This window comes from Macaca thibetana, chromosome 3, assembly GCF_024542745.1.
Source record: "Macaca thibetana thibetana isolate TM-01 chromosome 3, ASM2454274v1, whole genome shotgun sequence".
Classification (NCBI taxonomy): Eukaryota; Metazoa; Chordata; class Mammalia; order Primates; family Cercopithecidae; genus Macaca; species Macaca thibetana.
Window position 1 is genome coordinate 54,165,639 of NC_065580.1, and position 1,012,177 is coordinate 55,177,815.

Below are 1,012,177 nucleotides of genomic sequence, written 5' to 3' on the forward strand. Positions count from 1 at the left end.
TCAGGGCAAGATGGCGCTGGGTCTCCTTGGGGCGCGGGGGGAGAGGCACGTCCACCGCCGCAGCGCATGTGACCGGGCTGCATTCCTGTGGGGTTTGGCTCCGACCCAGGCCGGGGCGGGGGAGGGGACAGGGCTTGGGCGGAGGAGACTGTGGTGCGGTCGGCGTTGGCGGCCCGAAGAGGAAGAGATGACTGTTGGAAAGCGTTCCCCTCCCCCATACGGCAGAACAGCTGCGGCTCCCAGGGGAAAGCCCCCGCAGGACACTCCTCGTGGGGTGTGACGGCTGTTGGTGGAGAAGGTTTGGCGCCCTGTTTTCTTATCTGCCTTTCTCCCCGCAAGGTATACTTATGTAAGGTGGTAGTTCTCTGACGTGGGACTCGGAATCAACTATGAGTCCTTGAGGGTCACTGCGAGGCCTAGTGAGGGGTAAATTAGCTTCTGGGGGTACAACGTCAAGGAGGATCGATTAATTTCTGAGGAAACAGTTTCTCAGATTGAAATAGAAAAGTATTTCCAAAGTTTAGAAACAAATGTAAAGGTGTAAATAACACCCAGGAACACTTCAATTGCTTTTAAACGGCACAAGCAGCCATCTGAATTCAAGGGTCCTTTTCAGACTGTTCCTTCTGTACTTCCTGTTCTTTATTCCAGTTTCCTATCTGTACATCCCTTAAGAATATAGTTTTGTCGGTGGAATTTGCTTTTTTTATTTATTTTTATTTTTTATTTTTGAGACGGAGTCTCGCTCTGTTGTGCCCAGGCTGGAGTGCAGTGGCGCGATCTAGGCTCACTGCAACCTCTGCCTCCCCGGGTTGAAGCGATTCTCCTGCCTCAGCCTCCCAAGTAGCTGGGATTACAGGCGCCCACAACCACACCCGGCTGATTTTTTTATTTTTAGTAGAGACGAGGTTTCACCATATTGGCCAGGCTGGTCTCGAACTGTCGAGATCCTCCCGCCTTAGCTTCCGAAAGTGCTGGGATTATAGGCCTGAGCCACTGCCCCAGGCCTGCTTTTTACTTTTTATTTTTTATTTTTGGCATTAGGCGTTAGTAATACAGAATAAAAGCCGTGTTTTAAACTGTATGAAGTTGTAAGACTTTTCAGTACTTTTAGTGTGTTTTCTTTCTGTTGCCCTTTTGTAGTTTTTAAAAATAAAAGATGCAATTATAAGCACTTCCGGTGAATATTATTCCTTAAGATTCCCGCATCATTATGACATTTGAAGCACTTTTGTAGTAGTAGAAACTATACTTTTAGCTTTTGAAACCTCGATAGGAGAAAATATCCAGCAGTTTGTAAGGGCTATTTTGGCATATTCAGTAAGGTAGAATATGTTTTTTGTTTTTCCCACTTGGCTAAACTATAGTAGTCAAAACTAGCAAAAATTTTTACAGGGCTTCTCCTTTTGGGTGGTGTAGAGGGTGGGGAGTTACTCAACAAACACATTTGCAGCTAAAATCTGGCCTACTTCTTGATGGAGCACTTATGCTTGGTGCTAGGAGAAAATGATTGCTGGACCTGAAAAGAACCTGAGGTCAAGGTTGTGCTATTTCAGATCCTTAAGGCTTAGTTGTAGGCTCTTGGTAGTTTGAAAACAAGATTGGGTTTTTAATTTGTTTGTGTATCTTTACATCCTCACTAGTTTTTGTGGATTTCCTTTTTCAGTTATTAAGCAACTGAATGTGGATGAACTATAAATAATTAGTACAAAGAATGTAATTAGGTCCACTCTGAATAGAAAGCATTAAGAACTCTTGAATGTCTTCAAGGGTTACTTTGTTACGTGTAAGATGTCTCCCCTTCCTTTATAGCAGTTTTTATTCCTGCTTAAAAAAGGAACTAAATATGAAGTCAGTAGATTTTAAGGTAATTTTCAGAATGTTTCTACTTTCACCGTGCCTTAATAAGGAAAAGAGGCCATTTTCCAAGCGAATGGAAACACCCTTTCCTTGTTTTGTGCCTTTAATCAGAGTGTACCTTCCTTGTTCCTGATTGCCAAATCCACGAACTTCTTGAGCTCTCAATTTTTCTTGACTTTCCCATGGCATTTTAAATACTGTTCATACTTGGAATTACTTTTCTTTGACTGCCTTCATACGTTCGTGTATTATGCCTGGGCAATTTCATTTGGGCCTATTATGTTCCAATACCTCTCCAATTTTCACCTCCATCTTAGCTCTGCCAGCTTCAGAGCTATAGGTAGGCAATGTAAAAGTTTACTGGGGACTGCAGGCTTTCTGAGCTAAATGAAAATACTAAGCTTGGTACTTGTTTCCTCAGAAATTTCTTCCCCTATCCCCTCACAAAGATTATTTGAGTAAATTACACCCCAACCTTCTTTTCCTTATTTTTGTTGAAATCATTGTCTCTTAACTTTGGAACATTGCAATTGCAATAAGCTTACTAGGTTCACATAGCATATCTTCTGATGTGCTACAATTAAAATGCACGCCATCTCAAAAGTACTTTGCCATCTCATACCTTTGTGCTTTTGTCCTACTACCTGGAGTGCATCTTTCTCACTTCTGGATAACACAATTGGAGCCTTTTCTTTGCCTCTTTAAACTCTACAGAATCCCTACTCCCAAGTAAATGTGTCATTCTTTACGTTGATAACCCAGCCTAGTGCTTGACACTTGATAGGCATTCATGTGTACAAGGTTTTTTAGAGATTGATAAGATTAACTGTAGAGTCTATAAACTGTAAATACTGGCTTTTAAACTCTTTTTAAAGAGCTCTTTTGATCAACAATTTGGATAAGATACGGAAGGTTAGGGAGGCTCCAGGCAAGAGAGAAGACTGCTGATGGCCCAGAGATAGTTCTGCCCCAAAAAGGTGGGAAGAAAAAAAAAACTGCACTGCATATTTTTAAGAAATATATTTTATAGCATTTTTCTTTAATGCCTACTTTTGCTGCAAGCACTGAAGTTTATCCTGCATTTGTATTTCTTACTTGAGAAAGAAATGGCCTTTGGGGTTTGTTTTGTTTTTTGTTCCTTTGTAAGCACACTGCAAAAGTGGCGTTGTCAGCATTGTCTTTTGAGGTATCAAATGTGCTTTCCATCAGCATAATATCTTTTATATAGTACCATTCCTAATAAACTAAATTGGTTATCAACCTAATACAAATGGTATTTCGTACAACTTAAGCCTAAACTAAGTTAGATTATATAGAAACTTACTCTTAGAGAATATATCGCCTTAATATTTCTTATCCTGAAAAGAGCATTTTTAAGTGCCCCTCTCAAAGTATATTGATTAATATTTGTCCCAAATGTAAAACTATATCCTGGTTTTTCCCTTGCAGTTGTTTAGCAAGGAAATGTTTACTTACTAATTTATTTTCTTCCAGACTCTATTCTACCAGTTTAAACTTAGCTGAGTTTTGTTTTTGTTTTTTTGTTTTTGAGACAGAGTCTTGCTTTGCCGCCCAGGCTGGAGTGCAGTGGTGCAATCTTGGCTCACTGCAGCCTCTAGCTCCTGGGTTCAAGCCATTCTCCTGCCTCAGCCCCTGAGTAGCTGGAACTACAGGTGCGCACCACCACGCCCAGCTAATTTTTGTATTTTTAGTGGAGATGGGGTTTCACCATGTTGGCCAGGCTGGTGTCTTGAACTCCTGACCTCAGGATCACCTGCCTCAGCCTTCCAGAGTGCTGGGATTACAGGTGTGAGCCACTGTGCCCAGCCTAAACTTAGCTCAGTTTTAGTGCTACTTTCATTTCTTTATGTATAGTTCAATGTAAGAATAACAGAGTTTGGGATTTTTTTTTTTTTTTTTTTTTTTTTTAGCAAGGTAATGCCACATCAGGTCCTTGGTGACATTAATGAGAAAACAGGGGAATTACTGGAAAGTCTTGATTTAAGGCCAGATGAGAAGTCCTTAACTGCTAGTGTGACTTCCCTCCCCACAAAAGAGTGCTCTCATAATACATCGAATTGTTGGATGTTGTTGTATATACTTTATACATAATCTTGCCCATGGTGGCAGAGCATTAACTTTAACATCTGTCTCCCTGACCTCACCAAAGTTCATAATCTTTGCCCTACTTACACTGTCTGAAGGGTGACTTGGCTTTTTTTTTTTTTTTTTTTTTTTTTTGAGACGGAGTCTCGCTCTGTCGCCCAGCCCAGGCTGGAGTGCAGTGGCGCGATCTCGGCTCACTGCAAGCTCCGCCTCCCGGGTTCACGCCATTCTCCTGCCTCAGCCTCCCGAGTAGCTGGGACTACAGGCGCCCACAACCGCGCCCGGCTAATTTTTTTTTTTTGTAATTTTTAGTAGAGACGGGGTTTCACCGTGGTCTCGATCTCCTGACCTTGTGATCCGCCCGCCTCGGCCTCCCAAAGTGCTGGGATTACAGGCGTGAGCCACCGCGCCCGGCCTTTTTTTTTTTTTTTTTTTTTTTTTTTAATTGAGACAGAGTCTTGCTCTGTTGCCCAGGCTGCAGTGCAGTGGTGCGATCTCGGCTCACTGCAACCTCCACCTCTTGGGTTCAAGCGATTCTCCTGCCTCAGCCTCCCCAGTAGCTGGAATTGCAGGCACTTGTCACCACGCCTGGCTAATTTTTGTGTTTTTAATAGAGACAGGGTTTCACCATGTTGGCCAGTCTGGTCTCGAACTTCTGAGCTCAGGTGATCTGCCTGCCTTGGCCTCTCAGAGTGCTGGGATTACAGGCATGAGCCACCGTGCCTGGCTGATGACTAAACTTTTGAGGTGTGGCACAGGACAGAGAAAGACTTATTTTAAAACATCCTGTCTTCAACCCAGGAGAAGAAGAGACTGGCTTTTAGAGCCCTCAATGTAGCAAGAAGAGCCTGAATCAGTAGGAGTGATAAAGAAGGTATATAAGATACTACAGAAACATCCGTACCGGTTGCCTGGGTGAGTATAAAGAAAAAGAAGGAATTGACTTTCAAGAAAAATAATTGACATTTGATAGTCTTAAGAGACAAAAGTCAAAACAGGGTAGATTCGGTCTTAATGGGAGACAAATTTAGCAAGCAAGCTGAGATCTTAGGTCTACATTTTAGGCCAAGGAAAAGGAACTGAGTGCATTTGTTTTTTAAGGTAGATTATATGCCAGTGCACAACGTACTTAACGTAAGTCTGATTAGCTTTATAATAATAATTTTGAAATTATTTTATTTGTAACTATCCTAAGCATTACCTTTTATTGTTAGATTATTATCTAATGCCCACAAATGATAGATAGCATTTGAAAGTAATTGCTGGCAGGGCATCGTGGCTCATGCCTATAATCCCAGCACTTTGGGAGGCCATGGTTGATGCATCACATGAGGCCAGGAGTTCAAGACCAGTCTGGCCAACGTGGCAAAACCCTGTCTCTACTAAAAATATGAACTAATTAGCTGGGCGTGGTGGTGCACATCTATAATCCAGCTACTCAGAAGGCTGAAGCATGAGAATCGCTTGAATTGAGGAGGTGGAGGTTGCAGTGAGCTGAGATCACACCATTGCATTCCAACCTGGGGGACAGAGTGAGACACTGTCTTAAAAAAAAAAAAAAAATTGCGAGGCCACCCTTGGTAGCCTGTAATCCCAGCACTTTTAGGAGGCCGAGGCAGGAGGATTGCTTGAGGCCAGAAGCTAGAGACTAGGCTGGGCAACATGATGAAACCCCCGTCTCTAAAAATAATTTTTTAAAAAAATTAACTAGGTGTCTGGCACACACCTGTAGTCCCAGTTACTCAGGAGGCTTAGGTGGGAGGATCACCACTTGAGGCCAAGAGATCAAGATCAGCCTGGGTAACATAGCAAGACCCCCACCTCTAGGAAAATAAAATCCCAAGTTTTCAGTTATTCACCCACTTTAGGTTTCCACCTTCCTTAGAAAGTAAAGTAGTATAAATTATTTCTGAAATTTGTGAAAACGATGTACCACATAACCCTCTCAAACCAGGTTGCTTCTACTCCAGTGACTTCATTCCTAAGGGGCAAAGTAACTCGAATGATAGGTGAGCTCATGACATGGTTTAGCTCCATATCAAACTCTGGATTTGGGAAAATTGCTACTGATTTATTAAACACTTGAATTATTATATGCCAGGTCAGAATTTAGCAACTAAACTCTCAGGTATTTGTAAACCTCCTTTTTAACATAGAGAAGTGAGTCCAGGCTGGGCATGGTGGCGCCTGTAATCCCAGCTTCTCAGGAGGCTGAGGCATGAGAATTGCTTGAACCTGGGAGGTGGAGGTTGCAGTAAGCTGAGATCACACCACTCTACTCCAGCCTGGGCAACAGAGGGAGGCTCTGTCTCAAAAAAAAAAAAAAAAAAAAAAGTGAATGTACTGTAAAGCCTATTTACACCTCTCCATCACACATAATTGCCTATACATTATGCCCAGTGCCTGGCCCCTGTTGGATTTCTGACAAGTTTTAATGTTGTTAGGTTAAGAGAGAACCTGTTCCTCAAGTTTAGTCTTATCTCTAGTATTTAAATTTTTCATGAAGGAAGGCTGTGCTAAGGTGATAACCTCATTCCTGAAGAACACTTACTTTAAATAGGAAATGTTCAATTGGTTTTCCTCATTCTATGAAAAACTCGAAAAGGCAACAAAAATACTCACTATTCTCTGGTTCATTTGATAACAATATTGTGGTAGTCTAGGCATTTCTCCCGTGTCCCAAGCACAACTTATCTGACCACATCTATACAACAGACATTCTGTGGCGAACTCTCTTTGTTTTGTTCCATGCTCCCCTGTATGGCCAGTGAAAGGGCAAATGGAAGTAAAAAGGATAAGAGGACACATTAGATAGCTTTGATTGCTGCATTCTTCTAAAAAAGTTAAATGAGGCCGGGCGCGGTGGCTCAAGCCTGTAATCCCCGCACTTTGGGAGGCCAAGACAGGCGGATCACGAGATCAGGAGATTGAGACCATCCTGGCTAACATGGTGAAATTCCGTCTCTACTAAAAAAAATACAGAAAACTACCCAGGAGAAGTGGCAGGCTTCTGTAGTCCGAGCTACTCGGAAGGCTGAGGCAGGAGAATGGCGTAAACCCGGGAGGTGGAGCTTGCAGTGAGCTGAGATCCGGCCACTGCACTCCAGCCTGGGCGACAAAGCGAGACTCTGTCTCAAAAAAAAAAAAAAAAAAAGTTAAATGAAAAAGATTTTACAAATGACATCAAAACTCAAGGGTTCGTCTAAAAGTATCTAAGGGTTAACTAGTTCCCTTTCTCCACAAACTCTGCCCATGTAGGTAAGTTTTATTTTTCAGAGGAATAAGAAACATGCAGTTATTTGCATTTATAATATTTTGTGAAAGTTCTGGGTTTTGTTTTTGTTTTTTTTGTTTTGAGACAGAGTCTCACTCTGTTTCCCACCTAGGCTGGAGTGCAGTGGCACAATCTCGGCTCACTGCAAGCTCCGCCTCCTGGGTTCACGCCATTCTTCTTTTTCAGCCTCCTGAGTAGCTGGGACTGCAGGCACCTGCCACCACACCTGGCTAATTTTTTGTATTTTTAGTAGAGACAGGGTTTCACCATGTTAGCCAGAATGGTCTCGATCTCTTGACCTGGTTATCTGCCCGCCTTGGCCTCCCAAAGTGCTGGGATTACAAGCTCGAGCCACCGTGCCCAGCCGAAAGTTCTGTATTTTTATGAGCTTCGGGTGGTCTTATATAACCCATAGCATTTGATTACTAAGAATATATCCTCTTGGCCAGGCATGGTAGCTCACGCCTGTAATCCCAGCACTTTGGGAGACCAAGGTGGGCGGATCACGAGGTCAGGAGTTCGAGACCAGCCTGACTAACATGGTGAAACCCTGTCTCTACTAAAAATAGAAAAATTAGCCGGTCGTCGTGACGCACGTCTGTGATTCCAGCTACTCAAGAGGCTGAGGCAGGAGAATCACTTGAACCCAGGAGACAGAGGTCGCAGTGAGCCGAGAAGCGCCACTGCACTCTGGTCTGGGCAACAGGGCGAAACTCCATCTCAAAAGAAAAGAATATATTCTCTTAAAACTCCTTTGCTTTTATGTTAATACCCTTTTCTAGTTGGTTTCTTCAGCTTCTTAAATGTTGAATTTCCCAGTGTTGTGTCCCCACCAATGTTAAGTTATCCATTTTACTAACTGCAATAATCAATTCCCATACCCTTACCTGTCAATGACTCTAGAATTTGTAATCTCTGAACTCAACTGAAATTACTAGATACATTACTTGTCCTATGAAGTGCCTCAAACTAAACAAATTTAAAAGTGTAATCCCAGCACTTTGGGAGGCTGAGGCGGGCAGATCACTTGAGATCAGGAGTTAGAGACCAGTGTGGCCAACATCGCAAAACCCCGTCTCTACTAAAAATACAAAAATGAGCCAGGCATGATGGCACATGCCTGTAATCCCAGCTGTTTGGGAGGCTGAGGTGAGAGAATTGCTTGAACCTGGGAGGCAGAAGTTGCAGTGAGTCCAGATCATGCCACTGCATTCCAGCCGGGGCAACAGAGCAAGATTCTATCTCAAAACAAAGAAAACTTTTTTTAGATAATGGTTAAAACCATTTTCCAGCGTAATTCATAAAATCAAACATTTTTCCAAAAATATGTTTCCAGAAAAATGTTTTTAAAACACTGTTCATTCACCAGAGATTTGAGGGTAAAGTCAAAACACATTGTGACGTGCCAGGTCCTTCATCTGACCCCTGCTTTAACCTCCCAAAGTGTTAGGAACATCATGAACACTGCTTGAAACCAGAATAATCCAAGTTTGAATACCTGGTTTTCCACTCCAAGAAAGACTTTTAGGTAGTTTGCTTTCTGGGACTCAGTTTTATGTTCCATACAATTGGTAAAATATTAACTATATAGTGGTGTTAAGAATTAGATATAAAACCTTTCAGGAACAATTATTGACTTGTAAGCCCAATTTTTTTTGGTCCAGAAAATAACACATTCCCTTTTATTTGTTACATGTGTTCCTATCATGCTGTCATGTTCCTGTTCCTCGTTTCCATTAGCATATGAGATCTTGATAAACACGATGTTTTTCATCTTTGTGGCTAAAGTGCACAGTTCCTGGCATGTAATAGGCACGCAGTTTTGTTGCACAAATAAATAGATAATCTGCTTTGATGCCAAATGCCTGAAAATGTTGCCATAGTATGTGTTTATTACAATAGAAAGGCCGTTGAATATAAAATTTGATGCAAATGGTCTGGTTGATTCTATACCATCATAAGACTTCAGAGGGTTTTCCCACACTTTTCAAAAACATGTGTCTATTATGTTGCAAGCTAGAAGGACTAGTCCCTACTGTATTCATTTATAATCTAGTTTGGGATCAAGCCACATCAGAATATAACCAAATACTGTAAGCATTCAGCCAGATATCCCAGTTCATGGGGTAGTGTGTTTCACAGAAGAAATAAAATTTTTGGATTAGGAGGCAGATAGTTGTGGGTTTCATTGGGAAAGGGTGGGGCAGTAGAGTACAACATATTTGCAGTCAGCATGGTTTTGTGTGTAAAAGCATAAAACAGGAACAGAGATAATGTTTTAAGTAAACTAATTTCACTGGGCTTGTGTGACCTAGTACGTTGAGAGATGAGACTGGAAAGGGGGTGGATTGGACCACATAATTTTATTTTTAATTTGGACTCTTTTTTTCTGTGAATCTTAAGCCACGACTTTCTCTATTTTGTTTCTTTTATATTTAAGGAAACAGTCTGAGAGAAATGACTGAGTCGCAGTGTAATAGGGGACAGAGCCAGGCCTGAACCTAAATATTGCTGTTCTACCTCTAAGTTGAAAATAGGACAGTCAGTAAAAGTCTGTTGTATACTGGGTTATAAGATCTCATTTCTAATCTAACTTAGATGGAATCAAGGTTAGAAAAAGTACTTGATTCTTACCACATTTTTTTCTTACTGGTTGTACATAGAAAGAGATTGGCCTGGCACAGTGGCTCACAACTGTAATCCCAGCACTTTGGGAGGCAGAGGTGGGTGGGTCCCTTGAGTCTAGATCAGCCTGGGCAACATCGTGAAACCCTGCCTCTACTAAAAATACAAAAATTAGCTTGATGTGGTGGCATGGTCCTGTAATCCCAGCACTTTAGGAGGCTGAGGCGAGCGGATCTCTTTAACCTGGGAGGCAGAGGTTGTAGTGAGTCGTGATCATGCCACTGCACTTCAACTTGGGCAAAAGGGCAAGACCCTGTCTCCAAAGAAAGGAAATTAAATTAGGAGCAAGCATGAGTTTTAAGTGTCAGACTTCCTTTCCCAGTACACTCACCTACTACAGGCTGCATGATCTTGATGGACTTACTTCACTGAACTATTTCCTTATCTGTAAATTGTTTAATTATCTACAAATGTGTAGCTTGCTACCTGACAGCATTAGATATTGGATAATTGATTGTTATTGCTATTAATAAACATGGACTTAGTTCTTGAAGTTTTAGTTTTATGCTGAGAATCCATGTAACACTGGCAATCTATGTCTATAGCAAAAGCCAGAACTTACCATAAATTTTGCTGTTGCATTAGGAAATACATCTTGATAACTGATACTTATATACTTAGTATTATTATTCTGTTATTTCTTATTCTGGGCCCCAAAAACTTTTATTAAAATACTTCAAATTTTAGGTTAGCATTTTTGTTCATGTTCGGACGTCTTAAATTCGTATACTCATGCAAATTTTTTTTTTTTTGAGACAAAGTCTCTGTCACCCAGGCTGGAAAAAAATATCTTTATAGTTTTGTGCACATTTGGCAATCAGAAATAATACATTGTTGTACTATGTTTATGCTTTGCTATTTTTATATGATCAAGACATTACTGTTAAAGTGAATACTCTCTGGCCATGTATATAACCATTGCTATTAAGAAAGTTGTGATTGTGACTTGGAAATAGTCATATGGAGACAGTTCTGATTTAATTCCCAGGTAACTTTCATATTGTCACCATTTTGCAGTGTGCATTTCAGAATAATTTTTCATACTAATTTATAGATGTGGGAACACATCCATTAGAAAGCTGAAGCTAATTTTATTCTCAGATAACAATCATTTAATTATAACATTGAATTTTAAGAGGAAAAATATAGTACGCTGTCTTGTCTTTTTCTGCTCTTTCTTTTCCATGTATGGGTAGTTCATGTTTTGCTTTAATAACATTTTTTGCCTGGGCAAATGTCCATATTATACATTCTGATCACTTTACCTCCATCACCCTTGAAATCAAAAAGCAAACATTTGATTTAGTGGCTTTTACGTTGCAAAATGTGTATCGACATCTCTCATCATTTTATCAGCTTTGTTCGTACTTAACATGGTAGTTCTACTTTACGAAAGAAGCCTGTCACTAAAATATAACACTCAAAATTAAAACATAAATTTTCATAAATTTCACAGTGCTTTTTTGCTTTTGTTCTAGAAACAGTATCTCACTCTGTGGCCCAGGCTAGAGTTTTCAGTGGCAGGGCAGTCATAGCTCATTGTAACATAGAACTCCTGGGTTCAAGCCATCCTCTACCCTCATCCTCTCCAGGAGCTAGGAAAGGTATGTGCCACCAAGCCTGGCTAATTTTTAAAAGAATTTTTGTAGAGATGGGGTCTTGCTGTGTTGCCCAGGCTGGCCTGAAGCAGTTCTCCTGCCTTGGCCTCCCAAAGTACTGAGATTACAGGCATGAGCCACCACACGAGGCTATCAGAGTGCATTTTTTAAAAAGATAAAAATGTCTAACTCCTGTTTGAGCATGTAAGGTGTCATCAGATATGTTGCTGGGTATGTTAGCTTATTCCTTTCGTCTGAAGGTTGTTTTTATGCTATCTTAAAGAACCATCAAGGTTCTGAAATCAAACATTTTGAAAATACTTGACTTATGGCCATTTTATATCAAGTGTATATACTTTTATTGTTTGTGTGCTTAAAACTGGTTATTTTCATGAATGTACTTTCTATGGATCACTAAATGTCAGAACCAGCTAAGAATGAAAATGAGTACCATTTATACTTACTGTCAGCTGAACACTTGCATTGTTTTTACCTTTACGGTGTCTCTTACAGAAATTAGTTTTTAGGTTGTGGTTTCATACATGGCAGAGCAGCTGCCTCCCTGTGATCTATTCAAAGTCAACCCTGGACCCAAGGGATTGTCTGCCCTTGGCGTCTCCATTGCCATCCGTCTCTCTTCCTTCCTCCCTCCCAACACCCCCGGGGGTGTCCTTCCCTGGTCCGCGAATGCCCACCCTCTCTGGGATTCCGGGGCAAGTGGCAGATGTCTTGTGCGCCCGCAGCATGTTCAAAAGAGCAAGTCTCCATCCGAGGCCTTTCCAAGCTGGCGATGCTCAGGGACACGATGCCATGCTGGGGATGGCTGAGGTTGCAGGGGCGCCTCCGCTCGGTGTCCCACCTTTCTAGTTCTAGTCTCCTCCCCCAACCCCACTAGTGGCTTGTTCCTGGTCTGGGACGGGGTTGTAAAGCGTGGCAAGTATGGCTGAGGCGTGGTTGTTTGAGGGCATGACCCTGCAGCCACTGTCCCAGGGGTCGGGGTGGCCGTGTGGACTGGGGGTGGCCAAAAGTGGTTCTGGGGTCCAGCCCTCTCCCACTCCGTGGCAGAGTGGGGCGGTCACCGCCGCCCCTGAGCCCTTTTAAAAAAGAAAGAAAAAAATTAGTTTTTAGTGATAGGAGAGACAATCTTTCTGTCAATGAGGAAGTTGAGATAAACTGAGATAACTCAGATATAGGTACTATATTTTCCTTGGTATCAAATTTTTTTGATCTTTTTTTCATCAGATTGGATTCATATGAATCAGTTCACTCAAGTGGTTACATTAAGTTATTTTTTGTTTTCAGTATTTTATCCTGTGTCTTGCTCTTACGGGTAATCCTTAACGTAGAGTAGTCACTTAAGTTTCAGTTCCCATTCTTCTCCATCCTCCTTTTTTCCATCCCTATACTCTCCAGACTTCCCTCTGGATCAACTATGCAATTTGTGTATGTTAATATAACAATATATACTCCTTCTGCAAATATTAATAGATGTATGTCAAAGTGTTCTGAATTTGTTATCTTTACCCCTGGGGGCAAGAATTAGTTTTATTTGTAACTGGCAAGTCAAACTTTGGTACTATAGGAAGCCCTCAAGCCTCTGTGACCAGAGGTTAGCATAGGGAAACTGAGACATTTTAAAACGTTTTTCATATTAAGCTATGAAGAAAACTGGCCTTCATTGCACTTTGGTAGTAGACCACTTCCTAATTCATACCTTCAGGTCCAAGTAGCCTTCTCTGAAATTAAAAACAAAACAAAACATATTGAAAAAGTTTGTAGGGTGAAGTTATATGCCATCAAAATGATCATGAGATACAGCTATTTTTGTGTATCTCTACCTTTTTTGACAACCAATCAAATTGAATTTTTTTTTTTTTGTGGGGGGTGGCCAGTAAAATAGAAACTGTTGGCCAGGTGTAATGGCTTATGTCTGTAAATCCCAGCACTTTGGCGGGGGCCAAGACGGGTGGATCGCTTAGCTTAAGAGTTCAAAACCAGCCTGTGCAACATGGTGAGACCCTGTCTTTACAAAAATACAGAAACTAGCCAGGTGCAGTGGCGTAAGCCTGTAGTCCCAGCCACTCCAGAGGCTGAAGTGGAAGGATTTCTTAAGCGCCAGAGGTCAAGGCTGCAGTGAGTCATGTTCCTGCTATTACACTCCAGCCTGGGTAACAAAGCAAGACCCTTTCTCAAAAAATATATAAATAGGCCGGGCGCGGTGGCTCAAGCCTGTAATCCCAGCACTTTGGGAGGCCGAGACGGGCGGATCACGAGGTCAGGAGATCGAGACCATCCTGGCTAACATGGTGAAACCCCGTCTCTACTAAAAAATACAAAAAAAACTAGCCGGGCGAGGTGGTGGGCGCCTGTAGTCCCAGCTACTCGGGAGGCTGAGGCAGGAGAATGGCGTAAACCCGGGAGGCGGAGCTTGCAGTGAGCTGAGATCCGGCCACTGCACTCCAGCCTGGGCGACAGAGCGAAACTCCGCCTCAAAAAAAAAAAAAAAAAATATATATATATAAAAATAAATAAATAACTAGAAACTATGAAATTATTTTCAAGGATAAGTAAGGACTAAATTCAGAGTAGTTTAATCAGAGGCCTACATCAAAACATAACATGTATTTTTAAATTAATCTCTTTAAATGCATGGTTAAGTTACCTGTATATGTGCTCAGTAAAATCGGTCATTTCTGGAAAAGAAATGGCTATTTGGTTTTCTATGCATAAAATTAAGGTAGAAGTCCTTTTTCTCCTAACAGCCTTGGTCATAGTGGATCAAAAAAAAAAAAAAAAATGTCACTTGGGCTATGTCTTACACTTGTTTCTAAAACAATGGAACAAGTCAGATGTTTGTCGAAAACATTTATATTTGCAAATAAAGTTTTTTCTTGCCTTACATTTTGATGAAATAAGTATAATTTGTGTGAAGATTAAAATACTCTAAAACATGAATTGATAAAGCAAAATGAAGGAGCCAGATTTCAAAATCAAGTTGTGGGGTGAGACATGAGGATGGGAAGAAGAGAATTAAGGATTCATATATGGAGTTTTAATTTAGTTCCTTAAAATTCATAGTGAAAAGAATAAGATTTTGGTGGGGGGGGGCGCGGGAGGGGAACAGAGTCTCACTCTGTCTCCTAGGCTGGAGTACAGTGGTGCAATCTCGGCTCACAGCAACCTCAGCCTCCCGAGTAGCTGTAACTACAGGTGCCTGCCACCACACCTGGATAATTTTTTATTTTTAGTAGAGACAGGGTTTCACCATGTTGGCCAGGCTGGTCTGGAACTCCTGACCTCAGGTGATCTGCCTGCCTCGGCCTCCCAAAGTGCTGGGATTACAGGCGTGAACCATAGCACCTGGCCAAAATTTGGTACTTTATAACTCAATAATTGCAACCAGACCAGCTAACTTTTTTAAAACTTGGGGCTCTATAATGTTCAGATGAAGGTAAATGTAGGGTATAGACCCTCTTTAGATTGAGGGAGTAGGAGTTTTGACATCACAGGTCATTTGGAGTTAAAGGTATGAAATTTGAAAGTAGTTTGGTTATACATGCCCTTTGGAAACCAGCGTCTTTCTTTTTTGTTTTGTTGGGGTTTTTTTTGAGACAGAGTCTTGCTCTGTCGCCCAGGCTAGAGTGCTGTGGCGCAATCTCGGCTCACTGCAAGCTCTGGTTCCCAGGTTCACACCATTCTCCTGCCTCAGCCTCCCAAGAAGCTGGGACTACAGGCGCCCGCCACCACGCCCGGCTAATTTTTTATATTTTTTAGTAGAGATGGGGTTTCACCATGTTAGCCAGGATGGTCTCGATCTCCTGACCTTGTGATCCACCCGCCTTGGCCTCCCAAAGTGCTGGGATTACAGGCGTGAGCCACCGTGCCCGGTCTGCAAACCAGCCTCTTTCATTAGGGGAATTAGTTTTGGTGGAGGGATTCATTCAGATTGTTAGTATGTATCAAGGGAGTCTTTGTATACCAGAAGGTTTGAACTGGTTGGGAGAAATATTCTTATAAGAACAGGGTAATTATTAATCATAATAATCTTTGTCAAGGTGCCTAAGTAACTCCCTTATATAATAGCAGCCAGTGATTAGATAGATTCATACCAAGCAGGTTAGATTTATTCCTTCTGAATCAAAAAACCCTTTGCTTCATAATCTAGGTCTTGTGTCTCACAGAATCCTTTATAATATAGAATAAATGGTTGAGAGGAAAGACTCACATTGTGTATACCTGAAATTCAAATAGGATAACTTTCTCAAAGTTTTAGGAGAGACCAAATAATGTATGTCCATGTAGCTCTAAGATATGAGTCAGCAGAGCAAAATAATTATGAAACTCTTGTGGGGTTTTTGGTAGAGTTTTTATAGAGATCCAGTATATATGAGAAGCAAACTAAAAAGGGTTGCCAAGGGCTTTAGAGCCAATCAAATTCCTGGACTTGGAGGATTTGTTGAATGAATTGAGTGGAAACCAGTATAGTTGCCAGTTTTAAGTTCGCTCAATAGCAGCATTCAATTAGATACTGAGTTTTAAAATAGATTTTTTTTTTTTTTTTTTTTTTGAGACAGAATCTCACTGTGTCACCCAGACTGGAGTGCAGTGGTGCGATCTCGGGTCACTGCAACCTCTGCCTCCGAGTGCAAGCAATTCTTGCCTCAGCCTCCCAAGTAGCTGGGATTATAGGCGCCCACCACCACGCCCGGCTAATTTTTTATTTTTAGCAACAGCAGGGTTTCACCGTATTGGCCAGGCTGTTCTTTAACTCCTGACCTCAGGTGATCCACCTGCCGCTGCCTCCCAAAGTGCTGGGATTACAGGTGTCAGCCCCCGTGCCCAGCCTAAAATGGATCTTTTAATACCAAATAAGGACATCATCTTATGATTTAAAAATTGTCTTTTTAAAACCTCGCCACATTGTTCTTATTCTCATTTTGCTATACAATAATGAAAAGTTATCCAACATTCATTTTGGAATATTATTTTGGAATTATTCATGTATCTCATCTGTCTGATTTTACCAACATGGAAAGCATAACTCAAAGACAGTCCTTTAATCAGTTTTTTAAATGAAACTACTTTTCTCAGCTGTAAAAAAAAAAAAATTTATAATAGTCATCAGCATTCTTTTAAATTGTGACAAGTTAGTCTTAGGAGGATACAAAAATGGGCCGGGCGCGGTGGCTCACACCTGTAATCCCAGCACTTTGGGAGGCCGAGGCAGGCGGATCATGAGGTCAGGAGTTCGAGACCATCCTGGCTAACACGGTGAAACCCCGTCTCTACTAAAAATACAAAAAATTAGCTGGGTGTGGTGGCGGGCGTCTGTAGTCCCAGCTACTTGGGAGGCTGAGGCAGGAGAATGGTGTGAACCTGGGAGGCGGAGCTTGCAGTGAGCCAAGATCGTGCCACTGCACTCCAGCCTGGGTGACAGAGCGAGACTCCATCTCAGAAACAAAAAAAAAGAAGGATACAAAAATGTATAAAAGGCTCGTGAATTTATGACGAATTTAAATTAGGATATGTCCACAAACAGCAATTAAATTTGTTTCCAAAGAGTTATTTCAAAGCATCACGTATTACAAAAAAATGGTGAAAATATAGATATAGGTCACAATTTATAGAACTTCTGTATATTGTGTATGTTTCCATAGAAATAGGTAAAGAAAATAAAATAGAATGGTTTCTCTTTGGGTTATAGGCTTACAGATGGATTTTCTACAGCAGGCATATGTTACCAAAAAAATGGGAATGGGCTAATGCTTAGATACTAACTTAAAAATGGGATAAAAACTGAAAACAGTATGGTCTCAGATTATCAGAAGCCTAGGAATCATCTTCATTTCTTTAACACCCATGTTCCTTATGTCCCTAATGTCTGTTCTAACTATAGTCCCCTCCTTGTCTTTACTCACACTGCCACTACTTTAATTCAGGCCTGGAAAAGTGTACTCAGTCACTCACTCTGAATATTTGCTAATACAAGAGTTTGTGTATAGAACTATGTAGTAACTCTTAGCTTACCCTCGCTTTTAATTTTTCTAATCCATCTGTTAACCCTTCAAAGTGATTTTGTGTATCTGATATTGCTTGAAAGCTTTTAATGGATCCCGTAATCTGCCTCTTGCCTTTTTTTCCAATCAGAAATACCCAGTTGCTGCTGCTTTTGCTTCCAGCCATATTATTACAGTTTGAGCATCCCTAATCTGAAAATCCAAAATCTGCAATGTTCCAAAATTCGAAACTGCCAACATGATGCCACAGGTGGAAAATTCCACACACAACCTTATGTGATAGGTCACAGTCAAAACTTAGTGTCATGCACAGATATTAAAAATATTGCATAAATTTACTTCAGGCTGCGTGCATAAGGTGAAGCATTTATGAAACATAAATGAATTTATGTTTAGACTTCCATCTCACTCCCAAAATACCTATCTCATATATGTGGAAATATTCCAAAATCCAGAGCACTTTTGGTCTCAAGCATTTCAGATAAGTGATATGCAACCTGTACTATTATCTCTTCATAAAATACCCCCGTCTATTTTGTGAATGCAAGTGTTTGTGTAGCCTTCTCTGATCTTTTTCCAGTAGGTCTATTATTTTTTGTAATTCCATGTACCCTAGCTCTATTATAGTGCTTAACTGCAGTTTATTACCATTATTTATAGACTCTTTACCCACTAGAACAGCAGTCTCCAACCTTTTTGGCACCAGGGACCAGTTTGTGGAAGACAGTTTTTTCCACGGATGGGGTGTGGGGGTGGTGTTGATTTTGGGATAAAACTGTTCCATCTCAGGTCATCGGGCATTAGTTAGATTCATAAGGGGATTCTAAACTCCCCACTTAATGTAACACTCTACTTCTTTCTTTTCATTGATATAGATAATATATGTGCATATTTAGGGGTACACGCTCCTTATTCTACTACTGTAAAATAGTAGAATTTATTCCTGCTAACTTTACTTTTGTACCACTTAACCAACTTCTATACCTCCCTCCTTCTCCCACCTCACTTAATATAAGCATCTTTTATTTTTTATTTTTGAGACAAAGTGCCCATCTCAGGTCATCGGGCATTAGTTAGATTCATAAGGAGTTAGCTTCATAGATCCCTCACATGTGAAGGTTCACATTCCTATGAGAGTCTAATGCCACAGCTGATCTGGCAGGAGACAGAGCTTTGGGGGTGGGTAATGCTTGTTCACAGCTCACCTCCTGTTGTGTGGTGGGGTGGTGGAGGGTGTTGGGGACCCCAGTACTAGAATATTAGCCCCTGAAGAGCAGAATATCTAACTTGCATTGTCTCCCTCAGATAAAAGGATTCAGTTTATTGTTAAACGGGTAGTGCCTGCATTAGTACCTAGGACATAGTAAGTGCTTAAGTAACTTTTGAATTAATTGGGTTTGTTCTCTTTGGTATAAGTATAAACCTGCAAAATAGCTCCTAAACCTAGATTGTAAAGAGAAGAAAGGTTAGAGATGCATTTCTATAGTTAATGATGGTTAATGTCCAAGAACGTAGCCATCCTTAGTAAAGAAAAAATAATACCAGGAAAACAGTTGGGCATCTATTCCTCTTAGGTTTCGTCAGGCACAATTATCTTGAAAGACTAGCAATCCCACATGAAACATACCCTGGTACTCATGTGTCCGTTGCAACTGTAAAGGTGCTTTAACTTCAAGGGAACTTTAGAGGAGAGAACTTTCCCACAGTTCACTTTCCTTAACAGTTCAGTGGCCCTGTTTACAGGATGAAAGTTCAGGTAGATTCTCTGGCATCTCATTTCAAAAGAATAGATACTGTCCTGCAAATATGGATGCAGAGACATCAACACTTACCGACCTGCAGCAGCATTCATAGGAACTAAACAGATTTGCAGCCCAAAATGGCACTGGTAAAAAATACATGTCAGTCTGCACAGAGATTCTGAATGATTTACAATAAACAATAGATGATGTTAATACCTGTTTTTAAAAAGTTGAGTCCATCAATCTGCTAACTAATCCCTTCCACAACGCAAGCAAGTTTGTATTCTTTGGAAAGATTTGGCACTAAGTTAAAAGTCACTTCTAAGTTTTGCAACAGTAAATAAGTTGATTTAATCTGTTACATAGATACCAACAGATTTCCAAAGTGGTAGTTGTAGGTACTACATAAAGTATGAGTTTCCCTACTAGGGGCATATTAAAATGCTGCAAGTTGGTAGTTCCCAAGCCAGTTTGATCACCATAATCATTTTTGAAACTTACTAAAATACTCTTAGACTTCTTACCCACAGGTCCCGGAAACAAGATGTTAGATATCATCATTCGTAATTTTCTTACAGTGTAGCAATTTTTGAAGAACCATATGCTGCACTATTATAAAAATCTGCATTTTTGACAAACCCCTCATTCCCAGGTATTTAATTTGCAAATGCTGCATTGATAACACTTTGGTATATGGAACGAATTGCTTCTCTAAAATGGAAACTATGGAAAGCAATAGTGCAAAGACATTATATTTTCATTTCTTTTTAGGGGAGTGTTACTGTAATATTAGACATCCAACCTGAGAAGTTTGGAGGTACTATTGCCATGAGCCATTTCTTCTGTAATTCAAAAGTTATCTTTGAAGTGACTCTGATTACCTGGGAATGAGAAGGCCTCCTTTCTGGGATGCAGGTGTGCATTTAACATAGACTTCAGGACAAATTAAGTTGATGTTTGCTGCAGGTTGCTATGAAAATTTAAATTCCACTGAACTCGCCCTCAATCTTTAGCACTCATAATGGGTGATATTTAGGATTGGCTCTGGGAACATGTGTTAATTTTTCTTAGTAAAACTTATTTAAAGCTTCAACACTAATACTTCTCTAATTTTGGTATCATGATTCATTCTCAGCTTTAAAAATAAAGTATCCTGGATCAGTTTCCTTTTGTGGTAACTGCAAGCATATACAGTTGACTCTTAACTACTCAGGGGTTGGTCTCTGACGCACCTCCCATGCAGTCAAATTCACATATAACTTTTCACTCCCCAAAAACCAGACCTAACTGCTAATAGCCTACTGTTGACTGTCAGCCTTACCAATAAACATAGTCAATTAACATATATTCTGTATGTTAAATGTATTATATACTGTCTTATTACAATAAAGTAACTAGATCAAATCAAATGGGCTGGGTATGGTGACTCGTGGCTAGTAATCCCTGTACTTTGGGAGGCCAAGGCGGGAGGATCATTTGAGCTCAGGAGTTCAAGACCACCCTGGGCAACAAAGTGAGACCCTGTCTCTACAAACCAGGCATGGTTGTGCATGCCTGTAGTCCTAGCTACTCAGGAGGCTGAGGCAGGAGGATTGCTTGAACCCAGGAGTTTAAGGCTGCAGTGAGCTATGATTGCACCACTGCACTCTAGCCTGGGTGACAGGTTGTGGTCCTGTTGAGTTTGAGACCAGCCTAGCTAACGTGGTGAAACCCCGTTTCTACTAAAAATACATAAAAATTAGCCAGGCATAATGGTTGGCGCCTGTAATCTCAGCTACTTGGGAGGCTGAGGCAGGAGAATTACTTGAACCTGGGAAGCAAAGGTTGCAATTATGAGGAAGAAAAAATATATTTACTGTTCATTAAGTAGGAGTGGATCATAAAGGTGTTCAATCTCGTTGAGTAGGCTGAGGAAGAGGAGAGGGGTCTTTCCTCAGGGGTGGCAGAGGCAGAAGAAAATTTGTGTGTAAGTGGACGTGCACATTTTAAACCCATATTGTTCAAGGGTCACCTCTATTTAAAATTTCACATTCAAAGAAATTTGACCCTTATTAATTATAATATATAATATCCATAATTCTTAGAATAGTAAATGAATGTTAGATTGTAAAATCATTGGCCTAGAGGAGTTGCCTAAAGATTGAAATAAACCAGCTCCTTGGCTTCTTTATTTTTGTAAATGAAGGGCAGACACAAAGTAAATTTCCAAGTCACCTTGAAGTCAGGCACTTTGAAGCCTAGCTATGAGTAAACTCAGTTATACTGTCTAATACCTATTTTAGCTTTTCTGTTTATGGCATAAACTTTAAGGCCAGTCTTCTTTTAAGAAGTCAAAAGTAGAACCTTTCTAGCAGAAGTGTTTTTCAAACATTAAATCCTAAACAAAAAAGACAAAAAAGTGACCAAATTACAGAACTCTAGGAGTTTGTCTTAGCTACCTACCACTGAAAGAGGATTTTTCTTTTAAAGAAAATTGGAATATTCTGATGAACTAAACTTTTTTTGTCAAACAGGTAAAGTCTTGTTAGCCCGGAAACTATCTCTTCTTAGGAGTGTTTAAGATTTGTTGAGAGGGGCCGGGCGCGGTGGCTCAAGCCTGTAATCCCAGCCCTTTGGGAGGCCGAGATGGGCGGATCACGAGGTCAGGAGATCGAGAGACGATCCCGGCTAACACGGTGAAACCCCGTCTCTACTAAAAAAATACAAAAAAATAGCCGGGCGAGGTGGCGGGCGCCTGTAGTCCCAGCTACTCGGGAGGCTGAGGCAGGAGAATGGCGTAAACCCGGGAGGCGGAGCTTGCAGTGGGCTGAGATCCGGCCACTGCACTCCAGCCTGGGTGACAGAGCAAGACTCCGTCTCAAAAAAAAAAAAAAAAAAAAAAAAAAAAAGATTTGTTGAGAGGGAGAAGGCTTTATTTCTCACTTTACTTCTTTCTTTTTATTGATATAGATAATATTTGTGCATATTTTAGGGGCACATGTGATATTTTCATAATTGTGTAACGTGTAATGGTCAAATCAGGGTAGTTGGAATAGCTGTCACCTCAAACATTTATCTTTGTGTTGGGAACATTACAAATCTTCTGGCTATTTTGAAATATACAATATGAATTATTAACTATAATTTTCCTACTGTACTGTAAAATAGTAGAACTTACTCCTTCTGACTTTACTTTTGTACCACTTAACCAACTTCTATACATCCCTCCTTCCCCCACCCCACCTAATATAAGCATCTTTTTTTTATTATTATTTTTGAGACAAAGTCTTGCTCTGTCACCCAGGCTGGAATGCACTGGCAAGATCTTGGCTCACTGCAGTCTTTGCCTCCCGATTTCAAGCATTTCTCCTGCCTCAGCTTCCCAAGTAGCTGGGATTACAGGCTTGTGTCACCACACCCGGCTAACTTTGAATTTTTAGTAGAGATAGGGTTTCAGTATGTTGGCTAAGCTGATCTTGAACTCCTGACCTCAGGTGATCTGCCCACCTCGGCTTCTCAAAGTGCTGGGATTACAGGCGTGAGCCACCACGCCCAGCCATAAGCATCTTTTCAAAAGGTGGAGGGGGCTATCAACTGTTATTTTAAGCATAGTAAGAGTTCCTCCTACTGCTTTTACAATGAATTACTGCAAGATGTTTAGACATTGTGATCTTTTTATTATGGTTACTGTTTTCCCTAAAGGTCAAACCAATAACTTTAGATCCTGAAGTACAACTCAAGAGTAGAAGCATCACTTAATTTAATACTACTAACTTAAAAGAATAGCAGATCTTGCTCAGTATGGTGGCTCAGGCCTGTAATCCCAGCACTTTGGAATGCTGAGACAGGTGGAGCACCTGAGGTCAGGAGACCAGTGTGGCCAACATGGTAAAACCCTGTCTCTACTAAAAGTATAAGAATTAGCCGGGTGTGGTGGCACACACCTGTAATCGCAGCTACTCAGGAGGCTGAGGCACGAAAATTGCTTTAATACGGTGGGCAGAGGTTGCAGTGGGCCGAGATTATGCCACTGCACTCCACCCTGGGTGACACAGTAAGACTCTGTCTCAAAAAAAGAAAAAAGAATAGTTGTGTATCTTCAGATACTTAGATGTCATGAGTTGGGACTTTAATGGGCTATTTTTTAAATTTGACATTAAAAATTCAGTCCTAATGCCAGTAAATAATTTTCGTTTAATTCCACATGTGTTTGGTGTATTCATCAAGCACCTTCTGAATGTTATTAGACTTTCTATATAGTTAACCTTGGATATTATATGCTGGTTCGGTAGATGTTTTTGTTTTGTTTTGATTTGGTTTGGTTTTTTTTTACACACGTCTTTTAGCTTGGTTGATGTGCCCTCAGCCTGAAAGATGACAACATGCTTATTTATTAGACAACCAGATTACTTGACACCCTATGTTTGAGGTCCCAGGTTTAGATTGGTTATTAAATAAGCATTCATTAGGTTTTCAATTATTTATAAAAGCTAAATATAAAGAGCCACAAACTATTTCAACAAGTTTATACAGCCAAAGCATATAGATAAATGTATGAAACAATATAGTAAATACATGAGACCAAAAGTTCTAGTCTTTCATCACTCTGGAAATAAACAGATGTTTTGTGTGTGATTGTTTCTGAGACTGCAGACAGGTATTTTTTTATTACTAACTCCTACCGTGTTCAGTACATTATTCAGAAGATTAGCCAGGAACAGAAAATGTGCAATTTAATTTCCCTTAGGTTCAAGGTATAAGCTAAACAGAGTCTTTCCCTGCACAAGTTGTCAAATTGGCTGTTTCACTGGATAGTAGATGGGGACAGTGGGAATCTTGTTTGTTCATTGATGGGCGGGCGTCATTATTTAGATAATGGGGCATTTGGCTACCTTGAAAGTCATGTTTACTCCCTGTGTTACCCTCACTTCATTGAATTTCTTTACTTGGACTTTTGGAGCTCTGGGCAGAAATCACATATTAGTTTGGAGGACTTTATTGTTTTATTCAAGTTAAAGTATAGGGTTTCCCCAGATTGAAAACCAGAATAGCCCATGACCATTCCCTGTGGGATTCTGTAACTATTAAGGCAAAAGAAAATGCAGTTGCACTTATGAGTATATGGATAAAATAACGTGAAGTGAAAAGGGGAGAGATTTTTTTTAAAGATGTCTATATTTTAACTCCTCCTGACTAGTAAATTCAAGGATACCAGGACAAATGAGGTATAGACTTTAAACCTTCCAACATTCCATTGTGTTAATCATTCTTCCTCATCAAAGAGGCAGTAAGGGATAATTTAGAGTGACTACAGTTACAAATAATGTGCTATGTAAGCACCCAAGAGCAGAGATAAGGGTGGAATTAAGGGTGTTAAAGAAAATACGGCCTCCCTTCTTTGTTTGCCATTCGATTGTTTTTGCTGTCCCTGGAGACTCGTATCTCTCTATTCCTAGGACCAAAGTTTACACAAGTGCCAAATACATGAACAAGAACACCCCATTAAAATTCCTGTGAAACATTATACATCTTAAGAAAGCAGATGTGTCTATGGGCTGTCACAAATACCAGTCTTGCTACGTTAAGCAAGTAATTAGTGGAGACATACTATTTAGGATTCGCCTAAAACCCTCCAAGATAGAGGTCCCCAATCCCGGCCCCTGACCAGCCACACCAGCAGGCGGTGAGCAGTAGGCCAGTGAACATCATACCTGAGCTCAGCCTCCTGTCAGATCAGTGGCCACATTAGATTATCATAGGTGTGAGAACCCAATTGTGAACTGCACATGTGTGGGATCTAGGTTGTGCTCTCCTTGTGAGAATCTAACGCCTGATAATCTGAGGTGGAAGAGTCTCATACCGAAACCATCCCCTGCCCTGTCCGTTGAAAAATTGTCTTCCACAAAATGGGTCCCTGGTGCCAAAAAGGTTGGGAACCACTGCTCTAAGGTGTCCAGTGTTGCCTAACCCCTCTCCCTACTATGCACCCATTAGTTTGCTGATTGATTTCTGTTTAAATAGCCACAGTATATTGGGGCCGTTTATTGCATCTTCGGTCAGCTCTTTTCCTCTGGGTCCCTAGAACTGAAGACAATATCCTGAGTTGATTCTGTCTCACAAAACATGAGTAAAATGAGGAATTGGTTAGGTAGGTGGCAAACAGCAAAGATTATTTGGACTTGTAGCTTGCTCCTTAAGTAGACTTTAACCAAGTAAGCTATTTGAGAAACAACCTTAATTTTTTTCAAGTGTTATTTTTAATTCTACAGGAATATTTTCATAAAGTCATAATGTCCATTGTGTTAGCAACTAGAATTACAATGGCAGGTTTTAGGAGATACTTGAAACGTGAGATGTTACATTTAAAACTATAAAATTACCGACGTAAGTATATGATTGTACCCATGTGGCAGTAAACTTAAAACTTCTAGTTTTTCAGGTTTTTTTGTTGTTTGACTTTAAAGAGTTTAAAAGGGGAAAAGGAGAGGAATATGTGAGGGAGACTGGCTTGCAAAGTCTAAAGTATTTCTTATGTGGCCCTATATAGAAAAAGGTTGTGTATTCTGGACAAGAGCAATTAAAGGAAATAGTTTGGACTTAAGACTTCTAAAAATAAATAGTGCTCAAATTGCACTTGGAAGCCAGAGACCTTGCTAGTCATCAAAGGTTCAGTTCAGTCAGTACTTAGAAAAGAGGGAAGCCAGCTTAGCTAAGAGTCAGAATACAAATATTCAGAAACGATTAATAGGCAAATAATTATATATACCATGTCCCAGCCAGTAGATGGAATAATATGCCACCATTAAATTTATATTAACATGTAAAAATGTTTGGAGTTTAGGGCTCTTACCCATATCTTAGTGACATAGAAAGAAAAGATAAATCACACGCAACCAGAAAATAGACATGTTGACTTTATTTTAGTACATAATCTGGTAGGATTTTTACATAATCTCACGTACTGGTGCTAGGTAGTTGGTTGTGCCAACTAGAAGTGTCACATAGTTAATATCCTTAAAGAGAAATGGAAGCTAATCAGGTAAGTAAACTGTGAGCTGAGGCCTACGTCAGGCTTGCTATTCAAAGAGAGTAAAGTAATTGGATAAATGTTAATGCCTCCTTGTTGGGAAAACAGTCTTCAAAAATGGCACCAAGTTACAGTTCTAATGCAATGGAGTCACTAATTACTATGAATACTTTTTTTACTTGGCGGATTACTAATAAAGGCAACTGGATACAATAAATGTAAAGATTTTCTTTTAAAAGGACAGACTCTTCAGTGAGGCATAAACATTTTATAGAACAATTATCAAAGCTATATTGGACTTAAATATTGGTCATGAATGTATGCACACCCCATAGGTAGCTGCCCTCCTTGGGCAGCTTTTGACTCCTATGCCAAAATTTAAAATAAAGCGTGTTTAATCACATTCCCCAAAAGGAGAACTTCATGAGGCACTAATGAGTAATGTTTATTTTATTAATGATTTTACAGAAGAAATTACAGAGGACGTTTAAATTGCAAAAGTACTCCTCCCTTTTTTTCCCCCCAACAAAATCCTTTGCAGTTATCACCTAAGCTTTTTGGTTGTGTGATTTAAGAGAAAAAAAAAAAGACCTACCTTAACAATTTAAGTAGGCAGTATTGTTTCTTCCTCAGCTTTTGTTTCTCACTGTCAGCTGCCTAGTCTTTGTAATTCTTCTTATGCAGAACAACTTAGCATTTGACGCCACTATCACAAAAAAAAAAAAAGAAGAAAAGAAAACAAATATAGCAGTTGAGGGCAGTATACAAGCTTAGCAAGTATATTCTGATACTTGCTTAGGAAGTAGGAAATGTGATCAGATTCTGTTCTTTACCATATGACACTGATTTGCAAGGTCCCACTGGGTACAGGACTACTGGTAAAAAGAACCCTGTAACTTCGTGTCACAGAGGGACATAGCCATATATATAAAACAGCATCTGCCTTAAATCTTTGGGGAACATCTTACTATATTTAACCGGCTAATTTTACTAGGTATTTAGGAAAGTGTGACTACAGTTCAGGGTCTTTGTTTTTTCTTTTAAGACAAGGTCTCGTTTTGTTGCTCAGGCTGGAGTACAGTGGCATGATAAAGGCTCATTGCAGCCTCAACATCCCTGGGCTCCAGCGATTCTTCCACCTTGGCTACCCAAAACTGGGATTATGGGTGTGAGCCACCACACCTGGCCTCTTATATCTTGATTAGGGTCCTGTCTGGGCCTGCAGAGGTTCAATTTGCTTAATCCCAGCACTTTTCCCTCAACATGGAGGTCCTTAGTCAACATTAACCAAGGTAATAAAGAGTTGAAAGTTTTAATCATAAGTAGGTGGAGGAGCATTTAAACTGGTTTAATAAACTTGAAATACGAATACGTTAAATATTCAAATAACAAAGCACTTGTGAAACAGGTTTTTCTATGGAAAGACAATTTTCCATCCAGCACATTTCATTTGGCTGGATTCCTTTTTTTTTTTTGTAATAAATAGAACTTTGAAAATTCCAAATCAAATTTGCACTTTTGCATAAAAGGTTCACTTGGTGACTCTCATGCCTCCATAAGTATCTTCCATCTGATTCTACACAACCTATTGCCTTCAGTGTATCCTGGGACCAGCCAAAGAGATGATTCCAACCAGTGGAATCATCATTAAACCAGTGGTTCTTAAAATATGGACATTGAGTCAATCTGCATCAGAATTACTGTAGATTCTGGACAATGTACCAAGTCAACATCGAATCAGTCCTACATTTTGAAAAGGTAACTGTAATGAAAAGATGTTTTGAGATGCTGAAATTGCAGTGAAGACAATGTTCCCACCTTTTTTAAATGGTGTAATGTTAGCCTCATTTATGTATGGAGCAGATTAGTATTTTAATTTTTAAAAGCCTTTTAGGAATGCAGATGTTAACATGAACAGTGATAAAGGGGGGCATATTTGAGCAATGATTTTTAAAGAGCTTTGAATTTACAGTGCAATCCTAGCAAGAGAGGGAGAAAAGAAACATCTATTTTGAGCTGCAGACATAATTGCACCACAGCCGAGATTTCATAGTCCCCGTCCTCTCTATTCCTGTTGAATTACATGATTAAAGGTAACTATATATATATATATGAAGATGTTTAATTGTTGGAGGTAGGAGAATTTGGGGGGGCGGGGGCTGAGAATTCACCTGGCCAATGAGTTAAAAATGAGAAAAGGATTAGCAATTATCAAAATTTCTAAGTAAAGTATCTGCATGGTGGGTTCAGTATAAACAAACATGGTACTCTCAAATGACTGTTGATGGGCTATTACATTAGCATCCTGTGAACCCTAGTCATAGCTGGAAAGGAGTCTTTAGAGACATGGAAAAACCAGGTTCTTTGTGCAGAAGGAATATATCTTTTAAACACCCCCAAAGTATAGATTAAGACGTGATTGATGAAAAGTCTCCATTTTCTGATGATGATTTTATGAAACCAAAGTATAACTAAGAACCAACCATCTGAGCGCCAGTAGAGAGTGGAAAATAGGGAAAGGCAACATCTCAGTATGATTTCTGGAGTGAGCAGTCGTTCTTACTGGCTAGGACCATAAGCTTCATTTGTTAAAAGTTCCCAGAAATTAAGCCTGAATGAGCTTAGAGCTTAATAAGAGTTACTTCCAGAGATGCTTCTTTCTTCCCTCAAATATACAGATTAACTATTTTTGTGCCGTGGGCCTTTTGACAGCCCCAAAAAGCCCGTGGATCCCATCTCAATGTTTTACATGTGTATTACATAATGCTCACACATTCTAAATTTTATCTACGGACTCCTAGTTAGAAATCCCTTGTAAGGGGTGTTAGAGTTCTGAGAGAAGGCTGGTAAGTAATGAGGCTGGTAACTTATTTCAGCACCCTGTTAAGGACGGGAATATGTTGTGTTTCAGTTATTCTAGTTTCCAGCTCAATTGGTGTTGGAGAAACTAGCTCACTTATAAGTGACTCGGATGAAAACCCACGGGGAGGCATGTTTCTTTAGTAAGAAACCCTGAGAGCCCCCTTTGAAGTCAATTTAATTAAGAGAAAGAGGTTATATGTATCTCAGTTTTACCTTCTGTGGATGTGATATATTATTGGCATCTCGTTCTGCACAGTCCAAATAAGGTAGACAAGATAATGATTGGTATATAACCATGGATACCGAAGATCCACTGCAAGGCCTGCCGATCACTTTACACAGAAGGAGCCCCTTCCCTGAGGTTTGCTTGCTCGGGGTGTGGTGGTACTTTGCCCTAGTAAACTACCAAGCAAGTCCGAACGTAAGCTCCTCCTCTGGAAGAGCGAGTTGTGGGCGGCTGCGCTGCGGGGGCAAACTCGCCGCATGCCCGCTGGCCAGAGCGAGTCGGGGCCTGGCGTTAGGGCATCCAGACTGGCGGGCATGGTACAGGGCGTATCCCTAGCCGCCTTCTGCGTCATATGGGGCGCCGCCCTCCAGCCTAGGAGAGACGGCCGCTAGGAGGGACAGAGGGGCCTTATCTGCCCGGGTCTTAATACCCCGGGCGGGGTCGGAAAGCGGGTTACAGAAGAGCGCCCAGTAAACTGCAGGGGTGCGACTCGTCTCCAGGGACCGGAAACCCCCAGGGCCGCGCTAACCGGCAACAAACCATAATCCGATCCTGTCTTCGGGATCAGAAGAGAGGACAGCTGGCCCGCGCGCAAGCTCAGTCCCTCCTCCGCAGCCTACAGGAGGAGCCTCAGAAACGCACTTCCGCCGCGCGGGCCTACCTCCACGCAGGGCGCTTTCTAGGCCAGCTCACTTCCGCCCAGCGCTTTCTGCGGCTAGGGGAGTCAGGGCTTTCCTTTTCTCCTATTCTTGCCCTTGCTCTTGACTGCCCGTTTCCGTTTAACCCTTTTCTCCTCTCTTGGCCTCCAAAAAAGCATTCGGCTGCCACTCGACTTTTTTGCCTGGGACACCGTCAGCTCACACTCCAAGCCCAGCGCAGCGGCCATCTTCGGTAAATCCTGACAGCCGCCCGCATGTCCATTGTCCTGTGTGCCCAGAGGGAAGAACCACTCATTTTTCGTGATCAAGCTAGGGGAGGCAATAATGGCCCTGCTGTAGGACTGGCTTTTATTTGAATTCCAACTTTTCTGCCACCTTACCCAGCTGTATCCAGATTTTAAAAGTTAATCTATCCGAGCTGCTTTATTAGGTTGATGAGATGATGCATGCAAAGCGCTTAGAACAGTACTAGGCATTAAGTATCCGACATAAAGGTTAAGTAAAAGTAAGGAAAAGCTATGGAGATGTATTGAGTATCTCTTTGCCCAATGACATATTAGTCGTGTTAAATATGGAAAGTGCCTTTGATTCTCTGTGCCCGTGGGAGAAGGCATGGGAATGACCTTTTCCCACCTGTAATCAGAGAGCAGCTGTTTGAGAACTCCTCAATATGTTTCCCATCTCTGAAGCAGCCTTTCGGGCTGCTAATTCCTAAGAAGTTTTCGGTTTTATTCAAATTGGCTCATTCCTTTTTGCAAGGTTTTGTACTGAATGAGTATTCTCTTAAGGATGGTGGACAAGCAAAGGTTTGGTAGCATCACAATTTTAATTTCACAGGGAAAATGGATATGAAACATCTTCCCAAGTACATCTTAGGCTGCCACTTGACAGCAAGCCATAATGCTCCCCAACTCTTGGGCCCTACACCCCTTCTCCCCCACCCCCGTTTTAATTCGTCATTGCTCATGGACAGCTGGTTTGGGGACCAGGTGCAGATGATGGGAGGTGTCTTTAAAAAACAGCAAGTGAGAAATGCTAGTTCTGTTGTTTTAAGTTGCACTGATGACCGTGGTAGTTATCTGTGCTGGTGATAATTTATAAGGCGATGATAACGAATTAAGCATACAAAAGATTATTATCTTCCACAGGGAAAAAACTGCAAACTTGTGACACCATTTATGATCCGCTTAGTCTTGAGATACTGAGTAATAGAACTTTCTCCTTCCAGGCTGAATTGTGAACTTGGGTTTGGTTTCTTTCTGCAATCCCTACAGGGCCATAAATTCTTGGCCCTTCAGACTGTTTCTCGTTGGCCCGTAACAGACTCAGTGATACCATCAGTAACCACAATTCACAGTGGAGTCAAATTATCTTATTCCCACACCAGTTGGAGAACTGGAGATTCCTTAGAACTTTAACTGTCATGTTTTCAAAGTTGACATGGAAAATTTTACATGAAGCTTAAAAATACAACTAATCTGTGGTGATAGAGATGAGAAGAGTTAAGCTCTAAAATTAGAAGAGCAGTTCGTTTTGAGGCAGCATTGATTGGGAGGGAGCATGGAGTATATAACTATACATTTCTATATAATGTAAAAATTTATAGGTTTAAGATTTATGCATTTTATGTAAATTATACTACAATAAAATGAAAATGAAAGAAGACAAAGATCATATATAGTTCAATCAAATATTGTGTACAAAGTAATTTCTGTTAAACATATTTTTATGTGTATATGTACCTTTTACATGTATATGTTAAGGATATGCATTAAAATGGTAATAACTTCCTCTGCCTATTGGGATAATGGAGAGTTTTGTTACTTTTTGTCTTTTTTTTAAAAAAAAAACATGTTCTGCAATGATAATGTATTGCTTTTGTAATTATGAAAAACAAAAGTTATTTTGTAAATCTTTGTTACTGATAAGAGATGGGTATTCTATTAACTACTCAATTCTCATGTAGGAAAACAAAATACATAATGTGTATTTGATAAATCGAGAAACAGAAGCATTACTTAGAAATCTGAGTTACCTCTAAAATAATGACTGGCATTTGAAGTTGAGGATGGGTCTTGAGTTCCTTTGATTTTAAGCTCTTGGATATGAGGGTTGGGTGAGTTCCTTTTTCTCTTTCAAAATATATGTATGTTTAACTTTGCTAAATAAAAGTTAAAAGATACAGTGTATCTCAGTGCAATTTTTTAAAATTTATTTTCATCCAGGCTACCCTTTCCCTTTGTCATTCAGCAGGCAGAACAAGGCAAAATTAAACTTCTAACTGAAAGGTACTTTGAATAGCAATCAATATGAAGTTACAGACAAAATATAAATATTGCTCAATATAAAATGAGGTGTTTTTTTAATTGAGGGGACAGAAATACAGCTCAGTTATCATAAATTTCATCATATTCTTTGGGAGGGCCTTTTTGGCTTGCATCTATTACCAATTATATATCTTTTACCACTGTGGGAACTGTATTATCAAAACAGTTAAAGCTTGTGTATTTAGCGCCCTCTAGTGCATTATCTTAAAATAACATAGCATAGCTGATAATACTCCAAGCAGCTAGAAGAAATGTAAATCTCAGTGCACCTCCCCTCTTTGCATCTACATGTTATTTCCTAGCCATGAGACATTAGGCTGTGACCTTACAGTAGTTCTTTAATCTATAGGCTTCAATTTTCTCATCTGTAAAATGAGAACGATAAAAAATACTAAATAGGGTTCTGAGAACTGAATGGTCTATGCTTGTGACATGAACGCCTGGCACATAGTAGAAGCTCGATTAGTGCTAGCTGCTCTTACATATAAATAGATCGAGTCAGTACTAATATGATTAAAGACAAGTAATCTTGACTCAGATGTCAGAATCTGCTAGTAGGAAAGTAGAAAATGTTAAAGAGGAACCAAAAAGTAAAGAATGAAGGCCTAGGTTTGCTACTCATCTTTAGTTCCCTTTTGCTGAGTCAATTGATGCCAATTATGAAGTCTAGGAACATGTTAAATTCCTTTGCATCCTTCACAGTGCATATAATTGCACACTGACAACAAATATTTATATTTATGTTCAAGCTAAATGGTTAGAAAACAAGATGAAGAATGATAGAAAATAATACTTCAGTATAAAAATTTGTATTTGGATTTGACTTTCTGTTGTTTGAGGCAGAAGCCTTGAAGGCCATTTTTTTGGATTGTAGCTTCGAAACAGACTGTGGACAAGATTTGTGTTACCCGTGTGCAAATGAGCAGCATAATTATACTATGTGTTTCATATATTCACTATATGACTTTTGTGACTCATTACTGACAATGAGAATAGTAGGTTATAGAATCCTGCTCTCATCCATTCTCACCCATTTTCAGCATTGCATAGGCTGTACAGCTAAAATTTACTTCCTCAGACACATTCCAAGAGATACCTTCTCTCCACATAGTCTACCTGACCATCTATAGTTCTTTTCCTGCACTGACATAGACTTTGGTACTTAATACCAGTACTTCTTGGGCTCTCCAAGAACCCAGTTGCTTGAGGAAAGCATTGGGTGCTTCTCACCCCAAGTCCCTGGAATCTTTGGTTGGGCCTGTATATAATAAATGTCACCATTGCTTATTTTTCTTGTGTGCTTTATATTAGACATGTCACAGTGTTGTCTCCCCTTCCATTGCCTCAGTGCTAAACCAGACCAATTTTCTCATGAGAGGTACATGATACAGGTAACCATGTATTGTGCCTCTATTAATGCTTATACCCTATGCTAAGCATTTTACATACATTAATTCTTTCACAACCACATCCAGTAACAGAGTATTCCCACTTTCCCGAGGGGAGAATTTTCCTAGTTCATACAGGTACGTGGCAGAGCCAGACTTCCAACCCAAGTCTGTCTCTAGAACCTGTGGCTTCAACACTGCATCAGAAACTCCAAAGGGAAAATTTTGAGTTGTGTGTCTCCAGAAATTCCTGCAAGGAATATCGTGAAGCTCCCTTTAGGCACTAAGCCATAAGTTCTGAGGCTTCCTCCTTTTCAAGAAAACCCACCTACCTAGCCCTGATAATTATTAGAACTGTGATGACTCACATTAACTTGGCACCTCACAGTTTTCAAAGGTTGGCCCATTGGGTATCTCATTTTGTTTTCCAGAAAACTTTTTGCATTCATCATCAACTGAGCCTCCAAGCTGGTGAAGCAAGTTCTTTTCTGGCAGAAGATTGCAGCTCCTATTATTTATCCCCCAGGGGATAAACTGCAAATCCCAGGCCTTACAGCTGGGAACACAGAGCTGGCTGTGCAAGCATATAAAAAACCTTGAGGCCGGGCGCAGTGGCTCAAGCCTGTAATCTCAGCACTTTGGGAGGCCGAGAAGGGCGGATCACGAGGTCAGGAGATGGAGACCATCCTGGCTAACACGGTGAAACCCCGTCTCTACTAAAAAAAATACAAAAAACTAGCCGGGGGAGGTGGCGGGCGCCTGTAGTCCCAGCTACTCAGGAGGCAGAGGCAGGAGAATGGCGTAAACCCGGGAGGCGGAACTTACAGTGAGCCGAGATCTGGCCACTGCACTCCAGCCTGGGCAACAGAGCGAGACTCCGTCTCAAAAAAAAAAAAAAAAAAAAAAAAAAAAAAAAAAAAAAAACCTTGACAAAGCAGGAGGGGGTTCCACACTGGCTATCCTGATTACAGTGCATTGGGCAAGGAGCTCTCCCACCGGAAGCTGTATCACAGAACCAAAGGCACTGCCTTGGCGGGCAAAACCACATTCAGCAGTCCTTCAATCAGCCAGGGCCTTGCCTGCCCGTGTGCTTATTCACTTACACTACGCATGTGGTCTCTTACAGTTTCTTTTCCTCTCCTTAACTCTCTCTTCTTACCCCAGCCCCTACCCCCAACTCCCTCTTGTCCTTAAAAGCTACTAAAAATAGAAAAAATTAGCCGGGCGCAGGGGCGGGCGCCTGTAGTCCCAGCTACTCGGGAGGCTGAGGCAGGAGAATGGCGTGAACCCGGGAGGCGGAGCTTGCAGTGAGCCGAGATTGCGCCACTGCACTCCAGCCTGGGCGACAGAGCGAGACTCCGTCTCAAAAAAAAAAAAAAAAAAAAAAAAAAAAAAAAAAAAGCTTCTTCCTGGTTTACACCTTAACCTCTTTATAGGATCCTAGTAAATGCCAAGGCTTGTGGAGGTGGAAGATTATAAATCAAAGCCACAGACACAGACATGGGGGAGGAGCCACCCAGGGGGTGGAAGGGCCACAACTTGAAAACAAACGAGCCTCTTTCATCCCAGTGGGATTTTTGTGTTTTAAGGTCTGCAGTTCCGGTGGGGCACTAAATCAGAAGCTATGGTTTCTGAGACTTACAGGAAGAACTATAACTAGAGAGTTGTCCATTTGTGTTTCCTGAGTTTCAGCAAAACTTGGGGGCCTAGAGAAGTCCTGTTATTTTAAAAAAGTGTCGTTTCTCCGTTAGCAAAATAGGTTTCACATTTTAAAAGTAGCTTAAAGCACAGCATCAACCATTCTTTCGTCCACAATTGAGACGTTCCATTAAATGATAGAAGGGGTCAGCTTTGAGAGATCTGACTAAATATCATTTAAGAAAAATTTGTCAGTTCGCAATTATCTGTGCTAGTGGAGGAGATCCAGGGACAGAATTCCACTGGGACTCTAAATCACTGTTCATTTGCATTTGGCATTATGAGGCATTTTAGTAATGAACACTTTAATATGGGTGTGCCTGCAGTTCTGGAAATTTACAACTGTTTATAGCAAATAACAAAGCTACTCAGTGAAGATGCTGACAGGGCTGGAATGCTGTCAAATGACTTTTCCAGCCTCTGGACCAACTGTTTACTGAGGCCTGGAAACAAAATAGGCTTTGGCTTCAGACAGGAAGGTTTAAATCCTTAGACTCACATATCAAGTAGTTTAGAAAAAAAAAAATCCTGATGCTGCTGTGTGATTTTTCAGATTCCTCATTTGAAAAATGAGAAAAAGAAGTAATATCAAGTACCTTGGCCATGGTATCAGAGAATGACCTCAGAAGTTGTGAGGGAATTCTCAGACAAAACTTTGAAATATAATGCAGGATTCAATCAGGTATTATTTTAATCTTTAAGTAGTCTAGATGGGTTGCAAACTTCCATGAATAGAGGAGAGCTGCTAAGTACTTGGGTTAAGAGGGCTGGAGGCCAACTCCTGTATAAATTGTGATATTCTGTCTATATAGTATAAAGGGAGCTCAGCATGACCCAAGAAGGTCACAGACCAGAATCACTGGCTGAAACCTCTGGCCAGTGACCAACCTCAACTCAAAAGGTAAGTACATTTTGTGTTCCTAAGAATCCAGAAAGTTCGAAATTCCTATTAAAAAGTTGCTGCTGGTCAGGCACAGTGCCTCACACCTATAATCCCATCTCTACAAAAAATACAAAGAAGCCAGGCATAGTGATGGGCACCTGTAGTCCCAGCTACTGGGGAGGCTGAGGCAGGAGGATTGCTTGATCCCAGGAGGCAGAGGTTACAGTGAGCCGAGATTGTGCCACTGCACTCCAGCGTGGGTGACAGAGCAAGACCCTGTCTTTTAAAAAAAAAAAAAAGAAAAGGAAAAAAAAAGTTACTGCTTGCTAGAAGACTTGAGACCTTCCCATAGCCACATGAATGGGTATGGAGGTGAATTCGCCCCCAGGAGAGCCTTCAGATGAAAAGGTGGAAACCCAGTACCTTGACTACAGCCTTGTGAGAGAACCTAAATTACAAGCACCTAGCTAAGCTGTACCCCAGATTCCTGACCCAAAGAAACTGTGAGATAATAAATGTTTGTTGTTTAAAGCTGCTTTTTAAAAAAGAAGTTTCTGCCCTATGGTTTATCCACAGTCAGCTTATTCTGTGTGTTAATACGTGAACCATTATAATTCTCAATAATACATTTGATTTTGCACTAAGTGGCAGATGTGGCCTTGAGTTCTCCACAGTGCCCAAGAAGCCAGATGGCAAGAAGGCTCATTTAGGCAGCCCTCCTACACAAAACTCTGCACCACATGCACAAATTCTGAATTGTGTCTGTAGGAGGAGGGGGTGGTTAGAATCGGGCAGAAAGAGTCAGAAACCAAGTGCCCAAGCATTCATGATCTGCTGAAAATACCAAGTGAATTTCTGCAGTTTCCTTACCATCCATATTATATAACATGCCCTGGATTAAGGACTCATTCTTGATCACTGAGGTAGAATTGGGTCCTTGTGCCCATAAACAAAAGAAAGCTTGGCTAATGCAGTTGTACATTCTTTCCAAAGAACACATTTGTTTTCCATTAGGAAGTCAGAGCACTGTTCTGCTAAATGTTTAGATCTGGTATTACTTAGGATAGGAGTTAAACAACTGTAACAAACTGATGCCAAAATTGAGTAGCAGTTCAGTAATGTCAGGGGCCTGGTTTCCTTCTCTTGGTGCTGCCACCCTCGATACATGGCTTCCATTTCACTGCTTAAGATAGCTGCTTCAGCTCCCACCCTCACATCTGTGTTCCAGCAGAAAGGGAGAAGATGAAGACACTCTCCTCCTTTTTAAGGTTAACAATCTGGGCCAGGCACGGTTGTTCATGCCTATAATCCCAGCACTTTGGGAGGCTGAGGTGGGCAGATCACTTGAGTTCAGTAGTTTGAGACCAGCCTGGGCAACAGGGTAAAACCTTGTCTCTACAAAAATAACCCAGGTATGGTGGTATGTGCCTGTAGTCCCAGCTACATGGGGGGCTAAGGCAGTAGAATTGCTTGAGCCCAGGAGACTGAGGCTGCAGTGAGCCATGTTCTTGTCACCGTACTCCAGCCTGGGTGACAAAGTGAGACCCTGTCTCCAAAAAAAATCTGGATGTTGTATACATCACTTATACTCCCATCTATGACCATATCTGGCTGCAAGGGAGGCTGGGAAACTGGGTGACTGTGTATCCAGCTAAAAATTCCATTATATAAGAAGAAAAGTACAGATTGGAAGATAAGCAATTTCTGCCAGGATTCCCTTCCTGTGGCTTACCCCTCCAAACATACCTGATTAATATTCAAATTGCTGGGCTAAAAGCAAGTTTAATTCCCTATGTAAAGAACATGTTGAAAACTAGAGGCTTGTCCAGGCACGGTGGCTTATGCCCGCCTTTACTAAAAATACAAAAATTAGCTGGACACGGTGGTGGGCACCTGTAATCCCAGCTACTCAGAAGAATTGCTTGAACCTGGGAGGTGGAGGTTGCAGTGAGCCGAGATTGTGCCCCTGCACTCCAGCCTGGGTGACAGAGCAAGACCCTGTCTCAAAAAAAGAAAAAAAGAAGGAAAAAAAAAAAAACTAGAGGTTGTTTTGCACCCTCTATTATTTTTGGATAGCACAGGTAGTACATGTTTATTCTTGGGGGAAAAACAGAAAATACAAATCGGTAAGAACTTAAGAATTAACATCATGAGACTCTATACCCAGTGATAATAATGGTAGGATTTCGATGTCTTTCCTGATAGACTTTCCTAAAACTAATGTAGACATGTGTAACACACAATCTCATGGTGCTGATTGACATTATATAATGTCAGTCACCACCATCATGATGGTGATGATGATAAATGGCCAGTACTATTGTGTATGTCAGGTGGGGAGAGGATTTTACACCTAACCTGTCATACAACTGAAAGAAAATAGAAATTGGGAGAATTGGATTTCACTTTTACCTCTTCACTGACCAACTGACCCTGTGTCACCCTGAATCAGTAACCTAAAATCTTTTTTTTTTTTCTTAAAGACAGTCTTGCTCTGACCTAGGCTGGAGTGCAGTGGCGCGATCTCAGTTCACTGCAACCTCTGCCTCCCGGGTTCAAGCAATTCTGCCTCAGCCTCCCAAGTTGCTGGGATTACAGGCACTTGCCACCACTCCCGGCTAATTTTTTAATATTTTTAGTAGAGACAAGGTTTCACCATGTTGGCCAGGCTGGTCTCGAACTCCTGACCTTAAGTGATCCACCCACCTCAGTCTCCCAAATTGTTGGGATTACAGGCGTGAGCCACTGCACCTGACCCCGCCCAAAATCTTTTTTTTTTTTTTTTTTTTTTTTTTTTTTGAGACGGAGTCTCGCTCTGTCACCAAGCTGGAGTACAGTGGCTGGATCTCGGCTCACTGCAACCACCACCTCCCGGGTTCAATCAATTCTGCCTCAGCCTCCTCAGTAGCTGGGACTACAGATGCGCTGCCACTGTATCTACAGATACAGAGCTGCCACTCCCAGCTAATTTTTTTCTATTTTTAGTAGAGACAGGGTTTCACCATGTTGGCCAGGATGGTCTTGATCTCCTGACTTTGTGATCTGCCCGCCTCGGCCTCCCAAACTTAAAATCTTAATGTTTCCATTTCTCCATCTGTAAAATGGAAATTAGTTACATTTGATTTTTCTGATCCCCAAGGTAGTTGTGAAAATCAATTATTCCCGCCTGTATTCCTTTAAGTACTCTTCGATGCCCACTATGTGTCAGGTATTGAGAACAAGACACACATGCTCCCTGTCCCCATGGAATGGAACTTAATGAGTGAGGCGTAGCAACACGTTTTGAAAAAAATCAGCTGGGATACATAGGTGAAGGGTTACTGTCAAGGAGTGGCCACTAAGTATCCATAGCGTTCCTCGGTCCTTCACACTCTCCTTGATACCTCTTTCCCAAGGTCAAAGTTGGGGAAAAGGTGAGAGATAAAGAGGTCACATGAGTGACTATGGCCCAGCCTGGTCAAGCTGCCATTTTACACTCCACCCACTCCCCAACTCAGTCAGCCCTAACTCTACTACACGAATCCAGATTTTCTCCTCTATGTGCCCCACCCTCTGACAGGGAAGTAGGAAAACAGAGATTTGTAGAAGTTGGTAACAGCTAATGTCAGAAGGCAAACTTCCATTTCTAGATCCAAGAAAAACTTCCTGTTTTGTTAAGACACTTCTTAGGAGCGGAAACTGGCTCACTCAAATGAAAACCACAATGAATAATTTTACTGATTTGTACCATATGTTTAGCAAGCCTGAAATCCCAAGAGGAGGTTGGTGAATAAAGAGAAATCATCAGAAAAGGACTGTCAGATACCAACCCCCAACCAGCCAGGGCTTTTCCCCACATCACCACTCCCTGAAAGAACAGCAACAACTGAGGGAGTGGAAACACATTTGGGACACATGATGCAAAGGTGACCTTGTGGCTCACGTAAGGGCTGTGTGACTAGGTCATCGTCCTTTCTCCAGATGGAGTTTCCCTTTCTACAAAAAGATCTAGAAAAGCAGCTGTACTAGCATAGACAGTGCTGCAGTAACAAATTAGCTCTGGAGTCTTGGCTTAACACAGTAAAAATTTATTTCATGTTTTCATTACATGACACATACAGGTTGGTGGTGGAGTGGGAAGTGGAGATGGGAATTCTGCTTAAGAACCCTGGTTGATAGAGGCTCTGGCATTTGCAGCTGTATCACTGGAGCCTTGGGCCATCACCATCTTGGCCGCAGAGGGAGAGAATGCATAGAGAATTCACATGTGTCCTATACTTCAGCCTGGAAGGTACACATATCACCTCTGTCTCAGTAGTTGGACAGAACAAACTACAGATGAACTGGGATAGATGGGGAAGCCTATGGATGTTTGATCAGCAATAAATGCCTCTGCCACACAGCCTTTTAATGCTATGTGCATGTTACTACGTGTTATGGCAGCCCAGAATTCCAGACAGATCTTTTGAATCCTCATCTGCTGGGATGTCGCATCTAAGATTCTTATTTATTTCCTGAGCACCTAATAGGCAGTTCTCAGGTCAAAAATAGCACACCAGTGGGTTCTGCATAATGAGTTTACCTCTAGAGTTTTCCCTCTCCCCTCCCCTCCCCTCCCTTCCCCTCCTCTCCTCTCCTTTTTCTTTCAATGGGGTCTTGTTCTGTTGTCCAGGCTGGAGTGCAGTGGCACAAACACAGCTCACTGCAGCCTCAATTCCTGGGCTCAGGCAATACTCCTGCCTCAGCCTCCCATGTAGCTCAGATCACAGGTGTGTGCCACCATGCTAATTTTTTTAAAATTTTTTGTGTTTTGTATAGACAGGGGCTCACTTTGTTGCTCAGGCTGGTCTCAAACTCCTGGGCCCAAGCGATCCCCCTGCCTAAGCCTCCCAAACTGCTAGGATTACAGTGCCCAGCCTTTTCCTTTTTAATTTAATTTTTTACCTAATTAGCTAGTCCACAGGAATTAGCAGCTCAGCATGGCCTCACAATATGTTGTTGGAGGACTGACATAGCTTGGTGTCCCTGGGAGCATGGATTAGTCAGTCATTGGAATTCAAAGCCGAGTTTTTAAAAAGTATGGAATTTTAAGCTGTTCACATTTAATTGCACAAAAATGACAACATAAAACTGAAAGGTTGTTCTCTGAAGGATTATTGACCATAATTGTTCAAAATGTATTATGATTCAAGCCTCCTCTTGCAGTTGACTCATGTTTGACTTTTGTCCAGTGTTTCTATGCCCAGGGATGGTGCTCTGTATTCATCACCATTATCAATTAAATATACATACAGTCCGTACACATAGGCTGCAGTTCCTTGAATGAAGTTGTATGCCCTTGCCGAGTAGAGTGGGAGGAGTCTCTTTTTTCTTTTTCTTGCCTTTTTTTTTTTTTTTTTTTTTGGAGACAGGGTCTCACTTTTTCACTCAGGCTGGAGTGCAGTGGTGTGAACATGGCTTACTGCAGGCTCAACCTCCTGGACTCAAACAATTCTCCTGTCTCAGCACCCCTCAAGTAGCTGGGACTACAGGCATGCGCCAGCATGCCCAGCTGATATTTGCATTTTTTGTAGTAATAGGGTTTCACCATGTTGCCTAGGCTGGTCTCTACCTCCTGAGCTCAAGTGATCTGCCTGCATTGGCCTCCCAAAGTGCTGGGATTACAGGCATGAGCCACTGTGCACTGGTGGGGGCAGTCACTTTCTAAGCAATAGCTTATTCAGGTCTGAGTTTCTCTGCCTTCCCCTCTTGCTCCTTGCTTTGGGGACATTTTGTCATTCACCAAAAAGGCAGGAGAGAGCAAAGCAAATACGGGTCAATTCAAAGCAGACTTACTTCACAGGGTGGTTCTCAGTTATTCTGTTTAACTTGGCCTGCTGTGGAGCTGTTTGGGGACACATAGAGTTCTGCAGCCAGGAGGCCCTTTCCAGAACCTGATTTCCCCTTGGAATGACACATTATCCTCCCTTCAAATGTAGCAATTGTAAATTCCTGCCCAGGGAGCAGCAATTGCTTTGAATTACACACTGTTTGAATAGACCAGTATGGGATTAACAAGGCCTTATTGTTCTGCAGTCCTTTATTGAAACTTGCTATAGTAATTTCTGGTGAAATTATATTCGCCTGCCTATCATTTGACTATGCAAAGGAACACTTTTTCCACACTCTAATTGGTCCTTTCTAGTTGTATGTAATAAAAATCTCTTTTTACTGTATTATCAACCCTGAGCAGGAAGAAATAATACTATCAGGTTTTTTCAGTTCACCCTTTTCTCTCCTTTCCCTCCCTTTGACATCTCTACTATGATTCCATGACTTGGAAGTTTTTTAGATTTGTGGTGCCCAGAATATTACTTTATGACTGTTATATACATATAGAAATGCACACACCGTACCCACACAATCTAGGATTATCTCCTTGATAATATGCTATTTTTAAAATAAACTTCAGGAGCACAGAATTAAATCAGTAATAATCCCTGTTTCAGGACACATTCTCATCATTGGTCTGGAAGTACTGTTTTAAACATGTTTTTAAACAGTCTAGGCAAACAATTTACATCTACTCTTCAATTAGAAAAAAAAAAAATTTCTAGCCCAGGCATGGTGGCTTGCGCCTGTAGTGCTAGTACTTTGGGAGGCCAGAGTGGGTGGATCGCTTCAAGCTCAGGAGTTCAAGACCAGCCTGGACAACATGGCAAAACCCCATTTCTACTAAAAATAGAAAAATTAGCCGGGCATGGTGGTACACACCCATAATCCCAGCTACTCAGCAGGCTGAAGCAGCAGAATGGCTTGAACCTGGGAGGCAGAGGTTGCAGTGAGACAAGATCGCACCACTGCACTCCAGCCTGGCGACAGAGTGAGATTTCATCTCAAAAAAAAAAATAAAAATTCTTACTTTTCAATCATCTGCAAATAGAATTTGGTAACCAAGAATGAATCTACCAATATTTACTTCCTAACTAAGCTGTTTCTGAAAAAAATCAAAAGGGAATCTCTTTATAATGACAAAGTCTAAAGGCAGACTAATAAAAATGCTGAGATCAAGATGTTTAGGTCAGGCACAGTGGCTCAGGCCTGTAATCCCAGCACTTTGGGAGGCCTAAGCAGGAGGATCACTTGAGCCCAGAAGTTCAAGACCAGCCTGAGCAACATAGTGAGACCTGGGTCTCTACAAAAAATACAAAAATTAGCCAGGCATGGTGGCATACCCGCAGTCCTAGCAACCTGGAACGTTGAGGTGGGAGGATCGCTTGAGTTCAGGAGGTCAAGGCTGCAGTGAACAGTGATGGCGGCACTTGTACTCCAGCCTGTGTGACAAAATGAAACTCTATCTCAAAAAAAAAAAGTTTACCAGACTTTAAGTAGTTTATTTTGGTGGACATTATTTGTCCATAAAATAGACCTTTATAAAACCTCGGATTTGAAACCAATAAATTAGAGCTGTAATGTAGTCTTTTCTAGGTGGTTTTAGGTCAGTTAAATATAATAGAAATCATGAAGGCAGAAAGCCAATTTGAAGCCAAAATAACTATTGAGAACATTCTGTATTTCATTAATAGGTAATGAAATTAAATCTATTAACTGCTAAAATACATATTCTACTTATTTACATAAAACTTTAGGTCTATATAACTATCATGCTTCCAAAAATAACAGCCTGGCCAGGCACAGTGTCTTACGCCTGTAATCCCAACACTTTGGGAGGCCAAGAAGGGCGGATCACCTGAGGTCAGGAGTTCGAGACTAGCCTGACCAACATAGTGAAACCCTGTCTCTACTAAAAATACAAAAATTAGCCAGATGTGGTGGTATGTGCCTGTCGTCTTAGCTACTTGGGAGGCTGAAGCAGGAGAATCGCTTGAACCTGGGAGTTGGAGGTTGCAGTGAACTGAGGTCATGCCACTGCACTCCAGCCTGGGCAACAGAATGACTCCACCTCAAAAACAAATAGCCCAACAGCACAATACTTTTAAAACATGTTTTGATGAAATCCACAAAGGAATAATCTTTATCCCCTTGTCCCTAAACCATCTTCTCAAATTTTGTGCCTGAATTGAAATTTTTGTGCCAGGAGAGAGTTAGAAGATAATACAGATGGCCAGGCGCGGTGGTTCATGCCTGTAATCCCAGCACTTTGAGAGGCCAAGGCGGGTGGATCACAAGGTCAGGAGTTCAAGACCAGCCTGACCAACATGGTAAAACCCTGTCTCTACTAAAAATACAAAAATTAGCCGGGGGTAGTAGCGCTTGCTTGTAATCCAGCTACTCAGGAGACTGAGGCAGGAGAATCATTTGAACCCATGAGGCAGAGGTTGCAGTGAGCCGAGATCGTGCCATTGCATTCCAGCCTGAGCGACAGAGCGAGACTCCGTCTCAAAAAAAAAAAAAGAAAAGAAAAAAAAAAAAAAAATAATACAGATATAATAAAGCAGATATAGTTTATACTGCAATATATAGTAAATATAGTTTATACTGTAAGAAGCATGACAGGTTTTTTTTTTTTTTAATTATTGGATGATGACCATGAACTAAAAAAAACCCAAAAACTCAAAAACCCAAAGCCTAGAACCTGCACTGAAAGGTTTTAATCTATAAAGATGAAAGTCAGGTTCCCCCATTTCCATTTTCCAAACCAGAAACTTTTTTTTTTTTTTTTTTTAGACAGGGTCTTGCTCTGTGACCAGGCTGGAGTACAGTGGTACAATCACTGCAACCTCAAACTCCTGAGCTCAAGTGATCCTCCCACCTCAGCCTCTTGAGTAGCTGGGACTACAGGCACGCAAAACCATTCCCGGCTCCAGAGATTTCTTTGAAACTTTCTGTTAGAAAAAAATGAAAAGAAATGGCCATTGCTTGCCGTGCATGGTGGCTCATGCCTGTAATCCCAGCACTTTGGGAGGCTGAGGTGGGCAGATTACTGGAAGTCTGGAGTTTGAGACCAGCCTGGCCAAAATGGTGAAACCGCATCTCTACTACAAATAAAAAATAGCCGGGCGCGGTGGCTCAAGCCTGTAATCCCAGCACTTTGGGAGGCTGAGGCGGGCGGATCACAAGGTCAGGAGATCGAGACCATCCTGGCTGACACAGTGAAACCCCGTCTCTACTAAAAAATACAAAAAACTAGCCAGGCGAGGTGGCGGGCGCCTGTAGTCCCAGCTACTCGGGAGGCTGAGGCAGGAGAATGGCGTAAACCCAGGAGGCGGAGCTTGCAGTGAGCTGAGATCCGGCCACTGCACTCCAGCCTGGGCGACAGAGCGAGACTCCGTCTAAAAAAAAAAAAAATAAATAAATAAAAATAAAAATAAAAAATAAAAAATAAAAAATAATTAGCCGGGAATGGTGGCGCGTGCCTGCAGTCCCAGCTACTCGGGAGGCTGAGACAGGAGAATCACTTGAACCCAGGAGGTGGAGGTTGCACTGAGCCGAGATCGCCACTGCACTCCAGCCTGGTGACATAGCGAGATTCCCATCTCAAAAACAAACAAACAAAAAAAGATCTTGTTAGTAAGGAGATAGAGTTAATTCCTCTGGGAACTTGTTTCAGACTTGGGTAGATGAAATCCTATAGCACAAAACTGAAGTGGAGGAGTGCTTTATGTAGGCAGTTGGCTCGCAGGCAACATAAACAGAAAAGCTCAATAAATTCAAACAAAGTTGAAGCCAAAATCATGTAGTGATTTATAAGGGAGCAGTAGATATTATGAACTATGCCCTAAAGAGATGTTAAAGTAAATCAAAATCTTATGAACAGGTAAAAAAATTCCTATGAAATTTAGAAAAACTGCTATCCATCTCAGATAGTGATTTTTTTTCCTTAAACGATTAGTGAATGACTACAAACAAATGCATAAAAAAAGAAAAAAATGACAGGAAATTTGAAATACAAACTTCCAGGCTTCTGGTAACACAATTTATACCAGGGGTCAAATATTCAGGGTTGCTTCTAAATTAAAAGAAAGAAACAAACAAAAAAATCCCATTTGAGCCCGAAACATTTCATATTTGGTAAACTATTTGGGGAAACTCCACGAAATGTGCAAGCCAAGTCATTTTGTTTACTCTTACACTCCAACCTTTCCATTTCATTTTGCTTCAGCAGTTGTTATAAAACTGAGTAGACAGTCAGGCCAGGCACGGTGGCTCACACCTGTAATCACAGCATTCTGGGAGGCCGAGGCGGGTGGATCATGAGGTCAGGAGATCGAGACCATCCTGGCCAACATGGTGAAACCCCATCTCTACTAAAAATACAAAAAATTAGCTGGGCACCTGCAATCTCAGCTACTCAGGAGGCTGAGGCAGAAGAATTGCTTGAACCCGGGAGGCAGAGCTTGCGATGAGCCAAGATCTCGCCATATTGCACTCTAGCCTGGGCAACCGGAGCGAAACTCCGTCTCCAAAAAAAACAAAAACCAAAAAACTGAGCAGACAACTGGGGCAAACCTGGGAGCTCTCTTCTAATAACAAATTACAGGTTTGTCCTAGGCAGATAAGAAAAGTCCTTTTCTTCCAAGTACAGGCTCTTGCCACTGTTAAGGAGTGGTCACCATACTGCTTACTCCTTACTCCTGCACTGACCATTCTCACTTCCCTGGGCACCAGAGTATCACATTGCTAGGAGCTTTGGTCTGGCACAGGGCAGTTTGCACTCTGATTGGATGGGTGGGTGCAAGAGAGGAATAACCCGGCTAGAGTCACTGGTGACCATGACTGCTCTAGAAAGAACTTTGGAAGGCTCAGCCCCACCGGCCCTGCCAGCCCTAGCAGGCTGGTAATTATCTCCCGGGCTACAACAGAGCTCTGAGAGTTCGAGGTCTACTTCATCACAGCCTTTTCTCCCCTTCCTTCGTCTATTTGACAGTCCACTTTGCAGTGACTTAGTTCATCAGGATGCCCTTGTGCCTCAGTTTCCCTTATTAGGACTGGACCCAGCCTATCAGCTGAGATTCAATCACCCTGTCTTCCTCTTTGCCAATATACTTTCCTCTCCAGCCTTCCTCAGTCCCTACTGGCTGGGGCTCTGCTTGGATTAAGTCAATTGCTCAAGAGCCATGACTCCTTCCTGACTTTGGTCTACTATCCTGACTCTCTCACAGTCATTCCAGCTGCTTACTCTGCCCCCTGAAGATACTGATAATCAACTGAACCAGATCCTAGCTTGCCTTATCTACTCAGCCCACCTGGTTACCTTTCCCAGAGCCAGTCTAGCCAGCCAGGTTAGTTCCCCGCTTGCTCTCACCCACCCACACAATCCTGGATCCTCCTCCTTCCCATTAGCTGGTGCTGCTCGAATATTCACGTTGATAGCAGTAATTAATGGCAGTTAAGAGCTCAGTCTGTCTCAGGAACTGTCTTAAGTATATCACTACTTAAATTCATTTAATTATGACCACAACACTTGTAGAAACTGAGGCTGCGAGAGGTTGACTTGCTCAAGATCACGCAAAGAGTAAATAGCACAGCTTTAAGCTGAACCTAGACTAGATCTTGCTGATGCCAGGTAAATACTCTTAACCACTGGCCAAGGGTTCTCAAGGTTCCTTTGCCCCTTCATCTGTCCCACACATGGTATGTTTGTCAAAGGGACTGTGCAGAATTCAGCTATGTTGCCTCCCTACAGGCCTTGGGTCTGGGCCCAGCCTTTGGACACCATTCATTAGAAAACTGGTCTTCTCTGGCAGGGGCATGGTGGTTCATGCCTGTAATCCCAGCACTTTCAGGGGCTGGCCGAGGTGGGCAGATCACCGGAGATCGGAAGTTCGAGACCAGCCTGGCCAAAGTGGTGAAACCCCATCTCTACTAAAAATAAAAAATAATTAGCTGGGCATGGTGGCAGAAGCCTGTACTCCCAGTTACTTGGGAGGGTGAGGCAGAAGAATTGCTTGAACCCAGAAGGCAGAGGTTGCAGTGAGCTGAGATTGCACCATTACACTCCAGCCTGGGCGACAAGAGTGAGACTCAGTCTCAAGAAAAAAGAAAAAAAAAGAAAACTGGTCGTCTCTGCCTCTCCTATTTATGCTTCTACTACTTCATCTGGCTTCACTGTCAGTAGAAATGGCTGACAATATCAAAGTTTATACCTCAGTGCAGACCTCTGTCAGCTCACTGAGATGTCTACAGGTTACCCCGAGATCTAGGGAGCCCCACGTCACAGGGTTCTGGCTCAAGCCTTTTATTTTACTATTGAGACCTAAAGCTCAGAGAAGTGAAGTGACTTGTCCTGTGTCACACAGCTAGTTAATGGCAGAGCCAAGATTGAGGTTTCATGGCTTCCAAGCCACCTTGAGTAGATTGGAACCATGGAAGCCCACATTTCACAGCAGGCCTTTTGAAGACAAGCTAGGTATTTTAACCTTTGACTTTTGCCTCTGTGTTTTAATCTGTGACATGGAGCAGCAAAGGAGGCCTAACTAAAAGGATGACACATGTTGCTGATAAGGGGCAAATTGTTGGAGGAATTGCTACTACCACCCATCTTTGGTAAGGACCAGGACTTTCTGAGTTCATTTACCAGTCTAGAAGCCAGGAAGATGTTCACAGATATATTCACATAATTGTGATCTAATTGACACCACAAGACAAAAGCAAATTCATGACAAGAATAGCAACTTTAGTTTAGTTTTTTTGCTGTTTTTTTTTTTTTTTTTTTTTTTTTTTGAAACGGAGTCTCGCTTTGACACCCAGGCTGGAGTGCAGCAGCGCGACCTCGGCTCACTGCAACCTCCACCTCCTGGATTCAAGCAATTGTCCTGTCTCAGCCCCCTAACTAGCTGGCATTACAGGCGCACAACACCATGCCTGGCTAATTTTTTTGTGTGTTTTTAGTAGAGATGTTGGCCAGGCTGGTCTTGAACTCCTGACTTAAGGTGATCTCAGGTCACTGCAACCTCCGCCTCCCAGGTTCAAGCAATTCTCCTGCCTCAGCCTCCTGAGTAGCTGGGACTACAGGTGTGCACCATTGTACCCAGCTAATTTTTGCTTTTTTTTGTTTTTTCAGAGATGGGGTTTCACCATGTTGGCCAGGGTGGTCTCGAACTCCTGACCTCATGATCCGCCCTCCTTGGCCTCCCAAAGTGCTGGGATTACAGGCATGAGCCACCATGCCCGGCCTGGAAGAATGTGCTTTATTTCCATTTTACAGGTAAGGAAATTGAGCCCTAGAGAGGTTAAGTAATTTGCCCAAGATCACACAGCTAGGAAGAGGCAGAACCAGGATCTGGAGGAAGCTGTTTACCTCTAGGGTCTACAGCTCCTAACTACTGCATGAGTCTGACTTAATGGCAAATGGGGAATGGAAGTTTTTGAAGATGCCCAGAAAGACACAGGGTCTGAAACTTTGTCTAGGAAGAAGAGTGAGGATCAGTTATCACTGGCATCCATGTTCCTAGGTTCACAGCTTATCTACCCACTGACAGGAGGTCATGTATGAACTCAGTGGCCTACAGTAAGCTTTTCAGGGCTTGTCACTTTGCTCTAGGAAACTGTTATCCAGCCCCACGTGGTTCCTGGATCATTCCGAAGTGCTTTAGAGTCACTTTAATCCTTGAGTTTAAAGTTTAAAGCAGATAAGGTATACAGAAACATAGAAAAGGAAACAAAGAAAACTAACAGAATAAAGTTTGGTAATTTTCAAATCTTGTTACACAATTCCTTGCTTGGGAAGAAATGCTCAAAAATCAACAAAAGGAGGACAAAAACAGGAAGTTAAAAAGCATTTTTATGTTTTAAGAAATTTACTGCCAGACTAAGAGTATTTCTGCCAAAAATAACATGCTTCTTTCCTACAACCTACACAATCTGGGGTTTGCTGAGAATTTGGTCAGATTTTGAGGGGTGAGACCGTAATTTCCCACCATGTTCATTTTCAAAAAGAATGTCCCAGACATGAAAACACACACACACACACACACACACACACACACACACACACTAATGCTCCAGTGGAAGCAGTGGTCCTACAGTTCCTACTGTGAATGAAGTATCCCACAAAGATTTGGCCCAGAGATTGGCATCTGAAATGGAGTCCCTTTCAGTGCACTCATTGCAAATCTCTATCTGAAGGTCTGTAAGGAACGTGGCTGTGCTGCAGCCGAGCAGGCATAAAGCAGCAGGCATAGGTCGAGGTAAACAGCCTAAATGACTCAGTGAGATTGGGGCGCAAGCGCACAGTCCCGTGTCTTATATAATCATAGCCATGTAGACATAACACAGAGAAGCTCACCACCTGGCTCTCAGCCACTATTGTCTATGTAGTGTATAAATGTAACACTGATCTTGTAAAGGGGCTGCTGAATAAAGCCATGTCTCACTTACATGCTGTCTCTCAGGTGTTCTTTCAGCTCCCTGCCCCACGTGCACCCACTCCCCTCAGCCCACAGCTGGGGCCAGAGCCTGACCCTGAGCATGACAAGGTTTTTGTCCTGTGGGCTGGCGATGCGAAAGAACACAAGATCATGAACATGTGGGAAGGACCTGGGACTGGGAGCTAAACAAACTGGACTCAAATTCTGGATTCACCAATTCCCAGCAGTGTGATCTCTCTGAGCATCTGTTTCCTCATCTGTGAAATGAGAAGCAAAATACCATCCTGCAGGATTGTCAGCGAGGCATTGTATATATATCACTCAGCACAGTCTGAAAGTAGTAGCTTAAGCCACTCTACTTGGGAGAACACTGGATAGCTCCAAGTGACTGACAGCTAGGAACACAGAGTGAGAAAAATCAAGACAGAGGGGTAAGCCAAGGGGTAAGAGAAGAGACCGAAGCATCATAAGGAAAGAGAAGAGGAGACAGAGGAAAAGCAGGGAGGAAGGACTTGCTCCTTTTTGTTCTCTAAGATAGATTTGGCAAAGACAAAAGACTCAAGGGGAAAATGAGACATTATTTTGCACCATCCAGGAGCAAGATTTTTCAAATACTCAAGCTTCTCTCTTCCAGATATTAAAGGCATAAGAAAGAGGTTATATTATCACTCCTGAATGCTAGAATACTATTTTTAAAACATTGATTTTGATTTTTTCTTCTAGATTTTTTTCCTGCTATTCCGTCTCCCCATCTGAAGAGACAAACCTTTCTTCGCTCCTATCTAAGAGATGGGTCTCACAAGCAGAAAGCACTGTTTCTCAGTTTCAAAAGCCTGGGCCAGTGGTTCTCAAAGTATGGTCTCCAGACCACGTCAGCATCACCTGGATACTTTTTAGAAAGGCAAATTCTTGGGCCCTACGCCAGACCTACTGAATCAGCACCTCTGGGGGTTGGGCTCCACGTTCTGTGTTTTAACAAGCCCTCCAGGTGACTCAGATGTAGGCTGCAGTTTGAAAACCACTGGTCTAGATCCTTAGTGAACTGGAGAGAAAAAATTGGTAAAAGATTTAGGAGAAAACATCAGGAATAACAGCAAAGCTGCTTACCTAGGTTAGAAAAATATTCTCTAGGCTGAGGGATGAGGGGAGATATAAGGGAAGTGATAAGACAGAGAGGTGGTGGGGACAGGAGGAGAGGGCTGGAACTGAGTGCCAGCCTACGTTTGAGTAAGCCCCTTTGCCTATGCCAGACCATTGTGTTAGTTGCCTTCTGGTAGGTGTCTAGTGAGGACTTATGCCTGACAGCAAGCAACAGCCAGGACATTGTCTATTGGCTAACAGTCAGAGCAAAATGTTGGGTTTGTGTCCTCCCTCTTCCATATGAACAGTCCTTCCTTACAACATCCTGGAATGCTCATTAACTCGAGAAGGTAGGTAAGGCCCTGCACCCCTAGTGACCTGATGGTTTAAGGAAGGGAGAATAAGCCCTGCCCTTGATCTTGGTGGGGATGAACAGAGCCAACACAAGATTACCCCTGAACCAATGCAAGATAACACTCACCCCATTATAATTACTACTTGTGTTGGAAATTGGCACTCAGCATTTATTCCAGTCTCCTCCTTTCTGTAACAGTTGAAAGCTTAGAGAGGCTAGAAAGCTTAACTGCATTTCCCAGACTCACTTGAAGTTGTGGATGTGCAGCTCACCAATTGCGTTGCAGAAGGCAGAAGGAAGGCAGAGGCTGTTGGCCATCTTTTCTTGGCTTGCTTGGTCAAGCTTCATGTTGGTGGCAGCAGTGGTAGCTCTTCATTCCAACTTCCACATTTCTGGAGTGCAGCAACTTCAGTGTGTTCATGAGCTCAATAGCTCCAGTGACAGCCTCCTGACCCTCCAGCCCACTAATCTGGGCCAAAGTTGTGGCTCCTGGAGGGAGGGAAATGAGGGTCTGTTCTGTGGCATTCAGGTAGACATTCCAGAAGGCTCCAGCCTATATGCTTGTTCCTTCAGTACTTCCAACTATTTCATGAGCACCAACTTCCCAGTATTAATTCCTTCTGTGCTTAAAAAACCCAGTCTGAGGCTGGGCACAGTGGCTCACACCTGTAATCCCAGTACTTTGGGAGGCCGAGGTGGGTAGATCACCTGAGGTCAGGAGTTCGAGACCAGACTGGCCAACATGACAAAACCCCGTCTCTACTAAAAATACAAAAAAAAATTAGCTGGGTGTGGTAGCGGGCACCTGTAATTCCAGCTACTCGGGAGGCTGAGGCAGGAGAATGGCTTGAACCCAGAAGGCAGAGGTTGCAGTGAGCCAAGATTGCGCCACTGCACTCCAGCCTGGGTGACAGAGCAAGACTCCGTCTCAAAAAAAAAAAAAAAAAAAAGGTTCCTATTTCTTACACTAAGGATATACTATTCCAAAAAAAAAAAAAAAAAAAATCTGCCTTGAAATTTAACTGGAGTGACAGGATGGTTGCACAGAAATGCTTATGATTTCAGAAAATCAGGCCATATGCCAAGGAGCAGTCCATGCAGTCCATGTGTCAGAGGCTCAGAGGTAAAAGTGCTCACCACCCTGGCCTGGGTTAGGCTTTGGGGCAAGGTAGAACTTGAAGGAAATGTTTTCAAAGAGCAAGCAATGTGCTTTCTGGCTAGTTTTCCTGTTTCAGTTGACTTTGGCCTGGCCTTGCTCCCTGCTTCCTCTTTTCTGCCTCCATACCATTTCTTGTGCTTACAGGGAACTCCCATCCCTGTCTCTTAAGAACCAAGCAGACCCCTTTTTCTTTTCCTCTTTTATCAGCCTGACTCTTGTTTCAGAATACATGTCTCTGTATATTTCAAAGTAGTTTACAGTTTTCAGTAAGCATGACCATGTTGGCGTTACTTATTTCAGAATGTGAGCCCCTGTTGACTGGCAAGCATTATCCCATGTCCATGAGGACTCTCAACAATTGCTAAGTTATTTGTTAGGGGAGCTTCAAGGGCCAGCTTCCACTGTCTGAAGGAGCTTCAAGAAGCTGAATGTGGCAATGTCTGCTGTCCCTATCCAAAATCTATTTGATTAGTTCTGTCCACACAGAGCAGAAATTTGAGATGATCCCTTCTGGGCCTGGAGAACCAGCCTGAGACTAAACCTCCCTGGAAGAAGGAGGTTTAGTCTTTGTGTGTGAGACAGAGTCTTGTTCTGTCACCCAGGCTGGAGTGTAGTGGTGTGATCTCAGCTCACAGCAACCTCTGTGTTCTGGGTTCAAGCGATTCTCCTGCCTCAGTCTCTTGAGTAGCTGGGATTATAGGCGCCCGCCACCATGCCCTGCTAATTTTTGTATTTTTAGTAGAGATGGGGTTTTGGCATGTTGGCCAGGTTGGTCTCGAACTCCTGACCTCAGGTGATCCGCCTGCCTCGGCCTCCCAAAGTGTTGGAATTACAGGCAAGAACCACCGTGCCTGGCTGGAAGAAGCATTTTTTAATTTTCATTATTTTATTTATTTATTTATTTTTATTTATTTTTTGAGATGGAGTCTCGCTCTGTTGCCCAGGCTGGAGTGCAGTGGCGTGATCTAGGCTCACTGCAAGCTCCACCTCCTGGGTTCATGCCATTCTCCTGCCTCAGCCTCCCCAGTAGCTGGGACTACAGGCGCCCGCCACCACTCCCAGATAATTTTTCATATTTTTAGTAGAGACCGGGTTTCACTATGTTGGTCAGGCTGGTCTCAAACTCTTGACCTCGTGATCCGCCTGCCTCAGCCTCCCAAAGTGCTGGGATTACAGGTGTGAGCCACAACGCCCAGCCGCATGTGTCTTTATAGTAGAATGATTTATAATCCTTTGGGTATATACCCAGTACTGGGATTGCTGGGTCAAATGGTATTTCTGGTTATCTAGATCCTTGAGGAATCGCCACATGGTCTTTCACAATGGTTGAACTAATTTACACTCCCACCAACAGTGTAAAAGCGTTCCTATTTCTCCACATCCTTTTCAGCACCTGTTGTTTCCTGACTTTTTAATGATCTCCATCCTAATTGGCGTGAGATGGTACCTCATTGTGGTTTTGATTTGCATTTCTCTGATGACCAGTGATGATGAGCTTTTTTTCATATGTGCTCTGGAATTGTAGCAAACCCATATTTCTCCAAAGCTACAACGGCCATGAGCATACTTTAGAAGTGTGAGTTCCCAGTACCCCTTATCTAGTTGAAGGCGTTGTGAGCGTTTCTCACAGGACTCTCTTTACTAAGTCACTGCATTAAAGCCTCAGCTCCTACCGGAAAGCGCCTGTCCCTGTATTACTGTCTCCTTTTGGTGAGGTCAGAGCTGCACTTATAATCTGTTCCAACGGCTAATCCTGGAGAAAGAGAAATACTGCTTATATTAGCAGGGCTCCCAGAGAAACAGAACCAAAAGGATGTGTGTATATATACATATACAAATATTTATCTTAAGGAATTGGCTGATGTGATTGTGAAGGCTTGGCAAGTTTGAAGGCTTACCAGGGAGGCCTCAGGAAAGCACTGCAGCTCGAGTCCAAAGGCAGCCTGCCAGTGAACCCTGAAGAACTGATGTTGCAGACAAAGTCCAAAGGCGGCCTGCTGCAGAAGCCCCTCTTCGGGTGTGGGTTGGGGAGTGGGTGCGTGTCAGCCTTTTGTTCTATTCAGGCCTTCAAGCAATTGGATGGGGCCAGAATAATGTTTAACCAAGTACCTGGGCATTGTGGCCCAGCCAAGTTAACAAATAAGATTTTATTTAAATTGTTTTTTTTGCCAAAGTCTCACTCTGTCACCCAGGCTGGAGTGCAGTGGCGTGATCTCGGCTCACTGCAACCCCCACCTCCTGGGTTCAAGCGATTCTCCTGCCTTAGCCTCCCGAGTAGCTGGGACTACAGGCATGTGCCACCCTGCCCGGCTAACTTTTGTATTTTTAGTAGAGACGGGGTTTCATCATGTTGGCTAGGCTGATCTCAAATTCCTGACCTCAAGTGATGACCCTACCTCGGCCTCCCAAAGTACTGGGATTACAGGCGTGAGCCACCATGCCCGGCCAATATTTTATTTTATTTTATTTTATTTTATTTTTATTTTTATTTTATTTTTTGAGATGGACTCTCACTTTGTTGCCCAGGCTGGAGTACGGTGGCACAATCTTGGCTCACTGCAACCTCCACCTCCCAGGCTCAAGCAATTCTTGTGCCTCAGCCTCCCTCAAGTTGACAGATAAAATTAACCATCACAGGGCCCTTGTTACTAAGTGACATGGGAGAAATGTCTTGTGTTCTGGTGCTCTTCAGCCTCACCCTGCCTCTGCCACAGTCACTTCATTACAGGTTCCCCCTGAGTCTCTCTTCTCCCAACTCTAGGGACCTGATATGGCTTCCCTTGGGGTCATGTATGAAATGGTAGGATGGAAGAGGGGCGCTAGGCTGGAAGTTAGTTAGAGGAATGCTGGCCTCAAAATCTGCTCTTCTTACTAATTTCCAGCCTGTATCTTTGGGCCAAGCCAGAGAACTCTCTTTTCCTTCAGGGTTACTTCCACCACGACTTTCCACCCACAGCTCGCGGAAGACATTTTCCCAGGCTTCACCAACATCTTCTTCCTGGAGTCTAAGTTCCGCTAACTGCTGTCCTTCCAGCTGGCCAGCCCCAGCAGCCCCTAGCACACGTCCAAAGCCTCCTGAATCCACATGTGTGGTTGAGTTGAGCCATGGTGACATTAGTCATATTTTTTGTTGACTGAAAACAAGGGTAAGCTGTAACCAAGGCCTCACTGTGGTTTTCGACTTAACTGTTGCTCACTAACTATAACAAGAAGGCTATAAAAAGGACCAAAATAGAAACTGTGTATATAGTAAGAGTAGAAGGCTGGGAGACCAGAGTCTTTCTCTTCAGTAATACAAAGTGGTTTGTCTCCTTCCGTGGAAAGAAGCCATGTACACATCCTCCTCAATGTCGCCTGAGTAATTCCTGACTTTTTTCTTTTAAATAACAGTTTTATTGAGATATAATTCATGTTCCATACAATTCATCCATTTAAAATGCACAATTCAATGGTTTTTACCATTTGGTTTCACAAAATTGTGCAACCATCAGCACAAACAACTTCAGAACATTTTAATCACCCCCAAAAGAAACCTCATCCCCAAAAGCTGTCGTTCCCATTTCCGCCCAAACTCCCCAGGCCCTAGCCAACCACTAATCTGCTTTCTGTCTCTGTGGATTTACCTATTTTGGATATTTTATATAAGTGGAATCATACAATACATGGCTCTGGGTGCACCTGTAATCTCAACACTTTGGGATGCCAAGGTGGGAGGATCACTTGAGGTCAGAAGTTCAAGACCAGCCTGAGCAACATAGCAAGACCTCCCCCAAAATACATAGTTCTGACTGATTTTTATAAAGGTGAAATAAGTTTAGATTTTGTCATGATAGCAAGATAACCAAACCAAGCACTCACTTCCCAAGGATGCTGGTCACATTGCTCATCTTAATGGAATAAGCAGAAAAGCAGCTAAGCAGTAACAAAGAAATACTGGTTGCATGTAAATTTGACTTACAATCAAAGGAGGTCCTAAGAGGAGTGTGGCGGCCAAGGCATTTGGAATCACATGGAGAGCCTGTTGAACAGTTCAGTCTAGCAACCCAGGGAGTGTTGTATCTTTTTTTTTTTTTTTTTGAAATTTCACTGCAAGCTGCCTCCCGGGTTCCCGCCATTCTCCTGCCTCAGCCTCCTGAGTTGCTGGGATCTTTTAATTTTTTGTTGTATTTTAGTAGAGACGGGGTTTCACTGTTTCTCTCCTGACTTTGGATCTGCCCGCCTCGGCCTCCCAAAGTGCTGGGATTACAGGCTTGAGCCACCGCGCCCGGCCTGTATCTTTTAAGGTATGTTTCTTAGGGAATTCTCTGCAATTTTCTTCCAAAGGGAGATATGATAAGTATGAAATAGACATTTTGTTTGTTTCCATATCTTGGTTGATTAAGAGAAGGGTGTAGAATGTGTAAAATCAAACATGCACTTTAGGGGGATCACAACATCAGAGCCTGAACCAAGGACCAAGAGTCTAAATCTTGCTATCCTACAATATGGTGTACTTGGTAAATTATAAGCAAGAAAGTGCCAAAAATTAAACGAAGTGCCTTGAAATGGCAAGACAAGCTAGCTATTTAAAACAAAAAACTAATTAGCCAGCTTTCAAATTGCTTTTATCTGGATGCTGGGTTATGGTTTTGCTTTCTCAAAGTTTGAGAATTATAAAATGTTGCTTTAAAAGAAATGTAACATGGCTAGGCACGGTGGCTCATGCCTATAATCCTGGCACTTTGGGAGGCTGAGGTGGGGAGATCACTTGAGTCCTGGAGTGACAGGGAAACGTGGTGAAAACCCATTTCTACCAAAAATACAAAAATGCCAAAAGAAAAAAAAAATTAGCTGGGCATGGTGGTGTGCACCTGTAATCCCAGCTACTCAGGAGAATGCGTTGGGAGAATCACCTGAGCCCAGGAAATCAAGGCTGCAGTGAACCATGATGGCACCACTGTACTCCAGCCAGGGCAACAGAGTAACACCCTGTCTCAAAAAAAAAAAAAAAAAAAAGGTAACATAAGAACTGAAGGATCCTTTGGTGAGTATATGAGGACCTGCATGTCTGACAAAGCTCACTACAGGCCAGCCCATTGGAAAAAGGTACTGCCGATAAGCAAACTTGAGCTTGAGGAGAAAGAATGACTGAGTTTATGTAATAGCAATGACTGAAGTGAGAGAGAAAAGGGAGGAAAAGGGTGGAGAATGTCCCTGAGAGTGGCTTGTTCCAAGCCACTGCTTGGAAGTTATATCCTCTCTCAATAAAGTACTCCAATTAGAGTCCCGTGAGAAAATGCCATATTACTTTCTGGAATAGCCGCATGCTTGGTCAAAGAGGAATGAAGAAAACAAATCCTTCGGTTTATCTAGTCAATTAAACTAGTAGGGCTGCTGGGTGCAGTGGTACATGCCTGTAATCCTAGTGCACTGGGAGGCTGAGGCAGGAGGATTACCTGAGCCCAGGAGTTCCAGGATACAGTAAGCTGAGATCGTCCACTGCACTGCCTGGGTGACAGGTGAGAATTTGTCTCTAGAAAAAATAAAAATAAAAATTGGCTGGATGTGGTGGCTTATGCCTGTAATCCCAGCATTTTGGGATGCCAAGGTGGGTGGATCACTTGAGGTCAGGAGTTCAAGACCAGCCTGGCCAACATGGTGAAACCCTATCTCTACTAAAAATACAAAAATTAGCCGGCTTTGGTGGTGTGTACCCGTAATCCCAGCTACTTGGGGGGCTGAGGCACGAGAATCGCTTGAACCCAGGAGTCAGAGGTTGCAATGAGCCGAGATCGTACCATTGCACTCTAGCCTGGATGAGACAGAGTGAGACTCCGTCTCAAAAGAAAAAATAAATAAATAAAATAACAATAAATAAGCAGATGAATATAGATTCTAATAGAGGAAAAAATTAGATCATGGTAATCACTGTACATACCACCTTACACTGTTTTATAATCTCTCACTTGTGATAGCCTTATCTCCTCATCTGCATTTCAATTTTTTTTTTTTTTTGAGACAGAGTCTCACTCTGTTGCCCAGGCTGGAGTACAGTGGAGGGATCTCAGCTCATTGCAACCTCCCCATCCTGGGTTCAAGTGATTCTCCTGCCTCAGCCTCCCAAGTGGCTAGGATTACAGGCACTTGCCACCATGCCTGGCTAATTTTTGTATTTTTTTGTAGAGACGGGGTTTCACCATATTGGCCAAGCTGGTCTTGAACTCCTGACCTCAAGTGATCCACCTGCCTCGGCCCCCCAAAATGCTGGGATTGCAGGTGTGATAGCCACTGTGCCCGGCCTGCATCTGCATTTTAATCTGGAAGATATGATTGTACATTTTTCTTTCCTGCTATTCCCAATGGCACCTAGAATACAGGGTCAGAGGGCACTCACCCACTGCTGGCTGGTGGGTTGAAGCAAGGAAGCTACACAGAGCAGCGAATAGGCAGGCAGAGAACAGACAAGGGGCAAAAAGAAAATTTCCAACAAATTTCAAAACCAACTTGCAGCTTATCAATACTTGATTGTAGCACCTTGATATCTATTCTTAGGCCCAGAAACTTTTTAGAAATTAATACCATGAAAGTGTTACACATTTTCATGAACTAAAGCAATGTCACAGTTTTATAGGGAGTTTATATTCTAAGAAACCATTTGTGTAATTCTTTGAACATCTAGAAATTTTCTTTTTATTGGGTGGATGCAAAGGTGTTAAATGAGGTTGAATATATTGACCAGAAAAGGAAATATTTCAGTCCTTTGTTGAAGAAGAATTTTCTCATACTGGAAAGAAAAAAAAAAAAAAAGAAACTTCAAAAACTTCATGATGCTTTCTGAAGTACTTCAGCCAAAGAAAATAATGCAGGTATCAAGTTGGATTAGCTCAGATGACTACAAAATGGTGAGTACATTCAGATATGGGAGATTATGATAAATAGAGGGATGAGTATCTGCCCAAAAGAGAAGCTGGATGCTGGGGCCCAGAGTGAGGAGGCTTTGAACCACGAAAGCAAAAGAAATACAAGATAAACCCAAAATCAAAATTGGAAAGTGGAAATTAGAGGATCTTGTGAAATGTTTGATTATTTGAAGTCCCTCCCCTCCCTGCTGCAATGTCCTGGCCAGCAATTCCTCAATGACTCTCATCTTGAGATGCTCAAGAGAATAACAAGGGACTGGGCACAGTGGCATGTGCCTGTAGTCCCAGCTACTTGGGAGTAGGTGGGAGGATGGCTCCAGCCCAGGAGTTAGAGGCTGTAGTGCACTGAATAGCCACTGCACTCCAGTCTGGACAACAGAGCAGGAGTGTTATGTTGAAACTGGAAAAAAAAAAAAAAAAGTGCCTGGGCTCGGTGGCTCACACCTGTAATCCCAGCACTTTGGGAGGCTGCCACAGGCAGAATTCAAGACCAACCAGGGCAACATAGTGAGACCTTGTCTCTACAAAAAATACAAAAATTAGCCAGGTGTGGTAGTCCCAGCTACTAGGGTGGCCGAGGTTGGAGGATCACCTGAGCCCGAAAGGTCAAGGCTGCAGTGAGCCATGATTGTTCCACTGCACTCCAACCTGGCTGATGGGGTGAGATCCTGCCAAAAAAAAAAAAAAGAGAGAGAGAGAGAATGACCAGGGAACTATTTAAAAAGTCAGCTGTCAGATGCCAGGGCTCAGCTCAAACCTACTGAATCTGGGACACATTTTCTAGTATTGACATTTTTTAAACAACACACCAGATGGGGTGGCATGGTGGCTCGTGCCTGTAATCCCACCACTTTGGGAGGCCAAGGTGGGTGGATCACCTGAGGTCAGGAGTTCAAGACCAGCCTGGCCAACATGGTGAAACCTCGTCTCTACTAAAAACACAAAAATTAGCCAGGTGTGATGGCAGGCACCTGTAATCCCAGCTACTTGGGAGGCTGAAGCAGAAGAATCGCTTGAACCCGGGAGGCAGAGGTTGCAGTGAGCCGAGATTATGCCATTGCGCTCCAGTCTGGGTGACAAGAGCAAGACTCTGTCTCAAAAAAAGAAAAAAATAAAAAAAGCACACCAAGTGATTCTGATGCAGTTGGGGGTCTCTGGATCATTGCTTTCAGTAATGCTAAAGTAGACAATTGTTATGGACTGAATCGTGTCCCCCTAAAATCCATATGTTGAATCCCTAACCCCAATGTGACTGTATTTGGAAATGGAGCCTTTGGGAGATAATTTGGTTTTAATGAGGTCATGGTGAGGGAGTCGTGGTATTGGAATTAGTCCCCTTATAAGAGGAAGAGAGATCAGTGCTCTTAGCGGAGAGAGCTCCACTAAGAGAGAATACAGCAAGAAGGTGGTGTCTGCAAGCCAGAAAGAGACTCCATACCCAGAACCAAATCACTGGGCTCTTTGATCTTGGACTTCCCAGCCTCCAGAACTGTAAGAAATAAATGTCTGTTGTTTAAGCCACCCAGTCTACGGTATTTTGTTATGAAAGTCCAAGTTGATGAATACAACCAGCCATTAGGTAGATATATAAAGTCGGCTGGGGGCGGTGGCTCACGACTGTAATCCCAGCACTTTGGGAGGCCAAGGTGGGCAGATCACCTGAGGTCAGGAGTTCGAGACCAGCCTCAACATGGAGAAACCCCGTCTCTACTAAAAATACAAAATTAGCCAGGCGTGGTGGTGCATGCCTATAATCCCAGCTACTCAGGAGGCTGAGGCAGGAGAATTGTTTGAACCTGGGAGGTGGAGGTTGCAGTGAGCCGAGATCGTGCCATTGTACCACTCCAGCCTGGGCAACAAAAGTGAAACTCCGTCTCAAAAAAAAAAAAAAAAGAGTCATCCCCACTCTATAATGCCTGGGAAAGCAGCAGCCATCACAACACAGAGTTTTTCAAGTAGCTTAAGGTCATATTCTGTACACAAGTTCAAACTATATCATGCTAGCCTCTGGGAGGCTCAGGTGTAGATACTGAGGAGAGTGTCTAAGTCATTGTTGGGTAGGAATGGATTTTGCAAAAATAAACTCTTCATTGAAACTTTGTCCTAGGCAGACTCCCTATTTCTTTTTGTGGCACTTAACATCTTTTTCTCCTTATGATTCATCTGTGTACATGCTTTCTTCACCACTGACCATGGGCTTCAAGAAGGCAGCACCATGACTGATCCATTTCTGTAGCCTGGGAATTTAACATTAAGCATTCTTTTTTTTGAGACGGAGTCTTGCTCTGTCACCCAAGCTGGAGTGCTGTGGTGCGATCTTGGCTCACTGCAACCTCCGACTTCCTGGTTCAAGTCATTCACCTGCCTCAGCCTCCCAAGTAGCTGGGATTACAGGCATGTGCCACCACACCCAGATAATTTTTGTATTTTTAGTAGAGACGGGGTTTCACTGTGTTGGCCAGGATGGTCTCGAACTCCTGATCTCGTCATCTGCCTGCCTCGGCCTCCCAAAGCGTTGGGATTACAGGCGTGAGCCACTGCGTCTGGCCTACACTAAGCACTCTTAAAGAGATAGGGACTCTTAAAAAACAAAACAAAACAAAAAAACGTAACCACAATAACATTCTCAAACCTAAAATAATAAACCATAAATATGAACAGACATCCAGTCAGTATTCAAATTTTCCCAACTGTCTCATGAAGAGTATTTTTGTTTTTGTTTTCTGAATCAGGATCCAAATAAAGCCCACACGCTGAATTTGCATTTGTATGATATGGCTCTCATCTCTTTAATCTAAAAATTCCCTTTCTTTTTCCATCTTGCAACCTTGTTGTTGTTATAAAAGCCAGATCATTTGTCCTGTAGAGATTTCCACATTTTAGATTTTTTTGATTTTCTTCTGACTTTTCTGTGGTATCAGATTCCCTTAACATGTTCCCAAATAAGGTCCTTTTTTGGGAGGGAGCAAAAGAGTTGCTGCACTGCTTACCATTGTTGCATAACGAATTATCCAAAAACTCAGTAGCTTAAGCAACTTTTAAATTTTGCTCATAATTTTATGGGTCAGGAATTTGGGAAGGGAATCCGGGACACTTCATGGTGTCTGGGACCTTAGTTGGGGCTAAAACTCAAACTGTACACACACTAATGTCAATATTACAACTACAACATAGAATGCAGTTTCAGATTTCTTTGACGTTTGTGACAGGCTGAACTGTGTCTCCTCCCTGCCCTTGCTGCCCCCTGCCAAATTAATACATTGAAGTATCTCAGAATGGGACTGTATTTGGAGATAGGATCTTCAAAGAGGTAATGAAGGTTAAATGAGTTCTCTATGGTAGGCTCTAATTCAATATGACTACTGTCTTTTTTTTTTTTTTTTTTTTTTTGAGATGGAGTCTTGCTCTGTTGCTCATTTCAACCTCCACCTCCTGGGTTCAAGCAATTCTCCTGCCTCAGCCTCCTGAGTATCTGGGACTACAGATACGCACCACCACGCCTGGCTAATGTTTGTATTTTTAGTAGAGACAGGGTTTCACCATGTTGGGCAGGATGATCTCAATCTCTTGAACTTGTGATCCACCCACCTCGCCCTCCCAAAGTGCTGGGATTCCAGGTGTGAGCTGACTAGTGTCTTTATAAGAGATGAGGACACAGACATGCACAGAGGGAAGACCATATGAAGACACAGGGAGAAGGTAGTCATCTACATACTGAGGAGATGGGTATCAGAAGAAATCAATACTGCCCACAGCTTGACCTTGGACACCTAACGTCTGGAACCGTGCAGAAGCCAATTTCTGTTGTTTAAGCCACCAAGTGTGTGGTGCTTCTTATGGCAGCCCCAGCAAACTAATATACTGTTTCTATTCATCTTTAGGCTATATTACAGTAGATATAGTCAGCTTACTGTATTTTAAAGTTACTTAAAATAATTCCTCTCTATAAAATTAAATCACTAATTCAATACACAGTTACATTTATTTGTTTCAATTGCATTCAGTTTTTAGGAATTTATTTTTTGCCCCTATCTTTATTACAATTTATTTTGATTTTTATTTTTATTTGAGACAGGGTCTCACTCTGTTGCCCAGGCTGGAGTGCAATGGAGCCACCTCTGCAACCTCTGCCTCCTGGCCTCACTTCAGCTTCCCAAGTAGCTGGGAGTACAGGCGCCTGCCACTATACCCAGTTAAATTTTTTATCTTTTGTAGAGACGGAGTTTCACCATCTTGCCCAGGCTGGTCTTGAGCTCCCGGGCTCAAGCAATCCACCCGCCTCGGCCTCCCAAAGTATTGAGATTATAGGCGTGAGCCACTGTGCCTGGTCCATCTTTATTAAATTTTGTTTTATAATTATGTAAAACATATCCAGCCAGGCACAGTGGCTCTTGCCTGTAATCCCAGCACTTTGGGAGGCCGAGGCGGGTGGATCATGAGGTCAGGAAATTGAGACCATCCTGCCTAACATGGTGAAACCCCGTCTCTACTAAAAATACAAAAAATTAGCCAGGCGTGGTGGCACGCACCTGTAGTCCCAGCTACTCGGGAGGCTGAGGCAGGAGAATTGGTTGAACCGGGGAGGCAGAGGTTGCAGTGAGCTGAGATTGTGCCAATGTACTACAGCCTGGGTGACAGAGCAAGACTCTCAAAAAACAAACAAACAAACATGTCCATGGTTCCAATGTTAAACCTACAAAATGAGGCACATTCAGGGAAGACAAGTCTAGCTTCCATTTTTCTCCCTTCTACTCTCTTCCCCCATCTCCTAGATAACTATTTTTACTGGGGTTTGACTTATAACCACTTTTTAAATATATATATATTTATTTTTTGAGACAGAGTCTCACTCTGTCACCCACCACGATCTCAGCTCACTGCAACCTCCACCTCCCAGGTTCGAGAGATTCTCGTGCCTCAGCCTCCCAGGTAGCTGGGATTACAGGTGCCCAACACCAAGCCTGGCTAATTTTTGTATTTTTAGTAGAGATGGGGTCTTGCCATGTTGGCCAGGCTGGTCTTGAACTCCTGACATCAGGTGATCCGCCCACCTCAGGCTCCCAAAGTGCTGGGATTACAGGCATGAGCTACCATGCCTGGCCTCCAGTTTTTTAAAAAAGGTATATACATATATGTAGTTGTATTTCTCCTTCTTAGATAGCATACTCTATACACCGTTCTGCACTTTGGTTTTTTCACTTAATATACACCATAGGTCATATTAATACACGGAACTACTCATTCCTTTTTAAGCTGTACAATATACCTTGTGTAGATGTCCTCTATGTCCTCTATAGGTGGACATTTGCATTTTTTCTAATCTTTTGCTATTACATAAAGTGTGCATGTAGTGTTCTTGCATGTCTGAGACTTTAGGATGAAATCGGATTAATCTGCCAGGGTCTACATCTATCCCTGTCTCAAAGTCGGCTATTTCTATAACTTATCCTGATTGTTAAGGTATTACATTTTTAATTTTTCCTTATCTCACTTTGCAGGAGAAATAGAGTATGAATAACTCGAGCTCCCATATTCAAAATAACAGGCATCGAGGGGCTTTTGAAAAAAAAAAAAAAAGCAACAATCGACATTTCTGTGGGTTACTATTCAGCAACCTGTGGTCCACCTCCAACCTCCACCAAGAAGGCCAGTCAACGATTATACAAATACCTCTAGTATCGTATTCCATAGATTTGCCCTACCTAGATCTACAAAAGAAGTGAGACTACAGCTCCTTAGGCAGCATCTTACCATTGCTGTGAGTTGAGGCACCTGCTCCATTCACTTACGTATTCAACAAATATTTTATAAATGTGTACTATGTACCACATGTTGTGCCAGGTGCTGAAGACGAAGCAGTGGGTGAGACAAAACCAGTATCCATCCTCCTGGAGCTTAGACAGTGGCTCTTAGCTTCTGTGATTGGCTGAAGCCGCCATTTTTGTTCAACACATGAAAGAGCACTTAGATATTCTTTCCCAAAGACCTCACAGCCTCAAAAATACCAAAATACCACCATCTTCCCAAGGTGAACACTAGACTGTGAGTTTCTCCTCATTTTATGGAAAGTGATGGGAAAAGGCCCAGATGATTTTGCAATACTCCTGGTGCTTCATTCTCAGGGGCAAAATTGGGCATAAAACCTAGTATCTAGATTGTGTCTCCAAAGGAAGCAATTGCTCTAATTCTGATAACCAGCCTTTCCTTTACATGCCTTTTTTTTTTTTTTTTTTTTTCCTGAGACAGGGTCTTGCTCTGTCACCCAGGCTGGAGTGCAGTGGCATGATCTCGGCTCACTGCAAGCTCCCCCTCCTGGGTTTAAGCGATTCTCATGCCTCACCCTCCAGAGTAGCTGGAATTACAGGTACACACCACCATACCCAGCTAATTTTTGTATTTTTGGTAGAGACAGGGTTTCATCATGTTTGCCAGCCTGGCTTCAAACTCCTGGCCTCAAGCAATCCACTCACCTTGGTCTCCCGAAGTGCTGGGATTACAAGTGTAAGCCTCCGTGCCCAGCCAACATGCCTCTTCCGAATAAATCATGTTTCATGATTGTAAATTTTGCATTTATTTTCTGCTGGACTCCCAAGTTCTTTTATAACAAACAATAGTCACCATTTATTAAATATTAACTAGGTTCCACTAAGGCATCCAGGCTAAGCCCTTTACACTAAATCATGTAGTCTTCCCAATTATAAGTACCATCATGATAGCCATTGTATAGAGGAGAACACTGAGGCTTAGAGAGGGTCAGTAAAATTCCCGAGGTCACACATCTAATAAGAGCAGACATGATTAGAGAAGTCACATCAATGGAGGTACAGAAGTCTCTGGCATGGTGAATAAGCTATAGCTCAAGTATTAATAGTAATCACTAACTTCTTTTTTCTTTTTTCTTTTTTTTTGAGACAGAGTCTCTGTTGCCCGGGTTGGAGTGCAGTGGCACAATCTCGGCTCACTGCAACCTCCACCCCCCAGGTTCAAGTGATTCTCCTGCCTCAGCCTCCAGAGAAACTGGGATTACAGTGCCCACCACCATGCCTAGCTAATTTTTGTATTTTTAGTAGAGATGGGATTTTGCTATGTTGGTCAGGCTGGTCTCAAACTTCTGACCTCAGGTGATCCTCCCACATTGGCCTCCCAAAGTGCTGGCATTACAGGCGTGAGCCATTGTGCCCAGCCCGTAATCACTAACTTCTATTGAGCATTTACTATTGCGCCAGGTACTAAGTGCTTTACATGTATTTATTAGAAGGGAAGAAGGTTCTTCCTCATCCCTTATGTTTCCTTCCATGTGGAAGAAGCTTCTCTGGCATGAGATTTCTGACCTGTCTCCCTGCTCTTTGACTCACTCCTGCCCAGGAGGACGGTGGTGGTGGCAAAGAGGGTGGTGCAGGAAGAGGAGCAACTTCTTAATGGTGAGCCTGGGGAGGAACTGGAGATGCATAGCTCAGCCCATCTCTGTCCTCTTGGCAGCCATCCTCCTCCAGAGCATGCTTTGGGCTCTGCTCTCCCAGGCTCCACTGTTTACAGGGACAGTTTCCAACTGGGAGGCATGCCTGAGCCTGCGTGGGTACCCTGCCTAATTCTGGTATTCACTCACCCACAAATGTAAACTACGGACTCCTATATAAAATGTATCAGTGATAAAGTTGATATTTTGATCCCATTTGCTTTTTTTTTTTTTTTTTTGTGATGGAGTCTTGCTCTGTTACCCAGGCTGGAGTGCAGTGGGGCGATCTCGGTTCACTGCAAGCTCTGCTTCCTGGGTTTAAGCGATTCTACTGCCTCAGCCTTCCAAGTAGCTGGGATTACAGGTGTGCACCACCACACCCAGCTAATTTTTGTATTTTCAGTAGAGACAGGGTTTCTCCATGTTGTCCAGGCTGGTCTTGAATTCCTGACCTCAAGTGATCTGCCTGCCTTGGCCTCCCAAAGTGCTGGGATTACAGGAGTGAGCCACTGCTCCCAGCCAATCCCATTTGTTTTTATTACTCCTTGCCCAGCTCTTAATTACTCAGAACTTGGGAAGGGAAGAGAGGTTTCCTCTATTATGTTCTCTTGGATCTCCAAACTATTAACTCATTTAATCCTAACAAAAATTCCGTTAGAGGACAGGGAGCAATGGCTCATGCCTGTATTCCTAGCACTTTGAGAGGTGTAGTTTGGAGGATCTCTTGAGGCCAGGAATTCGAGACCATCCTGGGGAACATAGTGAGACCCTGTCTCTACTAAAAATACAGAAAATTAGAAAAAAGAATTCCATTAGAAAAGTACTCTTATTATCCTCTCAGCTGAGGAAACTGAGCATTTGGCCTTTTGGTTGAAATACAAATATTTGCTGTCAGTCCAGGATCAGATGAAATTAAAGCATATAAGAGTGTTTGCAAACTGTTAAAGCTATGTATACAGAAGGCAATGAGGGTGGTGGTTCTGGCTTTGACAGCCACTGGCAGTAGGACTCTGAGCAAGTGCTTTCCGGACTTTAGTTCCTTTATCAGGAAAGCGAGGGGTCAGACAGGCTGATCTGTGCAGATCTTTCCTGTTCTAACGCCTGTGACCACGAATCAGTGATGACTAGCCATTGACTGTTTTCTCCTGGCTTCCTCTGCGTCATTGAGGACTTTTGGATACTGACTTTTCCCGACTGAGCTAGGCCCAGTCCCTGGGGAACACACGCCACCTGAAACTCCCCCTCGTTGAATGGGCTGGGCTCAGTCATCTGAGGTTTGCTGCTTGGTTGCCTTTGGTTGCTGCAGCAACATAACACACGCCCACACTTCCGTTTCTGAGAGTGCCATGAAGGCTGATCTCCTCCTGTCGGCCACAGGGGCTCCCCCAGGCCCTGCCGCCGGCTCGCAGTATTTCCTGGCTTCTTCACAAGGCCACACGAGGGGAGGGGAAAAGAAACCCACTAGTCATTCCCAGGGAGTTGTGGGAGTTGAATTGAATACTTTCACAGAAAAAAAAAAGCAGCACATCTCCATCAGGTCAGCATTAAGGGTCTAAAATCTCAAGAGATTCAGACTCAATATTAAGAGACTGATTTGGCCAGGTGCAGTGGCTCATACCTGTAATCCCAACACGTTGGGAGGCTGAGGTGGGCAGATCACCTGAGGTCAGGAGTTTGAGACCAGCCTGGGCAACATGGTGAAACACCGTCTCTGCTAAAATTAGTCGGGTGTGGTGGCAGGCACCTGTGATCCCAGCTACTTGGGAGGCTGAGGCAGGAGAATCACTAGAACCTGGGAGGTGGAGGTTACAGTGAGCCAAGATTGTGCCACTGTACTCCAGCCTGGGTGACAGAGTGAGACTCTGTCTCAAAAAAAAAGAGAGACCGATTTAGAACAGTGTTTGTGAACAGGATTTCTGCTTGCTGACACTGTTGGAAGAGCCTGTGTTTTTGAAATGATTGACATCATGAAATCTAGTTTGGTCACCAGGATATGGGGTTGACAAAGACCTTGTGGCAGGCCTTTACTATAAGTTTCATCTAATTCTGAAATTCAGTGGTTTTGCACCGGAAGCGAGCAAAATAACAAAGAACAGAAAGTGGAAAAAACATTCTGCCCTAGTGGAAACTATCTTTTGCCCACCTGCATTCCTGCAAAATAGCAGTCAAATTAGCCCAGATACCTACCTTCGAGGGGGTCCCCAGATGGTGTATCTCCCAAAGGGATTTTGTTGATGAGTCTGATGCCCCAGTTATTCAGAAGAGAGTTCTAAAGGCATTGTTAGGGGAACCTGAGGTTGTTTCTCTCTGCCTCCATAACAAAATAGCTCACTCTTTTGCACACCTGAATAAAGAAACTACACTGGGATCCGGAAATAAGGGCAGAGCCAGGGCAAATTCTGAACCAATGCAAGAAAACCTTTAAATGCAATTGCCAGGATAGCTCTCCCATTGAGAGGAACAGGATGTGTGCTGGCTTTAGCCAAGAGGAATGGGCGAGATAAGATGAGCACAGGTTTTGAACACGCAAAAGGGTGAGGCGACCAGAGGGAAAAGGCGAGCAGCCAGAATAAGAGGACTCCTCTGTCCTTCTGACCCTTGCCCTCACAGGACCTGCTCCCACCAGCAACCAGCTGACACTTCCTCACTTAGGTGGGGGACTGAGGCTGTGGCCCTTGATGGCATTGTTCCCAGAATGGAAAATGTGGGTGTTGGCAACCATATCAAAGGCCTCTGATTGTTTAGAAACCTTTACGGCTCTGATCACCAGACCGCAAAGCCCAAGGGCCGTTCAAGGCCTGTGGAAACTTTGGAACAATAGACTTGGCCCCCTGCCTATCTGTTTTCGTGGCTTTCTGAAAGAGGTAGACGGAATCTCCAGCTACTCTATGCTCCAGCCCAATCATCAAACTATCAATCTTCTTCAAGCCATTTCTCACAAGCCAGCACTGGTTAGAGATCGGAGCTGAGATGAGTGCACTCTGCTCTTTAGAAACTGAGACTAGATTGAGATGAAGGAGGTACCGGATCAGCATACAAAGTCCAATGGGTGCCAAAAACTCAGTAACCATGATAAACAAAAAAGGCAATCATTTAAAAAATAAAATACAAAATTATCCATGATGAACAAAATATCAAAAATTTTAAAAGAACTGCACTAAAGTATGTATCTTGTTTACTGAGTTTTTTAGCAGTCCCTTAAATTTTGCACCCATGGGCCCAGCATGGTGGCTCACACCTGTAATCCCAGCACTTTGGGAGGCCGAGGTGGGTGGATCACCTGAGGTCAGGAGTTCAGGACCAGCCTGGCCAACACGGTGAAACCTGTCTCTGCTAAAAATACAAATATCAGCCGGCTGTGGTGGCACGCACCTGTAATCCCAGCTACTCGGGAGGCTGAGGCAGGAGAATCGGCTTGAACCTGGGAGGCAGAGGTTGCAGTGAGCTGAGATGGCGCCACTGCACTCCAGCCTGGGCGACAGAGTGAGACTCCATCTCAAAAAATAAATAAATAAATAAAAATTTTGCACCCACGTTGAATGCCTCCTATGCCTCACTCTAGTCCCTGCTCTGCTGTGAAACGGTGTGCTGTTGACAGGCACTCGGAAATATGAAACATGGAATTGCCCATTTTGATTATCAGGAGGTAAGGGTCCTCCAGGATGTGTGGAATGTGTTGCCCAGATAACCCAGGCCATGTTGCTTTTTTGTCTTTCTTTTTTAGAGACAGTGTATCACTCTGTTGCCCAGGCTGTAGTGCAGTGGGACAGTCATAGCTTGCTGCATTACTTCAACTCAAACAATCCTGCTGCCTCAGCCTTCTAAATAGCTGGGACTACAGGTGCAAGCCACCAGGTAATTTTCTAATTTTTTTTTTTTTTTTAGATGGAATCTCACTCTGTCACTTAGGCTGGAGTGCAGTGGCATGGTCTCGGCTCACTGCAACCTCCACTCCTGGGTTCAAGCGATTCTCCTGCCTCAGCGTCCCGAGTAGCTGGGATGACAGGCATGCGCCACCATACCCGGCTACTTTTATATTTTTAGTAGAGATGGGGTTTCTCCATGTTGGTCAGGCTGGTCTCGAACTCTTGACCTCAGGTGATCTGCCCGCCTCGGCCTCCCAAAGTGCTGAGATTACAGGTGTAAGCCACCACTCCTGGCCTCTAATTTTTTATAGAGATGGGGTCTCACTATGTTCTCCAGGCTGGTCTCAAACTCTTGGCCTTAAGTGATCCTCCTATCTTGGCTTCCCAAAGGGTTGGGATTACAGGCATGAGGCACTGTGCCTGGCCACGTGTTTCTTAAGACCTAGGTGTTGAAGTTATAGGCTCCAGATACCTAACAATTATGCCAGGGAATACAACTGGAAAGCTGCCTAGAAGAGCTGCAGTCCAGGCTACCCGAACCTTCCACACGCAGCTGGCGCAAGCATCTGGGGGAGGCGGTTGCCTGCTTGGTATCATCTGAAAAGGACTGGAAAGGTTCCTTTCTCTAGGGTCTCTTCTAGGCATGCCATCGGTAGAGTTGTCAATCCTTTGGCTCTTGTAATCGTCTTGGTTTTAAAGAAACTTCCATTAAAATAACATAACTATCTCTGTGGTTATTATTGGCAGAGATCTTAGCAGAGTCTTACTTATTCATTCATTCAACAAATATTGAGCACCACATACCAGGAATGCCCAGTCTAATGAGAGTGGCAAGGTGGAGGTCAGGGCAGGATGGCAGAAGGACTCATTCGACTCTGATCTCCTTCCGCCTGGGACTGCAACTGAGGAAGAGCAAGATTCAGAGCAGGTGCCTACCTGGGATCACAAGAAAGAGGTGCAGGAAGAGACAGGGAGAGCCCTCAAAACACTTCTCACTCCTTTCAGATGTGCCTGGGCTATGCAGGGCTAGAGGAAGCAGCCAGCCATGGGCTTTGATTCATGGAGGTCTTGTTGTACAACTCTGGGGGCGGGGGCGCCATTCTCACAGAATACAATGTACCACTCAGGCATTGCACAGGATTGGGAAAGTTCTGTCTTGGGGAAGTGAAGACTATCAGTAAGGTGGCAGGGGAGGGGAGCTTTCCCCTGAGGATATGCAGCTGTGCATCTGGGGGTTCTGTGGGTGGGATCCTGCCCCTAGAGGGTTGGGGAGAGGGGCCCAGATGGACCCCAACTCTTTGCTCTCTGCCGACATGAAGGGAGTTTGTTAGCCTTTGTGGCCCTGGCCCAGATCCAGGCTTTCCGGTGGCAGAGGGGCTGTGACCCTAATGAGGCAGCCTCCTTGGGAGAGATAAGCCATTCTGTTCACTCTCCCTTTGATGCTTTCCAGGGGAGCTGGCCTGAGAGCTAATCATTGATTCAGCAGCTTGAGAAATGAGAGAGAGGTGAGGCCAGGAATGTTTCTGGATCCTCTGAAAGCACTCTGTCTTTTAAAACAATTAACAAACATGTATGTAGAATTTTTATGTACATTAGCCTATTTCTTTTTCATTACAACACTTGTTAGGAAAAGCTCTATTATTCCCGAGGTAATTAAGTACCAAGAGGTGACAGAACTTCCAGATAATGGAGTCAGTAAACAGAACATTTAGGTTGTGAACACTACATCTGTGCCTCCTTCACTGGGCAGCTCAGGTCTGAGCACAGAACCAAAGGCTCCCATGCTTTTATCGAGACACCTGGAATCATTCTTTCCCCCTCACCCTCCCTGCTCCTCACACATACCACCACAAGTACTTCCACCTAAAAAATATATGTCAAACCTCATCTTTTTCTTTTTATCTCACTGCTACACCCTATTCCAAGCCACCCTCATTGCTCACCACCTTACAGATTTCTCTGCTGCTACTTTTGCATTCCCTTGGTTTTCTCTTTTTATCAGCTGTGTGACCTTGGGCAAGTTTCTTAACCTCTAAGGACTGAGTGCTGTCTGTAAAATATAAATAAGAATAACATCACCCTGCAGGTTGCACTAAGAGTTCAGATGCTGTGCCTGGAATAGGGCCACCCAAAAGGGTCTAGGATAAACCACTGTGACTTAAGAATTGTTTTGAGCTGAAGGCATTTGAGTTTCTAAAATCCCTTATCTGCCTGAAAACAGAGCCTCCCCAAAGAACTCAACTGTTGTAAATCGCCTCCCCTAATCTTTGCTAGGCAAAGAAGAAGGTTGGCACCATACCCAAGCAGACATTTGTCACAAAAGTATCATATCTTCCATCGATGTTGCTAAGGGCCCATGTATCTTTCCAAAGAGTAATTTGTTTTCCCTAAGTGCTGTCCCTCACCCACTTTCTAAGAAGTCATTTGTTCTCTCAAAAGTGTCCATCTGCCTCTCCCCATCCCATTAGATGGTAATATATAAGCCCCAAAATTCTATTGGCCTCTTTGAGTCACAGTTCTTTGTGAACTCCTTTGCATAAGTAAGTAATTAAATATGTATTTTTTCCTCTTGGTAATCTGTCTTTTGTCAGTTTGCTTGTTTGTTTGTTTATTTATTTATTTATTTATTTATTTATTTTTGAGACAGGATCTTGCTCTGTCACCCAAGCTGGAGTGCAGTGGCATGATCACTGCTCACTGCAGCCTCAACTTCCTGGGCTCAAGCAATCCTCCCACCACCACCATGCCAATTGTTTTTTTTTTTTTTCTTCAGCTAATTGTGTGCGTGTGTGTGTATAGATGGGCTCTTACCATGTTGCACAGACTGGTCTTGAACTCCTGAGCTCAAGCAATCCTCCTGCCTCAGCCTCACAAAGTGCTGGGATTATAGGCATGAGCCGTCACACCCAGCTTCTCAGTTTACTTTGCAGGCTCCCAATGATTAAAGTTAAGTGGGTTGAGGGAAAGTTTTTGCTCCCTGACATTTCCAAGAGAAGTATAAATGTCAGACATGTAACTTAAAGTTTAAAACGTTCTAGTGGCTACTATATTATAAGAGGTAAAAAGAAAAGTAAAATTAATTTTAATAATATAACCTAACACAATATAAATAGTATCCATTTAACATGTAATCAATATTTCTAAAATATTAATGAGAATTTGCAGCACTATTCACAATAGCAATACATGGAATCAACCTAAATGCCCATCAATGATAGACCAGATAAAGAAAATGTGATACATAGATCCCATGGAATACTATGCAGCCACACAAAAAATAACAAGATCATGTCTCTTGCGGGAACATGGATGGAGCTGGAGGCCATAATCCTTAGGAAACTAATGCAGGAACAGAAAACCAAATACCGAATATTCTCACTTATAAGTGGGAGCTAAATGATGAGAACTCATGGACACAAAGAAGGGAACAACAGACAATGGTGCCTACTTGAGAGTGAAGGGTGGGAGAAGGGAAAGGAGCAGAAAAAAATAACTATTGGGTCCTGGGATTAATACCTGGGTGACAAAATAATCTGTACAACAAATCCCCATGACACGGGTTTACCTATATAACAAACCTGCACACGTACCTCCAAACCTAAAATAAAAGCTAAAAATCATTAATGATATTTTATATCCTTTTTTCATACTAAGTCTTCAAATTTCAGTGTGTATTTTTACATTTACTACATAACTCAATTTGGACTAGCCACATTCAAGTATCCAATAACCACATGTGGCCAGTGGTTACCGTACTAGGCAGCACAGCCTTAGAGCAAGGCCTGGCTCAGAGTGTTCCCTGTTACTGTGGCAGTTACTGTTACATGGACGCTAGGCCCCTTGGCCCTGCCTTAGTTTTCTGTCTGCTCATGGGGAACCCTGACACTGTTAGCTAATCCAATTCTATCAAACAAATCCCAATAGAATTAGCATGTCTCGTGGGGCTCCAGGGGGCAGGTGGACATAATTTGAGTAAGGAGCGTTCAGGAAATGCTCCTTTGAGTCAGGAGGAAGAGGATTTTCACATCAGTGGTCCCTCCTGCTGAGGAGGTAGCAGGCACCAGGAGTTTCAGTGGAAAGCAGTAACTAGAGAGGCGTTTCCAGGGCAGAGCTCGGCTATGCTGCCACGTTTGATGATGTCCTTCCATGTCTCTTTAAAAGAGTCTGGCTGGAAGCACCTGGGGCCTGGAAGAATGGTCTGCCCTTCAGCAGTTTCCTGCCCCTGTCTCCATGCCACCCTCCCCTGCCCAAATGCAGAAACAAAACACCGCCTTCAAAGGCCTGTGTCAGGCGGACCAACTACTGACCCACGCCCTGTGTGGCTGACCAGCCACTTCCGCTCAGCTGAGCATGAGCTCATTGGAGCCGTAAGTGCCTCTGTTCTTTTGCTCAGGACATCTCGGAGCCTTACCTCTGCCCTCCCAGGATGTGCGGCCTCAGCCCTGAGATGGGGTTCACTTTGGAGGCCCTCTGGCTTCTCAGGACTCCAGCTGTGTAGTGTGCTGTGGCTGCCTTACCAAAGCACCACAAACTAGGTGGCTTAGAATAACAGAAGTATATTGTCTTTATAGCTCTGGAGGCTAGAAGTCTGAAAGTCACATCTTTGGCAGGGCTGATTCCTTCTGAGATCTGTGAGGAAGCATCTGTTGGAGACCTCTCCCTAGGTTCTGGTAGCCTCCCGCACTCCTTAGCTTGTAGACAACCTTCCTTTTATGTCTTTACATTCATCTTTTCTCCATCCATGTCTGTCTCTGTCCAAATGTTCCCTTTTTATAAAAACATCAGTCAAATTGGATTACAGATGGGATTCAGAGAAAAACTTTGGTTGCTTCTCATTTTAACCTAATTACCTTGGTAAAGATCCCATCTCCAAATAAGGTATGTCAGGGCTCAGAAAACAACACCCCGAAATGAAGGCCTCAGAAGCAACCAATTCCAGGTGGAGGTTGTAGTGAGCCGCGATTGCACCACTGTACTCCAGCCTGGGCGAAAGAATGAGACCCTGTCTCAAAAAAAAAAAAAAAAAGAGAGAAAATGAAAGAAATTATCTGACCTACCTTGCTTGATTATAGTCATAAGACCCCCATTCCAGGGAGGGTCCTGCCCCACACCCAGAAGGAAGGAATGCTGGCTTGGAGAGGCCAAGAGGAATCTAGACAGACAGGCCTTGCTGAGTTTCCCCCCTCAGTCTATTAGCATTAGATCCCCTTTATGTCCAATCATATTTCTACACTGCTGACCATACTTCATTAATCTAAGCATAAAAATGGACAATTTCCCCTGCATCTTTGGGTCTTCATTCTGATGACTCCTGTGCATACATGTTAAATAAATGTGTATTTCTTTTCTGCAGTTAACCTGCCTTTCAATGAGTTGAGTTTTCAGCGAAACTTGAGAGGGCAAAAGGAAACTTTCTCCTTGGCCTCTAGAGGTCATATGCTGAGGTACTAGGGGTTAAGACTTTAACATAGAATTTTGCTGGGGACATAATTCAACCTATGACAACAGTCTAGCCTCCTTCTGCAAGGGAAAGTGTCTGCTCTCTCATGCCTGGGAATCCAGGAGGTGAGTGAATTTCTGAGGCTTCTGGGCCAGTATTTGATAGAAATAATTGCTTAGTGGAGCTCACATAAATTCAGAATTTCCTGGAGCTGCAGGTAGTACAGCGACCAACAAAAAACTCAAACTTTGTGTTCTAGGAATTGTAATCCAATAGGACTTTTCTTTTCTTTTGAGATGGAGTCTCGCTCTGTCGCCCAGGCTGGAGTGCAGTAGCGCAATCTTGGCTCACTGCAATCTCTGCCTCCTGGGTTCAGGCAATCCTCTGCCTCAGCCTCCCGAGTAGCTGGGATTACAGGCACCTGCCACCACACGTGGCTAATTTTTGTATTTTTAGTAGAGGTGGGGTTTCACCATCTTGGCCAGGGTGGTCTTAAACTCCTGACCTCATGATCCACCCGTCTTGGCCTCCCAAAGTTCTGGGATTACAGGTGTGAGCCACCACGCCTGGCTCCAGTAGAACTTTAACCAGATAATAAAATACAGGGCAGTGAAAGGTACAAAGAACAAAGCTATAGACAAGAAAGTGCTTTCTTGTGGTTGCAAGATAAGTAACAGATGTATGGAGATTTGCTTTGAATAGTCCTTCTGATTCCACAAGTAAAGATGAGAATGGCTGGGCATTCCAGGGCTAGAATTCCAGGGACAGGTGGGCATTCCAGGGAAGACTAAATCACTTGCATGTTTGGGAGGTGGACAGAAGCAGCTAGGGTGAGAAAAGGGTAGGAAAGCAGGACACAGCCAAGTGGTGTGATGGCTTTTTCCTGCCAGGCCAAAGAAGTGGCCTTTATTTGATAGGCAAAGAGGATCCCTTTGAGAGTTTTCTAGTAGGAGGGCAACAAGGCAAATCATTTGTTAAGGACATGAATCCCATTGGTCAGAATGGGCTAGGAGGAATTAAGGAGAAGGTGGGTGGGAAAGTGTAAACAGGAGGCTCAATTCAATTGTGAGAGGTAAAGTCAAGACAGTTCAATTGTGAGAGGTAAAGGCCTCAGTTAGGGTAGTTGCCATGGAAATAGAAAGGGAGGAACTGGATTGTGGGAAAGTGTTTGAAAAGAAAGAACCCAAGGCCAGGTGCGGTGGCTCACGCCTGTAATCCCAGCACTTTGGGAGGCCGAGGTGGGCGGATAACTTGAGGTCAGGAGTTCAAGACCAGACTGGCCAACATGGTGAAACCTCATCTCTACTAAAAATACAAAAATTAGCTGGGCGTGGTGGCGTGTGCCTGTAGTCCCAGCTACTCGGGAGGCTGAGCCATAAGAATCACTTGAACTGGGGAGGAGGAGGTTGCAGTGAGTCGAGATTGTACCACCACACTCCAGCCTGGGCAAAAGAGCAAGACCATCTGTCCAAAAAAAAAAAAAAAAAAAAAAGAAAGAAAAAGAAAAATCGCACAGAACTTGACAATGAAATAGATGTTTAGGAATGAGGGAAAAAGAAAGATGGTTTCGGGTTTCCCAGTCTGGGCAGTTTGGAGAGGGTGGGTACCATTAAGAGAATGAGGCAGGCAAGTCAGGGGCGTGGCTGCTGGAACACTCCCTGTGGAGGAGAGAGGCTGTCAGTCAGTCCCTTCAATTGCCGAAAGCAGGAGTGACCTCTCCCCTTGCCCCTTGTTTCTTTTTCCCTTGGAAGCTGTATAACTTAAATTAAATGCATTTAATCATTTAAAGGCACAGTGTAGTCTCAACGGTGTTCTTGGTGTCACAATGAGGAAATGAGAAAAGGGAAGGGTCTTAAAGTTATATCCCTTTCATGAAACTGAGGAGGAGGAGGTCATGGGAAGTGTGTAGTAATATACATCTGCAACTTCATTTCAGTCTAGTGCTGGGTCAACACCCCCAGGACACCTTTGACACTGGACCCAGTGTCAAATGGGGCAAAATACATACTTGTATTCAGTTCATAGGTCCTGGTATTTCTCCCTTTGAAATGCGGAAGATACAACTTTTGCCTCCTTATGAAAGCTTTTCCTATCCTATGTGGAGAGACTCTGGAGCACACCTGTGTGAATGTGTGTGTCTATGTATGTATATGCATGTATTTGTATGCATATGTGTTTATGCGTGTATGTGTATGCCTGTATGTATGTGTGTGTATGTGTATATTTGTATGTATGCATGTGTATGTGTATGTATGCATGTGTATGTGTGTATGTATGTATGTGTCTGTGTATATGTGTATGCATGTGTGTATGTGTATGCATGTGTATGTATGAATGTGAATGTATGTGTGTATGCATGTGTATGTGTATGTATATGTGTGCATGTATGTGTGTGCATGTGTATGTATATGTGTGAATGTGTATGTGTGTGTGCATGTGTATGTATATGTGTGAATGTGTATGTGTGTGTGCATGTGTGTATGTGTGCGTATGTGTATATGCATGCATGTGTGTGTGTATGTGCATGTATGTGTGTATATGTGTGTCTGTATATGCATGTATATATGTGTGCATGTATGCATGTGTGTATGTGTATGTGTGTGTGTTCATCTATTTGGATCTCTTCTCATCTCTTCCTTCCTAACCCTGCCTCAGCCCACTCTCACTGCAGGAGTGTTTTAACTTCCTGCAAGCCAGTTTGAGGGCCCCTTGTCTAATCCACCAGGACACTAATGGGTGTGTGTTTTGTGTGTGTGTCTGTGTGTGGTGCCAACACTGTTAACTGGGAAGTCACCTTCAACTAATAAAGTACATGATGCTGGAAACAAGATCTAGCTGAAGCCACTTGTTCTGCCTCAATTGTGGTCTGTTGTCTCTGAGGGCTAAGAGGGGGAAGCCCAAGTACGAGATGATGTTGTGGTCCCTATAACACGTTTACGGACAGGGCTGACACAGGAACACATCCGGAAACTTTCTGAGGTTGAGTCTAAGGGAACATAATAGATGGAAATGCAGAGTAGTCACGTTGGAGTGAGCTGGTGGGTGAGTGAGATGGTGGGTGAGTGGGTGGGGATAATGGGGAGAGGACTATTGAACAGGCTGGGATATCATCTCTTTTAGTCTCAGTCTGTTCCTTCATAAAATAATTTAAAATCCCTCACAAACAATCTAAACACATAACAGTAGGGGACTGACTGACTCCCACCTTTTAAATACACGATGTAATATACTGCAGCCATTAAGAAGGGTGCGGCGGAAGTGGATATATGACATGGAACAATGTCCATGATCTATTGTTGTTGTTTTGTTTTTAGAGACAGGGTCTCACTCTGTCACCCAGGCTGGAGTGCAGTGACACAATCGTGGCACTCCTGGGCTCAAGTGATCCTCCCATCTTAGCCTCTCGAGTAGCTGGAACGACAGGCCTAAGTCATTGTGCTTGGTTTCAAGATCTTTTGTTGTGCAGATGTACAGTATCATCTCGTTTTCTTCGTGTGTGAAAAGCATATGATTTCTAAATGTTGAAAGTGGCTCCTAGTTATAGGTGACTTTTCTGTCTTTTTATTTTCTATTTTTTTCTTCAGTGAAAATATATTACTTGTAAATTTTTTCAAAGGATAAAATTCTTTAATAATAACATATGCCCTTGGAACTATTTCTTTGATGTTTAATTGGAGAGAGGAATTAGACGAAGAATACTCTTGACTGCCAAAGTCAGAGCCTGGGTCCCACCCCCGCCCCACCCCTGCGCTCCCTCCACTGCTTTCCATCTCAAAGCTCCTGTCAGCGGGATTGCCCTTCTGATCCCTGCTGGGAAGGATGTGGGAGATATGATAAGCATCGCTGCCTTCATTAGGAGAGGGGCCTAGGGGGCCTTAGGCAGGCTGAGTGACTGGCTCTGAAATCCCTGGTTAATCAGTCCTGTAGGAGGTAGGAACTGGCCTTCCTTTCTCTCTCCTTCTGTTTTCCAGCTGCCGGCTGCTCCTCTAATGAATAGGTTTTCTTCTGGTTTCAGTCCCATGACTTTGCTTTCCAAGTGCTATTGTACCCAGGCCAGCTGGTTAGCAGGACTGGTTTTTAGGGTTATAGAGTCTTCAGGTCACACAGGGGTTAAGTGCCATGGGAAAGGCCCAAGCAAAGTTAGAAGGTCACCAGGAAATCAGGGGGCAGGGCAAGTGTGAAAAAGGAGGTGGGCCTCCCTGCACGCACAGTCTGGGCGAGTGTCCACTAAGTTGGCAGAGCATTGTTAGGGACTTGCCTGTAGGGTTCCTACAACAAAACTCTCAGGGCCTGGGTGGGAGCCACGAGAGTGTCCGGGTGTTCCAGCAGACAGCGATGCAGACTTTTGCCATGGTTTTCAAAGGTTAAAGTGGGTCATGCCCCACTTCTCAGTACTACTGTGCCCTCCGAGGGGTACAACGATGCCAGTAAGGGGTCCTCTTGAGTTCCCATAATTCCTGCAATGAGGAGCTCAGAACCATTGTGCAGCTTTAGAAAACTGTTTGCCTTGGGAGGCCGAGGTGGGCAGATCACAGGGTCAGGAGTTCAAGATCAGCCTGACCAACATAGTGAAACCCCATCTCTACTAAAAATACAAAAATTAGCTGGGCGTGGTGGTGTGTGCCTGTAATTCCAGCTACTCAGGAGGCTGAGGCATGAAAATTGCTTGAACCTGGGAAGCGGAGGTTGCAGTGTGAGCCAAGATCGTGCCACTGCACTCCAGCCTGGGTGCAGGGCGAGACTCTGTCTCCAAAAAAAAAAAAAAAAAAAAAAAAAGAAAAGAAAAGAAAACTGTTTGCCTTCAGGACTCTTTGTCGTTTGTTTTTATTGGGACCTGGGACCTGTCTCAGTATTGGGAGAGTTTTTTTTTTTGAGACAAAGCCTCACTCTGTTGCCCAGGTTGGAGTATAGTGGTGCAATCTCTGCTCACTACAACCTCTGTCTCCTAGGTTCAAGCGATCCTCCTGCCTCAGCCTCCCCAGTAGCTGGGATTACAGGCATGTCCCACCAAACCTGGCTAATTTTTGTATTTTTAGTAGAGACAGGGTTTCACCATGTTGGCCAGGCTTGTCTTGAACTCCTGGCCTCAAGTGATCCACCCGCCTTGGCCTCCCAACGTGCTGGGATTACAAGCGTGAGCTACTGCACCCGGCCGGTGTGGGGAGCTCTTACCTGGAGAAAAGGAGAGGCCTGAGAACACCCAGCCTTCCGGGCACTCTGGGGCTGTAGCCTCTCAACTCTTCTTGGCTGCTCTTCTGAGGCTAAAGGAATTCTCACATACCAATTTCAGGGGGAAAATAGGGAGCTGGAAAATAGGGAGCAGTGGTTAAGAACTCTACCTCTTTCTAGCTACTCTGAGCCACAGTTTCTTTATAGGTAAAAGGAAATACTCATAGTGTATTTTTCCAGGTTGCTGTGAGATAATGTAGCATAAGGAATTGAGAGGGCAGTGCTGGGAACATACCAAACAGGGATGAACTCGAAAAACATGTAACAACCAGTAAGGGCAGAGAAGCTCCTTCTTTGCAGATTGGAGGTCAAGATTATGCTGGAGCACGTTCTGGAGAACACTTCAGTGCCAGCATTAACCCATTAGCAGCTGGGCTGTGGGGAGTTTCCAGAGAGGCATTGGGTGAGGAAGAGGGGTGATGCTATTTATAATCAACTATGAAGTTATTTAAATATTTTAATAATCAGCTATGGCTGCATACTATGTAAATAGTAACTGTAGTTCTAAGTAGTAGTAAATATTAATTAATTAGTATAAAGATTAGCTATAGGGCTTTTATAGCTAGATTCCCTCTTCCCCAACACACACACATATACCTCCATTCTTACTTTATTTGTTTATTTTATTTATTTTTGAGACAGAGTCTCACTCTGTTGCCCAGGCTGGAGTGCAATGGTGCGATCTCTGTTTACTTCAACCTCTGCCACCCAGGTTCAAGCGATTCTTCTGCCTCAGCCTCCCCAGTAGTTTGGATTACAGGTACACATTACCACACCCAGCTAATTTTTTGTATTTTTAGTAGAGATGGGGTTTCACCATGTTGGCCAGGCTGGTCTTGAACTCCTGACCTCCTGTGATCCACCTGTCTTGGCGTTCCAAAGTGCTGGAATTACAGGTGTGAGCCACTGCGCCGGGCCTTCATTCTTAACTTTAAAGACAGAAAAACTAGCAAGCACTTAGGAAAGGTACAGGACCAACATGGGTCAGACTTGGATTCCAGCTGTTCAGATGTGCAGTATTCTGGAGCCCAGAAACATGTGTGCACCACCAGCCAGGGGGCAACTGCTTTCAGACAAGCAAAGCTCTGTTCTCAAGGCCCAGAGTTGGGTGGGCCTTCTTGTCATGCTCCACCCAATGTGGATTCTGCAAGTTACCAGACTGGAGTTTCAGGGAGGCATCACTGGTTGGGGGTATGGAAAAACACCCCTGCACTTGCATGGCAAATCAAAAGGAATTCTGTATAAGTTTACTGGGTGCTCTGATCTGAATGTTGGTGTCTCCCTAAAATTTCAATATGTTCCAATACGTTGGAAGCTAATACCCGATGTGATAGTATTACAGGTGGGCCTTCTGGGAAGTGATTAAGTCATGAGGGATCTGCCCACAGGAATGCGATTAATCCATTTATAAAAGAAGTTGGGGGGAGTGCCCTTCCACACCTTCCACCACGTGATGAAGTGACACAAGGGACCACTGGTGAAGCAGACAGCAGCCCTCACCAGACATCAACTTTGCTGGAGCCCTGATCTTGGACTTGCCAGCTCCAGAATTGTGAAAAATAACTTTCTGTTGTTTATACATTGCCCAATCTAAGGTATTTTGTTATAGCAGCCCGAACTGAATAAGACACTTGGGCTGCCTTAACAAAGAACCACCAACTGTGTGGCTTAAACAACAGAAATTTATTTTCTCACTATTGCAGAGGCTAGAAGTTTAAGATCAAGGTGTCAGCAGGGTTGGTTTCTTCTGAGATCCATGAGGAAGGATCCGTTCCAGGCCTCCCTCCTTGGCTGTTTTCTCCCTGTGTCTTCACATCACCTTCCCCCATATGTGTGTTTGTGTCCAAATTTTTTCTTCTCCTTCTCCTTCTCTTTTTTCCAGACAGTCTCGCTCTGTCGCCCAGCCTGGAAAGCAGTGGCACAATCTCAGCTCACTGCAACCTCTGCCTCTCGGGTTCAAGCGATTCTCCTGACTCAGTCTCCCAAGTAGCTAGGATTACAGGCATCTGCCACCATGCCCAGCTAATTTTTGTATTTTTAGTAGAGATGGGGTTTCACCATGTTAGCCAGGCTGGTCTCGAACTCCCAACCTCAGGTGATCCACCCACCTCAGCCTCCCAAAGCACTGGGATTACAGGCATGAGCCACTGAGCCCTGCCCAGCCCCAGTAACCTCATTTTAACTTAATTACCACTTTGCAGATCCCCATCCCCAAATATGGTTACATTCTGAGATAGTGAGGGTTAGGACTTCAATATATGAATTTATGGAGAGACACAGTTTAGCCCATAACAAGTTCATTCTGTCCACCCTGGTGTGGCCAGCGTAGCTTGCAGGCTTCCTTTCTGGCACATGTGGGTATATGTTCCTCTGAGCTTTCCCTCAATGTCCTCTTTTTCTAACTTATTGTTATGAAAATATTTAAACATTTAGTAGAATACATACCTATCCATGTATCCACCCTCACCTAAATTCAATACTGGCTAATATTTGTCAAGTATCATTTATTTATACCTGCACATGTAGGAGACCAGAATATGCTTCCTGTAAATATGAAGGATTGTTGAGCTGAAGACAATTAAGAAGGAGATGGAGAAAGCTCTCTGCCCTCCCTCTATTTGGCTAAAAGTAGGACATAGATTTCCAGAGACAAAAGATATCCTGGCCTCCTCTTCTACCAGGGAGAACAAAGGTTAACTACTAATGACAGCATTGGACCATTTGGGCCTGGAGGTGATACTGGAGGAAATCTACACCAAGCAGCTCTCCTAACCAACCTTTATCTGCCAATTATTTGCCTTCCCACAAGTTGCCACCCCTAGAGACCCAAAGACTATTTATTATGCTTTTGGCTTCCACCAACGCATGGGACAGAGCTGTTTCGGGATGGGACCTGGGTTAGGTTAATTCTAGCTTCTTCTGGGCTGCTGGTTGGAAGTGGCTTCTCAGCACCCCAGCGGCCAGTGGCACCTGGCAGTCTGTGGTGCAGCAGCAACACCAGCTGGTCGCGAAGGCTTTCTCCAGCGTGGCCCGCCTACAGCCCGCTCCTGCTCTACCTTGGCAGTAGGAAAGTGTTGGCATCCCCAGACGACAGGCTCAACAAGAACTCAAGTGCTCATTCAATAAAATATACACAGTTGAAGAGAAAGTCTGTAATTTGAGTATGTGTGTGGGCAGAACAGTTTCCTACCCCAGCATCCTTGATTATTTGTGCTAATGGGGCAGGGGCTGGGGAGGGGGAGTCTGGGACCCCAGTGTGACCCCCAGACTATTTACACATGGAGAGGCTCTATCTGGCTTCGGGGAAGTGTGAGGTCGAGAGATGATAACTTAGGGTTCCTCCCTGGGCATCAGGGAATCCCTGAAATTCTGTGCACATGTTTTTAGGTGTGTCGATATATCTCTTCCTAGGGAGAGAGGCCCTAATTACTGTCAGATTTTTGAAGGAGACCCTGACCCCTAAAGGTGAAAAATCATTACTCTGTGACTAATCCAGATAAAGTTCTGTTGCTTTAATATTAACTTTAGCTCATTTAAAATAAGTTTACCTTTCCTAAGAGATTTCTGTTCAATTGGCTTGGGATTTGGCTAGGTGGTGGGAAAATGTTAAGTAGAGTGAAAAATGTATCACTGATTAACCAGTGGAAATTTATTACAGCAGTTAAGAGCCCTGGGTCTGGAGCAAAACTGCTGAGGTTTGAGGCCCCGTTTTGCTGCTCACTACCTACATGATGTTGGGCAAGTTATTTAAGCTCTCAGAGTTTCAGTTTCTTCCTCTGCAGAATGGGGATGAAAGTAGAATACTAGCCGGGCGCGGTGGCTCACGACTGTAATCCCAGCACTTTGGGAGGCGGAGGCGGGTGGATCACGAGGTCAGGAGATCCAGACCGTCCTGGCTAACACGGTGAAACCCCGTCTCTACTAAAAATACAAAAAAAAAAAAAAAAAAAAAAAAAAAAAAAATTAGCCGGACGTGGTGGCGGGCGCCTGTAGTCCCAGCTACTCAGGAGACTGAGGCAGGAGAACGGCGTGAACCTGGGAGGCAGAGCTTGCAGTGAGCCTAGATTGCACCACTGCACTCCAGCCTGGGGGACAGAGTGAGACTCCGTTTCAAAAAAAAAAAAAAAAAAAAAAAAGAAAGAATACTATAATACTATCTCACGGCATTTTTTGAGGATGAAATGAGCTAACAAACAGTCTTCAGCCCTACATTAGGTGAGTCATTCTTATTTGTTCTATTATTTCTTTATCTATCTATCTATCTATCTATCTATCTATCTATCTATCTATCTATCTAGCTTGAGACAGAGTCTTGCTCTGTTGCCCAGGCTGGAATACAGTGGTGCAATCTCGGCTCACTACAACCTCTGCCTCCCGGGTTCAAGTGATTCTCCTGCCTCAGCCTCCCTAGTAGCTGGGATTACAGGCGTGGGTTACCACGCCCAGCTAATTTTTGTATTTTTTGTAGAGACAGGCACGCTTGATTATTTGTCCCAGCTGGTCTCGAACTCCTGCCCTCTCGAACTCCTGATCTGGCCACCTCTGCCTCCCAAAGTGCTGGGATTACAGGTGTGAGCCATCGCATCTGGCCTATTTCCTATTTAACAAGGTGGAATTATTTCTGGTGGCAGTGCCTTTGTGGCAGGAAGATATTAAGGCTGTGTCCCCTACATCAGAGTAGGCTGGGTTCTCCCATCTCTCTGAGATTCCTTTCTCCTCCCAGGCCATCTAAAGCCAGCTTGGTCTTAAGGCTGATTCAAGAACTACTTTTTCAATATCTCCCAGCACATTCCACATTCCAACCCAGTTTATCCCTCTCTTCTCAATAGCCTATAACCCCCACGTAAACAAATACCCACACGTATTATGTATATTAGAAATGGGCTGGGCGCGGTGGCTCATTCCTGTAATCCCAGCACTTTGGGAGGCTGAGGTGAGTGGATCATGAGGTCAGGAGTTCCAGATCAGCCCAGCCAACATGGTGAAACCCTGCCTCTACTAAAAATACATAAATTAGCTGGGCGTGGTGGCGGCGCCTGTAATCCCAGCTACTCGGGAGGCTGCGGCAGAAGAACTGCTTGAACCTGGGAGGCAGAGGTTGAAGTGAGCCGAGATCGGGCCATTGCACTCCAGCTTTAGATCACAGGGCAAGACTCCATCTCGGAAAAAAAAAAAAAGAAATGGAGTGCTCTTCCTATATCAGGTACTCTGTGTGTGTGTGCATACTTCTATATATAAAACCTCATTTGGTCCTTACAGCAACTCTGTGAGGCATACCTCATACTTTATTAGCCCAATTTTACAGATGGGGAAATTGAGGCACAGATAGGTAAGTGATTATACCTCAATCCATAAAGCTAGTAAATAGTAAATCTGAGATTAAGACCCGCATATTTGAAGCCAATTCACCTTGCTGTTATTTAGTCATTTACTTCCTTGCAACTTCACTTACAGCATAAGATATTCCCCTTCCTTCCTTCCTTCCTTCCTCCCTCCCTCCCTCCCTCCCTCCCTCCCTCCCTCCCTCCCTCCCTCCCTCCCTTCCTCCCTCCCTCCCTTCCTTCCTTTTTTAATTGAAACAAGGTCTCACTTGTTGCCCAGGCTGCAGTGCAGTGGCAAGATCATAGCTCACTGCAGCCTTGAACTTCTGAGTTCAAGCGATCCTCTTGCCTCAGCCTCCTGAGTATCTAGGACTACAGGCATGCACCACCATGCCAGCATAATTTTTTAATTTTTTGTACAGATGAGGTCTCACTGTGTTGCCCAGGATGGTCTCAAACTCATGACCTCAAGTGATCCTCCTGCGTTGGCCTCCCAAAGCATTGGGATTACAGGCATAAGCCATTGTGCTTGGCCAGTATTTTGGTTTTCATATTATGTTAAAAAGTCTATAAATTCCTTTAAGACAGAGATGATTTCTTAGACTTTTTTTTTTTTTTTTGAGACTGAGTTTCACTTTTGTTGTCCAGGCTGGAGTACAATGGCACAATCTTGGCTCACTGCACAACCTCTGGCTCCCGGGTTCAAGCGATTCTCCTTCCTCAGCCTCCCAAGTAGCTGGGATTACAGGTGTGTGCCACCATGCCGGGCTAAGTTTTGTATTTTTTTTTTTTTTTTTTTTTTTTGAGATGGAGTCTCGCTCTGCTGCCCAGGCTGGAGTGCGGTGGCCGGATCTCAGCTCACTGCAAGCTCCGCCTCCCGGGTTCACGCCATTCTCCTGCCTCAGCCTCCCGTGTGGCTGGGACTACAGGTGCCCCCCACCGTGCCCGGCTAATTTTTGTATTTTTAGTAGAGACGGGGTTTCACCGTGTTAGTCAGGATGGTCTCGATCTCCTGACCTCGTGATCCGCCCATCTCAGCCTCCCAAAGTGCTGGGATTACAGGTGTGAGCCACCGCGCCCGGCCTAATTTTTGTATTTTTAGTAGAGAGGGTTTCACCATGTTGGTCAGACTGGTCTCGAACTCCTGACCTCAGGTGATCCACCTGCCTCAGCCCCACAAAGTGCTGGGATTACAGGTGTGAGCCACTGTACCTGGCCCTTCTTAGACTATTTTTCATTCCTCATAGAACCTAGAACAATATCTGGGACATAATGGGAATCCAATAAATATTTGTCTATGAATTGTTGAGTGATTATATGTAGATGGGAAGCAACTAAAATATGTCCACTGTGTTTGTTTAATAATGTAACTATGTTCTTGAACTATAAGCAGATTTTTTGGTCTACCATTTCTGCATAACAAGATTTAAACGTACATAATATGTTACTATTAATACTACACTCTTTCTAATGTGTCTATAGAAAGAATAAAAGTATAGGTGAAGTTGGTTGTACAATTATTATCACCACAGCAAGTTGTGCTTGCTCTGAGGGAATTCCTCACTCTGGTTTTAAAATGTTGAGAAGGGTCTGGGCGTAGTGGCTCACGCCTGTAATCACAGCACTTTGGGAGGCCGAGGCAGTGGATCATCTGAGGTCAGGAGTTCGAGACCACTCTGGCCAACATAGTGAAACCCCGTCTCTACTAAAAATACAAAAATTAGCCAGGTGTGGTGTTGGGCACCTGTAATCCCAGATACTTGGGAGGTTGAGGCAGGAGAATCGCTTGAATCCAAGGTGGGGAGGTTGCAGTGAGCTGAGATTGTGCCACTTCACTCCAGCCTGGGCGAAAGAGTGAGACTCCATCTCTAAAATAAAATAAAATATAGATAAAATTAAAAATTAAAATGTTGAGATGGAAGAAGAGGAATATTCTCTGTTCTAACTTCTTTCCTTTGATCCTCACTCAGCCTTAAGAGTAAGTTTATCATTCCCATTCTTATGAGGAAACTGAGGCTCAGAGAAGCCATGCTATTCACCCAGGTATTGGTAGAATCAGGATTTAAAGGCAGTGTGCTTGTCTCCAAAGCCCCAACTCTTTCTACTAGCAGATAATCATAATTTTAAATTCAATACTCTATTAGTTATCCATTGCTATGTAACAAATGACCCCTAAAGGTATCGGTTTATTGATAACATTAAATGTAAACATTAAACAATAAACATTTATTCTGAAAGTCAGGGAATCTGGGACCAGCTTAGCTGGGTAGTTCTGATGCAATCTTTCATGAAGTTGTAGCCAGGCTGTTCACTGGGGTTGCAGTCATCTCAAGGCTTGACCGGGGCTGGAAAATCTGTGTATAAACTCACTCAAATGGTTGTTGGAAGGCCTCAGTTCGTTGCTGGCTGTTGGCTAGGGTGTCAGTTCCTTGCTTTGCAGGCCTATCCATGGGCTGCCTGCATGTCCTCACAACATGGTGACTGGCTTCCCCTGTGAGTGATGAGAGAGCCCATGACGGAAGTCATAGTATTTTAAAACCAAATATTGGAAGTAATACACCATTTTCTGCCTTATGCTGTTGGTCACGTAGACCGACTTTGACAGAGGGTGGGAGGAGATTACACTAGGGTGTGAATACCAAGAGGTAAAGATCGCTGGGGCCACCTTGTGGAGGTTGGCTACAAGTACTTGGGCCAATTTTAGGGTCAACTGGATAAGGTCCAAATAGTAGCAACTAACAGTGCCAAGTGCACTGGCCATTTTGCAGGTATTCTTGGGCTTATTCTTTGGGGGCATATGAAGCCCACTGATGTCTCCCCTGGGCTGTGAATGTAGTTGGTACTGTTGGGCCTAATAGAATATTTCCATAAAGTCTGCTCTGAAGCTGCAGCCCTGAGTATTGAAGGAGCAGAGAATCCAATGCTTCTATATTTACTTTTCTTTGAAGAACTTGTACATATTTATAAGGAGACCTGGAACTTGAACTTCCAGCTTCTGTAACTGTAGATAAGGCAATGCGACCTATGGCAGGAAGAGCAGGTTGGGGATCAAGGACTTCGATACTGGAGTCAGAATCTCTACTCTACCATTTACTAAGTGTGTGACTTTGGAAAGTTATTTCACTTCTCTGAGCTTTCATTTCCTTTACTGTAAAATAGTAATAGCATATGGTTTCTTTTGGGGGTGAGGATTAACTGAGATAAAGCACAATGTGGCAAATTGGGTTTTCCAAAGTTGGCTACACCAATATGTAGCTACATATCACATCCTACATGCTCTTCCTACGCCGTGTCATGAGAGGTGGGGTGTATGTCTCCTTCCTTTCTAAGGAATTTACACAGATCTTTGTAACTGCATCAAGTGACGGAACATGGCCAAAGTGATGCTGAATGATTTCCAGGGTGAGGTCATAAAAGGCAATACGTTTTTCACTGGTTCTGTCTTGGAATGCTTGTCCCACCCAACCCCCTTTTTTTCCCTCTGTTTTGAGACAGAGTTTTGCTCTGTTGCCGGGGCTGGAGTGCAATGGTGAAATCAGGGCTCATGGTAGCCTCAACCTCCTGGTCTCAAGCAATCTCTCCCACCTCAGCCTCCTGAGTATCTGGGACTACAGGTGTGTGCCACCACATCTGGATAATTTTTAAATTTTCTGTAGAGACAGGGTCTCACTACGTTGCCCAGGCTGGTCTCAAACTCCTGGGCTAAAGTGATTCTCCCGCCTTGACCTTCCAAAGCGCTGGGATTATAGACATGAGCTACTGCACCCTGCTGATGCTTGCGTTTTGATCCCAGCTGCCATGTCGTGAGGAAGCCCAGGCCACATAGTGAGGCCAGGTGTGGGTGATCCTGCTGGCCCTTAGTCAACAGCCAGTATGAACTGTTAGGCATGTACATGAAGAAGCCATTAGCCTATTCCAGCCTTCAGGTTTTTCAGTTGAAGTTCCAGACATTCTGGAGGAGATTAGCCATCCCTACTGTGCTCTGTTTGAATTCCTGGCCCACAGAAAATGTGACAGATAGTAAGATTGTTGTTGTTTTACAGCATAGTGTTTGGAAGTGACTTGTTATGTAGCAATAAATAAGTAATAAATTTTGGGTTATACATTTTTTAAAAATGCATGCCTCACTGTAAGATATATTCAAAACACTAGGCCAAAACTTTGTTTTTTCACAAGATGACTGTTTCCTGGGAGGGTTTTGGGGAAGGGACATTTTGATTTTGTTTTTCCCTGGCTGCTTTTACACATAAGATTACTTACACTGAGTATAATGTATGTAAGAACAGACTTTTCATTCTCTATCTGCGGAGCTGTCTCATGGATTTCCAGTCCATTGCTGGGGATTAAGCCACAGCTGTTTCTGGATTTGGCTTATCTTTTGGTTCACTGGTTCATTTGAGTTGTTTTTCAGCATTAATCAATAGGCATCAAAGTTGTTCACATTCATTCCTTGCTCTGCACACAAATATAATTAGGATCATGTCTACTTTTTTGACATTTTCCTTCTTTTAAAAGTATAACCTTGATTACCAGACCAAGGCAGCTATAGGGGAAAATTAGAGCCCAGGTTGGAGTCAAAGGGCAATTGTTGCACCAGTCCTGCAAGTTTTCCAGGATCCCAGAGCGTTGCCTCTTCCTCCTTCCTCTAAAGGTGCCTGCGTATGTATGTGTGTTGGTGTGTGTGTGCGTGTGTGTGTGTGTGTGCGCGTGTGTGTGTGTGTGGTGGGGTGGCGGAGGGAAGATGGGGCAGCTTGGAAGCCCTCCTTTGAGTTCCTGGTGCCTCCTGGCCACTATCCATGTCCTCTGGAGGTGGTCCTGGGCTGCCCAGCAAGCATTTGGATGTAATGAGGGTGAAGGCAGTGGGAAAGAGGAGCATGTGGTCAGGGCTCTGGCCTGCCTGTGCTTTTAAAAGAAAATTGTGGTAAAATACACAGAACATGAAATTTACCATTTTAATTATTTTCAAGTGTACAATTTATATTCACATTGTGGTTGTTGAGGTTTTTTTCTCTTTTGTACAATACATCATGACCCTCAACATATTGTTATCATTGCTATATTCATAGCTAGAGTTTTTCATTATTCCAAACTGAAAGTCTGTGTCTGTTCAACATGAACTCCCCTTTCCTCCATTCCTCCAGCCTCTGGTCACTTCTATTCTACTTTTTGTCTCTATGAATTGACTATTCTAGGTACTTCATATAAGTGGAATCATACAATATTTGTCCTTTTGTGTCTAATTTATTCACTTAGTATAATGTTTCCAAGGTTCATCCACATGTGGCATGTATCAGAATTTCATTCCTTTTTAAGACTGAATTTTGGCCGGCCTCAGCCTCCTGTTTATCGCGGTGGCTCAAGCCTGTAATCCCAGCACTTTGGGAGGCCGAGACGGGCGGATCACAAGGTCAGGAGATCGAGACCATCCTGGCTAACATGGCTGGTGAAACCCCGTCTCTACTAAAAATACAAAAAAAACTAGCCGGGCGAGGTGGCGGGCGCCTGTAGTCCCAGCTACTCGGGAGGCTGAGGCAGGAGAATGGCGTAAACCAGGGAGGCGGAGCTTTTGGGACTTGGTTTTCCCCGGCAGGCACTGAGGCAGGAGAATCCTCCGCCCAACAAAGTGAAAACCCAGGGCCAGGTGGAAAAAAAAAAAAAAAAAAAAATAAAAAGGCTTGAAGTGAGCCGAGATCGCACTTGAACTCCAGCCTGGCGACACAGCGCGAGACTCCATCTCAAAAAAAAAAAAAAAAAAAAAAAAAAAAAAAAAAAAAAAAAAAAATGATGTGGCTGTACAGGAGGCGGAGCTTGCAGTGAGCTGAGATCCGGCCACTGCACTCCAGCCTGGGCGACAGAGAGCGAGACTCCGCCTCAAAAAAAAAAAAAAAAAAAAAAAAAAAAAAAGACTGAATTTTGTTCATTAGGATGGCCTAAGGAAAAAAAGAAGACTGAATAATATTCCCTGGTATGTATATTTCTCATTTTGTTTATCCATTCCTCCATCAGTAGACATTTGGGTTGTTTCTACCTTTTGGCTATCATAATACTGTTATGAACATTGACATATATTTATCTGTTTGAGTTCAACTCCTTTATACCCAGAAATGCAATTGCTGGATCATATGGTGATTCTAGCATCCAGAGTCCTGATCTTGGTCTTCACTGTGTCTAAGGATCTATTTTCCAGTGGAATGAGACCAGGAGCTTCCCTGCTATCTCAGCATCCCAAGGGGCTATGCAAATTAGGCTCACTGTGCTCTGGTTGTGTTTTATTGAACATTTACTTCCCTGTTCTGCCGTTAACAAAATGAGACCTCTTCTATGGAGAACTACTTCAGCTAACGAGTCTACTTGGTCTTTTAAAATCTTGTATTTTTAGTATATTTGGGTTAGTGAGACTCCTAGGCCTGTGGCTCCTGTAGTAAAAGCAGTGGTTGATTCCTAGTCCAGCCAACAAGGGAATAAATTGTATGGCTCGTTTCGGTCTATAAATATAAAATGTTCAATAGCGGGGATGGGGATAGTGCTAGCCTCTATGCTAAGTATAGTGTCTCTTAAATTACTCTATGAGTAGGTCTGATTATTACCCATATTTTGCAGATTAGAAAACTGAGGCATGGAGATGTTACATAACTAGCCTAAGGGCACAAACATTGCAAGTGCTGAGCTAGGATTTGGACCCAGAGAGCATCATGCTAGTTCCCATGCATTTAACCTTTATACAATTCTGCCTTTCCAAACAGATTGGCCATTAAATTCATCATCCAGGATTGTATTTGTTTAGGAGAAATGAACTGCTTTAATTATGGTAAAAATCAAAGATGTAAATAAAAAAGCTAATATAAGAAGCCCACTAGTCTCTGTGGTTTAATAGGATACTAGTGGGCGCTCTCTTTTATGTATGTGTGTGTGTGTGTGTGTGTGTGTATTTATATATATATGTTGTTTTTGAGACAGGTTCTCACTGTGTCATCCAAGTTAGAGTGCAGTGGGGTAAAACACAGCTAAAATAGAAAAGCAGTGTACTGGATGTTTTGTTGGCCTACCAGTCCCCCTTTTAATTTGTTTAGGACAGATGAGCTTTTCTACTATACCTTGTCTTGATTATAGGGAATGCCTGTATAGGTGTTAATTTGAAAAATTGTAAGAAGGCTGGATATAACCGGGGGGCCATTATCTGTTTTTTGATTTGTTTGGGTTATTCCTAAAATAGAAAAGCAGTGTAATAAATGAGCTATGAACATGTTTGGTGGCCTCTCCTGTTTGGATAACCTGATCCATGTGCAATACATGGGATATTTCATTTGCCAAATTTCGTTGGGAACCCATGAGTCCTCGGGGGGTTAAACTCCTAGATGGGGAACAGGTAAAGTTATGCAGTTGGCGCATTGTTTAACTATTTGTCGAGCTTGTTCTCTGGTAAGTTTAAACATAAGTCTTAAGGTTTGGGCGTTTAAATGATGTAAGGCATGTGCTTTTTGCTGCAGTCTCGATCTCTTGGCTCAAGCTATCCTCCTGCCTCAGCCTCCTGTTTATCTGGGACCACAGGTGCGCACTATACCTGGTTAATTTTTTAATTTTTATTTTGTAGAGATGAGGTCTCACTATATTGCCCAGGCTGGTCTTGAACTCCTGGGCTCAAACAGTCCTCCCACTTTGGCCTTCCAAAGTGCTGGGATTACAAGTGTGAGCCACCATGCTCGGGCTGTCTTTCATATTTATGATAAAATTTTTTTCTTAGTCTGTAAGGTATATGAGGGAACTTTGTTGTGTATAGGAACTAGTTTTCTCTCTATATTTGCAAATATAAATGCTCTATTTAAGATGTGGCACTCGCTGGGCACGGTGGCTCACGCCTGTAATCCCAGCACTTTGGGAAGTCGAGGCAGTCAGAAGCGCCGTAATAAGACTCTCATTGGTTGTTTAAAATTTGTAGATGGAAGACTAAAGGCAAATCTTTTCTGGTCAGCAGGGTGAAGGGGAATTGTAAAAAAAGCAATCTTTAAGCAGAACCAATTTAGTTAACAGGAGTTTGAGATAAGCCTGGCCCACATGATTAGTCCAGTTTCTAACCATAAGAGAACCTCCCCTTTTATATTTCATGTCTTGACTGAGCTGACTAAAAAATATAAAAAATTAGCCTGGCATGGTGGCGGGTGCCGGTAATCCCAGCTACTCGGGAGGCTGAGGCAGGAGAATCACTTGAACCCAGGAGGTGGAGGTTGAAGTGAGCCGAGATCGCACTACTGAACTCCAGCCTGGCGACACAGCGAGACTCCATCTCAAAAAAAAAAAAAAAAAAAAAAAAAAAAAAATTGATGTGGCTGTACATTGCTCTTAAGGGTAACCTTGTGGATCCATATAAATTTAGCATGTTGAAACTGTCAGTGAAATGTATCACTAGATGGCAGTGCAAACCAAGTTTTAAAAACTCCAACTGCTTTTTAAAACTGTAAAGTAAGTTAAACCATAGGAAAGCAGCTGCATTTTTGACATGATCAGGGCAACTGTATTTAATTCAGAATTCATTTTAATCACCTAGAAGAGAATTCACAATCTTTGTTAAGGCAGGAGGCCTGACAAGTGTAAAGGCTTTTACAAGGAAAGCTGCTCCTAAAATGTAAAAAACTATTGCTTTGGAGGAAGCCAGAGTTTCAAGTAAATGTTTTGACTTGAGAAACTTTGCATCAGCAAGATAGCATCACATCTACACACTTGCTTTTTGAATTATTTCAGTTTTCCAGCCTGGTTTGGCTAAGAATCAGCCTTTACTCCATAATCACAAATGTACCAACCAATTTTGTCCTCAGGTGAAGTTCCATTCAGTTAATGCCAGAGAGAAATCCAGTGCTTAAATAATGTGGGAAGTTAGGATTGACCCACAGGTTGGTTTGACATCTGAGGCCCTGAACTTACTGACTTGTGGTTGGGCTAATGAAACAGATCTCACCCATTAGAAGAGGTCTCAATGACCCACAGGTTGAGTTTCAGGTTTAGTTCCATTCAGTTTGCCAGAGAGAAATCCAGTCCCAGCTTTTTCTTTGAGAAAGGAGGTAGCAGGTAGTACGGGGTGAGGTAAACGCATTTCCTTATCTTGGTTCACGAGGATTTGGCTCTCATCTGATGAATTTTAATATTCTAACTTGTATCCTGACTAGGTGAGAGAATTAATGTTTCATTTCAGAGGAAGCTGTACACTTGCGCCTGGATGCCAAATTCTCTCAAAAGGGAAAACTGACTTAGAAATGGATTTTTCTTTTTTTTCCTCCAGCTGACTTAGGTAAGTAATTAGTCTTCTGGAAGGATTACAGGGAAGCAGCATCGAAGAAATGGAATCCAGCTAATTCCTCCAATAAACTGAAGTTTTCAGAACATGACTTGTGAAGAGTAAACATAAGCTGACATCTTTTCACACTGAACAGCAAGAGCCGAAGTGTATCCAAAAGCCATTGTCAAAGCAAGGAGTGAGAACAGCTGGGGTTAAGACCTTATGAAGGGCATCACTGAGCCTCTTTGGGCCTCAGATTCCTCATTTGTAAAATGGGCATAATAATACCTCACAGGGTAGTTGTGAGAGCAAATGAGATAATGGACATGAAGGCACCTGTACACTCCACGGTTCATCAGAATATTGACTATTAGTGCTTTCATCATGGGACTCCATCCAAACCCCTGCTTTCCCTCCCCCCAGTAAGTGGTTGCCCTCCACCCACCCCCAATCTTCTAATAATGTAGACTGGAAACCCAAGCATCATCTTTGTCCTCCTTTTCATCCCCTACCCCAATTGGTCTTCATCCACAGTCTCTTTTTTTTTTCTTTCTTTTTTGAGACAGAGTCTCACTCTGTCACAGAGGCTGGAGTGCAGTGGCGTGATCTTGGCTTACTGCAACCTCCACCTCCTGGGTTCAAGCGATTCTCCTGCCTCAGCCTCCCAAGTAGCTGGGACTACAGGCGCCCGCCACCACGCCCAGCTACTTTTTCTATTTTTAGTAGAGATGAGGTTTCACCATGTTGGCCAGGCTTCTGACCTCAAATTCCTGACCCGGTTTTGCTCCTGACCAGGCTCCTGGTCTCGAACTCCTGACCTCATGATCCGCCTGCCTCGGCCTCCCAAAGTGCTGGGATTACAGGCGTGAGCCACCATGCCTGGCCCATCCCTCAGTCTCTATTTCCATAACTGGAAGAATCTCCTAAGTAGGCTCTAATCTAGCCTTGCATGACTCCATCCTGCTCACTATTAAAGAAATAATCCTCTTAAAAATCACACTTGGATTATTCTTTTCCCTTGTTCAGAAACTTTCAATGGTTTCCCATTGCCTGCAGAATAAAGTCCAAAGTTCAAAGTAGCTGGAATGAAAAACCATTAACAATCTGGCCTCCCTACCTAAATAACATCAATGAGAGGGCCACACAGAAATCAGACATGTGGAAATCAAAACATGTTTAACCGCTGATAAATGCTATACTAGAGGATAGGTTATGTGGCCAAAAGAGTTTGCCGACAATTTCTGCTTCCCATTTCCCCAGTCTAGACCTTCGGGCACAGTCCGCCTGAGGCTTGTCTTCCTCTCCGTGGTCATTTAAAGTTGACCCTACTCATCCTTTTTCCCCACTGCAGGCTTCCTGAGGGTTCCTGCAGTCCTTGGCATCTGTCTCACTCACCTGTCTCTTCGTATGTTCTGCCATAATGTTTAGCTTCCTTCTTGAGAGCATGCCCTCTTCATAGAAGTCAGAAACTCCTGGCCCACTGGCTAAACCTGATCTCTAGAGGTTTTCCTGACTCTCACAACATTGGTCTGCACTGTGTTTGACAGTGCATCAACTTACCTGACAATTCATATTCTATTTTTTTTTTTTTTTTTTAGAGGTAGAGTCTAACTCTGTCACCCAGTCTGGAGTGCAGTGGTGAGATCAAAGCTCACTGCAGCCTTGACCTCATGGGCTCAAAAAATCCACCTGTTGAGATTACAGATGCTCACCACCATGACTGGCTAATATAAATTTTTTTGTAGAGAGAGGGTCTCACTATATTGTCCAGGCTGGTCTCAAATTCCTGGCCTCAACCAATCCTCCCACCTCAGTCTCCCAAAGTGCTGGGATTATAGGCATGATCCACTGCGTCCGGCCTATATTCTAAAAAAATACTGCTGAGAAACTTGGAAAGCTAGCAGCCTTGGTTTCTTAGGTTTGACTTGCAACAATTGACTTCTAGTAAATGTTGCCTATATTGCTTTCTCCACCACCTCAACATAAACTTTTTCCCAATTCACTGCTTATATTCCTGCTATTTCATGAAGATTGCTCTTGTTAATGTCACCAATAGCCTCCACAATTGCCAACTCCAGTAGTTTGTCTCTGCTTTTTTCTTACTTGCCCTTTCGGCAGCATTTGCCACTTAATGATGCTTTTCTTTTTTAGACAGGATTTTACTCTGTGACCCAGGCTGGAGTGCAGAGGTGCAATCTTGGCTCACTGAAACCTCCGCCTCCTGGGTTCAAGCGATCCTCCCACCTCAGCCTCCCGAGTAGCTGGGACTACAGGCACGGGCCACCATGCCTGGCTAATTTTTGTATTTTTAGTAGAGACGAGGTTTTGTCATGTTGGCCAGGCTGGTCTTGAACTCCTGACCTCAGGTGATCTGCCCGCCTCGGCCTCCCAAAGTGCTGGGATTACAGGTGTGAGCCACTGCTCCCAGCTATGAATTGAATTTCTAACAAGCAACTTAAACTTCACAAAAAAGAAGTTTTGGAGTTTTATCTCCCAACCCCCTGCTTCTTCTCCTCTTCTTCCTTTCTCAGTAAATAGCACCACTATCTACTCTCAGAGCAAAAAATACCTAGTAGCTCTCTCTCCTCACCTTCCACATTCAATCCCTCAACAAGTCTTAGGTTCCAAAAACACACTTCTCTGTAGCAGATGCCATGATGTACTACCCAAGCCCTTTCCAGGACTGCAGGACTTATTCCCACAGCTGCTGGGCATGCGGCCACCTCACAGCCCTCTGCCTTCTCTGCAAATTGCCCTCAGCTGCAGAGAGCCTCCTTACCCAAGATCACATCCCTTCCTGCTTGCATATAAAGGTCCACTTCCTCAGTAACCCAAAACAACTCTGGAAGGCCACCCCAGCACATCCCAGTGCTGCCTGTGGGGTCAGCTAAGGCCCTCATGGACACTGCCTCAGAGCCCAGCATCTTCTCCTGCCCAGACTGTGTCCTTCCCTTCCCTTCTGGAAAACCAATCTGCAATATTACCCCAAGTGTACCTGCCTCTTTCCATCTGCCTGTTACGATTTTGGTTAAGCCACCACCTACGTCTCACCTTGATTGCCGCATTGCCTTTCCACCTACTCTCACCTTGATTGCCGCGTTGCCTTTCCCCGTCTCCTTGCTGTTGCTCTTCATTTGACCATTCTTTTCCCTCACAACTGTCAACTATTGATACTGTTTCGCTGTCTCCCCACCCAAATCTCATTTTGAATTGTAACTCCTGCAATTCCCACGTATCGTGGGAGGAACCCGGTGGGAGGTGACTGAATTATGGGGGCGGGTCTTTCCTGCGCTGTTCTCTTGATAGTAAATGAGTCTCACGAGATCTGATGGTTTTAAAAAAACAAGAGTTCCCCTGCATGAGTTCTGTCTTTGCCTGCTGCCATTCATGCAAAATGTGACTTGCTCCTTCTTGCCTTCTGCCATGATTGTGAGGCCTCCCTAGCCATGTGGAACTGTGAGTGCAATTAAACCTTTTTCTTTTGTAAACTGCCCCTCTCGGGTATGTCTTTATCAGCAGTGTGAAAACGGACTAATACAGCTATGTTTTATTTTTTATTTTTTTTAGACATAGAGTCTTGCTCAGTCCATCCTCAGCTGGAGTACAGTGGCACAATCATAGCTCACTGCAGCTTCAAACTCCTGGGCTGAAGCAATCTTCTCACCTCAGCCTCCCGAGTAGCTGGGACTACAGGCATGCGTTATCATGCCAGGTTGATTTTTATTTTTTATTTTTGTCAAGATGGGGGTCTGGGTCTTGATATGTTGCCCAGGCTGGTCTTGAACTCCTGGCTTCAAGCGATCCTTTTGCCTTGGCCTCCCGAAGTACTGGGTAACAGGTGTGAGCCACTGCACCCAACCCTAGTTATCTTTTTAAGATATTCTGTTTATCTTATTCATTAGATTATATTGATACAAAAAATGTAACATATATACAATTTAAGAAGTGTAAAACAAATGAGCCTATGAACGGTCCACTCCAGCTCTGGAACTGTTGACACAGCCTGTGTGCATTCCCCTGATTGTAACCCCTCCCTACTCTCCAGAAGTAACCACAATCCTGTATTTTTGTGTGTGTGTGTGTGCTATTCCTATACTTATATCTTTATAATTGTAGCATATATGTATTTGTTGCTAAACGATGTACTGTTTACATCGTTTGGAGATGTACACCTGGAGCCATAGTATATTTTCTGCAACTTGTTTTTTTTTCCCCATTCAACATTGTGTTTCTGATCTAATCATTTATATTGATATTTGTAACTGAGGTTCATTCATTTCCATTCTTACAGAGGTATTAAATTAATTAAAAATATTGAAAATTGTAAGTAATTTATCTATCCTTGTTGATGAGCATTTTCCTTTTTTTCCTTACATTTTTAGCAATCTGTTAGACGCAGGTTTTCCATTTTTGTACATGTTTTTTGGTGCTTATGTGCAAGAATTTCTCCAGCATATATACCTAGGAATAAAATTGATTAATTTAGTGCATGCAAATGTTCAATTGTAGAAGATAACGCCAAATTGTTTTTCCTTTTCTCTTTTTTTTGGACAGAGTCTCACTCTCACTCTGTTACCCAGGCTGGAGTGCAATGGCACAATCTCAGCTCGCTGCAACCTCTGCCTCCCGGGTTCAAGCAATACTTGTGCCTCAGCCTCTGGAGTAGCTGGGATTACAGGCTCACTGCAAGCTCCACCTCCCGGGCTCACGCCATTCTCTTGCCTCAGCCTCCTGAGTAGCTGGGACTACAGGCACCCGCCACCATGCCCGGCTAATTTTTTGTATTTTTAGTAGAGACGGAGTTTCACCGTGTTAGCCAGGAGGGTCTCGATCTCCTGACCTCGTGATCTGCCCGCCTCGGTCTCCCAAAGGGATTACAGGCGTGAGCCACCACGCCTGGCTGTGAACCCAAATCTTTTATAATGAGCAATGAGCCAGCCTGAAATTTGTCCCAAACAGAGACATTATCTTTATTACTGAACAGTAAATAGCGCTACTCTTTGCTCTGAAGGGAGATTTTTTCAGAATGTCTTCAATACAAATAACCTTGAAAAGATAGACTGGAATAAGCCTTCTGTTTGAAAGATGGGCAAAAACACAAGAGGTTCATGTGAAATTGTCTCCCAATAATGATCACATGTTCCAGCACAATTTATTAACTAGCACATCTTTTTCCAACTAATCTTCTTCCTTTTTTTTTTCAGACAGAGTCTCACTCTTTCACCCAGGCGGGAGTGCAGTGGTGCGGTCTTGGCTCACTGCAACCTCCGCTTCCGGAGCTCAAGCAATTCTTGTGCCTCAGCCTCTCAAGTAGCTGGGATTACAGTCATGCACCACAATGCCTGGCTAATTTTTTTGTATTGCTGTAGAGACAGAGTTTTGCCATGTTGGCCAGTCTGGTCTCAAACTCCTGGCTTCAAGTGATCTACCTGCCTCAGCCTCCCAAAGTGCTGGGATTACAGGTGTGAGCCATTGCACCTGGCCTCTTTTGACCGTTATCTCACCTCAGCACTTTAAATATATCATGCTTATGTATTTGCTATTTATTGTTTGTTCAGAAATTAATCCTTTGTAGGTGGTACAAAGGATCAGCACGAGGTTCCCGGCCCCAATTAATCTATCATGTCATTTCTTATATCAATTTTTCCAAAAGATGTATTGAAATACTTCTGGGCTTTCTGTTTCATTGATTTATTTGTCTATCTTAATTATTATAGTTTTATAATCAATATCTGGTTGAGCAAGTCTTTCTACCTTGTTCTTTTTTCAGGAGTATTATGGCTATTTTTAATAACTTGTGTCTCCATAAAAATTTTAGAATCAACTAAAGTTAAGTTCCTCAAAAAGCTCTGATGAAATTTTGGTGGGCATTCCACTGATCGTATAGGGAGAATCAATATCTTAATAATGTTGAGTTTACTTATTTGTGAATATGGTATATCTATATTTTCAAAGGTCTTTTAAAATAAAGTTGTATAATTATCTTCATAAAGATCCTATGCACATTATGTCAGACATTTCTGGGTATAACGATTTTTTCTGCTGTTGTTAATAATTTTTTTTGAAATTATGCTTTCTAACTTCTTATTGCTGTGATATAAAAATGCCACTTTTATATATTGATCTTAAATCTAGCCATCTTATTAATTCCTTATAGATTGTAATACTTTTTACCTGTGGTTTGGGTTTATTTTTTGTAAGGGCAATTATAATCTTCAAATAGTTTTGTCTTTTATTTTTCAAATTCTTATGTTTTTTACTTCTTTTTCTTGTTTTACTGTGCTGGCTAAGATAATACAATGTTGATAGAAGTACTGATGGAGTATTTGTCTTGCTCCTTATTTTTAACGCAGTGTTTTGTGTCATCATTACAAGTATAAGTATAGACATTTGGTAGAAGTTGTTTTCTTTTCTTTTTCTTTCTTTGTTTTTTTGTTTTTTTTGAGCTGGAGTTTCGCTCTTGTCACCCAGGCTGGAGTGCAATGGCACGATCTCGGGTCACTGCAACCTCCGCCTCCCAGGTTCAAGTTATTCTCCTACCTCAGCCTCCCGAGTAGCTGGGATTACAGGCACCTGCCACCACGCCCAGCTTATTTTTGTATTTTTAGTAGAGACAGGGCCTCGCCATATTGGCCAGGCTGGTCTTGAACTCCTGACCTCAGGTGATCCACCTGCCTCAGCCTCCCAAAGTGCCGGGATTACAGGCATGAGCCACTGCGCCTGGCCCTTTTTTTTTCTTTTCCTTTCTTTTTTTTTTTTTTTTTTGAGACAAGAGTCTCACTCTGTCACCCAGGCTGGACTGCAGTGGCACAATTTCGGCTCACTGCAACCTCCACTTCCTGGGTTCAAGCAGTTCAAATCTTGTGCCCGAGCGTCCTGAGTAGCTGTGACCACAGCTGTGTACCACCACACACTGCTCATTTTTGTATTTTTAGTAGGGATGGGGTTTTGCTATTTTGCTCATGCTGGTCTCAAACTCCTGGCCTCAAGTGATCTACCTGCCTTGGCCTCCCAAAGTGCTGGGATTACAAGCCTGAGCCACTGCACCTGGCAATGTTTGGTAGAAATTGTTTCTTCGGGTTGGGCATGGTAGCTCATGCCTGTAATCCCAGCACTTTGGGAGGCTGAGGCGGGCAGATCACCTGAGGTCAGGAGTTCGAGACCAGCCTGGCCAACATGGCAAAACCCCCGTCTCTACTAAAAATGCAAAAAAATTAGCCTGGTGTGGTGGCAGGTGCCTGTAATCCGAGTTACTTAGGAGGCTGAGGCAGGAGAATCATCGCTTGAACCGGGGAAGCAGAGGTTGCAGTGAGCCAAGATCACGCCACAGCACTCCATCCTGGGCGACAAGAGCGAGACTCCATCTGAAAAAAAAAAAAATTGTTTCTTAGGTAAAGTATAATTTTCCATATTTTAAATTTTGTAATAGTAAAAAATAAAATCATAGATGAGTTTTAAGTTTATGTTTATGAATGATTTTTCCGCATTTATCAGATAATCGTATGTTTTTTTTTCTCTTTCAGTTTATTAATGTGGTGACTTACATAAATATATTTTAAAATGCTCTTTTTATTAGGATACAGGGTTTTCTGTAGTTTTCCTTTTTCAAACCATCCTTGTCTGCTTATGTTACTATCCTAAAAAATGAGTTGTGGAAGCATTGTTTCTTTCTATGCTCTGGACAGTTTTGTATTAGATTTAAATAATCAATTCATTGAAATTTGACAGTTGTTTTCTTTGTGAGAGATTAGCCATTTAAAAAAAATTGAGATACCATATATATAAAGCACACAGATTTTCACAGAATAGAAGAAATATTAAAACAAGATTTGATATGTGGCATTTTTATTATTTATCATAAGGTATGGCAATTTTGTATGCTACTAAATTAAGCTTAATTGAATTGTTCAAACCTTTTCTCTGTTTGTTAAATATTTTTGCTTTCTTGACCTGTCAATAATTTGCAAGAGATACATTAAAATCTCCCATCATGACAGTGGATTTATCTTTCTCCTTGTGATTCTTTCATTTTTGCTTTGTATATTTTGAAGCTATCTTATTAAATACAAAACAGCTTAGAATTTTAATATTTTCTGGGTGAGTTGAAACTTTCATTTTTTTGGAGGGACTGTTTTGTTCCCTAAAAATGTTTAAAGAAGTTTTTGGATCTGCTATTAATATAGCTTTCATTTGATTAGTATTTCCAAGGTGTATCTTTTTCTGTTTTTTTATTTTCAATTTTTTTTGGTCCTTGTGTTTTAAGTATCTCTTGTAAACAGTTTATAGATGGAATTTAAAAAATCCAGTCTTACAATTTCTCTTTTAAACGACAACTTTAATCTACTTCTATTGATTGTGTTATCTAGTTTGGATTTCTTTTGCCTTACATTATGCTTTCTAGTTGTTTTACTTTTTCGATGCTTTTTTTCCCCTTTTTTTGTGGGGGCCTTCTTTTTTATTTTTGACTTAGTGTTTTTTCCTTTGTTTTCTTATTCCACCCCCAAAATAGTTTTGAAACTATGTCCTCTATTGTTTACTTTAAAATCTTATCATTTATATTAAACTTTTTTTTTTTTTAAAGACAGAGTTTTGCTCTTGTTGCCCAGGCTGGAGTGCAGTGGTGCGATCTCGGCTCACTGTAACCTCCGCCTCCCAGGTTCAAGCGATTCTTCTGCCTCAGCCTCCAGCCTCAGCATGTGCCACCACGCCCAGCTGATTTTGTATATTTAGTAGAGACGGGCTTTCTCCATGTTGGTCAGGCTGGTCTCAAACTCCTGACCTCAGGTGATCTGCCCACCTCAGCCTCCCAAAGTGCTGGGATTACAAGCACAAGCCACCATGACCGGCTATATTAAACTTTCTAAAGCAGCATAGACAGTAGTTAAGTGCATGGATTTTAGAGTCATATTACCTGGTGAACCCAGCTCTTTGCTTATTAGTTGTGTGACTTTGGGTAAGTTATTTAACCCCTCTGTGCCATAGTTTCTTCATCTGTAAGCTTGGGATAATGGTAGTTCTAACTCATGAAGATTAAGTGAGTTAATACATATACTTGGCACATTATAAGCAATCCATTGCTAGGTATTATTATTATTCTTTGTAGAGCTGGGTCTCCCTTTTTTGCCCAGGCTGGCCTTGAACTCCTGGGCTCAAGGGAGCCTCCCACCTCAGCCACACAAAGTGCTGGGATTACAGGCATGGGCCACCACACCCGGACCTATAATTATTATTAAAGTGAATCTTTATCTTAACTCTCCTTCCAATTAACACACATTCCTTAAACTCTAATAATCTCATCCCAATTTATATGCTACTATTATTCAGTATTTTAGTTTTCTTTTTTTTGAATTCTAAAAATTAGATGTTGTATTTTGTACAATGTTTGTTTACATTTGCTCACATACGTACCAAATTCTTCATTCTCTATTCCTTTTTGCATCTCCAGCCTTACTTCCTGGCTAATTTTTAGAAATTCCCTCTGTGTCGGTGTGTTGTTGGTAAACCCCCTTAGGTTTTGTTTATCTGAAAATGATTGTATTTTACCTCTGGTCTTAAAAAATAGCTTTGCTGAAACACAATTTTATTTTGATAGTTTTGTGGCTTTTTATTGAGATGGAGTCTTGCCTGTTGCCCAGGCTGGAGTGCAGTGGCACAATCTCAGCTCACTGTAACCTCCGCCTCCCGGGTTCAAGGGATCCTCCTGCCTCAACCTCCTGAGTAGTCTGGATTACAGACGCCACTACGCCCAGCTAATTTTTGTATTTTTAGTAGAGATGGGTTTCACCATATTGGCCAGGCTGGTCTCGAACTCCTGATCTGAAGTGATCCGCCCGTCTCGGCCTCCCAGAGTTCTGGGATTACAGGTATGAGCCGCTGTACTTGGTCTATTTTGAGTTATTTTACCTCAGCACTTTAAATAAATCATGCTAATGTATCTGGTATTTATTGTTAGTCCAGAAATTATTCCTTTGTAGGTGGTACAAAGGATCAGCACGGGAGTTTTGACCTGCTCCGTTTCCGACCTGGGGTGGTTCACCCCTCCTTAGGCAACCTGGCGGTCCCCTGCTCCAGGGAGGTCACCCTCTTGATTCTGAATTTAGCATGGACACCTCATGGGCACCGTGCGCTGCAGCCCAGAGCTCCCGGGCTCAAGCCATCTCCTGCCTCAGTCTCCAAGTAGCCAGGACCACAGGCATGCGCCCTGAGGTATGCTGTTTCTCTTTGGTTGTTGTTATGGTAGTTCCTCTGTCTTTTCCCTGTATTTTTACTGACATGTCTTACTTTATGTTTATCTTGCTTGATATCTATTGTGCTTCCTATATGTGTGGATTCATATCTTTTATCATTTTTGAAAAATTTTCAGACATTTTCTATTCAAATATTGCCTTTCCCTTATTCTCTCTATTTCTCCTGTTGGAACTCTGTTTAGATGTCTGTGTCTTCCCTGTTGTTTAACCTCTTTGTCATTTTCTAACCCCTTGGCTTTTTGTATTGTATTCTGTGTAATTTCTTTAGATCTTATCTACTAGTTCACAGCTCCTCTCTTCAGTTATACCCGTTTGTAATTTACACATTGTACTTTAAATTTCAATGATTATAATTTTAATTTCTAAGACTTTAAAATTTTCCTTCTAATCTATCTGGTTATATCTAATGTACTCTTTATTGTATTCATTGTTTTAGACGCTGTCTTTATTTCCTTAACATGTAAAACATGATTACTTTATATTGTGTATCTGGTAATTCCACTATCTAAAATCTGTGGGGTAATAAATCGGCTGTTAGTTGTATCTGCTGATTATCGCTTAGGGTTTATTTGTATATTTAGTAATTTTAAAATTGCAATTGCATACTTTGTTGAGCTTAATTGGTGAGAGTTATGTTAGAGAGGCTTTCCTCTAGACAACATATGCTTGTATCTGCCTGGTATCAGGGGCCCTGAAAAGCTCTTTAATTTCTTGGTTTGGGGTTTCTTTGACCATATGGAGAGTAAGGCTGAGTTCCATACTTGATGGGGGCAGGCATCTGATAAATTTCAAGGGCTCATTATTATTTTTCCATCTAGAGCCAGTGTGGAGATAGTGTTCTTGATAGATTTCTTTTGCTAGCATGAGAATTTTTCCTAGGCCGCTCTTGCCTAGGATGTAGCCATCTTCAAGCATCCTGCTTTAGGATGTGAATGTCAAATTTAACTCACCTACTTCCAGTGGCCCACGGCTTAATCTTCCATTCCCTACTTTGTTATACAGATTTACCTTCAGGCAAGCCCAGCTTTTGCCTTTGCTTACATTTCACACTTAGTTTTCAGCTCACTCTACTTCTTTTTTGAAATGCTTTTGGAATTTCTTTTACTTTCTTGTAATCTAAGCTGTGTGTTAAAAATAAACTTATTGTAATTTATCTAAGATTTAATAGTATGGCATAAGAAAGGCTTTTTAGAGGCTGGGCTCAATGGCTCACGCCTGTAATCCCAGCACTATGGGAGGCCGAGGTGGGTGGATAACAAAGTCAGGAGTTCAAGACCAGCCTGGCCAACATGGTGAACCCCTGTCTCTACTAAAAATACAAAAATTAGCTGGGCATGGTGGTGCGGAGGTTGCAGTTAGCCAAGATTGCCCCACTGCACTCCATCTAGCCTGGGTGACAGAGCAAGACTCCCTCTTAAAAAAAACAACAAAAAAACCAAAACAAAACAAAAAAAGAAAGGCTTTTTAGAGTATCTAGTTTATACTGCTAGATGCAGAAACCAAAAGTAATCTTTTAGAAATGTGAAATAGTTTACATCACTCTTCTGCTTAAGATCCTTCAGTGGCTTTTTCTCACACTTAAAATGTACAAACAATCCTGGCCTACAAAGCCCAGAGCTGGTCCCTAGCTTAGCCCACGTGGCTCCCCACTCTGCCACCTTGCCATTCCCAGTCTGGCATGCCTTCTGCTTTTTTCACATTTGGCTTTTAAACGTTTGTTCAGGTCTCACTCTAAATGCCACCTTTTCATGGAGGCCTTACCTGATTCCTCTCTCCATTTCTCTATCAATCACCCTGTTATAATTCTCTTTAGGGCACTTGTTATTAGCTGATATTTTCCTGTCTATTGTGTGTCTTCCCCTACTAGAACATAAGACCTATGAAAGGCAAGCAGGGTTTTGTGTGATTCACCACTATCTTCTCAGAGTTTAGAACAGTTCTTGGCACATAGTAGGAACTCAATATATATTTGTTAAATCATTAGAGCTGAGCGTTGACTACTTATTCCCTTGAGACAGGACCTAGGCTCTTCAGTGCTCCATAGTTCCCACTACTTCCTTTTAAAAATTTATTTAAAAAATTATTATTTTTTTTTTATTTTCGGAGAAAGGATCTCACTATATTGCCTAGGCTGGTCTCAAACTCCTGGACTCAAGTGATCCATCCACCTCGGCCTCCCAAAGTGCTGGGATTATAGGCCACTGTGCCAGGCCAGTTCCCACTATGCCTATTATCTCCCCAGCTGAGCTTGCTTTGTGAATTTATTGGCCCTTGTATGCATTTGAATTTTCAGTCCCTGTGCACAAATGTCACTCTAATTGTCTTCGGGATCTTCAGAGCAGACACTTTGTTTTATGTCTCTTTTCTTCCTTCAGTGTCTTGCATATACTAGGAGGGGAAGGAATGAACATTCATTGAATATCCCCTACCTACCTGTCAAGCACAACAACACTATAGTTTAATTGACATCCTTACAACAATGCTATGGAGCTGAGTGATATTATTTATATCTCTTTTACCAATGAGGACACTGAGGCTTAGTGTTGTTCAGAGTCATATAGTAAACCAAGGATCAGGGATTGGAACCCATCCAGACAACATATACCCAGTATGAAGTGTTGTTGCTTCATATACCCAGTATGAAGAGTTGCTCATGTGCGAGGAACCATTGGTTGTTTTCAATTTGCAAAGGGGAGATTGGGCAATTGGATATTGCAGGTCAAGTTTTACTTGAGTAGTCCAGCTGTTTATTTAGTTATCAATTTCATTCCACTGAGTGTATGGAGAATTAGCTGGAGATATTCCTAAATTTGGCTAGGAGAGGCTTTGGAGATGTTAACCATGCCTTCTACATGAGAGTCCTGCTGTTGACAGATATGGAATCCAGCAGCAGGGAGATTTTCTGAGATAGTTACTTCAATGGAACCATCAGCTGTCACCGGATCACTGGACAAAGACAGAAACTGAATACACCAAATATGTACCACACCACCAAAAATTCTTTTAAGTAACAAAATCTTATTTTTATTTTTATTTTTTTACAGAAATTCAGATATTCCAACAAATTTCTTTACATTTCCTGGACCTTAAAAAAATTACACACAACTTTTGGACACAATACAACAGAACAGAATGAGAAAGGGAGTCACTTTTTTTGTTTTTTTTTTTAAAAAGATAAAAACCTACTTCTTATATTTAATTAACATTTAGTGATTTACATGTGTATTACCTATATACAAATGGTACATCATCAATGACCCATCTTCAGAGCACTGTGGTATGCTAAATTACACTTAGGTTTTATGGCAAAAACTTTTTTAAAACATTCGCATGTGGATAGGAAGTACTTTCTTAGTTTTGTTTACACCACTGTTAGTGATGTAGGACTCCTGATGGAATTTGTAGTTTGCATGGATTAGAGAAAGCCAATACCTTTTGTTTTTATTGTAGATAAAGTAGACAGGTACCTCCCTTCAAATAAAATATGAATTATTGAAAAGTTGTGTGTAATTAAATGTAGTAAGTAGGGTGTTATGGTTGCAGTAGGGAGCTAATACTTAAAGCAACAAATAATCCTCAGAATGATTAATACTTTAGTTGTAGATACTAAGTATTCCCTTAATTTGGTTCTTTAGAAAAGCCACATCTCTGTGAATTGGGTTTTACTCCTTTGAGTATACCTGTTATATGCTTTTAGCCATTTGAAACATAATGCCATTTATGTTTCATGCCATTTATGGTGAAAAGATGGCCTGCACCAGAAACATTTGGCTAAAATAGGAATGTGGTCCTAACAGAGAGAGGGTAAGAGAAGTGAACCCTGATCTGTATCACTTCTTGTGTTATCCTCCATCTGATGTTTTAGCGATATATACTGATTTGTTCTTAATTTTGAATATATGAATAAAAGCATTCTACATGTCAATGTTTTCTGCTCAGGAATAGAACATGGTTTGGCTTCTACTAAGTACGCTTCCACAAGTACATTTTAGCTTGTGGTCATTCTCAGGTAATGGGCGATTTCAATATTAAATATTTCTTTGTTGTTGGATATTGGCGGGATATGTAGTGAGGGTGGTGACAGGGGAAGGCTGGGAGCAAATGGTTGCTGAAGTCAACTGGTTAGTTGTTAACTCCTTCCAGATGTCAGCCAACTAAAATGAATCTGAGTATTTTTGAAACCAACATTAGTAAACAAAAAGGTAACTTATTCCTACCGAGGTTTTTTCAGCCTGTATAAGTATATAGTCATTTATTTCTAAGGCTATTAAATTATTATTTATTTTGTTAGTACCACTTACTATTATTTAGAAATATCTTTAATGGAATGAGTTTTAAAAAATAAAAATGAGTGCCCATCAGTAAGGGAAATAGAAGATATGAATTTCTGATAACATGTATGGCAAAGAAATAGGAAAAAAATAGGAGATATTTTAGATACTTATTTATAAAGTATATTAAATTCCTATGCATGTTCTAGGGAGAATTAGAAAAAATGTATTTATTTGATAGTAGCCTATAATATTACATGTGAGCATCCAAGGTGAAAATGAACTTTTTCTATATTTTTCAGAGTTCCTTGATGCTGTTTCCTGAAAGATAGGGAAGTCTATGTTGCTTGGGAACCTATGATGTAAAGATGTACTTCCTGTAATATACAGCTTTATGGAGTAATAGTATATGGCATAAACGCTCTCTCAGTAATGACTTGTATGGACAGATTAAACAATACAGACTTGGTAAAAAGTTTGAAGCATTACGTCTCTTAATAACTGAGTGGTTGTAACTGATTACACAGTGAAGTAAATGAATAGTAGAGATGAAGAATCAAAGGTCACAGCTCCTATGAAAACATTCAGAGTCATTTTCTAAGATGCTTCCTCAGTAAATGACACTTGATCAGCCTCTTGGCTATTGAGATAGGAATAATTTAGAACTAACTGCCTTTTTAAAAATTCTGTTGAAAGGTTAAAGCTTTTTGTTTTCAGTTTGATTTAAAAAGGACAGTTTACAAACCTCAGTACGTATATATTTTACATGTTAACTCTAGAGCATTTATATTCCTCTTCCTGTAATATATTTCCTGAATATGATTTTTCATGAATGTTTTCTGATCTCATCCAATGACAGTTTCCAATGAGCTGGTGTTTAATCCGTGATCACATCTCTTTTCAGAAAATCACTCCCATCTCTGCTGATCTAGATTTAGAAAGTGCGTTGACAAGTGAATGTTCCACTCTTGTTCATATTCATCTCTATACTCTGATCTCTCTCAGGCGTATTCCTTCTTGATGTTGATGTACAAAAGCTGTTATTCGATTTGTTTAGCTGTTATTTGATTTGTTTTGTGCTCATTCTAGAGAATATTGGCTTAGCAGAACTGCGGAAATGGGAAGGAAGAGAAAGAAAAAGGGTAGGGGGAGAGAAAAAAATACATCATTTTCTGTCTGCAAGATTTTTGTGCATAATATTTGTCATGGAAAAACTATACCAATGAATGGTTCAAATGCATTTTGCATTTGTTACCAAACAATACTGAAAAGTTTAAGATTTCTGTTCCATTCAACCCACAGTACAGTCTTCCCAGCAAGAAGAACATGCGTATTCCCTCCATCTGGGTCAAGATGAACAGGCTGCTTTGAAGGAGCAAGGAAAAATGTGGACAGTTCCCGAGACACTGACTTTCCTTCTCAGCATGGAAAAATGTGTCACTTGAGTGTTTTCCTTTTCTTTCCAAGTTTTACTTATTTTGAACTCAATATTATAGCAGCTACAAAAGAAATTATTATAAAGATTAATCACCCACAATTCAATCACTTTGACACAACTTTTCCTCCTATATTTCTTTCCATTCCTTATCAAAATGTGCAATTATTTTATACAATTGTAATTACAGTATAGATGACACTTTAAATATTTTAACATTACATTAAAGACAATTTTCTACATTTCCACTGTCCATATCATCAGTATAAGTTTCTTTTATTATTTATTTACTTAATTTATAATATAGAGACAGGGTTTCGCCATGTTGCCCAGGCTGATCTCAAACTCCTGTGCTAAAGTGATCCACCTTCCCCAGCCTCCCAGAGTATTGGGATGACAGGTGTGAGCTACTGTGCCCCACCAGCAGCATGACTTTTCAATGGCCGTGTAATATTCTGCTTCATTCTCATTCCTTCCCATTCTATGCTCAATATTCCATTCGCAACTGTTTCACTATTGTCAGACATATAGGTAGGTTTCTGATTTATTATTATAAATATGAATATCTTTTATATAAAGATCTATTTATATTTTATTTTATTTTATTTATTTATTTATTTTGAGACGGAGTCTCTCTCTGTCGCCCAGGCTGGAGTGCAGTGGCCAGATCTCAGCTCTCTGCAAGCTCCGCCTCCCGAGTTCACGTCATTCTCTTGCCTCAGCCTCCCGAGTAGCTGGGACTACATTAGCTGGGACTACAGGCGCCCGCCACCTCGCCCGGCTAGTTTTTTGTATTTTTTAGTAGAGACGGGGTTTCACCGTGTTAGCCAGGATGGTCTCGATCTCCTGACCTCGTGATCTGCCCGTCTCGGCCTCCCAAAGTGCTGGGATTACAGGCGTGAGCCACCGCGCCCGGCCTATTTATATTTTAAAATGTTTCTTGACTGGGCGTTATGGCTCACACTTGTAATCCCAGCATTTTGGGAAGCTGAGATGGGAGGATCTTTTGAGCTCAGGAGTTTGAAATCAGCTTGTAGTCATCATAGAGAAACCCCATCTCTACAAAATATACAAAAATTAGCCGAGTGTGGTGGTGCGCCTGTAGTCCCAGCTACTCAAGGGGCTGACGTGGGAGGATCGCTTGAGCCTGGGAGGTCGAGGTCGTGGTGAGCCACAGTGCAGATTGCGCCACTGCACTCCAGCCTGGGTGACAGAGTGTAGATCGCGCCACTGGACTCCAGCCTGGGTGACAGAGTAAGACCCTCCCTGTCACACACAAAAAATTTTGTTTCTTTTGGATGAATTCTCAGGGGATAATTACTTTTCCTTTTCTCCAACAGATTAGGGACTTATCCTGTATCAACACAACTAGACCTCATACAGTATGATTAACCCTATTCTTTGAATGATTTTCATAGATTTTTGTCACTGTGAACTAGGGCTTAAGGGTATCTTACATATCAGGAAGTTGGGTAAATACACCTAGCTGGTCACGGTGTGGCATATTTGGGCCAAAAGGAAACAGCCTGTTAGGCTTTGCATCACAGAGCACTTTATTCTTTATTTATTTACTTTTAGTTTCATTTACTTTTGAGATGGAGTCTCACTGTGTCACCTAGGCCAGAGTGCAGTGGAATGATCTTGGTTCCCTGCAACCTCTGCCTCCCAGGTTCAAGCGATTCTCCTGCCTCAGCCTCCTGAGTAGCTGGGATTACAGGCATATGCCACCACACCTGGCTGATTTTTGTATTTTTGGTAGAGACAGGGTTTTACCATATTGGCCAGGCTGGTCTCGAACTCCTGACCTCAAGTGGTCCACTCGCCTCGACCTACCAAAGTGCTGGGATTACAGGCATGAGCCACTGTGCCCGGCCGAGGTTTTGCATCACAAAGCACTTCAAAACACACAATAAGATATGGTTTCTGAATGTGTGCTAGAGAATCCTCTGGATCATTCTGTTGTTGCTTTTGGTATGTTCCCCCTTGTTTTTCAACACACTTAAAAAAATCGTATCCACATTATGATCTTAATGAACTTCTCTCAGCAAGAGAACTCATGGTTACTTTGATGTACCCAGACTACACAGAGGATAATTGAAATATGATCATGTCATAATGATGATTAGTCTATAATGATTATCTGAGATTGAGTCATGCTGGCAGAAGCCCTACGGAAAGGAATACTTTCTTTAGATATTATTAAAAGCAAGACAACCACTGTGGAAAGCAGTTTGGAAATTTCTCCAAGAACTTAAAACAGAACTATCATTCATCCCAGCAATCCCATTAGTGGATATATGCCCAAAGGAAAATAAATCCTTCTACCAAAAAGACACATGCACTCATATGTTTGTTGTAGCACTATTAATAATAGCAAAGACATGGGATCAACCTAGGTGCCCATCAGTAGTGGACTGGATAAAGAAAATGTGGTACATATACACCATGGAATACTATGTGGCCATTAAAAAAATTGGCTGGGCACTGTGGCTCACACCTGTAATCCCAGCACTTTGGGAGGCCAAGGTGGGCGAATCATCTGAGGTCAGGAGTTTGAAACCAGCCTGGTCAACATGGCGAAAACCCATCTCTACTAAAAATACAAAAATTAGCTAGGCATGGTGGCAGGCACCTATAGTTCCAGCTACTAAGGAGGCTGAGGCAGGAGAATCACTTGAACCCGGGAGGCAGAGGTTGCAGTGAGCCGAGATCACACCACTGCACTCCAGCCTGGGTGACAGAGCAAGACTCTGTCTCCAAAAAAAAAGTATAAGTAGAGGGATGAACAGGGAGACCACAGAGGGCCATCTATGTGTGTGGGGCAGGGGAAAAGGGGGGCAGGAGGGTAGTCCTCATTTTCTTGATGTTCTCAAGTAAGTACGTGCCTAATTTCATAATAGAAAATCCTGCTTTGGTGTGAATCATTTGTTGGCATCCATGAACCAGAGACTCTCTGTTTCTCTCTCCTTGGTGCTAAGCTGCTTGGTTTGACTTCATGGCATCACAGGATGAAGGAAAAGTATGAGATTGCCAAAAAGGAAGTACATATATCTAAGGCTGCATCCCAGGCAGGGTGAGACCTGTTCTCAGTGGGCTGGGAAGGGAGCAGTGAGTTTTGAAAGGGCTTTAGATCAGACCCCAGGGCAGTGACACCCATACCTGCGGGAAGAAGCAGGGAAAAGGAAGCCTCCGGCAGGGTAAACGTCTCTCTGGGAAGATCCTGAGCTCTCTTACAGGAAGGGAACATCTGTGGCCAGTTTCACAAAACTTTCTCCTTCATCATCTTGGCCCACAGCCTGGGGCCTCACCAGAACAGGTCATTCATTAACAACCTTTCTTGAATCTGCTCTGGTCTTAGGTCACCTGTGGCCTTCATACGGCCAAATCCCTCATTAGATCCCTTGCTGTAATCTAACTTTTTTTTTTTTTTTTTTTTTTTTGAGACGGAGTCTCGCTCTGTCACCCAGGCTGGAGTACAGTGGCATAATCTTGGCTCACTGCAACTTCTGCCTCCCAGGTTCAAGCGATTCTCCTGCCTCAGCTTCCCAAGTAGCTGGGATTACAGGTGCATGCCATCAAGCCCAGCTAATTTTTTATTTTTAATAGAGATGGGGTTTCACCATGTTGGCCAGGCTGGTCCTGAACTCCTGAGCTCAGGTGATCTGCCCACCTCAGCCTCCCAAAGTGCTGGGATAACAGGAGTGAGCCACTGCGCCCAGCCTAATCTCACTATTGATTAGTCAGTCCTTCATTCCTAAAGCTCTCTTGTTCTTCTCCCTCCTCCTCCTCCTCCTCTTCCTTCTCTTCCTCTTCTTCTTTTTGAGACAGGGTCTTGCTCTGTGACTCAGGCTTCTTGACTATAGTGGCATGATCATAGCTCACTGCAGCCTCTACCACCTCCAGGCTCAAATGATCCTCCCGCCTCAGCTTCCCACATAACTGGGACCACAGGCACGTGTAACCATGCCCAGGTAATTTTAAATTTTTTTTGTAGAGATGGGGTCTCATTATGTTGCCCAGGCTGGTCTCAAACTCCTGGACTCAAGTGATCCTCCCACCTTGGCCTCCTGAAGTGTTGGGATTACAAGCATGAGCCACTGCACCTGGCCATTAAAGGTTTCTTCTTTGTTGAGTATTGTCAACCCTGGGACTGTGTACTTCTGACCCACAGTATCTGTGGTGGGCAGGGAGCTGAGAGTAAGTGGGAAAATGAAAGTGTGAAGCCAGTGAGCCAGGCCTGGAATAGGGAGAGGCAAGTGAGTGCCTAGGGTATAAAATTTAAGGAGCTCACTTGCAGGGTCATGCAAGTGTGAGGTGAGTGCTTCTTTAAAACTTGCAGGGCCAGTCGCGGTGGCTCATGCTTGTAATCCCAGCACTTTGGGAGCCTAAGGTGGCAGGATCGCTTGACCCAGGAGTTCAAGACAGCCTTGGCAACATAAGGAGATGCCATTTCTACAAAAAATGAAAAAGAAATTAGCCAGGTATGATGGTGCACACCGGTGGTCCCAGCTACTTGGGAGGTTTAGGTGGGAGGATCGTTTGAGACCAGGAGGTCGAGGCTGCACTACTGCATTCCAGACTGGTGACAGAGCGAGACCCTCTCTCAAAAACGAAACAAACAAACAAACAAAAACAAAAAAGCTTGCCCCCTAGGTACCTAGCTTGCCTCACCCTAATCCCAGCCTTGCCCATGAGTGCACGCTGCTCATCAGAAGGCCTGCTGGGCATGTTTGCTTCGATTTGAGTTACTTAGACACTGCCATCAGAGCATTTTCTTTCTTCCTACCGCATGACACCACCATGCAACAGAAACCCCAGGGCATGCATAAGTTCTGCAGACTCTTAGGCTGAATAATAATAACCAGTGGTGATCAGAATACAACCACTTCCCACAGAGTCTCAGGAAAACACTTTGTTGGGGGAGTAAAATTAGAATGTTATTACAACTACTTAGATAGTATGCACAAAGAAGAGTTCTCCACCTGAAGGCTTGGCAAGGGCTAGCTCTTCAAACAGATTTGTGAAAAGAGTAAGTGGAAGGAAATGAAAGTCAGAATTTTCCTCTCCAGATGTGGCCATCACTTCTTCAGTCTTAAGACCGTGAGATGCCAGGACAATTTGCAGAACTTGGTGGAAGCATCAGTGTGGTGTAATTGCCGCTTCGTGAAACATTCTGCTCTTTTAAAAACTTTGCTAACATTTCCCATGCACCGTGGATGTTGCCTATCAGGGGAGGTAATTTAAAAGATGTCACATTCTCTCGGGTTTGTACAGAGCAGGAATGAATAAATAAGTCATTCAATGCTGCTTTGGATCTTTGTTCAGTCAGGTTTGTCCTTGTAACATGTCATGGGCTCGGAGTTGCCCATGTTACATTTCCAAAGGGCTCTTTGCAAATCCTTTTCAAAGCTGTCATTTGAATCACTGCTTATGAGCGCAGCATTTATAATGGCCCCATTGTCCAGGCTATCTAAATGCTACTTGGCTGAATTTTCTATGTGTTTACAGATGTTGAAATGTCTCCTGTGGTTGCTTTCTGCTCGTTGTTCCTATCTGACCTTTTTAATTAGGGTCTGGAGCCCCCACAGTCAGGAGAGCTAGAAAATAGGCACTGAGTGAGAAAATTCTTTGGAGGGAGCAGTCAGGCTTTGGGCAGAATGGCTAGCTGAATCTTTGTTGTAAAAATGAGTAAAGGAGGAATTCCAGGCCAATTTTTTTTCTCATTGTTGGAACAAGCTTTGTCGTTTTCCCCAACTCTATTGTTTCAAACAGCACCTACTTCTTTTTTTTTTTTTTGAGACGGAGTCTTGCTCTGTCGCCCAGGCTGGAGTGCAGTGACGCGATCTCGGCTCACTGCAAGCTCCGCCTCCCGGGTTCACGCCATTCTCCTGCCTCAGCCTGCGAGTAGCTGGGACTACAGGCGCCCGCCACCTCGCCCGGCTAATTTTTTGCAATTTTAGTAGAGACGGGGTTTCACCGTGTTAGCCGGGATGGTCTCGATCTCCTGACCTCGTGATCGCCCGCCTCGGCCTCCCAAAGTGCTGGGATTACAGGCGTGAGCCACCGCGCGGCCTCGGCACCTACTTCTAACAGGGACTTCTGATACTCTTCATCTCTGAGAGGTGGAGTACAGTCTCCCAGAAAGAATATCTCATCATCAGTGTCCTCAGGTGCTCTCTGCATCATGCGCCCCACAGTGTGTGTGGCTGATTAAAGATGACTGCAGATTCTTTGACATTCCTCCATGGAGAGGTGGGGTCTATGCTCCCTTTCCCTTGAATCTGGGCTTTAAGAGTCCTGGCACTTTCTTTCCTTCTTTCTGGTAAAAAAAAAAAAAGCCAACATAACACTTACTATCTTAGCAGTTTTTAAGTGTACAGTTCAGTAGTGTTAAATATATTTACCTTGTTGTAAAACAGGTCTCCAGAACTTTTTCATTTTGCAAAACTAAAATGTTATACCTGTTGAACAGCTCCCCACTCCCCACTTCCCTCCTTTTTTTTTTTTTTTTTTTTGAGACAGAGTCTAGCTTTGTCACCCAGGCTGGAGTACAGTGTTGCAATCCAATCTCTGCTCACTACAACCTCTGCCTCCCAGGCTCAAGCAATCCTCACACCTTAGCCTCCCGAGTAGCTGGGAGTACAGACATGAGCCACCATGCCCAGCTAATTTTTGTATTTTTTGTAGAGATGGGGTTTCACATGTTGCCCAGGCTGGTCTTGAACTCCTGGGCTCAAGTGATCCACCCACTTCATCTTTCCACAGTCCTGGGATTACAGGCCACAGTGTGGCCACTTTTCCTTTTTCTAGCCCCCAGTAACTACTATTTTACTTTCTGATTCTATGAATTTGGCTATTTTAGGTACCTCATACTAGTGGAATAATATAGTATATAGCTTGTTGTGACTAGCTTATTTCACTTTGCCTAATGTCCTCAAGGTTCACTCATGTAGCATTTGACAGAATTTCCTTCTTTTTATGGCTAAATAATATTCCATTGTGTGTATGTCTGTATCACATTTTTTTTATCCATTCATCCATTGATGGATACTGGGTTGCTTCTACCTCTTGGCTATTGTGAATAATGGTGTAGTCAACATGGGTATGCAAATATCTTTGAGATTCTGTTTTCAGTTCTTTTGGATATACAGTATACCTGGAAGTGGGACTACTGCATTATACGGTAGTTCTATTTTTAATTATTTCAGGAACCCCCCCATACTATTTTCCATAGAGGTTGTACCATCTTACAATCCCACCAGCAGTGCACAAGGGTTTCAATTTCCTCATATTTCACCAGTACTTGTAATTTTCTGTTTAGGGTTTTTTTTTTTTTTTTTTTTTTTTGAGACAGAGTTTTGCTCTTATTGCCCAGGATGGAGTGCAACGGCATGATCTTGGCTCACCGCAACCTCCACCTCCCAGGTTCAAGTGATTCTCCTGCCTCAGCCTCCCGAGTAGCTGGGATTACAGGCATGCACCACCACACCCGGCTAATTTTGTATTTTTAGTAGAGATGGGGTTTCTCCATGTTGGTCAGGCTGGTCTCGAACTCCCGACCTCAGGTGATCCACCCACCTCGGCCTCCCAAAGTGCTGGGGTTACAGGTGTGAACCACTGCACTCAGTCTTCTGTTTTTTTTGTTTTTTTTTTTTTGTCTTGTTTTTAAATAGGACCCATTCTAAGGGGTGTGAGGTGATATCTCATTGTGGTTTTGACATGCATTTCTTTGATAATTAGTGATGTTGAGGATCTTTTGAATGCTAGCAGTTTCTGATTCCCCTAGTGGAGTGACCCCATGGAGAGGCCTTGGTAATATTATACATGGAGGGGGAGAGGAGCCCAGCTGAGCTCAGCTTTCCAGCCATCCCTGCTAAGGGGCCTGCATGTGAGTGAGCCATCTTGGACCCTCCAGATCACCCAGCCACCAGCTGAATGCCACCAAGTTACTCCAGTTGATGGTACATGGAGCAGAAGAATTGCCCAGCTGAAGTCTCCCCAGATTCCTGATCCACACAATTGTGAAATATAATAAAAATTGTTGTTTTAATCCATTAAGTTTCTGGATAATTTGTTTTGCAGTAATAGGTAACTGACCAGTGGACAAATGTCCTTTCTTTGACAGTGGTTTAGATTTGCTGTATTAAATATACTGTAATGACATGTATGGTTGGACAGTTGATATAATGCTCACAGGTCAGAAAGAGAGCCACCATCATTGACTCATTGTTTTCTTCCTGACATGCAACTTCTAGAGGAGCAATAACTGAACCTCTAACCTCTACTTTCTGGTCTACACATATTCTCTGGGCAATCATTGGTATGTCCCTCAAGTGGTCTAACTGCTGGGGGTTCGGATCTGTACTGAACATAAATGCATGTTCACACTCTACTTTTGGGCTGAATGAAGGTGTAAGACCAACTTTGGTTGTTAACTGATCAAAATTAGTTTTATAGATTCTTATAGCTTTGTAGATAAATTTGTTGTGGTTGTTTGTAATTGGCCAGTGGATTGGTGAAGACTTGGGTCTTTACTTGGATGCCACCCTCCCACTCATCAGTCCACCCTCTCTGACCCTGTACTGCATATGATGCTGGAAGACAGCTGGACAGGAGGCTACACCCCAGCTACCAGCCCTAAATATATTCTCTAATGCTTTCTTATGCTAACCAAAAGGACTACACTAGTATAATACTTCCTTCTCAGACTTTTAATTTAGTTTGCAGCTAAATTTTTAGTTGCTCACAGCCAAGCTTTCTAAACAGGCTATGCATGTGACTCTGTCTGCTTGGTGGCACCTATAGTGTCACCGACATGTGCTGAGGAAGGAGATAGGGATGGGGGAGAAAGAAAAGAAAGACAAAAGTGTTGTCATCTTTGACTCTTTCAGGACCAGTGACTGGGTTTTTGAACAGAAAGCAAGATGCAAAGTAGAAATAACTTACTCCCAAAGACTCTCACCACCCTCTTTGTCATAGCTCATTTTGGTTTCTTTCTATCATATTACCATTTATTTGCTTCATAGTGCTACTTATGATCCATAATTATCTCATGTATCTTTGTTTTCTGTTCTTCTCCCACGCCAGAATGTGAGTTCCATGCCATCAAAACCTCCTCTGTATTGCTCACTGCTGCACCCCCAGCTCCTAGCTAAGTGCTTGATTTATGTCAGGCGGTCATTAAACACTAGCTGAACAAATAGAAGAGATATGAAATAAAATAATATCTTTGGTCGGGCATAGTGGCTCACACCTGTAATCCCAGCACTTTGGGAGGCCATGGCGGTGGATCATTTGAGGCCAGGAGCTTGAGACCCGCCTGGCCAACACAGTGAAACCCTGTGTCTACTAAAAATACAAAAATTAGCTGGGTGTGATAGTGCATGCCTATAATCCCAGCTACTAGGGAGGCTGAGGCAGGAGAATTGCTTGAACCCGGAGGGCAGAAGTTGCAGTGAACTAAGATCTCACCACTGCATTCCAGCTTGGGAGACAGAGTGAGATGCCATCAAAAAAACCAAAAAGTATCTTCATCTTCTCACCAATAATAATCCACTAGGTCAGTGCTTCTCAAACTTCAATATGCATAAGATTCATCTGTGTATCTTGTTAAAAATGCAGATTTTGATTCAGTAGGTCTTCTGGGGTAGAGCCTGAGTACATGCATTTCTTTATTTTTTCTTTCTTTCTTTTTTTTGAAACAGTGTCTTGCTCTGTTTCCCAGGCTGGAGTGCAATGGCATGATCTCGCCTCACTACAGTCTCAACCTCCCGGCTCAAGCGATCCTCCTACCTCCGCCTCCAGAGTAGCTAGTACTACAAGCATGCATCATGAGGCCCGGCTAATTTTGCTTGCTTTTTGTAGAGATGAGATCTCATTACATTGCCCAGGCTGGTCTTGATTCTGACTCTTGGGCTCAAGCAATCCACCTGCCTCAGTCTACCAAAGTGCTAGGATCACAGGCGTGAGCCGCCATACCTGATAAGAACTTACATTTCTAACCATCTCCTGGGTGACACTGATGCTGCTGGCCAGGTACCATGCTTTCAGAAGCAAGACATTGGACCAAGCCCCCTGAGGCAGATTGTCCTATTCACCTTTGTATTCCCAGCCTAATAAGGTGCTTGGTGTATAACAGGTACTCAAAAATTGTTTGTTAAATGAATGGATAAAACTACAAGGTGGTAGCTCACACTGTAATCCCAGCACTTTGGGAGGCTGAGGCATGTGGATGACTTGAGGTTAGGAGTTCGAGACCAGTCTGGGCAACATGGTAAAACCTTGTGTCTATGAAAAATACAAAAATTATCCAGGTGTGGTGGTGTGCACCTGCAATCCCAGTTACTTGAGAGGCTGAGGCATGAGAATTGCTTGAACCCCGGAGGTGGAGGTTGCAGTGAGCCGAGATCGTGCCACTGCACTCCAGCCTGGGAAACAGAGTGAGATTCTGTCTCAAAAACAAACAAACAAATGAACATGAACAACCAAACAAACAAACACTAAATGAAGCACAGGAATATATGAAAAACCTAGCAAAGCAAATCTCAAGTGACTGGTAGAGACAGTAAGTGACCTGCAATCTCAATGTGGACTTTTGGGGGCTTTTGAGTTTTTTCACCTGCATTAAGGAGTGGGGCAGAGGGAGCAGAGGTGGGAAAGGGCTTTCTCATCCTAAGCCCACAGATGGAAGAGATTTCATCACTTGGTTGCAATAATAAATTTTTTCCAGTATGAATATGTAGAGAGGCATCTAGGAAATGGGTGAAGAAGGTACCATTTGCGACAGTCCTTGTATATTTTCTTTCCTTTCTTCTCCTAGATTTTTCTTCTTTTTTAAAAACTATTTTATCTTATTTTTATTTTTTTGAGACAGGGTCTCACTCTGTCACTCAGGCTGAACTGCAGCGGTACAATCACCGCTCACTGCAGAGTTGACCCGGGCTGAAGTGATCCTTCCATCTCAGCCTCCTGAGTAGCTGGGATTACAGGTGTGCACCACCACGCCTGGCTAATTTTTTTAAATTTTTCGTAGACGGGGTTTCACCATGTTGCCCAGGCTGATCTTGAACTCCTGGGCTCTAGCAATCTGCCCACCTTGGCCTCCCAAAGTGCTGGGATTAAAGGCATGAGCCACTGCACATAGCCAGGTTCTTCTTAATATCTTCTGCCTTAACCTTTATATTTCCTGCCTTTCTTGTTGGCTCTCTTGTTCTCTCTTTCTGTCTCCTCCTATCTCCCTTTGGATCTGACATACTGATTTCAACACTGGAGAGATGGAGGATAATTACTAAAATTGTTCTTCTAGCTACTTATGCAGATCTTTGCTGAGAAGGGGTAGAAAATGGCCTAAGATTCAGGCCTTGATAATTCTGTGCTATTTCTGTATGCAGTGGACAATTAGACTTCGACACAAGGCACAACACTTTCTCATGTGTTTTTTTCTTTGGAAAGTAAGTATTTCACAAGAAGGGATTTCAATTAATTCATGAACATCTCTTTCTCTTTTTCTTTCACTCCTCCTCCTTAAGGAACATTGTGAAATACATTAAAAGCAAGAAAACAGGCACAATTACTTGGTAGGCCTTACCCAGGCACATTGAAAATAGAATGTTCCTGCTGATTTATACATCCTAATAATATTCACTGTCCAGTTTTGGCATGAAGTCATTCTATATTTTACATAGGTTGAAGGGCTTTTACTATTGAAGCCCAAAAGACAGGTCCATGGCAGAGTGAGAGTGTAGCATCTTTGACTCTTAGTGCATTTGATGAGAACTAATAAATTGGCACCCACGCGCGGCGGTGGCTCGTGCCTGTAATCCCAGCACTTTGGAGGCCAAGGCAGGCGAATCACCTGAGGTCAGGAGTTTGAAACCAGCGTGGCCAACATGGTAAAACCCTGTCTTTACTAAAAATACAAAAATTAGCCAGACATGGTGGCAGGTGCCTGTAATCCCAGCTACTTGGGAGGCTGAGGCAGGAGAATCACTTGAACCTGGGAGGTGGAGGTTGCAGTTAGGTGAGATTGCACCACTGCACTCCAACCTGGGTGACAGAGTAAGACTCCATCTTAAAAAAAAAAAAAAAGGGAACCAATAAATTAATAAATTGGGTGGTGATCCCAATGTGCTGTCCCTACTTTAGTGACTGACATGCACTTTCCTGAAAGTGCTGTCTTTTGAAATACTTTGAAAGTGTTGGCTTTTCAAAATAATAAATTCATCTCTGTTCATTGTCATTGAATATTGAGCTTCATAAATGTTCCTTTAAGCTTCCTCTCCTTCCTGTGTGGGAAAGGCTACCATCTTTGTATCATTTCCCCATTTCTTGATTCTGTCCTTACTTCCCTTCCTGCCAGAGGTACTCTCTCTCAACGAGGTCTGTTCCACAGGCATTCTTTCTCCAAACATCATCTTGAAAGTCAATTGGCCTTCCTTGATAATCTGTTTCCTGATTTTCTCTGTGGCATGTAGTTCAATGGTTAAATGTGTGTGTTCAGGAGTCATTCTCCCTGGCTTTCAACCCTAATTCCACAACATACCGGCTGGGTAACTCTAGAGAAGATCTTTTACGTATCTGTGCTTCAATTTCCCCATTCAAAAGACTGGGGAACTTCCTTTCCTCTCTCTATATATATTTCATATATATATATATATAAAATACATATATATTAGAGATGGGGTCTCACTCTGTCACCAAGGCTGGAATGCAGTGGCAAAATCACAGCTTACTGCAGCCTTGACTTTCTGGGCTCAAGCCATCTTCCCACCTCAGCCCCTTAAGTAGCTGGGACTAGAGGCGCGTACCACCATGCCTGGCTAATTTTTGCATTTTTGTAGAGACAGGGTTTTGTTGTCAAGGCTCGTCTCGAACTCCTGGGCTCAAGAGATCCACCTGCCTCAGCCTCCTGAAGTGCTGAGATTATAGGTGTGAGCCATCGTGCCTGGCCAATAATTTTTTTTTTTTTTTTTTTTTTTTTTTAGAGACAGTATCTCATTCTGTCACCGAGGCTGGAGTGCAGTGTCAAGATGACAGCCCACTGCAGCCTCAAACTCCTGGGCTCAAGCAGTTTTCCCACCTCAGCCTCCCAGAGTGCTGGGATTATAGGCATGAACCACCATGCCTGGCCCTTTCCAGCTTCGTGGCCCATAAATGTCTTTCTGAAGGAACCGGAAGTCATATCTTTGAAATGTAAACATCAGAGATTGTGCCCCTATCTCCCAGTTTCTGAGTGAGGGCAGGAGCCTAACTTTGGTAGGTGCCTTGCTTCCAGTTGTAAAACTACCTGACATAAAGACAAGAGAAGTTTATTTTCCCTTTGTATAAAACCAATTAACTAACAGATAATCACCCTCAAATACCAGGTGAATTTAGGATGCACTGTGTGTAATAAATGGTGCTGCCAAGTCCTCTTACTTGAACTTGCAATCTCAATGTGGACTTTGTATGTCTTGAGAACTTGTATGTAATGGATGGTACTGGCTGTATAAAAGGGTGACATTTCAGCTGGGCGCAGTGGCTCACACTTGTAATCTCAGCACTTTGGGAGGCTGAGGCATGTGCATCACCTGAGGTCAGGAGTTCGAGACCAGCCTGGCCAACTGGTGAAACCCTGTTTCTAATAACAAATACAAAAATTAGCTGGGTGTGGTGGTGGGTGCCTGTAATCCCAGCTACTAGGGAGGCTGAGGCAGGAGAATCGCTTGAGCCTGGGAGGCGGAGGTTGCAGTGAGCTGAGACCGACTGTGCCATGGCACTCCAGCCTGGGTAACAGAGCGAGACTCTGTATCAAAAAAAGAAAAAAGGTGAGATTTCTTTCTGTCAGCAATCTCTTAGCAAATTGCCTGTGATGTGCAACCCATTCTGGTTTAATTCTTATTCAGTAATAAACCTTTTCTTTCTCTACTACCTTTACGGAAACGTTTTCTGGGTTGGGAGAGGATGTTGTTATTAATTATATTACCTGAACAATGTATATTGATATATCTGTGTTTGTGCATATAATTGCTTTATTTAATGCTTTATTTAATCCTCTTTTAGCACAGAATTTACAATAGAAAAGGATTGTCTTTTGCAAATTTCTCAGAAAGCACTAGAATCAGTGTTTTAAATAAGTAGATTACTAACAATTATCTATAAAAACCCAACTGATGTTCCCCTTTCTTCTAACTACTCTGTAAGTTTCAGTGATATTATGGTAAGGTACAGCTCTTTAAAAGCCTCCGGGAAGCTGTGAGGCTTTTGTTTCTCAGCATGTGAACCTATGGTCTTAGTGAATCTTTAGCAGGCAGAGAGTTCAGGATCATGAAGTTTTACATGCCTTTATTACCACAAATTTAATAGTCCTGGTCCTAATTATGCTTGTGGGTGTTTATTGTAATGAAATAAGACATTTGAGTATGATGTATGCTTCCTCTCTAGATCAAAGGGAAGCAGACTGCAGAGTCCAGAAGGCAATTTATAACCAAGATCTAATGGACACACACACATAAGCACACACACCCATGGCCCTGTGAGAGAAGTAACCAAGAATTAAGGCATTTAGTAGCTGTGCATACATCATCGGCTGGCTGTCACTGGTGAGCCACAAATGACGTAGCAGTCATGGAAAGCCAGAGACTGCTAAATAGAATTTTAGAATTTGGGGCTTTCTAAAATGCAGAAATGAACAGATTGTTCTTCAGCTTAAAACTTTTTTTTTTTTTTTTTTTTTTGAGATGGAGTCTTACTCTGTCGCCCAGGCTGGAGTGCAGTGGTGCAATCTTGGCTCATTGCAATCTCTGCCTACCGTGTTTAACTTATTCTCCTGCCTCAGCCTCTCAAATAGCTGGGATTACAGGTGTGTGCCACCACGCCCAGCAAATTTTTGTATTTTTAGTAGAGAAGGGGTTTCACCATATTGGCCAGGCTGGTCTAGAACTCCTGACCTCAAGTGATCCACCTGCCTTGGCCTCCCAAAGTACTAGGATTACAGGCATGAGCCACCAAGCCCAGCCCAGCTTAAAACTTTTTAGCAGTGATACCTTCTACTGAATATGCATGACTGCCTGGCACAGCTAATGAGGCCTCCAGTGGCCTCTCCCTGCTCCAGCCCCTCCTCTGGGGTTCCCCACCTCAGACTGCGCTCCAGCCCCCTGGATGTGTTCTACCTCTGGGCCTTTGCTGCTTCTGCTGGAAAAGCCCTTTCTCCAGTTTTCTAACTGGTGAACACCTGTTCATGTTTCACATTTCATCTTAGGTTGCTTCCCTGGGAGGCATTTCCTGAACTGTTCTTATCTTTTTTGGGGTCTCTGTTTTGCCCCAGTCATCCCTTAATGGAGCTCACCTTTCGGACAGTGAACTTCTCAAGTGCAAGGGCCACTTCACTCATCCAAGTGGTAACTGGACCTGACCCTGCTTAGCTTCTGAGATCAGACAAGATTGGGCATGTTCAGGTGGGTATAGATGCAGACCATGGGCATTTTCGAGAAGCCACTGCGTCCCTAGCACCCAGAGGACAGCCTGGCACATAGTTGCTGCTCAACAACCCCTGGAGTTTACTGAAAGGAGCCTTAGGCTGTGGAATGAATTCTGTCTCCCAAAGTGTAAATATGGAAGCCCTAACCCGCAATGTGACTGTATTTGGAGATAGCGCCTTTAAGAGGACAATTAAGATAAAATGAGATCTTCATGGTGGGGCCCTAATCCAATATGATGGATGTCTTTATAGGAGGAAGAAATACCAGGTGCGCATGCCCAGAGAAAAAGTCCTGTGAGAACACAGCAAGAAGATGGCCATCTACAAGCCAAGGAGAGGGGCCTCAGGAGAAATCGAACCTGTCACACCTTGATCTTGGATTTCCAGCCTTCAGAACTGTGAGAAAGTAAATTTCTGTGTTCGAGCTACCAGGTCTGTGGGATTTTGTTACGGCAGCCCTAGCAGACTAAGACAGGCATCAATGATTCCAATGTTTTCATTTTTTTTCAGGTAAGCAGCCCCAAGCCCAGAGAGATGCAGCAATTTGCCCAAAGTCACATAGCAAGTTAGCTGAAGAGTTGGGATTAGAATCCAGCTCTTGTGACTTCTCTCTTTTTACTGTTTTTCCAGTTTCCCTTCCCAACCTACCCACTGAAAAGCTTTTTGAGTGACGGTTTTAGAAATCCCAGTTCTGTATACAAAGCAGAATTGAGCACAGCTGCTCCAATGAAGGGCTCAGAACTCCCAGGCTTTTCTCTCTCCCCTGCCCCTTTTCCCTGTTGCACCTCTGCAGCGCCCTGAGGATTGACGGAATCTAGTTTGAAAGCTACTGCTCTACCCCACTGCCTCCTGAATGCAATGTCACAAATCTTCCCAACTTGCCATTTCTCTCACACTGACATAAAGCATTAGAAACCTGTTGTGAAGTAGGAAAGCTAACTGGGTCAGTAGCTGATAAGATAAGCTGACCTAGGGGATAAATGATTAGGATTTCGGAGAAGGAAAAGTTACCCAATTGATTAGACTCTGTCCTGGGGCGATGATACTGAAGATTTCTACAGATGCAGCAGAAACATCTGGAAACCAGGTGTGTCCCAGCTCTGGTCTGGGACCCATTTCATAAACTGGCAAATATCCAGAATATACACATGGCTTATTCTGAGGTGTACTGAAGTTTCAATGAAGCTACTTTGGTAATGACTAGGAGAAGAAAATCCTGTGGCTGGACTTTGTTAATGCTGTATGGCCAAGGACAGTGTTTCTCTAATTACGGCCTGTGTACCTCCTTGGATCTCGATCACCTGTATATTTGGGAATATGCAGGTTCCAGGGTCCCACCTGAAACTACAGAATCTGTATTGAGATCCCAGGTGATTCTCATGTACACTCAAATTTAAGATTATTAGCACCTGGACTTTGGAATCAGCCAGATAAACTTTTGGATACTGGGTTGGCTACTTTCTAGATGTGGCCAAGTCATTTTACTTGCCGTGCTTTTGCTTTTCTTGTCTGTAAAGTGGACATGATACCTATTTTACAAGGTGATTTTGAGTAACAAGGTCAGCATTAAACACTTATCCTCTTTAGGGAGAGACAGAGGAGATGAAACAGAGTAGAATTGAGAAAAAGCAGTTTCTTAGACCCCCCTGTGAAGTTTTTCTTATTTCAACAAATAATAAAATAAATTCATACACTTTCTTAGTGCTTGTTTGGACTTAAGCATTTAAAAATAACTTGAGAGTTTTATAGGCACCAAGGATGACATCTGAGTGCTGGAAATACTTGATCTTTGACCTGTTGTGAAGTGGGAAAGCTAACTGGGTCAGTAGCTGATAAGATAAGCTGGAGTGAAGGTGGAGTGAAGGTGCCAGCAGACTGAACCCTGGGAGACTGTCCTCTGTTTTATGAATGTGGTCATGCTCTGAGTCAAATGATGTCCCTGGTAAGGACATCTCCCAGAAAAGCTTAGAAATCAGCTGTGATCCTTTTTTCCCTGCAAGACCCTTGACTTGGATGTTCAGGGTTCTCTACAATGATACTGGCTACCTTTACTGAGTACTACTTCTCAGCCAGGCATTGTGCTAAGTGCTTTATGTGCATTATGCTGTGCAATCCTGCAAATACCCTGACGGGGCAGGTAATATTATTAATGCCATTTTGCCAATGACAAAAGTAACTTACTGATTAGGACTCTGAGTAATATCCATACCACTGTGAGGATGACAAAGAGCAAAGGCAGATTAGGTCTGGCTCTGATGTTTGTTGGGTGTTTTACTTAGATTTAACCCCCAGACAAGTCTGAGTCTTGATAGGGTCTTGCCTATTACTCTACTTCTTTCTCTGCTGTGCACAGATGGAGACTGGCATCTCAATTAATACCAGGTTGTGTGCTTAAAGTCCAATGAATAGCATTTGTTTTTGAGATGGGGTCTCATTCTATCACCTGGGCTGGAGTACAGTGGTGCAATCTCGGCTCACTGCAACCTCCGCCTCCCATGTTCAAGCAATTCTCCCACCTCAGCCTCCCGGATCAGCTGTGATCCTTGTTCTCTGCAAGACCCTTGACTTGGATGTTAAGGGTTCTCTATAATGATACTAGCTACCTTTACTGAGTATTACTTGTCAGCCAGGCATTGTGCTAAGTGCTTTATATGCATTATGCTGTGCAATCCTGCAAATACCCTGACAGGGCAGGTAATATTATTAATGCCATTTTACAGGGGTGTGCCACCATGCCTGGCTAATTTTTGCATTTTTAGTAGACATGGGGTGTCACCATGTTGGCTAGGCTGGTCTCGAACTCCTGACCTCAGGTGATCTACCTGCCTTGGCCTGCCAAAGTGCTGGGATTACAGGCATGAGCCACTGCACTGAGCCCAATGAATAGCATTTAATAAACGTTTGTAAATGCTCTGAATGTACTATGAGCACATCCATTTGTACTATGAGTACAAAGTTGTACACATAGATTATTTATCATAGCAAAAAATGGAAAGTAACCTTGGTTACTTCTACATAGTTATTTAATTTATTTTTTTTATTTTTTTTTTATTTGGAGCCTTGCTCTGTCACCCAGGCTGGAGTACAGTGGCGTGATCTTGGCTCACTGCAACCCCCGCCTCCTAGCCGCCTAGGTCCAAGCGATTCTCCTGCTTCAGCCTCCTAAGTAGCTGGGACTACAGGTACATACCATCATGCCCCACTAATTTTTGTATTTTTGATAGAGATGAAGTTTCACCATTTTGGCCAGGCTGGTTTTGAACTCCTGACCTCAAGTGATCTGCTCACGTCTGCCTCCCAAAGTGCTGGGATTACAGGTGTCAGCCACCGTGCCAGGCCAATTTTTTTTTTTTTTTTTTTTAAAGAGACAGAGTCTTGCCTTGTCATCCAAGTTGGAGTAGAGTGGTATGATCACAGCTTATTGCAGCCTCAAACTCTTGGGCTCAAGTGATCCTCCAGCCTCAGCCTCAGCCTCCCAAGTAGCTATGGCTACAGGTGCATACAATCATATGCCTGGCTAATTAAAAACATTCTTTTTTTCTGTAGAGATGGTTTCTCCCTATGTTGTCCAGGCTTGTCTCGAAATCCTGGCCTCAAGTAATGCCCCTACCTCAGCACGGGATTACAAGCATGAGCCACTGTGCCCAGCTTATATAGCCATTTAAAATGAGTGTATAGATCTATAATAAATGAATAACATATATACCACAATAAAAGAATAAAGCAGGGTATGAAGTAGCATGATTAATGGAATCTCATTTTTGAAAATCAAGTATGTTTGTGTTTATATGTGCATAGAAAAAATATGGAAGGATCTACCCCATAATGTTAGTTGGGCTCTGAATGGTAGATTTAGGATGTTTTTTTCTTTCTGAAATGGAGTCTCTGTCAACCAGGCTGGAGTGCAATGGCACTGTCTTGGCTCACTGCAACCTCTGCCTCCTGGGTTCAAGCGATTCTCTTGCCTCAGTCTCTGGAATAGCTGGGATTACAGGGGCCCACCACCACACCTGGCTAATTTTTATATTTTCAGTAGAGATGGGGTTTCACCATGTTGGCCAGGCTGGTCTCGAACTGCTGACCTCATGATCTGCCTGCCTCAGCCTCCCAAAGTGCTGGGATTACAGGTGTGAGTCACCGTGCCCTTCGATTTAGGATGTTTTTTGACTCTGAAAAAGAAAAATTGTCTGATTTTTCTTTTTCTGTTTTTATTTTTACAGTGAGCTGAACAAGCATCATTTTTATAACTGGGACAAATGTGCCACTATTAGTTTGAAAATTAAATGCCTTGGAAATAAAAAGCTAAACATTCTACCATCTTCCATGTTATTGTGCCTTTGTATTTGCTTCTCTAAGAGAGTGATTAGGAGATGCTCTGAAGACTCTCAGCAGACCAAAAGGAGAGCTATTCTAAACATTCCTTTTAGCACCTTCACATACACTCAGTGCACTCCTCAATATATCACCCAATGCATTCTTGTTGAATGAATGAATGAGCATTGAAAAGAAAATCTGTGATCAATATGCAAAGTATTGCAAAAGAAGAACACTTTCATAAGGATGAGAAGTCATAACAATAGAAAATAATAACTTCCAATGTCTTTTTATTAGATTCCTGGTAGCTGGATTCATTTGTTTTCAAAGTGATTCACTGAGTCTACTGAGATCCTAGAACAAGGCTGGGGCTGTTTAAGTCACTCTAAAGGCTCCCTCCAGACATTCCTGTCAGCCTGTCTACACCACATTTCTTTCGTTATTCTCGTTGCCTTTGGTGGCTGTCACAGATAGGAGGGCCAAATCATGCTCCCAGCAGCACATACCGTTTCTGCTTTGTCCATCTCTTGCTCACTACAATAGGACACTCTTCTTCCACAGATAGAACAGATTTCTGGTTCTTAGAAAGGCTTCCCAACCTCTGCCCAGGCCTTGATTTTATTTGTGATTCAGAGAATGGCTCTTGGCCAACACAAGAGAATGCCAGTTCAGGGACGACTGTGGTTTGAATGCCCCTCCAGAACTCATGTTGAAATCTGATTGCATTGTAATAGTATTAACAGTGGGGCCTTTAAGAGGTGCTTAGGTCATGGGGGCTCATGAATGGATTAACGCTGTTATCATTGGGAGTGGGGTCCCAATAAAGGGATACAATTTGGCCTGATTTCCTGTCTCGCCCATGATAAAGGGATGATACTCAGCCTGATTTCCTGTCTCGCATGCCTGCTTGCCCTTCCGCCATGTTACGATGCAGCAAGAAGGCCCTCACCAGAAGCAGCCCCTCAGCCTGGGACTTGCCAGCTTCCAGAACCGTAAGAAATACATTTACGGGAGTCTCTCTGAATCTGCTGTGATTGTGGGGGCTGTCTGAAAAAGAAAATTCAAACAAAACATTTTTTAAATGGTATTCTGTTATAGCAACACAAAACAGAGTAAGAAACCATTCAAAACAGACCCTTACTTTGGCAACTAGATGTCTCTGATATGAAAGTTGGGGGTAAGGCACCCAGATCTGCAGAAAGGCTCAATAGATTTGTTCTCATAGATGCAACAGTTGTGTCATAATGGTAGAAACAGAGATTCTCTACTATGGGAGATTTAAAAAAAATGAAACCTTCAGTGACCACCTACTCTGTGGCAGGCACAAGGTTGGGGAGCTGGGGCACTGCTGATGGGTTTCATGGTGCTGTGGTTCTGTCTATTCTCATCAGCCTGTGAGGCAGGAAAGTACTGGCAGCACCTCACAGGCCTTGTCCTCTTCATAGCCCCCTCCCGGGAGCCACATCAGTCTTGATTTCAGGTGAAAAAACAAATGAACAAAGCACAAAGATGGTCCTCACTGGCCACCTGAGCTTAGCATGTCATCTGCAGAAGAACCTGGCTTCCTCGCCATTTCTCCCGTGGTCTCTGGCCTGAAATATTTTCTTCTTATTAGCGGTTGATCTCAGCGCTGGGCAATGAGACCTTCACCAGGCCAGTGTTCAGAATCCACTGAGTAGACTGAGCGGGAGGGACTGACAATCAGTTCTAAAGGGACAAACACACAGCCAATTTAGCTGCTTAGTTCCAGCCCTGCATGTCAACAGTAAGCTAGGAGCTCTGAGGCAAGTCTACTGCTCAAGGCAGCAACTGGGTATTTTCCCCTGAGCTCCATGGGGCGTTGTAATGCAGGGGAGGAAGGAAGGAGATGGAGCAAAGACTAAGATGCACAGGACTAGTAGGGCCTCCCGTCTGCTCTGCAGGCATAGAGCAGGAGAATCTCCCAACCACTTGATTTTTTAGAGACAGATTTCACTTTGTTGCCCAGGTGAGTGAAGTGGCACAATCATAGCTCACTGCAGCCTTAAAATCCTGGGCTCAAGGGACTCTCCTGACTCAGCCTCCTGAGTAGCTAGACTGTAAGTGAGTGCCACCAAGCCTGGCTAATTTTTTATTTTTATTTTTTGTAGGGAAGAGGATCTCACTATGTAGCCCAGGCTAGTCTCAAACTCCTGGCCTCAAGTAATCCTCCTGCCTCGATCTCCCAAACTTCTGGGATTACTGGCACAAGCCACCAAGTCTGCCAGCTGTTTCCTCATCCTAAGAACAGAATGAGAAGAGGAGAGAAGGAAAGATCTCTAGGAACTATAATTAGGACTGTTCTTTAATTAAGAAAAACTGATCGAACATGTATAATTTTGAGATGGTATAGTATAGCAGGCAGAGTGTAGCAGCTCGAACTTGAAAATTTCTGCTTCATCAAGGTAAGAAGTATATTGATTTTAAATATTTCCATTAATCCACTGAAATTCCTCATATTTCCAAGATTTCAGTTCTCACTGAAATCTTTCCAGAGCTCTCCTGTTAAACTTTGTTCATATAAAGATGATTTTAAGAGAGAATATCCATTCTTAGCAAATGCTCTTCGGAAAAGCCAATACTTTCCTTGTTTTTGTTTTTGAGACAGAGTCTTGCTCTGTCACCCAGGCTGGAGTGCAGTGGTGTCATCTTGGCTCACTGCAACCTCTGCCTCCCAGGTTCAAGCGATTCTCCCACCTCAGCCTCCTGAGTAGCCGGGACTACAGGCTTGTGACACCATGGCTGGCTGATTTTTATATTTTTAGTAGAGATGGAGTTTCACCTTGTTGGCCAGGCTGGTTTTGAACTCCTGACCTCAAGTGATCCACCAGCCTTGGCCTTCCAAAGTGCTGGGAGTACAGGCGTGAGCCACCACGCTCGGCCTGGAAAAGCCAATGCTTGATTTTTAAGAAGTCAGACCCTACAAGTGATCTTGTAATGAAGAGTCACCCTGCTTCATCCCTTCTCATACCTGGTCTTACTCCCTGGAGACAAGCTCTTTTAATAGTTTCCAGTTTTATTGCAGTAGTTACTTCAGTAGTCTAAATCCTATGTTAACATTTGCTTAATTATGAATTTATCAATTTTAGACAATATATGTTGAGTCTTCTCTAGAAAAGTGAAGCTTCATCTCCGTTCCTTCTCACCTCCTTTCTCTCCCAATTTTGATTTTAAATAATGCCTTTATGAGTTTAAATAATAGGTATACCTTTACTTCTTTTTCTCCTTCTCTTTCTGTCTTTGGTCAGATTCAACTCATCTCCACTTGATGTGAAGCTATCATGTAACTGTTCTTTTCCTTCCACCTTTCTAACTGCTGACTTTCTGGTGTAAGTTTGACTTTTCAAAAGTCAGTATGGGGATTTTCAGTGGATTCATTAATGGAAACAATTTCGATAGAAATCTCCCCTCTTCCTTCTTCTGGAAAACTTAGTCTCTTCCCAAATATCCAAGTGGCTTAAGATTTCTGCCTTCTACAGCCTACACATGATTGTCCATGCATTGTTGACACTTGTGACAATGACTCCATTGTAGAGGTATAATGTATCTACTTACAAGGAAATCTTCCTCACTGACCTTGAGCATGCCTCAAGGACAAGAACCAGGCATTACATCTCTGAATCCCTATGACCTAGCAGAATGCCTGGCACATAGTAGGACTTCAAGATCTCTTTGCTGTGGAATGTATATCTGTATTATTTATCTCTTTTTAAAAGACAGGGTCTCTGTCACCCTGGCAGGAGTACAGTGGCATGATCATAGCTCACTGCAACCTCTAACTCCTGGGTTCAAGAAACCCTCCTGCCTCAGTCTCCTGGGTAGCTGGAGCTACAGGCATGTGCCATCATACCTGGCAATTTAATTTTTTTTTTCTTTTTGTAGAGATTGGTTCTTGCTATATTGTCCAGGCTGGTTTCAAACTCCTGGACTCAAGTGATCCTCCTGCCTCAGCCTCCCAAAGCACTGGGATTACAGGTGTGAACCACCATGGCTGGCCTCTATGACATATATTTACATAATTAGAATGTTTATTGTTTGAAGGGGTAAGATGTCTTAAAAATGTGTCCAAACATGAAAACAAATTAATGCTGTGTTTCTAATATTGTGGTCCCCTGAGTGAGCATGTATGTATGTGTACATGTATGTGAGGTTCTTGATTCTGGAAAAAGTAGACAGAGTGGCTCTGTGAAGAAGGATCAGCCCACAGCAGATGCAGTGCCAGCTTCCAGAATGAAAGGCAGAGCTGCTTTCTCCAGTCAGGCACACAAGATCTGCTTCTCTTTGTAACTTGTTCTGACTCTCAAGCTGTTGAGAGTTTTCACAAATAAAACCCCAAAACAACTCTGAAAGTCCTACCAGTAGATCTAGTCCACTCAATCTGAACCAAGATGACCTGCTTCTAAACATATTTCCAAGATTTCAGCTCTCATTGAAATCTTTTCAGCATTCTTCCATGAAGTTTTGTTCATATAAAGATGACTTCATAAGAGAACGTCCATTCTTAGAAAATGCTCTTTGCAAAAGCCAGTACTTGTAGAAGAGACTGTCGTTTCTCTGCCACTTTCCCCTTAGGCTTTACCATTTTAGTGCCTACTGGGCCAGTTGCCAGCCTCTGCGTGTTTTTGCTGGAGGACTTTCTCTGACCAGCAGAGTCCTCTCGGCTTACCCATGGGACAGACTGGAAATGCCAGGGAATCAACATCCCTTACCTCTAGCAGTCCTCAGTCAATGACTGATGAGAATTGATTTATAAATATCACTTCCCTTGCCCCTGGACTCTCAGAAATCCCCAGTGGGATTGCACTCCAGTTACCCAAGTAATGACTTGTTTGCTAATACTCCCTTTATTGACCACCTTCCTCTCTCCGTCTCAGTTTTTCATCACCTACCAGTGTTTTCTGGGATATCTACATACAAAAACGACCTGCACTTAAATCCCGTTTCAGCATCTATCTATGGGGGAACCCAAGCTAGGGTAATATTCTTATACAGTAAGTTAGACAGTCATTTTTCCTTCCCTTCAATTATTTCCTGCAAGGGAATCATTTAGCCTTCTGATATTCACCGTGGAGCTAATGCTGATGTGCCCCTGGTGGAAGTCAGTGCCCATCTTTGTGGGAAACATTTGTAGGGGAATGGCTGCCAGTATAACAAGCTTTGGCATGAAAGGAGAAAATACTCTGGATTTCTTTCGGTTCAGACATGGGAAGCAAGTCACAAAGCAGATCTCCCCAAATCCACAGTTAAATGTTCAGAGCAAGTGAGCCACTTTGTGAAGCCACATTAGTCTTCGTTTCCGTTGACCCAGGGAGGACTTAAAGAGTTTTAACGTGATTTCTGGAATGTGCTTAATTTTCAGAGAGAGCAGCTTAGCCCATGGGAGACTCCATTAATATAATTTTGCAATAGAAAAGTTTCCTATTGCCTAATCTCATTAGCTGTGTTTTATGTACAGTAAATGGGTAAAAGCTGAGTTTGTAATTTGGTAAATTGAATGTAAAATTTTTGAGGACTTAGAATGTGGAATAAAGAAGAATTTACTTAATATGTAAAAAGAGGCTGGGCACAGTGGCTCACGCCTGTAATCCCAGTACGTTGGGAGGCCAGGGTGGGCAGATCACCCGAGGTCAGGAGTTTGAGACCAGCCTGGCCAACGTGGCAAAACTCTGTCTCTACTAAACATACAAAAATTAGCCGGGTGTGGTGACTTGCGCCTGTAGTCCCAGCTACTCGGGAGGCTGAGGCAGGAGAATCGCTTGAACCCAGGAGGCAGAAGTTGCGGTGAGTCGAGATTGCACTACTGCACTCCAGCCTGGTGACAGAGCGAGACTTTGTCTCAAAACAAAAACAAAAACACCAAATTCCTAATAAGACCTTGGATGGGGCTTTGAGCCACTAGTTAGTGGCCATCCTTACCTACATTAGTACTTTTTCTTCATTTCCTTCCATTCATTCACTCATTCATTTGGTCATTCATTCAACAAATACAAATTGAGCACATATGATATGTCAGGCACTATTCTAGGTGTGGGGATACAGTGGCAGACAAAGGAGAGTAAGTCCCAGCTTTCATAAACCTTACAGTGAAATGTGAATATAGACAATAAACAAATATGTGTAATAAATACATCAGGTGGCTTTGAGTGCTATGAACAAAAATAAATTGGGGTAAGAAGCCAGCTGTTATTTTGGAGCAGGTGGTCAGGGAAACTTTCCCTGAAGGAATGAGGAAACAAAATATCCAGGGGGTATCCACCTTCTAGGTGGAGGCTTCAGCAAAAGCAGAGGCAGGAGGAACAGCAAGGAAGCCAGGGCAGCTGGCAATGGGAGATGGGCCATCAGGGTGAACTAGGCAATATAGGACTCTTGGGCAATGGTGAGGCTTTTTGAATTTATTTTCAATGCAATGGGACATGATTGAAGGGTGGGGAGGAGGGGAAGTGGGTGATAAGAATTACATTGTAAGACTCACTGTGGCTGTGAGTGACAAGAAGACTGTAAGGGGTAAGAGTTGAAACAGGACAGTTAGGAGGCGATGACATGGTCTGGATGAGAAGCAGTGGTGGCTTGGACCATGCTGGGAGTGGTTGAAGTGGTGAGGTGGGATCAGATTCAAGATGCATTTTTAAGGCAGAGTCAGTAGGATTTGGTGATAGGTTACATGAGGAATGTGTGTGTGTGTCTGTGAGAGAGAAAACTCAAGATGAATCCCAAGTTTTGAGTCCATTTGGGTGAGTGGGGTCCTATTTACTGCGATGGGGAACAAGGTAAACTTTTTTTGGAGGAAAATCAGAGAGCCGCAATAGGCCATTAGACAAAGACCTGGAATTCAAGGGAGAGGCTGGAACTGGAGAATCATATTTGGGAGCCATCTGCTGTACAGATGATATTGCAGGGACTGTAGAAAGAGAAGGAGGAAAGGCCGAGGACTGGCCCTGTACCATACCCACCCTTGGAGGGAGGAGAAATGGTTTGGGAGCCCCAAAGAGGGGCAAGGGGGCTGCTACCCCTCCTTCATCAACTGGGCAGCTTCATATTGAAAAATTACCTAAATAGCAAATAAAATCAAAGTCTCAGTTGTGACTCTGGGGTAGAGTGGGAATATCAGTGACTGGGTCTGTTTTCCAGCAGTCCACGCTGCACCTACATAAACCTTCAGCACTGAGTGCTACGAGGATGGGGATATTTGAGAGGGTTCTCCTTCCTCTCCTCTTCCCTCTCCCCTGCCTGCTGACCTTCCTTTCTTCTATCCTTTCCTGAGTTGCCCATTCCTCCTCTTTCACCTTCCACTCCACTTCTTCTCTCCACCAACTGGCGTAGTTGGGGCTGAATTTCACGTGGTTCTAGGCTAGGAGGACTGGGCTATTAAGTTACGGAAACCCTCATTTCCAGGTGCAGACAAAGGCTCCCCCTGAGCCTTGGGTCAGAGGTAAGGTTGTTTTCTTCAAATACTCATCCCACACATTTAACCAATTTGAAATTCATCAAGGCTTGCAAAATGTCAGAATGCAAATTCTCCTGAAAGGGGAGTTTATTTGTTCTTCGCAATTCAGTGTGCATTACTTTAATCAGATAATCAGCCAATTTCCCTCCTAACAGTTGGTTGAGTTCAGGCTGCACTATATTCTATTAAAAAAAAAAATCTTACTACGATTATATCAGAAATCTTCAAGCTTTATCACGTGTAAAACTCACTTAGGAAATTCACTGAAATGCAGATTCCTAGGTTCTAGTCCCAGATATTCCAACTTGGTAGGTCCGGATGATTCTGATGCAGGTGGCTGGCTGGTGAACCACGCTGGGAAATACCGAGACAGGGGATTGGACAGAACTTGGGGGCAGGGGAGCGGTCAGAGGGCATATCTGAGGAGGACATGCTTGGCAAGCTGCCAAAACGAAGGCCTTTGAACTAAACAGAGAACGAGGTGGAAGCGAGTCTCCGGGTGTCCCTGAGGAAGGAAAGAGGAAGGGGGAAGAGAGCCCAGAATAGAAGGGAATGGAAGCAGATGCCTTCTCCGTTATGTTGTTAGTACCTGAATTCACCCTACAACTCCAGGCTTCTGGCGTGTACCGAGGACTTCGGCACTTCCCACGCATCAGGCACGGTATAGGTATTAAGCACTTTCCAGCTCATTGAATTCTTACCACCTCTTATTATCTCTGTTTGGGGATTATAGAGGCTGTAAAGTTTTAGGAGGCAGGGCTAGACCCGGAAGCCTTGTCTGTGGGATTCCAAATCCACACGTTCCAAAACCACCGTGTTGCACTGCTGAATCTGCACCATCATCAGGGTATGGGGGCTCAAAGGAACTGTGCTCAGGAGTGAATTTCAATGGCTCAGAGGCCCACGCTGTTCTCGGGGATGGGCTGCTTTGGTGCCCCCTGGTGGCTGCTAACCTGGTGTGCGGCGTCAAGGCGAGAAGAAGCAATGAACTCAGTCCTAGCTCCCCAGCAGGGAAATAATGGAAGATTCTTAAAATATCACAATTCCCACCTGATCAGACAAGAAAACCCTTTTCTCCCATTATCTGAGCAATTTCAGGAAACTCCCTTTAGTGTTACGTCTCTCAGCTTCTGCCTCAGTGACACGTTACATACTAATTTCTAAATTACAAGCCACTGCCTTGTAACCTGATCGCAACTGCACACACCTCACCTTCCCTCCAACCATACAGGCTCAGAGAACCGGCTTCATTTTCATTAAATAGTAAGGAAAAGCTCCCCGGGGTTCTGTACTCTACTAGGCCTGCTTTTATTTTTAACAGCCTGTCTGCCAATGCACTAGTGGGCTAAAAATAGACTTACTTATAATACAATTCATCATGCACTCAGCTGCCAGGAGGAAGCTTAATTTAAGCTTCATCCAAGATGAAATACCTTTAAGAAACACATTATTTCATGTAACTATTCATATCAATTTTTAAGAGTCCTCCAATATGAACTCTTTGAAACATACTTTGGAAATGAGAGAACGTTAGAATGCTGTGAAAAGAGATCTCGGCAAAACTATCTTGCCATAGTCTTGGCCAAGGTTAGAAAATGCTTTGGGAGCTCTTTTCCTTAACTCCAAACTCCTTTAGTTTCTCTTTGCTTTTTCTCTTAATTCTAGCTCTTTGTTTCAACTTGATCTGAATAAATTGGATCATCATAGAATTGCCAGATTTAGCAAATAAAAATACAGAATGCCTAAATTTCAGATAAACATTGACAGTTTTTTAGCATGACTATGTCTCAAACATTGCGTGGTTTGCTCAGGACTTTTCTGGTTTTAGCACTGAAAAGTTCTACGTGCGGGAATGCCTTCAGTCCCCGGCAAATGAGGCAGCCAGTCACCTTAACTACAATACAAATCATACCTCGCCCCCATCTTTGGGATTTATTTCCCACTGAGAAGTCTTGTGGGAGAGAAACTTTTAAAAATAACAGCTTTATTGAGACATAATTCACATATCATAAAATACGTCTTAAAAGTATACAATTCGGTGATTTTAGTATATCTATAGAGTTGTACAACTATCACCACTATCTAATTTTAGAATATTTTCATCACCATGAAAACCCCATACCTACTCTCAGTCACTCACCATTCTCCACTCCCCTCAGGCCCTGGATACCACTAAGCTACTTTCTGTCTGTATGGATGTTTCTATTCTGGACATTTCATATAAATGAAATGTGGTACAGGCCAGGTGCGGTGGCTCACACCTGTAATCCCAACACTTTGGGAGGCTGAGGTGGGCAGATCACCTGAGGTCAGGAGTTTGAGACTAGCGTGGCCAACATGATGAAACCTTGTCTCTACTAAAAATACAAAAATTAGCTGGGTGTGGTGGCGTGTGCCTGTAATCTCAGCTACTTGGGAGGCTGAGGCAGGAGAATCACTGGAACCCAGGAGGTGGAGGCTGCAGTGAGCCAAGATTATGCCACTACACTCCAGTCTGGGTGACAGAGCAAGACTCCATCTCTAAATAAAAAAATAAATGAAATGTGGTGCTTAGTGGTTGGATTCTTTCAGTTAGCATAATGTTTTCAAGGTTCATCCATATTGTAGCATGTGTCAGTACTTCATCCCTTTTTATTGCCAAATAGTATTCCACTGTATGGATATATAGGCACACCTTGGAGATATTGAGGGTTTGGTTCCAGACCAGTGCAATAAAGTGAATATAACAATAAAGAGAGAAGTTTTGGTTTCCCAGTGCAAAAGCTATGTTTATAGCATCCTGTAGACTGGTAAGTGGGCCATAGCATTATGTCTAAAAATATACTTACTTAATTTAAAAATAAATTAACGAACAAATTTTTGCTGGTGAACATGGAGGTGTCCTGCCTCCATGTTCATGGCTGCTGACTGATGAGGGCGGTGGCTGCTGAAGACTGAGGTGCCTGTGGAATTTCTAAAATAAGACCACAAGGAAGTTTCCTTTCATGGAAGATTTTTCTGTAGCATGTAATACTGTTTGATAGCATTTTAGGCATAGTATGACTTCTTTCAAAATGGAAGTGCATCTTCTCAAACCCTGCTGCTGTTTTATCTACTAAGTTTATGTAAAATTTGAAATACTTTGTTGTCACTTCAACGATGTTCACAGCAACTTCAGCAGGAGTAGATTTCATCTCAAGAAATCACTTTCTCGGCCGGGCACGGTGGCTCAAGCCTGTAATCCCAGCACTTTGGGAGGCCGAGACAGGCGGATCACGAGGTCAGGAGATCGAGACCATCCTGGCTAACACGGTGAAACCCCGTCTCTACTAAAAAATACAAAAAACTAGCCGGGCGAGGTGCCGGGCGCCTGTAGTCCCAGCTACTCGGGAGGCTGAGGCAGGAGAATGGCGTGAACCCGGGGGTGGAGCTTGCAGTGAGCTGAGATCTGGCCACTGCACTCCAGCCTGGGCGGCAGAGCGAGACTCCGTCTCAAAAAAAAAAAAAAAAAAAAAAAAAAAAAAAAAAAATCACTTTCTTTGTTCATTCGTAAGAAGCAACTCTTCATGTATTCAAATTTTACCATGAGATGGCAGCAATTCAGTCCCATCTTCAGGCTGCACTTCTAATTCTAGTTCTCTTGCTATTTCCACCACATCTGCATTACTTCCTCCAAGGAAGTCTTGAAATCAAGTCAAGACTCAAAGTCATCCATGAAGGTTGGAGTCAATTTCTTCCAAACTCTTGTTAATGTTGATATTTTTATAACTTCTATTAACTTTTAATTTTTATTAACTTCTATGAATCACAAAATTTCTTAATGGCATCTAGATTGAAGAATACTTTCCAGAAGGTTTTCAATTCACATTCCTGAGATCCATTAGGGGAAACACTATGGCAGCAATAGCCTTACTAAAAGTATTTTTCTTTTTTTTGAGACAGAGTCTCACTCTGTTGCCCAGGCTGGAGTGCAGTGGCGCGATCTCGGCTCACTGCAAGCTCCGCCTCCTGGGTTCACGCCATTCTCCTGCCTCAGCTTCCTGAGTAGCTGGGACAACAGGCGCCTGCCACCATGCCCGGCTAATTTTTTGTATTTTTAGTAGAGACGGGGTTTCACTGTGTTAGCCAGGATGGTCTCGATCTCCTGACCTTGTGAATCACCTGCCGCGGACTCCCAAAGTGCTGGGATTACGGGCGTGAGCCACCACGCCCAGCCACGAAAAGTATTTCTTAAATAATAAGACTTGAAAGTAGAAATTACTCCTTGATCTATGGGCTGCAGAATGGACATTGGATTAGCAGTCATGAAAACAACATTATTATTATTTTTTTATATACCTCCATTACAGCTCTTGGGTGACCAGCTGCATTGTCAATTAACGGTAATATTTTGAAAGAAAACTTTTTTTGAAAGGAACCCCCCCTTTTTTTCTCAGCAGTAGGCCTCAACAGTGGGCTTAAAATATTAAGTAAACTATGCTGTAAACAGATGTGCTGTCACCCAGGCTTTGTTGTTCCATTTCTAGAGCTCAGGCAGAGTAGATTTAGAATAATTTGTAAGGACCCTAGGATTTTCAGAATGATAAATGAGCACTGGCTTCAACTTAGTCCCCAGCTGTATTAGCCCCGGTATTAGTCCGTTTGTGTTGCTATAAAGGAGTCACTGAGGCTGGGTAATTTATACAGAAAGAGGTTATTTGGCTCATGGTTCTGCAGGCTGTACAAGCATGGCAGCAGCATCTCCTCCTGATGAGGCCCCAGGAGGCTTCCAATCTTGGTGGAAGGCAAAGGGGGAACCAGTGTATCACATGGTGAGAGAGAGGGAGGGAGGAAGTGCCACACTCCTTTAAACAACCAGATCTCCTGTGAACTTAGAGCAAGAACTCACTCATTGTCATGAGGAGGGCACCAGGCCATTCATGAGGGACTCACCCCCATGACTCAAACACCTCCCACTAAGGCCTCACCTCTAACACTGGGAATCATATTTCAACATGAGATTTAGAGGGGACAGATATCCAAACCATATCAGCCCCTAAAAAGCCTGTCTTTTGATGCCTTTTTTTTTTTTTTTTTTTTTTTAAAAGAGCCAGAGGTCTCACTATGTTGCCCAGGCTGGCCTCCAATTCCTGGGCTAAAGCCATCCTCCTGACTCAGCTACCTGAGTAGCTTGGGTTACTGTCACCATTACACCTGGCTCTGTGAAGCTTCAAAGCCAGGGACTGACTTCTCTCTAGCTATGAAAGTCCTACATGGCATTTTCTTCCAATATCAGGCTGTTCTGTCTGCACTGAAAATCTGTTATTTAGTGTAGCCATCTAGCTTCATCAATATTAGCTAGATCTTCTGGATAACTTGCCATGGTTTCTTCATCAGCATTTGCTGCTTCATTTTGCAATTTTTTGTTTTCTTTTAGAGACAGAGTCTTGCTCTGTCACATACAGTTGACTGCGGCCTCGATCTCCTGGGCTTAAGTAATCCTCCTACCTCAGCCTGCTGAGTAGCTAGGACTACAAGTGTGTGCCACCATACCCAACTAATTTTTTAAAATTTTATTTTGTGGAGATGGGATCTTGCCATATTGCCTAGGCTGGTCTCGAACTCCTAGCCTCAAGTGATCCTCCTGCCTTAGACTCTCAAAGCACTGGGATTACAGGCATGAGATATTACCCCCAGCCCACCTTAATTTTTTTTTTTTTTTTGAGACAGAGTCTTGCTCTGTTGCCCAGGCTAGAGTGCAGTGGTGCAATCTCGACTCACTGCAACCCTTGCCTCCCAGGCTCAAGCAATCCTCCCACCTCAGCCTCCTGAGGAGCTGGTACTACAGGTGTGTGCCACCGTGCCCAGCTAACTTTTGCATATTTTGTAGATATGGGGGTCTCACTATGTTGCCCAGGCTGGTCTCGAATTCCTGGATTCCAGGGATCTGCCCACCTCAGCCTCCCAAAGTGCTGGGATTACAGGTGTGAGCCACCATGGCCAGCCCCCACCTTGCACTTTTATGTCACAGAGATGGCTTCCTTCCTTAAACTTCATGAACCGACTCTGCTTGCTTCAAACTTTTCTTCTACAACTTCCTCACCTCTCTCAGCCTTCGTAGAATGGAAGAGAGTTAGGGCTTTGCTCTGGACTAGGCTTTGGCTTAAGGAATTGCTATAGTTAGTTTGATCTATCTAGACAACTAGAAGCTTTTCTATATCAGAAAAAGTTTTAGTTGTCTAGGTAGATCACACCATAACCTATAACAATCCCTTAAAGGCTGTTTCACTTTCTTATCATTTGTTCATTCACCAGAGTTGCACTTTTAATTTCCTTTAAGAAATTTTCCTTTGCATTCAAAACTTGGCTGTTTGGTGCAAGGGGCCTAGCTTTCATCCTGTCTCAGCTTTCGGCATGCCTTCACTAAACTTAGTCATTTCCAGCTTTTTTTTTTTTTTTTTTTTAATTATACTGTAAGTTCTAGGGTACATGTGCACAATGTGCAGGTTTGTTACCTTTTGATTTCAAGTGAAAGAGGTGTGACTCTTCCTCTCACTTAAACACAGTTTAGTACTTAAGTAGGATTATTCATTGGCTTAATTTCAAAATTGTTGTATCTCATGGAATAGGGAGGCCTGAGGAGAGGGAGATGGGGGAATGGCTGGTTAGTGGAGCAGGCAGAACACACAGTTATTAACTTTGCCATCTTATATGGGTGCAGTTTGTAGTGCCCCAAAACAATGACATTGGTAACATCAAAGACCACTGATCACAGATCACCAGAAAAGATATAACAGTAATGAAAATATTTGACATATTATGAGAATAACAGAAATATGACACGGAGACACAAGTAGGCACCTGTTAGAAAAATGATGCTGATAGACTTGCACAATGCCGGGTTGCCACAAACCTTCAATTTGTTAAAAAAAAAAAAAAAAAAAAGCAATATCTGCAAAGCACGATAAAGTGAAGTGCAGTAAATATGAGGTGTGCCTGTACCACGTTTTGTTTATTCATCATCTGATAGATATTTTGTTGTTCCCATCTTTGGGCTTTTATGAAAAATGGTTCTATAGGCCGGCGCGGTGGCTCACACTTGTAATCCTAGCACTTTTGGAGGCCGAAGCGAGTGAATTGCCTGAGCTCAGGAGTTCAAGACCAGCCTGAGCAATGCAGTGAAACCCTGTCTCTACTAAAACACAAAAAATTAGCCAGGTGTGGTGGTGTGCGCCTGTAGTCCCAGCTACTTTGGAGGCTGGGGCAGGAGAATTGCTTGAACCCGGGAGGCAGAGGTTGCAGTGAGCCGAGATTGCACCACTGCACTCCAGCCCGGGTGACAGAGCAAGACTCTGTCTCAAAAAAAAAAAAAAAAAAAAAAAAAAAAAAAAAAATGCTGCTATAAACATTCCCATACAAGTTTTTGTGTGGACATATTTTCACTTCTCTTGGATATATACATACCCAGCATGGAATTGCTGGGTCATATGGTAACTTTAACTTTTTTTAAAGGAACTTCCAAACTGTTTTTAAAAGTATTTGCACCACTTTACATTCCCATCAGCAATATACGAGAATTTCAATTTCTCTGTATCCTCACGAACACTTTGATCACAGCCATCCTAGTGGATAGGAAGTAATATCTCATTGTGATTTTGATTTGTATTACCCTACTGACTGCTGATGCTGAGTATCTTTTCATGTACTTTTTGGACATCTGTATATCTTTTTTATATCATTTGGAGAGATGTCTATTTAAATTTTTTGTCCAGCTTTTAATTGGGTCATTTGTCCTTTTATTGTTGAGTTTTAAAAGCTCTTTACATACTTTGGATACAAGTCCCTTATCAAGTATATAATTTGCAAATATTGTCTCCCATTTGGTGGGTTGTCTAAGAAACCACTTTTAACCCTATAATCCTCGTGATTTGGCCCTGGAGTTCTTCATTCTGATAATCTCTATTCAGTATTGAATTTATGCTGTGTGCCAGGCACTGGGGCTCCAGGGAAAAAGAGGGTGTGCCAGGAGGAGCTGATAGTCTGGTGTGTGAGAGAGAGAAGTGTGCAAATGATTTTAATGGGAGTGAGGAGGGAAAAATTTGGCAAACGTACAGTGTGCCTTCATCTCTAGCACTTGGTGCAATGTGGGACACACAGTGGTGATCAATCAACATTTGAAAATAAGATGGAATCAGTACTTGACTAAACTGGGAATCCTCCTATCTCTTTATTGTGGGTGTGCAGTTTTTGTTTTTATTTGTTTATCATATAATTTAAAGACTTCTAAAGAGGCTTGTTAAGGTCTGAAAAATCTCCTCTATCTGCTAGTAGCAATTAAAACTTCTACTGCCATTAAACATTTCTAAGACTTCGAAGGTCCTGGTTGGATGGAGCTGGATCATCTGGGATTATCTGGGAGGAATATAACACACTATCATCAGTCAGGTAACATTTTACTATGAATAATTCACCCAGATGGGCCTAATAACCTGCCTGGAGTCAAGACTAATAAGTATTGAAGGACTCAGGCCCGGTATAGCCAGCTTAGCAGGGAGTACAGAGCTGGTTTGGATCTGGTGGGATGGAGAGAGGGTGGTTGGAGGGTCTGAGGATTTGGTGGTGGGTGCAGGGAGACATTGACAAGGTAGTCAAAGAAAGGAACATGGAAGAGCATCAAAGACAAATTTGGACCTCAGTGTCATGCATGGGGCTTACCTCATCTATAAATGGGGAATGAGCATTTCACCTTATGAAACAAAGAGGGGAATTATGTGAAGTTATTTTCTGCAAGAACCACCATATAGGGCTGCAGTGGCTCATACCTGAAATATCAACATTTCTGGGAGACTGAGGTAAGAGGATTGCTTGAGACCAGGAGTTCAAGACCAGCCTGGGCAACATAATGAGACCCCATCTCTCTCTTAAAAAACAACAACAACAACAACAAAAAAACATTCCGGGAGTGTACACCTGTAGTCCTAACTACTCAGGAGGCTGAGGCAGGAGGGTCACTTGAGCCTGAGAGATTTAGGGGGCAGTGACCTAGGATCTCACCACTGCCTCCAGCCTGGGTGACAGACTGAGCCCCTTAGAAAAAAGAACCAAACTATCAAACTGCTGAGTTTTAATGTGATTAGGAGCAATGAATGAGCCTGAATTAGTAGGTATAATTTTGACTCTGAAGGCCTCTTGAAACCCAACTGACTAAGCATAAGAAAGAATTACCTCTGTGTCAGCTGGGCGCGGTGGCTCACACCTGTAATCCCAGCACTTTGGGAGGCTGAGACGGGCAGATCACCTGAGGTCAGGGGTTCAAGACCAGCCTGGCCAACATGGTGAAACCCCATCTCTAAAAACACAAAATACAAAAAATACAAAAAAATACAAAAAATTAGCCGGGAGTGGTGATGCATGTCTGTAATCCCAGCTACTTAGGAGGCCGAGACAGGCGAATCTCTTGAACCCTGGAGACGGAGGTTGTAGTGAGCCAAGATTGCACCCTGCACTCCAGTCTGGGTGACAGAATGAGACTCTGTCTCAAAAAGAAACAAAAAATTTCCTCTGTGTTAAAAAGAAAAAAAAAAGCTTTCATTTTAGGCATTAAAACACTATCAGCAGACAGACACTTTTGAAAAAATTTTCCTATCTCTTTTTACACAAGTCAAATATCAATTAGAGCAAATAAATTAGATTGCAATTATGAGTGATTGTGAATTGTAGTATTAAGAGGAAATGCTCTTCAGTACAGTTAATTGGCATCAATTGTGATTTGTCCAAATTAATTGAATATCCAGAGTGAGGTTAATATTTTGAACATTCTCATAATAAGTAGAATTAGAGAAATGAGATTAGAGCAGCTGCCAGCTACCTATAGATGACATTTCTTGGGAGTCCTAGCACATTTCTGGGTATGCCTCCTATTCATCCCAACAGCAGTGTTTGGTTTGCGTCAGTGAGGGAAGACCCCATGGGCCAGTTTTCATCAGGGATCTCCAAATGCCTGCTTCACTACCAGCCTTCCCGTGTCGGGCCCCTGCCCCCACCATTTCTGCCATAAAAGCACAGGCAGACTTCACCATACTTTCTGAGGACAACCGAGACTAGCTTTGTAAAATGGGTGCAGATAACAGTCTTGTCAGGAGCCTTGCCTCGCACTCTGAGATTTCCCACTCTGTGAAGGCAAACATGAGAAGCCAGTTTGCAGTTAGACCCAAAATCTCACTGGAAATGTATAGAGATGGAAAGAAAAATGTATGTGTGGGAGTGTATGAGCACATTCATATATTGTTAAAAATCAGAGTTTAAACATTAACATACCAGTTTCAGTTTTTTTTTTCTTTCTGCTTTAGAGACAGAGTCTTTCTGTTACCCATGCTGGAGTGCAGCGATGTGATCATAGCTCACAGTAACCTCAAGCTCCTGGGTTCGGGCCATCTTCCCGCTTCAGCCTCCCAAGTAGCTAGGACAACTGGTGCAGTGCTGCTACACGCCTGGGTAATTTTATTTTTTATTTTTGTAGAGATGGAGTTTTGCTGTGTTGCCCAGGCTGATCTCAGACTCCTGGGCTCAAGTGATTCTTAGACCTATTTTGTGTGTTTGTCTTAATAGAATCTTCTGTTACTGTTTATCTTTTAAAATAATCTTACTACAACATGTTTACTTGACACATACTCCTTTTAGGAAGATGATCTGAAGACCAAATAAACCTGACAGAAATATTCATATATATACACACACCTACTTTGTCTTCTTTTGAAAAGTTTGAGCAACCCAATACTTCAGCCTGCATTGGCTATTGAAAACATTAGAATATCCTTGTCTAGTACAGTTAGGTGCCACATAATGACGTTTTGGTCAACAACAGGCTGCATATATGATGGTGGTCCCATAACATTAAAATTGAGCTGAACAATTCCTATTGTTTAATGACATTGTGGCTGTCGTAACATCTTAGCGCAACACATTACTCCCCTGACTGTGGAGATGCTGGCATAAAGAAATCTACTGCACTGCTAGTCATAGAAAAGTCCAGCACAATTATGTACAGTACCTAATACTTGATACTGATAATACACGACTGTGTTGCTGGTTTATGTATTTATTGTTTAGTTATTTTAGAGTGTACTACTACTTACTGAAAAAAAGTTAACTGTAAAAGAGCTTCAGGCAGGTCCTCAGGTGGTATCCAGAAGAAGGCATGGTTATCATAGGAGATGACAGCTCTGTGTGTTATTGTCACTGAAGTCCTTCCAGTGGGATCAGATGTGGAGGTAGAAGATAGTGATATTGATGTTCCTGTTCCTGTGTAGGTCTAGGCTAATGTGTGTGTTTGTGTCTTAGTTTTTTTTTTTCTTTTTTTCTTTTGAGATGGACTCTCACTCTGTTACCCAGGCTGGAGTGCAGTGGTGTGATCTCAGCGCACTGCCACCTGTGCCTCCTGGGTTCCAGCGATTCTCCCATCCCAGCCTCCTCAGTAGCTGGGATTACAGGACTGTACCACCACACCCAGCAATTTTTTTTTGTATTTTTAGTAGAGACAGGGTTTTACCATGTTGGCCAGGCTAGTCGTGAACTCTTGACTTCAAGTGATCTACCCGCCTCAGCCTCCCAAAGTGTGGAGATTACAGGCGTGAGCCACTGTGCACGGCCTGTGTCTTAGTTTTGTTTGTTTGTTTTTTGAGACATAGTCTCGCTCTGTTGCCTGGGCTGGAATAAAGTGGTGTGATCTCAGCTCACTGCAACCTCCGCCTTCCAGGTTCAAGCGATACTTCTGCCCCAGCCCCCCAAGTAACTGGGACTACAGGCGTGTGCCACCACGCCCAGATAATTTTTGTATTTTTAGTAAAGATGGGGTTTCACCATATTGGCCAGGCTGGTCTCAAACTCCTGACCTCGTGATCTGCCCAGCTTGGCCCCCAAAGTGCTGGGATTATAGGCATGAGCCACTGTGCCTAGCCAGTGTGTCTTAGTTTTTAACAAAAAAGTTTAAAAAGTGAAAAAAAAAAAAAAAACAAAAACTTTTTAAATAGAAAAAAACCGGTTGAATAGGGATATAAAGAAAAAATAATATTGGCCGGGTGTGGTGGCTCACGCCTGTAATCCCAGCACTTTGGGAGGCTGAGGCGGGTGGATCACCTGAAGTCAGGAGTTCGAGACCAGCGTGACCAACATGGAGAAACCCTGTCTCTACTAAAAACACAAAATTAGCTGGGCATGGTGGCACATGCCTGTAATCCTAGCTACTCGGGAGGCTGAGGCAGGAGAATCACTGGAACCTGGGAGATGGAGGTTGTGGTGAGCCGAGATCGAGCCATTGCACTCCAGCCTGGGCAACAAGAGCGAAACTCCACCTAAAAAAGAGAAAAAAGTTGGTGCAGCTGTACGATATGTGTGTGCTTTACACTAAGTGTTATTCCAAAAGAGTCAGGAAGTTAAAAAATATTAAAAACTTTACAAAGTATAAAAGTTAAGTAAGCTAAGGTTAATTTTATTATTGAAGAAAGAAAAATATTAAAAAAATAAATTTAGTGTAGCCTAAGTGTATGTATAGTGTTTATGAAGTCTATAGTAGTGTACAGTAATGTTCCAGGCCTTCACATTCACTCACCACTCACTCACTGACCCACCCAGAGCAACTTCCAGTCCTGCAAGCTCCATGCACGCTAAGTGCTCTATACAGATGTACCACACTTTATCCTTTATACCATATTTTTACTGTACCTTTTCTATGTTTAGATACACAAATGCTTATCATTGTGTTACAATTGCATACAGTATTCAGTACATTAGCATGCCATATGGGTTTGCGGCCTAGGCGCAATAGGCTATACCATAAAGCCTAGGTGTGAGGTAGACTAGAGTGTCTATGTCTGTGTAAGTACACTCTGTGATATTCACACAACGATGAAATCGCCTAACAATGCATTTCTCAGAACATATCCCTGTTGTTAAGTGACACATGACTGACTATATTTGAATGGCTTAGCGAAACTAGGTCAGTTAGGCTGACCCTCAGTCTAGTGCTATTATTTGTTCCAGTCCCACCTTGGCCTAGAGAACTGGAATCTCTCACGACTGGGTTCATTTACACTGTCTATACAGTGCCCCCCTGCCTTGCTTAGGTGAGGATGAGAGGTTATGGTTGAGATCCTTTCCTTTTCTTTAGGATGTTCTGGAGGATGGTATACATCCTTTACCCTGGCAGATTTTGAAGTCGCTGTGTCCTCCTCCAGAAACCCATGTCCTACATTCCAGCATGTTTGGATCTGCCTCAGGTGACCTCCCTGATGCCACACAGGACCTCAGAGTCCACAGGGAAAACTTCCCAGGGCTTCTTTCTTCTCTGCATCAGCTGGGCCTTCAGTCTATGGTGAAGTTCCTGTTGTCACAGACCACCCCGCCTTAACTTTTTGGGTGGGAAGGTTTTCCAATCTGTCGTCTCCGCCTGGCTGAAAGTTTCATGAAACTTTCTTGGACTTAAGACCCTGCTCATGATGAAATTAGCAGTGGCCATTTATTTTGCCCCTGACAAAGAGGAAGCAGGCTCCATGCTAAGAGCTTTCACGCATTTTCACCTGGAATCCTTGCCCTGGGAGACAGATGTTCCTATTCCCCTTTCCCAGAGGTGCAAGTAGGGCAAGTATTACAGCTTGCCTGTAGTCATGGGTTGGTAAGTGGTACAGCTAGAATTTGAACTCATCTGTGCTATTTCAGATCTCATGTGGTTAGCCATTGGTATGTGTTGCTTCTTGGTATTCAATGCAGTCTTTTGTACAGAACTTTTACACAGAAGGGGCTCTGTTTATTTGTTGAAGTTTACAATCAACAAACATTAACAAAATGTTGATGGAGTAAAGAATAATAGCTAACAGTTATACAGCATTAACTTTGTTAACTAAGTGTTCTAGGCATTTGATGGACATATATGTCACGCCAGTTCCAAGAGGGAGGTACTATTATTACCCCCACTTTACAGGTAAAGAAGGGGAGGTGTTTCCTCCAGGGCTGCTTGCCTTAGCCTACTGTGAACAACTGATCCCAGTTTATGCAGTTCAGTGCCTGATTCTCCCAGGTGTGAAAGTGGAGTGAGAAGCATGACAGAAGGGAGAGAAAATGGCTTGGTAATCAGAGAATTTGGTCCAAATACTGGCCCAGCCAGTGACTCACTGTGCAAGGCTGAGTCAGTTATCTGATGTCTCTGAGCCAGTGTTCTCACCTCTATCTACAATGGGGACAACAAATTCTATCCTCTTGGGTTATGTGAGAACTAAGTGATAATCAATGAGGAGTGCCTGTCATGTGTAGGTATTCAGTAAATGTAAAGGAAAATGTCAGTTACCTTTTCAGCTGCACCCTACATCCTGATCACAAGCTGTCCTGAGGCAGCTCAGGGTTTTTGCCATGCAAATCCCAAGTGAAGAGATAACACCCCTAGAAAACAGCACTTATATTTTGGTTAGTCTTTGACAAATGACCTGGGAAAAAACCCAGAGACTTAAACCGTGCTGCTATTTGTAAGTGGTTAGTGACTATACTTGTCAGCAGATGCTCTGTAAAAATGGATAAGGGAGAGTCCATTTTGTTTGGCCAGAATGAAATTCAACACACTCATAGGAATAGTGAGTCTCCAGTTGGAGGTCAACCCCCTACCCATCATTTTTGCATCATTCACTTTATAAGATTTTGAGATGAAAGAGGTAAGTCAAATGGAGATCAAGGAAAACAACAAAAAATAAGATCTGGAATCAATACCACAAAGCCACTGCTATTTTTAATATCTTTTTGGGGGTGGAGGTTAGGGCTTTATGACTAATTAGGAAAAGCTCATTAAGCTGAATATGAAGGGCAATTAACAGAGGATCCCTTCAGCTCTGTGTAACTGGGCTCTGCTGTCCACATCTTAGACAGCGTAAGGTGGTGTACAGACACTGTTTCTCAGTTATACAAATCTTTCTACACACACTGTCGTGTTACTGTCAGACCACCAGGCGGAGCAGTCCAAGCAGCTGAGCTCTTCTTCCAGCTCAGACTCGGCGGCTGCGGGATCACAGGTTTACCTCTTTGACTCTCCTGTGAAATGAATGTTAATTATCAGGCTCTGCTTACTTCCCAGGTTGTGGTGAGGGCCAAGGACAGGTGTGGGTAAAGCTCCCTGGAAAGCTGGCCCCAGGGATCAGCAGGTCCAGATCTGTGTCCAGCTTTGAGCATTGCAGGGGTGAGGGGTAGCTGGATCTGGTACCCAGTCAGGGGTTTGGGCACCAGCGGGACCAGTGGCTCATACACAGGCTGGCCCAGATCTACCCTTCTCCAAAGCAGAAGGAAGCATGAAGACTTCCTTTGCCTTGAGGATGTGCTGCTTGAGGTCAGAGAAAGCTGAATTCAAATGCAGCTCCATCAGAGTATCCCTGGGCTAGCCACGCATGTCTCAGAACCTCATTTTCTTATCTCAAAAATACAAAGGAGATAACACCACATACCCAGAAGGCAAGTAGAAAATTAGAGGCAATGTTTTAAAGTGCCTGGAGGTGGCAATATGTCTGTAGCTCCTAAGATTAGTTCTTTTCAAGTCCACACCTGCAGTTCATTTTCACCCATTTCATCTGCATTGCAATTCAGGGCACAGGGGATTCTAACTAGCCCTGATCTGTAACTTCCAGCAAAAGGTGGGGGGCTGATTTTTCTGCGTGGCAGACTATGGCATTTTGGGGAAGTTGTATTTGAGGTTTAAACTCAAAGGTAGCATTTGGAGAGTATTTTCTATCTCCAAGTCCGTTGATTTCCTTTTACCTCTTGATAGTTGCAAACAAATTGCTGGACGATGGTGGAAGAGACACTCAGCAGCATCGCTTGCCAGAGTGAGCTCTAACCTGCTGCCTCCAGGATGAGAAGCTGCAGTGCTTTTATAATAGACAGGCAGCCCAGCCCTACCATGAGCTAGCCTGTTCACCAAAGCCTGTGGATTCCTGCCATCAGCAGCGTGGACAGCAGCACTCATTCTAGGTCTTGTTGGAGAGAATAACCTCTGGATGTCTGTGCCAATCCAAAGCTTGCCTGACAGAAATGCTCTTTAGGGAAGATCCTCTAAAAGGGAAGGAGTCTCTCCCCTCTTCCCCAGGTTCTCCAAGTGTGCCTTTGACCATGTTAGACCACCAGGAAGCTTGGTGCTTGACTATTGGTTTCTCCCAGAATCACCTTTACAGAGATGTACTTACATGCTATGCCCCAATTTCATGCAATAGCCCTGAGAAAACATTTTTTTTTATCACTTAGAAAACAGTTGTCAAGGACACTGACCATCCTGTCACTCAGTGTCTTACATAAAAAATGTTTCCTCCATAAGAAACATATTTTAGAGTTTATTTCTAGGAACATCTACCTTTTTTTTCACGCTTTTTAAAACCTTATTTCAACATAACTATGCTTACAGAAATACACTCATATTGGTTAATAGAATGCAATTTAAGTTTAACTTATCCTGCATGATTTGGACCAAAAACTTTGTACATGGTTTAAGATTTTAAAAAAGGATTTGCAGTCCGGTTTATTTTTATCTATTACAAATGTGTAAAAGATCAAACGCTGTTAAAGAAGGCAGCAAGAACCTTGAGAAATTTACCTTTCATTTGCCTCAGGAAAATAACACGTATTGCACTGCAAAATTTATCAAATAGGTACAATAAAGCGTTGTTGTAATGTTTCAATGCCAGTTCAGAAAGTTCAATAACTAATGGATATGGAAGGGACTGGAAGGGAACCTGTGTACACATGTGAAACTGTAACAGATATCTGATTTAGTTAATATTGTATGTAGATTGTAAATCTACACAAACCAAGATTCAGATAACTTCTTTAATCTGAATTAACACTATCTGTTCACTTCATCTGCTTGTATCCTTTGAGCTATATATATATATATATATCTGCTATTATAAATAATATATAGGGAAATACATATGCATATATACTATACATACACATAAATGCTTTATTATAAGTGGAATGAAATCCTTTCTTGATGCCTGATGGAAGTACCTGGAGGATGATAATGTTTAAGATCCACTTATTCAAAGGGTTCATCTTCAAATAACCTTTTTCAGCATCTGTATCTCTGGGATATTGCACAAATTTAAGGAATCTAGGTTATAGCTTTGAACCCTCTGTAGTCTTTGAAAAGTCATTTAATCTCTCCAGCCTCCATATAATACCATGTGCCCCAATTACCTAATAAAGTGCTATGTGGATCAAATAAAATAATGAATGCCCTTTGAATTTAGGGGTTTTAGCAGCTCAAACCTTTCCAATTTCCAGATCAGCATTGCTTGATGAGGAAAATGCAACTGGGAGGAGTGAGGGAGAAGACTAAAATAGATTAAGCATTTTGCTTGATGTTTTCTGATTGCCCCTCCTGATCTTTTCTCCAGCCTTCTCCACGAGGAGCTGACCTCTTGAGACTGTGTCCACTGGGCTCCTTTGCCCTCTGGCTTCTGCCAACAGTAGACACAGGCATGGGAAGAGAGGGAGGTTGGGGTTCTTTCTCTCCCTAGGGCCCAGGTTGGGTGGCTGCATTATTTTAGGGAAGGCCACCGCTTCTGCCAGGAGGCCCCTCCTCTAGCCATGGGCACAGACAGCTTCAGCTACACTTCTCTCCAGCATGAGATAACAGCTCCTGCTCTTGCTAACCTGGGAGGCCCTGTTATCCCTCAAGGTTCTCCCAAGTCCTATCCATACCTGTGGAACTAGCTGCTTCTCCCAACTCTCCTAAATTACCCTGTTTGAAGGTGCCATTTGTCTCCTACTGGTATTTGACTGATACAGGCACAATCCTCACAAAAACTCTCTGAGGTAAACATTATTGCTTATTTTATACATGAAAAAAATAGCCAAATATACTTCCCAAGGTCATATACACTGTAAGTCAAAGAGCCAAGTATCAAACCCAGACCGGCCTTGTGCCCTTTCTGTCTTAAGTCCTCTTAGGGGGGCAAAATGTTTTTGAAACTATCTTCGATCACTCCCTTTCTTCTCCTTTTCCCCACACTAGCACACAATCTAATACAACTAATATAAATGAAAAATATCTGACTTAAATAATATTGAAAGAAACCTTTATCAACAACAAGATGGAGAATTCACCTGCTGCCTCTTATTATCTTATGTGTTATTTTCTTAAAAAAGCTATAAATAGCACCTAATTGCATGCGATAGTGGAAAGCACAAGATTGTCGGAGAAAAGTCTGAGATGGCATTGCCGCTGGTAGTTGTATTGATAAAAACATATCCTAGAAAAAATTTAAAATAAAAAAGATTAAATTCTCCTGTCTACTTGGGGCTGGATTCTTAGCATACTGTATGTGTCTCTGTCTACTCTGGAGACAGAAGGAGATATAAGTTTAAATATTTGATTAAATTTTTCTAGTTCTTGGCAATAGAAAGAGAGATGTCAGAAGAGAGAGGCATTCACTGGTAGAGTCTGAAATTTCTTCTATAAACACTTTACATTCTAGGGAATAAAATACACATAAATACTTTTAAACTGTTACATATAGTTGCCTTTTAAGATACTTAGAATAGGCTCTTATTGCTCCCACTTAAAGCGTCTGGTTGAAAAACTCTGATGTTTTTGTGAAGAGACTGCAAGAAGATGGGGGTGATGTGAAAGGAATTGGTGTAGATCCTTACGGGGCATCCCCAGGATGGCCCTTGAAGGACTATCCTGGGAAACCTAGAGGTTTTTAGCTCTTTGCACATACAGTGAACCCCTGGGATGTTATGAGCTTCCTTTATTAGTGGTAAAATGCTTGATCAGCCTTTGATAAACAGAGACTCAGCAAATCTTTAGTTGATGTTCAGATTTAGAACAAATATATTGCTGGAAGTAACTACACCATGCAGAGTTCATTATTCAGCAGTGGATTATTTCATATCAATCCTGCCTGCATTGGGCAGGGAGAGCCAAGTAAGTTTGCAGAACAGGCCTGAGAGAAGGCCATTAGAGGGGTGTGTGTGTGTGTGTGTGTGTGTGTGTGTGTGTGTATTTAGGGGGTGATGGTGGAAGGATCAGAAGTGAAACTAAGTCCGACTCTGAGTGGGGTTACTGGTCATACTTTATTTCTTAAGCCAAGTGGTGAGTAAGCAGGTGTTTATCACATCGTAGTTCATGCTTTTGAAAAAACGTTACTTTTAGAGTAGTTTTAGGTTTGCAGCAAAATTGAGCAGAAGGTACAGAGAGTTCCCTTACACAACTGGCCCCCAGGTATGCACTGTTTTCTGCACTATCAACATCTCCTACCAGTGGTCATTTGTTACAATCGATAAACCTACATCGACACATCATTATCACCTAGAGTTTATAGTTGACATTACAGCACACTTTTAGTATTACACATTCTATGGATTTGGACAAATTGACAGATGTGTATCCACTATTATAGTATCCTAAGTAATTTCACTGTTATAAAAATCCTCTGTGGTCTCCCTATTCATACCTCTACTTATACTTTATTTATTTATTTATTTTGAGACGGAGTCTTGCTCTGTCACCCAGGCTGGAGTGCAGTGGTGTGATCTCAGCTCACTGAAACCTCCGCCTCCCAGGTTCAAGTGATTCTCCTGCCTCAGCCTCCTGAGTAGTTGGGACTACAGGCATGTGCTACCACGCCCAGCTAATTTTTGTGTTTTTGGTGAGATGGGTTTCACTATGTTGGCCAGGCTGGTCTTGAACTCCTGACCTCAAGTGATCTGCCTGCCTCAGCCTCCCAAAGTGCTAGGACTACAGGCATGAGCCACCACACCCAGCCTACTTAATACTTTTTTGAATACAGAAAATACTCATAATAATTTTTTTTCAAAAAGAGTGACTAGGTAGGGTGGTAATAGAAATGGGAACAACAGATTTTTTTTTTTTTTTTTTTTTTTTTTTTAAAGACAGAGTCTTACTCTGTCTCCCAGGCTGGAGTGCAGTGGTGTGATCTTGGCTCACTACAACCTCCAGTTCGCAGGTTCAAGTGATTCTCCTGCCTCACCCTCCTGAGTAGCTGGGATTACAGGTGCCTGCCAACACGCCTGGCTAATTTTTGTATTTTTTTTTAGTAGAGACTGGGTTTTGCCATGTTGGCCAGGCTGCTCTCGAACTCCTGACCTCAGGTGATCCACCTGCCTTGGCCTCCCAAAGTGCTAGGATTACAAGTGTGAGCTACCGTGCCCTGCTAACAGATTTTTTTTTTTTTTTTTAAATAAAATTTTGGGAGTGAAAAGGTGAGAGAACAAGTAAAAGCTCTAGGTGTGGCACATGCAGGTAGTGGTCCTGCACTGTTATAGGATAAGCACATTTATAGGATGAAGGGAAGATGCAACTTGGGAGAAAGTACTCCAATGTGAAGAAAACGAAAGTAATTGACAGACTCCAACCTCTGGAGGGACCCAAGGGGAAGGGATTAAGAACTCAGGAGGAATAGTAGGCTCTGGGACAGAAAAATGACAGAGACAGAGATGAGAATATAAAAGGTCAAAAATAAAGAAAAGATTTGAGGTGAGAGAAGGAATTTGGAGAAGTTGTTATTGATGAGTTTTATCCCAGCAGGGGCTCTTGGGGTTCAGTGAGGGTGGAGGGGTGCTGAAGGCTTGGGCAAAGAGGAGGAGGTTTGGAGCCACTTCTGGAAGGGATGTGGGAGGAGTCTGTAAGAAATGAAAGAGGTACCAAGTGGCAGGGAGTGGGCAGCAGAGGCAAGAGGTATGTAGATACATCACCACATTTGGGGTCTTTCTATAGCTATGCTCAGCTGCCTAGGAATGGAGGTGGAGAAGGCAGATAGGGTATGGGTGTGGTCCTGGGTGGAGGGTTTTCAAGGTGGGAGAAAGCAACCTGGGGTGATGACAATGTATGAGCAGGACAGGGCAGGACTGTCTATCTATATTTACCTTCGAGAGGGGATCTCCCAGGGTAGATCTGCTCTTGAGCACCAAAGATTGAAAGGTGAGGAGACCAGCAAGTATAAGATCTGAGCCACAGCCTGTGGCTTCCACAGCCTGTAACTGAGACCCTAGGTTTATTTTTCCCCAGGAATCCTCCAACAGTCCTGAAACACCTGTAATGTTAAAGGGGCCGAGGAAAACTCTGTACACAGTTTTTATATTGACTTTGAGATACTCTGGTTTGCATTCAGCCTTCACAGCAGGAAGTAGCCTGGGACACAGCTAGAATTTACCTACTTGACTTTAACTTGATTTTAACTGCCACAGAAGCTGCTGTGTAGTAATGATTGCAAACCACACGCCCCGTTTCCTGTGGAATTTTCAGCTCGGAAACTCCCCGCTGCTCTTGTGCATAGTTTCAGTCTTTATTTATTAGGAATTACACTGAGGGTGCCAGTTTTGGGAGCTCAGTAAATTTTACCAGCATCCAGAAAGGAGGAAAAAGACTAACATTAACACATCAAAACATGTTAAAAAATAATTCTCCAGATTTCACTACAAAGAGGATTCCGTTTCAAATCTACTGCCCCAGGAGTGGTTTTGGTTGAGTAAGAACAATCAAATTGGCAGAGTTGTTCTGACATCACAATAATGCATCCAGGTTGGAAATTAATTTTCCTGGGAGGTTTTTAGAAAGGCATGCCAGGCAGCTCAATAGCCTCAAGAAAGTTGGGGGTTCTGAGTTCTAATTCTGAACTTTCTATATAACTGGATGTCTTAGCAACTGGGAGCTTCTTGAGGCACACATTTATTCATCTTCTATCCCCAGAGCCTGGTATAAGGTCTGGCATATATTGTATATTTCATGAATCCATAATATACAATGAGTAATATAATATAGAATGAATCACTATTGGAGTAGAAATTAGCTGCCTATATGATATGATATTATATTTGCATTTGGTAGCATCATTTCCTGGCCCTGCCTTATTATGGAAAGGAAAACTGCCTTGGTAGTGGTGAATAAAAAACCTTCATTCCAGAGGCAGACTGCTGGGAGAGTGTCCCTGCTGCATCGCCTGCTAGTCAAAGAGGCTCACTGAGCTACGGTGTCCTCATGTGTACAATGAACGCCTATAAAATGGGAACAATCTACCTGTACCTACTTCACAGGTTATCATGGGGGTGAAATGAGATAATAGAGGCAAAGTCCCTGGCATATAGCACAATCACAAAAATGCAAGGAAATTGGGAGTCTGTTAGCTGTTATTATTACCTTTTTTGCTAAACCTCTCAAAGATTCACTTTTCATCCCATTCTTGCAGCCTGAGATTTTCTGATGTGTACTGAACATGCAGGGTATCAATGCTCACAGAGAAGCTCTGAAGATCAGTTAATGTACAGAACCTAGCACAGTATTCAGGTCGTAATACATGCTTACTGAAAGGACGAATGTTGAAAGAAATTTGCTTTCAATTTCTGGCAATTAAAAAAGCATATAAATTAGTTCTATTAAGCGAGTGATTTAAAGATTTTCAGTGTATAATACAATTTTTGGATCCTTAGATTTAATAATACACTGAAATTAGTGAAAGTGTCCGGAGGTTGATGATTCTCGAATTGCACCACATAAGAACCTCCTGGTTAACTAAAAAATTCCTGGAGTTGGCTGGGCTTGGTGGCTCACGCCTGTAATCCCAGCACTTTGGGAGGCCGAGGCGGGTGAGTTACAAGGGCAGGAGTTTGAGACCAGCCTGATCAACATGGTGAAACCCCATTTCTACTAAAAATACAAAAATTACATGGGTGTGGTGGCGGGTACCTGTAATCCCAGCTACTCGGGAGGCTGAGGCAGGAGAATTGCTTGAACCCGGAGGTAGAGGTTGTGGTGGGCCAAGTTCACACCACTGCCCTCCAGCCTGAGTGACAGAGCAAGACTGTCTCAAAAAAAAAGAAAGAAAAAAAAAATTCCTGGGTCAGATTCAGAAGATCTGGGCAGAGTGCAGCCATTGGCATTCTAAACCAATCCCCCAGATGGTTCTGATATTACACTTTAAGGGAGCTGACAGGCCTCCTTTGAGAAACTCCAGGGGTTACCTAAAAATGTGATAGATCCTCATCTAAATGCAAGAATCTCTTTATTCTTTTACCATTAGTTTTCCTTCTTTTTCTCACATGGGTAAAAGAATAACAGGACTGAATTTACCTTCAATTATAGATGGGGTTGGGAGATTCTGGGTCCAGGCAAGTTTTGGTGTTGTGCAAGCATGGATATGCTTAAAGGATTTGCTGGAAAGATCTGAAGTTATTTTGGCTCATGCCTGTAATCCCAGCACACTGGGAGGCCAACGCAGGCAGATCACTTGAGGTCAGGAGCTGGAGACCAGCCTGGGCAATATGGTGAAACCCAGTCTCTACTTTAACTGGTGTGGTGGCGGGCACCTGTAATCCCAGCTACTCGGGAAGCTGAGGCAAGAGAATCACTTGAACCCAGGAGGTGGAGGTTGCAGTGAGCTGAGATTGCACCACTGCCCTCCAGACTGGGTGACAGAGCGAGACTCCGTCTAAAAAAAAAAAAAAAAAAATTCTGGAGTTATTTGGACATCCATATGTCTGAAAAACATCCAGAAGGGCATTATTTTGGATTGTTAAGCTAGGAGCCTGTCTGTTTCTCTAGTCTGACGTTTCAGGAGTATTGTATTTTCTCCTCAGGATGAAAGGAAGAAATATTCTGCAACACCATTATAAATAATTCAAAATCCAAGAGAGCTTAATGTGAAACATAGGAATGTGACTTGCAGTCACACTCCAAGTCCAAGAAAAATGCATCTTGATCAGCATTAGAAGTATATTAATGGAAAATAAATGGTAGGTAGGCCCATCAATCTGCAGGGGAGATGTCCTGTGTATTTTGATGATGGATTTCTCTAAGGATTTAAGCTCCCCGAATCTGGCCTCCACATTTAACCTCCAGTTGAGGTCATCGGTCTGTTCCATCACAACACGGTGTCGTACGGTATCGCTCTCCCCTCCTCACTAATCTGCTGTCGTAAATGTTGTCTTGAAAGGGTCTTAAGATTCAATTATTAATCAGAACCAATTTAACAGACTGCTGATGCCAGGAATGAAGTTTTTTTTCAATTTGCAAAGCTGGGATAAGCTGATCAAGGAGAATGGTACAATTTCACGGGAAATACATTAAGCTTCCCACGCCAGACTAAAGAGCTTACTGAGGTTCACAAGAGTGCAGAGAAAGGTGTGTTTGGGTGGATACATTAATAGTCAATGGAGAGATGGAGAGTAATTATGAGAAATTATACACCATTGCAGGCATCACTTTATATATATATGTATATTGATTTTGACCTGGGAGGAAGGGGCAAGGTACTCTACTCTCTCTTTAAAAAAATCTCATTTAAAATGTAGCCCTGCACATTTTACTTAGACAAATGGTGCTACAGAAGTGATGTTTTCTTAATTTTGCTTTATTCCCTTTTTTCATACTGAAGCTATGAGAAATTACAAGCTTATTAATTGTCATTTGAGGCGCCGGACTTCAGACTGGAAGGTGATAAATGACCTAAATCATTTGTAATATGCTGGAAGTATGGACAATCTGTGTTGAGTATAAGAAGATACATTGTTGAAGAGAGTCTCTCATAATTAATGAATAGATGTCACATTGCCCTGTGCATATAGGAAGTTACCAGCTAGAGTATGCCATCCCGAAATACGTATGTTCGGTATAAGGATAATTTTGAGCTGATTATTTTGAGAAACTGCAGACACAGGAGAAGCTCTGAAGACAGGGTAGGAGTTCCCTTTTGTAAGGGAAATTCATATCCAGAAAGGAAATCTCCATTCATGAGGGTGAAATTCTGTGCTGAGTAAAGGAGGATGACTCTAAGTCAGACTTCTCCATGAAGGCGGCACTCACATATGGATACCAAACCTTCCACTTGTTTACCATGCTTTTCCTGGTCACCTCCCCCTAACTGGCCCTTGCAATACCCTCCTTTCTTTGTTTCAGCTGAAGATGGTATTTAAGCCTGAACTTAAAGTCACCTCTTTGAAATTTGCTCATGTCTCTGGGTATCTCCTATGTATACATGAAGTTATGTTCTTAAACTTGTTTGTTTTTGTCTTGTTAACCTGTCTTTTATTATAGGGGTTCATCCCAGCTAAGAACTCAAAAGGGTAAAAGGATTGTTTTTCCTCCCCTGCGATGCTTGTCTAAATGCAAGCACCTCTTCGCTTTTTACCTTTAAGTTTCCTCCTTTTTTTCTCTGGTGGGTAAACGGATAAGATTGAAATTACCTACAGTCAGAGATTGGGAACTGTTTTCCCCCTACAGGACTAGAATTTCACCTCTAACATTGCATAGAGGCAAAGATGATCGTCTCCAAGTCAAGGTGGAACTAGGCTGCAGATAGGACCAGCTACATAATTTGCAGACCCAGGGTTAAATTAAAATTGTTCAAAAAGCAGGAAAAAGTGCCATTAAGAGCACTAAAATACAAACATTTTCCCTTTTTCCTGTGGTCCCTCTCATCTTGTTGTGGGATTTTGAAAATATACTTTTTAATGTCATTCTAAGTAAATAAAAACAAAAAAATCAAATTAGCACTAATTTACCATTCATTTTTATTTCATGCAATGCCAGTTTAAATGCAAATGTCAGAGCATTTAATTCATCTGTACAATCACTGAAGTCACGCAATCTGCATTTTGTCCCTGGAAGGTGCTGTGCTCTGGCCAGAAAAGGCAAACACAGACAGATTCCAGAAGGTTGGAAGGAGGGAGAGAAAGGTCCCCCAGGCACAGAGTAGGCTCAAGTGAACTGGCTGAAAGCACTCCCTCTGGCATGGGGGTGCTTAGGATCCTCACAGGCTGTCACTCAGGCCTGATGGCTTTTCAGAGTCTCCTTCCCACCAGCTGCTGGCCCAACTCATTGTCCCCTGTCTTGAGGAACCTCCCCTTCTCACTGGTGGTATTCCCAACCCACGGCAGACAAATGATCCTAAGGGTATTGTAACATCTCTACTAGGTAACTGGATCGAGGTGAGCAATAGGCTTCCTCCTCACTGAGCTGTGGACCCTGTCCACTGTCCACTAGACACATTGTAGCACTGCCAGTCCTGGGCAGGGACAGACACTGCTATGCCCTGCCCCGAGATGCTTCAGGATAGGTGCGTTCAACTATGATCCTCTCTTCTGTGCCCAGACCCCTGCCTGGGGCAGACGGTGGCAGTGGTTACTGGGCAGGCACAGGGAAAGCAGGCTGGGCAGGGCTCAGGGTTTCAGGGTTCAGGAGAGTAGGCTGAGAACCCATCTGCAGGAAGGTGGGGGGTGGGACTGGGAAGTGGGTGGAGGGAGGAGGAGGCAGCAGGAAGCTGGTCCCATGAACAGTCTCCATGCCCCCATCCCCCATGCTCCAGTGCCTCACTGTCCCATCAGAGTTCACTTGCAAAACACACATTCAAAGATACGACTATTAACAGTGTCAAGACTGGGACTGCAGAGCATTAAACCACAAGCATGGGAGCCCTTGTGAGCTAGGATCCCTGTGGGACTGCACTGGTCATGTGGCTCTGGTGTAGGAGCAAAGAATATGGAGCTGGCCCTGGGGGCAGGAGCAAAGGACAGGTAAGTGAGATGAAAGTCAGAGCTTCCTGCCAGCATGCCCAGCCTGGCCTATTCCCAATTCCCAAACAGGATTCTTCCTAACCAGGACAACTCTGTGAAGACTGGCTTTGCTCTCTGGACAAAAGGCTTTTCTTCTCTTTACTACTGCCCTGCTTTCAGCACGGCCCTCCTCCTCCACCTCCCTTCCCTGCCTACTGTCCTGATCCCCACTGCTGGGGGGCAGCAGGCTGCACATTTCTGGACCACCGAGTAAGTTTAAAAATCAAATCATTTGTGGCTTCTCTTTGGATTTTCCTTTGCAGCTCTGCCCTTTCTTGCTTCCCTTCTCTCTCTGTCTGAGAGAGGGGAGATCTGCCTTTTAATTATGTCTTACAGTTAACTAAGGTGGCATTCCCTGCCTGGCAGGATGCACGTGGCTTCAGCAGTTAATGCTGGTGAGGCTCTTTGAGCTCTTTGGGGTATGTGTGAGGGTTAGGGGGTACTGCTTTCCAGGATGTGGGCAGCCCAACAAGAAAATTGAGAGGGAGAGGGAAAAAAGCTGGTGTAATTAACAGAAGCGTGGAAAAGGTGGGAAAAGGAATGTGGGGAAATGGATAAGGAAAGGAGGCAGAAGGGAGGAGGAAGGAACGATGGAAAGACCCAGCTTTTCCCCTGCTCCACCCTGGTGGTTTGAAAATAGAGGCTTGAGCCTGAGAAAGCCACTGCCCAAGTAGATGGTATCTTTGCAGTGCTGGTGCCTAGGCAATGTGAACCCTAGGTGACAGGTGACAAGGAGCTTCAGCGCCAAGTCTCTTGCTTTGCTCCTGTCAAATTCTTGAAAATGTGACTGAGTATCCTTAGTTTTCTTGGGGTATATCCAAAAGAATTAGTACCCCATGAAGGTGTGGGTGCTCTGGAGAGAACTGGAGGGTTAGATGGGGGAGATAAGTGATACAGAAGAGAACAATCTCTTTTGGAGCTCCCAGTAGGCCTAGAGCTGTGTTGAGGAGCGTTGGGACTTTATGTTCACAACAATCTTCACGAATATGAACTTAATTTTTCCAGGGTGACCAATGCGTTGGCCGTATAAGCCAAGTATACTCATAACCTCAGATTTTGAAAGCCATTTTTTCCCCCAGCAGTTTGATAATCAGCTATCCTCTTGCGTCCTGTCGAGAAAGCAGCAGTAAATCTCCAGCTCTCTGAGAAGGAAGAAGGGGCCAATTGCTCTCTGATGGACTCACAGCCTAGAGGTAACTCACGGCTTCTTGGTTGAGCCCAGCAGACCAGCCCAGAGACTCAGACTCCCAAGGAGATGTGTCCCCATGCTCAGGAAACACCCAGCCACAGGCTTCCCGTTCTTTCTTTTCTCTCAGTAATTCACATTTCTTTCCAGAGAAATATTTCTTTTCTGAGTTATGATGCAGATACTACCGAGATGTTCCTTACAAGGGGAGCAACAACTAACGTGTCAAAGTAAACATTACGATCCCACCTGAAGACTTGGAATACTATGATATACTTGCTGAGATCTCTTTCATGACTGGCAAGACATGAGAACAATATTTATCTCTAAGAGAGAAGGTAAAATTGCTAGCAAAGATGGCGCTATTTCTTCTAGAGCAGAATCTGTCAAAGTGGTGGCCTGTGGGTTTCCCACATCAGAAGTACCTGGATGATGGTCAAAAAGCAGATTTATGCACACCACTGTAGAACTTCGGAATCTGTGTGGGTGACAGCTCAGAACCTACATGTTAAATACTGGGAGTTTTACTTTTCTATCTATCTGAGAATCAGTGTTTGGAGTGGTGGCTCTCAAACCTTGGGGTGGGGGGTCTCAGAATCACCTAGAGGGCTTATGGAATACAGATTCCTGGGGCTCACCTCCACAGTTTCTGATTTAGCAGGTTTGGGGTCTGAACATCTGCATTTCTAATAAGTTTCTGGGCAATGCTGCTGGTCTGGAGGCTACATTTTGAGAACCACTAGTTTGGAACAATTAAAACAATTTAGTTTCATGTCAGTCAGGTGTAACCTACTTCCTGTCCTGGGGAAGCCCTCTGCATCAGGGTGTTGGAGGTAGTGGTGGTGCTGGGCTTGTTTTCTGTCTGTCTAGCAGGTGGATGTCTGGGGAAGCAGTTACTGGGGCTCAGAAAACACTATCCAAAAATGAAGTCCTCAGAAGCAGGCTCAGAAGCAAAAGATCTTCTCTGACCTTCTTCTGCTCTCCTGTCTCCCAGTCCCATTCTCCCCCAAGGCTAGCCATAGAAACTATAATGGCAAAAACCGCAATTACTTTTTTTTTTTTTTTTGATGGAGTTTCACTCTTGTCGCCCAGGCTGGAGTGCAGTGGTGTGATCTCGGCTCACTGCAAACTCTGCCTCCCAGGTTCAAGTGATTCTGCTGTCTCAGCCTCCCGAGTAGCTGGGATTACAGGCGTGCACCACCATGCCCAGCTACTTTTGTATTTTTAGTAGAGATGGGGTTTCTCCATGTTGGTCAGGCCGGTCGCGAACTCCCGACCTCAGGTGATCCGCCCACCTTGGCCTCCCAAAGTGCTGGGATTACAGGCTAGAGCCACCGTGCCCGACCTAAAAAACGGCAATTACTTTTGCATGAACCTAATAGAATCCCTCTTCTCCAAGGCTGGTCACAGAAACCAGAACCCTCTTTTTCCAAAGCCAGGCATAGCATCTAAATATAGTACTCTAACTTTCCTTCTGCTCTATCTGTATAAAAACTGGCCATAAAGAAATTTTCAGATCCACCTTGTTTGACTATTGGCCATAAGGCCCCCATTCCAGAGAGTGTCCTGCCCCACATCCAGGAAGGAAGGAATGCTGGCTCAGAGAGGCCAAGAAGAATCTAGACAGAGAGGCCTTGCTGGGTTTCCCCACTCACTCTATTAGCATTAGATCCTAACCATTTTGTCCAATCATATTTCTATATGGCTGTCCCTACTTCGTTGAACCTCAGCAGAAAAATGGGCAATTTCCCCTGAATCTTTGGATCTTCATTCTGAAGGCTCCCAGGAATACATGTTAAATAAATTTATATGCCTTTTCTCTTATTAATCAATCTGCCGCATGTCACTGACTTTTCAGTGAACCTTAAGTGGGCCAAGGGCCTTGGCCCCCACACAGTGCGGGGCCACCCAGCCCCCAGGAGCCAGGCCGGTCTGTGCAGGGCCCTGAGGGAGCAAATTAATGTGTATCTCTGTCAGATGGCTAGGCTCTGTTGGCTGGTTCTTCAGACTCTCGAACGCTCAGTTAGTTCTGGGGTTTCCTCTACGGCAAGACATGAAGGCCTGGCCAAATCTAGAGCTTCTAGTAGTTCTCAGAACTAAGCTGGAGTAACTAGAAGCAGAAAAGAAGGCAGAGTTGACTGGACCCAGTGGCTCACATCTGTAATCCCAGAACTTTGGGAGGCCGAAGTGGGTGGATGGCTTGAGCCCAGGAGTTCAAGACCAGCCTGGGCAACACAGTGAAACCCCATCTCTACTAAAAATACAAAAATTCGCTAGGTGTGGTAGCACATGTCTGTAGTCCCAGCTACTTGGGTGGGGGGCTGAGGTGGGAGGATTGCTTGAATCCAGAGGTGGAGGTTGCAGTGAGTTGAGATTGCGCCATTGTACTCCAGCCATGTGACAGAATGAGATCTTGTCTAACCGAAAAAAAAAAAAAAAAAAAAAAAAAAAAAAAAAGGCAGAGTCCTCATCATCACCGTGGCTAACCAGGAAACCAACTTGGCATGTTTGCATGCTGACAGGCCATCAGGCCTCCAGGCTGATATTTTAGGGTCTCAGGCCATAGATGTGCCCCTTCTTCTGAAATATTTAGAAAGCATTTCAGGCTGAGGCTTGCACAGACAGTGGAGTGCTTTGCTGTGGCTCAGGAGCAGTCCACAGAACTCCTTTCCTCCATCTGTCCCCTTCCCCTTTTCCTTCTCCTTCCCTTCCTCTCCCTACCTCCCTTTCCTCAGACACCTGCAGTTTCCAATTTGGTCACTAGAGGGCTCAGCAGGACAACGATTATCCTAGGAAGGGGCAAAGAAGGACCTGAAAGAAGCCTGAAATCCACCCCCTACTCCAAGCTGGTTGACTGTTGTTTGGGGGCTCTCCAGCAAAGGGAGAACTAAGGCAAGGAGCTTGTGATGCTTGCCTGCCTGCCCAGCATCCTCAGCGGGAAGACCAACTAGTCTTGTGTGGCTGCCCAAGAATGCCATTTTCCTCTTCAAACAGTGCTGCAGTTGTCACAGGAGAAGGAATGGTAACACCAGGGCAGTGATAGTTGCCAAGAATTAGTCCCCTTCATTATCTCCAACAGCTGCTTCCCTCAAATGACATGGTGGATTATCATCTTTCAATCTTACATGAAGTGCCATGCAGAGGTGGCATCAAGAGTCTCTTTGCACAACCCTTCCAGCCAGATGTCCTGCCTCTCAGTCCCTTCTCTGCCAAAATTCTGGAGCTGAAATTCTATCCTGGTAATACTTTCTGAGGCCATAGCTCTTTGTGGTGCTATTTGTCCAGTGCACTAGAACCTAAGAAGTACACAAGAAATGATCCACCTCTGTGATTTTCCCTGTTCTGCCATATCCTGTCCTGCTCCTCCCATCAGATTTTGAATCAGTGTCAGATTCAGGGAAGGCTGCTGCAGACTAGATGCATTTGTTTGGAAAAAGTTGTGTAATCGGCTACACTTGATATATGAAAACCCAAATGGACCAAAATGTTAAATCAAGCGATGAGTTTTTGCTCTCTAAAAAAGATTCATCATAGCCAGTCACAGTGGCTCATGCCTGTAATCCCAGCACTTTGGGAGGCCAAGGCAGGTGGATCACTTGAGGTCAGGAGTTCGATATCAGCCTGGCCAACATGGCGAAATCTCGTCTCTATTAAAAATACAAAACATTAGCTGGGCGTGGTGGTGTGTACCTGTAGTCCCAGCTACTCGGGAGGCAGAGGCAGGAGAATCGCTCAAACCTGGGAATTGGAGGTTGCAGTGAGCTGAGATTGTGCCACTGCACTCCAGCCTGGGCAACAGAGCGAGACTCTATCTCCAAGAAAAAAAAATCATCATAAAAATGTCATTTACTTGCCATGGAAAGAGAAAGCTCTGTTAAAAAAGTGACATTGCATATTTGGTTAATAAGTGTAATTCCATAATTTTATGTAAATGAAGGGTGTATCTCAAAACTCTGCTGAAAGCTGGCATGTGTGGGTTTCTATTCTTGCCTTATTGGCTTTTGAATTATTCTCCGACTGCCTCAGAGACTTCCCTGGCCTTGTTAACTTGGTTAGCAATACACTGAAAAGGAGAGAATGTAACCTTGTTCACCTGCTGGATCTGCTCAAGTTCCAGAGCTCTGATCAGTGATATCTCAGGAAGAAGAGAAGTACATACCAGCTGGATAACCTCAAACTACTGAAATCGGCTGATTTGAGATTACCAAACCGGAGCTTGCCACATCTATCTGAGTCTGATAGGTCCGTGTAAAGGGCACAGGCTGTGTGCTCCTCATCTGCACCTTCTCCTTCCTGCCCTTGTTCTTCTTCAGTTAGTAACAGAAAATCACAAGGCCCTTGCTCCTGGAGGCTGTCCCCATTTGCAAAGCCTGACTATAACTTCTTTCATAATCCTACAGACGAAAATGAATATTGTGGGAGGAAACTGCATGAAAAGCCCGAGGTTGCTCAGCAAACTTAGCATCATGTACTTTTGAAATCAGCTGCTTTCAAACTCATTTTATAGATGAGGAGCCCAAGGTCCAGAGAGGCATAGCAACTTTCTCAAGCTCACCCAGATATTTCGTGGCAGAGCCAGGAGAGGGACTTGGGGTCCTTTCTTGGGATGTAGGCTCCTTCACTTTTCAAAGGCTCTCCTGGTAGTGTGCAAGAGATTCTCTTCCAGAGAGAAATGAACTGGGATATCACACCAAAAAGATGCTTTGATGGGAAGAGGAGGATTAAGTTTTAATCCAGGCTCTGCCCCCATCTTGGGCAAGTTATGTTCTCTCTTGAAACCTTGGCCATTTCCTGTGAATTAAGGGATTTGGAGTGAAGGCTCCGTCTCTAAGGACTCATCAGCTCTAGAATTCTGTTTGTAAACGATGGGTTGGGTCTCAACACTGCAGGGGCTTGGGCAGCACTCAGTCATATCTCATAAGAGCCCCTCTAATTTTACATTCTTGTCATCTCTGCCAACTATCTTGGGAAGTTTCCTGCAAATTTCCATTCAACACACACCAGAAACTTCAGTGAAATTGAGAACAAGAGGCAGTTCCAACCCTGCAATCACAGTCAGGATCATATTTTAAATGTTCCAGGTATGCTCTTAGGGACAAATACCTCCTTCTCAATTTATTCTGTAAATCGAGTTTATCACATATTGGAATCACTCAGTTTGGAGATATAGGTAATGGAAAATCAAGGAACACCAGAAGGAATTGTGTGTGTGCGCATGTGTGTGTATGTGTAAACAGTACAATGAAGGGCCACTAGAGTCCGTATCTGGCTTGAAACCCATTATTCTTTTTCCTTCGTGGTCACAGTTTTGTTCCATCACATACACAAGTGTACACAGGGAACATAATACATGAGAAGATGACCTCTTCTCTCCATGGCTATTTTAGCCCTGTTAGTTGGCACAATGGTGTTTACTTTCACTTAGCATTCACTCTACGGAGACTCCCACAGCAGTAATCCGCTTAAGGCTGGTGGCCCCAGAGAATGCCGCATAGCAAAGGACAAGGTTTGTACAGAGATGCCCACATGTGTGGTTCCACACTCTGTAGTAGTATGTTGCAGTGAGAGTGTGGACACATGCCTAGAATTCTAAAAGCTCATCATCCAAGTGCTCATTGTCAGAGAACAATAACCAAACACATCCCCCAGGACTCCCCAGCTCCTTCCCAGGGAGGTGCCAGGCTGACAGCTGCAAGTGCCAGAGATTGTGGGAGAGAGAAGCACAGATATAAAATCAGGAACAAAGACAGAAGATTTATGGCTTGAAGCGGCAGTTTCATGCGGCCCAAGTGCTAAGCGCTGAAAGCGGGAATCAGAGAACAGCGGAGAAAACATGCGGGAACAGAAGGCAGAAGCGCACAAAACACAGCTGAACCCACAAAGCCATGCTCACACTTACATGGTGTGGTCTCACACTACCTTAGTTTGCCTTAAGCATTTCCATCATCTGAGAGTGTGGGAGGAAAAAACAGAACATTAAAGGTAAAATAAGTTAAGAGCTCACACTTGGTTTTTTAAAGATTAAAACAACGTCATTCCTGGCTATTCCATTGACGGTGTGCAGAGACATGCTTGGTGATTCACAATGAGGAAAATCACAGTCCTGAGAGCCAGACTGCCTGGTTCAAACTTTAGTCCTGCTACTAGCTGGCTGTGCGACCTGGGCAAGTGTCTTAACTTCCCGTGCTTTGGTTTCCTAATCGTAAATGGGCCAATAGTAGCACTTACCTCATCACATTGTGGTGAGGATGGAATGGATTACCGCATGGGAAATACTTAGAGGCTGGGCGCAGTGGCTCACGCCTGTAATCCCAGCACTTTGGGAGGCCGAGGTGGGTGGATCACTTGAGGTCAGGAGTTCGAGATCAACCTGACCAACATGGCAAAATCCCATTTCTACTAAAAATGCAAAATTTAGCTGGGCATGGGGGTGGGTGCCTGTAATCCCTGCTACATGGGAGTCTGAGGCAGGGAAAATTGCTTGAACCTGGGAAGCAAAGGTTGCAATGAGCCAAGATCATGCCACTGCACTCCAGCCTGGGTGACGGCAAAATTGCATCTCAAAAAAAGAAAGAAAAGAAATACTTAGAATATCTCTGTTATTCTACAAGCCCAAGGAAAGAATATTCCTAGTCAATATCAAGCATTTTCTAAGAGTTAGACACCATCGTTGTTTTTATTACTTTTATCTTTGGTTTCCTCAGACAATACTACCCAAAGGACAGGAAAAAGAAGTGAAAGTCAAGGACTTGGAGAGAATTTTAGATCCTCAATAAGAAAAATAATCAAGGGAAAAAGACAAAATGGATTGAGCAAAAAAGACATGGATTGAGCAATCATTCCAAGTGTCATTAAAATTCTTTGAGGACATCATTTCACATTCTGGATTATCCTAAAGCAATTCGGAGTAGCTTTAAAAGAAAGATAAGTAAAAATCAATTGTACACACACAGATCAATTAGAACTCTAAAGCCTGGTTCATGCCGGATGCTTCAAGGCTATGCATACATCCTCAGGTATGCTGCCATGCTGTTGTCTTCCATTTTCTCAATTGCCTCCATCTAGTGCCTCACAGAGAGCTGCTGAAAGGTGCCAGTGCGTGGATCGGAGTTTGGGGTGGTGGTGGTATGAGGATCAACTGGTTGATCATGCAGGCGGGTGAACTTCTCTCCCCATTCTTTCCCAGAACCATTTCATTAGCTTTGCCCTCACTTGGCAGGACACTGTGGTCAAACAGGGAAGAATGGGACACTTAGTCTAAAAGGTACCTGCAAGGAAAATGCCCTGTGGATGACCTGGGCTTGAGTCTGCCTTTGCTGACCATGCTCTGAGTCCCTAGTTGGTCAGCACCAGTGCCCAGTTAGTTCCTCACTTTTCCTCAATTTGAATCCCACTCTCTCCACCTCCCAGTGGTGCATTTGCTCATGTAGATGGGCCTATTGAGAAAGGTCTTATTTAAAAACATGTAGCATTCCATGAAACTCAGATTAATGGGTTGTCATCTCCTTCTGGACACCCAATTCCTTCCCCTCCAACACCTCCTATCTGATTGATAGCTTCTCATTTCCTGCTTCCCATCTGGCCCTCTTCTTACTTCTCTCTTTTGGTCACTTGTATTCATCACTGGCCTGAGATAGTTTTCAGAATAGAAGGTGCAGGCCTCTCCTCTAAGTTTCTCTCTGCTCCTTGTCACTTTTTCAAAGGCATGAACGACTGTATTGACTCTTTTCAGGATATGAGTATTTGGATGAAGTGACTCGATTGATTATATGAAGTTGGGTGTCAGAAACACCATTTCAAATGAGAAATGAAAAGCGACCTTGGAAGTTTTTAGCTGATGGAACACAGAGAGGAAGAATGTTGAGGAACATATCAGAGTCCGTTGGGGAGTCTTGCCTAACTCACCTTTCCAGAAAGGGTGAGTTCCCTGCCTTCGCTCCCTGAAACACAGAGCGCAGCAATGTGCTCAGCTTCCATCGAGGTGCATTCTTCCACCGCGGAGGTGGAAGTGTGCGTGTTTATCTGTGGTCCCACACTGTTGCGCTCTGAGAAGACCTCTGCTTTGAGCAGGGTTTTAACCCAAATCATTAAAAAATATGTAAATGCACTCCAGAGTTGTAGAATTCCCCAGCTCAGTAGCTGCCAGTTGAGCTGCAGGCTCCCAGAGTCTGGGCTTGGGTTTTTATTTCTTGGGCAGCCTCTCACTATGTCAAGTACAGCATGCCCCGTGCTGCAGGTAGGGGTTAGGGCTGCCAGGAATGGTAGCTTCATTTGTCTGGCAGGGAGGTTGGCTTTTAAAAGACATGGTCTTAGATCTTTCCAATCAGAGGTACTGTTTCAAGGACACACATTATAGTGCTCATGCTCTGGAACACAGAGAGACACCTTGATCTGTTCAACACCTTTTTGAAGGGGTGCTATTTATGTCATCAGAATGTTGCTCAGGCAAAAGTGCACACAGGCAAAAGAGGTAGAAGATACTTAGAGAAGCAAAGACATTTTCAACCAGAAAAAGTAGGTATATTGAATTGGTGTTTGCAGAAATTGAGACAATTAAACAGAATTATTAATCAATTAACCAAATTATAACTAGGCTAGGAAATGATTTCAAAGGAAATCATTTCAAATAAGTCATTATCTTGCTTTGGAATCATCATCTGGCATTATCGTCTTGCATTTGGTTCCACAACAGACGAAGAAGGTCATTATTTTGACAGAAGAGATAGAGGCAGTTACGCTTAAGCAATGCCACATCTCCTGGAGTGTCAGTGAGCTCTTCAGCCTGCAGGACTCCATCTGGAGGGCTGGAGGTCTCAATGCAGCGAGGACAGCCATGGCATTATCATCCCATACACTGTGAGTTTTAGTCAAGAGTTCAATGGCAGTCACTTCTAAGGTCTGCTCTGGGCTCCAGGGCCCAATCCCCTTCCCAGGCAGGCTATGTGTATTCCTAGGTGTAAGCTGTCAGGCTAGGTTTTGGTGGGTAGCCCATGTAGGTAAAAGCACCCCCCACAAAAGCTTCTACCACTAGAGGAGGAGCTGATGTCTGAGTAACCTTAAGAGTATTTTGCTGTGCTATGCTTAACTCATCAAAATAACTGATTTTTTTTTTTTTTTAAAGGATTGTGTGTGTGTGTGAGGAGGTTGATCAGAACAGACATGCTGGTTAGGGTAGTTGGGAACAGTTTAGAAACTGATTTTAATCCTTTATAAAAGTGCTGTCTAGAACAGATGAAATATGCATGGTGGGGGAAGGTAGAGAGCATAGAGAGAGAGGAGGAGAGGAGGGGGAGGATGAGTTTGAGGGAGGGCAGGACAGGAAGTCGCTCCCACTGGATCTGCACCATGATGGATGAAGCCTCATCAGACCTCTTTTATCTCTCCTTTTGCTTTCTCTGGTGTCAGGAGTGGAGAAACTATTTGCCTTGAGATCTCCTGAAACAATAGAGGGGCAATGAGGACCACATCAACAAAGCATCTTCTTCTTCTTTTTTTTTTTTTTTTTCAGACAGAGTCTCGCTGTGTTGCCCAGGTTAGAGTGCAGTGGCACGATCTCGGCTCACTGCAAGCTTTGCCTCCCGGGTTCATGCCATTGTCCTGCCTCAGCCTCCCGAGTAGCTGGGACTACAGGTGCCCACCACCACACCTGGCTAATTTTTGTATTTTTAGTAGAGACAGGGTTTCAACGTGTTAGCCAGGATGGTCTCGATCTCCTAACCTCGTGATCCGACCGCCTTGGCCTCCCAAAGTGCTGGGATTAAGCATCATTCTTTTGAGGGAGTATAAAATGCCCTACTCTCTTTTTGAATTAGTAAGGGGAACATAAAACTCAAATAAATGGGTGCAAAAATTATTTTAAAGATCCACCCAGTTTTATGTTATTGCTAGTAAAAAGAGGCAGTTGAGAGGAGAGAAGAGAGGTAGAGAGATAGCCAACAGGCAGTGAGATTCACAGAAGGAGCAAAGAAGAGATAAAAATGAAAGCTCTGCACACAGAAAGTCATACATGGGAAAGCAGACATGTGGTGGCTTAGGGACAGCCACACACAGGTACCCCCAAAGACACACACACACATACACACACATCCCACATAATGCATCGTAATACATATTGACTTGAATCAGTATCTTTCTTTGATCATCATTCCATTTTCCATAGACACAACGAGGATGCAATGTCCTTATCCATGCCCCTAGGATGAAGAAAATAAGTCGAGGTGAAGCTGGGTTTTATGCAGAACGTGGACTGCAGGCCACTGAGGAAGGTTCTGTCTTAGCTACATAGTCACGCCTCATGAAAAAAACTCTTCGGGGTCTCCCTGACCCCTGAAAATGATCCCTGGGGTCATAGGGGTTGTATTCCAATGAAGGCAATGGGATGTACTTTTGTGCATTTTTCTATAAGATGGGAGAGGATTTCTTAGAGAAAAGGAAGATCAATGCCCCTGCCAAAAGGCAGCGGAGGCTTGCTGGTACCATGCATGTGTGGGTGAGGCATACTTTCCTCTGTGCTATGAGCCCACGGACACGCTTTTTACCATCATTGCTCCTAGTGAAGAACTCTGACTATTCACAGGACTCACTAAATATAAGAATCACTCATCATGGAGGCTCAACTAATGAGCTGATAAGCTTATTTATTATACTCGAAACATTAAAAAAGACAACCTTCATGTTTCTATTTGATTTATTCAAACTTGAATGAACTGTGGTCTCATTCATTTAGAATATTAGAAAAACCACCAAAATGTCCTTCTGACTATTTCTTTTTATTTGGGTGATTTTCACTAAGCCCTGGGAATTTAGGTTCTATGGTTTAATTTCCCACTTCCTAGGTAGTAGTAGATAATAGGTGGAATGCTGAGTATTGACTGTATGCATCCCTCCTGGATATTTGGTGTTTAGTGTGGGGAGGGTAGCAATAAAAAGTACAGAAATGAAGGAAACTGGGAGTGATAGCTCCTGCCTGTAATCCCGGTACTTCAGGAGGCCGAGGTAGGAGGATCACTTGAGTTCAGGAGTTCAAGACCAGCCTAGGCAACAAGGCCCTGGTCTCTACATTAAAGGAAAGAAAATTAGCATGGTGGCATGTGCCAGTAGTCCCAGCTACTCCGGAGGCTGAGGCTGAGCTTGAGCCTGCGAGATTGAGGGTGTAATAGTTGTGATTGTGCCACTGCACTCCAGACTGGGTGACAGACTGAGACCTTGTCTCAAAAAGATTAAAAAAAAAAAAAAAAAAAAAAGAAAACCCACAATAAAAAACAAACAAAAAAGAAATGAAAGTCCTCTAGAAAATGATTTTTAATTGAGAGGCCTTTCAGAGAAGGAATACAAGATAGTATTGTAATTTAGTGTTAGAATCAAAGAAGTTTAGGGCTGCGTGTGAACTTGGTAATTTTCCAGTCCAAATTTTATAGATGTTTCCTAATCTATAAAATGAAGCAAATTTACTGGATAATAATAATTAACATCATTAATAATTATATGTAATAATTATTCATTATAATTGTCAATTTTAATACGTATAACTATAATTAATTTTAATGATCAATTAATTAATAATATTATTAATTATCTGGTCAGCTTGCTTCATTTTGTAGATTAGGAAACAAAAACTCAGAGGACAAGTGAAAGCCTGTTATGGACAGTTAGTGGTAGACCTCCTGACTCATGATCCAGGACCACCCCACCATACTTCTTCCCATTTTCAACAGAAGAACAAAGTTTTCTAAGCAATACACCCATCAGGTAATATGAGTAATATAGCCAACCTACCCTCTGAGTACAGAGAGACTTAAAATCTTCCAAGCAAGTGTTACAGGTGTGAGCCTCTGTGGCTAGCCAGAAATGTTAATTTAAGTTTTTTTCTTTCTTTCTGTTTTTAAGACACAGTCTTGCTTTGTTGCCCAGGCTGGAGTGCAGTGGTGTGATCTCAGCTCACTGGAACCTCCACTTCCTGGGTTCAAATTATTCTTGTGCCTTAGCCTCCCGAGTAGCTGGGATTACAGGTGTTTGCCACCTTGCCTGGTTAATTTTTTGTATTTCTAGTAGAGATGGGGGTTTCACCATGTTGGCCAGGCTGGTCTTGAACTTCTGACCTCAAGTGATCTGCCCGCCTCGGCCTCCCAATATGCTGAGATTACAGGCATGAGCCACCACGCTTGGCCCCGAAATTGTTAATTTTATAATATAAAAGAAATTCAGGTTTCTAATCTGCCATATAGGTGAAAACCCTCAGGATTTCAGGACCAGGGTTCTGTTGACTGAAATGCACTTTAAACACCTCAGCTGGCCTTGAAGGTTAGTTAAGTTCCCTGTTTTCACAATCTCACCAATTTAACACTGCCATCCTGTCCTCCCTCTGGGGTGACAGGTGGCTAAAACCACATTTAGATTTTCCTCTGGGGGGAAATTTCTCTCTCCTTGATGGTCTCACTGTTCTGTGTCTCACAGCCTACTAGGAACCTGCAGGGAGCTCCCCTTGGGAGTGTCTCTTCTCTGCCTACCTGCTTTCATCTACTCTGGGGTCAGAATATTCTCTTTCTTTAAGAATTCATTCCCTGGTGGAAATGTAAGCATGCTAGAATTTAGTCTGGGCTCTTACAGCATTGTTTCTGTTTTTGCTTTAGCCATTATTGAAAGTGATTTTTGAAAAAATGAAATGGGTCCTGGTACTTACTACATTATTTTGGTTAAAAAGATGAAGCAATGTTTCTCTGTACTTGCACATTCCAACACAGCAGTCCCTAGACACATGTGGCTATTTAAATTAAAATAAGACACAATTAAAAATTCAGTTCCTCAATTTCACTAGACACATTTCAAGCACTCAAAAGGGTATGAAATTGGACAGAGCAGATATAGAACATTTCCATCACTGTTTTGCAAGACAGTGCTGCTCTATAACACTTACTACGCTTTAGTCAAATTTGAAAGCAAGCTGTGTACTTTGTTCTACAAGTCAGATTCTGGAAAAGATACAATGAAACATAAATATGTCAGCTACAGTCAAAACTCATTGGTAAAATAATAAACAATACAGTTGGAATTCTGGGTGTCTTTATGTTCAAGTCAGCCACACACAGCCTTATCACTTAATTTAGATTCTAATAAAGTCAGACTTCATTTAAATGAAGAACTGACTTTCACTACAATGGTAGTTCTTCTCAATGGAGGTGTATATGTAGGGTTAGAAGCAGAGGTGGAAGTACACAGCAAAATGTATCAGAAACACCTGAGAACTTGCACAGAACTAGCCGTTTCCACCCTCCCTAGATAGGATTGGATTTAGTTAGAGGGGCAGGTGCGAAACAAAGGGCCTCTGTCTTTTGATAAAGTTTCTCAGATGGTTTTCATGTGTTTTTCCCAGCTGCATCCCTCCAGTTGAGAACCAAAAGGATGGCTAATTACAGAATGGCAAGGGTCATTGGGGTAAGTTATATCCATAAGTCCTTATGTAGGTTAAGCTCTGATTACTGGGACTGATTTCATGAGCAATTCTGTACTAAGTCTGAGTGGGTAAGACCTCTGGTTCACAAGGTTATGTTGTTTCTTAATATAACATGGTTATACTGTTTCTCAAGGTTATATTGAAGGCATGCTAGCATCAAACATTTATTCGTTTAAGAATCACTTATTGACTGTCTAATAATGTCTATCAAACACTGTGATAAGTATTGTGGAATATGGTCAAATAAGTAAGCAATGGCACTGGAATGTGGCAGCTAAATTCCTGTGTGGGCTTTGAGTTAGACTGAGTTTAAAATTGGTACTTTCTATAGGGTTCAGTGTATACTGCTCAGGTGATGGGTGCACGAAAATCTCACAAATCACCACTAAAGAACTTACTCATGTAACCAAACACCACCTGTTCCCTAATAACCTATAGACATAAAAATAAAAAAAATAAATTTGGTGCTTTTTAGCTGTGTGTCCTCAGGCAAACTACTCAACCTCCTCAAGGCTCAGTTTCTTGCATTAAATTGGGAATACTGTTAGCACTTACTTTATGGGATTATTAATGAGGATTGAATAATATAAAATACACAGGGAAGATTTAGTACAATTTAGTGACTACAGCATTAAAGAGTATATAGTTTAGTGCGGAAGATAAACCTACTTAGGCTACACTCCTCCTCACTGCAGATGGCTGGTTCAATTGATAACGAAAAGGTGCTAAAGAAGTCAAAGGTGTAGGTTTGATCCCTGTGTGGTCCAGTCAGCTCTAGGGTAGATCAGATGTCTCTGCTCTTAGCCCGGCCATTCCACAAATGTGGCCAGTAGGGAATCAGGGTAATGGCACATGGACAATCAAACATGAGAGCTGAGATGATCCAGGATGAAGTCATCCAAGTTCCTTCCTTTAGAGACAAGTAGACTAAGTTACAGAATTGAAGTACCTTGCCAAACTTTAAACACGACTCACCAGTGGCATAGCTGAAGCCAGATCTCAGGCTTTCTGATTCCCTGCCCAATGTTCATTGTGCACACATTGAATATTTCCTAATGGAACAGAGATCTTCATCACCATGAAATATTATAAAAGATCCCCATCTTACTATTATCTGGCCGTGGGGTTATTTTCAAACACATTTTCATTAGCTTCAGAACCCAGACACAAGACTGGGTGCAATTTTCATTTGTTGTCAGAGATAAATTGACATCCTACAAGCCATAGCTCCTAGGAGCAACTCTATGTAGACTAACAAACTACAATAGTCAAATATTCTTGAGATCCAGTTTGTTGTACACCCCAAACCTGGCTCATCTCTGCTCAGCAGGGGTAAATCCTTCAGTTCTGGAATATCAGAATGGGTAGCAGAGCATAATGAACTTATAAAAAAACAGAGGGCCAGAATGTAGGACCCAACCTTCATGGCGCCATAGCCCTGAAATGATCTTTCTTGGACTTTAGTTCTCAGGGCAGATGGTCAACTTTTGCTTCCATCACTTCTTTCATCCTGTTACTTTCTAAGAGCACAAATGGTGAAAGAACGGTAGGCTTTTTAAATGAGAGTGTGATGGCATCTTGGTAGTTCTTCCTGCATGGCTGTGTGGGCTAGCTTCTTCCAAAGACAATAAGTGCCTCAGCATATGGGGCCAGCATCCCCAGTGACAATAGAAGAAAGCAACAAGACAGCCACGGAGTACCTTTAAAAATGTAAATCAGATGTCCCTCCCTGTTCACAAGCCTCCGGTGGCTCCTATCACAGTTAGAGTAAAATCCAAGCTCCTTTCCCTGACATATATGGCCTATAGGATTGGGCTTTTGTCTGCCTCTCCAGCTCTATTTCACACAACTCTCTACTGACCAGGCAATTTGGCCTCCTTCCTGATTCTCCCTCCCATCTTAGGATCATTGCACGTGCCCTTCGCTTCTCCTAGAAATCTTTCTTATCGTTGTGGTCAGTTTCTCTGCACGCCAGCTTAAATATCAGATCCTCGGAGGCCTTCCCTGAACATACAACCGAGGGTAACTACTTGGTCATTATTTAGCATACTACCCAGGATAAATTCTCTGCATAGCACTTTATGCTTTCTAATATTTTCTTGCCCTTTACGTTTATTTATTTTCTGTCTCCTCCCATTCGGGGCAAGGGGAGGGAGAGCATTAGGACAAATACCTAATGCATGCAGGGCTTAAAACCTAGGTGACAGGGTGATAGGTGCAGCAAACCATACATAGGTAACAAACCTGCATGTTCTGTACATGTATCCCAGAACTTAAAGTAAAATTAAAAAAAAAATAATTTAACATGTAGATCAACATGAAACAATGGTCAAATACATCATGTGAAGTGAGCCATTTTCAGTATGAAGAATTTGATACAATTTTTATAAAAACAGATTCTATGTGCATTTATATATATTTGCATTCATAGAGAATACATTATGAGTGGCTTCATCTCAAAAAAAAAAAAAGAAAACAAAGTTCTGGAGAACAAGAATTTTGTCTACTTAGTTTGCCATCTCCTAGCACATAGTAGGTGCTCAATAAATATTTACTGAGTGAAATGAATAGATGAAGGAGTGACTGCCACTCCAGGATCACAGCTCATCTAAGCTTACCTTCTTGCTGGTGCTGTTGTGCCTACAGAGAATCTCCTGCCTGCCTAGATGCAAAGTGTAGGGCTCCATGAAGAGCAAACCTAAAAATCACTTTGACTAGAAGAACACACAACAAATGTTGGTTGATGGAACGACATTTAAGGAGCACTTACTCTGTGCCTCATACTAAGCTCTTTATGAGAATTAACTCATTTGGTCTCAACAAACCAATCAGGTAGTCAGTATTCTCATTCTCATTAGTGAGGATTAGTAAACTGAGGTTTGAATGATAAAATGTATCACCCAAGGCTACACAGCTGGTAAATTGAAGTGTCAAGACTTGAACTCAGGACATCTGACTCCAGAGACCACACTGGAGGATGGAAAATTCACAGCAGAACCTATACTGGTGAAGAGAATGCAAGGAAGAAAGAATGACAAAAAGAAAATGTGAATTTACAATTGTTTAATGAATATAAATCAGGCTGATAATGATCTCCCACCTGCACCAAAATAAAAGGCACCTCTCTCTACCTATCCAAGGTTACAATGGACCTAAGTGATTAGAGAACAACTGAGATGAACAAACTTCTCAGTGCTATAGAGTACTATTAAAGGAATCCCTTGGGCATGTTCCACTGAAACCATCATGAAGCTGAAGCAGCCCTCTCTGCCTGCAGGACCTGCTCGGGCCATGCGGATTGGATTGTGCACATGTGTGTGTAAATGACAAGTCAATAGAAAGTTGGAAGTTGATGAGTTGGCTTTGGGCGTATGTCTTCCTTCCGTCCACCTCCCATCCCTCCTTTGTATGTGTTTGTCTCCACTTGACAAGGGCAACTGCCACACTTCAGCAGCTGAACTTGCCATCTTGGTCCCTTCTGCTCAACTAGACTGCACTGACATAAATGGATGATTTCAATAAGCAAATGATGCTTCAGAATATTTAAGGTCAGAAGGCAAAAGCACTGGTGGTGTATGAGGGCAGCTATGAGACACAGAAGGGAGTGAGGTGAGGATTCAGGAGGAGTGTGAGGCTGAAAGCCAAGGAAGTCCTCTTGAGGACTCAGTTATTTATTTATTTATTTTTTGAGACAGAGTCTGGAGTGCAGTGGCATGATCTCGGCTCACTCCAACTGTGGTGGTTAATACTGAGTGTCAACTTGATTGGATTGAAGGATGCAAAATATTGATCCTGGGTGTGTCTGTGAGGGTGTTGCCAAAGGAGATTAAGATTTGAGTCAGGGGGCTGGGGAAGGCAAACCCACCCTTAATCTGGTGGGCACAATCTAATCAGCTGCCAGCATATATAAAGCAGGCAGAAAAACGTGAAAAGAGAGACTGGCCTAGTCTCCCAGCCTACATTTTTCTCCCGTGGTAGATGCTTCCTGCCCTCAAACATCGGACTCCAAATTCTTCAGTTTTGAGACTCAGACTGGGTCTTCTTACTCCTCAAGCTTGCAGACAGCCTATTGTGGGAATTTGTGATCATGTAAGTTAATGCTTAATAAACTCCCATACATATATCCTATTAGTTCTGTCCCTCTAGAGAACCCTGACTAATACACCAACCCCTGCCTCGCAGGTTCAAGCGATTCTCCCTGCGTCAGCCTCCCGAGGAGCTGAGACTACAGGCACGTGCCACCACGCCTGGCTAATTTTTGTATTTTTAGTAGAGACAGGGTTTCACCATGTTGGCCAGGCTGGTCTCGAACTCCTGACCTCAGGTGATCCACCCGCCTCGGCCTCCCAAAGTGCTGGGATTACAGGAGTGAGCCACCGTACCCAGCTGAGGACTGAGTTATTCTAACCATCTGGTTTGACCTTTACATCAAGCAGAAAAAAAAAAAAAAAAAAAAAAAAAAAAAAAAAATTATCAAACAGAGAGAAGAGAGATCCTAAGACAAGGTGGTGAGCCATGGCAGGGAAAGAGCTATTTGAAGTGGATGAAGGAGTAGTCTCAACAAGAAACAACAGAATGAAAGAAATGCTTTAGGACTCAATTTGCTAGGTTAAATATGCTTTACAGGAGTATTATGCGATGACGCATTTGGACAGAATGAACACTTGTTATGAAAAAAATCTCGGCCGGGCGCGGTGGCTCAAGCCTGTAATCCCAGCACTTTGGGAGGCCGAGACGGGCGGATCACGAGGTCAGGAGATCGAGACCATCCTGGCTAACATGGTGAAACCCTGTCTCTACTAAAAAAAAAAAATACAAAAACTAGCCGGGCGAGGTGGCGGGCGCCTGTAGTCCCAGCTACTCGGGAGGCTGAGGCAGGAGAATGGCGTGAACCCGGGAGGTGGAGCTTGCAGTGAGCTGAGATCAGGCCACTGCACTCCAGTCTGGCTGACAGAGCGAGACTCCGTCTCAAAAAAAAAAAAAAAAAAAAAAAAAAAAAAAAAGAAAAAAATCTCTATCCTCTGTTGTATGCACTCAAAACCTATAAACAAGAGCCACTGAATGTGTCTCTGGGAGCAAAACCTGGTCCTTCATAGTTAGTTGTTTTCTTTATGTTTAATAGAGGTTGTAATGCTAGGGATATTAATATTGTCTGACAGAATGATAGACAACACAACCAACTTTAGATTTTTCCAGCATAAAGGGACAATGACAATCATCCGGTGCATCTAAAACCCCAAACATTCCATCTGTCTTCTGCATCAAGCCCTTTTAATGCAACTGAAAAATAACAAAGGCTAATGCTGACTTCTGTGAGTTTCATTCCATTTTAAAGTTTTTTCACTATTCCAGCTTGGGACAGGAAAATAGAAGAAGCAAGGAGGTTGCAAAATTTTAATAGTGCCCACATCATTAGTCACCAAATGATTGTAGGGCTAATCAGGGAAAGTGGCTACTGAATGCCAGGCATTTCGTTATGCCATCTTATTCCCTTGTTAAGACATTGGGGAAGGCAGGTATTATTAACCCTCCATTTACCAACAAAACAGTGAGTCCAAGAGGTTTCAGTCACTAACCAAAGTCACCCAAATAATAAGCAGTAGTGCAAGTTTGGTGGGGATTCAAATACAGGTCCGGCTCCAAAAACAACACTCTATCAACAATTCCACATTTGTTGTATGGTATTTTGAAGCATTTTTTAAAGCATCTTTTTTTTTTTTTTTTTTTGTGAAGCAGGAAAATCCCCACTGCATCTTTATTTTTCAAATGAGAAAATTATGCTGCAGGGAAGCTCTCAGAGAATCTGTAAATCTTACTGGGGTGTCGGTGGTTTGGTGTAATAAGGGTAGGTTTGGGTAAAAAAGTGGTGGGTGAGGGCATTCTGGAGGAGAGGGGGCTGCAGGCCCACTGTGGAAATGAGTAACTCTGTTTTCTCTCCTGAAACAGATGACATACATAGTTCCAGGCTGTAAATGTTGCTCGTTGCTTGGTCTTTTAAACTTTTCAACCTTTCCTTCAAAAGAAACAAACTCAGTTTTTCTTAAGGAAAACAAATACAGGAGAGTTTTGAGTTCATGACCAAATTGAATTTTCCAGCAATTAGGGGAACAAAGAACTGCAAGAATGCACTTTAAACAAAACTCTCTCCGGTTAATTTCAGTATCATATTATGCATAGATAACATTTTTTTATTAAGAATAAAAGTGCAGCTTGATGATATACTATTTTGATTAAGATAGTTTGGATACAAATATAATTTTTAATTTGTAAAGGTGAATGTGGCCACACAGTGAAATGGTCACTTTCTAGCTATACATGTATTATGAGTTATAGGAAAAACATTTCTAGTCCTTTTCCAAGGTAGAGTCACCATGTCATTGTTTTGGTCCGATCAGGTACCTTTTGCGAGTGAAAGTGGGTGTTATTAACAACTATGCAAGCCAGCAGGTGTAAACCGACCAGGACTGTCCCATCCTGGGGTTGAATACCCATCCTATCCAAAGGGAAGCCACCTTTTCTTCTTCTATATATTCCACGAGAAGCCCAGCAGTCCCTTTTAAAAAGCAGCTATGACCTCTATCACTCTCCACTGCAGGAGTGGGTCCTTTTACTTTTTTTCTACTCTCTTCCTTTATATGCCCCCATTTCTGCTTCCCTCTGATGGAGGCCAAGCCTAGCCTGAGGACCCTTGGTCAGGGAGAGTGGCACCTCATGGGAGGCTCTTAATGGGAGTATGCTGTCTTCCCTGGGAGTGAGGGCGGGTTGAAGTCCTGGGGCCAGGATCAGGCCAAACCACAGTCTGAGCCTCATAAGTATGGGCTTTGGGAGTCAGTATGTTTTGGGGACTCTATTTTTTTTTGAGATGGAGTGTCACTCTGTTGCCTAGGCAGTGCTGTGGCACGATCTTGGCTCACTGCAGCCTTTGCCTCCTGGGCCCAAGTGATCCTCCTGTCCCAGCCTTCCAAGAAGCTGGGATTACAGGTATGTGCCACCATGTCCAGCTAATTTTTGTATTTTTAGTGGAGACAGGGTTTCACCATGTTGGCCAGGCTGGTCTCGAACTCCTGACCTCAAGTAATCCACCCGCCTCAGCCTCCCAAAGTGCTGGGGTTGCAGGCGTGAGCCACTGCACCCAGCCATTATTTCGGGGACTCTTTATTTCCCTCTTACCTTTCCACTTATGCCATTTGTCTGGCTGACCTGTTCAGCTGCTCTGGCATGGGAAGAGTCCTCACCCCACTCCTGAGATTGGAGAATAAGAGGGCTGGCTGTGCTCACCTGAGGAGCCCTGGTTTCCTTCCTCCTCCACCCCAACGGAGAAGGGCTGTCAGGCCATTATCTCCTGGGTAAAAGTCCTGTATCCCCAGCACACTGCTTCTTGGCTAGAATGATATTTGGGCATCTGGGTCTCTTGGTTTCAGACAAGAGACCAGACAAAGGGGCTGGATTTGAGTTACTGAGTTCTCTACCTGCAGGGGCAGGAGCTCTCTCCTTTCCATCCTGTGGAGCTTTCCCCTGGACCTTTTTTCTTGTGAATTCAGTGGGCAGGTAGTACCCTCCTGCCGTCCTGGGGAATTTGAGGTTGGTGGGGACAGAGACTCAGGAGCCCTGCCTCTCTGTTCTAAGGGCACCAAGGCCCAGGAAGGTTGACTGTGTCTTTCAAGCCATCTCACATATAGAGGCTGAGGCTGGGTGAGCCTTTGCTGAAAGAGTCCTCCATGGGCAATTTGAGTCAGGCATGGCAGGAGTGAGCTGGAGAGGGTCCCAAACTAGGGAAGTGACAAGGTTCTCTGTTTCCTCTTGGGTTGCCCATATCTGGCTCATTGTGATAATTATGACAGCCATCGCTGAAGAGGGATCTAGTTCACAGAAGGATGTTCAGGACTTGTGACAATATTGTATGACCTGGAGGCAGTCAGTCTGGTGCTGAACCTGAGGAGCACAGCACAGCTGCTTTCAAATCTGCAAAGGGCTATGGTCTGGAAGAGGGTCCAGCCTCCTCTGTGAGGTCCCCAGAGACCAGTGGAGACCTCTGGACTTCAACACAGAGAAGGGACAGGTCTTTTGAAGGCGTTCACATGGTGAGATGAACCAAGCATCTCCAAAATAACTTTTTTGTTTTTTTGAGAATGTTGTAAGGATTTTTCTTACTAAAACAAGAGATCATCACAAAAGACAAATAAATTAATTGTTCTGATAATTTTAGACTCTAGGGCCTCTCTATGGAAAGGTCAGCTTCTTACGCAGACAAGATGCTATCAAAAACAGCCAAAACAGATATTTGAGACAGTGTTTAAGTACTGAACACGTGCACAGTGAAGAGAAATAAAAAGGCAGTTTCTCTATTTCCTTTTCTCTGCAAGGTATGTGTAAGTTTCAGGCCATGACCTGAACTAGGAAATCAAAATAAGGTGACACTAATTTCACATGAACCCCAAGACTATAATCTAATTGTACCTACCATCTTCTTTACTTTAAAAAACATCCATTTATCTATACCAAATCAGTAGACTGAATTTTCTCCCTTAGGAAGCTTTCAAACAAATTGGAGTTAAATTAATCTCACTTTAAAGTGCTAGGAAGGCTTTGCAAGACTAGGGTTTGTTTTGTGACATATAAAACAGGAACTTGCCTCCAAAAGCTCTGGCCGAAGAGGTACCACATGGAGAACTGGCTTCAGGACAGTGATGCATTCTATGCTGTGATTTGTCAGTGTGCACATCGATAGTGGGAAAAGAGTCAAGAAGCCTGGGCTTTGGAACAGCACAAACACTCTTTACCTAGTAAATGATAATCAAAGTTCTTGTCTAGGGTAAATGGTGCAAAAATAGGTGATGGGGTCCCCCATACATCACTGCGGAGATTATGTAGCCTAACTTTAAGGTAGTACAAAAGGGCTTCTTCTACATAAGGGCATCCTTTGCATGAATATTTCTGAAAAAACAATTATGTCTCTAGCTCTAGCCTCAGTTTAACAAGTTTTAAAAAATATCTCCTTTTTTTTAATGTCAGAGCCAAGGTAAAAAAGGAGTGGGGTGCAAGAAACCCTCTTTCCAGAGTCACCAAAGTAGAGAGAGCTGTAGAAGCCAGTGAGAGTGAGCACATTCAAACTACAGCATTTGAGATTATGGGCCCATGGCAGCTGTTTCCTCCCTTCCATAACTGGGCTGTCCATCTTGGGCAGCTTCAGGGTCATGATGGGTCTTCAGCCATTCGAGTGGCTTGGACACAGATCTATTCCATTGGAGAGGGCTTCTGGGCTCCTCAGTAGGCCTGGCTGGCAAAACTTCCCGAATCATACTTCTGGAGGGATCTTGATTCAAAGGGGCTCCATTTATCTGATGAATTTCTGTTCTTATCCCTACTTTCAGAATCCACAGTGCTAGGATTTGGGCCAGGTGAGGCTGTGGAAGAATCAGAGGTGAAACAGCCTCTGGGCCTCTGCTTGGGAGAAGAATGAGGGATGCTGCTTGGGATGGACTGGGCAGATGCAGGCTGCTTCTCTTCTTTGGTTATCTCGCCACTCTGTAGCTTTAGTTTCTGTTATCCTGCTGTCACAGAGCTGCCTGTGGCCAGAAGTCCAGCACTAAAGAGGCTCCAAAGACGCACATCTCCTGAGAGGCTGTGGCACAGTTTGTACCCAAGTCATGGTGAGAGCACGGTGATATGAAAGGTTTCCAGGACAGACCAGGGAACACTGGCTGCCAGGCTGGCCGGCAGCCTTGGTGATAAAGCCTCCCTCAAATAGCTTTAAGAATGAATTAAATAATAACAGTTATTATTCATGTAGTACCTTCTATTTGCTAGGTGCTTTACATACCATGGGAGAGACAGCTAATTAATTACCCAATATCCTTCCTCTCCTTTGCCTTTATCCCCCATATTGTTGGGGGTGGCAATGTGTCCAGCTAAAGTCCTAACTTTTCTAGCCCTCCTTGAAGATAGGTATGGGCAATGAATTAGAAACAAAAATTGTTGAGTGGGCATCTAAAAAAACTCTTTAAAGAAAGCTAACTCAACTGGGGGACAGGCTTCTTTTTATCGTTCCCTCTTCTTCCTTCTTTTTGTCTAAAATGCCAATGTGTTGGGGCTGCTGCAACCATTTTATGATTACAAGGTAATCTCGAGGATGGAAGCCACATGCAAAATAAAGCTGGAAAGTGGGACTTCCTTGATGCGATGAAGTCCCCTTTCTAGTCCTGAACTGCTACCATTAGATTTCATATTATTTGAAGGAAAATCAACCTCTACTTTAATTAAGACATTATTATTTGAATTTTTTTTTGTTATGCGCAGCTGACTTAATCCTGGAACATGCACATTCTTTCATTTAGTCCTCACAGCAGTTCTGAATGACAGGCTTTATTACACCGATTTTATAGATCAGGAAATGGAGGCTCCAATGGGTTAAATACCTTGCCCCAAATCACAGTCTTAGAAAGTAATAGAGCTAAGATTTGACCCTGGGTCAATCTGATCCCAAGTCCATGATCTTTCCATGTTGCTTCTCTTTTCACAGAGCAGCTAATGTGTGATGGCACATTCTGTACCAACCCATCGTATGGACTGCTCTTGCTGTCCAAATGTGCCTCAGTCCATCAGGCTCATTGTTGCTATGTTTGACTCATGCCATCTTGAGTGGAGAAGTGAATCGATCATTTGTTTGGATCCTTCTGACCTCAGTCCCAGTTCCTTCCATGGTCCTCCTATCTTTATTTATTATTATTATTTTTTAACATTATAGCTCTTAGATCTTATATGGTCCTCCTATCTTAACTCTCTCCCCCACTCCCCTGTCACTCACTCATTCATCTATGTCTGTTGGAAATGGATAATCTAGATTCCACCTGGATCATACAGGCATGAGTAATTCAAAGAAGGTAAGTCATAAGCTGGGGCCCCTGGGCTTCCCAAGCTCCTAAATCTTTTTTTTTTTTAAACAGAGAAGTCTCACTCACTCTGTCACACAGACTGGAGTGCAGTGGCATAATCTTGGCTCACTGCAACCTCTGCCTCCTGGGTTCAAGTGATTCTCCTGCCTCAGCCTCTCGAGTAGCTGGGATTACAGGTGTGCACCACCATGCCTGGCTACTTTTTGTGTTTTTAGTAGAGATGTGGTTTCACCATTTTGGCCAGGTTGGTCTTGAACTCCTTACCTCAAGTGATCCACTCACTTTGGCCTCTCAAAGTGCTAGGATTACAGGCGGTAGCCACCATGCCTGGCCCCAAGCTCCTAAATATTGTTTGGATAGTCTATTAGCCATATCTCTTTCTCTTTTTTTCCAGCTTAGTAGCCATATCAGCAAATGTGGAGGTTGATTTACAGTTTGTACTTTGTGCACTCTTTGAAGTGGAGTGAGAAATTGAAAGGCTTCCGTCGAGCTCATTCATTCACAGACCCATTGAAGATCAAATTAATCTCAAAGCTCTTATGGGCTCTTTAATGTTTCGAGTTTTGCTTTATAAGTCTGCAGTGATCTTTATGGCATAATATCTATTTCAAGCTAAAGCACTGAAAACTGTGAAATGTAATTTTTATATAAAAAATTCTGAGAGGAAATACGTCATAGAAAAGGAAATTAAGCTCTGAAGGGAGAAATCCCAAACTGCTTAATAAATACAATAAATGTAATCATCCAGAGACAATTAACCAAAAGGGCTCAGACCATAGAATGCTGTAGCTGGAAGGGTCTTAGAGATCACCTGGTCCAGCCCTCTCATTTTAGAGATGAAAAAACAGGCCTGGAATAGTTAAGTGGCTGTCATGGGTCACATAGCTGGTTAGAGCAGGACTAGGCCTAGAATCTGGGCCTTCCAAACCTTCATTCAGATGAAAGATAGTTGCAACATTAAGAATTTTGGCAATAGAAGATTTTTGGAATGAACCCATTTCTTCTTTATTTGAAATTATTTATTAATCTGGGAGCTATTGATAATATTCTCCACATGTTTTGTTGTCGGGCCTTCCCCATGTTCCACAGCATATACTATCATGGCTTACTCTTTTTATGCATCACATATGCTGTGGATTGTAATCATACTGTTGGGGATGTCTGTGCTCACCTCTTCATGCAGAGCATACAGCTCTGGAGGCCTGGGACAACAAGTTACTTTGGTTTTGTGTTCCTCACAGGGTGTAACTCAGAGCCGGTCACATAGTAGACGCTAAACTAGAACTTCTTGGTAGGGTGAACAGTGAAAACAAAGCAATCTTTGGGTACCAGCCCACTGCCCCCCCCCACCTTTTTTTTTTTAACACTGTCATTAAATTCTACCCTTACTTTTATCTTCCAACCTGTGTCCTTTCTCCCTGTGTTTGCCCTTTGCTGAAGATAACGGTTATTTTGAACCATGGCTCCATGTAAGATTCTTCCAAGATGATGTGGCTTACTTGGTCTTTGCTGACAGGTCACTGCCAGCCCACAGGGTGCCTTTGTGTGAATAAAAAAGACTATTCCTTCCTCTGGACCACAGAGCTTCTCAACCAGGAGAAATTTTTGCTCTCAGGGGATATGTGGCAATGACTGAAGATATTTTGGGTTGTTTGAACTGAGTGGTGCTACTGGCTTCTAGTAGTGGGAGGCCAGGAATGTTGGTAAACATCCTACAATGCACAGGACAGATTTCCATCCCCCAGAGAAGTAGCTGGTGCATAATGTCAATAGCAGTGAGGCTGAGACACCCTGCAGCTGAAGGAAAACTATCAGATTTAGACTAGGATGAAATTTCAGGGACTGCTTTTTTTTACCTGATAAATGTGTTATAAAAAGAAGTTAGTATTTCCTCATCAAATATCTACTTGGACCAAGACTGAACACTTCTAGATATTTGTATTATGAAATACCATGACTCACTAGAGTTGTCCACAACTCAGTGTTTTCCACCTTTGAGAAAGACCCTTCCAATGAAAGTCACTTCCGGAACACAGTATGAACCTTGGGCTATTGAAACTAGGTTCAAACACTTAGTCTTATGGGAAACTCCCTTAAACAGATAAAGCCCACCTTGCATCTTTTGGGTGTAAAACATTACAAGGCCCTCCCCTTTGCCCCTCCTTTCCCCTTCCAGCGAATACTGTTACCAAATCCCAAGCTCCTCATGCGTCACTAAATATTTAGCCCCTTCACTCTTGATGTTTTCTTACTATATGCAGCCTGTTATTATCTCCATGTTACAAACTGGGGAGTTCTCTAAAACTTGTGGCAAATTTATTGACCTTTGATTACACTACTTAATCTGTGTTTGCAAAGTGCATTTGTGCAGTTTATTGTAACTGAGGTTTCACTTGGAGGTGGAAGAACTGGTTATTTTATTCATTTCTCTGTGAACTCCTGTTTTTCCAAGTCTAGAAGCTTTGACTCTGCTACTTTAGGCCTTTAAAGATGGCAAAACAGGTTATAAAGCAGCGGAGTGAGATGGTCACACTGTAGGTTATGCTGAATTTCCCAGATTTGGTGTCCTAGCTCTTTCATGTTGCATGTAATGCCTTTAAAAGGGTCTGATCTTTGTCTTCTAGAACCTCTGAACCCACACAGTTCTGCCTCCTGGGAACTCAAAGATTTGGCTCTCTCTGAGGCGCAGTAAGGGTAGGTAAATGTACTTGAGGAATAATGCGGGATTTCATTTCAGAATCAAGAGAATACTTCCTACCTCAGCCCTCACTTGAGAGTGAATCTGCATGAAACCGGCTCTTGCCCACAGCTGCAAGTGCTTCTGAATCGGAACTCTTCACTTCCTTGCCTCTCCTCAGCAGAGGCAGACGCAGCCCCTGCCACCCACGAGGAGGATGCCGTCAGCAGGGGGCCCTTTGCTTGGAGTGACCCACACAGCCTGAGAGCCGGAGGACGCAGAGGCAGCCCACCCATGTCCTCGCCACTCATAGACACTTGTTAAAACCTACGGAAGGGATTTTCTCTGGGACTCACTTCCTGTCACATTTATTAAAAAATTGAACACTACATAATGACATTTTTTTAAAAGCAGAAAGCATGCAATAAAGATTAATCTAATTGCCGTGATGCTTTGAAGGTTTCATATCATAAATTAGCAGTACAGGGGTGACTTTGGGAGGCAGGCTCTTGGAAGGTAGTTAAAGTTCCCAGGGGAAGGGGAAACGCAGTCCAAGCTTAGGCAGCAGACACTGAGGATGTCTCTCTAAGCCCCTGTCTGGGACCAGATCCTGGAAAAACTTAAAACTGATGTCAGGACAAACTGGATGAGGCATTAACTGTGTTTGCATTTGTTGGTAGTGGGCTTATTCCAAAGGAATGGAAGGCGTTTCTCTCCTGCTCTGGAGAGGATATAGCCAGGACCTTCGTCTAGAGGCCTCTGCTTCTTTGGCCCGAGGGGTGGTTAAGGTGTCTTCCCAACCTCTGTGCTCTCTGAGGCAGTGAAGGTCAGACTGAGAGTGAGGGGAGCTGCTTGATTGGAGGGAGAAATGAGTTCTTTGTGGTATTGAGAGGATGCTGGTGTTGCAGGTTCTGTACATGGTGGGCCCCTGCCCTGCTCATAAACTGAAGAAAGTTGGGCATGAGGTGGGCTGCTTGGGAGCTTCAGCAAAGAGCCCCGGAAACACCAATTCATCTGCCTCCTGATTTTGCCAAGGGCTTCAGCCTGGCCTGCAACCCCTGCCAACATAACCTCTGCCTCTGGTTTGACAAGGCATGGTTGGCTTATGAAAATGTATCCCGGGCATGCAGCTCACATCTCTTTGAATATCTTCCTTTTCCTAATCAAAACCCAGAGAAGCATTTCAGCTGCTCAGAGGCTGAGCAGAAGCACTGACACTTTAATCTGGAGCCATGGTACATTATTAGCACTCTGCTCACCCTTTCATTCATTTGCTTTTCTTGCAGAAGAAGCTGCCTGTACAATTTTTTCACTGAGAATGATAAATGGGCTTGGCATTTCCCACTTTCTTTTTTTGCGTGGTCTGTGAATGCACTTGGATTTTCCAATTTTCAGATATAACATGTCCAGATGTGTATGAATGAGAAGGTGCAAATGTCCTGATGAGTCCAATTTTCCTGGAGAGATTTCTGCAATAATATAATCATGGAGCCCAAACTGTGAAACACACAAGGAAATAGAACAGAGACAGAGTTTTCTCTTCCTTAAAAAAGAGATCACAATCAGCTCGTTTTGTACATTGCTTTGATCCTATTTCCCCTTCCATTGGGGCCAGGTGACAGTGAAGATCACTGTGGCAGCTGAAGTTTCTTTATATAGCCATGTGTGTCTCTGTAAAATTTGAAGCCTTGACAAATTGTTTATGTGCCTTCAGAAACGCAAGCTGTGGTGGTGTATCTGTAAACGTGGTGCGGAATCCCTATTAAAGTAAGAACATATCAGCAAGCTCCAATATAAAGCGACTGGAATCCCGAAAGGTTGTGATTACTTTCAAGCAAAGGGCTTCCCTGTGAGCCGCATTTAAAGTGATTAATGTAGCTGCTGTGACTTGGGGTAGTAGTAGTGCTGAAGCACGTATACTTTATATTACAAGAGTGATGCAACTGCTGGTTTTTTTTTTTTTTTTTTTTTTTTTTTGTTTTTTTTTTTTTTTGTATGAGAGAAGAAGGTGAAAGGCACAGGCTCCCTTCTGCAAAAATTTTTCTGCTGGGATATTGAGAAATAATTCAGAAACAAGGGTCAGAATTTTTGTGTGTAATCACATAGGAGGCTCTTGTGCAAGGATGAATGTAAGTAATTGAGAGCAGGTTTTTTTTTTCAGATCTAAATGGGTAAGAGGAATGTATTCTTTTGGAAATGGGTGAAGAGAAGCAGGAGATGTTTGCATAGAACTGAACTGTGGTGAACCCCGGTGGATTCCTAGTGGTGATATGTTAATTGTAATGATTGTAAATAGGGACCATCTGTTTTAGAATTGTTATTAGAAATGCAAGCACATTCCTATCATTCATGTGATTTACTGTTTTTTTTTTTTTTTTTTTTTTTTTTTTTTTTTAAAGCAGGATCAAGATGGAAGATTTTCAGTTGCATTTACAGGGATTAAATTAAGCTTATATTAAATCAAGCTGAGACTGATTTGGGGTTTTTGCCTAACTCTTGAAGGCATGCAAAATAAACACTATGAATGCCACAATAGGGGGCCATGATATATATTCTCAGAAAGTTCTATATAGCTATTTGTTGTATAGACAGTTTCTTCTGTGTAACACACAGATGAGGAGAGAAGACAATCTCAAAGACTATGATGGCATTACCAGAGATTAAAAAAGAGGAGGAAGCCCCGAAACAAGCAAGCAGTTACAGATGAAATCTCAAAGATCTTGCGTTTATATTGGGGCTCTTTTTTTTTTTTTTTTTTTTTTTTTTTAGCATTTGAGTGAGTGAGAGAGAGAGAGAGAGGAGAAAGGGCCAATTAAAACAAACCAACAAAGTCTCAAACCCAACACATGTTAGTGAAACGTGAAACATCTCTGTTTTTCTGGCTTTGCCCCAGTTTCCCCTCTCTGAGTACTTCTGAACATCTGAAATTTAGGTTATTGGTTATTTTACTTATAAACTTGAGTCCATAATGATATGTTTACCCCAGGGTCAATTTCAAAAGAATCTTAATGGGGTGAAGCATAAAACTGAAACTGTAGTTATTGAAATTAAAACACCAAGAAGATAGATATTTGGCATGATTTCTGCTCACTGCAACCTCCGCCTCCTGGGTTCAAGTGATTCTTCTGTCTCAGCCTCCCGAGTAGCTGGGACTACAGGCACGCACCTGTTTTTTTTTGAATGAGAGTCAGTTGCCTTAGATGGGCAAAGAATTCCACAAACAAGTTTAGACTTTAGAGACAACTTCCTGCCCAGGTTGATTGTGACAATTTCAGTAGGTTACCTAGAGGGTAGTAAAAAGACACTTCTTGAAACTGATAGAAAATCAAATAGAACAGGAAGATGAACCACCATATTTCTCTGAAGCATTTAAGTACACTCATTCCTAAGAGCTTTGAAATAAACTAGATGATCTTGCTGGCTCAATAAATCCTTCCGACTCCTCTTTATTTCTCTCGCTTGCTCTAAGTCAGCACTGCCCAAGTGCCCTTTGTGTGACAGAAAATGTTCTGCATCTGTGCTGCCCAATACGGTAGACACTAGTCACATGTACCTATCGAGCACTTGAAACGTAGCTAGTGCAACTACATTGGAAATGAATGGTATTTAATTTTATTTAACCTACATTTAAATAGCCAACAGAGGTCCTGGTGCTAGGTATTGGAATAACGTTCGCCTAAAGACTTTACGATCAATCAGCAATGGGAAGATTTCAAAAGACAGTTGATGATGTGGTATGAGGGAAGGACTGTGTGGAGAAGGAGGGTATCATGGTGTAGCCAAGGGGGTTTGTATGGGATTAGAATCAGTGAAGTAGTAGTACTGTCTGAGGGAGGAGGCTTCTGTGGTCCTATACCTAGAATTGTCAATCATCAAATCAGGAATTTGATTTGAATTCCCAGGGATGTGAGGGCCTCAGGGCTCTATAATGAAGCATAGATGTTGGTTTTGTCCTCAGCAATCTCCCAATCTGAGAGAGATGAACAAAGTAAAGAGTATGCTATGGACCTAAACACAATCATAAGCATTTAGGAGACTGGGAAAAGGATGAATGCCACAGACTGTATTGAAGGAGAAAGTTGTTTAAAGATGTGGTGTTTACATGAGAAAACTTCCCAATGAACAAGAAAGCCCTGCTCTTTTCTGGGCTGGGTCAAGGCAGCAGTTTGAGAAGGTGAATCAGATGAGGAGAAAAAGGGAGGAGGCCCTTGTGGGCTCAATGAAATGGGGTGAGGTTGGAAAAAATCTGAGGTTGAGCCTTTGCTCAACACATAAATATTGACTGCCCAGCACTGCATAGGCACTGTTTGGGCACACAGGATACTGGATAGGGTTTGCTCTCAGAGAAATTATAACAAAGACTGGCAAAGTAGCCCTCACTGAGCAAAGATAAATAGCAATACCAAACAATACTCCAATAAAGTGTGTAGATGGGCAGAGGCAGGGAGAGATCCCTGTGGGCTAGGATGGCCAGGGTGTGTGGGATGGGCCTTGAAGAATTTTCCTGGGTGGAAAAGAGGGGGAGAAGAGAAGAAGGTTTGCAGGGGAGCTCCAGAACAACTGGAAGAGCTAGCAGTTCAGAAGTTAAGGTGGTCACAGTCAGAAGTGTGTGCTTAACCCAGAGGACTATGGAAACCCAGAAGACACAAAGTTCATGAGGCAGGCTTGGAAAATGCATTTTCTTGACAAATACAATGGAGTTAAAGCAGCCCTAGGCTGGGAGGCCAGCAGGGATGAGTTAACTGAGGCAAGGTGAGATGTTTCCACACCTGGGCAATGGCTGTTTAGACCGGAGCTCTTTGCCATATTGAGTGGCCTGAAAATGAAACTGCTCAGCTCTGACAGCCACTGTCGGCCTTTGAAACCAGGATCTGGAGTTCACTTTATAAGTGAGTTGCCACCCAAACCACTGCAGAAATTTCAGATGGGGCTTAAGAGATTAAATCCAACATCTCCTTTATGCAACTGCTCATAGTAATTGAAAGAAGGATTCTGAAACCATGGTTACTAGAGAGGACTAAAACTAAGACCAAAGGTGAGGATTTAGAATCCAAGAAAATAGAATGGGTTCAAGGTGGAGCTCACACTTACGCTTTGTATAAACTATCTGATTATCTTTGGTAAATGCATCCTTTTATGAAGCAATCTCAGGAGCCAGCATTGTGGTTCTTGCAACCCTGAAGCTTAGTGAAGAGCCTCAAATCCTGGGTAGCAGGATGGAATCCTGCTAAGCTAAAAGGAAACTAGGTTTCTGTAATAGGTATGAGATTTTTAGGTATGATTTTTACCTAGATTGATTCTTGTTGCCCAAAGTGGGCCTAATTATGGGAAAAGCTTGGAATCTACTGGCACATGTTGTTGCTGTAAAACAACAACAACAACAACAACAACAACAACAACAACAGCTTTTTTTTTTTTTTTTTTTTACAGGGCCCAGTTCTTCGATTTGTTCTTTTGGGATGGGATCTCCATCTTGTACTCATAATGAAGGTCAAGACTGTTGTAGAGTGTCCTAGAATAGGTGACAGAAAGCACGCAATGAGGCTAATTCTCATTGTGCCAAGGGTGCTGGTCTATATGGAATGTGGTGGTCAGCTACAGGAAGCAGGGGTTTGGTCTGTCATTCCAAATGAGCAAAGCAGTTCCACACATGAATCTCTCATTCATCAAAGGGGGAAGAGGGAGGGATCTTGAGAATTCCTACCTTTTAGCTTCTTTGCCCTAGTACTGACACGAGGGATTCACAACTTTCCTGTGTCTCCCAATAAGCCATGTGTGCAGCCTGCTGTGAGATGACCAGATCCAGGACAGAACCCAGGGCATGAGACTCTACTGCGTGGCGTGGGGTGGGGGTGGGCACAGGGGAGAGCTGGGCTGAATTAAAAGAAAGGGCTATCTGAGAGAGAGGTGGCATTTAGTTAGAACCTCTGAACAGAGGAGAAAAATGTGGCACTGGAAGAATTCTTTGTCCCCTTTGGGTAAATCATTGTAATGAAAAACTTAAAATATAGATTTAGGTTCCCCCATATCACTGCTCAAGTGGGCTTATCTTTTTAAGAATTTGATTTTTGAAACAGGGCACACATTCAGAAGACTGCACAAAATACAAATGCACAGTTTAACATGGAATTACAAAGTGAGCACTGTGTAACCACCAGCCAGCTCAAGAAATAGGACATTGCCAGTATCCTGGAAACCCCACATGTCCCTCCCCAGTCATATGCTCTTCTCCTCCTGCTGAGGGTAATCACTATTGACTGAATTTGATGGCAGCAGCAGGCCGTCTGGAGCCACCGCTGCCATCATGCAGGCTGCAGCAGGGAGGTGTGGTGGGGGCTGTTCACTCCATAAACCCAGCAAGAGCTGGGACAAGTGGGAACCCCACCCCTTCAGAGTTGGGGTGGGAGCTCCCTGGGTGCCTCTGTAGTTGTCGAAGCCAAGGCTATGGACCCATGCATACTTGTGCTCTTGGGATTGGGGAGCAGGCAGGAGTCCCACTTTCCTGGGCATAGCTGCAGCCACCCAAACCATGGCTACAGATCTGGGCCTCCTGCTCCACAGAGCAGGTGGGAGCCCAGGTGCAGCTGCAGCTGCCTCAAACTGCGGCTGTGGACCCTGGCATCCCTGCACTACTAGGGGCCTGGGAAGGCACCCCTGCCCTTGCAGGCTTGAAAGTGCCTGCTCCTGCTGCCTGGCTTCTCCCTGCTGTCAGCACCTGCTCTGATTTCAGAGTAAAGTCAGGGCCAAGTCTGGGCACTGCCACAGCCCAGTCAAGCATGTATACACTCGGGGCAGTGCTAACATGCCAGCACCCTGTTGCATCGGCCCCTCTGGAATTTGGGCACTGGCAAGCATAGGAGGAAAGCTGAGGGGGAGATGAGGGCAGCTTGGTGCTGACCTATAGGTGTCGCTTGGCACCTACAGCTTGGATGTCATGAAAGGCAGAGGGAGGCAGACAGGTTCCTGGGCGGAAGGGGGCAGGTCCCCAGTGAGGCCCCACCTTCAGGCCAGGGAGGGCCTGAAGGCTGGGAGCCAGGCTGCCAGTTCCATGGACCTGAGTAGAAACCTGCAGTGCCTTTTCTGGGCAGGACCAATCATCATGCACTTGCTCCCCTTTGAGGCCCATAAAAGCCCTGGGATCAGCCAGAGCTGAGCAGATGTCAGATGATCAGCTGCAAAGAGGAGCAACCCACTCCAGGGCCTCCTCTCTGCTCAGAGCTGCAGAGATGATGGAGAGATGACAGGGAGACGATGAGTCGACCAGGTGCAGAGAGGAGCCACCCACTCTAGGGCTTCCACTCTGCTGAGAGCTGTGCAGATGATGGGAGAACCAGTTGCAGAGAGGAGCTACCCTCTCTGCTGATGGCTGAACACTTGTTGGGATGACTTGCCTAGCAGAGAAGAACTACCCTCTCTGCTAGGAGCTGAACACTTATCAGGACACCCAGGCTGTGGAAAGGAGCTGCTCCCTGCAGGCGTCCTCTGAGCTGTTCTATTGCTCAGTAAAGCTCCTCTTCATCTTGCTCACCCTCCAATTGTCTGCATACCTCATTCTCCCTGGTTGCAGGATAAGAACTCAGACCCACTGAATGGTGAGGCTAAAAGAGCTTTAACACCAACAGGGCTGAGACATGCCCCTTGCTTGCCATGTTGTGGGTGAAGAGAAGGAAAGAAGAGCTGTGGTCCTTTGGGGAGCCCAAACCTGGGAGCTTCCCAAGGCAGGGCTATGACTTCTTTGAGGCCCTGCAATTCTTGGCATCTTCAAGCTTTCAGGCACCACCGTGTTCTCCGACGCCAGCTGTGGAAGCTGCTTGTGGGTTTCTCCTCTTTGCAGCTGATGATCTGACATCTGCTGGTATGGCCACAGCCTCATAGAGAGCTGGCGCCTATGCTGGTACCTGGAGTTGCCCTCCCTGCTGCAGCAGCCAGCATGTCTGACTGTGCACAATGGCTGGACCCTACACTCGCTCACACACCTCTCTCCATTCCATGCCTGACTCGCCCTTGGCAGGTATGGGACCCAGACTAGTAGCACGAATCCAGCACAACCTGCCAGGCCAAGTGGGTAAGACAAGCCCAGTGGGCAAGAGCAAAACTCAGGCAAAGGCACCACTAGCCACAGAGGTTTCTGGCCAGAAAAATGATACCCCAAAGATCCCATAACACTTTTATGACCATCACTTCCTTGGGTTTCTTTATGAGGTTACCAGCTATTTACACGACCCAACAATATGCTAAGTTCAATTTTTGATCTTAGAGTAATACTGTATGTATTCTTTATTTTTATTTTTTAGGACAGGATCTCCCTCTGTTTCCCAGGCTGGAGTGCAGTGGTGCCATCATGGCTCACTGCAGCCTCGACCTTCTGGGCTCAAGTGATTCTCCCACCTCAGCCTCCCCAGTAGTTGGTACCACAGTTGTGCACTCTCACACCCATCTAATTTTTTTTTCTCCCCGAGATGAAGTCTTGCTCTGTTGCCCAGGCTGGAGTGCAGTGGCATGATCTTGGCTCACTGCAACCTCCGCCTCCCGCGTTCAAGCAGTTCTCCTGCCTCAGCCCCCCGAGTTGCTGGGATTACAGGTGCGAGCCACCACACCTGGCTATAGTTTTGTATTTTTAGTAGAGAAGGGGTTTCACTATGTTGGCCAGGTTGGTCTCGAACTCCTTACCTTGTGACCCACCCACCTCGGCCTCCCAGAGTGCTGGGATTACAGGCATGAGCCACCGCGCCTGGCCAATTTTTTTTTTTTTTTTTTTTGAGATGGAGTCTTGCTCTGTCGCCAGGCTGGAGTGCAGTGGTGCGATCTTAGCTCACTGTGACCTCTGCTTCCTGGGTTCAAGTGATTCTCCTGCCTTAGTCTCCTGAGTAGCTGGGACTACAGGTGACTGCCACCTTGCCTGGCTAATTTTTGTAATGTTTTTTAGTACAGACAGGGTCTCTCTATGTTGGCCAGGCTGGTCTCGAACTCCTGACCTCAAATGATCTGCCCACTTAGGCCTTCCAAAGTGCTGGGATTATAGGCATGAGCCACCTGGCTCCGTCTAATTAAAAAAAAATTTTTTTTGTAGACATGGGGGTCTCATTATGTTGCCTAGTCTGGTGCACATATTCTTTTATGTTTTCCTTCTTTCACTCAGCATTGTACATTGTAAGGTTCATCCATGTTGATGCGGATAGTTGTGGTTCTTTCATTTCCCTTGCTGTATAATATTCCATTGCATGACTATTCCACAATTTATTCATCCAGTCTACTAGGAATGGCCGTATGGGCATTGCTATTTTCTCTTTGAGCTCATTGCTTTCTCAGCAGCTGCTGGCTCTCTTTCAGCAATGGTCATGCCAGCAAATTACTGACTTGAAGTTCAGATGGAGACTTTCTGGATTGTAATGAAGAGTGGGCATTGAGAAGGTGTTATTGATCACTTTCCAAGTAAGACAGCATTGACAACAAACAGAAAGGCTCATGGTGTCTCAGACACCAAGAAAAGTTCTGAGTTGCTACCTTGGTAACTCCTGAATTTTCACTTGTTTCAATTTCATCAGCATTTGAGAAAAAATTCTTTGTATTACTGCATTCTGGTTAACAAATTATCAAATAATAGTTTAAACCTTTTTTGTTGGTGGGACACATTAATTCGGCAGACTTACTTTGCACATCCTTCAGTGTTGTGTGCGTTCTTTAAAACAGCTTTCTCTCATAATGACATAATCAGCTAGAGGTGACAGCAATAAATGTCCTCATGTTATTTCAGGTTTAGCCTTCAAAATGAGAATGAACTAAAAGTGGAAAGAACTTTAATATATGCATTCATTTATGCTGGCATTGACAAAGACTGATGCTTAACATCAGCATGTCATCTGTCATAATAATAATGATAATTGCTAATGATTATCACAACCATGGCAACAACATGCTGTCATCTGGATATGAAATGATGCTGCTAATCCAGAGTCAGTAGACTATCTTTTTTGAAATTTTTTTTCCTTCTAGGATTGGGGATAATGTATGCTCATCCATCCTTGCTCTCTTGACTGACCTCCATTAGGAATCTCACTTAGAGCCGGTCATGGTGGCCCATACCTGTAATCCCAACACTTTGGGAGGCAGAGGCAGGATGATAAATTTGAGCCCAGGAGTTCAAGGTCAGCCTGGGAAACCTGGTGAGACCTCATCTCTACAAAAAAATAAAATTAAAAAATGAGCCAGGCACAGTGGTGAGGACCTGTAGTTCCAGCTACTAGGGAGGCTGAGGTGGGAGGCTGGGTTGAGCCTGGGAGGTTGAGGCTGCAGTAAGTCATGACTGTGCCACTGTACTCCTGCCTGGGAGACAGAGGGAGACCCTGTGTCAAAAAGAGAAAGAAAGAAAGAATGAACGAACGAAAGAAAGAAAGGAGAGATCTCATTTTAGGCAGGCTGCCTTTGACCAGATTTTATTCTGACTCTAACCTAAAGCCGAAGACAGTTCTAACACATCTAGAGGTATTCCTGGACCACCTGATATGAGAGAAGCTATAAGGGAAGGACAGAGCAGTAATCGTGAGCTGCTAGTTTATTTTGGCATCTACAGCGACAATAACCATAAAATGTGTCTTACTTAAACACCATAGAGTGATAAAAAAGGAAATGATTTCCTTAAACATTTTCCTGGTGGAAAACATTTTGGTCAAGGATTTCTCAAGCTCTGACCTACTTCTGCCTACTTGAGATCTTCACTTGAATACCTTGTTGGTTCCTCCAGCTTCAATATATTCCAAAACTAGAATTGCCATGTGTCTGGTCTGCCAAATACCAGCTATATTGTTGTCCCAATAGCACTAATAACACCTCCTTTTATTTCTGAATGTGTGCCAGTTTGGACAAAAAGTGATATGGGCATCGTACCCAAAAGGAGCATATACCCTTCCTCTCCCAACTTCCCTCCACATCCCCCAGCTCGCTACCCCACTGATGACGCCTTTCTCAGTTACTGCACCATCATTCTTCCTGTGGCTCAAAGTAGAGCAGGAGAATCACCCTCTCTCCTCAATTCTTGTGGGTTCTACCTCTGCAACCTCTCCAACCAAATTCTTCTCTCCAGTTGCCTGCCACACACACCATCACCTCTTGCTTGGGCTATTCCTTGCAGCCTTTCCCCTGGTTCCTCTGCCTCTAATCTTGCTTCTTCAATTTGATTTCCACCCTTCTGAGCCACAGTCTGATCATGCCATCCCTGCCTAAATCCCTGCAATGGCTTCTCATTGTCATTGGATGAAGTCCACGGCCCACAGAGCCCATCATGGCTAGCCTCTGGCTACTACCTTAGGCACTCCTCATGTTATCCTTTCCCTTCCAGGCACTCAGAACTTCAGGTGTTAGCAAGCACTGTGCCCATGCTCTCTCTGAGTCACTGCACATACAACTCCCCTGTTCTGATATATTTCTCTGTTCAACTGGCTTGCTTGCTCCTTCATATTTTAGCTTAGTTGTTGCTTCCTCCAAGAAGCTTTGCATAACCCGTTTAGGCTAAATTCAGTGTTCCTGCCTGGTACAGCTTGCATTTGCATCTTCCTTATTGCAGCACTTACCACAATTTATTCTATTACTTTCTCATAGACTATATACTCTGAATGGGTGGGAACTATGTCCATCTCACTCATTATTGTACCCCAGCACCTGGCTCTGTGCATAACACATTCTTGGTGCTCAAAAACGATTCATCAACTAAATGGCTAACACTCAATCCAGGGTATCTGAGCTACAGTACAATGAGCTTCCTCTGTGCTGGATGGGTAAGATTCTTCTCTTGCCTTCCATAATAAACTCTTTAAGCCATTCATTTTGTACTATATATACTATAAAAATCACATGTTATATGATACAATATTATTTATAGAAATATTATTTATCAATAATTGAAAATTAAAGGTGCTGTTATTGTGAGAGTGCTAGTAATAGAATTTAAGAAAAAACGTCAAAAATTAGTAAACACAATTGTCCTTGGATAGGGGCTTTGGGATTTTTCCTAACAGAAAATCTGTCCTGTATCCAGGTTGAGTCCCTCAAAGGCAGAACGTAGATGGTCACTTTAGTATGGACTGCAACATTAACTAATCTGTTCTCCTAAGTAGAAATTGGAAAGAGATTTTCACATGTTCACTCTCTTCAGCACATGTACTAAGAAAAGAATCTCAAGGCATATGTACCACCCCTGCCTGTCTCAGCAACCTGACATTTAGGAAAAGGGTGTTAAAGATCTATAAACTTCTGGATAGCTCCAGGCTAAAATATCTGTACCTTATGCTTGTTCTTTAAACTCTTGTCAAAAGGATCCAAGATCCGGCTGGGCACACGGGCTCACGCCTGTAATCCCAGCACTTTAGGAGACTGAGGTGGGCGATCACTTGAGGACAGGAGTTCAAACCAGCCTGATCAACATGGTGAAACCCCGTCTCTACTAAAAATACAAAAATTAGCTGGGCCTGGTGGCACCACCTGTAATCCCAGCTACCCAGGAAGCTGAGGCAGGAGAATTGCTTAAACCCAGGAGACGGAGGTTGTAGTGAGCCAAGATTGTGCCACTGCACTCCAGGCTGGTGACAGAGCTAGACTCCACCTCAAAAAATAAACAAACAAACAAACAAAAAAGAGTCTAACATCTATGGGGTTGGGGTGAAAGGGCAGCAAAGGACCAAATGGTGATTAATGAAATAAGTGCTTTGTTGGGTATTACCCTAAAATCAAGAGATGTCTTAATGGTAATAATCTTTGTTTTTGTGTTTGTTATTTACTTGTTAGACCCGCTGGCCTTAGAGTATCTAATAAACCTTGGCTTGCATTGTGTGTAATTACTACAAGTTGATGGAATCACACACCGAAAGAACAGAAAGACCAAAGACTTATCTCTCAATCCAAACTCCTGCCACCCAGAGCTTTTGCCTCGAGTTTCTGTCTTTTTCACCTCTTCTCCTCCAGTTTCAGAGAGTCTCCACCATGTAGTGGAAAGAGTACTGGTTTTGGAGTCATTAAGCCCGCAAAATACTTATTGAGTACCAGCTAGTCACTAGGTACAATTCCAGTGCTGGGCCCTAAGTAGGCCAGTCACAGAGACATAGGTTCAAGTCCCAGCCGAGGCACTTTCTAGCTGAGTAACCTCGGGCAATGTAGTCTCTCCAGCCACCGATGAAATGGGTAGTAATTTTTGAAAGGAAATTCATAATACTTCTGCCATACCAGAAGTGGGAGTTGGTGGGTTCAACTGGAAAAATGAATACAAAGTAAGAGTCTGACAGTGTTTTGACATAGCCAGCAGGTTTTTGATAAATGATGCCATTTAAAATAACCTGGGAATTTCAGTTTCTGAAGGAAGTGGGCACAGTTTGCTATTCTGTGCCTCCTCATCTTGATCAGAGGAAGAGTGTGGCTGATGGGGGAGAAGGGTAGGTTGAGACTCAAATACTGCTACTCAAATCCCAGGCACAGCCATAATGTGAACTTATCATGCCACTTTTCTCTCTTCAGCTGAGATGTAGTATAGTCCTGGCCAATGAGACGGTATTTCAGACTGCCTCACTGCAAATAAACACTCCGGTTGAATGCACAAAGGAGCCAGGAACTATGATTTCTTCTAAAGAATGTCCATCTGTGATTAATGACCAGTTGTTCACCAATGCATTCAATAAGGACATTCAGAAACTTCAATCATGAGTGTGCTTTAGACGTTCAGTGAGTGGTTGGATAAAGTACAAAGATAGAAAAGACACATCTTGCGGAGACTGTTCACATCTTTTGTATTTCACAGAGGGGAGCCAGATTCAGTTAATTCATTCTCTTCTCCCTGCTGCTGCTCCTTCTCTTCCCCTTCTTTTCTGCGACTTCATCATTATTATCATCAGTAGTAGCAGCAGCATTAACTCTTACTGAGAACTTGTTATGGTCCAGGTGTTGGGCTAAATAAGACCTTTATGTGAGTTTGAGAAGCCTGTGTATCTCTTGTCAATCCGACAATTCAGAAGAGGATTTTGAGCTGGAAATAATACTTCGAGAGTTGGAGTCTGTATTCGTTTTCTAGGGCTGCTGAAACAAAGTACCACAAATGGTGTGGCTTAAACAACTGAAATTTATCGTCTAGCAGTTCTGGAGACTGGAAGTCCAGGATCAAGGTGTTGGCAGGATTGATTCCTTCTGGTGGCTGTGAGGAAGAATCTGTTCCATGCCTGTCCCCTGGCTTCTGTGGTTTTCTGGCACTCTCTGGCATTCCTTGGTTTGTGGAAGCATCACCCCAACCTCTTTTCTGCCTTCATCTTCACATGGTGCTCTGTCTGTGCATGTCTGTCTCTGTATCCAAATTTCCCCCCAGACTGTTAGGACACCAGTCATATCAGACTGGGGCCCACCCTCATGACCTACTTTAATTTGGTTACCTCCATGAGGACTTTGTTTCCAAATAAAATTACATTCTGAGGTACAGGAGCTTAGGACTCTAACATATATATATATATATATATTTTTTTTTTTTTTTTTGGTGGGGCACATTTCAACCTCCAACAGGGTGATAGGAATAAATGAAATTATTATGAAGAACACGTAGATGGAAGAGAGGACTGAGAAAAAGAGGATTTCCAAGAGTATTGTTTAATGCCTGAAAGATATTATGAGTAAAATGAAGCCATGGCTCCAGTAGCAAGGAGAGTGGGGGCGAGTGCCTGATCTCAGGCATGGTCCACAGCAAGACTTTGTTGGGTTCCCTTTGATCATTTCTTGACCCAGCCTCACAGGCACTTGGAAATATTTTGTTCACAACTGAATGAAGCCAAAGGATTTCCTTGCACTAAAAAATAATTAATCTTCATTCTAGAATTGTCAACAGAATTTAATCAATTCAGTTTTTTTTCCATGTTGAAAACACTCAAAGAACATAATGGACATTCATCCTAAAAAGATCCTAAGAGCTTCTTCATTTTAGTCAACACTCAAGGGAAAATGTTTACAGTCACAAAGACAACATGTGTCATTACTGGAAAGAGAACTTCAACATTCTGTTTCCCAGAATCTAAAACTTGCATTTGTAACAAATACAACTTTGGGGTTCAATGCAATCCCTTTATTGGTTTAGAAATCTGCAGAGATCAAGATCAGTTTAAGGGTTCCTAGAATAAACTCTGGTAGAAAAATTTCCCCTAATAGATTGAGTTTTATCTTGAATTAATAATTCAAAAGATACAATGCATCTCTAAATAATCTATGAATAACTTAGTCCTGAACTAATTGAAATCTAAGTATGAGTGAAAGCATTATGCTTTGTGGCATATACTTTCCCAAATGACCTAAATGTCAATTAGAAAAAGATGAGTGAGCTTCCCTCCAACCTTGTTCTGTGTCTGAAAACTTGCATGAGCCACAGCCATGTGACAGACAGAGCTGTTTCTTTACCAAAGACTGCCGTATTTCCTGCATTGTCAGTCATACGCACTAAAACACGGCCTGCAGCAGGCTTTAATTACCATGAAGGCACCACCTGTCTTCTTTTTAGTCCTTAATCATGAAACATATCATGGTTTACAGTACAGTGTGTTTGAAATACTATGCTGAGCTGCGGAATCACAGAATCCACAGAGGAAGAGAGCCCAGGGTTCAGAGAAAGCAATGTGGCTAGGGTTAACCTAGTAAATCCTATTCCCCAAGGGCTGTTCTAGAGGGACCCAGACTAAAAACTGTAGATGGTATGAGAAGAGAGGGGTTTGGGATCAGCCTAAAAAGTCCCATAGGGAAGCATAAATCTGACTGTCATGTAGGATTATGGTACTCCTAAGAGCTGGGAGACTGTGGAGGCTGACTGAAGGAAAGGCTTTGTGCTTTGGTGGCTGGAAGCTTTTGTGCAGCTCTGTGAAGCCTCCTTTAGTGCAACTGCAGTCTGGGCTCTATGGGGCTGCAGCTGTGCAACCCTTGAGGGGGTGAACAAGGCAGGGGAATAGGAAGGAACTGAAGACAGAAAGAAGGCTGATGTGGGACCATGTAGTCAACTCTGGCCATTCACGGCAACTTCCAGATAGGAGAGGACCTCAAATTATAACAGGTGACAGCTGTCTACATTGCTACAGATAGTTGTCACTGGCCATTAACAATGACTACACATTCATTTGAGTCACATCTCTTTCAAGAAGCAACTATTTTGGGGTCCAAAATACTTGTATACCCTTTAGTTCTGCACCTTCATATTATGTAAACTAGTACTCCCCTAAGTAGTTGAACTTAAGGGATGCTAAGAAGGGCCCCAGATATCGTCTCAGTATCTCTCACAAGAATGCAATCAAGATATTGGTCAGGTCTGATTTCTCATCTGAAAGCCTGACTAGGAAATGATCTATTTTCAAGCTCACATAGTAGTTAGCTAAATTCAGTACTTTGAGAGCTATTGCATTGAGGACCTCAGTTTTTAGCTGGCAGCCACCCTCAGTTTCTTGCCATGTGGGCCTCTCCAACATGGTAGCTTGCTTCATCAAAGCGTGCAAGCCGAGAAGGCAATAGAGAGAGTTTGGTAGCAAGAAGGAAATCACAATCTTATGTAACTTAATCATGGAAGTGACATCTCATCCCTTTTGATATATTCTATCGGTTAAAAGCATGTTACAAAGTCTTGCCCACACTCAAGGGGGAAGAGCATTATAAAAGGGCAGAATACCAGGAAGTGGAGATCACTGGGGGGTCATCTAGAGGTTGCCCACCACAGGGAAGAAAGTGATGGCAGATATCCATTGTTTTTTTTCTGGTTGCTATCCATTCCTCCTTCTTCTGGTAATTATACCTAGATTTTCCTTTGACGAATAGCCCCCTCCACCATTTCCAAAGTGTTTCTGGCAGTCTCAGCCCCAGGTGTCGGAAAGTGACTCAAGCTGGAGAATCAGCATATCACATGTCTGGGTTCACAGTAATGAGTTTAGAAATGGACATGTGATCCAACAAGGACATGTGATCCAATTGGACATGTGATCCAATGAAGAGCAAGGAAACTTTCTTGGAAATCCTGGAAAGATATGCTCTATTTTTCAGATTGACTTAAAACTAGAGAGGATCTAGAAACTGGAGCTGCTGCCTCTGTCTGCTAAGATGTGAAGCCCAAGACTGAAAGTAACATAGCAGAAGAACCGAAAGAGATGTTGAGTCTTGGTGCTATTTGTTGAACCAGTCCTGAATCCAGCTGTGTCGTAAGTGAATTATTCCTAACGTGATTGATCCAGTTTGGGTCAAGTTTTCTGTGATCTACAACTGAAGGGCCCTAATTGACACAGGAGAAGAAACTCTTACTTGACACATTTTAGGGTCATGAAAATCCTATATCTCTTCTGAAGACAACTTTTGCATCCTCCACAATTTATTCAGAGTTGACAAATTATTTTACCTAGAGCGACAGATTTAAAATACTTAACCCATAAAAAGTTTTTCTAAAGTGCAGCAGTTTTTAAAATTTAATTTAATTTTTTTGAAACAGGGTCTCACTTTGTTGCCTAGACTGGAGTGCAGTGGCACTACCACAGCTTAATGCAGCCTCGACCTCCTAGGCTGTCACTCTTCCCAAAATACACAAGTTTTGAGATACTTTATCAAACCTTCCCTCAATGATGAAATAACTTGCATAATTATCACTTTCCTTCCATCTTTAACTTTGACTTTGTTGTATTTCTAGTAGCCTAGAGAGAAACAGGGCCCAGAGATATTAGAATTTTAGCCATCTACACATATTGTATAGAAATTTATAGCTTCTCTTAGAGCAGATTTCTGTCTAATACACTTAAAAATCAAGTCATACTGCAATAAAATGCCTTTATTGATGCACATGGCATCCTTTGTAGATTCTAAAACCCCCTTATTTACTCTTACTCTAGAAATAAAGGACCATATATTAACATTTGAATTTACTTCAGCTTGTGCTAGAGTCTGTTGTTGATTTTGCCTGGGTTCTATGTTAGCTTGAAGGTTGAATGTGTGAATACACTGTGTGGGAGCACACACCAACTGGTTGAGTGGTAGGGCCATTAGCAAGAAACAAACAGACATGTAGTTTAATAAGCCACCAATATTCCACCAATGTTCAGGCTGTTGTTATTTTTATGACACAGTAAGGTAGTACCTAAAATCTTATCTCTGAATACAGTTCACTTATTTTCAGAGACAAGATAGGGATAATGGTTGTACTGCAATCGTTAAAGGAATGGCAATATAATTTCAGATATTAATATTTGAAATTGTATTTACTTAATAAGCATATATTGAGTATTTGTGCTGAATGCTCTATAAAATGCTGGTACTTAATTTTTAACGATGCTACAAATATCATAGTATAGTAAGTTTCTATGGCTAAGCCTGACATTAATTTATCAAGGCATGCTGAAGAATATTTGATTATTGGATATAGTGCAATACCAAAACTATGTAAATAATAGGCACATCTGGTTCATGTAATTTAAGAGCGGTAAGGGTAGGGAATGTTCCCTAGACAAGTTCATTCATCAACAAAGATATATTTTGCCCTTACTACATGTTAGGTCCAAGGGCTGTTACATACAGTTGGGTAGTTTGTACACTGCACAAAGGTACCTACTCAGGAGGGTAAGTGGGCGCTGAAACTAAGTCTTCCTTATATTTGCCAGACATTTGCCCTGGTATGGGAGTGGTTTCATCCCAGGAGAGAGTGATGTTTCTAACTTGCTAATTGGCCAGATGTTCCTCTGCTAAGCTGAGTAGGATGGAAGGAGTGAGCATCATAGAAAGATGTGGCTACAAAGAGGAACACACACATGGTTCTTGCCCTTTAGGAGTTTAACTCAAGCATGGGGTTAGTTATGCAAACTGAAGATCATGATAAAATGTCATAAAGACTAATAATGATTTTGGAACACATGGTCATGGCCTTGGAACTATAAGTTGAGCAGCATGGTCCACAAACTTTTATCTTTCTAATTTGTGAATAGAATAGAGTATTAGAAACTGGTACTTGTGGCTTTCTGGTTGCCATAGGCATGTATATAGTGTAAAGGGAACAAAAGAGTTGTTGATAAATTTGACTTGGGGAATGAAAGGAATTAGAGAGGATGTCGAAGAAGTGGTATGTTGGATCTGGATCTTGAAGGGAAATAGCAAGTGCAAAGATTAGTGAAGTGAAAGCACTTGGTCCATTATAGGAATGGTAAATAACTGCTATGGCTTGAACTTGGAATGTGTGAGCGAGGGCAGAGGATATATAAGACTGAGGTTATAGCAGGAGTGATTAGGAAGAGGTTTCTGGGACAAGCTTTGGAGTATGATAATCACCCTTTATTCACAGGGAGTCAGCCCAGTTTTTAAAGCTGGAGAGCATCATATTTTAGAAAGATCAATGTGGGTGAGGACACATTAAAAAGAGAAGATCTGGAGGAGGGGACATCACTCAGGGTTATAACCTCCAGGTAAGAGATGACCAGTGTGAATCTTGGCATTGGCATTGGGGTTGGAAAGGATGGAACTTAGATGTGAGACAGCTCAGAGATACAGTCTACAGGCTAGTCTACTGTTAGATGGGCATTGTCTTATTCTACTTGGGTTCTACCAGAATACCTTAGCCTGGGTAACTGATAAACAACAGAAATTAATTTCTTACAATTTTAGAGCCTGGGAAGTCCAAGATCAAAGTGCTAGCAGATTCAGTGCCTGTTCCTATAGCTAGTATCTTCTCTGTGTCCTCACATGGTGGAAGGGGAGGGAAGCTGTCTTCTCTCTCTGTCTCTCTCTCTCTCTCTCTTTTTTTTTGAGATAGGGTTTGCTCTGTTGCCCAGGCTGGATCAGTGGCACTATCATGGCTCACTTCAGCCTTGAACTCCTAGGTTCAAGCAATCCTCCCACCTCAGCCCCCACAAGTAGCTGGGATTACAGGTGGGTGTCACCACGCTCAGCTAATTTTGTATTTTTTGTAGAGACAGGGTTTCACCTTGTTGCCCAGTCTGGTCTCAAACACCTGGGCTCAAGTGATTTGCCTGCCTCACCCTCCCAAAGTGCTGGGTATACAGGCGTGAGCCACTGTGCCTGGCCCAACATCTTTTATAAGGGCACTAATTCCATTCATGAGGACAGAGCGCTCATGGTTTAATCACCTCCTATATCCTATCACATTGGGATTAAGTTCCAACATATGAATTTTGGGGAAACACCAAAAATTTCGGGGAGACACCAACATAGCAGGGGTAGAGAAAGAGGTAGGGAAGAAAGGTTAATAGTGATGCTTTTTGTGCAATAGTGTCAAAAAGTCTCACTACAGCACAAATTGTGAAAACAATAGCATTTTTATCATTTATTACTTAGTTAATTGTCTTTGATGGCTCTCCATCCAATGGTAAGAGAGAAAGAAACATAAAGTAAAACAACAAAAAACTTGGCCAGGTGCGGTGGCTCATACTGTAATCCCAGCACTTTGGGAGGCTGAAGCGGGTGGATTACAAGGTCAGGAGATTAAGACCATCCCAGCTAGCACGGTGAAACACTGTCTCTACGAAAAATACAAAAAATTAACCGGGCGTGGTGGCACGTGCCTGTAATCCCAACTACTCGGGAGGCTGAGACAGGAGAATTGCTTGAACCCAAGAGGTGGAGGTTGCAGTGAGCACAGATCGTGCCATTGCACTCCAGCCTGGGCGACAGAGCGAGACTCCATCTCAAAAACAAAAACAAAACAAAACAAACATACACACAAAAACAAAACTAAAAACTTTGGTACTAACTAGAGAAATCTCAGTTTCTTCCAAGTTAAAATAGTTCCTTTCAGGTTAACATCACCTTTTCTGGTTACATTCAGGCCTTCAGGGTCTTTTCTTTTTACCCTGCCCACGAACCCCCCAGCCCCCTTATATGGGTGCAGAGCAAAGTTTATCTGTCATCACCATGATGGGAAGGGCCTTTCCAGGTCTTGGCTGGTCCTATTGTGAGTGCCCTGACTGAGCTGGGCTGGTCCCTGGGCCTGGGGACTTTGTGCTAGTCTCCCTGGTATGCTCGGTCATGCGTGATCCTTTGGGTCCCCTGTTGCTTCTGTGCACCATTTCAGCCATATCCTTCCAGTTCAAAGTCTTTGCATTCTTCAGTTTCTGTGTCCAGATCTCAAGGCTCTTCTACACTATGGCTGTTCTCAGAACCTCTCTGGTCCCCCTTGGGATAAGCAGGAACTCCTGGAATCCCTGCATACATGGGGCAGCCCTTGGGAAACTGGAAACATAGTTTTAGTCCCATATGCCTGATCTCCTCCCTCATTTTTTCTAATCTGTAGCTCAAGTGCCAGATGAATGTGGAATTCTCTGTGAGGCTGGTAGCCTCCTAAAGGGAAGCCAAGCCAAGGTCCTTTCTGTTTTGGGGGCCCCAGGAGCTTATCTGGATCTTTTATTGCACTTTGCCTCCTGTTTCCTCTTTGGTTTTTGGCTCCAGAGTTGAAGGTGTGTGTAGGTACTCTAATATCTCAACTCCTGCGCCACCTTCTCCAGCTCCTCCTTTCAACAATGTCTGCCTGGCTAGCAAGGAAAGGAGCTGGGTCACTAAGAAATACTCAAAGAGGTGTTTGGATGGGTGGGTAGGTGATGGGAGGAGGTGGCAAAGGTTTGGGTGGGGGTGTGAAGGAACAATCAATTCAGCCTAGACAGGTTGACTTTGAGGTGTCTAAGTATTCCAAGACATCCTGCATTTGACAGTTGGGGGAAAGAGGGTTTGGAGATCAATAGGGATTGTGGCCAGAGTTACTGGTTACGGGTGCTTGAGACAATGGGAATGGATAAGTTTAAGGAAGGCACATAGGAAGAGGAAAGTGGGCAAGAGCAGTTAGAGGAAGAGGAGCTGGAAGAAATGTAGGTTAGGAGTGGTTGGAGAGGTAGCAGGAGAAAACGGAGATAGCACTCACTCTCGGGAGTGAAGCCTGAGCCCCAGTCACATACAGAACCCACAGACCTTGCGGGCTTCTTGGAAGGCTCAGCTCACAAAACCTCACTTAAAAAAATTCTCTGAAGTTCATCTTGCCTTTCAAATAAGAGAGAAATATATTAGGCAAGCTGAGATGTAAACTGAATTATTGATGTGGTGGCTTTTCAAAGGGAAGGCAACATTAGCCTTAGGTATAAGGACATCTTTGGTTTAGGGAAAGCAAGTCCTACCATGACCTACCTTTGTAACATTTTAAATTTCAGTTCACATTTTAGCACCAAAAGACCAAAGCCTACACCTGAGATTTTGCACTTGCAAAAAGGAAGATCACCTGGAAGAACAAAATAGGAGACTCCTGCTCCCAGTAGGCTTGGGTCAGGAAGATGGCCGTTGGCATAATTGTGGAGTAGGAAGATGGAAAACAACTCCCAGAGATCCCAACAGCTGAACACGTGCTTGGGCAGTGGCTGCAGGTGAAGTCGTGGGAAGGCAACTCATAAAGGGCATTAATCAAGGTAAAAGCAAAACGAAAATGAGGTTCTTTGGGGCATGGTGTGCGGGAAGCAACGGCATGATGGGATCATTAGGAGAGATGCCCATGACTCCCCTGCCCAGCAGGGTCTCTTGTCTCTGCAGGGGTCCCTGCTTCCATCTCCTAAGGTGCAGGCAGAGAGGGCAGAAGCCAGGATCATCAATGCCCAAGCAGGTGAGTCGAAGAGTGCATGCTTCCTCTACTATGTCGTGATATAGATGGAGGCCAGGATTTGGGGGCTCTGAAACACATCTCTCCCAGGCCTGATTGTTAGGAGAGGACTTAGGCAAGGTGTGGGCAATGCTGGTGCTTCACCCTTCCTTGTTGGCCAGACAGACCCAGAAGGGCCATTTGTCAAAACAAAGAATATCTCTTCCATGGGTGAGGCAGGTGTGGCTGCCTGGATGTGAATGTGCTGCACACCTTTCCCATCAGCAGATGTCTGAGACCCTTCTCCTCCTGACTTTGCTGGCCTGAGCATCAGCCTGTGAGGTCCAGGACCCAGAGTCCAAGTCTTCTGGCTCCTAGGCTGGCACCCAACCTAACAACAATTTCTGTGCCTTCACATTTTCATCTCTGCAAGGAGGATAGCAAAAATAGCTCTCAAGTAGGGAATGACGACTGCATTTGAGAACAGGGCAAAAAAAAAAAAAAAAAAAAAAAAAAAAAATCTAAAAATTGAGCATCTCGTCACTAGGCAATTGTAACATGTTTTGAAGATTATGACCTAATCAAAATTACCCAGGTATTCTGCTCTGGAAACGCTCAACAACCAGACAGGATGTTTTTGAATGCAATAATAAAAATTATCTCTAGGAGCAAAACCCACTGAATCTTAAACATTCCTGCCAGAGAAGGAGCACTCTCCAAGTCCTTCTCAGCTTATACTAAAGAATTCCACATAATTCATTCCTGTTGTGGTAGTTAGTAAAACCTTACAACATACACAGGTCAGAGACAATCCAAAGAAACAGAAGCAAAAACAAGAGGTAGTTTTAAAAATATTCTTCAAAGAAGATGTAGATGAATATATGGAAGAAATATTATAGTTATTATTTACTAAACAATGTGAAGCTTTTCTATTTTATTTTCCTTTGAGAACTAGGCTTTCAAAGAAATATTCCGAGACTTTCTAGCACATATCTTTCTGTTATTAGGATGACTTACATTACACTGTAATTTTACACTTTAAAAAATATTGTCATTTAGAAAAATAGCAATTAATTATAAGATGAAATGTATAGAATTATAAATTTCAATTAATTGTAAGATAAATGTTTTGTAGACTATACAACAGAGCAATAAACATTGCATAGGTGTAGTACTATACACATTTCAATTAGTGATAACTTTCGCATTTCAAAAATATTTCAAAAACTAAAATATATTTTAGTAAATATGATGCTTAAACTTTTTGTTTTCTACTTTGTAGGTTATTTTTTCCACAGATGCATTTCTGATCCTAAATAATCATTTACATGAATTCAGATTTTTTTGATCTCGGTAACTTTTTCTCCACATTTCTTGAATAATTTATTTAACTTAAAATGCTTAACAGAATGTAGATTCTTTTTTATTTCTTATATGCCAGGCATGTGTCTAGATTATTTAAGAGACAAATTAGGAATATTTTCTTTTTTGTTTTTCTTGAGGAGAAGATGTGTAAGTGGCGGCCATGTTCAGTGGGAACTCTCAGGAAAACTGCTTGTTTCTAGTTCTAGGACATACTTGCTCACCTTGGCCTGCCATGCCTAACTGGGGTCATAAACCATGTGACACTGGTGTCCACCTCACATAGCACCCCCTGCCAACAGGACTAGATGCCAAATGCTGACATCACCTGCTGCCATGATGTTATCTATAGTTTCTTTCTTTCTTTCTTTCTTTCTTTCTTTCTTTCTTTCTTTCTTTCTTTCTTTCTTTCTTTCTTTCTTTCTTTCTTTCTTTCTTTCTTTCTTTCTTTCTTTCTTTCTTTCTTTCTTTCTTTCTTTCTTTCTTTCTTTTCTTTCTTTCTTTCTTTCTTTCTTTCTTTCTTTCTTTCTTTCTTTCTTTCCTTCCTTCCTTCCTTCCTTCCTTCCTTCCTTCCTTCCTTCCTTCCTTCTTTCTTTCTTTCTTTCTTTCTTTCTTTCTTTCTTTCTTTCTTTCTTTCTTTCTTTTTGTTTCTTTTTTTTGTTTGTTTTTGTTTGTTTGTTTTTGAGACAGGGTCTCACTCTGTCACCCAGGCTGGAGTGCAGTGGCACCATCTCAGCCTACTGCAACCTCTACCTCCTGGACTCAAGCGGTCCTTTCGCCTCAGCACCCCAGTTAGCTGGGACTACAGGCACATGTCACCACGCCCGGCTAACTTTTGTATTTTTTTTTGTAGAGATGGGGTTTCAGCATTGGTACCCAGGCTGGTCTTGAACTCCTGAGCTCAAGTGACCCGCCTGCCTCAGCCTCCTAAAGTGCCGGGATTACAGGTGTGAGCCACCGCACCTAGCCTATGTTGTCTGTAGTTTTATTAAGGACGGACTAAGGTATGTTGGAGTAAAAAAAAAGTGGATTTTGACATTGAAGGTTTATTTCTTGCTCATCTCCATCATGGGTTAGCTGGGGGCTCTGCTCCATGCTCCTCATTTGGGGATGTATACAGAAGGAGCAGCTACCACCTGAGCTGCTCTGCATTAATTAGTGTCTAATACAAAACTAAAGATAGCTCAGGTGGCCTCATTTGGCCATTAAAGTTTCTAGCCTGGTGGTGACACGTGCCACTTCTGCTCACTACTCATTGATTGCAACAAGTATCACAGCCCCACCCAGCCATTAGGAGCCAGGAGGTACAATCCTACCATGTGCCAGGAAGGTGGGAATTCAGAAATGCTGGGTGAACAGCATTAATGATGATCACAGTTGCCCATGCAGCGTGCATCTCCTCTTTCTCTTTCCTAGGAGATTGCTGACTTCGGTTAGTTTTCTATCTGTCCTCCATGCTTCCCATTAATTTAGGCAAAGCTAGCCCCATTTTCTGACCACAGGAGTGGACTTTGATGCACTTAAGCCAAACAAAATAATACAAACTAGTTGTGATTGGTTCAGGAAAGAACACGAGATACAATTCAGGCTAATGAGATGCTATGCGAGGTTTGCAGAGGCTTTTGGGAAACTTTCTTTTCATTCCTTTAGGATATGTTCTAGGAGTAACTCCCTTGCTTTTCTTGGATGTGTGCGAGAAAGTGTGGACATCCAACTGTGACTGGCAGCCACTTTCTGACCAATGGGAGATCCAGTCTCAGGATGGAGCAGACACCACGCATGGTAGAGCAGAGAGACAGATAAAACCTAGGTCCTTGATGAAATGATTGGCCACTGGATCAGCCACAGTTAAAGACTGCCTACCTTTGGACTTCTGGTTATCTTAGGCCAAAAATGTCCTTTTTATTTAAAGCACTTTGAGCTGGGTTTTCTAAGACCTAGCAGTCTCAACCATCCAAACTAATAAGCTGAATTAACTAGATTTCCTGTCATGTCCTTCCTGCCTGATTGGTAGCCCTTGACTCCAATTTGGCCTCATTTTCCGTACCTTACTGGCTGCCTTTTCCTCTAATCATAGGTCACTTGGATGTAAAATATATATTTACTTCAAACTCCCACTATCACATGCATTTCTTTTCTTACTGACTTCATGACCTTCAAATATGGCCTCATAATCATTTACTCTCTGTCAAGTTCCTCCAACTACTTGGATCACTCCTAGCCTGTCTTGATTAGCCACCTCCACACTAACGCCAAAAAAGGATGCCAGTTGTTCGATATCTCTGCTTCTTAAAAAACGTGTCCTTTGTCTTGCTAAATTGTGTCTTCCCTACACACTGGTTGAAAACAAAGCAGCCCACCTGGTCACACACTCTAAAATACAAAAGGTCAGTGAAGCAGTCCTCCACTGTGTCAGTGCACATGCTGTCACAAGGAGCGTTGTGACTTCAGGACATGCTTCCTCGAGCCCTAACTTGGGGCTGCACTATTGAGGCCTCAGCAAACTGATTTAAAGCTGCTACTGAAAAATCCCATCACATCCTATATGTGAGCTGAAGAGTGACAGTGGGGCCAATTTCTACCACACTTGTTACAGCAAAAGGTAGAAGCCCTGGCACTGGGGTGGGCAGGGGTGGGCTTTTTAGATCCATATTTCAATGGGCATATTTTAGGTGAATTCTAATAAGTACAAAGTTAACACACTTTGCATGTCTCCCATCCTGGCTCATTTGCTGCCTAAATGTAAGAAGCTATGCCAAAGTAACTTACTCAAGTAGTTTGGGGGAAGTCAGGGACAAGGCAAAGCTATGAGTAATCTAGGAAAAGGAAATATTCTAGGGGCTGTTTGGAGCTACAGGGAGTGGTGTATTGATGTGACTGGACATGTGGAGTTTAAATTGGCCTTTTCTGAATTATTAAGAGTTTCTGATTCATACCACGGAAGACCTGAACTTTTTAGATTTACTGTCCTTGTATCCAACAGGGATGATTCCAGAGAGATTTCTGGCAGGTTCTACAAAAATATTCTGAGACTGACAGTTGCTTTGGGGAATAAAAGACAGCGTGTGTCTGCTTCTTTCAGCCCCTCTTCCTTCTTTCTGGCTCATTTTATCAAGTCATGCAAAGCTTTCACTAATACAATTGAGGCTTATACACTGTTAGAAGAATCGCTGTCTTAATGAACATCATTTAAGGAAGAGAGGAAGAAAGAAAGAGGCGAGGGACAGGGAGAGAGAACAGAAGCCTGTTATCTTGCTGGTTTGGCTTGCTCTCATCCAGAAGGCTGACTTTCCGGCAATGGGAAGGAGGATGGTTCAAATTATGGTAATTAGGATCTTGTGTGGCAGCTCGTGATGTGCATTTCCTTCATTTCATTGTTTCTCTTCATGTTTGTTGGAAGACCAAATAATACACTTCTATGTTTGTGCCAAAGGATTATTCTTGGGATTCAGAAGACGAATGGCCATCAGAGAGCATGTCTGGCCCATGTTTCCGGAAAGGTTTTCAGTGGGATGAGGCAGGTGGCTTAGTAGAATCAGGTGACTTGTTTCTAGGGGACTTTAGAGGCTTTAGAAGAAAATAATAAGATTTTAAGAACATCTCTGTGGATCTGTTATCCAGGTGCTAACCACCTAGTTGGATTATTATTATTTTTCCTTCTTCCCGCTACACATATTTTGTCTTCCAAGAGGCTCAAGTTGTAGGAAAAGCACACAGGGAGATAGGTATAGCTCATTTTCTTATCCAATGGAGGCTGCAGTAATTTCTCCTATTAGAACAGCAAATTCCCTCCAACTCAGACCTTGGGCTTTTCCCATCCATTCTGTGATGTGATTGGCAACATCTCACTGATGACACAGAGGATGATTCTTTCCAACTGCCAATCAGTCACGGTGCAGGTTACCTTTAAATTCACTTTATATTAAACAAGAAAAGAAAGGAACTGCTTGAAACACTGAACTGCTGGATTAGATGGAAATTCTTGTAGCCTATTTTAACAGAACCATAATTTCCAGCAGCTATTTTTGAGAAGAAACTATTAGAGAAACATCGGCTCTTGAATTTAATGTGATCACAGACATCACTAGCTGTGTGATGAACATCTGCTTTTAAAGTGGGGCTTACACTGACAGTAACCCTACTTCTACTTCTTTGCTATCAACATCAGCCCTATGGCTCCAGTTATTCAACATCATTCCCCATGTGACAAATTTACATAGCTTTCAATTTATGCCTTTTCTGGGAAGGTCTGTGGCAACTTTGCCCATGTTTTGATTGTTCTTTGAGTCACAAATAGCAGGAATACCAACGCTATGCATTCATCATGTGCCAACGATGACAACATCAAGAAGCTTCAGGTCTGGGGTTCTCTGGTCCACCATCTCATTTTGTGAAAGAGACTAGGGTTCAAGAGACCTCCCCAAAATTTGTTGTCTATTTAGAGCACGTTTGTTAAGAGAATGCAGAGGCTTTTTACTGTGTTTTATTGAAGTGTAATGTGTATTATACTTCTGTAGTACACAAGAAAAAGTGTGCAGATCATATGTGTATGTTCAGTGAATTCACAAAGTGGGACATCTGTCTAGCCAGCACCCAGCTCAAGAAACAGTGCCAGTTCCTTCATGCTGCCTTCCCATCCACACCGAGCCTAAGAGTCATCCCATCTTGACTTCTAACACCTTAGACAAATGTTGCTTGTGTTTAAACTTTAGATTAATGGGTCTAAAAATCCTTAAACCTGTTCTCTTTCCACTACCACAGTTTCTTTGGGCACCACATTCTCCTATGGGAGATACCACAAAAGAGTTAGAGTTTCAAAAGTGAGACTGGGAAGGAAAACTACATTCGATTTTGACATCAGATTTTCATCCTAATCAAGTTGTCAGCTTTATAATCTTCCATAGTTAGAGACAAGGCTACTAGAGTTAAGTTGCTAAAAAATCAAACCAAAACAAACCCAGCTCTTGTCTGGTCAGCTGTGAGTGCAGGTCCAGCTGGTTGCTGCGTGGTCACTTTAATGACATAATATTCTGTGAGTGTGAGTTCAAACCATTCTTCAGAAAAACTTATTATGTTTTTGTGGCTGCTATTGATTTTTACCCTGACATATTATTATTCTTGACAGTATTGCTTTTTAATCACTGACATCTTAGTAAATCCAGAGTCAGAAATATCACTGGACTGCTTTTAAAATTTCTTCACAATGAAAAACCAGCTTTCTACATCTTATTTCCTCTAATGCAAAGCTAGCCTTTCTGTTCGCCTGCTTTCATGTTGATTTAAAAACTTGGTTTTCTATTACAAATGTTTCCCACCTCTCCTCTATTTTTCCCCTCTTTTGTCCAGGAGGCAATGTAAATCTACATGCTTTATTAACCACCCAGTTGTGCAAGGACGTTCTGACTGCATCTTAGAAATGCTAGCAGGCCAGGCGCAGTGGCTCACACCTATAATCCCAGCACTTTGGGAGGCCAAGGTGGGCAGATCACCTGAGGTCAGGAGTTGGAGAACAGCCTGGTCAACATGGTGGAACCCTGTCTCTACCAAAACTAGAAAAATTAGCTGGGTGTGGTGGCAGGTGCCTGTAATCCCAGCTACTCAAGAGGCTGAGGCAGGAGAATCGCTTGAACCCGGGAGGTGGAGGTTGCAGTGAGCCAAGATCATGCCATTGCACTCCAGCCTGGGCGACAAGAGCTAGACTCCATCTCAAAAAAAAAAAAAAAAAAAGCTAGCAAATAGCCAGATCCGATGCAGACTGATGGTCAGCTTGCAGGAAACATCAGATTTCCATCTTTTGGTCACACATCCCTCTTTGCACAGTCAGATACTTCCCAAAGCAGTTTTTTATGTACTAAGAGAAAGATAAGTGGATGCAGAATTGAGTTTACCAGCTATCCAAACTCTTTCAGCAAATTTGTGGATCATCTCATTTTTCTGCTCTGTGAGTTACTGAATATGAGAAAACCAGAATAGATCCTCCCTGTTTGGTAAGTGAAGGGGTAAAGTTACAGTAGCAAAAACAAGGTACAGGAACAAAGTGCTTGGGGGAGCTCTCCAGGAAACATTATATACAGCCTGGTACTTTCTTACCCAGAGGCAGCAGTCTCGAGGAACCGTAAGAGCCAATAGTGACAAAGCTGTTTAGTCATGGATAGTACCATGTCAAAGTGAACTAAAATAAGTAGCCGTGATGGAGATAATTAATTCATCTGTAATAGAGTCTGGACTCTCGGAGAATTCTAACAGTTTTTGGATTAAACTGGGTGAGAGACTTGTTATGGCTTCCAGGCCAGAAGCTGGCCAGAAAGTAGTTTGCTTAGAATTTTTGTTTCTATTTTTATTGGCTGTCAACATTCTAGCTAACGAGGAGGCTACCAGCACACACTTCTGTTCATTTTCCCTTCCGAGACACCTTCCTGAGTGTCTCTATCCATTGGATGCTTGTAGAGAGTAAGCCTTTGCCCTTGTGGGGTGAGGGAAAGGAGAGAAAGTGGGAAAGCAGGGATGACACTGATAAGAAATCTCTGTACCTTTGATTTCGAATGGGAATGTGATGCTTTTCTTTCATCACCAGTATTGAAACCTTGCTGTTTTGAACTTCTTAAAGATCCAATATCTCTCCACAACCTATGGAGAGACTGGGAGTAGGGAAGCTCCTTCAGGCAAACTCTCAGGTCCCCCCTGAGAGCATAATATCACAAGAAAGAAAAACCTGAAATCATCCTGCAGCCACAACTAAAGATCTCTTAAATGCTGTCAGCTGCAGCTGTTCTAGTTTGACAGGCCAGGTGAATCAGGACATAGTCATCTTGGAATCCAAGAATACAAAGACCTTGCATCCCTGGTGGAACAATATTTTCAATCAGGAAATGTATTCCTTAGTTCCCCTGAAAATCTGAACCTATCCTGTTCTTTGATCTGTGGAAATGGAAATAGCCAAAGAAGTTGAGATTTCCAAGTATGGCCAGGCAACCAGCGGTTCCAGCTGGTTCTGGGAGATCTTCCACAAATTTTAGTTGTGAACATTGTTTTTCTAGATCCAGAAAAGCACTATTTTTCTAGATCCATTGCTTCCAAAGATCCAGAAAAACAGATGGGTGGGAAGACCCCTGAACTACAGTGATCATGTGATGTGGTTGGAGGCTAAAAATATCAAGGAGTCTGTGATGCAAAAGGAGAATGGGCCTTTAAGTAGGGTACCAATAATCTCAGCCCAAGAAGTAAGGCTGCCAGGGACCCTTTCTCTATGCTTAACTCCATGATTAATTAAACTCTTTTAAATTATGCCAGAATTAACCCCGTCAATAGAAATGTTGCCCACAGGCTTGGTTCCCAGCCTTTTGAATTTTCCTTTGTCCTTTTGTGTTTGTTTTGTGAGCAATCAGAAAGTTCCCTTGAAGCCAAGGAAGTCTGAGCCAATGACAACCCCCTCTCCCCACAGACCAGAGCACACAATGGGGATAACTTGGTTACTGGAGAGGAATCAGCTCAGAAAAACATTTCCAATTACACCAACAAGAAGCTCAAAGGAAAAGAAGGCAGGTTATAGAAATAATACTAGAATATTAACCATAGGAAAACAATGCTAAAGACTAAAGTTTGTGTAAGATCTCCCAGAAAGTTCAAGATGGTCTGTCTGTGCTTTTCATTTAGGTCAACCATGTGGAGAAAGGCCAAATGACTTAATAATACAACCATACATTTGAGCAGTATTTCATAGACACAGATGACTTTTGCTTGTCCTGTCTTATTTGATGTCCTTACTTGAACCTGGGATGTAGGTATGTAACATATTCGTTTGTATACAAGGAAAATGGGGCTTGAAAATGTTATGTGACTTGTCCAAGGTCAAAAATGATGAGGATTCTGGTCTTCTAACAACTGGTTGGATATGAATTTCACTGTACTAGAATGTCCATCTTTCCTGCTTAACATATTTCAGGAGGGTGAATTCTAGACGATGGGCTTGGCATCCTGACATAAATCAGATAGTAATTAAGATGACTAATGGTCTGCTTTAGGAACCATGAGTTTCAAAAGGAAATCAGGATACGATGTTGTACATAGGTGGTTTATACTCTGGTTGGGGAAAGTGGTCCTAAAATAAAGAATAAACAAGACACTGCAAAACTGGATGGTACCAAAAAGAAGTGCAAACAAATTCCAGAAAGGAGACATATGTATGGCCAAGCAAATGTTTTCAGACAGGAGATAGGACCTAGGTGAACTGTGCATTATAGATGAGCAGGGTTTGACTATGGGAGAGCAGCAGGGTGCATGAATCCTCCCTGGGGAGTGACAAAGGCAACTCTGGAAACATCTTGATTTTAGCAGGTATAAGGACATTTTGGAATTTGTGGGGAAAATTGCCTTGGGTGGTAAACAGAAGGTCAGGCTATGAGGACCCCCACCCCTTAAAGCTTTAGTATCAATTTCAACACTTAGAAGTGCATTTGGAAGCAACCAGGTAGCTAGGCTAGAGTGCAGAGCCCTGGTGAATAAACAGTCCATCTGGTTTACACTATTCAGCAAGGTGACTTCACTGGCTTTTGTCTTATCATGCAAGGCAGTTTTGAATACAGAAACCTAGCAGGATAAATCAGGAAATCCAGAAACCCAGAGACAGATTTGCTTGGCTGGCATATTCTACGATATAATGTTAATTTAGTGCCTTCATTGTATAGTAGATAGAAAAAACTGCTAGAACAAATTAGGGCCCACAATCAGTCTGAATATTGGCAAGAGTCTTGTTAAAGGGATCACTCTTCATTCAGACGTGTATGGGGGGAATTCTCTTGAAGGGCATCTAAGTTAACCACAGCCTCCTGAACTCAGGGCTGATAATATTAATGAGCAGTGCTGGAGACTTAACAATGGAGGGTAAAACATAGTTTATGAATGGATGGCTACATTATGTAATTTTTCTCTGCTTTTCTACTCTTTAAGCTGTGCAAATCCGTATTAAGATACATGTAAATGTAGTGTAAAATTGGGGGGAAGGGGGCTTGGGAGTCACTGACACTTGAAAATAGGAGCCAAAATTTCTTACTCCTAGTAGGCTGGGTAATGGGACAGAAAGCTGGAGTCTATGTTGTTAATCTTAATCTTATTTTCTGCATGGTGGCTTTCCATGAAGATAGCTGAAGACTGATTGCAACATAGGAAAGCCCAGAAATCCAACCCAGTTAAAAAGGACCCCTTAACATTTCTCTGAACCCCAAGAGTCTGTTGGAGTTAAGAGTCATTCTAACTAGTTATTTCCTGAACTCTGTCCCCAAGACTGAGTTAGGTTCCCTTCTTATACTCACCAAGAACACCATGTACTCATCAAGCTATAGTTGGAGTGTATGTGTCTGTGTGCGAAAGAGGGAGAGAAAGAGATCATTTAAACAGTTCAGGCTGGTTATTGGTCTTCCCTCCCATTTATGGAAGATGAGCTATCGGTAAACATATAAGGGGCTGTGAATTCCACACTTCTCTCAATCCTCAGTTCCTCTGTGTTTTCCATAGCATGAGCATCTTGCTGTGTTGTGTGTTTTGAGGTTTAAAGAAACACATTTTTTAAAAAAGCATAGTCCATAAATATAAGAATGATGCTCTACCAAGAAGCAGCAATTGCTTCCATCATCAGTGGAAAGATAGGTTTGTTGTGTCGGACTTAGGGAAATGGTGGTGCCTTCTTAAAGAGATTTTCAAGGGCAACTTCAGCTACACATTCTGCCTTGCCTATTGACTTTAGACCACAACTCTTGTAAATGCAGTCTTGTTGAGGAGTGAGAGAGGGAACGAGTGAAGACTGAAGAAGTGACCAGTTTGATTTGGATAACTCTCCTTAATGCTCAGGAAAATATATCCTTGCCCACAAATGGTTACATGCTCCAATTGTTGATGTAGCATTTTTTAGACTCCAGCAATTCTCACAGCTTTCACACGAGGAAGGCAGAGAGAAGACAGCTTTGTTCTCATTAAAAAAACAAGAAAGTCATGGTACCAACTGGCTTTAGTCAGTGAGAAAGCATTAGACCTGGAATTTCAGGCTCAGTCTATCTTCTCACATGTATAATTTAAGCATGAAATAGGCCACTACATACTTTTCCAACAGTGTGAGGGCAAAAGTAACAGAAAAAGGTTCTTATAGTCATTTTGGAAGAAGCCCTACAATAGATTGAAAAGATAAAGTGTGAAATGGTGTGTGAGGACTGTGCTAAGTTAACAGACGAGTCAGTCTGAGAGGCTGTTGCTTGCAGGACTCAGGAGGGAGCATCTCTGATGCCTTCTGGAAAACACCGTCTTGAAGAACCATTTCAGATCCCTGGATACGTGTTTGCTGAGCTTCCTAATAGTTAGGCTGCAGGTGATTCTGTTCTGCTTATTAGACTATAAATTAGTTGACCTACATCATGTGTCAGAGATTATAAGAACAGAATGGGAAATCAGCTGAGAGTACTCCTCATAAAGAAATTATGTTTCCCCCATGTGTGAACAGAAAGAAATGGTTTCTATTCATCCTATGGCACCACACAGTTTATAAAAGAACCACTAGGGATAGGTTGCATGCACAGGGTTTAAAAATTCAACAAGAACTCAACAAAGATAACCGCTATACACTGAATGTTTGTGTCTCTTCAAGCCCCTTTAATTCATTAGTTGAAAACCTAATCCCCTAACCTAACATGATGGTATTAGGGGGTGGGCCTTGGGAGGTGATGAGGTTATAAGGGTGGAGCCCACATGAATGGCCTTAGTGTCCTTATAAAGGAGACACCAAGCACTGGCTCACACCTGTAATCCCAGCACTCTGGGAGGCTAAAGCAGGAGGATCCCAGGAGTTTGATACCAGCCTGGCAACACAGGAAGACCCTATGACATACACACACAAAAATAGCCAGGTATGGTGGTATGCACCTGTAGTCCCAGCTACTCAGGAGACTGAGGTGGAAGGATTGCTTGAGCCCAAGAGTTCAAGGCTGCAGTGAACTATGATTGTGCCACTGCACTCCAGCTTGGGTTACAAAGCAAGACCTTGTCACAAAAAAAGAGATTTTGGATATCTCATCCTTATGCTATGTGAGGATGCAAGGAGAAGAATGCCATCTACGGAAGCAGGCCTTCACTAGACACCAAATCTGTTGGTGTCTTAATCTTGGACTTCCCAGCCTGCAGAACTGTGAGAAATAAGTTTCTGTTGTTTATAAGCCACTCAGTCTATGGTGTTCCCTTATAGCAGCCTGAAGAAAGACAATAACCACCCCAAATCTATTGTTTTCATGCTTTCTATTGTTCGAGGCCACATGACTGTACTGGGAATGAGCTAACATTAATTTTTGGCCTCACAATTTCTGTATTTCCACAAATCATCCAAATGATACTGAAAGCGATTGCAAGACTTTCCTATACTTGAAGGACAGAGTGCATAAGCTGAATAACATGGGGCTTCAGTAATAATGCTGAGTTTTTTCTGAGAGGTTCTCAATGCAACTATGAGAACAGTCCCTTTTAGAAATGGAAGGATATTACCCCAATGCCCAGTACTGAAAATATTTAAAAACAAGAAAATAGAACAAAACATAAAAGTAAGTGGCTTGCATAGCAAAGATGTACTATAATAATTTCAGATTGCAACTAGGCCTACTTATACAGAGGGCACAATAGAAGGATTTTCTAGAACTGTCAGTTCTGAACAATGCTGGGCTTTTATTAAGTATATCACTATGTTATTTTAAAAGTTAATTTTCTAGTAATGGAATTGCATTCATATGATTTTGGTAATTAAACTTAATTGTGTAATTGGAACAAATGAGCAGATTTAGATTGCACTAGCCATATGTAACAACATTATTAGGTATATAAATCTTTCCTTCAAGTTTTTTTTTTTTTTTTTTGGAGACGGACTCTCGCTCTGTCGCCCAGGCTGGAGTGCTGTGGCCGGATCTCAGCTCACTGCAAGCTCCGCCTCCCGGGTTCCCGCCATTCTCCTGGCTCAGCCTCCCGAGTAGCTGGGACTACAGGCGCCCGCCACCTCGCCTGGCTAGTTTTTTGTATTTTTTAGTAGAGATGGGGTTTCACCGTGTTAGCCAGGATGGTCTCGATCTCCTGACCTCGTGATCCGCCCATCTCGGCCTCCCAAAGTGCTGGGATTACAGGCTTGAGCCACGGCGCCCGGCTCCTTCAAGTTTTATATAGCGCATACACACACACACACACACGCATGCACACACACACCCCCCCCCCCCACACAGTAGTAGTCTTATTTGACAGGACCAGGAACTTTCATCTTAGTGTGTTTAGAATGGCACCTATTATTTCAATCCATCTTACTCCTCTGCCTACAAGGAATTACATCGGTGGCACTACAGATGTAAATGAGATCTGTTAGTGAGCAGTGAGAATGCATGGGTAAACAGCAGATTGAGAAAGTTGATTCTATGGTAACAATACCTTTCATTTATTAAGCATTACATTATAATAGATAAAGGTTAATCACTTTATATATCACCTCATCCAAAGTTTGACAACGCTATGAGGTAGGTGTTATTCTTAGCCTCATTCGACTTATGAGGAAGCTGAGCAAGTAGCTCCTGATCATTATGCTAGTTTGATAAAATTGAAGATTATAATTCTAAATATTGCCAGAGACTCCGCTCTCTGCTCTTTCATCTTTCCTTTGGGTCACTGAATTTTATATACACATTTCAGTCTGTAACCAGTGGCTAAGCTGGTTGCACCACTGTGCTGAGGAGGGAATTTTTTAAAGATGAAACGGTCATAGCTGTGTGGTAAGTGTTTATTCATTGGTAAGTGTTTATTCATTATTCATGAGACACCAATTGCTTCTAGGAAGGGAAGGTTGGGAATAGTGGATGGTCTTTCCACACGGAGGGTCTGACATGGACACAGTGTACATGGAGGTACAGAAGGGCATTGTGCAGAGGACAAGTGTGTTTGCAATTTGGCAAATTTGGGGGTTCAGGGAGGAAGAACTGATGGAACCAATGGGGGCCAGAATACAGGAGATTTGTAGGCCCAAACAATGCTTATGGAATTAACTGTAGGAGATAGGGGCCTATGATCGTACCAGTGTGGTCAAGGTTTGAGCAGTAAAGCTGCATAATGAAATTTTCCCTTCAGAAGGAAAAATCTAACACTAGTGTGGACAATGAACTTCTTGGAGGAGCAAACAGAGGTAAGGAGAAAGCAGTTGAGAAATCATGAGGCCTTGGGAGGGAGAGAAGTGACCAGAGCCTCAAGACATTTCTAGGTTAAGATCCACAGGGTTTGGACAGCCAGTGAAAGCAGGTTGGGAGAATATTGAGGGCAATATTAACCAAGATCAAGAGGAGAAGGCTTTTTATTCCCATCGGAGAACTTAAGTAAATTAAATTTTGGACATGTTGAATTTGAGGGAACTTTGGGACAGTCAGCTGGAGGTGTTCAGAAAGTAGTCGGAAATAAGGCTCTTGAAGCTTCGAGTTGGGTTGGGGCTAGAGTTCTAGATATTCACTTACTTAGCAGAGGTTTATTGAGTGCCTGCTAAGCTCTAGGCTCTATTTTGGAGACTGGAAGTAGAGCAGTGAACAACAGTCATCTACATGTACGGAGATGGCTGGCAAAGCTGGAGAAGTGGCTGAAGTCCTTGGGAGTGTGAATACAGGATGGCCAAGGATGGAGCCCTGATGAATCTCAACAACCAAAGGGCAGGTGAGAGAAGAGGGGAAGGGAATGCAGGGTACTGAGACAGAGTGGCAAGGGAGATGGGAACACACATTATTAGAAGAAACAAAGGGAGGCAAGCAGGTTCACTTTTTTTTTAAAAAAATTAAGAACTATTTTTCAGTGATGATAAAAAATCACATAGCCTAAAATTTACCATTGTAATCATTTTTAAGTATATACTTCCACAACATTAATTATATTCACATTGCTGTGCAATGGATTTCCAGAACTTTTTCATCTTGTAAAACTGAAACTCTAGATCTGTTAAGCAATGGCTCCCCATTTCCCCTTCCCTGCCCTTGACAATCATCATTCTACTTTCTACTTCCACGAGTTTGACAACTTTAGATCCCTCATATAAGTGGGATCTTACAGGGCTTGTCTTTTTATGACTGACTTATTTCACATAGCACAATATTGTCAAGATTCTTTCATGTGGCAGCATATGACATTAAAGCCATATGACATTTTGTTTATTCATTCATCTGTCAATGGACATTTAGGTTGCTTCTATTTCCTGGCTGTTGTGAATATAAAGCTGCAGGGAACATGGGTGTACATATATCTCTTTGAGATCTTGCTTTGAATTCTTTTGGATATGTATCCACAAGTGGGATTGCTGGATTACATGGTAATTCTATTTTTAATATTTTGAGGAATCGCTGTGCTGTTTATCATAGTCTACTTGGTTTTTGACATCATTATCTAATTCTGTCTGGAAAGAATAGAAATAATAGCTATTTGGCATATTAGCTGTGTGCTGAGCAGAGTATGTGCATTATTTTGTTTAATCCTCAAAACAACATTCTGAAGAGATATTATTACCACATTTTGCAGGCGAGGTCCAGAAATGCTAAGTAGGCCACACTGCTGGTTGGGATCTGGGACTTGAATTCAGTTCTTTCCTGATTTTCAGATGTAGCTATTTTGATGTTTTATTTCTGTTGAGAAGAGCTCATTCCCCCAAATTCCCAAGTAATTTATGAAATGTTTTTCATAATTTGGAGAGTATTTTGTAAATCAACAAGGTTACATTTAAAGATTGAGAGTCAGTGATTATACTACCACTCTTTGGCAATTCCAGCCCCAAATTCTTAAATAGTCATAGCTCTCCGTGCAGAAAATAGAAGCAGTTGATTCTTACACATCACCAGCAGCACTCTGGGTTGGCACTACATTGAGCCTCTCATCCTCAGCTTGGTGTCTGCATTGTACCCGGTTGCTGTTATTGTGCAGAATTAATGAATAGTTTGCAAACTAGCATCACTTCTGTGAAAGTTGATGGACATGTTAATTACATCTTATTTAGATTTCACAGTTGCATGACCCAGATTCTTCTTTTCTACCAAATTTCCAAAGATTTAGTGGTATTTTAGAAACTCCAGTAAACATAGTGTGCTAAAATACAAGCAATGGAGGAACTGGTTGGGCAGAAATGGGAAGATGATGAGCTTGGTTTATCTGACTTCAGGGCTAGAGTCAGGTAGTTTATTTTCATGGCTTTAGGTAGATTTAACAGTGTATATCTTTGGGGTTTTATTACCATCTTTTGTAGTTAGGTATACCGTACCTGCTCAGAATCTCACTTCTATTATGCAAGGATCAAAGCATTTATTTGAAGCCCGATCCCAAATGTCTTCAGTGCATTACATTTCTTATTTTTGGTGTTTGCAGTCTACCGCTCTAGAAGATAGTGATGTACACTTGGATTTGAATCTTGGCTTCAACACTTCTTATTGAGCTACTAACATGACAGGCATTATGTAGATGTTGGGGATTCAGCAGTCAGTAAGATATAGTCTCTGCCTGTGGGAACTAAGAGAGAGCCCACTGGGGTTAAACAAGTATGTAGGCATTTGTACTACACTGTGAGAAGGGTTATGGTCAGGATAAGGATGGGGAACTGTGGAAACACACAGGAGAGGTCCCTATTCCTTGTTGGGTAAAGAGTTAAGTTAAAGAAAGTTTCCTGGAGGAAATGCTGTTTAAGCCAGTGATTCTGACTTCAGTGTACACCAGAAGCACCTTGTGGGGTTGTTAAAATAGTGATTTCTGGTTCCCAAATCTAGCATTTCTGATTGCCTTAGTCTGAAGCTGGGCCTGAGAATTTGCATTTCGAACAAGTTCCCAGTTGATGCTGATGCCTGTTGTGGAATTGCACAAGTGATTTGAGAACCATTTTTTTAAGCCAAGATCTGAAGGAGGGATAAAAGAAGACCGTGTGTGTGTGTGTGTGTGTGTGTGTGTGTGTGCGCACTTGTGTTCATCCACGGGAAGTGGGAGGGAAATGGGGGTTGTTGCATAGAAGATTACTACAAAGGGAACAGAATGTGCAAAGGCTTGGAGATAAGTGAAAGCATGGCATGCTTGTGGACATCAATATTGTAGAGTGTAGAGTATAAGAAAGATGTGGTGAGAAGTGAAGGTGGAGGTATCAGCAAGAGACAAATCACAAAGGACCTAGTTGGCTATGCTAAGGAGTTTTGGCTTCCCCCTAAAGGTGATGGGAAGCTGTTAAAGTGGTTCAGTCAGGAGAATGATATGCTATGATGTGATATGCATTACAGAAAGGTTGTTCTGGCTTCACTGTGGATAACAGAATGCACACACATGGGAGCAGGAGACCAGTTAGGAAGGCATTGCAGTAAGCCAGGAGAAAGATGGTGGTGACCATGAAGAAAGTGTCTTTTTGTTGAAGAGAAGAAGGTTGTTGCAGAGGACAAATTCTTGGTCCCTTCCTCTTACTCAGAGTTGGGGTCTATATTTACTCCCCTTGAATCCGAATGAGCTTATGACTAGTTGATCAATGGAATAAGGTGGAAGTAATTAATGTGTCAGATTGCAGGCTCAACCTCTAAGAGACTCCTAGCTTCTTTTCCTTTCTCTTGGAGCACTTGTTCTTCAATTGCTAAACTGCATTGTAAGAAGATTGACACCTTTGCTGAAGAGACCATGTGGAGAAGTCCTGAGGCTGCATGGAAAGGAATGGAATCCAATTTTCTGGTTACCACTACCAAGGTGCTAGGCATGTGAGTGAAGCCATCTTAGAACCTCCAGCCCAGCCCAGTCATTAGCTGAATACCATGTATGATGCCATGTGGAGCAGAAGAATTGCCCTGTAGAGTCCTGCCTGAATTCCTGGGCCATGATATTATAAGCACAATAGAACAGTTACTGTTTTAAGTAATTAAGTTTTGGGGTAGTTTGCTCTATGATAATAGATAACTGGAACAATTTTCATTAATAAGTCACAAAGAACATGAATATTTAAGTGGCAGACTGAGGAAGCAAGGCCTTCAAAGCAAAATAAGTGGTAAGGAGGAAAACAAGGAGAGTGTGGTGTCATGGAAGCCAAAAGAAAGGAGTACTTCAAGTAGGAAGGAGCAGACTTACGGGGATATGCCAATGTCAAATTCTGCTGAAAAGTAGAAAAGTATAAGGACTGAACTGTGTCCTTTGGTGTTAATGGCACAGATGTCATGGTGACACTGGAGAAAGTCTGATAAGTTCAGAAGACCGTTTGCAATGAGAAGGTAGAGGCGGAAGGGGAAAGTGACTCTGTCAAGGAGCTTCATGATGAAGAAAAAAGGTAGATGTGGGTTGAGAAAAGGTTTTTATTTTACAGTTAGTAGACGAGCATGTTTCAGTGATGATGGGAAAAATACACAATGCAGGCGAGGGTGAAGAGAGGCACTAGGCAAACACATACAGTAAGTATTCTGCAGAAAGCAGACGGGATGTGTCTTAGTGTGCAAGCAGAGGAATTTGGCTGATACAGAAGGAGGGACCCCTCTTCCACTGTGACAGGAGAGATGGGAAAAATGATGAGATAGAGGAAGATAAATATGTAATTGTGTAGCAGCTATAAGGTGATGGGCTACTTTATCTGATGGTGCTTATTTCTCCTGTGAAATAGGAAGCAAGGTTGTGCACTGACTGGTCGGGGAGTTGTTGAGATAGGACTTTTAGGAGAAGAAACAAGACCTGAAATAGCCACTGGGTGGGACAGTAGGGGACCAAGCAGAGAAACAAAGAAAAATTATATCCTTGGGAATGGTACCTATTTCTGTGGTTATGTGATTTTTTTTTTCCCTCTGATATTCCTTAACAGTCCAGGTGTAGACTCAAAGAGGATAGAGAGTTGGATTAACCTGGGGTTGGCATCCTGATGGACTCCAACAAGGCACATGGCAAAGGAATTGAGGATGTTGGAAAAGAAAGGGTTGAAGTGAGGGCACACTGGTCAGAAATGGAGTGATGACAAGGGAAGAAAGTCAAGTCTGAGGGATCAAGGTATTGATCAGGTTGAAGGACAGAGAATGGATATCCAGTTTTGGTTTTTCAGAGGTGGTAAGTAACGGCAGAGTCTGGGGTCCGTAGGACGTGGCTTGCGTGGAGAAGAAGGCATTGAAATTGAGGAAATAAAAAAACTGAGAGGTTTCATTCATGTGGATGGTCACTGATGTGGACAAAAGAGGTGTCTGAAAAGGTGGCAGGGCTTGAGAGTAGAGGAAGACTGGGGACCAGCTGTCAAAGTGTTTAGAAAGCGAGCAGGGGTGGACGGTTGTAAGTGACAGTGATGAGGAGAGGTTGTGAGAGAGGCAGCCTGGTGACATGAATCTCAAAGGAACCTTTTCCCCCATTGTTTTTAAGGTGGCAGGGTGCCAGGATATGCTCTGGAAGCAGCACTAGAGACCAAGAAGTATACTGTCACCGCCGCCTTACAAAGCTGTGGGAGAAGGAGCTGAGTCCTCTGGGCAGGGCTAGAGAAGTGAGGTCTTCAGGGCAGGTGTGGATTTTAGTTAAGGTAAGGAGGCAGAGGGAAAGTTTAGGGAGGAGGTAAGGACTCCTCCTTTGGTAAGCATATGCTTACCAAAGAATGGAGGTGTCAGGGACTTGCTGGGAGTGGGACTGGGAATCCTGTCGGGGTCTCTGCTCTGGCTCCCTTTCTTTCAAGGATTCTTGGTTCCCATGAAGCTTCTGCACTAGACCTCACTCACTAGTGGGAAGTGGCCACTAGTATGTGGGGTAGGGCCCTATCCTTGTGGATGAGGGAGCTCTGCCTGTAGACAAAACCACATCTGTGCAGATCTGCACAAGAGGAGGGGCCACTGGGGGCCAAGGGCTGGTGTTTAGCAAGCTTGTGGATGAAGGGAGTTCCTCTTGGTTGCCTTTTGTAAATGATCGTCTCTCTGGTCATATACTTGTAAAATTCAAACTTCCTTCCTTCACTTACAGGCATATTACAAGCCATCACATAGATTAAAGTTTACTTTTAAAAAACCTCATGAATTTATACTGTTTAGAAGAGTTCCGGCTAGGGCTTTAGCCATGAAACTGCTCCAGCAACGGAGTCTTACAGATCAGCCACAGCTCTGATAAGAAGACTATGGATTGTGGTCGAGTCAGACCTGCTGCATGTTCTATCGAGTTTGGCAGCGGCCAGCACATATTAGTGTTGAATCAGTGTTCATGGAGAAAGGAAGAAAGCAAGGAAACAAACACCAGAGATCGGAAGTCCAGGAGCCTGATCTCCCACAACCTTGTGCAGAGGTCACTCATACAGAATCAGTTGACTATCAGAATGGCTGAGTCACATGGAGTTCAGATCCTGTGCCTGGTGCAGGGAGAGGGGAAACACACCAGCCACAGACTTGACCACTCCAGGGAGTTACCCAAGAGGCATCCTGAGCGCCACAGACTCCCATGGAGGGAATAATTATCTTGATTCCCAAATGGAATTAAAACCCTTCACTCTGTGTTTCTTCAGTTTTCCAAACTATATTTTGGTTATGGAAGATACAAAAATAATAAGTCATTTCCCTGCCCTCAGGAGCTTGAAGTCTAGTGAGAGAGACAGACAAGTGAATACTCAATGATGAGAGTGATTATGTTATGGGATGCTTCCTGTGCATCACATACTGCTGACATGCTTTACACATATGAACTGCTTAATCCTCATTACCACCCTATGAGGTGAGTACTATTATTAATCCCATTCAATAGAAAAAGAAACTAAGGCATAGAGATCACACAGCTATTAAGTGGCAGGGTCAAGTCTTGCAGTTAGTCAGGCTGCAGGGGTGTGCTCTGCATCATGAAGCTACCTGTGGTTATAATACATGTGATAATGGCTATTGAAGGCTTATGTCCAGGGAGAAAGGAGGGAAGGAAGAGATCCTAAAGAGTACCTGTGGCATTTGAATTTGGTCTTGGAGAATAATAATGGCTCCCATTTATTTAGCCAGGCATTATGGCAACTACTCCACATAAAATAATTCTGTTTAATTGAACCCTTCTGACATCTCTCTGACATTAGCTCTGTTATCATTATCTCCATTTTAGAGAAGAGGATGCCAAAACACAGAATGGTTGCTGACTATGACAGTGTGTAAGTGTTGCAGCCTGGATTTTAACTGAGGCAGCCTGGTCCAGAGCCGGGGCACCCACCTGCTGCACTGCGAGGGCCTCTGCCCAACAGCTCCACAGATGGAGAAGGGGTGGATGATAGTGGGAGGGGAAAGTGAGCCCTAGAGCAGAAGGTGATAGGTTGGCCTAAGTAGGAGGAGGTGTGTGTGGGAGATGCAGTGGATGTTAGTGGGCTCAGGAAGTTCCTGCAGGTACACATGGTTACTGGAAAACTGGAGAAACACAAAGTGAAGGATTTTAATTCCACTTGGGAATAAAGATAATCATTCCTTCCATGGGAGTCTGTGGAGCTCAGGATGCCTCTTGGATAAGTCTCTGGAGTGGTCAAGTCTGTGGCTGGTGTGTTCCTGACTCCCCACTTTCGGCACTAGGCACAGGATCTGAACTCCATGTGACTCAGCCATTCTGATAGTCAACTGATTCTGGACAAGTGAGACCGAGGTGGGTAGGGTCACCACCTCTGCACAAGGTTGTGGGAGATCAAGCTTCTGCACAGCAGGAATAGGTATTAATGGACTCAAGGAGGTTGGGGACCATTGAGAGCCCACAGCAATGACAAATCTAAATCACACTCAATCTTCTGGTTTCTAAAAGCATATAAAAGATATGATGAGAAGGATTTGGGACTTAGGAGTTCCCTGGTCATAGCACCTATAGGTCCACACTTTTAGGACCTGGGTTTACTTCTTCTTCCAAAGCAGGGCTCTCATTCCAGGATGCTGAGCCCAGATTAGGTTAGCACTGTTTGGGGAAGGAGAACAGGTTCAATACATCCCAGATGTCTCTCCTAGACATAAAATCTTGCACAGACCAATAAGAAACTGGTGAAGTAAGGCTGCCTGAATGATTTACTTAAATTACAAGGGATCCCCACACTCCTTTTTCATGCCACTTGGAGGAATTTCTCAAAAGGACATGGTTCCTGCTGTGTTTCCATTCAAACTCTATCTTCAGGTGAGTCACTCAGAAAGGGAAGGAGGGGGAAAAAAAAAGAAGTTCATCAATGGCAACTGAACTGAGCACTGTACAGCCAGAGAGGATAGTGAAATGGTCTCCACGGTTTTCTTCAGAGTAATTAAGACAAATGATATTCTCTGAAGTGCTGGCAATCAGGCACTGGGGATTTCTGGGAAAGTTGCCTTTGGGGATTTGGATCAGGCCAAGGGAATTCTAACTGCAAAGGGAAATAAGAAACTGCAGACATAGCAACCAAAAGGCATCCCTAGGAGTAGCCCTGTGGCTCCTTAGTCCCATCAGACTCTGGGCTGACAGCATTGCCTGAGAGCTGGGTACCCTGGCAGCATCAGAGTCAGGGCTGGTGGGGCCACAGCGAGGCGTCTCCCAAATGATTTCAGGGCTTATTATTATTCCCTGGGAACCTCTTGAATCCTTTTTCTAGGAGCCCTGGGAAGTAAAACACCAAGCACTTAAGCACAAGGGCTCAAACCTATCATAGAAGGTGCAGGGGCCCATCAAAAACCATACTGGAAACACTGCCCTTTGAGAAGTTGTTGGAAGGATAAGATCATAATATTTCCAAATTTCAAGGCAGAAAATGAAGACAAGAGAGGTGACTTCTTTCTCCCAAGGCCACATAATCTCCAAGGCCACATAATAATCTATGGGCTATACTTTTGCTCCCTGCATCTCTTTCCTGTGTTCCAGGCATCCTGAGGCTCCCAGAGGTTACAACACTTACTTAGAGCCAGATAGGACTGTGCCCTCCAGATGACGCTGGACCATCTTGCTCCTTTTGAGTGAGCTGGTATCAGGAGAGAGTTTACTAAATCAAGCCCCATTTTAGTTCTCAAGTGAAACTTTCTGCAGTTGAATCAAGGGTGAAGGGTTTTCAGCCACAAGTAGGTACGTTTGCTCCCCTGTTGTAAAAGCGCATTACTGTTTTTTACAACGTGGAGTTTGTTACTCAACAAATACAGTAGCCCAGCCCTGAAATCTGAATCCTCACATCCTACGTGTTGTAAAATAGGAAACCAAATACAGGAGAACTGTTGCAGTGAAAACTGAACATCTACATACCAGTATGAATGCTTTGGGCATTAGAATGGCACCTTCTTGTTTGTTTAAAATCAGAGGTTCTCAAAGTATGGTCCTGGGACCAGCAGATGTGAATCTGCCAGGAATGTGTTAGAAAAGCACATCCTTGGGCCTCACCTCCAGACCTGCAGAAGCAGAAACTCTGGGAGCAGGGCCCAGTGGAGGTGGAGGTTTCCAAGCCTTCAGGTGATTCTGATGTGAGAACCACTGGTAAAAGAAGGAGAAGCTGGGTGTGGAGGGAGCGATTCTGGTGCCTCGACTACAATTTTGGGGTGTTTCAGATAGTGTGTCTTCCTTAGAGCTTGAGAGGAAAGCCTGAGGAATAGGGCTGTATGCAGGTGGGGATGGGGAGCTGCCCATGGGTGCCTTGGTAGCATCTGGATTGTGGGTGTGGTTTCTAGAAATTGCTGTATTTGGCAATAGGCCAAAGTGTTGTATTTCTAAATACATTTTTCTTATCAGTGGGGGCATATAATTTCAGTTGGAGCCTGGATGACTCTGGGCTCACAGAGTGACTTGCTTCCTAGTCCTTTGTATCTATGATGTTCACCACAATGAAGCTTCAGTGTTCTTAGGATACATTCAGATTAAAACCCACTGGAGTTATACCATTCTTTGGCTTTAGTCTGGTACCAACCAGTTTACATGTTAAACCCAAACTAGAAAATACAAAGATAGGATATGTTTGGAATTAGGTTCTTCTTTCCTTTTAAACAATGCATTCCAAGATTCTGATACAAATCAGATGTATTTTAGAGAGTACATGTGGAAAATCAAGACTTAAGAAGAATGTGAGCATGCATTTTTTATGTTCTGATAAGCTGGAAAAAAAAGACAAAAAGAATTCCCAGAGAACCTAGAAGAAGAAAGCTTAAAGAATAAGCCTTTCAGACAGGAAGAAAGATTGTTAGTTGTTGGCTATATTCAGAAGATTTGCATTTTTAAAGTTAGTGACTAATGTAATAAAAGGTTCCAGTTAAATTATTGCAGTGGCTGCTTGCTTTAGGGCAAGCAAAGAATCTTTGAGGTTTTAAATCATATTCTTCAGTCTGGCATGAGAGGGTATTTTTAAGCTCCTACAAATGATTTCCATATTCTCTATAATGTTTCTCCATCTGGCCCCTAATTTTCACACACCTGGCAGGTAAATGAAAAAAAATTTGTACAAAAATGTTGGTATTTGGGCTTAAATGATTAACATTAAGAGAAAGCTAAGGCTTCCTTGGAAATATAGTTTGATTAATAGACTATAAAAATTAGTAGCTGTATTGATTGATTGATTGAAACAGGGTCTCACTCTGTTGCCCAGGCTAGAGTGCAGTGGCGTGATCTTGGCTCACAGCAACCTTTGCCTCTTGGGTTTAAGTTATTTTCCTTCCTCAGCCTCCCGAGTAATTGGAATTACAGGCGCCTGCCACAATGCCTGGTGAATTTTTTTTGTATTTTTAGTAGAGACGGGGTTTCACCATGTTGACCAGGCTGGTCTTGAACTCCTGACCTCAAGTGACCCACCTGCCTTGGCCTCCCAAAGTGCTGGAATTACAGGCATGAGCCACCATGCCTTGCCAGCTATATTTAATTGTCAAACACATACTGTATTAGGGTTATCGTATTTTTGAAACTTGGTGTGATTCAAACTCTGGCATGTATTGACAATGGTGCAGGATCTTCGAATTCAAACCTGTTCCAGAAAAGCCAGCGATTTGCTGTAACTGTAAGACCAGTGTTGATGGCTCAGCTTGCCTTGCATCAAGGAGGCAGGAGAAGTGGAAAATTTACAGTGTACGGTTCTGCTCTAATGTATAAAGATGCTAAAACTCATATATTTTGCCTCCTTCATGAATGAGGCCTTTAATCCAGCATGCTCCTTATACTGCAAACAGAGATTCTCAGAGCAAAACTCCATAACAGGAACATGATCAGAAAGAACTGAATATATAAAAATACAGTACTTGAATAAAATGGACCATATCTTGACACCCAGCATATGTCATCAAAGCGCTCTTTTTCTAAAAAAGCCCAAGTTCTAGAAAAACAGTGGAACACAGTGATAAGCTTTTGTTTAGAAGCTTTACTGAGATTTAACCACTAGAAAAGCTAAAGGCTGTGTTTGACCTTATGTTGCAAAGATCCTTTCTCTCTGTATTACCGGAATGAACGTGTACAGCCAAGTGGTGATAATTGGGTTCTGGAGACTGGCTGCCTGGGGCCAAATTTGAACCCCGTTGTTTGTTAGCTGAGTGACAATGAAGGAGTTATCTAAAAATCTCTTGCCTTAGTTTCTTCATCTGTACTGCGAGTTGAGGACACTAGCAGTATCTAAGTCATTGCTAGGGTTATGTAATATATGTAGAAGGCTTAGAACCGTGCCTGGAACAGACCGAGTGTCAGACAAATTTAGCCATTATTATGAATATCATTTTAATTTCATTAATGAGGGCCCTGTAAGAAAAAGAAGAGAAAAGAGGAAGCAGCACTTTCTTCCTGTCCCTTCTCCTTTCCTTCTGCCACCTTTCTCTCTTCCCATCCCTATTTCTTTGCCAGATTCCAAACGGGATTTGAAGCTGAGGAATGAACATTGAGCATGATTAGAACTATTTAGTGGGCAGAGCACTGTTTCAAAAGGCTAGGAGGCCTGAATTCTCTTCCTAGCTTTACATTAGCTAGATGTGTGACTACAGGGAAGTTGTCCTACCCTTTGTATTGGTCTCTAGGGCTATTGTAACAAAGTACTACAACCCGGGTGGCGTAAACAATAGGAATGTATCGTCTCACAGTTCTGGACGTTAGAAGCCAAGGATCAAGGTGTTGGCAGGGTTGGTTCCTCTTTAGGGCTGCAAGGGAGCATTGGTCCCAGGCCTCTCCCCTACCTCTGGTGGTTTGCTGGCAATCTTTGGTGTTCCTTGGCTTGTGAATGAGTCTCCCGATCTCCACCTTCATCTTCACATGGCATTCTCCCTACGTGGGAGTCTCTGTCCAGGTTTCTTCTCTTTATAAGGACTGGGACAGGGGCCTACCCTACTGCAATGTGACTGCATCTTAACTAATTTCATATGCAACAACCCTATTTCCAGAGAAGGGACAGATTCTGAGATACTGGGGTTAAAACTTCAACATATGAATTTTAGGGGATGCAATTCAACCCATAACACAAGGGATAGTTCTCAAAATCTCTATGCTTCTCCACGAGGGGAGTAAAGGATGCATAGCATTTCTCAAATTTAGCCAACTAGAGAGCACATTTGCTCAACTGTGGAGGATCATCAGGGCCTCATGCTAATACCACTGCCTTTTTGGGAACACTGCTTCCCAAATGAGGTCATTACTTCCCCATTACGAATATGGATAATCAGACCTGACTGTAACCGGGCACGGGAAGTCCTTCCTCCATCTCTGAGCAGAACGCACCGGGCCCACCCCCAGAGGCACACTGCCTGTCCTTGGTTAGCTTGCCAGGATGGGGGGTGAAGTCCAGCCAGTGGCTTCTCACTGCCCTGTCAGGTTCTGGGTGGGTGAGAAGACCCCCACCAGGGGACTTCTCTGGCTCAGAGGCAGCTAATATGGATGACAGCGAGGCTGGGCCACTGCATTTACATTCAGGCAGCTGCGATCCCATAAATACTACAAGGGGAAGCCCACCAGGGAGAAAATGACTTACTCATAAAATTTTAATAAATAGGTTAAAAGAAAAACCTGCCTCAGCTTCTCTTTGTGTTGCTGTCAGCAAGCACATCTCTTGTAGCAAGCTGACATTCTTGTCGACAGCGCGGTTAACAGCACTCCGAATAAGGTAATTACCCAATAAAGTTAATGTTAGCCAAATTGCACAGAACTTGAATTAAAAATTTATCTGATTGAAGGATTGAAGCCTGAGTCATGTGTCTTCCCCATTGAGCGTGCAGTTTGCCTGCCTCGAGAGTAGGATACGTCACAGGATGGAGGCTGGCATTTATATTCTGGAGGTGAACCCACTCTCAGAGGCAGGAGCTGAGAATGCTTTCTTGTCTACCTCGAGGCAGCAGGGGAATGAGATTTCTGCGTTCTTCTTTATCTCTGTGTGATGTTTCCATTCACTTTGCAGGGCAGCAGTGCAGTCTAGCGCAGCCCGCCCTTTCCTGGTGAGGACTGAGCTGGGTGGCATCAGGATAAGAAAGGGCACTGCTGTGACTGCTGTGTAGGATCCAGTGTCCTTGTAGGGCTGGTGGAGGAGGTCGTGGGAGCCCATGGTCGGAGCACACCCTGGGGGCTGCATGGCTACAGGACAGCTTACACAAAGGCTATTAGGCTTGAGCAGAAAGAGAGCAGGACCTGAGATGAAAACAATTGGGTTCTAATAATCACTGAGCCATTAACTAATTAAATGGTTTTTGGCAAGTCACTTCCTCTCTTTGCACCTCATTTTTCTCATTTGTCAAATGGAGGTAACAACATTTGTTCTATCCCTCTGGGTTGGGAGAATAAGAATAATAATAGATGTGGAAATACCATGAATATAAGCAGTTATTTATAGGCTCAAATGAAGTTATGATTGGCCAGCACAGATATTAAAAATGAGGCAAAAGGGCCAGGCCTTATGGCTCATGCCTGTAATCCCAGCACTTCGGGAGGCCGAGGAGGGCGATCACGAGGTCAAGAGATAGAGACCATCCTTGCCAACATGGTGAAAGTCCTTCTCTACTAAAAATACAAAAATTAGCTGGGCGTGGTGGCTCACACTTATAGTCCAGCTGCTTGGGAGGCTGAGGCAGGAGAATCGCTTGAACCCGGGAGGCAGAGGTTGCAGTGAGCTGAGATCACACCACCACACTCAGCCTGGCGACAGAGCGAAACTGTCTCAAAAAAAAAAAAAAAAAAAAAAAAAAAAAAAAAAGAGGCAAAAGAAAAATTAGTAAGTATTGAAAATAAAACTAAGGGTAACTTCTAGGCTTAAGGAGAAAGAGCCTACAGTGTCTTATTTTCACTGGAGAGGGTAGTAAACAAATCACACAGGAATGAAGATTATGAGTGGTGTGAGCAGTATTTATTAGCAACTACAAAATAGAGCTAAAACATCAATATTCATTGGACTGTAAAATCAAAGTTTTCTTTAAAAATACCCTGTGAAATACTCAAAATATAATTTATAACCACAATAATATAATTAGTATATATTTCCAAAAACCTATAGAACTGGAGAATATGGCTATATTCTCAACTCAAGCAAATAATGTATGAAATGGCAGCATTTTCCAGTAAAAAGAGCCCTGAGCCCTGAGCAGACAGGTGCTGCTTCTGACACGAACAAATCATGAGAAAATCACCTCTGTTCCCTTGTTCTGTCACCTACAAAATGGAGATAATTCCTGTCCTGTTCGACTTATGGGGCTGAATGAAATGAAATGAAACACATATCTGAAAAAGTGAAAGTGCCATACACCTGGGAGGTAAGATTATTTTAATTATTTAGTCAGGTGTCTGTTCTTATGCTAATTTAATTGAACAAACACTGATTTGTTGGGGGTTCTACCGGCAGTGTGTGGTAAGTGTGGTAAGAAGCTGCCCATACTGTGTGGCTTTGTGAAGAGGAGAAAGAACTGGAAGGGCTGGGAAGGGCTCATTCCAGCGGTGTTGAGTGAGCTGCCCCTGAAAAGACTGAACAGAGTTTCCTTCATCCATAAATATTTGTTGAGCTCCAACCCTGTGCTGAGCACCGTTCTAGGGGTTTGGGGGGATTCATCAATGAGCAGAATGAATATCCCCATACTTAAAAAACTGACATGCTATAGGGGATGGTGGGGGTGCGGTGGGGTATGATATGCAAGTTGCAAGGGTGAGGAGAGATCATCAAGGATGAGATAACTGAGTTACCAAAAACACAGAAGGAGAACTTACAGGGGTTATGAGGCTATGGAAAATAGGCTTCATCTCTGGTTTTGCTTCAGATGACTTGGTAGTGGCTGCCTGGAATCTGTGTTGAGGAGGATTCTGAGATTTCCTTTTGGCTTTGGTGGAAGAGTGCCAGGATTGATTAATGATGTCCACAATGGGTGTGGGAGGGGATAATTGGATGAGTGTTAGATATTCACCATTCCCAGAGAGGTCCTGTGTGACATTCCAATCTCTGCTCTTCCAGTCTTCTGAGAATGGGACGAAGCTTAATAAGTGAGTATTTAAGTCTAGAATTTGGGTGTACATAAAAAATTATTTGGATATTCTCAGCGAAAGCTCTCCTATGTAAATGCCAGTGTTAATGGTATATTTCTGCAATCTTTTACCTTCTCTTTATTGAGACAATGAGCAGGCAAGTCACTCAGTTATGTTTTATAGAACCTGTTTCTGTTTGTTGTTCCACTTCTTTGGCTCCCTGCACTCCAAACTCAAAATGAGTGTCAGCCTCTTAGAGCCTTAGAATTTTTAGTTGCTCATATGCTACACTTGTCTTCTGTTTAGGGTCATATAATACACCCCTCCACGGCATTCAGAGGAAGTGATCTACCTTTTTCCTTTAAGTCTCCTGAGGTAACTGTGCAACCTTCCTTGATAACTCTGTAAGAGATACAGTGTATTGCAGTTCCAGAATATCTCATACCAGGTTGACTCTGGCTTTCTGGCTGAGCCTTAAAGGCAAATGGGGGTTTGGGAGAAACTCTTTTTCTTAGCCCTTGATATGTTAAATAAATAAATTCAGAAAATCCTGTATCGTTTATAAGTAATTGTCTTGGTGTAAAATTTTGTATGTCAAAAATAAAATGTTAATTTTTTTCCTGTTAGATTGAACCATATGAAATTGCTATTTTTTCAACTTCATCCATGTCCCTGCAAATGACACGAACTCATCCTACTTTATGGCTGCATGGTATTCCATGGTGTATATGTGCCACATTTTTTTTATCCAGTCTGTCACTGATGGACATTTGGGTTGGTTCCAAGTCTTTGCTATTGTAGAAACCATCATTCTCAGCAAACTATCACAAGAACAGAAAACCAAACACCGCATGTTCTCACTCATAAGTGGGAGCTGAACAATGAGAACACATGGACATAGGGAAGGGAACATCACATATCCAGGCCTGTCAGGGGATGGGGGGCTAAAGGATGGATGGCATTAGGAGAAATACCTAAGGTAGGTGACGGGTTGATGGGTGCAGCAAACCACCATGGCATGTGTATACCTATGTAACAAACCTGCATGTTCTGCACATGTACCCCCCAGAACTTAAAGTATAATAATAATAAAAAAAGAAATTGCTATTTTTATAGGTCAAAAAGTTTGAGTGTTGGCAATTTTCTCTGGTTCAACTTAATAGTTGTATACTTTCTTTAACAATCCTAAACTTGAGAATTTGGGCTTTAGGCTGTTTAAGGAGAATGCCTTGTACTTTGAAAGGCAAAAGAGAAATGGACATTAATGTTTTGCTGAAATATGTCTTTTTGTCTTTGAAATTTGCCCTTCCTGGTCCCTTCTTAATGACAGTAAGAACAGCTGCTCATAGGCCTCTCTGCTCAAACTTGCAGAGTGCGATTGAACACAGTTAAACTATGCTTCTATAGATAATGTGAAGCCAGAAGGTTGCTTGTTCCCTGTTGTATGCACTGATTAGATGGAAAAAGTAAGTATTTAATGAGAAACTCCTGAGATGTTTGAAATGATAGCTACATCTCTATTTCTTTCCCCAATGGCAGAGGGAAATCTGGTTTCTGGATTAACTACTGAATAGCATCTGCAGTCAACAGCTGATGGAACCTTGCAGGAAGACTAGGCTGGTATTCAGAGAAGTTTTGTTCAGGCACCCCATTTTATTTCGCTCATACTATCCAGTGGCTGTGTGTGCATGTGGATATGAAAGTATCTGAATGTTTTGATCAACACTTATATGAAGGATTTCTGTTTATTAAAGAGTGCAACAGAATAGACCATCTGGAGAGAGGGCTGTTTCATTCTGATGGAAGGTGGCAACAAAGTTGTCATCTAAAAGGAGGATGCTGGGAGTGGTATTCTGTTCTTGGAAATAAAAGTCAACCTGATCCTTTGTGCCAAGGGATTTTGCTCGCTGGATCAATTTCTCATTGTCTGAAAACTGCCAGTCATAGAAATAATACAACCAGCTGGATATCTAGCAGGGATTTGATTCTGCTGCTGGGAAGAGGAGCATCTACAAAAGACAAAGGGACACTAAGGGTCCTTAGAAATTTCCTGCATTGTCATCTCATACTACTTAGTCACACAGTACCCCTAGCTGTGTGGGTGACAGGGCAGGCTCAAGCCCAATTCTGCTGATTCCATTAATAAAAGTGGCTGTGCCAAGGGTGATTGCACTCCCTGGAGATGGGAGTGACGTCGGTTCACAAAAGGCCAATGACAGGTTGCCCTCTGGTGTCAACTTTTTCTCACTGAGGCAAGAAAAAGTGTTCCCAGCAACTTCTCAGACCCCCTCAACCCACTGACCAGGTCACCGTACTTACAAACAACATAGAATGTGAAAATAAAAACTATAAATCTGAGATATTTCCAGTAAGTGAAAGGAAGGCAGAGGCAAAGAGGCAAAGTTCTTGCTTTTTTTTCATGAGAATAATCACAAGAGTGTTTGGATATCTGCTTCAGTCTTTCATGAGTATTTTCCATGGAGGCTGATGGGGAAGAAGTCAGTAGCTTCTTTTTCTTTGCCGAAAGGGTCATTATCTCAGAGACTGACGGATTAGCAAATGCGATACCATGTGATGAGGATGAGAGGATAGAAAACAGAGTCTGGAAATATTTGCTTTTAGGCAAAGATGAAATCACAAGGCTCATTTATTTCCTTTGTTCTATCATTTCCTTAAAGTCCAAGTCACATGAAGATAAAGTAAATAAAAATTACCTTAGGAATGGGAAAAAGAAACAGAAACCAACTCTGATGGGTGACTGTTGAGAAAGGGAGTTGGAAGCTATTGAACTCTGGGCTTTTGTTCTCAAGCCAACCCGTGGATTTGGTAATATGCTTTGATTAATCTATCTAACTTCCACGTCTTTTTCAACAAAATTTCTCCCTACCTCTTGAGGAAGTTGCAAGGTTGAGTTTAATTATTGTTTGTACTTGGAGAGGCTCAAGGAAAGTACTTTGAGATACAAAGCAGTATAAGAAAGGAAGCTATGAATACTTTTATAAAAGAAGAAAAATGTACACAGGGTACCTACATCTCATTTTGGAGGAATGAAGTGCAAACTTTACCCAGAGACTATATAAATACCAGTCAGAGAGATGCAGATTGCCTTCTGTGGATCACATGATATCAGAGGTGGGGTGATTCCTCTGGTGGTTCCCTGAATTTTCAGATATTCTCTCTAGGTCCTCTCCAAGATGGAAGCAATCTGCGCCTCTGGTTTTGTAGATCCTCTAGCATTCACACTGTCTTTCAGAGCTCATTCCCTGATTGCAGGGCCAAATGGCCTCTCTCAGCTCCATCTTACCCGGAGCTGCTCTGATCCTGACAGTTTCCACCGAGGGCACTAACCCAGCAGATTACAGAGTCTGTAGATGATGGTTACTTTGAGAAATGTCACTCTTTAGAAAGTCCTACCTTATTGCATTTAATCAGAACTTTAACTTTTATTATGTTTACGATAACTTTACTCAAAATTTGAAGCTATTCAGTGATTCTTTCAACTTTTTAAAAAGAAAATCGAAGTTTCTTATGATAGAGACAAGCAAATTACAATGTTTCTCATGATTATAAGCTCTGCTAAATGCAAATAATAATAATAGAAACAAAATGCATGAATTTGGTGTGCAAACCAAGGCTAAGCTGTTTTGGGTTTGGTGTCCATCAAATTTGAACTTTGCCATAGTTTGGCAAAATAATAGAGCAGAAAAACTGAAGAGAATAGGAAATTACAAGAAAAATAATGGTGGTGGAGAGAATGCAAGCAGAAAGGAATGTTTGCTCTCTTTCTCGTCCTTTGATGTCAACCTTCTGCCACTCATCTGAGGGTCCTAGAATCAGAAGTTTCTTGCACAAGACTAGACGTATGGTTTTCAAACTGTGTGCCAAGGAACCCCAGAGGTTCTTTTTCAGGGGCTTCCTCATGGATGGGGAGGGAGATGAAAAGCTCTATCCCCTTTTCCCCAGATGTTTCATGGGCTTGGCAGTAAAATGGAATCCTAATGAGAGGGCCAATTATAGTTTTCCAGGTGAAATTTAACCCATTAAGTATTTTAGTTTTAAAGTTAAGATCATTAGAAAATATACAAGGTGGAGAAAATCGCATAAATTGAAACAATCCAAGTGAAAGATCCTCTTTGTTATTGGTTCATGCCCCTAGTGGCTGGAATTTCTTGGAGGATGTAAGAGCCTTGTCAAAGATAGTGCTCCTTATATTGGCCTCTACCAAAGCCTTGGTCCCATGGCATTCAGACTCTCAAGTCAATACGATTTAGTTTTTGATCATTCCACTCATTGTTCTCTAGATAATCTCCCATATCACCAAAGTTTCTTTTGTTCTCTAGAAAGCCAAGATACCAATAAAGCTCAACATTACCATTCATAGAAATTACTTTAGAATTAGGATCATTCCATATCATCATTATGGATTTCTGTGCCAACTCAGGAACAGATGATGATATAGCACAAAAGATATTGAAACAAGTCATACAGCAGGGTTTAGCAAATTATGAGAGCTGACTACAAAACAGGGAAGAACATGCTGAAGTTTTAAAACTATTCCATAGTAGTAGTCAGAAGTGCGGAGGTTGGATGGGTTTGATGTTGACCATGAAGGATTGCCAGAACTTGTCCTGAACACTTCTGCACAAGTGTGTGGAGCCTGGACTTCCATCACTGTGCTACAGTCATCAGACATATGCATTGCACATAAGCTGTGGGGAGTGGAAATGCCCACTGAAAGCCCTGCTGGGAGAGAATTACAATAATTGAGCCTCTATCATGGGGCTCTGCTCTGCTGCTACAAGGTCATCACGGGAGAAATAATGGAGTATCTTGCAGAAAGTTAGAATTTGGTCCTTTGCCCTTTCAGTATTGCACTTTGTACATGTATAAGCTCAATAACTATTAGTTAAAGATGGTGCAGAAAATGCCTTTGTAATTTCTCTTGGGAAATGGCTTTCTTTGCAAAAGTTAGGTTGAAAGGAAAGCACGACGACTTCTAAAAGTGATGACAAGAAGCAAGGATGAATCCGTTATGCTAATACTGTCCCTCCCCAATAGAAATAATTTCCAACGAATATTAAAATGGGAAGGTCATTTAGGTATCTCTTTATAGATTAGCAAGACACTATTGCAAGGTCTTTGGCTAAATACTGAGCCCAGAAGTATTCTGCAGTCCATGCTGATCTTTAAACTTGAAGAAAGTTATCTATTCTTACTTCAGATGTGTTTTATCAGCTCCTTAGGAACCTGCTAGAGTCATAACCTCTTCTTTTGTGCTGAGAAGGGAGTAGAGGAGCATTTTCCTTGTAGCTAGACAGGAGTCTTTCTTCCCTCAAATTGTCATTTCTATTTAGGTTTATCAGAATGTAAGAGTCCAACAAAATTTTCCCCAATCACTTCATCAACAACAAACTTGCTTTTGTTTGCTTCTTTTACAACCCAGGATAAGAAGTGACTTTGATGTATCAGATCTGATGTTCTGTGAAATTTAGCTCCATTTACATTTTGGCTTCCCCAACCCTCACTCCAACATAAAATCCTCTTAGAATGAGAAGATGGAGATTGAAACTTTGGCATGAGCTCTAATGAAATGTGAGACCTTGAACAAGTCATCTAACGTCTGTGAACATCAATTTTCTTGCCAATAAAGTGGGACAGAAATAATAGTAGGACTACTGGAAAGGTCAAATGAGATAGAAGATATAAAAATACATTGTAAATCATAAAGCACTTCAAATATATGGTTATAAATACTAAAAACACAGTCATGGCCTAGTGAAATGAGCGTTGAATTTGAGATCAGTAGACAGGCATGTAAATCTTGCATTGTCTGCTTAACAGTTGTCTGATTTGGGGTAAGTCATGTAAACTGTATAAGGCTCAGTTTCCGCAAGTGTAGATATGGATTATTAAGTTACTAAAAAACATCACAGGGTTTTTGTAACTGAAATAATAGCTGATTGAACCACAGTAGACACCTAGCTCAAGCTATGCCAATCAGACTCTCTCCTATGGGAATCTGGGATTGAGATTAAAGGACTGTCCATAGGCCAGGCATGGTGGATCACGCCTGTAATCCCAGCACTTTGGGAGGCCAAGGCAGGTGGATCACCTGAGGTCAAGAGTTCGAGACCAGCCTGACCAACATGGCAAAACCCTATCACTACTACAAATATAGAAAAATTAGCCAGGTGTGGTGGCGGGTGCCTGCAATCCCAGCTACTCAGGAGGCTGAGGTTGGAGAATTGCTAAAACCCAGGGGGCAGAGGTTGCAGTGAACTGAGATTGTGCCACTGCACTCCAGCCTGGGCGACAGAGTGAGACTCTGTCACAAAAAAAAAAAAAAAGGACTGTCCATCATTTCTGGACAAGTGTGTGCCAGAGAGAAGAAAATTCAAAATGCATTGTATAAAAGGCTGATTGGTAGAGAAAGTGGGTACTGCTTCTGAGAAGAAAGAATGAAGTATGTTGAAGAGAGAGACACACACATACACACTGATTAAGAGCCAAAGAGCATTCCTGGATTTCTTTACTCTTCCATTTCTAGGTGATATTTCCATGTATCCTTATTGGAAATTTCCTTCTGGATTAGTTAACGGAATTCACTTTAGCTAGTTTAAACAGAAAGGGATTAATGCAGGAATTGGGTACTCATAAAATTGCTGGAAGGGAGAGGAGCAGGCTCTAGGCCAAGCTTTCAGGGTAACCTCCCAAACAACCCTCCAGAAGTGGTCCAATGAGGAAGTTACTGCCCTTTCCAGGAAACTGGGGAAGCAAGAAGCTGCTCCCACAGAATCACACTGCTTTTGTCAAGATCCACACCAGGAAGATTCTTGATACCTGTGAAGCTGAGAACTAGCCACTGAGCAATTTGCTGCTATCCTCCTTCCACCCTCCCATACTCTCACCAACTGTGGGCATGGCCTCTGCCTCTTGTGGAGGCTAAGTGGTATGCAGAGGCTGCACTGCAGGGAGTCTGAGTAATGCGATCTCTACTTGCAGCAGATAGCATGCAGTAAGCCATGTTTAGGAAAACAATATAGTTCAGTGAATTAATCTGCATTTCTAACTTGCCTTCTTTCTTCTGAAATCAAGTCCTGTTCATTGTAACGGCACAGTACTTAATATATCAATGTGAATGACAGGCTCGTGAATAAGCTGCAAGGCAGCCATTAGTTTTCTTGGAACGAGATGTCTGGGGATTCCCACCTCAGAGACCAACACAAAGAAATAAAGACAAGGTCTGGCTAAGGTTGGGACACTGTGACCTCTTTCCATGATTTTTGTGCCAATTACTTGTTGACAAGCCCCAGAGCTTAAGACATGGGTACTTCCGCTGTGAAATGAGATGACTATAGAATAGTTATCAAAGAGGTTAGAATATTTTTGGCATCATCACAGTTCTGAATTATAGCCTCAGTAAACAACAAGTCCTTACTCAGTCACACAATGTCTGGCGCCCTGTCCTTTGTGTCTTTGCATCTTTAATTCAGACTTTTCCCACCATGAAGGCGCTCACATCCTTCCTTGATTCTGGGGCAGACTGCAGAGCCCTAGGTAAGCATGCAGACTCCTCTGTCCATGTGCTTGCTGCCAGGCCTGCGTGGAGTCTTGGAAAGAGCATAGAATGTGAGTTATTTGCTTTGTGAGTTATTAGCTAGGGCCTTTAGGCAAGATGTGAAATCTTCCTAAACCTTAGATACTTCGTCTTTAAAATGGAATCAAAATGCCTGCCATATAAATTTGTGGGGATTGAGTGAAATAATGACTACAAAGGCCTTTGTAACTAACAGTGCCTGGCACACAGATCAGGCATATTGAATATTAGCTTCTTTAGGGCCGAGTCTTCACAGCTCTGGGCTCCATCACATTCTGAAGTTTCACTTTTGGTGAATGAATCCTTGCCTTGTGGCCCTTGGTTTCAATTGCGTCTCAGTTCCCTACCATCTTGTCCTTGCCAGGATCCATGTTGCCTTACCCCTCCTGCCCTTGGTCTCATCTTCCGTATTTAGTTCTATGGCCAGATATTTGCTACTTAGTAGAGATTTCTCATCTGCCTGCCTGCACAGCTATCTAATTTTTGAGATTTTCCATTACATACACCACCCTTTCATTGGTCATGACATTCTAGATTGCTATTGCTTGCCTGAGCTATCACCTGTTATTTATCACATTATTGTCCAGATGCTGAGTTCAACTTTCCTTTCTCTTGTCACTTGTAATTGAGTCCTTCTTTTACTTCCTTGCTACCTACATCTGCCATCTTCCCCTCCCACTCCAGCAAATGTCTTTGCCTCAGGTCCTGGATGTTAACCCTCTCATGCCAGGTAGTGTTTTTAGACACGAAACAGAGTCCTCTATGTCCTTGCTGCTCAGGTGACACACTGGCATCACTGGGAGCTTATTAGATATGCAGAATCTACTGAATCAGAATCTGCATTTTAACAAGATCCTGAGGTGATTCATAGGCACATGAAATTTTGAGAATCACTGTGCTATAAGCAAGGAAATGTGACTAGGTTAGAAAATACTTTGGTGGTGTCTGGCAAAAATCTGTTCACCTTCCTCCTGGTGATATTCTAGAGACAAACGGCTGCCTCCCAATATGGCTTGCTGGCACTTCTATTAAAAGGAATGCAATTTGGTATTCTGTGTTTTTTCATCCCAAGCATGGGTTTTGTGTTGTAAGGATGAAGTTCAGGCTTGTGACAAGGTGCAGTGAAATGAAAATTCCGGCAGGCTATGTATTTGAAGAAATTCACTCTATGACTGTTCTACTTGCTTCTGAGTCAAATCACATAAAGGGATTCTGCATTTATGAACTGTATGGTAAAGAGAAAGAACTCTAGGAATCTACTTTTTATCTTTGGTTTTTCCCTTTTTCTACCCCAGCCTTCCCAAACCTTCTTCCATCAGGTCCTCTGAAACCAGCACCAGAGTACAGAGCAGAACATGGCGACTGAGGGCAAACGACAGGGGAAAGCTTTGAGAAATGGCAGGTATTTTTTGTGACTTACTGAACTGGTGGCTTTTCCTCCTAATGTTTTTGCCCAAAACATGTCTTTGTAATATTGGATTATTGTGATTTTTTTTCATTTATTCAAATACATCCACACCGAACACTTTCCCTTCTTAGAAACTCCATCCTTGTGCTGCTACAAGGATGAATTTGTAAAAATTTTAAAAAGCCCACCAAATCAATCAATCCATATTTGGATGGAGAAACAGGCTTCAAGTATCTATTATGAAAAGTATAGGCTGTGAGTGATGTCACGAGACCTAGACAGCTTCTGCAGCCTAACTTCACTTTCAATTATCTTGTCATTATATGGCTGTGGGAAAAATGCAGCCTGCCTCTCTTTGCAGTTTTGAACACACAAATGCTCCCATATTTCTGATGGAGCTTCTAATGAAGGTGACTTTTCCACTTTTCATGCTGATATCAGTTTGACCTGCTCCTGTCCTGTTAGCACACCTGGGTCTGCTGTCCTTTTGTGAATATTATGGGCTCCGTGACATGCACAAAGTAATCTGTTGCTTTTCTTCCGATGTGATAGGGTTTGGGAGTTGGGGTAGAAGAGAGGGTTGAAAACTTTCAAAATAAATAAGAGGCATGGAAAGGCCCCTACCTTGCAAGAATGGAAAGGGCTAGAGATCAATGGCTAGGAAGATTGAAAGTGCCCTCAGGCCATGTCATAAATCAAGATGTGATGGAACTTGCAGATAGGTAGAAAGGCAAATAATTGCTCACTTCTTGAGCATAGCATTGGTGGTTAAAATACAATCAGTTAAATTTTAGACTCAGGGTTTTTCTGAATTGTGGTGAATGCACAATAACTATCACTTGGCTTAAAAAAATGACACCATGAAAATATTTGATGATGTAGCCACTTCTTTAAAAAGATGCCATATGAATTTTTCAAAAGTAAATAGTGATGACTTCAAAGTGTGTATACTTTGGAAAAGACTACTCTATGTTTACATGATACAAGACTTCCACATGTATCATTTCTGCTTCCTTGCAAGAGCTGAGGGAAGAGGGGAATGCTTCCCTATTACAATAAAGTGCTATACTTATGTTTAATAATTAATTAAGAAGGAATAAAAAGGTTCATAACAAGTGAACCTATCCCAGTCCATACTACTTGGTAGCTATCTTTAGCTGACTAAGGAAATAACAATAGACAGGTTTATCAATCAAAGCTTGGTTTCTGGCAGCCGAGGGAAGCATCATCATTAGCTTAAGACAGACAGACTCCTACTAATTGCATCAAATTCAGTCTATACAGCAGGGGTTCTTCTTTTTTTTTGAGACGGAGTCTTGCTCAGTCGCCCAGGCTGGAGTGCAGTGGCTCGATCTCGGCTCACTGCAAGCTCTGCCTCCCGGGTTCACACCATTCTCCTGCCTCAGCCTCCCAAGTAGCTGGGACTACAGGCGCCCGCCACCACGCCCAGCTAATTTTTTGCATTTTTAGTAGAAACGGGGTTTCACCATGTTCGCCAGGATGGTCTCGATCTCCTGACCTCTTGATCCGCCCGCCTCAGCCTCCCAAAGTGCTGGGATTACAGGTGTGAGCCACCATGCCCGGCCAACAGCAGGGGTTCTTAAAGTGTGGTCCCTGGACCAGTAGCATCAGCATTTCCTGGGAACTTGGGGGAAGTGCAGATACTCAGGCCCCACTCTGAATTGCTGAATTGGAACCTCTGGGGGTCGGGCCCAGTGACAAGTGCTTTAATAATAAGCTCTCCCAGTGATTCAGACACTCACTGGTTTGGGAACCACTGCTACCCAGTGGTATCGGAGGAGCGACGATAATACAAGAGAAAGTGCCAGGGCTCTGAGGCCAAGCCTTTCTTTCTTTCTCAGCCTTGCCATCACTCACTGTGTGACCTTGGCAAGCCTTTGGCCTGCCTGAACCTTGATTTTCTCTTCTGCAAAATCAGAATCATCTCCTTTCCTCACAGGTCTGTTGTGGGGAAAGTGAGATGATGTGAGTTCTTGTTCATACAGTAGGTGCCCAGAAAACCTTGGTGCTTTTCCTCTTCCCTTCCCTGAAGCTGACCTGCTGAAAAAATCCAAGAGGTAAGAGCCATCAATATTTGTGGAAAATTAAGAGCATTTCCATAAATTCATGGACATTTACTCAGTGAAAGTTGATGTCTTGGGCTGAGTGAACTGTCTGCTGTCCAGGCCTTTGCTGTCCAACACAGGAGCCAAATGTGACCACTGAGCACTGGAAATGTGGCTTGTGTGAATGAGATGAGCTGCAAGTGTAAACGAGACATTGGATTTTAAAGACTTAACATTAAAAAAAATTTAACTTATAATTTTTTATATTGACTACATGCTGAAATAAAATTTTGGGTATATTGGGTTAAATATATTATTAAAATTAATTTTACCTTTTTTTAAAAAAAATTTAAACTGTGGCTACAAGGAAATGTATAAGCACATAGGTGGCTCACAGAGTTAACTCTGAGTAACTCGGGCTTGTTAATAATGTCCACTCCTAAGTAAAGTCCTATGAGGCATAAGTCCCCATTCTGTCTTCCAGCACTCCCATGCTATTTTCATACGGGCAGAATCAAGAGACTTGCTTAGCCCCTCAGACATTCAAAAAAGTCAGCGTTCAGGAAATGAGAGTTCTTTAAGCATCAGCCCACTCTATCTTCTCTTGCTTAACAAAAGACAACAAAAGACAGTTCTCTCAGATGTCTATTTGTCCTCGGTGTGACTTAAAAATCAGCTCAGGAAATCATCTGTCAGTCAAGTATATTACAGAGAGAAACATTTGTGAAATTATCTGAGTTGAGATGTCTCAAATGACAATTTCTTATTTGTGCAACTTAAATTATTCAAGACAACACAGACCTGCTCTAATCTTTAAAAAGACTTCAGGGTTACGAGAATTTGGTTCTCTGTGTTTTAAATATTTCGTCTTATTTTAAGAACCCAACTCTATGGGAGACTCAGAGAGCATTCCAATGACAGAAAGAAGCCCCTCCTTGTGTGTACCTAGGACGGATTACATGCATCTGTCTCGTAGCTTGTTTGGGTGATGCTTCCCTAAGAAAAGCAACTAGTTACATGAGGAATGGGCCAGATGGTAGACAGATGACTCTATGCCTGAAAAATTGCATGAGTAATATTTTACCACTCTTTCACTTCAGTTTTATTTATTTATTTATTTTTGGTGGGGTGCAGAAAGCTCCCAGTTAATTACAATATAGGACATCTGCTTGATGCCAGGCACTATGCTAGCCACAGTGGGCAGAACTGGATGAGACATGGTCCTATTCCAGCTTGAACGAAAATTGCAATAAAGGACAAGCCCCTCTACACAGCCATGATTATGATTTTATTGATTTTCATGTATAGGGCTCATTGCTAGCTTTATTTTTCTTTTATTTTAATAATTTCAACTTTTATTTTAGATTTGGGGGTACACATGCAGGTTTGTTACATGAGTATATTATGTGATGCTGAGGTTTGGGGAACAAATGATCCCTACTAGGGGATTATCCAGCTAATGAGTATAGTACCCAATAAGTAGTTTTTCAACCCTTTCCCTGCTGCCTCTCTTCCTCCTCCAGTAGTCCCCAGTGTCCATTGTTCCCATGTTTATGTCTATATGTACCTCCCATTTGCAAGTGAGAACATGTGGTATTTGGTTTTTCGTTCCTGTGTTAATTCGCTTAGGATGATGGCCTCCAGCCAGCTGGATCCAAGTTGCTGCAAAGAACATGATTTCATTCTTTTATTATGGCTGTGTAGTATTCCATGGTGTATATATACCACATTTACTTTATCCAATTCACTGCCGATAGGCACTTAGGTTGATTTCATGTCTTTGCTATTGTGAATAGTGCTGCAATGAACATACAAGTGCACATGTATTTTTTGTAGAACAATTTATTTTCCTCTGGGTATATAACCAGTAATGGAATTGTTGGGTCATATGGTAGTTCTATTTTTAGTTCTTTGAGAAATCTCCAAACTTCATTCCACAGTGGCGGAACTAATTTACATTCCCTCCAAAAGTGTATAAGTGTTCCTTTTCTCTGCAGCCTTGCCAGCATCTGTTATTTTTTGTCTTTTTATTAATGGCCATTTGGACTGGTGTTAGATGATATCTCATTATGGTTTATATTTGCATTTTTCTGATGATTAGTGATGGTAGGTATTTTTTTCCTACGTTTTTTGTCCAATTGTATGTCTTCTTTTGAAAAGTGTCTGTTCATGTCTTTTTTAAAATGAAGTATTTATTGTTGAGTTGTTTAAGTGCCTTATGGATTCTGGATATTAGACCTTTGTTGGATGCATAGTTTGCAAGTATTTTCTCCCATTCTGTAGGTTGTTTGTTCACTCTGTTGACAGTTTCTTTTGCTGTGCAAAAGTTCTTTAGTTTAATTAGGTTTCACTTTTCAGTTTTTGTTTTTTGTTGCAATTGCTTTTGAGGACTTAGTTATAAATTATGTCCCAAGGCTGATGTCCAGGCGATATTTCCTAGGTTTCCTTCTAAGATTTTTATAGTTTGAGGCCTTACAATTTAATCTTTAATCCATCTTGAGTTAATTTTTGTATATGGTGGAAGATATGGGTCCAGTTTCATTCTTCCACATATTGCTAGCCAGCTATCCCAGCACTATTTATTAAATAGGGAATCATTTCTTCATTGCTTATTTTTGTCGACTTTGTCGAAGATCAGATGGTTGTAGGAGTGCAGCTTTATTTTGGGGTACCCTATCACTTTAATTTTTCTCACTTGCAGGGCACCATTCTAGGTTCTAGGCCCATGGTACAACAATGTTATATTTAAAAAATATTAAAGGCATATTTAAATTTAATTTTAGCATCAGTAAAAGAGATATTTTACACACACAGTAGTGAAAAAAGTTGTTAGAATCTCTGCTTAATATTCAAACCAAATAATGCTTTTTTGAATGAATAAATGTTTCTTTAAAAGGTAAAATTGTGGGCTGGGCATAGTGATTGATGCCTGTAATCCCAGCACTTTGGGAGGCCGAAGTGGGTGGATCACTTGAGGTCAGGAGTTTGAGACCAGCTTAGTCAACATGGCGAAACCCCATGTCTACTAAAAATATAAAAATTAGCCAGGTGTGGTGGCGCATGCCTATAATCCCAGCTACTTGGGAGGCTGAGGCACGAGAATCACTTGAACCTGGGAGGTGGAGGTTGCAGTGAGCTGAGAGGGCACCACTGCACTTCAGCCTGAGTGACAGAGTGAGACTGTCTCAAAAAAAAATTGTTGTGCTTAAAATGTAATATAGATACACATTTCAGATTGTTTAAGTATATCCTCCTCCATCCTAGGAGAAAAGATTTATTTGTCTAAAAAGAGACTGTGGATATTAATTTCATTTCATTAGTAACTGACAATTTTGTATTTATATTTTACAGATGCCAGACTCTTGCTGTTGATATTAGTATGAACATCAACATTAGGCTATAATAATAAGCTATCAAAGGTTCTGCGCAAGGTGTGGCTAGTTAAAAATTAGGAATAAGCTTAATAAAAACTTGTAAACTAATCTCAGTCCTTACTTCTCAATTGCTCTGGATTGAAGAAAGTGTGTGCTGTGTGCACGCGCGCGTGTGTTTTTCAATGTCCCCAAACAGCACTATTTATCCAGCTGTCTACTTCCTTAAGGACAGATCTCCATCCCCACTCTCCATCCCAACCTCTGGCTCCATAGCAAGACTTATTTATCCTTAGTTACCAACTGGCTTATTAAAACTAATACTAGCCCGGGTGCGGTGGCTCACACCTGTAATCCCAGGACTTTGGGAGGCCAAGGCGGGTGGATCACCTCAAGTCAGGAATTCAAGACCAGCCTGACCAACATGGAGAAATTCTGTCTCTACTAAAAATACAAAATTAGCTGGGCGTGGGGGCTCATGCCTGTAATCCCAGCTACTCGGGAGGTTGAGGCAGGATAATTGCTTGAACCCGGGAGGCGGAGGTTGTGGTGAGCCAAGATTGTGCCATTGCACTCCAGCCTGGGCAATAAGAGTGAAACTCTATCTCCAAACAAACAAACAAACAAACACCAAAAAACTAATACTACACTAGTCATTGGGAATTCTTCCATTAATATATGTGGGCATTTCTCTGTGTGTATGTGTGTGTGTGTGTGTGTGTGTGTGTGTGTGTGTGTGGGTGGTGGTGGGGGATAGAGATGCAGAGAGAGAGAGAGAGAGAGAGAGAGAGACAGACAGACAGAGAGAGAGAGAGAGAGAGAGAGAGACAGAGACAGAGAGAACTTGCTTGGACCTGCTTTTTGCATCATCCAGCATTCAGTTTCCCTGCTTCCTCAGCTAGGCTATGTTCACTTTTTCCAGTCAATTATGAGAAGTATGTGACTCCTTGTATGAATTGCATGAGTGGCCCCAATTCTACACCCTCCCCAGTACCCATGTCCTTTCCCATGTCATTTTGTGGTGCTTTTCCCCTGTGCATGGGGTATATGGCCCATCAGCCATTACTTACTTTGGCTGATGGGATGTTAGCAAATGTGACATAGCAGAGACTCCAGAAGTCCTTGTGCTGTTGGGCTTGACTATTCTGTGACCTGTCATCACCTGGAAGACATTCTAGTCTGCTAGTTCCAGGAAGAAAATGAGAGACACGTGGGGCAGAGCCACCCCCAGACAAATCTAGCCTAAATGTTCCAACCCCCAGACTTGTGAGGAATAATAAATAATTCTCTGTAGGCCACTGAATGTTGGGGTGGTTTGTATACAGAAATAGCCAACTGACACAACTGACACACTTCCTTCTTCCTCATCACACAGACCCAGATCCTTCCCTTCTCTACTCCTTAGACGAACCGCACTCTGCCCCCTAGCACCTGGTGACAAAAAGTGAGAACTTCTGTAGCACTAGGAAAACAGAAGAGAAAATAAGGGGAAAAAATGAGGGTAAAGGAGAGAAGACTATGCTGATGCCATCTGAGAGATTCCTATGGGAAAGATGGAAAACTTAACCATCACCATGCTCCTCCTGTTCCTGAATCAGTTCTCCCATATCTTTTCTTTCTTCCAGGTCTTACTTCCTACTCTTAATGCTTTATGTTCCCACTATTGATCTGCATCATGAGGCCAGGGTTCTTTTACAATTATTGCTAACATTTATTGAATACTAATTATATATTAAGCACTGAGCTAAGTGCTGTACTTGGATTATGTGTTTTAAATCTCACTATGGCACTGTAAGATAGATAACATGGTCTGTATTTTACACACAAAGAAGCTTAAGAGTCATCAAGTGATTTGCTCAAGATCCACGGCTAGTAAGCAGTGAAGCTAAGGCTCTAATCCAGGCAGGCTGACATCAAAGCCTGTGCTTTTCCCTCTATGCCACGCTGCTCCTTCTTGTTGACTCCTCTCCATCCTACCTTCCACTGCCACTCTTCTCCCCTTCCATAGGCAACCATTAACATATGTATTTTTATTTGAATATTTTTTGCACAGTGAAGATGGTTATTTGGTACACGTTGTTTCTGATTTATCTAAGTGATAATTATTTCTTTTCTTATTCTGTTTTCTTTTTTTCATTAGGCATTCTGTTTTTAAGACCCATACACTTTGCTATGTGTTCATTTAATTTGTTGCCTCTTACCTGCTACATAGCACTCCATGGTTTCTACTCATCCCAAATTCCTTATCCATCCCTCCATAGTGAATAACCAGATTTCCTCCAACTCCCCACCGCCAAGTAATGCTCTAGTGAACATCCTCATACATGCTCCAGTATGGCCCTAGTAAGAAATTTCCTGGACATAAATCCAGGAGCAGAATTGGTATGTCATAGGGAATGTTTATCTGTTGGACTAGATTGCTCCTCACAATGGTCTGCTCTCCCACTGGCAGCACGTGAAGGCAAATCTCTGCCTATGATCCTAAATAAATTCTGCCAGCCTGAAAGGTGCAAACCGGTAACTCACCATTTTAACTTGCATTCATCTAATTACCAATTATTTGGGCATTTCTTTACATGCTGGCTCTGTTTTTGAGTTTCTTTTTCTAAAAATTACCTATTCATAATCTGCTCATTTTGTAACTGAGCTTTTTTTTTCTTATTGATTCGGAGGAATCCTTTGCTTATTCTAGATACATTGGCTAGAAACATTCCAAATAGCTTCTCCCAATCTATCATCTGGCCTTTGTGTTTGTTGTCTCTCACGAACAGAAGTCCTATTTTGATGTTTTCAATTAATATGTATTTTTGCCTTATGGTTTGTGCCTTTGAAGTTTTGTTTAAAAGAGGCCCCTGACCTCTATTCTCAAATATTGAATATTGAAAAAAATATTCTCAAATATTTTCAAAACATTTTTGTCCATTATCTTTGTGGGTTTACATTTCTATTGTTTCCACTTTAAATATGATTAAGATAACCTTATAATATCATGAGTGAAATAAGCTTTGAAGGGTAGGTCCAAGAACTCGATCATTGTGTACATCAATTGGTTCTGTGAAAAGCCTGTGATCTGAGTTCCAAGACAACAATTCAGAAGTGGACTTTTGGAATAGAGCCTGTTTATGCATTGAAGGTTGCCAAGATATTTATGAAAGGAACTCTAAAGTTCTATTATAGTGGTCTGGCCATTTTTGTTGGCCTCAGTATCATTACATTATAATCATAGTGTTAATCTGATTATAAATCACCTGGGGCAGTGTTGCTTAAAGTGTGGTCCTCAATTAATTGTATTGCATTTACTTAAATGCGTTTGTTAAAAATAAAGATTTCATTTGTCAAAACCCATAGAATGTACAACACAAAGAGTAAGCCCTAATATTTGGTTGATAATAATATGTCAATATTGGTTCATCAGTTGTAATAACTGGACCATGCTGATGTAAGCTATTGATGGTAGAGAGGCTGTGAGCTGGTGGAGAAGTATGTGGGAACTCTCTTTACTTTGCTCAGTTTTGCTGTACACCTAAACTGCTCTAAAAAAATACAATTTATTAATTGAAAAAAAAAAGATTACAGAGCGGTTCCTTACAACTACTGAAGTCAGAATTTGCATTTAAAATAAGTATCCCAAGTAAATATTATGCTCTTAGAAGCTCCATAGCTATGGAAAATTACTATTTGCATAATAATAATGATAAGGCTTGCTGTGGGTGTTACCTAGTGGGTGTGCATTAGCTGGTGAAGGAAGGGATTACTTCAGAATGCATCCCAAGAGACAGCCAAAGAGAAATGAGTTTCTCAGTAATGGGGGAATAGTCCCCTAAGATTTATTTTAACTTCTATAATGATAAAAATTGTATTACTTATATTTGTTTGACACTTGGCTTTTACTTGCTGTGTTTATGGTGAGGAAAATAAAGATATGTTCTGGACAAAACACAGGGACCTACAAGCCTACTAGCACTAAATTTTCATCACCCTGTGTATGAACTAAAGTGATTGTATTTTCTACATTGGGGATTCTTGTCTTTATTGTTTCTTCTGCCTGGGCAGAATCTCTTCCCTCTGTTACTTCTGAAGGACACATTGCAAATTCACACAGACATTTTTAAGGCTTGGCTTTGTTCCTCATCTGTCTAGCAATACAACGAGGGAATTCTCAGCCAGGGTGAAAACGGGTAACATTCTATGGAGTCACATTTCCATCAGGGGAATAAGGGCTCTCCTTGGGGACTGTCACTGAACTTGCAGAAACAGCTATAGAGTTTGAGTTCCATGGATGGCAAATGTGGTAAAAGAATAAATGTTGTAAAGGAATAAGCTTTTAGTGTGTTACCTCATAAATACAGGTGTATGTGGGGAGATTATGAGAAACAAAACAAAAACCGAAACCAACTGACCAACTGCGATCAGCGTTATATTTAAAAATATTTGTAAAGCAACCAGATGAAAAAATTATATTTAAGCATGTGGAGGAAGCAATCTCCAGATCTTTATGAGGCCTCCTTTATGATTCAGTGATATTAGGAACAAAGGGAGACAGCAGGACAAGGTAGTGAGGGGCATGGGTTATGCACCCCATTAATCAAACACTATATAAATGTTCATTAAATTAAATCAAAGTACTAAAAATGACAATAGTTAACATATGTTAGACATTGTGAAAGACAGTTTTACATGTATTATCTCCTTTTATTTTCATAAAATCTCTATCAGGCAGGTTCTATTAATGCCCTTATAGATGAAGACACTTAAGTTTGCCCTAATATTCACAGAGCTAGCAGGTAGCACAAGTCAGTTTCCCAAGGCTGGCAGAGAGCTCTGTTTGCAAGAAAAGGCAGCAATAAAACGTTATCAGAAATGGGATTTTTTAGCCTATTATTGAGTGAAACTTTCGATGTCATGGGTTACTTACTTATTTCTAACCATAATAAAACAAACCGGCGAGATTCTATTTCCCCTCTCTGTGCCTTGGCTTCTTCATCAGTAAAACAAGGCAGTTGAGTGACTTCATTGGTCCTCAACCCTGGCTGTGCATTGGAACCTCCTGGGGAGTTTTTCATACCTAGATCTACTTCATACCAACTGAATGAGAATCTCTGGAGTAGGACCCAATCCCTGGAATACCTTTTTTTTTTTTTTTTTTTTTTTTTTTAATGGAGTCTTGCTCAGTCGCCCAGGCTGAGTCCCAGGCTGGAGTGCAGTGGCATGATCTGGGTTCACTGCAACCTCTGCCTCCTATGTTTAAGCAATTCTCCTGCCTCAACCTCCCAAGTACCTGGGACTACATGTATCTGCCACCACACCTGGATAATTTTTTGTATTTTTAGTAGTGATGGGGTTTTGCCATATTGGCCAAGGTGGTCTTGAACTCCTGACCTCAAGTGATCCCAAGACCTCAAGTGATCCATCTGCCTCAGCTTCCTTAAATGCTGGGATTATAGGCATGAGCCACTGTGCCCAGCCTGGAATACTTTTAAATCTCCTCAGGTGATTGTAAAGAACCAGAGCCTTTCTGCCTCTGTCACTGCATTTCAATATTTCTTTACCTTGATCCCCAATATAGATGAGAGGAGACATTGGTTTTATCATCGCTAAGTTACTACACCCCCTTAGTAGCTGAAGCATATGAATTGTTGACCTAAGTTTTTCAAGAAGAGGAAATTTCTCTGTCTAGACCACTTCTTGAAAGCCTCCCCTTTTTTTCAGACAAGCTCATGGCATGCAGCACCCCAAATAAAATAATCTGAACTAATACAGGCCTACACATTTCCAATCCAGGGCAGCTCTGGATTGGGTACCCGAATTTGGCTTGGGCTAGTGATTTCTTACTGAGAAAAGTATTCATCCAGCCTCTGAGGAAATATAATGAATGAAGATGGGATTGTGAATTTGTGTTCTACAGGCATCTAGGAAGAGTCTTGAATAATTTGTCAGTTTTTCTTCCTGTTGTTGCATTGGTTCTTGGTACATTCTTACAGGGTTATACCACAACAAATATTCATTTTTGAAACATACTGTATTAATTAGGAATGCTTTCAGTTGCAAGTAGCAGCACATTCAACCATAGTGGCTTAAATAATAAGAGTTCTATTTTTCTCATGTAAAATTCCTGTAATTTGTTTTAACAACTTGACAGTGCACAAATCTTAATGATTTTCTTCTCCATTTCCTCACAGTCATTGGATGCCAGCTGCAGTTCCTGCCATCTCTTTTATGTTCCCTTAGGAAGAAGGAGAAAGAGGAAGGGGCAGCTTCTGTGTCAGGAAAGCAAAAGTTTCCCAGGAATGCTACAGCAGACTCCTGCTGACAATTTGTTGGCCAGAGAGGAAAGGGAGTTGGGAAGTGTCAGCCCACCACCAGGGTCTGCTTTGGCTTGGATGTTGTGTGGGGAGTATCAGAAGCTCAGTTTTGGAAATATTAAGTTTGAGAAGCTAATTAGATATTCAAAAAAGGGTATCAGGTAAGCTGTTGGGTATAGAGACCAAAGTTCATTGAAGGGGTAGGAGGAGGCTTAAACTTGGGAGACATCAGAATATAGATGTTATTTAAAGTCGTGACACCTGATGAGATTACCTAAGGAAGCATGTGTAGCTAGAAAGGATACACTAGTTAAAGAGTGGAGCCATGCGAGAGGAATCGGCAAAGGAGACTACACCAGAAGAGCCTAGAAAGACAATTAGGCAAGGTCAGCGACCGGAAGCCAGCTGAAGAGAGGGTTTCAAAATGGGGCCAGTAGTCAATTGTGAAAAGGCTACTGACAGGTCAATACAAAGACTGAAAGTTGAGCATGAGATTTAGCAATTAGGAGGCTGGAGTGACCTTGATAAGACAGTGCCTGTGAAATTCTGAAGGTGAAAACCTGAATGGGGTGAGTTCATGAAAAGAGTGGGAGGAGAGGAATCAGAAGCAGCATGAATATAAGACATTTCTACAAGGGCATCTAAGGTCAGCTCCAACTCTCAGATTAACTTGAGCCCTTCTGAAAAAGTGACAGGATATATGCAGTTTCTTTAGAGGCACACTCTGAGATGCTTTGATGACCACAAGGACCTTGTTAAACACAAATCCTATCGGGAAACAGGCAGTTCACTATGACCTTTTGAAAGTTTTAATTCAAAGCACTTGAAGATACTTTTTTTTCTGGGCTTCCTGATCTTACTTCAGTAGGTTTTTATAAAGTTACATAGCCAAATAAGAGTATAGGTTTCAAAGGCTGATTCTTAAATGCATTAAACTGTTGATTAATAACATTATCTAAAAGCTATCAAATAAAAATAAGACCAAACTCTTTACTTGTACAGAGTGGACTGATCAAGTTGAAAGCAACAGAAAAAGCATCTATAAGAATTGACTATGTGTCCCAGCACTTTGGGAGGCCTAGGCAAGTGGATCCCTTGGGCCTAGGACTTCGAGACCAGCTGGGCAACATGGTAAGGCCCTGTTTCTAAAAAAAAAAGTACCAAAAAAAATTTGCAGGGTGTGGTGGTGTGGGCCTGTGGTCCCAGCTACTTTAGGAGGCTGTGGGAGGAATACCTGACCTCAGGAGGTCGAGGCTGCAGGGAGTCGTGATTATGCCACTGTACTCCAGCCTGGGCGACTGAGCGAGACTCCGTCTCAAAAAAAAAAAAAAAAAAAAAAAAAAAAAAAGGTAAAGGAAGAAAGAATTAATCACATGATGCCATGTAAAACAAAGAACTTGAAATTTTGAGTAAAATGATTTGTGTTTGAGTCCTACATCCAATCCTTCCTAGCTGTGAAAATTTAGACAAAATATTAAGCTTTTCTGTAGCTTGGTTTTGGATGTGTAAAATGGGATAATGATAAATATCTCACAGGGTTATTGCCGAGATCAACGAAAAGGTTATATGGGAAAATGCTTAGTAATGAGAATAAATAAAGCCTATGTAGATATTATTGATTATAAATTGCTTTCATATACATGCTTTTGTTGGACTGTCTCAAAACTATGAAGGATTCAGGGATGGGTATTGTTAAATATTTTTAAATATTTTAAAGAAATATTTTAAAGAAGGTGAAGCTGAGGCTCTCAGATGTTAAGGGGCTAGGCCAAAGTCACATGACTAATACCTGCCAGATTTGAGACCAGAAATAGTTTTCTGTCTATGATCTGGGGCTCTGTCCACTATTATGGTGTTCATGTGGACACTACATGGTATCAGAATCCAGTGAGGCAAGGAGGCTCCTCTGCCATTGACAAGAGTTTCTAAATTGGACTCATTCTATTCTTGGTGGTATGAGTGTATGGGCCTCTGACAGCATGGGTCAGTGGGTGGGTACACATCTAAAGCAGGAAACATTTGGGGCATCCTAGAGCCCTTTCCCCTTTGACTTTTTTTTTTTTTTTTTTTTGAGATGGAGTCTCTCTCCGTTGCCCAGGCTGGAGTGCAGTGGCGTGATCTCTGCTCACTGCAACCTCTGCCTCCCAGGTTCAAGAGATTCTCCTGCCTTAGCCTCCTAAGTAGCTAGAGCTACAGGTGCCCACCACCAGGCCCAGCTAATTTTTTTTTTTTTGTATTTTTAATAGAGATGGAGTTTCACCATATTGGCCAGGCTGGTCTCAAACTCCTGACCTAGTGATCGGCCCGACTTGGCCTCCCATCCCCTTTGACTTTCACCTTTCCCCTCCCCTAGTCAACCGTGCATACTAACAAGTTCCTAAAAGAGTATTTAATGTGCTCACTGATATGAGGGCAGGAGCATTTACTGCCCTCAGGTCCTCTTTTTAAAGAACACCTCTGAAGATATCCTTAGAATTGAAATATGTTATAGCTAGAAAGACCCTCAGATGTCATTTGGTCATGCCCTGCATTTCACAGGCCAGGAATTTTAATTTTGGAACTATTAAGATATTGGTCCAAGGCTCCTCAGCTGGTGTCAGAGACAGGACTAGCACAGGGCAGTTTGAATCCATGTGGACGATCTTTCCACTACACCACATCGCTACTCCCAGTGTGGCCATAGCATGGTGTGATAACTAAACCAAAAAATTTGAAAGATTTCTCAATTAGTTGCTTAAATAAAGTGAATTTATTTTACCTCCCTCACTATAGCATTGAAAAGAGCTTAAACCCTTAATATATAAATGGTCACTGGAGTCACCTCTTGATGGATAATCATGTTTTCTCATTTGCAGTTTAAGTGCTAGAAGACAAAGTGACTTTAAAATTGTTCACGAGAGGACCCAATTATCTGATAAGAAATTCCAAAGACCATATACACAAATGCAGAAACAGACCTCTTTATGAATGGTGTCTGACAAGGAAAGAAGTATTTGTGGCATAGGAGCTCTGGAAAATGTAATTATTTATTCTTTCATAATTAATGAAAGAAATTGAAAATGAAGCTTTCATTTCAAATCCTTTTTATCTGGATGAAACTTTAATTTTACATAATTAAATTTACTTCACAGTTCAGTGTGTTAAAATATGCAATTAAGCAGCATATCAAGGTTAAAGGCCTACTGTTGTTGGCTCATTTAGAAATCATGCTGCTGAACTCCCAAACAATACCTGCCTGTCTGCGATCAGCCCCAGAGTCAGGGATGGCACACATCCTGTAGAGCTGCTCCCCAAATTCAGAGCAGGCAGTTGAGTCTTCTTGCATCTGCCAGCTCCTATATAAAGTTAGTTGGCACTGGGCACTGCAGCTCACACTTGTAATCCTGCTGCTTTGGGAGGCCGAGGCAGGAGGATCCCTTGAAGCCAGAAGTTTGAGGCCAGCCTGGGCACCCTGTCTCTACAAAAAACAACCCCCACCACCAATACACAAAAATGTAGCAGAGTGTGATGGCACACACTTGTAGTCCTAGCTACTCCATAGGCTAAGGCAGGAGGATTGCTTGAGCCCAGGAGTTCAAGGTTATAATGAGCTATGATCGTGTCACTGCTCTCTGGCCTGGGCAACAGAGTGAGACTCTAAGAAAACAAACAAACAAACAAACAAAAAAAAAAAAAACAAAAAAACCCCCCAAAATTAAGTTAGTTAGATATTTAAAGAGGTTTCACTTTTCTTTGTTTTTTTTTTTTTTTTTTTTTTTTTTTTTCAGTGGGCCTTTGTTTTTTGGCATAAAGAAATATCCTGGCACTTCACTGGAGATCCATAGATGATTAAGTTTATGTCTTATAAAGGTTTTCTTTAAGACAACAGTTATATCTTCAAAGTTGTTGCCTTCTGTTTCATGAAAGTATGTGTTTAACATACTTTGAAAGTATGTGTTTAACATACTTTGAAAGTATGTGTTTAACATACTTTGAAAGTATGTGTTTAACATACTTTGAAAGTATGTGTTTAACATACTTTGAAAGTATGTTAAAATTCCTTCATTTAAATTTTCCCACTTTACAATTTATGACAAATCTTAGCTGTGACTTCTTTCAAATAATCTTGTGGAAAGGAGAAGCTTAGGCATGTGGGAGGCATTGAAGGGGGACACTGCAATGAGGATTGGGGCTAGTTGACTGGAAGTGTGTCACAGGAAAAAGCAGTCTGTAGAAGTGGAGACTTTTAGCTGTGTACACTCCTCCCTTGTTTTCCTTTTGAATATCACCTTTGTGATGATTAATTTATGGCTCAGCAGCATCTTGTATTCCCTTTCATCTTAAGACTCTGTGAGTAGAACACAGTTCAACAATTAGAATTGAGCTTTTTTTCCTTCCCTTATATATTTTAGAATTCATCGAACAGTGATTTTTATGTATCCATTAGGGTGGAATGTTGGGAAGCACTCACGGATCTAAGCAATATCCTTGCTGTAATGACACTTAGAAAGCCTGAATCTATATGGTGGCTGATACGTTTTGGCTGTGTCCCCTCCCAAATCTCACCTTGAATTGTAATAATTCACACATGTCAAGGGCAGGGCCAGGTGGAGATAATTGAATCATGGGGGCGGGTTCCCCTATACCGTTCTCGTGATAATGAATAAGTCTCACAAGATCTGATGGTTTTATAAATGGGAGTTCCCCTGCAATAGCTCTTGCCTGCTGCCATGTAAGATGTGACTTTGCTCTTCCTTTGCCTTCCACCATGATTGTGAGACCTCCCCAGCCATGTGGAACTGTGAGTCAATTAAACCTCTTTCCTTTATAAATTACCCAGTCTCAGGTGTGTCTTTATTACCAGCATGAGAACAGACTAATACAGTGGACTTTCCAGATAAATGGGGAAGTGTGTTGCTGCATTAATTACAATAGCCACAAAAAGAAGACATGATCATGACATGAAAGTGACACTCAGGAAGAACTTCACATTGGGGGCATATTCTATAATTTCAGGCTTATTCTCACTATAATGCTCTTGTCACTCATTATGGGATGTAAGTGATATAACTGGTAGACCATTGCATTTGTTCATTTTCATGCTGCTATGAAGAACTTCTTGAGACTGTGTAATTTATAAAGGAAAGAGTTTTAATTGACTCACAGTTCCACATTGCTGGGGAGGCCTCAGGAAACTTACAATCATGGTAGAAGGGGAAGTAAATACATACTTCTTCACATGGCAGCAGGAGACAGAAGTGCCAGCAGGGGAAATGCCAGACACTTATAAAACCATCAGATCTCATGAAAATTACTCACTATCACGAGAACAGCATAGGGGAGCCACCTCCATGATCTAATCACTTCCCATGAGGTCCCTTTCCCAACACGTGGAAATTACAATTTGGATTACAATTTAAGATGAGATTTGGATGGGGACACAGAGCCAGACCATATCAACCATAAAACTGGAAGATTATAAAAGACATTACAGTGTGCATCCCTTTCAGATGTGTAATCTCTATCAGAATGTATGCATACTTTGCTCTGTTGAACCAAGTCTTGAGATATGACATTGCCTTCTTCCATGACACTGAAAGGCATCATGTGCTTAATAAATTCTTCTAAAATTCCGAGCTGGAACTAGATTTGCCTGTCTCATTGCATTGTCCTGAAACCGAAAGGAAGCCTTGGCTACCACAGTACATCTCTGTAGTTTTATCAGAAAAAACTTAATAGTGAAATCCAAAACAAGAGGAGCAGCAAAAAAAAAAAAAAAAAAAAAAAAAAAAAAAAAAAAAAAAAAAAAAAAAAAGTGAAAAAAGTCTTAAAAGGTGAAAAGTTATATCAATGCACTCATGCAAATTGTAAAAGCACCCATTTATATATAATTAATTATACAATTTCAAATTATTCTTATCTTTTTAATTAAAACCAACCTCTCTTCCTTTAGAATCCATAGAAGATAGCATTGATGACATTTAATTTTGATTATTACATGCACCTGAACACCATTAAACTACTGTTTAATGAAACTATGTTCACACATACAACATACAAAACTACTGATTGGTCTTTCCTCAAACAATCTGACTTTGGAAGCTTCAATGTTTAGCAAGTGTTTAAATAATACCAAACAATAAAGGCTACTTTGTATAGCAAGTGTAAATCTTGTACCATTTCCCAGGAACATGCAGGTTTGACTAGATTTTATACAAGGCTTAGAAATCCTGGTCTGATTTTATATAGATCCAATTGCATGAGGGTCTGATATGCCCTACAATAGAGCTGTTTACATCTTCTCAGAGTCTGAGATTAAGGAATTTTGATTGAAAAATGAAAATGTGGTGCAACTAAAATGTTTGATCAATGTGGCCTTATGTTCTAACTGCTTTATTGGATCTATCAGGTTTGATACAGATGAACTCCCACTAATTTTCATCCTTCAGAACAAGATGGAAGAAACTACGGTCATACGTGCAAATGGCGAAGATGATGAACACAGAAAAATTATGCAAAGACAATCCCTAAACCTTACATTGGCCTTTTAAAATCTTTCTCATCAAAAGTTATAGCAAGGTGGTTTAATATATCACTGACTGAACATGATGCTTTGTTTAAGACTCAGATGGAAAGGATCAGACATCAACGTTTAAACGCATCAACCAGAAGAAAAGACCAATTTTGAAAACTATTGAGCATTATTCTATACCTCTAGCTGTTCTTTTCTGAAATATGAATCAGGAGAATTATTGTCACTCATATACATGAGTATGAGATAGAATTCTCAATTCCCAAGTAAAAATCTTCCTGCTTTTGTTACATTTTTCTTCTTGTGAATTTTCTTCTCTGTGGTCAAAAGATGTCTGGAAAGTGAAAGATTCTCAATATGACTTTGAACTGTACAGGAAACAATAGCATTCTGGTCCATTTAGGTGGTGGCAAAAATCACGAATCTGCAGAACAAGCTAGGCTTTTATTTAATTCATTTTTTTTTCTTTTTTTGAGACGGAGTCTGGCTCTGTAGCCCAGGCTGGAGTGCAGTGGCCGGATCTCAGCTCACTGCAAGCTCCGCCTCCCGGGTTTACGCCATTCTCCTGCCTCAGCCTCCCGAGTAGCTGGGACTACAGGCGCCCGCCACCTCGCCCGGCTAGTTTTTTTTTTTTTTTTTTTTTTTTTTTTGTATTTTTAAGTAGAGACGGAGTTTCACCGTGTTAGCCAGGATGGTCTCGATCTCCTGACCTCGTGATCCGCCCGTCTCGGCCTCCCAAAGTGCTGGGATTACAGGCTTGAGCCACCGCGCCCGGCCCAATTCATTCTTTTGAAAAAGATAACTTATTCTAATATTGAACTATCCTTAGCATTACATTTGAAGTCAAGTTAACTGTACAGAGACCTGTGTCTATCCAACAAGCTACAAAAACAACAAAGGTACCACATTAATGAACGCATGTGAAAGTACAAAATCTATAATGTAAATAAAAGTGTAATTATCTTCATATCATCCTTTTTATCTAGAAAGGGCAACTCTGAGAAGGTGATAGTTTTGTTTTTAGGAGGTTTCAGCACCACTCCCCCGTGTAAGGGTTATTTTTGTGTTCAGAATACTTTTGATAGAACTAAGTAAACTAATATGTGTTCTGCCTATAAATCAGGGAGATAAAGGGTTTGTGGATGACTGCTGCTCTCCTAGGCTCCTCCATTTTACTTCTATGTCATAGTTTACCTGCATAAACAGCGATGGTCTAGATATAAAGCCTGCTATGCTATCATTACATGTGATATTTATGTAGAAACTAATATATACTTATATTTGAGTCCTGTTGAAGCACTGAAGGGTTTTTGAAATTAGCACCTACTTGAAATAATAAGCTAAATCTCATACTTCAAGGATGGATTTAGCTGCCAATTAGAAATAAGAGCTAGAAGAAGGAGCCACTCACCTAAAGGTGCTAATGTAGGTGCACAGTATTAAAGTTAAAGATAACATAAAGATAAAACTGTTAAATGAATCTAAGTCTACTAAAAAAACAGAGACATCAAAATTCTATCCCAAGAAATTGGTTTAGAAATCTGGAAAGAAACTTAAAAGATTAATCTTCAATAACAATTTGCTACCTCTTAGTCGCCCACTGTAATATATTTATGTATCATTCAGTAGTCAATGTCCTATTTTCTATCCTGGTTTTCTTTCTGTTTCAGAAGGCAATTTCTTTTTGAAAAGAAATCTGAGGACTTTTGATACCCAGATAACACATTTAAAATTCAGTTAATTAGGTAACTACAGAAATCTCTAACTAACTATTTGGGGCCAGTGTTACTACCTCTCTCTGAGAAGCTGGGTCTGAATTCAATTATCACAAATAGTTTAATAAAGATGTATACAGATGATGTTAGAGATTCTCCAGGCATTTATTTCAACCTGAAACATAGCTGAATACATGGAAAGAAAGTACTTTCCATTCAACCAAATAGACACCACCCACAGTTGCATCTTAGCCATTAAGTTCTGATGGTAAACCTGAAATCAGAGGAGGAGGGAAGAAGAAACTGGAAAAAAATGCATCAAAATAATAATAATGGACTAAGGGAGCTTCAGAAAGATAAGTAAGTATAATATTATATTTTTATTGTATAAACTTCTTGAGTTGAGTCTGGGGTAAAGTCTGCAAACTACACAGTATTAAAAGAGGCAGCAAATTAGAACCACAGGGGAAGCAGTAGTATTGGAGGGGAAAGAATGGAAAGCACCATTTTTTTTGTGCTTGAGGCATCCAGGTAAGAGTTCCCTAAAGCAATCTTACCTTTATTTTCTGCCTTCAGTTCCTCTGCCATCAAGCTGTCTTGTCGATTACCAAGCACAAATGCTAGAAACGAGAGGATCAGGGCATCCAAAATTCCAATAATAGCCAGGATGTATGCCCAGCGGACTGAGCAGGCCCCGAGAGTGTACTTGTCTGTCTTTTCTCCACACATCCGTTTTACTTCATCTGAGTCCCAGCCATCAGGGAAGATCATACAGCCAAGCACAAGGCAGGCAGCTGGGAGAGAAAGAGAGAAAAACACAAGAAAAAAAAAAAAAGATAAGTGAACAAATCTTTAACTTAGCAAATGTTTCCATTGCCTGTCAAATCATTGTTTCAAATTATTCTTGATTTAAAAAACAGCAAGTCTTACCCCTTTCACTCTGAATGTGTGTGTGTGTGCGTGTGTGTGTGTGCGCGTGCGCGCGTGCGTGCATGTGTGTTTTGCTGGTTAGGCTAAAAGCAGCCCAGCACTCTGCATTGAAAGAAACTCTGGGAATGCACTTTACTGTGAGTCCAAGCATCCTGAAGGAGGTTAAGGTAGGTTGATCTATAAGAAAATATTAAGAAATGGAAATTTTGGGTGCATTTGTGGGAAGGCTTCCATTACAAATAGGTTATAAGGAATCATAATACTGCAAAATAACAATTCAAGGCTGGCTTTGAGGAGCTATGACAGCAGCCACAAAAGGATAATATGGCAAACACTAGAGTGTGTACTGACTTTGAATCACGATAAAAAATATTGTTATACTGGGATCCTCCCTCTTCCCCTGCCACAGAAAAGTTTCATCTTTTCTCCCTCTTTTTCTTTGTTTTTCTGGTATGGATATAGAGAAAGGGGAACTATAATACACTATTGGTGGAATATAAACTGGTACAGCCATCTGGAAAACAATTTGGAGGTTCCTAAAAAAATTAAAAATAGAACTACAATATAATTCAGCAATCCCACTACTGGGTATATGTCCAAAGGAAATAAAATCAGTATGTCAAAGAGATATCTGAACTCCCATGTTATTACAACACTTTTTACAATAGCCAAGGTATAGAATCAACCTAATGTGTATCAGTGGATGAATGGATAAATAAAATGTTATATAAGCATATACTATTCAGCTATCAAAAGAATGAAATCCTTTCATTTGCAGCAACATGAATGAACCTGGAGGACATTGTGTTAAGTGAAATAAGCCAGGCACAGAAAGACAAATATCACATGATCTCCCTTATACATAGACTCTAAAGGAGTTGATCTCATAGAAGTGGAGTAAAATACTGGTTATCAGAGGCTTGGGAGGGACTGAGGAAGAAGGATAGGTAGAGACTGGTCAACAGGTACAAAGTTACAGTTAGGTAGGAGGAATTATTTCTGGTGTTCTATTGCACAGTAGGATGACTATTAGTTGACAACATTACATTATACCTTCCAAAATAGCTAGAAGAGAGGATTTTGAATGTTCTTGCCACAAAGAAATGATAAATGTATGAGGTGATGGATACACTATTCTGTTTTAATTTTTACACAATAAATATGTATTAAAACCTCACATTATATGTTTGCCATAAATATGTGCAATTATTATGTGTCAATAAAAAAAGTTTCTTGAAACTATGCTTACCACATGCAATGCATGCTGATATTTTCTATTCTATTCTCCATTTGATTTCATTTTTAATAAGGCTGAAAAACACTGCAATATATTATGGCACCACAGAGCTTTTATGGAAATTAAGAAATCCTGGAGAATACTTACATTCAATTTCCCAAATATTACTGTGGTAATTCTATAAATACACTTTATAGGAAGAGGTTACTTTGAAAATTAAAAAAGAAAAGTAGCTATTGTTGTCTCTTTGAATATTTCATTGAATTACTCAGGATCCTATTTTTTGGTTATACAGAGCTTTCTGAACAAGTGGGTTCATCCACTCATTCACTAATTCCTTCAACAATTGCTTATTGAGTATCTCCTATGAAGTACCAAGTGCTGTTCTTGGTGCTAGGGATACAGTGACCAGGAGAAGAGCCATGGTTTATGTTATTATGGAGCTAATGTTTTGTCAGGAGAAGAGGCAAAAAGAAAATGAGTAAGCATACAGATAAAATAGTTGTACGTTGTAGTAAGTACTAACTAGGAAAGAAACTAAAGACTCAGATAGAAAATAAAGAGTTGGCCCTTCCTTAGAAAAGGTGGTCAGGTAAGGCCTCTTGAGGGGGCAACATTTAAGCTAAGGCCAAAAACAGACTAAAAACTAGACAAGTGAAATTGGCATGAAAGATATTCCAGGGAACAGCATGTGCAAAGATTCTGGTGTTGGAAAGAGGCTTGCTGTGTTTGAGGAACTATAGGGAGATCAGTTACTGGGTTGGAGAAAGTGATCACGCTGAGGTTGCAAAGCAGGCAAGGGCTATGCCTCATGGTGGGTTACTGTTTCCAGGGCATGTAGCTTAGCCACACTGAGTTAGAGTTCTGTGACTATCAGGGTCAAATAATTCCTGAAGCTGGCAAGAGGGTTGCTATATAACTCTTGCTTTACCACAGCTTACTGAACAATACAGGAATGGGTACCTACTTTCTTCCTTTTTAGCAGGTACATGGCTCTACAGGGCAGGTCTGGAGGAGACAGAAACCAAGAGGGGTGACAAGTAGAAAGGCTGCCTGGGAGAACTCTCCTTTAGTTATTTGTTTTTTTTTTTTACAGAATAATGGTTCAAAACTGCGGGTCATATTTGATTCTTCTCTTTTCTTTGACCCACATCCCAAGTGTTGCCATGCTTCTCTAATCTACCTGTGCACTCTTTCTGCATAGGTAGGTATTATTGACACTCCCCTACTTTAGCCCTTTAATACTTCTCATAAAGAGTCGTAACTTTTCTCTGCCTTCAGTTTACCCTCACTCAAATCCAGGTTACACGTGATTGCCTAGATCATCAAGCCCAACATTTTTGCTGGCTCCCTACTGGACGTTAAAGAACAGGCAGGCATCTTAGTCGGGTATCAAAAACTCTGTAATCCAAACCCCACTTACTTTTACACCTGGGTTGAACCTCACATGACTCCAAGTTTTTGGATCTTTCTTTTTTCTCTTCTCTTTGGAGTATTTGCCATGATTTTCCCTAAATGTTCCATTGTTAAATATCTTTTAGCACTCAAGCCAAATGTAACACCCTCCACAGAGCAAGCCATCTCAAATTCTTCTTGATTTGTAACATTGCCTGTCTCTGCACTTTCATAGCTGTTGACAAGTCCTAGTTTAGGATCCTGGTTACTTTTTACATTGTTATAGTTATTAATTTACAAGTATTATCTCAATTAAGAGACTATACACTTTCTGAAGAAAGTCTTTGATCCAACTTAAATGTAAAACTCAAAGCTATAAAAACCCTAAAAGAAAATCTAGGCAATACCATTCAGGACATAGGCATGGCCAAAGATTTCATGAGGAAAAAAAAACAATTGCAGCAAAAGCAAAAATTGACAAATGGGATTTAATTAAACTGAACAGCTTCTATACAGAAGAAACTATCATCAAAGTGAACAGACAACCTACAGAATGGGAGAAAAGTTTTGCAATCTATGTATCTGACAAAGGTCTAATATTCAGAATCTACAAGAAACTTAAACAAATTTACAAGAAAAAACACAAACAAACCAATTAAAAAGTGGGCAAAGGATATGAACAGACACTTCTCAAAAGAAGACATTTATGCGGCTAACAAACATGAAAAAAGCTCAACGTCACTCATCATTAGAGAAATGCAAATCAAAGCCACAATGAGATGCCATCTCATGCCAGTCAGAATGGTGATTATTAAAAACCCGAGAAGCAACAGATACTGGTGAGGTTGTGGAGAAATGGGAACACTTTTACACTATTGGTGAGAATGTAAATTGGTTCAACCATTGTAGAAGACAGTGTGACAATTCCTCAAGGACCTAGAACCAGAAATAGCATTTGACCCAGCAATCCCATTACTGGGTATACCCAAAGGAACATAAATCATTGTATTATAAAGACACATGTATGCATATGTTTATTGCAGCACTATTCACAATAGCAAAGACATGGAATCAACTCAGATGCCCATCAATGATAGATTGGATAAAGAAAATGTGGTACATATATACCATGGAATACCATGCATCCATAAAAAGGAGTGAAATCATGTCTTTTGCAGGGACATGGATGGAGCTGGAAGTCATTATCTTTAGCAAACTAATGCAGGAACAGAAAATCAAACACCGCATGGTCTCACTTACAAGAAGGAGTTGAACAATGTGAACACACAGACACAGGGGTGAACAACATACACTGGGGCCTGTTGGGTCAGGCAGGGTGAAGGAGCACATCAGAAAAAATAGCTAATGCATGCTAGGCTTAATACCTAGGTGATAGGTGCAGCAAGTCACCATGGCACACATTCACCTATGTAAGAAACTGCACATGTACGCAGGAACATAAAAAAAGTCTTTGGTTCATTATCAAATATATAGCGACTAAAATAGTGCAACTACATAATAGGCACTAAAATATGTTTGAAAATGGAAAAATGAATGAACAGTTAAAGGAGCTGTAATACACTCTAAAATATGGTTCATGGAGGTCAATATCACAATCTCAAATCTAGTTGAAGATGGGTTCATATTTAGTTGACATTTAACAGAAGCAAATTTGTTATGATTAGACAACAGATTACAAGTACTTGGGAGAATATTATTATTATTATTATTATTATTATTTTTTGCCTGAGACAGAGTCTCACTCTGTCACCCAGACTGGAGTGCAGTAGGGTGATCTTGGCTCATTGCAACCTCTACCTCCTGGGTTAAAGCAATTCTCCTGCCTCAGACTCCCAAGTAGCTGGGATTACAGGCACATGCCACCATGCCCAGCGAATTTTTTGTGTTTTTAGTAGAGATGGGGTTTCACCATGTTGGCCAGGTTGGTCTTGAACTCCTGACCTCATGATCTGCCCTTTCAGCCTCCCAAAGTGTTGGGATTGCAGGTGTGAGCACCACACCCTGCCGAGAATAATTTTTAAAAGGTAAAGTTGGTGATTTGAAAATGTTTTCAAATTTCTGTTCTCTCTGTATCTCCCAGCAGTCACTAGTCAGTACCCAACTTGCTCTCTAAGGCGTTGTCTAGTGATAACATTGTTAAAACACTTGGGTTCCATGAAAAGAACTCCTTTTATTTAGGAGGATGCAGAAGATCTTTGAATTCAAACTATAGATGAAAAAAAAAAAAAAAACACCTCTAAGGATTACTTGGAATATTTAAAAATATTCTAAATGGTTTTTACATATTAAATAATTTTATTTGTGAGAAAATTAGTTTCTTATAAAGAAAAAAAGAAAATTGAATATTTTTATTTTACAAATGGGAATCACCTGAAGAATAACTTATATTACAGTTTCAACTGAAGTTTTTTTTTTTTTTTTTGAGACAGAGTCTCGCTGTGTCACCCAGGCTGGAGTGCAGTGGTGCGATCTCGGCTCACTGCAAGCTCCGCCTTCCGGGTTCACGCCATTCTCCTGCCTCAGCCTCTGAGTAACTGGGACTACAGGCCCCCGGCTTTTTTGTATTTTTAGTAGAGACGGGGTTTCACCCTGTTAGCCAGGATGGTCTCCATCTCCTGACCTGGTGATCCGCCCGCCTTGGCCTCCCAGAGTGCTGGGATTACAGGCGTGAGCCACCGCGCCCGGCCTCAGCTGAAGTTAATAGAAATCACCAACTGACATAAGCTCAGGCAGGTTACTGAACGTTATAGGACAACTTCACTGGAAAAGGATGTGTGTGGAATGGTTATGTCAACAAAGATGTCTTTTCTCAAAGTCCTTCTGTCTTGAAGGTAGGCTATCTTAGAACCGTCATTTCTGGAAACTCTAAATTTCAAATTGGGATAAAAAACAGAGCTAGAATTAACTCTGAATTAAAACCACAGGGGAATAAGAATGGCAAGCCGTTGTTCCCTGTTTTCAAAGTATATGGCTTTCTAAATGAAATTTTAAGCGAAGAATATGAGAAGATAGATGGAATAATATACAACAGTACTTTATGCAATGGCTATTTTGCTGAAAGTTACAGAAAAAGAATTTCTGAGATGCAACTCTTATTTTCAATAATGCGAGAGAGTTGGCTGGTTAGAGAACGCTTGAAACCAGGCTAACAAGGTCAGGGTTTTGGGTGCCTGGAAAAAAATGTTTAGCCCACCTACCAAGGGTATTTCAGTTCTTCAGGCTACAGGGCACTGCAGTGTGTACGAGTTCTCCATCCACTTCTTGTCAGCCTTTTCTTTTTTCTTTTTGGATATATTCTTTTTTTTGAGCTTTTAAGTTCAGGAGTATATGTGCAGGTTTGTTACATAGGTAAACTTGTGTCATGGGGTTTGTTGTACGATTATTTCATCATCCAGGTGTTAAGCTAATACCCATTAGTTATTTTTCCTGGTCCTCTCCCTCCTCCCACCCTCCCCCCTCTGAATGGTCCCAGTGTGTGTTGTTCCACTCTATGTGCCCATGTGTTCTCATCATTTAGCTTTCTTAAAGTGGAAGACTTCATCCCTTTCTAAATTCTCTGTTTTGAAAATCTAAATAGTTGTATGGTAGGGTTAAAAAGCGCACAATTGCACTTAAAAGCTTTTAAAACTTTAGATGGCCATAGCATAACAAAAGTTTTATTTTCTGACATGTATTATCAAAATGTACATTTTCTTCTCCTCCTATCCAAACTCCTCCTACTTGGCTATTTTGTTCAGTTTCTGAAAGGTTAACACCCCCAAAGTTTAGTATATTTAATTTAAGGCATTAAAATAGTTTAGGCTCTGTTGGTTTCTTCGGAAAGGCATGACTATTATATTCTGCATTAATGCTTGAGTGCTGTAATACATTTCTGTTTTCTGGCATTCTGTTAACCAGAACCTTATTAACCTGCACAATTTGTATAGCCGCTGGAAACTAACAGCTGTTCCTAATCCTAAGAAGTACCTGCAAGATCCTAGGCTAATGCCTCCGTCAATGAAAGTTTAAATAATATTCTTCTTGGCTTTATAATTAGTTATTTCTGATTCTTCACAAATTGATAATCCCTTAAGATGTAGCACGATCACTATAGTAAACATTAGAATATACAAGGCACCAGGACATTAGATTAATTTGGACATGTTATTTCCTGACCAGGAGGGATAGTAAAGAATTAGTTTCAATTGGACTATTATCCAAAAATGGGTTTCTTATTAAAATGTCACCTAGGAAATGACTAACCTCCTTGCAGATATGTGTTTCTTCATTTTGGCAGCAAGCAGGTTTTCTGGAAGTATATCAGAGATCATCTTTTTTTTTTTTATCCAATTCCTTTTTTTTTAAAAAAAATTATTATTATACTTTAAGTTCTAGGGTACATGTGAACAACGTGCAGGTGTTTTTTTTTTTTTTTTTTTTTTTTGTTTTGTTTTTTTTTTTTAGACAGAGTCTTGCTCTGTCGCCCAGGCTGGAGTGCAATGGCACGATCTTGGCTCACTGCAACCTCTGCCTCCCGGGTTCAAGTGATTCTCCTGTCTCAGCCTCCTAAGTAGCTGGGATTATATGTGCCTGCCGCCACACCCAACTAATTTTTGTATTTTTCGTAGAGACAGGTTTTCACCATGTTGGTCAGGCTGGTTTCAAACTCCTGACCTCAAGTGATCCACCCATCTCTGCCTCCCAAAGTGCTGGGATTACAGGCGTGAGCCACACCACTGGGCTGAGAGAACATTCTTGAACGCTAAAGAGAAATGAGAGCTCACAAGCTGGAGGTGAGCAGAGAAGAATGATGAAAAGAAACCATGCCATGACATCTTCTAATGCAGAGTATACAACAGAAGCGCCCTTGTGAGGATATCACTGTTGATTTCAATTTTAGGTATCTTCCAAATGGTTAAGAAACATTTGCATTCTGAAAGGAATCTCTGTGTAGAGGCTACTGATGCCCACAATGGGTTCTTCTGAAATAGTACACAAATGGCTAGTGGTTCCCCAGAGCCACTAATTGCTCTGGCATTTTTCTTGCTAAAGAGCTGAATGTAACCTCTATGGAGGGAACATTCATAGAAAAATCCACAAACCTTTGTAATTGGGTCTTTCTTCAAAGGAAAATGAAGCAAAATGAAAAAAGCAATAGGGGGTCTATGACTTGGGTTACTTGGGCCTGCTGATACTGCTGGTCTAACTATCCCAATTGGGGCTTTTAATGTTGTGAACCTGAGAACTAAAATTATTTTCTGAACAAGAAGAGAAAGTCTAAATGCATTCTTTAAAAAGTCTATGCACTGTTGCACAAAAAACATGATAAATTGCCTCATGTTGCTGAAGCACTCAAGGGGAACTTGGTGAAAAAAAGGAACCTGCATCCACTTAGCTCTGTCAATTATTCAGGCATACAGTAGTTGAAGAAATTGATGCCAGCAGACACTGCCAGGCTATGGAGGGGGAACTTTCACACGAGGACTGTCACTCTAAACACCTGGTAAAAGAGATAGAAGGCTCATTCCTATCACTTCTTTATTGGCATGTGGCTGACGAACTTGAGCTATAATATTTATACCTCTAGAAAAAGTATAATATTTACACCTTAGTCTCTTCTGAAAATGGAGTCACTAGACAATCCAGGACATGAAATACTGTGGTTTAGAGTGTGGTGAAGAAAACGTATTGTGTCCTGGTAAATTTTGGCTTTAAACACAATATAATTTTATGGGCATTTAGCTTGGGGTCATAACACAAAAGATATAACATCCCTTAGAGAGATAGAAGAGAAAAGAAAATATAAACACAGGGCTCTCAAAAGAGAAGAGTTAGAATGTTGTGTCTGATGATGAGAAAAGCCTCTGCTCTGCCAAAATACTCAGCTCCAGTTTGTCCAACTAAAAGGATCTATATATACATCCACACACTGTGCGGTATCAGCTTAGACCATGGCTATAAGCAGATGATCAAGAGTTCGTCCACACTTGCATGTATGAACTATCTAGTTAATGGAGAAATACCTTTTGTAGAATATGTTGCCAGACAAGAGGAAAAATAAATAACATCACTTGCTAATTTACCCAAATTTTAAGGGTTAATAGCCAAATAAAATGAAATCAGAATTTAGAACTTAAAACATTAAAAACAGTTCTGATCTCTAGAGCACCACTAGATGGCTTCTGAACATACCATGGGTCCAGTCACATTCATTAAAATCCTGATAATGATATAGTTAATAAGAATAATACACATCACAATAATAGCTAATATTTATTGAACAGTTACCATATATGGGGCACACTTTACAGGCATCATCTCATTTGATTCTCCAATAAAGCTAAGAGAAACATGAGAACACTTCTTCCTGACACCTTCAGTTTCCACAAAGAGGAATTTTTCCTTAAATACTCTTGGCCCCTTATTCCACTTCTCATTCCTTTCCATGGCAGTGGAATGAGTTACCTGATGAGTGTCTGGGGAAGAGGAACTGGGCATGCCTCTCCAGCCCTTTCCTTTCCCTGCCTTAGGAGTAGTTTGTCCACACGGAGCATGTGTTCTACTCCTCCATGCTGTACATCCTACATAAGGCAGGCCATATTATTTGTTTTATTATACTTTAAGTTCTAGGGTACATGTGCACAACATGCATGTTTGATACATAGGTATACATGTGCCATGTTGGTTTGCTGTACCCATGAACTCATCATTTACATTAGGTATTTCTCCTAATGCTATCCCTCCCCCAGCACCCCCACCCCCTGACAGGCCCCAGTGTGTGATGTTACCCGCCCTGTGTCCAAGTGATCTCATTGTTCAATTCCCACTATTAGTGAGAACATGCGGTGTTTGGCTTTCTGTCCTTGTGATAGTTTGCTCAGAATGATGGTTTCCAGCTTCATCCGTGTCCCTGCAAAGGACATGAATGCATCCTTTTTTATGGCTACATAGTATTCCATGGTGTATATGTGCCACATTTTCTTAATCCAGTCTATCACTGATGGACATTGGGTTGGCTCCAAGTCTTTGCTATTGCGAACAGTGCCGCAATAAACATACGTGTGCATGTGTCTTTATAGTAGCATGATTTATAATTCTTTGGGTATATACCCAGGAATGGGATTGCTGGGTCAAATGGTAATTCTAGTTCTAGGTCCTTGAGGAATCGCCACACTATCTTCCACAATGGTTGAATTAATTTACACTGCCACCAGCAGTGTAAAAGCGTTCCTATTTCTCCACATCCTCTCCAGCATCTGTTGTTTCCTGACTTTTTAATTATCACCATTCTAACTGGCGTGAGATGGTATCTCATTGTGGTTTTGATTTGCATTTCTCTGATGGCCAGTGATGATGAGCATTTTTTCACGTGTCTGTTGGCTGCATAGATGTCTTCTTTTGAGAAGTGTCTGCTCATATCCTTTGCCCACTTTTTGATGGGGTGGTTTTTTTCTTGTAAATTTATTTGAGTTCTTTGTAGATCCTGGATATTAGCCTTTTGTCAGATGAGTAGATTGCAAAAATTTTCTCCCATTCTGTAGGTTGCCTGTTCACTCTGATGGTAGTTTCTTTTGCCGTGCAGAAGCTCTTTAGTTTAATTAGATCCTGTGTGTCTATTTTGGTTTTTGTTGCCATTGCTTTTGGTGTTTTAGACATGAAGTCCTTGCCCATGCCTATGTCCTGAATAGTATTGCCTAGGTTTTCTTCTAGGGTTTTTATGGTTTTAGGTCTAACATTTAAGTCTTTAATCCATCTTGAGTTAATTTTTGTATAAGGTGTAAGGAACGGATTCAGCTTCAGCTTTCTACATATGGCTATCCAGTTTTCCCAGCACCAGTTATTAAATAGGGAATCCTTTCCTCTTTTCTTGTTTTTGTCAGGTTTGTTAAAGATCAGATGGTTGTAGATGTGTGGTGTTATTTCTGAAGCCTCTGTTCTGTTCCATTGGTCTATATATTTGTTTGGTACCAATACCATGCTGTTTTGGTTACTGTAGAAGGCAGGCCTGATTTTTGAGTGCTGCCTGAGACTACGAAGATTCAGTATGTCTCGTTCTGAGAGTGCAGATTAGGAAGTCCTTTTGGCTAATAGAGCCAGAGCCATGTTCTTCTGCCTAGCCTTTTTTGTAATAAAGGGGCTATTTTGGTCCCCATCTTCCTCCATCGCTCTCAGTTGGTTCGGAGGTCAGGTGGGGAAATATGAGGCTGCTAGGAGGCTGCCATTTGTTATTTCTCGACCAATCTTGACATTATTATTTTTTTACATGTGAGGGAACAAAGGCATAGAAATTTCAAATACTTGCTCGAGTTCATACACAGTCCACAAACGGCAGAATCAGGATTTGAACCTAGGCAGTCTATGCTTTTGGAATCTATGCTTTTATTAATAATACCATCTATGCTATTATCCTCTACATATGAACAATAACAACACATGTGAAATCACTTTCGAATATTGGTTTTATCAGTAAGAACACTTATAGAATCTTGGCATTGCTTAACATGTTACTTATAACTAGACATTTTTTGAGTACAAGAACTAATAAAATGACACTTAAAAACTGTTGGTTTTTTATGTATAAATATTTCTTGTATTTTCACTAGAATTTCACCTAATTTGAATTTCATTTTACATGTAGTGCCAAGAAATTTAGACTAATTATAAATGCTAAATGTGTGGAATGGGAATTAATGAGCTTTTGTGCATAAATTTATGTATAAACATTTGTGTAGTTGGTTTCATATACACATATAGTTTGTTCCATACACATTGTACAAAAATACTCATCCCCCCTTTTTTTTGGCTTGATTTTTTTTGCCTTGATATTTTAAGTTGGCTTTATGTTAGGTAAATATTTTTACATGTTCTTAAAAGGTGTATATTCCTTTTAAAGATTATATATATGTGTGTGTATGTGTACATGTGTACTTTATCAATTTATATATATATGGCTACTTGTATGTAGAATAATTTCTGCTTCTTATAAAGAAAGATACGAATCGATTAGGTTCTAATTTAAGTTTTTATAAAACTTTATTTTTTGAAAGTAATTTCTTTGGATTTCAGTGAACACATTTTAATAAAAATTTTAATAAATACCAACTGAACATGCTGGCAGGTCACAAACACATCTGAAATTTGCAGGAGAGGACTTGACTTAGGCAACATTTTCACAAGCTAAAATCTAAACAGCATTTTAGCCACAGGATCTTAAGAGAAGAAAAGAGCATCATTTTCCATATGAACAGGATCACCATTCTCCCAGCAAAACCTGCTTCAGCCAAGGTGGCACTCAAAGCAAGGTAACACAGACCAATGGTTACCCTGCTAACAGTTCTGTGTGCCTCTAGACTACCGCTTTGGGCCATAGTTACTTTATTTGTAAAACAGGGAGCCTGGGTCCAGATTACTGAATGGTTACCTACTATTTAGTTTATTCATTTTGATAATAAATTTGTATCCACTTGGTGTTCCATATACATATTATGAGAAATAACTCTGCTTGTGCCATTACTTTTAATGCCAAAAATCGCAATTACTTTTGAACCAACCTAATAATTCATGAGCTGACTAAATGTCTTCCTGCATAGCAGGTGGAGAGAGGGAGGTATACTCACTCTCCACTCTGGCTTACCAGGATGCTCAGGGAAAGTCATTATAGGCTGAAGTTAGATAAGGCCAGGAATTCTGTGCCAGTCTGGCTACCAGCATTACAATTTCTAAATACAAGGGCTGGCCTTAGGAGTAATTTAATTCCTTCTCAATGAGGATCAGCACTTCTAAGCCCAAAAGACCCCTTTGGAAACAGAGTATCCATTTCTAGCCATTCCTAAAACAGAATGTGGCATGAATGCAGCTTTTTTCCCCTTAATTTTATTTTATTGTGGTAAGGACATTATATTCACCCTCTTAATAAAATTTCAAGCATATAGTATAGTATTATTAACTATAAGCACAATGTTCCACAAATCTCTAGAACTTATTCATCTTGCATAACCAAACTTTATGCTGATTGATTGGCAACTCCCAATTTTTCCCTCCCTCCAGCCCCTGGCAGCCACCATTCCACTCTCTGATTCTATGAGTTTGACTATTTTAGATAGATACATGAAGTGTTTGTCCTTCTGTGACTGGCTTATTTCACTTAGCATAATGTCCTCAAGATTTATCTATGGTTTTGCATATTGCAAAATTTCCTTCTTTTTAAAGGCAGAATTATATTTCATTGTATGTATATACTACATTTTGTAATCCATCTATCTGTCCATGGACATTTAGAAAGGTAGGTTTTATACCTTGGTTATTGTGAATAGTGCTGACCTAAACATAGAAATACTAATATCTCCTTGAGACCCTGATTTCAATTCTTTTGGAATAATATTCAGAAGTAGGATTGCTGGATCATATGGTAGTTCTATTTTTAGTTTTTTGAGGAACTGCCATATGGTTTTTCATAGCAGCTGTACCATTTTGGATCCCACCAATGATATACAAGAGTTCCAATTTCTCCATATCCTTACCAACAATTGTTATTGCCTTTTTTTTTTTTATAGTAGTCATCCTAATGAGTATGAGGTGGTATCTTACTGTAGTTTTGATATGCACTTCCCTCATTATTAGTGACATTGAGCATATTTTTATATACACATTGGCCACTTGTATGTCTTCTTTTGAGAAACATATGTTCAAGTCTTTAACCCATTTTAAAATCAGGTTATTAGCTTTTCTCTATTGAGTAGTAGGGTATCCTTACATATTTTGTAAATTAACCGTGTATCAGATATAGAGTTTGCAAATATTTTCTCCCATGCCATAGGTTGCCTTATCACTTTGCTTATTATTTCCTTTGCTGTGCAGAAGCTTTTTAGTTTGATGCAGTCCCATTTTTCTATTTTTGCTTTTGTTGCCTGTGCTTTTGGTGTCATATTCATAAAATCATTGCCAAGACTAATGTCATAGGGCTTTCCCTCTATGTTTTCTTCTAGGAGTTTTACAGTTTAGGCCTTATTTTTAAGTCCTCAATCCATTTTGACTTGATTTTTGTGTGTGGTGTAAGATAAGGGTCCAATTTCATACTTCTGAATGTATATATCCAGTTTATGCAACACCATTTTTTTCATTGTATATTTTTGGTGCTCATGTAGAAGATTAGTTGACCATACATGTATGGAATTATTTCTGGGATCTCTATTCTATTCCACTGGACTACATGTCTGTCTTTATGTCGGTATGGTACTGTTTTAATTATTGTAGCTTTGTAATATATTTTGAAATCAGGAAGTATGATCTCTCTAGTTTTGTTCTTTCTTAATATTGATTTGGCTATTCAGGGTCCTTCATGGTTTCATGTAAATTATATAAGTGGTTTTTCTATTTTTGTAAAAAAATGCCACTGGGATTTTGATAGAGTTTGCATTGACTATGTAGTCTGCTTTAGGTAGTATGGACATTTTTATAGTAATAAATCTTCCAATCCATAAACATGAGATGCTCTTTCCATTTGTTTTTGTCTTCCTTAATTTCTTTCATCAATGTATTGTGGTTTTCAGCATATAAGTATTTCACCTCTTTAGTTAAGTTTATTTCTAAGTGTTTTCTTTTTTTGGTGCTATTATAAATAAGATTGTTTTCCTAGTTTCCTTTTTCAGATAGCTCATTGTTAGTGTATAGAAACCCAACAGAATTTTGTATGTTGATTTTGTACACTGCAGCTTTACTGATTTGTCTATTAATTTCAACAGTTTTTTGGTGGAGTCTTTAAGGTTTTCTCTATATAACATCATGTCAACTGCAAACAAGGAAAATTTTACTTCCTTTCTGATTTGGATGGCTTTTTTTTTTTTTTAAATGGAGTCTTGCTCTGTCACCTAGGCTGGAGTGGTGCAATCTTGGCTCGCTGCAACCTTCGATTCCCGGGTTCAAGCTATTCTCCTGCCTCAGTCTCCCAAGGAGCTGGGACTATAGGCTCATGCCACCACACCTGGCTAATTTTTGTATTTTTAGTAGAGACAGGGTTTTACCATGTTGGTCAGGGTGGTCTTGAGCTCCTGATCTTGTGATCTGCCTTCTTTGGCCTCCCAAAGTGCTGGGATTACAGGCATGAGACACCACACTTGGTCCGGATTTGGATGCCTTTTTATTTCTTCTCTTGCCTAATTGCTCCAGTGAGGACTTACAGTTCAGTGGTGAATTCTACCATACATTTAAATAATTAACACCTAATCCTTCTCAAACTTATCCAAAAAATCATAGAAGAGGAAACACTTCCAGGCTTACTTTATAAGGCCAATATTACTCTGATGCCAAAGCCAGGCAAAGCCACCACAAGAAAAGAAAACTACAGGCCGATATCCCTGATAAGTACAGATGTAAAAATCCTCAACAAAATACCAACAAACTGAATTCAATAGTACATTAAAATGATCATACACATTGCCAAGTGGGATTTATCCCTTGGATACAAAGAGGGCTCAACATACAAAAATCAGTCAGTGTGATATGCCACAATAACAGAATAATGGCTAAAAATCACATGATCATCTCCACATATATAGGGAAAGCACTTGAGAAAATTCAACACCCTTTCATGATAAAAACTCTCCACGAATTAAGAATAGAAGGAAGTTACCTCAAAATAATGAACACCATGTATAAAATGCCCACGGCAAACATCATACTCAATGCTGAAAAACTGAAATCTTCTAAGGAATAAGCAAGGATGACCACTCTTGTTATTTCTATTTAACATAGTATTTGAGAGTAATATTTTAATGCTTTTAAAACTTCAAATGGTAAAAAACAATTGTTCAAAGTAAACATGTGAAAAAATAAATACTGCATACTAAAAACATTGGAAGTAGAACAAAGTTTAAGAAAGACGAATGCTTCTCTGACCACCTTTCCCTTATTCAAGGGAGCATCAGACTCACACATTCACATATATACATACATACACATACACATATATATATATTTGAGACAGGGTCTTGCTCTGTCGTTCAGGTTAGAGTGCAGTGGCACCACAATGCCTAGCTTATTTTTTTATTTTTGTAGAGATGGGGTCTCCCTATGTTGCTCAGGCTGGTTTTGAACTTCTGGGCTCAAGCTATCCTCCCTCTTTGGCCTCCCAAAGTGCACATATTTTTAATAGGCACCCAAGTCACACTTTTTCACAGTTTAGCTAATCTCTCTCTCTCTGTATATATACATGTGTATATAAGTATGTACATATAAATATAAATAAGTATATACATGTATATGTGTATTATATAGAGAGAGCTCGAGCATGTACGCGTGTGCACATGTGCGCGCACACACACACACATATCCCTCTGCACCCAGTCCTGTTCTTTATACATTTTAAGAACAGTTGCATAAGCTAGAGGGTGGTTGGCAATCTTTTTGTAGAGAGGGCTTATAATATAATTCTGGACAGACATGATCTAGTGTAAACACTGAATTATATTCTTCACCATATTGAAAAGGGCAGACCAGCATGGTGGGGTTCCAGATAACAAAATCTTCAAGCTGATTGTTCCTTATGTCTATTTGACTCTTCTTAAGTATCATTTTCCTCCCCTCACCCTTTGGATGTTTAAGATTAAGGTTATACAAACTCCAAGACACTGACTTATTACATCTAAAATGAAGAACTGCTAAAAAAAAAAAAAAAAACCCAGACTTGTGGCAAATTGTTTGAGTTCGTTTTTTTTCTTTATTTCTTGCTCCCTTTCCTCCTCAGACTTTCCTTAAAGTTTTTTTTTTAGGCTTTCACATTTTTTTGCTACTCCTTTGAAGCAATTTATCCAGATGGTGAAAAATAGATAATTTAAAATATGTTTGGCTATGACCAATCTATGGTAAGATCTTCCAATAACTTTCATATTTATTGAGAATGCTGGGCTTTAGATCAATAAAATGTCTCTAGAGAAATTAATTGAAAAAGGCAGTAGGTATCAAAAAACCAAAAACCAAAAAACAACCACCACCAAAAAAAAAAAAAAAAAAAAAAAAAAAACCCAAAAAACAAAAAACAAAAACAAAAGGGCAGAACAGAAACCAGGTCAAGGGAGGGTGAAAGAAGTCAGTGTACTAAGTGTTCTGTCAAAACAGTTTTTACACATCTTTCAACTTCACATTCTAACAGCAGTAGCCAAAAGTTTATAAATAAAACCTTGATCAGTAAGACATCTGAAGAAGAACAATGCGTGATCAGAACAATAACTTCCCTCGACTAAAATGAAACTTAAACCAGTCTTAGCCTGACAGCAAAATGCCTATAAGATAATTTTGCTTTGAACATGGATGCTAGAGTGGCCCCTGGCAGAGCTGAGGAAGGTTTTGGAAACTGAGCAGGGAGCTTGAGATTTGCTTTCTGCCTTGGTATTGTTACTCCCCTTGGGGCTCTCTATTTTCACCCTTTACCTGAAGGCTCCAGTTTCCTTCCTGGCATTTAAAAATCTATTGTAATTCCTTTGGCTTTCTTATAATCGAGGCTGGGAATGTTGATAGAATGTAGAATTTTGAAAATATAAAGCATTTTAAATTCTGGGATGCTGCTTATGTAAATTACTGGTAAAGTCTGCTAGTTAGTGATATGCTTTGGCTGTGTCCTCCCCACACAAATCTCTTGTTGAATTGTAATCCTCAGTATTGTGGGAGGTGTCTGGTGGGAGTTGATTGGATTACGGTGGCTGATTTCTCCCTTGCTATTCTTGTGATAGTGAGTGAGTTCTCAGAGGATCTGGTTGTTTGGAAGTTTGTTGTACCTCCCCCTTCTCTGTTCCTTCTGCTCTGGCCATGTAAGAAGTGCCTCTTTCCTCTTTGCCTTCTGCCATGATTGTAAGTTTCCTAAGGCCTCGCCAGCCATGCTATCTGCACAGCCTGTGGAACTGTGAGTCAATTAAACCTCTTTTCTTTATAAATTACCCAGCCTCAGGTAGTTCTTTATAGCAATGTGAAAATGGACTAATACAGTTAGAAACATTTAATAAAGTGCTAGAGTGGTATACATTCCAATATGTTACACTAAAGAATTTCTTTGTCTTTCTTGCATTTCTTTACCACTCTCTGAATCCAGAATATTAGTACCTATTTGCCCAGAGTAGAGGATATTAATTCATGCTGTAGATCAACATATGGTCATTAGCAGAGCTTAAAGTTTCTAAATGGAAATTGAGAACAATCTAGAGTAGCCAAGATCTAGGCCTTGGTACTGATCCCTATTTTTCTTGACCCCAACTTGAGGGAATAAAAAGAAGAGGAACATACATTTCCCATGCCCAATACTGCCCATTCTCCCTCTTCAAGCTATTGTTTGTATTTTTTAAAGGGATTTGATGTTTATATACGAAAGAATTATTATTTGGGACAAATTGTGGTTTTGTGATTTCACTGATTTTAAAGAGTCAAACAATCCAGATTAAACATTTTCTCAATTGTAATGTGTATTAATTTTCTGTTGCTGCTCTAACAAATCACTAAAAACTTGGTGGCTTAAAACAACATATACTTACTATCTTATAGTTCTCTAGATCAGAATTCTCATATGGGTCTCACTGAGCTAAAATCAAGGTGTTGGTAAGACTGCATTCTTTTCTGAAGACACTAGGGCACAATTTATTTCCTTGCCTGTTCCAATTTCTAGAGGCTGCCTGCATTCTTTAACTCATGGTCTCCTTCTATCTTTAAAGCCAGTAATGGTGGGTGCTATGGATGGCATGTTAATGTCCTCCCCAAAATTAATATGTTGAAATAGAATTTGCAATGTGATGGTATTTGGAGGTGGTGCTTTTGTGAGGTAATTAGGTCATAAGGATACGGCCCTCACGAATGTGATTAGTGCCCTTGTAAGAAGCAGCCACAGAGCTAGTATCTGCTTTCTGCCATATGAGGATACAACAAAAAGACAACCATTGGCAAACCAAGAAATGGACCCTTACCAGATGCCAGAGCTGTTGGTACCTTGATCTTGGACTTCCCAGCCACTAGAACTGTTAGAAATAAATTTCCATTGTCTAAGCTACCCAGTCCATGGCAGTTTATTATAATAGCCCAAACTAACTTTTTTTTTTTTTTTGAGACGGAGTCTTGCTCTGTCACCCAGGCTGGAGTGCAGTGGCCAGATCTCAGCTCACTGCAAGCCCCGCCTCCCAGGTTCATGCCATTCTCCTGTCTCAGCCTCCCGAGTAGCTGGGACTACAGGCGCCTGCCACCACGCCTGGCTAGTTTTTTGTATTTTTTAGTAGAGACGGGGTTTCACCGTGTTAGCCAGGATGGTCTCCATCTCCTGACCTCGTGATCTGCCCATCTCGGCCTCCCAAAGTGCTGGGATTACAGGCTTGAGCCACCACGCCTGGCCCCAAACTGACTTAAGACATTTGGTTGAGTCCTTTTCACATATCCTCTCTCTGACTTTCTCTTTTGCCTCTTTTTCTACTTTTAAGGACTTCTATGATTAAATTGGGTCCATCCAAATAATCTAAAATAATCTCATCATAAAGTCAGTTGATTAGCCACTTGAATTGCAACAGCAACCTTAATTCCCCTTTTCCATGTATCTTAACATATTTACACGTTCCAGAGATTAGGGTGCGGATATCTCTGCAGGGAGGAGGATTATTCCGCATACCACATAATGTTACACATAGTAATACGTTGTTATGTTCTTGATACTTACAGGTTCTTCACTTCTAATTTGTAGTTACTGTGGCCCAAATTGACGGGCATGAGATCAATTGTAGTTTTATTATATGGAATAAACTCTGAGCGCCTGTGTCTTCCACGTCTGGCCTTTCATAAATCTCTTGTGGGTTTTCTCAGCTTGTGACATGGTTCTGTCTCGTTTCTTGATTAGTTTTATGGTTTCCTGTTGGGACCAAAATTTGATCTTATTTCTAACCTGCTTGTCGGCAGTCCTGATATTTTGCCTGGTTCTAGCTGTGTATATTGTTTTTCTTAAAGGCAAGCTTGATTTATGTTCCAAGAGAATGGGTCACCTTGACCAAAGCTAATGATGTTCATAAAGGCCATGACTTGGGGTCGTCTTACTGCAGGACTCAATCCACTGCTTGGCTTACCACTCTGCCTCGGATATCACTAATTACTTGACTAATTACTTGACTAATCCAAGTCTTGCTAGTCTCAGCTTTGTCTCTTTCAGCACTGGCTCCCTGTTGGGGTTACAGTGTGCTATTTGGCTGAACTCATCTGAATTGCAGCAAGCATCTAAATTGCAGCTGGCATCTCAATAGCTCCAGTCCTATAGAGGTTGTCACCACAGACTCTCTGTCTCTTTTCTATCTTAAAACATGGATGATCAACATGAATACCTCTGATAACTGCAGAGTGATAGTACTAAATAAAATTTCCCTGAAACTTTTGCCATTTGACACATTTGAAAATTTGAAAAAGAGTACATATGGATTCTGTTCCTTTATCTCTAGGTTTTGATGCACTCAACCTGTGTGAACATGCACTACCTGTGTGTTCAACCTTCATACCTCTAAACCTACCTTGATGAAGATAAGCAACATATTGGGAGGCCCAGATGTAAATGTGTGGAGTAAGTTATGAGTCTAGTGTGTAGGGTGAGCTCAGTACCTAAACTCTTGCCCATTATTCTCATGTTATCAGTGTTCATCCCTGGACACTAATAGTATTATCATTTTTATATAAAGCCAGTCATCATTTAGGTATTGGAGGTCCAGACTCCCCAATGAGATTAATAGTTTGGACAAATGTTGAAGAAAATAAAAAATATTGTCAGGGAAATTGGAACAAAAACGAGTAGTGTCTTCATTTTCCTAAGATATTTTGACAATGCAAAAATAATACCCAACATTTATTGAGCATTTACTATGTGCCAAGCACTCTTCTGATTGTCTTACATGAATCAACTCATGTAAACCTCATTACAGCCTGATGAAGTAGATACTATTATTACCCTCATTTTATAGAAAATGAAACAAGAATAGAGATCTTAAATAACTTGCCAAATGTCACAGGTAGTAACTGAGGTGTTGGGATTGATGCCTTGGGTAGTTTGGCTGCTGTTTTACCTCTTAACCATTATACAATTACAGAGTTCAATTTTTTACAGTTTCAGGGAAATACAGAGCTTTCTTCTGACAGTAAAATTAGAATATTAAATAGGGAGTGGATTCACCCAAGAATTGGTGAGACTGATATAGATGATCTGAAACAAAAGTTTGAAACAAAATTAATTAACTTAATTAATGAAAGTCAATACCTAAGGTCAAAGCAGTTCAGAAAAAATGCAAAAATAAGACTCACCAACAAATATTCATGTTGCAGTACATGGCGTGAAGCCTGTTACTGAGAAATGGTCTTGTGGTGCAACAATACTAAAGTTTCCATGAACTTTAAGAAGTAGACCAACTTATTTCAAAGTATTGGCATGCTGAGTTGCCAAAATGACATCCCTAAATATAACTGGCAGCAAAATCCCTAAACTAAAATGCAGGAACTTCATTGGTTTTCCTTGTTGTTGTTGTTGAACTTTAGAGCAATATATTCTCAGTTAAGGGAGTTCTTGTCAGTAGCTGATGAGAGTCTTAAGAGGTGCAATTTTTTTTTTTTTTTTTTTCATGGCCAGACCTAAAGCCATTTTACATATCCTTGGCAAATAGCCTCTTCAGTCAGGTAACTGTTATTTCTGTCCCAGGTCCTGAGATAGTGGTGATGAAGACAAATCTAATTTTTTCTCTCAAGGGACTTGAGAGAAAAGGTCTACAAAGGTATCCAGTGTAACTGCTGTAATGAGAAACAATGCGAGGAAAAAAGGGAGACACAGGCTATCAAGTGTAACTGAACATAAAATTTAACATTTTTAGTCCCAGACCATTATTCTTGCAACCATATCTAAGAGTCAGAAGGAGACTGGGGCTCAGAGGACTGACAGAGAAGTAAAGAATCTATGTGTATGAGTGTGTGTGTGTGTGTGTGTGTGTGTGTGTGTGTGTGTGGGCGGGGGGGGGACATGGTTATTTAATTATAGTATATAAATATTAAATGTAGATGTAAATATAACTTAAGAATAGGAAGGTAACCAGTATCAACATAGAAATATGCAATAGAATTTAAAATTGCCAGGGAGGACAAAAGGGATTTTTTTAAACTTAATAATTCTGGGAAAAACAATGTGAGCTTGGTTTATAGTCTCAAGCTGAGGCAGACTGGGAATGTCTCTGCTGTACTACAATAAGATTCAAACTCGAACTCCTGATAGCATCAATAGTGTTTATTCATCTCTTCTAATGGAAGTACAGTAAATGTCAGAACTGGATATTTCCAGTCAGAGTGAAAGATATGTTTCCTCTATAGAGTCCTCCAAATTAACAGAAAAAATGATTTACCATTTTAACATTTTGGTTGAGGATACTTCATACATTTTTTCAGTGTCATATCTTAGAATGCTGCCTAGAAACCCAATGTGATCTATGGACCGCAGAAGTTGGCAAAGACCTTGCTCTCTTGGGCCTTTCTACGTGGCGATGGGTATTTGGTTCTTTCCACCAGCCCTACAAGCTGACCCTTGAAAGCAAGGGGAAAATAGTTCAAGGAGAAAAGAGTTCTAGGTATTCAGCCTCCTGCTCTCCCCTCACCTGTTCTTGATTGCTGATGTATTCTAGGTCTTTGGCCTCTCTGATGTACCTCTGGGCTTCTTTCTCAGCATTTATGTAATTGAGCATCATTTAATGGTTTTAGACTACTTTCGTTTTCTCAGCCTTGGCCAGACTTGAATTGGCTTGTAGCATCGTGGCTGAACACTTACTCCAGTTTCCAAATGTGTATCTCTTCTCCTGTAATGCATCCTCCTTCCTGCACTGAATAGGGAATCATATTGGTTCTTTACATTCTGCAGGAAGTGTTTTCAGTCATTCAAACACAATCAGTGGGATATGATGAAAGCATGACCTCTATAACCCAGAATGGAGCTAGTATAAAGAAAAATACACAAACAAACTGCTAGAGAAAATGGCAGAAGCCCAGCTCTACTTAAAACTCCTCACGTGTCAGAGGGAGGGAAGAAACGTCCTCCTTGTGGTCCCAGCAGGGTCTGTCTCAGGGATGGCTGAAGTCCTTAAGGTAACAAGTTCCTTGAGGTTCCAGTTGAAGTGTGGCTATTGTATTGTCTTCCAGGATATCAACTGCTGCAGTATTACTGATTACTTTCATCTGGTTAGTGGCCAGTACACCTTGGTAATTCCTAGAAGGTCCCAATTTTGCAGGTCAAACTTGACAGTGGGTTTCCAAGCCTGGTTGGGGGTAATGATGGTGTTTGTTTTATTCATCTCAGGCTGACATAGTCCTAGACTGACAAAATATAGTTTTCAGTGAACTGGCTGGTTAGAAAACCTCAGCTTCTGGCTCGTACCTGACTGAACACTATGTACCGTGGGAATTGGTGAGCTCTGGAGTGAATTAAGCCTAATGGAGCATGAATCTAAGTCTCCATCCATCTGCTGTCAGACACATTCATATATTGGGTTTGACTTGAGGTGGTGCTTTAGATGTGGTTGAGTGATGATGCAGTTGCCCCTCTGGCACTCCCAGGATGTTGAATGTTTGGTGTCAAATTTAGAATAAAGATCTAAGGCTTCTTTTTGTTTTCTCATTGTCATACGCTGAGGGACCAGGATGTTGGCCAGACACATGCTAGGCTAGCTGGGCATCAGGTCTTGTAGTCATTATCCTACTCCCTCTCACCCTTGGAGTGTCACAATTGCAGATAAGATTGTGCAAAGAATGGAATTGTGGCTGAGCCACTTAATCTGGAATAATATTAACATCAATGCTGACCATTAAAATGCCATCATGGAGACAAATATCACCCATACAATTGACCAAAGAAAACCTTTCTCCCATATAAGGGTTAATAAAAGAGGAGGCTGTTATGAGGCATTTTGTGAAACATTCCCCACCAACCAGAAGACTGACTTCCAGTGAATAGTTAGTACCTGAAAATTTTACCAACCAACTGCTGTAAGTTCTGATAGTTAGGGGAGGGGATGTTGGGCATGTATCTTCCAACAGTATGATTTTGAGAAGCAATCTTTACTGAACTTAAATTTTGGCGCTGACTCAGCCTAGAGTAAAATCTATGTGATAGATGACAACTGTCTTGCATGTAAGACTTTGATGGCCAGGAAATTGAGAATATTGCTCATTTGGCTGGACTTGTCCAGCTTCAACAATATATAGAGATGCTGGTGGTCCTTTTCTCCAGTGATCTGAGGGATACTGAGTCACTGGCCAGAGCTAGACACCATATAGTCAGTGTCCTTGTCAGAGGCTTGTTTATGAGTAATATCCTTATCTGGTTCACCTGTCAGTGGTAACACTAGCTGGCAGCAGGTGATGCCCTGGAATTTTTGTGCTGATAGAAAGTATCATGCCTATAATTGGTTTGGCCAGATGATGCTGAGTGGCTATTATAACCATAAAATAGGGTCAGACTGTGGGCTCATAAAATAGTCAATTGATATGCCACCAAAAAATTGTATTAGAAGATGGAGGCCTGAGAATGTGTCCCTGGCTCATTTCTTCACTTTCCTCCTCTGGTAACACAATGAACAAACTGATGCTGCCGGCAGAGCCTGGAGGGCATATGCCAACCTCAGAGACAAGGTCTTTTCTCCCTATGGTGTTGGGGAAGAGGGACGAGAACTAGGGGGTAAAGACTCAATATATCTTATTCCTGAAGGGGGTCTGACAAGTAGAATCCCGTTCACACGAGCTGTCTGTGCTTCTGTGAGGAGATGCCAGGCCCCACTCATCTGAAGGAGAGATACTTTGCTAGGCTGAGCTGCTCCCAGCTCCAGTAGTGAGGAATGACTGCCACCTGTTCCCAGAGAGGCCTCTGTCTGCCTCAGTGTGGGGACTGGGACTGACAGACTCAATTTTCCTTATCAGTTGACACCGGATCTCAGCTCAGCAAAATTTTCTCCGGCCTCAGCCTCATGCTCCAGGATGGTCTCGATCCCTCATGGCCTGGGGAATCCTAAAGTCATGACTAAACAGGTGCTAAAGGTAACTAAACTATGAAGGTGCAAAAAAATTACAATTTCTTTAAGAGGAATCAGAGATCCAAGAGAAGGCAAACTGAACAGCTGAACTGGACCTGGGGACTCCTACTCATAGAACTGAAAAAAGAAGAGGGAGAGAACTCTAACAAATACTAAGGCTCCTCAAGGAGATGCAGTTAGAATACACCAGGCTTCCTAGAGCTAAACACAATCTTCAATTTACAAAACCTCAAACTGAAGATGATGGCTACTTTGAGAAATGAAATAGTGGTTTGGAAGACCTGGTAGAACAAATAAAGAACAAAATCCCAAGGATATGAGGAAAAAGACAAGATATTTGGAGGCTAGAGGCTTAAAATGTAAATATTAACAGCTCCGGGAAGAGAAAAAGGCATATTTTTTAAAAAAGAAAATTTCTCTGAAGATAGACTTAAGTTTTTTATATTAAACAATGGTTACCAAAATGCAGGTGATATTAAAGAAAAAAAATTACCTATCTGCTATATCTTGGTAAAATTTGTAAACTTCTTATATTTAAGAAAGAAATCTTTTAAGTTCCCACATAGAAAATGACAATGACAACAACAACAACAAAATAGATTAAAGGAAAAGAAATGTGATTAACAACAGCACATTTATTTGTGATACTGGAAAGGAGAAGAAGCAGAACATTATCTACAGTCTCTTGGGAGAAGATTTTTAAGAATTCTGGCTAATGGGCTTGGTGCGATGGCTCATGCCTGTAATCCCAGCGCTCTGGGAGGCCAAAGTGGGAGAATTGCTTGAGCCTAGGAATTTGAGATCAGCCTGGGCAACAAAGTGAGACCCTGTCGCTACAAAAAGTTAAAAAATTAGCTGAGCATGTTGGTGCATGCTTGTGGTCCCAGCTACATGGGAGACTGAGGCAGGAGGATTGCTTGAGCCCAGGAGGCCAAGGCTGCAGTGAGCCGTGATCATGCCATTGCACTCTAGCCTGGGTGACAGAGTGAGACCCTGTAAAAAAAAAAAAAAAAAAAAAAAAAAAAAAAAAAAAAAGAAATAAAGAATTCTGATTAAGATATCACCTGCCTGCCAGGGCAAGAAAGGTACTTCTGGATATGCAGGAATCACTCTTGTATCCTTTGTGAGGGAAGTACTAAAAAAAAAAAAAAAAAAAAAAGGTACTCTATCCTCATGGAAATGGAGAGAGGAGATATTTTAAAATATAGAAGACCAAAAGTATAATTAATCACTCATAAACAATAAATCCTGTAAAACGTATGGTTAAAACTGAATGAATACTCATATGACTAGGAATGGTTAATATGTTATCAAGTTTTGAGACAAAACACATTCTAAAAGGGAAAATAATATCCCTGAACTAAAATTTTGAAGCAGTCTAGAAAAACTCACAAATTTTAACGGAAGTAGAAAGGCAGTGCTGTGTTGTTAAATGATTAACAACTGGTGCATTGATAAAACAATAAACAAAGCCCTGCTTTGTAGTGTTTTTCAATTTCACAGTATAAACACTTCCACCATGGCCAGTTTCAAATTACAAGATGATATTAATATCACTGAACACAGTTTGGGAGAGATAAGGATTAGTCTAAATCAGCTTTAGCACACCACTGTAAGAGGGGATAATGTAGGATAGGAAAACTTATAACAGCCTAAAAATTTCATGAAAGTGAAATGGTAGATGAGTAGATAAATAAAATAGCTTGGTAGGAAGACACTGTAAAGTTTGATATATTAAAAGAGAAATACAAGTGTGATGACAACTGTCAGGGAACTAAGGTAAGCCCAGGAAGAATTGAAAGCAATTGATCAGCACTTCTGAATTAACAGGGCAAAAATGCAAAGAAGAGAGAGCTGACCACGCCAGAAGAGTAAGGAGAAGTAAGAAGAAAAAATGAAGTATGTTAAACAGTAAACCTAAAATAAAATAAATGAAAGAAATAATTCAAAAATATTAGTTATCACAACAAATATGAAAAGGTTGAATTTCCCTATCAAAATACATTGTCATATTCAGTTAGATAAAATCCAACTATACATTAGTGAGAATCATAACTAAAATACAGAGACAAAGCGAGACTGATAATAAGGGTAGAGATGAAGATAAACCTAGGGAATGCAAACGAAGGAAGCAAGAGTGGCAGAATCCAAAGTCAAAAGCATTTAAGCCACTTAGCTACTGATAAAAGATGATATCCGTGAGAATAACAAACCACAAACCTTTGTGCTCTTAGGTCATTCACAAACATAGCAGACTGAGGCAAAATCGGCTACAAATGTGAGGAGAAGATGCTAAAAACATAGTGGAAGATTTTAATAAACTTTCTTTTGAAATCTGTCAGATAAAATAGTCTAAAACATGCTAAAGGACTTGAATAATATAATCTTCAAGGTCAAGTTAATTGACATTTGTATAATTTGTATCCTACAAACAGAATGGATGATCTGAGTCCACAGAACAGTTAAAAACATCAGTTCGGTGATAAAAAGCCTAAATAAATTCATCAAAGTTGTGCTTTTAAAAGCTACATCTTGATTTGAAAAGACCAGAAATAAACAATAAAAAGATAACAACAACCACAAAAGACTTGGAAATTAAATGGATACTTGAAGTTAAAAAATCATCTAGAAGAAATGGAAATCTTTATTTCATTGCTCTTTGGATATTCAAATTAAGTTGACAATATCAGAAAACAGATATAATCCCACAACAAACAGGACAGTAGATGGGAGGGGAGGATTGTTATTGACAGCTGGGACCGTCCAGGATTTTCCTGAAGCATGGGAACAGTTAGACAAGCAGTAAATGATGAAACAATGTGGAAGACGCCACAGCTCAGAATATGAAATAAGGCACCAGGGAGAAAGGAGGATCCTACCTCAGAATACCAAAGAAGCCAGGTAAAATGGAAGATGTGATATGAGTAGAAAGTAGGGGTTAATTGAAGGTGTCTGTATGGAGCCATTGACCCCATTCTCTTCCAAGTGCCTAATGCCAATTAGTTAAGAGTTTATGTTGCAGGCAAAATTATTAAAGCTTTCTTTAAATAAATGGAACAAATTGTTTGGGAGGAATTAAGGCAATCAGTATAGGCACTGGCCTTTAATTTAAGAGAAAAGCTTCTCCTTTTTTTTGGCATTTTTGTTTCTCATTCTGAAGGTCAGCTTACTGTCTGTTCATTCACTTAATAAGTCCTATTCACACATGCAGGGTTCACCATGAGCTTATTTTTGCCTTATTCTGAATTGTGAGTGGAAAACTAAGGATTAGTAGATATTTGAGGAAAGCTGTGACAAGAGCAAGAACCAGAAAGATAAACAGAAAAAACAACACTGAAGGAATCCAAAATAATGCAGAGAAGAGAATTATAAAACAAAACACACTCGTATGTGTCTTTCCTGGCACAAAGAGGAACCTCTGATTAATATCCTCCAAAGAGTCAAGAACAGGATGCCATAAAAAGAATCAGAACAATGAGTTCATGTCCCCTTACAGGGACATGGATGAAGCTGGAAATCATCATTCTCAGCAAACTAACACAAGAACAGAAAACCAAACACTGCATATTCTCACTCATAAGTGGGAGCTGAATAATGAGAATACATGGACACAGGGAGGGGAACATCACATACTGGGGCCTGTCGGTGGGTGGGGTTCTCGGGGAGAGATAGCATTAGGAGAAATGCTAATAGCATTAGCATTAATGTAGATGACAGGTTGATGGGTGCAGCAAACCACCATGGCACATCTATACCTATGTAACCTGCACGCTCTGCACATGTACCCCAGAACTGAAAGTATAATAATTTTTTAAAAAAAGAATCAGAACAAAAAAGAGTTCCTAGAAATATGGAATTTCCCAAAGCTAAAAGATGTGAATTTTTCGACTGAAATAATTCATTAGATGCTGAGTAGGATGAGTAAAAATAGACAATACCTATGTATGTCATTGTAAAATTATAGAACCTCAAAGATAAGAAAGTACAGTTGACCCTTGAACAACACAAGTTTGAACTTTGCAGGTCTGCTTACACATGAACTTTCTTCTGCCTCTGCAACTCCCGAGACAGTAAGACCAAACCGCTCCTTTTCCTTCTACTCTTCAGCCTACTTGGTGTGAAGACAATGAACATAAAGACCTTTAGAATGATCCGCTCCCACTTAATGAAGAGTAAATACATTTTCTCTTCCTTATAATTTTCTTAATAACATTTTCTTTCTCTAGCTTACTTTATTATAACAATATAGTATATAATACATATAGCATACAAAATATCTGTTAAGGCTTCTGGCCAACAATAGGCTATTAGTAGTAAATTTTGGGAGAGTCAAAAGTTGTATGTGGAGTTTTGACTGCATGGGGAGAGCGGTTGGTGTTTTTAATCCCTGCATTGTTCAAGGGTCAACTATAATGTTAACAGCTTCTAGAAAGAAAAAAGTTCACCCACAAAAGACAAGAATCAGACTGATATCAGACTTATAAGCAACACTAGATGCTTGATGACAATATAGCAATTCCTTAAAAATTCTAAGGAAAAAATGATTTTGATTACCAAATTTTATACCTGGACAAATTATCCATCAAGTGAGAGAGCATAGTAAAGATACAGGCATACAGACTCAAAGTTTACCACCCATATGTCTATCCTTAGGACATACTCCAGCAAAATGAGAGTGTAAACAAAGAAAGATGAAGGTGTCAGATCCTGAAACAATAGATCCTAACCAGTAGAGCAGTAAAAGGAGGTCCTTGGTTACTGAATATGCAGCAGGCCTGGAGATAAATTGGTACAGTTAGGGATAGGAGGATGAAGGGACCTACGAAAAGAAAGCAATTGGACAGAATAGACACTGTGATGAATGCTTGAGGACATAATAAATAATAAAAAACAAAAAGGTAATTAAAACTAGAAAAATCAAAATTGCAACCTAAAATATGGCATGAATTTAAACAACTGACGGATGGCGATACAAAAAAAGTGAATCCATTAACCACAATGCTAAAAATACTCTTCTCTGAGTCACCCATAAAAAGGGAAATATAAGCAAATATACTATGCGGCCCAACACAAAAGCCTATTTGCAAGTCATATTAATGTAAAGGCAGTTCAGACATTTCCAGCTTTTAGACTCAACAAATAAACAGAATACAGATGACTTGATTGTGCTTGCAAGATATGTCATACAGGAAGTCGCATGCACTCCTTACCCACTAGGGAAGAAGAGAGCCCTTCATGCTGGTGGGATCAGGAGAGGGAGAGATCCATGGGCAATGAGTGAAGAAGAGTGACGACCTTAACTGGATTTCTCAAGAACACAGTGGCTCCACTAATCTGGCTCTTGACCTTGGGGCGTGGGTGGGTGGAGACATTAAGGAAACTTCAGGTAGGCTAAGAGAGAAGCCAAAAATAAAGGGGACCAGTACTCTGCTTGCTGGTCATCTTTGAACCAATATTGGGAAGAAACAAGAGAAAATAAAATGGTGGTATGGGCAAGAGAGGGCTCAAGGCAGCTCCTCCTGTTTCCATACAGCCTGTAGATTCTGCAAGGTTCTCACACATGGAGGATGTGAAAGATGCCTAGGGATGTTGGCTGCTGGGCTTCCCAGGGGTGGTCACTGAAGCAAAGGGTAAAGTGACCTTACAGTCAAGGAATTAAGGGTAGACTTCTAAATTGGTGAATGAATAGAGGTTGTAGCTGACCTCAGGGGACCTGTAAGGCCTGATGGCTGAGGTGGGGGCCTATTCATCAGAGGAAGAGGGCAAGCTCCCTGGGAGCAATCCCTGACAGAATGGATTACAGATATTACAACGTTGGAGGCGGTATGGACAGAGCTTCCTGAGGTCAAAATACCCCAGCTGATGTCAGTGTGTAAACCAAAGGCCTTGCACCAAAGTTATGAGGATAACTAAAATCTGTCCTGCAAGGAGAAGCTGGGGAAAACTACTTTGATTGGGTCACTTTTGCAGTAAAACATATATAACATAAAATATACCATTTTAATCATTAAGTATACAGTTCTGTGGCATTAAGTACTTTCACATTGTTGTGCAGCCATCACCACCATCCACCTCCAGAACTTTTTCATCTTCCGCAACTGAAGCTCTATGGCCATTAAACACTAATTCCCCATTCTCCTTTCTCCCCAGCCCTTGGCAACCATCATTTTCCTTTCTGTCTCTATGAATTTGACTACTCATGGAACCTCATGTAATAGGAATCATACAATATTTGTCCTTTTGTAACTGGCTTCCTTCACTTAGCATGTTTTCAAGGTTATGGTTCATCCATGTTGTAGCATGTGTAAAAGTGTCCTTCTTTTTAAAGGCTAATATTCTATTGTATTTGCATACCATATATTGCTTATACATTCATCTATTGATGGATGCTTCAGTTAATTCCACCTTTTAGCTATTGTGGATAATGTGGCTATAAACATGGATGCTCAAGTCCCTACTTTCACTTCTTTTGGGCGTATACCCAGAAGTGTATTGCTGGAGTATCTGGTAATTCAATGTTTAATTACCTTGAGGAATTTCTTGAGGAATCACCATAACATTTTCCATAGTCTTTGCCCCATTTTACAGTTATACCAGCAATGCACAAATGTTCCAATTTCTACACATCCTTGCCAACACTTGTAATTTTTCCATTTTAAAAAATAATATCAATTCTACTGTATGTGAAGTGGTACCTTATTATGGTTTTGATTTGCATCTTCCTATTGACTAGTGTTGTTGAAAATCTTTTCACAAGCTTATTGGCCAATTTTATGTCTTTGGAGAAATATCTATTAAAGCTATTTGCCCATTTAAAATATCAGTTTTTTTGATTAAGTTGTAGGAGTTCTTTATACATTCTGGATATTAATCTCTTATCAGATACAGTAATAAGCATTTACATTCCTTCCATGTCTTTTCATGGCCTGATAGCTCATTCCTTTTTAGTGCTGAATAATATCTCTTCATCCGGATGTACCATAATGTATTTTACCCATTCAACTACTAAAAGATAACTTGGTTCCTTTCAAGTTTTCCCAATTATGAATACAACTGCTGTAAACATCCATGTACAGGTTTTTGTGTGGACATACGTTTTCAACTCCTTTATCATATACATGACTTGGAAATATTTTTCCCATTCTGTGGGTAGACGTTTTACTTTGTTGACAGTGCCATTTGATGCACAAGAGTTTTTAATTTTGATGAAGTCCAACTTACCTATTTTGTCTTTTATTGTCTATGCTTTTGATCCTTATAGGATTTTAAACTTTGAATTGACTGAAACCCAGAAAAGTCTAAGTCTACTTCTCCAAAGCTTAATGAACAGAAAGAGAAATGGTTAACTTTAATTGGTAAGTTTATGACTTTTTCTTGCTACTATGTGGAAATGGGAGATCCAAGGTAAGATATTATCAGGTATAGAAAATAAAAACTATTGTTTTGTTGTTCTTATATGTCTGAATTTAAATGTATACATTTTTGACTTTCGTGCAATAGGATGGCAGAAAATTCAAATGCAAAATGTAACAAAAGCTCCAGGAAAATTTTCATGGGAAGCTGCTCCACACTAAGGCCCTGCCTGAAATGAGGCCGGACTGCTGAGCACGTTCCTCTAGCATTTCAGAGAGAGTTATACACAAAGGTTGTGATATTGGAATAAGGATTTGGGACTTATTTAGGTTTGTTTTTCCTTCTAGTGAACATGAAAACCATCACTTTGGGAATAAGAAACCTGTAATACAATCATGGTAAAGATAATAATTTAAATTGAAAGTCATAAAAGACAAAACAGAATTTCAGAAGGAATCAATGTGCAGTCACATAAGTTACCATCCCCCCAGATCCCTTGGATACTAATCCATTACCTGGGTGTTCTCTCTGTTGCTGTTGCTCCGTGAGCACAAACGAAAGCATGAACAAGCTGGTTTTTCCTCTTATACTTAAGATAATAAATACTACATCAGCACTAGGGTAAAACTCAATTATAAAGACAAGTTAGATGAAAAGCTCAAGTTAAAAACTTTGCTCTTCTTAAATCAAATATGGAACAATTGTTTGGATCTCCAAAGTATACCACTTCTTATTTTTTGAAAAGTCAAATGAATTATTATACTTATATTCTTTGACCTGATACACAGCAAATCTGACTTCCGTTCTATTGGCACTTCTAAAAAGACTATAAACTTCTTTTTGGCATGAAACATCACTCTATATTTATTTTAAAATCACTTGGTGTTAATACACTCATACAGCATATTGCTCAGTCCTTATTTATGGGTGCTGGTGACATATACATTATGTGATACTCCTTATATTCTTGCCAATTTAAAATAGATTGCAGGTTCTCATATAGATTCTTAATGCATTTGCATTGTTTAATAAATCTTTGCTCAGAAGTCATCTCTTATTAGTTGCTAATATTTCTTTTTGGAGAGGGTGTTTGCTATAGACTGAATCTTTGTGCTCTCCCCACAAATTCACATGTTGAAAGCTTAACCCCCAATGTTATGGTATTAAGAGATGTGGTCTTTGGTAGGTGTCTAGGTCATGAGGGCAGAGCCCTCATGAAAGGAACTAGCCCTTATTTATAATGAAATGGAGTGCCCAGAGTGCCTTTTAGGGATTCTGGAGAGCTCTCTCACTCCTTCCACCATGTAAGGACACAAGAAGGCAGTTGTCTATGAATTAAAAACCATGCCCTCACCAGACACTAAATCTGCCTGCACCTTGATCTTGAACTTCCCAAGCTCCAGAATTGTGAGAAATAAATTTCAGTTGTGTATAAGCAACCTAGTCTGTGGGACTTTGTGGCTTATAAACAGAAGCCCCAGATGGACTAAGCAGCCCAAATGGACTAAGACATACCACAACATTTTGCATTTTTTTTTTTTTTTTTTTTATAAAGCAACTCAAAATCCAACTCCGCAAACAAATTTCCAGTCTAGAACTCTGCAGAAGACACCCCTTTTGCCAGGTGCTAAGAAATCCTCAGAGCCATCAATTTCTTTTATCTCTTCTGGCAAGACCTTCTACAATTTTTATTATTATTTTTTAGTTATTGCTGGGATTGGTTCTCTTCTTTAGTAATGGTCAGGCAGGCATTTATGCTTGCTTACATCTTCCCTTATAGCTAAGACTTTTCCTTCTCACCCACTTAGCTAAGTTAACCCATATTCTCAACATCCTTTATAAGGTGGACTTTGAAATTTTTACAAAGTAAACACACATATATGCAAGCATACACACACACACATACACACACACACCTAGTAACACTTTATAGTTTTCTGTTTCATTCTTTTAAACTTTCACCCCTTTGCTTATTTAAACTCCAATTTGCCAAATGCATATATTAGACACTGGTACTTTGCAATGCATATATTCTTATTTAATCCTCAAAACAATCTTGTAAATAGGAATTAATCCTAGTTTACAAACAAGAGATTTAAAACTCAGAATTGAGGCTGGGCGCCATGGCTCACACCTGTAGTCCCAGCACTCTGGGAGGCTGACGTGGGCAGATCACGAGATCAGGAGTTTGAGACCAGCGTGGCCAATATGGTGAAACCCCATGTCTACTGAAAAATAAAAAAATTAGCTGGGTGTGGTGGCGTGTACCTGTAGTCCCAGCTACTGGGGAGGCTGAGGCAGGAGAATCGCTGGAACCCAGGAGGCAGAGGTTGCAATGAGCCAAGATCATGCCACTGCACTCCAGCCTGGGCAACACAGTGAGATGCCATCTCAAAAAACCAAACAACAATTGTGAAAATGGCCATACTGCTCAAGGTAATTTGTAGATTCAGTGCCATCCCCATCAAGCTACCAATGACTTTCTTCACAGAATTGGAAAAAACTACTTTAAAGTTCGTATGGAACCAAAAAAGAGCCTGCATTGCCAAGTCAATCCTAAGCCAAAAGAACAAAGCTGGAGGCATCATGCTACCTGACTTCAAACTATACCACAAGGCTACAGTAACCAAAACAGCATGGTTTAAGGTAACCAAAACAGCATGGTACTGGTACCAAAATAGAGATATAGACCAATGGAACAGAACAGAGGCCTCATAAATAATGCCACACATCTACAACCATCTGCTCTTTGACAAACCTGACAAAAACAAGAAATGGGGAAAGGATTCCCTATTTAATAAATGGTGCTGGGAAAACTGGATAGCCATATGTAGAAAGCTGAAACTGGATCCCTTCCTTACACCTTATACAAAAATTAACTCAAGATGGATTAGAGACTTAAATTTTAGACCTAAAACCATAAAAACCCTAGAAGAAAACCTAGGCAATACCATTCAGGACATAGGCATGGGCAAGGACTTCATGTCTAAAACACCAAAAGCAATGGCAACCAAAGCCAAAATTGACAAATGGGATCTAATTAAACTAAATGGGATCTAATTAAACTAAAAAGCTTCTGTACAGCAAAAGAAACTACCGTCAGAGTGAACAGGCAACCTACAGAATGGCAGACAAATTTTGGAATCTACTCATCTGACAAAGGGCTAATATCCAGAATCTACAAAGAACTCAAACATATTTACAAGAAAAAACAAACAACCCCATCAAAAAGTGGGCAAAAGATATGAACAGACATTTCTCAAAAGAAGACATCTATGCAGCCAACAGACATGTGAAAAAATGCTCACCATCACTGGCCATCAGAGAAATGCAAATCAAAACCACAATGAGAAACCACCTCACACCAGTTAGAATGGTGATCATTAAAAAGTCAGGAAAAGAACAGGTGCTAGAGAGGAAGTGGAGAAATAGGAACACTTTTACACTGTTGGTGGAACTGTAAACTAGTTCAACCATTGTGGAAGACAGTGTGGCAATTCCTCAAGGATCTAGAACTAGAAATACCATTTGACCCAGCCATCCCATTACTGGGTATATACCCAAAGGATTATAAGTCATGCTGCTATAAAGACACATGCACACGTATGTTTATTGTGGCACTATTCACAATAGCAAAGACTTGGAACCAACGCAAATGTCCATCAATGACAGACTGGATTAAGAAAATGTGGCACATATACACCATGGAATACTATGCAGCCATAAAAAAGGATGAGTTCACGTCCATTGTAGGGACATGGATGAAGCTGGAAACCATCATTCTCAGCAAACTATTGCAAGGACAAAAAAACCAAACACCGCATGTTCTCACCCATATGTGGGAATTGAACAATGAGAACACTTGGACACAGGAAGGGGAACATCACACACCAGGGCCTGTTGTGGGGTAGGGGGAGAGGGAGGGATAGCATTAGGAGATATACCTACTGTAAATGATGAGTTAATGGGTGCAGCACACCAACATGGCACATGTATACATGTGTAACAAACCTGCACGTTGTACACATGTACCCTAGAACTTAAAGAATAATTAAAAAAAAACAACAAACAACAACAACAACAACAACTCAGAATTCAAATAATCTGATAAAGGGTATGCACATTTAGAAAATGAGGTAGCAAGTATCTGAACCCAAGTCTGTTTTCTCTTTCTGCTACAGCTATTGCTTTGGTTCCTGACATTTGGTATAATTTCCAGGCCTTCTGCTTATTGCTTGTTGCCCTTGTTTATCTAAGCTAGGTACATGCTGTATTTAGCAAATGTATGCTTTTGCTTCTAGGTCCTGTGGGTAGGTGGTAATTTTCCTTTGGACACTTTCCCTTCCTCTTGTCACCCTATTTCATCTGCATGAACCTCACCCAGCAAAAATAATGTGTAAATCTTCCAGGTCTAAAACACACAGATGCAAAACCTTTGAGTTTTTTAGTCTCAACAGCTTCATGGGCCTTATTTACAAATTAAGATATTTGTTCCTGTTCATCAGCATTTCTCACCAGCTACTTGTTTTTACCAGAATACTGAGGATCAAAAAAACTGGGAGACCCAACAGATAAGGTTATATACCCTCTTGATAAGAGTCTCATCTGCCTTCTTGCTTCTTTATTCCTTTGCATTTCTTATTGTAATCACTCACAGTTCTAATGAATAGGAGTGGCTCATCTGTGGCAATTATATTGAATTAATGTAGTTAACTCGTTTACTCATTTGAGTAAAAACTGGACAAATTGGCTGGGTGCATGGCTCATGCCTGTAATTGCAGCCCTTTGGGAGGCTGAAGTGAGGCCAGGAGTTCGAGGCTGCAGTGAACTATGATTGCACCACTGTACCCCAAACTGGGCAAAAGAGCAAGACCTGTCTCTAAAAAAAAATAGTTAAAAGAAAACTTGTGGAGCCCTAATTAGGAAAAGGAGTCAGACTGGCAGGACCAAGGGAAAGCAAAAAGAGCAAGCAGATAAGCTGTAAGTCTGCTTTTCTTCATGGTCCAGGACAAATAGCCCTCCTGCACAGATAACACACATAAATTCACAATCTTTCTGCGCCTACCTATCACCAGACACCTTCACGTTAGCTCACTGCAACCTTGACATTATCAGTACTGCATGTAGCCCTCTTCAGCATAAGTACCATTCTATAAAATCCCCAGCAAGCCGTTGTTTCTTTGCAGACAGAGCCTTCTTGCTGTGCTGCCAATTGTAATCTTGCAGTGTATTTTCATACCTTCTCTAATAAATCGGCTTTTCTTTACCTGCAACTTTCTTGATAAATTCTTTTATTGCCTGTATGATACTGGCCTTAGACAGTTGCCACTCACCTATGACAAACTTGACAAACTATTTTCTTTTCTGGGAGTGGTGATAGTGGTAGGCATCCATAAAACTCTGTATTTTTCATACTGTTTTGACATTGTGTCCACAAACCTTTGTTTATATTTCTGTCACTACCATTTCCATTCCCAGAGAAAGAATAAAAAAAAGATTTTCTAGGTTTTTAATTGATGAAGTGAGTTAACTATGCTAATTCAATGTAATTGCCGTAGTGCTTTCAATAATTGGTCTTTTTTGGGTATATGCAGGCTAAGACTGTTAAATCTGATTTTAAAGCTTCCTCATCTCAATAGGCCAGTGTTTCTCAACCTTTGTTTTTTCATTATTCTCCTCTAAAAGCATTCCTAATTGCCCCCCTAGGAAATTTTAGTACCAAAATATACTGTATATCTGGTAATATACTGTGACCCTTTGGTGAGTGATCGGAAACCACTGTAGATTGATATGTTCTGTATTGTGAATGCATGCATAGATAACCAAGGTAAATTCTATGCCACTTTGGTTAGATGGTGATAAATTCTAGAACACTTTTTCTGGCCCTTGCTCTTTCTGAACAGGGAAGGAGAGGCACACACTTCTTTTTCTCCTTTCATTTAAAGACCCTGTCAGCAGACCTAGCTTAGCAAACCCAGTTTATGCAGAATATAAATGTATTACTCTGTTCTGATGCTGCTATGAAGAAATACCTGACCCTGAGTAATTTATAAAGAAAAGAGGTTTAATTGACTCACAGTTCCTCATGTTTCGGGAGGCCTTAGGAAACTTACAATCACGGTGGGAGGCACCTGTTCTCAGGGCAGCAGGGGAAAGAATGAGTGCCGAGTGAAGGTGGAAGCCCCTTATAAAACCATCAGATCTTGCAAGAACTCACTATCATGAGAACAGCATGGGGGAAACTGCCTCCATGATTCAATTACCTCTCACTGGGTCCCTCCCATGACATGTAGGGATTATGGGATTATAATTCAAGATGAGATTTGGGTGGGAACACAAACCAAAGCATATCATTCTGCCCTGGCCCCTCCCAATGATCCCAATGTGCCATCCTCACACAACCATGCCTTCCCAACAGTCCTCTAAAGTGTTAACTTATTCCAGCATTAACCCAAAAGTCCAAGTCCATAGTCTCATCTGGGACAAGGCAAGTCCCTTCTGCCTGTGAAATCAAAAGCAAGTTAGTTACTTCATAGATACAATGGGGGTACAGGCATTGGGTAAATATACCCATTGCAAAAGGGAGAAATTGGCCAAAACAAAGGGGCTACAGTCCCCATGCAAGTCAAAAATCCAGTGGGACAGCCAAATCTTAAAGCTCTGAATGATCTCCTTTTACTTCATGTCTCATATCCAGGTCACACTAATGCAACAGGTGGGCTCCCATGGCCTTGGGCAGCTCCAACCTTGTGGCTTTGCAGTGTATAGCCCCCATCCTGGCTACTTTCATGGGCTGGCATTGAGTATCTGTGGCTTTTCTAGTTGCACAGTGCTAGCTGTTAGTGGATCTACCATTCTGGGGTTTGCAGAATCGCAGCCCTCTTTCCACAGCTCCACTAGGCAGTGACCTAGTGGGGACTCTGTGTTGGGGCTCTAACCCCACATTTTCCTTCTGCACTTTCCTTCTCCATGAGAGCTCCACCCCTGCAGCAAACTTCTGCCTGGACATTCAGGCATTTTCATACATCCTCTGAAATCTAGGTACAGGTTCTCAAACCTCAGTTCTTGACTTCTGTGCACTGCAGGCCCAACACCATGTGTAAGCTGCCAAGGCTTGGGGCTTGCACCCTCCAAAACAATGGCCTGAGCTGTACGTTGGCCCTTTTTAGCCACAGCTGGGACACAGGGTACCACCCTTTGAAGCAATGGCCTGGAGTGTATGTTCACCCCTTTTAACCGTGGCTGGGATGCAAGGCACTGAGTCCTGAGACCGCACAAAGCAGCAAGGCCCTGGGCCCAGCCCATGAAACCATTATTTCCTCTTAGGCCTATTTCCTCTTGGGCCTGTGATGGGAGGGGCTACAGTGAAGATCTCTGACATGCCCTGGAGACATTTTCCCCATTATCTTGGTGATTAACATTTGGCTCTTTGTTACTTATGCAAATTTCTGCAGCAATCTTAAATTTCTTCTCAAAAAATGGGTTTTTTCTTTTCTATCACATCATCAGCCTGCAAATTTTCTGAACTTTTATGCTCTGCTTTCCTTTTAAACATAAGTTCCAACTCCAAACCATATCTTTGTGAATAAATAAAACTGAATTCTTTTAAGTGCACCCAAGTCACATCTTCAATGCTTTGCTGCTTAGAAATTTCTTCTGCCAGATACCCTAAATCATCTTTCTCAACTTTAAAGTTCCACAGATCTCTAAGGCAGGGGAAAAATGCCACCAGTCTCTTTGCTAAAGTATAGCAAGAGCCACCTTTGTTCCAGTTCCCAACAAGTTCCTCATCTCATTCTGAAACCACATCAGCCTGACTTCATTGTCCATATCACTATCAGCATTTTGCTCAAAGCCATTCAACAGGTCTCTAGGAAGTTCCAAACTTTCCCACACTTTTCTATTTTCTCAGCCCTCCAAGTCTTTAAGAAGTTCCAAACTTTGCCACATTTTCCTGTCTTCTAAGCCCTCCATACTGTTCCAACCTCTGCTGAGGTCACCCTTCAGTGAGGCATTCACGTGGGATAGAAATATCTTCAGTTTTTGACCACTCAGAGAGGTCCATCTACATTACCTCTTCTTGTCACCAATTTTCCAACTGTGCTTCTTCCGAGTCCCTGACCATCCAGACAAACCATTGGCTACAGCCCATGAATCAGTACATAATCATACATCTGGCCGTTTCTCCTTCCAAGCAAAATGCACAGCAGGTGCACTGCTTAAAGTTCTGCCCAATGGGAAAATTTCCCTTTGCCATTGTCCTTCAGGGATGTCCTAGACAGGGGTTGTAGTGCTTTATCTGTCCACTTTCTGGTTGTGCCTGTATATTGTGCAGAGCCATCTATAAACCAAACCCTAGTCTTCTCTCCCTCTGTCAACTGATCATAGGGAACTCCCTATGAGGCCATTGGTGCAGGCTGGGGGAGAGAAGGCAATGTAGCAAAAGTAGGGACCATAGGCATTTGAGCTACTTCCTCATGTAACTCACTTGTGCCTTCTGGACCTGCTCAAGTCCAATCATGTTTGTACCACTTCCATTAGATGATGGAATGCTGCTGTGCACAACCTGCTTTATGGCTAGATGGCTCAGAAAGCACCTGGTTCATGATAGGCAGTTCAGGATGCATGGTGATTTGATGACCTATAGTCAAACATTCAGTTTCTATCAAAGCCCAGTAACAGGGCAAATGCTGTCTCTCAAAAGGAGTGTAGTTATCTGGAGAAGATGGTAGAACCTTGCTCCAAAATCCTAGAGGCCTCCACTGTGATTTATCTACGGGGGCCTGCCAAAGGCTTTACACAACATCCCTATCTGCCACTGACACCTCAAGCACCCATTGGATCTGCTGGGTCATATGACCCAAGTGGCAGAGCAGCTTGTACAGCAGCCTGGACCTATCGCAGAGCCTTCTCCTATTCTGGACCCTACTCAAAACTGGCAGCCTTTTGGGTCACTCAATAAATGGATTGGAGTAACACACACAGATGAGGAATGTGTTGCCTCCAGAATCCAAATAGGCCCCTAGGCATTATGCCTCTTTCTTGGTTGTAGGAGGGACTAAATACAGCAACTTATCCTTCACCTTAGAAGGAATACCTCGACAGGCCCCATGCCATGGGACCCCTAGAAATTTCAATGAGGTAGAAGATCCCTGAATTTTAGTCAGATTTATTTCCCATCCCCTGGCATGCAAATGTCTCATCAGTAAGTCCAGTGTGTTTGCTACTTCTTGCTCACTGGATCCAGTCAGGATAATGTCATCAATGTAATGGACAAGTGTGATATCTTATGGAAGGGAAAAGTGATCAAGATCTCTGCAAATAAGATTATGAAACAAAGCCGGAGAGATGATATACCCTTGAGGTAGGATAGTGAAGGTATATTGCTGGCCTTGCCAGCTGAAGGCAAATTGCTTCTGGTGGGCCTTATAAACAGGAATGGAGAAAAAGGCATTTGCCCAATCAATGGCTGCATACCAGGAACCAGGAGATGTGTTAATTTGTTTAAGCAATAAAACCACATCTGGTACAGCAGCTGCAACTGGAGCCACCACTTGGGTAAGCTTACAATAACCCACTGTCATTCTCCAAGATCTATCTGTCTTTTGCACAGGCCAAATAGGAGAGTTGAATGGGGATGTGTTGGGAATCACCACCCCTGCATCTTTCAAGTCCTTGATGGTGGCACTAATCTCTGCAATCCCTCCAGAGATGCAATATTGTTTTTGATTTACTATTTTTCTAGGTAGAGGCAGCTCTAATGGTGTCCATTTGGCCTTTTCCATCACAATAGCCCTCACCCTACCAGTCAGGCAGCCAATGTGGGGATTCTGCCAGCTGCTAAGTATGCCTGTGCCAATTATGCAGTCTGGCCCTGGGGAAATCACCACAGAGTGAGTCCAGGGACCAACTGGACCCACTGTAAGTCGGACCTGAGCTAAAACTTCATTAATTACCTGACCTCCATAAACCTCTACTGTCACTGGAGGACCACAATGATGTTTTGGGTCCCCTGGAATCAATGTCAGCTCAGAGCCAGTGTCCAGTAGTCTCCAAAGTCTGATGATTTCCCTTTCCCCAATGCACAGTTACTCTGGTAAAAGGCTGGAGGTCTTGTTGGGGAAGGATGGGAGGAAGATTAACAGTATAAATTGTCGGTAGTGTAGTGTAGTGGGGTCCCTCCTTAAGGGGACCCAGTGTCCCTTTCATTCAAGGGGTTCTGGGTCTGTAAATTGGTTCAAGTCTGGAAATTGACTGAGGGGCTGTGGTTCTTTATTTTTATAATTTCAAATTAGTCTTTTGTCCACTTGACCTGGAATTTTTCTGCTTGTACAAATTAAGTAAGAATGCAGTAAGCCTCACTTCTAGGAACACCATGATTAATTAACCAATGCCTGAGCTCTACAGGAGTCAGACTATTCTTTGCCTCTGTTGTCCATTATGATAACTACATCCACCTTGCCTTTGACAGTTGAGTGCCACCACTTGGCCACTGCCACCTCAGGATCCAATTATTCCCATTGCATTTAAATTTTCTAATTGTGTGAGTGCAGTTCCCACTCTAGTTCTGGAATACAGAGAACAGCGATCACAGAACTCTTCAAGGATGCAGGTACTCCCCTCACAAATCTATTTCACAAAGTATTAATCAAGGGTGTATCTTCTGGAACCTCCCAGCTGGGATGAGTAGGTCTAAAGTGACTAATCCACTCTAGCATTCCCATTTCCCTAAGCCTTTGGATCCCATCCTCTACATTAAACCAAGGGAGATCAGGCATTTCTAGCTCGTTCACAGTGGGTTTTGATCCATATTTCAGCCAACCAAGCAAATAAACTACTAGAACTTATTTTTTTTTTAACTCCCTGAGTTGCAACATTAAATGCAGGATCCCTGCTTAATGGGGCCTTATCAATAAATTCAGTCTGATCCAATTTTATGCTCCTTCCACCATTATCCCACACCATTAATATCCATTTCCCTGCCTGTTCTCCAGATTTTTGCTTATATGAATTAGAAAACTCAAGCAATTCTTTTGGAATGTAGCACACCTTCTTGTGGGTCACACTCTGAACCACATCTCTAGGGGCCTGCAGGACTTGAGTCTAGGGGTGTTGGGGTGGGTCCTGAGGAGAATCAGCATTGTCTTGCGTGGCAACTGCCTCAGGGCAGGCCATCAGTGTTGTCTCAGGCAGTGCTTGGGTAATCTCCTCAGACAAAGGTGGAAAGGCTGATGGCAGCATGGGTGGGGAAAGGATGTTGCCACCACAGGGGAGTGGGTAGGCTGTTTCCTCTGGCAAAAACGTCTCTTTAGAGTTTACAAGCTCAGTGTCCCCAGCTTCATCAAGGTCCTCCCACACGTCCCCATTCCAAGTTGCAGGGTCCCATTCTTTTCCAATAATGCCCTCACTTTAACAGTAGACACCTGGCAAGACTGAGCATGTACCTTTCATTGCAGGTCAGCCACTCTCATGATAAAAGCTTGTGTCTGATTTTCCGCAATTTCAGTCCTTTGTCTACAGGAGTTAAGACTTTCACTCAGGGCAATCTTAGAAGACTGGAGGCTCAGTATGTGCTTCTGGAGCTGGGAGTTAGAATCTCTGAGCTCATTCTTTTCTTTCGTCACTTTGTCCCATGGACTTAAGAGCAACCAACCACCTTCATTATATTTCTTGGTTCTCCACATATGGTCAAAGGTATTATACACAGAGCCACTAAACTCCTTGCCTCTCATGAGTGGTGAATCAAATCAGGAATATCAAATGCATTTATTTTGCATAAATTTCTGAACAGCTCACGCTAAGGACTATCAGTGTTCTCCATACTAATAGAAGTAGAGTCCTTAGTATTTTCTAATTCTTAATTACATGCATGGTCATTAGGAACTTAGCTCACAATTCAGGAGTGCAAGAGACCCAATTTTCTGTATTTTTCTATGATGTGACTAAATTTCTATTTCTACCACCCATTCTGCTGGAGGGTAGAAATTTAATATCAGGCAATACAAGATTCTCATTCCCCTTTTCTCTGGAGGTTTGTGTAAACTCTAGATAGGCTTACAGAGCTTCAGGTCCTCTGAGTTTCCTGTCAATACTGGTGTCTGTTGAGATGCTCTGGCTACCAGCTGCTGGTCCAGATAGGGCACTGTTATATTTTCTTTGTGTCCAAACTGTGATATTGTGAAATACATATTTGGCTTCCATCCCTCTTTTTTGGCTTAGGCTCCTAAAACCCATGTAATCTCCTGAGTGATGTGTTTTTTCTATGCTAATGAGATGACTGGTGGCTAGGGCCCCCCAAATAACTTCAGGGTAGGGGAGGGTCACTGGAAAGACCAAAGCATGATTAGAGAGTTGGGACTTTTGGCTCCAGCCCCCAGCCTTCAGAGGGGAGAGAGGTTGAAAGTTGAGCTTTTTATCAATGGCTAATGATTTAATCAATTCATGCCTATGTAATGAGGCCTCTGTAAAAACCCAAAAAGACTGAGTTCTGAAAGCTTCCAGATAGCTGAACATGTGAAGGCTCCTGGAGGGTGGTGCTCCCAGAGAGGACATGGAAGCTTTGCATCCCTTCTCCCATACCTTGCCCTATGCATCTCTTCCATCTTGCTATTCATCTGCATCTTTTATAATATCCTTTATAATAAGTAGGTAAATGTAAGTTAAGTGTTTCCCTGAGTTCTGTGAGCTGCCCAGCCAAGTAGTCAAACCTGAGAAGGGGTTTTGGGAACCCCTGATTTATAGCTTTATATGGTCTGGCTCTGTGTCCCCACCTGAATCTCCTCTTGAATTGTAATCCAAATTGCAATCCCCATGTGTTGGGGGAAGGACCTTGTGGGAGGTGATTAGAATATGGGGGCAGTTGCCCCATGCTGTTCTCATGATACTGAGTGAGTTCTCATGAGATCTGATGGTTTTATAACAGGCTTTTCCCTGCTTCACTCTGTACTTCTCTCTCCTGGTGACATGTGAAAAAGGACCTGTTTGCTTCCCCTTCTGCCATGGTTGTAAGTTTCCTGAGGCCTCCCCAGCCATGCGGAACTGTGAGTCAATTAAATCTCTTTCCTTTATAAATTACCCAGTCTCAGGTGTTTCTTCATAGCAGCAAGAAAATAAACTAATACATACCTGGTCAGTCAGAAGTACTGGTCTCAACCTGGGACTTGTGATTGGCATCTGAAATGGGGGGCAGTCTCGTGAGACTGAGCCCTCAACCTATGGGATCTGATGCTACCTCTAGGTAGAGAGCATCAGAATTGGGTTAAATTAGAGGACACCCAGCAGGTTTCCACTGGAGAATTGCTTGGTGTGTGGGGACAACTCCACACACATCTGGTTTCAGAAGGGTTGTGCTGAGTGATGAGTGAGAGTACAAAAAAACACTGGTTTTGTCCTATATCATCAGACAACCACAAAGCCCTTCACATCTGCCAGCTGTCTGTCCTTGGCTGTGCCACCCATGGTATGTGGAAATCATGCAGCTGCTCCCACACCTGCATTGCAGTGAATTCCACTTCTCTACCTCAATTAAGTATGATTTCACCTGTACTCCCCATGGTGGTGTAGGTGCCTTGGAGGCAGGCTGGGGTCAGTCTTGCCAGATACTCGGCTGTTTCTTTAGCTGGTGATGGGGCTGGACTAGCTTGAAGGAACAACCACTCTTCAAGTGAGAGAACACCTACAACTTCACTAGGCAGGTCTGAGAACACTAGGTGTGTACCATGGTATCCGTGGTCTCAACACAACGTAAACATCCCTTGTTGAATGAACGGAATCTTAGAGGGAGAGGATCCTGCAGCTCTGATGCTCAGCTGACCTCTTGGGCTACTGGTGCTTGGTTGTACCTTCTGGAGGCTTCCTGTAATGAGCACCTGTAGGAAAACCTCCTACATGCTCTTATACTCTGACTCTCAAAAATCTGGTTCATTGAGTAAGACAAGAAAAATGCATTATGGAGGAGACCATGTGGAAGAGGGTGAAGAATTCCTGGGCTTGGGTCATGCTATTGCCTCCGAATGTGTGTGTGTGTGTGTGTGTGTGTGTGTGTGTGTGTGTATGTGTTTACACACACTTGGCTAGGCAAATGGGCAGGGCTGAACTGGTGCTATATAGATTTCTAAAATTCTGTATTTATTTATTTTTTCTCTTGAGACAGAGTCTCAGTCTGTTGCCAGGCTGGAGTGCAGTGGCGGGATCTTGGCTTACTGCAACCTCCACCTTCCGGGCTCAAACAGTTCTCCTGCTTCAGCCTCCTGAGTAGCTGTGACTATAGGCATGCACCACCACGCCCAACTAATTTTTGTATTTTTAGTAGAGATGGGGTTTCACCGTGTTGGCCAGGATGATCTCAATCTCTTGACCTCGTGATCTGCCCGCCTTGGCCTCCCAATATATTTAATTTTTTACTTAGTGTTAACAATAGTAAATACATGAATCTCTCTTTGAGAAGGAAAGACAACTTATTTCTCTTCTCAAAGTAACCACCAAGGCAGAATAATTTGAGATAATCAATTTGTATTTTGTTTTTACTGCCGTTAAAGAGATAGAATGAGAATGATTTTCTTTCTCCCTCAAAAGAGGGCAAGTGGTACCCTGGGTGGTGGAGATCAGGAGTATACTTACCCGCTGAGCAGAGTTTTCAAAATAGAATAAAGATTGTCTAAGTAGTGGGAAGCTAGCAAAGTCTCACCTGGGCATGCTTCTGCCCTGAGCTGGTCCTGGCAGGGAATGGCAGGGTAGAGTGTCTAGGGCTGCTTAGCTATGGGGGCCTGGGCTCCAGCCTCTGCAACTGACCTTTTTCAGGGTGCCAGGTGGGTTTTTGCCAGAGCACATCAGTGGCATCCAGAGGGACAGAAGATCAGAGCAGAAGTCAGCCAACCATATGGCCCACTGCCTGTTTGATACAGCCTGGGATTTTACAATTATAAATGATTGACAAGAAATTGGAAGAAGAATAATAGTAACACATGAAAATTATATGAAATTTAAATTTCAGTGTTCACAAATGAAGTTTTATTGGAACACAGCTATGCTCATTTTTTATGTATGCATTATCTATGGCTGGCTTCTACAATGTCAGAATTGAGCAGGTGCAACAGTCATCTACCAGTAGAGCCTGTAAAGCCTAAAATATTTACTAGCTGGCCCTTTACAGAGAAGGTTTACTGACTCCTTGGAGAAGGCTCAGATAACAAAACAGATAATACGACACTGAATTAAGATTGTTGATTAGGACATTGGAGGTAGTGGTTGGGCCAGGGTTTGGGGCACCCATAATCCTCCCTCCTCATCCTCACTTGACAAGTTTCCTTAGGATATGAGGTTTCAGGGACCTGACTTAGAAAATCCCTGAACTAATCTAACCTCATTATATATATGAGGATCAGGTGACTCAGCTTGACTCTCACCTCAGGAAATAATTCTTTAACATGAATTAACTTTAGTACTACAACAATAAGGGAAATGAAAAGAAATTGATAGAAAGCAAAACTTAAACCCAGAGTTGTAAATTAACAAGCTTGGCACTAATGTATGTTCCAGAAACTAATTTTTAAAAGTAATCCTGGCATTTTCTTATAATAACATGGAGAAAGGAGAATTCAGTTCTACCCTTAAATACAGAGATGCATTTTCACAAATATCAGTGAGAGAAGTGGTTCTCAATTGATAATGGCAACATATACCCAAACCAACTCCCCAGAATTGAGGAAGGGTTTAATTTGAATAAATGAAGAGAAATGTCAAATTCTTAGCAAATAAGATTAAATATTGTACAAATGTCAATTCTGACCACATCAAATTATAAGAATGTGGAATTTTGATTGTTGTTTTTGTTTTTGTAAATTGGTGATACTACTGATGTTCACTGAAAATGAAAGAATGCAAATTAAATAAGGAGCATTAAATTAAATAAGCAAATTAAATTAGTAGAAACTTAGAAAACACACACTCCTCCTGGAACCCACTTCCTGGAAGCTGACTTTATGTATTAGAGAAGAGTATTAAATATCCTTTGACCCAGTGATTTATTTTGGGGGAACCAATACTAAGAAATCATCAACCATGGCAAAAGACTTACAAGGAAGAATGTTCATCACTACATGATTTGAATAGTCAACAACATTAGAAACTGTATATCTTTTCAGTTAAGGATTGTTAAATTATGATAGAGTCACAAAATAGGAGTAATAGAGATTCATCACATTATCTTCACATTACACAATGTTGGCAAGTGTTCAGACAAGTAAAACAAACAAACAAACAAACAAAAACAACAGGTTACAAGATTCACCAGCGGCCGGGCACGGTGGCTCATGCCTGTAATCCCAGCAATTTGGGAGGCTGAGATGGGTGGATCATCTGAGGTCAGGAGTTTGAGACCAGCCTGGCCAACATGGTGAAGCCTCGTCTCTACTAAAAATACAAAAATCAGCTGAGTGTGGTGGCACATAACTGTAATCCCAGCTATTCGGGAGGCTGAGGCAGGAGAATTGCTTGAACCCAGGAGGTGGAAGTTGCAGTGAGCCGAGATCATGGCACTGCACTCCAGCCTGGGTAACAGAGCAAGACTCCATATCAAGAAAAAAAAAAAAAAGTAATTAAAAAAAATTCACCAGTGTAATTCTACTTTTGCTTGAAATACAGCTGAAAAGAAATACCTAAATGCTAGCAGTGGCAGTTCGTGTTTTCTAACTTGTCTACAGCAAGTATGTATTGCTTTTATAGTCATATATAAATAAACACCATAAAAAGAAAATAATTCCACCTGAATTAAATATGGGCTTGAATTCAAATGGTTGCATATTAAAATTAATGTGAAAATACATGACACAATCAAATCCTAACAGTGTCTCAGCAGTTGAGAGGATAAAAATAAACTTGCAAGTACACATTGGAGCAGGGGAAGGGGCCCCATTTATCCAAAAAAACCTTGTTTTTCCAGCTGGTACAGTCCCATTCCAGGACCCTCTAAAGCCAGACCCACACCTTGGCCCTGCAGCACCAGTGCCAGAGGTATCAAGGTTACCATTATTGCAGGAGTTGGGGGAAGGAGTAAGGAACAACATTTCATTGAGTGCTGTCAGGCACTATGTTGGGCACTTAGGTTCTCACATTTTCCCATTTGAGGTTAAGTGAGGCTTATAACTATGCTTTTCAAAATTTAACGTGTCTATGAGTCACCTGGGGATCTTAAAACGCAGATTGCGGTTCAGTGGGTCTGGGGTGGGGCCTGATACTCTGCATTTCTGACAAGCTCCCATGTGAAGCCTGGGATGACACCTTGAGGAACAAAGGCTTACAGAGCTACAGTCTTTTGTCCAAAGGCTCACAGCTTGTACAGAATGGGTGTGGGCATGGGAGTCACTTTATACTTTTTTTTGACTATTGAAAATGAAGCAAAATGAGTTTGAAAAAGGGAGATGTAAAACATTAGCTCTCCCAGGATGCTTACATGAAGTATTTTCCATAACTAGTTAAGCTGGTAATAACAATGCTTGGTAATTATGTAGTTCATTATATTTTCAAGGCTTTTTTGGTAAGTATTAATTTGTTAATCTACAAATCTCTCCTGAAGAGATGTAATTATTATCATCTATGCACTTTGGCTTGGTTATTTGTACACAGTATCTCTAAATCTTTTACGATATGCTGATAGCAGAATCTGGCTTGAGATATTTGAGTATTATGCAAAAGTCACATGGACATGTATGAGAATCTAAACCAGTACCGCCTGTCTAGGATCTGGCCTATGTGTACCCCGGTGTTGTCCCTTTAAGGTTCGGAGAACGATATTTGTTGAAAGAATACTTGTGGGAACAAAGTCCTTTGCTACCTATGTGATTTAGGCCAGTTACCTAAACTCCCTAAGTCCCAATACCCTTCTTTGTAAAACAGGGGTAATAAGGCCCTAGGAGGATTAAATTTGATAATGTATTCTTCCTCTCTTTCTCCCTTCTTTCCTTTTTTTTTTTTTATTTTGAGCCGGAGTCTTGCTCTGTCGCCAGGCTGGAGTGCAGTGGCGCGATCTGGGCTCACTGCAACCTCCGCCTCCTGGGTTCAAGTGATTCTCCTGCCTCAGCCTTCTGAGTAGCTGGACTACAGGCTCATGCCACCATGCCTGGCTTATTTTGTATTTTTAGTAGAGACGGGGTTTGATCATCTTGGCCAGAATGGTCTCGATCTCCTGACCTCATGATCTACCCACCTCAGCCTCCCAAAGTGCTAGGATTACAGGTGTGGGCCACCATGCCCGGCCCCTTCCCTTCAATAAATAATTTTTAAACACATGCCTAGTGCCAAGGATTATTCTAGAGGTTGCCTAAGGATGCAGCAGTAAATAAGTCAGATAAAATCCCTGTCCTCATGTGCCTTACGTTTTACAAGGGGAGATAGACAGTAAACAGGGCAGATCCCATCCTTCCCCAACAAGAACAAAAAAATAAAATAAAATAAAATAAAATAAGAAAAGAAGAAAAGAAAGACAAAAAACCAAAAGATATGTTAAGCATGTAGCACAATCCCTTATACTTAATAACTGCTTAATAAATAAAATAGTAACACACAAGGAAAAAGGTTATATCTCATTTAACACAATCTGTTCAAATATATATTTACTTCTCTATATGAAATAGGAATATTTTATAAACTTAGGCTGCTTTAGGTTTGATGGAGACTGTAGTTCTGTAATCAGTAGCTCAGTCATTTAATAAACATTTCACACCAGGCTAATTTTTCCTCCTTTAGATGTTTCCTTTCCAGTGTTTTCATCCTTAAGTAGGATTCCCCTATCTAGGCAACCCCATGCCTCCCTTCTTTTCTTCTTCTTTTACCTCCATCAAGTTTGTTTGTTTGTTTTGTCTTGATTCTTTCAAACAATGATCTCTTAGACATGGCAGCATCTCATATTAAATCGACCCTGCCAATGTGTAACTTTGTAATGTAAATACTCTTTCCTGTATAACCATGACACAAAACCTCCAAAAGGCTTTCAGGATCCGCTTTCCTGGGAGGAACTGAGAAGCGTAAGGTCCTACAAGGGGAGATGTTTCTATGGCCCTCGAGGGATAACGGGTATGATGAGAACTAGGAAATGGTAGAGCTTGGTAGGGAGATATTTTGGGCAGTAGAAGTTACCACCAGAGCATTTGCTCATGTCACTCATGCAATCCTGGGCATAAATAATGAATTCTCTGTGCTGGCACGTTTCCTGCAGCCTAGAGGGCTGACAAAGCCTGTTACAGGGAGCGCAGTGACATCCAAATAGAGAAAATGTGTTTTAGTTTGGAGGCCAATCAGGAAATTACTCTTGCTGGCAAAGGAGTGGGATACAATTTCTCCCATCTTCTCAGCATAGGGAGGTGCCCTGCCGAGGAGGGGAGGCAGGCTGATTGAGGGGCCATATCACCACACGGACAGAAACACAGCCATCTTTGGGCGAGCAGCTGGCGCTAACTGTCCTTCACATTCAGCTCATTGCATTCCTTCCTCTTTGCAACTCTGAAGAAGAGCCTGCTTTGAACATGTTAGGTTTGAGAAGCTGATTAATCAGCTCAGTGCAGATGTTGAGCAGGTTGCTGGATATGCAAGTCTGAAGATCAGGGAGAGGCCTCAGCGAGAGATAAAAATTTGAACCTTGTTGAATTGCATGAGATCACTCAGGGAGACAATGTAGTTAGGGAAAAGCAGAGGGGCAAGGAGTTATTTCAAATAGAATGGAGGAAGAGCATCCACTATTATGCATGTCGTTCCCTTCCCTTCAGAGTGGAGAGACCACCTGAGTTTTCTTTGATATCTTATTTTACAATGAACCTTGTAGAAATCTTGGAAAACAGAGGGCAGCGTGCATTTTTTGACTTTTGATCTCACAAAGGTGTATTCTCAGTGGGAAAGAAGTGTCAGGCACAAAATTACAATTATGGTCTAACAAAACTCCAAGAAAAGAGGGGAAAAAGTATGTCTAAAATCTGTCATTTGGCTTCAAATCTCAGAATGTAAGTTCTATTCGGGTTCTAACTGTGGCTTTGCCTCCTTCCATTTGACTACAGTGTAATGAAATAAACATAGACCAATCAAGCCAGTTAACAACTGAAAGCATTCCACACATGTTTTCATGTAAAGTATGTACACACATTCCTTGATACAGCCTTTGAGAGGCAGAGTCTAACTCCCTACCTCTTGAATATGGGCTGGACTTAGTGACTCTCTTCTAATAAACAGAACAAGGTCAAAGTATGGGTGTTTTATGACGAGATTGAGTCATAAAAGACCTTGAGGCTTCAGACTTTTCTTTTGGATTATGAATACTGGGGGAACCCAACTGCCATGTAGGGAGCCAAGCAGCCATGTGGAGAGAGCCACAAGTTGAGGTCTCTGTTTCTGTCAACAACCAGTAAGGAGCTGAGGCTTCTTGCCAACAGCCATATTGGAAGTGGATTCTCCACTTACAGGCTCAGATGACTGCAGCCCTGGCTGGCAGCTTGACTGCAATCTCATGGGAGACCTTGAGTTAGAACTACCAGCTTAGCTGCTCCAGCATTCCTCACCTTTAGAAATTATGTAACTAATGTTTTAAGTTGCGAAGTTTTGGATTAATTTGTCACATAGCAATAAATAACTAATAAAATGCACAATTAAGAGGTATAATAATTTGTAAGATATTCATTTTTACTTTTTGCTCATAAGTTTTAGAAAACTTATTTAGATTTTAATTTCATTTTCCAGGAAACTCCTCAGATGAATGTGAACAAAATGAAAAAGAATTTCATGTTGTTTTTAAAAAGCAAGAAACAAATAAAACCTATGGCCACACTAATGTTAGTGTTCAAATGCAGAGTTAATTGCAATGTAATGAAAGCTCAATTGCAATTTTTTATTATGGCTAATTTTTTATTATGGCTATATAATTATATTTAAATACTTTTGCCATTATTTCATTATTTTAAAAACATTATTCTGCCATCAGAGTATAACAGTTACATTACCTTAAGTGCTATAAAATTAATAATCCTGGTTAAAAAGAATTAAGAATTGTGTCTCTTCTTATAGTAAAGAAAAGGTAGTAGGTTCTTTCTGAAGCTTTTAAACACACCAAGTTTGGCCAGGAAAAAAAACAGCTTTTTAAAACATCAGCCACAAAACGAGGTAGCAGAAAAGAGGAGGATTTTTTCCCTCTTCCTTTTAAGTGGTCACCTCGGGGTAGTTTTTGAAATATGTAATGCTAATGTTCAGCAAATGCAGACAGAAATAAGATTACTTAAAAAGCAACATTTGGTAAGGGGGTGGTGTTTACTCTGGGCATCAGAATCTTGCCTGTAATATGTGACTAGCGTTAATCCTGCCCAGAATTCTCTCTTTACCAGGGCTCAGAAAAGTTCTTTAATTATACATTTTATGACAAGAACCAAATATATAAATTGAGAAAAAAAACCCTACACTACGAAATGAGAGCTCTACACAGTTTATCTTACAATTAATCTACACCTAAATTACATGCATGTATGAATTCTCACACTGAAGTTTGGAAATAAACTCCTAGGAAAATGCTGAGGATCCTAAATTCAGTGGGGCTGATTGTCTCAGATCTTGTGTAATCCAGAGTTCTTGCATCAAACAAGGTCTGGTGACTCTTCCTCTATGCTGCAGGCCTATCTGCCACAGACTGCACTGTCCAACACAGTAGCCATTTCTGTATGTGGTTCCGTAAATTTAACTCAATGAAAATTAAAAATCAGTTTCCCCATGTAGGAGGAACAGTGTTTATTAAATTTCTTTTATGAACAGTCATGGAAACACATGCTAATCTGCAAAGATAAAGGAAATTTTTGTGCTTACTCATAAAAAAAATTCAGTTCTTCAGTTGAACTAACTACGTTCCAAGTGTTTGACAGCCACGTGTGGGTAGTGACTACTGCACTGGACAGCACAGATATGGAACACTTCCCTCACTGCAGAAACTTCCAGTGGACAGGACTGCCCTAGAATGTTGCTTCTGTGTTATCTTTGTGGAAAATTCCTAGCTGCATCTTCTGTAATTGCTCCACATGCCAATGTAATTAAAAAACATGTGGCAGAAAATTTGAAACAGGTAAATCCAACAAAATTAAAATAATTCATCTGTGACTACCCAGAGATGAACATAATATATTTGTTGATTTCCTTCCCGTCTATTTTCTAGGCATATGTAAATAGAAATAGGCCATATAGTTTCACTATATTGGGATTATTTTCTTCCCCCCCTTTTTTTTAGAAGACTGAGTCCTGCTGGAGTACAGTGGTGTGATCATAGCTCGCTGTAGCCTTGAACTCCGAGGCTCAAATGATCCTCCTACCTCAGCTTCCAAATGTGTTGGGACTGTGGGCACCATGCCCAGTTAATTTTAAAATATTTTGTAGAGATGTGGATCTCACCATGTTGCCCAGGCTGGTCTTAAACTCCTGGCCTCAAGAGATCCTCCTGTCTTGGCCTCACAAAGTGCTGAGATTACAGGCATGAGCCAGTGTGTCTGGCTGAGGTTATCTTTCTGTTATTACCTCTATGACATTGTTTTTAATTGCTGCATGTTATTCTATCATATGGACATGCTATAGTTTGTTTAGCCAATTCTGTATTGTTTATGTTGTTCCCAGCTTTTTATCACCTCATACATGGATGTTTGTAAACATTCTTGTAGTTGAATCTGCCCTCACCAATGACTGTTTCCTTTGATTACACCTCTAGAATCAGAATTTCCAATCAAAGCAGAATTTGACTGCTGAGTCAGAGTGAGCCAGTTTTCAGACTTTTGATACAAATAGGACACACTGTCCTCCAGAAAATGTGTAGCACTTTACAAACTTACCAGCATTGTTTCAGAAAGACCATTTTTACTTCTCCTAGCCAACTCTGGAATTTAAAAAATTGCATTATTTGCCATTTTGATGTTAGTTATTTATGAGTGAGGCTAAACATTTCTAAGTATTTACCAATGCTATTTCTAAGATGGTTTGCATCATCCAATATGCTTGCCAGATGATTCTTAAAAAGACCAGGTATGCATGATAAAATGTTATCTACCAGAAAAGAACATGTGCATCATAAACACATCATATGGGAAGTTTATGGATGAGACTTTTCATTACATCTTTGCTTTTACATCTGATTGTATGCTTAAGAAATTATGTGTTTTACTCCTTTGGAAGTCAAAGATGATTTTTTTTTAAAATAAAAAGATGATAAACATAAAGCTTACCATTTCCTGACTTCACACTTGTTCATGTGTGTAGGCCTCTATTGATGTGTTAGTATTTCTCTTAAAGATTTTTAAGTGATTTCTATGCCAGGGATATTAGTCCTCTGTTCAAACCTGATCTTGGTTTTGCCTTTAGATTTAATATGCAGTGTCCTTAGAAATGGAGAACAGTTTTTAAGCATCAATAGCTAGGTGAGCATAAAAGCAATGGAGCAAATCATGAAGCAAAAACTGTGACATATCTGACTACATAAATTACTCTTCCATACTTCTCAGTCTTCATTGCTGTTCCTCCTCATTAATGGGACTCTAAAGGTTGGAGAGCCCCAGGCTCAGCCTCTGACAATTTTTCTCTACCAATTTAACACCTAGCCAAAGATCATCTCATCTGGTCCCAGGCTTTAAAAAACATCCCTACGCTGAGGGCTTCCTGATGTCTATCTGTAGATCTGCCCTTTGCCCTCATGTCTAGATGCTTGCGTCTAGCAGTTTTGGAGGGACACCTCAAATGTAACATATCTAAAAGGGAAATCCTGATTTTCTTCCCAAACCAGTTGTCCTCACAGTCTTCTATCCTGAAAATAATTGATCCGTCTTTCTAGCTGCTCAGGTCAAAAAACCCAGGTGTCATTTGAGACTCTTCTCTCTCATACCCCACATTTGATTCTTTAGCAATACCTGTTTACTCTGCCTTCAAAATCAACTCAAAATGTGATTATTTCTCTTTACATCCTCTGTTATCACCCTAATGGAAGTTGCTATGATATCCCACCTGGATTGTTGCAACTGACTCCTAATTGCTTTATCTGCTTTTAGCCTTTGTTCCCTGTACCCCTTTTCCACATAGCAACCAGAATGATGATCCTTTTACGTATTAAGTCACATTATTCCACTCTTCTCAAGACTTCCAGGGGCTTGACTTCTTACTTGGAGCAAGTCCAAAGGAGTGGCAGGGAAGGAGTAGAGCAAAGGCCAAAAGGAGCCTTGCATGAGCTGCTCCCACCTGCTGCTTTTCTGACCCCACTGCCACTACCTCCCCTCTGTCCACTCTATTCCAGCCTCTCTGGTGGCTCCTATGTTGAAAACACTCAGTACTCTCTGCGTAAGGGCATTTGTACCTGCTGTTTCTTCTTTTAGAAAACTCTTCTCTTAGATATCTCCTTGGTGAGCACCACCTCTTTCCTCTGCTCAGATGTCACCTTCTTAGAAGTATACTGCCTCCCACCATGGAGATTCCTTCCCACTCTGCTTTATTTTTCTCCAGAGTATTTATCACCACCCGACACATACATTTACTTACTTTTAGAATTTGCTTATTGTCTATTTTTTTTCACATCAAAATGTTTTCTCCATGAAGGCAAGAACTCAGTCTCTACCTCCATGTTTCACTACCTAGAATAGTACCCTGCAGCATAGTTGGATGAATAGTTCTGTATTTCTTTTCTTGTGAATTTCTCAGATTTTCCATATCTTTTGCTCTTGAGTTTTTAGTGTTTCTCTTATTGATTTATACGTGATTTATATTTTGGATATGTTAGCTCTTTGTTGGAAATATTTTCTTCTAATTTTGATTTGCATTAAAATTGTATTATAATGTTCCTGGAAGTATAGAAATACTACAGTTTTATATAAAGTATGTCAATCTTTTTTCTCCCATAGTTTATCCCATAACTTTTATGCCTTAGGAAGTTCCTTTCCTGGGTAGGTGCAGTGGCTCACGCCTGTAATCCCAGCACTTTGGGAGGCCGAGGCAGGTCGATCACTAGGTCAGGAGATCAAGACCATCCTGGCCAACATGGGGAAACCCCGTCTCTACTAAAAATACAAAAATAACCTGGGTGTGGTGGCAGACACAACTGTAATCCCAGCTACTTGGGAGGCTGAGGCAGGAGAATCGCTTGAACCCGGGAGGCAGAGGTTGCAGTGAGACAAGATCGTGCCACTGTACTCCAGCCTGGCAACAGAGTGAGAATCTGTCAAAAAACAAAAAACAAAAAACCAGGAAGTCCCTTTCCCATTTCAAATTCAATCAAATGGTCACATATATCGTAGATTTCTTTTTTTTTTTTAAGATTCTTTTACTCTTAAAACCACTTGGGATCTCTTTTGCTGTGTGGTGTGATTGACAGTAAGACTGTGTGGTATGTGAGAACTGACCAGAGCAGGATGAAGAAATCAGTGTTTAGAACACATGACTTGTGCTGAAATTATGAATAACATGTATTCTGAGCTTTTCCTAATCATGCACAAAGCAAAAAATATCATGCACCAAGTCTTTGCTACTGGCGCTTGCCTGCCTCTCAGCCTATCCTGGAAAAGTCTTGGAAGAAGAACTGAACATGTCCAGTTGGTCTCTTTTCACCAAGGGTCTGAATAGTCTTACAGACATTCTTTTCAGCACCCGGTTTCTTCCCTTCTTAAATGGGTCAAGTGGTATCATTTGATGAACTATGCAGATGAGCATCAAGAATCACATAGATACATTTCCAACAGAGCAGTTAAAGGTGCTTTCATCTCACTCTCAGGTTTAACTAAGGCTCTAACTTCAAAACAGAAATATCTGTCTTTATTGTTCTAATTCAGTTCTGAGCTCTTGTCACTAATTGAGGATGCTCTGACTTCAACCCATAAGATCCCATGGGCAATGTGTCTAAACTCATAGTCCCTAGCAGGCAAATTTGCCCTTCATCAAACTCTCTTCTGAACTGCTGTCTCATTGTTCCATACTTGCATGCGTATTTGCCCAAAGAGAAACAAAGCTTCCCCATCCCCAGTCTAATGCACACCGCTTTTGGATAATATCAGAAAGTGTCACACTTGGCCCCACTTGAGCTCAGATTTCATGTAGTCCATGGAAAAAGTGCAAAGACAGTAACTGCCAGCCAGAAGTTTCCTGTATGTTGCCTTTGAATACAAAGCTCTCTGATCATGCACTAGCCATTATAATCATAAGATTAGATAAAATCAGTGATCTTCCAAAAGGTGTTAGGTGAGAACACATAGTATAGATAAAAGCAAATTATTTTATATTTAATATTCTATTTTTGGAACTTCGTAAGGCAAACCAACAAAACAATGATTTAGTGTTTCCCAAGAATTTCATACTATGTGTGGCTCAGTTACTCTGTACCTGTGTATAAACTCTTTTCGTATTTTGCATGAGTGTTTTAAAAAATTAAATTCTCACTTAGTTTGGATTTCAAGTCATTCCAAGCCCTTAAAAAGTATAAAGCCTACAAGAAGGAGGAGGCTGTAAATCTGCAGGGGTCTGCTGGGTGTCATAATGGGATTTGTACATAAATGTAAATTAACCAGTAAGTGAGCTATAGCTGCAATAGACATCAAAGGATAAGTGAAAAGAGGGGGGCATTATTTCATTTATATTAGAAAGAAAAACCAGTATTGAGAGAGTCATCTGAGAAATGATCACATATTTTTCCTTTACCGATTGGGTGGAGGAAAAAAATGCAGAAACCCTGAGCATTCATTTGCTTTCAAGAGCATGGCAGCAACATGAAGCCATTCCTGGGATCAACCAAAATGGTGGCGGAGGAAGAAAGACGCAGGTGAAGGAAAACTGCAGGAACTCCACAAGGGTTCAGGATGAACTGGGAAAGTGAGCTTCTCTTGAATCCACAAATGCCAAGGCTAGATTAAGTTGTGATTCAAAAATAAAGGTTCAAGGCTGAGATACCTAACTATACTTGGGTAGAGGAGGAGAAGAAACAAACATGTCAGGCCCCGCTAAGTGTTGGGCATATTCATGATCTTATGATGCTAATTCCCTCATCAACTGAATAAGACGCAGGAAAGGAGTCAGGGCTGGCCTTGCCACTTTTTAGCAGCTGAGATTATTCATTTCTCTCACCCTTGGTTTCATATAATTCACTCCTTAGTCACTTATGCATTCATTCCAGCGTTTATTCAATACATTCACTGTGCCAGGAATTGAGAACACCAAGATGAACTAGGATATAGACTCTGACCTCAAGAAGTTCCCAATCCAGGAAGGGGAAACCTACCTATCAGAAAGTCTATAAAACAAGGTGGTGGTGTAATGAGGAGAAAGGGGGTGTGTGAACCCAGATAATTTATCCTGGGTTGATATTAAAAATATTTCACATCTCAGTCAGCATGGTACTGATGAGTCAAAAAGGATGCAGCCAGGAAAAACCAAGCCACTGACCCACTAGTTTGGCTCATCCTGTGTCTTACTGGTTGGCTGAATGTCAGCCCTGCATATACCCTACTACATAGAAAATGTACATAAACAACCATTGCAAACACACACACACACACACACACACACACACACAGAGAGAGAGAGAGAGAGAGAGAAAGAGAAATTAAAGTTTTGAAGAAGGAAAAAGGAAAAGATATTCAAAAGAATAAACCTTCTCCCACTTGCTTGCATCCACAGCTCTTTAGTACTCTCATCATAATCTATAGAAGTAATGGAAGGAAAGAATAATTCTTTCAAAAGAAATAGGGACATTGATATTAGCAGAGTAAGATAAATGCAAACTCCAATTTTCCAACTAAATTATAAAATGGGTAGAGTAATACCTTGCTGGGTTGTTAGGAATATATCAAATAATGAATGGAAAGTAGCTGTTTCAATACTCAGCACCTAGAAGGTCCTGAATAAATAGGGATTATTATTATTCATTTTTTCACAAATGAGAAAATTGAGGCTGAAAGGGGTTAAATAATTTGTCCAAGTTCACACGAATAGTATTGGAGCCAGAATTTGATATCACTATATGATCTTACAGTGGAAAAGTCTGTATCTTTTCCTTGTATTTCTTTAAGTACGCCTCTAAGTTGTAAATCGCATGCATAATGGCATGTTAACTTTAGTTACTATTTACCCTTGGCTGTTTCAAGTTCAATGTTGTACACTAAATGGATAACAAATATTAGTTACGCTAATAGTGGATCCAGCTACGGAGGCTTTATAGGAAGATTGGCTAATCTGACCACAAGTTCATCACCCAGACAACATTGATTCTGCTGGGGCAGCTAATCTAAATTAGAGGCATAAGCACCCAGGAGAGTAGAAGCAGCACTGGGATGTGAGCCTTGAAAAGTCAAATCTACGAAGTGACAGCAATGACCCATAGCATGTGATGCTTAATACAGGCAGGGAGCGTGAAAGTGATTTGTGAATACAAGAGTGGGCATAGCCACCATAAAACACTTTTATGTGCTCATATTTAACAGGTTGCATGTAAGCCAATTAAAGATTTTCCCCCCATGAAAGTAGATAATTGTAGGACGGGATATGTAATTGGGAACTTGCACCTTTAGAAAGGTTTAATCAAAAATCATTTAAAAGCTGGCTATTGTTAAAAAGAAAAAAAAAACCATGCTGGTGAGGATGCAGAGAAAAAAGAACTCTTATACACTGTTGGTATGAATGTAAATTAATTAGTACAGCTATTATGGAAAACCATATGGAGATTTCCCAAAAAGCTAAAAATAAAACTCTGTGACCCAGCAATTCCACTACGGGGTATTTATCCAAAGAAAAAATCAGTATATACCTGCACCTCCATGTTTATCATAGTACTGTTCACAACAGGAGATATGTGGAATCAACCTAACTGTCTCTCAACAGATGAATGAATAAAGAAAATGTGATATATATACAAAATGTAATACTACTCAGCTATAGAAAAAGAATGAAATCCTGTCATTTTCAGCAATGTTAATGGAACCGAAGGTCATTATGTTAAGTGAAATAAGCCAGGCACAAAAAGACAAATATTGCATGTTCTCACTCATATATGGGAGCTAAAAAAGTTGATCTCATGGAGACAGAGAGTGGAATAACAGTCACCAGAGGCTGGGAAAGGTGTATGTGTGAGGGTAGAGGGAGGGATGAATAGAAGTTGATTAATGGGTATAAACATACAGTTAGATAGAAGGAATAAGTTACAGTGTTTGATAGTGTAGTTAACAACAATGTATTGTATAACACATTTTAAGATAGCCAGAAGAAAGGAATTGAAATGTTCCCCAACACATAGAAATGGTAACTAGTCAAGGTACTGAATACCTTAAATACTGTGACTAGATTATTATACATTCTATGCAAGTAACAAAATGTCACATGTACCCAGTACAAATGTACAAATATTATGTATTAATAAATATTTTAAAAATCATTAAAAAGCTATAATGGTATATTGTAAATGGATTTGTAAAGGGAAAGCAGGGTATACCTGCAATGAGTTTGCAGTTTGTGGTTTTAAGCCCGGGGGAGAACACTGAGTAGTAAGAGACAGAAGAGATGAGCAGCAGGAGAAATCACCAGCTCACACTGTCAAAGTCAGAGAGTCTTCTTTGCTAATTAGGAGATTATAAAGACATCTGTCAATCTAGGCACTGGAAAAAGTCAGACACAAAACAGGTCAATATCCTCCTCATCTACAAGTCCATTAGAGACAGGTCATCTTTCCTCATGCATCTGAAATAACTCACCTTGGAGCAGAGATAAAACACATTTAAGCTTCACTGAAAAATCACACTTTCAGACAAGTTATGAACAAGGGATACATGTGAATTAGGATTATAATGTCTATAATCATAGCTCTTGCTGCCTTGGATACAACTCAGGTCTTGATGTAATTGATTTGTAGATACACAAAGCCGGCCTTATGCACACAGAGGAGTCAAAGTTATTGTGGAAACTACAGCTTAGACATTCCTGGAATTTTTTTGTAGCTAAGAAAAGTCTCAATATGGTTACATTTTTAAATGGAATGGACTATTATAATTAGAACCTGGCTTTTTAATCTCTAAACCGTATTATCCTCCTCTTCTGAAGAAAGTACCTCAATCATGGAAATAATTCAATATACTGTCTTCATGGATGGACCCAGTTGCTGAGTGTTCTGATGAAAACTATACAAGAAAGCCAAAAAGTAATTATAGATACACAAACTACCACTTTCCAGTAGATGCTACATTTGTAGATAACAAAAGTGTTTCCATAAAAACATGACCTATTGTTTCCAACACCGAGTGAGTGACCTATTTTGAAAACCAGTTTTGTATTAGCAGACTTATGTATCTGAGTGAAGAAACATGTACCTATAATCAAATGAGTAAGTGCTAAAATGTACTCCCATGAACATAGTATTGCTTTTAAGAAATCTGAAATTCAATGTGTATTCATTTTATATGGCCAGCAATATAGTTGTTAGGTGTGTGATACACCTACAGCAGAGATGGCTAGATGTCTTTCAAGGACACATGTTTCTTTTCCATGATGTAGAGTTGTGCGTGGTAAGTGGCCTTCCAGCCAGGGACTACATTTCCCAGGTACCACTGCATCTAGTCCCATCTAAGCCATGGGACTAATTCTCACCAATGGAGGTGATATATGGCACTTTCAGGGCAAGGTGATTCAGTAAAGAATGTGTGTTCTCTATCCTTTCTTCTCATGTCAGACAGAAGATTCTGAAATCCAAGGGCAGGGGTCAGCAAACTATAGCCTGTGGGTCAAATCTAGCTTGCCACTTGATTTGGTAAAAAAAGTTTTATTGGAATGCAACTACGCTCAGTCATTATCTATGCTGTGCTACAACTACACAGCTGAGAAGTTGCAAGGGACATGCAAAGCCTAAAATATTTACTATCTGGACCTTTAAAGGAAAAGTTTGCTGAACCTGCCATAGGTAATAGTGGAGACAGGAAAGGAGCCAGTGTCCTGGAGTTATCATGCTGAGGAAAGGGACCTGACCAGGACATTCATTTTGAACCTGAAAGAAGGAGAAAGAAAGGAACTTCTGCTGTATTTGAGACACCTTAAAGTTTTTAATTAAAATTTTTGTATTCTTTTAGCATGTATTGAAAAAGAATTGGAGGGTCAAATTTTTTTTTTAAAGAAGCTGAAAGAAAGAATATTTGAGTAAAATGGCTAATTTGGTACAAGACTGCCTAATGTATAGTACCAGGACAATAAAAATTTAACCTTTGGGTTATCTTTTTAATGGAGCAGAATGTGGGATGGAAATTATTTCTAGCTCTAGTGGACAAAATTCATTGTAACGTTATCAGGCAAGAATCATTTCTATCATGACCAGTTTTCTAAAAGTCGTCATCTATGTGCTTTGTAATAAACAGCAAGTCAAACAAAGGGACACACCCCTAGAGAATTAGATAATTTCCAGGTGGATCTGCTAGCTAGTACGTCGCCTACACCAAAACCACATACAGCAATATCTTTTGTCTATTTCAAAGTTTTGATGGTCTTATGGTTAAGGTAAACAAACATGGTGTAAGTGACAATGTGTGAGTGAGTGATAGTTGAGCACCCAACTCCAAAGACCTCTCATTTACATGGATTCAATCCTAGACTCATAGGATTCTGTGACAGTAAACATAATTTTGTCTCTGTAATATATGACAAAGCCCCAGATCCCTGAGTTTTCTGGTTGTTCTCTTTCGGCATAAGATGTAGTTTCCCAAACTTGCTCTCTTACATGGTAACCTGAAAAGTTTTGGCATATACCTTTGGCATAACTGTCTTTGGCTTCCCATGACAATAAGGCTGCTAGCAGGGCATATAAGTCTTTTTACAACTCTGCATGTTGTATATGAATTCTCCAGCCAGATGGTGTAGCCATGTTTGCTTTATAATCAGTAGCCTGGATCGATGCTCAATGAAGGATGAGTGAACCACGGCTCCGCCTGAAGCTGGGGAATTCCAGCCGGAACTGCTGCATGATCTTTAGCCGAATCCCTTCCAATAAAACTTCAGTTCTTCCTGGACTGGAATGCCCTGGCTGCACAAAGATGTTGAGGAAAAAGGAGAAATTCTCAAAGGTTTTCTTTAATATGTTGGTTATTTGTTACGTCTGGTGTGTTGTGTTTTCTTTCTCAGGGTATGAGTTGGTCTTATAGCATGTGGTTAAAATAATTACTTTAAAAAATCCATAAAGCATTTCAGATTCCAATTCAACATGTGCCCTAGACAACCTTGACTATAAACCCAGAAGGAGGAACTAGAAAACTTTCAAGTTCTTAAATTTGTAGTCAAGGTTATAATGTTTTATTTTATATACTGAAATTAACACTGACAGAATAGGCATACAAATAAACACTATTTTTTTTAAATGCCCAGCACAGCTTAACTTGAGAGGAGAGGCTACATGAGGAATTGGGTCTGAAGTAAACTACAGTAAAGAGGAAAGTATTTTTAAATACAGATGGTCATGACATTTGAAATAACTGAGTATCAGTTTAAAATGTCTAAGGAATGTTTCTGGAAAATCACATATTTTGACTTAAGACGTTAAAAATCAGTGAACTAATTGCAATCCTACAAAGTCTTTCACCTTTATTAAATTATTTTGAGTCGACATTTGGGAAAATCCTGTTTCCAAAATCAGAAGATGTGAACTGAAAGAACTCCAGGAGCAAAGATAGGTTTCATCAAAGGTACTTCCAAACCGGCATTTACCCTGTTTGCAAGCCAGTTGAATATTCATTCATTATTTGTTTGTTCACTCATTTGTTTGTATCATTCATCCAGTAAACATTCTGTTAAGTGCTTAGAAAGCCGGACCTACCATACCTCATGAGGCACACAGTTATAGAGAGATCTGACTGAAACCAAGCTGCCTGAATTTGACCCTAGGCACCTTCATTTTTTAGCTGTGTCACTTTGGGCAAATTATTAAGGGTCATTGTTCTCAGTGTCTTCAGCTGCAAAATGGAAATTAATAATAATAGCACCTGCACACTTGGGTCCTTGGGGGGATTAAATGAGATAATCTATGAAAAATGCCTGGCAGAGTAAAAGCATACTATGACTACTAGCATATTTCTGCTAGAATTATTATCTGAAGATGGTTTAATTCAACCATACCACCAGAACTGAACCATAAAATTCAACCTCGAGCTGTTTTTGTCTCAAAGTTATTAATGTCTTTATGTGGTAGTCTCCCCCTTATTTGTGGTTTCCCTTTCTATGGTTTTAGTTACCTGCTGTGAACCACAGTCTGAAAATATTAAATAAAACATTCAAGAAATAAACAATTCATAAGTTTTAAATTGTGTGCCACTCTGAGTAGAATGGTAATATCTTGGGCCATCCCGCCTGGATTGGGAATCATCCCTTTGTCCAGCTGATCCACGCCGTAGACGCTACCTGCTCTAAGCCATTTTGTAGGCATCTCGGTTATTAGATCGACTGTCATGATATCTCAGTGCTTGTGTTCAAGGAACCCTTATTTTACTTAATAATGGACCCAGAGTGTAAGAGTAGTCATGCTGACAATTTGGATATGCCAAAGAAGTCATAAAATGCTTCCTTTAAGTGAAAAGGTGAAAGTTCTTGACATAATAAGGAAAAAAATATTGCATGCTGATGTTGCAAAAATCTACGGTAAGAATGGATCTTCTATCCGTGAAATTGCAAAGAAGGAAAAACAAATTCCTGCATGGTCTATATAGTTCGGTACTACCCATGGCTTCAGGCAACCACTGGGGGTCTTGCAAAGTATTTCCCTGGAGTAAGGAGGGACTGCTGTATTATGAAGGCAACACATTAGATTTACCAATTACCTGTCCTTGTTCTCATCTCAGAATACATAAAAATATCTTTTCCTTTTCTTTCAACCAAGTAAACTAGGACAAAAAAGTCAGGACAGAGGTGATTTCATTCACTTCTTAATTTAATTGCCTGTAGTTGGGAGAACAAGCATAGGTGAGTAAGGGTAGTTCGGTGGTCTCCTCTTTCAAACAATGGTCTAAAATGAGTCAGTACAGCTATTTAGTACTACTGCCCTGGATATATTAACTATTTGTGGGAATGACTCAAAGAAAGAGGGTACATGGGTGGAATAGGCAGGGCAGCACCTTCACACTCCTTAGCCAATGAAGTGACACTTCTGAAGATCAACGAGGTTTCTGTGTGTAGTTTACATCCATATATTCAGTTGCCATTGCCACCTCTTGAGAACCTGAGTTTCTTTGACATCATCTTGATGTTCACTGTGCCCTGGGTTCAGAGATGTCATGGACCATCACTGCACTGCATCCCTAAGCCTTCCTGATATCAGTGCTCATAGGATCTCAATACTGAGGCATCCCTCCCATTAAGAAGGTTAGTTGTACTAATAATAGAAATTTGACATCTTCATGACCACATCACCAGCAAGCAGCAGCACCAGTTTTAAGACTTTAACCCATCCGAGTTTACAATCTTAGGTATACTAGGAGGATGTATGGCATCTACTTTTAGGGAAAGTGGTCTAGTGTCATGAAAAGAGGACCAGACACAATGGCGAATGATGGAGTACGTGACCTTGAGAAAACCACTTGACTTCTGTGTATTATGCAAGATGAATATTAATGCCTAATGGGCTGTTGTGAGGCCAAATGTGGAAGTTTACAAAACAAGGAAAAATCTATGCAGATGTGGCTATTAATATAACCTTCAAGGTAAAGACAGAAGTCAAGATAATCTAAATGACATTTCCCAGAGAGTGGCCTATTTCCTTATGCCTCTATATACAGTAGAAGGTAAATAGAAAGTTCACATCGAGTTGTTTATATAGCAACTTTCCAACTCTCTCTGACACCCAAATCATGTACCTTCTGCTAAAGGTACCTCCTGCATCCACTTGATAGAAATAGGCAATGTGACATAGTACAAACAGGCAGCACGGAATGACAAATGCTTTCCCCCATGATGACTGAGGAAAAAATCCATTATTTTTCCAAGCCAAGATTGATCAGGAAGAGTTATCAGCCTGGAATTGGAGATGGGCAAAACTAGGATGTTTGTGCTGACAAACCAGATGGTGAACTGATCACTTGCTGTATACCAGTTTCAATTAAACAAAAAGAGTTGGCCGGGCGTGGTGGCTCACGCCTGTAATCCCAGCACTTTGGGAGGCAGAGGCAGGTGGATCACGAGGTCAGGAGATGGAGACCATCCTGGCTAACACTGTGAAACCCTGTCTCTACTAAAAATGCAAAAAATTAGCCAGGTGTGGTGGCGTGCGCCTGTAGTCCCAGCTATTCGGGAGGCTGAGGCAGGAGAATAGCTTGAACCCGGGAGGCAGAGGTTGCAGTGAGCTGAGATCACGCCACTGCATTCCAGCCTGGGCAACAGAGTGAGACTGTCTCAAAAAAAAAAAAAAAAAAAAAAAAAAAAAGTTGCTGTGGGAAACCGGAGGGCTAGAAAGGCATCAGTTTGAAACATCTTAAAATGATCAGTAGGAAAGTGACATGAGGCATTTCTCCGGGGGCCACTGGGCCAGCAGACACACCAGGGGGGCTACTTCTAACCCTATCCCTTGACTATTAGGGCTAGCTGGTTCAGAAATAGGATTTGTGGTTGAGCCAGACTAAAGCAAGACAGCTTTCTACAGCAGCAGCTCAGCTTGCTTCCTGATTTCACTGTTTGGTCAGGAAGGTGAAATGCCTTCCTGATTTTGAGAAGCAGCAAATGTGAAGGCCTTCTCCCATTCAGTTCAGCTGCTTATTTAGAGCACTGCACTAGAATGGCTTTAATTTTTGTGTTGAAAAGTAGTTTCTTCAGTCTGTGTCAGGGACTCAAATCATTCCCTTAATCCTGCTAAGAATTCCCCCATCAGTGTGTATTTAGGGCACCAGAAGCATTCAGGAAAAGCATGTAGCTATACCATGTATTATGGAGTACTCCTGAAAGATGTTTAAAAGTTCATGCCCTGCTGGGGCAGCCTTAGATTCTCTGGTGTGAGGGAAAGAGCACTGAATGATCAAACAACAATGGAGGTCTGGATCCCATCCTGGCTCTACAACCTGGGTGCCATATTTAGGAGGCACCTCCTAAGTTCCAGGCACTGGCAGAGATGCTGGGTATATGAGATGAATCCTGCCAAAGAGGAGCCAACAGTCTGTGGGGGCACAGACAGGTGCAGAACTAGCCATCTTCCACATGGCGGATGCCAAACCATCACAGCAAGCCAAGGGCAACTTGAGCAAGGACAGCATGATGCAGTCTGCTTACCTGGGGCTGGCCCTGAAGCCTGGGCAGGGTCTCATTAAGCAGGGAGGAGAAGGGGGTTGCATGGCAAGGTCACGTGCAAAGGCACAGAACTGTGTGAGTGCATGACATGCTCAGGGAATCTGATGGTGTAAGTAGTGGGACCTCACAGAACCTCCACAGAAATTTCTATCTCACACGCCAGTCTTGAGGATCTAATAAGGTAGTGTTAGTTATGCTCACTCCTTCATCTCTTCCAGCTTTCCCAAAGTAGGGTCTAGAAATCATCTGTGTCATAATTATCTGGGGTATGCGTCAAAAATTCAGATTCCTGGGATACCCCATATTTGAATCTGGGAGGGTACAGCCCAAGGAGATGACTTTTGTTTTTTATTTTTTGAGATGAAGTCTCGCTCTGTCGGCGAGGCTGGCGTGCAGTAGCATGATCTCAGCTCACTGAAACCTCCCCCTCCTGGGTTCAAGTGATTCTCCAGTCTCAGCCTCCAGAGTAGCTGGGATTATAGGCGCGCGCCCAGGTAGTTGTTATATTTTTAGTTAGGCGGGTCTCAAACTCCTGTCCTCAAGTGATCCACCTGCCTCGGACTCCCAAAGTGCTGGATTATAGGCGTGAGCCACTGTGCCAGCCAGGGGATGACTTTTAAATAAGTACTCCAGGTACTAGAGATGGAGAACACTGATGCAATCTATAGGAATTCTGAGCAATTCCAAGGTGGACTAAACTGATTTCACAGATTTGCTGTGTAGCAAAAGGACTAAATCAGCATGTTTTCAAAGTTGGACTGGAGAAAAAAAAGACAGAGAAAGAAAAAGAAAAATACAGAAAGATACATGTGTGCAATGTTGGGAAAAGATATTTCTTCTGAGTCATTCTTTCTAATCTATCTAGAAATGCACTTGATATTTAAAAGAAGTCTGAACTGAGAACTTGCAATAATATACATACATTTATATTTAATGGTGCATAAAGTGCTATATGAATATTATTTGACCAAGTCAGCATTAAATACCAAGCAATTCTAACTGCAAGGCAGCAGAAAATTTGAAAGCTCTCCATAATTTTACTTGAAATTATGTATTATTTTTTTCTAATGAGCACTTTATGATTTAATGTAATGGCCCTATATTTTTTCTGTCAAAGACTTAGCATTGAAAATAATTGTGCTGGCCGGGCGCGGTGGCTCAAGCCTGTAATCCCAGCACTTTGGGAGGCCGAGGCGGGTGGATCACGAGGTCAGGAGATCGAGACTATCCTGGCTAACATGGTGAAACCCCGTCTCTACTAAAAATACAAAAAACTAGCCGGGCCTAGCTACTTGGGAGGCTGAGGCGGGAGAATGGCGTGAACCCGGGAGGCGGAGCTTTGAGCCGAGATCACGCCACTGCACTCCAGCCTCAACACAGCGAGACTTCTCAAAAAAAAAAAAAAAAAAAAAAAAAAAAAAAAAAAAAAAAAAAAATAATTGTGCTGGTATCTATGGAAAAATACTTGATTAAGGTGACCCACATATCACTGTAATTGCTTTCTACTGCCAAGTTAGTAGCCAAACAAAACGAGATATTATTCAGTTGTCAAAACAGAGGAGTTACTATTGTTAGAGCAGCTCAAGTCAAATTTGATTGTGGAAGTTTTCAATAGAGTGGAAAGAGAGAGTTTAAAGCTATGACTTCTGAGTTGGGCAGGGGAAGTCTGTTGAAGGAAGCTCCAGAGATGGAAGATGGAGGGATAGATGCGTGGGGAGAATGAACATCACAGAGGGAGGGCAGCAACTGGACTGGAAAGGGTGTGGGATTTGGAACCAGACCAGTATTCACATCCAGGCACCTTTGAATATTTGGCAAAGTAATTAGCTACATATTCTCCAATAAAGTGGTAACATTGTCTACCTTGCAGGGCTGCTGCAAGGATTCAATCTCTACATATATTAGGCATTAAAGAAATGGCAGCTATTAAAACAAGACATTGGTATATCCAACAGAAACTTAAAAAATCTAGACTTTTATTTTCAGAATGAATTTCAACCAATGACTTTCTGCCTGAAGGATCAAACTTGGACTTGGCCTTTCCAATGCGATTAGCTATATGTGGCTCAGAATAGTTGATACTATTGATAAGCAGGCTTCCTTTCAGCAGCATTTCATTTGGTCTGAATGCTTCAAAGACAGGTTGTACAAACTGCTACTTGTTTAAAACTATACAGAGTTGGATAACATATTGGTGATTGAATATTTTGATGCTTAAGAACCACTTGGAGAGGATTCGTAATATCAATTAGTATGCTTATAAGACCGCTCAGCATTTATTATCTTCTGTTAGGTTATACATGATTGAAAATAAGTAAAAAGGGATAGGTGGAGAAACTGAGCCATCACAGTCAGCCAGGTGTTTAGTAATACCTTTCAAAAGAAAGTAAATGAGAGGCCATGATTTTCTTTCCAGCTAGTCATGCTTTTCTTCAGGTGTAGGCTTGTGAACAACCAAAAGTTCAGAAAACAGATGTAACATGGATTCCAAAGGGAAGTGTTATACACCATGATCTTTCTTTAAAAGGACAGTAGAATGTGAAGATGCCCACATGGATAATTAGACTGTCCACATAATGTGTTAAAAGGAAAATAAAACATGTTTGCAAATGGTCTGATAATCAGGAGATATTTGGCCAGACATGTCTGTGCCTCCTCAGGTTCTGGAGAATTCTGGAGAGGTGGAAGGGGAATGCTGTGAGGACAGTGATCTGAGTAATCTTGTGGTCACAAGCTGTGGATTTCCTCTGGACAAGCTCTCCTCAGGTTGAGCAATTTTCAAAGGGCCACCCTTTTAGATCCTCTTCAGGAAGCATGAAGGGGAAGGATGTCCATGCGCAATCTATCCCTTACTCAGGGTCATATATCAGCCTCTGCTGGGAGATCTGGTCAGCAGGCTCCAGGTGCACCATGGGAAACTGGTAAGCAGGGACTGTGAGCAGGAAGTCAGCAGTGTCGCACCCCGGAAAGCAGCCCCCAGCCCCAAAGACATTTTTTTCCCCCTGAAAGAGCCACTCTAGCTTGTGTTTCCCTCCTGTCTGGCCTACACCAGGCCTCCTCAGGCCTCCCTAGGCTAATGGATCACTTAGGTTAAACTCACTTAAACTCACTTTTGCATAGGATGGTACTTAGCAATCATGCAAAAAAAAAAAAAAAAAAAAAAAAAAAAAAAAAAAAAAAAAAAGTCCTTTGTGGAACAGGCTTTTCATCTGCAATCCCTAATTCCCATCTCATCTACTTTCTCTGGAATCGTATAAAGCATATTTATCCCATTCAGGAATGTTGAAGGGAATACAAATTTAAAAAAAATTAGCAACAGTAATACTGTTTATTTTATTCAGGTGGAGAAGCTCCAATTATTTTTTGTACAACCAGATTGATGATAAAAGGTGTAAAACCAAATGTCAAAATTCTGAATTCTGTGATGAGAGAAATGAAACCTCTCTGGTAAAGAAAAGCCCTATGAGTCATTTTCTATTCTCTTATTACCTAGTACTTTCATTGAAAAAAAAACAAAATGTAATGCTTTTCTGGCAACAAAAACACAATCACGAGTTCTAATCTTTGTCAATGCAGCACAAAAACAGAGAGTTATTTTGTTTAACACCAGAAACTCACGAATTAAAAACTGAAAGTCATTGGTAACCAAGGAAACTAACAGTGAATGGTTGGGTAGAACTTGTTCAAAGGAAGATAAGAGGCAGGAGACATAATGCAGCATAAGTTAAAATCCCACTGCAAGAAAAGATACCTTGCCAAAGTAGCCTGTATCAGCTCTATTTACATTTTGCCAATTTCTTGTAACAAAATTCCCTGCTACAAACAATCCAATACAAGAAATACATGTATTTGACCCTTGTCCACATAAGAGTCATGTTTGATAATAAAACCAGTTTGATTTTTCATTTTGTCTGTGGCCCTTTAGTGATCCTCAGTTCTGCACTCAAGGACTGTTACTCCAACGTCCATACCAAACATTTCCTGCCAGAATATTTATTTGCTATTGGGTTGACCAAGTTATCTCCTGGAATATAACATTGTCAGTGCACCTATTCATAATGCGGACCCAGATACCTGCCTACACAGTCATCTTTCTCCCTGTTTAATCACCAGTCAAAAGCATTCACAGGATGCCAGCTATGCTTGCACTGCGTAGAGAGATAGAGGAGACAATATGTAGAACCCTTGGCCAAGGAACAGACAACCAAAGAGACAGAACAAGCATATGGAGTGAAAAATAAAAGACATTCAATGGGAAAAAACTGCAAGGGAAAACATAGGAACTGTATTTTGTCAAGTCTTGCTACATAGTACAGAACTAAGTGCAGATAGATGGAGGGCATGGGACAATTGTTGTCACTGCTCAGGACAGGCTTCTTGGACTAGCTGAAGGAGGAAGGGAAAGAGGCAGGGATGGCAGGAGCTGTAGGAAGCTCCTGAGGCAGGGAATGTGTCAGGTGTGAATGATCAGAAGTAGCAGAGAATAATTTGTACTTGGTATGAGGGAGTGGGTGTGTGAGTATGAACACATGTACCTCTGTAAGAAAGTTTGCTTGGTTTGTACATGGTGTACAACCTGCACTAGAGGAAGGGGCTGGTGGGGTGAAGAAGCATGTGATTAGGAATCTGGGGTTCATAGGATTATAATGGAAAAAGTGAGAAAAAAAGTCATACTGCTCAGCCCTTCATTTTCAGGCAAGTAAATATTCAAAGCACTGGGCACCTAGTTCTAAAATGAGACACCATGACCTTACAAGTATTATTATTACAGCCATTTCTGGAGTGCTTTCTGGGTGCCAGATCCCTCACTCAGAAGGTTGCAAGTAGTATGTCTAATTTTCATGATATTCCCACAAGGCAGGTACAATTATGCTCATCCTATAGATGAGAAGTCTGTGTTTTAGAGAAGGTCAGTAACTTGCCCAAGGTCATGCAGCTATTTGAGTCTGGGATGCAGATCCAACTCTGATTCCCAAATTGGAACTTCCCCACTATAACATGCTGCTTTTCTTAGAGGCACACTTCAAAGAGTACTAGATGTAGGAAATCATTAGCTTCTGGCAGCTCATCTACATCCCTCTGGTCACGGAAATATGTCTGAATATTTAAAATAAACAGATGAAATTTTCAGACATTATCATCATCTGAAAGTAACAAATTCTGCTGGTTGGCCCTTGAATTTTCTGCCAGCTGATACAGGGCAAAAGTACCAGCATGACACCATGGACAGATATCACATCTGCTTGGCTATTTCTGTTCTTAGATAATGCAACTGACTAAGAAACCTATTAATTTAATCACATGTGGAGTTGCAATCCAATGGGACTTGAACTGCCTACTTGTGGTTTCGCTTTGGAAGCAAGTCAGGAATTTCTTGGCATGGAGTGAATGGGTAGACCTTAGGTGCCATCCTAAGATATTTTTAATGTGAGCATTGTCATGCAGGAAGTTGCTCCCAATTAAGCTTAAGTAGTGGGCAAAAAAGTGCTGTCTCTAGGGAAGCAACATCACCTGGCTCTGCGTGGAGGCCACTGGCACGAAGCGTAACAGAATGAATTGGGCCTGTGGATTTGGGGGGATGCCAAGCAACAAATTAGTTCTGCATCTAGTAGATGAGGCTGTAATTTTTTTTCTTGTCTGGGAGGAGGGGATGAACTTTTGCAGGTGAACATCATGAGAAAGTCCCTGCAGGCAGGTGGAATGTCAAAGCGTTCTATGCAAATTTGAATGATGAAAAGGGTGACCTCTACACATGGATGGGGTCAAACCAGGATTGAGAGCAGGGGTGTTTGCAAGGGGTAGCTGCTCAGTCCACCTGCAGCCTGTTTTTGGATGACCCATGAACCAAGAATGATTTTTCCATTTTTATGGGGTTAAAAGAACAAAGAGAAAAATATGCCACAGACACCACATATGGCCTATAAAGCCTAAATTATTTACTATCTGGTCTCTTACAGAGAAAATTTGCTGGCCCCTGGTTTTGAGTGTTGCCTCTTTGGGGCCTTAGGGCCTCTCTCTGCCTCACTGTTCCACTCTGGGTGGCCTAATCACTTGCACTTTTTACTCCAACCTCAGTTGCTGGTTCAATCTGTCTTTTCTCCTGGATCTTTCCACTCAGTTTTAAAATATCTTTATATTTCCATGACCCTGCCTCCTCTGATAAAGATTCTCTCTTTGACCAAAGTAAGGCTCCTTTGACCCCTCTTCTCCACTGGGCCTCAACCTTGGCCTCTAAGGACTGCAGACTCTCAGCACAAGCGATTTCATCTACCCCCGCTGCACTAAGACCTAAGCCAAATGTAACATGGTTTTTAATAGCTCAAGGCTGTGTCCCTGGGACAACCCAGGCCCCCTTAAGCTCCTATCTGGGAAAGCTTAAGGCTGCCAGGAGAATTTACTGTTTGTTCCAGCCAACATCTGAAGGTAGGGGCCCTGTCTCCCAGCCTCTGTGGAAAAGTAGGAGCCTAACTACATAAGTGCCAGTTAACAAGCTCAGATGGGCAATCACATTGAATAGCCTCCCTCCCTGATTTTTGTAATTTTCCACTTCCCTGACTCTGCTGGAGCTACCACTACCTAGTTTTTCTTCTCTTTTTAAAATGCCCAGTCACCTCTGCACAGATTGAAATTGAGCTCCGTTTTCACTAGATGCTCTTCCCTACTATAGTGGTTACCGAATAAAATCTGTTTTTCCTGCCTTTAACTAGTGCCTGGCTTTGCTTCTCCTGCAGCTTTGGTCCCTTCTGAGAGCAGCCCTCGTTCACCACCTCCAAGCTCTTACCTCCCACCTCCTCCTCAATCTCCAGCAATCAGGGTGCTATCACTACAAAAATCCCTCCTGATTTCCTAGTGGCCTCTTTGCAGTGCTTATGTTCCCAGGCCTTTGTAGCACTGGATCCTATGCTAAGATCTGAAATTCCTCAAACAGATACATGTTTGGGGTGATGGATATCCCAATGACCTGAATTTGATCATTACACCTTCTGTACAGATACCAAAATATTTTGCATTCCCAAAATATGTACAACTATTATATGTAAATAAAACAAAATAAAAAAGAAATTGCCAAGTGTCTATGATACTGCCGTCAGCTAGTTCTGTTCCTACTTCCCCAACTAATTTGCTTCAGTTTTCTCCCCACTGACCCTTCAATGCTGGTGTCCCCTGGGGCTTTTCCTTGGCCCTTTCTCCACAGTCTACACACCCTCATTCATGGCTTCAATCAACACTGCCCACTGCCCCAGGTTGTCAAGTCAGCTTTTTAAGTGTCTGTGGACATCCCATCCTCTTAATCTCAGTCTGTGCCAAACTAAACACCATCTTGTCCCGAAGCTGCCTCCTCCTCTTGTATTTCCCTTCTCAGTTAAAAGTATCTCCATTCACCTAGTTGCCAAGCTTGCAAACTCAGACACCTCTCTCCTCCTTCTGGTCTCCATCTTATCACAAAAGCCTGTGGATCATATAGGGGACATAGATAAGGTTACTAACATTTATAGAGCATATATTATGGGTCAGGAAACCATGCTAGGCACCCTGCATATGGGATATCATTTAATCCTCACAATAGCCTGCGAGCCTGAAATTATCACCATTTTATGACTCAGGAAACCGAGGCTCAGACAGGTTACTAATTTTCTCAAGGTCTCACTGCTAATGACAGACAGAAGCTGATTCCAGGGCACACACTCCCATGTGCCTCATGGGCAAGATCAAAGCGTGGTATAAGCTGCAGGCATAGAAGTGCCACTAGAAATTTATCACTGTAATGCAAGCTTGGAGACAGAAGTGAGAATAGCTGGCTCAAGTCACTTCTACTTCTATTGTATACTTTTATAAACAATTATGATGCTGGATCTCTTGTATCCAACTTAGTCCTGCCTGCATGAAAAACAGAGACAGGCACCCTGCCTCCCTTTCCTTCACAAACTGAAATGCTGAGGGCAGGTGCCAGGGCAAGCATTTGATCCACTCCCAGGCGCAGAGGCACCATGTAGCAGGTGCCAAGGCCCCAGGGTCCAGGGCTGCACACAAACATATTTCCGCAGGGATCGTTAATCCTTCGAGCACCTTGAGTTCACACAGCTTACGATGCATTCTAGCCAGCTATCCTATGGTTTAAAATCTTTATTTTAGAATAGTAGCAATAAGCAGCCCAGACAATCAAGCCTTTGTTCAAATTTCTGCCAGTTTTAGAGCTTGAGGAGGTTTGGATGTTTTTAGGTCATGGAAGAGAAACTGCATCACCAGGGAAAGTGCTTCTCAGTGTGGTTCATTAAACTGCAGCCTGTTTTCTACTTATTCAAAGACCTGATAAACTTCCCTCAGTGGCTTGGCTCAAATCCACCCTTGTTCCGTACCCCATGCAGTGTTACGCAGTCTCACTTATTCTTACTGCGGCTGCTCCCTCACCCCACTGCTCTACTCCGAGGTGACCCTGCTGTCATACAAAGATGGTTAGTTAGATTCTTAAAAGTCCTTTGAGATGCAGACAGACTCTTACTGAAGCAAGTCACTGCTGAGTCTGATTTTTTTTAACCAAACTCTTTGACAACATGAATCATTCATCTTACAAGTTTCTTTGTGATGCCCCATGGAAATATTGAGTCACCATAAGCGGTTGTCCGTTTTGTTTTAATGGTCTGTTCCCTTCTCCCACCACTGAATTCTTTCGCATCTCCCCACAGTGCCTAGGACAGCATTCCTTATGCACTGTGGATTGTTTACCCATCCAATTGTGTTTTTTTTTTTTTCACAAAAGCAAAGGGTATCCAGAAGCTTACAGCATTAAAGTGCTTACTTCTTCAGGCCGAAAAAGTGTTCTAAATGTTACCAACTAGAAGTACTCAGGTGTAATAAAAAACAATGCTTTCAGCAAGGAATGGAGTAATCTGAATGGAATAATTTAATTTTGCTTATGTATTGTCAATGTTAGCTTAGCCTGAAATATTTCCCTAATATTCCTCATTCATTAAGTCTTAAAGCCATTTAACTATCTAACTCTTACCAGAAGGGACTGCTCGCTAAGTAGGAGGAAGCAGTGAGGAATAATGATTTCTACCACCACCCTTGTTGTCTGGGAGTTGTCTGCTAAGTGCCTCTTCCTCGCTCCATGGTATAGGTTCTCCAGCATCTTCTGAGGCTGCCAGGGATGTGTGCACTACAGATGATTGCTCAGGCAGTCCCTGGAGAAGCCATATCCTCATTGTGGTGGCCTAATAGCAGTCTCTTCCTACATACTGTTTCTTCCTGTTCATTGCACCAGAACATGTGGCATCCAGTCTTGGCATCTTCGGCTTCCTTTCTGCTTATTCAAGCAACTGCAGATATGTGCTGTCAGTTGCCGCTTTCCCTCAGTGTAAAAGCCTTCCATTGGGCCTCACTTCTTGAATGGGAATAAAACAGGGCCCTTGATAAAGTTTGCTCTCTTGCCCCTATACTGGGGCAGTGCTTCTCAAACTGCAATGGGCTGATGGAAGCTACTGAGGATCTGTCAAAAAGGCAGATTTCGAGTCAGTAGATCTTAGATGAAGTGAGATTCTGCATTTCTAACAAGCCCCAGGTGCTGTCAATGTAAACCACTGACCATGCTTCTTTTGAGTACAAGGTACTAGATCCAATGATGCTGTGACAGCATCTTTTTTTTTTTCAGTGTTAAAATAATTCTCCATTTATTTATTCTTTTTTATTATTATTATACTTTAAGTTCTAGGGTACATGTGCATAACGTGCAGGTTTGTTACATATGTATACTTGTGCCATGTTGGCGTGCTGCACCCATCAACTCGTCAGCACCCATCAACTCGTCATTTACATCAGGTATAACTCCCAATGCAATCCCTCCCCCCTCCCCCTTCCCCATGATAGGCCCCGGTGTATGATGTTCCCCTTCCCAAGTCCAAGTGATCTCATTGTTCAGTTCCCACCTATGAGTGAGAACATGCGGTGTTTGGTTTTCTGTTCTTGTGATAGTTTGCTGAGAATGATGGTTTCCAGCTGCATCCGTGTCCCTACAAAGGACACAAACTCATCCTTTTTTATGGCTGCATAGTATTCCATGGTATATATGTGCCACATTTTCTTAATCCAGTCTGTGACAGCATCTTAAGTGGACCTTTCCAGAACTGCCCATGTTCCAATTTGGGACGTAAAGATATTTCCCTGCTCCTGCTACTCTCACCAACCCTCTGGGTTCACACCTCTGCCATAGTCCCACACAATTCCTTCCCTCTCCCTGAATTTAGATGCCTTTAACAGTCTTGTGCCCTTCCAACAGGAGGCTTTGTTTAGTTTGTCAAAATCTGAAATCCATCAAATGTTATAGTTTGGGCCTGTCCACCTCTCTGGGCTGGTCTCCTGCCTCCCTCCTTTGTCCCAGTTATCCTCCTAGGAGCTAATATTAGCTGAGAGGTCACTATGGGTCGGGTGCTGTCCTTTGATATCTAAAAATTCCTTTTAAATTTTCAGGGCTCTTGTACATACTGTACCTTTACCAGAAGACCCTCTCCCCTCCTCCATTATTGTGTGGTAAGAGGCTCATGCCACCTCCTCTGGGAAGCCCTCCTGGATCCCCTGGCAGGACTGCATGATTCCTGCTCTGTGCTCCCACAGCTTTTTGGACAGGTCTGTTTTATTTTGTTCATTTGCCTGCCTCTATTTCCCAAATGCACCCTCCAGACTATGAGTTCCTTAGGTGTCTATGAAGTGTTTTGTCATTCCTAGCATCCATCTCAATGCCTTTCCCTGCTCTTCCAATGAATGCAATAAAGTGAATTCTGCTTGTTAACCTATTTGCTCTTCAGAGCAGTCAAACCCTCTTTCAACTCCTGGATCATGAGGTTAGGTGGGCAGCAGCTAAGTGATGCCAAGTGAAGCGGATTGATCTAGAAAACAAGGAGTGGAAGGAAAGAACATAAAGGACCTGGAGGCCAGGATGTGTCCACAGAGCTTCCTATGGTTTGTGTTGGGTGGCGGATAGAATGTGGCAAATACAGTAGACTAATTATAGAATTAAATATTCCTCTGTGTTACTCTGACAAACAGCACTGCATGGCAATGGAGAGAATTGCGCCATAGGCCAGATGACCTGGGCTTAATCTGAGTGAACAAGTTTACTTTTAGAGCCTTGTTTTCCAGATAGGACTAGTACTCCCCACACAGGCAGCCACTGTGAGGATTTATATGGGCTTAAACATGACCAGCACTTATCTCAGTGCTGGGCATAAAGTAAGCACTGTAAACATCGTAGTTACTATATTATATATCATCACATTAATCTGAAAGAGAGTGTAACAAAATGGTGCAGGGTTAGAATCAGACAAGCTTGTTTCCAGCTGGGTGACACTGTGTGAGTTACCAAAACTTATCTTATCTTTACAAGTTTTGTGTCCTCAAATGGAAATAATACCACAGTTTCTTGATTCTGTGATTCTGTGATGCCACCAATGGAAAGACATTTCATTGATTTAATGACAGCTTTTCTTTTTGTAGGGGTCTGGAGAAATAAAATATTAATGGTAAACATCATTTGAGAGCTTTGTCTTAGAATGGAGGAAATATGGCTGGTTGGAGAGCTCAGAGAGGCAATATCTAGAAAGCTTCTGAGCACAGGGCTTGGCAGTGTGTAAACAGTACCCATAGCTGTGATAATCACTATTATGAATAGAGCAGCCCATGAATTGGAACAGCACATACTTCAGGACTTGTGTCTGTGCCACTGGCTTCCTACATAAGAGAGGTCCTTCAGGAGCAAATATCTTCATGCTTTGATCTATAGATGGAAATAGTCTGGCCTAGTCAGTAAAGAAGCTGAGAACATACACTAAATATCTAATAGAAACTAATCTCCAGTTATCTCATTAGGAGCCTTCCTCATAAGTCAGATATTACTGCAAATATGAGTTAATACATTTTAGTTGCAGGCATGTCAGCTCATTTATCTGTTTATTTCAATACCATCCACTGTGTCAGTGAGAGGGGTGTCCAGCAGACCCTGGTGGTGGGCTGACACTTCCCAACTCCCTTTCCTGTCTGGCCAACAAATTGTCAGCAGGAGTCTGCTGTAGGGTTCCTGGGAAACTTTTGCTTTCCTGACACAGAAGCTGCCCCTTCCTCTTTCTCCTTCTTCCTAAAGGAACATAAAAGATGGCAGGAACTGCAGCTGGCATCCAATGACTGTGAGAAGAGAATCCAATGGAGAGGAGAATCACTGAGGTTTGTGCACTGTGAAGTTTCTAAAACAAATTCCAAGAATTTAACATGAGAAAAACAAAACTCTTATTATTTAAGCCACTATGGTTGAATGTGCTGCTACTTGCAACTGAAAGCATTCTTAATTAATACGGTATGTTTCAAAAATAAGTATTTGTTGTGGTATAACCCTGTAAATATGTACCGAGAACCAATGCAACAACAAGAAGAAAAACTGACAAATTATTCAAGACTCTTCCTAGATGCCTGTAGAACACAAATTCCCAGTCCCATCGTCATTCATTATATTTCCTCAGAGGCTGGATGAATACTTTCCTCAGTCAGAAATCACTAGCTCACGTCAAATTCGGGTACCCAATCCAGAGCTGCCCTGAGTTGGAGATGTGTAGGCCTGTATTAGTTCAGATTATTTTATTTGGGGTACTGCATGCCATGAGCTTGTCTGGAAAAAGGGGGAGGCTTTCAAGAATTGGTCCAGACAGAGAAATTTCCTCTTCTTGAAAAACTTAGGTCAACAACTCATATGCTTCAGCTACTATATTACAAATAGTGAAAACAGGAAGATTGGTGCTTTCATTAGGCTAAATGAAAAGAAGTAACTAATTCAGACTGCCCTTGAGACTTCCAGACTGTCCTGGGGTATCCAAGGTATTACTGACATCTTTCACTGGGTATAGGACGCGATACATAATGCTGGGATAAACAACGTCTGTTTATAAGGCTGTTCTAGTACTCCATAGACTGAACTGAGATACTCATGTTCATGGCTCATGAGTACTTGGGACATGGAAGGGGAGACAGGCACTGTGCTTATTCGTGTTTGTATTCCAGCACTTAAACACAGAATCTGGCATTCAAAAGAAGTTTGCTAAATACTGAATAAATCAAACAGTTTCTATTAGCAGTGAGTTGGTAACTCAAGTTTCATTTCTGTATTCTAAGTATATCATTCTTGTGGAAAATAAACTTAGTGACTAATGATTTAGGTTATATAAACATTCAATAGCTCAGTCCCCTATAATTATGTTTACATTTGATTAGGGGAACTATAATTCGTGTCTTCCCATTTAATTTATTTTAGTACAATATGCATTACAAGTAAACTTGGAGACTCTTCCCAGTTAAAACAATTTTCTTATTGAGTTTAGAATCTATTTTCCCAATAGAAACCAGATAATGCAGCCAAAAAGGTTTCAGATCTCTTTTCTCTCTGTTTGCCAATTCTTACATCCTATTTCACAGAAATAAAGCTCGGAATCATAATTCCTCATTGTACATACTTAGAGTGCTATTTTTCTTCACTCACAATGATGTTGATGATAGCTTAAAGAATATTAATAGCGCATAGGGCGTGCTATAGAAAATAAAACTTGGAGTCCTTGGTGAGCAACTAGCGACTCAAGTGGAAGTGAACAAATTCTTTAACATGCATGTTTGTCAACTGAATAGCTGATTTACTAGCCAACTTACAATACAGCTGACATTGGGTTGTTGGTGTATATAATGTACTTCGGCTTCACATCACTGTTATTACCTCTTTTTTATGTAATCTGGGAAATGAGGCTCACAGAGGTTAAGTGCCTTGTTCTTGGTTATTTGGTAAGTAAGAGGGTGTCTAGAGCAAAACCTAGTCCTGCCTGAGGGTAAAGCCTTATGTCTCACTGTACCACATTGTCTGGAGAGCTATGGGGGAGCCTATTCAGGAGAATTAAATCCTATTCCAAAGAGCATCAGCATAGGTGTATTGTACTTTAAAAAACCCAAGCCAATAGAGCAAATATGTCAGGAGAGTTCCCTCACTTCCCATGAAGTTTTAGACATGCACCTTTGGTACATTTTGCTGCATTTATACATGATTTCCTTCACAGAATTACTTTACATTCTCTTTTTGTCAAGAACACAATTATTGTGAGATCATCTTAGGGAACATAGTACTCATCGAGGAATTTTTTAAAAAATTATTTTCACTGGGCAAATATATTTCATGGATTATATGCACACCATCCATCCTTGTCCAAGTTTTGTTTCTAATGCATTTTTTCTCCCACTTTCCCTTTTTGAAAGCAACATTAAATAGGAGGAATAGTAAGCTAATCCAAGAGGGTCATTGCTGGGCAAAATTAATCTTTGCAAATCAAAATAAAGCAATTAAAAAAAAACAGGGTTGGAGAAATGCATCATTAAAGAGAGCTGTTTTTCTTGCAAGCCTCATTAGCAATAACCCCGGCGCACCCAGTGAAGAATGCCTGGGTTTACTATGTAGATGTGAACTAAGCAAAGCATAAACTGTGTCTACACAGGCAAAGCAATATGAAGAATTCAGATAATCATGCATAAAATTCAATGGAAAAACCTGAAGGGCTGCCTCTTGGTTATGTAGGGAACATTTTTATAGAAAGATCACAGTGGAGACATAGTCTGGGAACTGCAGAGGGGCTGTGGGGTGGGGTGGGGTAATAGAGAAGAGACCTGGGTTAATGGTCCTCAACACTGTTTTTCAAAACCACTTAGGAGCTTTAAAAACATGCCAATAGCTGAAGATTGATCTGGCATGAAGCTTGGGCCTCCTGTAGTTTAAAAGCTCCTCCGTGATACTTATGTTCAGCAGGACTGGGAAACCACTGGGATAGATGACAGACACATGGGCAGCACGAAAGAGGGAGGAATGTCCCAAGGGGGAGAGCAACAGGCACTAACAAGGGAGAAGGGTCTGCTCCAAGGCCTCCCTCACAGCTCTACAGCTAGGTATAAAGCCATGACTCCTGCTGTATGTCACATACTGCTGAATATCAATGAGTCCTTCTACCAAGAAAATTCAGTCTTAAACATCATAAAGTGCTCAACTTGGCACTTTATGAAGAAAATGCTCCTAACCGAGTCGTAGGACAGATTCCAGGTGTTGCTTTCCTGGGAGTGAGCATGGATGCTGCCAATGCATCCTTGCTTTTTCCTGTGTTGGCATTCATATAATCACCCAATATTTATGTGGCTGTGTTACAGGCAGTTTATGGAAAAGGAGTTTCTTTGAAACTGTTCGGTTAAGGAAAATTAGTAAAGCACTCTCACAGCATTGGCAGGCAACACTTGGGTTAGTGTTTGGACAAGGGCTCCGGGCAAGAGGATGTGGAGGGGGCATGAGGTTTTGCATCTAATGGGACTGATCACTCTACAGATACAGTTCTGAGTCTAGCTAGAAAGATCCAGGAAATGAAATGGTAATTAATGACTGCATCAGTGAAATATTTGTCTGGTGATAAAGGAGGTACTTGGTAATTAGCATTTTGACTAATCTGTGAAATCAATGACAAGCTATTTTGACAACTGTCAGTTCAGAAATGGGAAATGTATATATATATATTTTTTAAAATTATACTTTAAGTTCTAGGGTACATGTGCACAACGTGCAGGTTTGTTACATATGTATACATGTGCCATGTTGGTGTACTGCACCCATTAACTCGTCATTTACATTAGGTATATCTCCTAATGCTATCCCTCCCTCCTACCCCCTCCCCACAATAGGACCCGGTGTGTGATGTTCCCCTTCCTGTGTCCAGATGATCTCATTGTTCAATTCCCACCTATGAGTGACAACATGCGGTGTTTGGTTTTCTGTTCTTGCGATAGTTTGCTCAGAATGATGGTTTCCAGCTGCATCCATGTCCCTACAAAGGACACAAACTCATCCTTTTTTATGGCTGCATAGTATTCCATGGTGTATATGTGCCACATTTTCTTAATCCAGTCTGTCACTGATGGACATTTGGGCTGATTCCAAGTCCTTGCTATTGTGAATAGTGCCACGATAAACATACTTGTGCATGTGTCTTTATAGCAGCATGACTTATAATCCTTTGGGTATATACCCAGTAATGGGATGGCTGGGTCAAATGGTATTAAATATATATATATATATATATATATATATATATATATATATATATATATATTATCAGTGGCTATAGTCTCCTCATAGAGGTAACACTTAGCAAAGAACTAGTAGTTGACATCCATTAACGATGCTTGGATTTGAACTATAATAGCTTATCAAAGCTCACCAATAGATTTCTCAGGGTTTCTCATGGATAAGATCATGGTTCAATAGCCACCCAAGAAAATCCTGCAAGTTTCACCACATAGGATGGGAATTCCTTTGTAAATGAACTATGCATTGGCATTTTTGGAAGCTGCGCACTGAAGATGGAGCCCCCTGCTGGATCTTGCACAGGTGGCCTAAATCTAAATTTAAGCAAAACCAGTAGTTTTCAGCCTTGGTTGCCCACTAGAATCATCTGAGGAGGTTTTTTTTCTTTCTTTTTTGGGATGGAGTCTCGCTCTATCGCCCAGTCTAGAGTGCAGTGGTGCGATCTCGACTCACTGCAAGCTCTGCCTCCCGGGTTCATGCCATTCTCCTGCCTCAGCCTCCCCAGCAGCTGGGATTACAGGCGCCCGCCACCAGGCCCGGCTAATTTTTTTGTATTTTTAGTAGAGACGGGGTTTCACCGTGTTAGCCAGGATGGTCTCGATCTCCTGACCTCGTGATCCGCCCGTCTCGGCCTCCCAAAGTGCTGGGATTACAGGCATGAGCCACTGTGCCCGGCCCATCTGGGGAGCTTTTAAAAAGCCCAGGCTGCATCTCAGACTAAATAATTTATTTCCTTTGGGGTGGGGTCCAGGCATCAATAGTTTGTAAAGCTCTTTGAGTGATTCCAGTGCACAGCCAGGGTTAATCTCTATTGACCTCGAGCCCTCTGTGGGGCACTCAATTTCTTTACTGCTCTAGTTTTACCCTGGAGATTGCAAGATTTAAATTTCTAGAAACTTTTCAAGAAAATCCATAGAAAAATTTACAGTATAGGTATCTAATGTGTAACAGACCTTGTGCTAGTAGTAGTAGTTAAGAGTAACAACAAGAATAATACCAAAATTATGGATTATCTCATTTAATCAAAAGAAAAACTGTGTGAGGTAGGTACTATTATTACATCTATTTTAAAAATGAGAAAACTGAGGCTTATGACAGTTTCATGAATCTCTAGGAAGGCTCAGAGTTTTTATTTACCATATCCCTTTTTTATTTCCTGCAGGAAAGCTTGGTAAAGAAGGGGTAAGAAGGAAATGAAACCAGAAGGCCTGTCCTCCTATAGAGAGCGCCAGGTGAACAAATTAGGCTCTACCAAAAGGAGAGATTTGGTGGATCCAATTTTATCCAAAGTTTAGACTTCAGATTCATGCCCCCTCTGCAAAGTAGAAACAAAGCTGATTCTATTTGAAAAATATAGAAAACAAAAGATATAATAAATAAATAACCTAAAAAATCCTTGGCCAAATATCACTAAAGTTAGACTAAAAAGAAAGTAAGCTTTTAACTTTGTAAAACTGGAGAAAACAGAAAAATCACTGTGTATCATAAGATTAAAACAATAACAACAACACAACAATAGCTCAAGAAGCAGGTACTGGGTTATAGTTGGATAATCTTTTCACATGTGGAATGCCTACTGCTAAAGGGGGAACCTTCAGGGGCTTAGGCTTCCACCAATTGCCTTCTGATCGGATCTGGCAGCAGATCGAAGCCTGATGCTCTCCAGCCTTCTCCTGTCGCACCCTGCATGTGAGAGTGGGGCCCAGGCTACGGGAAGAAACCCGACAGGAGGGCAAGCAGTGGCTGTATTTCTGCATGGAGAGGTAAAAATGTCTACATTTATTAATAAGGAGGAGAAAGGAGAGAAAAAAAATTCCCAAGTGAGAAGCTTCATTTTGTAAAAACAAGATATACTGAGCCTAGAAATTGAAGGGGGAAGTAAAACAAAAATTTTCAGTTGGAAACATTCTTATTTATGTTTGTTCTCTACCATATTTATTCCAGAACAACCAGATTACCTAGGGGAGGAATAGAAAATAAAGCAATTTGTGAATCTTGGAAGTTATGTTGGTCAGTAGAAAATCTCTGTGTGAAAGAATTTAAATACTGCTCCTGAAGAATCTTTAATAGTCAGAACTTAGGGCCAGGTACGGTGGCTCACGCCTGTAATCCCAACACCTGGGAGGCTGAGGCGGGCAGATCACTTGAGGCAAGGAGTTTGAGACCAGTCTGGCCAGGATGGTGAAACCCCGTCTCTACTAAAAATACAAAAATTAGTCAGGCGTGGTGGTACACACCTGTAATTCCAGCTATTTGGGAGGCTGAGGTATGAGAATCGCTTGAACCTGGGAGATGGAGGTTTCAGTGAGCTGAGATCGTGCCACTGCACTCCAGCCTGAGTGACAGAGCGAGACTCAAAAAAAAAAAAAAAAAAAAAAAGAAAGAAAAGAAAGAAAGAAAAAAAAGTAATAACATAAAAATTTGTTATTTTTATTGTCTATTTTGTTATGTCTGGGCATAAAACTTGGGTTGCTTTTTATCATTTATGTATTACTTCAGAAACATCAGCTACTATTATGAAGTAGAGATAACAGATTCCTATCACATCCATGAAAGTCATTTTTTTTGGGCAATCACCTACATTTCATACAGGGGAAAGTATTTTTCTCTATGCCTATAAATAATAAAATGAAGTTCTGATAGAACCGAATCTTTCTGAGAATGTGAACGGGCACTCTTGTGAACATTTTAACTTGGGACTTTCTAATCTCTCCCATTTGTTTCTCCTTTCATATAAAGCTTTCCCCCTTCCCTCAATTTAAGAAGGAATTTGTCTGATTCTTCCTATCCATGAGCATGGTATGTTCTTCCATTTGTTTGTGTCCTCTTTTATTTCACTGAGCAGTAGTTTGTAGTTCTCCTTGAAGAGGTCCTTCACATCCCTTGTAAGTTGGATTCCCAGGTATTTTATTCTCTTTGAAGCAATTGTGAATGGAATTTCATTCATGATTTGGCTCTCTGTTTGTCCGTTACTGGTGTATCTAAGACTCGGACTCATGGGCCTATCATGGGGAGGGGGGAGTGATTTTTGCATATTAATTTTGTATTCTGAGACTTTGCTGAAGTTGCTTATGTACCCTAGCTTAAGGAGATTTTGGGCTGAGATGATGGGATTTTTGCTAAATATACAACTCATGTCATCTTAAGCAAACAGGGACAATTTGATCTGCAAACTTCTTTGACTTCTTCTTTTCCTAACTGAATACCCTTTATTTCTTTCTCTTGCCTGATTGCCCTAGCCAGAACTTCCAACACTATGTTGAATAGGAGTGCTGAGAGAGGGCATCCCTGTCTTGTGCCAGTTTTCAAAGGGAATTTTTCCAGTTTTTGCCCATTCAGTATGATATTGGCTGTGGGTTTGTCATAAATAGCTCTTATGATTTTGAGATACATTCCATCAATACTGAATTTATTGAGAGTTTTTAGCATGAAGGGCTGTTGAATTTTGTCAAAGACCTTTTCTGCATCTATTGAGATAATCATGTGGTTTTTGTCTTTGGTTCTGTTTATATGCTGGATTACATTTATTGATTTGTGTATGTTGAACCAGCCTTGCATCCCAGGGATGAAGCCCACTTGCTCATGGTAGATAAGCTTTTTGATGTGCTGCTGGATCCGGTTTGCCAGTATTTTATTGAGGATTTTTGCATCGATGTTCATCAGGGATATTGGTCTAAAATTCTCTTTTTTTGTTGTGTCTCTGTCAGGCTTTGGTATCAGGATGATGTTGGCCTCATAAAATGAGTTAGGGAGGATTCCCTCTTTTTCTATTGATTGGAATAGTTTCAGAAGGAATGGTACCAGCTCCTCCTTGTACCTCCGGTAGAATTCGGCTGTGAATCCATCTGGTCCTGGACTTTTTTTGGTTGGTAGGCTATTAATTATTGCCTCAATTTCAGAGCCTGCTGTTGGTCTATTCAGGGATTCAACTTCTTCCTGGTTTAGTCTTGGGAGAGTGTAAATGTCCAGGAAATTATCCATTTCTTCTAGATTTTTTGGTTTATTTGCGTAGAGGTGTTTATAGTATTCTCTGATGGTAGTTTGTATTTCTGTGGGGTTGGTGGTGATATCCCCTTTATCATTTTTTATTGCGTCTATTTGATTCTTCTCTCTTTTCTTCTTTATTAGTCTTGCTAGCGGTCTATCAATTTTGTTGATCTTTCCAAAAAACCAACTCCTGGATTCATTGATTTTTTGGAGGGTTTTTTGAGTCTTTATCTCCTTCAGTTCTGCTCTGATCTTAGTTATTTCTTGCCTTCTGCTAGCTTTTGAATGTGTTTGCTCTTGCTTCTCTAGTTCTTTTAATTGTCATGTTAGGGTGTCTATTTTAGATCTTTCCAGCTTTCTCTTGTGGGCATTTAGTGCTATAAATTTCCCTCTACACACTGCTTTAAATGTGTCCCAAAGATTCTGGTATGTTGTATCTTTGTTCTCACTGGTTTTCAAGAACATCTTTATTTCTGCCTTCATTTCGTTATGTACCCAGTAGTCATTCAGGAGCAGGTTGTTGAGTGTCCATGTAGTTGAGTGGTTTTGATTGAGTTTCTTAGTCCTGAGTTCTAGTTTGATTGAACTGTGGTCTGAGAGACAGTTTGTTATAATTTCTGTTCTTGTACATTTGCTGAGGAGTGCTTTACTTCCAATTATGTGGTCAATTTTGGAATAAGTGTGATGTGGTGCTGAGAAGAATGTATATTCTGTTGATTTGGGGTGGAGAGTTCTATAGATGTCTATTAGGTCCACTTGGTGCAGAGTTGAGTTCACTTCCTGGATATCCTTGTTAACTTTCTGTCTCGTTGATCTGTCTAATGTTGACAGTGGGGTGTTGAAGTCCCCCATTATTATTGTATGGGAGTCTAAGTCTCTTTGTAAGTCTTTAAGGACTTGCTTTATGAATCTGGGTGCTCCTGTATTGGGTGCATATATATTTAGGAGAGTTAGCTCTTCCTGTTGAATTGATCCCTTTACCATTATGTAATGGCCTTCTTTGTCTCTTTTGGTCTTTGATGGTTTAAAGTCTGTTTTATCAGAGACTAGGATTGCAACCCCTGCTTTATTTTTGTTCTCCATTTCCTTGGTAGATCTTCCTCCATCCCTTTATTTTGAGCGTATGTGTGTCTCTGCATGTGAGATGGGTCTCCTGAATACAGCAAACTGATAGGTCTTGACTTTTTATCCAATTTGCCAGTCTGTGTCTTTTAATTGGACCATTCAGTCCATAGATTCAACGCCATCCCCATCAAGCTACCAATGAGTTTCTTCACAGAATTGGAAAAAACTGCTTTAAAGTTCATATGGAACCAAAAAAGAGCCCGCATTGCCAAGACAATCCTAAGTCAAAAGAACAAAGCTGGAGGCATCACGCTACCTGACTTCAAACTATACTACAAGGCTACAGTAACCAAAACAGCATAGTACTGGTACCAAAACAGAGATATAGACCAATGGAACAGAACAGAGTCCTCAGAAATAATACCACACATCTACAGCCATATGATCTTTGACAAACCTGACAAAAACAAGAAATGGGGAAAGGATTCCTTATTTAATAAATGGTGCTGGGAAAATTGGCTAGCCATAAGTAGAAAGCTGAAACTGGATCCTTTCCTTACTCCTTCTACGAAAATTAATTCAAGATGGATTAGAGACTTAAATGTTAGACCTAATACCATAAAAACCCTAGAAGAAAACCTAGGTAATACCATTCAGGACAGGCATGGGCAAGGACTTCCTGTCTAAAACACCAAAAGCAATGGCAACAAAAGCCAAAATTGACAAATGGGATCCAATTAAACTAAAGAGCTTCTGCACAGCAAAAGAAACTACCATCAGAGTGAACAGGCAACCTACAGAATGGGAGAACATTTTTGCAATCTACTCATCTGACAAAGGGCTAATATCCAGAACCTACAAAGAACTCAAACAGATTTACAAGAAAAAAACAAACAGCCCCATCAAAAAGTGGGCAAAGGATATGAACAGACATTTCTCAAAAGAAGACATGCATACAGCCAACAGACACATGAAAAAATGCTCGTCATCACTGGCCATCAGAGAAATGCAAATCAAAACCACAATGAGATACCATCTTACACCAGTTAGAATGGCAATCATTAAAAAGTCAGGAAACAACAGGTGCTGGAGAAGATGTGGATAAATAGGAACACTTTTACACTGTTGGTGGGATTGTAAACTAGTTCAACCACTATGGAAAACAGTATGGCGATTCCTCAAGGATCTAGAACTAGAAGTACCGTATGACGCAGCCATCCCATTACTGGGTATATACCCAAAGGATTATAAGTCATGCTGCTATAAAGACACATGCACACGCATGTTCATTGCAGCACTATTTGCAATAGCAAAGACTTGGAATCAACCCAAATGTCCATCAGCAACAGACTGGATTAAGAAAATGTGGCACATATACACCATGGAATACTATGTAGCCATAAAAAAGGATGAGTTTGTGTCCTTTGTAGGGACATGGATGCAGCTGGAAACCATCATTCTGAGCAAACTATTGCAAGAACAGAAATCCAAACATTGCATGTTCTCACTCATAGGTGGGAACTGAACAATGAGATCACTTGGACTTGGGAAGGAGAACATCACATACTGGGGCCTATTATGGAGGGGGACGAGGGAGGGATTGCATTGGGAGTTACACCTGATATAAATGACGAGTTGATGGGTGCTGACAAGTTGATGGGTGCAGCACACCAACATGGCACAAGTCAACATATGTAAGAAACCTGCATGTTGTGCACATGTACCCTAGAACTTAAAGTATAATAAAAAAAAAAAAGAAGGAATTTGTCATGGAAACCACAGGCCAGAGCACATCAGCAGAGTGACTATCCACTAAAGAAATCCTCTCATTTTTCACATAATGGAAACTTCCAAGAAAGGGAAGTATATACTCAAATACTGCCCTTTCTTCAAAAGAAATCCGTTCTGATTCTCAGGTATATCTCTAATGAAAATGGAACAAATGATGGCTACTTATTGAGAGACAATTATTCCACAAGCAATCGATCAGATCCTTTCTCGTAACAAAATTAGCTCATTTGTGTATCCTTTCTACATAATTTACTGAGCATGTTATGTTCTCTACGGTGCATTAAGCATGGGAGCGAGCAGACTGGTCTCGTTCAAGTGAGAAGCTACTCGTGATTCTAATTTGACTCAGCATTGGTGATTTAAAGTCTGATATTGCCAGCTTTCAAGTGCATTGCTGGTGATGCAAAAGTAATGCCTGATGTATCTGAATTCTAAAACTTTTATTACTTTTGGTTGTTTTCAAGTTACATGGCATCCCACTCGGAAAGAAGATATACTGTCTTGGAAAAAATGCAGTACCAAAACACAGTCGACACACACTTATTCCCTGCCATATTTTCAACCTAGCCTGCCTGATTCTTGCTCCCTCACCACAGATATGTTCACTTGGAAACAAAAACCTGTCTTTAATATGAGTCAACCTAAGGGAGCAGCATGTGAGGGATAAATAGTCTTCTAAAATCATGTAATATGTTTCAAAATCAAACATAACTATTTTTCATTCAATATTTTATAATATCTGAGCAATTCCCTCCATTAGTAGATTCATTGAGAGTTAACTGCCAAGTGTTCAAGATCATTGCTCACATTTTCCTTATTTAGGGAATAAGGACAACTGCAACTCATGTAAACTCTTGTAAATGAGTTTTACTTACTGCAACTCATGTAAACTCTTAAAACACACATTTCTTGCAAATCAAAACCACAATGAGATACCATCCCACATGAGTTAGAATGGCGATCATTAAAAAGTCTGGAAACAACAGATGCTGGCGAGGATTGGGTATATACCCAGAGGACTATAAATCATTCTACTATAGAGACATATGCACACATGTGTTTACTGCAGCACCATTTACAATAGCAAATACTTGGAACCAACCCAAATGCCCATCTATGACAGACTGGATAGAGAAAATGTGACACACATACATCATGGAATACTATGTAGCCATATAACATAATGAGTTCATGTCCTTTGCAGGTACATGGATGAAGCTGGAAACTGTGATCCTCATCAGACTAGCACAGGAAGAGAAAACCAAATACCACATGTTCTCACTCATAAGTGGGAGCTGAACAATGAGAACAAATGGATATAGGCAGGGGAACATCACACACCAGGGCCTGTTGGAGGGTGGGGGAAAAGGGGAGGGAGAGCATTAGGACAAATACCTAATGCCTGCGGAGCTTAAAACCTAGATGATGGGTTCATAGGTGCAGCAAACCACCATGGCACATGTATACCTATGTAACAAACCTGCACGTTCAGTACATGTATCCCAGAACTTAAAATAAAATTTTAAAAAAGCACATTTCTCAAGAACTCGGGTTCTTTAGGAAACCCAATGTCACTTATGAATGGTAGTTTTCAGCTATGCTGGAGAGGAGAAAAGGGAGATGACATGACAGATGTTAGCACTGTATACTCTGAATGAGCCCCATTTTGCCATCATTCTGCTTATAATCTAAGACATTTTTTCCCAGCACCTTAAAACTGCAAAATGATCATAGAATAATTAAGGAGTTCTGACATATGGGAAATTCAAGTATGTTTCCAAATATATAGTTTAGAGGAATTATTTGATGTCAATGACTTTATATATGTTAACTCAGATTATCAACCCACATGAATCTGGCATATAGATAAGGAAATATTAATCATGAATATATGTGGTTGTTGGTTTCCTTTCAAGAGCCAAACCATAGTCTGCACTGCATTGCTTTTAAAACATCCCTTCCCATTCCCAAAATACTTTTCTTTATATGAAATAAGGATTTTATCTACTTCTTTTATGTTAAAAGAATATTAAATTGTACTTCAATCAAAATATTACACATAAAAATAGTTGAAAAAGTCAAATAGTGCTAACAGTCTTATAATAAAAAATGGCATTCTTTAAAGATAGATATACCACTAGCTAGACTAACAAAGAAGAAAAGAGAGAAGATCCAAATAAACACAATTAGAAATGACAAAGGGGACATTACCACTGACTCCACAGAAATACAAATAACAGTCAGAGACTACTGTGAACACTTCTAAGCACACAAATTAGAAAATCTGGAAGAAAAGGATAAATCCCTGGACACATACACCATCCCAAGACTGAACCAGGAAGAAACTGAATTCCTGAACAGACCAATAATGAAGTCTGAAATTGAATCAGTAATAAATAGCCTACCAATCCAAAAAAAGCCCAGGACCAGGTGGATTCACAGCCAAATTCTGAATTCTACCAGATGTACTTAGAAGAGTTGGTACCATTCATACTGAAACATTGATGCAAAAATCCTCAAAAAATACCTGCAAACCAAATCCAGCAGCATATCCAAAAGCTAATCTGGTTAGGCATGGTGGGCCTGTAACCCCAGCACTTTGCGAGGCCGAGCAGGGAGGATCACTTGAACTCAGGAGTTTGAGACCAGCCTGGGCAAGATATGAAACCCTGTTTCTACCAAAAAAAAAAAAAAAGAAAAAAAATGCTGGGCGTGGTGATGCATGTCAGTAGTAGTCCCAGCTACTTGTAAGGCTGAGAGGTGGGAGGATCGCTTGAGCGTGGAGGTCGAGGCTGCGGTCAGCTGAGATTGTGCCACTGCACTCCAGCCTGGGTGACAGAGACCCTGTCTCAAGAAAAAAAAAAAAAAAAAAAAGCTAACCCACCATGATCAAGTAAGCTTCATCCCAGGGATGCAAGGTTGGTTCAACATATGTAAATCAATAAATATTGATTCATCATATAAACCGAACTAAAGACAAAAAGCACGTAATTAATGATGCAAAAAAGACTTTTGATAAAATTCAACATTCCTTCATGTTAAAAATGCTCAATAAACTAGGTATTGAAGGAACATATATCAAAATAAGAAGATCCATCTATGACAGACCCACAGCCAATATCATACTGAATGGGGAAAAGCTGGAAGCATTTCTCTTGAAAATTGGCACAAGACAAGGATGCCCTCTCTCACCACTCCTATCCAACATAGTATTGGAAGTCCTGGCCTCGGCAATTAGGCAAGAGGAAGAAATAAAAGGCATTCAAATAGGAAGAGGGGAAGTCAAACTATCCCTGTTTGCATAAGGCATGATTCCATATATCGAAAACCCCATAGTCTCTGCCCAAAAGCTCCTTTAGCTGACAAACAACTTCAGCAAAGTTTCAGAATATAAAATCAATGTACAAAAATCAGTAGCATTCTTATACACCAACAACAGCCAAGCCAAGAGCCAAATCAAGGAACATAATTTCATTCACAATTGCCACAAAAAATATAAAATTCCTAGGAATACAGCTAACCAGGGGGTGAAACATCTCTAAAATGAGAATTAAAAAACACTACTCAAAGAAATCACATATGACACAAACAAATGGAAAAACATACCATGCTCATGCATAGGAAGAATCAATATCGTTAAAATGGCCATACTGCCCAGAGCAATGTACAATTCCTATCAAACTACTAATGACATTCTTCACAAGACTAGAAAAAAAACTATTTTAAAATTCATATGGAACCCAAAGGAGCCAGAATAGCCAAGACCAAGGAACAAAAAAGCTAAGAAAAAAAAAAAAAAGCTGGAGGCATCACATTACCTGACTTCAAACTATGCTAAAGGGCTACAATAACCAAAACAGCATGATACTGGTACAAAAACAGACACATAGACCAATGGAACAGAACAGAGGGCCCAGACACAAGGCTGGACATCTACAACCATCTGATCTTCAATAAAGCTGACAAAAACAAGCAATGGGGGAAGGGACTCCCTATTCAATAAATGGTGCTGGGAGAACTGGCTAGTCATATGCAGAGGATTGAAACCGAACTCCTTCCTTATTCCATAAGCAAAAATCAACTCAAGATGGATTAAAGACTTAAATGTAAAATCTAAAACTATAAAAATCCTAGAAGATAACCTAGGAAATACCATTCTGGACATAGGAACTGGCAAAGATTTCATGATGAAGACACCAAAAGCAATTGCAACAAAAGCAAGAATTAACAAATAGGATCTAATTAAACTAAAGAGCTTCTGCATGGCAAAAGAAACTATCAAAAGAGTAAAGAGACAACCATTAGAATGGTAGAAAATCTTTGCAAACTATGCATCAGACAAAGGTGTAATATCCAGAATCTATGAGGAACTTAAACAAATTTACAAGCAAAAACTAAACAACCCCATTACAAAGTAGGCAAAGGATATGAACAGACACTTTTCAAAAGAAGACATTCATGCAGCCAACAAGCATATGAAAAAGATGCTAAATATCACTAATCATTAGAGGAATGCCAACTAAAACCAAAATGATATACCATCTCACACCAGTCAGAACGGTTAATATTAAAAAGTCAAAACGCAGCAGATGCTAGTGACGTTGCAGAGAAAAGGGAACCCTTAAACACTGCTGGTGGGAATGTAAATTAGTTCAACTATTGTGGAAAGCAATTCTTCAAAGAGCTAAAAATAGAACTACCATTGAACCCAGCAATCCAATTACAGCGTATATACCCAAAGGAATATAAATTGTTCTACCATAAAGACACACACATGTGTATGTTCATTGCAGCACTATTCACAATAGCAAAGACATGGAATCAACCTAAACACCCATCAGTGGTAGACTAGATAAATAAAATGTTTTACATATACACGATGGAATACTATGCAGCCATAAAAAGAATGAGATCAGGAACATGTTTGCAGGAACATGGATGAAGAGGGAGCTGGAGGCTATTATCCTTAGCAAACTAATGCAGGAACAGAAAACCAAACACCACATGTTCTTACCTGTAAGTGGGAGCTAAATAATGAGAACCAATGGGCACAAAGAGGGGAACAGCAGACACTGGGGCCTACTTGAGGAAGAAGGGTGGGAGGAAAGAGAGTATCAGGAAAAATAACTACTAGGTACTATGCTTAGTACCTGGATGATGAAATGGTCTGTACACCAAACCCCTGTGACACAAGTTTGTCTATATTAACAAACCTGCACATGTACCCCTGAACCTAAAATAAAAGTTAAAAAAATTAGCACTTTTTGGTATCCTGTTTCATCGTTCTCCCATTCCTTGGATGTTAGTAGCCCCATTCAACTCTTTGAACTGTTCCTTCTGGCATTAACTGCCATATTTCTATAAAATATACATGTACTTCTACCTCTAAATGCATCTGCTTTAAACACCAACTATTGAAAAAAGTTCTTAATTTCCTTTATGGTAGGTGAATATTCTTCCTCTCCTCCCAATATAATATGCTTCAACTTTTGGTTAAGTCCATACATATTCAGTGTTTTCATTATAAAGACTATGCAAAAGTTGTTCACTAGAAAGTTGATATGATTCTGTTTCCTGTTTTGAATTACATTTTATTGTTTCTAGAATTAATTATCTTTTTTATTTACTCAGGGGTTTTCTTTAAAGGGAGGGCACTTGATTAAGTCTTTCCTACAACCTCTAACAGCTCTATAAACAACCTCTCAGTACAATTTCTACAGGGTCAAATCTGTCATTTAATTTATTGACCCATTTCCCTCCTCCTGGAGACATTCCTCTTAGAGTCTTCTAGCTTTTCTGCTGCATCTTTGATGGACTGAGCTCTGGCCTGGGCAGAGCTGTCCTGCTGGAACTTCCCTTCATTCTCATACTGGAAGATCTCTTAGCCTCTTTCCCATGTTTGGTCCTCACTTGCCTTCCTTTCTCTTGGTTTACTCCCTTTGGTTTTGTAGGACACATTCTTCAGTAACTTCTTGAGAAATGGCGCCGAGCAATAAATTTTTTGACTGCATGCCTGTCTGAAAATGTTTTTTTCTACTTTCATATTTGCATGATAGTCTGGCTGGATATAGAATTCAAGGTTAAAATTCATTTTCTCTCAGTACTGTGAAGATATTGTTCTATTGTCTTCCAGATTTTAATGTTTCTGTTGATAAGTTTAATACTTTTTAAAAATTCTTTTTTCTTTACATTTTGCCCATCTGTTCTCTCCAGAAGCTTTTCCAATCCTCTCATTTTCCCTGGTGTTCTGCAATTTCATTATGATGTTCTTTAGAGTAGACCTTTCTTCATTCATTGTGTTGAGTACTTGGAAGCCTTTTCAACCTGGAAATTAATGTCATCCAGTAATAGAAAATTATCTTTCATTTATTTAAACATTTCTTTCTGTCTTTTAAGTTCTTTTTTTCCTATAACTCCTATTAGTTGGATGTTGGGAATTCTGGATTGACACTCTATTTTCTTACCTTTTTCACCCATATTGTCCAAAATCTTTTTGTTCTATATTCTAGAAGATTCTTCTATTGAAAAAAAATTTGGCTATACAATTGTAAATGTCCAAGTTGTTTTTACATATTCTTTAATTGTTCTTTAAAAAATACATAACATTTTATTCTTGTTTCATGTTTCTTCTCTTAGTTTTTTGAGCATTTTAACTACAGTTTCTTTGACATTTGATTCTGTTCTGTGTCTAATTCTGTTTCCCCTGAGCTGTGTTTTCCTTTTGGTTTTAGTTTCTATATTTCATGTTGGAGACTTTATTCAAATGTCATATGATCCCTTTCTGTCCATTTATATTTAAGAGTAAGACACCAATGACTGAAGTTCTCTGGGTACAGGCAAGGCTGGTATACTAAAGGGCTTCACAGCCACAGCAACAGGATAGCCAGCTGGCCTTCTGGGGAGATATCTAAATTTCAGGACCTGTAGTTCTTTGGTGTGGTTCAATTTCTTCAAATAAGGATCCCACAGTCTTCTGCTTAGGAGATACGATTCTGGATGCTGGCATGCTAGGGCCAGGGGATGGAGGAAGACTGGGAGAGTTTCACTATTCACTCTGCAGATACTGACTTAATCCCTCCCATTTTAAGTCTAACACTCTTTCCTCTTTAGTGCCTGTGTCTTTGAGCCCAAAATGTATATGTTAAAGCCTTAACTCCTAATGTGACTGTATTTGGATATAGGGCCTGTGAGGAGGCGATAAAGTTTAAATGAGGTCATATGGGTGGGGTCCTAATACAAATAATAAAAGGAGAAGATACTTGTACTCTATTTCCACCATGTGAGGATACAATGAGAAGGGGATGTCTACAAGCTAGGAAGAGAACCCTCACCAGGAACAAAACCAGCCATGCTGGCATTCTGCTCTCAGACTTCCAGCCTCCAGAACTGAGAGAAAATAAATTTCTGATGTTTAAGCCACCTGGCATATGGTATTTGCTATGGCACCCTGAGCTAGTTAATAGACATAGGGACCTCATATTTTATGACAAAATGTTTGTTAGCTATTGGTATTTATATATCTACTATAGAAAATGAAGAAGACATCAGTGAGAAATAAAGATATTTGTTAGATATCATAAAAGTTTAGAATAATAGTGGATAATAATCATACTTAACCATTGCTTTATTAAAATCACCAAAATACGCAGGTGACTTGATAGAGGTGGTTGACACTACCAAAGAAGTCTTTGTATCCAACACCAGCTGCTGGCTGTCACAAGTGGGCTGGACCCACAAAATGGGTAGCAGGGAAATAGAGTGGAGGATGAGTAGGGGGAAAATGAATACCTCATATTGAAATATGATAACTTAGTGGTAGCAATGTTAGTAGTTACTTTAATAAAGATGAAAATGTACAGATGGCAAATTCTTCCCACGTGAGAACTTTTACATCTAGGACAGATTAAAAAGATAAATTAAATAGCCCCCATTTATGTAATTATGTGACATAACAACAAATGGTACATGTTGTTATGTATCGTGCAAAATGATCCTTCACTGCCATATTGTAATGAACAAGTAGATAGTACAAGTGAATAGTATATCATTTCAGGAAGGAAGCTGTACAAGAATGGCAAGCTGAGGTGATTTTTTTCCTCAAAGAAACAAATTATTCCTGGCTCATTATGGCATAACATTCAGCCAAACTGATGGGGATGAGACACTGCAGATTCCTTAGAGTCATCATCCTATGGGAAGGTCCCAGGTAGACTTGTTTAATCCTGCATTATGGTTTCATGCAGTTTACAGTGACTTTTTTCAGCCACTTGAGTAGAAATGCCTGTTGTGGATAGGAATTAATATTCTTTCCCTAGAAAGTTGCATTTGTTGAATATAATCTAAGAACACAGAATGGAAGACAAATCACTAAATTAAGCTTTCAAATATTCAACTGGCACTCAGGACTGACTGATGTTTTCCAAAGGCCATCTGACACTGAGAAACTGAGTAACTTGCAGATGACCAAAACAGAAGCCTTTGCCAGGGTTGGAAAGATTTCAGAAGCCTCTCATAGAACTAGAAGTTGTGTCTAGACCTCATCATCATCAGCTGTCATCATTCTCATCACCATCACCCTTTGTACTTAATTTTTTTAAAAAAACCATTTATTCTGAGATGCTTACATGATTATTGAGACTATCCAATTACTTGTGTAGTGTTCATAGTTTCCATATCTAACCCTCTATCATGGTTCATGCCTGTAATCCTAGCACTTTGGGAGGCCGAGGTGGGCAGACTGCTTGAGCCCAGGAGTTTGAGACCAGCCTGGTCAATATAGCAAAACCTCATCTCTACTGAAAATGCAAAAAATTACTATAGTTTTGGATGTGGTTGTGCACACCTGTAGTCCCAGCTACTCAGGAGGCTGAGGTGAGAGGATTACCTGAGCTTGGGAAGTTGAAGCTGCAAATCTTGCCACTGCACTCTAGCCTGAGTAACAGGAGCAAGAACCTGTCTCAAAGCAAAGAAACTCTTGTCATTTAACATCTAACATGGTGCCCTGAACTATATGTAATTCTGACTCAATTTAAAAGGGTTAGCTGTATGGAAAACTAGAAGAACTGAATCAAGTTTCTTAGGAAACATTTATAAAATAGTCATTGCTCACCTTTTAAAATGTAATCAGGTTATTTCATAATAGTTATCTTGTAGAAATTGCTTCACATTACAGTGTTAGCCTAAATAATTTAGTCTCTAGGCTAAGAATTCACATAATAGTTTAAAATGAACCAACAGATTCTTTCCTTTTATTAGAATAATAATGCCTACATCCCGAAGGTCATATTAAAATAGTGTTATTAGTAATGGTCCTATGCAACTTAATTACGTGTTGAAATTTAATTATTTGGGTCTCTGGGAGGCAGGGATGATTGCAACTCTTGTTGCTACCTAAATATACAAAGCTATTTTAGAGGTCTCTTAATTGTATTCTTCCTAAAAGAAGTATGACCTCATTCGACACAAATGATTTAAAGGATAGGCTAAATATGAAGGTTGAGCCTGGTCTCTTTGCAGTAATATTGGGATAAGCAAGGCTACCTTGGCCTGCTCACAGAATCTCATAAAGAACTGGAGAAAGAAGGAAATCCAAAGAAATCTGTCCATCCCTATCCAAAGAGAGGTCACTCACTGCCTCCTAAAGCAGTCCCTGATTTTTCCCAGCACTGCTAATGTAGAGAACCTCCTTATTTAATCCTCAGTTTTCCTTCCCATAACTTATTCCTGAAGGTTTCTTCCCTTCCCTCAAGGATGCTAATAAGTTAAAATCATCTTCTAATACAAAACACATACAAAGGTTGTAACTAGGTCTTGTCTATGCCTCCTTTTTCTTAGGCTAATATTGCCAGGTATTTTCACTATTCTTAGCCTCTTCATCATCCTGTTTTGGAAGTGCTGTAGTTCATTACTATCTTTTGTTAAAAGAAAGTGCCTAGAAGTGAATGCAATATTTAAGGAATAGCAAAAACTCTGCGTATAAAAACTAGGCCAACATATCCCTTGTTCTGAACACCACCAATAGAGACTATTTTATTTTTTAGGAGTCACATGAAATTGTGGGCTCATAGTTTACTTATAGCAAACTAACAATCACCCTCCTCCTCCAACCCAGTCTTTTTCACAAAAAGTGATAAACCCATTCTTCCTCTATCCTTTACTTGTAGGGATAATCACTAGTCTTATTGAATATAGTCACATTAGTTTTGACCACTGATTCTCAGCCATAGGTCATACTCCTTTCAAGGGCCAATCAGGATTTCTGGAGGGGGTAGAGTTGGATTGGGGGGACATAGCTGAGTAGTTTAAAAAGCATAGTGAATACAGTTTTATATTTGAAAATGAAAGAGGACATTGGTAAACTTTTATGAAATGAGAGGGCAAGATATTCCAGTTATCAATTTATTACCTCAGTTGCAAACATATACTTCATTGCCTGCTCTGCAGAAATTGAGCTGGGCATTTTAAATGCTTTTTTTTGTTGTTGTTAGCTAGGATGATGTTGAGCTTTGTCAGTAAAACGTGTTGCAGAAACATGACAGAAGATCAGACACCTTCTTGTGAACAGCTTTTCTTGTTACACAAGGGTGGATTTTTAGCAAGTTCTGAAAGGCAGATTTCTAGCAAGTTCTACCAGTATGGCACCACAATGACTTGTCTGCCATTCAGTGAGTCATAGCTCTTTCCTTTCCGATCAGGTATGGATCTTGGTCCTGGGGAATGGTGGGTGTGTGTGAACAGCTCTTTCTTGGACACTCTAACTGAGCCCTAAGGGTAGTGGTTGTTTCTTATTTCTGATATTCTTATATTCTTTAGAGCTCTTTTTTACCAGCTAATCTGTTGCTCCAGTGTCCTCTTATAAATAATAATTATTTATATCCAACTTTCCCTGGTCAAGCTAATGTATGTTTTTCTCCTATAATTGGACCTTGACTGATATACAAGGGGCATGAGAGAGAACTGGTTCCGGCTTGTAAAGATCAGGTAAGTAAATATCTCAACACCTAAAAAATGCAAAACAAAACAACGGAGCTGTCCCCTGCCTTGCATCACGTGGTGCTAAGTTATCAAATCCAACTCCTGTGCCTGGTATTTCAGGCCTCCTATCAATGGTCTCTATGCAGCTTCACCATTTCAGAAATCCCACTTTTCATATTTTTTCCTAATCAGTATCTTTTATTCCAGCCAAATCTGCATGCTACCCTGCACAAGGTGACCTATATTCTCACATCCACCCATTCCTTTTTTTTCTATGCAATTACCCCTTAATTGCATGTTTATTTCCTTCTGTAAACCAGTCCTAACTCCTTATAAACTCAGCTCATCATTCAAGTTCTTTGAAAAATCTCTCTAGACCTTATGACACACTATCTGTTCATTTGTCCTGTATGCGGCCCCAACACTTCTGTGATCTCAGTGTACACATGCAATATAAAAGATACATTTTAAATACCTGAAATTTCTTTGACAAGTCTGTTGAGACTCCTCCCTGCCATTAAGTCACGAACTCCTCAAAAACAAGGACTTTCTCTTTTATTCCTCCTGTATTTCTTTTTTGAGGGACCTGGTTCTATGCTTATCAGAGGCTTCTTGCTTATTGGAGCTAACTGAATGACTAGGGACAGCTGGAACCTTTAGTTCTTTGTCAGTGTTTTGACAAATGATGTGCTGACATCTGCTGCAGAAGAAAAGTGCACAAAGAAATTATCCATACCCTTGAGGCATATGTAACATTAAAAAATGCACATGGTTGATACATTTTATACTTAAGAATAGTATGGTGGTCAGAAATGAATCCCATCCAATGTGGCTGCAACACTGTATCAAGCTGAAGAGTCAGCTAAAAGTTACGCCCAGGGCCATGTTTAATGGCCAATATGACTGACACATACACTGGCCAGTTACTGTAAGTAGAATCTTAAATAGTGTTCTCAACACTTTGTATGCATTGGTTGGCAAGTCTGCATCATGAGCAGTGAGCTGGAACACAGCCACACTATCTGCACTGAAGCCAGGCTTGGTGTAGCATTAGCTCTGCAGGGTTGGAAACAAATGACAGATAACAGAAGGTCTGCTAACCAGCTTCCATTTTGGGGTGAGAAGGGCAGGCAAGAGAAATGTGGTGAAGACTTCTTGAGGAAGATAGAAGGTGCTGCTACTTACTCTATAAATACTGCAAGCTAATCAACACTGGCTTGTAGCCCTCAGAAACAAAGCAAATAATTTTTAACTGTAGGACCACAAATTCTGGAGAGCCAAGTAACAGAATCATGAACAGTGGCCATCTAGTAGCCAGCTTTCCAGAAGGTATGAATAGATGCAATGAGCTGCTGATCCCCCATCCGTCTTTATCCCCATGCTAAAGAATACAAACACCCGTGATGTCAGCAGCATCCTTCTGTGAATACAGGGACAGTGAGTGAGAGAGGTCTCATACACCAGAAGAAATGTGGGAGAACACTGACACTATAAAGAACAACAGGACTTATTTAGTCATTGGCTGGTAACACATATAAGATATTTTTGGTTTCTTAAATGGTCATATTGTGGTTACACAAAAGGAATACTATCCAAACAAAATTTATTTGAACAGAAAGCAACATGGTAATTTTTTTTAGCAATATTTTCAGACACTTAAGTAAATAATGTTTCCAGGGTATTTTAAGCTAATGTTTGATAGGACCAGTGCTGAGGCAAATCATTCATTTCTTGGGTTTGAGAAGCCTGCTTCATATCTAATTTCAGAAAACATTACCATTTACAATGTGGCCTCCAAAAATTATAGCCTAAATGTCCAAAGGCACTCAATGAGAGTAGAATTGGGGTCAGTTCTTAATTTATTTGAAAAAAGAACCAAACACTAGTTAAAATTACATAGAAAGTTCTATGAAAATGGTACACTTATTTTTAACAGAAAAAGCTTAGATTTAGCTCTAGGGAAGCCCAGTAATATGAATGCTACTGGTTGCAAATAATCCCACCACTCTGCACATGCAAAATCTACTTGAAAGTTTTACCTGATGGGACAACAAGGGAAGATTTGCTACTCAAATTTAGTATTCCAACAACATAGACTCAAACTAAATATTACCTATGTCATCACTGATATCTCCCCAAGAGATATTTTGTAAATATAGAAAGATTCTTAGTACATCATCAGATAAAAAAATCATTGAGCATTTGACTTCTGTTGTTTGGCCAATTCTACAACTTTATTTGCCAGTATCTGAGGATTAAATATGTCAGGGCAGTGCTGTGTTTTGATTTCTGTTGTGTTATCTTAGCTGAATATGGCAGTGAAGTAGGGAAAGCTTAGCCTAGGGTAGTAGCTGCAGCAATTAAATACCATTCTATTCAAGGCTTGCTTGGTAACGTTCCTAATACAAAATTACCTCTGATTAAATCCCATATGCATGCAGAATTATCAGCACTGACATAGAGCAGGAATGGGCCATGTGTACCTGATTTGCAGTGGACATGAGAACAGCTGTCATTGCCATATACCTCAGACTTGTGCTCCTCTCTGCCTGCTTCCCAAGTCCCTCCATCCAAGGCATCCAAGACCCTACAAGCCCTGATGCTCCAACATGACAAGGGCCATGCATTTGCCACATTTAATGATTATAGAAATCTGGTTTCGATAATTCATATTTACAGATATTTTCTGATTTGTTTTATTGCAAGAGCAACAGTCAACTGCAGGGTGAGAATGTTAGATTTTTCAATAGTTTTCTACCTACAATAACACATAATGAGGCAGATGTGTTTTATTTGGATTTTACGTTAGGGAAGGTCTAGCATGGCAGTTTGATCAGAGGTCAAGTTTTGGAAGTTCAGAGTTTTAATCTCAAATCCTCAGCACAGAGCAGCTACAGTGTGCAAGGAACTGTCCCCGGTGCTGAATCCCTACTAATTTGTTATACAGAGACTCATTCAGTACAAATAATGAAAGGGATGGTATCTTCACGAGGGCTGAGCAAAGCTAGAAGGGTCCTTGTTTTGTAAGAACAGCTGAGTAGGAAATCTAATTTTAACTCTGAGTAAGAATCCTTTGGGGCAGCTGGGATGACACAGAGATGCATTGAAACTAATAATCAATTAGAAATTGCATACCTTTCTTGGAGAAGACCCTCTCCTATAACTGTCAAAGCCCGTCAGAATTGAAGGGACAGAGAAAAAGGAAAGATCAGTTTGTTTCAAAGAACAACAGGTAATGTCAACATCCAAGGTATAGAATCAGCCTAAGCATCCATTAATGGATGAATGAAGAAAGAATATGTAGTGTATAAACACAATGAAATGCTATTCAGCCTTTAAAAAGAAGGAAATTCTGCCTTTTGCAACAACATGAATGAACCTGGAGGACATTGTATTAAGTGAAATAAGTCAGGCATAGAAAGTCAAATACCGCATGATCGTAATTATATGTGCAATCTAGAAAAGTCAAATTAATAGAAGCAGGGAATAGAATGGTGGTTACCAGGGCTCGGGGGTGGGGATTGAAGAGATGTTGCTCAAAGGAGACAAAATTTCAGTTAGATAGGAGGAATAAGGTCAAGAGATCTATTGTAAAACATGTGGGCTACAGTTAATAATAATGTATTGTATACTTGAAAATTGCTAAGAAAAATTTAAAGTGTTCTCACCATAAAAAATGGTAAGAGAAGTAATGGATGTGTTAATCAGCTTTATGTAGCCATTCCACAAGGTATAAATATATCAAAACATTGTGTTGTACACCATAAATATATACCTTTTGTATTCATCAATTGAGAAAAATAATAACAGGTGATGTTGACTTCAAGATGCACAGCAGCAGAACATGGAAATATAGTAGACCCTTGTCTAAATTGATTCAAAGAAGAAAACTTCCACAAATACGTTGTGGGTAAGCCTCCTCACCCTGAATCTCTCCAATATTACAACATCTTCTACTTCCTCCTGCAGAGGTTCTATCACCATAACAACCCACACCCTATAATTTGGTTACAAAAGCAGCAGAAAGGGTGCTCCATCATTAAGTAATTTGGTTTCTGGATGTTCCCAACTGAGTCATCCCAGTTCTTCATAATATCTAAAATCCCTTTGTGTCCTCACAATGTCCAGCATCCATATGTCAAATACCCCAAACTGCACAGATTTCTATACTGGATTGGAGACTCCAGGTTGCTACAAAGAGGGCCATAAAAATTAAGATGGAGGGGAGGTAATTATGGTAAAGTGCTTAAATGCAAACCAGAGCAATTTGGTTTATTTGTAGATTCCTATTTGAAAAACTAAAAATACAGAAAGTTTAAAACCTTCTGCCTTTGATATTTACATTTGTAACTGTGAACAGCTGGACTATAGATATAGAGGCAGGAAATTTGATGCTCACAGCCCTGCCACCGAGTGTCTTTGGGGCTGATAATAAGTCACAAACAGCACACTCTCTGCAAGGCAATCTTGTAAGGAAGCAGGCACTCGTGTCTAAAATGTTAGGCCCTGGAGCCAGTACATATTTTGATTAAAGTGAAAAAATTACATGGGCTCAGTGATGTTTTTCTCATAATATCACTGTCTTATTTATATGAAAGAAATGACTAGAGTACTTTGTGTTGTTTATTCTTACTGAATATATGCAAAGGATGACAGTGGAGCTTATTAGGGCCTGTCAGGCAAATTGGCTCTGGCAGGGCCATGGGAGGAAAGATGACAGCTGGCTAGCAGGGGTGTTGTATCGGAAACTTTGAAGAAGTTTCATGATGTGAGTACCACATGAACATTTTAAACACTACCATCTTTGTGTGGGTATCCTTGATCGTATTTGGTTGATAGGGTCATATTCAGTGCATAAAAGACCTCAAGGAAGAGTTAAAAAATCGGTAAAAATTTCTCCTTGAAGTTCCAAGTTTAAGTGGCCATTGACCTCTTAGTGACTACCAGTTGTTTGCAATTTGGAGGTGGAGGGCAGCCAATGAGAAAAAGAGGCTGCTGTTTGCTTCACAAATAGGCATCACAGATGATTGGTGATGTTAGTTTCAACAGAAAGACTAATGATAAAGAGAATAGGGTCTTATCTTTCCTTTATGATTAAAAAAATATAGAGGAACAAAATTGAAGGAGGCATGTGGGACACTTTGAAGACAGAAAATACCAAGTGTTACTTTTCTCCCTGCTGGTGTGCCATGCTTATTACTGCTGCTGGGCTTGTGCCCATGAGTGGGAGGATTTTGTCTCCAGTATTGTGGAACTGAGACATGCAGCATTTTGCTCCTAGATCAAAAATGCAAAATTGTTGTTTAAGCTGGCTGTTTTCTGTGATAGAACCAAAAATGCCAAATGTAATTACAGTCATTGTTTTTGAATGAATGTCGTAATTAATTCAGAATGAGAGGACAACTTCTTTTTTCATGTTTTGCTTGGTGAAGGAGGACAACGTATTCAATGTAATTAATGCTTTTGAAATAAATGCATGACTATCCAGGTGGGCACTGCATTCAAGGACAATGTTAGTGAAGAGTTGGTCCAACTGCATATGATTTGCAGAGATGTTTTAATAAACTAGAAGTGGGAAAGACCCTCTGCAGATAACCTACAGGCAGGTGTCACCTAAACTATTGTGCAAAGATGTATAAAGAATTTAATATTTCTTTATAGTCTTTAAGGAGGTGAAAAAACACAATGTTTATTATCCATAAACCATCTCAGTGATTAACAGCCACATGCCCCAAAAGTTCTTTTTAAACCTGAGCTCAGATTTATTCACCTTTTGCTCTTTAATAAATTCTCAGGAGATAAATATCTCTTATACATAATAAACCAAAGACACATCCCATGTTTTCCACTAGAGAAAGGAAAGGGTATCTTTCCTAGATCTCAACCTGCTGTTCTCTGTTTTTTTTTTTTTTGTGCATTGAAAGGATACCACTAAATAGTCCTGCACAGAAAATTCTTCTTCCTCCTTTTCTTCATCCATCCTCCTATCCATCTCTCTTTTCCTTCAAAATAATAGTTCAAAATAATTACCCTCCTTACCCATAAGCTCTACCTAACAAGCAGAGCTGCTTTGGCTGAAGGGATGGTGATGAGGAGGCCCCCTCACTGGCCTTGTCCTTCTGTCCCACCCCTTTCCCCACGGCAGGAACAGCTGAAGTACCTCCACATATTCTACGAGTCTCTGTAGAGCTCGGGAGAAAAATGAGTTCCAAGGAGATGTAATGGCTTGTGCCTGAGTGGCAAACTATTAGAAGAACTGAAGTTCTAGAGGAACTTCCTGATTCTCAACATGTCCTCTTTTATTTATAAAGCACAGGAATTAATTAGAGAAAGCCTCTGATTCTCCATATTGACTACTTTGCTGAGAACTGGGTTTCTGGGCATATCTACAGCTCTACAAACTATATTCTGAATGTTTTGGAGGTAGATGCTTGTGTTCTGTGTGTCTGTCAAAAACTCATGATATTTGGTTTAAATTAGAAGTGATCCAGCAGTTGAGAGGTCACTACTGCCCAAATGCCCGAAAAACTCTCTAACATCCAAAATATTCGCGGCTTACAATCTCAATACCACCACCAAGGAACATTGTCTTCTTCTTAAAAAGTTTCTTCAGTAAGTGTAACCTTTTATTTCTGATCTACACACAGTCATTTTCCCAGTGTTTCAGTTATTTACCTTTGTGAAACTACCTCAAAACTTAGTGACTTACAACAGAACCACTTTATTTTCTCAGGATTCCAAGTCAGAAATTTGGGCAGGGCTCATCTGTGTGGGGCTTGTGTGGCACATGGCATTGTCTGGGGTGCTGTATTACCTGGAAGGTCCAAAATGGCCTCACTCCTGTGGTTGCCACTTAATGCTGGCTTTGGCTGGAAGCTCAGCTGCAGTTGTGGGCCAGGAACCTTGCTTCTCCTTCATGTGGACCTCTGCATATGGTTGTTTGGACTTTCTCACAGGATGGTAGTTATGTTCGAAGAAGTTTCAAAATTTGAAGGTGGAATCTGCAGTTTGTGTTTTTTGAGATGGAGACTCTGTTGCTCAGGCTGGCGTGCAGAGGCTTGGTCTCCGCTCACTGCAAACTCCACCTCCGACGCTCAAGGGATGCTCCCGCCTCAGCCTCCCAAGTACCTAAGACTACAGGCATACACCACCATGCCTGGCTAATTTTTGTATTTTTAGTAGAGACAGGGTTTCGGCATGTTGGCCAGACTGGCCTGGAACTCCTGACCTCAAGTTGTGTTGGGAATTGGTGGGTTCTTGGTCTCACTGACTTCAACAATGAAGCCGCAGACCCTGGCGGTGAGTGTTACAGTTCTTAAAGATGGGGTGTCCTGAGTTTGTTCCTTCAGAGGTTCAGATATGTCTCGAGGTTCTTTCTTCTGGTGGGTTTGTGGTCTCGCTGTCAAGAGTGAACCTACAGACCTTCGTGGTAAGTGTTACAGCTCTTAAAGGCAGCATGTCTGGAGTTGCTCCTTCTTCCCGGTGGGTTTGTGGTCTTGCTGGCTTCAGGAGCGAAGTTGCAGACTTTCACGGTGAGTATTACAGCTCATAATGGCAGCGTGGACCCAATGAGTGAGCAGCAGCAGCAGCAGCAGATTTATTGCAAAGAGCGAAAGAACAAAGCTTCCTCAACGCGGAATGGGACCCAATCTGGCTGCTGTTGGTTGGGGCAGCCTGCTTTTATTCCCTTATCTGGCCCCACCCACATCCTGCTGATTGGTCCATTTTACAGAGAGTTGATTGGTCCACTTTACAGAGAGCTGATTGATCTGTTTTGACAGAGTGCTGATTGGTACCTTTACAATCCTTGAGATAGACACAGAGTCACAGAGTGCTAGTTAGCTAGATTCAGAGTACCAACTGGTACGTTTACAAACCTTGAGCTAGACACAGAGTACTGATTGGTGTATTTACAAACCTTGAGCTAGACACAGAGTGCTGATTGGTGCATTTACAATCCTTGAGCTAGACACAGAGTCACAGAGTGCTAGATGGAAAAGTTCTCCAAGTCCCCGCTAGGTTAGCTAGATACAGAGTGCTGATTGGTGCATTCACAAACTCTGAGCTAGACACAGAGTGCTGATTGGTGCACACACGATCCTCCAGCTAGATATTAAAGTTCTCCAAGTCCCCATCGGGTTCAGGAGCCCATCTAGCTTCACCCAGTGGATTCTGCACCAGGGCTGCAGGCGGAGCTGCCCGTCAGTCCCCAGCCGTGCCTGCACTCCTCAGCCCTTGGGCTGTCGATGGGACCGGGAGCCACGTAGCACGGGGCAGCGCCCATCAGGGAGGCTCAGGCCCTGCGGGAGCCCACCACAGGGGAAGGAGTTCAGACATGGCGGGTTGCAGGTTCTGACCCCTGCCCCGCTGGGAGGCAGCTAAACCCCGTGAGAATTTGAGTGCAGCACTGGCAGGCCGGCACTGCTGGGGGACCCGGCACAACCGCCGCAGCTGCTGGCCCAGGTGCTAAGCCCCTCACCGCCCTGGGCCGGCGGTGTCGGTGGGCCGCTCTGTGTGTGGGGCGTGCCAAGCCCACACCCGCCTGAACTCACACTGGCGGGCGAGCGCAGCCCGGGTTCCCGCCCTCGCCTCTCCCTCCACACCTCCCCGCAAGCAGAGGGAGGAGGCTCCGGTCCCAGCCATCCCAGAGAGGGGCTCCCACGCTGGGCTGCAGGGCCCCTCAAGCGCCGCCAGAATAGACGCTGAGGCCGAGGAGGCGCTGAGAGTGAGGGCTGCTAGCACTTTGTTACCTATCAAAGTGATCTACCTGCCTTGGCCTCCTAAGGTGCCAGGATTACAGACGTGAGCCGCTGCGCCCAGCCTTTGAAGATCTCTTATGATTCAGTATCAAAAGTTACTCAGAAAATATTGCTACCTTTTTTTTTTTTTTGGTCAAATGGTACATAATCAGTCCAGATTGAAAGAGGAATGTCAAGATCGCATTGCAAAAATATACCTGAGTGGAGAAGATACTTGCAAATCGCATATCAAATTTGTGTCTAGAACTCTTACAGGTCAATAATAAAAATCAAATAACACAATTTAAAAATAGGCAAATGACTTGAATAGGCATTTCTCTAAAGAAGATACAGAAATAATGAATACATGAAAAGATGCTCAACATCATTAGCCATCAGGGAAATGCAAATCAAAAATTACAATGAGAGCATCCTCCAGGATGGTTATGATAAAAACGACAGATAAGAATAAGGGTTAGTGAAGATGTAGAAAAACTGGAACCCTCCTTCACTGCTGCTGGGAATGTAAAATGGTGCAGCTGCTGTGGAAAACAGTCTGGTAATTCCTCCCAAGTATAAACACAGAGTTACCATTTAGCTCAGCGATTCCACTCCTAGGTATATACCCACGAGAAATGAAAACATTTGTCTGCACAAAAATGTGTATATGAACGTTTGCATTATTTCTAACATTTATGACCCTTGAAAACATTATGCTAAGTGAAAGAAGCCAGTCACTAAAAACCACTTATTGCATGATTCAATGTATATGAAATGTCTAGAATAGGCAAATCTATAGAGACAGACAGATTACTAGTTGCCTAGGGCTGTGTTGTGGAGGATATGAAGAAGAAAGGGGAAGTGATTGCTAATGGGTATGAGGTTTTTTGGGGTGGCGATTAAAATGTTCTAAAACCAATTGTAGTGGTGATCATACAATCTATGAATATATTAAAGAGCATTGAATTGTATGCTTCAAATATGTGAGTTTTATGGTATGTGAATTATATCTAGATAAAGTTGTTATTATTATTATTTTTTAAAGGCTGGGAGCAGTGGCTCACATCTGTAATCCCAACATTCTGAGATGCTGAGGTAAGTGGATTGCTTGAGCCCAGGGATTGGAGACAAGCCTGGGCCACATGGCAAAACCCCATCTCTAGAAGAAATACAAAAAAATTAGCTGACTGTGGTGGTCCATGCCTGTGGTCCCAGATACACAGGAGGCTGAGTGGTGAGAGGATTGGCTGAGCCTGGTAGGTCAACACTGCAGTGAGTCATGATTAGACCTCTGCACTCCAGCCCGGGTGACAAAGAGAGATGTCAAAAAAAAAAAAAAAAAAAAAAAAAAAAAAAAAAAAAAAAAAAGAAAAGGTGGGATGGGATGGGGGATACTGTTGCAGCCAACTTTGGAAACACAATTTACTATATTCAAAGGGATTCATTGTTTATGCATTTAAGTAGAAATCAGGGGTATTTAATTAATTATAAACACATGTGCTGTATCTTCTGGGGTGGGAAGAATGTTTTTTGGTAGGTGGAAGAGATAATTTTTGTGTCAGTATGAGTTACTAAAAGGCAGGAAGATGGGGCATGAGAGGCCTATTTTTATTTCTTTGGGGATCTAGATTTCAAAGTTGCTATAAAGTTAAGGTTTTGCAAGCTCTATTTATCAGTGGAGGAGTCATCTCTTCCTGCCCTTCTTCCTGTTCAACAATTATATAATAAAATGAAAGGACTGAAGTTGGAGCATGCCTGCTGCCAACTCCTCTACTGGCTACAGATACAACTAAAAAGCCAGTTACAACCCCCTTGTGAGACAGATAACAACTCTCTAGTGTGACATTATCTCCACAGATGGCAATACGATTAAGTGATCTGCCAACTCCCTGGAGGGAAAGGTGTCCATGTCAGCACCTCTGTTTGGAAGCTCTGGTGAGAGTTCTGAGCTCCTGGGCTTCCTCTGACCCAGCACACTCTTCAGTGATCTTTGTCATTCATTCCAGAACCAGCTGCACCTTTCAGTCTGGTGGAATGGGAAGTAATTCAGTGTACAAACATGTTAACTCTGGGAGCTCATATATTAGCATTGTGCTTTTAGGAAAGGGCATACTGAAAACAGCATGAGCGGCTTGTTTCTGGAGTGATGAACTCTTTCAGTGAAACCTCTCTCATAGAATGTTAGGGTTTTCTATTAATCCATAAAGGGAGAAAACCCCGATTCAAATAAGCCTCAAGGGTCACAAAATTAACTTTCAGGACTGGATCTCATTTGACTTTTGGACTGGCATCAGTGGGCTTATGGGATTATGAGTGGGGTTGGAGACTAAAAAAGTGGGAGATTTGGGGATGGGTTCAGAGACTTGGAAGGTAAAGAAACTCTTGAAAATCTGAGTTATCATTTTGCCCCAGGTATTACTTGAATATGAGAAGATGTGTTGGACAAATGCCTGAACAAAGCCAACTTCTGTGAGCAGAAGATGATGGTTTTCCTAAAGGGGTAGAGATTTATGCTGTCAGGGGTTGGAAAAAAGGCTGTCTTCAGGAGGAAGGAAACAAGACTGGTTCTCCAGCCTTTATGGCCTTGAAGGCCAGCTTCAGTCATGCATGGTCTCATGACACCTTTGTCTGCAGAGCACTCTGGCTATCAGTCCAGCCACCGGAAAGGTACCAGGGTACATCATTTAGCCTTCTCTTTGATCATAAATCCCCAAACTGCACTCCTACACACAGGAAAGACGGCCATTTCAGTTGGAGGCTAGACAAGCCCAGGAAAAAAGACTAAAACTAGTAAGAAGTATCTGGGAAAATGAAATAGATGTTGATATATGAAAGCATTCAAAGAATCACAGACTTGAAGGAGAAAGCAGGGACTATTATGTGGAAGCAAAAGTTGTACTATTTGTCAATGAAGCAAGAGGTAAGGTATAGAAGCTAAAAATATTTAACAATCTATATAGACAAAAGGGTTTAGTCACCATTGTTCCATCTAAACTCTTAACAATCACCTTTATAAATCTATTGTGGAGTGAAGATTATTCCTAATGAAAAATCCAAAGCACTATTAGACCTCTCAGTGCCCTCTGAATTGTCCAGGATCAAATTCCACCTAATACAATTTGCTTGATTCTCTGATGTATCAAGGCTGGGTCCCAGGCTTGTCTCAAGGTCCCTTGAGTGCTGTGTTCTTACCCTTATCACATGATCTTGATATATTACATCAAGGTACTGAATCCCCAGGTCACAGATCAGTATCAGAACCAGGCAGCACAGCAGGAGGTGAGTGGCAGGCAAGTGAGCATTATGGCCTAAGCTCCGCCTCCTGTCAGATCAGTGGCAGCATTAGATTCTCAGAGGAGCACGAGCCCTGTTGTGAATCGCACATGCAAGGGATCTATATTGCGAGCTCTTTATGAGAATCAAATGCCTAATGATCTGAGGTGGAACAGTTCATCCTGAAACCATTCCCCCCCCCCTTGCTGTCCCACATGCCCCCATCTGTGGAATAATTGTCTTAAATTGTCTTCTATTAAACCAGTCCCTGGTGCCAAAAAGATTGGGGACTGCTGTGTTACATGATCCTTGTCTAGTTCCCCAAGAAGACTATAAACTCCTTGAGGAATAAAAGTGTGACATTGTTATCCTCCCCCCATCTAGAACACTGCTTGAGCCAGCTAATAAACATGTACTGATTAAAGGAATAAATTATAAGCATTAAGTGGGAAGTATATTTAATTTATTTGAGAATTGATACTTCAGTATATTGATTTAATAAATAGGTAGGGTTCTACTAACTATACTAAATGTGGTATTATTCTATCAGGATGTCTCTCATTTCAATTGTTCTGGATAATAAGCACTTTAATTAAATTATATAGAAGAAATATGAGTACTGGCAAATAAATTCTGAAAAAAAGAAAAAGGGATTATAATTGCAAGCTGATATGTAACAAAGTACCACTGGCATTACATTAGAAGTTTTAAAATAGTCTCGGTAAGAGGAATATGTGAAAAATAACAGAAAGACAGAGAAGAATAAAGAAAAGCAATGCAATTAATGATAGGATATTTTGTATACTGTGGCCTCAAAATAGTATCAGAAGTCAACATTATTAGTGACAAATCAAGAAGACTGTAAGTTGCAACTGTAGAACAATAATATTTGAACATGAGAAACTGCATATTATTCTTACTAAAGTCATTTATGTCTAACAAAATCAACAGTTTTAAAAAGCATGTCCAGCATAGGAAGCACTGCTGACTCCTGTCTCACAGAGCCCCAAGATAAATGCTCCTAATACAATCACAATACATGGTTTGGTTTTCAAGAAGCTACTAAGGGGCCTTGTCTTCTGCTGCCCTGCATTCCAGGATCCATTCCATTAGTGCAGAGGGCATTACACATCATTGTGAACTTGATTAAAATATATGGCAGGGTACATGAATCCTAGTCCCAGCACTACCGTTAAGGGGTGGTGGGACCTTGGTCAAGTCACATGACCTTTCTGGATCTTATTGTTTTTTCCTTTGGACTAAATAATCTGAATCTTGTAAGTTTCATTTTACTCCTCCTTTTCAGAATCCTAGTGTAGGGCCTCTCTCCTCAAAAACAAGAACTTTTCTTTTTTTATAAAAAAGAATCAACATGTTTCTTTGGATTATTTAGGTCTATGACATAACCCAAATAAGATATTCCTTAAGAAATAGGAAGAAATGGAAAGCTAACATGATCAAACAATGTATAATGAATTGGAAGAGGTAGAATCTTAAACATGAGGCATTAGAGGCAGCAAAGCATGGTATTTAAGAATGTGGACTCCAGAGCCAGACTGTCTAGGTTTGAATCCTGGTTCTGGCACTTACCAGTCATGACGCTTTGGGCAAGATCTCCTTATGCCTCAATCTCCTCATCTGTAAAATAGTATTTTCCCCATAGGGTTGTCATGAAGATTATATGAGTCAATGTTGTAAAGCATATAGTAAGCGGTGTGTAAGGTGGCTGATTGTTAACCAAGCAACTGCTTATTAAATAATTGATGAAATTATTTTCTTAATTATAGAATGTCTTTATTCTTCATTTTTTTTCCATGATCATAAAACACACTCTCTTCCAAAGTATAGTAATGAGTATTGCACATTGCAGTAAGGAGCCAGGATGAAAAACATCTCTTGGCTTCTTTTGTATTGCATTGACACATGATTTCTGGAGCTGGGGCAGTTACCTTTTGGTCTGGAGGGCGACACAGACACCTGGAAGACTGAAGAACCAAGACCTTGGGCAGTGATGATATTGTGAAGTTGCACACCCAACTAGTCTGTAATTGACTCGCCAGTGAGTTCTCGTTCAGTGAGATGATTTGATTCTTTATTGTTTAAGCTTAAGGCCTAAGGTATTTTGAGTTGGTTTTCTATTAACTTGGTAGCCACAAGCATTGTATTTCATATAGTGTATATAGATTGCAAATTTTCTCCAGATACACAAACACTGGTTCAGCTTTTATCTTCAACAAGCTATGATATTACCATTGCCATGAATATATTAAAGAAAACCCCAAAAATCTAAAGTCTCATATTCAAGCTACAGAGTAGTGAGTTTTGGGGCTATATGAAGTTAGAACATTTAGATGGAAAGGGAAAGTACGTGTCTAATTTTTGGTGACAACTATGTGTCTTTGTGATCCAGGCATCTGGAAATATCTGAACATTAGAAAGCGTAGGAAAAACATCGAAGGTTATTGATTAGATTTTCCTCTTTGTATCCAGATGTTTTCTCATTATGTAAATATGAGTCTATCTAGTAAAAACAAAAAAATGTAAGATGTCACTATCAAAACACTTCCAACTCTGAAACTTTGGAAGGGATGAATTAAATACACAAAAAAGTACATCAGCTTTTGTTGTCTATACAGGATAACCACAGGCTGGTACAGGCAGATATGAAAGACTTTATCTTGTGTTACAATTTAAGATCATTATTTCAAGCCATGCATGAAAAATCTTTCTTGGTGGCTAGAAAGTTGGAAAATTTCTGGATTTATTATTAATAAGGTCTATTTCACTGGGCTTCATATTCGATTCACAATCATTTATATTTTATTTAAAAGGCAGCTGAATCTTTATACTAGAATGATTTATAATCCTTTGGGTATATACCACACTGTCTTCCACAATAGTTGAACTAATTTACACTCCCACCAACAGTGTAAAAGTGTGCTTATTTCGCCACATCCTCTCCAGCATCTGTTGTTTCTTGACTTGTTAATGATTGCCATTCTAACTGGCATGAGATGGTATCTCATTGTGGTTTTGATTTGCATTTCTCTAATGACCAGTGATGATAAGCTTTTTAAAAATATGTTTGTTGGCCACATAAGTGTCTTCTTTTGAGAAGTGTCTGTTCATATCCTTCACCTGCTTTTTGATGGGGTTGTTTTTTTCCTGTAAATTTGTTTAAGTTCCTTGTAGATTCTGGATATTAGACTTTTGTCAGATGGATAGATTGCAAAAATTTTCTCCCATTCTGTAGGTTGCCTGTTCACTCTGATGATAGTTTCTTTTGCTGTGCAGAAGCTCTTTAGTTTAGTTAGATCTCATTTGTCAATTTGGGCTTTTGTTGCCATTGCTTTTGGTGTTTTAATCATGAAATCTTTCCCATGCCTATGTCCTGAATGGTATTGTCTAGGTTTTCTTCTAGAGTTTTTATGGTTTTAGGTCTTACGTTTAAGTCTTTAATCCATCTTGAGTTAATTTTTGTATAAGGTGTAAGGAAGGGATCCAGTTTCAGTTTTCTGCATATGGCTAGCCAGTTTTCCCAACACCATTTATTAAATAGGGAATCCTTTCCCCATTTCTTGTTTTTGTCAGGATTGTCAAAGATCAGATGGTTGTAGATGTGTGGCGCTATTTCTGAGGCCTCTATTTTGTTCCATTGGTCTATAAGACTGTTTTGGTACCAGTACCATGCTGTTTTGATTACTGTGGCCTTGTAGTATAGTTTGAAGTCAGGTAGCGTGATGCCTCCAGCTTTGTTCTTTTTGTTTAAGATTGTCTTGGCTATATGGGCTCTTTTTTTGATTCCATATAAAATTTAAAGTAGTTTTTTCTAATTCTGTTAAGAAAGTCAGTGGTAACTTGATGGGGATAGCATTGAATCTATAAATTACTTTGGGCAGTATGGCTATTTTCATGATATTGGTTCTTCCTATCCATGAGCATGGAATGTTTTTCCATTGGTTTGTGTCCTCTCTTATTTCCTTGAGCAGTGGTTTGTAGTTCTCCTTGAAGAGGTCCTTCACATCCCTTGTAAGTTGTATTCCTAGGTATTTTATTCTCTTTGTAGCAATTGTGAATGGGAGTTCACTCATGATTTGGCTCTCTGTTCATGTCCTTTGCAGGGACATGGATGAAGCTGGAAACCATCATTCTCAGCAAACTAACACAGGAACAGAAAACTAAACACCATACGTTCTCACTCATAAGTGGGAGTTGAACAAAGAGAACACATGGACACAGGGAGGGGAACATTACACACTGGGGCCTGTCGGGGGTTGGGGGATAGGGGAGGGATAGCATTAGGAGAAATACCTAATGTAGATGATGGGTTGATGGGTGCAGCAAACCACCATGGCACATGTATACCTGTGTAAAAAACCTGCACATTCTGCACATGTATCCTAGAACTTAAAGTATAATAAAAAATGCAGCTGAATAACTGAATTTAGGAGAACTGTCCATATTGAGGTGCTTGTGTTTCAGCTGCTGCAAATACTTAAACTCTTCTGTTAGAACTATTTTTCTAGTCTAAGGCTAGACTTGAGAGATTATTTAAAATGTTTGTAGAACTACAATGACAATCTTAAAAAATGAATGATCAATGGAGTGATTGTGAATGCTTTATTTGCTAGGGGAAAATATTTTTGAGGGAAAACAATAGCATTAGTACAAATGTTTTAAATAACTTTTTAAAGAGACACATGCCACTCAGTTTCTCTAAATCATCTTTGTAAATCTGAAGAAGGTATGCCAAACTTTTTCACACTTATTAGAGGAAATCTATTATTTTGAGCCAGCTCATATATGTGAATAAATATTTTCTACATTTTGTATATAGACTTTTGGTATATATGTTTACTTGACTTATCAAGGGGAAAAATCAAGTAAAAGACAGGTTCTTTGGCCAGGCACAGTGGCTCACTCTTGTAATCTCAATGCTTTGGAAGACCAAAGCATATGGATTGCTTGAGCCCAGGAGTTTGAGACCATTCTGAGCAACATAGTGAGACCTCTATCATTATGAAAAATTTTTTAAAAATTAGCCAGGCATGGTAGCACGTGTCTGTGGTTCCAGCTACTTGGGAGGCTGAGGCGGGAGGATCACTTGAGTCTGGGAGGTTGGGGTTACAGTGAGCTGTGATTGTGCCACTGCATTCTAGCCTGGGTGACAAAGCAAGACCCTATCTCAAAAAGAAAGAAAAGAAAAGAGAGAAAGTGAAAGAAGAAAGAAAGAAAGAGAAAGAAGGGAGGGAGGGAGGGAGGGAAGGAATGAAGGAGGGAAGGAAGGAAAAAGAAAAGAAAAGAGAAAAGAAGAGACAAAAGAGAAAACAGGCTCTTTGGACAGGACAGTACGGTAGTCCTGGAGGAATTTTGAAGAAAGTGGGCCTATCCAGAACTTTCTCCTCATTCCACACATACTCAGTGTGTGTTTACCAGGCGCCAGTTCTCTGTATATGATCTATACTAAGAACAAGGTGGTAAACAAAATAGACACTTTGTACCTGCCCAAAGGGACACAGGTATTAAATTGTTTTTTATGCTCAATAACAGAGACCTTTGGGGCTGTCACCAAGAGCTCTTCTTATACTTATAAATTTACAGTCAAATTCTTAGAAACTCAAATAATTATAATTGGGACAACTCTTATGAAAGTACCATGATGACATATAGCAGACAGAAGGACCCTGACCAACACAGCCCTCATATTCTCCCTCAGCCCAACTAAACTTTAGATAAGTTTCTTCCTGATTATAAGATCCTAACCTCCCTTTTCTTAGAGGATTTACTTTGGAAAACTTTCTCTGCCTTTTTGCAATGTGAATCTCCCAGTGTCTTGCCAGTTTTATAACCCGGGAAAGTCTTTCTCAAGGACCTGGGAGCCAGTTCTCTGAAATATGATCATTAGAAAACACAGTGCCCCTATCTTCCAGTCTCTGTGGGAGGGTAGGAGCCTAACTTATGTGCTAATTAGCAAACATAAATGACCTAATCACACTGATCAACCTCCCCACTAATGTCCTCTAGTAGTTTTCTACTAACTCACCCAGTGCTTAAATACTGTCCTGCCTTTTGATTGAATGGAGTCAAATTCAATATCTTTGTTCTATTGTAATAGGCTTGAATTAACTCTTGTCTGTTTCACTTGTCCCATGCAATTTTTCTTTGACCACCTTAATTAGTTTAAGCAGGGCCATGGAAGGGCAGGTTGGTTGGAGATACTCAAGAGTAAGTAATGATTAAGCAAGGTCCAAAAATTAGTTATTTAGGCAAGTGCTGATTAGGGGTGAGTGGAGGGTAGATGGGTTGGTGTTGTGGAGTTAGGTTGAGTTTGAAAGGCAAGAAGGGATCATAAACTAGATAATTCTTTCACCATTCATTAGCCACCTTTAGCCTTCTTAGTGGCTCTGAGGAGATTATTTCAAAAGAATCATCATTTTCTAAGCCCTGGGTCTTTTCTTCATAGCAGCATTTAAACAGCATTGAGGACCATTTGCAATTACACAAGAAAGAAATTCTAGGATTTAAGGCAATAAAGTTTTTGTTCTCTTAAAATACTTATATAGGTCAAGTTGGTTTTAAATCAGATATGCCCTAAACTGATCTGTGGAGTTTCCACCTGAGCAATGAGCTTTAGAAGAGTTCTGAGGCTCTGGCATTATTTAGAACTGGCTCCTTTTAAATGGCCAGGATGCTATTTTGCAACATGCTACCAAAAATCAGGGCAGTGCTTTGCCAGTAGATGTCTTTGCTGATCATTTTTACTTTCTGAGAAAAGGTATGAACATCCTTTTGAAGATATTTAAAACATAACCAGTACACAAAAGTTAACTGATCACTTATTCAGCCCCTACTTGTATTCAGGAGGGACTTTCATTACAGGTGCGATGATTAGTAAATACAGTTCTTTGCATATTTGTTTTCAAATGAATTACTTCAAGTCCACCTCTCAATCATAAACATGAGAGCTGAGTGTAGTGTGGGAAAACACTGATATGAAAAATTCTGGAACAAGGAGGCTATAATTAGTGTCACAGGTTAATTCACAGCATTTGAATTCTCAAAGATAGTCTATGGAGGAGGAGGAAGAGAATAATTTGGCAAGGCAGGTAGGAAATGAAACGTCAGTCCCTCTAAGCAAAGTAGTGTCATCGTCCTTCACAGCATTCCACCTCCCTGTATTGGCCACAATTACATGATTAATCAGCTGAGAGGCACAAAGGTTTAGGTCTCAGCACCGGTGTCTTCAGAGATTTCCTTGAGAGTTCTTTTTATGCTTTTAAATTTATAGTCTAATTTTCGAAGCCAAAGAAATCATACGGACATTCAGATACTTCTACAACTATTAGCAGCCATTAGAAAAGTGATGGTACTTTCCAAAAATTTATGAGATGTCTTTATTCCAAACTTTTGGTATTCCTAAGTCCACTCATTTCTTTTTGAGATGTGCACTGTTTTGTTTTGTTTTGTTTTGCCTCTTGGATGTCCATCCATCCATCCATCCATCCATCCACCCATTCATCCATCCATCCACCCATTCATTATCTCCATTTACTGAGGAATCAGGATATTACTTGACTCATTTTATATTATTCAATCCTCAAAACAACCTAGGAGATGGCTATAATCAGCAATTTACAAATATGAAAACAGAGGGATTAAATAACACATTGAAAGTCCTTGAGCTAATTAATAGGCAGAGGAGCTGGGATTAAAAGCCGGGTTTGATGATGTCTATGTTCTTAATCTCTGGTCTTGAATTTCCAAACATATTTAAGTAATTACGTCCCTTAATGTTTCACACACCAGATAACTCTGAAAGAAGAAAAATTAGACTCTTGCCTAATAATGGAAAAGTATTTGTTGTGATAATCATCCAATTCAATCTTGAAGAATCGTGACATTTTTGAGCACTTACTCTAGAAAATTGGAAGCTGTATGAGTTACACAGAAGTGGATGACAGACACCCAAAGAGCCTCCATGCCAGTGTGAAGTGTATAAGGAAGCACAGAACTTCATCATCTATTATACAAAGCACAGCACGTCTGTGTTATCTTTTTGCTTTCAAATGAACTAAACTGAGATTTCGCTCATATAGTTGTAACTACTCTTAATTCTATTATCCCTACATAGAAACCTGTGTAAATTCCCCCCCCCTTTTTTTAAGTATTTTCTGCCTTTTAATCAATTGTCTTATTTTTTATTATGTTTCTTTTTTCTTCTAAAATAGTTAATTTCAACCTTGGAAATGAGAAGACCAAAGGAAAAAGATTTATATTTCTTTTGCCATTTCCCTTTTCTTCACTTGGTGCATCAACTATCCTTACTGCCAACTTTCTGAGTTGAGCTAAAGATCAGGGGCTAGTCTCCTTCTTTGCCCTTTGATTCTGACACTGTCAAGTATTGTAACACACATCCTTTCTTTAGCTACCTAAGGCAAAACTGTGTAATACACAAGGTGTGCCATACTGTATTTCCTGCCTGGATCTCTCCCCATGCAGCCTGTATTGCTTGGCATTTCTGTCCCCTTCTAGCAATAGGAAGGTTGGAATTCCAGCTCTGGAACTGACCAATATGACATGACTTTGGATCTAATCTGCAGAAGTCTCAATTTTCTTATTTGTAAAATGGAGGTAACAATAGTGTATCCTTCATATGCTTGCTATGAGGATGAAATAAAATTATTGTTATCATAATGCCCACCTAACTTATCATCATTTAATAAAATTTGTCTGCTATCATCACTGCCACTACCCAGCATTTGTCATCAACATCCTATAGGTTTAACTCAACTCCTTTATAGCCTAACACTGCCTTTCCTGGTTCAAACATCTGAGAGCTGCTTTGTTTTCTCACTGTTCCTGTCTCACTGCATTTAAAAATTGCCAGTATCTTATTGCTTCATAGGACTCAACTGATTCATGCTACTGTGCAAAAGAAAAAAATGGCTAGAAGGTTGCTCCAGACAACCAGAAACTGGGAATTCAAACTGAGTGTGTGTTTGATAGAGTAGCTTTACTTTTTGTCACTCATCTTATAACAGTTAACTGTATGCACTAACTTAAGTGGGCCACAGGATGCTCAGATATTTGATTAAACATTATTTCTGGGTATGCCTGTGAGGGTGTTTCTGGATAAGATGAGCATTTGAATTAGTAGACTGAGTAAAGCAGATTGCTCTCCCCAATGTAGGGTGGACCTCACCGAATCCATTGAAGTTCTGAATAGAATAGACAGCTGAATATGAAACAGTTCTCTCTCTCTGCTTGACTGTCATTGAGCTGAGACATCAGACTTCACCTGCCTTCAGACTCAGATTTGAACTGGAAGTTACACCATTGGCTCTCCTGGTTCTCAGGCCTTTGGACCCAGACAGGAACTATATCACCATCTCTCTTGGGCTCCAGCTTGCCAATCAGCTGGAGAAATCTTGGATTTCTCAACCTCCATGATTGTGTAAGCCAATTTGTTATAGTAAGTATCTCTCTCTCTCTCTCTCTCTCTCTCTCTCTCTCTCTCCCTGTTTCTCTGAAAAACTCAGGCTGACATAAACTTCACAGGAGTGAGTTGTGATTAGAATTCTAGTCAATGGGGAAGATATTACTGAGTAGGTAGAATCACATCACCTAAAGGAGGGGTGGCCTTCCTTTAGTCGATTAAAAAAATGAATTCAATCAAAGATGCCAGACATTTAGTGAGTCTCTTAAATTCAGTATACAGAAAGGATTTTTAATTACAATTCAGAATTCAGCATTTACTCCAAAGTTTTGATTTATTGTATTGGATTGCTAGTCACAGAAAAATAGCTACACAACCAACTGGAATCAATACTAGAATGAAGACCAGCTAACCTTATAATTGAATATAATTTTGGTTTTAGCAATAACTCTGTGAATAAGGCAACATATTGATGTCTATTTAATCTTAGTGGTGGAGAAAAGGTGTTTCTGAAACATAATTTCGGGTACTTTTGATAGTTTGAATAGTTTCATAATTGAAAATTAAAGAAGAAATAATGATACTTCCTTTGTAAGTCCCTAATGTCTCCACTGAAAATGTCTGAGAATGCAATACCATGTCTTCCCAGAATAGTCACTTCTTTTTATCCCCTCAGAATTGTATTTTTTAATTACTGTACTTTTTAACCAAAATATTTTAAAACTAATCAGACATTGTTTTGTTTTAACTATTTTTCCAGATGTCTTCCTTGCTTACCAGCCAAATTTAGGAAGCGATGGCAAACAAGCTTGGCAGAAACTGCATGTTTAACTGTTTTATGGGCACTGTGTAATAACAATATTGTTATTTTCAATGTACTTTACAATTCTCCTGGGTTTCTATATTCTCTGCGCCATTTTCATTGCTGGTGATTCTTTGCCTCTCTTGCTCGTTTGAGCTGAGACCTTATTGTGCCCAATCTCTTAAACCGAAGAGAATGTTTCTTTCGAACATTATTTACTTCAAAGTAAAAAATATCTACTTGTGTATTTCAAGACACATCTCAGGCACAGAAAAGTTTTCTACTTTCAGGAGATGGGTAGTTGCTTACATTAATATTATAAATGGGCAAATAAAAGTGCAGGAGTTTAAATTCCCATTAAGATAATAAAACTGTGGCTAACCATTTTTTTCTTCTTCTTTTTTTTTTTTTTGAGACAGCATCTCACTCTATCACCTGGGCTGGAGTGCAGTGGCACGATCTCAGCTCACTGCAACCTCCGCCTCCCAGGTTCAAGCGATTCTCCTACCTCAGCCTCCTGAGTAGCAGGGATTTACAGGTGCGCACCACCATGACTGGCTAATTTTTGTATTTTTAGTAGAGGCGGGGTTTTGCCATGTTGGTCAGGCTGGTCTTGAACTCCTGACCTTGTGATCCACCTGCCTTGGCCTCCCAAAGTGCTGGGATTACAAGCGTGAACCACTGTGCCTGGTCGTGGCTAACATGTATTAAGCACTTACTATATTGCATGCATTGGTCTCCATGCTTTATCATCTCATTTAATTCTTTTAACAACCTCATTATATGCACATCATTGCTATCCGCCTTGTACAGAAGATAAGACTGAGGCAGAGAGGGGTTCTGTAATTTGTCCACATAGGTGGATCAAGCAGAATCCAGTTTATAAACTTAGTACTGGACTGACTGATGCACCAATATTGTTCACTCCTCATTCTCACTTCAAAAAAACAAGGGCATGCTCCTAATTGCCAGGTGTGGTGCCTTTGGTCTTAGGTTTGGCACCCTGTTGGTACTGACCTTTTTCTATAACCCCTGGATCTTTGGTCTTGCTGGACTTACTCATGGTGATGACTTATAGAGGACATATTATACAAGGGGCTTTGCAAAGCCTTTGGCAGATGTATAAACAACTGTGATCTGAGCACATGGTTCTGTATGTAGTTAATGTTTCAGGATTGCTTGATGTGTTTTCAGGCGGACAACTCTTTTGAGACCATCAAAATGAAACTGCACACTTGTGCAGTGCTCTGTGATTGAAACTCCGTTTACAAAATTATGATAGTGAGAAAAATCTGACATTGTTGACTCCATCTTGCTTCTCACCTCCACACTGTCCTTGGTCATTCCTGGGTGTAGGCGGAAGCTAATTTTGGTAGGAATTTAGTTTATAATTTAACCTTAAAGCAAGGATGATAATAGCCCTTCCTAAAGCTAAACTGCCTTTGCAAAATGAATGAAAGGCCTCAAAGTTAGGATTATGAGACAGGCCTGAACTCTGCTAAGATGTAGGCATAGTATCTATTATCCCTTACTGCTCAGGAGTCACGTAGTCAGAGGTCATAAGGTTTGTGACCTTGCCAACTGCTCCCATAGATAACATCAGTATTATAGAACCTAAGATTGTTTTTCTTGTTGTTGTTGTTGTTTTGAGGTGTTCTTCTGACTTATCACTCCTGGACTCATGACTCACAATTCAACGGATCCCGTAGCCCCACCCAGAGACAGACTCAGTGCATGAGGACCATTTTCCACACCTTTATGGTTTCATCCCCAACCAATCAGTGGCACCTATACCCTAGACCCCTGCCCACCAAATTGCCCATAAAAACCCAAACCTCCAAGCCTTCAGGGATTCTGATTTGAGTTATATCCAGTTCTCCAACATGGACCAACCTTGCATTAGTTAAACTCTCCATTGCAATGCTGTGGTCTCAGTGGATTGATTTCATCTGTGCAGCAGGCAGGAAAAACCTGTTGGCCAATTACATGGTTTTCAAAGTCCCTTCTCATATAGGATCTCACTTGACCTTCCTTACAATCCTTTGAGGTAGGCTGGAGTGGTATTATCATTATCTTCGCTTTTTACCTTTTTGCCAAAACCTAAGGTTCAAAGAGATAAGTGATTTGCCAAGCTCACAAAAGACAGAGCGTTTCAAATAGAGAGTCAGCCCCAGACCTCTGTCAGCTTGTTGAAAACAACAGAGCTCGATGTTGTCTGTAGACATGGCCAAATGATGAATTTGCAGAAAAATGACAAAAGCAATAGTATTTTCTGATATCTCTGTTTTGCTATTTCCAAATCTTACTCGCTACTGTCTGTCAAAGAGTGGAGCACACTGAAGTGATCCAATCAATGAAGGTGGATGATGATGAGGTGTGGTGGATATTGCAAGTTTTCTTCAGCTCCCAAGTTCTGCCATGTAAACACGTCTTTTTGGCCAGGTGTGGTGACTCACACCTGTAATCCCAGCACTTTGGGAGGCCGAGACAGGAGAATTGCATGAGGCCAGGAGTTCAAGACTAGCCTGGGCAACATAATGAGACCCTGTTTCAAAAAATAAAAATAAAAAATGAACGTGTCTCCTTGGTTTGTGCCACTCAATACCTTTATATTAGAAAAGAGGAAATCTCAAACGTATGCAATAGAATTTATTTTAAAAATACGTGCCTGTTAAAATACGGGGTAGCTTTTCAATATTTCTTAAGTTGTTTCTTTTTTCAGAGCATCATTTTAATTCTGACCAAATTCAAAAAGGATTCAAATTTTCTGCCCTCTAAATGTAATAGTCTGGTGTTTTTTCCTGCAGTTGCTTCAACAGTGGTAAACTTTGCTTTATACAGCAGGAATGTTTTTGAAAGTTATCTGTAAACTGAATACCAAAATATGATTTGAGGGTTATAAAGTGAAAAATGCTTTTATGAGAAACGTTACTCACTGATGTCTGTGAGTTTATAACTTCCAGATGGCTTTATCAAATCAGAGTACCCCCTGGAATTTGTGTGTCTGAGTGTGTGTCAATGTGTGAGCATGTATGTGTAATGTTTAAGTACATGCTAATAAATGTTTTTCATTAACTATTCTGTGACCAACATTCCTAATGTATAAGTTTGCATGACTGTAGCAGTTATAATATGAATGCATATGATTTTGAAAGACTTACCCAAAACAGGTAAAATTAAGAAAATTAGTATACCTGTCTATCACTGTCACTGGAAATCACAGGAAATCGCCATTTTTTTCACTTGTTTTAATAGGAGAAAACTTTTCATTTTTTTCTATTCATTAGTAAGAAGTTAATTCTTTGTAAATCAGATTATTGGAAAGGGGAGAGAGGTTAAAGGATAGTCTTTAGGTAACAAAGTAAAATCCATTATTTGATTGAAAACTCTCAAAGGTTTAATTATTTGATAGTGTAGAATTTTTCCCATGGATTAAACAATACATTTGTTGTGTTTAGACTACCTAAACCTAGATTATTAGAGTATTTAGCTATAGATACTTGGGATAGGCAGCTGAAAATAACGGAATTAGGTTTATTGAGAATCATTTGATAACCTTGAAGGATGAATGATATGGCTAGCAAATCCCAGTAGGAAAATGACTCTTTTCCCCCAATAAAGTACATTTAATTCTGATGGTCCTTTGTGACCATTTTGAAACAATTCCCAGGCTCCCTGGAGACTGACAGTCCTGATAGCTTCATCTGGCAGTAGAGCAGTCTTGAAACCAGTTCTGCATGGCCTAGCAGCTTCGACAGCTGAATAATTGAGTAGAAAAATCCATTATTGGAGGAATTTGATCTTCCTGCTATTTGCTTTCACTAAAAGTTAAAAAAAAGTCATATCATAGTTATAGAAACAGTTTATTCTATTATCCTGGAGGAGTTTATTTCAGAGTTTCTGCCAACTTGGGTAGATTCGAACTCCAGCACTTTAAGTCATAGAAACTTCAAAATTAAATCACCGGGAGATGAAACTTATAATTAAAACAGAAGCAAAATGGAAAGATTTGAAAAATTTGCAGCCTGCCCATATAAAGATTGAAAAGGTGTTTTTAGTGAATGAACTAAGGACGTGGCCAGGTGGCCATTTGCTAAGGAGATGAGCAGAAGGGAGCCAGGTGCTACAGGACAATGGGAGAAAGACCTTGAAGGCATTTCAGCGCTCTCTCAGGCTGCCCCTCCCATCACAGGCCCAGAGCTCTCCTGGGGCAGAATAGTTTTGGGGGACAGGCCCAGGGTGTCCTCCCTGGTTTTGCTGCTCAGAGCTGCCTCAAGACTCTGCTCCCTGCATCTTGGTGCAGCACTCCTCGACCACCCTGGCCATAGCTCTGGGAGGCTCAGGCGAAGCTTGTGGTGTAGCTACAGAGGGTGCAAGTAGTGAGCCTTGTCAGCTACCATGTGGTGCTCAATCTGCAAGGTGTATGAGCTGTGGGGCCATGGCGGTCTCCACCTAGATTTCAAAGGATGTCTGGGAAAGCCTGGGGGCCAAGGCAGAAACCTGGGGGTCAGAGCTGCAGGGTCAGAGTTGCCACAGGGAGTCCCCATCAGAACAATGCCTAGTAGAGCTGTGGGAGTAGGACCACTCCTTAGACACCAGAACTGTACAACTACCAGCTTGTAGGGTCAGCCTAGAAAAAAGAGCTGCAGGCATGAGACTCCAACCCATGAGACCTACTGGGTAGAGTAAACTCAGCAAAGCCATAGAGGCAGGGCTGCCTGAGGCCTTGGGGTGGCTCAACCCCTACCCCAGTGTGCCCAGGATGTAGGGCATAGAGTCAAAGGACTTTAAGACTTAATGTTGTTCTTCAGCTTAAGACTTAATGTTGTTTTCCCTACTGGGTTTTGAACTTGCTGAGACAAGTTGCCTCTTTCTTCTTGCCTATTCCTTGCTTTTAGAATGGGAATGTCTATCCTATGGAAGTAAATAGCTTGTTTTGATTTCACAGATTCACAGATGGAGGGATTTTGCCTCAAGATGAATCATGCCTTGAATTTCACCCATAGCTGATTTAGATGAGACTTTGGACTTCGAGCTTTTAAGAACAAGTGAAGTATTCAAATTATAAGTGAGTTCTAGCGTACGAAGGGGAGGCTACAAGGCTGGTCAGGGACCAGAGTTGAAGGGCCAGGGAAGTCCTTAGTAATGTCTGGGGATAAGTAGTTTAGGGCTTTTACAATCAGCACAACTCAGTACTGCCTGTCTGTTAGGACGTTGATGACCACTGGCCTCATTAGCCATTGCTGATGTTTGGCTAGTAGAGGCACTTTGGTTGATTAGATGGGAAAACAAGAGAGACCACATACCTGAGTCCCTCTGCAGAACTGCTTCCCTGAAAACAAGTTGTATTGAGGTCCCTCTGTAATGCTTCCCTAATACCTGGCATATATCTGTATCACAGACCTTCCTCATTGTATTGAAGTGTAAAATTTCTGATGTGTCTGTGATCTATACGTGGTTCATTCTCATATTCTTGGTGTTATGTGTAGTCCCTGGCATATAAAAGGTGCAAAGAAAATGCTAATTGAATGGATGAGGAAGACAAGGAATAAACATGTGATGGGTTCTTCCATTCTCAAAGTGTAATACCGCTCTACCTATAAAGAGAGGATGGAGAATGTGTTGACCAATCGAGGACCATTTGCCATCATTGTTTTGTTTTATTACTTCTACCCCAAATATAGCCAATCCAACAACCTCAATTTTGCTTACAAGAAAAAGTTATTTCCAAAATGGAACTCGAAAGCCAAGTTAATCCCAATGAAAATGAAAAGGAAGTAAATAAAAGGCACTTCCATGATGGAAACAGATGAACAATGCTGATATTAGTGTTATTCTACATTTATGTGTTTATAAATCATATACACTAGTAGAAATGAATCTACAGGAATAACTCTCATTGATTAGGTCACTAATTTTAAACTTGTGATCATTCAGATATGAGCCAGAGTAATGTTTTCTCTATTATCTGTAAAAATCGTAAGTGAGTTCAGTTGGCAGAATATTTGCCTATTTAAGAAAAGCGCAGCTTTCATTTCATTTAGAAGCATTCATATGAGGAGAGTTTTAAAAAAATCATGGAAAAGTGGAATCAAGAAATACAAATTAAAAATGTAAAATTTATTTCTCTGTCATAAGCTCCATCAAGGTCAAGATGCTTTTGTAAGCAATGGTACCTGTTGCCTGGTCCATCTCTAAAAAACTGAGGGAATTCTGGGAATTTAACTTTGTCAATGCAATCCTTTTTACACTATTAACTGAAGAAAAATTGTTTTAAGATTTGAAAACCAAAAGAAGTCACATTCCCCTCCTTCCCACCATGTCAATAGAGGCAGGCTGTATTTGTCTATTTGTATAGTGGAGTAAAGTAGAGATGTATAATCTAACAAGACCAATAAGCATTTAATTCCTTCTGGTATGACTGTGTTATCAGCAGCCTGCAAAGTAGCTTTAATCAAAGGGATCAATTTAAAGATGCATCTGCTAGTCGTAGCTAAAGCACTTAATGACTCAGTTTTACTAAATCTTGAGATATAAAGAGTGAAAACGGAAGGTTTATTTTGTAGTTAACTCTAAAGACAGCTTTAAATGAATATTCACAAAAAGAATGACTGAAATGAGTTAAGTAGTATGCAAAAGAACATTTATTCCCAAAAGAATTTTAAATGGAAAGAAATGCCTTAACATGCTATATATACAAAGTAATAAAATAATGTTACTTCTATTAGGTGAAATATTATTGTTTTTACATCATTATGAATCCATTTGTCATGCTATTGCTCTATGATAGAAACAGATACAGCAAAATTTATTTGGAAGGCTGATGATTATAGCCGGTTTCAGTGGGAAAGAACAGAAGAGGTAGTGTTTATGAGCTCCTGTAGTTCAAAAAACATTTATTCAGCACACAGATATGGGTCAAATGTTGGAATTAATATTGGGGATGAAATGGATGAACAAAAATGAGTCACTGAATCCCTAAATGAGCTCATGGTCACTTGGGGAGAACGAACATGTAAACAGATAATGATTTAGAACTCATTAGTCACTGCAATGAAAAGTGCAAAGACCTAGCTGCATATTTTCTGGCAATGAATGTGAGATGAAAGCTGGCCAAGCTGAGGAATGTAAATCTTAAGTTGTATTATGCGGTATCTGAATGTAGCCTCCACCCTATGCCAGTAGATCCTGTGACTACCAAGGCAGGTATGACGTTTATTGAAGAGTTTTTTGTTTACTAGCTACGTTTTGTTACTCATGTGCTTTTAATGCATCTTGAAACACACAAATAGACCTGAACAGAGGGGTTTTAATTTCCTAATCATTTGATAAGATCCAGAAAGATGCGGGAATACTGTTGTCATCTCTACTTCATCTTGGATATACAGAGCTGAAAAAGTGACCATTTAGACTTGTAACCATCAATAAATCATACTAAGAGATTTATACAAATCTTCACAAATGGAGGAAAGTACTTGAAGAAGATATTGCTGCTTCTGAAGAAGGCTTGTATGATTTGTCTCAACAAATAAATTCTCTCTATTAAGATGTGTCTTGGACTCAACTTGGAGTTCACAGGGAAGCTCTTCACTGGTGCCTTTTGAATAAATGCACCTTTATGAGCCATGAGAAGGTCTGAGGCAGGGCCACTGCATCCCATGTGATAAAAATTAAAAGAGTGAAGATGGCCAAATAGGAACAGCTCCGGTCTGCAGCTCCCAGTGTGACTGATACAGAAAACGGGTGATTTCTGCATTTCCAACTGAGGTACCTGGTTCATCTCACTGGGACTGGTTGGTCAGTGGGTGCAGCCCGTGGAAGGCAAGTTGAAGTAGGGCGGTGTGTTGCCTTACCTGGGAAGCACAAGGGGTTGGGGGATTTCATTTTCCTAGCCAAGGGAAGCCGTAACAGACTACTTGGAAAAATGGGACACTCCTGCCCCAATATTGTGCTGTTCCTAGGTCTTAGCAACCAGCAGACAAGGTGATTCTCTCCCATGCCTGGCTCGGCAGCACCCACGCCCACGGAGCCTTGCTCACTGCTAGCACAGCAGTCTGAGATCCATCTGCAAAATGGCAGCCTGGCTGGGGGAGGGGCGTCTGCCATTTTGAGGCTCGACTAGGTAAACAAAGCAGCCAGGAAGCTCAAACTGGGTGGAGCCCACCACAGCTCAACAAGGCCTATTGCCTCTAGACTCTACCTCTGTGGGCAGGGCATAGCTGAACAAAAGGCAGCAGACAGCTTCTGCAGACTTAAATGTCCCAGTCTGACCACTCTGTATAGAGCAGTGGTTCTCCCAGCACGTTGTCTGAGCTCTGATAACGGACAGACTGCTTCCTTAAGTGGGTCCCTGACCCCTGTATAGCCTAAATGGGAGACACGTCCAAGTAGGGGCCAACAGACACCTCACATAGGCGGCTGCCCCTCTGGGATGAAGCTTCCAGAAGAAGGATCAGGCAGCAATATTTGCTACTCTGCAATATTTGCTGTTCTGCAGCCTCTGCTGGTGATACCCAGGCAAACAGGGTCTGGAGTGGAACTCCAGCAAACTCCAACAGACCTGCAGCTGAGAGACCTGACTGTTAGAAGGAAAACTAACAAACAGAAAGAAATAGCATCAACATCAACAAAAAGGACATCCACACCAAACCCCATCTGTAGGTCACCAACATAAAAGACCAAAGGTAGATACAACCACAAAGATGGGGAGAAACCAGAGCAGAAAAGCTGAAAATTCTAAAAATCAGAGTGCCTCTTCTCCTGCAAAGGTTCACAGCTCCTTGCCAGCAATGGAACAAAGCTGGATGGAGAATGACTTTGATGAGCTGACAGAAATAGGTTTCAGAAGGTCCGTAATAACAAAATTCTCTGAGCTAAAGGAGGATGTTCGAACCCATCGTAAGGAAGCTAAAAACGTTGAAAAAAGATTAGACAAATGGCTAACTAGAGTAAACAGTGTTGAGAAGACCTTAAATGACCTGACGGGGCTGAAAACCATGGCATAAGAACTTTGTGATGCATGCACAAGCTTCAATAGCTGATTCGATCAAGTGGAAGAAAGGGTATCAGTGATTGAAGATCAAATTAATGAAATAAAGTGAGAAAACAAGGTTAGAGATAAAAGAGGAAAAAGAAACTGACAAAGCCTCCAAGAAATATGGGACTATGTGAAAAGACCAAGTCTATGTTTGATTGGCATACCTGAAAGTGATGGGGAGAATGGAACCAGTTGGAAAACACTATTCAGAATATTATCTAGGAGAACTTCCCCAACTTAGCAAGGCAGGCCAACATTCAAATTCAGAAAATACAGAGAACACCACAAACATACTCCTCAAGAAGAGCAACCCCAAGACACATCATTGTCAGATTCACCAAGGTTGAAATGAAGAAAAAAGTGTTAAGGCAGCCAGAGGGAAAGGTTGAGTTACCCACAAAGGGAAGCCCATCAGACTAACAGCAGATCTCTCAGCAGAAACCCTACAAGCCAGAAGAGAGTGGGAGCCAATATTCAATATTCTTAAAGAAAAGAATTTTCAACACAGAATTTCGTATCCAGCCAAACTAAGCTTCGTAAGTGAAGGAGAAATAAAATCCTTTACAGACAAGCAAATGCTGAGAGATTTTCTCACCACCAGGCCTGCCTTACAAGAGCTCCCGAAGGAAGCACTAAACATGGAAAGGAACAACCAGTACCAGCCACTGCAAAACAGGCCAAATCGTAAAGACCGTCAATGCTATGCAGAAACTGCATCAATTAACGGGCAAAATAATCAGCGAACATCATAATGACAGAATCAAATTCACACATAACAATATTAACCTTAAATGTAAATGGGCTAAATGCCCCAATTAAAAGATACACACTAGCAAATTGGATAGAGTCAAGACCCATCAGTGTGCTATGTTCAGGAGACCCATTTCACGTGCAAAGACGCACATAGGCTCAAAATAAAGAGATGGAGGAAGATCTACCAAGCAAATGGAAAGAAAAAAAATAACAGGGGTCGCAATCCTAGTCTCTGATAAAGCAGACTTTAAACCAACAAAGATCAAAGAGACACAAGGCCATTACATAATGGTAAAGGGATCAATTCAACAAGAAGAGCTAACTCTCCTAAATATATATGCACCCAATACAGGAGCACCTAGATTCATAAAGCAAGTCCTTAGAGACTTACAAAGAGACTTAGACTCCCACACAATAATAATGGGAGACTTTAACACCCCACTGTCAACATTAGACATATTAACAAGACAGAAAGTTAACAAGCATATCCAGGAATTGAACTCGATTCTGCACCAAGTGGATCTAATAGACATCTACAGAACTCTCTACCCCAAATCAACAGAATATACGTTCTTCTCAGCACCACATCGCAGTTATTCTAAAATTGACCACAGAATTGGAAGTAAAGTACTCCTCAGCAAATGTAAAAGAACAAAATTCACAACAAACTGCCTCTCAGACCACAGTGCAATCAAATTAGAACTCAGGATTAAGAAACTCACTCAAAACCGCACAACTGCATGGAAACTGAACAACTTGCTCCTGAATGACTACTGGGAAAATAACGAAATGAAGCCAGAAATAAACATGTTCTTTGAAACCAATGAAAACAAAGACGCAACATACCAGAATCTCTGGGACACATTTAAAGCAGTGTGTAGACGGAAATTTATAGCACTAAATGCCCACAAGAGAAAGCAGGAAAGATCTAAAATCGACACCCTAACATGACAATTAAAAGAACTAGAGAAGCAAGAGCAAACACATTCAAAAGCTAGCAGAAGGCAAGAAAAAACTAAGATCAGAGCAGAACTGAAAGAGATAGAGACACAAAAAACCCTTCAAAAAATTAATGAATCCAAGAGTTGGTTTTTGAAAAGATCAACAAAATTGATAGATCACTAGCAAGACTAATAAAGAAGAAAAGAGAGAAGAATCAAATAGATGCAACAAAAAATGATAAAGGGAATGTCACCACTGATCCCACAGAAGTACAAACTACCATCAGAGAATACTATAAACACCTCTACACAAACTAGAAAATCTAGAAGAAATGGATAAATTCCTGGACACATACACTATCCCAAGGAAACTAGGAGGAAGTTGAATCTCTGAATAGACCAATAACAGGCTCTGAAATTGAGGCAATAATTACTAGCTTACCAACAAAAAAAGTCCCTGACCAGATGGATTCATAGCCGAATTCTACCAGAAGTACAAAGAGAAGCTGATACCATGCCTTCTGAAACTATTCCAATCAATAGAAAAAGAAAGAATCCTCCCTAACTCATTTTATGAGGCCAACATTATCATGATACCAAAGCCTGGCAGAGACACAACAAAAAAGAGAATTTTAGACCAATATCCCTGATGAACATCGATGCAAAAATCCTCAATAAAATACTGGCAAACCAAATCCAGCAGCACATCAAAAAGCTTATCCACCACGATCAAGTTGGCTTCATCCCTGGGATGCAAGGCTGGTTCAACATACACAAATTAATAAATGTAATCCGTCACATAAACAGAACCAACTACAGAAACCATGTGATTATCTCAGTAGATGCAGAAAAGGCCTTTGACAAAATTCAGCAGCCCTTCCTGCTAAAAACTCTCAATAAACTAGGTATTGATGGAACATATCTCAAAATAATAAGAGCTATTTATGACAAACCCACAGCCAATATCATACTGAATGGGCAAAAACTGGAAGCCTTCCCTTTGAAAACCGGCCCAAGACAGGGATGCCTTCTCTCACCACTCCTATTCAACATAGTATTGGACGTTCTGGCCAGGGCAATTAGGCAAGAGAAAGAAAGAAAGGGTATTCAATTAGGAAATGAGGAAGTCAAATTGTCCCTGTTTGCAGATGACATGATTGTATATTTAGAAAACCCTATCATCTCAGCCCCAAATCTCCATAAGCTGATAAACAACTTCAGCAAAGTCTCAGGATAAAAAAATCAATGTGCAAAAATCACAGGCATTCCTATACATCATTAATAGACAAACAGAGAGCCAAATCATGAGTGAACTCCCATTCACAATTGCTTCAAAGAGAATAAAATACCTGGGAATCCAACTTACAAGGGATGTGAAGGACCTCTTCAAGGAGAACTACAAACCACTGCTCAACAAAATAAAAGAGGACACAAACAAATGGAAAAACATTCCATGCTCATGGATAGGAAGAATCAATATAATGAAAATGGCCATACTGCCCAAAGTAATTTATAGATTCAATGTCATCCCCATCATGCTATCACTGACTTTCTTCACAGAATTGGAAAAAACTACTCTAAAGTTTATATGGAACCAAAAAATAGCCCGCATTGCCAAGACAATCCTTAGCAAAAAGAACAAAGCTGGAGGCATCCCGCTACCTGACTTCAAACTATACTACAAGGCTACAGCAACCAAAACAGCATGGTACTGGTACCAAAAGAGATATATAGACCAGTGGATCAGAACAGAGGCCTCAAAAATAACACCACACATGTAAAACCATCTGATGTTTGACAAACCTGACAAAAACAAGCAATGGGGAAAGGATTCCCTATTTAATAAATGGTGCTGGGAAAACTGGCTAGCCATATGTAGAAAGCTGAAACTGGATCCCTTCCTTACACCTTATACAAAAATTAATTCAAGATGGATTAAAGACTTAAATATTAGACTTAAAACCATAAATACCCTAGAAGAAAACCTATGCAATACCATCCAGGACATAGGCATGGGCAAGGACTTCATGACTAAAATGCCAAAAGAAATGGCAACAAAAGTTAAAATAAACAAATGGGATATAATTAAACTAAAGAGCTTCTGCACAGCAAAAGGAACTACCATCAGCGTGAAGAGGCAACCTATAGAATGGGAGAAAATCTTTGCAATCTACCCATCTGACAAAGGGCTAATATCCAGAACCTACAAAGAACTCAAACAAATTTACAAGAAAAAAACAAACAACCCCATCAAAAAGTGGGCAAAGGATATGAACAGACACTTCTCAAAAGAAGACATCTATGCAGCCAACAGACACATGAACAAATGCTCATCATCACTGGTCATCAGAGAAATACAAGTCAAAACCACAATGAGACACCATCTTACACCAGTTAGAATGGCAATCATTAAAAAGTAAGGAAACAACAGATGCTGGAGAGGATGTGGAGAAATAGGAACGCTTTTACACTGTTGGTGGGAGTGTAAATTAGTTCAACCATTGTGAAAGACAGTGTGGTGATTCCTCTAGGATCTAGAACTAGAAATACCATTTGACCCAGCAATCCCATTCCTGGGTATATACCCAAAGAATTATAAATCATGCTACTATAAAGACACATGCATACATATGTTTATTGTGGCACTGTTCACAATAGCAAAGACTTGGAACCAACCCAAATGTCCATCAATGATAGACTGCATTAAGAAAATGTGGCACAAAAAAATTGAAAGAGTGACAGGAAGTATGGACACTACCAGAGCATCTGGACAGAGAGCGGCTTGCCTGCAGTGACAGGGAAGCCTATGAAGTGCTTGCTCCAGACTATCTGCAGAACCATCAGATACACAACCCTTCCCATGGTTTGAAGTTATCTCCATGTGTGCTTGCAAAGGATGTGAAGTTACATCCATGTGTACTTGCAGAATCTTACAGATTCTGCAAAAGGTAGAGGCCCTTGGAAGTAGTATTCCATTCAGAAACTATTAGAAAATTTCAGCTTTTATCAAAGATGTTCACATTACCCAGCATTCAATAATTTTGATTGTTCACATGACTGAGAATCTAATGATATGCCTCAGGCCAGGCTGTCACTTGTTATAATGTTATATATACAATATATTAACTACAAAATAAAGTTTCTGTTTTCACTCTTTACATTTCATTATTTCTCCTTATGTTCTAATCAGTTTCTGTGCCAGTAACTGTAAAAAGAGAGAAATGATTCTGATCAACACAAAGCTTATAGTCCAGTAGGGAAGACAGACTTTTTCTCTCTCAAGTTACAAAAATAATTAGAAAAGTTTAATTGTGCTAAGTGTTTTTGAAGCAGAGATGCAGAGGATTATGAGAGCACCTATCTAGGATTTACTAGATTTACTAGTTTCAGGGAAGTCTTCCTTGATGTTTAGGCAGAGATCTGAAGAATCTAGGTGGGGTGGAGTCAGGGAGTGAGCCAGGCACAGAAAATAGCCCATGGAACAGGGCCTGCCACATAGTAGGCTCTCAGCAAACGTTTGTTTAATTAAGGACGTAACAGCACATGCTGCTTAGCCCTTTGCCAAAGTTGATGAGGTTGTCCTGCAACCTTCAAGGTTATAGTTACAGTTTTTGTTGCTGGAAGCTCTGCTGTGAGTTATACGGCATCTTCAAAGAGAAGTTTCCCTTTATTATGAGGGGAGAGCATGGAAGCTTTTTGGGAATTGCTTCACACTACTAAGAATCAATTTCTAAGGAATTAGGTCACCAGGACAACTCAACTTCAGGAATTAGGCAAGAGATTTTTAAAGTTCCCCAGAAACTGAAAGCTTACAAGGAGAAGTTACACCACTGGGTAAGAATTTAGGCATATGTAATGCAGATAACAGGTCCAACAGTAGTCTAAAACTGTGGTGAATGGTCCATATTAAATGTAGGCCAAAATACAAAAGCCCCTTCCCCTACATATAGTATATCTTTATTTCCAGTTTTATTTACCAAAGCTATTATGAAATAGTTGTTAGGAAGTCAAAGACTTTCTGTATTAGTTTGTTATACTATACATAATAAGGCTTGAAATAGAAAAACATAACAAAATGACATTTCTTTGGATTAAATGACTCCTCTTACCTTCACATCACATTTTATGAGTTTTAGTTTTCCTGAACAATAAGTGAGGCAGTGGCTTGTGCAATAATGTCTATGGTCTTAGATATGCTTGAGTGGTGGTTTTTCTAACTATCAAAACAAGAATTAACATGTACACCTAATAGTCCACCATTGCCATCTTAAGTTTTTGATTCCTTGAGTGACAGAGTAATACACAGAACATTTTGCAAATTCAGTAACAGCCATCTTGTGAAAAGCGAAGTCAGCTTTTAAAAGTTTCAAACTGGTTTTTGAAGCACCAACTTCCTGGTAGACCACTAGGAGTACTCTCACTCCCCTTCATAGCAATTGTCAAAATGGAACTGGTTATTGTTGCTGCATCCCTGCACCCTTAATACATGAAGATGATGAGTACAAATAACGAGTTTGGCTTTGGGAAGGGTGGGATGTGGCTGCACAAAGAGGAATGAGATTGTGATTCTTCAAGGATCATGTCTAGGCTCCAGAGACATTTGACATGATGGCTCCAATGAACATACTGGGGACAAGGAACCATGAGTTATTATTATTTAAGACAGGGTCTCATTCTGTTGCCCAGGCTGGAGTGCAGTGGCTCAATGCAGTGGCTCAAAAGCTTCCGTGCTGTCCCCTCATAATAAAGGGAAACTTCTCTTTGAAGATACTGTAGAACTCACAGTGGAGCTTTCAGCAACAAACACTGTAATCATGACCTTGAAGGTTGCAGGGCAACCTCATCAACTTTGGCAAAGGGCTAAGCAGCATGTGCTGTTACATCCTTAATTAAACAAATGTTTGCTGAGAGCCTACTGTGTGGCAGGCCCTGTTCCATGGGCTATTTTCTGTGCCTGGCTCACTGTTGCACCGGCCTCCCTGGCTCAAGTGATCCTCCCACTTCAGCCTCCTGAGTAGCTGGGACCACAGGTGCATACCACCATCCCCTGCTAGTATTCTTTATTTTTTGTAGAGACGAGAATCTCTCTATGTTGCCCAGGCTGGTCTCAAACTCCTGAGCTCAAGCAATCCTCCTGCCTTTACCTCCCAAATTGCTGAGATTATAGATGTGAGCCATTGTGTCTGGCCTACTATGAGTTCTTTTTATCTCATTATCTCTAGGGCCCATAATAGAGCTTGGCATGTAAGCATTTATTGAATCAATGAATAAATTTGTTGAGTAGGGCAGTGGAGAAGTAATAGGAGCTCTCAGGGGTAGGTGATTGAACTAGCAGGAGTAACAGACCATGGTGGTGGTATAATCTGCCATCATGTCACCTAGATAACTTTCTTGTTGATCATTGCTAAATGTTTAATTTCTAGTAAAAATAAAGTATTTTAAAACATTTTACTTTGCAGTTTGTAAGTTCTGCTTATAAAGTTTTGCTTCATACTACTATTCAATTAAATTGTATTACTCCTCTGCTTAAAACCTTCAGGACTCCCAAATGCGTACTGGATAAAGTCCACACACCTTGACAGTGTTTAAGAGTGCTTCCAAGATCCAAAACCTACCTACTTCTCCAACTTGTCATTCTCCCAGTGACTTGACTCTTTGGCTAAACTTAGCTACTTGTAGTTTCTACAATCGGGCCATTTCATGGTACCCTAGGCTGCCTTTGCACCAATCTCCTATGCCTTCTTCCCTTGCAGAGCAGGTGAACATCCACTTACTTCATAAGACAACTTTGGAAATGTCTCTAACCTCATCTTTATGCCCTTGTACATCCTTCCATCGTGGTACCCATAATACACCATTGCATTTGCTGGTTTACACAGATATCTCTGATTTCCAGACAAAGTCCTCTCTAATGGCAGGGACCACACTTTCACATTTATTTCTGTATCTCAAGCACATATCACAGTGCCATTAACATGATAAACACTCAATAAAAACAGGCTAAATGAATGAATTAATAACTCAATGAGCGTTTTTCTCAATATTTTTGGTATCACAATGGGAGCAATTTTTCTTTGTCTCTTTGTTTCACACTCATACACAATAAGTTTCTATTTTATGCCTCTGAAATGAAGAAAAATGATACATAATCTTTCAACAGGTACATTTGGAAGAAGGGTCTTTTCAACATTTCATATGCTCACAGAAAGCTCTATTGACTTTTCCTGTAGTCTTCCAGCAGCCTACAGATTGTGTTAATGTGCTTGGCCAGAAGGGGTTTTATAAAATATTTGCATGGCATAGCACATAGAAGACACACACCTGCTTATTGAGTCAATCATTTTTAAAAAGTCACTGCACCATCTGTTGTGGCTGCCTTCTATAAAAAATGCAGTGTGTAGACAATGCTAATTTTGAAATATGAAAGATGTTTTCACCCACTAGACATCTTTAAAAATATATAAAGTAAATCAATTTTTAAAAAAATCCAATACCTTGCCAACTTTTAAGAAAGGGGACCTGTGTAAGGTGAGAGGTAATAGAAAAAATATATTTTATTGTAAGTTATCTCAGCTTCCTATTTTGTAATGCTTTGAACAATCAATTTTTTTTAAACAGGGAACATACTTCATAGACTATATTACCTCTTCTTTTAAAAATATGGAGAAAAAATAAAAGGTGTGCACACAGATGACATTACGGAGAAGAAACTTGTGGGTAGAAGGAATAGGTGAATTATAATAGCTGTTTTTGGTACACTAAATTGGGAGAAGCTGATATATAAGAAGAAATAATGTCCTATCATTTCCAACTTGCTTTCCCAACCATACTTAACTCCTCCTTCTCTTACTCCACTAGAACTGCGCCATTCTTAAATTTTCCCTAGGCTCAAATTCCAACACACTTCCTTTTATTTCCTCCTTCTAAATGAACGTAAGTGAATTTTATTTTCATGGTTCACTTTCCCCACAATTTATGGACGTTCTGATATCCTCATTCAGATTTTCATTCTATTCATTTTTCACATAATTCTCAACTGACTGACCCTCTTCAACTGTAATTATTACCATGAAAGTTTTGAATATCATTAAACTTTTCTCACTGACTGCAGTACCTCTAAGGTAATTTGATTAATTCAGCAAGCCACTGGTAGCTGCAGATTTAACATCTTGAAAAATTTGCACATTATCAGTATTTTGCAGCAACTAGATTTAAAAGATAAATGAAATCCTTGGGGACCAGATTTTTTAAAAAGTTGTTGTTTCTCTGCATGATTTCAAGTACTTTTGTTAAGCTTTCAAAAGTTCATTCTAAAGCGTTTGCTCCAGAATTACAAACAGAGCATTCCTCTGCATTCCCCTGCAGTCTTGGTTTAATAACTTTTCATTTCTGTATATGTATTTCCAGGGCTCAGCCAAAGGTTCTTCACTTGGGAAAACACAATGACTTGGAGGCAGCAAAAGTTATCAACTGATAAACTATAGAACAATATAGTCTGCCCAAATCCTCACCATGCAAAGGCTTCTGTTCTCTTCGATATTTATCAGGGACAATGCTCTGTGTGTGTGTGTGTGTGTGTGTGTGCGCACGCGCGCGCACGCATGCACATACGCATGTGTGTTCAGTGCCTTATTCCACTTTCCACTTTCATCATTAGCTGCATTATAGTTAAAGAAAGTGGCTGTGGATAAAAGTGATGAGGGGGACGATGGTGAATGCTGAAGAGCTCTGTGCAGATCTTAACAAAAATAATACTTGCTATGATAAATGTCAGACTTTCTCTTTAAAGGATCAAATAATTGACTAAAAGGAGGTTTTCTTGGGTAGAGTCCTTTTAGCCCTTGGCATCCCTCTAGGCAAACTGGCCCTTGTGAGAGTTACCGGGTACCACAAAAGGCTGTGACAGGCCCATGCGCAGTGGGGCTAGAGGGCAGACAGTAAGAGGAGGAAAAGGGGGACAGGTAGAAGATTACTTAAGAGTGCTGGGAGTAGGGAGAAGGACAGAGGACAAGAGGGAGAAAAAGTGCCAATCATGTCAGAGGGCTGGAGTGTAATAGAATAGCCATCCTTCATGAATGTGCATGAGGCTTCAGTAGAAACATAAAACATATGTAAACATAAAGCAAAAAATTAATACCTACAGATGCTGCCTACCCTAGGTTTCAGTGGATTTCAACAGTTCTTAGTAAATTTAGGTTAGTTGAGTTTATCAAACTACCGTGCTGACTTCTGTTTACTCTGTAGACCACTATGACTAGTGAGTTCTTTCTCTTAAGGACTGCTGCTTGCAGATTCTTTTAGTTTGATGACTTCTGGGTTTTACTATTTCCTTGAAGTGGTAATATGAGCATTTTTTTTTTCTTAACAAAATGCATTCGTTCTAACTATTCAAGATTCTACACTAAGAATTCAGTGAGACTTTATTCATTTGGTTAGTCTTCCAATTTGACATATAACAACTGAAGTCTACTCTTGGAGAACAGCTTATTAGTTGCTTACATATAGATGATATTTTAGCTAATTTCTAGGAAATGGTATGAAATTATGGCAAAACTTCTGTAATAAAAATGAAGTAATTAATCTCTTTTCTGTTTGGCTGCATGACTGAAGGGGGAACATGGATATTCCCAACATTTCAGTTTGGACAAATCTATTTTGATAGTATTTTAAAATCTCATCTATTCAGATACTTTCTGAAATGTCTCCAGAAGTGCCAGACCAGGCACTCTGTGATTTTAAGTTTTATTTAAAAATAATATATACTAAATGCAAAAGTCCTTAGCCAAATATTAGCAAATTGATTCAAATGATACATTAAAAAGATAATATAATTTTATATATATACACACACACACACACACACACACACACACACACACACCCCATATTGGGCTTATTTCAGGAATGCAACATTGGCTTAACATTTAAAATTAGTGTAATTTACCATATTAACATACCAAAAAAGAAATATCATATGATAATCTCAATGGATGCAGAAAAAGCATTTGACGAAATTCAACACCCATTCAAAACAGATACTAGTAAAATAGAAATAGAAGGGAACTTACTTAACCTAATAAAGAGTATCTAACATTATATACAGTGGTGAAATATTGATACTTTCACCCTATAATCAGGAAAACAAAGAATATCTACTCTTATTACTCATATTCAACATTTTTCTGGAGATCCTGGTCTATGCAATAAGGCAAGAAAAATAAATAAAAGGCAAACAGATTGAAAAGAAGGGGAAAAACTGTTTCTATTTACAAATGGTGTAATTAAGTAGAAAATACTGAAGAATTCTAAATATAATTATTAGAATTCATAAGTGAATTTAGCAAGTTGGCAAGATACAAGATCCACAAACAAAAATCAATAGCACTTCTATATATTAGCAGCAAACAATTGGAAAATAAAATTAAACAACAATTTTATTAATAATAGTGTCAAAAAATAAATACTTTAAAAAGGAACTTGAAAAAAAGAATAAATTTTAAAAAGATGTACAAGTCTCTCCACTAAAAACTACAAGATATTGCTAACAGAAATTCAAGAACACTAAACAAATGGGGTGACATGCCAAGTTCTTGAATTGGAAGATTTAGCATAGTTATCAGTTATATATTCAATCCAATACTAATAATAATATCATAAAGGCTTTCTGATAAAAATGAACAAGGTTATTTTTAAAGGTATATGAAAATGAAAAGTATCTAGACTATCCGAAGTCATAAGAAGAAAGTTAAAGGACTTCAGTACTTGAATTTAATACCTATTATCAAGCTACATTAATCAAGACAATGTGGTACTGGTATAAGAATAGACAAATTGATAAATTAAACAAAATAGCTGAAATATAAACCAACATTTACATGGTTATTTACTGTTTTGACAGACATGCCAAAATAATTCAATGGGAAAAGAAAGTCTTTTCAACAAATAGTGCTACAATGACTGGATATCTATATGAAAAAAGGAAACTTCACCATATACAAAGGTTAATTTGAGATAGATTATAGATTCACATGTTAAAGGTAAAACAATAAAGCTACAAAAGAACATAGAAAAACATATTCACAATCTGAGGGCAGGAAAGGTTTCTTAGACAGGACGCAGTGCCTCATAGGCATAAAATAAAAAATTGATAAATTAGCCTGCCTTAAAATTAAAAACTTCAGTTTCTCAAACTGTACTATTAAGATAATAAAAAGGCCAGTCATATAATAGAATAAAATATTTTCAAAACATATATCTAGCAAAAACTTGTACCCAGAATATGTAAAAATATGCTTGGCAAAGAAATCAATAAAAATGGGCAAAATGTGTGAACAAACACTTCACAAAAGAAGATGTCTGAAAGGGCAATAAACACGTGAAAAAGTGATTAACATCATTAGTCTCCGAGGATTTTAAAACAACACAATGAGATATCACTACACATTCTCAGAATGGCTAAAATTAAAAGACTAGAAAATGCCAAATTTTGGCAAAGATATGGGGCAACTGGAATTCTCATACACTGCTGAGGGAAGTGTAAAATGGGTCAATCACTTTGGAAAACATTCTAGAAGTTTCTTATAAAACTAAATATACACCCACTCTGTGACCTAGTAATTCCATTCCTAGCTTCTTACCATAGGTAAATGGAACAAATCCACACAAAGACTTGTACAAGGATGTTCATAGCAGCTTTATTAATATTCATAAACTGAAAATAACCTAAATGTCCATCAACAGGAGAATGAATTTAAAAATGGTACATTCATAAATTAGAATAGTACTCAAGATAAAAATAATTATGATAAATGCAACAACATGCATGGATCTAAAAAAAATTATGCTGAGTAAAAGAAGCATTACATAAAAGAGTAATATTCAATGTATTCCAATAGTATACAGATTTCCTTTGAACACTACAATTAAAATAATAAAGCAAGATTAAAAAATGTTTTAAGAAAATGGGGCAACATAAGCAGTATGTTGTGAACCATAAACTAAGATCCATCAGGGCTCTCAAATGCTTCCAAAATGCATTACTTAACATCTTCAAACACTTGGCCAGATAACAGGATGTTCTGGAAAACTGGTGGGCAAGGCCCTAAAGTCAAATTAGGAGACTTAAAATATAATTTACCTTAATTTTAGAAGTAGTCAAGTATGGTCTTAGACTGACCACTCTTGATACAAGTGAGTTGTGTCTCAGTTGAATCTGACTTTATCTGCTGGCCTGTCATCTATCAATTCTAACTATTTTCAGGGCCACATCTAGAATTTAGAGAGAAGAGATTAAGGGGTAGAGTGGTCCTTACCGGTTGGGGGTAGGGGGGTACTATCAAGAACAATCTATCATGGTAGGATGGGTGCACAGGTGGGCAGGCTCCACCAAAGCTCAGGACTGGACACCAAGAAAGCTGAAGCAAGGTCAAGAGTACAACACAGGAGATCCTAATATAAAATGTTTTGATATGCCATGATATAATATAATGTAATACCATACACTATAATATCAAACTATTTAAGTCTTTAAAAATTTTTCAGGCGCCTTATTTGATCCTCAGAACACTCTTGCCTGGCTGCCTGGGGCCTAGAACCCAAAGGTGAAGGCAGGGGATACCCCTGGCTGGAGAGGGGAAGTAGGGATGTAACAGTAAAGGCAAAAATCTGTTTATCCTGATGGGAAATCCCAGTGTTCAAGTGCCTCCTGAAGATGGATGGAAAATGATAGGGATTATAACAGAAGCAGGCCCATCACAGGGCAGCTAAGCAGGGGGGTCTCTGGGAGTTACCCACGCCTGGAGAAAGCCTTTTCAGAACAAGTCTATGATACTGTGAATCCTAACACATAAATCAGTGACTCTTTCTGAAACCTCTTTCTTGGAAAAACTAACTGCCTATAATGTTTTCTTGACACATGGGACACAACCAACATAAGTGACTTAGAAAAACACCTTAAATAATTTTCCTTTACTGCATTTCTTTATCCTGGATACCACTCTCCCTGACATCCTATACATGCCGCAATAAAAGATGATAAACCAACAGAATTTCCTTCTAGAATTTCTTTTGTTCTTCCATGGAGAAACAGACCCAAACGTATTTTTCTCACTCTCCCATGGTTGAGGGGGTAAAGAGAGACTGTATTACTGTGGAGATGCTTTAAGCACTTATTAAAGATGTCAGAATGCATTAGGAGTCTTGGGCCAGAATGGGCACAGGGATGGTTTTCAGAAAATACAAGGTAATAATGACAGTGACCCCTCACAGAACCACAGTTCAATATGCCTCACATTATGGAGAATAAAATCCATCTCCTGCCTAGACATTAACATTTATAGAAGGCATAGTTTATGAAACCAGAGGAGAATGTGTAGCAAAACAGTCAATATCAGAGTAACACTAGGGGAAACCATCTTTAGGTTTAAAAACTTTTATATGAAATAAAAATTCACTCTGTCTAGGAGGAATACACACTCACACATGGACACACACATACATACATATGCATTTATCTATAAACAAATGCTGTACATGTACACATACACAAACACACACACATACACACACACACACACAGACTTATATGTATGGTACTGCTGGGATGGAATCTGCTTAGCCCTCCCTCCCAAGTGTGGGATACTATTTGTTTTGAAATAGAAAGTATAATTGACTAGATTTTTAAAAATTTCCCCACTTAAATAAAATCTTTAAAAAGTTTTAAAAGCTGTATCTAAAGGTAAGATAGCAAAAATAATATTTACATTGGATCCCAACCTATGTGACTACTGACCCAAGAGGAGGCATGCAGCTATTTTACCTGTATCCTACCTTCACCCTTGCACCGCCCCCCACCCGGTTCAGAATTTCCCCCTCTAGCTTCAGGAATGGCCATGGGATGGTCAGAAAGACCCTTTAAGTACTTAAGAAAATTCTTTCTAGCTAGGCCATATAATTTTCATTTCCCCTAGAAATACCTTCACAGAATGACAGTGTAATATGATGATTAGTATTCCTTTTGTAGGCACTTAGATTGTTGATATGTTGGCCCTGGCATGTCAGCTACCACTCTTATTTCCTCTCTTCTGAAACTACTTTGAAATCTCTCATCAGTTGAATTTGTCTCTTTAGTTTTCTTTGGCAGGGGTTGGTGTAGGCGGGAGTGTACTATTTGATTCCTTCATTGTCTTTTATTTGGGTTTCACAGGGACTGCCACGTTTAACTGACATCCTACCTTAGTTTTAAGAAAACCTAAAGTTAATCTTTATTTCCATTGCAGTAGCTAGCCTTAGCCTAGATTTCTTTAACTTTTAATTATTTTGCTCCTGTTTTTAAAAAATCCGTATAGTTTTCCTAATGTTATTTATTTCACGAAATTTAAGATTATAAGATTATAAAACAATTCTATGAAACACTAAGAAAAAACCCTGCCAATTAACCTATGAAACAATGCTATCATCTCTTGATTTTAAGATGTATCCTGTTTCAGAGAGATAAAAATGAGAAAAAAATGTGCATTCTTAGAATTGATAAAATATGGTATCTGTCTAGTATTATTTGCTCTTCAAATTCTGTATGGAAGCAAATGGGATGTTTATAATGAACGAGTGTTTGAGCCCTCACACTGCACTGTGCTTCCTGCTTTGGTGAGCTATTGACAAAAAGGGCTGGCTGACTGGTACAGCTGTTGGTGTCCTGGCTATACAGGGGTACACACTCATAGATGCATGATTGTCAGAGTTGTACATAGTTAAAAGCTTCCTCCTATGATATCTGCATCTTTAAATCCCACAGCAATGACAAACCCTGCAAATGATATGTACTCAATAATGTTTTTTTGGATTGATTTCCAAGTAGCTTAAATGATAAATTCATAGAAGAAAAGCTGGTTGCAAACTTTTATTAGCTATTATTTTTATCATATGCCAAGTTAAACAATTGATTAAATGTAAAGTAGATTTTGATATTGTTTAATGACAGTAAATAAGGTACCAAACACAATGCTTGACCCAGAGAAGGTTTTCAAGTAAGTATGTGCTGAGTAAACCAAATTAACTGATCTTTCTACAGGTACCATGAAACAGAATGTCCAAATGTCCAGGGGTACAGTTGAAATAGATAAAATAACTCAGTTCACTCAGCTGCTTATGGTTTTGATGTCCTCTTACAGAGTATTACAGGGTTCCACAGATCATGTTCTGTAAGACTGATCAACACAGTACAGAATTCAGGATCACATTGTGGTCCAGGCGGAAAGCTAATCAACTTTGTGACCTGGGGTGAGAGCTGCAGCTCGAGCTCCTCATCTATAAAAGGGAAGAATTGAACTAAGTGAGCTCCAAAGGCCTCTTCCAGCTCTTTATGTTGATTTTAAAAAATGAACATAAATGAAGTCATGAGTAGATCTATTACTGAGCTACCATTGCAATCCTGATCCCTTTAACCTTGAATGAAACTCCAAGGACAGATCTTCACATCTTCCAAGGATGCTTTTTCTCATTACCATTCATGGGAAAGACTTCTTAATTAATCTGCCTTTGATAATAATCAGATTTCCATGAAAATGGGTCTATCAAGTAGAAAAGGAACAGTAATAATTTCAGGTAATAGAAGGTGGAGGGGAAGAAAAATATCTTCTTTTCCTTCTATCCTCCTAACATTCTCGTTTGGGGCCCTTACAATAAAAGACAGATGAATAAAAGCACACAAATTTATTTAATGTAAGTATTATGTGACACTGGAGCCTTCACAAGGAAATGAAGGGCCAAAGAGATGTTAACCCTAAGCATTTTTATGCTAGGTTTGGGGAAGAGTGCAAAGTTGTGGAAAAATATGATGGGACAAAAGGGTATGATCTAAGGATAGTAAACCAGGGAAGTGTAGCAGGCCTGTTTAGATCCTCTCGGCGTCCCTCCGTCTTTGGAGATGAGGATGCTCCTTTTCTCTGGGAATAAGGAAAGGACCTCTCACATGGGAATCTTATGACCTGCTTCAGAGGAAAGTCAGAGACTCTCCTCCTGCACTTGCTGTTTCTCAAATTCCTTCAGCTTAAAATATTCAAAATGCCAAGATGTCATATTTTGGGGTGGCATGTACTGAACCTCATCAAATGCTGTTTAACTAATAACATGGATTGGGTTTAAATCAGAACAACATAATCTAATTGGGTATTACATATTCATACCTCTGACCACTGAATCTCTCCCTAATGGGGCTCTCCAGCATTTTGCAGGTATGGAAATTAGTTGTTTCTGATAGGACAGCCAATTTTCCTTTTTTTTAAGACATGTCATAAGGATACATTCAAGTGGAAAATACTCAATTGCCTATTACTAGTTGCAATGTATTAAAAGTGGAGAGTCCATTTTCACAAATAGAACACTATCGTTTAGGAATGCAAAAATAAATCTCTCTGACACAGCCAAAAGGCAATGAAAGCCCTTAATTTTAATTTTTGATAGTTTATCATCCATCCAACAGGGGCTTAATGACACACTGGGAAGTACTAGCTGATAAGGCAGGAGGGCTGAGATAATTCAATCTGCAGACATTGAACAGAAAGGAAGATCCTTGGGAAAGGTTAATATATTTGAGAGCAGCCTGGTGTGGTGGCTCATGCCTGTAATCCCAGCATTTCGGGGGGCCGACGCAGGTGGATCACTTGAGGTCAGGAATTTGAGAACAGCATGGTCCAACATGGTGAAATTCCATCTCTATTAAAAAATACAAAAATTAGCTGGGCATGGTGATGGGTTCCTGTAATCCCAGCTACTCAGGAGGCTGAGGCAGAAGAATCGCTTGAACATAGGAGGTGGATGTTGCAGTGAGCTGAGATCATGGCACTGCACTCCACTTGGGCGACAGAGCGAGATTCTGTCTCATTTAAAAAAAATAATGAAAGCATTGATAGGAAATAAATGATACGTGATCTTATGAAATGCAGTGGTTAACAGTTTAAGACTCTTTAAACACAAAGGCTAAAGTACATAGGAGAAGGAAATAATTATTTTCTTCATATATATCAGGATAACTCTAAATAGAATATGGAGTTTTCAGTGTCAAAAGGAGATAAAAACCTTGGCGTGAATTCAAAGAATGGCAGCAGCAAGTGAGTAGCACAAGGTGATTGAATTCTGAGACAAGATTAAGGGAGGGTAGGGTGTGCAGGCTGGCCTGTGCAGCTCACTGCCATCGAGGAGATTGGCTGGGAGAGTGTGTTGCCTGGGACATGAGAGCAGCAGTTTCACACTCACTTCATATTTGCCTAATAGGGAAACTGAGGCACTGGGGAAATTGTAGGACTGATTTGAGAGCTTCCATCAGTGGTGTTCCTGACAAAAACTAATCTCCAGATTCTGTAAATGCCCTGTCAGCTAAAATAATCAGAGAAAATTTAGTTTGTATAAGAAAATTTAGTTTGTAAACTGCTTATACAAGATCTCGTGAGGGAATCTTAGACTCTTGAATCTATTTTCATTGAGCTGTTTCCAGACTGGAGGTGACACTAAATGTTCCTGGATAATATTAGCCAAGTGTTAGGAGTCTTGGTCCTGGACATTTATATCCCCAAGCATGAATGAGCTTCCCAAAGCAGAAAACTGATGGTAGCATTGTCCCCTCACTCCCTTGCTGCCCCTGTCTGATGTGGGTGACCTACAGCTTCCTACCATCACAGCTGGCACCCCATGGAGCTGCAATGACAGGCACAACTCTGTTTTCTTGAGAACACCCTGGTGTCTCACTCACCTTCGTATTCTTTGCACCCACATTCAGCTTGGCACTTGATAGGTGTTCATTAATGTTTGTTGAATAATAAGACAGACAGCTTTTTCAAAGAGGATGTTTCAAGGAGGAGTGTAGCTAATTAGCTAAAGGAAATACAGTCTACATGTGTGGAGTTTCTAGATAATGTGCTCCAAAGGGGAAACTCGTTCCCATGAACTTTGATGGGTTCCCATTCTTTTCTCTTATTTCCAGAAGTTTTCAATAACGAACCCCTTATGAGCCAAGATGGCTAATAAAGCATTTTAACTAAGGCATGAAGAAATGTTTTCTACAGTGACAGCTATCTTTGATCCTGACTGAGGAATCAACTAGAGAATCAACAGAACTGGTGATTGTAGATTTTTCAAATATTCTCCAAAGGGAGAACTGTGTAAGTCAAACAGTCCCACTTGTTCCTTCTGTGATGCAATCTGATCTACTAAGCAAAAAGCATTTAGTTTTCTTCTGTCTTCTGTGGTGAAGGAGAGGCCAGATCACAAATCAGGCACAAATCCTGTTGCTGCGGCTCCAAGTCAACAGCCATCTGAAGACTGATGCCTGGATTTTAGCTGTTCAAGTTCAAATGCTTTCTCCGACATCAAATACTCTTCTCTGACATTAGTTAAACATAGTTGGCTTTAGAACAAAAAAGGTTTAAGCTCTTATTTTCCTATCATGGGGAATTAAGAAGTACAGAATAAATTTAGATCCAGGAGTGGGAGAGTCAGAAGAAGCTGGGAAAGAAGGAAAAAGGGTCAGAATAAAGAGAGGAGAACAAGAGGCTAAAACATTGAACTCAACTGTTAGATCTTCACACACACATGCACACACACACCACTGACCACTGAGAGAAGGTCTTTGAAAACATCACCATAGTGTCCTTTGTAGGGACATGGATGCAGCTGGAAACCATCATTCTTAGCAAACTATCACAAGAACAGAAAACCAAACACCGCATGTTCTCACTCATAGGTGGGAACTGAACAATGAGATCACTCGGACTCGGGAAGGGGAACATCGCACACCGGGGCCTATCATGGGGAGGGGGGAGGGGGGAGGGATTGCATTGGGAGTTATACCTGATGTAAATGACGAGTTGATGGGTGCAGCACACCAACAAGGCACAAGTATACATATGTAACAAACCTGCACGTTATGCACATGTACCCTACAACTTAAAGTATAATAATAAAAAAAAAAAAAAAAAAAAAAACAAAAAACCAAAACAATTATAAAAAAAAAAAAAAAAAAAAAAGAAATAGATCTAATTTGTCCACTGCCAGCTTGAACCTAATTATCTTTCTGGGACCAATATTCCTTTCAAAGAGGATGGCAGAGTAATTGTCTCTTTCTTTCTTCACCCCAGCACTCTACCTGGAACCCCACCACTACTGGTCTGCTACCATCACCTGATGGGATGGGTTTGAAACTAGGACATCCACTCTGGCCCTTTATTTGCTAATCTGGGCCTAGCATTAATAGCTCCGCCTCCAAACTGCCTAGGAATTCTCAGAGGAGTATCTCCATCAATCCCTTTGTTTGTCTTCAGGGAAGTCCCTCCCTCTTTCCCCTCAATTAGAATCTCAGATTCATCTCACAAGGGGCATGAGCTTATGCAATTTCCTGTTTTTGATTCCTCTACTATCCCCCAAACTTACTTACATTCAACTCATCTTCAGGGGATTAAATGGATTAAGTCCAGTCCTCCATCTGTGCTCTTGACCATATCTTCTCCAGTAAACTATACATCCATATTTTATCTGCCATCCCCAATTGCATTTCTATATTGTCAATCATTAGCATTCTTCTGACTCTTTTCTCTCCATTGGTTCTGTTTCCTTGTAGTTATGATCCCTCTTTCTTTTCCCTTTTCAACCAAATTCTCAAATACACCCTTACCTCTTCCACCCATTCATATAGATTCTGCCCATTGCAATCTGATTTTCACCTGTCCCCCTTCCCAATTTAATAAAAATCATCCTGCATTTGGCTTACAAAATCTAATGAACACCCTTTGGTCCTTAACCTCTTGGTTGAACTTCAAACTGGTGATGATGTTTTCCTTTCTCAAACTCTTTCCTTCCTGGACTCTCATGATCCTATGGTCTCCTGGTTTTCCTGAGTCCTCTTTAAACCATTTGTTTTCCAGTTTTTTTTTTTTTTTCCTGGATCTTCCTTCTGTGCTTACTCCTCAAATGTGAATTGTCCCCAGGGTTTTATTCTCATTGTACTCTTCTCACCATTCTATAAAATCTCCCTAGGTGATCTCATTCACTCAAATGTTTTACTAGTATTTAACTTTTGTATATTTCTAATTGTGTGCTGCACTTCTGTATTTGAATATTCCACAGTCAAAACTAAACTCACTTACCTTCCTCTAAACCAGCTTTCCTTTCTTTTTTTTTTTTTTAAATTATACTTTAAGTTCTAGGGTACATGTGGATAACGTGCAGGTTTGTTACATATGTATACCTGTGCCATGTTGGCGTGCTGCACCCATCAACTCGTCAGCACCCATCAACTCGTCATTTACATCAGGTATAACTCCCAACGCAATCCCTCCCCCCTCCCCCCTCCCCGTGATAGGCCCCGGTGTGTCATGTTCCCCTTCCCAAGTCCAAGTGATCTCATTGTTCAGTTCCCACCTATGAGTGAGAACATGCGGTGTTTGGTTTTCTGTTCTTGTGATAGTTTGCTGAGAATGATGGTTTCCAGCTGCATCCATGTCCCTACAAAGGACACAAACTCATCCTTTTTTATGGCTGCATAGTATTCCATGGTGTATATGTGCCACATTTTCTTAATCCAGTCAAACTATACTACAAGGCTACAGTAACCAAAACAGCATGGTACTGGTACCAGCTTTCCTTTCTTTAATGTCTGCTCCAGTTGGAGATATCACCATCCACCCAATCCTCACACTAGAAGCCTAATCCTAATTTGACTCTTGCCTCTTACTCATATACCCCAGGGACAAGTAATCACAAAGTCCTTGATTATTTTGATTCTTATGTAGCTCTGCAATTTATCTTCTCCCAGTTCTAGTTCAGGTGCTCGAAACCTTTTTATTTATTTATTTTTAGATTATAGCCACAACCCCCTTATTTATCTTCTTCCTTTCAGCTTTGTATAACTCAATCCATTCTCCATACTTTAGTCAGACTGATCTTTCTAGACCATAAGTCTGATGTTACTTCCATGCTTAAAACTCTTCAGTGACTGCCTAGCCACTCACTTTCTTAACACTTTATGTTCACAAATGCTGAACTATTTGAAATTCTTTTATATATACTGTGCTGATTCTTGCATCCAAGCCTTAACACTGTTCCTCCTGTTGGATATCTTTCTCTCTAGTCACTACTTCATGCTTACTTATTCTTTCAGAATTAGGTTAAGAGTAACTTTTTCTAGGAAGCTTTTTCTGACATTCTCCCATGCCCTCGCCTGCTTCTCTGCACACCCCTATTGCTAAGGTTTGTGCCTCTCCTTGAGTGCACTGTTTTTGATTACCCAGTTAATATGTCTAGCTCTCCCATCCGTTTAATATGTCCCTCTCTTGAGGGCAAGAACCAAGTCTTTATATCCTTAGAACTGCAGTGCCTGATTTATGTTTGATGTTCAGTAAATGTGTATTGAGTGAATCAGTCAGTGAAATGCTGGATCCTTTTCATGAAATACAAGAAAGATGAGGCTATCAGATTCTGCTGTTTTTGAAGTGCCTTATAAGAGTGAAAGTCATTGGAAGGTAACTGATTTAAAAGAAGAATGGAGCTAGAGCCCAAGGCCCAAGAAAGGTCAGAAGATAAACTCTGGCAACAGATTCATTGTGGACAAGGACCCAATGAGAGACTGTAAGGGAGATAACCACATACATAAAGACCCCCAGGAAGCAATGGCAGACAAGACTGATGGCTTTTGGAATCTGGGCAGTAACACTTTCCTTTTTATAACATAGCCCAGGATTTCTTTATGGCCATAACTTGTTTGTTTCTCGAGGGGCCTGTAGGTCAAGGTATAAGACTACTGACTGAAGGGCGCTGGGGGCTACAGGGTCCATGAAACAGTGTATGTCATGGCAAAAAACAAAACAACAACAACAAAAAACCCAACTCTCTCGAATAGGACAGAGGATCAGTAGGTCGGCCCTGGGAGGAAGATCTGTGTTCACTATGGTACTAAGGTAGATGAATCTACTCTTTGTTCAGATAGTCTGGAAGGTTAAGAACTAATAGCAATGCCAAGCAGTGGCTTGAAGGGGTTTTGAGGGTACTTGAGTCAACTTATAATCACCACCAGTTCCCTTCGCTCAAAATGAACCTACAATCTAACTATAAACAGTGTGTTTGCAGTCCTGATTTTCAACTGTTCCCTTCCCCAATTTAATAAAAGTCCTCCTGCATTTGGCTTACAAAATCTAATGAACACCCTTTGGTCCTTAACTTCTCTGCTGAACTTCAAACCAGTGATGATGTTTTCCTTTCTCAAACTCTTTACTTCCTTAGCTTTCATGACCCTATGGTCTCCTGGTTTACCTGAGTCCATAGATCTTTTAAACCATTCTTTTTTCTATTTTTTTTCTTGGATCTTCTTTCTGTGCTTGCTCCTCAAATGTGAATTTCACCCCAGGGTTTTATTCTCATTGTATTCTTCTTATCATTCTATAAAATCATTCATTGATTCAGGAATATCATATGTATATTAGGCACTGCAGTTCTGAGGATATAAAGATTTGGTTCTTTGACATATTAAACGGATGGAAGAGCTAGGAATACAAGACAAATTCCTTAGCTGCCCTTTCCAAAAAGATTACCTCCCTGAAGCCCCTTCTATATGAAAGTTCTGGTGACACTGCTTGCAGGAATGACATTTGCAGGTAGGAGGAAAGTAGGCTTCTTAATATTTAGAGGGCAACGTGGTCAGACACAGTGGTTCATGCCTGTAATCCCAGCACTTTGGGAGGCTAAGGTGGGAGGATCACCTGAGCCCAGGGAGGCGGAGGTTGCAGTGAGCGGTGATTGAGCCACTGCACTGTAGCCTGGGTAACAGAGTGAGACTCCGTCTCAATAAATAAATAAATAAACAAACAAACAAATAAATAAATAAATAGTAACACAAAGAAGCACACCACAGGGACTCTCTGGGCAGGTTGCTTGTTTCTGTTTTTTCTTTTTTTTTTTTAGATCTCTTCGGGCACTATCAGCTGTTCTCATTCATTTTGCACATATTAAAAATAGGTGTATTTGCCAATAATATATGAAAATTGCATATAACACTTTTTGTGAATTTTATGGTCAGAATTGTCTAGGTCCTTATACTCAATTTCTATTATATTCTATAAATAAGGTAAGCTCAAAATTTATTTTCAAGGTTGATTCTTCTCAAAGTAAGTAGAGGCATGTCAGATACTTAATGAAAACCCTTGAAGAGAATTCTGAGAAGCAAGGGAGATGAGAAAATGGTACAGTGGAAACAGAAATAGTTGGAAAACCAGGGGTCTTGATATCTAGCTCTGGTTCGGTGGTTAATTGGGTCAGGCAAAATGGAGAAACTGGGATTCCCGCTTAGACTCCTTCCAACATTCACATTGAAATAGTCAGTCATTTGCAAAATATTCTTAACCCCTTAGTCTTCTGTTATTTGTGTTCCATTTCCATTTACTCAGAAACAAAAGTATGCTTAAGTCATTTATTATAGCCATTAGACATTTATAATGATTAATGAATTACTTATTCATCAAAAGCAGTTACCATTGTCTAGTGAAACTCTCATGGATTATATTTTACTTAAAATGTACAGGGTACCCTTTTTTGTCCTTTCTCCAGGATCTGCATACACGGAGTGTCATATTTTCCATCTAGTGTTTTATTGTCACTCTTCTTTAACTCCAATTCTCCCTTTTCTTCTTTCATAACAGTAATATCTACAAAATATTGCCAGTATCAAAACCCTAAGGGTGCACGGGATTGGGGGAAAAAATCTCAAATAAGCAAATACATAAATTCTTAAATAAAATACAACTTATAATGTCAAAAAGATACCTTATATATAATTTTAGAGTAGGTAGTTAGGTTTCTGTTTATAAAAAATGTATAATATAGATGAATTTTGACAATATCCATGTTTGCCATTCTCACATTTTCATAACATTTTAAAAATTGTATTTTCTAGAGGACATCTCACTAATTCCTCTTTCCTTTCCCCTAAAGACTCCAATAGGATTAGGAAATCTGAAAGCTGCTATTTCCTTTGAGCAGTCTTTCATAGATTTAGCATTTGCCAAAACTCTTACTTCAAAAATGTAAAGTCCTTTAAAGGGCTTTCTGAATAAGCCCCTCTATTTTACTTCTCTAAAAATTAGTAATCCATTAATGATATTGTAGGACTTTTATGTTACTTATCCAGCAGAGCTTGTTCCTGTCCCTGTCCCTGCCCCCTTCATAGAACTTAAGTGAATGCAGGCACATGCTGGTGGACTGATGTGACATATTCCTTTTCAGTGAGAGTTGAAGCAGTGGTGTTCTGAGTAGACAATTAGACCATCTCTATTCGTTGGACTTTCTCTGGTTGACAATCATGAGTGGCAAATATAATTGAAAAATTCACTTGATATGACACCTAGGGAATTTCTATAATTTCTTAATTTTGTCAGGCTTTTTCATAATTACCTAATTCTTGAGTCCACTTGTATTGCTTGCACACAATCAAGAGATCTGACTTAGCAGTAAATATTTCCAAGCTGCAACGCAATAATCTCCTATTCCAAATGTCAATCATTCCACTCTGCCTCTTTCAATTTGTGCTCTTTTGTGTATGGATGTCATCCTCACTGACACCAAAATTAAGTGGAATACTATTCCTTTTTAACAAAGACAAAGGAGAAAGCTTAGATGGTGAATTCATAACGGGATAAGGAACATACAATATACAGTGTGCAAAGCAAAGCATTGTGACCAGAATAAATTATACTGTTGAGAGAAGAGGGGACTGTCTCTCACTAACCACCTGTTTATCATGACTGGCCACTGAGGTGAGCTGGTTGAAGGAAGACCAAAACAGTAACATGCATCTCCTAACCTTTACGCAGGCCCTGGTGTTAGGAGGAAAGAGCCATTGCAGTGACTGATGTAGGTGTGAAGGTAGCTGTGAACAGAGGTGACAAAATAATTCCAAAGGGAGCAAAATAACTCCAGTGGGAAAATGATCTCACACTAGTTGGTATTTCATTTATATCTCAAGTTTCCTAAGTTCATTCCTATACCATTTAATAGCCATTCACTACCTTTGCATTGTTTACTTAATATTTGTCTTTTCTTTTTTTCTTTTTTCTTTTTCTTTTTCTTTTTCTTTCTTTTTTTGAGATGGAGTCTCACTCTGTCACCCAGACTGGAGTGCAGTGGTGTGATCTCGGCTCACTGCAACCTCCGCCTCCCAGGTTCAAGTGATTCTCGTGCCTCAGCCTCCCCAGTAGCTAGGATTACAGATGCCTGCCACCACACTGGCTAATTTTTGTATTTTTAATAGAGACAGGGTTTCACCATGTTGGCCAGGCTGGTCTCAAAGTCCTGACCTCAGGTGATCCGCCCGCCTCAGCCTCCCAAAGTGCAGGGATTACAGGTGTGAGCCACTATGCCTGGCCAACATTTGTCTTTAAATCAACTCATTTTCCCTCCCCAAATGAATTGATTGAAAGGAAACTTCCTATATTACCTTTAATGAAAAATGGATATCAATTGCCAGAAGTAAAAAGAGATTGTTAATATAAATGAAAATGGAACAATCCTATTTAATTCTAGTTAAATTTAGTGGTCAATCAAAAGCTATCCTTTTAGACCTGCTCTTTCTATTTAAAAGGGAACTGGTTAATGTTAGAGAGGTGTTTAAGACATATTAGCATCAACTTGAGACTCTTTTTCTGTTTTAGCAGGATTGTAAAATAATTGAGGAGGAAATGCCTTTCTCATTTATGATTCAGTATTATTCAATGTGGACCCTAAAATGTCTACTCAGCAGTGAAATTACAGACTTAGGAAAACACTGATCTACTTTAGTCCCTATAGAAGATTAACCCTTGAAAGCAGAGCATTTTTGAGATAGCTAATAGAGTAATATAGAACCTTTTGCTCTTTTCCAAAATCATTAAGCAGATATACAACATAGTAGATTGCATTTTTCAAAAAGAAATAGATGTAGTTCTATAAAATTGGGTTATATAAAAATTGTTGACTATTATTACGAATGTTCCCACTGCTTGAATAAAAGAAAACCTCCCAAAAGGCTTAAAGTCCTTAAAGCCATAAAATTATGTCCATAAATCCATAAAATTCTTCCTCCTCCCTACTAGAATACTAATTCTTTTGAACTAAAACAGACTTGATCATTTACCTCACCTAAATTCACATTTCTCTCTTGCTCTAAAGCCACATCTCCAAAAGGCTAACCATAGATGAGCCTAAAATTATAGTTGCATGTTCTTTTAAGAGCTTTTGTCTTTTATAACATAATATATTAGGTTGGTGCAAAAGTAACTGCAGTTTTTGCCACTATACACAATGGCAAAAATCACAATAACTTTTGCACCAACACAAATAGATTCAAATCTGTGTGGAAAATACTTGCAAACACCACCACTTTTTGATCTGGCACATTTGTTTCTTCAAAGTCAGAGGATATATCTTTTGAAAAGAACAAAATAGTTCACTTAAAATCTGCCCTTTAAAACAGACTGACAACCAGAAGAATAGCCACCAAATGGCTCAGGGTGGTTAACTCTGGGAGGAAAGGGGGAAGATTTCAGAAGGTTTTTATATTCTAATTTACATACTTAAAAATAAGAAAAAGTGTGCGTGTGTTTACATAAATTTTAGAAAGATTTTGCCAAAATGGAATGCATCCAGAGAATCATCAAGATGCCAAATATTTTGAACCCTATCCTCTGTCCTCTGAGGGATTCTTGGGAGAATGAAAATAGTGAGAAGGTTTAGCCTTGCGAAGACTTGGTTGTCTCCAAATACCTACAGGGCTACAACGGCAGGAGAGAAAAAAGGAATGAAATATGTGTGACGCTTCTTCTGAGGCAGAATTCAGGTTAATCAGTGAACGTAACAGGGAAGCAGGTTTTTGTCTCCATCCAAAGAGCATTTTTCATATAATCCGACCCATCAGTGGATTTGGCATCATTCAAAGAAGTGAGCTGCTTTTCAGTATTTTGTCCAGAAAAGGCTTGGATGTCACTTGCCAGGAACTTCAAGGATGAGATGGCTGCATGGTGAGGAAGAAAAGCTGGAGAAAGGAGGGGTGTTAAGGCTCCTTCTGAACAGAAGATGCTGTGATTTGTGCTAAAACACAGAACTCTATCCTGCACCTCATCCTTTGCCACTGATTATTGAAGCTCTTTGAAAATTGAAAAAAAAAACCCTGAAGACTGAGGAAAGAGTTTGGTTTAATGAAGGAATAATTTATGGTCTCTTGACTGAAAGAAATGATAAGTTTTTAATTTTTTCATGGCCTTTTCATTTTACAGTCTAAAGTAGATACTTCAGGGCATCATGTAAAAATAAGAAGTATGAATTACTAACATCATAATCCATTTAGGGTAAAGTTGATGAAAGGGTTTATAAGAGGTTTTTAACACCGAGGCAAGGTGAATTTAAGCAGAGTGTGAAATATAATCAAATTAACATTTAATTCAGATGCTATTCTGACTCACATTTGCTGGGTTCTCCAAAAAAGCTCTTTTTACCAGGTGAACACTAAGGGCAGGATGTTTGAGTAATATGAAAATGTCTGAGTCTTTACAAGATAATAACAGCCAATATTCCAGAATGATTATTAGATGGGAAAGCAGGATTATTTAAGTAGGGTATAAATTTACATTTAGGAGCGCATAAGAAAGCAGCATAGAACTTATTAAGAACAATCTATTGGGGAGAAGAGCAGAAAAGATAACTGTTGGGTACTGGGCTTAATTCCTGAGTGATGAAATAATCTGTACAACAAACCCCCGTGACATGAGTTTACCTATGTAACAAACTTTCACATGTACCCCCAAACCTAAAATAAAAGTTAGAAAAAGAACAATCTCGTGGTGGATGGACACTGATGATAGCAGAGACAGCTGCTAGGCATTTATTCTAAGACAAACAGGGACAGGTACTGGAAAAAGGTTTGCTTCAGATAGAGAATCTGTCCATTTCTCAGGGAGACTGAAGTTCAAGAAAATTGCTCCATTATTTTTGCGTTATGACATAATAGACATGTGCAAATCATGCCATCAAGTCTAAGTTCTGATTGAATCCAGGTCTATCTATGGTTAGTAGACAATAATGTCACTGAGTACATAAAGAGTGGAGCTCCTGAAATTCCACTATTGAAAGTCGTTCTTTGGGGTGAAGAACCCTCATATCTGAAAGTCACCCAAGGAAAAGCTGACACATGAGCCACAGTTAGCCAAAGTGTGGTGCCACCAGGAGGGGTGGGAGCAATGCTAACTGCCGAGCATGTGCCAGGGCTAACAAGAGCAGGCAAAAGGTGGAAATGGGGAGGCTTCGATTAATCAATCAATATTGACTGGACATTTACTCTGTAATACCAAATTTCATTCACCCCACAATTTTCCAATGGCTCATACGAAGTATAGCTTTCATAACACAAAAACAGTCTAATTTAAGCCAGCACTTTAAAAAATGTAAGAGCAAATGTATTTAAGAGAAATTAGCATTTTTGCACAAGACTCTAATGCTTTAAAACACAATGAATCATGTCTCTGTTATAGCAAATATTTATGCTTCTCATGAGCTTAAGATTATTCTTGAAGATAATGAGGAAATTTTAGTCATTGTGGAGAGAGGATAGTATGGCATAGTGGTTGAGCATATAGCCTCTGGTGTCAAACAGAGTTGGGTTTGGATCTTATTTCCATTGTTCACAGGTTACCTGACCTGGGGCGAGTTACTCAGCCTTAGTAAATCCCCAGTTTTATGTTCTATACAACAGGGAATCAGTAGAATCCACCTTATAGGGCTTGCTGTCAGAATTAAATGACACAATAGCCACCACTGAACATTGTGCCCAGCATATAATAAATATTAGCCATCATTAAGAATATTTTACTTACAACTTTATTAAGAGATCATTGAAAAAAAGTAATTATGCGACATGATGACTATGCTAATCTATTTTACTATAGTAAACATTTTACTGTCTATAGGTATCCCATAACATAGTGTTGTAAATCTCAAATATGCACAATAAAAATTATTTTTACCCCTCCCCTCAAAAAAGAGAGATCACTGAATGACAAGGTATATACAACCGTGTGCAATTCTTTCTATGTTTGCCATGAGTGAGAATATTTATTTGTAGTTTGCAGGTCAAATGCCATTCATTCATTTAAATGTATTTATTGAGTATCAGCTAGATGCTGGTGATACAAAGATGACTAATACATTTCCCTGCCCTCATGTTACCTGGAGTCTTAATGGGACACAGTCATAAAAACAAATACTTATTGCATATTGTAATGGGTGCTAAACTAGAGATAAACATAAGAGACACCATGGCCAAAGGGAAGAAGATAAAGATACAGGAAGATTTCACTTTCCAATTCTCTGTTCTTCAATCACTATATTGCCTATAGTTGTCCATCTATCCATAGCCACAGCACCAAAGATGAGTTGAAAAAAATGTAATAAGCAGCGTTAGAGGTTTTTGAATCCCTAAGGAAGACCAATCACCACATTTATTAATTATTTGGGAGACCTTATTTTGCTTTTGTTCAAACATAATTATGTTAGCCTTTCTCTTTCATATAATTAAATACATGCTTTAATATTTCACCAAAACATTCTGCTATTCTACATCCCAAAGAAGCCCAGTGATGGGAAATCTAATGGCAACCTGAAGAACTGGGCATTGTTTTACAATGCTTTAGGAGATGAATTCTGGTTTCTCTGACCTCTGTAGGGGCACCACCAGTGAGTTTTTTGGGAGAATACACTCTGCACCATGTCATGGGTAGTAGGAGGACAGAGACAACTGGAAAACAGAGCTGACAGATGGGCAGTATGATTCTCAGCACAGCATATAGGGTGCAATCAGGAGTTAGGTTCCACCAGAGGGAGGCTGTACAGATACCAGTAGGTTAGAAGGTAAGGCTAGATTGGACTTTCTGGAATAATGGAAAGAACAGTAGACTGGAAGTAAGATGATCCAAGACCTAGTATTAGCTATGCAACAAATTCATTATGTGGCCTTGGCTAAGTTATTTAACATTTACCCGTCATGGTTTTCTCAGTGGAAGAATTTCCCATCTCTTCTACAAATACTGAGTATGTACCATAATATAAGTACTAAGATTCAGGAAGAACAGAACTTGGTCCCTGCCTTCAAGGGGCCGATAATTTGGTGAGGAAGATGAGCAAAACACAAGTACCTTTAGCACAAGACATAAAGTGCCACATAGCATTAGAAGCTTAACTAGGATTGCCCATCAGAATCACCTTGGGAGTCTCACCTCCGTATCTACCAAGTCAGTTACTCTTTATAGAGTCTGAATTTGAAAATTTTGAAAATTCTCCCCAGGTGATTCTCAGGTACAAACCTGTTAAGAATCCTATTAGAAACTCTTGGTCTCCAGGATTCCTTAGGAGTCCATAGGAGAGGTGTGGAACTGAAGAGGAGGGTAATATAAAGAAGGGAATTAGACTCATTCTCTTGAACTCCTTCCAGCTCTGACATCTTTGAACCTACAGCATGGAAAAGCACAGCACTTGGGTAGCCATAGTTGGTGTCCCGAAACTTGACTGAGAGAGCAGTAGACATACATTGGGGACTAGGGCTCAGAGAGATGGGAGAAAGAGTATCTCAGTTATAGCAGAGGTGGGAGGGTCCACAGGTCAATGCAGGCAGTATGACCATTAGTTCTTCAGTAGTACTGTGTCCATGCTGAGGGTTTTTCCTTTTACTGAAGGAGGCAAGGATCAACCAGAGCAGGTGCAAGCCTGAACTAAGTCCTTGGGTACATCATGAGCAAGCTGAAAGGAAAGAAGTCCCCTTTCCTCAATACCAGCCCTAGTCATCATTTTCTTCATTGTGGATGGTGTCTCTGACAAGACAGTTTTCTTAGACTGACTAAAGTGAGTCTAGAATGTTGCCAAAAAGGGAACGGATAAACATACCTTGTGACTAGAGGAACGCCTTCATCCTAGTCATCCATTGGATTTGACCTGAGAGCTCGTCCAGGTGCTCACCTGATGCTACAGTTGGGTCAGTGCACCAGCTTTGGGGATGTCAGTACATTCAAAGAAAAGAATATAAAAACATCCATATCTCCCTAAACACATAGGTATATCCAAAGTGAATGAAAGCTGCCTTGACACCTCCTGAAGAAGTCTCCGTCAAGCGAGTAGCATCTTCTGAGAATGACCAATGTATCTAGGAGGCCTAAAATGACTCTATGATTAGACACTGCCCCATGGCATGTGTGTTCTTTTGAATATAATTATTGAGACAAAATCATGTAATTCATTAGTAAAGGAAATGAAATTTTTAAAAATATGAGTGATTTCTCAATCACTAGGAATCACATTGGAAACTTTGTTTTTGCAAAAGTTAAGTGAAAGACAATGCCATCTAAACACTTAGTTTGATATAAAGCTGACTCTATTTTGTATTCAAGCTATGGAAAATATATAGCTGTTCTGGAAGAAGCTTTGCAAATGAAGCCAAGTTTGCCAAAAATTACAATAGTTATCAAGCGAGGCTGACACAAGAGTGAGAAATGAGCCACAAATACATTAAGAAGAGAAACTCTAACAAAGCCAAGGATAATTTTTAGTTTTTCTTGACAGATTATACCATTTTATTCTTATGAAATACCTCATGCAACCTAGATTTGAAATGGGGAATTACATTTGAGAAATAGTATTTTCCTTTGGTGCTTGAATAAACAGAGAAATGAATGGCACAAAAGGGGGCTAGCTCAATCTTGTGTAGTATTTCCTTAGAGTTTTCATAAAATACTTTAAAATATGAATTAATTCTCATTGAATAGGGTGCAAAACTGGCCCAGTTTCATCATTGAGAAAGAAAGGTATGACACCTAGGGGTGTCAACTGACTAGTGGGAAAGAGATCAGAACAAGGGTCAGGCTCATGGTACGGCCTTCTAACATCTCGTTTTAATACCATGAGCCATCTTTGGTTCTGTGGATGTGAAAACCCATCATTTTTTCTTTAATATTAAAAAAACCCTGGAGGCCCTTGTATAAATATTTTTCATTTTCAACTCATTTCGTAAACATGAATAAAATGACTTGTCATAAGAGGTCAGGGTATTTTTATTTCCAGATGTGGATGCTGAGGGTGAGATGTGTAGGAAGAAGGTGAGTTTTTGTTTTGGAGAGACAGGGTCTTGCTCTGTCACACAGGCTGGCGTGCAGCGATGTGATTACGACTCACTGCAGCCTCATCCTCCTGGGCTCAAGCAATCTTCTTACCTCAGCCTCCTGAGTAGCTAGGACTACAGGTGCAGGCCACCATGCCAGGCTAATTTTTTTGGTTTTATTTTTGTAGAGTCGAGTTCTGACTATGTTGCCCATACCGGTCTTGAACTCCTGGGCCCAAAAGCCTCCCACCCCGACCTCCTAAAGTGCTGGAATTACAGGTATGAGCCATGATGCCCAGCCATGAGAAGGTGAGTTCTGAGTCACAAAATTGATTAGGGCTTTCCTCCCAGTTCCTACCTCTAGTTGGCTCTTCTGGTTGAAAATGCCTTTTCCCTCTGGTGAATGGCTGGCCATGGGCCTTAACAGTACATCATACTTGTTGGCTCTGTCACATATAATCACAAACAGTCATCACTTAACAATGGTTGCTCCAGGATGGGAGCCAAGAGTTTCTGTTGACTAATTGAATATTTGGAGTGATAGGTCATATGGCAAAATTGTTGGGAATGATAGACAGACAGATAGGTAGGTAGGTAGGTAGGTAGATAGATAGATAGATAGATAGATAGATAGATAGATAGATAAATAGGAAGGTAAAGTGTGGGGCCACTTATGCAAGTGCAGGGAAACTTGAGAAATTAGAAAAAAAGGCTGTTATCCAGTAAGAGGAAATGCATACATTTGTTGAATGGTTTTCATTGAAGTACGAGGCCATAAGTAATCTGTATTTTAAGTTAGTATTTTCCTAGGATTTAAACATTCAAACAGCTTTCATTTCTCTTCCTCAATTTCCTGTCAATTCCTTCTCTTCTCTTTCTTTTTTTTCTCTTCTCTCTTAACACAGTTTCCCCTTGTGTCTGCTGAACAAAACTGTTTTGGAAATGTTGACCAATTTAACTAATAGACCAGATTAGTCCTGATTCTTAAATACAGCTTTTTGAAGAATGCTCAAATAAATAGCAACATTTTATCTCATACATTAGCATCTTAAATGTATTATTTAAAGCACAGAAGTTTCTTATTAGGAGGTGGACTCAAATTTATGATTTTTTCTGAGAGATTTTAATTTCTTTCAAAATATCTATGAGCCACAGAGCTGAATAAAGTTATCTCCACAGGACTTAATATTTTTCAGTAAATCTGTCATCTCATATGTTTGAATGCTTAGGTGATTTCAAAGACTTATTTGTACTTTTCTAAAATCTACTGGTTCACTATTTTAACTCATTATATTTTCTATTGATGATAAATTAAGCCATTGCAAAATGACTTTCCAGATCAATGCAGGCCACAAAAAGTTGTTTAACTTTCCAGGTTCATAAGATTCCATCACTGACTTCTTTTGGCTCACATTTCATGATCACTAGTGGAGAGTCATTGCTGATGGCAGCAGTCAGCATGAGTAATTCACATTCACATGGCCAACACCTGAGTCTCTATTCTAGCACTACGAGGAATTTGGTGTTCCTCTCCCCAGTCTCTCAACCCCATGTGAATCCCGGTACACTTTTCTCCCACAGAAAGCCCAGGTGGATGTTCTGGAGTGGCGCTGTCAGGTTTCAGAAGCAGAGATCCCGGCAGTGGTCTGTTATCAAAAGGTCAATGGGCCCATCCTGAGCTACTTCCCACTGCCTTCCAAAGCAAACTGGGTGCATACTCACATCCAACTGCCTCAGTCATGGGCCTGCCAGCCAAAAGAGTCTACAGAAAGACATTCAGGAAAACATAGTTCTCTACATCAAAATCTGCCTGTTTCCTTTCTTTCTCATATGAAAACTTAACTTTTATTTAGATGATCAGATTATATGAGGTATCTAGATGGATTCATAGTATTATTCAAATATGTGCTATCCTTTGCAATAACCAGCTTTAGATCTTACACATCACAGGCACTCAATAAATATTGGTTGAATGGAATGAAATAGAATTGAATGTCATCAGTTCCTCTGCTGGCTGTTTTATCTACCCTAGTGGCATATTTTATAATTCAGGGAAGGATTTTCTAAAAGTACATTACTATATCAAGAATTACTGCATCTGGGATATGATTAGCAAAGCTAAGACCCTAACTCAGTCCTCCAAACATCATTCAGTAGAAGCAGTGCTAATAGAACTCATAACATGGTATTATGGGCATAGGTTTTAAGTGAAACAAACATAAGTGAAAATCCTGATTCTGTCAGGTGTGTGACCTAGGATGGATTACTGGATCAGATCACTCTATTCTTGAGTTTTCTTTTTTATACAATAATAGTAGCCACATCATAGGATTGTTGAGAGGATCAAATGAGATATTGTATGTGTAGCATTTAACCTAATGCCTGGCACATAATGAGCATCCAAAAAATGGTAGCTGTTACTATTGTTATTAGGTATTTTCTATGGCAGAAAAATCAGTTTATGCAACTCCATTTGCTTAATATTCAGCTACTATTTAATGGCAAATTTAATATTTCTGTTTATCCAGCTGTCCTTGTCTGTTCAGGCTACTATAACAGAATATCACAGGCTGGGTGACTTATAAACACACAAATTTATTTCTCATAGTTCTGGAGTCTCAGAAGTCTAAGGTCAAAGTGCTGGCAGATTTGGTGTGTGGTGAGGGCCTGCTTCCTGGCTTAAAGTCTCCTTGCTGTGTTCTTCCATGGTGAAACAGGCAGGGATGCTGATATGGTTTGGCTGTATTCCCACCCAAATCTCATCTTGAATTGTAACTCCCACAATTCCCATGTGCTGTGGGAGGAACCCCATGGGAAATGATTGAATTATGGGGGTGGGTCTTTCCTGCACTGTTCTCATGATAGTGAATGAGTCCCACGAGATCTGATGGTTTTAAAAATGGGAGTTTCCTTGCATAATCTCTTTCTTTGCCTGCTGCCATCCATAGCAGGCAAAGAAACTTGCTCCTCCTTGCCTTCCGCCATGATTGTGAGGCCTTCCCAGCTATGTGGAACTGTAAGTCCATTAAACCTCTTTTTCTTCTCAGTTTTGGGTATGTCTTTATCAACAGTGTGAAAAAGGACTAACACAGTAAATTGGTACCAGTAGAGTGGGGTGTTGCTGAAAAGATACCTGAAAATGTGAAAGCAACTTTGGAACTGGGTAGAAGACAGAGACTGGAACAGTTTGGAGGGCTCAGAAGAAGACCGTAAAACTGTGGGAAAGTTTGGAACTTTCTAGAAACTTGTTGAATGGCTTTCAACATGTTGATAATAATATGGACAATGACATTCAGGCTGAAGTGGTCTCAGATGGAGATGAGGAACTCGTTGGGAACTGGAGGAAAGGTGGCTCTTGTTTTGTTTTAGCAAAGAGACTGGGGCATTCTGCCCCTGCCCTAGAGATTTGTGGAATTTTAACCTTGAGAAAGATGATTTAGGGTATCTGGTGGAAGAAATTTCTAAGCAACAAAGCATTGAAGATGTGACTTGGGTGCTGTTAAAGGCATCCAGTTTTAAAAGGGAAACAGAGCATAAAAGTTTGAAAAATTTGCTGTCTGACAATGTGATATTAAAGAAAATCCCATTTTCTGAGAAGAAATTCAAACTGGCTGCAGAAACTTGCATAAGTAACAAGGAACCAAATGTTAATCAACAAGACAATGGGGAAAATGTCACCAGGGCATATCAGAAACCTTTGCAGCAGCCCCTCCCATCACAGAAGTGGAGGTTTAGGAGGAAAAAATGGTTTTGTGGGCTGGGCCCAGGGTCCCTCTGCTGTATACAGTCTAGGGACTTGACTGTATCCCAGCCACTCCAGCTGTAAGTGACTAAAAGGGACCAAGGTACAGCTTGGGAAGTTGCTTCAGAGGGTGAAAGCTCCAAGCCTTGGTAGCTTCCACGTGGTGTTGAGCCTGCGGGTGCACAGAAGTCAAGAATTGAGGTTTGGGAACCTCTGCCTAGATTTCAGAGGATGTATGGAAATGTCTGGATGCCCAGGCAGAGTTTGGTGCAAGGGCGGGACCCTCATGGAGAACCTCTGCTAGGTCAGTGCCAAGGGAAATATGGGGTCAGATCCCCCCCACAGAGTCCTTACTGGGGCACTGCCTAGTGGAGCTGTGTGAAGAGGGCCAACGTCCTCCAGACCCCAGAATGGTAGATCCACTGACAGCCTGCACCATGAGCTTGGAAAAGCCTCAGACACTCAATGCCAGCCCATGAAAGCAGCCAGAAGCAGGCTACACGCTGAAAAGTCACAGAGGCAGATCTGCCTAAGGCCATGGGAGCCCACCTCTTGCATCAGCGTGATCTGAATGTGAGACATGGAGTCAAAGGCGATCATTTTGGAGCTTTAAGATTTGACTGCCCTGCTGGATTCTGGACTTGCACGGGGCCTGTAGCCCCTTTATTTTGGCCAATTTCTCCCATTGGGAATGGTTGTATTTACCCAATGCATGTACCCCCATTATATCTAGGAAGTAACTAACGTGGTTTTGATTTTACAGGCTCATAGGTGGAAGGGACTCGCCTTGTTTCAGACGAGATGTTGGACTGTAGATTTTTCAGTTAATGCTGAAATGAGTTAAGACTTTGGGAGACTGTTGAGAAGACATGATTGGTTTTGAAATGTGAGGACATGAGATTTGGGAAGGGCCTGGTGTGGAATAATATGGTTTGGCTGTGTCCTCACCCAAATCTCATCTTGAAATGTAACTCCCACAATTCTCACATGTTGCAGGAGGAACCCGATGAGAGGTGATTGAATTATGGGGGTGGGTCTTTCCTGCACTGTTCTTATCATAGTGAATTAGTCTCATGAGATCTGATGGTTTTAAAAATGGGGGTTTCTTGCACAATCTCTCTCTTTGCTTGCCGCCATCCATGTAAGATGTGACTTGCTCCTCCTTGCCTTCTGCCATGATTGTGAGGCCTCCCCAGCCATGTGGAACTGTATCTATTAAACCTCTTTTCCCTCCCAGTCTTGGATATGTCTTTATAAACAGTGTGAAAATGGACGAATACAGATGCTCTCTTGGGTCTCTTTTATAAGGGTACAAATCCCATTCATGAGGGCTCCACCCTCATGACCTAATAACCTTTTGTGATGGTTAGTTTTAAGTGTCAACTTGACTGGCTTAATGGATACCTAGATAGCTGGGAAAGCATCATTTCTGGGTATGTCTGTGAGGGTGTTTCTAGAGGAGATTGGCATGTGAGTTGGTGGACTGAGTAAGGAAGATAAGCCCTCAATGTGAGCAGGCACCATCCAGTCAGCTGGGGGCCTGGATAGAACTAAAAGGCAGAGGAAAGGTGAATTTGTTCTCTTTCTTTCTCCTGGAGCTGGGACACCATCTTCTCTTGCCCTTGAACATCAGAACTCCAGGTTCTCCAGCCTTCTGACTCTGGGACTTTCACTAGTGGCCCCCCTGTGTTCTCAGGCCTTCAGGGTTGGACTGAGAGTTATACCACTGGCTTCTCTGGTTCTGAGGCTTTTGGACTTGGATTATTGTCTTCTCTGGGCTTCCAGCTTACAGACAGCCTATTGTGGGACTTCTCAGCCTTCGTAATTGCATGAGCCAATTTCCCTAACAAATCCCCTCTCATCATCTGTCTGTCTGTCTGTCTGTCTGTCTATCTATCTATCTATCTATCTATCTATCTATCTAATCTATCCTATTAGTTCTGCCTCTCTGGGGAATTCTGACTAATATACCTTCCAAAGGCCCCATCTCCTAATACCATCACATTAGGGATTAGGATAGCAACATGAATTTTTGGGGGACTCACACATTCAGTCTATAGCATGAGCTAATTTATTAATTCACATTTATTCGTATTTGTTTATACAATACTCTATTTGAAGGGGACAAAGTATATCCCAAGAATCTTCCAATCAGATTGTTGGCTAGAAATCCAGTTAATTTCCTTGCAAGATGTGGAACTTGATGGCAAATAAACTTTGTAAATCATCTAGAATGCATAAGAAAAATAAATATTAATGAAAATAATTATAATATTATTATAATCCATTTCCTAAATGAAGACAAGAATGTTGAATTAACTGAGATTAGGAAGAAGATGCAAGGAAAAAACCCACAAAAAAGCAAAACAAGCAAACACAAGGAACCAGCCCTTCCACCAAAAATATTGAGCTATTTGTCAAAATAAAAGAGACAAGGATGATCCATTTTAATATTGATGGGCAATATAAAGCAGTATACAAAAGATCAGAAATTCTTTACTGATGAATTGTCATCAGCCAGGAAAAAGTCACATCATGAAGAATCTGTGGTATCATGTGCTTGGGAAGCACTTTGGGACAGAGACATCATGAGTGATCACTGAGAGAAGGGATAAATCAGAATGACTCTGACTTCACAATCCACAATAATTCACATTCACACAGTCAACACCTGAGCCTCTAGTCTAGCCAGACACTAGTTATTGCAAAAGAAGGATTCCTCTGGGTCTGGACTAATTAAGTTTCAGTGTTTACTTCTCAGCATGAAATGTCAATAACAGCTGGGATGTTAGTATGGCAACAGAGGGGACTTGCTTATTTGTAGGTTGTGAAGTGATCTCAATATTCTGTGGTTTTAATTTGTAAGTTGCCTTAAGGCTCCTGAGGAGTGCAATGTAAATCGGTAAGGCACAGCAAAATAAAAGTTCAACTGAAAAGAGAAATGGGAACTAGATGAGTTTAAACCGCTTTCAATTTCGGTTCATATTCCTAAACTTACTGGGCCTAGAGGCAGTTTCATATCCAATCAAGAGAGCTAGGGTTAAACTTTTTTTCTGGAAAGTGCTTAGAGATTACAAAGGTGACAAGTGGTTCAAGTCATTCCCTCCTCCCATGTTAGGCAACAAAAGAAGGCCCTAACTCTATTTAGGTTGAGGAAGTTAGACTCTTTAAAATTTTTATTAAAATGGAACGGTGGTAAAGCAGCAGAGAAGAGCATTTTTTTGTGCCTCACAGTACAGTTGCTGTGGGCTGCCTTCTGCCCTAGTTATTAATCTGAAGGCCAAACCCTGGCTTCAATTCAAAGAGTGTGAACTCTAAGAATGTGAAATGTTGTCTCTCTTGGGGAAGGATATTGCAAAACATCTATAAAACCAGATCTGCATTCTTATTTTAGATTCAAGATCAAAATAACATGGTAGAAAGCTGCAGTAACACCGAGTTGAAGGTGTGAAGAGTACCTTTCAACAAAGAAACATAATAAAAAATAATCATAATCATAATACATGTTATCAATGAGGCAGCACTCTAAGTGCTTTACGGATATTAGCACATGCAGTCTTTAAAGTAATACTATAAAATATGTACCACTCCTATCCTCACTTAAAGAGTAAAAACTGAAACATGAAGAAGTTAAGTAGGGTCACACAACTAGTAAAAGGCAGAAGTAGGGCCTGAACCCATGAGCTTAATTCCTACTTTCTATTTCCAGATTTAAGAAATCCTGATTTAAAAATAAGAAAATTAGGAGATAGCAATTTTCTTCACTGGATTCTGTAAATTACAATCAGCAAGCTTAAAAATCCTCTACACTTAAAAATATTTCCATTATAAAATTTACATATATACACATTTCACAACAGGGATTAATTACAGTTAATACACGCACTATCTTAGACATGGCCAAGAACTGAATGTATTCCTGTTAAAGCTCCAACCCTGATTCAGATCCCTATTGTTTAATTCAAAAGCAATGTTGATTCCCAAAGATGATTATTCTGAGGGGAGTAAGAGATGCCTTCCCATTTTTACCCCACCCCTAGGAAACCTAAATCCTTCTCACAGGACCCTTGCAATGCCTCTGCACATTAGAAGGTGTCAAATAGCCCAATCATGAACAGGGGTGACACTCTAGTCTCCTCGCAAATCCACTGAGCTCTAATTAATTAGGAGGATATAGCTATAGTAATAAGTTAGGAAGTGAACCCTTCCTTATTAGAAAGGCTACATTCCCGCTCGCGTTGAGCTGTCCATGGTGCTGACACGTCTAAACCCAGTCACTAGGCCTTGGTCTTGCTACCAGTGTTTATTTCTGCACATCTTGGTTATGTGGCTCATGCCTTGCTCACTTGATTGCTGCCTGGTGCGTCTTTGATGCTGCTGTGGACTCCTTTCCAGTGGCTTTTAGAACCTATGGCTCTTGTCTAGGCAGGGTTTTACAGATTAGGAAATCAAGGAACAGAGAGATTAAGTAACTTGCCCAAGGCATGTGGCTATAAGTATGAAATCAAACCCAGCCAGGCCACTTCTCTGAACAAGGGCCAACAAGGTTTGAGGTAGTCCTCCACAGAAGCAGGCTGGAGGCAGTAGGCCACAACACTGAGAGTTTTAGAGAGAGGAGGATGGCTGATAAGCAGAGCACACCATGAAACAAGTAAGTGACCAGCTGGCCAAGTTGCTGAAAAATAAGAATCTCCTCTTGTAGACTGTGCTTCAAAAGATGTCTTTCCCTCTGTTTTCCTGCTTTTCCTTGGGAGAACTATCTAGCATTTCCATAATTATTTAGTTTTCTTCTATTCTTATTTCTAAGAATCATCAATACCTTTAATTTAAGTAGGATGGCCAGATTTAGGCTAATCTTTTTGAGTCATTGTTGCCAAGGGCCAGGAGAGCATGCCTGGTTTTCCAATCTGTCATCGGCACTGTAACTATTATTACTATTAATACTATAATAAATAATATAGTGAAGGCATTTGTGAATAAACTATTCTGTGTTCAAAATACCTTGATAACATGATAGAGACCTCAAAGTCAATCCATAGAAGCAGAGGCAGCCAAGGAAGGGGTGGAAGGGCAGAAAAAAAGGGAAGAGTTCATGTTCCTAAGAAGAACATCGCACTCTACACCTCTGCAGGTCAGTCTTTGCATACAGATCCTGCCTGCAAACCAAGCCATACTAGAAAAAGAGAACCCAGGGAGAGCTATTCAAGGTAAGATTTACAGCAACTGGAAACATGCCAACATTATTCAAACAGAAACATTTCCTAAGAAAGGAAGAAATGCAAATCTATTCTTTTCCCTAAGCTCAAAGAAATAAAGCCTATTTAAAACCCATTTTGTTAGCAGAATTATAAAATATCTACCTTCCCCTGAATCAACTTAATAGTTGTTTTTTTATAAAATGCTCCCAAACGTGAAGTGTGTGTGTGTGTGTGTGTGTGTGTGTGTGTGTACAAGGATGAGTTTGGGACCATGAACCTCATTCAAGTCTATTAAGAAATGTTCCGATTAGCGCATTGTGTCACGCAGTCTATTGAAAAGGTCAAGGTCTATAGCTGAGCTAAATATAACCTGGTGAGAGAGAGAGAGAGAGCAAGGAGAGCTCTGGAAAATTTTGAGAGGCTTTCATACTGTTTGGAAGATAAGAAGATTGTTTGAAGGGATTTCATTCTTTATGAAGTGTGTGGCTGAAAAAAAAGAAGTATCAAGGACAACTATAACTTCTTACACAAATAACTTTAAAGGAAAATCTAGAATAATTTCTCACTGTTTAAAATCATAAAAATGATGTTACGTTCCCCTAGTCTATATTTTCTCTAAGAAGTGCAAATCATTTTCATAGGTTCCAATGGAGCTGGTAATCTTATGCTGTTGGGAAGAACAGAGGTCAGGGTGACCTTCCTCACATGCACAATTGACTGGGATACTCTGCTGCCGAAAACTCCAGTGACTCATCATGGCTTTTGGGAGAAAGTCCAAAACCCCTTTGTGGTGCAATCAAGGCTCTTCATTTTCTGGCCGATGATTACATTTCCAGCTTCTCTTCCACCTTTTTCCTCTCATGTATTCTGTGGTTTTTCTGATGACTCGTGATGTAACGGTTGCCTTTGGACAGAGTGTCCTTTCCCACCTTGCCTGCAGTCTCCTCCTCACCCTCGAACTGTCATTTCCTCTAATCATTGCACCACCTGACAGCCCCATCTCACTCTCTATTCCTCTCCCCAGGACAAAAATGACTGCTGTGTTGGTTAACTTTATGTGTCTACCTAGTTGGGCCATGGTGCCCAGGTATTTGGTTAGGCATTATTCTGGATGTTTCTGTGACGGTGTTCTTGGATGAGATTATTATTTAAATTGGTGGACTTTGAGTAAAGCAAATCCCTAATGTGGGTGAGCATCATCCAATATTTTGGAAGCCTTAGTAGAACAAAGACTGACCTTCTCTGAGCAAAAAGGGTTTCTGCAGCAGGCCACTTTTAGGTTCAATCTGCAACACGGGCTCTTTTCTAGGTCTCTTGTCTGCTGGCTCATCCTGCAGATTTGGATTTTTCAGCCTCTGTAATTGTGTGAGCCAATTCCTTAAAATAAATCAGTCTCCCTCTGTACACACATCCTATTGGCTCTGTTCCTCTAGAGAGTCTTGACTAATACAATTGCCCCTTCCCTTTGGCCTCTGCTGTACCTTTTACAGTTCTATGATATTACAGCTAGCATATCATATTTATTGGTTAGCTTCTCTGTCCTCCTTCTGTAAGCTTCAGGAGCACAGGGGCCCTGTCACTCATCAGTGTATCCCCAGTGCCCACCCAACATAATAAGTTGGATTATAAATAATCAAGGTCCCAAGACAGATATAGGAACACAGATGTTAAGCAAAAGCTTCCTCTTCATGTAATGGACATCTTCAGAAGGTTACTCAAAGTTGTTATAATTTTTGTTCTCTAATCTCATCTCTTCCTCCCTGTTATCTGCCAATTATAAAAGCAAAATCTTGATAGAAATATCCCTTGTGGGTCCCTACCAATCCAACACATATTTGGGTAGAAGAAGTGCACAGCAAATTATATTGTAGTGTATACATAAGTGTGTGTGTGTGTGTGTGTGTGTGTGCGCGCCGGGTTAAGGGCATGTGCCAAAAGGAGCATAGCTCAAAAAAATAATATGCTACTGACTCCTCTAGCCCTATTTCAATGAATTACAATTATTTGTCCCAATCAGTGTTTACCATGTGCCTAGCTCTGATGTATGATGTATATATATACACACATATATTAATATATATACACACACATATATATATTCTCAGATTGTCGTGAGAACACACATATATGGATGTATGTATATGGAGACAGAGAGAGAGAATTAAGGACTAGAAAGTATGTGCTATTAGTCTCTTAGTCTCTATCCCGATCTGGAGTCTTCAGCAGCCCTCCTGGTTACTGCACCAAGTTTGGACTTTCCCATTACTTTTAAAGTCATATTTGCTATTTACTCCTTTCTCTACCAGCGTACCGGATTCCTTCTTTATTTCCTGTTCAAGTTTTGTAAATTCCCATCTCAACCTGTAGAGGTCCCTTTTCTCCACAAGTCCAACTACTGGATTCTTCAAAGTTGAAGTAATGTCCATTTCTCCCAAATATTTCCTGACTGAAATTCTGCCCAAAGAAACCCTAAAGGGCTACACATTTCAACCAAAACACATTTAAAACACATGTGCCAAGCTGTGGTCCTATTGTTTTGTGCAGGAAGCCAGGCTGAAGGGTCCTTGAAGCAGGAACAATGATTTGAGTTGCCTCAAATCTTCCCTAGGCTGGTTCATAGTTGGCTGTTAGTACTTGTGCCCTGATTGATCAAGGATCATTGTTTTGTGTCTCTTTCATAGAAAGATACAGAAAGGGGAGGTAGGCACCTCATTCCTGACACTCACCTCGGCTGGCTAACAAATTCAAGGTTGGCCAAGCTATAGCCCTCCTTGACAGGGATTCTTAGTGGTGCATTTAAAGAATATGTTTTTCTCCAGAAAAATGTTACAGGTGAAATACTGTAACTTTATCCCATTTAATTTTTAAAATCCTAAATTTTAAAAAAACAGTTTAGGATATATATGGATTGCTGTTTACTTGAACTCTCCATTTGTTGCTTTTCTTCTCTTACTTTCATTTTATTGAACACAGAACTATTTATGTGCTTGTGTACACACATGCAACTGGAGAACACGTTTAAAATAAAACAAGAAATCAAGACAGAGAGGAAAACTGCATTCATTATCTGAAAGAAAATTTCATGGTTAAAGAATTTTGGTTTCAGACATTTTGCTTCATATTTTGTTTAAACATAAGACAAAAATACGGATCAGGATAAAATAACACTTTAAAAATGTATCCAGCTTTTAATCTTTAAGTATTAATTAACTGTGCATATTGTCATATTTGCCTAGATGCATGTTGGAAAAATGTTCTATTATACCACTTTTTCCCAGACTTACAATAGCTGGGATCTAACTTGTACTTGCTGATGTTTATTGTGAGAGCAAATGAAAAGATTTTTATTTTCTAAAAATTTGAAACTATAGCTGGTCATCATATTACTTTTCACTAGGCACATTTGACGTGAACAAAAACTGAGGTAGGAATGGCCAAAATATTCCTTCTGAAAGCTTCTCTGGTCCCTGAAACTTGGAAGAGTATACATCTCTATTTCATTCTCCTATTTTTCGTGCCTTTTGCTATGAGAAAGGGCCATGAAGTGGCGGGCTCGTGTGCTGTCTGGAAGTTTTCTAAACCTGAGAGTAGGGTGCAGAAACGTGGCCCTCTGGACAGTTGGAGAACCCAGTCTGCGTCTGCCATCATCAGCAACCATGACTTATATAGGATACACATGCACGAAAGCTGTTTTTATGTTGAAGTTTTATATTAAAACTGCTTTCATATTAATTAACTGCAACCTCAAGGATCACCCTGGACTACATCACTATTGATTACTCATATGCTATAATTCTCATGGTCCCAAGCCCAGATTTCAACCCCTGGAATACACTGCTCTACTGAAAAAGAACTACACTCTACCCCTCGAGTGTTTTGAAGTAACCAATGCAACTATCTACACTGACAGATAAATAAATTCCACTTAGAGGTAGGATGATTAATTAGTATAGATTATACATATTTTGAGCTACTATTTCTTAAGAGTTTGTTAACATTTGTGCCAGAAACCTTACATTTTCTCCTAAATCCCATTAACAAAAGTAAACCGTAGGCTCAGATGATTATTCTCATTTTACAGAAGAGAAAACTGACTCGGAGTAATGTTTAAGGTCATGTAATTTTCTCACAGCAGGCCATTTGAGCCCAAGTCTCCAGGATTTGGACCCAGGTCTCCAGTGACAAATGAAGAACTCTCCTAGCTCAGTTACGCAGCCTTGGGAGGATCCCCAAATTTACTGAAAGTGGTGAGCTCTCTATATGATTTTCTACAGCTACAGTGACTCTTTAATTCAATGTGCTATATTAAGAACATTAGCAATAGTAACAATTTGTACTACAATGAATGAAACATTGTCACTCACATTACAATGAGGGACTCCTTCCTTGAGAGAGCAGTTTTCATATCAAGTATTAGTTTCATTACCTGACTTTCTTTTGAGTGTCTTTTTGTCTTTTCCCTCCACAAAGTTACATTTGTTATCTAGTGCTTTATGAACCTTCACCACACAATGTGTGGTTAATAAATAGCTGGCAAGGAGTCTTGGCTACACATCAAGAGAATTTTAAAGATAAATTAGTTTAATGGATCTGAAGGTGCTAGATTAAATATATTGCTGTGGATTCATGTATTTCCACTAGAATATACGATTAAATACTAACTACAAGTGAGGTGTTAAATCAAATTCTCTGGTTGTTTCCCTGGGATATTTCTTTCAAAGTCAGAGTACAAAGAGCATGCATCCATTAAAGATCCTCTAAATACAGTCTTGTCAGAAAGTTAGTTAAAATATTTATGTCATTACATTAGCATGGCTCAATAGTTTGGAACGAGATTCTGAGACAAAAATTTAGTTTGCTGATACCAGGCCAAAATTTCCTCCATTTTTTTGGCAACTATTCTTTGCAAAATCTTTAGTTCACAGTGCGCTCATAGGCAGCCAACAATTCTTTAAATTTTAGTGTCTGGACATATTCACAAAAGCAGAGATAGAAAGGGAAAATGCATCTCTATCCTTTGCAGAAGAGAGAGGTGCTTGGCTGTTGTGCACGTTCCAGTTTGCAATGCTCCATCTGGAAAGCAGGCTTGGTGGAGGCAGGATGCTGGCCCACAAAGACTGATGGAACAGTTTTTTTGCTCTTCAACTTTTCAAATAGATTTGCTAAAGCAGCGAGCTCCAATTATGGGAGCCTTTGAAGGATGGTAGAAAGGAATTGGTGGTTCGAAGGATGCAAATGGCTATACTAGGTTCCTGCTTTCACATTCAGCACAGGAGCATCTCAAGGGGTTGCACATAGCAATTGAAGAGGAGGTGTTAGATCGCACAGTGCTCTAATGGAGTCAGTCAAAATGAACTCACCTTGAGGAAAGCCCATAGGGATCAAAGCCCTTCTTCACACTCTTCACACTGCCCTGTGGGATCAGAGCCCTTCTTCACACTGGCCTGTGGGATCAGAGTCCTTCTTCACACTGGCCTGTGGCATCAGAGCCCTTCTTTATACTGTAATTCAAGCAAATAGGGCAAAGATGCAGATAATCTGCCTGGTAACAAATTTGGATATTTCCTGAAGGCCAGTACTAGATGAGTGCAGGAAGCTGGGAATGATTTTGGGAGATGGAAATTGGCAGGGGGGGACATTAGCGAGGAGGTCCAGAATAGCCTATTCAGAGGTGAAACAACCAGGAAGCCATGCTGAGCTGATGCCATGTGGTGAGGTCTATTTTGATATTTGGCCTTTCTGTCTTTAGTGACATAAACAAAGCTAGAGAAATATGAGGATACTAAGGTAGTGATTGTAGAGAAGCATGTCTTTTATAGGAATAATGTAAGTGGGAATGATTTTCTTGTTAGTCAGTTGGCCCTAATCAAACCAAATAAGAAATTGGACAACATTCAAAGGCAAAAATGATCTGAGAGCATATTAGGAGGGAAAAAGACACAAAGCTTTGAATTCAAGATGAGATGTGTAAGTCCCCAGTTTGGCATAAATCCTTAGGAAAAAACTGTCAGGTTTTATCTAATGCGTCTAATCCAGAAATCCTAAATTTGAGACTCAAATGACATTGTTCTTAATTAAACCAGATACTTTTCCAAAAGGCTAAAAGATAACTTCTTTGTTTCTCTGGGGTCAGCTTCATAACAGCTCAGTTTCTAGTGAGGGGCAGGGAAAGGACTTGTGATTTTGAAGAATTCTACAATTGTACCTTCCCCTTTTTCCCAAATCATTTTCTACTTACCATATAAAAATGCACCCCTTTTCTTAAAAAAAGTCTTTGCAGATATATAGAGATGCACTATGAAGGGCTGAGTGGAGAGGAACTGACCTAAGGGATGGACTCTTTCTGTCTTAGTGAAGACATCTCTTCGCTGATGCTGAGCTACACTCACCATCATTGCTCAATGAAAAGTCCTGGTTGCCCCAGAAAGAACAGAAAGAGAAATGACTTCAAGGTTCAGGATTAATGGGAGAAGAAAATGTTACATTTCTAAGGGAGAGGACAACAGATGTCTCATGAAAATGCATCTAACCCCATACTGTTTTAAATTTTTATCTTTGTGAAGGCAAATTATAATCATGTGGGCGTTTGCCTAATCACGACTTGTTACACAGTGTCATGTGCTAGTGGTTAGCTTATATCCTGAGATGGGTATGGGGCCATACAAATTTTTCCCCAAAACCTAAGAATATGAGTGTACTATTGGAGTTATTTTCATTTACTAAAAACTGAATCTTAAAATTCACTGGAATAATTACTGAAATGGACTTAAAATCCAGTTATTAGTGAGGTTTTATGACCATAAGCATTTGGAATATATTATACTGATTTCCATTTACTCTGAATAGCACCTTGGTTAGTTAGAAGAATTAAAATCAGGCATTCACTTTTATGGGCTGAATGAATTGCAAACTCCTAATACCAGGTTTGTTTGTTTTTTTAAAGTTTTATTTTAAGTTCTGGGATACATGTGCAGAACGTGCAGGTTTGTTACATAGGTATACGTGTGCCATGGTGGTTTGCTGCACCCATCAACCTGTCATCTAGGTTTTAAGCCCCGCATGCATTAGGTATTTATCCTAATGCTCTCCCTCCCCTTGGACCCCTCACCCCCTGAAAGGCCCCAGTGTGTGATGTTCCCCTCCCTGTGTCTATGTGTTCTCATTGTTCAACTCCCACTTATGAGTGAGAACATGTGGTGTTTGGTTTTTCTGTTCCTGTGTTAGTTTGCTGAGGATGATGGTTTCCAGCTTCATCCCTGTCTCTGCAAAGGACATGAACTCATTCTTTTTATGGCTGCATAGTATTCCATGGTGTTATGTGCCACATTTTCTTTATCCAGTCTATCACTGATGGGCATTTGGGTTGGTTCCAAGTCTTTGCTATTCTAAATAGTGCTGCAATAAACATACGTGTGCATGTGTCTTTATAGTAGAATGATTTATAATCCTTTGGGTATATACTCAGTAATGGGATTGCTGGATCAAATGAATACCAGGTATTTTTAAAGGGCTCTTGCACTGGGCAAAGTAGATGAAAAAGGAAGCAACATTAATCGTCCTTTCTCTCCTCCAACGCACTGGGTGGTTTTAGCAACTTCTCACCTGCGATGGGTGTGTCTGAGAAGAGACACCCCATCTCAGTGACGCCTTATTGAGGACCATGACTTGTCTATTCATGGTCTCTTGGCCAAGATCCCACTTTGGGGAAGGTAGAGCAATAGAATTGGGTATCAGAGCATATTCTCTATAGGACTAATTTAGGAAGTCTCAAAAAGCAGCCCTGGTCTGTGACAAGGTCTCGGGTTTTTGGATAGCAGTCCCCACACCTATTTACATTCATCAGAAGATGAAAGAACTCCTTACTGGCCCATCCCTGAAGGATGATAAATAAACCATTCACTGGATCCTTAAGACCACTGAGACAAGTGAGACAAGTGCAGGGGTCTTCACCAGTTATATTGCTTTATCTTGCGTAGGGAAACAAAGTCAAAGTTAAACAAGGAATGGAAACACTTTTAGGGTCAGGCTTTCATGGGCCAGGAAACAATTTTAGGACTAGGTCCTGGAACTGAGGCCTCAAAAACCCAAGCCACACCTCGTTTTGGCGGTCAGTTCTGCTTCTCTCAGTGCCTGGTGACACTCCCAGCTCTTCTGCTTGCCAGGAAGGAGAGCCCTGTGAAACAAGCTCTTCTCTACCTTTATCTTACTTGGCCTCTCAGCAGCACTTCACTGAGATACCCACTTCTTGTTTCAAATACCCTCCTCTCCTGGCTCTCACAGCATGCTCTCACTTTAAGGGTTTTCCTCCTATGTTTCTACATCTGCTTTATCACCCCCTTCCCAGGGTCCTCCTCCTTTAATGACTTATCATTGTTAGGGCTTCCCTGGGCTTGGTCCTGGGCTCTTTTCTCTTCCTTGTTAGGCTTTGGCCCTAGGGGATCCCATTAATTCTTAGGGTTTCAGATATCATCTGGACTTTATTTAGATGACTCTCAAATTTAGAGAAAAAATCATTCAAGTTTATTCATTCAACATTTACTGAGAATTTGCAGTACAGAAGCATGTTTCTATATTATCATTTATAGCAACTTTTGCATCCTGCTGCTATACACTTAATCACTTAAGAATCCTTTCCAGGAATCTTGCTCCATCCTCCCACATTGCCAATCTGTCAACAAGTCCCATAGAGACTTGTTTCTGCAGCATATTTCACAGCTTTCCTTTCCTTCCTTCAAAACCTTACTTGAGAGCCTCATCACCTTGTACCTAGGGGGAAAAAATGGACTTTTATCTGGCTTTCCTGTTTCTGGGGAATACTGAATCCAACTCATTGTTCAGACACAATGATGGCTGGAGTCACTTACTCAACATGTGTCATTTGGTGCCTACTCTGTGCCTAGCACTGAAGATGTAGACTGGAATCACACTGTCCTTGACCCCAAGTTATTTACATTTTAGTGAAAGAGACAGACAAGTCAGTGAGCCACTAATGCAATTGGTGGTAAAGGCAATGATGGGATATTCCCGGGTGCCATCGGAGCCATGGGAAGGACACCTCAGAGAAGCTATCCCTTTGGAACTGAAGGAGTTAGCCACAGGGGTGTGTGTGTGTGTCTGTGTGTGTGTGTGTGTGTGTGTGTCATGGGGAGGATGTGTATATGGAAAATAAGCACAAGCCTAATGAAGTAGAGGAACTGTCATACTCCTTCTGGAATCTGGGTTTTAAGCAGAAAAATGATAAAAAGTCAGAAGTACTCTTTAGAAAGCTCTAACTACAACCGGGAGAAACCATGAGAAAAAAAGCTGGTAGAGTTTGTTGCATTCAGTAACCCAGGCAACAGATAATAATGGCTTTGAGCTAAGATAGTGGAAGTGGGGATGCACAGAAGTAGAATAATTGATAACTGACTGGCCTTGGTGAGTGATTAAATTGAACAGGGCTAGGTTCAAATCTGGTGTTGGCCATTGACTGACTGTAGGCCTATCACAAACTTCCCTAGCCTCAGTTTCCCCACCTGAAAGATGGATATAATAACTAACTCTCAGGGTCATTGTGATGGTTAAATATGACTTACTATATGTGAGAATGTCTGACATATAGAAAATTGTCAATAAATGCTCATTTCTTTCCTTCCTCAAACATTATATTGATATTACAATTTGCTACCCCAGAAAGCACAGCAGTTTTGTGTTATTTTATTATATTGAAATTAACTTTCTGCAGACCAGTGTTCTTCAACCTTGGCACTATTGACATTTGGGGCCAGATAATTCTTTGTTGTGGGGGACTGTCCTGTGCATTATAGAATGGCCTCTACCCACTAGATGCTGGGAGCACCCCATCCCTAGTTATGACAATCAAAAATATTTTCAGCCATTGCCAAATGTCCCTGTAACCTGGGGGGCAAAGTCAGCTTTGGTTGAGAACTGTTGCTCTAGACTTTTCTGTCCCCCTGCCAACCATACTTTCAATACCATATCTCATGCTCAACACTATAGTTTTTAAAATTACTTTCCTGCATGGATTTTAGCTGAATCCATGCAATCTCATTCTCATATCACGGCATATAATTTCACTGTATCTTGCACAATGCCTAAAGCACATCACTGAATGAATTTTCAAGTATATTCATTAACTTTCTACCGTTGAGAGATTAAGGCCCAAACTCCTAGTATGGCAGTAAACATTGCATTAAGTCTCTCCCCACTCACTTTCCAGCGGGATCTCATTATTTCCGTTGAGTTCCCCCATTCCTATAACACTCTGCCTTCCAGACTTCTGCATTTCATGCATCAGGAACTCTCTCCATCCCATCACACCCACACAAAGAAAACCAACATAGGGTTGGCAACTTTTTATTTTATGATGCAAGAATGTTTTCATAACAACAACAAGAGCAGCAGCAGTAAAAACGATCATGCCATCACTTTGTTAAATAAAGGTAACTTTTATACTAAAAAAGTGGAAAAGAGCGTAATCTCAGGATAAAAGAAAGTAATTTAAATGAAAAGAACCTAGCTTTGTTAAAAGACTCACTACATTGTTCTGTTTTTTTCTCATTTCTAGGAAAACATTGGTGAGGATTTCATTGTGGACCAGCATTTGGGAACCACTGAACTCATTTCCTGCCCAACCAGACCCAACAAGGCTATTTTCTTCCTTGACCTGAACCCAGGGTCTTTGAATATCTCCAGCCAGAATACCCTCCTTCCACCCATATCTGCCTGGAAATCTTCTATTCCTTCAAAGTCAGCATAAAATATTAAGTGGAAAAAAGCCATTAAGCATTAACTTTTATGACCTAAACAGAGGTAATCCTTCACCCAACTATATTTACTTCTTGAGGGGCCTGCTATATTTTACCCTTTGGAGTTGTTTTTATAGAGGCTCAAATCAGCAGCATCTTCTCACCTTTGTAGAAAAAGACCTCACACCAAGTAAATATTTGCTGAATTGAGTGGTTGAATTGTCTCCAACTTTGGGTTCTCCGTTCCCTCCACATGGAATACCCACTTCATTAGTTTTCTATTGCTGCCATAACAAATTACCACATACTTAGTTGCTTAAGATAACACAAATGTATTATCTTACAGTTCTGGAGGTCAGATGTCTGACGGGCCTCACAGGGCTAAAAACAAGGTGTTGACAGGTTGTATTACTTTTTGGAGGCCCTAGGGGAAAATCTGTTTTGTTTTTGTTTTTGTTTTTGTTTTTGTTTTTTTCACTCTTCTAGCTTGTAGAGGCCATGTTAATTCCTTGACTTGTGGCCAATTTCCTCCATCTTCAAAACCAGTAATGTTGCAACTCTCTGGCCATTCTTGCACAGTCACATCTCTCTCTGGCTGGGAACTCCAACAGGAAAGGTTCTCTGATTTTAAGAACTCATGATAATAGATTGAGCCCACTTGTATAACCTAGGGTAATACATTTCCTCATCTTAAGGTCCTCACTTTAATCTCACGTGCAAAATTGCTTTTGCCATGTAAGCTAACATATTCACAGGTTCTGAAGAATAGACTGTGGACATCTTCAGGGACTATGATTCTGCCCACCATACCCACTTTTGCTATTCTTTATCAATCTACATTCCTCACTTCCATTGACATCTGACTCTTTATTCATCATCTAAAACTTAAGATAATAAAAATAATAAATGAAAGAATCAAGATTTGAACCCATGTCTGGGCAAGTACCTCCTTCTAACGTCTTTGTGATACAGAAAACAATGGCAAACATCTGCCCTGTGTAGTGGATGGCCACCTTGTGGAAAATGTTTTATTCTGACATACCTTTCAGATGATATTTGAAAATGTATTGATTTTTCTCCAGCATCCAGTAAATGTGTGGTTGTGTGTTCAAAGACAAACATTCATGGCCCCATAAGACCTCTAAGAGGCAGACTCTTCTAAATTGGGCTCCAGCTTTCGTAACTCAGATCTGCAAAGTCAGGCAACCAACACTCATCCCTAAGTGTCAGTGTATTTTTAGCACCTTGGGACTTTCATGGTTAGACTTCCTGAGCTTTAATCTAAGTACACATTTCTCACAATTTCTCCTTTAGTTGTCATAGTGCTCAGATTTGCAAAGCCATTGTGGAATAGAAAGGGCTATTTTTGTTTAAAATTTTAGCATTGATTATGCAGTGGTGATTCATGGATTGAGTACTTCAAGGCTTAATTAATATAATAGTGCATGGTAAGTAAGGTCTTTTTGGCAGAATTCATCACTAATTACCACTGAACTGAAACCTGAAGTTCAGAGTTTTTTTTTCTAGCATGGCTCAGGAGAAACCATCCATCATAGGAGAAACCTTGCCTTGACTTCTATTCACTATGATCTGTATAGCCTGTTGAGGCGGTCAGACAATGCCTGAAACTCTCCCTGGCTTCAGAGTAGCCTTTACCTGCCCAAGGAGGACCTTGATGGAATCATTTCTTTATAGGCAGGACTGTATATAAGTTATTTTAGACAATCTTTTCAACTTCCCTCATCCATTTGCATTAGAGACCACAACAGAAAGAGTGCTCTCCTGATTTAGGTTAGCAAAAGCAGTGTCACTGATGATAATCCTTCATCTATTATAAGACTGAGGTCCAAAATGTTCATGACTGTGAAGTAGGGAACCCAATAACTTTATCCATGCTAGTCAAAATTGACAGATGCGTCATGAATTTCCATGTGTTACTCCTTATTGATTATTAGGACAGATAAGACAGCCAGAGAGGATGGGCAGTGGGTCAGATGCAGGCTTAGTGAGATCACTCTGCTTCACCACATGTGCTTCAGATATGAGTGACACACCTAGAAATATAATTGGGGCTGGAACCCACAATAATTGAGTAGAAGGGGTAAAAAAACTAAACAAACAGAAAACAAAACCAAGGTTGCCTAGCTGAGGGAGTTTAGCAAGACAATATCTTTCTTATGAATAGTCTACATATTCTACTGATAACCTCATTTTCCAAAAGTCCTCCAGGGGAAATGGAAGTGTCAGAAGGGGAAGGAAATGTGAAAAGAAACTGAGAGTTTTTAGAAAGAATTACTGTTAACTGGAAATGTCACTCTCCCCCACATCCCCGAGTCTCTTTTTAGATTAGCAAGCAGCAGTGACCAGATGGAGACTGGGTGTTGAAATGCCTTCTGTGATGACAGCCAACCATTTGCAGGAGGTGAGCCCCACTTCAACAGATGGACTACCAGTTTTTTGGGTTAAAGATCAGCCAGGCTCATTAAAGAAGCTGCAAGGGTTCAGCAGTTAAAATTTTTTTTATCTCTACATCCTGAGTGACAGAAGCATCTTCTGCAACCTAAAAGAAGGTTAACCCAAGGTAGAAGATTAAATAATCCATGACATTGATATATAAGGACCATAGGAAAAGAATATAGGAGGAGGAGGATGAAATCAATGGTCACTGAAGTCTAGTGATATTGCCTCTTATTGACATTTTGTGGCACTTTCTGGCATGTTCTATTATAAATGTATTGGCTTGAAAGGAATTCGTGGAAGAGCTTTTGTGTATAAAGGAAATGCAAACTTAATTTTTTACCATTCTGAAACAAACAGAAAAGGCTCTAGAGGGGAACTAAATGGTAGGAGCATCTTATCGGTGTAAAAGAATTAAACTAAAATGGAAAACTTGAGGCTGACACCTGAGGGGAAACACTCGGGAAGCCTCAGGTCAAAAACTACATTTCATGTTTCCTCAGCAAGATCAGATTACAGAAGATTAGATCAACAGGTTCTTCCAACAGAACTACAACTTTAATTGATATTGAGAAAGAGTCAATTATTTATTTTTATTTTAGGGGCAGATTTGATGTAATGATATGGAAAATCAGACGTGGGAAAAAATGATGTTCCAATCGGCCTGGGGATGAAATGCTAGGTATTAAAGTAGAGGCAAAATACTCGTGGGCTGGGTTAACCATTTGTAAATATATGAATTCATCTGTATTTGACATCACCATCCTCTCACATCCATTTGTTTTCCATGATCATTTCTTCATAGCTTGGAGTTACAGATGTCTCCCAGCTGCATCAGAGACTTTGTGTGTTTCTGTTCTGTTTTTCTTGTTGAGGGTCTATATTAAATGTTTTTAAACTTAGAAACCTTTAAGACATGCACCATATACTTCCATGCCTTCTTCAACAGAGAAAAACTATATGCCACTTCATCTTGATATGATTTGGTTCTCCCTTACAATTATGAAGTGTATACTCTGCCTTCTGTGCAGCTACAGCTACAAATGCAGGTGTGGAGGGCATGGGCCACAGGAAGACAATGCGGCTTCCTCCCATGATGCTGTAGGGCGGGGATGGGGCACTTCAGAGGGCAGAGCTGCACTGACTGTGCCAATGAGCACACACAGGTGGTCCCAAGGGTTGCTGAGGTATGTGCTGATGGCACTTGCTCCCACTCTCTGACAATGTAACTATTCTCTCTTCTGTTTTTCCCATAGCATCCATCCCAACATTGATCACAAGCTTAATTTTTCCACAGCTGCTATTTTAACTGTCCCCTACTCTTTTCTCTCTGCATCTCTTCTTTCTTGTCTCACTGGATGCCAATGATTCTCCCAGGTTCCTTAGCTCTTGAAGGCTAGCCTGGTCTGTATGCACATCCTCTATGGGGACAGGGCTTTTTTGTTTCTAATATGCCAAGCATCAAATCACAGTTTTCTGTGCCTGAAATTTAGGTGTTCTGTGCCTTTCAATATTGCTGGGATCAAGGATTACTCCCCATCAGAACAGAACTGGATGCTTGAGGGGGTTATTGGCGGGGAGGGTGTGTATGAGTTATCAAGGATTTATTGAAGTGGGTCCTGAGTTATTTCACTTGGTTATAGAAACTTAATGAATATTTTTTCAGCTCCTATGTGGGCATGCACAGAATCAAATGAAGGGTACAGTTCTGAATGCCTTGGAAATTGCATTTTGATACATTTCACTGGATTGTAGCCAAATACAACTTCTTGTAATAGAGATCCAGAATGGCAATTTACACTGCCTGATAGAAGCATCATTTGGAGTTTTGGCAAATTCTCATCAAGTTATATAATGTGAGCAATCCTGTTCCAGAGATGTGAAATGATACCAAGTGTTCCATTTTCTCCTAGGTTTTCTTTCTTACTGAGGGATAATGAATTAGCTTATTTGTAGTTCAATCAGAGAAATACGGATACCTAAAACATCTGGCGGTAGCAGTAATGAACAGCTGGAACATTACTTAGGAGGACCAAAAAATGACAGAAAGAGGGATCAGGACTTTCTGTTCCTACAGCTTCTTGGTAGATCCACTCTTTTCTCCTCTCCCCATATTTTATGCCCAGGTCTGTGTCAATCACAGTAGAGGCAACAGTGAAGGCAAAGTCATAATTGTAAGTCAGAATTGCTATATTCAACAGGCTCATTATCTAGTTATTCAAAGAAGAAATACTAAATTTAAGAATCATAAAGAAATAGAATAATTCAGGAAAAGTTATCACTTTATGGAGGGATGAATTTCTAAAGTAATAGTGTAAAAGTAAAATGCATACTGTTTGGTTAAGTGATGACTACATGAGGATATAAAAGCAATCTATAAATACTTTAAAGGTGTAAATACCAAGTAGGGTGAGAAATTATTTTGTCTAGTACTCTACAGAAATAGCACTGAATATGGAATTAAGAAAACAAATACGTTGAATTATAGTGTGAACAGTTACATAAGAATTCTTTAAACTGTAGCTCCAGGGCCCTTAACGACCTCAAAAACACCTCTGGTTCTTTGATAATATTTGCTGTCATCATGCAGTGGTCTAGTTAATGTCAATGACCATCAAGCACTGTAGTAGATCCTAAGATTCAGAAAGGTAAGAGACATCCTCCAGCTCTGCTGAAGCAGGAACAGAGATGGATGTGTGGGTAGAAGCATGCCACAGTGGAACTGGGGGGCCATGCTATGGAGGCTGCACATCAGAGTTACCCCAGGAGCTCTGACGTCATAGCCCTGTCTCAAACACACTGAGTTGCGATCTCTGGAGTTGAAGCCGAAATCTATGTCTTTTAAGCATTTCATGGATTTTTTCTGATGAGAGATCAGGGTTGCAGATATTTCCTGATGGGATTTAAGCAAAGGAAGGACCCACACTGTGTTTTAGAACAATCAATCTGGCTGCCAGGTAAGGAACAAAATAGGAGACTGGAGACCATTAGAAAGCTGTTTGAATAATGCAGGGAAGAGAAGATGAGGGCTTAATTTAAGGCAGCATCAGCAGGGTTGATAAGGAGAGTGCAGGACATGTTCATTGACAGCTTAGTGGTTAGGTATGAAGAGGTGAAGGAAAGTGAGGACTCAAGGAGTCTGGAACGTAGGGGTTTGTCTCATCCTTCACCAGTGGAGGGAAGCCTAAAAAGTTAGCATGGGTGGTTGAGGGAGTTTTCTTCCAAGACCTCATAGGACAATATCATCAGAGAGAGAGAAAGTATTGAAAGGGAAGTAGAAGTTCAAGAAGGGAGACCAAAGATGACTAAACTAGCAGAGACAGAAGCAAACAGTGCAGTCAAACCTTGAGTCCCTGAACCAGTTGGACAAGAGCAGTAACCAGGAGGCTGAGAGTAAAGCTGGAGCTGCTGTAACAACTACCTTGTGTAGGTACTGATTTTGTATACCTGGGTGGGTTGGTCCAGATTAAGAAGCAGGGATGGAAATTACACCTGTGTAGTTTATGAAAGGGAGAGAAAGAGGGATACAGGTTAGTGGAAGAGCAGTTGAAGCATTCTGCTTTGGACATACTGAGTTTGAGGTGCTATAGACCATTCAAATGAAGGTGTCCAGCAGGGATCTGGGCAGGGATGAGTGAGTCATTAGCAGATTGCTGGTGGCTAAAACTCTGAGAGTAGGTGAGATTATCCTGGGAGGGGAACAGAAGACAAAGAATAGAAGCCTTGAACTGTAAATGGACAGGTACTTCCATGTGGATGAAGGAAAAAACCTAATGAAGGATTTCAAAAAGGTAAGATAAGAAAGGCAGGGGGAGAACTATGACAGAGTGCTTCTATAGAATCTAGGGGAGAAGAGAGTTTCAGAAAGAGTGGTCACTCATATCCAGTGCTGCTAGAGGTCAAGGTAATGTCCATTAGTTCTGTTGTTTCTGTTTGTAAATATAGTTCTCTACAAAAAACATTTTAATGCAGATAATTTAGCTAATGCTAATCAATAAAAGATGACCATAAAAATCCTTGAATTATATATAACCATATGCGTAAATGTAGTATAATTTGCAAGTGGAAGTATGACGACTATAGTTTCCTTGGAAGAATTCTGGGAAAGTGATCTCCTCTTCACTCTCTCTTCCTTGATACATTAAACCAAACTGAGTATAGTCCATCTTCTACATTGGACACTCTGACAGATTCATAAATTACTCAACTCATAAGATTTGCAGGTCCTTTTGTCTAGTGTGTCTTTTCTTTGTTTTACCAGTGCAAAACTAAATTAACCAGGCATGCCTTTGAGAATGTATGTGTATGTCTATAATAAGATAATTTTTGTGACAGTAATGTATAATTTTCACTCTACATTTTCTATTTTTTCCCATTCAGAGAAAGAAATAGAGATGGCCTGCAAAAACTTCTCTTCTTGGCTTTTGTTTCCAGAAGCAAAATTCCACAGAGAGTAATGAGTTACAGGAAGATGGGATACTTGTGAGGAAAACATTGAGAGAGAGAAGGATTTCCCCAATGTAAAAGTAAATTCCCCAGGGTCAGAGGGAGAAGAAAGAGAAGTTTATGTGCAAGCTTTGGATAGAAATACAGATAAAACAGAATATTTTCCAAGATTAAAAACAGATTATTAGCAGGGCACAGTGGCTCATGCCTGCAACCCCAACACTTTGGGAGGCCAAGTTAGGAGGATCACTTGAGGCCAGGAGTTTGAGACCAGCCTGGGCACATAGCTAGATTTGTTCTTAAAAAAAAAAAAAACACAAAAAAAAAACCCCACCGCCCCCCCAAAAAAAACATTAGCCAAGCATGGTGGCACATGCCTTTAGTTCCAGTTAATCAGGAGGCTAAGGGGCTGAGGCAGGAGGATGGCTTGAGCCCAGGACTTTGAGGCTACAGTGAGCTATGATTGTACCACTGCATCCAGCCTGGGTGACAAAACAAGACCCAGCTTCAAAATAAAAATAAGAAATAAACAAAAAATGCAAAAAACAGATTATTTAGGCTAGGAGAGAAAAGAAGTGTGTGGTCCTTTGAGCACCAGGATCTATGTGTCAGTGGCTGGCAGCAACAATAAGTAGCAGAACCCAAAAGGAATCAAGGCCTAGAACACCCAGCCTTGACATGGCTTCTCATGTGCCCAGTGTTAAACCAAAACCTCCAATCTGCATCCTGATGACATGGCTGGGATTGTGTAGGGATAGGTGCCTGCTGGCCAGAGAAGAGATCCTGACCCCTAGAACCTTGACAAAACCACCATGGGGAGAGCCCCATGGATGAATGTGGTTATAACCCACCAAAACATGGTGTATCACAGAGAATTAAATTATAAACTGAAAAATAAATAAATATTATATTTACTGTATTCCTGAGCTTATGGCTCTCTGTTCATACTCACTGTAAAAGTGATTTCCCATACGGATCACTTTGTCATATACCTGGACATATGTCATACACCTGGGTGTAACTCTTGCAGAAGTCCTAGAACGACTGCAGACAGTAGGTGGGCCGGGCTTTCTTTGTAGGGGTCTTAGGTTCCAGGAACGAGTGAAAGAATTGCCTTTTGAAGCATCCCTAAAAGTCACTCTCATTTCAAGGCCAATGGCATAATCATGTAAACACCATGCCAGAAAGTTAGTTAGGATCCTGAGTGGTCAATCAGCAGAAGTTTACCCCTCCCACTAGAAAATAAATCAATTCAGACACACTGGTCCTTGCCAACTCTTATTTTATCCAGTGGCTAACAGATGTGGTTGTTAGCTTGCCACAGCTGCTTATATTTCACTGGAGTCCTCCTTCTCCCTGCAGCTCTTAGCTGACAAAGTGAGCTGATCTTTCTGGACACCTCTGGGAAGAGGAGAGGGTTGTGGAGGGAAAGAAAAGAACTCACTGTTGACAGAAATAAAATCAAATGAAAAGATGCAATAATTGTCATTAAAAAATGTCCATTTGTGGTATTTAGCTCAAGGAGTAAATGTTAAGTGAGCATCCTTTGATGCTGACTTAGTCTTTGCAACAGAACTATTTCAGGCCCTGTTCCAACTTTAAGAACTTTATTTATTTTTTTAAATACAGGTAATATTTTTATTTTAGAAATGAGATAATTGTAAAGCACTTTCCACTAGAGCAATCAAAGAGCATTTTGCCCCTGCCATGGAGAGAAAGTGTACATGTAAATCGATATTGTGTACGTAAATTACTGTTTATTACCAGACAAGTAAATGACTGCCTCAGAAAGTGGACTTGCTTGCATGGTGAAGGATTAAAAGAATGTTTATCATTGCAATCTAAATCTTTAAAATAAACCCCTTGGAGGTAGAAAGACAGATTTTAGTGCTTCTATTACAACTGCACAATACGCTGTTAAATCAGTTCTGTTTCTTAAAGCAGCTAGTAATTTATTACCCAAAATATGTTGCAGTTGTCATCTGTGAATTCCGAGTCACACAACTGTTAAATTTAACGAACTATGGTTAAGAAATGAATGAATAGTTATGAGCTTCACAAATCAAATTCTCAGATCTACACTTTGCTTTCCTTGAATTCTAAATGTGTTTACAACAGGCACAACTCCACTCCTCATTGGCTTGTCACGCTCAATTTTACAAGGACAAGCAAACAACCAGCCGTACTCTCAGTCTGCCAACTACAGCTGTGGCTTTGCTCGGCCCTGGGTGTACTGGAAATATAACTGCTGGGAAGAAAACTACTCTCTAGGACATATGTTATCATTTGTGGCCATAAAGAGCCACATGGCCTCCAGTGCAAAGTGATTTCAGCTATATTTGAGTCACTGAAAAGTAGAATCAATATCTTATCTTCTGGAAGTCTGTGGGAATTACCTTGTTTTCCTTTCTGTCAGACATAAAATGATTTCAATCTGGAATTAAGGATCCAAGTATAAATCTCTGAGTTGCAATCATACTGATGATTAGTCAGTCCTATCATCTTTTATTTCCAAATATCTCAACACCTCACTCAAACATCACACTATTTTTAACATTCCAACAGAAGCTGTACCAAGGATTATTTAGACTAGGAGGATAAAAATACAACATAGCGCCCATTGTTGGATGAAAAGCAGTTGAAGAAATCTTCTCTCATAGAGCAATTTTGTCTGAGCCTTGGTACCTGCATATTCTTGCCCCTCTTTCCATATCCACACTCCCTTCAGAACCTAACTCATTTTACCTGCATCTCAATCTCAGATTTGTCCTTGTTGGTTCATCCCAGCCTGGCCTCTTTGACTCTGGACTTCCACCCAGTGCCTCCATCCCCCGTGCTGATCCAAACTTTTCTGAAATGGCTCTACATAGGCACTGCCCTTCCCTGTTGTGACTCACTATGCTGTTCGCAGGCCCAGCCCTGCTCCTCACACCTCTTCAATTAGTTTGTATATCCAACTGTGTCATTAATCAACATGATTTTTCTGTCTTACGTAGAGAAAGAGGGATGGCTACTTTAGCATAGGAGATGGGAACCAGCTGACTGTTTCACTGAAGCAGGTGTTATGGCCAATATTTGACAGACATTCTTGTCACGCTTCTTGGAGGACCCTTCATCAGCTCAGATCAAGCAGGAGCTGTGTCTTAAATGATGAGATTGAGCTTTTCCGAAGAGAAGAAATGGCATCACAGGCAGTGGGAACTGCACAGTCATGCACTCATAATCCTCAAAAGAGCTTGGGTTTCTTAGGGAACTGGAAATAATTCCTTGTGATGGAAACACTGGGGGCAGAACAAGAAGTAGCAAGAGATGAAGCTGAGGATACAGGGCCTATCTGTGAGAAATCTGGTGTTTGAGGTGTCTGTTGTTTTGCTTTCCTGAGGACAGCAAGAGGATATCTAAGGAAAGCCATTTACTGAGGTCTGGCCAATCAGAGCATCACATCCTTCTACCATAGTCATTGGTTCAGAGATGGGCATTTGATCCCATCAGAATCAAAAGAGGTAATAAGCCACCTCCTGGGCCTCTTGGGAAGGAAGCACCTGCTCTTCTCCCACTGGTCCTATCAGCCTGGAGCTGTCAAGAGCTATCATGTAGAGCCTGAGGCTGGAGACAATGCAGGAAGAGGCTTCACTGAGATCTAGAAGAAACTGAGTTTCTAGAGCAAGCCACACATAAAAGTAACCCTGTCCTAGTCTGTTTGGTTATACGACCTAAAGAATTTCCTTTTCTGTTCAAGCCAGTTTGAGTTAAGTTTCCCATCCCTTATACCAAAAAAGTCTTTAGCCATATATCTTCGATGTCAAGCTAAGGTATTTAAACTTAATTCTCTAGAAAATAAAAAAGGTATGGTTTGGAGGCATAGAATCCACATAATTATGACTCTTTTAATTACTATGAAAGTCTTAATTGTCTTTCCATAGTCCTGAAAAAAGCTTGGTATTCTCAGGCAACACTAAATAATTCCATGTTATTGGAACATTTTTAAAACACATTCTGTTGAACATGATTTAGCCCTAATTATATATTATAATACCTTAGCTGGTTTAGTATTGATTCTTAGGTGGTTGCCTTGTTCATTCAACTAGTTCTTCCCCTGTTGATGTCAGGGACCATCATTCTGTATGCATCACACAGTCCTGAGCATACAGAAGGTGTTTTTTAATTGCTTATCTGCCTGGGGTAAAAGACAAGGATGAGAAAGGGAAGGAAAGCTTCTCTTACTGAAGTCTGTAAATACTTTTCACCAAATTTAAGTTCAATCTCCTTATTACAACATTGTTTATACTTCAAGGGGAAGTTAACTGATTCTATTAATATAACCCCAAAGTCCTCTTATTTTTGTATGTATTTCTTCCAATCATAGCAACTCATCCAACTGCTTTGAAATGTGTTGACAAAGCCCCTGGTGGCTGTTATATCCAAAAGGAAAACACCAACTCCTTTGAAATGATCAAATCAACAGAATTCCTGATATAAAAGCAACTTATTTCTGTTTCCTTTGTGGAAAATGTATCACAGAGTCTAAGGAGCTATTAATTTAATTATTCACCTTCCACATGAATCTCGCATCCTCTTGAGAGTTCAATTAATTTGGAACAGCCATTTCCAAGAGATGGAGAAAGATAGAGATCAATGTCCCGAAAGATAACTAGGCATAAACTTTGATTTGCAACTTACATTGAAATAAATATGGTCTCACTTTTTGAATATTAAAAGTACAGTTTCTGCCCTTGTTACAATTTTTTGATTTCCGTCCTCTATTGGGTGGAGAGACAGTAGTAAATGGGTATTCCTTAAAAAGCTTTTTAAAAGAAGTGAGTTTCCTTCTGTATTCATGCAGACGTATACCTGAAGGCAAAGTGGACTGCATGGCCATTGTAAGGCCAGGACTTTCAAAGGGTCCTTCTTGGGTCTGTAGCCTGGGCTTCCTCCCCTTCCTCACTCCTCTGCTGTCCGGCTTCCTCCCCAGCACTCACCTATTCCTTTCTCACAGATCATTACTGATATTCTTCTTTCCACTTAAACATAAGAACTGACCTATTGACCAATTTGAGGGCTTTTTCTCAGTCATCACTCTTCCTATTTCCAGGAATTCTTAACACTAGTTCCTCCTCTCTTCTCTCCAATTGAGTGCATTATCCTTCAAATTTTATCCCAAATCTGTCCACACCTCGCCACCTCCACTGCTACCACCTGAGAACACACTTTCAAGAACTCCTACCCAATTATTCAGCTTCTACTTTGGCCACATCGTCTCTGTTGCACAAAGAAACCTGGGAGATCTTACAGAACTTTAAAACTGGCTTTCACCATCTCCACTTGCCAAGTTCACCAGTTGATTACTCCTCACCACATCTAGAATAAAGCCCCAGGTCCATGACATAGCCTACAAGGTGCTACAATATCAGCCCCCTGTCCACCTCTCCAACCTCATCACTACCACCTACTGCTACAGCCACACTGGGTGAACACACCAAGCTTGGTTTCACCTCAAAGCCTTTGCCTTTGTGTTTGTCCTCCAGACCTCTGTGTGGCTCTCACTTCATTCTAGGCTTATCTCCTTGGAATGGTCTTCCCTGATCCTTTGTTTAAATAGCACCCCGTTATTCCTTTTACCAGCTTTATTTCCCTCACTGCACGTACCACTATTTGTTGTTTTATTACACAGGTTTGTGTTTATTTATTTTCTGTCTCCCCACTAGAGTGTATACTCCATAAAGGCAGGGACTTTGAACATCTTCTTCATTATTGGAATAGGGTCTTTCATTTAATAAGTACCCTATACAACTGTTGAATGAGTGGGTGTCTGTCCCTGTTGATAAGAATTTCATGTGATTAATGCTAGATCCACAGAGCCAAACTCATTTCTAGAATTTCAAGATTGTTTCCTAGCCTTTGCTGTTAGCGCACCAAAAGTCTTAATTACAACATCAACAAAAGTCTAGATAACATTTCTTAAGTCAATATGATTGTTCATCACTATTTTGAAGAAATGCCTATTGTCACTAAGGGGTGTGTCACAGCAATGGAGATTGCTGTGGGTTTTTAAAAATTCATTTTCAAGTTGGCACTGGCCATTATTTACTTACATAGACAAGGCATAAGGCATGTAAGTAGCTAATGAATTTGCCATTTGTAACTACAGAGCTTCGATTGCTGTGATATTTTCAGGCAAAATGCTCCATATTTTCTGCCAGCCTGTTTATTTTCACAGCATCACTGCTGTGCTACATAGATACTTGTGGGCATCTTCATGGAATCACAAATCCTAGATGAGGCTCTTGTGTGGGTATATTTTGTTTTTTGTTTGTTTATTTGGCTAGTGTCTCTTTCTTTTGGAAAACCAACTTCTCCCCAATCCATGTGGTTTTCCTACCTATTAACTTAGAATTTCTGGTGGTAGTTCCTGCAAATCTGAATTTTCAAAAACATTTGAGGGAATTTTCATGCACAATAGGGGGTGAGAAACTCAGATCAAAGGAATGAGAATGGGGCTCAGGCGACATCAATCAAAATCTTTTTTTGAATTTTGTGTGGCTGTAGCAGTAGGTGGTAGTGATGAGGTTGGAGAGGTGGACAGGGGGCTGATATTGTAGCACCTTGTAGGCTATGTCATGGACCTGGGGCTTTATTCTAGATGTGGTGAGGAGTAATCAACTGGTGAACTTGGCAAGTGGAGATGGTGAAAGCCAGTTTTAAAGTTCTGTAAGATCTCCCAGGTTTCTTTGTGCAACAGAGACGATGTGGCCAAAGTAGAAGCTGAATAGACTCTTTCTACTGGGGCTGCCAAGTAGAGAAGGCGGGAACATGGCTCTTCCAGCAGTGCCCTTCTCCATTCAGTTGGGAGAGTGTGCCTACCTACAGGATAAAGCCAAGGAGAGATAAACAGAGTCAAAAGAAGATAAAGGGCCAGGCGTGGTGGCTCACCCCTGTAATCCCAGCATTTTGGGAGGCCAAGACAGGTGAATCACGAGGTCAGCAGTTCGAGACCAGCCTGGCCAACATGGCAAAACCCTGTCTCTGCTAAAAATACAAAAATTAGCTGGGCATGGTGGTGTGCACTTCTAATCCCAGCTACTCTGGAGGCTGAGGCAGGAGAATCACTTGAACCCAGGAGACGGAGGTTGCAATGAGCGGAGATCATATCACTGCACTCCAGCCTGGGCAAGAGAGTGAGACTCCATCTCAAACAAACAAACAAACAAACAAAAACAAAACAAGAAAACCAAGAAGATAAAGACAGAAACCTGGAGGAAATTCCTCTGGACTAGTCCCTGAGGCCTAATTCCTTGAGCTCTTCTTTTAATCTTGTGAATTGCCTCAGCAGCCTTTTCTGCTACATGAACCAACACACTCTCCTTTTGCTTAAATTAATTGACTTGGGTTTCTGTCACTTGCAACCAAAAGCATCTACATTACCCTAGAATACATCAGTACCCATGAAAATAAGAAATTCAGGAGGCCCCTTGAATATTTTATCACATATATTTATGCTGAAGTCTTCAGATTTACAATGCCTGATGCCATTATGTCACATTACGAATTGAATAAGTACATGTAGACATGGTGACATGAGTAGTTTAAGAAGGGGAGGAATTGTTTCTTTTTGGATAATTTGAATTGGTGTTTTTTGGAGCTAAAACAGTGAGCAGCATATTGAGATTTAAGATGTGTGATACACATTGAGGAGCTCAACTCTTGAGTTGGAAACAAACACACCCACTATTACTTTAAGGAGAACTGTTACTCCAACACAAGCTAAAGGAGTTGTTAAATCAGCACCACCTTCTCATATTTCCACGACGATGCATATGGTCACAGCACATTTCCCGTCTCTAGGAAGCCAACATTACAACAGAAATACTAGGTGTATATAATTTGTCAGTGGTTTGAAGCACTGTAGAAGCCAAACCAGAAAAAAACGAATAAAAACTATTTTTTGGTTCTGTTTTTTAGCCAATTCTTGAGAATAGAAAAGAACAAATAGTATGAGATTAACAGAAGAGATGTAGAATCAGTAAATTTTGGAGGAAATCTGAGGGACTATGGGTCAAATACAATTCAGCCTTAAAGCATTTCCATTTTTCCTGGTCTTTATTCAAAATTTGAAGTAGCACTGTAATTAGTGCTTCAAAATTAAATCACACTTCTTTTACATGGGTAAGATTTTATAAGACTTGAACAATACGGTGAGTCAGTCTATCAGGAGTCCTTGGATCAATCTAGTTCAGTTCAACAAACACTTGAGAAGCACTGGGCTAGGCCTGAGGATAAAGGAAGAGAGAGACACAGCGTTTGTCCTTTAGATACTCCAAGCTGACTGGAAGGCATAGACTGATAAGCAGATGGTTTCACTGATGTTAGTACCAGCAGGGCCACTTTCTGGCCCCCATAAAACTAGGAAGCAAAGCGGCTTCCTATGAGTTACATGCTTTAAGCCCCAGCTTCTTGACGTCAAGATCTCTTTAACTTTGGAGTCCCTTGCCCAACCTTCCTTGACTGTCTTCCCGAGAGCTTGACTCTTTCTGGAGGTGTGGGCCATGCTTCAGCTCCAACGTTTTGTGTTGGGTATGTCTGTCTTTTCCTTCTTTGCCATCAATCCTGAGTCTTGGCCTACCATCCTTCTTACCTTGTCTAACTTCTCTCCCCATTCCTATCATCTACCTCTGTGCTAGATACTGTGACTAAATTCTGTAAATACATCTCAATAATTGTTATTTAACAGAAATATAATACTGCTGGAATGCAGGGGAAAAGAGAGAAGCAATCCTGTGAAGTTTGTCAAGATTCTGTTATATTAATTGATACAAATGGTTCCTAACCACCTGTTTACAGGTTGACTGCATCAGAATCATCTGAATACATTTTTTAAATAATTGATTCCTAGGATGAATCTGAGAGATGCTTCTTTAGTAAGTCTTGGATGAGCACAATGAATCTGAGTATTTTAAGCCTTCCTGAGGAGCATCACCAGGTTGGTGCATTACCATTTTAGAGGCACTGTTAGTCTATTACTAAATCAAAATGAAGATAACAAGAACCTGGATTTCCTCGGACTTCTATTGTTGTTGCTGTTACCGTTGCAGTTATTCACCGAAGAGTGATCACCTATTTCAATTTTGGAGGGTACCTCAATATGGCTAGTGAGGCATGTGCATGCATCATGTATTTCTATATCTAAGTGACCATATGTGTACTAAACATTCAAGAATTTTTATGGAGAAGATAAAAAAGATGCCTGGCCTGTAGACTAGAAGGACAGAAAGGTGAAGGAATGACAGACAACACCTAGGTGTCTCCTGATCCGCTTTGGTTAATGAGTCATGAGGCAAATTGTATTTTACTTCATGTATTTGGCAGAGTTAACACATATGATATAGATGTAAACGGAAAAATAACTTTTATTATAACTTTCTCTCCCTCATCCTAGGTAATGATTTATTACATTCTCAAAGGGGCTTGAAAGCACTCTTTTTAGATTCTCCAGTGTATGTGTGTTTTATATAGTCCAGAGACTAATTTGTCACACGAGATCATTAAAGAGTTAGAAATCATGTATTTATTTAAAGGCTCTATTACAGTGCCTTACACATGGCAAGGGTTCTAGGATGGTGGAATTGTTACTCAGAAAGTTGCTATTAACTGAGACCAATTTGAGGAGCATACTTTGTATGAAGTTTTGAGTAAACAACTAGAAAATACACATATGTGTGTATGTCTGTATGTATATGTATATATAATGTGTATATATGTGTGTATATGTATATACAATGTGCATGTGTGTATATGTATATATATGCACATATACACATATACTATATATGTGTATATATACATATGTGTGTATATATGTGTATATATACATATACATATATGTGTGTATACACACACACACATATATACACATTATATATACATATACATATATATAGAGAGAGACAGCAGATGACCCTGTTACTTCCACAAACTCACTGCTCTAAGCAGCCTGGTCTACCTCTTACACCCTGAACACTCTGTGCATGTCCCTGTTGCTTGGAAGGTCCCGCTGATCTCTCTTTCCTTCTTTTTTCAAAGTCTTACCCTGTTTCAAGGCCCCGATCAAATCCTGCACCACGCTGTGAGCCTTCCCCAGTGGGTTTAGCTTCAAAAAAATCCTCTTTACATGAACTGGAGCACAGGACAATGGCAATAAAGACTCTTCTGTATTGTCTTTCATTTCTTTAAGAACAAATCCTGTCTATTCAGCTGGATTTTAGGTTTCTTGAGACTAGAAACCATATCCTCTGCCACATAAAATTCCTTACACTTTGCACATTCTACCACTCACTAATTTTCTTTTCTCAGTGGGTTGATAACTTAATATTCACCAAGACTTTGACAATGCAGAAGTCTCAAGAAATAGGCAGGATAAATTCCACTCGCACCAATGACAACCACATTTCTACTTTATAATTCTTCATTTGTAAACATCATATTCCTGACCATCCCCCAAAATGGCATCTACAGTGGCTTCCCTAGAAGCACATGATGCATCTGTAAACAGTTGGCTTGTTTCCCTGCATCAATTATAATCTATGATTCCCAGGTGCCATAGTGTTAATAGTCAAAACAGTCATTAACACCATGACCTGGACCTGTTCAGCAGATTTTTTATAATGGAAAAAAAGAATAAAGATGTTTTCTTCACACAGAGATCAGCTGGAGGAGTAAATACAACATGAAATAAGCAAACAAACCACTAAATGCAAATGATCGGCTTCTTTTTAAAGGTGCTAGTTTCCCTCCTTCTCCCTTCCTAAACTGCTCTCTATCTTATTTTGGGTGTAGATGTACATCTATCAAAATGCCGGAGCTGGCACTGTCAGGAATGTCATCATTTAAATATAAAAAGCAACACATAAATAGAAAGTTTACTTTCCTTAAATATGAATTTGACCAAAATTCTATTTGATCCAAAAGTTCCCAGTGCTTTCCCTCTTTCTAGGCTCTCCTTACAGTCCTGTATCACCTTCAGCCAGAGCAGGCTTAACAAATCTCAATACACTCAGCATGAGTTCTGAAACTTTCCTGCTTCCCTCAAAGGCCCCAATCCTAGCTGAAAATTCCCACTCTAACACCATTTTTCAGGTGACGTTATTTCCAGGAAATCTTTGTACAGCACAGATGTCTTTTGGGAAGAGTAAGTGATTGACAGTCGCCCACACCCAAATGAGCTTTAGTATGTCAGATTGAGAGGGAACAGCGACAATCCTGAGAGAACAGGAGATGGAGAGTTTTGCTGGAAGAGAAGAGAAAGCTCTAAGACAAGCAAAAATGTGTATATTTTCCCCATGTATTTCCCCAAAAAGCTTTTTGAAAAAATATGTACCCCTTTCACATTTTTCAGATTAACAACCAAAATTTTTATTATACACTTAAACAGTTACAAAGGAAGTACGTAAATATTCTAAAATAAAGCTCTTGCATCAGTTTTTTATTTCTTCTCTCTCTCTCTCTCTCTCTCTCTGTCTGTCTATCAGCTATCTATCTATCTATTTTTGAGACGGAGTCTCACTCTGTTGCCCAGGCTGGAGTGCAGTGGTGTAATCTCAGCTCAGTGCAACCTCCGCCTCCCAGGTTCAAGTGATTCTCCTGCCTCAGCTTCCCGAATAGCTGAGATTGCAGGCGCCTGCCACTACATCTGGCTAACTTTTGTATTTTTAATGGAGACAGGGTTTCGCCATGTTGGCCAGGCTGGTCTCTAACTCCTGACCTCAGGTGACCTGCCCGCCTCGGCCTCCCAAAGTGGCATCGCACTTTTAAATGTGTCCAGCGGAATTTAAACACCATAGAGATTGGATATCCATTATCATTTATTTAAAAACAAGGTACAATCTCTTAGTCAAAGATTTTATACCATTTTCTTCTTCTACTTCTGCTATTATTATTCAAACATAATATATTTTTATCCTGGAAAACTGTTAATTGATTATCCTATCATACTTCTCTAAAGCAAACAAAAAATATAAATTGGAAATTTAAAAAATATTCTGTTGCAGTAAGGCTGCAAAAAGTTTACAATTTTTCTTCTGAATGAATTATAATTATTAGTGGTAATATAAACTTAGTAGTACACAAGTGATCAAAACAAATAGTGTAAATTACAAATTTTGATAAATTATCAATGTGGTTTACTGTTATTAGTGGTTTGTCATTATTTTTATTGTTGATCTAATTCATGTAAGCCTAGACTAATACTACTCATTCCTAGGATGACATTAGGATCAGCATCAATTTGATTTTTGTTTTTAATTTTTAAAAAATTATTATACTTCAAGTTCTGGGGTACATGTGCAGAATGTGCAGGTTTGTTACATAGGTATACACGTGCCATGGTGGTTTGCTGCACCCATCAACCCATCACCTACATTATATATTTCTCCTAATGTTATCCCTCCCCTAGGCCCCCACCCCAAATCCAGAGTGCTGCTCACAAAAATAAGTACATGAAATTGTGTTATAATAATGCCAATTGTCTGGGCGTGGTCACTCATGCCTGTAATCCTGGCACTTTGGGAGGCCAAGGTAGGTAGATCACCCGAGGTCAGGAGTTCAAGACAAGCCTGGCCAACATGGAGAAAAACCCACCTCTACTAAAAATACAAAAAATTAGCCTTGCACAGTGGTGGGCACCTGTAATCCCAGTTATTCAGGAGGCTGAGGCAGGAAGACTGCTTGAACCTGGGAGGCAGAAGGTGCAGTGAGCCAAGATCACACCATTGCACTCCAGCCTGGGCAACAAGAGTGAAACTGCATCTCAAAGAGAGAGAAAAAAAAAGCCAATCAATTATTTAAATAATTTGAGTCATATGTTAAAAATCACAGGATTGATTTAACATTTGTATTAAATAATATGTTGACATAATTAATACATCACCTAATTTAACAAAATAATGTCCATGTTTTGGAAAGTAAATTTAATTATTTTTAATGTTAACAATTTTTTAAAAATTTAACTTTGAAGTTTGGGGTACATGTGCGGGTTTGTTACATAGTTAAACTTGTGTCATAAGGGTTTGTTGTACAGATTATTTCATCACCCAGGTATTAAGCCTAGTATTCATTAGTTATTTTTCCTGATCTTCTATGTCCTCCCACCCTCCACCCTCTGATAGGCTCCAGTGTGGGTTGTTCCTCTATGTGTCAATGTGTTCTCAACGTTTAACTCCCACTTATAAGGGAGAACATGTGGCATTTAATTTTTTATTCCTGCATTAGTCTGCTAAGGATAATGACCTCCAGCTCAATCCATATTCCCACAAAGGACATGATCTCATTCTTTTTTATGACTGCATAGTATTCCACAGTGTATATGTATCATGTTTTATTTATCCAGTCTATCATTGATGGGCATTCGGATTGATTCCATGTATTTGCTATTGCAAATAGCACAGCAATAAACATACACGTGCATGTGTCTTCACGACAGAATGATTTATATTCCTTTGGGTGTATATTCAGTAATGGGATTATTGGGTCGAATGGTAGTTCTGTTTTTAGGTCTTTGTGGAATCATCACATTGTCTTCCATAATGGTCAAACTAATTTACACTCACACCAACAGTGTATAAGCATTCCTTTTTCTCTGCAACCTCGCCAGCATCTGTTATTTTTTTACTTTTTAACCATAGCCATTCTGACTGATGTGAGAGGGTATCTCACTGTGGTTTTGATTTACATTTCCCTAATGATCAGTGATGTTGATTTCAATTAGTTAATTAAATCAACCAATCAATTAATTAAATTAATTTTGGCAAATGAAATTAATTACATTTAATGCTAATAATTAAAATTAATTTTAATGATTTGCTCTCTCCTTTAGAAGACCTTAAAAAACAAAAATTTGTTGATATGGTTTGGCTGTGTCCCCACCCAAATCACATCTTGAATTGTACTTCCCATAATCCCCACGTGTTGTGAGAGGGACCCAGTGGGAGATAATTGAATCATGAGGGTGGTTTTCCCCGAGCTATTGTCGTGATAGTGAGGGAGTTCTCACAAGATCTGATGGTCTTGTTAGGCGCTTCACTCTACTTTTCCTTGATGCCACCAAGTGAAGAAGGATGTGTTTGTTTCCACTTCTGCCACGATTGTAAGTTTCCTGAGGTGTCCTCAGCCTCAGCAAATGCTGAACTGTGAGTCAACTAAACCTCTTTCCTTTATAAATTACGCAATCTTGGGTATGTCTTAATTAGTAATATGAGAACAGACTAATAACAGTAAGTTGGTACCAGTAGAGTGGGGTGCTGTTGTAAAGATACCCAAAAATGTGGAAGCGACTTTGGAACTGGCTAACAGGCAGAGGCTGGAACAGTTTGTAGGGCTCAGAAGAAGATAGGAAAATGTGGGAAAGTTTGGAATTTCCTAGAAGAACTCTTCATCCTTGAATAATGATCTTGCAACCTAACAACTTAAATTGCCTCAGTATTTTCCACAGGCAACTCTTACACACCCTACCTACAGACCCAACTCTGAAAGTGTACTTAATCTCAAAGGTTGCAAACAGGTGGAAAAATTTCTTCCTTTTCGTATTGCTTTTGTTACTTATGCCAATAAACTTTTCTAGCTGGAATAGAACACACTACTTCAAAGCACAATTCCTTTTTAATACCAGTTATTCTATTAATCAACTGAGGTTTATGTCACAACCCCCATGAATAACAGCAAAAAATAATACAACTTGGAGGAGCTGGAGGAGGTAACGCTGGCTTTTCGCTGCTACAGCTTCTTCCCACATGCTTCGGTAACGTGTTCTCTCCTTATTTGCATCTTGTGATCTTAGTTCTTTGAACAGGGGCACTGCTCTGTTGTGCATAAAAGTCATGAAATCTGATGAGTTCTTTTAGATCTTACAGTCAATTATAGCTAAAAAGTGACAACAAATGGAATTTGGCACAAGGTTTTATTTTTAGTGCAGAATATTAAACACGGAACCAGGAGACTGTTAAAGAGTGAAACATCTCAGGGAATTAATCTTTAATGCAGATTAATCCCCCTGGGCATTTGGATGGAAAGATGTGTTTTTAAACTGCTATTTTGAAAATGAGAAAGTTAAAAATCAAAAGAGTAAATTTTTATTAATTCCCAATTTGGCCATATCTCACATAGCACCGTCTCACAATTTCACTTCATAGGATGCCAGCAGGCCACATCTAGGGAGAGACAGCAGGCAAACAATGCTACTGTTGAAAGTGAAAGAAGTAGGACAAAATTAGTGTAGTGGGTTGCCAATACTTTTGACTTTGTGTTTGTTCCCAAGTTATCATGGGCTGGGCTTCCATTGAGTGCAGATTATTCTAACAGAAAAGAAGGATAGTTTCAAAAGAAGGTGCGTTGCTTTATAAGATCCTACAATTGTATAATTGTGTCAGATTTTAGCAGCTCAGTCCCCTGGCTCTCAACTTTGCATATTCAATCACCCTAGAGCATTTAAAAATGCCTGATATATGAATCCCACCTCAAACCAGTTAAATGGGGACATCTGGGTTGAGTCCCAGACTTTGGTATTTACAGTTTCCCAAGCAGCTCTAATTTGCAATAAAGTTTGAGAACCATCCCTAGTTCACACCAGGTTCCAGCTCCCTGGAACTTGAGACCTGCCAAGGTCAGATTAACCAGTTTTCAGCAGAACCATTCCCAGCCAACTGCTTTTTATATCTTCTAGCTCTGCTAATCCCCGCCCCCATCATGTTTCTACATAGACTGGCTGGTTCATTCAGGCAACAGATTATTTATTGAGCAGCTACAATATGTCAGGCAATGGGCTGGTGACTGTGGCTAAAATTGTGAGCAATAACAGATGAGATTTCTTCCCTTGTGGAGTTTATAGTCCAGTGGGAGAGATGGAGACTAATGGAATAATGATAAAATTATAACTGTGATAAGTACTGGGAAGAAGTTCATGGTAGCCTAAGAGGCTGACTTCTCTGAAAAAGTGAAGGCTGAATGAGATCTGATGAAGTAGAAAATTTATTAGGCAAAATAGAGAGAGAAGAATGGGAGCTGGGTAGAGAGGAGAGAGAGAGAGAAAGAAAGAGATAGAAAGAGCTTCTTGATCTGTATCGGAGAATGGCATATGCCGAAAAGCTCTGTGGCTGGAGAAAACATGGAATGTGTTTCAGGAGCTGAAAAACGGCCAGGGAGGCTAGGATACATTAAGAGAGCTAATAATAAAAAATGTCAATCGATTTCATTTATTAATAAATCCTCTACCTTAAAACCATTATGTACTTAATAACCTCATCATTACAGCTACAGTGACATGATCCATACACATACACTTTGACCTTGTCCTGTCAGTGTTTATTTGAAACAAACATAAATGTACCCACAAATGAGATTCAAACAGGCTGTGGACCTCTGTTTAACCAGTGGTTCTCAACCTTGGCTGTACTTTGCAATCACTTGAAGACCTTTAAAAATGCTGTTGCCTAGCAGACACCCAAGACCACTTTAATCAGAATTCTTGGAGATGGGATCCAGACATTGGTATTTTTTTAAAGCTTCCCCGATGTACAGCCAAAATGGAGAACTGCTGTTCTGGGAAAATAGGAGGAGGGTGAATACTAGGAGGGGAGAGAGAAATTGCATTTGAATTTGTTGCTCTCCATCTTTAATTATTGCCTCCGCTTGATGCATTAGGACTGACCATGTAATGGGGATCTCCTCTATGTTATAACTTCTTCATACACAGCTGGGTTGGAATTAAAACCACAGGAACACCAGGTACAGTTCCAAAATAAAAAGTGAAATTCCCTGTTTCTGTTTCTCCCTCACGTTCTCTCTTCTGATGGTAGTTAATTTAATAATGTACAAATTCACAGATTCCACAATAGGTCACCTTCCATGCTGGGAGTTATCAACCATTTTCCCAGCACTAGAACATGTACCACACATTTTCTTTAGGAACCTTTCTGCACAGATAAGTCAGACGGGCTGAAGTTACACTCCACTTCTCACCCCACCCCTATCATCCTACCTACCAGTTGAGAACTGCTGGTCTACTTTCCAGTAGTCTGGATATTTCAATCTTCTTATAACTGTAATATACATTGAAAAATAAAGTTTTCTGAGTAAAAATACAAATTAAAATTGGGTGAAGGTCAGCTTGGTATGTAGCCTCTAGATGGTTTTTATTTTAATACATATTTTATTTTTATCACCTTGTGGGAATCAAGTTAGATGAAGCAAGTCTTGTGTCTTCTGTAGGTAACTGAAAGAGAACCATATCCATAGACATTGAATTATACCTAGGGTTTCTAAAGGAAGCTTAGGGAAGGGCCAAGAGCTGGACGGACAGATAAAAGAGCTGCCTCATCGCCAATTTAAAAGAGAATAACTGCTCATCCTCCAAGATATAACTCAAGCATCATCTCACTGGTAAGGCTTCTGTGATACTCAGGTCAGCTGGCTAGCTGCCTTTTCCTGTGTCCTACTTTCTTTCTTTTCTTTTGAGAAGGTGTCCTCACTCTGTTGCTCAGGCTGGAGTGCAGAGGTGCCATCTTGGCTCACCGCATCCTCCACCTTCCAGGTTCAAGTGATTCTCTTGCCTCAGCCTCCCGAGTAGCTGGGATTTACAGGCTTGTGTCACCACACCTGGCTAAATTTTGTATTCTTAGTAGAGATGGGGTTTCACCATGTGGCCAGGCTGCTCTGAACTCCTGATCTCAACTGACCCACCCACCTCAGCCTCCCAAAGTGTTGGGATTACAGGCGGGAGCCACCACGCCCAGCCTGTGTCCCACTTTAATCACAGCAGCACATAGAGCCTGCTAGATGAAAAGCTCTCTGAAGGCAGCACATGAGTTTATGGTGTGAATCGCCAGTGCTTGGAGATGTCTGACCCATGGTAGCCACACAAAAAATATCTAATAAATGATTACACGACCCCTAAATACCTACCCTTGTTAAAAATGCTCCATAAAGAAATCACTGTTAGGGCCAGATGCAGTGGCTCACGCCTGTAATCCCAGCACTTTGGGAGGCTGAGGCGAGTGGATCACTAGAGGCCATGAATTTGAGACCAGTCTGGCCAACATGGTGAAACCCTGTCTCCAGTAAAAATACAAAAATTAGCCGAGTGTGGTGGAGCGTGCCTGCAACCCCAACTACTCAGGTGGCTGAGGCAGGAGAATCGCTTGAACCTGAGAGGTGGAGGATGAAGTGAGCCAAGATTGCGCCACCACACTCCAGCCTGGGTGACAGAGCAAGACTCTGTCCCACCCTCCCCCCCCAAAAAAAGAAAAGAAAATTATCACTATTAGAACCCGTCACTCTAGTTTCTCAGAGGACATATTTAGAATCTCAATTTATTTCAATAGGTTTTTGGGGAACAAGTGGCGTCTGGTTACATAAATAAGCACTTCAGTGGTGATTTCTGAGATTTTGGTGCACCCATCACCCAAGCAGTGTACACCGTAACCAATGTGTAGTCTTTTATGCACAGTTTCATCCAGGTCGCTGTATGTATCAACAATTTGTTCCTTTAAACTAATAAGCAATATTCCATGGTGTGGATGTACCTCAGTTTGCTTTAACCATTCACCCACTGAAAGACATCTGGGTTGCTTCCAATTATTGGTTATTACGAATGAAGCTGCCATGAATACTTACGTAGAGGCTTTGGGGTGAACATAAGTCTTCATTTCTCTGGGAAAAATGTCCAGGCGTGCAAGTGCTGGATCCTACAGTAATTGCATGTTTTAGTTTTTTAGGAAATTGCCAAACTGTTTTCCAGAGTGGCTGTATCATTTTACATTCCCACCACCAACGTATGAGTAATTAAGTTTCTCCACCTGCTTGCCAGAATTTGTTGTGCCACTATTTTTTTATTTTAGTTATTCTGATAGGTATCTAGTGATACCTCACTGTGGTTTTAGTTTGCATATCACTAACAGCTTATGACACTGAACATTTTCTCCTGTTCTTATCTGCCATTTGTATATCTTCTTCAGTGAAATGTCTTTTGTCCATTTTCTAATTGGTTTGTATTTTTACCATTGGGTTTTGATAGTTCTTTATATATTCTAGATACTAGTCCTTTTTCTTTCTTTCTTTTTTAACTTTTATTTTAAGTTCAGGAGTACAAGTGCAGGTTTGTTATAAAGATAAACTCATGTCATGGGGGTTTGTTGTACAGACTATTTCATCACCCAGGTATTAAGCTTAGTACCCAATAGTTATTTTTCCTGATCCTCTTCCTCCTCCACCCTCCACCCTCTGATAGACCCCGGTGTTTATTGTTCTCCTCTATGTGTCCGTGTGTTCTCATCATTTAGCTTCCACTTATAAGTGAGAACATGTGGTATTTGGTTTTCTGTTCCTTTTTCAAATACATAGTTTGGAAATACATTCTCCCACTTGGTAGCTTATACTTTAATTCTCTCAACAAGGTCTTTCACAGGGCAAGAGTTTTAAATTTTGATGAAATTCAACTTGTCAGTGTTTCATTTTATGCACTGTGTTTTTGATGTCAAGTCTAGGAACTCTTTGCCTAGCCCTAGATCACAAAGAATTTTCACTATGATTTTATCCTAAAGATTTTACAGTTTTATATTTAACACTGCAATCCATTTTGAGTAAATTTTTGTATTAAGTGTCAGACTTAGGTCAAGATTCATTTTTATGCCTAGGAATGTCCAGTTTTTTTGCCTAGAATGCTCCAGTACCATTTGTTGAAAAGCCTATCCATAAAAATGCTTTTGCAACCTTGTCTGTTCGGGGTTCTCTACTTTGTTCCATTGATCTATGTGTCTATCCCTCCACCAATACCACAGTCTTGATTACTTTAGCTAGAAAATAATTCTTGAGATTGAATATATAGATTCTACCCATTCTACTCTTCTTTTTCAAAGTTGTTTTAGCTACCCCAGTTTATTTGCCTTTCAATATAAATTTTAGAATAGTATTTTCTGTACCTACAGAAAGTCTTGCTGAGATTTTGATAGGAATTGTGCTAAACCTGTAATCAATTTGGGAAAGAATAACTCTACCATAGTGAGTCTTCCAACCCATGAAGATGGTAGGTCTCTCCATATATTCAGTTTTGAGATTTCACTCATCAGCATTATTTGGTTTTCAGCATACAAGTCCTGTACATGTGTTAGATTTACATAAAGTATCTCATATTTTTATTCTATTTAGTCATTATAAATAGTACTGTACTTTAACTTTGATATCCCATGTTGATTGCTAATATGTAAAATACAATTGCTTTTTATATGTTTATATTATATCTTGTGAACTTGTGGACCTTACGTTAGTTCTAGGAGTATTTTGTAGATTCCTTGGGACTTTCTATATAGTCATGTCCTCTGAAAACAGGGAAAATTTTTACTTTTTCTTTGGATCTGTATGTCTTTTATTTTATTTTGCCTTATTGTACCAGTTACAGCTTCTGGCACTATGTTGAATAAGGGTGGTGAGAGTAGATGTCCTTGCCTTTCTCTTGATTTTATGGGCAAAGCATTTAATTTTTCACCATTATGTATAATACTAGCTGTAAGGTTTTTGCATCTGTTTTTTATCATGTTGACAAAGTTTCACTCTATCATGTTTTTCTGATTTTTTTTAAACCATGAATGGATGTTGGCTTTTATCAAATGCTTTTTCTATAGCTATTGATAAAATCATGCAATTTTTCTTCTTTAGCTTGTGAATGTGGTGGATTGCACTGGTTAATTTTTAAATATTAAACCAGCTTTGTATCCTTGGAGTAAGTCCCACTAGGTATTGGTGTGTAATTCTTTATACATATTGTTCAATTCTATTTGTCAGTATTTTGTTTAGGACTTTTGAGTTGATATTCATGAGAAATGTTGGTCTTAGTTTGTGTCTTTCTTTCTTTTTATCCCCCCCACTTTCTTCCTTTCTTTTTTGTACTGTCTTTGGTTTTGGTATCAGGATGATACTAGGTTTATAAAATAAATTGGGGAGCATTCCCTTCTCTTCTATTTTCTGGTAGAATTCTCTAGTGAAACCATTTAGGCCTGACAATTTCTTATACAGGGGAGTTTTTAAATTATGAATTTAGGTTCCTATGTACTTATAGGACATTAAAATTATCTAATTCATATTGCTTGAGTTGTGGTCATTTGTGTTTGTTCAGAAATTGGTTCATTTTCTCTAATTTGTTGAATTTATCATATAGAGTTGTTCATTATATACTCCTAATCCTTCAATGTCTGCAGGGCTTGTGGTGATATACCTATTTCATTGTTAATATTGATTTGTGTCTCCTCTCTATTTTTGTCATCTTTCTAGAGGTTTGTCAATTTTATTGATCTTTAAAAACAACACAGCTCTTTGGTTTTCTCTTTTTTTCTTCTGTTTTAAATTTCATTGAGTTATGCTCTTACCTTTATTATTTCTTTCCTTCTGCTTGCTTTGGTTTTATTTTGCTCTGCTTTTTCTAGGATCTGGAGGTGGAAGCTTAGATTATTGATTTGAGATGTCTCCTTTTTTCTAATGTATGCATACATTTTTCTAATGTATTTGGTGTTATAAACTCCCCTTTCAGTACTGTTGGCTGCTTCACACAAAATTTGATCTCTTTTATTTTCTTTAATGCAATGTATAAATGGAGACACTAGCTCTCTCTTCTAAAAAATAATTTTCTTAATATGCTGTCTTAGAGACTGTCTACGTTTCTGTGATCTCCAATGGAATACTCTGTGACTTAGTCAGCTATTTATATTACTTCCCTTTAATCACAATTTGTTTTTTCTAAATCTCTTGGATTTGTACTTCTATTCCTCAGTCTTTTGTTGAGACTGCTTTCAAAGATCACCAGTTACTCCCATACCCTTTTCTTTCTTTCTTCTTTCTTTCTTTTTTTTTTTTGAGACAGAGTCTCGCTTTGTTGCCCAGGCTGGAGTGCAGTGGCTCGATCTTGGCTCACTGCAAGCTCCACCTCCCAGGTTCACGCCATTCTCCTGCCTCAGCCTCCCGAGTAGCTGGGACTACAGGTACCCGCCAACACGCCCGGCTAATATTTTGTATTTTTAGTAGAGACGGGGTTTCACCGTGTTCGCCAGGATGGTCTCGATCTCCTGACCTCGTGATCTGCCCATCTCGGCCTCCCAAAGTGCTGGGATTACAGGCTTGAGCCACTGTGCCCAGCCCCCTTTTCTTTAAATTTAATCCAAATTTCTGCTGCATTTGGAATTGCTTGGATACTCCTGTTAAAATTTTATCTTCCTTGGGTTCCATGACCAAATGTTTGAATCACAGCTATTTCACTGTCTGTATGACCTTGTACAAATCACAGAAGATTCAAGAGCCTCATTTTCTTCATTACTAAATAGGGAGTTTAATCCTGATCTATACCTCTTAGTGTTGCACTGAGGCTCGAGTGAGATTATATGTATCTAATGAACACTAATTAGTGTCAGGAACCACAGTAGGTGCTGGGTATACAAAGGTGAGAGTGAAGCACAGCCTCAGGACTTGACCACAGTCTAGTGGCACAGACAAATAAGTGAACATATCCTGGGATAAGTGCAGAGAACATGATATGCACAGCAATGTCATGGGAACACTTGGGAGCCTTGAGGGCTCAGGCAAGGCTTCCCAGAGAAGGTGCATCTAAGCTGTGTCCTGAAGAATGAGTAGGAGTTCAGCCATGGAATAACAAATGGGATGGAATATGCTTAGTATACTCTGAGGTATTGCGGTGGTGGAGTTGCGGGGGGATTTCCCTATAAAATCAGTTTTCACCCCATCTCTACTAAAAATACAAAAATTAGCTGGGTGTGTTGGCAGGTGCCTGTAGTCCCAGCTACTTGGGAGGCTGAGGCAGGAGAATCACTTGAACTCAGGAAGCAGAGGTTGCAGTGAGTCAAGATTGTATCACTGCACTCCGGCCTGGCAACAGAGTGAGACTCCGTCTCAAAAAAAAAAAAAAAAAAAAAAAAAAAAAAAATCAGTTTTCATGCTACTCCAGTGAGTTCATTACATTTTCAAATAAATGTCTATGTATTACGTGTAATTAAGTCCACTTTAGGCTTACTGCCTGTGGAGGGAAAGATATATGCAAGATGTCCGTTCTATGTATAGCTTCTGGTCTATACCTATGACCTTGGAAAATGGAGAAGAGTAACTTTTTAAGGACTTTTCATTAATCTACCTGAAAAAGATTAGCTTTTATATTACAATAACATGCTTTGGTAATTGTAACAGTGACTAATTCCATTAATTTCATTTATTCATATTTGAATACTCAATTGGATTCTTCTACTATAATCATTCATTCATCACTTTGTGCTTATCTTTTTGGATATATAAATATATTTTTACATATGATAATTAACTGATTGCAATATTCCCAAAGAGTTTAAATTTTTTTTCCTGTCAAACAAAACAACTCAGTCATCCATGCTCAGACAATTTTCTCCATGAAACCCAGTGCGTTATCATGCCTCTTTTGTCTGGAACTCACTGACAGCTCACCATTCTTCATCTTTACCAGATTCAACTTTTTATCCTCTTCATTTCATTACCTTTTGGTATATACAGGAGAACACAAGGTTGAACTTTATAATTATCATTTGCTTCTAATTTGCTCCTCAGCATCAGCAAAGTGAAAACTTTTCATTTCCATATCTCATTTGAATGTGACGGCTTTAAAAATAAATGCAGCCCAGGTAAAATGTTTTCCCCTGTTCATGATTGAATATAATCATGGAGTTAGAAGACAAAAATTCCACTGGTTATATGATGTATGTCCCACAGGACAGAAATGTAATATACATTTCCTTTAATGCTTATCTAGCGGAATATTGATTTTGGAAGCCAGTGCCACTCTGACACAATTGTAAATGTTGAAGAGTTCTGCTTTGATGTGCTAACTTCTATGTATACATAGTATGTATATACATATATGTATACACATGGCTGTATATGTGTATACACAGTATAAGCATGTATACAGAACAGTATATATGTGTACACATATATGTATACACATAGCAGTGTGACTTTGCAATCCTTGAAGGCTAAAAAAATTTCATCAGGCCAACTGTTCCACTGTTGATGATTAGCCAACAAAAAGCCTCCACAATAAGTCTATGAAGAACAAAGCATGCAGAACCAATTATATTTCTTTTTGTAATATTGCAACACAATGAAAACAAAGAGATAGTGACCTGAGTTGAGTTATCTTGAATTCTGGTTTTAATGGTATTACAAACCTTGTCTCATCAATAAGGTAGAAATAAGGTGTTTATTGTCCTATAGTAATGTAGGTAGATAATTGAATTAAACATTTAAGCTGGAGGAGAAGATGATGTAGTGTGTATTGGAATCAGCCCTGAGGCCCCTATATTTGTATTAAATATTCGTAACCCAGAATCAGGAATGCATTCATCAGATCTGCAGAGAATTCTCAATCAGGAGGATTACTATTGCTTTTAACATCACTGACTGAATTCCAAATGACATTGATATTTTTGAGAAATTTTCCTATCCAAACGATGTAATTTAATGTCATAAGGGAAACACATAAGTGATCAAAGATTTAGGACAAAAATCTAACAGCAGACATTAAAAATTAGAGTAAAATGTAAGATGAAAATGGTAGCCAAAAAAATAGAAAATCCTGGGAAATCCTGTTTATAAACATAAGGTAAATATGTGATTGACAATGACTTAAAAAATAAAAAATATATCATGCTCTTCAATAGCTAAGGGTTAAGGACAACTCCTTCCATTTTAGTTTGGCTAAGTCATATTTTTCTATGATAGTCTTCAGTTTGGTCACTGCATTTTAAATTCCACATGAAGAAGTACAGAGTGTTCAGAGGTGAACAACAAATAAAGATGAAAGGAATAGAAAATAGATTCATGAAGACAGATGAAAGGAATGGAGTCTGGCCTGGAGAGAAAAATGATAACAGGTGACTTGACTACTAGCTTCTGTAGTACAGAATGGATTGCATAAATGTGCTGAGCAGTTATTTTTCATTATCAAACAAATAAAAACAAAATAAGATCTACAAAGCAAGAGCCAAATGAAAAGAGATGGGCTTACATAAATGCTAAATAAATGTTGGGTGAACTTAAGAAGGAAACTTCTGCTGCATGTGGTGGCTCACGCCTATAATCCCAACACTTTGGGAGGGTGAGGTGAGCAGATTGCTTGAGCCCTGAAGTTTGAGACCAGCCTAGGCAATCTGTCAAAACCCAATCTCTACCAACAATACAAAAATTAGCTGGGTATAGTGGTGCGCGCCTGTGGTCCCTGCTACTCAGGAGGCTGAGGTAGGAAGATCACTTGAGCCCTGGAGGTAGAGGCTGCAGCGAGCCAAGATCACACCACTGCACTCCAGCCTGGGTGATAGGGCAAGACCCTGTCTCAAAAATAAAATATTAAAATTAAAATAAAAAACTCTTAAACATGGAAATGATCCAACTATGAAATAGAATACTCAAGAATATTTGGGAAACAATTGCCTTGAGCAAATAAAAATGTTTTCTTTGTTTCTCATAAAATAAACAAACATTCATTATAGAAAATCTAGAAAAATACAGGTGAGCAGAAAGAAAAATACAAAAAGTACTTACAATTTCACAAGCCAGAGAGAGCTAACTTTTTCCTGTCATTTTTTACAGACACATGCACACACACATTCATATATGTGTGCATGTGTGTGCTTCTTTTTACCAAAATGGGATAGCATTGTTCATTCTGCTTTTTAACGTGCTTTATACTTAAAATTATATGTGAACATCTTTTTATACCTTCTTAGTATTCTACTATCTTATAAAGCTTAACATTATTTAACCAATGCCCTATTAGGAGGTATTTAAGTTGTTACTAGTTTTTTTTTTTTTTTTTTTTTTTTTTTTTAACAAAACGTGGTGAGCCGTTGTATAATTAAATACTTGCCAATATATGTTGTTACATTTTTCTATAAATTTCTGGAAATAAATTGCTGGGTCGAGAGTTTGGAAAATTTTAAGGCTGTTATTATTTCTTAATTAACTTCCAGAAAAATTTGAAATGATTTATACTATCACTGTAAGTGTAAAAGAATGCCCTTTTCTGAGAACCCAGGTATTACTGAGTCTTATCATTTTATAAGCTAATACCCTGAAAACTAGACTTATCAGAACCATCCTGTAAGTTACTATGGAATAGAGTTGTGTAAACAATAAGAATACTATTTATGCCCTAACAATACTGACATTGGAAAAAATAAATGTTCTTGGAAATCCTCTGAGTTGCGAGGGCTGGAAAAGCACTTTAGGCAAGTCACATTTCTTAGTCCATTTTATCTGCCTGGCAAGGATCTTGCACAAATACATTGGGAGGTGGTATGTGATGGGGGCAGGTAGAACACAGCATCCTAGGTTCACCCTGAACAACAAACACAAGGTTCTGTAATCTTGATGTGGCTTGAGAATGGGACCCAGGGCAGTAAGAATTCATGTGGTCAGAGTCCAGATGGCTTAGCCAACATGTAGATGCCATTTCTATACTCTTTTGCTGTACATCACTTTTGCTTCAAATAAGAATGTAAAACCTTTTTTCAAACCCCTAATTTGGTAGTAAGCATAATAGCTTTATGCTTCTTAAACTGAAGTACTAAACAGTGACTTCTTCCCTATTCTTCAAGTAAAAGAGGAATTTATTTCCAAATTCCAATCCGTGGGACAAAGACAACAAATTTTAACTCTTTCAGGTGTTAACAAGCAAGTTGCATTTTGTTCCATCATATAACACAGAAAACAATGTGCTACACAGTTAGGAGACTACATCTGCAGCTCTTGTGGATGTGAAAAAAAGCTGAATTAATTTTTGATATCCATACAATCTCAACATTGGTATGTAAAGAGTTAGATGATTCATGTCTATTTTCACAAAATCATTTTTTTCTTGTAGGTATCTTTAGGAATCTAATTTCCACCCCATTGTCCAAATGCATTTACAATAAGCAGACCACAATCTGATTAGTTTGAAATTCCTTTCAGTTAATTTGATTCCTAGAACAGTACAATTGATCTAACTTATTTTTCAGAAATCTAGTTATTATAGCCAGAAAAAGAAAACGGACAACAATCTCCAAATCAACTACGCTGTTGCTAATTCAATCGCAGAGTCTAAACATAGCTGCAGAATATATTTGGTTTCCTGTCAGGTTTCAAATTGGAATCTATCATTTCTAGAACTTTCTTTCAAACTTTCTTTCAGATATGTTTCTTGACATGTCTGAGCCCCAGGCTGCATCAGGTCAACCAATCCACAACCTTTCAATTCAGGGTAGTCTACTGTGGACGTCAGAGAAAAGCAAGGCCTGGGAAATACAGCCTCAAACCTTCAGAAGAGGCGTGAGTGACTATCAGTATGATTCACCATTATGTTTAGGAGATAGAGGTATATCTTTAGTTCTACAGTTCACAACAATAAAAACTTATGCCAAAAAAAAAAAAAAAAAAAGGAGCCTTTAGATAGAACTCTAAATTTTATTAGCATCTTATTTACTCTTAGCTTAAAAACTAAAAAGATTTGCCTTCAGTTTAAATCATATTAGCAACTAACTCTATAGAACACTAACTGCTCCCAAGTGACTGCAGCTGTTCAGTTGACTGGTTTTGAGGCTTCATCTTACTTAATGGTTTTTAAATTAGTAGAATGAATGCTGTTGAAAGGAAAGCAGCATTAAAATGGTATATGATATTGGTTTATTACATTGTAAAGAGTCTGTGAAAATATACCTATGATTAACCAAGGAATAATACTGGGAATTCAAAAGGATACACCAAACCATACAGCTTGTTCCTTCCTTTATTCTTTCCTTCCTTCAATCAATAAACATTTATTGAGCATTTTTCTTTTTGCAGGTATTGTGACAAACCCTGGGGATATATTAAAGATAAAGATTCGAGGCAAGAGGTAAACACCAAGTTGCAATATAAAATGACAAGTGTACATACTGAGATAACTCTATATAGGTTAAGCTAGCGGGTAAAGCTGTCTGAGATTATAGGAGAGATGCGGCAGGTTTGAGAAGGCATCTCAGGGACACCTGCCACTTGAAGGATGACAAGGCATTTGGAAGGCCAGTGGGGCTGTTCTTGGGAGAGGAGGCTGGGAGACGCGGAGGAGCACAGGGCATTTACAGAACTGTATGCAATCACGTCTGAACACAAAGGAGGACTTGCTCTATGGGCAGGGATTTGCTCAAGAATTTTAGGCTGGCGAATAATCTGATTTGTGTTTAGAAAATTCACTCTGCCCTCTGTGGCAAGGTAAAGGTGGTAAAAGCAGGAAAGATGTGAAGCAGGGGACCAAAAAGCAATATTATAATGGTCTAGGTGAGAGGGAATGGAAGTTTGAAGCAGTCAAGAGTAAGTGGGAAAGAGGAGATGAGTGGATTGAAGAGATATTAGCACAAAAACCACAGGACCTCAGCCTTTGTAAACACACAAAGTTCTCAGCACTGAAATTGTGGTTTAGTATATATGTCTATTTATTATTTAATTAACTAATTATCTTGTTTCCTTCATAAAGGTGAAATGTTGACATTTTCAGCTTTATAAAGCAAATTTTAGTAAGCAACACTTGGTAAAATTATAAAATAAGCTATAAAAAATTATTTCAACTTCGTTTTTTAAAGTATCGAGTATTGATCTCCAGTTGATTAGAAGGAATCAAAGAGATATTGATGAAATTGTCAGTTTGTTGAAATAAATTCCCAGAAGCTGTCTAGCTGCCTCAAGTGTTTCTGAGGACAAACCTCAGAATAATGATGTCACTATTGAAACAAAGTCTTAGGGTTACCTGTGGAACCTCTGAGGCTTCAATATCTACTGACTTTCCCATCACTTCTCGGACTGAATCAGTCCTGTAAACAGCCATCACATCAGTAGGCAATGCATTGTCAGTGCAGACATCCACCCATCCACATATACACTGCTCATCTTTCTGACTCAGTCTTATGTTAAAGAATAATACATTTAATTTACTGCATTTGGAAAAACAAAAATTGTAAAACGTCTTTTTAATCTGCTGGCTTGTTTTATTATTTTCTTTATTTCCAGCAGTATTTTCCTTTTTTCTTCTACTGGTAAGAAAGCACAACTGAAATAAATGGAATCTTTTAAGGCAAATTACCAAGTTCGATATAATTTTTGGGTTAAATGTGATTATAACTGCATGTATTTTATTAACTTGCTTCAAAATATGGATGAGATCATTAGTTTAATGATTTAAACCTCCCAATAAAAAGAAATTAACATAACAGATTGAGCTAATTCATCTTATTACGAGTCACTAGGTCTCTTTGGGGAGGAAAAACAGTCTGTAATTAATGATACAATACTGGTGCACCAAAAGCTAACACAAAGAAGTCCCTCATTCTCTTGCAGTACTTTCTCCAAAGGTCTTTGAGTCATGGAACCAGGCTGGCGGTAGACAGACCTTTCCAACGCGGCCTGCGCACAGGTGATACCAAGATAATATCTTAAATATAAGAGCTTGGTCATGCTTCATTGCAAACTTAACAGTTTCTTCCTTTAAGAGCAAATGTTAACAAAAATGTAAACAATGCAGGCTTGGCATAGCATTAAACATTATTTATGTTCAGAGCACATTGACATCAATCATTTTGTTTACAGCAAGATGAATAGGGAAAGTGCTATTCATTTTGCAAATGAGTGAATAGGTAGATGAGGGTTAAGTGGTGTTTCTAACATTACCCATCACGTTGATGGCAAAGTGAAAACTAGACTCTGTCTCCTGACTCTTATCCTTATATTCCTCTTTTCCTCATAAGGTAGTTAAGATGACACCATTTCCCTCAGAAATAAGATTAAGGCAATAAAAAGTCATATACTGTGCCATTACTTTTGGAGTAAAAAATGACTTCCAGTCATGCTTCATTTTTATTAATGAGTTTAAATGAGTTATTGTACCTGGAAATACCCATGCCCAAACATTAGACCCACTGTCCTCATGGAAAAAAAAAAATCTTTGAACATTTTTGGAATTGGTCATCAAAGGAAGAATAGGTTGAATACATCTTTCCATTTTAAAATTTACTTAAACGTTCTGTTTTTAGCTTAGAATTGATTGTGGACCTATTTGTGTCCTGAGAGCTGGCATTTCTAAGCATTCTTATTGCCAAGGGAAAATAAAGTTTTATTAAAAACTGTTTCTGGACAGGCGCTGTGGCTCAAGTCTGTAATTCCAACACTTTGGAAGGCAGAGGTGGGCAGATCACTTGAGGTCAGGAGTTCAAGACCAGCCTGGCTAACATGGTGAAACCCCATCTCTACTAAAAATACAAAAGTTAGCAGGGTGTGGTGGCAGGTGCCTGTAGGTCCAGCTACTTGGGTGGCTGAGGCACGAGAATCGCTTGAACCTGGGAGGCAGAGGTTGCAGTGAGCTGAGATTGCACCATTGCACTCCAACCTGGGCAATAGAGTGTGACTCTGTCTCAAAAAACAAACAAACAAAACAACAACAAAAAACATTGTTTCCAAGTGCAGAGGGTGAAGTATATGTGAATGCAACAAATAAGGACTGAAATTCACTTGTGATTAAGTTCTTGGCCCAGTTTTCTTCTTTGAGTGCAAAGACAAGATACTTAGAATGAAAGGCAGAAATGAGTGACAAGGGAAGCCTCAGTGCACACAGTTTGATAGAACTCATGGGAAATTTCTTCCAGTCATGGTAGTGGTGGCTGACTTTGTTGTCACATAGCCACAATGATTAGAAACTGCATTTTTGTAGTACCATGAGTTCCCAAGATATATTCACTGTGACTATCATATTTAATTCTCACAACAGCCCTGCGGTACAGGTATTATTATTTTGTCCTTACATAAGAGTTTAAGAAACCGAGGATCCATGATAGATCCGCCTAAGAAAGAAATTTGGCAAAAATTATTTGGGCCTTGGGCAGCTATGCTTGTTCCACCCCACGCCTAGTGTTCCCACCTCCCTAAAACCCAGGCCTTTGGCTCCTGGCTTCTCACAAGTCATTTGTGTCAGTGTACAAAAGGTTAGGACCCTGTGACTCAGGTGTCAGAGCTCTGTGATCACAAGAAGCCAAGCCTGGCTCAGCCTCTCCACCCACTCCAGATATCTGGTGCCTTCCACAGTAGCACTGGAAATGGGATTAATGGGCAACACTGGGATACAGGGCCAAAAGATTCCTAACCAAGCTCCAGGCAAGTTCCTGGCAGTGAATCCTCCAGCTTGGAGGGGGTGTGTTAATATTTAAATTTATGTTTGTGCTCTCCTTTCCTTTTTTTTTTTTTTAATTGGTGTGTGCAGGGATTCTGTAGAATGGTAACCATAGTAACAGCAGAAGAAGAGAAATGAGATTTCACCCCCAAAATGCATATCAGAGGCTGTTTACTGAAAGTGGCAGGTCTGTCAGTTCTCAGATGAAGACAAAGACTTCTCATGTGGATTCCAGTTGGCTTTATTGTTGTTCTACCTTCACTGTGTATATCCCTTCACATTAAATGTGTGTGTGTGTGTGTGTGTGTGTGTGTGTGTGTGTATAATTTAAAATGTTAAAAGAAAACTTCACTTTTGGAGTTGAAACCTAAGAATCTTCTTCTTCTTTTTTTTTTTCCTTCTCTCAACTTTTATTTTCAGTTCAGGAGTACATATGAATCTTCTTTATTGGGTAAATTTGCAATGCTTTGTTCTAACACATAAGTGAAACTTGTCAATGCATAAGACATGCCCTGGGAAGAATGCTTTTTTTTTGTTTTGTCAGCCAAACTCGAGGACAATAATACGACGATAATAATGGTAATCAGATAATCTACTTTCCATCACGGCATCCCCAGTGAGGTTACCCAGCATACAGGCCAAGGAATGATTTCTCCTCATGGTAGGAAGACTAGGGCTATTTAGGGCAGGAATGACAGAATGAGTAAAGGGAAACTTGTTCTTCAGTTACGCCTTTAATTTTATATCATAAAGAGGCAGAAATGACATCTAAAAATACTTTGGGGTACTAGAGAGTTTAAGAGCTTAGACTCAAATTTCTCCAAGTTTTCCCTCCAAGTATTTTTCCCACAAATACTTTCCATTCACATCTCTAAGCTAAGCACAGGAAGGGCAGTGTTCCTAACATCTGGTAGCGATGATGAGATACCTGTTCAGGGGCTTCATTTCATTATATTTAAGCTAAGGAAATACAAGTTAATGGCTAAATGCAGACTTTGGAACCAGCACGGCTTTGTTTAAAAATCTCGGTTCCTCTATTTACTAGCTGTGTGATCTCAGACAATTAGCTTATCCTAAGTAAAGTAATACATGAAGATTAAATGAGATAACGTACACAGAATATCTAGCATGTATTGAGAACAACATAAAGTGAAATGCTTTAACAAAGATGCTGGCAAGGCATGGTGGCTCATGCCTATAATCCCAGCACTTCAGGAGGCTGAGGTGGGAGAATCATTTGAGGCCAGGAGTTCAAGACCAACCTGGGTAACATAATGAGACCCCTGCCACCAGTCTCTACAAAAAAAATTTTAAAAAATAGCCAGCCATGGCTGTGCACACCTGTAGTCCTAGCTACTTGGGAGGCTAAAGTGAGAGGATCACTTGAGCACAGGTGTTTGAGGCTGCAGTAAGCCATGGCTGAGCCACTGCACTCCAACGCTGGCAATAGAGTGAGACTGTCTCTAACAAGAAAAAAGATTCTGTGAAAGCCCAAAGAATGTAGTGCCTATCTGGCTAGTGGGGGTTGGAAGGGGAAGGGATTGAACCTTCTCTGAGGAAGAAATTTTGGACTCTGGAAATCCGTTAGGAGAGAGAGAAGTAGAGAGGAAACAGGGTGACATATTGGGAAACCAACTGTAATCTTGGTTTCTGCTTCTTGCTATGGATTTTGAAAGAGGAAGGGGATTGGTCTGGAGAGGGGTTTGGAAGTGGAAACTAGTGTGTTGTATTCAAGGGAGGGATGGTCAGATCAGAAGAGCTGAGTTCCAGATGAGAACTACAGAGTCCTGTTGGGGTGCCCGGGGATCTAGGATTTGTACCCCAGCTGAGGGTTGTGTGAAACATAAAGGCCGCCCATCATGCTGCTGCAACACCACTCTGGCCTGGGTGAGGAGCGCCAGGACTGTCTGTTGACAAGTCTTTTCCTATTTACCAAGACCACCTAAGCCTCAGGGTTCTTGTATGGGTCCATGAGGGTGTGAGCAAGGAAGGGAGATGGGGCTTCCTACCAGGTCTGGTGGGAGAGAGGTCAACAGGCTTGACTTGACTTGAATGGATGAATGAGCAAGGAAGCATGGCTTTTCTGATTATGGAGCCATTCACACACTACAGAGTGCTAATGTTTTGGGGGCACAGAGTACTTTCTTGGCATGGGTGAAGCATGGAAGATTTTATAAAAGATGATGAAGAAGGAAATGATGTAAACATGTGAAAATGAAAAGAGAGATCTCAGCAAAAAGAACATTATTAACAAAGAGAGAACAGTGTGAATGCAGGGTAATGAATGTGACAGACAAGGTTTTGAGGGATACGAAGAATAAACAAGAGAACAGAGGCAGAGAATTCATATCTGTGGAATAAGTAAATGAATGAATGGAAAATGTAGGTTGGCACCAGATGGCTCAGGGCATGAAATGTTGAACTAATAGATGTGAATTTGATACTGAAGGAGGCAGATATTACATATATTACTTTGTAAAATAATATGTGTTAGTTGTTGCTTCTATTGTTAATATAATTTTATGGTAATGAGAAGCAGTCAAAGCTGTTGAGAAGAAAAATAACACAACCCTTACTATGATCTCTAGCAGCCCTAGCTAATGGAAATATATTTAAAGCCATAAATGCAGTTTTAAATTTTCTAGTCATTACAAAAAAGATGAAATTAATTTTAATATATTATCATGTCAGCATGTAATCAAATATAAAAATTATTAATGAGACATTTGAAATTTTTTTAGTATAAATTATTCTATATCTGGTGTGTTTATACTTACTGCACATCTCAAGTGGGACTAGTTATATTTCAAGTGCTTACTAGCCACCTGTGACCAGTAGCTCCTTATTGGATAGCAGAGGTGTATAGCATGGTGCAGAGAAGTAAGAGACCAGCAGAGGAGATTAGTTAAGAGATGATTATAATAGCTCAGGAGAGAAGTAATGAGGGCTTGAATTCAGATAGTGGTCATGAGAACAAAGCAAAAAAAAAAAAGACAAGAATTATTGCACAAGTAAAACCAATGATATCTGAAAATTAATTGACATTGGGAAGAAGGAGATGGAGGAGTCAATGCTAATCCTACTTACTCCACGACTAGGAAAGCAAGGCCATCAGCAGGCCCAGCAACATAGCAGGAGAGGCTGACAACAGTGCGGAATGAGTCGGTGGACTCAGTTTTGAAGGTGTCCAGAGGCCATCTAGCTGAAAAACTCCAGCAGGCTCTTGAGATGCATGTGCTCTAGATGAGAGAGGATGAATACTGACATTTAGATCAGGAGGCCATCAGAGAGAAGACAATGAAACTCTGATACTAGATGACATTTCAGAAAAGGGAGCCTTCAAGGGAAGAAGACAGGAGCTAAGGATCAAAATACTCCCTACACTTGGAGGTGGGGTGGGGTAGGAAGAGAAGACAGAGAAGGAACAATCAAAGAAGTAGAAGAACTAGGAAAGCACTGTGTCCAAGGGGAAGCACATTTTAAGAAAGTGGGGTGCCAGATTCCCTCGAGTGAGGAAGATAGATACCAAGATCCAAGAGGAATTTTTGAAAGAGGTAAGTAGCAACCTTTGAGATCCCAGGGCATAGCAGGAACAGTAGTGAAATGACATAGGTTTAAAGAGCATGTGGAAAATAAAATTAATTAACGCATAGGCCGGGCGCGGTGGCTCAAGCCTATAATCCCAGCACTGCGGGAGGCCGAGGCGGGCGGATCACGAGGTCAGGAGGTCTAGACTGTCCTGGCTAACACGCTGAAACCCCGTCTCTATTAAAAATTACAAAAAAATTAGTCGGGCGTGGTGGTGGGCACCTGTAGTCCCAGTTACTCAGGAGGCTGAGGCAGGACAATGGCATGAAGCTGGGAGGCGGAGGTTGCAGTGAGCCGAGATTGTGCCACTGCACTCCAGCCTGGGTGACACAGCAAGACTCTGGCTCAAAAAACAAAAACAAACAAACAAAAAACAAAAAAACAGTGCATAAATATTGTTTTCAGAAATTTGAAGGTTAAATAAATAAGGAATAAGGCAGAATTGGTTGAAAGATACAGTGAAGTTTTAAGATCAGGGGGACATGTCCCTAATTATAGACTCAAGAGAATAATCTAGTGGAAAAGAAGAGATGAAAGTAGGGAGTGGCGATGGATGTTTGAAAGCCCCTGAAGAGGCAGGAACAGGTGGGATCAAAAATGCAACAGAAAGAAACAAGGTGCACATCTCCCTCCTCCTCTAAGACAGAAAGGAAAGGAGAGAGGGTAGGTTAAAATAAAGCTATTTAAAACTGGAAAGCAAGGAATTTGAGGACTGTTATAAGACAAATATCCTTTAAATTAGTGGACATAATAATTATAAATGAGTGTGAAAGCAGAATAAATTTTCATAGAATTTACATAAAAATTTCAAACATATTTCTTGAGTATTTATTAGTGTACAATATTTATGAAGTTCTTCCATGCTAAAAGTGGAAGGTTCCAAATGCAAAACATGGCCATCAAAACAGTTATGATGTGCCAGGCAAAGCCTGGGCTATTGTTTAATACAACTGACATGGTACCATTTTTTTTGTGAATGTAACATGGTCCCAGGTCTAACATGTCTTGAACAGATCCATTTGAGAGATAACCGGCTTGAAACTCAACCATTCTTCCCTAAAACTACTTAGTAAGCAACTTAAGCAAGTCGGTTTCTTCTTTGCCCTGATGGTCCAGTGCTTTAGAGTACCACCATTCTGTTGCTATTCTTGGAATTCCAATATTATTTCCTGTTAACTAATTGCTAATAAGAGGAAAAATCATTTATTGGAATATCACATGCATAACAAGTATTTTATAATCAAATCCAATTCATAATAGCATTGTTACTCAAGCAATCCTGTAGTTTGAGAATTTATGTTAGAACATAAAAATATTTAATAGTTTTAAAATACATTAACTCTTGGTGAATCAGCACATACTAAAGGAAAGAAACATTCGAACCCAAATTAATGATCTCCACACAAACCTTACAACACTGGTATATGCACACACATTTCCTTGGAATGTAGACCTAGTTTTTGTGTGACTTCGAATGAAGAATAGTTGTTTTAAAAATGTGACTGGAATGAAACTAAGGACTGCAAATTAGACAATGTTAAGACAATTCTAATTGGAAAATTTGTATTTTGTGTTCTGTGCTAGTCATTTTAATTTGGATGGGAACATGTTTTATTGATTATTTTGGGTATATTTTAACATTTAATTTGGATGATATAGACATTGACTACAATAGAAAGCACTTGCAAAAGTAAAGGGATTATAATTCTGTGCTTTTTTGTGTGTTTGCTTTATGCTGCTCTCCTCCCACCTGCACAATGCTTAGCACTTCCAATGGGAAGTGGGTGGAGGGAGAGCCTAGAGTGGCTGGTCAATCAGCCCTCACCTACTGTGATCTGATTGACTCCTCAGCAGGTATCTGGTACTGCCCCGATATTTTCCTGCTCACCCTGGGGCAATGTGTGGGCTGTTGTTTTTACATCCAGCCCTCCCTCCTCCACCTATAGTTTGTTTTTTTACATGGAAAAATTCTTGCTATTTGCCAGAGGTGACAGGGACATTACTTGTAATGCTTAACAAAGACACCTAGAAAGGAATATAAAGGTGGAACTCCAGCTGGAATCTGCCAGGCTCTATGGGGGCGGGGTGGGGGGCGGTGTAGGGGAGGGGGAACACACATATGCACACATTAAAATTCCCTAAAGCTTGCCCAAAAGTTATCCTTTTCCATTCAATTTCCCCCAGTTGTGTATTTTGTAGGGAAATGACCAGAATTCCTGGTCACCTGATTGCTGATGCAAAAGGTAGGTCTGTAAAGTCAAGATTGAAACGCAACACACTGTTACAGCCCCTGGTTGAATCTCAACCCTAAGTTGTCTCCCAGAGCCATAGCTGGAGTGAGGCCCATGGCTCCTGTTCTCTGAGGCCTGCTCTTCTGGACCTGGATCTTCTAGGAGTAAACCCTGCACCGCTGAGATCTAGATTCCAAGATTCCAAGTTCTGTACAGGAACTTGGAAGCCTAGGGTCCTGGAGGGCTCACCCACACCTAGTTTTAGGGAAAGGAATGAAGAAGACCAGTGATGGCTGTGGCTCTTCTAACTGCAGCTAATAAGAAAGCCTTTACGAAAAAAAAAGAGGTGACACTCAAAAGGAAACCTGTGAGAGGGGGGAATAGTGAATTTCAGAGAGTGCTATTAGATAGAGAAGCCTCGGTTTTCATATTATACACTACCCTATCTGAAAAAAGAATTTGAGCAAGATTTTTGGCAAAATAGTTAAAAATCAGTTTTTCCCATTTATTTTTCTGATCAATATTATTATGTCTTAAACATATGGGGGTTTAGTTGATATCCATAGCTTTAGATCTTTGGGCCCTTTTGTGGTTCTCTGTATACCCAATGGAGAGTGGAGAGCTAGGGTTGTTTTTGTTTTGTTTTAAGGTGCCTAATGCTACCAGAGAGAATTCTTGGACCTGGGTGCTCAGGGGTTGATATTCAGATATTTTGCTACAGGTCAAGAAGAATTAATGAACTCATGCATTTGCTATACCCTTTGGTTTCTCTGAAGAGGGATCATTATTTATTTAGCTGCATTAGGAAGAGATGGTATTTACTGAAGATGATTTGGGCTGTTTCCATATAAAAGTCACTTGGTAGAAGAGGAGTGCAATGGATGTACCCAAAAGGATAAGGAAATGTTGGTCACTTGTTTGGAGGTTATTTTTTATCTTATTTATTAAACTAACTAGGAAGAAAGGGTTAGGCAAGAATATCTTGTTTCTAAAGAAAAAAACTCTGGACTGTTGGGAAGTTGAAAGTGGAACTGATGGTGAAACAATTTAAAATTGTTTTCAATTAACTGCAAAACTGCCTAACAAGGACATAATGATGAGACAGGCACAGAGGTCTTGGTGTAAGTCCCTTCCTAGGCCCTACGCTATCCTGTTGGATGGGTTGGTGTGCATAAAAAGACTATGCTGATAAGCACATTTCAGTTAAACTTGCGGTAGGCCAGTTATAGGGGGTAGAAACTATAAAGACTTCGGGTGTCAGCAGTGAGGAGGCTATGAAATCTGCATAGCTGTTTGTACCCAGCCATACACCAGATAAAACTGAACTGATCCTCCACAAAATTTCCTTGCCTCCAAATTATTCCAATGAATCAGAAAGCCAAATCTTCCTAAATTTGGGGGGTTATGGTCATATTATGAATATCATCCATGTATGGTTTTCTCTGGGCCAGTTTCCTGTCCTCACACTTTTCAGTACCTAGAGTGGAGTAACCTGTGGTTCATTCCCACCTTCAGACTCTGGTTTGATCTCACTCCTGGCAAGGGGGATCTGAAAGGGCTGCAGGTCAGTTCTTTGGACCTTGTGTTCCCTTTCTGGTAGCCAGTACATTAATTTATTAAATAAATATTTATGGAGATACATTAGGAAAAAGGGTGTTAGAGGGTAGGAGCTGAAATGGAAAGGATAAGTAAGACTTCTTTAGTCTGTGTGCTGAGTAATGCACATCATCTGCAAGATAATTTGCAGGGCCCAGTGCAAAATGAAAATACAGAGTCCCTTGTTCAAAACTTAAGATTGCAGCACAGTGAGAGTAGAGCAGCAAGATGTCAAGGCAGTGAGAATAAAGCAGTAAACCAAGTGGGGGTCCCTTCTGAGCATGGGACACTGAGTAACTACATGGGTCACATGCCCATGAAGCCAGCCCTGGTCATGCAACCCTGGTTCTCTTTGCCTGAAATCCTAGACTTCCAAGAACTCAGAAACTGCTTTCACTTGCCACTTTCTGCTCATTCTCAGTGGCAAAATCTGAATCCTCTTTAGTGCCGACAGGCTTTGCCTGCTTTAGACTTTGCCTGCTTTGAACTTTGCTGTGTGCTCTGGAGTCTCAACATGCTGCATCCTTGTGGCTGTGATACCTTGACACTGCATTCATGCCTCAAGTACACTTGCAGTCTGTTGCTATCCATCTAGATGCTCTACACTGTCTGAACATCCTGGACTTCCTTCATGGTCAGCTGGACTTACTCTTATCCCTTGGCCAAATGACCTCCCACAGAGGGGATGACAGGCTAGGTATAATTCAGCTCCTGGGCCTTTAAATTCTTAGGATCTGAAGATGAGAGAGAGAGAGCGAGAGAGCGACAGAGAGAGTGAGAGAGCGAGCGAGAGATATTACACAATCATGCCTCTAAAGCGAAGATCAATGTCCTAGGATCCAAAAATCAAGTGGACCAGATAAAAAGTGGTATGACTGCCTTCTTGGCCCTTTTATCTCATAGATCTTACCACTCTCCAAGAAAAAGTGAACCAATGAAAAGAGCAGTCCTCCCTAAAGAGCAACAGCGAATTTTGATATGTACACGGTTCTGTTACTCAGTATTTCTACCTCTTCTCTTGGAAGCCATCCAAAAGCACCCTCAATTTTTGGCAAAACTAGGAGAGAAATTCCAAAATATTTGTAAGTGTTGCCAAAAGCAATCAAGTTCACTTAGGAGCTGCAGGGAGGAGACTGAAGAGGTGCCAAGCAGAGATCTCTATGGCAAGAATTCAGCTGTGGGAGGTCTCAGAAAATGACTCTTTTCTGAAGTTAAGAGTCCCATTGCCAGCAGAGTTTGCAGTCGTAAAGGTGGAAATGAGAGTGTGATAACCAGGTTTAATAGAGAGAAGATAGACATGGACTTCATGACCATTCATGGAGACAAGCTGTATTTGCAAGAAAGAGCCTCTCTTAGCAACAAAAAGATAGCCCCAAGTTTCTGAATCCCAACTAACATGTAATAGTACCCTTGCCCCTCCCTACACATAGGAATCACCTGCAAACAATTTGTCTAGAAAAATGTTACCGGGAAACATATAAAAATTGTGAACAAACATCATATATGGAGTGAAGGAAGACCATAAAACAGAAATGCAAGAATTCCGAAAGTGATGGAGAAAAGACAAGAAGAGATCAATGTTACAGAATAAAACTCAGAAGGACTCAATAGGTCCCTGAATAATTTCATTTTTTTCCATGCCATCTTATTATGATGTTAATGAGGAAAGAAAAATGATTCCTGGCCAGGGCCCACTGTCTGTGTGGAGTTTGCACATTCTCCTCTTGTCTGCATGGGTTTTCTCTGGGTGCTCCAGCTTCCTCCTACATCCCAAAGATGTGCACATTAGGTTAACTGGCATGTCTAAATTGTCTCAGTCTGAGTGAGTGTGGGGTGTGTGTGAGTACACCCCACGATGGGATGATATCCTATTCAGCAGTGGCTCCTGCCTTGTGCCTTGAGTGACTAGAGTAGGCTCTGGCCACTTGAGACCCTGAGATGGAATAATTTGGTAAATAATTATCTTACTTGTTTTAATTAATTTTTCTTAACTGTATGTATAGCTAATCTTTGTTTCAATGTTTAATATTAGAAGTGTTTTGGTCTTTAGAAATTTTGTGATGGTTGTGTAATCAGGAATATGCTGTCAGAACTTAACTCTTGTTCATGTCAATTGGCCTATGATAAAACTGGTTTCATTATACATCGTTTCATTTATTCACATTTTCCAAGAAAAATGTGGAAGAAAAACTAAAACCATTACAGACATGAAAAAGAAACTGGAAGAAATTTAAGGCCAAACAGATACTGCAGGAAAAGCAAAAGACAATAAGGGAAATACCAGGATGAAAAAAAAGGAGAAATGAAACATACCCAAAGTGATTTTTAAATATTAATGAGAAAATAATAGAGCTAAAGCAATGCCAAAGTGGAAAATTCACAAGCAAATATTTATAGCAATAAATTTAAAAAGTGGAAAATTCATAGACATATTTACAGCAATGAATAAGAAAGACTGAAAAATAAATAAAGCATCCCAGATGAAGTTAGAGAAAAACAACTAAAAGAAAGCATAGGAAGAAATTAATAAAAATATAAGCAGACATAAATAGCTTAGCAATATTAAAATAGTAGAACTAATAATATCAAAAGATTGTTCATTTTTTAAGAAATAATAAATTGCTTACTAACTGCAATGGGCTGAATATTTACATCTGCACCCCTTCTCCACATGCACTGAAATCCTAACCCCAAGGTGATGGTATTAGGAGGTAGGGCCTTTGGAGGGGATTAGTGCCCTTAGAGAAGAGGTTTGAGAGAGACTCCTCACTCCTCTCACCACGTGAGGACACAGCCAGAAAGCATCACCGGTAAACCAGAAATTGAGCCCTCATCACACACTGAATCTGCCAGTGTCTGATCCTGGGTTTCCCAGCCATCAGAACTGTAAAAAATAGATTTCTATCATTTATAAGCCATCTACTTTATGGTATTTCTGTTATAGCAGCCAAAATGGACTAAAGCACTGTCCTAATCAAGAAGAAAGAAGAAAGTACAAATAAGTAAAATGAGAAATGATAAAGGGGAACTAGCCACAGAATTACAAACATACCAAAACTCATAAGAGAACATTTTGCTGAAGTCGATGTAAATATATTTAAAAACTTTGATGAAATGAAAGTTTTACAGGAATACATAAATTACCAAAGTTAGTTTAAAAGCAGTAGGGCATCTTTTGTCACTCTTGCCACATCTGCTCAAACTACATGATCTGGTTCAGAATTACGAACTCGATGTGCCATAATGATGCCATCAGTACTTGAAGGATATAGGCTTCATGAGGTTAGACTAAATGATCTTCCTTGAATGGATTACTGAAGACGTTTACTTGGCTAAAGAAACAATGCATCTTGGTACACTAAAATAAACAAAAACATTTTTTATTTTTAAAAAAGTGATAGACACAAGGACAGAAAACCAAACACCGCACGTTCTCACTCATAGGTGGGAGTTGAACAATGAGAACACACGGACACAGGGCGGGGAACATCACACACCAGGGCCTGTTGGGGGGTGGGGGCTGGGGAAGGGAGAACATTAGGAGAAATACCTAATGTAAATGACAAGTTGATGGGTGCAGCAAACCAACATGGTACATGTATACCTATGTAACAAACCTGTACATTGTGCACAGGTACCCTAGAACTTAAAGTATAATAATTAAAAAAAAAGTGATAGAGGCCAGGTGCGGTGGCTCACACCTGTAATCCCAGCACTTTGGGAGGCTGAGGCAGGTGGATCACGAGGTCAGGAGATCGAGACCATCCTAACACGGTGAAACCCCGTCTCTACTAAAAATACAAAAAATTAGCTGGATGTGGTGGTGGGCACCTGTAGTCCCAGCTACTCGGGAGGCTGAGGCAGGATAATGGCATGAACCCGGCAAGCGGAACTTGCAGTGAGCCGAAATTGCGCCACTGCACTCCAGCCTGCGCGACAGAGTGAGACTCTGTCTCAAATAAATAAATAAATAAATAAATAAATAAATAAATAAATAAAAGTGATAGAAAATCTAATCATTAAATGGTTCCAGAGCATCAAGGGAAAATATAAAATAAATATTCCAAATTCTTTTTATGTAATAAGCATAATTTTAGTACCAAAGGATGATAAAGATGATGGAAGGTGCACAAAGTGTTCCAAAATTACAGACCAATATAACTTATGCATGCCAATGTAAAAATCCCAAGTAAAATATCACAATAGTAACTAGAATCTGACAGCACATTAAAAAAAATAAAGACCAAAGGACAGTCCAATATTTAGAATCACATAAATATAATCCACCATACCGGTAGTTCTAAGAAAATAAAACATACGAGAATCTCTGAGTTTTTTAAAGAACACTCCATAAAATAGGGATTATCATGCAAAAACTGCCTTTGCATGATAAAAATATATCTCTTTTAGTGCAAAAGTCAACATCATGCCTAGGAACCGAGAGGATGAGAATAAGATATGGGAGACAGGATTTTCACTGTATATTTTAAAATACTTCATAAAGTTCGAGTTCCAGTAACGAATTACCTATTAAAAACTATATGAATAATATTTTTTAAAAGATCATTTCATCAGGACCTCATTCCCCTGCTCTCCCCACCCAGTGTCACCCATGGAGAACCCCTCTGCTATGCTGTGAATGAGTCCCCAAAGTTCATGTATTGGAAACTTAATCCCCAACGTAACAGTACTGACAGTTGAGATTTTTAGGAGGTGACTAGGTCACGAGGGCTCTGCTCTCATGAATGGATTAATGCCATAATTTCAGGAGTGGATTAGTCATTGCAGGAGTGTGTTCCTGAGAAAAGGATGAGTTCAGCCCCCTTCCTGTCTCTCTCTCGTGCTCTCTTGCCCTTCTGCCTTCCACCATGGGATGACACAGCATGAATGCCCCGCCAGGTGCTGGGCCCTTCCATCTTCGACTTCCCAGCCTCCAGAACTGTAAGAAATAAATCTCTGTTCTTTAAAAATTACCCAGTCTCATCTGAGACTGTTATAGCAGCACAAAATGGGCCAAGACACTCTCCTGCTCTGTGTGAGGTACTTTAGATGCTTTGCCTCATCTGCCTCAGGAAAGAAGAGACTTTCTAAGAAGGTAAGTCTAAAAGCAAATAAGAAGCCAAGGAACTCAACAGAAAACATACCACATTGATTTTTGAGAAGGCTTTTGACCTTCTCCCTGGCCCCCTCACTAACATGCTCCATCTTCAGCACTTTGGCCCAGGAATGACCATGCTGAGAAGTGAAGGGAAGGAGGGAAAGGGGATGGAAGGTGTTTCTACGTGAGGGTGGGACAAGTGCAGTAGGGAGTGTGCTTTGAGATCCCTGATGGGTTGAGTATGTAACTAGAACCTGTCTGTTCAGTCCTGCTTCCCTTAATCTTTTGGAGCCAGAGGTAAAGGAATAGGACACATTAAAAAAATCTGATGACTGAAGAAGCAGGACAGTTACATACAGCTAAAGGGGTTTTCTCAATGAAGAAAGGACATAAGAACTGTAAAAGTCTCCAAATCATTTAAGAGGAAGAATAGGAAAGGAATTAAGAATTCAAATCCCCAGGCATATTATAATTGGCTTGAAAATCTTAAGGATGCTGTGTAAGGACCTACTAATAAAGTTGCCACGTAAACCAACTCTGTTCATTAACTTGAATCTTATTCTTATATAAAATGACTACATGTTGCTGGGCATGTGGTGGCTCATACCTGTAATCCCAACATTTTGGGAAGCCAAGGTAGGAGGATCACTTGAACCAGGAGTTTCAAACAAGCCTGAGTAACATAGTGAGACTCTGTCTCTACACAAAATTTAAGAATTTTAAAATATTAGCTGTTCATGGTGGTGCACATCTGTAGTCCCAGCTACTCAGGAGGCTGAGGTGGGAGGATTGCTTGAGCCCAGGAGTTTCAGGCTGCAGTGATGATTGCCACTGCACTCCAGCCTAGGTGACAGAGTGAGAGACCCAATATCTGTTTTTTAAAAAAATGACTATATGCATAAAATACAAGTTTAAGAAGTTTTACTAAATCACTTGAAGGAAGTATAAATATTTCAAAGTGTATCAGGAGTATCTTACCCACATGTTTACTTTTACATCTCCTTTACATGAGATACCTTTCTTTCTTGAGACAAACAGTAAAAATAACTATGTAGTTTAAAACGTCTAAAGATCATCAGTTTAAAAGCCTTTCTCTTTGAGAAAGGAAAGAAAATTACAACTGAATATAAAATTTACAAAATGGTGAGTCAGAATAGCAGTCACAGTGATTTACACCTTTCCTGTGTAATCTCAGCACCCAAGCATCACCACTTGTGGGAAATTTTCTTCCATTCCACTGTAGGACGAGAAAGGCATGTAAGGGAATGAAATTTATCCTGCAAAACAAACCAGGAGTAACAGTGAGAACAAATGACTGGTTCCTGTTTATCAATCAGTTGGGGGAATGATCCTAGAACTTTCATTTTTTAAAAATCACATTGAGCACATTTTCACAGAATTTAGTGACTTCCATCTATTTTGGAGTCAATTCCTCAATTCCTCAATCACTTCAAACTCTTTGCAAAACCAAGGTTGGGAATATCCGTGTGGTGCCACCTCTGTCCACATCATGAGTGCACCAAGTTCGTCCAACATATTTCCTGAAATCCCGTGTACATGTCAATATGGGCAGATAATAAACATTGTCCTACAAACAAAAACCCAGATGGAGACTTGGCCTTGTGAAGAATTATGCTGAGCATATCTTCTCAGATCTTCTGTCTCCCTCAGACTGGACTACAGCCAGCCCAGGAGCTGCCAGTCAAGAGGGAGAACACCTGCAGTGGGAAAAGGTGGCATATGGCACACTGGGCAACTTGCCAGCTGCTTTTTGGGTTCTAAATCTGTTCATTGTTCATGAGATGCAAGCAATTGCTGCTTTAATGTTCAAGGAGGTGGCAGGGAGAAGGAACCACCAGAAAAGCAAAACCAAGAAAGGCAGTATCTTCTTTTAGTTCCATGTGTGACAAATGACAGACTCACTCTATTACACACAGTGATGTAGGGACAAATCACAGAGTATAAACACATAAGAGTCTAAAAGGACAGATTCAACATAAAGAAGAGCCTTGCTAACTACGCCACTGGTGGAACACCCGTGTAGGGCAGGAATGATGGCTTGAAAGAGGCTCTATATGGACAAATACATGATTGGCATTAACCCTGTCAGACCCCTTAATCAGGAAGGTCTGACCCCACAAGAGGGCTTATAGACTATCAGAATGTCTTAGATGTGGTTCCTAGAAGCAGAGCCCAAGCCAAGTGATTTGGTAAATGACTTATTGAGGGAGTGTTCTCAAGAGAAAAACTTGTAAGGAATTGAGGGAAGTGGATAACAGCAGGGGAAGGAGCTAAGCAAGGATGTGGTTAATGGAAATCTAACCTAGGTGGGATTGCCCAGGGGTCCAGTGTAAGTAGCAGGCACTACAGAGTTATTTCACCTTGAGGAAAAGGAGCGGGGCTTTTGTACCTCCATATTAATCAGCTGCCAGTCACAAACCACCTCTGCGGGGAGGAAAGGATGTAATCACTAAGGCAAGCCAAGTAAGGGTAATTCTCCAGCGAAAAGTATAACTGTGAGCCATTATCAGGCAACACTCATGGAGTGGGAGGGGAAGCTAGGTGCATCGTTACAGATGTGAGCAAGGCACCAACAGCTGTTACCACACAGTAGCATATCCTAGACTGCAAGGTCAATCACCTACTTCTTGAGGCTATATCCTTTCTAAAAGAGCTATGTTCATAAGCAATGGCTCTGATTATACTACAGACAGGGCTAGCTTTTGATATGAGTAGTCTATGGCTGTAATTTCAGGAGCATTGAAAATAAAATACCCTTTTGACTAGCCTGAAATCTGAACCATCTACCTTCATTCATTCACCAAATATTAAGTCCTGTTATGTGTTAGATTCAGCACTGAGCCCCGAGACAGATGAATTAGACAGTGTTAACATCCTCTAGGGATTTATAGTTTATTATAGAGAGACATGAACAATAGGGAGAGCACCCAGGCAGGGAGAGCAGCATAAGCAAAGGCCCAGAGGCAAGCAGTATCCAGGTGTTTTGGGGATTTGCAAATGACTTTGTGTAGTTGGAGCCTAGGGTGAAGGAAAGTGAGAGATGAGGCACAAAAGACAAGTGGGGAGGCTGGTCACCAAGGGCCCTGTAGGCCATATGAATGCTTTATCCCAAGATCAGTGAAAAGACATGGAAGGCATGAAAGTAGGAAGTGACCTGAAGAGCTTGGCATTTCAGAAAGATTTTTTCTGAAACAATGTGGTAGATGGATTTTTGGGAGTGAGACTGGAGGCAGAGAACTCAATCAGGACTATTATAACAATCTAGGTGGGAAATGACAGGACCATGAACTTAGGAGGAGCCGTGGCGCAAACACTGAAATACAGATGGCTTCTCAGTTGTTAAGGAGTGTCCTTCTTTGCACAAGTGTAGAAATGTCTTTGTTAGGGCAGCCCAGCATTTAATAGATGATGACTGTGTCACCCAGCAAGGCAAAGTGATGTGACTGACCAGTGGCAGGAATGAGACTAGAATGCTGGTCTCCTTGCTTCACCCTGTTACTCCCCATGGGTGATTCCCTAAAGGACCAGTCCCGGGTCTTTATTTCATAAACAGGCAAGTCTCACTCTTCACTAATACAGCAGAATTCCTACCATACCAGCCTTAGTCACTCTAGTTTGAAGGTCAGCAGTGAATACCTACTGATATAAATTCTTGATTTTACCCATGGGTTATTCAAGATTTCATCACTGTTAGCTTATTTGCATACCAAATGCCTGTTTTATGCATGGACCTCTTCTGGCCATAATTTCAGCTCTGGTACACTGTGTAGAACAATAGTGGATATGTTCTACAATTTGTTATTTTTTTTCCAGACACTTAACTTTCTAATGAAGTGATTCAAAGCAGCTTACAATAGAGAGCTGTACAAAGAGGCAACCCTCAACTTGGCAATCCTGAATAAATAACTAATGTTCGGACCGTGCAATGACACATTCTTGAAATATTCTGAGAATAGTCCACACCAAATGTTCAAGTAAAGTTGTTATTTATTCTCTTTTCTATTCCAAATACAGGGCATCTTCTCTATGATTTTCATCTGCGGTTGAACATGCCTGTGTGCAACCAGCTACTTACAGTTTTGCATTTACTTGAGTTCCACTTCCTGTCTTCTGGAAATTTGGGCGGTGGGTGGGGGTGGGGTGTCATTTATGAAGCATCTGCTGCGCATCAGGTACTGAGCTAGATGATTTGCAAATGTAACCTCATTTAATCTTCACAATTCTGTGAGGCAGAATCATTATCCCTATTTACAGTTAAAGGACGAGGCTTAAAGAGGTTAAGTGATTAATCATGGATTTCACAGCACCAGGATTCACATTGGGGTCTGTCTTCCTCCAAAGTCCTAATCTACCTACTACGAAAGGCTTTCTTCTTCCCATATGTGTATCCATGATGAAATGATTCCAGATATCTGATCCAGTATAAAACTCTGATGAGTACATACCATTTAAACATCATAACCTTCATCCTAAAGTTTTAGTTTTCTGTTTTGCACATGAAAATAATAAAACCTATTTACCCAATCCCATATATTAATTGTAGAGAACAAATGAGATGATCAATGAGAAATTTTTAGAGAAGAATAAGCTGCTCCACTAACAGGAAGTATTAATATGTGTGTGGTATTCAGTAAGCACCACCATGAGGTTTGGACTGGAAAACAGATGCTAGAGCAGGGAAGCCTCAACAATCTTGCAGATTTGGTGGACATGGACAGTGTAGGGGCTGAACCCATTTTCCCAGGGCTGTTTAACAGTAGCAGAAGTGGAAGAAGAGGACGGGCATGGTGGCTCATGCCTGTAATCCCAGTACCTTGGGAAGCCGAGGCAGGTGGATCACATGAGGTCAGGAGTTTGAGACCAGCCTGGCCAACATGGTGAAACACTGTCTCTACTAGAAATACAAAAGTTAGCCGGGCACGGTGGTGGGCACCTGTAATCCCAGCTACTCAGGAGGCTGAGGCAGGAGAATCGCTTGAACCTGAGAGGTGGAGGTTGCAGTGTGCTGAGATCATGCCACTGCACTCCAACCTGGGTGACAGAGTGAGACTGTCTCAAAAAAAAAAAAAAAAAAAAAAAAAGAAGTGGAAGAAGCACCTTGTATGTCCCCTCAACATCTTATGGTAGTCCAGGGTGTGGAATAGAACTAGCAGGATTAAGAGCTCCCATGGCATCCCTCAGAATGGCCATTAGATAGTTACATGCCTGATGAAAACAATAAATCCTATGAAAATTGTTAGTGTTTGTATGTTTGCACTGACTATGCAGGGCACACAGTGATTAGCTTTAGGTAAACTGAGTCCACTCTTTTCTCCCCTCTCAGAGAAGGGTCTTACGGGCTTGGAGATTCTTCCAGCAGGAAGTTGTTTCCCACCACCTGAGCCAGCGTTAACAGCCACCCCAGTCTCAGTCAACCCCAGCAAACCACAGACTCCAGTCAACTTGGGTATTCTGAGGAGTGGTACCAGTAAAGAATAGGGGGAAATCTCTCACTACGGCTGAACATGTGGTTTCACGAGTTGTTCTGCACAACTCTTAAAGACCATTTTAGCCAGATTCTTCTCCCCTAAATTGTGTTCTGGGGCAATGTTGTCCTGGTACTGCCTCACAGTCAGTGCTCACTGTGTCCACATGACATTCCTGCTATACCCAAAGACATTTTATTTGTGCTTCAGATAATACCTAATAATTGAGAGCTACGTCTGCAGCAACATACCAACAAGTGCCTCAAACTTGGCAAGGCTCTTTGATTAGTAGCCATTGAGTATTTACCTGAGTCTCCCTAAGAAAGACATTTAAGATGCAGGGATGGAATGCGTGGAACACACTGTATCATTCAAAGAAGATCCAGGGATCTTCATACCAGAGAAACGGATGGTATAAGAAGTGAAAGGAGAAGCCACTGGCCAGAGATGGATCAAGATGAGCTCAATGCTTTGCTTGTTCCCCACTCCCACCCTACCACCGTTTTGCTTGTGGAGGACTCCATGCCTAATTAAGACTTTCTGGGTCCACGTGAGTGGAGCGGTGGAGAGAAGAGGAGAAAGGACAGAAAAAGCAGACATCAAAACTACCTCAAGAGCCCCCAAAGTCCATGGCCTTGGCTCTTACTCATTCAGGAGCTATGGCTTCCAGGAATCCCTGATGACTGAAGACCCAGAAACCGGCAGACCATATATCTTTCCTTCCAGGCAGTTTTGTAGAAGTTGAAATAATTTCTCAACCTATCAGTAGTTTTATTAAAACAATGGAGACTCATAAAAGGGTTTCTATGAAACTATCCAATAAATAAAAGTCTTTTTTGACTCACAGGGATTTCAATAATAATTTAACTTTTAAAATATGTGCCGGGCACGGTGGCTTGCGCCTGTAATCCCAGCACTTTGGCAGGCCGAGGCAGGAGGATCACGAGGTCAGGAGATCGAGACCATCCTGGCGAACACGGTGAAACCCCGTCTCTACTAAAATACAAAAAAAAAAAAAAAAAATAATAATAATAATAATAATAAAAATTAGCTGGGCGCGGTGGCAGGCGCCTGTAGTCCCAGCTTCTGGGGAGGCTGAGGCAGGAGAATGGCATGAACCCGGGAGGTGGAGCTTGCAGTGAGTGGAGATTGCGCCATCGCACTCCAGCCTGGGCGACAGAGCGAGACTCTGTCTCAAAAAAAAGTTATGTCTTCACTACAAACAATTAAGGATCAAAACAGAATCATAAAAGAAAATGCAAAGCACTGACATTTAACATTTTAATGCTTATTGTTCCAATCATATCTCCATGCAAAATACAGAGAGCACTTTGGGGATTTCAGCAATTATTCCCCGTAAAATGGGCTTCAACATGGACAAACCCTAGTACTTTTTGTAAGTACTGTTCATGTGTCTGGATAGACTTTCCCTTTCCCTCCCCATCTGGCTAATTCCTGCTTATCCTCTAGATTTCAGTGAAGTGCTACTTCCTCAGTGAAGCTTTTCTTGATGTATTAGTTTCCTTTGTTAATGCTTTTGTATGTAGGAATGCATTCCTTTCTCTCTCTCTTTTTTTTTTTTTTTTAACTTATTTTAAGTTCAGAGTACAAGTGCAGGTTCATTACACAGGTAAACTTGTGTCATGGGAGTATGTTGTACAGTTTATTTCATCACCAGATACTACACCTCGTACCCAATAGTTATTTTTCCTGATTCTCTCCCTCCTTTCACCCTCCACCCTCCAAAAGGCCTGTGTGTGTTGTTCCCCTCTATGTTTCCATGTGTTCTCATTATTATCTCCCACTTACCTTTCTTTGAAACACATTATTGCTTTCATCATCATCCACTCTTTCATGTGATTATTTGATTAATGATTATCTTCCCCTCTTAATGGCAGGTTGTATGGGAGCAGAGACCACATTGGAGTCGCTCATCATTTTATGTCTATTGGCAAGCACAGTGCCCGGCATGTGGCCAACACTTGATAAATATTTATTGAATGAGTGAATAACTGAGAGAAAATGCCTATCAAGAATTATGTTCTTGGGCTGGGCACAGTGGCTCACACCTGCAATCCCAGCACCTTAGGAGGATGAGGCAGAAGGATCCCTTGAGTCTAGGAGTTCAAGACCAGCCTGGGAAACAAAGTGAGACTCTCTCTCTCTACAAAAAAATTTAAAAAATAGCTGGGCATGGTGGTACATGCCTATGGTCCCAGCTACTTGGGAGGCTGAGGTGGAGGATCACTTGAGCCCTGGAGTTGGAGGTTGCAGTGAGCTGTGTTTGCACCACTGCATTCCAGCCTGGGTAACAGAGCAAGACTTTGTATTAAAAAACAAACAAAAAAGCAGAATTATGTCCTATAGAGATTGGCATCACAATGAAATGTTCAACACAGATCAACAATAATTCCTCAAACGATCCTTTTCCTGTCTTAAAGGAGTTAATATTGCCCCGATATGTGCTTCTATGGAGTATGCTTGTTTCTAACTTATCTGATAAGAAAATTTTGGTGAAAATAATTTCTCCAGAATATTTCTTTTTTTCATTTAGCAATTAAAAAAAAGAGGAAAGCTGGCTGGGCACGGTGGCTCATGCCTGTAATCCCAGCATTTTGGGAGGCCGAGGCGGACGGATCACACGAGGAAGGGAGTTCAAGACCAGCCTGACCAACATGAAAAAACGCCGTCTCTACTAAAAATACAAAATTAGTCGGGTGTGGTGGCGCATGCCTGTAATCCCAGCTACTCAGGAGGCTGAGGCAGGAGAATCGCTTGAACTTGGGAGGCAGAGGTTGCAGTGAGCTGAGATCACGCCATTTGCACTCCAGCCTGGGCAACAAGAGCAAAACTTCACCTCAAAAAAAAAAAAAAAAAAAAAAAAGAGGGAAGCTAAAGAGCATTGATTTCTTGGAACTCTGTCATTTCCGTGTAACTCATTTATATACTCCCATTTCCTTCAACATGTAGGTCTTACATACTGAAGAGGCAACAACAGTCAAGAACAATATTAATAATCAACATTATCTGAAATCTAATTCTCCAATTATTTTATACAAAGAAAACTCTGTCACATTATTTTGCTATTTTATATCTCTCGTGTGGTATCTTCAAGTCAGAAAACCTTTGATGGGATTTTGTGTTTGTTTTATTTTCCTGTAATAATCATTGACAAAGAGGCTTCTTTGAGTATGTCCATTTTAGATGGAAGTGGCTAGACATCTGTCAATGAACAAATGCTTGGGACAACATTTAGTAAGTGTTTCCAACAATAAACAAATGTTACCACTCCAGTTTATCTAAGTTCAGTAAGCAGAGACTCAAGGCATGCTACACCCAGGCAAGAAGAAAAATCATTTTTGAAATAGACTAGAGTCAGTGGCAGCATCTGTTCAGTGTTTTTCTCAAAATTAAAAGGCTAAACAATTGCTAGTAAAAAATCATTGCTTGATAAATTTTATGTTATTTCATTTAAGAAAGAATGGAAAACAGTTATTCACCATTTTCTAGTCGTAGTGTCTATACAAGCCTTCCCTGAAATCATTTTGAGAAAAACTAACATGTCCGAATTTATTACTACTGCATTTGGAAATTCCATTCTAAACAAAGTTAAATGGTTTTCTTTATTGCAGAACTACTCAGGGCCTTTGTGAACTGTAAATCATAAACATGAAATTATAAGCATGAATGTTTCACAGACATACTTGGCCACAGAGCCCTTTCTGTGAGACATAATTTTTAATTGTGATAAAAAAATTGACCATCTCAACCATTTTTAAGTATACAGTTCAGTAGTGTTAAGTCTATTCATATTGTTACACAACAGACCCAACTTTTTCATCTTATAAGTGTGAAACTCTATATCCATTGAACAACTCCCCATTTACCCCTTCCCAGCTTCTGGTAACCACCTTTCTACTTTTTTAAGACATTATTTTTAATATACCAAAGAACCAGAATGTTCAAGTAATATGCAGAGGAATTCTGGTTTAGTTAAAAGATTAAAACCACCAAGACAGAGATAAGGAATGGTTAATCAGAAACATCCAGTGGTTTTCTTTAATGATAATGAGTCACATCTTTTTGACTTTCTGTCTGCACCATTTTATTCCCATGAATGCCTACTGATCAGAGGATAAAAACTAGAAAGTAATGTTTAGATATTATTAGAAACAATGGTTTTACCACCTGTACTAAGAACTTAATAATAGTAAATGTATAGCTTATGAGGGGTGTTTTATATATGAGGAAGGATTCCCAGAAAAGAATGCTGTTAAACTGATTTTATTTTGTCTCTCTTCATCTCAACAAACTGCAATGGCTCCATGGCCTAAAACATGAAGTACAGGTTTCTTTGCAAGGATTCTGTGTGTTTTGTGATTCAGTCTTCTTTCACCATACCCAGTGCTTCAGCCATTCTGTACACTAGTTTTACATGCATGTGCTTTTATTTCTTTCATGATTGTATCTTGGCATGTGCTTCCTCTATGCCATTCACTAAGAAGAACTCAACTTCTCTCTGCAACAGAAAATAAAGCCTCTTCATAACACCTTCTTCTGTCGTTTCGGTATTTATTTCATTCTGCTATCTACATCCCCTATTCTGGAGCTACAGGGTCTTTGAGGTCAAGACCCTTTCTTAATCCTTTTATTCGCCTTAGGCCTAGCACAGTGTCCTTTGATAACACACACCCAAGAATTTGTCCAGTTGAATTGAACTGGCTCCCCAAATACACCTTCTTTGTAGGTATTTTGAAGCATATCAAATTCTAATTGTTAGGCGATGACTTATGTCTAGGCCTTCTAGAAGGCAGGTGATGAACTAAACTGGGCCGGAATGATTTTCTTATACAATGGTGGACTTGGGTAGAAGCAGGAGGTCTTTAAATTCATTTTATATGACTCTCCACTGAGTAGATCACATGTGTCCCCTAGCTTGGGACATTTTCCTGCTCCATGATAGTGGCAGGTTTGAGGGCAGAGCAGTGAGCTGTGTTTAAATAATACATATTGAGGACATGAAAATAAACTTCTAGAAAAGAGTGTGTGCGCACACGTGTGGGAGAAAGGGGATATGTGTGTCATAGAGCTTTATAAATATTTAACCCCAAGTAAATGTTTTACTTTTTACTTTTACTGCTTCTCTTAGTGAAGAGGGAATACAAGGGATATTTTTCAGAGCAGTGACTTCAGATGATTTGTGAAATTCAATTTTAAAAACAAATTTACTCTATTTATTTAGTGCTTGCTATGTGCCAGACACTATTCTAAATGCTTTACATGGTGTCTCATCTAACTCCCACAACACCCCCATGAGATACAGACTGTTTTATTATAATTTTACAGCCAGGAAAAAAGAGGTACAGAGTGGTTATGTAACTTGTTCAAGGTCACACAGTAGAGAAGGGATTTAAATCCAGGATGTTCTGATTCCCAGAGCCCAAATTTTCCACCATGATGCATGGACAGATAGGCACAAAGTTAGCATTGAATAAATACCTGCTTTCATGGGAAATAGTGGTGGTAAATCATGAGACAGGAAGAGGATTATAATAATAAGGCATAATTAAATTAAAACTTCTATGATGTTAGGCAACCTGCACCCCATTTGCTGTTCATTCTATAATAGACACAAGTTAAAAATAAGTGTAGGCTGTATAGGTGTTCTATTGAGAAGTCAAACTGGGAGAAATCTGTGTGAAGAAAATCTTTATTGTCATTAAGGGAAAACTTTAGAAAAGCCAAACATAAATTGAACAGGAAACCACTTTAACAGGTTGTAAAACTCATGTTTGAAAGAAGCATTTATTCCCTACAGGGTTCTGGAAGTTGTTCTCACCATTGACAGTATGTTGGTAGGATTTATATTTCATAGAATATGTCAGTGCAATTCTGAGCCATTTGTTTGAAAATAGTTTTCCATTTCACTGCCTTTAGTTCCACAAAGAGTAAATTCTTGATTTTATTACAATTATGGCCATTTGAAATTTTGAATTTCCTTTATTAGTATCATTAATATTTGTTATTGGTCTCCCAGAGGGTCCAATGAAAGAGGTTTCTGTAATGTCACATGAAATTTTATTCTGATCAGGCTCAAAATCTTCAATCAAGGATTGAATTATGATATTTTACAATAAAATTGCATTTCTAAACAAGACAGAGTCATAAAAACAGAACTAATTAGATTAAAAGAGACTTAAGGGATGGTAACCAAATGTAATGATACTGATTTGGATATGCCAAATGTACAGGAAAAAACTGGGTTAGTTGGGGAGATATGAACATGGACTTGGTTTTAGATGAGAGAGAATTTTACTTAAATGGAAAAGAAATTATTAGTTGAAAAAAAGTGAGCTACATAATAATGGGTATAATAGGATAACATTTTGATTAATTATAAATGAATATTTGCAAATACTCATGCACATACCCTCTCAGGAACCCATGTTCCTGCACACATATGCATGCAAAAGGACCTGGAAATCCATGTGTGAGGATGCTATAGTAGTGATCTCTGGGTGGTAGAAGTGTGACATTTTTATTTTATTCTTTGTTCTTGTTTGCCTATATTTTCAAATATTCTACAAAGTACATGCAGTATTTAAGGGCTGATAAAAATAGAATGAGTAGCCTTTGAGGATAGTGTTTCATGTTATCCATTTGATGGAAGGTGAGTCTGGATTCCTAAAAATGCAGCTTCTCTCCACCTATCAATCTTTGCTTCTTAAAAACATAAAACCCATCGGTGGCATGAAGGTGATATATATATATTGTTTTGCTCAGTCATAGTGACTAAAAAAGTATATATTTACTAGCCTTGAGTAGTGATTTTTTTTTTTTTTTGAGACAGGGTCTCCCTCTGTGATCCAGGCTAGAGCGCAATGGTGCAATCATAGCTCACAGCAACCTCAACCTCCTGGGCTCAAGTGATCCTCCTACCTCAGCCTCCTGGGTAGCTGAGACTACAGGCACATGCCCCAGGCCCGGTTAATTTTTGAACTTTTTGTAGACACAGGTTCTCATTATGTTGCCCAGGTTGGTCATGAACTCCTGGGGCCAAGCGATCCTCCTGCTTCAGCCTCCTGAAGTGCTGGGTTTATAAGCAAGAGCCACTGCATGTGGCAAAAATTTTTATATTAAGTTAAAATATTTGAGCAAAGCATTAATGATCCAATTTCAGTGCAATATTTCTTAATCATAGCATCTATAAACATTTGTTAATATAATTCAATTTCAAAGCATGAATCCAAATGGAAAATATTAAATGTGAAATTACATTATGCAGCTTTCTGGTTCTATTAATTAAAATAAAATGTAGCCAGGAAAAACAAGACATGGAATGGTTATGTAGCTTGCCCAAGGCCACACAGTAGAGTAGAAAACATTTTATCTGAGGTTCACCAAGGTTTCTATAAGTTAATTTCAGTAATTTTCAAGACCACAGGCTTTAAAGTCATTGTCCTAGTTTTGAATCCTGGAATTGGCCATGTGTGAACTAGGGCAAGTTACCTAAACATCTGTTTCCTCATGTGTAACATGAGAGTAATAATATCTACCTTATACTGGAGTTGAGGCTTAAAAGAAATAATGTGTATGAGAACTATAGTTAGCACACTATAAGCACGTGGTCACAGACGAGGAAGACATCTTGCTTTGTTTCAACAGGGACAGCAAAATATAGCATTTCCATCCCACAACTGACTATTGTCAAGGTCAATAACTATTATCATTTCCATCAAAGACATAAAGAAAATTAAGAAAATTCCATGGTGTGCTTTGAACTGAATTGCAACTATCACTCATGACTTATAGAGTGTAAGAAACCATTAACACCAACGCATAGAAAATATATCAAAAGCAAATACGCACACCCTATAGAAAGAAATGTTTGTCTTTTTCATGTATTAGTAATATGGTAAATGAGAAAATCATGAGAATTCCATGTTTACAGGGAGAAATTCTCTTCTTATAGGTCAAGGATGTCTTGGTAGAAAAACTGGGATTTCTTGAACTCACTGGAAACTGAGAAAGCTTCAATAAGACAATGGGTGGGATAACCTCTCTGTGAGCTGGGAGGAGACTGGCAGGAAGGCATTCTCCTGGATGTGATCTGTAGGTTGCACAGAGAAGGACCCCTTGCCCTCAGAAACTAGACGATGGAAATAAGAGTTGGAATGAAAGGGAAGAGATAGAAAAGCCAGAGGAACTACTGCGAAGAGAAAGCATCAAGGCAAAGGCTCCTACATGTAGTCATGTTGGAGCTTCAGGCTAGTAAGAACATGAACTCTGGGGCCAGTCTTCCTGGGTTCAGACTTCTGTTGGGCCCTTACTATCTGTGTGACCTGGGTCAAGTTTCTTATCCTATTTGCCCCTCTGTTTTCTCATCTGTACAACAGGGAACAATAGGGTTTTTATTAGAATCAGTGAGTTAATAATTGTAGAGCTGTTAGTGTACACAGAGTGAACATCCAAAATGTTGGTGAAACATAACATGCTGGTACTGTTCCTGGACCAAGCATGGAAATGTTCATGATCTTGCTTTATCTTAGCCAAATTTAGTTTAAACTGAGATATTACAAATGCTTTAAAATCCTGTTACACACAGTATGCTACATGAATGGGTCCATGTGGGAAACAGGGGCTTGCAAAGAATGAACAGTTATTAAAAATAAGAGGAGGAATATGGATTAGCCCCTGCTTGTGACATAGCTCATTTTCTCAAATTCAGATTTATCCCACAGGGAAAGAAGTGTAATAGAATTATCAATAAAAGCAGAAAGCCATTTTAACTGATCATTTTTTTTTCCGTTTCTTGCTTTTAAAAATATGTGGCCAGATCCTAAGAACAGGGGGAAAAGAATCCCCAACAGCACCCATATTCTTCTTCTCTCACTGTCTCTCAGCTGGTTCATTCTACGACCTCTCACCACCGTTCCTTCCATTCAGAATGAAGCACAAGGCAGTAAACACCCGAAGTCCACACAGCATCGTTACCTGGGATTTTGGCATTCTCAGAGTGTGTGGCATTTCAAGCGTAACCAACTATTTCCCTACAGTTTTCTGTAATTGTGCTATAACTGTGCTCAGAGCGAATGTTAAGTTAGACATAGATACTAACATATAATTTATCTCACATTTAGGATGGTAATTGTACATCAATAATGCTCTGGAAGTTAAGTAATGTTACCTTTGTCTAACCAAAAAAAAAAAAAAAAAAATGCTACATCGATTCAAGTTTCTCTGATAACCATTTTTCCTGGACTCCTAGAAACTAGAAACAAAATATCCTATTTGTTATCAGGAAACAGAATTCTACCACTGTTAAAGGTAATTTAGAAGGAGAGAACACCATGAATCCTGGAGATCCCCCAGGGCTAAGTCTAAGTGGGGTAAGCAGGAAAACTGATTAAAAAAATGCAAATTTTCAGTTAGCCGCCTCAGTTATGTGACCACACACTGGAGAAGATTCATACCAAGCTTTATGATTTAGCTAAACCTGGTTAATATTAAGAACAGTTTAGGCTATTTATTTTAGAAAAAACTTTCAAAGGAGAAAAAACAGACACAAACAAATAAAGTCCAGTTTGACACCATTCCCAGCTAATGCCTACCAGGAAACAGTCACAAAATGAGTACCACTGTATAATGCTGTAAAACCACACCATGAGATACTCTTATTTCAGGAGGTTCTTTACACAAAAGAAGACAGAGTCCTTTTCCTACTTAACGTAAAACACACTGCTGATGAACTGGGGATAGAACAAAAGTCAGCTTTTTTTTTTTTTTTTTTTTTTTTTTTTTTTTTTTTTTTTTTTTTTTTTGAGACAGAGTCTCGCTCTGTCATCCAGGTCCAGGTTAGAGGGCAGTGGCACAATCTCAGCTCACTGCCAGCTCCACCTCCTGGGTTCATGCCATTCTCCTGCCTCAGCCTCCCAAGTAGCTGGGACTACAGGCGCCCACTACCACGCCCGGCTAATTTTTTTTATTTTTAGTAGAGATGGGGTTTCACCGTGTTAGCCAGGATGGTCTCCATCTCTCGATCTCGTGATCCGCCCGCCTCAGCATCAGGACAATGCTTTTCTGTTCTTAGACACCCTTTATAATAATCTGCAGCAGCCAGGTCAGAAATAAATCAGAGAAGCTGCTGGCACTCACTTTATTTACTCCAATCACCGAGGCTGGATCAAACCATCCGTATGTCCACTGGGCAAAGGTTTGATGTCAGCTTATTAAATAGGAGCCTCCTATGGAATGAACAACACCAGAGCTGAGTGAATCAAAGCTCTCTTCCTCATGAAGCACCTCAGTGGTTAAAGGTAAGAAAGGTTTGCATAAGGCCGGGCATGGTGGCTCACGCCTGTTATCCCAGCACTTTGGGAGGCCGAGGCAGATGGATCATGAGGTCAGGAGTTTAAGACCAGCCTGGCCAACATAGTGAAACCCTGTCTCTACTAAAAATACAAAAATAATTGGCCGGGTGTGGTGGCAGGCACCTGTAATCCCAGATACTCAGGAGGCTGAGGCAGGAGAACTGCTTGAACCCAGGAGGTGGAGGTTGCAGTGAGCTACTGCACTCCAGCCTGGGTGACGGAGCAAGACGCCATCTCAAAAAAAAAAAAAAAAAAAAAAAAAAAGGTTTGCACGAGACCTTTCTACCTTGGGAAATTTGTCATTCTCCATGGAAACTGTGCCATGCCAAAACATGCTGTATTTAACTCTCAGTCTGAGAGCAGATCTGCACGTCTCTGCTCCCACTTGCAAGGGCACAAATGATGCATTTATTGTCATAGTTTTTACCCCAAACCATTATTTTCTTCCTTTCTTTCTGAAAACCTTAGAATGACCTGGCAACAGCAGCCAGCCTGCCTCCCAAGCTGAAGCTACTGGCTATTGGTATTGGCTTCCATTCTTACTCTATTTTTGTAGAGGTTGGGAAATTAAAAACCACATTTCTAGATTCCCTAGCAGCTAGGATTCTGGATGCAGTATATATTCCGTCAATGTGACACCCTCATATGAGTTTTGGTTGGCTAGATAGGTTGTTATGACCTCAGTAATTGGATTCCATATTCCAGTGTCCAGTCACCAGCTTCAAGGGTACAAGCTAGTTGAGGTAGAGGAGGGTAGGATACTAGCAGCTTCCTGACCTCTGGGTTGCAGCAGTTTTGATGTTGAAATCAATAGTCCAGATAACTTCTGCTCTTCTAGTAATTTCAGAGATTTCATAAGCATCCAATTCTTTGCATTAAATCTTTCTGTTTAAAATATCTAGGGTACACTGAACAGACAGATACCTCTTTCCTGAGTTACAGCCAGATAAAGACCTAACCTATACTTCTAATGTAATGGGAAGGCAAAACATTGAACTGTAAGGAAATTCATGGGTCAGCCTACAAGATGAAAGACATGGAAAACAATTTAGAAAAGAAAGAGAAGGAAGAGAAGGAGGAGCAGGATGAAGGAGAGCAGAAAATAAATAAACCAAATGACTTGGTATCCAAGTTGATAATTTGCTTTGGTGCAAATCCTCAATTACTATCAACCCATGTTTTTAATCTGTATATTCCCAAAGATAATCCTGTCTGAATGTATCTAATTTCCTCATTGGATGAGGAGAAATCAATCCAGGAAATATTATTAAATTGAATATGCATCTATATGCAGTCTGCCAAATAACAGAAGATAGACTGTTTGTTGTGCAACACAATCTAATACAGGGATAATAAAAGAGATTAATCCCCCAGAGTCAATTTGCCACTTGTTATTTAAACAGTAATAAGCCTGTACAGCCTGCACTTCATAGAACTTTACAGCGCACAAACTACACTCCCAAACCATATCTTTTTTCTCCAACACTCTTGCAAAATAGATGGGTAGGAATTATTATTACTCCTGTTTTTCAGTTGAAGAAACTGACACTCAGGGAGATCCCATGTTGTTAAGTTGCAGAGATGTGAATCAAATTTTTGTGCCCCTCCCCAATCCTAGGTCTTTTCCATTAACCCAAACTGCCTACTGTCTTCTCTTGTTTGACTGTTGCACTAACCATGTGAGATAGGTACAGCAAGAACCAGCCCCATTCCCATTTTTTACACTGAATGTTATTAACACCACCAGAGAACAATAAACTCAATGTCATTGACCATGCCCTGTCTTGTGACTAACTGTAGATGCTATTGGACTTCACAGATGCAAGTAAAGGAGTAAAAAATAAATTGTTTTAGATAAAATGGTAAGAAAGGTGCACAAATGCAAAGCTAAAGAGGAAAGAGATGTTAAGAAGGATGTTGATCAATGGAGAATCATCAAGATGAGTTTATTCCTAGCAGTGATGAGCACTTTGGAAAGAGACAGACAGTTTTGGCAGGAAGAAGGGTTAAAGGAAAAGGTCAGAAATACAATTCTTCAGAAAGAAAAGCATGGAAATCAGAACTCTTATTGCAGATGCTGATTCTGGGAAAATGCTATGCTGCTGGAAACATATGAGCCCTACAGCATGGTTTCATTTGATTCTCACCAGAAGATTTCAATTTCAGCTAAAATCCCTTTTAATCCATGGGCAGGGACCATAGCTAGGGCAAACACTCAGTTCTACTTATCTGTAAAGTCCTGGCCCAACAAAAAACAACATCAAGTCAGTTTACTTCAGTCAGGTATAACTGATAGAAACATTGGCAGAGGAGTGGCTGAACCAGGCCTGACAACAAGATAGGGAGTGAACTACATGTGGCAGAATTTGAAAATACAACGGTCACTTTTCAGCAGTGGAAGAACAGATTATTTTCCAGTTACTAGATATTTTTAGTAGTAGCACCAATCTACGTAGTTGTCTGAAGTATGGTAACACAGTTGATGTATTTCTCTTGTCTCCAATGTTATCATTTCTTACAACCCTGGGGAAGGGTAAAGATTCAGTATTGCCTAAAAATACATGATGAGCTTCTGCACTTTATCCCTTCAATTCAAATGTATCCCTAGCCTGTAGGAGGTCTCTTAAAACGTTTTTGCTAAACTGAGATGAGAAACATACCTACATGGACCAATAATATTAGTTGTTTTGCGCACTCTCAACAACAATATTTAAAGAGACATAAATTTTCAGATATGTAAGTTGTTGCTGGCTAAAAGTATTATTGATATAAGTGTTACACAGATCATTGAGGGAGAAAATTAACAAAGATATTCGGGACCTGAACTTATCATTGGACAAATGGATCTGATACACCTCTACAGAAATCTCCACCCAAAAACAACATAATGTATATTCTTCTCATCACCATATGGCACAGACTCTAAAATCAATGACATAATCGAAACAATCCTCAGCAAGTGCAAAAGAACTGAAATTATACCAAACATACCCTCAGACCACAGTGAAATTAAAATAGAAGTCAAAACTAAAAAAAAGTACTCAAAACCCTGCAATTACAATGGAATCAAACAACATGCTCCTGAATGACTTTTAGGTGACTAATGAAATTAAGGCAGTGACATGGTTTGGCTATGTCCCCACCCAAATCTCATCTTGTAGTTCCTATAATCCCCACATGTCATGGAAGGGACCCAGTGGGAGTAATTTAATCATGGGGGCAGTTACCCTCATGCTGTTGTCATGATAGTGAGTGAGTTCTCACAAGATCTGATGGTTTTACAAGGGGCTTTCCCCCACTTGCTCTCATTCTTCTTCTCCCTGTTGCCATGTAAAGAAGAACGTGTTTGCTTCACCTTCCACTAAGTTTCCTGAGGCCTCCCCAGCCATGCTGAACTGTGAGTCAGTTAAACCTGTTTCCTTTATAAATTACCAAGTCTTCAGTATGTCTTCATTAGCAGCATGAGAACAGAGTAATACAGTAAATTTGGTACTGCAGAGAGTGGGGTGCTGCTATAAAGATACCTGAAAACGTGGAATCAGCTTTGGAACTGGGTAACAGGAAGAGGTTGGAACCATTTGGAAGACTCAGAAAAAGACAGGAAGATGTAGAAAAGTTTGGAACTTTCTAGTGACTTGTTGAATGGCTTTGATCAAAAAATGGTGATAGTAATATGGACAATGAAGTCCAGGCTGAGGTGGTTTCAGATGGAGATGGGGAACTTTTTGGAACCTGGAGTAAAGGTCATTCTTGCTATGCCAAAAGACTGGTGGCATGTTGCCCCTGCCCCAGAGATCTGTGGAATTTGAATTTGCGAGAGATGATTTAGGGTATCTGGTGGAAGAAATTTCTAAGCAGCAGAGCGTTCAAGAGGAAGCAGAGCATAAAAGTTTAGAGAATTTGCAGCCTGACGATGTGATAGAAAAGAAACCCCATTTTCTGGGGAGAAATTCAAGGCCACTGCAGAAACTTGCATAAGTAATGGGGAGCCAAATGTTAATCACCAAGACAATGGGGAAAATGTCTCCAGGGCAAGTCAGAGATCTTCACAGCAGCCCCTCTCACCACAGGCCCAGAGACCTAGGAGGGAAAAATGGTTTCATGGGCTGGGCCCAGGGCTCCCCTGCCGCTAGTACAGCCTCAGAACTCAGTGACCTGCATCCCAGCCACGGCTAAGAGGGGCCAGTGTATAGCTCAGCCATTGCTTCAGAGAGTGCAAGCCCCAAGCCTTCTCAGCTTCCATGTGGTATTGGTCCTGCAGGTGTGCAGAAGACAAGAATTGAGGTTTGGGAATCTCTGCCTAGATTTCAGAGGATGCATGGAAATGCCTGGATGTCCAGGCAGAAGTATATTCAGGGGTGAAACCCTCACAGAGAACCTCTGCGAGGGCAGTGCAGAAGGGAAATGTGAAGTCAGAGCCCCCACAAAGAGTCCCCACTGGAGGACTGCATAGTGTAGCTGTGAGAAGAGGGCCGCCATTCTTCAGACCCAGAAGGGGACCCACCAACAGCTTGCACCATGAGCCTGGAAAAACCACAGACACTCAACACCTGCCATGAAAGCAGCCAAGAAGGGGGCTGTACCCTGCAAAGACACAGGGGCGGAGCTGCTCAAAGCTGTGGGAGTTAAGCTCTTGCATCTGTGTGACCCGGGTATGAGACATGGAGTTAAAAAATACTACTTTGGAACTTTAAGGTTTAATAACTGCCCTACTGGATTTCAGACTAGCATGAGGCCTGTAGCCCCTTCATTTTGGCCAATTTCTTCCATTTGGAATGGGTGTATTTACCCAATGTCTGTACCCCATTGTATCTAGGAAGTAACTAACTTGCTTTTGATTTTACAGGCTCATAGGCAGAAGGGACTTGCCTTGTCTTAGATGAGACTTTGGATGTGGACTTTTGAGTTAACACTGAAATGAGTTAAGACTTTAGGGGACTGGGCCGGGCGCGGTGGCTCAAGCCTGTAATCCCAGCACTTTGGGAGGCCGAGACGGGCGGATCACAAGGTCAGCAGATCGAGACCATCCTGGCTAACATGGTTCTCTACTAAAAATACAAAAAACTAGAGGTGGCGGGCGCCTGTAGTCCCAGCTACTCGGGAGGCTGAGGCAGGAGAATGGCGTGAACCCGGGAGGCGGAGCTTGCCGTGAGCTGAGACCCGGCCACTGCACTCCAGCCTGGGCGACAGAGCGAGACTCCGTCTCAAAAAAAAAAAAAAAAAAAAAAAAAAAAAAAAAAAAGACTTTAGGGGACTGTTGGAAGGGCATGATTGTGTTTTGAAATGTGAGGACATGAGATGTGGGAGGAGCCGGGGTTGGACAATATGGTTTGGCTGTGTCCCCACTCAAATCTCATCTTGAATTGTAGTTCCCATAATCCCCATGTGTCACAGAAGGAATCCAGTGGGAGGTAACTGAATCATGGAGACAGTTACCCTCATGCTGTTCTCATGATAGTGAGTGAGTTCTCATAATATCTGATCATTTTATAAGGGGCTTTTCCCTGCTTTCCCTCTCATTCTTCTCTCCCTGCTGCCATGTGAAGAAGGATGTGTTTGCTTCCCCTTCTGCCATGATTGTAAGTTTCCTGAGGTCTCCCTAGCCATGCTAAACTGTGAGTCAATTAAAATTTCTTCCTTTGTAATTACCCAGTCTTATGCATGTCTTTATTAGCAGCATGAGAATGAACTAATACAGACAGAAATCAAGAAGTTATATGAAACATTGAGAACAAAGATACAACACACCAGAATCTCTGGGACATAGCTAAGGCAATGTAAAGAGGGAAATTTGTAGCACTAAACACTCATATCAAAGAGTTAGAAAGATCTCAAATTAATAATCAAATATTACATCTCAAAGAATTAGAGACGCAAGAGCAAACCAACTCTAAAGCTAGCAGAAGACAAGAAATAACCAAATTCAGAGCTGAAGTGAGGGAAATCAAGACATAAAAAACTGTTCAAGAGATCAATGAATCACAGTTTATTTTTGAAAATATTAATAAGATAGGTTGCTAGCTAGACTAATAATGAAGAAAAGAGAGAAGATTCAAATAAAATAATTATGACAAAGATGATATTATCCCCTGACCCCACAGAAATAAAAAGAGCTGTCAGAAACTATTATAGATACCTCTATGCATATAAACTAGAAAACCTACAAGAGATGAATAAATTCCTGGACACATACACACCCTCCAAAGACTGAACCAGGAAGAAATTAATTTCCAAAACAGACCAATAATGAGCTCTGAAATTGAATCAGTTATAAAGAGACCATTAACCAAAAAAAAAAAAAAAAAAAAAAAAAAAAAAAAGCCCAGGACCAGATGGATTCACAGCCGAATTCTAGTAGATGCACAAATTAGAGTTGGCAACATTCCTATTGAAACTATTACCAAAAAAATGAGGAGGAGGGACTCCTTCCAAACTCGTTCTATAAGGCCAGCATCAGCCTGATATCAAAACCTGGCAGAAACATACACAGAAAAAGAAAACTTGAGGCCAGTATTCTTGATGAACATTGATGCAAAAGTCCTCAACAAAATAATGGCAAACTGAATCCAGCAGCACATCAAAAAGCTAATCCACCACCATGATCAAGTAGGCTTCATTCCCAGGATACAAGGTTGGTTCAACATAATGCAAATCAATAAATGTGACTAATCACATAAACAGAACTAAATCTCAATAGATGCATCATGATTATCTCAATAGATGCAGAGGGGGGCAGTTCCAAGATGGCCAAAAAGGAACAGCTCCAGGCTACAGCTCCCAGCATAAGTGACACAGAAGACAGGTGATTTCTGCATTTCCAACTGAGGTACCAGGTTCATCTCACTGGGGCATGTCAGACAGTCGGTGCAGGACAGTGGGTGCAGCTCACTGAGCGAGAGTCGAAGCAGGGTGAGGTATCGCCTCACCTGGGAAGCGCAAGGGGTAAGGGAATTCCCTTTCCTAGCCGAAGGAAACTGTGACACACAGCACCTGGAAAATTGGGTCACTCCCACCCTAATACTGAGCTTTACCAAGGGTCTTAGCAAACGGCACACCAAGAGATTATATCTGGTGCCTGACTCAGAGGGTCCCACACCCACGGGGCCTCCATCATTGCTAGTACAGCAGTCTGAGATCTAACTGCAAGGCAGCAGTGAGGCTGGGGGAGGGGCACCCACCATTGCTGAGGCTTGAGTAGGTAAACAAAGCGGCCAGGACGATCGAACTGGGTGGAGCCCATCACAGCTCAAGGATGCCTGCCTGCCTCTGTAGACTCCACCTCTGAGGGCAGGGCATAGCAAAACAAAAGGCAGCAGAAACCTCTGCAGATTTAAATGTCCCTGTCTGACAGCTTTGAGGAGAGTAGTGGTTCTCCCAGCACAGTTTGAGATCTGAGAACGGAGAGATGGCCTCCTCAAGTGGGTCCCTGATCACCGAGTAGCCTAACTGGGAGGCACCCCCCAGTAGGGGCTGACTGACACCTCACATGGCCTGGTACCCTTCTGAGACGAAGCTTCCAGAGGAACGATCAGGGCAGCAACATTTACTGTTCGGCAATATTCACTCTTCCGCAAACTCCGCTGCTGATACCCAGGCAAATGGGGTGTGGAATGGACCTCCAGAAAATTCCAACGGACCTGCAACTGAGGGTCCTGACTGTTAGAAGGAAAACTAACAAACAGAAAGGACATCCACACCAAAACCCTACTGGTACATCACCATCATCGAAGGACAAAGGTAGATAAAACCACAAAGATGGGGAAAAAACAGAGCAGAAAAGCTGAAAATTCCAAAACTCAGAGCACCTCTCCCCCTCCAAAGGAACGCAGCTTCTCACCAGCAATGGAACAAAGCTGGATGGAGAATGACTTTGACTAGTTGAGAGAAGAAGGCTTCAGACAATCAAACTTCTCTGAGCTAAAGGAGGAAGTTCAAATCCCCGCAAAGAAGCTAAACACCTTGAAAAAAGATTAGAAGAATGGCTAATTAGATTAATCAATGTAGAGAAGTCCTTAAATGACCTGGTACAGTGGAAAACCATGGCACAGAACTACATGACAAATGCACAAGCTTCAGTAAGTGATTCGATCAACTGGAAGAAAGGGTATCAGTGACTGAAGATCAAATGGATGAAATGAAGTGAGAAGAGAAGTTTAGAGAAAAAAGAGTAAAAAGAAACAAACAAAGCCTCCAAGAAATATGGGAATATGTGAAAAGACTAAATCTGTGTCTGATTGGAGTACCTGAAAGTGACGGGGAGAATGGCACCAAGTTGGAAAACACTCTACAGGATATTATCCAGGAGAACTTCCCCAAACTAGCAAGGCAGGCCAACAATCGACTTCAGGAAATACAGAGAACACCACAAAGATACTCCTCGAGAAGAGCAATTCCAAGACACATAATTGTCTGAAACACCAAAGTTGAAATGAAGAAAAAAATGTTAAGGGCAGCCAGAGAGGAAGGTCGGGTTACCCACAAATGGAAACCCATCAGACTAATAGCAGATCTCCTGGCAGAAACTCTACAAGCCAGAAGAAAGTGGGGGCCAATATTCAACATTCTTAAAGAAAAGAATTTTCAACCCAGAATTTCATATCCAGCCAGACTAAGTTTCATAAGTGAAGGAGAAATAAAATCCTTTACAGACAAGCAAATGCTGAGAGATTTTGTCACCACCAGGCCTGCCCTAAAAGAGCTCCTGAAGGAAGCACTAAACATGGAAAGGAACAACCGGTACCAGCCACTGCAAAAACATGCCAAAATGTAATGACCATCGATGCTAGGAAGAAACTGCATCAACTAACGAGCAAAATAAGCAGTTAACATCATAATGACAGGATCAAATTCACACATAACAACATTAACCTTAAATGTAAATGGGCTAAATGCTCCAATTAAAAGACATAGACTGACAAATTGGATAAAGAGCCAAGACCCATCAGTGTGCCGTATTCAGGAGACCCATCTCACATGCAGAGACACATGTAGGCTCAAAATAAAGGGATGGAGGAAGATCTACCAAGCAAATGGAAAACAAAAAAAGGCAGGGGTTGCAATCCTAGTCTCCGATAAAACAGATTTTAAACGAACAAAGATCAAAAGAGACAAAGAAGGCCATTACATAATGGTAAAGGGATCAATTCAACAAGAAGAGCTAACTATCCTAAATATATATGCACCAAATACAGGAGCACCCAGATTCATAAAACAAGTCCTTAGAGACTTACAAAGAGACTTAGACTCCCATACAATAATAATGGGAGACTTCAACACCCCACCATCAACATTAGACAGATCAACGAGACAGAAAGTTAACAAAGATATTCAGGAATTGAACTCAACTCTGCACCAAGTGCACCTAATAGACATCTACAGAACTCTCCACCCCAAATCAACAGAATATACATTCTTCTCAGCACCACATCGCACTTATTCTAAAATTGACCACATAGTTGGAAGTAAACCACTCCTCAGCAAATGTAAAAGAACAGAAATTATAACAAACTGTTTCTCAGACCACAGCGCAACCAAACTAGAACTTAGGATTAAGAAACTCACTCAAAACCACTCAACTACATAGAAACTGAACAACCTCCTCCTGAGTGACTACTGGGTACATAATGAAATGAAGGCAGAAATAAAGATGTTCTTTGAAACCAATGAGAACAAACATACAACGTACCAGAATCTCTGGGACACATTTAAAGCAGTGTGTACAGGGAAATTCACAGCACTGAATGCCCACAAGAGAAAGCAGGAAAGATCTAAAATTGACAGCCTAACATCACAATTAAAAGAACTACAGTAGCAAGAGCAAACACATTCAAAAGCTAGCAGAAGGCAAGAAATAACTAAGATCAGAGCAGAACTGAAGGGGATAGAGACATAAAAACCCCTTCAAAAAATCAATAAATCCAAGAGCTGGCTTTTTGAAAAGATCAACAAAATCGATTGACTGCTAGCAAGACTAATAAAGAAGAAGAGAGAGAAGAATCAAATAGACGCAATAAAAAATGATAAAGGGGGTATCACCACCGACCCCACAGAAATACAAACTACCATCAGAGAATACTATAAACACCTCTACACAAATAAACTAGAAAACCTAGAAGAAATGAATAAATTCCTGGACACTTACACTCTTCCAAGACTAAGCCAGGAAGAAGCTGAATCCCTGAATAGACCAATAATAGGCTCTGAAATTGAGGCAATAATTAATAGCCTACCAACCAAAAAAAGTCCAAGACCAGAGAGATTCACAGCCGAATTCTACCAGAGATACAAGGAGGAGCTGGTACCATTCCTTCTGAAACTATTCCAATCAATAGAAAAAGAGAGAATCCTCCCTAACTCATTTTATGAGGCCAATATCATCCTGATACCAAAGCCTGGCAGAGACACAACAAAAAAAGAGAATTTTAGACCAATATCCCTGATGAACATCGATGCAAAAATCCTCAATAAAATACTGGAAAACTGAATCCAGCAGCACACCAAAAAGCTTATCCACCATGATCAAGTGGGCTTCATCCCTGGGATGCAAGCCTGGTTCAACATATGCAAATCAATAAATGTAATCCAGCATTTAAACAGAACCAAAGACAAAAACCACATGATTATCTCAATAGATGCAGAACAGGCCTTTGACAAAATTCAACAGCCCTTCATGCTAAAATCTCTCAATAAATTTGGTATTGATGGAATACATCTCATAAAAGTAATAGCTATTTATGACAAACCCACAGCCAATATCATACTGAATGGGCAAAACTGGAAGCATTCCCTTTGAAAACTGGTACAAGACAGGGATGCCCTCTCTCACCACTCCTATTCAACATATTGTTGGAAGTTCTGGCCAGGGCAATCAGGGAGGAGAAAGAAATAAAGGGTATTCAATTAGGAAAAGAGGAAGTCAAATTGTCCATGTTTGCAGTTGACATGATTGTATAATTAGAAAACCCCATCGTCTCAGCCCAAAATCTCCTTAAACTGATAAGCAACTTCAGCAAAGTCTCAGGATACAAAATCAATGTGCAAAAATCACAAGCATTCCTATATACCAATAACAGACAAACACTGTTCACAAACAGTGAACTCCCATTCACAATTGCTACAAAGAGAATAAAATATCTAGGAATCCAAATTACAGGGAGGTGAAGGACCTCTTCAAGGAGAACTACAAACCACTGCTCAATGAAATAAAAGAGGATACAAACAAATGGAAGATCATTCCATGCTCATGGATAGGAAGAATCAATATCATGAAAATGGCCATACTGCCTAAGGTAATTTATAGATTCAATGCCATCCCCATTAAGCTACCAATGACTTTCTTCACAGAATTGGAAAAAACTACTTTAACGTTCATATGGTACCAAAAAAGAGCAGCATTGCCAAGACAATCCTAAGCCAAAAGAACAAAGCTGGAGGCATCACGCTACCTGACTTCAAACTATACTACAAGGCTACAGTAACCAAAACAGCATGGTACTGGTACCAAAACAGAGATATAGACCAATGGGACAGAACAGAGCCCTCAGAAATAAAACCACACATCTACAGCCATCTGATCTTTGACAAACCTGACAAAAACAAGAAATGGGGAAAGGATTCCCTATTTAATAAATGGTGCTGGGAAAACTGGATAGCCATACATAGAAAGCTGAAACTGGATCCCTTCCTTACACCTTATACAAAAATTAATTCAAGATGGTTTAGAGACTTAAATGTTAGACCTAAAACCATAAAAACCCTAGAAGAAAACCTAGGCAATACCATTCAGGACATAGGCATGGGCAAGGCTTCATGTCAAAAACACCAAAAGCAATGGCAACAAAAGTCAAAATTGACAAATAGGATCTAATTAAACTAAAGAGCCTCTGTACAGCAAAAGAAAAAAAGAAACTACAATCAGAGTGAACAGGCAACCTACAGAATGGGAGAAAATTTTTGCAATCTACTTATCTGACAAAGGGCTAATATCCAGAATCTATAAAGAACTCAAATAAATTTACAAGAAAAACACCACCCCATCAAAAAGTGGGCAAAGGATATGAACAGACACTTCTCAAAAGGAGACATTTATGCAGCCAAAGACACGTGAAAAAATGCTCATCATCACTCACCATCAGAGAAATGCAAATCAAAACCACAATGAGATATCATCTCACACCAGTTAGAATGGTAATCATTAAAAAGTCAGGAAACAGCAGGTGCTGGAGAGGATGTGGAGAAATAGGAACACTTTAACACTGTTGGTGGGACTGTAAACTAGTTCAACCATTGTGGAAGACATTGTGGCGATTCCTCAAGGATCAAGAACTACAAGTACCATTTGACTCAGCCATCCCATTACTGGGGATATACCCAAAGGATTACAAATCATGCTGATGTAAAGACACATGCACACGTATGTTTATTGTAGCACTATTCACAACAGCAAAGACTTGGAACCAACCCAAATGTCCATCAATGACAGACTGGATTAAGAAAATGTGGCACATATACACCATGGAATACTATGCAGCCATCAAAAAGGATGAGTTCATGTCCTTTGTAGGGACATGGATGCAGCTGGAAACCATCATTCTGAGCAAACTATCGCAAGAACAGAAAACCAAACACCGCATGTTCTCACTCATAGGTGGGAATTGAACAATGAGAACACTTGGACACAGGAAGGGGAACATGACACACCGGGGCCTGTTGTGGGATGGGGGGAGGGAGGAGTGATAGCCTTAGGAGATATACCTAATGTAAATGATGTGATAATGTAATGATGTACATTACCTAATGTAACAGGTGCTGCACACCAACATGGCACATGTATACATATGTAACAAATCTGCACATTGTGCACATGTACCCTAGAACTTAAAGTATAATAAAAAAAAATAGAAGCAGAAAAAGGCTTTCAATAGAATTCCACACAGCTTCATGTGAAAAACTCTTAATAAACTATATATTGAAGGAACATACCTCAAAATAATAGCCATCCATGACAAACCCACAGCCACTATCATACTGAATGGGGAAAACTGGAAGTATTACCTTTGAAAACGGGCACAAGACAAGGATGCCCTTTCTTACCACTCCTATTCAACGTAGTATTGGAAGTCCTGGCCAGAGCAATCAGGCAAGAAAAAGAAATAAAGGGCATCACATAGGAAGAGAGAAGTCAAACTGTCCCTGTTCGTAGATTACATGATTCTATACATAGAAAACCTCATAGTCTCAGCTTAAAAGCTCTTTAGCTGATAAACAACTTCAGCAAAGTTTCAGGATATACAATCAATGTACAAAAATCAGTAGCATTCTTATACACTACCAACAGCCAAGCTGAGAGCCAAATCAGGAATTCACAATTGCCATGAAAAGAATAAAATACCTAGGAATACTGCTAACTAGGTAGGTGAAATATCTCTACAAGGAGAATTACAAAACACTTCTCAAAGAAATCAGAGATGACACAAACAAATGGAAAAAACAACACTCCATGCCCATGGATAGGAAGAATCAATATTAAAATGGCCATACTGCCCAAAGCAATTTAGAGATTCAATGCTATTCCTATTAAACTACCAATGACATTCTTCACAGAATTAGAAAAAAGTATTTTAAAATTGATATGGAACCAAAAAAGAGCCCAAATAACCAAGAACAAAGATGGAAGCATTATGTTACCTGACTTCAAACTATACTCCAGGGCCCAAATTGCCCAAGAACAAAGATGAAAACATCATGTTACCTGACTTCCAACTATACTCCAGGGCTACAGTAACAAAAACAACATGGTTACTGGTATAAAAACATACACATAGACCAATGGAACAGAATAGAGAGCCCCAAAATAAGGTCGCATACTTGTAACCATCTCCTCTTCATCAAAGCTGACGAAAACAAGCAATAGTGAAAGGACTCACTATTCAATAATTGGTGCTGGGATAACTGGCTAGCCATATGCAGATGATTGAAACTGGACCCCTTCCTTACACCATACACAAAAATCAACTCAAGATGGATGATATGGTTTGGCTGTGTCCCCACCCAAAATATCATCTTGAATTGTAATAATCCCCATGTCTCAAGGATGGGACCAGGTAGAGATAATTCAATCATGGAGGTGGTTTCCCCCATACTATTTTCATAATAGTGAGTGAATTCCTACGAGATCTGATGGTTTTATATGGTGCTTCCCCTTGGCTCCACTCTCATTCTCTCTCCTGCCACCATGTGAAGAAGGATGGGTTTGCCTTGCCTTCCACCATGATTGTAAGTTTCCTGAGGTCTCCCCAGCCATGTGAAACTGTGAGTCAATTAAACCTCTTTTCTTTATAAATTATCCAGTCTCAGGTAGGTCTTTATTAGCAGTGTGAGAATAGACTAATACAAGGGATTAAAGAGTTAAATGTAAAGCCCAAAACTATAAAAACCCTGAAAGTCAACCTAGGCTATATCATTCTGGATGGGCAAAGATTTCATGATAAAGATGCCAAAAGCAATCACAATAAAAGCAAAACTTAACAAATGGAAGCTAATTAAAGAGCTTCTGTACAGCAAAAGAAACTATCAACAGAGTAAACAGACAACCTAAGAATGGAAGAAAATGTTTGCAAACTATGCATCTGAAAAAGATCTAATATCCAGCATCTACAAGGAACTTAAATTTACAAGAAAACCACCCCATTAAAAAGTGGGCAAAGGACATGAACAGATACTTTTCAAAAGAAGACATACATGTGGGCAACAATCATATAAAAAAGCCTCAATATCACTCATCAGTAAGAAATGCAAATCAAACCACAATGAGATATCATCTCACACCAGTCAGAATGGCTACAATTAAAAAATAAAAAAATAACAGATGCCAGTGAGGTTATGGAGAAAAAAGAACACTTATACACTGTTGGTGGGAGTGTAAATTAGTTCAACTATTGTAGAAAGCAGTGTGTCAATTCCTCAAAGAGCCAAAAATAGAACTACTACTTGACCCAGCAATCCCTTTACTGAGTATATACCCAAAGGAATATAAATCATTCTGCCATAAAGACACATGCATGTGAATGTTCATTGTAGTACTATTCACAATAGCAAAGACATGGAATCAACCAAAATGCTCATCAATGGTCATATGCATAAAGAAAATGTGGTACATATTCACTGTGGAATACTATGCAGTCATAAAAAAAGAATGAGATAATGTCTTCTATGGGAACATGGATGGAGCTGGGGGTCATTATCCTTAGCAAACTAATGTAGGAAGAGAAAACCAAATACCTCACTTATAAGTGGGAGCTAAATGATGAGACCCAATGGGCACAAAGAGGGGAACAACAGACACTGGGACCTACTTGAGGGTAGAGGGTGGGAAGAAGGGGAGGATCAGAAAAAATAACCTAGGCTTAGTACCTGGGTGATGAAATAATCTGAACAACAAACCCTGGTGACACAAATTTATCTATAAAACAAACCTGCACATGTATCCCTGAACCTAAAATAAAAGTTAAAAAACATCTGTTCAAGCAACTAAGATGAATTCTTTTTTAAAATTAAGGTTAATAGGTAAATACTGCCTTGGAAAGTCATATGCAAAAAAGGAGTATACGTTGCTCAAATGTTGGATCCCATTAGTAATCCAGGAACAAAAAGACAAGAGTAAAGCCCTCTAGCTATTTGTCTCCTCTCCAGTGCCTGTTACTAAGCAGTCCTTTGCCTTCAGCCAGTTTTCTGGCTATTGCTTGAGTGATGTGTGACACAGCTAGGAACAACATGGGGTATAGCTAGACATAAAGACGCTTGGGTGCCTATAAATTTCTGCCTTTCACATCTCCCATAGCAGATTAAATAAAGTATACTTTGGATGGCAGCAGTTTGCGCCATCAATTTTGATTTCCTCACATACCAATATTCCTGACCAATGTATCTTATTATTTTGACTCTGAAGAAGATTCAGCATCAAGTCCAATGCCCAAGGTTACAATTTCATTTTGGTTTTAAATTTGTTACTTCAGGCAACATTCAAAGAGTACATTAATATAATGAAATTGGGACACATTAACAGGTAATGAATGATACTTAAATGTGGAGTTGAACACATTACATTAGAAACTTATCAGAAAATAGGAACCACTCTAGATATTTCAAAAAGAAGACATTTAATAGAGAAATTGGTTACACAGGTGGTAGAAGTTACTTAAGAGACCAAAGTGAACAAGGTAAAGTCATAAGATTAGTAGCTGCAGGAAATCGATATCATCTTGAGCTGCTAGAGCAGAAAGAAGCGCTACCCAGAGGTCCTGGTGCTATGCTGCAAGCTTCCAGCTGCCTGCCACAGCCTGACTGTGTGAGCTGTAGAACAGGAGGCTGCTGCTGAAAGCTTAGTTGCCAAGACCCTTTCCCACTTCCTTGGCTGACAATGCTGTTACCACTACTGCACTGTTGGAAATCTCCCAGAAACTGAACCTCCCAATCCTCCAACAATGGAACAATGTCTTCTATTAGCAGAACCTAATGGAAAGCCAGCTGACAACAGCATGTGAGAAATACAGCGTGAGAATGTTGGGACCTAGAAAAGCATAGAATGGCTGAAGGCGAATTAGCCAATAACACATAAAGTTTTTTTTTTTTTTTTTTTTTTTTTTTTTTTTTTAAGAGAAGAAAGAAACATGCCTTAAAAATGGGGTGGGCATAAAAGCTGGAAACAATCTTAATGTATTTAAAGCTAAAATGTACAGCCATTGTACATTTTTTTCATCTCTTTCACAACATCTCCTAACTTAATCAGAGTTTACATATTGGAATGTACAACAGTCCCCCCTTACCCATAATTTTGTTTTCTGTGGTTTCAGTTACCTGCAGTCAACTACGGTCCAAAAATATTCAATAGAAAATTCCAGAAATAAACAATTCATAAGTTTTAAATGGTGCACCTAAGTAGCATAATGAAATCTCACACCTTGGGACACGAATCATCTCTCTGTCCAATGTTGTAGATGCTCCCCACCCATTAGTCACTTAGTAGCCTTGTAGGTTATCAGATCGACTGTCACAGTATCATAGTGCTTGTGTTCAAAGAACTCTTATTTTTCTTACTTAGGGCACCAAAGTACAAGTGTAGTGATGCTTGAAATTCAAACATGCCAAAGAAAAGCCATGAAGTGCTTCATTTAAGTGAAGAAGTGAAAGTTCTCCACTTAATAAGGAAAGAAAAATATCATATACTGAGGTTGCTAGGATCTACGGTTAGAACAAATCTTCCATCCATGAAACTGTAGAAAAAGAAAGAGAAATCCATGCACAGTTTATATTGGGTTTGGTACTACCTGAGGTTTCAGGCATCCATTGGGGGTCTTGGAAAGTAGAAGGGCACTATTGTGTTTTGGAATCACTGACTAGTCTCACTTATGTAATGTGTCTCTATTGTTGCAGTTGCTTAAATATGTTTTTTTAAAGTTATATATCAGTAATCCTCTATCTATGCATTTTGGCCTTTTACTCTTCAAACTTCTAGGTAACCTAAAATTCTGAAAGGAGGCAGCTGATAGCTCTATCTTGAGTTAATTATCTAGTCATAATTTTTAAGCTTACAAAATCATAAAGCATCACACTGTTTAAATACAACTTAAAAATTAAAGGCATATACATAGTTACATTATTCTTTCATTATTCATAGAGTGCATAAAATTGCAAAAGACACATTTTATTTGTTTATGTAGAGCCGTAATAGTCAACTCACTGAGAACTGACTCTATGATCTCATACACTGACAGATACAGAAAACAAAAGTATTCCTGGTACTCAGGTGCTCTGTGCTGCACAGGACATCAGAAAAAATAATTTTAAAAACTCACTTTCAGTTAAATAAACTTCCATTATAAACACTTAAAATATAAAATAGTTACCTCTGAAAAATTATATGTAATGATTTATGAAAATAGAGATTGCTCCGACTTTTTGAATATTTTTCTTACAAATAGTCTTAATATTTGTACAATCTTATAAGGCATATGCTTTGTCATTGTCATGAGCTGCTAATTATTAGCAATCTGAGAGGAATAACTATTTTTTTGTGTGTTCTGAGATGGAGTCTCACTCTTTTGCTCAGGTGAGAGTGCAGGGGCATGATCTTGGCTCACTGCAACCTCCACCACCCAGGTTCAAGTGATTCTCCTGCTTCAGCTTCCCAAGTAGCTGGGATTACAAGTGTGTACCACAACGCCCAGCTAATTTTTGTATTTTTATTAGAGACGAGGTTTCTCCATGTTGGCCAGGCTGGTCTCAAACTCTTGACCTCAGATGATCCAACCACCTCGACTCCCAAAGTGTTGGGATTACAGATGCGAGCCACCACACCTAGCCAGGAATAACTATTAAACATATAGAATTGAAAGTCTAAGTCCCTTTTTTTATGGCTCAGGTTTTACATTCTGTTTTTTAGAGGTGCTTACCATATATACATTGTCCAAATTTTAAGATCAGAGATTTTTCAATTAATTGTGAATCAACTAATTTGCACGTTGTAGACCTGAGATAAGCATTTCACGATTCAATTAATATGCCTCATCACCAATGACTCATTAAAAGCAAATGCTAATTAATGTGCATTTTTAAATCACAAGATCCATTTTTGGCAAACAGGGCTGCCTATACATCAATGTTGATACTGGTGATGAAGTGAAAAGTTGCAATCCACACCTAATTTGTGCATCAATATTAAATGAAACTATAAAGGAAAAACACTGAGGAGGCTCTGAGGCAAAAATGACAAAGGCACAATAAGGAGGCCGGCTCATTGATCACAGCTAATAAGACAAGATGGAAGGAGCAGGCTACACACCTCATTTCCTTTCCATTTAGCATGCATACAATACAGACAAGACCGTGGAAACAAAGAACAGCATTTCTAAATAATTTGTACTTTACAAATTAAATTAATAATATAGGAACAAAATTATAACATAGGAATTAAAGAATTGAACAGTTAGCAATTATGCCCCTTATGTCTTTTAATTAAAGCAGTGGAATGGCATTCTCGAGTTGGGGAGGTAAGATGGAAGGGAAGGAAACAAGCAATGCAGCTCATTCTATGGTAGGGACTTGGGCCAGGTACTCTGCATATATGATCTCATTGACTTACCCCAATAATCCTGAACAGAGTTACTATCCCCTTTTACAGGTGAAGACAGAGTCTCACAGAAGGTAAATTACTTGTCTACAGGTACTGATAAACAGTAAAGCTGAGATTAGAACCTGGGCCTGTGGGCCACAGGGCTCTTCCTAATATTATGCCTATTACCTCTAGGTACTCCTGAGAGCTACAATTTGTGGCAGGCGAGGATGTACTAACTCAAGTAGGGACCAGTAGAATCCTAATTCTGAGTAGCCAGTGACAACAATAATCCCCATTTATCATAGGGTAAGGACCAATACAACAAGTATCTTGGTAGACTGCTTTGTTTACAACTTGACCTGGTGGAAAGTTTCAGGGAGAAAAGCAATTGGTATACCTGTGGTCTGACTAATGTTACTCCACCTCCATATTCCTTTCACTTCAACAACCACTTGTACACACATAACACCAATTCCAGTCTTTTGCTCTGCCTAAGAAGTATTTCAGTGGGTGTATGAAAAAGGCAGAACTGTTCATCTCTCCCCAGTCTCCATTTCCCTCTTTGGTAAGCTTCCCTATTCCTGGGAATGGTATTATCATTCCCTATCGGGGGAACCAGCCCCCAATAATTCAACATCAGTTCTTTTCTATTTTCCGTAAGTGTCAGCCAGTCTGAGAAGTAAAGAGAAAGAGTATAAAGAGAGGAATTTTACAGCTGGGTCTCTGGGGGTGACATCACATATTGGTAGGACTGTGATGACGACCCCAAGCCGCAAAACCAGCAAACTTTTATTAGGGAGTTTAAAAGGGGAGGGGGTGTATGAACAGGCAGTAGGTCACAAGGATCACATGCTTCAAAGGGCCATAAAGACCAGAAGGCAAAGGCAAAATTAGAATTACTGATGAGGGTGTATGTCTCACTGTGCACGTATTGTTTTGATAAACATCTTAATAGGAAACAGGGTTCAAGAGCAGAGAACAGTCTGATTAGAATTTACCAGGCTGGAATTTCCCAATCCTAGTAAGCCTGAGGGTATTGCAGGAGACCAGGGAGTATTTCAGTCCTTATTTCAACTGGATAAGACAGACACTCCCAGAGCGGCTGTTCATAGACCTCTCTCCAGGAATGCATTCCTTCTCCAGGGTTATTCCTTGCTGGGAAAAGAATTCAGCGATATTTCTCCTACTTGCACATCCATTTATAGGATTTCTTCAAGAAGAAAAATATGGCTCTATTCTGCCCAACCCTGTAGGCAGTCAGACCTTATGGTTATCTTCCCTTGTTCCTTGAAAATTGCTGTTATTCTGTTCTTTTTCAGAGTGCACTGATTTCATATTATTCAAACACACATGTTTTACAATCAGATTTCATATTGTTCAAACACACATGTTCTACAATCAATTTGTACAATAGTGGTCCTGAGGTGACATACATTCTCAGCTTATGAAGATAACATGATCAAGAGATTAAAGACAGGCACAAGAAATTCCAAGAGTATTACTAGGGAAGTGATAAATGTCCATGAAATCTTCACAATTTATATTCGGAGATTGTAGTAAAGACAGGTGTAAGAAATTATAAAAGTATTAATTTTGGGAACTGATAAATTCCATGAAATCTTCACAATTTATGTTCTTCTGCCTCGGCTCCAGCCGGTCCCTCTGTTCGAGGTCCCTGACTTTCTGCAACAATTCCCAAAGTGAGCAAGACAGCCTTAACATTCCCCTGAGCCCAATTAAACTATAGACAGGTGTACTAGGCAGTTCGTGCATTGCTATGAAACCCGGGTAATTTAAAAAGAAAAGAGGTTTAAGTGGCTCACAGTTCTCCAGGCTTTACAGGAAGCATAGTGCTGGCATCTGCTCAGCTTCCAGGGAGGCTTCAGGAAGCTTACAATTATGGTGGAAAGTGAAGGGGGAGCAGGCACATCACGTGGCCAAAGCAGGAGCAAGTGAGGGAAGTAGGGCAGGGGGGAGGCGCCACACGCTTTTAAATGACCAAATCTCGGCCGAGCGCGGTGGCTCAAGCCTGAAATCCCAGCACTTTGGGAGGCCGAGACGGGCGGATGACGAGGTCAGGAGATGGAGACCATCCTGGCTCACACGGTGAAACCCCGTCTCTACTAAAAAATACAAAAAAAACTAGCCGGGCGAGGTGGTGGGCGCCTGTAGTCCCAGCTACTCGGGAGGATGAGGCAGGAGAATGGCGTAAACCTGGGAGGCGGAGCTTGCAGTGAGCTGAGATCGGGCCACAGCACTCCAGCCTGGGTGACAGAGCAAGACTCCGTCTCAAAAAAAAAAAAAAAAAAAAAAAAAGACCAAATCTCCTGAGAACTCAGAGTGAAAGCCTACTTATTACCAAGGGGATGGCCCAAGCCATTCATGAGGGACCCGCCCCCATGATCCAAACACCTCCCACCAGGCCCCACCTCCAACGTTGGGGATTACATGCACCATGAGATTTGGTTGGGAACAAACATCCAAACTATATCGACAAGTTTCTTCCTGGCCATCAGTCCCTAAACCTCCCTTTTCTTAGAATATTTATTTTAGAAAACTTGCTATTGTAAGTTCTTTTTGCTCCTTTAAGATGTAAACTTTCTACAACCCAGGAATGTCTTTCTCAAGGACTTGAAAACTTTCCCTTTGAAATGTAATTAAGAAAGATAGCATCCCTATCTCCCAGTTTCTGTAGAAGGGTGAATCTAACTTCCCTAAGCACCAGTTAGCAAACACAGATGGCCTAATCACATCAACTCACCTGCCCTCTTCCTGAAATGGCCTCCAGTACTTTCCCACTATCTCCCCCTAGTGCTTAAAAATTCTCCACCTTTTATTTCAACAGAGTTGAGTTCAACTTCTCTGCCCTGTTGAAGCAGTCTTGCCTGTTTAATTGGTCTAGTATGATTTTTATTTTGTACAAGCAAGTCTCAGACCAAGAACCAGCCAACTTTAAAAGCACTATTAAATACATTTTTAAGACAAATTGTAACCTGGAAAAGTATCTGAAATACATATGACAGACACAGGCTGTTCTTTCTGTACATATGCACAGGTATAGATTGATTCGTGTGACTTTTACATGAATGGGATCAGCTTATTTACTCAAAGTAACGGATGGATGCTTCTGACATCAGATATCAATGTAAACATCTATACTGTATCTAGTCTATGGATGAATTTTAATTTACCAGTGCTTTATTGATGGACTTTTAAGTTGTTTACACTTTTCATAATATGCAGTAAGCATCCTTTTAACTTGAACCTTTGTTCATGTATTCAAATTATTTCCTTAGGATACATTCCTAGAAGTGAAGTTCTTTACTATGTAACAAACTTTTATAAATTAAAGAGTATAAGCTGGTAATTAACAAAAAGACACACATAAAAGGATGAAAGAAATATCAATAAAATCAATTAAAAAGATATAATGGTTAATTAACATATGAAAAGGTTGTCTATCTGGCAAACAAACAAAAAAAAATGCCAACTAAAATAATAAATACCAGTTCATCATTAGGTATAAAGTGGCCTTTGTTTTTTTATTTTTCGATCATTAGATTTTTTAGCAATAAAATATAAAATACCTTTAAAATGGGCAAGCCCTTGGACCAGAAACACCACCTCTAGGAATGTATCCTAAGGAAATAATTTAAACAAGTGAACGAAGGTTTAAGTTACAAGGATACTGAATACTTACTGCATACTATGAAAAGTGTAAACAACTTAAATGTCCATCAGTAAAGCACCAGTAAAATAAAATTCATCCATAGACATATACAGTACAGATATTTTAAATGATGCCTGATGTCAGAAGCATCCATTCCTTACTTTGAGTAAATAAGCTGATCCCATTTATGTAAAAATCACACAAATCAATCTATACCTGTGCATAATATACAGAGATGATTCTAAGGAAAGAATACCAAATGTCAGCAGTGGCTATTTCTAGGTGATTACTTTGGGGAAATTTTTCTTTTCTTTTTTTTTTTTAACTTGACCATATTATTTGAAAATGTTAGGCTGGGTACAGTGACCCACCCTGTCATTTCAGCACTTTGGGAGTCCAAGGCAGGCAGATCAGCTGAGGTCAGGAGTTCAAGACCAGCCTGACCAACGTGGTGAAACCCCATCTCTACTAAAATTACAAAAAATTAGCCAGGCATAGTGGCACATGCCTGTAGTTGCAGCTACTTGGAAGGCTGAGCCAGAAAGAATCGCTTAACCCCTGGAGGCGGAGGTTGCAGTGAGCCGAGATCGTGCCACTGCACTCCATCCTGAGCAGCAGACTGAGACTCCATCTCAAAAAGAAAGAAAGAAAGAAAGAAAAAAAATTTTAGACACTAAACATGTCATTTGTACCAAAACAATAAAAATATTAAAAAATGGAATGTATGCTCCAAAATCATTTTTAATATATATTTAGGCATAGAAAAAGAAGAAAAAAGGATGTTTTACCAAAATGTTGACAGTTGTTATGATATGTGTGGTAGGATTATTACCCATTTTTAATTTCTTCATACTTGTTCTGTATTGTTTGATTGTTTTTATGTATATTACTTTTCGAACCAAAAACCACTATTGCAGTAGAAGACAAACAGAGAAAAACAAAATTCTTCATCACCCGCATTGTGGCACTCCTCCTTCCCCAATATCACAGTGATTTACAGATTAGATATGCTTAGTCAGTTTATAATTGATTGGCTTGCCTTACTGATTCCAGCTCCTTCAGTTGTCTTAACCTTGAACATGGCAGCCAAGTTTACTTTCTATCCTTGCCAGCTTATCACTGTGAAGATATTTTAAAAAGCAGTACTCTGTGTTAGTGGTATCCCTTCTTTTCTTTCAACACCCTTTCAGATATTTCCGTGAAAAAAATGAATTAGCCATTGCATGCCTATTATATCAGTTTGAGCAGAAAAATCTAGATCTATAGTTTCAGTTCCATTTTCAGTTCTCCGGTCCTAGTCTCAGTTGATTTTAGGAGAGGTCATGGGTTCCTTGCTCAGGACTCTGGTCCACCCACTTCTGAGGATCCCCCTGTATGAGAAGGTGAAGGGAATAAGTTGAGGACAGTTTGTAGGAGCCACATCCATTTATTTCCACTCTGCTTTGTTGCTTTAGTGAAGGCTTTTCATTGACAGAGAAAGACAGTGCTAAAAAGCTCACTGAGAATGGGGAAAGGACATTCATAGGGAAGTCATGAAGGCAAACACAGAGCACAGGGTGCCATGGTTTTCCCTTTTTTTTTTTTTTTTTATTTTAAAGATTACATTAGAGATTCATCTTTTACTTAATAGACTGTTAGTTTTGGTTTTTTTTTTTTTTTCCAGTCTTTTTGTTTTTATAATACTTTAAGTTCTGTGGTACTTGTGCAGAATGTGCAGGTTTGTTACACAGGTATACATGTGCCATGGTGGTTTGCTGCACCCATCGACCCATCATCTATATTAGGTATTTCTCCTAATGCTCTCCATCCCCCAGTCTCCCACCCCCTGACAGGCCCCGGTGTGTGATGTTCCCCTCCCCGTGTCCGTATGTTCTTATTGTTCAACTCCCACTTATGAGTGAGAACATGCAGTGTTTGGTTTTCTGTTCTTGTGTTAGTTTGCTGAGAATGATGGTTTCTAGCTTCATCCATGTCCCTGCACTGGACAAAGAAAGTGTGGCACATATACACCATGGAATACCATGCAGCCATAAAAAAGGATGCGTTCATGTTTTCCTTTTTGTTTCTACCCAGAAGGATAACCTCATTTCTTAAAGGGCACAATTTACAATGCTGAAGGTGAGAAGGGTCTTTTAATGCTAAGGATGGCACCTGTGATGCCAAGCTCCATAAGCAAAATAATTTATTTCTCTTCCTTTCCACTCCCCTCCTCTCCCTAGTCTCTAGATTTCGGATAGGCTCAGGACATTTTTTTCCCTAAGAGTCCTCATGAAAACTCAGAAGACCGCAGACGTTTCTGAGAAGAAAAAGCACAGAAAATACATTACCATATATACTCATCCTGAGGGGGGTCTCTTCTGGTTCTCCTTCTTGAATATTTCCACTCAAATGAAGAATAAAAACGTAAAAACAAAAGAAAAAAGTGGTACGAGCTGGGAAAGCCACTGAAGTGTGAAAGAACTGACCTCTTCATGTGTCACCAACCAAGAAAATCCAGGCCGACACCCTTTATTATCAACAAGTGGTCATTCAAGGCGGAAAACTTCACTACCATTTCAGCATTTTTTGGGAAGAGAGCTCAGAAATACAAAGAGAAAAGGTGTTTGAGGCCATTATTATGGCAAAAAGTGCCTGGAGAAATGTCCTTTGGTCTCAAACTGTTTTGTGCCTTGATGGAATCACACACACATTAAGCAAGATAGGCTGGAAGGATTACTATGGGGCTATAAATGGATTAAGGCAAACCCTCTGACTAAGGCCTAAAGAGATGCATTGAGATATAAGCCACTGTTAATTCATGTCTAAGGAGAAATTGAGATTTTACTCTCTGCCCTGTCCTCCCAGAGTTACTAAATCCAACGAGGGACTGATGTGGTTTGTGGGATTCCATTTTGAACTCCTTATGAGATTCTATTTTAATTTCTCACTTCAATGCCTATAAATTATTTATTTACTTATAAGTAAAGTACATTTAGAAATTGGCTCAGTATAGATTGCCACACCTGTACTCAATATATGTACCTTGCTATCAAAGGAAGAAGCAAGAAACAGCATGACATTTTCCACCAAGGTCTAGCAGCACAGTGCGCCAAGGCAGCTATTTTTGTCCTTTAGGGGAAAAAAAAAAAAAAAAAAACATTCTTACAGTGAGTAGGAACTCTGTCTACATCCTAATGGATTGCTTTGTTAGAAATCCTTGCATGACGCATCACTACAAAAACAAATGGGCACAGATTCCTCACCACTGTCTCCGCGGAATTCTATCTTTCAGTTCAGAAGTCTACTCCTTGGCATTTGCCCCTTAGGAGGAGATATCAAAAACCCATGCTGTCATTTTATCCTGAAAGAAACGAATCCTTCTGAAAGATAGATAAAGGCATCATCTTAATTTTAATCCAAAAGGCACTTCGTTTGTGAAAGTAACTCTATTAGTATTGAAGCACACACTCTCACCAGTGCACACCTGCTTTCAAATTGCACCAACAGACACATCAGCATATCTGTTTGAATGGGGTTTTACAATTCTGTCATTAAATTATCACAGATTAAAATGATCAAGTAAACATTTTTTCCAGGGCCTAAACATTATAAAATCATTTCTTTCCATTCTTTAAAAACAAAGCAATTCATTTTCATTTCTACCAAAGCAATTCATGGAGTGCTGTGTCCCATTATCTCTAACACCAAGGGACTGTTCATAATAGAAATATCTATAAAAACAATCACACTAAGTTATTTTTACATTGAAATAGAACATTGTACAGTTTTCATATAGTATAGTAATGGTTTTCAAAAAGAGGTTCCAAAATACTCATAAAGGGGAACAGGGAATTAGCTGAATGCTGTGGATTGACAGGCTATCAACAAAATAACACATATTTTTCATGAAAATGGCTAAATCACTGTTTACTTGATGAACTGCAATGTAATGGCTCTGAAGGAGCCATTTTGCTGTATTGGCTAAATAATGCATGTTTACCAAAACTGGGTAATTACAGAGTCTTCATATAACGCACTGTCTGTGCCTGCCAAGGAAGGAGATGAACCTGCTAGAGTAAGACCTTGAAATTTGGCTACAGTTATCTCTAACTCTGGCACTGTGGACAGGAATGAATAAACTAGACACTGAAGAAAGCAAAAGAAGAATAGGAGTTTCCCAGTATTTTTCATTATTCAAAACTCCTTAGGTGAAGACAAAAATGTTTACCAGTCAAATCTGTGCTTCCAATTAACTATTGATATTAATAATAGAAGTTATAGCTATGACTTGAGAGGTGAAATATAACATCAAAATATAACAATCTGGTTGAAAATGGTATTTTTTTCATGAAACTGTTGGGAAGTCTAGAGGTAAACCATATCTCAATATATACAGCAGAAGATGAATTTCTTACATAGGAGTAGAAAAAGTAAATTTAAAAAAAAGAGGAAATTGCCAACATTTAATCAGTTTTGACCAACAAAAATCACAATTCTTACAGTCCAACTTAACATAGTACATGTGTCCTGAATGTTTGCTTTCAGATAAATGGATGTTTCTGTTTATTTAAATGGCTGACCCATAGATACAAAATGTATATAGTGTATTTTAAAAGAATTTTGATTAAAAAATAAATAAACAAAAAAAACCCACAAATGTTTCAGAGGGAACAGAAAGTACCTAAATGTCCAAGATATGAACCTTGGTGAAGTTTCTCTTTAGGAAGCACAGAAGTCAAAAAGGTGAGAACCCTAGCCTAGGGTTCCCAGAATAAAGGGCAGTCACTGGTGCTAAACACTACTGAGATCCAAAACAAACAAACAGACAAAAAAAAAAAAAATACAATACTAAGAAAACGTCAGTGGATTTGAAAATTTAAATAATATCAGTGGCATTGATTCATAAAGAAACTTTTTGACTTTTTGACTTGTATCACCAGTTACATGGAAAATATCTTAAAGGTAAAAAACTTGTATGGTAATTGAATCATTCACCTAGTTCAAAAGCTTGCATCCATACATGTTTTGATTGACCAATTAGAAAAAGCACAGTTTTTAAAAATTCAATATTTAGAAAGCGAGTCCCAAAGGCCCCTGGGGAGAGATACTTAAAAATTTTACTGTAGACTGAAGTAAGTTATCATTGGAAGTTTCAGAGAAAAAGCTTAGTTTCTTCCTAGTGTCTACCCTAACAACATAGCAGAGTCCCCACACTCTGCATGCAGTCTGAGACTCAAGCTGAAAGCAATTTTATATCCAATTATATAATAAGCTAGAAAAAGAATTGTATAAATGGGTAAAAGGTAATAGAGAGTTGCAGTTAATACTCAAATGCAAAATAACTACAGATTCCAGTACTGTCCCTAATGTGACACTGTTTTCACATCTGTGTTTCCAAAAATTCTCTGCAAGTTAAGAATGTATTTATTTATTAGTATGAGTAAAGCAGAGCAAGCATATTGTTTTGTAACTGATAATTAAGACAAAATTCCAGGTGATAAAATCTAAAAATCAAAACGTTTTTCAGACTAAAGGTGCTAAGACCTAGATATGATAAGTGCCAAATACAGCTATAGAATCGTCAGGTGCGGTGGCTCAAGCCTGTAATCCCAGCACTTTGGGAGGCCAAGGCAGGTGGATCACGAGGTCAGGAGATCAAGACCATCCTGGCTAACACAGTGAAAGCCTGTCTTTACTACAAATACAAAAAATTAGCTGGGCATGTTGGCACATGCCTGTAGTCTCAGCTACTCAGGAGGCTGAGGCAAGAGAATCACTTGAACCCAGGAGATGGAGGTTGCAGTGAGCCGAGGTCGTGCCACTGTACTCCAGCCTGGGTGACAGAGTGAGACTCCATCTCATACACAAAAAAATAAAAAATAAAATAAGAACAAAAAACCAGAAAATCTACAAAATACAAAATAGTTTTGATGAAGAATCTTCCTGCTCAGAGAGTTTATGGATACAGAAAGAACATATACACTGGTGTCTTAGATTCTGCCAGTCCATATTTACAATTTGATAAGGATGGTGACTACAACTTGGAAATCATGGTTAAGAATTACTGGAAAAGAATAATGCTAGGTTGAAGGAATATGTTCTGTAACAACACAGCTCTGCAAGATCTTCCAGTGGCCACATCTTCAGTGATTGTGTTTTTATCTTTGTTTTTCAATCTGCCCCCTTCCTCCTATAATATGAGAGACCATTCCAAATGATCAAAGGGCAGAAAATACAAACAGAATCGATTGTCTTCAAGTCAATTTCTCCTGAGAATTAATTCTCATGCCCAATGAATTTTTCTTTTTCATTTTTGGGATAATTCCCAGGCCTCTTGAGGAAAAGATTCATAGAAACTGACCTAGAAGGCATTTTATCAAATAAATACCCTGCTTTGTACAATTATCCTGTGTCCCTCTGAGAAGACATCAACTAATAAACTTTCCTGGCGATAAGAACAATGTCTTGTAACACTTAACTTTCATTAGCAGCCCCAGTAGAAGATGAAATATCCTGCTTTATGGATCAGGGTCAAGAGGTTCAAATTAAATCAAAGGACAGGAAAATGATCTTGGTTCTAGCCTTGCTTTGCGGATATTAGCATGCAGGAGAGATGTCGAGAGAGGTGGGATTTGAAAAGTTGAGGGAGTTTTACACTGTGTAATACCCCCTTTAAAAAGACACATAAAATAACAAAATTAACTTCCTAAGTTGCATATCTTCAACTTTGCCTGGATACAAGTTTGATTGTTAGAAATGAAAAAGTTTCTATTTAAAAAGGAGGTAACCAGGTTGAAGTCTGGCCTTTTTGTATCTTCCTTATATTATACTTCCTTAAAGTAAATGCAGTAACCAGACAAGAAAGGATAATTCTAGGGACAGGCACCATTTCTCAAGTCTGTGAGAACATTAATAGATGAAATAAAAGTTTACTGAACATTTATTGTGTGCCAGGCCCTGTGTTAACTGGATTACTGCATTTAATCTTCACAACAACCCTATAAAATAGACACTCTTAACAATCCCATGTAACAATGAGGAAATCAGAGATTAGAAAGATGTGGTAACTTGCCCAAGGATATGAAAGTAAGAAGAGAAGCTGCAGATGGACCCAGGAACTCTGATTCCAGAACTGATGTCCTTGACTATTATGTTTATATCATATCATTATACACTGAAGCTTGTGAATTTAATTTTTCAGTTTCATAAAAGACCAATCGGTTTTCATAACATAATGAACTTACATATTTCCAAGGATAATTGCATACACAAGACCACCACATATACATGTCTTAGCCAAATGGCCAATATAGCATTAAAAAGAAAAACCACTACCACCACCAGCAAACAAACAAAATGCTGCCTAGGCAACCCAAAACTTCAGATGGACTTTACAGCATATTCAAATTAATCAGAGGGTTTCCCACATCTGTGATAAATATTCTTTTTTTGTTTGTTGGAGATGGAGTTTCATTCTTGTTGCCCAGGCTGGAGTGCAATGGCACGATCTCAACTCACCACAACCTCCGCCTCCTGGGTTCAAGTGATTCTCCTGCCTTAGCCTCCCGTGTAGCTGGGATTATAGGCATGCACCATCACGCCCAGCTAATTTTGTATTTTTAGTAGAGGCAGGGTTTCTCCATGTTAGTCAGGCTGGTCTCGAACTTCCGATCTCAGGTGATCCACCCACCTCGGCCTCCCAAAGTGCTGGGATTATAGGCGTAAGCCACCATGCCTGGCCTACAAGTTACCCCAAATCAGCTTCCAAACCAAGGGTGTCCTATAGTTAGATTCTGCCAGTCCATATTTATGATTTGATAAATATAGTGACTGCAACTTGGAAATCATAATTAAGAATTACTGGAAAAGAACAATGCTAGGTTGAAGGAATGTGTTCTGTAACAACACAACAGAGATGCAGAGCTCTTTCAATGAAGAGTTTTTAAATTCCTTTAAACATAATCCATATGGAGAATTATCTAAAAATACAGGGGGTTGTCTTCTAAAACGTGTTCAAGGCAGGTGTCAGATAAGCTGACACTCAGTTCAAGGGATTTTGGTGCAATCACAACCTACTACTTGCTTAACTGACATATATTATTTCTCTGACAGCGCAAAAAAAAAAAAAAAAAAAAAAAAAAAAACAATGCTGTTGTTTGCTTTCTACAGAGATGTGCACCTGGCCAGAGCCAACATGCATGCATTTTCTTTAATGAATGGTAAAGTCATTCTGTAGGCATGTTACAGCTGCTCTGCTGGTTACAAATGGCCCCTGGCTTATACTGTTAGACCACATCTGAGAAGGAAAGCTCACTAAAAGAATCCAATTTTAGGGTAAGTATTTAACTGCATGTGGAATGATAGTCTTCCCACCCTCTATAAAAATGCCCAAAGCCTGTGCCAATTTGCAAATCCATATTACATGGTGATGATCAATGACTTTTGGGAGATGAATACTGTATTAGTTTATAGCTCAGTTCAATAAGTCCATTAAGGTGCTAGACTTTGATAAATCACCTTTTTATCACTATAATTTCTGTCGTGCTCCCTGCATGCTCCTCTATCACTCTCAGTTCTCAAAAATAATACACCCATTCTGCTTTTTCTGACCACTGAAGAATATCTCCGTACTCATTTTCACGAGCAACACGCAGGAAGTAAGGATGCATCAGCATCTGCAATCTACAAGAATTTTGTTAGGGCAACCTGATATGAAATGGAAACATAGTTCCAGGCTCCTCATTTCAATCCCTTACCAGGGGTCAAGAGTCAGAGCTGCTCTGGGTTATGGAATTTTTTACAGTTACATGTCCTTTTTGGTTACACAGAAGCCCTGGAGCTAGCTTCCACTATTTTTGTCTTAAATGTGTCTGACTGTTCTCCTGGTTGGCACGGAGATCTTTTTAATTCTAGACATTCCTGAAACATTTGCCTAATCTATGAGTGGTAGACATGGTGGGGAGGGGGTCATACCAAGATGTCTAGTGGTGCTTGATGATAAGTTACACAATAATCAGAGCTCACAGGAGAATACAGACCCTAAAGGCCAAACATCCATGCACTGGAAATAGTGGTCATGGATTCCTCTTGTCTCTTCTGACAATTCATTCATTCCAACCTGTGCCATCCAGTGTGGGTGTTATGGCAGTATTCTGGGTGGAGTTGAGGGATGCTGATATTGCATAACACTGTGCTTTTAACTTTGGAGACAGGCTTAGGGCTGCATCTTGCCTGTTTTCCAACCCCTTCAGTAGCTTGTACAAGACCACACAATCTCAAGTTTCTGCCAGCCACATTGATCTGTGTCTCCTTAAGCTGTCCCAAGCACACTTTTTGAAAATGGGGTCCTGACATGATTACCAGTTGTCAGGTATAAACTATTGGTACTCTTCCAAGATAATGAAAGTCAATAAGAGGATCCAGGGTTTTGTCACTAATCACTAGATCACTAATGATTATCATACCAAAGGATACCTCCAAATATTATGAAGATTAAGGATCAGGCTTAAAAATCAAAAGCATCTATGTTAGGATACAGTGAGGTGCAAAACTAAGGAAGACCTATTCTTTGGCATTCTAGAGTACAGGAAGTGGTGATCTCTGGCAGTCCTAGTGATATACTTCGAAAAGTCCCCACCCAAAACTCAGCAGTTTGCCAAGGAGACACTTTAAAAAGGCACAATATGTTGCCAGAAAGAGCAAGCTTTAATAAACACAGAATTAAATAATCTAACTAAACACTGCCTGGTCAGATGGCACCCAGCCTGCAGAACCATCTGGCTGAAGAAATATTCAGAGAATCATCAACCTAAAAACCCAGATTCTACCCAGTAGGCCACAAATCTAGGTTCCTAAATATAACTTGCTACATGAAAAGATAATAGTTGACAAAGCTTTAGCAATGTACTGTGTTAAACATACTTTCTTCGAGATTTTGGATACTTTTTCCCTCAGCCTCCATAAATTTTCTGTTTAGCTCAATTAAACAGATAATATGTCATTGCTTTTATCTTTTAAAAAGCAAGAGACCTCATCTCAAAGCTTCATGTCAATGTCTAGATATAAGGCCGAAATGAACAAGAATTCCAGTAAGGTTAGAATTATCTTAATTGAAGCAAAGAGTTAATATCCAAAATATATAAGGAACCGTTACAATTCAGTAGCAAAAAAAAAAAAAGACCAGTTTTAAAATGAGCAAAGAACCTGAATAGACTTTTCTCCAAAGAAGAGATATGAATGACCAATATGATGTGAAAAAATGCTCAACATCACTAATCATCAGAGAAATGCAAATCGAAACCACAATGATATATCAGCTCACACCTGTTAGAATGGCTATTCTAAAAAAAAAAAAAAAAAAAAAAAAAAAGATAAGTGTTGGTGAGGATGTAGAGAAATTGAAACCCTTGCACACTGTTGGTAGAAATGTAAAATGTTGCAGCCACTATGGAAAACACTACAGAGACTTCTTCAAAAAATTAAGACTACAACTGCCATATGTTCCAGCAATTCCACTTCTGGGCATATATCCAGAAGAACTAAAGTTGGGATTCCAGCCAGGCGTGGTGGCTCACATCTGTAACCCCAGCACTTTGGGAGGCTGAGGTGGGCAGATCATGAGGTTAGGAGTTCGAGACCAGCCTGGCCAACATAGTAAAACCTGACTCTACTAAAAATATAAAAATTAGCTGGGCATGGTGGCGCATGCCTGTAGTCCCAGCTACTTGTGAGGCTGAGGCCGGAGAATCACTTGAACCCAGGAGGTGGAAGTTGCAGTGAGCCAAAATCACACCACTGCACTCCAGCTTGGGCGACCGAACAAGACTTTGTCTCAAAAAATAATAATAATAATAAAAAATAAAAAAATCAGGATCTCAAAGTGATATTGTCTCTACCATGTTCATTGCAGCATTATTCACAATAGCTAAGATATGGAAACAACATAAATGTCCATCGATGGATTAATGGATAAAGAAAATGTAACATTTACATACAATTGAATATTATTCAGCCTTAAAAAGGAAGAAAATTCTGCCATATGCAACAACCTGAGTGAACCTGGAGGATATTATGCTAAATGAAACAAGCTAGTAACAGAAATTGTCCTTGGCTTGTTTCATTTAGCATAATATCCTCTAGTGAAATACTGCACAATTTCACTTATATGAGGCATGTAAAATTGTCACACTCATAGAAGCAGAGAATAGAATGGTGGTTTCCAGGGGTTGTGGGGACAGAAAAATGAGAGGAGTTGTCCAATGGGCATAAAATTTTAGTTCTGGAAGATGAGTAAGTTCTGGAGATGTACTGTACAATATAGTGCCTATAGTTAACTCTATGGTATTATGAACTTTAAAAATTTATTAAGAGGGTAGATCTAACGTTAAGAGTTCTTACCACACACCCACACGCACAGAAAGAAAGAGGCATGAGGAAACTTTCGGAAGTGATGAATATATTTATTACCTTGATTGTGGTGATGGTTTCATAAGTGTATGCATATGTCTAAATTCATCAATTTATATACATTAAATATGCATGGTCTTTTGTATATCAATTATACCTTAATAAAAACTTCTTTATAAAGCTAAAAGGAAAAAGAAATATAAATGAACCACTCATACCGCTTAGGTCACAAATTAGATATTAGTATATGCAAATATTCTACATGTAGATAATCAACATTCCTTAGAAATAATGGTTGATCTACGTAATATATGTAATCAAACTTTACTTCCCCTTAGGTAAAATTATATAAATTGCTCTTTGAGTTGCAATTTCATATGGCTAACCTAATACTATGGCTCCTTTAAGACCATACTCATGGCTTTGTATTAGATAGTAATCTTGTAGCCTAAAACTCACTTATAAGTACTAATATATTTTATTGTGGTGGTGGTGGTGGTGGTGGTGGTGGTGGTGGTGGTGGTGGTGGTTGTAGCTCCTTCCCTAGAATTTTCTAAGCAAATGATCATATTGTGAATAAAGGCAGTTTTACATATTTCTTGCTAATTTTTATGTTTTACCTTTTTTTCTTGCCTTATTCATTGACTAGAATCTCTCTACTGGGCTGAATAACAATGGTGAAAGTAGACATCCTCGTTTTGTTTCTAATCTGAGGAGGAAAGCATTCAGTTTTTTAGCATTAGATATTATTTTTGCTGTAAGTTTTTTGCAGATGCTGTTTACCAAATTAAGTTCACTTTTTTCCTAGTTTACTGAAAATTTTTTTTAAAAATCATGAATGAACATTGAATTTGGTCATATGCTCTTTCTGCATCAATACAGAAAGAGATAATCACATGGTATTTGACAATCATATGGCATATAATGTGATAATCATATAGTATTTAATTTTTAGTCAATTTATATAATAAGTTACATTGTATGATTTTTAAATGTTAAATTATTAACTTTTCATTTTGGAGATAAACCTCACCAGGTTATGATGTGTATGTGTACTATATATACAGTTGGATTTAATTAGCTAATTTTAAAAGGATTTTGTTTCTATGTTTATGAGGAATATTCATCCATAGTTTTATTTTTTGTAATACCCTTGCCTGGCTTTGCTATCAGGGTTATTTTAGCATCATAAAATTTGTCAGGAAATTTCTCTTTGTCCTCTGTTTTCTAAAAGAGTTTGTTGGGCTGGGCACAGTGGCTCACATCGGTAATCCCAGCACTTTTGGAGGCTGAGGTGGGAGGATCAATTCCTTCCTTAATTTTTTGACAGAACTCACCAGTGAAACTGCCTAGAACTGAAGTTTGTTCTGTAAGGAAATTGTTGTTAATATATTTAATACTCTTGATGGATATAAGGCTATTTATGTTTTCTACTTCATATTGTATAAGTTTTGATAATTTGTGTTTTTCAAGAAATTATCAATTTCATCTAAGTTGTTGAATTTATTGACATAAACTTGTTCATATTATTTATTTATTATTCTTTTTAATCTGTAGAATCTGGAGTGGTATTTCCTTTACTTTGTGATGTTGGTAGTATATATTTTCTCTTTTTCTTGCACGGTTTTGACAGAGATTTAATAATTTTGTTTTTTTTTAAAAAACAACTTTTGGTTTGTTAAATTTCTCTGCTGTTTGTATTTCATTTCATTGATCTCTGTTCTTAATATGTTATTTACTTTATTCTACTTACTTTTGGATTCATTTGTTTATCTTTTTTTTACCTTCTTGACAAGGAAACAAATCATTTATTTTTAAGCCTTTCTTCCTTTCTAATATAAGCATAAGTTATAAATATAATACCATGTAAGTTATAAATTTATCTTAAGCACTGAACTAACTGCATCCCCAATATTTGATATGTTGTATTTTCATTATCAGTTTAAAATATTTTAAAATTTCAATCATGCACAAATTACACCTCAATAACAAAATTCATAAAGAATTATTTTTTAAGCCTCTAAAGGCATGATATGCCAGAGAATCTATATAATCACAGTGCATGAATTATTTTATGAGAATGGTGTTTCACTGAAACCTGTGCAAGTATAACCAATGGCAGAGTAACTTTTAAAATTGGAATCTTGAAAAAAGTATTTCCAAGGTAAGATTACAAAGAAAGCACATGTGAAATTCATTCATTGCATAGCCAAGCTGATGCAGCAAAGAAAAGAAGCCAAAAGTGCATGGTGTAACAGACTGTCATTGTCATATAATAGTAAATATTGTATCTCTCCCTGGTTCCTGGCACAGAGCTCCTAAAACTCTTATGATTTCTCTGAGTGATACAGATGCTACCTGCATCTTTTGTTCTACTATTTGGTCATTGTCCCTAGATTCTAACATAGAGCTTCCAATTCCTTGGAATTTCTTGGGTGACAGGAAGGTCTTTAGCTCTAATGAGGTGACTCTTAATGGGCTCCTGTATGGGGGCTGGTCACCAGAAGGACAAAGCCATGATTAAAGGTTTAGAAGTTTTAGCTCCATCCCTCATGCTCTGAGAAGGGGAGAAGGGTTAAGGATTGAGTTAATAATTGATCATGTTTACGTGATGAAGGCTCCATTTAAAAAAAATCCCTGAATTATGGAATTTGAAGAGCTTATGGGTTGCTGAACAGTGGAGGTTCTGGGAGGTGCTGAGGGCAGGTCCCCAGAGACAGTATGGAAGCTCTGTGTCCCTACCCCTATAATTAGCCGTATGCATTTGGCTGTTTCTGAGTTGTATGCGTTTACAATAAATGGGTGATGGTAAAGCAAAACACTTTCCTGAGCTCTGTGAGCCACTCTAGCAAATGGTCAAACTGGAGAAGGAGTTTGTGGGAACTTTTGATTCGTAGCTAAGTCAGACAGAAATTGATCGTGAATGGCCTGGGAACCTACTGCTTATGATTAGCGTCTGAAGTCGGGGGTAGTCTTGTGGGGCTGAACCCTTAACCTGTGGGGAAGGGGTCTGTGCTAACCCCGCTTAGTGTCAGAATTGAATTGAATTGTAGGACACCCCATCGGTGTCCATCAGAGAATTGAGATGTCAGGAAAAACTCACACATCTTGTATCAGAAGTGTTCTGTGTTGTGTTGAGAGTATAACAGAAGGAAGCCACTTATTTGTTGCTTTCTCTATGTTCAGTCATCAATGAAGTTAATTTTTTAAAAGTAGAACCTGGTAGAATCTCCACAATACTTTTAAATAAAATTGTTGCTAACTATAAAAATTGTTTTACCTCTAGTATCTTGTGACAAAGTACAGAAGTTAAGAAAGTTTTTGAACTTACAGATGTTGCACACTTTTTGACAAAGGACAAGTGTTATAAATTAGCTTAACTTCTCTGTGATAGGTGGTTGACAGCAATATGCACATAGTAGCTATTCTGAAAAAATATAATCACACTTAATCTATCCCCTTCAAGATAAGGATGTCATTTTTAGCAATGAAGGCAGAAAGCATTTTAAAGATAAACATATGGAGATATTTCCATTTTTCTCTTGCTGAAAACTACGTGTCACCTCTAAAATGTCTCAAACTTTTAAAAAGCTGTTTAAAAATCTTTTAAAGAATTTCAGCCGGGTGCGGTGGCTCACGCCTGTAATCCCAGCACTTTGGGAGGCCGAGGTGGGTGGATCACGAGGTCAGGAGATGGAGACCATCCTGGCTAACACGGTGAAACCCTGTCTCTACTAAAAAAATGCAAAAAATTAGCCGGGCGTGCCGGCAGGCGCCTGTAGTCCCAGCTACTAGGGAGGCTGAGGCAGGAGAATGGCGTGAACCCGGGAGGCGGAGCTTGCAGTGAGCCGAGATCGCGCCACCGCACTCCAGCCTGGGCGACAGAGCGAGACTCCGTCTCAAAAAAAAAAAAAAAAAAAAAAAAAAATAATAATAATAATAATAATTTCAGTAGGAATCACTTAATAAAAATATTAAAATGTAATGTTATCTAAATAGTTTGGATGTACAATTTAATGATATCAAGAGAAATAGAAATCTACTAGCTAAATTTCAGTAAAATTCTTTGAGTAAATAATACATGGGCAAAAAATCTGAGCATCGTGATTTAGTAAATGCAGCTAATGATAATGATGCCCTTCCTCATATGGGTGTCCATATCCTTGTGAGTTATATATTTCAGCCATCAGATTTATTAAATGCATGCATTTTAAAAATCAATATGATCTTCAGATTGCTATATCACAAAGTAAGAAACCAAGATTTTAAAAAATAAAGAAGCATATTCAGTCATATTGCTGTCACTAGTAGCAAAAAGAACTGATGGGGTATGTTATCAAAAAGACTAGAAACTATAAGTTAAGAGCATGAACTGGGTTTGAGTCCTGGTTCTGCCATAGTTAACTCTGGGATAGTTATTTACTCTCTGTGATGATTAGTTTCTTTCCACAAAGGGTTGTTGTGAGGACTAAATGAGCTAATAGTGCATGCAAAATGCCTAGACCAATTGTCCAACAAAAATGTAATGTAAACCACTTAAAAAACTTTAAAATATTCTAGCAGCCTCATTACAAAATATTTTAAGGTGAAACTAATACAACAATATATTATATTTAACCATATATCTCCAAAATGTTATCCTTTCAACATGTGACACATTCATATTTCAAATGCTCAGTAGCTTCTTGGGGCTAGGGGCTCCCATATGGATCAGTGCAGGTCTAGACTACAATGAATATGTATAATAGCTATTATTTCTAATATTTTTATTATCACTACTACTAAAATTCTCAAAATACTCGACATTCTCACACTTAAATGCAAATTCAAAACATAGACTCAGATCAAACACATTTATACCTTTGCCATTTTCCTTCTAGAATCTTGAAAATGGCCTTATTTCTGCAGCTTGAAAATCAAAAGGAACCAAGTTGGTCTCACCAGATTAAAGCACAGGTCAAAGGGCCAGTCTATAAATAGTCAGCCATTTTATCGTTATCCCAAACATGAAACAAATGTAGGGGGAAATGTATACTTAGACAGGAATTAAATATGGAATAAACTTTCTTGAGGTGAACTTAAAAAAGAGAAAAAGAGAAAAGATATTCAACAACCCAAGCAAGGGGCCATCAGTTGAAGACACTTTTATGCTTTAATAAATTCAGAAAATATCTTGCTTCAAAGTGTAACAATGTGTTTCCTGAGTGGGGAAGGGTGAGAAAAGTAAAAAAAAAAATTAGCCAATCTAGAAACAAAAATATGAAAGTTTAGTGTTTTTGTTTTTGTTTTCTGTTTTTTGTTTTAATAAATAAAGGCTTGGTGTGATGACTCATGTTTATAATTCCAGGGAGGCCCAGGCAAGGGAATCACTTGAGGCCAGGAGGTCAAGACCAGCCTGGCAAGACCCAGTCTCTAACAAATAATAATAATAATAAAAATGAGCCAGGCATAGTGGCACATGCCTGCAGTCCCAGCTACTCAGGAGGCTGAGGCAGGAGGATCCCTTGAGCCTGGGAGTTCGGGGCTGCAGTGAGCTATAATTGCACCACTGCACTGCAGCCTGGGTAACAGAGCAAGAACCTGTCTCAATAAATAAATAATAAAGAGAACATCATGGAAAACATTTAATCCTATTTTCCATTCATTTTAATTTTAAAATGTTTTCTTTTCCTTAAATTTAATGTCATTGTGCCACCCAATAAGGGGGGGCGGGTCACAACTTTAACAAGAAAGATGCATTCCAGATGCAAACAAAACACTTAATAAACCCTTAATATACTTAAAAATAATGGAAAATGTATTTATAAATTAATAATTGAGCAAATGCCTAATAAAAATAATTATATGGCTAATATCCACATGAAAAATATTGCCATTAATATCAATAGGTTTTTAAAAATTGCCTGTAGAATTGGCCAGCAATTGAAATGTGATCTTTCATAATAGCTTTCTGAGCACACGGCTATCTTGCATGTGATTTAGTGGAGTTAGCTTGAAAATTTATGTCTGAATTTGCCTATAATCACTTTTCAAATCTATTTGCACACTAGCTGTCTGATTTAGAAATGTTCTCATCCTCAGAAGCTTACATTACATGCAGTAGAGAACTCTACAAGTTCAATAAAAAATTCTCACAGTCAAAGTAGGTATAAATATGCCATGGTGAAGTGGACCTGGGATACTGATTAATCTTGCATCTAAGTTCACTTTTTTTGGTTGAAAATAAAATAGCCTATTACACATTGAAACCAATCCATTAATCATAAAGTGATTCTTATACTTTTCCAGATCCTAGACCCCTTTCAAAGTGTAAGCGATGCATCTCATCCCCAGAAAAATTCACATATGCAAAAATGTTTGCATAAAATTTCCATACAGTGTTTCCTCTGCTTCTCTGACCCTAAATTAATCTATTGCTGGCATGGAAAGACAGCCCACAAGCAAATATTTCATAGTTCTAAACAGCCAATAAAGTAGTCACACATACAAATGCTTCCCTTTTTTATGCCCTAGCTCTATCATACCATTTTTCTGATTGGTTGGTAAAGGTGGATCCAATCAAGGGGAGATAGTCTTCTGTAACCATTGAATAAGTCAGTCCACAGCATATATCCACTAGCATCCACTGCTAGTATGCTTTTAAATTGAAATTTTATAATAAAAGGGATGAATTAATACATGGTATGGAAAACATTAACCCCAATTTACTTAGCATTTAAAAGAAAAATGTAATAGACTTACATATATGTTAATATAATGTAAGATAATATAAAGTCCACGTTTTGTATTACTATACGCATGTATTTTTATCCATTAACAATGCTATTGAACATCTCCTATGTGCCTGGCACTGTGCTAGGAACCCCATGATGATCAATGCCCAAGGATCTTACAGTGTAGATCAAGGAAATCAGAGAAAAGGGACTGGTTTTCAGGGAAGGTTTTAGGCAAAGCTCAAGACAAAGCGGAGTCCAAAAGGATCCGTAGGGGCAAAAGGCATTCTAGGCCAAGAGAAAAAAACACAGAGGCTTACAAGGCTTTCAATGCAGAGAAGCAGAGTTCAGAGCAGGAGACATTACAGGAAATGAGTTCGGAGAGATGGGCAGAGACAAGGTCATGAAGGGCCTTGTATACCTTGCTGGAGTTTTTGGACTTCATCCTGAGAGACCACGGCAAGGCAATAAAGTGATTTTAGCTGGGAAGTAAGGGGATCACATGGGCGTTATAGAGTAGTAATTCTCAAAGTGGAGTCCAGAGAGCCCTGGGCGGAGTGGGTTTCCAAGATTTTCAGGGCATTTGTGAAGCCAAAACTATCTTCATGGTAATAGTAAGACATTGTTTACCTTTTTCACCTTATTCTTTTAAGCATGTAAAGTTTTCCAAAGGCTACATAATGAGTGACAACATCATTGGTCTGTTCTGATGGCTCTTAGAATATGTGCTTGTGTTATTCAAGGATAACATTTTTATCCTCATCCAAATATAATAAAAGAATAACATTTTTAAAGGCAAGCTTTTAAAAAGTCTTGGTTTTAATTTCTAATAAGGTAAAAATACGTATCTATATATAACTCATATAAACAAAGATCTTTGGCATTCTCCATAAATTTTAACAGTGCAAAGGTTACCTGAGACCAAAAAATTTGAGAACTGCTAAATTATGGTTTTACTCCAGCTGTACTGAATGAAACAGCGAGGTAGGGAGAGGGCAATGTTGGAACAATTAGGAGGGTCATCTGCATCTCAGGCAAGGGGTGGTAGTGGCCCAGATTAAGGCTAAAACATAGGAAGATAAAAAAGAGTGTGAATCTACGATATGTTGAGGAGGCAGAATGAACAGAATCTGGAAATTAATTAGGGGTGGATATGAGGGAGAGATCAAGAAGGACATTCAGATCCTGGCTTTGAAAATTAAGTGGCGTCCTCACAGATAGAGGCAACCTATGAGGAGCTGCAGGATTGGGTTGAGATTAGTTGTGATGCATTTTGCATCTGTTTGGTAATGTCCAGTGGTGAGTTGGCTGCATGAGTAGACAGTGCAACAGAGTCTAGAGCTGGACATAGATGGCTAGAAACCTTCAGCATGTGGGTGGCAATTGAGGCCTTTAAAGGAGATGAGATAATCTCCAGAGGACATGGAGAGTGAGAAAAGAGCAGGACTTGGACACCAACAGGAGTGGCCTGAAGAAGAATCTTCAAAGGAGAAGAAGAAGAAGCATCCCATAAATGTGCTATGGGGAAGTCAAGGTAAGAGTGTTTTAGGAAGGAGACACAAGTCAACAGAATAAAACACTGATGGGAGGGAGCCTTCCAGGTCTTGACAAGATAATGAGCCAACCCTGGCTATTGACTTCCTTCCCCAAAATCAACTGTGGAGAAACTACAGAAGCTAGAGAATGCACAGGCAGAAAGGATTACTGATATAAAAATGGAGAAAATCTTGGGGAGGCCAAAGGATGTCATGAGTTGGAAGGGCCAAGTGGAGCCTGGTGCTATGAGCTGCCAGAGACAGCAGAGGGAGAGAGCAGACTGAAGGAGAGCATTTAAACTTCGCGCTAGTCTCCACCTGCATTGCCTTGGAAAATCACAGAAACCAGCAGCAATAGCCCTGTTCCTGTGGTATGATATTAAATATTAGGCAGCCCAAAGCCCAGTGGGGTAGAGAACTGGAGTATACCAGCAAGGCTCATTGGCTCCTTGGACATTTATTCCTCTACCTCCTCTCCCATTCAAACCTCCAGGACTGGCAGACCACAAACCGAGGAGATTGACATGACAGGGAAATCTAAGACAGAGAACACCCTAAGCCTTCCAGAAAGAGTTTATGATCTGCAAAGGGACAAAAATCTGAATGAAATAGTATTTCTCAATACAAATATTAGATGCAAAGAGATAAAGTAACCTTTTAAAATACTGAAAGGAACAACTTTGAAGCTCCACATTTATATCCAAAAATTACTGTATACATGTGATGGTAAAATAAATACATTCTCAGGCTTACGAGGTCCCAAAAAGTTTGCCACAAAAAAGAGCCCACTTTGGAAGCATTTTTAGAGAAAGTACTTTAAAAAGATGAAACATAGATGCAGGAGAATACTGCAAGAGATACAGAAAATAAAAATGATCAAATAAGTGAGAAAAGTGTACTGTCCTCTAAAAAAGCAAGGATCAAAGAAAAGAAACAAAAGAATATGACTCAAAACAATTCACTTTTAAGTATCAGAAGATATCAACATGATGTAGGTATGCAGGGACTGAAAGGATGAAGGAGTCTTATTGGGAGACATAGACAGTACCAAATCAAGAATTTTATAAAAATGAATAGAATAAGAATGGCATAATTATGGCAGAGGGACCAAGAGAAAGCCTGAGAAGCATCTGATGAAGGAGGTTTTTCTTGACTGTTATGATGATCAATTTATAAAGGCAGTAGGGGCTAAAGTAGATGGCAATGGATTTAAGAATGAGTGAGAAAGAAACAGCAAATATAGAAAGCTGTTTTAAAAATTGTAAAGGAAAAGAGACAGAGAAAACAATAAGTAGGTGAAGTACTGGAGTTGTGGAAGGTCTTTTTACATAAGAAGGAATTGAGCATTTTTATTTATTTTATTCATCATCATCTGGTCACGATATTTCATTTATTATTTTATTTATTTATTTATCATCTGGTTTGTATATATTTCAAAACCACCTCAAATCTATTTTGCAAATTAGGATAAAGGGGAAATAAAGGTGGGAAAATAAAGTCATCGGATATACAAAATGCACACCTTATACACTTGCAAAGATGGGGTGGAGGAGGGAGCTGGGTTTCCTAGTAGCCAGTTCAAAGACAGAACATTTCACTCAAAAATCAACCCACAGAATGGCCAGGCGTGGTGGCTCACGCCTGTAATCCCAGCACTTTGGGAGGCCGAGGTGGGTGGATCACGAGGTCAGATGAGACCATCCTGGCTAAGACGGTGAAACCCCGTCTCTACTAAAAATACAAAAAATTAGCCAGGCGTGGTGGCGGGTGCCTGTAGTCCCAGCTACTCGGGAGGCTGAGGCAGGAGAACGGCGTGAACCCGGAAGGCGGAGTTTTCAGTGAGCCGAGATCGCGCCACTGCACTCTAGCCCGGGTGACAGAGAGAGACTCCATCTCAAAAAAAAAAAAAAAAAAAAAAAAAAAAAAAAAAAAAAAAAAAATCAACCCACAGAAATGTAACTTTCAAGTGAAACACGAATCTGAGTTCCTGCAGATGCTACAAACAGGCTTTAGAAGAAAGAGGTGCCTTAAGTCCTTGTCTTGGTCCGTCATTTTCCTACTCTAATATCTTCATTCTCTTTCACAGAGAACAGATGTCTCCTAGATAAAGGATCAATTACTCCTACTTGAAAGTACTTGAAAGTAGACAGGACAAAGACTAAGGATGTTTTCCCTGCACAAGATTTTAAAAAGAATGTCTTTAACTGTTTTTTTTCCTATGTTGTTTCTAACATCTCTTTTATTCCTTCATGTTTTCTAAATGACTCACTGTTACATTCAGATGATGTCGAGCAGCTAGAGCGGTCTGAGGAGCCATTGAGCCATTTCTCCTGGATTTTGTCCTTTGGTATCTCCACTAGAACAATAAACTTGTCTTTCAAGAAGAGTCCAAACATCAGCAGGCTGGCACATTGCTTTTCCTAAACCATATGTCCACATGTCACTCTCCTTTTTTCTTGGCTTGGACTTCAAAGTCTACCTGCATTATTCTTTGTCGATTTGCTTGTCACCTCTCAAATTCATATACACATATAATTTCATTTAAGCTTCAAAACAACCCTGTAACTTATAATTATCCTACCTTTGTGAAGAAAAATAAAATCAGAGTAGCTTGCCTGAGTTGCACTGCTATAGCCTAAGTGGTGATGCTAAGATTCTGACCTTTTTGCAAGAAATAATTAAAGAATGACATAGGCCAGGCGCAGTGGCTCATGCCTGTAATCCCAGCACTTTGGGAGGCTGAGGCAGGTGGATCATCTGAGGTCAGCAGTTTGAGACCAGCCTGGCCAACATGGTGAAACCCCATCTCTACTAAAAACAAAAAAACAAAAAATAGCCTGGCGGCGGGCACCTGTAATCCCAGCTATTTGGCAGACTAAGACAGGAGAATCGCTTGAACCTGGAAGGAGGAGGTTGCAGTGAGCCAAGATTGCACCATTGCACTCCAGCCTGGGCAACAAGAGAGAAACTCTGTCTCAAAAAAAAAAAAAAAAAAAAAAAAGGAATGACATAGATAGATCCCGAAGTATGTATCCCTGGATCTTTCCCAGGAGGTTAAATTATTGCTATGCTCTGGTATTTTTTATGCCATTTTTTAAATAGGGCAGTTGTGGCCCGAGTTATTTTTTTTTTCCTTTAGTTGATTTTTTTAATGCTTGAACACCAACAATTTCATCAACAAAAATACACATCTCTTAATAAAATGAAAAATACCTATGACCAAGATGCCACTGGTAGTTACTGACTTTATTATGTTTTTCAGATTCTCAGAGGATTGCTAGATTTTTTTCCTCTGTATAAGCATTTAGAATTCAGGGTGGATTTGTTGGTTTGCTTGTTTGTTTTTGATCAAATTCTGAACCTAACCCTGACATCAGTGTTTAATTCCTAGAGGCTAGTATGTACACATAAGGGTAGATTCCGAAGATATCTTCGCATCAATTGGGTTATTTCAAATAATAGTCTATTAGCCTTCCAGAGAAAACCATACTGATATCACATTAAATCTAGGCTTTTGGATGTAGAAACATATTTTGTCACCCATTCTAAATAAGGGAAAATAAAAACATGAAAATAACTAAAAAGTAAAATAATTTCTAGAGTTTCCAAGTTATTTTATAAATCCTAAGTGATTAGTTCTAACAGTTTCACAAAGACAGGTCACAACTGACAAGTCATAAGCCATGACTTGGGCTTGAGGTAGACATTTTATACTGTAAGAAGCACTGTGTGGATCTGATTAAGTAAAAATTCTAGGTTCAACATTAAGCGGAAAATATAACCAGGACAGCTACTATTAATGTGCCAGGTATACATAGTTATATATTGGAGGGAGGATTTATAAATTATCAACTATGATAAGACAATGGCTACTTTGTTACCTCTTAAGTCATCAAGAAGATTCCATTGGTCTCATCTCTGAAAAAAGGACATTAACTGCGAGAAAATTTAGACAATAGCATGCATTCTTGAATATGCATGACACAATTTAATTAATGAGTATTTTAGGACCCTGTTTTCATACATGAATTGTCTCTTCCTAAGTGGAAGAAAACTTAGCATTATGGACCACATTACCAGGTTTTGTATGTAGATTTTAACATAATTGTGGACAGACATCTACAAAAATGGCTGCACTTAGGATATTATTAGGCAAAGGCTGCATAATATGGATGTGGTTCTAAGTGGCTGAATTACCGTTTAAAAACTTAGTGAGCAAGGTGAAATGTTACCATTACCCACCTGATGCACTGTGACGCTGAGGTATTATCCGATTTATTGGGATGGCATTTTCCATCCATTTTAATTAGACAAGTTCTATTCTGGCATATGCTATGTAATCTCAGCTTTCATATTTTGAAGAAGCATTTGGGACTGCTGGTGATATTTCTAACTCCTGATGCTCATCACCAGCAACAACTGATGCATGAGGTGTTTTGAGTTGTGATTGCTTGAACTGAAACATTTAAGCTATTTTGTCCATGACCTGTGTATAAAAATGTTAAGTATTTGAAGAACTAGATGTTTTGAATTTGAACTAGAATTCAGAACTTCTGATTCCACGTCAACCACTGGTCTGCTCATAATCCCAAATGGAGAGAGAGTACATGCCTCCAACTCACAGCAAAGAAAAGCCCTAATGGCGACAGAATCAGCCAGAGAAGAAGCCAGGCTGTGGCAATACAAAGACTGAGAGTAGAATGTTTTTTGAGATATGTGGTTTGCATCTTTAAAATTCACATAGCCATCAAACTACATGTTGACAAAAAATATTTTCAAGCAAAAACCCTATCAGGCCTGCTTTAAGGGAAGATCTTACACTAGCACTGTTCATTTTTATACAAATAGTTAATAATTAAATAGAATAATTTGCTTCTTTTGGGATGTATAAGGGAAGCTCTGATGGCTTCACTGTTAATTTCTTAGGAGACTCTAGTGTAGATAGTTTAGTATAGGTGGGGTTATGATTAAGTTCAAATTAGATTTAGAAATAATGATATTTTACTAATTCACAAAGCCAAATTTACAAGTTCACATAGGTTTCATTTGAGAACTACACTGGTCTTTTTGAAGCTATTCAAGGACATCATATGTGTTTTTCCTCCTTTCTTCCCTTCTGGCACCTCGTCTTCTACCGACTGCTGACAATGGCCAGGCTCTCCTGGATTTGACGATCTCCTGTACTAAATACACTGTGAAAACCTTGAGACATTAGGTCTTTGAATCGCTAGAACTTAGCACAGGTATATAACAGGTACAGAACTCTATAACTGTTTATTAGTTATTTATTAATTCAATTTTATTCATTACATATTTTTGAATGTTTATTTTGTGCCACACACATGTCGGGGTTGGGCGGGTGGCAGTGACAGTATGAATAAAACACAATTCCTCCCCTTTCAAGGAATTCCATCTAGTAAAAGAAGACAAGAGCTAACAATTATAAAGCAGTGTAGAAATTAAATGCTAAGACATACATCAAAAGGTATCCTTTAACTCACCAATGCAAATGAAAGTAGGAGGTTTGTCCAAAGAAGAAAATACATTACAGAGAAAAATAATTCTTCCCAAACTACATATAAGGTAGGGAACTGTCAGGACAAAGTCACCCCAGCACAAACCTATTTTTAAATTATCTAAACTTCTCTTTATTGGGTCCTTTTCATAAACACTGATGTCATTTATTTTAAGAGCTTCACTGTGTTTTAGAACATAGTGTAGAACACCGGCCAGGGGCAGTGGCTCATGCCTGTAATCCCAGCACTTTGGGAGGCCAAGGTGGGCAGATTACCTGAGGTCAGGAGTTCAAGACCAACCTGACCAACATGGAGAAACCCTGTCTCTATGAAAAATACTAAATTAGCCGGGCGTGGTGGCACATGCCTGTAACTCTGGCTACTTGGGAGGCTGAGGCAAGAGAATTGCTTGAACCTGGGAGGTGGAGGTTGCCGTGAGCTGAGATCGTGCCATTGCATTCCAACCTGAGCAACAAGAGCGAAACTCCATCTCAAAAGCAAACAAACAAAAAGAACATAGTGTAAAACACCAGAATCAAAGCTTTACCTATCAACCTAAGAAATATCAATCCTTAGAAGCAAGGAAAGTTAAAACTAAAATCCTACTATGCATAAGCATAAAAATGTGCAAATGGACATAGTAGAAAATGTCATGTCCCACTGCATCTGTGGGGGAATGGGAGCATTTTACACTACTCTGTGTGTGTGAAGCTACAATTTTGCCATTCCAAACAGAAGGAATAGGCAATGTGGATGTGACAACAGTTCAAATGACACAGAAGCTTCCCTGAAATTTAGATTCTATGTATAATTTATTTGAAGAGTACCAGCTCAATATAGGGGAGACTTGGGAAAGGATAAGAACTTTTCTATTTCATAAGCAAAAGACTAAAAATTAGATCATGAAAGAAACACTCCATTTAGTCCTCTATCTAAAGCAGCTTCAGAAAAGCCTTCTAGGAAATAATTTCAGCAACTCATCTTCTCCTAGAGTTAAAAGAATCCTTCAGACATTCCCAAATGTGAAAATATAAATATAATTTCATCACTAAAAATAGAAATTAGCATTATAATTAACTACCAAAAGATGTAATAGTAGAGCTAAGAGGAAAGCTGAATATTTAAGGCAAATATTTCAGCTACACTTTTTTCCTTTTGCTTTCATTTCTTGTCCCTCCTTTTCCTCTTTTGTGAAAATTATATATATATATAATCATCTGTCTAATCTTCATCATAATAGCAATAATAACATCTAACATTTATTGAGCACCTAATGTATACTAGGTGGCACTATATTAAGAACTTACATACACTATCTCATTCAATATTTCTAACAGGCAAATAAAAAAACATATACTTTTTGCAGATAAGAAAACAGACTCAGAGGTCAACAGAAGTCACAAAACTACGTTTTGGAATAAACACTTAAATCCACATCTGTGCGTATGCAACATATAAACCTCCTTTGTCATTATCAATAACTGGGATACCTCCACCCCTCCAAAATCCCAATTCCAGGAACCCCTACTCTCCAACCTCACATCTGCTTTCTATCTCATTCCCATTATCCCAACTCCAATACTCCTTTCCCTTCACTGGGCCCTATCATCTAGTGATCAGAATACTTTTTATTGTCCATCACCTACTTCATGTCTTTGTCCCCTCTTTCCCAGCTGAAATTCCATGTATGATCACTATTTCTCACCCTCACCCCAACTGACATTTTGAGTCGGATCCCCTTTTTTTTTTGAGACGGAGGCTCGCTCTGTCGCCCAGGCTGGAGTGCAGTGGCGCGATCTCGGCTCACTGCAAGCTCCGCCTCCTGGGTTCATGCAGTTCTCCTGCCTCAGCCTCCTGAGTAGCTGAGACTACAGGCGCCCGCGACCACGCTCGGCTAGTTTTTTGTACTTTTAGTAGAGACGGGGTTTCACCACGTCTCTATCTCCCGACTTCGCGATCCGCCCACCTCCGCCTCCCAAAGTGCTGGGATTACAGGCGTGAGCCACCGCGCCCGGCCGAGTCAGATACTTCTTTAGGAAGGGGGCTGCCCTGTGCACTGCAGGCAGTCAGCAGCATCCCTGACCTCTACCCACTGGGGTAGCCTTTCCCCCAACCAGTTGTGACAACCAAAAATGTCTGCAGACCTGGTTGGTTGACCTTTTAAATTAAGCAGTATTTGGATTTATTGTTTGGGGGGCTATAATGAATTTATTCAGATAGTTTGCATTTATATTACATCTTTTTGTGGTCTTACATAATCTTCTCTGTAACGGAAAGCTGGGAGCATTTTGAAATGAACTGAAAGGCTGTCTAGTTCTGGTGTGGATCCTGTAAGAGCTGCTCTGTACCTCGGTGGAAGGCCTTTCTTCTTTCTGTACCTTGGCACAGCAGCACTTCTGTGCAACAGACAACCCTCTGATTCCCCAGCAAAAGTACCTCGAGCCAAGCGGGGCTCTGATGCCTCTTGCACAGCAAGTACCTATCAAGAGACAACTCAATCAGAAAACCAATTTCTCGATAATAATACCAGCAAATCTCACACTTGGTAAAGTAGTCGTAGTTTTAAGAAACTTAATATGAAATACACTGTAAAACACAGTTCCCTTTTTTTAAGGGAGAGAAGCATACAAAGCCTAATTTCTTTTGAAAGCACTAGTTGAGTGATATGATTTTAAAACTAGGTTTTTTTTGTTTTTTTTTTTTTTTTTTTTTTTTTTGAGACGGAGTGTCGCTCTGTCGCCCAGGCTGGAGTGCAGTGGCCCCATCTCAGATCACTGCAAGCTCCGCCTCCCGGGTTTACGCCATTCTCCTGCCTCAGCCTCCCAAGTAGCTGGGACTACAGGCGCCCGCCACCTCGCCCGGCTACTTTTTTGTATTTTTTTTTAGTAGAGACGGGGTTTCACCATATTAGCCAGGATGGTCTCGATCTCCTGACCTCGTGATCCACCCGTCTCGGCCTCCCAAAGTGCTGGGATTACAGGCTTGAGCCACCGCGCCCGGCCTAAAACTAGGTTTTGTTTTAAAAGGGCACACTAGGGTACATTTTACTACCTCCTTTAAAACACAAAGCTAAAGCCCTACCCTGACCATTCTCTCCACATGCCAGTTCTCTGCAAACCTTTTGGACTGCTGCTAGTTCTTTTTAGTTCAAACATCCTTCAGTCTGGGGAGGCTTTCCTGAACAAGCCTGGTTTTTCTGTTTGTTGTTTGTTTTTGAGACAGGGTCTTGCTCTGTCACCCAGGCTGAGTGCAGTGGCATGATCATGGCTCACTGTAGCCTTGACTTCCTGAGCTGAAGTAATCTTCCCACCTCAAGTGATCAAGTGATAAAAAATTAGTCGGGCATGGGTGAGAAACTCTGTGATCAGGAGTAGCAGGGACCATAGGCACACACCACCATGCCCAGCTAATTTTTTTTTTTTTTTTAATTTTTCTAGAGACAGGGTCCCACTTTGTTGCCCAGGTTGGTCTCTAACTCCTGGACTCAAGCAGTCCTCCCACTTTGACCTTCCATAGTGCTGGGATTACAGGTATGAGCAACTACATCTGGCCTGAACAAGCCTGTTTCTTCTCTCATGGCCAGACCAAGTTGGATGACCCACTTATATACTTCCATAGCAGCCCAATTGACTTCACTATAAATGTCTATCACGGCCTCCAAGCACCTTGCTCAGTGAGGCTTACCTTACCCACTGTATTTTAACCTGCATCGCTGCTGCCTGTGCCCATCCTAATCTCCATTACCATTGGCTTGTTGTCTTCCCCTCTTGTAACATGCATCACCTCCTGACACACTGAACTTATGTACTCTGTAATTTATTTTCTCTCTTCCCTCACTAGAATGTAAGCTCCATGAGGGCGGGATATCTGGGTATGTTTTGTTCACCATTGTGTCCCCAGTACCTGGAACATTGAAGGGGTCTCAATCATTATCTGTTCAATGAATCAATTAATCTTATAACTGTTAATTCACTTGGGGTATTAATATCTCCTCCAGTAGCCTCTGAGTTTCTCAAGGACAGGTGCTTACTCCATGTTATTCATCTCTGAATTTCCAATATATGTTACAACACTGTCACCACCAGCATGTCATGGTAATAAGGAATATTTAATAAATGTGTACTAGTTTCCAGTCTGTGAATCTTTTTTGGTATACTATCATATTTTATCTAAACCATTTATAAAGTAGGAATCTATTATTATCACCTTTGTACAGATGAGGAAACTGATGCTCAGAGAGATAAAGTAACTTGCCCAAGTCACACAGATAATACATGGTGGACTTGAAATTCAAGCCCAGGCAGTTTAACTCCAGAACTCATGCTTGACTGTTTTGCAGTAAATACTCATTGAAATAAATCAATTTCTATAATCTACACAGCTTGGCTTAATTTATTTTGGAGGAGAAAGATACTAGAGAGACTGGCATTACAAGCACTATGCCAATTGTCTTGCGCTGTTATAATGAAGTCCCGTAGACTGGATGGGTTACAAACAACTGAAATTGTTGTTGTTGTTGTGGTTGTTGTTGTTGTTGTTGTTGTTTTGAGACAGAATCTTGCTCTGTCACCCAGGCTGGAGTGCAGTGGCACAATCTCGGCTCGCTGGAACCTCTACCTCCCGGGTTTAAGTGATGCTCCTGCCTCAGCCTCCCAAGTGCTGGGACTGTAGGCACGTGCCACCATGGCCAGCTAATCTTTATATTTTTAGTAGAGGTGGGGTTTCACCATGTTGGCCAGGCTGGTCTTGAACTCCTGACCTCCAATGATCCACCCGCCTTAGCCTCCCAAAGTGCTGGGATTACAGGCGTGAGCCACCGCACCCGGCCTGAAATGTATTTTTTACAGTTCTGAGGGCTGAAAGTCCAAGACCAGGGTGCTAGCATGTCAGGTTCTGGTAAGGGCCCTTTTCCAGATTGCAGATGGCCTTCTTCACATTACATCCTCACACAGTGGAGAGAGAGCTAGAGAGCTCTCTGGGGTCTTTCCTTATAAGGACACTAATCCCATTCATGAGGGCTGCACCTTCATGAGCTCATCACCTCCCAAACACCCCACTCCTAACACCATCACATCGGAAGTTAGCATTTCAATGTACAAATTTGGGGTGGATACAAACATTCAGTCCATATCAGCAATCTTTTCTTTATGAGTCTGAACAATTTCCAAATCTATTTCTTCCTCCTCCATATCTTGGCAAATGACCTTATCCTTCCCCATGTTTTTTTTTTCTAAAGAGGTCTATCTTTTCTAGTACTTTAAGGAATCTCCAGTGTTGACAGCTGTAATCTTATCTCTGGCTTCCCTGGGTGAGCCTTTCCAAACACTCACTGAAGATTTAATTTCCTCCAGTTCAAGATGCTGCAGGGAAAAAAATTATCTTCACGACCTCTTCCCAATAAACCTTTCCAGTGACTTTTTCCCATCACATTTTATGTTTCTTTACCGCATCTCATATATCCCTAATTCCCAGATACTACTTGAAAAAATCAGCTGCTAGCAGGTAGCCATCTGCAACATGTTGAGGCTTCTCCTGACACAATGCCTCTCATCTGGTCAAGCCTCACTTCCACCTTTTCTCTTCCCGACCCTCACTTGAATTTGCCTATACCTTGTCTTTTCTCCTACAGGAGCAGAGCTATCCTTTCTTACTGTTTATAGACTATAGTTATATTGAAAACTTTTCAAGCATTTTTCCTTTTCTGATAAATTTCAATAACAGGTCATTTTCTAATTTCATCTTTTCTCAACTCCTCCAGGATCTTACTTCATTGAGTATGTATTTCCTCTTTTGCATAGTTATCCTTACTACCTTCTCTCTGCCAGTCTCCTTATGTTTCAGTCAACAAATAGCAACAACCACAACCTTCTCAATCTGGCTATGCCCTTGAGTTGTTGGCCCATCTGTCTGATTCCTTTCAGCTCAAATTATCCCATGTGTAGTCCACTAAATAATCCTTTTCCCTGCTTTCCCACATACTTACTCTTCCATTCTGTCAGTTTGGTTTAAACCTGCTACTATACTAAATCCACCCTTTGGGAGGCCACCAGTAACCATGTACAGCTTAAGTGAAATCACTGTCTTCCATTTTTACCTTCCTCTGTCATTATACAGAATTTAATATTTAGAACCACCTCTCTCTCTCAAAGCTCTTCTTTTCTTTTCTTAAAATCCTCTTTGTTACCCACTGGTTTCCCTGTTCTGTCTCTCTATTAAATATAAAGCAGTGGACAGTCATAGTTGTTCTATGTCCTGGTTTTCCCATTCCACTAACAAGGGGAGGGAAGGCTGCCATGGACACTGTATTGACCCAATGCCAGTAGGTGGGTCTCCACTACTAGTGTGGGCCTCTGGTTCTCTCCCCTCTGTGTGGCAAAAATGCTCAGAAGGCTTGGCTGTATCTCCTAGAAGAAGGCTCAGAAAAGTGCCTTCCACCCTGCTTTGGTTCTGGACTAGTAAGGCTTAGCCAATCTAGGCAGGTAGGGTCTTCCACATGGCTGAGTCTGGCTCCCTGGAACTCTTCACAGGGTTAGAACCAAAACTCTTTAATAGTGAAGCTCTCCTCTGCCTTGCCTTTCCTCCTCGGTAATTTTTCTTACTCTTGGAGACTGAGGATGTAAGTAAACTTATCAAGGACAGAACTGGGATATTTCTGGGTGCCCAAGTCCAATACAGCATATTTGCATTGGGTTAACATAGAGAACACTGCCACCTCTGTGTATCCATCCTGCCCCTTCAGTGTGATGTTCCTAGGCTTCCAGCCTCCATCTCATCCTCTCCAGCCTTTCCTTCACCTGAAGAATATGTCCAATGACTTCAATGATTACCGCTACTCAGAAGAATCCCAAGTCTGGTACTTTGGCTTCATCCTTCTCTCAAGTTCTAGCACTGAATTCTTGAGCTATTTGATTTCCACCTCAAAAACCGATATGTCTAAAGTCAAAGTTACAATCTTCCTCCTCAGATCTACTTCTCTTATAACATGTATTTTTAATGATATCAGAATCCTCTAGTCACCCAGATCTGAAATGAACATTGTTGACTTTTCCCTTTCATTTCCTCCTCCCTATATTCCGTGGTCATTAAATTATGTTGACTTAACTTGGCAATGTCTTTCAAATTCACAATTGCTCTATTTTAATCTCTTGACTATATTTCAGGCACCTGTTACCTTAGCAATGATAATTAAGGAGATTCTAGTATCTCTCTTTCCCATAATCCTATACAATGCCACCAGATTACCATTCTAAAGCAATGCTTTGAACCTGTCACTCTGCTGCTTAGAATACTGTGACATGCTAGTCCCTACTAAATGAAGCTCAAACTTCTTCACCTGACATCAAAGCACCATCCATAGTTTTTTAAATCAATATACCTTGGAGTTTATCTTTCATCAATCTCCAACTTACATTCCAAACTACAACCAAATTAGATCTGCTGGTTTTATTTAGACAACTTAGACAATATTCTCACATCTTGTTAAATCTTAAACAAGGATTCAAGTTACAAAATCTACTACTTTTAGGTGTGTAATCTTGGGTAAATTGTATAACCTCTCTGAGCTACAGTTTTCTTATCAATAAAATGGAAGCAATAATTGGTACTTGTCTCATAGAATTGCTCTTGTCATTTAATTAGGTAACATATGCCCAGTGCAGGCTTAGCACAGTGCCTGACATGGCAGAACGATTCACTATCTTTTAGCTAGAATACTAATAATGAGTATTTCTCATTCCATATCTTTTTCATGCCATCCCTTCCACCAGAAATGCCTCCACTCCATGTCTGCTCTTTAGACTCACACCTATCCTTGAAGGCTGAGATGCAACCAGTACCTTCTCTAAGTCTTCTGGACTCATTATGCTCTGCAGTGACTTCTTTCTTCTCCCAAATCCCAAGCACCTTGTATCTCTTTTAGGAAACTTACCACATTGTATATAGTTCTCAGCAAATGTTCTCATTTCTTTCACTAATTCAAAGTGACTTGACCCATTTTTTTAATTGTTTGTTTTTGGAGACAGGGTTTCACTCTGTTGCCCAGGCTGGAGTGCAGTGGTGCAATCATAGCTCACTGCAGCCTCAAACTCCTGGGCTCAAGTGTTCCTTCTGCCTCAGCCTCCCGAGCAGCCGGGACTACAGGTGCACACCACCACACCTGGTTAATTTTTAAATTTTTTGTAGAGATGGAGTCTCACTATGTTGCCCAGACTGGTCTCAAACCCCTGGCCTCAAGTAATCCTCTTGCCTGTTATTGAATCATCTATTATGCCTGGTGCGGTCTCTTGCCTTCAGGAAATATTTATGGAAACAATGAGTAAATAAAGTTTTGATTTTACTTTCCTTAAGAAGAACAATAGAAAATGCCAACAGCTGGGTGTCATGGCTCACACCTGTAATCTCAGTACTTTGGGCGGCCAAGGCGGGTGGATCACCTGAGGTCAGGAGTTCGAGACCAGCCTGGCCAACATGGTGAAACCCTGTCTCTACTAAAAATGCAAAAATTAGCCGGGTGTGGTGGTGCACCCCTGTAATCCCAGCTACTCAGGAGGCTGAGTTGGGAGAATTCCTTGAACCCGGGAGGTAGAAGCTGCAGTGAGCCGAGACTGCACCACTATATTCCAGCCTGGGCGACAGAGCAAGACCCCATCTCAAAAAAAAAAAAAAAAAGATGAAAAGAAAATACCAATAACAGTAAAAATTAACATTTATTGACATGTTTTGGGCATATTCGTGTACTTACCATGCGTCAATCACTGCTAAGCATTTTACTGCATATTAGTTATGTCGTAAGTACAGTGTTTCCTCACATTTTTTGTGAATTAATGTAACTTGGAAAAATATTCAAAAAACCCACAAGGATTGATTTCTTAGCTATTTTACATATAATTTATTGATCCTTAGCAAAAACAATGGCAACAAATTAATGCCTCTAAAGACTAATATCTAAAAAGTACTTGTTTAAATATATTCTTTAAAAAACAGTAAGACCCCAGTAAAAACAGACCAGAAGAAATGGAAAGTATGAACTACCTGTAGAAAAATATTTATTCTTTCTAAAGATCAAATAAATACAAATTAAATCAACCTTGAGGCACTATTTTATACCTATTTTATCAATTGAGTTACAAAGAAACTTTTTAAAATCACTTAATATTGGGAATATGATGAAACAGGGACACTTGCATACTATCTATCTGTGAAGACGTTAAACCGAGATAATGCTTTTGAAAAGAAATCTGTGAATATGCAGTTGAAGACATGAAGGCTAAATATTCCACTTGAGACATGAGACATGCTCAATGAAGCAGAAGCTTACAGGCACACAAATGTCATGACGTAAAATAATAGCAACCTGGAAATTCCTCTAAGTGCCCAAGAGAAATTTTAAAAGCTTTTTAGTAATGACATCAACATAATGGAATATTATGCACCCTATGATTTGAATGTGTCCTGCACAAAGCATGCATTGGAAACTCAATCCCCAGTGAAAGAATGTTGGGAAGTGGGGCCTAGTGAGAAGGGATTAGGCCACCAGGTATCTGTCCACATGAATTGATTAATGCTGTTATTGTGGGAGCAGGTTCCGTATGAAAAGATGAGTTTGGCCTCCTCCTGCTCTCTTTCCCTTTCTTGCCTTTCTGCCTTCCACCATGGGATGATGCAGCAAGAAGGCTGATATGCATCCACTCAATCTTGGATTTTCTAGCCTCCAGAACTGTGAGCCAAATAACTTTCTGCTCATTATAAATTACCCAGTCTTTGGCTTCCTGTTATAGCAGCACAAAACAGACTAAGATACATACTTTAATATTCATAATTATAAAGACTATTGTGTTGAACGCATGTCACTCTTTTTAAGTTGTCCAGCATCTGAGCATCTTTCTCTGCTGCAAGAATTCCATTCTTCATAAGTTTTTCTGAGAGGCTATAGAAACAGAAAATGCCAGACCCCCTTTTCCCCAGCCTCCCTTGTAGGAAGGACATGGGCATGTGCCCTAGGATTCACTGTTCAGTTGCTCTTGCCATGCTTTAAAGGGGAGTTGGTGATCCAGAAAGTAGGGCCAGGGAAGGTTTGTCTCTATGAGAGTGGAGGCAGCAGTGAGTAGGTGATACAGTAATGGGTGGTGTATTCGTTTTCTAGAGCTGCTGTAACAACAGAAATTTGTTGACTTGAACAACAGATATTTGTTGTCTCAATGTTCTGGAGGCTGGAAATCCAAAATCAAGGTGTAGTAGGGCCATGTTCTCCCTGAAACCTTGTAGGGGAGAATCATTCCTTGCCTCTTCTAGCTTATGATGTTTACCAGCAATCTTTGGAATTCCTTGGCTTGTAGCTGCACCACTCCACTCTCTGCACCTGTTGTCACTTGGCCATCTTCTCCCTTTGTGTCTGTCTCCTGACTTCTTATAAGAATACTGGTCCTATTGAATTAAGTACCCACCCGACTGCAGTGTAAACTTATCTTAACCTAACTAGTTACATCTGAAACTACAGTTTCTCCAAATGAGGTCATGTTCTGAGGTACTGGACATTAGGACTTCAACATATCTTTTTGTGGGGACAGAATGCAACCCATAATAGGCGGTATCTACTGACCCGTGCCAGTCCAGTGCAAGCTGCAATGTCTGTGGCTTGGTGGCAGCAGTGAGACATCCTTACACTTCATGTGCTGTGACCTGATTGGACCCTGTTCTGGACTCTAGCCAACGATAGCCCCTCCGAACATTCTAGAAGCCATTCTAATGTCCTTAAATAATTTTTTTTGCTACTGAAATTGGATATATCTCTGTTGCATTCAACCAAGAATGCTATATAACTATTTAGAAATACAAAAATATTTATGTGTCACATTAAATGGAAAAGCAGACTAGAAAGTGGAATGTGTTTTATGATTATAGACATTTGAAAACAGGAATTTAGGTCACCAAGAACTGGAAAGTAATATTAGGAAAGCATTGTGTTAGAGTTGGGGTGAGAGAATAGTTGTGGTTTATTAATTTTTCATAATTATCTTTCATATTTTTATATAATATTCTTAATTTTCAAAAATTACAGAAGGGATGGGAAGGAAAGAAACAGTGACCCAAAGTATGCATCCAATCTAATATTATAATTTACTATTTTCATAATAGGAAATTAAAAATTAGTATTGGGGAAGGGGGGATTCATGTAACACTTTGATATTAAGAAAAAATATCAAAAACAGTAGGCATTGTTCACAGTATAATTAAGAGTGACATCCATTCAACCAAGCTCTAAGTTAGAAACTGTATCTTCGCTATTTTGTTGTTAGCATCACAGAGTATGTTCCACAAATATCTGTTATCGAATGGTTAAATTATTAATAATTGCTTGAGTAGGTAGGTGTCCTTGATACACGATTAAGAATCATTTTCCCACTTTTCTGTTTCTATTTCCAATTTCTTGGTTCTGCTCAGACCAACCTAAGTTGATGATTAAAAAGTTATGCTCTTAAATCAATTTCTATTGCCCTTGTTTTTCAGCATGATCTCGGTTATATGCTAATCAGAGTTAACATTTACCCGAAGTGTAACTATATGCGCAATTTGTTTTCTTCTCAGGCTGACCCATGAATGAATGCTAACCACCATTAAATCCAAACACATCCTCAGCAATCCCATTATTAAATATTGGAAGCACACTCATTTGGAATGGTGACTAAAATTTTTAGATGGCAACATAATCTGTATTTGTCAAAGTTTTTTTTAAGTCAGTAAGAGAATTCAACCCTCAAAACTGAAATGTTAAGGCTGCTGGTTGGCAGCATGAAATTGAATGCAATGAGCCTGTTTTGGATCACTGCTTAGCTGCGAAGGTCAATAAGGCCTTGTTTGTACCATCTAAAGTTTATGCATAAATCTAACAGCATAAACAGATACTCTAGTCAATTTACATTCTCAACAGCAACTCTGCATTTACAATTTTTTTCTGTCTTCTGAAATAGGAAAAAAGAAAAGAACAATCTAATTGATTGCACAAAGTGTCTCCCTTACAATTTTCTTAAAAATATCAGGACAGCTGTGTTTCATTTCAGAGTTCCCCGTCCTCAGATCTGGGCGCAATCACGTGTTGCTCAGAATACTGAGGCTTCTAAGAAACTCTATGAAGAGCCTAACAATGTTGTCCTTCTACAGAATGCTTTCCAAAATCCACAAAGAAATTGCTCTGTTAGGGATCCTGAAAAACTCATCAGCTGCAATTTCCTCTTCTCATTCCTGAAACTCTGTATGTTTGTTAAAAAGCCAAAGGGAAATTCTAATTAAGAGCACATTCCTTACATGGATAAGACATGAAAGTCACTTTGACTGATGGTTAATTATTTTCAGCATGACTCTGATTCTCCATCTACTATTCATACTAAAAGCCAATGAATGGGGTTCAAACGAAAGAAAAAAAAGCTTCTGTGTAATAGTTTTTTTTTTCACTGAAATAATGAGGAATACAGTACCACATTTACAAGGGATAAAAGGAATAAAATTAAATATTCCCTCTGTACCGTTATACTTTTAAAAATCCTGCCTTTTCTAATGAATAAGAGATTCATATATTAAATCAACTTTTCTGCTGAAAATAAATTAATCTGGCCAGTGGGTCGAATGGAAAAATCTAAAAAGAGTTCCTGGTAAAAACAAACAAAAATAAAACCAGGTGATTCCAGCTATAAGAAGCTTCCCCTTATGGGAATAGAGTACAGTTATTTTTTTTAAATGTCCTTAAAATACTAAAAACAATGTGAGATTGTATTTCTATGAGTAAACACTGACATTTGTAGAAGAACGCATGATGGTTCGGAGTAGCCTAGAAAAGCTTCGCTGGAGGTGAGGGACACGAAGGTGAAGGACACAGAACTGAGTTCCCTTGGAGAAGGCAGAGGCTTGGTGGTCATGAACATGGACTCTGGAGCCAGACCACCTGGTTCCATTCCCACTCCACCTCTGACTGGCTATGTGACCTCGAACAAGCTATCTTACCGCTCAGTTTCCTCGCCTCTGAAATGGATATAATAATAGCATCTCCCCACAGGGTTGTTCTGAGGATTAAATGAGCTAATATTACAAGATCTTTGAAGAGTGCCTGACAAATAAATGCTTTATAAGTCTTAGCCAGTATAACCATTTGTAGATGGATGGTGAAGATTCAGAGAAGGGGAACCAAAGGGCAAGGACTCCCCGGGGAAATAGGAACGACTTGGGCAAAAACAGACACAGTGAGAATGGCATATCTATATCATGGCCCCAGTGTCAATGTGGGTTTAACAACATCAAATTCATTTCAGGAAAGAAGCAGGTCAACACTATCTGGGGTCTCACTCTGCTAGTTTGGTCTGACAGGGAAGGAGCCTGCACTGGTGAAAAGTCAGAGCCTGTTTCTTTCCTTCCCTTTTCCTGGCGTATTTCCAAGCCAGTAATTGACTTTGAAAAGAGACCAGTAGCTGTCATTTCTTCCTCAAAGCTTGCAGGGAGTATACGGATAAGGAGCAGGTTTGTAATCCATTCTGTCCCTTTATTCTGTGTGTGGAGTGCAATGGATGAAGTACTTTGGAAAGAAGGCAGGTGACTGGTTCAAATCTCCTGTAAACAGACATGCTAATGACAGACCTGACAGACCTGGCAAACACATTAATGGTATTCAGTAGTGAAAGAGTCATTATAAATAGATTGCCTTTAATAGGATGTATCTGGTCTATCTAGGATTGCTTATGGTAAACAAACCTGGGATCTAAGGATTTATGAGATAAAAAACAGAAAAATAGAAAATGTCACATAAGCTACTGAACTCTCTAGTATAAAATGGAGATTCTCTTTCTGTGTAAGCGATGTGAATTGGACACATCACTTACACACCTCCTATGCTAGTCTTGGCCCAAAGTAGATCCTAATGCAGCAAGAAAAACCACGGTGTCTTGCATTGGAGGTCTGAGACCACTCTCTGCTGTGCCTGGACCCTGAAATTACTGTGTCACTGAAATTATTGGTCAAGTTCAATACTAGATCAGATCTCTATAATGTGTGAGTATGATTTCACTATCTGGTGCTTTGTGTTGTCTAGGCACATTTTTAATAACTATGAACAATTCTAGCTTTCATTGGCCCCTTCTCTGTGCCCATCTTCACAAGCTAATGGGCTGATCACACAGCAAGGCAGGGGTGTGGGGTGGATTGTTAAAGAGCAGGAGTTTTGGGTGGCTCCCTGACCCATGGGCTGCAAGACTATGGGCAGATTCATCAATCTGTCTTCACCTCAGCCTCCTCGTCTGAAAAATGGAGAGAGCCACACCCCCTCAAGGGATTGCTATGAGAACTAAACAAACAATACGGTATACTTAAAGGGCATAATACAGCACTTAAAAGTATACTAAATACTTTCTAAATCACAGCTGTTATTAATACTAAAGGAAGATCTTATTGAATCTCACATCAACGTCTTGCTGGCATATAAGGGAAGGGAGAAAAACAGTAAAATGAGAAAGATCCTGTTCCTTTCACTTAATTTTATGCCCATGTTCTCCTTGTTCTGTTCTCTTGAAGCTTGGTTATAAAGAGCACACAGTCGGACAGGAGATTTGCACGGAAAACTTTAGTCCTACCTTCTGAAACAGATTTTCAAAAACACTTTAAAATATTGCTACTTGCTTGGTATATCATTTCTGGCGTTAGCAAAACCAGTTCCAAAAATTGCCACCAGTTTAAAGAAACATTTTTATTTTTTTAACAGCTGAATTGCAGTATTATTTCTAAAAGGAAAATATTTCTTTGGCTTATTTGCAACATTACCCTTCTTTAAACTTCTTTTCGTGTGTGTGCTGTGTGTCCTGCTGATATTCTGATAGCCTCAAAATGAAATTAGAATAAACCTATAAACACTAACGAGGTTGAAAAGAGCAAATTTTGTTTCCTAAGGACTTCTGGGTAGCCTATTTTTATTGTTCTGAAACTGCTACTTCTAAGTTTTAATCAGATCTATAATGGGTGATTTTAGGAGGAAGATGGGTAGGGCCCTTGAAGGAATGTTACCTGTATGTTTCAAAGACTTAAAATTATTGGATTTCAAAAACATACAATAAAACATATAAATGATCATTCCTCCACTACCATCTTTTGTCAAGAAGTTATACAAATAAACCCTCTGGTTGTTCTGCTGCAAAGAATATATCCAGCCAAAATAACCTGACAATCTGAGGAATGTCTTCACGATATTCACACTACAGTCAATTGTACTGTAGTTATCTGTCATTGCATTTCACATATAAAGATAAAGGATCAACATTATTATCAATAAAAAACTACTGATAGCTAGAACAGAACTCATAAGTTTTAAATCAAGAGGTTAATATATTCAAAACCATCTGATTGCCAGCAAGCAGAGAACAGTTACAACACGTTCCATACAACTAAACTCATATTACCTTTTAATTAAAATACGCTCACTGAAACTAATCCAGTTAGAATCTACTTTCATAAGGGCATAGTTAACGTGCTTTCTGTATTCCACGGTGTTTAAATCATAGGAAGAGGTGTTTCCCATTAAAAATAAGGTCTGGCTGGGCCCTACAACACTCCTGTTTTCCTGTACAATTCATGAATCACATTTCTGAAAATCACTCAGAATCACATTGAGCCACTCAAGATATGTCAGCATTAGACATTTCACTTTGCCAATTCATCCTTCAAAAGTTTTAATTTACATGTTTACTAATACCCTTCTAAGCTGCTTCCTTGCTGAGTTATTAAGATTGGTTAGTGATTATATTTGTATGATCCATATTAATCAATACAATGTTAAATACATTATGGCACATATTTTCCTCACTGCTGCAAAATAATGCACTATGTCTTTTGCATGACATTGTTTGAATCTTTAATGTGCTATAACTCACAAATGACTTAGTGGGTCAGTTTAATGGTGAAATATTTTGATTTGTGGATTATTCCTCCCTTTAATCACTAACAGACACCTACATTTATGTTAACTTTTAACTTGTTTTCATATTCATTATTTTATGTTACCCAATAGATCCTCAGCAATCCTGTGGAATAGGTAAGATAGATTCTTCAATGGGTAAAACAGACATATAGGCCAGGCACAGTGGTTCGTGCCTGTAATCCCAGTACTTTGAGAGGCCAAGGCAGGTGGATCACCTGAGGTCAGGAATTTGAGACCAGCCTGACCAACATGGTGAAATCCCGTCTCTACTAAAAATATAAAAATTAGCTGGGCATGGTGGCAGTCGCTTGTAATCCCAGCTACTCGGGAGGCTGAGGCAGGAGAATTGCTTGAACCTGGGAAGAGTGGAGGTTGCAGTGAGCCAAGATTGCACCATTGCACTCCAGCCTGGGCAACAAGAGTGAAAACTCAAACAACAACAACAAAAAACCGCAGACATATAGAGGAGTTAATAATTTGTTCAGGTCATGCAGCTGGTTAGTTAAGGAATATGGACCATGTCTCCCAGTTTTGGTTCCAGTGCTTTTTCTCATACATCAGGCCAGATCTAATTTCAGATAAAGATCAAACTTAAATATTCAGTGAAGAAAATGGATACCACAATTGATATAGCACCTGGGTAACAATCTCATGCATTGCTTCTGAAAAGCATAAATCCAAGCAAAGTGGGCAGGAGAGCAATTGATATAACCTCTCTAAAAAGAAATCTGTTGATCCGTAACAAGAGCTTATTCCATTTCTAGGAGTCAAGAGACATTGTCAGACACACAAGTGAAGATTTATGTTCAAAGGCATTTGTCACATTTTTAAGTTAAATCTGTTTTAACCATTTAATCATTTAAATACAATGAATAGCTTTTAATAAAATAGGTTATGGGTGATTTTTTATTTTTCTTAACTTTTCAGTATTCTCCAAGATTTTTCTTTTCTTTTCTTTCTTTCTTTATTTTTTTGACAGGGTCTGTCTCTGTCACCTAGGCTGGAGTGTAGTGGCACGATCACAGCCTTGACCTCCCTTGCTCAAGTGATCCTCCTGTTTGAGCCTCCTGAATAGCTGGAACTACAGGTGTGTGCCACCACACCCAGCTTATTTTTGTATTCAAGATTTTTCAAAAAGTCTATTCTTCAAAAGAAATGAGTCTTCTGAGAATCCAGGCAACAACAAGGGGTCACCCAATATGCTTTCAGCTGTAAGACTTGATAACTTTCACACACACACACACGCACACATAAATAAGTTTTTACCAATTCAAGATGGGGGAAGGTCACTTGTCTGATTTTCTAAACAAAAAGCAGGGATTGAAAACCATTTCCTCTCTCCCTGTCAGCATGGTTAGAAAATTACAACACTAGTGCTTCTACTCTTCCTCTTCCCATCCCTCTACCCCAGCAAAAAAAGGCAGACATTGCTAGTCTATCACAGCACTCATTCCAATGAGTGAGAACATGCCTCAGACTTCTGCTAGGATCCAGACAGCCACTACTCAGTTCAGTATTGGCATGTGGAATATAACCTTTTTGCTGTTTCTGACATAGACTCTACCAGTAAACATTTTCAAGTTGTGATGATAAAATGAATTTGGCCAGATAGCTTCCTTTTTGGTTCAAGATCTTTTTAAGATTTTATCCCACAGAGAAGATCTGCTCAATTCACATGAAGCCATGGCAGAACACCAGAGTTCTACCATATGGTTCGATATTGATCAATATTTGTGGACTATAGAAGACCATCAAATTTATTCCAAATAGCAGACGATCCAGTGAGCAAATTGCTAGCTAGTATGTATAAATACCACAAATTCATATGTGAAAGTTGGATCCAATCTAGAAAAAAAATGTTGCCACAAGAAACGTGGAGCTCAACAATTAACCCTTGCTATTGGTTGAAATTGAATAACAAAGGGATTCCGAAATAACAGAAATGAGAAACGATATATTCCAAACAAATAGCCCTTCTATAGATTAGAAATACTGTTAAAGTCAGAAAAGAAGAGTCAAAGATCCCAAATATTGCCTTAGTCATTGCAGATTGTGCTGGATAATAAAATAAGAGTAAGACAAAGCCCACTCATATGTCTCTGAGTTAATGGGGCCAAGCAGATAGTCCAATAAGTAGTGTGAAGCAGGGAATTTCTGGGTTTTCTAGTCCTACCACTTGAGGGGAGGGTTCAAAAGAAGATCCAGAGGCAGTCTAATTGCAGTCCTAAAGTCAAAGAGAGTGAAATTAGATGAAAGCCACTATGTTGAAGTAAAAATCACTGGATTTGGAATTGTAATTCAGGGGTTCAAATCCAGACTATGCCACTTACTAATTGTTCAGCTTTCACTTGAACTTTCTAGATGGTGGTCATGAAAGAAAGTCTAATAATTTAAATAAAATTATTTCATTCCAAGTTGGAGACAAAGCATGAAGGACTTGGTTGATCTCTACCGATCATGTTTCTGCTACCTTCAGTGTTGAGATCTTGAACTATCTTTCAAGTCAGAAGTCACATCCCAGTGACACCAAAAAGGTTCTCTCTCTCTCCTTTTTTTTTTTTTTTTTTCGAGATGGAGTTTCACTCTTGTCACCCAGGCTGGAGTGCAATGGTGCAATCTCAGCTCACTGCAACCTCCACCTCCTGGGTTCAGGCAATTCTCCTGCCTCAGCCCCCCTAGTAGCTGGGACTACATGCATGCACTACCATGCCTGGCTAATTTTGTATTTTTAGTAGAGACGGGGTTTCACCATGTAGGCCATGCTGGTCTCAAACTCATGACCTCAGGTGATCTGCCCACCTTGGCCTCCCAAGATGCTGGGATTATAGGCGTGAGCCACCACACCCGGCCAGAAGGTTCTCTTAAAAGTTATTTTCCTTCATTAGACCCACAGAGCATTTTTTTGTACTCATCTTATAGAACTTGCCCTATCTATTGTTAAAACTATTTTTGTTCTTATCTCCTCCAAATTTAAAAATAATTAAAGACAGGGGTTATGTTTTACAATCCTTCACCCACCACAGAACCTAGCAGAGTGACCTGACCTTTTAGAATTGGCATCTAGGTGAGAATAACCTAAAGAAAGGAAGAGTTATTTTTGTATCCAGTAGGAGGTCAGATGATGTAACTGAATCTTCATTTCAACCCTATGATGTCAGTACTGTGATCCCCATTGTACAACAGAGCCACTGTAGCTTGGAGAGGACCCCTGGGGTGCCCCAAATCAAGTAGCTGGTAAGTGGACAAGCAGGGATCTAACTCATACCTTGGACTTCAAAGTCAAAGGTCTTTCTAGCTCATGACCAAAGAGATAAGTTATCAAACACAGGTTTCCAGAAAGATAGACTATGCAGCTACCCTAGAATGTCCCCTAAATTTTAAATACCCTCAAGCAAAAGTGTGTCTCCTTTGCCTTTTTGAATCCCGCTGGTTTCAGACCATTGCTCTTGGCCCCAAGAAGAGATCAGTGAATACATATTGTTTCCATTGCATTTCCCTGTCAATCACCAGTCATGTCAGGCATGACTTGGCTATTGTGCAGCACCAATGACATCATATTTTCCTCCTGTATACCTACCTGTGTCTTTCTCTGAGAAGAAAGGATTTGGATCAGTGGAAAGATCATGGGCTCTGGGATCAGAAGACCTGGGTTAGAATTCTGACTACATGACTATGGTCATGCTCATCATCCTCCTTTAACTCATATCTCAATAAAATGGGTATAGTTATAACAATGTCATTTTGAAGAATAAATGATAATATATTAATTTCTTGGCACATAGTGGATAGACAATACATATTCCTTATCTCTGAATATGTATTCATATTCCTGGACAATCACTGCTAGTGTCAGCTCCAAAACTGCTCTCTTAATATTTCCAACCTTTCCTACATTCCACAGGTAAAATGCTAATTTTATCTCTTGCCTACAAAGATGTGTTGCTGGTTCAAGTCCCTGGTTTTGGGGCTCACAGTGTTCTCCAGACAAACAGGAATGTACCTGGAGCACAATTACACCTCATTCATGGATCCCAGCTCACCAGGAAGCTGTCAATTGACAAGAATTTAGATGGGGAATGGCTGGTTATTAATGGAAAGCTTTAAATTAGAACAAGCGACTATGATATGACAGCATGCTTGTGAAAAGTTATGAAGCCTTGTCTAGAGATTGCTAAAGGAAAAGCAGACTCTTGGCCAGATACACTCAGGAAGGTGTTATTCTGCATTTGATTTCTAGCTATCACTTATTACCTGTTTAATTCAGGGAAAGTTGCTAACCTCTTTAAGCATCCATTACGCATTACATAAGACAGGATTCATAAATCCTACATCAACACTCTTAGGAGGATTAAAGGGAATTATAGGAAGTGAATGCCCCTGGCCTGGGGTCTAACATAAACAATTAATATCTGTTATATCCAAGTCCTCTCAAACATACCCATGGTTTAAATGTTCTGTTTTTCCCCAAAGTTCTGAAAACAAAGTTTAGAGTTACAATGTTGCCAAGAAGATAATGATTGGAAGGCAGTATAACATAGGGGTTAAAATCACAGACTTTGATTTTAAACAGTCTGAATTTGAATCCTGAATCTACTGTTACTATATTATGTTGGACAATTTACTTACCCCCTCTCTGTCTCAATTTATAAGATGGGAATAATCATAGTACTTATTTCATAAGAGTGCTGATAGGATGAAAACAGAAAATTTATCTAAAACATTTAAGGGAATGCCAGGCACATCACAATTCCGTAGTAAATATTAACTACCATTATCTCAGGAATATCTGAATTTATTTATACTTTGCCAGCCATCTGATAAATTAAATATTAAACATACTACTGAAATAGGCAATGAAAAATATTTTATTTCTGACCAATCTTACATTTTTAATAAGTTAAAAAGCAGGGAGGAAAAATAATAGTTTTTATACTGTAGAATATTAGTTAGGAAAAAATAGTATCACAAATGTCGTTTTTTACTTCATTCTATAATTTTGTAGTACTGAAATTGTTTTGATAGGCTCAAAAATTGAATCACTAGAAAACCAGACTGACAAACCCAATCATGATTTTTACCTTAAGAATCAATACTATTTTGAAAAACTACCTATCTGAATTTATTAGAAACAAATAAATAAATTATACACACACTCATCCAAATAGTTCTTAAAAACCCACGTAACTAAAGAAACTATAACAACTTAGTGAAGTGGTTTTATGGACCTGATCAGTTAATTGCCAAATATCACCAATAGACCAGGGTAAAATAACAAATTTGAGAACCTAATTTTCACCTTTTTTATGTAGGTAAATGTATAAAGTTTACATGGATAATTACTTGACCTACATGGATAATCATATGAAATCGAGACATTTATAATCTCTGTAAAGTAGCACAGGATCAAAGTACAAAATGGTTCAATAAATATTTAGCTAAGTTCATAGGTGTCTGGTTACTAGCAAGAAAGGTACCACCTATTCATCTGAATTTTTGAGGTCAGAAACATGGAGCTGAGTTGTTCTACCTCCTAAAAGGGCTCCTTCCTAATACAGTCAGAGGCAGAAAAGCAAGGAGACAGAAAGATTACTTTGGACTAGTGCAGTGTGTCTTATACTTTTATGGCTCAATTCTGATTCCTCTTATGACTGTAGAGGTGATGACTGCAATTTGTCAGTAACCTTGGTTCTGAAGCCAGACTTTACCTCTCAATGTACTCTGTAAAATATGACATGTATTTCTTCAACAATTTTACTTCAGTAAAAACTGATCAATAATTAAATCACTATTGATCTCTACTGAATTGCATAAGCAGTTTTTAAAAAATATTTGCTTCATCTGCTTAAAAATATAACTCCAAAGACATTTAATTAAATGCATTTTATTTTAAAAATGAAAAATATGTTTAGTTTCAAATTTTTACACAATGGCTATTTTACGAGTATCTGTAATAGGAAGTAGGAAAATCAGAAAATAATTAAATAAGTGGTCTCATTAAAATAAAATAACTTTAAAGATTTAGCTTACTGATCAAGATTCAAGATCTCATTCTCATCTGCAGCACAGTAGGACTCTATTCTCTCTCTAGCGCAGGGGTTAGCAAGCTTTTTCTGTAAAGGGCTGGGTAGTATTTTAGGATTGTGGCACATACGATCTCTGAAACAACTCCTTGAATTATGCTGTTGTAACACAAGGGCAGCCACAGACAGTACGTAAACATATTAGCATGGCTGTGTTCCAATAAAACTTTATTTGTAGACACTGAAATTAGGATTTCACATAGTTTTCACATGTCACAAAATTTTTTCAGCCATTTAAAAATGTAAAACTCCTTCCTAGATAATGAGCCATACACAAACAGAAGGCTGGCCAGATCAGGCTTGGCTGCTGTAGTTTGCTGAGCCCAGCCTGCTCTAGACATAGCATAGGAATGACACCTGCATTAGAGGCTTTCTATTTCCTAATGACAGAGAGAGAGAGAGCCCACGATCACTAAGGACATGATTAGATTCCCTTGATGAGATTCCCAGCCAGATCCTGGAAGTTCTTTTTGTAATCTTTCTCATCTTTCTTTTTCCTCCAAAGATATTTTTAATAACACTTTTTAAATGGTATAAAGAGATCTGAGAATTAAAAATGTATACCAAGACCAAAATAATGTATTCAAAAGGAGAAGAGTTGAATGGCTCCATCACTATTTGCATCTGTTTCTCATTCATTCATTCCTGTGACAAAATTTTGCAGTGCCTACTAAGGACACAGTGGCTTGAGAAGGGCCAAGGATGCAGAGATGAATAAGACATAGTCCTTGTCCTAAAGGAGCCCAGGGTCTTAGCAGGAGAGACACAAGTAAACAGGATTCCATCATACTGTGCTATGAGCTAGACTACAGGCATTCTCAGGCTGCCTCCAGAGGACTCAGGTCTCAAACGGCCAACTCTTTCCTGTGTGTCAAAGGTTTCTCAAGTGTTCTGAGCTAAGTTTCAAAGACTGAGTAGGAGTTTTCTTTTTTAAAATTTATTTATTATACTTTAAATTCTGGGATACATGTGCAGAATGTGCAGGTTTGTTACATAGGTATACATATGCCATGGTGGTTTGCTGCACGCATGCATTAGGTATATCACCCCCCGACAGGCCCCAGTGTGTGATGTTCACTTCCCTGTGTCCATGTGTTCCGATCGTTCAACTCCCTCTTATGAGTGAGAATGTGCAGTGTTTGCTTTTCTGTTCCTATGTTAGTTTGCTGAGAATAATGGTTTCCAGCTTCATCCAAATCATTATATATCATTTGGAATCATTTTTATAAATACTCCCCATTGGTGTGGACAGCCACCATCTGTACAGGTTTAGTGAACACTCAATGTGTGCCTCATTACATTGTGGGAAATAATTTAGAGCTAACAAATGTTATTTGACATCTATAATGGAGTCTTATAGAAGTAACAGAATAGTATAATTTTCTTGTTTGTCAAATATAAGGAAAGCCCTAAGACCAGCCTGGGGATAGGCCCTGGCCCTGGGCATGGCTCTTGGGTCACCTGGCCTCTCCCTCAGTTTGTGGTTAGGGCTTTCACTCCCTCTATTGTAATGGGAAGTAATACAAGTAATCAATTATGTGTGGAGAAAACACGATTCTCAGCCACAAACTTTAAACACAATAGAACATTCTCAGCCACAAACTTTAAACACAATAGAACATGGCTATTCTAGATCCATTCCTAATATTTATCCCAAATTAGTTTATAAGGCTCCATGAGATTCCTGGAGGAAAATTTCAAGAGGAAACCAGATCAGCATAAGCAAAATCAATTGTCAAAAGCCCTTGGCGAATAAGCCAGACACAATTTCCTAATTTAAACTTGCTTATAAATTTACTTTAAGTAGGTTGTAGAATCTCCCCCACTTCTCTGAAATTTGGACCTCAGGATGTTGGTGGATTGAGAAGATTAATAAGGGATAACAAAGAGAATACTTTTGTTTTATGTGTTTGGAAAGCCCAATGCTTAAAATTTGCAGCACTTTCAGTGGAAGTAAATAGTCATCCAAAAGTACTCAGGGCTTGGAAGTTTTTTGTTTTGTTTTGTTTTTGTTTTTGAGTTTATATGGTTATTTCTGATTATACCCATGTGGCATTATGCCAAATAATTCCTCTTCTGTCTCAGTGCTTTATACCTTTTCAATGCTTGTAGACTGTTATTATGACTCCTGTGAGTCATTTCTAAGCAAAGCTAGACATTCTTTGCTACTTTAATCTTTCTTCAAAAATCATTTCCATTGTTCCATTAATAATTTGTATTGTCTGTCTTCTCTTCACTGGATCTTTTCTTTAATTTACTGAACGTTTCTCTTAATGCGGGGTCCACAGCTGAGCCACTCAAACATCAATGGCAAAAAACAGAGAATGAGTTTACCTCCTATCTGTTTTTGGAATAAATCTAGTTTGTCCCAACTGCTAAATCAGAGAATGAATAAGTTTACTTCCTATGTGTTTTTAAAATAAATCTAGTTGGACTTGACTGCTATTTTCTAAATATTCTTTTTCTCAAATTGAATTTCTGAAAAGTATCTGGCACTGGCTATCTTTTTGTTCCTTAAAATGTATTTGAGTTTAGGATTTCTGCTTTAGTCTTTCAAATTCTATGTCATCTAAAAGGTTATGCTCATTTTTTAAATTTTCTATTAGTCTCTGTCCTTTTATATTTGGTAAATACAAATTATTTTCTGGTCCTCTGAACACTACTGAAATGATTTGGGTGTTTTTATTTAATGAAAATGTTAGCTTAAATGTGATGCTAAATACTTTTTTAAAAATTTCATCTGTTGATTATGGAACTAATTAATGTTGTTAGATTGTCAGCTACAGCCTTTAAAAAATGAACAAAATAATAGTTTTCTCAGGCTTAATTTTCCTCCAAGAATCTCATGGAGTCTTATAAACTAATTTGGGATAAATATTAGGAATGGATCTAGAATAGCCATGTTCTATTGTGTTTAAAGTTTGTGGCTGAGAATTGTATGTTTTCTCCACACATAACTGATTACTTGTATTACTTCCCATTACAATATAAGGGGTGAAAGCCCTAACCACAAACCAAGGGAGAGGTGAGGTGACCCAAGAGCCACCTCCAGGGCCAGGGCCTATCCCCAGGCTGATCTTAAGGCTTTCCTTATATTTGACAAACAAGAAAATTATACTATTGTGTTACTTCTATAGGACTCCATTATAGATGTCAAATAACATTTCCCACAATGTAATGAGGCACACATTGAGCTTTCACTAAACCTGTACAGATGGTGGCTGTCCACACCAATGGGGAGTATTTATAAAAATGATTCCAAATGATATATAATGAGAAAATAATAAACAGTTCTTATGAAAAGTGTGGAGAAAGAGGAGGTTAACAATTGGGGTGAAAATATTGATAAAAATTTTGAAATGCATGTGGCTTTTGCAGAAACTATCAACACTAGGTCAATTTAGATCATGTTGAGGGGTATTTGAGTTGTTAGTCTGGCTGAGTGGAGAGGATTTTGTCTTTGGGGTCAAATTTCTAGATTTTTTCATGTATCACTTAGGCAGCATAATAAAAATCAGAAGACAGGTAATAGAAAACTGGAAATATTAGGCATGAATTACCAACAAACTAAAGAACCTCAGTGTGGTCTAAGTAGAACATTTGACTTTTTATATTTAATTTTTAGAAGAACAGAAACAAAATGCATTGGGAGGACCCGCTCCCAATATTTCAACATAAGTTCTTTCTATTTTCCATAAGTGTCAGCTGGCTGAGAAATAAGGAGAGACAGTATACAGAGAGGAATTTTACAGCTGGGCCGCCAGGGGTGACATCACGTGTCAGTAGGACCATGATGCCTGCCTGAGTCTCAGACCAGCAAGTTTTTATTAAGGGTTTCAAAAGGGGAGGGGATGTAAGAACAGAGAGTAGGTACAAAGATCACATGTTTCAAAGAGCAAAGAGCAGAACCACTGATAAGGGTCCAACAAAGATCACAGGGCAAAGGGCAAAAGCAGAACCACTGATAAGGGTCTATGTTCAGCAGTACGGTGCACATATTGTCTTGATAAACATCTTAAACAACAGAAAACAGGTTTCGACAGCAGAGAACCAGTCTCACCACAAATTTACCAGGGCTGAGTTTTCCCAACCCTAGTAAGCCTGATGGTTCTGAAGGAGACCAGGGCTTATCTCACTCCTTATCTCAACTGCACAAGACAGACATTCCCAGAGCAGCTGCTCATAGATCTCCCCCCAGGGATGCATTCTTTTCCCAGAGTATTAATATTAATATTCCTTGCTAGGAAAAGAATTTAGTGATATGTTTCCTACTTGCACATCCATTTATTGGACCTCTGCAAGAAGAAAGATATGGGCCTGTTTTTGTCTGACCCAGTAGGCAGTCAGACCTTATGGTTGTCTTCCCTGTTCCATAAAAATCGCTATTATTCTGTTCTTTTTCAAGGTGCACTGATTTCATATTTTTCAAACACACATGTTTTACAATTAATTTGTACAGGTAACACAATTATCACAGTGGTCCTGAGGTGACATACATCCTCAGCTTACGAAGATAACAGGATTAAGAGATTAAAGTAAAGACAGGCATAAGAAATTATAAAAGTATTATTTGAGAACTGATAAATGTCCATATTAAGATGAAATCTTCACAATTTATGTTCCTCTGCCGTGGCTCCAGCCAGTCTCTCCATTCAGGGTTCCTGATTTCCCATAACAAAAATGGCTTACTATTATGGATTACCATAAGAATATCCTCATAGGTAGCTGAAAGAATTGACCTACCAGATAGGGTTAATTATATTCTCCCATTAAATGCTTGACAACGTCTACCAAATACAACCTTAGTTTCAGCATAATTTATGCCCAACTGTTCTTTCCAACAATAGTTAATTAGCAGGTTCAGACACTTTTTATGTCCATCATCATAGAAGAGAATGCATTCTTTCTCCTTTGAACTATAGTAAGTAACTCAATCCTGAGTGATTGCTCAAAGATATATGTAAAACACATGGAAGGTCAAGTTCCAGCTCTCCTGTACAGTCTTTGTATTTTTTTTTTTTTGAGATGGAGTTTTGATCTTGTCACCCAGTTTGGAGTGCAATGGTGTGATCTCAGCTCACTGTAACCTCCACCTCCTGGGTTCAAAGGATTCTTCAGCCTCAGCCTCCCAGGTAGCTGGGATTACAGACACCCGCCACCACGCCCAGCTAATTTTTGTATTTTTAGTAGAGACAGCGTTTAACCATGTTGGCCAGGCTGGTCTCAAACTCGACCTCAGGTGATCCACCTGCCTCAGCCTCTGAATCTTGTAGAGTCTTTAGCCAACCCTCTCAACATGACTCTTTGGAGTCACTTCCATGGTAACATAATTACCTTAAGGACAGAAGAACATATAGCTGTGCTCAGTGGCTCACACCTGTAATCCCAGCACTTTGGGAGGCCCAGGTGGGCAGATCACAAGGTCGGGAGTTCGAGACCAGCCTGGCCAACATGGCAAAACCCCATCTCTACTAAAAAAATAAAATAAAATTTAGCCCAGCATGGTGGCAGGTGCCTGTAATCTCAGCTACTTGGGAGGCTGAGGCAGGAGAATTTCTTGAACCCAGGAGGCAGAGGTTGCAGTGAGCCAAGATTGTACCACTGCACTCCAGCCTGGGCAATAGAGCAAGACTCCATCTCAAAAAAACAAACAAACAAAAAAAACAAACCAAAACAAAACAAAACAAAAAAACAGAGGAACATAGTACATTTCCAGGTAATTTACTCTGATCCCATCCAGTTACAGGCTAAATGGGAAAAACATAACCAGAATAATAGTAAAGTTAAATTTAATCTTAACTTACCCAATGAAATTAAAATTGCCCAGAACACCCATATTCATTGTAATTCTAGATGCTTATTCTAGCACCCTAAAGCTGCAGTAGGGCCTTGTCCAGCTAGAAACCTATAATGTCAAGGGAAGTGAGGGGACATCAGGGGCAACAGCTCCTGGGGCAGCTCACTGAAACTCTCCATTCCCCAGAAAACCCCACAGGAAGTGACATCTTCCCCCACTATCCTGTGTGTCTTTCAGTAGCACACAGGAACTTTCTGGAAACCAGTGTTTGCACTCCAACCATAAAGCCTGTCCTTAGAAAGGGAACTGACAACTGTTAAGCATAGCACTAGGGATATCAACACCAATAGAACCTAATCCCTGCCCTCCAAATCTACAGCCAGCAAGGGAGGAAACCAGGCCAACAAATCATAGCAAAACAGCTCGATAGGAGTAGTGATATGGGGGCATGTAGCTTCTAAGGGAGTATTCAGGGCTGGGGCGGTGGGGGCATGAGAAAACATTTCCTGAAGGAGGTGACAACAGAAATCTGCCAGCGAAGAACAGAAGAGTGAGAGTGCAAAATGGGATACGGCAGCTGCCCAGGTAGCTCAGAACTGCTAAACCATAATAAGGTGAGACAGGCAGGAAGACTTGGGCTTGAACTAATGGCTGGAACATGCTGGGAATTTACTTTATTCCTCTGTCTCAGTTTTTTCTTTTGAAAAATGGGATGAGAAATGTAGGATGGATATGAGAATTAAATGAGACAGTACATATGGAAATGCCTTATATACTATAAAACATCAACAATTTTAGTTATTGCTTTTACTGGAACAGTTTCTCAGATGCCCCTTCCCTTTGCCCTAGTTCCATCACAAAGTGACTAAAAGGCAATCCACAAACAACCTGAAGAAAATGATTGAGATAGAACAGCAGTAGATGACTAGCTCTGGAGGAGATTACCTTTGCATGTGTGATATTTTGTGTTTCCTCATTCAGGTTATGATATTTGAAAGCAGGGATGGAGGCCTGGAGCCTGTCCCTTCCTCCTGCTTTTGACATGGAAGATAACACAGGGTTGCTGTCCCTGGGACCTCAGTGTGAACAAGTGGAAAGAATACCATGAACTTGTTGCAAGATGACAGTGACTCATTTACTTCTGCCGTTCATGCTAGACACCGGCACTTCTAAAACCTTCAGAGGAAGATTTTATATAGGTGTGATCTTTCTGTTAGAAGAAAGTTGAAGAAAAGCTGTAGAGACTTACAAAAAATAAAGTTAAATGCATAGAAAATAATACCCATGTCAAAAATGAAAAGGAGTTGGATTATCATCCTAAAAGAGATAAACATAAAATCAGGCTCACCCTGTCTATCATGAGAAACCGCGCATTTGAAGCAACTGTTTTCTGCTCTCAATGAAACTCAAGGTAAACTATGTGTCCACAGGAGTCTTGGCGTGTGCTATTTCCTTAACAAGGAATGTACCTCCTCTGTTCACTGTCAAGTTCCCCCACACTTCCTCCAAGGCCAAGTCTGCTGTCACCTTCTTTTTGAACTAAACACTCCTTGATTTATAGTGCTTTCTTTCTGGTTGTTCACACCCCTTCCTTCTGCCTTTCATGTAGTAAATAAATGCTCAGTAGGTGTTTGCTGAAGAAGCGGGCTGCTGGAGGGTAAGAAATGTCCCTCTGTCTGTCACAGTAGGTATGCAGAGGAGGAGAGACTGCTCCCAGAGGAGGAGGAAAGGAAAGTGCTATCCCTTGGGGAAAAGTAGGGGTAATATGTATGAAGTGGCTGAAGACTTCTTGACCAACAGCTACATGTTTCTATGCTGTCCCTGCAAGGATGAACCATAAATCCCCAGGAATATCTGAAGGGTCTTAAGTTTTCTTAGGTGGTGTGGTGAAAAGGTAAACAATCACAATTTCATTTCATATAAATTTTAAAAATAATGAAATAAATGGGGAAGTTAGGAGGAATATGGTAAAGTGCTGAAACCAAACAAATAATCATTCTCTATTTTGGGGGCTAATAGAGTGTTTTCTTAAGATAAAAATATTATATAATATAATAGCCTATAACTTTTACTTTAATGGAATTCATATTTTATTGGAAAATTCACTTGCTACTATTTGAAATTAAATGTCTCAAGTTCTATCAGAACATTTTCATGTACTAATATATACTTTTATATTTGATTTTCTTTTCAGTCTTCTCTGATTTCCAGATTTTCATGGAAACTTCCCAGGTATATTCATTTGATGTTTTTTAATCCAACCAAACAAAATACTACAACTAAAAACAGAAGGAAATCTCTGCATGCTTTTCTTTTTTTTGAGACAGGGTCTCAGTCTGTTGCCCAAGGCTGGAGTGCAATGATGCGATCTCGGCTCACTGCAACCTCAGCCTCCTAGGCTCAAGTGATCCGCCTGCCTCCACCTCATGAGTAGCTGGGACCACAGACACAGGCCATCACGCCCAGTGAATTTTTGTGTGTGTGCGTGTATATTTGGTGGAGGCAGGATTTTGCCATGTTGCCCAGGCTGGCCTTGAACTCCTGAGCTCAAACAATCAGCCCACCTCAGCCTCCTAAAGTGCAGGGATTACATGCATGAGCCACTGCACCTGCCCTCTGCACACTTTTTATCTTTTTTAATTTTTCTTTTCGAAACTTTTCATTGTGTTTTTGTACCATATTTCATGATGAAAATGCAAGAGAATCTAATGAAGGGTTTGGGCTGGAGAAAAAAGGATGTCTCTGACTTTTCTAGATTGAACCTGAGGCACCTTCAATATTCTAGCTGTTATCCTTTCCTTGAGGAGCCCAGCATTATAGCATTTAACCCTATCCTCATCGGCCCCACTCTGCTTTCAGTTGTTTAGTTGGCCTCTTATCAGCTTCTCTGTATCTTATCATAGCCGCTGCTCGCTCTGGCAACCTTCATCTCTGGGATTTCATGTCTCTCGTGTCATTGCTATTTTGTGTCATTTTGTGCCATCCCTATTTCTCACCTTTTGACCTCCTTCCTGCTGTCCTGTAGCAGTGAGTCTTTAGCAACCATTTGTACATTATGGTCCTGACATAAGGCAGGCAACTGAAGAGAACTCGGCTAACTCTCTTTCCTGAGAATCTAGAATAGGTCCAAGACAGTTGGTCCCTCTTAGGGGCTAAACCTGTCACACATAAACTCTGAAGCAATAGAGTGGCCATGGTTTCCACCATGTGAACCCGAGGCCAGGGACAGCTGCTCTACAGAGTGGGCAGGATGAAAAGGAGCTGTCTGGGTGGTCTTCCAAAGCGTCCTTCCCTCAGTCCCACCTGCCTTTTAGCCACTGGCACCAGGGAGATGACCCTAGATTTCCCTTTTTGGACTTAGGTTTACTTGCCTATTTCTATCATTTATAACCAAAAGAGTCTTTATTAATAAGTGCATATTCATAAAAAGGAAAGTTTAATTTTTGAGAGTGTTGCAAAATCTAAATAAAGCTAGCTAAACATCATAAATGTTAGAAAATAAAGAATAAATAGCATTGTGACTTAGTCCATTATATGAAATTACCTGGTGTCCTAGAAAAATCTAGGCTGAGGAAATTTATTTGCATAAAGTATTGAATGTTCGGGACAGAGCAGAAACTGAGACAGAAAAATGCATGAGAAAGCCAGTATCTCAGTAGCAGGCAATTTATTTCTTCCACCTGTCGCACAATTACTCCTACCTCTCCTAACTCCTGCTTCTCCTGTCAGTTAGTAGGTCCTTCTGATAACCAAATAGATAAAATTATGGAGAGTGTCTCTAGGGTAGGAGTGGAGGAGAAAGTCTGGGAGAAGGTGACAAAGAACTGGCTGCCAATTTCAGAAAAAAATTATTGCCTGTAATGATACAAGTGACACTAAGTGGCAGACTGATTGGAGCACACAGGTAAGTCACTGAATGTACTAAGAGAATTGGGAAATGTGTGAGCAAACAGGAGGATCTTGCTATTGCAATTATTACCTAACTGCTCCAAACTGACAAACCACAGGTCAGCCTTTTTAACTGACTGTGGACACAGTATTCAGGAAAAAGTCAGATTTAATTTTGTACATGTTCCTTGTTTGTTAATCGTGTTAAAAAGAGCCTTGTTAATAAGCTAACACCAAATGAAGTAATTCTAAGGTTTTTGTAAATTGACCATTAGAATCCCTCCTCCTCTGTGTCTGTCATGCCAATGAAGCACATTGGATAGTTGTCGTATACAATAAGCTCATTGGGCAAGAACAAGTTACAGCATACGGTAGCACGGGTTCTTAGAAAATGATGACTAGCGGCCTGGCGCGGTAGCTCATGCCTGTAACCCCAGCAGTTTGGGAGGCTGAGGTGGGTGGATCACGAGGTCAAAAGTTCGAGACCAGCCTGGTTAAGATGGTGAAACCCCATCTCTACTAAAAATACAAAAATTAGCCTGATGTGGTGGTGGGTGCCTGTAATCCCAGCTACTCGGGAGGATGAGGCAGGAGAATCACTTGAACCCAGGAGGCGGAGGTTGCAGTGAGCCGAGATCGTGTCACTGCACTCCAGCCTGGACAACAGAGCAAGACTCCATTTCAAAAAATAAAAAAGGGAATGACGACTAGCAATTATAACCAATTAATCTCAATTGCCTTATTAACGCTAACCAGAATGTTTAAAAAGGAAATATAAAATCAATAATGATATGTATATATTTACATTTTCATCCATAGTTCTGTTACAAAAATTAATTCTCCTGATGGAAATGTAAGCAAGAAAACTAACACTACCCTAAAATAAATAAAACATGTTCAAAGAGTTTTTCTTTTACTTTTTTAGAAATGGCTCTCTCTTTATGATTATGAAAAAAATTTCAAAGAATCAGGAAACCTAGAAGGGTATACAAAAGATAATTTAAATTACCTAAATTATACCACCATTATTTAATATTTCTGAGGTTATCTTTTCAGACCTTTTTACTCCAGTCTGTTCATTTGAGGACCAGAGGCATAGACACAACCTGGGAGCTTGTTAGAAATGACGAATCTCAGGCTGCTCTCAGACCTATTGAATCAGAGCATGCATTTTAATGAGATTCTACAGGTGATCTGATGTACACTAAAGTCAAGAACCACTACACTAGGTAGTCTTCCAGTCTTGCCAAAATGTTGAATTAGAGTTTTTAAGAACAGTTGTATTAAAATATAATTCACATACTACACAATTCATTCTTTTAAAGTGTACAAATTAGTGCTTTTTAGTATATTCAGAGAGTTGTATAGCCATTGCTACTATATAATTTTTGAACCTTCTCATCAGCCTCCTAAGAAATCCATCCCATTAATAGTCATTTCCCACTCCTCCTACCCTCAAACCCCTGGCAATCATTAATTTATACAAAATAGAAATCTATTTTGTATAAATTTTATACACACGGAATCATACCATATGTGGTCTTTTGTGTTTGAGCTTCTTTCACTAAGCACAATATTTTCAATATTCATTCATGTTGTAGCACATATCAGTATTTCATTCCTTTTTATTACTGAATAATATATTCTTTGTATGAATATATGACTTTTTTTTTTTTTTTCTGAGACAGAGTCTCACTCTGTTACCCAGGCTGGAGTGCAGTGGCATGGTCTCGGCTCACTGCAATCTCTGCCTCCCAGGTTCAAGCGATTCTCTTGCCTCAGCCTTCTGAGTAGCTGGGATTACAGGTGCATGCCACCACACCCAACTGATTTTTGTATTTTTAGTAGAGATGGGGTTTCACCATGTTGGTCAGGCTGGTCTAGAACTCCTGATCTCGTGATCCTCCTGCCTCAGCCTCCCAAAGTGCTGAGATTACAGGCGTGAGCCACCATGCCCAGGCTGACATTTTGTTTATTAATTATTCATTGATGAACATCATTTTATTTTTTTTTACTTTTTGGTTATTATGGATCTTCATGCATATGTTTTTGTGTGACATATGTTTTCATTTCCCTTTAGTACATACCTAGGAGTGGAATTGCTAGGTCATATGGTAACTTTATGTTTCATTGTTGGATAAACTGCCAGACTATTTTCTAAACTTGCTTCATCATCTTACATTACCACCAGCAAGGTATGAGGTTTCCAATTTCTCTGAAACCTCAACATTATTTATTATTTTCTGACTTTTTGATTCCAGCCATCCTAGTGGGTAGGAAGTGGGATCTCATTGTTTTCATTTCCATTTCACTGATGACTAATGATGCTGAGCATCTTTCCATATGCTTATTGGCCATTTGTATATCTTTCTTGAAGAAATCTCTGTTCAGATCCTATGCTCATTTTAAAATTGGGTTGTCTTTATATTGTTGAGTTGTAAATGTCCTTTATATATTCTGCATAGTAGACCCTTAACAGAGTATGATATTTTCTGTCATTCTGTGGGTTGTCTTTTCCTTTTTCTTAATGTCCTCTTAATATCCTCTGATGCACAAAAAGTTTTAATTTTAACTTTGATGAAATCCAAGGTATTTATTTTGTTGTTGTTTGTGTTTTTGTTGTCATATTAAACAAAGCATTACCCAAGATCAGGAAGATTTACTAAGATTTTTTTTTCTGGCAGTTTTAAGGTTTTAATTCTAACATTTAGGTGTGTAATGGATGGTGAGCTGATTTTTATATATGGTATGAGGTAGGTGGTCCAACTTCATTGTTTTACGTATGACTATCCAGTCATTCCAGTACCATTTGTTGAAAAGACTATTTTTTCTTTCTCTATAGAATGGCCTTGACATCCCTGTTGAAAATCAATTAACTATAGATATATACATATATTTCTGGACTCTCAATCCTATTCCTTGATATATATGTCTATCCTTATGTCAGAACCACACTGTCTTAAATAATGTAGCTTTGTAGTAAGTTTTGAAATTGGGAAGCAGGAATTCTCCAACTGTTCTTCTTCAAAACTTTGTATTATTTTGAACCTCTTACACTTTTATAGAAATTTTAGAATATTTTCTTAATTTCCTTTTCATATTGTTCATTACTAGTGTACAGAAATACAATTGATAGTTGTATATTGATTTTGTATCCTGTAGCCTTGCTAAACTTATTTATTCACTCTAATAGTTTTGTATATGTGTGGATTTCTTAGGGTTTTCTATATGGAGAGACATGTCATCTGCAAATAGATAGTTTTACTTCTTCCTTTGCAATCTCAATGCCTTCTATTTCTTTTTCTTACAAAATTGCCTTGGCTAGAACCTCTGGTACAATATTGAAGAGTGGTAATTAAAGCAGACATTCTTGTTTCTGATCTTAAGAGGAAAGTATTGTCTTTCACTGTTAGGATAATGCTAACTGTGGACTTTTCATAGATGTCTTTTATCAGGTTGAGGAAATTCCCCTCTATTTCTAGTTTGTTGAATGCTTTTTTTTTTCACCATAAAGGGGGTTATATTTTGTCAAATGCTATGCCTCTATCTATGAAAGTAATCGTGTGTTTTTTGTCCATTACTCTATTAATATATTACATTGACTTCCAGATGTCAAGCAAACTTATATCTGGGATAAGTACCACTTGTTCGTGGATTATAATTCACTTTACATGTGGCTGGATTCAGGTTGCTAGCATTTTGTTGAGGATTTTGTATCTATATTTTAAAGGATATTGGTCTTTAGTTTTCTTGCTATGTCTTCGTCTAATTTTGTATCAAGATAATACTAGTCTCATAGAGTAAGTTGGGAAGTATTCGTTTTTCAGTATTTAGAGAAGTTGGAAAGATTTGTTTCACCTTCTTGTCTTTCAGCACTTTGGATATGCCATATCACTGCCTTCTGGACTTAACTGGTGAAAAGTCAGCTGTATATCTTACTGAGGATCCCTTTTACATGATAAGTTGTTTCTCTCTTGTCACTTTCAAGATTCTCTCTTAAAATAGAATTACCTTTGACTCAGCAATCCTATTATTGGGTATACACCCAAAGGAATATAAATCATTCTACCATAAAGACACATGCATATGTTCACTGTAGCACTATACACAATAACAAAGACATGGAATCAATCTAAGTGCCTATCAACAGTGGATTAGATAAAGAAAATGTGGTACATATATCCTAGGGAATACTAGGCAGCCATAAAAAGGAGTGAGACCATGTCCTTTGCAGTAACATGGATGGACCTAGAAGCCATTATGCTAAGAAAACTAACATAAGAACAGAAAACCAAATACCACATGTTCTCATTTATAAGTGGGAGCTAAATATTGAGTACATATGGACAAAAAGAAGGGAATAAAAGACACTGGGGCCTACTTGAGGGTGGAAGCGGGGAAGAGGAGGAGGACTGAAAAACTACCTATCAGGTACTATGGTTATTAGCTGGGTGATGAAATAATCTGTACACCAAACTCCCATCACACACAATTTACCTATATGACAAACCTGCACATGTACCCCTGAACCTAAAAGTTAAAAAAAATTCTCTTTGTCTTTCAATAGTTTGACTATAATGTATGTAGGTGTGGACTTCTGTGTTTATCCTACTTGGAGTTCATTGAGGTTCTTTTAATCAGGCTCTTGTTTGCCCCAGTTGTTATTGTAGTCTCAGGCAACTGTGGTATTAAACAATCACCAAAGACTGTCTTCAATAAACTCCCTAGGTGTGGTGTTTTTCCTACAGAATGAGCTCCAAGTCAGGTCAGATAATGACAATTTCCTGTGAATGGAGCTTTTCAGGGAACTGTGAAATATGTCAAATAATGACAATGCCCTGGGAATGGGACTTTTTGAAAAGTTCCAAACCTGTTATGCCCACTCCAGTTGCTGTTAGGCTGCTGTTTTTTGTTTGTTTGGTTTACAATTACCATTATTGTGAGTCAGCTAGTATTCAAGGCTACCATGGAACTAGGGGAGGAGGATGGGAATAGGACAAGGTAAAATGCCACAAAGCTCACTGTTCTTACTGATGTTTTTTGAATAAACGCTTTGTACATTTTTGTAAGCCTTTGGTTAATTTCCAGAGCTCTTAAAAAATTGATTTTGATGATTTTTTTTGCCAATGTTTTCATTGCTTTTATGGAAGGAGCAATTACTGGAGGCCCTTTCTCCACCATTCTGGAAGTGCTTTCTTTTTTCAGACCTTTAAAAATAAGTATTTAAAAACATACTTCTATATTAAAAGAAGAAAATTGACATTTGATACATTCATTTTCTATTTAGAAACATTTGTAGTCCACACATTATAATATAGATAAGAAAGTGCAGTTACCTTAGTTCATTCTAGCATTAAAGTAAAACTCATTCTATTTATTGAATGAATGAATAAATTGTCACATGAGTGAGTGAATGAATGATTGACTGCATGAGTGCATGCATAAATGATGAATACCCATGGTCTCAGGGAACTCAGGTGTCACCAAAAGAGACAGATTGGCTGCATACCAAGATGCCTTCTAGAGAGGCAATCATTATCTTGGTGATTTTACTCTGGTGCCAAGTCCGGCCTTCAGCTTTGCAGACTCAGCTTAAACACAAGTCTGTCAGCACATAAATAGGGCCACATCTTTGAGACAGCTTCTCATTAACCCAGGTCACAGAGATCAGAATGCCAAATATTAATTTACAATAAGAATTATAAATGCAATGAGGAGGATCATAATTGTATTGCCAAGACTAGTGCATTTTATCCCTGAAGATAATCTACATGGGAAGACAAATCTTTCTGAGAAGTTTACAGGATGGGCAGAGAAACAAGACAACAAGAATTGTTATAATATTCAAGTGTTTAATGGTATTGGGCTACCAAGTCCTGATAAACTATTCAGATCCTAACTTTTGCTTTGTTCCTCTTGATTTAGGACACTAGATATAATGAAATGCTGGGATTGCAAGCGTGAGCCACCACACCAGGTTCTCAAATGGGTCATTCCAGGTGGGAGAGTAAAGATTAAGGCACATCAAAAACCAGAGGCCAATTTCTTTGGATTGGGGAATCCATAGGATTCCTTACTGTAAAATATAACTAAGATTTAATTTCCTGATTGCTCCTTACCTTTCTGATGCCAAAAACTTCCTTCTTCTGGGCAAGATTTGGATGGTTCTTGCCTAGGTCCTCCTTGCTGATTCCTCTATTTATATGTGACATTTCTGGACAGCCCCTCTTTTGATATATTCTTTTTTTTTTTTTTTTTTTTGAGATGGAGTTTCACTTTTGTTGCCTAGGCTGGAGTGCAATGGCATGACCTTGGCTCACTGCAACCTTCATCTACCGCGTTCAAGCGATTTTCCTGCCTCAGCCTCCCAAGTAGCTGGGATTACAGGCATGCGCCACCATGCCTGGCTAATTTTGTATTTTTAATAGAGACGGGGTTTCTCCACGTTGGTCAGGCTGGTCTTGAACTCCTGACCTCAGGTGATCCGCCCACCTCAGCCTCCCAAAGTGCTGGGATTACAGGCGTGAGCTACCATGTCCAGCTGATACATTCATTCTTTAGTCATACTTTTGTTTCATACAAGCCCCTCATAGCAACCTTACAGATAGCTGCTCTGACCCAAGTTCTTGGTGGCATCTTGGTTTTGCTGTCACTTCTTGCCTCTATCACCCAGGTTTCTTTTTTATATCTGCATCCAAAAGGTTCTATGGCATTTCATGTCAACAAAACTGTCTAAAAAGGTACTACTAATTCTTCTCTTTTCCCTTACTGTCTGTCTAGTCTTTTATCTTTCTTTAATTCTTAAACCTTTTATTTAATCTCTCAATTTTTGGAATCAATAACATTTTCTAACATGCTTACTCTCTAGCTCTTCCACTTCTCCCACACTCAGCACCCCCAGTAGCTGGTGTTATTTAATATCACCGTTTGTCACCGTTATTGTCCCCTGTTTAACTTATTCTCTCCACCCATCCTGTACCAATTATTCAAAATTTCCCTCATTTCTACTTCTTCCATTGTACAGGTTGCAGTTGAAAAAGGTAAAAAACCAGGCGGCTAATAGTCAGGTACACTAAACTTTCAGGATTCACAAGATGTTCTCTTGAGAGCTGAGGGAAGGCCACTGCTAGAGGTCAGACAACTGATTACATTCTTTAAAATAATTCCACAAGGCATATAAGAAGCGAGCTCCATTAACATTCAAGATTCAAAATTAACCTTTAATGAGAATTCATAAGACCTTCTTCATTCCCCCTAACAACAAGGCAAAGGAAGAAAAAAGCACCATTTCTTTCTTACTAATTTGCAGCTTTTACAAAAAGGATAAGCAATTCCTACAATCTTACCTTTAAATTTTAAATACTGTTAAAAAAGAGTAGCGAACTTACAACAAGGTCCTTACTGAGAGCAGCATTTTTCCCTCTAGAAATCAAATGAATTAAAAATGTTGCTCCCTAGGAGAAAAGACCAGCTCCTTTATAGCATCACCTTGAAAGAGAAGCCAGGTGTTGTGTATTCAATCTGTAAATGCTAATGAAATGCTAATATCTCAGGGCAAAACTTGTTAAACTGAAGATCTTGAAATGCTGGCCTGTTTGAATATCTGGTTAAAGGAAGTACGCTGGTAGGAGCCAATTACTGTGTGGCTTGTTAAAAATCAAGTTTAATGATTAGCAAGGCCAGCCTATGTTTAAGCAGAGTAGAAAGTCGCTAATTTGTGAGAGGCACTGACAGTCCTTGTGGCCCAAGACCCTACCTATAATTTGTACTTACAGTACCTGAAACCTCCACATCAGAGTCACTGTGCTAAGAAGATGTCTCCTTAAGAACTAATACTAAAATATGCATAATTCACAGGAGGAAAGATGGGGGAAGCTAAAGGCACAGGAATTAAATGACTAATGATTCTGACAAAAATCTCATGAGGTGTCACTGTTACTATCAGATGACAAGGCTGTGACGGCATGGTGGCCAGGAACATGAACTGTAGAAATAGACTACCTGGACCTGAGCCTGGCTCTGCTATGTATTAGCGCCTCATGGTGCCTCAGTTTCTTCATCTGCAAAAGGGGGCAAATAATGTACTTATCTCTCAGGACTACTATGAACAGTAAAGTAATTTAAAGGCCTTTAAGAGTAACTGGCATGTAACAAGTATGCAATAGGCATTTTGATTATTTTGCAGATGAGAAAACTGAGCCATAAAGAGGTGAAGTTAACCTGCTGACTAATCATACAGCAGATGAGTGCCAGAGCCCTGAATGGTAATCAAGAAAATTTGGCTTTAAAGCCCAGCCATGTACTTTGCACACCATCTTAGCACAATAAGATCATTAATAAAGCTGACTGGTTTTTAATTTCTTTATGGCAATGGAACATAGGGTATGTAAACTCTCATCATACAGAGAATGACAGTCTGTAAAATCTAGGTCAGTGGTACTCAAACTTGGCTGCACAAATTCAAAACCCTGCTCAGGCCACATTCTAGAACAATTAAATCCAGCATCCTTGGATATGGAACCCAGGCATCAATGGCTTGCAAGTCTCCCCAGGTGAGTCCAATGTGTAGCCAAGCTTGAGGGCCACCAGACCAGTGGTTTTCAAACTTGAGCATGTATCAAAAGCATCTGGAGAACTTGTTCAACAGAAATTGCTGGACCACATCCCCAGAGTTTCTGATTCAGTAGGCACGGATGGAGCCCAAGAATTTGCAGTTCAAACAAAATTTCCTGGTGATGCAGATACTGCTGGTCCAGAGAGCACACTTTGAAAACCACTACCTTAGACATTCAAAAATTCCCTCTGCATCCATGTACCTGGATTGGTCTGAGAAGCCACAATATAGTAAGAGAGTGATTATATGAGGAGGTAAGGGATATCCAGGGATCTCAAAATGGAGTGTTAAGAGCACAGAGAGGGAAGGGAAGCTAAATATACTCCTGTACATCTCACCATTTTTCCTAAGGTTAATTCAAATGATGAATGAGGGGTTTGCATTTGTATGCTAATATTTGGCAGTTTTAAATCAAATTGGTGTCTCTCACCATTCCAATACTTCTGTTTCAGTGGAAGCAGCAATATTTCACTCAAAAGCAAGCTATCAATGAAAGAAACGGGATTTTTTAAAAGTCAAAATCAACTTACCACTATTTATTTACAAAAGTGTTTTTGGTAAAATGTAAATGGATGATTAGAGATTCATCAGGTAAATAATAATAACAGAAGTCACAATCCTAAGTTGCCATTAGATTTTTAAGTTCTATGAAAGCAGGAGCCACCTCTGTTTTACCCACAACTTTATATCTAGAACTAGTGTGGTGCCTGATACATAGCAAACATTTAATAACTGTGTGCAGGAGGGAGGGAGGGAGGGAGGAAGGAGGGAAGGAAGGAAGGAATCTGAACAGAATGTAAGGCAAAACAATAAATGGGGCAAAAGGCATTATTTATATTAATAAAGGATATCATGTACAATAAAGAGATTATAATAGTTTTGGATCTTTATGTATTGAATAGCATAACATGGAAATATGGAGAAGAAAAACTTTTCAGAACATAAGGCAAAAATACTAGAAGCTCAATAGTAGTAGAAGACGTCTTGAGTCACCCTGTTTAACGTCTGCTCAAATACACAACATTCTGTTGAATTACTGTTACTCAACTTGATCTGTACATCTTGGTTAGTACACAGAAGAATAGCACCCACTTTAATTTGTAGTTCTCAGTGAATACATTCCAAAGCTAAATGTCACAAGTGAAGCATGGGTTTTCATCTTGTCATCATGCTCTATGTTTTCTATTTTGTCTAGTATCTTGATCTTTCCTTTGCAGTTTATCTTTTGTGACATGGATTATATTTTATTTTTTGATATTTAAAAAAACAGTTTTACCAATTTATATGTCTTAAAATTCACCAATTGTACATCCCCATTTACAGTCTCTATGCATTTAATTTAAAATTCAACAATTTTCAATTAAATCTACACAACTGATTTCAATGTTCACAGTGATTTCCTTTTATACCAAAAATTCTACTTTCTTGCTTTTTGTTGTTGTTGTTGTTTTTATTAATGTCTTTCTTGGCTAAAGAATTCCTGTGAGTAAATTTTCAGTACTGTATATAAATGACATATTTTTAAGTCCTTCCAAATTTGAGAATGTCTTTCTGATTTCGTATTTATGCGTTAGAATTCATTAGTCACAAATATTTCTTCTAAAATGCTGTTGATTCATAGGCTTATCTAATGGAGTTAAATCTAACTTGACTCTTTCTTCTTTTGTAGGAAACTTTTTTCTCCTTACTTAATGGTTTCCTGAATTTTTTTTACTCTTGAAACTCAAAAATATCACAGATATGTTTACATTACAGATATTTTCATTAATTTTTATTCAAACGTGGTGAACTCTTTCAATCTGCAGATGCAGATTTTTCTTGAGCCCTGGAGGTTTTTTCGTTTTGTTTTATTTTCTATTCATATCTATGAATACTGCTTAGTTCTATTTGTTCTTGAATCTTCTGCAGAAATACCAATTACCATGTGCTGGATTATTGTTTCCTATTTACCACATCTAATATCTCTTCATCACTCAATATATTTAATACATATCTCTACAAGCACATTATTTTAAAGAAAGAAGTTATTATTTACAAAGTATTCACTATGTGCTGGGCATATGGATTATCTCAATGAATCTTCATAAGATAACTCTATGAGATGAGTTATGTTATAGCCCCATTTTGCAGTAGAGAAACTTAGGGATTATAAAAGATACAATTACTTGTTCAAGGTCGCATAGCAGTAAGCAATGGGGTCATAATAGAAAGACAAACAGTTTGATTTTAGTTAACCAGCTAACTAATGAGAATATGATATTTATCATACTGAAACAGATAAGACTTTATAATATAAACAAGTATATTTTCCCCATTAAATCTATGCCCTGGGCAGAATTCAATGTTCTGCTCTAGTCAGATAGTTTTTATATAGCAGTCCAGTAAATACTCAAATACGGTATTTCCAACCATGATAAGCACAAGTTTGTGCAACACTTGGCATAGTGCTGTGACTGAGGGTCCCAGGCTGTGGCTCCAGCCACATCCATCGCTTCCTCTGCAGAGCAGAGCTGTGGCTGTGCTGAAAAGCCCTTTCCCTCCATCTCTCTTTACCCTAAAGGTGAAATCGTATCTCCACATTTCCATGAAACTTCCTGTTGGTTTTCTCTTTTCTTAGATCTTGCCCTAGAAGCATTGACTGGTGCACCTACCAAAAAGTCCATCAGCCAATGTGTCTATTGTACCACCCTCCTCCTCAGACGTCCTGCTCCTTACTGCTAGCTTGGAACGATTTAAATAATTGACTTGTCCAAGATTTGTTAAGACACACTTTATTACTTCAGACACTACTTCTCTCACTGCATCATTATCCTTAAGAAACCCCATTACTAGCTTCTTGGAGTAAGGGGCAGACTCCATGTTCATGTTCAAGAAAATATAAAAAATGAAGAGGCAGACTTACAAACTTACAAGGGAAGCTCCCAATGTTGGCAGTCAGTTTTCTCTGGTTCAGGCCACTCTGTGCCGAGGAAGGCCCAGGAAGTGCAGACTGTTCCCCCAAATTACCTCTAATTCCCTGGGAGACCAATTTGGAGATTTGACTCTGTCCTGGAATGGTACCAGGGATCTGCCAATCAATCTAGACTTCCAAGCTTGCCCTAGAAGTGGACCTGGTTAGGCTGCAGTTGGCAGGAAACAGCGAAGTCTGTATCTTCGGGCCATCTGGCAATATTTCTTTCAAAACTTCTGTGCTAAGTTTATAAAATGAAAGTCAGCACTCTCACCTTATATGACGGGTTCCTGATTTCAGAATTTGGGAGCAATGCCTTGGATGATGTGTTGGGAGAATTAGGAATAAATTGAATCCAAGGAATAAAAGAAAAAAAAATGATAAGCTGAACTCTTTGAAAGACTCCATTTAAAAAATGAAAAGGCAAATCACAGACTAGGGGAAAATATTCCAGATCTAAATATATATCAATGGACTAGTATCAAGGATATATGAAGAACTCTTATGCATAACTCTTACAAAAGACTTAAAAAGTCACTTCACTGAAGAAGACATACTAGTGGCCAGCAAGCACATTAAAAAGATGCTTAATATCATCACTAGTCATAAGAGAAATGCAAATTAACATAAGATACTGCAGTACACACATGAAATGTCTACAATCAAAGGAAAAACAATACCAAATGTGAACAAAGAAGCACAGAAAGTGGAACTCTCATACATTGCTATAGTATGACCATTTGGAAAACAGGTAAAACATGCACTTAGCATATGTCCAGGAAATTCTAGTCCTAAGTTTTTACCCAAGAAAAGTAAAAACATGTGTCAACACAAAGACCTGTACATAAATGCTCGCAGTAGCTTTGTGTGTAATAGCTCAAACCTGGAAACAACATAAATGCCATCAACAGGTGAATAAATATAGTACATCCACACAATGGAATACTATTTAGCAATGAAGAGAAATGAACTACTAATAAGAACAATAGCTTTGATAAATCTGAAAAGCATGCTTTGAAAAAAAAGCTTAACACTACATACTTCATAGTTTATTTCTCTGAAATTTTAGAAAAAGCAAACTCATCTCTAATGACAGAAGTCACCTGAGGTCAGGGGCGAGGGGATGACTGCAAAAAGGCAGGAGGGAAGTGTTAGGAGTGCTAGAAATATTGTTTCCTGTATCAAAGTATCTTAGGTACCCCATAAGTACATACACCTACTATGTACCCACAAAAATTAAAAATATAAAAATGAAATAAAATTCTATAAACTATACATTTGAACTGGATGCATTTTCTTGTATATAAATTATACCTCAAGAGAGCTTTTTTTTTTTTTTTTTTTTAAAGAATAGGCTGAAAGAAAGTTTCATCTGGAAGAGTTCAAAATTCTAGTGCAGTGCTGCATCCATTTTATTTTCACAAGGTAGAATTTTTACAAGAATTGAAGAAGCCACAGGCAAGCAAATTCTAGATTTCTAACTTAAAGACAAATAAAAACTTAGTTATTACTATTGAGAACACATGGGGAAATTTAGGATGCATTATTCGTTTTTTAAAATATGCAGGTTTGTCCTTCCCAGGGGTTATGTAATGCTGAGCAGATACTGTGATGATTTGAGGTGGGGGTAGGAGTGAAAAGTGAAGCAGTCACTGTTTTGCCAACTGTCACAGAAAGTGGTGAGAGCCAACTTACATTAATTGAGCCAGCTCCTCACAGGTGCAAGCAAATTCTTCAACAAAGCCAATACTGTCCTCTGCTCTAGACAGTTTTAAGTATTCCAAGAAAAGACTCTGTCATTTCCTTAAAACTTGATTCCAAAGAATAAAAAGATATTATAATGGAGAGATGCTTTTCCAAGCATTCACTTTGAAACGCTCCTTTGCTTAAACTCTTCCTTTTCCTCCTATGTGTGCTTTTGTGATACACTGAAACCTGATTTCCCTTCTTTTCCTGTAAAGAATAGTGCTGTATCTCTCTTGAAGTAACAAATAAGCAGGGAAATAAAAAGACATTTTAACAGTTAAATTTGTTTTGCAAGAGGTATTCAGTGTTTTATAGCACCCTGATGCATTCCTCTCTCAGTCACCTTTCCTAGGGATGGTTTAAACCAGGCACCTGTGAGGATGGCAAATGAATCAGCAAATTCTATCCTTCCATCCTGTGATGAAATAAGGCATGGAACTTTACAAGATGTCAAAATGCATCCAGTCCCCTGCCACCCACAAGAACAGAGATATTTTTGACCTTCTTGCAGACCTAATGGAGTTAGTTGGGAACTGGACACTGTCCAAATATTTGGGAAAATGTAGCCAATTTACGATGTTACCTTTTTGTCCTTACTTAGCAAAATTTCCAACAAGAAAACTGAGCTTCATTGTACATCATACATAAAAATATTAAAGTCATAACCCAAGGAGACTACATAGCAGCAACAATGCTAATTTGCTTTGCAAGACTCCTAGAACTTTCCAGGAAAAAAAGCTATATACTGTGAATTTGGGAGGTATAAATATTATCAGTAAAATGACTGTAATAACTTGATTCACCAATATATTCTGGCAAGGGCAAGGAGGAGTGTGGCCAAGGCTTCCCTCCCAGCCCAGAGTAATAGAGCCTGGCCTGCAGACACTTCACAACTGTATTAGCTTCTTGAGGTCCACCCAAGGAGTATATTTTAATAAAAGCTTTCAAAGAGTGAAAATTCCTTCTCAAGATGCAGCTTTTCACAACTCCCTGCCAGTTCAGACCCATCTTATCATCATGAACACCTACATTCCATAAAAAGTAGCAAGGACATTATCAGGAGAATGGAAAGGAGAAAATTCCCATTGTTACCCTTACCCTTACTGGGGACAGGAATCTCCTCAGAGATTTTATCTAGCATCTCCTTTCTTGTGTTCTCTTGGCATTTTATGACACACTGAAAAATCCCATATAAAACTTCTCTACCCTTTATTTATTGAAATTATCATTACCCGAAAATACTTAATTTTTACTTGTACTTAATCTTTCACACCAAAATGTAAACTTAGTGAGGACAGGACCTTGTCTTTGTTGACCACTATACTCCCCAGCATCTAGGACAGAACCTGGCACATAAAAGTGCCCACAAACTGTGGTAAATGATTCGGCAAATTAATGAATGGATGATTTTGTGCTAACCTGGCATCTTGCCACCAATAGTATTGTTCATGTTCTTCCCCATATCCAATATCAGTTGATTTTTTAAAGGCATGAATCCTACATATTAACCAGTAGTTCCCAAATTTTAACCTGCATAAGGATAACCTAATGTGCAGCAAAGATACAAATCCTAGCCCAAACTCTATAGATCAGATTTAGTAATCTAAGGGGAGAACCCAGGCATCTGGATTTTTAGGAAATATTCCAGATGATGCTGAAGCACATTAGGAAACAGTGAGCTGGGGAAAAGCCTATGGCAAAACCGTTTCATATAGAACATTAATAGGTAAGAAAGACATGATGCTAGAGAACCGTAATAATGACTTCTTTGGAAAATAGAGAGAAATACCCCAGGCAGATTCTCCTTCAGAAACCCATTAGTTAGGTAAAGAATCCAGGATAGTGTTTATGAGGTTTCCTTTGCACCTATTGTTTCTACCAAATTCATTAATTTTTTTTCTAGGGTCGAATTGTGCAAATCTAAATATTATCAACATTTCATTATTTTTAAAATTCTTAGCCAATAAGAAATGTAACCATGTGTAATTTTGAGCCTTGTTAGCTTTATACTATTTTGATTACTTTTCATCAAGTCCAATTTTTCCCAGGTGCAATTTTTCCCATTAAGTCCAATTCTTTTCAGAACCTCTAATATGTTAAAGTGCTTACAGCTTTCAATTTTGCCAAACAAATTTTACGTTACAACTAGTTTGCCAAACACACCAAATTTTACCATGTTAAATGTTTATTGTTTTCATTTTTCTTTATGTTATTATTTCTTTTCTGTTGTTATTTTTCATTTTTTAGATAGAATCCCATTCTGTCACCCAGGTGAGAGTGCAGTGGTGCGATCTCAGCTCACTGCAATGTCCACTTCCCAGGTTCAAGTGATTCTCCTGCCTCACCCCCCAGAGTAGCTGGGACTGCAGGCACACACCACCACACCCGGCTAATTTTTGTATTTTTAGTAGAGACAGGGTTTCACCATGTTGGCCAGGCTGGTCTCGAATTCCTGACCTCAAGTGATCCATCCGCCTTGGCCTCCCAAAGTGTTGGGATTATAGGGGTGAGCCACCGCACCTGGCCTATATTATTATTTCTACATATAAAATTCATTAAAAATTGAAATGAAAATATACTAACATTTGATATTTATTGCTTGAAGCAAATAGTGTTGCTAAGGCAAAGAAACATGATCTAAATGACAGAGGAAGTCAGACCATTCTGCTGCCAATTCTACTACTTCATTAAACATTCAGAAATAATAATTCCATGCTTCCAATGTGCCTTGCACAGTGCTAGGACCTCAGGACACAACAACACATAAAGGCTGCCCTAAAAAGCTACAGTCTGGTGGAGGAACTCACACTTGTAGTAGGTTCCAGAATCATTCACGTAACACTGATCCCTTTGATGCCAACCACAGAGAGTTTGGTACCAAAACTATCCCATTAGATCAAGGCAGAGCTCCATGTGTTTCTAACAACCCAGGCAACCCCCACATAGTACTTATGGTCCATTTTTCATGTGTCTCACACCCATGCTCTATTTCTAGCCTACAAGGAAACTTGAATATACATATATAGAGGCCGAGCATGGTGGCTCACACCTGTAATCCCAGCACTTTGGGAGGCCAAGGAGGGCAGATCATGAGGTCAAGAGATTGAGACCACTCTGGCCAACATGGTGAAACCCTGTCTTTACTAAAAATACAAAAAGTAGCTGGGGGTGGTGGCACGCGCCTGTAGTTCCAGCTACTCAGGAGGCTGAGGCAGGAGAATCACTTGAACCCAGGAGGTGGAGGATGCAGTGAGCCAAGATCGTGCCATTGCACTCCAGCCTGGTGACAGAGCAAGACTGTCTAAAAAATATATATATATATACACACACACACACACACACACAGATAATAGAATTACTCTCTAAATCAAGAAATATTGAAAACATGTTTATTCCCAGCTTGGTAGTGAGGACTAAGCTCTGATTTTTTTTATCTTGCTCAAATTCCTATCTAAGGGGTCTGAGGAGTCATGCCCTACAAACTATAAATCCTCATCAGATGGGTTTTATTTAACCCTATATATTGTGACTTACTTTCCAATCTGACTCTGGCATAACATTATGAGACAGGGAAGAAAATCAAAATATTTTACCCCAAAACATGTTTTTTGTTTGTTTGTTTTTGTTTTTGCCATATCTTGAAAAGATCCTGCAAAGCAGTCCTCTGTGGGGGAAAATCTGCATCTGCAAAGAATCTCTCTTAACATAGCTAGGTCTTCTTCCAGGCCCTCCCAATTCTAAAGAGATTAATTAAAAGTCTAGCATCTTTAGAAGATCTGAATAGGAAACATCTGTCATCTATTGTCTAAGGGCAGCCACTATAGAACTGCCCACTCTCCCACCTCCCACCCGCCTTTGAGTTTTTCCCGCCTTTCTGAACCAAACCAATGTATTTCTTAAATGTATTTGACTGATGTCTTATGATCCCAAAAATGTATAAAACCAAAGCTGTAACCTGACCACCTTGGGCACATGGTCTCAGGACCTCTTGAGGGCTGTGTCATGGGCCACTCATATTTGGCTCAGAATAAATCTCTTAAAATATTTTACAGAGTTTGAGTCTTTTAGTCGACCGGAGTTGAAGGGATGACAGGTTATCGCACAGTGACCATCAATAAGTAGAAAGCAAAAATAACTTTAAAAATATTTAAAACATACATAATACTTTGAACCAAGTGTTTCCTAAGTTCATCCAACTAAACATTCATTTATTTCACAATTTTTCTTGAAATGTGGCTGCTACTGGCATATAAGAAAGAGTATTATTTTCTTTTATTTCTTTTCCAATTAAAATTCAGGCACCTCATTGTCTTGAAAAATTGGCTTAAAGCAGAATATACTAAGTGAGGAGACCACCCCTCGTATCGTCTTATGCCCAATTTCTGCCTCCAAAGAAAGAAGTAAAAACTAAAAGGCAGAAATGAAATCCACAGGCAGACAGCCCGGCGCCACACCCTGGGCTCGGTAGTTAAAGATCGACCCCTGACCTAATTGGTTATGTCATCTATAGATTACAGACATTGGATAGAAATGCACTGTGAAAATCCCTATCTTGTTTTGTTCTGATCTGATTACTGGTGCATGCAGCCCCCAGTCATGTACCCCCTGCTTGCTCAATCAATCACAACCCTCTCACATGCAACCCCTTAGAGTTGTGAGCCCTTAAAAGGGACAGGAATTGCTCACTCAGGGAGCTCAGCTCTTGAGACAGGAGTCTTGCCGATGCCCCCGGCGAATAAACCCCTTCCTTCTTTAACTCGGTGTCTGAGGAGTTTTGTCTGCGGCTAGTCCTGCTACATTTCTTGGTTCCCTGACCAGAAAGCGAGGTGAATGGTGGATGGTCGAGGCAGCTCCTTAGGCGGCTTAAGCCTGCCCTGTGGAACATCCCTGCGGGGGACTCCGACCAGCCCGAGCTATGCGGATCCTGAGAGCGCTCCCGGGTAGGCATTTACCCTGATGGGACTACTCGCCAGAGCAGCACGTGGCAGGCCCCCGTGGAGGATCAAGGCAGTGGCTGAACACCAGGAAGGAACCAGCACTTGGAGTCTGGACATGTACGACTAGTCTTCGAAACTTGCCCACTCTGTTTGAGTGGAAGCGTGGCCTGATTACCCAGGGCATGCCTTTATTGGCACTTTGGTTTTGGTTTTGACTCGGTTTGAATTGCTTGACAGGATTGGTCTTGGGAACTTGCCTACTCCATTTGAGTGGAAGCGTGATCTGATCACCCACGGTGGGCCTGTACTGGCACTTTGGTTTTTGTTTTTGACTTGACTTGGCTTGCTTGATACTTTGGTTTTGGTTTTGACCTGGCTTGGATTTCTGGATACTCTGATTTTGGTTTTGATTTTGGTTTGGTGCAAACTGCAAAACTGTGTATGTGCCCTTTTTACCCGTTCTTTGTTTTGTGGTGTGTGTGTGGTGTGAGCTTGGTGTTTTGTCTCGAAGAAGCACAGGTCAGGCACAAATAAGCCCACTACTAGGAACTATGTTGAAAAATTTCAAAAAAAAACTTCAAAGGAGACTATGGAGTACTATGACACTAGGCAAACTTAAAACTTCATGTAAGAAGACTGGCCAGCATTAGAGGTAGGTTGGCCATTAGAAGGAAGCCTGGGCTGGGCGTGGTGGCCCATGCCTGTAATCCCAGCACTTTGGGAGGCCAAGGCAGGCAGATCATGAGGTCAGGAGATTGAGACCATCCCAGCTAACACAGTGAAACCCTGTCTCTACTAAAAATTCAAAAAAATTAGCTGGGCGCAATGGCGGGCACCTGTGGTCCCAGCTACTTGGGAGGCTGAGGCAGGAGAATCGCGTGAACCCGGGAGGCGGAGCTTGCAGTGAGCCGAGATCAAGCCACTGCACTCCAGCCTGGGTGACAGAGCGAGACTCTGTCTCAAAAAAAAAAAAAACAAAACAAAAACCTAAAAGTCTTTTAGCACATGTACCACCCCTAGAATTTCTGGTAAACCAGCACCAGACTGAACATCATGTTCTCATCAAAGGTGGAAAGAAGAAAAACTCGAGCCAGCCTGGGAAGGACCCTACCTTGTGCTGCTAACCACCAAGACTGCTGTTCGTACAGCAAAAAAAGGATGTATATCACACCCGAGTCAAGAAAGCGCCACCCCCTCCAGAGTCGTGGGCCATAGTCCCAGGGGAAAACCCTACCAAACTAAAGCTAAGAAAAATTTAACTCTTTTCATCTATTCTATTACTCTTTCTTCTTTCCTGGTTCTATTGCTGACCATCTAGTTATTAACATAACCAAGTCAATTTTGCCTCAAACTATTGCATTTAATGCTTGCCTTGTTATACCGTGTGAGGACTTGCCAAGTCAAAGACAGCTTTCTACTTCAGAAAAGTACTTCTGTCCCTCCTGCTGTCCTCAGACTGGGCATTAGTAAACTAGGACTATTTAATCCAGGGAGATTTCAATAAAGACCCCAGTGCCAACCAGGAGTCTTGCCCCCTGATGTAGTTGCCATAGTTGGTCCAATGTTCTGTGGACCACTAAAGAGCAAGGATGGACTGCCCCAACTGGTTTTTGTAATTTCCTAAAACCATACATTCATTTTACTAGAGGATCATAGAAGTTAAAGACTTCAAACAAACTTTAGCAATTAAGACAGGATACCAAGATGCAGATGCCTAGTTAAAATGGATCAACTACTCCATCTGCAAGTTGAACAAAAGCAATTGTTATGCTTGTGCACATGGCAGGCCAGAGGCCCAGATTGTCCCCTTTCCACTAAGTTGGTCCTCCAGTGGACCAGGTATGGGCTGCATGGTAGCTCTTTTCCAGGATTCTACAACCCGGAGTAATAAGTCATGCCAAGCTCTCTCTGCTATATTCCAAAGTCTGGCACCCTGCAGGTCAGCCCCCAAGGGCCATCCAGCTTCCGTCTCCCAACACTAAGTTCACTTCGTGTCTCTCACTACAGGGAGGAAACTTAGAATTCCTTGGAGATCTGAAGGGATGCAGTGAGCTTAAGAATTTTCAAGAGTTTATCGATCAGTCAGCCCTATTCATCCCTGAGCGGATGTGTGGTGGTATTGTGGTGGACCTTTACTAGGCACTCTGCCGAATAACTGGAGTGGCACTTGTACTTTAGTCCAATTGGCTATCCCTTTCACCCTCGCATTTCATCAACCAAAAGGAAAAAAATAATACGACATTGTAAAGTAAGAGAAGCCCCTTATGGGTCTTTCGACTCTCATGTCTATTTAGACACAATTGGAGTCCCACGAGTAATACTAATCAATTTAAAGCTTGAAATCAAATAGCCACAAGATTTAAGTCAATATTTTGGTAGGTGACAGTTAATAAAAATGTAGATTAGATAAACTACATTTATTACGACCAACAGCAATGATGTTTTCATGAGTTAAAAGAAAAACTCATGTTGGCCCCAGCCCTGAGGCTACCTGACCTGACAAAACTCTTTACATTCTATGTGTCAGAAAAAGCAGATAAACTAACCCTTAGGCAAAACCTGAATATAAAGGCCCCCATGCTGTGGTAACTTTAATAAATACCAAAGGACTTCATTGGTTAACAAATGCTAGATTAACCAAGTACCAAAGCTTGCTCTGTGAAAATCCCCACATAACCATTGACGTTTGCAACACCCTAAACCCCACCACCTTGCTTCCGGTATCAGAGAGCCCAGTTGAACATAACTGTGTAGAGGTGTTGGACTCAGTTTATTCTAGCAGGCCCGACCTCCGAGACCTCCTTAAACATCAGTAGACTGTGAGCAGTACGTGGATGGGAGCAGCTTCGCCAACCCCTGCAAAGTGACTCTGAAGAAGACGACAAGCCCTGCTCCAGTCACACCTGGAAGCCGACTGGTCCACGCACAGCCGAAGCATGAGGAAGCTCATCGCAGAACTCATTTCCTTAAAATCTGGACTTGCACAGTAAGGATTTCAACTGACCTTCCTCAGACTGAAGGCTGTTCCCAGTGTATACATCAAGTCACTGAGGTAGGACAAAAGGTTGCTATGATCCTATTAGTTTATGGTTATTATAAGTGTACTGGAACTCTAAAAAGAACTTGTTTGTATAATGTTATTCTAAGGTATGTAGCCCAGGAAATGACCAACCTGATGTGTGTTATGACCCATCTGAGCCTCCCATGACCACAGCTTTTAAAATAAGATTAAGAACTGAAGACTGGTAGCGGCTCATAAACAATACAAGTAAAGTGTTAGCCAAAACAGAAGAAAAAGGGGTGCCCAAACAAGTCACCTTAAAATTTGATGCCTGTGCTGTCATTAACAGTAATAAGTTAGGAAGCGGATGTGGCTCTTTTAGTTGGGAAAAAGGCTATATGACCAAAAATAAGTACATTTGTCATGAATTAGCACTGTGTAGAAATGAATGTGGATACTGGTCTTGTGTCACTTGAATAAATAACGAAAAGGATCCAGTCCACCTTCAGAAAGAAAAAAATGGCCCTTCCTGTACTGAGACAATGTAACCCCTTAGAGCTAGTAATAACCAATCCCCTTGATCCTCACTGGAAAAAAGGGGAGCCTGTGACCTTAGGAATCAATGGGGCCAGACTGGATCCTCGAGTAAATATCTTGGTTCGAGGAGAAGTTTACAAACGCTCTCCTGAGCCAGTGTTTCAAACTTTCTATGATGAACTAAATGTACCAGTACCAGAAATTCCAGGAAAAACAAGAAATTTGTTTTTGCAATTAGCCAAGCATGGAGCCCAGTCTCTCAATGTCACTTCATGTTATGTATGTGGAGGAATTGTAATGGGAGATCAATGGCCATGGGAAGCCCAAGAATTAGTACCTACAGACCCAGTTCCTGATGAATTTTCGGCTCAAAAGAATCACCCTGATAATTTCTGGGTCCTAAAAGCCTCAATTATTGGACAATATTGCATAGTTAGAGAAAGAAAATAATTCACTCACCCCGCAGGACGACTTAGTTGTCTGGGACAGAAACTGTATAATGGTACCACAAAAACAGTCACTTGGTGGAGTTCAAATCAAACAGAGAGGAATCCATTTAGCAAATTCCCAAAGTTGCAAACCATGTGGACCCACTCAGGAGTCCCACCGGGACTGGACAGCCCCCACTGGATTATACTGGATATGTGGGCATAGAGCTTATGCCACATTACCTGACCAGTGGGCAGGTAGCTGTGTTATTGGCACTATTAAACCATCTTTCTTCCTACTGCCCATAAAAACAGACGAACTCCTGGGTTTCCCTGTCTATGCTTCCCTCAAAAAGAGAAGTATAGTTATAGGAAATTGGAAAGATGATGAATGGCCCCCTGAGAGAATTGTACAAAATTATGGGCCTGCTACTTGGGTACAAAACGGCTCATGGGGATACCAGACCCCATTTATGTGATCAACCGAATCATACAGTTACAAGCTGTCTTAGAAATAATCACTAATAAAACCGGCAGAGCCTTTACTATTCTGGCCTGGCAAGAAACTCAGATGAGAAATGCTATCTATCAAAATAGATTGGCTCTTGACTACTTGCTAGCAGCTGAAGGAGGGGTCTGTGGAAAATTTAACCTTACTAATTGCTGTCTATGCATAGATGATCAAGGGCAAGTAGTTGAAGACATAGTTAGAGATATGACAAAACTGGCACATGTGCCCATGGAAGTGTGGCATGGATTTGATCCTGGGACCATGTTTGGAAAATGGTTCCCAGCGCTAGAAGGATTTAAAACTCTTATAATAGGAGTTATAATAATAATAGGAACCTGCCTACTGCTCCCTTGTTTGCTACCTGTACTTCTTCAAATGATAAAAAGCTTCATCGCTACCTTAGTTCACCAAAATGCTTCAGCACAAGTGTACTATGTGAATCACTATCGATCTGTCTTGCAAGAAGACATGGGTAGTGAAAATGAAAGTGAGAACTCCCATTAATAAAATGCGTGAGAGTCTCAAAATGGGGTAATAAGGGAGGAGACCACCCCTCATGTCGTCTTATGCCCAATTTCTGCCTCCAAAGAAAGAAGAACTAAAAACTAAAAGGCAGAAATGAAATCCACAGGCAGACAGCCCGGCGCCACACCCTGGGCCCGGTAGTTAAAGATCAACCCCTGACCTAATTGGTTATGTCATCTATAGATTACGGACATTGGATAGAAATGCACTGTGAAAATCCCTATCTTGTTTTGTTCCGATCTAATTACCAGTGCATGCAGCCCTCAGTCACATACCCCCTGCTTGCTCAATCAATCACAACCCTCTCACATGCAACCCCTTAGAGTTGTGAGCCCTTAAAAGGGACAGGAATTGCTCACTGAGGGAGCTCCGCTCTTGAGACAGGAGTCTTGCCGATGCCCTGGCAAATAAACCCCTTCCTTCTTTAACTCAGTGTCTGAGGAGTTTTGTCTGCGGCTCATCCTGCTACAATACCAAAGGGATACATTATTACATTAGATGTCACATGGGAGAAAGGTCTTAATAGTCAAATAAGTATGAAATGTTGGATTAACGAAGTTCACCAGAATTATTGTGGGATTTCTCAGAACCTCTAATATGCTAACATGTGTTATGAATCTCTACAAGAAAATAGTGCATGCAGCATTCACAAACTTATTTGCCCAGGGAACTGCTTTTTTTTTTTTTTTTTTTTGGAAAGTAGCTCTCAGGAAAACTTTGGGAAAGCATGTTCAAGCCACAGACATTTTCCTTTACTTAGAAGTATGATCAGTGAGAAACACAGTGTTTTATTTGGATTAATTCATGATCCACCCATTCAATGGACAATGTATAACAAAATCACAAGAGAACATTTCCAAAAGCAAACCAGCAAATAACACAGCAACCTCTATATTGCCCTTTGCCCTAATATTTACAAATCACCATACAAGGATATTTATAACATCTTGTGTAATACTTAAAAATTCACAAACCACTTTCACATCTTACTTGGATCTCACGATACTGTATTATCACTCCTGTTTTACAAATGAGGACTCTGAGACTCTGTGACATAAAATTACTTGTCCAAGATCTCACCAGGTACAGAATGGTGGAGCCCATATGTTAACCATTAGACCTTTTCTTTTGAGGACCAGGACTTCTCCTCCACAGCACATTGCATCTTTGGTGTATCAAATGGCACACTGAGTTTGTAGACCAATAACTGCCTCAAAACCAATCACAACCAGCATATCCTAAATATAATAGGATATGAACAGCATTCTGGAAACTTGGAAATCACAGACGAATCAAGAACCATGCTAATATTTGGATTGGAGCATTAGATTCACTGCTCCTGTTGGTCCCAAATCAACTTATATATTTGGAACTGCAATCCTGCATTTCCATTTCACAGGCTCCCTAACTGGAAAAGGACAAGAGCCTAAAAGGTAAAGTATAAGTGGAAAAAGTAGTTTCCTCACCACCTCCAGGCTGCACAAGGCTGGATTTTAACATTGTGGGTGGATACATGAGCACTTCCAGCTACAGGATGAAAGTCATACTTAGTTCCCAGCTACTCTGGCTGCATTCCTACTGTTTCTAATGACTGTTTGGAACAGTAACAAATTATCACCAAAAAGGCAATGGTTCCAAAAGGACCAAGTTATTCTTAAATGGACTGTAACTTTCATGGAAAAGAAATACTAATTAACTGGCCATTAGTAATCCACCCATCAAAAAATGTTGTCCTCTCTGATGTTGTCAACTAGCAGTGAGAAAATTCTGCTCCAGACTTTAGTCTGAATAAATCTGCCAGGGAAAATATGTATCTCATAGATGTCTATTTGTGGAATGGGGAAACACTCCTATGCTATGTGCATATGCCAGACAGCTCACTTTATTCTGTTGCAAAATTATTTGTCTATGCAAAATTATGTACCTATATTGTTAAAAGTATCCTAAAATGTCACTTTTGAATTCTAAGCATAAGAGGACCACATAGCCTATTGAACTGATTATGCATGTATAACATTTACATTGTGACTCATATAGAAAAAAAAGAAAATTTGCCTAATTTCTCAGTTGAGGAAAGTCATGGTAATATCACTATTCCAGAATTTGCAAGTTAAGCAATGAAAGCATCAAGTTTCAGTCCAAAGTGAAAACAGTAAGCTATATTCTGAAACTCAGAGGACTAGAAAGCAATTTAAAAAATAGGAATGACATAATGTAATATAACCAGAAAAACAAACCACAGAATTATGGGATTGCATGTGAATTAGCCTGTTGCCATGAGAGAACCATATCCAAATGGTTCTCCTCTAATGCCAACTAGAGGAGAAACATAGGTAACACTTTTCATGGGTAACACTGGGGGAGATAAACCATGTGTCCTTGCCAGTTAACCATTTTGATGTTGTAAGAAGTGGAGAGATGAAAATGGGAGACAAGTTTATTTTTTAAAAAAATTAAAAATAAACCAGCTGGGTTGGTTTCTTTTGAAGACTGGAGAAGTGACAGCTTGGAAACTCTCTAAGTAGAGTCCATGCTGTCAAGAATTCAGAAAAACAATAGTAGCTTTTTATCAGCTAATCAGACCACAGGAGCACAGGAGATCCAGGAGTTTACAACAGGAAGGGTTTTGTTTGCAAACCATGCATTTATTACAATATATGTTGGATAGTGAGGTGGAATACTGTCGCAGTTTAAGAAAATGGGCTCCAGAGCCATATGTGCAGTTCAGATCTCAGCTCTGTTACTTACTAGCTTTAATATCTTAAGAAAGTTACACAACTTGTCTCTGCCTCAGTATCCTCATCTTTTTTTGAGGCAGAGTTTTGCTCTGGTTGCCCAGGCTGGAGTACAATGGTGCGATCTCAGCTCACTGCAACTTCCGCCTCCCAGGTTCAAGCGATTCTCCTGCCTTAGCCTCCTGACTAGCTGGGATTACAGGTGCCCACCACCAGGGCCAGCTAATTTTTCATATTTTTAGTAAAGACAGGGGTTTCACTATGTTAGCCAGGCTGGTCTCAAACTCCTGATCCCAGGTGATTCTCCAGCCTCAGCCTCCCAAAGTGCTGGGATTACAGGCATGAGCCACCGTGCCCGGCCCTATCCTCATCTTTAAAATAGGGATAATAGTAGCACCTACCTGTGCATGTTATTAAACTATTGTTTCTTAGCTTCAAACTCACCCCTCGAGTACTCTCTTTTTGGATGCTGGGGCTGGGACTCTGGAAGTCACATTTCTGCTTTGCCACCCTGCTCCCTTTTTGGTTCTGCCAATGGTGTGGAAAGGGGAGGGCAGTGGTGCTAGAGGGAGCCTGGAAGACTGAAAGAGGAAAAAAGGACCCTTGATCTTCCCATCAGTCTCCCCAGCCTCTCTTCCTTATCCAGTCGGTACAGCAAGTTCCAGTAGCAGTAGTTCATTCCAGCTTGCAGTTTTTCCTACACTCTTAGAACCAGGCTCTTTGCACCCCCTCAGAGACACCAGCACTAGCTGGCAGCAGCCTCTCCTCAGGGGACCAAGTTTTAGTTCCTTCTCCAAGCTTCTCAATTTTTTCAACCTCTTCCCTTTGTTCCTCCATCCTTAGAGGTTTTATCTGCTTCCTGCACTGGCTACTTCTGTGAAACATTTGTGTTCTTTTCTGCCTTTTCAGTTCTTCAATACATGGCTAACATGTATATTAACACAATTAATATTCTTTATATCAAATTATTTCTGGTAAATTAATTGGTATGTGAAAAGACCAGCTATAACTTGGGGAGAAAACATTTGCAAATTACGTCTTTCATAAATGACTTATATTTAGAATATTTTAAAAACTCTTATAACTCAAAAATAAGCCAAACAAGCAAATACTTGAATAGAAATTTACCAACTAAGACATGAATGGCAAATAAGCACATGAAGAGTTACTCAACATCATTATTCACTTAGGAAATGCAAACTTACACCACAATGGCATACCGCTGCAAACCTACAAGTACGGCTATAATCAAAAGAACAGATAATACCAAGTGTAGGCAAGGATATGGAGAAACGAACTCTCCAATATTGCTCATGAGAATGTAAAATTGTACACCCACTCCAGAAAACAGTTTGGGAGTTTCTTTAAATGTTAAATATAAATGTACCATACAACCCAATAATTCCAGTTTTAGAAATCTATTCAAAAGAAATACAAACATCTGTCCACACATTATTGATAATAGTCAAAACTGGAAGAATTCATAGGAGAATCATAAACAAAATATGGTGTGTTTATACAATAAAAATTCTATTCAGTAATGAAAAGAAACAAACTTTGGATACGTTCAACAACATGTATGGTGCTTAAAAGCATTATATTAGTGAAAGATGCCAAGTGCAAAAGGCCACATATTGTAGGGCTCCATTTATATAAAATATCCAGAAAAGATAAATTTATGGAGACATAAAGCAGATCAGTGTTTGCATGAGGTTAGAGGTGGAACTTGGCCTCATGCAACTACTGAGTGCATACAGGCTCAAGAGAATTTTGGGGGGTTGATGGAAATGTTCTAAAACTGGATTATGGTGATCATATTACAACTCTATAAATTTACTAAAACTCATTGAATGTAATTTTAATGAACAAATGTTTTCAGTATATAATCGCACCTCAATAAAATTTTTAAAAGGTATGGTTTACATCTCCTGGAGAGATCCTAAATGATGTAACCCTCATAAGATTGCTGTGAATATAAAATAACTTCATAGAATATGTATAGCACAAAGTGTTTGTAAGGGCTAGTAAGTATGTAGTAAGGACTATATGTGTTGTTATTATTATTACTTTGTCCTACCACAAATTAAATATTATATGTATGCAGCACTTGGTACAATGCTTGGCACATAGTAGATGCTTAATAAAAATTAGTACCAGTGCAGAAGAAGTTGGCCATGCCCTCATAGGAGACTGGTATAGCCAAAAGGAGGTATACACATGGAAACTACAAAATTGTTGGTCTGTGAGAATGCTATGCAGATAAAAACAAAACAAAACAACACACACACACACACACACACACACACACAGGCACACGTGTGCACACCATGTCTGGAAAAGGACAAAGATGCTAGGGCCAAGAGTCAGAAGCAGAAAAGGAAAGGAAATATTCAGGTAGAGGCAGGAACAAAGAAATAAAAGAGCCAAGAAGTACTGGTGAACATAAAGAAGCAGACTACACGCCGCAGAAGTGGGACCCTACCTCAACCGTTGCATCCAGGTAGTGGATGTCTGCAAGCATCTTGCCTTGGCCTGGGTCCTGGAGTTTCTTGTTAAGCTAAAACCAGTCTTAAAAGTCTCAAACTGAACCATTCAGGTCCCCTTTATTTTATTTTATTTTTTTATTTTTATTTATTTTTTGTCTCCTTCATACTTTCCTTCAAAAAACGAGAGGGCAGATCTCATGTTAAGTGTTCTTACCACAATAACAACAACAACAAAAACAACTAAAAGAGGCTGCACAGTTTTAACCACAAGCAAAGTATTATTCAAACCCAAACTGTTCTGGTGGGGAAAATAAAGGCTGCAAAAGCTGCCTGGCGAGGGCTCCTAATTCAGCCCTCCCGAATTTCACGGTACACCTATCAAGTCTAAATCACACGCCCCACTGCTAATGAGCTGACAGCTTCACTCAATACAGCTCTCTATGGATAAACAACCTAGCAAGAACACTGAATTCCCAATGAGAGGAAAGCTGGGTTCACAGGCAAGAAATGATAGCCAAGAAATTGCAATGACAAGTTTCTAAGTGCAGGGCTAAAGGTTTTAAAGGCTTAAAGTTCAAAAGTACAAGGGGAAAGTAAGCTTTGGGGAAATAACTACTTCTAGGAAATGAACCATTACAGAGATGTAATTTGCTCCCTGTGTCTTTAGACAAAAATAAAACAAAAATGACTGAGGCCCTCCTTCCCCCTAAAGTCTCAACAATTCCTGAGCAACAGTGACTTTTATCTGCAAGTCATTACAACTCAATTTTTTATTTGCGTGGGCAGCCAAAAACAAAAGCAAACCAACCAAAATACTGCACGCATTTTTTTTTCTAATATTATGTAAATAGCTCCAGAATTTCCAAGTTGGAAAATACACCCCCTATGCTGATATTTCCAAATCCACTAGTTTCAGCCATGGTCATCAACAAGCCAGTTTTTCTCCCTATTCCACCTGCTTAGCATCTGATGATCCCAAAGCCATAAACAGCTCATTTGATCTGACCCAACATTAATGCTAGGTAATGATTAAACTTGAGTTCTGTCTTAATACACAGAAGTTTGAGTACAACAACATACCAATTCTCTAGTCTGGAAATAGGAGAGTAAGAAAGATGTTGACGACATAGGTTACAAGTTAACCATAGAACATCTGATTCCCAAGCTGGAAATATAAGGACTGCCCTGATGTTTACAGTCCAAAGGCCATCAGAACTCAACCCTTAAGTCGTTCTTTTTGATGATCAAATGCATTATTCATATGCATGTACTAAAGGTAGAAACTTTTTAGAACCTTATGAACATTAAGATTGTCTCTCTAGTATTTTAGTTTCATCATTAGAACCCAGCTTAATCCACCTCAATAGAATTAATCTACAAACTCCATGGCAAACTTAAACCACCTATCAGATAAAATTTAATGGCAGACTAATGGAGCCAGAGGGCCCCATGCAGTCCGGACTTTATTACATTTAGAAAACATGCTTCAGGACATTCATGAGTAAGCTGTGAAGTATTACCATAAATATGTAATTAGCAACCATCCACAGTTGGCAAAATAAATGAGAAAAAAACCTACATTTAGCAGTGCTGGCTGTTTGATTTATTTATTTTTTCTTTCCTGGCTATCTTTCAAAATTCAGCAATCCACAAACGAACTACCCCATTTCTAATACAAATTAGCTAGGTTCTCATTTCTGTTTCATTTTCTCAATATTATATTTACTGAATCCCTAGGAATGACTCTTTTATCAAGAATGTAGTCAAAGCCATTTCCATAAAATGCATTCATACTGGCAAGCAGAAGAATATAATTTTGTATTAGGATGATAAGCAGAAACCCATCCTATAGAAGTGGGAGGCACAGCTGGCAACAGTTAGGGAAATTACCTCTTATTTGTGGAGTCAGTCATAGAGAAAGGAAGGGAAAGCCCTTGATGGGGTGCTTGGCAAGATAAACTAGGTCACCTCCTCTGCATTAGACAAGACCTGCACATGCCAACCTTGTCTACAGCCCAGTAATTTCAGAATTTGCTTTCTGTCTTCATCTTCTGCTATCATCCTGGATAATATTCAGCTTAATTTATTTCAACAGAGATTTGTTAAACATCCACTGTGTGCGTGACAACATGCTGAGGTCTGGGATATCAAAATAAAGAGGATCTTTGGCCCTATCCTAATAAACTCACAATCCAGCACTCTGCTCCCCTCTTCTTCCAACTTCTCAAAAAGATAATGCAATTCCTGCTCCATTTCAATCACTCATAGGTCTTAGTATCTTTAGGGTCTCATCTTTATTGAGTACTGTTTTACCTTCAGTGTTCTCTGAGTGTCCAAAACTTCCTTTCCATCTTTCCCACACTCTTGTGCCCACAGAACCCTCTCTGTTCTCACAAGAGACCACAGGAAACTTCAAACTCTTCTGTTTTTCTCCTAAGCCAAGTTGCCAAGGGCAATCATTCCAAGATGACCCTGTCTTACATTTAGATGTCCTCATCCCTGGTCCTGGTGTGTCAAATAATGAAAAACATGCCTTGCCACCTGGGTCTGCTGCAATTTTTGCTGTTTAACTTTGAGTTCTTCCTGGACTCCAAAATGTTTCTATTCCTCACACATTTGTTCCAAACCTTTTCTCTATCCTTCAGTACATCCATCTCCCCTCCCTGCCTGCACATTCTAGGAAGATGACCAAGCTGGAAAGAGGCTTTTCATCTTGTTGATGCTACCTCGCCCTCTTCACTACCTTAAAAAAAAAATCACAAAAACAATCACAGGATCTCCACCCATCATTCCAGTCTGTCTTAGAGGGAAAAGCATCCCTGTTCAGGATGGAGTCTTCCATCCTCTTTTTACCACTCGCTCCCACTTTTTTTTTTTTTTTTTTTTTTTTTGAGACGAGGTTTTGCTCTTGTTGCCCAGGCTGGAGTGCAATGGCAAGATCTTGGCTCACTGCAACCTCTGCCTCCCAGGTTCAAGTGATTCTCCCGCCTCAGCCTCCAGAGTAGCTGGGATTACAGGCATGTGCTACCGCACCCGACTAATTTTGTATTTTTAGTATAGATGGGGTTTCTCCATGTTGGTCAGGCTGGTATCAAACTCCAGACCTCAGGTGATCTGCCCACTTCGGCCTCCCAAAGTGCTGGGATTACAGGCATGAGCCACTGCGCCTGGCCTGCTCCCACCTCTTTCACAACCTTTTAATGGCAGAAATCCTCTTTCTCCTGCACCCTCAGTATCTCTCTGAACTGACTCCTTCTCTCAAAGTATAAATTTCTAAAGTCTATTCCAGCCTAAAAAAGAAATTTCAACATCCTGCTATCTCTCTGAGCTGACAATAATCTCTTCCTTTATTTACTTTGCCAAATTTAGAGCAAGAATCTTCTCCAGGATCATCTTACAGTTGAAGAAAGCAGGGTTAAATGACCTGCTCCTGGTTTCATTCTACTGGTGTCCAGCAAAGTTAAATGACCTGCCCACAGTTATACAATGTGTTCTTGCTACAGTGGACAAAAATACAAGGATGCAACAGGTTTTCACCATGATATTCCCTTTCTCCTAACACCCTATCCTTTCTCCCAACACCTAAATCTAGTTGTGACCATAACCCAGCATTCTCCACTGCTAGAACTTGTCCCTAAGACAAGAGTACAATTTTGGTAGAAGATCTGGGTTCTTTGGACTTATGTACAGGGCTAAGTGGACATGAAAATCTAACTACTACTGCCAGCTTTGCAATTGTTTGAACTAAGCCATTTTTCTTCCCACAGTGCCTCTTTGAAGTGTGTGTGTGTATGTTAATGGTTAATGTTTCTTTTACATTTACTCTGGTTGTGTTTTCAGCTCACAGAGAAAATGCAGTCCACAACAAACGAATTTGCTGGACCACATGCTGAAGAAGGCAACTACTAGTGAACAAGTCCCCCCACCCTCACCACACTGTAATTTCATCAAACTTTGCCTATAGCCAATAGCTCTTATTACACATTCAAGATGAAATCTTTGGATAACAACTGCCTGTCTGTTTTCTTCTGTCTCCCAGGCTATCTAGAAAATGGCTAAATCTCAAGGTTAGTTTTGGATGAGTGATTATGGGGTGGAAATCTTTACAGAGCACTCTCCTTGCGACTCAACTTTTAATACTCAGATATAGGAAGCTTCAGCTGCAGCACTTGTTTATTCTGAATTTTCATGAGACCACACAGGAAAATCAACATTTGAATTAAATATATTCCAAGCCATGATGATCTGCTGAATAGCTTAAACTTGTTAACCTATTAACAAGAAAAGGAGGAGGCTTGTAAAAGTGAATTAAATCAAACCTGCTCTGGGAGACTCTACTATTGCTCATCAAAATCCAGCTTCCTTCCTGCTTTTCCAATAAAATGTGAACAGAAAAAGCATGTCACTCTGGCTGAAAGCTTTAAGAGGCTGCTTCACCAGGCCCTCTTCCCTCTGCCATCTGCAGTCCCAGTAGCAAGGATCTGACTAGGGTAAGTTAAGTGAGGCATCTGTGGTGCAAAGTTGAAGGAGGCATTCACTCCTAAGGTCATGTGAATTCAAGGTTAGTACTTGCACAACCCTGAGAGTGGATGCCACAGATACCTCGCCTGTCTCAGCCTAGAGCCAGCACTACCAGACAGTGGCTGCTCCATCAGCCTAGATCCCCAGGTGAGGACTGCACCAACACAGAGCCACCTCATCACCTGCATGCACACGTCATGAGAGAAGTAAGGTGTGGTTCAACTACTGAGATTTGAGGAAGTATCTATTACTGCAGCAGCATCTCCCACTACATACTCATCCTCCCAACATTACAAATCAGAAACCATTTATAATTTTAAAATCCACCAACAGAGAAAGAGGCTGCATTCTTGAAACTGCCATTGCAAAGATTATTACAGTTATGACAGTGAAAAAGAGCTGAGCTAACTGACTCTATCTTGCCTTTAACCACCAAGCTGCCCTTGGTTCATTCCTGAGCATAGGCTGAACTAACTTTGGGAGGAATTTAGCTGTAGTTTGACTTTTAAACAAAGGTGATAACAGTCCCCAAAACAAAATCCCTTCTCCCTTGAGGAGAAGACTGCCTTTGTCAAACCAACAAATTAGCCATAAGATTACAAATTACGGCTCAGGAGTAATGCAGCCAGAGGCTGCAAGATTCCTAACCTCCCCAGTTGCTCCTATAGAGAACATTAGTATTGTAAAACCTAAGATTGGTGTTTGAGGTATTTTTTCAGACCCTGCATTCTGATGTTTCTGGGCACCACCCAGGCAAGTAAACTTGCTTATCTGGTCTCGTAGCTCCCACGGGGACAGCTTTGACTCCCTATGATTTCATCCTTGATCCAACCAACATTCTCCATTCCCTAGCCCCCTGCCCACCAAACTATCTTCTAAGAACTCTAGCCTCTGAATTTTCAGGGAGGCTGATGTGAGTAATAATAAAACTCTGGTCTCCCATTTAGCTGGATGTACAGTATTAAACTCTTTCTCTGTTGCAATTCCCCTGTCTTGATAAATTGGCTCTATCTGGGCAGTGGACAAGATGAACCCATTGGGCAGTTACATCCTTACGTAGCATTGAGGAAGCAGCATGAGGTTTGCTGTTAGGCAGACTTGGATCCTCATCCAAACACTAAGTGACTTTATAACGTTTATACTAAAATCCTCAGTTTCCTGTCTGTACAATGTGACTAAAGATACCTTTCTCAATTGTTTTCAGAATTAAACAAAATATCTTAGGCAAATGATCTGGCACATGTGACCTCAAAACCTGGCAATGGCTCTTTTTATGATGTAATGAGTTTACTAATTCCAGCCTCCTTCAGAAGGACAGTCTGAGGCTTATCCAACACAGTGCCTCAAAGGGTCCCCAGCAGATAGAGCCCCAGTTGCCTGCAGGTTACCCAGCCCAATAATACACCTTTGGTTGACTTTTCCTCTTGGCCATCTATGCTTCCTGATCTCTCACTGTTGTTTCTGAGGAGCACCTCCCAAATAAACTGCCTGCACCAAAGTTCTTGTCCCAGCCTCTATTCTAAGGAGAACCCCCAACTAGAACCCAGGAACTTCTCTGGGAAGAAGAAGACCTAGCAGGGTAGAGGGGAAAGTTCAGGAGCACTTCTGCATCACACTTTCACATCCCCTAGTTCCTGGAGAGCCTAGGTGTTGGTCAGGTGGTGTAATGCCAACCCTTTAAAAGAGTGGATCCCAAAGTGATTTCTGATCAATAATCACAGTTATTCTTGCAGCATCAAATCTTACATTGTGTCAAGAGAGCAGAAAATTATTGCCTGACTTTTTAAATCCAGATAGATTTGTATATACTGAAATCACAATGGTCTCTCTCATTACTCCAAGATTACCTTGCTCCTAAACCCTTTCTATTTTGACCCCATTACAAGCATACATTTAATCATCAGATCTTAATTATTTTTGCAGAAACCTATTATTCTGTGAGTCAGAAACGAAGATCGTTTCCTCAAGGCCCTCTCTGTGTTACCAATAATAATGTCTTATATTTATGTAGTACCTTTCCTTGACAAGCACAGAATGCTGCCTGTACATTATCTCATTAATCCCCAGGGCAGCTCACAAAGTAGTGTGGGGCCAAAGGCTGCTATTTACCTATTCCTCGCTTCCCCTTCAGCTCCCACTTTCAGATGGAAAAGTTCAAAAGCAATTTAGAAATTAAAGCTTCTTTACCAAAATCAATCATGAGAGATTTTCCAGATGCTATTTAGAATGTACCTTGACAATGTACAAAAATTATTCCAGACCCTTCACACAAACACAGATTAAAGTAACAACAAAAATCAATAGGAATCTATAAATACAATCAATATACTCTGCTAGAAGGCTCCTGAAACAATGGAAACAATGTTATTCTGTTTTCCCGCCAGCCTTAAAAGGGGATGATGCTACCATGGCTTAGAGCAAGGGTTGACAAGCTTTTTTCTGCAAAAAGCCAGATCATAAATATTTTAGGCTTAGTGGGCTCATCCAGTCTCAGTGGCAACCACTCAACTCTGCCCTTGTAATGCAAAAACAGCCATAGACAATACACAAGTGACTAAGCATGGCTGGGTTCTAATAAAACTTTACTTATGGACACTGACATTTGAATTTCTTGTCATTTTCACATGCCACAAATTATTCTTCTTTTGATTTTTTTGGCCATTGAAAATTTAAACGTCATTCTTAGCTCTGCTTTTGCATGTAGAATCACACAAAAACAGTCCACAAGAGGAATTTAGCCCATGGACTATCATTTGCCTATCCCTGGCTTAAAGACCAAAGTGGGGATCTTTGAGTCTTCATAGTAGTTGATCTCCCTATTTCCACTCTCCTCGAAGTATTTCTTCAAATTCTTTCCTTGTTTTCATCCTGGGCAAGAAGTATTTACATGTACACACACACACACACACACACACACACACACACACGCGCGCGCGCGCGCGCGCGAAAGCACTTTTAAAAAAAACCCAAAAACTGACTGTGGAAATCAACCTCCCTAAAGCTGAAAATATAATGACTAGAAGGCCTGTGTTTTATCAAGCTCCACATATATTTCTGGGGCTGGTTGGCTCACCTGCTATAAGGCAAACATAGAATTGGGGCTCCTCTTCAAGTCCACTTTGATTGTCCCCAACCTCCTACTTCACCTGCTCAGTTTCCTCCCTCTGGCTTCCCATTCTCTGAGCTTTATCTGGATGCATTTACCTTATCAGTTCATTAAGCACTCATTAAGATCTTACTTTATGGCAAGTTCTGTGCCAGGCACGATAAAGTACAACAAGTGTGACTACAGACATATGAGCAGGTGCACAGCAAGCACAGGGGACGTTAACTGTGGAATATGATACATTGGAACTCAAGGCTCCAAAGAGCAGGTTATGCACGAGCTGTGTTTTCAAAGATAAGAGGAGCTCTTCAAGTGAATTACTTGCCATTGCCCAGATCTTCCTACTGCGTGGCTTCCCTAGATCACCCACCCCATCCCTTTAAAAGTATAGGTATCCTATGGCACTTCCTGGTGACTAGCTCTGGGGATAACTATGCTGAAAATCCTTGTTACCATGGTGCAATGGAAAGTGTCAGAGTTTGAGGATCAGGCTGTCCTGGAATTGAAGCAACTCTCCCACTTACTATTTGTGTGACTTTGGGTAAGTTACTCATTTTTCTGAGTGTCAGTTTATAATACATGCTACACAAAATTGTCATTGGAAAAAAATTAAACAATACCTATGAAGTATTTAGCACATCTTATACATCCAACATACTATGTCACACTCATAAATAATTGTCTTTCAATAGGTGTTCCCAAGAGCTAGGCCAGCCTGACTGGAGAGTGCCAACAGTGGCCATTTGAACACTGTGCTGGCCACCGGTGGACATGAGTGGGTAGAATCCTTTCTCCCATAAAGATTAAAGCTGCTCATGGGTTCCTACGTGCAGGACTCAAGAACATGAAGAGTCAAAGAATGGCTGAGATGTATGAGTTGGCTGAGTTAGTTTTGTGGAAAAGACCACACCAAATTATACTTAGGATTTTTATATATTTATTGAGTCATTCAGGATGGGAACACTGACACTTCAAAAAATTAATTTTATCTGAAATATGTCTTTCAGTGACCCAAATCAGTTAACAATGGCATCTATGATAGTATAGAATTTTAAATTTTATTTTTAACTTGTAAAGTGACATAAGTGAAGCCTAACATAGGACCTTCTGAAGGCTCTTTCAGGTGTCTAATGTTCCACTTATGCCAGTAAATAAATTCCTCCTTAGTGGCTTCAAAATACTTAATGTTGCTTCTAAAAGAGCTGAAAATATTCCCAAGGAGAAATCTCTGTATGAGGGCAATAAACATGCAATGTGTGATTTCCAGTTGAGGAGGAGGAAGCATAGGCATAAATAGGAGAGTATTCTCAGGCTGGCCCTCTTTGTGTGGTTCTGTACATCTGCCCCATGCAGCCTTAACCAGGGGAAGGTCTTTTTCACACCCTGGCTCCAGGGCACTGTCAGAGCCCATTTTCCTGGTGATCCGTAACCCTAGCTGGAAATTCATCTATGTCTGTCAGTAGCAACACATTTGGAAAACATTTCTCCAAACTGTCACCATTGCAAAAGGATCATTATGCTGACATCCATCGAGCAACAGCTCATGCTATACACAGAGGAAAGGATCCACACATCACAGCTCTCAATAAAGATCCAGCCTGAAAAGAATTTATCGAGAAGAAAAGAGCCATGGCAGTAAAATATTCCCAGGAACCCAACTACAATAACCTAGCTAAATCTCAGTTTTCTTTCTGACAGTCCAGAGATTTATGATCATCTTCCCCATCAGCATGCTCTAAACAAAAGCTTCTTGTATCTGAAGATCTCCATCACTGGCTCTGTGAAAGTCACGCAATGCTGTATTATCTTTATGGCTCAATACACTTTCAAGTTGTCTAAGTAAAGCCTGTCTATACTCTCACATTATAAGCTGTACATGTAGAACAACAGGCTGAAACAACCTACATCTCAACTGTGTAAGGGAACTATGGCTGGCACTTGTGAAAAACAGGTAAATACCATGCTAAAACAAAGGTAAACATATGAAACTGACACTTTTAAATTACACCCTACCAACCCCCAAAGAGAAGGATGTTTCAGTTTTGAGCCCATTGTGGTCAGACCAAATAAAAATCTGATTATCTTTTATATACACAGTAAAAATATGCATGGCATAAAATTTACATTTTAACCATTTTAAAGTGTACAGTTGAATGGTGTTAAGTGCATTCACAATGTTGTACAGCCATCACCACTACCAGTTCCAACACTTTTTCATCTTTCCCAAATGGAAACCTCATACACATTCAGCAGTCACTCTCCACTACCCCTGGTCCCCAGTCCTGGCAACCACAAATCCACTGTAAGTGTATTTATTCTGGATATTTCATATAAAGAAACTCATATACTATGTGACCTTTTGTGTCTTTGATGGATTCCCTTCCGCCATTGCTGTAAATTGCCTGATCCCATTGTTTATATTACCTTCCCTCACCCTAATACCAGGGCTGTCTATGGGATTTGTGATTGTCCATTTTATGTGTCAATAGACTAGATTACAGCCCCTAGTTATTCAATCAAACACTAATTTAGCTGTTGCCACATAGGTATTTTGTAGATGTGATTAAAGTCCATAATCAGTTGGAAAGCCTTAGAGCAGAACTGAAATGAAAAAGGAGAAAGAAGCAGCGGGAGGAGGAGGAGCAGGAGGAGGAGGAGGAAGAGGAGAAATTCTACCTGCAGACAGCAGCTTCACCTCACGCCTGAGTGTTCCAGTCTGCCCTTCCTGACAGCTTTCCCTAGGGATTTCAGACTTGCCCAGCCAGTCTCCACTATTGTATAAGCCAATTCCTTAGACTAAATCTCTTAATATTTATCTTCTTTTGGTTTTGCTTCTCTCGTTGAACCCTGACTGATACAGGAGAGGAAAGGGAGACTTAAATACATAATATGCTGATTTTTCTAGTCTGCTGAAGTTGGCTACCTGAAAGTTAGTGCTTACGGAGTTGTAAAGATGTCCTTTACAAATGGATGTTTTAGATAATCATTTACGCAGAAGCCCAGGTCAATAACTATTAATTGCCTTTAAGAGGAGGAAAAAGACCTGACTCTATCTGTATCCTGGGTTCAGACTTATATTTGTTAGCCTGGTAGCTGGCTGCCAAAATTGCACGTGACTTGTCAAGGAAGCAAAGGTGATCTCGTAGCTCTGAGAATAATCTGGGTTATCTTCACGATGCTATGAGACCCAGAGAGCAAGAACATGGAAGTCTTTACAACTTAGCTCTTTAGGTACAGTAGGTAAAGAATTCTGTGTGCATAATATCACTTGGGACCTCCCTCTGGAGTAACAACCTAGCATGCATTTTCCTGCTCATCTTTACCTATGAAAATCCTATTCATCCTTTTAGGTTTACCTCAAAGACTATTTACTCAACAGTTTCTCCCAAGTCCCCAAATTAAATGTGAAGGCTTGCCTTTTGAGCTTCTACAGTGCTCTATGTTTCTCTTAGGCCAGAGGTCTCTAGCCTTTTTGGCTCAGGCAGTAGTGCTCGCTAGCCCGCTGCTCACCTCCTGCTGCGTGGCTGGGTTCCTAACAAGCCATGACCAGGACCGGTCCATGGCCCAGGGGCTATGGGCCCCTTAGACCATTTAGCACATTCTACTCTTGATTCTCATTATCTGTGTGTTGGTGCTGTCTCCTCCCCACTAGACTGTGGGAGTGATACATCTCTTGTCCTTGGGATCCTATAATGACTAGCTCAGTGTATTTTGGGAGACTTTGCTAAACTGAATTAGTCCTAGGAGTCTGGAGACAAATGGGAGTCAGAGAGTCCATCTTTAGTCTTCTTGGATCAGATGTGGGTTTTTCTTTTTTCACTTGTTCTCTGCTCCCCAACCTCCACCTACTCCCCCTGCTCCAAGATGGATTAAAGCTAAAGGAAAAACACTTGCACCCTTTAACTACCATGGTCCAAATGAAACTACTCCTGACAATGGCAAAAATGGATAGATTTGGAAGAGTCAGGAAAGGATGACTCCAGGCCACTTATCTTTCCATGCCTTTGATTATTCCTTACTATCATGTATTTCTCAAACTGGTCCTCACCTAAGTTAAGGGTTAAAGTTGTTACTCCTTTCTTTGGATATATGGTCAGAGGCAGCCTGTAATCAACACCAAGGAGTAGAGGAAACAAGGAAGGAGGTTCTCTTATCTACTCTACTCTCTTTCTTGCCTGGAGTCTGCATTCTGTTCTTTCTCATCACCTACCCTAGGCTGAACAGTGACCAAACCTGGAAAAGTGACTGTAAACAACCGCATTTTTCTTGCCTTCATTGCAGCATGTTTCCTTCTGTTACAAAAGCTATATCCTAATACAGTCATTTCACTGATGGTTTATCTCACAATCTTTCACACTGTCTTTGTTATTAATGCCTACCATATTACATATCATTATCTCTTAACTGGGTACATCTGTATAATGTACTATATCAATAATATAAAGATGAAAATGTATCTTTCTATATCATATATTTCTTATTAAAATGAGAATATGTCCTGGCTTTGCCTTTGCATAAAATACATTAACTAATCCTATGTCAGACTGACAACAGATTCAAAGATTTTTACGAATTCGTCCTGGACAGATGCTAGTGGAGGAAGAGGCTTTGCCCCTATGTAGTTTCAGGTTCTGGTCCAGTTTTTAAAACATGTGACATTTACTTTTGAGAATGAGTCTGTGGAAGACTTTTTGGGGGGAGCTACAATGGAGGGCAGCCAACTATTCTGTTAAAAAGAATTTTATTTTTCTAAGGTTGATTCTCCTTGCTGAGAAACTATTGTGAGTAGAAGGTTATGTCTAAGCTATACTTTAACAGATATACTAAACATGTAGTGAGTGCTTGAAAAACGTCAACAGGTGAATAAACAGACAACAAGCAATTGTTCACTAAGTCCAAATGTGATTGCTAAATGAAAATTTAGTTTCAAGTTACTCTGGTTGTAGCAGAGTGTCTGGGTCATAGGGGACTAAAATTCATCTGGGCACCATTCCATCCGTGGACTACATCTAGAGAACCATGCTGGTCCAAGTGTGACGTCTCAGGAGAGGTACAGACAATCTGAAATGCATACAACCCAAGGGTCCAGTGTGATAAAGCAAAGGAATTATGTCATGTGAGGTACAATTGGGGGAACTGGGGATATTGACAACTGAGAAAAGGAGATGTTGTGGGGAAAGAGAAACCCAAGAGCAACAATTCAAGGCTTATCTGGATGTTCTCTCCAAGACGAATTACACATTTTATATGCGGTCATGGAAAGCAGTACTATTTGGCCCAATACAAGAAGAGCTTTCTAATAATCAGGCATATCCAAAATTTTATAAGCAGTGTAAAATATATTTTGGTTAAATGAAAATTCACTTGCATAAAGTGACTATATTTCAATTTGACCATTGAAAATTTAGCATCCAAATTGAGATTTGTTTTCATTGTTAAATATACACAAGATTTGAAAGACAGTACAAAAAGAATATAAAATATTTCACTGATAATTTTTATATTGGTTATATGTAGAAATTACTGTATTTTAGATATATTGAGTTAAGATATATTATTAAAATTGATTTCACTTATCTCCTTTTACCGTTTTTAATGTGGCTACTAGAAATTGTGCAATTACATATGTGGGTGGCATTATATTTTAGATGAACAATGCTAGTCTAGAGAGATGGTCACGATCCTGACCATGACCTTCATCTCCTGAACTGGACAACAGGGTAGCAGTAGAAAAAGTTCAACTAACAAGCATATGAAGAGATAATTTTCAAAGTCATTAATAATTTAGAGAAATGCAAATTAAAACAATGAAATATCACTTTATACAATCAGACTGGCCAAAATTAGAAAATTAGAAAAATGAGAAAACTGGAAGCGCCAGTTGGGATGAGGGGATGCAAGACTGCTCTGCACTGCTGGCAGATGCGTGGGGGCTGGAGCAGCCAGGCTGGACAGCAACGAACTGGCCCAATGTGGTCCAAGTCAACATATGTGTGCCCTATGGTCCAGCAATTCCCAAACAATCCCACATAGACTCATCAAAGAATGTGTACAAGATGTCCACTTCCCGGTTATCTGGTGTGGTGGAAATCTAGGGGCAATCTGGGCATCTGTTGCCAGGGCAATGGACAGGGCGGAAATGTGGTGGACGCAACTCTGGAGTACTGTGCAGTCATCAGCAATAACAAGCCAGAGGTACATACAGTCACGTGGGTGGAGCTTCAAAACCTAGCACTGTGTGGAAACAGTTTAAAAATAAACAAATGGATAACAACAAGAGAAATAAATCTATAGCAGAATACCATTTACTGAAATTAAAAATGGAGGAACACAATAGAGATTTTTTTTTACAAGAATCCATACAAACAAAAGGATACATATCAGACTTATAATAATGGTTTGTCAGTGGTGAGGAAGCCAATGAGAGTGGGAAATGAGGAAATAAGAATAAAAGGAACTAACTAAAACATATATATATATATATATAAAGGAAGAGAGAGACATGGAACTGAAACTTGCTTTTCCACTTACCAGGTAGGCTCTGGACAAGTCACATAACCTTTCTGAGCTTCGGCTACATCATCAGCAAAAAGGAAAATCAACACTGAAAGAGGGTTAAGAAAATCAAAGGCACTGTGTATAAAGTGCCCAGAACTACACTGGTATATCCCAAGGCTCCTTAAATAGAAATGGCTAATATCACTCAGAGTTTATGCAGGTTCTGCTCACCAGTTTGAAGCACATCCTTCCCTCCCTATTAGGCTCTAATGCCCATAGCTTATTTAACTTCAGGTTAACAGGGCATTGATGAAGAAAATAAGGTGCCATAATTCAGTATCACCCTTTATCTTACAGGAATTACTTTCACTCTGCAAATACTTCTTCCATCCAGAATCTGCTGCCTTTATTTATATACAAATGAATAATTTATCATTGTGTCTTTCAAGAACACAGGCCCAAACCAAGGCCTGAGGAAACATAAATATAAAAAGACTAATGTGATTCAATGACAGAATGTTAAGATATTTTGAGAAAATTGTGGTCCCTCAGATACATTACCATCCTCATGTGGTCTCATCTGACATCACACCTCAGCAACATGGTGCACCCTAATTTACTCCTGTTCCATGCAGTTGCCTATAAGCACAGGTAGTTTTAATACATGAATTTTTCCAACATTAAAAGCTGCCAAATATCTTACACTTCTCCATTGTCTGGCTCATGATATGCTGGCTTTTTGCTGCTGTTGTTCGTTTGTAGCATAAAATGAATAAAATGTCTGGTTTCATGAACATGTAGGGGCTTCAGTGCTTCCTTTTACATACATTGCAAACAAAAATCAGTAAATTTTAATCTCTTAGGAGCCTCTGGGAGGCATCCAGAACTGCAGAGGGATAATCGCCTTTCTGGGTAGCCCTTATAGGCTCCCCACTGAAATCAGGCACTTACCCAACGCACTTGGAAACTCACTCTATCTCAGCTGCCAACCTTCGAGATTTTCTAGACTGTTTTTAAATGGAGTTGGGAAGCCCCAACTGTTACTGAAAGAGCAGCCAGGAACTCATGGTTATACCTGGATCCTGCCCACATCCCTGGAACCCAGAACTCTTGGCTGCAGAGGTAGAAGTGAGGCCACGTGAACTGCCCTGCACTGAGGGAAAAGTGTGGAGAGACCTCTACCCCTGGAGAAACAGACATTTTGTTCTCCGCGTTGAGATCTTTCCTTTAGATTATAAAATGCTTGTGGTAAACAGGTGAAATCTCAGTAGTGCCTACTACATGATTCAGAGTCAGGAATTCCAATTTGCAGGGTACATTAGGAAGATGAGGAGAAGCAGTGCTCATCAAAGGGGACATGCATTGTACATGAGCAGTGTAGGACACAGGGGTGGGGTTGGAAGATAAAGGCAGCTGCAGGAAGGTAGATTGGATGCCTTGAAGCATCTATTAAGGCATCTAATAAAGATCTGCTTTAATAAAGCAGAGAAAGTGGTTAGAGTGCTGAGAATAATAATGATAATAGCTAATATTTATGAAGTTCTTATTACTTACTTGGTAGTATTCTAAGGATTTTACATGTAAAAGTACTTCATATGTAAAACACTTAAAATATAAATATAATAGTAATAATTTACATATATTATTCATTTTCTATGATTAAAATATAAATATAATAGTAATAATTTACATATATTATTCATTTTCTTTTTGCAATTTAGAGAAGGGAATAATGATCTAGTTGTACTAGATTTTTTTTTTTTTTTTTTTATACAGGGCCTCGCTCTGTAATCCAAGCTGCAGTGCGGTGGTGAGATCATAGCTCACTACAGCCTCCAACTTCTGAGCTCAAGGGATCCTCCTGCCCCAGCTCAGCTAATTATTTATTTATTTGTTTGTTTATTTTTTGTAGAGATGGGTCTCCTTATGTTGCCTGGGTTGGTTTCAAACTCCTGGCCTCAAGCAGTCCTCCTGCTATGACCTCCCAAACTTTGGGGTTACAGGCATAAGCCACTGCCCCTGGCCTAGTTGTATTAGGGTCTTAACAGAGAGAAAAAGGGATGGGCTTGGATGTAACAGGATGTAGAGACCAAGAGAAGCACAGCTGATGGTCAGGACAGGAGGGTGCTATGGAAATTCCTAGGTATAAGAATAAAATCTTTCCTAATACTTGGCATATGAGAGGTTGAATTTATCCTTATAGAACGTCAATGTGTTGCCATCTTGAAAACTGTAAATTTGCTCAAACACTTAGGATTTGTTTTCTACGTTTGGCCAAACTATTAACAATAAAAAATGAAGCTTCTAAGGCTATTACTTGAGTCTAGAAGTAAAATTTTAAACTATGATTTAGTCTCCTTCCATCTTAATTTTCTCCTGAAAAATAATTTTATCAGCCTGGTTTTACATATAGTAACTTCTGGTCTAGGAGGCTGGTTTCTGTTTATTAGAGGAAGGAGCCCATGACAAGTAGAAAAACTTTTCAAACAATATGATCCTGCAATCCCTTGAAGTCAAGGTTAATCATAGAAGAGTGCTAAGATTTGCTTTGTGTTCCAAAGTTGGCAAACTAAAAAATATATATTTTATCAGAGAAGTGAAATGGGCTCTATTGACTTTCAAAGGCAGATGTAATAGAACCAGGGAAGAAAGGTAACATCAGACTCAAGGTGAAGAAGCCTAAATACATAAGGTATGATGATCTGGAAGAGAAGGGATTTCTCTAGATGGCTGCCAATTTACATGGTACTAACCACGTTAACCGGACTCATTGATCTCTGCTTTGGGGCCTCTGCATGTTCCCTTCCCATTGCCTGGAATTCTCCTCTTTCACTTTCTTCTCTCAAGTCACTTCTTAAATGGTGTCTTGTCAATTTCTTTCCTCTTTTTTTTTTTTTTTTTTCTTGAGAGGGAGTCTTGCTCTGTTGCCCAGGCTGGAGTGCAATAGTACAATCTCAGCTCACTGCAACCTTTGCCTCCCGGGTTCAAGCAATTCTCCTGCCTCAGCCTCTCAAGTAGTTGGGACTACAGGCGTGAGCCACCACTCCCAGTTAATGTTTGTATTTTTAGTATAGATGGGGTTTCACCATGTTGGCCAGGCTGGTCTCGAACTCCTGACCTCAGGTGATCCACCCACCTTGGCCTCCCAAAGTGCTAGGATTAAAGGTGTGAGCCACTGTGCCTGGCCAAAGAGACATTTTCATCAGCACTCCCTAACACCCTTACCCTGTTTTTCTCTCTCCATAGTATTTATGATCACCTGATAGATTATATAGTTAATTACTTGTTTGTATCTGCCAGCCCCCAGTGGTATGTAAACTTTGTGAGGTCACAGAAGCCATCTGTTTAGTTCACTGCTGTATCAATAGCATCTAGAACAGCTGATCACTCTGCAGAGGCTCAATAAACATTTGTGGAATGAATAAATGAATCTCCCTTTCAGTCTCTATTCATCAGTGTTGCCCTTTATCCACTTCTGGTTAACATCAACTCATAGACTGTCTACACTAGTCCCTTTATTTCTTATGGAAGGGAGAAAAAGACAGTTCAGCACAGTAGTTACAAGTCTAGACTTTGAAACTGCCAAATCCGCTAGGTTTATGACTGGCTTCATTGCTTCTCTAACAGTTCTGTCCAACAGAATTTGCTACAATGATAGAGACAATCTGTTCTACACCCACTGATACAGTAGCGACTAGTCCCATAGACTAATTGAGAATTTGAAGTGTGGCTAGTGTAACTAAGACAAGGAACTTTTAATTTCATTTCATTTAAATTTAAATTTAAGTAGCCACATGTGGCTACAGGCTACTATACTGGACAGTTGTAGCTGTATGATCCTGGGAAATATTTCCTAATCTCTCTGTGCCTCCATTTCCTTGTCAGTTAAATGGGAATAATAATAATAATACCCCTCATATTATTGTTGTAAGGATTAAATGAGATAATATGTAGAGCACTAGAATAGTACTTGGTATAAGGAAAGCTGTCAGCAAATAGCACTATTGTGAGCAAAAGGAAGTAGCTTTGCAATAACACTAAATCTTTACTCAAACATGACAATGATACCAATCTAACATATTAAAAAATAAGGAAATAAAGGCATTTCCAAAAAGTAAGGTTATAGCAAATATGTGGTAAGTTGGAAAGTGGGGTAAGTGTAAAGGAACTCTAGAATGGTGTGTCAAAAAGTTAGAAATTTTAGATTTAAATGTTACTTTTTTAAAATTATACTTTAAGTTCTTGGATACATGTGCAGAATGTGCAGGTCTGTTACATAGGTATACACGTGCCATGGTGGTTTGCTGCACCCATCAACCCGTCATCTACATTAGGTATTTCTCCTAATGCTATAAATGCTACTTTTTAATAAAATAGCAGTTACCATAGCAGCCAGACATCACAAAGTCATTTCAAAATCAAAGGCAATGAGCATCTTCTTAAAGAAACCTTGTGAACAATGTATCTGAGCAATATCATAAAAGGGCTCCCTTGTATGTCTGGGGTTTATTATACAGAATAATTCATTTCCCAACACTTTTCTCTAGCTTTCAATATCTACTTTACAACTGCACTCAAGATTCTACACATTTTTCTTATTTCTTGGGGTTTATTTTTTTTAAAAACCCTCACAACAGTGGAAAAGGTAAAACAATTATTTTATAAGAAAAAACAATTATTAATATCTCTTAGGACACCACTTTATTATTGCTCTGCAAAGCAGCAAATTGATGCTGCTATATTTTGAAGGAGACTTGAATTAATTTTTTATTATCTCATATTGTCTTTTTGTTAGCTTCTAAGTAAAATGTTCTTTCTCTACCTATATAGGTTTTTTTTTCATTTATAAATGTCATGCATTTTTGTCTTCCCAGAGAATTTTAACTTCAAGCCAGATTTGTGAAGAAGAGAAGGAGGAGAAGAGAGGGAGGAGGATGGAAGGAAAAGGAGGAGGCAAAGGAGAAAAAGGAGAAGAGTGGTAGAAGGAGGACGAGGAGAATAAAGTTCTTCAGCTCCCTGATTAGACTTTGCCTGATCAGTCTTCCTCTTGCAACCATTGTATAAATGTCTAAATGGAGCAGGGATGGTAAGAAGCGCACAAGGTCACTGCTGCTTCTGACATGTGCCAGTCTCATCTGTTTAGCATCTTGAACTATACTGCAGTGTCTTTTTGTCTTTTTCTTTTGTCCTCTAGATCTTCCCACCTTGCTCAGCTTTCAGATTTTATAGTTACCTTGAAGGCTGAGAATGAAAAGAATTTCTTTTGGAAAACTATCTGTTTAAAAACAAGGTTTATTCTCCAATGTGTTAGTGTTTACTTGGCTCTATAATGTTTTTCTTCTTTGTGTTAAGGTCAAACAATACGAACCATAGGACCTACATATCTGATTTTAACAGAGAATCTTTTTTCAGTGCCAAATTTCCCTAGTCAAGGTGAGCCATTTAGAGTATGTGTCATTCCATATTTAATACACAAGATGTTAAAGCATAAACAAGTTTGTTTCATAGTTCATTGCTTTTAATCTTGAAATAAAAATTGAATCTGTTTTCTCTTTTTGAGATGGAGTTTCACTCTTGTCGCCCAGGCTGGAGTGCAGTGGGTGATCCCAGCTCACTGCAACCTCTGCCTCCTGGGTTCAAGTGATTCTCCTACCTCAGCCTCCAATAGCTGGGATCACAGGTGTGTGCCACCATGCCGAGCTAATTTTTGTATTTTTAGTAGAGATGGGGTTTCACCATGTTGGCCAGGATGGTCTTGATCTCTTAACCTTGTGATCTACCCACTTCAGTCTTCCAAAGTTCTGGGATTACAGGCATGACACACTGAGCCCCGCCAAATCTGTTCTGTTAAATAAAGCTTAGATCACATAAAAATGATACGATCTCCCATTGCACTGACTCTGTGGGAAAAATCAGTATATTAACCCTTTCTCTAAAAAGAGCTGAGAAATTGTCTTTATACCAGTTTCTAATAGAAAGCTTTGGATTGTGACATCAGTTTCGTGTATTAGAAAACAAGGCAATTTTTTTTTTTTTTTTTTAAAGATGGAGTTTCTCTCTTGTCGCCCAGGCTGGAGTGCAATGGGTGATCTCGGCTCACTGCAACCTCCACCTCCACCTCCACGGGTTCAAGTGATTCTCCTGCCTCAGCCTCTCGAGTAACTGGGACTACAGGCGCCTGCCACCATACCTGACTAATTTTTGTATTTTTAGTAGAGATGGGGTTTCGCCATGTTGGCCAGGCTGGTCTCGAACTTCTGACCTCATGTGATCCACCTGCCTTTGCCTCCCAAGGGATTACAGGCATGAGCCACTGCGCCCAGCTAGAAAAGAAGGCAAACTCTCAATAACAAGCAACCTAGGCACTAAACTACAGTGGAGAGTAAAACAGCCTGGTCCCTGTCCTTAGGAAGCTTCCAGTAAACAGGCTACAAGGAGCCATTACAGCTCCTTGCAACCCTTCGCCTGAGCCTCAATGATATCATTCTACAGCACCCCAATTCCTAACTCCAAAAAGAGGGTTAAAAGGGGACGCACCCCTGGAAAGTTTCATACCTTGTTCTGTTCTCCCCTCACTATTACCAAATCCCTAGAAAGGCCTGGTATGGAAAGGATTGACCTTTCTCAATAAATAATGGGGTAGCAATGGCTTGGCAACACCAAAATGTGCATGATTTTTTTTTCTAGATTAAAAAAGAAATAAAACAGGTCACATGGAGTTTTTATAGAAGAGCAATCTGCCGGTCCTTTATACTTCTTGTTCTTTCTGGGACTACCTTTCTAGAGTGATGATAAGACGGTGATGATGGTGATACTAATACCTAATGTTTATCAATGTTTTCTGTGTACCAGATCTGAGATAGGTACTATTTTTAATCCTCATTTTACAGATGAGGAAACTGAGGCACAGGTAGGCTAAGGAAGTGGTCTAAGGTCATACAATTACCCTGTAAAAGAAGTATCCACCGCACAAACCCAGATGTTCTGGCTTTGGAACTTATGCACTTATCTAGTATGGTATAATGGCCGCCATAGTTTTCTTCCTGGTAATGCAAAATTATTTCCAGTCTTATGAAGAAAACTAATCCTGAAGAAATCCTCAACATTAGAAAGTGTGTTAGTCTTCATATCTCCTCTAATACACATAAAAGGAATGCAACAGGGAAGGATAAATGAATGAGTGCAAGAAGAACAGGAGTGAGAATCCAATTACAGTATTTCTATTATTTCATTTGGTATTTTTATTTTTATAGGAGAACTAAAAGAAATCAACTACACTACATACGTATGTCACTGGAAGTGGAGACCTTCACTCCTTTGCTCCTAATATAGTTTATCTCAGAAAACCATGATGTTAACCCAGTATGAGAGATTCATGAGTTTTAAGTAGTCAGTTCAGAAACTACAATTACTTTGCATGCATCTGTCTCCATTTCTCTCATCCTGTTCCCCATCGAGCAATGACCCAAAGTGGTGACTTGGCACTTTGATGTTTGGAGTTCATGTGGCCACAGAGCTAAGCAAAGGCAATAGACTATTATTCATGGAACTTACATTTTGGACAATACAGCAGAACAGATGCCCAAAAAACCCTGACAACTAGAACACTTAAAAATACGGAATAACACTTTGGGAGGCCAAGGTGGGTGGATCACTTGAGGTCAGGAGTTTGAGACCAGCCTGGCCAACATGAAAAAACCCTGTCTCTACTAAAAATGCAAAAATTACCCAGGCATGGTAGCACGTGCCTGTAGTCCCAGCTACTCAGGAGGCTGACACAGAAGAATTGCTTGAATCCGGGAGGTAGCTGTTGCAGTGAGCGGAGATTGCACCACTGCACTCCAGTCTAAGCAACAGAACAAGATTCTGTCTAAAAAAAAAAAAAAAAAAAGGAATAAAAATTCAAAACTTTAAAAAGCATGTATGACTGAGATTATAGTAAAGTAAGACATTATTAGAAGTAAGAAAAAAGACAGAGCAAAAATCCAAAGATGTAATGGAGCACTAAAGCTGACATTAACATGGGGGCATCAACTGACCACTAGTGGTAAAGAGTTTTTTCTCAGCTTTTTCATATCATAGAAAATGATACTAGTACAATAGCAATTGCTAGAATAAATGGGAAGGTATCTGGGAGCATCATCTATTATGCTAAATGTAACTTTGTAAAGCCATTCATTATATTTACATCATGTAACATAAGAAAAAATTGAATATAAAGTACTAAATATTAAAAATATATTGAATATAACTTCAATATCAAGTATATGTAATTTGTATAAACCATGCCACAGAAATACTTGTAAATATTTTAACAAGTAACTTGAGCTTTTTATAATGAACATAGAATTTTGTCATTTTATATGATGCTTATAATGGTTGCAGGCAATTCCTGCTCCAAACTTATAATAATAACCTTTTCAAAAATCTCAGCATAGACAACCTATTTTATGGGTTGTTTTCCCATAAAAGTTGTAGTGGCTAAAAATTAACAAACTTGGTAACCAAATTAAAAAGTTAGAAAAGGAACAAGAGAACAAACCCAAAGAAAATAGAAAATGGAAATATTTTAAAAAGCAAAAATGAATGCTATAGGACAGAAGAATGCAATGGAGAAAATCAACAAAGTTAAAGCTGGTTCTTTTAAAAAGACGATAACAAAACTTTGGCAACACTGAGCTAAAGAAAATAGAGAATACACAAGCAACCCTTATACTATTACGTGAATATATTAGGAGTAGCTGTATGCCAACAAATTTGAAATTTTAGATAAAATAATTGGACAAATTTTTAGGAAAATATATCTTTACAAACTGACTCAAGATGAAATAAAAAGCTTAGATGATTCTATAACAATTAAAGAAATGTAATAGTAGTATAAAAATCCTTCCATAAAGAAACATAAGGCTCAGTTTTATGTGATAATTCTATTAAACATTCCAAAAACAGATCATTTGATTCATACACAAAATTTTTTCTCAAAGACAGAAAAAGAGAGAGACTTCTCAACTTTCATGAATCTTATATAACACTCTTATCCAAACTAGGTAAAGACAGTATGACAAAGGAAACAAAAAAAGACCAACTTTACTCATGAAAATACTTTAAAAAATTATAAAGTAGATCTACCATTTGATCCAGCAATCCCATTACTGGGTAGCTATCCAAAGGAAAATAAGTCATTATACCAAAAAGGCACTTGCATGCATATGTTTATTGTAGCACAATTCACAATTGCAAAGCTATGGAACCAGCCTAAGTGCCTATCAATTTATGCGTGGCTGAAGAAAATGTGGCATATATACAGTGTGGAATACTATTCAGCCATAAAAAAGAACAAAATAATGTCTTTTGCAGCAACTTGGATGAAGCTGGAGGCCATTATTCTAAGTGAAGTAACTCAGAAATGGAAAACCAAATACCGTATGTTTTCATGGCTATGTAAAGGCAAACAGAGTGATATGATGGTCTTTGGAGATTCAGAAGGGAGAGGGTGAATCTCCCCCTTCTTGGGGATTTAAAAACTACACATTGGGCACAATGTAGACAACTCGGGCTACAGGTGCTCTAAAATCTCAGATTTCACCCCTATACCATTCATCCAGGTTACCAACAACCACTTGTACCCCAAAAGCTACTGAAATAAAAAAATTAAAAACAAAAATAATATACAAAATATTAGCAATACAATCTCATGATATATGGCAAATTTGGTTTCATTTTTAAATGCACAATTACTCCAACATTAGAAAATCCAGAATTATAATTATCTTGTCACTATATATTAATTTGGAAAAGTAATTTGATCATTTCAACAGATGCAAGAAATGCATTCAATAAAATTCAACTTACATTCACAATTTAAAAACTTATCAATGTAGGAATATAAGGGAGCTTCTTTAACCTAATTAGTATTTGCAAAAATAAAACTCTACAGCATATGTCATTCTAAATGGTGAAATATTAAAAGCATTTCAGTTAAAAACAGAAACAGACAAAATTAAACAATATGCTACGAAGGAATGTGTACATCAGTGATAAAGCTATAAGAAAATGTAAGGTAATAAACGCGAAACTCAAGACTCAAGAAAGTGGCTACTTCTGGGTGAGAGGGGATGTAATCAGGGGAGTGGGCAGCAGGTATACAAATGGTCGCTTTAGTATGGTTTTTGTAAACCACACACACACACACACACACACACACAAATGTAAAATATATTATTTATAACATGAGGCAGATGAAGTGAAACAATGGTTCATTTTGCAAGTGTGAGACAAAACCAAACTGAATGGCTAGGCTAAATAACATTTATAACTACAATAGGTATTTAAATCACCTTCTCTTTCATTGTATAAATTCAAGCTTGGCTTTTTTTTTTTTTTTGAGACGCAGTGTCGCTCTGTCGCCCAGGCTGGCATGCAGTGGTGTGATCTCGGCTCAGCTCAACCTCCACCTCACGGGTTCAAACGATTCTCCTGCCTCAGCCTCCCAAGTAGCTGGGACTACAGGCATGTGCCACTATGCCCGGCTAATTTTTGTATTTTTAGTAGAGACTGGGTTTCACTATGTTGGCCAGGCTGGTCTCGAACTCCTGACCTTATGATCTGCCCTCCTCAGCCACCCAAAGTGCTGGGATTACAGGCGTGAGTCACCACACCCAGCCTTTGGCTTCTTATAAATCATATTTCTACACTAAACTTGGATAATACTTTAACACATTTGGGGAAAAATTTCAAATGAACTGCTCATGGCATCATGAGAGTTGGAGATGAAGAATTATAAGTGAGACTTATTCCATTTCTTGAATAGCTCTATTATAATTAAAACTTTAGTGTATAGGGACCACCTCTCACAATCATTTGGTTGGCTTTCTAGAGACTTTGCAAAAAAATAAATAAATTCTTTAATAATATGCAAAAGAAGGGAACAGCCCTTATGAAATGCAAACTCATATTGATTGTAGAATTTTCTCCTTTGTTCTCTGCACACTACGTGTGGCCAAAACATTCTAAGCATTCCCACAGTAATGCTAGCATGCTGAATTAAATTGCACTATCAGTACAGTTTCAAATGTTCTACTTGGTTTGTTCACCCACAGACACTTTAGTGGGTACTGGGGCCATAGCAGGGCATTGGGGCTAATGAGGGAAAATTCTGGTGAGGATTAAAAAGAATGCTCTCTGAGTATAAGATGGAAAAAAGTATTGATTTAGAGAAGGGAAGTGTGCTTTTGGAAAATTTTCCTCTAAAGAACTTTCTACACTTCAGTTTCCTAAAGAGATAAAATAGGAACCAGCTTGAGAATTTGTGTCTTCTTTGAGTAGTGTTCAGTGGATAATGCTATTTGTGGGTATAACAGGAACTCATTCCTTTCCTTTTCTTTTGTTTTATTTAAGGAAATGGAGACTGGAATATGTAGGTAGGAACCGGTAATTAAATTAGGTGCCCAGTTTTTCATTCTTATTTTGTGAAGCATTGTTTGCCTATGACTGCGGTCCATGTTCTGAGTTACCTTAAACATTATTTTTTAAATTCTGAAAAGTCCCTAAAGTTTCCCAAGAAATGGAATTTCCAATCCTACTTTTTAAATTTTCAAAACAAGTTCAGGCACCTGCAGAGACATAACTATAATGCATAGCTCATGACCACCAAGACCAAATGGCTGTTTAGAATCTTACAGTTCTGCATTCCTCAATTTCTTTTGAATTATCCAGGGACCTGCTCAAGTCATTCCCATGCATCCATCTCCAGTCTAAGAAACAACAACCAAAATGTCCTGACGGGGATGACCATGCCAATGAGTTCTCCAAAAAACGAGGCCACTGGATGTCACAGCAGCTTCTTCAAAGGTCAGATGAATTATAGAGAGGGATTTCAAAGCATTTTATATTAAGGCAAGGGGCTGCAGAAATATTCAGGAGGAGCTGGCTTTTCCCTTGTAGGTAAAGGAGTTTTCTCTTCTACTCTGTTTTTTGATAAATCCTTTTTCTTATTCTTTTTCAACCTTCATATTTTATCCTCCACCCTCCGTCCTCTAGAATATCATCCTACGGGCAGTGTCAGGGGGAAAAATGACTCTGGACCTGACCCTGTAAAAGGCAAAGTTCTGAGAAGTACAAGATGACAGGGCTGGAGCTCCCTCTAGAGCCCATCCTGCCAACAATGGAGGGGTCTTCAGCAAAGTGAACTGGGGCTGGTGGATCCTGACCCATTTCCCCATCCTAGCTCATCTTACTGGAAAGCCCTTCCAAAGACTGAGAGGTCTGGAAGAGCAGAACTATTCACCATGGACTTCAAGACTGCTCAGTGATGCTCACTGGCATCTCCAAAAACAATCTGGTCGAACAAGCTTATTTAGTAAGTTCTCTTGTCAAAATCAGCTCTAAATAGTCACCACAAAAGGAATTTGGATGAATATGTAAAGCAGAGAATGTTCCTTTGCTGATTGTTTAATCCAGTAGTTTGTATCATAGTCATAGATGTAGTCACAGCAAACTTGATAGTCTGATTTTATAATAAACTGATGACTTTAAAACCAATGACTTTGAAACATTTATAAGAAGCAATGTTGTTGCTGCTTTTTAACTTTCTTTAGAAAAGCTAAAGAAATACAAGGACTTAACATGTTAATGAAAACAGAACGACGTAATCTTCATTTGAGCATAAATCTGAAAATTTTAAATCACTACCTTCTTTGCTTAGGAAAACAATAAAGATTCACAGATAAGGGATTGAGAAACCTAATTTTCAATGTATTATAGTTACATTTTGAATAGCAGAGGAAAATGCTATTTCTAATTTGTTCCTGATGTTATTAGAGATGGAGAATATTCAATTTTGCTTTCGATAACTGTGAAGAGGAAATAATTTGGGTAACAGCTGATAATATTTCTCTATCATTTGGAGGAACTTAGTAAGAATGACTAAATGTTCAGGTCTTAACACAATTAAAAAACTGTCTTGCCATGCATTCCTCAAAACATGGCTTCCTTTTTTTAAGTTTGTTTAGTTGCAGTTATCAAACAGTTAAAAATGATCTCCAAAATACATTCCTATTATTTTGAGTCATTACTCCAGACAAATAAAATGGAAGAGCTAGTCCTGTTAACACAAAATTAAACTCTTAACTGAACCTGTTGTTTTGTTAGTAATGCATACAATTCAAGGATCACAATAGCATTTTTATAACACCGTGCAGTTTACTAAAAATGCTCGTAACCATTTTCTTAATCTCAAAACAAAGTAGATCCAGCATACACAAATTGTGCTACTCAATTGCCTTCATTAGGTAGTATATTGTAAGTTCAATTTTTTCTGTTTACTAAATTCTGTAAACAGTAACCATGCCTCTGGCCCTGATCTCTTTAGTAGTAGTAGTAGTAGTAGTAGTAGTAGTAGTAGTAGTAGTAGTAACAGTAATCATAGCTAACATTTTTTGAGTGCTTACTATATTCTAGGTACAATTTTAAGTGTTTCATGTGCATTAATTCAATAATCCTAGGGATAAAGAAAAGAGATTTTATTTAAAGTTTCATTAGACTGAGAAAATTTAACTTTAGATGCCTACTTGTCTTTCTAGTTTTTCTTTATTTTCTTTCTGCTTTAATTTCACTCTATCCTTGATGGTTTGCCTAACATTTACTTTCTTGGTAAATACACAGCAACATTTGGTTAGCAGATGTTATTTCTTAAATGTCTATAACTTGCAATCTCCTTTTTTAAAAATCTGGAATAGAATTGTATAAGCCTTAGAAAAATTAAGTCAAGAAAATGAAAAGTCAAAAATAGTTAGATGACTTACCCAAAGTCATCCAGCCAATAAGATGACAGGTCAAGATGCAAATATTGACCACACACTAGCTTCCCTTCCTCACCCTGATCCCCTCAGAAACTGCTCAAGTCTATTATTACCTTCTCTGGAACTGTGTCTATGCCTTAGCAACTCTGTCCATCTTCACCACCACCATCAATAAGTAAATCTATTAAGAACATCTCTGCATTTAATTTAGGGCAAAACTGGATGACATAGAGCCAATAATGTGGATGCTGCTCTAGTCCTGTAGGAATTCACAGTCTAAGACTAATGGCAATAATCTCAGAGGTGTAACCAAGGGGGCATTAGGGGAAAAGAACCACTGCAGACTCTAGGTTATAGAAATGAAAAGGATGGTATGAAGGCTGGCTCATCACACATAAGTACGCTTGAAGAGGAAATTCTGGTAAATACATAATTATTTCCCCTGTAAAGAGCAGCTCCTTCCTTGCATGGTGATACAGAATGGTGAAAATGCATATTGAAGACTTACACTAAACAAATGGACGTTACATTGGGTGGCAAAAGAAAGTGGTAGAATGGAACTGCAGTGGGAATCAGATGCGTGTTGATCTCAATTTTTCCAAGGTATTCTTTTGGCAAGACTCTGAATTTCTCTCAGACTTAGTGGAAACATGCTGTAGGCCAGGGAAAGAGTCTGATTTTGGCTCAAACCACTTATTGTCTCTATGACCTTGAACAAGTTCTTTTGAGTAATTTTTTAAGCCTCAATTTCTTCATCTGCAAAATGGGTATAATAATATAAACCTTGTAGGATTGTTGTGAGGGTTAAACTAAAGGTTTTTGCAAGTGGTAGTTGCTCAATAGTTAGTATTTACCATTATTTCTTTTCTTCTTCTTTTTTTTTTTTTTTAAGATGCAGTTTTGCTCTTGTTGCCCAGGGTGAAGTGCAATGGCAACATCTTGTCTCACTGCAACCTCCACCTCCTGGATTCAAGCGATTCTCCTACCTCAGCCTCCCGAGTAGCTGGGATTACAGGCACCTGCCATCACGCCTGACTAATTTTTGTATTTTTAGTAGAGACAGGTTTCACCATGTTGGTCAGGCTGGTCTTGAACACCTGACCTAAGGCGATCCACCCACCTTGGCCTCCCAAAGTGCTGAGATTACAAGTGTGAGCCACCACGCCCGGCCATTATTATTTCTTAATCAAGAAAATGAGAAGATTATGTTAAATGATTTTTAATATCAGTCCAACATTCAAAAGCCTATGAGTCTATATCTACTTGACACAAGGTTAAATAATTTTGTTAAATGGTTTTTAAACCATATTGTTTCTCAGAGGTGGGCCATGTCATTTTTTATAGCACAAAGGGTCAATCAAATCACATCTGGATTTTGATTAAAAATAAGTCTAACTTTCAATCAACCCACAATTTAATTGGGGATACATTAGCAATAAAAGTCATAAATGGAGGTGAGAAAATAAAACCAAAGGAAAAAAGTCTCAAATTGCTTAAGTATGTTTTATGTAATCTAGCTTCTAATACAAATTTAGCTATGAATAACTTGTATAAATCTTCCACAATTTTCCAAAGAAGAGATGATTATTTTCCTAAATTCACACTAAATCATCTTTTCTCTGGAACAGTATTGTTCAAACATTGTGACTACAGCCTACAGTAAGTAATACATTTTACGTCGCAACCTAGTCCACACACGTGTGTAAATATATAAATGTTTTTAGAAAATAAAAGTTTCATAAGACCCTTTTTATATGCCTTGCATTAGTATTTTCTACTCTGTTTTAATCCAAGTTCTAATGTTGATTATCTACGAACTGATACTATGACCATTGAAAGGTCATCAACCATGGTTTTTAAAACACTACAATAGAGCATTCCTTTCTCTATGAAGGTTTTTATAACATGTCAAGTGGTCAGTACTATGTTTTGTCCAGTCAACTGGTTAAAATGTAGATACTCAGTTAACTCACATTTGGCATCACACAGATCCACAATATCGCTGGCTATTAATCATTTGAATTTTGGATGAATTCAATTAGTCTAGTTTGTAATTATACATGTTCTTAAAATGTTCTGTAAATGTATTTACCCAAATGTTCACTGTAAGTACCCTTTCCCCATTAAAGGCATTATACTACAGAAATCAATTTAAACTCACAATTTATAACTAGGTTTTCAAAGAGAAACTATAGAAATGCTTTTCATCAAATTTTACAATGGCCTATTCTTTCTTACATTGCCTTATTTTAACCTTTCTCCTTATTTCCACCTGCCATACATCTAGTATCTCTCCCTTTAAATAGCTTTATTTTAGAGTCTATTATAATTCCTTGATTGGGGGTAAAGCCATAATTTTTCTTTCTTAAAAACTGGAATTTGCACACAGCTCTGCACCATATGACATATTCTAGCTCTCTGCTTGTCCTGTGCCAATACATTTTTAAGCCATTTATTGTATCAAATTCAATAGGCATTTGATGTTACAAAATTCCACAGGTTTTCCAACCTTGAATTTCATTGCCTCTTTACTATTCATACTTCATTTACTTTTGGTGTCACTATCCCTGCCATTCTTCACAGCTGGATTGTTTGGCTGTTTTTGTTGTTGTTGTTTGTTTGTTTAATACTGAGCCTTCTGTCAGTTATAATACACATTTCCCATTTTGATTTTGCAGCACCTCACTCTTGATCTTCACTGAAACCAACTAAGGGCCATGCAGAAAACATTCCCTCCAGACTATTTCCAGAAGGAGTCTACAAACACTTAAATAAACAGGTCTGTGATGCATTCCGTACGAAAGCTAAAGTTGAATCCCCTTCAAAATCCTATCTGCCATTGTTCTCCAACAGGGAAAGAATGTGGAAAACTCCCTTGATTAGTTAGGTTGTGCATGTCTGCTTCTGAGTTAGGGCCTCTTTTCAGATCTACAACTATTTTTCATTTATCTCATTATTTTTCACTGCCCTTCTACTTAAGCCCTTTCATTGATAAGTCATAATCTTAAAATTTCATGCAATTAGAAGATCAACTTCACTCAGACAATCATTTAGGATCTTTCTTCCTGTTGAGCACACATAGCAGCCCCTACCCTGCTGCAGCCCTTGGTTTCATTAGGGTGGGGAAGATATCAGAACTCAAGTATGGCAATTCTGTGTCAGCTACTCTATTTCCAAAAGGTTTGCTTTCTTCTTTCATTCTACCCAATAGTAGTCAGATATGGTTCATGTCTATATTGGTGGAAAAAGTATTTATCTTCCCCCTGCAAACCACTTATTTTTCTGGGGTTTTTTTTCCCCCCCGAAAAAGGTGAGAAATGCACTCAAGATTATAGTTAGGACAATTTAAACTATGAATAGTACCAGGATCTTGTGCAGTGGGAGTATCATAGAACTGTCGCCATAATTTGAGCACTTATGTCTTTAATTATGATATTAGTTATGTAAACATTTAGGATGCTGAGGGAGATTATTTCTGTTTTTCAAATGCCTCAGTGACTATAACAGCATTATGTTTAAGTCATCAAATAACTTATCTACTATTTGCTATATGAAGCAGCCTCTTGCTCTCCATCATTATTACTATCTTCTTTTTATTATTAAGAATAAAGGTCGGCCGGGTACGGTAGCTCACGCCTGTAATCCCAGCACTCTGGAAGTCCAAGGCGGGCAGATCACGAGGTCAGGAGATCGAGACCGTCCTGGCTAACATGGTGAAACCCCATCTCTACTAAAAATATAAAAAAATTAGCTGGGCATGGTGGTGGGCACCTGTAGTCCCAGCTACTCGGGAGGCTGAGGCAGGAGAATGGTGTGAACCTGGGAGGTGGAGGTTGCAGTGAGCTAAGATTGCGCCACCGCACTCCAGCCTGGGTGACAGAGCGAGACTTTGTCTCAAAAAAAAAAAAAAAAAAGAATAAAGGTCAGCTCCTTGATCTTTCCTCATATCAAATAAAAATTCCAGTTGATTTATTACGATAAGGAAAATTCACATTAATTAAAGTTGGTGCTGACTCCTAAAGTTCAAATATATTATGGAAATTACACTTTAAAACTAGCCCAGTTATCATGAGATCAAGCCCTCAAAGTAGAATTCTCCTAGAGTGTCATTTGCTTTGTGCCAATGTGATCCAAAATTCTCTCTACTCCTCTCCCCATAGTTTATCTCCTGATACCACACACAGAAGTGCACTGAGCTACATACTGGAACTCTAGCACTCTAGCTGTATGCTTTTCTGTTCTTTCTTTCTTTATTTATTTTTTTCATTTTACTCCCTTTGAAAGATTTCTGAGGTATGTACCTACAGTACAATATACTAGCCTAGCCATCTGGATTCTCTTTCCTGGGTGGTAGCAACATGCCAAATAAAATTTACCAAATAGGTGTTTTCATATTAAGCCTCTGATAGCACATTCTGGTTAGACTTTTACTATAGTATTTGCTTACAGAAGTATAGAAGTAATTTATTATATTTTTATAGTGGAAAAGTTGTTAAATGTGCAGCCTTGCACCAAGAAAAAATTCCTAACAATATATTGTATGGGTTATATGGGACCGGTTATTTTTCACAGATGTTTGCTTAAAATCTCACTTTTATAAAAACTGTTTGTTTTGACATCACATTAATATATTTTAATATATGTGACATCTCTTCAATTGCCACATTTCTTGTCACATTACATATAAGGGAAATGTTTCTAAATTATTCCAGATCACTTTCTTGTAAGTTTGTCTCGGCAAATAAAAAATTCTTTTTTTGCGTGAACCCGGGAGGTGGAGCTTGCAGTGAGCTGAGATCCGGCCACTGCACTCCAGCCTGGGTGACAGAGCAAGACTCCGTCTCAAAAAAAAAAAAAAAAAAAAAAAAATTCTTTTTTTATTTTTGTTGTTAGAAAACAAAAACTGCCCCCTCCAGCAGTACGCATCTTTTCCTCTACATGTGGGAGAAGATTTGAAATGCTCTGGTAGAGGAAAAGCCTCTCTTTAGGGTCACTCCATGGCACTGAACTTAGGATGCATAAGCAGCACTTTGGAGCAAGAACTCACTTTCTCATACTGCTCAGCACCAGCCAAATGGTAAGGACAGAAGATTGTCCTGAACACTTGAGTCTACACCTGAGTACATCCCGGTTTTGTCCCCTCTTCCGAGCACCCCATCAGAGCTCAGCACATTCAGAATCACTCTATCAGAGAGGGCTTGGCCGGCTCCATGGGAGTCCAAGAGCACATCTGCACTGATGCCAAGTAAGAGTGGGAAAGCCTGGAAAATATGTCTTTTCCTGTCTTTATTGCTCCTGAAGGTACATAAGGAAATCTAACCTAGAACAAGTCCCTGCTCTTTATGAAAGAAAACCCAATCTCTTCATTTTTACATAAAGCCTCCATTTTGGATAACGTGGGGATTTTTAATGAGAAAATAAATGGTAAGGGAAAATTTGCTGAAGCCTGAGATACGATTATCTCCCAATGCTGTAATAAAGATCATTACCTACACATCAGAAAGCCTCTGTTTGGCAAATAGCTCATCACAAATTAGGGTGTCAAGTCACAACCATTGTCATCAAAGAACAAGGAATAGTTCTTTCAGTGTGGTCACTACTAGTGATGCCACACACCACTGAGAAATGAGTATCATGACTTTCAGAGTACACAGCATTCACTTCTCACCACAACATATGGGAAATTTATTTTATTTTATTACTTTTTGAGATGGAGTCTCACTCTGCTGCCCAGTCTGGAGTGCAGTGGCATGATCTCAGCTCAATGTAACCTCCGCCTCCCGGGTTCAAGTGATTCGCCTGCCTCAGCCTTCTGAGTAGCTGGGATCACAGGTGTACGCCTCCGTGCCTGGCTAGTTTTTGTATTTTTAGTAGAGACAAGGTTTCACCATGTTGGCCAGGCTAGTCTTGAACTCCTGACCTCAGGTGATCTGCCCGCCTTGGCCTCCCAAAGTGCTGGGATTACAGGTGTGAGCCACTGTACCCAGCCCAACATATGGGGCATTTAAAGTCCTTTTTCCTTTCATTCTTCACCTAATTATTCATTCTTTTTTAATTAATTAACTCAACAAAAATTTGTTGAATAGCTACTATGTGCACATACTACTATATGCCAGGATATAGTAATAATAGCAAGACAACAACAGCAACCATACCCAACACTCATAGAGAGTCTGCTTACTATAAACCAGACACCAAGTATATACATTAGCTCATTTAGTCTTTGCAACAGTCTCCTGACAGGTACAATTATACGCATATTTGCAGATGAGCAACTAAAGCATAGAAAGATTAATTCCCCAGGTCACACAGTCCATAAGTGCCACAGCCAGGCTTCAAACTTACATCTTTTAACTCCAGTTTCCATGCTTTTGACCTCTATGCTGTATAAAGAAAAACAGGCAAGGCCTTATGGAACTTTCAGTGTAGTGGAGAAGATAGAAATTAAATAAACATGGAAATGTGTTGTAATTTCAAATGCTAATGAGATCTATAAGAAAACAGGAGGGTGCCACAAGATAGGATGGTATAACATTTCAAAGGCTCTTCTTGCAGGCTAAGAAATACAGTGATTACCTTGGGTGATTCTCATCTCACCTAAACGACAGTTATAAAATTTAAGAAAGCAAGCGGGGTAAAAAGAATTTGGCAGAACTAAATCTGGGAGGCTAGGGGTAACAGACTAAACAATTCACCCCTTACCCCTTGCCATAGCCAGGCTTTGCCATAAAGCCTTGCCATCTTGGTGGCCCTTCTTGCTGGTACACTCAGCATGATACAGATGAGGAATCAGGGGAATACAACCCATTCTGTCCCCATCTCTCCTTAATAAGAAAATCCAGTCTGGATCAGGTGTCCCATCTCCACAGATGAAAGCGAGTATCTTCCCTCATCTGCTGCCTTTGACCAAGAAATGCATGACCGATGTCTACAAAACCTTAAATTCCACCTGAATACTTCAGCTTATAAAAAAGAAAAAGAAAACAAAAGATTTATTTTGCCTAATATGGTGAACACATGGGCTTCTGGAAACAATTCAAGGTATGGCTTATAGTCACTAGAACAAACAAAACGTGGTTTATAAAATGTGGTTATTAGTAGACTCAGAAACCAACGGAAACAAATGACTTAAAGAGAACAAGAACATAGAAGCAGAAAATCAGGTTCCCAGTGGAAGAAAATTCCCTTTCCATCCTGATTTTTTAAAAATCTGGACTTTATTACCCTGCTTGACCAATTATAAATCTACTCCTTTCCTTTTAGTGTCAGAGAAATCACACAGAAAGAAAAGCCTCTTTTTTTTCCTTCTGAAGAAATTGCCTTTCTACGGATTTAGGAAAGTTTTATATCTCTTATTATCATTATTTATTTTATGTATTATTTTTATGTCTCCAGTTTTTACATAAGACATGGTCTGTACATACAGGATTACATCCAAAGACAGTATGATATATTAACTCCTAATTCTGTGCTTCCTAGTTTCACGCTACTGTGTTTGATAAAGACTTAGAGTGAGGAAGGAGAGGGTAAGTGTTCATAACAGCACGATAATTAAATGTGCTTCACACACCTAGATGAATGAGCAACATCATTTTCAGGTCCAATAAATAATTTTTCTGGTTCATCGTTCAGAATCATAAAAATAATAACTTTTTATATTGTAATATCATAAGAAGTCTCCTGTTTCATCATCTTAATGTATCACTTGAAATAGGATTTTGGCTAGGCGCGGTGGCTCACGCCTGTAATCCCAGCACTTTGGGAGGCCATGGCAGGTGGATTGCTTGAGGTCAGGAGTTCGAGACCAGCTTGGCCAACATGGTGAAACCTTGTCTCTACTAAAAATACACAAAATTAGCCTTGTGTGGTGGCATATGCCTGTAGCCCTAACTACTCAAGAGGCTAAAATAGGAGAATCGCTTGAACTCAGGAGGCAGAGGTTGCAGTGAGCCGAGATCGCACCACCGCACTCCAGCCTGGGTGACAGAGTGAGACTCCATCTCAAAAAAAAAAGAAAGAAAAAGAAATAGGATTTTATATTCTACCTGACTACATACAGGATGTTAGTATATTAAAAATGCTTAGATAACTAAATACACAAGCGAATAGTTTGATTTCCAATGAGGGATAAACAGTCTCTAATAAGCAAATAGTACATTAAGGTCTCATCTTTCATATTTAGCAAATTACACTTGAGATTAGCCTAGGTACAGGCAAACAATAGGCAGGAGAAGGCTACTTAACATTAAAAAGCAACAGTCTAAAGGCTAAACTTTTTTTTTTTTTTTTTTTTTTTTTAAGATGGGATCTCACTCTGTTTCCCAGGCTAGTGTGCAGTGGTGCAATCTCAGCTCACTGCAGCCTCCACCTCCCGAGCTCAAGAGATTCTCCTGCCTCAGCCTCCCAAATAGCTGGGATTACAGATGCCCACCACCATGCCTGGCTAATTTATGTATTTTTAGTAGAGATGGAGTTTCACCATGTTGGCCAGGCTGGTTTTGAACTCCTGACTTCAAATGATCCACCCACCTCAGCCTCCCAAAGTACTGAAATTACAGGCATGAGCCACTGCACCGGGCCTAGACTAAACTTTCAAAGTAACTTACAATAGATTATGTTAATTTTTTTGTTAGTATCATGAGACTTAATTTTTTTTTTAGAAAAACCCTGAAAACCATGTTAAATGTAACATTCTTTAGAAATATCTTCTATATGTTATTCCTTAAAAATCTGTGAATGAGTGACAGATTCTTATTTGACCTGTCATCAGAATCCATTCTTCTTTTATTGATATACTTCACTAATGAACAAAATCATGTCCTATAGTTTACCTAGAAATAAAATACCAAATAATTGCAAATAAAGGTTTTAAAAAGTATGTCACTTAAGGATCTGGACTTCTCCAAAATGAAGTAAATGTCCTTACATCTTTAGTACAAAAACTATCCCACATTTTACATGACATGGAAAACAGGATAAACATTGATGTCAAATGCCTGAGAACAACATTATATTTCACTACTCCAGGACAGACAATCTTTGTGTGCTCTATTCCAGAAAGAGAAAAGGAAAAAAAAACAAAATAAACCTTGTAATGGTTGCAGTTTGTATTAACTTCAAAGCTGGTATTTCTTTCTCAAAGATCATTTTCTTTCTGTCCTTTAAAAAAGCAGGGGGTTGGAGTATGAAACCTCATAACAATCAAACATTGAAGAGTGTGTTGTTGAGAAAGCACCTGCAAAGTATTTTCAGACCTTTGAAAAACGATGTAATTTGAATCACCTCTCTAAATAGGTCATTTAACTTAGAAAAATTAAAATTAGCTGTGCAGGGTCAATTTTTTTCTACAGCATCTGCATCTTGTGTGTCCTCTTCTCTTCAAAGTCAAACCAGAGCTAAGTGTCAAGAACAGCCATAATACGTGAATTTATTCCAAATCGTAGTTATTCTGCTTGAAATGGCCATAAATGTTAACATTATATATAAAAACATAGAGTGAGGGGGTGCTACAAAAAGTTGGGGATGGGGGTGCAGAAGGAGGTGCAGAAGGAGACGCAGAACTCACATTTCAGGGCGATAATGGTATGTGTAAAGCAGGGAGTCTCCACTGGTGCTTATTTCTTGCTTTTCACATACACACTTTTACAATATATGGCAAATCAAAATCAGGCGAGACAAAACACAAAATAAGTACTTCCACACAAGTGTAGTCTCCTACAAGCTTCATCTTTCGTTATCGAACTAACAGTATAGGATTATGAACCTTAACGCTATTGTCCAGCACCTTGAAGTATTTACTCATCCTACAACACTCTGGTAAACTCAGGGATTGAATCCCTGCTCCCCAGAAAGCCTTCCCAGGAATACAATAAACGACAAAATCTTGAAACATCTTAAAAATGAGAACAATAAAATAAAATGCAAATGAGAAGTTTAGCTGCCTAAGATATTCAGTGTTCTTCTACAACCAGACCATCCATAAAATCAAAAGGATCTCAACAATGTTGGAACAGAAAGTTGTCAGGACCATTGGACCCTTTACTTTAGAAGGGAGGGCATCCAAGGTGGCTGGCAGAGAGGCAATCGGCATCACGGGAAGTACAGTAAGGAGTCAATTTTGTTTCAGGACTCTTCAAAGTCACCAGGAAATGTACCCCATTCTTTCTGGGTTAAAAGTAACTTTGATGCACAGTAAAAAAGTACTTTCATAGCTTCCAGCTGGCAACAACATCATCCACAGGCAAAGAGTGAGCGGAGATACTAATGAAACAGATTCTCCTCTCTGCCCACTTCCCCAAAGCCACTTTCCAAAAATGAGATTTTGAGGAATCTTGATTTACTAAAGACTTCTCTCTGTTTAAAGATGAAATGGAAAGATCTTTGCACGGACAAGGAGGCAAACTGAAGACTTGACATTGAGGAACTGCTAAAGAATGTTCTAAGCTACATTTTTCTTACAAGGGAGAAACCCAAAACAGAAACATCTCTTCACCTCCAGATGGAGGAGAAAACATATATAACTGCCCGGGACTCAGAGAAGCAGTATCACTCCAGCCACCGCCCCTCGCCCCCATTCCCAGGATCAATGGCAGAAATAGTCCCAGCAGCAAGGGGCAGGGCAGGCTGGCTGCTCCTTCCACTACGACCTCTCCAAATTCGCTTTTCACTTCGCCCTGTTAGTCCCTCCTTGGTCCCTCAGCACGGACCCCCAGCCTCATCTCTCTAAGCGGCCACTTCTCCGCCCCCCAACCTTAGTTCTGAGCGGACTCGGCCCCACAACCGCCCTGTCTCCGGCGCGTCCCTCTGGGTGGCGTCCCCCACACTTGGGAGGCTCACAAAAGCCCCGGGACGAGGCGCCAGCGCCGGGGCTGGGGAACCCCGGGGGTTCCGGCCTCGCTGGGCTCCCGCCCCCGCCCCCCCACACCTCGACGCCTGAGCGGATTAGGCGGCTGGGCTCGCAGCGGCGCTCACAGCCCCCGTCCCTCCCACTCTGGCCCCTCCCCGGTTCGGGCGCCCCGGGGTCCTCCGCCTCCGCGGAGGTGAGCGCGCACTCACCAGAGGTGAGCTGCATCCAGGCACATATCTTGTACACAGTGGCCGTGTTGCAGAAGAAGAAGAGGGTAAAGCAAACGATGCAGGAAATGATGAGCATCATGGAGAGGCCGATAAAGAAGGAGGCGGCTTTGAAGGCGCCCGAGGGCAGCGTGGAGAAGTCCGTGAAGCTGCCCCTGCAGGTCAGCTCCCTGGAGAAGCCGTTGCCGATGCAGTAGTGGAAGAGCCCGAAATAGCCGGCTTGCGGGGTGTCCACGCCGTCGCCTATCCAGTAGGGCTGGATGAAGCACACCACGTTGACGATGGCAAAGCAGATGGTGAAGATGGCCCACAGCACGCCGATGGCCCGCGAGTTCCGCACATAGTTGGTGTGGTACAGCTTGGCAGCCTCCTGAGCCGGGAGCATCGCGGCGGCGGCGGCAGCGGCGGCGGCTCCGGGCATTCTCCCCCTCCTCCTCCTCCTGGTCCTCCGCCTCCCCCCGCCTCTCCGCGCGCAGGAGACACACTCACGGAGCCTCGCGCGCTGCAACTCCCCTGCCTCCGCCTCAGCCCAGCAGCACCAGTTTCAGAGTCTGCATTCTCGCTCCCGGAAGGAGGGCGGGGGAGCGCGGAGCACCCCTCCGGTTCGCCTGGCACAGCCTCCCGGCTCCCCTCCCTTCCTCCCTCCTGGCCCGGGCTCCGGCCCTCCTCACCACTCTCCACCCCTGTTCCCGCCGCCGCCGCTGCAGCTGCTGCAGCTGAAGGCGGCAAATCCCTCGTGGAGCACCGCGGCGCGCAAGCCTGGGACGCCCCCCACTCCGCTTCCCGCCTCCCTCCCCGCTGCCAGTGCCCAGGGGCGCAGAGGACCGCTGCGACCCCGGAACGCCCATCAAGGGGTGGACACGAGCCAGAGAAGCGGGCCTGGATTAGGAGGGCGAGGGTAGTCTAAGAAGGTGGCAGGAGCACCCATAGGGATCCTAGAGGCAACCCCAGGATCCTGGTGGGTGTGAGGGGCCGGGCTCGAGAGGCTGATTCAGGGAGCATTTCATCACCGCACAGCAACGTGCTTCGACCTCTGCATCTTTGCAGAGGCACGAGGGGCAGCGCGGCAGATGCAGGCAAGAAACGCCAAGGGGGAGGAGGCGTACAGCCCCCAAGAGTCTTTCTTGTTACCACAGAACTGCCCCTGGCTAACTCCTCGATTGCCTTCAGGTCGACAGGTGGAGATAGAAGTTGCGCAGGAGACTGGCAGACAATAATGTAAAAGACAAACCTCAAGGGTGGTCTCACATCAAGCACAGCTGAGCTTGCGTCCTCTTTGCGTTTTCCCCCCAGGCAGCCAGCTGAACTGTAGCTAATGGATGCCCCATACTTTCCTTTAAGTCGTTTCCCCGATAAATCCTTCCATAGATTGGGCCTGTGTGTGCTTGGAAGGGACGGTGTCACAGAATTTTATAGTTTGTTTGAAAACAGGGTAGTTCTGCCAGTGTTACACTTACTATGCAAATATTGACAGCTATTCTGCGCCCAGGCGCTGAGCTGGGTGGTAAGGGTACAAAAAGACGCAGCAGATGGTTCGTTGTCCGGGAACTTCCATCTCCCCCTACAACCCAAAGCTAACCAGAGAGCTGTTTTCAGGCTAATTTATCGCCGAATTACCCATATAGAATTCCTTTTTCGCATGGCATTGCTGTTGTACACCTTACTTCGTGCTGTTTCCTTAGCTTACATTTTCCCTTTTAACAGTCTTTCTATTGCTCTTTTAACAGTTTCTACTTTTCAAACTGCATTTCCCTATTTCCGTTGGTTATTTTTTGTTTGTTTGTTTCCTTCTGATTCTAATATAAAGAAACATGTAACTGCCTCCCACCCCCAGCCATGAAACCAGAATGCTTAATTGTAGGAGTGGATTTTGGTAAGAAATCATTTTGAACCATATGATCCCTGAATTTTCTGAGCATTTCTATCAGAGAGAATTCTGATAGAATTGGACCCTAAGTCTATACCTAATTGGCTATATCAATGGCTATTCCATGGAAGAAGAGTCATACCCTAAGTGATTAAAATTAACTATGCTCTTCATTTGATAGTCTGAAGATTCGAGATTCCATGAAGAGGGAGGGGGAGAAAGTGGAATAGGGGTGTGAGACACATAAGATAATGAAGGGGCTGCTGCTGAAACTGGGAAAGGATCTAAAAGCATGAGTTTCAGAATCTTCCATTCAGCTTTTTCTATAGGCATGTAATTCATGTATTACACTTCAAGGTCCATCAGACAGAGCTTTGAAAATCAAGAGAGAACAGAATTAAACAGTAGCATGAGACATGTAAGTTTCAGTGAGTAAGAATTTCTAGCAAGTGTGGTTGTAGACTCTCAGAAGGTCTTCAAAATAAATATCAGAGGGATTTGGAGGAGGTGACAAAGATGACCTAAATATGGGCTAGCCCAATATAACACTTGCAAGTCTCTAAAAATACAGTTCATGATGATGCATCATGAGTGCATTGGTGGCAGTGGAGGGTCAGAATTTCTGTTAGGTTTCGTTTGTTTTAACTCTCCTGAAGTTGCTGGTAAATCAGAAGAATTTTAACATGGAAAGAGAAAAAGGAAAGGAGAATAATCAGATTTATGGGGCCATTTGGCAGGCCATGTTTCCCAGGGGCAGAGATAGCTTTACAGCAAGAACTGACAGTAATTTCTAGTAACTCTCTTAAGCCCTCAAATCCCCAAAACCTGGTTGTATGAAGTAGTCTCTCTTTAAAATAAATGCCTGAAAGAAATCTTACTGTTTCCATGGGGTGGTTGAGATGGGAGGTGGCTGAGAAGGGAAGGCTGAGAATCAAAAAGCCTGGTTTATACCTCAATGCTTGAATTGCCTTTATGGGACAAAGAAAAGACTGATGGGTGACTCAGATTCAAATGTGATTCAAAGAGCTTTTCTATTTGAGTCATGCCCAAGGACAGCCTTATTCTTATTCCAGGTTTGGAATCGCCTCTGGGTTCATGTTCAGAATCACCACACCAAGGAGCACATTCAGTGTCCACTCTTGTCAACAGCAACTAGGATCAGACCAGTGTTGGTGTATTGCTGATCTAAAGTGCTCCTGGCCGGGCGCGGTGGCTCAAGCCTGTAATCCCAGCACTTTGGGAGGCCGAGACGGGTGGATCACGAGGTCAGGAGATCGAGACCATCCTGGCTAACACGGTAAAACCCCGTCTCTACTAAAAAATACAAAAAACTAGCCGGGCGAGGTGGCGGGCGCCTGTGGTCCCAGCTACTCCGGAGGCTGAGGCAGGAGAATGGCGTAAACCCGGGAGGCGGAGCTTGCAGTGAGCCGAGATTCGGCCACTGCACTCCAGCCTGGGCGACAGAGCCAGACTCAGTCTCAAAAAAAAAAAAAAAAAAAAAAAGAAATAAAATAAAATAAAGTGCTCCCATTCCCTCTGAGAATTTGAGTTGTTGCCTCTTGAAGTTAGGGTCACTCAGGGATGAACTGGACTCTGCCAGTGACCTTTCTGCCTACCTTCACCCTTCCTTGTACTACAGCAGATTTTCAGGGTGAAGCAGGATCTTTAAAGACTCTAGCAACTAGGGGTGAGCTAAAATACCTGTGAACTCCTGGCTTGCTATCAATGAATGCAAGATGTTCTTCTACCCTTTCCCAAACCCCTTTGTCACCCACCCCCCAACCTTGTCCTTAGTAACCAGGAATCCCAGAGGTAAGACTATTTCTACCCTTAATCTAAAACTTTTGGCTTGCACCCTGTAGACTTTAGGAGTTGTGACAGCTAAGCATCTGGGCAACTTATTGCACCTCGTTAAATCTGATGTGACCAGGAAAGCTGTTTTGGGGAGGAGGAAATAATAAAACTAGCCTGATTCATGCTAAGAAGTTGCTATTGATAGAAAAGTATTTTGAAACTATAACATGATTCATATGTGCTAAATAACTAGTAGAAGCCAGTGTCATCGACAGCATCGAATTAGAAACACTGAACACGCAAATCTCAAACTTCACTGTTAAGATGTTTTTCTGTGACTGCCACAAAGCGTCAGTAGTGAGACCCACACCCTCACTTTTTGCAAACTGTGTCTCAATGAATGTTAGGACTATACAAGAGAAAGCAACAAAAGAAGAATGGGGGCCATGTAACACTGCCAAAAAGATCCTGGGTAAGGTAAAGAGCTAAATATTTTGATCCCAAACTAATCTGAAAAGGTAAGGGAGAGTGTGAAAGCCTTAGAGGACAAGAGCCTTGGGATACAGACCTAGTACCATCTTTGTCTAACTACAAAAGCCCAAGGATCTTAGGGATCCATTTTCTCATCTCTAAAATTATGCTGAAGGAGAAAAAGGACATCAGATGTATCCTGAGCTGCCTTTCTGCAGTAGTTTTATTCTATTCTATGAATATTCTTCCAAGATAACTTTGAAAAATATATAAAAAGGGAGATACAACCCAGCACTTGGGGAAAAATTAGTTGAGACCTAAGGAATACATATCAGACTGTGGTGAAATAGAAATTTTCTTTAAAATTGAAAACCCCTTCTGAAATCCCATCAGTATAATTTTTCAAGCAATGGCTGCTTAGAATTTTCAGAAGAGTCATTGCTATGACCTTGGATAATGGAGAAAGATGATTTCTAAAATCTGTTACTTAATCGATTTTTAGGGCTATTGCCAAGGTCAGTATCAGATTCTACTCCAGAATATAAAGATTTTAATAATGAAGCTCTTTTCACTCATCAAGGCTTTCCTCTGCTCCCCTTTAGTTTTCTTTTAGCGATTTTCAGAAACCAGGAACCACCTCTTAGATAATCAATCACTAAGTTAGCAGTGGCAATCAGATAGATTGAGTATTTCAACTCTCCCTGCAAACCAAGATCAAATTCATCATAGGACTCCGAATTCATTGCACCTTGGTCTGTGTAGAACTCCAAATAGGGAGGGAAATGGGAAATAGAAATGCCAGACTTTCTCCTTCTTTCCTTTTCTCCTCTATTTTGAATTGGATTATGTGTAAATTGCCCCTTTCTTTAAGTTTTTTTTTAAATTTTTTTCCAGAACTCAGTTAAAAGCATAAGTTGTTTTCTCATAAGGCTGACTATCTAAAAGAACATACTAAAAGAACTATCTTGCTATTAATCTGTTTAAGCCCTTGATAATTTTAGAATAATTCAGTCTAAAGATACGTAGTGACCTCTATTGAATAAAATACTATAGAAATATGACCATCACCTGAAGTATGAGTTTTAAAAGTCCATCACAGTGATATGTTAAAATCTGAAGTTCACTATGCAGGTCCTGTTCTCTTTGAATCTAACACTAGTTGGTCTTCTTGATCTTTAAAAAAGAAAATTCTATCTGCTGTACCTTCTGAACATGCTTCATGAAGTTTCCCACGTGAGGTGCAGCTTGATTGAAAATAAACACCTACAATCTGAAACATCTACCCTTGTACCTTCAGTCTGGGGCCTGTATTTGAACCCACTACTTGGATTCTCTGCTAAAGGCATCCGTATCCATGCAGCTTGTTTCTCCTACTTGGCAATCACTTGCATCTCTCAAACCTCAAGTTCAGCCTTTTTGAGACAATCCCCAAGCCACATATTTTATGTTTTAAGTCTTATAATTCCAAATGCATTTCTTTTACCGCCATAGTAACATAAAAATATTAATCTTGAAAATTCAGTACTTTCATTGTAGAGGCACATTTTTATATCTTATTAGTCAGCTCTTGCTGCAGAAGCAACCCAAACTTTCAGTGGCTTATAACCACAATCATTTGCTTCCTACCCACAGCACATAATGAGTTGTTGGTTGGCTGTGCTCCTGCTCTAGCAAGTGGACCTGACTGCAGATCTATCTTCTCATCATGGGGTCCCAGTTGAAAGAGCAGCCTCTATTGAGGACACATTGTTTCATGACAGAGGACAGAACTACAAGAGGCTCAGGCAGATTATAAAACTGTATATAAAACTTCTACTCAAATATGGCATGCTCAAAACTTCTGCTCAAATATGGTTATAGTACATTCCATTGGCCAAAGCATATTCCATTGGCTAAAGCAAATCATGTGAAAGTCAATGTGATGGGGATGTATTATCCTCTTAAAGAAAACAGCCCAGTGAAAAACTCAAGAACTTTAATAAAAGTTGTTACATTCACCCTCCCTGCTGATAAAACTTTAACACCAACTTATTTTCCAAATGTTTCCTGGCAAGACTACGTGTGATTTTTGTGTGAAGGCTATAGGCTTTCACATCAAATAACCATTTCAAAATGAATAGCCAGGCCAGGCACGGTGGCTCATGCCTGTAATCCCAGCACTTTGGGAGGCCAAGGCGGGTGGATCACAAGGTCAGGAGATCGAGACCATCCTGACTAACATGGTGAAACCCTGTCTCTACTAAAAATACAAAAAATTAGCCGGGCGTGGTGGTGGGCGTCTGTAGTCCTAGCTACTCGGGAGGCTGAGGCAGGAGAATGGCGTCAACCTGGGAAGTGGAGCTTGCTGTGAGCCGAGATTGCGCCACTGCACTCCAGCCTGGGTGACAAGACTCCGTCTCAAAAAACAAATAAATCAAAACAAAACAAAACAAAAAATCAAAATGAATAGCCATTTTATCCCACTCACTATTTTACTGAAGAATATGTTTCTTTCTGTCTTTTTATTTAAAAAATTGCAAACTGAAAAAGGCCAATGAAAAGCTGAATTTATATTAAATCTCTTCACTTTACAATATTCAAACATGAGATATCATTCTGCCTGTTAAAATGTATATTGTAAAAACTGATATGTAGTTTCAAAGTGGATAAAAAAGTTACCTTATGAATTTTCGGGACTATTTATAGTGTTTTCCAAACTTGAATATGAATTTTTTTTTTTTTTGACAGAGTCTCACTCTGTCACCAGGCTGGAGTGCAGAGGCACGATCTTGGCTCACTGCAACCTCTGCCTCCCTGGTTCAAGCAATTCTCCTGCCTCAGCTTCCCAAGTAGCTGGGACTACAGATGCATGCCACCATGCCCAGCTAATTTTTGTATTTTTAGTAGAGACGGGGTTTCACCATGTTGGCCAGGATGGTCTTGATCTCAACCTCGTGATCCACCCTCCTCGGCCTCCCAAAGGGCAGGGATTACAGGCCTGAGCCACCGTGCCCAGCCTGAATCTTTATTAAAGGAAAAAAAAAAAAACCTTGGTGGACCTACTATAATGACTTGCTACGTTATTATTTTAATATTTCTTAAATGGACAGGATAAATACTAAAAGCATAACATTTAATTTAATCAGTTTTCAGTCATGGCAGCATGAAGAAATTAGTGTATCTTCTCCTCCAAAACAAGTAAAACTGAATAAAATTGTCAAAATATTCATTTCAGGGCTCTGAAGACTGGCTAACAATGAATTGAGAGGTGTTTATTCATGAAGAACTGCTGGAGTTTGGGTAAGAAAAGTGAGAGTTTGTGACCTTTTGTGTGGGGTGCCACCCTTCTTATCCACCCCCAGCTCAATCGGCACATTAGTTTTAGTGTGACGAGGCAGCAGTGAAAACTAGCAGCTTCTTCCAGAAAAGGAAGACTTGATTTTAAGTATAGGGCCAGAAGAACATGATATATGCCAAAAAATACCATCACTGAAAGTAGCAAGCTCAATAGAAAATGAGTATGGAAAACCCGCAGTTCTGCTAGCTTGAGGTCACAGTTGGTAGCAAGACTAGTCCAGAATTTAATGAAGCTACCCAGGAAATTAGACAACTGTACAAAAGCTAAATAAGCTCTCCACACAACTCTAGCCAACCCTGGAATGACATGCATATTCGGAGGAGACAAAAGAGCATTTCTTGGCAAAAAGTAGTGGCTGAGAAAAAGTTGAGAAATGGCTGAATCCATTGTCAGAGGATGGAATTCTTACAGGTTTAATGTATTTGTGTATGATCTCTGCCCAAATCATTGCCTGACCACTAAGATCTGCAGACTCAGGGAAAACCTTTAGAAACCCAGGATAAAAAATAAAAATCAGAATAACTTTTAAAAACTTGTGCACAGACATCGGCATCCACGCACCATAGGAAGACAGATTCTACAAATTAAGTTCAGGAAAGGTATTCTAAAACATCCCTCAGGAGAGAAAATCAGAATATAGGGTTGCTGTCATTTACTATCCAAAATATTGAGTTTTATATTCAAAATTATGAGACATGCAAAGAAACAGGAAAATGTCACCCTTAGGAGAAAAAATTTTTAGTAAAAACTGACTCCCAGGTGTTGGATTTAGCAAACAAAACCTTCAAAGTAATTTAAAATATATTTTTAAAAATGAAAAGAAACCATATTTAAAGACTTGAAGGAAAGTATAAAGACTATTACTCAACAAATAGGAAATCTCAATAGAGAAATAGAAACTACAAAAAAGAATCCAATGGAAATTCTAGAGTTGAAAAGTATAAAAGCTGAAATAAAAAATTTATCTGATGGGGTTAACACAGATTTTTTTTTTTTTTTTTTAATTTATTTATTATTATTATACTTTAAGTTGTAGGGTACATGTGCATAACGTGCAGGTTTGTTACATATGTATACTTGTGCCATGTTGCTGTGCTGCACCCATCAACTCGTCATTTACATCAGGTATAACTCCCAATGCAATCCCTCCCCCCTCCCCCCTCCCCATGATAGGCCCCAGTGTGTGATGTTCCCCTTCCTGAGTCCGAGTGATCTCATTGTTCAGTTCCCACCTATGAGTGAGAACATGCGGTGCTTGGTTTTCTGTTCTTGTGATAGTTTGCTAAGAATGATGGATTCCAGCACACGTATGTTTATTGCAGCACTATTCACAATAGCAAAGACTTGGAATCAACCCAAATGTCCATCAGTGACAGATTGGATTAAGAAAATGTGGCACATATACACCATGGAATACTATGCAGCCATAAAAAAGGTTAACACAGATTTTATATGGTAAAAGAAAGCATCGGGCATTTGGGTTGGTTCCAAGTCTTTGCTATTGTGAATAGTGGCGCAATAAACATATGTGTGCATGTGTCTTTATAGCAGCATCATTTATACTCCTTTGGGTATACACCCAGTAATGGGATGGCTGGATCAAATGGTATTTCTAGTTCTAGATCCTTGAGGAATTGCCACACTGTCTTCCACAATGGTTGAACTAGTTTACAGTCCCACCAACAGCGTAAAAGTGTTTCTATTTCTCCACATCCTCTCCAGCACCTGTTGTTTCCTGACTTTTTAATGATTGCCATTCTAACTGGTGTGAGATGGTATGTCATTGTGGTTTTTATTTACATTTATCTGATGGCTGCTGATGATGAGCATTTTTTCATGTGTCTGTTGGCTGCATAGATGTCTTCTTTTGAGAAATGTCTGTTCATATCCTTCACCCACTTTTTGATGCTGTTGTTTGTTTTTTTCTTGTAAAATTGTTTGAGTTCTTTGTAGGTTCTGGATATTAGCCCTTTGTCAACTGAGTAGATTGCCAAAATTTTCTCCCATTCTGTAGGTTGCCTGTTCACTCTGATGGTAGTTTCTTTTGCTGGATTAAGAAAATGTGGCACATATATACCATGGAATACTATGCAGCCATAAAAAAGGATGAGTTCATGTCCTTTGTAGGGACATGGATGCAGCTGGAAACCATCATTCTCAGCAAACTATTGCAAGAACAGAAAACCAAACAGTTGAGTGAACTGCATATTCTCACTCATAGGTGGGAATTGAACACTGAGAACACTTGGACACAGGAAGGGGAACATCACACACCCAGGCCTGTCGTGGGGTGGGGGGAGGGGGGAGGGATAGCATTAGGAGATATACCTAATGTAAATGACGAGTTAATGGGTGCAGCATACCAACATAGCATATGTATACATATGTAACAAACCTGTATATTGTGCACATGTACCCTAGAACATAAAGTATAATAAAAAATAAATAATTTTTTTTAAAAAACAAAGCATCAGGGAGCTTGAAGATAAATGAACAGAAAGTATCCAATCTGAAGAACAAAGAGGAAAAAAATTAAAGAAAGATAAATAGAGTCTTAGAGACCTGTGGGACAATATCACATGTACCAATGAATGTGTAATGAGAGTCCCGTAAAGTTTATCTGAAGAAACAATGGCTGAGCACTTCTCATGTTTGATGAAAAACATGAATCTACAGATCCAAAAAAGTCAAAAAATGCCAACTAGGATAAACACAAAGAGATACATACCTAGACATATACTTAAATTCCTGAAACCAAAGACAACAAGAAAATCTTGAAAGCAGCAAGAGAAAAGTAATTAATGGGAAAACAGGAATGACAATACAATTAATTACTAACTCCTCATTAGAAACAACAGAGCTCAGAAGGCATTGTAGTGACATATTCAAAGGGCAGAAAGAAAAACTATAAACCAAAAATTCTACACTCAAGAAAATTATCTTTCAAAGTTGAAGGATAATTCAGTATCCTGGTCACGCTATAGTACTATAGTTTGGCAAAGTATTGCCAATTGGGGAAAATTAGGTAGAGAACACAGAGGAATTTCTCTGTATTATTTCTTATAATTGCATATGAATCTATAATTATCCCAAAATAGAAAGTCTGATTTTTAAAATTATATGTAAAAATAAATGTATACATATTCCAAACTTCAAAAAAACTGAATAGAATAAACACTATCAATCAAAATACAGGGACTGTCAGATTGGCTAAAATACAATCCAAATATCTATTAATGCCTTCTGGTAATGAATAAACAAAATGTGCTTAGTTTATACAACAGAATTAATCAGCCATAAAAATGAAAAACTACTAATACATGCTACAAGTGGATGATTCTTCAAAAGCATTAGGCTAAGTGAAAGATTCCAGACACAAAATATTCCATTTATATGAAATTTCTAGAAAAGGAAAATCTCTAGAGACAGTAGATCAATAATTGCCTGGAGCTGGAGTTGGGGTAGGGATTGACTTCAGGTGGGCACAGGAGGACTTTTTGAGGAAATGGAAATGTTGTAAAATTGGGTTATGGTGATGGTTGTACAACTTAGACATTTACTAAGAAATCATCAAACTGCACACTTACAATGGTTGAACTTTATAACATGTAAATTACACCTCAATAAAACTGTTTGCAAAATTAAATTTAAATTAATGCTTATACCTCCTTTTCTAGGTTTGAAAAGGAAAGTTTTATTAGAAAGTATGCTGGAGGGGGGCGGAGCAAGATGGCCGAATAGGAGCAGCTCCAGTCTCCAACTCCCAGCGCGAGCGACACAGAAGACCGGTGATTTCTGCATTTTCAACTGAGGTACTGGGTTCATCTCACTGGGGAGTGCCGGACGATCGGTGCTGCTCAGCTGCTGCAGCCCGACCAGCGAGAGCTGAAGCAGGGCGAGGCATTGCCTCACCTGGGAAGCGCAAGGGGGAAGGGAGTCCCTTTTCCCCCTCAGCCAGGGGAACTGAGACACACAACACCTGGAAAATCGGGTAACTCCCACCACAATACTGCGCTTTAAGGAAACAGGCACACCAGGAGATCATATCCCACACCTGGCCAGGAGGGTCCCACACCCACGGAGCCTCCCTCATTGCTAGCGCAGCAGTCTGTGATCTACCGGCAAGGCAGCAGCGAGGCTGGGGGAGGGGCGCCCGCCATTGCTGAGGCTTAAGTAGGTAAACAAAGCTGCTGGGAAGCTCGAACTGGGAGGAGCTCACAGCAGCTCAAGGAAACCTGCCTGTCTCTGTAGACTCCACCTCTGGGGACAGGGCACAGTAAACTAAACAAAGGCAGCAGACACCTCTGCAGACGCAAACGACTCTGTCTGACAGCTTTGAAGAGAGCAGTGGATCTCCCAACAGGGAGGTTGAGATCTGAGAAGGGACAGACTCCCTGCTCAAGTGGGTCCCTGACCCCTGAGTAGCCTAACTGGGAGACATCCCCCACTAGGGGCAGTCTGACACCCCACACCTCACAGGGAGGAGTACACCCCTGAGAGGAAGCTTCCAAAGCAAGAATCAGACAGGTACACTCACTGTTCAGAAATATTCTATCTTCTGCAGCCTCTGCTGCTGATACCCAGGCAAACAGGGTCTGGAGTGGACCTCAAGCAATCTCCAACAGACCTACAGCTGAGGGTCCTGACTGTTAGAAGGAAAACTATCAAACAGGAAGGACACCTACACCAAAACCCCATCAGTACATCACCATCATCAAAGACCAGAGGCAGATAAAACCACAAAGATGGGGAAAAAGCAGGGCAGAAAAGCTGGAAATTCAAAAAATAAGAGCGCATCTCCCCCGGCAAAGGAGCGCAGCTCATCGCCAGCAACGGATCAAAGCTGGACGGAGAATGACTTTGACGAGATGAGAGAAGAAGGCTTCAGTCCATCAAATTTCTCAGAGCTAAAGGAGGAATTACGTACCCAGCGCAAAGAAACTAAAAATCTTGAAAAAAAAGTGGAAGAATTGATGGCTAGAGTAATTAATGCAGAGAAGGTCCTAAACGAAATGAAAGAGATGAAAACCATGACACGAGAAATACGTGACAAATGCACAAGCTTTAGTAACCGACTCGATCAACTGGAAGAAAGAGTATCAGCGATTGAGGATCAAATGAATGAAATGAAGCGAGAAGAGAAACCAAAAGGAAAAAAGAAGAAAAAGAAATGAACAAACCCTGCAAGAAGTATGGGATTATGTAAAAAGACCAAATCTACGTCTGATTGGGGTGCCTGAAAGTGAGGGGGAAAATGGAACCAAGTTGGAAAACACTCTTCAGGATATCATCCAGGAGAACTTCCCCAACCTAGTAGGGCAGGCCAACATTCAAATCCAGGAAATACAGAGAATGCCACAAAGATACTCCTCGAGAAGAGCAACTCCAAGACACATAATTGCCAGATTCACCAAAGTTGAAATGAAGGAAAAAATCTTAAGGGCAGCCAGAGAGAAAGGTCGGGTTACCCACAAAGGGAAGCCCATCAGACTAACAGCAGATCTCTCAGCAGAAACTCTACAAGCCAGAAGAGAGTGGGGACCAATATTCAACATTCTTAAAGAAAAGAATTTTAAACCCAGAATTTCATATCCAGCCAAACTAAGTTTCATAAGTGAAGGAGAAATAAAATCCTTTACAGATAAGCAAATGCTTAGAGATTTTGTCACCACTAGGCCTGCCTTACAAGAGACCCTGAAGGAAGCACTAAACATGGAAAGGAACAACCGGTACCAGCCATTGCAAAAACATGCCAAAATGTAAAGACCATTGAGGCTAGGAAGAAACTGCATCAACTAACGAGCAAAATAACCAGTTAATATCATAATGGCAGGATCAAGTTCACACATAACAATATTAACCTTAAATGTAAATGGACTAAATGCTCCAATTAAAAGACACAGACTGGCAAACTGGATAAAGAGTCAAGACCCATCAGTCTGCTGTATTCAGGAGACCCATCTCACACGCAGAGACATACATAGGCTCAAAATAAAGGGATGGAGGAAGATTTACCAAGCAAATGGAGAACAAAAAAAAGCAGGGGTTGCAATACTAGTCTCTGATAAAACAGACTTTAAACCATCAAAGATCAAAAGAGACAAAGAAGGCCATTACATAATGGTAAAGGGATCAATTCAACAGGAAGAGATAACTATCCTAAATATATATGCACCCAATACAGGAGCACCCAGATTCATAAAGCAAGTTCTTAGAGACTTACAAAGAGACTTAGACTCCCATACAATAATAATGGGAGACTTCAACACTCCACTGTCAACATTAGACAGATCAACGAGACAGAAAGTTAACAAGGATATCCAGGAATTGAACTCATCTCTGCAGCAAGCAGACCTAATAGACATCTATAGAACTCTCCACCCCAAATCAACAGAATATACATTCTTCTCAGCACCACATCATACTTACTCCAAAATTGACCACGTAATTGGAAGTAAAGCACTCCTCAGCAAATGTACAAGAACAGAAATTATAACAAACTGTCTCTCAGACCACAGTGCAATCAAACTAGAACTCAGGACTAAGAAACTCAATCAAAACCACTCAACTACATGGAAACTGAACAACCTGCTCCTGAATGACTACTGGGTACATAACGAAATGAAGGCAGAAATAAAGATGTTCTTTGAAACCAATGAGAACAAAGATACAACATACCAGAATCTCTGGGACACATTTAAAGCAGTGTGTAGAGGGAAATTTATAGCACTAAATGCCCACAAGAGAAAGCAGGAAAGATGTAAAATTGACACTCTAACATCGCAATTAAAAGAACTAGAGAAGCAAGAGCAAACACATTCGAAAGCTAGCAGAAGGCAAGAAATAACTAAGATCAGAGCAGAACTGAAGGAGATAGAGACACAAAAAACCCTCCAAAAAAATCAATGAATCCAGGAGTTGGTTTTTTGAAAAGATCAACAAAATTGACAGACCACTAGCCAGACTCATAAAGAAGAAAAGAGAGAAGAATCAAATCGACGCAATTAAAAATGATAAAGGGGATATCACCACCAACCCCACAGAAATACAAACTACCATCAGAGAATACTATAAACACCTCTACGCAAATAAACTGGAAAATCTAGAAGAAATGGATAATTTCCTGGACACTTACACTCTTCCAAGACTAAACCAGGAAGAAGTTGAATCCCTGAATAGACCAATAGCAGGCTCTGAAATTGAGGCAACAATTAATAGCCTACCAACCAAAAAAAGTCCAGGACCAGATGGATTCACAGCCGAATTCTACCAGAGGTACAAGGAGGAGTTGGTACCATTCCTTCTGAAACTATTCCAATCAATAGAAAAAGAGGGAATCCTCCCTAACTCATTTTATGAGGCCAACATCATCCTGATACCAAAGCCTGGCAGAGACACAACAAAAAAAGAGAATTTTAGACCAATATCCCTGATGAACATCGATGCAAAAATCCTCAATAAAATACTGGCAAACTGGATTCAGCAACACATCAAAAAGCTTATCCACCATGATCAAGTGGGCTTCATCCCTGGGATGCAAGGCTGGTTCAACATTCGCAAATCAATAAACATAATCCAGCATATAAACAGAACCAAAGACAAGAACCACATGATTATCTCAATTGATGCAGAAAAGGCTTTTGACAAAATTCAACAGCCCTTCATGCTAAAAACACTCAATAAATTCGGTGTTGATGGAACGTACCTCAAAATAATAAGAGCTATTTATGACAAACCCACAGCCAATATCATACTGAATGGGCAAAAACTGGAAAAATTCCCTTTGAAAACTGGCACAAGACAGGGATGCCCTCTCTCACCACTCCTATTCAACATAGTGTTGGAAGTTCTGGCTAGGGCAATCAGGCAAGAGAAAGAAATCAAGGGTATTCAGTTAGGAAAAGAAGAAGTCAAATTGTCCCTGTTCACAGATGACATGATTGTATATTTAGAAAACCCCATTGTCTCAGCCCAAAATCTCCTTAAGCTGATAAGCAACTTCAGCAAAGTCTCAGGATACAAAATTAATGTGCAAAAATCACAAGCATTCTTATACACCAGTAACAGACAAACAGAGAGCCAAATCAGGAATGAACTTCCATTCACAATTGCTTCAAAGAGAATCAAATACCTAGGAATCCAACTTACAAGGGATGTAAAGGACCTCTTCAAGGAGAACTACAAACCACTGCTCAGTGAAATAAAAGAGGACACAAACAAATGGAAGAACATACCATGCTCATGGATAGGAAGAATCAATATCGTGAAAATGGCCATACCGCCCACTGTAATTTATAGATTCAATGCCATCCCCATCAAGCTACCAATGAGTTTCTTCACAGAATTGGAAAAAACTGCTTTAAAGTTCATACGGAACCAAAAAAGAGCCCGCATCTCCAAGACAATCCTAAGTCAAAAGAACAAAGCTGGAGGCATCACGCTACCTGACTTCAAACTATACTACAAGGCTACAGTAACCAAAACAGCATGGTACTGGTACCAAAACAGAGATATAGACCAATGGAACAGAACAGAGTCCTCAGAAATAATACCACACATCTACAGCCATTTGATCTTTGACAAACCTGAGAGAAACAAGAAATGGGGAAAGGATTCCCTATTTAATAAATGGTGCTGGGAAAATTGGCTAGCCATAAGTAGAAAGCTGAAACTGGATCCTTTCCTTACTCCTTATACGAAAATTAATTCAAGATGGATTAGAGACTTAAATGTTAGACCTAATACCATAAAAATCCTAGAGGAAAACCTAGGTAGTACCATTCAGGACATAGGCATGGGCAAAGACTTCATGTCTAAAACACCAAAAGCAACGGCAGCAAAAGCCAAAATTGACAAATGGGATCTCATTAAACTAAAGAGCTTCTGCACAGCAAAAGACACTACCATCAGAGTGAACAGGCAACCTACAGAATGGGAGAAAATTTTTGCAATCTACTCATCTGACAAAGGGCTAATATCCAGAACCTACAAAGAACTCAAACAAATTTACAAGAAAAAAACAAACAACCCCATCAAAAAGTGGGCAAAGGATATGAACAGACATTTCTCAAAAGAAGACATTCATACAGCCAACAGACACATGAAAAAATGCTCATCATCACTGGCCATCAGAGAAATGCAAATCAAAACCACAATGAGATACCATCTCACACCAGTTAGAATGGCAATCATTAAAAAGTCAGAAAACAACAGGTGCTGGAGAGGATGTGGAGAAATAGGAACACTTTTACACTGTTGGTGGGATTGTAAACTAGTTCAACCATTATGGAAAACAGTATGGCGATTCCTCAAGGATCTAGAACTAGATGTACCATATGACCCAGCCATCCCATTACTGGGTATATACCCAAAGGATTATAAATTATGCTGCTATAAAGACACATGCACACGTATGTTTATTGCAGCACTATTCACAATAGCAAAGACTTGGAATCAACCCAAATGTCCATCAGTGACAGATTGGATTAAGAAAATGTGGCACATATACACCATGGAATACTATGCAGCCATAAAAAAGGATGAGTTTGAGTCCTTTGTAGGGACTTGGATGCAGCTGGAATCCATCATTCTTAGCAAACTATCACAAGAACAGAAAACCAAACACCGCATGTTCTCACTCATAGGTGGGAACTGAACAATGAGATCACTTGGACTCAGGAAGGGGAACATCACACACCGGGGCCTATCATGGGGAGGGGGGAGGGGGGAGGGGGGAGGGATTGCATTGGGAGTTATACCTGATGTAAATGACGAGTTGATGGGTGCAGCACAGCAACATGGCACAAGTATACATATGTAGCAAACCTGCACGTTATGCACATGTACCCTACAACTTAAAGTATAATAATAATAAATAAATTTTAAAAAATTAAAAAAAATTAAAAAAAAAGTATGCTGCAGAAGAGTACAGTGGGTGCTTCAGCAAGAAAGGACTGTGTATGCCACGGTGGATTTTCCTTAGGGCTATTAATGGACCTTAAAGTGAGAGCTTAAGGGTAATTTGGACCATATTAGCCATGTAAGTTATGATAAAAGATTGCATTTGTGGACAGTTTATATCTTTTATAAAAACAACTCAAGAAATTATCAGCCTAAGAGAAATCCACAAATTAAATATGTCAAACAACCAAACCAATAAAATTCAAATGAATATTTCCAGAATATAACTGAGAAATTTAAAGATATTACCAACAAATTTTTGGGGGCATATTATTTACTCACTTATACTAATAGTGCAAGTTAATATGCAGAAAGACAAGATCAACTCAAAAATCCTCTCTCAGTATAAATTTGGCCATGGTTGATCTAGTCAGGTTTTTTTAGAGACTGCAATGTCTACACTACAGTGTGCTCCTTGGCAACTCAATTTTCTCACCAGCTTTCTTCCTTCAAACTACTACAAAACTTTCCTTTGCACAGTTGAACTACAATGTGCTTTGGCTTTTACTAGAATGTAAGCTCCACAGAAACAGGAACTTTTTCTGGCTCAGTGCTGTATCCCCAAAGCATGGAACAGTGCATGGCATATTGTATATATTGAAAGAATAAATGAATAAAAAATATATAAAGTCCACTTTATTATGTGTTAGTATTTTATGATATTACTCTGATGTACTCTATCATTTTCCAATGACAGTATCATAGTTACTAAATGAGAAATTAACATCTTATTCTATGAAAATGATTTTAGTTGCAAATTTTCACCACAAAAGAGAAAAGATTTTTTATTTGTTTGCTTGCTTTGTCTTTGAAATTAGTAATAATTACATAGTAGTAGTTGTAAAATAAATATTATTATTTTGTTGTTAGAATGTCTAATGGAGCTGGACATGCTTACCAACATATTAAGAACTAAACTCCTGGGTGGATCACTCAGTATCAATGCAGTCATAAATATGAGGCCTCTACTCTAAAAGTGTTTGCCAGTACTGTTTTCCAGGTCATTTCCCCACCAGACAGTAAGTGAATCTTATTACTTGAAATATGCTTATATTAATTTTTAAATTAACGTTTGATTAAAAACTAAAATTTAAAACTCCCCTACAGAACTCACAAATGCTGAAGAACATATTGTAGATCTCAGTTTAAGAAGCACTGACCTAACTCATTATGTATTTCACCTGGTAATGTTTCTCAGTTTTATGAGTAATTATTTTTCATTAGTATCCTCAATAAAAGCATGAAATAATGCTTCAACTAATTATTCTATTCTGAGGGGTGTTCTGTTTTTTAATTTTTTCATTGAAAACATCTGTCTTTAAATATTTCTCAGGCACAATTCATTTCTGATGCATCCTATGGTGGAAAATCTGAGATTTCAGCTGAGTACTTATTTAAATACTGAAGCAGATTGTTATGTGTGGAGGGGGCTGCACACTGGGGAGGGTGAGAAGGAAATTAAGGCTGCTCACCAGCAATCTTCTGGTCCACCCTCAGGCAAAGGCGATGGCAGCCTTTTAGGAAGGAAGACTAATTGTACTTCCAAATTTCCTCCATAGTGTGTCGCCTCTGAATCTGGGGGTCTTGCACCTATAGAATTCTGATAATCAACAATGTAGAGTAATGTTATATTGTCATTTGCAAATTTTTCAGAGAATTCTGCAAAGATTTCATTTCTAAAACTTAACTTTAAAAATCTGGTAGTTGAGAGAAATTTGAAAAGACAGTCTATTCAGATCTTCAAGATTTAGTGAATTAATTCCCTTTATTCATTAATACAAATACTAACTAGTGCTTACTGTTAGTAGGCTGCATACTGTGCTAGTTGCTGGGGTTACAAGACGCAGTCTCTGTCTGAAGGAGTTCACACAATCAAGTTAAAGAGACATGCAAAATAAGCATTTCAATTCAGTGTAGTACATTCTTACATCTGATAGAGATGGCCTCTGAGGACACAGAGAGATAGCATATAACTACCCTGGGATCCTCAAAAGCCCCCTTGATGAGGAACAGACTGGTGAGAGCATGGATGGCAGTGAGAATGAGCAGAAAGGATGTTGCAAGAAGCAGAAACAATACCAGCAAAGGCACTAAGGCAAGACAGAATTAGAGAACTTGGAATTAAAGAAGAGAGGTATGTCTGTCCTCTTATTCATTAGTCTTGTCCATCCATCAATCCATTTGTCCATCCATCCATCCATCCAACACTCATATTAATTCTGTTAAATTCCAGATGTTGATCTAAATGATAGGGACCCAAAGGTTATTAAAATTTTACTCCTATTACTTTAGAGGAAGCAGAGGCCAGTGAATCAGGAGAGACCTAAATAAATATAGAACCTCCTGTGGTTTTTTTATTATACTGTTAAAAAAACAAATAATATAACATAAAATTTACCATCTTAACCATTTTTAAGTTTACAGTGAAGTAGTGTTAAATACACATTGTTGTGAAACATATCTCTACAACTCTTTCATCTTGCAAAATTGAAACTCTATACCTATTAAACACTAGTCTCCCCTTCACTCCTCCCTAAGCCCTTAGCAACCATCATTCTACTTTCTGCTTCTATGAGTTTGAACACTTTAGATACTTCACATGAGTGGAATAGTATAGTATTTACCCTTTTGTGACTGGCTTATCTCATCCTGGAAGTTCATACATATTGTAGCATGTGATGGGATTTCCTTCCAGTCTGCATAATATTCTACTCTACATGTATATATCACATTTCCTTAACCATTCACCTGTTGACAGACATTTAAATTGCTTCCACCTATTGGCTAGTGTAAGGAATGCTGCAATAAGCATGGATATAAAAATATCTCTTTGAAATCCTGCTGTGAAATTTTTTGGATATATACTCAGAAGTGGGATTGCTGGATCATATGCTAGTTCTATTTTTAATTTATTTTCAAGGAGACTCCATAATGTTTTCTTTATTTCTTCTTTTATTTTTGTTGTTGAGATGGGGTCTGGGGTCTCCCTATGTCACCTAGGGTGGTCTTGAATTCCTGGGCTCAAGTGATCCTCCCGCCTCAGCCTCCCAAAATGCTATGTATACAGGCGTCAGTCACTGTTCCCGGCTTCATGTTTTCTATAATGGTTGCACCATTTTACATTCCCACCAATGATGTATGAGGGTTCCATTTTCTCCACATCCTTGCTACCACTTGTTATTTTCTATTCTTTTGATAGTGTCCATCCTAATGAGTTTGAGGTAATATTTCATTGTAGCTTTGATTTGCATTTATCTCATGATTACATATGTTGAGCATCTAATCATATGCCTCTTGGCCAATTTTTTTTTTTTTTTTTTTTTTTTTTTTGAGATGCAGTCTCACTCTGTTACCTAGGCTGGAGTGTAGTGGCACGATCTTGGCTCACTGCAACCTGTAACACCCAGGTTCAAGTGATTCTCATGCCTCAGCCTCATGAGTAGCTGGGACTACAAGCACCCACCACCACACCCTGCTAATCCTTTACCCATTTTTGAATCAGGTTGTTTTTTGTTGTTGAGTTATAAAAATTCCTTATAGATTCTGGATATTAACCTCTTATCAGATACATAATCTGTAAATATTTTTGCCATTACATAGGTTGCCTGTTTACTCTGTGGATTGTTTCCTTTGGTGTGCAGGAGATTTTAAGTTTGATGTGGGCCCATTTGTCTATTTTTGCTCTTGTTGCCTGTGCTTTTGGTGTCATGTTTTAAAAAATCATTGCCAAATATGATGTCCCAAAGCTTTTTCTTTATATTTTTTCTAAGAGTTTTATAGTTAAGTCTTATGTTTAAGTCTTTTTTCCATTTTGAGCTATTTTTTGGTATACAGCATAAGACAATGGTCTGACTTCATTTTTTTTTTTTTTTTTTTTTTTTTTTTTCGCATAGGGATATACAGTTTACCCAGCACCGTTTGTTGAAGAGACTATTCTTTCCCCATTGTGTAGTCTGGGTCACCTCTACCAGGCTTTCCAGCTTTCAATGCTTGTTGAAAATCATTTGACCTTGTAGGCAAGGCCAAATTATTCATTAATTTGGGCATCATTTATTTCTGGGTGTCTTTATTCTGATCCATTAGTCTACATACCTGTCTTTATGCCAGTACTACACCATCTGAATTACTGTTGATTTGTAATGTGTTTTACAATCAGTAAGTGTGAGGCCTCCAGCTTTTTTCTTCTTTTTTCGAGATTATTTTGGCTATTCAAGGTCGCTTGAGATTCCATACAAATTTTAGGATGTTTTTGCCATTTCTACAAAAAACACCACTGGGATATTGATAAGAACTGCACTGACTCTATAGATGACATTCTGCAGCAGGGACATTTTAATAATATTAAGTTGTCTAAGGCCGGGCATAGTGGCTCACACCTGTAATCCCAACACTTTGGGAGGCCAAGGCGGGTGGACCATTTGAAGTGAGGAGTTTGAGACTAGCCTGGCCAACATAGTGAAACCCTGTCTGTAGAAAAATACAAAAAATTAGCTGGACATGGTGGTGCATGCCTGTAATCCCAGCTACTGGGGGAGGTTGAGGAAGGAGAATCAATGGAGCCCAGGAGATGGAGGTCACAGTGAGCCAAGATCGTGCCACTGCACTCTAGCCTGGGCAACAGAGTGAGACTCCGTCTCAAAAAAAAAAAAAAAAAAAAAAAAATTAAGTCTTGTAATCTATGAATACAGGATCTTTTTCCATTTATTGGTATCTTCTTCAATTTTTTTGTATCAATATTTTGTAGTTTTCAGTGTACAACACTTTCACCACCTTGGTTGGGTTTATCTTTTTTGATGCTACATTAAATGGGATTGTTTTCTTAATTTTCTTTTCAGATTATTTGTTATTAGTGATTTTTAAAAAGCAACTGATTTTTGTGTATTGATTTTGTGTCCTGTAACTTTGCTGAAATATTTTATTAGTTTTAGCAGATTTTTGTGGAATCTTTAGAATTTTCTGCACATAAGATCATGTTTGCTGAAACAAGTAAGTTTACTTCTTTTTTCCAATTTGGATACCTTTAATTATTTTTCTTATCTAATTGCTCTGGCTAGGACTTCCAGTACTATGTTGAGTAGTAGTGGCAAGAGTGGGCATAGTGGGCATCCTTGCCTTGTTCCTAATCTTAGAGAAAAAGCTTTCAAATCTTTCACCATTAGATATGATGTTAGCTGAGTTTTTCATATAGGGCTTTTATTATTATATTGAAGTCGGGTTTTTCTGTTGTTGTTCCTACTTTTTTGAATATTTTCATCATGAAAAGATGTTGAATCTTGTCAAATGCTTTCTTTTCTGCATCAGTTCAGTTGACCATATGGTTTTGTTCTTCATTGTATTAATTGTGTGTGTTATACTGATTGATTTTCATATGTTTAACCATTCTTGCATTCCAGGTATAAATTCCACTTGGACATGGAGTATAATGCTCTTGATGTGCTGTTAAATTTGTTTTGATAATATTTTGTTGAATATTTTGCATTAATATTCATCAAAGATATTGGTCTGTAGTCTTCTTTTCTTGTTGCGTCTTTGTCTTATTTTGGTATCAGGGTAATGTTGGCCTCATTAGCATGAGTTTGGAAGTGTTCCTTCTTCTTCAATTCTTTGGAAGAGTTTGGGGAAGATCGTAATTAATTCTTCTTTAAATATTTGGTAGAATTCTACAGTGAAGCTATCTGGTCCTGGGCTTTTCTTTGTTAGGAGGTGGCCAGGTAATTATGCTTCTAGAATTTCTTGCATTTCTTCTAGGTTACCCCTTTTGCTGACATATAACTTGCTTCAGCCTCTTTATTGAATTTCTTTAATTCTCTCCATCTTTACCACCAAACTAGCCTAAGTTGTTAATCACCTCTTTCCTCAAATTACTATAGTAGCCATATCATTGTTCTCCTTGCTTTCACCCTCTCTTATTAATTTTTCACACTCTGAACAGCATACTTTTTGAATATAAACCTGAGTATGCCATTGCCCTTGCTTGAAATAATTCAATGGCTTCTAGCTGCTCTGAGACCAAAGGCAAAATGCTTAGCATGCCCCTGCCTGCTCTGAGCAGCTCTACCATTCTCTCCAGCTTCAACCTACTCTACTGTCTGTTCCCCACCCACTTCATCATCCACAAAACCCTTCTGTGTATCTTTGTTCTCATTACATGTCTTCCTTCTGCAATAGGGCCTTTACCATACTGTTCTTTGTATATGGAATGCTCTTTTAGAAATTTACCTCTATTCATCCTGCAAATCTCAGTTCAATTATTGTTTTTCTGGAAAGAAGCTTTTACTGACCTCTTAGACTTCCTCATACTATCTCATAGTACCATGGATCTCTAATTTTTACCATTTATCATTCTTACAATAATACATCTATTTATGTGACTATTTGAATAATGCCTATTTCCCCCCATATACACCAGTAAGTTTATATTTCTCCCCATCACTGAAAATTTAACTTCTAATTCAGTGCTCAATAAATATTCATTGAATGAATCAATAAATGAACACATATGGTCTAGCAGATTGCATATTCCAAAAATGCCACAACAATATCTTCTATTCCACATGCTCTTTTTAACATGTGACTTTAATGCTCCTCCACTGAGAGCTGAAGATTATGTTCCCTCCTCTTGAGTCTAGGTAGGTTTGTGAATACAATGATGTTGTGTTATTTCTGGGGCTAGGTCATACGAGGCAACAGTTTATGCCTGGTTCTTTTGACACCCTTGTTCCTGGAACTCAGACACCATGTCATGGGGAAGTCCAAATCCAAATAGCCTGGGTCAGGCTAGTGTCTTACACCTGTAATCCCAACATTTTGGGAGGCCGAGGCAGGCAAATTGCTTGAGCCCAGGAGTTTAAGACCAGCCTGGATAACATGATGAAGCCATATCTCTACCAAAAAAAAATTTTTTTTGCCGAGTGTGGTGGCCTGCACCTGTAGTCCAAACTACTTGGGAGGCTGAGGTGAGAGGATCACCTGAGCCCTAGGAGGCAGAGGTTGAAGTGAGCCAAGATCGTGCCACTGCACTCTAGCCTGGGTGACAGTGCTAGATCCTGTCTCAAAAAGAAAAAAAAAACAACCAACAACAAATAGCCTGTAGAGAAGCCCATGGAATAAAGGACTAAGACCTTCTTTCACAGTCTTGGCTAAAATGCCAGCACCATCTTGGAGCAATGAGTGTGAACCATCCTGAAAACAGATCCTCCAGCCTCCAGTTGAGCCACTCCAGCTGGTATTATATGGAGCAGTCATCTCTATAAAGCCCTGCCCCCAAATAAATTACTGCTATTGTTTTAAGTCACAAAGTTTTGGGGGTGATTTGGTACATACCAAGAGAGAACTAGAGCATATAGTAAAAGAGATTCATACTTAACTGACAAAATATCCAGATTAGGTTGTCAAGATCACTAAATCAGATTGAATATTTGATCACTCTTAAAGTATTTTTCAATTAACCGTTTCAATAATTGAATAGAGGGGAAGTAACCATCAAAACAGCACATCAAACAGTCACAAAGAAATCTTATTAAGGATTTATGCCTTTTCACCCAATATAGACCCCGGTTCTATGCTTATTCTGCCCACTCCCTTTTCTTCAGTCTCTCTTCTTTCCTACCTTCATTTCACATTCTTAAACTATTTGAATCTACAAAATTGCTTTGTTCCGAATCTGATGACAATTTTGTGATTAGCAGAGAAGTAGCTTAAAAGACTATTACAAAAATAATAGAAAAACCTGATCAAAGGAATTTTCAGTGACAACTCTTCTGAATAAAATTATTTGGAATAGTTTAGATTCTTGATTGTACTTTTTATGCTTTGTAGAGTGTATCTAATTGGATATGTACAAGTTGAGAAATTTACTGGATTTGCTGCAACCTGGCTGCTGATTAAGCTGGTAAAGTGTTCATATTTGTGTGGTGGGCATATCATTAGTCTCTCCCTGGAGTACACCTTGATAATAAGCACAGCTCCAGTCTTCCATTAAAGTTAAGTGTCTACTGACAGGATGCAAACAGAGCATAGTACATTGTCAATAAAGAGTGCCAGGTCTTCAGTTTGGCTGCCTGGGTTTGAATTCTGGCTTATCATATTTTAATTGTGTCACTATGGCCAAGCTAATTATTCTTTTCAGAGTCAATTTTTTTAGGTGTGTAATAGGTACAAAATGGTACCACATCGTGAAGGTTATTAGGAATATTAAAGGGGATAATCCTTGTGAAACATTCAGCAGGTGCTTGGCCATAGGAAGTGCTCAACAAGTGCCAACTCTTACATTGTGTTCGTCTTATGACTCATTGCTTCCAGTTTCATTCTATATGGCCAATCTCGGCATGACCTTTATAGAACTATGATGTGTATGAAACAATTTCGGAAGAAACGAGTCAGTTTACAACCTTTAAGACTATCTCTCAGCATATCAAATCATTCATTCCCCTTTCTACTTCTCTTGTGACCTTCATGTTTGTTGCAGTTTTTTTTTGTTGTTGTTGTTGTTTCGTTTTTAATGGAGTCTTGCTCTGTCACCCAGGCTGGAGTGCAATGGCACAATCTCGGCTCACTGCAACCTCCACCTCCCAAGATCAAGCAATTCTCCTGCCTCAGCCTCCTGAGTAGCTGTGATTACAGGCACACACCACCACTCCTGGCTAATTTTTGTACGTTTAGTATAGACGGGGTTTCACCATGTTGGTCAGACTGGTCTTAAACTCCTGACCTCATGATCTGCCCACCTTGCCCTCCCAAAGTGCTCGGATTATAGGCGTGAGCCACCACACCTGGCCTGTTGCAATTTTATTACAAGTTCACCAGCCAAAGAACAACCCTAACTCCCAGTTCACTCTAGTAACTTGGGGAACCAGAATGTCATTTGGAAAATTAAGTACACAGTACACTGAACAATACAATAGTGTTTTAATAGATTTCCAGAAACTTACCTCCATAGAATTGTTTAATAAAGCTTCAGTTAAATCTAGATGAACATGTACTTAAATATGATCATAAGAATGATTTCACAGTGAGGTTAAATGGAAAATGAAGTAGTATGTTTCCTTTTCAAAGGCTTTGTCTACATAGTGCAATGGAATTTTACTATATTAAGATATAACTGGCCTGGCATGGTAGCTTATTCCTGTATTCCCAGCACTTTTGGAGGCCAAGACAGGCAGATCACTTGAGGCCAGGAGTTTGAGACCAACCTGGCCAACATGGCGAAACCCCTTCCTTAAAAAAAAATACAAAAATTAGCCAAGCATGGTGGTGCATAGTAGTCCCAGCTACTCAGGAGGCTGAGGCACAAGAATCACTTGAACCCAGGAGGCAGAGGTTGCCATGAGCTGAGATCACACTACTGTACTCCGGCCTGGGTGATACAGTGAGACTCTGTCTCAAAAAAAAGAGAGACATAACTGATATGATTAACTACAAAAGTGTATTAAGACAATTAAAAATTCAAAATCAACTGTACTGGAAAATCAAGTACTTTACAGTCATACAGATGTGAAACTTTCATATAATCACATAGACTGGATGAAGAGGAAATTTCCTTCAACTCCGCTGCCTGATCCAGGCCTGCAACACAATCCCAAATGGTGTTAGAAAAGTATGTTTCTATATTAGAGTTAATATGAACAAATTAATTATTTTTACCCTAAGATGTGACATTTTATTACATATATTTTTAAAATGGGAATAAAATAATGGGTATTACATTGAAAATGATGTGGAGTAGAATAATAGTAGTTTTAGCACATAGTAGTGTTCTACTTGCTTCTCACAAATGGTCCTCTTTAATCTTTACAGCAGCACCATGAAGGATATGAGATTACTATTCATTTATAGATGAGGAAACTGGATTTCAGAGAGAGAAAATAATTACCCAAGTCACAGAGATTTTTAGTAAGAGTCAAACTAGCATTTTAACATGTATCTGTCGAACTTCAGAGCCTATTTATTTAACCGCTATGCTGTTGATAAGTTGGATTGCATTAAAATTAGGAACTTCTATTCTCTAAAAGGCACTAGTAAGAAAGTAAAAAGGAAAAACAATGTTTGAGAGAAGATACTAGCAATATCTAAATCTGACAAGGAATAATATCCAGAAGATAAATGTCTGTCTGTCTGTCTGTCTGTGTGTATCTTTTACCAATTAATAAGAAAAAGACAATACAACAGAAAAACATGTAAAAGGTTTGGACAGGTGCTTCATAAAAGAGAACCAACTGGCCAATTAATATATGAAAATGTGCTCAATCTCATTATTCAGCAAGAAAATGAAAAACAAAACAATAGTGGGATATCACTGCACACCTACTAGGAAGGCTACAATTAAAAAGACAGACATACTAAGAATTAGTGAGGATGGAAAGTACCTGGAAATTTTCTATACCACTTTTGGGAGTACAGTTTGATAGAACCACTTTAAAGAAGTGGATATATTGGTTTTCCAGCAACTACTAAAGCTAAACATTCTCATACTGTATGATCTGGCATTTTAACTCTTACATATAATCCCCCAAAATGCATGGGATTGTGCATAGATGTACGCCAAAGACAGGTACAAGAATGTTTATTGTACTATCATTTGTAAAGCCCCCAAAATAGAAGCAATTCAAATGTCCACCAACAATAAATGAGTTAAAAAAAAAAAACTGTAATACATTCATACAGTGGAATACTATATAGCAACAAAAATAAACAAACCATAACTACACACAACATGGATGAGTCTCACAAGCATATTGTTGATGAAAAGAAACCAAACACAGGAGCATAGTGTATGATTCAGTCTTAGTCTATTTAGTATTATATAAAGGAATACATGAGGCTGGGTAATTTATAAAGAAAAGAGCTTTATTTGGCAGGTAATATAAGAAGAATAGCACCAGCATCTGCATCTGGTGAGGGCTCCAGGCTGTTTCCACATGGGGTGGAAGGAGAAGGGGAGCCATGTGCAGAGATCACATGGTGAGAGAGGAAGCAAGGGGGTTGGAAGTGACCGTCACTTTTTAAACAACCAACTCTCCTGGGAACTGATAGAGTGAAACTCACTCCCTACTGCAAGAAGGGCACCAAGCCATTCATGTGGGATCCAACTTCATGATCCAAACGCCTCACATTAGGCCCCACCTCCAATATTGGGGATCAAATTTCAACATGAGGTTTGCGGGGACAAACTTCCAAACTGTAGCAGACTCTACTTATAAAGTTAAAAATGGCAGAACTAATTGATAATGATAGATAAGCAAGTAGTTACTACCGAAGTTAGTAATGACTGGGAAGGAGCCTAATAAAGCCTTCTGTTATACTGATAATGTTCTACTTTTCAGTCTGGGTAGTAGGTACACGAGTGTATTCACTTTGTGAAAATTCATCAAGTTATACACAAAAGATTTGTGCTTCTGTATGTATGCACAGTTTAGGGGGGTAAAGGGGAAGTAATCTTGCTCAAGGTGTTAGCTAACCAATAGGTGTTAGCTGATGGTGAAGGTTTTTATTTTACGGTCATGAAGCTCACTCTTGGTTCTCTACATCCTTCTCTGTTGTACTCCCAGAAGCTGAGGGATGGAATGAGGCCCCAGTTGGCTGATTATGGCCTTTCTTTGCCTTCTAGAATGGGTAGACACAATAAGCCAACCATAATCCTTCTCCTACTCATGAGACCTTACCAATCCTTGTCTTCACACTTTTGACCAGTTCTTGCTGTGGGATTGTCCTCTCATATTGTTGTTATTCATTTGAGCTTTTTTCCCCAGCTATTGCCCAATTTGCCATTTTTTATACCCATAGACATGACATATTTATACCCTTTACTTATCTCACTTATCAAACTGTAGCCAAAACAGAGATTAAGCAGAGCTTGTCTCTTAGCATTCGACCTTGTTGATTGTGATTAAGATTGGAGCCCAGATAGAAGCAAGGCAAAGCAGGAAGAGCTAGAGAGTAAGACTTGCACAGTGGTCTTTGGATAAAGCTTCCAAGAAGTAACTGAGAAATAAAACACACCAAAGCAGGCATAGAAACAGAAATAGAATAAAGTGGCTGAGAATTACAATTCTGAGAACTCAAATTTTTCTGTGGTTTTCAAAAATTGCTTGATATATCTATGACCATAGGCCATAGACAGTATTTTACTTATAATAATAAAAAATATTTAGAGTTTAATATGTGCTACGTACTGTGTTAAGTGCTTTTACATACATTATCTCATTTAACCCTTATAGCTACCCTAGAAGAGGTATTATAATTATAGTCATCTCCATTTTATAGATGAGGAATTTGAAGTCTAGAAATATTAAGTAACTCACCCAAGATTCCCCAGTAAATAAGTGGTACTATTGGAATTTGAACTTAGATATATCTGATCCAAAATTCCAGTATCCTAATCAGTATATTATACTACTTATTTATTGTATAAAAGATAAGTCTGTGCTAATTGAAGATTGTGGGTGAGAATCTGTGTATGAGGGCCAAGATGAGGTATATTACAGGAAAGTGTCATAAAGATGGAGTGAAATTCAGAAATTGAGACTACATATGATACAAATCAGGTGTAATATGGAGAGACCGTTAGGAAAAACAAACATATGCCCTATTATTTTATTTTTATGGGATCTGAATGCATTGTACATTCATCAGAGATGTCTCTACCCTCTTAACATTCATCAGCATGTTATTTGTTTAGAAACTCAAAGTTCTTGTATGTGTTAACTGAGACTAATTTATAAACATTATGGGTTTTACACATCGTCTGGGACCATTCTTTACTATTTAGTGCCAGGACTAGGAAAGAGGAAAAAAAGAGGACTTGGAGACTGGAGGTTCACTTTCCTGTATTACTGTTGCCATGGCAACTGCAGGCTCTTCTCTGATGAGCTGTAACTATCATTTGAAAAAACACTAAGTTTTGCATTTTTATTTTCTATCACTGACTTTTTCTGGTACTTTTTTTCTTATTATTTCTTATGGTCCGTGGTCAGACAAACTACAAAGCAGCGAATAATCATCATAGTTGTTTAGGAATCACATTCATTGGTTTGGGTAATTCAGATTTTTAAAAAGACATGTAAATAATTGCTGTGCTTTCAATTTAAATTTATGATGTGTTACGGTTGAATTAATCACAATGTTGGTTGGTCTGAAATATTATGGCAAGATCAATAGACTGCATAAGTGACCAGGATCACACTTTCCTGTCTAGTGAGGTAGACTATGGAGGGCCGGGTTGTCTGAGTAGCAAAGTGAACCGTTGGGTGTGAAGTGTGGTGGAAGGGACTATGGGCCTGCCCACCTTACCCAAAAATACCTCTCCTGCTACTTGTCATACATGGTGCCTGAAACGCCACTATTTAAGCTTTATTTCTGTGGATTTTAAAAGGCTTTCTTTAAAAATATTTTTGGTGTGAAATATCTATATTTAGAAGTGCATATACCATAAATAATGTTTTAAAATTACAGTAATTATTAAGTGAATACCTGAGTAACCACCACTCAACTCGAGAAATAAAACATTGACAGCACTCTCTTTTTTTAATTTTGTTTTTGCCTCTGAAGTGAGATGACAGCATTCTCAAAACCCTCCCACATATCCCTTCCAATTCACAGCCCCGTCCCTCTTTCCTAGAGGTAATAACATTCCAGATATTTACAGTAATACTTTCTTATTTTTCTTATAGTGTTTCCAGCTATACTGTATTCTAAACAATTACACTTTGCCTGTTTTCAAAAACTTTATATAAATGGAATTATGTTAAAGCAGTCTTTTATGTCTTGCTTCTTTGACTCAACATTATATTTGTAAGATTCATTTATGTTGTGGCATTCATTGGTGTATAATATTCCATTGGACTCTATTGTTGATAGATATTTGAGCTTTATTTTCTTGATCTCTAGAATTGATCATATGATTTTTCTACTTCAATCTTTTATTGTGATTAATTACATTTTGACTGATTTTTAACGTTAACCCAATCTTACAAACCTGTGTTTGGCAACTATTTTCATATGTTAAAATTAGCCTCTATTTTTCCTTTCTTATACTACCCTTATTGAGCTTTGGAATCAAGGATATGCTAACCTCATAAGAGGAATTAGGAAATGTTCCCACTTCCTATTTTTTGGAAGAGTTTGTGCCAGATTTATTTCCACACTGAATGTTTGGTAGAATTTTCTACTGGAGGACTTGGTTTCTGTTCCCCTATCCATGAGGCTGCTGAATCAAAGCTCAAGTTTTCTGTTATCTTGCCTAATATTGGCAAATGCCCTCAGGGCAGTGTTGGTGCCTGGCTCCTTTCCTTACTCTCTAGAATCAGGCTTTCTCTCAGAATTTAGCCTGGCAGTTCTCCACTATTTTGTCAACTCCTCAATGTTGAAAGGTAAATTTTTAATATTTCTATTTGTTTTTGTTTGTTTGTTTGTTTTCCAGAATGAGGAAAGTAGCTCTGAATAGATGTTTGATTCAGTAAAGGACCCTTCGTAAAATGCAAATGTCCTTGGAAGGGAAAACTCTTTTAATACCTAATCTATTCATTGGATTTCCTGGGCTCCTGGTATGTTGCAGAACTGGGTTTGGTAGGACTGCTAGGACAGAGGTGAAGGGTATAAGGCTGTATCCCTGTTAAGAAACACAGATCAAGGGAGTGGCTCACCTTCCATGCCATACCAGTTCTAACTTCTCCTGGGCTGGTAATGTTGCTGTTCCATGACCCATCACGTCACCTTTTCAATTCGGACTCCAACATAACTTTAGTCTCTGATGCCACCTGCTGACCCCACTTCTATTTCCACTTCTACTCTGGCCCCACCACCACCAGCCAGTACTATTCCCAGCTCTTTGACACCTTTCATCTCTGCTGTGTCACTGTTCATTAGTGTTTGGGAATCATGAGGTCACCCAATCATTGAACCTTAGAGATTTCAATTCTAAAGAAATCCATCTTTAAAGGGATTCAAGTGACACCTTGAAGAGTCATCACATGGTGCCATAGATATAGTAGACCACCCAAAATCCACTCTGTACATTGAAGGAGGATACAGGATGCCTGGATCAGATGAATTTCCTGCCGTATTGAAGCCTCTTTCTCCCTTAGGAATTTCTTTGTACTCTATCACCACTTCCTTTTGAAGGTATGTTTTACTCTGAAAGTGAGGAATCTGACCTTTAGCCTCAAGCCCTCTCTGCAGGCTCCTCCTGTGAGCCTTAAGGGAAAACAGGTAATAAAGGGGGTTCCAAGATGGAAACAGCAAGTTTCTGTGGGAAATATATGCACATCTGAGAGCCAACTCTTTTGCACATGGACCTTGGCTATGCCAGGAACAAAGAGGAACTTTCCCTATTCACAAACTACTGCAAGGAAAGGCTGCCCATGACAAACCTTCTAAGAGCTGCCATCTTGCTGAAATATATGGATTATTTCCTTATCCCTGTTGCTCAGGACTGCCTGGAGTCTGGGTCAAATATGCCTGAAATAACCTTACAGTTAAGCATATTTATATACTTGTCATATCTTGCTTTTCCTTTTATGTTAATCTCTAGGAGTAAATAGAGAAATCTTCTGAAAATCTGTATTTAGACCTGAGGTATCCTGATGAGTGAAGTTACCAGTCTTGTCATCAGAACCAAGCTCTAGTCTTGGTGCTGTTACTTACCAAGTGTATAACCTTAGGCGGTGTCATTTAATCATTCTGGACTTCAGCTTTCTTATTTATTAAATGATGGGATTTGACTGGATGATATTAAGAAGGTTTTGGTTCTTAACATAATTGAGATAACAAATCCACTCATAAATGCAAGAGATGATTGGAAGATAAACAGTTGCTATTTGGGATGGGCATTTGAGTCTGGGATTACAAACCTCCTGGGGCATAGCTGTCCCTCCCTCCATGGGGAATAGAAAGCCTCATTCAGTTGTCTCCCTGGGCTCTAAGCTGTCCACCTGAGATCACTGAGCTTCCACATAGTGGGAGAGTTTGGGGGCCCTAGCAAGACATGATAGGTTGCTCTAGTTTCTGAAGAAGCCCCCAGAGTTCTGTTTTCCAGCACATATTTTGCAGTGTGCCACTTCAGATATCTCCTAGATACGTTCATATGTCTCTTTTGGACTTTTTAGCCAGTCACTGTAGCAGCTCTGCTTCTGTTTTAGCCAATCTGCTCTGGTCTTCCAGGCTACCTCAGGATTGGCATGGGCATACATCCACAGTAGAGCTTTGTGTGATGTCTCTGTTAGCTAATAAGTCAGTATTATATGAACCTGTATAAGGCATGAAAATCAGGTCACAAATTCAAGTGTGTAAGAAATATCATTTCTCTTTCTTTCTCTCTCTCTTAATATTTCCTTTTTAATTCTGAGCCCCCCTACTAATAGGCTGGCAGGAAATTCCACTATAGTACTTTGGAGCTCTCCTCCCAGTCCCCTATCCTTCACCCTCACCCCTGAGTGGTGGCAAGACATCAGGAGCTGTCACAGTGTATGGCCCTAGGTTTGAGAAATGAGGAGGAGGATGTTCTGATAATCAGTCATTGGTTCATATACATCATGGTCTTCAGATATTTCCTCTGAGTTGTCCACCGTCTCCTTTAGGTTTAAATGCTCTCTGTTGCTTCTGTGTCATTTATGAATGAGTCCAGGAAACTTAAAGCCTATGATTTCCCTAGAATGGTGATTCTTAACTGGGACACTTTTGTCCCCCAAGGACATCTGGCAATATCTGGAGACAATTTTGATTGTCATAACTAGGGGGTGAGTGCTACTAAAATCTTAGCAGGTAGAGGCCAGGGATAGTGCTAAACATCCTACAATGCTAGAAAAGCCCCGTCACCAGCAAAGACTTACTCATCCAAAATGTTAATAGTGCTGAGGTTGAGAAACTCTGCCTTCAACCAGTGAATCTAGCTGCCAACATGAATCACCTGGAGAGCTTTTGAAAAACACCTATTCCTGGGCCCACGTTAGACCAATTAAATCAGAATATTTAAGATAGACTTGGGTATTGGAATAAAAAACAAACAACAACAACAACAAAAAACCAACTCTGGACTGAGCACAGTGGCTCATCCCTGTAATCCCAGCACTTTGAGAGGCCAAGGCAGGAGGAATGCTCGAGGCCAGGGGTTCAAGACCAGTCTGTGCAACACAGCAAGACCTCATATCTATTAAATAAAAAATAACTTTAAAAAAAGTTAAAGAAACTTCTTCAGATAACCTGATGTGCAACCGTGGCTGGATACTACTGCTTTGGACAATCCATGAAGCTATTTCCTGCTGGGGTTTGGCAGTCCCAAGTACTGTCAGGAAATAAAGCACAAGTTCCCACTGTTCCAGGATCTATAGGCCTCTCAGCTCTTCATCAGCCCAAGAGGGTCTCTATTTTATCTGAGAGAGCCTCTCTTTCCTTTCTCCTTCTTTGAGTCTACTGTTTCTTCCTTAAACCTCTTCCAGTGGGTTTATGCTTTTAGAGAGACTAGGTCCTACAGACTACTTTTGCCCTTTACTCTCCCTTAGGCAAGAAAGCACAGAATTTATTGCTGAGTTAATAGAAGAAAATGAGAAGGAAAATGCTGTGGGGAAAAATATGAGCTAATATCTCCAAATATTATTCAGGCATATACTTCACAAATACTCTGCAATTTCTTAAAAACCACCACTGTCATCCTCCACTGAAGCACCTGAATAAGTTCTAATTGGTCCCTTAAAAGAGTTCCTTTCCAGGTTTAAATTTTTATGGTTTTGAATGCTCATTTGAGTCCATCATTTTCACATTTACAATTGTTAAGGGACAATTCTAATAGGCAATTTTGCCGTCAACTCACACTCAACACGTCCAAACCCAATTCGCCATGCTGTATTTTAAACGTTTTCTTTTTCTTTTCCACACCCTCCTCCATTTCTGAATTACCTAAAAGAGAATAGCATTTCTCCATTACTCAAGTGTGAAAAGGTAGAACTCACTCTTGACAGCTATCTCTCCTCCATCCCCTGATTCTAATCACATTATCAAGGTCATTTGAATCTTTAACAAAAAAAAATCTTATTCCTACTTCATTGTTCCAGTTTTCACAGCTGCCATATTAATTCATGACTCTATCACTTCATGCCTATGTTACTGTAATATTTTCCATCATTCTTGGCCCAGATCTTTGCCATGTTCCATCCATTGCTCCCGCTCAAAAATTTTCAAAAGTTTCTCCTCTGTGAGTTAGATCAATTCTAAACTCCTCTATATTGCCGTCAAGTCCTCCACAAGTTGGGTCTCTAAATCCTTAAGTTGGCTAACCCATCCAGGCTATGATCTAAACATCACTAGCGCCCACCATGGCTATGGTCTGTCATGGAGCCGTGGCTGAGACTTCTGCCATTGTAACAGACTGCCAGCTTCTCTAGACACAGAGATTTAGCAGTCAAGCTCTGCATGGAGACCAGAGATGACTTTTCAGGGGAAGAGTTATTGAACAATAACAGTAAGGCTGAGTCTTCAGGAATCCCCCTCACTAAACCAAGAGAATAAATTAAAAATGTCACATTTTAGAGGCAACTACAGAGATTAGTACCACCCTTAAAGACATAAATGATGCAACCCACCATATTACTTTGTCATTCAGCTGTCTGGCTCCTAAAAATTAGGATGATTTTTAGGTGGATAAAAGTGGATTGCTGAAAACTCAACCAAGTAGAAGCTGCAGTGTCAGATGTGGTATCTTTGGTAGGGCAGATCATTGCAGCCTAGGTACATGGTATGCAGCCACTGATCTGGTGAACGCATTCTTTTTCATCACTATCAGGAAAGAAGATCAATAGTAATTTGTATTAATGAGGCATAGACAACAGTACACATTTATGTCTTCATCCAGGACTATATTAAATCTCTTATTATCTCCTCTGTCTTAGTTTGAAGAACATCTGGACTTTCTGCAGAATATCACATTGGTCCACTATGTCCAGGAGATCATGCTCATCAGACTGTTTGAGCAAAAAATAGTAGGTGTATTGAAGGCCTTTGTAAGATGGCACTTCAGAAAGTAAGAGTTTGATGATGAAGTACAAAGTCCTGACTCCCTTCCATCAACTGAGGCCAACTCTGAAGGAAGAGCCCAACTCCAGCATTCCCCAGGGGATGAGCTGAAGTCTCCTTGCAGCTAGATGAGAGATGAATTCTATTTAGTCTAATCCTGCTGTCTTCACTACCTTCCAGCCTCTGTTTCACAGGGTATGCTTCAATAAACCTGCTGCATGAAAATATCCCACACAGAGCCTGTTTCATGGAACTAAAGTCATTAAATAATGAAGGGAAGTCCGTAGGTGACATCAACTAGGGCAAGTAGTAGGTGGCAGATTCTGATGACTCAAAGTTCTAAACTGGTATTGGGTGGTGGGAGGAAAGAGGATGAGTGTCTACAAATGACAATGAGAAGCAAGGACCACCTCCAATTCAGTTGTACGAGAGTGTGGGAAAGACAACTGACTTCATTCGAGAGTCCTGAGGGGATTGCTGCCTTTTCGTGGGGACAAGAAGATTTTAAAAATGTTTAGAGAAGACCAAGGAGATTTTCTGATGGTAGAACATGAGTTTCCAAGAATTAGCAGAAAGGGAAGGAGTGGGATAAATCCCTGGGAGACATGCAGAACCATTTCGGGATTACAGTAGTGGGAGGAGGAGAGATGACCTGGCAACTTGGGCTTCTACTGGTTACTAAAGCAGCACGGATAAAGAACATAATGAGATTAGTCCTGGGATTTTCAAGACAGAGCAGGCCAGAGAGTTGTGCCTGTGGGGGTGGGGAGGACAGGCAAGGGCACTGCCAGAAACATTCAGAGTGCTGGCGTTCCATCTCTTGTTCCCAGCGTTCATGGGAAGGCTGGAATAGAGTGGTTCTTACACTGAGCACGGAAACTCTGAGCTCTGAAGGTCTCTCTTCAATTTTGTACAAAAGAGAATTAGTCTTTGTTTGCCTTAAAACTTCCACCACATTTACAAGAGCAGGTGAATGATTTTATTACCTTTCTCACTATGGTAAGTCAGTAACTATGAGATGTACACTCCCCATCGTAAGATTTTATTTCTTCCTAATCACTGATATGGCATCAAATTAAAGATATTTGGTTATAATAAGAAGCTTCAGAAATTGAAGTTGTCAAGCAAAAATATCTATGTTGATCTCAGCTCTATTAAACATACACATACAAAGAAAACAATTATCTACCAACTGGAAACTATAAAATCATCAAGAAATTAAAATATGTTCATATTTGTAAGAAGGTGAAGTGAGGAATAGACGTAGGAAAAAAATGAGTGAATTTAAATATAATCTTGATGCTTTTTTCTCTGATAAGGGTGTTTATATTTGGTATTTGGAAAAATGTTTCTTCTGGCAATTTCAATGACTAATGAATAAAGCCTTTCCATTTTGTTCAAAGAATTGATCAAACATCTGTGGAGAAATTACTTTAATTCTAAGTCCATCTTTGCTTTAAGTAATCTGGGGGATAAATCATTGTTTCATTCATTTAAAAAACAAATACTTATTTGCACCTACTCTATGCCACCTTCTTAGTCTTGAAGCTAAAGCTATGGAGAAGACAGAGATGATCCTTCTCTTCCTAGAACTGGTGTAAGTAGGCCAGGCACAGTGGCTCATGCCTGTAATCCTAGCACCTTGGGAGGCCAAGGTGGGTGGATCACCTGAGGTCAGGAATTCGAGACCAGCCTGGCCAACAAGGTGAAACCCCTTCTCTACCAAAAATACAAAAATTAGCTGGGCGTGGTGGTGGGTGCCCATAATCCCAGCTACTCGGGAGGCTGAGGCAGGAGAATCACTTGAACTCGGAAGGTGGAGGTTGCAGTGAGCCAAGATCATGCCACTGCACTCCAGCCTAGATGACAAGAGCGAAACTCCATCTAAACAAATAAACAAACAAAACTGGGATAAGTAGCTGGATACAGCCAAACAAAGAGACAGTACAATATAATGTGATAGGTATTAATGAAGAAAGTACTGGGTCTCTCTATCAGCCCATAGGAGGGGTACTGACTTACCTTAAGATAAGTAAGAGTTGGGATAGTTAAATGACTAGAAAAATATTTTGGGCAGAAGCAACAACTTCTGAGAAAACCCAAGGTAGAGGTAGAAGAGATCTCTGCAAAAGAGAAAATTTGAATTGTTGGTGTGCAATGGAGGGAGCAGGGGAGCTGCTAGAGTGTTAAACCAGGTAAAATAAGTCTGGTCTTTACCTTGAGAGTGGTAAGTCATTGGCCACATGTGCATTTAAAAATAATTACTATGACCACTGAGTGGGGGAAAAAAAAATGTATTATAGAGAGGACTTGAAGAAGACATTAGACCAGGTGATTTTTAGGATTTTTTTTTTTCCCAGCACAAACATTCTGTGATTTGATGAAATAAATCACATAGAATTTTTTTAAGTAATCACTAAATCATTCAGAACAGCCACCTAGACTGGAGTGCAGTGGCACAATATTGGCTGACTGCAATCTCCCTTTCCCAGGTTCAAGTGATTCTCCTGCCTCAGCCTCCTGAGTAGCTAGGATTACAGGCGCGTGCCACCAAGCCCAGCTACTTTTTGTATTTTTAGTAGAGATGGGGTTTCGCCATGTTGGCCAGGCTGGTCTCAAACTCCTGGCCTCAAGTGATCCACCTGCCTCGGCCTCCCAAAGTGCTGGGATTACAGGCATGAGCCACCATGCCTGGCCAAAAAGGGCTGACATTTCTTACAGACCTACCACAGACCGGGACCCATTCTAAGCAGTTTATATCTATTAATGCATTTAAAACCAACACCAACCCAATGACACATATTTTGTTGTCATTATCAATGCCCCCACTTTACAAAGAAGGAAAATGAGACACAGGGAGTATAATCAGTGAGTGACCAATGGATTTGCATCCAGGAAGTCAGATTCCAGTGCCCCAGCACTTACACTTTGGGATGTGAATGAACAAACTATTCTCATTCTCTGTATTTAGACATCTCATCCCTTACAGGAAGTATTTCCCAAGTGAAATGAGAAAGGATCTTCCTTTGTGACCAGAGGTGACAAACCTACAGTCTGGACCTAAATTTGGGATTCATTCCAATAGGAAAGCAGGAAAATATCCAAGCTAATTTCCTTTGGTGGTTGTCTCAGAGATGAAGGTTTCTAGACTGGGTTACATAAAGCTTTCATAACGCCTCTCTCCCAGTTCCACCACCACCAAATTTAAACGTTAACCAACTGCTTCCTCTTTTATAGTAAAAAAAAAAGAAAAGAAAAAAAGGAAAAAAAATGAAAAATGGAGAAGGAAAAATGTAAGGGGTAATGTGAACTTAATGATCATGTTCTTTATAAATAATTAGGGTTTCTTTTCTTTAACTAAGTGTAAGCATTCCTGATTTTCAACTGAATTAAAGTGGCTTAAGTTAATTAAATGAATTAAATGTACAACCGATGGGAAGTCAGGCTTTAATATTCCAGGTTTGGTAGCTGAAAATGTTGTCATTCATGACTAAAAATGATATTAATAACAGTTAAAGAAAACCAGTAGTTTCTACGGAACCTGGTGGGTGAAATGAATAAACTCTACATGTTTGTGATTTTCAAAGAAAAAGTGGTTCCTAAAAATCAGGAGCCATTAATACACTAAGATATCAATTCATAAAAATCACCTATAGTAATCTAGCAGCAATATTTCTAACATATTCAGTAGTTTAAATTCTTACATATGGGTTCATTTTGGGGAAACTTATCTAACTGATCTAGTCTGGAAATGACTCTTATTCCTTCCCCTTAATGTGCACTAGAACTAGTAGCTTTCTTCTATGAATAAGTTATGGAAAAAGTTAGGAGGTATCACTTCTGATATTAGGTTGTAAAAGACTGTATCTTTCATCTTGCTGGTTGTTATGGGCTGAATGTGTCCCTCCAAAATTCATATGTTGAAATGCTAACCCTTAATGGGATGGTATTAAGAGGTGGGCCTTTGGGAAGTAATTAGGTCATGAGGGTGAAGCCTTCCTGAATGGGATTAGTGCCCTTTATAAGAGGAGACTCAGGAGAGCTTGCTTCCTCTCTCTGTTCTCTGAGAATACAACACAATGGTAGCTGTCTGTAAACCCCAAAGAGGTATTTCACCATGAACCTGACCGTGCTGGCACCCTGATTTTAGACTTCCAGCCTCCATAGCTGTGAGAAATAAATGTTTGCTGTTTAAGGCACAGTTTTGGTATTTTTGTTACAGCAGCCCAAACTAAGACGATAGGCTTTTTTTTTTTCCCTCTCTCTCTCCCTCATCTTCTCACTTGCTTTCTCTGGATGAAATAGGCTTCCATGTTGTGACCCGACCTCTGGAGAAGCAAATAAGAAAGCCTCAGGCTAACAGCCAGCAAGAAACCGAGTCCCTCAGTCCACAGCCCACTAAGAACTCAATCCTGCCACCATGAGTGAGCTTGAAAGCAAATCTTTCCCCAGTCAAACCTTAAGACAACTTTCGCGCTCAACAACACCTTAATTTAAGGTGTGTGAGAGGCTCTGACTGAGCCAGAGAACCCAGTTTGGCTGTGTACAAATTCCTGACCAGAAACTATTGTATTAATAAATGTTGTTTAAGCTACTAAATTTTGAGGTAATTTTCATGGAATAATAGGAAATTAATTTGGTGTCCAATAACTATTTATTGAATACAAAAAAAAGTTTGTTGATTTTTTTTTAATGGACCTGGCATAGTAGCTCATGCCTATAATCCCAGCACTTTAGGAGGCCAACGTGGAAGAATCACTTGAGGCCAGGAGTTCGAGGTCAGCCTGGGCAACATAGTGAGACCTCATCTCTACAAAAAAAAAAAAAAAAAAAATTAAAATTAGCCAGGTGTGGAGGTACACACCTGTCATCCTAGCTACTAGAGAGGCTGAAGTAGGAGGACTGCTGGAGCCCAGGAGTCTGAGGTTGCAGTGAGCTATGACTGTATCACTACAATTCAGGTTGGGTGACAGAGAGAGACATTGTTCCTAAAAAATGCAGAAAGGGTGGAAATGGGGTAGCAATGAGGGGAAATATTAGAGAAGGCTCCATAGAGAAGGTGATACCTGAGCTGAAGTTTGAAGGATAAACAAGAGGGCATAGGGTGTACCCAACAGAGAATCAATACGTCAAAGGCAGAGAGAATGTAAGGATATGTCAGTTAGGAAATGTACTGGTAGATTGGTTAATGGGATGGCAGGATTTCTATGGAAAGGAGATGGAGCTAAAGAAGACCATTCTGAGAGGCTTTGCATACCATGCAAAGGATGTGAGCTTAGTTCTCTAGGCAACAGAGAGCCAGCAAAGGCTTGCCAGTAGAGATGATGCATTAGATGGTAGCTATGGAGGACGACAGAGTGGAGATGAAGGTAGTGGGAATGACTGGAGGGAAATCTCCTTGATGAGGATGCAATTGTCTAGATAAAAAGTGATGGTAGCCCAGACTGAGACTGGCGCAGTAGTGGGAAAATGAGGGGATAATTGATGCAAGAGTTTTAGGGTAAAGAGCCTCCTTTGTCGGGGGCGCAGGGAGTGAGAAAAAGGTTGGCATCTAAGGTGACTCGCAGGCCCTAATGTGATGCTATGCCTTCACTGAGACAGGTAAGGCCCAAGCTAGAGAAATAAGTTAGGATATTATCAGTGCAGAGGTGTAGGTGAAAAACAATGAAAATTTAATGAGCACATATCACGTGGCAGACCTGAGCTCATCTCTTTACCTATTTTCACATTTATTTCTCACAAGAACTTAGTGACTTATGCATGATTCACCCTGTCATACTGAGGACAAGGAAACTGCATTTCAATGAGGTGAAATAACTTCAGGATCACATAGCTAATAACTGCTCAGGATCACATAGTTAATGGTGGAATAATCAATGGTCAAACCAACAAGCCTGTCTCCAAATCTCACTTTATTTCTCCTCCCCATGGTGCTCTGGAAGATGGACCGAACATGGAACCCTGGGAAAGAACGATGTTGAAGAGGTGGGTGGAGGAAGAAGGGGTGATCTGAGAGGGAGGAGAAGACTAGAAAGAGTGGTGTCATAGAGGCAGTGACAAAGGAGAGATTCAACATGGAGGAAGCCATCAATATGATCTACCTTGGGATGGATGACAGAAAAGGAGCTGTTGGTGATTTAGAAGAGCAATCTCAAGAATGTGGTGCTGAATTGCTGGTGCCTGAGGCAAGCAGAAGCAATGAGTGCAGGCAACTCCTTCTCTAAGTCTGACTTTGAAGGAAAGGCAAACAATGGACAGATGTGTAGTTGATGCTCAGGGTTCAAGCAAGATTCCCTTGTCTATACGACTAGTTAGGACATAAGAAAGTTGATCAAATTTCTGCTGAGAAAGACCCAGTTGGTCAGTAAGAAGCTGGTGGATACCAGAGAGGAAGATTATTGATAGGAGAAAATTTATCAGATGACAGAAGAAATCTAAATCTGGAGAGAAATGACAGCATCTACCTCGTTCTCTAAATTTAGGATATCCCCTCTGTGTGACCAGGAATAATTCCTCTTTTGCTGTCTTGAAGGTGACCTACTTGGTCCCGTTACTCCATTACTCTTTATGCTTTTGAAAACAGAATTTGAGACCTGTAGGGTCCGATTCAAAACTATGCTTTTGAGGAGTACCACCAGACTACGAAAAGAAGTTTTAATAGCCCCAATTTCTGGCTTTACTGTAAATGTGCTGTGTGACCCCTGTGCATTACTCAGTTTTTACTCCTTCTTATCTCTGTAGATCCCTGAGATATTGTAAGGATGCAAGAGATCACTGTGTTGATCTTTATGTCTGCCTAGCATTCAGCACAGTTTTGTTCACATGGTAGGTGTATAATCATCATGTTGATTTGCATCTGCTTGATCCTGAGAAAATCAGGTCAATGTAATCTTCTTGAGAATGTCTTCTATTTGCTCACACAGAAAGAAAATATCTATCTCAGTATTTAATCCCTACAATCCATAGGCTAAAGGTCATACAACCTCTGAACAGCCTTTATTATATTTGTTATTAGGTAAAATTGTAATAACAATATCTGAATAGACTGATTTAGAGGTAAACAGTGCTTCTACTGAAACTGCTGGCTCCTCTCTCCTTCAGAGAGATGCCCTTTTATCAGCAGGCAGGGAGAGAATAATTGTTAATTCTATATGTATCAGTAAGTTGTTTGCAAGTGGCCATTACCAAAATGAATGAATTAACTAACAGCATCATGATGACAAGTTGATGAAGAAATTTGACCCAAAGATAAATCCACTAACACGTTTCTGCTTGTTTCTAATTTTAGAATTCTATCAGGTAAAAGCAAAACTGAGTCAAATCATTATTTAATCTAACATAAACTGCAGTCAAGGAGTCTCTCTTTTTCATTTTTATTTGGAAACCTAGTCTATTTAGTTTTAAATTAAAAGCAATATAATAGGCATAAGGTTGATATATTCATGGTGATCAAGCTTGTTCTGGATGCAGAACAAGCTCACACCTAGAAGGGAGACATACTCAGTTCTCCACCCAGGCATTTTTCAGTATCATGATTGAGTTAATTTTTCCTGTTTAGCTTTTTGTAAGGCTGCTTTGAGATTGTGGAGTCATTCTTTTGAAATCACATCTCAACACTGAAAGAAACCCTGACCCACTTCAGCACCCCTTAGTCTTCAGTAGCAATGAACGTGAAAATCACAGAGTGAAGTGGTCAGAATGTTTTTCACTCCACCCAGACTCAAGATCAAGTTAGACAGGAATAAAATCCCTACCGCATTACACAAAAAGATACACTATGGCTGCATCCTTTACATTGCATTCTATTTGTGTCCCTTGGTAGACAATCTGGTGGTCAAGCCCTCTCTTGAGCCCAGGAGCAGGAGAATAAGGAGGGAAGTGCTGCCTTTTCAAGTCCTGAAGATCATTCCCAGCTTCCTTGTGAATTTTCATGACTGTAGTATTTGGAGGCTGGGTGCCTGAGGGGGCTGTCCACCAGCAGAGACATAAAGCAGTATTCTTGGCTGCATGTGATCAATAAATATCTCGCGGCCTTTCTGTGAATAGTGGAGATGGTGACCTTGGTGTCACAGAAAATTTCTAATTTGGATAATTATGTTCTGTTTCTCCTGTTGCTTAAATAGAAAATGGAATTCTTCATTTTTGTTCATAAACTGCTGCTTAAGTTGCACTGCTGTGAGATGTCACTGTGAGCTGTTAAACATCTGCTGTGCCTTACTTCGGAGGTGGTTGCTTTTTAATTGAATTTTACTTTAATTGACTTGAACACACTATATAGGTAATAAATCTGTTTGCAAAATGTTTTCAAGTATATTTAGATAAAAAGATTCACATAAATATTAAAACACAATAATTAGCTTTATGAAAGATATTTTGGGGGTACATTTTTCTTAAAAATCATTTTGTGAAACAATGTCTACTACTGAATGGTTTTCTAGGATGTATAGAAAAACACACATTATTTTTCCTTTATAAAGCTAAGAGTTTTCAATTAAAGCAGTCAATTAATATGTATGTTCTCCACACTTGCTTAGCATAGGGGTGGGCTCTGGTTCTTGTAGAGGTGCTAAACAGAGCTAAGAACAAGTTGCTTCCATTAGAGGGCAGGCCTACTCCACTAATGTAAGCAATGAGGGATAGTGAAATATAAGGGACGATGTGGGGAGGTGGGAATATTGGATGTTCTGCTGCCCCAAACCACCTCTCCCTTCACAAATACCAAAAATCCCACTATTAAAGTTCTGTGGAAGATACGTTGAAATGTTAATTTATATCTGGAAAGGACTACTAAACTATTAAATATTCCTCTAAGTTTTTCTTTCAACATGTATGAGGTGCCTCCTATGTCCTAGAAACCTTGCCTATAGAATTATCATTGCTATTTGGCAAGTGAAGAGATTCTGTGAGGTTCAGTAAATTGTCCAAGGTTGTATGGTTAATAAGTACAGAAATGGGATGCAATTCTTGGCAAGTTGTTGCTGTTTCTGTCTCTCCAGCTGGCCTTCTTGCTGATGAATTGAAAGTGGCTCTTGTTTCTCAGGCTAAGGTGAAGGCAGACACATACATAACTACAATACAATATGAAAAGAGCTGCCACAGAGATGTGTACACTGTGGTACTGGAGCGCAGACGATGGAATGACTAACTCCACTTTGGGGAGTCAGAAAAAGTTTCATGGAGGAGGTGATATTTTAGGCTGGGTCTCGAAAGACAAAAAGGGCATAAGTTCCAGGATTGTCTTAATTACGGCTGCTCTAACAAATATGCCATAGAGTAGTGGCTTATGCAACATCTATTTCTCACGCTTCTGAAAAGGCCAGCAAGTCCAAGATCAAAGTGCTGGCAGATCTTGTGTCCAAAGAGGAACCACTTTGCTTCCTGATTTGCAGATGGCTGTCTTCTTGTTGTACCCACACATGCCAGAAAACAGAGAGAAAGGAAGCAAGCTTCTCATGTCTTCTCTTATAAAGGCACTAATCCTATTTGTGAGGGCTCTATCCTTATGACCTAATTACTTCCCAAAAGTCCCGTCTCCAAATACCAATGCGGTGAAGATTACATTTCAATATATGAATTTTGAGGGAACAGAAGCACTCAGTCCATAGCAAAGATAACATAGCCTGGTTTGGTGGCAAGAGTTTAGGCTTTAGACTCAAGAAGGGCGGAGTTTGGATTCCAGTTCTAGCCCTTAATCATTCTGTGAATTTGAGCAAAATTTAAAATTTCTCTAAGCATGATTTTCCTCATTTTCAAAATGGGAAAAACAATCAGTTTCTTGGAGTATTGAAGGAGGAAGTGGATAGCACAATGCTTGGCACATAGTGGACATTCCACGCTTATTGGTCTCCCTCTCCCTTCTCAGGCAGACAGAATAAAACATAAAAAGGCAGACTGAGATGAGAACCAGAAATTTGGTTTGGTTCCAGTGGAAATGTGGGGCATCCTGTTAAAAAGAAAAAAAAGAAAAAAAAAAAAAAAAAAAAAAAAAACAAGATTTACCTAGACTCTGAAAGGTCTTAGCTGTTCTGTGAGGAGTTTGGATTTTGTCCTGTCGAAAGTCAAGAGCCATTAGCCATTTTTAAGCAGGAGAATGCCATGATCAGATTTGTGTCTCAAAATAACCCTGGTGTCACTATGGAAAATGAATATTACAGTGACAAGGAGGTTGTTTCAGTCAAGAGGTTGTTTCAATAGAACAGTTGACAAGTTTTGAGCCCCAAAACCTAGAGAGTGTAAGTAGAGACGGAAAAGGGACACTCAGTAGGTAAAATTGATGGAAAATATTGACTGATAGAAATTAAAGGTGATTTGAAGTTTTAAATTAATGATTCTATTTAAATGGTGCTGCTACTAACCAGTTCAGGGAAGCAAAAATGTTTTGGGGGAGAGAATTATTAATCTTATTTTAGATAATAGAATTTTAAGAGCCTGTGAGATATACAAGTAGAAAGTTTCAATAAAGAGTTAAATTTTTGTCTTGAGGCTCAGAATAGAGATATTGACATGAATGTTAATGTTATATAAATAGAATTAAAGTCATGATATTGGATAAGATTTCCCAGGGAGGGCATATAAAACACTAAGAGGGGAGATCCATGAGAGGACCCCTGAGGAAAGCAACCTAGAACAATTTTCTTAGGAGGAGGAAAGTCCAAAAGGAACAGTAAATGAGGCATTGGCCAAAGAAAGAAACCCCCATAGAACAGCAAAAGTGCACTAGTTTCTTGGAAAGGTGGAGAGAGTTATAGGTAAACAGTTTAAAGAGTAACTGGTACAGATGTTCTCAATATGACAGTCTTGAGTTGAATAGAAACTTAGAGGTTGTCAAATCAAACTGTCATTCAGAGAAGCATGGTCATACTATGATGGTATTAATTAAGAACCATTATTAGGTTACTCATTTGGATGTCTCGTGGCACTGCATGAAACGTTCATATGAGAAACCTAGTAATGGTTCTTAAATTAATGTGATTTTCTCTTCTGCCTTCCTGGATACTTAACCTTTACTCCATTGAGCCTGGATATCCAAATGTGGGTGAGGAGGTCTCTCTGAGAGATTAGGAACATTACAGAAGGAATACAGAGTAAGAATATGGCAACGTTGTATTCAGCTTCTGACATGCAAAATAGGATTAGGCTACAAGATAATAGTTTTGCTAGTCACATTATTGTAATGCAAAAAAAAAAATTTGTCATGTCCTACTTTGGCATATCTACTTCTGAGCTTGAAGGACTCAGCTCATAGTTTTGTACCATCATGTAGATGCCTTACTGCATCTTCCAGTAAGGCCAAATGCTAGGTGGAGGATATGGCAGAAACTGGTGTTTTCAGTGAGTGAAAGAGAAGAAATCATGTGAATCAGGCATCTCAACTGGGTCTTGACCTAGTTTAAAGAGACCTGACCATGAATTACACATTACTGAGAAAAAAAATTTTTGTTTAAAAAATTATGAGTGAAATACTCTGATGTTTTCTATTCAGATCTACTCTACTATATACAATTTTATGTTTTAAAATCCTGGACACAACTTACTAAAATTAATTTCACAACCCACAAATGGGTTTTGATCCATAGTTTGAAGAACATTACTTTAGGATTTGTAATGAAGATTCATATAGTCTTTATTTATAATAGGATGATGTTTTACCATGTTAATAAAAAGCAATTTTTCTAGATAAAGAGCGTCATACTAGCTCTCTAGACCTCAAACCAGAAGTCTAGAAAATAAGAAAAGTGAATACGGGATTGGGAGCTAGAAAAATTTGAAGGACAAGAAAGGATAAGAGGAAAGGTGAGAAAGAGAAAGCTTTTAGGGGACACATTTTGGCTGTAACCATGGTGATTTCCAGGATGTCTCTCATGAGAAATCTCCCACATTAGCCTGACCAGTATGCAATTTGCTGGAGAGAAATAAGCAGGAACAATTCCTGAGAGCAGTGGGGATATGCAACATTCTCTGGAGGAGTGCCAGGTGCTTATTTGAATTGCTGATAGTTGATGATGAACATCTTTATTTGAATTTCTGATAAAGTAGGATCTAGTTTTGGTCTATCAGAGGTTCAGCTGTAAAAGAAAGTCTAACCTTAGGAAAAAAGGGACTGATATCTAAATATTAAATATTTGTTCCTAAAATCCTTATTCATCTCTTTTCCTGTCCTTACTATATTCTTCAGAATAATCTCCACTTAGCAGTCCTTGGGTCACTCACCAAGTGATAATTAGAGATTGTGAAGAGAGTGGAGTAAATGTAGAAATTGGCCTTGTGGACAGGCATTCCAGAGAGCAAAGTTCTATAGGCTGAGAGGCATAGCTCAGCAGTGAGGGCTCTTTGTTTGCCAGCAAGAAGAAAATAACTAACTTAATCAAGAAAAAAAAGGCTGGTGCCATGCTTACGCCTGTAATTCCAGCACTTTGTAAGGCTGAGGCAGGAGGGTCAGGAGTTGGAGAATAGCCTGGGCAACATAGTAAGACCTCATCTCTGCAAAAAAATAAAAAGAAGTAAAAATTAACCAGGTATTGTGGTGTGCACCTTTAGTCCTAGCTACTTGGGAAGTTGAGGTGGAAAAATTGCTTAAGCCCAGGAGTTTGAGGCTACAGTGAACCATGACTGTGCCACTATGCCTGGGTGATAGAGTAAGACTATCTTGAAAAGAAAAGAGAAGAAGGGAGAGGAGAAGGGGGTGGAGTGGGAATGGGAGGGAGGGTAAGGGGAGAGAAAGGAAAGGAAGGGAAGGGAAGGGAAAGGAAAGTAAATTGTTGGGGTGACTTGCAAATTCAAATAAGGAAGTCTACAGTAAAGAGAGGGTCTAGAGCTGTCTGGGGACCTCAATACTACAAGAGCCAATGGACAGTCTCTTCAAGTGCCATGATTGAAACAGATCATTTCCTGTATCAGTCTCAGTTCAAAAGTCAAATCCCCAGAAGAGAGTCTCTAATGGCCTTGATTGTGTCACAGTCCTATCCCTTGGCTAGAGGATGTCAGGACACCTTGATAGACACATTCATCAAGCTTGTATCTAGTGAGGGAGGGAGAGGTAATCCCTTGTGACAAAACTGAGACAACTGACAGAAGAGTGAGCAGATGGTAACCAGTGGAAAATCACAGTATCCACCACCACTGCCTTCAAGGTACCATGCTGATAAAGAAGGTAGCCTCAGGAGGCCTTATTGGGCCCAGATGGGTCAGGGCAGCTCACGTGGAATCCTTACATGGCTCCTGTCCAAGGCAAAATGCACTTGACTGTCTGTATTCCTTTCCAGGACTGAATTTGGAATTCAACTCAAACATTATTTGGGTGGAAGACATATGATTTTACTGGGCTGTTTCAAAGAGCACATCAAAGAAGCTCTTTGTAAATAAATTATACTGCTATAAGTGTTACATAAATCTTGAAGGACTGTAACTGCTCCTCAGTATGCAACTGGGTTAACTTACAATTAATGGCAAATGCTGGGACACTGCTGAATACACACACACATATTTCCTTTTAATCTTTTCCTTTTTTTTTTTTTTTTTTTTTTAGACTGAGTTTTGCTCTTGTTGCCCCCAGACTGGAGTGCAATGGCGTGATCTCAGCTCACTGCAATCTCCACCTCCTGGGTTCAAGCACTTCTGCCTCAGCCTCCCAAGTAGCTGGGGTTACAGGCACCTGCCATCACATCCAGCTAATTTTTTGTATTTTTGTGGAGATGCTGTTTCACCATGTTGACCAGGCTGGTCTCAAGCTCCTGACTTCAGGTGATCCACCTGCCTCAGCATCCCAACCCATCTCGGCCTCCCAAAGTGCTGGGATTACAGGCGTGAGCCACCTGGCCTTAATCCTTTCAAAAGGTGAAAATGTTGATTCCCATGCTTTTGGGAGTTATAGATCAACCCAGTCTATTCTTCTGCTCATCACCTGCCATGCTGTTCCATATTTTAACACTCTCTCAATGCTAATTTGTATTTTTCCCAAGCAAACACAAGTCTTTACTGAGAACACTAGATTATTTTAAAATCAAGAGACGACAGATTACTGAAAGTAAAATCTTCCTGTAATACCTTTTTCTTAAATGAATGAACTTTACATACAACTTAGATGTACCTCTTCAGTAAGTTTAAGTAACACAACATATAGAAACACATATGACATATAGGCACCAGCATATAAACCCATACATTCATAGTATTGCTGCTGCTACTGCTTCTGTTATTGCTAGGTACAATAGCCCAGCTGTGGCTAGAAATGTCCATTCGTGACCAGCTCTTCTTTCCTGACAGGAGAAAGGTATACCCTAAGGAACACTGCTGTTTACAGTGCTTCAGTTCCATAAAACACATGCTAGTTGCCTCAGGGTCTACCTTTACTAAAAACTTTCAGCAATCGTCTGATTGCTACCCATCTTGTGAGTCCTGCTTCTGCTGTTTCACAGGAACCCAGAGCTCGTGTGTGAACACAATGAAAATTCTTAAGCAAGATCAGCAGTACATGACCTTAATGCTATTTGGAGATGCCAAACATGAAACTACTTATTCAGAAGTTCCCATGAAGTTTAGAGCTATTCCATTTCCTGGATCACTTGATTTTGCTGGTACAGAGTTCTCTAATGTTGCATAAGATGCTTGTGACTCTCTATTTAGTTAAACTTATTTATTCTTATAGAAACAGATACCCTATTCCCAAAGACATTTCTGAATGGTTTCTACCAGTCACATTAAAGAGAGAGACAAAGAAAGTGCAAAAGCTAATACCAAAGCAGTAGAAATAGTTTAAGAAGACTATTTTTTCAATCAATCCTAATTAATCCTGGATGGAGAGGAGGAAGATGACTGAGGGATACTGAGGGACCCCAGAAGGCCATCTGCTTTATGTAGGTGGAATATGTTAGCAAGTCATTCATTCATTTGCATTTGGTCACTAGACAACCTCCTACCTTTGATAGAATACCAATTTCACTGAAACTGGACTTTTGCATTTACATAGTAGATTTCATACCTTTTTCCAGTTTCAATTTCTTTGAAAATATGCCAACATAAGTGAATAAAGATAAATATATCTATGTATGTAGTGCCTCCCTACCATTCTAAGGAAGGCTATATTTTAAAAGATATTCAAAATATCTGGACAAAAAACTTTTTTGAGTTTTACAAAAATTCCAGCATTTAAGGTTTATTTTATTACCAAGAATGAATCAACCAAACGAACATAAGCATTCCAGTTATCCCTGTCTCATAAGCATGCAGTGTATAATCATGCACTGCATAGCCTTGTTTCAGTCAACAATGGGCGGCACATACGACAGTGCTCCCATAAGATTATGATACCATATTTTTATTGTACATTTTCTATGTTTAGATACACAAATACCATTGTGTTACAATTGCCTATGGTATTAAGTACAGTGAGATGCTGTATAGGTTTGCAGTCTAGGAGCAATAGGCTATACCATATTAGCTTAGGTGTGAGTAGACTACACCATCTAGGTTTATGCAAGTACACTCTATGATGTTCACACAGTGATGAAATTGCCTAACAACACATTTCTCAGAATGTGTCCCTATTGTTGTTGCTGTTAAGCAATACATTCCAAACATGAACTACTTGCTTAGAAGTTCCCACCATGCCTCAAGTTGCTAGCCTTCCTCATACACTGTATGTAATAATAATAGATCCTCATTATATTTATGCAAATCTATACCAATAGTTAATATGGCCCTCTTTTCTTTGTCTTTTTACATCTGGAAAATTAAGTAATCATGAGAAACTTTTCATGAGAAAATTTTTATGTCAGCCTTACTCATATACCACCCCTTCAACTTGCTGTACAGTGTTGAAGATTCAAATCTCACTCTTCCAGATGAAATACTGCATTTTTTATAATTTGAATCAATTTGGTGTGTAGGTTAATTTTTATGAAACAAAGATTACTTTCACACTTCCTGGGCTTTTTCTTTCCGGCATGAAATTGGTCTTGCATGGGGAATTGACAATGGTGTGTCAATATGTGGAGAGTTACAGTAGAACTTGAAATTTTGACTGGATGGAACATCTGTTGATCTCCTACATGGCTACTTACCAGAGGGACCAATATTTTTCTGTCTCAACCAATCTTGCTAAGAATCATGACTTAATCATTTTTTATCTGAAATTACAATTGACCTCATGTGGGACTTTTTCTTCCATCAGGAGTATAGAATCAACTTCAGTCAAGTGCTGCTTACTACGCTATTCAATAACTCATTATAACTCATGAAGCTTGTGAAACAAAAATACAATTTCAATACAGTTCTTAAGGAACAGGGAGTCCTAAAATTATAAAGGAGATAGGTTATTTGATTTTCTTTTGGCTGATACAGAGGTCAAAAGGTAACTGCAATTTTTACTATCCTAGAGATCTTTTATGATTCTTCATGTTGAACCTTCCTATAGATTAAGATCAATCCAACAATTACATAACTAGTCAAATTAATTGCTACATATAATAAAATTTGGGGAGGGTGAGTGTTTTTATTTTTCTTCCAAAAACTTTGCTCTGTGGCTTTCTTGAAATAGTTGTCTTAGGGGGCTGACCAGAATCTCCACTACCCATTCTGAATTCTGACCAAGCTCCCTTTTATCCCAAGCATCCTAAATGAAGCCTTACTTTCAGGGCCAGCTTTAGGCATAATCTTGATTCAGAATCAAGGTGGAGATAACTCCCCCCAACACACAAACAAAACAAAACAAAACACTTTCTTTTACCTGCTGACTATGGTCTGATACTATTTTCACAGGAATCAAAGTGTCTCATTTTACAGCTAGAAACCAAGAGCAAACACCTGGAAGATGTACACTTTCGTGTACATGAGATTCCATCTAACTGCAAATGCTGTTATGGGTGTTGAAAATGTAAGCTTGGTGAGAATGATGGTTTCCAGCTGCATCCATGTCCCTACAAAGGACACAAACTCATCCTTTTTTATGGCTGCATAGTATTCCATGGTGTATTGGTGCCACATTTTCTTAATCCAATCTGTCACTGATGGACATTTGGGTTGATTCCAAGTCTTTGCTATTGTGAATAGTGCCGCAATAAACATACGTGTGCATGTGTCTTTATAGCAGCATGATTTATAATCCTTTGGGTATATACCCAGTAATGGGGGCTGGGTCATACGGTACTTCTAGTTCTAGATCCTTGAGGAAACGCCATACTGTTTTCCACAATGGTTGAACTAGTTTACAATCCCACCAACAGTGTAAAAGTGTTCCTATTTCTCCACATCCTCTCCAGCACCTGTTGTTTCCTGACTTTTTAATGATTGCCATTCTAACTGGTATGAGATGGTATCTCATTGTGGTTTTGATTTGCATTTCTCTGCTAGAACTTAAAGTATAATAATAATAATAATAATAATAAAGAAAATGTAAGCTTGGGAAGATAAGACTATGGTGGCTGTAATAATGAGGAGGTTGTCAGTGATAGGAGTAGACTTAAAGGAGAAGTTCCAGAGGAAATACAGCCTGGTAGTAAGTGGGCAGAAGACTGGGCAGCTAGAGTTGTTCTGCCCTATTGAGTAAGGCTCTAATGACAAATAGAGTGAAGTCAAGAAGAGGCAAAACTCAGAGGTGGTGGCATTTTTACATGTATATTTGCTTGACTAAGAGGTTTCTGGAAAGGTGTGAAAATGTGGAGGAAAGGATCCACAACTGTTCATTACGAGGCAATATTTTTGAAGGTGGAAGAATCTTGAGGCTAAGCATTTATACTCCAATCAAAGCGTTTGAAATGTTTGTAACAGAGTGTAATACAAACCCATAATGTAGCCAATCAGGGTTTCCTGAAATATGCTTATGTTCACATGTCTAGGATTAAAGTACTGAATAAAAACCACTCCAAACTTCACTATCATATTTAGGAGACTCTGACAAGCAAGGCACAATAAAAGCATACATTTTATATTTTTGGGCTCTTGTGTGGCACAGTGGTAAGAATTATTCAGGAAAAGGAATCCATATTATTCAGATTGTGAGGAATTTCTAATCACTCTAACAAACCATGCTGCAGAATTGTATCAGTGAAACACCTTAGAACAATGAAGCAATTCTTGAGGGAGAAATTCTCTCTGGCCAGTGACCTATCCTAACTATTCAAGGCAAGTATGCAAATGAGAAAGAAAATGAAAAGTTAAATTACAATTTCTCTGAAAATTAAAATCAAGGTAAAGTGAAAGTCTTAGACATGACAAAACAGAGTATTTATTTAACAGAAAGCATAGTACTTATTGGCTACAGAAATGAGTTCAGAAAGAACAATCATATCATAGTAATCTTTTCCCTTTTGGATGAGATTTTGGTTTGGTAGAACAGAGAAACAGCATAGACATTTGATATATCTTGATTTCTAATAAACATTTGAAGCATATTTTAATGACAGTCCCATGAGTGGGTTGTTGACATGGCAGTACCATTGGTGAGTCATGGAGCTTTCACAACCACTGTCAGTGCTTATGAATGACATCATGTGGATGTCGTTTGCCACTTTCTGAGTGAATCTTGACACACAGCACTGCCAATAGAGCAGCATCTCCAGTAGTGTGTTAGAGGCTCTTCCTTTACTGCAGTGACTGAAGTCAACAATATCAGTGGGGACTTGGTTGAACTCCCAGAAAGCAAGATTTCAGAGGTCAGAATGAGCAATGACGATTAATGCAATAGAAAGAAGTTATACCATAGATCACATAATTATACAATTCAATATCTCTATGAGCTACAACAATTGATTAAAATCTATAGGGTGAAATTCAGTAGAAATAAATGATAATTCCTGTATTTTTCATTAAAATATGTGTGCTTTGAAAGTATGGAAAGAGGTTGTTTTTCACACAGGAAAATAAAACTTAATGTAAGCCAGCATTAAGCAATGTGAGTCTGCCCCCAAACAACACATAGAACACCAATCCACCTTTAAAAGAATAGAGTCAAGAGCACGAGGTTAATAGTTTCTTGACTTCTAGGCTGAAGAGTTTATGTCTGGAATACTGTATTTTATTTTTTTAGCAGCACATCTTAAGGAAGACATTGACAAATTGTGAAGTATCCAGTGGTGATTGGAGCAACCTGGACACTGTGGTAACTGAAGAGCATTAGATTCACGTGGATAAGAGAAAACTAAGAAAGACCATCATAGAGATTTAGAAATACATATTTGAACATTTTTTTCCTATAGAAACAAGAGAATAAATTTGTTTTCATTTGAAAAACAAATGACAAAAGCAGAATCAATAAGGGAAAAGACTTCAGATCCATTTTAGGAATACTTATTTAAATAACTTGCACAGTGCTACAGGTTTTCATTTGCATTACAATAGGTCTGAGAAAGGTCTACCACAGCACACAGGCAGTAATTAAGACATGGAATGATTCAAAGGAGAGGATATAGATTAAGAAGAGAAGATTACTGAGGATGAAATCTTGACTTGAAGTTGTTGACAACCCAATGTGATTGAGAAAGAGAAACTCTAGAATTAGGAAGAGACAGAAAATAGTATCATTTCTTGGAAGCCAAATGAGGAAGCCAAGAAGGAATAAAATGCCCAGCAGCATTCCACTAAAGAGAGGTCAAGTAAGATAAGAGCAGAAAAAGCAGCTTTTGGACTTGACAAGCATAATGTCATCAGTGAACTTAGTGATTTTAGTCACATTGTGAGGACAGAAGCCAAATTGTAAAGGATTGCGGGAAAATGAGAAGTGACAAAAGGGAGCAGGCACTGAAGGTTATTTCTTCCAAAATGTTATCTGAAAGGCTCCAGAGAAAGGGAAATGGGGACAATGTTATGAAGAATGTTTGTATCCCCCTTAAACTCATGTTGAGGCACTATCCCCCCAATGTGATGGTACTTGGAGATGGGGCCTTTGGGAGGTGATTGGGGTTAGATTAGGTCATGAGTGTGGGGCCCTCATGATGGGATTAGTAGCCTTATGAGGAGAGAAAGAGAAAGAAGTCACTTGCTCTCTCCACCATGTGAGGACACATCAGTTGGCCATCTGTAAGGCAGGAAGAGAGCCTCCAACAGTCACCAATCATGTTGGCACCCTGTTCTCAGACTTCAAGCATTCAGAACTGTGAGAACAAATTTCTGTTGTTTAAGCCATCCAGTCTGTGATATTTTATTATGGCAGCCTGAACTAACTAATACAGGCAATAACCAAAATGCCATTCTGAACCAAGGGAAAAGCTTTTAAACTTAATTATTTTAGGATAGGCAATACTGAGTCTGTTTCTACAATGAGAGGAGGATGCCAACGAAAAAAGAAAAGTTTAAGAGACAGAAGACAGGATGAATAATCAATGGAGCAAAACTCCCAAGGAAGCAGTAGGAAGTAGGACTGAGGGCATGATGCAGGGATTGGTCTTAAATACGAAAAACACATATTGGGTATGTATGAAGAAGATTTTCAGAACCACTGCTCATGACTGGTTGATGAAATGTTTAGTATTTTGCATACAGGCAGTGTTGGAAGAGAATAAAGTGCCAGGCTGGAGAAGGATGGAGTCCACAAAGTAACCGGGAGCTATACTTGTTTACTACAAACCCTCCAGAAATTACTTTCCTTCAATTAGAGGAACCTTAACTCGTTACAGTTAAAGTTTCTCTAATTGTAGAAAAATAATTTCTGGAGGGCTTATAGTAACCAGTATAGGGGTAACGGAGAAAATTTTATTTTCATTGTAGCTATAAGGTAAAAAGAAACAATCAACAAAAAAGAAAAAAAAAAAACCTTAACTGCTTCTAAGTGCAGTTGGCAAAAGCCAGGACATATATGCCTATAATAATCAATGAAAATAAATAACATATTACTGATCACAATAGTCAAAAGCATGTTCTAGATTTCCAATGCAAATCTGAATGTCAAAAGATGTTCTAGATTTCCAATGCAAATCTGAATGTCAGAAAAATTTTTCAATGCAGAGAATAATTTCACCTCTCTTGGGGTTACTAAATGTCCAATATATGAGATATAAACTTGTATTTCAGTACTGGGTTCTTTTTAAAGCACATTTAATATTTTCTAGTCCCTATTAGTCTCTGCTGATAACCATTATACAATTGAACCCCGACTTTTCCTGCTACTATAACTTAGGGAATGTTATGTACTCACCAAGTAACATCTGATAAACCTCAAGTACATAGATAGTTTGCTATTTCAAGTTTCATTGCCTTTTAGCATTTGCCCAGGAAGTAATAAATGCAAGAATCAAAGCGTGACTGTTTTGTATAGACTCATCTATATATAATATAAATAGCCTGATTACAGATAATCATCCAACCAGCCTGACTTGCAAATGGAGGAAGTTTTAAGACACTGCCATCTACTGCAATGGCCACAAATTGCATAGGCATTTTATGAATTGTGAAAGGAGACAAGAGAAAATGTCTTACCATGCCATCCCCAGCTATATCAGTAAACTGTTGAAGATGATTTGAAATAATAATTAAGTGACTGTTCTAAAGCATTACACTGTCAAATACAGCTTTTAGGATAGTAAGGCTTGTTCAAAAGGGCAGATTTGAGGTGTGGTTGTGGGTTCTAACACAGGAAGACTGGTAAGAAACTAGTGTATTTAGTATACTACTTCTGTTAGTGGCCAATAACCTATTGGGATTCACTAAGTAATCATCACCTTGAGGTTTAACCCAAGCCTGGTTTAAAGAGTACACTTATAAAATCTTTAGTGAAATTAAATGGCTTTCAGAGTCCTTGAAATTCTCCATTCAAGGAGGTCAGACAATTATATTACTAATTCTTTTTTTCTGTAGATTTTTATTATTAAAAGTTGCTTTCAACAGAATAATTTAATCCATTGATTCTTTTTATATCTCACTTGAGTGTACATATTTGGAAGATAAATTTTATGAGAATATTATCTATAGGGCCTCTATCACCCTAACATCATGAAAAAGTAACCTTGACTTGAATGAAATTAAAAGAATATGCTTTCATTGTTAAATCTCTATTTGTCTAAGGGGGAAAAAGGTTTTCTAAATCTCAATCAGTTTTATATGTTTGCCTCTTACTGAAGTGCATGATCTATTCTTTGATTTTGTAGTTATTGTCTAGTAATACACACTAAGGTGACATATCTTATGATTTTCACTGGCAAGACAAATATAAACAAGTAAGATCAACAGCCTGACGACCCCATGGATCAGAACTTTGGAGCCTTAATGTTTACTCATGATGTTTCACAGGCTTCTGCTTATGTATGTGCCATGAATACCAAGTTTATCTACTTGGAATCTCTGAGTAAAGCGTATCGACTTAGAGAAAAGAACTGAGAGTAAGCATACTAGGTTGGTGCCCTCCTATTCTAACTGTTAATCATCAGAACAAGCAATTGTTTTAAATGTGTGGTAAGGAATTCTGTAGATTTAAGTTCATCATTTTAAATTGGACTCAAGTTATACAGTCCTAGTCATTTAGTTTTTCAATTACTTACTTACAAAAAGACTGAATGCAGTAATCTATAGAAATAATTATTAATATATAATGCAGATTATAAGTTAATAATTATTATAATTCTGATTAATAATCAAAATTCTTTTGATAAAGACCTTTATCTGCTATAGTTAACTTTATGTGTCAGCTTGGCTAGACCACAGTGCCTAGATATGTGGTTAAACATTGTTCTGGATGTTGCTGTGAGGATGTTTTGGGGTCAGGTTGACATTTAAATCAGTGGACTTTCATTAAGGCAGATTGGCCTCCATAATGTGGATGGGCCTCATCCAATCAGTTGAAGGCCTGAACAAAAGGCTGACCTGCCCTGAGCAAGAGGGAATTCTGCAGCAAACATCTTTTCAGACTTGAATTGCACCATTGGCTCTTTCTGGATCTCTAGCTTCCCAGCCCAACCTGCAGATTTTGGACCTACCAAACTCCATAATCACATGAGCCAATTCTTCAAAATGAACATCTTTCTATATAAGCATATACATCATAATGGCCCTGCTTTTCTGGAGGACTGCGAATAATACACATGGTGCTTAATTTTAAAAATGTAAGATACACATTGTATTAGAGTTCTCAGTTTCAAGCAATAGAATCTGACTCTGGCTGACTTAGCTATGTTTTCCATGAGCCCATTGAGTAAACCTTGGACTGGCAGAGGAAAGAGATTGTCTGACAGCCTCAGGGTGGGTTATGTTGTATACCTGCTGACCCAGAGGATTATCAGAGGGTCGTCTGGTGATCATTCACAGCAGCCAACCCTGAGTCTGTATTTTAGTCAACCAACCATGCAAACATACCAATATAATCTTCTCAAACATTAATCCAAATACTCTGGTTAGTACATTTATATTGATAAATTTAGGCCAGTGTAAAGTTGTATATTTCCCCCTCCTTGTTTCTATCTCTTTTAGGATCTATTACTATATGTATTCGTCCCTCCCCCCCTCCCTCCCTCCCTCCTTCCCTCCCTCCCTTTCTTCCTTCCCTCCTTCCTTCCTTCTTTTCCTTCCTCCCTCCCTTATTTCCTTTCCTTTCATCAACACAAATTAGCTAAATCTTGCAACTCATTTGGTGTGTGCATCTTTTATTTCTGTGTATGACTTTATATTTGCATACCTTGGGCTTGATGGGATTTGATTCCAGGTAAAAGTCTGGAAACAATGGGAGATAATACAAGTATGGTAGAAGGAGAATTGCCTTTTCCTTGAAAGATAACTGAGATGAGATAATCACAGGGTCTTTATCTCACCTCCAAGCAGGAGGGGCCTCCTCCCTCTCCTGGAGGGAGGCTCGTGGGAGCTTATAGGTTTGGCATCTCAGCCTCTAAATCCTTCTGTAAGTTCCCATGCCAGTTTGGGGTCCCTTTCTTTCCCCTAGCTTTCTTATAAGAGACAGGCAAGGTTATGAATTCAACTGATATGAATTTTAAATTTGATTTTCTAGTATATTATCCTGCAATTCCTTTTGTTGAGAGATTTTCATAGCATAATCATAGACATTCTATGATTTTCTGTTTTCTGTGAACTGAGAATTTAGAAAGTTGAGGTTTTCATTCTTTCTTTAAGCTATTCAATACAATTGGAAGCAACTGACTTACCGCTTAAATTCCTCACAATCTTCGTATTTTTTCCTGTGGTAGCAGCCTCTGGGTCACCGAAAGCCTTGCCTTTAATGGATACTCTAGATGTTAATTGTATGACCTAATTTAATTAGCACATTTGCCACTGTGTGTGTTTCATGTGATGCCAGAATCCGTCTCTTAGTATTAGCTGAATTTTAGGAGCCACCAGTCCCAATTAGTTCAGATAGCCTATTCCAATTATTCTCCATTTCTCTGCATTTCTGTTTTCTATAATCACTTTTGTAATAGATTTCTGTATCAAAAGTTCTTAGTCATAAGGCAAAAAAGTGACTTTGGCTGATTAAGCACAAATTCCGCTTTATATTAGGATATTAAGAAGCTCATGGAAGTATAGGCAGAGTTACACAATGAGCTTTGAGCCTATGCTTCCAGGGAAAATGCTCCAACCCATATGTCTGAACTTCCCTGATAAAGAAATGTCTACCATAGCCCTCATGAAGCACTGATATCAAGACCTTGACTTTGGCCGGGCGCGGTGGCTCAAGCCTGTAATTCCAGCACTTTGGGAGGCCGAGACGGGCAGATCACGAGGTCAGGAGATCGAGACCATCCTGGCCAACAAGGTGAAAAAATGGAGGGCAGAGATGAGGGTGAGACAGGATCAGGAGTGAAAAGGAAGAATCTAGAGGACATGCTAAAGGAAAGAATTTGGAGGGGGTGGAAAGTCATGAGAGAAGGGGCAAGAGCTGGGAGAGAAAGGAGAAAATTCAAATCCAGGATGCGTCCTCCAATGCCCACACTTCTAACCATGATAATCCAAGATGACACGACAGTAAGAGGTAGTTGGACTTAACCCCAGGTCTCTCTCTCTCTCTCTCTCTCTCTCTCTCTCTCTATCTCTCTCTCTCTCTCTCTCTCTCTCTCTGTCTTTAAGATGGGGTTCTCATTCAGGCTAGAATGCAGTGGCATGACTGCACCATTGACTGGCCAGGCTCAATCCATCCTCCCACCTCAGCCTCCCAAGTATCTGGGACAACAGGCATGTGCCACTATGCCTGGCTATTTTAAATTATCTGTAGAGATGAGGTCTCGCTTAGTGGCTCAGGCTTGTCTTGAACTCCTGGACTCAAATGATCCTCCTGCCTCGACCTCCCAAAATGTTGGGCTACCACCCAGATCTCTTTTAACTCATTGTTTTAAGGGCCTTTATTTCATTAAAATGCCCCCTGGACAAATCAAACCTACAGAAGGAATTTTTTGCACAATAAATTTTTTCACTTGATTTGGTGCATAGAAAACTGTAAGATCAAACACAAGTTAGAATGGAAGCTCATTAATGGAAACAAGCAGTTTACTCCATCCAGTCAAAATAGTAATTAACTAGCTCTTTCAATTCTGTATTTTGCTTTGTTTTTTGAGATCTTGCTCCTGGATGTCCTCTATCCCAGAAAGTAGCTTATAGGTTTATTTCTTGTTAACCAGATATTCCCACAGTACTAAACACTGCATTTTCTATGATAACCTGTAGATGGCATCTTAGTTGGTGCTTCCATTTTTTCCTAAGTTCATGCAATTCAGATAAGACTATGTGATGTACAATTTAGATAAAAGGCATTTGAGATAAGTCAAATGCAAAATGTAAGTAAATGGGTTAATTTTTTCTAGTTCAAACTCTCATTTTATTTAGGCCAACATAATTACAATTTTATAACATAATTTCAGACTATAATGACATTACTGTGCTAATCCTGAGGAAGTCAATTGAATTTTATATAGTAGTTATAACAATCAGTAATATTTTATAGCTATATGATGGTTGTTATGAATATTAATTGCCACTATCAATGGTTCCTGGACTCCTACCATTTATTCTCTATTCCTTTGACTTTACAATGAAAGTCTAAACTGAAATAGACTTATTAGTTTCTATGCAAAGCAATTTTTAAAAATACTTCAAAAATATTTTGGGTTACTCTAATTCTCTAGTCTTATTTTTAATGAATGAAAATAGTAGAAGTAGATTATTTTGGAATTAAAGCCTATTTTTACCCTTCTATTACTCATATTTCTGCTAGTCCTTATCCATACACATAGAATATATTATTTTCTGGCTGTTCTAAATGAAGAAAAAATTGTAAAGAAAAAACTTTAGTGGGTAAGAGAGTTAACCCATAAAGAAATGAACCAGAAAAGTCTGAATAGTTAGGTAAATTTTAGAATAAAATAACTGTATTTAAAATCAGTAGCTAAGTATGATCTTGAATAAGACCTGTTCAACAATATTTAGTGAGCATTCTTTATAGTATTACTGCATATACAAACAATATATCCCAACTATGACAATACTGTTTTCATCAAAAACTTCATTCCAAGAGTAGAAATAAAAGAAGAGGTAAACAAATGTATTCTTGAAGATAAGACAAATTGAAGGCTATAAATTAAAATTATTTTAAAATATCCAAAGTAATAACAAATACAAAAGGAAACTTGGAGTATAGGATAGGATGAGAGGAAATAGATTCAAGGTACAGAATATAGGATAACAGTCTAAACTAAGTTTGGTCTGAGAAAATAGTAGACAAAGAATGAGGGGAGGATATGGAGAAAAAGGCCAATGTAGCAGACCTGTTTCAGGATGGGTTCTACGACTAAAAATAATCACACGGAATTCTGGTTTTAGCTCCAACATGTAAAGAACTTGGAAGTCATCACGCCAGTCCTTACAACATGAAAAAGGCTAAACAAACTGAAAGATAAAAAAATTTCTTAGACCATTAGAAAACTGAAATCATATGGCAAACTGACACCTAAAATCTGGAAAGTGGCAAAACAGCCAAGATCTGCTTGTGTGGAATAGGATCTGTTGTGACCATAAACTTGTAGGAACATTGAAATGGTCATTTTGACAAATTTCTGGAGACTGAGTATGAATTAATTTGAGCTTGAGAAACTCCTGGGGGGCGATATTAGGTGGGGCTTCTACACTTTTTATGGGTTTTATTTCCAGGAACCCCATGAGGTTCACAAGTGAAGATCTGAGAAAAATCCTCTCCTGTTTCAGAAGGGGGAAGGGGAAAAGTAACTATTTTCTAAAACACCCAAAGCATGAATGCAGCTCAAGCATTCTCCAAAACAAAGGCCTGCTTATCAAAGGGAATACATTTCCCCAGGGTCTTCTCTCGCTGAGGAAGCGCAATTACCTAACTTGCAGTCCCCTCTAGCCTTCCGGTCTCACCTAAGTGGAGAAGAAAAGGAGAAGAAACACTTCTGAATGTGACAGCTCAAGGACTCAGACCCATGAAAAGACTGAGATTTAATCACAAGATTATAAACCACTTTCTCTCCCCTACATTTTGTCACGAAATCAACAGGGCTCCAAAATAATAACAGTGGATTACAAGTGAAAGAAATGCATGACACAGACTCTATTTAAGAAGTAGAAAAGAATTCAAGGACAACAAGGAAGGAAATATAAAAAGACAAGGACAAGAGGAAACTGAAGCCTTTAGCACCTACCACTACAGAAAACATTAAACACAGCCCAGCTCTTAGTCAGGCCTATGTAGCTGATACATCATGTCTGGATTTCAACAAAAAAGTACAAGGCATTCTAAAAGGTAAGAAAAAAACACAATCTAAAGAGACAATGCAAGCATCAGCACCAGACTTATATATGATACATTTTGGAATTATGAGATAGAAAATTTAAAATAACTATTATTAATATGTTAAGGGTTCTAGTGGAGAATACGCAGGAATAGATGGATAATGTAAGCAGAGAGATGGAAATGCTAAGAAACAATCAAAAGAATAAAAAACACTATAATAGAAATGAAGAATACTTCTAATGGTTTTACAGTAAGACCAGACATGGCCAACCAAAGAATCAGTGAGACTGAAGATATGCCAACAGAATCCTCCTAAACTGAAATACAAGGAGGAAAAAGAATGGAAAAACCAGAACAGAGTATCCAATAACTGTGCGACAATTACAAAACGTATAACATATGTGTAGTTTGAAATATTGGAAGGAAAAGAAAGAGAGAAAGGAGCAGAAGAAACATTTGAAGTACCAGTGGTTGAAAATTTTCTAAAATTAGTGACAGACACCAAGCCACAGATCCAAATGGCTCACAGGATAGGATCAATGACAAAACAACAACAACATCATCATCAACAACACCATCAACAACAACAACAACAACAAAACTACCCTAGGCATATTATATTTAAACTATAGGAAAACAAAGAGAAAACCTTCAAAGAGGCCAGAGGGGAAGGAGAAACACTTCAGCTGTAGAGGAACAGGGATAAGAATTACACTGGTTTTCTCATGGGAAATCATGAAACAAGGGAAGAGTGGGGTACAATATTTAGTGGTGAAAGAACAAAAGCATCAACCTAGAGTTCTATATCCAGTGACATTATCCTTCAAAAGTGAAAGAGAAATAAAGAATTTCTCAGACTAACATAAACTGAGGAAATTTGTCACAAGTAAACCTTCCCTGCAAGAAACTGTGAAGGAAGTTATTCAGAGAAATGGAAAATTACGTAGGCTAGAAACTCAGATCTACATAAAGGAAGGAAGAGAACATCAGAGAAGAATGAATGAAAACAAAATAAAATCTTTTACTTTCATTCTGAATTGATCTAAGAGAGATAGCTGTTTACCAAAATAATAATAGTAACAATGTATTGTGTGACTATAGTGTAATTGCTCTATGGGTTCTTCTTGCCTGCTGCCCAGAAAAGCCAAACACTGAGAACAGCAGAACTTGCAGTAGAGAAAGTTTAAATAATCTCAGGACCAGCCAAGTAGAAGGATGGGAGATGTTTCTCGGTCTTCTCAAGAGCTCAGAAGCTAGGGTTTTTAAGGATAATTTGATGGGCAGGGGGCTAGGGAATGGGTGTTGCTGATTAGTTGGGGATGAAATCATAGTAGTGTTGAAAACAGTCTTTGTACACTAAGTAAGTTTCTGAGTGCGATCCTAGGACCAGTTGATTCAGTCCCTTGATATGAGTCATGGGTCTGGGTGGAGTCATCTAGTTGCCAGAATACAAAAGTGTGAAAATATCTCAAAGACCAATCCTAGGTTTTACAATAGTGATATTATTTGTAGGAGCAGATAGAGAGAATACACATCTTGTGACCTCTGGCTATATGACTCTTGAGCAGTAAGTGATTATAGAAAAGCAAGCTAAAGAATAATGACTGGTTATTGTTTAATTGTACATACCCTTTAGCACAATTCAGGCCCTTCCCATAATCCTAAACTGTGGTCTTTCATTAGTCTTACAAAAGGTGTTTCAGTCCCCACAGGGGTCAGCTTTGAGAGGTAATATCATTTTTGCTGCAAAATTAAACTACAAACTTAATTCTTTCCAGAGTTAGCAAGGCCTACATCCAGGAATGAGCAAGGGCTGTTAGCTTGTGAGGTTAGCAGCAAGATGAAGTCAGTTAGGTTAGATTTCTTTCACTGCTATAATTCTTGCAAAGGCAGTTTCAATAGCATATGGTTATATGAAATGAATAGCAGCAATGTGAGAAGGGAGGAACTGGGACTCTGTTGTCAGGTACCTGCACTAACCATAAAGTATTATTTGAAAGTGGACTAAGATTAGTTCTAAATAAATATATATATATATATATATATATATATATATATATATATATGACCAACTTTAGGGCCTCCTCTAAAAAGTTTTTAAAAAGAGGAATAGTCAATACGCTAAGAGAGAAAAAAATGGAATTATATAAAATGCTTGGGCAAAATCAGAGAAGTCAGAAAAAGAGGAGAGAGGAAAAGATTTTAAAATGAATCTAGATGTAGATCTTATGCTTTTCACAAAACTAACTCAAAATAGATCATAAATGTAAAACACAAAACTACCATACTTCTAGATGTTAACATAGAAGAAAATCCACGTGACCTTGGATTTGGTGATGAGTTTTTAGATATGAAAGAAAAAACTGGGAAGTTAGACTTCACTAAAATTAAAAACTTCACTCTGTAAAAGACATGGTTAAAAGGATGAAAAGTTGATCCACAAATAAGAAAATGAACATTATTTTAAAATGACCAAAAGATCTGTACAATTATCTCACCAAAGAAGACACATAGACAATAAATAAGCATATGAAAAGATGCTTCACATTATATATCATCAGAGAAATGCAAATTAAAACAATAACAAAATGTCATTCCATGCCAATTAGAATGCCACAAATCCAAAACACTGACAACACCAAATGCTGATAAGGATGTGGAGCAACAGGAACTCTTGTTACCAATGGGAATGCAAAGTGCTACAGCCACTTTGAAAGATAATTTGTGGTTTCTTACAAAACAAAACATACTCTTACCGTACAATTTAGCAATTGTACTCCTTAGAATTTATGTAAATGAGTTTAAAACTTATGTTCACACAAAAACCTGTACAAGAATGTTTATAACAGCTTTATTCATAATTGCCAAAACTTAGAGGCAATCAAAATGTTCTTCAGTAGGTGAACAGATAAACTGTGGTATATCCAGACAATGAAATATTATTCAGCATTAAAAAGAAATGAGCTAGTAAGCCATGGAAAGACATAAAGGAATGTTAAAAGTACACTATTTAGTGAAAGAAGGCAATCTGAAAAGGCTACAGACTGTATTATCTCAACTACATGAAACTCTGAAAAAGGTAAAACTATGGAAATAGTAAAAAGATCAGTGATTGCCAAAGGTTGCAGGGAGAGAGGGATGAATAGGAGTAACATAGGGAAGTTTTAGGGCAGTGAAACCATTCTGTATGATACTATTGGTAAATGCACTGTATTATATATTTGTCTCAGCCCACAGCATATACAACACCAAGAGTGAACTCTAATGTAAACTAAGGACTTTGGATAATAATGATGTATCAGTGTACCTTCATCAATTGTAACAAAAGTACCAATTTGATATGGGATGTTGATAGTGAGGGAGGTTGACGGTAGGAGATGGGGGTGTATGATAACTCTCTAATTTCTGCTCAGTGTTGCTGTGAACCTAAAACTGCTCTAAAAAATAAAGTCCAGCTGGGTGCAGTGGCTCATGTCTGTAATCCCAGCACTTTGGGAGGCCAAGGAGGGTGGCTCATTTGAGGTCAGGAGTTTGAGACCAACCTGGCCAATATGGTGAAACCTTATCTCTACTAAAAATACAAAAATTAGCTGGGCGTGGTGTCTCGTGCCTGTAGTCCCAGCTAATTGGGAGGCTGAGGCAGAAGGATCACTTGAACCTGGGAGGTGGAGGTTGCAGTGAGCCAAAATCGCTCCACTATACTCCAGCTGGGGTGGCAGAGTAAGACTCCATCTCAAAACAAACAAATAAATAAAATAAAGACTATTTTTTAAAAAAAAGACAAACTACAGACTGGGATATAATATTTGAAAGACACATATCTGATAAAGGATTTGTATCCAAAATATACTAAGAACTCTTTTTTTTTTTTTTTTTTTTTTTTTGAGACGGAGTCTCGCTCTGCCGCCCAGGCTGGAGTGCAGTGGCCGGATCTCAGCTCACTGCAAGCTCCGCCTCCCGGGTTCACGCCATTCTCCTGCCTCAGCCTCCCGAGTAGTTGGGACTACAGGCGCCCGCCACCGCGCCCGGCTAGTTTTTTGTATTTTTTAGTAGAGACGGGGTTTCACCGTGTTAGCCAGGATGGTCTCGATCTCCTGACCTCGTGATCCGCCCGTCTCGGCCTCCCAAAGTGCTGGGATTACAGGCTTGAGCCACCGCGCCCGGCCTACTAAGAACTCTTAAAACTCAACAATAAGAAAACCAAAATCACAAGAAAAAATGGAGCAAAGGATGTGAACAGATACTTGGGCTAAGAATATATACAGATGGCACATAAGTTTATGAAAAGATGCTCAACATCATCGTTATTAGGGAATTGCAAATTAAAACAATAATTAGATACCACTACACATAACTCAAATGGCTAAAACTAAAAAAAAAAAACAGACAATAGTAGACATTGGCAGGGATGGGAAGCAATAGGAACACTCATTCATTGCTGGTGGAAATGCAAAATGATACAACAATTTTGACAGTCCAACAGTTTCTTACAAAGCTAAACATAGTCTTACCATATGATTCACAATTGCACTCTTCAGAATTCATCGAACTGAGTTGAAAAATTAGGTCCATGTAGAAAATTATGCATAGAAACCTGCATAGGAGCCTTTATAGCAGCTGTATGCATAATTGCTAAAACTTGGCAACCACCAAGATATCCTTCAATAGGTGATGCATAAACAAACTGTGGTTCATCTATACAATGGAGTATTACTCTGCAATGAAAAGAAGTGAGATATCAAGCCCAGAAAGATATAGAGGAACCCCAAATGCATATTACAAAGTGAAAGAAGCCAGTCTGAAAAGGCTACATACCCTGCAATTCCAAATATATCATATTTTGGAAAAAGTAAAAGTATAGTGACAACAAAAAGATCAGTGCTTGGTAGATGTTCAAGGAGGAATGAAAAGGATGAATAAGTGAAGCATAAGAGATATTTAGGATGGTGAAACTATTCTGTATGAATGACGGATACTGAATGATGGATACATGACACTATGTGTGTGTCAAAACCACAGAACTTTATAACAGAAGAGTGACTTTTGACATAGATAGACCAACTTTTAACATAAAACTAAAGGCAAAAGGAACTGCACATAAATACTGTAGTCAATAAAACAGTTTCTCAGGGGAGTACAAGTTAACAATTCAGATATTGCTATAGATGTTTACAGGAATTAGATAAGTAAATGGATGTCAGATTGTGGCAGATATACTTCTTACCAAAGGAGAGGAAATTTACAGATAGTCAAGGGAAGGATGCTAAAATGATCCTTGTGGTAATGAATTAGAGTTGGAGACATCATTAAGAATTCAAGTTTATATTCATATAGATAAGGTGGTTACATATAAAGATATTTATAGATATATATATACATACACATAGGTTAGTATACACATATACATTTCTTTGCTCTGTTGGCTGACAGAGCCTTAAAGAAATGACACTCTACAGTAACAAGCACATGTAGCACCCAATATAGGTTTCTAATGCTATTCTCCAGTAAAAGAGATAGGGGTCCTTAAAGAAATGGCTGATTCTAGGACTGTGACAGAAAATATATAAGATGAGCTTGGAGCAGTTTTTTGGTAACAGAAAGTAAGGAACAAAACAAAACAAAACAAAAATCCGTATCAGCAGGAGTATATATCAAAGGGGCACAAAAGCCAGCTAAAAGAGCTCTCAATGGTCAAAGCTAGAACAAAGTATTGAATTATAACCCAAAATATAAAATAAGTACCCATGAATCCATAGTGATATAAATGATTTAACAAACTAACAAACCTGCACATTCTGCACATGTACCCCAGAACTTAAAAAAATAATAATTTTAAAAATTAACAAATCAGGTAAAAGAGACAACTCTCCTATGCAGAAGTCCAAATCAGTTATGTAACACTCCACCCTAAAGGAAAAGGAGTGTAATTCCTACTCCTTAAGTATGGGCTACACATAGTGACTTCCTTCCAAAGAATATAGTACAGAAAGTGGGGCAGGGGTTGGGCTGGGGGGGAAGAGTAACTTTACAATGGAGAAACATGAGAAACACTATTTCAACCAGGTAATCAAGGTCTACATAAACAGTCATAAATCATGTTGATAGTATGTAATCTTGATGACTGTGGTAAAAATGGAACTGTTTCTATGATCTTCTTCCCAAAAACTCATAACTATAAAGATCATGAGAAAAACATCAGACAAATTCCAATAACAGAGCAATATACTTGCAATAACAGAGCAATATATTGTACAATAGACCTGACCAGTACTCCTCAAAATCACCTGATTTTACAAGGAACATTCAGCACTTTACATATTATGTTACCTGCTTAACACTGCAGGTATTTGCATTTGGATATCTGGAAATAAAAATAGAGTTTCAGAACCTTCCATGTCTAAAATCCTACCAGTGGTCCCTAATTTTTAAACACTCAGTTTATAAATGAGCATCCAATTTGGAAAAGAAAGGATTATTTAATAAATGGTGTTGAGACTGTGAATTAGTAATTTCAACCAAAATTTAGACTGTTACTTTTTAGTCATATATCAAAATAAGTTTAAGGTAGAATTAGAGTTACATATAAAAATTTCAAATCATTTTTAAAAATCTAGAAGAACTGGAGATGAGAATATTTACACCATTTCTAGAAAGAGGAAGAATACTAAATTTTAAAAATAAATGAAACAGGTGGTCTATTTGACTACAAGAAAATAAATTTTTGGCCATTAAAAAAATGCACTGCACTAAAAAGATAAAGTAGGGGTACAATATTAATCAAGCCAAACAAAGGACTAATTCTTACCCTGTAAATAGACCATGTAGAAATTGATGAGAAAAACATTAAGACCATGTTAGATATGTGGACAAAATGTTCCAACAATTTACAGAAGAGTAATGAAAGCTGGTCAACAATCGTGTAGGAAAAAAAAAATCTCTTTCACCATAACAGTACCTAGCAATTATAAATGAAAATGACTACAAGGTATTATTTTTCTTTTTTCTTTCTTTGTTTTTTTTTTTTTTTTTTTAATTTTAGAGACATAGTCTCACTTTTTCCCCAATGTGGAGTGCAGTGATACAATCATAGCTCACTGTAGCCTCAAACTCCTGGGCTCAAGTGATCCTCCCACCTCAGCCTCATAAGTAGCTGCGACTACAGATGTGCACCAGCATATCTGGCTATTTTTTCAAATTATTTTTTGTAGAGATGGGGTATCACCATCCTGGCTAACACAATGAAACCCTGTCTCTACTGAAAATACAAAAAATTAGCCGGACGTGGTGGCACACACTTATAGTCCCAACTACTCGGGAGTCTGAGGCAGGAGAATCACTTGAACCTGGGAGGCAGAGGTTGCAGTGAGCCGAGATCGCACCACTGCACTCAAGCCTGGGCGAGAGTGAGACTCTGTCTTAAAAAAAAAAGAGAGAGAGAGAGATGGAATCTCACTACGTTTTCTAGGCTAGTTTTGAACTCCTGGCCTCAAGCAATCCTCCTGCCTTGGCCTCCCAAAGCGCTGGGATTACAGGCATGAGCGGCTGCACCTGGCCTCATTTTCCCCATCAAATTAACAGAATCACTTTTAATATTGCTATTTGCTGCAGATGGGATGTTGCAATGTAGGATCTTATATACATTGTTATACCAGTGGCAAAATGGTACAACAATTTTGAAAACTAATTTAGCAGTATATATCAAATCATTAAAATATGGATATACTTCGACCTAAGAGTATATTGTAGAATACTTTAAAAAGTAAAGTACTTGGACAAGTGAAGTACTTTGACCAGTAGTTTTTACCTCTGGGACTATATACTAAGAACATAAGCCTAAATACAAAACTACATAGCTCTTTACCCCTTACCCCAAAAAGGACCAAACCTAAAATGCCCTCTCTGAGGGAATGGTCATGTGAAAGACGGTGTCTTCACTCAGGGGGATAGTATGCTACTATTAAAGTTATTTTATGAAAGGTTATAATAATACTAATAACAATACTACTAATAATACTAATATAATAATACTAATACTACAATAATAATAGCTGTATGTCAGGTATTTTACAGGTATATCTTTGGCCCCACAGTAACTGAAATGTCACCTTCCCAGTTTTATAGACAAACTCAGGCTTGAGAGTAACAAAACGGTTAATACTCATTGGATGCCAGTCATATACCAGAAATTAATACAGAAACAACCACCATATGATGTAAATGCTTTTAGTATACCCATTTTAAAAGTAAAGAAACTAAGGAACAGTAGTCACGCAGCTACTAAAGTGGCACATATGCTTAGAACATGAGTACTTTTCTTCTGTTTCTTCTTTCTATTTGTCCCTAGTTCCTAAATTTTTTTTCTTTTCCTTTTTTTTTTTTTTTTTTTTTTTTTTTTTTGAGACGGAGTTTCTCTCTTGTTGCCCAGGCTGGAGTGCAGTGGCGCGGTCTCGGCTCACTGCAAACTGCGCCTCCCAGGTTCCAGGGATTCTCCTGCGTCAGCCTCCTTAGCAGCTGGGATTACAGGCGCCGCCAACACACTCACCTGATTTTTGGTATTTTTAGTAGAGACGGGGTGTCACCATGTTGGCCAGGCTGGTCTTCAACTCCTGACCTCAGGTGATCCGCCCGCCTCGGCCTCCAAAAGTGCTGGGATTACAGGGGTGAGCCACCGCGCCGAGCCGTTTTTACATTTTCTTTAGTGAGAATTCACTTATACAAGGAAAAATTATGTTCCGAAAAAATTCTATAGAGAAAATAGTACTATTCATGCCCTGTCTGCCTTCCCCTTTCTCTCAACTACTAAGAGTACTCTTGTGCCTGTAGTGAAAGCAGTCAGAACTTGAGCGTTTAGCAAGTCTAAGAGTTCAGAAGTGCAGGTGGGGAAGAAGCTGTGGAATCAGCTACAGCATAGAACAGAGATTCTTAACCATTCTGGAGTCATGGAGGTATCACTGTTAGGATCTAATGAAAACTGAAGACCCTCTGCCCACAAAAACGCACCTCTGTTTACTCACGCAGAATTTCAGGGTGTTTCTAGAGTCACTTATCCACAGAAACCCAGGCTTAGAAAAACTGACCGCAACAGCAGCCTCCCAAAGAGGACCAGCACACCTACAGGGAGAAAAGTGGGGAGGCCATTTCAGGAGGAGAAATGGAATGGCACTTCCTTTCCTTTGCCTACATTTTAATTTGACTGCTAGAAACTCATGGGAGATCTAGTAGTCCTTTTTGAAAACATAAACAATTTTGGGAGAGTACAGGGATGGTGATCCATTAACACTTTAGTGTAAGTGAATTCAATCAGATTGCTTTTCTTTTAACACCTAGGCAAGATCAGATACATTGGAGGAAGAAGAGTTTTAATTATTCTGAAACCTCCACTAAGGGAAATGAAATGAACCTGGAAAGTTATTTAATTGGTGCAAAAGTAACTATGGTTTTTACCATTAATTTTAAGGCAAAAATATTTTTAATATTTAGGTCACTGAGCTGCGGGAGGGGAAAGGGGTTCTAGAAGTGAAATAAAAATGCAGAAAAGAAGAGGTCTCTCATATATAGTTTACCAATTTATAGGAAAGGGAAATTATTATTATTATTATTATTATTTTGAGGCAGAGTTTCACTCTTGTTGCCCAGGCTGGAGTGCAATGCCACAATCTCTGCTCACTGCAACCTCCGCCTACTGGGTTCAAGTGATCCTCCTCTCTCAGCCCCCAAGTAGCTGAGATTACAGGCATGTGCCACTACGCCTGGCTAATTTTGTATTTTTAGTAGAGACAGGGTTTCACCATGTTGGTCAGGCTGGTCTGGAACCCCTGACCTCAAGTGATCCACCCGTCTCGGCCTCCCAAAGTGCTGGGATTACAGGTGTGAGCCACTGCGCTGGGCTGGAAATTAAATTTTTTAAAAAGTATCTACTAGGTTCCAGGAATAGTGAAAGTCAATTCGTATACATTGTCACATTTAATTATCCCAACAGTCCTTGTGTTGCTTTCCTCTCATTTAACAGATTAAATAAACAAAGATCAGAAGATGCCACAGAGAGTAACTTATCCAAGTCAGTTGATTAATGACAGCCAGGATTCATTGAATCCAGATTCCTTTTCCTCCAAACGAAGCCCTTTCCCCACAATAATTTCTTTAGAGTAGAATCTAGCCATTCCTTCTAAGAATGTTTATGTAAGGAAATGTAGGTCGAAATCTTGCCTTACAAATACAATTCTGAAACACTGCCTGCTTTTTAAACGGAGATTGCCTATATTCATTATAATCATAATAGTATTATTTGTTCTGGGGTGGGAGGGGTTCTTCACAATATACAGAATTGGCCTAATAGGCTCCTTTTATCAATGCTTGCTTTTTAGATGATCTCCCTGCAAATCCATTGGCATCATGCATACAAACATATGCCTGGGTGTTATTTAATTAACCATGGAGCTATGAACATTGTGAAATTCAAGTTTACATATGTTTTCAAACAACATATTTTAAATAAAATTATTTGCAACCAGCAAAGGAAGCTCATTTATTCGTCATTCATTTGACTAATGTCTGTTGAGCATCTCTGTGCCAAGCACTGTAGTAGGATGGAGGCTGCAACAGTGAACCAGATCGTTCCTTTCCTCAAAGAGACTATGTCTCCTTAAAATTTTCAACATACTTTGAAGGTTTTTTAAAAAAAATTATATTAAAATGACCTTGTGGAGTAAAAAAAAAAAAAAAAAATCAATGTATTGAGAAGAAAAGGCATAGAAATAGCCTTTTCACCACATAAAATATAAATCATCTCTAGGTTTTGCTGCTCATCTGGTGCACTTAAAAATGCTTCTTGGATGAATGCCTGTCATTCAATCAGAAATTCAATGCTTTCACTATATGGAGTGCATTACAAGTTGCAGTGGGGGAAATATGGACATGTTCTTAAGCAGGCTGCAGTCTAATGGAGGAGACCAGGCAGGCCGAAATAAACAAGAAAGCTCTAGGTCAGGGTTTGGCAAATGTTTTCTATAAAGGACTAGATAACGAATTTTAATTTTAGGCTTTCTGGCTCATATGGTCTCTGTTGTAATTACTCAACACTGCCATTGTAGCATGAAAGCAACTATAAACAATATGTAAATGTTTGAGCACAATTGTGTTCAAATAAAGCTTCATTGACAAAAACAGGCAACAGACTGGATTAGACCAACAAGCTGTAGCTTCTAGACCCTTGTTCAGGGAAGTCATCCCTTCCTTTCTTACCATAGAACGTGTGTTGTTTCCAAAGTGATGAGGCCATCTTTCAGATAAATAAGCCATGCTTGGGTCAATTACCCTTTGAGTCACTCTATTCCTATGCTGAACTTCCATAAAATCACACATAAGCCCACCTTTCAACATTAAAACAATAAATTAACATTACAAATGGTGAGAAAAGTGGGGAGGCCATTGCAAGTGGGAAGTGGAATTGGCCCAGATTCAGAGAGGGAGAGCCTGAGGGTACACAGGACAGCCTAATGGAAGAAAGCACGTGCACAGGCAAGAACAGGAGCTTTCCATGGGAGGATGGGGTGAATCCTTGGAGCTGGAATTTTAATTCAATTTGAAAAACAAGCAAGGGTCTGTAAGGGAGGGACAGACTCAATGTAATGAGAATTAAGGCAGAAAGGAGTTAGAGTCTGGAAGCTAAGAGGGATCTAGATCAATAATCTAGGCATAGAGTACTTAAGTTCTGTATTCCCATCAAGGCCTTGGTGAGGGAGCTGCAGGTGTAAAGTTTCAGGAAAGAGAAAGATTGAAAGCTTATAAACCCTGAAACACCTGGTACAACAGCAGTACAGACCAGATTGGGTGGTATAATCCCAACTCCAGCACTTTGCATACAGAGCAGAGGTGAGCTGAACACCATAATCTCGAGGCAGGTATCTCTCATGTCAGCACCAGAAGCAGCTGATGTCATAAACCTGTATCAGGCACCCCACACATGCAGTAGACCACCTCCAGCTAGTCTAGTACTCCTTTATCCAACAAGTTCAGACATTGCTTGTCAATCAGCAACACTCAGAGGCTTTGCTTTCCTAGCATGGGACAGACATAGTTCACAGTTTGTCTTTAAAAGGCCTATTCCATTTCCCTTCCCTGAACCTCATCCCCTGAAGCCTAGACTGTCCTGGATGTTTCCCTGTGTCCATTTGGTGCTCAGTCTTCGGTGTTTTAGTTTCTTTTCTCTTTAATGGGATGAAGCTTAATTTCTACTTGGCCACTTATTTTCAGACTTTTTAGATTTTTTGTTTGTTTGTTTGTTTGCATTTCCATGTCCTACTCCTCCTTAACATCCACCCTATTACAATGTTCGATAAACATTAATTGAATTGAATTTCCTTGTCTATGTGTTCTACTGTATCACTTCTGGACAACTTGATAAGGTATTTCAAGGCTCTACTTTTTGGTTTTGTCTTTTTAAAGAGGTCTTGCTCTGTTGCCCAGGCTGGAGTGCCTGGAACTCCTGGGCTCAAGTGATCCTCCTGCCTCAGCCTCCTAAATAACTGGGACTACAGGCACACACCAACACTCCCACCTATTTTTTTTTTTTCATTTTTTTTTTTCCGAGATGGGGTCTTGCTACATTGCCCATGCTGATCTTGAACTCCTGGCCTCAAGCAATCCTCCTACTTCAGCCTCCTGAGTAACCAGGATAAAAAGCACAAACCACCACACCTGGCTTCCAAGGCTCTACTTTTTAATCACAGTAATGCAAGGGAAAATGCAGATGTTTCAGATTGGCTGAGAGAAGATGCCAAGCCAGATGGATCTCCACTCAGAGAAGATCCTATGACTAAAGGACCCCATGAGCTGAAACCAAGAGCTTGAGAACCCTAAGGAGGATACTGATCTCAACCTTGAACATGTGATGAGCAGCGGGGTGAAAAGGATCCTCACCTGGGAATAATGATGTGATCAGGCATTAGGGAAGTGTCACAACTTGGGCTCCCTGGGAAGCAGAATCTGAGTTTAGCATGCAGGATGCTTATTAAAATGAATCCTTAGGGTTAATACCTGTGGAAGGGAGAGAAAGAACACCAGATTGGAAAAGGGGAGAAGTGAAGCTGTGGCACAAGCCTAACGTCAGCGTTGGCTGACCATGAGGGGAACGCTGGAGCTAGAATAGACCTTCAAAGTTACCCTGAGGTGGACCATGATGCCCAAGCTTTTATACGCCCATGTCAATAATGTAAACTGTCCTGAGAAGGGGCATGACTTTAAGCAAAGTCACTCTGAGAAGCCGAGGCAATCCCTGAAGGGGCTGAGAGCTGCAGGTTGTTTGCAAACAGCACTCCCGGCAACCAGGACAACAAATCCTTCATTGAAGAGGAATCTGGGCAGTGCCTCACAGAGTTTACCCTAGTGAACAGTTTGTGCTGCTTGATCCACTTCGTATGTATCTTGATCCACTTCGCAGCAGCTCTTCTAGGATTCCAGTGGACTACTTTTCATGGGGAAACTTAGCAGAGAAGGTCAAGGGAGTGAATTGTGCCCCTGCTACTCCAGCCAGTCTCAAGGCTGCAATTGATACTCACCATCACCCTGCCCCACTATCCATTCTAGATTCCCCTCATCCTTGGCTAGCACCTCTACTGGTCTCACTGTCATATCACTCCAAACAAGGTTACCATACTTTCCCATCCACCAGAGGGCCACCAAAGTTGTCAAACATATTCTTCCCTGCTCCCTCTTCTAGATGACTAGGATCAATTGCTGCTTCCAAGATGATAACTCTCCTTCTTACCTGCAGGTCCCTTGGCACAAGGAGCCTGAAGTGCCCAGGTAGCAGTCAGTTTATAATTCAAAGGAATTTTTGCTTCATTCCCTGGGAGACATATCCTCCCTTTTAGACTCAGAACCTCTGAACCTACAGAGATCAGAGCTGCAGGGATGGGAAGCACCAATTACTTGGGAGTGATGGCAAGCACAGCCACTCCTGCTTGCACACTTTGCTGCCTGGGCCCATCTATTCTTCCTACTGGGGACACAGCACCTTATTAACTTTTTCAACTTAGAGTGTATATTGATCCTCCCATCGTTGTAAAGTATTGTCTCTGAGCTTACATGTCAGCTATACCTTTAACAGGATGTTCCAAAGCTCTATCAGGCTATTCACTCTTGGGTGATCCTGTATGATGGGAATAGTAAATTGCATAGTCATAGGCATATGCCCACTCCTCCTCTTCTATAAAGTGACTGCCCTGATTTGAAATGACATTATGTGGGATCCTGAGTCTATGGATCAAACATTCTGTAAGCCTTTGGATAGTGGTGCTGATGGAGGCCTTGGGGGTAGAAAGGCAAATCTATCCCAGAATATGTGTCTATTCTTGTCAGAATGAATTGCTGTCTTTTCCAGAGTGAAAAATGTCCAGTGTGGTCAATTTATCACCAAGTGATCAACAGGCTTTTGAGGAGATGATAACACATTGGGAGCTAAGTGTTGGTTTCTATTAATAGCTGGTTGGATATTTAGCAATGGCTGTAACTCGATCAGTCTTGATAAGCGGATATCCATGTTGCAGGGCATCCATGGGACTGTCACCATGGCGACTTCATTCATGGGCCCTCCTGGCCAAAACATTTTCTTGCTTAACTTCCAAGATACAAGGATCTTCCTCAGTAACTTCCCCTGGTTCATTTTCCTCTGCATAATTCTTAAACATTGTTGACACCCGAGGTTCTTTTCTCTATTATCTTTACTTATCTAGCCACATATTCTCCCTGGGTGAACTCTTCTATTGCCATGGCTTTATTTGTTGATTCTACATTAATGATTCTTAGCTCCTGAGTGACTTGTGTTCATATTTTAGAAAAAGAACTGTTAGCCCGGCATGGTGGCAGAGGCTGATGTGGGAGGATTGCTTGAGCTCAGGAGTTTGAGATCAGCCTGGACAACATAGTGAGACCCTACCTCAGAAAAAAAGAAATTAAGAAAAAGAACTCTAGAGGCATTATGGAAGATGGAGTCACTCAACCATAATTAATGTATTCAATGAATATTCATTGAATATCCAGCTGGAAAAAGGAGAGTATGGAAGCAGAGAGACAAGAAGATGGTGGTTGAAGCCAGGAGAATGGATAAGATTATGCAGAGTTTGTGTGCAAGGGTAAGAAAAGGCAAGCAAGAATCAAACCCCAGGATTCATCAAGATTTAATAGGCAGAATATGCCCTACTGAACCTGGATAAATTGAAGAAGGTTCAACATCAGCAGATCCAAAACAAACTGATTTCTCTTTAAGTTAACTTGCTTTCCTTTTCCTCTTTACCTTTTTGTCAAGCATCTCAGTCTGTTAACTTCGAAACCTCAAAGCTGTCAATCCCTCATCATTGCCATCTTCGTCCTCTGCATCCAACTGGTATCCAAGTCCTATTAATTCTACTTGTGACAGATCTTTATTTCCAATACCCCTTACTTTGTTTAGTCTTGTCAGCTCTCACCAAGAGATGACATTGGCTTACTTACTTTCTGAGAGTAGCCCATGGAACTAGAGAAAATCTGCTGTCAGCAGCCTGTGAGAAACATACATTGATGTGAGAGGTCTTGAGACTGTGCCAAAAGGGATTTTGTAGCAAATTATTAATCTGTGAGATTTCCTGTCAAATGAGGTATTTTAATCAAGATCCAAGCAATAAGTCAAAAGGTCATAGGTCAGGAAGAAAGTCAATTGGGGACAGGTGAGAGAGGCTGGGCTGAAAACCGGCAATAACGCACATGCCACTCATACACTGACATGTTTCTTTATGTATGTTTTAATCACCTATGGGAATGAGAGCCATAATTTAAAGAAACTGAGCTGGCTGAGACACTAATGGGTCTCTTGGCCTCTCATCTGTCTCTCTTCAAACCTGGCACATTAGAGGTGATAAGTAACAATCTCCACACCGCTATAAGGGCGGTCTTTCTAAAACATGAGTTTTATTGTATCAGCCTCTGGCATCAGCCTCTGGCTTAAAATATAATACTTCAATGATCCCCACCGCCTTTAGCAGTTTAGTGGTTCTTAGCCTGGAAACTTTGGTAGAGGGTAGGGAAAGAGTCTGAATCATACTAAAATTTTTGGCAAGATGATTTGTGTGCATTTACTGAGGCTAGGAATCACTGGTCAGTCGGATATAATGCAAACTTCATCTGACCTCCAGCTATCTTTCTCCTCTCCTCTGGTTAACCTCTAATCCTTCAATCTCTGTTCTAGCCAAATTAAACTATGTATTTGCTGCTCTCAAACATTTTATGTCTTTGCACAGACACTTCACTTTTCTGGAACACTCTTGTCTGCCTGTAAGACTTCTAATCATCCCTCATGACTGAAACGCAAATCAAATCATCCCTCATGACTGAACTCAAACTGAAACCCAAATCAAATACTTTAAGCTTTCCTTTGATTCTCTTCAGTAGCGTTAGACTCTTCTAACATTTAGACATATTTCCATGTCTGAACTTAACATGCATGTATTTGTAAATATCCTTCTTCTTGGCTAAATTGTGGGCTTCTTGATGGTAGAGCCATGTTTCCTTCATCTTAATTTAGCATCTCTACTTCAGTATCTTAATGAATATTTGAGGAATGAAAGAATAGTTCCAACATGTTTGAAGGTAGGAGAGTCTGGAAATTATATTTATATAATTTCTATAGCGATAATTTCCCAACTTCTGGGTGGGAGGTCAACTCAACAGAGATGGAACATATCTGATGGTGTTCTATGCCCACAACCTCTCAAATACAAAATTGTAATTTTAAAGAACTGCGTTTTACTTCCCTTCTTTACTGTTTCAAACAAAAATGTCAACTTTCAGTAACCTCATTAGACAACAGTTTAAACTATAGGTACTTAAAAAAACGCACACACACATACACACATAACCATAACTATCGTTTTACCATCCATAATGTTCAGCTAGCTACCCCTGGACCTGCCAGCAGGTAGCACAATCTGTGGGTAGAGTTGAGCACTGACTATGATACCACTGGCTCAAGCACAGAATTAAAAGTGGACATTGCATGTGAAATGGGTCTCCTGAATACACCACACCAGTGGGTCTTGGCTCTTCATCCAATTTGCCAGTCTGTGTCTCTTTTAATTGGGGTATTTAGCCCATTTACATTATTATTTTTTTTTTTTGAGACAGAGTTTCACTCTTGTTGCCCAGGCTGGAGTGCAATGGTATGATCTTGGCTCACCACAACCTCTGGCTCCCGGGTTCAAGCAATTCTCCTGCCTCAGCCTCCTGAGTAGCTGGAATTACAGGCATGTGCCACCACACCCAGATAATTATGTGTTTTTAGTAGAGACAGGCTTTCTCCATGTTGGTCAGGCTGGTCTCAAACTCCCAACCTCAGGTGATCCACCCACCTCAGCCTCCCAAAGTGCTGGGATTACAGGCATGAGCCACTGTGCCTGGCTTAACCCATTTACATTTAAGGTTAATATTGTTATGTGGGAATTTGATCCTATCATCATGATGCTAGCTGGTTATGCACATTAGTTGATGCAATCTCTTCATAGTTTCATTGGTCTTTATATTTGGGTATGTTTTTGCAGTTGCTGGTACCAGTTTTTCCTTTCCATATTTAGTGCTTCCTTCAGGAAGGCCTGGTGGTGACAAAGGCAGGTCTGGTGGTAACAAAATCCCTCAGCATTTGTAAGGCAGGCCTGGTGGTGACAAAATCCCTCAGCGTTTGGTTGTCTGTAAAGGATTTTATTTCTCTTTCACTTATGAAGCTTAGTTTGGCTGGATAGGAAATTCTGGGTTGAAAATTCTTTTCTTTAAGAATGTTGACTACTGGCCCCCACTCTCTTCTGGCTTATAGGGTTTCTGCAGAGATATCCACTATTAGTCTGAGGGACTTCCCTTTGTAGGTAACCTGACCTTTCTCTCTGGCTGCCTTTAACATTTTTTCCTTCATTTCAACCTTGGAGAAACTGACGATTATGTGGTCTTGGGGTTACTCTTCTCGAGGAGTATCTTAGTGATAGGCTCAAAATAAAGGGATGGAAGAATACTTACCAAGCAAATGGGAAGCCAAAAAAAAAAAAAAAAAAAAAAAAAGCAGGGGTTGCAATCCTAGTCTCTGACAAAACAGACTTTAAACCAACAAAGACCAAAAAAGACAAAGAAGGGCATTACATAATGGTAAAGGGATCAATGCAAGAAGAGCTAACTATCCGAATATTTATGCACCCAATACAGGAGCACCTGGATTCATAAAACAAGTTCTTAGAGACCTACAAAGAGACTTAGACTCCCACACAATAATAGTGGGAGACTTTAAGACCCCACTGTCAATACTAGATCAATGAGACAGAAAATTAACAAGGATACTCAGGACTTGAACTCAGCTCTGGACCAAGCAGACCTAATAGACATTTACAGAACTCTCCACCCCGAATCAACAGAATATACATTCTTCTCAGCACCACATAGCACTTATTCTAAAACCGACCACATAATTGGAAGTAAAACACTCCTCAGCAAATGCAAAAGAATGGAAATCATAACAAACAGTTTCCCAGACCACAGTGCAATCAAATTAGAACTCGGTAATAAGAAACTCACTCAAAACTGCACAACTACATGGAAACTGAACAAGATGATTCTGAATGACTACTGAGTAAATAACAAAATTAAGGCAGGAATAAATAAGTTCTTTGAAACCAATGAGAACAAAGACACAATGTACCAGAATCTCTGGGACACAACTAAATCAGTGTTAAGAGGGAAATGTATAGCACTAAATGCCCACAAGAGAAAGCAGGAAAGATCTAAAATCAACACCCTCACATCACAATTAAAAGAACTAGAGAAGCAAAAGCAAACAAATTGAAAAGCTAGCAGGAGACAAGAAATAACTAAGATCAGAGCAGAACTGAAGGAGATAGAGACATGAAAAACCCTTCAAAACATCAATGAATCCAGGAGCTGGTATTTTGAAAAGATCAACAAAATAGACCACTAGCAAGACTAACAAAGAAGAAAAGAGAGAAGAATCAAATAGACACAATAAAAAATCATATAGGGGATATCACCACTGATCCCACAGAAATACAAACTACCATCAGAGAATACTATAAACATCTTTATGCAAATAAACTGGAAAATCTAGAAGAAATATATAAATTCTTGGACATATACACCCTCCCAAGACTAAACCAGGAAGAAGTCAAATCCCTGAATAGACCAATAACAAGTTCTGAAATTGAGGCAGTAATTAATAGCCTACCAACCGAAAAAAAAAAGCCCAGGACCAGATGGATTCACAGCCGAATTCTACCAGTGGTACAAAGAGGAGCTAGTACCATTCCTTCTGAAACTATTCCAAACAATAGAAAAAGAGGGAATCCTCCCTAACTCATTTTATGAGGCCAGCATCATCGTGATACCAACACCTGGCAGAGACACAACAAAAAAAAAGAGAATTTCAGGCCAATATCCCTAATGAACATCGATGCAAAAATCCTCAATAAAATACTGGCAAACCGAATCCAGCAGCACATCAAAAGCTTATCCACCACGATCAAGTCGGTTTCATCCCTGGAATGCAAAGCTGGTTCAAAATATGCAAATCAATAAACATAATCCATCACATAAACAGAACCAATGACAAAAATCACATGATTATCTCAATAGATGCAGAAAAGGCCTTCGACAAAATTCAACACCCCTTCATGCTAAAAACACTCAATAAACTAGATACTGATGGAACATATCTCAAAAAAAAGAGCTATTTATGACAAACCCATAGCAAATAGGATATTGAATGGGCAAAAATTGGAATCATTCCCTTTAAAAACCAGCACAAGACAAGAATGCCCTCTCTCACTGCTCCTATTCAACATAGTAGTGGCAGTTCTGGCCAGGGCAATCAGGCAAGACAAAGACATAAAGGGTATTCAAATAGGAAGAGAGGAAGTCAAATTGTCTCTGTTTGCAGATGACATGATTGTATATTTAGAAGACCCCATAGTCTCAGCCCCAAAACTCCTTAAGCTGATAAGCAGCTTCACCAAAGTCCTCAGGACACAAAATCAATATGCAAAAATCACAAGCATTCCTGTACACCAATAACAAACAGAGCCAAATCATGAGTGAACTCTCTTTCACAATTGCTACAAAGGAAATAACATACTTAGGAATACAACTTACAAGGGACATGAAGGACCTCTTCAAGGAGAACTAGAAACTGCTGCTCAAGGAAATATGAGAGGACACAAACAAATGGAAAAACATTCCATGCTCATGTATAGGAAGAATCAATATTGTGAAAATGGCCATACTGCCCAAAGTAATTAATAAATTCAATGCTATTCCCATCAAGCTACCATTGACTTTCTTCGCAGAACTAAAAAAAACTACTTTAAATTTCATATGGAACCAAAAGAGAACCCATATAACCAAGACAATCCCAAGCAAAAAGAACAAAGCTGGAAGAATCATGCTACTTCAAACTATAGTATAAGGCTACAGTAACCAAAAGTGTATGGTACTGGTAACAAAACAGACATACAGACCAATGGAACAGAACAGAGGCCTCAGAAATAACACCACACATCTACAACCATCTGATCTTCAACAAACCTGACAAAAACGAGCAATGGGGAAAGGATGCCCTATTTAATAAGTGGTGCTGGGAAAACTGCCTAGCCATATGCAGAAAACTGAAACTGGACCCCTTCCTTACACCTTGTACAAAAATTAACTCAAGATGGAATAAAGACTTAAATGTAAAACCCCAAACCATAAAAACCCTGGAAAAAATCTTAGGCAATATCATTCAGGACATAGGCATGGACAAAGACTTCATGACTAAAACATCAAAAGCAATTGCAACAAAAGCCAAAATTGACAAACAGGATCTAAGTAAACTAAAGAGCTTCTACGTAGCAAAAGAAACTATCATCAGAGTGAACAGGCAAACTACAGTGTGGGAGAAAATTTTTGCAATCTACTCATCTGACAAAGGGCTAATATCCAGAATCTACAAAGAACTTAAACAAATTTACAAGAATAAGACAAACAACCCCATCAAAAAGTGGGCAAAGGATATAAACAGACACTCTCAAAAGGAGATATTTATGCAGCCAGCAAATACATGAAAAAAGCTCATCATCACTGGTCATTCAAGAAATGCAAATCAAAACCACAATGAGATACCATCTCACACCAGTTAGAATGGCAATCATTAAAAAGTAAGGAAACAACAGATGCTGGTGAGGCTGTGGAGAAATAGGAATGTTTTTCCACTGTTGGTGGGAGTATAAATTAGTTCAACCATTGTGGAAGACTGTGTGGCAATTCCTCAAGGATCTATAACCAGAAATACCTTTTGACCCAGCAATCCCATTACTGGGTATATACCCAAAGGATTATAAATCATTCTACTATAAAGACACATGCACACGTATGTTTATTGCAGCACTATTCACAATAGCAAACACTTGGAACCAACCCAAGTGCTCATCAATGATAGACTGGATAAAGAAAATGTGGCACATATACACCATGGAATACTATGCAGCCATAGAAAAGAATGAGTTCAGGTCCTTTGCAGGGACATGGATGAAGCTGGAAACCATCATTCTCAGCAAACTAACACAGGAACAGAAAACCAAACACCACATATTCTCATTCATAAGTAGGAGCTGAACAATGAGAACACATGGACACAGGGAGGGGAACATCACACACTGGGGCCTGTTGTGGGGTGGAGGACTCAGGGAGGGAGAGCGTTAGGACAAATACCTAATGCATGTGGGGCTTAAAACCTACAGGATGGCTTGATGGGTGCAGGAAACCACCAGGGCACATATATACCTATGTAACAAACCTGCATGTTCGCACATGTATCCCAGAACTTACAGTATAATAAAAAAGTGGACATTGTTACATTGAATATTAAATAAGAAGGAAAAAAGTTAGGTGTGTGGGCAAACACCTTTGGTCTAGTCAATTGAAACCTTAATACTTTGGTTTCCTTTTTAAGCCTGACGCTTAAAATTATTCTTATATCCAGACTAAGATATGGTGTTAGTAGTTAAAGATCACATCCATTGGGGACTGATGAATAAAGCTTTCTTGAACAAAAGTCCATTTTAGCATAATTTTCACATAGTTCTCATATTTTGCTTAGAGAGATTTCACATCCTAAATATAAAATGCAAAGAAAGGAGAGGGGAGAAAGGGAAGAGGAAGAGGAGAAAAGGAGACTATATTACCTGGCTTTAAAGAGAATTTAAACTTCTTGGATTTTTCTTATATTCTGAAAATCATTTTAGGTGTGTAATTCCATTAAAAGCTAAATATATGTTTATTTCTTAAGCACCTATCATCGGTGTGGTAAAAATAAGGGAGACATTTCTACATTTAAAAACAAAATGAAAACCACACATAACGCGACTGTGCAAATCAGTTATTCTGATCAGCTGCCTTTATTAGAATTCAGGATGTCTATTTGGGCAACCATAAATCTATACCAGATGCCTGAAGGCAGCTGCATCCAACTGCTTCTCATATTCATTAAGTAAATGATGATCATGTCCTCCAACTCGCACCTTAATCCATGTATGCTGACTTTCTACATGCTTTGCTTTCTACATGCTTTCATGGGGTAAGGCTCCTTGTTTATTTCCAAATTGTGAGGTAGTTAAGGTTTCAACTCCATGCTTATTAAAACATTGATTGCTTAGACCGTGAGCTGCCCAGCTTAAACCATTTTGTAAGATTTATACATGGGCAAAAATGGATTCTAACTATATCATGAGTCTAAAGAAAGAATCTTGCTCCTCCCCCTGAAGTATTTTTTACTCCATTAACTTAAGAAAGCAACTAGGATTTAAAAACTCTGACCAGTGAATGCCTAGGAATTTGATGAGGCTTTTCCTGCCTGCCCCTCCCTTTAATTTTACTGCAGAGTTCAATTCAGATCCATTTCTCCTTCCAGACTGCTCCTTCCAAATCGGCTTTCAAGGAAAGCCCATGCTTTAAGGAGGAAGGAACATCCTCCCCTATCATGGACCTTTGCTACAGTCCTCAGCGTCACCATCGCCTGGCCATTCTGACTTTATTAACCTTTTCCAAATGATGGCTGACCCAGTGGCTCTATTTGAGGTGCCTCTAAATGAGACATATTTTGTGTTTCTCTAATTACAGAACTATCTTGACAATGACAGTGACTGCCTGTAATTACTCACCGTGGTTTCTTGAAAATCTGAAAAAAAAACTTGTCAAGGCTGACAGGCTACTCTAACATTTCAAAAATAGTTATTTCCTTAGGTACAAAAATGTCTCCTATTTTGCTTGCCCCGTTCTACCTACTTGGCTGTCCTCATGCATCCTCCTTCCCCCTCCCTAAAGGTCTTCAGCAATCATTCAAGAACACACACTACACATCCTTCTCTCCTCTGTGGCCACTGCCCTGGAGTCCCCAGAATGTGAAACTGATGAATATGTGCACTTGACGGATGTGTATACAACCCTGCAGCTATCCCATAACTCACTGAATTTTCCACTAAAGGGGAGGAGTGAGAGGAGCATAACGAAAATGTACCAAGACACCACTCTCCTAGACAAAGCATTTCAAGTCTGCTAGTCTTGTTAGTGTTCCTGTGAAAAACAATGAACAGATGAATACATTATCTTGAAGCATGTTAAAGAGGAAAATAGACACAAATCTGGAGGGGTAGTGAGACTTATCTCCATGTGTTTTTTATTAATGACAGGAATATGCCATTTCTATACAGAATGAAATCTTTGGGCAAGAGAAAATTACTTAAGAAAGATCACTGAGGCCATTGTATTATCGCTTGTCTAACATTTCTAATTTGCATTTGTGCTCTGACACAGGTAAGAACTGAAATGTGACACTTCTGGATACTAGAAATATTTGTAATGACACAAAGCAAATTTAATCATCCAACTTTCTTGCACTTTTTTTTTCTTTAACACTCCTCACCTTGAACCTTCTACTTCTCAAAAGAAAAAAGGAGTTTGTTATGATGATAGACCATCCTGTGAGTGTCTGCACTAAGAACACTGAATTGATGCAGTGGCGATTGCTACTTGTCTATAAGGCTAATTAGGAATTGTGATAGCACTTATTTATTAGTCATTATTCCCATTTACATTACATCATTTATCCTAGGCCACTCAACAAAAATAGAGTGTGTCCAAATTCTATATTTGTCACTATTCCAACAGCTGAAAATTCAATCAGACTGTGTGATCTCTGAGGAATCACAAGGCACTGAGTATTAGGGGTACAAACATCTTAGAGAGATGACCTAGTTCAGCACTTACCTACCTTGGTTGTGCATCAGAATCATCTAAGGTCATTTAAAAAATTGCAAGTACCTGCCTGGACCACACTTCTCCAGATTTTGACTCAGAAAACCTAATATGGAGCTAAGATATCTGTATTTTTTAAAGCTCCACAGGGAACTCTGATGACCAACAAGGACTGTGAGTTACCAATTTGATGCACTCCTCTTATTTTAGATGAGAAGAAAATTGAGAGCTATAGAGCCTCTGAGATTTTCCAAGAGTCATATATTTAGTGTGTGACACTGGCAAGCCTAAATCTAGCTATTCTCACTCCTCATCATGTTATTTTAAGTTGCCCAGGATTTTTTGGTTACAAAGGGCAAAAATCCAACTTAAACTATCTTAAGCCAAAAAGGGAATGCATTGCCTTATGTAATGAAAAGTCCAGGGATACACTGGGACAAGGGGCACTGTCTCTGCCTCCAAGTTTCTGCAATATGTCTCCCAGTAACCTTAAACTCATGTTCTATCAATTTAGTCACTCCAATGGAAAGAAAAAGTTGTTCCTGATACTCAAGGAAAAAAAAAAAATCTGAGAGAGGACTCTGATTGGATTGGCTTATGTCACATGTGTCTTCCTCAGCCAATCACTATGACCAGAGCACAGAGCTGCCTAATGACAAGGCCTGGGTGGGTGTGGTAAACTCTGTTTATCTAAATCACCCTGCAGTCTAATTCATGGCTTTCAAATTTTTTAACCATGACCTACAGTATTAAAAAATAACTCTATTCTATGATCCCCAACTTTTGTGAAACACAAGTTTCACAAATACTCTACAATACTCTGTTTTACTATGTATTCTGGCATTTTCCATTCTATCACATTCTATTTCATTTTGTAAAAAATCCTGACTCACCAAACTACTTTTATGATCACAATTAATTGAGTAGCTTGAAAATTAGTTTGATTCATATTCACTATGACAAATATTCAATGAGAAATTAATAATGCCCAGTAACATAGAGTGGCATTATGCAGAATTTAAATGACATATCTGGCAGTCTCTAGTTTTTGAATGTGTAAATAATAAAGGAGACACTGGAAAAGAGAGTGTGGCATAGAAGAAAGAGGCAAATGAGAGGAAAAAATAATACAGCCTCTCTCAGCAAATGGGTGAGGGGACAAGATATATTGAATCTAGCCAGAGGTGATCTGGGATGAGAACCAGGCAAGCAAGTAAAATGGATGATATTCCAAAGCCAGAGGGTAAAACACAGACCAAGGGTGAACAGAAGGTAATCCCAGGAGGCAGCCAAGAAAAAGTGAGAAAACAGTCAGAAGCTGAGAGTAAAGACAATTAGCAAGATGCTGGAAGTCATGTCAAATGCGAGCCCAGCAGCATGTGAAAGTAGGTCAAGGGCCTCTTCTATAGCTTCTGCTGGAAACCTGCCAGTGGTTCTCCGGGAAGACACGGGGTAGAAGCCCGCCCTGCCGCATCTACAACCTAGATAGGAAAATGGGAACTTTGCCTAAACTCTACCCTGATCTGTTGAATACATCAGCCTGTGAGAATTATACCTCCTTCTCGGCCTGCTTCATGAGAATGTGCATTATGGAGCAAGCATTACTCTAATGCATATAGCTAACAAGGATCTCTACAGGACAGGTAAAGTTCCAGGTTGCAAATGGTGGTGAAAGATTCTAAGCCAGTCAAATCCTGCGGTGGGTTCCTTAAAGCTCATAGAAATAGTATCATATAGGAAATATGCTGAACATCTCCAAGATAAATATGTTTTACATATGTTGTGGTAGATAACTTTAAATTATATTTGTTTAATTACTTATTTATATCTCCTTTGATCACCAAAGCATTTGAACCAGCTTATATTAATGCTTTCTTATAAAATAAAATGTTCACATTACGGAGCTTCCTCAAACTATGAAAATAACCCCCAGGTATCTTTTCCCACTGTGAAATAGCTGCAAAGAGGCCCACATATGAACCTTTCTTCTTGGTTTTCTTGGATTCTTGTTCGCACTCTCACTTCCTAGAGTATTCCCTCTTTGAATATTAGTTCTGGTCTTCTCATAAAAAGAAATTGACCATTTCTGATTTCATTTTCTTCACTGCTTTCTCTTCCTCGCCTTCGTCATCTTTTTCATGTACGACTGAGATCTACCAAGCATGTGGTCTCTTCCTGGTAAAACCTCTTGGTAAGCCACAAGACCTGGAGTTGCCTTTCAGAATAAACTGAAAGGCAACTGAATAAGCTCCTTTTCTGCTAATAAGCTGCAGGCTGGGTCACAGCAGCTTATTAGCAGCTTCCCTCTCTTCCTACCCCTCCCCTCCATCTCAAGGACATAGAACATAGCCTCAGCTTCCCTTTTTTTTCCAATATGTGGATATAGCCCAGCCAACGGGAAGTTAATGTGGTCCTGTATTTATTGCTTCTGTGGCCAGCAGACTTACATGCCAGACAGAGAGCCAGGGAGCCCTAACCACATGCTAGCTCTCCCCACAATTCATTGCTCCCTGTCTGCCCTCAGGAGAGGTCAACCTTCCAGGTTAATCAACCTCAAGAGTGATTATCCTGTTTGTCTTCTCTGATGTTATATTTCTCTGTGGTTGGAAATAGGTGACTTGAGGAGTTTATCGGGAACAGTTGTCCTGTGCATGAACCAGTAAGATCAAAGTACTGTTCCACCAACAATCTTCAGTTTCAGAACTCACTGGATTTTTGAACTATTATAAACCATAGCTACTAGTGGGGTTTTGGTGAGTGCAAATTGTAGTGTGTGGTTATTTATCCAGAGTTGGCCAATCCCCTGCTGAGGTCATTGTATTGCTGACACTGTGAATCAGGGGTCTTTGGACAGGGGTCTTCACTCACGCAGCCCTGTTCTTGAGTCCGGAAAGTGCAAGTACCCATTCTGTGTGATCCATCTGGGGCCTAATCAAGGTGCTGAAGCTGGCTGAGGCTATGCAAGGTTCCTTTGACTTTATGCAAAAGGATAATTTGTTAAGATATAAATTTCTATTTCTTTCTTCAGAGTTCTTCCCAATCCCTCAGTTCCAAGAAGCGAGTCAGACCTCTTATGTTCCTTGACTTCTACATAAACTGTGTCATTTGTTTTCCAAAAGCCTGAGATCCCAAGGGGATTACAATAGGAAGTAATGGAGAGAAGTGTATGATTTTGAGAAAGAGGAGAAAAGGTGGAATTTTAAAAGCCATAGAAGAGTTTGGAGGTCAGCAGGCTTCACAGGGAGTGGGGACCTGAGGTTGGACTGGGGAAGGTGACAGAACTTGGGTGGGAAGTTGGCTGCATGGTCACCTAGCTTTGGCAGAAATTCACATGCCCAAAGAAATAGGAGAACCCTCTAAAAGTCTAGCAAGGACAACAGTATCAGTGGTAATGACAGTGGACTAAAGGTGCTACCCATAATATTTTCTAAGTCCCTTGAAATACTTCATGGGATGAGGGGTAGGGGAGGCCAGAAAGTTCCAATGTGACTGAGATTAAATTTTGTATTAACCTGGTCATGGGAATTGGGCCAATGTTACATTAAATTAGATTTTAAATTAAGTTAGATTTTAGCAAGATACCCTGCTGAGGTGATTTTGTACATATGAGTATGTAGATTCATATTTACTATCATTAAATTTCCAACTTATCTCTGTCTCTTTATCTCTTGGCTGCTTTTTAAAATATATTGTCTTCCCACTCCTGATACCTATAAATTGATACATGTTTTTTATTCTTTACATGTTACATTTTTTCCCTTCACATTTCTTTCTTACCATTCCATTTTACTCTCCTCTTTTCCTGATGAGGAATAATCTCTTCTCAGAAGGTGATTTAGTAGGACAAGAATACAGACAGAGCATTGGAATGCTTGCATGTAACTTCATATAATGCAAAATGCAAAAACAAACAAATCCATTAAACTATATTTGTTTCTACTTGATAGCCTTGGCTAATCTATGTCCCTTACTAGGTAGGGCTCTGGCTTGGGCTGGGATCTGGGAACAGGGATTGGGTGTGAAAGTGGGGAAGCCCTAAGCAGAGTTCTGCTCCTTGCTGCTGAGCTGATAGTGAATGACAGTGGCCAAGTGTAAGTAGGCATGAACAAGTGCCTTGAACAAGGTCCTCCACAACTGCAACAATACTCTCTAGCTGACACCACCCAGACAATGCTATGTCCTTGGGAGCATAAAAGATGAGGGGTGAACCTTGGTAACTGCATATCGAGCATGTTCAGAGACATAAAGGTGTTCCCAAGATGCCACAGGAAGTTGCCCACAGAGAAGCCTCCAGTAGACCCTTCGGATAGCATTCCAAGTCGTTAATGGGCCATAGTCATCTGGTTGCAAAGTATTGTAAAAGAGAAGCAGTACAAAATTGGGGCTTTCCTGATGGTACACCTATTCAGCTTCATATTAGGCCTTCTCTGCACCTTGCCTTCCCATCCCCTATGGTCTTCCTTCCTGCAAATTTTGCAGGTGTTGTTCCCAAGTGGCTGCAGGTGGGGGCAAATAGCTCTAAGTTTTCATACATGTATAGAGTGATCAGCCCATGGTTTCTTAAAACTCTTGCTTATTTTTTGTTAGATTTATTTATGGCAACTCATTTGCTTTTATTTTTGCTTTGGTAACAATTTCCCTTTAAATTATATTTTTACAGTATTACTATTGTATAAACATGTTATTGACTTTCATCCTTTGTGCTTTCAGTGCTGTAAAGTATCTCTGTTACTTCCTTTAAGGGGAAGATTTTTGTCAGTGTCATTTCCTCTGAGACAGCATCATCCTTTTCATCATCCTTTCCTTATTTATGCTGATGAGTTCACCTTCACAGAGTTCCTCTGGCTGCATGTCTAGAGTTTTTTGAATGGTGGCAGGGTACACATTATTTCCTCAATAACCCCATTGATGAGTGATTCAAATTCACTTTCAGCCTTATCACTTCTCATTATTTTGCTGCACTTTCACAGTTAGTGACCAGTTCCCTCTTTTGAGTATCCATTTCTTAAATGTCATGTGGAATTATCACTAGGAGACAACAAGGCAATGCAACTCCATGCTCTGCTGTCTGTGTGTGCACTTAGTAACATATGCAGTGACTAATCATGGTTAGATTTTGGAAGAAGTACTGTGATTGGGCACTGATCATGATGCTCATCTGTTCTTTATGTACTGATTAGGGAATGTGCTCTTTATGCAATTACTCACAGCTAACATATCATGGTAACTAAAATTTGAACCAAATTGTTGGGAGATGTATGTTTTTTTGAACGAACTGAAACATGGTAACTAAAATTTGTGGATATTGGAACTGTGCAAAGTGAGGACTACATTGAGTTGACATAGTATGTATTGCTTATGCTTATAAAATTCAGAGCAACAATCAGAGTGTACATTGCAATCTGATTATAAAACCAGCAAAAGAAATAGAAGGAAAAAAATATTATTCACAATAACTGCCCAAAACTTATGATTCTTATAAATAAGCTCACAAAAAGGAACAGGCAAACCTTATATCTAAAACACTGTAAAATTTTAGTGAAACACATAAAGGAAGATATGAATAAATGGAGAATCGTAACTGGACAAAAAGAGTCAATATTCTAAAGGTCTCAATTCTCTCCCAAGTCAATCTATAAGTTTAATGTAAATCCAAAAAAAAAAGTACTAGGAAATTCTGAAATGTTTTCTAATTGTAGAATGAGGAAGGCTTTTTGATGATGATTCTGAATCTACAAATCAGGTCTTGAAGCAGAGTGCTTATAGAGATTACTATTAAATTTTAAAATTTAATTTCTTATGATAAAAAATACTTCAACATTCATTAAGATATAGACACAACTCCAGAACATCTTTGTATTACATGTAACAGAAAAATGGATAATATTTATGATATAGAAAGAGCTCTTAAGAGCAGCAACATGGATAAATCTTAAAATGATTAAGGCGAATGGCAAAAAGCCAGACCAAAAAAAGACTACATACTGTATTATTCCATTTATATAAAATTCTATAATGGGTACAAAAATATAGTTACATAGAAGGAATAAGTTCTAGTATTTGATAGAACAGTAGTGAAATTATAGTTAACAATAATTTGTTGTGTATTTTAAAACAGCTAGAAGAAAAGAGTTGTAATGTTCCCAACACAAAGAAAAAAGATAAATGTTTGAGGTGATGGATAGCCCAATTACCCTGACTTGATCAATATACATTGTATATATGCTTCAGACTATGACATGTACCCCAAATATATGTACAACTATGATATATCAGTAACAAAATACAAAAATATTCTAGATAATACAAACTAACCTGTAGTGATGAAAAGCAAATCACTGGTTGCCTTGATCCAAGCTGGGATGCAAGAAAGTGGAATGATGAAGAGTAATGACAAAGCTTCTTGGGGTGAGGATATGTTCATTATTTTGATTGTAGTGATGGTTTCACAGGTACATATTATGCCAAAGTTTATCAAATTGTACCCTTTAAATATGTACACTTTATTATGTGCTCAGTTACACTTCAAAAATCTCAAGAAATCAACTCAAGGCTAAAACCCAATAAAAATAAGCAAAGGATATGCCTAACCAATTCACAAAGGAAGAAAGCAAATGGCCAATAAAATGACAAGAAGACACCTTAATTATCAATCAAGGCAACTTGAAACAATAAGTTTTAAAAATTATCTTTGCTTATCAGATGAAAAACTTCCAAAAGATTTATAATATCCATTGTTGAGGAGGGTGGGGAGTAACAGGCATACTCATATGTTGCTGTGGGGTTGTGGATTGAAGGGTAATTTGACTGTATCTATCAAAATAAAAGTTGCATATATCTTTTGATACATTTCTAGGAATCTCTCCTATAGAAATAATTACACAAACTAGCAAATATATGTAGAGAGATGTCTACTGCAATATTATATGAAATAATAGTAGCAACAATAAAACCCCCAAACTACATATTAATGGAATTTTAAAAAATTATGGTACCTTCAGACAATAAAATATTATGCAGCTGTTAAACAGAATGGAGTAGATACAAACATATTGAATTGGAACAGTGTCCACAGTTATTCCTAAGTGAAAAAGTAAGATGAAGAGTGATCTTTTTGTTTAAAAAAAAAAGTTATGCTTGTGTGTATGGGTGCATGCTTGCATGTAAACAAAATATTTCACCTGGGGAGTATAAAGGATAGAAATAAAGAGAGATTTCCAGTTTTTACTTTATATACTTCTAGAGTTTTCAGATTTACATTCTCTTTTTTCTTTATGAAGTTTATGTAAGATTTTATTTATATAAAGCAACATATGTTTTTAAAAAGTGTGCTGATGTCTACAGTTGATACTGCATCTTAACCTATTCCCCTATGGGAGTCTTTGGAACGCGTAGACTCCTATCAGCTCCCTGACATCTGCATGCCATTTGTGTCCCATGTTTTACTTCTGTCCCTTTTCAAATCCTTCAAATTAGACATTGTCACTATTATTATCATCATTTTTGCAGTGTTTTAGATTTATCTGTGTTAACCACTTTCATCACCATTGCTTCTTACATTTTAGACCTTCCCTCTCATATAATTTTCCTTCTTCTTGAAGTTAACTTTTACATGTTCCTTATGTGTACATTTGTTGGTGACAAACTAAGTTTCTATTTATCAAATTAAATAATTTACATATTTTGTTCTCATTCTTGGAGGAAGGTTTTCTGCATACAAAATTTGAGATAGATATGTTCTCTCAGCGCTTTGTAGCTATTCTCCCCCTTTTGATTTTCACTGTTGAGGTCAGAAGTCTACTGGCTATTTGTAGGTATCTGACTTTCCTCTTACTCTGTCTGTATGATCTTCTGTTTGTTTTTTGGTATTGTGCAGTGTGGTGAGATGGATAAAAGTAAATTCTGCCGTGTCACATGGCATGGGTGAGGAACAGGCAGTGCTAGAGAACATTCACAAGCCGAAAACAGTGAGCAAGAACCTGTGGGTCCCAGTTCTTCCTCTACCCCGTCGAGAGCTGTGCCACTGTGGGACACGCGGCCAAGTTGAGGTGAAGGGGCACCCCTCTCCTCTCATTTTATTTTATTAGGAAAGTATAAGAATAATCTTTTCAGTGGGCCAACCATAGATTACTTGATGGTAGGGAAATGCTCATTTTGATGTTGACTTAATTTAGATGTTAGCTGTTGACAGGAATTTTCTGGGAAACACAGCTACCTAGCACTTTAGAAGTCTTGGGGCCAGTAAGAAGTTGCAGCAGTTCCCGTTGCGGGTGGAAGGTAGCTCCTGGCCCAAACTAGTTCATTGTCCGGGCAAAGGAGAGAGTCCTGGAATCTCTTTCAGATACTTTCATTGCGGTACTATCATTCCATCCTCTAACTTCAGCTCTCCTCACATACCTGACACAGGAAGAGAGCGAGCGAGCAGTTACTTGCTTCTACTCGCACCCCCAAAGCCCTTTATTTTTGGGGTTCGGATATGTCTAATTCTCCAGCTGGGGTTTGTTATTTCCCCTGAGGGGCAAGGGTCCTTTCCTTGTGATGTGGGAGCTCTCGGGGAGCCATTTGTTATTTGGACTCCAAGGGCGACATCTAGAGGCAGAGCCGAGTAGCTGCAGCGCTACCTTCAGTATCTGAATCGTCCTCCCAGCAATCAGCTGAGGTCCTTTCCCAGGTGACCAGGACTGCGGCCAGGAGACACGGGCCACGGGCCACGGGCCACGGGCAGAGACTTCTCCCCCAGTTTCGATCCTTCATTCCCATTTCAGACTGCATTCCGGTCAAACTTGGCCCTCCACTCTGGAAGCAATCAGCAGGGGGGAGTCATGAACTGTCAAGATTTAGCCAAAAGACCCAAAACTAAGTCCGGTAAGAAAAGTGCTCCCGGCTTTGAGCATCAGCAACCCCCTGGAGCGGGAAAGGAGGGCGGAGGAAGCAGACGACCAAGCCCCACACGTGTCCTCTAGTCCAGACAGACACGACCGGGGTAGGAATCCTCTGGCTTTCTGTTAGCGCTGGTTTGCAGGGCAGCACCAGGGTTGGGTGAATGGGGCCAGGGAGAGGCCTAGCTGAGTCACTCTCACCTTCTAGTACTGGGAGGCCATGGATTTGGAGGGCAAGGACAATTGCCTTGCTCGCTAAGGAGAATCGAATTTCGCCATCCCCAGGACCTTCTTGCTATTGTCTTCCGCATGGCTTTCTTCCCTCATTGACTTTCCAAGAGGCCCCCCCAGCCCCCCAAAAACTGCCTTAGCTTTTTTCTTTCCCATTTACCCAGCCCCAGAAACTTCTGTGGATCCAGTGAGGGCTTTTTTTTTTTTTTTTTTTTTAATCAGTCCTCTGCCTTTTTCTTTCTGTACGCTACAGCTGCAGCTGCCTGCAAACACCCAAGGAATTGGGCCCAGAGCCAGAACTCATCACTCTCCTTGACAACCCCTCCACTCAATTGAGGGATTTTCCTAATTTGGCATGCTGTCTCCAGATGGTGCAGCCTCTGGCTCAGGGAAAGCTCACGTCAATACTGTTCAAGAATGGGGAGGGCATGCCTGCCCCCTTCTCTTTGGTCAGTCCAGCAATTTTTCCAGCAATAGTAGGCCCTGCAATTGTTCGATCTTAATCTATGGAGTTCCCGTCCATAGTCCATAGATGCTTCTCTCTAGAGGATGTCCATGATTTTCTGCCAAGAATCAGGTTACACTACTGACCACCTATCCCTTTTCCAGTCTTCCTAGTTTAATCTAGAAGTTTCAGAATCAGCTTACTGAAAGGCAATTTGGTAAATACATTCAAAGTCTTCAAACTCTATACATAGACATTTCGTCCTAATAATTCCAATTCTAGGATTTTAACCCAAGAAAATAATTGAATACATCAAGATCTATATAGAAACATATTCAGAGAAATTTTTATAAAAGGAAAAATTGAGAATAATTTTAAGGTTTACTTGGAGTTGGATAAATAAATTATCCATGCACCCATGAAAATGAATTCTATGTAACAGCTATGTTATAGCTATTTTAAATTACAATGCAGATCTGTAGTTACTGAAATTAAAACATATTCACAATTTCCTGTAAGGAGTAAAAGCAATCTACAAAACAGTATATGTAATATGTTCCTGATATGGTTTGAATCTGTGTCCCTGAACAAATCTCACGTCAAATTGTAATCCCCAGCGTTGGAGGTGGGGCCTGGTGGGAGGTGGCTAGATCATGGGGGCAGTTTCTCACGAATGGTTTCACACCATCATGAGATGGTTTATCATTCTCATAAATGGTTTAGCACCTTCTCCTTGGTGCTGTTCTCATGATAGTCAGTGAGTGAGTTATCATGTGGCACCTCCTCCCACTTTTACTGCTGCTCCAGCCATGTGAAGACAAACCACTCCTGCTTCACCTTCTGACATGAGTAAAAGCTCCCTGAGGCCTCCCCAGAAGCAGATGCTGCCATACTCCTTGTACAGCCTGTGGAACCATGAGCCAATTAAACCTCTTTTCCTTACAGATTACCCAGTCCCAGATCTTTCTTTATAGCAATGCGAGGATGGATTAATACAATTCCCAGTACATGTCTCATTTGACTTTCTGCATCATTTAACACTGCTGATTATTCCCTCTTTCTTACATCTTTCTTAGTTTTCATGACACCTCTTTCTTCATTCCTAATTTTTCTGTGATTTTTCTCTGGCTGCCTAGGCCTTCTGCATCTGATACTCCTCTATTTTTTGCTCACTTCTAAATGTTAATGTTTCTCAGGCTTCCGTACTTTCCTTCTTTTATCTTTTCATTCTATCCATTCTCCTTGAGTGACTTCACTTATTACATGAATTTCACAACCATCTAAATGTTAATGACTCCTAAATCTAAGTGTTTAGCTCAAACGGCTTTCCTGAGCTCCTGAATCATTTAGCTAACTTGGCATCACCATTAGGATGTTTTCCAGGCCCCTCATATTCTACCTGCCTGAATAAGAATTCATTTTCCCTCTCCTAGCATTCCTGACTTCAGTGATGGCCACTGTTCCACTCAGTATCCTGGCAGTCATTGTTGTACTCTCCCCCTTTTTAACCAAGCAAGTTTTATTATACCATCTAAATTGCTCTCAAATCTGTGTATTTCTCCTCATTTTCTCTTCCTGGTGTTGGTTTATCTAACAGACAGATTTATTGCATGAGTAAGGCACTAGCAGAGTATGGGGTTTCAGGTAGCCCTCAGAAATTCCTCACTGGCCAAGACTCTAGGCTGTTTGTCATGTTAAGAATTCTATAATACCTTCATCTGAGAAAAAGATGAACATTGATAAACAGATAGCAGAAGACCATAATACTGAAAGACCTACAATGTCCTCTTTCTAAGAAATAATTGATACATTACTGTAGGTGGAAGAAATTAAAACATCAAACGTTCTTCAGAATCTTTTTATCTAACTCAGTCTTGGGAATTTCTGTATACTTGTTACTTTGTCATGTTTGTGATAAGCAGCAGAGGAAGCGCATCTCTAAAAGCCCCAAATAAGAAAGAAGAAACACCGTACTTAGACATTCTTACTGTTGATCAACTCAAATGCAAAAAAGAGGCATTTACTTTGCAGCCTCCTCCCTAGGTAAGCAATGACCAGGTATCTAGAGTTGAACTGTAAACAGACATTATCAGCTACTCAGAGGGCAGGAAAGGAATTAACTTTTAGAATTATGAAATAGTTTCAAAAAAGAAAATTCACTAGTAGAAAATTGAGAAACCAGTGCATAGATAATATCTAACTGTAAATGAATAAAAATGTTAAAGAAGAAGAAAAGGACATTGTTTAAAAGTCCTTTGTCTGGGCTGGGCATGGTGGCTCATGCCTGTAATCCCAGAATTTTGGGAGGCTGAGGCAGGAAGACTGCTTGAGGCCAGGAGTTCAAAATTAGCCTGGGTAACATTGTCTATTAGAAAAATCTTGCATATTTAAAAAAACAAAAAACCTTTTGACTGATTTCTGTTGCTTAAAATTCTGAGTCTTTCAAACCAGATGATTAATTTACACCTTTGCAAGGAGGAGAAAGTCATCTTAATCTTTGTCAAATAATTTCTCTAAAACACCAGGAATCAAGGAAACAAACAAAAATTGAAAGTAATATAATATTTGATATATCAAAAATATATATTTAATGTAAGGAAATATCAGAACATAATTGAGTTTTCTTGCAATTATTTTTATGGCTCAGTATAGTTTTTATTTGAAATACACATGGGGTATAGTAGTATACATCATAATCTTTGTAATATGTGAGTCCTTAATGTGACACTACTTCTGCCATTTCCTATTTGAATTCCTTATAAATTCTAAACCAGTTTACCAAGTAAGAGATTTTAAAGGCCTCTGTGTTTCCAATTCTGTTGCTTTCAATGTTTTCGATACTGTAATCTTTCCAAGATGCAAATACCCATGCTTAAAATCCTTCAATGGTTCCTCATGATCTTTATATCGTGTCTAAACTCTGTGTCATGGCACACAAGACTGTTAATGGCCAGGACACCCTTACCTCCCCAGTTTTCTTTTTTTTTTTTAACATTCTTTTTCAGTCTTATTCCATCTTCTTTTCTCTACCTTGTACCCAACGCTTGGGCTCTGCTGAAACCCCCACAGGTATCCCAATGTTTTCATGCTCTTTCTAAGCATTGAAACTTTGCACATTATTCTCTCATTCAGTAACTCCTACATATATTTCATTATTCATAATAGATATCATTTCCTCTAGGAAGTTTTCTATGATCTATGCATTTGGTTCCATGTTCCAGCATCAGCATTTTTGTGTCAGTTCTCCAAACCTCAGTTCCCACAGGGCAACAAAATAAAGATGATGACAGTTGCACGTGCAGTGGATTTTGTTACAAGAGAAAAAACCTTGAGTTTGAGGAACCTGAAACTTTTACAGTGGGCAGTAAACATGCCTGCTCTTGGCTTATGTGGTAGACATTATCTTTGCCATACTGGACAGAAATGTGTCTCTGCTCCCTTTTCTCCAGAGGGAAACACTATCTCTAGCTTCCAAAACTGTTTGGTAGATAAATATCCTGGAAGACACAGTCCTAAAGAAAGGGCAGTCCATGGCTTACTCATAAGACATGCAGAAATCTGAGAGACCCTGGGAGCACTGTCTCACAACAGTATTTGAAAGGTAGAGTCAGGACTTATGAGAGATTTGTGAGGTACTGAGCAAAAAGAGAAACATAAGACTTCATATTTTGGCCTGAACTACTGGAAAAATGAAGTGCCAATTTAATGAGATGGAAAGGCTATAGGAACGTCAGGGTAAGAATTAAAGCTTCGTTTTGGTAAAGTTAATGAATCAATAAAATAATAATTATAATAATATTTATTGGGCATTTGCCATTTGCTGGGCATCAGGTTAAACACATCACATACATTCACTCAACACATACTAACTGAGCTCCTTATATGTACTAGTCACTATTTTGCGGGTAAGGATACGGCATTGAACAAAGTCAGCAAAAATCACTGTCTTCACTTGTGGTGTTTGTATTTTAATGAAGGATAGTCAGACTGTTGAGGAAATTCAATGTGGGCAGAGATAATCTCTTCCTGGAAATACAGAGATGTCAGGCTTGTGAGGTAGATATTATTTTTTTCCCCTTACCCACAACTTTACAAATGAGGAAACCAAGGCCTAAAGTCACAGTTAAGAAGTGTCGAAACCAAGATCCTAACCCACGCCTATTGAAGTCTAGATCCTGTGCTTTATTATTTATCTTTTGAATAAAAATGTTTTCATGAATATTTACTTGTAGAAGTGAACATGTCTTTTAAGAAATGTTAAATTAGCCTGTCTGATAAATTTTTCTTTGGAAATTCAATGTTGAAAGTTTAAAAAGAAGTAATATAAAAATAATTGATCTGGCTGTTGCAGTGGAAAAGTTAACTGAATTGCTTTTCAACCTAGTATTGATTTAATTTCACTGTGATATTGAATTTTCTTATATTTCATTATATAAATCACTTTTGAATATAGTTTTATTACTTTTTTTATTACTTTCTCTTTCTATTATGGTATAATTTTTAAAAATCTTTTTCATTGAAAATAAATGAAATAAATTTGAGTTGCGGCAAATTTCAAAATATTTGTCCTAGTCAATGTAATATTATATAAGACTTCTAATATATGTTACTAGCTCTCAGGGAATACGAAACATTGGAGACTGTGGTCCTGCACTATAAAGTCAATGCTTGGACCTACTTTTTGATCATTTGTCAAACAAAGAAAATGTTTTATAAAAAAAATTTGAGAGGGGGCAGAGCAAGATGGCCAAATAGGAACAGCTCCAGTCTCCAGCTCCCAGCATGAGTGACACAGAAGACAGGTGATTTCTCCATTTTCAACTGAGGTACCAGGTTCATCTCACTAGGGAGTGCCGGACAATCGGTGCTGGTCAGCTGCTGCAGCCCGACAAGCGAGAGCTGAAGCAGGGCAAGGCATCACCTCACCTGGGAAGCGCAAGGGGGAAGGGAATCCCTTTTCCTAGCCAGGGGAACTGAGACACACAACACCTGGAAAATCGGGTAACTCCCACCCCAATACTGTGCGTTACCAAGGGTCTTAGCAAATGGCACACCAGGAGATTATATCCCACACCTGGCCAGGAGGGTCCCACGCCCACAGAGCCTCCCTCATTGCTAGCACAGCAGTCTGCCATCTAACTGCAAGGCAGCAGCGAGGCTGGGGGAGGGGCGCCCGCCATTGCTGAGGCTTAAGTAGGTAAACAAAGCTGCTGGGAAGCTCGAACTGGGTGGAGCTCACAGCAGCTCAAGGAAACCTGCCTGTCTCTGTAGACTCCACCCCTGGGGACAGGGCACAGCTAAACAACAACAAAAAAAGCAGCAGAAACCTCTGCAGAAGCAAACGACCCTGTCTGACAGCTTTGAAGAGAGTAGTGGATCTCCCAACACGGAGGTTGAGATCTGAGAATGGACGGACTGCCTGCTCAAGTGGGTCCCTGACCTCTGAGTAGCCTAACCGGTAGACATCCCCCATTAGGGCAGACTGACATCCCATACCTCACATGGCAGGGTATACCCCTGAGACGAAGCTTCCAAAGCAAGACTCAGACAGGTACACTCGCTGTTCAGCAATATTCTATCTTCTGTAGCCTCTGCTGCTGATACCCAGGCAAACAGGGTCTGGAGTGGACCTCAAGCAATCTCCAACAGACCTACAGCTGAGGGTCCTGACTGTTAGAAGGAAAACTAACAAACAGGAAGGACACCCACACCAAAACCCCATCGGTACGTCACCATCATCAAAGACCAAAGGCAGATAAAACCTCAAAGATGGGGAAAAAGCAGGGCAGAAAAGCTGGAAATTCAAAAAATAAGAGCGCATCTCCCCCTGCAAAGGAACGCAGCTCATCGCCAGCAATGGATCAAAGCTTGACGGAGAATGACTTTGACGAGTTGGGAGAAGAAAGCTTCAGTCCATCAAACTTCTCAGAGCTAAAGGAGGAATTACGTACCCAGCGCAAAGAAACTAAAAATCTTGAAGAAAGAATGGAAGAATGGATAACTAAAATAGTCAATGCAGAGAAGGCCATAAATGAACTGACAGAGATAAAAACCATGACACGAGAAATACGTGACAAATGCACAAGCTTCAGTAACTAACTCGATCAACTGGAAGAAAGAGTATCAGCAATTGAGGATCAAATGAATGAAATGAAGCGAGAAGAGAAGTCTAAAGAAAAAAGAGGAAAAAGAGATGAACAGAGCCTTCAAAAAGTATGGGATTATGTGAAAAGACCAAATCTACATCTGATTGGGGTGCCTGAAAGTGAGGGGGAAAATGGAACCAAGTTGGAAAACACTGTGCAGGATATTATCCAGGAGAACTTCCACAACCCAGTAAGGCAGGCTAACATTCAAATTCAGGAAATACAGAGAACGCCACAAGGATACTCCTCGAGAAGAGCAACTCCAAGACACATAATTGTCAGATTCACCAAAGTTGAAATGAAGGAAAAACTGTTAAGGGCAGCCAGAGAGAAAGGTACGGTTACCCACAAAGGGAAGCCCATCAGACTAACAGCAGATCTCTCAGCAGAAACTCTACAAGCCGGAAGAGAGTGGGGGCCAATATTCAACATTCTTAAAGAAAAGAATTTTCAACCCAGAATTTCATATCCAGCCAAACTAAGTTTCATAAGTGAAGGAGAAATAAATCCTTTACAGATAAGCAAATGCTTAGAGATTTTGTCACCACCAGGCCTGCCTTACAAGAGACCCTGAAGGAAGCACTAAACATGGAAAGGAACAACCGGTACCAGCCATTGCAAAAACATGCCAAAATGCAAGGACCATCGATGCTAGGAAGAAACTGCATCAACTAACGAGCAAAATAACCAGTTAATATCATAATGACAGGATCAAGTTAACACATAACAATATTAACCTTAAATGTAAACGGACTAAATGCTCCAATTAAAAGACACAGACTGGCAAACTGGATAAAGAGTCAAGACCCATCAGTTTGCTGTATTCAGGAGACCCATCTCACATGCAGAGACACACATAGGCTCAAAATAAAGGGATGGAGGAAGGTCTACCAAGCAAATGGAGAACAAAAAAAAGCAGGGGTTGCAATCTTAGACTCTCATAAAACAGACTTTAAACCATCAAAGATCAAAAGAGACAAGGCCATTACATAATGGTAAAGGGATCAATTCAACAGGAAGAGCTAACTATCCTAAATATATATGCACCCAATACAGGAGCACCCAGCTTCATAAAGCAAGTCCTTAGAGACTTACAAAGAGACTTAGACTCCCATACAATAATAATGGCAGACTTCAACACTCCACTGTCAATATTAGACAGATCAATGAGACAGAAAGTTAACAAGGATATCCAGGAATTGAACTCAACTCTGCACCAAGTGGACCTAATAGACATCTACAGAACTCTCCACCCCAAATCAACAGAGTATACATTCTTCTCAGCACCACATCACACTTATTCCAAAATCGACCACACAGTTGGAAGTAAAACACTCCTCAGCAAATGTACAAGAACAGAAATTATAACAAACTGTCTCTCAGACCACAGTGTAATCAAACTAGAACTCAGGAATAAGAAACTCAATCAAAACCGCTCAACTACATGGAAACTGAACAACCTGCTCCTGAATGACTACTGGGTACATAACGAAATGAAGGCAGAAATAAAGATGTTCTTTGAAACCAATGAGAACAAAGATACAAGACACCAGAATCTCTGGGACGCATTTAAAGCAGTGTGTAGAGGGAAATTTATAGCACTAAATGCCCACAAGAGAAAGCAGGAAAGATCTAAAATTGACACTCTAACATCACAATTAAAAGAACTAGAGAAGCAAGAGCAAACACATTCAAAAGCTAGCAGAAGGCAAGAAATAACTAAGATCAGAGCAGAACTGAAGGAGATAGAGACATAAAAACCCCTCAAAAAATCAATGAATCCAAGAGCTGGCTTTTTGAAAAGATCAACAAAATTGATAGACTGCTAGCAAGACTAATAAAGAAGAAAAGAGAGAAGAATCAAATAGACGCAATAAAAAATGATAAAGGGGGTATCACCACCGACCCCACAGAAATACAAATTATCATCAGAGAATACTATAAACACCTCTACGCAAATAAACTAGAAAATCTAGAAGAAATGGATAATTTCCTGGACACTTACACTCTCCCAAGACTAAACCAGGAAGAAGTCAAATCCCTGAATAGACCAATAGTAGGCTCTGAAATTGAGACAATAATTAATAGCCTACCAACCAAAAAAAGTCCAGGACCAGATGGATTCACAGCTGAATTCTACCAGAGGTACAAGGAGGAGCTGGTACCATTCCTTCTGAAACTATTCCAATCAATAGAAAAAGAGGGAATCCTACCTAACTCATTTTATGAGGCCAACATCATCCTGATACCAAAGCCTGGCAGAGATACAACACAAAAAGAGAAGTTTAGACCAATATCCCTGATGAACATCGATGCAAAAATCCTCAATAAAATACTGGCAAACTGGATCCAGCAGCACATCAAAAAGCTTATCCACCATGATCAAGTGGGCTTCATCCCTGGGATGCAAGCCTGGTTCAACATACACAAATCAATAAACGTAATCCAGCATATAAACAGAACCAAAGACAAAAACCACATGATTATCTCAATAGATGCAGAAAAGGCCTTTGACAAAATTCAACAGCCCTTCATGCTAAAAACTCTCAATAAATTCGGTATTGATGGAACGTATCTCAAAACAATAAGAGCTATTTATGACAAACCCACAGCCAATATCATACTGAATGGGCAAAAACTGGAAGCATTCCCTTTGAAAACTGGCACAAGACAGGGAAGCCCTCTCTCACCACTCCTATTCAACATAGTGTTGGAAGTTCTGGCTAGGGCAATCAGGCAAGAGAAAGAAAGAAAGGGTATTCAGTTAGGAAAAGAAGAAGTCAAATTGTCCCTGTTCGCAGATGACATGATTGTATATTTAGAAAACCCCATCATCTCAGCCCAAAATCTCCTTAAGCTGATAAGCAACTTCAGTAAAGTCTCAGGATACAAAATTAATGTACAAAAATCACAAAGATTCTTATACTCCAGTAACAGACAAACAGAGAGCCAAATCATGAATGAAATTCAATTCACAATTGCTTCAAAGAGAATAAAATACCTAGGAATCCAACTTACAAGGGATGTAAAGGACCTCTTCAAGGAGAATTACAAACACCCCTCCCCCCTCCCCATAATAGGCCCCGGTGTGTGATGTTCCCCTTCCCGAGTCCAAGTGATCTCATTGTTCAGTTCCCACCTATGAGTGAGAACATGCGGTGTTTGGTTTTCTGGTCTTGTGATAGTTTGCTGAGAATGATGGTTTCCAACTGCATCCATGTCCCCACAAAGGACACGAACTCATCATTTTTTATGGCTGCATAGTATTCCATGGTGTATATGTGCCACATTTTCTTAATCCAGTCTGTCACTGATGGACATTTGGGTTGATTCCAAGTCTTTGCTATTGTGAATAGTGCCGCAATGAACATACGTGTGCATGTGTCTTTATAGCAGCATGATTTATAATCCTTTGGGTATATACCCAGTAATGGAATGGCTGGGTCATATGGTACTTCTAGTTCTAGATCCTTGAGGAATCGCCACACTGTTTTCCACAATGGTTGAACTAGTTTACAGTCCCATCAACAGTGTAAAAGTGTTCCTATTTCTCCACATCCTCTCCAGCACCTGTTGTTTCCTGACTTTTAATGATTGCCATTCTAACTGGTGTGAGATGGTATCTCATTGTGGTTTTGATTTGCATTTCTCTGAAGGCCAGTGATGACGAGCTTTTTTCATGTATTTGTTGGCTGCATAAATATATCCTTTTGAGAGTTATCTACCTGGGAAATGGGGACACTTTCAACACTCATATTTAGGCTGGACTCTTTAAAGAAGGTAAAGTAGGTGACAACTTGCGCAGTGTGATTGGAAGTGAATCAGAAAGACCCATCTCCCCATTGCTGCCTGCCAAAATATATAAAACACTTTCAGCATCCAGGAACAGGACCCAAATTTCACCTTTATAGATGTATCCCTTTTCTTTCTACCCGATTCCAACAAATAAAAAACTAAAGACTGAAAAAAAAAAAATGGGCAGCTATTTATGGTAAAATTCTAGAATAATATGATCAGGAACATAAGAAGCATTATATTTTAGGTGAAATGTAATACAAAGAAGAGAGATAAGTAATTGTGGAAAAGGGATTATTTATATATTTATTCAACCTCTCATTTATTCTGTGTTTATATTTCTATTTATTAAGGCTTTGCATTTATGGCGCTCAGTAAGCTTCTAATTACATCTTCATTGTCTGTCTTCCCCACTGGATTGTAAGCTTCATGAGAACTGTTACCATATGTCTCTTGGTCACAGTCTGGCACTCTAGCATAACAGGTCCTCAGTAAATGTTAGATTAGCCAGACATGGTGGCATATGCCTGTAGCCTCAGTTACTTGGGAGGTTGAGGCAGGAGGATCACTTGAGCCCAGGAATTTGAGGCCATAATGTGTTATGATTGCACCAGTGAACAGCTGCTGCACTTTAGCCTGGGTGACAGAGACCCTCCCTGTCTCTAAAAAAAATTTTAAAACATCTCAAAAAAACAAAAGCTAGAGTCATGAATGAAGGAATTAATAAATGACTGGGTATTTTAATCTCATTGGTACCTAAAAAACACAAGCAGAAATAGCCATAATACAAGATTGAGATTTTTAGGTGCTATAACAAATGCAAATAATCAATCTATGGGCTGCGAAAATTGGGGGAGTTTTATAGCATTGGAGCTGGAACTGAACTATATAGGTAGATGTCTTAGGTTTGGTTTCCTATAAGATGTAGCCTGAGTCAATGATGAAAGCTCTCATATGAAAGGTTCAAACTCAGGACAGAAGGTGAATAAAAAGAAAAATGAGACAAGAGAAGATATGTGAGCTTGGAATTTAAAAATATCTAGTTGAGTTCTACTATTATCTAGAGTGTAATAATCTAGAAAGAGCATCGCTCCTACTCCAAGAAGAAAAGCTAGATAAACTAAAAAATCGTAGTTCTTTTTTAACCCATCAGAGCGCTAAAATGGCAAGGAGGCCGGGAGCAGTGGCTCACGTCTGTAATCCCAGCACTTTGGTAGGCCGAGGAGGGAGGATCACTTGAAGTCAGGAGTTCAAGACCAGACTGGCCAACATGGTGAAACCCTGTCTCTACGAAAAGTACAAAAATTAGCCAGGAATGGTGGCATATGCCTGTAATCCCAGCTACTCAGGAGGCTAAGACAGGGGAATTGCTTGAACCCAGGAGGTGGAAGTTGCAGTGAGCCAAGATTGTACCACTGCACTCCAGCCTGGGTGACACAGTGAGTCTCTATCTCAAAAAATAACTATAACAATAACAATAAAATGACAAGAAAACCAAGTAGCCTAAAATCTAGGCAAAGACAGGCTCCCGCAAGGAGAGATGAGGCATGAGCGCTGAGTCACTGATGGCAGAATATTGGAGGAAAAAAGGCAGCTGCCATACAAGCAGGCAAAAACATTTGGCTAAAATTTTTAATGATTTGGTAAAGGCCTACTGTGGCTAGCATGGCGCCACAGACATAAAGGGAGTTCATACTCATTCACATGCTCATCTCCATGAACCTTCACTGGATACTCACAAAAAAGATTGAGGGCAGAGCAGGAGAAAGCCTCCCTCAGATGTGTAAGCCTGGAGGAAGAGGAGTGGTGACCTCTCCTTTGGGAAACGAATGAGGAGAAAATGCTGGAAATTGGGAAATGAATAAAGCCCTGCTTTGACCCTTATCCTTTATAAAACAAAGTCCTAAGCCTTTGGCAGAAAGGCAGCAAACCCTGTCATCACCCAGCTCCCACCCTAAGGATAAGGAAACACAGAAATTTGAAGCTGAAAGTAACCATAGCAACAAGAAGCCCCAGATGCAGCTCACTCAGAACTACTTTGACTTGATGCAGTCACACATTAATACCCACTTGAGTATTTCAAATTTGAAACCCTGAGGACATGCCCATTGGAGAATTTCTGATTTCAGATTTTTAGATTTGGGATGCTCAGCCAGTAAGAATAATGCAAATATTCAAAAATCTGAAAAAATACAAAATCTGAAACACTTCTGCTCCCAATCATTTCAGATAAGGAGTATTCAACATGTATTTACCACCATCTCTACTGTTCTACACATGATGTATAGCATTCAATAAAAACTTATAAGACATAAAATTTTTTTAAGACTACAAAAAAGCCTCTGACAAAGACAAAGCAATCAACAGAATGAGACTCAGTTGATCCAGATGTCTGAGCCATTAGACAGATAATTTTAAATAACTTTTATTAATGTGTTAAAGAATCTGTGCTAGGTGCAGTGGCTTACGACTATGATCCCAGCACTTTGGGAGGCCGAGGCAGACACATCACTTGAGGCCAGGAATTCAAGACCAGCCTAGCCAACATGGTGAAACTCCATCTCTGCTAAAAATACAAAAATCTTTCTGGGTGTTGTGGCATGTGCCTGTAGTCCCAGCTACTTGGGAGGCCGAGGCAGAAGAATCACCTGAACCCAGGAGGTGGAGGTCACAGGGAGCCAGGATGACACCACCACACTCCAGAGTGAGACTCTGTCTCAAGAAAAGAAAAGAAAAGAAAACAAAACAAAACAAAAGGAAGAAAAGGTAGAAATGAACAGATGGGAATTTTACTGGAGATAGAAACCACAGAAAAGAGTGAGATAGAAATGCTAGAAATAAAAAATATTGTAGCAGAGATGGTAAATGCCTCGGATGGGTTCATCAGTAGATTTGACAAAGCTGAAGAAACAATCAGAGAATCTGAATATAAGTCAACATAAATTACCCAAACTGAAACAGAGAGAATAGAGTGTGGAGGGGTGGGATAGTAATATCAGAACAGAACATATAAATACTGTGGGACATCAACAAGTGTTCTAACATACTTGCAGTTGGAATTTCAAAAGAGAATAGAGAGAAAGGGGCAGAACTATTTGAAGAGATCATGGCTACAATTTTTTTTTTAAATAATGAAAGAATCAAATTACAGACCTAAACATCTCAGAGAACACCCAAGCAGGAAAACAGAAAAAGTAAAAAATAATACACCTATACCCATCATATTCAAACTATTGAAGACAAATAAACAGAAAATCTTGAAGATGTCCACAGGAGAAGACAATGTAATGTCAATTTCAAATGTTGCAAAAAAAAAATCCATCCTCACCCAGATTTATATACTCAGCTAAAATATCTTCTAGAAATAAAGGTGAAAAAAAAGATGAGAGAATTTGTAAACAACAGCTCTGCCTTAAAAGAAATATTACAATTCTTCAACCAGAAGGAAAATGATACTAGGCAAAGATCTGGATCTATAAAAAGAAATAAAAAATTTCCAGAAATGATTAAATGAATGTTAATATAAAAGCCTTAGCCTCATTTATTAACTAATTTTAATTTTCTTTTCTCTTTTTTTTTTTTTTCTTTTGAGACAAGGTCTCGATCTGTCATCCAATGACAGCTCACTGCAGTGTCAACCTCTCTGGCTCAAGCGATCCTCCCACCTTAGATCCTCCAAGTAGCTGGGACTACAGGTGCACACCACCATGCCTGGCTAATTATTTTATTTTATTTTTTGTAGAGTTGGGGTCTCTCCATGTTGCCCAATCTGGTCTTAAACTGCTGGGTTCAAGTGATCTTCCCTCCTCAGCCTCTCAAAGTGCCAGGATTACAAGCATGAGCGACTGTGCCCAGTCCCTGTTTTATTTTTTATTTTAGGCATTCTAAAATATATTTATCTAAATCTGTACAGTTCAATACACTAGCCACTAACAAAAGGTAGCAATATAATGTAAACTAATTAACAATTTAAAAATAAAAGCTGGCTGGGTGCGGTGGCTCAAGCCTGTAATCCCAGCACTTTGGGAGGCCGAGACGGGCAGATCACGAGGTCAGGAGATCGAGACCATCCTGGCTAACACAGTGAAACCCCATCTCTACTAAAAAAAAATACAAAAAACTAGCCGGGCGAGGTGGCGGGTGCCTGTAGTCCCAGCTACTCGGGAGGCTGAGGCAGGAGAATGGCATAAACCCGGGAGGCGGAGTTTGCAGTGAGCTGAGATCTGGCCACTGCACTCCAGCCTGGGCAACAGAGCGAGACTCTGTCTCAAAAATAAATAAATAAATACATAAAAATAAAAATAAAAGCTAAAATTTCAGTCCATTGTTATAACTAGCCACATTTCAAGAGTTCAACAGCCACATGTGGCCAGTGAATACTGTATTGGACAAAACAGAAAGCTTTATTGCACAGCACTGGTCTAGTAGCAACATATTTTGGGTTTATATAAGATGATAAGATGTAAAAGATGTGACAAAAAAAGCACAAAAGATTGGGGTGAGAATTGAAAGTACTGTTGTAAGGTTCTTACAGTAGTCTTGAAGCAGTTTAATATGTTTAAAGGTAGATGGTGGTTAATTAAACGTATGTATTATAAACTCTAGGACAAACATGGTAACAACTTTAAAAACTGGCATAATAAGCCCAAAGCAGAGGCAAAATGTAATTTTTTAAAATACTGAAGTAACCTAAAAGCAAGGAGCAAAAAAGAGAAAAAAGGAAAAAATACAGATGAAACAAATAGGAAACAACAAGAGGATAGATTTCAGTTCAACTATATCAATAATTAAGACAATATAAATCATCTAAAGATACAAATTGAAATACAGAAATTGTCAGACAAGATAAATAAGAATAAATAAGAAAGTTCTCACTGCAGCTGTCCCTTGGTATCCGTAGGGGATTGGCTCCCACAGACCATAAGGATACCAAAGAATGTGAATGTTTAAGTTTCTTATATAAAATGTCTATAGTATTTGCATAAAACCTATGCATGCCATCCTGTACACTGTATAAATCATCTCTAGATTACTTATAATACCTAAAACAATATAAATGCTATGTAAGTAGTTGTTATACTGTATTACTTTTATTTGTATTATTTGTATTGTTGTATTGTTCCATATTTTTTTCTAATATTTTTTGATCCTGTTAGTTGAATTCATGCATGTGAAACGACAGATACAAAAGGCCAACTGTATACACTGCCTACAAGAAACCCATTTTAAAATAGAATACAGGTAGGCTAAAAGTAGCAGGATAAGTATATGAAATGTCTGGAATTCTGCTAATTGCCAGTGGGAATGTGAAATAGTACAGTCACTCTGGAAAACAGTTTGGCAATTTCTTATGAGCTTACACATATATTTATCATATGACCCAGCAATCCCTCTCCTATATTTTACTTAAGTGAAATGAAATACCTATGTTTGAAACTGCCCTGGCAAAAATTTTAATAGAGAAATCTAACCTAACTGATTCTATCTTGTGTCTAACCTACAAGCTTCCCTTGTTTGTTCCTGAGTATAGGCCCAGCTAAATATGGGAGGAATCTATAATAATTGTCCCTTCCCAAAACTAACTCCCTTATTGGAGTCAGGGACTGAAACTGCCTTTGTAAAACTAACAAATTAGCCACAAGCTTAGAATTATGATTCAAGAGTCAGGTAGCCAGAGGTCACAAGATTTGTAAACTTAATTTCTCCTATAGATAACACTACTATTGTGAACCCTAAGACTGGTGTTTGAGGTACTTCCCAGACCCTGCATTCTGATGGACCAGCTGGCACCATCCGGACTGGTAACCCATACCAAGAAACTGGCTCATCTGGTCTTGTGACTACCAGGCAGGAACTGACTCAGCAAAACGAGACAGCTTTGACCCCCTATGATTTCATCCCTGACCCAATAAAGCAGCATTCCCCATTTTCTAGCCCCCTGCCCACCAAACTATCCTTGAAAAACCCTAGCCTCCAAATTTTCAGGGAGGTTGATTTGAGTAATAACTCCCATATTTCTGCTTGGCTGGCCCTGCAATTATTAACCTCTTTCTCTATTGCAATACCACTGTCTCAGCTCTCAGTAAATTGGCTCTGTCTGTGCAGTGGACAAGAAGAATCTGTCAGGCGATTACTACACATACACACACACACACACACACACACACACACACACACACACCCCCGTTCATGATTGTTTATAGTGACTCTATTCATAATGTTAAAATCTTGATGTAAACAAAGTGTCCTTAACCTGGAGAATAAACTATGATGCAGCTATGTAATGGATTTTTGCTCATCAATAAAAAGGAATGAACTGATAATACATGCAATAACATGAATAAATTTCAAATGTGTTATGCTTAGAAAAAGAAGTAAACTCAAAAGTTTGCATATGATATGATTTCATTTGTATGACATTCTGGAAAGGTAAAACCACAAGAAAAGAAATCAGTGTTTGCCAGATTCTGGGGGAAGGGGAAGAGGCTGCCTACAGAGGAGTGCAGGGGAATTTTGTGGGTAATGAAATTGTTCTATATCTTGATTTTGGTAGTGATGACAAGACTGTGTATGTTTATAAAAACTCAGAACTATACACTAAAAAGAGAAAATATGCACTATGCCTCAATAAATCTGAATTTTTAAAAAAATACGTATTAGGGTTCTCCAGTGAAACAAAACCAATAGGATATGTATATATAAATAAATGAGAGGCACTAGTCAGCCTGCCTTCATGGTAATTGCAAAAGGCGGGGCCCAGCACTCTTTCATGAATCTGATTTGGGTTCTAGAGGCAGAACTGGCAGATTAAAATGGAGCCTAAAGGTGTAGATGGACAAAAATACAAGCCCTCATAATGACCCTTTGTGTAGGGAGGGGGTATCTGTTTTATTCACTGCTCTACCTGAACACTGAGAACATTTCAGAGAAAGTAGGTACTCAATTCATTTCATTTCATGAATAATTTATTCAATTTGGATGTAGGTGGGGTCATGTAAGAAAGTGACTGTAGAAGTGAAGGCTTGAAAGTGAGAAAGCACAGATGTACTGGAGACACAAGTAAAGCAGTCACAGATTGATGATGGTTTTCCATGTTTTCTAAATGGATTTCACAGAAATAGAATTGGATTAATCAGTACTATTGGTCATAACACACTATCATCATTATTCTATGCACAACCCTCCTTTATTTTAATTAATTAAATTTGAGGAATTTTATTAAGGTATAATTAGCATACCTTAATAACTTAATTTGATATGTTTTGACATATATATGTTTCCATGAAACTATGACATCAAGATAATGACTATAACCATTGTATTTATATCCTAGGGTTGCTATAAAAAAGTACTACAAACTAGTTGGCTTAAAACAACAGAATGTATTCTCTATCAGTTCTGAAGGCTAGAAGCTCAAAATCAGGGTGTCAGCAAGAGAGAGTCCTTCTGAGGGTCTTGAGGGACAATCTGTTCCATGTGCCTCTACTAGCTTCTGGTGAAGACCTGTGATCCTACATGTTCTCTGGTTTGCAGACGCATTGCTCCAGTCTCTACCTCCATCTTCCCTTGGCATTCTCCCCATGTCTGTGTCTTCACATGGCCTTTTCTTATAAGGACAACAGTAATATTGGAATAGGGCTTATCCTAATGACCTGATCCTGACTTGATTAAATTTGCAAAGACCCTATTTCCAAATAAGGCCACACTGACAGCTTCTAGGAGTTAGAATCTCAGTGAATTTTGGGAGGAGGAAGGACATAATTCAACCTATAATATCCACCACTCCCCAGATTTCCTCACTATGCTTTATAATACCTCCTTTCTGACCCACCTCCTTATTACCCGACAACCACTATCACTTATTTTAACTACTACCTTACTACTTCTTTAACTATAGTTTATTTTTTCTAGAATTTTATAAAAATAGAAGCATATAGTACATACTTTTTTGTGGGAGTAGGGAATCTGGCTTATTTCATTTAGCATAATTATTTGTGAGATTTATCCATGGTATTGCATATACTGAGTCCTTTATATTGCTGAAAAATATTTGTATGAATATCCCACAATTTTTAAATCTATTTACTTCTTGATGGAATTTGTTTCCAATTTTTGGATTTCAAATAAACCACTGAATAGTAGTGTCTAAGTATTTGCATGAACACATTTTCTTAGGTAAACATCTAGGAGTAGAATGACTGGGTCATATGGTAGGTGTCTGCTTAAATTTTAAGAAATTGTCATACTGTTTTTCGAAATGGCTTACCATTTTACATTCCTAGCAACAGTGTATGAAGGTTTCAGTTGCTTCACACCCTTGCCAACACTTCAGAATGGTCTTTTTAATTTCAGGCTAGATTCTAACAGGTGTGTAGTAGTATCTTATTGTGGTTTTAATTTGTATTGTCCTAATTACCAAAGATGTTGAACATTTTTTTATGTGCTTAGTTGCAGTCAGTATATCGTTTTTCAGTTAAGTGCTTGTTCAAATCTTTAGTCTATTTTTATTTTGTAAAATTCACGTTACTTATTTATTTTTTCTGAGACAGGGTCTTGCTCTGTTGCCCAGGCTGGAGTGCAGTGGTGCTATCATGGCTCACTGCAACCTCGACCTCCTGGTCTCAAGTGATCCACCTACCTTAGCCTCCCGAGTAGCTGCGACCACATGCACAAGCCACCATGGCTACTTTTGCATTTTTTGTAGAGACGGGGTTTCACCATGTTGCCCAGGCTGGTCTCAAACTCCTAAGCTCAAGCAATTCGCCTGCATTGGCATCCCAAAGTGTTGGGATTACATGTGTGAGCCACTTCCCCTGGCCGAGCCTATTTTTAAATTGTCATTTTCTGCCAAAAAAAAGGAGAGAGAGAGAGAGAGCACACTAAGATTTTGACTGGGATTGTGTTGAATCAACACATCAGTTTGGGGTAAAAGTGACAAATTTTAACAAAATTGAGTCTGAGTCTTAAACACAGTACCTCTATATTTTAAAATATTGTCTTCTTTAATGTCTCAGTAATATTTTGTAGTTTTCAGTGTGCAAGTAAAGTCTTACATGTGTCAGATTTATTCTTCAGTATTTAATAATTTTTGATGCTATTGAAATTGTGCTGTTATTTTAAATTTCAATTTCCAATTGCTTATTGCTAGTACTTAGAAATACTATTTTTTCTATGTTAATCTTGCATCTTGAAACCTTGCAAAGCTTACTTATCAGTTCTAGTAACTATTTTGTAGAATCCATCAGATTTTCTACATAACAATCATGTTGTCTGCAAATAAATTCTTTTTTTTTTTTTTCAAATCTGGGTGCATTTAATTTCTTTTTCTTATTGCACTGGTTACAAACTCCAGTACAATGTTGCACAGAGGGGTGAGAACAGACACCCTTGCCTTGTTCCTGAAAGTAGGGGGGAATGCATTAGTATTTCACTATTAATTATGATATTAGCTATAGTTTTTTATAGATGCTCTTTATCCAGTTGAGAAAATGCCCTTTATTCCCTAGTCCTAGTTAATTACTTTTAAATAATTCCATGAAATCCATGAAATAAACACCCATGAATAATTTCATTTAGATCACTGGCTCAACTACCTATATACTACCTATATGTATATATTTCTGTGTCTCCTCCTCTGGGCCCTTCTCTCTCGAGCTACAGATCCCATTTTTACTGGACTTCTCTGGTTGTTTTGCAGACACTTCAAATTTAATATAACAAACTCCCTTTGGTCATTTCTTATCCCATAAAGACAAAACTAAATCTATAAACCTGCTCCTTATTTTTCCATCTGGCTTTTCATCTGTATTTCTCATTTTTTATTTCACTAGTGGCAAAACCTAAAATCACCTATGTCAGAAATCTAAATGCTAGTTTCCATGACTCCTCCTTCCATCTCTTACAAACAGCTACTGAGTTCTATAAAATACACTTCTAAATTTCTCTCAGACCTAGCCCATTCTCAGTATGGGGTAGTAAAAAGAATAAGGCTTTAGGATTAACCAGATCTAAGTTCAAGTACCTATGAACTATAAACCTTTGGATAAATTACCTAACCTCAGCTGGTTTTTCCATATGTGAAACAAGAATGGTATCTCTATTATAATATTGTTAAAATTTAAATGGGAGTAATATATCTATCACAGTGTCTGTCACATTATGTTTAATAAACTTTAATTACCATTCCCTCTTACCCGTTCCCATTGTTTATTGAGGTCATTATTATTTACTGTTTGGGACATTGCAATAGCCTTTTCAACAAATCAAATTGATTCCACTTTCCACACTGTAGTCGGAAGGGGTATTTCTAAAAGTCAAATCTCAACATTTGCTTCTCTGCCTAAAGTTCTCTATTGTCCCCAGCCTGACCTCCTACTACTCTCCAGGGTTACTCATAAAAAGTATTTGCTAGTCTCTGGTACGGGATTGCCCATTTGTTCCTTTTTGTCTTTACATTCTTTTGTTTACAATTTCCTTCTTGGTCTCACAGGTGAATCTTTTCTTCAGCCTCAGCTTCCAGGTTCTCTCCTCTGAGAAACTATCCTAAATCATCCAGGTGGTAAGGCATGTTCTTTCAGGTCAACAATTATTTGACTGTTTCTTATGTATCTGCCAGACATTAACTGTGTATGCTAGAAATTGAACTGTGAAGACAGCGTTTCCTGCCCTCATAAAGTATATAGAGAGGGAGACTAACATTTTAGACAATTATTTAGTCAGTTTTATTGAATGCTATAAAGATGTAGTGTTATGATTATAATGTATGCATACATTATATGCATACTATGTTACAGATGTGTAACAGTCTTGGGAGAGTAGCAGAGGCTACTCTCCAAGCTTCCCTTGAAGACACTGAAATTTGATGGATGGTCCCATTATAACCTTTAGAATTATCTTTAGAATTCTCTATTAAAAGTACCTGGGCAAATACTTTTGAATTGCTGCTGTGAAAAAATGATTTTGACTAGCTAATACGTTACATACCACAATTCTCAAAAGATCCTTTTGACCGTCTTAAGACTGATCTACAATCTTTGGGCAGACTGAAGTCCCCGATTTAAATTCATGTATAACAGGTAGTATGTACAGGATCTTTTATTCCTAGCAATAACCTGGCCAGTATTATCCCTATTTTATAGATAAGGAAGTTGAGACTCAACTATTCCAAAGTCCCACTATCCAGCAGTTAAGTCAGTGATCCCAACCCAGGGGTTTCAGGACGCCAAGCTCTCTTTCCACCACGCACGTGTCTACTTCTGTATCTTATTTCCACAATCTTCTACTTTTTAGTTGCTAGTAGGTGCCCCACGAAAAAATACACGTGAAAGCCTAACGCTAAAAGTACCATTTTTACTATCACCCTCACCAACACACGCTACGACTTCCTCCCACTAGGAATGAGAGGCCTTCCACATCTGGTTTCAAGCTTGCACGAAAAATAGTTAATTCCAAGCTGTGCTTTTAAACCCCATTACACCCTGTTTTGTACTCAATGCCACTAATTTCCCACAACGACGTCAGGGGAAAAAAAAAAACATCTTTTGACAACATTGGTCTTCTAAGTCCGCCTTCCACGTCCCTCTAACGGGCGCAGCTCCCGGTCCGTCTTCTTAGGCACTCAAGGTGTCTAAACTTGGGGCTTCCAGCCGGGAAAACCAAAGGCACGGGGCTCACAGGTCATTGGAGGCCCACAAGACCCCCTTAACCCCTTCCACCCCTTCCCTATTCGCCCATCTCCACGCCGTCTTCTTGGCCTTTGAGTGGAAAAATGCGGCAGCCCGAAATCCTCACCAAGCAGAACAATCCGCAAAGCCGCGGAGGGCACAGGACCAGCGAGAAGACGATGGTTCCGGCCGTGAGACTAGAGCGGCGGCGACGCTCGGCGTACGCGCTGTCGTCACTTCGCAGCGGGGCAGCACCGGCTCCTCCCACGACGCTGCGGGTCCGGTTTCCGGCGGGAGAGCGGGCTGCCATACCCGGGAAAGGGTCCCGCTTGTGCTAGCGACTTGTGGGCTGGCTGCACTGGCCACTGCGGGGTGCCCGCCAGAATGCCCCACTTGGAAAACGTGGTGCTTTGTCGCGAGTCTCAAGTGTCCACCTTGCAGTCCTTGTTTGGAGAGGTATTGTAGTTAAACTGTCTTCCAGATCCTGGAGGCAGACGTTTCGGTAGTCTTACGACCTGTTCCAATTTTTTTTTTTTCGTGTTTGGATTGAGGGCCAAAAGGCCGTTTTTACGTTAAATAGGGGTGTTGTGGTTCTGTACTGCACCTTCACCCACAGTCTCTTCCGATTATTGAAGAGGAGACTGTCTAAGAAGGACCGGCCTGCACTACAGAACGTTGCCTAAGACGTGTTTGACACACGCCACACTTTTGAGAAGTTTGCCCACATTAGCTCCTAGAAGTTGCTTATCTTACCCCAGCCCAATGACATTTATGTAACAGATGTGTTTGCAGAGTATTGTTTATTCAAATATAAGTTCACACGTTTCTGTGCGGTAGTTGGAGTGAGTCAAGTGTAGAGAGGTGGTTGCTTTCAAGGCCACTAAGGGGCAAAGCAGTGCTTCAGGTTTAAAAATTGACTGGCTTTTCCAGAATTGTAACAGTCCCGAAGAGGTCTAGTGTAAACTTTTCTCCTTAACTGATAGTTCACAGGATGCCCTAGAGAAGAGTTTGTCTTCTCTGGATGAACATAGTTACATAGGGAGTCCTTTCAATAGACAGAGGGTAGCATTCACCAATTCAAAATTTAACCTATTTTTGACTATTTTCTGGTGGTCTTTGATGTACTTTTTGATTCAGACTCATTAATCAGAATTGGAATTAATCAAACTTGGATCTTACCTGTGAAGAAAGTGAATGAGAATATAGGGTCATACTATATCCCCATCTTCTGGTTTGCTTTTTTAACTACAGTCATGTGTTGCTGTCACTTAATGAGGGGGATACGTCCTGAGAAATGCATCGTTAGGCAATTTAATCCCTGTGAATATCATAAAGTGTATTTACACAAACCTAGATGGTGTAGCCTGCTATACACCTAGGCTGTATGGTGTAGCCTATTCCTCCTACGCTATAAACCTCTACAGCGGTGCAACTCTACTGAATACCGTAGGCAGTTGTAACACAGTGATGTCTGCATCTAAACGTATCTAAACATAGAAAAGGTACAGCAAAAATAGGGTATTATAATCTTATGAGACCACTGTTGTATATGTGGTCCATCTTTGAACACGTGACAGTACTTTCATCCAACTAGAAATACTGCATGGCAGTTTGAGGTGGCCTGTGAAGCATTAGTGGAAAAGTACTCCCCTTGTCTAAAGGGGCGCATTATTTAGGGAAGTTAGAGGTCAACAACTGCATCTTCAATTAATTTTCTATTTATAATGCTTTCAATTATAGTTATATTATTACTGGAGCATTTTCTTGATTATGTTCTCTGCATTTCATCTCTGGAACGCAGATCACTCCAACCAGAAATGCTCCTGCTGAAAAAGAACAATTGGCAAATAGGGATGAGTAGTATTGACTTAGTGGTGGATCACAGAAGGGTTTTTCACTTTTGCTCTTAATGAAAATTATGTTTAACAATATTTTATTATCAGTTCTGCAAGGTGCTGTGCATGTGGGAAATACAAAGAACTAATAGGAAAGAAATATAAAAAATTGGTTCATGTTTTTAAGAAGACTCATTTATTTGTTCAATAAATAAATATTTACTGAGCACCTTTTCTGTGGCAGGCACTAGCTTATTGCAGTTTACGTTAGCGAGATTTATAAAGGTGAAAGGTTAAATAACAGTGGAACAGTTCAATATAATTCTAGGTCACAATAAGAAAGATGTTATAAGGTATTATTAGGCAACAACAACATGTAATGGATAGCAGAGATACTCAGCAACATGCATGTAATTCTTGAGACAGAATTTTTTGCTTTTGTTTTTTGAGACAGAGTTTGGCTCTCTTTCCCAGGCTGGAGTGGCATGATCTTGGCTCACTGCAGCCTCTGCCTCCCAGGCTCAAGCAATCCTCCCACCTCAGCCTCCGAGTAGCTGGAACCACAGGTGTGTGCCACCAAGCCTGGCTATTTTTGTATTTTTCATAGAGATGGGGTTTCACTGTTTCCCAGGCGAACTCCTAAACTCAAGTGATCTGCCTGCCTTGCCCTCCCAAAGTGTAGGGATCACAGGCGTGAGCCACCGCATCCTGCTGAGACAGAATTTTTGAGCCAGTTAATTTATATGATTGTTACATACAAACTTTAGAAAAGGGTTCATGTATTACATTACCTATTCATTTCCAGTAGATTTTTAGTTTATTTTTAGCAGTTGAGCTGCTTTTGCCATAGCTGTATGCCATTTAGAGTCTTTTTCCTGTGTAAATCTGAGTTCCTGATTTGTCTTGTAAAAGGAAATGTTTAACTTAGTGACTAGAATGTAATAAATGTTTGTGACTGTTGCTGTAATCGATGATAATTGAGACTCAACTTCCTCATGGAAATTGCATAATCCCATTTTCTTATAATTATTTTTAAAAAAAAAATGTATTATTGAAAAATAGGCCGGGCGCAGTGGCTCACACCTGTGATCCCAGCACTTTGGGAGGCCAAGGCAGGTGGATCACCAGGTCAGGAGTTCAAGACCAGCCTGACCAAAATGGTGAAACCCCATTGTAACTAAAAATACAAAAATTAGCTGGGCCTGGTGGCATGCACCTGTAATCCCAGCTACTCAGGAGGTTGAGGCAGGAGAATCACTTGAACCCAGGAGGCAGAGATTGAAGTGAGCCGAGATCGCGCCATTGCACTCCAGCCTGGATGACAGAGTGAGAATCCATCTCAAAAAAAAAAAAAAAAAATAGTATTATTTTTAAAAATCCAGTTTTCCTGTAATTATTTTTAAAATGTAATTCAGTTTTCCTATAATTATTTTAAAAATGTGATCCAATTTTCCTATAATTATTTAAAAATGTAGACTGTAATTTCCTCCAAAGTAGATAATGTCTTTTACTGATATTTGTACTTTTCAGTACCCCTTGGTTTTCAGCATTTAGTAGGTATCTAATGAAAGTGTTCATTTAAGTAATGAAGTATAAGTATTTGTAGTATTAACTAGACCAGAGAGACCATTGACAATGTTTACTTTTATCTAGCTGCTAACTTAATGTACTGCAGAAAGATCTTGCATGTATGTATTTTAAAATAAATGCTATGCAGATTTTATTAGTGTTTTATGTGATCTAATGTATGCATTTGTGCCAGCATTAGTGAGTGTGCATAGTTCAGAAGTAGTCTGTAAGTTTTCCTAAGAATGAGGACCCTTGAAATCCCTTTTAATCTTTTGATTATATGTACTTAACTTCATAGCATTAAAATGTACAGTGAAGTTGTGGCATCCCAGGAGATAAGAGTCTTTAAGAAGGAGTAATGTAAAAATGGAGTATGAACAAAATTATCCTTGAAAAATCTCTTAAATGTCCTATAAAGTTGAAAATACAAGTTTGTATATGTAAACCTGTACAATAATAAAAAATATAAATATATAGTACATAATAAAATATGCCAAATATGTTACAGAAATTTTAATTTCATAACAAAGAAAGTGCTTAGAGTTGAATTCAAGTAAGTTCAAAGTGTGTTGATTCATCCACAATATGCTCACTGTTAGGAATTTGGATTGAATATTTTACTTTTCCACATACAACTTTCTCACAAGTTGATAAGTGTTTATTTTCTATTTTGCATGTGCAGCCTCATATTTGTCTTTGTCTTTTCTCCCCTTAGAGACATCATTTTAGCTTTCCATCCATTTTTATTTATGGACATACTGCCAGTGGAAAGACCTATGTAATACAAACGTTGTTGAAAACTTTAGAGGTAAGAATAAAAATATTAAGTATTTCTTTGCCATTCTTTAATGTATAATATTGGTACTGAAGATTGTGAATCTCCACAAATACAAAATTGAACATACCACCTTTACATTGCTCTTCTTCCCATATTATCTTTCTCCATGAGTGAGCTACTGTAATTGACACAGTTGTCCAAACTTACACTTTCTTAACTGTTTCCTCATCTTCCCTCATTTAGTAAATCACATCAATAAACTTGATCTGTTGCTTCACATTCTTAAAATCATTTCTCCATCTACCTTTAATCCTAGCCATTGCTGCTAGGATTTACATTTACCATTGTTTTTTTCCACGTATTTCTGTAAGCCTCTTATTTGCAGTCTTCACCCAGCAGCCAGGCCTTGCAAATCTTAAGATCTTCAGGACAGTGTTCAAGTAATTTGCCCAATGTATAAGACCTTTCCTGAGCTGAATTTATCTTTTATAACACAGTGGTTAAGTGGGCTGTAGAGTCTGGCAGACTCATGTTCCTTTTTGGATTCACCAGTTAGTGCTTTCTCCATCTGCAAAGTTGGCTCATAGTGACAACATCTGGGATTAAGAGAATTAATTGTTAGTACATGGAAAGTGCTTTCTGTAGTACATAGTGCGTAGTAAGCACTCAATAAAGATTAGCTGCTATTATTGATGAGTATTGCCATACTCCCTTTCATATCCTACACCAGAGATGGGCAGTCTTTTTCTTAAGGGGCAGATAAGTAACATTTTGTACTTGTGGACCATGTAGTTTCTGTCTCACCTACTTGACTCTGCTGTATTGTGAAAGCACCCATGGGCATTCCCTGTGTGAATGGGCATGACTGTGTTTCAAAGCAACAGTATGTACAAAAACAGGTGGCTAGCCCACAGGCTTTGGCTTGCTAACCCTGTCCTCTAGCTCTAAGGATGTGTGTTTAGGATGGCATACTGAACTGTGTATAGTTCCTGCTCTCTTACTTTCAAGCCATGGCACATGCTGCTCCCCTACTTGGAATGGGTTTCCTGTACTCGCTCTTCCTGTTACTTGGCAGATGCTTATTTATTTTGCCAGGTTTTCTTCTACTTATATTCTACAAAGTCTTTCCTGATCCTCTAGGCTGTATCAGATGCTCCCCTGTTTTGCAGCCTTAGCACCTTGTGCTTAATTCTGTCATAATATTTAGCCCTCTCAGCTGTGATTTTGTGTTTGTGTTTCCCTGGCTTTAGATTGTGAGTTTCTTGAAATTATCCCCAGCACTAAGCACACTACTTGGCACATATTAACTTGTGGATTTTAGCTTATTAACTTGTGGATTTCAGCTTTTGATCCCAAAGATCAGCTGTGCATTTTAAAAGCACATATGCCTGGGCTGTATACTAGACTTCAGAATCTGAGTGTACAAGGTCTTGGTCCAGGCATTTGTGTTTCAGAACCCGTTGAATGAAGTGCCCCCAAAATATGTGTTGAATAAAAGCAATAAAACCCAATAAGGAAGTTTTATATTTAAGGGCTGCATTCCATTTTTTTTTTTTATCACATTGTAGTTTCTGCTGCTACTTAATCAGTGTAATATATGATTATTGTTACTACTTCTGATACAGGGACTCAGACAGGCACTTAGAATATGCTGCCTTTAAAGGTCATGGATAGCACAAATGCTGTAAGCGAGACACTATTCATAACAGAGATATTGTGGACTGTTGTTCGTAAAGAAGTGAGAGTGAAGTGAGTTAGCAAATGCTGGTGAAACTGTCCCCAAGTAAGTTTAATGTGGCTTTAGTGACACTGTTATTCAGAGAACGAAAAGCTTCCTTATTGGATACAAGTTTATAAAATCACTAAAAATAGTTACAAATTCCATTATTTGTGCCAAATGCCACAAGTTATCTTCCTCAGAATGAATCTGCTTTTGTGATCTTATTTTGAGGATAGACTGTATTTGTGAGCAAATCTCGTTTGTGTCCTTATTACTTCTGGAGTTACCTCATTTTGATATTTTGATAGTTTTTTAAATGAAGGGCTAGTTGTTTGTTTGTTTGTTTTTTGAAATGGAGTCTTGCTCTATTGCCCAGGTTGGAGTACAGTGGTATGATCACAGCTCATTGCAGCCGTGAATTCCTGGGCTCAAGTGATACTCCCACCTCAGCCTCCCAAGTAGCTGGGACTTACAGACGTACTCCACCAGGCCTGTCTAATTTTTTTTATTTTTTAAAGACGGAGTCTCACTGTTTCCTAGGCTGATCTTGAACTCCTGGGGTCAAGTGATCCTCCCACCCCTCCTAAAGCACTGAGATTACAGGCAGGAGCAGTATGCCTAGTAAAGATCTAGTGCTTACAGTCCTTATAGGAGGATTGCTATGGTTTCTAACTCTTAAAATTCTTTTTTTTTCTTTTGACTTAAGTTTATTCAAGGATATTATATTAAAGTTACAAGTGTGAAATTCCTATTAAGAATTTTAACATTCAAATATACTTAGATTTCTTTTTTTTTAAAAAACGAAGACAGAGTCTCGCTATATTGCCCAGGCTGGTCTTGAACTCTTGACCTCAAAGTCTTGGCATTACAGACATAAGCCACCATTCCTGGCTGATTTCTTTATGAGAATTCTTTATAGGAAAGTACAAGTTTGCTTTGAATTTCCATAAGAAAGAAATGGCAAGCTGAAAGAAATAATTGAAGAGAGTTTAATGAAGGGACAATTTTATAAAGGTTGAGGACATTTTATGGGAATCACTAAGGGATGATGGTACACCAGGGCCTTTACCACCTCTAGGCCTGAAGGGACCATAGAAAGGAGCTGTTACTGGAACCCTACAAGAGGTGTAACCTTAGAAGAGGGGCTGTCCAACTTGATCTTTGGTAAAAGAGTATCCACTGCCAAGCTAGGGCCGCTGAGGGGTCATGGTGGGAGTCAAGGAAATCAATATCCAAACTTCTGTCCCACCATTCTCCCTTAGTCTCCTGCTGGTTCTTTCTATTGGCTTCTCCATCCACAGCCAGAAAGTAAGAGAGTCTGGGTGATGTAATTCTGTAGCTGTCAGGCTCTTGGGGCATGGGGTGGGTTTGGTGGGATGTAGATTTAGAAAGGCAAATGGAGAATATCAGCAGAGCCATTATTGTGTCTGTGTGTTTTCTTCTTTTCTTACAGTGTTTTGGTTTTCGTTTTCAGCTCCCACATGTCTTTGTGAATTGCGTTGAATGCTTTACCTTGAGGCTGCTTTTGGAACAAATTTTAAACAAATTGAATCATCTTAGTTCTTCAGAGGATGGATGTTCTGCTGAAATAACCTGTGAAACATTTAATGATTTTGTTCGCTTGTTTAAACAAGTAACCGCAGCTGAAAATCTCAAGGATCAGACTGTATATATTGTAAGTAATTTCGTTTGATTAGATCATCTCTTATGCTGAAAACCAATAATTTATTAGATCAATTTTCATGTATTTGTTTTGAGTCTCATTATGTACAGTGCTCTGTGCCAGATGCTTTTGTATACAGAAATGTGTTAAACATATTCCTTATCCAAGGGAAGCTTCATTTAATAGAAAAGGTATGACACATACATGTGACTACATGTAGGATGTGATAAGTGATTATCACCAGATGCAAAGTATTGACTGTGTGTATCCAATACAGCTTCATGAGGTATTAGCATTTGAGACAGACCTAAATGAATCAGAGTATTCTAGGAAAAAATTGAAGTAGAGGATTTTCAGATAGAATTATATAAGTAAAGGCATGCAGCTGAAAATGGAGACCAGAGAATACCAAATAGTCTAGTTTTAGTGAGTTATAAAGTATGAAGGGAGAAAAAGAAGACTGGAAGATAGGTTGGGGCAGATCATGGAAGGTCTAGAAAACTATACTAAAGCACTTTATTTAATTTCTTAGGGAGTGGATAGAAGGTAGTGAAGACTTTAGAGCAACAAATATGCCTGATTACTCTGAAGACATGTTAAAATGATCATCTTTGGAATTGGATAAGAACTAACCAAGACTGGATAGTTTATAAAGGAAAGAGGTTAATTGGCTTACAGTTCAGGATGGCTGGGGAGGCCTCAGGAAACTTATAATCAGCAGAAAGCAAAGGGGAAGCAAGGCATCTGCTTCACAAAGTGGGAGGAAGGAGAAGCTCCTCATAAAATCGTCAGATCTCATGATAACTCACTATCACAAGAACAGTATGGGGGAACCACCCCCATGATTCATTTACCTCCACCTGGTCTCTCCCTTGACACATGGGGATTATGGAGATTACAATTTAAGATGAGATTTGGATGGGGACACAAAGCCTGACCACACCATTCCACCCTTGGCCCCTCCCAAATCTCATGTCGGTTTCACATTTCAAAGCCAGTTATGCTGGGTAATTTATAAAGAAAAGACATTTATTTCTCACAGTTCTGGAGGTTAGGAAGTCAAAGGTTGAGGTCCCCGCATCTGGCAAGGTCCTTCTTGCTGCCTCCTCTCATGATGAATGGTAGAAGTACAAGAGAGGACAAGGGTGAGAGCAAGAGGTGGCAGAAGTCCCTTTTATAACAAAGCCATTCTTTCAATAAGCCATTCCTTTGATAACAATATTAATTCATTGATGAGGACAGAGCCCTCATGACTTAATCGTCTTTTATGCAGCTCCGCTTCCCAATACTGCCGCACTGGGGATTAAGTTCCAACACATGAACTTTGGGGGACATAATCAAATCATGTCATTTTGTAAAGGCTTTGTAAATGCATTTCTTCTTCTTCTTCTTTTTTTTTTTTAAAGGTTCTAGATAAAGCAGAGTATCTAAGAGATATGGAAGCAAATCTTTTGCCTGGATTTCTTAGATTACAAGAATTGGTAAGTAATGTGAGAGAGTGCTTTTTTCCCCACAACTTAATCAATGGATTGTGTTGTAAAATTTTTTCATTTTGCTATTTGATAGGTGAGAATTAGTATTTTAATATAATTGTAGTTTGCATTTCTCTTATCAGTAAAGCTCAGTATTTTTTTCATAGTAAAATCAGTTAGTGATTTCATAGCATTTATTCTTCAATTATTTTAGCTTTTCCTCTCTAATTATGAAGCTACTGCTTTCTATTAAAAGTTTTTAGATGTTGCTAGAATAAATAGCAGAGGGCCAGACTTTAAAATCTCAAGGATTTTAAAATTTTCTTTGCATTTCAAAATAAGGATAATCTAAAATAAGAATAGCATGGCTATTCTGGCTCATCTGGATTTCTATCTTATAACCTCAGTGTCAGAGTTTACTTTTGTATTTCAGTTTACTCTTGTGTTGGCTTCACAAAGTACAGTAAGTCCTCACTTAACATCTCAGGAGATTCTTGGAAACTGCAACTTTAAGTGAAACAGCCTACAACAGGTTCTTCCTTACCTTCAGCATCATTTCATTATAACATTGTTGAGGAAAAAAATTGGTTTCATTATATGTTGCGCTTAAAGTCAGTTTCTCAGAACCTATCAACAACATTAAGTGAAGGGTTACTAATTAATACTACTGTGATTGTCATGGCCCAATAAGAAAAGAACAGGGGTGGACTTAGTAGGTATTTGTGTCAGGTGAAAGCCAAATAATATCACAGATAAAGCAGGGTTTTGTAATCGTTTGAATAAGGAAGATTGGTGAGAGAAATAGCTGTGGTTATTTCCAGGTGGAACCATGTTCACTGTATTCACAAAGGGAATAAAGGTTTAGTTTGAGCGAAACAGTACTGTTCAATATATTCAGTTAATATTAATTTAAATTTTATTGGTTTTATGGTTTGTATTTATAAATTTATTTTGGTTTTATAATTTTATAAGTGCTTTGAGCATAAGCAGTTTATACCTACCTAATTTTATGTTTGCATGTGTTAAAGTATTAAGTAATATTATAATAAAGTAAATACTTGGGAAGAAGTGCTTAAAGCATATCTGCCTTTCAAAGTTAAATACATTATTCAAATTTGAGAATCTGCTAGAAGTTTAGAGAGGCCACTGAAATCATTGTGTGCCCAAGGCCGACTCCTGAAGTTTACTTTTAGTAATAGTTGAGGGAGGGGAGGTATAGAGAGGACAGGATAATAAGCGTAGCTATTGGTGGCCTATTCTGGAAGTTAACCTCACACAGTCTTGCTTTTCTTGGTTTCATTAACTCTTGACATTTTATTACTGAGACTCAAGACCTGTCTTCTTTGAGTAGATGTCTCCTATTTCCTTTCCTTTTATTTGTTTGTTTCATTTGTATTTGCGGGTTTTTGCATATGCATCCACTATTTCCTATTGCTTTGCTCTAGAACTCACCATCTGGTATCCAGAGTGCATTATTGTCTTCTTGCCTTTCCAGTATAGATCACCCTATTTTTTCCTCCTTATGCCTAGTAATGGTGGTCATACATCCCTTTACAACAATTAGGACTTTTGACCATTTTTTAGTTTCAATTATAGAAATTGTTTGAAGAAAATTAAAAGATTTAGAGTAATCTCAGCTGAACTGGGAAAGAGAATTGTTTTGACATTTCTGGAACCATGCTTGATTTTTAAAAATGTATTTCATTTAAGAGAAATCTGGCAAAAGCATTTCTCATTTTTTAATATTAAGTAATTAAGTAAAAGGAAGTTTAAAATATGATGAATATCATATATACTGAAAGTACTTATCAGATGAATAGATAAGAACATTACCAACTTAAAATCTTTCAGCTTGATAAATATCCTCTTCTTTTTAGCCTCTCAATGTATTTAAACTGATTTTATAAAATGCTTTTAGGTAATCATATTTTTATAGCAAAAACAATTCAGTAATTTGTTATCAGGATTGTGATTAGGGCATGTTATTTTACTGCTATAGAAATAAATTCAGAGATTCTTAAAAGAATCAGACCCAATGTGATGGCTAATGCCTGTAATTTCAGCACTTTGAGAGGCTGAGTCAGGAAGATCACTTGAGTCCAGGAGTTCAAGACCAGCCTGGGTAACTTACAGAGACCCTGTCTTTACAAAAGATACAGAATTTAGTCAGGTGTGGTGGCACATGTCCCAGCTACTTGAGAGATATAGGAGGATCACTTATGCCTGGGAGGTTGAGGCCACAGTGAGCTGTGATTATGCCACTGCACTCCAGCTTGGGTGTGTGACAGTTTGCAAATGGATGAACTCCTTGATTAGGTTTTCTAAATAAGGTTTATTAATATGCAAATAATTTGTTATAGGTTAGAACTTTGGGGGATTTATTTGAAAGAAAAATCCAAATGGAAATACTGCTCTGATTAAGATTTTTAAATACAAAGTTACTTTTATTTCTTTCTTTTACAGGCTGACAGAAATGTGACTGTTCTCTTTCTCAGTGAAATTGTTTGGGAAAAGTTTCGTCCAAATACTGGATGCTTTGAGCCATTTGTCTTGTATTTCCCTGATTACAGCATAGGTAAACCTTAAAACATTGTTTTGGCAAATGTTATGCAGGAGAATAGTTTTTGTTGTTTGAAAGATCAAACTAGCATATTCAAATGGAAATACTTTGATAAAGTATTTGAATATCAAATGGGAATATCAAAGTATTAAACTGTTAAGGTTTGCTGCCAATCTCAAATAAGATGTTTGTATTTCTGCACTTACAAAATTTACTTTGGAACTGTGAGAGATTATTGTATAATTACTAATTTTTTTTGGATGAGCAACTCTCATATTTGTGCTAATGTATCTTCATTTTTTTAGTCAGTACATTAAGATGTATATGTAGTGTAATTATGACATCTGTACAAATAATCAGACTAGACTTGTAAAGCATATTAAGAGTGTGTTGAAATCTTCATTTACTGTATACTTGGGTTAAATACCATGTTGCGCTTACATCTTTTGATTTTATAAATCTCATTTTCTTTACTGTAACTCATATGGTACCAATTACTAGCCCTTGTGTTTCTTATTTTCTTGGGGACTGCATTTAATCTTAAATTTTTCATAGATCCTGATGCTTTTGGTCTTTGAAAGAACACAGTAGCTTTTTGTGTTGCTGAATAGCTTTGTGGATTAATACTGGGCTGTCATACAGAGATGATACTTGGGATTCAGAGATTATAACTCTGAAGTATAAGATGGTTAGCAGTCTATAAAAAAAATAGCATTCCATGACCTTGGCCTCATTAACACTATCCCTCTGAACTAATCAGCTGTAAACATACATTAAGATTAACACATTTTTGTCTGTTTTCACCAGAACAGCAGTCAAATAACACCTTCTGTCTTAGCTAATTAGCTGAATTTTTTTTTTTTAACAGCAACCCAAAATAGATGGAGTCCTTAATGTCATTGATTTCTTATCCATAAAAATCCCAAAATAAAGGGTAGGAGGAAAAGTGATAAAGGATTTTATTAAAAAAAAAAAAAAAATCTGTACCTATGTCAGCACTGTTCTTCATAGTTCAGTTTTTTTATGACCCATTTTAAGTACTGAAAAACTATTTAGAATTTAAGAAAATTATTAAAAAAGTAGATTTTATACATTTCAGTCAAGTTGAATTAATAATGTAAGTAATTATAGAATTAAATTTTTAAAATTCTATAATTTAAATTTATAGATTTAAAAATTTAAAAAGTAAAGATACAAAGCAGCATAGATAGAGGGTTTGAGGACAAAAGTAAATAAAATGGTCTTAGTAATTTTAGTGAGTATAGGATAATAGATTTTTGCAAAGTCTATAATAATGGAGCCAAGTTAAATTCTGATTATTAAATTTTAGGGCCTTTTTCATATTCAGTTTTTTTTTTTTTTTAAAGCAGAAACACTGTAGTCAGACAAAAAGCCATTCAGAAGGGGAATGTTAATAGATAAGTTGAAATTATGGTTAAGTGTGGAACCAGGGCAAAGAGATTATCTAAGTGGTTAGTGTTATCCTGTCACAATAACTTGAAACATGTCATTTTCAGGAATATGGTGTCTGATTTTAAGGACAGCTGTCCTCTTAGGAGTTATGGCTAGGAGCTCAGTTTGGAAGTCTTGTTTTCTGGTCTTTACCTCATGCAGACTACTCATCTTTTGGTGATGGATATTTTTTCTTTAGAGAGATTATAATGTACTTGATTAGGTTTTTGGTTTAGTTATTGTGTCAGTTTGGATAGATTAAGTTATGTTCTGATAACAATCTGAAATTTCAGTGATTACAGTTTCCTACTTAAGAACATTTGTACTGCTATTGTCTTACATTTTACTTCTATATTTATTATAAACCGTGTAATACTATATTATAAACCTCAACTATTATTATAAACCTCAGATGTTAAATATTATTATTTTGGCTTTAAAAAAGTAACAGGACAAGAGAGAAAATAACTTTTATTGTTTATCCTGCTGGGGATTTGTTGAGTTCTTAAGTCTGTGGGTGTATAGTTTCATCAGCTTTGGAAAAATTTCGGACAGTATTTCTTCAAATATTTTGTCTGCCCCCTCACCTTTTCTTCTCTATCTTTTTTGTGTGGAATTGCATTGTAATTGCATAATTGCATTATGTTAGAGTACTTTATATTGTCCTACTGAAAGTCTGTTTATTTAAATTTGAAATCTTTGTGTGTGTGTGTGTGTGTGTGTGTGTGTGTGTGTGTTTTTATTTGGGTTTTTTTTTTGTTTGTATGTCTTTGAGTTCACTGGCTTTTTTTTTTTTTTTTTTTTTTTTTTTACAAGTGTCTAGTGGGCAGCCAATCTCATCCTGTAGAATTTTCATTACTGATCTCATTATGCTTTTGTTTTCTTTTATATCCTTGAGCATATGAGCATATTTATAACAGTTGTTTTAATTTTCTTGTTTACTAATTCAGTTACCTCTTTTGTTTCGGGTTTATTCCCTCCAACTAATTTTTCTCCATCTTGGGTATCCGTTATGCTTCTTCATGTGTCTAGTAGTTTTTTATTGAATTATAGACATTGTGTTTTTTATTGTGTTTTGGACTTTTTTCTCATTAGCATATTTAATTACTTACAGATACAGTTGACTCTTTTAAGGCTATTTTTAAACTTTTTTTGGAGAGATGATCCAGAGTAGCCATTATACCAGGGCTAATTTTAGCTCTACTTCTAAGACATAGTTTTTCTGGAATCTCTACTGAATGCCCTGTGTGTTTAGCATGGTCTCTGCCTTCTGACTAGTGGCAACATGAAAAATTCACAGCCCTGTGTGAATTCTGGGAATTGACATATAGCTCTCCAATGATTGTTTTTTCCCTAAAAATTGTTCTTGCATGGCTTTATAGGGTTTTACCCTATGCATACACAGATTGGTATTAAGCTAAGACTTGAGGGGAACCCCTGTACAGATTTCTGGAGCTCTTTTTTGGCACAGCTTCCTCGCCTCAGATACGCTGCCCTGCAAATTATAGCTATCTCAGCTCTCTCGGCTCTGGTCTCTGTCTCCTCAACTCATTAGGATAAATGAGCTCCTTTTGGAAGTCTCCTTGCACCACAGTCTTAAAATTACCTCTTGTTAGAAAGCTTGGCTGATGGTAGGACTCACCTTATTTGTTTACCTTTTCTAAGGTATTATGGTCCGTTACTGCCATTTGTTTGATATTTGAAAATAGTTGTTTTCTATAGTATGTCCAGTTTTTAATTGATTATTAGAGGAGGGTATTTCTGGATGCTCCTACTCCCTCACAACTGGAAGCAGAAGTCTCTCTGCAACTTAGGAGGGGCTTTTCTTTGCACATTAGCCTATACTTGGATAGTGAAATTTTAAGACCCAAGGAGACCAACCAGTGGGTTTCTCCTACCCTTTATTTACTACCCAATGATATGCTGTTTTCAGCTATCTGATATAGATGGGATTTTTTTTTTCATGAATTTGAATAGTCCTAGACTGTTAGAGCTTGCATGACTTGCTTATTATAGAGTTATACTCTGAGAGTTTTGTCTGCAGTCTATAAACAAGTTGCTAGATTACTTTTACAGCAACACAGTGAGGATTCCGATTCTTATAAGACTTTCATCAGGGCTGAAATGGGCCAGTGATAACGTCTAATCAACTTTCTTATGGGATACAGAGGGCTACGTATAAGGAATACCCAGATAGAGATGTTCAGGGGGTACTTAGAAATGCAATCTGAGCTGGAGACTCAACTGTTTTCCAAATTTTCTTACCCATTCATTTATAGAAGTTTTTTCTTGTTTTTTGTTGTTGTTGTTTTTCCCCGTTTGTTCATCTCTGTGATCATTTATCTCTTCCCTCCATCTCTCTTTTCTTACATCCATCCAGTTATTTGGTAGGTTTTATAGGTAGATATCTTTGTTTCTAAGTTTTTTGGTACCTTTTAAAAATTTTCAATATATTAGCTATTTCCCCATGCCTAGTTAAAAAAACTTAGTGACATTATATTTAAAGTTTGCTGTTAGAATGTAAAAGTGCATAGACTCCAAAGGGAAGTTTTTCTTTTATTTTTATTTTTTCAGCAGTTTTGAAATAAAAAAGCAAATTCAGTAACAGTGTCTCATCTAGTATCCATTCGGGATAATATTCTAAGTATAAAACTAGGCTTTGAAGTTTTTTTTGTCAACTTCTGTGTTTAAATATTCCTTAATAGAGCTATTTCTAAACTTCTGTTTATAAATTTTCAGATCGTTTATATATATTTTTTGATCTTGTACCTGTGTCTAATTGATTCGCAGGCGCAAAAGTGATTAAAATCAATGGTAAATGGCCTTACTAAAAATACTAACTTACTGGGAACCTTAAACAAAAGGAAATTCACATGATTAGAATATCCTGGAAGAGTTTTTACCTGTAATTTTTGCAAAAAACTTGAGCCTTCTGAACTAGGTTTAAAGTTCTAGTCATACGCAAAGAGCTCTTAACTAAGAAGTCTAAGGAGACCATTGCACCAAGAAGTCAGAGGATCTTACGATAAGGAATGAATGTCTAATTGATTCCTGTATTATGACTGGGAAATTTTGAATAATATATGGTTGTTTCTCTTTAAATTTTACTGTGTTTCTAAAATATGATTATTTCCAGCAGGGTTAAGTATAAGGTTAGGACTCTTAACGTGATATTTTATAAAGAGCCTGAGATATAACAGAAGTAGAGTAAAGATATCAAAGTTGTAGGGAGAAAACATGTTTTATAAAAGGGGGAATAACAAAGTAAGGACTAGGATCAGGTGATGATTATTGTAAAAAAAATAATTTTTTTCATTTTACAAAACATGAGCATTTTCTAGTTTGTTGGCAGTTTATGTACTATACCCTTTTTTTTCCTAGTTGATTTACTTAATAGGAAGAAAAACTAGAATCTACAGTATTTTTTCCCTTGTTACTGATTTTGCCAGTCATAAGGTTCTTGAGATTTTCTTTAGCTGTCGTTGTTTTCTATTTGTCTTAATATTTAATAATTTTTTTTTACAGTCAGTTTCAAAATTTCAATTACATTTTCAGAATTATTTTTACTCAAAACACTTCTGACACCAAATGTGTGGGGTATTTTTGTTCACCCAACAACAAATTCTTCAGTTCTCTAGATATCAAGTGGGTGTCCTAAAATTCAATTCACTTCTGACACTAACTACCAGAAGTTAGTGCAGACCTCACAAGTTAAGGACTTAGTCCTACAAGAATATTAGCACTTCAGACACCAGTCTAAGTCCCAGGTTTCTACCTGTACTCCTGAAAACTGGTTATAAATTGGGGTTTCACATGACCCCCTCTTCAGGTTTGAATGAGGTAGATATCTTTGTTTTTTTTTGCTAGAAAAATTTGCTAGAATGGCTCACCAAACTCAAGAAAACAACTTTACTTATTCCGTTTATTGTAAAGGATACAAATGAACAGCCAGATGAACAGATACACAGGATAAGGACCAGTGGGGTCCCAAGCCTAGGAGCTTCTGTCCCTGTGGGGCTGGGGTGTGCTACCCTCTCAGCATGCGGACATATTTACTATCCTGGAAACTCTCAGAACCTCATCATTTAGGATTTTTTATGGAGGCGCCATTATATAGTCATGATTTGATTAAATCGTTGGTCATTGGTCGTGGATTCGATCTTTAGCCCTTCTCCTTTTCCCAAGGACAGGAGGTGGGGCCTTGATATGGTTTGGCTTTGTGTCCCCACCCAGATCTCATTTTGAATTATAATCCCATAATCCCCACATGTCATGGAGGGACCTGGTGGAAGGTAATTGAATCATGGGGGCGGTTCCTCCATGCTGTTCTCAACACGCTGAGTTCTCAGGAGCGCTGTTGGTTGTATAAGTGTCTGGCATTTCCCCTGCTGGCACTCATTCTCTCTCCTACTGCACTGTTAAGAGTGCCTTCCACCATGATTATAAGTTTCCTGAGGCCTCCCTAGCCATGCAGAACTGTGAGTCAATTAAACCTCTTTTCTTTATAAATTACCCAGTCATGGGTATTTCTTCACAGCAGTGTATGTGAGAATACAGGCCTCTAATCACTTGGTTGGTTCCTCTGACAACCAGTCCCCATCCTGAAGCTATCTAGGGGCCCACTGTATTAGTCCATTCTCACACTGCTATAAACATACCTGAGACTGGGTAATTTATAAATTTATAAAGAAAAGAGGTTTAATACACTCACAGTCTGTGCACTGTACAGGCTTCTGCTTCTGGGGAGGCCTCAGGAAACTTGCAGTCATGTTGGAAGGTGAAAGGGAAGCAAACACATCTTCACAAAGTCAGCAGGAGAGAGAGCCTGAAGGGGGAATTGCTGCACACTTTGAAACAACCAGATCTCATGAGAACTCTATCTCAAGAACAGCGAGGGGGAAGTCTGCTCCGTGAATCAGTCACCTCCTACCAGGCCCCTCCTCCAACACTGAAAATTTCAAATGAGATATGGGTGGGGACACAGAGCCAAACCATATCACCCATCAAGAAACACCTCATTAGTATAAATCGAGGTATGTTTTAAAAGGGCTTCTTATGAGTAACAAAAGATACTCCTCTTATCCTTCTCATTCAGGAAATTATGAGGGCTTTTAGAAGCTCTGTGCCAGGAACCGGGGTGAAGATCAAATACATATTTTTTATTATATCACAAATCACACTTTTCTATTCTAATCTTGTAATAGTTTTATTATTTCTTGATTATTGCTGGGTTTGGGTTTTTTTTAAATACCTTTGTTATAAAATGCTTGAAGATATGATCAGGGTACTGTGTTAATTATTACAAGTTATTTTGTGTCCTGTGAACAGGCAACCTTCAAAAGATCCTGTCCCATTATCATCCTCCAGAGTATTCAGCTGATTTCTATGCTGCCTACATTAACATTCTTCTTGGAGTTTTCTACACTGTTTGTCGAGATTTGAAAGAGCTCAGACATCTGGTAAATGAATATTTTGCTTGTATATATATATATGTGTGTGTGTGTGTGTGTATAAATATATGTGTATATATATCTTTCAATATTTTCCATGTAGAAATGGTGTGAGATAGGTTAGAAACTGAAATTTTATTCTGGAAATTTGCATATGGCCTCTTGAGGCTAACATACCGTAAGAAGGTAGATGTTTGTGGGTTAGTACAAACTTTGCTTGTTCTGATCAGAAAAATGTCATTCTCAGATCTTCTCACTCTTCCTTGTTTTTTCTCTAATTACAGAAAATGCAGAACTCCATTAAAATCAAAATGAGGAATAACAGAAAAGAGATGTAAAAATTTGAGCAGTTTTACAACTCTGTTAATATTTTGTAACAGATTTTGTTCGAGTTTTATGTATGCAGTGATTGAGGTCTAGAATCTAGATGGATTTGAGTATGGTCAGAAGCTTTCATTGCAGGTCTTTCATTAACCACTGACCCTGAGCTGGTAATCTTTGTATAGATGGTTCTTTTTAATTTTTTTTTTTAAACAATTAGAATAGCTGTTTATATATCTTAGACAGTTTGGAAAATGTTGATGTTGAATTTTTCTTTGACCTTTTTTGTTTAATTGTGGGGATGGGAAAGGAAGGAGACAAGAATTTCTAGTTTCCCTTTTAGAAATCCTTAATTAATAATTAAGATCTTAGCTCCATTTAACAGAAAATAGTAATATATCTGAGGCTGGAAAACAGTCACTTTCAAAGTAACAGATTCTATGTCTCTCAGCACATTTTCTTCACTTTGTTCTTTTTCTCTTTCTGCCCTGAAAAGTGTTACTTAGTTTCAGTGTGTGTTTGAGACAGAACATAGAAGGCAACTATTTAAAATTACGCTCACATTTAGTATGTTTTTGAAAGTTTCAGATTTCAGGGCTCCTCTGATTTGCATGTAGATTTCAGACATCTTCTCAGTTAGGAAAAAACAAAACTGTTTTTCCAGTTCCAGTTTATCACTGACATTCCTCTAGAGGTTGGATGTCTTGGGATCCCTGGCTTCTGAGGGAAATGGTAACACAAGAGACAGAGAGGAGAGGGTCAGGAAAACGCACCTGGGTGAGATGGACTTAGGAGCAAATAATCCTCCTCTGTCTTTACTGGAAAGTAACTTGCAGTTACCACTGTTTAGCACTCGAATCCTGTGGGAATCTGTGCTGGCAGCCATTTCAAAGTAGATTATAAAGTATAAGAAGAAAAAATTTAGGGAAAATATCTATGGGAAAATAAAATGTAAAGAGAGAAATATATATTTAAATATCGTATTTTTAAAAGTTCTTTGGGTTTCACTGAGGAATGATTTTATTTAGGGTAAGGTTACAGCTTTCTTAAAAATCATATTCATAAATGTGAAGTATGGTTTAAGTCTTATACTACTATTGGTAATAATAAATACAGAAAAGGATCCTTAAACATTAGAGAAAAATAGCACAGTGTTCTTAGTTTTCTCTATATATAGAACACAGAAAAATAAAGTTACTCATTTTCCTTTTTTCTTCAGATATATAGTGTTGTTTGTGTTTGTCTCAAAGTTTGTAAGTGGCATATTTCTTGAAAGTTTATTAAATCGCCTGAAAAATATTCTTTTCAGGGATCTTTTCTAGAAAGATGCTTTATGAACTGATATTTCTGTATTTCTTAGAGGCTAGTTCTATAGGTAGCTTAAGATAGGAGAAAATAAAGTACTACTTTGATACTCATTTAGGTTTGTTTTCTCTGACAAACCTTATGATACTGCCTTTTTAACTGTTATTCATAAATTCTTAAACATATTTTAGTGTTTTAGTGTTTCAACCAAAAAGAAAATCAATACAGTTGCCCCTTAGTATACTTGGGGGATTGGTTCCAGGACCAGTCCCATGTATATCAAAATCTGAGCACACTCAAACCCTGCAATCAACTCTGCAGAACCTGAGTATACAAAAGTTAGCCCTCCATACACATGGGTTTTGCATTCCCTGAATACTATGTTTTTGATCTGTGTTTGTGATCTGCACTTGGTTGAGAAAAAAAATCTGTGGACAAGTGGACCTTCACAGTTGAAACCTATGTTGTTCAAGGGTCAATTGTTTATTTTGATAAGCCAAATTGTGTACCAGTAGCTGTTAACATTATGACACTTTAGTGTTATTAAACTATGCTTAGATCTGAAAATCTAAAATGACGGTAAGGAAGTTTGGCTGAAGCGAATAATGTCTTCTTGATTCTTCTTCTCTACACTTAATATTAACCAAATTTGGAAGATTTTTCTACTTTAAATAATTGTTTTTTATGAAGTAGAATAGGAAGAAATTAATGATTTGGTTCGTAGTTTTCTGTTATCTACTTCTATAGTTACACATTTATATATATCTTTTTTCTATGCCTCATTGAATTATTTTGATATGAAATACTTGGGAACAAACATATATATATATATATATATATATTTTTTTTTTTTTTAAATAAATGGAAGCAGTATGTTTTTAACCAGTTTGCTTAAACTACTGTTCAGTAGAATTCCAATGTTGATTCATAGAAAACTAATAAGTAGTTCTAATTAGTTAATTAGTACTCCTCAAACTTTAGAATACATAGAATTTCTAGAGAGATCGTTAAACATAGATTCCTGGGTCTCATCCTCAGAGATTCTGATTTGGTAGGCCTGAGATGATGCCAAGAACTTAGATTTATAACAATCTCAGGTAGTGCTGCCAATCCAAATACTTTGAGTCATATGAAACTCGATGATGTTTAATTGATGAGAATGTTCAGACGTTAGAAAATAACAGTTAATTATTTGGGCTTGAGGTTTTTCATTATATGTTTTATGGTTCTGTATGACATAAATATAACCTAAAAGTACAAATTATGCTTTGTTACTGTAGGGAAGTTCATATTTTTACCCTGCAGTTTTGGTAATTTGAATCTATAAAACAAACTAATAATAGATTCATGGGAAAAAAGGCATACAAATTTATTTTTTAATTTTAATTTAATTTTATATTGAGTTCCAGGATACATGTGCAGGACGTGCAGGTTTGTTACATAGGTAAAATGTGTGCCATGGTAGTTTGCTGCACCTATCAACCCCTCACCTAGGTATGAAGTCCTGCATACATTAGCTATTGCATACAAATTTATTAATATGCATATGGGCACAGGAGCCTTACACAAAATATGACACTCAAAAGGTGGGGGGCAGAAAGGGGGGCCAACTGATTCAAATTTTTATACCATCCTGAGGCTACAGAAAGAAAATGGGCTTGGAGCATGGCATAACAGGTTATTGGAGGGAGAGGAGGAAAGACATGGTTAGGGAAGGCACTCTTGTTGTGCAAATGAAACCTCATAGGTAGCAACTTCCAGAAAGAATAGATGGTAGCCTGTGCTAAGTTTCTCTGTCAGACCTTCAAAGGTGTCAGACCCTCAAATCTCTTTCTTGAGAGTTAGTCTTTCCTAGATCCAAGGTGGGAGATGATCAGAGAAAGCCTGCTTGCATCTGCTGTTTTCTTATTTCCTCTACAGATGCAAATCTCCCTCACAAAAAGCAGCTTTTCAGGGCTATTCTTGTGCTTGCAACCCTTCTGATTAGCCGTATCAAAATATACCAAAGAAGTGTATTTTTGGTGAGACACTCCATTCTCCTAATTTTGTATACAGAGGCAGAATTTAGCCAATTAAAGAATATTTTGTGTTGTGCTATCATTATTGGTATTTTTGCTGTTTTGTTATAGTAATAAGCTACAATTACATTTTTTTTAAGAAAGAATCAGGGTCTTGCCATGTTGTCCAGGCTGGAGTGCAATGGCTGTTTACAGGTGCAGTCACAGCACACTACAGTCTTGATCTCCTGGGCTCAAGTGATCCCCCTGCCTCAGCCTGAGTAACTGGGATTACAGGCGCGTGCCACTACATATAATTACATTTGACTTGAGCAAATGTGTTTAAGTAAAATTTCTTGAATATTAATACAGATTTTACTTGAAAAATAAATGTCTAATTGTGATCAGTGCTTTTCTCTTCCCTTTTTTTTTTCTTTACTTACAGGCTGTACTTAATTTTCCTAAATATTGTGAACCTGTGGTTAAAGGAGAAGGTAACTGTGTAATTTTACTCATTAATATTTATTTTGAGAAAGGTTTTTACAAGATATAAATTACTGAAATTTTCTTCCCTTTGGGATAGCAAGTGAACGTGATACTCGCAAACTGTGGAGAAATATTGAACCTCATTTGAAGAAAGCCATGCAGACTGTTTATCTCAGGGAAGTATCAAGGTAATTTTCTATTTAGTATGCATACTATTTTTTATATCTTATTCAGGATATATACTCTCTCAGCTGAAATAACAGAGAGAGGGACTCTAAAAGAAAACCATACCTGTTTGAGAATTGGCATTGCAATGGGAAAGCACATGCTGTAGTAAACTGCATCTTCAGGGAGGTAAAGGAAGACAAGGTTTTTAAAGGAAGAATGAAGTGAATTACATAATTGTTTTGAGATAATTATTCTTCACTACAAGGATCTGTTTCAGTTCAGAGCTGGACAGGCAGTTGCTGGGCAGATGTCCTCATGGAGGTATTTTTTTGTGTAAGATTGCATTAGCCTTTACACAAGGTTATGTTTTTTTTCTGTCTTTTGTAATAGTTCGTTTTATCAGGCATTATGCGTGAGGAGCCTTCGTGGCCTTTCTTGGCCCTGTTTGTCAGGATTTTTAACACGTGACTCCATTTTGATTCTGACAACTTTTACTTTTTCCCCTTTTAATCAAGATTTTTCTCCAAAAGCATTGCTCATCAGTCATCCTGTATTTAGGTTTTTCTTGTCCCTTGGTGCCAGAACCGACCTGTCCTGGGTTGTTGTCTGGTCACTTGTTGAAGGGAGTGAATGGTGGCTAGGAGTCAGTGTCAGAACCCTTTTAGCCACAAGGGAGGTTTGAAGGGAGTGGCTAAGTCTACCTAGAGTCCGTTGTTAAGTTTAATTTTGTCTGTTCCATAGGTGTTGGCTGTCATTGCAAAGTGCTTGGGCCAGCGTTGTTCTGTTAGAAGTTGTACTTCTGTAGAAATTGTTTTCTGAGACAGAGTTTCACTCTGTCGCCTAGGCTGGAGTGCAATGGCGCAATCTTGGCTTACTGCAACCCCTGCCTCCCGGGTTCAAGCAAGTCTCCTGTCTCAGCCTCTTGAGTAGCTGGGATTACAGGCTTGCACCACCATGCCTTACTAATTTTTGTATTTTTAGTAGAGACGGGGTTTCACCATGTTGGCCAGGCTGATCTCAAACTCCTGACCTCAGGTGATCCACCTGCCTCGGCCTCCCAAAGTGCTGGCGTTACAGACGTGAGCCACCGCACTTAGCCACTGCAGAAATTTGATGGGCAACAAGTACAAAGTTTACAAAAGAAAATACAAAGTAAAATGTATAGTAATATGACAATCCTAGTTTGTATAGTGCTTTTGAGCTGTGAACCTCGGCTTAAAGGGAACCTACTGAGTAAATCAGATGACCACAGGGAGTTACATGAGACTTCTAACTATGTGGCCTCTTTTCTTATTTGGTTTATGTAGGTCTCAGCTTTCCCAGAGGAATTTATTCAGGTACAGCTTGTGGTATTAGCAGTAACACAGACATTTCCTTATGTAACCAATAGATACAGATCAGTTTTATCATCTAGTATCATATGACTGAGTTGAAATAAAGCAGAGTGAGCTACAATTATATGAGGGATATTGCCCAAGTTGCCCACTAGATGGACTAAAGAATCTTTTAGGTCAGGTTCCGTCAACTTACCAGCAGTAGCTACTGATTGTGAGATTTCAATTATACCATTATCAAGTGAAAATGGTAGGCATTAAGAGGAGTAAGAGTCTCATTATGATGTGGAGTCTTGTTCTAATATCTTCGAAAAAACTGTTTCCACTTGAAACTGTCGACTTCTTATTCTGCTTTGTAGTTTGACTGTCTCTGATTATGGCATTTAGTGGTTTGTTGACCCTTCTGTGTGGTCCACACATCAGGTACAAGGTTTGTTCCTTAAAATTCATCTAGCTTCAATGTATAAGGCTTCAGGAACAGAGTAGTTCCCCTTTTTAGAAATTTTATAGAAGAAAGTTGGATTGGGGGATCCTAGAAGAATTTAGAATCTAGTCTAGGCTACAGGTTGATTATAAAAACTCAAATACGATGCGTAAAGCTACAAACTAATAACAGGTGCATTATAGGTTTTTTTTTTTTTAAGAAACATAACCTTTTCTCTCTATGTTGATCACATAGGTATCTCAGATTTTAAAACCTCTTGAGTCTAGGAAGTCAAACCAAGGTCGACTTAAGATTTTATTTAATATCTACAATCTTTAGGTTCTTGGGCTTGCCAGGAAGTGGCATTTTTTACTCACTCACTGTAAGACTGGGAATCCTTGAAACCAGGCAATTCTGTGCACATTTTCTAATATGATATGACAGTCAAAGTCTTGGTAATATAACCAGTGTTTCCAATTACATCCTGTTATAAAGAGAGAGCAAATTCTTATTGAACTTAGTAAATAAACATATTTTCAAGGAGAAAAAAAAGTCCCCATAAATAGTTTTTGAATTTTAGAGGGATGAAATAGGGAGAAAAAGCAGATGCTTCACCTTGGTTCACAAAATATACTTTACTAAATTGCTAATTCGCAGTTTCCTAAAACTATACAGGTAGCTTAAGAGAAAATTTTCTCAAATCTGGAAAACAAAAACAAAAAACTGATAAAGTTTCAAATAAAAATCATAAAAACATCCTCATCAGTTATTCAGTCTCGTGTAATTAATTTTTTCTGTTTGATCTTGATTAGCAGTTTCATGAACCCATCATTTCTTCATTAGAGTTCCCATAGATTTTTATTTAGTCCATTGATCTTTAAGTTACTAGAAACTTGTATTTAAGAGTACTTGTTAGAATCTTTTTTTATGAATCTGATTGCAAATGATTTTAGATAAAAATCAGAACAATAACTGTAGGCTGACAGAAACTTAAAATAGCCATGGTTAAAAATTTGATGAAAGTTTACCATAATCAGAAATTGACAGGGAAATTTGATTATTTTTTGCAGCATACATATAATCACCACAATTATGACTTGATGATACATTAGATCTCTAAGTTTTATATAATTTTAGAACACTGAATTAATCACATACCTATAAATATAACTAAAAGAAGATCCAGTATTACTTATCATTTGGCAATGCTTCTTACACAATTTACAAAATAAATTTAATCATTTAATATCTTTACAATGTGGCTTTCCAGGGGCCTAGCTAGAAAATCCAAAAGTTAGTTCTAGGTCAAAAATGTTTAAGTTAGAATTTTGATACTGGGGAGGTCTATCAAAGATGCGAAAAGGTTTAAAACACCTGGTCAAAACAGGATCACAGGTCACTGTAAAATAGTAGTCATTCATTTAACCAGAATGATAATCAAAGGACTTCAAAAGCAATATAGAAAGTTACCTGGATTTAAAAAACATTAACCCTTTCAAAGCTATTTTCCTAAGTAATAAAAAATAAAAAGCTAGTAAGAACACAGAAAGTTATCTTGATAAAATGCAAAATATTTGTTTCTTGGGCCAGTTACCAAAAAAGTAGAGAAAAACCTCTTGCAATGTGATTGCTTCTCCTTATGGGAAGCCCATTTAGATAACCTGGAAGTTGAATCCAGCAAAAACAGTATTTGAATGTAATCAGACACAGGAAGAATGTGTGGTCAAGGTTATGAGAACACACCATGAGTGTAAACAAGAAAACTAGTACCTTGAGCAGGGAAATACATGGCTTTTAGTAACAGCATGGGAACTTTCCTGGTTACATGGAATAATTCAGACACATTCAGAAAAGCCAATTGTACAGAATCAAGTTATACTGGAGGAAAACATTGCTTTTGTAGGCCATGAAGACAAATATTTTAGAATTAAGACTGTAACAGCAGAGTTATAATCAGAGGAAAAAAGTTACAGGAGCTGATGAAAAAGTTAAAGGAGAGCGTTATCACCTCAGTCAAGATTAAAGGTGTACTTTTTCAAGGGGAGAAAGAGTTGAAAGCAGTGATGTATGCAGTAAGATGCAGCAAACATTAAACTTCTGAGATATAAATCTGAGGAGCTTTAAGAGGAAAACTCTACCTCAAGAAATGAAATTACCATCCTAAGTGAAGAAGACAGCTTTACAAATGTGAAACTAGAAAATTAAGTGAAGACTGTGAAACAGGAAAAAAAAATTTTTTTTTTCTAATGTAGTGGACCAAATTTTTAGTTTTGTATTGAGGATTGAGGGATATATTTATCTCAAACTTTAATCTTTGGAAAGACTTACAAATAATTCCCTTCTAATTACAGCCAACTTGATCATACGCAAATTTGTTTAATAAATCTACCCGTCACAAACCTTATAATGATTTACATAAACTGTCCATGACATGCTTAGATCTTTAGTTATTTTCTTATACTTTTAAATAACTACATTTAGGACAAAATATTTACCACACAAAATTATTTCTCAAATTTATCCTTTTTTTTGACTGGGTGTGATGCTTCACACGTGTAATTCCAGCACTTTGGGAGGCCAAGGCAGGAGAATTGCTTGAGCATGAGAGTTCAAGACCAGCCTGGGCAACATGGTGAGACCCTGTCTCTTAAAAAAAAAAAATTCACTTTTCTTTTTAACCTTCTTTTACCTAAAATACATATTTATACCCTTAACTTTACACATCTGTGTCTCCTACTTACTGGTTCCTTTCTATCATGTTTCTATTTTCTTAAATTTAAATTTTAAAATAACCTTAAATAACCTTCAGAATTTAGACAAAATTATTCTTTTTTCTCAATAAGGAACACTTTTTTTTGGCTTTTTAAGAATTCTCATTACAAACACATCTTACGTTTTGGGATACACTTTGTGTACAGAATTATATATGTTAATTAGAATTGTTAAGGTAACTTTTAGTAACCTTATTAATAAATGGTGCTAGGAAATCTGGCTAGCTATATGCAGAAAAACAGAAACTAGACCCCTTCATACACCTTATACAAAAATTAAGATGAAGTGAAGACTTAAATGTAAAACCCAAAACCATAGGCAATACCATTCAGACATAGGCGTGGGCAAAAGAAGAAAACCTAGGCAATACCATTCAGACATAGGTGTGGGCAGAGACTTCATGACTAAAACACCAAAAGCAATTGCAACAAAAGCCAAAATTGACAAATAGGATCTAATCAAACTTAATAGCTTCTACACAGTAAGAGAAACTATCATCAGAATGAACAAGCAACCTACGGAATGGGAGAAAATGTTTGCAAGCTACCCCTCTGGCCAAGGTCTAATACCAGAATCCACAAGGAACTTTAACAAACTTACAAGAAAAAAACAACCACATCAAAAAGTGGGCGAAGGATATGAACAGACACTTCTCAAAAGAAGACATTTATGTGGCTAACAAACAGATGAAAAAAGCCAATGGCACATGTGTACCTACGTAACAAACCTGCACGTTCTGCACATTTATCCTAGAACATAAAGTAAAATTTAAAAAAATAATTCTCATTAAAAACATATCCTATTTTGGGGGGTATACTTTGTGTAGAGAATTATATATGTTTATTAGAATTGTTAAGGTTACTTTTAGTAACCTCAGTTTCTAGTAAAAACCTAGGAAGCAAGAAACTTTGTCACATATCAGTTTTTTATAGATGAGAACAATTTTATAATTTTATAAATATGTGTCTGTATAACCTTTTATGTGTAGTGATAATCCCAAATATAGTCCTTTTATAGACATTAAGAAGCCAAGAGCAAACTTATGTTTAGTAATTTATATTTCAGTATTTTATTTGGAAGCGATTCAGACATTTAATGAGTGTTATTTAATTCAACTATTTATAAATGTTTATGCCACCTACATTCATCTAATTTATTTATTTTTAACAATTATAAGTAGATTTCTTATGAAAACTGAGGCATTAGCCAAGGCTAGTCATTAGTTCAAGCTATTTCCATGTTAATCATTTTTATAGGCTATGAATATCAGGTATTCACCTAAGTGAGAACCTTAAAGTTAAAGTTGTGGGTATTTTGCTGATTACTTTGGAGATACAGCTGTTTTTATTAAACCAACAATATTAAATTAGTCTTATTTATCAAAGAGTTACACAAACAAAGATTGTTCTGTTTTTAGGCTGAGTTTATAGTTTTGTACTTTTGTGTCAAACCCTTACACCTTATTAAAACCTCTTGTCTAGTGGAGACAAATATAAAACTACCTGGCCCATAAATTCCGGCAAAAATTTATGCTGACAGTTCTGAAGACATTTCTATTTTTATTTTATCAACAAGTTTAAAACCAGCTTGCTTATTTATTTTTATATTTTAAAAAGTATTGAACTACTGTACATAAAAAATAAAATCCTAAGCTCCCTAACCAACTAAATGGACTCCCGGGCGAAGGGGACCCCACAGAAACCTGAAAAACTCTATTCCTGGCCTTGAGGGAAAGGGAGGCTAGACACATCCATTATAGCCCCTCCCTTTTGGAGCTTAGGCACAACTGACCATCATTAACATTAAAGCAGAGAGATCCTAAGAGTGACAAAACAGACTCTGTGTAAATAAGAAACTAAATTCCAACTGGACTCTGATACAGAATCACATGACAGACAGCAGACAATAAAGGAAATCAAAGTATTTTACCCCAAAATATTTCTTTGACTTATTTTGAAATGGCCCTGTAAAGCCTTTAATGCAGCCAGGCTTTCCCTTTCTATGCCTTTCCTAGATAACTAGCTTATTTATTAAAGGTTCATTTAAGTCACATGTCATTTGGTTTAATTACTGTATATTTTAACAGTTTTCATTATTATTTAAGCCAATCTGAATAGAACTCCCTAAGGGATTTCTGGACAACTGTGCCAGATTTTACCATGTAGACACAACATAAAACACAACACGTGTATACACGTATAAACACAAACACATATACACACCAGTTTGTAAAAAGATAGTTGGATCCAAACTATATTTCTGATAAAAGTGGGACCTGTTCTCATGACTAAACTGTATTTGTCCCAGTAGGCAATCTTACGAAGACTGGACCAACATTTTGGATAAAGCAGTTTCCATAGCAGTCTGATTTTTAAAAACACTTCTTTTTATCTTTTTTTCAGTTTCAGACGAGTTTAGTGTTACACATTCCAATGTTTTTATTTTTTAGATAGGACTAACTGAATTATATAAGAAAAAAATCTCCAAGTATCCTAGAATTAGTAACAAGTCTGTCTTTTGTTTATTGGTCTCATTTGCTTGACTAGTTGGTGCAGATGGGGAAGTGTTTTAGCGGGGTGTTTTGGTTGGTTTGTTTCAGCTTTTTCTAGTCCCTGCGTGACAGACGAAGCCATTTTTATGCCAGATAGAGAAATGTTGTATTATTGCTCTGAGCTCAAGATTTTGACCTCTTTGATCTGAGAGACTGACTCTTATAAACATTTGTCTCTTTTCTTTTAGAACTATCAACTCTTTAATTAACTGTTCCGTCACTCAAAGCAATTGTTAGTAAGGCAAACCTAAATTTACATTTCCAGAAAATGTCTAGGTTGTCAGTTGCCATGGAGCTGATGTAATTTGTAAAACAATAATTTGAAAGCACTCTAAAACTTTTCCCCCTTTTGTTTCTATCCTGGCTTGAATGCCATAGCAGCAAGTTTATCTCAATACCAGCAGAAAAAGTTATTAGATTCAAAGTAGGCAGGAAAAAAACAGAGAAGTAGAGAAATTAGAATGCTCTGCATATTTTAATTCTTTCGTTGGTTACAGTTTTTTAAATAAGTTTAAATAGTTCAAATAATGGCTATTGTGCTCCAAATTTTCCTTCATGTCGTGGCAAATCCATTTGGGCCTGCAGCAACCTCAATTCTTTTCTTCCCAGAAGAAAGAATTCTACCAAGAAACATAAGGCAGAAGGAGAGACTGAGGCAAGTTTTAGAGCAGGAGTGCAAGTTTATTATATAGCTTTAGAGCAGGAACAAAAGGAAGTACACTTGTAAGAAAGCCAAGCAGGCGACTTGAAAGATAAGTGCCCCATTGACCTTTGACTTAGAGTTTTACATGTTGGCTTACTTCTGGGTTCCTGCAACCCTTCTCTAATTCTTCCCTTGTGATGGGCTGTCCATGTGCGCAGTGGCCTGCTAGCCCTTGGGAGGTGAGCATGTGCAGTGTGTTTACTGGCCTTGTACACATGCTCACTGGAGGTGTTCTTCCCTTACCAGTGGAATGTCCCTGGAAGGTCGTATAGTAGTTAAACGCCTCTATTTTGCCTCGTACTGCACATACCTGAGCTTACCTACACAACTCCTGAGATCTTACTGGAAAGCCTCTGATCACCAGTTTCAGGTGTTTCTATCTATTGGGAGAGACTGCCTTTGCATGGTGCCAGCTGTGACCAATTATTAGAGATACAGTGTGACAATAGCCTGCCCATCACCCTAGGGTCGCCTGACATTCCTGATGCGGTAGGGGGAGCCTTCTCCTGTCCTGCTTATGCCTGACTAGCTACCTTCTGTAACAATTTGCCCATCAGTTAAAAAATATGCCCAAGAATAGTCCATAATATGGCTGGCTGGAATCCCCAAAGGAAGATTGTTTTGGCATGCCTTTAGAATTTGAGGATCCCATTTTGTTTCTTATTAATCACTCAAGAACAAAGAAAATCCTATAAATCTTGTCAGGGAATATTAAGCATTTGGACTAGTGTTTGATGGTGGTGACCATTGTAGTGGCTTTTAATTAGCCATCATGTGCCTACCATTTAGAATGTCTTGTCAGGGAATATTAAGCATTTGGACTAGTGTTTGATGGTGGTGACCATTGTAGTGGCTTTTAATTAGCCATCATGTGCCTACCATTTAGAATGTTTATTTTGCTTCTTGTAGATTCTTAGAAATAAGCAAGGGAAAGGAGCTAAATTATTTACAGATGTATGTTACCAAACCAAAATGAAACCAAGATAAGAGTAGTCACAAAAATTTTAAACCCAGGTATGCAGATTAAACAAAATACTAAATTAGGCATGCAGAACCAGAAGTGAATTCACCAGAAAAGACATACCTCACAGAACACAAATTTTATAATAACCAGAGTATTCAAACCAGAAGGACACTTGTCCTTGTTCCAGAAAGGGATTGCCAGAAAAGGCAAAAAGTTGTTATTATCCCAAGAGGATTGTAAGGCCCTTTATTAAGGTGGCCTTAATCAGATCCTGAATGAATTCAGGAGCTTCCATCAAAAAGCAGGAGGCTCACCAGGGCAGAAAAGGTGAGCCGCGGAAGCCCAAGGCTCAGAGGGCTCAAGTGAGTACTATTTACCAGTTCTTAGAATTGCTGAGTCCTTTTGAAGGTGATCTTGCTGCAAGTCCCACTTTTGACTCGAGATATGTCAACCTAAATAACAGAGAGGGACTCTAAAAGAAAATGATTTATCTGTTTGAGAATGGGCATTGCAGTGGGAATGCACATGTTGTAGTAAACTCTGCATCTTCCGGGAGGTAAAGGGAGACAAAGGTTTTTAAAGGAAGAATGAGGAGAATTACATAATTATTTTGAGATAATTATTCTTGGCTACAAGGATCAATAACAAAGGTGGTACCAGTTCGGAGTTTGACAGGCAGTTGCTGGGCAAACATCCTCACAGGATTTTTGTATAAGGTTATGATGGCCTTTGTGCAAGATTATGGTTTTTTTCAGTTTTTTGCGATAGTTGTTTTATCAAGCATTATCCATGAGAACCCTTTCTTCGTGGCCTTCCCTGGCTCTATTTGTTGGGGGTTTTAGCACACGTGACTCCATTATGTTACACAATTTGTAACAAAGCTTTTTTTAAAAAAAAACCTGGAAAGCTATAGGAAAGTCAGTACTAGCTTTGCCATATTTATGCTAGATATTTAAATGATATAATGAAAATTTGATTATAAAATAAATAGATGAGCCATTATAAATCGACATATTTCTGTTATTGAAATTTCTTAGTAGAGAAACAGCTCAGGAGAGACATGGTGGCACATAGTGTGTGAGAAGAACGTGATTTTGACTTCCAGCTCAGCCATTGTCTGCTATATATGATCTTAACAAGTCCTAAGACCTCTAGGCCTTGACTTCCTCCTGTAAAAGTCCTTACAAGATTTAGATAATATATCTGAAAATTATTGTGAATATTAAAGTGTCTTATTAGATATTAGATTAAGCCTAGATTACAAATTAATATAGGAAACCTAAAAACATGAACACTATCTGCTTTTCTTTCTAGTCAATTTTTTTTTTTTACAGTTTTTTTCTCATGAATGCCGTATTCTATCACTAAATACTTTTCCTTAATAATTTTATTTGATTTCAGTTTAATTAGCTGATTAGCCTATAATTCAGGTAAAAATTTAATAGTTTCTTTCTTAATTAGCAGAAATACTACAAAGATACTATTATTCCTTTTCCCTTTTCAATAACAAAAATTCATTTAACGAGAGTTTTTGGAAATCATAGAGTGGAAAAGCTTGTGATCTTCTAGATGTAGGAAAACTTGTTTGCTTGTTAAAATGATTCTTACATAATAGTGAAAGGACTTCTAGTCCCATAGGATAATTATGGCCACTTTATTTCTGTCCGCAATATCAATAAAGAGAGCCAATAGAACCACCCGTAACTCTTGCCTGCTGTATTAATAGGAGTTAGAGATTGCTGTATATATCAGTAGTGAAGTGATCAACTGAAACCAGCAGGGCCGGCTCTGGAGCTCATGCTGAAGTGAAAAGTCAAACAAAGACTGAAAGGAAAAGAGAAGATTGTTGGTACAGGGGATGGGTTGACTAGTAGGGGTGAAATAAAAATGAAATCGCTTGAAGAAACAGAGTTCAACCCTGAGTGAGAAAGTATTGAACAGTTCTGAGGCTGGAAGGATTAGAGAGCACTGGCTACTGGAGAATCAAAGTGACATTTTGTTTTTCGTTTTTTTGAGACAGGGTTCCACTCTCTCGCCCAGACAGGAGTGCGGTGGCAAGATCACAGCTCATTACAGCCTCAACCTCTCTGGGTCCAGGTGATCCTACCACCTGAGCCTCCTGAGTAGCTGGGACTATAGGCATGCGCTACCACACCTAATTTTTTGTATTTTTTTTTGTTTTAAGAGTATGTGGGACCAGAGTTAGCATGGTAGTCTTGGGAAAGTACTGTTTTGAGGGGAGACAAGTAGTTGATTCAGAAGAGTGTGATACTCCTTTGAGAGTTGGTAATGAAGGAAAAGAATGGAAAGAAAGGATAGAAATTGATTCCTCTTGTCCCCCAAATAAAAAAGAAATAAAATCAGAAGCTAATCCCTCCTTTTCATAATAGCACCATATATTAAAGAAACTTGACTTCATTATTTTTCCAGAAGGGAGCACTTTGGAATTAAGTAATCTTGCCACCCCACAACCTTACCCCTGCATTCATAAAATCACCTGTTATTACTGACCAAGCCAAACATTAGGCATTTCAAAATGAAGAAAAGACAACATGGAAAAGCCATGTAAAGGTATTATTTAGGAAGAAACAGAAAACGTGAATAAAACAGTTTAGTTGATGAAAATTTCCCCCTTAACACCCAAAACAAAGCAGAGGAAGACTGCAATACGACACCTTGACTTGATTTAGGTTTGTTTAAAAAGCATTTTCAGGTATGGAAAGCATACTTTAATTTTGAAATTCAGTAACTTAGAATAAATGGACAAAGAACAGGGGGATGTGAAATAAAAGTTGATCAAACTCAGGAGCAAAGTTCAGGCAATAGTAGTTATCTCAGAAATGAAAATGAAAAAATAAGATATCCAAAGGAAACTACATTCAACTGAGAATATAATAAGGGACATTGAGGAGAAGACTGAAAATAACCAAGAGAACAAAACTAAAAAAAGAGGTCAAAATAATCAGGTAGGGTGTGACAAATATGATAGACAAATAAGATTTAACATATTTAATTAGAGTTCCTGAAGACAGAAAACAACGATGGATTGGAATTAAGATCTAAAATTATAATCCAAGAAAACGTTCCAGAAATAGAAAACCTAGCTTTACACATCAAAACAGTTTATTTTCCCAATTAATCCAGAATGATCAATTCTGAAACTGTACTAGTATATTGTACTGAATAAATTATCAGAAATTTAGTGATTTAAGACAACACATTGTTACTGTCTTACAGTTTTGTATGTCAGAAGTCTAAAATGGGTCCACAGGGCTTTCCTTCTGGAGGCTCTCAAGGAGAATCTGTTTCTTTGCCTTCTCTAACTTCTAGAGGCTGCCTTCATTCCCTGGCTTGTAGTTCCATTCTCCATCTTCTAAGCTAGCAGCGTAGCATTTTCTCTTATGTCTGACTTGTCTTCCTCTTAGAAGGATCCTTGTGACTATATTGGGCATATCTGGATAATGCAGTGTAATGTCTACCTGAAGATCCTTAACTCAGTGACATCTGCTAAGTCCCTTTTACCCCATAAGAACGTATTCACACGTTCTAGGGATTTGGACTTTGATATCTTTGGAGGCAGGGCCATTATTCAGCCTACCACAGAGACTTCTTGGAAAGCATTTAGACTTTAAAAATAACAGAAAAAAATCTCTGAGCTTTCAGGCAAAAAAATGTAAGTCCCTTACAAATGAAAGTCAGTCAGTGAAAAAGCAAGACAACAAATACATCAACAATTTCAAGAAACTCAAGGAGAAAGGAAGTGTAAGCCAAATAATTTCATGTTCAGTCAACCTGTCATTCAACTATCAAGGCTAGAGAAAAACAATATTGAATATGGAAGAACTCAGAGAACACTACTCATAAGGCATTTCTTAGGACAACCTTGATGTGAAAGAGATGACTGGAGAAACGAACAAAAGGATTGATAATGAACATTGAATTTAATTAAGTTTAGCTCCAAACTAAAATTAAGGTGGAAATAAGAGTAGAAGAATAGTATGTAAATATTATGTATTCTGACAAGGTAGGATTATTACAACTTTAAAAAAATGGGAAAAGAAGGAAAAGAGAAAGGGGAAAATAAAATAAAGTTGTTGATTGCTATACCCGTAAGAGATGAATATCAAAGAATACTTCAAAAGCTAAAACTACTGTTTTTAAAGTATACTCAAAGAAGGCCCACACTCATCCTTATCTCTTCCAACCTGTTCTTCATGCAGATTTTGGATATTTAATTGTTCAAATCTGGCATTATTTTTAAATTAGTCCTGTAAATTAGCTCATTTTTGAGAGTTCTGTGAGAGTTTTAGAGTTGGTGAGCACCTTTGCATCAAACTGCCTTATTTTTTTTATGAGTAAACAATTCATTTTTTCGAAGTCATGCAGCTAAAACTGTCCTAGGGCATTCTTTACTCATTATACTATAGTGTGTTGCCTTATAAAAATTTGTCATGTCGTAATCACTTCATATTCTTAATAGTGTTTTGGTTGTTTAGCAGTTTTTATTGTAAGTAAGGCCAGGATGGAGCAATTAAAATACCTTGAACTCTGCAAGCATCCTACAAGGATTCGACTCATAGCTCCAGTATTGACTGGCTAAATGTCCTTGGGTGACTTAACCTTTGAGCCTCAGTTTTCTGGTGTGATACCTACTTTGAGGGATTCCTATAGAGTTTAGAAATAGTATATGACAATTGTATCTAATATGGTAACTAGAACATTGGGAGTTTTACTGAATAGTAGGTGGTAGTATTTATTGTTTTTTTTTTGGTTTTTTTTGTTGTTGTTGTTGTTGTTTTTTAAGTCAGAGGCTCACCCTCACCCAGGCTGGAGTGCAGTGGCACAATCTCAGCTCACTGCAACGTCCACCTCCCAGGTTCAAGTGATTCTCGTGCCTCAGCCACCCAAGTAGCTGGGAATACAGGCATGCACCACCATACCCAGCTAATTTTTGTATTTTTAGTAGAGATGGGGTTTCAGCATGTTGCCTAGGCTGGACTTGAACTCCTGGCCTCATGTGATGCTCCTGCCTTGGACTTCCAAAGTGCTAGGATTACAGGCATGAGCCACCACACCCAGCTTGGGTGAAATTTTTTGATAGCTACAACAGTGATCATAGTAAAAGAGATTATTAAATAGTTAATATCTATTAACTATTGCTTTATAAATTTATGGCATTCTAATATATACATTAAATTATTTTATACAGGTACAAACATGTTTATTGCATGTAAATATTTTTATTTTCTATTTTGTTAATAAATTAAAAAATTTAGTTTTTCTAGGGCTCTGTTTTAAGTACAGCATATTGATTTTATATATTTTTAATTCATTTTTGCTCTTCTATTTTTTTTTCAGTTCCCAATGGGAAAAGCTACAGAAAGATGACACAGATCCCGGGCAACTGAAAGGTATCAAAGGAAGTATTGAGACAGTTACCAGAGATACTTCTTTAGCCAATTATCAAGATACTAAGTTAATACTAAAGAGCATTTAGTCAGGAAACAATGTTATAAAAGAGAATTTACTTTTCAAGCTATAATGCTATTTTGATTAATGAATTTTCTTTAACTGAAGCTCTAATTTAATGGAAGGAAATAAAGTTTGAATACCAGCTTTCTATTTTCTAAATATTGGATTATATCATGAAAATCAAGCAGTTTCTATTGCTTTAAATGCTTTTATTAAAGCAATCTAATTATATGACAGTTTTATCTCATGTTTATATTTCATGAGTTTTGTGGAATAAAATGTAATTTTATGTTAATCGGTTTAGGGTATGCACTTTGGTGGTTATGTTTTGAAAGCTTTGTGCTTTTGTTTTCTTTAAGAAAACTGCTACTTTGGATTCATGCCACATATTAAATAGAACTAATTTTACTTTAAAAAATAAGCAAATATTGAAAATGTTATTTTTTTAAAAATGTCAGTGGCTGATGGTTGAAGAAAATGGTGTGAAATAGTGATGTTAAGATGTTGCTTTGTGTTTTTTTGGTTGTTATATGCTCCAGATGCTTTACAAGTGACTTCTAGTTGTATGTTTTTAGGAAAAGGGATAGATGCCAGAGTTAGAACAAATCTGTAGTAATTGATTTGCACTACTTTCTGTCTGTTTGACCTTGAACCCAGCTCAATTTTTGATTTGTAAAATGGGAAGAATATTTAGCATTGTTACTGCGAAGATTCAAAGTGATGCTTAAGTAAAGCACCTAACACAGTGTCTGACACATAGTAGATTTTCAGGAAATATCAGATTTCTTCCCTTCCCTTAAGAATCAGTGCTACTTGACTGACCCTACTGTTTTATTTATCCATTCATCAGTTATTTCCTATGTGCAAGGCAGTATAGGAATACAAAAAAACATTAGACAAATAGGTTGTCATATAGGAATACAAATAGTTTGTCATATAGGAATACAAAAAAAATTAGACAAATAGCTCCTTCAACAAATAGTTTTGTTTACTAAGGGGTATGGTTTATGTACAGGTTAAGCATTCTGAATCCAAAACTTCCAAATAGAAAATGCTCCAAAATTTTCTGAGTGCTGACATGAGCTCAGAGGAAATGCTCGTTTTCTTTGATTTTTTAGAATTTAGGGATGTTCAACTGGTATATACAAGTATTCTAACATCTGAAAAAAATCCAAAACACTTCTGGTCCCAGGCATTTCGGATAAAGTATACTCAACCTGTACAGTTAACTGTTAATATAAGGCATCACGTTATGTGGGAATACTCAAAGTAGGAATTCATAGTTAGAAATACGTTTTTCTATTGATGTGGTAGGGGGACATCAGGGGTTTAAGGGAGAGCGTGGCCTTGAAGGGAAGAATGAGTAGGATTTAGACTTCAGAATGAGAAGAATCAAGCAAAAATAATAGATTGAGTAAAGCCTGTCATTAATGATAATGTTAATCACCACCACGACCATCATTATCATGACACTTTTTAAGATAAGGAAATAGGTCATTTTGACTAGAGAATACCATATGGAAATCAAAAGTTAAGTGAGAAGAGATACTTAAAACCCAATGGTAGCCTGATAAGTACTTCATCAAAGTGTTTTGTTATATAGGCCTCTCAGCGCATACTCATGTGGAACTTCCATATTACTCTAAGTTCATTCTAATTGCTGCATACCTTGCTTCATACAATCCAGCAAGAACTGACAAGAGGTTTTTTCTTAAGGTAATAATAACATACTTTTTTTCACTTTATTTTTTAAGATCCCAGGAATATTTTGAAATTTCTTAACACTTGTAAATTTCTAAGGGGAAGAGATTAGAATAAGATTGCCAAATACATATTTAGGACTCATTCTTTAAAGGGTTTACATTAATGTCACAATCTGAAATTTGAGAAAAGGTAGGCAGTTTCATAGAAAAGAGGAAATCAGATATACTTTAGGTAATAATTCAGATTTTAAAAATACATAGAGTTTTGTTTAAAGTGTGGAGGATGTTTTAAAACTCTCACTATAGTGAATTATTATCCAGCACACTGAAGGAGCCTCTCCTGTACATTCATTAGTTAGAGAAATCCCAGTTTAGAGTTGTTGTTTTTTTCTTCTTCTTCACCCACTATGTTCTTGTCACTTTAGCCTTTTTCTTTCCTCAAAACATTCTAATCTCTTTCCTACCTTAAGGTCTTTGTCTGTATGTTCTGTCTTTCTAGAAAGCTTCTTCTCTACTCCTTATTCTTCAGGCTTCAGTTTAAATGTTGCCTTCTCAAAGCAGTTCTCCCTGTACAACCTATCTTAAAATAGGTCCTCTTTATTGTTTCCTATGTTTGCTTTCTTCTTTGGACTTACAACAATTTTTATTTATTTATTTATTTATTTATTTATCATGTCTTGTGCTACTCTCCAGAACTTTTATTTTTTATTTTTTTGAGAACGAGTCTCACTCTGTCACCTAGGCCTGAGTGCAGTGATGTGATCTTGGCTCACTACAGCCTCCGCCTCCCGGCTCCAGTGATTCTCGTGCCTCAGCCTCCCAAGTAGCTAAGATTACAGGTGTGCGCCACCACACCTGGCTAAGTTTTATGTTTTTGGTAGAGACAGGGTTTTGCTATGTTGGCCAGGCAGGTCCCAAATTCCTGGCCTCAAGTCATCCTCCCACCCCGGCCTCCCAAAGTGCTAGGATTACAGGTGTGTGCCACTGTACCTGGCCCTCTTTAGTTTCTAGAGGGCAAGGACCACATCTATTGTTTTCTCCCACTATTGAATCGTGACTGCCTTACTAAAATGCTCTCCATCAGTGTTTATTATGTGAATTGTGCCTTACTAAAATGCTCTCTGTCAGCGTTTTTTATCTGAATTGCCAGACTTGTTTATGGGATGAATAAAAATCCATATCTCTTTGGAAATTTCACTTTTATAGCAATGTATATGCTGTACTAAATCAATATAATAAGTTCTTTTAGGAAATGTCGTTATTTTATTTTAGAAATTCTTTTTTTTACATGCAAAAGTAATCTTACATCCAATCCAAGTCTAAATGAAATTGGCCTAAAATATGTTGAAGTCTAATATATATACAAGGTGATAAGAAGAATAATTATTTAGAAACCTAAGATATATAGATTAGTATTATGTGTGCCATGTTTTAAATAAATAATGTTTTCTGGTTTTGTGGAATACTATCTTTTCAACTTAAAATTTATTTTCCTTAATTGCAGCATCATGGAAAAATCAAGAAAACCAACTTTCTAAAAAAACACGAAAAGGTATTTATATTTTAATTTCTCTAATGGAAGAAACTTAAGAAATGAAGATAATATAGGGAATAGATACATCTGTAATTGTATTTGTCATTTGAATATAGGAACTTATTTGTGTTGATATGGTACCGTTATACTGTAACGGTACAGTATATGTACCGTTTTTGTACATATACTGTACAAAACAGTATATGTACTGTTATGTTGAATACAGTGTTTGAAGGCACATTTTAGTGAGCTGGTGCTGGAGATTAAAACTGAGTTGACAAAGTTTTTTTAGTGTTTTAGTAGATGAAGCAGTTTACCCTGGATTATTTAGTTAAATACAGCCAATTGAATACAGGCATTTTCCTCTTTTCTTTCCCCTTTGAAGCACCCATGACAATGACATTGAAGAAATAAAAAAGGTAAACTCATAAATACTAAGCAGATGAGAGATCCCCGGAAATTGGAATTGCATGGTAGGTAGATATTGAGGTGACTAAGCAGATTGGAGAAAACGCTAAAACCTAAGCCTCAAACTTAGCTGATTTGGCCTTAGGAATCTGGAAAAAGTTTAGGGATTAGAAGCACTAAGTACTTTTGAAGGGGGGGTCAGGCAAGGTTGAAACTGGTGAAAGCAGCATTTAGACCATTCAGATCATTTCTTCCACTTTGTATGTCCAAACCACTGTTGCTTCTCTTGTCAGAAAATGGAGAATTTTGAACTATAAACTCTGCACTATAGAAACTGCAAATTTTGTTTCCCTTATTCTTAGAGGCAGTTTTGCTCAATTCCAGGACTTCCTGACTCCAGAGCCTATGATGATGTTTACCACTGTTCTTGAACTCCTACAACAGACAAATGGTTAACCTTTAGAATTTTTATTATTTATCCGTTTTTGAGGCAGGATCTCACTCTGTCACCCATGCTGCAGTGCAGTGGCGTGATCATAGCTCACTGCAGCCTCAACCTCCTGGGCTTAAGTGATCCTCCTATCTCAGCCTCCCTAGTAGCTGGGACTACAGGCACACACCACCATGCCTGGCTAATTTTTGTAGAGACAGGGTTTCACCCAAGACTCATCTAAGCCCAGGAGTTCGAGGCTGGTCTCAAATGATCCACTCCTCTCAGCCTTCCAAACTCCTGGGATTACAGGCATGAGCTACCATGTCTGACCTAATGTCTCGAATTTTTAAAGACTCATTACAAACCAATAAGAAAAAGACAAAAATTCAATAGCAAAATGGATAAATGATACAATAAGGAACCTGAATGTCTAATAATCATGACATGATTATCAGCCTTATTCACTAATGAGAGAAAAAGTTAAAACAACAGTGAGATATTTCATTCTCTTGGTTTGACAAAACTAAAAAAGTCTGTGATTTCAAGTGCTGGTGATAATGTAGAAGAGTGAGAGTCTGCGTATTCTGCAGGTTGACAATATCTGCTGAAGTTAATATGTTAATATTAGGATAGACTGGTTATGCTTGTAGTAAAAAGCAAACCTCGCCCAGGCACAGTGGCTCATGCCTGTAATCCCAGCAGTTTGGGAGGCCAAGGCGGGTGGATCACGAGGTCAGGAGATCGAGACCATCCTGGCTAACATGGTGAAACCCCATCTCTACTAAAAATACAAAAACAAAAATTAGCCGGGCATGATGGCGGGCGCCTGTAGTCCCAGCTGCTCGGGAGGCTGAGGCGGGAGAATGGCATGAACCTGCGAGGCGTAGCTTGCAGTGAGCTGAGATCACGCCACTGCACTCCAGCCTGGGCGACAGAGCGAGACTCTGTCTCAAACAAACAAACAAAACCCCCAAACCCATGGTGGCTTTATACAACAGAAGTTTTTATGTTGCTTACAGCATAACTGAATATGAATTGAGTAGCCCTCTTTCATCTTACAGTGATATGAAGTGAAACATTTTGGCTTCTGAAGTTGCCACTAAAGGGAAGGAAGGTGCAAGACCAGGCTTGGAAGTAGCTTACATCACTTCTATTCATATTTCATTGGCCCAGCAGAACCCAGTTACATGACCTCTATCTAACTGCACAAGAGACTGAGAAATGGAGTCTTCTTGTGTGTCAGAGAAGAAACAGTGTTGGCAAACACTGACTCTGCCTTGTACTTTAATCCAGCAGTCCTACTTAGAGAAACACACATTTGCACAAGGAGAAATGTACAGGATTATCAGGCACAGGATTATTTGTAATAATAATGAATCTTTTTTAAGTAGTCGTAAAATGGAATTCTGTAAGGTAATTTAAAAATGAACTAGAGCTACATGTATCTATATGGATAAATCTCAGAAAGCAATTGGTAGAGAGGTATGTTCAAAATGATATCATTTATATAAAATTTTAAACCATGCAAACAATGCTATATATTGTTTGTGGATACATATGCAGTAGTATAAAACCTTCATGAGAATACATCAAATTCTAGATAGTGGAATTTTTCTAGAGAAGGAAAGGGAGAATAGGATGGGAGAGGGTTCAAGGAAGCTTCAGCTTATCTGTAATGTGATCTAATGTTTTATTTCTCTGCATGTATTGCGCAGTATATTTGATAAAATTGAGTGGTGAGTCCATTGGTATTCATTATATTCACTTCTGTACACTTTTATATATTTGAAATATTTAATAACAAAAGCATACAAAATTTAAGACCTGGAAAATAATTTCTAACTGAGGTTAAAAACTTCATTGTATAATTCTGAGTAGGTATTCTTCTTTACATTCATTCTTATTTTAAATAAATAGTTACTCCCATGCATGTAAATATAGTTTCCAATTTTATTTGCCATTGCTAATATAAAGTACTTAACTGTGGCTGGGTGCACAGGCGCACGCCTGTAATTCTAGCACTTTGGGAGGCTAAGGTGTGCGGATTACTTCAGGTCAGGAGTTCGAGACTAGCCTGTCCTACGTGGCAAAACTAAATATACAAAAGTTAGCCATGTGTGGTAGTGCATGCCTGTAATCCCAGCTACTTGGGTGGCTGAGGTATGAGAATCACTTGAACCTGGGAGGTGGAGTTTTCAGTGAGCCAAGATCATGTCACCGTACTCCAGCCTGGGTGACAGAGTGAGGCTCTGTCTCAAAAAAGGAAATAAATATTTATTGACTATTAAAATTATCTGCTAATAGAATGGAACTTGAGCATTGTCTCATTTCTGATGACATGAATTATACTATATGAGTTCATATACAAGTATGAACATTTTACAATCTTGAAAAATTTTTTTTAATTCTACATTGTTTTAGGCTGATAGCTCATTTGCTTTATAAAGTATTTTATTAGTTTTCTAAGTTAAGCTACGACTTACTGTAATTGATCCTTTTAGAGCTACTAATGTTGAACAAATAAATTTTCCTGGCAGTGGTACAAAGAGGGATTGTGAGAAATAAGTAGTTAGCTCTAGTCTACGATTTAGGAATCTGGTTTGGTTATTATCTTGGATTTGGCGAAATCACTCAACACCTGGTTATAACAGCAAAGGCATATTTAGGACTAGACCGGATGACTGTGAGTTCTTCAGTTAATATTTGTTGATACTAAGTCAGAAATCTTGAGGAATATGTTAGAAGATAAATCATGGCTGAGTATGGTGGCTCAGGCCTGTAATTCTAGCACTTTGGGAGGCCAACGTGGGGAGGATTGCTTGAGGCCAGGAGTTTAAGACCAGTCTGGGCAACATAGTGAGACCCTGTCTTTACAAAATAATTTGTAAAAATACCCAACATTGCGGTGTGTGCCTAGAGTCCTAGCTACTCAAGAAGAGAGACTAAAGTGGGAGGATGGCTTGAGCCCAGGAATTCAAGGCTGTAGTGAGCCATGATTGTGCTGCCACTGCTTTCCAGCCTGGGTGACAGCGGACCTTGTCTCTAAACAAAACAAACTTAAAAAAAGGATAAATCATGATCGTATCAGGTAAACTTTTAACTTACAGATTGCAGGTTAGATTTGTTAGCATTTTTAGGGGAACTATAAAAAACATAAATACATTGTTACTGCCGGTTTTGTAGTATAGAAAGTGAGTGCTCTGGTATAAGAAGAAAATCCATGTTTTTGTTTTGTTTTATATAGACGAGCAATCATCTCCTTGGACCAAAACCATTTCCACTAGACAGATTATTAGCAATATTATACAGTATCGTGGACAGCAGAGTTGCTCCAACAGCAAATATTTTTTCCCAGGTAAGCTTAATCATAGGTTATTATCTGTCATCTTTGTGGGATTCTTCAGAAAGTAGAGTTGATAGAATTCCAGGTGTTCACAGTTTTGTTCCGTATATGTTATTGTTTTAACTATATAATGAACCATGTTTTTGGTAAGTAATTGAAAATTACGTCTATAGAATATTTGGGGGTATCACTGTCACTAAATTTGTACATGTTTACAAGTATAACCTCATGGCAAATAATTTAATTTGGCTCTTTTTCAATAAAGGAATTTTTAAAATTAAATGATCATAATTATCTTGCTAATTAAACAAGTGGCTTGATGACTAAGTTGATGAATTGTAATTTAATGAAAATAAAATTTAAAAAAATTTTTGTAAGAGAGTAATCTACAACGTCCTTATTCCTCATCTATGTACTTTGCAGATAGATGTGCTTTTATTAAAAAATGCAATTTTCCAGAATAATTAAGTTCTCAGAATTTCACTAGGTGGCAGCAAAAGCATAAAAATAGAAAATATGACTTTTAAAAAAAACAAGTAGTTACGGTTTGTTTTTTAGTTGATATTTTAAGAAAAAACAATTTATTAAAATTATAATAGATTTCTTAAATGATCCAGAAAAACAATGCTTAGCACATGGTACAAGTGGATAGAAGAAAAAGCGAAATGATGTAACTAGTATTTATTTAAAAGCAAAGTCATGTCAGATATTGCAGTGAGTATTTTGTTTTCTCTATGCATTTTTAGGTTGAGAAATATGTAAATAATATTTACATTTTAATTAATTCACTGAATAAATCTGGCCCCAGAATAGCTGTCAGACTTTGTAATCTAATGTGTGCTGGTAACTTTTAATTTTTCTTTTAGAGAAGAGTTTGAGTAACAAATATAGTCTCAATTTTCTCAACATTGAATTTAGATAGGTTTTTTTTTTTTTTTTTTTTTTTGAGACAGAGTCTCGCTCTCTCTCCCAGGCTGGAGTGCAGTGGCCGGATCTCAGCTCACTGCAAGCTCCGCCTCCCGGGTTTACGCCATTCTCCTGCCTCAGCCTCCCAAGTAGCTGGGACTACAGGCGCCCGCCACCTCACCTGGCTAGTTTTTTGTATATTTTTAGTAGAGACGGGGTTTCACCGGGTTAGCCAGGATGGTCTCGATCTCCTGACTTCGTGATCCGCCCGTCTCGGCCTCCCAAAGTGCTGGGATTACAGGCTTGAGCCACTGCGCCCGGCCGAATTTAGATAGTTTTTATAAATGTCTGCATGTATAGAAAATTGTATCTGCATTTATAGTGTTCTTGAAGAAACTCAGTTCACTCAGTTACTAGGCTACATAAGTAGCTAGCTAGATAGGTAGATAGCTAGCTAGACAGGTAGGTAGATCACTAAAGCTGATAACTTTTAAAAAGTTACGGGGATTTTTCCCATATATATTTTTAAAAAGCTTGGTCTGAAATTGGTTTTTAATCAAACTTTACATTTTATTAATAGCTTTTTACTTGATACAACATAGGAATTTTTTGTTTTGTGTTTACTGGTGCAGTAACTCTAGATTAGCAGGTATTTTGAATTATCAGGTCTTTATTATAAGCAATGGAGCCTTACGTTAGGTCGGAGAGATTAAACAACTTTTGCAATATGATGCAATGAGTAAACCTGTGAGATGTAAAGCCTAGGGAAGTGAGACAGACAGTGCTTTTGAACAGAGCAGAGACATGTTTGCATCACATGTGATTGTACTTCTCAGGTGCCCACAAATTACCTGTGTGAGGGGCACAATGAAGGATAGTACATGTTTTTTCTTTCAATGAGCTTATAATTTATTCTAGGGCATTAAAATGTATACATAAAAATACTTTCTTAAGGCTGTAAATGAATGCTAGATAGTGCTCCTGAGGAGTTTAGAGCAGAAAGAGATCACTTCTAGATTGGGCAGGATGAAAGAATTCATAGAAGATGAAAAATGAGGCTTGGCTGTGGAGAATGAGTAGAAGTTTTTGTTTTTTAAATATTTCTAATTTACATTAGTGATACATGTTTATTACACAGAAATGTGTAAATGGGTAAATAGAGAAATAGTAGCTTATAATCAACTGATACCTTATTTCCAAAGGATAGAGTTTAGGTTAGAGATTCAGAAAGAAAGGTTAATATGATCTGAAGAAAGGTATCCGAAGAAAAGTATGTGACCTTGTGAACTGTCACCCTGGTTTGGTTGGAATTGAATGGCGTTATATTGTAGTAGTAGTAGTCATTGTAGTTGTGATTTTAGCAGTAGCAGTCATGGTAACACTACTGCCACCACATGTCACACCTTACTATTGGTACCTTACACATTGTACGTTACATTCATAGAGCATTTTCTGTTTTTAGAAATAAACTCTTCAGCAGTTTTATCCTCTGGGGAAAAAATATAGCAATTAAAAACAATGGGAGGCTTCTGGTTTAGAGATTTACTAGCTGCTCTGAGCCTTTGACTGTGATGAACAATGTCAGCAGTCTTCGTGGTTATAGCAGTGTGAGTAATATTACATAATTAAGAAAACAACTTGGCCCAAAATGCATCTTTGTCTGTTAGTGAAGTTAAATTTTTTTCAAACTTGACAATTGTAGTTGCTGATTTTTTTATTCTTTATCTCTTCTAATTAACATTTTGTAATCAAAACGATAAATTTGTATATTTAAAGTATTGTTATACATGAATTTAGGTTAATTTAATAGCAAGTCATTTAGGAACACGATCTTAGTTATTCTCATTGGGTATACAAAGGGTCTGGGAGTACATAGGGATAGATGCAACTAGTTCTAAGGAGTTGATCTTTACTTTTGCTTGGTCAGTAAAGTATCCAAGAAAATCTAATAACATATGTATTGTGTTCAAGAACAAAATGTGGCAGGACTCTCATCCAAAGAGTATTTCTCCCACATGCCTTGTATTTTCTTCTTCCCATTGACTCCCAGTGACCTTTTCTATTTTTCTTCTTTCTCCTTTTATTCTTCTATCAAAATTATACTCTTAACCATGGGAATGTTAGTTTATATTTAACCTACATACGCTTAATTTTTTAAGTGAAAAACAGAAACACATTTGTTTTGAAAGTGCTTATTTGGTACGAACACTAGATGGCAGTGTTTTGGCAGTCTAGCTTTAAGATGAGCCAGACAAACAGACCTTTTACCTGTTAATACTGTCTCTGACATCTAGAGAAATGTGTTAACACACGGAGTCATTTGAATGGAAATAAAATTGCTGAAAAATGTAATTATACACACATATGTGTGTATTTACACTTTTATGAAAATGTAAATAAAATTGGCAGTGAATTATATTTTGTACCTGGAAGTAAATTGCTTTTTATTAGTTATAATGTGTCTATATGAGATGGTCATATATTTATTTTTGTATTCACCGGTTTTAAGGATTTATTTTATAGTGATATGTTATTTTTATATCTGGATTTAGTGCTTAAATAATTGTTTAAACTTCTTTCGTGTATAAATTGATCATGTATGATAGAGACATTCAGAATTCTCCTGAAGCAAAAGTTTATTTCCATTGTATTTCATTTAAATCTAATCTATTCTATAATAAAGTTATAAAAATAGTAACTCAAGGACTCTTTAAAGTTTATTAAAATTCTGGTTGAGAATAATAAATTTATAATAGTACTAGCAGCAATATTGTATTGTAGTTGACATTATTCTGAATTTTTTAATTCTCTATTGAATTTTAAATAAAATTCTATTCATTAACTCTTTAGTCTCCCAAGTAAGTAAAGAGAATAGTAGCACATTTAACATTTTATGTTAATGTTCAGATTTATTGAACTTAAATATGACTTAAAATTTTTTTTTCAGATTATTATTTTAATCTTACCTGGTTTTTACCTTTAGTACAACTTTGCAGTCATTATCTTGGGTCATTTTTAAATTTTTCATTCCAATAAGATAAATGTAGCCCTTCTATATATGCCTGAACTTCGTGGGTGACAAAGCATTAATTCTGGTATTTATTCTTTTCTCCTTTCCTTTCTGCTCTCATCATAAGATAGAATGGAATACATGCAGTAAGTGGGTAAAGTTTTTAGGTATTCTTTCTAAATTTTTAATTTGATCAGATACGGTTTTGAAGACCATTTGTCAGCTTTTAAAGAAATACTATTGTCTTTTTTTCCAGAAATATATTAAAGCCGGGTTATGCTTTTTAATTTTATCTTTTTTTCTTAAAAGAAAAAACTATGGGGAATTTCTGAATTATCTGTTTCATTCTTTTTATAGTTCTATATCTTTTCTTACTCATTCTTACCTCCTCCACCCCAATACTGTTGAGTTAGCTAAGAGCAATAGGAGTACAGTTCTTTAAGATTGTCAGAGATATCATTTATACCAAGAAACAGCTGAAAGATAAGAAAATGAGCATAGTTCTTTTTAAAAAACAGTTCTGTGTACCATATTGACAAGTTGCATTTTTCCATAATTAATACCTAATTTCTGAGTGGTTTCATACTTAGTTGTACATAATAAAAAATTTAGAGTCTTTTCAAATTTATTTTCATGTATAAGAACATAAACATTTCATAGCATAGTTTAATATACAAATATATGTTTTTTCTGTTTGTACCTTTTCTGCTTATGAACTCATGTCATGATACTATGGATACACTTGGAGCTATTTGTTACATCAATTTAACTTTTTGGTCATTAGTCAACAATCGTTTCTTACAGAGGTTTTATTTATTGTAATAGCATTTAGACAACCTTACTACTCATTTAGGTGTTGTTTTATAAGATATATAGGATATGTCCAAACCAATTGTTTTTCCCAAATGAATTTATCATCAACCAGAAAGCAGAATAATTTAGTTGTTTTATCTATGAAAATTTTTTTTGCAAATACTTCATCTGTAATTCACCATAACTGTAGGAAGATGTTTTTGCTATACTGTACTTGTTAAGGTAGCTAACGTTTTATTACGCCAAGAATAGATTTTGGCATATTTCTTCAGATACAGGTAGATATGTGGTAAATTTATATAGTTTTCAGTTTTCTTTTTTTTTTTTTTTTTTTTTGAGACAGAGTCTTGCTGTGTCGCCCAGGCTGGAGTGCAGTGGCCAGATCTCAGCTCACTGCAAGCTCCATCTCCCGGGTCTACGCCATTCTCCTGCCTCAGCCTCCCAAGTAGCTGGGACTACAGGCGCCCGCCACCTCACCCGGCTAGTTTTTTTGTATTTTTTTGGTAGAGACAGGGTTTCACCGTGTTAGCCAGGCTGTTCTCGATCTCCTGACCTCGTGATCCGCCCGTCTCGGCCTCCCAAAGTGCTGGGATTACAGGCTTGAGCCACCGCGCCCGGCCTAGTTTTCAGTTTTCTAAAGAGGAGATGTTGTTAATTTTTATTTAATTCTAAAACATTTATAAATAAAAATATTTTAATCTAATTCACATTTGAAGTTCAAGGTCAGTATTTATTTTTTTTCCATGGTTGGAATTAAATGTATCTTTCTCTGCTTAAAATTTCATTTAACAAATATTTACTAAGTGTCTACTATGTTTCAGACATTATCTTGGATAAAGAGAATACAGAAATGAAGATGTGTCTGTGGATTCCACAGCCCTTCATTTGTACTGGTACAGCCACCAGATTCTATTTTATACGTTTAGAATTAATGGTGTATATATGTATTTACTGTGAGGACATATATATGCTGAAGGAACTAATACTTAAATACTTAAAGTGAATACTAATAAGTACTTAAAGTGAATAGTTTTTACTTAAGTAGTTCTTAATATTTGATAACTTAGATATTTAAGTGTCTTCTACTGAGTCATAACAAACCTGTTTGTTGAATATTTCCTTCTGACATGTCTTGAACTTAGTGTTTGAAGCAATGATTGTTTGATATTTATAACTAAATTTTGTTAATACCCAATTAAATTTAGTTATGACGTTGGTGTCAGACAATCTCAAGACTTGGAACTTAAGTTATGGACAAGTAATCAATATTTTATATATGGTCTAGTATATACAGTCTGAGTAGCTTTTCTTAAAAAGTTACATGGCTATATTTGAAATATTCATAATAGAAAATTGTACTCATGTCCTTTTTTAATATACATTATTTCAAACTACTTTTATAGATTTTTAACCAAAAGCACTTTAAATGAATTTTATGAAGACTTTATCATTATCAAATGTCTTTACCTTGAAAGTTAATTTGCATATTACATAACATTTTGTTTATATTTCTACAAAAAGTAGCTATATTCATGAAACGCTAGTCAGATAACACTAGAAATCTAGTAGATAAAAATGTCTAATCTATTTATTAATCAGATGACAATTTGAATCTTATAAACATAAAGAGTAACATCCTAAAATCTAGCTGTAAGATATTTATATAAATTGATTTCAGTGTGGGCATTATCTTTATAGACATTAAACTTGGTGACTAAAAGTGACAGTTTTCCTTAAAATTCCATGGATACTAAAGTATTAGAAATGTGAAGAGCTCTTCCTTTGCAATTTCTCTGCATTTCGTTTGTCCTGTACGAACATTCCAGTGTTTCTGTAATATTTGACTGTAATACTTGATGCTATTAAGGTAAATTATGTAAATCATAGAAAATAGCTTGAATGCTAACATTTCCTAATAATCTTACTATGTTTTTTTCTTAACAACAACTGAGATTGTGAGGCATTCCATTCCAAGGATGGTAAAGGAGCCTTACTTAATGCCTACTTCGCTGATGAATAGGTCAGCAGGGATGCCGTTTGATAGAAGCCGGCTCTTTTCTAGATGCTAAGAGCGTCACCGCCGTGATGCTCAGTCTCCACTGGTGCGGTAAATGAGATTCTCAAACACTACTACCCCTGGTGTGGACATATTACTGTTCTGCCATCAGACCACTCTGCGTAGATGCCTACTTCAGGAGATTTTTTAAAAAACTGTTTTGGGATGTTTCATGTTTGCAAAGAGTGAAGTTAACCTGTGATTTTTACTAGCTGTACTACTGTTGTAAGGAATACCAATATTAATTATTACCAAGGATACTAAAAAGCACAGCATATTTTATTTTACTGCCCAGGGATGAAAGATTGTTTGTTTTTCTTGTTCTCATCTGTAAAAGAATGGTGTTTTCCCCTGCTATTGTCTCATCTTCTCTAAATCTGCTGTTAAATTTCTTAGTGTAATCTCTTTGCCTTTGTGAACGTATCAGTCCAGCAGTAGGCATTTTTACTGAACTCTAGAAAAATGAAACCAGTGCCTAAGGGTGACATGTAAAAAACTGCCTAAGGGGTTTAAAAATTTGCATAAATTATGCTTTCTACTCTTGTATAAAATAATACATTAGTACTTTATTTTTGTGGGTAATATTTTATAATTACCTTTCTCAAAGCTTAGTGTTACTTCCAATAAGTTTACTAAATGTATATCCTTTATTCACATTTTTGGGGAAAATATATTAAACCCCAATAAATTTTATTTAACTTGGCAGATTTTTAGCTGACAACACACAAAAAAGTTTGTATGGATATGTGTTTGCAAATGCATGTTTAAGAGATTCCATACTACTAATATATAGTGGCTGTATAGGCAAATTTGTGCATTAGATAGAACTTAATGACTAGATTGTTTAAATGAGAAGAGTTTTAATAGGAACAGATTAGGAGATAAATGATTTAGAAAAAAATCTTCATTATGGAAATGTGTGGTACTTTTAAAAATACTTCTGGCTGGGCACAATGGCTCATGCCTGTAATCCTAGCACTTTGGGAAACTGGGATAGGAGGATCATTTGCGCCCAGGAGTTCGAGACCTGCCTGGGCAACAACATAGTGAGATCCTGTATCTACAATAAATAAATTAGCTGTGTGTGGTGGTGCGCGATTGTAATCCCAGCCACTCTGAAGGCTGAGGTGGGAGGATCACTTGAGTCAGGAGGTCAAGACTGCAGTGGGCTGATTGCACCACTGCATTCCAGCCTGGGTGATAGAGCAAGACTCCACCCCGCCAAAAAAACAAAATCTATAGAAGATGATTAAAAGACATGTTGGTGCTTAAAGAGGGTTTCCGGTAAGAAATTGTCTTGATTCCTTGTCAGCACACAATGAATTGGAGATTTTTGAAGGAGACTGGCCACACCTGCCCATCTATAGACATACTACAGTAGCTGGTGCTGCAGAGAAGTCTTTATCTTTTCTCCTCCATGAAAAATTAGGGTTCGTAGGCCCAGGTAGTCTTTAGAACATGAGTGCTCCCTCACCTTTGGTCACTCTGAATGGTGGTGGTTAATTGAATTCTTAGAATCAAAAGTAATCATGCCTCCATAGTTAACAAGAAAGGGAACTAGGTTTACCCAGAGCTGTCTTATCTACTCCCTTGGGGTTAAATGCTGTGTGTATGTTGGTGGCTTTTGAAATACATATTTCTAGCACTTATTCTCTAGTTCTCCATCCAAATTGCCAGCTGAAGCTGGACTGTACCTAGATGACCCATATATGTCACACACTGGTGTGCCCCAAACCAAATCATTCCCTAAATCTTTCCCTGGGTTTTCAGCCTTACCTAGATTTCAAAACTAACCATTTATTAATTCATCCATTACTAAGCACCTACCATGTAGTATACACATTATTAGGTGCTAGAAAAACCAAGATAATATACAGTTTCTGGTTTTTAGTTTAGCTAAATGGAGAAATTATCTCTGAACCATCTCATTTTCTCCCCTTCATTTACTTGGTCAAGTCCAGTCTATTTTTCCTCCTAAATACAAATGTCTCTTAAACATATTCCTTTTTTTCCACCCTCACTGATATTACCTTAAATTGGTAGCTTCCTTATTAGGCAGTTGCACCAGCTTTCTATCTGTTCTCCTTGTCACTAGGCACTTGCTTGTTCATCATCCATACAGTCATCGGCATAAATCTTGAAAAATAAATGTAGTCTTTCTTTTCTGGTTACACTTTTTTTGATGAGTTACATTATCTACAGAACCAAGTCTACATTCAGTAGCATTTATTTCAAGGTCCTTCATAATTTGGCCCCAATTTCTACCCCTTCCTTCATTCACCGTATATACCATTCACAATAAGCTGTTTCCTCTCTGAAAACACACTAACTTTAAATGTTTTTATATTGTTGCATATACTCTCCCCTTACAACTATCGAACTCTCTTTTTACGCATCATGGTCCATCTCCCAAATGTCATTTCTCAATGAATCTGCACTTTGCCTCCCTCCCTTTTAGTTCATTTTCTTCTCTATAATCAGATAATTATGTTTATGCATATTATAATACTAACATAGCACTCATTTTATGTCATTTCCGTTTTATGTGTTTGTCTCCAACTACCCTGATGTTTGAGGGCATAGACGATGTCTGTTCATTTTTGTATCTCTTGCACAATGCCATCCATGAACATGAGAGTCATTCATTGAATGACCTCCCATTCTCCTTACATGTAGTTATGGTCTTTGTGGTTGCTCAAGATTTGCAGTCAGTTTGCATGCTAAAAAGTTCCAGAGATTAGAGGCTTTATCTTCAGTTGCTCTATGTATAAACATACATGCTACTTTTTGTTTATCTGAGCCTATTTGAAGACTAGCAAACCACTCTCCTTTTTTTTTTTTTTTGAAATGAAAAATCATGGTGGTGATTTAAAGTTGAACTGCTTTGATGATATTTGCCTATTTCTGCCCTGTGCTGCATTTACCACCTCTGCTTTGTGTGTGTAAAAATGTCAGTTGAGCTCTCTTGATATATGCCATGAACCGTCAAGTCTCCTGATTCAGATCAAATGTGGTGCTTGTTGGGTTGTGTGGAACTCATACACTGACATTTCATGTGTTAAGTTCGTTTATTTAAATAATTTAGTATGTTTCAGATTGTGAAGCTCCTCCAGGACAAGCAGGATAGGATATTTCATAAGTCAGTGGACATATAACAACCTGTGAACGTATAAAAATAATGAGCATGTTAAAAATTAATTACAGTTGTAAATTGATTTTCTTTTGTTGGCAGAAAGAACAGTTTATTAGCCCAAGAACAGGTTCACACTGTTTTTACATCAAGCATTTCCAGCTGAAGCTTGTTAGTGGCTGCCTCTCAGATTAAGGAAAAAAAAATCCTCACTGTGGTACATGAACTCCTATTGTTATGACATAAATAATCAGCTCATCCCCTACACAGATGAGAACAAAGGACATAATAGTACACAGAGCAAAGATTAAACAAATATCGTATAACCCCATTTAAGATGTAAATCTACAAATATTGTACACATAAAGAGATTTTCATTTTTCATTTTTCTTGTGAATGCCTCAGTCACAATGTAAGACCTAGTCAAAGGAAAAGGAATATATACTGTGGCTTATGAGTCACATAGATTGATTATTTTAAGCTAAGGTGAAATAACATACGTTAAGCAGTGTCAGAATGCTGCTAATGTGTGAAAGCTAGGGAAGTACTATTCTCTTTGATAACAGGATGCTTCCAATTTTTAGGGGATTTGTTTAAACTGAGGAGGACAAAATAACAATTTTTATTTTGAGGAAAAACATCAGTGGAAAACATGACTAAAAACTTAGTAGTAAAACCACTGACTTTTAATATAATTTTTTAAAAACAAAACCAAAACTTTGTTCTGTATTTTCTAACATGAAATCTAAATCCTGACTTTGAAAAAGAGAACCCACTCCCTAGGCTACTTTTTTGTTCATTTGAGTTTTATTCATTTGACTTTGAGCTTGACAAAATGGACAAGAAAAGCAGCTGTGGAAAGCAGTATATAATCCCCTAAAATCTGAACATTCCTGACAATAGAATATATCTTCATAGGGTGTAGAAACCCAGAAAGGGAGCTATAATTTTCCCACAAAATTTAAATTTACCTAAATAATTAATATGACTTTGCTTGAAAATGATTCTAGGGTTTCAGAAAAAGACCTTTCATTACCCTTGCTTTTAATGTATTTTAATATTTTATGAGTTGTAGTTGTGAATGTTTTTGTAAAGAAACTGCTTTGGGATACCATCTTCAATGTAATCTAAAAGTTTCTGAATTTAAGAAATCATGCTTTCCCCCAACCTTAAATTTACTTTTTTTTTTTTTTTTTTTTTTTTTTTTTTTTTTTTTTTTGAGACAGAGTCTTACTCTGTCGTCCAGGTGGGAGTGCAGTGGCACAGTCTGCTCACTACAACCTCTGTCTCCCAGGTTCAAGTGATTCTCCTGCTTCAGCCTCCCAAGTAGCTGGGCCTACAGGCACGCACCACCACACCCAGCTAATTTTTGTATTTTTAATAGACCTGGGGTTTTACCATGTTGGCCAGGCTGGTCTTGAACTCCTGACCTCAAGTGATCCGCCTGCCTCGGCCTCCCAAAGTGCTGAGGTTACAGGTGTGAGCCACCGTCCTTGGCCAATATTTACCTTTTAAAAGTTAAACCTTAAAAACAGCAATTTAATGTTTAATGTAATATATAATCTGACTTATGAAAAATTAACCTGTCATTAGGTTAAATCAGTTCCACATTAATGTTTTACTTTTGTGACATCAAACTCACACATCTAACAATTTTGTTCACAGTATTGTTAATTGTTACTTCTCAAGGTTATTCTATATCCCTGTGGCAGGACGTTTGCCTATACTGTATTGAGATACTTCTTTGTCCTTATTGCTACAATTTCATTTAAAGCTTTTTCTTTGTTTTACTTGCATTGCCTGCTCTCCTGGGTTTCTTACTTCTCCAGCATACTAATAGTTATCGCCTTCACTATAGAATGCAAGCTGGAGTTGTCATTTCCTTCTTCCATAAAGCTTTCCTAATCTCTTCCAACAAAATTATCTCTTTGTATTCTACAGCTCCTTGTTTGGGGTAGTATAAGGAATATGGGCTTTGGATTCAGATAGTATTCAAACCCAGTGCTGTTCTTAACCATCGTTAGCTTTGTGACCTTGAGCAATTTACTAACCTCTCTGAGGTGGTGTCCTCATCTGGAAAAGAGAGATTTATTTATAGTAATCATGGGAGGATTTTTGTGAGAACTGAGGATGCACAATGTCTGTCATAGAGCCTGGATACAATAATAAATTCCAGTCCATATACCACTAATTACCATGATCATTAATAGTACTAATTAGTTCCTATAGCTGTCTTTCCCTGACCCCTGCCCCTCACGTTTTGTCCATATCCTCTGCTAGAACCTGAAGGAAGGAGTGAATGCCAAAATACATAGGTGTCGTTCTCAGGAATTTTGAAAAACAGCAGAAGAAAAGATAAAAGCACATAGACTCATACTGGGGTTCTTTATTCACAGTAGCAGTAGTCTTGGCAAACCATTTTCTAATCATCAACACCCAATGTGAAGTATTATTTTGGCTAAATGTTTTTAATATGTTAAGTATTCTTAAAACGAGTGCTTAATTTAAAATTTGTTGTTACAGCTCTAAAATGTTTTCCAGTAAACCTTTAGCACGACATATGTGTTGTATTATTTTTCATTAGGACTTGTGGATTAAATATTTGGGAACATTCATTTGTGTGGGTGACTGACTAGGGACTGATAATGCCAATTGTCCTTTTATGATGTCTCTTTCCTCATCTGTTAAGTGAGGTATTGATCTCCAAAGTTTCAAGTCCTGATGGGCAAGCTCAGAATTTTATTGTGCAATTATTTTTATGTTGAAAATTTTATATTTAATACATTTGAAGTGCAGTTGGCTTTTATAGCCCCAAAACAAATAAAAACAACTTTTATCATCAAAAACATATATAAAGTAAGAATTTGGAAAAATAGAACACTCAGGTTGGGATTTATATAGTAATACTTTTGCTATAATCTTCCTTTGCTATAGAGGAAGGAGTAAGTTTTACTAGTCACAGGTTTGTGGCAACTTTGTAAGGACCTTTATGGACTCACAGCATGAAACCAGTAGCTACAAATCTTCCTTGCGTCTGAGCCCCAAGTCATAACTAATCATCTGCCTTTAGGAAAGATTTAAAAATACTTACAAATAAGGGTTAAAAAGTGTTTTTATTTTTATAAGTAGATTTTTGTAGCTTCATAGCTGCTTAAAACATTTTGAGATAAAATTTATTCTGAAAGTTTACAAGGTATTTCTCAAAGTCATCTATATTTTGAGTACGTTATTAGTGTTTTATTTTTTAATTAAGCTTTTTTGAGATAATTATGGATTCACACACAGTTGTAAAACATAATATGTACTCTCTCTTCCTTTGTGTCCTTTACTGATTCTCCACAATGGTAACATCTGGCAAAGCTATAGTAAAATATCACAACCAGGAAATTGACATTAATGCAATCTACTGATCTCATTAGATTGATCTCATTAGATCAGTTGATTGCATTAATGTCAATTTCCTGGTTGTGATATTTTACTATATTCCCTACTTCTATATGTATTCTTTTGTGTACATCTGTATATATTTGGTTATATGAAATTTTATCCTGTGTATAGTTTTGTTAATTCACCACCACAGTCAAGACCCGTTCCATTATCACAAGGATTCTCCGTGTTACTCATTGATGACCATACCTTCCTGTCTCCCTCGCCTTCCCCAATTCCTGTTAACTGCTAATTGCTATCTCTAGAATTTTGTCATTTCAAGAATTTGTTTAAGCATAATCATATAGTATATAATACTTGGGAATTAACTTTTTTGAGTCAGGATAATTCCTCAGATTCATCCCAATTTTTGCATGTATTAATAGTTCATTCCTTTTAATTACTGAGGAGTATTCTATGGTGTAGATGTACCACAGTTTGTTTAACCATTCACCTGTTGAAGGATATCTGGGTTCTTTCCCGTTTTTTGGCTACTACAATTAAAGCTGTTGGGAACATTTATGTACTGGTTTTTATGTGAACATGCAGTTCTCTGGGATAAATGCATAAGTGCAATTGCAGGGTAATACGGTAATTGCCTGCTTAGTTTTATAAGGCATATGTGTTTTACCACTTGAAGTGAAGTATGGAAACCATACTTTAACTTTCCCACTTTTTCAGATACTGTCTTGCATATCAAAAGGTGTTAAAATGTTTAATCAAATGTGATTTAGAAAACTCATGAGGAGATATTCTCTTGTATTTATCCAGAAATCTGCTGTTTCCACTGTTCGTTCTTTCACTTTTATTATTTTCTTTTGTTTGAAGAACTTCCTTTTGCTCTTCTTTGAAGATCAACTGCTAGTGACAAATTCTCTAGTTTTACCTAGTTCGAGCATGTCTTTATTTCCACTTTATTCATGAAGGATAGTTTTGCTAGATATAGAATTGCCAGTTCTTTCGTCAGGATTCCTCTTTAATCCAGGGGAAGAATGAGCCTACCCGGGTAGCCTTTTGTTGCTCAGTTGTGGATTGGGAAGTGCTGGACTTGGTTCACCTTTCGCTCTTGGGTGGGGAATTCTAAGACTCCCGCCCTCTATATTGTTTCTGTAGCCTTAGGGACCGTAAGCAGCCCACCTACTTCTTTCTACCTTTCAGAGTCCTCTTTTGGTCGCCTCTTATATTATTTCCAGGATTTATAGTTGTACTTAGCAGGAAAGAATAACAAATATGAATCTATGCATCATCCTGTCTGTGTGGGAAATTCTTCTGTATTTATCTTTTTTCTAACCCTCTGTCTAGGCTGTTTGTTCGTGTTTGTTCTTGAAATGTGTTCCATGGTAATTCAAAGCTCAATTGAACAAGCAGCTTTCTGTAAATTAGTGCTAAAGAAAGATTACAGAATGTTTTACCATTATTATTTGCAGAGCTTTTTTTCCAACAGAGATTAAATCCTTCTAAATCATTAATTTATTTACTGCAAAGTATTTCAATTTATTATTCCATGCTGGAACTAGAGACTTTGTGTAAATCACTCCCTGCATTCGGGGACCTAACAACAGGAATGACTGTTGTGTATCTCTTTTCTCTAAGTCACAGATGTGTCACTGAATAAAAAGGGTCAAAGTTAATATACTTAGCCATAGAAGACTATGTTAACTCTATTCTGTTTATCTTCCCATTCATTAAAATTGTCAGGCGTACTCTCATTATGGATTTCTACAAGTTTCCAAACTAAGAAGGCTATTTGTCTTATCTTGGCTTTCAGCAATATTTACTGTCCCCCAAAGACCCCTGTATCCCTTGGTTGCCCATCCTGTTCTGTGTCTTTTTCCTTTATAGTACAGGTCTCAGGCAGTTAGATGGGAAAGGCTCTGCCCCACCTCTCCCTTATTTATACATACACATTTATACACATGAAACTAAGACACCACGATGAATCTGAGTACTCACTGTCTAGAGACTTTTTGTCAGGTCCACGCTGACCATATCAGACTATGTAGGTATTAATACTAGCCTAGAGATTTGAGTTCATCATATTGTCATGAACATTTAAAGTGGAGCAAGGAAGTAAATAAATATTTTTTCTGATCCTATTCATTATTTATTTATGAGACAGAGTCTCGTTCTGTTGCCCAGGGTGGAGTACAGTGGCATGATCTTGGCTCACTGCAACCTCCACCTCCCAAGTTCAAGCGATTCTCCTGCCTCAGCCTCCTGAATAGGTGGGATTACAGGCACATGCCACCACGACTGGCTAATTTTTTGTATTTTTAGTAAAGACAGGATTTTGCCCTGTTGGCCAGGCTGGTCTCGAACTCCTGAGCTCAGATAATCTGCCTGCCTCAGCCTCCCAGTGTGCTGGGATTACAGATGTGAGCCACTGCGCCCAGCCTTATTTTAAAATGCACAGTACCTAGAGTAAGTCCTTAAGAGTTTCATGGATATGTAGTTGGAAATAAAAATTAGCTAATTTAAGGATTGGATAATAGAGAGGAAGGTGAATATTCTGCTATTTATGCATGTATAGAAATAATTTTTAAAGTTTTATATGTATTTTTCCAGAAGTTTTCATTTAGTAAGTTAATAAACTAATACGTTTGAGATTCAGAATGTTGACTCCACTAATTAATCTTTGTGCTTGATTTTGTTTTCAATTTTACTCTAGCAAAATTTTAATAAACTGGGAAAGTACCTTTAAATATTTAGTACATTTGTTCACTCCTTTTTATTATTTTTTTTTATTTTTATTTTTGAGACAGAGTCTTGCTCTGTCACCCATGCTGGAGTGCAGTGGTGCGATCTCAGCTCACTGCAACCTCCACTCCCTGGGTTCAAGCATTTCTCATGCCTCAACCTCCCAAGTAGCTGGGATTACAGGCGCGCGCCACCATGCCTGGATAATTTTTGTATTTTTAGTAGAGATGGGGTTTCACCATGTTGACCAGGCTGATCTAAAACTCCTGGCCTCAAGTGATCGACCTGCCTCTGCCTCCACCTCCCAAAGTGCTGGGATTACAGGTGTGAGCCACTACGCCTGACCTGTTCACTGCTTTATGTAATAGATATTCTCCTGAATATCTGAATAACAAAAGACTGAAATGAGTTTTTTTAATGTGAAAAATCACGTTCTAATTTAATTGCTTTTTTTAGATTTAGTTCTTTTAATGTATTAGCTTTTCCTAAATTAGCCCTACCCGTAAAAAAAACTGATCAGTCATCTTATTAATATTCTGGAAATGCCTTTTAGCTGCTACATCTTCAGCTGAAGTGATATTATATCCTTTGCACAATTTACATGATTAATTTAGCCATGGAATCCTGGTAGAACTGAAAGTGACTTCAAGGACCTGTTTGTTCCAACTTTCTGCCTTTGGACATTTGTTATAACTAATCTGCTAAAAGTAACAAACTGCAAGGCATCTGAAAATATTCTTAAGACCCTAACTTAACTATATTAAAGACAGATTTTTTGTTTTTCTCTGAAAAAATTGTAGAAAAAGTAATTTAGCATACAGTTTCAATTAAAGAATCTAAATATGTGAGTGTTTGAATTAACAGGAAAGTATCAGTTATGAGAAATATAAGGAAATGTCAGTGGCAAAGTACAAGGTAATTAATGTTTTCTTCTGTATTAAAAGAAGTACTAAGGAGAACTGCCTTTAATAATAGAGTTCAATGCATGATTTTTCAAATAGCTGTTACTAACCTATTTTAGCAAATGAATCCCTCACAGAAAAATAGAAAGGGTTGAAGTTAATATACTTAGCAATAGAAGACTGTGTTCACTCTTTACTACATATCTTCCTATTCATTAAAATTTCAGGTCTACTGTCTATTATAGATTTCTACCTGTTTCCAAACTGGGAAGGCTAATGAATTCGTCTTGTCTTGGGTTTTAGCAATACTTACTCTCCCCAGAAGACTTCTGGATCCCTTGGCTGTCCATCCTGTTCTGTGTCTCTTCTCTTCATAATACAGGTCTCAAGCAGTTAATCTTGTAAGAGATATGAGCTCAGGGCCTGCATTTTATCATTATTAAGTGAACCTTTCTTTAAACCTCATTTCATGTCTGTTTTGTCTGATGTTTAACATATTTTCATCATTGTCCTTTTTATTAGAATTTGTGTGACATATCTCAATTTTGTCCTTGACCTTTAACTTTCACATATGCTTCCATTTTATATGTATCTTTTTTAAACAAAATGCAGTTTGATTTTTTCGGTCTTTTTATTTGAAGCATTTCGTTTACTTTTAATACAGTTGCTAATATAATTTTGTTTCTGTTATCTTGTTTATGCCATTTGATGTACCTTATTTTTTTTTTCTCCCATTCTGTAGATTGCCTTGTCATTTTATTGGTTGTTTCCTTTGCTGTGAAGAAGCTGTTAAGTTTGATGTAGTCTCATTTGTTTACTTTTGCTTTTGTTTCCTGTGCTTTTGGCAGCCTATTGAAAAAATCATTGCCAAGACTAATGTCAGAAAATTTTTTTCTCTATGTTTACTTTTAGGAATTTTATTGTTTCATGTCTTACATTTAAGTCTTTAATCCATTTGAATTAATTTTTGTGTATGGTGTAAGATAAGAGTTCATTTTTATTTTGTGTGCATGTGGATAGCCAATATTTCCAATACCATTTATTGAAGAGACTATCCTTTTCCCATAGTGTATTTTTGGTACCCTTGTTAAAGATTAATTGACCTTATATGTGTGGTTTTATTTCCAGACTTTCTGTTCTGTGGATCTGTGTGTCCATTTTTATGCCATTACCATACTGTTTTGATTACTATAGTTTTGTATTAATAATATACTTTGGAATCAGGAATTGTGATACTTCCAGCTGTGAAAAATGCCATTGGAATTTTGATGGGGATTGCATTGAATCTGTAGATTGCATTGGTAGTATGGATATTTTAATAATAATAATTCTTCCAGTCCTTGAACACAGGTATCTTTTCACTTATTTGTGTCTTCTTGAATTTCTTTCATCAATGTTTTTTAGTTTTTAGTGTATAAATAATTCATGTTCTTGATTAAATTTATTCTTACATGTCTTATTCTTTTTGATGCTGTTGTAAATGAGATTTTTTAAATTTTTCTTTTTTGATAGTTCATTGTAAGTGTATAGACATGTTTGTTGATTTTTGTATTCTGCAATTTTACTGAAAGCATTTATTCTAACAGTTTTTTGGTGCTCATTTATAGTTATAAATATTTAGAACATCCCTGTGTGGCTGAAAGATTATTACGATGATTTTTAGTTTTGAAAATTGAGGTCCACAATGTTTAACTGACCAATCTGAAGTCTACTGCTAGCAAGTGGCAAAAGATAGATCTTACTAACTTTGAATTTTTTTTTCTCTTAAACTATGTTCTCTCTCTTCCGAAATTAGAAGATTAAGTATGGAATCCAAATGGGCCCAGTGGTGAGAATGGGAATGAGATAATTGAATGATCTTAATACCTTAAGTGACAGCCAGACAGCTCCACCTCTACGGTGGATGCAAACTTGTAGCATATAGCAGATTTCTAAGTTAATGGGCAAAGAGTCTTGCATCTTAGTACTAGAGGCATACTATTGGGTTTATTCTATTGAATTCTCCCTCTATGACTATTTTGCAGATCATCCTAATTCTTTTAGAACACACTCTTTTCAGGCAAGAGTATAATACATCTGTTAGATGTGCACTCTCTTAGCTGTGATCACAGCTTAGGCATGTTTTTAAAAAGTTTTGGAGTTGGAGTTAGGAGATTTAAGTTCTGGTCAAGTGAGTTTCTGGCACCATCCAGTAATTATCACTTTGAGCAAGTTACTAAACATCTTAGTTTTAATGTTGGTTAAATTAACAATGTGAATCTAGCAATCTTCTAATGCAGAGGTCAGCAAACCTTTTCAGTAAAGGGATACATAGTAAATATTTTAGACTTTGCAGGCTAAGAGGCAAAATGTAGGATATTATGTAGATACCTTAATAAGTAAGAGAAAAAACTCTTGTTACCCTGCACCTCATTTGCCTGGGGTAAGTCATCCCACATGGTGGGCATGCTCTGGGCTCTGTCATCATCAACTGGAGACATTCTTGGAATAAAGCAAGAAGGGGCCTGGTGGGCGTAACAGACAGGGTGGCCACCATGATCCTTTTCAGTCTGTCACAGTGACACCCAGGTTCCTATGCACCCTTCTTTCCTCCCAGAGAACCTAGCTGCCTCAACAAATTTCAGAGGATTGCTAGTATGCAGATCACCTTCTGTGATCCTCCAAAAACAAAACAAAAAACTGGAAAAACTCTGTAAGTTGGAAATAAAGGAGGACTTCCAAACTAGCAGAAGAGCCAAAAAAGAAATCAAAATGGACATTCGAATTAAAAGGACTATAGAACTACTTACAAAGTAGTAAAAGTAAAAAGAGATAAGAAAATATAATTACAACAAAAGGTAAGAAAGGAATGAGAAAAAGGAAAGGAAGGACAAATAGGTCAATATAAAGGTAGAAAAAAAATTTTAGAAAATTGTTAGCTATATTAAAAACAAATGGGCCTGGCGCAGTGGCTCAAGCCTGTAATCCCAGCACTTTGGGAGGCCGAGACGGGTGGATCACGAGGTCAGGAGATCGAGACCATCCTGGCTAACACGGTGAAACCCCGTCTCTACTAAAAAATAAAAAAAAAAACAACTAGCCGGGCAAGGTGGCGGGCGCCTGTAGTCCCAGCTACTCAGGAGGCTGAGGCAGGAGAATGGCGTAAACCCAGGAGGCGGAGCTTGCAGTGAGCTGAGATCCGGCCACTGCACTACAGCCCGGGCGACAGAGCAAGACTCTGTCTAAAAAAAAAAAAAAACAAAAAAACAAACAAAAAAAAAACAAATGGAGTCTATGTATGGTCCTAACGAAAGGTAAAAGTTGTCAGAGTGACTATAAAAACAAAATCCCACTATATGTTATTTACATGAGAACTGTTTTAAATTGAGAAAACATGAACCTTGAAAGTAGAATCATGAAAAGTCACATAAGAAAAAGGCAGAGCACATAAAGGAATGCTAATATAGCTATATTAAGATTAGAAAAAAATACATCGTAAGCTAAGACATTACTGGAGAAAAAAAGAGTTATTATAATGAAAAGGTTTGTCAACAAAACGTAATTTTAAATCTGTATGTACGTTACCTAGTAACGTAGCTTAAAAAATACAAAGCAGAAAAAGATTCTGTGATAACGGAAGAATTTTAATACCTGTGTCAGTTTTGATCAGGCAGATTTTAAAAATGTAAGATTTAACCATACAAATAATGTCTGTTACATATGTGTCTTATGTAATAGACATATATGTAACAAAGCAATAGACATGTAACAAAGCACATAACAGTTGCAAAATACATACTCTTTTCAACACACACACAGAATATTTATAAAAGATATTTCAAGTTGTAACCTAATTATTGATACTGAATTAGAAATTAAAGTCTTAGCCTTTTGAATGCAGAGCTTTGTATTTTGATGTATTAATATAAATTGCTTTTCCAGTTGAAATAATGTTTCATATTTACTGAATATAGGATTTTCTCTACATAAGATACTCTATATATTTATTATCTGTTCACCCTTTGATTTGTTAGTAAAGTAATCGCAGACTGAATACTGCATGACAATTTTCCCTTCAAAATGGTAATGGGAAATGTAGTATAATAAGATGATCATGGATTCTTGAATTCTTGCTAAGCCAGTAGATCTGGAATAGGGGGAAAGTTACTTAAGATCTCTAAAGCTCATCTATTTAAAAAAAAAAAAAAAGTACAATAATGTCCACCTTGTGGACATGAGGGTAATGAGGAATAACATGAGATAGTGTGTATAGAGTACTTAGTACCAAGCAAATTACTACTGCTATTAGTGTTTTTATTATTCATAGGATGTTTACTTAGCATCTGTAAAGTATTAGTCCCAAATTAAGTGAACATTTTAATTCCTAAGACATATGATTAGGTATGCGTAACCTAAAACTCTTATTCATATTGCCACTGAACAGTTACAGGTAACTAAGTCTCCAAATGTTATCTTACTGCCATTGCTGGCTCTTTTTCCTGCTGGCCTATGGGAGATAAAAATAAGAAATTAGGAGAAGACAATGGGCACTCAAAGAATTTCAGTTCTTGGATCAGCTTCCTTTCTTAGATTTCAAAGAACTTAATATTTTAGTTGGCCTTATGAATGTTAAGTGATTTTGTACTTTGACCTATCAAAATACACTTTTGCTTTTACTAATAATCCTTCTGGTGTTTTCCTGAGTACATGATCAGCAGTAAGTTTTAAAGCAATGGTTGGGTGTGGTGGCTCACGTCTGTAATCTCAACACTTTGGAGGCTAGGTAGGTGCATCACTTGAGCCCAGGAGCTCAAGAGCAGCCTGGGCAACATGGCAAAACCCCATGTCTACAACAAGTACAAAAAATTAGCTGGGTGTGGTGGCATGTGCCTATAGTACCAGCTACTCAGGAGCCTGCTGTGGGAGGATCACTTGAGTCTGGGGAGGTTGAGGCTGCAGTGAGCCATGATTGTGCCCCTGCAATCCAGAATGGATAATGGAGTGAGACCCTGCCTCAGAAAAAAAAAAAAAAGAAAGAAAGAAAGTTTTAAACCAAGACTAAGCCCAGTTCTAAAGGATGTATTTCTTATCTTTTATCTAACCAGCTACCCAACTCTTAAAAGGGCCTAAATCCATATTATAATTGTTTTATTCCCAAAGGAGTATAGATTTTGTATTCTGAGTTATTTAGATAGAAATTCTGTAAAATGTTTAGAGAAGGAATGTGCTTTATTTGCAGCTTTTAAAGGTTTGGCAGTCATGTGTCTGAGTCACTAATGAAACAAAGCTGTCTCTAGTAGAATTCTTAAGGACTGATTGTTTGAATCAGTTGTTAAACTAGGACTCTTGGTTGGGCTGAGTGCAGTGACTCACACCAGGAATCCCAGTGAAGCAGGAAAAGTTCCCTCGTCCCCCTCGCAGGGGTAGTGGCTCGCCTCTTCAGTGTCCTGCTGCTCAAACCTCTAATGGGAGCATGCTCACGGACAAGTTGTGGAGCTCCCACCCCACAGCAGCATCTAGGGATGAATGCTTACAGCTCCTGAAGCCCCAGTGGGTGTGTGTTACAGTGTGCTCTTTTAGTTTTGCCATCTGTAGGTGGCTTGTGTTAGCTCAATTAGACCCTCTGCCGTATCGGACGGAGAGAGGGCTTTCTGTATCCCGAGTTCTTGCCTTGGTGTACCGAAAAATCAGATCAAATGTGGGCTTGGAGAATGAGTGTGAGGTTTTATTGAATAGTGGAAGTAGCTCTCAGCAGATGGATGGGGAGCCCGAAGGGGGATAGAGTGGGAAGGTGGTTTTCCCCTGAAGTCTAGCCGTTCTTGGCCAAACTCTGTGTCGTCCCACCATAGATGGCCTGCTGGCATCTGCAGGTGTCTGCCAGTATGTTCCTCTCGCTGTCCAGCCGCTTGTGTGTTCTTCCGCCAGTGTATTCCTCTTAACGTCCAGCCAGGGTGGTCTTGGAAAATGTAACATTTAGGCATGAAAACTGAAATGCCAGTCCTTACCTAGGTCTGTGGGCACAGACTTGGGGGTGGAGCACTAGCCAGGGACCACGCCCTTCTCTACCCAGCACTTCCCTGCCTTCCCCTCCTGTATCACTGACCCTTTGGGAGGCCAAGGCAGGAGAATCACAAAGCCAGGAGTTCAAGACCAGCCAGGATAACACAGTGAGACCCTGTCTCTACAAAACAATAAAAAAATTAGGTGTGGTGGGCATGTGCCTGTAGTCCCAGCCACTTGGGAAGGCTGAGTTGAGAGCACCACTTGAGCCCAGGAATTTGAAACTCCAATGAACTGTGATCAAGCCATGGCACTGTAGCCTGGGTAACAGAGCGAGACCATATCTCTAAAAAATAAAAAAAAAAAAAAAACGAGGACTCTGACAACTAGTCCTAGTTGTCAGACTAGTAGACATGTACAAATTTGTGTTTACAGATTGCAAAGTAGTCATTTTCTTTGCAGACGTTTTTTGTGATTCAGTTATGTATCTTTATCAGACTATAAGATGTTTCAGAAACAAAAGTATTACATAATCTTATTAAAACAGTTTCTTATAAAAATGTTCTCTTTTAGATTACCTCTCTAGTGACCCTTCAGCTGTTAACCCTGGTTGGCCATGATGATCAGCTTGATGGACCAAAATATAAATGCACAGTGTCTCTAGACTTCATCAGAGCTATTGCAAGGTAAAATGTCTTGAATTATGTAAATGAGATACTAAATATAAAAATTAGTGTTTTCCTAATGTAATGTCATTAGTCATGACTTTTAAACATGAAAAAAATCATGTATTTAAGTGCCAAGAATGAATAACCGCTACTATAGAATGAACTTTCTCAAATTTACAAATGACATATAATTGGGAGAAATAGCTAATATGTTAGAGGACAAAAATCAAGATTCTGAAAGACCTTAATAGGCTGGAATAAATGATCCCATAGTAGCAAGGTAAGATTTAATGGACAGTTGGCTACAGAAAACTCTATTGTATTGAAATAAGATGGGAGAAAGCTGACTTAAGTCCTAAATTTTTTAGCTGACTACAAGGCTTTAAAAATCCTGACTTAGGTAACACTGATAGAAATATAGTGTCTAGGTCAGGGGACATAATCATTCTATTGTGTGTTGTCACAGGCAGATCAAATCTGGTGTGCTGTGCTGTGTTTAGAGTTTTCAGAGAGACAAATGGATACATGCTGAAGGGGCACGAGGAGAGTGGTAGAATGAGGAATTGTGTCACGTCCCTGACTGAAGGACAGAGTGTGAGAGAAAAGCCTTAGGAAGGACATGTGAACTGTCTTAAGTATTTCAGGGGTCTGTCATGTGCAAAATGGATGAAACTAATTCTGAGTAATTCTAGAGTGTTGGAAGTTCTGGGGAAGAAAGTATATTTGTCAAAATGAAAGCTGTCTAAAAATACAAGTTTCCTTACAAAGAAGTGTACTTAGTGTTATGGAAAATGTTCAAACCATTTATATGAATAAGTGACTTCATCATACGGTTGCAGCTGGATAACAATCTGTCAGGATTGTAATGGAAGAGGTGATGAGTGTGTAGACTGGCAGGTTGAACAGGGCATTCCATAGACAGTGTGTTCCTAATCTTTTTGAATATGAAGATTCCATTTTAGCATCCTTTAAAAATTAGTCATAAAAGTATTTACATATATTTCAAAATTAACAGTATATAGGCATGAGACATTTTTTTTTCCAGCCTAAAACAGTGCTTGATATCAGTATAGATTTGCAGATCTCCTCTGATGATTAATTTTACAGCTTCTTGAGATTCTGAAGTCCATAGGTTGGCAGCTTCTCCCTGAAGCCTCTTCTGAATTAAAAGTGCTCTGAAAAATAAATAAATAATAAATTAGTGAATGAATGGCCAGATGCAGTGGCTCACACCTGTATTCCCAACAGTTTGGGAGGCTGAGGTCGGAGGATTGCTTGAGGCCAGAAGTTCAAGATGAGCCACAATGTAGTGAGACCCCCGTCTACAAAAAAATGTTTTTGAGTTCTGTGATAATATGATGCAGGTATTTACCACATTTTTGTGGCATATAGGCTCTAAAACATGAAGTCAAGGGTTTTAATGTTTCATTTTAATAAAACCAGGCAAACTTTTACACAGAAAATTGAGCAGAAACTTATTTTTTAGTGTGTTAAGTATGATCACAAAGCAATTACTTCCTTTTAAAAAGCAATTATATTGGAACTTCTGTATCTAAAAGCCTCTATCCAAGGCATAAATTTGGAGGGAAGCCTGTTTATTTCAGGGATTTTATTATTACTCTGAATGTTAGGTTGTGCCCCAACATAATCATATGCAAAACAGAAGTTTGTGGGTTCCTAATATAGTGAATCTCCATTGAATCAGACTTAATTTGACATTCCTTTAGTGCAGAGCATCACAGTGATGGATGCTCAACACTTTCAGAGACATGCACTTTCATTTACCACCTTGCAAGCAAGAACTTTAGACCTGGAATCTTGGCATAGAACTTGGGGACTCTGTAACTTTCTTTTGTTTTCTTTACTGTTCTCTACTTCCCATGGGCAATATCCGTAGAATGAGCACCCGCTCCTCCCCACACCTGCCCTCTTCCATTCTCTCATCCCCGTGTTTTGTACTTCGTTTTTGCTAACTTTACCTTTCATTCTTTCCCTCCCTCCCATGTGCCCCATTCTTCTAATAGTCTTCCTCATTGCCTTAGCTAAAACCTGATTCCTTCTTTGGGATGCTGCTTCCCCTGGACTTATCTCTAGTTGTAGCTATGTATTTTCTCAAACCCTAATCCCTCAGGGTTGGAGGTCATTTCAGTGCCATCCTTCCTGTTGCCACTTCCAGACTGTTACTGCCCCCAACTTCTTATAAAAATGTGGACTTCCTTGAGACCCATGCAACCTGGCTCTATTTCCCTATTCTCCTTAAGACTGATTTTTGTCTCCCCAGCCATTCCACTTCATGTGTTGAAATGATAGGGCACCTGGTATCCAGACTTCTTTTCTACCTGAATTTTTTTTTTTTTTTTTTCTTTTCTTTTTTTTTTAGATGGAGTGTCTGGCTCTGTCGCCCAGGCTGGAGTACAGTGGTGCGATCTTGGCTCACTGCAACCTCTGCCTCCCAGGTTCAAGCAGTTCTCCTGCTTCAGCCTCCCATGTGGCTGGGATCACAGGCACACACCACCATTCCTGGCTAATTTTTAGCAGAGACAGAGTTTCACCATGTTGGCCAGGCTGGTCTTGAACTCCTGACCTCAAGTTGATCTGCCTGTATCAGCTTCCCAAAGTGCTGGGATTACAGGCATGAGCCACCGCGCCCAGCCTCCACCTAAATTCTTGACTCTGTTTAAACCACAAATTCTAATGTCTGCGTTCATTCTGTTCAGTCTTCACTCTGTTTCACAGAACAAAGTTGAAACCCTCAATTGAGAATTGAGCTACCTGTGTTGGTGTCCATCTTCTCTTACTTTCCTTTTTCAGGGATTCTTCTTCCTAAGGTGGATTCTTTTACCTATGCTCTGAATTCCATCTCCTCCACTATCCCAGAACCTCTGTTAGTCTCGGCTGTTTGTCCTCTCAGTGGCACCTAACACTGTTGGCTACTGTGTCTTTCTTAAAACTCTCTTCTCTTAGACATGATTCCACAGTATTCTGGTGTTCCTCTTTATTCTTTGGTTGTTCTTACTAACAAAGGTTATCTTTACCACCTGACCTTTAAATATAGCTGTTCCTTGAGGCTTGGCCCTAGGCTCTTTTCTCATATTACATTTTTTTCCCTAGGCAACTTGAGCCACACCTGTGACTTCGACAGTCATCTGTGTATTAATAATGTCCCTATTTTTAAAGACTAGATCTATTTTTTATAATATTCTTGACCCATCGCTTCTCGGCCTTTTGGCTAAGATCAAGTGTACAATATTCTTGACCTTTATTATTGTTTCCCAGCTATATTAATACATTTCCAAAACCGAACTTAGGAATTCTAACCTCTGCTTCAACCCGCCAACAAAAAGTGAAATATCTGGCTTTCCTCCAGTGTTTCTTATTTCGGTGATAAGCACTGCAGTCTGCTCTGTTGCCCAGGCCTGAAATTTGAGAGTCTTTCTTGACATCTCTCTCTCCCCCACTCGTAATATTCAACCATTTGGCCTATTGAGCTTACAAAGCCCCTCTTATTTGTCTCAATTTCATTCACTTGTTATCATGATACTTTTATCACTCTAGATCAAGCCACCATCATCTCTTCTCTAGCAGTCTAATTGATCTTCTGTCTGCTCTTATCCTCTTATAATTTATTATCCATGCTGTAGCCAGAATGATTTTATAAAAATTTAATGTCACCCTGCTCCTTAAAAAAATTCAGTAGTTTCCCATAGCTCTTGAGATAAATAACAGAATCTTTTCAATAACTTACAAGGCCCAAATGATCTGGCTCCTACCTGTGCCTAGTCCCATCTAGCACATACACCTTCTTTCCTCAGTATCTGCACTTTAACCACTGTGGCTTTTTTCCATTTTTTATATTCACCATTCTGCTTCCCATCCTTGTATATACAGCATTTTCCAGCTTCTCTTCTCCTTCACCTAGCTAACTGCTACATAACCTTTAGATTTCAGTTTAAATGTCTGCTCCTTAAAGACGCCTTCTCACAAATACCACAGCCACCATCATCACCCCCACCCCATACCCCCCACACACACACACCCAAAATTTGGAAGTTCCCATTTTGTTATTCATTATACTTAACAAGTTTTACTTAAATAATTGAATAATTATAGTTCGTCTTTCTTTCTAGAATATAAGCTCATAAGCTCAAAGCAGACTGTGTTTATGTCTGTCACTGCCTTATCCTCAAACCTAGCATAGTGCTTTAAACTTAGTAGGTACTAAATAAATATTGCATGTTTTCCTACAGTGATTAGCAGTAAAAATTCAGATGAAGGGGAACCATATGAATTTGTTTTGGGGAACAGCAAGAAGGAAGCTCAGAGACAGTCTCATTCCAAATCAAGGCTTGATGGGAGAGGAAGTCCCAAGGATAGTTACCAAAAAAAAGGAAAGTTGGCCTCATTCCAAACACCTGTGGCAGAGAACAAATGAGATAATAAGGATCACAGATATAACCTAAATGTCTAAAATGGCAGTCAATCAATAGCATCATGTTTTTTTTATTATTATTATACTTTAAGTTCTAGGGTACATGTGCATAACGTGCAGGTTTGTTACATATGTATACTTGTGCCATGTTGGTGTGCTGCACCCATCAACTCGTCAGCACCCATCAACTCGTCATTTACATCAGGTATAACTCCCAATGCAATCCCTCCCCCCTCCCCCCTCCCTGTGATAGGCCCCAGTGTGTGAAGTTCCCCTTCCCGAGTCCAAGTGATCTCATTGTTCAGTTCCCACCTATGAGTGAGAACATGCGGTGTTTGGTTTTCTGTTCTTGCAATAGTTTGCTGAGAATGATGGTTTCCAGCTGCATCCATGTCCCTACAAAGGACACAAACTCATCCTTTTTGATGGCTGCATAGTATTCCATGGTGTATGTGTGCCACATTTTCTTAATCCAGTCTGTCACTGATGGACATTTGGGTTGATTCCAAGTCTTTGCTATTGTGAATAGTGCCGCAGTAAACATACGTGTGCATGTGTCTTCATAGCAGCATGATTTATAATCCTTTGGGTATATACCCAGTAATGGGATGGCTGGGTCATATGGTACTTCTAGTTCTAGATCCTTGAGGAATCACCATACTGTTTTCCATAATGGTTGAACTAGTTTACAATCCCACCAACAGTGTAAAAGTGTTCCTATTTCTCCACATCCTCTCCAGCACCTGTTGTTTCCTGACTTTTTAATGATCGCCATTCTAACTGGTGTGAGATGGTATCTCATTGTGGTTTTGATTTGCATTTCTCTGATGGCCAGTGATGATGAACATTTTTTCATGTGTCTGTTGGCTGTATGAATGTCCTCTTTTGAGAAATGTCTGTTCATATCCTTTGCCCACTTTTTGATGGGGTTGTTTGTTTTTTTCTTGTAAATTTGTTTGAGTTCTTTGTAGGTTCTGGATATTAGTCCTTTGTCAGATGAGTAGATTGCAAAAATTTTCTCCCATTCTGTAGGTTGCCTGTTCACTCTGATGGTAGTTTCTTTTGCTGTGCAGAAGCTCTTTAGTTTAATGAGATCCCATTTGTCAATTTTGGCTTTTGTTGCCGTTGCTTTTGGTGTTTTAGACACGAAGTCCTTGCCCATGCCTATGTCCTGAATGGTATTACCTAGGTTTTCTTCTAGGGTTTTTATGGTATTAGGTCTAACATTTAAGTCTCTAATCCATCTTGAATTAATTTTCGTATAAGGAGTAAGGAAAGGATCCAGTTTCAGCTTTCTACTTATGGCTAGCCAATTTTCCCAGCACCATTTATTAAATAGGGAATCCTTTCCCCAGTTCTTGTTTTTCTCAGGTTTGTCAAAGATCAGATGGCTGTAGATGTGTGGTATTATTTCTGAGGACTCTGTTCTGTTCCATTGGTCTATCTCTCTGTTTTGGTACCAGTACCATGCTGTTTTGGTTACTGTAGCCTTGTAGTATAGTTTGAAGTCAGGTAGCGTGATGCCTCCAGCTTTGTTCTTTTGACTTAGGATTGTCTTGGAGATGCGAGCTCTTTTTTGGTTCCATATGAACTTTAAAGCAGTTTTTTCCAATTCTGTGAAGAAACTCATTGGTAGCTTGATGGGGATGGCATTGAATCTATAAATTACCTTGGGCAGTATGGCCATTTTCACGATATTGATTCTTCCTATCCATGACCATGGTGTGTTCTTCCATTTGTTTATGTCCTCTTTTATTTCACTGAGCAGTGGCTTGTAGTTCTCCTTGAAGAGGTCCTTTACATCCCTTGTAAGTTGGATTCCTAGGTATTTGATTCTCTTTGAAGCAGTTGTGAATGGAAGTTCATTCATGATTTGGCTCTCTGTTTGTCTGTTACTGGTGTATAAGAATGCTTGTGATTTTTGCACATTAATTTTGTATCCTGAGACTTTGCTGAAGTTTCTTATCAGCTTACGGAGATTTTGGGCTGAGACAATGGGGTTTTCTAAATAAACAATCATGTCATCTGCAAACAGGGACAATTTGACTTCTTCTTTTCCTAACTGAATACCCTTGATTTCTTTCTCTTGCCTGATTACCCTAGCCAGAACTTCCAACGCTGTGTTGAATAGTAGTGGTGAGAGAGGGCATCCCTGTCTTGTGCCAGTTTTCAAAGGGAATGCTTCCAGTTTTTGCCCATTCAGTATGATATTGGCTGTGGGTTTGTCATAAATAGCTCTTATGATTTTGAGATATGTTCCATCAATACCGAATTTATTGAGAGTTTTTAGCATGAAGGGCTGTTGAATTTTGTCAAAGGCCTTTTCTGCCTCTCTTGAGATGATCATGTGGTTTTTGTCTTTGGTTCTGTTTATATGCTGGATTACGTTTATTGATTTGCGTATGTTGAACCAGCCTTGCATCCCAGGGATGAAGCCTACTTGATCATGGTGGATAAGCTTTTTGATGTGCTGCTGGATCCAGTTTGCCAGTATTTTATTGAGGATTTTTGCATCAATGTTCATCAGGGATATTGGTCTAAAATTCTCTTTTTTTGTTGTGTCTCTGCCAGGCTTTGGTATCAGGATGATATTGGCCTCATAAAATGAATTAGGGAGGATTCCCTCTTTTTCTATTGATTGGAATAGTTTCAGAGGAATGGTACCAGCTCCTCCTTGTACCTCTGGTAGAATTCAGCTGTGAATCCATCTGGTCCTGGACTTTTTTTGGTTGGTAGGCTATTAATTATTGCGTCAATTTCAGAGCCTGCTATTGGTCTATTCAGGGATTCAGCTTCTTCTTGGTTTAGTCTTGGGAGAGTGTAAGTGTCCAGGAAATTATCCATTTCTTCTAGATTTTCTAGTTTATTTGCGTAGAGGTGTTTATAGTATTCTCTGATGGTACTTTGTATTTCTGTGGGGTTGGTTGTGATATCCCCTTTATCATTTTTTATTGCGTCTATTTGATTCTTCTCTCTTTTCTTCTTTATTAGTCTTGCTAGCGGTCTATCAATTTTGTTGATCTTTTCAAAAAACCAACTCCTGGATTCATTGATTTTTTGGAGGGTTTTTTGTGTTTCTATCTCCTTCAGTTCTGCTCTGATCTTAGTTATTTCTTGCCTTCTGCTAGCTTTTGACTGTGTTTGCTCTTGCTTCTCTAGTTCTTTTAATTGTGATGTTAGAGTGTCTATTTTAGATCTTTCCAGCTTTCTCTTGTGGGCATTTAGTGCTATAAATTTCCCTCTACACACTGCTTTAAATGTGTCCCAGAGATTTTGGTATGTTGTATCTTTGTTCTCATTGGTTTCAAAGAACATCTTTATTTCTGCCTTCATTTCGTTGCATACCCAGTAGTCATTCAGGAGCAGGTTATTCAGTTTCCATGTAGTTGAGCGGATTTGATTGAGTTTCTTAGTCCTTAGTTCTAGTTTGATTGCACTGTGGTCTGAGAGACAGTTTGTTATAATTTCTGTTCTTGTACATTTGCTGAGGAGTGCTTTACTTCCAATTATGTGGTCAATTTTGGAATAAGTGCGATGTGGTGCTGAGAAGAATGTATATTCTGTTGATTTGGGGTGGAGAGTTCTGTAGATGTCTATTAGGTCTGCTTGCTGCAGAGATGAGTTCAATTCCTGGATATCCTTGTTAACTTTCTGTCTCGTAGATCTGTTTAATGTTGACAGTGGGGTGTTGAAGTCTCCCATTATTATTGTATGGGAGTCTAAGTCTCTTTGTAAGTCTCTAAGGACTTGCTTTATGAAGCTGGGTGCTCCTGTATTGGGTGCATATATATTTAGGATAGTTATCTCTTCCTGTTGAATTGATCCCTTTACCATTATGTAATGGCCTTCTTTGTCTCTTTTGATCTTTGATGGTTTAAAGTCTGTTTTATGAGAGACTAGGATTGCAACCCCTACTTTTTTTTTGTTCTCCATTTGCTTGGTAGATCTTCCTCCATCCCTTTATTTTGAGCCTATGTGTGTCTCTGCATGTGAGATGGATCTCCTGAATACAGCAGACTGATGGGTCTTGACGCTTTATCCAGTTTGCCAGTCTGTGTCTTTTAATTGGAGCATTTAGTCCATTTACATTTAAGGTTAATATTGTTATGTGTGAACTTGATCCTGCCATTATGATATTAACTGCTTATTTTGCTCATTAGTTGATGCAGTTTCTTCCTAGCTCAATGGTCTTTACATTTTGGCATGTTTTTGCAATAGCTGGTACCGGTTGTTCCTTTCCATGTTTAGTGCTTCCTTCAGGGCCTCTTGTAAGGCAGGCCTGGTGGTGACAAAATCTCTAAACATTTGCTTGTCTGTAAAGGATTTTATTTCTCCTTCACTTATGAAACTTAGTTTGGCTGGATATGAAATTCTGGGTTTAAAATTCTTTTCTTTAAGAATGCTGAATATTGGCCCGCACTCTCTTCTGGCTTGTAGAGTTTCTGCCGAGAGATCTGCTGTTAGTCTGATGGGCTTCCCTTTGTGGGTAACCCGACCTTTCTCTCTGGCTGCCCTTAAGATTTTTTCCTTCATTTCAACTTTGGTGAATCTGGCAATTATGTGTCTTGGAGTTGCTCTTCTTGAGGAGTATCTTTGTGGCATTCTCTGTATTTCCTGAATTTGAATGTTGGCCTGCCCTACTAGGTTGGAGAAGTTCTCCTGGAGTGTTTTCCAACTTGGTTCCATTTTCCCCCTCACTTTCAGGCACCCCAATCAGACGTAGATTTGGTCTTTTTACATAATCCCATACTTCTTGCAGGCTTTGTTCATTTCTTTTTCTTTAGATTTCTCTTCTCGCTTGATTTCATTCATTTGATCCTCAGTCGCTGATACTCTTTCTTCCGGTTGATCGAGTCGGTTACTGAAGCTTGTGCATTTGTCATGTATTTCTCGTGTCATGGTTTTCATCTCTGCCCGTTCGTTTATGGCCTTCTCTGCATTAATTATTCTGGTTATCAATTCTTTCACTCTTTTTTCAAGATTTTTAGTTTCTTTGTGCTGGGTAAGTAATTCCTCCTTTAGCTCTGAGAAGTTTGATGGACTAAAGCCTTCTTCTCTCATCTCGTCAAAGTCATTCTCCGTCCAGCTTTGATCCGTTGCTGGCGATGAGCTGGGTTCCTTTGGAGGGGGTGATGCGCTCTTATTTTTTGAATTTCCAGCTTTTCTGCCCTGCTTTTTCCCCATCTTTGTGGTTTTATCTGCCTCTGGTCTTTGATGATGGTGACGTACCGATGGGGTTTTGGTGTGGGTGTCCTTCCTGTTTGTTAGTTTTCCTTCTAACAGTCAGGACCCTCAGCTGTAGGTCTGTTGGAGATTGCTTGAGGTCCACTCCAGACCCTGTTTGCCTGGGTGTCAGCAGCAGAGGCTGCAAAGGATAGAATAGTGCTGAACAGCGAGTGTGCCTGTCTGATTCTTGCTTTGGAAGCTTCCTCTCAGGGGTGTACTCCACCGTGTGAGGTGTGGGGTGTTGGTCTGCCCCTAGTGGAGGATGTCTCCCAGTTAGGCTACGCAGGGGTCAGGGACCCACCTGAGCAGGCAGTCTGTCCGTTCTCAGAGATCTCAACCTCCGTTTTGGGAGAGCCACCGCTCTCTTCAAAGCTGTCAGACAGAGTCGCTTGTGTCTGCAGAGGTTTCTGCTGCGCTTTGTTGTTGTTGTTGTTGTTTAGCTGTGCCCTGTCCCCAGAGGTGGAGTCTACAGAGACTTGGCAGGCCTCCTTGAACTGCTGTGAGCTCCACCCAGTTCGATCTTCCCAGGGCTTTGTTTACCTACTTAAGCCTCAGCAATGGCGGGCGCCCCTCCCCCAGCCTGGCTGCTGCCTTGCGGTTAGATGGCAGACTGCTGTGCTAGCAGTGAGGAAGGCTTTGTGGGCGTGGGACCCTCCCAGCCAGGTGTGGGATATAATTTCCTGGTGTGCCTGTTTGCTTAAAGCGCAGTATTGGGGTGGGAGTTATCTGATTTTCCAGGTGTTGTGTGTCTCAGTTCCCCTGGCTAGGAAAAGGGATTCCCTTCCCCCTTGCGCTTCCCAGGTGAGGCGATGCCTCGCCCTGCTTCAGCTCTAGCTGGTCGGGCTGCAACAGCTGACCAGCACCGATTGTCAGGCACTCCCCAGTGAGATGAACCCAGTATCTCAGTTGATAATGCAGAAATCACCTGTCTTCTGTGTCGCTGGCGCTGGGAGCTGGAGACTGGAGCTGTTCCTATTTGGCCATCTTGCTCCGCCAGCGAAATGGAGCATCATGTATTTTTATACAGTTACCGAACATCACACTTTTGAAGGATAGTAACATGAGAAAATAACTCATGATGTGAGCTTAAGTGCATATAACAGTTCATATAAAGTTGTATATAAAGGAAAACTAGGAAACTATAAGGGAAGGGAGTAATGGTCAAAAGTCAGTTGTCACCAAGAAATCAAGCAGAATTCTCTGATTTACTGATAAAGCAGTCATTTATAGCTTTATCCAGAACACTTTCAGTAGTGTGATGAAGTAGAAGTCATATTGTAGTACTTATGAGAAAGTAGATGTAGCAAAGAGAGAATGTTTTTCATTCATTTAACATTTGTTGTGTTGCCCATTATAAACAAAACACTGTGGTAGGCTTTGGGGAGATACAGCAACAAATATAACATAGCTATATCCTATTTTTATTAGCCTATATTCTATGATTTATTTATTTATTTATTTATTTATTTATTTGCTATAAAGGAGAGAGAGGATTTTTTTTTTCCTTTTTTTTTTTTTTTTTTTTTTTTTTTTTTTTTTTTTTTTTGAGACAGAATCTCACTCTGTCACCCAGGCTGGAGTGCAGTGGCATGATCTCCGCTCACTGCAACCTCTGCCTCCAAGGTTCAAGTGATTCTCCTGCCTCAGCCTCCTGAGTAGCTGGGATTACAGTTGCGTGCCACAACGCCCGGAAAATTTTTGTATTTTTAGTAGAGATGGGGTTTTGCCATGTTGGCCAGGCTTGGCTCACACCCCTGACCTCAGGTGATCCACCGGCTTCAGCCTCCCAAAGTGCTAGGTTTACAGGCATCAGCCACTGTGTCTGGCCGAGAGAAAGGATTATAACTGCTAAAGGGGTTGTATGGTTGAGAGAGGGTTATTATTTATTTTTTAAAGATTTGAGCATATTTAAATGCTGACAGGAAAGAACAGATAGAGAAGGAGAGTTAATGATACAAAAGCAAGAAAGATTAATTTAAAGCACGCAATTACTGAAATGTTATATAAGCATGGGATTTAGAATTTAAGTTGCAAGAGCCGTGGATGAGAGAGCGGATCTTGCATTATAACAAGAGAAAAAGATGGATTCTGATGGAGCTGAATTTGGAGGTTTGGTGCAAAAAGTTGAGGGAGTTCTGATCTGATGACTTCTATATTCTCTGAGAAGGAGGAGACAAAATTGAGACTAAGGGCAGAAGTAGTAGCAGTTTAGAGAAATCTGAAACATTTGAAATAGCTGCCATGGGGAATGGAAGAAACTGTTGAAAGGAAAGCAGTTTGTTGGGAGTGTTGAGGTTCTTGACCTTGAATTTACAATGGCACCAATCTGTGAGACTTGTGGTGTTCTCCAACACCAATCCATATGCTAGAGACTGGGACAGCTATTAATTATAATTGAAATCACATCGTATTGGGGTTTTGCCAGGTAAGTTCAGTGGATTCCAGCAAGTAACCACGTGATCTGATGAATCATGGAGTCTAAGTTAGGAAGGCCAGGAAGGAAGTAAAGCCAGTCGGGGGCTAATAGTTCAGTGCCTAGCACATAGATACTCAGTTAATGTTTGTAGCTCAGGAAAAAATGAAGGCATTTGTGAACTGATTGTCCCAACATGTTCCAGATAGCAAAAAAGGAAGAAATTGGGGATCATAAGGTAGAATGTCTGAATTTATTTCTTTAGAAGTAGAGCATTTCTGAGTGTGATTATGAGAGTAGAAAAGGTTATTGGAGGTAAGAAATATATAGTGAAGTCACTAGGCTGACGCAGGACTTGGGTTGGAAAGGAAGACTGAACTGTATGCTAAATTACTCAATGGCTAAGGGATAGCGACAGAGAGGATGGGGATGGTGAGCAGAATGGTCCTAATCTCAGAGTAGCAGAGCTTTTTGCACAGGACACCAGCCCCACCTGACAGAACTGTCTGGGGGTACAGTAGAGCGTTAAACATTCATTGGAAGGAGCTGAAGAAAAGACTATGTCCTTTGCAGGGAGCCCACTTTCAGTTAAGCCTGGAAGGGGAAAATTAACCATTCCTTGAAGAGAGAGAGGATATAGAGACTACAGCGGAAAGGTTTAGACAGAGAAGCTGGAGGAAACTGATTCTAGAAAGGGAACATAGAATTTGGAGATAGAGTATGAGAGAAGGCAGATAACAGATGACTGAGAAGCTTACTAAATATTGTTCTTGGATTGTTCTTAATGTGAATGGTAGTTACACATTTTCAATTGTTTTTCTTCCACAGTCAGTGGGAAGGCACTATAAGATAAATTGAGGTTACAACTTAAAGTTTTATGGTTGCAAGTTGTCAGAAAAAAAAATTAAAAAAAAAAACTCAAACTCAAACTGCCCACAAAAGTAAAAGGAAACAAAATAGTATTCTAAAAGAAAATATTTTAATGAATCAACAAAATGAAATAGAGGGATAAAGACAAAATTAAATCCTTAAATATATGCCATATAATTAACTTGTATTAACGTATTCTAAATTCTGATTTAAGAATTACTCCTAGGAAAATTGCCACCACACTATTTGTGTTTACTGTATTTCTTTCCAGCTGGTTACTTTAGCAAATAATTCATATATGTTCTGTGGAAGAATCTCCCATAGTATATTGAAAGTTATCCAAAGTTTAAAATTGTACTTACATGACTCTAATATGCATCTGTGGCCATGGAAAGCTAGGGAACATCCATGCAAATTACACAATTCTCTGGTAAGTTATACCTTTCTTTAAAGAGGATTGTTTGTCTTCAAGTACTTTAAAACACAAAGTTATCTTTGGGATGTGTGGCATATTTTTTTATGTTGCCCCTGTGGTTATTCTAACAAATTTTGCCATGTCTTAAAATAATATATGTGAGATCAATTGGCAAGTTACGTATTTATATTGGGGGTGGAGGAATGGTAGAGATAGTGACACATCTTGGGAAGTAAATGTTTCTTAAAGGAATGATCTTATATTCAATTCCTGATTGATTTTTTTTTTAATCTAAAACTCTTACTATATGATTCAGTTTGCATGAATACTTACCACCGACAAAGCACAGAAAGGGAATATAGTGAAAGTTTTATGAACATTTAAGTTGCTTAGTGTTTTTAAGTCACTCCATTCATTCTGTTAAATCTGTTCTATTATTACTTTTATTGTACAAACTATGCTAATGCTATAGTAACATAAATAGATTTCTCAAAAAATAGAGAAGTCCTGCAAACATCACAATATTTTCATTTGTTTGTGCTCTCTTCTAGTACTAGTCCATTAGACAAACATTTCTATGCAGCCTTTACAACTTATTTGCAATTCTTTCTTCTCTCTTTCTCCCTTAATATTGCTGGTATATCTTCATATTGATCATTTTGTATGGCTGTATAATATTTCATCAAATAATGTATTGTAATTTATGGATTCTCCTAGTATTGGAATTTAAGTTGTTTTAATCTTACCTGCTTCAAAAAATTTCATTTTCACCCAAGTCCAGGCAAAAAAAAAAAAAAAAAAAAGCAACACAACATTAAGTCCATTTTACAGTATCAGTTTAGGTTTATAACCTAAGACTCAAAGTCATTGTGGAGAAATGTGCCTGGAGAGATGCACAAACACCACTTGCCTTTTTTGTCCATGGTTAAAAGTAGTCTATTCATTTCCTTTCTATGGTCCTCTAAATAAGATCTTTTCAATCAGTATCATGATTTTTTTAAAATCATGTGTTGGCCAGGCGCGGTGGCTCATGCTTGTAATCCCAGCACTTTGGGAGGCCAAGGCAGGCAGATCACCTGAGGTCAGGAGTTCAAGACCAGCCTGGCCAACATGGTGAAACTCCATCTCTACTAAAACTACAAAAATTAGCCAGGCAGGTTGGCACATGCCTGTAGTTCCAGCTACTTGGGAGGCTGAGGCAGGAGAATTGCTTGAACCAGGGAGGCGGAGGTTGCAGTGAGCCGAGATCACGCTGTTGCACTCCAACCTGGGCGACAGAGCAAAGAAACAAACAAAACAAAATTCAGAAACAAACAAAAACAAACCTCAGAAACAAACAAAAAAAATCATGTGTCAAAAGTCCTTTGGTGCCCATAAATTTGGGTGTTTCTAGAGTTGAATGAAAGAAAAACATATAAAGTAACGTTATGATTTAATAACCATACTTTTTGCATCTTTATGCATAAGATTTTTTTTAACTATTTTTAGTTCTACAGGATTGTTGGGCAGTATTTTTATACCATTTGGAAAGGCTTAGTATTCTTCAGAGAGACACTATTACAATGAAGTAAGGTATTCTTCAGTCCAACATTAGGTGCCACAATAGCCATAGCATCTCTTTTTAGCTATTTTTAAATGTGTTTTCATAAGCAGTATCTATAGTTCCCCATTCCACATTTTGAAAAATATGTCAGTCATTTGCTTAGAAACTTTTTTAGAAAGTATATTGCAAAATGATAGACAAAAACATTAATTGATGACGGTTTAATAAATAAGAGCATGCAATTAGTGAATCTCTAAAAGGCTGTTCTCACATGGATGATTATTTTTGCAGAATTGAATACTTAAGGCTTTAATTTTATACTTATTGCTAGATCATTATATCCAATTATTTTGACCATTTATTCAAATAATAAACCTCCAAGTCTGAATATTTATAGTGAAGAATGAGTTTGGTGAAAGGAGAATAATTATATGTCTCTCTCTCTGCTATTTTATTCTGCCTGCCATCGGAGTACAAAAATATACATTCACATCGTCTGTTTGTTGTATCGTATTCTTGGATCATACAGATTTAGTTACAATACACACACAGGTCAGCCAGCGTTAAAAGACTGAAAAGAATGAAAACTACAAATGAGGACAGATGAGCTATGCATTATGTAATGATAAAACAGGTGTCTCGGAAGATAAACAACGTTCAGAAGCAAAGAAGATTTAAATACTTTTGAATCTCTAATTACTTTATTCTGGATATTAGACAAAAAGCAAATAGCTTTCAAATGAAGTCTAAACTTTCTGTAGTACAATTGAAGCACAGAATGTTGAATAGCTCTAGCTTCGTTTACTTTTTTTTTTAGAAAGGCAAACTTTGTGCATGGCAAAAAACTTTAAAAAATTGTGTTCGTAATAACATTTTAAAGAATTAAGGTCAGTCCTATCAGGGTGCATTTAATAGTACTATAGGATTTTTAGCATTAGTCATGAATTATTTTGCATGTGCTTTCCAGAATCATACAAAGCTGAGCAATCTAGGGGCGAGAATGCTAACATATTATCTGTTTTTGTTTTTAGGACGGTGAACTTTGACATAATAAAATACTTGTATGATTTCTTGTGAAAACAAGCTTCAGAGCCATATGGACACTGTGACAATGACTAAGCCAAGCTGTGTTCATCCAACTACTTAGCTGGCCAAGGAGAGGAGTTCTTTGGCTCTACTGGATTTGTCCAAACAGGTGCTGGCCCAGCATGGAATCTGATGAAAATATTCTGATTGGTCTGGGTGGATGTGAGCAGAAGACTATTTACCAGGGACCCTGGAGTATTTGGAAGCAACGTGTTAATTATAAACAGCAGGGTTTGAGCACAATCTGTTCTACTCTTAATGATGTTATCTTAACACTGAAATTGCCTGAAACCCATTTACTTAGGACTACATTTTGCTCTGTGAACTATCCCCTGCGCTTTGAACGTGCCAGCAGCCCTTGTTTATATGCCCATTCTTTTCACTTCCTCTCCACAGGAGCCTCTGCAGTCGCTTGCCAAAGCAGATTTTCCTAAGGCCACTGTTTTAAAAGGATCATAGTTGCAAAATATAATAAATACAAGCTTTTTAAAATCCAAGCTTGTATGTGCTTATCTTTTCACTTGCTTTTCTCAAAAGGCAGGGTACTTTGATCAGAAACAGACCAACTTTCCCCCTTTCAGCCTACTTGATAACTGTGGTATGCTTGTATAAGGTTTATCTGGTCACTTTCTTAAAATTAGCTACCCAACCCAGTTTTTTTGTTTGTTTGTTTTGTTTTTGTTTTTGTTTTTTTTAAATCAGTATCATGATTTTATTTTCTTTCTTTCTCTTTTTTAAAATCACTGACCTTTAAGAGTTCCACAGTACATTTTTTTCCTGTTATATCACTTGTGAACTTTGGTTTTGATTTTCTTGTGCATATTTTTGAAGTTTTCTTTTACCATTTGAATACTTGAAAATTATTTTAAGCAGACTTAAAGTTCTTAATTATAAAGCCTAGTGTAAATTTCAGTGGCATTTTATTTCATTTTTTTGAAGAAAAATTCTCACAATAGGCACTTTTAGTGTAACTATCTGGTTCAAAGAAAGCAAGTAGTTATCTACTATTTAGAGAGAATGAGTTAGAGAGAAAAGGAATGGAATTCCTTTCGCCTCCCTACATAAATAAGACAGACTTTCTTGCCCGAAGATTGACATCCACAAGTGATAGAGCATCCTCACTGTAAGTCTCTTGTCCCACAGAAAATGAAGTTTGTGTTTCACAAGATGTTTGGAGATGCCAGGATCAGGGAAAAGCCATGTGTAGTGTGGATTCTGGCTTAGTTTCCTGCATGCAGAAATCCGTGTCATCAAGGTGTAGAAAATAATTTGGGTAGCTGATTGAAGAAGGAGCAACACTGCCTAGGATAGCTTTCAGCCCCTCATATTTTGTTTTGCAGATGCATGTCTGCTGTTCAGCCTGTCAGGGATAGGTGGAACCAGTCTGTATTTTGAGGGAAGAACTCTGGGATATCAGAGGAGGGGAGAAGTTATCAAATAGGAAACTGGGAAGAAGGATGGAAAGGAGGTGAAGTTTCCTATAAGTGACTATGCATGCATCCTCATACAGCTGGTCACCTCTCTCCTGCCCAGTGCATTTCCTCTCCTGTACTGCCCCAGCTTGTTACCAGCCCCAGATGTGGTTTCCCTGCATAACATGTGTAACCAGATTTTCCCTGCCCCTGACTGGGTCATCAGAACTTTCCTGTTTTGTAATTTACTTTCTAATGGCTTGCTAAATGACTCACTAGCTAATTTGATTAATTTATTTAAATGAATACTAACAGAGCTAAATATGGATGCTGGCATTTTAACAAGGGTCATCTGCAAGTGGAATTCTCTAATTGGAAGATATGAATCTCCAATTACAGGAGGGAATCCAATAATGAGAATTATGCTGGCCAGTGGGCCTGAAATTTCTGTTGAGAGGAGGCACTTAAATTATACTCAGCATCTACTCTACCTAGGTCTAAAAGTAATTTAGGTGGTAGCAGAAGAAAGTTACTAAGCTGTAGGTTTTTAGATTATACATAGGTGGGCCTCCATTTTACAAATGTCTTCTTTCAATTACCGTGAGCCAGGTATACATAGGTGGAGATGTTACTCCCTCTTCCTTCTTACTGTCAAGTCATTTTCTTTTTTTTTTTTTTTTTTTTTTTTTTTTTTTTTGAGAGGGAGTCTCGCGCTGTCGCCCAGGCTGGAGTGCGGTGGCGCGATCTCCGCTCACTGCAAGCTCCGCCTCCCGGGTTCACGCCATTCTCCTGCCTCAGCCTCCCTAGAAGCTGGGACTACCGGCGCCCGCCACCGCGCCCGGCTAATTTTTTTTTTTTTTTTTTTTTGTATTTTTAGTAGAGACGGGGTTTCACCATGTTCGCCAGTATGGTCTCGATCTCCTGACCTCGTGATCCGCCCGCCTCAGCCTCCCAAAGTGCTGGGATTACAGGCGTGAGCCACCGAGCTCGGCTTTTTTTTTTTTTTTTTTTTTTTTGAGACGGGATCTTGCTCTGTCACCCAGGCTGGAGTGCAGTGGCACAATCGCGGCTCACTGCAAGCTCCGCCTCCCGGGTTCACGCCATTCAGCCTCAGCCTCCCGAGTAGCTGGGACTACAGGCTCCCACCACCTCGCCCGGCTAATTTTTTGTATTTTTAGTAGAGACGGGGTTTCACTGTGTTAGCCAGGATGGTCTCGATCTTCTGTCAAGTCATTTTCAAGCCCATTTCAAGCTTTCATTAATGCAGCAATTCCTTTCAACAACTCTGGAAGGGATTCTGATCTACCAAGCCTCATTTCATTAGTCATAAAGTGGTCAAAGTCTTGATACCAAGATAGCAGTTGAGACTCCAGGCTCTGGAATCCTTGAATCAAATACCAGCTGTATTGCTAGTGGCTGTCTGGCCTTCAGCAAGTTATTTAACCTATCTATGTGACTGTTCTCACCTGTACAATGGAAAGTAGAATTTACCTCATAGCATTTTTACAAGATTAAATAAATTAATATATCTAAGGCAGTAGTTTTCAACTAGGGAAATTTTGCCCACAGCAAACATTTAGTAATTTCTGGAGACATTTTTGGTTGTCACAATTAGGTGTAGGGTGGGGAAGGGTAAAGGCCAGGGATGCTGCTAAATACAGTAGGCCCTGCTTATCCATGGTTTTGCTTTCCTTGAGTTTAGTTACCCTCTGTCATCCTCAGACTATGATCTGAAAATATTAAATGGAAAATACCAGAAATAAACAGCTCATAAGTTGTAAACTGCATGCTTTTCTGAGTAGTGTGACGAACTCTCATGCTGTCCTGCCTAGGATGTGAATCATCCCTTTGCCCAGCCTGTCCATGCTGTCTATACCACCCGCCAGTGAGTTGCTTAGTAGTTGTCTAGGTTATCAGATTGACTCTTGCAGTACCTCAGTGCTTGCATTCAAGTAACTCTTATTTTACTTGTGGCCCCAAAGTGCAAGAGTACTAATGCTGACAATTTGGATATGTCAAAGAGAAGCTGTAAAGTGCTTCCTTTAAGTGAAAAGGTGTAAGTTCTCAATAAGGAAAGAAAAACATCATATGCTGAAGTTGCTAAGAATGTGGTAAGAATGAATCTCCGATCTGTGAAATTGTAAAGAAGAAAACAAAATCATGCTAGTTTTGCTGTCGCATCTCAAACTGCAAGAGTTGTGGCCACAGTGCATGATAAGTGCTTAGTCAAGATGGAAAAGGCAGATGTGAAGCAAAATGTGTTCAAATTATGGTAATCAGGTTCAGTACTGTTAGAGGTTTTAGCCATCCACTGGAGGTCTTGGAACTTACTGCTCCTGTGGATAAAGGGGGACCACATCCCATAACAGAATAATCTGACCCTCAAATGTCACTTGTGCAGAGGTTGAGAAACCCTGATCTAAGTAAGGTACCTGGCACAGAGTAATTGTTCAATAAAGCTATTATTATCCTGAAATGTGTATTTGTGGCCTAGAAAGGAGGTAAACGAGGGAATGTGACATTCTTACTAGAAAGAGGCACATCCCCTTTTTACTGTAATCTTACCTCATACCTAGAAAAATATTTCTTGTGTAAATTTTGGAGTTACTCAAATGGACACAATACCTTGAATTTTAATTTTTAGAACTGAAGTGTTATCTACTGGGTTCTAATCTGTACACAGATTTCATTACTTTTCAATATCCTGTGGGATAGGTCAAAGGTATAGCTGAGAATAATCAAGTAAGAGAGCAGGTGACTGAGGACTTAACATTTTTTGCCCTCGAGGTGTACTGGCTGAACAATTAGTGGTATACCTCCAATGGATGTACTTAACCAACAATTGATTAATGTAATTAAGATGGTCTGGAGCATGAAAAACTCAGACTGTAAAACGCCTACTCAGTCTCTCCAAAGTATGCATCACTGTGCTTGTACATTCCAAAGAAAAGTCAGGGGCTAAGTCCAGGAATAACACATCTCCTATCACATTAAGTACTCAGTAAGTATCAAACATAGCAGATGAAATTCAGAAACTGTCTCATGTGTAATCAGAGCTGTAATAGTGTCCTCCATTGCTGCCTGAAGTCTCACACTATTGTGTACCATAATTGTTTGCATTTTATGCCTTCAGCCATAGGCAGAGGCTTGGAGTTCATTTGACCAGAGGTTGATATTATTCAGCTTCATCTCCTACATTTAGAAAGCTTCATCTACTACAAAGTATGACTGCCTATCATGTGAATAGTTTAGATAATTTTGCATATAATTTCACTCTGCTGACACACTTTGCTTTCAAAAATGCTTAGTAGAGCTCAACAAAATCTTTCCTATAAAGATAACATTTCACTCAAGTTTGTCATTAAATGCCCTGAATACACAGTTAATGTTCATTTTCCAGCAGTGGCACACATTCATGAGACACAGTATGAGAAGTAGAAATTTGGTAGAGCAGAGGAAATTATAATCAATTCATTCATAACTGCATGTTGATGCACAGTAATGATGGGAATTTTAGAAAGCTTCAACTGTTCAAGTAAATAGTCGTAGCTTTGGCATGATGGAAAGAGCCTGGGTTTTAGAGTCATTGGAGATTTGCTTGGGTGTTAGATAAACCGTAATCCATTTCATTTTTCTTTCAAGGAGTTGAGGGTTCGATTTAATGGCAGTTTCCCTAAAAGTGTTTAATTCAACAGATTCTAAATACTAGTTATGTGCCAGGCATTTTGTTAGGTGAATGGGATACATGACTTATACAGAATGAGAGATTTCTGGCCTGGATTATAGGTACTATCAGCATTGGTAGAGTCATTCTCTGAAATAGAAAATCTTGGGGGAGGCCTAGGTCTGTAGGGGTGGAGAAGATTATGAGTTCAATTGCCATTAAAGTGCTTGTGAGAAATCCAAGTGGAAATGTGAAACAGGTAGTTGGATCTAGATTGGAGATAAGAGTTGCTGCAAGTATAAATGTAGGCATCATAAGGATAGAGATGGTTATTTGGTGATTTAGAGGTCTTAGTCCTTAAAATAGTATCCATCACTTGGTGAGGGAGAAACCATGTTGAAGTGAGTTTAGGAAAATATATAGAAAGTGATCATCACCATTGTTCTTCAAGAACTACAAGTTGTATTTTTTTTTTTTTTTTTCAAATAACAGTTCTCCACTATTCATATAACCCTGATTCTCTTCAGCATGTGAAGTGGCAGTAGGAGACATGGCTAAATCTTATTTAGTATCTAGCTCAGGAAGGAAAAATCAAATCCTTTTAGAGTCTTAGTTCTATGGAGAATGTTAGATCACATGGGCTTTCTATGTGCTCTCTCCACTTCCTCATGTCATGGTGACTAGGTTCTGAGGCCAGCATCCCAAGAGAAACAGCAGATGCTGCATGGCCTTTTCTAACCTAGCCTCAGAAGTCACACAGCATCACTTTGCACCATTCTGTTTGTTGAGGCGGTGATAAAGTCCTGCCTATATTTAAAAGGAAGAGAATTAGACCCACCTGATGTTAAAGAACTTGGAGACATGCTTTAAATCACCACACAGAACATAGAAGGCTGAAAATAATACTATGGGATGCAGATCTCAAAATTTGAATCGGTACAGCAGAGACTGCTGGTTGTCCATGCCTATCCTTCCCCCAAGTATCTTGCCTATCTGCTTCCAAAACACAGGAATTCTGACTGCAAGAAGGCCAGTGTGATCAGAACACAGGAAACAAGGGTAATTGTGGTAGTAGATGGGATCAGAAGTGATGGGGGGCCAGGTCGTGTGTGGCAGGTCATTGAAAGACTTTGGTTTTTATTCTGTGTGAGTTGAGAAGCACTGGAGATATTTAAGCAGAGGAGGTCAAATCATCTGGCTTAGATTTTGAAAAGGATTACTGAATGCTATATTGAGAATAGGCTATAGGGAGTCAAAAGAGAAAGCAGGAAGATCAGCTAGAAGGCTATTAAAATAATGCAGGTGAGAAATAATGGCACAGATAAGGGTATTAGCAGTGCAGGTGGTGAGAAGTTGTCAGATTCTGGATATAATTTGAAAGAAACTTATATAGGACCTGCTAATTAATTGAATATCAGTTGTGAAAAAAGAAAGTCAAGGATGACTTTGGGGTTTTTAACCTGATCATCTGGAAGGGTGGGGTGGACCCTAGGTGAGATGAAGACTGGGGTAAGAGGGATAGAATCAGGGCTTTGGGTATGGACAGAGCAAGTTGGAGATATCTATTAGGTATCTGCTATGGTTTGAATGTGTCCTGCAAAAATTCATATGTTGAAACTTAATCACCAATATAATAGTATTACATGAATACTAATCACCAATATAATAGTATTACATGAATAGTATTACATGGGGCCTTTCGGGGGTGATTAGGTCATGAAGGCTCTGCCCTCATGAGTGGATTAGTGACCTTGTAAAAGAAGTGTGAGGGAGCTCTTCACTCCTTTTTGCCCTTCCATTTCCTGTGCCATGTAAGGACACAACATTCATCCCTTTTGCTGCTTTGCCCTTCTGACCTTCTGCCATGTGAGGAAATAGTGTTCCTCCCCTGCAGTGGACACAGCAAGGCGTCATCTTGGAAGCAGAGAGCAGCCCTCACCAGGCATTAGATCTGCTGGTGCCCTGATCTTGGACTTCCAAGCCTCCAGAACTGTGAGAAATAAATTTTTATTATTTATAAATTATCCAGTCTCAGGTATTTTGTTATAGCACCATGAATGCACTAACACGGTATCTAAATGGAGATACTCAAGGAGGCAGTTAGATAAGTCGAGTTCAAGATATAAACTTGAGGGTTGTCAGTACCTAAATGGAACTATATAAGGGAGATCTGTGTGTGTGTGTGTGTGTGTGTGTGTGTGTGTGTGTGTGTGTGTGTGTATGGCTCCTCTGGGTTACAAAACTCCACCTATTCACTGGAAAAAGCTGAGCTCCTGCACAAGTGCACTCAGCTCCTCTAGAAAGTGTACCTCCATCCCTGGGGAGTCACTTCTAAACTGTAAGGACTCTTTGTTAGTCTTTTCTATGAAGAAGTAGGATTTATGATACAATTGAAGTTTTTTTTAAATACTAAAATTTCAAAAACCAAGTTACTAACTTGTATTACTAAAATTTCAAATGAGAGCCGGGCGCAGTGGCTCACACCTGTAATCCCAGCACTTTGGGAGGCCGAGGGGGCGCAAATCACCTGAGGTCAGGAGTTCGAGACCAGCCTGGTGAACCTGGCAAAACCCCATCTCTACTAAAAATACAAAAAAATGAGCTGGGTGTGGTGGTGTGCACCTGTAATCCTAGCTACTTGGGAGTCTGAGGCAGGAGAATCACTTGAACCGCAGAGGTTGCAGTGAGCTAAGATTGCACTACTGCACTCCAACTTGGGTGACAGAGTGAAACTCTGTCACCCAAATAAATAAATAATAAATGAAATTTCAAATGGCCCTTGCAATATTAAGATACAGGAAAATGGCAGGAGAGAAGCGGGTGGGTCACAGATTTAGTTATATCAATATATACATGGCCAGCCCAGACAAAATTACTTCATAATATTTCACTTACAGATTAAATGTGATAATTAAATTCCAAAAGCTTATTGTTTTAAAGTGATTCTTATTACCAAGCATTGACTTTATCATTTCTGAAGTATAAAAAATATGCTGAGTTTATCCATTAAGTATAAAGGTTCCCTCCAGGTAGATGTAAGTAGAGAATATTTGGTTATTAGTTCTTAACATTTTTTTCCTGAAAATATCTATATTTTGTGAGATTTTGCCATAATCATGATGAATTCATCATAGATCACACTCAGCAGAGTATGTGCTTCAAGTTATGGCTCCAGATTTTGGATTGATTTGCACTGATTCTCTTTCTTCATGTCCATTGTGGTCAATGACATTCAGGAGGCTGAACAGAGTGAGACTGACAGGCCTATCTAATAATTAATACAATAAAAACCAAATAGCTAGAAATCTAAGGCAAGATGGATGACTGGAAATCAAAGAAAGATAGGATATGAGCATTTACTTACCTGGGGCAGCACTGGGTGTTATATAGGCTGGTAAGAATTTAGCTAAAAAATGTTTGGTAGATTTGGTAACTACCAAATATTTGGAAATTAGACAATATGCTTCTAAATAGCCCATGGGCCAAAGAGATTGCCTCAAGAAAAATTTAAAAGTACTTTGAACTAAATGAAAGTGAGAATGGAACATATTAAAGTTTGTGAGAAGCTGCTAAACCAATGCTTAATGGGAAATTTATAATATTAAATGCAAATATTAAGAAAAGAGAAAAGTCTAAACTCAAGTTTCTCCCTTAAGAAACCAGAGAAAGAAGAGCAAATTAAATTTAAAACAAGTAGGAGGAAGGAAATAATATTCAAGTAGAAATTAATGAAATTAAAACAAACAAAATCAATAAAGCCAACAGCTGGTTATTCAAAAAGATCAATAAAATTGATAAATCTCTAGTCAGGCTAACCAAGAAAAAAGACACTAATTACCGATATTAGGAATGATAGAAAGGGCACAACCACTGACCCCACAGACATTAAAAGGATAAAAGGGAAGATCATAGACAATTCTATGCTCATAAATTTCATAATTTAAGTCAAAGGAACCAATTCCTTATCAGGCACAAAAAGCACAAACCATATAAAAAACTGATAAGTTGTTCTTCATCAAAATTAGATTTTTTTCTTCTTCAAAAGATACTGTTAAAAGTCAAGCCACAGACTGGAAGAACATGTTGACAAAATACATAGGTCTGGTATCCAGAATATGTAAAGAACTCACACAATTCAATAATAATAACCCATTACATTTTTGAGAAAATATTTCTAAGGATACCTTATCAAAGAAGATATAAAGATGGCAGATAAACACATGAAAAATACTCAACATCGTTAATCAATATGAAAATGCAAATTAAAACCACAGTGAGATACCATTGCACACCTATTAGGATGGCTAAAGAAAGCAAAAACAACAAACTGACACTATCACGTTCTGACAAGGATGCAGAGCAACCATGTTGCTGTCAGCAGGGATGTTGCTGTCAGCAGGGATGTTGATGTCAGCAGGGATGCCAAACGGTGCAGCCATTTTAGAAAAGAGTTGACCAGTTTCTTAAAAAGTTGAACATACAACTTACCATACAACTCAGCAGTTCTACTTTAAGGTTTATTTAAGAGAGATCAAAACAAAACAAAACAAAAAATGCACTTGAATGTTTATAGTGTTTTTTAACCGTAATAGCAAAAATCTGGAAATGACCCATCAGCCGGTAAACAGAAACTGGTACATTCATACAATAGAATATTACTAAGCAAAAAAAGAACAAACTACCAATACATGGATAAAACTAAAATGCATTATGCTAAGTGTAAGAAAGTCAGATTCGTGCTGTATTATTCCATTTTCTGACACTTTGGAAAAGGCAAAGCTATAGGGATAGAACACAGATCAGTTGTTGCCAAGTCCTAGGGATGGAAGATTGGATGGCAGAGTCACTAGGGAACTTTTTTGTGGGGATGGAGATGTTCTGTGTCTTGATTGTGGTGGAAATAAGTGACTGTGCATTTATCAAAATTCAAAGAACTGTGCATAAAAACAGATGAATTGTATGTAAATTTTATCTCATACAACTAGATTTTTAAAGAGCAAATATGATACGCTGATTCCAAGGAACACCATTTAAATATAAATGCACAGATAAACAGAAAGTGAAATGTTGGAAAGATATATCATGGAAACACTAACCAAATAAAAAGATAGGCTGGCTTTACTAATATCAAAGTAGACTTGCTTTACGCCAAGCAATGAAAAAGGGACATTTCATAATGAATAAGGAAGGTAATTCTAAATCTACAATAATTGTTTGAGTTTGTAGTATCCTCTCAGCAACTCATAAAACAAGCGCGCACACACACACATACACACACACACTCACACAAATCAGTAAATGTACAGAAGATTTAAACAACACAAAACCTAACCTAACTAAAGTTTATAGAACATTATATTCAACAGTTGCAGAATGCACACTCTTTTCAAGTGCACTGGGAATATTGACCAAAATAGAACACAGTAAGTCTCACAAATTCTAAAGTATTGTATGATGTATATTCTCTACCTGCTGCAGGATTAAACTAGGAAGCAATAATAGATAACTAGCAACCCCCAATTTTTTAATCAAAACCTTCTAAGTAATCTATAGGTCAAAAAAAGAAATCACAATGGAAATTAGAAAATACTTTAAACTTTAATTAAAATACAACATAAAATTCAAGAGATTTGGCTAAAGTACTGCTTAGAGAAAAATTGAGATCTTTAAATATATACAATTAAAAAGAAGATTTTAAATCAGTGATCTAAACTTTCATCTCAAGAAGCTGGCAAAGAACAGTGATTTAAGCCAAATAAGTAGAATGACAAAATAAAAAGTAGAAATAAATAAAATAGAAAACAAATGGGAAATAGAGAAAAATCAACAGAAGACAAAGGGAGTCTTTGAAAAGATTAAGAAAATTGATAAATGTCTAGCAAAGTAATAAAAAGAGAAGAAATACAAATCAGTAATATTAGAAATGAAAATGGGACAATACTATAGACTCCACATACCTCAAAAATATAAGAAGAGCATATCATTAAAAATGCCAAGAAATTTGGCAACTTAAATGAACGAAGAAACTCTTTAAAAATCACTTTCCAAAACTGGCACAAGAATAAATAAGAAAAAAATACAACCACTCCAATATCTGTTGATCAAATCAATTTCATATATAGGTCCTCCAACAAAGTACATTCCAAGATTAGACAGCTTCACTAGCATATTCTACTAAACGCTTAAGGAAAAAGTAATACCGACATTTCACAATAAGGCAAGAAAAATAAATGAAAGGCAGAAATATTAGAAATGAGGAGTAAAGTTATCTTTGTGTATGTAGAAAATCCAAAAGAATATACAAACAAAATATAAGAACCAATATTGTGTTTCCATATAGTAGCAACAAACCGTTGGAAATTAAAAGTATTTATTTATTGGATCATAAAAATAAATAGAGGTACTTAAAGATATGCAATACCTTTACACTGTAAAAAAAATTACAAAATATTTCTGACAGATATTTTTAAATACTTAAATGAATGTTCATGGATTGGAAGACTCACTATTGTTATGTTAACTATTACCAAACTGATTTATCTTGTCAATGCCGTCCCACTCAGAATCCCAGTAGGTTTTTTGTGGAAATCGACAAGCTGATTTGATAATTTGTGTGGAAAGGAAAGGAACTAAAATTGACAAAACAATTTTGAAAAAGGAAAACTAAATTGGAAGACTGACACTGCCTAATTTCAGAGCTTATTATAAAGCTATAGTAATCCAGATGGTGTAGTACTAATGTAAGAGTAAACATATAGATTAACGGAATGAAATAGTGTCCAGTAATAAGTCTACACATTTACAACCACTGGATTGATTACATAGGCACTAAAGCCATTTAATGGGGAAAGAATTATCTTTCAATAAAGAACTCGAGCAAATCTTGACACCTCTCTCATACCATACACAAAAAAATAATTCTAGATTATTTTAGAGCTAAACAAAGAGGTAAAGATTCTAGGGGAAGAAATGAGAGAAAGTATCTTTATAATCTTGATGTAGATAAAATTTTCTTTCCACAAGTACTAACTATAAAGGAAAGGAGTGATAAATTGGACAAAGTTAAACTTAGGAAGTACTATTTATCCAAGATATTAAGAGAGTGAAAAAGCAAGCCATAGAATGGGAGATAATTTTGCATTACATATATCTGATGAAGACCTGCTATCCAGAATACTTAATGCCTATAATTAATAACAAAAAGTCAGCCCAATTTTTAAAATGGCCAAGAACTTTAAGAGACACATCATACAAAAGAATTTCTGAATGGATAATTAACATATGAAAAGATGCCCAACATTATTATTCATCAAGAAAAGGCAAATCAAAACCACAATGAGATAACACTACACACTCTCCAGAATAGCAAAAATTAAAATGCCACGTTGAGTGCAGCAATTGCAAGTCCTATACATTGCTGATGGGAATGTGGTAAGCTATTTTAGGAAACTGGCAGTTTCCTTGAAAGATCAACTTATGCCTACCTCCTGATCCAGCAATTTCAGTCCTGGGTTATGCTTAAAAGTTATGAGTGGTTTTGCCTACCAAAAGATGTATACAAGAATGTTTCACAGTGGCACAAACTGGAAACAAGCAAATATTGATCAATAGAATAAAAATTGTGTGTTCTTATAATGAAAACCAATACAACAACATGTATAAATCTCACAGACATTATGTTGAGCGAAGTAGGCCAGAAACAGGAGAAACTAATCAATCCATGGTTATCCTAATAGTGGTTACCTCAAAGTGTGGTGGTAGTGGTGGCACAGCTAACTGAAAGGGGATATGATAGAGCTCTTTGGAGTGATGAAAATATTGTATATCTTGATCTGAGTGGTGGTTACACTGATGTATATGAAAATTCAGTTGAGCTATACACTTCAGATTTATGCAATTTATGCATTCCATTACATGGATTTTTTTATACCTCAAAAACAAACCCGTCAAACGTAGCAGTGATTCTGTGCTCTAGATCCTATGTAACCTCTTCCATGAGTCAGTATCACTGGCTTAGCAGTAAAGGAAAAAATAATAATAATTTTCTTTTTTGAGACAGAATTCTGCTCTATCACCCAGGCTAGAGTACAGTGGTGCAATCTCGGCTCACTGCAACCTTTGCCTCCCGGGTTCAAGTGATTTTCCTGCCTCAGCCTCCCGAGTAGCTGGGACTACAGGCACGTGCCACCATGACCAGCTTTTTAAAAAAATTATTATTATTATTATTATTATTTTATTTTTAGTAGAGATGGGGTTTCACCATGTTAGCCAGGATGGTCTCAATCTCCTGACCTCGTGATCCATCTGTCTAATAAATTGTTTTTAATGTAAAACAAAGGCAAAAAGAGGGGTAAAGGACACCCTAAATTTAAATTTTTCACTTTGAAAAATTCTGCTACATTTTCAACCGCCCTGCAAAGGATATACTATGCTTCCTTTTAATGAATGAGGAAACTGAAGTCTGGTAAGGTCTAAGGCTTAGCTAAGTAAGATGTGGAGCCAGGATTCGAAACCAAACCCTACTTTACCCCATTATATCACAAGTACAGTTTTGGTAAGGTCAGGTTAATCAGTGTATTGTTAATACTGTGTTCCTTAGAAACAGCAGACATTCTAAGTTGAATCATATATATATATATATATATATATATATATATTTTTTTTTTTTTTTTTTTTTTTTTTTTTTTTTTTGTAGAGACTGGGACTCACTTTGTCTGCACAGGCTGGTCTCAGACTCCTGGCCTCAAGTGATCCTCTTACCTCAGCCTTCCAGCTGGGATTACAGATACGAGCTGTTGAATCCTTGAGAGAAACTTTAGAATCCTAGTTAGTGGCAGCGTAAACACCATGGACATAATCGTCTACCTTTGCCAAATGCATAGTCAGCATATTTGCATTATACATTAATCTAAGGGGCCCCAAGATGTTTGTCATAAGCAGCTGGTCTGCTTCTCATTTGAAGCCTTGCCCTTGATTAGTTCAGAGAGGGAGTACCATAAGGAATTTCATATATGGAGAAGAGGCAAGCAGTACTGACAGGTTTAACCCAGGCCTATGTCTTCTTTCCCACTGAAAATGTTCTTGGATTATGGTGAGGGGCCTTAGCTGAAGCTTGAAACCCTGCAACCAATCTCAGCTGGGTTTTTAGTCTTCTAGTAAGTCATGAGCAGCCAGTGGGGACCCTGTGGGGTTCAGCTGTCATGGGAATCTGACTATTTCAAATGCTAACAGTGAGAGGAAGAAAATGCATTGAGCATAACACACTACTTTAAAATCTATGACTTGTGATGCTGAGAAAATGTAAGGGACTTATTAAGAACACAGCAGGGTTTGAAAATTACTTCTGAAATATCATAACCTTATATCTGTAGATTCACAAACCTAATGAACAAGAAAAATCACTAGATATCTATATTAAAAATTATCTGAAAAAGCCTCTCCCAAACTAATTCTTATAAATTATATAAGAAAAAGTATATTGATTAACATATTAAACCCATAAAGGGCAGTTCAATAGTAACACACTAAATGGTGAGGGAGAGCTCAGAGGAGGCTGAGGTTTAGGTTAGTACTCTCACGTGACCTAGGTTTGTAAATATGCTTCATGGGATAAACAGTGTATTAATGACATTTAGTCATTATCCTGGCTGCAAATCAAGCATCAGCACTAGTAATATTAAATTATAAATGGATATTATATGTATATATACATACATAATTAAGACAAAAAATAAAATATTCAAGACAAAATTAAATTATAAATGGATAGAACAATATATATATGTAAATGTATACATAATCAAGACAAATGACAACCAAGATGAGCATTAAAAATCTAAAAAACGAAAACAAACTAAGAAACAAACAGACAATGCTACTGTCACAGAGTGTGTCTCTATCTGAGAGAGTGACTTACTTTAAGGATCATCCAGACAACTGCTTGATGAATTCAAGGATATTGCTTATAGACAGTATCTTTATAACCAAGTTCTGTTGAATATTTATTTGTTGAATGTAAGAAGCCCCCACAAGACTGTAATTCCAAAATATGTGCTGGGTGATGGGGAACAGGTAATTGGCCTCACCATCCTACAGTGGCATGGTAGCTGTCTAAGAGGGGTTATGCTTAGGGCAGGAGTCTGGCATTTTGCATCGAAGACATGTAATTGTTCCAGCTGATTCTATTCCTTCAGAATTTTCCTCCATCTATTCTCACATCAGGTGAAGAGGTGACTACATTTCTGGCTCGTTGTTTGATGAAGGATTTTTGAAATGAGAATGCTTACTTATAGTTGTCATTTATACCCACAGAAGCCAAAACAAGATACAGAATTTAAGCAATCAATTTCAGTGGAAAGTTAATGACTATTTTGAAAAATCAGTGTTATCTACATCCTTGTTAGGTGACAAGGCCAGAAAACCATTTAACTTTATCAAACGAGTTCAGGCCTCATGATTTATTATTTTGTGTTGTTCAAGATTATACTACCTAAGTTATGCTTATGCCTATCACTGTCAGTCATCTTTAAGATGATGAGTATCTCTGGAGCAATTCTGAACTAGAGACAAATTTGAGAGTCATCAGTTTATGGGTGGCAACGGAAGCCCTGACCAGAGGTGAGATTCTACAAAAAGCAATGGTGAAAAGAGAGGAAGGCCAAGGTAGACACCAGGGACGTTTGGGTCATCAATGCCAAATAAGACAGTTTCAACTTCAGCAAAGTCTCAAGGTAAAAAATCAATGTACAAAAATCACTAGCATTCCTATACACCAACAGTCAAGCCCGAGAGCCAAATCAGGAGTGCAATCCCATTCACAATTGCTGCAAAAAGAATAAAATACCTAGGAATACAGCTAACCAGGGAGGTAAGAGATCTCTACGAGGAAGACTACAAAACAATGCTCAAAGAAATTAGAGATGACACAAACAAATGGAAAAACATTCCATGTTCTTGGATAGGAATAATTAATATTGTTAAAATGGCTACTGCCTAAAGCAATTAATAGATTCAATGCTATTCTTATTAAACTACCAATGACATTCTTCACAGAACTATTAGAAAAAAAAAAAAAACTATCTTAAAATTCATACAGAACCAAAAAAGAACCCTAATAGCCAAGGCAATCCTAAGCAAAAAGAACAAAGCCCAGAGGCATCACACTACCTGACTTCAAACTATACTATAGGGCTATTGTAACCAAAACATCATGGTAGTGGTACAAAAACAGACACAAAGACCAATGGAATAGAAGAGAGAGCCAAGAAATAAGGTCACACACCTATAACTATCTGATATTTGACAAAAGCTGACAAAAACAAGCAATGGGCAAAGGACTCCCTATTCAATAAATGGTGCTGGGATAACTGGCTAGCCATGTGCAGAAGATGAACAGAAACTGGACCCCTTCCTTACATCATATACAAAAATCAACCCAAGATGGATTAAACTCTTAAATGCAAAACCCAAAACTATAAAAACCTTGGAAGTCAACCTAGACAATACCATTCTAGACATAGGACTTGGCAAAGATTTCATGACAAAAATGACAAAAGCAATCACAACAAAAGCAAAAATTGATCTAATTAAACCAAAGGGCTTCTGCACAGCAAAAGAAACTCTCAACAGAGTAAACAGACAACCCACAGAATGGGAGAAAAATTTTGTGAACAATGCATCTGACAGAGGTCTAATATCCAGCATTATAAGGAACTTAAACAAATTTACAAGAAAAAAACAACCCCATTAAGGTGGGCCAAGGACATGAACAGACACTTTTCAAAAGAAGATGTACATGGGGCCAATGAGCATATGAAAAAAGCTCAATATCACTGATAATTAGATAAATGCAAATCAAAATCATGATGAGATACCATCTCACACCAGTCAGAATGGCTATTAATAAAAAGTCAGAAAATAATAGGCTGGGCGCAGTGGCTCATGCCTATAATCCCAGCACTTTGGGGGCCTGAGGCAGGCAGATCTCTTGAGCTCAGGAGTTTGAGATCAGCCTGGGTAACATAGTGAAACCCTGTCTCTACCAAAAATACAAAAAAATAAATAAATTTAGTCAGGTTTGGTGGTGTGCGCCTGTAGTCCCAGCTACTCAAGAGGCTGAGGTGGGAGGATTGCTTGAGCCTGGGAGGCAGAAGTTTCAGTGAGCCGAGATGGGGCCACTGCACTCTGGCCTGGGCAACTAAGTGAGACCCTGTCTCAAACAAATAACAACAACAAAGTCAAAAAAAAAAAAAATAGATGCAGGCAAGGTTGCAGAGAAAAAGGAATGCTTACACACTGTTAATGGGAGTGTAAATTAATTCAGCCATTGTGGAAAACAGTGTGGCGATTCCTTAAAGACCTGAAAACAGAAATACCATTTGACCCAGCAATCCCATTACTGGGTATATACCCAAAGGAATATAAATCGTTCTATCATAAAGACACATACACATATATGTTCACTGCAGCACTATTCACAATAGTAAAGACATGGAATCAATCTAAATGTTGATCAATGGTAGACTGGTAAAGAAAATGTGGTACACATACACCAAGAGAAACTATGCAGCCATAAAAAAGAACAAGATCATGTCCTTTGCAGGGACATGGATGGAACTGCAGGCCATTATCCTTAGCAAACTAACACAGGGACAGAAAACCAAATACCACATATTATCACTTATAAGTGGTAGCTAAATGAGAACACATGGACACATAGAGGGAAACAATACACACTGGGGCCTATTAGAGGGTGGGAGGAGACAGAGTATCAGGAAAAATAACTAGAGGGCACTAGGCTTAATACCTGGGTGACAAAATAATCTGTACAACAAACTCCCATGGCACAAGTTACCTATATAACAAACCCGCACATGTACCTCTGAACTTGAAATAAAAACAACAAACAAGAGTTTCACTGGAAAGAGTATCAACTCTTTTAAATCACAATATTAATAAAGTAAATAAGGATACAAATATTATCTATGGTACTTGACAATTAGCATAAGTGACTTGATTAAAAGCATTCCCATTGGAGTTTAAGTTGGGTAAAAGGCAGACTGCAACGACTTGAAGGGTGAATCTCGGGCAAGAGAATAGGCAGTCAATATTGGTTTCACTTTCCAGAATCTTGACTCAGAGAAGATCATTGTTATGGGTTGAATTGTGTCCCCCAAAAAGTCGTATGTTGAAGTCCTAACACCCAGCACCTCAGAAGGTGATCTTATTTTGAAATGGGGTCATTGCAGATATAATTAGTTAAGATGAGGTCATTAGGGTAGGCTCTAATCCAACATGACTTGCATCCTTATAAAAAGGGAAATTGAGATACCGACGCGCGTTCAGGGAGAACACCACATGAACGTGAAGATGGCCATCTATAATCCAAAGGGAGAGGGCTGGAACAGGCTCTGCCTCAAACCCACAGAAAGAACTCACCCTTTTGACACCTGGATTTTGGACTTCCAGCCTCCAGAACTGTATGACAATAAATCTCTGTTGTTTAGGCCACCCAGTTTGTGGCACATTGTTATGGCATCCTTGGAAAACTAATACAGTAGTGTAGATGCCATATAGAAAAAATGCAGGGTTGAGGAAAGCTGTTCTCTTCAAAGTGAGGGAAAATTGAATGTGTTTTTATGCTTAAGAGAAAAGAACATAGAGGACAGATAAAGGACAATAGATGGGGCAAGATATGAAGGAGTTGGGCTTTAGCAAGACATTTTGCAAACTCTTAGCAACCTGTGGTAAGAAATACATTTTACAGCATGACTCAGTATACACGTGCATGCACATAATTTAAATAAAACTTCCCTTACCCTTACTACTTATAAGTAACAATAAAGTAAAAATGTGAACTAAATACCAAATATTATTTATTACTATTTAAATACTACTTAGAAAAATAACCTAATATAGACCATACAAAATCAAAACGAAAGATGAAAATGTTGGTTGTAATAAATTAGAGTTGTCAACAATGTTTTAACAGACAGTCCCAGAGGACAAGGCAGAGATGAGGCTTGGGCAGAAGAAAGGACCTTGTGTTTCACTGAAGAAGGCATTGAGGAAGGGTGCCTGTGGGTGAAGCTAGGTTTATATGATGTAAAAAACTGAGTGTTATCAGCTGCTGGGCATGTTCTCTGGATGAGGAGAGAAGGCCATCTGCTGGAAAGTGAGTGGAGAAGACAAGAGTAGACAAAAAAGGCTGAGAGGAGAATATGACAAAAATGTGTCATAGCTGTGGCTGGGAATAATAAAGGGAGCAAAAAAAAAAATAGATACATGTCAACAAGTATGTGTTCTGGTTTCTCAGGAACTGTTGGCCAGAGAACTGTCATCCTATTGGGAGGAATCAGACCAGCCTTACGATTGCTGCCCCTGTCCGGTCTCTTGCCTCTTTCTGTTTTCCTCAGTCACCAATCCTTGGTTCCAAGCACTCTTGGCTTGACCCTACCTGCTCTAGGTTGTACCAGGCATAAATATGGGATTATGTCTCACTTTCCTTTTATGCCCCCATATAGCTAGAAAGTTGCTAGACCTCAAAACATACACGCTGTCTGATTATCTTCCCCTAGAACCTATTTACTCAAAGTGAGGTTTATCACAGCATCAGCATCACCTGGGATCTTGGGGTAAATGGAAAGCTCAGGGCCCACTCCAAACCTTCTGAATCAAAATCTGCATTTAACAAGATACACACCTGATTCAAAACATTAAAATTTAGGAAGCCCTGTCCTAGATCACCGGTTCTCAACCTTGACCACATATCAGAATTATCTGAAAATTTACAAGAAAATGATGTCCAGACTGAGTTAGAAGCTCTTGGAGTGGAGCTCAAGACTTGGAGTTCTACTGCGCAGCTGGGGCTGAATGCCTGTGCCCTACAATCTTGTTGCTCATAGTCGATTTAGTTATAAATGGTTGGCATAAATGTCCTCCAAGGTCTCTTATAACTAAATCGGCTATATGATTTAGTTATGAGACCTTGATTGAGCTATCCAATGGGTGAATCTACACTCAGTCTGCTCAGGAGTTGACTAGGCATGGTCTGACTGCCTCATTCATAGTCACCCACCTACCTATATAATCCATTTCCCCTCTGGCCAGATCTATTATAAATTACATCTTCTATTGAACTACATGTTTTTCTCCCTTTAACCTGCACATGCTGATTCATATTCTATCCATGTGGGATCATGCAAAAGTAACCTCTGCAACTGGGGTATTAATTTTGGAAATGCTCCTGATAGTTTTCCTCTCTTTCCTGGGACAGAGGAGGAAGATGACACTCAGAAAGTGGAAGATTATGATGAAGAGGAGTTTCTTGACTTCCTCTCCTATTATAAAAAGAGAATACATGGGGGTGGGGTAGGTGAGTTAATAGGGGGTGAGAATGGGTGCCATGGGGTTAGGTGGTGGTTGAGAAGGACAGAGGGGAAGTAAAAGGCAAGAAATCCAAGGTGGGTTTCTTAGTCCTTCCTCACATCCTCTCAATTTCATGAAGGAAATCTTCAAGGGATGGTGGGGTATGAGTGAGAAACAAATGGGGACTTTTAGGAAAATCCTAGAGTGGGAGGAGGGATTTCCTTCCTTTATTCCTCTTCTCAGTCCTTCTCTTTCTCCCCACCTCCCTCCTTTCCTTTCTTTCACCAAAGCATAGCTTTATGTTTTGAAGAATTTCCGAGGACATAGCAAAGTGGTCAACACCTGTGAAAGAGCTGATCCTCATGGGCTTCCTATAGGTAGGTTCAAAATGACAAGAAAACTGTCTGAGGGAGTGGGCACAAGTGTAGCCTTGCAGACCGTGCTCTCATTCCAGGATGGTATGGAGACAGCAGATGAGAGGTGCACAGCTCCAAGGAGACCCAGCAGTCTGTGGCAAATAGAGTGGCTGTTGAGCCTGGGGGCTTCAAGACTGAGGATATAACAGGCACCACAAACTTCACAGGATATGAATGTCCGGTGAACAAAGACAAAGGTCATCTTTAGGACAGGGAGGACCCAGAGGAGAGCAGAGGAACCAGAAAGGATATCAGACCTCCCCTCCTGGATGCCACATTTACCTGTGAGCCCTCCCACTCAAATTTGCTAACTCCTGGCAGAAGGGCGAAGGGAGGTGTAAGGAAAATGGCTTCACTTTAGTCAGGAGTAGGCCAAGGCTGCCTTCCGGTGCTGCATGGTTCAGTAGGTTTGGAGTTCAGGCGCACGACCCCTCATGTTACGTAACCACGCCATGTGAAGCCCATTAGATGATCACCCATGTGAGCTCGTGCTTGGCTTGAGCCACTATTGTCTGTAAAAGGTATAATTACCCTGCTAACACTATACATATGGCTCACTTAAGCCCAGGGAGAGTAAAGCCATGTCAAAACTGTGTACGATTCCTCAAGTGTCTTTCCAGCCACCCGCCACTCGCCCACCGACTCCCCTCGGACCTCAGTTAGAACCCTGACAGGAGGGAGATCGTGCAGATTTGACTGAGGCTCAATTCTGAAATGATTTTCCTCTCCCTAACCTTCAGCCAGAGTGAATCTTTCTAGCAAGGAAAATATTATTGCTATCATTTAAATGAAGAAGCTGACCCTCACAGCCAGGTGCGGTGGAGCTGGGTTTGTAACCATAGCCATCTAAAGCTCATGGTCATAATATTTTCCCTAGACTGGTGACCAAGGCAGTGGCACAGACACCAGGGACTAAGGTTGTGAGGGGTGGAAGAGCTCCGAGTTACTGGCGGTGAATACAGATCTGCAGCAACCTCAATTCTTGCCTCCTCAGAAGAAAGAATTCGACTGAGGGGCATAAGACAGAAGAAGAGATTGAGGTAAGTTTCAGAGCAGGAGTGGAAATATATTAAAAAATCTTGGAACAGTAAGAAAAGGAAGGGAAGGAAAGCAAAGAAAGTATAACTTGGAAGAGGGCAATACAAGCAACTTAAAAAGCCAAGTGCACAGCCTGACCTCTTGACTTGGGGTTTTATACGCTGGCATACTTCTGCGATCTTATTGGGAATCTGCTATCCAATTTCAGGCGTTTTCTTCTCATGTGGAGCCTGCCTTCCCCTGGTGCCGGCTGTGACCAATTATTACTTTTGAGAAGCAGTTAACAAGCGCCTGACCATCACGTGATGGTCGCCCAACACTCCTCTCCTGCCCTGCTTATACCTGACTAGCTACCTACTGTAACAAGGCCAGTCAGAGAACAATTTGCTGAGCTGGAGGGCAGGCAAATGGGTAGCCATTACTCTGAGGTAGAGTCCTGAAATCCCTCCTACCTTTCCCAGTGGAACTAGGTATTTAAGACCATGGGTCTTTGTAGTCAGATTGTCTACGTTCAAATCTCAACTCTACTGCTTACCATCTATGAGCAAAGTTACCTTTCTTATCAATTTCCCCTCTATTAAGAAAGAATAGGCCAGGTGTGGTGGCTCACATCTGTAATCCCAACATTTTGGAAGGCCGAGGCAGGAGGATTGCTTGAGCCCAGGAGTTTAAGACCAGCCTGGGCAACATGGTGAAATTCCGTCTCTTCAAAACATAAAAATATTATCCAGACATGATAGTGCACACTTGTAGTCCCAGCTACTTAGGAGGCTGAAGTGGGAGGATTGCTTGAGCTAGAAAGGTTGAGGCTGCAGTGAGCTGTGATCATGCCATTGCACACCCCCTGGGTGACAGAGTGAGACCCTGTCTGAAAGAAACAAAAAGGAATAATAGCAGCCACCTCATGGAACTGCTTGAGGATTGAGTTATTACTCACAAAGTGCTTAGAATAGTGCATAGCAATAGTAAATAGCAAAGGGTATCTATTTTCATTATCTAAGAACAAGAGGTTCAGATGAGTTTGAGGTTCTAGGTGATAAAAACAAATGACAACAAAAACTTTCCTCAGTGCAAGGGAAGTTGATGCAGAGCGATGTTTTTCAACTTTGGCTTAATATTAGACTCACTTGGGAAACTTAAAAAAACCCAAGCCCAAACTATACCCTGGTCCAATTAAATGAGAATCTCTGAGACAGCAATATTTTAAAGCTTTCCAGGCAATTCCAACATACTGCCAATACTGAGAACCCCTGTGCGAAGGCTGACAGCCAGGCACCTGAGTGAGGGACCCAACCGGTGCACCTACTTTCCTAAGCTGCCTGTGGGCTTTAGTTTCGAATAGTTCTTTCCTTCTAGGCAATGTACCTGGTAGTGGCTTCATTCATTCCATATAGGTGTCCAGCGCCCACTGTGAGCAAGGCACTGTGCTGAGCCTGGAGACGCAGCACCAAATCAGACTTGGAACGTATGCCCACAAGGCGCACACTCCAGCAGGAAAGAGGGCCACTGGACAGGCAGGAACAATCAATGGTGATGGGACTCAGGGAATGCCAGGAGCACGCCGAGTCTGTGAGAGCTGCCTTGACAGACAGATAGTGCTGAGGGGGTGCCCAGCTCCTCTGCAGAAAACTGCTTGCTCCCTGGCACCTCCACAGGCTGCCCTAGGAAGGTTCCACCTCTGCCCAGACTCAGGATACACAGTGTAAAAACATTTCTGTGTTTATCAATGTATTAAATAAAAACAATTCATTATCAAATATAGGCTTTCCTTAAGTGGTACTTTCCTCCCTTGAGGAAAGCCCTGGTCCCTATGATGGTAGGGTGGGAAGTGGCCTCTGCTTCTGTGGAGATATTTATTTATTTATTTATTTATTTATTTATTTGAGACAGGGTCTTGCTCTATTGCCCAGGCTGGAGTGCAGTGGCATGATCTTGGCTCACTGCAACCTCTGCCTCCTGGGTTCAAGCGATTCTCTTACCTCAGCCTGCATCCTGAGTAGCTGGGATTATAGGCACCCACCACCATGCCCAGCTAATTTGTATTTTTTGTAAAGATGGAGTTTCATCATGTTGGTCAGGTTGGTCTCGAACTCCTGACCTCAAAGCAATCCACCCACCTCGACCTCCCAAAGTGCACGAGCCACCTTGCACAGCCTGTGGACACATTTAGAAAGACGGAGAACATCCTCATTGTTTAAAGGGCAATCATGGACTTCAAAGTAGTGCTCCTTGAGGCTGCCCTAGGGCTCAAGTGGCCCAAAGAGAGAGGCTTCTGGCAGCTGAAGGGCAGTCAGGGAATATTACTCGACTATTGCTGCTGTAACAAATCACAAAGCTAGTGGCTTAAAGCGATACACAGCTGTGATATTACAGCTCTGGAGATAAGAAGTCTGGAATGGGTTTCACTGAGCTGAAGATCAATGTGTTGGTAGGCCTGAGTTCCTTCTGGAGGCTCTAGGGGAGATGGTTTCCTTGACTTTTCCAGCTTCTAGGAGCTGTCTGCATTCCCTGCTTTAGCCCCTTCCTTCATCTACAAGCACAGGAGCATAGCGTCTTCAAATCCCTGTCTCTGGTCCCACTTCTGTTGTCTTCTGCCTCTTCCTTTCCTTGTAAGAACCTTGTAATTACATTGGGCCCACCAGGATAATCCCCCTATTTCAAAATACTTAATCACATCTGCGAAGTCGCTCTTGCCGTTCGTGGCAACACATTCACAGGTTTGGGAGAATAGGAGGTGGATGTTTTTTGGGGGGCTATTGTTATGCCCAACATACAGACTCTCTTCTTTGTTAAGGAGAAAAGTAACTAGATTCTAATACACCCAAGTTCATCAGGCACCCACCTTGGCCAGGCTCTGTGCAGGGGATACATAAATGCATGAGACCCTATCCTTGGCTGTCGGTGCTTCCTCTAGTGAAGGAGATGGACCAGGATGCACACAGCCATGTTGTGTCATGACCAAGGAAGTGCTGAGGGGGTTCAGGAAAGGAGAAGGCCATCCCCACTAGAGGTTCTGGGGAGGCTTGATTGCAGCTGGTTGGGATGAGTGCTGTGATAGAGGCACACAGGGTGGAGGAGTGGGAAGGCCTAGAAGAAACATGGTGACTTGTGACCTAGGCACTGAAGAACTGGTACGATTTGAAGGGAAAATGGTAAGCAAAAACTGGAGGGGGCAAGAAACGCTTTCTTCTTCAGGAAGAGTGAGGGTCAGGTCTGGTTGGCAGAGGAGCCTCAGCTAACTGGGATTCTACCACTCATGTAGCAAGATAACTTTGTCCCCTGGTTTCGATCCTACTGTACTGTTAAAGCCTTCCCTCACTCGGCTCCAGGTTAAACTGTACTCATGGATCATTCCTGAATCCTCTCTTGGCTCCTTTTACTCTTGCATTAGTCTGTTCTCACGCTGCTAATAAATATATACCCAAGACTGGGTAATTTATAAAGAAAAACGTTTAATAAACTCACAGTTCCCATGGCTAGGGGAGGCCTCACAATGATGGCAGATGGAGAAGGAGGAACAAAGGCATGTCTTATGTGGCGGCAGGCAAGAGAGCATGTGCAGGGGAACTGCCCTTTATAAAAGCATCAGATCTCATGAGACTTATTCACTATTACCAGAACAGCATGGGAAAAATCTGCATGACACATGGGGATTCTGGAGGCTACAGTTCAAGATGAGGTTTGGGTGGGGACACAGCCCAACCACATCAGCTCTCTTTTAATTTTCCCTGTTATTTCTTCTCTCATCTCTGCCCTCACTGTGCTGGAACTTGGTCTTGTAAAGCTCAAGTTGCTGGGATACTTCAGTCCCTGTCTGTAGGTAAGAGGCACTTCTGCATTCAGGCATTCGGTTTTCTGGGTAACTGCCCCAGTCACTGTTAGCCCAGTATTTGGTAAGGGACACTGGGTATTATCAAGTGAAAGGGGCTTATTCCCAGCTGTAACCAGATATAAGGAATTCAGGGAAGCCACCATTATATATTTATCAGCCCTTAAGTAAGTGTTGGTGCAGTGCTCCGAGTCCGACATTTCCAAGGAGGTGGCTTTTCAAATCAGCAGAATCAAAAAGAAATGGCCATGAAAGTAAAAAGGGGTGGCAAAGGAGCAAGAGAAAAAAACCGGTTGTTAGGGATCTATATTTATAGTTTGTAGCTGTGTTGTCCAACATGGCAGCCACTAGCCACATGGATATTTAAACTTAAATAAATTGAAATTAAATTAAATTAGAAATTTAGTTCCTCAGTCTTGCCACAATTCAAGTCCTTGTGCAACCTGTGGCTAGCAGCTACCTGTTGGAGGGGTAATTTCAGTACATTTTCGTCCTTGCATAGAGTTCTATGGAACAGCACTGATCGATAGCAATGCTCTAAACTCACCAACACCGTCTCATAAAACCCAGACTCCATCACAGCCAATCACCATGGCTTTCAAGAAGATGATGTCTGCTGAGGGTTTATGGGAGAGCTGTGGAGGTCCTCCTGGCCTTTAACAGGGGGGGTCAGGAACGCCAGCTGTTACACAATGCTCAGAAGTCTCACACAATGAAAAATTGTCCTAGGTCCAGCAAGACTTTTGAAAGTCCTATTAATTATGATCTGAGCCTAGATCCTAACTCCATTTTACACGTAAACACAAATTTTTATAAGGTTTTACCACAAACTGAATTATCCCAGAATACAACATTTGAGTTGTTTCTATCATTTAATTATTACAAATGAAACTTCTATAAGCATCTCTATAAATAAATAAATAAATAAATAAATAAATAAATAAATAAAAGGGCCATTGGGAAATATTAGTTATCTAAAGGGGGCCTTGGTTTCATAGAGTTGGGAACCCTCATGAGGTCCTGCAAAGATGGGCTCTTGGCTCCTCCCTCACTTCCCTTCCTGCCACCTTCCACCTGCTCCCTGTGCTCCATCACACTGGTCTCCTGCTCTTTCTCAAGCTCAGCAAACAGGCGTGGGCGTTGGTCCTTTGCCCTAGCTCTCTCCTGGTCTGGAACACTCTTCCTGGTGGCCCATTTCCTCCTTTCACTTAGGTCTCAGTCCAAACATCAAAGAGGCCTTCCCTGATTCCCCTGACTGTAATGACACCCCCACGTTGCTCTCTAGTCCTAAGTGTTTTACTTTTTCCCAGTCTTTCTCATTGTCCACCTATTCTGTATCTGACGAGTTGCTTATCTGTCCCCCTGGCTCACTCAGTGGCAGCTGGGACTTTGTCTTGTTCACCACTGTACCCAGTACAGCCATGGGGCTCAATCAATCACCCTTGCAGGGAGGAAGTAATATTGAATTTCTCAAAGCACTCAGGGCATTGTGAACACACACAGCGTGGGTAGGTTTAGGTGGTTTTTTTTTTTTTTTTTTTTTTTTTTTGAGACAGAGTCTCACTCTGTCGTCCAGGCTGGAGTGCAGTGGCGCAATCTCGGCTCACGCCACTGGGTTCACACCATTCTCCTGCCCCAGCCGCCTGAGTAGCTGGGACTACAGGCTCCCGCCCCGATGCCTGGCTAATTTTTTTGTACTTTTAGTAGAGACGGGGTTTCACCATGTTAGCCAGGATGGTCTCGATCTCCTGACCTTGTGATCCGCCCGCCTCAGCCTCCCAAAGTGCTGGGATTACAGGCGTGAGCTACTGCGCCTGGCCAGGATTTTTTTTTTTTTCTAAATTTGGGAAACCATTTTCTATATATGCAGAATGCATTCTAAAAATATGATTCCTACCACTATCAACTTTCCTTTTGTTAGACTAAACAACCGAATTTTTTGAGTTACTTGTTCTCCTTGGAATTTATCTCCAGTGAAGCTGCTAAAAAAGCTTTGGGTTTCCATACATTGGGTCCCAATAACAGTTTGACAGTCTCCTTACTGCTTATAACTTGCAGTTCCCTACAGAGGCCTCCTCTTCACCACAGTCTCTGCCAAGTGGTTGTCATAGCATTAATTAAACTGGAAGAATAAAGGCATTGCATGTCATTTTCTATATTGGATGCCTTCATGTTATGGACATATCTCCATGGAGAATCCTGTACATAAACTGAAAACAAATGCTTGGTAACATCACACATCGTCAGTCAGGATATTTTTCAGAGAAGAAATTACAACATGCTAAAATGTGAACTCTTTTTGCATGTATCATATTTTTAAAATGTCTAGAGAAATATGAGTTTACTACTTTCTTATTTCCAAATTCTATTTCAACTTCCTCCCCCAAAACATTAAATGGTCACATCTTTTTTATGGATACAATTCTTCTTATTACTGTATCCAGGCAATAGACTCAACTGCTGTGAGATAAGAGAAATACATTTTTCACTTCATTCATACATACTAATAAAATTCTAGATTTATTTTTAGATGTCCCCAGGTATTATACATACAAGCTGTATTAAGCTTGTTACATTTTAAGAAATATGTTTCTTAGTAAGAGTGAATACAATAACATATAAAATAAAGAGAAGAAATAAGCAACTTTGGAAAGCTAAGGCTTTATCCTCACATTCCGAAGGTCAACTCACTGGGCTTCTGAAAAACTAGAATTTGCAAGAATTCCAAAGGAAGGCTCTCGAAGTCTCCTCCAGAAAGACACTGTGGACAGAACAATTAGCAAAGTGCATAGGACAACCCTGTTAAATTGAGGGCATGAGAGGGCGGTATTGACAGTCTGGTAAGGGCACAATTGAAGCGTGAGCTCCAAAGTCAAGACTGGACATGCTCCTCAATGTGTTTCTCCAGCTGTCATTACTCGCCCACCATGCCATAAGAAAAGAAATTGAAAGTGTTCCAAATTTATATAGCAGTTTGACAGAGTAGTTACATAACTACTGAACCTAATACACATACATTATATATTATCATTAATTATTTTTGTATGTGTACTTTTAAATTTTGGTTTTCTAGAAATTCATCATTATTGTAACATATAAAAGTCTTGCTTCATGGCAGATTGAATTTTTTAAATTTCTTCATCACAGATAATTTTAGGAGTACTGGTCGAAATTGAGTTGAACTTTGTAAATAAATCAATTGCCAAGAAGCCCATTCTTTGCATACCTGAATTTAGAGCACATGAGTATAGATTGTCCTTGGTTTGTATATTAGACGCATCCTGAAAAATCTGAGGTATCAAGTTGGAGATCAGATTATTTCTAAGGTATCTTTCTATCCTGGTTATGTGATTAATTTATTCATTTAATAAATATGTGTTGTTAAGTGTTCCCAGTGATTAGAATAGACTAGTGAATAAAATAACAAAAATGGAGTTTACATTCTAGTGGAAGGGAACAAAGAACAAACAATAACCATAATGGAAAGTAAATCACACAAATGTAGAGCAGTAAGTCAATAATGGAAATATAAAAGTTAAGAGTATCAGAGTACCAGAGTTGGGGTGGTGTGTGTGGGGGGGGGTTTGATGATTTAAAATACTGTGGTAAAGGTAAGCCTCATTGCGACAATTGAATAAAAGTTTAAAGATCAAGAGACATTAGTCACGTGGCTTTATGGAGGAAGGATGGTCCACGCTAAGAGGAGAACTGGTGCAAATGTCCTGGGGTGGTGTAGCTGAGAGGATGGGGGATCTGAGAGCAGTAAGGAGGTCAGTGGAGTAAAACAGAGTGGTCAAGGCGAGGTGAGAGATGAGGCCAGAGAGGGAATATGAGCTCAGATCTCATATTGTGAGGACTTAGATTTTTACTCCTAGTGAGCATAGGGCCTTGAATGCAGGAGTGGTGCTATTTAAAAGAATCACTGGACTGCTGTGTCTAGAATACAGTATAGTGGGGGGCCTAGTTAGGAGGCTATTCCCAGTGAGAGATGATGATGGCATAGTCTTGAGTGGTAGCAGGAGGGGTAGTGAGAAGTAGATAGAGTCCAGTCATATTTTCAGGGTAGAGCTAAGAGGATTTCCTTATGTAGCATATAAGAAAAAAAAAGGGAAATCAATTGTTTTGGCCTCACATCTTATTTTCTACTATAACTTCAAAGATGTTCTTCCTTGAAGAAACTTTTCCATCACATGTGAAAACCGCACTGAGGAGCCTGGATTTCAAATACTAGATTGTGGCCGCCTTTGGAATAGGCACTGTGTGTTTTCCCATCTCTAACTACAACACAAGGCATGGCTCCAGGTATAAATAAATACTTTATGGCATAAGAAGGATATTGCACTTTCATTCACACACAAGATACACATGTAATTCTCTCATATATCCTTTAAGACACTAATCAGCAAATAACCTCAGCACCCTATCATCACTTACCCTCTATTAAATATATCTATCAATATCTATAGGGTATTGATTCTTTTTTTTTTTTTTTTTTGAGATGGAGTCTCACTCTGCTGGAATACAGTGGTTTGATCTCAGCTCACTGCAATCTCTGCCTCCCAGGTTCAAGCCATTCTCCTGCTTTAGCCTCCTGAGTAGCTGGGATTACAGGTGTGCACCACCATGTCTGGCTAATTTTTGTATTTTTAGTACAGATGGGGTTTCACCACGTTGGTTGGGCTGGTCTCAAACTCCCAACCTCAGGTGATCCACCTGCCTCAGCCTCCCAAAGTGCTGGGATTACAAGGGTGAGCCACTGCGACTGGCCAGGGTATTGCTTCTTATTCAATGGTTTTTATCTTAGAATGGGACTTGGATATTTGAGCTGCCATATTGGTTAAGTTGTGTTTTCTGATTTTATTGGAATTCTCAACTCAAAGAAGCACAAAGAACCTCTTTAGGAAGTTCCAGACATCATAAATCAGGCTTTCCTTGTATTTAACAATAAGCACCTTAGGTGTCTAAATGAACTCGCAGCCAGTCTATTATCCAAGACTTGGATACTGAGGTAGGATCATTGATCCTCACACAGAATCTACATGTTGAAGAGTTGATGGGATCAGTAGGCCTTTGATCTGGCACTCCATAAGATGTATTCATTAACAAGCAAATTGGAGATTTAAAATTTTAGTTTCAACCATGCCTCTTGTGAAATCTGACCTCCAAAATGCTTTTTATCACAGAGCACTGACATTGGCAAACCCTGGCATTTTACACCAGAGGATCCTCTGGTTTTAAAACAGAATCCTCTCCAAGAGCTATAAAGACACAACTCATGGAGAGAGCTGTGCCAAGCACCTGGATCTCACTGATTGCAGCTCACCACCTTTGAGGCCTGCGCTACCACCCCAAATGACAGACAGAATAGGCTTCAAGGTCCCCCAGCCAGTTGATGCAGCCAGGATTTAAACTCAGATTGTTTGATGCAAAGCTCTTGGATGTTCCCCATCTCACTACTCTGCCTCTTAATATTACGTAACACTTGCCAAATGATGGTCACTTTCTGTCCCTTGAAACTCCAACATCCCCTTATGGAAAAATCCCATGAAAAGAGGTACTAGGGCTATCTCTTCCAATTTCTATAGTTTACCCACCCTGGGCATTCATCTTGTCTGGATTGAACTTCAGCCAGTGTATTTTCAGCCAAGTCTCCAATTTAGGCAGCCAATGGGTAAGATACAAAAACCACCCTGTCGGAATCAGATGAAAAAGAAATACAGGCTGGGGATTCTTGGCATAATGATGAAACAAGATCCCTTGCTGGTGTTTTAAATGGTCTCCTATTGACACTGAACAGAGAGCATCCCTCTGGCAGGGGATACAAGAGCAGCGTCTTCTCAGTGGACAAGCAATCACCACAAACCACCTTTTGGGTTCTCAAAGAGAAAGATGGATTTGCTGGAGCCAAAGCAAAACAACAGAGTAAAACCACATCCACTCCACCTTGACATCTGAAATTGAATAGTACTTGGTGGTGGTACAAGGAGTACAAAAAATATTAAATCGGTGAAACTCAATTCTATTGACTGAAGGACTCAAAGTGGAACACCAAAAAGAATTGGTTGAAATGGTTTTGCTCGTCCTCTCTGTCCATCCTCCACCCACATCTATCCTTCCTTTTATCTGTTCTTTCCACCTGCTCAACCCTCGGCTGCCAGAAGTGCCATGGGCCCACTACCCATAAGAAAACTCAGTGGGTAGGCAAATAGGTAGAGCCTGTGGGCAGCACAGCTGTAGAGGCTTAGAGCTCCTGTCTCTTCTCACCCTGGAAGCAAGGACTGGTCAGAAAGAAAGATCTAGGGCAGTTGTGGGAGGAGGATCTCCAGATTCTGATAGGAGGGAGACCAAGGAAGAGGGGAGAGGGAGGAAAATTGAGAGAAGAGAAAGGGGGAGTAGAGGAGGTCAAGGGTGTGGAAAAACTAAAAAAGGAAGAATGAAAATGACCCAGAAAAAAGGAAGAAAAAAGAGGATCCCAGCAACAACCCAGGAAGCCCCTCCAGAATGATTTCGTCCAACCAATTCCATATCTTCCTATCCTTTATTCAAGTCCTTAGAGAACTTCAAGGCATATAATAGGTATCAGGGTGGGCGTCTCGGTAGTCTTTTCTATCCACCTTGTGAGCCCCTGTGGGACTGAGCCCTGTCTCCTCGAGCCCCACTGTCTTCCTTCGCAGAACCGCTAACACTTACCTGTCCCCATCTGTGTCTATGTCGGGCATCCTGCTGGACTGAAAGATTATCAAGGGTGGGGACTGTATGTGTTAACTCTTTGTAGTCCCTTCCCTTAATATCATTCCTGCCTCATGGCAGATACTTAATAGATGATAAATTTTAAAAACCTAAGAACCATAAAATACAAATCACTGGCCAGACACAAAAGAATACACCCTGTGTGATTGTGTGTACACAAAGTTCCAAAACAGGCAAAACTATTCTGGGGACAGGAGTCAGGATTACTTTTGAGCAAGGGTAGTAAATGGGAGTGGCATGAGGGGGCCTCTGAGGAGTCGTGATGTTCTTTTGCTTAATATCTGGGAGGCCCTTTTCTTTGTGTTTTCTTTGTGAAAATTATTGAGCAGTATGATTGTGAATTGTGCTCTTTTCTGTATATATACTATGTATGCTTTAACAAAAAGTTTACTGAAAAAAATCAAATAATTACTTCAGACAGATAACCTATCAAAAGAAATTAAGGTAGATAAGAGATTCTAATTACACAGGGAGCTGCTGCTTCTTTGTTTCTTTTGCTGAGTATGAATAAAAATAGCTTGTAGGCCAGGTGCGGTGGCTCACACCTGTAATCCCAGCACTTTGGGAGGCCAAGGCGGGCAGATCACAAGGTCAAGAGATCGAGACCATCCTGGCCAACGCGGTGAAACCCCATCTCTACTAAAAATACAAAAATTAGCTGGACGTGGTGGCACGCACCTGTAGTCCCAGATATTTGGGAGACTGAGGCAGGAGAATCGCTTGAACCCAGGAGGCAGAGGTTACAGTGAGCAGACATCATGCCATTGCACTCCAGCCTGGTGACAGGGTGAGACTCCATCTCAAAAAAAATAGCTTGTAAATTATGTGATAAGTCTTACTAGCTCTTTCTAAACATCATTACTCAGTAGTTGGCTGGGTGCGGTGGCTCATGCATGTAATCCCAGCACTTTGGGAGGCTAAGGTGGGAGGATGGCTTGAGCCTGGGAAATCAAGGCTGCAGTGAGCTATGACTGTACCATTGCACTCCAGCTTGAGCAACAGAATGAGTCCCTGTCTCAAACAAAACAAAACCAAACAACAAAAAAACTCATTAGCATATCTTTTTTCACTGCTGGTCAATTGTTGATCCTTAACAGGTAATGCATTTGTACATATGTACAAATCTAATTAAAGAAATCTGTAGAACTATGTTCTATATCACTGATTCCAAAAAATATCCCTACACTGGAGATAAGCAAAAAGACTTCTGCATCAGTAAGTGTTCGGGATGTCAGATGCTGAAAAGTGAATTGTGTCTCTGATTAATTGACTTTAATAATAATAATTTTATTCATATAGAGACCTTGCCAAGGCATTCAGGGAGCTGCAAAGCAAGCCATAATCCATGATTAAAGCATTATACAAGCAATATATAACAAGCCTCCCTCCTAAAGTAAAACAAAGGGAAGAAGAGATGGATGGGGCTGAGATATAAGGATGCAGGAGAGGGCATGGGTTGTAGATTCAGTGTGGAGATGGTGATAAATGCTTCATTAGGGAAAGACGGGAGTTTCCTGGGATTGGCGAAGGAGTGTAATTTAATAGAGTTGCATTGAAATAGTGGTCTATGGGGAGGCAGTCCTAGCCCTGCAGAGACATGTGCATTTCCTCCTTTCTGCGCCCGATGGTGGGAACACAGATAATAATCACATCTTTCCTGCCAGCTACATCCTATCTATGAGAGAGATTTTTCATAATGATCCAAACAGCAGAAGTTAAGGAAATACTTCTAAATTATTCCTCACTTCTTGACATTGGCAAAAGATCTAGGTTGTTTGTTTGTTTGTTTGTTTTAATCAGCCCTTATGAAGTCCTGGAAAATATAAACATATATTTGAAAGTGACTATGAAGGTGTACCCAAGTATGAAAGTTTTGAACAAACAACAACAGGAGCTGAGGATTAGGTATCATTAGTCAGAACTTGTTTCCTCTGTAGACCCCTCCCCACCCTACCTGTACTCCTTCCCCCTTCCCCAGCACCCTACCTCCCCTACCATCCATCTGCTCTGCCAGCAAAATGACCTCTTTCCTTGCCATGGTTCCTTGGCTAGGCTTTTTATGTTTTTATTTTCATTTACTATGACTTACAACCAATGCATAGACATTACCAAAAATCTAAAAAGCAGAGAAAAATGTAAAGAAGTGGAGAAAAATTATTTCTAATCACTCAATGGCAACTACTTTTGAGATTTCCTAAAATATTGCATTAATATGTGTGAGGCATATATGCATATATATATATATATGTATATATATATAAAATGTCTCCATGACTATATACCAAAGTGTTTTCAGTGGTTATGTCTAGGGGGTAAAATAATAGTTGATTTTCACTTTTATTTTTATACCACTATATAATGTTAGAAAAATATATATATGGATATCTATTAATTAAAATCATGGGAAAAAAACAATAAAGCAAAAAGACCAAATAGGTTAATTCTCTTTTTGAGCTTTGTCCACCTGATATTAAAGTTATCTAGCCAATATTTTTAGGTGGAATAATATAATTAAGTATGGATTCCAAAAAGATAATATGGCAAATGCTGAAACAACATGTTTTGAACAGGAAGCTGATGATATACTTCTACTCCACTCTGAGTTACAGGTTTTTTATTTAGTTTGGGTGTCTGAGTAACAATAAAAGAAGGATTCATTGTAGAAAAAGGAAAAGCAATTAACAAAATTCACAAGTGGTAAGATGGAAGATTAAAAATAACACAGCCTCACTAGCAAGGTCCATATACATACAGTCAAACAGAAAGGCCATAACTACTAAAGGGACTTTTCCTCCAGCAAGAGCAGGGGCAGGGAATTCCCTATTGCTCAATTAATTTCACCTAATCCCTGGGTAAACCAAATAAAATTTTTATCTTATGCTGAGTTGATACAGCAGATAATATCTACCCAATAGAATTCTATGTTGTCTGCAATGAAATAAACTTAAAAAAACACAAAACCCCTTCCTTTGTTTTGTGTTGTTCTTGTCTATGTTGGCTATGTAATCATGTGCCTTTGTTTGATGAAAGCTGAAAAGATGTTCTGGCAGGGGAGGAAGGGGAGCCAGAGTTTACTGGGAATCCTTGGGCGATGAGTGATTGATTAGTGGGTGAGGAGTCAAGTGAGAGCTAGTGCCCAGGACTGAATAAAAGAGCTTCCATTATTCAGAGAGTGCTAGACAAGAATGGGGAGAGACTGCATGGAAGGCTGCCATGAGTCTAACAGAAAAGCAACTTTCTGGGAAAGAAAGCAGACATTAGGGTAAAGAAGGCAACTGTATTCTACCCACTGGGCAAAAAAAAAAAAAAAAAAAAAAAAAAAAAAAAAAAAATTGGCATTAGGGAGGACGGAGGATAAAAAGACTAGAGAGAGAGAGAGACTGTAAACTGTTATATGCTATTTGTGTTTTGCTTTTTTGGGACTCTTTCTTTTTCAATATTTGCCCTTCTCTTGATTGCTGATTACATAACCACCAATTTTATAGAATGTTATGTTGCAGAGGAGGATTTTTTTTTTAAAAGCCTGTGACTGATATTACTATAGGATTGCTGTCTTATCTCTTTGCATATTTGTATTTACCTGTGGTAGGTGGCATGTGAGATTATTACAGAAGAAGGAAAATAGAAAAGAATGCAAGGCTTAGAGATTACTCAAAATGGGGTAGCGTCTCATTCAAAGCTAGGGTTATCAGGGGACAAACTAAGATCCTATTCTTGCATTACTCTGTTGTAATAAGACTGTCTTTTCTCTGAACAATGTTGATCAAACTGCAGGTTGGGAACCATTATTGAGCTGTGACATCAGCAGCTAGGTAGATTACCCAGCATCTTTACAAAAGGAAAGAAATAGAATAGAAAATATCAGCATGCATGCATGTGGTAAGGGTGAATACTGTTTCATAAAACTTTTGTTGTTTGACATACCACACACACAAACACACACCTGTGTGTGTGTAGTGAGTTGCAAGGTAAAATGGATTTTTTATGTGGGCCATAATCAAAAACAGTTTCAAAGCTATTGTTATGGAGTGTGTTCTTTAATAATACCAAATTACAAATTAAGAAAAATATAGAAGCCTTAAAATACCAATTATTTGCGAAAGTATACTATTGTAATAAAATTTCCACAAGGGTTTTGTGGCAAGGAGAGTCCAAGGAGAGGTGTGAGTTTTTTCAAATCAGACTAAACAAGGATATTCTCAGAAACACACCTAACTAGCATATTAAATCTTTCAGTAACACCAATGATGGTGAATGTATCTGTGGGTAAATGGGTATTTAACTGAACGTGTTACCGTTTTTTTTTTTTTTTTTTTTTTTGAGACAGAGTCTCACTCTGTCGCCCAGGCTGGAGTGCAGTGGTGCAATCTCAGCTCACTGCAAACTCCGCCTCCCGGGTTCACGCCATTCTCCTGCCTCAGCCTCCTGAGTAGCTGGGACTACAGGTGCCCGCCACCACGCCCGGCCATTTTTTTGTATTTTTAGCAGAGACGGGGTTTCACCGTGTTAGCCAGGATGGTCTCGATCTCCTGGCCTCGTGATCCGCCCGCCTCGGCCTCCCAAAGTGCTGGGATTACAGGTGTGAGCCACAGCACCCAGCCAAATGTGTTACCTTTTAAAGAAAGCCCAAACTTGTTAAATCTCCATGTGTTAAACTTTTGGTAATTTAGGATAATACATGGGAGGCTAGTGGGTCAGAGAATTCAAAATAATAGATAAGAAAAAAAAATCAAATATTCGTTTTGGAAAATGCTACTTTTTTTTTTTTTAGATTTATTCCGCTATTTATATTTCATATACAGTTATATTAAAAGGACTTTTCTTCTCTGAACATAGATTCTCTGATGGTGTAGGAAGATGGCTGATTCAGAAGCGAACCAAGTGCGCCAAAGTTGCCACCATGGAATTAAAATTTTCCTCATATAATCCATGAAGTGGCCATCTGATAAGACATCTTACAGCTGGCAAAATTCACATTTATGATGCATATATTTAAGTGTTATTTCGTTTATAGAATAGTGTTTGTCATAGAGAAAAATTTGTCTCTTCAATCTTGAGTCCTATTGAAGAAAAATTTGTCTTAGAAGTACCAAAACATTTTGTTAGGAAATGTTACACCTAAATCTGTCTTGCTGGAGAGTCAGTGGACAGATAGCATCATGTTTTGACATACATCAGCATGCTCATCCAAACTGATCCCCATATTCCCCAGCCAGGACCCTGGCACTTTTGCAGGATGTTAATCAGTTGGCAGTGATCTTGATGTAGAAAAAATTATGTAAGTAACAATGTATTTTCACTATATTTTAACATACTTTTTATTTAATTATTTATTTGTTTACTTTTTGAGACGTCTTACTCTGTCGCTCAGGGTGGAGTACAGTGGGATCATGGCTCACTGCAACTTCTGCCTCCTGGGTTCAGGTGATTCTCTTGCCTCAGCCTCCGGGGTAGCTGGGATTACAGGTGTGCACCACCACGCCCGGCTAATTTCTGTATTTTTAGTGGAGTCAGGGTTTCGCCATGTTGGCCAGGCTGGTCTTGAACTCCTGACCTCAAGTGGTCTCCCTGCCTCAAGCTCCCAAAGTGCTGGGATTACAGGCATGAGACACCACGAACAGCCTAAAATACTTTTTAAAATCTAAACATGAAATTCCAAAAAAAGAAAAAAGAGAGGCCTCAAGGAAGAGGAATTGGAGGTAAGCGATAAAGAGGCATTGAGGAGAAGAAAGAGCAGTAGGGAAAAAAAATCACTTGCAAGGGTTAGGCATGCAAACTCATAAGAGCAAGCATTGTGAGATATTTTTCTTTGACAGTATTACTAACTGAAATCCCAGGCAATCAGACTTCCATAAAGGGGCATTTGAAGAGCCTACCCCAACAGATTGAAGTGCAGTTGTTGCTTTTTGAATTCTCATTCACTGAAAATTCATCTTTCAATCTGTTCCTCACTTTCTTAGTGCTTAGAGCTATGTAGTACTCTTTTTAATAATTAGCAATCAGATTTCTTTAAAAGCAAAAAAACTCTTGCAAAATTATCTTTAAAAAAAGTTGCTGATTAGAGAGCACTGGTTCTTGCTAGGAGTGCTGTAGATTACTCGGCAGCACACATCTTTATTCATGAACACCCTTTGAAATTCAGTTTTGCATGTATTTAATGTAATTTTTCTTCAAAATGAATGAAGTTATTTAAAAATGATAATAAATACCCCATATTTAGTCGTTTGGAACAATTAAAATAGTTAAAAGTGACTGTCCTTGAAAAACTTCTTCGCTTAGAAAAGCTTATTGACTATTACCTAAAAGCCACTCTTTGTAAGTTAAAAAAATTATTAAACACAATCCCTATCAAAGTCTTAGCTATCTATTTTGCAGGAATTGATAAACTGATCTTAATATTCATATGGAAATACATGCAACCCAGAATAGCAAAAACAATCTTAAAAAGAAGAGCAAAGTTGGAGAACACATACTTACCGATTTCAAAACTTACTGCAAAGCTACAGTAATCAAGACCAGCATAAATATGGCATAAGTATAGACATATGGATCAGTGGAATAGAAATGAGATCCCAGAAATAAACCCACAGGTATATGGTCAGCTGATTCTGACAAGGGTGTCAAGACAATTCAATGGAGAAAGAATAATCTTTTCAGTAAGTGGTACTGGGATAACTGGGTATTTATGTGGAAAAAAATTAAGTTGGATCCCTACTTTACACCTTACACAAAAATTCATTCAAAGTTGACTATAGACCTAAATGTAAGCATTAAAACTGTAAAACTCTTAGAAGAAAACAGGAGTAAATTTCATGACCTTGGATTAGACAATTATTTCTTAGGCAATGATACCAAAAGAACAAATCACAAAAGAAAAAACAGAAGGACTGAACTTCATCAAAATGTAAAACTTTTATGTTATGTGTGTGCGTGCCATATTTTCTTTCCTTTTTTTATTTTATTTTATTTATTTTTTTAAATTTATTTATTATTATTATTATACTTTAAGTTCTAGGGTACATGTGCATAACGTGCAGGTTTGTTACATATGTATACTTGTGCCATGTTGCTGTGCTGCACCCATCAACTCATCAGCACCCATCAACTCGTCATTTACATCAGGTATAACTCCCAATGCAATCCTTCCCCCCTCCCCCCTCCCCATGATAGGCCCTGGTGTAAATTATACTTTAAGTTTTGGGATACATGTGTGGAACATGCAGGTTTGTAACATAGGTATACACTTGCCATGGTGGTTTGCTGCACCCATCAACCTGTCATCTACATTAGGTATTTCTCCTAATGCTATCCCTCCCCTAGCCCCCCACACCAACAGGCCCTGGTGTGTGATGTCCCCCTCCATGTGTCCATGTGTTCTCACTGTTCAGCTCCTACTTCTGAGTGAGAACATGTGGTGTTTGGTTTCCTGTTCCTGTGTTAGTTTGCTGAGAATGATGGTTTCCAGCTTCATCCACATCCCTGCAAAGGACATGAATTCATTCTTTTTTATGGCTGCATAGTATTCCATGATGTATATGTGCCACATTTTCTTTATCCAGTCTATCATTGATGGGCATTTGGGTTGGTTCCAAGTCTTTGCTATTGTGAATAGTGCTGCAATAAACATATGTGTGCATGTGTCTTTATAGTAGAATGATTTATAATCCTTTGGGTATATACCCAGTAATGGGATTGCCAGGCCAAATGGTATTTCTAGCTCTAAATCCTTGAGGAATCACCACACTGTCTTCCACAATGGTTGAACTAATTTACACTCCTACCAACAGTGTAAAAGCATTCCTATTTCTCCACGTCCTCTCCAGCATCTGTTGTTTCCTGACTGTTTAATGATCGCCATTCTAACTGGCATGAGATGGTATCTCATTGTGGTTTTGATCTGCATTTCTCTAATGATCAGTGATGATGAGCATTTTTTCATGGTTTTTGGCTGCATATATGTCTTTTGAGAAATGTCTGTTCATATCCTTTGCCCACTTTTTGATGGGGTGTTTTTTTTTCTTGTAAATTTGTTTAAGTTCCTTGTAGATTCTGTATATTAGCCCTTTGTCAGATGGATAGATTGCAAAATTTTTTTCCCATTCTGCAGGTTGGCTGTTCACTCTGATGATAGTTTCTTTTGCTGTGCAGAAGCTCTTTAGTTTAATTAGATCCCATTTGTCAATTTTAACTTTTGTTGCCATTGCTTTTGGTGTTTTAGTCATGCAGGCTTTGCCCATGTCTATGTCTAGATGGCTTCAATAAAGTAAAAATACAACTCACAGAATGGGAGAAAATATTTACAAATCATATATCCAATAAGGGTTTGATATCCAGAATATATAAAGAACCTTTACAACTCAACAATAAAAGACAACCTAATTTTATTTTATTTTTTTTTAATATTGTGAAGTTCTTTTCAACTTTTAATTTCTTGGGCACATGTACAGGATGCACAGGTTTGTTACATAGGTAAACATGTGCCATGATGATCAACCCATCCCCTTGGTATTAAGCCCAGCATCCACCAGCTATTCTTCCTGATGCTGTCCCTCCTCCCATCCTTCCTCCTGACAGGCCCCCGTGTGTGTTGTTCCCCCAATGTGTGCATGTGGTTTCATCATTCAGCTCCCACATGGAGTGTTTGTTTTGCTGAGGATAACAGCTTCCAGCTCCATCCATGTCCCTGAAAAGGACATGATCTCATTCCTTTTTATGGCTGCATAGTATTCCATAGTGTATATGTACCACATTTTCTTTATCCAGTCTATCCTCGATGGGCATGTGGGTTGATTCCATTTCTTTGATATTGTGAATCATGCATTAATGAACATACACATGCATGTATCTTTATAATAGAATTATTTATATTCCTTTTGGCATATAGCCAGTAATGGGATTGCTAAGTCAAATGGTATTTCTGCCTCTAGATCTTTGAGGAATCATTACACTGTCTTCTACAATAGTTAAACTAATTTACACTCCCATCAACAGTGTAAAAGCATTCCTTTTTCTCCACAACCTTGCCAGCATCTGTTGTTTCTAGACTTTTTAATAATCACCATTCTGACTGGCATGAGATGCTGTCTCATTGTGGTTTTGATTTTCATTTCTCAGTTGATCAGTGATGTTGAGCTTTCTTTCATATATTTGTGGCTGCATGAATGTCTTCTTTTGAGAAGTGTCTCTTTATGTTCTTTGCCCACTTTTTAATGGGGTTGCTTTTTTCTTGTAAATTTGTTTAAGTTCCTTGTTGACTGTGGATATTAGGCCTTTGTCAGTTGAACAGATTGCAAAAATTTTCTCTCATTCTGTAGGTTGTCTGTTCACTCTGATGATAGTTTCTTTTTCTGTGCAGAAGCTCTTTCATTGAATTAGATCCCATTTGTCAATTTTTGCTTTTGATGTTTACATCATAAAATCTTTGCCCATGCCTATGTCCTGAATGTTATTATCTAGATTTTCTCCTAGGGATTTTACAGTTTTGGGTTTTACATTTAAGTCTTTAATTCATCTTGAGTTATTGTATAAAGTGTAAGAAAGTGGTCCAGTTTCAATTTTCTGCATATGGCTAGCAAGTTCTCCCAGCACCATTTATTAAATAGGAATTCCTTCCCCTTTTCTTGTTTTTGTCAGGTTTGTTGAAGATCAGATGGTTGTAGGTGTGCAGTCTTATTTCTGAGTCCTCTATTCTGTTCCATTCATCTATGTGTCAGTTTTTGTACCAGTACCATGCTGTTTTGTTTTCTGTAGCCTTATAGTATAGTTTGAAGCCAGGTAATGTGATGCCTCCAGCTTTGTTCTTTTTGCTTAGGATTGTCTTGCCTATTTGGGTTATTTTTTGAAATTTTAAAATTGTTTCTTCTAATTCTGTGAAGAATGTCAGTGGTAGTTTAATGGGAATAGCATTGAACCTATAAATTACTTTGGGCAGTATGGCCATTTTCATGTTATCTATGAGCATGGAATGTTTTTCCATTTATGTCCTCTCTGATTTCATTTCCCTTGTTAGTTGTATTCCTAGGTATTTTATTCCTTTTGTAGTAGTTGTAAATGTGAGTGCATTTATGACTTGGCTCTCTGCTTGCCTGTTGTTGGTGTAGAGGAATGCTAATGATTTTGTGTCTTGAGACTTTGCTAAAGTTGCTTAACAGCTTAAGAAGTTTTTAGGCTGAGATGATGGGATTTTCTACGCGTAAAATCAAGGCAATCTCATTTTAAAATAAGCAAAGAATTTGAATAGACTTTCTCTAAAGAAAGTATATAAATGGTCAGTGAGTATACGAAACAATTCTCAGCTTCATTTATCATTAGGAAAATGCATATCAAAACCATAATGAGATATTACTTTATATCATTATGATGGCAATAATAAAAAAGATACCATAACATGTGTTCGTGAAGATATGAAGAAACTGTAACCCTCTCTTTTTTATGATTTCATTTGATTTTTATTTATTTTTTAATTTTTTTTTTTTTTTTTTTTTTTGAGACGGAGTCTTTCTGTCCCTAGGCTGGAGTGCAGTGGCCGGAAAGCTCACTGCAAGCTCCGCCTCCTGGGTTTACGCCATTCTCCTGCCTCAGCCTGATAGCTGGGACTACAGGCGCCCGCCACCTCGCCCGGCTAGTTTTTTTTTTTTGTATTTTTAGTAGAGACGGGGTTTCACTGTGTTAGCCAGGATGGTCTGGATCTCCTTTGATCCACCCGTCTCGTGCTGGGATTACAGGCTTGAGCCACCGCGCCCGGCCTGATTTTTATTTATTTTTTAAAATATTTCCATAGATTTTTGGGAAAGAAGTGGTATTTGATTATATGAGTAAGTTCTTTAGTTGTTATTTGTGAGATTTTGGTGCACCCATAACCCGAGCAGTATACACTGAACCCAGATAAATTGGAACTGTCATACATTGCTGGTGGGTGTGTAAAATGATGCAGCCATTTGAAAAACCCTTGGCACTTCATTAAAATATTAAACATGGAGTTACCATATGTCCCAGAAATTTCACTTCCAGATATATGTATATTCAAGAGTTGAAAACATGTGTCCACACAAAAATTTGTACATGAATGTTCATAGCAATGGGATCAATTCAAATTTTCTGCCAACTAATGAATGGATAAAGAAAATACGGTATAGCCATGAAATGGAATCTTATTCAGCCATAACAGAATTGGAGTGCTATTAGGTTGGTGCAAAAGTATTTGCACTTTTTGCCATTACTTTTAGTGGCAAAATACATTCTACAATATGGATGAACCTTGGAAACATTATGTTCAGTGACAGAAGCCAGACATAAAGGACATATATTGTATGGGTCCATTTATATGAAATGTACAGAATAAGAAAGTCCACAGAGATGGAAAGTAAATTAGTAATTGGCAGGGGCTGAGGGGAGAAGGGAATGAAGAGTGACTGCTAATGAGTGGGTAAAGATGTCCTTGGGTGATGAAAATATTCTGGAATTAGATAGTGGCCATGGAGTATACTAACACCAGTAAATTTTATACTTTGAAAGGGTGTCCATTACAGTATGTGAATTGTGTCTCAATTAAAACAAAAAAAAACAAAAAAGAACGTTGGAAGACAACTGAAGCAATTTAGATATGGATTAAATATTAGATGATGTTAGGGAATAAGCACCAATTTTCTTATGGTAAAAATGAAATTATCAATATAAAAAAGTCATTATTTTAAATTGATGCATTATGAAACATTTAGGGATAATATTTATGATATTTGCAACTTAATTACAAATGGTTCAGCAAAAAAGAAATATTTTAATAAATGTACAGGTAAAGCAAAGTTAGCAAAATATTGGCAAGAGTTCAGTTTAGGTGATGGGTACCTGGGTGTCTAATGTTCTTTTCTTTCAATTTTACTGCATTTGAAATTTTTCATTAAAAAATTGGAGAAAAATATTAGAAAAATCTAAAGTTTCATTATTTGTCTCATAGTGAATTCCTTCCTTATTTCCCTTATGGGTTGGTTGTGAGACTTAATTTGTAAAATGCTATACAGATGTTAATGATTACTATTTTAAAATTCTGCATTTCTAGGACTTGAAGCATCTCTCACCAATAAATTGTGAGAAATGCAAAACCATTATTTTAGGATGAATCAAATTTCTACCCTCATTCTTTTATTTTATAAATTTAAGACATGCTTTACTGCCCAATCTGAATCTTTTTAGAAAAATTTCAGGGCCACTTAGGATTAGATGATGAATTGTTGAGACCTATTATTTTGATAGCTAGCTTTGTTTTCCAAGCTTCTGGTGAAAAAATGCATCAGAGCAGTCTTCGGAGATTAAGAAGAGAAACATCAGACTTAGCTAGAAATTCATACCATGGGATTCTTGAGAGGAACAGCATGTAAGTATTAGACATCTTGTAAATAGGATTGATGGGCTTACTGAATCAGGAACTAGTGAGAATAGAGAGTTTATGTGAAGTATTGCATAGACAAACCTCCTTACCACTGATGAAGGGGCTCTCTCAGTGCTTTAGGCTAGTGGACTGTTTACCTGAACTCTGTCATCCTGCCAGACCATCTATCCCTGGTAGCCTCCTTCCAGCTCATCCAACCACAAAGCTTTCTCCTGGAGGATGAAGCTTTGTGTCTCTGTGGAACCCTTATCAGTATGACAAAGAGAAGTTTTCAACAAAGGTGTTTTATCCCTTTCAAGGAGTAAAAAGGCCTTATAGACTTTGTAATGTCCTGACAGCATCTGCAGTATCTGAAAACACACACATCCATTCAGTGCTTCACCCATTTACCTATGCACTGACTGGTATTGCACATAAGCTGCGTGAGGACAAGAGTCCCATCTATCTTGTTCACCACTCTATCCTACCTGGCATCTTGCAGGTGCTCAATAAATATTGATGATTATTATTGAGTGCTACCTATGTATCATACCCTGTGTCAGGTATTGGGGTTACTAGGATGAATAAGACACGATCCCAGCATTTCAGGAACTTCCAAACTCTTGGGGAAAATAGCTATAAACAAATCATAATCCTTTAGTGCAAACTAAAGGATGTGTACTGGGTATTATGAGATCACAGATGAAGGGAGATTTAGGAAAACTTTTCACAGCCACAATCCACAGCTATATTAGTACTTTCAGTGACAGCAAGAACAGTTTGTTTCATTGAAGAGTTGCCACTTCTCTAACAGGGTAATTGAGGCCCATATAACCAATGTCTACCCTAATGTGTACATGTTGGGTAGTGGTTTTTTTTTTTGTTTGTTTTTGTTTTTTGTTTTTAAATTCCTGGAAGCCAGGAGTGGTGGCTCACACCTGTAATCCCAACAGTTTGGGAGGCCAAGACAGGAGAATTGCTTGAGGCCAGGAGTTCAAGACGAGCCTGGGCAACACAGCAAGACTTCTTCTTTACCAAAAAGAAAAAAAAGAAAAATCCTGGGAATGGCTTCTCCTTTGTATCTGACATTAGCTTCTGATGGGGCTCTGATCTCTTCTGAAGGAAGTCTTCTGTAATCAATCCTGCTCAGATTCAACTTTCACTTATATACAGTGCCTCTATTTTATTCATTTGTACCATCAGACACATTGCTTTGCATTATTGTTGTTTTCTATGTTACAGGATTTTTCTTACTGTATTATCAAAGGACAAGGACAACTAGTTTTATTTCTATTTCATTTTGGTCTTCTTCCTTCACCACCTTCAAATAGAACATTGCCCCAAATAGTTACTCCATTATAGTTGATCAAATATGTTGTCTTATGACCTAACTAGGTGTTACCAACCTGTGGGGGGAAAGGGGCTGTGATTTCCTCTTAACCACAAAATTCCTCCTGTGGAATAGTTGAGGGCTTTCTGTTTCCCTTTGGGATCGGGTGACTGAGTGGTCCAGCAAAAGACTGATGAGTCAGAGCCAGCACTGCAGAGCAAGATTTGGGACAACTTAGGTTTGTTCTAAGCTCCTGCCCTTGTCTCTCTTCCCAAGTTTTCTAATTCTGTTCTAATTCTCTCCATTTCTAAAATTTACTCACGGGATAGGATCTGAAACTCATTCACAATAAGATACAAGAAACTGATAAGATTTAAGATGTCTTCCTTCCTTAGATTACTTGCAATTTAATAACCTAGGAAAGTCTTAAACTAAGGAGTGAAACCCACACCATGGAATTGCAGATACTATCCAGCACAAGCAGGAGCTATTTTCTGGCTAGCTTGGTTTCCTCACCCATCCCAGCACCCAATTTAATTTATGTCTAAAGCCAGCATGCTTCCTGGAAGTCACCAGTTCATATCTGAAGTTGGCACTGGTTCTTGCCTTCTTGGTGACTGCTTGATATTTATGTGAAATGAAGTGGTAATTTCATTTCTGTTTCTTGCACCAAGATGCCCAATGCACAGACTTCATCTAACAAGTTTCTACTGATAATTAGCACTCTGTAGGAAATCAGACACAGGGGATTGAACAGCCCAGAGGAAGAAACCTCTCTCCCCTAAGTGTTTTTTTATTTATTTATTTTAACAGAAAGTTGATACTTATTGTTCCTTCAGCAAGGAGGGCTGAGAGGAAAGACAGGAAAGACTTAATGTACAACTTTTCAACCTCTGCTGGGGATAAATTGGGTAAGCATTGGATTCCCCAGAATCTGATTTTCTGATCATCTCAAGAAAGCAGTTTATGAGTTTAACTTTAATTTAGAGATATCTTGCAAGGAGAACCAGGCAGCGCAAGTGTCTTTCTGATTTACAGCTGCAATAGCAGAACCTATACACATTTCAGATGATGGGATCATACACTGTCAACGTCTCCAGTGTGAACTCTGTGTAGATCATTTACTGACTCTCCTTATAATAAAAACATCAGAATACGAATATATCTTTCTTTAGAAGCATAACAGAGAGTGACTTTTTTTTTGCAGCTCTGTGGCTATGTAAGCCAAAATACTGTTTAACAGACATTCATGATAACTGAGGCCACTATATGGGTTAATTTGGGTTCAGGTAATAAATGGAAATATTTAAAGGCAGAAAGTGCAAAATATAAGTTAAAAGTACCCAATGCAGCCGGGCGCGGTGGCTCACGCCTGTAATCCCAGCACTTTGGGAGGCCGAGGCGGGCGGATCACAAGGTCAGGAGATCGAGACCACGGTGAAACCCCGTCTCTACTAAAAATACAAAAAATGAGCCGGGCGCCGTGGCGGGCGCCTGTAGTCCCAGCTACTCGGGAGGCTGAGGCAGGAGAATGGCGTGAACCCGGGAGGCGGAGCTTGCAGTGAGCCGAGATCGCGCCACTGCAGTCCAGCCTGGGCGACAGAGCGAGACTCCGTCTCAAAAAAAAAAAAAAAAAAAAAAAAAAAAAAAAAGCACCCAATGCCATGGGGATAGTTCTTCAAAGTTTCTTTATGAGATATTACTGTGTAAAGAAAATCCACATCTCAGAAGTTATTCAGTCATAATAACATGGCAACTTCCTATGTTAATTTATTCCAAATAATAGTAATAATTTACATACATATAGTAGTGAGAGGTGACAACGTGTTAGCAGCCCTCGCGCTCGGTGCCTCCTCAGCCTTGGCGTCCACTCTGGTGGTGCCTGAGGAGCTCTTCAGCCAACCCCTGCACTGTGGGAGCCCCTCTCTGGGCTCGCCGAGTACCGAGCCGGTTCCCTCTGCTTGTGCGGAGGTGTGGAGGGAGAGGCGCAGGCGGGAACCAGAGCCAGCACGAATGCCGGGTTGGCCAGGCTCGGCAGGCCCCACACTCGGAGCAGCCAGCCAGCAGCCCCAGGCAGTGAGGGGCTTAGCACCCGGGTCAGCAGCCGCGGAGGGTGTGTCAGGTCCCCCAGCACTGCCGGCCTGCCAGCACGGCACTCGAATACTCGCCCAGACTCATCTGCCTCCCTGTGGGGCAGGCCTGGGGAACTGCAGCCTGCCTTGCCTGAGGTTCCTCACTCAGGAACCTCCCTTTGTAGGTTTTTAAGAACAATTTTGGTCTTATGTACTTGGGATAGAGTTGAGGAAGGCTAGGAGGATATGTGGTGTATATGAGAGGTTAGGGAACAAAAGGAAGGAGCGGAAGATGTTTGTGAGCTTAGTATCAAGGCAGAGTTGATTTGTTTCAGCCCTGCCATTGCTTGGAACCCAAGTCTCTTGTGAACTGGAGTCCTCACCTTGCGATACAATCTCCATATAACTGGTTCCCTGCACATCTATTACCTGTATCGTGGCTGGTCTGGTCGTTAGCTTACTGGCATTCACCAGTGTCCTACCATGTGAATAAATCAGTACTCCTAGACTCTTGCTGCAGAATACCTTATCTCTGACATAAGAGCATCTTTTTTGTTAGGGTCCCATCCTAGCAGCCTCATTTTAACTCACTCACCTCTTTAAAGACCTTGTTATAAAATATAGCTATTTCTTCTTGATAATTTTGGTTCTTTGTGTCTTCAGACATTAATCCCTTGTTGGTTTAAGGTCTTGCAAAAAACCTTTTCCAGTCTGTCAACTCCTTTGCGGGAAACTTGATTTATACTGTCCTTCATTAAACAGAAATCTTTACTTCTGTTGTAATAAAATCTATCCATTTTCCTCTTATGGTTTTGGTTTCTTATGTTTCATTTCTGAAATTCAACCCCTAGTATTACAAAGATATTTTCATAAATTTTACAAGTGTCTTCTACATTTATTTTCTTAGCTTTATATTATTTAATTGGCTCTATGATTGTTCCTCTCGTATTTAGGTCTTTAACCAATTTGGAGCTTATAACCTCAGTTTTTAGATTAACATATTACTGCCCATAACAAAGACTCATTTCCTGGACTCTCTTACAGCTAGGTGAGGCCATTTTACTTAATTGTCATTTATTTGATATAAACAAAAGTATGCATAAAACCCTTGGGAAGATTCTTTTGTTTTTTGAAAGAAGCATAATCACAGCTTTATTCGTGTGAATCTGGGGGATAAGGGAAAAGAAAATGCAATACAATACAAGTATAATTGTGCCACTCACAAGCTGAAGTTCTTTTCTGCTGGTTTTCCATTCCCATTGCTCAAGGATATGGCAGAGAAGGCCCCAGTGTGCATCCTGAACTTGGACACATGCACATTACCCTAGCTACATTGAACTTCTCAACATCCCCTGAATACTCCACACTTTTCTAATGACCACACCAGTGAATGTGCTGTTTCTTCCAACTAGCAGTTAATTTTTCTCTTTGTAGGTGAACTCTTACTCATACTTGAAGACACAGCCTAACTATGACCTCCTATATAGAGCCTTCCCTAACACACAGGGTCCTTTTCTGTGCCTACATCACCTACCAGACATTTACTATACTGAATTGTAATTACTGTTTGTGCCTGCATTCTCAACAACAACAATAATAGCTAACATTTCTGTGGCCAGGAAGTGGACCAAGAACTTTATTGTATTCAGACTTCACAGCAACTCTCTGAAATATGTACTATGGTTATTCCTGGGAAGATTCTTTAAAATGGAGAATATAAGTTCCTCCTTCTCTCTCCTTGATTCTTTTTACTACCAACCTAGACAGCTGAAATAATGTCTGGAGGATCAGCAACCATCTTGGGCCATGGAAGGACCTTGAGGATGGGTGCTATATGCTGAGTGTGGCTGAGCAGAAAGATGGGAAGGATTTGATGACACTATAGAGTTACAATTCCAGCCCTAAATCCTACCTCTGTGCTTCTCTTACAGGAGAGAGAAATAAGCTTCTCCCTTGTTTAAGCCATTGCCACTTTTTTTTTGTTAAATGTATATAAACCCAATTCTAATTAATATAGTTCAACATAGAGAGCATCCTTGTTTTTCTCTATGTAATGAAATACATCTACTAAATTATTCTTAAGCTATCACTTATTTTTCTGTATGTATTCCAACTCCATCTACTAAATGATTCTTGCTTTTTTACTACTTATAATGTTATCACTACTGTGTATAGAGTTTTTATATATTCGCGGATTGATTGCTAGAATCTCTGTTCTGTTTTATTTGTGTTGCTCCTACATCAGAAAATATAGGTAAAGTTTATCAAATGATTTTCCCCATTTATTAAAATTATCTCTTTTTTTCTCATTTAACCGTATCTGAAGTCAACTTATTTTTCTTCTTTTTGTGTGTGTATCAGTGGAAACTGAATCTGAGGTTAATTTAAACTGATTTGTTGGCAGAGCATGGTGGTTCACATCTATAATCCCAGCACTTTGGGAGGCTGAGACAGGGGGATCACCTGTGGCCAGGAGTTTGAGACCAGGCTGGCCAACATGGTGAAACCCTGTCTCTACTAAAAATACAGAAATTAGCCAGGCATGGTGGTCCATGCCTGTAGTTCCAGCTACTCAGGAGGCTGAGGCAGGAGAATCACTTGAACCTGGGAGGTGGAGGTTGCAGTGAGCCAAGATCAATCTACTGTACTCCAGCCTGGGTGACAGAGTGAGACTACATCTCATAAATAAATAAATAAATAAATAAATGCATCTGTTGTAAACAATTTATTACTGGATTTTACCCCTAAATCCAATCTAAAAATCTGCAATTAGTTTGCTCCCTTTACATAGATTTCTGATTTACAAAAATTATTTTTTTGTTGTTTCCTGTCTTCTATTGGATAGATTACAATTGTCTTCTTGTGTTTGAACATTAAAAATCTATTACTATTCTTGAATGATGGCTACTAGAGGCCGGAAAAGGTAATGGGGAGGTTAAAGAGGGGATGGTAAGTGGGTACAAAAATACAGTTAGATAGAAAAAATAAGATCTAGCATGCAGAAGCACAATAGGTAACTATAGTTAACAATAACTTACTATATATTTCAAATTAGCTTTAAAAAGTGGAATTGGAATATTCTTAACACAAAGAAATAAATTCTTGAGGTGATGGATATCCAAATTGCTCTGATTTTATTATTGGTATGGTTTGGCTGTGTCCCCACTCAAATCTCAACTTGAATTGTATCTCCCAGAATTCCCCCTTGTCGTGGGAGGGACCCTGGGAGAGGTCATTGAATCATGGGGGCCAGTCTTTCCTGTGCTATTCTTGTGATAGTGAATAAGTCTCACGAGATCTGATGGGTTTATCAGGGGCTTCCGCTTTTGCTTACTCCTAATTTTCTCTTGCTGCTGCCATGTAAGAAGTGCCTTTCACCTCCTGCCATGATTCTGAGGCCTCCCCAGCCATGTGGAATGGTAAATCCAATTAAACCTCTATTTCTTCTCAGTATCAGGTATGTCTTTATCAGCAGCATGAAAATGGAGTAATACAATTATTATACATTGTGTGTAGCAAAGTATCACATATACTCTATAAATATGTACAACTAAAATGTAGCCATGATTAAAAAATAAAAGACGATTACTATTCTCAAGATAGTTAATGCTAATTTATTAAATTCTCTTTTATGCTTATCTTTTATCCATCGATATCAAAGATAGTCAGAAGCTATGGTTCCTCCCCAGGAAGTCAGGAAGTTTAGCATATTGTCATTCCCTTCTCTTTGATACCTTCCCATGCACATCCCCACCATATGAGTGTCAGCTACCATTTTACTTCGGGATAATTATGGATATAGTTTTTTTGTTTGTCTTGGCCAAGGCAATCTAAACAAAAATAAATCTTACTATATCTTTATTTATCCTTTCTTTCTATATTTTGTTGCCTCCTTCTGTACTTATTTCTCTTGTTGCTAGAATACATACTCAAAGTGTTTTGTGAAAGAGAGTGTTGGTGTAGTAAACTTTCTGAGACATGTATACCTGATAATATTTTTATCTCATTGCATTTAAGGAATAGATTAGCTGATTATAAAATTCAAGGTTGAAAGTTGTTTTCCTTTGGTACTTTAAAAAGATTATATACATGTCTTCTGTTCAGTTTTGCAGTTGAGAAATCTGATTTTTTTTTTCTTTAATGTTTTACAATTCCACTTTAATGCATTTAGGATGAGTTTTTTTTTTTTTTCTCCGCCCTTTTTAGCACTGTAAATCCTGCCTTTCTAGAGTTTGTGATGTTTATTCAATTCTGGGAGACTCTTGATTATTATATCTTAAAATGTATTTTGTTTCTTTAGTTGTAATCTGTATCTGGGGCTTCCACCAGATAGATACTAACTTTTCTCCAATATTTCATTCTCTTCATCTTGTTATACTTTCCCAGCACCTTCTGGAGGAGTTCCTTGGCCTAATCTAGTTCATTCATTTGTTCTTTGACTGTATCTATTCTGCTGTTAAATCCATTTGTTGTGTTAATTTCCATGCCAAACGTCCTATTGGCTATTTTTCATCATTGCTTTTTTTCCACCTTCTGTTTCTGATATTCCTCCCTATCCCTAAATTTTCTGATTTATCTAAGTTTTTGTCTGTTTCTTTCATTTTGCTTATTTTTGGTGCAAGTTTTTCATTATTTGCTTTAATTTTATAGTGCTTGTGCTCACAAGACATCTAATTATTTGTTCCTTGATCATCAGCTAACTTGGTGTTCTGGGGATCTTCTGTTTACCCCTCCACATCCCCTCTCCATTCTTCCTAACCTGCTCAGTGCTCCTGGAGGCTGACCTGTACAAACATCAATAAACGCCCTTGCTCTCTGCCTTCTCATTGGATTCAGCCACTGGGGAGCCCCAGGAGGAGAATATTGGGAGAGAAGAATGTGAAGTCAAGGGTATTTATTCTCTCACTTCTCTCCTTATGCTGTCAGCTGTGTCCATGATTAAAGATCAGAATTCCATCAACACAGGCCTCTCCAAATGACTTCCTTCTTGTGATTCTGATAGTACCTACTTCCCTGTCCCCTTTCAGCCTGTTACTAGCACTTAGATACTGTGATATGCTGATTGCCTAACTGTAAATAGTCTTACTATTAAAATGGTCCCATGGTCTCCCTGGGACGATGACTAGTATATTCAGTTAGTAATGTCTACCTGAAGAGGGGAACAAAAACTTCTTAGACCCTGGCTACTGATTCTCCAAGTTAGTTAGGAGACACGGAGTGCTATACCAAGTGATTCGGGGGGACTGCCTTATGGTGGAGAGGCCCCTGTGATTAAGCTACCCCTGCATGCATTTTCTCCACCTTCAGAGTTTAGTCCCTCTTCCCAGGAATAGCTTGTATCCAACGATATTATCATTGCTCAAACTATAGGATAGTTTGAGGAGGAGCAAAATGCTCAGATACCTGCTAGCCCATCTACACTTTTGTTATTTGTTACTTACCTCTGCAGCTTTTGACACTCCTAGGATATTATCCTTCTGATCCCGTGGTTATAGCAGAGAAGGCAGTAATCCTCCCAGGGCAATGCTGGGGAGACAAAATAACACAACTAAAAAAATTATCTGCCAGCCTATCCTCATTTGGTGCTTTAGAGAGCTTCTCATTATCTACCCTACCCCAGAATCAACTACCTTCTATTTCTCAAAGAGTTTCTCACAGTTTCTTAATTTTTAACATTTTCAGTGCCAGCTCTGAGCTTTTCTTCAGCTTCTCTTAGGTTTGGTTTGGGGAAGAGAACCATAAATGGGATTCCTTGAACCTGTAATTGAACATGTTACTCAAATAGATACCTATCTTTTGGTTCACATTGATGTTAGTATTTACTAGAAACATAATTGCTTGCCCAGGGAAGCCTCCCACCTGCCATTGATTTATGGGCTGATAATAAACAAGGTCAACCTACAGAGGTCATCCAATCTATTCCCCTAGAAAAGTCTGCACTGACACTGTCACAAAGGGACATATAGAAAATCTCTGCCTAAGGTGAGAAAGTATCCTGTGCTTATTGTATCTACTACTAATTTAATATTATAATGGAAGTTTTGATGCACCAACCAGGTCCCCCTTTAGAAGTGAAGGATTTATCTGTTGAGAGTGCTGCCAGCAGAGAGCCTTCAGCTGTCAGCCCTTTTGGGGAATTGCCTTAGCTAAAGAGATATGAGAGGGTATTATTAATATTATTAGTATTAATAAAAGGGTGGAACAAAGGAGGAAGAAAGGTGGAAATTAAACATAGTTTCTACTTTGGCGTAGCTCGAAGTCTTGTTAGGAAGACAATTCATAAATAAAAAGAAGTATAATTGAGAATACAAGACAATGTGTGTTAAATCACAAGGATGGGCTAGGCAGCAGTTATGGTATTTTTGAGAATTTGGAGAAATATACATGATATCTTTTTGGTCAAGGTTAGTCATGGAAGATTCTACATGAAGGAAGTATTTGTAAAGGATCTTGAGGTTGGATGGAATTAGCCAGGATATATTGCAAATATGATTAATCTGGAGGTTTCTTAACTCTACCAGATGTCATCTATCCTATTGCAAATAAAACGGATATGTATTTGGGAGAATTCATCCATGCAACAACCATGGGAACAGTCAAATAATAGCTGAATACTATGTTTTTTTGTTTGTTTGTTTTTGAGACGGAGTTTCACTCTTGTTGCCTAGGCTGGAGTGCAATGGCGCGATCTTGGCTCACTGCAACCTCTGCCTCCCAGGTTTGAGCAATTCTCCTGCCTCAGCCTCCCAAGTAGCTGGGATTACAGACATGCACCACCACACCCAGCTAATTTTTGTATTTTTTAAGTAGAGACAGGGTTTCACCATGTTGATCAAGCTGGTCTCAAACTCCTGACCTCAGGTGATCCACCCATCTTGGCCTCCCAAAGTGCTGGGATTACAGACATGAGCCACTGCACCCAGCCCTGAATTCTATTTTTTAAATGCCTACTCATCTTTACCTATACTGTGAGATAGGTATTATTATTCCCGGCTTCCATATAAGGAAGGGAGGCACAGAATGGTTAAGTGACTTGCCCAAAATTACACAGCCAGTAGGTCCTTGTGTTGGGTTCTAAAGCTGGGAAGTTGATCTAAAACCAGGGGCCAGAGCCTGTTCTCCTGTTTCCAAGCAGGTGCTGCTTTCCTCTGGGACACCAAGGGATGACAATTGGGTTGAATTTGTTTATGAAACAATAGCTATGGATAGGCTACTATACTATGCCTCTGGGAAGAGGAACTTATTTATCATTTCTCATATTTTTTTACAAATGCAGTTTTTACAGCAGCTTGAGTTATATCCTGAGTAAAAGAAACAGGTGCTCATTAGACCTCCAGGCTGGTGTCTAACTTTCACTTTGCAGTTGCTGTAAGGGGTAGAGAAGATGAACAGCTCTAAGTGTTTGCTATGGAAACCTGGACATTATTTATATTCATGTAGAGTCCATTAATGCAAGTTTCTTTAACTTTGTGTTTATGAAATAGGCAAATGCTTCTGGGTGTAGAAGGGCAAAAAAGAAGAAAGTAGTATATCTTTAAAACAAAAAACAAAACCCAGAAGCAATAGAAAAACATCTCCTGCTCTTTCTTTTTATGGTAGTCTTTGAAGCACATGTGCACAGATTGCCTTAGCATTTTTAGTGAAAGTTAATAAAAGACATTTATTTTGGAGATGGGACAATATGTTACCTGATGGCTGAACTATCTTGAGTTCTACCTTTGTGACTTTAATGCACAGAGAATGTGTGGTATTGTGAGATGTCTGAACAGAACTCATCCAGTTTGCACAGAGATAAATGAACTTTTACAAACACGGGGGGAGCTATGTATTGATCCAAGGGATCCCTGAAGTCCCTGATTCGTTTTAATGACTTTTCTTTGGTTATGTGTCTACTACCATTCACTTGAGGGTAAACATGGGATCAAAGTTCTGACTCTCCCAGGATTAATAATTTCTTCTTTATCTGCATCAAAGTTCTTTGATATACCAAAACTTTCTTTTTCAGTTGAACTTTATGTTTAGATTTCAATCAATCATAGTAAATATTGACTTGAAAGGTCATTGCTTACCTGAGAGAAAAAGGTTATCATTAGAAAAAATCCCATTTGCCAAGTTTTCACTCTACTTCTTTCCATAAAAAAGGCTTATTTAAAAATATTATTAATTTGAGGGAAAAATAGCCAAAATTATTTCATTGTTTTACTTTCTTATTTCAAAATATTTAGAAATAAGTATTTCCTGATTCTACATGTGTTTTTTAGTACAGTTGTTGTGAACATAGATTTTGGAGTCATGAAGACCTGAGCTGATTTGTGTCTCTGACACCTTTTCATTACCCAATCATTATTGTATATATTATTGTATATGCCTAAGGATTCATTGCCTTAACCATTTTGTGCCTCCCTCCCTTATCTGGAAGTTGGCAATAATAATAATACCTGTCTCACAGAGTTGTAAGGATGAGGAGGCATGAGTAGAAGCTGGCAAGATACCAATCTCTATGAAAGGAGATAATGACCTACCTTTTATGGTGGTTTGAGTTTCAAAAGATATAATCAATATGAACAATTTAGTTCAGTGCCTGGCACATAAGTGCTCAATAAACATTAGCTATGCTGTTGTAATATTCAAAAACCTATGCATGTATGCAAATTATGGTGTGTGTTTGCATAATCTAAAAACTCTGCTGCAGATTACAGAATCCAGATGTGAGTAGGGTCAGCAGTTTTCTTAAAAGATCAGTGTATCTTTAAAATCCTTGGAGATGTCATTTGTATAGGGATATCAAACATTTTTTAAAAATTAAGCATGCTCAGGCCGGGTGTGGTGGCTCATGCCTGTAATCCCAGCACTTTGGCAGGCGGATCACAAGGTCAGGAGATCGAGACCATCCTGGCTAACGCGGTGAAACTCCGTCTCTACTAAAAATACAAAAATAAATTAGCCGGGCATGATGGTGGGCACCTGTAGTCCCAGCTACTTGGGAGGCTGAGGCAGGAGAATGGTGTGAACCTGGCGTAAGCTGAGTTTGCGCCACTGCACTCTAGCCTGGGCGACAGAATGAGACTCCATCTCAAAAAAAAAAAAAAAAAAAAAAAATGAAGCACGCTCACCAAGTCAGCTTGACTTTGTATTTTAAAATGTTGAATATATGTTCACTTTAAAATGTATATTAATAGTTTGCAGTGCCCAATGTAATTAAAAATCATGTGTAAAAATAAGTAATAATTGAAATAATATACGCTAAATGAACATGCACGTGTGTGTGCATGTGTGCGTATAAATATGACCATCAGTATTGCAAATAGGGGATCAGAGGCTGTCAATTAGTAGAGATGGCCTCTTTTTAGTTACAGGCAACTGGGAAAGTGCATTGCAGAATCACCTTTATAAGTTTTTTGAAAATTCTGATGCCTGGGCCCCATCTAGGACTTGGTGAATCCAGATTTCCAGGAATGCAAATGGGATTCAGATAAAATATTTGTACTTTTTTTTGGAGACAGGATCTCACTCTGCTGCCCACACTGGAGTGCAGTGACCTGATCTGGCCTCACTGCAACCTCTGCCTCCCAGGCTCAAGTGACCCTCCCACTTCTGCCTCCTGAGTATCTGGGACTATAGGCACGTGCCACCACACCTGGCTGATTTTTGTATTTTTGGTGGAGACAGGGTTTCACCATGTTGACTAGGCTGGTCATAAACTCCTGAGCTCAAATGATCCCCACGCCTTGACCTCCCAAAGTGCTTCAAGCATGAGCCACTACACCCGGCCAACAGACCCTGGTGTGTGACGTCCCCCTCCCTGTGTCCATGTGTTCTCACTGTTCAACTCCCACTTCTGAGTGAGAACATGTGGTGTTTGGTTTTCTGTCCTTGTGATAGTTTGCTCAGAATGATGGTTTCCAGTTTCATCCATGTCCTTACAAAGGACATGAATTCATCCTTTTCTACAACTGCATAGTATTCCATGGTGTATATGTGCCACATTTTCTTAATCCAATCTATCATTGATGGACATTTGGGTTGGTTCCAAGTCTTTGCTATTGTCAATAGTGCCACAATAAACATACATGTGCATGTGTCTTTATAGTAGCATGATTTGTAATCCTTTGGGTATATACCCAGTAATAGAATCGCTGGGTCAAATGGTATTTCTAGTTCTAGATACTTGAGAAATTGACACACTGTCTTCCACAATGGTTAAACTAATTTACACCCATACCAACAGTGTAAAAGTGTTCCTATTTCTCCACATCCTCTCCAGCATCTGTTGTTTCCTGACTTTTTAGTGATTGCCATTCTAACTGGTGTGAGATGGTATCTCATTGTGGTTTTGATTAGCAATTCTCTGATGACCAGTGATGATGAGCTTCTTTTCATGTGTTTGTTGGTCACATAAATCTCTTCTTTTGGGAACTGTCTGTTCATAACCTTGCCTGCTTTTTGATAAGGTTGTTTGTTATTTTCTTGTAACTTTAAGTTCTTTGTAGATTCCAGATATTAGCCCTTTGTCAGATGGGTAGATTGCAAAGATTTTCTTTCATTCTCTATGTTGCCTGTCTGCTCTGATGATAGTTTCTTTTGTTGTGCGAAGCTCTTTAGTTTAATTAGATCCCATTAGTCTATTTTGGCTTTTATTGCCATTGCTCTTGATATTTTAGTCATGAAGTCTTTGCCCATGCATATGTCCTGAATGGTACTGTCTAGGTTTTCTTCTAGGGTTTTTATGGTGTTAAGTCTTACATTTAAGTCTTCAATCCATCTTGAGTTAATTTTTGTATAAGGTGTAAGGAACGGATCCAGTTTCAGCTTTCTACATATGGCTGGCCAGTTTTCCCAACACCATTTATTAAATAGGGAATCCTTTCCCCATTGCTTGTTTTTGTCAGGTTTGTCAAAGATCAGTTGGTTGTAGATGTGTGGTGTTATTTCTGAGGCCCCCATTCTGTTCCATTGATCTATAAATCTGTGTTGGTACCAGTACCATGCTGCTTTGGTTACTATAGCCTTGTAATATGGTTTGAAGTCAGGTAGTGTGATGTCTCCAGCTTTGTTCTTTTTGCTTAGGAGTGTCTTGGCTATATGGGCTCTTTTTTGGTTCCATATGAACTTTAAAGTACTTTATTTCCAATTCCATGAAAAAAGTCAGTGGTAGCTTGATGGGAATAGCATTGAATCTATAAATTACCTTGGGCAGTGTGGCCGTTTTCACAATATTGATTCTTCCTATCCATGAGCATGGAATGTTCTTCCATTTGTTTGTGTCCTCTTTCATTTCATTGAGCAGTGGTTTGTAGTTCTCTTTGAAGAGGTCGTTCACCTCTCTTGTAAGTTGGATTCCTAGGTATTTTATTCTCTTTGTAATAATTGTGAATAGGAGTTCACTCATGATTTGGCTCTATGTTTGTCTGTTATTGGTGTATAGGAATGCTTGTGATTTTTGCACATTGATTTTGTATCCTGAGGCTTTGCTGAAGTTGCTCATCAGCTTAAGGAGATTTTGGGCTGAGAAGATGGGGTTTTCTAAATATACAATCATGTCTTGTGCAAACAGAGACAATTCGACTTCCTCTTTTCCTAACTGAATACCCTTTATTTCTTCCTCTTGTCTGATTGCCCTGGCCAGATCTTCCAACTCTGTGTTGAATAGGAGTAGTGAGAGAGGGCATCCCTGTCTTGTGCTGGTTTTCAAAGGGAATGATTCCAGGTTTTGCCCACTCAGTATGATATTGGCTATGTGTTTGCCATAAATAGCTCTTGTTATTTTGAGATACGTTCCATCAGTACCTACTTTATTGAGAGTTTTTAGCATGAAGGGCTGCTGAATTTTGTTGAAGGCCTTTTCTGCATCTATTGAGATAATCATGTGGTTTTTGTCATTGGTTCTATTTATGCAATGGATTATGTTTATTGATTTACGTATGTTAAACCAGCCTTGCATCCCAGGGATGAAGCTGACTTGATTGTGGTGGATAAGCTTTTTGATGTGCTGCTGGATTCAGTTTGCCAGTATTTTATTGAGGATTTTCACATCGATGTTCATCAGGGATATTGGCCTAAAATTCTCTTTTTGTTGTGTCTTTACCAGGCTTTGGTATCAGGATGATGCTGTCCTCGTAGTTAGGGAGGATTCCCTCTTTTTCTATTGATTGGAATAGTTTCAGAAGGAGAGGTACCTCTTTGTACCTCTGGTGGAATTCGGCTGTGAATCCATCTGGTCTTGGACTTTTTTTGGTTGGTAGGCTATTAATTATTGCCTCAATTTCAGAACCTGTTATTGGTCTATTCAGAGATTCAACTTCTTCCTGGTTTAGTCTTGGGAGGGTGTATGTGTCCAGGAATTTATCCATTTCTTCTAGATTTTCCAGTTGATTTGTGAGGAAGTGTTTATAGTATTCTTTGATGGTAGTTCGTATTTCTGTGGGATTGGTGGTGATATCCCGTTTATCATTTTTATGTTGTGTCTATTTGATTCTTCTCTCTTTTCTTCTTTATTAGTCTTGCTAGTGGTCTATCAATTTTGTTGATCTTTTCAAAAAATCAGCTCCTGGATTCATTGATTTTTTTTGAAGGGTTTTTTGTGTCTCTGTCTCCTTCAGTTCTGCTCTGATTTTAGTTATTTCTTGCCTTCTGCTAGCTTTTGAATTTGTTTGTTCTTGCTTCTCTAGTTCTTTTAATTGTGATGTTAGGGTGTCGATTTTAGATGTTTTCTGCTTTCTCTTGTGTGCATTTAGTGCTTCAAATTTCCTTCTACACACTGCTTTAAATGTGTCCCAGAGATTCTGGTATGTTGTGTTTTTGTTCTCACTGGTTTCAAAGAACATGTTTATTTCTGCTTTCATTTCATTATTTACCTGGTAGTCATTCAGGAGCAGGTTGTTCAGTTTCCACGTAGTGGTGTGGTTTTGAGTGAGTTTGTAATCCTGAGTTCTAATTTGATTACACTGTGGTCTGAGAGACAATTTTTTGTGATTTCTGTTCCTTTACTTTGCTGAGGAGTGTTTTACTTCCAATTATGTGGTCAATGTTAGAATAAGCATGACGTGGTGCTGAGAAGAATGTATATTCTGTTGATTTGGGGTGTAGAGTTCTGTAGATGTCTGTTAGGTTCACTTGGTCCAGAGCTGAATTCAAGTCCTGGATATCCTTGTTAACATTCAGTCTCGTTGATCTGTCTAATATTGACAGTGGGGAGTTAAAGTCTCCCAATAATAATATTGTGTGGGCATGTAGGTCTCTTTGTAGGTCTCTAAGGACTTGCTTTATGAATCTGGGTGCTCCTGTATTGGGTGCATATATATTTAGGATAGTTAGCTCTTCTTAATGAATTGATCCCTTTACCATTATGTAGTAGCCTTTGTCTCTTTTGATCTTAGTTGGTTTAAAGTCTGTTTTATCAGAGACTAGGATTGCAACCCCAGCTTTTTTTGCTTTCCATTTGCTTTGTAGATCTTCCTTCGTTCCTTTATTTTGAGCCTATGTGCATCTTTGCACTTGAGATGGGTCCTTGAATACAGCACACCAATGGGTCTTGACTCTTCATCCAATTTGCCAGTTTGTGTCTTTTAATTGGAGCATTTAGCCTATTTACATTTAAGGTTAATATTGTTATCTGTGAATTTGATCCTGTCATTATGGTGTTCACTGGTTATTTTGCCCATTAATTGATGCAGCTTCTTTATAGCATCAATGGTCTTTATTATTTGGCATGATTTTGCAGTGTCTGGTGTCGGTTGTTCCTTTCTTTGTTTAGTGCTTCCTTCAGGAGCTCTTGTAAAGCAGGCCTGGTGGTGACAAAATCTCTCAGCATTTGCTTCTCTGTAAAGGATTTTATTTCTCCTTCACTTATGAAGCTTAGTTTGGCTGGATATGATATTCTGGGTTAAAAATTATTTTCTTTAAGAATATTGAATATTGGCCCCCACTCTCTTCTGGCTTGCAAGGTTTCTGTTGAGAGATCCACTGTTCATCTGATGGGCTTCCCTTTTTGGGTAATCTGACCTTTCTCTCTGGCTGCCCTTAACATTTTTTCCTTCATTTCAAACTTGGTGAATCTGACAATTATTTGTCTTGGGGTTGCTGTTCTCAAGGAGTATCTTTGTGGTGTTCTCTGTATTTCCTGAATTTGAATGTTGGTCTGCCTTGCTAGGTTAGGGAAGTTGTCCTGGATAATATTCCGAAGAGTGTTTTCTAACTTCGTTCCATTCTTCTGTCACTTTCTGGTACACCAATCAAACGTATATTTGGTCTTTTCACATAGTCCCATATTTCTTGGAAGCTTTGTTAATTTCTTTGCGTGCTTTTTTCTCTAGTCTTGTCTTCTCACTTTATTTCATTAATTTGATCTTCAATCACTGATATCTTTTCTTCCAGTTGATTGAATTGGCTATTGAAGCTTGTGCATGCCTCACGAAGTTCTCATGCCATAGTTTTCAGCTCCATCAGGTTATTTAAGGTCTTCTCTACATTGTTCATTCTAGTTAGCCATTCATCTAACCTTTTTCCAAGGTTTTTGGCTTTCTTGTAATGAGTTAGATCATGCTTCTTTAGCTCGGCGAAGTTTGTTATTACTGACCTTCTGAAGCCTACTTCTGTCAACTCGTCAAACTCATTCTCCATCCAGTTTTGTTCCCTTGCTGGCGAGGAGCTGCAATCCTTTGGAGGAGAAGAGGTGCTCTGTTTTTCGGAATTTTCAGCTTTACTCCTCTGGCTTCTCCCCATCTTTGTGGTTTTATCTACCTTTGGTCTTTGATGTTGGCGAACTACAAATGGGGTTTTGTTGTGGATGTCCTTTTTGTTGATGTTGACGCTATTCCTTTCTGTTTGTTAGTTTTCCTTCTAACAGTCAGGACCCTCAACTGCAGGTCTGTTGGAGTTTGCTGGAAGTCCACTCCAGACCCTGTTTGCCTGGGTATCACCAGCAGAGGCTGCAGAACAGCAAATATTGCTGCCCAATCCTTCATCTGGAAACTTCATCCCAGAGGGGCACCTGCCTGTTTGAGGTGTCTCCCAGTCAGGCTACATGGGGGTCAGGGACCCGCTTGAGGAGGCAGTTCATTCTTAGAGCTTGAATTCCGTGCTGAGAGAACCACTGCTGTCTTCAGGGCTGTCAGATATGGATGTTTAAGTCTGCAGAAACTGTCTGCTGCCTTTTTTTCTGCTATGCCCTGCCCACAGAGGTGGAATCTAGAGAGGCAGTAGTCCTTGCTGAGCTGTGGTGGGCTCGGCACAGTTCAAGCTTCCAGGCTGCTTTGTTTACACTGTGAGCTACTCAAGCTTCAGCAATGGCAGATGCCCCTCCCCCCATCGAGCTGCAGCAATGCATCTCAGACTGCTGCGCTAGCAGTGAGCAAGGTTCTGTGGGCGTGGGACCCACCGAGCCAGGCACAGGAGGGTATCTCCTGGCTTGCCGGTTGGTAAGACTGTGGGAAACGTGCAGTATTTGGTCAGAAGTGTACCGTTTCTCCAGGTACAGTCTGTCACAGCTTCCATTGGCTAGGAAAGGGAAATCCCCCGACCCCTTGCATTTCCCAGGTGAGGTGACGCCCCGCCCTGCTTCAGCTCGTCCTCCGTGGGCTGCACCCATTGTCCAACCAGTCCCAATGAGATGAACCAGGTACCTCAGTTGGAAATGCAGAAATCACCCATCTTCTGCATTGATCTCACTGGGAGCTGCAGACCAGAGCTGTTCCTATTCGGCCATCTTGGAAGTAACTGCTCAGTTTTCAGTTTCATATGGATATCCAAGTGACCAAGCACCATTTATTGCAAGACCATCTTCTCCCTTCTTCTCTGCTATGCCACCCTTCATGTGAATCAAATGTCTACATGTGTGTAGGTCTTTTGCTGGATCCTATTCTTTTCCATTTCTCTAGTAGTCTATCCTTGTGCCAATACCATCATCTTGATTATAATAGCTTTATAACACATATTGATATTCAGTAGTGTGACTCCTCTAAGTCTACTACTCTTTTTCTTCAAGATTATCTTAGGTCTTACTAGTCCTTTCTATTTCCATATAAACTTTAAAATCAGTTGGTCAACTGCTACCTTTTGGTGTCAGTTGCAATGAGTATGTTCTGGGAATTTTTTCGTATTTCTTAAAATTTTTAATCTCTTATCATAATTCTAATATCCTCATATTATCCTTTTACTTATCAGAAGGACTTGTGGTAGTATCCCTTTTTCATTTCTATTATTGGTTATTTGGGCCTTTTCTCTTTTGTTCAGTCATCAGTTATCCCAGAGTTTTATCAAGTTTACCAGTTTTGTTTTGTTTTGTTTTGCTTCTGAGACAGTCTTCTTTTGTCACCCAGGCTGGAGTGCAGTGGTGCCATCACAGTTCACTGCAGCCTTGATCTCACGGGCTCAAGCAATCTTCCCATCTCAGCCTCCTGAGTAGCTGGAACTACAGGCATCTGCCACCTTGCTGGCTGCTTTACTTTTTGTAGAGATGAGGTCTCACCATTTTGCACAGGCTGATCTCAAACTCCTGGGCTCAAGTGATCCTCCTGCTTCAGCCTCCCAAAGTGCTGGGATTACTGGTATGAGCCACTGTGCCTGGCGAATTTTAGTAGTCTTTTCAAAGAATCAACTTTGCCTTTGTTAATTCTCTTTTATGTTTCTTTTGAAAAACATGCTTCCCACTCTTACAGTTATTATTTCTCTGTTTCTAATTACTTTGCATTTGATTTTATTTTTGCAACTTTTTGAGGTAGATACTTAGATAATTGATTTCAAGCACTGCTTTAATTTCATCACACAAAATGTATTATGTACTATTTTCATTATTAGTTCAAGCATATTCTATTTTCCATCATCATTTCTTCTGGGTCACATGGGTTATTTAGAAGTGTGTTGCTTCATTTCCAAATGTGAATTTTCTATTTTTTATAGCTGTTGTTATTGATATTTAGCTCAATTCTACTGTAGTCAGAGAATATACTCTGTAATTTTAATCTTATGAAATTTGTTAGAGTAGCTTATGGATAGCATATGTTCAGTTTTGATAAATGGTGGTGCAGTTGTTAAGTGCACTGTTTGGCATATGACAATTAGGTCAAATGTGTTAATCACTGACTACTTCATGTCAGTTATTATTAATATTAGGATTTACCAGCTAGCATATCTGTGTCATTCTTTCAAAATTTCTATTTCTCTGCTGAAATTCTCTATTTTGTTCTTTGAACATATTATTTTAAAGTTCATGTCTGTTACCTACCAAACAAAGTAATAAACATCTATCATATATTTTGTCACTTCGGTTTGTAATTAAGTTATATTTTCTCGAATACCCAAATGTTTTTGATGGGATACCATGCACTGGATATGAAAAATGGAGAGAAAATTGAAGCTCTGGATAATCTTATCTTCTTTCAGAGAGAATTTTCTTTTACTTCTGGAAGTCAGCCTTGAGTTAAGACCTCCAGATTACCTTACAATTAGGAATTAAAATGATTTGAAATTAGATTTCAGTATCTGGGGAGGTTGGCATATTTCCAGTGTACTCCCACTGTATATCCCTCTGGAATTCCAACTTGCCTTTAGACCTAGATTCCTCCTCTTTGCTAAGCCTTGAACTTTAGTTGTTGCCCGTAGATCTGTGTCTGCTAAAAATTCTGCTGTGCTTCTCATCTACTGCTTGTAAGAATGCCATCTGTCTTCAAAGGATAGTGGCGACAAATGCTCGACTCGCCTTTGGGCTTTCTTCTCCCTAAGATATTTTCCCCACACATCCTAACTGCCTTGGTGTGAGTATGTGTTTGTCTTCCAGCTTTTCTAGTCCTCAGTGGGGAGTTTGCTCCAAACAACTAATTTTCCATGGCTAAAAAGCAGAACTCCTAGTCTTGAGATTTTTAACCTTACAGGGCAATTTCATCTTCTTATCAGAGTAATTGGTTCAATAGACACAGACCTATGCCTGAATTTTGACAGTTTTGTGAACTAAAAAATGATTGTTGTTGTTATACATCACTAAGTTTTAGAGTCTCTTGCTACACAGCTGTGTATAATTGATGCAGATTTTAGTGCTTGTGACTGCTTTTGGTACTGCTGCCATAAGAAAAACCTAAGGCCAGACGTGGTGGCTCACTCCTGTAATCCCAGCACTTTGAGAAGCTGAGGCTGGCAGATCTCTTGAGCTCAGGTGTTTGAGACCAGCCTGGACAACATGGTAAAACCCCAGCTCTACAAAAAATACAAAATTAGCCAAGTGTGGTGCTATACACCTGTAGTTCCAGCTACTTGGGAGGCTGACATAGGAGGATCACTTGAGCCCGGGAGATCGAGGCTGCAGTGAGCTCAGGTCATGCCACTGCACTCTAGCCTCTGGGTGGCAGAGTGAGACCTTTTCTTACACACACACACACACACACACACACACACACACAGAGACACACACTACCACCACCACCACCATCATCAGCAACAACAACAACAAACCTAAAATGTATCATTGGCTTTGGGACCGAATGATTGGTGGAAGCTGGAAGAATACTAGTGAAAATCTAAAGAGCCTTGCAAATAATGTTAGTGGAAGCATAAGAGGTCCCAAGGAAGGTATAAGAGCCTTAAGGAAAATGTTATTGAAAGCTGCAGGAAAGGGAACCCTTGTAGAGTAGCAGAATGTAAAAAATAGAAAGATATAATAAACTAATGATCTAGCTAAGGAAGTTTTCATGTAGAACATTGATGGTGCTACCTGGGACATTTTAGCTGCCTGTAGTAAAATGGGAGAAGAGACGAACCAAAATCTTGTTGTAGGCAGAATTATAAGATGGCCTCCACCATCTCAACCCCCTGGTATTGCACTCATGAATAGGTTATATGGAAAAAAAGAATTTTGCATGTAATTAGAATACAAAACATAATTAAAGCTACCTATCATTAACTTTGATTTAATCAAAAGGAGATTATCCGGGGGTGGGGGGCGCTTTACCCAATCAGGTGAATCCTTAAAAGGGACTGGTCCCATTTTGTGAAAAGATTTGAAGGGCCAGAGGGTCTATGAAGAGGATTGCATGACAAAGACCTGAGAGTGTCCTGTAAAAGCTGAAAGCAGCAAGAAATAGGAATCTTAGTTACACAGTCCAAAGAAATCATTTCTGCCATCAACCTGAATGAGGGAGCTTGGAAGCAGATTTTTCCCCAGTTGAGCCTCCAGATGAGGCTGTAGCTGGCTGACACCTTGCTTTCAGCCTTGTGAGACCCTGAACAGAAGATCCAGCTAAAGTATACTGGACTCCTGATCCATAGAAACTATGAGATAATACATTTGTATGGCTTTAGGCTGTTAAATTTATGGTAATTGGTTACACAGAAATAGAAAGCTAACAAAGTAACTAATTTTCAAGCAAAAATTATAGGAATTATAAAGAAGTGAGGTATGAAAATAAAACTATGTCTTGTCTCAATGTCTTAAAATTGGCAAAATATTCTTAAATTAAGAAATGGTTTTCAGACAAAGGTTAAATCCAGGATGGGCCTGTAAAATATTATGTTAAGACCTCAGAATGATTTAAGATGAGACCCCATAGATTCTTTTAAATAGACAAAAGTCCTTCTAAGGATCTTAAAGGTGTGCCTCACAACTTTTCTGTTAAGCAATGGGGCTTCTTAGAATTTTAAGGGATTATCACACAGCAGCTTCATAAGGACTCCAATGTTGAAGAGAGCTTATCTTAAAAGATTTGAAGTTGTAGCTTTCTTAAAAGTTCTTTTCTTGCCAGGCCTGGTGGCTCATGTCTGTAATCCTAGCACTTTAGGAGGCCAATGCAGTAGGATTGCTTGATGTCAGGAGTTCAAGACCAGCCTGGGCAACGTAGTGAGACCCTGTCTCTACAAAACAATTTTTAAAAATTAGCTAGTCATAGCGAAGCAAGCCTGCAGTCCTAGCTACTTGGGAGGCTGAGGTAGGAGGATCATTTGAGTCTAGGAGTTCAAATTACAATGAGCCAGGATTGCACCACTGCACTCAAGCCTTGGTGATAGAATGAGATTGTGTCTCAAAAGAAATTCTTTTTTAGAAGGATTGAACCTTTATATGATTCACTGAGAATCCACAGAATATTTAAGAGACTTATTCTGGTGGAAACACCGTTAACTCAAACAAAGAACCATGAGGAGCAGAGCATCATTCCCAAGGAACAGCATTGGGCATTTATTAAGAAATTGATGACAGGTTCCTGGCTGTTTATCAGAATTGCTATGGACCAATGAATGCTGTGTGGCACCCTGCAAGTTTTCCCTCTTTTTTCAGCTTCAGCATTTGAGTCAACTTCCTGACTTCTGTTTCTTTCTCTCCCCTAGGATGACCAGTGGCAAAACTAAGTCAAAACAGTTTATGTCTTATATCAAAGCCCATGGTCTCTGAAGGATTCATGTTGCTGTCGGGGTAAGAAATTTTTGACACAAGCATTTGTACTTTTGATCAGTTTCCTAACTTACATGCCCTTGGGCTTCCATAGATGTCTCCAAATGTGAGGCGAGTGAGGAGGATGAGGAGGAAAAGAAGAGACTAACCAGCTGACTTTTTTTTTTAACTTTAGTGTTCCCCATTCTCATCTCTGAGCACATGTATGTGAGAATGAGTATTTGCATGCATGCGTATGCATGCGTGTGTGTGTGTTTATTTGGCTATTTTTCCCAGAGGGCATTGAAATAACTCTTTCCTACCCTCTCTTCCCTAAACTTATATGTCCTTCTCTCCACTAGAGCTTGGGCCCTTTGTGATCAAATCTACTTCTCTTGTTTAAAAGGACACAAAACAATATCAGAGAACTATTTTGTAAAGCACAGAGGCGTAGAAAGAGGGGAGGTGTTCCTATATCAATCATTAATGGACATATTTTACTAGTTCCACCCTCAGCATGGCATCTCCATGGGCCAGTCACTTAGTATTAACCCTCAGACATTCTATATGTAGGCACTAAACTCACAGGATGTCCTCATTAGTGCAGGCCCAACCTCTGCGCAGATACAGAGGAAAGGCGAGAAAAAGAAATCTGTTATTCAGGTACATTTCTCTCAGAGATAGTTCGTAGAGGAAAATGTGGGCTGGCTGACCAAAATGCATAATTCCCTCTTCCAATTACCCCATCAATAGGTGTGCAATTTCTTGAAAGAATCAAAGAAGAGAGTTGTCTAAGATGTGCTGCATGAGTTTTTTTCCTTTCCTGAGGGAAAAACTGTTTGACTTTGGGTTTCACCACTCATAAATTATCAAGTCATTTCTCACTTATGGCATAAGTATCAGTCTGGTTGGTATATGCACCCACACATCAGCTGAAACTGAAGAAAGCTAAATTTACAAAACATTAAATCAATAAGCATGTGTGAATGGGTAAACAGCGTGATGTCCCTTAACTTAATAAGGCCACAGCATTACTGTTTTGCAACTTCTGAAGTTTTTTCCCTCTAGTTTTATAGTGTTGCTGGAATCAAAATGAGTGAAAGTCCTTCTATCAGAAGAATAGAACAATGTACTTCAAAATAGAAAATGAGAAATTATTCCAGGGAGATAAAGCCATGATAATATCCAAAGTGCTGTAATCATTGCAAGATGCTATATTTACAGGAAAGAAAGAATAACTGCAGCTCATTTTCCTTGTTGGTTCTATTAATGAGAAACCATGGAATGGAACAGACAGGGCTGCCAGATGTCTCTTATGAAAATACCAATCCTCCAGATGGGGAGTGGGGGAATACGTAGGAACAAAATAATAAAAATAGCATTTTCTCTCCCTTCCCATCCTAGGGCTCCCCAAAATTATGTCTCCAAACCTACGATGACAGATTGACAATTTTCTTTCATTAAGATATTTCCTTCTGCAGAGAAGTACCTGCCCCAACGTAGGATATCCTTTTAAAGTACCAAACAAATGTCATAAAAGGGTAGTCTGGAGTACTTGAACTAGATTAATCTCCAATGTCCAGCAGTTTTTTAAGGACAATGTACTAGAGGGAACCATGAACAGATGAGAGATGCTAAGAAGTACTATGAATAGGAGGAAGCTATAGTCCTGAATAGTCCTGTATAAATGCAAAGAAGGATGATAGTGTCAAGACAGCCAGGCTGCTAGACAAAATGCAGAGGGCCTCTGGACTTGGAGTGGGCAGGATTAGAATGTGGGAGAAAGAAGATGGAAAATATGACATTAATTGGAAGTGGAAGACATAAAACAAACTGCCGGAAGAGGATTAGGGCTGCTAGGTGGGTTCTGGCCTCTCTATTCATTCATCTGCCCAGCACGTAGACCAACTCTCCATCATTCATTCATTCATTTATTTATTTATTTATTTATTTATTTATTTATTTATTAGAGAGAGAGAGAGTCTTGCTCTGTCGCCCAGGCTGGAGTGCAGTGGCGTGATCTCAGCTCACTGCAACCTCCACCTCCCTGGTTCAAGCAGTTCTCTTGCCTCAGCCTCCTGAGTAGGTGGGATTACAGGCACATGCCGCTACACCCAGCTAAATTTTTGTATTTTAGTAGACAGGGTTTCACCATGTTACCCAGGCTGGTCTTGAACTCCTGAGCTCTGGCAATCCGACTGCCTCAGCCTCCCAAAGTGCTGGGATTACAGGTGTGAGCCACTGTGCCCAGCCCCACTTATTCTTAAATAAATACTGTGTGTCAACTCCCTCCATTTTTTCTACCATCATTACTACACATAAACGTGCACCTTCCAGGTAGCTTTCTACTCAAAGGTAAGAAGAAGTAAGAAAACATACTAACACATGCAATAGGAGAAAAATCAACATCTAATGCCTTAAAAAGGTAATCTACTCCACTTTAATATTTATTTATTTATTTATTTTTGAGACAGGGTCTCACTCTGTTACCCTGTGTGTGATTGCAGTGGTACAATCACAGCTCACTGCAGCCTCAATCTCCTGGGCTCAGGTGATCCTCCCACCTCAGCCTCCAGAGTAGCTGAGACTACAGGCACATGCTACCATGCCCAGCTAATTTTTTTTTTTTTGGTAGAGATAGGTCTTTTTCATGTTGCCCAGCTGATCTCAAACTTCGAGACTCAAGAGTCCACCCACTTCATCCTCCCAAAGTGCTGGGATTACAGGCATGAACCACCACACCTGGGCTACTCCATTTTTACATGGAAATGGACAACAAATCATATGGATAAAACCAGACTTATAAAATGGAAAGTCTAAAATAAAGAAAATAGCTGGTCTCCAATCAATATGAGATAATTTACGAAAGACAAGAGAATGAGAATAAGAAAAGCAAAACTGGAATGTATGTATGTATGTATGTTTTTAAATGCGTGCAAATATCTCTGGAAGGATATGTAAGAAAATAATAAGATTGTCTCTAGGGCTATAAATTTGAGAGATCTTACTTGTCACAATATACTTTTTAACTTGTTAAGTTTTGTCCCAGGGGTATATGTTACTATTTAAATTAATAAATATAATATATGTATAACTTAAGAACAGGGTACTATGGAAAAGGAACAGTCAGAGAACAAATAGCTCTTGGAAATTAAAAATATTACTGATGAAATAATAGAAGGGTTGGTATAACAGAAAATATGCAAAGACAGAAAATCTCACTAGTTGAACTTCATTAAAAAAAAAAAAAAACAGAAAAAGGGATATTTTCAACGAAATAATAGAAGAAAATGTCCCAGTATTAAAGAAAGACCTAAGTCTTTAGATTAAAATTACTTTTTCATAACTCTTTTCTTCTGTGTTAAAAGCTAACTGCATAAAACAATGTTGACTAGCTTATAACATGTAAAGATGTAATTTTTATGACAATAATAACAGCACAATGGAGGAAAGGATATGTATTGGGGAAAAGTTTCTATGTAATGTTGAAATCAAATTAGTGTTAATTTGAACTAGATTTTAAATTAAGATTAAATTTGTTCACTAAATTTTGAGCAAAATCTATTTTAAAAATCCACGAATAGACATATCATTGCTAATTTCAGAATTCTAAGGATAGAGAAAAGGTCCTAAATATTTTCATGGAAGAAAAAGACATCACCTTATAAAGGAATTAGAATTAAACTGGCATGAAGCAATGCTATCAAAATTCCAAGGAAAATAATTTTCAAGCTAGAATTCTATGCTCAGCTAAGTTATCAACCAACATTGATGGTAACATAAAGTCTCAGAAAAGTTACATGTAAAATATTCCTTCTGAGGACTTTTCTTCTAACAAAATAAGATAAAAAATAATACAGCAGAGTTGTAGGCTGCAATAAATGATGGTACTAACTCAGGTGCACACTATGAAGAAATTCCAAGAGGAGAATTCTCTAGCAAGCCTGGAAAAAGCAATTGGCTCAGATTAGGAAAGCAAGCCAGGGGGCTCCTATAAGAATGTATTTAAGAATTGGTTCCATGCAATAGACAAATAAGAAGATAAGAACAAATTATAAGCAATATAGTGAAAAAAATCATGGTTCTTTTCTTGGTCAAAAAAAAGGCAAAGAAAAACAAAAAACTCTGTAAGCAACTAATGAACTAAACCCGCTACAATGTAGAAGTGATCATTAATAAATCTTTGACTCCCTTCACACCATTGATTTCACCACATTTTAACTCTCCATCACTCACCTCATATATCTCACTTTCTTCCAGTGTGTACTTCATAATCCATCACTCTTATAACTCCCTGTTCTATAACACCAACAGTTTCCTCTGATTTACTAACCTGACCAAAAAACAAAACAAAACAAAACAAAACAAAAACCAAGAACAACAAAAGAAAAAATAGGTTAAACTCAACTGTCTGCTTAGGCTCTGTTTGACGTCAGCAGCTATTCATGACTGAGAAAGTATTTGCAGCTTCAACGATGGGGCTCACTCTAAATATAGGACTACAAGTCTCACAGGTACCCTCAGCACAGACTACCTATCCTATTTTACTTAATTTCTAGTCTCTCTCTCTCATCTAATTATTTTAAACTATTTAGTCCCCAAACCTCATGCAGTAATTTCTTATTCCTTACTCTTAGAGGATAACTGGCATTATTGATCTATTGATACAGTAGATGCATTGCTCTACATATGAATCTCCCCATCATGACCACACTTGATTGAATCAGTGTGAATCCCATTGCCATCTCTGACAAAAGTCGCTGTGGTCTGGAGAAGCAGAGAAAGCTGGTCTGCAGAGAAAGAGAAGAATGAAAAAAGTGTACAAAGATGTCAAGACAAGAGGTGGAAAGAATCCAGCCAGTCTCATATTTCCTAGTTCCATTTCTCTTCTAGGATCCAATAGCTTTTTTGCTCTGAGTTTAATGAGACATTACTGCATCTTCATATGAAGTTCTCCTCATTTACTTGCAGTCAACTAATACAGAGAATTTGAATACTTCCAATTTGGGACTTTCAAACTCTCTGCTAGAAAATTTCCTATAGTTAGGATGACGGATTTCTGGCCTAGGTTGATCCACCCTCCAACCCATACCACATTCTGCACCGGGAGATAAAGGAGTCAAGCAAATGAAAATAAAAGTATCAGCGTTATTTCTGATTAATGTTAAATTTGAGGGAGTAACTTAGGTGTGTGATAAGAGATAATTTCCTGATGCTGAATACCAGAATTTGACCAGCTTAACCACCCACCACAACAGGTAGCAGGGGAAAACTGTGACCTCCCCCTGCAGGGACATAACCTTTACCACTAAACTTACCTTGAGACTGAGAGCAGACCAAAGCACATGCAACCAGGCAAATCTCAAAGAGAAAAGATGGGGAGGAGGGACTAGGCTATGTGGTCAAAGTCCCTGCTCCTAATGGCACTCATCAGATGGAAGAATCTTTTCCTGGGGATGAAGATGAAATGAAAGAGTCCAGGAGTGTTATGCTAATGGCCTCTACAAGGACAAATATCTACGGAGGGAGAAATACTTAGTACCCTGCAGTTCCCCTAGAGCCTGCTGATTCCCTATTCATTGTTGTGTCCACCATGCCCATAGAGGCAGGAATCTCCTTTGGTCTTCCCTAATGCAGCAATAAACCTGACATTAGGGGAAAAAGGAAGACACAGAGACATTTTGTTAATAATGGAAAAATATTTTGAGACATATTTTAAAATAGAGAATTCTCGCCTAGAGTTGGTATAGAAAGTCGACATGTATTTCTGACCAAAACTTCTTGGTCATGTGTTGCTGAAGACGATTTCTTTTAATGAATTATAGGCAGTATTCTTAAATACACCACAGTCTTTTACAATCTTTACAATCCTGTAATCAATTCTGGGTCACCAAATGTAGCTTATGGCCAAGGACCTCTTACAAGCGATTGCTTCATTGTGCTTCGCCTATTGTGGCTAAGATAATGTGACAGATGCCTCCTGGAATAACAATGAGATTTCCCCATAAAAGTCATTCTTCATGGACAGATCGCTCATGATAGAATCTTGTTAAAAGCTTGGGTTCCTCTGCCCTTCTCTCACGGTCCTTCCATACTGCATTTGATCCTAGGCAATTAATAATGCACTCTACCTGAAAAATGGATCCAGAAAGTATTGACATTAAGCTCTTGCAGGAGGGGTGGCTTGCCGTAGTCTGGGGATTCATTAGAACAAGTTGTCTGGGGTGTTGGAATTAGATGTTGTTATTCTAACCTACTATTAAGACTAAAATAACCATAACTGAGCAGAAATCTTTATTTTATACATCCATCAACATGATTAAGGTGTAGTCTGATCTTTAGAAAAAAGCACCCAAGGAAACTTGTGACCAACATCACTTTTAATGTCAATGTAATAGTGTGAGTTAAAGAATTCTTTTCCTTCTTTGATAAGAGAAAAGCTTCTTTCCTGACTTGAGTCCAATTTGATAGTGAAAATGAGATTTGTCCTTAGTGGTGAGAAATCTCAGCACCATCTGATATTTGTGGCTGCATTATTCAGAGTAATTAATTGCAACAGACAACTCTGAAACCTCAGGGGCTTAACACAATAAAAGTTTATTTCTCACTCTCATCACAGCCCAATAGTGGCCAGGCAGACCTCCATCTTCTATGACATCTGGAACGCATGCTCTCCAAGGTTGCCCACACTGGGGAAGAGAGTGCTGGAGAAAATGTACCAGCTCCTACTTGCCTCATCCTGGAAGGGATGCATAAGAGACCACTGCCAAATCTAGTTACATGGCTCTAACCTAACTGAGAGGGGAATGGGAAATACATAATGAAGGTGTAGGCTGATCTTTAGAAAATAAGTACCAAAAGAATGCTGCACTCAGCATAAGTTTTAAAGGCACTACCGTAGGGAGGGCACATGGGTATTTGGTAAGCACAGTCTGTCATTGTAGCTAAGCATAGGTCTCAGGCCACACTTTAAATAGTGTTTATTTTAGTCAGGCAGCCCTAATGCCTTCAGAATCTACATTTTGTATTCTTAAGTCTACAAACAGAGTAGGTGTTGGCATATCTAATTTAATATTCAGATATTGTGGAGTATACAATTTTTGCCTTTTGCTATAAGTGTTGGTAAAAGCTTATTTTCATGGATTGGATATTAATTTTTAATGAGTCCTTTAATTTCTGATAGTGACTGGCTAGCACTGTCAATTTTGCTTTAGTCAAAAGAGGTTGGAAGGCCATTGATAATGCTTCTTAAAAGATGATCCTGCAACATTATGTAAGAAATCTTTAATATTTCTGAGTTGAGACAAATGGTGTAGCTCAGCAGGAAAATAATCAGTGTGCATCAGACTGTTGATCTTAAATGTGAATCATAAATCTCCAGACAATGAATGATGGTGCTTGTGAACATTTTCCCACAAGCTCATCAGATGTGTTTGTCATGGTGCTGGATAATCAAGTGGCAACTGGAGAACCTATTATGGCAATTGTGTATTACACAGGCACTGGAACCACAATACACAGTATTAAATTGCTTTAGGATGGAAATAAGCTTCTCAGCATAGGAACATCAAGAAAAGGCCTGTCATCAGACTATTCCATTTGTTTTAGTCCTAAGGTTTGATGCTTGAGGTTGTATTCATTTTCTTACTAGTAGTACGTGAAGGTAGGATTTGTACTGAGTGTTGGTTCCTGATATTTTTATGAAAGTCTCACTTCTCTGTTATAAAAGACTTTGAGTTCGTTAAAAGAAAAAAGTAATGATAGATGAGCAGACCTTTGACAAGACTGTTATTTTATTTAGTCTTTGGATTCTTTTAGACATATTCTAGCTGCTTCTATTTTATTTTCTAAAAAACCCAAAGACAACAAAACAACTAAAAGTGTTTTTCTACATTTAACCCTCCATATCCATGGATTCTGCATTCCTGGATTCAACCAACTTTAGATTGAAAATATTTGAGAAAATATTCCACAAAATTCTAAAAAACAAAACTAGGATTTGTTGCATGCTGAGTACTGCATTGAATCCACGCAAATGAAGTGATGTGTAGTTACTGTATTAGGTGTTATAAGTAATCTAGAGAAATTTAAAGTATATAGAAGAATATGTGTATATTATATGCAAGTACCATGCCATTTTATAGAAGGGACTTGAGCATCTACAGATTTCGGTATTCACTGGGTGGGGGGCAAGAGGTTCCTGGAACCATTCTCCATAGATACCAAGGGATGACTGTATATATATTCAGAAAATAGAAACACATAGTTTAAACTTTTACTCCATTTTACACATGTTGTAGGTAATTAAAAGTATTTTGAATGTGAATTTCATACTGTGGCAGTTGAAAGGTTAGGGTACCATTAAATTGATATAAATTATCTGCAGGTCCAGGAGCTACTAATATGTTTGAGCTATGCCCACTGCTTTCAATTTTACCCTAGTTCATCACAAGTTCTAGCATAATATGTCTTCTCAGGAAGTCTATGAAAATGCTGCTACCTCTGAGGATGGGTACAGGATGTGTGACTATTTAAGAAGAAGGGGTTAAAGTAAAAGACGGATGTTTTGACTTGGTTTTCCTGTCAGTGAATTCTCTTAAATTAACCAGTTAATAGATTTATGGATATAAATTTAATTTTTAATAAATTACACGTGCAAATTTTATTGAGAAAGTGAGGTGATTGAGGGAGGCGAGGTTAGCCACATGTAATGGACAAAGCAAGGACTTTTCATACATATAATCTGTTTCTTAGGGAAGCAGAATATAGTGGTTAAACATATTGATTTAGAATCAAATTTCCTGGGTTCAAATTCCATCTTAGCTACCTACTAGCTATGTAACTTTATGTCTCTGAGCTTCAGTTTCCTTATCTATAAAGAGAATAAAATAATATCATGTTTGTGAGCATCAGTATTAGGCAAAACAAATAAAAATATATTATGTACCTCACAGAGTCATTGTGATGGATAATGAGATTGTGTCTATAAAGAATTTAGCCCATTTTCAAAATTAAGGTCATTTGCATGTGCCAACATGAGCTTAACCAGGTGCTGTCTGAGGTCCTGAGGTGAGCTCTGAGTCCTAGACCATATGACGCAAACCAAGAAACCCAAACAGCTTGTACTGAGCACTGTACAGGACACACAGTCTAGCAAGCAGATAGTTTTCCATTCATTCAGCGTATACATAGCCATTATTTTAACTAAATTAAATTTAGACCACTGACAAACTGCCTTACAAATGTTTTATGTTGGTATTAAGTGCCACCAAAACAATTAACCACTTACATGGACAGCTACTTTGACTTAAGTTGTACCCCCTCCCTCCATGAATTTTCTTAATTGACTAAACAATATCTTTTTGGATACACCTTAATTTTAAAAACAAAATACATATGAGAATTTCATCATTAATGAGTTTGTCCTCTAATGATATAACTTTATTGAAGAACCAAATCGCCAACTGATCCATTACCTTTATTCCTATTTACCATTGGTATAGATCACTAGCATAGCTGTTAGTAAGGTACAAGACACACATAAACAGAACCTTCATTATTATAAAATGCACAAAAGCACTTTAGAATTTCAAGATACAGCTGCCATAAGTTTCTTTTGGTGGTGTGGGAATTAGGGCAAAAATATAAAATCTAACAACACTGTGTAAAATATTTACACCATCATGTTATGCTAATAAGTTTTATCTGCTACATTAAAAGTTAGGAAGATACAAAGTCAAGAGTTGAGCAGATCATGCTGAGGTCAGTAAACCAGAAAAATGCATCCAAATAAGTCCTCAAATTAGGTAGTAGTGACTGAGGAATATGTAGCCAAAGTGTTGAGTTTAAGAATAAAATCTGGGGCCAGGCGTGGTGGCTCACTCCTGTGATCCCAGCACTTTGGGAGGCCGAGGCAGGCAGATCACGAGGTCAGGAGATCCAGACCATCCTGGCTAACATGGTGAAACCCCGTCTCTACTAAAAATACAAAAAATTAGCCGGGCCTGGTGGCGGGCGCCTGTAGTCCCAGCTACTCAGGAGGCTGAGGCAGGAGGATGGCGTGAACCCGGGGGGCGGAGCTTGCAGTGAGCCCAGATCGCGCTACTGCACTCCAGCCTGGGCGACAGAGCGAGACTCCGTCTCGATTAAAAAAATAAATAAATAAAAAAGAAAATCTGAGCAATTGAGACACAGAAAGAATAATAAAAATGAAAAGCATAAAAGCCAGGGAATGGGCAAAAGAAGGGCACTCAGGGAAAATAGAAGAGAAGGAAGTTTACTCCTGGGTTTTTAAGCTCCCTTTGATGGAGCACACAAATAAGATGACTCCATACAAGGAGCCAAGGGTGAAACACGCTGAGTAACCTGCCAATCATTTAATCTCTCTGAACATGAGTTGTTCTCACATGCTTACAAGAATAATAAAGTGCAACTCATGTTAATACTAGAACAGTAAAATAACATATAAAGCACCTCATATTGTTTAGGACATAGTAGGTACTTGATACTCAACACTGGCTTCACATTTTTTTTTTTTTTTTTTTTTTTTTTTTTTGAGACGGAGTCTCGCTCTGTCGCCCAAGCTGGAGTGCAGTGGCGCGATCCTGGCTCACTGCAAGCTCCACCTCCTGGGTTCACGCCATTCTCCTGCCTCAGCCTCCCGAGTAGCTGGGACTACAGGCGCCCGCCACGGCGCCCGGCTCATTTTTTGTATTTTTAGTAGAGACGGGGTTTCACCGTGGTCTCGATCTCCTGACCTTGTGATCCGCCCGCCTCGGCCTCCCAAAGTGCTGGGATTACAGGCGTGAGCCACCGCGTCCGGCCTGGCTTCACATTTGAATCACAAAGGAATTCTTAGAACAAATGTTCTCTTTTAGGTTCGGGGTACATGTGAAGGTGTGTTACATAAGTAAATTGTGTGTCACAGGGGTTCGGTGTACAAATGATTTTACCATCCAGGTAATAAGCATAGTACCCAATAGGTAGTTTTTCGCTCTTCACCCTCTTCCTTCCCTCCAACCTCAAGTAGCCCATGGTGTCTGTTGTTTCCTTCTTTGTGTCCATGTGTACTCAGTGTTTATCTCCTACTTATAAATGAGAATGTGTGGTGTTTCGCTTTCTCTTCCTGTGTTAGCTCGCTTGGGATAATGGCCTTCAGCTCCATCCACATTGCTGCAAAGGGCATGATCTCATTCTCTTTTATGGCTGTGTAGTATTCCATGGTGTATATGTACCATATTTTGTTTAACTGGTCTGCTGTTGATGGGCATTTAGGCTGATTTCATGTCTTTGCCATTGTGAGTAGTGCTGTGATGAACACGTGTGTGCATGTGTCTCTATGGCAGAATGATTTATATTCCTTTGGCTATATACCTAATAAAGGCACTGCTGGGTCAAATGATAATTCTGCTTTGAGTTATGTGAGAAATCACCAAACTGCTTTCCACAATTGCTGAACTAATTCACATTCCCACCAGCAGTGTGTAAGCATTCCGTATAAGCATTCCCTTTTTTCCACAACCTCACCAGCATCTTTTATTTTTTGACTTTTTAATAACAACATTCTGACTTGTGTGAGATGGTGTCTCATCGTGGTTTTTATTCGCACTTCTGTAATGATTAGTGATATTGAGCATTTTTTTCATATGCTTGTTGGCCATGTGTATGCCTTCTTTTGAAGTGTCTGTTCATGTCTTTTGCCCCTTTTAATGGGGTTGTTTTTTGCCTGTTGATTTAAGTTCCTTATAGATTCTGGATGTTAGACCTTTGTTGGATGCATAGTTGACAAATATTTTCTCCCATTCTCTAGGTTGTCAAAACATATTTTTGCCTGGGCTTCACATAGACCCAATTAAATAAAAACTTCTAGGAGGAATTCAGGAGTTGGATATAGTAAAATCTCTCCTGATACACATAATGTGCAGCCAGTGTTAAAACCCACTAAATTGGATCAGTATCTAATGCCTTGTCTCCCTTTCCACTTCCCAAAATTAGAATCTGTTTAATCTCATTGGCATCCCAGCTATGTTATATTCATGTATTAACTTACTATGATTGGAATATGATTTCCAACAGATTGATAGGCTGTCATCTGTTAAACTGTGCTTAATAATTAAAATCTTACTGATATATTATATAGTATATAACATTTTTTACTCCTTGTCTACCTTTCTTTTGCGAATATAAGCTCCATAGGGTGAGGTATTGTCTCTTGCTCACCCCTTATTCCAAGAGCCTGGAGTTGTGCATGGCATATACAAGACATTCAATAAGTTTGTTGAATTAACAAACAAATGAACAACTTTGTAACCAAGAAGATGGCCACTTTCATATAGTAATTTTAAATGCTCTCTGCTTAAAATAATGTTGCCCCAATAAATCAATGTCTGCATGAAGTAAAATGTGAATGATACAGAAACAGCTGGATTGGTTAAAGAAAACAAAATTTAAAAAGAAAAAGTATGAATTGAATTAATAATTGTATGCCAGCAAATTAGATAATTTAAGTGAAACAGACAAATTCCTAGAAAAACACAAATTATCACTCAAGAAGAATAAGAAAATCTGAAGAAACATATAGCAAGACATTGAATTAATAATTTTAAAACTTCCCACAAAGAAAATCCAAGGCCTAGATGGCTTCCCAGATCAATTCCACCAAACCTTTACAAAAGAATTAACATCAACCTTTCACAAACTCTTCCATGAAATAGGACAGGGCAATGTCCTAACTTATTCTATGAAGCCAGTATTATCCTAATAGCAAAACCAGACCATAAATTATGACAAGAAAACTAAAGACCAGTAACCCTTAGAAATATAGACCTAAGAATCCTCAACAATTACTAGGCAATCAAATCCATATAAAGATATTATACAATATAACAAGTGGCATTCATCCTGGGAATACAAGCTAATTGTATTAGTCCATTCTCACACTGCTATAAAGATATTACCTCAGTCTAGGTAATTTATAAAGGAAAGAGGTTTGACTCACAGTTCCACATGGCTGAGGAGGCCTTAGGAAACTTAACAATCATGGTGGAAGGCAAAGGGGAAGCAAAGCCATTTTTCACATGGCGGCAGGAGAGAGAAGTGCAAGCAGGGGAAATGCCAGACGCTTATAGAACCATCAGATCTTGTGAAAACTAACTCACCATCATGAGAACTAACTCACCATCATGAGAGCTTGGGGGAACTGTCCCCATGATCCAATCACCCCCCAACCTGGTCCCTCCCTCAACATGTGTGGATTATGGGGATTACAATTCAAGATGAGATTTGGGTGGGAACACATAGCCAAACCATATCACTGGTTAAATCTATAAAAATCAATTAACATAGTATACTATATTATAGACTAAAGAGGAAAAAGCACATGATCATCCTAATGGATACAGAAACAGCATTTGACAAATTCCAACACCTTTTCATGAAACATACACACGCACGCACACACACACACACACAACACATACACATAAAATTTCCACATACTAGGGGCTCAGTTGTACAGGTTGCTTTATGAGGCATTCCTTGCTTATACCAGTAAATAAATACATTCAGGGTGAAGATGAGCATGATACCAAATTGGAGGAATGGAAAGGAATGGATTCAGAGTTAATATCTTTACTGATAGAAAAACAAAAAATATTCAATAATTTTACAAATATGCCTAAATGCCAACGCTCTATGATACACATCCCAGGGAAACCTAAAATGCTAAAGGTTCATGAGTCTGGCATGATTTGCTGCTCCAAATAGAATAAATCTCCTGAAATTTGCTACAGCCATCTAGTGGGAATTGTGCAGCAATAAGACCTACAATTACTAAAACCTAAATTCCTCCCTGAAGAAAAGAAAGAAGGAAGGGAAAAAAGGAAGAAGTGCTCTCAGACTTCAAAATTTGCACAATCGCTCATTCCCAAACTATTCAGACACTCCAAAGATTCAAGTATGTTGAAGAACCAAACTCATATCTAGTTTTATGTGAAAAAAGGAACCCTTTATGGGGTAAAATGACTCTAGTGCTAAAACAATCTAGCATTAGAAAAGAGTAGGGTTTTTCACTGTTATTATTTTAATGCCCAGAAATATGCTTTGTTTGGAGTATATTGCAGGGCAAATACATCTTTCGAGTGTTAGATTTCCAGTGTCTGCATCTTTTCCCAGTCCCTTACCTATCATTATATGAAACTTTTATGACTACTTGCAGACAAAAACCAGAAACACAAAGTTGCGGGGGATGGCGGGGGGAAGCTCAGTAAATAACAGATCAGCAATTTAAGCTCAGCTGAGGAATTCAGCTCTCAGACCCCAGACTGCTGAAGAGGCTGGATTCAAGTGTCATTGACACTGGTGAGTCAGAAAGATGAGCGTTAAGCTCCCTCATGTCTTACCACTAGTGGCGCTAATCCTTCAATGACTAACCAAATTACAGACTCTCACATCAATCGTTTCATGTACTTGACTGTTTCGTTACCTGCAAATTAATCTAACATTGCACCCCCTTTAAATACAATATTGCTAATAAAAATTATTAGAAAAGCAAATGACAGGTATAAATTGTGAGTTAAATTGCCTGTAATAAAGATGGCATACGGAGGATTGCTTTGATTTCCGTGTAACAATAATAACCGACATTTGTGGAGGGTTTTACTGTGTACCAGGAGTTGTTTTAAATACCTTTCTTTCTTAACCACTTATTTAATCCTTTTAGAAACCCCATGAGTTCAGTATTTCATCTATAAAATGCAGAGAATAATAATTCTACATCACAGAATTGGAACAATCCAGGCGTAGAGGAAGTATTCAATAATTGTTAGCTGTTATTATTCAGTTTGCAATCTCCTACTTTTTGCTCGTTTAAAATTAGAGCAGTTGCTTTTCTTTGGTTTCCTGGCTCCTTGTTCCTTCTCCATAATGTCACAGATGTCACATATAGTCATATATACAGATTCTTCCCACGCTTTAGAATATGATTTTTAAAACCTAGAAGTTGAATGCATGTAGAACAACAAAGTGCATCCTTACTTGCTGTCTTCTCTCCTCTCCTATCTTTACATTCCCATTTTGCTAAGGTTTATGTTATGTTTACCTAAATAATAGTCCTGATATTTGAATTATAGCAGAGTGGTTGTTAGAGTTGAGTGTTAGAGTGAGTCGAGCTTTGGAGTGGTCTTTAGGCTTGAGTCTTGGCTCGGCGTTTTCTGGTTGTGAATTTTAAGTGATTTGCTGACCTCAGGCTAAGTTTTCTTATGTGTAACATGAAATTAATAAAAGCATTTATCTTCCGGATTTATTTTTAGATGATGTAATACACAGAAAGGGTTTAGCATAGTCTCTAGCACAATGGAAAGTAAACATAGTAAGTGTTGGTGGAGATCACCATTTGCAGTGGTGGGAGTGGTTGACTTTCCAACACCTATTCAAGCCTGTAGAGTAAGTCCAAGCTAGTCACAGTTACACACTTCCCCTTATGGTAGCTAATTTAGGATTAGCAATGTCACTCAGTTCTAGACAGTATGGCAGGAAGAGAAGTATTCTGGGGAGTTTCTCAGAAATGTTTTCTTGCTCCTAAAACAGAGGTTTAAGAAAGGGCCGGTCCCTCTTCTTCCTTTGGACATTGCCATACCTGGATGTTGATAGTGGGAACAGCTGGAGCCACCTTGCTGCCAGGCTGTGGACAAAGCTGATACATAAAGGAGCAAGGGGAGCTGGAACCCTGACCTGAGCTGCTGAGTTTGGAGCCACTCTACCTCTGGGCTCCCAGTTACATTTTCTTACTGTTTAAGCCACTCTAAATTGGAGTTTTCTCTCACTTGTAGCCAAAACACACTCTGATACAAAAGGTTGATAATTATAACAATCAGTACAGAATGTAAGAAAGACTGACAGGGTTTTATATTTCTCTACAAATGAATTATTTAATACAAGTATTCACAGAGGAGATAATCAAGTCCACATAACCCATTTAAAAGTGCCACATTCTAAGTTTTATGTGTGGCAAGTTGATTTTCAGAATTTCTTGGGCTTCATATTTCAGCTAAATATGCTACAGAAAGAGGTGGGAAAAATATTATGATCCACGAGGTCTGGCTTATATCTACTCTTGCCATATTCTGATATAGCTGGGGTTGTCTTATAGGACTGTAGAAAGTGATGATCAACTAATGATTTTCAAGCACCCCTTTGACCTTTTTTATTATCATTCCCTTCTAGTGTTCTCATAAACATTTGCTTTGATTGCAGATGATCAAATACCCAACATATTTTCAGGCAAGCAATCTGTCTCTGGTCCAAGAATATTTTATCAACATGATTTGTGTTTGATCTTACATTTAAGTTGATGTTTTAAAATAAAATGACCACTATTCATTAGACCAGATGATCTTTCTTTTGCTTTTCACAACCAGTACTGAAGATCTGTGCAAAACTTTTATGACCTTCCTTTTCTTAAGACAGTAGTCCTCAAATTTAGGGTGTGACACAATTTCCCATATAACTTGTTAAAACATAGATTGTTGGAAAACTTTCAGTTTGGAGTGATACCCTTAGAAATCTTACATTTCTCAGATTTTCTAGTGATGTTCATGTTCTTTGTCCAAGGACCAGTGTCATAACACAACTTTCCAATCACCCTAATTTAACTGTAATACTTTGAGTGTTTAGAAGTGAATAAAGCCCACAATATGAAATAGTCTCAGATTTTTCTTTTCTCAGAAGTCAGCATGAAATTTATAATGACTTAGGCAGTAATTCATTTATTAAAAATACATATTATGTATATTTGAGACTTGTAAACTGATATTAGTGTATGCTTATGGATAGTAAAATGGATACAATAGTGAAGAAAATTAACATATCTATCATCTCACATAGTTTCGTGACAAGAGCAGACAAAATTTACTTATTTAACACAAATCCCTGATACAATTTTATTAACTATAATCCTCATATTGTACCTTACCTCTCTTGGTTTGTTCAGCCTACATATCTTCTGCTTTGTATACTTTGACCTACGTCTCCCATTTCCTCTCTCTCACCCTGCCCCTGGTAACTACTGTTTTATTCTTTACCTCTTTATATTTGACCACTTTCTTTTTAGATTGCACATATACGTGAGATACAATTTTTTTATTCTGTGTCTGGCTTATTTCATTTAGCATAACATCCTTCAGGTCCATCCATGTTGTGGCAAATGACAGGATCTCATGCTTTTATAAGACTTAATAATATTCCTCTGTGTGTGTGTGTGTGCACGCGTGTGTCTTTTGTAAATCCTTAAAAATTTTGAGACAGGCTCTCAACTCTGTCACCCAAGCTGGAGTGCAGTAGTGTGATCACGGCTCACTGCAGCCTCAACCTCTTGGGTTCAAGTGATTCTCCCACCTCAGCCTTCTCAAGTAGCGGGAACTGCAGATGCATGCCATCATGCCTGGCTAATTTTTTTAGTTTTTGTAGCAACAGGGTCTTGCTATGTTGCCCAGGTTGGTCTCAAACCCTTGGGCTCAAGTGATCTTTCTGCCTTGGCCTCCCAAACTGCTGGGATTACAGGCCTGAACCACCATACCAGGCCATATTTTAAATTTCTTTAGGAACATCTATACCGTTTTCTATAATGGCTGCACCAGTCTACATTGTCACCAACAGTATACTAGGGTTCCCTTTTCTCCACACACTTGCCAACATTTATCTCTTGTCTTTTTGATCACTGATTGTTGATTTGATTCTGGGTTTTTCTTTTTTTTTTTTCTTTTTTGAGGTGGAGTCTCCCTCTATTGCCCAGGATGGAGTACAGTGGCGCAATCTCAGCTCACTGCAACCTCTGCCTCCTGAGTTCAAGCAGTTCTCCTGCCTCAGCCTCCTGATTAGCTGGGACTACGGGCATGCGCCACCATGCCTGGCTAGTGTTTTTGTATTTTTAGTAGAGATGGAGTTTCACCATATTGGCCAGGCTGACCTTGAGCTCCTGACCTCATGATCTGCCCACCTCAGCCTCCCAAAGTGCTGGGATTATAGGCGTGAGCCACCGTGCCAGGCCTTTGATGCTGTTTTTTATCTACAGCTAAGAAAAGCCTCTGACTTTAATGTGGTTGTTCAAGGTTCTTTTTTTGCTCTTTTTTTTTTTCTCTCTCTCTTATTGGTAATCTCACCAATGTTCACCATTTCCACTATGGCCTCTGCAAGGCTATCTCTGATATTCATGTTTCTATCCCTGACCTCCCTCCTAACCTCCATTCAGGCCACCTTTCTCCATAAGCAGGCCCTGCAGGAATCCTCAAACTTAGGATGTCAAAATACAATTCAGACTTCGCTCCCACTATACCTATTGTTCTTGCCTACTTCTCTATTTTTCAAGTTACCCTGCACCTCCACACTTTTTGGGCCTTCCCTCAAAACACTCTCTCTGCCCTGAGAACCTCATGTTAGACTTTCCTCGCCTTCAAGGTCAGAACAGGTCTTTCCTCCTCAAGAAACATTCCAGTCAGGTGCAATGGCTCACACCCAACACCCTGGGAGGCCAAAGTGGGAGTACTCCTTGAGCCCAGGGGTTTGAGCCCAGGGGTTGCCCAAAGTGGGAAATATAATGAGATCCCAACTCTACAAATTTTTTTTTTAATTAGCCAGGCATGGTGGCAAATGCCTGGGGTCCTAGTTATTCAGGAGGCTGAGATAGAAGGGTCCAGGAGATTGAGGCTGCAGTGAGCCATGATTACACCACTGCACCCCAGCCTGGACAACAGAGCAGGATCCCATCTCAAAAAAAAAATACAACATTCCCAGTGGAAGGTATTTCCCTTCCTTCCATTCCTTTATTATAGACCTTTTCATGGTGTGTCATGATTGACACTATTTTTGTTTACATGTGTCTCTTCCTTCTGAACCCAAGAATGCACAAATGCACTGCAGGAGTTTCTGAACCATTTGAAACTGTATGCAAAATGTTGTATTTAAGTGCATGTTTCTAGACTACTGACTTCAACATCACCTGAGGAATTATATATGCATATTTAGAGCTAAAAATGCATATCCCTCGCGAGGCTGAGGCAGGAGAATCACTTGAACCCAGGAGGTGGAGGTTGCAGTGAGCCAAGATTGTGCCACTGCACTCCAGCCTGGTGACAGAGTGAGACTCCATCTCAAAAAACAAAACAAAACAAAAAACCACCACCAACAACAATAAAAAACAAAATGCATATCCCAGGGCCTTATCACAGGCAACTGAATTCAAGTCTCTGGAGGTGTGAAAGTTGTAGATAATAAGATGAAATCGCCTTTGCCAGACCTAGACAAAATAAGGCCAGAAACACATGAAGGGGAGTGGAGGCTCATGCTTTTATGTCCAAAATAAGAACTGTTTCCAAGGACTTTCAAAAACCTCCCCAAGAAACCCTTTTGCAGCCTTCACATATCTCCTGCCTATGACAAGGTTTATCACTAGACATTCTTTAGGACTGCAGTAATTCAGATAAGATGCTTTTGAAAGAACACTTACCCAGTGACATTTTCACCAATGAACTGACAATGATTTGTGGCTTTGAGCCTCTGGAACAAACAAACTCTGTTGTTTGCTGTCTCTTGGTTCTAATCCCACCTCTTAACACAAGTTATCAAGGACACAAGTATCAAATGTATATTTGAGACCAATAACTGATATTGATTGAAACTGAAGCCCAGAATTAAAGTCTTTGTTCAGAGCCCAGAAAGAATGACAGACAGGTGAAAGATAATGTTTATTGAGTAATTATTCTGTGCTAGGCACACTTCTAAGCACTTTACAAATATTAACTCATTTAATCCTCACAACAACCCAATGACCAAAATGCTATTATTGGCAACATTTTAGGATAAGGAACCTGAGGCACACAGAAGTTGAGCAACTTCCCCAATGTCACACAGCTGGCAGGTGGCAGGCTGGTATTGAAGTCTAAGTTGTACATTTCCAGCCCTTACATTTCACCTCTGCATTTTATACTTATCTAGGTTATTCTAATGCAGGCTAACCTCTGAGAACCACTGCCTTAGACTGTTGAGTAAAATAGGAGGAGTGCAAATACCTGAGATCTAATCATCCTACTGTTATAGAACCAATAGGTTTATGTGTCCACTGTGCAGTAACAGACCAATGCACTGAGACAACAGGGATGCAACTGAGAAAGAGTTTAATGATTGCCAGGCACTGAGCCAGGGGATGGGAGGAGACCCTCGAATCTATTTCCGTGAGCAGTTCTGGGATGGGTTTTTAAGGGGATCATGGAAGGTGAGGGGCTGGAAAATTGGGATTGTTGATTGGTCGGGGGAAGGGGGATGAAATCATCAAGATGTGGAAACTGCTTTCGTTGGTGAATTGGCTCTCATGGAGTTCTTCAGACTAGCTGACTCAGTAGTTTCATCAGTGTACAGGACCTGAAGGTCCTAAAGAAATATCTCAAAAGGAAAACAACATTTCATAATGTTCAAGTTATCTATAGAGCAGTTAAGGGGAACTCTAATCTTGTAATAGGATCTACATGATTCTGAGGTAATAGGCACCAAACGACTATGAGGAAGTAGTCAGAGAGCAAGCTCACCTCATGATTAATGCTGAATGTGCTGCAAACTTGGTTTATTGTCATTTCTCCCTCTCTTCTTCCGTGATTAATTTTATAAAGTTTATAGGGGTCGTTTCAATACTGTGCAACCATGGGAAATCAATGAACCTCTATGGGCCTCAGTATACTTATCTGTAAGTTGGAGTTGGGATTCATACTTTTAATGGCTTGACTATAACCATAGCTATTGACTTATTGGTTGTTGTGATGTCAGGCCTTTTTCCAAGCTTCCATCAACAATGCAAGTCAGGCTGGGTGTGGTGGCTCATGCCTGTAATCCCAGAAATTTCAGAGGCTGAGGTGGGAGGATAACTTGAGCCCGGGAGTTTGAGACCAGGCTGGGCAACAAAGTGAGTCTCCATCTCTTAAATAAAGAAATAACACTGAAAGGGAGCTTCCATGCTTGTCCTTAAGCCTGCTCTTACTTCCTTGGAAGAGCTGAATGTTAAATATCCAGGACTTTTACAAACTGGCTATAAACCTTGGTAGCTTGATTCATAGAAAGGATGAAAAGGACCCTGACAAGCACTCTTGAATACAGGTTTCCGATAACTTTAGGATCACATTATTTGGATTGAGTAAAAATTCCCAAAATTCTAATAAAGAGACTGACTGGCTTATAAAACTGCTAACCCAAGCGGGACAAGAATTAATTGAATACCAAGAAAATACTTTGCCAGATTTTCATGCTAAATCAGCTAGTACTAAAATTGCTTAGATATGCATTTTGAATAAACTCCACGGTTCAAGTCAAATTACCTGTGATAACCCATCTAATGAACAATGCTACGTACCTTAATTGGAGAACAAAGTTTGTATTTAACAGGATATAAGTCCATTGCTAAACATGGACCCATAAAGGGCCTGGACAGCCACCTGGTCCTTCCTAAGTCCTTAAGGCTTCCACTATTAAAAGTTCTGCATTCCATGACTCATCATGAAAGAGATAAAATAATCCTAAATAAATAAATAAATATGTCGTTACTTTTCTAAATTTCTAAAATGTTTTATGAACAATGTTTGAATGGTTTGCCAAACCTATAATCCTGGGAAGATTATCAAAACTTCAGGTACATTTCTGTTACCTAATGGGCTATGTAAACATTTATAGAGGGATTTCATTCGATTGTCCTTTTCAGTGCATGCTTTCTGGTTGTATAAAAGCTTTCCCATGAAAGAGAGCTGTTATTATAAGGATAGCTAAAAGGTTGTTAGAAAATGTGTTTTTCTCATGGGACATTTTTGGAGAAATCCCTAATAATAGAGGTACTTGTTTCACTGGACAAGTTGTAAAATAGTTAAATAAGGTATTACAGATACAGTACCATTAGGTAAAGCTAACTTAATTGGCTGGATTGTCTTGTAACAATCAGATCCACTTCCAATAGAAAACTGTGGAAGCAATTCACCTCAACATGTTGGCTTCTATTAACCCCAGTTCTGGAGAGGTCTCTGAGATTTCCAGTTTACCTATTGTTCCTTGTGTGAGAGTAGGTACTTACTGTAAATCTTGCCCTTACTGTAAATCTGTAAAGATTTCTAGTTTACCTATTGTTCTTTGTATAAGAGCAGGTACTTACTGTAAATCTTACTGTAAATGTTGCCCTGTAACAACCTTGATGTTATCTTACTTCAATTATTCTACACATTTCTTCTGAATCACCTGTTCCCTATGGGTATATAAGCCCTAGGTCTAGGGGGTAATGGCACAGGGATCCACCACCCTATCTCACCACTACCTGAGACACAGATGTGGCTTCTGTTTGTAAGTGTCTATTAAATGTTTCTTTCTGAGAAACTGGATGTCATCCTCTTTCTTTAGCCTCTCAGCTTCCTCAAACTTTGGGGAAGATTTGTATAAAACTGCCCACGATGAAACAAAAACATAACTTGACCCCTTGTGAAATAGTTCCTGGAAGGCCTATGCACCTAAAAATAGAGCCTCATGTATTTTCCACTACTAAATTCTGATATTACTAAAGGCTTTAATGCACTATGCCAAATATATTATTATGAATTACGCCAAGCTATATTTCTACCAGGCAAATAAAGCTTTTCATGGTCCACTGACTGAGAACAATCAAACCCTTCACAATTTAGAAGTTGGAGATTCTGAGAACATCAGAGAAAGACCACCCTTGGCACTCATACTTCAGCAAAACTTTGGCCCCTTGGACCTTGGGTTCATAATCTCACAACTCAGAAGGGCCCCTCCAGACTCTTAGAACTGTATAACCATTGGAGATGGTAAGGTAAAGCTAATCAGGGATGTTTATCTCCAGGAGCAGACAGCATCCCAGACATAGACAGCTTTTTTCCTAAGATCAGGGGTCAAGACCTCTGCTATCATGAGACTCTTATCTCTCCATTTTTCCCCTGCTTATGCCTCTATGAAAAGTAGAAGTGAAAAAGAGTCTGTTATGTGCATTCATGAGGTATATTTTTATTTGTGAAGGATTCTGCAGCCAGCTTTACACATGGACAATCTTATGCTTTGATAGGTGGAAGATGAAGGGCAAATGTGAGGTATATTGTTGCTTCATAATCAGTCATAAACAGAACATTGGTCTACTTCTCTTAACCTAGATCATAGGTTAAAGAGAACCTTTTCAGGAGGCATTCACTATTCTGCAAGGGCATCATTTGTTAGGTCTCGTTCTTTCATGATTTGGAGTAAATGAGGCAATGATTAGAAATTTCTCACTCATAGTAGGCTCTGTAGCAGATTCTACTGTAAAGGCTGTGGTTACACAACAGACTAAATTATCTTGCTAATGTGCTACATAATAGAATTGCTCTAGATTACTAACTGGTCAAACAGAGAAATATCTGTAGTTGTTGACACTTCTTGTACATGGAGGAATACAATGGATATTATAGAGATTCCGTTGTAGGGGATTAATAAACAGGCTGCTTGGTTGAAATGAAGACTCTTCCTCTAGCTCACTATTTGATCTATTTGGTTTTAATTCATTTCATTCATGGAGACTCTAAGGAGGACACTCTAAACTCTTGGTATTATCCTCCTGGTAGTCATAATAGTGGTCTCCTTGGTGCACTGAATTCTCTCAAAAGTTTTAAATGTTTACATGCAGCCATATCTAGACTGTTAAATGGTCTCTCTTCAACTGGACTGACAAAAACTCAAAGAAATGTATGAATGTGAAGATACTATAACCTACGAATGACATGCTGAGACTGGAAATCCAAAATGATGGTAACGTGAGTTGTGCTAAGGCCCTAACTTTTATTCACATTCTCACTGTATCAGTCCATTCTCATGCCACTAATAAAGACATACCTAAGACTGGTAATTTATGAAGGAAAGAGGTTTAATTGACTCACAGTTCAGCATGGCTAGGGAGGCCTCAGGAAACTTACAATCATGGCAGAAGGCAAAGGGGAAGCAAACATGTCCTTCTTCACATGGTGGCAGGAAGAAGAAGTGCCAAGCAAAGGGGGAAAAGGCCCTTCAGATCTCATGAGAACTCATTCACTATCATGAAAACAGCATGGGGGGAATCGCCTCCATGATTCAATTACCTCAGACCAGGTCCTTTTCACAACACATGAGAATTTGGGAAACTACAATTCAAGATGAGATTTGGGTGGTGACACAGTCAAACCATATCACTCACCTAAGTGAGACTCTGATCAAACTGTAGATTTTAAACAAAATTGTGAGAAGCCATTGTTTTGGACTGAGCTCAAACCCTAGGCCCCAGCAGACCAGACCAAACAAAAATGGAGTCACTCAGGCTAAATGCAACATAATCAAACTGAAACTTTAAGGAAACAGATCCAAAAACAGACCAGGTTTTGTCTTTCTCCTGAGATTCCAGCAGAGGAAAGTCCCCCCTACTGTATCAGTTAAAAAATAATAATAACCTGAAATCTTTGTCTCAATTGAGAGGTTGACCAATAGTGGAGCAATTGTTAAGTTTAGCCTAAACCTGCCTGTTTACATATTTTACAGGTTTCTCTGTACACAGTGGACTGTAACCTAACTGGATGTGTAAACAGACTGTAACTCACTCTGCCGACCACTGAGTTTCAGCCAATCAAAGGCAGCTGACTGTTCAAAAAACTCAAACTGAGTTTAAATAAGGCAAATGTAGACCTGTATCCAGTCCCACTGTTTCTGCACCTCAGTTCCATTTTCTGTACATCACTTTCCTTTTTTGGCCCATAAATCCTTTTCCTTCATGTGGCAAGTAGGCAGGCCAGTGGGAGTGCAGATGCTTACCTCCACAAGGAAGCTTCAGGTCTTTTGTAGTCATTGTGTATTTCTTAAATATTTCACCATTTTTATTAGGTATCTATCTTTTTTAAAAAGTACCACTTTTTTTTAGTATCATACTCCAACCCCATTTCCCCATAAGACCTGTGTTTTATTGAATGACTTTGCATAGAGCAGTGATTTTGGGGAACCAATATATCATGTTATAGCAAAACTTACTAATATCATTAAATGTCTCCCTCATAAGGCTAATGATTGAGTTCACATATACAAAAGACAGGATGAAACTTGGATGTAATAAGTAATTAGTAGTGGCTGTTTTTGTTCTAACTGAGGGAATTGAATTAGGTAACAATTCTCCAAATATCTTCCAACTGCAGGATTTTGTGTGTTCTCAAATCTAGGCCCCCTCATTATGCATATGAGATGAGAGACTGGAGTCCTGCTAAAGGTCATACAACTAGTTAATGAGGAAATGAGAAAACACTGGCACCCAGGGCTCTCACTGTCTCTCCAAACCAGTGCCCATCAAACTAAAGGCAATAACCAAAAACTAATTGCAAAGTCATTCAATGTGTCTCAATTTCTAAAGTATACATTAAAGTTTCCTAGTTATGGTAAATTGTGTCAAATGGAAGGGACTCTAAGGCTCTTAGCTGCTTTGGCTGTATAGAAAGTTATAGCCAGAAGGCATATGTCTAGCCTATTCAAATTTTACTCTGAGTTCCAAGCATCCTTCCATCTTTGTGCCTGAAGGGAGAAAGGCATACAAATGTAACATCCAATCATTGGCAGATGAATGCCTAAGGGGCAAAGAGAAATTCATTTTTACTTCCCCCATGCCATTGTTATCTTTTCAATAGCAATTCCCTCAGCCCCTAACATTCGTAACACTGTGTCCATGGTTGGGTGGAGGGTTTTTTTTTTTTTTCTTTCTGTGTTGCTAATGGTATACAAAGTATGCCTAGCTAAGGAATATGTTTTCCTTTGTGATGAGAGTGCCCCAAGAGCCACCGTCACCTAAACTGCTCCTAAACGCTTTTAAAATCCTGATTTTGTATTGGGCCAAGAATAAAATGATAAGTTATGGACTCTCCAAACATTGTAATTATTTTACACTTGGGCTATCATCCACTCTATAAATGGTGATGAGTTCTTATCTCATATTGCGTACTTCCCAGCTTGCTAAGCTCTACAAAGACAACTAATTTTTTTAAGATGGTTTGAAAAGAATGATGGGTTAATTAATTCTACTCATTCGTGTCCCTTCTCTAGGGGAGAATAAGCCAATAACAATGAGGACATCCTGCTAAATTTGTGTTTTTGTTTTCCAGTCTGAATTATATTAAAATCATAGCAAGCTGGTTTTTTTGCAGCAGTGTTTTTCAAAGTGTGGTCCACAGACTCTGGGAGTCCTGAAGACCCTTCCAGAAGACCTGCAAGATCAAAACTCGTTTATAAAAACACCAGGACATTATTTGCCTTTGTCTCAGTGTTGACATTTGCCTTGTAAGGGCAAAAGCAAACTGCTGCCCCTTTAGCACAAATTAAGGCAGTGGCACCAAATTGCACTAGTAGTCATTGTGTTCCTCACCATCATGCATTTGCAGTTAAGCAAACAAACAAACAAAACCTAGTTTCACTTAAGAGTGTCCCTGGTAAAGCAATAACAATGATTAACTCTATGAAATCTCCACCTTTGAGAACATGTCATTGCAATTTGTATGAGAAATGGGAAGTGCTCAGAAAGCACCAGAAGCCAGTGGTTGCCTCAAGGTCAAGCAATAGTGCAAGTGTTTGAGTTGCAGGCTAAACTAGCTGCTTTTTTTTTTTTTTTTTTTAATGGAACACTTTTAATTTGAAAGAACAATGGACATATAAAATATGCCTTTTCAACCTTTCCAAACCTAACCTAGTAAGCCTGTCATAAGAAAAAAAAAAACAACTATTAGATATTTGTTGCCAATGATAAAGTTTGAGCTTTCGACTGAAAATTAGAATTTTGGAAAGTTTATATTTGCCACTATTAGCTTGACAACTTCTCAATATTTGATGCCTTTTTCAGGTAATAGTAAGGAGTATGAGTTTTAAAATATTGTATAGTGAAATATGCCAAAATGTGGAAGATCTGCTTACTTCAATGAAACATTATTTTCCAAATGACTAACATACAATGTTACAAAATCAAGAATAGGTAAAAGATTATTCAAAATGGAAGCAAATCAATGAATTTTAATGTGACAGAATATGAAAAGTTAATCCACATGGTTTCAAATTCTACATTGTAATGAATCTTTAAGAAACTTGAGTTTTGATGTAATATCAAAAAAGAATACCCACAATTATATAAAAAGGTTATTAAAATAGTCCCTTCTTTTCCAACTATCTGTGTGAGGCCAATTTCTTCATATACATTAGACCAAACCAACAGATTGTAACAGATTGAATGCAGAAGAAGATATGAGAATCCAGCTGCCTTCTAGTAAGCCAGACATTAAAGAGATTTGGAAAAATCTAAAATTATACCACTACATATTTTTTATCTTAGAAAATATAGTTATTTTATAACTAATGTGTTATTATATTAACATGTAATAGGTTGCTTATTTTTATAAATGTATAAGTAAATTTATTTATTTTTTTTTTTTTGAGATGGAGTCACTCTTGTCACCCAGGCTGGAGTGCAGTGGCATGATCTCGGCTCACTGAAACCTCTGCCTCCCGGGTTCAAGTGATTCTCCTGCCTCAGCCTCCCGAGTCGCTGGGATCACAGGTACCTGCTACCATGCCTGGCTAATTTTTTTGTATTTTTAGTAGAGACGGGGTTTCACCATGTTCGTTAGGCTGGTCTCAAACTCCTGACCTCGTGATCCACCTGCCTTGGCCTCCCAAAGTGTTGGGATTATACGCATGAGCCACCACACCCAGCCATAAATATTTTTAAAACATCTCATTTAAAATTTTTAGTACACTACCTACTGATAGACATGACCTACAAAAACAAAAACTTTTTGAGATCCTGGATAATTTTTTTAAAGTTTAACTAGTTCCTATAACCAAAAAGTTTGGGACTCACTGTTTTAGGGCTCTGAATTGGATTTGAAGATGTGGTTTTCAAAGTGTGATTCAGGGACAACCAGATTAAGGATTATTAAATGCAATATGTATAAAAAGGAATATTCCTGAATACCTTCCCACATTCCTGAAATGGACTCTAGCAGGTAAGGATGGGAAAACCTTCAATTCTGAAAAGCTTCTAAGTCATTCTGATGAACATGTAGGATCCTGCCCTGGTCAAGGGTCCTGAACTCTATGTCCAGATTGGCTACAATTTACTAAAGACCTTGGGTGATTCTGTTAAGCCTCTTGGAACCTCAGTTTTCTACATAATACATTGGACAGGTGGGTTCACCCCAAAAAACTATTTCAGAGAGCCTCAGATAAAAGGCTTTAAAAACATCCCCCATGTTGCCATTTCTTAAATTACATGTGTTAAATGACTAAAGTCTATATTGTAAAGTGGTATCCTTAACTTTTAAAAATAGTTTTAAAAATAATATTTTAAAAGAGTTTTAAAAGTAATCTACTGATCTGTTATCCATCAATTTCAAAACCTCACAGTGGTCATTTTTGTCATTAGTGCGTATTAGCTGGGTTCTGAATCCAAAGTGCATTCCCTAAAAAACAGTATTTGAAAAGAGAGACCAAAAAAAAACAAAAAAACAAAAAAACAAAAACAAAAACAAAAAACCCCATCAAGAAGATAAATGTGGACCACCAAGAAATTTATCAATAACAGCTATAAACTCAGATATAAAATGAATCTGAGGTGCCAAGGACCCCTGAAAAACGAAAGCTTTTTAAAATGAGCAATGATCTTCCCTGCCTGGGAGCTACGTAAGGAAAGAGATGTACAATCCTTTTAATGTTCTACTAAGCCCCAAAGTCCAAAGCTCCGTTCCCTCACACCCCCTGAAGGCAAGGGCTGGCTCAGAGTTCCTAAAGCTCACTTGGAAGTGGGCCTTCAAGAGCTTTAAAAGTTAAAAGCAAAAACGTTAAACCTGAAACTTAATCTATTGCTCACACAAATATCCATTCAAATAAGGACAGCTATGGGCAGACTGCATCCTTTCTACCCTTCCTGGGTAATGGTGGGGCTGTCACTTTCTATATTCACTTCCAATAACAGATCTAAGCTGTCCAGTATTAACTCTTACTAGGAGTCCACAGTACATCTTTCCTTTGAGCCCAAGATGCTGGTGTATCATTTCAAGACATTTTTTTCCCTACGCTAGCAGCCCCTTAATTTCCTACTCTGTTAACAAGGAATATGTTTCATGTGAATGGGTCACATTTACTGAATCTTTGTCAAATATTGAGCTCAGCAACACTCTCAATAACTCTATGAGGCAGGTATTATTTTGTATATTTAGGATGAGGAAACTGAGGCACAGAGGTTGAGTAATTTCCTGAGGACCACCCAGCTAGTAGGCAGTTGCACTTGGATTCAATCCTATGACTGTATGATTCCAGGACTCGAACTCTTAACAGCTACTCTATTCTATTTCTTTTCCGAAAGAATTGACAGAATAACCATCCTGGGAGTGGAAGACGAAAAGAGAGGGAGCCCTTCAGTGAAGTCTTTAAAGCCCAATAATACTTCAGAGAGCCATTCTAATATTTAATCTCTAGATTCCATTTACATTTTAAACTTGATTCTTTTTTGAAAAAAAATTTTTTTTTTTTTACAGAGTGTCACTAAGTTTCCCAGACCGGCTTTGAACTCCTGGGCTCAAGGGATCCTCCCACTTCAGCCTCCTGAGTAGCAGGGCCTGATTTGTTGCCCACTTTATTTTTGAATGACAGAAAAGCTAGCAATTTCAGGACGATGGCAACCAAAAGGTTCTGATTCATCCTATCTTTTTTTTCTTTTCTGCTGTGTCCATTGGTCAGAATTCAGGACAAGGTCATGGGTAGAGATTTTGTAGTATAGCCTAGAGCTATATAAAAACAACATTGACCTTTGAGCTAATTCTGTATTTGCTTTTTGTTCTACAGCACCATAGTAGCTCTTATAGACAATATCTAAAAACACTTTTTTTTGCATTGCACCTGAGAGGAGTGGAGGATTGAAAAAGCATCTATGTCTAAGGGAATCACATTTTTAGAACCATTGTAGAAACTATTGATGGATGTTCCAAACGTATGGCCTTTCTGATTCTTTTTATTCCCTCCTACCATCAAAATTCCAAGCCGAGACTGGAATTTTTTATTCCCTCCTACCATCAAAATTCCAAGCTAACTGTAGCTGTTAGCTACCCTCATCATTCTTTTCTGTGTGTGCTCTCCGGTTTTTTCCCCAATGGAGTCCTCTCCGATATCTTACACACCTAACATCAATATTTCTTTTTAGTCAAAAACTTACTTAAGACATTTGAGAGTTGTTACATGATCACTGATTTGAGTTGTACAGAGTGGACGTGCTGCAAAAATCTAAAGGTCGTTCGCTTGCATCAGATACTTATATTAAAGGATAAAGGTTTGCCTTAGTGCTGTGGCAAAGGTGCTCAACAGCTTCTAGCTAAAATATTTCACAGTTGTAACTTAATTTTGTTTGTTTGTTTGTTTGCTTCTTTCTTTCTTTCTTTCTTTCTTTCTTTCTTTCTTTCTATTTTTTTATTTATTATTTTTTTTTTGAGACGGAGTCTCGCTCTGTCGCCCAGGCTGGAGTGCAATGGCGCGATCTCCGCTCACTGCACCTCTGCCCCCCGGGTTCACGCCATTCTCCTGCCTCAGCCTCCCTAGAAGCTGGGACTACAGGCGCCCGCCACCTCGCCCGGCTATTTTTTTGTATTTTCAGTAGAGAAGGGGTTTCACCAGGATGGTCTCAATCTCCTGACCTCGTGATCCACCCGCCTCGGCCTCCCAAAGTGCTGGGATTACAGGCGTGAGCCACTGCGCCCGGCCTCTTTTTTTTTTTTTTTTTTTTTTTTTGAGACAGGGTCTTGCTCTGTCACCCAGGCTAGAGTGCAGTGGCGCAAACAGCTCACTGCAGCCTTGACCTCCCAGGCTCAAGTGATCCTCCAATTTCAGCCCCCAGGTAGCTGGGTCTACAAGCACACGCCACCACGCCTGACTAATTTTTTAATTTTTTTTGTTGAAATTAGGTTTCCCCCTGTTGACCAGGCTGGTCTCAAACTCTTGAGTTCAAGGGAGCCATCTGCCTCGGCTTCACAAAGTACTGGGATTACAGGTCTGAGCCACCATGTTTGGCCTACTTAATTTTCTTAATAAAAATATTTATATGGTGATTTTGCATTTACTGCTATGTTTGATCTTCACAGCAATACTGTTAGGTAAGCATTACTGACAACCCTTAGGATGTTAAAAAACTTTCTTGAAGTTATGCAGCAAATAAGCAGAGAAGCCAGGAGCTCTTTCCTTTCCAAAAGACTAATATAAAATGTCAAATTTGCATTTAAGAAACATGCTGCTGTTATGGGATCTTTGGAGTGTCAATTTTCTGGCCAGAAACCTCTGTGGCTGGTGTTGCCTTTGCCCAAGTTTTGCTTGGGCCTGTCGGGTTTGTGTTTTGCCCACTTGGCCTGGCAGGCTGTGCTCGGCTCATGCTACTGGCCTGGGTCCCATGCCTGCCAAGGGCAAGTCAGGCATGGAACGGTGAGGGGTGTGTGAGTGACCATGGAGTCTGGCCACTGTGCAGTCAGACGTGCCACCTGCTGCAGCGGGGCAAGCAGCTCCAGGAGCCAGCACAGGTGCTGGCTTTCCACAAGGCTGTGGCTGAACCACGTGCACTGCAAGCAGCTTCTACAGCTGACACCAGGAAACACAGTGGCTCCTGGAAGCTTGGAGATGCCAGGAACTGCAGGACTCCAAAGAGGGAGGAGTTGTAGCCCTGACTCAGGGAGCTCCCAGGTCTGGGATCCCCAAAGGGCCACAACTCTTCTTTCCCTCTCTTTGCCTGCAACATGGAGAGCAAGGGGCATGTCTCAGCCCTGTTTGTGTTAAAGCTATTTTAGCCTCACCATTCGGTGGGTCCCAAGTTCTTGTCCTACAACCAGGAAGAATAAGGTATGCAGACAAGTGGAGGGTGAGCAAGATGAAGAGGAGCTTTACTGAGCAATGGAACAGCTCAAAGGAAACCCACAGAGAGCAGCTCCTTTCTGCAGCCAAGATGTCCTAATGAGGGTAACTCCTCTCTGCAGGACAAGTTGTCCTAACAAGTGTTCAGCTATCGGCAGAGAGGAGGCCCTTGAGTGGGTGGCTCCTCTCTGCAGGCAGGTCATCCTGTCATCTCCCCATTGTCTCTCCTTCACCTCTGCAGCCCTCAGCAGAGATGAGGCCCTAGAGTGCGTAGCTCCTCTCTGCAGGTAGGTCATCCTGTCATCTGCATTCCTAGCAGAGAAGAGGCCTTAGAGTTGATTGGTCCTCCCTACAGCTGGTCGTCCTGATACCGGCTCAGCTGTGGCTGAGCCCAGGGCTTTTATGGGCCCTGGAGGGGAAAAAGTGTACACTGATTGGTCCGTGGGTGGCCATGGATAGGCTCAGAAAAGGCACCACAAGTTCCCATTCAGGTCCGCAGGTCTGGCAGCCTGGCCCCCAGCCTGCAGGCCTTCCCTGGCCTGAAGGTGGGGCCTCACCAGGGACTGCCCCCCTTCTGCCTAGGAACCTGTCTGCCTCCTGCTGCCATTCATGGTGCCCAAACTGTAGGTGCCAAGGTTCATCTACAGGCCAGCACCAAGCTGCCCTCAGCCCCACCTCAGCTTCTCTCCTATGCCTGTCAGCACCCAAAGTCTGGAGGGGCCTGAGGCTGCAAGGGGCTGGCAGGTCAGCACTGCCCCAAGTATGTGCACACCTGGCCAGGCTGCAACAGTACCCAGGCTCTACCCTGACTTTGCTCTGAGATCAGAGCAGGCATTGACAGCAGGGAGAAGCCAGGCAGTTGAAGTAGGCATTTCCAAACCTAGAAGGGCGGGGGGGGGGCCTTCCTGGGTCTCCAAGAGGGCAGAGATGCCTGGGTCTACAGTTGTGGTTTGGGTGCTGTGCCCAGGGGAGGGTGGGGCTCCTGCCTGCTCCATACAGCAGGAGGCCTGGGACTGTAGCCACAGTTTGGGCAGCTGCAGCTATGCCCAGGAGGGCAGGGCTCCCATCTGCTCCTAGGCCCTGAGAACCCAGGGATGCCTGAATTTGCAGCCATGGGCTGGGCAGCTGCAGTGGCACCCAGGAAGCTCCTGCCCCAACTCGGAAGGGGTGGGGTCCCCTCTTGTCCCCAGCTCCTGCTGGCTCCATGCAGCCCCTGGTGTGCCTCCCTGCTGCAGCTGGCATGGTGGCAGTGGCCGCTCCGGATGGCCCATCACTGCCATTCAACAAACATTTACCATGCACCTCTTAAATCCCAAATGAAGTTCTTTGTTCTGAAATCCCGTACTGAGACCTATAAACAAACTTCGATTATAGCATATCCAATCAAAAGAAAATGAGACTTTAGAATATGTACTGAATATGTATTTAAAGTTATCCAGAAAAACTTGCTATTTCATGAAGTGCTATTATAAGTTATATATGTATATGGATAGTCACTGTCTATTTTTTTGGTCAATTGACCTTAAGCAATGCTGGGTTTGTTTAGATGCTAAACTTTAGAGTATGATATGGATTTTAAAATATATTTCTTATGTCATTAATATATAAAAGAAAAAGGAAAATTTAACTGTTTTCAAAATTAGAACAAATTCCAAGTGAGTTGAATCCTAAGTATACCTTTTGAAAATCTGAAATATGGCTGTTCTGAAATGAGAGGCCTGTAGAAAATTACCCACACATCTACATATAAAAATACCTTTCCAATATTTCTTGGTTGAATTACTATCCTTGGTCCAAGGACAATCAAGTTCTGATGTTTTATCTTCTGTATTTTGGTTGGAATCAGAGCCATTTCACCAATTAACCTAGCAAAGACTCTGGAGTTACTGTAGAATTCTTTGCTTCCCATAGTTAATTGATTATAACTATACATTATCCCATCTACATCTCCATAATCAAGTATTTCATACACACTTTGTCTGCCACTCCCCTCCCCCACCCACCTTGCTTTTAGATGACTGCAGTACCCTTTCTCAGGTCCTCCTACAGACTGTGGTCAATTCTGAATGCTAAGATTCTTATTAGAGCATTCTCTTCTCCAACAAGAGACAATACCAGGCCATGGGAAAAGATCAAGATCTGGAGTAAACAGACTTGGATTAAAATTCTTCTGCCCATCACTAGTTGTGTGATCATTGACAATTTACTTCTTTGATCCTCACCCATAGAAAGAAAATGATAATGATCATACTTACTTTGCTAGATTCTTGTGAAGATTAAATAAGATAAACATATAGGGCAGGCACAGTGGCTCATGCCTGTAATCTCAGAACTTTGGGACGCTGAGGCAGGCGGATCACTTAAGGTCAGGAGTTCAAGCCCAGTCTGGCCAACATGGTGAAACCCCATCTCTACTCAAAATACAAAAAAATTATCAGGGTGTGGTGGTGGGCACCTGTAGTCTCAGCTACTAGGGAGGCTGAGGCAAAAGAATTGTTTGAACTTGGGAGGTGAAGGTTGCAGTGAGCTGATATCATGCCACTGCAGTATAGCCTGGGCAAGAGTTAGTCTAAATGAGTGAATGAATGAATGAATGAATGAATGAAACACACAACATAGCATCTAGTACAGACATCCAACAAATGTTCATTTTATTCCTATATCTTTCATTAGGTTTCTCCTTCTCCACTAATTCAGATTCCAACCTAAGTTATTGGTGAATTAGTCCCATGGTCTTCTGTTCAATCCTCCTAACCACCGCTCTCTTCCCAGAGAGTCACCACCCTGCCTTCTTCCTTTGTCCACAGGAGCCTGCTTGTCTGGAATACCTTCCCTCACTCTCGCTCTTTCATTCAAATCCAGCTCAGGGTCTAACTCATCCAAGAATCTTACTGATTAACATGTTTACATGTTTATTAGCTTATCTTTCTACTGGGTTTAATGTTAACCATGCTGCTTTCTATGGAATGAATTCATAGAATGTGAAATACATACATAGAAATGACTGTTGCCTGTGTACCCATTCTATAGCCCCTAGCTGGCAATTGGTTGTTAACGAAGATATGGTCATCAAATGAATAAACTGTTCTTACTAACTCAAATCATCCCGTCACTGAAGTAATGGAATAGAAAGGCCCTATAATGAGATATTAATTAAAGGAACAAGTTATTATTTCTATGTGGCTGACACCAAGCAGCTGTGGTTTTAATTGATAAAAACACTTATTAGGATATATGGACAATAAACGATATTTGACCCTTAAAGATATAAACATCACCACAGAGAAGTGACCCCCACTACAACATGCAACATGCAAGCATTTCAGCCCATACAAGAGATACAAGGGCACAGTTCAAAATGTTTTCCTGTAACATTCTTAGGAAAAGCTTTTATTGCTTGAAGATTTGTTGATAGCCTACTCAGTGTCCTATCCCCACTTTCCCCTCCAGACTGGAACTCTAATTCTATGCAGGAATCCACAAAGTGCAGCTCAATTGACTTAGGGGAAGGTGACGCCAGCTCCAGTTTCTGGGTTGGGCTCTGACTAGTCTACAGCAATCATGGTAATTTCATGTCTCTTGCATGGATTGGTTAGGTAGCATGGTTTAAACAATTAGCTCATGGAATGTTGTTGGCAATGGGGCCGATGATTAGCCAATCGGACTAAAGGAGTTTTATTGTATAATTGGTGGAGAAACTCATTTGTTGTCTGCTGGATATGAATGAGGAATAATGTATTTTCTCACTACTAGCAATGATACTGCTGACTTCTGGGGAAAACTTGTGGGGAAAATGTCCACACTGTGGAAGGAAGGCAATGAGACAGAAAGATATGGGACCTGGACTTCCTTGAGCTGCTAAATCAGCCACCCTGGAAGCTACACCAACATTGGACTTTTTATTATATGAGATAACACATTTTATGATGCTTAAGTCAGTTTTAAAACATTCTAATGGGTAACAGTACTGAAAATGGAAACAAATGAAAATCATAATGAATCTTTAAGATCTTATTGATTTCCAAGCTTAAAGACATTATACAAGTAAACATTCTTGGATGCACACTTCCAAATAATATTCTTCTCTCAGCCTGTGAGTGAAAGGGAACATGTTTATTCAGGTTCAAGTTCCTATTTGGCTCTTTAGGTTTCTATAGAAGACCTTGCTATTGAAGGCCATGTGGAAGCCAAGATGTAATAGCTGCAATGAGGTATTTGACATCTTTGAGTTTATTGCCACAAACTTCTTTCCCCAGCGCTTTGTTTCCCCTGCTTCAAAATACCCCCAAATAAAACCAGATCATCAGGGTTACTCTTACTGAGTTGATTGTTGGGGTGATGTCGTCATTATATTTTCAGATACTTTTCTTTTTTCATAGGATGGTTGCCAAAGCCATCATTAATTTAATTAATTTGACACTATCCTCCTTATATTCCTTTGCCCCATGAGAAATAACTGTCTTCTAGTATGAAGATTAGTAATACTTGAGCAGTTTATTTTTAAAAATGAAGAACATTATAAAGTATGTTTCTCCATAAAGTATTTCCCCAAAAAGGAGACTAGAGTTATTCACAAGAATACATAAATTTTGTGTTTTTATTTAAGTGATATTCTAGAAAACTAATATAAGCATATTTTTGATCATTTGCATTATATAATTAAAACTGGCCCACAGTTTCACTACCTGAGTTCATGTTTGTGCTTCCAATAGAGTTGATATCAAGTGATACTTCTTGATTTGTTGCTAGGTAAAAAGAAAAGAACACTGGTGGGCTTGATACATTGAGGATGTCTTCTCACCAAAGGAAGGCCAAACGGTATCTCAACAGGCCATATGAACTAGGTGTCTCAGTATTTTAATTAGAGAAAAATGGAGGGAGAATTGAGTCCATCAAATTGTAGCATGCCAAACTTGAATGAACTTTCATCTTAGCACTCAATTCTATACTCAGTGCAAGCAGGACTTAGTTTCAAACAACACCATTTATTGTGTAAAATTAAGGTTGTTACCTTGCCTTGTTTTTGTAGTTTTGCTTATATGCAATCAAATTTGTTTCATATAGGTGAATACATAAAAGCTATAAAGTACCTAGAGTTTATACGTTGCTTAGCTAAGGACGCATTGAATAACATCTTATATGTTGATGCATGATCTTGGGCAAGTTATATAACTCTTTGTTTCTTGTCTTTCTAATCTACAAAAAGGAGATAATAGAATTATCTACTCAGATTTTGTGAGGATTAAATGATTTGGTGTGTGTAATGTATTGAGAAAAGTACCTGGAATTCTAGTAAGCACTCTATTAGATCTTTACTAATTACTTTATACTTTTACTTCTATTAAAAACAGAATAATTTAAGCCAGCACTCAAGGTTCATCAGGGTTTTTTCCGATTCCAAAAATATGCTGGAGTTTGATGTCTTCCTTTTCTCTGTCACTGCTAGAAAGCTTAGCATCAAATTCTGTGGCTCACCAAGAGCAAGAGCATGGCTATTATGTCTTTTTTTGGCCTCCATTTACGTTTCTAGCCATATTTTTTCATCTATGCTCAAACTTTTAATTTATGAGGTTCTATTGCACTTTATGTGTCTCTTTAAGCTATCTTAAGTCCATTGCAGAACAGAAGGTGTGGTACATAAAAATCAATAAAAACACATATCCACTGTGTGAAAATAGGGAGTTTAATAGACAATAAGGTTCTCTGGGACATATTACCACATACAGGAAGGATCTCAGAACTCATTTCCTGGACTGTGCGATATTTTCTCAGGAGTAGGAGTGTAATATAATTGACCACTATTGTCTTCTGTCTGTTCTGTGAATGTAGCAAGTGTTTATTTTATTTCTGTAAAAAACCCTGATGTAGTATATTTTTTCATGTTTTTTTTAATAAAAACTTTCTCACAATGAGTTCATTTGAGACTCAATGTTTGTCTATTTTTTGTTTATATTTCTAAGTTTTTGATGTTTTCTTTATTTTTCTTGAGAAGGAAATAAAGGCATTTCTAGTACAAATGCTATGATTCAGGTCCAGAAGAACAGAATATTACTCATGATGACAGTTATATGATTTCCATTTCCTGATCTTTCCGCTCCATTTTCTGGGTCAGATTTCAACCTCCAACATTTTGTACTGAGATAAACGAATACCTTGTAGGAGATTTTTTGCTAACTATTATAGTTTGTTAATTGAGATGAGAAATAACATGATTCATCAAGTGTTAAAATTTGCTACTTACAGTCTTTGGGGAAAAGTACCTATCAATGTATCCAGAACCATTTTGCTTTTAAAGTAATTATCACTTCATTTTAGGAGTTGAGATGGGAGAGAAAAAGGAAGTGATAACTCCACCTGTAAGTGTCATCTGTATCTGTAAGGACGATTATTCTCCAGTTACAATTCTCTATTCAACCTGGCATTCAATTCTCATTTCACTGAATTTTTTTCTTTCAACTGTATTATTTGATGTGTGATTTATTAAGACAATGCAAAGAGAAAAACTGAATTTCAGGACCTCTAAATAATAACTTTTAAATGTTTCTTCGTGCTCCCCCATATCCAGCCAGTTCTGATATTATAACATTGACTTATGCAAGTAAGTGATTTCTTCTTTTATTAATTATTGTAATTTCCACCTGCTGAAGTTGCCTATAGGCATTAACAGCAGAATATTTATTTTCTTAATATTATCATCTGTTGCTTTATGTGATCAATATCTACCTTCTACTGGTAACTTAAAGTCAGATAGCTATAAATGGCTCTTCATAGTATCTATCCTGGTGAAATACAGTCTCCAACTTTAAGTGTCCTTGAGACTGATACACAACAAATAGGTTTGGCAACAAAACCACAAATAGAGATTTGTGGTTCTTTCTGATCTGTGAATCAGCCTGATATAAAAAATGACCTGGAGAGAGGTGATATGAATAGTGTTAACAGACATATACGATACATTTACCAGTCTCCACATTTCATGGATTATCATCCCAATATTAAACATGCTCTTCCCAGCTTCCATGAAATCCTGAGAGCAGAAGCTTTTCAGAACTGAAGTTCTGTATGTTTGACAAGAAATATTTGAAAACAATGTGAGTAGGCAGACCAACTTAGTAGGTCCATATGGTGTGTTTTGAGGAGTTCCTCTCTAAATGGCCCTAATGATCTACTAGTAATAGGCTGATTCTTCAGAGTTCAGAGTTGTTCATTAAAATTTAAATATTCCTTGAAAGGTGACATTAAGCTACTTCCAACCATTAGAATTATTTTGCCAGATTTTAAACAATGAATAAATGTTCCCTGTGCAAAAAACAAATTCAAACAAGACAAAACAAAGGGGTATTAAGAGAAGTTTCATTCCCTTACTCATTCTCTAATTCCACTCCATTCTTGTGTATTTTCCAGAAATTTTATTTGCATATCAAAGCACATTCTTGTATATTTTCCAGGAATTTTCTTTGCATATCAAAGCATTTACTTTCAGATTTTTTTTTTCAAGTAGGACAATCTCTCTCTCTCTCTCTCTCTCTCTCTCTCTGTCTGTCTGTCTCTCTCTCCACTGCTTTCTCTCCACCTCTTGTCCATTTATCTGGAAAAGGACAATAGTCTCTACACTCTCCTCCTTTATTTCACTCCCAAGGGAAACCAATATGAATGAAATTAATAGCCTTTCTCAGTGCTCCAATAAAAGCAAATAGTATCTTTGTCTGATTTCTCTAAATGGGAGGATATTTTACACATTATTTGGTAATTGTCTTCTTGCTAAACAATACATGGACTCCCCCCAAAATAATATATATAAATCTTTATTTTTTAAGAGACAGGGTTTCGCTTTCTCATTCAGGCTGCAATGCAATGGTGCAATCATGGCTCACTCCAGCCTCCATCTCCTGGGCTCAAGCAGTCCTCCTACCTTAGCATGCCAAGTAGCTAGTACTATAGGCGTGCACAACCATGGCCAGCTAATTTTTAATTTTTTTGTAGAGACAGTGTCTCACTATGTCTCACTATCTTGCCCAGGCTGGTCTTGAACTCTTGGGCTCAGGTGATCCTTCCACCTCAACTTCCCAAAATGTTGTGATTACAGATGTTGACCCACTGTGCCCAGCCCTTCCTTTTTTCTTTTTAACAGCTATATAATATTCCTTAAAATTGACGCTGTAACAATGTAATACTTATTACAGTGCTGTAATAAATATTCTTACATTGTAGTCTTACATTCTTGTGTTTTTACTTGGATAAGATAGATAGTCAAAAGTGAGATTGCTGAGTGAGACAGTATATATACATATTGCATTTTCAGCCATATGGCCAGATTTTAAAAGTGTGACAATTCATCCTCATATTTCCATCAGCAACACCTGAATGTGATTGTTTCCTCACATCCTTGATAGCACTGGATTTTGTCATTCTTCATAACTTGCCTACTGCTTTTATTTGCATTTGCCCAGTAGCGTGAAATTTTATGATTATTGGCCACTTGAATTTCCTGTTTTGTGAATTAATCATTCATCTCCTTCATCGGTGTTTCTATTGGTTGCTTGTCTTTCATTATTATTATTAATTTATAGAATTTATTGTGTATTTGTGGTATAATTGGTGGTCTTATATATTGCAAATATATATTCCAAGTCAATGAATGATGTGAGTGGCATCTTAGTGTAGTGCCCAGTTTCTACAGCCAGACTGTCTAGGTTCAGATTTTAGGTTTATTATTTACTGGTGTGTGACCTGAGGCTGTAGATTTATCTTCTGAAATATGGAAATGAAAATCATGCTTAGTTCATAGAATGGAATGAGGATTAAATGAATCAATAAATATGAAACATGTAGTATAGCGTTTGGTACAGAGTAGGTCAATATTTTTTGTTTACTAGTATTATTTGTATAATATATTTTGCTCTAAAAGCCTTTTAAATTGTCATATAGAATCTACATTTATTAGTTTACTTAATGGCTCCTGAGTTTCCTGTCTTGCGCATGAAGATTTCCTCTGCTCTAAAGTTATGCAAACCAAGAACTTTTTTCTCTATGACTAGCCTACTGTATTTGCATGATGTATTTTCTAATCTATTCCTTTATTTTTCTTTTTGAGATCGATTCTCACTATGTTCCCCAGGCTGGTCTTGAACTCCTAGGTTCAAGCAATCCTTCCACCTCAGCCTCAGTAGCTGGGATTACAGGCATGCATGCACCACCATGCCCATCTTGCATCACATATTAAACAAAACCTGCTTTCCTCTGTCATTTATCAGGATCCCATATATACATAGTTTTTCTTTTACTCTCTATTTAATTCCACATTTTATTGTCTATTCCTTTTATTACAGTACATTGAAGTAGGTTTAATATCTAATAAGGCTAGCCCCATATAAAAACATTTTTTGAGTCTTCTTGGTTATTCTCAGATGCTTTCAGTTGACTTTGAAATGTTACTCAACTCCAAAATATGTATATTTGAATTGAATAAAATTTACATGTTAATTTTGAAAGGGTAACATTTTATGATGTTAAAACTCCTCATTCACGATCAGGGTATACATTCAATTCATTCAAGTCTTGATTTATGTCTTTAGTATAATTTTATATTTCTGTCATGTATATTTTGTCATAATTATTGCTATTGTGAATATTTCTAATATGCTATGTTATTCTATTCTATTGGTTATTGCTAGTATAAAGAGAAACTAAATATTTTTGTACTTTACCTTAAATCCATTCTTTTTTTAGTACTGTTAATTTATTAAATTAGTCTCTTTGGATGTCTAAGTCTACATTCATATTCTGCAAAAAAGAATAACTTTTTCATTTTCCAATAGTTTCCAATATTTGTATGCATTATTTCATTTTTTTCTTTAGTGCGTTAGCTCTAAAACGATGTTGAATGAGAATATTGATGTTGACTTTCTGCCTCGTTCCTGATTTTAATAGAAATGACATTAGCATTTTACTGTTTATCTTGATGCTGGCTCTTAATCTGGTGTGTGGCAAATAGTCTATTGTATTTTCTTTCTACTTCTATTTTATTTACTTTCTACTTCTATTTTATTTAGAGGTTTTACAAATTATATATGGCGAATTTTTATAAATCCAATTTTGTGTACTATTGTTATAGTCATAACAATATGCATTTTCACACTCACTTTGTTGGTGTGATGGATTATCTGAAAAGAATGTTTAACATTGTACTATCCTTGAATATCTAGAATAAACTCAAATTGTTGCTCTTTTCATTTATTGTTGGATTAGATTGGCAATATTTTATTTAAAATTTTCATCTATGTTGATAATGAAAACATTTATAAGTTTCTGGTTTGTACTATTGGGTTTTGTTAATCAGGTATTTCTAATTGTATAAAATGGAGATTAATGTATTTTCTATAAGCTAATGTACATTAAATAACATGAATTGTCAGTTTTTAAAGACTAGATATATCTGTAACACCACCTGGGCCTGTATCTTTTCTTCAAAGCATGGCTTTAGTTATCTTCTATGATTATTGGCTTGTTTAGGTTTTATTCTTCTCTTAGGCTAATTTTGGTAATTTATATTTTGTTGGAAATTTACCACTTTCCTCTAGATTTTCAATTTTATTTCCATGGAGTTGCATATACTTTTCAACAGAAATATAGTCTCTCCTATATCTATGGTTAAATCTCTCATTTTAAACATGTATATTTTTCTTCCTTTTCTTAATCAAGTTTTCAGAAAGAATCTGCTTTTGTTTCAGATTGCTTTTCAAATAGGAGTGAGTTGAAGCGGAAAAGGTGAGACACAGTCATACAGGGAGCAAGTACAGAGAAAGGCCCTGTGGTGACACGGGGATAGCTGCCTCTCAGCACTATCTCACAGTTTGCCTATAATTAGTATTTCAGGGGTTGATAAAGTCATTGCTTTCTAGCCATTAGATTGTCAAAAGTAGCTTGGCACAGTGCTGGGAGGCAAAGAGATGTCAACTAATGTGACAAACTTAAGAGATTGGAAGCTGCTGCCTACTTCTTAGTGTTCTTTGAAACAATGTTTTTGACAGTAGATTTAGTTATCCAAACCGAGTTCAGGTTCTGGCTATTTACTACACAACCCTGGCACATTATAGGCACTCGACTAATAACTATTTGAATGAACGAATTTCTACTGAGTGCTCCTAAACACCCAGTAACTATTTGAAAGAATGAGTATCTATTGCATGCTCTTAAACTCACTGAGTGTCACTACATTAGTCTGTTCTCACATTGCTACAAAGAAACATCTGAGACTGGGTAATTTATAAGGAAAAGAGGTTTAATTGGCTCAAGGTTCTGCAGGTGGTACAGGAAGCTTAGTGGCTTCTGCTTTTGCGGAGGCCTCAGGAAGCTTTAACTCTTAGCAGAGGCAAAGTGGGAGCAGGTGTCTTACATGGCAGGAGCAAGGTGTAGGGGGAGATGCTGCACACTTTTAAACAACTCATGAGAACTCACTATCAAAACAGCACCAAGGGGATGGTGCTAAACTATTTATGAGAAACCACCTTCATGATCCGATCACCTCCCTACCATGCCCTATCTCCAACATAGGGGATTATAATTTGACATGAAATTTGAGCAAGGACGTGGATCCAAACTCTATCTTCACCATCTGCATCTATAGAATGAAATGGTAACACCAACCACAGGAGTTTATCATGAGGTTTAAATAAAATGAGTGCTTGTAAATGCAAATACTTTCTTAGTTACAAAACATTATGAAAATGTAAAACTTTTGGCCTGAAACTGTACTAGAATTAAATTCTTGGTCTGATAGTCATCTACTTGTATGTCACTTACTGTGTTTTGGTTTCCTTGAGCCCTGCTTAATAGTTTATCATTCAATAATAACCAATTTATCAAATAGATTTCAGCAGCAACGGATTGCTCATTGGGATATGGGGCAGCATATATGGTTTGCCTGGTTCATGGTAAAATGTGACCTCAGGGCTTTCTCAGGCCCTGAACTCCAACTTGGTGTATTTTTTTAAAAAAATTAGTAATTAAACAACATATCTGACCACAAAAACCATGCATTTGACCTACTTTAACATATTCTACTCTCATTTGAGCTCTGAAAATTTCATCTGCTGGGATAATAAGGAAAATTATTCTCATTATCAAATATTTGAAATGTGATTTATTCCCTAAGTTCAGATTCCCCTGTTTGTATCTAATTTGGCCAAGAAAAAAAACTTACTATGGTTTCAAGCTATCCAAAAATTACTAGCAGTTGGATGTTTGAAATGACTGTAACAAAATAAATATCTCCAAGTCAACAAATCATGCCCTGTCATATCAATAGTAAGCATTGGATGATATAATCGCTAAGCCAGGACCTTCAAAATCTGGGAGGATTTCTATGGGATTTTCTCTCTTAGCTGTCTCAATCAAAATTAGCCATTTGTATCAAATATTAGCATATGTCAAAATATGGCAGTTAAAAGAAACCCCATCTTACTTTTATGTTGCTAGACCTTAGCCTAGGTTCAGTTTATCCTTGAGCAGAAGCACTATTGTACTGAAGGTCATTTGGAGGTCAGCATTATTTTTCACCGGAAACACTCTTCACAGGCCTCTCTTAAGTTGGTAGTTGTCATTTTTCTCTCTTTTTTCTTTTCCTTTGACCTGGAAATCACAGGGCAGGCCATTGATGCTGAACCTTTATCAGGCTGCATTAAAGCCATGACTCATTCTTAAATTTGGAGAAAGAGAGCTTAATGATTAACAGAATCAGGGAGAAGGACTATGGCAGAAGCCCATAGCTGAGTTCCCAGGAAGCGCTGTTTATTGACTTCTAAAGTTTGGGGTTTTGGAGTCAGCAAGCAAAGCTCTCAACCTCACATCACTCACCATCCTCTGTCACCCTTGGGTAAGGATCAGCCTGGCCACCCGGGTCAGAGAGCATGGATCCCTTAGACAGAGGGGTGTGTCGTACCCACTGTGGGATGCCCTGGCCCTGGGCTCTCTGACTGGGAAGCATTTCTCACCTTAACTCATGGGGAGCCTTCAAATTTCCCTATTCTTGGAGAAAATCCTCACTCAGGCACTTTAAATGACTCTTGGAAGAATCATGGCTCACCCACTGCAGGGGCTGGATTGTGTTTTCATGAAAGGGGAGTTAGGAAATCAATTCTTATGTATATCGCATTTGGTGGGCAATCTCAGTTGCATGGATATTTAACTCTGAGAGTATTTCAGTGCAATATGTAAGAGTCATACACTATAGTATAAAACATAGGCACTTTGCCAGCTTTCTCAGCCTATGACCCCCAAAGGTGTCAAATCATGCCGAATAGCGAACACAATTATGAATACCTTTGACTGGAATTCTACTTTTACTGAAAAGGCAAACAGTTAGTGGTTTACATTATTTCGTGTACCTTAAAATAAGTTATAAATTGTTATAAAATGAAAGGAGATTTTTGTGATCATCAATGTTTCAAAAAGGCTATTCAGAATAAACATTTACAAGTAAAACTTAAAAGCTGTAAACTAAACTGACCTTGCCGGCAGTAGTTCTGTGAACTAAACTAGCAGTTTTGCCTGGAAGGAAGAACAATGTCATCAATAATTTTGTGGGTCTTATTTAAAAGAATTTATTTTTTTTTAAAGCCATTAACAAAATCTGCTTTATGCATGAGAAATCTAACACTTTAAAACTTATAAAACTTGTGAGTGTTAAGATTTGTTTGGTCACATTTGCTGCTTATGCTGCAAGTATTAGGGTAAAGTAATAGTAATGGTGATAATTGTAAGGGCTTCAATTTAGTCAAACTATCATTTATATCATTTATATAATTCATAAAATTATATTTTTAAAATAATTATAATTCTTTAAAAGTGAGCATATAACCTATAGTTATTAGACTTATAAATTGGGTCAGAACTATATTATTTGATTCTAGGCTTGTGGGTTATCATGAAACAAAACTCATAAGCCCTTTAGAATAATCAGAACCACTGAGGGTTGGCAGTGCATGCAAAGGACTGGGAATTTTGTTAGAGACACTTGGTTACAATCCAAAAATCTAATGCTAAGTCGTACTGTTTGTACCACTCAATTATTTACAAAACTGGATAGATTTGAACACTTTTTAGTCATGGGTTCAAATTCATTTACATACCTTAATACTAAAGTTATAGTATTCACCTTGTTATAAACACCTTCTCTAGCATTTAAATGTAAAACTTGTGATATTTAGCACTTATTGTATGAATTATATAAATGATAGAAAATTTGACTAAGTTGAGGCTTTAAAAATTATTATTACTTTTTGCATTAGTACCTGTAGCATTAGCACAAATGGGTGCAACCACGTCTTAACAGTGACCAGTTATATAACTTTCAATGTGTTAGATTTTTCCATTATAAGTCAAATTTTGTCAATGGCCTTTTTCTTATGAAATCCTTTACTATTCATGAGCAAGGAAATTTTCATTAAATGATTAGGAAGAAAAGGCATATTATATTGAACTGGGTAATGCTGAAAAGTTTATGTCTTTAGCAGAATTGTTAGACCTGTTCCTGGCTTTGAGCAATATCCACATTATCGTCATTAACTGAAAAATAAAGACAAAACTATGCCATTGTGTCCACTATGTGAAAAATAAAATCTCGTAATATCATAGGCATGGAAGTTGCTTATCATTTCACATTTAGTGCTTTGTTTGAAACTGACCCATGACCCATTTGAGACCAAAGTTCATGCAATTGGCAAGTAATGGTTGCATTATTGTGCGGTTCCGACATGGGAAGTGCACAAAAAAGGGATTCATGGAGATAAAGTGTGTGGAATGAACAGATTCCCTCTGAGCTTTATAGACTTTCTAAAATTCAAATATGGAAAAGGAATGAGAGAAATACATTATTAAAGGTAGCCAGTTTTATTCTCCCCCCACTCCATCCCAAAATAATAGTCCTGGGATTCCCAGTTCTTGAATATTTTCATGCCTCTCAGAGTGAGTTTCATGATCCAGGACCTGTGCATTTACTAGACAGAACATTTAGCAGTGGGATAGTGCTATATTTCAGCTATGTAATGTGTTAAATAGGTCTTTATGTCTAGACTTCAACCCTAAATATGATTTACCATATTTGGAGGCCGGTGTAAAGGGAGGAAAGTAAATTCAGATTTGGAGTGTTTCCTGGCACTTGCACATAGCCAAAACTACTTCCCTGCACACCTGTGTGCCATGCACAGGCCAGGCAGATGAGGAGGAAAGTCCAATGCTTGACAATGTAAAGCTGAAAGGGAGGCTTACCCTAGGAACAAGAAGAACCACTTAGCGGTTCAGAATTTCTACCTCCTGCTTCAGTGAATCAAGCAGGGTTTCCCTTCTTTCTTCAGCATCATTTTTCAAAGGGAAGAAAAGCTTCTTATATGGCTTCTCAGGGAAAAAATGAGGGAGAAGCACTGCCCAGAAAGATATTCAAAGTTAGGAGTTTGTCATTGGGGTCAGCATGGCTAGGAAGGGGCTCTGTTTTAGGAAGTCAAAGCCTTTGGTTTAATTCACAGCTCTCCTACTTAGTAGAGACCTTGGGGAAGTCTCCTGTTTTCTTAATTCATGTTAAATTGGACCACAGCCACACCTATTTGCTTACATGTTGCTTCTGGCTGCTTTCACGATACAACTGTTGAGTAGTTGCGATGAAAACTGTGTGGCTTGTGCTATGGTTTGAATGTGTTTGACTCCTCTAAGTTTGTGTGTTGAAAGTCAAATCCCTGGTGGAACAGCGTTGGGAGATGGGGTCTAATGGGAAATGTTTAGGTTAGAATAATACCATTATTAAAAGGGCTTGCAGGAGAAGTTTTGCTCTTTTCTGCTCTTCTGCCATGTCCAGAGGATGTAGCATTCAACGTGCCATCTTGGAAGGAGCAACCAGACCCTCACCAGACACCAGATACTGGTGTCATGGTTTTGAAATTCCCAGCCTCCAGAACTGTGAGAAATAAATTTCTGTTCTTTATAAGTTACTCAGTCTCAAGTGTTATGTTATAGCAGTGCAGAATGAACTAAGTCAGCTTGCAAAAGAAAAAATATTTATAATCTTGGTCTTTTATATAAAAAAGTTTGCCAACCCCAATCTAGACCAAATTTTAGGGTAGCAAACTGATTAAACTATTTGACACTATGATGTGGATGACTAATCTCTCCCATCTCCAAGAAGATTAACCTAGCAAAATGCTTTCAAGGCAAAATAAATTACAATTACATAAATAAAATCTCGGTGGGTGAGCAGATAGTTTTTAGCAGCTATCTTTCTCTAGGCCTAGCAGAAAGTGCCTACCTTTTCAGCTACATACATACTCCATTTAAGCCTATTTTTAGTTAGCCCAATACACTGCTTCTTATGTCTCTCTTTACTCTGCTTGGGTTGTCCTTTCCATTCCTGCACCACTCCCATATACCTGGATAATTCCTACAGATAGTTCTTACAACTTAGCACAAATCTCATGTAAGATATTCCCCAGTGAAGGCTTTTCAACACCTCTTCCAATCCATCCCAACATTTTTTTCTTGCTTAATCTCAATTCTAAATACCATAATGTGTATTATTTATTTTACCAAAGTATTTATCACACTTTATTATAATTATCCATCTGTGTGTTGCCTCCATTAAATTATAAACTCTGAGAGCATAGACCATCTCTCTTTACTCTTACATTCCCTAGCACTGTGCTTGGCATATGGTAGGTTAATAGTATGCAGCGAACCAATATTTATTCATATCCCTGAGTCTAACCCCTAATAAGTAAAATTCTGGCTACCTATTTCAATGGCAGGAATGCCCATAAGCAGAGCATTTTCTCAGAAAATTTCCTTGAATACTGTGGAAAGAAAATGGGTAGATATCTGTAATTGTATCCTTATCTGTCATAGCAAACTGACTTTCAGAGCACTGCTAATAGGTATTGAATTTCCAGAAAATTATTTTGTGTTGAGAAAAGTCTTGAACAAGGTCATGTGCTCAGAAAGTATGATTTGTAGCTTTTGTAAGCTCAGGTGTGCCAAAGCATTGATAACATGGGCAGTATTTTCTCAAGACTGAAATATTTGTGAATAATTTTCCCATTATGTCAGTACTCAGCATTGAATCCAACAATATTAAACAAATCCTTCTTCTTTATTTAACTTTACTGGAAAGCTTTACAGAATTATACATTATTCATGTAGGACTTTATCATGGAAGTAACAAGCTGAGGACCCAAATGGGAGACACCATTAATACTATCAAGTTTTATAAAATGTGGGAGTCCTGGCCTCTATTTTATAATGTCCCAGACTTGGCTTGAAGTTGAAATTAACTTACCATGAATGCTACTTCTGAAAACAGCCTTGATCGGCACTCATTATTAAACATGAGAATGCATTCAGACGTATTGTCAGACGTCCTGCTGCTACTGGAGAACAATATGGCACAGGAGGGAACCGCCACTGCTAGGCAATAGAAGGACTTTTGAGTCTTCATCGGATGCAGTGGAAATTTGTTGTTTGTTCTGCTTAACATTCACTTTCTTTTCTTTTGGTATATTTTCTTTTGGTGACCCACTGCTTCCTCCCTCCACAGTCCACGTGGTTTTGGTGGGCCTGACTCTACACTTACTCACTGCAGGCTTTAGGAGACATGGTCCAGAATGGGCCCATCTGCCTTTCCATCCTAGTGTCTGGTTCAAGGACAGCATATGACTCTTGGCCAGTTCTTTCATAATAAACTATACCTGCAATTGCCAAGGGCTCCCATGTTGACAGGGCCTGCCTGAGAGTGATGTCTCTACAGGAAAGAGTGGAGCTAAGAGATGGAGGGAGTCCTAGCAGCAGCATCTGAGTTATGCCAAATGGCTGAAAATTCCTTTGGACTTTTCAGTTATCTTAATAAATAAATACATTTTTTAAATTAATTTAATTTGAGTTAGGGTCTTTATTGGTTACAACCAAACAGTTCTTTCAGCTCTAATCTATAAATAATACTGTAATGAAATTAGAAAATTAACTGGAAAAGATATCTAAGAAAAGTCCAAAGAGTTCAAATAATAGAAAAGTAAAATAAAATATAAAGAGAATTAGCATTAAATATCTCTAAAACTCTACTGAAGGTAGCTTCAAAAATTACACAAACTGCCTTGGGAATAATTCAACTCAACTTGGAACAATACATAACATAAAGCTATTGTATTTTCACTTTTTAGTTTTTAATCTCATAATTTTGAGTATAACATTTTAGTCATTTTGGGCATTAATAATTTGAATGTTATAATTGATATTATATAAAGGTAATGCTTTTTCTTAATTACATATTTTTAAAAGGATTAGTTCATTCGTTAAAAATGTATTATGAAATATTTAATATAAATGAAATTATAATGGAAACATAAAATATACAAATCTACAATAATATAACAAACACTTGCAAACTTATTGGTCTGTATAATAAATCTATTATTGTAAGTAAAGTTCCTAAATTCCTCCCTGGATAAATCCCTCTCTTTCCCTCCTAGAAGTAATCACCACCCTGAATTTGTGTTTATTATTCCCATGCATTTCTTCATACTTCACTATATATGTCTGAAAGCCTGAACAACAGTTAGTGTTATTTAGTGTGTTTCTAAGCTTTATGTAAGTGATATGAGTGTATATTTTCTTCTTCAACTTGCTTTTTAAGTCAAACATTACGTTTGCAAAATTCATTCATGTTGAAATTCATTTCATTCATTCATTTTTACAACATCTCAAGTTTTAACAGTTTGAGAACCTGGTTGGGGGTAAGGAAAAATCTATGAAATAGGATTTTCACTAAAATTAGAGCATTTTCTTCAATTATAAAATAAGCAACCAACTATAGTAATATGTGACTTTGTCACCAGTCGAAATTACAGACATTTCCATGTTACATTATGGTTGATACAGAGATCTCAAAATACAGACTAAACTCATTATTACTTTGAGATCGTTTGTTGCTAATCTTGCTACTGCGTCTTACTATTTAATGAGTTAATACAACACCATAGTACCATAATTATTTCAGTATGCTGATAATAATCATGCTAATCAATGTAATTTGTTTCTTTGTAATCCTATATATTTTATATAAAGGCATCAAAAAAAAATTTTTTTTTTTGAGACGGAGTCTCGCTCTGTTACCCAGGCTGGAGTGCAGTGGCGCAATCTCGGCTCGCTGCAAGCTCCGCCTCCTGGGTTCACGCCATTCTCCTGGCTCAGCCTCCCGAGTAGCTGGGATTACAGGCACCCGCCACGACGCCCGGCTACTTTTTTGGATTTTTAGTAGAGACGGGGTTTCACCGTGTTAGCGAGGATGGTCTCGATCTCCTGACCTCGTGATCCGCCTGCCTCAGCCTCCTAAAGTGCTGGGATTACAGGTGTGAGCCACTGCGCCCGGCCTAGGTATCAAACATTTTTAAACATTATCCTGAGAAGAGCTTCATATACTTCATCAGACTGCCAGAGAGGTTCTTCACACAAACAAGGTTAAGCATGTTTGCTCCTATGCAATTCCACTAAAACTCCTAAGTATCTACCCAAGATATATAAAAAATGTATGCTCGTACAAAGACTTGCATGTGAATGTTCATGGCAGTATTATTTGTAATAGCCAGAAGTCTAGCTATACATGGAAATATCACGTTAGCAATAAAAAGGAACTATCTATTGATATATGCCTCAACACAGATGAACTTCAAAACTATTATGCTAATGAAAGAAGCCAGATACAAAAGACCACAAATTTTATTCCATTTATAGGAAATGTCTAGAAAAGACAAATCCATAGATACAGATAGTGAATTAGTGGTTTCTTGGCGATGGGGGTGGAGAAGATGGGATTAACTGAAAATTGACGTGAGGGTTCTCAAGTTTATTATCTCATGTAATATTGCACAACTTTGTACATTAATTCAATAATAAATTTGATAAACATAACACATTTTTGGTAATGAAAATGCTCTAAAATTGGGTTGTGGTGATATTGCACAACTTTATAAATTTGTTAAAAATCACTGAATTCTACACTTGAAATAGCCAAAATTTATGATTTTTAAATTAAACCATAGTGCAGCTACTAAAAAACCAAGAATTTTTGTTCCATTGTATAACCAGATCATTTATTTATTTTCTGATGGATATTTGTTTCTCTCTCTTTTTTTTTTTGCTATTAATAGCAATGTCACTATGAGTATTCTTGTGCATCGCCTTTTGCTCTCAACAGGCATGTCTTCATGTTGTATAGCTAGAAGCAGAATCACTATCTTGCTTCTACTTTACTAAATATTGAAAAATTGTTTTCCACATGTTTGCAACAACTTATCTTCCACCAGCCATTTGTAAGAATTTTTGTTAATTCATAGCCTCACTAATACTTGGTAAAGTCAGACTTTTAACTTTTGACAATCTAATAGGTATGAAATGATACCTTGTTTTAATTTGCTTTGCAACATTTTTTCAACTGATATGAGACACTGGTGTTTCCCCTTCTGTGAATCAAGGCAAGACAGTGTAGTGCTGAGGTGCTGGCAGACTTCTGACTGGGTTTGAATTATGGCTTTACCACTTTCTAGAGGTTATGTAACGTGGGAAATGTATTAATTTTTTAATATATAACTTCATATATTTGCTTAAATTTATTCCTAAAGGCCATATTTTAGTTCTTGTGTTGCTTCTTTTAATTATTTTATATTTTTTCCTGTTTTCCATGTAGGTTATCATATCACTTGTAACATATACAGAGAAACTATGAGGGTGAATATGTGAGTTATAAAAGCTAGTTGGATTTTTATGCACCAGAAAAAAATATCAGTTAAACTGAAGAACATCAAAGTCAAAGAGAAATTATTTAAAGATCCAGAAAAAAGAATGATTCAGATTGCCTTCAAATGAGCAGCGGTTTAAATGAGGACTGACTTTTCAACAGCAATGATGAAAACCAATGTAACTATATCTTCAATAAACTGAAAGAAACAACTGCCAACTAAGAATTTAGTTTGTTCTTTTTCAACCTTTACATATTTTATTTTTTTCTGTTTCTATTTTACTGTTTAGAACCACGATATTAAATATAAGGCAATATTAAATAAAACTGGTGATAGAGGACATCGTTGTCTCATTCAAAATCTTAAAGGGAATGCTTTTAATGTTTTGCCAACAAGAATAATGTTTCTTCTGGAACTTTTGTAAATATCCTTTATCAGATTAAAGTATCTCCTTTCAATTTTCATTTTTCTATGAGTTTATTATAAAAGGGTGCTGAATTCCAATATCTGTTGAAATGATTAAAATTGTTTTTTCTTTTGTTAACACAGCAAATCCTAGTAATAACTTTTCTAATGTTAAATTACTCTTTTAGTCATGAAATGAACCTAAAACTGCTATCCTGTATTACCTTTTTTAAATTTTGCCGGATTTAGTTTACCAATAGGTTTGTTTAGGATTTGTAAATCTTTGCAAATGAATGATTGAGTTTGGCCCATAATTTTCCATTCTTATATTATCCTGTCTGGGATTGGCAAGTGGAACACAGGATGATTTCATCTGTCACTTTTGCCCCTCAGTGAGCACCCTTCTGCAGTGTAAAACCCTAGATTCAATCTTTAGTAATAAAAGTTAAACATCAGGTTCACTGTGTATGTCCATTTACGAGTGGACATGACGTTTAACTTAACTCTTACTACTAAAGATTGAAGCTAGTCAAAATGTTCCTCCTGAACACTCTAACTCTGACTACACCATCCTCAATTTAAGCACTTTGTTCTGGACTATGTTTTGTTCTGCGTTTTCATATATATTTCAGATATGTTTGTGGAATAGATCTGAAACATATATGCAACCACATATGAAATATATTCCATAACTTATCTTTTTATTCTGATATATATAACATTTATTCATTACTATTATTACTCATTATTATTACCATTATATTGCTCACAGTTTCTTCTTGTGTCTCAGACCTTTCTTCAATGTATATAAAATACTACATAATAAAAATTAAAAATAATGCCAAGTACAGTGGCTCACGCCTGTAATTCCAGCAGTTTGGGAGGCCGAGGCAGGCAGACCACTTAAGCTCAGGAGTTTGAAACCAGGCTGGGCAACATGGTGAAACCCTGTCCCTACAAAAAATACAAAAATTAGCTGGGCTTGGTGTCCTGTGTCTGTAGTACCAGCTACTCGGGAGGCTGAGGGAGGAGGATTGCTTGAGCCTGGGAGACGAAGGCTGCAGTGAGCTGAGATTGCGCCACTGCACTCCAGCCCAAGAGACAGAGCAAGACACTATCTCAAAAAAATAAAATAAAATAAAATAAAAACCCAATGGACAGGTTAAAATGGCAGCTTAGACACACTGGAAGGAAAGAATTAATGAACTGAAAGGCAAATCTGAAGAAATTCTCTCAAATGTGGCACAGAGAAATGAACAGATGGAAAATAAAACAGAGCAGTTAAAATATATGGAAAAGTGAGTGAGAAAGTATAGTTTACATCTAAGGAGAGTTCCAGAAGGTGAGACTAGACAGAATGTAGAGAGGCAAATTGAAGAGTAATGCTTCACTCAACCACTCTAATCCTAGCAATCACTTCCTCCCTTTGATCTAATGTCAGGTCCTTCTATTCACCAAACTCGCCCAGAAAAGAGGCCACAGGCAACCCTGGTAAAGCCATCTGCACAGATCAGCATCTTGGGCATAGTTCAGGGAGGAGAAGGATGGAGAGTGGATCTGGGGAGGAGAGGGAAATGAAAGGTATTTGGTACACTATTTTCTTCTAAAAGTTTTGAAGCTTTACTTTTCCCATTTAAAACTTTATTCTAACAATTGACTTTTGTCTGTAGTATAAGTAGAGTTTAATATTCAGAATACATAAACACTGATACGGTGTGGTCACAATCAATTGGGAACATTAGTCATGGCACTAGTCATAACTGATGCTGCCTATCAGTATCAGGTAAGATCAAACCTGGGCACACTGGCTGAATATTACATCTCAGAAGAGATGGATGCAGGCTTTGTGGGACATGAGACTTAGATATAATCTAGAGGTCCTCTTTAAGAAAAATAATACATTATGTACAAAGGGGATTTTTTTAAGAGATAGAAAAATCACGACGAAGTAAAACATTTTAAAATCAAAGTAAAATATCACAAAATCCAGATAAATAGCATAATACTTTTATTAACTGCTTGATCCACTTACATAATGTTTCTTTAGCTACGTTTTTTTAGGTGCATATTCTTCAATAAACTGCTTCAGATATCATAAACTTCTTGTGCTTTAAGGAGTCATAAATTTTGGGGGCTCTTAATAAATTCCTCCAGTCTGATTTGATATGAGCAAACTTGTCTGATGTCTTGTTAAAAGAGATTACAAACAAAACAGTAAAAGCATCCTCTACTCTTGCAATAGTCCAGACAGGATTTGATAGTGGTTTGACCATTTAAAAAGCTGTTTTTCAAAATATCTTTCTGGGAAGCTCTTTTGTCCATTGTACGATTTCTTTGATTCTCTATAAATCTTAGTGGGCTCAATCGCAATTTTGGAACTTTAAAAATAAACTCCTTAAATGATGTTGAGTGAAATTATCTATCCGAACAGGAAAAAAATGAAAGAGCATGGTGCGTCTCCAAGCCAACAAATTTATCAAACTGAAGCTGTTTAGACATTCATGCATGTTCTATTGATCGAATATATTATGTTTTTCTTCATCTTTATTTTCATCTTTATTTCTTGTTTAGAAGGGAACTGATTCACATAATTTTCTTTATTTTTTCTATTGTCATTTTTATCATCTATATTTTCTTGCCTATTTTAATTAGTTCCTTGTCTTCATGATATTGACCATAGGAGTTTTTGATTCCCATTGTTGTAGACGAGGTTGTTTTTGACATTTCAAAACTTTCCCCCGTATTATTTTAGATTTACATATTTTTCATTCCTTAGACTAATTATTCCTCAAGATATTTGAACATTGGTACAATCAGCAATTATGAAAAACCATAAAATTTTCTGAATTTAAGGCATATTTAAAGCAGTGAAATGCATATCATCAAATTACCCATACTAATATTATATACATAGTTCTACTGAAGAATATACGGAGAGATTTGTCACTGAAACACTTGTTTATTTAGGCCATTTCACTGCATTGGTAACAATTTTGTGTGCTGTTTTGTCTGGAGCCATCATATCATCAAAGCAAGTAAAATGCATTATATACACTAAATATGTGATTCATTATATTTTATTATATAATCATTTAAAAATATAATTGTAAACATTGCATTATTTCATCATTTATAACAGCAGAGATCTTATGTTTTGAAACATTAGAATTAGAAGAATTAGGATTAGAAGAATGTGTTCACAGATTAGCTTTTGGCTTCATATATTTCATACCTTGTTACCTCTCTACTGTCTACATATTTTTGGAGCCAGGTGTCCACAGGACACGTTCTAAGATACAACTATTCTGTACCTACATGTCATGGCTCAAGGTAGGTCAGCATAGTACCAGTAGAAATATTCCTGGAAGTCATTCTTTGAATAACTTTGCAATCACAGAGTGACAGTAAACCACATAAAAATATCCAACTAAACTCAATTGCAGTGAATCTCCAACTTTCTTTAGCCATATCTAAAAACAGTGCTCACAGTGACTCCAGTGACAGTCTACACAAAGAAAAATGTGGTGGTGGAGGAGTAATTAGAACAGAAAAAGAAGGTGATCTTAACGAATGTGTTGAAATATCTTACTTTTCAAATTTTAAAAAATATGGGCCGGGCATGGTGGCTCACATCTGTAATCCCAGCACTTTGGGAGGAAGAGGCAGGCAGATCACGAGGTCAGGAGTTTGAGACCATCCTGACCAACACGGTGAAACCCCATTGGTACTAAAAATACAAAATTAACCGGATGTGGTGGCACACATCCCTGTAATCCCAGCTACTCAGGAGGCTGAGGCAGGAGAATCACTTGAACTCAGGAGGCAGAGGCTGCAGTGAGCCGAGATCACACCACTGCATTCCAGCCTAGATGACAGAGTGAGACGCCATCTCAACAAAACCAAAAAACAAAACAAAAACAAAAGCAAAAACAAAAACATGTGAACCCAGGGCTTCTCTCAAGGCCTTAGAAGAGACTCACGAAACTGAAAGGCCCTGTATTTCAGCCTATGGCCCTCATGGGAAGTGGAGGTCCAATTGGATTATTTTTCCTATGAAAAACCAATTGTCTCAGCACATTTATTGGAAAGTCAACTTTTTCTTCTTTTGATTTGCAGTGACAGCTGCCATATATTGCATCTCCATATAATTGGGAACCCACATTCGTATATATGCACTGCACATACTCACTATTCTGGCTTTCCCTTATAGTTGGTCCCTTTAAAAAATTTCCTGGTCTTTTTTTTTTTAATTGATGTCCTTGAGCCATAAAACTTCCTGGTCTTTTAGCGATTTCCGTTTCTTTCTACAAGCCTGATGACACAAGAAGATTATGTTTTATGCTGGATCTAGTTGTCTCACAGGAAGAAGGCCTTCCAGAATATCTAATATACTATACTGTCAGATGCACATACTTCTTTCCTTGGAGTTTTAAATTTTAGGTATTATATTTCTTACTTTGAGAATGGCTGGTCATTTTTGATGGTCTCTTATTTTTAGTTTTATTTTTGGAATATTATGTTACTTTTTTAAATGTATTAAATATACATATCTTAGATAATAGAGTTATTCCAACATCTAAAGTCTTTGTGAGTCTGATTGTGGTTACCTCCTGTTTCTACTGACCCACTGTGTTCTGCTTTCTCACAGGATTAGTGATTTTTGATGGTAAACACAGTGTTCTGTGAATCTTCACCTGTTGTAGTTCTTTGAAGCCTGATTTAAAGAAATTGTTTTTGTTTTGTTTTTATGGTCCATCCTAGAGGTGATTTGAATTTGGTTTTGCCAGGTGCCTGGGAACACTTTCAACCCAGAACCACTTTAAAATTAATTATTAGCTTGAGGTTTTTCAAATCAAACAGAAATGTGAATTTGTGTCACAACCTCCTGACAGCCAGACTGTGGTTTTATATTTTAGTGAGAGAATTTCTGACTTCTTTTCTAGTTCACCTTTCATTGAGGGCCGAGCTATTTGGGGATGGATAATAGCTTTACGTATGGATTTCCTGGGACAGTACTGTGCATACTAACTCATAATCCATCACGGACAGATACTTTTGTAAAACTAAGGTCAGTATGAATTACTAGGGAAATGGAATGCTGCTTGGATACTACTGCTTATACAATAACTATGAACGTTTTTGAACACTCTCCATTTCTGTACCTATCTTAACATGTACTGGCGACAGACAGTTTGGAGACCGATCTGTAAACCACACTTTGAGTAGCACCACCCTATCATTCTTCCCACCTTGAGCAGGCCCTAAGCTTTATCTCTGTTCCCAACCCCACATGTCCATCACAATGGAAATTCATGTGTTACTGAAGTGGGCACATGTCTCAGAGTCCTGGGTGGATTACGTACTCCATTCTTTATCTCTGGATTCCTGCTGTCATTTCATTTTTTACCTCTAAGGATTTATCTTTATTTCTCATTAATTCATCAATGTGTTAAACGAGTTTCCACCATGATCCAACACTCCCTCTCTTAACTGAAATGTACACACATGTTCATCAAATGCAAGAATATATTTAACTGCATATTCATAGTTCCCCCAAACTGAAAATAGCCAAAATTTCCACTAACAAATAAGAAAGTTGTGATTTTCCCCCATATACTCTACAAGATACAAATGAACAAACTTTTGCTACCTATAGCAACTTGAATAATTTTTACAACCATGATTTTGAGCCAAAGAAACCGGATATAAAATCACATATATTGTATGATTCCACTTACATGAAGTTTGAAAACAGGCAAAAATAACCATCCTGAAGACATGTTATGTTTCACTTGAAACTTTCTCCATGCCTTGAGGAATACAATGGCTCACTCAAAGTGGTCATGGAGACTTCTGTCTATATTCTTTGGACACTGCTTACATGAGGTGTTCCATTTTTGACAATGCATTGCACACCACACTTATGATTTGTTTATGGTTTTGTGCCTATTACTATACTTCATTAAAAAGTTTAATACAAAATACTTTTTATCTAATAGTTTATCTAACAGTAACAATGACCAAGCTGCAAACACCTGAAAGTTGTGCGCCCTCTTCAACACATTTCTCTCCCTTTATCCCTATGCCCAGTCAGTCACTCCATTACTCAGTCCTGTAGTACTGGCTCCTGAATACATCTCAGTTCCACTCTCTTCTCTCCATCTCCTTTGAAGACCATCACCTCTCACCTGAGCTACCTGCACTACGTCCTAATTCTCTCCCTGCATCTACTTTTCATTGCTCTCCAAACCACTCTCCCCTTTATAACCAAGATGATCTTCCAAATGTACAAATAGGACCATGGTATGTCTCTGCTTAAAATCCCTTCCATGCTTCACCATGTTTTCAGGAATAAGAAAAAAAGACAAGAAATCTTCACTGTGGTAGACAACACCCTGTCCAGTCTGGCCACTGTCCATGCTAGTGCCTGTTGATTGTACTTGGTATACTGTAATACTGTGCTATAGCCAATAACATTAAAATATTGTGTTGGATATTATTTAAACCCTGGAGAGAAAGTATTAGAAAATTTTTCCCCAACTTATTTTTGCTTTCTTCAACACTCTTTCCTTTAATTATTCATTCAGATGTTACTTCCTGACCCAAGTCTCCCCATCACATTAATGTGATCTAGTCTCTGCCTGCTTCTCTGATCTCATCTCATACCCATACCACTCTTTCCCTTTCTTTCGTTTTATTTATTTTATGACAATGATAATTTTTTAGAGACAGGGTCTCACTCTGTCGCCCAGGCTGGAGTACAGTGATGCAATCATAGTTCACTGCAGCCTTGAACTCCTGGGCTCAGGCAATCCTCCTACTTCAGCCTCCCAAGTAGCTGGGACTACAGGCATGCACCCCCATGCCTGGCTAATTTTAAAATCTTTTGTATAAATAGGGTCTCGCTATGTTTCTCAGGCCAGACTCAGACTCCTGGCCTCAAGTGATCCTCCTGCCTCAGTCTCCCAAAGTGCTGGGATTATAGGCATGAGCCACTGTGCCCAGCCTCACACTTTCGTTTTCTTGCTACCTTTCCTAAGCCTTGAACATCTCAAGCATAGTCCTGCTTCAGGGCCTTTATATTATCTGATCTGTCCAGCTGGACTGCTCTTTCCCCCACATGTTAACATGATGGACTCTTCCATATTAATGAAGTGTTAGCTCCAATTTCACTCTTTCAGAGAAGCTTTCCTTGACTCCCCAATCTACAGTAGCCTCCCTGCCCTAGACACTCTCTACCACATCAGCCGGTTTTATGTCTTCATAGCATTTACCAGTGTCAGAAATAATCTTGTTTACTTTATGAGTTTACTGGCTGTCCCCAACACTAGATTGTAGATGCCAAATGGGTGGGCACTCTATTAGCTTTATTCACTGAGTCCACTGCATTCAGCACTTTGGAACATAGGAGGTGTCTGATAAACATTGAATGAATGTGTTGGTGACTGGGCATTCATTTACCTGTTCAGTGTAGAATGGTGCCGTCTAATAGGACTTTCTGCAGTAATGCGATAATCTGTAACTCTGTACTGTCCAGTACAGACAGTGCAGACTTACAGATTATCCCACTACTAGCCACATGTAGCTACTGGATACTGGAAATGTGGTTAATGTGACTGAAGAACTTATTTTTAAATTTAATTTAATTTAAATTTAAATAGCTACCTGGGGGCTAGGACTACCATATTGAATAGTGCTGCTCTAGAGGACATAATTTAGGATGAGGGATCAGGAAAGGTCTCTCAGATGCAAAAATGTGTGAGAGAAGATTGGAGCATGCGTTGCTATAGCCAAGTAAGGAGTGAGGTGAGGGAGAGGAGGGTGGGAGATGTGTGGTTAGGCCACAGGAAATAGGAAGGGCATTCCAGACAGAAGCAGGGGCAGGGCAAATCCCAGGAAGTGGACAAGCTTTAAAAAAGGAATTTTTAGTGTTGAGGAATCAGACTCTGTTTCAAAAATCTTACAATATAATGACTTTGTGTTGTCCCACAGTTTATCTCATCATGGTATTTTAATTTGGGGTGGCAATAAGTAACATGTTCTGGCAGGACATACGTAACAGAGCCAACCCTCTAATATCCCACCTTTCTCAGTGAAATTTCATTTGCAAAAGGCTTACTAATCTTTAGGGTCTGACTTTTTGTTTGTTTGTTTTTTGTTTTTTGCTTAGGAGCCTCAATTTTATCATATGGTACCATGTCTTATGAGTAATAGATTTTATAAGTTTATTAGCTGCTATAGGGTTTGCTCTTATGCGGCCTTTTATTACCATTTTAGAATCTAATAAGTCAACTGATTTCAGTTTGTTCACCCTCTTCATATTTATATTTACATTTTTTTGATTTACAAACTTCGATTTTTACATAAGAATAGTAATTCACTTTCCCACATACACCAAAATGTTTAATGCTTCATCTCAAAAAATATTAATGGAAGGCAGACAGCAAGTGAATTCTTGCAACCTTAAAATATAATTTAATGTTTTCTTTGTATTTCATTTGGATGAATCATCTCCCAATCATTTAAAAGCTACATATTTGATATATGTGTATGTATGTGTGTATATATAGAGATATATAGCAGATATATATACACACACACAGCAAATATATATATGAATTTAATTCCCATTGTGTTATGATTATTCAAATACTGGGCAATAATTTCCACTTATCAAGAAGTGGATTTACCTTTTAAGAATACTTAGTTTAATTCTTTTGGTAGACTACTTACTATTTCAAAGCTCTTTTAATTAAAAATAAATCTCATCTCACTTTAAACTCTCTTTCCCACAAGCCTATTCATTTCCACCTGACATCGCCTTTCACTTTTTGCAGATGTTTTTGATGTAAACCATTTTTTCTGGAAAAGCACTTCTTTATTTTTCTATTAGTTCAGAAGGTTTTTGGATTTTGCAAACCAAATATTCTTGGAGATACTTATTATGGCTCACTAAATACAAATGAGGTATAAAGGTTAGCACACAAATTGGGAAGCAGGAAGTTTTGCTATCTAACCTGGGTTTCCACCTTATTGTGTGGTTTCAAGTAAGTTGCTCACTAAGAAGATGCTACTTTCAGTTCAATGGATTTTATATATGACATAAGCATTTTTCTGATTTTCCAAAGTTTATTTAAAAGTTTTTAATGATGACTAGTTGAACTCGCCTAACCAAAAAGAGTTTCAGAGATGAAACCAATATGAACTTGAGCCTCTATAAGATATTCATGTTAGTTCTAAGGACTGCAGACTGGAGTGTACCAACAACTTCTCCCCCTCTTGACCAGCTCAACACCACTCAGGACATTATTTAAACAGTCTTTGTGCCTGTTATTGAACAACTGCAGGGCTGTAGCCAAGAATATGAGCCTACTTCATGGCTAAGAGTATAAAAGTTATTCAAATGTAATAGCAAAGCAAAGTGGTAAAAATTAAGGAAGCACAATAAAGGGGAAGATTGAAAAATAAACTTGGTCACATAAATTGAATGTTAAGAAAGCCATGTCAAGAGACATGAGAAAGAATATTTCTCTGACAGTCACTACACAATAGAAAGAAGGGGACCTCCTGGGAACTGAGGACCTTATACGAATTAAGTTCCAATCATGTCCTGGACCAAGTATCAGCGCTTACTAAAGACAGTTTATTTAAGCAGCGACCTTGGCATCAAACATGGCTAGACTTGATTCCAAGCTTCTTTAACTTATATCAATCTCAACTTTCTTCTCTTTAAAAATGAAGATAATTATAATAATTACACCCACTTTGCAGGCTAACATAAGGATTAAATGAGGTATTCTGACACTGGATAAAGAATAATTATCTTCCCATCCTTCTAACACCACCAACATGCATTCTTTAGAGGCGATTTGCAGTGGTTAAAGTGTCAGAATCAGATTGCCTGGGTTCAAGTCACAGCTCTTACTTACTAGCTGTGTGACCTTGGACAAGTTACTTAACCTCCCTGTGCTGTTTCATCATAGCAAAATGAAGCTATTAATGGTACTTTTCCCATAGTATTCTTATGAGGAATAAGGGAGTCAGTATGTATAGTACTTAGGACGGTGTTCAGTGCATAGCAACTAAACATTTTAAAAGTGTAAGCCAAAAACATTAAGTAGTTTTGGATTCTTTCTCCAAGTGATTAATTTTGTCTTTGGCTATATTCACATGACTGGACAGGAAGGCAGTAACAGTCTTGTTAGCTGTGGGCGAGTATCTCCTAATTCTGTTTGGGGCAACAACACCTGCTCCAGCTAGGGCTGTCGACTGTGGAAGGGCAGTGCAGGACCAGAGCCTTTGAGGCCAGCCAGTCTTCCCTGCATCCAGCCTTTGTCACTGACTTTGGGTAAGTTATCAACATTTCTGAGTGCCTTCTCCCTTGTGAAGTAGGGATATTTTTTGCCTCTCCAGTTGGTGTTAGGATTAAAAAGGTAAAGTACCTCTAGCCCCAGAGCCTGCACCC

General features: G+C 39.7%; 2 protein-coding genes and 2 long non-coding RNA genes across 15 annotated transcripts; 3 read left to right on the top strand and 1 right to left on the bottom strand.

Moving 5' to 3' along the window:
* Positions 1-109,940: 109,940 nt before the first annotated feature.
* LHFPL3 (LHFPL tetraspan subfamily member 3) lies at positions 109,941-677,054 on the bottom strand. 3 transcript variants are annotated; one of them, XM_050782720.1, is made up of 4 exons: positions 676,450-677,047; positions 276,434-276,670; positions 173,517-173,564; positions 109,941-112,319 (listed from the first exon to the last, which is right to left on the bottom strand). In XM_050782720.1, the coding sequence occupies exons 1-3, from the start codon at positions 676,886-676,888 to the stop codon at positions 173,548-173,550; spliced, it is 693 nt and encodes a 230-aa protein (XP_050638677.1). In that variant the 5' UTR covers positions 676,889-677,047; the 3' UTR covers positions 109,941-112,319; positions 173,517-173,547. The 3 variants fall into 3 exon arrangements, with proteins under 3 accessions (XP_050638677.1, XP_050638675.1, XP_050638674.1); XM_050782718.1 differs by lacking the exon at positions 173,517-173,564 and having other exon boundaries at positions 676,450-677,054; XM_050782717.1 differs by lacking the exons at positions 109,941-112,319; positions 173,517-173,564 and adding an exon at positions 133,039-133,463 and having other exon boundaries at positions 676,450-677,048.
* On the top strand, positions 166,440-181,284 carry LOC126949853 (uncharacterized). Its single transcript, XR_007723976.1, has 3 exons — positions 166,440-166,641; positions 167,511-167,624; positions 180,987-181,284. It is a non-coding gene; the product is annotated as an uncharacterized LOC126949853 (long non-coding RNA).
* LOC126949856 (uncharacterized) lies at positions 211,686-220,697 on the top strand. The gene is made up of 4 exons (XR_007723979.1): positions 211,686-211,819; positions 213,937-214,057; positions 216,806-217,057; positions 220,237-220,697. It is a non-coding gene; the product is annotated as an uncharacterized LOC126949856 (long non-coding RNA).
* A 119,220-nt stretch (positions 677,055-796,274) lies between the features above and the next one.
* ORC5 (origin recognition complex subunit 5) lies at positions 796,275-880,510 on the top strand. 10 transcript variants are annotated; one of them, XR_007723973.1, is made up of 16 exons: positions 796,296-796,483; positions 800,147-800,239; positions 803,383-803,604; positions 804,999-805,073; positions 807,528-807,639; positions 814,405-814,535; positions 818,595-818,643; positions 818,733-818,823; positions 832,910-832,962; positions 834,627-834,739; positions 836,231-836,278; positions 840,346-840,456; positions 844,492-844,506; positions 845,995-847,280; positions 857,688-857,766; positions 863,937-864,016. XR_007723973.1 is itself a non-coding variant. In XM_050782711.1 (15 exons), exons 1-15 carry the CDS (start codon positions 796,412-796,414, stop codon positions 866,557-866,559), a joined length of 1,425 nt encoding a protein of 474 aa, XP_050638668.1. In that variant the 5' UTR covers positions 796,275-796,411; the 3' UTR covers positions 866,560-868,898. The 10 variants fall into 10 exon arrangements, 8 of the variants coding, with proteins under 8 accessions (XP_050638668.1, XP_050638671.1, XP_050638665.1 ...); XM_050782711.1 differs by lacking the exons at positions 845,995-847,280; positions 857,688-857,766 and adding an exon at positions 866,412-868,898 and having other exon boundaries at positions 796,275-796,483; positions 803,404-803,604; positions 863,937-864,049; XM_050782708.1 differs by lacking the exons at positions 845,995-847,280; positions 857,688-857,766 and adding an exon at positions 866,412-868,898 and having other exon boundaries at positions 796,294-796,483; positions 863,937-864,049.
* The last annotated feature ends 131,667 nt before the right edge of the window (positions 880,511-1,012,177 follow it).

Bases quoted from the DNA above. Each gene is read 5' to 3' on its own strand.
- LHFPL3 (XM_050782717.1), bottom strand. From the start codon at position 676,888: ATGCCCGGAGCCGCCGCCGCTGCCGCCGCCGCCGCGATGCTCCCGGCT. The intron at 276,671-676,449 runs GTGAGTGCGCGC...TTTCTCTCCCAG, and splicing joins CTGGATGCAGCTCACCTCTG to CTGCCTGCCTTGTGCTTGGC. The intron at 133,464-276,433 runs GTAAGATTGCTT...TTTCTTTTTCAG, and splicing joins ACTGAAGGCAGAAAATAAAG to ACAGCCCCCACAATCACAGC.
- ORC5 (XM_050782708.1), top strand. From the start codon at position 796,412: ATGCCCCACTTGGAAAACGTGGTGCTTTGTCGCGAGTCTCAAGTGTCC. The intron at 818,824-832,909 runs GTAATTTTCTAT...TTTTTTTTTCAG, and splicing joins TATCTCAGGGAAGTATCAAG to TTCCCAATGGGAAAAGCTAC. The intron at 834,740-836,230 runs GTAATAATAACA...CCTTAATTGCAG, and splicing joins ACAAGAGGTTTTTTCTTAAG to CATCATGGAAAAATCAAGAA.